This window comes from Bombus terrestris, chromosome 11 (assembly GCF_910591885.1).
Source record: "Bombus terrestris chromosome 11, iyBomTerr1.2, whole genome shotgun sequence".
NCBI lineage: Eukaryota > Metazoa > Arthropoda > Insecta > Hymenoptera > Apidae > Bombus > Bombus terrestris.
The window spans coordinates 2,639,723-3,793,155 of NC_063279.1; the positions used below are offsets into that span (position 1 = coordinate 2,639,723).

Genomic DNA, 1,153,433 nt, shown 5'->3' on the forward strand with positions numbered 1-1,153,433 from the left:
AAAGAGGTAATGAGCGATTCTTTACCCTCCTTGATTCGTTGTTTTGTTACATAGCAAAGAATGGACTTCCTTCCATAGAAAAGTTTGGTGTTAACTTTGGCTAACAAATAAAGTACATCTTAGAATGATAGTTCTAACTAAAAAAGAAAAAAAAGAAGGTAGAATGAATCGAGTGAGACTTCATATCTGACACAGAAAAAACTTGCTTTAGGATACATATATATTGGAAAATACTGTTACGAGAGCAACGTGCTAAGCTAAATCCTTGAGAACTGTAAAATCTTTATTGACCGTTTATTTCTGTGTATCACGTACTTTCGCCCTTTACGTTTCTACTCTGTCTCTACCAAGTGTTTCATTTTTCGTGGCCACGATTTCAACTACACGAATATTTGGTGAGAATTTGCTTAAAAATTTCGCTACAGAATCTGCAGTTACGTACATACGTATAAAGGATCAGGTCTGAATATAAATTTGCAAAGACTGTTAAACCGAAATATTGGACGCAGACAACGCAGCCGAGAGATCAGCCTTCTCCGGATCACGTGGGAATGAAGGTAGAGAGAAAGAATGATTACCAGCCTTGCGGTGAAGTAAGAAAAAGTGGATTTCGTAGGGGAAGAAGTGGAGCATGTCAATCATGTCTTGGAAGTTGAGTATCTCTGTGTTGAAAAATGGTGTCTTAGGCCTTCGACTATTTTTCCAGTGCGCTTGTTTCCTCGAGGTAAAAGATAAAAATGTTATAAAATAATGTAGGTTGTTTGTACATGAACTGGAATATTTTGAGGGAGATCGAACAATCGTTTAATCACGAATCATTCTTTTTTGTTTGTTTAAATCATAGATGTCGTAGTTGAGTGGAAGAAATATGTAATAAGTAATAGATGTTGGTTAAGAAAACGCAGGAGTTTCGTTCAGACTCATTGAGTGAGTACGGCATGCTGAAATAGGTATACGGTGGTGCGGCTCGATGCTGATCGCGGAGCTTGACCTGGAGAGGGGGAGCGTAAGGAGAGGGTAGAATTGGTGTTTGGAGGGGGCTGGCGTTGTCGTTAGTGCCGTAAGTCGACACTCAAGAGCCTAGGACCACTTCAAGCGACGGAAGACAGTCAGGGCAAACCATTTTCGAATGTAACTTAACATTTTTCTGTAATACATATTCTTAACTACTTACCCTTCTTACGTATAAAACATCTTTCATTTTAAGGTGTGCATTAAAAACGAAAGATAATATCGTCAGGTTCTAAATTATGACGAGCAAGAAGAATTGGACGTTATTCTATGATATAACTGAATTTCATTATTTACGAACGTTCACTCGAAGCGATAAAACAACGCAACATCTCATGCAAGGACTACCTTCTCATCCTGTCGCGAGATTTACATTCTGAAGCATCGACGCGCAATTAAGATACAGTCTAGACTTGGTACAACTGCACGCTTGGCGGATACTTTAAATGCAGGTTTCTAAAAACACAAGCAAGCTTCGAGCGATAGCCTCGTCGCCTGAAATTTAGTATCATTATGTGGTCTCTTCGAGGCGGGATAATCTCGCGGCATTGTCGCGAGCGAAATGACAGCCTGGCTTCGTGTTAACTACACTCCTTCGCGCGATAAATTATGGAACGGCTGCAACAGAGACGGATATCTTTCGCATACACGTAAATATAGGCTTGTTAGAGCTTTCTGTGTTTGTCTTGTTAACTATTTCGCATGCATGAGCTTTTTGAAATAGCTACCTATGAGGAGCGTTCTATTGATCGTTTTTTTTTTTTTTTTTTTTTGTAGTACCACCTCTGAAATCATTAATAACGTCTGTTAGATCGTAGATCGTTTATAAATCATTACTTGTTAAACATTATTTTAAGAATCTGTATTATTCTCCAGGTACTAGAGTTTGATAACGCAAATTGCGATTCGTGCCGTCCCTCCCCAATGGATCAGACCATTTCTGATAACGACTTATTTGTACAAGTAACATTTCGTTGCAGCAATTACTTAGCATCACAGGTGGAGAAGGGAGGGACGAGTGTAGAGGCAGAGGGAAGCCCAGCTTTGTGGCTTGTTGTCTAACTAATTCAAGAGAAGCGAACTGCCGCGACTCGCAATCGATAATTCCCGCTCGAATCGTTTAACAATGCTTTATCAATATCATTCTGATATCGATAATTGTTATCCCTGCAAACGGGTGATTATTCTTCTTAATTAATTGACTGGAAGAAAATCGTGTCTCTTTGCTCCCAATCCACTGAATTTATGCGTGAAATATGCGCCAAGCTCGAACATCGATGGTGTTGCGGTTTTCTTTTAATTATCTTCGCCAACGTTCGCCTCGAATGGCCTAAAATTCTCGGCTCGACTGGAAATGGTCCATTTACGCGCACGTATTTGATTGCAGGCTATTCGAGAGGGGAAGCGTTCAGCCGACGAGAAACAAGAAATAACGGGGAGCACAGAAGTGGCGAGGAAGAAAAGTAGGACGGGCAACGTCTTCACCTCGAGCAGCCTCGACCGTTCCTTCTTTTTTCGAGACTGTAATAGCCGGTTTTCGAGTGCTCGAAATAAAATTTTACTAATACACCCCGGTATGACACGGGCCTATCGCCGCGCCGCTAGCTTGTCGTTAATCGTCCATTCGCCTCCGCCCCTCGACGCTCCGTCGTTCATAAATCGTACTAATTCATCGCTAAAGTTGCTCTCCACGTACGTATCTCAAATTTTCATCCCTAATTCCAATCTTATAACTTTTATAAAACGTTCTTCAAAAAATTTTTTTAAACATTCTTGATACATTGATCTCCCATCGTCCTTTTTTTCAATGTAAATGGAATTGATTCACTAGTAGTAATATATCGTTATAATTTTCAAATAATCCACAGTTACCAGCGCGTGTAATTTACAAATAATTAAACAAGACAATTCTTATAACAGGCAGTAACAGAAATCCTTGAATTTACATTTCGGCGTGGTCCGGAGGACAGTCGACACATCACTGGCCGAGGGGGTTGACTGGTTTGGTGGGGATAGAGCAGCTGGGGTGGCTGGAGCTCGAATGCGAGCCCGCGGTACCTATACGCCGGGTTCTGGGTTTGGCCGGGTCGCGCGGCGGGTCCTGCGCAACCAAAGAGACATACTCAGACAAAGAGAGAGCGAGACGACGAGTGTAACGGAGACAGAGAGAAAAAGAGAGTGGAGGTAGAGTGGCAAAAGCGAGGCAAGCAAAAGCGAGCTAGCTGGCGACCAAGCAACCAGATAGCCAAGCAAGCCTTTAGGTAGGCGAAGCAGACTGGCAGGCAGGCAGGCAGGCAGGCAGGCAGGCAGGCAGGCAGGCAGGCAGGCAGGCAGGCAGGCAGGCAGGCAGGCAGGCAGGCAGGCAGGCAGGCAGGCAGGCAGGCAGGCAGGCAGGCAGGCAGGCAGGCAAGAGCAAGAGCAAGAGCACAACCACCGGGCTTCAGAGCCACCCCCAGTCGTCGCCTGCCACCCAAATCGTTCTCCCCACCTTGGACTATCGCTTGGTACACCCCTCTTCGCCGTTGCTTCTTCGCACTACTCCTACTCTTTCTCCGGTGCTTTCAGCCGCCTCGTTCGTTCGGTCGTTCGTCCACCGTTTCGTTCCTCTTCTCGGTGTCCTCGTCGTCGTTTGTCGCGTTTAGAGTGAACCAGTATTCGTACACCTTTGTTTTGTCATTTTTACCGACGAGGATCGCGTGTGTCACTGGCCGCTTCGTGTGCAGAAGGATATCGTATGTTCGACAGCGTGACTGATCTCGGCAGGTTGTATCCTCCGGCGACGCACTGACCTGCCCTTTCATCGCGGTCTCGCCACCCTTCCACCCTCTGTTTTCTCGCGTCTCGACGCAGCGGCGGACAAGACTGATTCGTGGGAAGCGGAGGGGGTTTGTTCGGAACGCGACACCCTGGCCTGTTTGCTCTCGACATTTTCGACGATTCATCGGTTGATCAACCTTGAAACAGAAACCGAAAGAATATTCTGTATATTTTCGTGCGTCCAGGACTAAGATTCTTGGGAGTTTTGGTGGAAAGTGAGGAAGAATCTCTGCGTGGGCAAGTGACGGCGAGATGAGGAGGTGCGACGCCGCAATAGAAGGGAAGACGCGGCTGTGAGGCCCGGATAGCGTGCACGTTGTGTCGAAGGACGTTCACACGCGCGACTCCATCGGTTGCCAAGCCGATCCTCCTCGCACCAGGCGACGAGAACTTCGTACCTAAGCCGGTCGTTCAACGTGGCCGATCCTTGGACATGTAAGTACACGTAACATTGCCATTTCGTTTAAGGTATATTCTCGAAGGAACTTTGGGGAATCGAATCCGCGAGAAAATATCCGTACGTTTCTTGGAAGACATTGGCACCAAGTGGTTGGATCTTGCTACGCTCCCTGTTTTCTTGCGTCTATCGCACAAGTCCCTTGGTAGTCCCGGGGGATCGGTCGAGTCGAAAGGCGGGCGAAAATCGGCGAAAAGAGGCGGCGATAGGAGACGATCGATTTGTTTGGCGGAGAGCGTGTGATACTGACAGAACTCGAACACGCGAGTAAACACTCGAACCTCGGCTACAGGAGAGCGAAAGAGAGATAGCTATATTGGAAAGGGGTCGGATCGGAGGGCTTTGGAGAAGGAATTTCGACGTAATCGGCCGACTTCCCTCGAGGTTGAGCGAATAAATAGAATAAATCTGCTCGAAGGAGCGGAGCAGACGGTGAAACGAGACCGTTCAAAGCACGGGAAAGATTGCGCAACTGCGAACTAAAAAGGGAGAGAGAAATAAGGGAAAGAAATAAAAAAAAAAAAAAGTATCGGACCAAGATCGTCGAGGCTTGATCAAGTTGTCCGTCCGCCATCGTGATTATCTTTGGTCAAATGGATTTATCTGTAAATCCTGTGATAGCTGGCTCGGCTTTCAGACAGAGATAGGCAGCTTTGCTTCTGACACAAAATAGAAACGAACGAAACGCATGAAAATCGGGAAAAGAGGCATCCGTTGTGTATCGAACCCCCGTTAACTCGTACACGCGTGAAACGTACGTCTGCGACGAATTAAACGTGCCGTGAAATGATATTCGAAATTGAAAATACTGGGTGTACTCGGTGGCAACGAAGCTCGCAGTAGCGAACTGCCAGAGCTTGAATCGTTACTCGGCTTTCGTGGTTTCTTGCGTGACTTTTCATATTCGTTGTAATTGTTTGCGAGCAAGTGATCGTAGTTGATGGTAGTTAGTGTGATCTATAAAAGAGGAAATTGCATATTTTCAATGTATCCTTCCGTGTCGTTGCAAGACTAACAAACAAAAGTAGTTAACTGGAATTACGTAGCAACGAAAAGTAACCGAGTCCGCTGCGATCTGCCGTAATATCTTCCAATTAACGTCCATTTATAGCAAACCATTGAACTATAAAGAATCTCTTTTACTGGTATAATTCCCGCGGTATTCTTCGATTCATGGCCATAATCGTTAATGGTGCCACTAAACACGAAGTACATTTTTCATTCACACGCAATTTACTTCCTCCGATTAGATTAGATTTTACTCTCGCGTGGAAATCTCACAATCGGAGACTGACGTTTAAAGCTCGAGGGATTTCGAGCGGAGGATACGTTCGCCAGATGATTGTAAAATTCGCGAAAGAACCGGCTTTTGTCGTCGTTTTGTCTGAGCAGAGAGGAAACAGAGACGGGCTATGTAGTTTGTTACGGTTAAGCGACCAGCGAGCACGGTTATCTGAAAATGGATTAACGTCGCTTGCGAGGTATATACACGCGCGCGAGATTTTCAATGTGCTTTTAACGGGCCGTTTCTTGGCCCTGTCAATCTCTTCCTCGCTCGCCATGCACGCACTATCTTCGCTAATTATTCTCCACGCTGTGGACCTACGTCTCGTCGATGTACGACATCGTCGACCGTCCCATCTGAAACGAAACAATTCGTTTGAAGCCATAGCCAAGAACATTCATCGAATAATTTTATTATTACTTGTCGTTGAAAATTTTCAGGGATTTATCTCTCTACGAAACGGTTAAATGTCCAACGCGCGCTTTAGTTTTCCAATACGTATATATTTAGTTGCAATCAAAGAAACTGTATTTTGCTAGACGCTGGTTCAAGCGTTCGATTGATGGGCAAAGGATCTACGAACCGGCTGGCTCGTAAATAGGGTCAAGATAGTATTTCATTCCCCTCCTACAGCTACTATCGTTTTTAGCCGCGTTTCCGATAACTATCCAACCTCTTGAACTCCGGCAGGGATATGTTCGAATCGATTCCATCGGCAGCTGGCTTTCGTCTCGCCCCGAGGCATTTAGAGATCGAGTATCCGGAATTAAATTCGACAAATGCGAGCGATCATTAGAGACCAGTCGTCGAGAAAGTGTCGCGCGACACGGCTAGGCTGTCCGTTCGGCTGACTTGGAAACTAGCCTAATCCTGTTCAGATTCACCCGTTCCTGGTGTCTGTCGACAGTTTGCAAGCATTTTTCAGTTCGTGTACGAGTTTCCAAGATGGATTCCGCGTTCCGTGACAGCGTGTTTCCACGTCGATTCAGCAGTCATAAATCTTTACGATATCCTCGCGCTTCTCGCTCTTCCACCTCCTGAAGATCCGCCCTTCAAGTTCGTTCGAAGAAACGTTAACTCGTGGACGCTAGGCACGTTTACTTTCGCCAATTAAATCGCTATACCGGTAAGACTAATTACATTCCTTCCGAGACCAACACGTGACTGAAAGTCGATTTAACGAGCCAGAAATTGAGGATGTTCTCTAATCGGTACCGATTTTGTTAGCTGAAACGGTCGTGTAATACGTGGACATCTCTTACCTGTAATATTGCAACTTCTATAACGATCGTGCGGAATCGACATGCAAGCTTTTGCTTAAAACACACGTCCGACGTAACATGCTTTGAACAATTGACAACCACGAGGTCTCCCCTGTTCGTGAATCTCAATCCCAAGCAGTGGTCAGACTTCGGTGGTCACCAGTGTCAGAAATTACTCGGCAATCAACGAATTCTCGTCAAACTCTATCGAAATAATCTACAAGGATCGTCGACGAGCATCGACACGTTCATCGGGTACAGAGATGGATTTCGGATGCAAAGTGATGTATTTCTTCGATTCGTCGGTCTTACCGTGCCTTTGTGTTGTAAAATTGTTTGATATACCGGGAATTTGCAAAGGCGATCGGCATGGCAGAAGAATTGACAGGAAAAAGATGGATCGGCCGACAGCAGAACGATCGCTTGGACAGGACTCAGTGTCGGTCGATTTTCCTATTTCCTTTGCGCCGCGTATGCGACTCGTTGCACGGTTTATACCTGGACCAGGTAATTGAGCGATTCGATGTTGTACGACTGGTCGGTCAAAGTTGCATTATCGATACGAAAGCCTTGAAAGCGTCGTCTCCGCCGAATCTTATCTCGCGAAGTGGACGTCTCGACGGTTCTCTCTTATCCGTCTAATCTTTGCCAGAGTTATTACGTCTCTGCGAAACTTCCTTCTCGTCCTTTCTTTTCCATTCTTTTCTTCCGTTATCGTTACCGTTCGAAGATTTCCTTGAGAAATGGTTTCCTTTCACGGATGTCGAACTTTAACATTCCATCAGGAATTCGGTAGTCACATGGCCGGCTTCAACAGAGACGAGAATTTATGTTCTTCCTTTTAAGTAGCAGAGAATAGTCTATGAAATTCAATTATACCAATGGCGAAATTCTAAGTATAATTTATGGAAAGCTAGCCAACCTTAAATTACCGTAGGCGGTGGCTGGAAAAACGATTGAACATTCTAATAGATCCGCTGCTTCCTATTACGATCTTGTTAGCTGCTTCATCTTTTTAATGACTTCTCCAAGCTGGTTTCAAGATATCCACTGGACTCGTTACCAGGTGTTGATGTTACCAACGAAACTACAGATTCAATTTCTTTTGGCCACGCAGGGGGAAAAAGTGGCATCCCGGTGAACATTTTCCAGGCTTCTACCTAAGAAAGAAGTTCCTTTACGATACCCTGGTCAACTCTTCCGGCAGGAAACCGCATCATCGCGGTAACTCGTTGCGCTCGCGTTCATTGTGCATGAAGATCCGGCACCCCGATTCTGCGACCACGCTAGCGAGATTCTTAGCCTCAGAGCTATTTCACCAGGCAGCTGTTTCATCGCCAATGATAATTATTCCTTTTCTTTGGAACACCTATTCCGTTAAATGCCTATGAACCAAAAGAGTTGTAAGTTTCAAAGTACCAATGTTTTCTTCCAGGAATACGCTGATAACATTTTTATCTCGCCAGAAAGGAAAAACGGTTAAATTGTTCGGATCTTACGAAAGTTTGAAATTGTACGCGGATCGTGTAGAGCGGCTCGCAAAAATATTTCTACCCATTCTTAGAGAACCTTTCGCGTATACACTGTATCAAAAACGCTTTGAAATCTCATTAGCTCCGAATCCGAAGACGTACTATTTCAAATCGTACTATCGTAATCAGGATTCATAGTTGTGTCTCGTCGCGGAGCTAACAAAATTTCAGAAAGTTTCCTACAATGCGCGTAATAATGTATCGATAGAAATTTTCCACGATAAGCGTTCGAGCAGGCTTTCGTCGACGATTAATCGGCTTGGTGTTCGGTGGAGGCAGAAAACGAGTAAAGTAGAGGAGGAGCCTGAAGCAGAAGCCCGATCGCGTTTTCATTGGCCGTGAACCGGGTCGGGACTCGCGATGAAACGATTCGCAAAGACGGTGCGGTGGAATTCCGCGTCGTGAACCTACGACTAATGAAATCGTTATAGTTCACCGCGCTTTGAAACGCGGATCGCGGAGAATTACAGCGTGCTTCGCTTTAATAAGAGCACCCGCGACCAGCCAGCGGTACGTGGTCCCGTTTCCGGTGAAAAAAGGATATCGAGCAGTTCGTTCCCCCTCGTGAGCCACGAATAGCGCCGCTTTGTTCGATCTGGCCGCGGGATCGAGTTACCCTGTATTTTCTTGCAGCTCTCCCTCGATGGAACGAGCCTGTACTTTAATGGAATTCCTCGGTTTCCAGCCTTCGAGGAGGAACTTCGAGGGTGCTTCCGCACGTAATTAGAGTTTGAGTCGTTGATTAGATGATTGATTGTCTCCTAGTTGCAGCGACGGGAAGATTTTGACGATTGGCTCTTTGTTTTCTCGTTATCTATAGTCTACGGATCCCAGTGCGTAGAGTAGAGTCTCGTATTAGAAGATAGAGAAATAGGATTATCGCGGTGGCTTGAAATTCACAGGCAGGCACACTAGTAATAATACTTTTACGCGTATTTGTACGTTTCTAGAAGGTCGACCAAATCGATAAAGTGTCTAAGTGGACATTTATTTCGTTCCAACGACGACTATACTTTTAAATAATTTGTATATTTCTGCACGTTATGTGGGTTTTTGCAATTTTTAATTTCCTACACACAAACTAACTACCGTACTGTGTCAAGGAAGAAATTATTATTTACTTTGTCTCTCGTTTGTAACACACAGGCTGCCAAAGTCGAGGTCCGAAGGTATCAAAATCATCTAAATTGTCAGCGATAACAGCGAGCATATATTCTATATATTCCGTGTATAATCTGGCGTGAAGTCTCCAGGCCATTTCCAGATGAAGCGAGCTCACTCAGACGGCTGAGGAATGTAAAGGATCGACGGATTCGCGGGCAACTTACTGCAGCGTTTACTAGCCTCTACGGAAAATATATCGGCGAAGCTCCACCGGGGTCAGTTAAAGCCGCGGCTTTAATGGCCGCGGTGAACGCGCAACAAGGGGATACACGTGTACACGTGTTGGCGCTGGTAATTCTGAATCGAGTTAAAACATTGCGCGCTCTCGTATCTTTTAGCGACGATTGCCGCAGCTGTTGGCGGGTCTCCGTGCCCCGTTGCACCGGACAGATAGCGCCTGCTGTCTCGTAAACCCTCGCAACGACGCCGACGTGTTATACTCGTATACTCTGATCGTCGAATAATATAAAATAAACGTGACGGCGAGTTAATCCCACGTCGAGTTCCTTTGGCCGACGCTCGTTTCATACAACGGACAGTTTTACCGGTATTCAGATGCTCGACCCGGTTGGCAAAAACTTTTAATTGAAAAGCGCCAACCCGATGCTCGCTAATCGATTATAAGGCGCACAAACTACCAACGAAATCATTTCGTAATTAAGCCTGGGTCGCTCTGATTGTTCCGTAATCGTTTCCTGCTGCGGACTAGCCGAGATCCTTTCGCCAGGATATTCTTGGTCCTTGTTACAATTCCAGCATGTTTTCAACGATGATGTGTGATATTTGGCGTGAGCGGTTATCGTCGATCGACTGTGCCGTCATAACCATTTTATCGCCAGCGTTTTTGCCTGTTAAAAAATAGAATTCAATCGGCGTCCACTTAATCGTCAATCACCGATCAGCCGGGATTATTAGGCCGGAAGATGTTTCGGATGTATAGAGCTTATACAGTGACAATATTCCATTTACTAATACGAAACACTGTTTCTGTATTCTAAGCCGAAGCCCGTAGATTCCTCAGGGATATTAACTTCCAAGGGGTATAATTTTGTTTCATTTTTTTCACATACTGTACTTTACTTTATTTCTTGTTCTCTTAGCTGTCTGCTTGATTTATGTTCTTTTCTTTCTCTCTCTCTCTCTCTTTCTTCTTTTGCTTTTTTTCTACTAGTGACCTTCAGACTGGCTATACCAGCACAGAAGTACCCGCTAATACTACTCGCTTGTTAATCCTGCGCTAATTTCATTTGTTCTGTATTATAACTATCAAAAAGTTCCTCTTAATCGACGTAACAACAACGAATAACGCAAACTGTCCGACGAGCTATCTTCTCTCCTCAAATGGACTCGTCGTTTAAAAGGAACAAGATCCATTGCTCTCGAAATTCTTGAAAAACATCTTCATGGTTCAGCGAGACGTCGCTAGTTTTTCGTTTCGATATTTCATTCGCTTTGGTGAGGTCGCGTCGTTAATTCAACGTGGAGAACACGGTGCCAAAGAGCGACTACGTACACGTGTCCGTTCGTAAATCCTGAAGCTTGGCCGCGTGGCGTGGAAGCTTCTGTTTCGACACATCTCGAGGTAGCTCGAAGCCAGCTAGTACACAACGGATTCTCATAGTTGCGTGACGGTCTATTACGGCGTGTATAATCGACCGATAGACCGGGCGGATTCCCAGAGCTGACACTCGATTCGTATCCGGCCATTTCGGCCGGATATGCGATTCAGACGTTCCGACAGTTTCCGATGTTCTCCGCACGAATTATTACTCTGACCCGCGCTGATCCGCTATGCCTTCCGACCGGAGAATCGTCGCATCGGGGCCCATCGCTTGCTAAGCTCAAGACGACGATTGTCGTCGTGGCATTTCAGCTGTATCACAATTTCTATATAAACGTTTGGCGTTAGATGGACGGTGATGATATTTAAGCGATCGAGGCATTTGCCGTCTTGAAGGTTCAACCAGTTTGGCTTAGGTTCAAGGTTATCGGAAGGTTTTTAGGGTCTTTGTAAATTGAACGAATTACATGGATAGTTGGATACTTGTTCGATCATCTGGCTGTAATTTTCACGTTACTGATTGTTAACGCTAGATCGACCAACCGAACCAATCAAAACGATCGGTATCGAATCTTCTGCATTTGCAATTACCAAAGAAACTATAGCCGTTTTTATTCCTATCTAGATAGACATATTACATATACTTTATTTTCATTTTACTATTTTAATTCTAATCAGCCATCTACGAAATATTTAGCTACGTATTGCAGATTGCTTCTGGCGATAATCCTCATCGCGAAAGATACAGTGCATCGGCTAATCGAACCGAAGATCTCGAAGAGGCACCGCGCGACGGAAATGATAACGCGAGCCCTCGCACGATATCGCGCTCAGAATGTAAAAGCGTTTGTGTAAGCTGCGAAAATAAGACGGTTGATTACCAGGTCTGGGTTGGAGGTGGCTCGTTTAACGCGGAAAAGAGGAAAAATTCGTGCGACGCGAGTGTGACGGCGCCATAGCAAGCGGTGGGAAGAGGAAGAAAGAAAGAGTGGCAGGTACCTTGGTTGCAGGCAGAGTTCGTTAAACTAATATTCATACATCTTGGAAAAAGTGGGTCAGTCGCCTGGCTGCGTGTATCAACCTATATAACGTCGCTCGTTTATTACGTTTCGTGCGTTTCGTAAGTTTTATTAAGAGCCGCGACGTGAAAATTCCGTGACGTTATCGCCGGCTCTGCACAGCTTCGCTTCCCTACCTTTGCCAACCAGAGAAGGCCAGTCTCTTCGTTTTTCCATTTTCTTCTCTGCGTGCACGCGTTCTTCGCGGATCGTTGTTATGCTAACGAAGTTCATCCCGAAAGGGCAGAAAAACGTTAACTCCCTATCTTACGTCATAACAGGGGTCCATCTAATCTCTCTCGTCTTCGCGTCGATGTTTGCTGCAAGATAAACAGTCGTAGCAGAGAGAAACGAGATTACGATCCGAGTCTTTTGTGAAGATTCGGGGATCATTAGCGCGCTGAAAGAAACTTGTTCGGGCTGGATGCGGGATTTGATCGAGGATTTGTTTCTGTCGTTTTTCTTTTGTATTCCCTCGTAGAAAGTACGTCAGCCATGGAGCAGAAATTCATGTTGGCTTTGCGATTAACAGCGTCGTTAGATCGGTACATTTGCAACCGTGTTGAAGAGAATTTAATTGAAATTACCAATCCTACCAATCGAGATTATCTAAAATTCCGATCTTCCGTCAAATCGCTTCGAGTATCGCTTCTTCGGACATATCCCTCGGCAACGTTCTTCTTTCTCATTTCGTCAAGGGATTTTCGCTCGAAACTACAAGCTCTTCCGTCTAATAGCAACGATTCCGATCTAACCCTATCTCCATAACGATATCAATGAAAAAATATTACTCGCGAGGTTCTCTTTTTTCAGCTCTTACCGCAGATCGAGTATCAGGCGAATAGCGTTCGAGATTAGCTGGAAGAGACATCAGGACGTCGTTTGCCTTTCTTTGTCGAGCGATTTACTTTCGGTTCCACGAGCTCTATCTAACTGGTGGAAGAGAAGGGGCTCGAACAGGTTGGGTCTCGGTCGACGAGAACTCGATAAGACATCGTACGCCACTCTGGCGATTCTAATACCAGTTTGACACTTGGAGATCGATGAGAATGGAAAGTATCGTACATCAGGCCGAGCCCGATAGAGAAAATTATTCAGCCGATGCGCGTTACGTGTGGCCCGGTCATAAATCACGGCTACCGGAGGCGGAGGAGGCGGTCGGCCCACCGATACTAATCCGTGGAGAAAGACAGAGCTCCCGATTACAGTTTCATATTGAATTTTTCATCGCTACGTGGACAGCCTCTTTCATTGTAATTAGATGTTCGAGCCAGTTCGGTGAATAACGACGCTACGAGTCGCGCGCAACCTGCCTCCTCTTTCGCAAATCCTCGTCTCTTTCTTCACTCCGCCTCCTCGTCTTCGTCTTCCTCTTTTCATAGGCCACCTTTTTATTTCTTTTTGCCTGCGATATGCCGAGACACAAAGTCAGCTCACGTTCCGCGAGGTGCGCGAACAGAACAGGTAACTCTCGAAGGAACTCCGGCAAAGTATCCTCTATTAAATTACAGACGGTCAGGCGTAAATCTTCGTAGAGGCGAGCAAGCGAGCGAGCGAGCGAGCGAGCGAGCGAGTAGACTTCTCGCTCGCGTGATAGAAACTTTCTGTTCTTTTCTCTTCTCCCCTTCCACTTCTTTTTTCTTCGCCGTTTTTTGTCTCTCTTTTTTGTGTTTCTCTTCCCTCAAGTTTTCGAGGCAGCTTTGTATAATGGACACGGGGGCGGGTGCATCGTCGCGACGCGGAGAATCGCGTTCCCTCCGTGTCACGACGTCCGGATGTTCTTAAAGGACTAGAAAGTTTCCGAAGCGGGATCGCTTATTAATTCTGATCCCTGCAGACTCTTGTATTCCTTGTTATACCCGCTTCTCTCAATGGATCTGCGTCGGTGAAAGTCGATTAAAATTACATTCCGTGAAAGTCGATTAAAATTACGTCTATTTGGAAACAATTTGCCCCGTTTCTTTCTTACACCACTAGCCACAATTGCAAGAATTTAAGCGCAAATATTTCCCCATTGCCTTCGTCTCTTACGTACGTACGTAGTGCGATGGTAATAGTACGCGCAAACCTATAAAATACTTTAGGAAAAACTCTCTAGAGGAAAATTAGCAACAGAGAGAGAGAGAGAGAGAGAGGGAGAGGGAGAGGGAGAGAGAGAGAACTGCTCATCCAAAGCAGCCTTGCCGCTGGCAAAACGAGGAGGAAGGGAAGGAAGAGGTAGAAGGAAAAGCCCGAAGAAGTTGCCGAACTGGAGGATACGTCACGATCAAAGCGAAAGGTAGCCGGCTTTGTAGCCAGGATACGCGAATAGGGACAAAGGAGCTATCGTGGCTACGGGAATTACGTATACAGAGCGTCTGGGCGGAAAAGAAACGGCGACACAGCGGAATCTGGAGAGCATAAAATGAGAATTGTTAGGAACTTCACGCTCCGCCGCCGCGGGCGCATTTAGTATCGCTCTTTCTCTGTATCGGCGGACTCCATCCTTAGGTTTCTCGCCGATTGGCGTGCTCCACGGTGCTTCAAAATGGAGACGATTTGTAGAGGAAGTGGCGAGCTTCGATCGACGAGTTATCGCGATTCTCTGTTATTTATTGTTCCGTCGTCAAGACGTTCCCCTTTCAGCGTGCTTCGTACATGAAATTTCCGTTTGTTATGATACGCTTCACAGAGTAATAGTCGTCTAGAGCGCGATATTATTTCGTAGCTCGACGAGGATTCCATGAAATTCTTGACGAATTCTACGATATATAAAATACGATGGGTACCGGTACGCGTTTCGCTTGGTTGACGCATTTCTATCGTTTTATTCACTTTTAAAGATCTTTAACTTTATCGCTTCTTAAATGTTTCAAAATTATCCAAGTTTGTATATAAAACGGCAACTAGCGAAAGAAAAGTCGGATAATTGCGGAGAATGCGATAAACCGTGCTTATGGGACACTCAACTTTCTACGGTATACTCGGTCGTAACCATCTGTTCATTAATTCTCATAGCGATTTTATTAATCTTTTACGAAGCGCTGCCTGTTTCGTGCGATCTGCGACAAACACGTTACTTCAGTTTTATACAGCCATAATGGCTTTCCTCGAAACGAGAAAGTTTTTTTAACAACTTTATTATCAACATCTCGCGATATGCTTCCGTACGCTTCGATAACGATACTTCTTCGAGCATCGACACACGGAAATACAAAAAATAATTGGGAATGGTGACGGTTAAGCCGGCAGTCTCTTCAGAACGGTTATCGATAACGGCGGAATTCTCACAATCAGTTCATTTTTCAAAGGACGTAATATATCCCACGCAGCGGCTCTGTCTATGCATTGTCTACGCTGCATTTCTTGCACAATGCCGGCATTTTCTTTGCCCGTTCGCGATACAACACGCCGCTGGATTCCTTTTTATTTTCTTTTTTTTACCTTTCATCGCCTTCTCCACCTCCGTTTCGCTTTAAATCCGCCGACGAACAGGACGAAGGGATACATCGTATCGAGGGATTCTCTTTGAACGTCCTTTAATAAAATTGAAGTCCCGGAAACGATCTCTCCTCATTAATCTTTTTAACAGAGGGACTGGAGCGGGGCTACCGCTCGTCAAAGCGTTTATTTCTGTCTTTCGCGTCTATTACTACCATCTGCAAAACACCGGCAGCGAGGGAAAAGAAGAGCCAAGTGGAGAATGAAAAAAAAAAGGAAAGGAGAAAACAGGACGCGGAAAGGAAAGAAAAAGGAGAAAGGCCGTATAGGAGGGGGCGGGGATGCCAGGGAAAAAATGAAAATCCGCTTGCTTCGAAGTGCTTTCAACGAAATTAGAATTTCAAAAAGGTCAGGTTAAATTTTCCATCCCTTTCTACCTCTACCACCATGGCCACAGCCATCGTGTGACCCGCCCCGATTATTAATTTCTTTTTCTACTCTTTTTCGGCCACCGGGCTTTCGCTCCGCCTCTCCATATTCCTAGGCCGCGTCGTCTGTTATCCGTCTTTCTTCCCTCTGCATTATTCTATATACCGGCCTCTCCTTTCTTTTTCTCCTTTGTTTCTTCAACATCGATGAAGCGATTCGCTCATCGCTCTCATCTTTATTCATCGTGTACTAGCCAGCCTAGTACACATTGTACATTACTCCGGCGAACTATTAATTCTCGTTTGACACTCGGAGACCGATGGGCCAGACACATCCCTGATACTTTTTACGGGATTTCCATGATCGATTACCGGCCGCTTGCACGGAACATATGTATCCTCTCACGGTGTTTTGCCTTTCCCTCGTTGGATAAGAGAGTCGATCGGGGTAAACCGACTCCGACGCTATCGTACACCTTTGGGATTTTCTAATACATACATACATACATTTACGTGTATGCTTTTGGTAGGTATACGGCGCAACTGTTTGGATGGAACAGATCCAAACAAACTGGATCGTCGTTTGCATATGGAGTGTATCGGGCAGATGGGAATACGTTTCGCCGACGACTTTTCGCGGCGGAGAAATCGTGATACCTGGAGATTTCTAGGACCGATCACCGTATAAATCGTTGAAAGTTTCCTTTCGAAAGGTTGTTAGGTTCGAGTACTCGTCCATCGATCGTTCCTCTTCTCTTACATTTGTTAGGATTTTAATTCGTTTAAAAGCCATCGAATCGCTCACCGATGCACTCCATGAAACATCTTTATCGTATCATCTTCGTTCCGAGCGCCCAAGCTTCGGATCACGTTCTCTCTGCTGTACTTCTCTCTCTCAGAATCTCGCGTTATCTTCTCGTTAAAATCGCTTCCTCGCTAGATCTTCCTACGCCACGCACGAATTTCCACCTGCCGGCCGAATTCTTCAACGTAAATAGAATTACGCGACTCGAACGTCGATCCTCGAGAGTATTAGCCGGCTGTGCGCGGAATTATTACGATTACAATTTCTCGTGGGATAGGATCGAAATGTAAAAGAAAATTGACAGAGATGGTGGCCGCGGCACGGCGTTCGCTAATCCGCTGATCTAATTTCTGAAACGGTTGTCGGTGTCCTGCACCGGAATTCGGCCAATTTCCTCGCTGCTCTTTCTACTAACATTGCATATCGCCTTGCAAACTGGTCGTATAGTAAATAAGAAAACTGGTGAATTACCATCGGAGCTCGTGGATTTCCCTTCCATATGGAATTATGTATTTTCTAGCGTAATTGCCAAACCACCGAAGAAGATTACGTAGAATATCGACCGAAACCGAAGTTAGAATTCCAGCGTTCGGGAGGGGTAGAAATGAGGGGGAGGCTCGATTGAATTTCGCCTCAGTGAGATAATAACGAGCTACCGATAGATTCCATTATACCTTTAAAATTCTCCAACAATGGAGCAGACTTTCTCCCATCGGCGCCCGCCTGAAAATATTCTTCGGTAAAATTGTTCCGCCACGTGATCGGAAATTAGTGCACTTCTGGTCTGCCCTGAAAGGAACGTTACGCGTTTAGAACCGCCGCTTCGATCGAGCTTCGCGCCTTCTTAATTAGTACCAGAATCCAACGCATCGATTATCCGCCTTTTATTTTGCTACTTTAATTATTCGGGTCAAATTGGACACGATCGAGGTAACGCAAGCGGACGAGTCTTTAATTGCACGAAATATAGTCAAAGGGATCGTTCGGATTTTTCGAACCGCGTAGGAGCCGCATTTTGGATTTCCAAGTGATCAGATTCGCGGCTGCTTCCTACAAAGTACACATTTAGCTTGGATACCTGTGCCGCAGGCTACATTTATGGTATCAAGAATTTCTAATTACGCGATTTTCGTAAACGATTTTTGAAACGGTAATACTCGTGTTCTGCTTGGCTGGAAGACGTCGGTCGTGGGAGCGGAGGGCTCTAGAGACGAGACGCCTGTAGTATATCTACTTGCAGTTTTCAGTACGTCGGATTGCTCGCGTGTCCTGTGGAAAATTTCACCTTGAAACTCGACTTATATATACAGGGTGTTTCTGAGTTATAGGTGCGAACTTACGCTTATCAGAGTTTCAGAAAGCTTAGGAAGTAGCAACGAATACCTGATAATATCTAGGATGGTGGCGAAGTAATCGTTCGACGAACGTAAGAAGTTTGTTCCTCCGACGAAACGATATCTTCCGGTATCTGCTAATTCGTTTTTTCTTTTTTGACAGAGCTATGCTTTTTTATAGCCGAATAGAATTCGACAATGCTCGATGCGTACAAAAAACATTGAGAGATATTGATTCGGCTTTGCGCCGGTAAAGCGCGCCATTGAGGGCGTAAAAAAAATTGCACCGTTTTGAGGTTATGTATCGATTGTTGACGCGCAGAGTCACAACCTGTTCGGCATTGTGGAGTACGCAGTTTGTACACGTGCTTGTCAAATCGCTTTTGTTTCCTACTCTTTTTTATAAACACGTCGATTGACCGATCCAGCCTATATACCAAACTCTGAAACGAGCTGTATAACTCGTGCAACTCGAACGATCGTCTGTGTCCTTTCGACGCTTTTACAGCACGCTCGGGAGTCAGAAAATTATTACAATTAGCGACTGCAAAACGGGTCACACGTTACAATATGGCCTGTGCGGACGGGGCGAAACAAAACGCGTGTTAGAGTCACGGTAGCGCCGATTTTGCCGATTTAATGACGTTATACGTGGATTTAGTAACGGCTGGACACGTGACAGCTGCATTAAATTTTCGCATTAATTCGCCTGCTCTCGTGAATCAACTCTCCCCCTCCTCCCCCTGTGCAGCCGCTTCCCGGCCCCCTCGTACCTCCGAATTAAATGTTCCGAAACCGATGGAGGAGGAACCATCGTGATTTTTTCTCTCTCGCGCTCCCCCGCTTTTGTCTCGAATCGCTTTTTGTTCGTTCGCGCGATTATTCACGTTACGCTTCGAATTTATCATTGTTGATTCGGTTGGCCTTTTCAAAGGTCTGGCGAATAATGTCGAACGAGCGTATTGACAAAAAGCTGGATAATTCTGTTCCTTTTCTTCCTCTCTTCGCCTCTCTGTCACTTTGCTCTCCCAAATTTATGGCAAATTGGAAGGGTAGAGAAACTTCCGACGTCAAAAAAGGAAAGGAAGAAGGAAGGAAGAAGGGAAAGAAAAACGAAGTACCATACGACGAGCGATAGAACGTGAACTGCGCCGATCAGTCGATCGAAAATCGAATAATATCGATCAAAGTTTGCTTTACACGTTATCCGCTTATAAGCAATTAGTTGCGCTCACTTGCGTGCTAATTTTTGATCCAAAGGAAAATAGGAAAATACGAAACGATTCTCGCGAGAGCGATTTGTACGTGATCGTTACCGATCATAATGGAACCGCTCTGTCGAGTATTTCGCCACGTCCAGAAATTCCCAATATTTATTCCCGTTTCATTGGTACGTTTAAAAGGACATAAAAAAAGAAGAAAGAAACAAAACAAGAAGCAAAGAGAAGACAGAAACGAATAGAGAGGGGGCGTTTGTTTCGATCGATCGAAATTACAACCGGGAACCTCGACGATATTTTTAGGGAAATAGAGGCCGATGAAAAAAATCGTAGCTCGACACTTTACCGATGCTTCGTCAACGATGCTTCTGGCTTTATTTCGGTGGAGCTGATCACACTATACAACGACGACTGATTCAGCAATAACTTATCTCGGGGAGTGATACACACCCGTCCCATTATCCGCGATACTCCTTTTTCTATCGCGTCGACATTTTCCGATAGGCGATCCTCTGTTAGAAACGACGACGCGTATACGCATTGCCCGCCATATTCGACTTCCGGCGGAATATTTTCTCCGCATCGAAAACGTTCGACGCTTTGAATATTCGTCAGCTTCCATGATTACACGCTCTTCTCTGTCGTGTACGCTGTTTAAAAACTTTTCTCACAGTGACGTAAAAGTCCTTTGTCCTCGCTGTTTCTACCTAATGAATAAAAATCTCAATATCGTTTCTCGTATAGAAATACGTAACTTACTTATAGAATGTTGACGCTGGTTCTTCCTGACGAAGATACGCGAAACTCGTACAACAAATATGTTTATTCTCATGGAAATCGCTGGCAAGACTGGTTCGTTCGCTCGTACATGATCGAACAGTGTCGTATCAGTCGTATCGTTCGAATAAATTAAATAGTAATTAACAGTAAAACTATCGCACCAGTCGAATTGACTGGATTTACAATTTTATTTTAAAACTTCTACTTTATGTTATATTTTTCCGCAATGATAACTAAAATAATAATATAACGAATTTTATTTTGTTTTCTATGTATTCAAACTGAAAATAATTTTGTATCAAAGCTACTTGTACTTATAGCAGTCAAAATGACTGGTACTTGTCAAAGTATAAAAGGGTGCTGCAATCTGTTTATCGAATCCCGATTAACCAGTTTCCTCGTTTTCTACAACTTGCCACACGTTTTCAAAATTTTGACCGCGTATCGTTCGATACGATGATATCAGTTATCAGGAAAATTCCGGATCGATCGCTAGGTCGCTAGATGCTAACATCAGATATACCAGTGAGAACGACTGGTTCTACAATTTTATAAATGTGTCAACCCTCGTTCAGGGATCGTAGTCCCAGATGGATTAATAATACGAAAAATGTACTACATAACATGGAATTGCTTCTGTAAGAAAGTAATAAATCAATAAATATACATATATTTTATTATTACGTATTTTTTAAAGACCAGTGATTTTGACTGGCTTTGGTAGATATAGCTTCGTGTTAACTATCGGTAGTTCTAGTGTTAATATACATATACGGGAAGAGAATCGGTAAACGTCTATCGATATTCGAAACTGAACGATCAAACGTAGGTATCGTTCGCGAGGAAATTATAGGAATCGATCGGGCCGATATTTAAACCGTCGACGAATTCATCTGTTCGAAGCTTCGCGTCGGAACGGTGGCGGTTGCATTTTGTTTTCGAACCGACTGTATTTTTATTTCTTGCCTGGAGTTCATTTTTCAATGCTTGTCTAGGAGACATTTCAGATATCGAAATTCGCTTCGTCGGCCGATAGACGGTTAATCGATAATATGTATCGGTCGATTACTCTCTTTCTGTTCGTCATTAGAACGAGCCTCGTATAGCGATACACGTTCGCAAATACGATCGACCTATTTCTACGATTAAAACGTCAGCTTTTTCGTCGCGTCGTAAAATTTTCTAAAGTACTAAACCTGTTTAACGTTAGAACTATCGGCAGTTAACACGAAGCTACTTGTACCAAAACCAGTGAAAATGATCGGTCTTTAAAAAATACCTAATAATGGAATACTTGTATATTTATTGATTTATTTCTTTCTTACAGAAGCAATTCCATTATTATTAATCCATCTGGGACTATGATCGACCTAAACGAGGGACATATAAAATTGTAGAACCATCGGCATTTCTAGCGTTAGCATCTAGCGATCTAGCGATCGATCCGGAATTTTCCTGATAACTGATATCATCGTATCGAACGATAAAAATTTATAAAAATTAAGTAAAAATTTAAAAAACGCGTGGCAAGTTGTACAAAACGAAGAAACTGGTTAATTAGGGTTCGATAAACAGATTGCAGGACTCTTTTACATTTTAACAAATACCAGTCATTTTGACTGGTATTGGTATAAGTAGCCTTGATATAAATTTATTTTCAGTTTAAATACATAAAAGACAAAATAAAATTCGTTATATCATTCTTTTAATTATCGTTGCCAAAGTCATTACATCATTGCGGGAAAAAATATAGCGTAAAGTAGGAATTTTCAAATAAAATTGTAAAACCCGTCGATTTGACCGGTATGGTAGTTCTAGCGACGTAGTTTGACAAAGAATTGGCCCTGTGTATGTATCCTGTTTCCGTGTCCGATTATGTTCGTTCGACGAGTTGCACTCTTGAGGCGACAACTCGTACGACGAACAGTTAGCGTCGTATAGATAGGAGAATAGTCGTTACCCTCGTGCCGGAAGTGTCTCGAGCTTACGGATGCCCGAATATACCGGCGACAAAGCTTTGTCAGGATCGAAATTGGCGTCAAGACGATAATTTTCCTCCTGTTACGTACTGCATCGCGTCTCGCTGCGCGTTGTCAAATTATTGTCGCTTGATAAACTTGTCGCCAGATGACAGAATAGCGACATCGCGACGATGTTAAAGACGGGCAAACCGTTACATCGAGTTTTATCGAATCGCGTAAACAGCAAGTTTACGTTAGCCGGCGAGCAGCCAACACAGCCTGTTTAATAATGCATGGATTTTTAATCCAACGTGAACGAGATACGTTCGTTTGGTTCGTCTACGCCTAGATAAGCAAATAAACAATGCCGCGATGAAATATTTATTTTATCAGGGACCATAGGCAACAGGCACGCAAACGAAACGAGAATTTAAATAGCATCGTACAATTATCGTATCGTAAAGATGAGAGTTACGATTCGAATGGGAAAAGGCGAGTGCCTTTAGATAGGTTTGCGGCGTTAATGGTAAGAAGTTAATAATTTTTAAAAAGAGGCACTTTTGCGTTTTAACTTTTGTACACCGTTGACCCGTTCGCGATACGTGTCTCATCTGTAAAGGTATTTTTACGGTGTATTATTCAAGCTTGATACGGCAAACTGTCAATAAAGCGAAAGAGAAGAGAAAATAAGCGGAATCGTTGAACGATCTTTATGCAATTTATCCTTCTGTAATTTATTCCATAGCAAAGTGCTCGATAATTGGCCTACGGTATCGAATGGATAAATATATACATATAATGGCCAACCTATATTTCGATGAGAGAGAGAGAAAGGGAGAGGGAGAGGGAGACAGCCAGAGTTTTCTGTCCACATTCGGTGTGCTTAAAGTGCTCTGCATTACGGGCACATAAACGTCATACGGTTCGACTAAATATATTAGAGCTAGATATAATCGATTGACGTTATAATTTCTTGCTATTTGCATTCGATGCCATTGTTCCCTTTAGGTAACGGGACTAACATGCCACTGTAACTGTCTAACTGTGTCGATCATAAAAACGATACGATCGAAATGAATTGCGTTGCTCGTGCAACGACAAATATATCGTTTGCGTCATATCGTAAAAGATAGTCGTGAAAGAAAGTTTAAAAGTCGTGCTGTTTCTTTCCACGTTCGATCCACGGCTAACGAATTATATAAAAAGAAAGAAAAAAAAGAGAACCGAGTTGAAGAAGAAATAAAAAAAAAAGAGGGAGAAAGGGAGAGAGAGAAGATAATTGTGAAAATAAAATAGTGGCATCTGTATCGTAATCTTCAAAAAAGGTCGATTCTTTTCGGTTCATAACGGAGTAATCATTCTAAATGGTCTTGAAAAGGGTGGATGGAATATCTTTTTTTCAAGAAAGGGCATCGTTGATGCTGGTAGTGAGAACGATCGCTAGTAAGGCCTGTCTACATGTGCAGCCTGCCGCGGTAAAAGCCGGTGACCTAAATGTCGCCTTTATGCCAGGGGCGTATCTGTCATACGCGCAGGTGCACGCTATCCCACGACCGCCCCCAGGATATTAGCAGTACTGCTCTCGACAATTTCTTCCTCATTCTCTCGCTTCTATTCTCCGCCTCGCCCCCCTTCCTCGCTTGTTTTTTCCCCCCTTTTTGTTTCTATTTCTACACACCTTTAATATCAGTTCCCGGAATGAAAGGTTCATCTGGCCGTCTATCTGTTTATCTATCCGTCCATTTACATTTATCTACCTATTTATCTAGATACGCGTTGTATTCTTTTTTTTTTATTCTCACTTCGACGTCCTTCATTTTCTGCTCTACATTTCTCGTCGTTGTATGTTACCACCCTCTCGCTTCCCATTCCCGGTTCGCTCCTATTCTCGTTTCAGTTTCTATTTTTCTTTCTATATCTCCGCGCTATCCTTCTTCCCTTCTATTCTACTCTCTCTCTCTCTCTCTCTCTCTTTCTCCCTCGTGAACTTCCCTTTGTATGGAATCCTCTTGAAAAATTTACGACGCGATAAATCATTGTTCGCTGGAAAAGAAAAACGCGAAAGAATTAGACCGCTTAAAAATGATTCCAAGCGTCACCTGCCACCTGATACCCAGTTACCGTGCTCGTCGATTCTTCCGTATCACCGGCCAACCATAGGTAAGCGGATTCGTTCGAAGAATCTGCTTCGCGACGAATTCATCGAATCATTCATTCAACGAATCATTTCGTTATTCTTTATCCGCGATTGTACTCGGTTTGCCAGCTCGCGTTTCCATTCATATTTATACGAGATGGATAATATCGCGGTAGGATTCGATGGTTAAATGGCTACAGATTTTCGCAAACAGAAATTTGATGTTGCTAGCCGGATCGAACGGTTGCCCTCTGCCGGATAACAACAGGCTTTTGTTCGCCTACAAGCTCTTGGTTAACTTCGCCAGCCATGTACCACGTATCTGCGTGCATGCGCACGCGGCCATTCTGTCGGATACATAAAACAGGGGATTATTTCGCGTTTCTGAATTCTCTCGCTCGTATTCATCGACGAAGATAGATCTCTTTCTCTCTCGGTCTCTTTCCTTCTCTCTTTCTTTTTCCTTTCGTCGTTGCAAAATTCCTATATCTTTTTACACCATCGCGGAATAAAAACCGCGAGGGGAGAGTGGCGCGTTTAATTCGGCCGAGTATTCCGTAATCTGTGTTTCGGCAATCTTGAAAATCAGATTTCAAATGTTCCATAAATCAGAGCCGGTGATATGCGGGTTGACACGCGTGCGCGAAAGCGTCCAGTTATCCGTCTCTGTACGTTTCGTCGTGGTTTTTCTCGTACGAGTGTTACATGGCGAGATAAAAATCCCGATCCGCGATAGTTTCCCGCGTACCTATAAAAGCTCGACATTTTTTCCGGCTAATTTTCAGTGCAACGGGAAAATGTTTATAGGTAATAGAATAATCCTGGAAATTAGCAGAACGTAAAAATAAATGTAGCCGTACGAGACACGCAAATGTTCCGTTCGCCACGGGGAGTAAAATATTCGCATCGTAAAATGCGCGCGGAGGACCAAGCAAAAAGATACAAACGCGCAAGTTCAAAATATAATATCGTTAACGATAAATCAACCGGGCGAATTTGGCCGCGTATCGATCGAACGATGTTCGAAACGCAGTTTTTCGGAAGCGACTTAGGCGCGTGAATCGCACGACCGTTTCCAAAGTAATAACGCCAAGTGAAAAGTTAATCAACTGCTGCCTGCTCGCCTCCTTCTAACCTTCTCCATCTTTTTCGCCTCTTATTCCACCCCTTCTAAATCTCTTATCAGCCCATCTCTTTCCACGCTTTCTCGTCCCTCTTGTCTGAGCTCACCTGCTGCATATTTCAGCCGTTCTCAAGGCGCTTAAGGGCCACCAATGTTTCAAGATTCTTTTTTCAAGATTCTCAAATATCCTTCAATTCGGACATTATATTCAAAGCGATCGAGATTCTCTCTGGTTTAATTCTTCGAAATTTTCTGCATCCGCGTGATATTCCATATCCTTTTTAACTGTTTCCTTTCGCTTTAATTTGTTATTTCTCTTCTATTTCCAGCCTGTCGCTTCTTCTTCTTCCTCCTCTTAGTTTTATCACATTAGCGATCGTTCCTAGAATAGACGGAGATTTTAGATTATCGGGCAACGATCTCCGCTTAACGACAGGTCATCCACCGCTTCCGTTTCAATTATTCGCGCCAGCGGAACCCAAAATAAGTATCGATCGGCGGTACTCGCCGATTCGGATCGTGATATTCACGAGCAGTTGGCTGAACTTACGTGTTCCCCTTGCTGCGAAATGACGACAACTATTGACTTTGGTTGCGTGAAAGAGACACGTAGCCCGAAGGCACGCGTCCACTATGCGTTCTATCTGGCGGTACGTGCAACATAGCCAGCTGAGTCCATTAGTCATGTCCTTGATTATGAGGGATGGTCTAGAAATTTTTCATCCGCCAACGGTCTCGCTTTGTCAACCTCTTTGTAGCCGACGTAATATCTTGCGCGGAGACGGGCCCTCTTGGATTGGTTAATTTCCCTTTTCCCTAAGAACACTTTGCCCCTGCTTTTTGCATTCACCGGGCGCACCAGTTTTCTAGGTTACGAGACGAGAGAAGTACATGGGTCTTCTAGGTCTTCAGGCAAGAAAGCATATTGAAACGAACGAATTGAACGGAACGTAAAGGACGCGCAGGTGTAGATTTTCATTTTAACCTTTCAACGTTGAACCAGACCTTTTGTAGAAAAGAATGATCTTTATTCGTACGTTTTTCTAAACTCAATGGAAACCTGGAATAATAAATGTTTATAGTGCATTGTGATCAAAGTTGAATAATAAACTTGAGTCTACGATCTCTGTTGATTGTTTTAGCTCACACAGCTTGTAGATATTTCGCTGGAAGGCAACGAATACGAGAAGCGCGTTACCAGTGTTCTATCGAACGGTGTATCTCAACCCTTTCGCTTCGGCAGTCCAATCCGTCGAAGTACTGTCACTGAATGGAAACGAGCACCAGAGATACGCACGGTGTGCGTGGTTGCTGTATATACGTTTTCCTAAGTCTTAAATCACAACAATTCTTGTAAGAACCGCATGTGAAATATCGTTTCACTATTAATGGATTTAATAGATTTTTTAGCATGAAACAACATACGATCGTTTGGATGTTTGAAATATATTGCGCGAAACGTTTTGATGTTGTTTCAACAATGAGTAACTTTAACACGTTGGTCGCCGCGTCACCCATATTTATGTCACCCATATCTCTTGCTCGAATTAATTAAATATAGGATATTATATATAGGATATACAAGATAAAAATATTAAAAACACATTATACCATACTTTTTATTAATTTATATTCTGGATAAAATATTACATTATGCTATGTCGCGTGGTATTTGATAAAACATTCCAAACGTATTTGGGGTGATTTTGGGCGCTTCGAACAATAGTCGCAGTCTCTCTCTCCTCACTTTCAAATATATTTTCATACTGTTTACTGGACATTTTGAGGATGAAAAAATCACGGACGTCTCAAAAGTATGCTTCTCGACTAAATGAAAGATCCGAGACATCTGCCATGAGATCCCTCGGAATACTCTAGCTGGAAAGCTTGTCGCTTTCTCCATTTCAGAACTAAATAATCTTTTCTTTACAATGAATCGAAGGCGATAAACGACGAATCGAAGGCAATAAACAATGAATTCCCGCTTGTAGCTCTATTTACGTCCTGCGTACCGGCGATCGGATTTGGGCCCCGCGGGAAACTTACTCGAATCGCGCTGGGCGACCAACGCGTTAAAAATTGATTAATCCAATATGTCGATAAAATCATCATAAGATGTTCTGCTGATAACGAAAAAATATATTATTGACTGCTTGTATATGCGTCATTTGAATGCCGGATATTTGGAGTGCCGGACCCAGGAGTCGTCGCGTGGTCGCCGCCTGCATTACACGAGGTTTCCATTCAATTTATCCGGGAATCTTGACACGATCGTTCGAATAACTTGGCGATAAATATTAGAAACGCGTTTGGCACGATAGTCGCGATAGAATAACGCGTTCGTTGATGCCCAGCGAAATTTCGTCAGTGATGTTCGGTGATTGCGCATCGATTTTTCGAGAGAGGTTTATTTGAAGAGCGACAGGGGCGGTTGTAAACTCCGACAGGATCCCAGTCAACTTCCTGATAAACAAACAGTTCCGTCGAATAAATGCACGATTCGCGTATTAATCCTGCTGCCGTGACTAGTGCATTACGGCTCTGTTGAGCTTGGTCGAGGGTCTACATAAAATGACGAAATTTAATAGTGGCACGGCCATCGGAAATATCCTGTGTTCCAATTTTAACGCTCGTAGAACGAGGTCACAGAGGTTGAAACGTCTGTAAATAAATTTTATTGTTTGTTTCGTGCGGTGGCCGGTACAAAAACGTCGGAAATCCTGCGGAGACCATTTCTGTCCTAACGGAAGTAGCCGTTTCACGGTTGATTCTTTCATTTGGCAGGAGTATTCGGCTTGACCAGTGTTGGCCAAAGGAAATGCGAAAAAAAAATTTGTACAAGAACGAGCAATTAAGCAGAAACCCGACCATTCCGTTTGTAATTAATTTATTCTGGCCGAGCAGGGAATAACTGCTGTTTTTATACGTCACTTTTTAACGTCAGTTTTCATTCGCCATAGAAATAGACCATGATTAACATTTCTTCTTTTTTTTCTCTCCCCCTCCTCGTATGCCCTCTCACCCCGATCCGTTTTTTGTGCGCGCGTGCGCCGAAATATATACACAGTGAACATAAATTTTTACCTTTGTACCGGTGACTCTCGGCGTTCCTCAATTTGTCAAGCTTTGCTACAAAATTTTCAGAAAGAAAAAAAAATGCAGGAGCAACGTACACGTCATCCCGCGTGCAAAACTTGGAGGCTGCAAACCGTTCCCATGCTGATTAAAATGTTCCTGCTAGCGTGTCCCTCCGTTCCTTCCATTTCTTCTTTCTCTTTGTCCCGCCACGAACCGTAGCTACGTACGTCGGTGTACGGGAAATTTGCCAGAGTTTTGCCCCGGCAGCGAAACGCGCTTCTAACGACAGGTTAAAAATTGCCAGATAAAATTCCACGCATCGATCTTGCATTTCTGTGCGCGTAGCTTTCTCGTTTGCCCGACACAATCGACGCGACTCCTCGGCCAATCAATCCGCTATTCTCCGTATATTTCTCCGAAGCCGTATACTCGTAGCGGTACTTTGATTAGCGTCTACGGTAGGAGAGAAGAAAAAGAACCAGGCTATAGTCGGCTGCTGTCGATGACACCCACGTTCACCCACTTAACTATATCTATCTTGGCCGTCTACACGAGTGGAGCTGTGTCTTTGTGTCGTCGCAATCATAAGGAGAGACGAGCACCATTACACCGACATAGAGGACGAGAGCAGAACAGAGAGGTAGGAGGAGGAGGAGAAGGGAAGGGGGAGCAGGAGGAGAAAAAGAAGTCGTAGATTAATCGGGGACGCCTAACAATCGCGTGGTATTCTTCGTTCACGTGCTGTTCCCTGGCTCGACTGCCTTTTCCGCACGAGAGGACGAGGCCTCTGAATTCGACGAGGTACCTGGGCGATGCAGCGGAAAGAAGAGTGGGAAAAATAGAGAATAGAGAGGAATAGACAAAAAGCAGTGGAAAAAAGGAAGAGGAGATGGAGGAAGGAGAAGGAAGAGATATAATGGGGACTCCTGGCCGTGGATCGAAACATGGCGCCGCACATACTACGTGTGTTCTCGCTGACGCTCTCGCAAAAAGCTAAACGTCAGGGCTTAGCTATATAGCGCAACGTGCCACGGTGATGTATGACGCGTGTATGGAACCGGGATACGGGACCGATGGAGCGAGATTACCAGCGACAGATAAGATCCTGATGATGCTAGGTCGCGCCAACCGCTCTTATCCAGCTTCTGATAGACAAGCCCGGTAATACATGTGTTTGTTTTGTCGGTATGATCGCGATATGTTTACGCGGACTGGTATAAATTGCGGGGAAACAGGGGATTGAAAAGAGGGTTGAAACTTGCCCGAAAATCGCCGCTGATGAATGTGTCGGCACATCAATTTTATGCTACGCCCCTTCGTTCTGCGATACAGATACTTTCGTTTAGATGCTTCGATGCGCGATAAGAGGATGACGTGAGGCGACATTTCGTTCCCAAGATCGTGGAAGCTCGGGGGAATCGCCAACCAGAAGCGGCAAACTGAATTTGTCGGCTGGTTAACAGCTGTTACGTACGAGTGACCAGCTTCGAAACCCATAGGAATATAATTGAGATAGGGGTTAGGTAGAACGACGACGGTAAAGACAGACAAGGCTGGAATTCTAGGAATTGCAAAATCCCGATCAGCTTAGGCATTTTACAATTTCAACGACGTAACTCGATGTCGTGTGATCGCTATCGGATTATCGGCACATCTCCACCACGGAACTTGGACAACGAGATTAATAAGAGGGGGCCAAATTCTACCTAGCTGTAAGGTCGAATTTCTGGCCTGACCTTTAGACGAAAATTGGATTTACCGGCTTCCTCGTTTCTCGGTTACGTCAGATTTTTTTGCTATATCGTCGCTGACTGTCGGTGAGACAGAGAAGAAACCGAGGTGAAGGATACTTTTGACGAGTAAAAATGGAAACGTACGACGGAGAATACAATACGCGACGGGAGAATCGGTCGTACGTGGGATGACGCAACACGTTGTGGTCAGAAAGCGAGGGCTAAGGTTCGGAAAAGGAAAATTTATCAGCGCCACGGTACACGCGGGTCTTGAATAAATTGACTTTTTGCGGAATCGATGGAAAGAAATTACCGACCAGATAAAATCCTGATGATGTCAGGTCGCGCCAAGCACGGTTTACTTACTCAGCTCTCGCCACAGGAAAGGCAAGATGGCTGTGTTTGATCTAGCGAGATTGCCTGTACTTCCGCTCGATCAATCGGCCAAAGAATTGATGACAAACGAGCTGCCTGGTAAATAAAGGAAATTTATTTCAACCGTGAGAATTAAATTTAATGAGCAGCTCGATGTAATTGCGGGCTAGGACGCTGTGAGATTACCAAGACTAATTAAGGAGCTAGAAGACTTTAGACTACGAAATAATAGAGGGATGGGAAACGGGTGGCTAGATGGTGTTAAGAGGGATTTCCAAATGCTAATTCGCTACCGTAATACAGTTTCGTTAAATCCGGAATCGTGCGAATTCGACGAAAAGATACCACGGTGGTTGAAAATCAAAAATGTAAAGGTCGAATGACTTTAATCATTCGCGAGTCTTCCATCGAAACGAAAATAAATTTTAAGATCAGCATCTATGTTTGAGATTTACGAAGCTGATAGATTTATTCCTATATCTCGTCCGACAAATTATCCAGCAAAGGTAATAATAAAAATAGATGGCGTCAAAGATCCATTGAAAATTTGATCTGCCTCTGATCTCGGTTCGCGATACCAGCATGAAAATTTTATCTCGTTCCGCCTGCTGGCAGCGTTTTATTTATTTAATGACCCAACCATAGGATGTAATTAAATAGCTCGCTTTTACTGCACAAAACGACCGGGCTTTCGGGCAAATATTAATCAACCATAGCGGGAGGGGATATTCCGTTTCGTTAACGACTAATGCACAATTGAAAAGCGACCTCCGTCGAATATAATATTACAAAATACACAGTTCCTACGTTTTATTTATAACCGAGCACCTACGTGTGTCGGGTAAGGTTTGCACGGTCCGGAAAGTTTGATTTTTGGCAACGACAAGCCGCACCATCACGTACAACACTTATTTCCTTCCCTTTTCACTACCTTCTGGCACTTTTCCCTGCCAACGTCCAACTTTGTTCCACCACATATGCGCAGTTTTCCTATTCCACCAATACGTAGACACGTTGCATCTGTCTCGTAACACCCGAGGGATGTATGGTCGGATCCTAGGAACACAGGACTCTATAGACGGTGCTTCGTTCCGATAAAAAAAATCTCCATCGTTCGTTTACCTTGCAACCCTTAGCCCTGGCAACATACGTGGCATAACGTGCTAAATTTTTTCTCTTTTTAATCAAACTCGTAGCTACGACGTAGAAGACTTAGAGAAATCAACTTAGAGAATTCGATTATATTCGAACGATAATAATCGAACGTCTTCCGCGTTTCACTCGTGTTTGATCGGATCGATCGTTTGATCGGACTGATCGCGTTACTCCAAACGAACACGGTTTTTCTAATATCGTACGACGTTGCTTACGATCAGCGAAATTTAACGAGTGACATCGTTTGTACGAAACTCGGCCGTGTAACCAAACGCATTAATCATTCTCTGTATTTTTCCTAGATGCTTCGCCTTAAGCCACTACAAAGTCCGAGTAGCAGCGTAATACATCTTGAAAATCCTCCATCTTCCGCGCAGCAATTTCCGCCTTATTTATTACCAGTAATTTTTAATATCACGTTATTGCTGTGCACGGGCTACGGTTGCAGGCAAGCCTCGTTACGAAATCTCTCACGTGGAAACTAACTTTCCTGCGTCTCCTTCTCTTCTCCTTCCCTTCCCTCTCACCCTCTCTCTCTCTGTCTCTCACACTCTCATTGGTATCACTTATTCCTCGAAATCTTCACTTTTTCTGGCACTCTTCCCTGGCCGAATCGAAACCGGCTATTCAATGAACAGAAGGCTATAACGAGTCATAGGGTCTATAGACGTCGGACAAAATGACGCAACGGAATATGGATAGACATTGTCGAATATTTGAATTGAATGGCGGCAACCATCGATCGGTATCGGTTTCGGCCTGAATGGAGGCAACTGTCGGTAGATTTTCGAGCCGCGAAACGGCTGACCAGAAGGGTGAAATGAATGAAAGCGGTCGCGAAACTCTTTAGTGCTGGTATCGAGGCCAGTACAGCGGCACAAGTCATCGATTTTCGAGGCGTGCATACCAATCGAGACAGAAAGAAGAGAGAGGCTCGGTCGCGGCCGCGTGAGAAGCTATAATTAAGCAACAGGTTGTAGCTTCTTCACGGAAATTTATGAGCAGCGCCCCGATAGAGGACGATCCACCGGTTTTATTGAATTTTAACCCGGTGCTCCCTCCGCTGTCCGAGCTGTTCCAGCTCCAGACAGTTTTTGCGAACCGGCATTCGCATCGATCGACCACGAGGGAACAGCAATTGATTGTAAAAAGGCCGCCGTGTGATCAATAACGCGGAAAGAGGCGCCGCTTGCCAACCGGCCGAAGGTGAACCTGGAACGATTCCGGTGCCCCTATTTTTGGCGAGATTAAAGGCTAACCGAGATGGCAAATGTTAATGGAACACGCGGAATAGCGAGTTTCCGAGCCTCCGTCTCCGGCTAAGAATTTTCCATGCGCAATCGGCCGACATTAACGAGCTTTTATCGGCGCGCGTAGTTGCCAGGAATAATGCTACGGCTTTCTTGGAACTCGAGTACAGCATGTTCCGAGAGAAGATACGTTAATGACGGTCATTTCGCTTGAATTTTAACTTTGTCTTTTGTCAAGATATGTGGAAATACGGAAGGATACATCGAACAATTTCTATCAAGAATTCTCAGAAATATCAAGTGATATTGGGTGTAGCGCGTTAAATAATCACTCGTTGCTTAGGTCAACGATATATTTATTAACAAGTGTCTTCTTTTGATCGCGTCGCGTATCGCTCTCGGTTTCGCTAGTCAATCTCGCTGCGCGGTTACAACTCGATCTTTCGCTTCCTGGTTCAAACTTAACTGTCGATCGGATTCGATTCTTTTCTTTTTGTCCACGCGTTTGTCACATCGGAGACACGAGAAATCACGAAACCGATAGATCGCCGGCGATCTCCTCGCGTTGCAGTTCGAACGTTTCACGAACAAGCAGAAGAAATTAAACTTTATATATGTTTATTCGACCATTGGCGGAGAGGCGCGATCGCGAGAAAGCGCGTCAACGGGAGTCGTAAATTCCCATTACCATCAGATAATCGACGCCACGAACTGATCGATCCCCTGATTTCTGTTACGATAATAGGGATGATACGATTGAGTTTACGCTGCATTAACAGCTACAAATTAACGTTTATTCCAACAATTTTGTAAAGAAGATAATTACACCGATGCGTATGTATAAGTTAAGTAAGTGATTGACTAAAGGGTAGAAACTCGGTAAAGATACGTTGACCGTTCTAACGATGAAGAATAAGTGCAGTAAAGTGACGATGCTGTGTCGGAGGAAAGCTAGCGATGGGTGTGTCTACCGCAAGGAACCATCGGATTTGTTGATGACAATTTTGTTTAGGATAGTAGACATTGCTTTCCTTTGGATAGAAGAAAGTTGGAGGACTAGGAAGGGTCTTAGCCGCCCTCGATAGAAAATTGCTAGTGGGAAGTAGCATACGTGAGAAAAGCTAACTTTCTCGTGTCTTCCCGTAGTAAACTGTTGAGAATTGTGGATCTTGATGGCCGAAATATTGTTATGGAAACATTAAATATACACTGGACATTACTATTAACATAGACACATATTTATTTTCTAAACGATTTCTAGAATATTCATCGATACACACTTGCACGCGTCTCGGCACTTTCTTCCATACCCGACTTTTTGTAGACTGTTAACCGACCGAACTGTTTACATTCGTCTGTTTCTCAGTCGCCGCGCACACACATATCTCCACACACTGATATCCACATACAAACATCTCCACTACGCATTCGACCCAGTCCAGCACAAAAATTATACATATCTCAATATAAACAATAAGCTTTAGAAACGATCCAGTAAAGAGATGTTTGTTCGGTCTGAAGAACCTTTTTATTTATTTACTTTTTATTTTATTATCCGTATTTTTCGGCAACAAATACCGCTACTCGACACTAACTAAGCAACGGACACGGTAGCGAAGTGGTTAGCGCCAAACTGTCCTGTTTTTGCGACCAGGCTTTCAGGACAGAAATGGAAATATCGTACATAAGCACAGCGCAACAGCGGCTTAAATTTAAGTTACAAAAGTAATCTTAAAAAAAAAAAAATGTAATATTGCATGGCTATGTCGTACCGTCGCGTATCGGTACTTTTGCCTGAACCACCCCACAACCAGAATTCATCGTTTATTGTGGAAAATACAAATATGTAATCTGGTAATAATAAACAAATAATAAAAAAAAAAGTGGTTAGCGCTCTAGGTTTCGAACGTTCGGGACCCGTGTTCGATTCCCGGCGCTCGTGATCATCCTTTTTTTCTTTTTTTTTTTTAATCATTGTTAATTAATTCCAGGTTTTTTACATATTTTTTTTTTACATGATTTTTTTCCAGAATAAACGCTGAATTCTGATTGTAGGGTGGTACAGGCAAAAGTACCGATACGCGACGGTACGATATAGCCATGCATTATTACATTTTTTTTTTTTTAAGATTATTATTCTAACTTAAATTTAAGCCGCTGTTGCGCTGTGCTTATGTGCGATATTTTAATTTATGTCCTGAAAGCCTGGACGCAAAAACAGGACAGTTCGCTAGCCTATTAGGGAGGGGATGGGAGAGGGTGGACTGGGAGGGGATCCCGTGATCATCTTATTTTTCTTCCACGCATCAAAATAGAAGAATAATTAGCAGTACCTCAGCAACGACATCTACAGCCGGCAACAACAACCATCACGGACAACATATACCACCATCTCTACATATCAATTCTCGCATTGAGAATTATAAGTAATTTTCTCTGGCTTGGTGCAGTGACATGGCTAATTATTTATAATAAGTTAATACTTATTACAGATAAGTATAATTTATAAATAATTATTATAAATAAGTAAATAGGTCTGAAGGACCTTAGCTAGAAAATTCCTGAGATTTATGATAGGTCCTTAAGACCATTGAGGATACGCAGTAAAGATGTGCGGACATCTGGTCGCCATCCTGCCTGCGGTGTGTGGCTTGGTCCAGGTAGAGTGTCGCCAGACGTAACAATATATGATAATAGAATTTATTATGCAAATCCAACAGAGCGACGGTTCAAAGTGTTACAACGGAATGATTCAAAGTGTTACAAGAGACTGGGTAAAAATGTTTTAACAGACCAGGTCGAGCGCTTATTTTGGATGCTTTTTATACCGAGGTTTTAATCCCTCTGGAGGGCTTGTCGTCTGGTGTATCTCAGAGGCGCCTATTCCGTTACTATTTCGTTACTGTTTCGATGTCTGTGCTATGCAGGATGTCTAGTCTATCCTATTACTTACTGTTTCTGAGCGGATGGTCTTCTTCAGCGTGTGACACGTTTGTTAGACATCCGCGACCGTTGCCACTTCTTCTCGAACATTCGGCGGAAGGACCATTGGGATATCGATGGTTTATTAAGCACTTCGCTTAATCGTTAATTAACAATTAATTAACAATTTGTTGAGATTATTAGACGTATAAAGAGAGAAACGCGCGGATAAATTGTAAGGTAGAAAATATATGTAAACTCCCTAGAGTTCATGTAGGATAGGGATTCTTTTTGTTTTACGGGTAGCACGACAGGCTGTGTTTCACGGACAGACCGATCTTCTTTTGTTTTACGGACGACCATTTTAAGAAGCACGTTTTTCCCGAACGGACGGACAGAGAGTTACATTAGAGACAGACAAGGTTACAGAATAGTTATTTCAGATTTTAAAGACTGAAGAAGAAAGATCGGTAGCTCAGGACGTTGAAAATCGATTCTCGATTTTTAGGTAAACATTGTACCAAAGACTTGTTATTTCCCGTTTATATAATTATTGTTATTTATTGTTATAGACGCATATTAATTGTTGTTTATTTTTGTATTTTATTATTTACTTCATAATAAAAACTCGATTTTCAGACTACAGAATCGATCCCTGAATTATCCCCAGGTTACGATCTTACATATATATTTAATAGAGAAGTGTAATAATAAGTAGAAATACAATTTGAGCTGGTCAAGATCCGCACGCTACCTTATAATTGAAAACCCCGAAGCCAACGTCGCCTGTCTATTGTTTATGGTCTGCCTTCGTGTCAGTCTTTTGTCTATATGCTGTCAACGCTTGAGAAAACTAAAAAGACCAGATGTAGAGTTTTCTTAGAAGTGGCGACCACTTCGACGCAATTAATTAAATATACAGACTAGAATTTATTTATTGTAAAGTACTCGTCCGTTAACGCGTAATCCGATCTCCGAATCGATAACAAAGAGACAAGAAGGAGCAACGGTTGGGAAAAGTTAGACGAAGATAATGGAAAAGTGCCGCGCGTCTTTCCTCGTGGAAAGAATTTCGCCGTCAGGTACAATTACAGACATCGCTGGCACGATCATCGTATCGGGTGGACGAAGAAGGCCAAAATACGCGGCCAATTTGCGTGGAAGGCCGCTGCAATACAGCCGAATTGGAGCGCGAGCGGCCGGAGTTCGGTTGTTACGCAAAATCGTTTCTTCCTCGGCCGCGTTTCTAAGTACCGGCACAACCATCAGGTTCTGTGAAAGCTGGAATCGTCGATCGACGATCCAGCCTGCCTATTCTTGGCCGACGATTCACCGGCCCCAATTTCGCATCGATGAAAACGACCGTGGATAGAGGGAAGAAGTAGGAGGAGGAAGGAGGAGGAGGAAGGACAAATCAAGAAGAGAAGAGGAGGAGGAGAGACGGTTGATCCACCGCGAAGAGGTCCTCTCAATCTGCAGTCGATTTTCTCGTGCACCGACCCAATTTCGAAGCCGGTGCGGGCAATTTAACCCAGGTCCGACCGTTCCTGGAACGTCGCGTCGTTCTGTCGGATTACCGGATCACCGAGTCCTCGTCGCGGTATAACGGTCGAAACTGATTTTAAAACCGCTCTGAGACGCTCCTTCTCCATCGTTTTCCTGTTTCCATCGCGTTCATCGCCATCTTTTTCTGCTCCATCGTTCGAGAGACGGTACAAAACTCGGCACCGCAGAACGACGCTTATAATTGTGCGTCTAAACGAAGCGAGTAAAATGAACGCGTAAACGAGCATCGAGCAGGTTCGATGTTTGGCGATTGTTCGCCGAATCGGAAATCTAACGTCCAAACGCTTTAAGAATGCTCCGCGAACGTTCCAAAAGTGCATCTTTGATTCTTTTAATCGCAGAAGCGAGCGAATGGTTTCATGCAGCATTCTTGGAAATGAGGTGGTTTAATGTGCGAGTGCCCAAAAAATACTCTCGATATTCAATAAAAAAGTTTATCAAACAATCCACAGTCAACAAGCAACGACCAACGATCAACAATCACGCTTCTCGAATGTGTTTGCTTCGTTACGCTGGATCCTTCGCACTTTGCTGTTCGAGACTGAATGAATCTTTCGTTCAAAACCAAACGGATTCTTTTCTTTGTTGCCCATCGATATCTCCACTACGCACGCATTTGTCAGACTCCGCGACGGTTGCGTATTCATTTTTCCGAATATTCGGCGAAAGGACCGTAGGGATATCGATGGTACATTGGGCAATCGGTCTTACGCTTTCATGGTATAGCGCTGTGTGTCTTCTTCTCGTTAACAAACGGTAGCTACGATGTTTCCATCGGATATCGTTGTTTCGAGACCGAACGAAGACTGAACCGAGAGTTATTATCGAGCGTCTCTGAGGTGTGATCTCTAGGAACGTTCGCTCGCGTTAGTCGCCAAAGTATAAAGCGTTCTTAGAGCATTCGGATATTCGATTTCCGGTTCGGAGAGCAATCGGAGCTAAACGGCGAAACAAATGCTCCCTTGCGCTTTCGTTTCTAAATTTTATTAAAATGGGCGAAGCATTTGCTCGTGCGGTCTTAAATCGCCATAAGACGTTGCCCCGAGGTGTTTGCCAGAATTCATCGTAAATTGCCAAAGATTATTCTCGACCGTGCAACGATGCCACTTCAAGATACTGTTATCGTTTCGAGCTAGCCTTTCCTTCTTCGTTGCTCGTGGTAAACTCGAGAAACGGTACACGACGTTCATAATTCGACGGCAATTTAAAAAATCGCCCGATCCTCTGAATGCGCTGCTTTCACCCTATTTCTCCGTCATCCTCCACTCTTTCGTATTCAATTGACCGTGCACGCTTAAGTTGCTTGCAATTCCAGTGACACTCGTACGAGGCCGTGCCGTATATCCGCGGAGCGAGCCGGGCCAAATTACCATATTCCAGTTTCCGGGACGTGTCCCTGGGTCATGTTTGGCCCAGATTCCATTCGGCGATTTAATAAATAGAACGCTTTCGCGGCACGCGTACTACGCAGTTTTTCCGCTTAGATATGCTTATTTTTTATGACATTTACCCGCGTTTAACGGTATGCGCTGCTTCTCCGCAACGTCTTGTTTTTCCCTTGTTTCGTCAATGACGGTCGGACACGGCGCAAGGGGAAACGAAAGGAAAAATTGTTACGAACTTATGAACGAAGTAAGCTGGAACCGACCATTTGTCCGAGAAATAAGAACACATTGCAGATTTGAGAGACAAATACGAGCGGTTGAATAGAATTAGCATAATCCCGGTCGCTATCTCCCCGAGTTTCTGGCCTCTTTGTTCGAAACTACGTGTCTTCTATTTTAATAAGCGTTTCGTATTAAAATCGTCGCGTATAAACAATACGTTTAATATGCCGGATCTATTTAATTTGTTAATATTAAAGAAGAGAGTTCAACTGAAAAGAAAGTTGCGTCGTCTTTTAATCCATTTGCATCGTGGCTCTACTTTAGAGGATTGGTCCCTATCACCGCGTCGGTCGTAGGTGCGGTAAATGACATCCGAATTCTTCACGAAGTTTATAGAAATTTTACTGTTCGAAACAATGTTACTTCGCAGACATCGCGTCTTACATTCTTTATAACGGAGGAAAAAAGACAAAATTATTTATTTAAAAAAAATAAGAAATAAGAAATTAAATCATATTGTTTCTCGCGGAATTCTTTAAAACGGTCAATACGATAAACTGATATAGGCGAGATGCTGACAAACGGGTCAAACGTGAACTCTCACGTCCGAAGAATACTCAGCGACTGAAATAAAAAGCAGTTGCAGCGCGCGGATTAATCCGCGCTTGGATGCAAATGGTTTAATTACCAAAGATACGAAATACGCAATATATTTCCATAAGCGTTCCCTTGTTCTTATCTTTTTCTTCTTTTATATATTTTCAGGGTGAGGGGGCATGTTGATGTGCCGGCGGTTGCTGCTGATCGCAGCCGCGATCACGGCCTCGATCGAGGCTGGCTCCGCTAGTTACCACCCTGGAATCTCCTCAGATTACTCTGGATACCCTGGTTTCCCGGTTTATCCAGCTTCGACGTCGTCCGAGACCTCGTCCGGTGCGACCACTACGCCAACAACGAATTTGGAAAATGTTTGCAGGTATAATCGATCGGCCGTCGTTTCTTCGTCGTTGATTCTCAGATTACGTTAGCAGAAAACTTCTTGATTATCCTCTTCTGTTTCAAATTAGACGAACAGTTAGTATCAGAAGAGAAATGTGATTCCACGGCAACGTTGAAACAAGGTCAACCGGAACAGACCTCCCTTTATACCAACTCCGTGGCATTTTATGAAAAACCTTGTATTTTTTACCAGGCAAATTTAAAATCGTTCGAGACCACAAATGTTTGCGTTGCAGATCGATATTTTCTTACTCTTATTCCCCCGTTACGCTTTCCATTCGTGGCGCTTACGAAAATAGGATTAAATCGTGATTCAAAATCGCGTCGATCGTATTCGGCGATGGTCCGCCATTAAATCGTACGCGTGTCCGCCGTTGAACCAAACCGATATATCCGTCGTATCGAGGCGTATTCGAAAGGATATATTGTACGTTTTATTTGCATTCCATTTGCAGGCCATCCGAGTACCTATGTGGCACAGGAAACTGCGTTGCCCAGGACAAATACTGCGACGGCGAAAATGACTGCGGCGACAACTCCGACGAGCCGAAATATTGCACCCGTGAGTCCTTTATCCGACCTGTTTCGTTCGATTCCTGACCGCCATTTCGCCCCAGCAATTTTAATTCAATTAAAATTCCTATTTCTCTTCGATACGCGGTTACTAGTACGTCGATGATTAAACGTCGTTTTCAACGATATACAACCAATCCCGTAACGTATCGATTAAAAAACACATTTCGCGATCGTTTGTTCTCTAAGATGGAAGACCTTAAGTTCTCGTTGAACCCTTTCGCTGTAGATTCAAACGATGCGCTGCCACGGTCACGTCGCGAGATTGAAACATAGGTTGTCCCATGTGGATCTTGAAATAAGAAATGCAAGATATAATTATTCGTATCTGGTCGTAACAATTAGAAACATTCGTAATTTATAATTGTAAAGATATAGAAGGGATTCGGAAATAGAAATAATTCCCTTTATTTAGCACACAACAGTTATACAGATATCTTATACTCTAAAGACCTCGAAATCCTAGACGCACGCTTGTTGTCAACCGACTCTTCCAGATACTTCTAACGACTGACCCTTGTCTTTTGTCCCAACTAAGGCCTGGACGTCCTCTGACGCTTACACACACATTCACATGTACAGTGTAAATGTATCATGTTCCTAACAATAATATTCGATGTGCTCGTACAACGCACGGGCTCCACGGCGATGACGTTAATTCTTCGTTCTATTTATTAACACTAGAACTACCATACCAGTCAAATCGACGGGTTTTACAATTTTATTTTAAAATTCCTACTTTATGCTATATTTTTTCCCGCAATGATGTAATGACTTTCGCAACGATAACTAAAGGAATAATATAACGAATTTTATTTTGTTTTCTATGTATTCAAACTGAAAATAATTTTGTATCAAAGCTACTTATACCAATACCAGTCAAAATGATTGGTACTTGTCAAAGCGTAAAAGGGTCCTGCAATCTGTTTATCGAACCCCAATTTAACCAGTTTCCTCGTTTTCTACAACTTGCCACACGTTTTGAAAATTTTTACCGCGTATCGTTCGATACGATGATATCAGATATCAGGAAGATTCCGGATCGATCGCTAGATACTAACGCTAGAAATAGCACAGTAGTTAAAATGATTGGTTCTACAATTTTATAAATGTGTCAACCCTCGTTTAGGGATCATAGTCCCAGATGGATTAATAATACCAAAAATATACTGCATAACATGGAATTGCTTCTGTAAGAGAATAATAAATCAACAAATATAAAAATATTCTATTATTAGGTATTTTTTAAAGACCAGTCATTTCGACTGGTTTTGGTAGAAATAGCTTCGTGTTAACTACTGGTGGTTCCAGTGTTAAATCTACCATCTGAAAAGTCAGTCTAATCAAAGTCTGGTTACCTGCATTACGCGATAAAGGATGTTTTATCCAGGACGAAAACTCCTTCTGCCGTGTAAACCGCAGACTATAAAACGTCAGAATCCCGATGTTCGCTTCTGTTGCTTCTCTATTTGATTCCCAATCTCGTGATTCGCGACGTAGTAGCAAATCAGTGGAAAGGGAAGAGAAGGAAAGAAGCGGTCATAGATCTCGCGAGAATGTCGCAACAGGATTTTTATTTTTCTATCTGGTTTTACAGTGTGCAACAGAACGTTGTACGGTGACGTCGGCCGGACCTACAGGGTGGAAGTTCGCCGGCCGAGGGAAGATCGACTGCCATTCTTGTGTCATCTCAATTTCACTGCCGCCGGTTCTGATCTCGGAGATCTAGTTCAGGTGGGATGCAGGAAAAGGAGTTGTGAGCACGCGCGCGCGCGCGTCCGGACGAACGAGCGTGCGAGCAGCCGGCATTGAATCCGTAGGAAATAAACGGTGACTCGTCGCGCGAGTGGAACGAGACTGTCACGAGCCAGACAGTAGTAGGGGACAATAATTTTTTCTCCTAGGACACAGATAGACGCGTGGACGCGCGCGCGTGGTCGATGTTTTAGCGAAAATAGATCGTCTGTTGAAAATTGTTCTTGTAAGTTTGTTTATTTCTCTATATGTCCTCTTTGATCGCGTTTCTTCGCTTTCCTGTTCTTTCGTCCCTCGCTTCTTTACACGTAGAATTCCCCTTTTTATTTTTGTCCACGGATTTCGCGTTGTTTCGTAATAAATCGGATATCGAGTCGATGCAGAAACTCGCCTCGAACCTTTGTCTCTCAAACGTTTCAATTTAACTCTGTAATGCGTTTTTACAATGCGTTTTTACCTATCCATCGTGCTTTCACGTTAATCATTTACAAAGATTGAGAATGACAGAACGAATTGGAAGGTTTTAAACATCTACAGTGACCTAATGGTTTTGCGGTAACGTCTCTGTACCTTTTTCATCTTTTAATACGTACAAAGTTAATTATGTACAAAATTAATTCTTCATACGGTACCATACATAGATAAGAAGCATCAACGAGGACAAAAATTATCGAGTATTCTCTGGAAATTCGTGATATTACAGTTAACATTCGACACGTTCACCGTGGGTCGATTTTTATCGTTCACGTCGGAAGGATGTCCGGATGGTTACATGACCATTCGGGAAAAGGGTCGACCAGCGACCGGAGGTCAATGGTGCGGAAGCGCATGGGGGTACACCGTGTATTACAGTGAAACTCCTTCCATCAATTTAACTTTGTATTTACTCCGGCTAGCCGAACAGGTAAGCGCAAATTTGCTTCTTTGATAATTATCAGTCGTATGTCATGTGCGAGTAAATAATAAGCACAAAACATAAGCATCAAATAAAACTGCGATTTAGCGGCAAGTCATACACAAAGCACCAAGGTCCGATAACAGCTAACATATGTACATAAAGGGAAAGCCCCTTAAGCTTCTTAGAGACCTTATAAATCTTCGTCTATGTGACATGTTTGTGATTCTTCGGGTTTCGATGATGTTATTAATACGTTCCACTTTGTCCAACGTTTCAATGAATATTTCAGCTCGCTCCTTCGCCTCCTTAGATAAGGAGGTATTAAAATTGATTAGATTTACAATTCCTCATCCATTCGTCAACGAGATTTGTTTCATCTTATTATATCTATAATATTATTATTTCAAATTCATTCGAAAATTCTTTTATTCGATTCTTATAGCAAAGAAACAGCTCTGTCGTAATTAAGCGAACTGGAATGTGCAGGAAACGTCGGACCCAAGCGCTACGTCCTAATAACGCGATTGAGAGCCGAAAAATCAGAAATATGTGAAAGTTACGGATCTAAAGGTCTTCGTGTACGTTTCTTCTTCTCTAGATGTACTTGTATATTGACTGTCAACAGGGTAGTGGCTATAATTTCGACTTCAAATTATCGTACAAGTTCCTGAGACGTAGCGAGGCGCACCTGAGATACGGGAACAGTAGTATGTCCACGTGGCGGGGAGAGCTAGTGAACGGAACGTACTGCGACCGTGTGCTGACCAAGTGCGACACGCGAGCCTGTCGACTTCAATCGCCGAATTACCCGGGCGTTTATCCCAGAAACGTCACTTGCTATTACCGGGTAGAGCAAAATCGGGCGCCACCCGGTCATCGGGCGTTGCTCGCTGTGAGTCAGCGAAATAGTCACAAGATACACATCAAAGACCAGGTCGTCAAGTACGATGGCAGCCAAAGGATATTAAGGTACCGCGTTATCGCACGATATTTCTTCGTACCTTTTGAATATTTTAACACGTTGACTGTCACGTTGACTGTCGCTGTTTTGAAATTAGAAAATAATAAATTTTTTAGAATAACTAAAAAAATATATATTTCATGGAGTAAAAAATTGTCAACAATGTGAATGATTTAGATAATATTTTCAGAGAGGAGAGACGCAGATACGGTATAATATTTTATAAAAATTAAACGTTATGACGTACTATATTTCAATCTGTCGCGGTCCTCGCAAATACGGCCAGAATGCGAGTAATATAAAATTCTTATTATTTTACAAATTAAATTACCGCGTGGCAGTAAGTCGATCGATAGAGCTTTTCAATTATTTTGTAATACACATTTTTGGACAGAGTTGAAAATATTCCATTTTTGAAAGATCGATTAATGGAAAGTGTTGAATTATTTTCTAATATAGAGTTTGGGATCAATGCAACGTGGTGCAAGATTACTTGACGGTGTACGACGGGGGTTCAACCTCCGACAAGGTGCTGGTTAGACTTTGTGGAGGTGACGCGGTGCCAGATATAGTTAGTAGCCATAACACGATGCTTTTGGAGTTCCACACGTCTCCGTACGACAATCCCTTTCATCCCGTTCCTTTGTCGTTCTTGCCCGGCTTCGAGCTCGAGGTTCAGGTAATTCCCAACAGGTTCCTAATTATACTTTTGCTAGTAACGAAATCTTTACCTAGTTAATCACATCGATGGTTCAAAGGTGCTGTTCGTCGACGAGAAATCCCGGAGTTTTGTTAAGGAGAACAACAACTGCGACTTTTATATACCCAGCGACGAAAGCTCATCGGGAGTCTTAGAAAATCCGAAACATTCTCTGCCTCCGAACACGACTTGTCGCTACCACTTCCAGGGCAAGCCAAACGAGATCGTTTGGCTGTCTTTTGTCAAGTACTATGCTGCCAGCGCCGATGCCGCCGCGAGCATCGACGTCGCTTCCGATTGCAACGCGAAGCTGCTCATTTGGGACGGCGATCGCACGATAAATAAATTAATTCCTATGCGTAAGGTGTGATACTCATCTTTCTTTTTGTAGTTAGACTTCTTTAAGCTTTTACGGTTGGCATATTTTTCTGGCGGTAGTCTGATCAGGAAGCAATAAATATTTATCCCACTTTAAAGAGAAATTTTCAATGCCGCCACTATGACAACACTATGACGGATGGCAAGGGTTTAACTTTTACGTCAAAAGGATTTCTAAATTAATTTTTAATTTGCAGAATATCACTTTGATGGGTCAGTTTTGTAAGGATGATACCCCACGTCTCTGCGACCATAGCCTGCTACGGAACGGAAGTCGTCATGCGAGGCCCTGTAGCCTCGCGGAGAGCTACGTTTCCAGCGGCAGAGATCTCACCTTGGAGCACATATTACGTCAAGGAAGTGCACTTTATCCGATAAGTTTTGTACTGCGTTACGAGTTCGTGCACGAGGCGGTCTCCTGTAACCATGTGTTCGGTTTCGCGTCCACTTCATCCACGTCTTCCACGTCTTCTTCATCCTCTTCTTCATCGTCCTCCACGTCGTTACTGTCGTCGCTCGCCAAGGCGGGGAAATTCGCGTCGCCGAAAAGTGTATTCTTTTACGGTCGCGGTGGTGCGCAGAACGTTAGCTGTGTGTATCGTTTCGAGACCGAGCCGGATCACAGGATAGAACTGTCCATAAGTAGAGCCTCGTTCGGAGATAAAGGATGTTCCTCGTACGTAGACCCGTTAGTCAATCGCTGGACTTGCGATCGACGCATAGGCGACTCCACCAAGTTTGGCACGGCTGAGTTGATCGTTGCCGAGTACCCTTGGCAGGGAGTGGAACTGGTACGATTCTCATAGCATTAATTTATGTTTAGAAATGTAACGCGAGATATACGAATCTCGGTAATGATAACATTGTTCGTATATATTCAGGTTCGCGATTGCCTGTGCTCGAACGTCAGCGATAGGATCGTTCTGAGAACACTGACATCCAACGTGATCGAAGTCCGGTTCACCGTGACCTTAATGAACGTCACGCAAGATTATAGAGATTTCTATTTCGAAGGGGAGTACCGTTTCGTCGCTTTGGGCGCAGAGTCGAGCGAACAAGGTTGCTCGACGAAGCTCGAAGAGCGACGATTACGCGGAACCAGCGGTGAAATTTCCCTCAGAAGTCCCTTGCCGCGAGTGATTCCCGGTGTCGCCGCCGTCGAAGAGATTCTAACCAATACGGAGGATCTGACTGCGACTCAATGTGTGAACGAGCCCTGGCTGATAGAGCCTGAAGATGCACGCATCAATTATTTGTATTTAAGGACGGCGGGATATAGCATCACGTTGGATAACGTCGAGGAATGTACAACGTTGAACAGAATCGTCGTCTACTCGGCGGCCAATACGAAAGATCGTAGCGTAATATGTCCCGAGGGCGGCGTCGACACTGCCAGAACGGTGGACTTCTTCTCCGGTGGTTGGAACTACAGCGCTATTAATACTACCGTGGCCATGATGCAACATTCCAGGAGCTTCGTTGTCGAGTTCCTCCAGAGAGAACCTGGTTTCTATGCCGTTACATGGATGGCCATTTCGAAAAGGTCTTCTAGTTCTAGCGTCGGGCCCAATGTATTCTCTATAATGCCACACGAGGAATGTCCTTATCGGTAACGATAATTTTTTCTACGTTATTCCGATAACTTATAGGCTGACATAAACGTAAAACAACGGGATCATATCTAGCGTGTATTTCTGTTTTATAGATGTCCGGAAATTCAGGCGTGTATAAGTTCTGTGCTATGGTGCGATGGGATCCGTCACTGCCCTTCCGGTTTCGACGAGGAGGAGACCAACTGTTCCTACCGTTTCGGCGTAACATTGCTCTACGTGGCCGTAGGTGCCGGCGCCCTAGGTATATTTCTTATCCTACTGCTTGCCACCGGTTGCCTCAAATATTGCCTCTATCGACACAAAGCTCGCAAGAAAAAAAAGAACGTTGTCCTGAACGTGAACCATCTCCACGTGAATCACACGCATCATAATAACGGTCTGACCGGAAGTCGCCTGAGCGGTCGTTATAATCTCGCCACGCCGCAAGAGATGTATCTGGAAAATTACGGGAAAGACAGTATTTGTTGACAATACGCCATTGCCAATATCGAGACCACCGTGTGAATATTACAGGATTTTTAAAATACGCCTACCTCGCTGGCCTCTTTGATCCCCCTCACCTCCCGCGAAGAGAATGGAAGCAAACGACGGAATAGTCGAACGAACCCATCTCACAGCGCGTACGGCGCAACAACAACAACAAAAAAAAAATATATATATATACGCAATAATCGTATTAAACTCTCGTAGACCAATTCGAAGGCATTTAACGAAGGAGCGGATTCCGGATTGTTTCGAAGCCTCGACCACGATCCACGCTTTGTCTCCAAAGAATCGATATTTAATTTTAAAGCCGAGCAACAGAAGCGTCTCTTTTGCTGGCGCTATTTAAGTTTCAAATTTGCACCGAATCGGGATATTATAAGACTCCGAATTTTAAAACGTTCTAGAGAACAGACAAAGGGTGAATCGAATCGATGAGAAGCGTTTGCGCTGCTCGAACAATTCGCGTATATGGTTTTCACGGTAAAACCGCCGTATCACAGTAGCACTAGGAACACACGTTTTTAGGATAAAGCAATGTGTGACGATGAGAAGAAAGAAATGAAGCATACAGAGCGCGAAAGATTATAACTAGAAAGAAAATAAAGAGAAAGACAAAAACGCGCACGGCTGATGCGTACGAATATATGCTTTTAAAGTGAAGTAGGATTCTGTAATTTGCATTGAGAGCGAGCGAGCGAGCGAGCGAAAGAGAGAAAGAAAGAGAGAGAGAGAGAGAGAGAGAGAGAATTTTTATTACGGTCGGTTGCCGGGAAACGAGTGTTACAAACGTCCACGACGAGAAACGACGCAGAACAGAATTGGCGGGAAAAAGAGGGAACTAACAAAATAGCGGCAGATATAAAATCCCTTTGAACGACTTCGATATAAATCGCATGTGAACATCGGGAGAAAAAATGGAAACGAAACTACTGTGATTTATCGAAAATGAAATTAACCCTTTAGATGCCGTATAATATTAAATCGGAGATACTCGCTAGGCCGCGACTAAAAAAACTCAATAATAAGAAAGTTCAAACTAGAACGTGAATACACGCTCTTTGTATAGGCGGCACCACGTGCTTATGGCATTTAAGAGGTTAAGAAAGAAATGAAAAAAACCTTGATTTTATACTTTACGAGAAACATATACAAAAGGAAAGGTCCGAAAAAAGAGAAAAGAAAAAAAAATAAATCAATGAAAGATTATTTCGATCGATATTTCTCACTTTTAAAACCGGTCTTATTCTATAATTTTATAGATTGTCGTGCCCGAACGACGATATTCATATGCAATTTATTCTAAGGAATTATACGACCAAGATCAACCAAACGCGTTATCATCGACCCTCTGGATCCATCTTATTATAAAAATCGATGTCATCTGCGTCGATCCGTCAATAAACTCCATCGTTTTTTGTAAGAAACATGCAGCCATCACGACTACTAACGCGAGAGCGTAGCGACGTCTTCTATAACTGCCATTTTAGGATTTAGTTCGAGATCAATGGAAAATCCCGGCGGGCGTACAGAAAATCCGGTTGTCGATACTCTATGCTCCCGCGTTAACCGCGATCCTAACCTATCCAGATTTCATAAGTACGTTAACAAAGATGGTATAACATATAGTTAAAAATCACACATGTAACCTAGGTTTGATATCAATGCGCGAGGCTTGACTGGGACGTAGAGATTGGTGTATAGTTGATTATCGTTTAAACGAGTGCGAAGGCGAGAGAAGTGGGCAACATGAAATTGACAACGCATACATTGTAACTCTATAACGAAAGTGTTAACTAATTAAAAAAGCCATCGTTTCACGTACGCACACACCGCCACACGTACGAGAGGGAATACATTACTTACATACATACCACATACACACACGTATGGTAAAAGCGCGTATAACTTACGTCTGTATGCTGTGATAGAAGTAAGCGTATCAACAATCGGAAATAAATTTCTCGCGTAAACTTGGTCTGAATTACATTCTACCTTTTCGACTGTATAATTAAAATACTCTCCGTTTCTCTTCTCCTTTCAATCCTATCGCATTTCCTGTTGATATATAAAACGTGATACTCATCGTTTCAGTAAATAAAAGTTACGACGTACCTTAGAAAAGAAATACGACTTTTTCATGAAAAGACTTCTGTGGAATGAAATGTTTTCTTCAAAAAGCGCCGATTTTATTATTTAAATCCCTCTCTCGGCCGACTTTCGAAATAACGAGCGTATCCACTTCCATATATCCTCATCAGTTTTATTTGTTTTGTTCTAATAGTCAAGCGGCTTTTAAAAGGACGTGCTTTTGAAAACCGATTTCGGTCAGCTATAAATATCGCTGTTTGTATGAAATATTCATTTGTCGGTCAGTGGAACGTACCTCGGCAATAATTTACCTTTTTTGAGTTGTTTTATCTTACCACAAAATCTTGAGGTCTTTTCATTCTTATAGACTCTTTCATTTCTTAAGATCTTAGAATTAGGGTTTTAAGTAGTGTCCTCATCTTAACAAAAAACCTCATAAATCAGTCTGTAAACTTTCCACATGCATCATACTTACCATCAATCGATGCTAGTTATTCAGGTAGTATGCTTGAAATTTCGATAAAGTGCGCGTTATTCGAGTAAAGAATATGTATGTGTTAAATTCTAAGGATGATACTGTTCCTTCGGTAGACAATACGCTAGAAGCTCATGAAAATACAACAGGAAGCAAGGATAGAATTCTAAAGGACGATAAATATTCCAAGTCCGCCATTTAATCATTCAAATAGAATATGGATGCGTGGAATCCAGTGGTCATTGAGAGACGTCCATTCTCGCTCCATCCATATTCTACTCGTAATTGAGGTTCATCAATCTGATCCGCTGTATTTCGCAAATCTGCTTTGTCTTTAGTGTTCCGTTGATTTTAGACAAACAATATAGTCTTCGCTTTATTCATTAACGCTAAGCAATTCATAACAAATTAATCGATTTTTCTATTTTATTTGCTTTTCATTTTAATCGAATAAGTAAAATAATCGTAGTACGAACGAAACTAATTTATTTGAAAGAAAAAAAGACATAAAGTATTAGAATATTTTGATTGTTTATATTTTAAACTATACGATATTTAAATATCCTGATTATATATAAATATAGTTTCTAGAATCTTAATTCAATACATTATTATTAGGTATAATTCAGGTAGATTGCGTGATCAATATGAAAAAATTTATTAATAAACATTTGTAATTTACAACAATATTGATCCGACGTCAAACCATATTCCATCAGTAATGATAAAATTCGTTGAAAGACATTTATGTTTGCTAAGTTGACTCGAACATTCCGACGCTTAAGAGTAAATTTCTTCGCGAGAAATGTAGCGCTAGCACAGGGGTGTTTTTTGTCGCGAACGTTCGAAGGAGATATGATTCCGTATTCGTTTTTACATCCGGATTATGTGAAACATTCACATCCTCCAAACTCATTTCTTCGGCGAGTTTCGTAAAATCCCACAACTTGATCGTACAATCTAACGACCCTAAAAAAATAATACAAATTATAACTTACTTCTATTTGCTTCATGGTTGTCAAAAAGAAAATGTAAGTAAAGAATATGTCCAACCTGAGACTAGTATATTCCCATCTCTACTGAATGATAAGCAATGAATAGTACCAGAATGACTCGATAAGGCAGCGACAAGATGACCATGTGCTAAATCCCAAACTAAAACACGGTGATCAGCACCGGCTGAAGCCAGAAATCGCCCTTCTGCAGAAAAAGCAAGGGAGTAAATGGGAGCTTTGTGTCCTGTCATTAACCTGACTTGGCTGCCGTTTACGCAGTCCCATAATCTTACTGTCATGTCACTTGAACCAGTTGCTACGTAGTTTGAATTTGGATGGAACTGTACAACCTAAAACAAAATTAATTTGTCGTTTTGATTCACGTTTAGCATTTGAAGTTATACGAATATAAACTTACATCTATATCTGAGTAGTGACCAGCAAATATTCGAAGTGGTTGATGAGAATCAGTTGCCCAGAGTCTGGCTGTTTTGTCGTGAGAGGAAGTTGCGAAATAATAACCATGAGGCGAAAATCTTACACACCATACTGGGAATAAGTGTCCTTTGTAGCATACTACACACGTCCATGTATGCAAAGACCACAGCCTCACTGCAATATAATATAAGTATAATACAATAGTTATTAAGTGTAATTAACACATCATTTTAAAACACACCTGTACTGTCTTCTGATGATGAAAGAAGGAGATTTCTATCTGGACTAAATGATAGACTATATACAGGACCATTGTGCCCGAATAACGACCTCGATATTTCTGCTGTACGGTCGTCCATCATCCTTACTAGTACGTCGTCTGTATCATAATATAAACGCGTTAGTACTATAAAATGTTTATCGTATTCAAAATATCATAACTTCATTGAATGAAAAGAGATATTACCTGCTTCTCTATCTATGTCCTGTAATTGTTCCCCTGTCTTCATCAGTCTTAATTTTTGTGGAACCAGACTCCAGACCTTTATACAAGAGTCACCAAATCCGATGGCCAGCAAACTCGAATCTTCTGCTACTTCAGCTGCTGTCACGCTAAATCTCGTATTACATGTATGTTACCATTTCTTTGTGTAGAACTAATATGTACGTGAATTTACCTATGTACTGTATTCAATAGCGTGTAAAAGCATATAGATGGCAGAGTATCAGGACCAAGTACGACGCGTTTCGATGCTTCTCTTAATGCTTTTCCTTTTTCCAACTTATCCGCGTCCTTCCTATATTTATGATCAGATGATTGATCAGATCATGATTATATAAGAAAATACGAAACAAATTTATCAATAAAACTTCGTACAAGTTGGGCAAAGGCATTCTACCAACAGGAGGTGCATTTGGATCCGATTTAGTTTTCTTAGAAAATAATGGATCCTTTTTAGCTTTCTTCTTTTTTGGTTTATCCCCGTCTACACCACCTGTATCATCCTCTTCTTCTTCGGTTGGAGGCATACATTGAATGTCTGGCTCCTTCAAAAGTCCATAAAATACTTTCGCCTTATTGTCTGAATTAAAAGTTATAGTTTAAATAAAAAACATATTTTTATAAAAGTTTTGGCCTTTAATTTGGATAAATTACCTTGTCTTGTTGCTTCACCAACCATTGCACCTGATGTGGCATCAATTTGCTGTTTATTCCTAGCTACTCCTTCGTACATATCAAAATAAAGATGCTCTTGTATAATATTTAACAACACACAGTGCTTCTTCTCTTGCAAATGTCTTTTTAATATAGAGAGTGTATCCCTCGACATTCTGATTATGAACTGATTAGATCTATAGAAAATTTTACAGATTATTTATATCATAAAATTATATATTATACATATAATCATTAAAGTTTATTAATATATACTTGAAAGTGTCAGTTAATTCATTTCCAGCCATTTGTTCACGTTTTGTGACATTGGACAATCTTTTCAAGTCATTTTGATAGTATTCCTCTAAATTTCTACCAAATCTTTCCAATAATTGCTTTGCTTCTTCAGAATGATTATTGTAAACCAATTCAAGGTACATATGAACCAAAACTGGATATAGAATTGTACCTAATTCATGCTGTCATTTAACAAGAACAAATATATTATTTCTATTGGTTTGTAAAGTTTATTATACATTTTTAAATTTAAATAATCTACCTTATATATATCTAAAGATCCTTCTACAAATTTTTTTAGTTCGTTATATGCCTTCTCATATAGAGCAGGGTCTCCTTCACTTTTGTAGGCAGAAAGAACACTGTTCACTTCAGAATCAGTTTGTTGAGCTTCATCTGGAGAAATGTCTATCAGATTTGCTTCTTTTTTAAATAATTCCTCTGTTCCCTGTAAGAATAATATTTATAAAGTTATAATGCATGTTTGCATATTACATATATATTTTTTGTATAAAAATATCAAACTGTACAAGAGTTGTTTAAATAAAGATTTAATGTTTATATAAATGTTTAAGGTTAGAACAGTTTAAATGACAAAATTCTTTGTCAAATACCTTCAAATTATATTTTCTAAGTAGCTGTAGAACTGCCAGCATAGTACTTTTATCATTATCCATTTTTATCCGAATTTTTATGTCAATAAATTACAATACTTGTTAACGAACAAATTGTGCAAGGAACGAACACCCGCTATACTATCCATACGCGCATATAGGCGCGTATGAACACTAATCATCTAGTGTATAGCCATAAAACCAAGAACGAGCTACGGCCACAGATAAATTAAGACATAGATATGCAGTCAGATCTGTGCGACATGGTAAGACACGATAATGTCGTACGTCCTGAAGTACCGATTCCGTCCTGGAAAAAATCAGACAATTTTAAAGCGGTGGATTTCAAAGTAATATATCTATTTACAGGTACATATGTATACACATGTGCAATCACAGACGAGCTACGGAATACATCGGACACGGAATTGTGTTATCTTGTTCCATGTTTTGACCACGGTTAAATTATTACCGATTAGCGATTACACACTTCACTCACTGAATCTGAATTATATATGAAGTTATTTTAAATAAATGGTAAAAAATAACAAAAAGTAGTTAAGTTCAGTCGTTGAGTAAGCTCAGTGGTCTAGTTTATATCTTTTATTTTCAATGCTACCATCGAAAAATGGCGTTAAATACACAATCCTAACTTTTCGGCCGCAACGTTTTATACTGGCCGATTTGTAAAGCACAATTAACATAGAATCAGTGGTTACTTCGTAACTTGGTATTCCTGAATTTGAATCCTATTGAATTCTAGTAATCATAGGTGAAATTATATTCACTGCTTGTTCGTCGATGATGCTTATTTTAATAGTCTTTTATTTCTATCTTTTTATACCTACATTTTTTAATTATCGTTTTCGGTATTAAAGTTAGTGCTCAGGAGGTAATTTATTTAATGTATTTGTTTTAATTCATAGATTTTTAACGTTTATACGAAAGTTTCAGTTTTTAAAGTTATTAAAATTTATTGGAATTTCAATTTTTATTATTATTGAAATAAATGACCGAAAGTTTGTGCTAAAATTTTGGAACAATAACCTCTTCCTTCCATCAGTTGATAAAGTAGAAATCTGGATCTAAATGTACGTACTTCGTCCATAGTGTTACCAGCATAGACGGTTTTAAATTAATACATTTACATTAAAAATACATATATAAAGCCTTAATTTTCAAAAAATGTATATAATATGGAATTTTAGTTTTGTTGTACTTTATATTCTATGTTTATTACGTAATATAAATAATGTCAGACACAATTATTCTACTATTTTCAACGGTGATTTTTTATGCATATGTTGCTACAAGCCACTAGGGACTTTTGGTGTATAAAAGTTGTTAGCTTATAGCGGCAAATGGGATCGCGAACGGAGAAGTGAGAATTATGTTCGAGGTTTTTCGTTTGTAATATTTGAAAAATTGTATTTCAAGACGTTTCAAAGTAACGATCATTGTGCAACAACTTCGCGTAATTTATGAATTATCCTTTAGAAGAACATTCTACAAGTGACACTTATGGATAACGTCAGAAAGTCTAGTTCCATCACGTGTAATCGCGGCATGTAACATTTAATATACTATAGAACACATATATCAATTGTACGATATATACTGTAATAATTAATTTTCTCTTTTGTGAAACGTTGATATATTTACAAGATAAAACAACACACGTAGAGTTTTGGTTTTATAATATATTTTTCTATTTATTTATAAAACAGCGAAAATACACAGTGACACTTTTTTCCATTCCTTTTTCTCGTATATTAACTGCGTGTGGATTACTCAATTAATATTATCTTCAATTAACACGATCAGTAATACCGGCTAAATTTCTTTTCATCGTTTATCCTGGCAAAAATGAATATGATTATTTTACATGATATAATCGACGAATGATCGGGATCTAATGTAATGGCAGTCAAATGCTTTTTTAATTAATACTCTGTTAATCGTTTCGACTGATAAATCGAATGTGTTACTTAACGTATAACGATCACGATAAAAGCTCTTATTGGCATTTCATTCGTTTAGAATATTTCACATATTTCTGTTAATCTTTCGTTTCATAACATGGTAAAATAATTTAATGCGGAAATATCATCTATGATGGCTTTCGTCAAATACAATTTCACGATTCCATAGTAATCGTAAACATTTTTACGAAACATTCATAAATTCGCTACATATCAAGTTCTATCGAAATACAACGTTTTAGCATTTAACTTGTTGGTTATCGAAATAAACTTTTTACGTCGTTTTGCTGACATTAATAATATTAAAGTATAAACAAATATACATACGTATACATATACAAATAGACATTAGGAAAACATTTCCTTCGTAAATCAAAAAACGAAGAATTATCTAACGATAAATTTCTTCGTTCAAAGTATAATTTTCATGTTCGTGTTATTAGTCCGTAGGATTCTCTTTTGCAAGCGATAAACTCTCGAGAAAAAGAAAGAGGACAATGGTTCTTTTTCTTCGTCGCACTGCGTACGATCGTCTGAATAGATTTCTGAAATTTCTCATGGTCTTTCACGTAATGAAAAGGCCATGAATGTTTCTCGAATCGGTAGGTGTTTTACGTTCGTACAAGGTAAAACGAGAGCATAGCCATTGATTTCGAAATATTCGTGGTTTCTTGGTCGAATGGTAGGTACGATAAACGAAAGAAATTTATACGAATGAACGCGTATTACGCGATAGAAAATCGTCAAACCTTGTGCTTCTTCATTTTTCTTCGCCGATAAAAATTTGATCGCTCGACAACGACGATACGAATAAAGCGTTGAAAAGTAATAGCATGGACGTGTGCCGTTTACGATATAGAATTTGAAATTAGCAGTGAAACGAAACGGAGGCTCAGCTGGAACAGGAATAACAAGTCAATAAGTAATCCTTTGCTATCGAAATGTTCGTCGGGGTATCCGCAGGCTTAGGCGAGTACATTCCGTAAATGCAATTCCATACGTGAAACACCGATTTAAACGCCTGTATTTAGTACGAAATAATCTATCTCTATAGCCGTTTTAATTCGCATTTATACACAGATATATACAATATGGATTACAGTAACATACGACGTTGATACAATTGGTCGCGTGTCTGCGTGTTGCGCGCCTGCTAATTCTGATCCAGTGTTCGAACGTACGTCTGGCTCAAACGATACACGATTTATAGAAAATGAAAATACGATTTTTCGACATTAACGAAACACTTGGTCCGTACGAACCGATGTCTAGCAGATGGTCCAGACGATTCGACACTTTGTCCGTGTCCTAGTAATCTGTGCGTAAATCCCGCGAATAACGTGACAATATACAATTTATTTATCAACATTTAATTATTCAACGATACGGCTGATTTTATTCAGATATTCGCCGACCACGTTTATCCTTCGCTCGTTACTTCGATATTTTCATTTATCGTTTGGCCGTTCACTTTTTCAAGATTTAAATAAATTTTCCCAACAGCCTTGTTGGTTCCGTGTTCGTGAATTGTTTGAGTTCGATGTACTCGTACATGTATCGTTCGTGTATTTTTCAAAATTACACAGAGCAATTATAAAAGCATATTCTCCTCGTTTCGATACATCGCGCGCGTTTCTACCATCGAAGGCAAAAGAATTGTCGATTTCTCGCTTCGTAAACGATTCTCTGATCGTTTCAGGTTCGTACACGATACTGTTCGGCCAAGAGAGAATTTCTTCGCGCACCTTTCGACGTAAAGAATTCGCTTTTACAATCGATCTGCTCGATTTTGAAATATCTTATACTGTATACAGGAGGCAAAGGAATTATGGCTACAAGTTTTGTGCGTCGATAGAACGTATTGAAAGAAATGAGAGATGCGCGTGTTTTCTCCGGTTACTTGCTACAACAACGTCGAACGATTCCCGGAGAAATGTAAATATCAATTTCTTCGTCTCACGTTACGTTCGATAATCGCTCATATTTCGCACGTTCGCGTCGTCTATCTTCGAACAGATATCAAGTTTCCATAATGTCGAAGAAATGGATAAATAGAAGCGTTCGTAACCGAGTGAATTTGGAAATTTACCGAAGGAATAATCATCGCGTTGATTATTAGCTGGTTAAATCGTCGTCGTTATTAAAATATTTTTCATTATTTTTCAATAAGTTCTATTACTCTAAAAAATTTGTATCTAAAATTTCCTTACAACCTCTATACACGTAAGTGAATTCAATATACATGTTAATTGCGTTATTTACAGAAGTAATTAAGACATAAGTAAGAAGGGGTGGGGGGGAGGGGGCTTCGTATAAAATTACATGGTATCGATGCCGATCATTCGAACTACACAGACGCAAAAGGTCGCTGATATTTTATAATTTGATCTGTTCAGATTCGATGTCAGTTTGTTCTATTAATATCCGTTATTTTCTGTCGATTAAATCAAACAAACATAATTGCGCACGATTTTTTTTCAATTTTATCATACACAAAGAGGAGCCAAGGAAAGGTCAACCCTTTGCGTGTGAGCGTTTCACCTGATAACCGAATAAATTTTCGTATTTCGATCGAACTGTCGGCTCGTTTAAATCGTTTATTTACACATTTACGATTTTCCCAATCGTTTCTATCGTCGAAAGCCGTTCGCTCGAAAGACTCGAGTTTTTAGAGCGGAATTTGCAGAAGTTTGTAACCAGGGTAACCGATAAATTCTCAAGTACAAACGCTAACGATATTCGATTGTAAAAGTGTGACGAGTTTATCTTTTATCTCGCGCAGACAGGCAAAGTTGGAATTTGCGAAATAAAAATGACGAGCCTGCCGGTAAAGGCAGCAGAGATGGAACGAAACGAATAAGCAGAACGTGTATCGTTAAAATGAAACAGAACTCATTTATTAAAATCGTTACAGTTTATCCAATGTTTCAAACGGTACAAACGTTACTGAAAATATTCGGAAAAAGCGACGAGGTCGAAGAATTGCGTGAATTCTTTTACAATATAATTACCGCGTAAAGTAAGATTGAAGAATCAGTTAGTAAAAATAAAAACCATACATTGCTCGATTCTCGAGAGCAAATTAGTCGCTTAATAATTTCAATCATCGAATAGTATCGATGTTAACAAAGAAAATGATAACGTATTGTTGTTGTTGTTGTTGTTGTTGTTGTTATTATTATTATTATTATTATTATTATGGGTATTAAATATTTAATTAGAATATTTTTAATTAGAATAGCAAACTTTTCAAACGAGGCTACAATTACTTAAGATTATATATATATATATGTGTGTGTATATATAAACTGGAACCTTTATGAAAATATTGTTTTTCTCAAAGACTGCTAAAAATTTGAAACTCATCAGAGAAGTTATCAGCTACCCTATTTTTTTAATTTGAGGCACGCGTTACACATACATATATTTCCGATACCGTCCCCCGGAAAATAAATTCGGTTTGCCTTTATATTCCTTGCGGCAAGTGTATCGTTCGTTCGTTTTTCCTTCTTTTCTCGGCGTAGAGGTAAAGACGAACGTTAATTTTCTTCGTCATATCCGGCATCTCTTTGGAAGATACGGACGTTTTGTGGAATATTCAACGACACAAGATACACCGTCCAGCGATTTCTTTGGTACAGCAATGTATTTCGCTTTACAAACAATGAAAAGTTTAATTTTTTTTTTTTTTTTTTTTAATCCAAGCATCTGCATAATTAGAATCGTCGGATGTTCGTACACGAAATTATAATACAGAATTTCCTCTTTTCTTCCTCCCTTTCGTCCGATAGGCTTTCCGCGTTTTAAAGGACTAGAAGTGCTACAGAGGGCAATTTATTTACAACTATAACGTCTACTATAATCCGTTTTCTCATTCTTTCTTTGCTCTCCGTTGAACGTTACATTCGCTACGCGCGCATCCAGCCTCCATTACCGATAATTCGAACAGTCGAATTTAATTAACGATCACAACAACAACAAAATCTCTCTTTTATACTTCGTTCGTGTTCGGTCGTTGAACGTACGAAAGAATATACGTTTTTATCGGAAAATGAAAACTTGGGTATTTTCTAGGTCAATGTATAATCTTCCTGGAAAGTTTTAGCTGGCGTCTGTTACATGCCGTAGCGAAAGATACATTATATTGGCTTGGCAACTAAGCGATTGCGGACTATGTCAATACCACCTAATGACAAAACCCGCAATCACTTAGTTGCCAATTCGATAGATTAGGCCTAATTTAATCAACGAGAAACTTTGGTGCGTACAGTTTGGACACTGTTCGATCGGGTATTTTCACGTTTATCTTTGGTATGGTAATTTACAGAACAGCGAAGATAGAAACTAAACGTACGAGATAAAGGAAATTACGCGCTAATTCTTTTTTCCCTCGTTTAACTAAAATAATAACAATACAACGATAAAAATACCTGCGCGAGCTTTCCAACTATTTCGGTAAATCGATAAATTTAAACTCATCGACTTTACCAGCGTTATCGTCTCATGTACATCGAAATTCTCCTAATTTTGTTTTTCTCTCGTCAGCATATATTTTTATTTCTCACATTGTTACAATATAATTGTCACGTTTTCATTTCGCGATCAGGAATAACACACGTGATAAAGTTAGTCGCAACATCGTCGTGGAAAATGTACAATTCATTTTTCTTTTCCCGTGCAACATCGTCGTTATCCTTCGGCTCTAAATACTCGTCGTAATCGCCTCTTCGCTTGCATTTTGATACCGCATATTGTCGCAGCTATTTACACATATTAAAATAATTACACATTCAAGTTACGTATAATCAATATATATATATCCACTCGGCTTTCTTTTCTTCTGTTTAATCGTATCTTCGTATTCGTATTTATATATGTATATATAATATCTTATCTGCTGTATATCGTATGCAAAGTTCCATACATCTTAGTCGTTTAAACAATATATTATGAATCTGACGTAACACGAAGAGTAACAAACACAGTCTACAATATGTGACTCGAACTGTAATACGATCATCAAATCTTGAACATTATTTACAACGCCATACTACGAAGAATGTTCTCCTTCTCTTTTTCTCCGTCTCTTTCCTTTCTATCAACAGGTTTTTACCTATATCTTTGGTTTTAAATCGTGTGCACGCTAGCCACGATCAACTAGAATTTCATTACGAGTACAAATAACACTCTAAACAGCGCGTATAATGTATCTTTGTATGTTTCTCTGTGTGTTATCATGTGTGTTAACCGTATTTGTCTGTTAAACGTGTGTTTACATGTATACGTATGTATGTGTACGGAGTTAGAAACAGGACTTTCTCGTGCTGACGACGAACGCGTACGTTGATCGGCGCGTTCGACGTCCGACGATCGATTCTGTCGCATTTTGTCAAACAACATTTAACGTGGGCACACCGTGTCTGTTGATAAGTATCTTAGGCAATGAATCATGGTACAAGACGATAGGGCGTAACGACGCAGCTTCCACACGTCAGTCCGTCAGTCGCTTTGCACTGCGTTTTAAGCGACCACCTGCAATCAAATATTTCATTATGAATTTTCTACACATACCTTTCATATATTTATATAATTCTATCGTGAACGTTTGAAAAAGTCGATATTTCCTTCCTTACTTTTCTTCTTTGCGATATCGTTTCTTTCAGAGAATACAGTTTCGTGTTTTGAATTCCGTGAAACCACGTGAGAAAGAAATTTTCAATTTTTCCGCAGGGATGTAAAAAACTGGCGTGGATTACTTCGTTATGTCGGAAATTGTTTCTCGAGTGATATTTCTGGACGCTTCTGGATGAAAATATTAGGTTGTCCGAAAAGTTTCTTTCGTTTCATAAAGTGATAACAGATGAACAACAATTTCTGTTTTATATTATTTTATTGAACTAGGTATGTTCCGTTTCCTTTTATTTCTATTATTACGTTCGTGCATAATTCAACAAACTAATATAAAACAAGAAACATAGTGCGTCTATTATTTCCTTATAAAACGAAAGAAACTTTTCGGACGACCTAATATCTCGTCGATGAAGCGATATTTTGCACGAGCTGGACTTTAGCGAAAATTATTTGCCGCTTAAATGAATTGACGTACGTGACAATCGTTTATGCGTGTAGGAACAAAAATCAAAGTAGATTTGTTACGTTAGAAGTATGTAGATTAGCTTTTCCTAATTACTTACTTCGAAGGCAGAGATTTTTTTAAATAATCTTTAAAAGAGTTTTTAAATAATTGCATAATTTATACAACGTTTAATGCTTGTGAAATTGCAACGACGAAGTTGTTGGATCGTTGCTCGAAAAATGTAAAAGATTTTATGGAAATTAGCTACTTGAACTACGTGTATCCTGCTCTGAAAAAGTTACAACTCTTTGATGTTTTATTCAGAGGATGTAGGCCAATTTAACGTAAAACGTATCAAATTCCACGAGAGATAAGCAAATTGAATTTGAAATGATTTAACGCAGAAAATATTATATATTCATTCACTTACCTATTAGTCGAACATGTTGACCAGTGCTTGTTGCGCTATGACTAGCAGGACGTTAATTGACAATCCAGAGGCGAAATTTCCTGCAATCAAAGAACAGTTGGCGTCAAAAGAAGGAAATGTACTTTTATATCTTAACGTTAACATTTGCTCGAAACGTATTTTCAATGCGTTCCTCTATTTACTATATATCCTTGCTGGTTGTAGTTGATGCTAGTGCAGTTGCGTTATAATGCTCGAAAATCTAATAAAACATAAATGTAAAGTCATTCGAATCAGCTGGCAGATCGCGCGTACTACGATTTCGTATATCTATGCGTTTTACTATACTCCATTCCAATAAGGATGTACGCCCCGAGGCTTACTATAGGCCGTGTTCCTAACCATCTTCCTTGGTACTACAGTGTGGCAGACAGATCGTCTTACATGACTGGCGAAATATACCCAAAGTAGCGATAAGCGCATAGCTGTTGTCAAGCAGCGAGTTCTAGAAACATCGATTCGCCTTCAGTCCGTTATTTTACACAAAGAAGGTGGCATACTTGATCATAAGCGCAAACAGTTGCGAGACTCGAGCGTGGTGGGGGTCGTCTCCCAGAGAAGACAAAGGAAAAATTCGAAGGGCAGTCAGTATTATTTGAGGATTCAAACGGAATGCATCGAAAGGTTGAGAGTAATAAAATCGAGATCGCTTAGTCAAACGGATACATCGAGAAATATCATAAAGTTGGGCCGAATTACAGTAACAAACTAATTGTATCATCGTTAAATCGTTTGTGACGTGTTCATTATAATTTTAAATATTGTTAAATATACAAGTTTATATTAACTCTGTTAATTCAGCGTTACAATCGTTTGAACTACCTCTGTTATCCTAATTGAAACAGGAGAACGACTGATTCGCGGTGTCGATTATAAGAATCGTAGCGAGAATTTACGCCTCTCGACTGCCAAATAAATCGCGAGCTTAAACTTCATATATACATAATCAACTTCATATATACGCTTATATCCCTTTTTGAAAAAAAAATTCTTTTTCAACGTTATCAAAGGAAATTCACGTCTCAATTTCTTTTCCTTGCCCGGTCGTTATCACCGCGATCGATGGCGTGCTTTTTGCGTGCATTATTATTTCAAACGTAATCGACCGGCGGACCGGTTAACCAGTGCGTTACACGTCGATAAACATGCCGATGAGCCAACGCGCTGCAAAGTATCTTTCACGACTGGAAATTATAGTCGCGGATACCATTTTCTTTTACGGTGGCCCGTTAAGCTTTGATTACGATCCGGCGAAAAGTTTATGAGATACGACAGTGGTATAACGCCGCTATACTTTGTTCGTGACACCAGCGTTACGCTAAGTCAGGGACCGCTAATGTAAACTGCATGTCCTTAAATTAGGGGAATGTGTTCCGCGAACCGGGCCGTTTCGCTTTATCTCTTCTTCTTCTTCTCTCACCCCCTGTCAGCAGAAGGGGTTTCCATTAGCAATAAGAATTAACTCGCCGACTACCGCCACGGCTAATTACTCTCTTATTTGCGAGCTTCCTTGTTTTACCTATTGTTTCCTTCGTTACCTTGGGAAATGTTTCCATTGCTCGAAACTTTTTTCCATGGTTGGCCGATTTAATCGTTGGCCAACGGGGAGGTGGAACACGGAGAGGGGTAAGACAGAAGCCAAGAGCGGACGTAACAATCGTACAGGACGCTTCGGAAATGGCCCGGCGAAAGATTTAATCGTCGACGTAGAGCAGTGCTTCGTGGGCGTTTCGAAAACGTACGGTCGGACGATTTAATCGTCGCTTCGGTTGGAAGTTTCTTCCATAATGGTGTGCGTTTCGGCAAGTTCAGTGAACTCGATCAGGAGAAATTTTCCGCGGGGAGAAGAACGTTACGCGTCGCGTATGATGCGTATACGTTGACTCCAACGATTTAATCATCCGTGGTGGAAGTTGTTTTTCTTGCGCAATGTGTTTCTGGCTTCTGGAAAAGTTCGAGTACTCTGGATATATCTTGCGTTAGCGTCACAGAATCGCGCTGCTATAAAAATTCGATGGAATTTCTGCAGTATTTGTTCGCGATATTTCTTTGATTTACGATGGAAATTTGAATCTTTGAGATTTTCAAAGTCGAAGAAGACAAGAAAAGATGGCTCGTATGATTAAAAATGCAACTCGGAACCAAATACGGAAAACGTAGTATAGGTACTTGTGTATGATATTCTTGTGATAAAATTAACGTATTCCGGAACACGTGTTTCTTATGTTGCAATTATAAGAAAGTGCTTGGGGATTTTTTAAAGGTTTACAAATGACGAAAACGATTTTGATCTTACTCCAGAAACATTATTCCCTTTGTAGACATTCACGAAATACCGTACCATATTATGTTCGGAGACTTTTGCTTGAATATTCTTAACAAATTGGTGCTTCCAAGTTGTGTCACTCTTGAAACAAGGATGCGATATGTATCTATAGCTGATCCGTTTAACACTTTGACTGCCACGTCGAAATCACATGTTTCGCTGAGGGCGCCACGGGAGTATTTTTATTATTCAAAGCATATAATGGCAAAATAGTAATAAATTGACGATGTAAGACAACATTCTTCTCCAATGGACCGTTTATCTTATTGGTGGTCACCCGTGATCACCGTGGTGCCTCGGTAACAGTTGATAGCGACATATTATAAGAAGGCTCCGTTTATTTCAACAAACCATTCGCATTCGTTATTTCGTCGTAAGCAAAACGTGCAGAATATATCGTTGAAACGTGTAGAAGATATTAGTAAACGGTATTTGCTCATTCTATATATAACAGTAAGGTATGTTCACACTTCTAACTTCAATTATATGATTATAAAGCAGCATTTACGATTATTTTCTAAGGTGTGTTTATAATAATATTCGCAGATTACTCCTCAAAGATATGGATGCAAATACAGTGCACCGTTAGATGCAAGATTTGTTTTCATTTTTTTTTTTTATCGATGTTCTAATAAAAATGTTTAATCGTCCAATGGGGCACTTTTCATTTCAAAGTACCTTCTATTTATCGGTTATATCCAAAATGCCCTAACTGTAAATTTTCATACAATTTTTACAATTGTAAGAGGTTGAAGCGCTCCGGTCACCAATGATCGACCATCGTGGCGTCACAGGAGAGACGGTCATACGACCGTGGCCGGTCGTATATGACCAACGTGGCAGTCAAAGTGTTAATATCAGCTCAGTTGGAATAACGATTAGTATTAAACGATGAAATTATGTTTCCTCAAACAAGTCGCCTAGAATGATCAATGTTTTCGAAAATCATGCGTTTTAAGCGAAACGTTAGTATTTAACACTAGAAATACAATTAGCAGTAGTCAAAGTAACTGGTTCTACAATTTTATAAATGTGTCAAACCTCGTTTATGGATCATAATCCCAGATGGATTAATAATACCAAAAATGTATTACATGTATTACTACATAACATGGAGTTGTTTCTGTAAGAATATAATAAATTAATAAATATAAAAATATTCCATTATTATGTATTTTTTAAAGACCAGTCATTTTCACTGGTTTTGGTAGAAATAGTTTCGTGTTAACCATCGGTAGTTCTAGCGTTAATATTAAATTTCGCACTAAATGTTTTGTATTTGGAATTAATGCGATTTAATTACAGAATATATCCGTATATGTGGAAACACTTAGCAATTTTAGTTTCTGTCGCCCATAATCAGGGAGACAGCAGGGAGTTGAAATTGAATGCTGCTGATTTCGTGCAGTTATAGCGTATCCATATGATAATGATCCACCGGCATTGCTATCTGATGCAAACGAGGTCTAACTTCCATGGCTAATTAGTGTACATTGTTAGAAGCATTGACCGTCTGTGTTAACTTAATAACAAGTAGAAATTAATTTTCCAAGTTCTTTGTCTATTGCTCATTTTACTTTGTTCTAAAATGATCAAATGGAAGAAACTTTCTAAACTGGATATAAGCATTTAAACGAAACGTCTGGCGTCTATGAAATTTAACTAGATCCACGCTGTGTATCAACATAATCCAATCTCGTTCAAGTTGAAACACGTTGAACATGTTTATGAGCACGATTTCCGATGATTCGCGCTACCAATTAATTGAAAGACGTACTTTGGCAATTCTTAGCTAATTTCAACGTTCTACCTTAATTTTCTTTGTTCTTGTTCTTTTCCTTTCTTATAGTATACTTTATAAATAATACATATCAGAGCGATATATATGTATAAACGAGATTTTAATCATTTCAACATGGTTAGAACGAAATCAATCGATCGCGCGTAATTTCTATTTGGTTGAAATAAAGATACGCTGTTCTCGAATAATGTTAATTAATTGTCTCACTTTCAAATTTATAAAACTCGTCGGTTTCAAAGAATTCTTTATGTACTACATATGCTACTTATATAATAATATGTTCATTTCGAGGTAAATCGTAATATTTAATATCGCTCTCTTTCCTTAGTAGTAGCTCGATAACTATCAATGATAAAATTAAATCAAATTAACCTACCAAACTGAATTATCATAGAAACGATGCTGATACGTTAACAATTTCGATATCGCAAATTTTCAAGTACGTTCGAATGGACTTTAGGACGGAGAAAAATTGTGACTCGACTTTTAACTAAGCTTTAACCCTTTGCACTCATATGTCGAGTGTGACTCGACATTAGTTTTTATCTCAGAAGCTCCTTTGTCGAGTTTCACTCGACATTCTTTCATGTCCACCTTTGTCTGCGAAACGTGCGAAAGAAAAGCAAGATTGCATGCTGGAAATTGTTTCAAGATATATCACACACTGAAAAATTACAAAATACAACAATAGCGTGAATAAAACTGTTATTCAAATGAATTTCTTTCTTCCTTTATTTATTTAAATTCTTATTTTTTAGTTCAAGTAGATTTCAAATAAAACGCTTAAAAGCGTCGGGAGCTGCTACTAACGAAATTGAAATAAAATTTCCAGTGCAAAGGGTTAAACGTGAAAAGTCGTAAGTACGTAGATCAAATGACATTAAAACGAACAAGATTACGACCAAGTAAAAATATCATCTTTCCGGTTATTACATATATTTTCAAATTGAACGAGATATCGTAAACTAATCTATCCGCGTTTTCCTGTATTCGAGAAAACGCCGATACGTTTCCCGACCCGCGGTGGCGTTCGAATTGCTTCGTCCTTCTAAAATCCTTTTTTTTTTTTTTTCGTCAGACCTGCCACCGTATTACGCGGCAAAAGAAAGTTACACACGCCGTTCCCCTTTGATGCTCGGCTGGAAACTTTAACGCGTTGCCGGCGATATGGATCGGCAAACTGCTTGATAGCGTTATCACCGAGGAAATTCGTGCGCCAGTGTGTAAGAGGAGAAGGTATTAACGCAACCTCAACTTCGGCTATTTATTAGCGTAGCGCAGTAATGCCAGCTGATGAGCTTCAAGAGGAAATGCCACTTCCCTTCATCCCCTTCAACCAGAACTTACGCCGCTGTTAGTTTATTAACCGTATCCTTCGTTGATGCTCGATTATCAACGAAGAGATTAATCTACTGTATATACGTAGCTGGTCTTCGTACGTTATTTATTCTTTTTCTTGGCCGTCGTCGGACGGAAACTCGAAGTTTTATTAATTTGCAAGCGATCGAAATTAAACGCCACGTCATTTAGCGTTTACAAGTTTGGATTTTTATCTTTAGTGGAATAAAAATCCTCCTTTTACGCTCTGCAGTCTTTATTTTATACGAGGGAAATAGATAAAAGTTAAAGCGTCAAGGATGAGACGAGTTAAATTGTTTTTTACGATGAAGAAACCTTGTCGGTTTGGTTGAATTTCAGTTTGAGTTTCAGTTTAGTCAGGTTTTAAACGCGCGTATTCCGAGAAATTCAGAAACAATGTAGCTGCAGTGTATTATTTGGTATTTCGTAATTATTCTCTTTAGCTTTGTTCGATGATTTAGAGATAATATAGACAGAGAATATTTTTCGTACTTCAAATACTCTTTTCAAATATTTCATTCGACGCAGTGTCGTTTTCAAGGAGACAGCTTGAATTTAATTTAGTTTATCAGCGAGATTCAGTGTTTCTGAATTTTTTATTAAATTACCTAGAATACTTGTCACACATTTTTTGTCTTTGCCATCCCGCGGCGTAAAACTTTGTTAATTTGCCCAGTATTTTTTCCTTTTTTCTCGATGAATTTGAATACTTTACTAGCGGGCGGAATATTTGAAATTCAGTTGAATTTCAAACGGATACGTTAAACAGAATTGTTAACGAAAGTAAATACCTTTTACCGGGTGATTCCCGCGTGATTTCCTCTGCCCGTCCCATCGAATTAAAATATCTCTCTTTCTCGTTCTCCTAACAAATTCATTTTCATTTATAAAATCTTCAATTCCGCGGGCTCCCGAATAAGAATCTCGAGCCCCACTTTTTACACAAATTAGATAACATTTATCGTACGTTCTAGGTGTTTTCCTCTGTCTCTTGGGTCGTTTAAAGAAGTAACGTTGCAAACTGTGCTTGCAATGGTCGTTTTGCGTGATAAGAAACGGCAAAAGAACTCGGTGATTACACAAAAATTCTCCAGCTTCCTTTTGCTAGGAACGCCGTGCGAGGAAATAAGTCTTCTGTCGGGGAAATGAGAAACGCGATATAGCCGATACTGTATCACGAGAAATCGATTGGTCGAGGAAATTCCAGATGATTCGCTTATCGCGATTATCGACTCGCGAGGCTAGAACATTCATTTTTAAAAGCACTTTTGTTCCCATGCGCTGTTTCCTTTTTTTTTTCGTTACTCCAACTGTTTGTTGTGTATTTTTAAACGACATAAAAAAGAATATAAAAAAAGAGATTAATGAAAACGAAAAATGGAGAAAAAGCGAAAGAAGAGTCAGTCGATGAATCAGAAGTGGGAGTAATAAATCATAAAGCAACCGAAATGTCCGCGCCTGTATCGAAAATTATTACCCACCATTCTTTGAGAATTAATCTTTCGCGTGGTTAAATATTTATATTCTATTTCACAGAAAGACAGTAGCCTGTTCACAAGCTTCGTTTACTAGTGGATTTATACAAACATTAATCTTGATAGAATATTTACGAAGAAACGTAGTTGCCATTATAAAGCACATTGCGGACTCCTGCTGTTTATTTATTTACTATGTCTAGAAATTGTTTGTATTTCCTCTTGCATACCGTATGCAAATACTTGTTATTTTGTTAGCCCGGTTGGCATAATTAGCGTATAAATATTTTACTTGTCGATGAGGAAGAGGCGTGTTAGCAGAAGGACACGTTGCACAGTTGTTAACTGTGCTCGAGATGTTTGAAATTTGGGTTACATCGTTCGAGAACTTTGAGTAGATTGAGCTGTATCTTGTATGAAATTATTTCGGAGAAAAATAAAAAGAGAAAAAACAAAAGACAATTTTGTTAAAAATATGGTAACCAAAAATGTTTAACTAGGAGATTCTGTTATATGAGATCAAAGAGAAAAATAAAATAAATAACATAAACGAAACGATGGTATACTATTGTTCGATATGTAAACTATTACTCTACTGCGTCGAGATCAAAATTAACTTTGTTTTATCCGTTGATCGTTGAACGCGTTTCACGATGCGTGTGTAACACTGATCGTAAACGTAGAACAGAGATAAAAATTGGACATCGGATGCAAGCAGTGAAACGAACTTAGGAAGTATTTGTATGCCTATGGTTAACAATTAACGATTCTAACATGATCAGAGCATCGAACAGCATTTGGTGCCTCGGAATAAATGTCAAAGTGCGATAGAGTGCAGAAAACACGATGCCAAAAACAAGCTGTTCAAAGGTATGCACCGAAGCGAACGGTTTTTTGAATTGAAAGGATATTCACGTGTATAATATCGATTATCCAATATATTTATTCGTATAAAGAAAATTAAAATAATTCTTGAAAATCTCGCTCCTGTTTGATTCAAAGCGAACTAGAGACTAAGAAATAATGTTTAAATCTATTTTAACTTTTTCCTTGTTTCCAAGTAAATAAAAAAAAAAAAAAAAAAAAAAAAAAAGAAGAAAGAAAAGATAATATCACAGTAAATCGAACCCTAAGAGGGGATAATATTAATATTTCTTAATTTTCTCAACTCTATTGAAATCTGACAGTCCATTGCCAGAATCTATGAAAAATCCACGTTTCCACGATATCTGTACGTTTCAGAGTTTCGGTTGCAGGATTTCATCCGAGAAAAGAAACAGATTTCGTTGGACACACGTGAATGTTTTTCGGAACCGAAACGTTCGGCTACGAACCGTTCAAGGCAGAAAAACCGCGTGCTTCTTGTCGGCGGGTTCCTGCGGAATCTTCGCTTGCGAAATCATGGCCCCGAGCATCTAAAGCTATTTTCAAGCGTTCACGAGGAAATTTGGGCATGGGATCGGGTCGCGGGGATCGGAATCCCGTACGCAAGAAAGACAACGAGATCAATCTTGTCAAAGTTTCCAATTCTCATGAACGATGGTGGCTTATGGTGGTGATGTCGTGAATGGACGAGGAGAAATTTACAAGCCTTACCACCACCATTGCCAGCCTCTGAGTCGTTTAGCGCGTTCATCTCCATTTTGTGCTGCAGCTTCGTTGTAGCGGTTGAAGTAGTAGTAGGCGTTCCTGCACAATAAACACCACATATCGCGTCCATCAAGTAGTAAGCATATATATTTCTACGAACTGGGTAGTTAGAATGTTAGAGGAACGGATCTGGTCAATCACGACTAGTTAGTTCGTTCTAATAGTTTAGCTTGGTAGTAACGGAGCAAGTAATATCGTTTTATAGTCTTAATTTGCTATATTAAAAAAATTTCGTTAGAAAAAAAAACACACACACACACACTGACAAGCTATAGAAGTTTAGACATGAATTTCTTTCTAAACGCTCACACCTTATACGTACAGTTTATTCTTGTTAGAAACGTAGAGAAGAAGCGAAGATCAAAGAATGAAAGAATATAGAAAATGAAAGTTAAGAAAAGGAACAGATATGGGGTTTCTATCGGGTACGAGATACATATTTTCCTAATGTGTACATGTTATTCTACGAAAGCGGTGGAATTTATTATAGCAATTTTCTATTTATTATAAGAAATGTACTACGTATATATAATAATAATTATATTTTAATTCAACTTATAAATTGTAATTATATTTAATTTAAGTGATTTAATTATTTGTAAATTGTAATTGAAAACGTCGAATCGTTAGTAACAAATGAAACAAAAGATCAACCGAAAGACTAAATGAATCTGGTGAAACTTATGAAGATGTTTAATATGCGCATGCACTCGAAGATTATTCGTCTAATCGCGCATATTCATACCGCGTTTTGTAAACGCAGTATAAACGCAGTACGGCGTAGCAGCAAATAAAAGAAATGAAATTCTGATTGGAAATGGGTCAGTTTGTTCCGAGGTTTGGACGTGTCGCAAGCGTGTTTTAAATATTTTGTACTATATTAACGGACATTTCGTGGTCGAAACGTAACAGTTTCTTTTCCAACTACTCTATTTTCTTCCTTGAAAGTATACGGAGATAATTGCATCAGATGGAAACAGAAGATAAATATATTTCCGCGGAATATTCCTTCGGCCAGATAATTAATGTTTTGCGGTTTGGCGCAACGTTAAACGAGCGCTGCATTATACCACATAATGCTTGGGAAACTTCAGGAGTCCTTTAATTTTATTATGCTAGTTCCGTGACAAGTGAGCGAGATAATCACGTAAAGGAACTAAGTTTTCAGCACGAGTTATCCAATGAGAAACGCGAAAAGTCAAAGTTTCTCGCGTCTATTACATTTGGAAAAATGAATTTCGTAATTACATCGTCTTCATGGAACGAGAATGACGTTACTCTATTAACTTTTTATAATACATTTACGTAGCGCGAAATCTGTATTAATAATTTGTTAAGACAAGGATATAAGACATTTTTCATCCATTTAATCTCGAAAAATAATTCTAAGGTACGTATATATAAATTAGTAGTTGTAAAAGTATTCTTCTTTCTCTATACTTTACTAGTCGGTTATAATAAACGTTACGTACGCGCAATTTACAAATTCAATTGCAAAATGTTACGCTCGTCTCACATGTCGATTGCACTTTGTATATACGGCTAGTAGTAAAGACGAATTAACGATCGGATTCGTTCGATTCGATTTAACTCTATCTACCATTGGTAGATCTTTCGTATGCTACAGTTACAAAATGTATCGATTGATAACTTGGAGATGGAAGTGGTTGTAAAAAGGATATAAAGCGTTTAGAGAGGCGACGACGAAAAGAAGTTTAGACAGCACGAGAGAATTATATTTTCTACGCAATTTCCATATTGGAGGACAGAAATTTGTTATTCACAGCTGGTCGATATTTCGCTGACCACATAAATTACGAATACTCTTAGACGTTCTCTGCACAGAATTTAGAACACGCTACACTCTGACGACAAATAATTCATCATCGTTCGTTCGTTTATATCAAAGTATTAAGCGAGTTTCGCAATTCGAATCAACCATTCGACAACATCGAAATCCGTCAACGATAAAAAATTTGGTAAACGATATTTGCCCGGTCTTCTACCTTGCTGCGGATCAAACGGCTGGGATCGGTTATTAGTCGGTGGAAGTTTGCGCGCACCTGTTCTGCCGTAGACGGCGTGACCAGTAGTACGTATCAATAATAAGTCGGCCGGGCGAGAGTTAGCGACGCGGATCGCGATGCTCGTCACGTGCGCGACTGTCGAATAGACAGGGGCGCAAATTGGCAAACACGTGGGACGAACGAAGGGCTAACGAAGAATCCACTCTCGTGTGAAAGCGAGTCGTGCACCGTTCTATAACGTGGAGTCGTATGTCACGAAGGATGATTCGACCTCCGTGAATTTTTTCCCTGGATCCTTCGAGGAAAAGCTCGTGAGACGTTTGATCGGAGGAAGGAGGACAGGAAGATTTAGTCCAGCGAAGCGAGAGAAAATTGGACGATAATAGACGGGGCGTGCTGCTTGCGAGTACAAGCAATTTAGCCTGTGTGTAATTTAGTCCTTTCGTTCTTCGTCTACGCCGCGTGGCCACGGCTGCAACCGGACGAACTGAAAACCCTTCTTCGGTCGAGATGATAACGAGGCAAGAGGAAGGACGTGGCTACAAGTTTCACCGCAAAATACACCGGCCGTCTGTGAGCAAACGTGATGCACACGCCAAGACTGTCGACGCCCACTACTTGACCCATCGGCGCGGGCTGGTCCTCTTAGGACTTTGCCCTTTGAACTCGACTGCCATCGCTGGAATGTCATCTTGCCGAGATCAGACGTTGCCAGGATAATGGGAGGACACGTATAATAAGCCGAAACGCTGTACGCTTGATTAAGATGATTTTGGCCAGCGACGCTCGCGGTTGCGTCCAGAATGGTGATTAAGGCCACAAGGTTTTAGGTTCTGCCGGGTTTCTCGTTGAACAGCACGGAGGTACATTTCAAAGGCTCTTACCTTTATCACGTATATTTCTACAAATTACATTTGCTACTTCTTTTCTCGTGTATATTCATGGAAAAAGAGATTATCCTGATGATTTTCACGATTACGAGATTACAAGAGAATAAATGCAGACTACCGTAGTCGAAGAATATGATAAGCAACGATATGATTCTAAAATTCGATAACCAACTTGCCAAAGCTCCTTTTATTTGCTTTCGATGCTTAATACGTATTTTTGCTCTCCGTTGGACATTCCAAAAATGACGATCTTTAATTAATCGTTTAGAAAATTTCGTCGATTTATTTTTCGAGAAACATATACATATATTCGCGAAGCTAACGAAAGTCGTTTAAAACCATAAAACGAACAAAAATAGTGGCCCGTTTTCTCGCTTCAAGCAGATACCGTACGACACATCAAATACTTTGAACCTTCCTTCGCTACGAGTCCCACGTATTTCTCGCTTTAGTTAAGCGATCGTAAAATGTTATTTCGCGTTCCGCTCGAACTTTTACGAAACTCGACTTTTTACGGGATACTCGCGATTACTTCATCTCTGTACTTCTCGTCATTTCTCGTGTCACTTTATTATCCTACTACGCGAGGAACTAATTCGGTCAAAAGAGAACGTGCTCGGCCGGAAGTCCGTCCGGTGGCGTTTGCAATATTTTCTCGCGGAAGCAGAGACGCGGAAGGCTGCGACATTTCCACGCGCGTCCGTGTATCGTACTCGAAAAGATAGAGCCGTGACAGAAAAAAAAAGTGAAAAATAAAAAAAACACGTGAATTGCCAGAATCGCTGGTAGGAGGGTGGTTTATTTACTGACCCAAAGGAAGATATCGCTTCGAAATTCAACGTTGACGTTAACGTTTCGTAGTACGTGACGCGAACGATGCGTATCGTACGCTCGCTCCGTACACGCGCATAAACATGTACACTCGTACGCATACATTTACACAGATGGGTACACACGTACATTGCACATTCATATCTATACAGGGTTGATTTCGTTGACAATCGATCATGTTTAGTTTGTTATATTGACGCTTGTTGTTTGTTACACGGTACAGAAAACATGTACACACAGGAGACACAATTGCACGCGAGCCAGGAGAATTCTTCGAATATTATTGAATAACGTCGAAATACATCGATGACGCGTTATATGCATTGACGATCGTTACATTATATTTTGATAAATACGTGGGTGAAATTTTTTAGTAGCACAGCTTTAGTTGACAGGCCTTGCGATACTCACTTTGCGAAAAGTTACATGTTTAGCGTTCGACGATGACGATACTTGGCTTCGTAATTCCGTTTGCAGTATCGTTGAATCGAAGCTATAATTGGTAGAAAAGTACTTTCGCGATCTTTTTATGTATACTGTTAATCGTCGTTGTTCGAACGGAAGTTGTTCTTGAATCGTTTAAAAACGTTAGAATTTTTTGTAAGAGAGAAAAGATAGTTTTAATATTTAAATAATTATAATCGTACCGCATGGATTGTTTTCTAAGACACTACGGATCGCTAATAATTAACCCTTTAACGTTAAAACGTCCGAATCACCAGAAGTAACATCTTGTTCCACGATCGAGAAATACATTTATCGTTATCGAGCAAACTATCGCGAATTTCATATATACTTGCGAGCGTTGGCGTTGAAAAGTTGAAAAAAGTTGAAAAAGAAGATTAAGGTAAACCAATTAAAACCACTCAGCGAATTTATCGCGGTTATAAAAGCGCAAACTTGGCTGGGCAAATATTTATGTCGCGAAACTGCCGGGCAAACTGAGTCGCGTTCCTATTAAAGGGTTGACGTAAATCGATTTTCCAAGAGACGCGAGAATAAAACGTCTTTAATTCGCGGTAAATGCGGCCTGCATTTCCTCTTTTCTCCCCTTCCCCAAACCTCATTAACGAGCTATTCCATTTTTTTCCTCTTCTTCCCCTTTCTCGCCGCAATATGAAAAGATCGAAGGTAAAACGCTTCCGGTAGCGTGCGACAGAGAAAGATAACAGAGACCGTAGAGATAGAGAGACGAAGATAGATAGGATAGATTAAAATACGTTTATACTAACCGGGATAGTAGACGGTTTTGTGGGAAACGTTGTAGTTCGCCTTTGGTATACCGAGCAAGCATTTGACAATCGCTGCTTCCGGTAAATCTTCGTCCAGTAAGGTCGTTCGTGATAAGATATCGTACAGTCCATCGTGACGCAGCGTAACAGTGGGCTTTGCTGTTTGCTTTTCCGGGACACCCCTGCAATAGAAGCGACGTTTGCAAAATTATCACGGCCACGTCTCAACCTGAAATATCATGCAATATGTCGGCCGAATGAGCGGCCATTAGCATGTTAATGTTATTTCGGAGACGCACGCCCGTCTCTTGCTACTCTGTTCTTACTGTTCTTGTTGTTCTTGTAAATGCTGATCGTTGGTCTTTGGAATAATAGCCGGGCACTTTTAATTTGAAACAAGAATTCCTCTAAAATTAAGCTTCTATATTTTTTCTTTGGCATGGAACAGGGTGTACATATGGTGAACTTAATTCCGAGGATCTGAGAAATTTTAATCGCCGAATGGAGGAAGAATTATTTCGTTAGAAACAAACTTCGAATTGCACGTAAACAGAATTTAGAGTTTCGATCGACGCTTCGAAAATTCGAATCGTGATTATTCAAAATGACAAATATTCCAAGTTTCGCGTGTAAGGTTTCAAAGTTATGACAAATTTTCTAACGAAAGAACGGTAATTAGTTCAGATAGAGATAACGGTGAATTTTTCTGTAACATGCAAGTAATTTATAATTCTGTTGCTCGATATTTTATTTTACACGTTATGTTTAAAACAATGATAATAATAATGCTTATTTAATATAATTAACCGTTCGCTTTGTCTCTTTATACGGTTCGTCTGTGTTGCAGGTTTATTATTACAGACAACACAGTGCTACAAGACGAATCTCATAATTTTCATTGTTATCGTTGAGTGGTTTGCAGCGTTAAAATAAGACAATTTTTCCGTTTGTTTTCGTTTCGATGCTTTTATCATTCATATTTTTTTTTCTACATACTTTTGTTACGCTTGATCCATGCAAAAGAGCTTCTATTATTAAATTATTACATCGACTACATAAAATATTATTTCTCTCAACGTTTAACAGAAAGCTCTTACGCTTTTACAATTATTACGCGTGCTGGTTGCCTTCGTTATTTTACACGAACTTTTATTCGTCATTAGCATACTCTGTAACGCGTTAAATCATTAATTTCTTTTACCATAGAATGAGAATTTTGCGCACGTGTAAAATTCAAGAATAATTTTTACTTTTTCGCTTTACATTTCAATGTGTTTCGACCAGAGTAATTGTAAATTACAGTTTCATTCTTTTTCTTTTTTTTTAACGAAAATGATAACACGTATCGTGTTGTTTCGTGCACAGACGTTTAATTCGCTAACAACGAAGCGGAAGTTCGTCTTTATCAAGATCTAAAAGTATCAGAAAATTAGGTAGTTTACCGTACTGCATGGTTGAGGGGTTGAAAAGCTTGCTGGAGTACTTACTCGATGGATATATCCAGGGTGGGGTGTGGATATAATCCTTCTGCCATACACGTTATCTCCACCCCGTCCTTATTATCTATAGTCTTCTTTCTATACGTAAGATCGAATTTGTCTTCCGTTGCTGGAACAAACAAGTTTTATTCGATTAAATAAATGGAGTATTACGGTTCAATTAATTAAAATACTTTATTAAAAAGAAAAAATAAAAGATATACTGGAAAGAGGTGGAAAGAGGTACAGAATTATACCGTTAAATTTTATGTTCACATGCATTTACACAGACAACATCGTAAGTTTCTTTCTTAAAAAAAATAATAAAGATAACGATATAGCTCGTTTCAATCTTTTCGACTTTACAGGTAATAGAGAAATTTAATCCAGAATAAAAGTAATTTTTAATATCGTGCGAAGCATCATCTAAAGATTTAATTTTCAGAGTCCGTTACGATTTCACAGATCTTCTACAAAAACGAAGGTTTTTGTTGTTTTCGAAATTTATTCAGCCCGTTGCCTCCCTTAAACCGTCGACTCTTATTTTTCCAGTTCTCTGGCTTTTATCTATTTTTTCTACCGTGAGCTTATTGGCATAAGACAAATTGGCAGATAAATTCGACCGTGCACGCAGTACAGACGATAAAGCTTAATGTTCGACAATGATTTCCGGATTGTTCGTCTGATTCAGACATATTCGAAAGCGGCCAACAGCTATGTCTGTTATTGTTGTAAATGCGACTTTGAAGTTTTATTCGTCGCACGTCCAACAAATTTACCTTCCATAGACAACACTCTATTTTATTGCAATTTTTATTCAGACGCGTTCGCTTCCGAATATATTTTAAACCGTATCGGAAATCGCTTAATGTATCTCTATGTATTTTCCCCGTAACGTATTACATTACGATGAATAAATCCTATGTTTTTCATTTTCGTAACTGATTTATTACTATTTCGTAACTGATATCGTTGTGTAAAATACTGTGTGCTGGACTTATCGTTAGATGACTTGACAAATGGAAATGTTTCCTTTTCGCACGTTTTTAAACGTTTTTAACGAATAATATAAAAAGATATGACATACCTTTTCTGTGACATTTTACTCCCTTTTTAAATACTAATAGCTTTTTTGTTAAATAATTTTTTAATTTCGTTATCGGTCTATTTTGTCCTAATATTTCCAACAATTTACTTATGCATCCAACTTTTCTTCTTCTGATAGAAAAATGTATTATACCGTTCCTCCCCTGCGTCAATCATTTATTAATAAGTACACGCTCCTTCGATGGTTTATTATTATATATTAAATATTGAATTCACGATATAATATAAAAATAGTATAAAATTGTAGGACTCGTAGAAAAAACGCGATATTATTTTATTATTCTTTAATCGTTACTTTCACGAGGCGTGCATATTATCTTTCCATTTCAATACAGTTATGATTATGTTCGACGTTGTTTTCAGAAGTTACTGCTTCAGGTTGTCACAGTTAATGTAGAAGATGATTCGGTAGCCATGTGCGCGTTATCCTAGTTAGACAAATTCTTACATAATTGCTATAGTTTCGAAGATATCTGGGTCGTAGCAATTACTAGATCCATCAATCGTACCATCTATTTACGTATACGTTTACTATAATATATACTTATATATTATATATTATATTATATATTACTATTAATATATACGTATACTTATGTAAACGTTCGACTATAATAGTACAGTTATTTTCATCATAAACTGGCATTCGATACAAATTAGCAGAGTTCTAAATCAAGAACTAGTAAGTTTAATTTTAGCTGATAAAAAATATCAAAATTATAAAAATGATTGTTGTAATAGATTATTGGGGGTGTTAATATACAATAAAACGAAGAAATATTAACTTTGATTGTATTTTAACGGAAAAATCAATTTTTATGACGTTAGTAAATTGTTATTGTTTGATTGACATTCCGGTATATTGTCAAGTGCATGCTATCAGGTATATAAGTAACATAAGACTCGCGCGCGAGCTCATTTGTGTTACATCTCTGGCAGTGTGAAGATCGAAGAAGAAAACTTTTACGAGGTAAGTTATTAATTTATAACATTTGCGTTAATTAATTTATGTCTTTTAAGCTATTAATTTGTAACGTTTAAACTGTCATTTTATAATATTTAAACTATTACTTTATAACATTTAAATAATTAATTTAAAACATTTAAACTACTACCTTATAGCACTTAAGCCATTAATTTATAACATTTAAGCCATTAATTTACAGCATTTAAGCCAATGATTTATAACATTTAAACTATCGATTTAAACATTTAAGCCATTAATTTATAACATTCAAACTATAAATTTAAATATTTGCCCTATTAATTTATAACATTTAAACTATCAATTTAAACATCTGCGCTATTAATTCATAACATTTAAGCCATTAATTTATAACATTTGCGCTATTAATTCACAACATTTAAGCTATTGATTTATAACATTTAAACTATTAATTCACAATATTTAAATTATTAGTTTATAACATTTAAACCATTAATTTATAACATTTAAACCATTAATTCACAATATTTAAACTATTATTTTATAACATTTAAGCCATCACAATAACAACATTTTACAACATTTGATCTATTAACTCCTCACAGTTAAACTATTAATTTATTACAATTATATCAATAACATATAACAATGTCCTGCAGTTAATTTAAAATAATTGTTCTTTTAATTTATAACAATTATACCATTAATCGAATGCAAGTTTACTATCCATTTAAATCAATACAATCAATTCGTAGCGATTAAATTAATGATTTATTTCCTTTTATTTAACATTAACGAAATCTTTGAAGTTTTTGAAATAGTACTTTATTTTTATTCAGTTTTGTTTTCTAATTTTAAATATAGTATTTAATTTTCCATTCAACTATTTTGTATAAAATCAGTTTAAATGCAAAGTGTATCTATCGAGCGTCTATAGATGGAATGTAGTTCTTCATGTCCAAGGCCAAGGAATCAACATCGTATTCATGGAATCAAGAAAGCAAGTGCAATTTAATCGAAGGCAACGAGATCTCATTATCCTTTCATGCGTACTACAATTGCTAAGTCGCATGGTTTGGTTTCTTCGACGATGAGTTCAATATTCAAACATGATTACATGGATCCATATATTGTACCTGTTCTAATTAATAAATTTCAATACACGTTATAAATTAATTTTGCATCTTCTGTTTTCGATGCTTAAAAACTTCTTACGTATATGGGACTCGGTAATTGGTATCGTTTTCCAAATAATAATACACAAAGTACTATTTTGAATAGTAGAAAATTAATGTAACGTTAATTTTAATATTAGGATTAGATTGCTATTGGAAAATATACATATTAATATTACCGAGTATTACTATTTGAAAAACGATATCTAGCTAAAAGCTACTTAATATAGTCTAGATCATTCAAATCTGTTTTGGCGATCTAGATTGGATTAATACCCCCCTACGAGAACATCGTGGAACACCTTAATTAATCGTAAGATAGATACCTATGATAAGTGCATTGTGAGTCCATTCTGTACAACGATACTTATCCATCTTGGAATGTAAAATAAAAATATCTTCTCTCTTGATCACTTGTTCACCACACAGGAAAAATTGTTCTCGTGATTTATTGATTTGCGATCTCTCAGCTTTTTCAATCCCGCACACGCGTACTTCGGATGCGGGCGGGTCAACAACATGCACTGGATAACTCTTTGAATTTGTAAGTCGGCCCAAGGATACCTCTATCTTGATGATTGCCCGACGACTGCTCGACGTTTGCATCGGATCGCGGGAGTTGTCTAATTCTGATCAGCGGTCCCACCACGGACCCCGCCTTTCAGTTGGAGTGTGTCAAGTGCTGGGTCACTGACATTGAGCGAATTATTGTACGATATTTGTACCGATCGATGTAATCGTTGTGTGAGAGATGAAAGTTGCTTTGTGTATGCTTTGTTCCACGTTTATAAAGATTCATGTAAGCGATGCGTGGGATAGACAATAAGTGTTTCGCAGCTAGGTTACGAAGCAACTATTTCTTTACGCAGGCCCATGGTCAAATAGAGTCGGAACTCGACATTCTGCCAATAAGTTGAATGTCGCGATCGATGTGTAATGTTAAATAACCCATGGGCGGATCTCTTGCGTAGTCACCTCCTCGTGGTGAGACCTGGTAATTGGCATCGTTTTCCAAAAAATTAATCCGTTGATTAATCTTTGGAAAACGATACCAAGCTAAGAACTACGCACCAGTCCGGTTTGGATCTCCAAATGCCGCGAACAGAATTTTGGATGATCCAGACTGGGCTGCACCGTGGGACACCGTTGGACATCGTGGGACACCGTGGGACACCGTGGGACACCGTTGGACATCGTGGGACACCGTGGGACACCGTGGGACACCGTGGGACACCGTTGGTCCAGTGTAGATCACCAAAAAACGCGAAAAGAATTTTGGATGATCTACACTGGACTGCAACGTGGGACACCATTGGTTCAGTGTAGATCTCCAAATGCCGCGAAAAGAATTTTGGATGATCTACACTGGACTGCACCGTTGGACACCGTTGGACACCGTTGGACATCGTGGGACACCGTGGGACACCGTGGGACAACGTGGGACAACGTGGGACAACGTGGGACACCGTTGGACATCGTGGGACACCGTGGGACTCCGTGGGACACCGTGGGACACCGTGGAACACCGTGGGACAACGTGGGACAACGCGGGACAACGTGGGACAACGTGGGACAACGTGGGACAACGTGGGACAACGTGGGACACCGTTGGACACCGTGGGATATGTCTTGTCTCTCAAATCCATTCTGAGCCCATTCTGTATAATGGTACTTATCTGACTTGGAATCTAGTATAAAAATCGATTCTTCTTTTGCATTGAATCTTGTGGTTATTTTGTGTACGGGAGTGCGTTGCGTAAGTCCATTGATTCTTTGGAAAGATCGGGAACGAACGAGTTCGCGCCGCGATTTTTCTTTCATTGTCTGTTTGTTCGGGCTTCTTCTTAGTTTCCCATTTTTAAGAGAAAATTATTGCGGTCCTGTTAGAGTTTATAACTTTTCGATATATTCAAAAGTTTTGTGCCGCGAAAATAGAACGTTAAACAGTTTAGAACAATGACTCGAATGTCCCTTTTTCAGAACACGAAATTGTGTATGCAGTGTCAATAGGTTGGGTTAAACAAATTATTGTTTTATTTCCGATATATGAGATCATTCTCTTATTTCAAACGAATTTTTAATAAGTTATTTTATTGTTTCAAATTGAGTTATATCTCAATAATTCACTTATGGGATTCAATTTTTTTGTTGTTGTATTATGTGTATTTGCTTCAGTTAACGTCATAAACTTGCAAACCATTAATTTCTAACAGTCAAACTATTAATTTATAACATTTTAGCCATTAATTTATAACACTTAAGCTATTAATTTATAACATTTAAGCTATTAATTTATAACGTCCAAGCCATTAATTTACAACATATAAGTCACTAATTTATACTTCTAGACCATTAATTTATAACATTTAAGCTATTTATTTATAACATTTAAGCTATTATTTTGCAACATCTAAGCCACTAATGTATAACATTTAAGCTATTACTTTTTACATTTAAACCATTAATTTCTAACATTTGAGCTATTAATTTATAACGTCTAAGACATTAATTTATAACATTTAAGCAAATAATTAACAACGATTAAGCTATTAATTTATAACAATTGAAACATTAATGGACAACATGTAAAACATTAATTTATAAGAATCAAACCATTCTTTAAGGCATCAATAAGTCTCTCGCTAATAGCCTAATAGATCGATAGTTTTAACAAAGAAATATCTAACCGCGATTACAGTCAATTAATTGATGTTATTCGCTACAAAATTAATAACTGTATCACGTACAGCGACGCGGGCGGTACTGAAGAAAAAATGCCATTTTACGTTACAATTATGACGAGTAAATTTACTTGTTTCACTTGAGAGGGATTAAAGAGGAACCTGAATTTTAAGTAAGCATTAAGTAAGAATTTTAAACATCGCAGACAGTGATGTAGGTGTTATTCAAGAAAAAAGAACATTTTATTTTTTAATTAGCACGAGTAAATGAACGAATATCGATAATATAATATAAATTTTATCGGTCTGATTATTTAATACTTTAACTAATTTCACAGTAACGTCATCGACCGCCGTTAGGCTTTTTCCCCTCTTTGTTCAAACTAATTGATAGTCGAAAACTAGTATCAAAGAAGAGTGAATTTAGTCTTAGTTTGTAGAAACTATAAAAATGGGAAAAATGGATATCGTATTAAATCGTTAAAGACGTCAATTTACGATAAAAATTCAGAAATTGTTCAATTTGATTTTGTTATAATGAAAAAACCACCTCCAGCTGTGTCAAAAAATTGTTACCGTTTGATTAACGTCCCGACACGTTGTTAAGTTATATAAGGAACACGCAAGTCGCGCGCGAGCTTTATCGTGCTTGAACTCCCAGAGAGTAAACATCGGAAAGGAACTTAACATAAGGTAAATAAAAAAAATATCAAATAATAACATTGAAACCAGTAATTTATAACGTCTAACCCATTAATTTACAACACTTAAGTAATTAATTTATAACATTTATGCTATTAATTTATAACATTTAAGCCATTAATTTATACTTTTAAAACATTAATTTCTTACATTTAAGACATTAATTTATAACACTTAAGCTATTAATTTATAACATTTAAGGAATTAATTTCTAACATTTATGCCATGAATTTACAACATCTAATCTAATAATTTATAACATTTAAGGTATTACTTTATACATTTAAACCACTAATTTCTAACAGTCAAACTATTACTTTATACATTTAAACTATTAATTTCTAACAGTCAAACTATTAATTTATAACATTTAAGGAATTAATTTCTAACATTTATGCCATGAATTTACAACATCTAATCTAATAATTTATAACATTTAAGGTATTACTTTATACATTTAAACCATTAATTTCTAACACTCAAACTATTAGTTTATAACATCTAAACTATTAATTTTTAACCTTTAAGCTATTAATTTATAACGTCTAAGCCATTAATTTATAACATTTAAGCAAATAATTAACAACGATTAAACTATTAATTTATAACAATCGAAACATTAGTTGACAACATTTAAAACATTAATTTATAAGAATCAAACCATTTTTCAAGGAATCAATAAGTCTGTCGGTAATAGCCTAATAGATCGATAGATTTAACGAAGAAATATTTAACCGCGATTACAGCCAATTAGTTCATACTATTAGCTACATAATTAATAACTGTATCACGTACAGCAATGGAGGCGGTATTGAAGAAAAAAAAACATTTTATGTTACAACTATAACGAGTAGATTTATTCGTTTAACTTGAGAGGAATTAAAAAAGAACCTGAATTTTAAGTAAACATTAGGTAAGAATTTTAAATATCGCAAACAGAGATGTGGATGTTATTCAAGAAAAAAGAACATTTTATTTTTTAATTAGCACGAGTAAATGAACGAATATCGATAATATAATAAAACGCTTAATATGAATTTTATCTGTCTAATTATTTAATACCTTAACTTAATTCACAGTAACGTCATCGACTGCCGTTAGGCCTTTTTCCCTTTTTGTTCAAACTAATTGATAGTCGAAAACTAGTATCAAAGAAGTGTGGATTTAGTCTTAGTTTATAGAAACTATTAAAATGATAAAAATTGATATCGTATTAAATAGTTAAAGACGCCAATTTACGTTAAAAATTAAGAAATTGTTCAATTTGACTTTGTTATAATGGAAAAACCGCCTGCTGCTACGTCAAAACATCGTTACCGTTTGATTAACATCCCGACACCTTGATAAGTCATATAAGGAACACGCAAGTCACGCGCGAGCTTTATCGTGCCTGAACTCCCGGAGAGTGAACATCGAAAGGAAACTTAAACATAAGGTAAATAAAAAAAAATATCAAATAATAACATTGAAACTTGTAGTTTATAACGTTTATGCCATTAATTAACAACACTTAAGCAATTAATTTATAACATTTAAGCAATTAATTTATAACATTTAAGCTATTAATTTATAACATTTAAGCTATTAATTTATAACATTTAAGCTATTAATTTATAACATTTAGGCTATTAATTTACAACACTTCAGCAATTAATTTATAACCTTTAAGCTATTAATTTATAACATTTAAGCTATTAATTTATAACATTTAGGCTATTAATTTATAACATTTAAGCTATTAATTTATAACATTTAAGCTATTAATTTGTAACATTTAGGCCATTAATTTATAACATTTAAGCTATTAATTTATAACATTACAGCAATTAATTTATAACATTTAAACTGTTAATTTATAACACTTATGCTATTCATTTATAACGTCTAAGCCATTAATTTACAACATTTAAACTATTACTTCACACATTTAAACCATTAATTTCTAACATTCGAACTATTAATTTATAACATTTAACCTATTAATTTGTAACATATAATCTGTTAATTTACAACAATTCGACCATTAAGTAACAACATTCAAAACATTTATTTTAACATTTAAAGTATTAATTAACAACATTCGAAATATTTATTTACTACATTTAAACCATTAATTTATAACATTTAAACTATTACTTTATAGCATTTGCCCTATTAATTAATAACAATTAAACTATTAATTTATTAGAATCAGTACATTAATTAACGACATTTTAACCATTACTTAAGAATAATTGAAGCATTAATTTATTATATTTAAGCCATTACTTAATAACAATTATATCATTAATTTATAACAATCAAACCATTAATTAACAACTTTTAAACCATTACTTAATAGCAATTAAAGCATCAATTTATAATATTTAAACCACTAATTTATAACATTTGAACAACGAGATCATGGTGAAAACTGTTCCAACACAATCTAGTTTAGATCATTCAAAACTGTCTCGATGATCTAGACCGGACTAATACCTCCGGATGGGTGGGACGTCGTGGGCAACCGCGGGGTATGGGCGCTTTGGCCTTAATTATTCATAAGGTAAATACAGATGTAAAGTGTATTGTGATTCTATTCGGTACAATGATCCATCTTGGAACGAAAAATAAAAATCTCTTTTCTCTTCATCCTCTTGCTTACTACACAGAAAAAATTGTCCTCGTTATTTTTCGCTTCGCGGTCGCTTAATTCTTTCACACTGTCGCGTGGTATACTCCCATATCTCTTTACGCAGGCCCATGGTTAAGTAGAGACGGTACTCGATATTCTGCCAATAGGTTGAATATCGAGATCGATGTATAAAGTTAAATAACCCATGGGCGGGTCTCTTGCGTAGTCACCTCCTCGTGGTGAGACCTGGTAATTGGCATCGTTTTCCAAAAAATTAATCAGTTGATTAATCTTTGGAAAACGATACCAAGCTAAGAACTACGCAGCAGTCCGGTTTGTATCTCCAAATGCCGCGAACAGAATTTTGGATGATACAGACTGGGCTGCACCGTAGGTCACCGTGGGACAACGTTGGACAACGTGGGACAACGTGGGATACCGTGGGACACCGTGGGACACCGTGGGACACCGTTGGACATCGTGGGACACCGTTGGACATCGTGGGACACCGTGGGACAACGTGGGACAACGTGGGACAACGTGGGACAACGTGGGACAACGTGGGACAACGTGGGACAACGTGGGACAACGTGGGACAACGTGGGACAGCGTGGGACAACGTGGGACAACGTGGGACAACGTGGGACAACGTGGGACAACGTGGGACAACGTGGGACACCGTTGGACACCGTGGGATATGTCTTGTCTCTCAAATCCATTCTGAGCCCATTCTGTATAATGGTACTTATCTGACTTGGAATCTAGTATAAAAATCGATTCTTTTTTTGCATTGAATCTTGTGGTTATTTTGTGCACGGGAGTGCGTTGCGTAAGTCCATTGATACTTTGAAAAGATCGCGAACGAACGAGTTCGCGCCGCGATTTTTCTTTCATTGTCTGTTTGTTCGGGCTTCTTCTTAGTTTCCCATTTTTAAGAGAAAATTATTGCGGTCCTGTTAGAGTTTATAACTTTTCGATATATTCAAAAGTTTTGAGCCGCGAAAATAGAACGTTAAACAGTTTAGAACAATGACTCGAATGTCCCTTTTTCAGAACACGAAATTGTGTATGCAGTGTCAATAGGTTGGGTTAAACAAATTATTGTTTTATTTCCGATATATGAGATCATTCTCTTATTTCAAACGAATTTTTAATAAGTTATTTTATTGTTTCAAATTGAGTTATATCTCAATAATTCACTCATGGAATTCAATTTTTTTTTTTGTTGTATTATGTGCATTTGCTTCAGTTAACGTCATAAACTTGCAACATAGTAACAGTTAGATTCAAATACCTCGAAACAAGTATTCTTTAAACATATTTAGTGGCGAACTTTTGAATTCTTGCAAATATTTTCCAATATTTATAACAGGCGACTATAGTGTATTAGTGCAATGTATATTTCGTATTCTAATAACGAAAATTTACAGTATATATTCTAATTGCGAACAGTATAATTCTTGAAATCGATTGCATTGCATTCACGGTATTCGTAAGCATTTGTTTGCTATCGAGAAATATCTCACAATTTTCAACTTATAGTTTCATACTTGTTCCAGTTTCTTAATAATAGTTTTTAAGTGTAAAGAAATAGCAGTATTTTCTAAATAAACGTTCAATAGGAAAAAGAGGAAAAATTGTCGAAACAACGTTTCGCTTCTTTTCCACCCCCCCCCACCTCCGGCCCTAAACTGCTTTATTTTCAGGAAATATTTGTGACCGCGCGCAATGCGGTTGTAGAGTCAGTGTTTGCTACGCAATAGTTTCTTTTCAATTTTTTAAAATCACGATATTTTTGATTAAATTCGATCAAATAATCGCACGCGAAAGTAATAAAATTTTATCAATTAAATTTGTACGCGATATTAGAGTCCTTGTTCGTCGATCATAATTTAAGCGCTCGTGGTAACGTAGTCTTTTATTTTTTTTTTTTTTTTTTATATTTATTGTTTCGAATATTCGTTTTCGGTATTAGAGTCAGTGCCTTCCTCAAGAGGATAAAGCCTCTCCTGGAACTCAAGAATGTAAGTAGTTTTATATATTGTATTTCAACTTGTCCTATTTATTATATTTTGTTTGAAATATTGTTAATTATAAAATAAGAATGGTTGATAACTTAAAAAGCTGTAAATGTTCTCTTTAATTGAAATAAAGTCTTAAAGTCTTAACGTTAAAATGCAATAAAACTGTCCGATACGTATCAAAAATCACTGAATTGCTAAAGTTCCATGTTTTTTATTGTGCATTAACGATATTAATGATATTTTATGTTTTGTTATAGACATATCACAGCTTCAACTTCCTTGTCTTCTTTGGGAATGCACCAATGGTGGCTCAAAAGCCAAAAATGTAAGTAACTTTGCATGTCGTACTTCAATTATGTCTATTCTGTATATTTTTCTTTAACGACTAACAATTAATAGACACAATCCAATTGAAAATTTGTGAGTTTACCATTTTCTGAGGTTATTCTTTCATTAAAATAAAATAATTATTAAAATCTTAATACCGGATTATGTAACAAATGACTAACATATTTCAGAAATCTTTAGATTCTTAATTTTTAGATTTTAAACTTTCATATTAGAGTTTCAGTTTTTACACTTATCAAAGTTTATTAGAATTTCAATCTTTATTATTACCAAAGTTACTAAAGTTAATAAACTTTCATTTTTCATTATCTCCAACTTTTTAAATAATCAGCAATCACTCATCGTGTTTTTTTCTGTAACAGATTTTTCGCAATCTCCATTTCCACCACTGGACCCTACACAGTTCCTGATGATATTCGCTGGGATGGCGCAGCATCCACGATACGTCCTTTGTTTCTCCGCTTCGAACGGTGAGTCGCATGCATTTCTGTTCCTCCGGTCACTCAATCATGTCGTAGGATGAAAGGTCCGAATCGGCACGGGTGATCGGTTGTATTACGTAGAATTTTTTTGCGAGCATAGTGACCGCGGGTATTTCTTATACCCGTGAGTAGTAACACTCATTTTTTGAAATTTATTAGTTTAGGATAGGTCTTCTCGCACATCGCGATTATAATAATTAGTTTTTTAATAATTAGGTTAAACATATACACTCGAGAATATATTCGTGTTATTTATAAATGTGCATGTTAATATTTTGTATGAATATTTGCAAATGGCAAATATCTACACGAATATACCTGTATGACATACATATACTTGATCTTAAGTAATGAATTAATCGTGACAATATTAAGTCACGATCGTTTATTTCATTTCGGTTAGAATTTAAAATATGAGTCAAAATTCATTTTTTTCCGTACAAAAATGTGCAAAATTTTACGTGCAAGAAGACACTTCGCGACAGGCAGATTTTTTAATCAAAGCAATAATTTTGAACACTGCTTCTGCACTTTCGAGTATATGCTTTGATAAAGAGATCGCCTGAGATTATTTCTTTCTTAGTAATATATTTAGAGTCAATAATTCTATTTGCATGAGTCTCAGTCTTTTTCTACTAACGCTACTTTTTTCGAAATATTAAAATTTTGTTCTAATTTATTAAATTAATAAAGTAGAGTTACTTAGTTACTATTAAATTAATAAAGTAAATTTAATCAGATGCAAAGTAGTAAAATATAAACTCAAAGAACGTTAGTCCGTTAAATAAAAATTACACAAACTAATCATCTTTTTAGATCAGGATTTTCAGGTTTAACCCTTTCCGTGCCCATTGTCAGGATCTCATTCACGTGCCCAGGTGCTACTTGAATGGGAGAAAGACATTGGGCACGATGACCTAGAATTAAGTAATGTAATAATTTCTCAGCGACTGACCATGCGTTAGTGTATCGTGCACGACGTATTTTCCACATTATGTGTGTGTGTGTTGTTAGGTCGTGGAATTGCGTCGCTTTTTCTCATTCCTTAAAACTTGAAATATTAAAAATGTCGAGACATATATCGATTCAATTTACGTCTCGATACAATTAGAATTTCTGATAATATCATCCACGCGACTAAGTGTACTCATACTCTTAATATCGCTATCAATCGCAATTATAATTCCAAGTTTACTTATATCTATTTTAAAAATATAATTTTCTCAAACGTGTTTTATCACGTATTACGCAATGGTCACTAGCCTTCGTCAGTCGATTTCAGGAAAAAGGTACGTACCTTAGAGTGTGAATGTTGTATTAAGCTCGGGTGTCGGAGGCGTCCCGGGACGTCCTCTCTAGTGTAGGACCTTTGCACCCGGGTGGTATGTGTGAGAACCGTGGAGTGAGTGTGTTGGTGTGCATGTTTTGCCATTTTTTAAATATAGCGTTAGGTAGGATAGGTAGTATACTTTCTGGTATGTCTGTTAATTATAAGTAGGTAGGGCCGGGCAGGTTGGCACAGTCTCTAGTCGGGTAGGCTCGTTTTCGTGTGACCAACCTGTTTCTGGCAATCTAATTTGAAAAATCGACGGTGAAACTGGCACGAGTAGAGCATGCACTCGTCTCTGGTTTTGCCTTTCGATTTTTCGAATTTCGCGGTCGCGGTCGCGAATGGTCTCGAAACGAACGTTTATTGCTCGAGCACGCACATGCGAGTGAGCAACGATCACTGTTGTGATCGTTGGTCAGTCCATATGCACTTCCATCAGCTTCCGCGGTTTATATTTTTATTTTATAAGTTTTTTTTTTTGTTTGCGATTTAGAAGTCTCGAGCTTAGATTTAAGTTTCAGCGGGCATTGCGCCCGAAGAAAGAAGAGGCTATATGCTGAAGAGGCCCGGCAAACTGCCACTCAAGAGGGCAACTACTAATGGCTCCCCATCCTCTGGGTCATCCAGAGCATGGGAAGTCATTATTGTTACTACTTTGTCACTATGCTCGATTTTAGTATTAGTAGTAGTAGTAGTAGTAGTAGTAGTAGTAGTAGTCTTTGTTTTTTTGGCCGATGTATATATCGGTCCATCGTCCCATTGGGCAAATCGCGATTTTTCTTATTAGTGTTTCGACAAGTTAATTACGGGTTGTATTAGAGTTACGAAATAATATTGCTATTTTTCATTAGTGTGGCGAGAGAATGATTACGGTTTGAATTAGAGTTGCGATAAAATGATAATCGCGTTTGTTTTAGAGTTGCGAATTACGATATCGCGATTGTCTTTTGCAATTTTTAGAATTTTTTCTGTTTTTCTGTTTAAGTTGCAATACTAGGATATTTAAAGTAGCTTTTTCAAATAGTAAATAGTAATTTTCATTAAATTCACTTTAAGAATTAGCGTTGCGACATTGTTCCATCGCGAGTTCTACTTATTTTTCCTATTAGCGTTGCGATAATGAATGCTCGCGTTTTGTTAAGTAGAGTTGCGTTCACAAACTGCCCAAACCCTCCGACTGCATTTGTCGGACACTGCTCCTGGATCACATGTACAGCCTAAAGAGCTGTACAAGTGTGATCGTTCATCCGCAACCTCCTAAATGGTTGCACTGCGATCTCTCGCTATTAGTGTTGCGTATTGCTTAAATACGAGTGCGTAGATTTATACTTATTAGCGTTGCGTATCAGATATCGGGAATTTTCAGATTTTTCTTTCTTTTTCTTTTTAATAGTAGATTAATTGATATTGCAGATATAACGAAGCACTCGTCGCGTTTGATTTTGAGAATTTTCTGCTTCATAAATATTAGTAGTAAATTAGCGTTGCGAAACAAGAATATTCAGTTCCACTCTCGACGTGTTGATCGGGTTTATATAGAGTGGAAGACGATTGAATTTTAGTAGCCCTTCTGGCTACTGCTTTGTTTCTTTTTCAGCGCCCCTTATTAATGCGCCCCTTATTACTACGTTTATTACTGAAAATACTGCTATAAGACATATTCCTTTGTCAGCGTTAACGTTACCATGACTGCTAAAATACAGAACTTTATTACGAATGTATTATATATATATATATATATATATATATATATATATATATTTACATGTATGAAATTGTGAGCGATTTCATGCGCAACAAAGTATTATAATGAAATATCTTAATGTTGCTATGAAGGCTTGAAATATTTTTTAAAATTTAATTCATTGCAATTGGAATTAGTGCCGGTGATTGTTCGTTCTTAGAACCATAACTTTTAGAATTTTTTCGACCGCGATATTTTCACTTCAATCTTTTAACAGTAATGTAGAATTTTATAAATATTCGAATTTCATTTGCACGAAACAAAAGTTTCGTCACAAAACAAAGACATCGTCACGTTTGTAGCAAAAATTCTGCAAAAAATGACTTATGCACATACCTTTCGGTTTATTATGTTGCAAATCACTATGTGGTTGTAGAAAATAACAGATACTGTTAAAAGTTAAAAGATAAAGCAAGTGATTGTATAATAACCGGGGTTTCTCTCATCTTAGTTATTCCAAATGAACTTTTCGATTTTTAATTCAGTTTAAATTCAATTACTTAAAATTCTTGTTTCCAACGTAACCCTAGTTTCGATTAAAAGATACACATGATTCTCTATATTTGCTAAAATTCAATCAATAGTAATTTGATCTATAATTGACCATTATTAATAGTTTATTTTTCATAAAATGTTTCATAAAATGTTCTCGTTTTAAAGATGTCTGTTTCTTCCATATACCAAATCCAGTAAATGAGTTTGTTTCAGATTTATCAATTTACAGAAAATACGTTTCAGTTACATATATGAACATTTCATAGCATATTAAATATGTATGCTAGATGCCCAAATGATTTTTCTTCGAACGTCTGATTGTTCAGGCTTCTTCCCGTTTTCCCATTTTTAAAAGAAGCATATCGCGGTCACGTTGGAGTATATAACTTTTCGATATCTTCATAAGTTTATGACAACGAGTCGTATGTCTCTTTTGCAAAACTCTAAATTGTATATACAGTGTCAGTACTTTCATTTCCTTTCTGTGGTTCCAAGTTAGACATAAGTACCATTGATACCGAATGTTGTCAGTACGGTTGCGAATTATTGTACAATGTTTGTACCGATCGATGTAATTGTTTTCGCAGATTAATCAATTGATTAATTTTCAGAAAACGACTACATTGATAAGTACAAACATTGCACAATAATTCGATACCAAGCTCAGAATCACGCTAATACAGTCCATTTTGGATTACGAAAAGCCACGAAGAGAATTTTGGATAATCTAAACTGGACTGCAACGTGGGACGACATTGGACACCGTGGGACATCGTGGGACATCGTGGGACACCGTTGGACATCGTGGGACACCGTTGGACATCGTGGGACACCGTTGGACATCGTGGGACACCGTTGGACATCGTGGGACACCGTTGGACACCGCGGCACACCGTTGGTCCAGTGTAGATCACCAAAAAACGCGAAAAGAATTTTGGATAATCTACACTGGACTGCACCGTGGGACACCGTGGGACATCGTGGGACATCGTGGGACACCGTTGGACATCGTGGGACACCGTGGGACACCGTGGGACATCGTGGGACACCGTGGGACACCGTTGGTCCAGTGTAGATCACCAAAAAACGCGAAAAGAATTTTGGATAATCTACACTGGACTGCACCGTGGGACACCGTGGGACATCGTGGGACACCGTGGGACATCGTGGGACACCGTGGGACACCGTGGGACATCGTGGGACACCGTGGGACACCGTTGGTCCAGTGTAGATCACCAAAAAACGCGAAAAGAATTTTGGATAATCTACACTGGACTGCACCGTGGGACACCGTGGGACACCGTGGGACACCGTGGGACACCGCGGGACACCGTGGGACACCGTTGGTCCAGTGTAGATCTCCAAAAAACGGGAAAAGAATTTTGGATAATCTACACTGGACTGCACCGTGGGACACCGTGGGACATCGTGGGACACCGTGGGACACCGTGGGACATCGTGGGCCATCGTGGGACACCGTGGGTCACCGTTGGTCCAGTGTAGATCACCAAAAAACGCGAAAAGAATTTTGGATAATCTACACTGGACTGCACCGTGGGACACCGTGGGACACCGTTGGACATCGTGGGACACCGTGGGACACCGTTGGACATCGTGGGACATCGTGGGACACCGTGGGACACCGTTGGTCCAGTGTAGATCACCAAAAAACGCGAAAAGAATTTTGGATAATCTACACTGGACTGCACCGTGGGACACCGTGGGACACCGTGGGACATCGTGGGACACCGTGGGACACCGTGGGACATCGTGGGACACCGTGGGACATCGTGGGACACCGTGGGACACCGTGGGACATCGTGGGACACCGTGGGACACCGTTGGTCCAGTGTAGATCACCAAAAAACGCGAAAAGAATTTTGGATAATCTACACTGGACTGCACCGTGGGACACCGTGGGACATCGTGGGACACCGTGGGACATCGTGGGACACCGTGGGACACCGCGGGACACCGTGGGACACCGCGGGTCACCGTGCGACACCGTTGGTCCAGTGTAGATCTCCAAAAAACGCGAAAAGAATTTTGGATATTCTACACTGGACTGCACCGTGGGACACCGTGGGACACCGTGGTACACCGTGAGACACCGTTGGTCCAGTGTAGATCACCAAAAAACGCGAAAAGAATTTTGGATAATCTACACTGGACTACACCGTGGGACACCGTGGGACACCGTGGGACATCGTGGGACACCGTGGGACACCTTTGGTCCAGTGTAGATCACCAAAAAACGCGAAAAGAATTTTGGATAATCTACACTGGACTGCACCGTGGGACATCGTGGGACATCGTGGGACACCGCTGGACATCGTGGGACACCGTTGGACATCGTGGGACACCGTGGGACATCGTGGGACACCGTTGGTCCAGTGTAGATCACCAAAAAACGCGAAAAGAATTTTGGATAATCTACACTGGACTGCACCGTGGAACACCGTGGGACACCGTGGGACATCGTGGGACATCGTGGGACACCGTTGGACATCGTGGGACATCGTCTGACACCGTGGGACAGCGTTGGTCCAGTGTAGATCACCAAAAAACGCGAAAAGAATTTTGGATAATCTACACTGGACTGCACCGTGGGACACCGCGGGACACCGTGGGACACCGTGGGACTTCGTGGGACACCGTGGGACACCGTGGGACACCGTTGGACATCGTGGGACATCGTGGGACATCGTTGGACATCGTGGGACACCGTTGGACATCGTGGGACATCGTGGGACATCGTGGGACACCGTTGGACATCGTGGGACACCGTTGGACATCGTGGGACACCGTGGGACATCGTGGGACACCGTGGGACATCGTGGGACACCGTTGGACATCGTGGGACACCGCTGGACATCGTGGGACATCGTGGGACACCGTGGGACAATGTTGGTCCAGTGTAGATCACCAAAAAACGCGAAAAGAATTTTGGATAATCTACACTGGACTGCACCGTGGGACACCGTGGGACACCGTGGGACACCGTGGGACATCGTGGGACACCGTGGGACATCGTGGGACACCGTGGGACACCGTGGGACATCGTGGGACACCGTGGGACATCGTGGGACACCGTGGGACACCGTTGGTCCAGTGTAGATCACCAAAAAACGCGAAAAGAATTTTGGATAATCTACACTGGACTGCACCGTGGGACACCGTGGGACACCGTGGGACATCGTGGGACACCGTTGGACATCGTGGGACATCGTGGTACATCGTGGGACACCGTGGGACACCGTTGGTCCAGTGTAGATCACCAAAAAACGCGAAAAGAATTTTGGATAATCTACACTGGACTGCACCGTGGGACACCGTGGGATACCGTGGGACATCGTGGGACACCGTTGGACATCGTGGGACATCGTGGGACATCGTGGGACACCGTTGGACATCGTGGGACACCGTGGGACATCGTGGGACACCGTTGGACATCGTGGGACACCGTTGGACATCGTGAGACATCGTGGGACATCGTGGGACGCCGTTGGTCCAGTGTAGATCACCAAAAAACGCGAAAAGAATTTTGGATAATCTACACTGGACTGCACCGTGGGACACCGTGGGACACCGTGGGACATCGTGGGACATCGTGGGACACCTTTGGACATCGTGGGACACCGTGGGACATCGTGGGACACCGTGGGACACCGTGGGACATCGTGGGACACCGTGGGACATCGTGGGACACCGTGGGACACCGTTGGTCCAGTGTAGATCACCAAAAAACGCGAAAAGAATTTTGGATAATCTACACTGGACTGCACCGTGGGACACCGTGGGACATCGTGGGACACCGTGGGACATCGTGGGACACCGCTGGACATCGTGGGACATCGTGGGACACCGTGGGACAATGTTGGTCCAGTGTAGATCACCAAAAAACGCGAAAAGAATTTTGGATAATCTACACTGGACTGCACCGTGGGACACCGTGGGACACCGTGGGACACCGTGGGACACCGTGGGACACCGTGGGACATCGTGGGACACCGTGGGACATCGTAGGACACCGTGGGACATCGTGGGACACCGTGGGACATCGTGGGACACCGTGGGACACCGTTGGTTCAGTGTAGATCACCAAAAAACGCGAAAAGAATTTTGGATAATCTACACTGGACTGCACCGTGGGACACCGTGGGACACCGTGGGACATCGTGGGACACCGTTGGACATCGTGGGACATCGTGGTACATCGTGGGACACCGTGGGACACCGTTGGTCCAGTGTAGATCACCAAAAAACGCGAAAAGAATTTTGGATAATCTACACTGGACTGCACCGTGGGACACCGTGGGATACCGTGCGACATCGTGGGACACCGTTGGACATCGTGGGACATCGTGGGACATCGTGGGACACCGTTGGACATCGTGGGACACCGTGGGACATCGTGGGACACCGTTGGACATCGTGGGACACCGTTGGACATCGTGAGACATCGTGGGACATCGTGGGACGCCGTTGGACATCGTGGGCCATCGTGGGACACCGTGGGACACCGTTGGTCCAGTGTAGATCACCAAAAAACGCGAAAAGAATTTTGGATAATCTACACTGGACTGCACCGTGGGACACCGTTGGACATCGTGGGACACCGTGGGACACCGCGGGACACCGTGGGACATCGTGGGACACCGTGGGACATCGTGGGACACCGTGGGACATCGTGGGACACCGTGGGACACCGTCGGACATCGTGGGACACCGTGGGACACCGCGGGACACCGTGGGACACCTTTGGTCCAGTGTAGATCACCAAAAAACGCGAAAAGAATTTTGGATAATCTACACTGGACTACACCGTGGGACACCGTGGGACACCGCGGGACATCGTGGGACACCGTGGGACACCTTTGGTCCAGTGTAGATCACCAAAAAACGCGAAAAGAATTTTGGATAATCTACACTGGACTGCACCGTGGGACACCGTTGGACATCGTGGGCCATCGTGGGACACCGTGGGACACCGTTGGTCCAGTGTAGATCACCAAAAAACGCGAAAAGAATTTTGGATAATCTACACTGGACTGCACCGTGGGACACCGTGGGATACCGTGCGACATCGTGGGACACCGTTGGACATCGTGGGCCATCGTGGGACATCGTGGGACACCGTTGGACATCGTGGGCCATCGTGGGACACCGTGGGACACCGTTGGTCCAGTGTAGATCACCAAAAAACGCGAAAAGAATTTTGGATAATCTACACTGGACTGCACCGTGGGACACCGTTGGACATCGTGGGACACCGTGGGACACTGCGGGACACCGTGGGACATCGTGGGACACCGTGGGACATCGTGGGACACCGTGGGACATCGTGGGACACCGTGGGACACCGTCGGACATCGTGGGACACCGTGGGACACCGTTGGTCCAGTGTAGATCACCAAAAAACGCGAAAAGAATTTTGGATAATCTACACTGGACTGCACCGTGGGACACCGTGGGACATCGTGGGACACCGTGGGACATCGTGGGACACCGTGGGACACCGCGGGACACCGTGGGACACCGCGGGTCACCGTGCGACACCGTTGGTCCAGTGTAGATCTCCAAAAAACGCGAAAAGAATTTTGGATATTCTACACTGGACTGCACCGTGGGACACCGTGGGACACCGTGGTACACCGTGAGACACCGTTGGTCCAGTGTAGATCACCAAAAAACGCGAAAAGAATTTTGGATAATCTACACTGGACTGCACCGTGGGACACCGTGGGATACCGTGCGACATCGTGGGACACCGTTGGACATCGTGGGACATCGTGGGACATCGTGGGACACCGTTGGACATCGTGGGACACCGTGGGACATCGTGGGACACCGTTGGACATCGTGGGACACCGTTGGACATCGTGAGACATCGTGGGACATCGTGGGACGCCGTTGGTCCAGTGTAGATCACCAAAAAACGCGAAAAGAATTTTGGATAATCTACACTGGACTGCACCGTGGGACACCGTGGGACACCGTGGGACATCGTGGGACATCGTGGGACACCGTTGGACATCGTGGGACATCGTGGGACACCGTGGGACACCGTTGGTCCAGTGTAGATCACCAAAAAACGCGAAAAGAATTTTGGATAATCTACACTGGACTGCACCGTGGGACACCGCGGGACACCGTGGGACATCGTGGGACACCGTGGGACACCGTGGGACATCGTGGGACACCGTGGGACATCGTGGGACACCGTGGGACACCGTGGGACATCGTGGGACACCGTGGGACACCGTTGGTCCAGTGTAGATCACCAAAAAACGCGAAAAGAATTTTGTATAATCTACACTGGACTGCACCGTGGGACACCGTGGGACATCGTGGGACACCATGGGACATCGTGGGACACCGTGGGACATCGTGGGACATCGTGGGACACCGTTGGACATCGTGGGACATCGTGGGACATCGTTGGACATCGTGGGACACCGTTGGACATCGTGGAACATCGTGGGACATCGTGGGACACCGTTGGACATCGTGGGACACCGTGGGACACCGTGGGACATCGTGGGACACCGTTGGACATCGTGGGACACCGTTGGACATCGTGGGACACCGTGGGACATCGTGGGACACCGTTGGACATCGTGGGACACCGTTGGACATCGTGGGACATCGTGGGACACCGTGGGACAATGTTGGTCCAGTGTAGATCACCAAAAAACGCGAAAAGAATTTTGGATAATCTACACTGGACTGCACCGTGGGACACCGTGGGACACCGTGGGACAACGTGGGACAACGTGGGACACCGTGGGACACCGTGGGACACCGTGGGATACCGTGGGACACCGTGGGACACCGTGGGACACCGTGGGACAACGCGGGACAACGCGGGGCAACGTGGGACAACGTGGGACAACGTGGGACAACGTGGGACAACGTGGGACAACGTGGGACAACGTGGGACAACGTGGGACAACGCGGGGCAACGTGGGACAACGTGGGACAACGTGGGACAACGTGGGACAACGTGGGACAACGTGGGACAACGTGGGACAACGTGGGACACCGTTGGACACCGTGGGATATGTCTTGTCTCTCAAATCCATTCTGAGCCCATTCTGTATAATGGTACTTATCTGACTTGGAATCTAGTATAAAAATCGATTCTTCTTTTGCATTGAATCTTGTGGTTATTTTGTGCACGGGAGTGCGTTGCGTAAGTCCATTGATTCTTTGGAAAGATCGCGAACGAACGAATTCGCGCCGCGATTTTTCTTTCATTATCTGTTTGTTCGGGCTTCTTCTTAGTTTCCCATTTTTAAGAGAAAATTATTGCGGTCGTGTTAGAGTTTATAATTTTTCGATATATTCAAAAGTTTTGAGCCGCGAAAATAGAATGTGAAACAGTTTAGAACAATGACTCAAATGCCCCTTTTTTAGAACACGAAATTGTGTATGCAGTGTCAATAGGTTCGGTTAAATAAATTATTGTTCTATTTCCGATATATGAGATCATTCTCTTATTTCAAACGAATTTTTAATAAGTTATTTTATTGTTTCAAATTGAGTTATATCTCAATAATTCACTTATAGAATTCAATTTTTTTTTGTTGTATTACGTGAATTTGCTACAGTTAACGTCATAAACTTGCAACATAGTAACAGTTAGATTCAAATACCTCGAAACAAGTATTCTTTAAACATATTTAGTGGTGAACTTTTGAATTCTTGCAAATATTTTCCAATATTTATAACACGCGACTATAGTGTATTAGTGCAATGTATATTTCGTATTCTAATAACGAAAATTCGCAGTATATATTCTAATTGCGAACAGTATAATTCTTGAAAACGATTGCATTGCATTCACGGTATTCGTAAGCATTTGTTCGCTATCGAGAAATATCTCACAATTTTCAACTTATAGTTTCATACTTGTTCCAGTTTCTTAATAATAATTTTTAAGTGTAAAGAAATAGCAGTATTTTCTAAATAAACGTTCAATAGGAAAAAGGAGAAAATTATCGAAACAACGTTTCGCTTCTTTTCCACCCCCCCACCCCACCCTGCCCCTAAACTGCTTTATTTTCAGGAAATATTTGTGACCGCGCGCAATGCGGTTGTAGAGTCAGTGTTTGCTACGCAATAGTTTCTTTTCAATTTTTTAAAATCACGATATTTTTGATTAAATTCGATCAAATAATCACACGCGAAAGTAATAAAATTTTATCAATTAAATTTGTACGCGATATTAGAGTCCTTGTTCGTCGATCATAATTTAAGCGGTCGTGGTAACGTAGTCTTTTATTTTTTTTTTTTTTTTTATATTTATTGTTTCGAATATTCGTTTTCGGTATTAGAGTCAGTGCCTCCCTCAAGAGGATAAAGCCTCTCCTGGAACTCAAGAATGTAAGTAGTTTTATATATTGTATTTCAATTTGTTCTATTTAGTATATTTTGTTTGAAATGTCGTTAATTACAAAATAAAAATGATCGATGATTTAGAAAGCTGTAAATGTCCTTTTTAATTGAAATAAAGTCTTAAAGTCTTAACATTAAAGTACAATAAAACTGTCTGATACTCATAAAAAATCACTGAATATTTGTTCTCAAATTTTTATATTAGATTTCCAATTTACATATTTATTAGAGTTTAGTCTTTATTATTGCTAAAGTTTCAAGTTTGTTATTATATATTAACGATATTAATGATATCTTATGTTTTGTTATAGATATATCACTGCTTCAACTCCTTCGTCTTCTTTGGGAATGTTTTAACAGTGGCTAAAAAGCCAAAAATGTAATTATCTTTACACATTGTACTTCAATTATGTATATTCTGTATATTTTTCTTTGATCACTATCAATTAAGAAATACAATTTGATTGAAAATTTAGGAGATTAGCATTTTCTCAGGTTATTCTTTCATTAAAATAAAATAATTATTAAAATCTTAATACCGGATTATGTAACAAATGACTAACATATTTCAGAAATCTTTAGATTCTTAATTTTTAGATTTTAAACTTTCATATTAGAGTTTCAGTTTTTACACTTATCAAAGTTTATTAGAATTTCAATCTTTATTATTACCAAAGTTACTAAAGTTAATAAACTTTCATTTTTCATTATCTCCAACTTTTTAAATAATCAGCAATCACTCATCGTGTTTTTTTCTGTAACAGATTTTTCGCAATCTCCATTTCCACCACTGGACCCTACACAGTTCCTGATGATATTCGCTGGGATGGCGCAGCATCCACGATACGTCCTTTGTTTCTCCGCTTCGAACGGTGAGTCGCATGCATTTCTGTTCCTCCGGTCACTCAATCATGTCGTAGGATGAAAGGTCCGAATCGGCACGGGTGATCGGTTGTATTACGTAGAATTTTTTTGCGAGCATAGTGACCGCGGGTATTTCTTATACCCGTGAGTAGTAACACTCATTTTTTGAAATTTATTAGTTTAGGATAGGTCTTCTCGCACATCGCGATTATAATAATTAGTTTTTTAATAATTAGGTTAAACATATACACTCGAGAATATATTCGTGTTATTTATAAATGTGCATGTTAATATTTTGTATGAATATTTGCAAATGGCAAATATCTACACGAATATACCTGTATGACATACATATACTTGATCTTAAGTAATGAATTAATCGTGACAATATTAAGTCACGATCGTTTATTTCATTTCGGTTAGAATTTAAAATATGAGTCAAAATTCATTTTTTTCCGTACAAAAATGTGCAAAATTTTACGTGCAAGAAGACACTTCGCGACAGGCAGATTTTTTAATCAAAGCAATAATTTTGAACACTGCTTCTGCACTTTCGAGTATATGCTTTGATAAAGAGATCGCCTGAGATTATTTCTTTCTTAGTAATATATTTAGAGTCAATAATTCTATTTGCATGAGTCTCAGTCTTTTTCTACTAACGCTACTTTTTTCGAAATATTAAAATTTTGTTCTAATTTATTAAATTAATAAAGTAGAGTTACTTAGTTACTATTAAATTAATAAAGTAAATTTAATCAGATGCAAAGTAGTAAAATATAAACTCAAAGAACGTTAGTCCGTTAAATAAAAATTACACAAACTAATCATCTTTTTAGATCAGGATTTTCAGGTTTAACCCTTTCCGTGCCCATTGTCAGGATCTCATTCACGTGCCCAGGTGCTACTTGAATGGGAGAAAGACATTGGGCACGATGACCTAGAATTAAGTAATGTAATAATTTCTCAGCGACTGACCATGCGTTAGTGTATCGTGCACGACGTATTTTCCACATTATGTGTGTGTGTGTTGTTAGGTCGTGGAATTGCGTCGCTTTTTCTCATTCCTTAAAACTTGAAATATTAAAAATGTCGAGACATATATCGATTCAATTTACGTCTCGATACAATTAGAATTTCTGATAATATCATCCACGCGACTAAGTGTACTCATACTCTTAATATCGCTATCAATCGCAATTATAATTCCAAGTTTACTTATATCTATTTTAAAAATATAATTTTCTCAAACGTGTTTTATCACGTATTACGCAATGGTCACTAGCCTTCGTCAGTCGATTTCAGGAAAAAGGTACGTACCTTAGAGTGTGAATGTTGTATTAAGCTCGGGTGTCGGAGGCGTCCCGGGACGTCCTCTCTAGTGTAGGACCTTTGCACCCGGGTGGTATGTGTGAGAACCGTGGAGTGAGTGTGTTGGTGTGCATGTTTTGCCATTTTTTAAATATAGCGTTAGGTAGGATAGGTAGTATACTTTCTGGTATGTCTGTTAATTATAAGTAGGTAGGGCCGGGCAGGTTGGCACAGTCTCTAGTCGGGTAGGCTCGTTTTCGTGTGACCAACCTGTTTCTGGCAATCTAATTTGAAAAATCGACGGTGAAACTGGCACGAGTAGAGCATGCACTCGTCTCTGGTTTTGCCTTTCGATTTTTCGAATTTCGCGGTCGCGGTCGCGAATGGTCTCGAAACGAACGTTTATTGCTCGAGCACGCACATGCGAGTGAGCAACGATCACTGTTGTGATCGTTGGTCAGTCCATATGCACTTCCATCAGCTTCCGCGGTTTATATTTTTATTTTATAAGTTTTTTTTTTTGTTTGCGATTTAGAAGTCTCGAGCTTAGATTTAAGTTTCAGCGGGCATTGCGCCCGAAGAAAGAAGAGGCTATATGCTGAAGAGGCCCGGCAAACTGCCACTCAAGAGGGCAACTACTAATGGCTCCCCATCCTCTGGGTCATCCAGAGCATGGGAAGTCATTATTGTTACTACTTTGTCACTATGCTCGATTTTAGTATTAGTAGTAGTAGTAGTAGTAGTAGTAGTAGTCTTTGTTTTTTTGGCCGATGTATATATCGGTCCATCGTCCCATTGGGCAAATCGCGATTTTTCTTATTAGTGTTTCGACAAGTTAATTACGGGTTGTATTAGAGTTACGAAATAATATTGCTATTTTTCATTAGTGTGGCGAGAGAATGATTACGGTTTGAATTAGAGTTGCGATAAAATGATAATCGCGTTTGTTTTAGAGTTGCGAATTACGATATCGCGATTGTCTTTTGCAATTTTTAGAATTTTTTCTGTTTTTCTGTTTAAGTTGCAATACTAGGATATTTAAAGTAGCTTTTTCAAATAGTAAATAGTAATTTTCATTAAATTCACTTTAAGAATTAGCGTTGCGACATTGTTCCATCGCGAGTTCTACTTATTTTTCCTATTAGCGTTGCGATAATGAATGCTCGCGTTTTGTTAAGTAGAGTTGCGTTCACAAACTGCCCAAACCCTCCGACTGCATTTGTCGGACACTGCTCCTGGATCACATGTACAGCCTAAAGAGCTGTACAAGTGTGATCGTTCATCCGCAACCTCCTAAATGGTTGCACTGCGATCTCTCGCTATTAGTGTTGCGTATTGCTTAAATACGAGTGCGTAGATTTATACTTATTAGCGTTGCGTATCAGATATCGGGAATTTTCAGATTTTTCTTTCTTTTTCTTTTTAATAGTAGATTAATTGATATTGCAGATATAACGAAGCACTCGTCGCGTTTGATTTTGAGAATTTTCTGCTTCATAAATATTAGTAGTAAATTAGCGTTGCGAAACAAGAATATTCAGTTCCACTCTCGACGTGTTGATCGGGTTTATATAGAGTGGAAGACGATTGAATTTTAGTAGCCCTTCTGGCTACTGCTTTGTTTCTTTTTCAGCGCCCCTTATTAATGCGCCCCTTATTACTACGTTTATTACTGAAAATACTGCTATAAGACATATTCCTTTGTCAGCGTTAACGTTACCATGACTGCTAAAATACAGAACTTTATTACGAATGTATTATATATATATATATATATATATATATATATATATTTACATGTATGAAATTGTGAGCGATTTCATGCGCAACAAAGTATTATAATGAAATATCTTAATGTTGCTATGAAGGCTTGAAATATTTTTTAAAATTTAATTCATTGCAATTGGAATTAGTGCCGGTGATTGTTCGTTCTTAGAACCATAACTTTTAGAATTTTTTCGACCGCGATATTTTCACTTCAATCTTTTAACAGTAATGTAGAATTTTATAAATATTCGAATTTCATTTGCACGAAACAAAAGTTTCGTCACAAAACAAAGACATCGTCACGTTTGTAGCAAAAATTCTGCAAAAAATGACTTATGCACATACCTTTCGGTTTATTATGTTGCAAATCACTATGTGGTTGTAGAAAATAACAGATACTGTTAAAAGTTAAAAGATAAAGCAAGTGATTGTATAATAACCGGGGTTTCTCTCATCTTAGTTATTCCAAATGAACTTTTCGATTTTTAATTCAGTTTAAATTCAATTACTTAAAATTCTTGTTTCCAACGTAACCCTAGTTTCGATTAAAAGATACACATGATTCTCTATATTTGCTAAAATTCAATCAATAGTAATTTGATCTATAATTGACCATTATTAATAGTTTATTTTTCATAAAATGTTTCATAAAATGTTCTCGTTTTAAAGATGTCTGTTTCTTCCATATACCAAATCCAGTAAATGAGTTTGTTTCAGATTTATCAATTTACAGAAAATACGTTTCAGTTACATATATGAACATTTCATAGCATATTAAATATGTATGCTAGATGCCCAAATGATTTTTCTTCGAACGTCTGATTGTTCAGGCTTCTTCCCGTTTTCCCATTTTTAAAAGAAGCATATCGCGGTCACGTTGGAGTATATAACTTTTCGATATCTTCATAAGCTTATGACAACGAGTCGTATGTCTCTTTTGCAAAACTCTAAATTGTATATACAGTGTCAGTACTTTCATTTCCTTTCTGTGGTTCCAAGTTAGACATAAGTACCATTGATACCGAATGTTGTCAGTACGGTTGCGAATTATTGTACAATGTTTGTACCGATCGATGTAATTGTTTTCGCAGATTAATCAATTGATTAATTTTCAGAAAACGACTACATTGATAAGTACAAACATTGCACAATAATTCGATACCAAGCTCAGAATCACGCTAATACAGTCCATTTTGGATTACGAAAAGCCACGAAGAGAATTTTGGATAATCTAAACTGGACTGCAACGTGGGACGACATTGGACACCGTGGGACATCGTGGGACATCGTGGGACACCGTTGGACATCGTGGGACACCGTTGGACATCGTGGGACACCGTTGGACATCGTGGGACACCGTTGGACATCGTGGGACACCGCGGGACACCGCGGCACACCGTTGGTCCAGTGTAGATCACCAAAAAACGCGAAAAGAATTTTGGATAATCTACACTGGACTGCACCGTGGGACACCGCGGGACACCGTGGGACACCGTGGGACATCGTGGGACATCGTGGGACACCGTTGGACATCGTGGGACACCGTTGGACATCGTGGGACATCGTGGGACACCGTTGGACATCGTGGGACACCGTTGGACATCGTGGGACACCGTTGGACATCGTGGGACACCGTTGGACACCGTGGGACACCGTGGGACACCGTGGGACACCGTGGGACTTCGTTGGTCCAGTGTAGATCACCAAAAAACGCGAAAAGAATTTTGGATAATCTACACTGGACTGCACCGTGGGACAACGTGGGACAACGTGGGACATCGTGGGACACCGTGGGACACCGTGGGACACCGTTGGTCCAGTGTAGATCTCCAAAAAACGCGAAAAGAATTTTGGATAATCTACACTGGACTGCACCGTGGGACACCGTGGGACATCGTGGGACACCGTGGGACATCGTGGGACACCGTGGGACACCGTGGGACACCGTTGGTCCAGTGTAGATCTCCAAAAAACGCGAAAAGAATTTTGGATAATCTACACTGGACTGCACCGTGGGACACCGTGGGACACCGTGGGACACCGTGGGACACCGTGGGACACCGTGGGACACCGCGGGACACCGTGGGACACCGTTGGTCCAGTGTAGATCTCCAAAAAACGCGAAAAGAATTTTGGATAATCTACACTGGACTGCACCGTGGGACACCGTGGGACACCGTGGGACACCGTGGGACACCGTGGGACACCGTGGGACACCGTGGGACACCGTGGGACACCGTGGGACACCGTGGGACACCGCAGGACACCGTGGGACACCGTTGGTCCAGTGTAGATCTCCAAAAAACGCGAAAAGAATTTTGGATAATCTACACTGGACTGCACCGTGGGACACCGTGGGACATCGTGGGACACCGTGGGACATCGTGGGACACCGTGGGACACCGTGGGCCATCGTGGGACACCGTGGGACACCGTTGGTCCAGTGTAGATCACCAAAAAACGCGAAAAGAATTTTGGATAATCTACACTGGACTGCACCGTGGGACACCGTTGGACATCGTGGGACACCGTGGGACACCGTGGGACATCGTGGGACACCGTGGGACACCGTGGGACACCGCGGGACACCGTGCGACACCGTTGGTCCAGTGTAGATCTCCAAAAAACGCGAAAAGAATTTTGGATAATCTACACTGGACTGCACCGTGGGACACCGTGGGACACCGTGGGACACCGTGGGACATCGTGGGACACCGTGGGACATCGTGGGACACCGTGGGACATCGTGGGACACCGTGGGACACCGTGGGACATCGTGGGACACCGTGGGACAGCGTTGGTCCAGTGTAGATCACCAAAAAACGCGAAAAGAATTTTGGATAATCTACACTGGACTGCACCGTGGGACACCGTGGGACATCGTGGGACACCGTGGGACATCGTGGGACACCGTGGGACACCGTGGGACATCGTGGGACATCGTGGGACACCGTGGGACTTCGTTGGTCCAGTGTAGATCACCAAAAAACGCGAAAAGAATTTTGGATAATCTACACTGGACTGCACCGTGGGACACCGTGGGACATCGTGGGACACCGTGGGACACCGTGGGACACCGCGGGACACCGTGCGACACCGTTGGTCCAGTGTAGATCTCCAAAAAACGCGAAAAGAATTTTGGATAATCTACACTGGAATGCACCGTGGGACACCGTGGGACACCGTGGGACACCGTGGGACATCGTGGGACACCGTGGGACATCGTGGGACACCGTGGGACATCGTGGGACACCGTTGGACATCGTGGGACATCGTGGGACTCCGTGGGACAATGTTGGTCCAGTGTAGATCACCAAAAAACGCGAAAAGAATTTTGGATAATCTACACTGGACTGCACCGTGGGACACCGTGGGACACCGTGGGACATCGTGGGACACCGTGGGACATCGTGGGACAGCGTGTGACACCGTGGGCCATCGTGGGACACCGTGGGACACCGTTGGTCCAGTGTAGATCACCAAAAAACGCGAAAAGAATTTTGGATAATCTACACTGGACTGCACCGTGGGACACCGTTGGACATCGTGGGACACCGTGGGACACCGCGGGACACCGTGGGACACCGCGGGTCACCGTGCGACACCGTTGGTCCAGTGTAGATCTCCAAAAAACGCGAAAAGAATTTTGGATATTCTACACTGGACTGCACCGTGGGACACCGTGGGACACCGTGGTACACCGTGAGACACCGTTGGTCCAGTGTAGATCACCAAAAAACGCGAAAAGAATTTTGGATAATCTACACTGGACTACACCGTGGGACACCGTGGGACACCGTGGGACACCGTGGGACACCGTGGGACATCGTGTTACACCGTGGGACACCGTGGGACATCGTGGGACACCGTGGGACATCGTGGGACACCGTGGGACACCGTGGGACATCGTGGGACACCGTGGGACACCGTTGGTCCAGTGTAGATCACCAAAAAACGCGAAAAGAATTTTGGATAATCTACACTGGACTGCACCGTGGGACACCGTGGGACACCGTGGGACTTCGTGGGACACCGTGGGAGACCGTGGGACACCGTGGGACACCGTGGGACACCGCGGGACACCGTGGGACACCGTTGGTCCAGTGTAGATCTCCAAAAAACGCGAAAAGAATTTTGGATAATCTACACTGGACTGCACCGTGGGACACCGTGGGACACCGTGGGACAACGTGGGACAACGTGGGACACCGTGGGACACCGTGGGACACCGTGGGACACCGTGGGACACCGTGGGACACCGTGGGACACCGTGGGACACCGTGGGACACCGTGGCACACCGTGGGACAACGCGGGACAACGCGGGGCAACGTGGGACAACGTGGGACAACGTGGGACAACGTGGGACAACGTGGGACAACGTGGGACAACGTGGGACAACGTGGGACACCGTTGGACACCGTGGGATATGTCTTGTCTCTCAAATCCATTCTGAGCCCATTCTGTATAATGGTACTTATCTGACTTGGAATCTAGTATAAAAATCGATTCTTCTTTTGCATTGAATCTTGTGGTTATTTTGTGCACGGGAGTGCGTTGCGTAAGTCCATTGATTCTTTGGAAAGATCGCGAACGAACGAATTCGCGCCGCGATTTTTCTTTCATTATCTGTTTGTTCGGGCTTCTTCTTAGTTTCCCATTTTTAAGAGAAAATTATTGCGGTCGTGTTAGAGTTTATAATTTTTCGATATTTTCAAAAGTTTTGAGCCGCGAAAATAGAATGTGAAACAGTTTAGAACAATGACTCAAATGCCCCTTTTTCAGAACACGAAATTGTGTATGCAGTGTCAATAGGTTCGGTTAAATAAATTATTGTTCTATTTCCGATATATGAGATCATTCTCTTATTTCAAACGAATTTTTAATAAGTTATTTTATTGTTTCAAATTGAGTTATATCTCAATAATTCACTTATAGAATTCAATTTTTTTTTGTTGTATTACGTGAATTTGCTACAGTTAACGTCATAAACTTGCAACATAGTAACAGTTAGATTCAAATACCTCGAAACAAGTATTCTTTAAACATATTTAGTGGTGAACTTTTGAATTCTTGCAAATATTTTCCAATATTTATAACACGCGACTATAGTGTATTAGTGCAATGTATATTTCGTATTCTAATAACGAAAATTCGCAGTATATATTCTAATTGCGAACAGTATAATTCTTGAAAACGATTGCATTGCATTCACGGTATTCGTAAGCATTTGTTCGCTATCGAGAAATATCTCACAATTTTCAACTTATAGTTTCATACTTGTTCCAGTTTCTTAATAATAATTTTTAAGTGTAAAGAAATAGCAGTATTTTCTAAATAAACGTTCAATAGGAAAAAGGAGAAAATTATCGAAACAACGTTTCGCTTCTTTTCCACCCCCCCACCCCACCCTGCCCCTAAACTGCTTTATTTTCAGGAAATATTTGTGACCGCGCGCAATGCGGTTGTAGAGTCAGTGTTTGCTACGCAATAGTTTCTTTTCAATTTTTTAAAATCACGATATTTTTGATTAAATTCGATCAAATAATCACACGCGAAAGTAATAAAATTTTATCAATTAAATTTGTACGCGATATTAGAGTCCTTGTTCGTCGATCATAATTTAAGCGGTCGTGGTAACGTAGTCTTTTATTTTTTTTTTTTTTTTTATATTTATTGTTTCGAATATTCGTTTTCGGTATTAGAGTCAGTGCCTCCCTCAAGAGGATAAAGCCTCTCCTGGAACTCAAGAATGTAAGTAGTTTTATATATTGTATTTCAATTTGTTCTATTTAGTATATTTTGTTTGAAATGTCGTTAATTACAAAATAAAAATGATCGATGATTTAGAAAGCTGTAAATGTCCTTTTTAATTGAAATAAAGTCTTAAAGTCTTAACATTAAAGTACAATAAAACTGTCTGATACTCATAAAAAATCACTGAATATTTGTTCTCAAATTTTTTTATTAGATTTCCAATTTACATATTTATTAGAGTTTAGTCTTTATTATTGCTAAAGTTTCAAGTTTGTTATTATATATTAACGATATTAATGATATCTTATGTTTTGTTATAGATATATCACTGCTTCAACTCCTTCGTCTTCTTTGGGAATGTTTTAACAGTGGCTAAAAAGCCAAAAATGTAATTATCTTTACACATTGTACTTCAATTATGTATATTCTGTATATTTTTCTTTGATCACTATCAATTAAGAAATACAATTTGATTGAAAATTTAGGAGATTAGCATTTTCTCAGGTTATTCTTTCATTAAAATAAAATAATTATTAAAATCTTAATACCGGATTATGTAACAAATGACTAACATATTTCAGAAATCTTTAGATTCTTAATTTTTAGATTTTAAACTTTCATATTAGAGTTTCAGTTTTTACACTTATCAAAGTTTATTAGAATTTCAATCTTTATTATTACCAAAGTTACTAAAGTTAATAAACTTTCATTTTTCATTATCTCCAACTTTTTAAATAATCAGCAATCACTCATCGTGTTTTTTTCTGTAACAGATTTTTCGCAATCTCCATTTCCACCACTGGACCCTACACAGTTCCTGATGATATTCGCTGGGATGGCGCAGCATCCACGATACGTCCTTTGTTTCTCCGCTTCGAACGGTGAGTCGCATGCATTTCTGTTCCTCCGGTCACTCAATCATGTCGTAGGATGAAAGGTCCGAATCGGCACGGGTGATCGGTTGTATTACGTAGAATTTTTTTGCGAGCATAGTGACCGCGGGTATTTCTTATACCCGTGAGTAGTAACACTCATTTTTTGAAATTTATTAGTTTAGGATAGGTCTTCTCGCACATCGCGATTATAATAATTAGTTTTTTAATAATTAGGTTAAACATATACACTCGAGAATATATTCGTGTTATTTATAAATGTGCATGTTAATATTTTGTATGAATATTTGCAAATGGCAAATATCTACACGAATATACCTGTATGACATACATATACTTGATCTTAAGTAATGAATTAATCGTGACAATATTAAGTCACGATCGTTTATTTCATTTCGGTTAGAATTTAAAATATGAGTCAAAATTCATTTTTTTCCGTACAAAAATGTGCAAAATTTTACGTGCAAGAAGACACTTCGCGACAGGCAGATTTTTTAATCAAAGCAATAATTTTGAACACTGCTTCTGCACTTTCGAGTATATGCTTTGATAAAGAGATCGCCTGAGATTATTTCTTTCTTAGTAATATATTTAGAGTCAATAATTCTATTTGCATGAGTCTCAGTCTTTTTCTACTAACGCTACTTTTTTCGAAATATTAAAATTTTGTTCTAATTTATTAAATTAATAAAGTAGAGTTACTTAGTTACTATTAAATTAATAAAGTAAATTTAATCAGATGCAAAGTAGTAAAATATAAACTCAAAGAACGTTAGTCCGTTAAATAAAAATTACACAAACTAATCATCTTTTTAGATCAGGATTTTCAGGTTTAACCCTTTCCGTGCCCATTGTCAGGATCTCATTCACGTGCCCAGGTGCTACTTGAATGGGAGAAAGACATTGGGCACGATGACCTAGAATTAAGTAATGTAATAATTTCTCAGCGACTGACCATGCGTTAGTGTATCGTGCACGACGTATTTTCCACATTATGTGTGTGTGTGTTGTTAGGTCGTGGAATTGCGTCGCTTTTTCTCATTCCTTAAAACTTGAAATATTAAAAATGTCGAGACATATATCGATTCAATTTACGTCTCGATACAATTAGAATTTCTGATAATATCATCCACGCGACTAAGTGTACTCATACTCTTAATATCGCTATCAATCGCAATTATAATTCCAAGTTTACTTATATCTATTTTAAAAATATAATTTTCTCAAACGTGTTTTATCACGTATTACGCAATGGTCACTAGCCTTCGTCAGTCGATTTCAGGAAAAAGGTACGTACCTTAGAGTGTGAATGTTGTATTAAGCTCGGGTGTCGGAGGCGTCCCGGGACGTCCTCTCTAGTGTAGGACCTTTGCACCCGGGTGGTATGTGTGAGAACCGTGGAGTGAGTGTGTTGGTGTGCATGTTTTGCCATTTTTTAAATATAGCGTTAGGTAGGATAGGTAGTATACTTTCTGGTATGTCTGTTAATTATAAGTAGGTAGGGCCGGGCAGGTTGGCACAGTCTCTAGTCGGGTAGGCTCGTTTTCGTGTGACCAACCTGTTTCTGGCAATCTAATTTGAAAAATCGACGGTGAAACTGGCACGAGTAGAGCATGCACTCGTCTCTGGTTTTGCCTTTCGATTTTTCGAATTTCGCGGTCGCGGTCGCGAATGGTCTCGAAACGAACGTTTATTGCTCGAGCACGCACATGCGAGTGAGCAACGATCACTGTTGTGATCGTTGGTCAGTCCATATGCACTTCCATCAGCTTCCGCGGTTTATATTTTTATTTTATAAGTTTTTTTTTTTGTTTGCGATTTAGAAGTCTCGAGCTTAGATTTAAGTTTCAGCGGGCATTGCGCCCGAAGAAAGAAGAGGCTATATGCTGAAGAGGCCCGGCAAACTGCCACTCAAGAGGGCAACTACTAATGGCTCCCCATCCTCTGGGTCATCCAGAGCATGGGAAGTCATTATTGTTACTACTTTGTCACTATGCTCGATTTTAGTATTAGTAGTAGTAGTAGTAGTAGTAGTAGTAGTCTTTGTTTTTTTGGCCGATGTATATATCGGTCCATCGTCCCATTGGGCAAATCGCGATTTTTCTTATTAGTGTTTCGACAAGTTAATTACGGGTTGTATTAGAGTTACGAAATAATATTGCTATTTTTCATTAGTGTGGCGAGAGAATGATTACGGTTTGAATTAGAGTTGCGATAAAATGATAATCGCGTTTGTTTTAGAGTTGCGAATTACGATATCGCGATTGTCTTTTGCAATTTTTAGAATTTTTTCTGTTTTTCTGTTTAAGTTGCAATACTAGGATATTTAAAGTAGCTTTTTCAAATAGTAAATAGTAATTTTCATTAAATTCACTTTAAGAATTAGCGTTGCGACATTGTTCCATCGCGAGTTCTACTTATTTTTCCTATTAGCGTTGCGATAATGAATGCTCGCGTTTTGTTAAGTAGAGTTGCGTTCACAAACTGCCCAAACCCTCCGACTGCATTTGTCGGACACTGCTCCTGGATCACATGTACAGCCTAAAGAGCTGTACAAGTGTGATCGTTCATCCGCAACCTCCTAAATGGTTGCACTGCGATCTCTCGCTATTAGTGTTGCGTATTGCTTAAATACGAGTGCGTAGATTTATACTTATTAGCGTTGCGTATCAGATATCGGGAATTTTCAGATTTTTCTTTCTTTTTCTTTTTAATAGTAGATTAATTGATATTGCAGATATAACGAAGCACTCGTCGCGTTTGATTTTGAGAATTTTCTGCTTCATAAATATTAGTAGTAAATTAGCGTTGCGAAACAAGAATATTCAGTTCCACTCTCGACGTGTTGATCGGGTTTATATAGAGTGGAAGACGATTGAATTTTAGTAGCCCTTCTGGCTACTGCTTTGTTTCTTTTTCAGCGCCCCTTATTAATGCGCCCCTTATTACTACGTTTATTACTGAAAATACTGCTATAAGACATATTCCTTTGTCAGCGTTAACGTTACCATGACTGCTAAAATACAGAACTTTATTACGAATGTATTATATATATATATATATATATATATATATATATATATATATTTACATGTATGAAATTGTGAGCGATTTCATGCGCAACAAAGTATTATAATGAAATATCTTAATGTTGCTATGAAGGCTTGAAATATTTTTTAAAATTTAATTCATTGCAATTGGAATTAGTGCCGGTGATTGTTCGTTCTTAGAACCATAACTTTTAGAATTTTTTCGACCGCGATATTTTCACTTCAATCTTTTAACAGTAATGTAGAATTTTATAAATATTCGAATTTCATTTGCACGAAACAAAAGTTTCGTCACAAAACAAAGACATCGTCACGTTTGTAGCAAAAATTCTGCAAAAAATGACTTATGCACATACCTTTCGGTTTATTATGTTGCAAATCACTATGTGGTTGTAGAAAATAACAGATACTGTTAAAAGTTAAAAGATAAAGCAAGTGATTGTATAATAACCGGGGTTTCTCTCATCTTAGTTATTCCAAATGAACTTTTCGATTTTTAATTCAGTTTAAATTCAATTACTTAAAATTCTTGTTTCCAACGTAACCCTAGTTTCGATTAAAAGATACACATGATTCTCTATATTTGCTAAAATTCAATCAATAGTAATTTGATCTATAATTGACCATTATTAATAGTTTATTTTTCATAAAATGTTTCATAAAATGTTCTCGTTTTAAAGATGTCTGTTTCTTCCATATACCAAATCCAGTAAATGAGTTTGTTTCAGATTTATCAATTTACAGAAAATACGTTTCAGTTACATATATGAACATTTCATAGCATATTAAATATGTATGCTAGATGCCCAAATGATTTTTCTTCGAACGTCTGATTGTTCAGGCTTCTTCCCGTTTTCCCATTTTTAAAAGAAGCATATCGCGGTCACGTTGGAGTATATAACTTTTCGATATCTTCATAAGCTTATGACAACGAGTCGTATGTCTCTTTTGCAAAACTCTAAATTGTATATACAGTGTCAGTACTTTCATTTCCTTTCTGTGGTTCCAAGTTAGACATAAGTACCATTGATACCGAATGTTGTCAGTACGGTTGCGAATTATTGTACAATGTTTGTACCGATCGATGTAATTGTTTTCGCAGATTAATCAATTGATTAATTTTCAGAAAACGACTACATTGATAAGTACAAACATTGCACAATAATTCGATACCAAGCTCAGAATCACGCTAATACAGTCCATTTTGGATTACGAAAAGCCACGAAGAGAATTTTGGATAATCTAAACTGGACTGCAACGTGGGACGACATTGGACACCGTGGGACATCGTGGGACATCGTGGGACACCGTTGGACATCGTGGGACACCGTTGGACATCGTGGGACACCGTTGGACATCGTGGGACACCGTTGGACATCGTGGGACACCGTTGGACATCGAGGGACACCGCGGGACACCGCGGCACACCGTTGGTCCAGTGTAGATCACCAAAAAACGAAAAAAGAATTTTGGACAATCTACACTGGACTGCACCGTGGGACACCGCGGGACACCGTGGGACACCGTGGGACATCGTGGGACATCGTGGGACACCGTTGGACATCGTGGGACACCGTTGGACACCGTGGGACATCGTGGGACACCGTTGGACATCGTGGGACACCGTTGGACATCGTGGGACATCGTGGGACACCGTGGGACACCGTTGGTCCAGTGTAGATCACCAAAAAACGCGAAAAGAATTTTGGATAATCTACACTGGACTGCACCGTGGGACACCGTGGGACATCGTGGGACACCGTGGGACATCGTGGGACACCGTGGGACACCGTGGGACACCGTTGGTCCAGTGTAGATCTCCAAAAAACGCGAAAAGAATTTTGGATAATCTACACTGGACTGCACCGTGGGACACCGTGGGACACCGTGGGACACCGTGGGACACCGTGGGACACCGCGGGACACCGTGGGACACCGTTGGTCCAGTGTAGATCTCCAAAAAACGCGAAAAGAATTTTGGATAATCTACACTGGACTGCACCGTGGGACACCGTGGGACACCGTGGGACACCGTGGGACACCGTGGGACACCGCGGGACACCGTGGGACACCGTTGGTCCAGTGTAGATCTCCAAAAAACGCGAAAAGAATTTTGGATAATCTACACTGGACTGCACCGTGGGACACCGTGGGACACCGTGGGACACCGTGGGACACCGTGGGACACCGTGGGACACCGTGGGACACCGTGGGACACCGTGGGACACCGCGGGACACCGTGCGACACCGTTGGTCCAGTGTAGATCTCCAAAAAACGCGAAAAGAATTTTGGATAATCTACACTGGACTGCACCGTGGGACACCGTGGGACACCGTGGGACACCGTGGGACATCGTGGGACACCGTGGGACATCGTGGGACACCGTGGGACATCGTGGGACACCGTTGGTCCAGTGTAGATCACCAAAAAACGCGAAAAGAATTTTGGATAATCTACACTGGACTGCACCGTGGGACACCGTTGGACATCGTGGGACACCGTGGGATACCGTGGGACATCGTGGGACACCGTGGGACATGGTGGGACACCGTGGGACACCGTGGGACATCGTGGGACACCGTGGGACACCGTTGGTCCAGTGTAGATCACCAAAAAACGCGAAAAGAATTTTGGATAATCTACACTGGACTGCACCGTGGGACACCGTGGGACATCGTGGGACATCGTGGGACACCGTCGGACATCGTGAGACACCGTGGGACATCGTGGGACACCGTGGGACACCGTGGGACATCGTGGGACACCGTGGGACACCGTTGGTCCAGTGTAGATCACCAAAAAACGCGAAAAGAATTTTGGATAATCTACACTGGACTGCACCGTGGGACACCGTTGGACATCGTGGGACACCGTGGGACACCGTTGGTCCAGTGTAGATCACCAAAAAACGCGAAAAGAATTTTGGATAATCTACACTGGACTGCACCGTGGGACACCGTGGGACATCGTGGGACACCGTGGGACACCGTGGGACACCGTGGGACATCGTGGGACACCGTGGGACATCGTGGGACACCGTGGGACACCGCGGGACACCGTGGGACACCGTGGGACACCGTGGGACATCGTGGGACACCGTGGGACACCGTTGGTCCAGTGTAGATCACCAAAAAACGCGAAAAGAATTTTGGATAATCTACACTGGACTGCACCGTGGGACACCGTGGGACATCGTGGGACACCGTGGGACACCGTGGGACACCGCGGGACACCGTGCGACACCGTTGGTCCAGTGTAGATCTCCAAAAAACGCGAAAAGAATTTTGGATAATCTACACTGGACTGCACCGTGGGACACCGTGGGACACCGTGGGACACCGTGGGACATCGTGGGACACCGTGGGACATCGTGGGACACCGTGGGACATCGTGGGACACCGTGGGACACCGTGGGACATCGTGGGACACCGTGGGACACCGTTGGTCCAGTGTAGATCACCAAAAAACGCGAAAAGAATTTTGGATAATCTACACTGGACTGCACCGTGGGACACCGTGGGACATCGTGGGACACCGTGGGACATCGTGGGACACCGTGGGACACCGTGGGACATCGTGGGACATCGTGGGACACCGTGGGACTTCGTTGGTCCAGTGTAGATCACCAAAAAACGCGAAAAGAATTTTGGATAATCTACACTGGACTGCACCGTGGGACACCGTGGGACATCGTGGGACACCGTGGGACATCGTGGGACACCGTGGGACACCGTGGGACACCGTGGGACACCGTGGTACACCGCGGGACACCGTGGGACACCGTTGGTCCAGTGTAGATCTCCAAAAAACGCGAAAAAAATTTTATATAATCTACACTGGACTGCACCGTGGGACACCGTGGGACATCGTGGGACACCGTGGGACATCGTGGGACACCGTGGGACACCGTGGGCCATCGTGGGACACCGTGGGACACCGTTGGTCCAGTGTAGATCACCAAAAAACGCGAAAAGAATTTTGGATAATCTACACTGGACTGCACCGTGGGACACCGTGGGACACCGTGAGACACAGTGGGACACCGTAGGACATCGTGGGACACCGTGGGACATCGTGGGACACCGTTGGTCCAGTGTAGATCACCAAAAAACGCGAAAAGAATTTTGGATAATCTACACTGGACTGCACCGTGGGACACCGTGGGACACAGTGGGACACCGTTGGTCCAGTGTAGATCACCAAAAAACGCGAAAAGAATTTTGGATAATCTACACTGGACTGCACCGTGGGACACCGTGGGACACAGTGGGACACCGTTGGTCCAGTGTAGATCTCCAAAAAACGCGAAAAGAATTTTGGATAATCTACACTGGACTGCACCGTGGGACACCGTGGGACACAGTGGGACACCGTTGGTCCAGTGTAGATCACCAAAAAACGCGAGAAGAATTTTGGATAATCTACACTGGACTGCACCGTGGGACACCGTGGGACACCGTGGGACACCGTTGAACACCGTTGGTCCAGTGTAGATCACCAAAAAACGCGAAAAGAATTTTGGATAATCTACACTGGACTGCACCGTGGGACACCGTGGGACATCGAGGGACACCGTGGGACACCGTGGGACACCGTTGGTCCAGTGTAGATCACCAAAAAACGCGAAAAGAATTTTGGATAATCTACACTGGACTGCACCGTGGGACACCGTGGGACACCGTGGGACACCGTGGGACATCGTGGGACACCGTGGGACATGGTGGGACACCGTGGGACACCGTTGGTCCAGTGTAGATCACCAAAAAACGCGAAAAGAATTTTGGATAATCTACACTGGACTGCACCGTGGGACACCGTGGGACATCGTGGGACATCGTGGGACACCGTGGGACATCGTGGGACACCGTGGGACATCGTGGGACACCGTGGGACACCGTGGGACACCGTTGGTCCAGTGTAGATCACCAAAAAACGCGAAAAGAATTTTGGATAATCTACACTGGACTGCACCGTGGGACACCGTGGGACATCGTGGGACACCATGGGACATCGTGGGACACCGTGGGACACCGTGGGACATCGTGGGACACCGTGGGACACCGTTGGTCCAGTGTAGATCACCAAAAAACGCGAAAAGAATTTTGGATAATCTACACTGGACTGCACCGTGGGACACCGTGGGACACCGTGGGACATCGTGGGACACCGTTGGACATCGTGGGACATCGTGGGACATCGTGGGACACCGTGGGACACCGTTGGTCCAGTGTAGATCACCAAAAAACGCGAAAAGAATTTTGGATAATCTACACTGGACTGCACCGTGGGACACCGTGGGACATCGTGGGACACCGTGGGACACCGTGGGACACCGCGGGACACCGTGCGACACCGTTGGTCCAGTGTAGATCTCCAAAAAACGCGAAAAGAATTTTGGATAATCTACACTGGACTGCACCGTGGGACACCGTGGGACACCGTGGGACACCGTGGGACATCGTGGGACACCGTGGGACATCGTGGGACACCGTGGGACATCGTGGGACACCGTGGGACACCGTGGGACATCGTGGGACACCGTGGGACACCGTTGGTCCAGTGTAGATCACCAAAAAACGCGAAAAGAATTTTGGATAATCTACACTGGACTGCACCGTGGGACACCGTGGGACATCGTGGGACACCGTGGGACATCGTGGGACACCGTGGGACACCGTGGGACATCGTGGGACATCGTGGGACACCGTGGGACTTCGTTGGTCCAGTGTAGATCACCAAAAAACGCGAAAAGAATTTTGGATAATCTACACTGGACTGCACCGTGGGACACCGTGGGACATCGTGGGACACCGTGGGACATCGTGGGACACCGTGGGACACCGTGGGACACCGTGGGACACCGTGGTACACCGCGGGACACCGTGGGACACCGTTGGTCCAGTGTAGATCTCCAAAAAACGCGAAAAAAATTTTATATAATCTACACTGGACTGCACCGTGGGACACCGTGGGACATCGTGGGACACCGTGGGACATCGTGGGACACCGTGGGACACCGTGGGCCATCGTGGGACACCGTGGGACACCGTTGGTCCAGTGTAGATCACCAAAAAACGCGAAAAGAATTTTGGATAATCTACACTGGACTGCACCGTGGGACACCGTGGGACACCGTGAGACACAGTGGGACACCGTAGGACATCGTGGGACACCGTGGGACATCGTGGGACACCGTTGGTCCAGTGTAGATCACCAAAAAACGCGAAAAGAATTTTGGATAATCTACACTGGACTGCACCGTGGGACACCGTGGGACACAGTGGGACACCGTTGGTCCAGTGTAGATCACCAAAAAACGCGAAAAGAATTTTGGATAATCTACACTGGACTGCACCGTGGGACACCGTGGGACACAGTGGGACACCGTTGGTCCAGTGTAGATCTCCAAAAAACGCGAAAAGAATTTTGGATAATCTACACTGGACTGCACCGTGGGACACCGTGGGACACAGTGGGACACCGTTGGTCCAGTGTAGATCACCAAAAAACGCGAGAAGAATTTTGGATAATCTACACTGGACTGCACCGTGGGACACCGTGGGACACCGTGGGACACCGTTGAACACCGTTGGTCCAGTGTAGATCACCAAAAAACGCGAAAAGAATTTTGGATAATCTACACTGGACTGCACCGTGGGACACCGTGGGACATCGAGGGACACCGTGGGACACCGTGGGACACCGTTGGTCCAGTGTAGATCACCAAAAAACGCGAAAAGAATTTTGGACAATCTACACTGGACTGCACCGTGGGACACCGTGGGACACCGTGGGACACCGTGGGACATCGTGGGACACCGTGGGACATGGTGGGACACCGTGGGACACCGTTGGTCCAGTGTAGATCACCAAAAAACGCGAAAAGAATTTTGGATAATCTACACTGGACTGCACCGTGGGACACCGTGGGACATCGTGGGACATCGTGGGACACCGTGGGACATCGTGGGACACCGTGGGACATCGTGGGACACCGTGGGACACCGTGGGACACCGTTGGTCCAGTGTAGATCACCAAAAAACGCGAAAAGAATTTTGGATAATCTACACTGGACTGCACCGTGGGACACCGTGGGACATCGTGGGACACCATGGGACATCGTGGGACACCGTGGGACACCGTGGGACATCGTGGGACACCGTGGGACACCGTTGGTCCAGTGTAGATCACCAAAAAACGCGAAAAGAATTTTGGATAATCTACACTGGACTGCACCGTGGGACACCGTGGGACACCGTGGGACATCGTGGGACACCGTTGGACATCGTGGGACATCGTGGGACATCGTGGGACACCGTGGGACACCGTTGGTCCAGTGTAGATCACCAAAAAACGCGAAAAGAATTTTGGATAATCTACACTGGACTGCACCGTGGGACACCGTGGGACACCGTGGGACATCGTGGGACACCGTTGGACATCGTGGGACATCGTGGGACATCGTGGGACACCGTGGGACACCGTTGGTCCAGTGTAGATCACCAAAAAACGCGAAAAGAATTTTGGATAATCTACACTGGACTGCACCGTGGGACATCGTGGGACATCGTGGGACACCGTTGGACATCGTGGGACATCGTGGGACACCGTGGGACACCGTTGGTCCAGTGTAGATCACCAAAAAACGCGAAAAGAATTTTGGATAATCTACACTGGACTGCACCGTGGGACACCGTGGGACACCGTAGGACATCGTGGGACATCGTGGGACACCGTGGGACACCGTTGGACATCGTGGGACATCGTTGGACATCGTGGGACACCGTTGGACATCGTGGGACATCGTGGGACATCGTGGGACACCGTGGGACTTCGTTGGTCCAGTGTAGATCACCAAAAAACGCGAAAAGAATTTTGGATAATCTACACTGGACTGCACCGTGGGACACCGTGGGACATCGTGGGACACCGTGGGACACCGTGGGACACCGCGGGACACCGTGCGACACCGTTGGTCCAGTGTAGATCTCCAAAAAACGCGAAAAGAATTTTGGATAATCTACACTGGACTGCACCGTGGGACACCGTGGGACACCGTGGGACACCGTGGGACATCGTGGGACACCGTGGGACATCGTGGGACACCGTGGGACATCGTGGGACACCGTGGGACACCGTGGGACAACGTGGGACATCGTGGGACACCGTGGGACACCGTGGGACACCGTTCGTCCAGTGTAGATCTCCAAAAAACGCGAAAAGAATTTTGGATAATCTACACTGGACTGCACCGTGGGACACCGTGGGACATCGTGGGACACCGTGGGACATCGTGGGACACCGTGGGACACCGTGGGACACCGTTGGTCCAGTGTAGATCTCCAAAAAACGCGAAAAGAATTTTGGATAATCTACACTGGACTGCACCGTGGGACACCGTGGGACACCGTGGGACACCGTGGGACACCGTGGGACATCGTGGGACATCGTGGGACACCGTGGGACTTCGTTGGTCCAGTGTAGATCACCAAAAAACGCGAAAAGAATTTTGGATAATCTACACTGGACTGCACCGTGGGACAACGTGTGACAACGTGGGACATCGTGGGACACCGTGGGACACCGTGGGACACCGTTGGTCCAGTGTAGATCTCCAAAAAACGCGAAAAGAATTTTGGATAATCTACACTGGACTGCACCGTGGGACACCGTGGGACATCGTGGGACACCGTGGGACATCGTGGGACACCGTGGGACACCGTGGGACACCGTTGGTCCAGTGTAGATCTCCAAAAAACGCGAAAAGAATTTTGGATAATCTACACTGGACTGCACCGTGGGACACCGTGGGACACCGTGGGACACCGTGGGACACCGTGGGACACCGTGGGACACCGCGGGACACCGTGGGACACCGTTGGTCCAGTGTAGATCTCCAAAAAACGCGAAAAGAATTTTGGATAATCTACACTGGACTGCACCGTGGGACACCGTGGGACATCGTGGGACACCGTGGGACATCGTGGGACACCGTGGGACACCGTGGGCCATCGTGGGACACCGTGGGACACCGTTGGTCCAGTGTAGATCTCCAAAAAACGCGAAAAGAATTTTGGATAATCTACACTGGACTGCACCGTGGGACACCGTGGGACACCGTGGGACACCGTGGGACACCGTGGGACACCGCGGGACACCGTGGGACACCGTTGGTCCAGTGTAGATCACCAAAAAACGCGAAAAGAATTTTGGATAATCTACACTGGACTGCACCGTGGGACACCGTTGGACATCGTGGGACACCGTGGGACATCGTGGGACACCGTGGGACACCGTGGGCCATCGTGGGACACCGTGGGACACCGTTGGTCCAGTGTAGATCTCCAAAAAACGCGAAAAGAATTTTGGATAATCTACACTGGACTGCACCGTGGGACACCGTGGGACACCGTGGGACACCGTGGGACACCGTGGGACACCGCGGGACACCGTGGGACACCGTTGGTCCAGTGTAGATCACCAAAAAACGCGAAAAGAATTTTGGATAATCTACACTGGACTGCACCGTGGGACACCGTTGGACATCGTGGGACACCGTGGGACACCGTTGGTCCAGTGTAGATCTCCAAAAAACGCGAAAAGAATTTTGGATAATCTACACTGGACTGCACCGTGGGACACCGTGGGACATCGTGGGACACCGTGGGACATCGTGGGACACCGTGGGACATCGTGGGACACCGTGGGACACCGTTGGTCCAGTGTAGATCACCAAAAAACGCGAAAAGAATTTTGGATAATCTACACTGGACTGCACCGTGGGACACCGTGGGACACCGTGGGACACCGTGGGACACCGTGGGACACCGTGGGACACCGTGGGACACCGTGGGACACCGCGGGACACCGTGGGACACCGTTGGTCCAGTGTAGATCTCCAAAAAACGCGAAAAGAATTTTGGATAATCTACACTGGACTGCACCGTGGGACACCGTGGGACACCGTGGGACACCGTGGGACACAGTGGGACATCGTGGGACCCCGTGGGACATCGTGGGACACCGTGGGACACCGTGGGCCATCGTGGGACACCGTTGGTCCAGTGTAGATCACCAAAAAACGCGAAAAGAATTTTGGATAATCTACACTGGACTGCACCGTGGGACACCGTTGGACATCGTGGGACACCCTGGGACACCGCGGGACACCGTGGGACACCGCGGGTCACCGTGCGACACCGTTGGTCCAGTGTAGATCTCCAAAAAACGCGAAAAGAATTTTGGATATTCTACACTGGACTGCACCGTGGGACACCGTGGGACACCGTGGTACACCGTGAGACACCGTTGGTCCAGTGTAGATCACCAAAAAACGCGAAAAGAATTTTGGATAATCTACACTGGACTACACCGTGGGACACCGTGGGACACCGTGGGACATCGTGGGACACCATGGGACACCGTTGGTCCAGTGTAGATCACCAAAAAACGCGAAAAGAATTTTGGATAATCTACACTGGACTGCACCGTGGGACATCGTGGGACATCGTGGGACACCGTTGGACATCGTGGGACACCGTGGGACATCGTGGGACACCGTTGGACATCGTGGGACACCGTTGGACATCGTGGGACATCGTGGGACATCGTGGGACTCCGTTGGACATCGTGAGACATCGTGGGACATCGTGGGACACCGTTGGTCCAGTGTAGATCACCAAAAAACGCGAAAAGAATTTTGGATAATCTACACTGGACTGCACCGTGGGACACCGTGGGACATCGTGGGACACCGTGGGACATCGTGGGACACCGTGGGACACCGTGGGACATCGTGGGACACCGTGGGACACCGTTGGTCCAGTGTAGATCACCAAAAAACGCGAAAAGAATTTTGGATAATCTACACTGGACTGCACCGTGGGACACCGTGGGACACCGTGGGACTTCGTGGGACACCGTGGCACACCGTGGGACACCGTGGGACACCGTGGGACACCGCGGGACACCGTGGGACACCGTTGGTCCAGTGTAGATCTCCAAAAAACGCGAAAAGAATTTTGGATAATCTACACTGGACTGCACCGTGGGACACCGTGGGACATCGTGGGACACCGTGGGACATCGTGGGACATCGTGGGACACCGTTGGACATCGTGGGACATCGTGGGACATCGTTGGACATCGTGGGACACCGTTGGACATCGTGGGACATCGTGGGACATCGTGGGACACCGTTCGACATCGTGGGACACCGTGGGACATCGTGGGACACCGTTGGACATCGTGGGACATCGTGGGACACCGTGGGACAATGTTGGTCCAGTGTAGATCACCAAAAAACGCGAAAAGAATTTTGGATAATCTACACTGGACTGCACCGTGGGACACCGTGGGACACCGTGGGACATCGTGGGACACCGTGGGACACCGTGGGACATCGTGGGACACCGTGGGACACCGTTGGTCCAGTGTAGATCACCAAAAAACGCGAAAAGAATTTTGGATAATCTACACTGGACTGCACCGTGGGACACCGTGGGACACCGTGGGACATCGTGGGACACCGTTGGACATCGTGGGACATCGTGGGACATCGTGGGACACCGTGGGACACCGTTGGTCCAGTGTAGATCACCAAAAAACGCGAAAAGAATTTTGGATAATCTACACTGGACTGCACCGTGGGACACCGTGGGACACCGTGGGACATCGTGGGACATCGTGGGACATCGTGGGACACCGTTGGACATCGTGGGACATCGTGGGACACCGTGGGACACCGTTGGTCCAGTGTAGATCACCAAAAAACGCGAAAAGAATTTTGGATAATCTACACTGGACTGCACCGTGGGACACCGTGGGACACCGTGGGACATCGTGGGACATCGTGGGACACCGTGGGACACCGTTGGACATCGTGGGACATCGTTGGACATCGTGGGACACCGTTGGACATCGTGGGACATCGTGGGACATCGTGGGACACCGTGGGACTTCGTTGGTCCAGTGTAGATCACCAAAAAACGCGAAAAGAATTTTGGATAATCTACACTGGACTGCACCGTGGGACACCGTGGGACATCGTGGGACACCGTGGGACACAGTGGGACACCGCGGGACACCGTGCGACACCGTTGGTCCAGTGTAGATCTCCAAAAAACGCGAAAAGAATTTTGGATAATCTACACTGGACTGCACCGTGGGACACCGTGGGACACCGTGGGACACCGTGGGACATCGTGGGACACCGTGGGACATCGTGGGACACCGTGGGACATCGTGGGACACCGTGGGACACCGTGGGACATCGTGGGACACCGTGGGACACCGTTGGTCCAGTGTAGATCACCAAAAAACGCGAAAAGAATTTTGGATAATCTACACTGGACTGCACCGTGGGACACCGTGGGACATCGTGGGACACCGTGGGACATCGTGGGACACCGTGGGACACCGTGGGACATCGTGGGACATCGTGGGACACCGTGGGACTTCGTTGGTCCAGTGTAGATCACCAAAAAACGCGAAAAGAATTTTGGATAATCTACACTGGACTGCACCGTGGGACAACGTGGGACAACGTGGGACATCGTGGGACACCGTGGGACACCGTGGGACACCGTTGGTCCAGTGTAGATCTCCAAAAAACGCGAAAAGAATTTTGGATAATCTACACTGGACTGCACCGTGGGACACCGTGGGACATCGTGGGACACCGTGGGACATCGTGGGACACCGTGGGACACCGTGGGACACCGTTGGTCCAGTGTAGATCTCCAAAAAACGCGAAAAGAATTTTGGATAATCTACACTGGACTGCACCGTGGGACACCGTGGGACACCGTGGGACACCGTGGGACACCGTGGGACACCGTGGGACACCGTGGGACACCGTGGGACACCGCGGGACACCGTGGGACACCGTTGGTCCAGTGTAGATCTCCAAAAAACGCGAAAAGAATTTTGGATAATCTACACTGGAATGCACCGTGGGACACCGTGGGACACCGTGGGACACCGTGGGACACCGTGGGACACCGTGGGACACCGTGGGACACCGTGGGACACCGTGGGACACCGTGGGACACCGCGGGACACCGTGGGACACCGTTGGTCCAGTGTAGATCTCCAAAAAACGCGAAAAGAATTTTGGATAATCTACACTGGACTGCACCGTGGGACACCGTGGGACATCGTGGGACACCGTGGGACATCGTGGGACACCGTGGGACACCGTGGGCCATCGTGGGACACCGTGGGACACCGTTGGTCCAGTGTAGATCACCAAAAAACGCGAAAAGAATTTTGGATAATCTACACTGGACTGCACCGTGGGACACCGTTGGACATCGTGGGACACCGTGGGACACCGTGGGACATCGTGGGACACCGTGGGACACCGTGGGACACCGCGGGACACCGTGCGACACCGTTGGTCCAGTGTAGATCTCCAAAAAACGCGAAAAGAATTTTGGATAATCTACACTGGACTGCACCGTGGGACACCGCGGGACACCGTGGGACATCGTGGGACACCGTGGGACATCGTGGGACACCGTGGGACATCTTGGGACACCGTGGGACACCGTGGGACACCGTTGGTCCAGTGTAGATCACCAAAAAACGCGAAAAGAATTTTGGATAATCTACACTGGACTGCACCGTGGGACACCGTGGGACACCGTGGGACATCGTGGGACACCGTGGGACACCGTGGGACACCCTGGGACACCGTGGGACACCGTGGGACACCGCGGGACACCGTGGGACACCGTTGGTCCAGTGTAGATCTCCAAAAAACGCGAAAAGAATTTTGGATAATCTACACTGGACTGCACCGTGGGACACCGTGGGACATCGTGGGACACCGTGGGACATCGTGGGACATCGTGGGACACCGTTGGACATCGTGGGACATCGTGGGACATCGTTGGACATCGTGGGACACCGTTGGACATCGTGGGACATCGTGGGACATCGTGGGACACCGTTGGACATCGTGGGACACCGTGGGACATCGTGGGACACCGTTGGACATCGTGGGACACCGTTGGACACCGTGGGACACCGTGGGACTTCGTGGGACACCGTGGGAGACCGTGGGACACCGTGGGACACCGTGGGACACCGCGGGACACCGTGGGACACCGTTGGTCCAGTGTAGATCTCCAAAAAACGCGAAAAGAATTTTGGATAATCTACACTGGACTGCACCGTGGGACACCGTGGGACACCGTGGGACAACGTGGGACAACGTGGGACACCGTGGGACACCGTGGGACACCGTGGGACACCGTGGGACACCGTGGGACACCGTGGGACACCGTGGGACACCGTGGGACACCGTGGCACACCGTGGGACAACGCGGGACAACGCGGGGCAACGTGGGACAACGTGGGACAACGTGGGACAACGTGGGACAACGTGGGACAACGTGGGACAACGTGGGACAACGTGGGACACCGTTGGACACCGTGGGATATGTCTTGTCTCTCAAATCCATTCTGAGCCCATTCTGTATAATGGTACTTATCTGACTTGGAATCTAGTATAAAAATCGATTCTTCTTTTGCATTGAATCTTGTGGTTATTTTGTGCACGGGAGTGCGTTGCGTAAGTCCATTGATTCTTTGGAAAGATCGCGAACGAACGAATTCGCGCCGCGATTTTTCTTTCATTATCTGTTTGTTCGGGCTTCTTCTTAGTTTCCCATTTTTAAGAGAAAATTATTGCGGTCGTGTTAGAGTTTATAATTTTTCGATATTTTCAAAAGTTTTGAGCCGCGAAAATAGAATGTGAAACAGTTTAGAACAATGACTCAAATGCCCCTTTTTCAGAACACGAAATTGTGTATGCAGTGTCAATAGGTTCGGTTAAATAAATTATTGTTCTATTTCCGATATATGAGATCATTCTCTTATTTCAAACGAATTTTTAATAAGTTATTTTATTGTTTCAAATTGAGTTATATCTCAATAATTCACTTATAGAATTCAATTTTTTTTTGTTGTATTACGTGAATTTGCTACAGTTAACGTCATAAACTTGCAACATAGTAACAGTTAGATTCAAATACCTCGAAACAAGTATTCTTTAAACATATTTAGTGGTGAACTTTTGAATTCTTGCAAATATTTTCCAATATTTATAACACGCGACTATAGTGTATTAGTGCAATGTATATTTCGTATTCTAATAACGAAAATTCGCAGTATATATTCTAATTGCGAACAGTATAATTCTTGAAAACGATTGCATTGCATTCACGGTATTCGTAAGCATTTGTTCGCTATCGAGAAATATCTCACAATTTTCAACTTATAGTTTCATACTTGTTCCAGTTTCTTAATAATAATTTTTAAGTGTAAAGAAATAGCAGTATTTTCTAAATAAACGTTCAATAGGAAAAAGGAGAAAATTATCGAAACAACGTTTCGCTTCTTTTCCACCCCCCCACCCCACCCTGCCCCTAAACTGCTTTATTTTCAGGAAATATTTGTGACCGCGCGCAATGCGGTTGTAGAGTCAGTGTTTGCTACGCAATAGTTTCTTTTCAATTTTTTAAAATCACGATATTTTTGATTAAATTCGATCAAATAATCACACGCGAAAGTAATAAAATTTTATCAATTAAATTTGTACGCGATATTAGAGTCCTTGTTCGTCGATCATAATTTAAGCGGTCGTGGTAACGTAGTCTTTTATTTTTTTTTTTTTTTTTATATTTATTGTTTCGAATATTCGTTTTCGGTATTAGAGTCAGTGCCTCCCTCAAGAGGATAAAGCCTCTCCTGGAACTCAAGAATGTAAGTAGTTTTATATATTGTATTTCAATTTGTTCTATTTAGTATATTTTGTTTGAAATGTCGTTAATTACAAAATAAAAATGATCGATGATTTAGAAAGCTGTAAATGTCCTTTTTAATTGAAATAAAGTCTTAAAGTCTTAACATTAAAGTACAATAAAACTGTCTGATACTCATAAAAAATCACTGAATATTTGTTCTCAAATTTTTATATTAGATTTCCAATTTACATATTTATTAGAGTTTAGTCTTTATTATTGCTAAAGTTTCAAGTTTGTTATTATATATTAACGATATTAATGATATCTTATGTTTTGTTATAGATATATCACTGCTTCAACTCCTTCGTCTTCTTTGGGAATGTTTTAACAGTGGCTAAAAAGCCAAAAATGTAATTATCTTTACACATTGTACTTCAATTATGTATATTCTGTATATTTTTCTTTGATCACTATCAATTAAGAAATACAATTTGATTGAAAATTTAGGAGATTAGCATTTTCTCAGGTTATTCTTTCATTAAAATAAAATAATTATTAAAATCTTAATACCGAATTATGTAACAAATGACTAACATATTTCAGAAATCTTTAGATTCTTAATTTTTAGATTTTAAACTTTCATATTAGAGTTTCAGTTTTTACACTTATCAAAGTTTATTAGAATTTCAATCTTTATTATTACCAAAGTTACTAAAGTTAATAAACTTTCATTTTTCATTATCTCCAACTTTTTAAATAATCAGCAATCACTCATCGTGTTTTTTTCTGTAACAGATTTTTCGCAATCTCCATTTCCACCACTGGACCCTACACAGTTCCTGATGATATTCGCTGGGATGGCGCAGCATCCACGATACGTCCTTTGTTTCTCCGCTTCGAACGGTGAGTCGCATGCATTTCTGTTCCTCCGGTCACTCAATCATGTCGTAGGATGAAAGGTCCGAATCGGCACGGGTGATCGGTTGTATTACGTAGAATTTTTTTGCGAGCATAGTGACCGCGGGTATTTCTTATACCCGTGAGTAGTAACACTCATTTTTTGAAATTTATTAGTTTAGGATAGGTCTTCTCGCACATCGCGATTATAATAATTAGTTTTTTAATAATTAGGTTAAACATATACACTCGAGAATATATTCGTGTTATTTATAAATGTGCATGTTAATATTTTGTATGAATATTTGCAAATGGCAAATATCTACACGAATATACCTGTATGACATACATATACTTGATCTTAAGTAATGAATTAATCGTGACAATATTAAGTCACGATCGTTTATTTCATTTCGGTTAGAATTTAAAATATGAGTCAAAATTCATTTTTTTCCGTACAAAAATGTGCAAAATTTTACGTGCAAGAAGACACTTCGCGACAGGCAGATTTTTTAATCAAAGCAATAATTTTGAACACTGCTTCTGCACTTTCGAGTATATGCTTTGATAAAGAGATCGCCTGAGATTATTTCTTTCTTAGTAATATATTTAGAGTCAATAATTCTATTTGCATGAGTCTCAGTCTTTTTCTACTAACGCTACTTTTTTCGAAATATTAAAATTTTGTTCTAATTTATTAAATTAATAAAGTAGAGTTACTTAGTTACTATTAAATTAATAAAGTAAATTTAATCAGATGCAAAGTAGTAAAATATAAACTCAAAGAACGTTAGTCCGTTAAATAAAAATTACACAAACTAATCATCTTTTTAGATCAGGATTTTCAGGTTTAACCCTTTCCGTGCCCATTGTCAGGATCTCATTCACGTGCCCAGGTGCTACTTGAATGGGAGAAAGACATTGGGCACGATGACCTAGAATTAAGTAATGTAATAATTTCTCAGCGACTGACCATGCGTTAGTGTATCGTGCACGACGTATTTTCCACATTATGTGTGTGTGTGTTGTTAGGTCGTGGAATTGCGTCGCTTTTTCTCATTCCTTAAAACTTGAAATATTAAAAATGTCGAGACATATATCGATTCAATTTACGTCTCGATACAATTAGAATTTCTGATAATATCATCCACGCGACTAAGTGTACTCATACTCTTAATATCGCTATCAATCGCAATTATAATTCCAAGTTTACTTATATCTATTTTAAAAATATAATTTTCTCAAACGTGTTTTATCACGTATTACGCAATGGTCACTAGCCTTCGTCAGTCGATTTCAGGAAAAAGGTACGTACCTTAGAGTGTGAATGTTGTATTAAGCTCGGGTGTCGGAGGCGTCCCGGGACGTCCTCTCTAGTGTAGGACCTTTGCACCCGGGTGGTATGTGTGAGAACCGTGGAGTGAGTGTGTTGGTGTGCATGTTTTGCCATTTTTTAAATATAGCGTTAGGTAGGATAGGTAGTATACTTTCTGGTATGTCTGTTAATTATAAGTAGGTAGGGCCGGGCAGGTTGGCACAGTCTCTAGTCGGGTAGGCTCGTTTTCGTGTGACCAACCTGTTTCTGGCAATCTAATTTGAAAAATCGACGGTGAAACTGGCACGAGTAGAGCATGCACTCGTCTCTGGTTTTGCCTTTCGATTTTTCGAATTTCGCGGTCGCGGTCGCGAATGGTCTCGAAACGAACGTTTATTGCTCGAGCACGCACATGCGAGTGAGCAACGATCACTGTTGTGATCGTTGGTCAGTCCATATGCACTTCCATCAGCTTCCGCGGTTTATATTTTTATTTTATAAGTTTTTTTTTTTGTTTGCGATTTAGAAGTCTCGAGCTTAGATTTAAGTTTCAGCGGGCATTGCGCCCGAAGAAAGAAGAGGCTATATGCTGAAGAGGCCCGGCAAACTGCCACTCAAGAGGGCAACTACTAATGGCTCTCCATCCTCTGGGTCATCCAGAGCATGGGAAGTCATTATTGTTACTACTTTGTCACTATGCTCGATTTTAGTATTAGTAGTAGTAGTAGTAGTAGTAGTAGTCTTTGTTTTTTTGGCCGATGTATATATCGGTCCATCGTCCCATTGGGCAAATCGCGATTTTTCTTATTAGTGTTTCGACAAGTTAATTACGGGTTGTATTAGAGTTACGAAATAATATTGCTATTTTTCATTAGTGTGGCGAGAGAATGATTACGGTTTGAATTAGAGTTGCGATAAAATGATAATCGCGTTTGTTTTAGAGTTGCGAATTACGATATCGCGATTGTCTTTTGCAATTTTTAGAATTTTTTCTGTTTTTCTGTTTAAGTTGCAATACTAGGATATTTAAAGTAGCTTTTTCAAATAGTAAATAGTAATTTTCATTAAATTCACTTTAAGAATTAGCGTTGCGACATTGTTCCATCGCGAGTTCTACTTATTTTTCCTATTAGCGTTGCGATAATGAATGCTCGCGTTTTGTTAAGTAGAGTTGCGTTCACAAACTGCCCAAACCCTCCGACTGCATTTGTCGGACACTGCTCCTGGATCACATGTACAGCCTAAAGAGCTGTACAAGTGTGATCGTTCATCCGCAACCTCCTAAATGGTTGCACTGCGATCTCTCGCTATTAGTGTTGCGTATTGCTTAAATACGAGTGCGTAGATTTATACTTATTAGCGTTGCGTATCAGATATCGGGAATTTTCAGATTTTTCTTTCTTTTTCTTTTTAATAGTAGATTAATTGATATTGCAGATATAACGAAGCACTCGTCGCGTTTGATTTTGAGAATTTTCTGCTTCATAAATATTAGTAGTAAATTAGCGTTGCGAAACAAGAATATTCAGTTCCACTCTCGACGTGTTGATCGGGTTTATATAGAGTGGAAGACGATTGAATTTTAGTAGCCCTTCTGGCTACTGCTTTGTTTCTTTTTCAGCGCCCCTTATTAATGCGCCCCTTATTACTACGTTTATTACTGAAAATACTGCTATAAGACATATTCCTTTGTCAGCGTTAACGTTACCATGACTGCTAAAATACAGAACTTTATTACGAATGTATTATATATATATATATATATATATATATATATATATTTACATGTATGAAATTGTGAGCGATTTCATGCGCAACAAAGTATTATAATGAAATATCTTAATGTTGCTATGAAGGCTTGAAATATTTTTTAAAATTTAATTCATTGCAATTGGAATTAGTGCCGGTGATTGTTCGTTCTTAGAACCATAACTTTTAGAATTTTTTCGACCGCGATATTTTCACTTCAATCTTTTAACAGTAATGTAGAATTTTATAAATATTCGAATTTCATTTGCACGAAACAAAAGTTTCGTCACAAAACAAAGACATCGTCACGTTTGTAGCAAAAATTCTGCAAAAAATGACTTATGCACATACCTTTCGGTTTATTATGTTGCAAATCACTATGTGGTTGTAGAAAATAACAGATACTGTTAAAAGTTAAAAGATAAAGCAAGTGATTGTATAATAACCGGGGTTTCTCTCATCTTAGTTATTCCAAATGAACTTTTCGATTTTTAATTCAGTTTAAATTCAATTACTTAAAATTCTTGTTTCCAACGTAACCCTAGTTTCGATTAAAAGATACACATGATTCTCTATATTTGCTAAAATTCAATCAATAGTAATTTGATCTATAATTGACCATTATTAATAGTTTATTTTTCATAAAATGTTTCATAAAATGTTCTCGTTTTAAAGATGTCTGTTTCTTCCATATACCAAATCCAGTAAATGAGTTTGTTTCAGATTTATCAATTTACAGAAAATACGTTTCAGTTACATATATGAACATTTCATAGCATATTAAATATGTATGCTAGATGCCCAAATGATTTTTCTTCGAACGTCTGATTGTTCAGGCTTCTTCCCGTTTTCCCATTTTTAAAAGAAGCATATCGCGGTCACGTTGGAGTATATAACTTTTCGATATCTTCATAAGCTTATGACAACGAGTCGTATGTCTCTTTTGCAAAACTCTAAATTGTATATACAGTGTCAGTACTTTCATTTCCTTTCTGTGGTTCCAAGTTAGACATAAGTACCATTGATACCGAATGTTGTCAGTACGGTTGCGAATTATTGTACAATGTTTGTACCGATCGATGTAATTGTTTTCGCAGATTAATCAATTGATTAATTTTCAGAAAACGACTACATTGATAAGTACAAACATTGCACAATAATTCGATACCAAGCTCAGAATCACGCTAATACAGTCCATTTTGGATTACGAAAAGCCACGAAGAGAATTTTGGATAATCTAAACTGGACTGCAACGTGGGACGACATTGGACACCGTGGGACATCGTGGGACATCGTGGGACACCGTTGGACATCGTGGGACACCGTTGGACATCGTGGGACACCGTTGGACATCGTGGGACACCGTTGGACATCGAGGGACACCGCGGGACACCGCGGCACACCGTTGGTCCAGTGTAGATCACCAAAAAACGCGAAAAGAATTTTGGACAATCTACACTGGACTGCACCGTGGGACACCGCGGGACACCGTGGGACACCGTGGGACATCGTGGGACATCGTGGGACACCGTTGGACATCGTGGGACACCGTTGGACATCGTGGGACATCGTGGGACACCGTTGGACATCGTGGGACACCGTTGGACATCGTGGGACATCGTGGGACACCGTGGGACACCGTTGGTCCAGTGTAGATCACCAAAAAACGCGAAAAGAATTTTGGATAATCTACACTGGACTGCACCGTGGGACACCGTGGGACATCGTGGGACACCGTGGGACATCGTGGGACACCGTGGGACACCGTGGGACACCGTTGGTCCAGTGTAGATCTCCAAAAAACGCGAAAAGAATTTTGGATAATCTACACTGGACTGCACCGTGGGACACCGTGGGACACCGTGGGACACCGTGGGACACCGTGGGACACCGCGGGACACCGTGGGACACCGTTGGTCCAGTGTAGATCTCCAAAAAACGCGAAAAGAATTTTGGATAATCTACACTGGACTGCACCGTGGGACACCGTGGGACACCGTGGGACACCGTGGGACACCGTGGGACACCGTGGGACACCGTGGGACACCGTGGGACACCGTGGGACACCGCGGGACACCGTGGGACACCGTTGGTCCAGTGTAGATCTCCAAAAAACGCGAAAAGAATTTTGGATAATCTACACTGGACTGCACCGTGGGACACCGTGGGACATCGTGGGACACCGTGGGACACCGTGGGACACCGTGGGACACCGTGGGCCATCGTGGGACACCGTGGGACACCGTTGGTCCAGTGTAGATCACCAAAAAACGCGAAAAGAATTTTGGAGAATCTACACTGGACTGCACCGTGGGACACCGTTGGACATCGTGGGACACCGTGGGACACCGTGGGACATCGTGGGACACCGTGGGACATGGTGGGACACCGTGGGACACCGTGGGACATCGTGGGACACCGTGGGACACCGTTGGTCCAGTGTAGATCACCAAAAAACGCGAAAAGAATTTTGGATAATCTACACTGGACTGCACCGTGGGACACCGTGGGACATCGTGGGACATCGTGGGACACCGTGGGACATCGTGGGACACCGTGGGACATCGTGGGACACCGTGGGACACCGTGGGACATCGTGGGACACCGTGGGACACCGTTGGTCCAGTGTAGATCACCAAAAAACGCGAAAAGAATTTTGGATAATCTACACTGGACTGCACCGTGGGACACCGTTGGACATCGTGGGACACCGTGGGACACCGTTGGTCCAGTGTAGATCACCAAAAAACGCGAAAAGAATTTTGGATAATCTACACTGGACTGCACCGTGGGACACCGTGGGACATCGTGGGACACCGTGGGACACCGTGGGACACCGCGGGACACCGTGCGACACCGTTGGTCCAGTGTAGATCTCCAAAAAACGCGAAAAGAATTTTGGATAATCTACACTGGACTGCACCGTGGGACACCGTGGGACACCGTGGGACACCGTGGGACATCGTGGGACACCGTGGGACATCGTGGGACACCGTGGGACACCGTGGGACATCGTGGGACACCGTGGGACACCGTTGGTCCAGTGTAGATCACCAAAAAACGCGAAAAGAATTTTGGATAATCTACACTGGACTGCACCGTGGGACACCGTGGGACATCGTGGGACACCGTGGGACATCGTGGGACACCGTGGGACACCGTGGGACATCGTGGGACATCGTGGGACACCGTGGGACTTCGTTGGTCCAGTGTAGATCACCAAAAAACGCGAAAAGAATTTTGGATAATCTACACTGGACTGCACCGTGGGACACCGTGGGACATCGTGGGACACCGTGGGACATCGTGGGACACCGTGGGACACCGTGGGACACCGTGGGACACCGTGGTACACCGCGGGACACCGTGGGACACCGTTGGTCCAGTGTAGATCTCCAAAAAACGCGAAAAAAATTTTATATAATCTACACTGGACTGCACCGTGGGACACCGTGGGACATCGTGGGACACCGTGGGACATCGTGGGACACCGTGGGACACCGTGGGCCATCGTGGGACACCGTGGGACACCGTTGGTCCAGTGTAGATCACCAAAAAACGCGAAAAGAATTTTGGATAATCTACACTGGACTGCACCGTGGGACACCGTGGGACACCGTGGGACACAGTGGGACACCGTAGGACATCGTGGGACACCGTGGGACATCGTGGGACACCGTTGGTCCAGTGTAGATCACCAAAAAACGCGAAAAGAATTTTGGATAATCTACACTGGACTGCACCGTGGGACACCGTGGGACACAGTGGGACACCGTTGGTCCAGTATAGATCACCAAAAAACGCGAAAAGAATTTTGGATAATCTACACTGGACTGCACCGTGGGACACCGTGGGACACAGTGGGACACCGTTGGTCCAGTGTAGATCTCCAAAAAACGCGAAAAGAATTTTGGATAATCTACACTGGACTGCACCGTGGGACACCGTGGGACACAGTGGGACACCGTTGGTCCAGTGTAGATCACCAAAAAACGCGAGAAGAATTTTGGATAATCTACACTGGACTGCACCGTGGGACACCGTGGGACACCGTGGGACACCGTTGAACACCGTTGGTCCAGTGTAGATCACCAAAAAACGCGAAAAGAATTTTGGATAATCTACACTGGACTGCACCGTGGGACACCGTGGGACATCGAGGGACACCGTGGGACACCGTGGGACACCGTTGGTCCAGTGTAGATCACCAAAAAACGCGAAAAGAATTTTGGACAATCTACACTGGACTGCACCGTGGGACACCGTGGGACACCGTGGGACACCGTGGGACATCGTGGGACACCGTGGGACATGGTGGGACACCGTGGGACACCGTTGGTCCAGTGTAGATCACCAAAAAACGCGAAAAGAATTTTGGATAATCTACACTGGACTGCACCGTGGGACACCGTGGGACATCGTGGGACATCGTGGGACACCGTGGGACATCGTGGGACACCGTGGGACATCGTGGGACACCGTGGGACACCGTTGGTCCAGTGTAGATCACCAAAAAACGCGAAAAGAATTTTGGATAATCTACACTGGACTGCACCGTGGGACACCGTGGGACACCGTGGGACATCGTGGGACACCGTTGGACATCGTGGGACATCGTGGGACATCGTGGGACACCGTGGGACACCGTTGGTCCAGTGTAGATCACCAAAAAACGCGAAAAGAATTTTGGATAATCTACACTGGACTGCACCGTGGGACACCGTGGGACACCGTGGGACATCGTGGGACACCGTTGGACATCGTGGGACATCGTGGGACATCGTGGGACACCGTGGGACACCGTTGGTCCAGTGTAGATCACCAAAAAACGCGAAAAGAATTTTGGATAATCTACACTGGACTGCACCGTGGGACATCGTGGGACATCGTGGGACACCGTTGGACATCGTGGGACATCGTGGGACACCGTGGGACACCGTTGGTCCAGTGTAGATCACCAAAAAACGCGAAAAGAATTTTGGATAATCTACACTGGACTGCACCGTGGGACACCGTGGGACACCGTAGGACATCGTGGGACATCGTGGGACACCGTGGGACACCGTTGGACATCGTGGGACATCGTTGGACATCGTGGGACACCGTTGGACATCGTGGGACATCGTGGGACATCGTGGGACACCGTGGGACTTCGTTGGTCCAGTGTAGATCACCAAAAAACGCGAAAAGAATTTTGGATAATCTACACTGGACTGCACCGTGGGACACCGTGGGACATCGTGGGACACCGTGGGACACCGTGGGACACCGCGGGACACCGTGCGACACCGTTGGTCCAGTGTAGATCTCCAAAAAACGCGAAAAGAATTTTGGATAATCTACACTGGACTGCACCGTGGGACACCGTGGGACACCGTGGGACACCGTGGGACATCGTGGGACACCGTGGGACATCGTGGGACACCGTGGGACACCGTGGGACACCGTGGGACACCGTGGGACAACGTGGGACATCGTGGGACACCGTGGGACACCGTGGGACACCGTTGGTCCAGTGTAGATCTCCAAAAAACGCGAAAAGAATTTTGGATAATCTACACTGGACTGCACCGCGGGACACCGTGGGACATCGTGGGACACCGTGGGACATCGTGGGACACCGTGGGACACCGTGGGACACCGTTGGTCCAGTGTAGATCTCCAAAAAACGCGAAAAGAATTTTGGATAATCTACACTGGACTGCACCGTGGGACACCGTGGGACACCGTGGGACACCGTGGGACACCGTGGGACATCGTGGGACATCGTGGGACACCGTGGGACTTCGTTGGTCCAGTGTAGATCACCAAAAAACGCGAAAAGAATTTTGGATAATCTACACTGGACTGCACCGTGGGACAACGTGGGACAACGTGGGACATCGTGGGACACCGTGGGACACCGTGGGACACCGTTGGTCCAGTGTAGATCTCCAAAAAACGCGAAAAGAATTTTGGATAATCTACACTGGACTGCACCGTGGGACACCGTGGGACATCGTGGGACACCGTGGGACATCGTGGGACACCGTGGGACACCGTGGGACACCGTTGGTCCAGTGTAGATCTCCAAAAAACGCGAAAAGAATTTTGGATAATCTACACTGGACTGCACCGTGGGACACCGTGGGACACCGTGGGACACCGTGGGACACCGTGGGACACCGTGGGACACCGCGGGACACCGTGGGACACCGTTGGTCCAGTGTAGATCTCCAAAAAACGCGAAAAGAATTTTGGATAATCTACACTGGACTGCACCGTGGGACACCGTGGGACATCGTGGGACACCGTGGGACATCGTGGGACACCGTGGGACACCGTGGGCCATCGTGGGACACCGTGGGACACCGTTGGTCCAGTGTAGATCTCCAAAAAACGCGAAAAGAATTTTGGATAATCTACACTGGACTGCACCGTGGGACACCGTGGGACACCGTGGGACACCGTGGGACACCGCGGGACACCGTGGGACACCGTTGGTCCAGTGTAGATCACCAAAAAACGCGAAAAGAATTTTGGATAATCTACACTGGACTGCACCGTGGGACACCGTTGGACATCGTGGGACACCGTGGGACACCGTTGGTCCAGTGTAGATCTCCAAAAAACGCGAAAAGAATTTTGGATAATCTACACTGGACTGCACCGCGGGACACCGTGGGACATCGTGGGACACCGTGGGACATCGTGGGACACCGTGGGACATCGTGGGACACCGTGGGACACCGTTGGTCCAGTGTAGATCACCAAAAAACGCGAAAAGAATTTTGGATAATCTACACTGGACTGCACCGTGGGACACCGTGGGACACCGTGGGACACCGTGGGACACCGTGGGACACCGTGGGACACCGTGGGACACCGTGGGACACCGCGGGACACCGTGGGACACCGTTGGTCCAGTGTAGATCTCCAAAAAACGCGAAAAGAATTTTGGATAATCTACACTGGACTGCACCGTGGGACACCGTGGGACATCGTGGGACACCGTGGGACATCGTGGGACACCGTGGGACATCGTGGGACACCGTGGGACACCGTGGGCCATCGTGGGACACCGTGGGACACCGTTGGTCCAGTGTAGATCACCAAAAAACGCGAAAAGAATTTTGGATAATCTACACTGGACTGCACCGTGGGACACCGTGGGACACCGTGGGACACCGTGGGACACAGTGGGACATCGTGGGACCCCGTGGGACATCGTGGGACACCGTGGGACACCGTGGGCCATCGTGGGACACCGTGGGACACCGTTGGTCCAGTGTAGATCACCAAAAAACGCGAAAAGAATTTTGGATAATCTACACTGGACTGCACCGTGGGACACCGTTGGACATCGTGGGACACCCTGGGACACCGCGGGACACCGTGGGACACCGCGGGTCACCGTGCGACACCGTTGGTCCAGTGTAGATCTCCAAAAAACGCGAAAAGAATTTTGGATATTCTACACTGGACTGCACCGTGGGACACCGTGGGACACCGTGGGACACCGTTGGTCCAGTGTAGATCACCAGAAAACGCGAAAAGAATTTTGGATAATCTACACTGGACTGCACCGTGGGACACCGTGGGACACCGTGGGACATCGTGGGACACCGTGGGACATCGTGGGACACCGTGGGACATCGTGGGACACCGTGGGACACCGTGGGACATCGTGGGACACCGTGGGACACCGTGGGACACCGTTGGTCCAGTGTAGATCACCAAAAAACGCGAAAAGAATTTTGGATAATCTACACTGGACTGCACCGTGGGACACCGTGGGACATCGTGGGACACCGTGGGACATCGTGGGACACCGTGGGACACCGTGGGACATCGTGGGACACCGTGGGACACCGTTGGTCCAGTGTAGATCACCAAAAAACGCGAAAAGAATTTTGGATAATCTACACTGGACTGCACCGTGGGACACCGTGGGACACCGTGGGACTTCGTGGGACACCGTGGGACACCGTGGGACACCGTGGGACACCGTGGGACACCGCGGGACACCGTGGGACACCGTTGGTCCAGTGTAGATCTCCAAAAAACGCGAAAAGAATTTTGGATAATCTACACTGGACTGCACCGTGGGACACCGTGGGACATCGTGGGACACCGTGGGACATCGTGGGACATCGTGGGACACCGTTGGACATCGTGGGACATCGTGGGACATCGTTGGACATCGTGGGACACCGTTGGACATCGTGGGACATCGTGGGACATCGTGGGACACCGTTCGACATCGTGGGACACCGTGGGACATCGTGGGACACCGTTGGACATCGTGGGACATCGTGGGACACCGTGGGACAATGTTGGTCCAGTGTAGATCACCAAAAAACGCGAAAAGAATTTTGGATAATCTACACTGGACTGCACCGTGGGACACCGTGGGACACCGTGGGACATCGTGGGACACCGTGGGACACCGTGGGACATCGTGGGACACCGTGGGACACCGTTGGTCCAGTGTAGATCACCAAAAAACGCGAAAAGAATTTTGGATAATCTACACTGGACTGCACCGTGGGACACCGTGGGACACCGTGGGACATCGTGGGACACCGTTGGACATCGTGGGACATCGTGGGACATCGTGGGACACCGTGGGACACCGTTGGTCCAGTGTAGATCACCAAAAAACGCGAAAAGAATTTTGGATAATCTACACTGGACTGCACCGTGGGACACCGTGGGACACCGTGGGACATCGTGGGACATCGTGGGACATCGTGGGACACCGTTGGACATCGTGGGACATCGTGGGACACCGTGGGACACCGTTGGTCCAGTGTAGATCACCAAAAAACGCGAAAAGAATTTTGGATAATCTACACTGGACTGCACCGTGGGACACCGTGGGACATCGAGGGACACCGTGGGACACCGTGGGACACCGTTGGTCCAGTGTAGATCACCAAAAAACGCGAAAAGAATTTTGGACAATCTACACTGGACTGCACCGTGGGACACCGTGGGACACCGTGGGACACCGTGGGACATCGTGGGACACCGTGGGACATGGTGGGACACCGTGGGACACCGTTGGTCCAGTGTAGATCACCAAAAAACGCGAAAAGAATTTTGGATAATCTACACTGGACTGCACCGTGGGACACCGTGGGACATCGTGGGACATCGTGGGACACCGTGGGACATCGTGGGACACCGTGGGACATCGTGGGACACCGTGGGACACCGTGGGACACCGTTGGTCCAGTGTAGATCACCAAAAAACGCGAAAAGAATTTTGGATAATCTACACTGGACTGCACCGTGGGACACCGTGGGACATCGTGGGACACCATGGGACATCGTGGGACACCGTGGGACACCGTGGGACATCGTGGGACACCGTGGGACACCGTTGGTCCAGTGTAGATCACCAAAAAACGCGAAAAGAATTTTGGATAATCTACACTGGACTGCACCGTGGGACACCGTGGGACACCGTTGGACATCGTGGGACACCGTTGGACATCGTGGGACATCGTGGGACATCGTGGGACACCGTGGGACACCGTTGGTCCAGTGTAGATCACCAAAAAACGCGAAAAGAATTTTGGATAATCTACACTGGACTGCACCGTGGGACACCGTGGGACACCGTGGGACATCGTGGGACACCGTTGGACATCGTGGGACATCGTGGGACATCGTGGGACACCGTGGGACACCGTTGGTCCAGTGTAGATCACCAAAAAACGCGAAAAGAATTTTGGATAATCTACACTGGACTGCACCGTGGGACATCGTGCGACATCGTGGGACACCGTTGGACATCGTGGGACATCGTGGGACACCGTGGGACACCGTTGGTCCAGTGTAGATCACCAAAAAACGCGAAAAGAATTTTGGATAATCTACACTGGACTGCACCGTGGGACACCGTGGGACACCGTAGGACATCGTGGGACATCGTGGGACACCGTGGGACACCGTTGGACATCGTGGGACATCGTTGGACATCGTGGGACACCGTTGGACATCGTGGGACATCGTGGGACATCGTGGGACACCGTGGGACTTCGTTGGTCCAGTGTAGATCACCAAAAAACGCGAAAAGAATTTTGGATAATCTACACTGGACTGCACCGTGGGACACCGTGGGACATCGTGGGACACCGTGGGACATCGTGGGACACCGTGGGACATCGTGGGACACCGTGGGACACCGTGGGACAACGTGGGACATCGTGGGACACCGTGGGACACCGTGGGACACCGTTGGTCCAGTGTAGATCTCCAAAAAACGCGAAAAGAATTTTGGATAATCTACACTGGACTGCACCGTGGGACACCGTGGGACATCGTGGGACACCGTGGGACATCGTGGGACACCGTGGGACACCGTGGGACACCGTTGGTCCAGTGTAGATCTCCAAAAAACGCGAAAAGAATTTTGGATAATCTACACTGGACTGCACCGTGGGACACCGTGGGACACCGTGGGACACCGTGGGACACCGTGGGACATCGTGGGACATCGTGGGACACCGTGGGACTTCGTTGGTCCAGTGTAGATCACCAAAAAACGCGAAAAGAATTTTGGATAATCTACACTGGACTGCACCGTGGGACAACGTGGGACAACGTGGGACATCGTGGGACACCGTGGGACACCGTGGGACACCGTTGGTCCAGTGTAGATCTCCAAAAAACGCGAAAAGAATTTTGGATAATCTACACTGGACTGCACCGTGGGACACCGTGGGACATCGTGGGACACCGTGGGACATCGTGGGACACCGTGGGACACCGTGGGACACCGTTGGTCCAGTGTAGATCTCCAAAAAACGCGAAAAGAATTTTGGATAATCTACACTGGACTGCACCGTGGGACACCGTGGGACACCGTGGGACACCGTGGGACACCGTGGGACACCGTGGGACACCGCGGGACACCGTGGGACACCGTTGGTCCAGTGTAGATCTCCAAAAAACGCGAAAAGAATTTTGGATAATCTACACTGGACTGCACCGTGGGACACCGTGGGACATCGTGGGACACCGTGGGACATCGTGGGACACCGTGGGACACCGTGGGCCATCGTGGGACACCGTGGGACACCGTTGGTCCAGTGTAGATCTCCGAAAAACGCGAAAAGAATTTTGGATAATCTACACTGGACTGCACCGTGGGACACCGTGGGACACCGTGGGACACCGTGGGACACCGCGGGACACCGTGGGACACCGTTGGTCCAGTGTAGATCACCAAAAAACGCGAAAAGAATTTTGGATAATCTACACTGGACTGCACCGTGGGACACCGTTGGACATCGTGGGACACCGTGGGACACCGTTGGTCCAGTGTAGATCTCCAAAAAACGCGAAAAGAATTTTGGATAATCTACACTGGACTGCACCGTGGGACACCGTGGGACATCGTGGGACACCGTGGGACACCGTGGGACACCGTGGGACATCGTGGGACACCGTGGGACACCGTTGGTCCAGTGTAGATCACCAAAAAACGCGAAAAGAATTTTGGATAATCTACACTGGACTGCACCGTGGGACACCGTGGGACACCGTGGGACACCGTGGGACACCGTGGGACACCGTGGGACACCGTGGGACACCGTGGGACACCGCGGGACACCGTGGGACACCGTTGGTCCAGTGTAGATCTCCAAAAAACGCGAAAAGAATTTTGGATAATCTACACTGGACTGCACCGTGGGACACCGTGGGACATCGTGGGACACCGTGGGACATCGTGGGACACCGTGGGACATCGTGGGACACCGTGGGACACCGTGGGCCATCGTGGGACACCGTGGGACACCGTTGGTCCAGTGTAGATCACCAAAAAACGCGAAAAGAATTTTGGATAATCTACACTGGACTGCACCGTGGGACACCGTGGGACACCGTGGGACACCGTGGGACACAGTGGGACATCGTGGGACCCCGTGGGACATCGTGGGACACCGTGGGACACCGTGGGCCATCGTGGGACACCGTGGGACACCGTTGGTCCAGTGTAGATCACCAAAAAACGCGAAAAGAATTTTGGATAATCTACACTGGACTGCACCGTGGGACACCGTTGGACATCGTGGGACACCCTGGGACACCGCGGGACACCGTGGGACACCGCGGGTCACCGTGCGACACCGTTGGTCCAGTGTAGATCTCCAAAAAACGCGAAAAGAATTTTGGATATTCTACACTGGACTGCACCGTGGGACACCGTGGGACACCGTGGGACACCGTTGGTCCAGTGTAGATCACCAGAAAACGCGAAAAGAATTTTGGATAATCTACACTGGACTGCACCGTGGGACACCGTGGGACACCGTGGGACATCGTGGGACACCGTGGGACATCGTGGGACACCGTGGGACATCGTGGGACACCGTGGGACACCGTGGGACATCGTGGGACACCGTGGGACACCGTGGGACACCGTTGGTCCAGTGTAGATCACCAAAAAACGCGAAAAGAATTTTGGATAATCTACACTGGACTGCACCGTGGGACACCGTGGGACATCGTGGGACACCGTGGGACATCGTGGGACACCGTGGGACACCGTGATGACATCGTGGGACACCGTGGGACACCGTTGGTCCAGTGTAGATCACCAAAAAACGCGAAAAGAATTTTGGATAATCTACACTGGACTGCACCGTGGGACACCGTGGGACACCGTGGGACATCGTGGGACATCGTGGGACATCGTTGGACATCGTGGGACACCGTTGGACATCGTGGGACATCGTGGGACATCGTGGGACACCGTTCGACATCGTGGGACACCGTGGGACATCGTGGGACACCGTTGGACATCGTGGGACATCGTGGGACACCGTGGGACAATGTTGGTCCAGTGTAGATCACCAAAAAACGCGAAAAGAATTTTGGATAATCTACACTGGACTGCACCGTGGGACACCGTGGGACACCGTGGGACATCGTGGGACACCGTGGGACACCGTGGGACATCGTGGGACACCGTGGGACACCGTTGGTCCAGTGTAGATCACCAAAAAACGCGAAAAGAATTTTGGATAATCTACACTGGACTGCACCGTGGGACACCGTGGGACACCGTGGGACATCGTGGGACACCGTTGGACATCGTGGGACATCGTGGGACATCGTGGGACACCGTGGGACACCGTTGGTCCAGTGTAGATCACCAAAAAACGCGAAAAGAATTTTGGATAATCTACACTGGACTGCACCGTGGGACACCGTGGGACACCGTGGGACATCGTGGGACACCGTGGGACATCGTGGGACACCGTTGGACATCGTGGGACATCGTGGGACACCGTGGGACACCGTTGGTCCAGTGTAGATCACCAAAAAACGCGAAAAGAATTTTGGATAATCTACACTGGACTGCACCGTGGGACACCGTGGGACACCGTGGGACATCGTGGGACATCGTGGGACACCGTGGGACACCGTTGGACATCGTGGGACATCGTTGGACATCGTGGGACACCGTTGGACATCGTGGGACATCGTGGGACATCGTGGGACACCGTGGGACTTCGTTGGTCCAGTGTAGATCACCAAAAAACGCGAAAAGAATTTTGGATAATCTACACTGGACTGCACCGTGGGACACCGTGGGACATCGTGGGACACCGTGGGACACAGTGGGACACCGCGGGACACCGTGCGACACCGTTGGTCCAGTGTAGATCTCCAAAAAACGCGAAAAGAATTTTGGATAATCTACACTGGATTGCACCGTGGGACACCGTGGGACACCGTGGGACACCGTGGGACATCGTGGGACACCGTGGGACATCGTGGGACACCGTGGGACATCGTGGGACACCGTGGGACACCGTGGGACATCGTGGGACACCGTGGGACACCGTTGGTCCAGTGTAGATCACCAAAAAACGCGAAAAGAATTTTGGATAATCTACACTGGACTGCACCGTGGGACACCGTGGGACATCGTGGGACACCGTGGGACATCGTGGGACACCGTGGGACACCGTGGGACATCGTGGGACATCGTGGGACACCGTGGGACTTCGTTGGTCCAGTGTAGATCACCAAAAAACGCGAAAAGAATTTTGGATAATCTACACTGGACTGCACCGTGGGACAACGTGGGACAACGTGGGACATCGTGGGACACCGTGGGACACCGTGGGACACCGTTGGTCCAGTGTAGATCTCCAAAAAACGCGAAAAGAATTTTGGATAATCTACACTGGACTGCACCGTGGGACACCGTGGGACATCGTGGGACACCGTGGGACATCGTGGGACACCGTGGGACACCGTGGGACACCGTTGGTCCAGTGTAGATCTCCAAAAAACGCGAAAAGAATTTTGGATAATCTACACTGGACTGCACCGTGGGACACCGTGGGACACCGTGGGACACCGTGGGACACCGTGGGACACCGTGGGACACCGTTGGTCCAGTGTAGATCTCCAAAAAACGCGAAAAGAATTTTGGATAATCTACACTGGACTGCACCGTGGGACACCGTGGGACACCGTGGGACACCGTGGGACACCGTGGGACACCGTGGGACACCGTGGGACACCGTGGGACACCGTGGGACACCGCGGGACACCGTGGGACACCGTTGGTCCAGTGTAGATCTCCAAAAAACGCGAAAAGAATTTTGGATAATCTACACTGGACTGCACCGTGGGACACCGTGGGACACCGTGGGACACCGTGGGACATCGTGGGACACCGTGGGACATCGTGGGACACCGTGGGACATCGTGGGACACCGTGGGACACCGTGGGACAACGTGGGACATCGTGGGACACCGTGGGACACCGTGGGACACCGTTGGTCCAGTGTAGATCTCCAAAAAACGCGAAAAGAATTTTGGATAATCTACACTGGACTGCACCGTGGGACACCGTGGGACATCGTGGGACACCGTGGGACATCGTGGGACACCGTGGGACACCGTGGGACACCGTTGGTCCAGTGTAGATCTCCAAAAAACGCGAAAAGAATTTTGGATAATCTACACTGGACTGCACCGTGGGACACCGTGGGACACCGTGGGACACCGTGGGACACCGTGGGACATCGTGGGACATCGTGGGACACCGTGGGACTTCGTTGGTCCAGTGTAGATCACCAAAAAACGCGAAAAGAATTTTGGATAATCTACACTGGACTGCACCGTGGGACAACGTGGGACAACGTGGGACATCGTGGGACACCGTGGGACACCGTGGGACACCGTTGGTCCAGTGTAGATCTCCAAAAAACGCGAAAAGAATTTTGGATAATCTACACTGGACTGCACCGTGGGACACCGTGGGACATCGTGGGACACCGTGGGACATCGTGGGACACCGTGGGACACCGTGGGACACCGTTGGTCCAGTGTAGATCTCCAAAAAACGCGAAAAGAATTTTGGATAATCTACACTGGACTGCACCGTGGGACACCGTGGGACACCGTGGGACACCGTGGGACACCGTGGGACACCGTGGGACACCGCGGGACACCGTGGGACACCGTTGGTCCAGTGTAGATCTCCAAAAAACGCGAAAAGAATTTTGGATAATCTACACTGGACTGCACCGTGGGACACCGTGGGACATCGTGGGACACCGTGGGACATCGTGGGACACCGTGGGACACCGTGGGCCATCGTGGGACACCGTGGGACACCGTTGGTCCAGTGTAGATCTCCAAAAAACGCGAAAAGAATTTTGGATAATCTACACTGGACTGCACCGTGGGACACCGTGGGACACCGTGGGACACCGTGGGACACCGCGGGACACCGTGGGACACCGTTGGTCCAGTGTAGATCACCAAAAAACGCGAAAAGAATTTTGGATAATCTACACTGGACTGCACCGTGGGACACCGTGGGACATCGTGGGACACCGTGGGACACCGTTGGTCCAGTGTAGATCTCCAAAAAACGCGAAAAGAATTTTGGATAATCTACACTGGACTGCACCGTGGGACACCGTGGGACATCGTGGGACACCGTGGGACATCGTGGGACACCGTGGGACATCGTGGGACACCGTGGGACACCGTTGGTCCAGTGTAGATCACCAAAAAACGCGAAAAGAATTTTGGATAATCTACACTGGACTGCACCGTGGGACACCGTGGGACACCGTGGGACACCGTGGGACACCGTGGGACACCGTGGGACACCGTGGGACACCGTGGGACACCGCGGGACACCGTGGGACACCGTTGGTCCAGTGTAGATCTCCAAAAAACGCGAAAAGAATTTTGGATAATCTACACTGGACTGCACCGTGGGACACCGTGGGACATCGTGGGACACCGTGGGACATCGTGGGACACCGTGGGACATCGTGGGACACCGTGGGACACCGTGGGCCATCGTGGGACACCGTGGGACACCGTTGGTCCAGTGTAGATCACCAAAAAACGCGAAAAGAATTTTGGATAATCTACACTGGACTGCACCGTGGGACACCGTGGGACACCGTGGGACACCGTGGGACACAGTGGGACATCGTGGGACCCCGTGGGACATCGTGGGACACCGTGGGACACCGTGGGCCATCGTGGGACACCGTGGGACACCGTTGGTCCAGTGTAGATCACCAAAAAACGCGAAAAGAATTTTGGATAATCTACACTGGACTGCACCGTGGGACACCGTTGGACATCGTGGGACACCCTGGGACACCGCGGGACACCGTGGGACACCGCGGGTCACCGTGCGACACCGTTGGTCCAGTGTAGATCTCCAAAAAACGCGAAAAGAATTTTGGATATTCTACACTGGACTGCACCGTGGGACACCGTGGGACACCGTGGGACACCGTTGGTCCAGTGTAGATCACCAGAAAACGCGAAAAGAATTTTGGATAATCTACACTGGACTGCACCGTGGGACACCGTGGGACACCGTGGGACATCGTGGGACACCGTGGGACATCGTGGGACACCGTGGGACATCGTGGGACACCGTGGGACACCGTGGGACATCGTGGGACACCGTGGGACACCGTGGGACACCGTTGGTCCAGTGTAGATCACCAAAAAACGCGAAAAGAATTTTGGATAATCTACACTGGACTGCACCGTGGGACACCGTGGGACATCGTGGGACACCGTGGGACATCGTGGGACACCGTGGGACACCGTGATGACATCGTGGGACACCGTGGGACACCGTTGGTCCAGTGTAGATCACCAAAAAACGCGAAAAGAATTTTGGATAATCTACACTGGACTGCACCGTGGGACACCGTGGGACACCGTGGGACATCGTGGGACATCGTGGGACATCGTTGGACATCGTGGGACACCGTTGGACATCGTGGGACATCGTGGGACATCGTGGGACACCGTTCGACATCGTGGGACACCGTGGGACATCGTGGGACACCGTTGGACATCGTGGGACATCGTGGGACACCGTGGGACAATGTTGGTCCAGTGTAGATCACCAAAAAACGCGAAAAGAATTTTGGATAATCTACACTGGACTGCACCGTGGGACACCGTGGGACACCGTGGGACATCGTGGGACACCGTGGGACACCGTGGGACATCGTGGGACACCGTGGGACACCGTTGGTCCAGTGTAGATCACCAAAAAACGCGAAAAGAATTTTGGATAATCTACACTGGACTGCACCGTGGGACACCGTGGGACACCGTGGGACATCGTGGGACACCGTTGGACATCGTGGGACATCGTGGGACATCGTGGGACACCGTGGGACACCGTTGGTCCAGTGTAGATCACCAAAAAACGCGAAAAGAATTTTGGATAATCTACACTGGACTGCACCGTGGGACACCGTGGGACACCGTGGGACAGCGTGGGACATCGTGGGACATCGTGGGACACCGTTGGACATCGTGGGACATCGTGGGACACCGTGGGACACCGTTGGTCCAGTGTAGATCACCAAAAAACGCGAAAAGAATTTTGGATAATCTACACTGGACTGCACCGTGGGACACCGTGGGACACCGTGGGACATCGTGGGACATCGTGGGACACCGTGGGACACCGTTGGACATCGTGGGACATCGTTGGACATCGTGGGACACCGTTGGACATCGTGGGACATCGTGGGACATCGTGGGACACCGTGGGACTTCGTTGGTCCAGTGTAGATCACCAAAAAACGCGAAAAGAATTTTGGATAATCTACACTGGACTGCACCGTGGGACACCGTGGGACATCGTGGGACACCGTGGGACACAGTGGGACACCGCGGGACACCGTGCGACACCGTTGGTCCAGTGTAGATCTCCAAAAAACGCGAAAAGAATTTTGGATAATCTACACTGGATTGCACCGTGGGACACCGTGGGACACCGTGGGACACCGTGGGACATCGTGGGACACCGTGGGACATCGTGGGACACCGTGGGACATCGTGGGACACCGTGGGACACCGTGGGACATCGTGGGACACCGTGGGACACCGTTGGTCCAGTGTAGATCACCAAAAAACGCGAAAAGAATTTTGGATAATCTACACTGGACTGCACCGTGGGACACCGTGGGACATCGTGGGACACCGTGGGACATCGTGGGACACCGTGGGACACCGTGGGACATCGTGGGACACCGTGGGACACCGTGGGACTTCGTTGGTCCAGTGTAGATCACCAAAAAACGCGAAAAGAATTTTGGATAATCTACACTGGACTGCACCGTGGGACAACGTGGGACAACGTGGGACATCGTGGGACACCGTGGGACACCGTGGGACACCGTTGGTCCAGTGTAGATCTCCAAAAAACGCGAAAAGAATTTTGGATAATCTACACTGGACTGCACCGTGGGACACCGTGGGACATCGTGGGACACCGTGGGACATCGTGGGACACCGTGGGACACCGTGGGACACCGTTGGTCCAGTGTAGATCTCCAAAAAACGCGAAAAGAATTTTGGATAATCTACACTGGACTGCACCGTGGGACACCGTGGGACACCGTGGGACACCGTGGGACACCGTGGGACACCGTGGGACACCGTTGGTCCAGTGTAGATCTCCAAAAAACGCGAAAAGAATTTTGGATAATCTACACTGGACTGCACCGTGGGACACCGTGGGACACCGTGGGACACCGTGGGACACCGTGGGACACCGTGGGACACCGTGGGACACCGTGGGACACCGTGGGACACCGCGGGACACCGTGGGACACCGTTGGTCCAGTGTAGATCTCCAAAAAACGCGAAAAGAATTTTGGATAATCTACACTGGACTGCACCGTGGGACACCGTGGGACATCGTGGGACACCGTGGGACATCGTGGGACACCGTGGGACACCGTGGGCCATCGTGGGACACCGTGGGACACCGTTGGTCCAGTGTAGATCACCAAAAAACGCGAAAAGAATTTTGGATAATCTACACTGGACTGCACCGTGGGACACCGTTGGACATCGTGGGACACCGTGGGACACCGTGGGACATCGTGGGACACCGTGGGACACCGTGGGACACCGCGGGACACCGTGCGACACCGTTGGTCCAGTGTAGATCTCCAAAAAACGCGAAAAGAATTTTGGATAATCTACACTGGACTGCACCGTGGGACACCGTGGGACACCGTGGGACACCGTGGGACATCGTGGGACACCGTGGGACACCGTGGGACATCGTGGGACACCGTGGGACACCGTTGGTCCAGTGTAGATCACCAAAAAACGCGAAAAGAATTTTGGATAATCTACACTGGACTGCACCGTGGGACACCGTGGGACATCGTGGGACACCGTGGGACATCGTGGGACACCGTGGGACACCGTGGGACACCGTGGGACATCGTGGGACATCGTGGGACACCGTGGGACTTCGTTGGTCCAGTGTAGATCACCAAAAAACGCGAAAAGAATTTTGGATAATCTACACTGGACTGCACCGTGGGACACCGTGGGACATCGTGGGACACCGTGGGACACCGTGGGACACCGCGGGACACCGCGGGACACCGTGCGACACCGTTGGTCCAGTGAAGATCTCCAAAAAACGCGAAAAGAATTTTGGATAATCTACACTGGACTGCACCGTGGGACACCGTGGGACACCGTGGGACACCGTGGGACATCGTGGGACACCGTGGGACATCGTGGGACACCGTGGGACATCGTGGGACACCGTTGGACATCGTGGGACATCGTGGGACTCCGTGGGACAATGTTGGTCCAGTGTAGATCACCAAAAAACGCGAAAAGAATTTTGGATAATCTACACTGGACTGCACCGTGGGACACCGTGGGACACCGTGGGACATCGTGGGACACCGTGGGACATCGTGGGACAGCGTGGGACACCGTGGGCCATCGTGGGACACCGTGGGACACCGTTGGTCCAGTGTAGATCACCAAAAAACGCGAAAAGAATTTTGGATAATCTACACTGGACTGCACCGTGGGACACCGTTGGACATCGTGGGACACCGTGGGACACCGCGGGACACCGTGGGACACCGCGGGTCACCGTGCGACACCGTTGGTCCAGTGTAGATCTCCAAAACACGCGAAAAGAATTTTGGATATTCTACACTGGACTGCACCGTGGGACACCGTGGGACACCGTGGTACACCGTGAGACACCGTTGGTCCAGTGTAGATCACCAAAAAACGCGAAAAGAATTTTGGATAATCTACACTGGACTACACCGTGGGACACCGTGGGATACCGTGGGACACCGTGGGACACCGTGGGACATCGTGTTACACCGTGGGACACCGTGGGACATCGTGGGACACCGTGGGACATCGTGGGACACCGTGGGACATCGTGGGACACCGTGGGACACCGTGGGACATCGTGGGACACCGTGGGACACCGTTGGTCCAGTGTAGATCACCAAAAAACGCGAAAAGAATTTTGGATAATCTACACTGGACTGCACCGTGGGACACCGTGGGACACCGTGGGACTTCGTGGGACACCGTGGGAGACCGTGGGTCACCGTGGGACACCGTGGGACACCGCGGGACACCGTGGGACACCGTTGGTCCAGTGTAGATCTCCAAAAAACGCGAAAAGAATTTTGGATAATCTACACTGGACTGCACCGTGGGACACCGTGGGACACCGTGGGACAACGTGGGACAACGTGGGACACCGTGGGACACCGTGGGACACCGTGGGACACCGTGGGACACCGTGGGACACCGTGGGACACCGTGGGACACCGTGGGACACCGTGGCACACCGTGGGACAACGCGGGACAACGCGGGGCAACGTGGGACAACGTGGGACAACGTGGGACAACGTGGGACAACGTGGGACAACGTGGGACAACGTGGGACAACGTGGGACACCGTTGGACACCGTGGGATATGTCTTGTCTCTCAAATCCATTCTGAGCCCATTCTGTATAATGGTACTTATCTGACTTGGAATCTAGTATAAAAATCGATTCTTCTTTTGCATTGAATCTTGTGGTTATTTTGTGCACGGGAGTGCGTTGCGTAAGTCCATTGATTCTTTGGAAAGATCGCGAACGAACGAATTCGCGCCGCGATTTTTCTTTCATTATCTGTTTGTTCGGGCTTCTTCTTAGTTTCCCATTTTTAAGAGAAAATTATTGCGGTCGTGTTAGAGTTTATAATTTTTCGATATTTTCAAAAGTTTTGAGCCGCGAAAATAGAATGTGAAACAGTTTAGAACAATGACTCAAATGCCCCTTTTTCAGAACACGAAATTGTGTATGCAGTGTCAATAGGTTCGGTTAAATAAATTATTGTTCTATTTCCGATATATGAGATCATTCTCTTATTTCAAACGAATTTTTAATAAGTTATTTTATTGTTTCAAATTGAGTTATATCTCAATAATTCACTTATAGAATTCAATTTTTTTTTGTTGTATTACGTGAATTTGCTACAGTTAACGTCATAAACTTGCAACATAGTAACAGTTAGATTCAAATACCTCGAAACAAGTATTCTTTAAACATATTTAGTGGTGAACTTTTGAATTCTTGCAAATATTTTCCAATATTTATAACACGCGACTATAGTGTATTAGTGCAATGTATATTTCGTATTCTAATAACGAAAATTCGCAGTATATATTCTAATTGCGAACAGTATAATTCTTGAAAACGATTGCATTGCATTCACGGTATTCGTAAGCATTTGTTCGCTATCGAGAAATATCTCACAATTTTCAACTTATAGTTTCATACTTGTTCCAGTTTCTTAATAATAATTTTTAAGTGTAAAGAAATAGCAGTATTTTCTAAATAAACGTTCAATAGGAAAAAGGAGAAAATTATCGAAACAACGTTTCGCTTCTTTTCCACCCCCCCACCCCACCCTGCCCCTAAACTGCTTTATTTTCAGGAAATATTTGTGACCGCGCGCAATGCGGTTGTAGAGTCAGTGTTTGCTACGCAATAGTTTCTTTTCAATTTTTTAAAATCACGATATTTTTGATTAAATTCGATCAAATAATCACACGCGAAAGTAATAAAATTTTATCAATTAAATTTGTACGCGATATTAGAGTCCTTGTTCGTCGATCATAATTTAAGCGGTCGTGGTAACGTAGTCTTTTATTTTTTTTTTTTTTTTTATATTTATTGTTTTGAATATTCGTTTTCGGTATTAGAGTCAGTGCCTCCCTCAAGAGGATAAAGCCTCTCCTGGAACTCAAGAATGTAAGTAGTTTTATATATTGTATTTCAATTTGTTCTATTTAGTATATTTTGTTTGAAATGTCGTTAATTACAAAATAAAAATGATCGATGATTTAGAAAGCTGTAAATGTCCTTTTTAATTGAAATAAAGTCTTAAAGTCTTAACATTAAAGTACAATAAAACTGTCTGATACTCATAAAAAATCACTGAATATTTGTTCTCAAATTTTTATATTAGATTTCCAATTTACATATTTATTAGAGTTTAGTCTTTATTATTGCTAAAGTTTCAAGTTTGTTATTATATATTAACGATATTAATGATATCTTATGTTTTGTTATAGATATATCACTGCTTCAACTCCTTCGTCTTCTTTGGGAATGTTTTAACAGTGGCTAAAAAGCCAAAAATGTAATTATCTTTACACATTGTACTTCAATTATGTATATTCTGTATATTTTTCTTTGATCACTATCAATTAAGAAATACAATTTGATTGAAAATTTAGGAGATTAGCATTTTCTCAGGTTATTCTTTCATTAAAATAAAATAATTATTAAAATCTTAATACCGGATTATGTAACAAATGACTAACATATTTCAGAAATCTTTAGATTCTTAATTTTTAGATTTTAAACTTTCATATTAGAGTTTCAGTTTTTACACTTATCAAAGTTTATTAGAATTTCAATCTTTATTATTACCAAAGTTACTAAAGTTAATAAACTTTCATTTTTCATTATCTCCAACTTTTTAAATAATCAGCAATCACTCATCGTGTTTTTTTCTGTAACAGATTTTTCGCAATCTCCATTTCCACCACTGGACCCTACACAGTTCCTGATGATATTCGCTGGGATGGCGCAGCATCCACGATACGTCCTTTGTTTCTCCGCTTCGAACGGTGAGTCGCATGCATTTCTGTTCCTCCGGTCACTCAATCATGTCGTAGGATGAAAGGTCCGAATCGGCACGGGTGATCGGTTGTATTACGTAGAATTTTTTTGCGAGCATAGTGACCGCGGGTATTTCTTATACCCGTGAGTAGTAACACTCATTTTTTGAAATTTATTAGTTTAGGATAGGTCTTCTCGCACATCGCGATTATAATAATTAGTTTTTTAATAATTAGGTTAAACATATACACTCGAGAATATATTCGTGTTATTTATAAATGTGCATGTTAATATTTTGTATGAATATTTGCAAATGGCAAATATCTACACGAATATACCTGTATGACATACATATACTTGATCTTAAGTAATGAATTAATCGTGACAATATTAAGTCACGATCGTTTATTTCATTTCGGTTAGAATTTAAAATATGAGTCAAAATTCATTTTTTTCCGTACAAAAATGTGCAAAATTTTACGTGCAAGAAGACACTTCGCGACAGGCAGATTTTTTAATCAAAGCAATAATTTTGAACACTGCTTCTGCACTTTCGAGTATATGCTTTGATAAAGAGATCGCCTGAGATTATTTCTTTCTTAGTAATATATTTAGAGTCAATAATTCTATTTGCATGAGTCTCAGTCTTTTTCTACTAACGCTACTTTTTTCGAAATATTAAAATTTTGTTCTAATTTATTAAATTAATAAAGTAGAGTTACTTAGTTACTATTAAATTAATAAAGTAAATTTAATCAGATGCAAAGTAGTAAAATATAAACTCAAAGAACGTTAGTCCGTTAAATAAAAATTACACAAACTAATCATCTTTTTAGATCAGGATTTTCAGGTTTAACCCTTTCCGTGCCCATTGTCAGGATCTCATTCACGTGCCCAGGTGCTACTTGAATGGGAGAAAGACATTGGGCACGATGACCTAGAATTAAGTAATGTAATAATTTCTCAGCGACTGACCATGCGTTAGTGTATCGTGCACGACGTATTTTCCACATTATGTGTGTGTGTGTTGTTAGGTCGTGGAATTGCGTCGCTTTTTCTCATTCCTTAAAACTTGAAATATTAAAAATGTCGAGACATATATCGATTCAATTTACGTCTCGATACAATTAGAATTTCTGATAATATCATCCACGCGACTAAGTGTACTCATACTCTTAATATCGCTATCAATCGCAATTATAATTCCAAGTTTACTTATATCTATTTTAAAAATATAATTTTCTCAAACGTGTTTTATCACGTATTACGCAATGGTCACTAGCCTTCGTCAGTCGATTTCAGGAAAAAGGTACGTACCTTAGAGTGTGAATGTTGTATTAAGCTCGGGTGTCGGAGGCGTCCCGGGACGTCCTCTCTAGTGTAGGACCTTTGCACCCGGGTGGTATGTGTGAGAACCGTGGAGTGAGTGTGTTGGTGTGCATGTTTTGCCATTTTTTAAATATAGCGTTAGGTAGGATAGGTAGTATACTTTCTGGTATGTCTGTTAATTATAAGTAGGTAGGGCCGGGCAGGTTGGCACAGTCTCTAGTCGGGTAGGCTCGTTTTCGTGTGACCAACCTGTTTCTGGCAATCTAATTTGAAAAATCGACGGTGAAACTGGCACGAGTAGAGCATGCACTCGTCTCTGGTTTTGCCTTTCGATTTTTCGAATTTCGCGGTCGCGGTCGCGAATGGTCTCGAAACGAACGTTTATTGCTCGAGCACGCACATGCGAGTGAGCAACGATCACTGTTGTGATCGTTGGTCAGTCCATATGCACTTCCATCAGCTTCCGCGGTTTATATTTTTATTTTATAAGTTTTTTTTTTTGTTTGCGATTTAGAAGTCTCGAGCTTAGATTTAAGTTTCAGCGGGCATTGCGCCCGAAGAAAGAAGAGGCTATATGCTGAAGAGGCCCGGCAAACTGCCACTCAAGAGGGCAACTACTAATGGCTCCCCATCCTCTGGGTCATCCAGAGCATGGGAAGTCATTATTGTTACTACTTTGTCACTATGCTCGATTTTAGTATTAGTAGTAGTAGTAGTAGTAGTAGTAGTAGTCTTTGTTTTTTTGGCCGATGTATATATCGGTCCATCGTCCCATTGGGCAAATCGCGATTTTTCTTATTAGTGTTTCGACAAGTTAATTACGGGTTGTATTAGAGTTACGAAATAATATTGCTATTTTTCATTAGTGTGGCGAGAGAATGATTACGGTTTGAATTAGAGTTGCGATAAAATGATAATCGCGTTTGTTTTAGAGTTGCGAATTACGATATCGCGATTGTCTTTTGCAATTTTTAGAATTTTTTCTGTTTTTCTGTTTAAGTTGCAATACTAGGATATTTAAAGTAGCTTTTTCAAATAGTAAATAGTAATTTTCATTAAATTCACTTTAAGAATTAGCGTTGCGACATTGTTCCATCGCGAGTTCTACTTATTTTTCCTATTAGCGTTGCGATAATGAATGCTCGCGTTTTGTTAAGTAGAGTTGCGTTCACAAACTGCCCAAACCCTCCGACTGCATTTGTCGGACACTGCTCCTGGATCACATGTACAGCCTAAAGAGCTGTACAAGTGTGATCGTTCATCCGCAACCTCCTAAATGGTTGCACTGCGATCTCTCGCTATTAGTGTTGCGTATTGCTTAAATACGAGTGCGTAGATTTATACTTATTAGCGTTGCGTATCAGATATCGGGAATTTTCAGATTTTTCTTTCTTTTTCTTTTTAATAGTAGATTAATTGATATTGCAGATATAACGAAGCACTCGTCGCGTTTGATTTTGAGAATTTTCTGCTTCATAAATATTAGTAGTAAATTAGCGTTGCGAAACAAGAATATTCAGTTCCACTCTCGACGTGTTGATCGGGTTTATATAGAGTGGAAGACGATTGAATTTTAGTAGCCCTTCTGGCTACTGCTTTGTTTCTTTTTCAGCGCCCCTTATTAATGCGCCCCTTATTACTACGTTTATTACTGAAAATACTGCTATAAGACATATTCCTTTGTCAGCGTTAACGTTACCATGACTGCTAAAATACAGAACTTTATTACGAATGTATTATATATATATATATATATATATATATATATATATATTTACATGTATGAAATTGTGAGCGATTTCATGCGCAACAAAGTATTATAATGAAATATCTTAATGTTGCTATGAAGGCTTGAAATATTTTTTAAAATTTAATTCATTGCAATTGGAATTAGTGCCGGTGATTGTTCGTTCTTAGAACCATAACTTTTAGAATTTTTTCGACCGCGATATTTTCACTTCAATCTTTTAACAGTAATGTAGAATTTTATAAATATTCGAATTTCATTTGCACGAAACAAAAGTTTCGTCACAAAACAAAGACATCGTCACGTTTGTAGCAAAAATTCTGCAAAAAATGACTTATGCACATACCTTTCGGTTTATTATGTTGCAAATCACTATGTGGTTGTAGAAAATAACAGATACTGTTAAAAGTTAAAAGATAAAGCAAGTGATTGTATAATAACCGGGGTTTCTCTCATCTTAGTTATTCCAAATGAACTTTTCGATTTTTAATTCAGTTTAAATTCAATTACTTAAAATTCTTGTTTCCAACGTAACCCTAGTTTCGATTAAAAGATACACATGATTCTCTATATTTGCTAAAATTCAATCAATAGTAATTTGATCTATAATTGACCATTATTAATAGTTTATTTTTCATAAAATGTTTCATAAAATGTTCTCGTTTTAAAGATGTCTGTTTCTTCCATATACCAAATCCAGTAAATGAGTTTGTTTCAGATTTATCAATTTACAGAAAATACGTTTCAGTTACATATATGAACATTTCATAGCATATTAAATATGTATGCTAGATGCCCAAATGATTTTTCTTCGAACGTCTGATTGTTCAGGCTTCTTCCCGTTTTCCCATTTTTAAAAGAAGCATATCGCGGTCACGTTGGAGTATATAACTTTTCGATATCTTCATAAGCTTATGACAACGAGTCGTATGTCTCTTTTGCAAAACTCTAAATTGTATATACAGTGTCAGTACTTTCATTTCCTTTCTGTGGTTCCAAGTTAGACATAAGTACCATTGATACCGAATGTTGTCAGTACGGTTGCGAATTATTGTACAATGTTTGTACCGATCGATGTAATTGTTTTCGCAGATTAATCAATTGATTAATTTTCAGAAAACGACTACATTGATAAGTACAAACATTGCACAATAATTCGATACCAAGCTCAGAATCACGCTAATACAGTCCATTTTGGATTACGAAAAGCCACGAAGAGAATTTTGGATAATCTAAACTGGACTGCAACGTGGGACGACATTGGACACCGTGGGACATCGTGGGACATCGTGGGACACCGTTGGACATCGTGGGACACCGTTGGACATCGTGGGACACCGTTGGACATCGTGGGACACCGTTGGACATCGTGGGACACCGTTGGACATCGAGGGACACCGCGGGACACCGCGGCACACCGTTGGTCCAGTGTAGATCACCAAAAAACGAAAAAAGAATTTTGGACAATCTACACTGGACTGCACCGTGGGACACCGCGGGACACCGTGGGACACCGTGGGACATCGTGGGACATCGTGGGACACCGTTGGACATCGTGGGACACCGTTGGACATCGTGGGACATCGTGGGACACCGTTGGACATCGTGGGACACCGTTGGACATCGTGGGACATCGTGGGACACCGTGGGACACCGTTGGTCCAGTGTAGATCACCAAAAAACGCGAAAAGAATTTTGGATAATCTACACTGGACTGCACCGTGGGACACCGTGGGACATCGTGGGACACCGTGGGACATCGTGGGACACCGTGGGACACCGTGGGACACCGTTGGTCCAGTGTAGATCTCCAAAAAACGCGAAAAGAATTTTGGATAATCTACACTGGACTGCACCGTGGGACACCGTGGGACACCGTGGGACACCGTGGGACACCGTGGGACACCGCGGGACACCGTGGGACACCGTTGGTCCAGTGTAGATCTCCAAAAAACGCGAAAAGAATTTTGGATAATCTACACTGGACTGCACCGTGGGACACCGTGGGACACCGTGGGACACCGTGGGACACCGTGGGACACCGTGGGACACCGTGGGACACCGTGGGACACCGTGGGACACCGCGGGACACCGTGGGACACCGTTGGTCCAGTGTAGATCTCCAAAAAACGCGAAAAGAATTTTGGATAATCTACACTGGACTGCACCGTGGGACACCGTGGGACATCGTGGGACACCGTGGGACACCGTGGGACACCGTGGGACACCGTGGGACATCGTGGGACACCGTGGGACACCGTTGGTCCAGTGTAGATCACCAAAAAACGCGAAAAGAATTTTGGAGAATCTACACTGGACTGCACCGTGGGACACCGTTGGACATCGTGGGACACCGTGGGACACCGTGGGACATCGTGGGACACCGTGGGACATGGTGGGACACCGTGGGACACCGTGGGACATCGTGGGACACCGTGGGACACCGTTGGTCCAGTGTAGATCACCAAAAAACGCGAAAAGAATTTTGGATAATCTACACTGGACTGCACCGTGGGACACCGTGGGACATCGTGGGACATCGTGGGACACCGTGGGACATCGTGAGACACCGTGGGACATCGTGGGACACCGTGGGACACCGTGGGACATCGTGGGACACCGTGGGACACCGTTGGTCCAGTGTAGATCACCAAAAAACGCGAAAAGAATTTTGGATAATCTACACTGGACTGCACCGTGGGACACCGTTGGACATCGTGGGACACCGTGGGACACCGTGGGACATCGTGGGACACCGTGGGACACCGTGGGACACCGCGGGACACCGTGCGACACCGTTGGTCCAGTGTAGATCTCCAAAAAACGCGAAAAGAATTTTGGATAATCTACACTGGACTGCACCGTGGGACACCGTGGGACACCGTGGGACACCGTGGGACATCGTGGGACACCGTGGGACATCGTGGGACACCGTGGGACATCGTGGGACACCGTGGGACACCGTGGGACATCGTGGGACACCGTGGGACAGCGTTGGTCCAGTGTAGATCACCAAAAAACGCGAAAAGAATTTTGGATAATCTACACTGGACTGCACCGTGGGACACCGTGGGACATCGTGGGACACCGTGGGACATCGTGGGACACCGTGGGACACCGTGGGACATCGTGGGACATCGTGGGACACCGTGGGACTTCGTTGGTCCAGTGTAGATCACCAAAAAACGCGAAAAGAATTTTGGATAATCTACACTGGACTGCACCGTGGGACACCGTGGGACATCGTGGGACACCGTGGGACATCGTGGGACACCGTGGGACACCGTGGGCCATCGTGGGACACCGTGGGACACCGTTGGTCCAGTGTAGATCACCAAAAAACGCGAAAAGAATTTTGGATAATCTACACTGGACTGCACCGTGGGACACCGTTGGACATCGTGGGACACCGTGGGACACCGTGGGACATCGTGGGACACCGTGGGACACCGTGGGACACCGCGGGACACCGTGCGACACCGTTGGTCCAGTGTAGATCTCCAAAAAACGCGAAAAGAATTTTGGATAATCTACACTGGACTGCACCGTGGGACACCGTGGGACACCGTGGGACACCGTGGGACATCGTGGGACACCGTGGGACATCGTGGGACACCGTGGGACATCGTGGGACACCGTGGGACACCGTGGGACATCGTGGGACACCGTGGGACAGCGTTGGTCCAGTGTAGATCACCAAAAAACGCGAAAAGAATTTTGGATAATCTACACTGGACTGCACCGTGGGACACCGTGGGACATCGTGGGACACCGTGGGACATCGTGGGACACCGTGGGACACCGTGGGACATCGTGGGACATCGTGGGACACCGTGGGACTTCGTTGGTCCAGTGTAGATCACCAAAAAACGCGAAAAGAATTTTGGATAATCTACACTGGACTGCACCGTGGGACACCGTGGGACATCGTGGGACACCGTGGGACACCGTGGGACACCGCGGGACACCGTGCGACACCGTTGGTCCAGTGTAGATCTCCAAAAAACGCGAAAAGAATTTTGGATAATCTACACTGGAATGCACCGTGGGACACCGTGGGACACCGTGGGACACCGTGGGACATCGTGGGACACCGTGGGACATCGTGGGACACCGTGGGACATCGTGGGACACCGTTGGACATCGTGGGACATCGTGGGACTCCGTGGGACAATGTTGGTCCAGTGTAGATCACCAAAAAACGCGAAAAGAATTTTGGATAATCTACACTGGACTGCACCGTGGGACACCGTGGGACACCGTGGGACATCGTGGGACACCGTGGGACATCGTGGGACAGCGTGTGACACCGTGGGCCATCGTGGGACACCGTGGGACACCGTTGGTCCAGTGTAGATCACCAAAAAACGCGAAAAGAATTTTGGATAATCTACACTGGACTGCACCGTGGGACACCGTTGGACATCGTGGGACACCGTGGGACACCGCGGGACACCGTGGGACACCGCGGGTCACCGTGCGACACCGTTGGTCCAGTGTAGATCTCCAAAAAACGCGAAAAGAATTTTGGATATTCTACACTGGACTGCACCGTGGGACACCGTGGGACACCGTGGTACACCGTGAGACACCGTTGGTCCAGTGTAGATCACCAAAAAACGCGAAAAGAATTTTGGATAATCTACACTGGACTACACCGTGGGACACCGTGGGACACCGTGGGACACCGTGGGACACCGTGGGACATCGTGTTACACCGTGGGACACCGTGGGACATCGTGGGACACCGTGGGACATCGTGGGACACCGTGGGACACCGTGGGACATCGTGGGACACCGTGGGACACCGTTGGTCCAGTGTAGATCACCAAAAAACGCGAAAAGAATTTTGGATAATCTACACTGGACTGCACCGTGGGACACCGTGGGACACCGTGGGACATCGTGGGACACCGTGGGAGACCGTGGGACACCGTGGGACACCGTGGGACACCGCGGGACACCGTGGGACACCGTTGGTCCAGTGTAGATCTCCAAAAAACGCGAAAAGAATTTTGGATAATCTACACTGGACTGCACCGTGGGACACCGTGGGACACCGTGGGACAACGTGGGACAACGTGGGACACCGTGGGACACCGTGGGACACCGTGGGACACCGTGGGACACCGTGGGACACCGTGGGACACCGTGGGACACCGTGGGACACCGTGGCACACCGTGGGACAACGCGGGACAACGCGGGGCAACGTGGGACAACGTGGGACAACGTGGGACAACGTGGGACAACGTGGGACAACGTGGGACAACGTGGGACAACGTGGGACACCGTTGGACACCGTGGGATATGTCTTGTCTCTCAAATCCATTCTGAGCCCATTCTGTATAATGGTACTTATCTGACTTGGAATCTAGTATAAAAATCGATTCTTCTTTTGCATTGAATCTTGTGGTTATTTTGTGCACGGGAGTGCGTTGCGTAAGTCCATTGATTCTTTGGAAAGATCGCGAACGAACGAATTCGCGCCGCGATTTTTCTTTCATTATCTGTTTGTTCGGGCTTCTTCTTAGTTTCCCATTTTTAAGAGAAAATTATTGCGGTCGTGTTAGAGTTTATAATTTTTCGATATTTTCAAAAGTTTTGAGCCGCGAAAATAGAATGTGAAACAGTTTAGAACAATGACTCAAATGCCCCTTTTTCAGAACACGAAATTGTGTATGCAGTGTCAATAGGTTCGGTTAAATAAATTATTGTTCTATTTCCGATATATGAGATCATTCTCTTATTTCAAACGAATTTTTAATAAGTTATTTTATTGTTTCAAATTGAGTTATATCTCAATAATTCACTTATAGAATTCAATTTTTTTTTGTTGTATTACGTGAATTTGCTACAGTTAACGTCATAAACTTGCAACATAGTAACAGTTAGATTCAAATACCTCGAAACAAGTATTCTTTAAACATATTTAGTGGTGAACTTTTGAATTCTTGCAAATATTTTCCAATATTTATAACACGCGACTATAGTGTATTAGTGCAATGTATATTTCGTATTCTAATAACGAAAATTCGCAGTATATATTCTAATTGCGAACAGTATAATTCTTGAAAACGATTGCATTGCATTCACGGTATTCGTAAGCATTTGTTCGCTATCGAGAAATATCTCACAATTTTCAACTTATAGTTTCATACTTGTTCCAGTTTCTTAATAATAATTTTTAAGTGTAAAGAAATAGCAGTATTTTCTAAATAAACGTTCAATAGGAAAAAGGAGAAAATTATCGAAACAACGTTTCGCTTCTTTTCCACCCCCCCACCCCACCCTGCCCCTAAACTGCTTTATTTTCAGGAAATATTTGTGACCGCGCGCAATGCGGTTGTAGAGTCAGTGTTTGCTACGCAATAGTTTCTTTTCAATTTTTTAAAATCACGATATTTTTGATTAAATTCGATCAAATAATCACACGCGAAAGTAATAAAATTTTATCAATTAAATTTGTACGCGATATTAGAGTCCTTGTTCGTCGATCATAATTTAAGCGGTCGTGGTAACGTAGTCTTTTATTTTTTTTTTTTTTTTTATATTTATTGTTTCGAATATTCGTTTTCGGTATTAGAGTCAGTGCCTCCCTCAAGAGGATAAAGCCTCTCCTGGAACTCAAGAATGTAAGTAGTTTTATATATTGTATTTCAATTTGTTCTATTTAGTATATTTTGTTTGAAATGTCGTTAATTACAAAATAAAAATGATCGATGATTTAGAAAGCTGTAAATGTCCTTTTTAATTGAAATAAAGTCTTAAAGTCTTAACATTAAAGTACAATAAAACTGTCTGATACTCATAAAAAATCACTGAATATTTGTTCTCAAATTTTTTTATTAGATTTCCAATTTACATATTTATTAGAGTTTAGTCTTTATTATTGCTAAAGTTTCAAGTTTGTTATTATATATTAACGATATTAATGATATCTTATGTTTTGTTATAGATATATCACTGCTTCAACTCCTTCGTCTTCTTTGGGAATGTTTTAACAGTGGCTAAAAAGCCAAAAATGTAATTATCTTTACACATTGTACTTCAATTATGTATATTCTGTATATTTTTCTTTGATCACTATCAATTAAGAAATACAATTTGATTGAAAATTTAGGAGATTAGCATTTTCTCAGGTTATTCTTTCATTAAAATAAAATAATTATTAAAATCTTAATACCGGATTATGTAACAAATGACTAACATATTTCAGAAATCTTTAGATTCTTAATTTTTAGATTTTAAACTTTCATATTAGAGTTTCAGTTTTTACACTTATCAAAGTTTATTAGAATTTCAATCTTTATTATTACCAAAGTTACTAAAGTTAATAAACTTTCATTTTTCATTATCTCCAACTTTTTAAATAATCAGCAATCACTCATCGTGTTTTTTTCTGTAACAGATTTTTCGCAATCTCCATTTCCACCACTGGACCCTACACAGTTCCTGATGATATTCGCTGGGATGGCGCAGCATCCACGATACGTCCTTTGTTTCTCCGCTTCGAACGGTGAGTCGCATGCATTTCTGTTCCTCCGGTCACTCAATCATGTCGTAGGATGAAAGGTCCGAATCGGCACGGGTGATCGGTTGTATTACGTAGAATTTTTTTGCGAGCATAGTGACCGCGGGTATTTCTTATACCCGTGAGTAGTAACACTCATTTTTTGAAATTTATTAGTTTAGGATAGGTCTTCTCGCACATCGCGATTATAATAATTAGTTTTTTAATAATTAGGTTAAACATATACACTCGAGAATATATTCGTGTTATTTATAAATGTGCATGTTAATATTTTGTATGAATATTTGCAAATGGCAAATATCTACACGAATATACCTGTATGACATACATATACTTGATCTTAAGTAATGAATTAATCGTGACAATATTAAGTCACGATCGTTTATTTCATTTCGGTTAGAATTTAAAATATGAGTCAAAATTCATTTTTTTCCGTACAAAAATGTGCAAAATTTTACGTGCAAGAAGACACTTCGCGACAGGCAGATTTTTTAATCAAAGCAATAATTTTGAACACTGCTTCTGCACTTTCGAGTATATGCTTTGATAAAGAGATCGCCTGAGATTATTTCTTTCTTAGTAATATATTTAGAGTCAATAATTCTATTTGCATGAGTCTCAGTCTTTTTCTACTAACGCTACTTTTTTCGAAATATTAAAATTTTGTTCTAATTTATTAAATTAATAAAGTAGAGTTACTTAGTTACTATTAAATTAATAAAGTAAATTTAATCAGATGCAAAGTAGTAAAATATAAACTCAAAGAACGTTAGTCCGTTAAATAAAAATTACACAAACTAATCATCTTTTTAGATCAGGATTTTCAGGTTTAACCCTTTCCGTGCCCATTGTCAGGATCTCATTCACGTGCCCAGGTGCTACTTGAATGGGAGAAAGACATTGGGCACGATGACCTAGAATTAAGTAATGTAATAATTTCTCAGCGACTGACCATGCGTTAGTGTATCGTGCACGACGTATTTTCCACATTATGTGTGTGTGTGTTGTTAGGTCGTGGAATTGCGTCGCTTTTTCTCATTCCTTAAAACTTGAAATATTAAAAATGTCGAGACATATATCGATTCAATTTACGTCTCGATACAATTAGAATTTCTGATAATATCATCCACGCGACTAAGTGTACTCATACTCTTAATATCGCTATCAATCGCAATTATAATTCCAAGTTTACTTATATCTATTTTAAAAATATAATTTTCTCAAACGTGTTTTATCACGTATTACGCAATGGTCACTAGCCTTCGTCAGTCGATTTCAGGAAAAAGGTACGTACCTTAGAGTGTGAATGTTGTATTAAGCTCGGGTGTCGGAGGCGTCCCGGGACGTCCTCTCTAGTGTAGGACCTTTGCACCCGGGTGGTATGTGTGAGAACCGTGGAGTGAGTGTGTTGGTGTGCATGTTTTGCCATTTTTTAAATATAGCGTTAGGTAGGATAGGTAGTATACTTTCTGGTATGTCTGTTAATTATAAGTAGGTAGGGCCGGGCAGGTTGGCACAGTCTCTAGTCGGGTAGGCTCGTTTTCGTGTGACCAACCTGTTTCTGGCAATCTAATTTGAAAAATCGACGGTGAAACTGGCACGAGTAGAGCATGCACTCGTCTCTGGTTTTGCCTTTCGATTTTTCGAATTTCGCGGTCGCGGTCGCGAATGGTCTCGAAACGAACGTTTATTGCTCGAGCACGCACATGCGAGTGAGCAACGATCACTGTTGTGATCGTTGGTCAGTCCATATGCACTTCCATCAGCTTCCGCGGTTTATATTTTTATTTTATAAGTTTTTTTTTTTGTTTGCGATTTAGAAGTCTCGAGCTTAGATTTAAGTTTCAGCGGGCATTGCGCCCGAAGAAAGAAGAGGCTATATGCTGAAGAGGCCCGGCAAACTGCCACTCAAGAGGGCAACTACTAATGGCTCCCCATCCTCTGGGTCATCCAGAGCATGGGAAGTCATTATTGTTACTACTTTGTCACTATGCTCGATTTTAGTATTAGTAGTAGTAGTAGTAGTAGTAGTAGTAGTCTTTGTTTTTTTGGCCGATGTATATATCGGTCCATCGTCCCATTGGGCAAATCGCGATTTTTCTTATTAGTGTTTCGACAAGTTAATTACGGGTTGTATTAGAGTTACGAAATAATATTGCTATTTTTCATTAGTGTGGCGAGAGAATGATTACGGTTTGAATTAGAGTTGCGATAAAATGATAATCGCGTTTGTTTTAGAGTTGCGAATTACGATATCGCGATTGTCTTTTGCAATTTTTAGAATTTTTTCTGTTTTTCTGTTTAAGTTGCAATACTAGGATATTTAAAGTAGCTTTTTCAAATAGTAAATAGTAATTTTCATTAAATTCACTTTAAGAATTAGCGTTGCGACATTGTTCCATCGCGAGTTCTACTTATTTTTCCTATTAGCGTTGCGATAATGAATGCTCGCGTTTTGTTAAGTAGAGTTGCGTTCACAAACTGCCCAAACCCTCCGACTGCATTTGTCGGACACTGCTCCTGGATCACATGTACAGCCTAAAGAGCTGTACAAGTGTGATCGTTCATCCGCAACCTCCTAAATGGTTGCACTGCGATCTCTCGCTATTAGTGTTGCGTATTGCTTAAATACGAGTGCGTAGATTTATACTTATTAGCGTTGCGTATCAGATATCGGGAATTTTCAGATTTTTCTTTCTTTTTCTTTTTAATAGTAGATTAATTGATATTGCAGATATAACGAAGCACTCGTCGCGTTTGATTTTGAGAATTTTCTGCTTCATAAATATTAGTAGTAAATTAGCGTTGCGAAACAAGAATATTCAGTTCCACTCTCGACGTGTTGATCGGGTTTATATAGAGTGGAAGACGATTGAATTTTAGTAGCCCTTCTGGCTACTGCTTTGTTTCTTTTTCAGCGCCCCTTATTAATGCGCCCCTTATTACTACGTTTATTACTGAAAATACTGCTATAAGACATATTCCTTTGTCAGCGTTAACGTTACCATGACTGCTAAAATACAGAACTTTATTACGAATGTATAATATATCTATATATATATATATATATATATATATATATATATATTTACATGTATGAAATTGTGAGCGATTTCATGCGCAACAAAGTATTATAATGAAATATCTTAATGTTGCTATGAAGGCTTGAAATATTTTTTAAAATTTAATTCATTGCAATTGGAATTAGTGCCGGTGATTGTTCGTTCTTAGAACCATAACTTTTAGAATTTTTTCGACCGCGATATTTTCACTTCAATCTTTTAACAGTAATGTAGAATTTTATAAATATTCGAATTTCATTTGCACGAAACAAAAGTTTCGTCACAAAACAAAGACATCGTCACGTTTGTAGCAAAAATTCTGCAAAAAATGACTTATGCACATACCTTTCGGTTTATTATGTTGCAAATCACTATGTGGTTGTAGAAAATAACAGATACTGTTAAAAGTTAAAAGATAAAGCAAGTGATTGTATAATAACCGGGGTTTCTCTCATCTTAGTTATTCCAAATGAACTTTTCGATTTTTAATTCAGTTTAAATTCAATTACTTAAAATTCTTGTTTCCAACGTAACCCTAGTTTCGATTAAAAGATACACATGATTCTCTATATTTGCTAAAATTCAATCAATAGTAATTTGATCTATAATTGACCATTATTAATAGTTTATTTTTCATAAAATGTTTCATAAAATGTTCTCGTTTTAAAGATGTCTGTTTCTTCCATATACCAAATCCAGTAAATGAGTTTGTTTCAGATTTATCAATTTACAGAAAATACGTTTCAGTTACATATATGAACATTTCATAGCATATTAAATATGTATGCTAGATGCCCAAATGATTTTTCTTCGAACGTCTGATTGTTCAGGCTTCTTCCCGTTTTCCCATTTTTAAAAGAAGCATATCGCGGTCACGTTGGAGTATATAACTTTTCGATATCTTCATAAGCTTATGACAACGAGTCGTATGTCTCTTTTGCAAAACTCTAAATTGTATATACAGTGTCAGTACTTTCATTTCCTTTCTGTGGTTCCAAGTTAGACATAAGTACCATTGATACCGAATGTTGTCAGTACGGTTGCGAATTATTGTACAATGTTTGTACCGATCGATGTAATTGTTTTCGCAGATTAATCAATCGATTAATTTTCAGAAAACGACTACATTGATAAGTACAAACATTGCACAATAATTCGATACCAAGCTCAGAATCACGCTAATACAGTCCATTTTGGATTACGAAAAGCCACGAAGAGAATTTTGGATAATCTAAACTGGACTGCAACGTGGGACGACATTGGACACCGTGGGACATCGTGGGACATCGTGGGACACCGTTGGACATCGTGGGACACCGTTGGACATCGTGGGACACCGTTGGACACCGCGGGACACCGTTGGACATCGTGGGACACCGTTGGACATCGTGGGACACCGTTGGACATCGAGGGACACCGCGGGACACCGCGGCACACCGTTGGTCCAGTGTAGATCACCAAAAAACGCGAAAAGAATTTTGGACAATCTACACTGGACTGCACCGTGGGACACCGCGGGACACCGTGGGACACCGTGGGACATCGTGGGACATCGTGGGACACCGTTGGACATCGTGGGACACCGTTGGACATCGTGGGACATCGTGGGACACCGTTGGACATCGTGGGACACCGTTGGACATCGTGGGACACCGTGGGACACCGTGGGCCATCGTGGGACACCGTGGGACACCGTTGGTCCAGTGTAGATCACCAAAAAACGCGAAAAGAATTTTGGACAATCTACACTGGACTGCACCGTGGGACACCGCGGGACACCGTGGGACACCGTGGGACATCGTGGGACATCGTGGGACACCGTGGGACATCGTGGGACACCGTGGGACATCGTGGGACACCGTGGGACACCGTGGGACACCGTTGGTCCAGTGTAGATCTCCAAAAAACGCGAAAAGAATTTTGGATAATCTACACTGGACTGCACCGTGGGACACCGTGGGACACCGTGGGACACCGTGGGACACCGTGGGACACCGTGGGACACCGTGGGACACCGTGGGACACCGTGGGACACCGCGGGACACCGTGGGACACCGTTGGTCCAGTGTAGATCTCCAAAAAACGCGAAAAGAATTTTGGATAATCTACACTGGACTGCACCGTGGGACACCGTGGGACACCGTGGGACACCGTGGGACACCGTGGGACACCGTGGGACACCGTGGGACACCGTGGGACACCGTGGGACACCGCGGGACACCGTGGGACACCGTTGGTCCAGTGTAGATCTCCAAAAAACGCGAAAAGAATTTTGGATAATCTACACTGGACTGCACCGTGGGACACCGTGGGACATCGTGGGACACCGTGGGACATCGTGGGACACCGTGGGACACCGTGGGCCATCGTGGGACACCGTGGGACACCGTTGGTCCAGTGTAGATCACCAAAAAACGCGAAAAGAATTTTGGATAATCTACACTGGACTGCACCGTGGGACACCGTTGGACATCGTGGGACACCGTGGGACACCGTGGGACATCGTGGGACACCGTGGGACATGGTGGGACACCGTGGGACACCGTGGGACATCGTGGGACACCGTGGGACACCGTTGGTCCAGTGTAGATCACCAAAAAACGCGAAAAGAATTTTGGATAATCTACACTGGACTGCACCGTGGGACACCGTGGGACATCGTGGGACATCGTGGGACACCGTGGGACATCGTGAGACACCGTGGGACATCGTGGGACACCGTGGGACACCGTGGGACATCGTGGGACACCGTGGGACACCGTTGGTCCAGTGTAGATCACCAAAAAACGCGAAAAGAATTTTGGATAATCTACACTGGACTGCACCGTGGGACACCGTTGGACATCGTGGGACACCGTGGGACACCGTTGGTCCAGTGTAGATCACCAAAAAACGCGAAAAGAATTTTGGATAATCTACACTGGACTGCACCGTGGGACACCGTGGGACATCGTGGGACACCGTGGGACACCGTGGGACACCGCGGGACACCGTGCGACACCGTTGGTCCAGTGTAGATCTCCAAAAAACGCGAAAAGAATTTTGGATAATCTACACTGGACTGCACCGTGGGACACCGTGGGACACCGTGGGACACCGTGGGACATCGTGGGACACCGTGGGACATCGTGGGACACCGTGGGACATCGTGGGACACCGTGGGACACCGTGGGACATCGTGGGACACCGTGGGACACCGTTGGTCCAGTGTAGATCACCAAAAAACGCGAAAAGAATTTTGGATAATCTACACTGGACTGCACCGTGGGACACCGTGGGACATCGTGGGACACCGTGGGACACCGCGGGACACCGTGGGACACCGTTGGACATCGTGGGACATCGTGGGACACCGTGGGACTTCGTTGGTCCAGTGTAGATCACCAAAAAACGCGAAAAGAATTTTGGATAATCTACACTGGACTGCACCGTGGGACACCGTGGGACATCGTGGGACACCGTGGGACACCGTGGGACACCGCGGGACACCGTGCGACACCGTTGGTCCAGTGTAGATCTCCAAAAAACGCGAAAAGAATTTTGGATAATCTACACTGGACTGCACCGTGGGACACCGTGGGACACCGTGGGACACCGTGGGACATCGTGGGACACCGTGGGACATCGTGGGACACCGTGGGACATCGTGGGACACCGTGGGACACCGTGGGACATCGTGGGACACCGTGGGACACCGTTGGTCCAGTGTAGATCACCAAAAAACGCGAAAAGAATTTTGGATAATCTACACTGGACTGCACCGTGGGACACCGTGGGACATCGTGGGACACCGTGGGACATCGTGGGACACCGTGGGACACCGTGGGCCATCGTGGGACACCGTGGGACACCGTTGGTCCAGTGTAGATCACCAAAAAACGCGAAAAGAATTTTGGATAATCTACACTGGACTGCACCGTGGGACACCGTGGGACACCGCGGGACACAGTGGGACACCGTAGGACATCGTGGGACACCGTGGGACATCGTGGGACACCGTGGGACATCGTGGGACACCGTGGGACACCGTGGGACACCGTTGGTCCAGTGTAGATCACCAAAAAACGCGAAAAGAATTTTGGATAATCTACACTGGACTGCACCGTGGGACACCGTGGGACATCGTGGGACACCGTGGGACATCGTGGGACACCGTGGGACACCGTGGGACATCGTGGGACACCGTGGGACACCGTTGGTCCAGTGTAGATCACCAAAAAACGCGAAAAGAATTTTGGATAATCTACACTGGACTGCACCGTGGGACACCGTGGGACACCGTGGGACACCGTTGGTCCAGTGTAGATCACCAAAAAACGCGAAAAGAATTTTGGATAATCTACACTGGACTGCACCGTGGCACACCGTGGGACACCGTGGTACACCGTGGGACATCGTGAGACACCGTGGGACATCGTGGGACACCGTGGGACACCGTGGGACACCGTGGGACACCGTGGGACACCGCGGGACACCGTGCGACACCGTTGGTCCAGTGTAGATCTCCAAAAAACGCGAAAAGAATTTTGGATAATCTACACTGGACTGCACCGTGGGACACCGTGGGACACCGTGGGACACCGTGGGACATCGTGGGACACCGTGGGACATCGTGGGACACCGTGGGACATCGTGGGACACCGTGGGATACCGTGGGACATCGTGGGACACCGTGGGACACCGTTGGTCCAGTGTAGATCACCAAAAAACGCGAAAAGAATTTTGGATAATCTACACTGGACTGCACCGTGGGACACCGTGGGACATCGTGGGACACCGTGGGACATCGTGGGACACCGTGGGACACCGTGGGACATCGTGGGACATCGTGGGACACCGTGGGACTTCGTTGGTCCAGTGTAGATCACCAAAAAACGCGAAAAGAATTTTGGATAATCTACACTGGACTGCACCGTGGGACACCGTGGGACACCGTGGGACATCGTGGGACATCGTGGGACACCGTGGGACTTCGTTGGTCCAGTGTAGATCACCAAAAAACGCGAAAAGAATTTTGGATAATCTACACTGGACTGCACCGTGGGACACCGTGGGACACCGCGGGACACAGTGGGACACCGTAGGACATCGTGGGACACCGTGGGACATCGTGGGACACCGTGGGACACCGTGGGACACCGTTGGTCCAGTGTAGATCACCAAAAAACGCGAAAAGAATTTTGGATAATCTACACTGGACTGCACCGTGGGACACCGTGGGACATCGTGGGACACCGTGGGACATCGTGGGACACCGTGGGACACCGTGGGACATCGTGGGACACCGTGGGACACCGTTGGTCCAGTGTAGATCACCAAAAAACGCGAAAAGAATTTTGGATAATCTACACTGGACTGCACCGTGGGACACCGTGGGACACCGTGGGACACCGTTGGTCCAGTGTAGATCACCAAAAAACGCGAAAAGAATTTTGGATAATCTACACTGGACTGCACCGTGGCACACCGTGGGACACCGTGGTACACCGTGGGACATCGTGAGACACCGTGGGACATCGTGGGACACCGTGGGACACCGTGGGACACCGTGGGACACCGTGGGACACCGCGGGACACCGTGCGACACCGTTGGTCCAGTGTAGATCTCCAAAAAACGCGAAAAGAATTTTGGATAATCTACACTGGACTGCACCGTGGGACACCGTGGGACACCGTGGGACACCGTGGGACATCGTGGGACACCGTGGGACATCGTGGGACACCGTGGGACATCGTGGGACACCGTGGGACACCGTGGGACATCGTGGGACACCGTGGGACACCGTTGGTCCAGTGTAGATCACCAAAAAACGCGAAAAGAATTTTGGATAATCTACACTGGACTGCACCGTGGGACACCGTGGGACATCGTGGGACACCGTGGGACATCGTGGGACACCGTGGGACACCGTGGGACATCGTGGGACATCGTGGGACACCGTGGGACTTCGTTGGTCCAGTGTAGATCACCAAAAAACGCGAAAAGAATTTTGGATAATCTACACTGGACTGCACCGTGGGACACCGTGGGACATCGTGGGACACCGTGGGATACCGTGGGACACCGCGGGACACCGTGCGACACCGTTGGTCCAGTGTAGATCTCCAAAAAACGCGAAAAGAATTTTGGATAATCTACACTGGACTGCACCGTGGGACACCGTGGGACACCGTGGGACACCGTGGGACATCGTGGGACACCGTGGGACTTCGTTGGTCCAGTGTAGATCACCAAAAAACGCGAAAAGAATTTTGGATAATCTACACTGGACTGCACCGTGGGACACCGTGGGACATCGTGGGACACCGTGGGACACCGTGGGACACCGCGGGACACCGTGCGACACCGTTGGTCCAGTGTAGATCTCCAAAAAACGCGAAAAGAATTTTGGATAATCTACACTGGACTGCACCGTGGGACACCGTGGGACACCGTGGGACACCGTGGGACACCGTGGGACATCGTGGGACACCGTGGGACATCGTGGGACACCGTGGGACATCGTGGGACACCGTGGGACATCGTGGGACACCGTGGGACATCGTGGGACACCGTGGGACACCGTGGGACATTGTGGGACACCGTGGGACACCGTTGGTCCAGTGTAGATCACCAAAAAACGCGAAAAGAATTTTGGATAATCTACACTGGACTGCACCGTGGGACACCGTGGGACATCGTGGGACATCGTGGGACATCGTGGGACACCGTGGGACACCGTGGGACATCGTGGGACACCGTGGGACATCGTGGGACATCGTGGGACACCGTTGGAGATCGTGGGACATCGTGGGACATCGTAGGACATCGTGGGACACCGTTGGACATCGTGGGACATCGTGGGACATCGTGGGACACCGTTGGACATCGTGGGACACCGTGGGACATCGTGGGACACCGTTGGACATCGTGGGACACCGTTGGACATCGTGGGACATAGTGGGACACCGTGGGACAATGTTGGTCCAGTGTAGATCACCAAAAAACGCGAAAAGAATTTTGGATAATCTACACTGGACTGCACCGTGGGACACCGTGGGACACCGTGGGACACCGTTGGTCCAGTGTAGATCACCAAAAAACGCGAAAAGAATTTTGGATAATCTACACTGGACTGCACCGTGGCACACCGTGGGACACCGTGGTACACCGTGGGACATCGTGAGACACCGTGGGACATCGTGGGACACCGTGGGACACCGTGGGACACCGTGGGACACCGTGGGACACCGCGGGACACCGTGCGACACCGTTGGTCCAGTGTAGATCTCCAAAAAACGCGAAAAGAATTTTGGATAATCTACACTGGACTGCACCGTGGGACACCGTGGGACACCGTGGGACACCGTGGGACATCGTGGGACACCGTGGGACATCGTGGGACACCGTGGGACATCGTGGGACACCGTGGGACACCGTGGGACATCGTGGGACACCGTGGGACACCGTTGGTCCAGTGTAGATCACCAAAAAACGCGAAAAGAATTTTGGATAATCTACACTGGACTGCACCGTGGGACACCGTGGGACATCGTGGGACACCGTGGGACATCGTGGGACACCGTGGGACACCGTGGGACATCGTGGGACATCGTGGGACACCGTGGGACTTCGTTGGTCCAGTGTAGATCACCAAAAAACGCGAAAAGAATTTTGGATAATCTACACTGGACTGCACCGTGGGACACCGTGGGACACCGTGGGACATCGTGGGACACCGTGGGACATCGTGGGACATCGTGGGACACCGTGGGACTTCGTTGGTCCAGTGTATATCACCAAAAAACGCGAAAAGAATTTTGGATAATCTACACTGGACTGCACCGTGGGACACCGTGGGACACCGCGGGACACAGTGGGACACCGTAGGACATCGTGGGACACCGTGGGACATCGTGGGACACCGTGGGACATCGTGGGACACCGTGGGACACCGTGGGACACCGTTGGTCCAGTGTAGATCACCAAAAAACGCGAAAAGAATTTTGGATAATCTACACTGGACTGCACCGTGGGACACCGTGGGACATCGTGGGACACCGTGGGACATCGTGGGACACCGTGGGACACCGTGGGACATCGTGGGACACCGTGGGACACCGTTGGTCCAGTGTAGATCACCAAAAAACGCGAAAAGAATTTTGGATAATCTACACTGGACTGCACCGTGGGACACCGTGGGACACCGTGGGACACCGTTGGTCCAGTGTAGATCACCAAAAAACGCGAAAAGAATTTTGGATAATCTACACTGGACTGCACCGTGGCACACCGTGGGACACCGTGGTACACCGTGGGACATCGTGAGACACCGTGGGACATCGTGGGACACCGTGGGACACCGTGGGACACCGTGGGACACCGTGGGACACCGCGGGACACCGTGCGACACCGTTGGTCCAGTGTAGATCTCCAAAAAACGCGAAAAGAATTTTGGATAATCTACACTGGACTGCACCGTGGGACACCGTGGGACACCGTGGGACACCGTGGGACATCGTGGGACACCGTGGGACATCGTGGGACACCGTGGGACTTCGTTGGTCCAGTGTAGATCACCAAAAAACGCGAAAAGAATTTTGGATAATCTACACTGGACTGCACCGTGGGACACCGTGGGACATCGTGGGACACCGTGGGACATCGTGGGACACCGTGGGACACCGTGGGACATCGTGGGACATCGTGGGACACCGTGGGACTTCGTTGGTCCAGTGTAGATCACCAAAAAACGCGAAAAGAATTTTGGATAATCTACACTGGACTGCACCGTGGGACACCGTGGGACATCGTGGGACACCGTGGGATACCGTGGGACACCGCGGGACACCGTGCGACACCGTTGGTCCAGTGTAGATCTCCAAAAAACGCGAAAAGAATTTTGGATAATCTACACTGGACTGCACCGTGGGACACCGTGGGACACCGTGGGACACCGTGGGACATCGTGGGACACCGTGGGACTTCGTTGGTCCAGTGTAGATCACCAAAAAACGCGAAAAGAATTTTGGATAATCTACACTGGACTGCACCGTGGGACACCGTGGGACATCGTGGGACACCGTGGGACACCGTGGGACACCGCGGGACACCGTGCGACACCGTTGGTCCAGTGTAGATCTCCAAAAAACGCGAAAAGAATTTTGGATAATCTACACTGGACTGCACCGTGGGACACCGTGGGACACCGTGGGACACCGTGGGACACCGTGGGACATCGTGGGACACCGTGGGACATCGTGGGACACCGTGGGACATCGTGGGACACCGTGGGACATCGTGGGACACCGTGGGACAACGTGGGACAACGTGGGACACCGTGGGACATTGTGGGACACCGTGGGACACCGTTGGTCCAGTGTAGATCACCAAAAAACGCGAAAAGAATTTTGGATAATCTACACTGGACTGCACCGTGGGACACCGTGGGACATCGTGGGACATCGTGGGACATCGTGGGACACCGTGGGACACCGTGGGACATCGTGGGACACCGTGGGACATCGTGGGACATCGTGGGACACCGTTGGAGATCGTGGGACATCGTGGGACATCGTAGGACATCGTGGGACACCGTTGGACATCGTGGGACATCGTGGGACATCGTGGGACACCGTTGGACATCGTGGGACACCGTGGGACATCGTGGGACACCGTTGGACATCGTGGGACACCGTTGGACATCGTGGGACATAGTGGGACACCGTGGGACAATGTTGGTCCAGTGTAGATCACCAAAAAACGCGAAAAGAATTTTGGATAATCTACACTGGACTGCACCGTGGGACACCGTGGGACACCGTGGGACATCGTGGGACATCATGGGACATCGTGGGACACCGTTGGACAACGTGGGACACCGTTGGACAACGTGGGACAACGTGGGACAACGTGGGACACCGTGGGACACCGTGGGACACCGTGGGACACCGTGGGATACCGTGGGACAGCGTGGGACACCGTGGGACAACGTGGGACAACGTGGGACACCGTTGGACACCGTGGGATATGTCTTGTCTCTCAAATCCATTCTGAGCCCATTCTGTATAATGGTACTTATCTGACTTGGAATCTAGTATAAAAATCGATTCTTCTTTTGCATTGAATCTTGTGGTTATTTTGTGCACGGGAGTGCGTTGCGTAAGTCCATTGATTCTTTGGAAAGATCGCGAACGAACGAATTCGCGCCGCGATTTTTCTTTCATTATCTGTTTGTTCGGGCTTCTTCTTAGTTTCCCATTTTTAAGAGAAAATTATTGCGGTCGTGTTAGAGTTTATAATTTTTCGATATATTCAAAAGTTTTGAGCCGCGAAAATAGAATGTGAAACAGTTTAGAACAATGACTCAAATGCCCCTTTTTCAGAACACGAAATTGTGTATGCAGTGTCAATAGGTTCGGTTAAATAAATTATTGTTCTATTTCCGATATATGAGATCATTCTCTTATTTCAAACGAATTTTTAATAAGTTATTTTATTGTTTCAAATTGAGTTATATCTCAATAATTCACTTATAGAATTCAATTTTTTTTTGTTGTATTACGTGAATTTGCTACAGTTAACGTCATAAACTTGCAACATAGTAACAGTTAGATTCAAATACCTCGAAACAAGTATTCTTTAAACATATTTAGTGGTGAACTTTTGAATTCTTGCAAATATTTTCCAATATTTATAACACGCGACTATAGTGTATTAGTGCAATGTATATTTCGTATTCTAATAACGAAAATTCGCAGTATATATTCTAATTGCGAACAGTATAATTCTTGAAAACGATTGCATTGCATTCACGGTATTCGTAAGCATTTGTTCGCTATCGAGAAATATCTCACAATTTTCAACTTATAGTTTCATACTTGTTCCAGTTTCTTAATAATAATTTTTAAGTGTAAAGAAATAGCAGTATTTTCTAAATAAACGTTCAATAGGAAAAAGGAGAAAATTATCGAAACAACGTTTCGCTTCTTTTCCACCCCCCCACCCCACCCTGCCCCTAAACTGCTTTATTTTCAGGAAATATTTGTGACCGCGCGCAATGCGGTTGTAGAGTCAGTGTTTGCTACGCAATAGTTTCTTTTCAATTTTTTAAAATCACGATATTTTTGATTAAATTCGATCAAATAATCACACGCGAAAGTAATAAAATTTTATCAATTAAATTTGTACGCGATATTAGAGTCCTTGTTCGTCGATCATAATTTAAGCGGTCGTGGTAACGTAGTCTTTTATTTTTTTTTTTTTTTTTATATTTATTGTTTCGAATATTCGTTTTCGGTATTAGAGTCAGTGCCTCCCTCAAGAGGATAAAGCCTCTCCTGGAACTCAAGAATGTAAGTAGTCTTATATATTGTATTTCAATTTGTTCTATTTAGTATATTTTGTTTGAAATGTCGTTAATTACAAAATAAAAATGATCGATGATTTAGAAAGCTGTAAATGTCCTTTTTAATTGAAATAAAGTCTTAAAGTCCTAACATTAAAGTACAATAAAACTGTCTGATACTCATAAAAAATCACTGAATATTTGTTCTCAAATTTTTATATTAGATTTCCAATTTACATATTTATTAGAGTTTAGTCTTTATTATTGCTAAAGTTTCAAGTTTGTTATTATATATTAACGATATTAATGATATCTTATGTTTTGTTATAGATATATCACTGCTTCAACTCCTTCGTCTTCTTTGGGAATGTTTTAACAGTGGCTAAAAAGCCAAAAATGTAATTATCTTTACACATTGTACTTCAATTATGTATATTCTGTATATTTTTCTTTGATCACTATCAATTAAGAAATACAATTTGATTGAAAATTTAGGAGATTAGCATTTTCTCAGGTTATTCTTTCATTAAAATAAAATAATTATTAAAATCTTAATACCGAATTATGTAACAAATGACTAACATATTTCAGAAATCTTTAGATTCTTAATTTTTAGATTTTAAACTTTCATATTAGAGTTTCAGTTTTTACACTTATCAAAGTTTATTAGAATTTCAATCTTTATTATTACCAAAGTTACTAAAGTTAATAAACTTTCATTTTTCATTATCTCCAACTTTTTAAATAATCAGCAATCACTCATCGTGTTTTTTTCTGTAACAGATTTTTCGCAATCTCCATTTCCACCACTGGACCCTACACAGTTCCTGATGATATTCGCTGGGGTGGCGCAGCATCCACGATACGTCCTTTGTTTCTCCGCTTCGAACGGTGAGTCGCATGCATTTCTGTTCCTCCGGTCACTCAATCATGTCGTAGGATGAAAGGTCCGAATCGGCACGGGTGATCGGTTGTATTACGTAGAATTTTTTTGCGAGCATAGTGACCGCGGGTATTTCTTATACCCGTGAGTAGTAACACTCATTTTTTGAAATTTATTAGTTTAGGATAGGTCTTCTCGCACATCGCGATTATAATAATTAGTTTTTTAATAATTAGGTTAAACATATACACTCGAGAGTATATTCGTGTTATTTATAAATGTGCATGTTAATATTTTGTATGAATATTTGCAAATGGCAAATATCTACACGAATATACCTGTATGACATACATATACTTGATCTTAAGTAATGAATTAATCGTGACAATATTAAGTCACGATCGTTTATTTCATTTCGGTTAGAATTTAAAATATGAGTCAAAATTCATTTTTTTCCGTACAAAAATGTGCAAAATTTTACGTGCAAGAAGACACTTCGCGACAGGCAGATTTTTTAATCAAAGCAATAATTTTGAACACTGCTTCTGCACTTTCGAGTATATGCTTTGATAAAGAGATCGCCTGAGATTATTTCTTTCTTAGTAATATATTTAGAGTCAATAATTCTATTTGCATGAGTCTCAGTCTTTTTCTACTAACGCTACTTTTTTCGAAATATTAAAATTTTGTTCTAATTTATTAAATTAATAAAGTAGAGTTACTTAGTTACTATTAAATTAATAAAGTAAATTTAATCAGATGCAAAGTAGTAAAATATAAACTCAAAGAACGTTAGTCCGTTAAATAAAAATTACACAAACTAATCATCTTTTTAGATCAGGATTTTCAGGTTTAACCCTTTCCGTGCCCATTGTCAGGATCTCATTCACGTGCCCAGGTGCTACTTGAATGGGAGAAAGACATTGGGCACGATGACCTAGAATTAAGTAATGTAATAATTTCTCAGCGACTGACCATGCGTTAGTGTATCGTGCACGACGTATTTTCCACATTATGTGTGTGTGTGTTGTTAGGTCGTGGAATTGCGTCGCTTTTTCTCATTCCTTAAAACTTGAAATATTAAAAATGTCGAGACATATATCGATTCAATTTACGTCTCGATACAATTAGAATTTCTGATAATATCATCCACGCGACTAAGTGTACTCATACTCTTAATATCGCTATCAATCGCAATTATAATTCCAAGTTTACTTATATCTATTTTAAAAATATAATTTTCTCAAACGTGTTTTATCACGTATTACGCAATGGTCACTAGCCTTCGTCAGTCGATTTCAGGAAAAAGGTACGTACCTTAGAGTGTGAATGTTGTATTAAGCTCGGGTGTCGGAGGCGTCCCGGGACGTCCTCTCTAGTGTAGGACCTTTGCACCCGGGTGGTATGTGTGAGAACCGTGGAGTGAGTGTGTTGGTGTGCATGTTTTGCCATTTTTTAAATATAGCGTTAGGTAGGATAGGTAGTATACTTTCTGGTATGTCTGTTAATTATAAGTAGGTAGGGCCGGGCAGGTTGGCACAGTCTCTAGTCGGGTAGGCTCGTTTTCGTGTGACCAACCTGTTTCTGGCAATCTAATTTGAAAAATCGACGGTGAAACTGGCACGAGTAGAGCATGCACTCGTCTCTAGTTTTGCCTTTCGATTTTTCGAATTTCGCGGTCGCGGTCGCGAATGGTCTCGAAACGAACGTTTATTGCTCGAGCACGCACATGCGAGTGAGCAACGATCACTGTTGTGATCGTTGGTCAGTCCATATGCACTTCCATCAGCTTCCGCGGTTTATATTTTTATTTTATAAGTTTTTTTTTTTGTTTGCGATTTAGAAGTCTCGAGCTTAGATTTAAGTTTCAGCGGGCATTGCGCCCGAAGAAAGAAGAGGCTATATGCTGAAGAGGCCCGGCAAACTGCCACTCAAGAGGGCAACTACTAATGGCTCCCCATCCTCTGGGTCAACCAGAGCATGGGAAGTCATTATTGTTACTACTTTGTCACTATGCTCGATTTTAGTATTAGTAGTAGTAGTAGTAGTAGTAGTAGTAGTCTTTGTTTTTTTGGCCGATGTATATATCGGTCCATCGTCCCATTGGGCAAATCGCGATTTTTCTTATTAGTGTTTCGACAAGTTAATTACGGGTTGTATTAGAGTTACGAAATAATATTGCTATTTTTCATTAGTGTGGCGAGAGAATGATTACGGTTTGAATTAGAGTTGCGATAAAATGATAATCGCGTTTGTTTTAGAGTTGCGAATTACGATATCGCGATTGTCTTTTGCAATTTTTAGAATTTTTTCTGTTTTTCTGTTTAAGTTGCAATACTAGGATATTTAAAGTAGCTTTTTCAAATAGTAAATAGTAATTTTCATTAAATTCACTTTAAGAATTAGCGTTGCGACATTGTTCCATCGCGAGTTCTACTTATTTTTCCTATTAGCGTTGCGATAATGAATGCTCGCGTTTTGTTAAGTAGAGTTGCGTTCACAAACTGCCCAAACCCTCCGACTGCATTTGTCGGACACTGCTCCTGGATCACATGTACAGCCTAAAGAGCTGTACAAGTGTGATCGTTCATCCGCAACCTCCTAAATGGTTGCACTGCGATCTCTCGCTATTAGTGTTGCGTATTGCTTAAATACGAGTGCGTAGATTTATACTTATTAGCGTTGCGTATCAGATATCGGGAATTTTCAGATTTTTCTTTCTTTTTCTTTTTAATAGTAGATTAATTGATATTGCAGATATAACGAAGCACTCGTCGCGTTTGATTTTGAGAATTTTCTGCTTCATAAATATTAGTAGTAAATTAGCGTTGCGAAACAAGAATATTCAGTTCCACTCTCGACGTGTTGATCGGGTTTATATAGAGTGGAAGACGATTGAATTTTAGTAGCCCTTCTGGCTACTGCTTTGTTTCTTTTTCAGCGCCCCTTATTAATGCGCCCCTTATTACTACGTTTATTACTGAAAATACTGCTATAAGACATATTCCTTTGTCAGCGTTAACGTTACCATGACTGCTAAAATACAGAACTTTATTACGAATGTATTATATATATATATATATATATATATATATATATATTTACATGTATGAAATTGTGAGCGATTTCATGCGCAACAAAGTATTATAATGAAATATCTTAATGTTGCTATGAAGGCTTGAAATATTTTTTAAAATTTAATTCATTGCAATTGGAATTAGTGCCGGTGATTGTTCGTTCTTAGAACCATAACTTTTAGAATTTTTTCGACCGCGATATTTTCACTTCAATCTTTTAACAGTAATGTAGAATTTTATAAATATTCGAATTTCATTTGCACGAAACAAAAGTTTCGTCACAAAACAAAGACATCGTCACGTTTGTAGCAAAAATTCTGCAAAAAATGACTTATGCACATACCTTTCGGTTTATTATGTTGCAAATCACTATGTGGTTGTAGAAAATAACAGATACTGTTAAAAGTTAAAAGATAAAGCAAGTGATTGTATAATAACCGGGGTTTCTCTCATCTTAGTTATTCCAAATGAACTTTTCGATTTTTAATTCAGTTTAAATTCAATTACTTAAAATTCTTGTTTCCAACGTAACCCTAGTTTCGATTAAAAGATACACATGATTCTCTATATTTGCTAAAATTCAATCAATAGTAATTTGATCTATAATTGACCATTATTAATAGTTTATTTTTCATAAAATGTTTCATAAAATGTTCTCGTTTTAAAGATGTCTGTTTCTTCCATATACCAAATCCAGTAAATGAGTTTGTTTCAGATTTATCAATTTACAGAAAATACGTTTCAGTTACATATATGAACATTTCATAGCATATTAAATATGTATGCTAGATGCCCAAATGATTTTTCTTCGATCGTCTGATTGTTCAGGCTTCTTCCCGTTTTCCCATTTTTAAAAGAAGCATATCGCGGTCACGTTGGAGTATATAACTTTTCGATATCTTCATAAGTTTAGTACAACGAGTCGTATGTCTCTTTTGCAAAACTCTAAATTGTATATACAGTGTCAGTACTTTCATTTCCTTTCTGTGGTTCCAAGTTAGACATAAGTACCATTGATACCGAATGTTGTCAGTACGGTTGCGAATTATTGTACAATGTTTGTACCGATCGATGTAATTGTTTTCGCAGATTAATCAGTTGATTAATTTTCAGAAAACGACTACATTGATAAGTACAAACATTGCACAATAATTCGATACCAAGCTCAGAATCACGCTAATACAGTCCATTTTGGATTACGAAAAGCCACGAAGAGAATTTTGGATAATCTAAACTGGACTGCAACGTGGGACGACATTGGACACCGTGGGACATCGTGGGACATCGTGGGACACCGTTGGACATCGTGGGACACCGTGGGACACCGTGGGACACCGTGGGACACCGTTGGACACTGTTGGACACCGTTGGACAAAGTGGGACAACGTTGGACAACGTTGGACAACGTGGGACAACGTGGGACAACGTGGTACAACGTGGGACAACGTGGGACAACGTGGGACAACGTGGGACAACGTGGGACAACGTGGGATACCGGGAGACACCGTGGAATGCGTGCGTTTTAGCCTTAATTAATCGTAAGATAGATACGTATGTTACGTTACCTATGTAGACCTATGTTACCTATGTTACGTTACGTATGTAGATGTATCTATCTATCTATGTATGCAGATACCTATGTTGTTCTACGTTTGTAAAGATTCATGTAACCGCTGCGTTAGAGATATATGTTTCGCAGTTAGGCTATGAAACAACTATCTCTTTACGCAGGCCCATGATCAAGTAGAGTTAGAACTCGACATTTTTGCCAATAGGTTGAATGTTGAGACCGATACATAATGTTAAATAACTCATGGGCGGGTCTCGCGCGTAGTCACCTCCTCGTGGTGAGACCTGGTAATTGGCATCGTTTTCCAAAAATTAATCTTTACATTGTTCGATGTTACCATTATTCCCAAATCAGTTGATCATTCTTTGGAAAGCGATACCAAGCTAAGAACTACGCTAACACAGTCTGGTTTAGGTCATCAAAAGACACCAAAGAAAATTTTGGATGATCTAGACTGGGCTGACACCTCCCTGCGGCGTTAACGTGTGACACCGTGGGACACCGTGAGATGCGTGTGTTTTAGTTTTAATTAATCGTAAGATAGAGACATATGTTAAGTCCATTATGAGCCCATTTTGTACAGTGATACTTATCTGACTTGGAACGAATTATAAATATCTATTCTCCTTTCTATTATTTTTTCCTTTTTTACTCTTATCTATTATTTTATATATGGGAGCGCGTCGCGTGGCTCCATTGATTTTTTCGAAAGATCAGTATCAGAACAAAAAAACGTGTCGCAATTTTGAATGTATTCTCTGATTGATTGCTGTTTCTCTTTAGCTTCTTCCTACTTTTTAAAGAAACTTTAGTTCAGACATCTCGGAGTTCATAATTTTTCGATATTGTCAGAAGTTTAGTGTCACGAAAATAGAACGTTAAATAGTCCCTTCCCTTTCCCTTTATTATATTTAGATTATTACGTTGATCAAGTAAGCAGATATTTAGATTTTTACGTAGATGTGATTTATGGTTAGGTAGGCTACTTTGAGGTTGTAATCTAAGTAAGTAGGTAAGGCGTAGGTAGTAAATAGGTTGATATACTAGTAAGAAGTATGGCATGGTAGTAAAAGCATGGCATCTTAGTAAAAGCATGGCATCGTAGTAAAAGCATGGCACTGTACATTGCATATATTATGTAGTAGTTAATTCTATATGGCACATATTTCATCCTATTCTCTTATACTTTTTGTTTAACTCTTGATTATATTTAATTATTATAATTCTTAATCATAATCAATTAGTTTTCACTTTGACTACAATAAAAGTCGAAAATTTTGATTTACACACACATATATATATACATATAAAACAGTACCCCATACAAAATTACAATTAGATTAAGATTTAATTTAATCTTTAGATTTCAGGTTTTTAAGAATCCTAGTCAAATTTCTAGTTTTCTCGTCGGTTTTTCTTATTAAATCTCCTTTTGATGTTTGTATCGAACATTGTGTAAACGCATACCAAAAGGAATATTTATTTGACGATGAATAAATTGTATTATTTTTTTCTGCAAAAGGAGAGTGGATGGGTCACGGATAGGGTAGGGTCTTCATCCGCAACACCTCCCCGCGGTGAGATCCGAGCAATCGGTAACGTTTGATATATAATTACTAATTGTATCATTATACAGCAAGACAATTAACTGTATAACTGGTACAATTACTAATTATATGGCAAGTAATATGAGCTAATTGGCCGCGACGTTGACTAGGTGTTCGTATCAATGTATCGATCTAAACTTTCAATGAACATTGACGGTTCGAGGATCACTTTGCACTCCACTTTTTAGGCTAACCTCCTTTCGTTCGTGTAAGGAGGTTTGCTCGCGTGCAGGGATATTTTGACCGATTTTTAATTGTCAATAACAAAAAGGAAAAAAAAACAAAGCCGAAAAGGCAATTTTTTTATTTTTGATTTTCGTCTTATCTCAAGAATCAGCCTTTAAATTTCCTGACACCTGTAGCTCAACCCTCTGTATATCATTAAATCATCGATTTCAAATATAATAAATATATTTGATACGAAGTTTCAAAGATTTCAATCGAGAAATTTTTATCGCTCTTCTGCACGATATTGGAAATATTGGAAATATTGGAAAGAGAGTGCGTCGAGTTTATATTCATACAGCTCTATGCGACTATTTTTGCGAGTAGTATATATTCCAAAATATTCGAATACGTTCTTTAATCGTGGGAATAACAAAAAGAAAATAATATCGAGAAAGTGGCAAGCGGTAGACAAGCCGAGGCAGAGGTAACAAAACTGAAGGCGTACGCAAATGTAACTGCCAATACTTTTTACGCCAGTACACTTGGAGGAAACTCCGCGACATGTACGTTCCATTAGCTCTAAATCGAATCCTTCGTCCACACCTGTTCGTTTTTTCCACATCTCGCGTTCCACGGTCAATTCTAATTTAAGGCGGACATTGTTTCAAGGAATTTCGTGAGTCTATTTGCGACGAGAATTCGACTGGCCTCGAGGCGTGTCACCGCTACACAGAACAAGCGTCTGTCTACGAAAGAAATCAACGAAGACGAAGAAAAGTTAAATTCGCTCTTCTCTCGTTTGCCGTATAATGTGATTCAGGAAATGGACGAACGACAGAACGATAACTTCGATAACACAATCGGTTTTAGGAGAATACAAGAAGTCCTTTGTCCGAAATATCCGGATTCCTTTAAAACCTGGCCAACTTGCGCTTAACGAAACTTTTCGGTAAAAGCAACGGTATTTGCGTGAATATAGAGGGCTAGTCACTTTGGATACTTCCTCTGTGCATCTGCATTGTAGATTGTCTGAAACAATTTCAGTTTCACGAAGTATCACTACAAAGTGATTTTAACCCTCGACAGATACTACAGAGTTCGAGTGACCCACATTGCTTCAAAGTGCACCACCTACGTAATTGACTATAACGATTGTCCACCTGCAGTTTCCTATGTCTTGTACTCGATCTGTAGCAAATTTTGGTCAAACTTCGAGAAAGGAGAATTCCTAGAAGATTGCAACTATCGACTATCGACGTCGATATGATGCTTCCTATAATTTGGATTAATTGGCTTCACCGACGTATCGACTGTAGCGGCACATGATTACAGGACAATTCAAATCATGTTGTCGTTTTGCCTCGGAATATCAAGATCTTTAGGATACACGTAATGTAAGAACAAATAATCTCCGGGCAAAACAACGTGCTGCGTGCAATCGTCGAACAAAGACAAATTTGATTTTTCCGACTTTCCCCCGACCAGCATAAATAAACGGATGCAACCGAAAATGCAACCGTATCTATCAGCATCTACGAGTTATCTGCGAACGACTATACCCTGTCTAGCGAATATGTTTGTACGAGCGTCTCACGACATTACTTATTTATTTAATTATTTAATTATTTCAAACATATTTGACGAGTTGCAACAGCAAGTTCTCGTTACCTATTTACCAATCCTCTACAAATGCTCTACACGACCGATTCATTCCACCACTAATTTCATCGTTTGTCATATTTCATCTTGCCAAGATCGGAAGAAATTATTAGAATCGTATGAAGGAATAATAATAATATGAGCAGTCGCTGTACGAGTCTCTTGGAGACCAAACCGATCAGCTTTACGGTTTACACAATTTTCCACTTTTCTTTATGGAAGTACGTACGATGGAGATGTCGAGTACTTATCGGCATATTAAGAACAACGTTAAAACCTCTGTATCGCATGGAAGGCAAGCACAGGGTCCACCATCTGATCCTTCGATCAGGATGAAAACGATGCCACCCACGTCGGTTATATGGCACCTATTTCAACGATGTACCGGATGACTGGAGTAGTCGGAATATCGAGTCAGGCGATCGATTCTTTCAGACATCGTTAGAAGACGATGTAATTGCAACGAAATGATTTGGGACGACTCGACGGCTGTGCAGGAATCGAACATTCAATTTCGCGCGAGCTATTAACGGCTGGCAAAGCCAGAGGAATTTACGATCGTCCATCGAATCGAGACACGGCATACAAGATCTGCAGGTGGATATTTCGAGGCGGCCACACGTACTGCAATGAAAATAAAAAGGTAATAGTAATGGATACACCGTGTGCTGCTTCAGGTGGAAGACGACGTTGCATTATCGCGATAATGCTACACGTTTCTCAAGCCTCTCTCGTTCTCTCTCTCTCTCTCTCTCTCTCTTTCTCTCTTCCTTATTTCTGCAGTTCTGTTTTCTCGTTCCACCTTTAGCTCCGTTTCATTGCGACGGTTGGCAACTTTTATTTTTCGTGAACGAGTAGCCGGCGCGATGCGCGGCTAAGAAAGTAAATGCAGCTGGGGGAAAATAAATTGCGCACGTGTCATCGTGACAGAAAAGTTCAAATTATATAGCCTCCGTGGCGCTGTTATGCTCGTGTCATCGACAAAGAAAGCCCAGACGTTGAGCCGCCGCATCGATCTAGGTAGCAGCTCAAAAGTGAATTCTGCCATGGACCAGGATAGTCCTGTTCGATCTCGTTGTATTTTTATCTCTTCCCTTTTTCCTTCTTTTCTCTTTCTCTTCTCGTCCCTTTTCTCTCTCTCTCTCTCTCTCTCTCTTTCTCTCTACCGTTGCTTCGAAGATTGAAAGAAGGTTTTAAGTTGAATTTCCTGGTTGTGGGATGGGGTACACTTGTGCGGATAAGTGGTCCTTTTATTTTCTCTTTTTTAGTTTGGTATTTACCTTCGAGAAGCCATACCGACGTTCCATGTACGAGAAATATAGATATATTTTGATACTCTGAATCGTATCGGATATTGGAGATATAATAAAGAATAAGAGCTTGTTAACAGAAAAACTTGTCGTTTAGCGAGCGATCGAATGAATAGTAAAAGAGATCTTCTAAAATCTGCAGATTAAGGATAAAATTTCGTCGCTCTGGCATTAACGAAATAAAGAATAAAGCGGAAAATGATAATTTATTGAAAGAATCTCTTTATCAGCCAATAATTTGCGTCTAACTTTTTAGTATAAAGGAAACTGTTCCGTAGCTTTGTAGAATCCGATAGCGTATCCAATAATATTGCTTTGAGTATCTGCAGCGGTATATAGGGTGTCTTAAAATCGAACATTTTATATACATTCGAGCGGAAAATTATCCTGTAACTTGTGGAAGCAAATTCAAGATGTAGCATACGATTTCTTTTATCTAAGGCCTTGTTCTAAAGGAAAGCAAGTTGAAATAGAATAAATCGTTGATGGTTAAACCTATTCCGGATTAGGGTTTAGTTATTTACGTACTTTTAAGTTCATATACTCCGTGTATTTTAAGCTCAACTTTTCTTAAAACAAAGTTTGAAACGAACAAATTTTATTCTATTTGCCAAACTTCCTTCTTTTTCATATAGAATAACATTTCGCTCAAGTTAGAAGAATACCAGTTCTGGAACATTCTGTATAGTAATTTCAACGAATATATTGGGGTGACATAAGTGGTCGTCAAACGTAGCCACGGTCGCGGGATGAACGATATGTCTAACAGAGGAAGTACGGACGCTGAGGGACACGCTGTATTAACAATCAGGCCCCGATCAGGAACAATGTTGGTTTTACGCGGGGCTGCCTAGTAACGGCGCTTGGGAATTTGTTGATATTCCCGATCAATATGTAATTGACAAATGTGACCGTATGTGTCTTTTATTTTGCAATCACTTTGGAGAGTTTACTGTTATCGTCTTGGCTATCAGTCTGAAAGTAACCCACCGTCTGAGTTAACGTGACTGCGTGCTACCAAATATATTCTAACGTACAAAGAGTTTTCCCGTTGATCGTGGATTCGTTATTGAACCCAAGAACATTGTCAAAAGCATCCGTTATATTTATTGTTTGTTAAATTAATTAACCGTTAAACTAATTATTCGCTAAACTATATAAAGATATATTTATTTGTGTAAATACAATCTTCGTTGAACATCACGATGGCAAATTCTAATGAAGAATTATCGCGCGCCCGAAATCCTAACGAAAAGCCGACAATTAAATCTACGACGACAGAATCATTGAATATTTAACATAGCTTTGAAAAACTATTTGTTCGTGATCGTAGTTAGATTTTATTTAAATTAGAATGTCGACCAGCTTGAACGGACTAATTCACAATATGCTCTCGTTAAATACTTGATTTAAATTTTCGTCCGGTCTTGACATTTTTCGTTGGCTGATAAATCAAAATGCGCGAGGACCTGTATGATTACAATCTTCTTGGTTGCATTCGTGTCAGTTATAAAATTTAATTAATTCGAATATGTAAGGCTTACAGCGGATTCCGTTTATTTGCAACGGATAATTAATCGTAGTTAACAAGCTTCCCTTGCTGCTGTTTATATAACATTTCATAATATCTATAACGTTAGTAAATGAAATACTAAATCGATACGTTTATTGAAATTGTGGTAATCAATGGGTTTATCAAGTTGTAGATATCGCTTGCAATTCGTTAAATAAAATTAATGTGTCGCGATAATTGTTTCAACGACTACTGAAGTTTAATGGTATCGTAATAAAGCAAAAAAAAAAAAAAAAAAAGAAACTGCAAAGGAGTTCTATTCTAAAAGGATACGAAAGAATGTTGAAAAATAAAAATTCGGAATATGAGTAATAAGGTAAAAGAATATGTATCGATGCAAGAATGAAAAACATTTGCGAAGCTCTGAATACAAAATTAATCTCAAAACGAACGTGATAATTAATTAATTAGGAGAATCTACGACCCTTGTAAATATTTATGGAACGTGATATATCCATAATGTTTGCGTGTAAGTAAGTAGTGGCAGATAGTTTTGCGAATTATATGGAAGTTCATGCGGAAAGTGAAGTCTTTCCTCAGAAACCTGCAAAATTAGGGAAGTACTTGCGAATATACCGATACGGTTTTAGTGATTTTGTATTGGGTTGGCAACTAAGTGATTGCGGATTTTGTCACTAGATGGTAATAGAAAAATCCGCAATCATTTCGTTGCCAGCCCAATAGAAATACAAAAGCAAATTTCTCTGTAAACTCCCATTTTTGTCTCAATTTTCTCTAAAAAAAAAAAAGAAGAAAATGAAGCTTGGGAAGAGATACTACACGAACCTTTCATTTCGCTATATATTTGTGATAAACGAAACAGAGAAAATAGAAGATCAGTTCAAACGAAAAGACGATAAATAGAATTTTTCGTAGGATGCGACTTTTTGATTTCTTTTTAAGAACGAAGTTTCGTTAATCGAGACAGGAAAGTCCATGGAAAGCAACATTGTTGTTAGTTCGTGGTTAGCTTGAAAAACACGGAGAACGAGAGTTTAATCAGATCGGACGATGGAACTGTCTAAAGAGAGATATTATGAGTCGTCTGAGAGCTTTAGAGTCTCGATGTTGGAAAATGAACGAGGCCGCTTGCGTTTAACGCGATATTAAATTATCGAGTATAAACGCTACGTTTAGCGATCCACCTGTTTTCTACCGTAATTGTGATCTTTACCGACACGTGCGAAAACAAAGCAGCTGAAAATGAATTCATTGGATGAAGGAAATATCCGGCGTAAGTGCCGCAAGCAGATTATAATTATGCAGATACATTCTTCCCAGATATCGTCTTCTTCATCCTCAATTTATTCCACAGAGGATCCGTTCGCAAACATTGATGATATTGCCTACGACCAATAAAAAAGGATCACGGTTAAACGTTTTGTTTAGTCGTTCGTTTATTCGGGAGAAAAATTGTTGGAAACGCCGCCCTTGTTGTTCAATGCAAATCTACTCCTATTGTAGCGTTACTCTATATCAATTTATCGAGAGACACGAATTCAATCCTGAATCAAGTGTCCTACGTGTACTAGATGCAGTATCGAAACTGACTATTTTCTCGGAAACAAAGGGTTGTGAAAAATTCACCCTTTCGTCTAGAACAGATTTGGATTATTGAACGAGTTAATCAATTATATACGGCGTCTATTGTTTTCCACGATTTCATTCTACTGTACCCTGTAAGCTTCTCCATTCATTAAAAATCAAACTTTCGTCCAACTTTAACGTAGAAGGTAATTCAGACTCTACGATTGATTTGTCGAATTAGAACAAGACGAAACGCCACTGTATCCCATCCGTAGATTCTATTAAATGTTTAGATACATAAAAGTGATTAACACTAGAACTAGCACGCCAGTTAAATTGACTGATTTTACAATTTTAATTTAAAATTCCTACTTCATGTTATATTTTTCCCTTACAATGATGTAACGACTTTGGCAACGATAACTGAGAGAATAATATAACGAATTTTATTTTGTTCTTTATGTATTAAAACTGAAAATAATTTCGTATCAAGACTACTTATAAAAATACCAGTCAAAATGTAAAAGGGTTCTGTAATATGTTTATCGAACCCTAATTAACCAATTTCTTTGTTTTGTACAACTCCCCACGCGTTTTTTTAAATTTTTATTGCGTATCGTTCGATACGATGATATCAGTTATCAGAAAAATTCCGAATCGATCGCTAGATCGCTAGGTGCTAACGCTAGAAGTACCACAGTAATTAAAATGACTGGTTCTACAATTTTATAAATGTGTCAACCCTCGTTTAGGTCAATCGTGGTCCCAGATGGATTAATAATACCAAAAATGTACTAAATTAATCGGTAGTTCTAGTGTTAAGGTTTGGCAAAGAAAAATACGTTAGTGAAATTTATATAGAAAAATGGTTGTTGAGTTTCATAGCCACATGTATCACGGTCAGAGCCAACCGCTATTTTTGAGAAATAAATTTTTAGCACTACGATCACCAGCATGTTAGCACTCAAACGTTAATTTTACGGATTTGCAGTAGCATGTATTTTTGATTTTAACATTTTTCCGTAGCTCAATAACCGAAACCCTGCTATAAGCCTCAGAATTTCCAATCGGTCATGCAACGACGATCCTGATGGTTCCTACAACATAACTCGCACGTTCTCCAACATTTCTGTAGGGGTGCGCGTTCCACTACTTCTACGAACACTCCACACAGCACTGGGGCTTGATCTACTTCCTTGCAAGGGCGCAACGTGCAATGAAGGGGAGGATACGAGGTACAAAGAACGAGGAAAGAGGCAATTCTTGGTCAGAATCGTCAGAATCTACTGTCACGTCGGAATAAGCAAAATCAGTTAGAATCACAATGTTAAAACGAGCATATACATATATGATGGAACACACGAATACACTGCAGTTTGTGCATAAATATAGTCAAAATTCATAACCAAATCGGTTCAACGATCAATCTCCTCCGATCATACAACACGAGAACGCGAATGTGATCGGTTACAGCTGTTGATCGGACGCGCACCCATTCGCTCGATTCTATAGCGATGGTTCTGATTGAATTTTTGTGGCTCGACAAACGTGTCTACGCTTGCTGCATTTAGATAGTTTTAGAAAAATGGGAAAAGACTATCCTTTGGTAGGATGAAAAATGGAAATGAATTTTTCATCATCGCTTTGTAGTTTCTCATGGGACGTTAACGCGTCTAAACTGTCCTTCGTCACCGATTTGATTGTAAGCACCTTAGAAAAGGGGATGAAATGTGTAGAAATAGTAGGATGTTGGTTCATGAGGAAGAAACGACGGTATAAGGAGAAGCTTTGGCCAAGTAGAAGAGGGATTATAAGAAAGGAAGATACAGGGCGAAAGATTAATTTCACGGGATCAGGTATCTCAGCTGGCGAGACTCAGATGGTTCAAGTTCATCTTGGAGGGTAGAAGTTTTCATGGCTGGGCAGCGTTTTCTTTAGTAAAAGCGTGTGGATTAACTTTCATGTAGAAATGGAAGTTCGTAGAGAGAAAAGAAACAGAAAATTGCTGGCGACTTGTACCATCCTAACGAAATAACTTGAAACATTTTAAATCGAGCCTCCGCCCTGCAAACGTTGGTGGTTGGGCTGAAAGCATTAAAATGCTTGAAAGTTCCAACTCGAAAGTTAAACGTACGCTTTCTACCACTTGTATGTACACGATGCGAAGGAGGCAACCGTGTAACAGATCGGAATGAAACTTTGAGCTGTTTGTCGAGTCTCGGTCGGCCAGCTATTCCCGTTTCATACGAAATAACGACGACTCAATGAATTTATTAACTTGCTGTTTGCTTCGAAATTTAAATCCGCGTGCTTGTAGTGCGTATCTTGTTGTTGCGAATTATCGAATAAAGAGCAACCGGTCGGGTCAAACCGATCGGTCAATATCGCCTACCTCGAATGACTTAACGCTCAAGGTGGAGGAGGTTTAATAGATCGAGTAATCTGGTAGATCTAGCTGTTTCGATCTCGAAGAAGCGCGTCAACGGGAGTCGTAAATTCCCGTTACGATTCGAATAATCGACGCCACGAATAGATCGGTCCCCTATTTCGATTAGGATAATAGGAGTGGTTGAATGAGTATAACGCTGATTTTAACAAGTTATAATATATATATTTCCAACAATTCAATAACTTCAATATTTGATACAATTGTGAGTATGTTGACTGTCAAATTACGGCCTGAGACTCTTTTCGTGTTGGCGACTGTTTTGACTGTTGTCGAGATTTGACTCTGACTTGGCGACTGTCATGATTTCACTTCTGTCGATCGACTGTCTTCGACTTGGCGGCTGTGATGACTGACTTTTACTGACTCTTCGCTCTCTATCATTACGGAGGAAAGCTCGTCGTGAGTGGGTTTTAGGTACGAAGAACTCACTCTTTTCCTTAGGAAAGTGAGGATACGATTCGCGATGCCCATTCGTTATGACCAACGTTAATGAATGAGAATAGGTGTGGAGGAAGCCTCCTACCAACGTGGCTCGTGTGTGACATTCTTCACGAGAAAACTCGCTTTTCCGCAATTTGTAAGAGCGCGCAATAAACCTAAGGACTGTTCTAAGGACCATTCATAAAACAAAACACTTACGGGATTACCGATTCCTTCAAGTGAAAAGCACTACGTTAAAAAGATTAACTTCAAAGTGTTTACGTTTTATGGTGGGCTCTTAGGTTTATCGAGGGTCTGAATAATGATACGTGGACTGTTGGCGGCCAGAGATGGTGTGCGAATTGTCTCGCGCGACGTAACACTAGTAGATCTAGTAATCTAATAGATCAAGTAGTTAGAGTAATCTAGTACTGTTCTATAAAATTTGCACTTGTTGTATAAAAGTAAAGTGCGATGTTATGAACACGGCGGTGGTAAGATCTTGTGGGAAGTGAAATATTTCACCCGATACGATGAACTGATGAACTGTCTCATGATGAACTATCTCATGATGAACTGTCTCATGATGAACTGTCTTAGTATGTTGTTGATTTTCTCCCCTAGCCATTGAGTCTCGTCCATCCGTCGTGGCCTTTCCGACCTGGGGTTTCCCTGACCTTTCAGTCCTTAGGTTTACAACTCGGGGAGGACAAGTAATTCGGAATTTCTCAAAGAAGGGAATGGGCCTGTCCGTGCTATAAACGGACGGCTACTCAAAATTCCGAACGCTTGTTATTTACACGATTTACGCGTATGAATATACACGGGTTCTTTACTCTTTGGATATATCTTTTTCAATATTACACGCGTACGATACATCTTTGGAGATTTCAATTTCCGATAAACGTATAAAGTGTCAACGATTTATTTGTAAGAGACGAATCTATTGTCAATGTCTTCTGTAAGTTAATTTATATAATACATAATAAGTAAGTATTATAATAATAGTACTGGTCAGTGTTTAACTGTTGCCGGTTAGCATTTCAAATCGTCGAAAAGATTGCGGAAAGTTTTTCATCGTGAACCGGCGGTTTATCATGAAAATAATTTGTCCGTAAGCTACGCTGCTTCAGCTTCGCCTGGTAAATATTTGCAAGCACTTGGAGAGGGTAGCAGTTTGATCTGTTGCGTGTTGCTCGCGCGTCAGACGATGCGTAGTTTCTTTTCCACGGGTCGATAATTAGTCATCGACTTTATTGCCGAAGAATAGCCGAACGTCACTCCACGAACATATCTATCCTCTTTGTTTCGTGTATACGGTGTGCTGAATTACGAGAATCCTCTTGCACGTTTGGATGATTCGTTGAAATTGGAATTGGCAATAACATGGTGTTAGGGAATGCAGAATGACGTTATAGGATGAACGGGACACGAGGAAAATTTTAATTGGAAAAAATAGCAACTTTTAGGTAGCGTTGTAGGTAATTGTCAAAAAGAAAATTGCGACGAAGGTGTTTTGGAATGAATTTTTGGAAACGAATGGGACGAAGGAATTTGTAGCAAAAGTGTGTTAACGATTTATTTAAATAGAAAAGAAAAAATGTTCGAATTTAAAGAGATATTTGTACAGACTTTTATTTTTAGGACCAACTTACGCGATAAAGATGATGCTACAAATCTCATATCGTTTTTAGATTTCATATTACGCAATATAGTTGAAATGTAATTTAATTAAAACCGAGTGGTTGTATCAAAAGAGTAGAAAGTGAAGCTAAGAAACTTAAAACAAACAAGTTAATTACGTGTTTCACGAATAGAATCGTTGGAGCATAAAATTTCGTATTAAAATGCTTTGATAAGTTAAAGCTACTTCACTGAGAATTTGATGAGCAAGAAGTATAACGTTGAAAACGATGCTAAAACGATTTTGAAGATATTAACAATATTAATTTTCATTAATTAGAATTGGATGCACCAGGAGCGAAGTTGATTTCGTTCTGGTATTTTGTAATTACATATCCTTTGCAAATTTCATAATTAATTTATGCCCGTTAGATAATGTTTTTGGTAAAATTAATTGTTATTGTTCATAGGAAAGTTATTATTGTGTGCATATTACGTTTTACCAATTTAATTACCTCACGAGGGAATATATAACTGTTTTTCAAGGGTAATTTGCTTATTTAATTAAAGTCTCATTTACATTTGCCTGATATCGAAACTAAACGATTTCCACCTGTAAAGATATCGTAGGTGTCGCGTAGATTCGTTAATTTTCCGAATATGTGACAATTCAACGTATCATTTTTATCGACATGGATGGATAACGTATTGCAAATTCATCTGGTATAATTATAAATTCAAACAACCTTTTTATTAATAGCCTTCCCCTATTTATATTGTTATCAAATGTATCATTTTGCGTAACATCTTACTCCAATCATCGTATTTCAATTTCGGATATAAATAAATTTACTAAATTTCAAAAAAAGAAAAAAGGAAAGGAAATAGCAAACACACATATTTCATTGGAAGGAGATTTTATTGAAAACAGGCGCGGCAATCAACGTATTAAGAATTATAATAATTCGTGTGAATTGTGAAATTTCTCCTCGACGCAAGTATCGTCACACCCGTTGCATTTTTGCCATTTTTAATCGTCCATTTTTAATTACATCGCGCGTGACGCGTGTACTATCTGATTATGATTGAAACCGTTTCGATGCTAATTACGCGCCTAATAAATTATTGTCGCGTAGGTAAAAATTCACGGGCTCGGTGAAGAACGAACGTCGGTCTCTGGTTTCGTTTCGATCGAGCCGGGCGGCGCCTTTTGTTCCGTGTCGCGTTGCAATTTCAAGAATTATTTCACGCGACATCACTCTAGCTCGCGGGACGTCACGTCAAACTACGCGGGGCGTGTAAAAATGCTACATGACTTGACAAATATTGCGTACTTATCATGCGTCACGAAGCAACACGCGATATCTTAACACGTTCGTTTACAGTCGGTGACAAAAATAAGTGGACAGATAATGGAAGTGGGTATCGATGAACTATAATCGAACTAGTATCGTACGGTGTCACATACTTCAATTTTATTTCTTACACGTTCTTGTAGTTTTATTTAGTAAATAATTGAAATACTAAACGAGGCTGGAGAAGGACTAACGGAACTAAGCACTATAACAGGGAAGAGAAGAGAAGACTGGGAGGGACGACAATAAGGAAGCACAGCAAGGAGGCAAAAGCCCAAAAGTTGCCATAGTTTTAGAGACAGAATAATTAAGGGAGTGTAATATAATAGAGTGGATAAGAGAGGAGGTAGATATATATAAGAAGCGAGATAGTTAAACGAGATGTAAAACCAAAAGTTCGTCGAAAACCGAAAGGCAGGGGCTAAGCAATAATAAATAAAAAATGAAATAATAAATAATTGAAATTAATATTTACATGTTTGCGTAATACCTATACCTATACCTATTTCCATTATCTGTCCACGTATTTTTGTCTCCTACTGTATATATATATTGTATATATCTTTTCACGGCGAGTGTACAATTAGAGTCTCAAAGTCAATGTCGCGAGAGCAATAACGTCGTGGTTCGCGTTTCTGTATTCCCATTTTTACATTTCTTTCGTTTCGCTTCCCTTTATATTCTGGTTTTATTTAATGCGCGCGAAAACAGAATTCCAATAGCGCCAATAGGATTAAAAAAAAAAAAAAAAAGAAAAAAACGGGAGAAAAAAGAAAGAGAAAAAATCTTGCGACATCGATAGCCGACACTAAGCCGTTACTGAAAAATTGCGCGCTCCGAAAATTGGATTATACTTTCAGGATTATTTTGGTCGCCCCTGGCCAGGCTTTGGCTGTATTTTTAATCACTCTATTAAATCATAGTAGTATCTAAAACGTAGTAGCTCCAAGAATGTCATTAAACGAATAGCGGAATTAATAGACTAAGGTTTCATCAGCTTTAATAATATGTGACGGCACTCGACCACGGAAATGTCCAACGGCTTCGCGACACAAAGCGTTATACCTTCAAAGCGTAAGGCAGACATGCCTAATGTACCATCGATATCCCTATGGTTCTATCGCCGAATATTCGGAAGAATGCATACGCGGCAACTGTCGCGGACATCTAATAAACGCGTGCGTAGTGGGAATATCGAGGGGTAACAAAGAAAAGAATCCGTTTGGTTTCGAACAGATTCATTCTACCCCGAGCTGCGAAAGGTTTAGCGTCATAGCGAAGCAAATGTCACGACAGGCACAATTCAAGTACGATGAATTGATGATGGAGATAAAGATGTGGGGTACTCGGCGACAATGTATATCGCAGAAGTGCCTAATGAACCATCGATATCCCAAGGGTCCTTGCGCCGAATATTCCAGAAGAAGGTGTGCGTGGCAACGGTCGTAGACGCCTAACAAACGCACGGATAGTGGGGATATTGAGGGGTGATAAAGAAAAAAGAAACAGATCCGATCGAAAGTCAAATTGTAAGAGCTTCGGTTTTGGAAAGTCACGGCTGGAGTTCAGAAGCAGTAAGTAAACCAGTAGCGTAAACCAAGTGTTGAAAAATAAATTCTCTTTTTATTTTTTTATATTTCATTTTTCTTTTCATCTGAGATTTCCTTTTTTTATTTTACGCGATACAAACATAATTCAAGATACGTGATTCAAGGTTATTAACTCTTGATAGTTAATCGGTAACCGTTAATTGTTGTTGATAGTTAATCGTAAATTGTTGACTGTTGATTGTTAACTGTTAATAGTTTAATAAATATATAGTTTTGTTGAACATGAAGAGTATTTATCGCGGACACCTGCACCAACCACCTCAAATACACGAACGAAATTAATTGTCGAATGATTTCAAATATCTTCTGAAAAGCGATATTTGTTATGCGCTGGCAAAATATTATAGATGTATTATCTTTTATATGTTATTAGTTACTAAATTATTACGCGAAAAGTTTCTAATCCATTTTTTTAACGGCTGATATTCTCTCGAATTACCTCATGTCCGTTATGAGACATCGTCTTTCCTCATCTCCGGAAACTTTTTAACAGACTGTCGTCCTATCGTGTCTTACGTCGCACCATTTTTCGAGCGATACTTTTTGATAGCTGATATCGACTGGACAATATCGTCGGCGAAAGGGATATCGGAATCTGTGTCATCGATTCTTCTCTGTCGCCATTGCGTCCTAAATTATGCCGAAAATTATCCTCTTCTTGGAACGACAACAGGCAAAAGGGAAATTACATAGTTCTTTGCTGATAATATTCTTCTCGCCGAAGAAACCTGACCGATCAGCTCGATTCCTCTTTGAAGCATTTTAAACGGTTCCTCAAGGAACGATCGATCCTTCCGGGAGAATGATGGTGGAGGATGAGGAGCGAAACTACCGTCTGACTCAACACTATCCCGATTTCATATTCGATACAAAAAAGAAAGAAGAAAAAAGAAATATCGATAATCCGTGGATTATATTAATAATCTCGGCTGAAATCTGACATTTCTATCTGCATTGTTGACGTCGATATTATCATCTAGAATTGAATATTTGACGGTGCGGTTGAGTGTGCCGATTACACCCGAAGAAGAGGATTTAAACCTAGTTTAATCTTTGCGAAATCAAGCCAATATCCTTTGCAATTGCTCGCAAAAGTATTTCTACATTCGTAGAAATCTCCTATAAATATATCGCGCGTGTTACAGGAAATATTTCGAAATCTTGTTCGCGCTATAACCAGATACCAACGTGCTCGGATACTAAGATAATACCAATTTGGTAGAATTTGTACAATCAATTCTCATTGAGAATTATAAGCAAATTATTTTGGCGCGGTACTGTAACTTGGATTATAAGAGTGTATAGTACGTTTAATTTTAGTTGAATCTAATGCTGAAATCTAAAAGGCATTGTCTTTTTAGTCTGCGGATCTGATCCGTCGTGTCAAATAATTGAATAATTAGTGGGTTTTGGTAGTTGTTAATTCTTATGTTGTATCTATTGCTGAATTTTTTTTTACTTGGTAGACCATTTACAATCAATTCTCATTGAGAATTATAAGTAAATTATTTTGGCATGATACTGTAACTTTGATTATAAGTGTTTATAGTATGTTTGATTCTAGTTGAATCTAATGCTTAAATCTAAAAAGCATTGTCTTTTTAGTCTGCGGATCTGACCCGTCGTGTCAAGTAATTGAGTAATTAGTGGGTTTTGGTGGTTGTTAATTCTTATGTTGTATCTATTGCTGAATTTTTTTTTATTTGGTAGACTGCAATCAATTCTCATTGAGAATTATAAGTAAATTATTTTGGCGTGGTACTGTAACTTTGATTATAATTGTTTATAGTATGTTTGATTCTAGTTGAATCTAATGCTAAAATCTAAAAAGCATTGTCTTTTTAGTCTGCGGATCTGATCCGTCGTGTCAAGTAATTGAGTAACTAATGGGTTTTAACTCTTATATAATATTATATCTGTTACTGAATAAATACCAAAAATAGAGCGATTGTCGTAACATTGGCGCTAAGCAACGTCTGTTAGGAGTGAGAAATCGAGGTCGTGATATTCATCGTTGACGCGACACGCGTTTGCAATCGAATAGAGGAATAAAGAAGTAAACTACGATGAATGGTAGGTTAAAAAAGAGAAGATAAAAAGAGAGAGAGGAAAAAGAAGAAAATCGCGAAACCATACCGGTAGAAGGATAATTGGCCTGGCATTCTATCCAGCATAAATCGACATAAAGGATCGTAAATCAATGGCGGTTGGCCGTAAATAGCGGGATACTTACAATACACAACCATGGAGCCGCTTGCAGACTGCTCGTCCGCGTAAGTGAATATGACGCACGTGTACTCGCCGGTAAGATCGATACCGGGCTTATTCAATTTCATGGCTCGGTACTTGGTGTACGGATCGTCGCTGGCTTTGTACTGCAGGTCGATGTACTTCCGCGCGGTATCTCCAGCCAAAGGTTCCCTGCCGTATATCCATTGGTAAGCCACTTCGTTGGTGTTGAAGAACCATTTCACGACTAATCCCTTGCTCGGCGTGTTCTCGAGATCGTAGTCACAGTCTAGGATCACGTAATCGGTGTCGTCGGCCTTCACCGTCGCCGGTACGTTCACGCTTTTTATCACGAGTTGCCAGCATTCTGAAAAATCGTAAAAAGATCATCGTTAAGAAAAAAAATTCTGCCAAGAGAGATGGTCGGAAGGACGAAGGAAGGCTCGGGGATTCTTTCCTTATGCTATTTCCTCGTTTTCTCAAGCCGTGCAACATAGTGGGATCGCGAACAAGGACCGATTCACTGTGCTATGGGCGGAGAAACGTGGCGAGAGCTGGTGCTCTCTCCGCCAGTGATCGACGAGAGGCGGCTTCAGGTTTGCTTTTTTGCGGTTGGAAGATTTCGAGATTTCAAAGTTGCTAAGTTATATTTTTATAGTTTATAGGGAATTTAAAGGTGTACAGATTCATGTAAAAATATAGAAAATATATGCCAAGTATAGTACACTCGTTATAATGTTTCGACTTCTCATACGTTGAACTGCTCTATCTCCGCTTTTTATTAATCTTTCTCATTCGTCCCAAGAAATTGATATAAACGATGGTAAATTCTAAGGTACATTTAGAAAATTATGTTTATGACATCATCGCTCTTGTGTGCTTTCAATTTGTAGAATTGATAACGTAGCTTCTCAACGACTCATTTAGCGAGCGAAACAAATCTTCACTTGGGTTCTACTGCTTTAGCTTTCTTCATAAAAACATGAATTTGCATAAACACCCAGACAGTCTACTAACGAGGTTGAATCAAGACAAAGTCATGTAAAAACAAAATATTTTTCTTAATTTTCACTAAGAATACGAAGGCTCGTGGCTCTCGCAGAACTCGCAGATCAAACATCTTCGTCTTTACAAGCTCGTCTGAAAAAATATGTTTCTTGCAGGCTGGAAAGAAATTCGGCGTTGAGAAAGCTAAATACGTAATTTATTTATCGACGTTTTGAACCCAGAAACACGATATTCGAAAGTGATGCGATTGTTTGGGATTTTCGAGGATGGAATTCTAGATTCGTCGTATCTTCTGTCCCAAACGTGTCGTTGATGTTTCAGCAATTATTGCACAAATGAATGTATGCATTGCGTTGGCTAGGACATGTTGCATAACAAATGACGCGAAACGGAAATTGCTGTTTAACTGTTACGGAGAACGTTATTGCGATATTGTTGCAACGAGATGATTGCGTAATTATTCATCGTGGAGCAGCGTTGCCTTGAGTACACTGCGACGAATTTCGTACGGTCTGATGCAATCCACTTTTCTATGCGAGCCGGCACCAAGTTTGAAAATGTTTTGAAATTCATGAGCGCTACACGCTGGCAAATCAAATCAGTTTCAACGCATATGTTTTATTCGTTCATTGTTTTCTTCGTTTTCGAAAAATTGTGCCGCGTCATGGACTCGGATAGTTGCGTGCTTCGTGTAATCAATAATTCACGTAACAATTTGCAAATACGCGCGAGCGTTGCGTTATCGCGTATTCGACGCATTCGCAATGTAATTTAAATAGAGTGGCAAAAGAAAAGTATTTGGCAACTTGTAGAAAGCCATTTTGACGAATACGTTATATAGGAAGTATTTTTAAAAATATCATTAACGTTATAACCGGGCGGAGATATTATTTTTCGCGATTTTTATTCCAATTTTTATAATTATATATTCTATTATTAATAGTTAATGATTTTATTATCGACAGTTGGAAAAGCTGAAATTTTTAATATTTGAAGAAGAAACTTTGCAAGCCCTTCAACGTGCCAGAAACTATTTTAATTGGCCATTAAACCGCTTTCATAATGCCGACATTTTTTTTAAAGTAACGCATCAACTACATTTTCCGTCGATTAAAGCACCTGCGACGATATTAGAAAATATACAGCTGCAAAAGTTTAAAATTACAACAGCCTATGTACGTTTCAATTATTATTCCAATCTTATCGAAGATACGAAAGAAACATGTTGCTCGTATCGTATTGTGCAACCGCAATAATTACAAGTACAGTAAGAAGAAGAAAAGAAGCATGGACGGCGATAATTATGAAATATCATTTTGCGGAAGAAACAGTTCGCCTATCTAGCAGAAAAAATAGCTTCTTTCATCACCGGTTCCCTGACTTTTTCCCTCTCCAGCCAGTACCTTTCTTGCCACGCGTAAACGTTGTCCCGCGTGTCTCACTTTTTCACCAGCTGGAAAGTTCCCGGCAGCGGAGAAGCACGCCGCTTTGTCCACGACGAGAGTTCTTGCGGAAATTTATGGGCGCTGGTGTCAGGATCGCGCGAAAATTTTCACTTTTCGCTGGGCCACGGCCGCCAACTTACGTACCGACAGATATCCGTACGCTGTGCCGACAGAAGTTAGCCGACCGCGAAACTACGTGGAAACGTTCAGCGCCCATCGTTGGAATTGTGCGTGATCGTGCCTTTCGGCTTTTCCCCATTCACCGCCTTGAATTCCTATTCTAAGCTTGTCAGGGTAGCACAATGCTCGAGAAATGTAACTGGTGGGGAATTTTTCGGACGTTGCGAGAGCATTCGAGATGAACTGAAAAGGCAAAGACGATGGGATGGGAGGTAACAATGAGAGACCGAATAAAATACCAACGCACTGAGTACTAGAACTAGTACTTTACGTCAAGCTTCAGTTAAGAGAGAGGAACTTGGTTCGGTAAATATGTATTTAATTAAGCTTTATATCGCCAACTCGTTTACTCGTTATCGTTATTAAGCGTTTAAATACTCCTATTGTCGGTAAACAATTTCATTTGCTGCACAATTGGTTCCGCGAATATCGTAAGAGCCAACGCAATTGTTTCCTGCTTGCTGATCGTAATGGATCCTTGTTTCGTAGCGAATGAATGACGCGGAAGAGAATCTCGCTGCCGTTTATCATAAATATTTGCTCGAAGTAGCTGCGCAAGTTTATCGATATTCTCGAGTTCGTCGCAGTGAATTGTTAATTGCCCTCGTTAATTGTCCGCATGGGTGAAATCAGTTCCGCGCGTTACAAAGGGTTGGTGGAAGCAATTGCCGGCCAGAGGTTTTCCACCAAACCGTTCGTAATTTCTGTTTGATGCCATGTTTACAAATAAATCCTCAAGTACCGCGGAAGGAACGCTGGTAACTTTGTCAACTTTGATTAAGGGCCTGGCTGGCCGGGTGGTTTCAAAGGACCGGAGCTACATTTTCCAGTGAAAGGTACAAGGGACGTTGCAAACAAGACAACACGGTGGAAATCTACGTATCCGTAGCGGAGAGTTTCCCAACGACGCCGACATGCATCACGGTAACTTGCCGGGGAAGGTCATCAGAAGTTGAAGAGTGTCCGCCCGTGTGCATTACAAATTAGTGTCTTTGAACTAGTTCCGACCACTGTCATAGACCACTCATCCTCACATCCCATATATCCAAGCTGTTTGTCTCCAACCCGAAATTTCATTCATAGCTTCCGGGCAATCGCCTCTTCTATCTTTCGTTGGTTTAATCAGACTAACGACTTTCGATGCACGAGATTCCGTTGAAATTGTTGGGAATTTTATCGTTAAAAACGGAGGTTTCTGGGGATTGGCGTCTCGTTGTTATTAACAATACGCAATAGGATGTACTGATTGAAACTGTACAAATTATACGAGGCTGTAAAGATGACGGAAATTGATAATACACGGTACAAAAGAAAAGCCTCGATATTACATCGTTAGCTTAAAAAATCTTGGAAATGTGAAAAGTGAGAATTTCGATCGGGTGCTGAAAATTATACGAACGTTATATGCAATTTCGTGGTAGATCGCGGTTTTTGATAGAAGCGCTCAAGTTTCTTTTAGAGAAACTGAAAAAGGAAACGTACAGATAGGCGAAACAGTTAAAAACGAGAGTTAAGAATCGACAGAGTTCGTAGTTCGGAATTGAGGTTATGTCGAGGCAATATCTCGTTGAACGGAATAAGAATAATAAAATCAATATTTTATTATTACATATAATTATTATCGTATTATTTTATATTCTACAAGTCAAAAAAGTCAATCTATAATCAAACGTTTCATGAATATCTCTATCGAAACAGACCTAACCTCAATAATCAATATAAATCGCTATGGCGTATATTCTATAACGAAGAAAAGCAGCAGAAAATCAGCGAATTTCGAAAATATTTAAGGAGAAAGAAATTCCTAGATGGAAAACTATTTTAGATGGAAAATGTTGAAAGCTCGAGCTCGTGACGCATTTGAATCGACAAAAGCGCGAGAACGAAGCATGAAAAGGGTGTTGTAACTACAGGCGTTGCTCGTTGAGGAAGAATTCAATTTGTGCGCGTTTACCGCGCGAGACAAGAGCGCGGTCCCTCTTGGTTGCTGCATTTCATCGATGTCGATGTTATAGCGCGATGATAATAACAATGATAATAGAGCAGCGTTGGATGTTTGTTCGGCCGATAATACAGAAACAATTTCAAGGATAACAAAGGAACGGGATTACAACGTTCGACGGTTGATGAGAAGAGTAAAGCCTCGTGTTTCGAGGCTGTTGGAGCGTCCACGATGCATAAATTGTTAAGTCGCTTAAATGGAAAGCTGAGAAAAAATTCACCTGCATCCCGTCGCATTGTAAACCGGTCCTGGCAGATTCATCGTTTCATCGAGTTCAGTTTGATCAACGATAACACCCTTTTTCCTCAATCTACTTCTTTTCTTTCACGCGTGCTTTATTTTTCGACTTTAAAGTTTGTAAGCTGTCGTTCTCTGTAAATGCAACGCATTTATTTTCTTAACCAGGAAAAAGGATGAGCGTTAAAGGGTAGAAAGAAGCGAGTTTATAATTTATTTATTTGGATCCATTAGAGCACGAATAATAGGAAATATTATTCAGAAGTGTAGTATCGTGGACGAAAGGTCTAAGAGATATTGGGCGAGCTATAAACAATTCGCGAGAAAGCCGAAGTGCCGACAGGCCCATCACTGTGTCGTCGGTCCTTCGATCGAGTAGTTTCGTGGAAAAGGCCTGGCTGACCCTGGTCACGAGCGGTTGCGGAACACGTGCGTGGTGGGTCTGAGACAAAAGACAAAGGGACGCTAAGGGAGAAAGACGAATTAACAGTCAGTGTCAGTGGAGAAGCCAGAGAGTGCTAACTGCGTTGTCGAGAGAGTGTGGTCCGCGTGAGAGAGAGAGAGAGAGCGTTGGATCCGTGGTGACGAGAGTTGCAAATTAACTATTTAGTTATATTTAGTCCAAATTATAGTACGTTATTGTGATTAGTTCACGTTAAACAACCATCGTTTCCTGTTTGATCCATTCATTGTAAATAAACTAAATGCAGTAGTAAGATAATACAGAAGCAATGCACTACGGAAATATAGCCAAAGAAAAATTACCAAAGTACCTAGAAGGGAGGATGAAGTGGGAAGACGGAAGAATACTGGCAAGATTCAGATGTGGAAACGAGACCAAAGCAAGGGAAGCACTGGAAGGAAGAGGGAGCAAAAAGATGCGGACTATGTAAAAGGAAGGAAGAAGACCTAAGGCATGTAATAGAAGAATGCGAAATAACGGGAGGACCAAAGGACATAGGAAAAGTATTAAATGAGACGGGAGAAGGTTTAGCAGAACTGAAAGCAATAATACAGAAGATAAGGGCAAACGACAGGAAGGATGCACAGCAAGGAGACTAAAGCCCAAAGTTGCAATAGTTTTTAGTCATTAGTGGTTAATTTGTAGTTACTAGTTTTAGTTTTTAGAGAATAGAATAACTAAGGGAGTGCAATAGAACAGAGTGGAAAAGAGGGGAGGTGGATATATAAGAACAGAATTAGACATAGGAGAAAGTTCGTCCAAAGCCGAAAGGCACGGACTAAGCAACAATAATAATAATAATACAGAAGCAAGGAATGAAAAAGAATGGCTTGATAGATAATATCAAGGTTTGTTTTCTACGTAATATGTGCCATGAGAGGATTGAGAAATAAGTCAATCGTAACACGACTCGTAAGCGTCTGCACAAGTACACGCTAACTGAGAATTCAACTGGTATCACGTAAGAAAATGTCAGATGTAAAATATAAACACAATCCGATTTCGCGATTGTGCTCCCATTAACGTGAGATTACAACAGCGCAAACTGCATCAACAGACTAAGAACAGAGTACACGAAGCATTAGCAGAGAACTGGCATGATCCATCAAACGCAGCCCATTTCCAAAGAACTTCCTCGCCTACGTTATTTCGATTCCATTTTAACCGCGTTTGGTGGTAACGTTTTCCAACATCATCATTCGTATCAAAGTGTTCCACGAACGAGGCACGGCCCGGCTAGTAACGTCTGGTGGCATTAAGCCGGGGAACGAGCGATTTTCTTGGCAGCTAGCGCACCGAGTGCAAATAAGAAGGGAGAGTTAACGACCCTGAATTACGTGTAACATTTCATTTTTGCGGAATGATAAATCGTCGCATACATATTGCGTCGCAATGACATTACATACTGACACGTGAACGTGATAAAGAAACAAGGGAGTCGCTTAAACACGCAGCCGTGGCGAGCACGTAATCGCTAATGCAGCTTTGGCTGACCAAGAGATGAGGTATAAGTCACTTTTCACAGGCTACATTCTGACAAACGAGTTTTCTTCTGCTCTATTTACCAGTTACCATTAGTGACAAGCTCAAGTACGTGCGCAAGTAGGTTAACATTGGCTGACTTGATCTTACAACTCTTTTTAAGCATTTCGAAAAAAGGAAGCAGTATTTTAAGAAGCGAAGAAAATACACTCAAGTAGAGTGGAACATCGATCGAATAAGTTTGAGATTTGATTATTTAAAATCATTTTTACTTGCTTATTTTTCAGATTTATCATCGCAATTGTTTACTACGTATCGCAAAGCAACGATTATTTCGACATTGTTGTAAGCAAGCAACAAAATAAAATTGTTACTTGTAAGTCAACTGTACTTGCAAGTCAATTCTCGAAACTCGCAAGTACTCGTTCTGAGATTTGAAGATAACTCGCGAAGATCGAATACTTGGCAAATGTGATACAACGAACGAACCGCATTATATGTTACGAATCCTGTGGCGTGAATCTTGGCTATCGGATTTGATTCGGATTTATAAGGACATATCGAACTTGATCCTATCACTGGTTACCACCCTTCTCGTGATCGCATGAAAAGCAGCCGTTTCGCTCGTGCAAGGACAACTTGGAAATCCGTGACGATCTTCTCGCCGATCTCGAAAGTAGACGCATTCGAAACTTGAACGCGAACCTGCTCGTGTAATTTCTGATCTCCACCACCGAGAGGGGACATTAACAGCGCTGCTTTACGATCTCGGCGCCTACCTTCTCCTTGGCAAATTATTTCCACAATCGGACCAACTATCGGCTACGCAATCACCGCCACGAAATTGCTTGACGATCGTTTAATGTAATGTTTGCCGCGTTCGAGGAACGTGTCGCTACTTTATGGACCATTCTCCTTTCGTTTGACGACGAAATCGTCTTGCCGTTCTATAGCAGTTTCGGATCGTTAGGTGTCGTTATCATACGCTGGCTGCCTCGTTAACGAAACATTCGATTCACTTAGCTCGTCTCGCTTCGTTGGCTCATATTAATTCTTGTAGCTTTAGCAGTTATAATCGTGGCAAAGGCTGTTTATTCAAATATCCAGTCTCCTCGTGCATTTAATTAACTCAGTTATTTTTAAAATACAGATTTTTTAATGCAGCAAGATCATGTCTCTATCACGTAGTATCAGAATATCTTATTTCAGCTTCAAGCTTTCAGCTTTCGCAAACGATCTAGGCATTAAAATTACCGAGATATGTATAATTTTGTGTGCTAGACTATATTAGCCGCGTAGTAGTGACACACGTATGTGAAAATAAGTGTATGCAAGTATGTGTGGGCACAGCGTCTCGAGAAACAGATGAATGCAACTGTTCGGTTGGCAGTGTGATATGCAAGATGGTGAGACAAAGAAAGTGCTGAGACGCGTGCAAATGTATGTAGTACCTAAATAGTCTAGAGCAAGGACAAGAAAGGATGTTTTATTTGAAGTTAAGTTTAGTTTTAGTTTAACAAGCAATACCCAATACAAAAACTAATTACAATATCTTCGTACGTCTTATTCCAACACTTGGCCCCCAACTTCCGTCTTCTCAGGTCAAAAGATGCTGACCCTCAACCCTCGCATCCTTCTCCCACTGCTTTACTCATTTAGCTTTGACGTCACCAAGGCATTACGCTCTTACTTACACTCTCTCTCTCTCTTTCTCTCTTCCCCAGCACTCTTACGATTTTTAGTTTATACCTTAAATTTACAACTTTAAATATATAATAGACCAAGCGTATACCCTCCTCTTTTTTTTGATACTACATGTATATCCAAGAAGATCCTGGAAATCGTTTATTAAATAATTCTAAAACAATTTTAATATAAGTTCCAAGTGTAACCTTAGTGTTCCTTTACTTTTGTTTCGGCGATTATGATCTACAATTCTCAACAAAAATCAACAACCCTATTTAAACCCTATGATAGTCATCGATGTCACAGTTAAATTGCTCATCATCTATTTACCCTCGTCGCGATAGCATTAGTATTCGAATTCTAACTTTATTTAATCAGCCGAGGAAGCGATAGTAAAAGCGAGGCTAAAAGTACCAAGCGCATACTACGAAAGGGATGATGATCGCCGGTAATACAGCTTCCATACGTTTCTACAAAATTGCCAGCTTTCATATGGAATTGCTGTGCTCCGACAGCTCTTCCGGCCGGGACGTCGTTAGAGTTCCGAACGCTGGATTCTCATACCTCGAGCTAGCAACGAATCTGTCGAAAGTCTTTAGCGTCGGTTGCTAAACATCCGAGCGTTTCGTTTAAAAACGTGATGCAAGCTCGAGATTATTGTCTCGGTACAACCAGGCTGCCTGGCCAAGGGAAATATTGGCGAGCATGACATTCGACCATTTTTCGTATCGCGATAAGCCAACTCGAAGAGACCTTACTCGGTAGATGGTGGTAAAGGATCGTTCATAAGGTGTGGGTGTTGATTAAGTCGGTAGCATGCAAATCGTTCATTCCCGTGTCTACCTTCCTTCGTCTACCCTTTTATCAGCCAGATAAACTGCCCCCAAGCTGCTCCGTCCCCGCTCCCCGTGAAGCGTGCCGGCCCTCGACATAATTATACGCAATTTATCATAATTGAGGACGGTATCGCGATCGCGATCTAGTGGAAATTGTCTACGCAATTGGAGAATATGCCGCCGAAAGATGCACCAGTGAGTTAACATCGTTGGACCGTGATGTGCTTGAAGGAAATTGTGCAATCATCGTCGGTGCATTCTGATCGGTTGCTCCTGCGTATCTTTTTGTTCCTATTCTGTTTCTTTTTATTTCAATTTTTAGATCAATGCTATACAGTTTGATCAATCGATAAGATTTCAATAAGACGATATTAACACGTTGACTGGCGCGTCACCTATATTCGGGTAACAGCAAAGTCTCTGATCGGGCCGTGTCACCCTATTCGGGTGACGCTTATTCGACTACTTGCGAAGGATTATTAATTATTATAAATTATTATAAAACGTTTATTACGAAAATTATTTAGAATGTAAAACTTTAAGGCATTCTATACAAAGCTGAGGTTGGTCGGGACAATTTGGACAATAAGTTGTTGTTTTCTTTAAATTCTCTCGTGTCTTTGATCGGTCCGTTCGACGTCTTTTATCAGCATAACATAGTTTGCATGCGCGTTTTATGCTTTTTTCGGAATCATTTTTCCAAACGGCGGTATTATGCTGACTTTACAAAGATCAGGTCAAAGCCTAACGGTTCACTGTCAGGTAGTATGGAACGACATGGATTTGGGTATGGTCACCGGCGATTTATCGGTTTCGTGATTTCTTGTGTCTCCTACGCGACAGAATCGTAGTGACGACGGTTGTCAATTAACTATTTACTTGTCTTAGTTATAGCACATTATTGTATTTAGTTCGCGTTAAATAACCATCGTTTCCCGTTTAAACCATCGTAAATAGACGTATCGATAAATAAAAAAGGTCCTACATTATTATTTCAATATTTGAACTTAATTTCTGTCGAAAGATAGAAAGATATTTGAGAGTAGCTAGACATACCTGGGAAAGAATAATTGAAATCTGGTTGCCATTTTAGTCAGTCGTATTAATTTATACATTAGTAGAGTTGACGCTGTAATCCTTTTCCACGCATCTTGAAAATCTTAACTTGGAAACAAGTTACCACGTACTAGAAGCGCAAGCCCAAAGTTCTTTGCCAGAGATGATTAACCGCAAATGTGTTTCTCACGTAGACTTGGCGCAGTTACGGTAACTAAATGCTTCAAACAATAGTTGCATAGACGGAAAATTACTCGGAGATGATGGTTGAAGAACCTGAGAAACTTGCGACGTCTGGCACTGATCGTTGGTAGTGGACGTTCTCGTTGTATCAAACCGTATTATTGTTGCTTGTTCGCAATTGTATCTAACGTTACGGGGGAAACGTTAAAAGACAAAGATGAGGGTAGGTAGAACAGAGAACTGTGTGATTAGAGAAGCTTCGCAGTTGCACGGGTCTTGAAAGTCTACAAACTGCGAATACGTAAGTAGGAAACGCGTTATTTCTCAGAACTTTGAATGATTAGAACGAGGCGTGATTGCGGGTCGTTAGAGGCAAACTCGGTAATAATAAAAGCCACGGAAGTAACTAAGCCTCTGCAAAGGCACTGTCTGTGCCTTGGAACGCGTACTGTAACGCGTTATCCTCGATATTTTCTGTTTCGTCGCTGTTCTATGGAACGTGTAATTCTGGCGAGTTTACGGTGTCAAGTGGTAGCGGATTCTTAAGCGATTTGTAAAGGTTTGCGAATCGTTAGATGCGATGAAAATGCAGGCAACGCGGAATCATTAAAAGATCCGTGTCGCTAGGTACGCCAATGTAAAGTTCTTTATACCGTCGACAATTTTTTCGTCGTCAACGAATAACTAAACGAAGCAAGATACCGAGCGATGTTTAAATGAAGCAACGAATACGCGTGGAAAATGTGTTACAGTTTGGTTTTCGCGGTGAAAATGTATTCAATTCACTGTATTTTCTGTATTGATTTTTAGTCTTGAGTGGTTCTCGTTGTACGTTGCTATTAATGGTTTTTGAAACGCAAAGTATCATATTATATAGAGGCGTGTACGTACGAAAATTTGCATAATAGATTCCTTGCGAAAAACTAACGACGTGTACACTCCACTTGCTCATTATGCAGTTATTCAGGTTTCACTTGGTCGAAGTACGGTGTATTAACACCGCGGAATCTCGCGTTTCATAGTTTGATGAGTTTTGTTTTAACAAGTTTCTTCGTTTTTAACACCAGATTTAACGTAAGATGCGTAAAGTTAGTGTTTAACAAATTTCAACTTCCCGGTAACGTGCGCTATACGAACTTTGTTTTAACAAAAGATGCGTGATCTTGGCCCAAGCAAGTTTTGACGGTAGTTTACCAACGACTTGTACCATAGATCGTTTAGAAAATTAATCGTCGTGTTAAATACAATTATTTTGTTATGTTTTAACGATTTGCACGTTTATCTTTCGAGATAATTCCGCTCGTATTTCCTAAAATCGGTAATTTGAAATTCTTAATTGCGTGCAGTAGCGAATCGATTATTATAATTTTTTGTCACTTAATGGAGATTAGGAGGGCAGTATTTGCCAGGCGGTATTAATTGACCGGGTCCGGATGGTCGCGTGAGAAACCGTACTTGCAGAGGACGAGCGAAAGGCACTCGAATCTGTTGAATCCGCGAACACACAGCCACTTTATTGTACATACATATTAACGTAAGCGAATGGGAAAAAATAGTACGATGAATTGCAGATCGTTGAGATATTTGCATCGCAAATGCCCGTAAAGCATTTTAATTTACGAATATACGCGGCCGAAACGATCGCGATTCTATTAAAAACTTTCGCATTCGTCGTATCTGGACCGAATACGCACGGAATATTCGAGGGGGTGGCAATTTTTAATTAAACAACTACCAATTGTTCGCACCAATCACAGCTTCGGTCGATTCGATTCGATTCTGCGATTACACTCGACGATTAATAAAAATAAATGAAAATAAATGGTTCATATTTATATTAACGCAGTTTAATAATTTTTGTAACGTTTAATCAATCCTCTTGTGTGTCCTATCTTGTTCATTTTTTTTTTCACTTTACTGTACTTTATTTGTTTTAACGTGACACGAGAAATTATTGCGTTAGATGGACTAAATGATTAATATCTGTTTTTATTTTAATTTTTACAGGATAATATATTATTTTTCCTCAAGATTTTCTGTACTTTTGTCCTCGAAAAATACATTCAGAGGCGATAATCTTCTTTCCCTGGATCGTATTATTTTAATAATTACATCGCAGAGCACTATGTTTGTCAGTTGTCTCGATCAGAACAGAATTATAAATCGTGTTTAACTTTCGCCTTCTGTCGGAATGAAAACTCTTCAGCGCCGTAGTTTGTCCGAGTTTCTTAATTTCGCAGTTCTTTAATCTCCTAACGCACTGTGTTCTCAAGTAATATGTTTCAAGCGTCAAGGATCTTCAGGCGTATTCGATAAAAATGTTTGTCTTAATTCATCCATTTGTTTAAAGATCAACTTTTCCGCTTACTGTTCGTACATTACGCCGAAGTTTTTCTGCCAAATTTTTCGATATCAATAACTAGACTCGAAGGGGATTTTTGTATTCTTCGTTTCTATCTTATTTTATCTCGTAGAAGCTCCCTTTAAACTTGCAACCAACTGTTGCTGAATACCCTGCACGCACATACAAAGGTGACAATGTTCGTTTCCTGTGAGTACACAACGAGTTAATTTACAATGAAAATTCCCAGTTAATTACAGCAAATTACAATACGGGCGCTAGCTATAAGCGTTGGAACAAGTTTAGAAGCTTGATTTAACCGGTTTCGTGAAAATGTCAGACTTCGCGCTGGGAACGATATTTGAAATTGAAGTTTATAAGTTCGCGGTACACGTAAGAACGTGTCGAAAACGAAGTCTCGAAGTCATTTGGCACGTAAAGACGACGATAGCTGTATTTTTTTGCCAGCCGATAAAAATATGCACACGAGCGAACTATTCCGAACTGCAAAGCTCGCCCCTTTTGCACGGCTTTTTCTTTTATTTCTTTCGCTTCAAAGCTATCGCTCTGAGGGATCTACACGTGTACATCGAGAAGAAGGATATTTTTCATGCAAAACGTTCAAGGTACTTCGGCGAGAAAACCTGCCTGGCGTAGAAACCGAGCTATTTTTCGAGCATGGCTTGTACAAAAACCACTATCGTACGCTTGTAAGTGAATCTTTTTGCGTTACGCGATATTTGACGCTCGACATTTTGTCAACGATCGAGGACGCGTGACAGAGGTAAAAAGGATATTTCACGTTGCAAAGGAAACGATCGGCCGATCACGCGAAAAGTAGTTAAAAGATCTGTACAAATGTTAAAGAGAATCTACTAACAAAGCAGTTTACCCTTCGCGTAGTTAACATTTCAACGCTGATATTTTCAATATCTTTTCCTTTTTTATTTATTTTTTTTTTTTGAGACTTTAACACGTGTTACTTTCATCGTTTCAACTATAAGCAGTTAGTTTGTTATTTCTGTACTCTAAGTAACACAAATAAATCTACTTGGAATGAAATCTTTTAACTTGTCAGTCTTAATGAATATCAGGTAGATGTATCTTAATTCTTCCAACACGAATATGATATAATAATTTACATTGCTACATATATTATTGACATTTATCCATATTTATCATTTATATTTATAGCAGAGGCGAAAGAGAGCATTGTAAAAACTATCGTTTCATCGATTGCTTTTTTCCCAGTAATAGTTTGATTCGGCATTTAATGCTGCAAAATTTACAAATATCGTAGACACTTTTTCTTTTCAACCAAAAAAGAACAAGCGATCGACGAACTAATTCTTCTATTAAAATAAAAGAAAAACAAAAGGGAAAGAAACATAGCGATAGAAGTTTTTTGACACAGTCATCAGACGGAAATCTTTGACCTAAATCGAAGTTCTTGGCCGTATTTTCATCGGGAAATTGTTCGCACAATCTTGCACATAGCTCGTTAATTTCTTTCGTCTACACAATAGCACGAGCTGCGATAATTTTCAGCGAGGATCGTGAATATCGAAACCCGATACTTATCCTCTTCGATTATCCGCGAAATTTATAATAGAAATCGCGATCGTACGTCTCGCATCTAGCCGTCGTCGTGATTGAAACATACAAAGACTCGACGTAATTTTCCGGAACATGGAGAAACAGGATTTTAGAGTGGTTTGTTCAAGCCCTTCCTCCCTCTCTCTTCCCCCTTCTCTCTCTCTCTCTTTCTTTTCTTCCCTCTTCATCCCTCCTCCGCGCAGAGAATTTATAAACGTATTTGCATACGCAATTTTCACGCTTAACCTCCTGGAAACGGGATTGAATTTAAGATAATGGCGAGCCGAATATGCATGAATTCTTTTTACCGGCCGCAACAATAAATCAGCGAAAACGATATTCTAATATCCTGGTCTCGATTCATCCGTTTCCTGTCTGCTATGTACCTCGCCTCTTCGTTTCTCCGTTTCGCCATCCCGACGATTTTTACGATGCAGCTGGCCAGAGAACAAAAAACCGAATAACAAGGAAACGTTGGCCGGTAATCGCTTGGAACTGGTTGGGTCGTTGATAATCGAGAGGAACGATCGAAACACAGATTTTATTTCAATTTATTTTTAATGGCCAGTATTTATTTATATTTGTCTAGAAGTCTTCTTTATGAATATGTAGAGTCATTCTTTTTACTACACTTTCTTTTACTCCACATCGATGACGATTAATCTCGTTCGGGGTACCACTACGTCTATTACTTGCTCACGTCGATTACAATTTCGTTTTATAAAATCGCGGAGATTTTTTGCGTCGACGTTTAAACTTTTAAGCTTTCTTTTGCCCGCCAGCGCACAGTGAAACGTTTTAATTTTCTTCGAAAGTGAATTTACTTGCCTATTGAAATTCCACTTTATTTATCGTTTTCTCAAACGAAAGATTGCGTGGGAAGGCAGCAAGGTCCGATAGCTAACAAGCTGCACACCGTGCTCGAAACAAGCCGAACACACAAGCGTGAAAAAAATGGAATTTCCAGACCGTGCAGGGTCACCTTGGTTGCCTCTATGACCCTGCAGTCTCGTCTTTGTGTCTCCGCGGAATTTTAATTGACGTCATCAAAGCCATTCAATAAATTCATTCTGACCGTTTAATCCTATCCGCCGGCGGAACATGGAAAAAGCGTTGGCGAATTCTCTCTCTCTCTCTCCCTCTCTCATAACTCTCTTACAAGCATCACTCTTTTTCCGCGTGCTCGGTCACGTGTTGGCTAAATTACGTTAGCCAGCGCCACGGCACACGCGTGCAACTTTTGTCACACGTATCCTCGCTTTCCTTCCTGGCTTTTGGAGCGGAGCGCGTGTTAATACAACACACGGCTCACAATGTGCTGACCAAACCGTACGAACCGACCGTGGATTTCCGTCACGTATTGTTTTTCCGCCAATCGCGCGCTTTCTACCCCGTTGTTCCGCGACTCGTTTCAATCTGACACGTACCTAACACTCGCGTTAATAGTTTTTCTCCACCTGGACACCGCTTGATCTAGTCCGCTCGTAAACGTTTAAATTGGCGCTTTTTATCATTTTCTCTTATTTCTTGTGACCTGATGGATAGGAATTTCCAAACAATTTTCGTGTCACGTTAATTGCTATTAGGCTAAGAGTCGGATAATTAATTGGTGAAAAAGCAGAATCGTATTTATAGGTTTAATTTTTAATATTCATTGGTTTTTTCAATTGGAAATATCGCATTATCTTTTGTTCCCTATTGCCATCATTAATTTTTGATTGTCTTATTTTCGTGTCGATGGTTGCTTAGCGTTTGCGTCGATAAACGTTGGATTCGATACGTCTTCATTTTGTTGTAACGAGTTTCGTTGTAACATCAAATGTGATCGCAATCGTAAATGTGATTAGCCATGAGAATACTTTGAGAAATTACGTTTTGTCAGAGAGTATTGAAGTCTTGAAGAGAATATTTTTGATGTTCGTTTGTGAGCATCGAGATTTTCATTTGAGTGACTTCCAACACACTCAACGAGGATGGTTCGACTTCATTTAAAAGAAAAATAAGGCAAGTATTTCTATTTTGTGAACGCGTATATCAATGTACTTCAATGTTTCGAAACAAGTCGATCTTTCGATTAAATCGTAACTTCACTCAAAGATCGCGTCTTTTGTACCAGTTTCTCAGTTGCTTAATTATTATCGATAGCTATAAAAAATTGAGTAGGCGTGGATATCGATTCGTAGCCTGTGATTACGAACAGAGCGTAGAAATGTACTTCAAACTATTAAAATCCGTTGGAATTTGTTTAGATTATTTTGCAATATTTACAGAAATATCTTTTATATTTTATCTGTAGGTTCTCGAGCTTCCTGTTTGTCGCATCTCTCTGCTTAAATTTGTTATCCTCTTCGAATCAATATTTGTGTATTTTAATCCTGTATTTTATCTGTTTGGCGTCTATAGCTGATTGAAGTCTTTCAAACTAGTTTTGGCATGTGAAAGAAAAAGTCGGGATTAAAAAAAATGTATTTATTTGGGTTCTATGGCAGATTGGAGTCTTTCAAACTAGTTTTGGCGTGTGAAAGAAAAAGTCAGGATTAAAAAAAAATGTATAGAAGGCTCGATTGGATGTTCAGTTTTCGATACTGATCTGACTTGCAGAGATCAGAGCAGTATTAAATTTGGTTCAAGCTCCAAGTCCATGTGGCTATACGTATGTTTAATTCATAACCGTAGCTATCGACCAATAGACATTTAAAAGTAGTATTCTTTTGCTCGCGGAGAGCACAGGTTAACCGTGCTTGTACCGAAACACTTTGTTCCTACCCTCAAAGAATTCTTCCCCCTCGATTTCCCAAATTTACCATAGTATTTGTTCGAATGAAACTTTAATATTTCAATACAGTTTTCCTGTAATAATCTTTCTTTGCTACGTAGCAAAGCCTGTAGTCGTTTCGTCTGTTAGTATATTATTACTTCTTTACGTTAAGATCGATAAAAAGTAATAGTTTTCATCGAATCATTTCTATTTATTCGTAAATCGTTTATTAGAATAAAATACACGTATCAATGTATCCTTTAAAACATTTTTTAAATGATATATACTTGAACGGTTTGTATTCTTTGTTCAATATGTACAATGTGTCGATGTGTCAGATCTGAATCAATACATGTATATAATACATATGTATACGTATTAGATTGTCCGAGAAGCTCCTTTCGTTTTATGAGAAAATAATAGACGCACAAGGATTTGTTTTATATTATTTTGTCGAATTACGTACGATCGATTTTGTCCTGTTGAGATACATTTCACACACTTGGTTTCACGTTTGTACGAAGGTGCACTGTTGTAAAAAACACGTTCAAAAAGAAAGACACTTTCCGGACAACCTAATACTTGTATCACATGAATACAAAGTAGACGCAAGTACAATAAATATATTAAAATTTGCAATTAAAAATACCAAAAAACAACGTCTGTTTCTCAGTTACGTTTAATATTATTGTGCTCAGATTCATATTCTTACAAACATAAAGAAACTGAATATATAATTCATATGTATACATACTTTCATGATATGAGTACAAAGTAGACGCGAGTACGGCAGATATATTAAAAATTGCAATTAAAAATACCAAAAAAACAACGTCTGTTTCTCAGTTACGTTTAATATTATTGTGCTCAGGTTCATATTCTTACGAACATAAAGAAATGAAATTCATAATACATACGTATACATACTTGTATGATATGAGTAGAAAGTAGACGCGAGTACGGCAGATATATTAAAAATTGCAATTAAAAGTATCAAAAAAATGTCAGTTTCTCAGTTACGCTTAATATTATTGTACTCAGATTCATATTCTTACGAATATAAAGAAACACGAAGAAAAGAAAATGACAGACCTAGATATTGCAACAAGTGCTTCGCTTCGCACATTTTATAAAATATATAAAACAACATATAAAACAAATGTTCTCCTTTGAATTTCCGATGAACGTAGAAACCATAATCCACTCTGATGATCGAAATTCGCTGACAACTGTCTCCAACAAAATCGCACGATTAACCATCGATCTCTTAAACGAATTTCCATCTCTTTTCCTCGCTTCTCATCCAATTACTCGAACCTCGATCAATCCATTTCCATACAATACCCATGATTAACCCATAAAATACTGTTTACCACGCGAAAGCGATCGGACGAACCGCGTCAAGGTATATACGGATTTTCGAAACGCAGCTATCATAGCCGTAGCTTTGCTATCGTTGGTCGCACGAGAGCGGATGCAATCACCGAGGATTAGCCGCGATTCCCGGTGTAGCAGAAGAAAACCGGCTGCCATGCCGGTCAGTCGCTGGTGAACGCGTCCGCGTCAGAAATTATTGGCCCTCGGAGAATCCGGTAATTTTGTTAAGTGCCAGTGGCCCCGGTGTATCGTTTATCGGCTATTGAGTCGCGTTTCACATGCATCCTCGTGCCAAGGCGGTACACACAGATACGCTACAATTAACATGATTACTTCACGCGGCGGAGGTGGGCGTCTAGCCTGGCCTAGTACCCGGCCGCAGTGTTCATTCCGTGTTTGCTCATCGTCGCCGCTGTGTACTTATCTCAACGTGTCCACACTGCGACGAAGGAGCGAGCAGGGAATAGTTTATCCGCAATTAGTGGTCGTGGTGAGAATATTCCTGAGGAAAACAGTGCGGTCGTGCACCCACAACTAATCTCTCTCTTCCCTTTTCTCTCTCTCTCTCTTTTCCTTTCGCTTCTCTCTTCTCTCTCTCTGTTTCTTGATTCTGTAGGAATCGTTCGATGGAAAAATATTCGTTGATGGAAAGACTCGATACGACCAACGTTTTCTTACTCCGATACCGGGTCGATCGAATCCCCTTTACCGGCATCGGCTTGAATTTGAATAACGCAAACGGCCTCGGTTACTCGCTCGAGCGGAGCGCCAGGGAATAAGCTAGCAGGTCCAGGTCTGGCTGGATCTCTGCTAGAAAATTTCAAAAATAAATAGGTCCACGGAATGATAACGAGCGAAATGTATTTTTGGCGGATGTACTTTTCACAGAGCTGCCACCGAGCTTGCACACAGGGTGGCTCGTTTTTAGCGCGAAGGTTCGATCGCCTGGAGTTTGCGACACCCGGTTCTCTCGGTTTACTGTAATCAAAGTATTCCGTTCTTTGCGCTATTCAAGTGTTCAATTCTTTTTTATTTGTCTATAATTTCTCTTTATTACAGTAGGTATAGTATATAGGAGTATCTTGTTTGAGCGACAATATATTTGTGTTATTGCGTTATTAGTAAGTATTTTTTGATACGACGTTTCACGTTGAAATATCAGGTTCTGCACTGTGAAAACTTGTAAGATACGATCTACTAACAACTTGGGTATATTTCCCGAAATCAGGACATGTATCTCGAGGAGAAAAAGATCGTAAATGTTTTGCCACATCTATTATTCGGTATCCTTCTTCCCCTTTCTCGAGCTAGATATTCAAAGTATAAAATAGGACGTGTTTTTCTCGAAACGTAGATTTCTATTTTCTCGTCTACTTTCATTTCCGAACAATCGCATACGCGTTGATCGATGAAACTAATAATAATCCTACTTTAATCTTGTTGCTGACTATAATCGGAGTTGTACAGAGCACCCGACATATTTTTGAAAACGATGCCTCGTAAAATTCGTCTCGGCGGAGAATATTTGCGAGCGAGAAAATAATATCTTGGCTATGTGCCGCAGGGCAAAGACGCGATGTTTGCACTTTTCTTGTTCGCATGTAGCAAATTTGAGATTGCGACAGTTCGCGTTTTTCGTTGAGCGGAAAAAAGGACGCGGAAAAGAGAGGAGAGAACGAGAAGGAAATAATCCATTTGGCGAGCGGAGATTTCAACATAAATTTTAAACACCAGCGCCTTTCGTGATTGCCGTGTCCTTCTCTCGAAATTTCGCTGTTTCTCGCTTTAATTTGTCACCGGCGTCAAAGCAAGAACTTTCCACGGGAATGTCTTCGAACTGGATAAGAATCAGTTGGACCGGCAACGAAAAATTGTTCATTAGTGTAATTTTCACTTTGTCTTCTGAAGGAGTTGAGGACCGCAGTAGCTGAGCTCGGCTAATTAAGGTCGCTGGTCACATACAGGTCTCGCAACTAGTTTCTGAAGTCGCTTCATTCCGCATTCATTTCTCTCTGCATTCAATTAAATAATTCTTCTGTAAAGCCCGGTCACCATCCGGACTAACGAACGAGTATTCTTAGAAGTCTGTTCCGCGTTTAATACGTTCAACAGCTGTCGCCTGTGCTGGCAATTAAGAGATCCGTGACCTTTTGTGCCAGTTTCAATTCGAATTTTCCACACGGTATTTAGATATCGATGGATTTTACATCACTCGAGTAATTGTTGGCCATAGAAAAGAATTTTATGACCCGAACGTTGGTATACGTACGTACACGGCTTAAGTTTGTAACAGAGCTTTCGATTGAGACGTACACACCTTTGTATCAGGTTTAAGGTATTTATAACGCTAATTTTCTAAGTATCGTGTAGTACGTAGTATCGTGCGATATAATTTGGAGAATGATGGCGAATGTAATGGTAGTTTGCAGAATTGCATATTCAGCACTGCGTTTTGTTCGTGTTTTAACTTGATAGAAACTGCACTGGAATTATCGAAACCATTGTTTATCCTTTGCTGTCGACTCTGATATATTATGCAAAATATATAATGTAACGTCTCGTTAAAAGTCAGCCACGTGCTTTAAAAGTTTGCAATCCAGAAAGCCTAATAATTACCAGATCAATTAAACGAGATGTCTCTGTTAAATGAGAAGACCTCACTGGTATCGAACGAACATTCTTAACTCCTTAACCTACAACTACGGACATAGCCCGTAGCAGATGATCGGACCAAACGTAAATATTACGGGTATAGCCCGTAGTACGTACTACACAAGTCGTGCGAATGGCTCGAAGGCTGCGCGAGCTTGTTTACGCTTTCGGCCCAAAATTCTCGAACGTAAATCGTAGGTTAAGGGGTTAAACCATTGAAATTATCCCGATCTCTCTGAAACGAAGGTTCACCCTGTTCACAAAAATACGAAACTCCTTCCTGTACCCAACAACACAGGTCCTCGAAAATTTCAAATTAAATAGCATTCCTTTCTGGCAACTATCGAGTAATACGATCGCAGTATATTTTATAAAATTCTCTATGAAATTGCATTCTTGGTTGCGTTTGTTATTACGTTAAGCGGAGCGTTCCGTAAACGTTGTACGAAGTTAGGAAAATTGTAACGCAGCTTCGACACCAATCAGGAATTCTTGCAAGGTGGCGCGCGGTTTCAGACGTTATAAAGTGGTTATACTTCTTACACTTGCACGATATTTCCTTTTCTCGCCGGCGTGTTGGAATGACCCGCGTTTTCGAAAATGACTTCTAATGGCGAAAATTGTAATGTTCTACCGCACGCGATCTCACGCGCCATTAAATTCCTCCTTTCGACGATGGTTTACACACGACACGTTGTGTCATATTATCGTACGGTGCATCGGCTAGGTATGTCACAACATCGCGAAACGTTTCTGTGTCAACTATAATGAAGAAACGTTCGTGCCTGTTTGAAATAATCGCGCGCTCGGGACGACTGTGAAGGAACGAGCGATGGGAGATTAAACCGCCCCTGTGTTCAGCTGCAATGTATTAGGTCGCAGAGAAACGTAATAATTATAAATAGGCGTCATAAATCGTTTTCGCCTAGTTAAGGTTTCGCTCTATTTATTTAACGCTTCTGTTTATGTTTCGCGAATTCTGCAGGAAAATTGTACTCTAGTAGAATCTTGCATCAACTATCGTCCATGAATTTACACACGAATCGTCATATTTACGAAAATGACGAATTTTTTAGATTTACTTTTTTTACCCGCTTTCCTTTCGATAAAATTACGAGAATAATTCAATGGAAGGGTCGTTTTAGTTTGAAAAATTTACGGTATTGTTCGACCAACCATAACATTTTCCTACCGTACCTCCACTTTTCGTCTTTCATCTATTTTCAATCTAATCTACGCTCGATACCAAATCGTACAATAGAAGAAATAGAAAATAAAGAGGGATGCACCCATTATTTAATAATAGTAATATATACGTTTGATAAGTAATTATCGTTAGTCGCAATTTATGTTGATTATTATTTTCTTATTGTATATGTGTTATCATTTCGTTCTTAAAATAAAACAATTCTTTTTATTACACACTAAACCTGATAATATTTTTCATTATTTTCAACGAACCGTAATGTTCGTAATGTTTTGATATTATTATTCGTTACAGACCAAAAACTTTGCACGGGTCATTGAGAAATTAAAGATAACACACCAGGGCTATCTTTTAGCCTAGGAGCGTATCAATCTTGATTCAATTCATGAAAAATCTTTTACTTCGCGATATTAATTTCTGTAGATATTTACAAATTTATCAAACACGGGAACCAATGAGAAAATAATCCCGTGTGCGTTCATCTCGACGAGCACCGTCAATTCGAAACGTTCACAGGTCTGAAATTCCTTTTGACTTCGCCCCTATCATCGACATATCCTGACCGTCTATTTGCCACAGTGTACTCGGTCGTTTGTCCTCTTAGCCCAGTTTATTTTTTCTTTTCATTTCTTTTTTTTTGGTTTGGAGTTTCCACGAATGTCGGACGCGTTACGAAACGTGGAGTGGACACGAACACGGTGCCGATCCGGGCTGTCTATCTATACTGGCGATCTTTTCGCGTTTAAAAGGCCGTGTATGACTTTCGTGTAATTCAACTACCCAGTTTCAAAGAGTGTTACCAGGACTAGATTAGGAGAAAGGTAGGGATTAGGTGGTTCGCCCGGCTGGGCCCATTTACATGGCATGTGCAAGCCGTGTTACTCTTACAGACACGCCACCATGTTTTCCACGTGTTGTATACACATGGAAGAAAGAGGACTGGACGAGAGGGATACGAGTTCCGTGCTTAGAACTGTGATTATATGGTTACCAACCCTTACGTCTTCATCTAGCAGAGGTTCTCCACCCACGTGTACCATAATGCACTCTGATAGCGTGTAATAGAGTTGCGCCACTTTCTGGTAGCGCGCGTGTGCCAGCTCGTTGGTCGCTTTCATTCGCTTGCCCGTTTGCAACCGCGGGGTATTACGAACGTCACATTGCCAACAAGACGATGTTTGCATGGCGTATGAGATTCCGCGTTCCCATAATTTTATTTCCCGTGAACGACGGCTTGTAAGCCTGAAAGGATCTTTTAATTCTCAACCTTCTCTCCCCTCGAGTTTGATAGACGTAACGTTAGGCGAAGTCGACGAAGCTGCGATTCTATAGACAGCTACGTAGCTTAAATGAAATTTTAATTAAAGACGAGGCGATGTGACGTATTGTTTCGCAGATATCGTTTCTCGGAAATTTCAATATTCCTATTAAAGTTATTTTATTTTCTGTAGAGACACAACGAAGGATTTTATTCGTGAAAAACGACATTGGCAAAGTATCGGTGTTATTGTGTTTGTAAGAAGCAGAGGAAAGAAGGGAAAGAAGGGTGCAAAGGGTAGCAAGAGAAGAGAATTCTTCTTGCGTGTAACTGCTATTACTTGTACCGATTTCGAGGTTGCAGCAGGAATGTGCTGGTATTTAACGAATGTAACGTGTTGAAAATGACAACGCGAGTTCGCGCTCACCATCCATATGCAAATAAGCTAGAAGATAGTTCCAGATATAATCGATAAATTTAATCGATAGGTTTAAAACATTCTTTTGCTTTTATCTCTAGTCCATGTAAGAAAGTGCAATAGAGGTTTTTCGGCTCAGAACAGTATGATAGATTTATCCAAAGAATAAAATAATAGCTATTGTGATCCTACTTATAAATACAGAAATAACAACATAACGTTTTAGTGCCATTCCTTCTTATTACAAGAATCAACGCTATGATGTAGATTAAATCCGCCACATCCCTTAAATACACACGGTGGATTTTTCTAAATCCGTAGAATTTCTTATGTGTTTTGAGAACTGCGACTCTTCTACAGCTAAACTTTAGTTGCGTATTTCTTTCAGAACAAAGATCAAATAACGAGTTGGCACACTATTCACATACAAATTTTATTTCTTTATTTTTTATATACAGGGTGGTTGGTAACTGGTGGTACAAGCGGAAAGGGGGTGATTCTACGCGAAAAAAGAAGTCGAAAATATAGAATAAAAATTTTTCGTTTCAGGCTTTGTTTTCGAGAAAATCGACTTAGAAAGTGTTCATAGAAATTTAATTGGAAAAGCAGAAGTATGTGTTCGGCAGAATGGGCAACATTTTCAGCAATTTTTGTAATAATAAACTTTATGATTACTTCATATTATTTCATTATGTATTCCTAATTTTCCGTTACGGCAAAAACAAACTTAAACTGCGATAATATCCATCGAGACAACGATCTACAGTGAGATCCGTTATAACGAGACGTGATAAAGTGCACGCGTACCGAGCCAAAATTCAAAGTCGATTTTCTCGAAAGCAAAGCCTCAAACGAAAAATTTTTATTCTATATTTTCGACTTATTTTTTCGCGTAGAATCACCCCCTACCACCAGTTACCAACCACCCTGTATATATATTTAATAAATTTTATTTATTTATTTATTAAATTTCGAAATGTTTGATATACTGCACGCAATGTAGACGTAGAGTTTTCTACAGTACGCGTTTAGAGACTTTCGTCTAACGACGCGTATAAGACACGTACGATCGTAGACGATACATCGCGCAACGATCACGGGGGAATTAAGAAGCTGCGTTAAAATCAAAGTTATTCTGATAGTCGTTAATAGAGTTGGCGAGATTGGCGAAGCGGCGCACGCTCGGCCGATGATGCATGTCACGTTGCAAAAGTTGGGCAACAAGGTTTGCATTGCATACGAGTTACGTTTGCTCGTGTCGTCGCATCAACGAACTTACCGGCAAAGTCAAGAGTCGTCGGCGTATTCGCTATAAGTTTTGCGCGTCGACGTCGAGAATTGGGGCTGAGAAGGGTGAAAAGGGTGAATTTTCGAGGAAGAAACGCGAAATGGCAAACTTTCCGATGAGATCGCTGCGACAGAAACGCGCCGATAAGCTGCTCGTGGATCGCTTCGCTCGATTTTGACCGATCGTTAGATGTTTTCCAACGATTCTAACCTGACAGCCGATTGAAAGCGTGAAATTGTTATTTTATGGTTCGTTATCGTTTCGACAGATCAACTCCGTAGATTGAAAACTGAAGAAAAGCGACGATATTGCGAACATTATTTTTTAATTTATTTTGCAATCCGTGATTTTTGGTGGAATCCTGTTGATGAATATTCGTATTTATTAGAATGAAAAATTTTCTTCTTTCGTTTTATGAGAAAATAATAGACGCGCAAGGTTTTTTGTTTTATATTATTTTGTCGAATTACGTCGGTCCATTTTGTTCTGTTGAGATAAACACCACGACATTTCACGGACTTGCTTTCACGTTTGTACGAAGGTGCATTGTTGTAAAAAACACGTTTGCGAAAGAAAGACACTTTTCGGACAACCTAATACAAAGACACTTGATTTGTTTCCTTGCGGAGGTCGAGCGCTAATTATGCCGCTAATTATCAGCTAACGAAATCGAGAAATTTACAAAACGCAGAATTCGTTCTGATCAATTTGACTTTTGACAAATTCGTTTATCGTGCACCGTTGCTTTGTGACGAAACGGTATAATCGAATTTACGATAATTTGACTCTTAATTTAAAGAGAAAGAAAGAATCTCTTATATCGTCGTATTAGATTTGTCGAATCACTGCAGTTTGATTTCAAATTAACGCTGCCGATCGCGTAGCAGAGTGGGTTACACGAACGTGACGTGGCCTTGTTTTTAAAAATGGCCAGAAATAGAAGAAGAGGAACAAAGGAGAATACAGTTTACAGTAAAATATACGAGAGCCATCTTTGAATCTTCAAAATGTCCCCATTTACGAAACTTTCGTTTGATTTATCTCGCGCTTCTATCTGACCCGCTTTCTTTCAAAAGTAGCATAAATGTTGACACAGGGAGTAATTTCAAGTATTTTTTTTTTTTATTATTTGATTTGTACTTTAGAATTTGTCCGGCTGGACATTTGGTAAATTTTTTTAACTTATTTGCTAAATAACACGTGGATGGCCACTCCCAGCAGGATACCACCTTCGAGTTTGACTATTTTATTTCTTTAGTGAGGTCAGTGGAGTGTATTTTAAATATAGTCGTTGAATTTTTATCCATCGAATTTTCCTTTAATTGCGATAAATAAAACGCTACTATTTCCTCCTTATCTTTGTCTGCGATTGCGTTAAATAAAATCTCTTATCTATAGATAAGCGTAGCGATATTCGTTCAAATAAATCGTTAACGATTAAAGAAACTCTTTCATTGAATTAATGAAAAGTAACTTTTTAACGCAGTATAATATTGTCAAACTATATTTTACAAATGACAAATATCTGTCTACTATCGATAAAACCATATATGAATTATATATCTCTAATTTGTAAATATACATTTTCAACATTTTTCTAATCGCTACGTCCTTTAGCCATTTAACATATGCTGAACACTTTTTACTCGAAAAAAGAAGAAAGAAAATATCAACGAACCTCTACCAAGGGATAGTTTTATCGACCTCTAGTTATCGTCGCGACCGTTTCGAAAACTCGTTTCCACGTCGGCGACTCAGCTCCTTATTATGCTTTAAAGTCACGAAACGAAGGGTTAATGGTAGAAGAAGAATATTTCCGAGTGGCGTGCAATTTTTATTGCATCGTATTATTTACGGCTGTTTGGAGTGGGACGGTGATCACGTTGTCGTTTCGGTTGTTCGATGAGCAAAGTATAGCTCGTAAAGAATACGCTTGTGTTTTGTTGCAAATTTGTGTTCCGCGAATGCATAATCTTTGTCGTCGTTATCTTTTTCCGCATCCCCCTTCGATATTCGTTCGAGCGCGTGTCTCTTCCATTTTCTTTGTTCAGTTTCACTTTTAATATCACCGCGTACATTGTAGCCCGCCTCTCGTTTACCCCATTGTAACGTATTATCACTGTTTTCACCCTATCAGCCTGTTCTGCTTCGCACGATATCGAATCTATCGCATGGTTGGTTAAAACGCGATTAAAACGCGATTAAAACGCGATTAAAACATGGAAAGAGAGTCGCTGGTTAATATCGAGGGATATACGATTCCTTGATTTTCTAACGTTTATGTAACTCGGCGGCTAAGGGAGAATATTTTAACGTGAAAAAAGGAAGAAAATCTGTCAGATTCGAAGATAGGAATCTTTGTAAAAATAGATGGTGAATGAACGAAATTTGGTAAAAGATCAGGTTTAACGTAATAATTAAACTGCGGATGTTCGTCCTTCGTGATCGAAGGAATGGCAGTCTACCTATTGTTTTATTATTTAAGCTTTTCTTTTACGTACGTTTCTTATAATTATTTATCAAAATTACCGTTAAAGCAATCGTCCTGAAAAACGATTTTAAAGATATCTCGAAGAGTTTCTATATTTGTAGCGGTGAAATATTTAAATTCCAGCTATACATTGAAATTTGTTCGATTAACGCGCACCTGTAAAAAAAAGAACGTTTTTGATTTCTATTTATATTAATATTTTCACATTGCGTTTTCACGCGAGAACACAGAGAAGGGCGATGAAGTGTTTTTCTTTAAAGAAGAGCCATTCAATGGTCCAATAAATAAACGTACTATTTATTTGAAAAAGTTACGATACAGCTGTACGGTTCTTCAGGAAAGCGTATCATATATATCACAAAAGAATCCCGATGAACTTTAAAACATCAAAGGAAGAATTGTGTTGTCTTCTTTCCAGTTTTCCAGCGAACTTGCAGCTCTCTTCATTCACGAGATATCCTTTCCTCCTTCTACAACCTGCGCGTAAAAGCATCCAGCCAAACGTACTATGTACTCTTTATAATCGTTTTGAAAGTTCGATGCTTTTCTCGCTGCAACTATGAACAAGGTTTCGATAAGAAAGAGAATGAAAATTATCGCGTCAGATTCGAAAATATGTGACATCATATACTGGATAATCCAGGTTACGATTATCCTTGTTCCTGCATCTTGCAGAGAAAGGTTCCTTTCGCCAGTTATCACCGATAATATCTCGTAGCTTTTCGCACGATCTTTTCTACGTCGTTGCGTCGCGTTTTCTCCGCCATTCTATTTTCTTTCCTTCGTTTTGCCTACGTTCCGACCTCTCCTTCGACTTTCCCATTTCCTCGTCCGACAGTTGCCGCATTTCCTTCTCCAACCTACCTTTCCCCTTTTTCTTTTTTTCTTCCTTTTTTTATATTAATCCTCGTTTCCTTTCAATTCGCTATTTTACTTTCCATTCTCGGTAAAATGCACGGCATGACATTTCTTTCGTGTTTCCGAGTTTACTCCCTTAACGTTATATCCAGCTGCTTTTATCTTTTCATGCACTCTCCGGCTTTCCTTTCAACTTGTGTCTGCCGTACTTTTCTTCCTTCGTTTCGTAACTCGGTTCGCGTTTATATGCTCTTTCTGTCGGATTCCTCGCCTCCTTCCAGATCCCCTGTCCTCCATCTGTCTCTGCCCCTCTGCCTCTCCATCCCATTTTTCTCTGTTACTTTGGTGCATCTAATTTTCCTACAGAATCCTTCGCAGCATTGTCCACGACACAAAGCAACGTGCAAAGTGCGTTATCCTCTGGAATTTTGGCTAATTTACACGTCGATTAAGTCTGTGTACCTGATCGATTAGAGTCTCATTCTAGAAACGACGATCGACCGATTCTAAACTAATTAGAATAAGAAGCTTCTGTTTTGTTACTCGAGCACGTCTCTTGGGAAAAATTTTAATTGGTTCCACCATAATTAGCCGAATGTACTTTATGCTAGTAGAAGTAGCCTTTAGTTTACTTTAGTTTACTTGCGGCGAGGGACGTCCTTTCTGCTACTAGTTAGCTACTAGTCAATTTCACGGAAATTGTTTCTGCCGGCTATTTGACAACCGTAGACGATTCTAAGGATTCCTTTGCCGTTGCAACTATTTCAGACGGTCTGTATCTCGAATCGATAGTGGGAAATATAATTTATCGTTACACGGGCTGCTCTTGAGCAATGCCTTCTACGTTGATGGGAAGATTGGTGAAATTCTAGCAGCGAGGGCATAGAAATCTAGTTTGAAGGATCGAAGGGTCGTAGAAACGGCAAGCAATAGTAGAAAAATGGGAGAAACTTTGATGGAGAGATTGAAATTTCAGCCAATTGTACGAAAGCTTGCAGATTCGTAGCATCTTGCAGATTAGGGTTTTAGTCGGTAAGAGTCCGACACTACTCTGCTGTTAGCGATTATCAGCAGCAGCGGAGTGTTCACGAGGATTTCTCCACGTGCAAACAAAAGAGCATCTTGCACATAAACGAACATATGGTTCTTGTATCGTTGCTTGTATTTACCGCGTTTTTCGAGGTAACGTACACCCCCACTCTATGATCGCCAGGATTGTCGCTACGTTTGCTGCCAAGCTGAGAAATTCCAATGATCGAAATATACGAAAAAGTTTTGCAAGAAATATAAAAATTCGCCTTCTACCCTTTTAAACATAGAAATTGTATTAAAACTAAAAAAAAAGGTGTCGAAAGACTGTCGAAGAGGAATATCTACCACCACTTTTCCATCGAATTCCTTCGTATGAAACGAATATCAGCGTATCAACGAGATTATCCCAATAATTACACAGCTGGAGTGTCGGCCGACACGCGTTACGTCGAAACGTCGAATGAAATCCCGTGAAATCGATTCGGTGTGAGAAAAACGGATCCCGGAAATTGTGAGACGAAGGATTGAAATGGCCGATAAGCGGAAGGCTGGAGGAAACACGGACAAGGATCGTGCTTATTGATTCGGCCGCTCTTTTCCCTTCTCCTCTGTACGTGGAATCGCCTTTCCCTCTTTCGATCTTGTCAAGAGGAAGAACAATAAACGCTTTCACCTGAGCTGGCTACGTTATCCTCACTGTCGGGAAGAAGTCCGTGTTTCGAGTCAGGCTTAAAGTGGCTGGGTTCCTCGGCTTTCCTAAGGACGCAATTCCCTTGGATCCAGATTACGCCTGGATCCTCTCTCTCTCTCTCTCTCTCTCTATCTATCTATCTATCTATCTTTCTCTCTCTTTATGTACTTGCGGCGGGGTAAACGGAAAGGAAGCAATCCGGCCAGTGCAAACGACACCCCGCCACGTCAACAAGGACGCTCCGCTGTTCTGCAGATTGCCAGCGAAACCCTTGCGAAAACTTTGGCGGGGATCAAATTCGAGCCAGTCTGTTTTGGTTTTCTGCTTGATGCACGAAACTCGCGAGAATACGAGTTTCCAAGTATTGTATGGAGTTTGTGAGTGCTGAGAATTGTGGATCTTAATTGCCGAAATATAAGTAAAGGAACACTAAGGTTACACTTAGAATTCATATTAAAATAGTTTTAGATTTATTTAATAAACGATTTGCAGGATCTCCGTCGATATACATTTGCACGCGTCTCAGCACTTTCTTTGTCCCACCATCTTCCACATCACACTGCCAACGGAACAGTTACATTCATCTGTTTTTCGAGACGCCGCGCACACACATACTTCCACACACTCATATTCACATACGTGTGCCGCTACTACGCGGCTAATCTAGTCCTTTCTTTCTTTTTTTGTTTTTATTTGGTAGAATTTTTACAATCAATTCTTATTGAGAATTATAAGTAAATTATTTTGGCGTGGTACTGTAACTTGGATTATAAGAGTGTATAGTATGTTTGATTCTAGCTGAATCTAATACTTAAATCTAAAGGGCATTGTCTTTTTAGTCTACGGATCTGATCCGTCGTGTCAAGTAATTGAGTAATTAGTGGGTTTTGGTGATTGTTAATCCTTTTGTTGTATCTATTACTGAATTTTTTTTTTATTTGGTAGACCATTTACAATCAATTCTCATTGAGAATTATAAATAAATTATTTTGGCGTGGCACTGTAACTTGGATTATAAGAGTGTATAGTATGTTTGATTCTAGTTGAATCTGATGCTTAAATCTAAAGGGCATTGTCTTTTTAGTCTGCGGATCTGATCCGTCGTGTCAAGTAATTGGGTAACTGATGGACTTTGGTGTTTGTTAACTCTTATATTATATCTATTACCGAATTTGGATATTTTTTTTTTTAACTGTGGGTATCTGTATTGTTTCGTTGGTAACATACCAAGGTGCAACTATTAAGGATCTTGGAGTTTTTGATTGGAGTCGTTGAAGAATTTCTATGTTGGAATTACTCCCTGTTCCCCATAGTTGGATCCCATAGATCCAAACAGGTTTTAATATAGCTTTATATAACGTTATTTTACTCTGCACGTTTAAGTTGGAGCGTTTACCAATGAGCCAGTAGAATTTTTTTAGTTTTGATTTCAGTTGTTTGGATTTATCTGCAATGTGCCGTTTCCATGTCATTCTTCTGTCCAGGATCATGCCCAGATATCTGACTGTATCTTTGTTTGGAATTGGAATATTATTTATGGTCACCTGTGGGCAGGATTGTTTTCGCAGCGTGAAGGTTATACGACTGGATTTATTTCCATTTATTTTGAAGCGGTATTTGTGGAACCACTTTTCCATAGAGTCGAGACCTCGCTGGAGAGTTGAGGAGGCAATTATCGAGTCTGAGTGGGATGCTAATAAAGCTGTATCATCAGCAACTGTCGTTGTAGTTGTCTCTGTTAAAGTTGGTAAATCAGCAGTGTAAATGGCGAACAACAGAAGTCCGAGGACACTGCCTTGGGGTATGCCAGCTTCTATTGGAAATGTTGCGATTATAGCGTCTAAGTATTTAATCATGAACAACCAATTGGTTAGATATAATTTTAAGATGGAGTAGTAGGTGTGTGGTAGGATTTTCTTTAGTTTGAACAAAAGTCCTCCGTGCCACACTTTGTCTAACGCCTGCTGAATGTCCAGGAATACCGCGGAGCAATATTTTTTCTTTTCTAAATCCTGGCTGATTTTACGAGTTAGACGATGAATTTGCTCTATCGTAGAATGTTGCTTCCGAAAACCGAATTGATGATCTGGCATTGTTTTCAGATCCTCTAAGAGACGTATCTCAATAGTGAAAAAGTTTGACTCGGTTGTCGTTTCTCGTCCGATAATCGACGCAGACGAGTTAAAATTTCGCTCGAGTTGTCAACTTGTTGTGACCATCGATAATTTCGTCATTCGTTTAGAGGTTCGCTGGTTAAAATATGGCAAACTTTAAATTGATCCGCGTGATATTCGCCTGTTTAATTTTATTTACGACTGGCAACATTATTGTTTTAAAAGACTACCAAGATAATGGGATAAGGAAATTTATTGACAAGCTTCACGTACAGGAATAGAGAATTTTATCGTGCCTTCTTCCTTGGAGAATTTGACGCTGGTACCGTGATGCAAATATCACAACGAACATGAACGAAGATGAAGGTAGTCTTTAGACCAACGAAATAGCTGACGGATTTATGCCAACTCGATACTATGGTTGTTTGAAATTAGTAGAGTGAAAGTTCAACAGCCGACTCGTTTATCTTCACGTGCCTTAGGACGTTTATCAAACGGATCCTCAGACAGAGTTATACCTCTGGTACGAGTGCAATTTGGCAAATTTATCCTTTCTTTGTGGGTCTTCTAGCTCAAAGACGTGCCTCCCCAGGCATATTGCAAAGGGAGTAAGTCGCCAAGAGGATTAAGTCGCAACATGTTAGACTGCCACTACAGAGAATCTAGAAAAAACTCAACGCAAAGGTATTTGACAGGGTTACTAAAAAATTAACGTATTGTATCTGAAGCATAACTAGCTTAATCGAATTATACTCTGATTAACTTAATTTCAGAGTTATAGAATCAGGTTACGAATCTTTATATGAACGGAGAAGATCAATTTTTGTCGAGATAATAACTTTTTAATGGTTTTCAGTTGCGTAGAATATCGAGATATTGTAATTTGCGATTCTAAGGTAGTTTTTTTTTTTATTCAAGTGGTAAATATTTAAGAAGATTTGGGTTGCAAGTAAGTAATTAAATACAAAATGAAACACGATGTTATAGTTAACCCTTTCGCTTCGGCAGTCCAGTCCGCCGACGTACTGTCAGTGAATGGAAACGCGCGCCAGAAATACGCACAGTGTGCGTGGTTGCTGTATATACGTTTTCCTAAGTCTTAAATAACAACAATTCTTGTAAGAACCGCATGCGAAATATCATTTCACTGCTAATGGATTTAATAGATTTTTTAGCATGAAACAGTATACGATCGTTTGTATATTTGAAATATATTGCGTGAAACGTTTTGATGTTGTTTCAACAATGAGTAACTTTAACACGTTGGTCACCACGTCACCCATACCTATGTCACCCATATCTCTTGTTCGAGTTAATTAAATATAGGATATTATATATAGGATATACAAGATAAAAATATTAAAAACACATTATACCATACTTTTTATTAATTTATATTCTGGATAAAATATTACATTATGCTATGTCGCGTGGTATTTGATAAAATATTCTAAACATATTTGGGGTGATTTTGGGCACTTTGAACAATAGTCGCAGTCTCTCTCTCCTCACTTTCAAATATATTTTCATACTGTTTACTGGACATTTTGAGGATGAAAAAATCACGGACGTCTCACAAGTATGCTTCTCGACTAAATGAAAGATCCGAGATATCTGCCATGAGATCCCTCGGAATACTCTAGCTGGAAAGCTTATCGCTTTCTCCATTTCAGAACTAAATAATCTTTTCTTTACAATGAATCGAAGGCGACAAACGACGAATCGAAGGCAATAAACAATGAATTCCCGCTTGTAGCTCTATTTACGTTCTGCGTACCGGCGGTCGGATTTGGGCCCCGCGGGAAACTTAGTCGAATCACGCTGGGCGATCAACGTGTTAAAAATTGATTAATCCAATATATCGATAAAATCATCGGAAGATGTTCTGCTGATAACGAAGAAATATATTATTGACTATTTGTATATGCATCATTTGGATGCCGGATATTTGAGGTGCCAGACTCGGGAGTCGTTGTTGCGTGGTCGCCGCCTATAAGCGGCGCTCGAAGCGAAAGGCTTAAGGTATGGAGAGGATTTGGAGAGTAAACAAAAGTTAAACTTTATTCATATACTAACTAAATCTAGCTCTACACGTAAGTTACTCTCTGAAGGACTAGAAGACACTCACTCGCTTGCTTTCTTTCTTTCTTCTTCTGGTCGCTCTTTTGTCTCAACGGAGACCTAGACCGTCTTGCGACGCTCACATACACTCAGAAAGGGTATGCACACATGTGTCTGCTCGTTCTTCGCTTCCTCACTCTCGCACGTACGATACAAATGTACTATCTATTTGACAGTTATGTATTGGGTTGGCAACTAAGTGATTGCGGATTTTGTCATTAGGTGGTAAATGTAATTTCCAATATATTGGAAAATCTAAAACGCATTGCGCGTAAGCTTTCGTCTTAGAATATTTCGAGATAAAATATGTGATATTGGTATTCGCAGTATCTGCTATGTTTACGATCGTCGTTCGAAGTTAGTATTGGCATTTTACTTGATTAAATTAGCAGAAAGTAAGAACGGGTTAATTTGAAATAGGAAAATTCCTCTTGCGTGGTACCGCTGAGTCCCAAAACGATCATAAAGTTTGGCTCCAGATAATTTCGCCGATAGATCGTAGGATTTCGGTAACTCCTATTCTAACTGGAATTCTACATCCAATGTACTATATTCTATGAATTAAGTGTATGCTCCCTACTCGCGTAGGATTACAGTCGATTAAATATTTCACTTTCGTAAAGCCAATGAAACTATTCTGCTTACGTAGAATCCTATTATACTTTGTACACCGTCGGTTTGCTAGAAGGTCGACGTATTAAAAGAAAAAAAACATCGCCAATTTTAAAAATACCTATAAAAGTCAGCTCCAAATGTAAATTATTTTTTAGAATCGAAATATAATTGTTCTACCCACAAGAATATATTATGCAACAACAAGGATCCTCGAGATTCAAACACTTTTCTAATCTTTGCTAACGAGAGATGCAAATAAAATGCACTTTTATTACAGACTTTCAGAAGTTGAAAATTATTATCCAAATTATAGGAGCAAATAAATCTGCTCACAGGTGAATGATCGAATTATTGACAAATCAATTAGTTTTCCATTTCGAACGAACTTTTTCAATAATTTATTTCTTCTGGTTTAATTTCTAGTACCCATTTCTCTTTTAGTATTATTTTATGTTTGTCAATTTCTTTTTCTTTTTTAGAAAATTGCGATATCATTTCACAAATTTCACGGAAGAAAAAGACTTTTGGAATCTTCTAGTTAATAAAGAGTCGGGAAAATTCTCCGTTCTATTTCGTCCTAACAGCGCGACGAAGTTTATTAATAGCGAATTGGCTGGAGCAGCGTCGTTCATATCGGTGAAAACCAAAATTTGTCGATCGCGCTTTGCCAGAACGTAAAGATATCGCTAGCCAGCGTAAACGCAACGTGTTGTACTTGCATCGGTGCAACGATTAGTGTACTAGCAGCGTACTGCTAAATTATCAGTGATAAAATTAATTGTATTTGGATCGATATGGAGCTGTTTTTATCGATTAATTGACGCGTTTATCAGTGGAAAAGATGTTCGCCAGTGGAAATAGAGTAGTAACCTATTTCGAATTCTGTGAATATAAAATGATTATAAATCAGTGACTGAAACAGGAAGGAAGATTCTAAATTCATCTTCTTAAGAGGATCGTATTTTCTATGCGATATATAAACGCTAATTTATAGCTACGATTTTTTAATATCAGATTGTTGCATAATATCACATGTCCTTTTATACGATGAAAGATTTTTTTTCTTCTTTTGTTTGGTAGAATTTTTACAAATCAATTCTCATCGAGAATTACATGTAAATTACTTTGGCGCGATACTGTAACTTGGATTATAAGAGTTTATAGTATGTTTGATTCTAGACGATGAAAAATTGAAATGAACATTTTTAAATGAAAGGTAGGAATCGCCTTAATCTACATGAAATCTGTTGGTTTGTGTTCTTGTTAGAAAGAAAGTTTATATTTACGAAGAAAAATGGTTCAAAAATCGACATATTTTACAGTTTGAAAAGAAAGTTTAAAAATCAAATAGTAAATAAATAAAAACATCTATCAATTTAAAATGACCGAAGACAATGATTATCAGGAAGTTTTTCAATTTTTACGAATGGTTTGCTCATACAGAGTCGATTGAATTAAAAACTCGAGAAAGAAGCAAGTAGGTAGAAAAATGCAATTAAAGTTAATGTTCTTGTCCTGTTTGTTTGAACTTTATACTTGCGCGATAAGTGAGCTTTTACGTGTCGTTTCAATCTTTTTGCTACTTTGAAATTTGTTCCACAGTCTGAAACATTTGCATCTACAATTTACGTTCCGCATACTCGGAGTTTTTGAAACGAAAACGTGGTATTTTACTTTCCTTTTCGTATAAAATGCAACAGAACGATACCTTTTCTTTGTTTCCAACTAATTTTATTATTCTCTCCACTTTTATTATTCCCCTTTACATCTTAGAACTCGCATTTCCTTTCAGTTTTTGCTTCTCTATCTCTCTTCCTCGTTTTCGTTTCCCGTTCTACTTTTTGCTTTCTCGCGTCCATTCCTTTTGCCACATTTTTGATCTCTTGAGATTTCCCTGCACCCTTTTTCTTCTTCTTCTTCTTCCTCTTCTTTCCTTAAATATTTCACGTTCCTTTGAACTCCTCCACTCCATCTCCATCTCCATCTCTGCTTCGTTTTGTAATACTTACACTGAAATACTTTTATCGTTTCTCGCTGTCTTTTTGATGTACCTCTTGCGCGGACAGCAGAATTTTGTACACACCTATACCCTTGCGAATTTCGTGAAATTCGCAGACCTCAATAGTAACGTTTCATTAAAGGTTCTACACAAATTTGCACGTGATAAATTTACAATTGGCGGTATTATAATTTGTTTGAAAATTATTATAATCTATAATTAAGGAACCGCTTTGAGATGCCAGATGATGTAAATTAATAAAGTTCATGGACTCGTTCGATTCGAATTAACATCGATATCTTTTATTTGCAATTTTTGCCTATTCGCGAGATATTTCAAAATATTCGATTCCTTGTTTCTGAATTGAATAAAAATTTAGTTTTATTAATCTACCTTTTAATATTTTCTCTATTATCCAGTCAAGTTAATTGCAGTTTCTTCGTATCGCTTTGTATCATCGCGAGAAAATGCAACACACAAGCATCGCTTGATCAAAAATTTGAAGGCCAATCGCAAACAACAACATCTAACGACTTCAATTTCAACGGTTGCGAAAGCATCGAGCAAACAATTGGAAAAGCTTTCCACGGCAAACACATTGTATTTATCGTCGCGTCGAAGTATAAATAAGAACTTAGTTTCAACAAACCCTGCAACTGTAACTTGCCCACCGGTTCCACCTACAATTCACCGTTGTACTTTAAATTCCGATACATCACGGATATTTCGTAGCAACGTTGTTCGATCTAGGTCGTTGGACTCCATCGACCATCTATACCGTAACATTTGTACGATTTGTACGAAAGTCTTCCTCCATTTAGCGGAGGCGAATGTGATCCTGAACCTGGTGAACGCCATTCTATTTATTAAATTTCTCTGTGAATTTTATGGCGACCGCCACCAAGTGCAACTGTTGCAGTGTAACTATTCATCACGATCGTCGTGTGGAAAGATTTTCACGTATTAGGTTGTCCGAAAAGTTTCTTTCGTTTTATAAGAAAATAATAGACGCACCATGTATTTTTTGTTTTATTCGGTTTATTGAATTATGCACGAACGTAATAATAAAAATAGAACGAAATGGTTGATACCTAATTCAATAAAATAATATAAAACAGAAATTGTTCATCTATTATCATCTTACGAAACGAAAGAAACTTTTCGGACAACCTAACATCTTCTATCTTCTGTATGAAAATGTTAATCTTTTATTTTGTATTCTTACCTCTACAGCGATGTTGATAATATTGGCATTTTTTCTCCCCTATGTGTTATTTTTATCGTTAAAGAAGGACGAAAATAAACAGATTATCGTATAAAGTTTGTTTGAAATAGACAGCTTGCTCTCAAAAAAGTTTTGTTTAATCAACGCTGTGAGAAATATTTTTCGGCCGCAGAGGATTAATAAGTCGAGTGAGATGTTTCTTTTCGTTTTACTTTACACCTGAATATCACCAATATACAGCCATAAACTTACACCTAAACAATCCAGTGCGCATATCATGCAAAAATATATAAAATAGTTAAAATATCATATTCGTTGTAATATTTAGTGGTCAAAACAAATATCTCCTGAAGCTTCATTTTTTTTTTTTTTTTTTTGTATTATTTACAGTAATATGAATTTGGGTGAACATCCACAATCTATCGATTTGGATTACGTCGATGATACGATGATATTTAAGACGTGAAATTTATAGCACCACGTTTGCTTCTCTCGTGTTACGTTCTTGAAACAATCGCTCGGGAACTTTCGCTCATGAAAGCTCTCATTTCTTAATGCAACGATATTTTAGAGCAATTGGCCACAGTATCCTTACTGAATCAACCGTCAAGTCGACTGTCGACACGTTTTCTGCGTATCAAGACACGAGATGCATCAAAAACTCGTTAGAGTCGGTGAGTTGACCCATGGCGTGGCGTCATACTCGGAAGAGAAAGAGAGACGAAAAACGCGGCAATTACCGTGGACAGGCAGCGGCGACAGGCAGTCGCGTCGTTTCCTTTTACCCAGAGGCACCTTGAAAGATTCAGCAAACCAGAAACTTCGTGGAGGAAGAAAGGGTGGGAAGAGAGAAGCGCGCGAAACGTAGTTACGGGCTGCAAGAAAGCACAAAGCCAGCAGCACACACGACGCGACGAGCGTCGTGCAGAAGCGTGAAAAAATTTCGGATTTTAGGATCGTCGCTGGCAGAGAAAACAGACGTGGCATCGATTTGTTTGCTCGACGAGGATTCGTTTAACTTTGTATTAACATTCCCCTGGAAAACTTTTAGGAAACTTTCGCAGATCTTGCTCGCTCGGCGAAGTCTTTTCTCCGGACGAACGCGTTCAGAGTTCTTTGTTTTTTCTTCCCTTTTTTTCTCTTTCCGATGAGCTGGTGGGGCTGTTTGGAAAAACATAGCGCAGTTTCTCTGTAAATTCTTCCATAACTAGTCATTGCAATGGAAAAATGAAAATTACGTGATTATCTTTTATCGTTGAGAAAGAAGTTGCCTCTACCGTTTCGGAAAGGATCAGTTTCTATCAAACGAATTTCTCACATTTCGCAAACAGTTCTTCCGATACGAAGAATAGAAGTTTCAAACTTTGGAATAGATTTCATTGGTATTCCGTGTTTAATATTCCAGCAATTTGTTCCAACGATTATTTCTGTATTTAATATTCCAACGAAGATCGTCAGGTATGAAAAACATGATTTGCCGAAAACAAGGAGTAAATTACTGAAATCACGAGAATCTGAGCTGAGAAGCTAAGAAACTGAGAAACTGAGAAACTGAGAAACTGACTACCACGTCGAAATCACATGTTTCGTTGAGGACGCCACGGCAGTATTTTTATTATTCAAAGCATACAATGGCAAAATAATAATAAATTGACGATGTAAAACAACATTCTTCCCCAATGGACCGTTTATCTCATTGGTGGTCACGACTGACAATCGTGGCGCCTTGGTAACAGTCGATAGCGACATATTATAACGAGGCTTCGTTTATTTCAACAAACCATTCGCAGTCGTCGTTTCGTCGTGAGCAAAACGTGCAGAATATATCGTTGAAACGTGTAGAAGATATTTGTAAACGGTATTTGCTCATTCTATATATAACAGTAAGGTATGTTCACACTTCTAACTTCAATTACATGATTATAAAGCAGCATTTACGATTATTTTCTAAGCTGTGTTTATGATAATATTCGTAGATTACCCCTCGAAGATATGGATGCAAACACAGTGCACCTTCAGATGCAAGATTTGTTCTCATTTCTTTTATTGATGTTCTAATAAGAATGTTTAATTGCTCAATGGGGCACTTTTTATTTCAAAGTATCTTCTATTTATCGATTATATTTAAAATACCCTAATTGTCAATTTTCATTCAACTTTTACAATTGTAAGAAGTTGAGGCGCTCCGGTCACCAATGACCAACCATCGTGGCGTCACAGGAGAAACCGTGGCCGGTCATAAATGACCAACGTGGCAGTCAAAATGTTAATTGAAAAAGCAGGGTCGAAAAATCTTGAACAGCGCGATAGCGCTTGCCTTAATCGATTGCAATGAGAATCTCGCTCGTCATATTTGTTACTCTATGAAATAGATATATATATATTATCATATATGCGTACTATTAATTTATAAATATTTCAAGTTTCGTTAAATAAATATCATCGAGAAGATAACAATGAAATAGAAAATACCGTGAGTTCGTAGCGTTCAAATGTACCGGGACTCTTCGACGCAAAATCGAAACAGTGCGATCGCGCTGCTTGGCACTCAAACGGTTAAACACCATTATGAGACTCTATCAGTCATCGACGCCTCCGTTTGTTTCCAAGGAACCCGAATTTTTACCATTCGATCGAATTTATCATTATTTCGTGGTATCGCGGGAAGAAAAAGACGAAAGGAAAAGATAAAAGTTGGATCGCGATGCGGACGCTTCTTGGACGATGACGCAAGCATGCAATCTTACTGTGAAAATTCCTCGATCGGATAGAATGGGATTGAAAATGGCTGTAAAGGCTTATCGGAATCGTTGAACGTTTTACGTACCGTAGATCCAAGATATATCACATTCTTCTCCTCTTTTGAGGAGAATCGATAGAATATCTTTGGGATTATAACGACTGCTCTTTCTGACACGAAAAGGTTCTACGTGTATCTTGTCGAGTATGTCATACGCGTTCGAATAAGGTTGTTGTTTGAAGCTAATCATTCGAATAAATTGACTTTTGTAACAGTGGCCTTTGTATACTATTCGCTTGGTGTAAGGCAGTTTCTCGTTTTTAAATTAAAACTAACGAGCAGCCATGAAGTTTGGAAACTTTTGATCAACGAGACACTCCGGAAATGTGTTAACGCCACATAATGGTTGGAGTTTAAAGGTGTACTTTGAATTAATTAAAATTTCTTAAATTGTGATGGATCCGGTATAGCACCAACTTATAAATAAAATATAGCGCGAAACGAATTTATTAAAGCGTGAATTATTATCACACAGAGGCAAGTTGAAACGAATTGTTTTATTTAGATGTAACACGTTTCTTCCCTGGCTGGTAGAAATTTCTGAAGATATTTGTGTATACCGAGAGTACTTGAATCGCTGTATAATGATGAAAGATATGGATATCCATCGGATATTCATGGAATATCTTGTGCCGATCAGACCACGGGACACTGAAAGCGAGAGAACGTCTAAGTGTGATATACTTGTTCTCGAGGAGGAATCGATAGGGAAAAGGAAAGCCGGCCAAGAACCAGAAACCGAATATAAAAGGAAGCATAAAACGTTTGCACTTCAATTACCCGTCAATCTCGGTAAAAGCTGATTTCAAGTTAGCCGCGCTTCTCATTTGAATACGATGTTCCAAGTACTGAAACGTTAGACAAATTAATTGGATATCGCGAGCTTTTCAACTGGCGTACGTTTCTTCGTAAATTTTCAATTATCCGTTAAAACGATTTTCCGCTTACCGATAGGAAATTTATTTTCCAAGACAACGATATTAAAAGTTTGTCCTAGTCGAAGATACGATGCGCAAAGTACGTCGTTTTATAATTTGAGAATCGAACTTGTTAAGATTCGCAAGACGTTGGAAACGATCGGTTGTATTGGGTTGGCAACTAAGTGATTGCGGCTTTTGTCATTACCACCTACTGACAAAATCCACAATCACATAGTTGCCAACCCAATAACAACACGATGTCGATGCGTTAGAATTTAGCGTTAGAAAATGGGAACGTCAAAGCGAAGAAATCATCGCCGATCATCGATAGGTTGTGTAGACTTTGCGATTCGAATCACACGCGATGTTATTCGTTTTATCTGCGAGACGTTTCTTTAGAAGATCGTAGAAGACACGATACCGACCAAAGGTCTGTAAATTTGTTGCAGTCACGAGTCCATGGACTCTCGCAACTTCGTGGACTTTAAAACTAAACGTACGGGAAGGAAGTGTATTAAACATAAACGAAACACTTGGAAACGTAGGAGGTACACAAAGAGACACGCAATCTCTTCACGCGACAAAATTTACTAGCCAGAAGCCTCGAGACGACCTTTTTTCTTTTTTTTTTTTTTAAGTAGTTAAAGCTTTATACCGCTCGTCATCGTAAATGGGTGGGGAAACTGTAACCCTTTTCGCTGGAATGGAATTCCCCACGGCGAAATCTAACTTTCTTTCGCCTTTTCCCTCTCCCCTTGGTTCTTTTTTCTCCTCGTGTTTTCTCCACCGGCGAACTATAAAATAGAACAAGATCGTTTTGAAAGGCTAACCTGGCCGTTCGTTAGTCCTCGGATCTTCTTTACATTTCAATTTATGCGTCGCATGATAGAAAAAGAGAACAACAGGCAACGTGTTTATTTCTGGAACAGGCGCGTAAACCACGAAACTTTATTGCCCAATAAAATTGCGTTACGTTTGAATCGCGCGTTTCCCAGAAGCCTTCGCTCGGATTATACGTCCCTCTCTTATCTTCCGAATCTCCAGCGAACTTTGCTAGCATTTTTATCAATTTTATCGTTTGAAGAGCGGCGAGCGAGCGAACGATTTATAGCGCGAAATACACCGTTTAAGTTTATGTTGAAATCGATTTTATCTCGGAATGGAACCATTCCGAAGCATGATTTTTCATTTATACGAGTACGCCTTTTAAACGTGCGCGCAACCATCGAGTCTCTCAGTACTTTCTGAAAATTGTATACAGCTCACGATGCTACTTACATATATCTGTGAAGCTTACACGAGAAAAATATCGATTTTGTCGATTTGAATTCCAAATTTTGTTGATAAATATCGTATAATTTAAATCACGTAACTTTACCAACATTTGGCTTGCTTCGCTCGTAGATATTACGTTTTCTCTTGGATCTCCGAGCGTTTAAATAATAAGTCCCTTCTCCAAACCTGTAAATGTCACGAAACGAAGTGATACGTCTTCGTTACTGCTATCGCTAGTTTCATCCATCCCCCGGTTGGTTATGTAACACGTTTTGCAAAATAATTTTGTCGTTGGTTAGAGTTTCTACGGAATCCAAAGCGTATTGTTAGCTAACCTTATCGTAAATCATCGTGGTATCATGCGTAGTAAAGTTTAGTTAAACTCTATTCCTTTAATGGTATTCATGAAAAATGTGAATTTGCATAAACACCCGCCATCTACTCATTACATATAATATTTTAATACGATACATCGTGTCAGGATAACGGAACGTTCGCATAAGAGAACAAATATTCAAATAAGTAGAATGTTTGCATAACAGAGGTTCCGCTATGTTAAAATATTCACGGTACAAAAGCAAAGGAAAGAAAAAGGCAAAAAAAAGAAAGAAAAATAAAAAACTAAAAAGAAAAGAAAAGAAAAAAGGAAAAGTAATTTCCAGAACTCCAAATGAAATTACTGTCACGAAAGTTTAGCACCAGTTGGAAATCAGATTTTCACACTTTACGACAGTAATTTTGTCAGGTAAATAATTAGACTTCTTTCGGAGAAACAAGTCCGCGCGTGCGACACGAGTCGCGACCTGCACTTTTTCCATTTATCCTGTTTATACGCTAAGAGGAATTTCACCTTTAACCTTTCTAAGCTTTAGTGGACGCGGTCTGTCCCGCACAATGAAGAAGACTTAGCGGAAATTTGTCTCATGATAAATTAAGCGCTCGAGAGTGCTTAATTTCACGAGTGCTTAATGCGCTGCGAACTGGGACGCTTTTTGCGTTACGTTCCTCAGAAACGCTAAATTCGTCACTTGAAGCTCGCTGGGCTCACAGCTTCTGAAACTAAATTACGATGTTTGCTGTTTTACCACGGTAAACTCGCGTTATCTCAGATATCTTGGGATTTCATAGTTTCACATGATCTATCGTTCTCTATGATTATTTCGCAACATTAGCACAGCTTATTCGAATAATGTAGCATCCGTGGTACGTTTAATTAGGCTGGAAAAGTCATTGTTCAACGAACAAGTATACGTGGAACCATCGTTAATCATCGTTATATCGCCCTTGTTTAAAATTCGTCTAGGAATCTTTTATTTTAATTTATCTTCCAAGATCTTCATTTTACAGAGACGTATTCGGTTTAGCTTCGATTCTTCGAACTGACGATTATTATATACAAATTGCGTGTACAGTTCCGAAATTACGTAGACGACAATTTTAATAGTTGCATTCGCTAACGTATCTATGCTTCTATAGTATTAGATTGTTCGAAAAGTGTCCTTCTTTTACAGACGATGTATCTTTATACAAACATGAAACCCAATCTGTCGGACGTTGCGATTTTTATTTTGATAGAACAAAATGGATCGTACGTAATTCGATAAAATAATAAAAAAACAAAAAATGTGCATCCATTATAAAACGAAAGAAACTTTTCGGACGACCTAATACATTGAAAATGTTACCAAGATTTAAAGAGAACCCTTTACCAAGTAAAAGAGTGCAGGAAAATGAGATGGATATTTAAAATTATTTTTTCATAGCCTTATGGCATATAAATCAACTATTTTAATGGTTCGTTATTTGAAAAATCATAAAGTTAAATTAAGTAGTTAGTGGAATCAAGTAGCATGCCGTTAAGTATCTAGTAAATCTATGGTGTAGTTAAGCAGCCACAAAGAAAGATCATAAAACAAGGGTTTAATACACCCTTCTACCTCTTTATCGACTTACTTACTTGGGGAATATTCTTACGATTTACGCAACAACTACATTCTAAATTCTCCTCAAGCTTTTAGATTTTCAATATTCAATGCATCTTTCGTCTCGCGAGTTTAACTAATGTCTCATCCAACCAATACCATCGCTTCGTTACTCTGTTGCACACGAAGTATCGTAATCTGTAGCTGCGAGACTCAAACGAAACTCGCTAACGACAAAACTATTAATCGCAGCCAGAATGCATTATCGTGTGAAGGGTGTCATAAAATCGAATAACACGCGGTGTTACACTTGGAAATAATCCGTGAACTCTGCGAAATAACTTGTGTTCACGCGTGTTTCGATAGTCGTGCAGGTTCGAAGTCGCGTAGCTGCCGATTCGTCAGGATAAGCCAGGCGATTTTCACTGTGTGTGCCCCATCGGCTCTAAAGAGCACGAAAGTAATGTTACAGTTAAAAAGGCGCGCACACGGGTCGATATTGACGAGGAGGGTGGGCGCACCTGTACGACGAGAAATAACAAGCTATAACCGCCGTGCAACGTCGCATAAGTTAGGTCCAATGGTGCAATTATTCTGTGCACTTCGATGCGCTATCGATGTCGGCAAAGTGCAAGACGGGCAAGTGGGTTTCGTGAGAGGTGTAAAGTCACATGATTTTTCGATCAGACTCGCGTACTTCGCGGTTTCAACGTCGATTTTCTAAGCCGATTAGTTCCATATCCGACGCGTTGTTTACTTTGCCAAATTGCAAGGAAATGTTCTTTTGTTCTGTAAATGTCGTAATAATGATAATAGTTGCGATAATATTAGGTCGTCCGAAAAGTTTCTTTCGTTTTATAAGGAAATAATGGATGCACAATATTATTTTATCGAATTACGTATGATCCATTTTGTTCTGTGGAGGATGATTGGTCGTGTGGTAGTTTAAATGACGAGATTACTCGATGTTGAAACCGCCAAATGTATCTTAAAATAATTATAAATACAGAGTCAACCGTAGATTGCTCGATACTGATCGTTAAAAGAATGTTCGCTAAGACGCTCGCTACTAACTGATTCGCTAAAGATTGTGTGTGTTGATCGCTAATAAAATCGCTCGAGACTGAGACTGAAAAATTGGCCACCTTACGATCGTGTTCGTTTATTTATACTGGTCGAGCTGGTAAGTTTCCATTCGTCTTTGTTTGACGATTACCTGTAGCGGCGACATTGTTTTACCTGGAATTGGTTTATTATTACATTAAGTACATCCTAACGATATTGGTACTTCGAGATAAAATAACAACGTGGTTCGAATTGTCCTCTGGCTCGTGTGAAGCTACAGTTCTATCAAACTAAAGATCACAACGTTCGACAGACTAGCTTTCATGTTTGTATACGGATGCATTGTTGTAAGAGACGTGTCTGTAAAAGAAAGACACTTTTCGGACAACCTAATAGTTGCGATAGGAAATTTTGGTTTAGCCTGTGCAGTAAACTTTGCTATTCGAACGACACGCGATGTAATTCATTTTATCTGCGAAGCGTTTCTTTAGAAGATCGCAGAAGACACGATACCGACCAAAGGTCTGTAAATTTTCTTAAATCTTTAACCTACAACTACGGGCATAGCCTGTAGTAGATGATCGGGCCGAACGTAAATATTACAGGTGTAGCGCGTAGTAGATGATCGGGCCAAACGTAAATATTACGGGCATAGCCCGCAGTACGTAGTACACAAGTCGTGCGAATGGCTCGAAGGCTGCGCGAGCTTGTTTACGTTTTCGGCGCAAAATTCTCGAACGTAAATCGTAGGTTGAGGTGTCAAATATACGTATGTATAGTAATTACGAAAAGTATCAGCGCATATGTTTATCGTACAGTAAAGCGTTTCTTTTTCTCTTATCAGTTCGCTAGTGTACATACCTGTTATTATCTAAACGATGATTTTCTACTGGTTCTGACGAATATTTTGTCAATATCAGTGGCAACGTGATAGTAGTATCGATATGAAAGACTAGAAATCTTCTATCTACGAGATTTCTCATTTGCTGATTAAAAAAGTTTTTCTACCCGAATAGTCGTCGAGTCGAGCGAGTCGAAAATTGTGGAACGAAGGAGGTCGGCCGAGTTATTAAAATTTGCCAAAGAAAGCCAGCTAGTTGCAGGTACCAAAGATACTTCTGAATCAACCGTACCTATCGTCGGAAAAATATTATACTTTCGAAGCTCCTCGTCGAACGACACTACGAAACGTAAAGATCTTAAAAGGATCAAAAGAAACGAACAGTCAAAGAAACAAAATAATTTCCACGTCGATCGATCGTCGCGCGTAATCGTCAGCGATCATCGCCAAACCTCGTGGAAAAATAATAATACAAGAATTCAAGGAACAGATAAAAAATTCTGTTGAAAGAGGGAATAACGATATAAGATCAATTACGCGAGAAGAAAGTCGAGAAGTTGTACCCCGAACTTGTGCACCGTCTTTTAAGTTGACGGCTGGGTATAAGAAGCTCGGAAGGTAACAAGGCGATCAGACTTAATTTTCATAGGTCGCCTTCGTCTGTTTATCGCGTGGCTGTTGCTGCCTGTGGCATTCGCGTAATTCCAGCTAGAAATACGCCAACAGAAAAGGAGGATTGCGAGGCTATCCGAGGTGTTGCTTCTGTTACTTGGAAAGTGTATATTTCAATGTCGGTGCAGAGCAGGCACAACCGACCGGGTCGGCCATTTGCAAGCTTACCGAGTAGTCTATACGGTTCAGGAATAGCGAAACAAGTATTTATAGCCCGCAGCCGGCGTGCACAGACGCTCTCAGACTAACAGAAACGAGGCACACGGACAGAGAACGAAGAAAGGATAAGGAGGCGGCGGCGGCGGCGGCGTAACCGGAAGATTAATTGGAGGTGGAGTTGACTTCTGAATAAGCAGGCCCAGCTGCAGCGAGCGCTCTGCCGAAAGAACGAGAAAAAGATTAGGGGAACAATGGTGACCGCTTTTATTTTACCGGTAGCTTTAAACAAAGCTGTTACTGTTCGTCCAATACGAAGACGCGGAGTTAACCGATTGCAGAAAACTGGCTAAGAAAGCGACAAAAAGCTAAAGGAAAAGGAGGGAAGACGTGGCATGCGGTGGATAAGATGTAGCCAAATGATAAATTAAACGCTTTTTAAAGTTGAACATCCGGATGGACCAATGTGATATCAGGTCTATACACCGTCGTTCACGAGTAGACAGCGGATTTTTACGCGCATTCGTATTTCCATAAAGCAACTATACTTGGGCTATTTTGTGTATTTCTACATATTACGTGGCTTTTGTTGATTTTTCTAATTTCAGTTTCCTATAAATGCATAAAAATCAGCGATTAATTGGTATCAGAGCGTTTACAAAAGCCAAGATGAATTAGAGAAACGAGCAAGGGCTTAACAAAATGTCTGGGATTATTAGTTTGCTTGAAACTTTGTGATGCAAAGAGAATCTCGGCATTTGCGGTATCAGATTCTCCACTCCGCTTGTCGTCTTTTATTCGTTCTATTAGGCCATCCCGTAAGTTCGTGCTGACTTTTGTGTACACATTTCATGTGTCGATTTATAAACATACGGCGATAAGGGACCAATGCACTTGAAAAATGGGAAGAAGTTGTACAACGAGAGGGGGATTACATTTTTTCATGAAACTGAGAGATACGTAAACAATCTTAACATATATAACCGCTCGAAAAAACGGAACGAACTTATGGGATGACCTAATATTTCGTAAATGATCGACAGACTCGGATCTTCAGCTGTTTAATTCATCCGAAATATCCGCAATCAGCTCCAAAGCACAGGGGTTATCGTGGCCGTCGATATTTTGGATTGGCAAATAAGTGATTGCGGATTTTGTCAATACCACCTAATGACAACATCCGCGATCACTTAGTTGCCAAGCCAATATAATTTTTAATTTATTATTTTCCTGCGATTGTCAGAAATAGATCTGGCAAATTTCATGGAATTTAAATTTCACGGAATGAAACGACCAAGCAAATTTCCCGATGGCTTCGACGACTCGATCTTACCAATCGTTTCCTCTCTGTTTTGATTTGCAAGGAGAACCCGATGGGATTTAACCTTCGCCTGCAGAAACGAGTTCCGTTTATCATTGGAATTTTAACATGTTCCCTAGCAACATCGACAACCATAAAACTCGACGTGTTCGCGTATGTTTTATTCGAGGCGAATCCCCTTGTTTCTTTCTTGTTTCACGTTAATCTACGTTTAGATTGTCTTTATGTTTATATAGAGTAGTAGAAATGGCGCTCGACGATGTTTGAATTCTTTTCCGATTATGAACGTAAAATTTAAACGAACTGCGTTCGGACGCTTGATTCGGTTAATGGCGCACACCACGAGAGCGCGCATATTTCAAGAATAAATCGAAATTGTAAATAATTGCAGCTCTATCGCGCAGCAGTTTGCACGCACATGTTAAATTCTCATTTCTCAGCTATAAATTTAAATTGTACAATTTGGTTTTTGGTATTAATTGCCGCTCCAACGATCTTCGTATTGTTTACTGGTCGATAATATACGGGAAATCGTACGTTCTCGTTTTTTCCCTCGTGTTTCATTTGAAACTGAATAGCGTTGCGTTATTGACGCGTAAGTTGACATTCGATAAAAATATCGTCTTTGAAAAAGTCGCCATGAAAAAATGGAGATTTTATAGAAAACCTAACGAGAACGAAGTATTCATTTTAGTGTAATTTTAGTTTGTCGTTGGTTGCCAAAGAAAATTGGAGCAGAACGTGAACATCGTGTTTAATTTTAATATAATAGCAATTTTCCTCGAGCTTACTATAAATTCGCAGTCACGATGCCTTACATTGGTTTGGAGAAAACTCGGTCGAGTATTTTCTGTTAGGATCAGTAATTAAAAATCAATTTTACGGTTTACCCCTTGTAAGTTAATTTACACGTTGCTAATTCGATTGCTCGGCTCGCTGACTCAAGCTACGTTAGCTTTGATTTCCAGAAATATGTGACGAACAGGTTGAAATTGCGCGAGAGTTTGATTACTAAAGACTGGTTTACATATGAATATGATTATCCAGTTTGATAAACGAATCTGTCAAATCGTACGAATAATTGTTTCGGAGTGTCTCCGCCAGAAGAAATTCAGCTCGACTACACGTCAGTCGATCGAGGACCTGTCCATCGGATTTCCTCCTCCTATCCATCTTTCTTTTTTTCTAGGTTCGATTAAAGGGTCTCGTTAATCGAAAGGTTAATCGAAAAATATCCAAACGATTGATTTCAGAAACGTTTGTCGATTAGACATTTCTTATCGTTTTCGGCGAGTACTTTCTACGTGAAAAATTCTCCTCCGATTCTGTTGAGAATTTTGGATCTTAAATAATGATATAGGAAAACTAAGTTGATACTTAGAATTTATATTAAAATAATTATATATTTATTTGATAAACGATTTCAAAGATATTCATCGATACACAGTTGCACGCGTTTCACTTTCTTCCATACCAGACTGTTAACTGAACAGTTCACATTCCTTTGTTTCCGAGGCGCCACATACATGCATTCACATACATGTATCACTACTACGCGATCAATATAGTCTAGCACATAAAATTATACGTATCTCAATAGATTCATAGAACGCAGATCACTAATTTCTAGATACGATCGTTTCGGTCGATGATTGAAAATACACGCGATGTGCCCTATTTTTGAAGCTCTGCCATAGTAAGCGATCCTACGTACGTATTACACGAACCAATCAGACCCGTATTCCTCGCAGTGGTTAACTTGCTAGTCACGAACGATGCCATAAATTGACAAATTGTTGGAGCAGTTATTTGCGATATATGATACAGGCAGAAATTTGCCTGACTGTTCGATGGAGGAGACTTATCATAGACAACTAAAGAGTCAATTCCCAGCTGGCAATACAGAAACACAAGAAGCAAAATCGCAAGGAGAATTGCTAAGCGTCTGCTCGACCTTTGAAATCATCAACGCGAAGTAGTAGCGCGCTTCTCGAAGGAAACGATAAGCGAAACAGACGGTGTGTGTATACGATCCGTAGAAGCTGGCTCTGGTAGAATCAAACGAAAATAGCGTGGGAGGTTGGGTGACAGAAACGAGGTGGTTGTAGAAAGGGTGAGAGAGCTTGGGTGGGGTTGGCGTACGCGAGACGAGACGGAGGCGCGAGAGAGAGTTTGGCCCAACTTGGATCTCTGTTAATTTATATTAATGCGAGCACACGGCAGTGTCTTGCATTAGTGTCTCGTAGAGAACCGTGAAAAGCAAGGGTGCGCCCGTCTGCAAGCCAGTTTACCATCGAGGCATCGCGTGGCATCAATTATTCATTCCTACTTTGCGCGCATCAAAATCGAGCCAGAAACTCCGATTTGATCGCGATACGATCTTTAGAGGCGGCGCTTTAAATACGTCGAGCCGGGGACTACGTGGCCCGGAGGCAAATCGATTTTCAGGATATACTTGTCGCGTATAATGAAACGGGTAACGCACGAAATGAGTCGAGCTACGAACATCAGTCGAGTTCCAACGAGAGATCCCTTTCGGCTTTCACTACGTGTTCTCATATATCGTTTTCTCATTCTGCCTTTAAGTCACTCGTTCGCCATGTGTTTCCTTCTGCAAGCATCGATGGTTGAGAAAGCGCGATACCGCCTTTTATTTGATACTAATTAATATTAACACGGCTTAAAGGGAAGCTGGCGAATTCGAATGACCTCGTTCTTCCTCGCTTCGCAGTTGGAGTGAGTGCATGTTAATTACGTCGCAACGGCGGAACGTGATTTCGATGGGAATTATGCCACGGAATAATTTTAGATGGAGTTTGCTTCGGTTGGATATCACAGGTTCCTTGTTCACACTATGCCTTTGCGAATGCTTTGGAACAGCCCTGGAATCGCTAGGTGGTGCGATATGGAAGATGAAACGAGTTGCAGCTTTTTTCTCTAGAGCGTGTTTTCTGGCGGAATTCACGGATGATAGATAATATTTTATTTTAGGTATACGTCGATGAGACGAGAATGCCACTACTAGTTTTATATACATATTAACCGAACGCCGAACTGAAAAATTGTTATTCCAATGTGCAAATTTTTGTTCGTGATTACTGGGAATTTGAAAGCAGGATAACAACGTTGGACCTAGTTAATTAAGTATCTAACGCGAAACCGCATTTTGTTGGAGCACCGGGTACGTAGAAGCTACTTTACGGTATAACATGCATGCGTGTAAACTGTCAGGAAGCTCACACACGGAAGCATCGTATCGTGCCCTGCCGTACATGCGAAAGCAGGAGAATCTGATGTACACAGCGTGTTTAACTCTGACCGCAAGTAATTCAAGAACGAAACTCACTTTTGATATAAACTCTACCTATTCTGCTTTCACAATTATTCATAGACTTTTCTATCAAATCTACATTATTATAACGTTGCCCTTGGTGAAAGGGGTCTTTGTATTATTTATGAATCGCATTCATCGTACAGATTTATCGCTTGCAGATACATAAACAAATTTTCTTACGCATTTCTAATATTTATTTTATAATACAACATGCGACGTTGTTACGTAATTGAAGGAAAATTTGCAAATTTTACAATGAAAAGCACGCCGCCTGACCTTCCTTGGGTTCAACGAACTTTCGTTATTATTCGAAATACGAGGTTGAAAGTTTGGTACTGATTTCATTTTAAAAGCAGGAAATTAGTCGCCGCGTTATGTTATTCTACTTTTATGATTTTTCGAAGTATCACTGAAACAAAGTAATAATTATAATTTGCAGATGAACATTATTTCAATGTAATTTTCAACGTTGAATTTACCCAGAAAGTATGATACTTTACAAAAATATTGGTTCAACGTATCTTTCTTCAACCACGATTATATTAATATCGATATTACGTATGATTACGATTAAAATATTAAACTGAATGTAGAAGATTAAAAACGTTGCTATTTAAAAATCTTCATGGAAAAAGAGTTGAAAAAAAGCGATTATTTGCATCCTTCATTCTGTTTCAATATTTTTAAATTATGATTTTGTATTCACGGTACCGGATCGTATTATCGCAATCCTATTTTCACTCGTTACAAGCGAGATACTATTTGCATTTTTGATTCACATAATCCTATACTGGAAAAAGTTGCACATCAAAAGCCGTTTTTCTCTTTAACCAATACGCGTATTAAGCTAGAATGCGACGGTTATTAATATCTTTTTCGTACGTTTCTAGATGCTGAGGTTGACTGATAGAAGAACGAGTGGACGAATTTGTAATAGAAAAATATATTGAACTAAATAAAGATATAAGTATAAGTTTATGCTGATGCAGATCCTTACTTTCTCTAAGATCCCTTAGTGTTACAAAACAATAGAATCGATAAGGAGCACGTTCATATATTTATAACAAAAGGACATTACCAAAAAAGTTAACTTTGTAACTCTAGCTAAAGGAATATAAAGAGAAATCTATTTATTAGTTCCTTTGTTCTAAGACCCTGTAACCCAAAATATAATTTATATTCAAAGGCACAATAATATGGACCTGTCCTTATTTAGAATATTTTTGTTTTATTAAATTCATATATATACATAAATAAAGATGTAGAGTTTTTCTTGAAGTAATTACTTCAACATTAGATATTCCGCTATCGAGACACGTATACTTTCAAATAGATTTATAATTTCATGGGGAAAAATTATTTTCAGAATTCCTTTCATTTTCTTTTACTGTTACTTATTTTATTTTTTTTTTTTTTAACATTACCTTGATCGATCCATTTCATCGCGTAACATTCATTTCTTGTATGTGAACATTTATCGCGTCTACTTTATCACGAGCTCTGAAACGCCATCGTTGTAATCGTCATCGTCACCAGTCCATTTAACTAATTGTCGAATGCAAGCCGCAGCGTATCGTCATCTCTAAAGCTTCGAAGCTTAGGGAAAAAAAGTGAAAATCACTCGGAGCATGGTCGGCGCTGTATAGTGTGGTCGGTGGAAAATTTCTCATCCAAAATTGTACAACAAAGCTCGGTCTTTGGTTATTGGATTATCCTCGTATATATCGCGTTAATTCGCCGTGTAACATAGTTTTAATTTGGTGAACGGCGCATGCTCGGCCACGAGTATATAACTTTTATTCAGGTTGCTATGGCAAAGTTTGGCACGGAGACCCTACCGAATCCCTTGGACTGTCCAGCGTCTGCAGCTTCCGGCTGAAATTAGTTGCTGTCCATCCGCGATCGCTTTTACCGTTCCTGGAATAAAGCTACCACGCGCCGCGTTAAATGCAACTAGAACGTTGAATGGTTAGTTTACACGGGCAGCTGAGTTTCAACTAATATTAAATAGCGGGAGACAGGGAGGAACGGAACGGGATGGCATCCAGCGCTCTGCCGACCCATGAAATGAAAATTTACGTATCGCTGAAGGGATTTTCGGTTATAAACGTCGTTGCCTACTCTCTTGCCAAATGTTTATACGCGCTGTTCTTTTTTTTTTTTTTACAAAATGTGCTTCTACCGAACATTGTGTAGTCGTTGATTGGCACAGTGCGAACATTCCGAAATTTTTATAACAATATCTATTATATAAACATTTTTATAATGTTTGTCGAGAATTTTGGATCTTAATAGCCGAAATAATGGTATAGGAACACTAAATTTACACCTGGAATTAATATTAGAATAGTAATATATTTATTTGATAGGCGATTTCAAAGATATTCATCGATACACATTTGCACGCCTCTCAGCTCTTGTAACCGACTGAACAGTTTACATTCATTTGTTTTGTAAAATGTTTCGTAAAATTTACTTCCACACACTGATATTCACATACAAGTATTGCTACTACGCATCTAACTTAGTGTAGCATATAAAATGATACATATCTCAATGTCATCATATAGGTGTATTAAAAATGTGTCGTAAAGAAGGAAACATTATGGACGAGCGGTTTGAAATTGTCAGACGTTTCGTCGGATCTAAGGGCTTAGGAAAAAAACCTCAGTTTCGAAGTGTGCCAGCTCGGAAAATTCTTTCATCAAGTCGAAGTAAGGAAGTTTTAAAAATACTCTTTGCACTTAAATTTATGGCATTCGTCCGAGTTTATACGATACTTTAAGCCTCGAGTCTCAAAGTTTTAATTAGACTTGAAACTTTTCTGTCGACGAATGAATTAAGTAACAGAGTTCACGATGATCGATAATAATACATTAACGAGTAGGATATTATGTCGAGGGTGGTATGAAATCGGAGCGGATTTTCAGACACATTAAACGCGTTTCCTTCCGAGTAATCATTAACGCGATCTTTCTCTTTCTTTCTGTTAATTTATCGTCGTTTTTGCACGTACGCAGACTTGTAAAGCGAACGCGTGTAGTTGCAGTAGTAAAACAAAGCGTTTATCCGTCCACGTTGCAACAGCAATGCAACACGGTGTTTCAGCAGTTTTTACTGGCGTCGGCGTTCATGTTTTCACCGGGATGAAGGTAAAATGCCAGGAAACTTTTGCAAGATATTCACCACGAGTAACATACACCAGAAATACGCTCGTTGGATTACTATGGCTGTTTGTCATTTACTCTAACTCCGTTCTTAATACGTTAATTTTCTAATGAAACGTCATCGCATCCATCGGGATATTTTTCGTTTCTCTTTTTTTGTGAAATACTTCTTAGACCACTGGAACATTTGAAAATTTTCATCTCATAAAAGATATTTTACAAACATACCCACCACGCAGAGTACAGGCTAAACGAGGAACAATTTATTCGGACAACTTTCCATTTCGATTAACAGAGAGGTATTTCCCTACATCTTGCATAACTAAAGAAAATAATAAATATTCTTAACGACGAAGATGCATTGTTTGCACTAAACATAATCGCAAGACATTGACTTATATATTGAATCTTGAGATTTACCATACAATACAAAATTATTAAATTTCTAATTTAAAAAATATAATTTAAAACTTTTATATTGTTCATGTTATTATTGCTTAATGAAATAAATGGTTATTAATGCTTTTAAGGTCACTACATAATTTATTTTGTTAAGAGGAACGTAAATTAAATTTTAATATCTCAAATTTTTTAAAGATACGCGTTTCTTTGTTTCTAATAGGTTACAAATCGAAACGTTTTATTAGCGATTTTTACTTTCTACGGTGTTTTGTTATCTCCGATAGCAGTTCAGAAACTGTATTCCTGAAACTTGTACATTTTGCTTTTTCTACCTTGCATACGGCCGTTGGCTCCACAGTTGTGCATGAGAATTCCCGCTGTTTCATAAAACTTCAATCGTATATCACTTTCTGGTCCATGATGAAAGTACATATATCTTTGGAAAAAGTTGGAGCCAAGTTTTACGCGTTACACAAACCGAGAATATTGCGCAATGTAAGAAAATGTAGCGAGATAACCGAGCGAGGAGGCAATAATAATGGATACGTAATAGACGTATTACAAAACGCAGCAATTTTTTCTTAGACAGAGTAAAAGAGTAGTAATTCGTTAGATATCCGACAAAGATTTTGTAATATGCTGAAGCTCTTATTACTTGAAAATTAATGTCCTTGGAAATTAATTAATTAATGGAAATTAACAGATAGTGTCGTATCTTGTAGTATCGATAGAGTAGTACAAATGGCCTAAGAAATGAATGAGTAGTCGTCACCTGAAGAGTCGAGTGGGAGACTTGTGAGTTGAGAGTCGAGTGGTGAAGAATCGAGTTGAGATAGTCGTGAGTTAAGAATCGAGTAGAGTAGTCGTGAGTTGAGAGTCGAGTGGAGTAGTCTTGAGTTGAGTCGAGTGGAGTAGTCGTGAGTTGAGAGTCGAGTGGAGTAGTCTTGAGTTGAGAGTCGAGTGGAGTAGTCTTGAGTTGAGTCGAGTGGAGTAGTCGTGAGTTGAGAGTCGAGTGGAGTAGTCTTGAGTTGAGAGTCGAGTGGAGTAGTTGTGAGTTGAGGGTCGAGTGAAATAGTTTTGAGTTGACAATCGAGTGGTGAAGTGTTGTGAGTTGAGAGTCAAATGGAACAGTTGTAAGTAAACAGTCGAGTGGTGAGGAATCGAAGAATTTTAAGTTCGTTTCGACCAAGAGTACATATCATTTGCAAGACTGATGAATGCAACAATAGTTGTTTTAATGTTCGAATGTTCTAATGACGTATGATAATTTCAACGTAGGAATATCTTCGTTGCTAGTGAATATGTTTTAATTACAGACATTCATTAACGTTTTCAATATCGTCGTTCCACTTGTTACAATTTTTCCTCCCTTTCAATTGTACAAATTTACGCAAAAAGGAATTTTCCATTGTTTTGTATATCTCTGACGAAATATTCGTATTACAATTTCTTTTCTTATATAGTATTATTGTAATATATATTATTATTATTATATAGTAGTATTATTCCTTTTCATATTAGTAACAATAGTCAATAAAATATCGTTTCTCGTTCCTCTCTTGTTTCGTCTCTAAAAAATGTTTTCTCCGTGTTGCGGAAGAAATTGTGGCTGTCACGTAACCATATCCATGTGAACATTTCCCACAAAGTACACGGTTCCTGTATTTTATTATAACTCCCTGTAATTGCTTAGTTATCATAGAGGAAACTCGCCTTAACAACAATTGTTTCACTTTCCATTTGATCCAAAATATCGATTAGAATGCGTGGTATTAACGCCAAGAAACAAGACGAAGCAGGATAAAAATCGAGACTATTTTTTCTTCGTGGCAAAAATTATTTTTACGGAAAAGATATTTTCAATCTTGTACGTCAATACTTTAACAAACTATTTGTTAAACGTCCGATACGACAATACTTGCACGAACGATAATTTCGCTCGAATATTTCACGTTACAACGTAAATTTTAGTTTCCAATCTCTCGATGATTAAACGTGCTCGCTATAATTCACATCTAGTTGAATTCTTTTCACGTTATTATAACAACCGCAATTAGCCTGATTTACTACAAAGTTTCCTACGTTGAAATCATTTTTCATATAATGCATTATTCATCCTCCGTATTTCATTAATATATTTCATTTTCATTCTTCTCGTTAAAATTATATTTCGCTTAATAAATCGTATATTCCCGAATAAAGAAATTTCATAATCCCGTTTCACGGTTTCCGGATGAAAATTACTCGCATATTACGTTATACGTCTGACCATCGATCGGAATCTAATTTTTCTAAAATCGTCGTGCATTTCGTCTGATTCCCTGCTGTTTAATTTCGCCTTTCTCCTTTCACGAGGCGTGTTACTTTGAATTTTATCTGTCTGTACGCCTCGCATTCCGCTCGATGCCTTTGCTATTAAACTTGTTGCTGCGAGTTTCGAACGAATTGATTTCCTTGATGCACCGTCGCAAAAAATAAAAGCGAAGAGAAGTTCCGCAACGTTCGCCCGTTCCTTAAGATAAAGTGGAGGCGAAGTCGCGTAATAAGGCAAACGAAATTCCAGCGAGGAACGTTCCGATTTTTCTCTCTTTTCCTCGATATCCATTGTGTGTTACGATATTCTTACAATATTCTTGCAGAAATGAAAAGGAAAGATGGTACACAATATCAATCTAAGTCGCTGTCTCATTAAAAGAGAATATCGAATCGCTCGATGGAACTGTTAATTTTCGTGCAACATCGAAAAATCCAATTACGTTAATGGAAAGGCGAACACGCAAATCGAAAGTTTCCGGATGATTCACATCGTTTATGGAAGTAGAAAGGAAGAAGGAGAAAGATTACGAAAATAAATACAATTTAATAGAACGTTCGCGCGTTACTGTTTTAGCTTGTTCTTTCTCCTTATTCGTTAAAGGAACGTCGAATCGCAGATGCAACTGTAATGGACAGAATGCTGGTAATTTTTCTTCTTTTTTTTTTTTTCTTTTTATGCCATAGTGCAACCTTTTCCAATTGAGCTGAAACTTTTCCAATTCAGATGTGCCGGTTAGAATTTTAATAATACCATATTTTCTCTCCTAACGACCTACTTGAGCGTGTTTGGAGATCGCGAACGTGAAATAAGATAAGCTCGTTCCCTTTCGATTCGTCGTTCTATAACTTTAGAACGTGGAAATTTATTAAAAAACTTTGGGAAATTCAAGTCACATTTTAACTCGTTTTAGATAGACGCGTCTCGATTCAAACGCGTTACAATTTACCTGCGGCCGTGCTACGATCCGTTTTACTTTGAATTAGAAATACCGCGTGAATGTTAATTTTAAAAACTGAGATAAAAATAATTTCGATGCTTTTGATCGATGCAGATAAAATGTCGACGACTTATCGACTTACCAAATTCGCGGCATTCTCGCAGTTACGATGAAAACGCGAGTTAAACGTACTGGTGGCGTTAGTGTGTTACATACCTGAAACAGATGAATGTTCGTTATGAAATTAATTGAGCGTATTAGGAGGGTTTAAAGCGGAAATAAAATAAATTTATTTGCGCACGATGATGTCGAAAAATTACAAACATTATGGTGTACCGTGTAAATGTCGACGCATGTATCTCTGGCGTTAGTCGCCAGAGTAAAGCAAATTGTGCAAATCGATAAATTAACAAACACCGGTTGCAGTTACTGTCTCGAAGGTTATATTTGTTACGAATTAATTCATAAAAATCACAGGTCGAAATGAACAAACTTCTGCATAGTACTTGTAACACGTGTCTAACTTATCTAACGAAACTACCGTCTTGTGAAACAAACATTCGGCAAATATTGTGACAAAATTAAATAAGCTGAGAGTTTTGTAAAAGACGTAAAAATTTATCAAAATAATGGTGGTAATAATAATTTATCAAAATAATGGTAATAATAATAATAATATAGTATCGTGGACAAATGGCCTAAAAAATATCGGGTAAATTATAAACAATATTGCGGGAAGGCCTAAGTGCCGTTAGGCCAAAAAGGCCTGGCAGTTTTACCGGGGAGTCGAGTGGTGAGAATCGAGTTGAATAGTCGAGGAGTGAGGAGTTGAGTAGTCGTGAGTTGAGAGTCTAGGTATGAGGAGTTGAGTAGTCGTTAGTTGAGAGTCGAGGTGTGAGGAGTTGAGTAGTCGTGAGTTGAGAGTCGAGATGCGAGGAGTTGAGTAGTCGTGAGTCGAGAGTCGAGTAGTGCCAAGTCGAGTGGTGAGAAGTCGAGTTGTGAGAAGTGGAGAGTTGAGTTGCCGAATTGTTACGAGTTGTAAACTATTAGTTGTGAATTATGAATTAATTATTTAGTTATAGCACATTACTGTATTTAGTTCGCGTTAAGTAACCATCGTTTCCTGTTTAATCCGTTGTAAATAGATCTATCGATCAATAAACTTATTATATAGGATAAATAAAAAAATTCCTATAATAATAATTTCTGGTAGGAAACAATGGAAAAATATTTTAATTAGAAATTGAATTGGGATAATTTACCGGTGGATACCAGGGAGAATACTATAAAATAAGCAACTAGATTTCCGGGGAACTGGATATAAAAATGTTTCGACTCATCGACTCGTAAATATTTTATTTTACGCTGGCAGCGGAATAGCGGCCGTAAAAGTTGTGTTACAGCGGTTACATTTTTACTGAAAAACGAGTAACTACGAAATAATGCGGCGAGTATCGAATGTGCTTATTTCCGTAAAATTCACGTAACGAGGTACGCGCGATGTATGTATTAGTTACGTAATTTGTTTGTTGCAGCGAATCACTTTATAATGTCGTAACGCGCAAAGAGGAAGATTTCATATGCCTCCTAAAACGAAAAACAGTAATATAAAATTAGAATTTGAAATTATATCGCTAGTAAAATTATATCTAATCTCAAAGTGCACACTGAATAATTAGAATAATTTTTGCACGTACTACAATTGCTCTGAATATCATATACCATACATATATCGTTAGGAAAGTTACGAAGATGTACGGACATTTTTGTAGCGATTTAAAGCGCGTCCGACTATCGAAGATCTATTCTACTTGGGTAGTTTCTTTCACGTTGTGCAATAAGCTTTGCAGCTACGAATTAACCGATATATTTCACTTTTATCATATGCGTTAATTATTTCCAATTTTATCTAACGTCATCTCAATTTTTTTTCTTTTTATTTATAACATGAAAGATCCTTCTATCAAGCGATGAAACGCTTTACTTAATTTTCTCTAACTATAGTGTTAGAATGTTTATTCGTTCTGTTAAAATTTTGTTAAAACTTAGGACAAATTCTTCGTGAATGAACTATATTCGCTATTTTCTCCACATTGTTTCATTTTATCGTAATTTCGTTTCTCGTTATTCGAAAGGCCTCTCCTACTATACCTTCGAAGAAACATTAAGACGAAATATCACGATAGCGTCACGAATCCATTCACGATCATTTCGCTTAAGAAAACTACCGAAACATCAAGTATGCAAATGAAAGCTCGCCAGAAACGAAATCAGGAGTAACTGGAAGAAACGTATCGCGCCTTTTTCCGTGTTCCGCCCGACCGTTTCCTTACTTCTTCCTCGCCTTTTTTCGCTCGCATCTCTCTTTGTTGCAAAACTATATTTCACGCGAACCAATGTAAATCGGGACCAACATGGAAATGAAGATATAATCGGTGTCACGGCAACATGCAATTTGCCAGGAAACATCGAAAAGAAAAGAGCGCGATGTAAAATTGCCACGTGCTTCTTTCGGCTGTACGATTGCAAATTCGCGTTGGCGTGCAATTTCTTCCGCCACGACCGGAACACACCGCACTTCTTTCTCGCGAGATAATGCAAGCTTCAATCGTGAGAAACAAACGATCCCGGTCGATTCCAATTTATGCGATTCGATCGTAGTTTCGGATGATAGTTTTATTCGCTGAAGATTTGAAAATTTTCGCCTCTTCTCGCCAGAAATTAATAAATAGACTGCGAATTTTTATGCGAATTCATATTATTAAAAATTTAGCCATTCCCAACAGCTTTCTCTAATATCCAAAAATTCTTAAAATATCCAATTTTTTAATTACAAGGATTTTTATACCATAAACCAGGTCAAACATAATTTTCTCGAAATCTTACAAATTAACCATTTTAACCAGCCAAGCTGGTTTGCTTGAAAATTATTTCCAACAGCTTTCTTTAATATCCAAAAATCCTTAAAATATCTAATTTTTTAATTACAAAGATTTTTACACCATAAACCACGCCAAACATGATTTTCTCGAAATCTTACAAATTAATTTTCTAGTAAACGAGCTTGGTTTATTAGAATGGCTACTTCCAACAGGTTTCTTTAATATCCAAAAATTCTTAAAATATCCAATTTTTTAATTACAAGGATTTTGGATTAATTCAACGCAGAGAATTTTAATTTCGAATCGGTCCACCGATAGCGGAATTATTTCGGTACGTAGTTAGCTATTTTTTTTCTTTTCCTACTGCCATCTCAACTGATTTTCATGGAAAATTAGTTAATTCAGTGTAAAAATGTCCCTCAAAGAGATCCAGTTTCTAGGGATTTTTCGTCAGAATTTACATCGGTGATTTTTTCAGATCCTGGCGGATTTTAATCTTTGAATTCGTAATAAAAAGTACGACGTACTACGTTTGATATGGATAACATTAATCCATTAACTGGTAAGAATCGAGGTAATGTACAAAAATGGTACAAACGTAATGTTATCGGGAAATTTAAACGAAGTATCCCGTAATTCGATGAAAAGTTCATCGCGGTGTGTTAGAAACATATTCGTTTCTTTAGCTTCATTCGTAAGTTCATAATATTGCGAGTATTATTGAAGTAAGGAGTTACGACGAGAAAAGATATAAAAATAAAAAACAAGAAAGAGGATCCAAAAAATTTAAATTAACCGAAAAAGATTGCAAATAGAATTTTTCTCCGATACGACGTTGATCCTTTATGGATCAAGTTCGACATTTTCTACAGCCTTCGCTCTCGCGAAGACAAATATCTTTTCGCGACTTTAAATAATTATTTTTAAATAATTGATTTTAAATAATTAATCGTAAAACGGAAAACGTGTCGAGAGCGACAAAATTGGCTCTACACATCTCAATTCCTTTCTTATCCCCCATTCCGCTTGGGATGGCTAACCAGCTCGATTCCCCTCGTGAAGGTTTCCTTTCTTGTCAAATTAACGAAGTCAGCGGAAAAAGGTGAACCGCATGATCGGTTTCGTTGGCCAAAAATCCCGAGAGGGTTGCATCAATACGCGTGGTGGCGGTCGTTGACGAATGATAAGTTCTGAAAGTAGCCGGCCAACATATTTCAAAGGGACACCATAGAGAGCGGAGGCGGAAAGCTGGAAGAAAAGCGAAGGAGAAGCCAGAAAGAAACAGAGAGGGAGCGGATCCGGTAAGTTGAATTAGGGCTGGAAGTAAGGGCGAGAGAAGAGAAAAAAGCAGGCACAAAGCCAGAGAGCCAGAAATAGAGTTAGATTAATTTATAAAGTCGGAGAAAGAAATAAGAACGGAGGTAGAGAAATGGATGGGCAAAAGTAATGAAGAGCCGCGAGAGACAGGAAAAAAGTGTAGCCACCACACTAGCCACGTGATGACCGAAGTAGCAGCATACTGTGTGAGCTTTCCTTTATCACCTGATTATCTGTTGTCACGCAATGCATAAGATTTGTTGATCGCAACGTGTTTCTTAGCGGCACTAGCTTTGATAATCGTCAGTTTAGAAAGCGATTACGAATAGAGGAAAGTTTGTTACTTAGCTTTGCTTGAAACTAAATTTTCCTTGGAACTATTAGGTCGTCGTAAAAGTTTCTTTCGTTTTATAAGGAAATAATGGACAACATTTTCCGTTTTATATCATTTTATCGAATTACGTGCGATCCATTTTGTTCTATCAAAATAAAGATCACAACGTTCGACAGATTAGGTTTCGTATTTGTATAAAGACGCGTCCTCGTAAAAGAAAGGTACTTTTCGGACCTGATATTATTCCAAGTATTTTACAACGCTAGGCATCATTTTACAACTACTATGGAAACGAGAAAATTACTTGAATATTTCGTACTCGCGATCGATTCTCGCAACTTCCTGCGGTATATTCTATGATATTTTAGTTTCCAACCAATTCCGTATAAAATGTACTAAATATCCTCGTACCGTGCATAGGCATAAACTCGTAGTACGTCAAAGTATTTGCGAAAGCAGAACGTTAGAAATAAATGTTAATAAATTGTGAAGTAACGCATTCTCAAACTCGAGTAACTAATATCCGCTGATTTAATTTCAACATTTGCGAGCACGAAAAATTGAAGCGATTCTCTTTGGAATCAACAGAGGGCAATTGGCTTAAAAGAAAGTTAAAAAGTTGTTGGTTTCAACGCGAGTACCCAGAGATCGTCAGATAACTGGAAATTAATTCTCAAGTACGTTATGATCCGCGTGAGCGTCGGATAAACGTATTCACGTTACCAAGTAGATGACCGGTACAAGCTTTCCAGGAAAAATAAGGGGCTATCTCAGCGCTACTAACTCTTAGGGGTTGAAACGTTTTGGCCGTAGATCGTGAGCGAACTCGGATTACTTTCAGTTCATATTAACCCGTGGCAGGCTGGCGTTCTTCCGTTCCATCCCTTCTGCCCTGTCCCACAGGCTCAATTTAATTCTCCAAAAGTAATTAAGAAAACAGGCACTACCTCAAATTGCCTGGCTTATTTTACTTTTACGACTGAGTTACTTTTATTCGGGCCAGACCTAGCTTTTCGTTTCCACCGATATTCGCAAATAATTTTAATTGCCGCCTCGATGTTCGTGTTACGCGAACATTTAGCGGTACATTCAGCTGGTCACACTCAATGGGAACGGTTCTGTTCGTACGTCGAACGAAGCATGGTTTGCCACGAGTCGAAGGTAAATATCGAGCTTTATCGTTTAATCAAACAGGGCTTAATTTTATGTACCAATGATACTCACATTGCAGCCACTCCAAGTTTCTTCGGTGCTTGAACAAAATCGAAAGAGATTTTCATCTCACGTAGCTTGTGTTCTCCTTGACATTGCGTTTTCTGAGTTGACATTACGTTTACGCATCTATATTTCTATAGATACAGAGATTACCACGACCAGATACCGTTGCATACAAAAGGAAATTCGTAATCTGCACGTTAGAAGAAATCTCGCTAGAATCTAAATAATCCAATTATTTCATCAGTCGTCTACTACGTTATTCGATAATTCTGATTAAAAGGAGTCCCTGTAATTTCCATTTATTCGCGTTGAAAAAAGAAAGAAGAAGAAAACGGAAAAAGAAGAAGAGAAGTCGGACGATTAGTCTGTCCCAGCTGATAGGAACAAAGTAGCGGCAGTACGTCTTCTCCGCTGACTCCTTCTTATGGGTCAGCGCGATAAGCATTCGATTTCGTTGCACAAATATACGACGACTATCGCGTTTAATTTTCCGGGCCCAACCTTATGACTTATCCAACGACGACGATTCGAGCGAACTTCTATTCTACTCGCCTTACCTGTGTGCCAGTCTCGACGATTCTTATTACCGACTCCTTGCGACTTCCTCTTTGTCCAATTTTAAGAATACTTCGGCACCCTCTGCTCCTGCTCTGACCGCCTCTAAGGACATCACGCTACCTTTCTTTTGTTCAATTTTCAGGATTTTCCAAGACCTTCTCTCATCTTTTACCTCTGTCCAGTCTCGAGGATTTTTTGGCCCCTCTCAACCCTCTCTTCGCTCTTGTCCATGCCCGTTTGTCTTAAAAATCGTTTCGCTCTCTACTCTCGCCTCTTTTCTTCTTCCATCCCCTTAGGTTTTAAGAATCTTATGTTTCTCGCTTTTCCGTTCCGTCTCTCCAAGGACCTTACGTTTTCGCTTTCACGTCTTCTTTTCACGGATCTGGCTTTGTAAGTCGATAGAAAAATCTTGTGCCACTGTAGCAGGTTAGAGATATTGCGCTAAGGTTAGGATTATTTAGACGATGCCAGAGATTGATTTTAAATCGTCTTTTTGCAGGACGAATTGCAGATTAGTTGTACCTTGTTTTTGGTTTAATGCAATGTCGTTGTGTCGTTCGATGAGAGTTACAGCGGCAGAGGGAAGAAAATTTGAAACTTGAAACGTGGAAAATATAGTCGTTTTACAAATGAATAATGATGGACCAGAGTAATAAATGTGATATACTATAATAACGTTATATCCTTATATATAACTATAATAATTATAATAAACGTTTACGACTGAAAACGTTTAGAAAGTTAGAATATATGCACCAGCTTGATACTCCCATTACTTTGTCTCATAAAAATTTCTTACGATCTATTTATCAAAGTTCTCGTCTCAACCATACGAAAGGACGATGATCTCGTATATTCGTTGAATTTTCACCGAAACGTCGATTAATCGATACAAAATACCAAGAAATAATTTACGTCAAAAACAAGGAGCTGAATGTATCGAGTGGAACTTGGTTCAACTAACTAACCTGCTTCACTATCGTACAGAAGGGGTGGTTCTTTCGAACGTCATAAGTCGCAGGCAATCTTTTCTCATTCTCCGGTAACCACCTCTTGATGATATTTTCTCTCTTCGCCTGTTTGTTCTTTCTTGTCCCTTATCTTACTTATTTGTATCGCTCTTAGTCGATATTTATTGCCATCGTGTTTCTCTCTCTCTCTTTCTCATTTCACCGCTCGTTTCCAGATGCGAGAAACGATAGCTAGATAAAATTACGAGTAGATCGCAGATATTTATGCAAATTCGTCCTTTTGTAGAGATAATAAATGCGAAATGAAACTCGGATGAACATCGTAAAGGGTACTGTATTTCGAATATTTTTTACATTTGTGCATATTCCCCGCGTTTTGTGCATTTATGTACATTCGAGTTTGCTGTAAGTGCATAAAAATTGGCAGTTTAATTCTGAGAAATCTGCAAGCTGCAACGTATTCCGGGATGCCGTATGTTAGTGCATTATCGTGAATCATAAACATCCTCGACACACTGCACGCCTACTCTCGCGTACGCGTTTACAGAATTCTCTTTTCGGTAGCACTGGAAACCCGGAACTCTATTTAGAATCTTGAACGATGTATTACACAAGCCTTGCGTGTGTCGATGGATCAAGAATCGCATTAGCGATTCACGCTGTACGTTGAAAAGGACCACGAGTGGAAATGTAATGCCGATACGAGGGCTTTCAGTACGAGCTGCTCGTATATTCGTAGTTCTCCCTTTGTACCTTCGATTCAGCAAGTTATTTATCATCGTGGTGAATCGTTTGCCTGTGATAATGAATGCGATTGTAATTTGTCTTACTCTTTGTGGTTTTCTTTTATCAGTCGAATTTGTGTAAATGTAAAATGTTACTGTTAGCTAAAATCTAAAAGAAATGGTGTGCTTATTTTCTAACAAAGCGTATTTTCATTAGATTCTACGTTTCAATGTTAGGATATCACATTTTTCCAGTCATATGAAAGTACTCTTAATTACTTAAATACGAAATTGAATACACTTGCTGCTGAAAATGACAACGTGAGCTGGCGCTCGCCATTCATATGCAGATGCGCTAGTTACGATAAATAGTATCCAGAAGATAGTTCTAGATTTAATCGATAGGTTTCAGATATTCCTTTGTTTTTATCTCTAATCTATGTAAGAATGTGTAACAAAGGTTATTCAGTTCAGAACGGTGCGATAGATTTATCGAAAGAATAAACTAATAGCTATTCTGATCCTACCTCTAAATACAGAAATAACAACACCTGCATCTAAATTAATTAATATGTAAATACCCTAACAAATACAATGTAAGTACTTCTCGTAGCCAGCGTGCATCACAAGTGACATTCTCAACCAATGTAATTCCCGTTCAGCTGAAAAGAGGGAAAGGAACCGTGCAATTTTAAAATAGCCTCATAAATAAACTCCTAATCATCGATTCTCCTCATTTACGCTCATCAACGTCTCCTTCTATAAACTGCCCCGTCCATGACCCATCTCTAAACGTAGGCCTGCAAGATCTTTAAGGCCGATCCATTTGCAGCACCCTCTCTTCCCCTTCTTCACGTATTCGTTCGATCCAGCATTCATCGTAAGGACGAATCATTCGATTCATATACACACATGGAACTGCGGCAAGATACGAAAAGGCATTCCGATCAGGCAGCTAGACGACGATTCCCTGCGCCTCTCTCTTTCTCTCTCTCTCTTGCTCTCTCTCTTTTCCACATACATACTCTTTCCCCAGTGAACGGTGACCTCGCGTTTCGCCTGCTGTTCGACGACCTATATAAGGTATCGATCGGCCGTCACTGCTCGTATTTCTTTGCTTCCTTTATTCCCTATTTCCCTATCCCTGACATTGCTATTAGACTATCTCCGTTGCTACGTATCCAGCCCTGACGTTGCGTCACCGTCGTGACTTTATAGATTTCATTTCTTACCGGATCCATTCCACTCTTTCTTCTTGCCCTGCCTGCTTTATTCCTCGTTGTATCCGGGCCAAATTTCCTCTCCTTTCTCAAGCCCCTACCACCATCACGCGTCCTTCATCGACTTCTTTGTTTCACTGACGCTACGCCGTATCGTATGAAAATTTCGATCGTATGAATAATATTACCATCTTAGAATAGAGAGACTATCTTGTATCTCGTCCCTTTTTCTCTACTTTTTGTACTCTCGTTCTCTGCTTTTCCGCTGCTTATCTGGCGCGTAAGCGCGCGCTACCCACGACTCGATCGCAACGATCCTGGTGCCGGGTGAACGTCAGATTTCCTGGAATATGCTTCGCTAGGTTTGCGTTACCAGCCAACGACTGATTTGCCTTGAAAATAACCACCGTTTCGTAACGCTTTGCGCCTCCAAGTTGCTAGATACCGGCTGAACGTTTAACATGTACCGTCACGTTGGCCGATTTTTCGAACGAGCTTGGAAAATGTCACAGTTGTTCCTTTCTACCTTTGGATCTTTTCTTTGTATCTTTGGAATTTTCCTTTGAAATAGCTTGCTTTCGAATCTGGAGTCGTCCCGAGTGATTTCTTCGGAATACGTTTGGAACAGCAATCTTCGAGTCAGATATAATCTGTACGTGATAATATTAGGTTGTCCGAAAAGTTTCTTTCGCCTCATAAGGTGATAACAGATGAACAACAATTTCTGTTTTATATTATTTTATTGAATTAGATGATCCGTTTCGTTCTATTTCCATTATTATGTTCGTGCATAATTCAATAAACCAATATAAAACAAAAAACATCGCGCGTCTATTATTTCCTTATAAAACGAAAGAAACTTTTCCGACAACCTAATAGTTTTATGGGAAATGTTGGGTAATATCGAACTAACTGGTTTAATTCGTTTTCTCACTTTCTCCACGAGGAAGGTAAAAGGTTACGGGATTTTGAACGAACTCTGCGTATTTTACGGGCGGATAATAGATTTATATAGATTTTTCGAATCTCTATATTTGCATATTTCAAAGAAATATAAAATGTTAGAGAAATGTAGGTGGATATCATTAATGCTGAGGAAGATACAATGTCTTCCTTAGGAAAAATAATTTAGCGATTATAGAGAAGCGATCCTTTTGACACTGCAGCATGGACGCAACGTCAGAAAAGGACAGATTTTTTCTATTATTTAACTTTACAATTTGTCCAGCTGGACATTTGGTAAATTTTTCTAACTTAATTGCCAAATAACATGCGGATGGCTACCCCCAGTTGGATACCATCTTCGAGTTTGACTAATTTATTTCTTCAGCGAGTTTAATGAGATATTTTCTTTTTAATCTTCTTTCTATGAGATATTTGCTCGCTTCAGCAGCCAGCTGGTTTGGACGTGTTTCTTTGCTTGTATTTTTATTAAGGACAAATTTAACGAGATTTTAGAATTCAATGAGGTAAGCATCGCTTAGAAAACATCGTAAGTGTCGCGGCTACGACGAGAGTTGCTTTATGAATTACGTTGCAAAGAGAAACAAGCGTATTAATAGTAATTGAATTTTCTCATTATCAAGTGTCTTTGCGTGGGGCTGGTAAAGTAATAGCGGAGCCCTTCTTTCTTTCAAACGGAGGAAGAATCCTCGCGATCGATGTAACTAATTCTTTTAAAAAAGGAAATCGCGTTTCCAGTGAAAATATCCTTGGTACGTCTCCTCAATTTATGTAATTCCTCATTAACTTAATAAGGATGTTTCAATTAAAAAGAGACCACCGCCCCTTTACTTTCCACTCGGTTGATAAAAGTACGAAAAACCTGATGAACTTAAGCCATTATATTTTTTAATCGCTTTAACCTTTGAGGGGGAGACGCCGCGCGGATGTTTCTTTCGGGGTTAGTTTTAATTTTACGGCGAGTTGAAATCATGCCAAAGCTCCTTACTAATGAACAACCTTTTAAACGTACTAATCACCGATAATTAAGCAATTATACGAGTTCTGTGTGAAAATAATCACGGCAGCCCGGCTAACGACTAGACGTTGCGATTCAACCGCGGCAACGGACGTCATTAATTAAATTTTTACAGATTCCCCTATGCTTTGCCGCTTCTTCTTGGAACGTTTCTTCAAAGAATCACGGCATTTTTCAAGCGAAATTTCGTTTGAACAGCAACGTTCGAGGCGTGTCACCTGCGAGTGACAAATTTAATAAATCTTATAAATAGGAGGCAAACGTTTCTCATAAAGAGACGTTTGACGCGTTACACGGTAAAATTCAAAGTTTGCAGCGTGTGAAACTTTTTAAAAATACACGAAAGCGAGTATTACGAAAGGTTATGGCTGTATGATAATTTTTCTTTCCTTTTCTTTATTATTTAATTTGTACCTTACGATTTGTCCAGCTGAACATTTGGTAAATTTTTCTAACTTAATTGCTAAATAACACGCGGATGGCTAGCCTCAGCGGGATACCATCTTCTTCGAGTTTGACTATTTTATTCCTTTAGCGAGGTCAATGGGGTGTTCTCCTTTTGATCTTCTTTCTACGAGAGGTATGATAATTTGATAAAATTTTCATAAACGTTTAACGTAATTTTGATATAATATTGAATTTAGATTTAATCGATAATTAATTCGTGATTTGAAAGCATATAATTCGCTGGTAACGATCATAAATTGTCGTTTGCCAGCATGTTCTTTAGATTAAAAACCGTCGCTCGATGTCTCCGACAGAGTCCGGAAATTTCAAGGGGAAAGTTTCTCATTGTGCGCGCACAATGTCGCGTTTATCGATTCAGGAAGCGAGCCGCCACTTCGTCCGACTAAAACTGGAATTTAAATATTCATTCTTGTCGCGACACGTACCAAACGGGTACCACTTTCATTTTCCTTCGCCGACTGCTTCAAACTCACGTACTATTCTTCTCGGAAATTTCACTCCAATCTGATCCGCATATTTATCGTTCGATATGGCAATAAAAATAACGAGACGAGAAGTAGTAAAAGAACGATGTGCTTCGAAATTGGAACATTTAAAATTTCATATCGACCGTCTGTAGGTTCCATTATATTCCACAAAGAATATCGGCAACGTGGCCACGAAAAATACATCGCTTATTACGCTTCAACGATGCCAATGGTGAAAATAGAAGCAGTCGAATCTTATAATTTGTCCGTGTCTTTCCTTAGTATCTTTTCCACTTTGTTTCTCTTTGGTTTGCCAGAGTAATGGCCCCGATTGTTTCCGTCACATCATCGTTAAATCTGCGATAGTAATTGTTTCATTTTTCGGTTATATATTTCTGCTTGAGTTATGTGAAAACACGTTTAAACGATTAAATCTGCAGCGGAACGATATACGGCAGTTGGATCGCTTTAATTTATGTAAATCCAAATAAAATGAAATTATATTTATCGCGCCGTTTGTTAATCGATGCACACTATTCGTTTGCAGATATCTCGCACGAATGTCAGTAACAAATGAAACGATATTAAAAATGAGTCTGTATGCATAGATTCGTATAAACGTCGATATCAAACGATCCTCTTTTCTTTCTTGTTTCCTTTTCTATTTTTACTTGTAAATTATAAAAATTCCGGTAAATTCGCACGCGTGACTTTTCTTAATAATATTTTACTTTCGATTAGTAGGATATTTTCTTTAGCTTTCGATACGATGTAATTGCACGCTGGAATATTTGAAAATTAAACGAAACTATAAATGAATTTCTTCGGTGTGGAATAGTTTTTCGGGAAATGGCCGAGCTGCATCCCATGGCGCATTGGCGTTTGTGGCTTACCTAATATGGCATTGCCTGTTTCGTATGCAAGGTGCAACGATGTTAATTCCGCTACTATATGCATTGCATGTATTATGGTCAAAAGCCGTGTCTAAAGCTTCTAATTTCTCTTCGAGACAGTGCACGATATTCGCCAACAGACAAATAAATAACACTTTTTATCGCGCCTATTCTTGTAATTCGTCTGAAATAATACGTCGAATATACTATAGATTTCTAGCAAACGTCTAAAAAAAAAAAAAAAAAAACATTAAGTACATGATCTGCTTTAAAAACTAATTCAAAATAAATATGTTTCTACGTATCTGTTTAGTTTAATTCATTAAGAAAACTCCTATTCATATATTTGGTTTTCTTTCTTCTAATCCGATCGTGTATATTTGTTAATGACAGTTTAGAAACACTTGAACCACCTGTTATCAGTTACAAGATCTTAATACACTTTTAATCCATTAAATATCACCAGAGACTTCTCGCACAATTAAATTAACACGCGTTACACGAGTATATCTCAGATATGCTCAATATCAAATGTACAATTTCACACAATAGTTGCACAAGTACGTTTTATAGATCGTAAGATAGCTCGCTGTTGTATTTGATGCTATTAATTTACGCGCTGCTGTTTGCAACTTATGAAATTGTAGACATTTTGTATATAATAGAATCCTACGAGCTACAGCTCGCAACTTCTCGAAGATGATGTCCCGCTAGGGGTAGTCATCCACTATTCGTTTGCAGATATCTCGCACGAATGTCAGTAACAAATGAAACGATATTAAAAATGAGTCTGTATGCATAGATTTGTATAAACGTCGATATTAAACGATCCTCTTTTCTTTCTTGCTTCCTTTTTTTTTTTTACTGGTAAATTATAAAAATTTTTTCTTCTCTTTAAGACTTTTCTTAATAATATTTTTCTTTCGATTAGTAGGATATTTTCTTTAGCTTTATTTAGCAATTTTATTTAGCAGATATTTTATTTAGCAATTAAGTTCGAAAAATTGACCAAATGTCCAGCGGGACAAATTGTAAAGTACAAATGAAATAAAAAAAATAGCTCGTAATTTGAGAGGCCTCAATTTCGTTTAATTTCATCGTAATGGATTAGCTGTACGACTCTTGCTAAATAAATTTCCTTGCTTCGTGACAAAAAAAAAAAAAAAAGAAAAAAACAAAAGAAGGAGGAAAAAGGAAACATAGTAAGAAAATAGGAGAAATTGTTTGACACAACGTTTAGTTGGTTTCGTTGGAAAATAATAGAGCGGAATCGAGAACGAGGGAACAGCGATTGGAGATACGGTAACGAAATGTAATTGGCAAGTCTTAATTAAAATAATGGCGTCGCGACGCGAATCCGGTAAACCGGGACGAGAAACATGGCGGCTAATTCGTGCTATGCAGTATCCACTCTGCAAATTGCCCGTGTAAAATTAAATAAAGCAAACGGGGGCGGCGACCCCCGTGACGATCCGGTCGAAATGAATTTTTTCGTCGCTCTTCAAAGGATCTACCACGGCCCGTCGAAATTTCGCCCCGACAAGGATACAACGAATTAAATTACGCGAAACTCGTGTGTTACGGATACGCGGCGAGGGTTTGGTGTTCGTTTGGCGGTTCAAAATCTTGCGTCTCTAAATTTCGCTCAAATGCATAGAAAATTGTACGTCTTTAAATCTGTACAAATGGATAAAAATCTAACAGTGATTTAGATATCGTTCGTCAAACGTGGACAAAATATTCTTCGAATATGAGTGTTGGGAATTATCGACCAAAGAGCAACCGGTCAGGTCAAACCGATCGGTCGATATCGCGTACATCGCGATGACTTAACGCTCAAGGTGGAAGAAGTTTATTAGATCGAGTGTTAGAGTAATCCAGCACTGTATTTGCACTTGTTGTGTAAACGTATAGTGTGATGTTATGGACGGCAGTGGAGAGAGATCTTGTTGGGAGTGAAGTATTTCACTCCTATATGATTATAAAGCAGCATTTACGATTATTTTCTAAGCTGCGTTTATAATAATATTCGTAGATTACCTCCCAAAGATATGGATGCAAATACAGTGCACGGTTAGATGCAAGATTTGTTCTCATTCTTTTTCTATTGATGTTCTAATAAGAATGTTTAATTGCTCAATGGGGCACTTTTTATTTCAAAGTAATCTTCTATTTATCGATTATATTCAGAATGCCCTAATTTTCATTCAATTTTTACAATTGTAAGAAGTTCAAAGAAAGAAGTTCAGTCAAAGTGTTTTAAATATATTTTTCTATTATACATTCATCCACGCATGTTCTCTCTCTGTCTATTACGAGATAAAACCTTAACATGCTTAAAGTTGATCTCATTTCTCGTGATAATTACGACAATTGTTGTCATCTGCAGCTATAGATGTTCTCGTTGATCTGTTTATTTTTATAAGTTCGGCACGACCTTTGGCGAAACGCAGTGTACATTCTACGATAAAACATGGTCGAGTGTCGCGCGGAAAGGGGGTTGATGAGGATACGACGAGTGCAAGGACTTGAAACTTTACGGCGGGAACTTTAAACAAATCGAAGATTTGGCGAATCTCGACGGGAAAGGACGACGAAACGAGAGTTTCGAGGGTCCGCGACGAGCGAAAAATCTCAACGAGCGACAAATCTCGACGAGTTGTTTCCAAGAATTTCTCCGAACGTAGGTCGAACTTAAACGAGCTTCTCGATTGGCACGACGAATATAAATAACAATAAAATTTCCTCAGAAATCGCGGTTTCCCTACGAAATCCTTTAACGTAGGCTGCTAACAAATTCGAATGCTTTCGAACGACGATCACGTTGATTTCTTCGGCCGTTCGATTTTATTGATTTTACGATCGTTTCGGCGAACGATTTGTCGGAAACAAACAAACAAAGGATCTATCAGAAGTTGTCCAGCGATCGAATCTTTGTCCTCGAGGATTTCCGGAGTTCTCAATTTTTGATAATTCGACGAGAGACGGTTCCGTTTTTCTGATTTTTCCGAGGAGCAAGTAACGACGAAAACCATAATCCTTAAAGACAGAATTCCTTCATGTAAATTGCAAACGAAGCGTTTACGTACTATGAAATTTTGATCACGCGCGTAAGAATCGCGAGAACTGTTTACATCGTCCAATTATCCCAATAATTTCGTTATATCCGATAACTTTTATTTCATTCTTTTACGAAACTTTATTTCCGTTTACGTAGCGCGGTTACGGTTAGTTTCATTGTTAACTTTTATCTCTGACCTTTTCCCTGCTATTCGGCTCTCCGTTGAAAATTTATCTTGTCAAATTACAGCTCCAGAACTCTATTCCATCAGGCTGTAAAGTAGCACGCTTTATCAAGAGTGTATGACAAAGACGTTTTCTCGTCGACTGCACTCTTAAGGTATAATTCGGGGTAACATGTCTTTAATCACTCGTCGTTAGAATGCGTTTCGAGGCATGCGTTCCGCCCATTGTGGAATTAGCGTCGCTAAATTTTCTCCCATAAAGTTCAATTTTAGCCTTAATCGAGTTTCGTCTTCGCCACTTGTCGTCCTTTTAATGCAATCGAGTCCCGCCAATCCGTATAATTCCGCCAGCAATTTACAGAAATTCCGTTTCTTTCTATCTCTGCGCGTTTCTATATCTTGTCATTAGAGCGTCATTATACTCTAATAATAAAATTATTCCAATCGATATTCCGTACGGGTGTTGTAATACGTATACAGATAATTCGTCGCGTTGATATTCAATTTCACGTGTTGGCGACAATTTTCTGCGATGAAAATTGAATACGTTATTGCGACCTCGTTTCGACTCCGCGAAATACGATTCTCAACATTACGAATTCGGTTACGCGTTACACTCTATTTACAATCAAGCGGAATCGCATACGCGTGGTATAAAAAATGTTATAAAATAACAAACAGTCTGCGAACGTATCGAATTCCATCTTTCCGTGACTACATTTTATTCGGAAATTATAGTCTTATTTTATTCTATTTTACTTTGTTCCAGTGTTCGTACATTGAGTGTTTGGTAATTATTATTATTAAAAAGACGGCAAACGCGTTGAAAACCGTAGGAAAAGTTTCTTCTAATTTACGACGAAAGATTTAATAGAAATAATCGATGTGAAAAGTTGGAAGGAAAATCGCGTTCTATACAAGGCCGACCATCGTAATAAATATTCAACGGCCAGGTTAAAAATAATCTTGACACGAGATTTTAAATTACGAACGCTTTATTTTCTCCAATAAAGCTCGAGGGACTTTATTTTGTACGGAACGACGGCGGAAGGTAGAACCGCACGTTTCCTTGTACACACCGCAAGAATTTCTTTTTCGCGCTTGTATCGGTTACCAATCACTAAAGGGGTGCATGAAAAATTGCAGTCGACCTGACCGTCCCCTCTGGAAATTTTATAAAGTTGTACGCTGTGCATTATGCCTTGCTAGTGGCACGCGATGGAATCGTTCTTCAAGAGAAAATTACGCGACAGTTAACGCGTCCACTATCACGGTTTTATAGCCCGTGTGTAACCGTCTTGATTACGTGGACCGATCAAGATGAAGTCTTATCGAATAATAGGAGAGCCAACGAATAAACCGACCGACACCTCGTAATTTATACGAGAAACGTGGTTTTATAATTCCAGCCGTCGAGAACGCTGTTAATTCGGCTCGAATGAAATATGAAGTCGGCTGAAATGCGAATTTATTCTCGTACGAATGTTGTTAACACCGTGATTTATTAGTATACGATACATTATTCTTCTTTACTTTATTCGTAGCCAGTGGTATCATTTATATTTCCACGTTCGCATGGTTTAGTAGGATTTTATCGAGTCAACGTTAAGCTTTCGTTTTAGGTAATTTTTCTTCGATTATTATGCCGTCGAATTAACGTGCTATCGATGTGACATTAATTCTGTTACGGCAAATATTTATATATCTCAATGTCGCTCTTGTTTTAACAGGCGGGAAGACTCGAGATTTTAGGGAAAAATTTCATGCAACGTTAAGTATTTTCGTATTTCCTTGGAACAATTTAAAGGACGTAAAAAACACATCGGAATTTCTTTATAAAAGAAGAAGAAACGTAAATCTAAATATCTGATCTATTTACAAAGTATTAGATTCATGATTAGGTATGTAAATCTTCTTTAAAAGTAACAATCCTTAATACTCTTTAAAAAAAAAAAAAAAAAAAGAAAATATAAAATGTTAAATATTTTCGTATTTCCTTGGAAAGACGATGGAGATTCTGCACGATTGAAGGCTGAGTTTTAAACTTGATATACTTTGACACGATATTTGTATTAAAAAGAAAACACCCCATCGACCTCACTAAAGAAATAAAATAGTCAAAGTCGAAGATGGTCAGCAATGAAGTTAGAAAAATTGACCAAATGTCCAGCTGGACAAGTTGTAAGGTAGAAATTAAATAATAAAAATAAACAATATTTGTAACGCGTGTTAGATCGTGCGTATTTACTTTGAACAATTTAAAGAACGTAAGAAACACACGTATCGGAATTTCTTTATAAAAGAAGAAGAAACGTAAATCTAAATATCTGATCTATTTACAAAGTATTAGATATGTAAATCTAAAATTTAACTTTAAAAGTAACAATCTTTGACACTCTTTAAAAAAAAAAAAAAGAAAACGTAAACGAGCTTCGAACGTCGTAAAATCTCACGACGAACATCCGATACGAAACTGTTCATCAACGATGATGTTCGATTGCTAAAGCCTGCGTTTGTTTCCTCAACGGAATTTCCTTCGTCCCCTGTCAATGGAATATCGCGAAACGCAAACAGCTTTTTATCTCTGGCCGTTTAATTACATAATTCACCCCATCGAACGCGATCTAACCGGCCGCGAAATATTTTACGATCACGAACACTCGGCCGATTTCATACGTTTCTCGATTCGTTGGAAGCTCGCGACCACGCTCGTTGGTTCGTTTACCGGTCACCGAAATTTACTGGTGAATCGGCGTCGCGTCGTTGGCGTCATTTAAAAGGACCAGCGCGCCATTGTTAGATGCGAATCGAATTTATATCACGAGGAAAATGTTGCACGAAATCGCGACTGATACGCGTTGTTTTTGGTCTAAATTACCTTTTGTGTGTGTAGAAGAGTTTGCACGAAAGAGATATAAATGTCATCGTCATTCTTTTGCACTCCACAGAGGCAACAGCTTGTGCTCTAGCAACGCGATATATGGAACGCTTTTGCGCGAAAGAGAATTTAAAAAGATGAAAAGATTATCAAAATTCTGCGCGTATATCGGATAATGAAAATTACAAAACCGAATCTTCTTACTGTCTTACTTAATCTTGTTACTAGTTGTAATGAATAAAAGATCGCTAAAAATAAATACCTGTACCTTCGTTCGATACTTTTGTTCGTCTTTTCCTCTTTCGTGCATCTATGTAACTTTTTCAACGATAATGTTGCCACTTTGTGACTATAGAAGACCGTCTTATCAGAAAATTATATAGCTGTCTGCTCTGTTTGTCTTTTCGTAACTTGATGCCTCTGGAGAGTGTAATGAAAGTAACTACGAAACAGGTATTACCGTTTCGCCATTTTTGATATCGTTTGACAAAGTTTTCGCGAATTCTATCAGTTTCGATGCAATGGTTAGCGAAGTTTTTGCTGGAAACCGTAGAAGGGTATTGAGAATTTTGTTGGCCAAGTCTGCGCTTGGTATGCTTTGCGGTGTGCTTTCGGTATATCTTTACGAAAAGTTTGCCTAAAGTTTCGACAACTAGTTCCATATTCTTATCCATTTCATATATGCAGAGTACGCGATGCCGTTGGAACATTTTCTAAAATTCTACAGCTTATTACATCTGAAAGAAATTTTTTTTATTTAGTTATAACTTTCCTAAATTCAGAAGCAAACGCTGTGAAAAGAAGAACGGGATATTCCTACGAAAAAAATGTCCGTTCTTCTTCCCTCTATTTCTCCTTTGTCGATAGCGATACGCTTTCCGAGGAGAAGATAAGCTTCGTTACAACTAACTATTTGAATAACAAACGAAACCTTTGTTGTATTTCCATTTTGGTAATGCAGGAGATTTAAATGTGGCCGCTGAACGACGAAAACGTGGCACGATTCGAAACGGTTGACGTTAAACGAGTGAAACTGTGAGCGTGGATTGAATTAAGCAAAAATAAAACGAAAATGTTGTACCGCACGTGGCACAGCGTCCGCACGGCCACGGCAGCGGCAAAGTGACGATTCGTAAATTAATATTAAACGACCGATACGAAGTTTTTACATAAATCTGAAAAAGAGGAAAACAAATTTCTTTGATATTAATTTTTTTGTTCTTTTTTTCTTTTTTAATTTATACTTCACAATTTATGCAGCTTGACATTTGGTAAATTGATATTAACGGACACATTCAACTACGAATAAAGTCGGACGATTATAATCTGATTGTATTTAATAAAAAACGAATTTCCAACGATATTTGCTTTGAAAATAAACGCCCTACTGATTTCTGCCTTATTGAAAACTCTCAGACACGTTAACTTCTCAGGCAAATTTCCTCTCGAGTTTTACAATATTAAAAATTCACCGACTTTCTCTGCTTTAACAAAGTTGAAGGTTTCCAGGTTACTTCAATCTCCAACGCACGCTGGCTTGCTTCGATTAATCCTAAGAAACGCACGATTATTTTTTCCTCTCCTTTACCTTCAACAGGAAATGAAAAAATGGGACAAACGTCGAAAGGAGAAGAGAGATTAAAAGGAAATAGAAATCGGCTAAAAATATTAGCCGCTAAAAGGACTAAAAAATATCTGAAAGGACTACTCGCTAAAAAGTGCCAAATGATTTTTATTTTATTTCTATTTTATTTACACGCATATGCAACAATAATATGCTAACGTATATCGCGATCTCCTCGAAGGGAAAAATTAAAGATGCAAAAGTAAGTGCAAAATTAAAGATGTTTCTAACGTATAGTCCATCTTCTTCACTTTTATCGGGTAATCTAATCGGCAACTTAAAAATCGGGATCTTAAGCTAATGACAAACTTGCTCTGTGTATAATTCCATTAACGCTGCAATTCGTGCTTCTCTTTTCATCGTCGCAACACGACGCAACGCAACGAAAATTGCGTTTTTCCTTTCCATAATCGTTCGGTGTTCCATTCCGCAAACCTGTTACAGCGCGCGTGCGATTTTATTTCAAAACTTCGTTCTGTAAATGTAGTAACCCAATAGCACGAGGAAATAACGTATTTTAATCGTAGTTGTAATTTGTTCGACGCTGTATGACGTACAGTGTGCTGCAAAATAATCTCTAGCGTTCCTATTCGAAGAAACGCGCGAAACCGACAAACAAGAATGAAATTGGCGCGCGAAAGTCGTAATAGTCATTTATGCTAACATTCCAATTGACTTTGAAGGCGCGTGCGCGGCTGAAAACCGCCGCGTCTTGCCTGCAGCTAACTTCGATAAGCCTTTAATTAGATAAAACTTGTTGAACCGCTACTAATTATCTCGCAATTCTCGTACGTAATTCACTTAAGTTTTCTTGCATAGACGGTGGGACCTGGAGGATCTAATTGGCCGCCTCCGTCAGCCCGTGGACGGCGTAAACAATTTAAGAGTGATTAACAGTTTAACAAACGGCGGCTTTAATGAAACGACCAACGCCCTCTTTCGTCGTACCGCTTCCGGCTACAAAATATTTTTGATCCTCTCTCTTCCCTTCTTCCTCTTGCCTTGCATAATTTCATCTTCCACCTCTCCAAGCCCAACTATTCCCCTCTTCCTGCCATAAAACCCCCGGCCCTTTTGACAGAAACTTTCTTAAGAAATCATTAAAGGAGAATTATGAAAGTTTCCTCTTGCTCGTTACAACTTTCGTCCTGGGAGCGCGCGCGTTTCGAATATTTCTCGCGCGTCCACGTCAAAGAAGAAGAAGTCGTCTTGTTAGCATCGCGTTACAAACGAACGTACGCTCCAACGTGTACGTTCTCCTCTGACAGACTGCGTCCCTCCTCTACCCTTTCTCTCCTCCACCGCCTATTTCCCTCTCTTTTTTCTTCATTTTCCAACTTTATACTTTGTGCGTATCGACGTGCGCGCCACGAGATTTCAACACTTTGATTATACACAGCAACTGCTGGGTTTTGTGAGGATCTGCGCGTGGCTCTTGGAGGCTTGTTCTTTTGAAGCATTGTACGGCAAGCTCGATTCTCTTTTTTCATCTTTTTTCGTTTCCTTCTTTTTTTTCGCTTGTGCGTATTCTGTTCGTTTTCCATAAAAGGTATATTATTCTCTCGAACAGGATCTTTTGAAATTCTAGATGCAATTCAGGGCGAACGGGTGTATGCAGATGGAAAAAGTGACTGGTGATTTCGATTTATCTCATTCGCTTTTCGCCACGTGCGGCTGAAGGCTAAATGTGGTTAGCGTGACGACGCGATAGCTATGATATTGTCGATTTAGTAGAAGAACGACACAAGTGGGAAATGTAAATTTTTTGGAAATAAGAAATAACAAATTTCACGATTATTCTCGCGTAAAGAACGACACACAAACTCGCATGAAGTATGTAAAGCATAATACTTGTTACAATAATGAGTTACGACAAAAGTATAATACTCGTTACTCGACGAAGCGAGTGTTTCGTCGAACGTGTTCATTCGCATAAAAATATTGCGTCTATTTTCGTAAAATATCAACAGTCTAATTCTGAATTATTCAACTGAAAACATTTACTTTTTTCTATAATCTCGAAGAATTGGCTACAATAGCCCGTAATGAGAAAAGACAAATTCAACGTGTTCCGAGATAAATAAACGGCACTTTTATAGACCCGATAAATCAAGAAAATACACGACGATCAATTTAGTAAATAGACAAGACAGTTTGGCGATTAAGATGCAAAGAAAGAAGGACAAATAAATCGATGGAAGAAGGTATGGACAGACAGAAACAGATAGTTGCGAACATAAAAATGTAACAAAGAAAATGGAAGCTTTTAAACGACTGTCAATCGAATCTCTGTAAGTCATCGGAGAAGAAGCTTTAACTATACTTTTCCCTCTTAGGATTTCAACGGCAAGTCGATTCGTTTCTCTAGCAGACGTGCCATTGAACTAGATACGAAAATAGAATATCTGGGAAAAATTGTTAAGTCTTTCAGCTCTGCAGTTTCGGTTTTCTATAAACGCACTGACAAACTCATGAAATTGGACAGTCTTCCATCAACTTTTATCAATTCAACTGAAATTGTTGCTTCAGTTTTATCATTTTTCGAAAGATCGATTTAGCAGCTGTAATGTCTGATTTCGATCGTGTCGAGCTATTTTCTGTAAAGAAGAAGTTAGCGTTGAAGCGACAAGACGGTTCCATAGTGCTTTTTATATGGCGCTATGTTGACGCGTCGCTCTTCTCTCAAATTTACAAAATTTATTTCGTAAGGAAGTGAGGAACTCGGGGCGAACTTAATTGTTACAGTCTACGTTTGCTGCTACAAAAATTGCAGAACTTGTAACGAGCATATCTTTTCATCAAACCCACAACGCTATCAATCTCGTTATCTAAGAAATTGCAGAGAAGGCGTTTTCTCAAAGGTAAACTTCCAGTCAAAGGGTAGCGAACTTGTACGTTAAAGGTTGACAAATGGACGAACTTGTTGGAAAGAAATACAGCGGAATTCTATTTATCTTGAACGCTATTTGTTCAACAAAATGTTAGCTAGTGTCTGTTCGATCGATAGAGAAACGATAACGTGGCGATTGGATCATTGAAATTTGACAAGCTGTCGGTGTGGATAAATTCAATGGCACAGCGGTAAGAAGGCTGGTAATAAAACAAACGAGACCAAGTACCACACGTCGCTAGATTAATCTATTCCAAATGTAACGTTTTTAAATCATAAAACAAAAGTTTATGACCCACAGTTTGTATCAGGTTGTCCGAAAAGCTTCTTTCGTTTTATGAGAAAATAATAGACGCGCAATGTTTTTTGTTTTATATTATTTTGTCGAATTACGTCGGTCCATTTTGTTCTGTTGAGATGAACACCGCGACATTTCACGGACTTGCTTTCGCGTTTGTACGAAGGTGCACTGTTGTAAAAAACACGTTCGCGAAAGAAAGACACTTTTCGGACAACCTAATACAAAGACACTTGACTTGTTTCCTCGCGGAGGCCGAGCGCTAATTATGCCGCTAATTATCCGCTAACGAAATGGAGAAATTTACAAAACGTGGAATTCGTTCTAATCAATTTGACTTTTGACAGGTTCGTTTATCGTGCATCGTTGCTTTCTGACGAAACGGTATAATCGAATTTACGATAATTTAACTCTTAATTTAGAGGAAAAGAAAGAATCTCTTATATCGTCGTATTAGATTTATCGAATCACTGCAGTTTGATTTCAAATTAACGCTTATTAAATTAACGGGTTATTGCGCAAGAAATGCATTCGCGTAAATCGTTTCTCGCGATAAAGCAAACTTTCTCTTTTTCTCTCGCGAGAAAGAAAATTACAGCGTTACGTATATAGCCCTATCGAAGAAACTCGTTGTCTAACTAACACATTTCCCGCGAAACAAGGAAAATTTATAGAATTATCATTCGCTCAGCTCGGCCCACTTTGATTTATCCCCGTGAAACGGTCGCGTCTAGATAAGCTCGCGACAGATGGACTTTCTTGTTCGGAAGTTTTAGTGTCGTGATACGAGATCAGATAGAAGTATGTTTCACATGGCGGACGACAAAGCTGTACCGTACCGTCACTCGTGTTCCACGGGATCAGACTTAATATTTAAACTTCCATCTCGACGATATTACCGCACGAGAAATATTTACAGTATCATTTCACGGGTGTAAAATTTATGTAGAAAACGGCTGATATACCGCCGAGACGAACCGTTTGGGAACTGAAATTCGCGAAAGAAACGCGCCTATGAAAAATTCAAATATTCCTCGCTGGATCTCGTCACACCGGCCAGCCGAACTGCTTTTGTCTGATGCATTATTTCGACCTCGGCCGGAACTTACTTACGACGATAATCTCCCGGCGAACCGTTCTGCATCTTTAAACGTTTCATGAGCTCTACGTCTGTCGGTTTAGTTAGCTCGGATTGTTGGAGATTCGAAATGCCAAATTCTACGCGTCGAACCCCTTTATGGAATTGTCTGTTTGCAGCGCGCAACGAAACGAAATTGACGGTACAGTGAGAGGAACTCTGGACACTTTGAAATTACGAAAAGTTTCGCAAGTACGCCACTGTGCTGGTGGAGAGATACAGCTGCTGGAAAATACAGTGGTCCGCTGGATGCGTCAAGCGTCAAACGTAAGAAAATATTTGTCTGTCTAGGATTGCGGTGTAAAATTGGATTTTTAGTTGCATACGGACCATCTTAGATGTATTTGTTTCCAACGAAAGTTAGAGGAATGTTAACTCCTTGTACTTTGAGAATTTCGTACGCGAAGATGGTATCCCGCTGAGGGTAGCCACCCACATGTTATTTAGCAATTAAGTTAGAAAAATATACCAAGCGTCCAGTTGGGCACATTGTAAAGTACAAATTAAATAATAATTAAAAAAAATAGAACGTAGTTTTACTGTTGATTGTTTTTTAAGATAACGAGGTAAATAGTTTACTTGATATTAATTAGGGTAGGTAATGGTAATAAATATTGGATCGTGAGATATGTTCGTTCCACTTTCTGCGTTCGTACGATATGTATTAGGTTGTGTCTTTCTTTCGCAAACGTGTTTTTTACAACAATACACCTTCGTACAAGCGTGAAACCAAGTGTGTGAAATGTCACGGTGTTTATCTCAACAGAACAAAATCGATCGTACGTAATTCGACAAAATTATATAAAACAAAGAACCTTGTGCGTTATTTCCTCATAAAACGAAAGAAACTTTTCGGGCAATCTAATATAAAGACAGGACCGACTCAGGTTACAACTTACAAACAGCAACATTTGTACATTTCTTAATTATTTGTAGATTAACGTAGGCAATGAAATGAAGAAATTAAGAAGGAGTTGAGTCGATCAATTGGGTTTCTCAGAGGCTTCGTTAATAAATATATCGCAAGAAACGACGAAGTATCGTACAGGGCATACCTACAGCGTTGCTTTTACGTCAAATCGACGCAGCAAATGAAACAGCCTTGAGAAATGTTTTTCGCGCAAGCTAGATATTTCTGGTCTTTTGTAGTACACATTGTGAAATCTGTTGCTGCCAATAAATGTAAGTGACTAAGGTATTCCGATAAAAGTTGCATCGAAACGGTGAAAAATATCGAGTGCCATAATTTTCGTCGTGCAATACAAACTATCCGATGTACGCGCGACAGAATCGACCCTAAATGTAAATTGTTCCGGTGGAAAGTTTCCCGTGATCGTAAATCGACCGAAATTTCCACTCGGTTTCTTTGGTTTGGTGGCTGTGACACACGGAAAACACAGTGGAGCGGCGGTTTCGCCCGGTGGTATTGCCCTCGTACGCTGTCAGACCGTCTTCCACGCTGAAAGAACGCTTGTACGCAACGTCGACGCAGCCTTCCAATTTGCAGTAAATAAATTCGAATCCGCTTAAACGATACACCGAAATCGATATTATCGGTTAGCGAATAGCTGCGAAATTCTCTAGATTTTTGGCGAAATACTTGCGCGCTGTGCTGTTAATCGTTTGGGTTAAATTTCAACCGATGTTTTGTGCTCATTCTGTTGCGCTTGTTCTTCTTAACGTCTAACAACTTGGTAACTACGAAGAAACGATAAACGAGTCCCAGAATTGGATAAGTTACACCGTGTAGAGATACGTCACACGCGGTGTGCTTGATATTTTGATCGACCCTGTTGTCGGCTGTAGAGAACAACTTTTAACGTTGGAAATATCAACGTACGCGTTCAACGCGTGACAACAGTGAAAAATAATGGAATAAACGATATGGCTTCGAGATATGTTACACAGAATTGTTATATTCGTTTGTTTATTCAAATAAAAGTGGTAATATCTGGTGAAAAAAGCCAGAACTGATTTCGGTCGGTACTGTACGTAGGCCGCTGCTACACGGCTCTCTCCTGATATAATATTTCATGCTACGTGATTTAAACAGGAATGTTACACCATGGAAGTTTTAAAGATACCCCTTATTTACGAGATTTTCGACAAAACCATTTTACTCCATTTTGCTTCACGATATATGTAACGAGGAATATAGAGGAAGGGTTAATATTCATATAGTCGGAACACGGTTCTCAAATATCAAATATTAGTACCGGTAACTTGGATCTTATTCTCGTGATATTAATGTTGGTTTTTGTAAAAGTAATTACCTTAAAATAATCTTCAGATATTAATTACCCCTTGCCCCTTCCCAACGTCCTACGCCACGGACGCGTTTCACGGATTTTCTTTCTCGTTTTCGCTTTGTACAATTTCACGAGGTTATAATTCCGCGTGGTATAGAGTCGTGGAATATTATTACATCTCATTAAAATTTAATTCCCGCATGCCAACCGCCAGATAAATTTCCTTCGTTTCATTAAAATCCCGTTATTCAGTGCAGTTTGATAAAGTACGTTTATACGGAACAAAAAGAGATACACAATATGTCTTTGGTATTTTATTAAAACTGACCCATTCAACGCATTTTATGAAATATAAAACGGCCATAAAAAGAAGCAACACAACGCCGCTGACCCGTTAATGAGATAGGAATCATTAGCTGGTTAATAAAATTTCGTACGGTTTATTAATATTGCTTTGTCGATGCTGCTCACTAAAAAAAAAAAAAAAAAAGCGGCACGAGACCGAAGAATACAAATTAACGAATACGTTAGATTTTAATTCATTAAAAGCATTTATTTCTATCGAAACTATATAAAAGAATGTTCAATTCTTCTTCTACCGGATCTTCTCTGAAATAACATTCATTAGGGGTGTTATATTATTATCGTTGTTACATTCGATATATTCTAAACTCTGTGGAAATATTAAAATTCCGATATACTATGGTGAAAGTTAAAAGATATCGACTATTTGTAATCTTCCATCGATTTATATTATATTTGTAATTAAGAAGATTTATAATATCTCAAAATGTCAGATTTATTAGGTCGTCCGGAAAGTGTCTTTCTTATACAGACACGTCTTTTACAACAATTCATCTTTATACGAACATTTCTTTTTTTTTTTTATTTGTTAGAATATTTACAATCAATTCTCATTGACAATTTTCAGTAACTTCATTTGGCGTGATACAATGACATGGTTTATAATAGTTTATATCGTTGATTCTATTTGGATCTAAAGATTTAATCTAAAGAGTATTTTCTTCTTAGTCTCCGGATCTGGTCCGTCGTGTCAAGTAGTTGGGTGACTAATGGGTTGTGGAGGTTGTTGACTCTTGTGTTATATCTGCTTCTGGACTTGTATTATATATTTCTTCTTTGACTCTGGGTATCTTGAGATCGCGGTGGATTGTTTCGTTGGTAACATACCAGGGTTTATACAAACATGAGAACCAATCTGTCGAACGTTGTGATCTTCATCTTGATAGAACAAAATGGATCATACGTAATTCGATAAAATAATATAAAACGGAAAACCAGAAGTCTTATCGTATTTATTAAATGATTTAAATCTACTTTCCTATTGTTCGATGCGATTTCAATTCTTCTTTCGCGCATTATTAGGTTGTCCGAAAAGTTTCTTTCGTTTTATAAGGTGATAATAGATAAACAACAATTTCTGTTTTATATTGTTTTATTGAATTAGATATGATTCTGTAGAGGACTTTTATAGAGGATGTTTGATCGTGAGATTCATTAGACAAGATTGCTTCTTGTTGAAACCGTCGAATATATTTGAAAATAATTAAATAAATTAGTATACAGACAATATTCGCTGAGACGCTCGTACAGTGTATAAATCGCAAAATAAGATCACTGATAAATACTCGATAGATGCTCGATAGATACTCGTAGATACTGATCGATAACTGTTTGATAACTGCTCGATAACTGAACTCTTTTCGATTGGGTCCGTTTATTTATACCGGTCGGGGGAGAGTCGGAAAATTCAAATTCGTCTTTTTTCGACGGTTGCACGGAGTTTATTTATTATTAAATTACGTGTATCCTAACGATCTTGATTTCGTTATATTTCTATTATTATATTCGTGCATAATTCGATAAACTAATACGAAACAAGAAACATTGTGCATCCATTATTTCCTTATAAAACGAAAGAAACTTCTCGGACGACCTAATACAACGTAATAATTTTCTTAATTTTATAAGACGTATCGCGCGATAGGCAGCAACGTGATCGAAATAATTTTTATATTTTATACGTTATTCGAAAGAAAGAGAGAGAGAGAGAAACAACGGAAAGACTTATTTCCTTCGTATGACTACGATCACAGATTTTTCGGGCGAGTCGAACGCGAAAAATCTGCTCGCAGTCGAACTTAGTTTGCGCTTCAATTTCCTTTACGCGATGCATTTGAACGTACCGGGGAGAAAAAAGGATTCAGTGAATTCGAATCGGTGAAATGTTTCCGATGCTTCGTTAACATCGGTGCAACTAACCCTGAGCTAACATGATTTCCCCTATTTATTTAGTTTCCCCGTTTTATTCCCTCTCCCCCTATCTCCCTCTCTCTTCATCCTGCTTTACTATCCTTCTCGTTTTTCCTTCCTCTTTTTTCAATTGACATTCACTACAGCTATCGGGAAACTGGGATTTCAACGCGACAACAAGTGCTACGTCCACTAAAACTGGCTATATATTTATGTGGCTCGATCATTCAGCCCTTTTCGTAGATTCTCGCGTATTTTGTCGGTGGTATTGTTCGATCGTAACGCGGAGAAGCTTAAAGCGCTGTTGGACATTAAACGACTCGGTGCTTTTCTTTTCGTTCTCGAGCGGAACCAGAGAATTTCAAGGAGTTCGGACAAGGAGATTTCAAACGTATATCTTTCACATATATTTTTCAAAATTGGAATCTCGAAAGTATTGGAAGTATTGCCGGTACTTGTTGCAACATTCGGGAATTTCTTTACCACCATCGCGTTCATGTTCGATGGTTTAAAGAATGAAAAAATATTGACTACGGAATTTTTAGAGAAGAACAGAAGCTTTAAAACGGTGGGTAAATCAATTGCAAAAATCTACTTGTCAAATGCGATAGAACGATAATATACATGTAATGAAAATAACGATGTTTGATAGTTTTTTAAACAAATGCGGATAAATTTGTTACACGATCCAATATTCAACGAAAATCATTAAAGATTTACGAAAGAATTATTTTTATCATTTTTTCTTACCACTGATATTTCTTACCTAAATTAATATTAGGTTGTCCGAAAAATTTCTTTCGTTTTATAAGGAAAGAATAGACGCACGATGTTTCTTGCTTCGTATTGGTTTATCGGATTACGCACGAATATAATAATAGAAATAGAACGAAACGTATCATACCTAATTCAATAAAATAATACAAAACATAAATTGTTGTTCATCTATTATCATCTTATGAAACGAAAGAAACTTTTCGGACAAGCTAATAATTCTCGAACGAAAATAGTCGAAAGTAGAATTGGAATCGCATCGAACAATAAGAAAGTAGATTTAAATCATTTAATAAATACGATAAGACTTCTGGTTCTTGTACGTCGCAGAGATCATAGCACGGAAAGGAAACGTTCTTATTCCCGATGCGGTTCTATCGACTTGGCGTTACGTTGATAAAGATATAATTTCCGCTCGTTGCGAGGAAGAGACGCGACAAAACGAAGTAGAAACCCCGAAGACGAAGCTTCTTTGAAGCGAGCTTTCGTGGCCCCAGGGGAACCGCGTTAAAAGCTGATGCTTCACTTTCGATCGAATAATCAGATTTGCGGTGCAAGAGAGAAAGAAGAAGAAGGGGACTGTCGCGCTCGAATGTTTGGCGCCGCATGCAAAGAGCAATACGCTTCAAGTCACTGGAATTCTATCGGACAATCGCTCGAACGGAAGTGTATTGTGAGCAACTGGTCGGACTCGAGACTGCCGGCGGAAACAAAATGGCCAACTTTATTCGATAAAAGGAAAGTCCTGCTTGAAAGCGGGACAACGAGCGGCTGTCTGTGGCGAAACTAAGGAATTTGGACGAGAAAAGTCTTTCCCCAGGTAATTTTTTCTTGTTAATTTCGTAAATGTGAACGATAGTTGGCCAGGTAACAATGTCTTTCGCGTGACTTCGTTGTTAAATTAGTGAACAGTTTAACTAAAAAATGGATGGTTACGCGATGTTTAGAAACGAAGGAACAATATCACGTTTTAATAAAAAGAAGAAACGAGATGTTAGAAGTATGTGGGAAATATTGTTTGTTTCATATGCAGAGAATTGGGAACGTAAACGTTGAAACAAATTAATTTTCACCTCGTTAATCGCATTATGTCACAGGTTACGAGTTACCGATATTAAGAAATACCCTTGTACAAGTGACAAAATTTTGACATTGAGATAAATAAAATTTCACAAGTAAACTTCAACCAACTGCGTAATTACATGATCGTTTTATTTGACGAATACAATTACGAAATTGTAAATGAGAAATTTATGGAAAATTCGTCGCTTATCAATTTAACGATATGAACGAACGTTATTTGTGGTATTTAATGTCATTCTTCGTTACGCTTGTTATTATAATAATTTTTATTACAAGAAGTATAGAATACGAAATAATGTTAAAAAGCTAGAATTTCGCAATCTAATTGAAACTGTGTTAAATTCATCTTTAACCCAATTTACGTAAAAACTGAGTATCGGTATTACGTTTAATTGTCAGTAGTTTAGAAATATCGCTTTATCAGATGGTCTACGAGAGTATAATCGACCTAATTCGCAAAGCTTTGTTGAAAGCAATATGTCGTAGACATAGTATCGCAATTGCATGTTGTTTAACTGTTGAACACTGTTACCGAATTCTTGGGGAAACACCATAGGTGTTGTTCAAGCCACAACACGGTCCCTTATGATCGCAGGCTTGATCGTTGCTCTGAATATTGTACGACAGGGAGTTGTGTGGCGTTCGAGGGACCACTTAAGGAATCTTGGCAACCGAGATGGTAATCGACCCTTACAATGCATATTTTAACAGTGTAACTAAATGAAATGCGAAAGTAACTAGACAAACACGTACGTTTCGTTATAGTTGTGGCATGCGAGCTAAATTCAATTAATTAAAATACTATCGCATCTCTTAAATCTCGAGGAACATATATTTATTTACAAGAAGTGAGAACACAAAATACAGACGATTAACGTACATTATTCTTGTGGAAAATATATTATTATTATTATTATTATTATTACTACTACTACTACTACTACTACTACTACTACTACTACTACTACTACTACTACTACTACTACTACTACTACTACTACTACTACTACTACTACTACTACTACCACTGCTACTACTACTACCACTACTACCACTACTACCACTACTACCACTACTACCACTACTACCACTACTACCACTACTACCACTACTACCACTACTACCACTACTACCACTACTACCACTACTACCACTACTACCACTACTACCACTACTACCACTACTACCACTACTACCACTACTACCACTACTACCACTACTACCACTACTACCACTACTACCACTACTACCACTACTACCACTACTACCACTACTACCACTACTACCACTACTACCACTACTACCACTACTACCACTACTACCACTACTACCACTACTACCACTACTACCACTACTACCACTACTACCACTACTACCACTACTACCACTACTACCACTACTACCACTACTACCACTACTACCACTACTACCACTACTACCACTACTACCACTACTACCACTACTACCACTACTACCACTACTACTACTACTACTACTACTACTACTACTATTATTATTATTATTATTATTATTATTATTATTATTATTATTATTATTATTATTATTATTATTATTATTATTATTACTGTTGAAAATGACAATGTGAGTTCGTGCTCGCCCTCTAGATTGTTTTAGATGCAATCGATAGACTCGATCGATAGTTTTTAAGATGCACCTTCGTCTTTTTTTTCCCTGGTCCATGTAAGCGTGTGCAATAAAGGTTTTTTCGGCTCAGAACAGTGTGATAGATTTAAAATTTGAAATACGCAGTGCATAATATAAAGCAAAGAAAAGATTTAAGGCGACTTTAAAGCGATCTTAAAGCGAAATTTTTCACATCCGAACACACTCTTTGTCTTTACGAGTATAATATTGGTATTGGGGAAAAAATTCGATGCTGTTGCATTTCCCGTCGATGCTTTGCTTTCCGAATCAAAAACTTATTTCCGAGTATCGACAGCCATTCGGCGAGTAATCGATTCCGGTTATTTAATTCCATGGTTTCGATCTCATAAACTGACAACATAAATACCGATCGAGGTTCAAACTTGACGGAACTTGCGGCGCGCTAAGAAGAAGCCCTTTGTTAGTGAATAAAAGTTTCGTGGAAACGGATGGGACGAGAGCAGAGGGCGAAACAATCCCCTTAATGTTCCGTTGCGCTTTCACACGATAACGAACAAGTTTTCACCGGTGGAATAGCAAGAGAGAAAGAACACGAAGTGCTGTTAAATAAAAATTACAGTCTCTAAGAGATTTTACACCGTCACGTCGTACTTTGCCGTTGTACTTCCTATTGTACTTCGTATTGTACTTGGTCACCGTTATTATTTCCGCACTCTTAAGGAAATCTCCTTGTATCTGGTAACATCGCACCATGTTTTTACGCCTCAACTGGAAACTATCATTTTTTTCTCTTCTCTCCTCCCGTCTACTTTCTCCTGTACCGGTTTCTCGCCTAGCAGTTGTTGAATAATTGCCAGATAAAGCAGCTAAAAGTTGCGAAGTTGACAAGTGAATCGTTGCAAACATAGACCGGGCTTCGTAAATTCGGTGCCATTGTTTTAAGTTTTGTTTTATCGCGTACCCTATGGTATACGGGGCGAGATACGTTTAACGACACTGCTGTTTTCAAATGCTTTTTCGAAACAAGTTTTACGAATCTTCCTGGACGATTGTACTGTTTATTTTTCCACAGGCAACGGTGATAACGATCGACAAAAACGATAGGAAAAAACAAATTTCGTGACAATTTGCCGTCACATTTAGATGGGTATTTTTGCCAATATTAGCAGGAAATTTGGCCACACGTTTTGCGTGTTATAGTCTGTACATTGTCTTCTTACATCTAAGTATTATTAGGTTGTCCGAAAAGATTCTTTCGTTTCACAAGGAAACAATAGACGCACAGCATTTTTTGTTTCATATTCTTTTGATCCATTAATTTTTTTATTCTACAATTTACATTGTATGATCCATTTTGCATTACGCGCAGTATATTAATACGTGTAATAAAATATAATATAGAAATGTTTCGCATCTATTGTTTCCTTCTAAAACGAAAGAATCTTTCCAGGCAACCTAATACATGCAGACGTTCAAAGTTATTTCATTATCGATGAATGTTATTTTAGGCTGATTATTTTATAAATAGAAATTTATCATCATATGTGTTTGTATAGTTGAGGTAGTATTGTACGTATGGAATTTAACTTTGAGCAACGAAATGATCGTGGAATGAAGTCTTTATCAATACACGGTATTATATTATCAATGCGGTGTCATCAATGCGATATTGAATATAATTGAAATAGTTATTATTTGAATACAATTGAAATAGTTATTATTTGAATACAATGAAACAGTTATTATTTGAATACAGTGAAACAGTTATACAATTGCGTATTACCGACTCTTTGATTAACCAGAATTGTAGAGAAACGATCGTACAGGAACAAAAGGATCTTCAATTAATGAATAATGAATAACAAACGTTGTCAGTATAGATGAAAAATTATCCGCTGCCGAAATTTACGTGTTAATTGACACGTTGCTGCTGAGGTTTCGTCATTTACGTAATTATTTGTGAATTTAAAATTTCTAGATAAAGACACGAACAATTGATAATTTTATCTAAATTGTCATATTTCAACACTGTTATTGAAATCAACGATATGATTTATCATTTTATAATATATTACTTGTTACGGAGCATCGAACTTTTAACAAATGCCACTGATTCGATGTTAAATAAATAATCACGTGATTATAGGGCAGCGTTTCAAACGAATATTTTGTCGTTGCATCATTGGATGTGCACTACGTTTTTTCATATTTGCGGATAAAATTCGCGTGCTTTTTGCATCTAGATTACATGTTTCGGATTTTTATAGAAAAATTATATTCGTAAAACTGAAAATGAGACTGTGGCTCGTGAAAGGTACACGGAACTATTTACCATAGGAAAATTGAATACAAAACATCATTGCCGTAAGCTAAAATCTTTTTTCGCTTTTAATATTTCCAACAAGCGAAATAATTTAAATTGCAATCATTAGCCGCTATTAGCCGCAAACGCATCAAGCGATTGCCAACTGGCGATGTTTCAAGGCTCCTCGCGGCTAAAAGAGCGTATTCAAAATCCGCCAAACCAACAATTTGCCTAGCTTTTTCGAACTCGCGTACACCACTCAAACGTCACTGAACTCTGTCAAATCAACAGACCGTTTCATCGAGAAAAGGCCCGTCAAAATTGTCCATTTGGTCGCTAACCACCGACTAGTCGAACGCAATGCGTTCTCTTGCACAGGATTTTTGCGCTGGACGCGTGTTCCCACGATCGTTGATGATTTGTCGATGATGCCATTTCCCGCGGACGCCGCACGGCGTCGGCCGTGCCACGCATGCCGTTAACCGACAGTTGTTGTGGTCTATAATGTGACTGATGAAGTAATACATCACATTTAACTAGAACCACGCCAGTATCGGGGCCCGAAATCAAATTTCCTGCCACTTAATAAGATGTGACAAGCGGTCACGTGACTTTAATGAGAGTGGCGCGCGCCTGTTACTATCGGGTCATTTGTAGGTGCACACCGAACAATAAGGTGGTGTTGCAAGGGTCTGACTTCGCATCGCGTGAATCGCGTCATTAAACCAGCTGCCGAGAACTGCCTTGCAAGTTGTGTACGCGGCGTAAGAGAGGGACCATTACCCGCCGGTACTTAGCTCCTTGTGTGTCTCGTAAAAAGTCGCCCCGAGTCGCATCGAATCATCCATCAGAATGCCTTATCGGTACCTAGCTACATGGTTGTTCGAGCGAGAAGAGAGAGAGAGAGGGAGGGAGAGAAGACAAAGGGGAGTCGGAGCGATGTTAACGATGATACCGTGCGCCCTTATCCGACTGTATCGGAGACGACTAGAGACGAGTAAATTAAATTGCGAGTTATTTTTGCACGTGAAAATATTTCGATCGTAAGAGTATCGTCATTATAAATATTCTACGGATATACTCGTTTAATTGTTACTTCCATATCAATTTCATAGTTTGATTAAGTATTAAACCATTGAGATAACGTTATAGCGTAGTGGTTTTATGATTCAATTGTTCCTTTGTATGGAAGATCGATAAGAAATGTTATCTTAAACCAAGCTAGTAATAAAAGCAAAGATATTATCTGTATAAATCGTGGAAAGGCTCGTTCGCACACGGCCGATAGTTTGGCTATGTCCAGCTGGACAAATTGTAAAGTACAAATTAAATAAAAAATAGTTTGATAAGGTAGCAAGCGAAACCGAGTTTACGCTGTTTTATTGTCAATGATCACTGCGGTCGATTCATCGGAAAAACCTCGTTTTCATCCTCGGTAATCCGCCAGAGAGAATAGCGTAAATTCGTCTTTGGTTCCTACTTGACTGAATTGTGTGCATTGAGCCAGCCTTTAAGCGGAAAACGAATAGGATGGAACACAACGGAATAAAAATATGTGCAAATGTAAACGAGTAAATATGTGTGTTATTTATTCGTGCTTAGTTGCTACATAGCATGGGAAAAATACCAACGTGTAAATATTTGGAATATTTTCCAAACAATAAACGATTCAAAAGTTGGAAGAATAATCGGCTATCTCCGCGTATTTTCTGTTATTTTCTATTATTTTATTTTCTTTTATTTTATTTTATTTTACATGGAAAATTATCGTAATTATGGTCTCTTGTAATATTTCACAGTCAGTATAAATAACGTTTTACTCACGCTTCAGTCCATGGGTGTCATTTCTATCGGTGACGCGGCTTTAGATATGGTCCGTTGAAATATCCTCGTAAAATATGAGTAAAACTGGATGTAAAATTCGTGGAAACACAGGTCATAAGCCAGATATAACACAACTGAGTAATCAAGCATTGTCCTTCCTTTTATACTTCTATATTTACGACCACAACAGTAATCATTCGATGGATATTTGTAAAATTTCCAAATCTCCCTCAAAATGTATATATAATGGTGTTGTAATTTTTACAATAAAATGTCCAAAAAATTGCTTTCCACGTCGATCATCCAATGGAGAATAATTCAGTGCATGTCAAAACGTAAATTTTCAAGCCATTTTACGGTTGTATGCTTTCGAACATTTACTTTTAACGGTAATGCGCTGTTGTATTTTCGATGAATATAAAATGTGGTCAAGACCTGTCTTCTTTTATGTACACAATTTTGTGACATTTTATGACAATATGGAAATGTTTATGGATATCAATAAATAAAGACTACGTTCATTCGTTCGTTTTATATTAACGTCGGGATATAAATTGCAATAATTTCAATATTGTACAATTTTTATAATTTCGATATTGACAATCTCTTATTCATAATTATTTTTATAAATTGATGTCCATCAACGTAGCTGAGATTTATTCGAAACGTCAAGTATAATTCTATTTAAATCGACAATTCTTCGATTAATTAATTTTCCATAATTTCATTCGACTCGTTCATCTTTAGCTTCTCTCTAAAAATTCTTTAATCAGTCAACTGTTTCTTCGTTAACATTCCCGTCCCATATTAAACATCCAAAATAGAACAAATAAACAATTACATATTATTAATGCTGAAACGAGTCATTCAGAAACTAATACCGATTGACTGTATATATTAAAAATTAGAAAAACGTGACGACATAAATAATAGGACAAATTTATTTTGATGCTAATTCGTGCTGATCCTTCGTCGATTACTTATGTCACTTATATTTGCGATAAAGAAAGCTGTGACAGAAAATTTCTCTCTCGACGAACCGAATATCAACGAAATCTTCAAATTGATCAAGAGCGGAGTTGATTAATTTCGCTGCTGATAGCCAGAATCTGCAATACAAATGGAAACAGAAATTCGAGAAACTATCAAACTATACGTAATCTCCATCGCCAGTTTTCAAAGACTTTTGAACAACGCTGTAAATTTCGCTTAATTGGCAGAAAGAAGAGAAACCCTCGCAAGAAAACAACCCTTGCACAAGCTCGATATTATTGCCGGGCATATATCGTGGGTTGATCGTGGCGGCATGAATTGGCAAAATTGCAGCTAATAGCCAGACTATCGCGCGTTCGATCGGAACGATTTTAACCTGGCGTTACGTGGCATTCCCAACAAAGTATTGGTGGAATTGCTGCAACGGTAATCCTCCTGGGTGTGTATGGTCGGGGCTGCAGAACTGGGATATAGCCAGAGGCTTACGGAACTTGAAGCGGCCTAAACTTTTCCAAGCTTATTTTTAATTCATCGAGACTTGTATCCTAGCTACGCGAGAAGATGCTGGAGGACGTCCTCGCGTGGTGATCGCGTCTATACATGCGCGTCTCGCTGCTTGCAAAGCTATTTACCCTACGTCATCGCTGACAGAAACAAGGTGATCCCAGTTGCTTTGACTTTACAATGGAAAATTTCCGAATAAATCGAACAGTTGCCGCGCTATTTTCGTTCCCCGGAAGCTTTACGTTTTCACGACGCTGGTCGAAACATTTACATTTTCCAGTTACCAGCTGACACAGTGGTTTCTCATTAGCTGCAAGTCTGCGTTTCTTCGCCGGTTCTCTTCGTTTTGCAGATTATCCGTAAAGATATAGATATTATTGAAATATGTGTAATTTTGTGTGTTACACTAGATCAGCCACGTAGTAGTGACATATATGAGTATAATAAGTGTGTGGAAGTATGTGTGTGCACAGCGTCTCGTAAAACAGATGAATACAACTGTTCCGTTAGTAGTGCGGTATAGAAGATCATGTAAATCGCATATTAAATAAATCTGCAACTATTTCGGTATCAATTCTATGTGTTCGTATACATTTATATATTTTGGCGATTAAAATCCACAATTCTCAATAGATATCTATCGTACGTTCGCTTCGAGAGGAGAATGAAACGTTAGATAAAAGCATCGTGGAAATTAGATTTTGCTTATAGAACGTTGTTCCTCGCAGAGAATTTTCAAAACTTATTTACCGCCACTGAAATTTCCATCTAAACTTTGACTGCCACGTTGATCATATATGACCAGCCACGGTGGTCATTGATAACCAGAACGCTTGAACTTTTTACAATTGTAAAAATAGTATGAAAATCGACGGTTAGGGCATTTCGAATATAACCGATAAATAGAAGATACTTTGAAATAAAAAGTACCCTATTGAGCAATTAAACATTCTTATTAGAACATCAATAAAAAAAAATGAGAACAAATCTTGCATCTAACGGTGCACTGTGTTTGCATCCATATCTTTGAGGGGTAATCTACGAATATTATTATAAACACAGCTTAGAAAATAATCGTAAATGCTGCTTTATAATCATGTAATTGAAGTTAGAAGTATGAACATACCTTACTGTTATATATAGAATGAGCAAATACCGTTTACTAATATCTTCTACACGTTTCAACGATATATTCTGCACGTTTTGCTTACGACGAAACGACGAATGCGAATGGATTGTTGAAATAAACGAAGCCTCGTTATAATATGTCGCTATCGACTGTTATCAAGGCGCCACGGTGTTCACCCGTGACCACCAATAAGATAAACGGTCCATTGGAGAGGAATGTTGTCTTACATCGTCAATTTATTATTATTTTGCCATTGTATGCTTTGAATAATAAAAATACTGCCGTGGCGTCCTCAGCGAAACATGTGATTTCAGCTTGGTAGTCAAAGTGTTAAAGCTGCAGCTTGAAGATATCGATAAATCGACAAACGACAATTTTCTAGCTCACAGACGTCCGTTGCGCAAGTTAGTTTCGTTGTTAAATGTTATTGAAATCGTTTCTTACGTCAAATAGAAAGAATGGTTTTCAAGAGAGAATTGGAGAAAATCTAGAAATCAAATTGTACGATAGTATTCTCGTCGTGACGCGCCTAGAAAAACGACGACGCGACGTGATGGTGAAGGGGTGGAACCGAGGGATGTCAGCTCGACGCTCTTTTCGCTTCACGAAATGCCAGTAGGGGAAAAACGAAAGGTACGCAAAATGACCGTCAACCCAGAGGGGTGGACTGATTTTATCGAAAGGTCGCCAGCGGCGTGAGTATTACGAGCTTGTTCGCCGCCTCGGTTCTTTTTTACGGTTGCCTATGCGGCGAGTATATTGTCACTATTCCATAGATAAGTCCAGGATTCGTTGAGTGGCCGGCAAACAGGCGAGTGCCATATAAAGATTTCATATAAAACGGCTTGTATCAGCCATAGAAACGTCCTGGGTCAAGTTACGGTCCTTCTGAGCTCAAAAAATGCCAAGAATAAAATTTACCAACTTAGGAATTTCATTCTCTTCTACAGTCGCATTCTCGAAAATTCTGCGCCTTGTAACTAGGAGAACGAAGCAACGTAAATTGGTATAAAGCCATGAAATTAACTCAAATTAACTTTTAACGCAAGTCTCTCGAGTAAAGTTGCATTGTTCTATATTATAGTTTCGTTATTTATCGTCGAATTAATTCTATGATTACGGACAGTGTTTTTATCTGATTCTACGTCTTACTCTTATGACAGTCGATTTCTGTAGTCATATGAAGATACTAAATGAAAATAAATGCTACAATAAACATGGTATCGCGTACATGTCGTTGTAATCGTTCTACGTATCATTTAATATTTCCTGTGTCTCTTATTTTCTGTTATTACATATATTATTTAATGTTACATATCACTACTATAGCCTATTCTTCTTATTTTATTAAGCCATTTTATGGATCTTGCCAAGGTCTTCGAAATTTTACGTTCCAATGTTTCTTTCGTACGAATAAAGTTTCAAAACAACGTTGAATGCGTTAAGAAAAGCTTTTAGCGGAAAATTGAAACTAGAAATCATGCACTTCAGAAGTTTGACATGGGAAAGTTTAATACAGAAAACGCGATAAAAAAAAAGAAAAAAACGCAATCGGAAGAAAAATGATTCACGAGACGTAATAGCGTTAAGTTTATATAGTTTGCTCTTTCTATTACAATTGTAAACGACGAATAAAAAGTACTTTACGAGCTCATCAGAACGAGCTGCATTTGGCTTTACGAACGTCGGGACGAGTCGACCAAAGAGAGAGAGAGAGAGGGAGAGAGAGAGAGATTTTTGCAGGATGCTTTGAACTACCCCAGCCCTTCGTTAAGAATCTTTTGGATGTACAACGTTACACGAATCATGATACTGGCAGTTTAAGGAAACTCCTTGTAAAAGTTATGGGACACGTTGACGCTATAAAGAAATAGGGGGAAATGGGAGGGACTGACTGCAGATAAATTGATAATGATATGAAATGCTTAAGGGAATAGTGGTACGAAGGACGGGATTAATGGTGTCGTATATCGCGTTGACGAGGTTGCGTATGTGGTTGTACGTTGGTGATTGAGTAGCTCTTTCAAAGGGGATGTTACGTGGCAAAATAGTTGGTTTTTTAGATAGTCACGTTGAATATCGCAGTTCTTTTCGTGTCTCTTATGGCAATTGCGGAATTATACGCGAGAGTTACACGTAGAAACCTTGAGCGAGTAATCCAAGTAAAGCAGAGAATTCGTGATTTTAATATAAATGTTATTTTAACAGCTTTCTCTGTCAAGACTTTGAAACTCTTATTAATTTCAGATCTTAACGTTTAATAGAATATTATCGGACAGTTGATAGAAATCTTGAACGAATAATTTAGGAAGATTAGAATTCGTAGTTTTAATATTAAAGCATTCTCCGAAAGATCTTTGAAAGTTTAAAAATAATCTAATAATCTAAGAAGATGAATCTATCGTATGAAGATAGAATTCGCAGTTTTCGTACCGAAGACTTTCTTTCTATGGCAAATTTTTACGAACGCGATGAGTGTGAAGGTGTTTTAGCGCTTGTTAAAATTCTTTCTCGCGATGTACGCGAATTCGGATGATCCACGTGGTAAATAGTTTCTAATGAATATTTCACTTTTACTCGAACCTTCTATAATACGGTATATCGTTCCAGAGGATAAATTTCCTTTATTGAACCACCTTATCGTCTAGCACTCTAAGTAAAATAGACAGCATGATCGTCGAGGATGGGATAGAATATGATTTTATTGTAAGAAAAGATGGAAGAAGGTAAACAGTGAAAAGCGCGATATAATTTTTCCTATCTGTATTAGACTCTGGGCACACAAGGGCATTTGAAAAGACGCTGCAAGTTGCGTGAAAATCGACTTTCAAAATCAATTCTCGACTAATGTAAAGAATCAATGCCAGGAATCTGTGAATGCCATCTGTTAAATATCGCATACCTTTTATTACCTAACTTCTTCCTTCTGCCTCCTTCAAGTTAAACATTTACCAAGCACAAAATCCAATAGCTACTTCTTACCTCAATATTGGAAGAAAATTATGAACAAGAATTAGCAATTGATAAATTTTTGTCCCATCTTCCGGCCATTAGTTATCTCAATTAGCTTTCATCGTGATCAGATTGCGCTTTATAAAATGTCTATCGATTTTGATTATTTTTCCACCCTGTAAAACTAAAAAAAAAAAAAACAGAGTATTGTTCTTTCTTTGTACTATTGTTCGTCAAATTTAAATGGAAACAAATTTTGTAATTCAATCGTTTTCTTCTTTCTTTAAAAAAAAAAAATTCAAAAGTTTGTCTTCTTTTCGTAGAACGCTTCCCAATCGAACTTTATAAATAGAACCGTGTTATTAATGCGGATTTCACCTATCCGTCAATCAGAATTACCTTCAAACTTTAAACGTCGCTTAAAATATTTTATCAAGCGGATAACAGCAAGGAAATATAGGATAAGAAGGTAAGAAGTACATTGATAGGACGCGACATGGTAAATAATGACTCTATCATATCGCTATCATAAATTCATAAGTCGCGACATAGCGAGTTTCCTGGTTCGAGGAAAATGCAAGAAGGGTTATATCTTATCGATCCATTTCAAATGCTTTCGTTATATGCGATAATGCGCCTCCTAAATTGGTAACACCGTCTTGAAATATTTATACTCGTTCCTGTCACTTTTGCGAAGTTCCGACTGCTACCTTCGTGCAACCGTGAATTATTATTCCGTGCCTTTATGACAAATTCTCCGGTGATATTCGCCATAAATATAGAATACACTCTCGTCTTCCACGATTTATCGCGATAATATTAACGACCAACTGCGAGTTAAATTCCAATTGACATTTTGCAGTTTCATTGGCCAAGCTTCGAGCTTTGATTGTTTAAAATAACGAAGATAGTCTAGCGATTGTGAAAAACGGTTTGCGTCGCTTTTTTCGCAAAACTTTGTGAATTTTTTATCAAATAATTACAAGTTACCTTTATAATTGTTGTAATTTTAGTATAATCGTAATTGTTATATCATATAGCTTACGATTTAATCACGATAGTTATAATTGATGAAATTCTTAATGACCCAACAATGTCAGAGTTAATTATTGGTATAAATATTTCAGCAATTTGGATTATTGGTAATCTACTTTAATCGAATGGTTGGTTTTCGCAGAAGATCGATATATTAAAATTAGATCTCGAAAGACATTTTGCGGTTTCATTGGCCAAGCTTCGAGCTTCGATTGTTTAAAATAACGAAGATAGTCTGGAGATTGTGAAAAACGGTTTGCGTCGCTTTTTTCGCAAATCTTTGTGAATTTTTTTTATCAAATAATTACAAGTTACCTTCACAATTGTTATACTTTTAGTATAATCGTAATTATTATAGCTTACGATTTAATCACGATAGTTATAATTAATGAAATTCTTAATGACTCAACAATGTCAGAGTTAATTATTGGTATAAATATTTCAGCAATTTGTATTATTGGTAATCTACTTTAATCGAATGTGTCGGTTTTCGCAAAAGATCGATATACTAAAATTATATCTCGGAAGACAATATGGTGCACAAATAACACGGTTTGTACAAAACATATAAATTGTTGAAAAGGGAGTTTAGTTAAGATACATAAAGTTAAGAACGTAACAAAATGAAAAAAACAAAAGCCAGGATAGAAAACGTAAACGTACGGACAGATACTCAATGCTCAGCCGCAGTATTCAGAAAATACCAACGAGCAAATATTTAAACTACTTGCAGAAACAACAAACAGCGCGAAACCGAAAACAAAAATCCGCATAGTCCGCGTGTATTTCTTTCCTTAAATATGAACAGTGTATCAAAAGTGCACATCGATATTTACACGCACAAAAAAAAAAAGAAAAGAAAAGGAAATATGTATCGAGGGAATGAAACGATAAGGTTCGGCGAAATTTTCCACCGGAAAGAAGAGAACAAATAATCTTAGGCAAATGTAAAACTGCTTTTTAGTCGAGAATTTCGGATTTCTGTTTTCTTCCGGATCTGTACTGTTTTCAAGATGAATTAAAACAAAGTAAGAAGAAGAAAAAAAAACAGGACAGGAGAGAGAACAAAAGAGGAATAAAAAGAAGAGAAATTTTTCTCCGTTCTGCTAGACACGGAGGTACTTGCATGGCTGATTTGAATATCCAATATTTAAATGCACGGTCGACCTGTTCGAATTGGAATTATTCACATGCGTCTCTATTCCAGCCAACGTAAGTTGGATACGATACGTTGGCCGTGGGTGGGAGCGAGTGTGTTAAGTCTATTTGTCCATGTTCGGTTTAATCGCAATTCGTTGCAACCGCCAACCGAGCAATTCCGGATAGGTTACGAGACATTTTCGTGACTGTTAACGTCTGGCCGTTTCGGTCAAATTTATTTCCATTTTCTTGCTTGATCTGTGGACTATCGTGAAATAAATGGTATTAAAGGGTTGCGTTCGAATTATTCCACAATTCTACCGCTTGATTCGTTGCGACCGCGAGACTGCGAATTTTTACGAGGTTCACAGTTTTATAATCGTAACAATAAATCTCTGTTCTCTTTTTTAAGACGATATGGCAGATGGTAATTATAGTTGAAATAAACGTTTTCTCCGTGTTTCTCAACGACCGATAATTTCAAAATCTTAATATCCCAGATGTATAGTATGGAGAATGCTATAAAAAGTGGAATGAATTAAACTCGAAAACAAGCAGTTTCTCTAATCTCTATCTAAATGTACAACGTGTAATTAATTGTTATTACGACAGTATAGTGAAAAGAAAATAGGAACGTATATTTTGATTGGAATAAAAATGTCGACGTTGATCTTGACAAAAATATTTAACACGCCCTTGACGATCGTAAAAAGGAAAATAACGGAATTTGAAACTCGTCGTTCCGGCGGTAGCTCTGGTATTGATCCAGAAAGAAAGAAAAGAACAGCCAAGCATGGACTTGCGATGTTCACGAAAAATCATACGATTACAGTGATTACAATAATAGCGTGTCGTTTACAGTGCTCAGTTTTCTCTGATTATTCTAATGGATTCAGAATTAATTAGAACGCCGGTAATCTACGATATACCGGTTTCTTTTTGTTTCCTCGGCGAATTAAACCGCGACGTACAGATCGGCACGCCAACGTTCGCGTCAATTCAAACATCACGCGATACGGGTAACGGGTGCATAATAAAACAGCGGAGGTCAACACGGAAACAGTTCGCGCTGACAAAGAAGTTGGAAAAACTGGCCGCGAGCGAGAGAGGATCGTTTGTCCGGACGATTAAGTCGAAGGAGAAAATAATCGACAGAACGTTTGGCAAATTGATCGGCTGAAACGGAGGCAGTGGTCGTTGCTCGTGTCTCGCTATCCATTTCGGAGCTTGCTCCAGCCTGGAAGGAAAACCTGCGGGCCAAATGAAAGAATATCAACCGCAATGGAATGGTCGCGTGCAGCTATAACTGTTTTAATTAGTTCTACGGCGTTGGTTCGATTCGCGCGATTCCTTTCGTCAACTTTGCCGGGCTTCGATTCGCGAAGATGTTTGCCAATTTGTATCGCGAAGATGAACTTTCCACGAATCTATCGTACGCTGCTTTAACAATGAAATTGATTTTCCGGTTTCTTCGTTTTCTCTCGAAGAATATGTTTCGTAAATAGATTGATGATATTAGCGTTAGCTGGTTCGATGGAACATTTTTGTTGGCAATAATAACGTTCCCTTTGGCTACAACGTTTTACGCATGACTTTTTTCAGTTTTTAAATAGTTTTCAGATATTTAGAGCTTCGGGTGGTTTTGTTATCTTTAAGAGAAGTTAGAACGTTCGAGCGACTATTTTAGAGCTTTATACAGACGTAGAAATTGCTCGATTTATTTGTCTTAATTCGTGAGAGAAATACATTCAATACGAGGTGATTTAATTTAGTTGAAATAATTTGATTGTAAATTTGTTGCTTGTACGTGTTGTTTGAGCTCTCGTAGTCTGTTTACGAGATAAATCTGAAAACTTAACGAATGAGAAGAAAGACGACATCAGGGAAATTATAAAGCTCGTTTTTCTTGGCTTTTGTAAAATCTAGTCAGGATAATTAAGCTCACGCTATACGTTGGTCTTTTAATAGAATTAAGAAATTAAGAAAACGAGGAGAAACGTGGAGAAAATAATTTTAATCGCGTGTGCCTTCGTAATCCAAATTAAATGAACACAGTTTCGCACTTACAGGCTCGAAAGGATCAGCGAAACTTAACTTTTCAACTTGGGAATGTGACACCTAAGCAACAATCGTGACGTTGATGCATACAATACGTCTAGAATTGGAATAAGTCATGTTATTTTGATGCCGTCGTATGACGAGAGAGAACCGATCCGTAGCGATCCAGTCTGTGTACCATCAGATTTGGCATTGACAAACCTTCTTTCCGAAAGGCGGAAGGTAAAACGTGCACCAAGAAGCAGATACTATCGATTTTTCTAACATTCGACAGACTATATATAATTCGAACAGTCGAGCAATCCTTCAAATCAATTTTTCACGCTACGTAGACGAACTGCACTGCTTACGTGCAATCCTAAGATTTTTACACTTCTAAAAGAAAAAGGTGGAAAGAATTCTCGGGATGTTGGTAGAAAATTCTAATTTCTATTATAATTGTAGTAATTAATTACAACGAGTACACTGTCCTTTGAATATTTTTTTACGCGTTTTTATTCCAATGTTATGTAGTATCGTGATAGCTACAGTTAAAGAAAAGATATCCAAATTCAGTAATAGATATAACGTAAGAATTAATTGTTGAGGTTATTGGATGTATGAACAGAGGAACGCGTGGATAAATTGTAAAGTAGAAAATATATTTTAATACAGAAGTGTAAGTACAAGTAGGAGTATAATTCGAGCTGGTCTGGCTATAACTGAAAATCCCGAAGCCATCGTCGCCTGTCAACTGTCTATGGTCTGCCTTCGTCCCAGTCTATTGTCTATACGCTGTTGATGGGTTCAGTGCTTGAAAAAACTAAAAAGACCAGATGTAGAGTTTTCTTAGGAGTGTTGACCACTTCAACATTAACAATCACCAAAACCCAATAGTTACTTAATTACTTGACACAATGGATCAGATCCGCAGGCTAAAAAGACATTACCCTCTAAATTTAAACATTAGATTCAGCTATACGATAATCACTTATCATTCACGTTATAGTGCCACGCCAGAATAATTTACTTATAATTCTCAATGACAATTAATTGTAAGCTACTTCCAAATAAAATAAAAATAAAAAAAATGTAGTATCGTGGACGAAAGGCCTAAGAGATATCGGCTGAACCATAAACAATGTCGCGAGAAAGCCTAAATGTCGACAGGTCCATCAATGTCGATCCATCAATCGAATAGTAGTAGGGCTATGAAAAAAGACAAAGGGATGCTAAGGAAGAAAGACGAGTCAACAGTCAGTGTGAGTTGAGAAGTCAGAGAGTGTGAGCTGACAGGTCAGAGAATACGAATTGCGTTGTCGTGAGAGTGTTGCTAGTGTCACGTAGGAGACACAAGAAATCAGGAAAATGACAGATCACCGGTGATCTCCTCGCGTCGCATTTCGAACGTTTCACAAATAAGGTGTGAAGAAGAAATTGAACTTTGTATATGGTAATAGAATTTATTATGCGAATCCAACAGAGTGACGGTTCAAAGTGTTACAACAGAACGATCTCGAGCGCTAATTTGGGAAGGTTTTTATACTGAGGTTTTAGTATTAACCTCTGCAGGGGTTGTCGTCTGTCTGGTGTATATCAGAGGCGACTATTCCATTACTATTTGGTTATTGTTTAGATAGGTGTGGCACGCAGGATGTTTAGCTTATCCTATTACTCCATCTGAGCGTGTGACCTTGTTGAGCGCGTGACCTTCTTGAGCGTGTGACCTTCTTGAGTGTGTGACACTAGTGTCGTCGAGTGTGGGCCGCGTGAGAGAGAGAGAGAGAGAGAGAGAGAGCGTCGGAGCCGTGGCGGCGAGAGTTGCAAATGAACTATTTAGTTGTCTTAATTATAGCACGTTATTGTATTTAGTTCACGTTAAATAAGCATCGTTTGCTGTTTAACCAACACCTGTTTAATCCATTTTAGATAAATTAATAAATAAGATGCTACTGTTACTTTTCTCATGCTGTGGATCGTGATACGAAAGCTTTCAATACTAAAATTATCGTAAGTTTTAAATGCTTTTTGATTTACAGCGAGCAACGTGTTATTCAACAGGCGTATGATGTAATTCATAAGCCGGTACGCTTCATCTTCATTCAGACGGTGAACTATAGTAGAGCACAGGTTAGTCTTGAATCCCAGCAATATCATTGAAACTTGATAACAAGATACGATGGTGCTCGATAGCGGAGTTGCGTTAATGGGCTTATGATCTTTCTGTTCCGGGCGAATTCAATCGGTTGCAACGCTAAATACACTAAATTGGCCTACTAGATTAACTTGCACGTCAAATGCAATCTCGCTTACGTATCAAACGGATCTAATTAATAAGCTCATTACTGAATATCCAGTGGTGGATTTCCTTTGGATGGTACACAGCTGCATGTACAATGTTACCCTATTTGCCGACCGATCGCAATGTCTTGATTACCAGCTACGATCGATGATCTACCGATAGCGAAAATTGTACAGAAATTCCCGATGATTCGATGGAGATGCGGTTTTTGAGATTCTGCGATCGTGCACGCTGCTTCGTACGGATTAAGGATTATTGTCCGATTCTCTGTTTCGATTAAGATTTACGGAGATTTGGAATTGCCTTGTTTGCGAAAGTGCTGGCATCTTTGGAATACGTTCAGTTATCTTTCAATCGAAAACCGATCCTTTTAATTCGACATCGGATATTCCACCGCCTGTGTTTCAAAGTTTCGAGTATTTTCTAGTTTCGAAAGCTACACTTTTTGCCCCATCGTACATTTACAGGATTTCATTGAATCGTAAAGCAGCGATCGTGGAAATAACCAGCATTTGAGCGCAACGTGCGGACAGCCGGCCCTAATGAAGAAATACGAAATTTCTCAAACAATTTAGTGGGTACAGTTGAAGTAATTCCACGAGCGGAGAGTATCTGAAACTTCTTCGTGTGGTATTTCTCTCGTTTCAACGGAAATCGCAATACCTGGAATTTTACAACGGTATTCGACGTAAACGTACACATTGTATGTTACAGCTTCTCATATAATTCCGTACATTAATGGTAACAAGCGGTAAATTAACAGAAATAACACGTACATATGCAATGCTGCGTAATTGCATAAAAGCAATACCTTCGTTCGTCGAGAATGTTTCGTCGATGAATTAAAAAATGACGAGAACAGAAACAAGATGGAAGATTAATCGGCGAGTGAAATTATTTTGTTTATAATTTTTTTCTACGACACTTTCTTTCTTCCTTTTTCTTCTCTTTTAAAGAGATCAAACGAATTACATTATAACAACGTGCATATTAGGTCGTCCGAAAAGTTTCTTTCGTTTTATAAGGAACTTTTATCGTTTTATATTATTTTATCGAATTACGTATGATCCATTTTGCTTTATCAAGATAAAGATCGCAACGTTTGACAGATTAGGTTTCATATTTTTATAAAGATGCGTCGTTGTAAAAGACGTGTAAAAGACGTTGTAAAAGAAAGACACTACATTATACAACCTAACATTCGCAAAAGATTGGCTCGAGTTAGAATGTTGAATTTCTCTTTTTCTTGGAGATTTTGGTTTTACCAATTTCATATGATTCGTCTTTCCTTCTTGCTCTTCGAAAGCCAACTTTAGTATCTCTGTCAATGCGGATGATCATTGGGCAGCAAATGTTCGATTAGTAAGCTGATTATCGTATTTCCAGGAAAGGATTTACATCGAATGCATTACCGACCCGTTGTGCATGCACGCTCGTTCATTAAAATGATGTTTACCTCTAATGCCTGACGTATTGTTCGAAGGTGTGTCGAAACGGTTATCACAGGTCATTTGTTGCCATTTACATCATACTATGCTTTACCAAAAGCTTTGTTCAGCTTATAAACAGTACTATCATCCTTCCTCGTACACGTATACAATAACTTAGCAGCTCGCCTATTGTTCGAAAAGTACACGTTGCACAATGCAAAACTTTCGTTTCGCGAATTAGAATTTTCGCGAATAAGAAGAATTCAAATTATTTGTCAATTTCTCAGAGAACAAATGCTTCAGGATGACACGCGTTCAGTGACTGCGTCTTGAGGCGAAATTTCGATGCTTCGCAGGAAGCAAAAACGCGATCCGCGTAGAATGATATTCTGTTGCGCAAGAACGATACATATTCCTGTCAAAATCGTCATGTTACCGTGACTACCGTAAGGCAAGTTACGTGATTTGTTCGCGTCAAAGCCAGTTCTTGTTTCTTGAACCATGTCACCGAATAATTCGCCAGCCAAGTCGATTTACATCTATTCTTGTCGAAGTTGCATTATCAAGAATGATATCAACTATCTTTTTCCGATATCGTAGAGAATAAAACGTGAACGTTTGAAACGATACTTGCCCAAAAATATGATATACCTCGAGATGTATCGTACGAAAAGATTCAATCGAAAAAACAGACGGTTTAGACGTTCGTGGAACGATACGCCGATCGTTCACGAGAGAAAAAAATAGCATATTTGCTATTACGTAACTAAAAAAGCGGAATTTATTGGATTGGCGATAGGTGGTATTTTGTAATCTATTTGTTCGTTAATAAAATTTCATAGATTTGCTTGAAAAATAAAGATTGCTCGTCGAAGTAAGAAATCGTAAAACATTCTTTTCCTACTTCGTTCAATTACCAACTATACGGAATTAAAAGAATTAACTAGCTAGCATCTGTCGAATTGCAATAGATGGTATCGACAAAATCTGCGATCGCTTAATTGCCAAGCCAATAAATAGAGATTCGTTTCATCGTGATAAATACTCTATTTCGAATAATTCATATCGTTGCTATAGTTGTTCGTGTGCATAAATAATAAGTGGACTTGAGTCTCATATATACGTATCGTACATATATAACGTACTTACATTCTTCAACTATTGTAAACATACGTATATTCTTGAGCTATTACTTGGTCACAGCGCACGCAGCTTTTAAAAGCTGTTACACGCCACGTTTCACCGTGAACGTATTAATCGTTTCATGAATTCCAACGACTTCAGCTGTTTGCTTCGCCTTCCTTTTCAATTCTCGCCTTAACAGTGGCTTAAAACGAGTTAGAGGAAAAAGGATCGAAAGGAATAAATAGAGAGCGAGCACTCGATTCCGCGATGGCCTCTAAGTTTATGACATTGATATAGCATTTAAACTCGCTGCGAAGTACACGAAACTTCTTTTATTTATTTTAGCTATTATTTATGTGCGACGAAAGCACGACAACTGAAAGTTTTGAGAGCTTTATAAATATAAAGAATCCTTTAAGAGTATTTTGATGATGGCGTTAAAAGTTTCCATTCAATTAATGTATTTTTACCGCAGATATATTTTTAGATCTCGATCGATACGTTCAAGCACTCTAGTTTCCCTTCTACGTATTATTTCATGGTTATTATCTTGGACTTTTAAATGTTTACGATATAAGATTCGAAGAGTTAGAGATGTAAAATTCGAAAGATCGGCCGGGAAGGGAAGTGTTCCCGCTGCTCGAACGATTTCATCTTCATTCGTAACTTTTTAAGTACACTTCCGAGAGAGAAATGATAACTCAGGCGAAGTTTTATTGGCAGTGAAATCCAGCGAGTAAGTCTTCTAACTATTGCGCCCTTAAATTTAAAAACTGTGGATTTTATAATGTATACGATCCTTAGAATCTCATCGTCCGCGATTCAATGAACTTTGCAATTCGGCAGATGCTAGCTAGTTTCTTTTAATGCCGTATAGTTGGTAATTGAACGAAGTAGGAAAAGAATGTTTTACGATTTCTTACTTCGACGAGCAATCTTCTTTATTTTTCAAGCAAATCTATGAAATTTCATTAACGAACAAATAAATTACAAAAGGATACAAAAAAAAAAAAAGAAAAAAAATTAGAATAAAACACAATTTTAATGAAAGATTTCCTCTTATATAAAAATATAAAAGGAATATAAAGGTTGGAGGAACGCAACAGGATTAATCTCTGTAAACCAAAACCATCTGTTTTCCGTGCGTAAATCTATCCAATTGTAAATATACATTCACAATGCACAAGGAATATTTCTCTCAGCCAGTTAATTTACAATGATTCACCGTGTACACGTAATTCCGTGCGATTTCCACGGAGAGACGAATACGAAATCATCCGGCGTTTTCGATTCAAACCTTTTAACAAGAATCTTCCGTCTAAGATCTAAGATATAAACGGCGAGCTGAAAATTCAATTGCGCCGCCGTTACGCTGCTAAATTATTTACGCGGCGCGTTAATGATGCGCGAATAAATTAAGATTGTCTCGCGAGACGAAGGAAGATCTTCCTCGTAGCGAACACCTAGAGAAGCAAAATGGTGGCAGAGGTGCCATTTCGTGACGGGCTGAGTCTTCGTGAGACGAGAACACGCGGTTCTGAACGCGTTTCATTCTCTTTGAGAACTACTTTCGACCAAGGTAACTCGAACTGCTGCTCGTTGCCGGGTTATGGAATTAACAGAAGCAGCTGGAAAGGAATTACGTGTCCCGTTGAAAAATTAATTCGATTGCCTCGTCATATTCCGAAGACGCTGTCTTTCATTTACGTCGACCAGTTCGGGTTTCCTTGCATTTCAATGGAATCCGTGGTTCTAAAGAGACGAAAGTATTTCTTCGCCGAGCGTCGGATATTAATTAATTCCCAATATGCGATTTAGATGGCAATTAATTAACTTGATTGACTTCTCGAGTCTCGAGTTATAACTATAACGGTTGTTACCGAACTGATGGCACGAGCCAAAAGGAGGCGAATGTACGCGAAGAAAGAAGTGGAAAGCGTGGAATCAAATTTTGCCAAAGAATGCTTCTATTTTTGAGAAAAATATATTTAAGAATTTATTATGCGCATGTACAGGGCCAGTTCTTAACTAGATATATTTAAATTTCATTTTCTTGGTAACGTGGCTCGAAACGGAAAAATTGTATTTCACATTTTTCATTTGCAAACTCAATTTCCGAAAAAACGAAGCGTCGTATAAAAAATATTTTACTGTATATTTTTATCTTGTTTTTTTTTTATATAGATTTACTTCCTTTCTGCTCGTATCACCAATTTTCCGACATTCTGTATGTCATAAATATTACTCAAATATACATAGTTTTTAAATATTTGCTCTCGGTATTTGATATAATTTTACTATATATCTGTGTAAATTTTACTCGCTACCTTTACAGCAAAATATTTATACATTGCTCTATTTTTCCAACTTTCAAAAAGTCTCTTTCTTCCCTGGTATTTAAATATTAAAAGTATCAAACATCGACTCGAAGGTTAACAATTCGAACGATCATTTTTGTACACAACACGGAATATCATCTTCCGATTCGTGAATAATTAATAATTAATAAAGTCTGTGTTCTCGATAAAACGAAAACAATTTATTCTTCTGTCAATAACATAAATTAATTCTCTAGCTTGAATAGCGTTTGATCCGCGCGATTGCGTCTGTTAAGATCGTAATTTCACGCTGTGTGACGTTTAACGTCACTGTTAATCATTGAGAATAAAGAATTTGCCCATTAATGTACTCTACACCCTTCTCATTACATTTCCACCCCGTCGAATGTAAATAAATCATTCATCTTAACGGAAGGTGTAATCGAAACTGGTGAAACGTGGAATAACGCACGGTCTAAAATGCATCGCGGTTTGCCTCCTGAAATGATCATTGGCGCGTTTAGTTTAGTCGCTCGTGCCTTTGACTGGCGTGATCGAAATGGGCAAATAATTGAGCGAATTATTGCGTATGCAAAGCGTTCTAGATGGGAAGGCCTCGTCTGGGCTAATATTAATGCAACTCACGCGGCCATTACTGTTCCGCATTTTGGTCACTACTATCATCATAGCTGCCGTGTTCCCATTGTTTCGTCAGCTTCTCTTCGCGCGTTCAACCGATCGACAATGAAAAATGGTCTCTAAGGCGACGACAGAATTAATGGTGTTTGATAAATTGGCTTGCTGGGTGTTGTTTTATGGGAGGATCGAAGATGAATGTATTTTATGGACTTTCGTATAAATTATTATTCGAAGGAAATTTTTTACCGCCGCTTCAAAGTTGTATATCTTATATTTTTTAAAGCTCATTTCGTATACTTATCGAAGGAGCGCAAATTTTTCTGAAAATTTCTATTTTTACCAACACGAGTAAAGAAATGGAATGGAAAGACAGATTTAAGTGTCACAACGAGTACCGTTTTTTTGGATATTTTATATATTTTTCTGTATTATCGTGCACTCTTTAAATTTCTCTTTTAAATAAATTCTTAAATTTATATTCAGAGAAACACAACGAATTTACATAAACACCCGCAGTCTAACCATTATTTTGCTTCTTTCTTTTACCGTTTCATTTGAATAATATGTTGTTGCATTACAGTCGAACAATCTGTCTGTTTATTTATCTAAATATTGACTTTTCATCCTTCCGGCAGAATAAAATTTTCTTTTTTTTTCTATTTATATAATTGATTTCATCGAAAAAGCAAACAATTACATTATAAAAAATTAATCTATATTATTGGAATTAATACGATGATAGATCGTTTTTGTTCTGTATTATTTTGTTTATTTGGGTATCAGTGATTATTTAAATAAAAAGCTGTACGAAATAAATTATTGCTGATGTCATAATTCTAGGATATTTTTTCGCCTCGAGAGGAAAAAGTGAATCAACCGGTATACATCCTGAAATATGTACATACTTGAAACACATATATGTAGGATATAGATCCTATGTTGATAGAGATAGAGTTTCGAGATGGAAAAAGGGTCAATGTTTTATCGATGCTGGCGAACGATAGCATAAAGTATTCTTCGTTGATGTTGGAAGAATATAATACAAGAAGATTATCCTGAACTAACTTTCTTCATCTCGCGGATATATTCTGTATTTTTTTTTTTTTTTTTCAAATTCATTCCATTTCCCAATATATCTGTATATTTCTATATTTGTTATATAATCTATTTTAAATGAAATAAAGTATATAAACTAAATATAGAGATCAATGAATCATCGAACTGCTTGAAACGGCAAGAAACGGCGAACTGATTGTTGCTTTCGTTTATGAACCGTAAATATTACGAATGATTTCTGAATAATTTCTGTTATATAATCTGTAACATTGTTCGTAATATACAAATTAAAAATAAATATAGAGATCAATGAATTATCGAACTGCTTGAAACAGCAAGAAACGACTAACTGATTCTTACTTTCGTTTATGAAATGTAAGTATTACGAATGGGTCCTGAATGATTTCTGTTATATAATCTGTAACATCGTTCGTAACATACAAATTAAATGAAGTGTGTAAATTAAATATAGAGATCAATGAATTATCGAACTGCTTGAAACAGCAAGAAATGGCGAACTGATTTTTACTTTCGTTTATGAACTGTAAGTATTACGAATGGTTCCTGAATGATTTCTGTTATATAATCTGTAACATCGTTAGATTATTCTGAACTAACTTTCTTCATCTCGCGGATATATTCTGTAGTTTTTTTTATTTTTCAAATTCATTCCATTTCCCAATATATCTGCATTTCTATATTTGTTATATAATCTATTTTAAATTAAATAAAATATATAAACTAAATACAGAGATCAATGAATTATCGAACTGCTTGAAACGGCAAGAAACGGCAAACTGATTGTTACTTTCGTTTATGAACTGCAAATATTACGAATGGTACCTGAATGATTTCTGTTACATAATCTGTAACATCGTTCGTAATATACAAATTAAAAATAAATATAGAGATCAATGAATTATCGAACTGCTTAAAACAGCAAGAAACGACTAACTGATTCTTACTTTCGTTTATGAACTGTAAGTATTACGAATGGGTCCTGAATGATCTCTGTTATATAATCTGTAACATCGTTCGTAACATACAAATTAAATGAAGTGTGTAAATTAAATATAGAGATCAATAAATTATCGAACTGCTTGAAACAGCAAGAAACGACGCACTGATTGTTAGTTTCGTTCATGAACTGTAAATATTATGGATGATTTCTGAACGACAGCGTATTATGTGTACTAAATTGCCAACAGTGAGAATTGCAAGAATTGCTCGGACGAATTCACATTCGATGGTTCATGCACGAAACTTGGACTTTACGTCGATTCTATCTTTATACCATTTCAAGGAATGCTTAAAAATAAAGCTGCGCTCGCAGTTTTCATTTATGAGCTCTCCCACCCTGCGAGCACGCATTCCGCCCTACATACAATCGGCTCTATCTCACCTCGAAGTTTCAACTGGGAATCAAGTTGGAATTTACGGCCAGTTGGTCCAAGAATTATTTTTGCCTGTTGTATTCCGGACTTGCGTCGCGCTACGTATTCCATGGAACGCGCTGAACCATGGATTCTCAAAGCAAGCGGCGTGCGAGCCTCGATAAGTCGCCGGTAACTCGAATCGAGGACTCGTAAGACCCGGCGGAAGTGCTCCTAAAAGAAGCGAAGCACGAACCGGATCGCCCCTCGAGACTCACATCATAATGTTATTGATTTTCCTTTCTTTTCTTTTCTTTTCTTCCTCGAGATGACGAACAGGTTCGTACCGCAAAAAAAGGAAAAAAAGAAAAAAGGAAAAAGAATAATTCAGCCCTCTAACGTTTTACCGCGGTTGTTTCGTGTTTGTTCGTTTACACGCTATCGTTCGAAAAACTGAAACGTTATCTGGTTACAATGTTTCATCGTTAACCGAAGTTTCTTCGGTTTTTGGTAAAAGTGGTGAAATTGAACGAATATGAGATTTTAGCGATAACGAAGCTAGCAATGACGTTAAAAGAGCAAGAAGAGAAGTTGAAATTTGCGAAGCTGTTTTGAACGAGCAAACGTCATATTGGATTATTTGGATCGATTTATGGGAATTTTTATATCGAAACTTTGCCAAGATGTAATATTTTTTCCTTCGAACAAATTTGTAGGAAATTCTACACAGAATCGGCAAACCGAATAATTCCGTTTCTATCCTTTTTACCGATCGTCATAATCGTTGTTACCGATATCAAATTTTTTCACCCGATTTTGTCTCAATTTGTTGTTGCAAGCGAAAGATATTTCTAAATATCTTAGGACAGAAGAAATTTCAATCAGAACCTTAAGTATCCTAATTCGAGATAAGTCTTGATCTTAAATAAGAAATTTCAAGCGACAATAAAAAAATAATGGATTTTTCAAATAAATTGGATTAACGCGCGCAAGACACATTTGTTTCGACAAAAGATATTAATCGATGAATTTACAATAGTAAATGGAACGTTGTCCGTTTAATTCGTTTCTTTAGCCAAGAGAATTTGCGAGTCGTTGTAACCGGTTTTTTCTGCTTCTCTCGATCGAGCAAAATTCTCCGTGCTGTTCATATTTTACACGTTTACGGAATTAATAGTTTTAATCAGTGTGGGGCCCGCCGGAATTTTCGCGTTATTACACCGAGCCGCGAAATTACAAAGCTTGAGAAGCACTGCGCCGAAGAATGCGGTTCTTGCACTCCCAGCGGGCGGTTTCGTGAAAGATTTGGAGCACCTAGACGCATTCCCTTTGGTATTACGACGAAACACGATCGATCCGGACTCTGGACGCTCGCCGAATATAATAAAACATCCTCCGAAACATCAGTAAAACGTATGTGTCCGCAAGAAAGAAAGAAAAAAAAAAAGAAACAAGTAGCATCTGTATAACGTCGTATTTCGAATGGACGTTACGATATGGCGTTACGCTGTTGGCGATCAAGAGTTTTATTCATCGTAAACTGTCGCGTACGGAATGCGTGCTTTTGATTTTACACGCAACAGCATATAACGTAAGAAGGACGTGTTGGATGAAGAAGATAAATAAAAAATTTGTGGAGATACATAAAACATTATAAATGAAACTCTTACTTTAATGTACACTTAGTAGATAATATCGGTTGAAAATTATAGATAATATCGATTAGTATGAATAAACGAGCAATGATCAAAGACGGATGAAAATTGAGCAAATGCAAGCATTCGAATATTTATCATAAAAATGCGTCTGTATATTTAAAGAGTACAGAAACTATCGATCAAGTAGTATAGTCGATTGATCGAATGATCAGACACGCCGAGTCTTACGTATTACTACGCTACCGAATATCTCGAGATGTTGCTTATAGCACGCGCGACACATATTCATGAAAGTTGTTTTTACGAGTGTTGGAACACTTTTGTCAGCTACTGTTTGCCTGGTGAAATAAAGAAACGGTAGATGGAAGATTGCAACTAAGAGCAGCAGCTCGGCTGGTTTCATAATGCCACGTAGCCACGCGTCGTATCGTTGGGTCGCTAAAGCTCGGATCCACTTATCCAAAACTTGTCCGCGCCATTTCCTGCGAGTTTTGGCGTATGCCGCACACGTTTTCATTTGTAATTTGCCGCGACTCAAGCCCGTAGCTTTGTTCGTCTTCTGCGCGATGGAACGACCGGCTTATTAAACCCGATCTTTCCTCGGGAATTTCAACAAAACACGTACTTTGGAATTGGCAACGACAAGCGGAGCACGGAACGACTGTACGTACGGGGCCAGGTTCCGCCGGAAGAACATTGTTACGTGCTTCATTGGCAACTTTCATGGTTCTGTCGTGGAAATTTGTCGCGAGCAAGAGAAGATTGATCTCGGTGAATTAGTTTCGAGTTTTTGATGAGTTCAGAAGGGACGTGGAACTGTTTTGGAGCGAGGTGCTAAGCAACGGAGAATAAATGAACGAAGACGTTTGGTTGTATCGCTTCACGTCGATTAGATTTCTTTGACGATGCTAATTAACGTTCGATGATACGTCAACGAGAAGAGGAGAAGCGTCCGAGCCTGGGGCTTTTTACGTTGCGCTGTATTAACCCTTTGCACTTGGAATTTTATTTCAATTTCGTTAGCAGCAGCTGCCAACGCTTTCAAATGTTTTATTTGAAATTTACTTGAATTAAATAAAGGATGAAAGAAATTCATTTAAATAGCAGTTTTATTCACACTATTGTTGTATTTTGTAATTTTTCAGTGTATGATATATCTTGAAACAATTTCCAGGATGCAATTCTGCTTTTCTTCCGCACGTTTTACAAAAAAAGGTGGACATGAAAGAATGTCGAGTGGAACTCGACAAAGGAGCTCCTGAGATAAAAACTGACGTCGAGTCACACTCGACAGAGGAGTGCAAACGGTTAAGGCCATTTAAGAATTTTGTTATTATCCAGGTAAATCGTTACACAGGCTTCGAGTATGTCAATTTAGGATAAATTACATTGGTTAAGCTTATTCTTTCAATTAATTTTTTCTCGAAAATACAAACAAGTATAGCTTATAAGTAATAGTAAATAGATAGAAGTTTGAGTTTTGACAAAGGTCATAGAATAAGTTGGAGCGAACGATGAATATATTATATTTTCTAGACAGTAAAATGCGAAGTAAACTTGTAGGCGGATCTATCGACTGCATCGTTGATTTTTAACGAAGGAACATCGCAATTAGGATCAGGCTGGCTTTATACATCACGTTGTTTGACACGTTGCGTGCGATGCAAGTGACCGATAAACTCGAGTAAACTTTCACCTTAGACTACCGTTTTATTATTAATTCTAATAGCAACGTCATTCTCTTCATATCATAGTGAATGTTTAATGGAAAAGCAGAATAAATGGTTGTAAAATTTTCAGTGATAAATTGCACACATTTCCAGATATATTTTCTCAATTCGGTATGTTGAACATTTTATTTTATTTTTGCAAATATTATTTTTACCAGCATTTTTTTTTTTTTTTTAAAATAATTCCATGTAAAATTCACTCGACGTTGAACGCAATATAATTCGATTTATTATACAACTGGTCGTTACAAAAATGTTTGTTAAAAATACAATTACATCTCTATGCGTAGTAAAAAATAATAATCTCGTTAAAAGACAAACGCGTTAAACAGAAGCGAAAGGAGAATCAAGATCTTGAACACGCAAAGTGTGGCAAGAAAAATCGTGTTTGCTAAAATTGTTGAATTTTTAATATACACAATGTATTTTCACGAAAATACTCCAATACTTTTCCATCATCTTCTACGCCGCACTAATGGATACTGCATATTTTAATTCGAAATTCCTCCATTCGTGTTCACCGTTTTAATATGTACCTCTTCTCTCTTGTGTATATTCTTCTCCCCTCTTGTTTCCTTTTTTTTTGCGCGTTTTCTTTTTTTTTCTTTTCCTTTTTCACTTTCGTAAAATGTATTTTCATTCGTACAGTCTCTGTCCGACTCGGAACGTTTTTCTCTCGTACAAATGAAAAAGCAACGTTTCGCGTGTGACAAACAAGAAGAAGGCGAAATTGGAAAAGCAATCTTAGTAACGGCGTTCTAAAGCCACTTATGTATTTCTTTTTCCCGGGGCCCTTCAATTACATTACGCGAATTGCATCCGCCGCCTATTAGTAGATTGCCTGCAAATTGACCGACCCTCCGTTGTTTCTCACGGGATCCTTAAAAATCGTTGAATCTTTATTACATGGAAACTTTGAAATCGTTACTGCGCGCTTTTATTATGTGTAAAGCTGGTGCCGGATTAAACCGATTCCATCGAATTACTATTATACCAAATTAAATTCAATCGTCGAACTTGAAGGGGAGAAGCGTTGAAAGGGTTGCTCCAATTATTAAATAATTTTATTACGTTAATGAAATTAGAATCCATAAACGATACACAAGGTGAATTTAGTATAATTATATTGTAATATCGATAATTAGATCGATTGGATAACGGATTAAATATTTTTCAAGTATCGTTCAGGCACCAATGTTCCACTACCCTAATAAAAGTAGTCGTAATAAAAGTTATTACTATACTTCGTAGCATTCGCTCAGTAGACGACTTGGTTAAGCCCTTAACCTACAGTATCGTGCGAAGGACGTGATACATCGATGTCATTGATTTATTATTTACTTCAAGATGATAAATCTTTCCTGTTCAATGAACAACTGATAGCAATTATTCATGAAACATGTTGCAAAATAAAATTAGTCCTACCTTACACGTGCATTTATATATCAAAAGACACGTGCGATTTGCACAACTTCGAACGTTTAGCCAAACCGTGAAATGGCTCGACGTGTGACCGACCATGTTGTTGCTTATGGCATGCGCTATTGCAACTTAAATCGTAAGGCAAAAGTTTAAGGGAACCTTAGACACGTGTACTTCTTACGATATGAGGTGGATAGATCGGTGATAGGTACTGCTGGTGTATACGACTTTTGTCTTCATCCGGGTTTCCTTCTTCTGAGTTAGGAACTGTGCAAAAAACCGGACTGTGAGTGCCGGGATTCGAATCTGCTGTTGAACGTTCGTAACCAACTGCGCTAACCACAGCTCTACCGTCATCCGGTGGAGGATGGGGTCTTTGTGTAGCAAGCCACGGGATAGAAACCGTTGGAAAGTTTTGCTGTGGAGTGCCGCTACAGATATATAGTCAGTGAGAAAAATAAATGGAAAAATAGTGGGAAAATATGTATCAACTGTGAGTTTCTTTGTAATACTGTCTTACCCACCTCCACCACCTGTTCACCTATTTTTATCCTCATACGTATGTCCCATATATCTAACCACAAACCTGATCCATGACAGCTGGCAGATTCACGAAATCGCTGGAACGCTGCCTTTCGTCGCGTCGGCTTAGTTATGCCGGTGGCCGATTGCGAATCCGTCTTCAGGTATCGTGCAACATGCACGCTGTCGATACACGGGCAAGGGGTGTGCATAATTTCAAGCACGGCAAGTGGAGCCCCGCGGCCCCCCTACAGCTCGAATCCGATTCTGTGGTCAGCTTATTCAAGCTTTGGTCGCGCAATTGGAGACGGATTGGACGTGCCGGCTGCTGACAAGGAACTCTGATAATAGAGGCAAGCTTCAGAGGAACTGGAATGTACAGTACACTGTCTGTTCAGAGGGAAATTCGGTATTGACGTAATTAGACTACATGCTAGCAGACGTTCCACATGCCGTGACACCATCCGTTCCCAAACCCCCACCCAACACCCGTAGATCGTGCAGCGCCGCTCCGCGCCGCGCCGCCTGGGATTTAATACCGGCTAACTCATATCTCGGGGGCAGCTGGCTTGTCCGTAATTTCATCCTTTGAAAATTAAATTAATCATCGATCCGTGTCCCCTCCATTATTTGCCGCTAGCCCCGGCTTCTCGCGTTTCGCTATTATCCGGTCACGTATTTAACAGGCATCACCTAACAATTTGCATTCGACCACGACTGTTTGTGGGATTGTAAAATTGTTGGAAATTGTCAATGCACTGCTACGAAATGTCAACTGGTTGAATCGTTCGATTCTGAAGCTGCGGCATAAGTCATGTTCCTCACAGTGTGTATCAATCGTACACTTGAAAATGATATTCGAAGCGTGCGTGCATTATTGTTGTTCAGCAACTTGCAGGAATTTTCAGCGGCTCTTCCTTTATTCGATTAAGTGCAATCTACTTGGACTTTCGCAGTTAGTCGCCGAAATAAGTATATAGGAACACTCATATTACACGCAGAAATGATATAAAAATAGTTTCATATTCATTTGATATGTGATTTACAAGATATTCATAGATACATATTGCACGTGTCTCAGCTCTCTTTTTGTCTCACCATCTTCTCACCACTATGCGTACGGACCAGTTGCATTCTTCTGTTTTACGAGACGCTGCGCACGCACGTACTCCCACACACACTCATACTCATATATGTGTAACACTACACGCGACTAATCCGGTGTAGCATACAAAATTACATATATTTGGATAGTTCTTTCTGGACGGTGCAGAGGAACCTCAGTGGGGTTCCTTAGCGGGTGGAGCTAATTTGTTTTCAAAAATTATGCGATATTGTCGGGTGATGCTTCGGAGAATCCTCTCAAAGGAGCAATTCGCTAAGAACCGAAGAAGGAGGAATAATTTGTCCCGTGCAACTTCCTCTGTATGAAACAGACATTTTTCCTAAAATATAGCGATTTATGTTCGCGCGATACTATAAAGCAGCTACGTTAAGATAAATAAATCTAAAAATCTTCAGTTAAACGTCATAGGGACTCTATAGAGAATATCTCGTGGTCCCCCAGATGGTCGCAACCCACAAGTTGAACACCCGAGTGCCAGACTAATTGTTAAGCTGGCAACTTGAGACTGGTCAGTCTGGTTTTATTTCAAACAGAGAGGAGTGAGTAATTCTTGAAACGTCCAGACAGACGGTCCTAGTAAGGCTAAGGACTTCGTTTGAACCTCGCGGTTTGATGAGTTTGGAAGAGTCTGGGTGAGGCTTCGATGAGTTGGAAAGTAAATTGATTGTCGCGTCGATGGAGCCAGCGGTGCGGAGAGACGCGGAATTGATCACTGTTAAGTGGGTTTTACGAACTAATAATTGTCTCTTTTCTTCTTTCGATGATTGGCTGTGGCGAGTGTAGCGTTACGATACGTTTTATGACGACTTTGTTGGAAAAATCGAATAGTTCTGTTCAGTTGTTCGAGCAAGTGTAAGCAGTTTCAAATTTTCAAGATACTGTAAATCGTACGATACGATCGTCAAAGTACACTTAACGCGCAACTCGTGTGAACCAAGGAAGAGTGATTCAAACTCAGCCTTGAGTTCTGATTCCTGTTTCGAGGCTGCATCTTCGCATCTCACGAGGACCCTTTGAGCCTCCGCGGTCCGAGTAGCATCCGACATCTTGTATCTACTGAATTCATATTCGATAAATTAGCTTCAGAAATTGTTCGCAATTTTTCACCATCTTTTATGATACTTTTAAACATAATTTTATTCCTTTCCCGTTTGACATTTTAATCGAACGTATTGATTAAACATCAATTAATGGTCGTCCTTCTGCTTCTCGTAAGAGATTTGACAAATAGCATATTTAAATAAAGAACTACTCCTTCTATCGTTCTTTATATTTTTAAAGACGTGTTCGAGAATCATTTCTATCAGACGAACAGAGTGTCGTTGCAGTTCTCTTCGAAGGAAACACACGACGAATCGCGAACATGGAGGTGGAAAGAAAAATTATAAAAATTGTAGCAGACGGCGACCAAATACGGCGACGTTATCCTACTAAAAGCCGCTGCCAATAACAGTTCTCGTTACGCGGACTTTCTGAACTTTCAGACTGGACCTGTCAGGCCGTATATCAAGCCACGAATCGCGATCAATTATGTTCACGCGAGGATGCTCGCTCTTCTCAACTAATCCGGCACACAGACTGTCGCGTCGTCCTTGTCGCGCCAATTAGTCTACATTTATGGCGGTAGAAAGCAACAGGAGGTCTTGATTACAGGATAATCGGTTGCTACGTTCTCTATTAGGTTTCATGCGTTGCTGTACTAAACTCGTCGACTAAAACGGATAGCAGATTCACCTTCACTGAAGATTCTCTGTATATGTATACGTCTAACAAGAGAATAGTTTCACGAGCTACGAACAATGGTATTAAAATAGTTGAGAGTAGTTGGCAAGATTCATGACTGACTCGTTTCAGCGAAATTGATGATTTTATTACTGGAATGCAGGATTTACCGTCGTACCAATAATTTTCAAGTGGATATTAGTGTTCGATTTTGGCGACTTTTACACGAGACGGGGCCTTTATCAGATATGAAAGGAACTAAAGTAGAGAAATATTCGAGGGAAAAAGAATTTTTCATTCGTCCGAGGAAACGATTAATATCATGTTTAAATTGGCAATAAATTGAAAGAATTGAAGGAAGAAAAGGACAACGTCACGTTGCCTATGAATAGCAGTTGTAATGCATTTTATTGATATTGTTAATTAATTACGAATTTATAGCGTGTTCGGTAAAGAGGCTCGAGCTCTTTTCAATTCTTTTCTGTTTTATTTACTCAAATTGCTGGAAAATTAAACCGATTACTCGCAAAAGGATAGAACTAAAACTTTGATGCAATCGAATGAAATAAATATATTTAGAAATATTGGAATATGTTAAACGAAATAGACATTGCATCGGAGGTAACGAAAAACGAAATTAAAAGAGTTGAACGACAATTCCAAAGCAGTTAAGGCAAACGACGGTAGACGTTACGATTCTGTGGTATATTAAAATGAGACATTTTCGCCATGTTGCGAATAACAGAAGCGGAACGAAAATAGCGAGTTCCTTGTCCGGACGAGATCGATCGTGATTATATAATTTCGGATTGAAAATAATAGCAGATTCAGGCAGCGTACCTGATTGCGGATACTTAGCTCGTGCTTCAAATTGCACGGTATCTCGTTACTCTAAAACCAAGAACGCCGTTCCAATTTAGGAAACCGTTCGAATTAAGGTCGTTTGCCTGCCATTTACGTAACCAAGTCGTACTTCTTGTCACGTGAACCTCTGTCACGCGGACGCAGGGATCGAGTTTTAGAAACGCACGTGAATGGAAAACAGTAACGCGGAGAAGTGACGTTACGTAAGTTTCGAACAAGAATATATGACTGCCGCGTTAATTGATTAATATCAAATTAAATAATTATGTAACGTATTCAATCATAATACATTCAGTCGTAATTTCCATCATCTATATTCGATGATATTTATGGAATATCGATTTGTAATCTTTTTATGATTCAGAGAAGTTGGAAATTTGTTACTTTGTTCACTTATTAAGTTTCGGTACATTGGTTAGGCATTAAATTAATTAAAAATAGTATTTTATATATTCTTTAATACGTAGATAATAAGAAATCGTGGAAATTTTTCTTTCCTATAATAATTACACTACGTATATTTTAATTGTGTGAGAATTTATGAAACAATACCTTTTACTAATATATATTATAATAATATTGCGTACAAAAATATATTTCCGTTGGATCTTACTAAATCGATTTACTAAATCGATTATCGGAACGATCGTTAAAATCTAATTTCTCCTGGTTATTTTGAGATACGCCGACATACATAGAAAAATAGGCCGACGCGCTACGGAAAGAAACACGAATAATAAAGAAACGCAAAGACAAAATTACCGAAACAGCGAGAGAAATATCGCACGGCACTCCCGGTTCATCTTTGAAATCGTTCCGAAACTTGACGATTTCTTTCCAGCGATTAATCCAGAATTCATTATCCGGGAACCGTCGTCACGCTGGAACGATTTCCATTATCGTTCATGGAAAAAGTCGGTTTTATACATTTTCTAAAATGATTTTCCATTACACGGCCGTAAGTCCGCGGTATTATTTCGGTTTTCCTGGCGGCGCATTCCGCGTGCCGCTTCACTTTCTCGACATCTTTACGCCGCGACCGGCAGAAAACCGACAAAACCAAATGCGCCACGTAATGCAGCGTCCAACGACTTTGAAATCTCTTTCGTTTCCTCTTTTCTCTCCATCTTTCTCTTCTCTCTTCCTAACGCCTCGTCGTTTACCGTTGGCTTAAAGAAAAATTCATTCTCCCACGATCCTCCGCAATTACCTAGAAAATTGCGCGATTTTTAAAACGGACCATCGCGCGTATTTATTTTCCTGTTCTCTTTCTTTCTTTTTTCCCTCCTTTCACCGACGCATCCGCGTATTTTACTATTTCCAATTGAGACCTTGGCTACGATACTAGTGGAGAAAATTGGCAAACTGTGTCTATCCAAAGCGATAAATTTTCTATGCGTGTAACGCGACCGATATAACTCGCTGGTCGCTTATTGAGAATCGAAAAACTAGCTTTACGAATTGAGAAAATATCACATGATAAATCTACTCACTCGTGTAATGAATACCACAACAGGACGAATTTATGTTACGATCCAATATTTAATAACGCGAAATGTATCTAATTAGAAAGATTTAGTTACATCTATTGGATTGACAACAAAGTGATTGCTGATAATCATTTAGTAATCATTTAGTTGCCAATCCAATAGAACGATTCTATTTTGCGGCATACGTGCGTTATGTTTGTTCGTCTTGCCGGTTAGATAAAAATGTATTTTGTAAAATTATCGTATCCCTTTTACATCTCTTGTTTTATACGTTTTCTTTTCTTCGCTACTGTAGTTCCAAAGCTAATGAATTTGGTAAAGTTTAGTGAGAGCGCCAAGAGTTCCAATTAAATTTATATACACGAATTATTGCAGAAGTATTGGATATGATTCGAAATACGCTGAACATACGATTTTCAAGAGATGGATAGGAAGATATCGATAGACAGTAATGAACAGCGATATTCCAGCCAACTCCTTCACGACAAGGATCCTAACCTAATAAGCAATAAGTAAAACTCTGGCGGATGTCGGGGATTAATTGAAGGATCAGCTTTTAAATTCGTCGTGATCGAATTGTAGGAGTCGTTAAAACCGATAATTGCCAAGCCACCTCAAGTGCATGAAGAATCGCATATTTCCCCGATGTGTCCTTAAAATCCTTTCAAATATCAGGTGTTTGCGTTCAATCTCCATTTGACATATTTATAAAAATATTGATCAAACGTTAAATGCCATTAAAATCTATCACATGTAATAATGTCAATATTCCATGTTACATTTCCCTGAAAAATATCATTTCGAAATAAACGTGAAAGTAATTGATCAATGAAGATTTGTGAGTTTTCAGCTTCGGATGTAAAAATTGTTCGTTTTCAATTTCAAATATTCTGTTCCTTTCGCGCGATTACAATTTCGGCTTAAAAAAAAAAAAAAAAAGAAAATAAAGAAGACAATTTTGCAAAACACGTTGGAGTTGAAAATTGCTGGACAGGTCGTAACGTTAACGAAAATATCGCGTTCGCTTAATGAATCGTTCTGATTAAGCGATACTGTAAACTGCCAGCAGGATGTTTTACAAGAGATTTAATTTCTATCCAGGACAAAGGATGTGCCCGAGAGATTGCCTTAATGGCGTGACACGATAAATTTCGTGAATGCAGCATCTCGAGCAGCTGGTTTAAGTACAGCATCGGTCGATTGCGTGATTGAAACGCGGACGAATTTCTCGAATAAAAGCAATCTTAACAATTTCTCACGAAATAATGAGCGAGCCAGATCAATTTTCTCTCCGGCGTTTCTTCCCGGACGATCGATCGAACTTCGTTGAAACGTTTCGTCTTTTCCTACCTCGCTTTAACTTCAATTGTTTCGAACCAGTTGTTTTCCAACCAAGTTAAACGATCTGAGGAAGGTGTCTTGGACATGTCTGATTGATATTAATAGATAATTGGAAATAGCTTCCCTTTCGATTTCATTGTTGGATATTGTCAATAGTAGAAGTAATTATCGCTCGATATCGACGACGTTAAAATTTTGTTATTCCTGCCTGAGATTTGATTTGTTGCATAATTAATCGGTTGTTTGATAAATTAAGGAACACAGTAAAACGATAATATTACATTTTTATTCACTATGAATATTATATTTTAATTTAATAAAATAAATTGGAATCTACGATTGTTTCTAACACCTTCGTATGTACACACATATAGCATAATAATTAATAAAGTGCAAGCCTAATTTCACTGTTATCCTTGATACGCCAGATATCGGTAACTCGTCATATGAATAAATAGCGTTCCTATCGTTCGTAGAATGTTCACTATACTCAGTTACATAACGAATTAGAAAAATTACACTTAAGGTTTCCAACAGCAAACGGTATCAACGAAGCTATATCGCCTTCCTTATAAATTCTCCCATAGCGCATGATTGAAAAATCCTACTCGCGTTACGTAACCCCTGTGAGGTTTCCACGAAGCCCGTGTAACGTTCAATGAAAACTCATCGATTAGATATAGCGCGACTACGTGTACATACACGTACATACGTAGGTGTACGTAACTTCCGGAAGCGCAATCCCAACAAGGATCTTGAACGTGGTGAAAAACCGCAGGCGGCGGCTGCTGCGCGACTCTGAAGCGACGTCGTGAAAACGATTCGCGCGGTTTAACGAGACTTCGAGGGTTGCAGTCGCTGCTAGGCAGCGTTAGACAGCGTTAAGTAAATTTATGGTGGTTGTGAGCAGCAGCTGAAAGACTATACGAGGCTTGATCGCTCCGAGTCAATTAAACGAAATGGTAAATACGAAGGTAACGACACCGGCTGAACCGGCACAATGGCACTAACGACGATTTATTATGGAAATACGAAAGTCGGCCGAATCGTGGGCGCATGTCGAAGAAATCGATAGGAGTTTTTAATTAAAGTGGCAATAATGTTCCCGCTAAGCCGCTCCCGACAGCGAATGACTGCGATTGAATTTCATTTCCTCGGAAAAGAAACGTGGCTTGCTTCGAGAAGCGCTACGATTTCTCCGTGCAAAGATATTTAAATTGATCCGACTGAAATATTACATCTTTTTGCGACGCTTCCCACGTGAATATACGCCGAAAGAAGCGTTTAGAACGGTATTTTGCAGTTTTCTCTAAATTTCCTTTTATTACATTTATTTCTCTGTTTTCCGAATAAATCGTGAGCTGTTAATGAATATGACAGACACGTGTAAGAAATATACGTCATATTTATAAGTATCAAAGCATCTGTCAGCCTCGTGAGAATGCTAATGCTACTTGATCTATTGGATTGGCAACTAAAATTACCACCTAATAATAACTTAGTTGCCAATCCAATAAATTATCAATTAATCGGCTACAATTTTATATTCCTGTAAAAGAACACACATTAAAAGTTTCTAGAAGCTACTTCCAAAAGAATTATACAAGAAATAATGCTAATTATATATATGTAAATAGATTTATTCTTTTATCGATCGATAAGGTTTCCGACGAATTAAGTAGAACGTCGATGAAACGCTGCTATCGCCAGAGTACGTAGGAAAACTTCGCCTTCGTCATTTCACTTGCGAACAATGTCCCATTCGGTAGTCATGTTTCACCGTTTTCCGATGTCTGGTAGTAATAGCGAGTGGCAAGTGTTTCTTCGCAGACAGTACTTACGAGCGGCGATGCACACGATCTTACAGAACGAGCTTCGTGTACGAGCGAACTTTAGTCTACCACGAAGACGTAGAATCGCACGGAACGAGCCATAATGGCGGTGTAATTGGATTTAGCGATATAAAGTCGGGTTTAGTCGGCTCGAAGTCACTTGCTGCTCGACAACCGTCACGTCGTTCATTGCTACGATATGTTCATTAAAAGTTGGTTACGTACTTTGACACGGTCTGGTTTAACGAACGTGTCGATATGATCGAACGACGTCGCAGACGAATAAAAATCCACACCTTTTACATTCGACGCGGATCGATCGAACGTTTGATGAACTGCTCCTCTCGCGACTGATCGCTCCCCACTGTTTAACAAGCTGCGACTTTTCGTTTACTTTGCGAATCCCATACGTTCGTTCCTCTCTCGTATCTTCTTTACTTTTTGATTTTTCGTTTGAGTAAGGAACGTCCTACGTTGATGGCAAATTTTTAGAGAAATCGAAAGGGACAACTTTTCTTCGCGTTTGAATTTCCTATGATTTAATTTCGCGATTACCAAAGGGAGCTGACTATGACGAATTAACCGGGGAACTGCGATTTTTTTGCTGCCAACACGTTACGCATAAACGAAGAAGTATTTAATATTCTACTGTCCCAACTAGTATTCTATCGCGTTTTAACAAGATATCTCGGATTCTTCGTATTAAGAGCAATTACGAATCGATCAGTTGGAAAGTTTTCGCTGAGTCGTCGCGCGAATTCATTTTTCGTTTAATTCGTCTGTTTGATTATACAGAGAGAGTTAGAAAAGTTTTGGGACGTTAGTTTCAGCGAGTAAACAAAATCCTATCCCGTTTTCGCAAACTCCATTACGACCGGTCCTATGGATACGCTATAAATCGTGATGGAAGCGTGTTTACGCGCGAGAACCTGTAACGTTTGGAAATTCCCATTTCGCGTTATTTTATCGTTTCCAAATTGAATGAAAACGAAATTCGACGGCGTTGCAAAACGTGGAACTGGATTCGTTCGTAGGTACAGTAGCTCGCGAAAGTATTTCAACGCTTATCATAGAAAATTTCTATGCATACATTGTGCGTGTTAGTGTTAGTGTGTGTTGTGTGTGTATGTATATGCATCAAATATTTTCAAACTTCATCAGGATTATAACGAGACACGACTATCGTGGTTATTTCAAACCAAACTGAAGATCTATATAAAAAATCAGAAGATATTCTTCAGAAACGTATATTTAGTAACAAATTAATATTTCTCGCGAACAAGCTTATATGATAATTAAACGATACACTAGGTATTTGTTTGAAACTTTACCAACAATTACGACGAATATATACACGGTGGTTTGAAAACTCTCAAGCGCGTTGTTTTCTAATAACATCTTTATATTCGATAGCGTGAATATCTTACGAAATATGTAGGATGATAAAGACTGTACAGAAACGAACAAATAGAATGTATCGTTGGTTAGATAGGTGGTGATAGTGAAATTTTATCGCAGCGCTAATGAAATTTCAAAATAACACGCGCAACCAGATTCCGGATATTTATGCACTTAGGGGCATTTATGCAAATATACATAAAACATTATACGATGCTCGTTATACAATTTGAAGATGTAAAACTGCACAGAACGTACGCAACGTGCAAAAATATCTCGAATATTCAAGACACATTACCAGTTACGATATTTAGTAGGTAAAAAGATTTTTCACCATTTTTTCTAATCAGAGCCGAACAGGTGTTCGAATAGCGTCGCGAGCAACTGTATTTCACTTGGTGTGTCTGGCATTTCGTATGGTAAACGTTAACAAGAACGTGGAAACGTAAGTTCTCTGTATCCTCCACTTCTCTTTCACCGAGATACAGCGGTTTTCGACCTGGTCCAGGCGCCCTTTAATTTGTTTTCGCGTAATTGCTCGTTGCTGTTGATTCAGCATCGGATACCCGATATTCCTCCCCCTCGTTTGGCTGTCCACTGTCCATTCTTAACTCGTAACTGGAATACGTATTTTTGTTCACTGTGTAACTTGAACCGTGATTCGATATCGATTCGATGGTGCCCTCTTTTAAAGATTGGAAAGAACTTTGATTACGTGTTAATTTGGGTTGAAAAAAAATGCTTTCGCCGATAGGAACCACGACGAATTTAAAGGGAAAAGTTCGAAGCGAAGTTTTCAAGATAGAAATTTGCGAAATAGAGCGCGGAAATGTTGACGTTTAGAACTTTCCTCTTTCCTTGTTCGTGATACGATCTTATGAAAAAGAAAAGATCGCGGATCTTATAATAGTAGACAAATTGAAAAAAACTTGCGTAATTTATAGATTATGTACCGTAAATGTTTCCTTGTAAATATTATATTGTTACCAATAAATATTAAATTCTCAGTTACTGCAAACGTTTGATATAGATATCAATTGCCCTTTTATCTCTGATTCGAATAAATACCAACAAGTTGTCAGTATGTTTCCGACTCACAAGATGCGTACGTTTGTGTAATATAAATACATTCATGTGTGAAATAAATTTCCTTCGAGTGATTTCAGATGCTCATCAGAAAGCTGTAAATTCCAATGAATTTAAAATTCGAAAGTGTATACCACGAGACAAATTTTGGCCTTCAATAATTTCAAGTTTCGAAGCAATTCTAAAATTTTAAGCTATTTATATCCTTTTTATTCACTGGGGGGTGGAGGGACTTGTAAGTTATACATACTAAATAAAATGGAAAATGCTCGAGCATTTAATTGCCAATAACGTTGCCCGGGCAAAAGCGCATTAATCATTGGCGGGAAATAGAAATATATATATGTATTTTGGAATTTTCGCCTAGAACGAGAACGGTTCCACGTCGACGAATAACGTTTTCACTTTTTTCCGAAGGGATTCGATTACCCAAGTTACGTCCGGTCGCGTTGATCGACATTTTTGACGTCACGTCAGTGAGATGATTAACCCGTCGTTAATTAAAAACGGAACGTTGCCCTTTTGTAATTAAGCGTACTCGAATTTGCACTTCACCGAGATATTTGTGCCCCATAATGAGTACACCTCATGACGATTAATTGATACGATTAATTCAATTTTCATCGTAAACGGGTTAAAGTGGAAATGCTCGTACCGTTACAGATCGATCAACGACAAGCTATACCTATTTTTTACGTCGCTTTTATCATTTATTCTTTATTTATGACAATAATAAAAATACGCGGAATCAATGATTTCACTTTGCTCTTAAATTATTTACCATATTTTATTATCGCTTCATTATTATATTCGTTAATTTGTAGATATTTAAAGAAGGAGATATTTCGTAGATGTATTATCGTACGATATCGTTATAATACTAACGAGCAGATGAACTATATCGTATTATCATAATTTCAATTATTGCCACAACAGTTTAATGAGTTAATCATTTTATAACGAACGAATAATAAAATGTTTGCTCGAAACTTCATTTCGTACATGTTCCTGATTGGAATCTGGCCGATGACGAAATATCGTAATTGCTAGTTATTACACGTTAATTAGTTCACGATAAATTTATTATTATAATGGAATAAACGAATGTGTAACCGAAATGTACAGTGAATTTTTCGGACCGATGATAATTAGACATACCGCGGATATTTATAGCATGAATATTACACGGAAACTGTTTTCCAAAGAATAACAAAAGCTACCTTTCGCTATAAATTTGCTAGGCAAAACCATATTCAAATTGTATCCTAGAACATCGTAGTAATACATATTTAGCGAAAGTAAATGGATGTTCGCGCATGTGATTTCTGTTCGCAGAATAGAAGCTCACGTCCAGGCAAGTGAATTCAACCATCAAAAGTTCGGTTAATCGGACATTAAATAGAATCTCGTTTCGATAAGTAGAATTTAAATGAATGTTATAGCTCTGCTGTACTTTGCTCAAACGATATTTTATAAATTTCTGTATTTATGCACGTCCTTGTAAATATATCTTTTAACATTTAACTAACAGTGCACGCCACAGCGAGCTGTAAGTTTCACAACTTAAAAAACGAAGAAGTGTAAATATTATTTCAGTGGTTAATTATATTTTACGGTAATGATTTTATATAACGATTTCGCATATTGTTTATATAAAATATCAAATTAAAAGTATATATTAAAAGTACGGAAAAATATAGGTAAAATTAAAAACATTAAAGATAACTAAAGATAAATAACAGTACCTGGACGTGAAATTAAAAATTCATCATGCATTTTAATATCTTTTTACGGTGTGGTATCGTTCGATTATAACTTTATTTAATCGTAACTGATAGCGTAACTTTTGAATTAATTTCAACACCACTAAATTGGTGTATTTTATTATATAGTGTACTTTATAAAAGCAGGAAAAGTGGCGCAATTAATTTGGAATAATTCCATGTATACAATAACTAATAACAACAACAACAACAAAAGAAAGAATATGCGTTGCTAAAGTCAAAAAGGGAGATCTCCCTGTTTGGTCACGCAACGATGTTCTTCACAAACGGGAGATCTGCCTATTCGGTGGGCTAAGTGTTATTATTCACGCTTTTCACGGATAAACAAGTATCCGTTGTCTATCATCTCTTTCTCGTCCCAAGCAAAATATTAATTTCTGCTTGAAGACGCTTAATTATCCCTGGCGCCAACGAGATTCGAGGCCAAAGGAACGTTTCACGGCATACGATTTCACATGGAACGGCTTATGAAGCGTTTTCCCACCGAACAAACGACGCCAAGTTTCCCAGTTCCGAGTTGTTGAAATTCAACGCTCCGATAATCGGCGGAGAACTCGATCGAGCAGACAGCAAGAAGCACGGAGACGTTACAGATGCCGATTTCGGCTTTGCTTAAGAACCGAATCCCAGAGATGATTTAGTTACGCGAAACGCCGACGGCCATTACGAACGTCTCCATTATCGCGACTGTTTCGCGCTGAATAGACCCAATGATGTTCCCTTCGATCACCAGGATTCTGCTGATGGAGGAGAAACGTCAACGCCGATGCCTTTAATCGCGTTCATCGATCTCCTATTCTAGCCATAGCGTTCCAACTCGGGCTACGAGATTGATCGTTTCGCGGATTTTTACCCCTAGATCGATCCGAATCGATTCGGAACCGATTCGATCTGATTTAGCGCAGATTGCGTTCGCCAATATACTCTGTATAGCTATAGGTATACAGAGCGTTGTACGCAACTGGGACAAGCTATTAACTCCGAAACGACGTAGGAGAGACAGGAAAGAGTTTTATTAATATAAAATTAAAGGATTTGTAGAGGACAACGGTATTGCGTTATTAAGGCAGGCAGTAGTTTAATATTGGCTTGGCAATTAAGCGATTTTGTCATTAGGTGGTATTGACAAAATCCGCGATCACTTAGTTGCCAAGCCAACATGTTCGTTGTTTTTTAAATTTCGTAGGAGATGAAAAACTTGTTGTTTAGTTCTGAAATGAAATAAATGGACGTTCGTGGCATGCTTGGAGATTAAATTAAAAGACAAAGTCCGCAACCACTTAGTTGCCAAGCCAACATGTTCGTTGTTTTTTAAATTTCGTAGGAGATGAAAAATATCTTGTTTAGTTCTGAAGTAAAATAAATGGACGTTCGTGGCGTGCTTGGAGATTAAATTAAAAGACAAAAGACGATCGGCAATTTATTGAATTTTGAAACTGCTTTCCTGTAAAAAATGGGAAGTGTAATTTATCGCGTTCTCTTAGTGAGTCCTCGTGTACCGTTGGTTTGAAACGAAAACGTAATAAGCAATAAAAGGGAATTTTTTTCAGAAAATCGGTTTAAAACGAAAAGTTCGAAGTGGGAACAAGAAGTTTGTTTGGTTTTACAGTTTTGCTGACAATTTGTAATTAATTTAATCAAGTTTAATTTGATGGTACGTTTTATGTATCGATTTTACTAGTCGTAAAACGAATACAAGATGCAAACTACTTTGCGAACTTTTATATCGAGGAAATGATTTTGTATGGCTGTGTAATAAAAGTATGAGGCTGTTTGAATTCATACGGTGCAATGTTACTTGTTTCTTTTGACGACTTTACGACTCTGCATCCTATTTATTACTTCGGTTTCGATAGTTTCAAAATTCGTCGAATAGTTTGTTCGAATGTCCTCCTGTTTGTGTCGAAATCTATGTATGTAGAACATATAGCGGAATTTTTCAAAGAAAAGGTTTAATAAAAGCGTGTCGGTCTTTTCTACGAAAATTCACGCGAACCGATAATTTTACCTGGTTTTTATACTAAGTTTCGAAACTTGATGTCAGCTCCGAGTTACGTGAATCGAAGATTCAAACAGTTACCTGAAACACAAGATAAATTCCACGTTATTCGTGTTTATCTGTCTTTACAAAATTAAATGAAATTATTGCGAAACATCTGGTTTTACGTCACGATGAATTTTTCGCTGTTAAATTATACTTCAATATTGATTTTCCCCATACAAAGGATAATTGTCTCCCGAGAAATTCAAACGAAATATTACAACCGTGGACATTTTTTAAACAAACGAATTTTATCGTAAATAAATCGTTCTAGCGATCGATACCTCGCTGACGCTTCCTTTCTCAGATGATCTTTTCTCCAACGATTCAACGTATTAGGTTGTCCGAAAAGTTTCTTTCGTTTCGTAAGTGAAATAATAGATGCACAATATTTTTTATTTCATATTGCTTTATGGATCTATGTATCATCTATTTCGTAGTAATAGAATAAAACGTATCAAACGTAATTCAATAAAATAACATACAACAAAAGATATTGTGCATCTACTACTTCCTTATAAAACGAAAAGAACTTTTGGGACAATCTAATACATTAAAGGAACACTAAGTTAACTATACATTGCTAACCGGTTAAGTCCAATGGAAATTGATGGTGAAATTGTAGAAAGTATCTAACTACCTTGCCATTTCGATGGGATACGTGGCGTTTAAGCTCGTCTACCTCTCGTTTATAAGCAAAAGATAAACTGCCAACGACCTGGCAACCGATACTCACGCATACGCTGCCATAGACGCGCAACTATAGACAGGATCTAATTTGCTGGTACCGGCAGTTTTTGGCAAATATCTCGTAAACCGGACGCGATACGTATAGGAAAAAATTGTTCAAAATGTAGAATTTTACAATATATCCGGAAAAAAATCATCGACATCGGTGGATGTTTTGCTTTTCCACAGTTTCGGCAATAAAATTTCATTCAACGTTCGCCTATTTCTTTATCAACTTACACTTCCAAATACACGCGATGAGAAAAATAGTGAAAATTTGAAGTAATCTCGATGAATATTAGTTGAGAATGTGTTCTTGAAAGCGTGTCTGATTTCGAGTCGGATAGCTCATTGGCCGGTTATCGATATATTGGACTTCGAAGCTCGCTGTTTAAAATGTACACAGCGTGGCGATTGATGACCGAAATTCTGCAGGTCACTGAAAATATTGTGACCCATCTTTTTCCCTGGAAATGCGTACGCTGCGAGTAATGGTAAAAAAAAGCCGCTGAGTCGGCGTCTGTCGCTGACCAGCGTAGCGTCTGTAGAGTGGGATAGGTCGGTGAATGCGAGCGATAGAAAGGCCTGTGCCTGCGAGAGAGACATTTCCGTATGGAAACATTAAAAATTGCGGGTTCTCTTTAAACGACGATTTCTCTGGAACGGAAAGTGGTATCGATATGAGTGAAAAAGCGTTGTGAAGGGAGAGGTCTCCTGCTTCCAACGATGTCCATTTCAATGCATTTAAATAACCTAGTCCTGTGGTCAAAGGAAGTTGAATTTCTGGTTCGTGAAATGACATGTTCTTGCGTTAGTCCTGTTCCTAATGATATTAATGACAAGATATTGGATGAATGTACGTATTCGTTCTGTTTTTATCTTTACTGGCAAACAGATAAAACGTTAATTATAAAAATGTGATATTATAAAATATTACAATTTAATGTAAGAATAATGTAAATATTTGTCGTAAAATAAAGGTGGATCATAGTAGAGGTTGATATTGTTTCCTTTTATTTTGTATCTACATTTACAAAAGGAACCAGAGTATTTAAATATTTATATTTAGCTTACATGTAAAATTATACTTTCTCATAGTAACTTATTTATCAACGACAGTAGAGAAGAAAATGAGGAATAATATGAATAATCAAATATACGATAATTGTGAATAAAAATAGGAGTTAACATTGTTTCTCTGTCGACTCTATATTTAATTTTGCAACTCTGTAAACGGAGATATTCGTTGGACAATTAGATTTACAATCGCGAAGAAAGTTCGCGATATTCGGCGAGACGTTGACGCAGGCGACAATGACAACTGGAAAATATTTCGAGGATCGTAACATCTGCGCCTGATTGACGCATATAATAACCTCGTTAACAACGTAGACTACGCTGAAGAAGAAGCTTCGCGCAGTGCGCGCAACAAGGATTCACAGTTGTTCCTCCTTCCTACGCAGTACTCCAAAATTTCGCCCATTCTCTTTGCAACTTTAATTTAATTAATTAAATGTCGAAGGACCGGTCGTTTTTGAGAAAAAGAGATAGAATGGTCATGGTTTGGATGGATATACTGTGAACAGCGTTTCGTGAACAAGTATATTAAGAGTATGGTTAAAAATTGTTTTGATTCAATCCTTTTATGCGATGCATTACTTAGAATATTACATATCATCGAATTATTTACTACAATTGCGAAAAGATTTTATTTTCAAATGGAAGCGCGTATGGATTTTGCGCGAGACACGAAAAAATGAAAACGATCCTTTCTGAATATTTATTCGTACGCTGTAAATACGTCATATCTTGCTTTCTTTATTTGCAAAATTTACATGGAACAATCGTAAATAAAGTGCGCCAGCTGCTGTAAATCAGTTTTTATTCCATAAAGCATTTAGTAAAATACGACGAAGCATTTGAAGAAACATATTAATCATAGAAATTAATGCAACATTTATTTGACATTATAGCGATGTATATTTAATATTTTACACTTCGTTTAGGTAATTGCATATAATATCGCGTTTCAAAATTAACGCTATTCGATATTGTTGGATATTATCGTGTTTAAGCAGGACAATGTTGAATCACGTTCGATTACCTAACGAGGATTACTTAACGAAGGATTACTCGAAGTTTATCGTCTGTTTAACAAATATTTCTGACATACTGTACGTAGAATTTTGATATCCGTAGATGAAAATTAGCCCGATGGACATTTTTTCACATTTGCTGTCGAAGAAGGTAGGCAAATTAAAGGCTGTTCGATGATTTATGTATTTTATCGCTTTATACTTATCATTCTGTTCTATGTACCAAACTATTTTCCATTTTAAGGTAGAAAGGTAGTTCTTTTTCAGAATTTTAGCGAGGAATTAAGTTGGAAAATATGGAACATTATCGCAGGAGATAAATAAATCTATAAATCTATAAATCGCTGTGTTTAATAATTTTAATCGCATCAGTCGATCAACGTCTATTGAGAAACGATCGATTACGCTCTTCGCGACATCGTATTAAAAATACAAAACACGTTACAGTGCATAATGTTCAGCGCGTTCTATTTTGGAGATATCGAAGCCGTAAAATATCGATGGGCCGAAACTTCGTTCGCTTTATAGGCAATAAGTTGCGCTGCAAGTTGTCCCATCGTATCGTTGGCGAGCTTAACATGTTCGAAAATCAGTTAAAATTATGCTCTTCGGTTAAAATCTTCAGTTAATAGATTGATATTTTACTCGAGACCATAAGCGACCTTTTATCTCTTTAATGAAATTTTTGTTCCCATCGCGTTTCAAATAAAATCAAATCGTTGGTATTCCTGCCAGTTTCTCCAAGATTTTCATGGAGAATGGAATGTGTTAGAGCGTAAATTAAAAATTTAATGTCTTTGATGTTCGAAAGTAGCCCTTTCTACTTACGAAATTTTTAACGTATAAGCAATTTTTCAGTCTCGACCAAGGATTTCAAGAATTTGTGATTTCGAAATAATTCGAAATAAATAAATGATAATTTTTATGAATCTTGAATAATGAAACTAGGAGGCTACATTGAATCATATGGACGTCATTTTCATTAAATACATTTTCAACAAACTATTTATGAATGGTTACAGTTTTATTTACCAGCTTAACCATTCCTTTAATTATCAATCAATTAAACGATAACGATGCTCGCTTCTGACGAAGCTAACTTGAAATTTTAACGCGGTTGTGTCTTCTCAAAAATATCGAAAAAGGTGTCTCTCCATTATTAATGATCGACAAATAGAAGAGCTTTACCACACGAGTGAAAGAAAATTCGGTCCTGAAGAGATGGACGAAAAAATTTCTATCAATCCACTCTGAAATCGAGTATAAACATATAATGTTATCATCAAATATGACGAGGTGATCCTTAGGATCCTGACAGATCCGTGCTTCTAATCCCCTAACGGCAAACACCGAAGAAACTTCGGTATTCTGAAAACTACGAGCCGGGCCATTGTTTGCCGCCGCCTTTAAGACAAATTTCAATTACAATTTTCCCGATCCTATTCAAAGACCTTCGCTTTCCAAACCTTCGAAATTATCCGAACGTAGACGGAAGTAGCGCCGGCGAGAGAATAAGAGGAGAGCGGATGCGAATGGAGAGTAGATCCCGAAGGATGTTTTCACGTTCCGCTAGCTATTCGCGAGCTAAACTAAAATTTGTAGAGTGGTGGAATCGCGCGATCGCGAAACTTCGCAAACGTCGGACTATTAGTTAGGCCAGGCGATCGCGTTTCACAGGATGGCCCGACTTTACTTTTCCGCACCCAACAGACGATTTATGTCAACGTCCGCGAGAAATCGATGCTCCAGAGAGGCGGACAGAACCTCGAGAACCGTGATGCCTTCAACCAACCTCCCTCCTCTTATCCGTTACGCCTTCACCCTCGGCAAACAACCGTATCGATTCTTGTGCCACGAGGTGACGCAAATGGATCGCTCGAGCTATTAAATCGCCCTTGCTATTTCCTCCAGAGATTGTTGACGACCAGATGTCTCGCTACGCTAAACATCAGACAATAACTCGCTCCTCTAATCGCCCTATTCTCCCCTTTCAGTTTCATCTATAATCCCTCGCCCTATATTCTTTCTCTTCTTTTTATTCGTCTTCTTTCTTTCATTGCTTCAAGTTCGAACATTATAATATAGGCTGTTGCACGCGACTGGGACAAACTGTAGCTCTGAAACGGCAAAAGTTGGAAAGTTTCATCGGATAAAATGAAATTTCGAGTAATGTACGAGCCGGTGTATGCGTCTACTCTGGAAGTGATGGCGTTTTAAGAATTTTAAGGTCACCTTTAATTTTGTTAGATAGAACTATAGAACTACGCGTTATCTCGTACATCGATCGACACATTCTTTGACTCCCTGTAGAAAAATATGAAAAATAATTTCATGAAATTTAGTCTGTGGAAGGCAAGCGTAACGTTAACTGGAAAATACAACGTTGCGATTTTTCTTATCTTTTTTTCAGTCAGTCAATTTCCGACCTAAAATTCCTGAACATTCCTTTTTCTTTTTTTTTTTTTGTTTTTATTGTAGGCAATATAAAGATCCAAAAAGGAGTTTGTCGTTCCATCTGAAAAGGTAGAGACGACTTTAGAATATTCGAAACACCATCGTTTTTGAACTGGACGACAAAGTTGATACTAGAGACCGTACGTTACACGTCACTGTCTAATTTCGTCTAACGAAATTCTTTTCCATCTTTTACCGTGTCAGTGTCGTAGTTTGTCCCAGTTGCCTAGGACATCCTGTATAGGAAGCAGAAGGAAGAAGGAATTAGTGGTCGGTGGTGGTGCAACCGATGAGACGACGAGTTATTAAACGCGGGCGAATCAGTGCGTGCGAGAAACTGGAACGAGCGAAGGTTGGAAAATGGAAGTTTAACGAAGCGTGTGAGTCTTTAAGTTATGTCGGAGGCTCGGGTTATTAGGAACGTAAGCGATGCTGCGGAGATGGAGCGGCAAACGGTGAATAATTGGTCCTCTCTACCAACCCCTGCTTCCTATCTTTAATGGCCTATGAATTTTGAGTTCAGCGGCTTTTTCCATCATTGAAATCTACGCTGTGTAACGAACGGAGGATGTTTGATAATGTTGGTAATATCGTGCGATGAAATTTACAATGCAGGTAGTTTTGTTTACTTTGTTTTAAAAACGGAACGCTTGGTCAACGCTTCGTGAATAATTTTTGTCTTTAAAAAAGAGGAAGAATATTAATTAAAATAGATTTACTTCATCGTTAAGTAAGTATTTCTGTTGTTGTCCGTCGTAAAGTCAAGCAATGCTTCTGATAATTAATTTACCATCGATTTGTACATTTGAATAAAATTACAGGTAACGGTAATTGTAAGTGGAAAATTTCAAAAGAAGATTATACATAATATCGTTTCTTCTTAACGAGAAAGACAAGTTTAGACCGAGATACCTGATAATTAAATGCAAAAGCGAAATCGGAGTTCGATATTGGCGGCTGGCGACGGTTGAGAGCGCAAAACTCATCAAACGTTAATCTGGAACGAACGATCGCAGGGAAAGCAAATTACGTGTTTTATCGCCGGCTTAATTATAATTTTTAATAACAGCCACGATCGTCTCTCATTGCTGCAACGTTTTATCCCGCGTTCCTTTCTTCCTTCATCTTTCAACTCTCTCTTTTGCCCTGTTCTTGCCTCATCTTGTTGCTTGAAAGGAGCGTGGCAAAAAGTTTTTATTAGTTTATAAACTCAAGCGTGCGTAAAGTAGCGTTGAAGCTCGTTTCTTATAAATATAAATTCACGGTGTGCTTGCTGCCATGCATCCTTTTCTTTCGTGCAACCAGCAATTTTTGTCAGGCAGCGAGACAGCTAAAGGAAAAGAGAGAAACACGGAACTAGTAGAACGGAGAAGGAGAGCCGACGGTGAAAGGTAGAAGAATAAAACTCGATCGTGTCTGAAATACAACAGGGCAAAGCTGCAACCTTGCCAGCTGTTATTAGGGTAGCTGAGAATATGTTAAAACCTTGCGTATGATATTGAATTAAGGCCCTCTCACCTAAACTCTCGCTAACTTTTCAACGTGCAAATGAAATTTCACGATGCGCGCGAGAACTTGTTACTTATTTGCCTAAACCTTTGGGTTACACGTGAGAACAGCTTTTCAGCAAGTTAACGCAGCCGAATTAAGCGCGCGTTCGAAAGTCGTTGTTTTACGTCCTGTACCAACGGATAAATGATTAACCCACGATAAATGATAAATTTAGTAACATTTAGTAACATTTCTGTTTGTTAAGATATAGAGAGGATTTGGAAAAACAAATAGTTTCAATTTATTTATAAATTATTCCACTCTACATGTACGTTGCTCTCTGAGAGACTCGATAACCTACTCGCTTGGTTGTTTATTTTCTTCTGATTATTCTAATCACTTCCAACAGCTTTTAAATAACTTCTAACCGCTTTTAATCGCTTTTGTCTGAACTGAGACCTTTTTTCTTTTTAGCACGTAGGGAAATACTCGTGGACACTCCGCCGCTGCTAATAATCGGTAACAGCAGAGTGTCCCAACTGTCAGAGTGTCCCCACTTTCACAGGTACGGTATAAATGTATCATCCACTTAACACTGTTGCAATAAAAATCAATATAAATAGAGGTAAAAGGACATCTATATCCGTAATAATTGTACAAACAGTAATGCAAATTCAGTGACTTGGTCAGATTTGTTAATTCTCGTACCAATCACAACGATAATTTTCACTTCAACTGTTGCTCTTTGTAAATTTTGCAGTGTCGCTGTGCCGCTTATGCCGCATCGCGTAGTTGTAAACAGCGAATCATTCTTCGATAATACAACGATATTTATTGATATTTATGGTATGGTAATTCTAGGTACTAGAATTTCTCTATGGATCGTCCATCTCTTATATTACGTCAGAATCTTGCATGATAAAATTGAAGCTACGCATATTGTTTCAAAAGTTAGCGTGATTTTGCCACTGGTTTGCAAACGCTTGAAATTTTCTCGAAGTTCGTTACGAAGTTAGTGCGCCAAATTTCGGTCGGTTCGGGTCAAAGTTTCCTCTCCATGAATAACTAAATTGAAGAGTGCCGAGGCAAAAGAGCACACAAATTTTAAATCTCAAAAATTGCGGGTAAGTCACGTTCGTGTTATAAAGCACTAGCTTATCGCAGTCCTTAACAGATGATATTCCAGAGATTCGCAAATAAGATTAAACTAATGAAGTACACAAAACTTTAATGTGATAATTTACGCATCTTTTAAATTACGAACTCTTAATTTATGAAACGAATAAATAATACAAAATTGAATAAACCCGTTGTTGGAAACGTGGAAGCAATAATTATTCGAAACAATTTTCAATTATCAATGAAATTAATTGCGATCTCTTGTAACAGAGAAAAACTATAGAAATCAATCGTTTATCGTATCAGAATAATTCGAAGACAAGAACGAGAAGAAACGAAAAAAATTGTTAAAGAAATGGAAAAAGAAAAATATTACATACAAAACACCTATATTTACATAAAAGGCACTAATCTCTGTCAAAGATTAAATTCTTCGATATACAAGAAAATTATAAAATCATACCAGCACAGTTAAAAAAAAAAAAAAAAGAAGAGAGAGAGAGAGAAATGGAAAACGTGGACGAACCAATTTTATTTTGTTTTGTCCTTTGTCTTCGTTTCAGAATATAAATGATATCATGTGAAATTTTGCGTTGCAAATTTAATTTTCTTCGACAGAATATGAAATTTGCACTGGTACTCTCTTTCTATTTAACGATTTCAAAATAACGACAGGAATAGGCATGTGATTCCATTTTTCTCCTCGTCGCTCAACTACTGATAACAGCAAAGTAGATTAAAATTAAAATGGGATCCTTTTTTTCAGTTGATTAATTGCTTCTGCCGCTCTAAAATCGATTTTTATTCGAAAAAATGTGTTTCCCGATAAAACAGATCTTTTAAATAGCATTATAAAATATTCGCCGATATCAAATACAATGGTTCTCTCTTTTGACTTTCCATTAATTATCGCAATAAAATCCCTGAACCAAACCACGATCGATAATGTTTGCAAAGTAAATTGTTCATTGATCCAACAAACATATTCTTTTTTAATATTTATATATACGTAGCGGGAGAGAGAGAGAGAGAGAGAGAGAGAGATTCAAATTTGTCAGCACAGTGATCATTCTTCATTAGGAATCTTCTAACTGTTTCGTAATTAAATACCAAAGTACGATCAATTAAACTTCGTTCGGATGAGTCAATTCAACCAACAAGTAATTTTTGTCTGACTTAAAAAAATATTCCACCTTGCGATCTCAGCTTAGATTTCTTTTAGAACAGACATGCTAAAGAGTAAATAAATACGAAAAACAATGTTACCCATTAATCGTCAACCCTTTTCCTGCTTGTGTTCTATGCCCCCGCTTTTCCCCTACTTTCCACCAACAAACTCTTCCGTTTCAACCCCGTCTTCGAGCGTCTGCTTCTCCTCGTAACCATCCTCTTTCCTTCTCTTTTTCACTCTCCGTGCACTCACCCCACTGCATCGGTCAGAGACTCCAGTTAAGCGTCCATTGCTCGACGCTCTCTACGATTTAAGGGATAACGTGATTTCGAGCGATTTCTAACTACATTTAAGCCCAGACTAATGTCCGTCGGTGCAAAAGGGAAAGGGGGTGAAACGCGGGTTACGTGAGTAATGCGTTTAAGTCGCGAGCGATTTTTCTGCCGGCTCGCGCCGCTAACCATCTCCGCCTCGGGGATACAGGCGGAGCACGTCGCTCGAAAATTGCCGATGAAACGATTCGATCGGGATCGATGCCCGAGACGGAGAAGGTTGGCGTCGATCTATCGGATAGAGGACTCAAGAATCCTGTAATTAGCGCGACGCAGGCCGATAGATTTGCCTTCGCACGCTCCTTTCGAACGGATTATCATCCTGCAGAGCGATTTCCGGCTTACGAAACTTGGAAAAATTGATTTCTCAGGTGAGTGGCGTTTCTAGGTCCGCCATTCTTCTTTCTTTGGTTCTTAAGAACGAATGTTGACGCTGGTTAAATTACTTCGCAAAGTTACAGGGGTAATCGAGAGTAGGTTTTTCTTAGGGAAAATTTCTTTTTACGTGGATGTTAGATTCGAAAATTGCAAACATAGCTTTCATCTTTCCTTTTTCGAACGTGTTAAGAATGTAGAATCGCGATATTATATCGGTAAAAAATTGTTCAATGCTCGTTCTTTCTCGTTACATGTGCAAGTATATGTAATTATTTATTTTCTTGTTGAATACCTCGACTATTTTTCATTCTGAAAATTATATACGTTTTTATTTGATCGTAAATTGCAGTGAACGTTTCTCCTTGTCGAAAGAAATCACATATTTTATTATACAATAAAAATTGTACGTTCTAATTCATTGAAAAGTCAACGAACTCGTCGGATTCAATATAACTTCTATAAAATATTTACCAAATGTATATTTACGAATTCAATCGGAATGCCACAATGCTTTCGAGCACAATACCTTCGTTTAAGCATTAAACGTTATTGCGCTATAAAAGCCCCTTGCGTAACCTTTCACATCCACATTTATCGTAGAGTCGATTTCTGGCAATGTTATAGGTCTATTGTAAAATTAAATTCATTGAACATATAACAATTTTACAACGATAATAAAATTCACTTTTCTCCATTACTCTAGTGATCTTAATTCTCAAACAACACTGTCATTTCCACATTTCCGACCTTAAATCCATTCACCCTGGTATATTACCTGGTATATTAAAAAGTAAATTGCTAATTATTAACCAATGTCGACTTTGTCGAGTCCACCTATTTTCGTGAAACGTGCGAAAGAAAAGCAGGATTGCATCCTTACATTTAAAAATTACAAAATACAACAATAGTGTGAATAAAATTGCTATTTAAGTGAATTTCTTTCTTCCTTTATTTATTTAAATTGTCTTATGTTTTAGTTGAAGTAAATTTCAAATAAAACACTTAAAAGTTTTGAAATAAAATTTTTTGAAAATGTTAATATGTTAATGTTAATAAAAGTTTTGAAATTGAAATAAAATTCGCAGTGCAAAGGGTTAAGACATACTAAATACAAACTAGAGACATCAATTATCCGACTCTCGAGTTTCAACGTACGTACAATACTTTTCGCTTACTTGTGAAATATGATAAAAATTTATTTTACAACAATTTATTTTATAAAATTTTATTTTACAAATTTATTTTATTTTACAATAATTTCAGTCAAACAATCCTCCACAATCCCAAATCGATACGAAAGAAATTGACGTCTTCCGCAAGTTTTACGCTAGAAAGTTAGTTTCTCACTGCTCTGTCGCAAACGAGTTGGAAGAAATGACGGCGATTCGCGACGATTTTCACGGATTCACGTGGCCGGATTATTAAAACACGTTGCTTCGACAAGCCGGCCAGCAAAACTACGTTCATCCGCGACAGACATGTGTGCGTGGTGTATAATCATATTTGTTTTGGACCACCGGTTTAATCAAAAAGTTTGACCGCAGTTGTAGCCACTGTTTGACAGACTAAAGCTGACGCGTTTCCCCCCTTGTCTTCCATAAACTGTCTTGATTGCTTCAATACGATTCCGCCATTCTGTAACAACGTGGTACTCGAATTAATGCACCCGACAGTTATTTTCACTCCAGCACTTAGCGATCTTGTTTCGCATCGTTGTTTAAAAATGAATGGCTGTGTCACGATTCACCACGCGGGGCTAAACATCGTTTAGTAATTTTCGTTTTGCTACAAAAATCAACGTTCAGATTTCATTCGAATTGATCGAATAAAATATTTTTGAACGTGAAAGGTGTAATTCGTACATTTCGCATTTTTATGCAAGAAAAACGTTTCACTCGAATAGGATCAAAATATTCGAAATTACCATAATATCATACTATTTACAACACCACAAATTTGTTTAGCTGTCGTTGCTCTTCGATCTCTCGAATTATTCTGTGTTTACTCTTTAGCGATAGTATTCTCGCAAATGGATCAACGTGTTAAATTCCGATCAACTTGATCACATCCATGCGAACCAAATTAAACTACTTTCAATAATTGACGACGAAATATGTGTCAAGAATGAGTAACTGATAACATCGCATAAATAGTCTTATGAAGCAAAATGTATTAGGTTGCCCGAGAAGTTCCTTTCGTTTATTTTATTGAATTACCTTCGATCCATTTTATTCTATTACTACAAAATGGATCATACATAAATCCATAAAATAAAATAATATAAAATAAAAAATGTCGTGCATCTACTATATTATTACACTTACGAAACGAAAGAAACTTTTCGGACAATCTAATACATGTACATAACACTATATCGCTTCCTTTTTGATAATATAATTTCTACCAACCCGAGATTTACAATCATTCTATTCGTTCAGTTTCACGCTTTAGGAATTTTAATCGATGTTCAGGGAATTTGACTGTTGTTATTTCTGTATTTAGAGGTAGAATCACTATAGCTATTATTTTATTCTTTGGATACATCTATCACAACGTTCTGATCCGAAAAACCTTTATTACACTTTCTTACACGAACTAGGGATAAAAACAAAAGAATATCTTAAACCTATCGATTGTATCTAGAACTATGTTCTAGTTACTCTTTGTTGTAACTAGCGCATTTGCATATGGTTGGCGAGTGCCAACTCACGTTGTCGTTTTCAACATTGACTTCTTCGGTTTTGATTAGCACAGTTGATATAAACGTATCAGTGATGAGACGAAAATTCACAAAATTGGGAAAGCCATTTAGAAAGATAGATGTTATAAAAATGACAATTTTCGAGGAGAAGACGAGAAATCACTGTATTCTTTTCGCTAGCTTCGAATTCTGACTACGTTTAACTATCTATGCCTGGAATTATCCGAAAATTGTGAAATTGTCAGAATGCGACGAATTCGACGAGTTCTCGGAAAACTCGAACGATTTGCAAATGAAGTGGCTGAAATTCCTGGAATATTCCGACACCTTTGACGGGTAATAACAGAACTGGATCGTCGATGGATGTCTTTTACGAAGTTGCGATCAAAATCGTGGACAGGACGATTCTCGAGCGTAAACTTTTGTTGAAACAAAATGCCAATTAACAGGCACAATACCAGCCAAACTAGGGCGCGAATCTAAGCTCTCGGAAGGTCTTGCGACAAAGGAGTAAAATTTTAATTAATCCCGACGTCAGTTAATCGCGGGTCAATTAGGGCCTGTTAATATTGTAACTGAAGAAGATGAAGCGAGATTTATGGCAAAGTTAACGAACCCGAATACCGAAAGCATCCTGCATAAAAGACAATGATGCGAATAACGTAGAAAATATTTTTCGGAGAAATACTTATTCCACGTTTTATTTCGTATTTTATATTTCATTATCGAATAACATCTTGCACGATAACATTATTATCTAGCGAGTTGATAAGGTTGAAGTTGTAGATTGTAGATTTCTACCGCGTGAACAATGTTTGCAATTTTAAGAAATACAAACAAATAAATGTATTACTTACTAGTTCTAAAAATCAACAATGTTGTAGATTGTAGATTTCTACCGCGTGAACAATATTTGCAATTTTACAAAATACAAGCAAATAAATGTATTACTTATTAGTTCTAAAAATCAACAATATTGTAGATTGTAGATTTCTACCGCGTGAACAATATTTGTAACTTTAAGAAATACAAACAAATAAATGTATTATTTATTGTTTCTAAAAATCACCAATGCTATTGATAAGTTTCATAAATATTCGTTAAACATATGTTCTTATACGATCTTCTATATTTTCTGAAGATCGTCATGATTAATCTTTTACTTACATAAAATCGCTAATTTTTTCCTACTTATATTTGCTTTAATATGACTACGACACACACGCGCATGGAAATTTACTTATTTCGATAGAAAACTCGTTACCGTGACACAAGAATGTAAAGTTTCACAAAACATTGCATCGATATTTGGATAATTTAGAAGTTTAGAAATTACAAACGAACAAATGTTCTCGGCACGTTAATTTATCTAACTTATAAAATCTTATTTCAACGAGATTGTTATTTAACGAAGCTTGCGAAGTTTCAGGATTACCGATGTCCATGATCTGTTCCGATCGTTTCCGAAGTTTGCGAACATCGATTAATCAGAGATTCAAAAGTATAGAGTACCCATCAATAACCATCCAATTTAATTACGATGTTCAACGAGTTCAATGGTTGGGGTGCTTACGTAAAGTTTAAGTGGATTCACCATGAACCATAATAACATGAGATTAAAAGTACAGTTAATTATCGTTCTGAATATACGAACGTCGATGATACAACGTGCTCAAATATCGAAATTAACGTACACGGCCCGGCATTCATTTGTGCATTCTGTTAAATGGAAATGCGAGGATTATAGAATTTGCAGAATTTCCTTTAGACCGTTTTTATCGAATTGTTTAAAAATTATTACTAATAGAAGCTCGATTTTGTTATTAGTTTATTGTTATTAGTTTATTGAATTATGCACGAACATAATAATAGAAATATAACGAAGTAAATCATACCAAATTCTATAAAATAATATAAAACAGAAATTGTTGTTCATCTAATATCGCCTTATGAAACGAAAGAAACTTTTCGGACAGCCTAATACTTTAATTCTTGTAACGTAGGCAATGTTTAAAAATACACGTTGAGGATCTTCTGATTTGTAGAAAATTGAAATTTATCATTTTATGTTATACACATATAGGTATTAATAATATAATAGAAAATATAATATTAATTGTGAAATTAGAATAATCCTTAAATTTATGTGATACGTATATTATAAGTTAAATTTAATATCGAACCATAGAAGAAGATAAGAAATTGATACTATGAATAAAAATATCCTTTTCCATCAAGTTTAAGCTAAGTTTATGACTAAACTAAAGGTATAGTAATTATTTCGAGAAAGTATCAATTGAAGGATAAAAAGAGTTAACTAGTTTCTAAACTTATAATCAGATTTATATCTAAATTAAGAGTTTAACGGGAAATTTGTAAGAAAGCCTAAGATCTAATTTTTTTTTAGAGTTTCTTCTCTTTTGTTTTTGTTGCAAGTTTACGTGTCACAAAGTCACGACGTAACGCGCGCAATTAGCGACCCTAATCGAGTTGCAGCTGTTGAATCCAGTTCTTAATAACATTTCGCGTGGCAAACCCACCCACTGATCGTTTGTGGCAACCTGGATAGGCTTTACGATACAAGAAAAATTGCGCAATTTCGAACAATTCGTTCGCTTATACTTTACATCGTAACTTTGTTTTCACGCGATCTTTGTGTATCGTGAGGCCACGGGAAACATGCTCAAAGTTATGTTAAATGAAACTCGTGTAATGACCAATGACACGAACGCCAACGCTTTCTTAATTTTGGAAATATTCAACTGCTTTTTTTTATCATTTAAAAACTTCTTTCTAACTTGACAATCCTGGGAAAACGAACTTTTACACTGTTCTTCTTTCTTTTTTTTTTTTTTTTTATCGTATTATTTTGTCACGAATACGAGATTGACATTATTCATCACGATTTTAGGAATTATCGAACATTATACATCATGTTTCGCGCTGTTCGCAGCTATCGAAAAAATCTAATAAACATTCGTTACTTGCTTTTTCGACAGTACCATCTGTTCAATAACGGATTGACGTATCATAACGACGTGTTCAATACCGTTGAACAGGCATGCACACAGCCATGCCGGATCCTTGGATTAGCGGGTTGATTAATTAGAATCCCTTGGTACGATTCTGTCCTGCATACCTAACAGATCCTCCAAGGCGGAATACAGAACACCTGACACAATTGAAAAAGTCCAAATGTAAAATTATCACATTATCTGCTGTCTCTCTTGCACGAGCAAAACTGAATAGATAAAACGATATAAAGTGAGATTTTTTATTTGTTTAATAGTCAGATTACGGAAGAACATTCACGGTTATCTATGGCCAGCGGTTACAAACATAGAGAAACTTTACGCGAGATGTGTAACTCGGTTTTATTATAATACCAAGCTTCGCGTTAAAAGTAGCTCGTTTGGTAGAATAACGACTGGTATTCCGTTGGAATAGTATCTAACAGTTGGAGAAAGCTGGTTGTAAGTGTTAATAAGTGAAACTAGTAGCTGTAGTATTCTTGCGGTTATTCTCCATTGCAAAGTTTTCCGCGTGTTTCCTTCTCAGTTTCTTATCGTTTAAATGCCCGTGTATCGACTATAGATCGCCATAGAGGAGTTATATAGGTGAAAAAATAATTGCTGATAAAATAATATCTATCTAATAATTACGGGAATCTTAATTGTACAATTTTATTTTCCAGTATATTTTTATAGCTCAACGAAACAATATATAGGCCATTCGAGTTTTCTAATAACGTTAGGAACTTACGTAATTTTATATTTCGCTGTTTGATCCTTAGTGGCTGGATGCCTGACAAAGATAAATCATAAATCATGAAAACAGAACAAAATGGACACGAATGAAAATAAACAGAGCGTAGAGTATATCTCGGAATTTTTGTGAAAAATTGGTGGGTTTATTTATGGAGAGGCGGAAAAGACATGTAGTCACGTCGAAACAGAGGATGTACCTATTCCCTGAAAATAGATCGACAGCTGCATGTGAGCTGGTTCGCGTACACGTACACACGGTATGCTGTTATTCGATTCCGTGAAATCGTTTTCGAAGTGTTATGTGTAACTGTTACGTAAACAAGTAGGTGCAATTAAGTTTTGTCCGATGCGGTGGCTGTCGTGTTCCTTGAAATAGTCACGTTCGGTAAATTTGGGTTTCGACTGTTTTCGTGTTTTATGGGAAACGAGGACCGGAGATCCGCCGGCAAATTGTTGACGAAATGAAACTTGGACACGAACTAGACGGGAACTATAGATTCAGGTGCGTACACAACGACCAGAAGATTCATTTCGCCAGTTCTCTCGAGCGTTTCCTTCGGGACTGTGCTTTGGCTATAGCGAAATTACACGCGAATAATAAAACAGATTTCATTCGATAGAAATTTCGTTGGTATTTATCGCCCTTTTAAAAAGTTTCGAGCGATAGTCTGAGTGAGATTCAAAATTATATCAATTCGTGTACTTATATGTTCTTTGTTCTTAAGTAACTTTTTCTATTTATCTTTTTAATTATTCTTTATGTAAATAAAACATATTGTTGGAAGATACTAAGGATGAGAATGTGATGGTTACGATTAGGATTTGGATCGATACATCGGTGAAATAAAACGATAAACGTTGTGAGTTGTGATAAATCTAGTAGTACAAGTCAACGAGCAGTCGGACACCAGTGAAAACATTGAAATAATCCTCTAACGCTGTTCTATTCCGTAAGTGTACAGTTTTATGATAGTTAAAGGAGCTATACGTAACAGCAATAATACAGATGGCACGCCAATTTCATGTACATGTAGAATTTGAAGTAGATTTCGAGTCTGTCTGATTGAAAATTAATCCCTTTATTTTCCCATTCTGATAGCTTCGCTTTAATCAAGCGTGCCGGTACACGGTCTTCAAATTTGTGATTTTATCATATGAAATAAGAATCACGCGGACGTGGAAAAAATAATAAAACAAAGCGTCGACAAGTTTCATGAATGTTTCCTCTTCTAGGAATGGCAGTCGATAATCGCAAAGTTGTATTGTATAATACTTTCGTATAATCGCGAGTTTTGCTTTTGAGAAATATTCTAATCATTTTTTCATTTATTCCAAACGTAATCTTATACTTGTCTCTGTGCTTTAATAAAATAAGACTATATACTTCAATAATATGAAACTATTGCTACACTTTTCACGAATTTCGCTTGTTACGAACAACGAATACCAAACATTCCAGAATAAAGAACAATCAACTAACTTTCAGAAACCAGAAACTCTGCTATTTAGTAAAAATTTAAGCCATCGGTGTAAAAAGTAAGCGTAGTCTATTTGTTTCTATCCGATTCATCCACAGTTGGTCGTCTTGTTTTTCACGTTACATGGGGATGTCTAAATCAGCGAATTATCAGATTTAATTCGAAAGAGCAATGGCGGTCGTGCGCCCTGAACTTGACACTGGTTTTCACGAGAAATCGATTCCCCTGGATCCAAAGTCGTGATGGGATCGAACCATGTCCGGTCGAAATAGAACGGGAACGAGGGAATGGTGCGCGCAGCGAAATTTAGTAATCGACGAGTTCGTATTCTGGGTTACCGGGAAACGTACCGCGGTGATTTTAATGAAACTTCTCGCTGATTAATCAGCGACTTCAATAGCGCGATTCGATTGCTAATTGAAGGGTCCGCAGGCGAACGGTAGCAACTCTATTTTTGTTCAATTTCCAGTTACACCGGGTGTACCCATGGAAAATGCAAATTGCGACAGTCAAAGACTGCTTGGCAATCAATGGATTTCATGCAAACGTTGAGTTCCTAATCATTCTTTCTTTCTTCCCAATTTTTTCTTCTCTTATTAGAACGTATCTTGTGCGTTCGTTAATGAATAATTCGTAGCGTTCGTACGATATAAATGAGAAATGAAATTCCAATCGACTGTAGAATTTGTAAGACGTCTTTCCTGTCGATATTTAATATTTTATAGTAATATTCAGTAAAATTTGGATTTTATTCATTTAAACGATTGTTTGTTTTATGAAAAAGATATTTGCGTAGATTCTGTTATGGTTGGTTTTTTCGGAATGTTGGTACGCGGTCGAAATAAGATTGGAAATAGAGTATGGACGCAACGGCACAGTAATATCGACTTCAATATACGTCTGACTACATACAATCCACTTCCCCTTGAGCTCCGTTCTTATCCTATTCTTTACTCCGTGTTTTCACTCCATTTGCCATATCTTGTTCGTTTCTTACGTTCTTCTGTAAATTTCGATATTTCATATACCGCTTCTCTTCACGTAAAAATTATGTAAAATACGGGAGTTTATAAATATTTTCAATAGCACTTTGCTCCTTTCAGGATACTTCAAAATTATACTTGTAGCAAATAAAGAAAGGACAGAGATACTCTTTCGTCCGATAGTCTTCTCCGAAACTTCGATACGAAAATTATCTATCAAATATAGAAATTCAACTATTCCAAGAATCATCGTACAAGACAGTAATTCGCTGTAATAAATAGACTGCGAAGTTTTATGCAAATTTACATTTTTATAAGCGTTTCATTCGTTTACCTCGTTAAAAACGAGTATCCTATTTTGCGTGTTCTCTACAATTTCGTATATTGTACGTATTCTGTATATCTTTGCATCCTCGGTAGACGCACGAAGATGCGTAGTTTGATAACGAACAAACAATACGAGACGCGTCACTTTGCGAGAAATTGTTAAAAAATTTCTTTATTTCGGATCTTGTACAATTTCGTATATTGTACGTATTTTGTATGTTTTCGCGTTTTCAATAAACGTACGAAGATGCGTAGTTTGATAAGGAACAAACAATACGAGACGCGTCACTTCGAGAGAAATTGTTGAAAAATTTCTTTATTTCGGATCTTGTCGCTCATGCCGTTTCCCAGTGACAATTCTTCGAGTCGATTCTTCCGAATTCTAGAAACGTGTCCCGCTCGACTCGATCGAATCAGTGGGAAAATTGAATCGCGACAATTTCGTTGGACGGAAAGCAATCCCCTTGGAAAGGAATCCGCGGCTCGTGTCACGCACGCATGGCCACGTTTGCATGTAAGACTTCCGCTACCAACAATGGAATCTGTCACGGGTATTAAGCAAGATATATCAGTATCAAGGCCGCTGTCAAGCATCGCTAATGAATTTTCGATGTCGGACAACCTTACTTGCAGCTATTAGCGAACAATGGCGTCGCACCCCTTAAGCTACACGTGCCGGTACCGCTTGCATCCTGGCCGAATGACTGATCGTATCTGCTGACAGCCATTCAACGGTGTCTCTTGTAACTTTCCAATCGACTCTGTCGACGAATCTTTATCGTTCGAATTATTGATCGTATCCCGGATTTTTCTGACCTCGCCAAGGATTGCATTGAATTCGGCAGGCGTATTTTAGACGCCTTTTAAAACTACTGCAACGGAAGATATTCCGAGCACCAGCTGCGAGTTGATGATATTCCGAGCTTCATCGTACGTTCATTGCCTGCTTCTGCGATATTGCCGTGTTTGTCTAAGAGCGGGATAAAGGAATTTGAATTCGAAGAAGATTTTCTGAACTGTACTAACGCGTTCGATACAACGTGGTTTTTTACAATCTTTCGCAGTTAATTCATTTTTTATAGAAGTAGTATCAGACGACAATGATATTCATCAACGCGTTAGAAAGTGGATAACGCGAGTTTACGCTACGTTGTGTGGACTTGAGCGGAGAATACGAACCGGAAAGCACGAAATTGCAAGAAACTGTATTAAATTATTCATCTTAAACGCACACGCAAAGCTTTACGATATACAAACAGACGTTTTATAGAAATTGTCTGTTGAACATTTGTGTCGCAGCGAACGTGTGAATCGTACACGGGTTTAATATAATTCTGACGAGAACAAAGTCCATATTTTGTTACACATCTCTGACTCGTTATCTGATTTACCAAGTGCAAGCTGTTTAATGAAATCAATAAACATCAAACGTAACTTTCTCTGCAATTACACAGCTTTTCATCTTTCGCTTTGTTGACTCTCGATTCCTCGAAAAAAAAAAAAATTCCATTGCGTTCTACTATCGGAAGCATCCACCCAATTTTTCAACCAAAGTAGAGGAGAACCACTTGTTCTCTCCGTTTTACAGCGGAAATACAAACATGAAAAAAAGATGCGCGTTCCAGGCACAATTTTCAGCCGCGTTATTAATTCCGTCGCAACAAGTAACGCAGGACTAGCCGTAAAGGATGCACAATCGCGAGTTTACGAGTTGGTTGGGAGTAAAGCGACCGCTTAAAACCGCCAGCATTTTACTGCGTGCTCGTCGTTCCGCGAAAACGACTTGTTCTTGTCGGCTCGTGCAAACTTTCGTCTTTCTCTCATCGCGACGTATCGCATTCAAATCGTGTGGTCTCTTTCTTTTTTTATGCGTTCGTTGCCCAAAGTTTTTACAAAATCACATCGTGTTATTTGATCAAAAAAATCGTGTTACATAGAAAGTTATCGTAAGTGAACGATAAGTGTTGCGAACGCAACCACTCAGCTATAATATCGTTAAATCTAGGTCCTTGTTACTTATTTACAACTAGATTTTTACTTACTACTCTTACTTACAACTTTTATGTATTCATGAACATAACTAGAGAAATGCCATATAAATGGAAATTTATTTCATCCGCTAAATATCACAATAAACACCCTGCTTTGCACATTTTACATATTTCTGCATATTTGTCGACATATCTATGTTGTTTCTGATCTGTACGTATATGTTTTGTTTTTTTTTTTTTTTTTTTGGCTACTACTTTTGGTTACAAAAAGTTGCGAAAGGGAACGAATGATTTTCTAAGTACTACTTTTCAAAATTTCTTCCAATTTGCGACTATCCTTTTGCAATAAATAAACATATGGAACTAAGTCCTTCACTTTTGATGAGTCAGTCTCGATTCTATAATACTACTGTCAGCCACTGTATACGAATATATTAGATCGTCCGAAAAGTTTCTTTCGTTTTATAAGGAAATTTTATCGAGTTACGTATGGTCCATTTTGTTCTATCAAAATAAAGATCACAACGTTCGACAGATTAGGTTTCATGTTTATATATAGATCCGTTGCTGTAAAAGACGTGTCCGTAAAAGAAAGACACTTTTCGGACAACCTAATACATGCTATGTGCATTTTTACACTCCTTAAATTTCCCGCAAATGCATAAAAATTCGCAATATACTTGTAGCTAATGTTACTTGTAACTAGCATTATTTTTTTTTAAATTCACTTTCGCAATAATTGTTGGCCGGACAATGTGGCACGACAGTCTTTATTTCAGTACGTGGAATCGTCTTGTCCTGTTAAACGAGGATGAATGTGCGTCCTTCGATCGATTTGTCAGTCCAGCATTGATCCAATTAACCAACGACGCGCTCGTAAGCATTCGTGAACGTGTGCACGAGAATGGCACGCTTGAAATTTTTCCACGTGCAACCTGTCAGGCTTTGGTTTACGTTCACGAAGGTATTCCCGGTCGATGTTTCAGTCCTTTTTTGATGCAACGGGTGCTAATTGTGGTTGGAAGATAAAAACAGATGCGAGGTTGAGGTGGAATTAAATCAGATAATATTTAACTGGAATTAGTGACGTTTATCGTAGAGATAGATGATACTTGAGTGTATTTAATTTTATGCGCGTAATTGTTGTTACTATAAAAAAATGTCGATCTTCTGAAGAAATTTATGTCGATTGATACAGGTTTGTATAGTTGAGCTATGCAGCCGTATTAAAAATATGATTTCTAATATTTCAAATATGAAATCTTGCAATTTTTCTCCCTTAAAATATATGTAGCGTTGGAGTTAGGAGGAAGAAAATTATGGAGCAACGAAAACTGTTTTCCAGACTTGAACCCAGGCCTACTTTATTACGGGCAGAACATTACGGATACCCTGTTTGTCCCCTTTTACATTTTCCTCGTATTTAGGTTACACGAATTCCCCATATCCTATGCAATATCGTAAATATCGGGAAATCAGAAGACTTAACATATAAAATAACGTTCTAAGGTTAAAAGTTTGCTTTAATGTTTTTTTCAAGAAGAAAGGCAAAAAAGCTGAAAGAAATTTATAATCTCTGTTTGTTATATCGATATTAATTTCTCTTTCACGAAAGATATAATTTAAAGATTTCAATCGAATCGCTACTAACCCATTGTAATGGTCGATGCAACTGTAAACAACCAATTAAAAACTAATTTATAACTATTTCGTAAACTATTCCGTGAACTTTACAACGATTAATTATGGTCGTTCTAATGACGATAACGTTACTACCCATTAATTTTCTTTTCGCAATAAAACGGTATATTCTCTTCTCATTTCCATTTGTGTTTCATAATATAATATAATCGATGTGATTTACAATTAGCTCGTTCATCCTTATCGGTTCTTATCAGCCGCCTCTTGGCTGGCTACAAAGCGGCGATAGAAATTACTTGATGAACATCGAACAATTAATTCTCTGTCAGCGTATGACGTAATGAATGGTAGATTAGCCACAGCGATCGATGAACCTTTGGGGCCTGGTTCTATCATTAAAATCTGGACACGACGATCGTGGAATAGGTTCGAATCAAGGACGAACATCGAATGCATAATTCTACGAATTTCATATGTATGATCATTCAGCTTTCAAATCGCTCGCAGCACTGTTTGTCACTCAATCGGTCCAGCTGCAATTCGTCTCTGGCTTCCCGAAACTCTCTGATCGCTTATAACGAACGATCTTATAATCTCTGTTGCCAGGAAAATTAGAAAATGATTTCTCTCGTATTAATCGATACACGCGATACTATCGCGGTTCTTGAACTTTTACGTTGTACCGATTTTTAGCAAACGAAGCTTCGAGTGTCATAAGAAAAACTTAGTCGCTATTTGCATATTAAATTGTTTCTTAAACCGTTGAAAATCTTTTTCTTTAGTAAAGTTATTCATAACGTTGAGAAAATTGTTTGTCACAATCGTGTTTCTTGTATCCGTGAAAAGCTTAAGTTCATGAAAAATATAAAAATAGCACGTAGTTAATGATTCTTTCGTATTTTTCATGAACATAAAATATTCTTTGAGTGACATAGACTACGTCGGAAATAACTCGAGCGATTGCACGAACCAGAATTAAAATTTATCAATGTCAATTCATTGAACTTTTGTCGGTATTAGGAACAAAAGTGTTGTCAAAGTATTCTGACATTTCTTTTTACAGATTAATAATATCCTACGCACATTTTTGTTCGCTGAGAAAAATATCCTGACAATTATTATTCCTCTCCTTGATATTTTCTCGTCTCAAGATTTCCTCAGAATTGAACTCGGTATTTCTCTCCGCTTTTCCTTTCTTTTCACGAATATAGGAATGTTCTAAAGAATCTCTACTTGAAAAAATATCGATTATCTTCTGTTTAAAATTTCATTAAAATTCTATACGGTGTACTACTTTTTGTTCTTCCAATAATGAGAGAAATACGTTTTATTCGAGGAAAGTATAATGGTTATAATAATAAATTTTCTCTAACGTTAGTCAAGCGGAAGAACTCCATTATAAAGAATAGCTCCGGTAATTTTAATAAAATTTATGGTTGCAAAATGTAATATTATCTTCTTCTTCCCATGGAGCATTCGAAACCTCAATGGAGAGTTATTTCAACTATGCTACGTGTTCCATGAAATTCAAGAAATTAAAAGTTAGCTTGGAATTTTGTGTTAGGAAATTCTTCCGTGAAAAAATCTACGAAACTACAGGAAATTCCTAATAATATTCTTAACATTAATAAAAACGTGTAGAATATTCAATACAGATTCGATCGAGAAAATAATTCCAAATTTTTTTATCACGGCGGGGTAAAAGACGTAAAAACAGAGAAATTTCCATTTTCTAACTTTCATATAAATAATTTTTTTTTTGCGTCTGAGCAATAAAATATTTATACGTGCGTAAATTATACAGTCTCGTAAAAGAGAGAAAATACAAAGAACACGCCATAACGTTTGATTTTTCCACCGTCGATTCTACACCATATCAAAGGATAATTGGCGCCTTTCTTTCTCTCTGAAAATTCCGAATTAAAAATGTTACATCGTTGGCTCTATGCAATTAAATATTATATTCGCCCGATATTTTATCGATAGAGGAAAAGTATATGAATTGAATATTAAAGAGTCAAGGATGGCGTAGAAGAAACTATACTCGATCGAGTCATCTATTCGAGCTGCGTTCAGTAAGCGAGTCACGCAAATAACTTTCCATAAAGAATAAGATGGGTGAAGACGCAAACTTAACTTCCTCGCAGTAAAAACGTCAGTGAACTCGTAGAAAGAGAATTTACGGCAGTGAGTACGGTTGTGCTCTTAAAGAATGGTCGGTACGGCTTAAAAAACGAATAAACACTTTCGCAGCGGCGCGGTGTTTTAAGTTAGGTAGGGGGCATAGAGTTAAATGGTCAGGCGGAAGCTCGAATATTTCATCAACCGATTTCGCCCGCGTCTGGTAAAAGCACGGTTGGTATCAAAATTTCAACTGTTCACCGGAACGAACAATTTATTTGTTACCTTTGCGTCTCATTCCATGAATTCTATCGTGTATAATGTTTTACATCGTACGTTTTCGCCATATTGAGAGCAGAATTTCCTAAAATTCGTACGCGGAAAATTTTATGAATAGTTTCATTTATTTCTAGTTTCCATATCTGATCGGCAGTGTTATACAAACCATGTGTAAATTCGCTTATTATATTTTTCACATCACCACTTTATATTTGTCTCTTCCATGACGAACGAGACAAGAAACTCCACTCGTATCGTTTAACTTTAAATCTGTTACAGCCATCGAATTTTTATATTTCGATAATATTCGCCGAGTATTCGCCGAATCTGGTACCAGAAACTCAGAAGCATACAAAGATGATCAATCATTTTCTATATCGTTCGTAGGAAACTCGTAATCATTTTATTACACTGTCCAAGGATTAGATACAACTTGTTATGGGATTAATTTTATGAGACGGACGAAAACAGACGGCTGATGAATCCCATAAAGGACAGGCACGGCTTTAGATACGTAGACTCTAATCTCCTAAGTGGTGACCCTATTTTCACAGACGATTTCGGTTTTACGTGCGTTTTACGCGAAGAATTCGATTGGTCGCGGGAATCTCGAAACACAATCGCGTTTCCGCAGCTTTCGATACGAAACGCGCGTCACTCGAGCGACACACTTTCGATATTCTGGTCGCGCGCGCTCCGCTACGTCGGAAGTCGCTCGGTTTGAGCTCCGTATTCGAGTTTCGTGTCGATCAGCGAGCCGAGAAGAGACCCACGGTGAAGATCATATTCCTGTTTTGTGGCTGTTTCGAGGCAACTTTCATACACACGGTCGGACTTTCAGCTTTTCTTTCGGGATCCTATACGCGCCTTTTCTCGAGAATGAAAAATTTCCTTTGCCAGCGTATCGGGACAAAGAAATCGCGATACTTTTCGTAGCGAGTGGTGTACAATGTGGCGAAAAAGGAGAATATGGGATATACAGTGGGTCGGAAAATTATTCCAATACTTGTCGTAGAATTTTTTTATGAAATTTCATCCATTTCGAATTTTACCAACGGGATCGCGATAATCGAAGTTTATTAGAGTACTCGTGAGACGTCAAAATATTTTATACAATAAATACATAAAACTACCCTCTAGATTTAAGCATTAGATTCAACTAGAACCAAACATACGATAATCGTTTATTATTCACGTCATAGTACCACGCCAGATTAATTAATACAATTCTCAATGAGAATTAATTATAAGCTACTTTCAAATAAATAAAAAATAAAAAGAAATAAAAAAAAACATAAAAGGTTTAGAGTATCGTTCGAGTTCTTTTATGAGATTATTTTATGGAGTAAATGTATATTAGGTTGTCCCAAAAAATTCTCTCGTCTTAAAGGATACAATAGATGCGCAACATTTTCTATATTGTTTTATCGAATTATGTATGATTGTTACAATAGAACGAAATAATAAAGTTAACGTATCGAAAGGAAAAGAATATATATGAAAAAAATAAAAGAAAAGATATTGTCCATCTATTATTTGCTTGTAAAACAAGAGAAACTTTTGGAACAACCTAATATATACGGGAATAAATAAAATAGAAAGTACATTTGTTATTGAACAAGAAAACTGAGAAGATTCGTATAAAACATTGTGTGGTCACCATCGATTCTCAACTTTATTGTTCTCTCGTGGGGTGTTCATTATTCAACCTTACCCAAATTGTTCTCTCGTGGCATGAACCAGACAAACTTCGCAATAAAAAGATCATTGCTAGAATCTGGTCCGTGGCGGCCGTAACAACGCATTACTTGAAAAGTACAATTCTTCATAATACCTGATTATCAAACAAAAATTGCAACGCTATAATTTTCTCCCGAAAATAATCATTTCATATCAAATTGTCGTAACTGTACATGAAAGTATTACCAAATGATACGAAATTCGATATACTCGGACCTAATTAATTAGCACGCGATTGCCGTAATAAGCGCAATGATGTGGAAATATTTTTTGAGCCACCGTATATAGTAAGAACAATAACCCATCGAACGTTAACTGAAATGAAAAATAAATTTCAAAAATACACAATATCCTAGCCTTAACGAAGAAGATAATTCAAAAATATCGCTTCACCCTAGTTCACGTTCAGAGTCATTAAATGGCCGTCGAAGGCGATTTCATTGGCGTAAAAAATTGCGTTAAATTTTTCTAACCGGCTCTCTCTTGAAAACACCGCGACGTAATTACGTCGTTTCAGCAGCGTCGTAGAGGAGAAGGAAGAAGAGGAAACGAGAGGAAGGAGGAGGCGAGGCCGTGGTAGCAGCTGCCGCGAAAATATTTCTTTCACTTAAAATACTTGCTACACCGAGACAGCAAACACAAAGCACGAATTCAATTAGAATCTTTCCTTTTATGACCCTGACCGCTGGCCGAGGTCCCGTCAGGCTACCTGTCACATACGATACTAGCGTTGCTCGCATACGTAATTAAGCCAGGATGACCGCATGTCTCGCTTTTAACCCGCGTCACGCGGTGTCTAACTTTTCTCTTCTCCCGTTCTCTCCTCTTTTTCTACTTTTTTCCTCCCCCTTGTTTTTCTTGCTGCTCTCTTTCCCTCTTTTTCTGTTTTATCCCTTCCTTTTTTTCAGACCTTTTTACTAGCCACCACGTAGCATTTCCTCGGTGTTTTTACGTACATAGCGAATAGAATTACATATTATTCCTTGGTTAAGTCGAATGGTTAATTCCTGGTTGTGATACGTCGACCTACGAGTATCATCGGTTCGTTTCTTTTATCCTCTTGTTTGTGATGTAGAAGGTAAAGTATGGTAGTGGTTGTTGGAAAGGTTGCAGTTTCTGTAGTGGCCAGGCGGAGCTTTTGTGCCACAAAGTGGTAGACAGAGATGGGGCTCGGTTTATGGACATATCCTGATAATTATTGTCGAATTTTATTGCTAAGCGATATAAGCGAAAGAACAGAGATAAGGAATAATTTTTTTAGTGAAAAAATTCTTTTCTTTTTAGTATAGAAAGAGGTAGTAGACTCGCTGCTGTATAAAGCGATAGAATAATCCTGACGTTTAAAAATGATATTTACTGGAACACAATTTTCCTCAGAATAATGTAGTTTGATATAAAATAACATTGTAATTATTTACTCGTACCGACAGTCGATAATTAACCAAGTTCAGGCATACCTGACAAATTTTCAAACTCAATTTTCTCGCCAACTAAGCCACGCACCAAGAAAGTGTACTCTATAATTTCTTTTTATTTTTACATAACGAGTTATCTACCTTATGGCCGTACATCTTATTCGACCGGTCCATGTATTTAACGTCATCTGTTTAAACATCGTTGTAGTATGGTCAAGAAAGTTGTCGACCAGCGATGGCGTTGCGAAAAAGTTTGCCGCGCAACAATATAAAGAGTTTTTAGATAGTTCGCCCCATACCGGAGCACAGCGAACGACCGGCCCGTATTTCGCCCTACTTGTTCGGTAAAGTACGTGCATCAAGTGTAGACCCTCTCGAAACATTGTTCTACTTGTCATCCTTAACTTTATACACCGTGCTAGCCTCCACTCGAAACGAGAATCTTAGCCTTCGCTTCGTTATTTCTCGCAATTACGACCTCCGTTTCTGCTTGCAGTCGATTTTCTACCGTCGCGGACACGTTTTTGGACCAGGTTTTGCTCTACTTCTCTTTTGCCTCGGTTTGTCCTCGAGTTTCTAGTAAAAGAAAAAAAAGAGAGAGAGAGAGCGAGAATACTCATCCGCGTGTTGCAATTACTCGCCTAATCTTTCCAGTTCCGAAATTTGTTTGCACTCTGCCCAATTTCCAACGTCAATTCGAATGTCGCGAGGTTTGAAAAATTGCTTGGTCGTTAAGAGCTACCGACGAACTCCGAAAAACCATTAGAGAATTTTCTCGTTCGCCGAGTTCGTTAAAAGGTTCGTCTGGTTGTTAATGTAGCTCGCTCCACGTATTTATGTCGTTCGAAGATTTCCTACGTCTTTCTATGTGCAATAAGAACCCAGCCAACTAACTGTCAGCCGCGTATTACGTTGTGGTCTCGCTCAACTGTTGATACGACTCGACGCGGAACGATTCAATGACGAAAGAACGAGACGGAAGGTATTGAGCGAGTTTTTCTTGCATGGAGCTTCGTTCATCGAGTGGGTTTCAAGTTGCGGTAGTTTAACGCGCGATGCCTTACCGCAAGGATACAAATTTTGGGAAATATTCGATGTGAAGCGGCACGCAACAACAAAACTTTCGTATATCAAAGTATATCAAAGTATATCATCGAAGCGTAAGACCGACAGGCCTAATGAGCCATCGATATCCCTACGGTCCTTCCGCCGATTATTTGGAAGAAGGCGTACGTGGCAACGGTCGCGGACGCCTAACGAACGCGTGTATAGTGGGGATATTGAGGGGCGACAAAAAGAAACGGATGGGATCAAGAAAACAGAGAAGTGAAAATCGTCAGTTAGAATCGAGAGTTGTACGTAAAGAGTCGAAAGCGAGGATCGTTAACACTTTACCGACCGCTAGCGATTCAACAGCATACGCACGTCAGATCGGCAGCTCTGTTTCGGTTTTGACTCTCCAATACCATTCTTTCCGTTCATCGCGAACGGTAAGTTTTTCAAATTGGTATAAAATTGTGGGAGCTTGCAAGGCAACGCAACTGACGCAACTGAGCAAAGTACCTTGGTATTAAACAATAAATTATTGCTCAAATAATGAGAAAGATTGTCGGCGACAAAATGACAATTAATAGGCTATCGGTCGGTAAAGTTAATAAACATACTGTTGAACACTGGCGAGTATTTCTTTGGCACCCTACACGTTTGGCATCCTACACCGAAATCACCTTGGATAGTTGTCAAAAATTCGGGACCGAAGTGTTGCAATTCTGGAGAGGCAAGAACGATTCTCGAAAGCGTTGAAAGAAACGCGTGAAAACAGCGAATCCTCGATCGTTGGAAAGAGCGGAGATGGAAACAGAGATACAAAACCTTTTGCCTTCGCTGAATTGTTTAACGCGGATCAGTTAACAGGCACGAAAAACGAAGACTTGTGGTTTGTCCATTCCGGTGTTACGATGCTACGGAACACATGTGCTTCAGGAAGAAGCGGTTCAATCAAATATGAAAGGATAGGTGCAAAAAGAATATACGCTTCGCGTGGGTAGCGGTTATATGCTGAGCGTTAAAGGAAGAGGCGACATTCACGTCGAAGTGCAAAATGCTGATGGAACCCACACGAGTCATACAATCTGTAGCGTATTATACGGGTCGAAATGAATACAAATTTATTACTCGATTGTATGTGCTTCCGAGAAAGGCACCTGGGTTATCTTCAAAAATAGTGGACAAACCGAGTATCTCTTTTTTTTTTATTTTTCTTAAGAACAACATATTGATAGTTAAGGGAAGTAAACTTGATAACAGACGGTATAAATTAGATTTCAGGTCGATGTTCGTGACAGAAGCAAATGTGCTGACGAGTGTAATTCCAGAACAACGACATGGAAGACTAGGACATGTAGACTTTTTACAGATTAGATATCGTAGATTTAAAGATGGATAACGTAATAAATGGTAACATCTATCGCGAAGGGTGTGTTTACGCTGAGCATCGAACACCGTTTCCGGAAGGAGTATTTACCAGAGCAAAATATCTAGAAAAATGTCACGCGAATCCGTGTGGAAAATGGAGCCAGCCTTCGATCCAGGGATCGTATTATTTTCTTTTTTATCGAAGGACAGCTACTCGGGGTACAGCTATGTTTATTTCTTAAAGGAGAAAACTCGATGTCCTTAAGTATCTGAAGCAGCTTTATACCGATGTAGAAGCGGGTGGACACAGCATAAGAAGATTTAAGCTGGAGATTCACTGGCAAGCTAATCCAATCCAAGGGCATTTGCTTCGATGTATTTATATGGAACTGTTTCCATTGGCAAGCTAATCTGGACCAGCCACTTGAAAAATCGATTCTGATGAAATATATGGAACCGTCTCCACCGAAGCCAAGTTCAAGTGCCCCGAAGGCCCATTTAGCTCGAGCTAGCACGGGATTGCCTGGTGAGCAATTTTTCCGAGACTTCGCAAAAGCCCAGCAAGCTGCCTTTTCCTCTACGCATCGCTAGTTTATGCCAATATCGATTGATCGTCGCGCTACCGTTGCTGCTTGTCAGTTGCCAGTCTATAAACTTGTTACGATCGATGAGCAAACTTTATTTGCATATAATTTTCAATTAAAGCGATACATCTGATATAACTTCCAATGGAAAATCGAACTCTGAGCCTGTGGGAATAGTCGAGTTTGATTGACAATGACGAAACAAGCGCTCAGAAGAAGGACAATGAAATCGACGGGGATGGGTCATCGTAGCCATGGAATAAGAACAAACATCCTCGGCAGCCGACTCAAAGAGATGTCTATCTGTTGCGTGGAAAGTGCTCGGGGGTCGACAGAAGCTCGCTTCGAAATGGTAGAAACATTCCTTGCTGCTTGCGAGCCACAAGCTGTTGGAGAAGCGCTGGAAACGGAAGATTCGTGTAACTGGGTGAAAGGGACAAACGAAGAGCTTGAGTTCTCTGAAGAAAACAAAGCGTGGCTTCTGATTTCTAGACCAAGCGATATCAACCTTATTTCTAATTGCTGGATTTTCAAAAGAAACTATATAATACCATAGGAGTCGGATGGCACAATTTGCAAATACGAGGTGAGACTGGTCCTAGGAGATTATACACAAAAGGATGGTTTTAATTAGAAAGGAACATTGTTTCCGGTCGTGAAATACGATACTGTTAAATTTGTGCTATCGGTCGCTGCTGTGAAGAACCTGCAGATGCAATTCGACGCCAGAACCACATTCCTGTATGATGGATCTTACGGAAGAACCAGCCGATCTCGGGTTAGATCATCGTGTCTTGTCTGTCTGTCTGTCGATGAGATAAAAGATTCTGTGAATTTATGTGTGAGTACAGTCTGGCTCGATGTATGGCTGACGCATATATGTATTACTTAACTTCGGATCCGTGTATTACTTATGTATTGCTTCAATCGTGTACATAGCGATGTATTGGGTTGGCAACTAAGTGATTGCGGATTTTGTCATAACCACCTAATGACAAAATCCGCAATCACTTAGTTGCCGACCCAACATGTCGTTAAAGTGAAATATTCTGGCGCTGAATATTTCGTTGGAATGTAAATACGGAGAAATGGAGAATTTCGAACTGTGAAAGTGTTTCAAAAAGCTTATACAGAGAGGATGCTGGCGAAATTTAATCGTGCAGACTGTTTCTCGGTTACAGCGGTCGCAGACGTTAATGTTAAGATTGCAAAGCTGAAATAAACGAAGAGAACGTTGAATCTAGCGGCGTACGGCTGGAATCATTTACACACAGGCAAATTATCGGTGTACTCGTATTTCTTAATGGCGTCTACGGGACCCGATCTGACGTTTATTTTAACTGTTTTAAGTGAGTTCGCGGAAAAAGCAAATGTAAATCGCTGGGATCCAGTTAGACGCGTGTTTAAATATTTGAGGCAACTGCGAATTATGGTGTAGCGTGTTATCAAGCGTCAAAGGATTCAATTTAGACTGCATATTGCGACTCTGATTGAACGAGGGACTTAGATACCAGAAAGAGCACCGCTGGTTGGATTTGTCACTTGAGTGGCAGTCCCGTGGCGTCGTTATCACCTAAACAATCGACTGTTGCTACCTCAGCAACGAAGAAATAATATGGTTTTCTTTTTAATATTTAATTTGTACTTTACAATTTATCTAGCTGGACTGAAGGATACCATCTTCGAGTTTGACTATTTTATTTCTTTAGCAAGGTCAGTGGGGTGTTTCCTTTTTAGTCTTCTTTCTATGAGAGTTTTGCTGGCTTCAGCAGCCAGCTGGTAAGTAATATGCTTAAAAGGAATTCTTACGAAGCTGGATTGCGTTCGAAATTTACCAACGCCGATTTATTGTGATAACCAGGCTGCAATTATTCTGATAAAGAAACCGAAAGTCACGTAAAAGATCTAAACTTATAGATACACAGTATATTATTATTATTATTATTTGTGAGAAATATAGAGCGGTAGAAATAGGCATTAAGTGTAAAAAAAAATTATTCTGGCAAAGAAATCGAAAGTCACGTAAAAGATCTAAACTTATAGATACACAGTATCTTATTATTATTATTATTTGTGAGAAATATAGAGCGGTAGAAATAGGCATTAAGTGTAAAAAAAAAAGAAGAAGAATTAATCGATTTGATCGTAAAAGTCTTACCGGAGGAAAAAATTCACAGTTTGTTCTTTTAGAATAATATTACAAAGATGTAGATATGTGTATGCAAATAGATTGTTTGATCGCGTTATGTTTTCAAAAGATATTCATCGAGTGGAAATGTTAAATACGTGAGAGACGGTTATCAGTTGCGACGCGGATCGTCGGTGGATAGTCGAGCTGTGATGTTAGCACACGCAACATCTACCTCGTTTATATTCTTTTCCTTTTATAAATATACCATCATATTTTAAATATGCCCTTCTACTACGCGCATTTCGTACTAATTATACCGCTAGCTATCGCAAATCACAATAATTTTTATTTGACTTGTACATGTTATAGTTCTAATAATTCATAACACTGTATCTATAATAAAAGATAAGATCCTGTCAATATCAGAGGAGAAACATAAAGAAAAATATAGTACAATGGATGAAATATTTCATTTCAATGGTAAAGTAAAACGTGTATAGAGTTCAACTGTAATATGCAAATTTAAACGTTAATATATTATATAATTTTCTAATATGCAACTTTGGATATTAAAATTTGTGGCTATATACAGCGCTGTGAATGATTATAGAACACATTTCCCGCGTTATCTCTTCAATATTTCCAAGAAAACACTGATCGTTCTCTGATACGTTAAGTGAAATTGTCTTTTGCAGAGGGTAAATGAAACGCTATAGGATACCAGAAGATATTACATGGCGAATGATTGCCTTTCATTGCTGAAATAGAAGACAATGCTGCTATTCATACAGCCGCCACTACGAAAAAGTGGATTCAAGATTTCGGAATAGAATTATTACCATGGCCAGTATTCAGTTCTGATCTGAATCCTATCGACGACCTGCGGGAAATTCTAGCAAGAAAAGTTTATGATCAGGAGAAGTTACCTATCCATAGAAAATATCGTTGAACTTAAAGAAAGAATAAAATCCGCATGGACGGATATTCAAGGCGAAACTTTATTATAGGCTTTATAGGCGAAAGTTTATATTTGTTCAAAGCAAAAAGAACACAGTTTCAAGAGGAAATTTGATTTTAATTTCTCTAGGTAAATATATGTGTAGATGTTATCATTTCTTCCATTTATTTTCTTCTTATAAAAAAATGTTCTTGTATCGCTTCGATCGTGGTTCTTAATCTCATTTAATCAAAGAATCCTTTGACAGCTAAATTATACTCTGCAGGAATCTGATTTATTTCAAGGACCAGCGTTCCAAGGTGTGCACGATCGTAATGAAAATTTAGCAAAATGCCTGCGAGCACAGTGCTACAAGTCTAATGTCGCCGCCTTAAAAGAAGCATAATTTGGCAACAAGAATCCGAAGTTTTCGAGGAACCTCGGCACCGTGCCCAAAACGAATTCCAGACGTCGACGATAAGTTAAATCTTTTAATCCTGTTAGTGGCGTTTCGGTGCAAAAAAAACCGACTTGCTCGTTTTTCGCAACAAGTTTTCACAAATAGTCGAGGAATTTCGCGAAAGTATTTAAAGAATCGTTGCGTCGATACGTTCTTACCATTGTCTTCTCGTCTATTCTTTCGTCGATTCCGGAGAAGATTCCTTTCCAAGCGGAGGTAGCTTCCTTGAAACAGGATAACTATAGTTGTGAATTACTTTAGGCAGCCAGATAACGGTATTTAAGTAAGCAGAGCATCGAGAGAGTTTCCGACATACGGGTCATTGGCCAAGACAGTTTGTCTATTATTTTTCCCTGGTTCTTTCTCTCTTCTTACAGCGAATTATGATAAAATAGCGTGCCAAAAAGACCAGATATAACGTTTATGCGATATTCATTTGGCTTGGAAAAATTGTTCGATCGATCAATGATCTGTCTACCATGAATTTCCTTCAACATTGTTGGTAGAGTTGCAAATCCATATCTGTATGAATATATAATTTAAAGAGTTTTTTTATTATTATTATTTAATTTGTACTTTACAATTTGTCCAGTTGGACATTTGGTAAATTTTTCTAACTTAATTGCTAAATAACACGTGGATGGCTACCCTCAGCAGGATACCATTTTCGAGTTTGACTATTTTATTTCTTTAGTGAGGTCAGTGGGGTGTTTTCTTTTTAGTCTTCCTTCTATGAGAGTTTTGCTCGCTTCAACTCCTTGTATTTTTCTGCGTACCTGCCGATTTCTTCTTTGACCGTTGATATTTTTAAGTCTGTGCGTATATCCTCGTTTCTGACATCCCATGGGGCGTTGACTATTGTTCTTGGTATCTTCGGTTGTAGCGACTCCAGTAGCGACTCCCATAGTGGTATTTCGTGCATCCAAATTGATTTTATTATAGTTTTGTGCATTTTTAATTTATTTTCTATGCTGAGTTTAGAACTTCGACTAGTTAACCCCTTAACCTACAACTACGGGCATAGCGCGTAGTACGATGATCGGGCCAAACGTAAATATTACGGGCATAGTACGGGTCATCGTACTACACAAGTCGTGCGAATGGCTCGAAGGCTTGTTTACGTTTTCGGCCCAAAATTCTCGAACGTAGATCGTAGGTTAAGGGGTTAACCAGTACATCTGTCTTCTTTTTATCCGTATTTTGTCTGTAATTGATTTAGTATGTTGCTTCCATGTAAGTTGTGTGTCTAGGTGGAGTCCTAGGCATTTAACCTGCCTTGTTTGTGTTACGTGCGTGCCATTCAATTGGATATTTGGTGATTCCCGTTTTCTTAGTGTAAATGTAATATGGTTGCATTTACTGGTGTTTACTTTTATTTGTTTATCGTGTAGCCATTTTTCTATTTTTGCGATATGCTCTTGTAGTAATGTGGCTGCTGTTTCTGCATTAGTGTGTCGTCCACGAATGTCAGTATTTTGGTAGATGTTGGCATGTCAGCCGTGTATAATGTGTATAATATTGGACCCAAGGCGCTTCCTATTTAACGAGTGGAATCGAAAAAGAAATTTGTGCTTTATCTGCTAAATATCGCAACAAGTACTGCGCTTTGGATATTTCGCGCATCTTTGCGCGTCGTGCGCGTTCTGTGCGTCTCTGCTCCAAAATTGTCAAATGTCCCACAGATGTACAAAAGAAAGCCGCCGTCTAATAGTTCGAAAGGAAGAAAATTCAAGGAGATTCGAATGAAATCCCAGATACGACGAAATAAAATCGAAAAAGAAGAAATCTTATCGTAGGCGTGGTAATATTTCACGAAAATTGAACGTCCGTTCGAACCCAGATTCGAAAGGTTAATCTAACTCGGTAGCCAAACTCCAGAACCCCATTCGTCGGTGGAAGGGGGAAGGTGGAAAAGATTGATCCAACTGCGACGAGTAGAAGAAAAGACAACTGAGAAGCTAGGAAGGGGATGAATACAAGAGGCGAGACAATGGTTGGATACAGTTACACGGAGCTTGGAATCGATCAAATGGTACATGGCTCGACGTGGACGTATTTCAGGCCGGGTTCTTAGGACAATTCGAAACCGTATAAACAAGGAAACTCGCATCGAAACCGCGTCTTTTTCGACGTGTATTCGTATAATACGTTGCCGGTATAATACAAGGAAACAAATGTGCGGAAACGCGGACGAAGTCGAAAAGATTGGGGGGGGGGGGAAGTAGAGCAAAAAGTTTTCTTGGTGAAGAAAGAAGATAGGGGAGGGAGAAGAACGAAGGACGATAGGGTTTTTAGTGGACGAAAGGATAAGATAGGAAGACGGGAAACAGAGGATGTGTACACGTACAAATGGAAACAGAAATACCGTGTCCGAGTTTAATAAAAACGCAGCGAAATATCTTGGCGAGGAATTACAGGGCAAACCGAGCGGGCGAACCTTTTCACTACGACGCAACGTTTCGCTAATAACGTTTCGCTTTTTATTTCATCGTAACGCGGCCATTTTTTTGTGGACACTTAATGCGACCGGCTGTAACGAAGTTACGTTCGCTTCTTGATAATTTAATTCCGTTTCTCTTTAGCCGCTTGTTTTCCAACAGTTTCGTTGGTGATGTTTGCTCGCTCGCCGTTAAGTGATTTTTCCGTTTTATTTTATTACCGGTTTCATTGTAATAAAATTATCGGCAAACTAGAGACTGCAACAGTAACTTTAACTTCTTTCGTTCGGTACAAAGGATTTTCTAGTAATTTCATCCTGCTTTTCGACTGTGTTCGTGATGCCTGGTTAAACTTGCGTATTGTACGCCTCCGGGGAGTGGTCAACTTTGCTTGATAACAGCTTTAATTCACAGTATGCGAAATGGAAAAAGTTTGAGAAGAATAGAGAGTGGATTTGTGAGAAGTTACGGGTGTGGGCAAACAATCCGATATTTTTTTTTCTTGCTACAGTTACGGTTGCTCTAACTATTACGCGCTTTAGAAATTATCATCATATTGGGTTGACAACTGAGTGATTGCGGATTTTCTCATTAGCTGGTATTGACAAAAGCCGCAATCCCTTAGTTGCCAACCCAATATCACTATCGTACGCCTACGCGTACAAAATAGTTCTTTCGTAATTATGCAACACCGTTTCGGTGTCCAAGTATAATTTAATACGTATTTTAAACAGTCGCATGATTTTCAAATGGTATAATGCTATTGGAATCGCTTGAACCGCTACTCAAAGATACAGGGACTTACAAAAGTATGTAAATACGATCGTTATTACAAAATGTTAAACAATTAAAATATGCATGTTAAACATAAAATTTGAAAATAGTATTATAGATACTATAGGATACAAATATAGAGATTGTACGTGTAAAATTTGAAGTGGATTCGATAAGATTCGTAAAAGTTACGAAACATTCATTGCAACGAGATTTTTACAATTTGCGGTCTCTAATTTGGCTCTTATTAAAAATTTATGTCCAACTGTGTCTTTTATATTTCCCCCCTCGTAAATTTATTATACTGTCATTAAATTATCACTGCGAAACTTAAGAGTAGCAGCATTTAATGGCCAGTATACGAAGTTTATGGAGACCGCATAGGAATGCAACCCTCGTTATCCTTCCTTGGAGACTGTTGTACACGCCGTATTACAACGGTTACATGAAACAGCATCTGGTGAGGAAACGGTGAACGCGATCGAGAAATTCGAATAAAATGGAAAAGATGTCCTAAATAATATAATATGAGAACGCTTCTACTGCGTCTAACGCGTCTACTCCAAAGTTCGCTCGCACAATAGAATATTTATTGATAACGTTGGGAATAAAATTTGATTAAAGCCAACGATAATGACAATTTCCCTCGTACAAAGCAACAAGCTAGCGAGTAATTCGAATAAATTTCTGCGAGTGAATCTTACAAATTACAGGTAAACTCACCTGGTTCTGTTCGATAGAAAAATTGCAAAATTGTAAGATGCTTGCCGGCGATTGTAACTAAAATAAGAAAGTAATTCGACCAAATTCTAAATCACACAGATCTTACAAGTTAATAGCGGGAATGTTAGTTCCTAGATAGAGAGGAATAATAGAAAACGCGAAAAAATGCATCGATAATTAAGTTCGTGTTATTAACGTGTATCAAGCGTTTCTATAATTTCGTATGAATCTCTTAATTTAAAGAAACGTCGATACGAAATACAATTTACCAAACGATCAAATAATATTTATCTCTCGCGAGCTAACGAATCGTTGGTTACAAAGCATAAAATAAAATTTATCGAAGATGGAATATCATGCAAAGTGATGTGTCGCAAATTCATAGAGGATTGCGTAACGACGTGCAACAGATCGTGCCGCTCGTAATTCTACGTTGCTAGATTAAAACGATAGATTGTTGCGAATTACTCCCGCGACAGTGGATCCTTCTGGTTGGAAGATTTAAGACGACGCTTTAAACAGCAACGCAGTTGCACGACAGAAGGAGTTCGCGATAAAAAATCCGCCTCTCCGCGGAGGTCGATTCGCTTTTTGCGAAGCAGAAGATAAACTCGAGCCGTTAATTCGACGGTACTTGATGCTCGCTGCAATTTAAGCGAAGAGAAACAGGGGGTTGGTTTGAAAATTAATTGAAGCTCGTTTCGCAGAAAAATTTGTTCCCTCGGTTCGATGGATGATCGAGATGTTATAAATAGAGAGATATCATTGATCAACGTTGCGAAAAATATTTCGAATAATTGCAAAGGAATGTTTGTTTATCGAACCGTTAGTTACACAAAGACTATTCTTTTTTATCAGCTTTATTTAAACCTCTATTTTATCCAGTATTTTGCAGGTGAAATATCGTTTAAAAAAAACCTACGAATATATCGTTAAATTGTTCCAAGTTTTCTCTAAAATATAGCGTGTATTTGCTTGCGTGGAGAATTTTTCAAAATTGACATCCTGCACTAAATATCGTTCGAGATTGAAAAGTAATCGTGTTTCTTTCTTTCGATAATAGTAGATTACGTTTGTATCGATGAATTTTATATATTTTGTATCTTTTATTATTTACTGGACTTTAGAAAATAGAAAAATAAGAATTTTCAAAAGTTCAACGTTCGAGACTAAGAGTCAACGAAATTAAAGCGAATAAAGGAATTCGCAGTCGATTAACGAAAATGATATTTTTAACGTCTAGAGAATATCAGCCGACACAGTCGATCAATAATCGATCGATAATATCCGTGAATTTACCGTGGTTTTATTTTCGTTGGTTCGCACCGATTAAGAATTTAATCAGAGGAGCCAGGTCTTGCGGATAATTCTTCGCCGTTCGACAGCCAATGAAAACGGTTTGCATTTCTGCGCGTCGTCGCGCAGATATTATTTGTTCCGCGATTATTCGGATTGGTCGCGACTCTTTTAATTTCTGTAGGCTTGTTTTTCACGGAGGACCGTAACAAATCGATATTCGTTTCGTACACTCCGCTCGAACGTTAATTCATTTTACGTATCACGAGCTGTGTATCAATCGAAAGGAATAAGCTTTTTGTTTCATTACTTGAATTACGCTAGTGGCTGGTGCAAGATCGATTATTCATAACTGTGCCTTGATTAAACTTCACGCTGCGTAATTAATTTCTCCGGTTATTCTTGGAAAGTGCACATTTTTGGAAGAAAACGGGAGAATTTTTTAATCTTCGAATTTTTATTCATATTGGTCGTATTCGTACCATACGAAGAAATATTTTTGACCAGAGAAAAACATGATACTCATCTCTGTCGACTTTGTGAGTTTGATGCTTTTTGATGGTTGAAAGAGAGATAGCGTATTTTAATGTGACCCAGTTAAAAACAAGACTGGAAAAAAACCTGCCAGATTCAAAGGTACAAAGCCACTAGAACATAGATAACAAATCTACAAAATTGCACAAAATTAAGCAGAAATATTTCAACTAATTAAGTATTTTATTTTAAATATTTTGTATATCTTGCACGTTTTGATCATCTGTACGTATCTGTTTAGAAATTCACAATCCTAGCTATGGCAATGGATAAGAGAAACTCGACGAGTTCCATCTTTTCTATCTGATTGGAAATAATATCAAATCGTAATAGATCGTAAATCGTCACGTGTTTAATAATCATATTCATCGCGTAACACGATTATTTTTCATTACACTCGACAATCCGAGCTTCTCGTTCAACCTTTTTCTCCGGCATTTCCACAAAAATAGAGTTAAAGTATCTTATAAGATAGTTCAAAGAAACATTTAGTGGCATCTCGGCGCCGATGTATCCTCTCGTTCGTTTTCAATTATTTCCCCATGCCTCGTAGACACCACTTAGCTCTTCCTCAAACAAAGGACGCGTACTTTTATTTCCATCGGCAATCGTTTGAAAAAAAACGAGGAATAGGGTGAAAAAGGAAAAAGGAGAGAGGAAAGCGGGGGAAAAACAAGAGAAATTGCTTCGCTGGGAATCTCGTTCGAACACAAAAGAAATAGGAACCGCTGGTGTAGAGACATCAATCGTTAGATAGCAATGTGAAAGTTATGTTCGACTGTCTCTTCTTCTCCTCTTCATGGTACATACCGCGTTCCTTATGTACCCTGTCCTCTTCTATCTCTCTCTCTCTCTCTCTCTGTCTTCCCATTGCACTCATTTGCTGCTCGTTCAGTTACCTTGCTATTTTCCGTTTTCAGTTCCTTGCTTTTCCTCGCGACACTTCCTACCTGTCGTTCGCTTGCTCCTTTAATGATCCACTTGGGCTCAACTCATTCTTCGTGCACTCGCAATCAGCAAGCGATAGCGGCGTGAACATTCGATAGCTCGAATGCTAGCATGGTATAGACTGGAATAACTTGGAGGAGTTTCTATAGATTTTTGAGACTTTCTTTTAGGGATAGAGAGGGAGAAAGAGGAGGGGAGTGGAAGTACCGATCACTGGATTTTTCGAGCGCGATATTAGAACCAAATAGTCTTGTGATTGTCTATCCTCTTGTTCTTTTCAATTTATGCATAATATAAATAGCTTTCAACCATTTACTATGTATATAAAATATCTGTGATATATATGGTTTGAAAGTTCACAAATCATATTTTCTAGTCTAACTATATTGATTATTATGTGGCAATCTTTGTTAGTAATTCGAAGCTGATGCTACAAAAATCAATGGCAATATCCTCCTTTTGCTTCGGTAATTTTTCATCAAAGAATTCGTTAAGAAAGCAATACTTGAAGTTGACATTTTTTTAAACATTTCGTGTCAGTGGCGCTGGTAGCGATTTTCCAATGAAATTATAGCAAATTATGTAAAATTATTAAAAACCTGTTAATCGATAAACAGAAAATCAAAATTGTTGTTAATACAAATTTTTCTTCGTAATATCGATGATCAGACGAGATTTGTTTCAAGATGGCAAAAAGAGGAATTTTAATATTGATAAGATACTTTGAAGATCGTGTTAAAACTTTTTTAAGTACAATGTGGTATATTTATTTCTTATTTTATCTTTTTCCGGTTTACTTTGAAAGGTGAAAGAACGTAAAAGAAATTTTGTTTATCTATTTCTGTATCTGGAAGGAAATGAGGAAGATTGCAAAGTAATTGTCTTAACGAAAATACGAAATTGATACGAATAATTTTTGCTTTCCTTTTGCCCGTTGATATTTATAAAACGACACAAAAATAGCGAGTACTTATTTTCTGTCAAACGTATTAATATTTTTCCGTCTTCTAATATATTTTCACGATTGTGTCTTCAATAATAGTGAATTATAGAGCATACTTCCGCGACAAATAACGACTCGATTATATACGATTCTTTGGGTCGTAATAAAGAAGCAATTTTTTTTTTAAATTTCCTCTGCAAAATTTACGTACTATTCGCTGCATAATTCTTGTGGAAAATCACGAAGAATTATTACGCAAACTCGTTGGCGAAACAATTATACCTTGACACGAATAGTAAATATTTCATATTTATGCACGAAACAATGTTTGTTTTATATTTTAGAACGGAAATATAACAATCGAGAAACTTTCTGAGAAAAAGATCCACAGGTTTTATGGTAAGTATATCGATGCAGAACGTATTTATTTAAATATTGAATAAAAAATTATTGGTCCTATCGAAGGAAAATAAAAATATTATTTATTTTACGATGAAATTTTTATTCGTTTTATAAATACATATAAAGGAAACGAAGTTCTTTGAGAATCATTACAATTACTAATTCGGAGGTAGCTACCTTAAAACAGCTATTTGAAATTTCGTAAAATTTCATTTCATGCAAATTTTCTTTTAATGTCATCACCCTGTAATAATACTATCGCAATGTTATTATTTGTAACCCATACTGCAAGCAATATCTTTTCTGTTCTTCATTTAGTGTTGAGTAGTAATCAAATATTTAATACTTTTTCTCTATCTTTGATGAAATTTCTTGTATAACAGACTTCAAAGACTAAAAAAAGCTGCGCTTGAAACTTTCAGCTATCTTGTTTTCCAAAGCCATTTGTCGAAAAGCTCTTCAATTTATAAAATTGCAGTTCTATTGGATTGGCAACTAAGTGATTGCGGATTCCGTCATTACCATCTAATGACATAATCCGCAATCACTTAGTTGCCAACCCAATATTATTTTATAATTTCTATAAATTTGCATTCGCTTCGTACCGATACGCGAGGTATCGAATAACGATGAATTAGCAGGTTTAGTAAGGCGAAATTTAATCATTATTAAATAGAGACGCATAACTGTTATGATTAACTAACTATTAGCCAAAGAGAGCAGTTCAAGTTATGCGAGCGATGTAAAACTTTGACCGGAGGAGTAGCGCAGCTACATGAAACCAAGGCATCCGGAATTACAACTTCACATAGACCATTCCCTGAAATGTTTGCCCAAAGTTCGCGTGTTTGCATGTTCTGTCTAATTGAAAGGATAAAAACTGTCACAGAAATACAGGACAGTGGATACTTCGTCTCGAGTTAGACAGCTCGAAATTTGTATGTCAACGGGGAAACGTTTGCCAAGCTGGCTTTCTGCTCGGATTTACTTTTTAGTCGAGTATTTTCAGATGTTTTCACGTCCAGAGGATGGATATTTTATCATCTTGCTCTATTCAATTAGATCGAATATCATATCGAATATTTACGAAGAACAGACAAGTTCAAGGTTTCTCTTAGAAAAGTTGATCGGCGATGTTCTCGCAATTCTATTTGTAGGAAAATCAATTATTAAGCAAACTTATTCCTAAGAAATTTCTGAGAAACTGAGCCATCAAATTTAAGTCACATTTACGCTACTTATCGATCAGAGATACTTTCACGTTTTTATTGCGAAAGACATCATTTATTACGAAATAATCTCAAAGACTTGACTTAACTTCAGAATAACTTAGCAAACTTATATTTTATTTCCATTGGCGGTAAAAATTCGTATCTGAAACGTTTATTATACATCGCTAAATTTACAATAATTCATTTTCCAAAATTACCATATCGTTGCACTTGCGGTCTTCGAGCTTTCAATTCGAATTTCACGATTTATATGTAATGCTTTTGAATTTGAAATTATCCAAATCTTATCTTATCTACTTGAATCATTGATCAACGGAATTTCACGAAAAAATCGGATATTTAGGAAACTGCTTTGGCAATTGTATCGAGTTAACAATCATTGATCCCTCGATGATATCCAGTTAAAACCAAATATCTCTGTTTCAATGTACAACCAAGTACCAGCAATTCGAATCTTTCGGCCAATCCAATCGCGAACGATTATATTTGATCGGAAATTCTGACAGGTGCGGCACCCATGCATAGGCGTGATCGTTCATTCATCTGCACGGCTAATGTAATTCGCGCATGGTTGATGAATATGTTTGTATTGTGTGCTAATAGTTCTATGTAAGACCGCCGGACATTGAAAATTCATTATCATCGATCGTTAAAATTCTAATGCTGCTAAATTCTGGCAAATATGGATCTGATATTGAAGCGAGTTAAATATCGTCCAGGCGACGATAGAAATTATCAATCAAGCTAAAGGGGTTGTATAAATTGTTGAATTAATTAACGATATCGCGAATGATATTTTTTTCTGCTTTAATTTATATTTTAAATTAACTTGGAATATAATTGGAAGAGTAGAAAAATTATTTTTCCCAGTGGTTAGAAATATTATTTGTCTATGGGGTGAAATTTTACTCGCGATAGTTTCTACGAGATAACACGTGCAAGTGTGGGAAAAATTCTTTATCTCGTAAATAATATAATAAAATCTCATTCGTATCAGGAACTTTCTAATAAGAAATATATGGCTGTTTGTTTACAGTAGAGCGAGAAATAACTTTACTCGTGGGATAAATTAATATTTAGCAATGATAGTGTTCATTGGCGGATATAGGAACGTCGTCGACAAGCATTGTATAATTTTCCGCGAGTAACTGCGGTTAGGAACTTCGCGGAAAATTAATGTCTCGAACGAAAATTGCGATTACGTTTCGGTTGCATTTCCAGAGCTGCGTTTAATTAAAGCGTGCAGGATTATGTCTAATTGTTCCAAATATTGTGTTATAAATTGTATTACAACGACTGCATTGTCTAATTATTAGGTGGGTTATAGCGTATTCTGAATTGTTGCGAGAGACGTGTGTACAGGTAATGGCTTTGATCAGAATATCGTATTCTTCGTAAAGAATTTTGTTTTCAGTGGATAATCGGGAGATATCGAAGTAAAACTTAGATATTCTAAAAATGAAGCTCTCAAATTTGCAGTTTAAAACAAGCAGTTTGGTACAAAGTTGGAATTATTCTTCTAATAAAAAGAGTATCCAAAGAAAAACAAATCTCTGTCGTTTAAACCAACATTAATTCAGTATTCTAATCAATCACAGGCAATTATTTTATTTTACATTTAAGCAACTTTTAATTAAGTGTCTTATTCTCTACATTTGTTCTTTCCATTGAATATAATAACATATTCTCTGTTATTATACGTGTTTCTTTTAAGAATTTAAAGTATTCAGAGTATTCAGAGTTAAAGATTCACGGTTTTGTTCGTTCAGAGAAAGTGACAGGGAACCTCGTGTTTAACAATGAAATTAAATAACGATTAAATAACAATTGAATTCACGTCCCAGTCCTAATTGAATCACTCGTCCTGAGGAACTTCCTTTTAAGGATGCTCTCACCTCGCTCTGGATTCGACGATTTCCCTATCGCTTCACTTTCCCTGCGTCCAAACTCATAAGCAAAGTACACAAATACTATAATCTATAATTCGTATAATTTATGATAAGAAAGGAAATTTAATATTCATCAATCTCAGAGTACATGGAAGCTGAATAGGAAATATAATATCTCATAGGATAATTTATGGCGACAGACGATAAATCATTAGCGATCCAACAAGAAGGCCGAAATATTTTCGCGTGAATTTATATGGAGACCTCGCGATAACCAATATCACGCAGATGGTTCTGGCGTGCGTGACAATACGCGAATGTTTTCGCTGGTAGAGAGAACGATTATTTCTATCGATATTCAACGGTGCCCCTTTCGTCGCTGGAAAATGTGTCAGGAATAACGAAACACCGCGGCCGATAAATTTAGTTGGCCGCAAAACCAGAACACTTCATTCGATTTGCATTAAACGGCGCGCCCTCGTGGCTGCTGTGCCGTTTCGTTGCGTTTCCATTTTTTGGTGACGATCGCGATTAAATTATTGGTCGATTCTTTGCGCTTGTTGACGCTATTGCGATGTTTCCACCGACAGTGTTAGTTCGAACAGCGAAATTTCCTCGAATTTGTCAATTTCGTTTCTAGCTATCGGCGCAGCTAATGTACCGTGCGTCATTTAATGAATCAATGCAATTGGAGAATTTCACTGGAGATATTTGAAGGGAGAAACAGAGGATGGCGATGGTGCGAGGATTGTTGAAATTTATAATTGGTAGAGTAATGGAACAACAAAATTACAGCATGTGAATGGAGCGTTGGCAAAGATTGATGAGATTAGTGGTATTTATTAATCGTTTAATGCGTACGCCTGCAATGTATCAGATGCGATAATAAAATGTCGAGAGTACCTCGTTTAAACGTTTTGTTTGGCAAATTAAATCAATGCGCGACAGTTGAATGTTATTCGTAACGTTTCCAGTAATTCACCTTTTAGTATTTGTTTTAACGACTATGTTACGATAGTTTGAATTGCAGAAATTGATCGGGAGTACGTTCTTTCCGTTTGGGAAAATAAAAATATCGCAAAAAAGGAGTTTAACGTTACGATCGATTATAAATTGTAGAATTCCGCCACAGAATTTCTCTCGTTCTATTACTTCTGCCGTCTTCGAATTTAAATTCATCTCTTCTCCAAAATCGTGTCGGATCACGTTATCATAAATCGATCAATTTATTTCGATGCTGACATTTATTTTAATAATAAAACCGCGTTATAAGGAACAGATATCGAGATATAAATAAATAATTTTCTTAATTTTCCATTAATCTTCAAGTTAACCCCGTTTCAGGTTAAAATGTCTTCGAAAACCATACGAACTCTTGCTAATTATACTGCCTTTTTCATAAACGATAGATATCATTTACTATACATATACGTGTACAAAATGTGGTGTACTACTTGATCTTTTATTCCAAAAACTTTGATCGTCTTTTTACCAATAAACCGCAGAACATTTGCACCTAGTTTTGTGGAGAGTCGAGGACTGAGAAAGTTCTTCGAGTAATGAAAATGGGAAATCATTATTAATACCTACTGACTTGGCCAGTTCGTAAAAAGATTGTACTCTTAACTAAAACAGAAAGAGAAAAACAAGGTATACCTTAAATTCGAGAGACTGAACCTCTTACAACGACTCACCACCACGACCGTAATAAAAAGCCAACACCCAGGCTAACATTTAAAATTCCATTTCAACTTTCGGCTTGTTTGAAGGAGCTTGTAACACCGCTTGCAGGCCATAATACACCTTCAAATTCGATAACTGCTAACGATCGTTTATTTACGACTATCAACTACAGTTCAGAATTAACTATCTTCAGATGAAATGTCGATAAAATGTAAAATGAAAGTTTTCGCGGATTCTTAACGATACATTAAAGATTTATCGTGCAAGTTACAACTAAGAATGGGGAAACTTTTCCTAACAGAAAAGACACATACACGTGCACATTTAACACTAGAACTACCGATAATTAACACGAAGTTATTTCTACCAAAACCAGTGAAAATGACTGGTTTTTAAAAAATACGTAATAATAGAATATTTTTATATTTATTGATTTATGACTTTCTTACAGAAACAATTTCATGTTATGTAGTACATTTTTGATATTATTAATCGTCTGGGACCATTATCCCTAAACGAGGGTTGACACGTTTATGAAATTGTAGAACCAATCATTTTGACTGATATGGTATTTCTAGTGTTAGCACCTAGCGATCCAGCGATCGACCTGAAATTTTCCTGATAACTGATATCATCGTGTCGAATGATACGCAGTAAAAATTTTCAAAACATGTGGGGAGTTGTACAAAACGAGGAAACTGGTTAACTGGGGTTCGATAAACAGATCGCAGGACTCTTTTACACTTTGACGAGTACCAATCATTTTGACTGGTATTGGTATAAATAGCCTTGATATAAAATTATTTTCAGTTTGAATACATAAAGAACAAAATAAAATTCATTATATTATTCTTTCAGTTATCGTTGCGAAAGTCATTACATCATTGCGGAAAAAAATATAACGTGAAGTAGGAATTTTAAAATAAAATTGTAAAACCAGTCGATTTGACTGGTGTGGTAGTTCTAGTGTTAAATAGTTATCTTACTTTCAACATTTAAATGCAGGAAACGTAACGATTACTCGATATTTGTTCATACACGGCATTTGTATCGAAAAGATGGAAAAGAAATGGAATGAAAGAAGAAGAAGAAGAAGGAAAGTAATAACGAGATCAAGCTGGATGTGCCGTGGAAAATAAACGAAAAACTAGTCCTACGTATGCACGTCCATTGCGGAGAAAAATCACAAGGCTGAAACACGGCGGTGCACAGAGAAACGATATATTAGCAAAAGCGCTAACGACGCGGCACAGTGATTTAAGCTGGACTTTATTTCGCGACGTCAGCAGGCTGTATGGACATGGCCGTGCCATACAGCGAAAGAAAGGACATGCGAAATAACGTGGTCATGACACGTACAACGCGACGCAGTCCGTGGATCCTTTTGGTTATTTGTATTCCACGCGCGCTGCAAACTGTTCCTGATATTTCAGACTGAGGATCAATAGGTATCCGTCCGTATTGTAGTCGACACGAGATCGTGTTACTCCTAGCACGAGGTTATTTCTTCAAAAATCCCGTTCGACTTCTCTTGCCACCCACCGCGACCCGTTTGCGTAACTTTCGCCAGGCGCACCTTAAATATTTCGTGTATTTCCCTTTGTGTTTGAACAGGAGCATGAATTCCCGCCTGACATGCTTTAAATACCCGAAAATCATAATTACGCTTTCCTTTTTTAGAGATTTTAGCGATTTTAAAGTAGCATATTTTTGTAAATAGTTGCTTTGCGGTGTTAGGTTGCTAACGAAAGGTCGGATTTTTGGGGTTCGATAATATTAATTGCGAGTTACATTGCAAAAGACGGTTAAACCTTCTACCGATACTGTTGCGAGTCGTAAGTAGACTGCGGATGTTTATGCAAATTCATATTTTCACGAAGACGACTAAGAGAATGAAACTTGAATAGAAAATTCTTCCCACTTTGTTAAATATTATAATTTGTAATTTGTTTTGTATATGTTATGTATTTTTTCATGTTAACTACGTTCTGAAAACTTTTGCATCTTTAAATTTCTTATAAATACATAAACGTCAGCATTCTAGACACGCATAAATAGCCATGATATTGTGGATTCAGTTACCTAATTTTACGGAGTATTTCATTTTAATTTGCGCTGTATTTGCTTCTAATTCGACATGTACAATCGCGATGAACCTTATGGCATTACAGATGGAATATCGGATTTTAAAGACAGAATATTTCTAAGATATGTTAAAAGGAGTTCAAGTTTCGATTTATATTGTAGGTCATGGATGCCCGTAACGATCTCAGCGTAATCTTACAGGCTAATCAATTTTATTCTACGCGATCGAGTTACTAATCACGAATGGATCTAGATATGATCTAATTATACAGGGTGGTTGGTAACTGGTGGTACAAGCGGAAAGCGGGTGATTCTACGCGAAAAAAGAAGTCGAAAATATAGAATAAAAATTTTTCGTTTGAGGCTTTGTTTTCGAGAAAATCGACTTTGAATTTTGGCTCGGTACGCGTGCACTTTATCACGTCTCGTTATAACGGATCTCACTGTAGATCGTTGTCTCGATGGATATTATCGCAGTTTAAGTTTGTTTTTGTCGTAACGGAAAATTAGGAATATATAATAAAATAACATGAAGTAATCATAAAGTTTATTATTACAAAAATTGCTGAAAATGTTGCCCATTCTGCCGAACACATACTTCTGCTCTTCTAATTAAATTTTTATGAACACTTTCTAACACATTGGAAGTGTTTATCAACCTAACGTCAATCGAGACAACGATCTACAGTGAGATCCGTTATAACGAGAGGTGAGGAAGTGCACGCGTACCGAGCCAAAATTCAAAGTCGATTTTCTCGAAAACAAAGCCTCAAACGAAAAATTTTTATTCTATAGTTTCGACTTCTTTTTTCGCGTAGAATCACCCCCTTTCCGCTTGTACCACCAGTTACCAACTACCCTATATAATCATTTCCTTCTATTCGTTTTTACAGTGGCAATGTATAAAATATATTCTTCTATTTTATTTTTGGCTTACTCGGCATTTACCATATTACAGGCCAGGTAGACAAAAAATTGAATTTAATTATTCAAATGTACATTTATTTATATTGTAAAGTACAAGAAGACACGTGAATATATTAGAAATACAACAGTTTGACGCATGAAACGGTTGCACGTAAAGTTTCGTAACATTTGGCGAGTGAAATTTTTACGGCACGTTATCTTCATAGCGCAATAAAAAAAGCTGTATCGGACAGGTTCCTAAATTTCTACTTGTTTCGGATATTCATTTCTTTATTTCATTGTTATTTGAAATTTTACGAAGTATCACGGTTATTCCAGTACATTCTAGCTTTGATATTTCATATTTCGTCGTGCTCCATTTTTAAACAAATAATATAGAGGCTTTACAACGTGATATTCTTCAAATTTTTCATACCTTTTTAACCATGCACTTTTCAATGTAACTTATCTCGCGGTAATAGAATTTTCAAATGTACGTTACAGCTGAAAAATATATATGTAAAATGTTAAGAATTCATACTCTCCCCCCTCCGCACCGCTTAGTCGTTTTATTTATTTATACAAAGTTAGACCTTCTTCACTGAATAATTAAACAACGTGACCGAATTTACGTGCCTGGAGCTCGGTAAATTTAAAAACTAGAAACACGAGAAACTAAAATATTTCTTTTTTTTTTTGGAACCAACAAAAATTTTTTCTCGCGCCTCCGACAATTAAACAAATTTTTTCATTTCTTAAATATCTCGATCACAGCGTACTAACATTTACATTTTGACTTAATTTTCGTTAACGTACCATCCTGTGCAGAAACTGGACGGCACTCGTATTCGCGGTTAGAGAAAACGTATCGTCCACAACGTGAACATTATTATATTCTTACGTGAAATCCCGCTAAAGCTGCGATTTGGGGATTACACTACTCTTTTAAGTTTTCTTCTTTTTCCGGGTTCAGCGCTTCTCTTTTTGGCGTACCTTTCTCATGGAGACGGTGCACGTGCCGCATAATAAAAGAACTAGCGGTAGAACAATCTGTAGAAATTTCGACGACCCATGGCATCGGTTCTACACGCGCCTTCTCTTTATCTTTCTTCGCACGATCAAGTACTTGTTCTACAAATATAATAATAATAATAAGCAACGAAACTTGTCATACATAAAAAATAAAAAGATTAAAAAGAAGGAAGTAAAAGGACTGGAAACAATTTTATCCTTAAATTCCCATTTTGCGTCGAACAAGCTGCGATTTTAATTACTTTTAAACGATACTTCAAACCAATTATCTACGTACTAGGAATAAATTCTACGAAATTCAGAACCCGATTAAACCTTCTGATAGCCTCAATCCAAGCCAATCCAACTCGCGTTGAAAAACAAAATTAACTTAATCGTAGAATTAATATTATATATATAATATCGATAAGAAATAAAATAGATAAGAAACTGGAATCACAAACAAGAAGTAATTAAGAAACACAATTTGGAGAAAGATATAGAAGAGGGTCGAATGGTGATGTTTTTTACCACACGTTTCTCTGCTTCCCTGCCTTTCCATCATCTCTGACAGGCAGCTTTGCTACCCTGTCAAGCCATCGCGTTACAAGCATTCAGCAGTTGCCAACAATCGCTGATAGAATGAACAGAAGGGTCTGTATTTTGACAAAACGAATTTTGACAAAGTTGATGATTATTTATTAATAAGAGAAATGGAATGATACTTGTACTTCAATGTACAATACACTTATACACAGTGAAATAATTATAGAATAATAAGTGATTGGTTCTATCTATATAAAAGATAACGTGATAATTTCATTCAATACACATCTTTGACGACACAATTATACAGACCGTTCTTAACAATTGTATAATTATTGCACAATTTCTTCAAGCGTAAAACAGTTGCATAATATGACGAACGTCTTGTAAGAAAAGAAATATATCGTGTTACATCATGAAATCTATTAAGTAAGAATCAAACAAGTCGATGTATATGTCTGTTTTATTAGAAAAAGGTGAACAGTGACAGGGACCGTGTTGTTTCTTATGAACTCTCCAATTACTGGAACATAAAATAATTGACATATAAATTGCCAATAATATGTAGTTGATTTCTTCTTTTCATCGTGGAAGCCATTGTCTAAATGGACGAGGGTCAAACGAGAATATCGTTTTCTCTCGCGTTCCATTGAGTCAACGTCGGTAACACGCTGGATCTCGTCGTAGTGCACCGCCTCTGCACGAATCGATCCGCGAAATCGCTGTGACCGATAAACTCGAATTAAACCGGTCCGCTCGCGCTCCCGGCGATGCGATGCCGAGCTTCAGATAACGCGGCTAATTTATTTTCGTTTCTGGGCTATTGATTTCGATGTCGGCGACGGTGCCACCGGGCTTTTTCGGCCATAGCACAAGGCTGCAAAGGAGGTTGAAAAATTCCGGCACTTCTATGTTTTTGTTTCTTAACCTGAGGGCCATTGATTCCAATGGCCACTTTTCAAGAGTAGTAGAAAATTGATTTGAAAACTCCATTTCTGAGAACACAAATGGCGAGAAATAGGCAGCAAATTTTAGAAATTGACGTTCCTTGCCTGACATAATTTGAACACATTTTTACATTGTATATGTGTATATTTAGATACTCGTAGAAAATGATACAATGGAAAATTGAAATCTAAGATCCATATCGATAATTGGCTGCACAAATGATCGTTACGCTAAGAAGATTGACATAATCAAATCTATAGTGTTCGGTATAATGATTCAAAAGAAGAAAAAGAATATTTGAGACCTCGCCCAATTCGATGTAGATACGTACGTACAAATGAAATTTTATCAAATTATTTACAGCATTTTGAAAACGAATCGCGATAAAAATTCGAAAAGTACGCTTCAAGATGAAATAGCACTTTTCATTATTTTTTTTTTTTTTTTTTTTTACACATTTTAATACGTTATTTCCAAAGCTTCAGAAACGTGTCACGTACCAAAAGTTCAAAAAATATTACATATTTCGGGATAAAGTATCAGCTTTTGATATTTCCTGTATAGGTAATATATTATTTTTCAGAATTTCAGAAGTGTTCGAAAAATCCACCCCAAGGTAAACTATGAAAAGAAAAAGTGATAAAATTTATTGTAACGTATGCCAAATATCGTTTCATCCTCTTCTTCCCAAAAGGATGCATATTAAAGAAAATTCATAAGAATCCGAGAGAATCGTAATTTTCCCACAGATGCTATATATATATATATTGTATATATATATCGTCGTTTCGATAATAACCACTCGTCGCCTCATCGATCTTCCATTTTTCGCCACCCCCGCACTCTCTCTTTTTCTCTCTTTTTCTTTCTTTTTCTCTCTTTTGGCGCTTAGTGGAATTTTACCAAGCTCTTATTTATCCTCAAAGACTGTTTTCGACGGAATAGCAAAGAACGCGCGACTCCTTAATATTTAAGCTATGCAGATTTATTCATTCTACCCTTATCCCTTTGCCTAACGTACCTTCTTCCATAGAGTCGTTGTTTAAACGAGCTGAAAGGGTGAAAACGAGAAATCTCGCAGTTTACTTCTCGAACATTTATATCCAGCATTGCTCTGTCGCTTATATTATTCAATTATAAAAATAATAATATTATTAATACGTTCGTTATTTACTGATTTTCCATAGCGTAAAACAGTTTTTGCTTGGTTGTGTTTTATTTTATCAAATAAAATAAAATCGATCAATAATTGTGGCGACAGATGGTATAATAATAAAGAAAATATTATAACGATTACGTTTACTTTGTTATCTAAATGTAACGAATATAACGTGCATATTATTCGAGTTAAATAATACTGGCTTGTATTAATACATTTTAACGAGATTAGTAATAAGATTATAGATCTTGGATAAATAATACCTAGCAACAGTGATAGCATTAAAACTGAATATCTTTTATTTTCTTCTAGAAAATCTTGCAGTTTGTTTATTACCTAAATCATGATGTGTACGATATAATTTGATGAAGCAACGTTATTCTATTCGATTTATTAACCATTTAAGGAATAATTAAGCTTCATTCGGTGTTTGGTTCGTAGATGGTATATCCGAATGAAAAGTCTAGAATTCTAGGAATATTTGTAGAAGAACCAATACTATTGGATTGGCAACTAAGTGATTGCAGATTTTGTCAATACCACCTAATGACAAAATCCGCAATCACTTAGTTGCCAAGCCAATAGTAGTATTGAGACAATGGATTGTTGCAAAAATACCATCGTTGTCGTTGATTCGCGTTGTCCATCAACACATTAGACTCGTAAAGGGCTAGTCTTGCTGAAAAAATATACGACGTCTATTTTTTACATATGTACTTTTCCGCTTCTCCTCTCGTTTTTGTTCACGAAATTTTATAGAATCGCGATATTTATTTTGCTAAGTACGTAACACGTATCAATCGATATAATTTCTAACGATCGTGTCTTTATGTACGTCGTTAACAACGAACGAATAATTTTTTGTACGATAACTATCGATTTATATATTTTGAATGGCGTATAGAATTTCTTGTATTTTTTGCGCCTTATAATAAAGATAAACATGATGCGGCCCTTGTCTTGTACGCATGAAAGAATTATAGACATGAGAAAGAATTGAAAGTCGCCCGTTTCGAAAGTTAAAGGTATCTTATTGCTCCCATGGGAGACGGCCATGATTCTTACTTATTTCTCTCTCCCTCTCTCTCCCTCTCTCTGTTAAATCTTTAACAGCTCGTAGCTTCTTTCTTTATTTTTAATCAAACTTCGGCATTGTAATTTCCACGGAAATTTTAATAACAGTAAATATTTTACGATAATGTTGCGATATAAAATTATCATACACTATCATTTTCTATTTAAAAAGCATCAAATTTTATTCCTCCTCTATTGTTTACTAAATGAAATCAATACTTAATTTTCTAATTATTTATAAATTGAGCTTTCACACACGAGATACGTATGATACATTCGCATACAGAATGTAAGATACGAAGTAGGATATTTCATATAAATAGGATCGTTGTATAGTTATCTTATTTATAAATTCTAAAGTTACATTCAATTGCTACATGTTTAAATTTACATAAAATCGCGAATACCATTCATTTCCATCGGAGAATTCAAAAGGACACCTCTACGAATTTCAAAGCACACTACTGTTGCACAAAATTTCTCGATGTATTCGTTATACACCTGGTAACATCCTGAAGATTCAGCATAGAATACGATGATTCGCGAAATGGTATCGCGTTGATGTAAGAATTCGGGAAACTTTATTATTGGCAGTTTGAAGTTTGGATACAAGACGTTGGCCTCTGAAACGTTTGCCTGTTGGACTTTCAATAGCCATTGACGTGTTCGAACGTTGGTACATGAAACCACAGGTCACCTTTCGAAATTGCTTGTGACACGTGCAACGTCTTCGCGTTGCATACTCTAATGCCGTAAAGTGGTCTGGACCTCGCAATATTCGGAAACTCGGCCAAAACGATACTCTAACGTGGTTATCGATCACTGAGTACCTTCCGCTTTGATCCGTCACTCTTAAGCGCCCTTTCTTCGCTAATAAAGAGCTATAAACTTCCGTCGATAGTAGCCAAAACTTAATTAACCAAACTGTACGCAGCTTTGTTACGAACACTCTCTTTCGGCGTTTTCAATCATCTTGCGCAGCTTTTCAATTATCCTCTTATCGTTTGGTACAGTCGCTGCGAGTATTTGTCAGCGTAAATACCATACGTTTCTAACTGATAATAAACTTACCATGTTCTACGCTTCTGTTTCGATATCGTGGAATCAACCGCACTTTGAACATCGAACCATTCAGCCGTATTTCTATTTCAAGTATGCAGCACTTCTCTGCTTGATGAATCAATCGCAGTTTCTGCTCTGGGATACAGAGAGTTGCGTTAGTGGCGATAAAGTTAATTAGTTACGTTTCCGAATAGGTTCACGCGTGCCGCTAATTCGTCGGGTTAATTTATTCCGGTTATTATAGGATTTTTGGATTTTCACTATCTTGGCTCGTTAATCCGTATTCTAAAATTTGTAATTCATTTTGCGAACGTTGACTTGTAAGAAGCTCGTGAAAGCTGAGTTTTCATGTATGAAATATTTTTAAATTACTCGAGCTTCGTCGATAATTCACAATCATTGTCGTGATAAATCGACGTGATATAAAGTGAATCCGATGTAAAATTTCAAGAAATAGTTTTATGTTACGTATTTCTTATCTTCTACGATCTACGGTTATATATTAGGTTGTCCGGAAAGTTTCTTTCGTTTCATATGGTGATAATAGACGAACAATAATTTGAATTGAATTATGCATCATCCATTTCGTTATATTTCTATTATTATGTTCGTGCATAATTCAATAAACTGATATAAAACCAAAAACATTGTGCGTCTATTATTTCCTTATAAAATTATTGAGATATGTATAATTTTGTGCGTTAGGCTAGATTGGCCGCGTAGTAGTGACACGCGTATGTGAATATGAGTATGAGGAAGTAAAACGAAAAACAGATGTCTCGAAAAACAGATGAATGTTCAATAACTGTTCCGTATGGTATGGAAAAAGGTAAGACGCGTGCAAGTGTGTATCGATGAATATCTTTGAAATCGTTTATCAAATAAATATATAACTATTTCAATATGAATTCTAAGCGTAGCCTTAGTGTTCCTTTACTTTTATTTTGGCAATTAAGATCCAGAATTCTCAACAAAAACGAAAGGAAGTTTTCGGGCAACCTAATGGCATAGTCAATATTATTTGAAAAATCGTTCGCTGATTATAGTCATCCTCGCAAGTATCTATGTTTCAATTATTATTGTAGATATTTACGATATATCTTCTGGAAATATTTCTGTACTATCTTTCTTCGTATTTAGTCTGTTTGTAAAATCAATTTACGTAATAAACGGTCACTCAACTTTGGAATCTTGCTACCTGTTACTCAGTTGCAATTGTTCATGATTACAATAGTAAGAAAACGCACGATATCATCAACAAACTCTATAACGTTTCATCAAACGTCCGTTCTTTTAATTTTTCACAATTTCGTTCTCTCTCTGCGAGAGAATTTTAATTCATATTTTCTTTGCAACGTAATTTCTACTCGATAAATTAATTCAGACGTAAAATCAATTTAAGCACAATACGCTAACTTTTGAAGGTCTATCGATTAAAGGGAATTCCACAATGATCATTTCTATCAAACTACATAGATCACTGTTAATGTCAACGTAATCCGATCGTCGCCTCGGGAGCTCGCTTTGTTCTTATTTCGACTCCGGATAATCTGTTTTGGTTGGTTGTTGGAAATGGCTGGATTATTCGAATTTGACGCGATGGATTAGCGTAATCCCTTTAATTCAACAAACTGGCAAAGTTTCATTATAATGTTGTCTAGTTTCGATGGCCACTGTCCTCGAAATACCAACGCTCCAATAGCAATCGTTCCGTGTCTATGCAATCCACTATCCTTTTTTTCTCTTCCTTTTGTAGTTATCATTTATTTTTTCATTCCTTTTTTTTTTATCTCAGTTTCGAATGTTTCGTTGATTCGATTTCAACACGAAAAGCGTTGACCCAGCTTCGTTTTTAATTAATCGATCGCTGACTGGCAACAATTGGTTTTTTGGAGCACGTCGGCCAGTCGAAAAAACGGAGGATATATTATTTTGAAAAATAAGCAACGTGATGTTGCATGTACGTGATATTCTTCCTTTTCCTTTCTTTTTTTTTTTTTTTTTTTTGCTTAGTAATATTTACTTGTTTAAAAATCGATTGCACGTTAAAAGTATCTTTTAATATTTTGTATATTACGATACTTATTTAATAAATATTTTCCCGGTGAGAAACATAGCAAATATTATTTTCATTTTAAAATTCAGCTCGACATGCAACCGCCATTCCATCTTGAGAATATAACTATGTTTTAGAAATACTAGGAACGCTATGTCTGACTGTGTCATTCCTTTTCCACTGTAGCAGATTTGCACGTTCACTGTTGGATCAATTTCCTGGATATTTTCATTATAGAATTTTATTATACGCCATTTCAATCTACCTATTCTTATAATTGCTAATCGCTAAATCAGTCACGAGAGTCGGAAAAGCGTTTTATATTCTGTTTATGGCCTTACGAGACGGATCTGGTCGGTTATAAATATAGGATTAGACCAAGAAAAATGATTTTAAGGGAATGGAGAATTTTTCTGATAAGATGCTCATAAAAAGTTTCGAATCTATTCGACCGATATTCGATTCTACTTAAGAGTACCTTTTTCGTTTCTCGACACATTTATAGAAAGATCGAATCTATCGCGTTTAAATTTGAATCTACTTGAAAGTACCGCTTCTTCATTTTTATTTAAACTGCTTCCACAGTATTCGAATGCAGTCGCCTAATGTTGGAATACCCACTTGTTCTGTTATTTGAGCCCATCGGCAATCGAAAGAAACATCGTATTCAATGTGTAGCTACGATTACACGTGTTCGACGTTCGACGAACTCATCGTTCTGATTTGACGCTTTAAGTTTTATCTAGATCCGCGTTTCATTTCAACTAAAATTGCCCTTCTCTATTTACTAGTGGCGAACTAAAATGCGGTTTTGGATTGCGGTTCGGTCACCCTCTAAGGCCGAATAGTTGTAGAGCAGTTTCGACCGGCCAGGGCAGACGTTTTATCTCGACTTCTACCGCCGAGAACTTTCGCGATGAAAAAAACCGACCGCATAGAATGAAATATCGTTCGTTCGCAATACCGCGTCTCCACGATACGATTAATTCCCATTATTCTTCGCTGTTATCGTCTCACAACGAGCATTCTACTCGAGGAAAATTTTAGCTTTTCTAAAAATTAAAGAAATCTTTCGTTGAGAAGACGCAAGATTTTTTTAAATAAAATTTTGCTTATTAAGTATTTGCGAAATATAATATTTCTTGTCGGATAGCAGACGATAGTAAGTTTGTATGAAACATTTTAATTATACTGTAACAATGTTTTGAACGGAAAATCTAAGGATCGATAATTATAATAACATAGTGATAGGCAATTAAAATAAGATTAAATATAATTTGTAATTTTTTGTAATTTTCTAATCATTTGTAATTTTCAAGTCACAAGGTGTTGCAGTGAAAAATAAAGTGAATCTAAATTGTTATTAGGTTTCTTTCGTTTTATCAGGAAATAATAGACGCGCAACAATTTTTTGTTTTATATTATTTTGTATCTTTTGTATCTTTTGTATATATTATTTACGATCCATTTTATTTTGTCGAGATAAACACCGCAACATTTCACACACTTGGTTTCACTTTTGTATGAAGGTGCACTGCTATTAAAAAAAACACGTTTACGAAAGAAAGACACTTTCCGGACAACCAAATAGAACACGTTCGACAAATGAGAAATTCTGCAATATTTTTTGCGAATGTATCGCTTTGTAATTAATGAACAATTGTTGGATTAAACGTAACAAAGAGCGAGTTTCTATCGAGCAAGAAAACGGTACGCAAGAATCGCACCAAGATAGCTCTTGTAACGAGGTAGACAGACAGCAATTGCGCTATCTAAACAGCCTAGGGTCGTCAGCTAAGGTTTCACCGTGTATACGTCTTATTCGCTAGTCACACAAGATTAAGTTGCCGTGTAACACGTAGGTTATTGCGAGCTTCGCAATAATTCCGTCTTTATCCTATCTTCCGACGAATCCTCATCGCGCAACTTTTCGAACTTCATTTTCAACTCTGTATGCGTAATACGTGGTACGGAAGATCAACAAACAGAAACCAGAAGCGAAATTACATTTTAAAAGGTATGTTTTTCAGGACAACTTGCATCGCTCGACATTTGCCCTGTTTTCGGTGTATTTTGCACGACGTGTTTTAAATGGGCTTTTGGATCTCGGTTCTTTGCCTCCTCGTCGATTAACATTTTAATCGTAGTTTTAACGATGACGAAACGGTATCAACAAAGGTATTTGCATCGACGTAAAATCGCGCAGAGAACCGATTTCAAAGTCGCTTTGCGACCAGGTCCTTTTTTCGCGTAATTAATATTCCTTCGCAGTATTATTAACAATATAACATGGTAAATTTACCTCGTACTAATGTGAATCGATTGAAAAACGTCGAGACAATTGATTCTCTAAAATCAGATTGTACGTTGAATTTTAATGAGAATAAGTATAGACTGGACTAGGAATATTTTCTAATTATCCACCTTGTTTTCGCAGAGATTAACTTGAATTTAACCGTAATAATTATACGCAATTGTTCTATCAATTAGCAGAGATTCGTGTTTAACGATTGTTAAAGGGAAATGGAAAATTGTGAGAATCGTTAGGCTATCGTTGCACGACCACAAAAATAATTAATGAACTTAGGAGTTCGGTTGAAACTTTGTTAACTGAGTTGGTCGATCCTTTGACGAGAACGACCCGAATTTTAAATAATTCAATCTTTCGGAACATTTCACGGAGAGCCATTATAACGAAAAGAGAAAATCTCTGTTCGGCATAGTAATATTCAATTATATGCATATAATAGTATCCCAAATATTCGGATGAAATACAAAGAAATTTATGTAAGGTAATATAAAGTATATAATCGAGCTTCAAAGTGATCTGAAACCTGAAAAAAAAGAATTCATTAAGCAATAGTTAATTTATTAGTCCATTTAACTTAAGAATAAATTCAACGAGTTATCAAACCTGCAACAATAATATTTAATTGGTATCGTTGAATTGCAAATGATGACAACATAGTTTAGGCCAAGTTATTAGGTTGTTCGAGAAGTATTTCTTTTTTTACAGAAACGTCTTTTACAATAACGTATCTTTGTACAAACATGAAACCTAATCTATCGAACGTTGTAATCTTTATTTCGACAGAACAAAACGGATCATACATAATTCGATAAAATAATATAAAACGGAAAACGTGGATCCATTATTTCCTTATAAAACGAAAGAAACTTTTCAGACGACCTAATAATTAATTTCAAAGAAATATAACTTTATTTTATGAATTTTCTATAACATATTATTTATGTATTAATTAATCCTTAATCCATTGCGGCTTAGTATGGCTTCCGATTTATATTCTACCCGCTTACGATATGTGCTGAATCATATTTACGCCATAGTTACAACTAATAACCTTCCTCATTAAGCTATTAATCTATTACTAAACTATTGTTCTATTGTACTTTCTACAATATATGTATATAGATTCCATACTGTATAGAATAAATCGACGATCGATAAATCGCTTTTGTCGAACAAAATATAAGATATAAATTGAAGTTAGATTATAGGAAAGTTAAATAACTTATCGAAATGTCGTAGTCTGTATGGCCAACGATACAATTAAAGGTTAATTAGCATGGCCCAAAGTGATCATTCAATGCATACATGGAGTACAACGAAATACAAGCTTGAGCGTTAAACTCGCGTGATCGATAAACAAGTTAAAAGCACACGGTCCATTTGCATAATCCTCGAAATAGTGGTCATTGAGAGAATTAGATTAACGTGAAACAAACATCGTATTGTTTATAATGGTAATTCCTCATATATAACAACGATAGCAGTTAAAAATAAGACTCGCGTCACTCGACGATACTCTGCACGCAGTTGGATGTTCTGTTCTTGATCAAAACAGGAAAGGAACACGATCAAGAAAATTACGAGTGCTTCGTACGCGAGAATCTTACAAACACGGAACCGCAACTATGTACATAACTCGGTATATTGATCTTGCAAAGTGAAAATAAATGATAATTTTCTAACTTTGTAACATATTACGTCTTCCCACGTGAATACGTTCCTAAATAATATTATCTACATTTGATATTACTTTTTGCTACCTTTGATATTTAGAAAATTAAGTCAGGATAAGAGGATAGTGTTCGTTGATAACGTTTATCAATTTTATCAACTGATTTCTTTTCCTATAATATTGAAATTTATTGAATTTTCATTTGCAAGTCATTCGACAGTCAGCAAGTTGGGTACGTTGATAAATGATGTTATATGTATCTGTAAGATAAACTTAATAAACGTTGTACCTCGAGTTATCAAGTGTTCTGGTCGGTAGATTATGAACAGAAAATTGAAATCATCGCTTAAGCGTTTGATAGATCCTAAAAATTTAAAAACGTACTACTTGGAATCCTCTTGTGTTGGAAAATTTTTTATTTAAAAGTCTACCATTTAAAAGTCAACAAATTTACCTCTGATATCAGAAATATCAAATTCGTACTAGAATCTTTCTTTTCTACACAACAAAAGAATACCAATGACCGATCAATAAACACAATTCTCTAAATTCTTCGGTCTATCCCTGCATACTGATGTAATCGTTGGCCGATAACGTCTCGATAAAATCTCAGTGTTCGGTAAACTCGTGACGAGCACGCCAACGCGCCATAGTTCACCATTCCTTCGCGTACCGCGTCCACGTCTTCATCCTTTATCGTGCAGCGCCTTCTCTCTTAACGAATCGACATGTTTCGTGTTGTGAAACTGTTCCAAGGCAATTCAACATCAATCCACGGTCCCTCGAGGAAAGAGACGGTTTTTCTCTCCTGTCGACTATTTTTCTAACTTCATTCAACCGACTACGATACGAAAGTGTATTAGCCACTGATTACTGTACAGAAATCAGAAGAAAGACTATCTTGACATAACACGAATTCTATACCAGGTGAAAATATACACGTGATACGGCGGTTCGATAATTTTAACAAGTCGTATTTCTTGCTCTATTAAAGTTAGAGAACAACGTCTATATGAACCAATTAGTTTCTCACTATTTTACTTCTTCCATAAGTCTGACAATTAATCTGCGTATTTTTATGTAAATATTTATATTCTTATGTACAGAATTAAAGAAACGATAGACCTAGGCGTGTAAACATCTACTAAGAATTATAACGAGTATACCACTTTGAATATTTTATACCTTCTCGTATATTATATACATTCCGTACATTTTTGCGCCCCTAAATTTGTCACGAACGCATAAAAATCCACATTCTGGTATTACAAGAACGCAGCTGAAAAATGTAGACACACATTTTTCACATATTATCGGAGAACGATCAGTTAGTAGTAACGCACGACGGATAAAAGAGAATGATATAGAAAAAGAATGCGTCATATTTAACATACGAGAGACAAGGGAAGACTGGGAACAATGCTTTTATAATAAGGTAGACCGCGTATTCCCCTTGTTTTCTAGACGTTAAACATATTTCTATGAAGCACGTACGTCAATAAAGCGTCTGGGTTACAACTACATCGGCGCATGTCGCCATTTAAAGTTTTAATTTATGACCACGCTATACAATTTCCTATCTGCACAGAAACTTATACACACGAACAACTTCTTATAAAGTTTTCTAATCGTCAACTTACACGTGCAAGATAAGAGGCGGCGCATTGACGAAAAGAAAGGGTCTGTCTCGATCGGATCTCAGCCCTTTGTCAGCGAGGAAACAAATGTAGGAACAATATCAAACGACATGGCCTGTATCGCGTACGCGTTATCACGCGGCCTAAACACGAGCACGTGGTCGCCAGTTTACGCGCGTCGAGATTAACGAAACATGCTTTTGATCGAACACACGCACCCTTGCACAGCTTTTATACATTGAGCTCGGTACACGAGAGCTGGTTACTGTGGCGTTTATGTCTACACACGTATATACGTAACATACACACAGGGTCTAGGCCCCCGACAAATATGACGTCGCGTAGCACGCAAATTCGCGGATCCCAGAACCACCGGCATGAATCATGTCTTTGTTTGCCCTCGCTCGCCACCACCCACGCCGATTATTTATTATTTATCCATCCGCGGTTGAAATATCGCGACCCTCTGACCAACGCGATTATTTCTGAATTCATGCGGAGAAGCGGGTCATCTACATCACGTGTACGCTCCGCTCTGTCGTTTTGTTTGTTCCAATGGACCATTCGGCGATATATATTATACTTTCAGCTTAGAAAGATCTATTTGCGGAGAGGAAGAGTTACATCGATATAGATTGCCTTCTGAAGTTTCTGAAGTAGAAATCGTCGCGTTTATTCTAAAGATTATTTATATAAAAAAACCTCGCGTGTCGTATAAAATCGAAGAGTTTGGAAGAGAGTGAATTTAAAATTCTTTGGTCTGTTCAGATGATCAATTATCGCCGATATTTAACGTTTTCGATATTGTCGTACGCGAGAGATCCTCTAGACGATCGATGTATCTACGCATATCGCGAATACGATGCTGGGAAACTTTAAATATCGACGATAAGATAGATCGCCGTGAGAATTCGAACGCTCCTTAAGAAACACTCTTGTCAATTATTTATCAATTTGATAGATTAACGGAAATCACATAGTTGCTGGATTTCTTTCTCGTCGCGCTACTTCATTTTATTGATCAATTATTTCTCAGACTGCAAACATGTTCGATCAACATTCGATTAATTCGCTGGAAACTGCTGCACGATTCCACGTTTTAAATGTAGAAACCAGCGTGGAATGTTGCACATATTGCGCAACAAAATTCCAAATTGCTCGATTTTTTATCTTCCAGGTGACGGAGGACTTGTGTGCTCAGTGTGTTCGTTGAAATAACAACTAATAAATTCCGCGGCATGCACCGAGGGAATCACGAGCGACAGCTATCCGCGGGGATTGAAACAGCGATCCATGGAGAGGAAGGTTTTATAAAAAATTAGAGATTAAACAGCGACGACCATCGTTGTCGAGCGATAGAGGACGAAGGTCGCATCGATCTCTTTTCTCCAATTACGAATGATTTAATGAAACCATGTAACCAGAACTGGAAGAGAGAGACAGACAGGCAGACAGACAGATAGACAGACAGATAGAGAGAAATTGGACGGCCAACGAAATGTTTATTCCTACGTATGCATGCAACGCATTTAATTCTGTTTAATCTGGTACGCTGGAATGATATTCATGAAGCACGAAATGCGTCGCTTCATCGACAGAGTGAAAAGGGACACGGTCAACGCTAGAATATATTCTATATTTCATATTCGATGTTAAATTACTAATTTATCGTTAAACTGTCGATAAGCAGTAATAAAACTGTATTAAACAATAACGGCTCTGTGCCGTTTTCAGTACTTCGTTTGTCTGGTATTTTGCTTGACAAAGCAAGACTGAGAAATTGATGTAATCCCCTTAAATGAAATTGAAATACCTAATTGAACTTGTTTAGAATGAACATACGTGTAATCTAGATAATGGGATCTAGATTTGTGTTACAACTGTGAATAGAACGGGATTAATCGCTAATATTTACGCTAGGATTATTTAATAGGGTTATTTTGCACGTGATCAAATCCACGTTACGTACGACGAATTTACTTATCGATATTTTATTTTAACCACTTTGGGATTACTACTTCGCTAATATAATCTTTGCATATTTCATAGATAAAATTCGCAGTTTAATCGTGCTCGTAACTAGGTTGCGTGTATTTATACGAATTCATATTTTTATGAATACAATTAAAAAAGTGTAATATAATAAAAAGGTGTAAAATAATGTCAGATAGAATACCTTAAGTATTTTACATATTTTTGCATATCGTGCATATTTGTATCTTCGAATTTCTCACGAAAGAATACAAATTCGCAATAATACTTGTAACTTACTTTTAATCCGATTCTCCATCAATCCTCGAGCAAATGTTCAGATTTAACATCCCAGTATTTGCTAAAAATTATAATTCGTATTCGAAGTAGACCAAAGAAACAAGCAGACGAAAGACGTGAACTATAAATTTCACCAAGAAACTTGGTGCAACCTGGGTAACAGAACGTGTGTCCCTTAAATTAGGTCATCCGTGTCGAAGAGGACGCAGCAACAACTGTCGCGTTTGAAATAACGCGAGGCAACGCTTTGAAGAACACGATGCAAGAAACCTTCTACGTATTATAACCATTTTAATAATCGATCTTCTTTCCGCGAGGCGAAGAAACTGTTCGTTGCTACGGAGTCAGGCGAACGTAACGCCGCAAAAGGCACGATGTTGACTTCTGTTCACGACGTCAGTCTTCGAATATGCAATGTTGGACGTTGCATCAGTCGCGTGCAGTTACACGAAGGCGGGAAAACGGGTGCACGTTCTCTGCGAGCTAACTTTCTATCGTGCGGCCGCGTTCTAAGCCGGCTGCTACGGTATGAAGCAGCGCCGCGAGCTACGCGGTCAAATGCGAGCGTTTGTATGCAAGCACGACCGACGACGGGCGCTGAATTGAAAAGCGGATGCTGTTTCGACGGCGAGCGGACAGGCCACCGCGTGTTTCGATTTCCTTAGCCTGACATCGTTCTTTCATCGCTCTTGGAACCTCGTGATCGGGCTTCGGTTCTTTCCATCGGATAACTTTCGGTAAAATCTTTGACTTACTCGTACTTTGACCTCTATGATGATTTATGGCTATGATCGTGGCTCCATAGAGTGTTTCTTCTGCTTACCTGTAACAGAGAAAAGATTTCTTGGTTATTTGAGATTTTTTTTATTATTATCTAATTTGTACTTTACACTTTGTCCAGTTGGACATTTGGTAACTTTTTCTAACTTAATTGCTAAATAACACGTGGATGGCTACCCCCAGCAGGATACCATCTTCGAGTTTGACCATTTTATTTCTTTAGTGAGGTCAGTGGAGTGTTTTCTTTTTAGTCTTCTATCTATGAGAGTGATATTTGGGATGTCGGATAATTTTATAATTGTCAATAATAAGCGGCAAATAGGGATGATGAAAGTATAATTATGCGAACGTTTCGTAGCTGCGACGAAAAGAAAATCGAAGAAGTAGATAGAATTTCATAAACGATATTACGCAAAAGGTGAGAATCAAATTGGTCTACAGTCAACGCGATAGAAACTTATCAACTATCGTGTAGCGTCACAAAAGCAGCGAGGATGAAACAAAAAAAAAAGGAAGAAAAAACAGTTTAAAAGAGACTCGATAAAATGCCACCTTTTTACGGATACGTCGTTTGCGGGATGCGAAACGAGAAAGGGAAGCTCTGGGAAATAAAACAAAGGACGAAAGAGACGGAGAGAGAGAGAGAAAGAGAGAAAGAGGGGAAGAAACCGGAGGCTGCTTTAAAATGCGTAATGAGCGAAACACGTGTGCGTGTGATAAGAGCTGGCGTTACGTGTGCAAGAATAATTGCACGACCTGCAACAAATTGCACTGATACCGTTGCCTTCTTTACGAGGGTTAAACATTGGTATAAAGCACACTGGTTGATACACGGTTATTCGTGTGAGCTTTAAAAAAAAAAAAAAGAAAAGAAAAAGATAGAAAGAAGAAATAAAAAGTGGAAAAAGTTATTTTCATCGAGAATTTGCACTATTAACGTGCACTCTATTCTGCTACGAAGAACGTGGAAAGATGATGCATAAGTTAATTGTAAGTCGGAAAGAACGGTTCACTTGTGTATGAAAAGAGCATTTATGTTGGATTAATGTGACGTAATTTTACTGATATTTAACTTCCTTGAGACACCTCTGTTTCGTTCTACGATATTCTATGGCGTACAAATTTATTAAAAACGCCGGAATTTCTAGTGTTTCGAAGATACGAATATTCAGACATTGTTAAATTTCACTCCACGTGATTACAGCATTATTTATTTAATTTGAAGCCGGTAATACGTTCTCGATGAACGTTGAGCGTTACTTATCTGTACTCGATCGAAGTCTTTCTTATTGGAAAACGACACTATTCCCATCGATCAAGGGTAAAATTTGCTCTTCAATTGACGCATTTGACATCCAGTTGGGAAGAGGATTTGAAACAGTATCTTGCAAAGACACGCAATAGATAATTATCTTGAAATCTTATAAAATAACTATAACATACTAATAAACGATACGACAAATAACTCGACTATGAAAAACGCCACCAACTCCTAAAACAGCCAGTAAAAACGAAACTCTCATACATCTTCCTGCAATCGAAGAAAAAACATCTCTCATTACTTTGTCCACTGTTACATTCGAAACAAGCGATTCAACTAATGACGGAGAAAGTGTCGTTGATTTATTTTAAATTCGATGATTCAACGAGGTAAAAGCCGAGCACAGAGTGTTCCTGTGTTTCAGGAAGCTGACAGCGGGCCTCGTTCGTTTCGCTATGGGCGAAACAGTAGTGGCGCTCAATGAATCAGCGGTTCGTTGAAAAGCGGGAACCGGCAACGTAGAGACGTTAGCGTTAATGCGGCGTGTTCACTGCTATTCACGCGTATCGCAAGTGTCACATAGCCGCGTTGCATAGTACGTTTGCACTTGCCGCATAGCTCTTCTAAGAGCCGTAGGCCAGGTAAACCTCTGTCGGTCTCTGGACCGCCGGAAATCCTGGCATTCCCGAGCCTCTGTATAGACGGATCCCTTCGCGCGGTTCCTACGATGCGGACTATCATAGCGAATAGCGTGCCACGGCTGACAGAACTGCATCACTTTATTCCCTCGAATGTCTGGTATTAATTCACCTCAAACTGAGTTTGATCTTGCAATTAACAGATTTATCGGCACAGAAGACTGGAGTAGAAGATTTTATTCACAGGCTCGCGAAATCACTCCAACGCATGTATACACCTTTTATGAACACATTATATATGTGTATACGTGCATTACACGAAAGATTTTGAGATTTCAGCAGCAGCCTTACGAGATTCGATTATCGTCTAAATACCAATATTATCCCAAACAAGCCACAACTTGGAACAGATGGATTTGGAAAATTGTTTCTTGAAAACTCTATGAAGAAGAAAGTTTTTAATGCTATGACAATCGAACTGCAAAAACGGTTATCAGAGATAGCGGGATGAGTGGAAGAAATAAAAGTAGATGAAATAGTAAAATATATTACGAAACGTACGAAGCGTTCACCGATCTTACTATAACACGGAATAATGAACTAATTACGACAAAGCGTTCAATGTAATCGAGAAGACTTAGGGTTAAAGAAGGATTCCTAGCAAGTCCATGATCGATCCGTTCCTTGCAGCGTCTCCCTCACATTTCTCACCTAATCGTCTAACCGTTGTCCGTCAAATTGCTCCGTTCGAGGGAACAAGGAAGCGACAATGCCATCCGTTTAATCGATTGCCGGTCTGTAATCCAGCGTATACGCGAAAAGACAAGCTCTGGAACAGCGTTCGTATGACCCGTTTTGGCGCATCCGAACTAGTCGTAAAGTTGGTTGGCGGGGGCGTTTCAGTAAATTCAAATTCGAGCCGATCAGCCGCGAGCCGGCTGGCAGTGTGCCGATATCGCCGGCTGAGCTGCTCTAATGAATTTAGCACTCCGATAACCGAACCGCTTTTCAAGGGAAAAGGTAACTAGCTTGCCTCTGTTCTATTCACCTCGCGCGGCATGCAGGCCGCAGTGACAGGTACAGCTGCATCTGTTGAAATATAAGGGAACGGCGAGCAGTTCCCAGCGCGGAAAGACAGTGTGTTAATTTATGGCGAACTGCGCGGAATGAGTTATCTCAGGTTACAAGTAAAATTATTCTGTTCTCTCCTGGGGAACGTAGCGGGATATCTTGTGAAAATGAAACGATTGAAACCGATGTACCGTTTTTCTGTTAATATCTGTGAGACAGATACGAGTCTGTCAGACACCAAATCGAACAACTTTTATTCATTTTTATCCATTTTATCAACTGTTTCAGTTGATTACCTAAGTACACGATTGATATTCAATTTTCAAGAAACCAACGATTTACTTTTGTACGTTCGTTTATCGCAAGAAGATGATAAAAATGCTGGTCAATTTTAAGATAAATTTAAAGAAAAGTGTTCGTAAGGTATTTTTGTATTTTTGCAATTTATCTCGTGTTTCGATGGAAAGCGAATGGAAGTCGCAGTTGTACACTTTTTGTAACATTTATCGAAACCAAGTGAAGGTAAAAAGAACGAAATACAATGCAACGATTCTAATAATTTATTACCGGATATGTTTTAATAGAAAGAAGACTTGTGTCCATGTGAAGGAAGAATGGAAATCCTGATTGGCGTTGTACATTTTTATAATTCAGACCGACAATTTTATATTCATTTCGTAAATAATCTTTATAGACATACGTTTCAAATAGTAAATGCGACGAAGAGACGAATAAGAACTTGACAACTTATTTGCTCAGTCTTTAAACCGAATACAAACAACGAAAGATTAATTTCTATTAAATTTCACTTTTACTACAGGCAATAACCTTTGTATTGAGAAAAGCAGAACGCGGTTCTTTATGCGGCCATATGCAAGACAACTGAGTAACCAGTAACATCCACATGAGTCGTAGGTATCGTGGATGAATTTAACCGGAAACGACGACGACTTTCCAACTACAAGTTTCGATCGGACACGGAATTTAAGGGAAGAAGACAGGACACGGACGATCGAAGTACAACCGTGCGACACTCGTTTCGAGCGTAAGTTTTCACAGACTATAAGGGAAGGATCCGTCTTTCTAGCCCGGAGGACGCGCATCCCTTCTCCACTTGACTTTCCAAAGATTATGTATGCCAAGAGCCCTCAAAAACTTCCGACTTCTACAACTCCGCAAATGGTGCTCATAAAGTTTCATCCCCGAGAGAGGAGACGGAGATAATCTCGCGTTTCCTTACGTTATATTGGCTTCTTCACTCTCGGCCGTACTTTACTTTACGCCGTTTCCAACGATAGATTTGCTCGAATCTTTCCTTTAACTTTCGACTATCGCGCGTCCAGAAACGACGATCCCCAGAAATCATTATTGGAAAATTTGGATTTTGTCTTTGGCAAGCGAGCATCGGTACGTACTATAAAAATGTCGTAAAAACTTGAAGAAAGTCTGAACCTCGACGTACGTAATTACGATTTGCGTATATAATATGACTTGCGAGGCAAGTAGCGAAAATATATCGTGAATTTCCATTGTCCTTTTATTTGTTAACACACTGCCACGTTGGTCATACATGAGCGGCCACGGTGGTCATTGGTGACCGGAGTGCTTGAACTTCTTACAATTGTAAAAATAGTATGAAAATTGACAGTTAGGGCATTTTGAATAAATAAAAGATACTTTCAAGTAAAAAATGCCCCATTGAACAATTAAACATTTTTATTAGAACATCAATAAAAAAAAAATTAGGAAAAATCTTGCATCTAACGGTGTACTGTGTTTGCATCCATACGTTTGAGGGGTAATCTACGAATGTTATTATAAACACAGCTTAGAAAATAATCGTAAATGCTGCTTTATAATCGTATAATTGAAGTTAGAAGCGTGAACATACCTTATTATTATATATAGAATAAGCAAATATCGTTTACTAATATTTTCTACACGTTTCAACGATATATTCTGCACGTTTTGTTTACGACGAAACGACGAATGCGAATGGTTTGTTGAAATAAACGAAGCCTCGTTATAATATGTCGCTATCGACTGTTACCAAGGCGCCACGATGGTCACCCGTGACCACCAATAAGACAAACGGTCCATTGAAGAGGAATGTTGTCTTAAATCATCAATTTATTATTATTTTGCCATTATATGCTTTGAATAATAAAAATACTCCCGCGGCGTCCTCAGCGAAACATGTGATTTTGGCGTGGCAGTCAAAGTATTAATAACGTGGATGGGAATGTCGTTTGTTCTATGGATTCGAATCGTAAACGATATTATACGCGTGTTGTTAAAATAGAATTTTCACATATAAATACATTTTAACGGTATCATACTTGCATTGCTAAAATGTTCCCACGTGTATGAATTTATATTCATATTTCGAAAAATGTTACACAGGGGTGTGTTTTATCGTCATGCCGATGGCATTCGTTGATAGGTGAAATGTATTTTTCTTTTCTAAAAACATCGAATAAAAATAAAATGATTCGAATAAGAATGTGTTTTACGCGAAACGAGTTTACATGAAAACGAGGAAGAGACAGCGTAGCAAGTCCTCGTTCCGAGAAAATGCAAAGTACATATTCGTAAGTGAATTTCAATTGACTATTATTCACGAGTGAGCTTCGTATTCGTCCAAACGACTGTCTCCAAAGGAAATTCTGTACGTGTGATTGCTATCTACCTTCAAATTACCTTTTACGCGACTCTATTCAATTTGTTACAGTTTAGAAATCGCGTCGCTTGAAAATCAGAGTCGCGTTTCCTCTCATCGGATACTCATACTTTCGAAACGCCATTTCTTCCATTGTATCGACTGCGATTTATTCGCGACTCGCGCCATGCGAAGATAGCATCGTTCGCGCGACGAGTATTTTTCTGAGATTACATACGTAATTTGTTTGGGAACGGGAACATTCTTCAAAATTGTATTCCTTCGCTCGATACTTTGTATGTTTTCTCTGTGACCAAATTTTATTCATTTAATAAATACACTTTAAAAAGTGAAATTCTGAAAGAAACGACAGCCAACTAACATAATCCAAACGAAATGGAAATCTAATTCAAAACCTCTATAACTACAATTTTCTTTGTATATAAATAACAAATAGTGGCGTAACTAGAAACTGGAATTTACTGTTATTTAAAAGATTGACCTATTTTGCACTGTTATATAGCAACAAATAAAAAGAAAATAAATACGAACTAGCGTGTTAGAAATGAATCAAAAAAATATAATTAACTTTCCACGGTATTCCCCCTTTTTTTTTTTCTTTTGTAACAGAATCTACGAAGATTAATTAGGAATTACAAAATGTAGTTTAATTATGTTCTCCAGAAAATGTAGCTCGTTCAGCTACATAACGGAAAGATAGTAAAAGGGGAAACAAGTATTAAACGAACGGCAAATATGTACTTCGCGGAACAAACGCCAGCCCTTTGTATTCTTAACAAGGTCCAATCGGTTAATGCACGGTGAAATTGTTTGATATTCGTCCTGTTGTTCCAGAAACGAGCTTCTAATTCTGACTTCATCCAACCCTGAATTTGTCTGTGATTTCCATTGTTCAAACTGCGTGGTAAAACCAACGGAATTATCCTCGTTTTCCTCTTTGCCACAGTGGTATCGTAGAAAAATGAAGTAAAATTTTTCAAATGAATCATGTAAAAATGAATCCTATCAGAACCGAATAAATGGAATAACATTTTTTTATGAATTTCGATGCAGCGGCACGAAGAAATGCATTCCATGAGAGGCATGCAAATGTTTGTTCCTTTGTCTGATTTGATTTTTTGATACGCAGCGAGCTGAGAAAAAATTACAAGAACGATGTGTTGGAGATAACTTTGAATGTTAAAAAGGTGTATCGATTTTAGAAACTTTGACCAAACACATTTTTAACATTTATATTCAATATCTTTTACGAAGTCGCATTTTATTCCTCTCAAATGATCAAGACAGCTAATCGAGTTATTAAAAAAAAATACCTGCACTTATTAAACTTTGCAGTTGATATTTTAAACGACGATTGTCTCGCTCTTGAAAAACTTCATCGATCGAAAAAGTCTTAACAAGAAACCAACGATTATAATTTTTGTATTACTTTTATCTAACTGTTTCCACAGTTCTTATCCTCTCAAGTAATCCACTTATCATTCGCGATGTATAATATTCAAGGCTTCGTTGATATTGCAAACGAGGTAGAGGTTCGTTACTTTTACTCAAATCTCTCAGGAAACCGCGAAGTGTATACTGTCGCAGACAATCTACTTATTAATCTACGTTTCAAATAAATTCGCTTTTCACCTACGATGTAAAAACTGTTTGGCAATTACTGAGAACCTCGCTAATCATACAACTTTGAAACCCGGGAAATGCCCGACAATCACGATCATTCTACACGATCGCTTACATTCGCACGTGCTCCACGAAGTGTCCAAAGTTCGTTCTTCAATAATCAATAAATCTCTCCATCTGCAGCTTCATTACACGTTACTTCTATCAATTACGCCGTCACTTATCCTACCACTCGGAGCATATTCAAATTCACAGAACTAATACCACAAAGAACGAGTTTCTGGCATCGAGGAAAATGATTAAATAATTAATATCCAACGCTTCTGATATGCAAGAAGACACGGAACCAGCGTAGTGTGGAACACGGAACTGGGTTTGAAATTAAGGGAAACTTTGTGTTATACTGGTGGAAAAAAAGCCGGCGGAAAATCAAGAGCGGGAGAAAGATAGCGGAAAAGAGAGAAGAATACGAGAGAGGTGAAAATGAAAAAAGGAGACACGTTTTCTGGCAGGGCCAACGCGTGCCAATGAGAAATTCCGCATCGTGCGAATTTTCGTCCAGCGTAGACGTAACGAAACGGCCCACCGTAAATTGCGAACACTTCATTAGCAAGAATTTAAATTTCAAAAGAGCACTCTCGCGCGTCTTGGCGGACGGCAGCGCGCGAACCGCTGATGAGCTCGGCGTCCTTTGTACTTGTCAGAACACGGCTTATCGGCCGTGCCCAGCTCAAGATGAAAAACTCGTACTAGACGCTCGTCCACGTCCTTCTGACTCTCTGTTTGTCGAATAATAACCCTGTTTCCCGTGCAATATGATTTATTATGAATGATAATTTCGAAGAATCACGTTATCCGTTTAGTACTAGGTTGTCCGAAAAGTGTCTTTCCTTTACAGACACGTCTTTTACAACGACGAATCTTTATACAAAAATGAAACCTAATCCGTCGAACGTTGTGATTTTTATTTTTATGAAACAAAATGGAACATACGTAATTCGACAAAATAATGTAAAACGGAAAATGTTGTGCATCCATCATTTCCTTATAAAACGAAAGAAACTTTTCGGACGACCTAATATATTCGTATACAGTGGCTGACAGTAGTAGACGCGAGACTGACTCATCAAAAGCGAAAGACTTAGTTCCATATGTTTATTTACTGCAAAAGGATAGCCGCAAATTGGCAGAAAATTTGAAAAATAATACTTAGAAAATCGTTCGTTCCCTTTCGCAACTTTTCGTAACCAAAAATAGCAATAAAAAGGGAAAACAAAACATATTCGTACGGATCAGAAACAACATGGATATGTGGACAAAAAGATGATATTACAATGAGTAAGACTCGTTATTAGAGTAACAAGTATACGATATTTACCGTGCCAGTATTTGCTTGAAGCATCGTATAATATCTGCCTCTATTGTTATAACAATATATTCAGTGTGTTTGGTATGCAGGTACAATCTCGACCAAAACACGCAGCTTCGACGTTCAATCGAAATCGATGCTGTGCTTGCTAATCCCCTGTAAATATTTCGAACAACTCGCTTATAAACACATCGATTCTCTCGCTTGTCAAACGCGTACTTTCCAATCTCGTCGTATACCACGTTGAAAATCGGAAAAATAAACCAGTCGTACGTTTTTCTTCTTTCCTTAAACTAAGTATCCCTTCTGCATTTGATTTCTCTCGGTTCCTTCTCGAAAAAAGAGCGATGTAATTTATTTTCATGCAGCAACCAGCGACTTTCGGGAAATGTGAACGTTTCGAAGCAAAAGCCGAAGCGATATTAGCCGGTTTATTTGTTTCGTCTGGCCGTGAAAAAGGAAGATGTTTCATTTTGAAAATGTCAACGAGTGGTTCGCTTTCAGGCAAACTGATGCGAATTGTTTGTCGTCGTTGCGCCACGGGAATAGTTACAAATGAAGCAGGGGTTAAGTAAACTTTGGAATTTACTTTAATAGAAATTGTCTGCGTCATCGTGCGCGCAATCCAACTTCTGTACCCGATAATAAACAAACGCGCAGGCAAAGACGCGAAATTTCGGCCGAGCTTAACGGCGCGGAAGACGAGTCCTCGACGAAACACCGAGTTTCCTCGATACATTCTGTTCCGCTATGTTGATAATTCTTCAGACGATATTTTAAGAACGTGATCTGAAAATCCAGAAACCAAAACCATCTTCTCGACGTTATCATTTATTTGGAATAAAATTGATCTCGAGCAACAGCAAAATTTATCACTGTCCTACTCTAAGACAATATTAAACTTAAAATAAAATACTTAAATAGGTGCCACTAAAGCTTCTTTATTTGGAACGTAATACGAATAGATGCCTATCATTCTAATAAAATAAAGAAATACCAATGACAGTGTGTGTATACAGTGACCTAGTTATTACACAAAAATCTTACGTATCGACCGTGTGTGTTATGTAGAATATTTAAAATTCTCATTAGCGTTGTAACGAAACACGACTGACCCGATTACATTTCTAAAACTGGAAATCCAACAAATATTTGCACGCGTCAAACACGTACGATTAAGTACATTTTCAAAATTGTTTCAAATTTTTCGCAAAAGTCGAGTCCCGCAATTCTCTGGATATTTTTCAATCAACGTATCCATGTTTTCGAAATAAAGTTTTAAGAAGTTCAACTATATTTATGTACACCTGTACGTGTAACAGTATATCTATATATTTTGTTCAATTTGTGTTGTTATTTCTGTATTTAAAGGTAGCATCGCAATAGCTGTTATTTTATTCTTTGGATAAATCTATCACATCGTTCTGAGCCGAAAAAGCTTTATTGCCCTTTCTTACGTGGACTAGGGATAAACACGAAAGAATATCTTAAATCTGTCGATTATATCTAGAACTATCTTCTAGTTACTATTTATTGTAACTAGCGCATTTGCATACGGATGGCGAGCGCGAACTCACGTTGTCATTTTCAACAATTTGAATAATATGTTCTTCCATCGATGTAAGGATAAAGTGTCGGAATAAACGATTTCAATCATCCCGGTTTATTTAAACCGTTTTGTTTCAAATTTTGTGATTTTTCCATGAGAAGACCTATCTCAGAATATCTGAACCGGGTAACTGGATTTCCCATTGACAGGTCTTTAATCCGACATTGAAAAAGCGGCGCGTGGTTTCGAAGCTGACAGCGGCAAGGCCTACTTTCCATAAATGCGAAAACAGCGTAAAAGTCGAAACAATTTGAACGCGGTGAAAATTGCTCGCAAGCCGAGCCGGGCCGCGCAAAAGTTCGGATAATGCAGACATTACCGAAATACCGACCAGCCGGAGTAAAACTTTCGAGGCGTGGAAATTCGTTCGCTTTCGAAAACTTTCCGTCGTTTCAAGATCCGCGTAACACTAACGTATCACCTCTTGCGTGTCATTATTTTACTTTGCACGGCTGCTACAACTTTCGCATAGTCGCACCCATTGCTGTACAACTTTGACCAATTTCACATAAACCGAAACACACGTGCGCTGTCTCGCGTTCAAACGGATTTAATCAAGTGTATTTAAATAAAACTTCTCTTAATAATCGACGTTTGGTAACCGACGAGAAGCTTGAAGTCTAACGAATAGAACGTGAATCTATATTTTATTATTAGGTTGTCGGAAAAGTTCTTTTCGTTTTATGAGGAAATAGTAGATGCACAACATTTTTTGTTTTATATTTTTATTTATTTTATTGAATTACGTTTTATTCATTTTATTTTATTACTACAAAATGGATTATACATAAATCCATAAAATAATATAAAATAAAAAATGTTGTGCATCTTGTTACGCCCCGAGGATTACTATAGGCCGTGTTCCTAACCGTCTTTCTTGGTACTACAGTGTCGCAGACAGATCGTCTTACATGACTGGCGAAATATACCCAAAGTAGCGATAAGCGCATAGCTGTCGTCAAGCAGCGAGTTCTAGAAACATCGATACGCCTTCAGTCCGTTATTTTACACAAAGAAGGTGGCATACTTGATCATAGGCGCAACAGTTTCGAGACTCGAGCGTGGTGGAGGTCGTCTCGCAGAGAAGACAAAGGAAAAATTGGAAGGGCAGTCAGTATCATTTGAGGATTCGAACCGAATGCATCGAGAGGTTGAGAGTAATAAAATCGAGTTCGCTTAGTCAAACGGATACATCGAGAAATATCATAAAGTCGGGTCGAATTACAGTAACAAACTAATTGTATCATCGTTAAATCATTTGTGACGTGTTCATTATAATTTTAAATATTGTTAAATATACAAGTTTATGTTAACCCTGTTAATTCAGTGTTACAATCATCTGAACCAGCTCTGTTATCCTAATCGAAACAGGGGAACGACTGATTCGCGGCGTCGATTATCAGAATCGTAGGGAGAATTTACGCCTTTCGCTGACGCGTTTTCCTCGCGATCGCGCCTCTCCGCGAACGGTCGTAACACATCTATTATTTCACTTATGAAACTTATGAAACGAAAGAAACTTTTGGGGCAACCTGATACGTCATAATGGAAATTTAAGTAGAGATACGTTTTATCTATTGCGAATTATAAGGAGCAGTTACGCTTTGAATATTTTGCAAGAAAGCTTGTAACGCTTGAATCGGCGGTACACAATCGTTGAACCAGCACAGCGTATTTTATTTCGGTATAGAAACGATACGGAAGTCTTCGTATATTGTCACGAGTTGAAACGATCCAAGTCAAAAACGCTTCTGAGAAACGTAACGCGAAAACTGTCCAAGTGTTATTATATCGTCCAGATGAGCTTGAAAGTCGAAGTCTTGATGGGTAAGGTCGTTGCTAGCAGGTTCGAAAAAGTTTCCGACTTTCGAGGATTACTCGTCGACGGTTCCGTTCCAATTTTCAGTCTTCGCGAAGCTTCTTTCACGAAAGTTGCTCGACGTTTCGAACGATCCTTAATCCCCTACAAGTTCCTTGGAACCAGCCACGAATCAGAATTCCCAATCATCCTTCTCGAATTCTAAAATCGCTCGTCGTCTTTCGCTTACGCCGTAGCGAAACCGTTCGAATCCTCGCGACAAAACTTCGACACGGCATCCTTCCCATTCGAAATCGAGATTTCGCCATCGGCAAAAGAGCTACCGATCGTTTCGCGTGCGAGTATTTTTTTTTTTCATGGGACCCTCAGCGAATCCCGAACGATTACTCAACGTCACGAGATCTCCCACCGCGGAGGTGAATACGCAAAGGACAAACTGCGCGCGCCGCTTCTACCCGAAATGTGTACTCGTTCCGTTCCATAAGTTATAATTTATGATCACGAGTAGCCAGGCATAATGTCCAGGGATTACGTGATAAATATTCGTGCCACTTGCTCCAACCGAGCCATTCACGTTCTTCCTGCTGCCGTTGCCACTCGTGAAAGTGGGATTAACGCGTAAATGAATGCCCAATTCGTACGTTGCCTTTCATTTGACGAGCAGGAACAACGATCAATTCTGTGCTTCCTAGATTTGCTGTTGCACGATAGAGTTGTTTTACAGTGCGTAATTACCGCACGATAGAGTGTAGATGGATTTGAAGATGAAGAATTGGTGGTCGGATAGAAGCGAATCGGAGGGCATGATTTTTTTTGGTGTATCGAATACGACAGATATTTTACTCGAAACGGTCGATCCATTGTATAGAGCGAAGCTCTCGGGCAACGTGCCAAGGACGAGGGCAAAATTTGACGTCGTATTCGCGTTTTTTTTTCCGCATAGTGGAACTGTCAGCCCTGTTGGCGAGCGATTAAATTAACTTTGACGTTGATTCAACAGGGATACATTTTCATACTCGATGGAAACACGTCTTACGTGATCGGCAACAGTCTCAGAGAAACCTGACGAAATATTTATCTTGGAGATCTAGCGAACAGTTGCTATGCAAATCGAAGGATTTCTACTCGATGTTTAATCGGTGTTGCTGATTTTATTTCGACGACTTGGTGAAAATATCGTACAAACGCATTTTTTTAAACAAAATGTAGTACGTAATATATTCATAAAACGTAGGAATAATATATTTATAGTATCGTGGACGAATGGCCGATGAAATATCGGGTGAACCATAAACAATGTCGCGAGAAAGTCCAAAGTGCCGACGGGGGCCCATCAATGTATCGTCGGTTCTTCAGTCGAATAGTTACGCGGAAAAGGGGCCTATGTGACCATGGCCACGAACGTTTGCGAAACACGTACCTGGTGGGACTATGAGAAAAAATAAAGGAATGTTAACCCTTTCGCTTCGGCAGTCCAGTCCACTAAAGTACTGTCACTGAACGGAAACGCGCGCCAGAGTGCATGGTTGCTGTATATACGTTTTCCCACCTCTTAAATAACAATAATTCTTGTAAGAACCGTATATGAAATTCCGTTCGACTGTAAACGGATTTAATAGATTTTTTAGCATGAAACAGTATACGATCGTTTGGATGTTTGAAATATATTACGCGAAACGTTTTGATGTTGTTTCAACAATGAGTAACTTTAAGAAGTGACTAATCCAATATGTCAATAAAATCAACAGAAAATGTTCTTCTGCCGATAACGAAAAAATTATATTATCGATTACAGATAGCACTTGTATACGCATCATTTGGATGCCGGATATTTGGGGTGCCGGACTCAGGAGTCGTCGCGTGGTCCCCGCCTGTAAGCGGCACTCGTACCCACAGGTCATTTCGCGAGTGCCGCCTATAAGTGGCGCTCGAAGCGAAAGAGTTAAGGGAGAAAAACGAATTAACAGTGAGCGTGAATTGTGAAGTCAGAGTGTTGTCAGCATTGCGGAGGAGTGTGGTCCGCGCGAAAGAGAGCGTTGGAACCATGGTGACGCGAGTTGCAAATTAACTATTTAGTTGCCTTAGTTATAGAACATTACTGTATTTAATTCACGTTAAATAACCATGGTTCCCTGTTTAATCCACTTTGAATAAATAAATAAATAATAAATAAAATCCTACATATTCGTAAAAGGATTCTACGAGTGTTTTAAATGCTATCGTCAGCCATTGGACAAGTTAGGTACAGCATCGATCATTCCGATACTCATTCGAATTTGGATCTAAATTAAAAAAAGAAATCGCTAGGATGCGTAAGCGAGAATTATTACGTAATCAGATACTTGATACGAATGAAGGTTCACTGGCACATGATTGATACGGTTTATATCGTGACGCAGATATTTCAATAACAATAGAAGCTTAATAATCCTGTACTCCAGCAGTCGTTCCTATAACGAAAATAATCTTGCGAAGTTATATCCTTCGCTTCGGATAAATCGTCGGCTAACAACATTTGCAAATACGCCGGAAGTATCTTCGATTTATCACTATCGTTTACATTTGTAAAATGCGAAACGCTTGCGATGGAGGAATCGAAGAAGCGACGTTCTGATTTAAATCGTCACAGACCTCCACTTTTATTGGCAAATCTTCCTTTTCTTTTTTTTAAATATTTTCAGCAATTACATTTAGTTATAAATTCGTTCGACTACTACTTCAATTTATTGCAGCGAGTATTTAATTTTATGCATTTCACTGGTTGCGAATGTTTATACTTGAAAGAAAGGTTAACTAAGGAGGGCAGTTAATCGAAAGCTAATCAACGTTACATCGGAACAAAAGAAAAGTTCCGATGACATAATTAGGATATGTTAGCGCGATTATTGAAACGAGCACGACAGGAAAGAACGAGCTGCATAGGCGTTGTGCAACGTTGAAAAGATTATCATGGTGAATGCCAGCGCTCTAAATTTTCATTTTATATCACGCAACAATGCTCGTATTCTCTCGAAAGTAAGAGAATTCAAGGAGGAATTCTCTGTCACGAAGTCTTTGCCTCGTATTACCTACGATTCCCGTTATTCTGCTTGCTCTAATATTCGTCAACTTATAACAGTCAAAGAGGCAATATGTTACAAAAATCTTTTGTTCGAGACGTTTACTTAAATTCACGAAACGAAGCCTCGCTTAACGCGGTTGCAATTTTATTCTCTATGGTTATATAATACTTTTGTTCTAGAGAAATATTCCTAAATTTGTTAACATTGTTCCAAATAATTATAGTAATATAATAAATTAAAATAATTACGCGTTGACTTGACTTGAATCTATTGAAAGAATTGAGAGTGGATTGAATAGGAAATTCCGCGAACTCTATTCAAAATCTGAATCTCTATCGTAAAATCATCTATAGCATGCAAAGACGATAACAATGTCTATAATATGAATAATGTAATATACAATAAAATAAATATAATACGAATAATAATTACAATGTCAGAGTTGATGAATATACTGATCAAACTGATAATATTATTACTATAATATTGAATATCCTTTATAAACTAATGTTTCAAATGAAAAAAATCGCTCTTAAGTGTTCTAATAATTTCCAAATGATTGTTTGGGTTTAGCTAAGCGTTCAAAAGTATTTTATCACTAACAAACAGATCTGTGCGTATTTACTTGCGCTTTCTGGAGTGCGGTTCTATTGAACATAAATACATGGAACGTTTCAAATCTCGTCGATGTAGAATGTACCAAGACACGGAACTCACGAATTATGGGAAAAGTAAGGCGGAACATTCTTCGCCGGTCGAATGAAGAAATGGAATTAGATCTATTAACTGGTATGCGTGGGCGTTGGCAACGCGCACGTGTATTTCTTCTTTAAGCTGGCGCTATCTAAACAAATTACACGGTTCCAGGAAATTTAGACGAATTACACGAGTCAGCGAACTTTTTCGCTGTCGTTCTAAATGAGAGGGGAGCGGGAAGGATAATGGCAACCACGGGGTGAACTTAATTTTGGAAATGGAGAGGTATTCCGTGCTGGAGTCTTGCGTCGCGTTGTACCGAAGCATCTGAAGAATCAGCTTCACGATGCTCGCAACTATTTCGTTCGCTGAATGAGCTTGACGAGTTTTTCCGCCGTCAATTCGCCAGACTCCAAGAATGGCGGAGTTTGCGTGTGAAAATCTAATTTATGAACCCTCCGATTCGATGGAATTTTCTTTTTGTCGGGGCTAAATGAGTTTATTGCGAAATTACGAAATTGCACAGAGTATCTAAGGAGGAGAACATTTTAACAGATTCGTGGCATGTAGGAAGAAGCTCAAAGGATACTTAGTTGTTATAGGTCAAGAACCAACAATTTTAACGTAAATTATAGCGTTTTATATCCTTGCGAGAATGTTTAATGTATTTAATTTACTCATTTATAGCGTAGAATGAAAATTAAATTAGAAATTTGAATTAGATTTTTGAATTAGAAATTAGAAATTGAAATAATCAAAACTGATTTATTGGGTTGGCTGCCAATATATGCAACAACCCAATATATACAACAATCAAAAATTGAATTAGAAGAATGAATAGTATGTAACAAAAGAAACTCGAGGGAATGAAACGTTTAATTGTATACGTGTGTCCATTCATACATGACTATGAATATTACATTGAAATACGAAGAAGACATACGAAACGTTTTTTAAAAAAGAGAAAATTTTGTTCCCTTCGCTTAATATATTTTCACTTTAATATGCTTATTCGCATTCAACGCGTTTCCAAGAAAAATCTTTAAACCATTCGAGAATATAAAATTACATTTCGACCAGGTTTTACGTTACATATTTTCTACTCTTCCCGTTGGCTTTTCAAGCTCTCAGTTGTAAGCTATTAATACCTCGGTCCTTTATTTTTTAACACCTCGTATAATAAGTGATCCTAAGTTCAAGTGTCACCTAAAAGCGATATAAAGTCTATTCCGTTCACCAGTTCGAGATTTATGCGTCCAATATAAAGTTTCTTCAGTTTGCTATCTTTTTTCGCAAGATTTATTAATTTACGAAATTGCTTTTATACGAATAGAATAATGAATAAAATATTCAGCCGCTCGTTAGCTTAAACAAAACCTGTTCAAACTTCCGGCTAATCTCCGCTTGATAATTCTGTCGTTAATTATTAACTTTCAAACTTACATAAAAGACAAATTACGAAAAGAAAGGAAGGTCAAAGGAAGTTACGGACAAAACAAGAGTATTTTGTCGTAAGATTTGTACAGAAATCGTAGAATAAGCATTAAGAAATAAAAAGTCTGATTAATTCACGCGTCAACTTGCTAAGAAAAACCAAGGGGCGAAGATACATAGATTATTCTTGGCTCAGACAGGCAAGAAGCGACTGTTCGTCCTGTCTAAAACTTAGCCTGCCAAGTTCCCCCTTTTCGAAGAATAGACGGACAAAACTTTCGAAACTTTATAAAAGTATGGTCTTCAAACACTTGTGAAAATTTGTACCCCTGCTCGTACTATGATCAGATGGTGACGAATCTGCCGAGCATTCGTACTTTCCACTCAGACAACTCTACTGGATTTATAATAGTCTCTCCAATCTTCTCTGCTTTTAGGAGCCTCCCGATAGCGTGTTTATCAAACTCCTCGCTTCCGAGAACTTTCACCGTGCGACAGTCAAGTCACCGAGTTTATAAATTTCGATATTTTACACGACGATATGGAACGACAAACCGTGTAATAAATCAGAACTGTGTAATGTTTCATTCGTTAGACGAACGCCATTGTGAAACATAAAGTCTTGGTATTTTTTCTTTTTTCTTTTTACGAGGAGACACAAATACACTTCGTTTCTGTTCGACTTAACTATAATTCTATACATTAAAATTAATTTCCCAAAGGAAATCAGATTATTCTCCTACCCCTCTGCCAAAATCACCCTGCTGATTGAATTTTTATCATTTTTCTCGCACCACCGAAATCTATCGAGACGTGTAATTTCATTCTAAGTAGATCTACATAGGATTTCATTTTGAAAATATTTATTTTAAAAGTTGAAGGTATAACATGTGTTTCAAACCTGAATATATTATAACAATATCAATATCGTATCATTAAGTTTATTGTTAAGAGAATTAATTCCTGCTACAAAATTTAAGGATTTTTCTTTCGGTGGGATAGATAAAAATTTATGTCAAAATTTTCTCTCAAAATTACGTTAAAATTTCTATTTTACGTTAATATTCATTTCACTTGTGATTTCTTCTCCGATGTTCTTTATATCTAAATCTAACTTCAAGTTTCACGAACTTATCGGGCGACTCGCGTTTGCACGCGCGATTGCAAAATAATGAAACAACACGAGCTTCCGTCTTGACTCTCGATTCGAATTTCCTTATTGTTGGTTGACTTCGATGACGAATGGAGGTACGGTCTTTCGCGTTATCCGACTGCATCAGTCGACACCGGTGTGCGGCGAAGTTTTAGTTCTGCTAGCCGCTTTGTAAGCTCGTGATCGATCGTTCTCGATTAGAACCGGGCCCGGTCTTAAAGCGAAAGCTGCTCTATCACGGAGCTTGCTTAACCAGCTCTCTGAAGACTTAAATGGAGACAAGTACATTTGACTTTGTCCAAAAACGATATTAAACTTCAAAGAAGCAATCTACGAGACTCGCTTAATCGCGAGACGTCTCGCCCGGCTTCGTATCGATTCATTTGAAATCGTTAATGCAATTAAGCTCCAGGGTTGAATGCATAGAGTTTGCCCGATCTACCAATAAGCGAACACCGGATAAAAAGATCGGTCGCAAGTGAATTTTTATTTTTAAAGTGCTTTCGCTTTTCGATGATTGCTGTTCGTTTTGCGGCGAAATAAATATAACTGGGTAGAATCGAGAGATTCGTAATCTCTTCAATTTTAAGAACGTTTAATGACCCGAGCTTATCCAATTTATGGAGAATTTATGAAAATCCTCTGCGTTTATATATCATTTTAACTGTAATATGCTTCTCAACTTATAATAATTTCAATCGTGTCTTTTTTTTTTTTATTGCTAAAGGATCTCTCGAGTTTAAGCAAAATATGAAAAATCATGCGTCGTAAAAGTCCGTCAGTTAATTTTTTTGAAAAGATTAAAACACGAAAATTCGAGACAGACGTAGGAATATCCATTATGAGAATATTACAAAAAGAGAGAGAAAAAAAATGGGATGTTACATAAATGTAAACGTGAAAAAGAAAATTCTAATTACGCTCGTATTCCTATGCTGAAACGTTGGAATTGTCAGATGTTTCCCACGATATTTATGGTTCTTTCGATTTCGAGTCTACCAAGAAGTCTCTGGTCTGAATTATTACGTCGAATCGGATTTGAAATTTGTAACATTTCGTTCGAAGCGAAGAGTGAAATCGAACGTTATGAGATTCAGCACGCCAGCAGGAAACAGAGCGATTGCATTTTCAATGACGGCAGCTGACATCATTTGTTCTCGCCCACCAATGGAACCAGAATCTCGTTACACGCTCCGTGAGGTAATCGTGTACTTAGTTACGGTATACCTGGAGAACACGACGAATTACATAGAGAGTTTTCTTTGAACCAGTCTCTTTCAAATCGTATCTAAATGAATTGTTAAAAGATGCTATTGTTAGTTGAATTTCTTCTTCTATGCACGCCGAGTGACACACTTTCTGTTCTGTTTGTTACGAATGGTCTATTTTAAAAGATAGAATTGTCAGTGTTTGAATTAAAAAATGTTTCGATAGAAAGGTAGAATTGATATCGAAATATTGTTTTAATTCATTCATTCCCGTACATTCATTATTTAGGGGAGAAATTTCTGAAAATTTAAACTCGGAAGTAATCAGCCTGAATTTCATTCTGTTACGTTATTTCGAATTTTATATGAAGATTTCTATAAATCGCAGTTAATCAAATTTCATATTTGCACATATTTTTTCATTTCTGAAATATCGAACAATTTACCGATAGATATTTCGTAGCGAACTATGCGAATTTTAGATATTGCATTTCATATAAATTTCTTATGGAAAAACTGCAATGGACAGATTTTTCCAATAGTTTAACAATTTATTCGAATGCTTATAAAACGTTTCAACGGCAAACATATAATATTGAAAACTGGATAATGGAGTTACTGCAAGTAGAATACCTCAACAACAAAGACAGACGATCGTACAACGAAAAAGGAAGAAGCGACGGAAGTTCGCGTTTAACCGATTACCTCGATCTTAATAAAACCTCGTTTATCGTATTTAAACACACGATACACTCATCTTGGAAATAAAAATAAACCACCGGCCCGTTAAACGAAGTAACATCAAACCATGAAATCAGTCGTGAAAAATCAGCGTTTCCACACGCACTTCATTTAAATTCGAAAATAGCCGAGTTTCATTAAATCTTCCTACGCTTTACACTTCATTATATCGTTTAATTGCTATCACGAGAGAGAGAGAGAGAGAAAGAGAGAGAGAGCAAAAGAGGAAGCTAGCAAGAGGAATGAAAAGGGAATCGTGATTTTGCTCGTAACGGTTCCACTGTTGAAACCAACGGCTACCGTTTTAAAGTGTGCTCCGATTAAAAACCTATGACGTGCTTCTCTCGTAATCGCGTTTTCGAAATAAATCGGTGGGATCGGCCGGCTTTCGAAAACCGTTCCAGTCGAGTACGACAAACACAGCGTGTTTAACTGTATTTGACAGATTAACGGCCATTACATTTGTCGGAGCCGTGTCGAAATGCCTGTAATAAAATTACCGAGCCGGCTAGCTGCAAGTCGACGAAACAAATATCGTCCAATTGCCGAATCGTCCAGCACATAGTGACACCGCCAGCAATCGAGAGTTATTTGATTAATATTTACGAGACACGCTCGACAACCGTTTATAATGAAAAGGGTTGGTTCGAACGAGAACGTACGTGTAAACATGAATCGTTTGGATCCGTGTCGACGCTGTTTAATAAATAAAAGCAAATATTATTAGTTTCGCGCTTGCAGCAATAGCTACGTGTCCATTCGAATCGTATTCGAGTCAATGAAAATAAATGATACAAGTACAACGAATTATTATAATACTTTTTTTCTAGACCGATATTGTATTATAGTCGAATCAATGCGATAATATTTAGATATTTTGTTACTGCTACGTCTCTTTAAGATTTCTTTTTGTATCTCGTTTGCTTTATGTCGTTCACTTTAAAGAGGATAAATCTGTTCGTGATGTTATACAATCTAGTTTCTCTGTTAATGCTTCTTGTTCTTCTTTTATTACATCTTGTTACTCGCTTCTTCGTTTTATTTGTCAAAAGAGTTCTTTATCGAGAAAGTATACTTAAAGAAGTTTTTCGTAGCATCGCGTTAGTTTGTATATTACTATGTTTCTGCTATAATAATATCTTCATTGAATTTAATAAACTTAAATTGTGACTTTTACTTGCTAACGCTGTTTACTTGGCGTTAAGCTTCTTATTTCTATTTCAATATCCTCGTCAAAATTACAAATACGTACAGCTGATATACAATTCGCCGGAACTGCTACAAAGTAAATATTTAATTAATGAAGTCTTGTTTCATTCTCTTCTACACGTTTCCTCGTCGTTCTAGTTACCAATAAAAAAAAAAAAAAAAAAAAAGAAAAAGAAAAAGAAATAGAGAGGACATGACACACATGTACAAACACGTCGTACTAACAATTTATAAAATTTTCTTCCGGGAAATATATATCGATGTCTCTGAATAAATCTTCCTTAGTACGCAATAAATGAGAATGTACAAATATATTAAGAAAGCACAAAGCTCGAAGCTATTTCTGATATCGGTTAATATCGGACAACATTCTCGAACGAACGAACTATACGCAGCGATTAAAAGTGTGCGATCCGTCTGAAACGTGACAGTCATATACTACTTGGCGACAGCGTTGCACGATGTAATGGCCTCCATTTTTTCTCTTGGTCGTTTTAATTAATCGTCCATGCGCAGGCTATTTGATTCCGACATTATTCAGGTGTTCCAGTGCCGCTGCTGTTCTTTTTCGTTTCCGTTATTTTATCCGGAAACTCTATCGTTAGTAAAGTTTCTGCGAAACTTTCGCTGACAAATTTAAAGACAGAGCCAAGTTTCACGAGTAATTTGGTTGCGGGATAAAGCGCGGTTACTTAATAAAATTTGAAATTTCCTTCTATTTATTGTCATTATGAAGAAACACAAATCTTTAGTACGACAAGCTACGTTATACCAAGTAAATGAATGTGTTTTAAAAATGCTCGATGAAATTTATTTTCTTCGAATACTCTTTCGAACCCTATCGACTACATATTCGAATAGAAATTAACAGGGAACTGAAATATGTAGCGAATAATTGTGTAATTTATAAAGCAGGAATACAGTAATTTATAACATAATATAATGATTTGTTTAACGATACACATAATTATATAAATATATAATTGATAGATAATCCTATAAATATATAATATAATCGTATAATATGCACATAATATCGTGTGATAATTTATTTATTCGAATAAATAATCATAGAAATATACCGCAAAATTTACGAATTCTCGCAGAAATTCCTCTAAATTCAATAATAGCGGGGAAGATACATTGAACTTGAACAACATTTTTTCTAAATCGTCCAACAGTTCGTAGCGTTCACGTTCGGGTAACATTTGTTTCTCTCCTGTGGATGATTAAAAATGTATCGCGATGATTCGTCCTGGAGAAACGGGCGTACGCGATTCAGGCGTGGCTGGAGTTGATTCACGAAAGTAGCGTGAATCCATAAATAACGCGACCCAACAGCTCGCCGTGGTATCGACGTTGCATTATTCCAACCGCATATGGATAAATAATAAATACTATGCCGGTCGGACGCGATGCAACAGTATGGCGAGCAAAGAAGTGATTTAAGCGAGCAGTTTCCGTGTCTGCGCGTTTCTGTTTGATGTATCACGCTTTCGGACGAAAAATCTCACGCGTACAAGCCCACGCGTACTCTAAATTTTGCTGTTGTTACGTCGTGAATCGTTTACACTGCGACCACATTAGTATTTCAATGTTAATTGTTGCCCCTTTTTCGAAATGAACGAAAATTACACGTTTTGGCTTCTTGACACGAGGTGAAATTTTCCGTTCTAGTTTTAGAAAATAAATGAACGTTATTGGGCAGATGTTTTTGCGATTATCTCCTAGAGATTTGTGAATATTAGCTTGAATGTAGAGTAATAGGAACTTTTTTTTTCATTTGCATGAATTTTACGATCAATTCTCATTGAGAATTATAAATAAATTTTTCTGGCGTGGTATAATGTCGTGTTTAAAGAATGTTTATCGTGTGTTTGATTCTAGTGCTTAAATCTAAAGGGTGATGTCTTTTTAGCCCGTGGATCTGATCCGACGTTTCAAGAAATTGAGTAACTAGTGAGTTTTGATGGTTGTTAACTCTTATGTTATATCTGTTACTGAATATGATAGCAACTTGACGCGAATATCGTTCATCTTGAAGAATTAAATATCGCTATTACATTTGAAGAATAGTTCAAATTAATAATTAAAATTAGTTTGCTACGTGCAGATAATTCAGGGAAATCGTTTTATGAAAATAAAATTGAAAAGGTACCATGAAGGAAACAACCAATTGCGTAAAATAACGACGAACACATAGCAGATCCAAGTGAACTTTTACTTCGTATTTTTCTGTCCTTATCTTATAGCATTTCTTTAGTATACACGCGAATTTATAGATCGGACTAAGACAATTTTATACGTACGAATAAAGTGTACGTAAAATTTCTTGACATTTGTTAAAATAAGGTAAAACAATAGAAACAGGCGAAAGTAGATGTTGTTGAATCTTGTAAATGACGATTGCCGAACTATTTCATAATAAATATTGTGGAAAGAAATTGCCTTGATATTCGCATAATTCTTATTCCCATTATTCACATTATTCTTATATTATTATTGATTAACCTTGATTCAAGTAAGAAGAAACTGTCGATATTACATATTTTATAGCAGCATCTACACATATTTGTATCTATCAAGCGCAGAATTCCTATCTTATCGTAGCACAGATAGGAGATGCTTTTAAAATAGATTTTTCTATTAAAACATATCAAAACTCAATTATAGACAACAGTAGGATTTAATTTATCGAGCTATCGATCGAAACGAAGAGTTAATGAGCTTGCACTCGGGTACACGTCGTGTCGCAACGAAGTTTTCTTTTGTCTGGTGAACGTAAGCGAGTTGTTCGAGTGGCGAGGTCGTACAAGCGGTCAGAGAGCAAAACGACAAGCGGCCAGAGAACAAAACGACAAGACGGAGTAGAAAAAAAAAAGACAGTAAAGAATGGATATCAAACAGCGACGGGTCTGTGCTGTTCGTGGTGAACACGAAAAAAAAGTGGTCGCAACACGCTTCGTCCGTGCAAATGAACGCAACGAGGCCACGAAGAATGAAGAGGTTGACGGTGCATGATAATTAGAAGTCAAAGTGTAATTACGAAAGCAGCGGTTGAACGTGGATTACGTTGGCATGCATGGCAATCCTCTCCCCAAGAAACCCGTTTATATACCGTCGTTATTTATAATTTTTACACGCTGGCACGCGCACGAGCTAAGAAAACGTTCCACGCTGTATTTTAATTCCTTTAAGCGATTATTTTGCTCGAAAAATGTATGGAAAATGTACTTACGAAGGAATAAAAGATCGAATTTTTCCTTTGGTTTGGACAACGAATGATATCGAACGATATTTGTTCCCAACTTTATTAGCGTTATTCTTCTATCTATAGTTAATAGTTATTTATAGTTATCCTGTAGTTAATCTTAGTACTTTAATATATTAAATATTTATATTTGTACGTGTATTAATGTTAGTAATGTTTTATATCGATTGATACGATTTTTAGGATATAGAAAGGCACATGAAATTAGACTTTGCTTATTTTAGGAAGAAAATTTCATTGCATAATAGAATTACATACTGCAAGCGTGAACTATAAAACATTCAATTTTAGGATTTTCGTTCATTTTCTCTAAGTAATTTTTAACAAACTTAAGAATCGTTTGGAAAGTGTATTTCTTCTTCCAGTGACATCCTCGATTATTTCTATAAAGGCCGCGTTGAATCTGTTATTCTTGTACGCCACCTGATTCCGTTCTGGAAAATATGATACAATATATTCAACATCGACCCTCTTGTGTAATTGAATCAAGATATCTAAATTTCATAAATTCGATCACTGATAAACCCCTTATTCTTCTACATCAGTTGGCCAAACAACGATGATAAATATAATAATCGAGCTACTACTATTATTGAAATTCGAAAGAATAACAAGTTAACAGAAAATAATACTAACAAACTTGATAATAAAACATGCAAAGTTGTATAAACGAATTGTATAGAGCTATCGATTAACCTAATTTGCAAAATCTACGGAAGTCAATAACCTACGATTTATTAATTATCGTACTGTTAATATGCTCTGGCATTAAAATCCTCGTAAAATATTTTCCATCATAGAAGAAAAGAATCGAAAAAAGGAATAAAAACAAGGAATCAATAACTATATTCTTAGTCCATTTTACTCGCAAGATTCTACCCCTATCGCGTTAAAATTCTACCTACACAACCTCGTACGTAAAAGTTTGGCTCCTCTTATTCTCAACAAGATGTTCCCTTCGATCTTCCCATTACGATAAATTCGAAACAGAAGTCTCGCGTATCCCTTCGATATGTTTATCTTGCTTCGTTTCTCCGTTATCCTCTCCTTCGATTTACTTCTCTAACGAACGAAGAAACGCAACACGATAAATTGCAGTTTTTACGTCAGCCGGAAACGCAACGTCCCCTTCGTGCCCCGAGAGATCGTTCGTAACGTCGCCATTCAGAGAAACGAAAGAAAGTGGTCGCAATTCAGTCGACTCGCGAACGCAACGAGCCCGTGAACACTCGACGAAGGTTCAGCCGCGTTTCTTCTTTGACGATCTAAAGGCGCGCTACGGTTAAGGGTGAGCCGTAGAGACAATTGCAGAGACAATTACGAAACCACTTTCCCATGATAATTAGTACGCCCACCCTTATAAACCGGAGATGCAATGTTGATATCAAGAAAACTCTTGTCGCGCTTATCTTTTCGCAATTAGCGGCGAGACTGTGTTTTGCGACAGTAATTTGTGGCAATCGGTGTAGTTTCGTCGAATGAGATGGTTCGGAAGAAGAACATTCGAGTACGTTCACCTCTCGCTGCATCGAGTTTAATCGAAGATCAACGATAGACGCAAAGATACACTGTGGATCCATATTTATGATATAATTAAAATCACGGAGACCTCGTGACTGGAAGTAGAACGGAAATGAAGAATAAAAAAGTTACGAGGCTCCGTTTTCAAGGAAATCGGAAAAAGAAAAAGGAAACGTAGAATGAAATTTATTCGTTTAAAACTTTGATAAATAAATGAGATTTCACGCTAAATAATTTCGTGTTATCGTTATTTTAATGGGAATTTCGATAAATGTTTCGCTATATAACGCGATTCTTGACGTAGTTTGCTCGTTCATAATTAAACTGCAGATGTTCATGCGAATTCGCATCAAATAAATGGAACGTAAATAGAAATTTGTTTTTACCGAATATTCTATCTGAATGCTACTGCTTTAAAAGTCCTGTATATTTTTCCACATCATGCGCATTCTACACTTTCGCGTCTCTCCCATAACCACGCAAACATCCGCAGTGAATTCACTGACTCACAAGCTCCACCGCAATACATCCACGACGCGTGCACATACAAACGACAGCAATAACACGAAGCCGAACAAAAAGCAGGAAAAAAGGAAAAGAGAGAAAGAAAACAATTCTCGTACACGCTGTTTTAAAGGAAAAAACTTGCAGCCCCGAAACCGCCGTCCCCGTGTCACATTATTCAAATTCCCCTATCTCTGTCCGCAAAGTAGCCCGCCCCAGTTTTCAGAATCAGCCCCTGCACACGAGCAATGCAAACAGCGTGTCCCCGGGCGAGAAAGGCGGGTCCTCGGACTTTCGGGCGCTCGAAATAATTAGCCACGTCGAGTCGAGGCACATCGCTAAGAGTGCGACACGCGTAAAGAAGGCGCGAACAATTAAAACTGCAAATCCTTCGCTCGCCCCGCCTCTCTTCGACCCTGTTGGATCTTCGACTTCGTTTCCGTTTTCTCTTTTCCCCTCGTAACTGCTACATCTCTAGCTCTTCACCCTGCGTGATGTAACCTCGACCGGCAGTTCCCTCTTTTCTGCTTCTCTTCTCGCTCGGCCTCTTCTCATCAACCATCACCTCCAAGCAAGCCCTTTTATCAGCCGACTCCCTCGATCCTTTAGCGGCGGTCCACCTTTCTCATCCGGCTTTCTAGCCGCTGCAACCCACCCTCGCTATTTCACTCCACCCTCGGCTATCACGTTCTTACACGTACGCCGCGGCTCGTTGCATTTTTTACTTGGCCACGATCCCTCGTCGAATCGTTTCACGCCGGCGAATCACAATTCCCTGCATCGTCCACGCTTTATTCTCGTATGCTACTCGCGCTTAAGGCAACCGCGTTTCTCTTCTTTCTTTTAGCTTTTTCCTTCTCGCTCTCTTTATTATCGCGGTGCAGAACACTGGATAACGTGGTATCGCGTGCGAGAGGTATGAGTGCAGCTGATGAATGAGATTGTTTCCAGTGGGAATGGGCTAACTCCTTCTTTATTTGGATGGGGGCGAGGGTGGAAGGGTTGGAACCGTGCAATGGGCCGAGCGTGGACGGGAACTTGAACCGTTTGGAGATTTTTAACGGAATTTTGACACGTTTGAGCTTGTTTGACTTCGTGGTTGGGGATATTCGGGGTTGGTGAATTGGTGTTTAACGTTGCGAGGGTCGCGACTTCAGAAAAGTTCGACTCCGTTCCACAGATTCTTCTCTTTTACCTTTAAAACTTGTTGTACGTTTCTCTTGGCGAATCAATTATTTGAATATTTAAGAAACGTTTAATTTTGTTCCGATGTATATAATTTTCCATGTTCGATATGAACTACTCAAAATCTTTACTTCTCATCTCAATCGTACGTGTACGTACGTGTGTACGTACAGCGAATAAAGAGATAAAAAGGTAATGTAATGAACGTAGATAGTACAGTTGATTACCTGTATGTAGCGAATGTGGGTTATCTTTCCTTTAACCGAAAGTTTATGGCGTTACATTTTTCAGAAAATACGATAACAACGTTCGTTTTATCAATAAAAGCAAATCCCATCGGTCTAACGTTATAACCAAAATCAAGTATATCGTTTACTCGATAACGAGTTTATCAAAAACACTGGTGAATTAAAGCTGCCTACGGTTCTCGTTTAAAACGCGGAACGCAGTGACCGCGCGCAAAATTCGCTGAAATTAAATTATTGTAAATTCGCGAGGAGACCGCGATAAATTAGAAAATGCAACGTGGAAATGAATTGCCTCGTGCGACACTAACTTATTCAACATGATGGATTTCGCGAAAAATTTCTATCGGTTCAAAGTATACAGAGCCGATTTGTGATTTCAGACGTGGAATTCGATCCGTTGAAATTATATCAAACAACAAAAATATTATTTCGAAATGTTAAAATGTTCAGAATTTTGTAACGTCAGGAAATGAACGCCGAGGTACTTGAGAAGAAAATGTTATTTAAAATGTCATTCTACGCTAATATCGAGAAAATAGGTTGACAGATAAAATGGCGAAAGAAGTAGCTAATCTTACAGCAACATCTCAGAGCCTGCATTTTTAATGGCGAACGTCTTCATTTCGTAGATAAGAGAGGAAACACAGAGTTATTGGAGCAAGAAATGGAGATCTAAAGTCACTTCACGTTTACCAACTGCGAGAGATAATTTTTATGAAAACAAGTCGACTTCCTTTCAAAGCAAGATCAGCTCGTTGTTTCAAGAATGCGTCAACTCGCAATAGATAGGCAATATTAACACAAGCGTGCTTTTTAAAGAGAAACGACATTTCGTTGTGTGCTGTGTGCACAGTAGAAATTACCATCGATCATTTTATTTTACTGCAAGAAATATCGCCGAAACATCGTATTCTAATATTCGTTCTTTTCTTATCAGAGATGATTTGAAATATCCAAATCAGGAATTAAGGCTATTAAAATTTTGTCAAACAAACTGTCAAATCTTCCTCAAAAAACTATGCAACTCGATCGATGGTATTGAGCGAGCTGTTAGTAATATTATAATAATTCAATCAGTTGAAAAGTATTCCTTTCTGTTGGTTAACTATACTTGACGATCGTCAATTTTGAAAGGACATCGTTGCGATTGAATAATCGTACGAAAACCTCGAATAAGGATCTATAGCACACGTTGGTCAGAATCGAATTAACAGTAAATTATATTTCCACAGTTTCTATCTATCACTTTAATAGACACAGGATGCAAATATTTCGCCAGAAGGAAATGTAACGTTTAAACACAAGAAGCACGTTGTTAGATGTCTGAAAGTTATGGAACTGTGTAATGTAACTTAAAATTCGCTTTCTATCAAAACGTGCTAAATGTGCTTTAGACCTCTATTCGTGGTTTCCATTCAATTAACGAATCGATGGTCCAATAAAATTTTCCGATTGCCGCAGGATGAGGCAGCTAGAACAGGAGGACATATTTCATCTGCGGAAATCTGCGCACCCCTAACTCCGATCCTTGTGATACTAATCGAGCAAAACGACTCGTATTTAACTATCGCTCTGCTGATACTGCTACTCCGCAAAACTTTCAGCTTCAACATGACCCGTATGAAGCACGTCTCTACGACCACTTTCAAACTTCGGTGATTCTGTTCCGGCAGATCGTTTGCATCTCGTTTTCGCGTCTTTCCGAGCACTTTTCTCCGCTTCACATGCAAGCTTAGCCATTTTTAAGTTGCCCCAACGAACAGGATTCTGATCCGTCTAGCTAGTTGCGCGAACTGCATGTTGAACTCATCCTTGCTACCACTTTTTCTCGATGTTTCTTTGCTAGAATAGTTTTGCTATTACTTTGTTCTTTCCTCCTAGCGACCAATTATTTATTATATTATTTGCTTGGAAGTTACCTGGCTAGAAATTAGTCGAAGATTCGGCTAAAAACCGGATACATGAGAAAAATTGGGACCTAATTTTCACGGAGTTATAATCTTTATAATTAATGATATCGTCTAAGTAAGTACTTTTTCGTATGAATTATGCGTCTTTTTTCAATTCGCCATGATGATATCGATAACTTATAATTTTTATAAAATTGCGTACTAAGGAAAAACCGGATTAGCTAAAATCCTGTTTATTTGCTGATATGATATTATATTAAAAATAGACGATCTTTTTATAGCAATTAATCCCCCATTAGGTTTCCAATTAATTACGAAGGACGAATATAAACGAATGCCTAGAGAAACTGAAGGAAACAAATAGTAAATAATATGAAACGTAAATTACCTTGTAAACTAAGAAGTCTACAGACGCATACGCAGTAAGACTGGTACACGAGTAAAGGAGATTTATAAAAGACACTGAATTAAAATCGATAATCAGTTATAATTTAATCACCGTCACAACAAACCAAAATTCTAACAAAGGAACAGGAGCAATAAGAGTAAATCTAAGGAAGAAAACGTGACAAGGGCGTAAATTATTTTAATTGTTCTATGATTTATTGAAAATAAAGACGCTAAGTTCGTTAACGTAATAGCATACGTACGTTGAGGTGATTCTTCGTTCTTAAATTTTTTATTCTATCAATCTTTTCTATGTTCGACGCGGAATTTTGTTCGTAAGTTGGCAAATTGCGACTTATGACAGGAAGAAATTGATCCGCGTGGCAAAATTCGCCGACGTGGTGAGAATTTTTCCACCGTCCCTTTCCGTTTCATAGTTCCCGCGCGCGGCTAGTTCGAAAGGCGTTGCTCGCATCGTTGGACTCGAGGATTTATAGTAGCGCGAGATCTCGTTCGACAGTAACGTCGATGGTTCCGTTTTGCCAGCGACAAACTTATATCCCGGTCTTTTACAGCCCCTCAAGCTTCACGTGGCAATCCTGAAACTTTTGAGTTGTCGAGGGGGAAAGTTCTGCGGGCTCCTGGGAATAAACGTCAGGACCTATCGAAAGCTTTGTGTTGTTTTCATACGCGTGCGTCAATTCGAATTCACTAATTTTTGCGCGTTGTTTAATGGAATTGGTCTTCTTCGTTATTGCGTAATTTGAATTACTATTTCGTGCTTTATCTGATCAACGGCAACGTGTAATTGCTTATACTACTATCTTTAGCTTTTATTTTATTATTATTATTATTATTATAATTATATGTGTATGTTATATTATACGTATATTTTCTTCGATGCTCGATCATACGTGTGACGGTTTATTATAACATTTTTAATAATTTAATAATTTAACGCAACGTAGAAACAACTTAAAATATTTTTTTTTTAATTTGTACTTTAGAATTTGCCCAGCTGGACATTCGGTAAATTTTTCTAGCTCCATTGCTAAATAGCACGTGGATGGCTATCCCCAGCGGAATACCATCTTCGAGTTTGACTATTTTATTTTTTTAGCGAGGTCAATGAGATGTTTTCTTTTTCATCTTCTTTCTATGAGATATTTGCTCGCTTCAGCAGCCAGCTGGTTTGGACGTGTTGCCGTTCTTTCCTTGTATTTTTCTGCGTACCTGCCGATTTCTTCTTTGAACGTCGGTATTTTTAAGTCTTTGCGTGTATCCTCGTTTCTGATATACCATAGGGCGTTGACTATTGTTCTCGGTATATTCTTATTAATGTGGCTCATTGTTGCTGTCATCCATAATGGTATTCCGTAAGTCCAAGTTGGTTTTATTATCGTTTTGTAGATTTCTAGTTTATTTTCTATGCTGAGTTTAGAGTTTCGACTAGTTGGCCAGTACATATGTCTTCTTTTTATCCGTATTTTGTTTATAATTGATTTAGTATGTTATTTGCATGTAAGTTGTGTGTCTAAGTGGGATCTTAGGCATTTAACTTGTCTTGTTTGTGTTATGTGCGCGCCATTCAATTGGATATTTGGTGGTTTACGTTTTCTTAGTGTAAATGTAATATAACTTACAATATGAGTCAATGGCTGTTTGGCAACACTAGCAACATTCAAGGAAATTCTAACGACTCTACTTGTAAGACCGCGTGTTAGAAGACCGAGACGATTTCCACGATTCTAAGACGATTCTCACAACACTAAGCTCTGTCTGAAAGCTCCTATTCCCCCTTCCTTCTCTCGTATTACACACGTACGATGTTCTCAAATATGTACATGGAAATCTTACTAAATATCGCTAATCGTGAGCGTGTTCTTTCTTTTAGTCGAGTTATCGTTCAGTTTCTCAACCATTCAAATACGGTGTAGGTATAGTTGACTCGCTTTTTCTTTTTCTATTTCGACAAATCTCTTCTTGCTGTACTCTTTAAAGAAATCCGAGGAAATGAATTTACATAAATGTCCATGGTTCATCCGGGATTGAGAAACTTAACCGTTTGAAGAAAACTTGTTAGAGTAAGAAGAGCGGAGAATAAGTATTTCATTGGTTTTTACGTCATGAATCTTTTGGAAAATGGCAAGGCAATTAGTGGCTGAATGATCGAAGCGAAGCATGATACGAAGGGGAGGATCATGTTGGGAATAGAATGAGAAGACGAAAAAGTATACGTTTTGTTCAAGAACTTCTAATGGATTCCACTGCCAGTAAAACCACTTAATGGACTCAAAGACATTCAATGTTAGAATCAAGGAGCCACACAAAACCCATTAAAAGATCGCCTTCGAGAGTTGAATCGCTTTTCGCTAATTCACTGTCGCGTGTGTAAAAAAGTTGTCGGACTCTGTCTCGAAGCTAATTCTAATAAAACATTGAAAAGCATTTTTACAAATATCAGATCGTTGTAATATCATCCTCGATTACAGATCTTATTCGCTGGTCAAAACTGTCCGACAAGAACGTCACATTCCACTGTGACGTTATTAGCGTTATTAGCAGATAGCTTGTGTTTGCCTAATTGATTATTAAAAATGACTAACGATTCAGAAAAATCGATACACTTTTTTCTATAAGATATATCTTCTTTACGCTATAGTTTTCTAGATAAAATTAAATAAAACGTGAAATAACAAAATTCTCTAATAACATCTCGATAGGATTACGAAAGCAATCGTTCGTAGTTTGTAGATTTGAAACTTCGCATTCAGATGTTCGTTCGCTGTTGCTACTTCTTCTTTATTCCTCCTTTATTCGTGTTAAACGTGCTTCTTGTCGATCGTCAAAGAAATTTTCCAATCGTTCGGTTCATCCCCTAGACGTTTCAGACTTTCGAATCTCTTTCGCGATAGTCCAGGATCGAGAGAAACCGCGTCGCGGTCTAACCGCTCGACGTTCCTTGAAAATTGCAGTCTGCGGGTTTCTCGAGTGAACTTAATCACAAGGAACACAGCTGTTAAGCTTTTCGCCGCTACCGACGCTTTTGGGGCTCGACGAATCCGTTTGCCGCTCTCTGCGAGGCTTTCACAGGCTGCGGCAATACGTTTGTCCTTGCGTTAGGACTCCTTGTACGTACTCAACCGACATATTCCGCGTGCCTCTTGCTTCATTTACGTGACCTCAGCGACCGGAAGGGAATGTCATACCGTGAAACGTCCACCAATAAGTGGCCATTGATATCGTGCAAATAATTATTAGACCGCTAATTTATACGCACAGATTACAGAGAATTTAAGGATGCAAAAATGTATAGAATGTACGTAATATACGTATAATACAATACATGTAAAGTGTGGATTTTTTATGCATTTATGGAAAATTTGAGGGTGCAAAGAAAAATATACAGAATATCCAAAGCAAAGTATTTGTTACAATATGTAACAAATTTGTAACAAATGTGTGTGAAACACACCTCTTACCTAGGGATTCTATCACTTTACGCGTTCATAGAAATTATCCGCCTGCCGCAATGTTGGAACTCCACTTTTGCGAAATACTTTTGGAAATTTTTCGTTCGAAATAATTTGCAATATTTCATTGTTTCGATCATAGATTCGAATCTTATCGAAAAGAAACGGTGGACTCTTTAAAGTTCGACTGGGAAAAGTTGGCCGACTATTTGCTCGAAAAAGAATTCTCTCATTCGGCAGGCGCGCTTTAAGCAACCGCCCACACTTCTATTCATTATCTAGAGTCATTAACGTGAGCTTCTTCGATTTCCGTTGGATCGTTCTCAAAACGTGGCAAAGAAATACTCGGTTCACGGGACATAAGGGCATGCAGCTCGTTTGCACGCCCCAAATATGAAAGGGCACCATCGTCTCTAATCTGAATGCCTTTGAAGTAAAACTCGATGCAACGGTGCAGCGGAGAAAATCAGATGGTCTGGTTTTTATTAAAAACTTCCTATTTTTTGTGTCACCGCGTCGTTTATGCAATAATTAGAGCGATCAAACGAGAAGTTTCGCTCGTCGGGTATACGTAATTGATACTCGTATTAATTCGCTTATCATCGACAAGTAACGTTTCATTGATCGTCTCGACGAGTAAAATAGATTTTAAATATATTTATTTATTAGCTTGTCCGAAAAGTTTCTTTCGTTTCATAAGGTGATAATAGATAGACAACAATTTCTGTTTCATATTATTTTATTGAATTATGTGTGATCCATTCCGTTCTATTTTTATTATTATGTTCGTGCACAATCGAATAAACTAATATAAAACAAAAAACATTGTGCGTCTATTATTTCCTTATAAAACGAAAGAAACATTTTTGGACAACCTAATATATTCAAAAATTTCGAATTTATAACTTTCTCGATCCTTTCAATTATCAAATTACTTTACGATAGCTTTCTTCTATACGTCGTTTATCTAACGAAATATGACAATTCTGAGTCTACCTTTATTTATAAAAAAAATTAGTGTCGATGGAATAACCGTACAGTATCTAACGACAAGCATTTTAATTTTATATTATCATAACTGGTACAATTAAGATTGGAAGACGGGGAATCAAATGGAAACGGAAACCACGTTGCGTGCTAAGAACACTTTTGACCCGTGATTTTGCGCGCATTTTATTCTCATCGAGATACGCCTGATACAAAGGTGTTTGATATGTCTCGAGATTCTTTCGTTCCTGGACGTGAAATATTTTAATTACTATTCATTTCGATAGGACGTTTTTGCTCGAGTGCTCGAAAACATTTCAAAGATTTCTAGAACATATTTTATATTTTTCTATCGTTACTCATATTCATTTCGTATCTAATCATATTCTACATATTCGTGTACTGAATATAAAAAGTGAAATTATAAATATTCTATTAAAAAATCTCGAATAGAAAAGCTGCGTACATACGATTAATTAACACGATAAATTTTATTATTTTAAATTTTTTCAAACCTGTTTTACGTTTCTTTCGGACAATGTTAATCGATTGAGCCGTCAATTATGTTATTTATCTTTACAAATTGAAGAAAAAATTACAGAGAATTTAATTCGAAGCTAATAAGCAGCTAATGCTACCTGAGCCTCCTGTGTGTATTGGTATTCATATTCGAAATATCATCATTAATCCGTTATTACACCCCTAGTGAACGTAGCTTAGCTTCACTGCTAATGGAATACCAAAATACTCTTTCAAAGGATTGAAGCTCTCATTTGGAAATCTCAGACGAGAGCGAATTTAAATATTTCGAATTCTATAGTCCCATATATTTATATATATATAAAGAATAGATAGAAAAATTGCGTACGTATTCGATAAATACATGTTACTCTTGTACGAAGCTAAAAATATATAAATTACGTAATATAAATAATTTAGTTGCTCTAAAGATTTTTCACTATTTTATGTAAAAACAAGGAAAACAACTTAAAAGATTTAAGCACCCTTTTCTTTAAACCAGTTTATAACGTAAGGCAAATATCGACCGACAGTGTGGCTACAGTAGGTAAAATTGGGGACGCGTAACAAAGAAACGACTAGCTTTATGATGAAATTCTTTTTACAAAAACGATCCATTTAGAAGTGAAGAAACACTTCCAGCACTCGTAAGAAGTACGTGTGATTTCGTCCCTCGAAATGTTAATATCTTATTTTAATATAATTTATGTTATCCAAATATCAACGTAGTTCCACAAATAAATAAACATTAATTCGACTGTGATTTTAAGCAGAAGCTTATGCTCGTCCTCTTATACGTATCTTTATGGATATACTTCGTAAGAATAACTTGGATGATAAATTAACTAAACTTGTTAAAAAACGTCGCAGCTTTTACAATGAAACTATTTACATCAAGATATATTTTATTACAAAATACTTTCTATATCGAACATTCAGTTTCGTGGTTTCTTCTAACTTAGATCACTCCATCTCCAATCGTTTTCAAACGATGCTTTCAGATCGTGGAAATCATTCGTTATAGATAATGAAAATCATTTTTAATGCATCGGAAATTCATAACGCGATCTACGCTCGTGCAATCGTTTATGAGAAACCAATCATAGTTTTACGATATTCTTATTTTTATATTCTTTCGTGTTAATTTCGTATTATAATTTGTTTAATCGCGCCTACTAAGCAATAACTCGTTTATCCCATTTTTCCATTAATACAACTACGTATATGTTTTTTGCCAGAAGATCCAAATACGCGTAGCTTTACGTACCAGGATTCATTTTTATGATATCCTTCGAAATAAGAACTTTAAATATGTGCGTATATTCAACGAACGTGTAAGCCGCGTTATTTTTCGTTCCACTAAAACGCAACAGATTTATAGCTTCCTGACGTAAATGTGTTTATGTTGCAGCCTTATTATCATCAGGGGCACGTGGCTTCCAGTTCGAACCGTGCAATTCATCGAGCTGGCGCTCCCATGTAATGCATTTCCGTTAGCAATTAACGCCATTCGCCGGATCGAAATCTATTGAATACCAATAGCGAAACGTACCGCGCTCGATTTACAATAAACAAGAAAATTAACGTTACTAATGCTACTCGCTTTGAGAGCTGCGATTGTACTCCAAGTATAGTATTTGGATTGACTACGTTAAAGAGATTTTAATAACATGAAACGCATAAACGGAGAGAGAGAGAGAGAGAGGGAGAGAACGGGAAAGAGAATGACATCGTCTGTCGGTTCTCGACGAATATACGCGGGTATATGTCGCTTGTGTACGACAATCGTTTCGGTTTAATTTGTAATTTTCACAATATCTCATAGTCGTGAAAGAAATCGTATATTGAACGCATCTCAAAAGTGAGATCATGGGATCAATATGAATTTATAATTTGTAAAGAAACGTTTGGACTAAACGATCGAACGCTCGTTCTTTCCCCGCTATAGTAAAATTGAACTGTAAACGAGCATTTTTTCGTCGTTTGGCGATCGTTCGATGATCGAAAATCGAACATCAAAATGCTCTATGAATAGTTATTCTTTTATTACTTCTAATTATAATTATAATCTCATCGTCGGACATCGTTGCCACGAGCCCGAACGAAGGCAAACTGAAATTACGAATCATTCAGTTAAAATTATGTATAACGTATGATTTTGTATTTTCATTGAATTTTGTGCTTCTTTTTATTATATTATTATTTATATATAATTTTCTTAATTATCCATACCCTACTCGTTGTTCTTTTATTTTCTATACTATTTTCCACATTTTCCTCTCCTTAGCTCGAAAGATTTGATCGCACATATCGGGTAAATTATAAAACAAACGAGCGTGTGTGCAACGTGCAAGAAACTTCGATGCATTTCGCTCGTTTACTCGGTTCGATCGCACATAGTTCTTCGAGCTTTCATAGAACTGTGCTCGAAACACGTAGACGCGAACCGTGGAGACACGCGGGAAGTAATAGGTTTATTAGTCGAAAAGAATTTAATAGTGGAAGGAAGCATTAATTAAGTAAAATTATACGCGACCTGTTTTACCCCTTGCCTTGCATTCATTTCCTCGTTTTCTTTTCTCCCCTGTATTTTTCATTTATTTTCTTTTTCTTCTTTTTTTTTTCTTTTTCATTAGCAGTAGATTTCTCTGAAATTGGAGGTCGTTATAAAATCGACGGCCTTGCGAGAGGCCGCGTTAATTTAAAATGCCGCCAGGTATTGCGCAAGTGTTCGAGTCGACCTTTGATAAAAAATATGCCAACAGTTCGTAACTGCGGAAAAATCTCGTGGAAAGAAGCTATCGAATCTTATATTTAACGTAGATGTCTTATATTTAAAACGATTCTCGACGTGGGTTTGTCGGGTTGAACGAAGAATCGCGATGAAGCTTGAATTTCCCTCGGATCGGTGCAAACTCGTATTTTGTCACAGGATTCTATAAAGAATTTAATATTCTGTTTTGTGTCAGTTTAATGCAAAGTTTTACGACTATGTGTTTTACTTTATGTTCCGTCGTGTATATTAAAATTCAATCGCGCACAATGATACAAATTAGAGATCGAAGAAATGAATATTTCTATTGGAGGTTTAAGCTATTTTCGTTCGAAGGATTAGCCTCTGGGGTGTATTTATACAAAGCTTTTTACGAAGCTAAAGGTTGGATCGTAAATTGAGGAAGTATGAATATCGAAAATCGAACTTTCCTGTTAATTTATTAGCTTTCATGCTGCTTAATATTTTATCAGATATTTCGTCAGATTGATTAATAGTATCAGATTTACAACAGGAATGTGTTTTATTCCAGTAAACGTTTAACGTCTTATTGCCATCGGTATACGTACTTTGCGATATATTTACGATAATTATAATATATCATTTAGGATTTACGATATATTTTATAAATAGCGCTCGATTTCTCGTAACTGGAATTTTCATAGCTTATAAAAAGCAAAGTTATCCCGGCTTCTTGCCATAATTTAAACTAACTATAATATCGTAACAGCGTTAAATCGATCATTAACGTGTAACAAATTGTATATATACGGTTTGCAACAAGGAAAAAGAAGAAAATCTTTGAAAATCGTAGAAAAGAAAAATGTAGGCAAATTCCAAAATATTCCAACAGCCACATCGCTCGCGTAGTTCAAGTAAATACTACGAAAACCTGAGCAAATATAACGCGTTCGTTCCAGCACATTTTACACCGCACTCCATTCGCATTCTTGCACGTTTACGAAATTCCTGGAATAAGCATCAAACTCCATTCACGTCGTAAGAAATCGTGAAATGCTTTCGTCTCGGCGCGAACGTTTCATACAGAAAGTATACAACGATTCGTCGACTAAGGGACGAGGATTTTTTAATGTTCTTTCTGGTGAATTTACGGCCGAACGAAAGGAGGATAGCGGTGCGTAGCCGCGACATTTTCTTGATTGTCAGTGCCTTAATGTCAGGGCGACGATAACCGAGTCTCGGTCTGTGTAATGCCTGGGCCATTATCGTTCCAGCGGCGTCGTTCTCGTGTGACCACCGCGATACTGCTGTAGGTACTGACTTCTAAATGCTATCACGCCGCCAACACTTCGTACGACAACGTTAATTATCATGTACACGCGTGTGAATTCCGCATACCTTCGCTCGAGCACGGTCGGAGCTTTCTGGTATCTCGAATGGGAGTATAACGTCGAAGAAGAACCAGAACGTTCAGATGGAAGAAGAACCAGGATCAGTTTGTGTTTGTAAGAGTACTTTTTATAATCGTCCAAGTTTCCTTCTCGTGGATGCAGGCTATTTTAGGGCTGCAGATTTGCTTAGGAATATTTTTGTTAAAAGAACCGATGCGAAAATAAGGGTTCGAATATTATTTGAGTATTGTGCTTGAGATTATTTCGTGAACGATTGCTTCAAGATTTTGGGTGGATCGAACAACTTGCGGATGGTGAATTAGCTACATCGGACGAAGAAGGGGAATATGTAGAGAGAAAAATAGAAATTTCAGGGTTTGGAATAAAAGTGTTTCCCAATTTTAGTGTTTGTAAAGGATCTTTGATGATCATATTGTACGTGTTACATGAAACATTTTGAGTAAAAGTTGTCTACAAATATTCAAACATTTGACATAGAACTCTTTTAATGGGCATATTACGCGCATTATACGAAACTTTCGAAATTTGTCACGTTAAATATCGTGGATTATTAATATAGCGAATAATTGGACTCTTCGTGTGCTTTAATGGTCTTTGCGAAGTGTATGCTTGCAATAAATATGTCGTAAACTTTTATATACGTTTTCATGTCTGTTTCGAATATTAGCAATACGATCACGATGGCCGTGTCTCGTTACGGTGTTAACAAAATTTCAAACAACACATACGTAAAAAGTTTCTGGCACTTTTCGAATACTTTCGTGGGCCATTATATATAGCCGTGTTTTCTTTCCGCAATTACGAAAAACACGAAAGTGCTTTTAACGAAATGAATTCTGATTGTTATCGAGATAGAAGAACGATTCTACTTAACTATTTTTTATCGTGACACATTAATTACAATCATTCATAGGACATTTAATCGGAACGCAGCGTACCAATAAATCCAGTTTTCAAAAATATATATCTACGACCGATAGCGTCCACTACGTTCTTCCATATCGTGGAAAAAATCCTAACAATCTGAAATGAGAGAGAGAGAGAGAGCAATATCGCGACGTAATTACATCGCAGATGTAAATTCATTTTTAAAATGGCGCAAGCTTCGGCCGATTTAAATTATTTCAAGATAAATATTCGTATTCAGACGACGTTAATCCTAACGGCGCAGAAAATGCAATCGTACGATGAACAACGCCGGAAAATTGCAACGATTATACTACGTGGTCGTCGAACAAAGAGGATTAATGCCACGCGATCTGCTACTATTTTCAGATATCTGCCACTCGCGTCATCTCCAGCCGCTCTTTTCGAACGTTTGCTAATGTTCGTGTAATTACGTTAAGAAACGTTTTTCCGTGAAAAATGCATCAACCTTCCTGTTCCAGCGTAATTCCATGCAGACTAGGATACGCGGACGAGTTTAAAAGCTGCGCTTTCCTGCTCGATGTGGTAACAGGTTTCACCGGCGAGTAATTACTGAACATCGCGGTAATGAGTTCATTGATCATCGAGCGAGATGGAATCCTACGATGGTAGGAAAGTTGGCGAACAATCGTCGCGGAATGATTATTGTGCTTCTTGCTCGGGTCGTTTAAGATAATTGTTTCCATTATTTCGTTTCGGTGTAATTGATTCGGTTAGGTGCAATGCAATTAGGTTTTGAGCGAAGGGGAGAATTGGGGATTGGTGAAATATCGTTGTTTCATTAATTGGAGGGGGGTGATTGAGCTTGCGTGAAATATAATATTTTTAGAGTAAATGAAGGTTATGGCTTCATATTTGGGAAGATCGTTTTGTAGTATGTAATATACCGAATGAAATTCTATCTTTTTATTTCGCAGCCTGCTATTTCATAGCTATAGTATTTTCCATTACATGTAAATTACATGCAATCGTTAAATTTTTAGTAACGTATCTCATTTCCTCAACTATTCGATCAATAAAATTCTCTTGTTTTTCTTCCTTTTTTTAATTTAACAGTTCCATTCCAATTATCGAATATTCTTTCTACAAGCATTTCTACAAATCCTATTTATTTTTATTTACCATTTTTATTATCACGTCAAGAAGCAAGATACCAAGATGAACGAAGCCTATCATGCTCGTATACTCCGAGAAATTTCATCAAACGAACAACATATTTTTTATCAATCCTTATTTCATCATTAAACCAGGAACATCTTTGTTATAAATTCCCGGAACAAAATTATTTCATCAAACGAGATTTCTCAATCAGCCACTGTTCATTCTCACGATGTTCGCAGAGTCAAACTGCGTAAAAATCCGTAGTTTAATTATAATCGAGCGTCTCGTAACTGATTCAAAGGAACTTGTAACATAAACTAGAACGTCGTTAAATTATTGTACGTGAAAGGACGCGATCCTAATCGTCAAGCGATGGAAACAACATCACTCTTCTCAACGTTTGTAGAACGTATCGAGTGCGAACAATAAGCATTCGCGAATCGCATTAAAGCGTTCACCATGTCGCGTTACAACGCTGGCAATCCATTTTCCCGATCCGCGCTGCTATATTAAATTTTCAGTTGGGTACACACGCAGGCTGGCCCGCGCATGGATATGGATATGCATAGGCACTGAGCGTAATTTGACGACGATAACGATACTACGTCCGGCCGACACCTGGCAATGAACTGTTTTCAGTTGTCAATCCGCAAACCGTATTATTCCGCCCGATAATGACGATCCAACGAATTCCAAATTGGAAAATTTCGTTACAGTCCGCGATCCACCGTCGACAGTTTATTTTTCTCACTGATCTGCAACACGATGGAACGCGTTGACGGGTTGAGAACACAGAGGGAAATGAATTTCAAGCTACATAGTTCAGCCAACGTGTTCCCGGGCTGTTCGCTATGGCGATGTTGCGGTAAGAAGGAAGTTTCTTTGGTTTCTTAGTAAGATATATCACGCAGATATATGGCGCTTGGTCGTACGTAAGAGACGTTTTAATTTGGTTAATGAGTTTGGAAATTGTTGCTTGGAAATATGCAAGTTTATACAGACTCGGCAAATAATTTGATGAAATGGAACAGAACATACGCAATGTAATGTAAAGAGTCGAAAGAATGTTCGAGAGGTATTACTTGATCGTAATTTTAAATGTCAGAATTCTATTTTACGAGAGCAATGAATGAAAAGATATCTGTTACGATGTTACTAATACTCTTATAGGAGTTCTAATTTTATTTGACGAACACGAGAAGAGAAGACGGGAAATTATATTTTTTAATTTTTTCCGATGGTGCAGTAAGATAAAATAAAATTACGTTGTCGATTAATCCCGTGTTATTAAATTTATCCCTTTATTCGATTTTGGATCTGAATTATATCTAAGATGTAACAGGCAGCGACCTAGTGATTCTCAAAATCGCTTCAATTAATCGAGTAGAATTTTTAAACGAACGATACAGACTTTAAAGCGGCTGATTGCCTGGAGAAGCATGGAAAGCTAAAGGTACCATTAATTTTCACCCCGACTACATCGTAATCTTAATAAAATTCACCGAGCACTTGCACGAGCCCAGTTAAGCTCCAATCGCGTTAACACGCACTATCCGACCGTTCTTCGAACACAGTCACGAGTTGTTAATTGCAGAGAAAGAGAGATAAGTAGATAGATAGATCGAGAAGGAGAGCTGAAAGGAAGCGTTCAGATCGGCAAAAAATCGTATCGATGAAGAAAGAGTCTAATCCTTTGACTAGCTGAGATAGTGGCGTATAAAGCTTGGCTTTTCCAAGCTTCAAAGGTTTCAAACTTTTACGATTAACACTATATAAAGCTCAAGTTTTTTCAAGCTTCAGAATTGAGCTTTAAAGGTTGAATTTTCAAGGGTTATATCATAGAATGTTGAAAGCTTTCGGAACTTTAAGATTGACATTTCAAGACTCAAGTTCTCGACTTAAAAATCAACTTAAAATTCAAATAAGAAAATGAACAACAATTATGTAATGTATCTTGATAATTTCCTAATTCCATTTAAAGACACAGAACCTTAAATTTCTTATTGGCTTCTTTTTCGATCTTTTTTCTCTTTCTGTAATCTAAGTTAACTTTTCAAAATGATTCACGTTCACGTGAAACATTTCGAAGCAACGCGTTCATTTGTCTTTATTTCTCTCTCCGACTTACACTCTGTTTTTTAATAATTACTTAATTTTCTTTATTCGTCTAATTAAATTTTCGCGTGCGTTTTTCAAGACGTATTTCGTTTAGAACTATTATACACATTTATCAAAGAGCAAATTGGATGGATCGGATCTTCCAGTTGAAATACTCAAACCTCGAACCTATAGAGTTTTGGTATTTATGACTGAACCATCTCTTTTATTTGATACGTAAAACGCTTTTAGAAACAAAAAGGTAGGCTGAAACTTTTCTAGTTAAATAACTCTCATGCGAGCGTAGGTACATCTTTTCATTCGATTTTCTTTGACGCATTCGAGGCTCTCTCTCTCTCTCTCTTTCTCTCTCTTTCCCGTAGAGAAGACTACTGAAACTTCAAGTAGAGAAGAATGTTGCTGGGACAAGGATGCAATAAGTGGCTTTGAACGAGAATTCGAGACAACAGCCACTCAAATATCTCGCGGCGAGTAACCGCGTGAGCGTTTTAAACGCAAACGAAGGAACCTGCCGTATCCTTTCGAGGCATTCGAACGCGGAAATTTTAATTTCCTTTGTCGGTGGGTCGCGTGCGTTTCAAACGCGTCTATTTATTAACTTCATTCGGGCGAAATTGCGGCAGAAACGCAAAATTTGCCTCGCCACTTCTTACTCCGTGCGTAATGTACGCGGTTTTCTCTACTTTTTCGGTGGATGCTACCTATGGCGTTCTCCAAGAACATCCCTCTGTGCATCTTTATGGAAATTTTGCAATTCTAGCTGCCTCTGGCAAGTAATAATAATGTCTAACGCAGATTCGCATTATGCGTTCTTCTTTTGCCTTTACTCCTCTTTCCTTTCTCTTTCCCTTTTTTTCCTTTTTTCTTTCTTTTTTCTTTTTGTTTTTGTAGGGATGATCTGTGAATACGAAATGGTATTGTTACGATATATGAAGTGTGCGAACTCGTTATAACGCGCGCTGCGTATTGTTTGGAATATTATTCGATGTTTTGCATAGATATACATGTGTGAAGATTATTCTGACGCGAACTACTGTCTGTGTTCGAAAGTAAAATATTTGACACGGTGTAATCCCGTGCTTGCATGTTGTTATTAAAACGTTTAAAAGTTACGCGACTTCTAGCGCAGAATAATTTCTTTTTAATTCAAAAGCGGTTTATCGGATTGTCAGATGTAGAATTAGTTGTTCTGTATTTGTAGCAAATTTTTAAATTTATCCTTTACATTCGTTTACATGTAAGAACAATTTAGATCTTTTGATCACTGAATAAATACGTAAATATTTACGGATCAATTAATTACAATATATCAAATTTCAATTAATTACAATATATCAAATCAATCGTACGCGTAGCGGAGATAATTACACGCTCAACTCGTGGCTTTCTTCCCCTTTAATTCAGACAGATTTTCGACGAACGGGCCTCCTAAGATAGCACAAAATTTCAAGACGACTTTTTTTTTTAATTCTAAAATTTTTGCTAAACACGTAGCGAATCCAAGCTTCCGTATTTGTGTATGTATTTTTATCTCATTTACAATTTATAAATAACATTAATTTAGCGGAAGATCAACCGGTCCTGGGTTACGTTTATATAGATCAATTGATCAGTTTATTCGTCCAGTTAAATATCCGATCCTATAGAAATTAATCGAAAGGAAGTTCACTATATTTGAAAAATTATTCCTTCGTTTACATTCGTTTTATTCGCAAAATTAGTTAATCGTACAGTGAACGACTTTTTCCTAAGTTCGTACGGTCCTGTGTTCAACGACCAACGTTCATAAAAGAAAGGAAACGACAAGGAAGGACGTGGAAAATTCAACGATTCATCGTGACAGTCCATTAATATTATTTACACGGAAAGATCGTGTCCGACGTTTGGACGAGAACGTGCTCGCGCCCCTCTCGCCGTTTAAATTTCTATTAAGGACATGATTTGTGCCAGGTCTGGACGAATTAGGAGAAGGTTGAGTCGAGTTTTATGGAAGGACGCTGAATACTCTTATTCCTCGCGCTCCTTAATGACATTTTACTTCCTACCCCCTTGAGTTCAATTTACTCGAACGATTCCACCGTTTCGCGTGCACTTAACGATGCCCCGCGTGATGAATCGTTGAAAACTTTTCCCATACGTATCACAGGATACTCGATTTTTCCTTAACATTGTCGGAACGCGTCGTTGTAACGTAGCCTAAGCTACGTGATCGGATAATTCTGTATGGAAATATCAGCGAAGTTGACACAGCGTGGACATTATATTGTCGGAGCTAGAGACTTCGTGTTTTTCCATTTTCAGATTTTCTGTCTGTCTGCGGTCACTTTAATTTCCAGATTGCAATTTCTCGCGTTTGATATCGACCAATTAAAGCAGTTGACGACGACGCATAGAATAATTGGGAAGAATTAATAGATTTCAGAGAAACGTCGCTAAACGACCAAAGAATATTCGCTGACAAACTTGTAGAACCTGTGATAATCTCGGAAGTATTTTCAGAAAGAATCCGCATATTAATCTGAAAACGTTCATTCTATCGTTGCTACTTGCTTGCCCGAGATCTAGAAGATTCAGTGAAATTCCAGCTTCTGATTCACCAGACTAGACCCATTCGAGAATAATCTCTCGCCATAAACATTCAGATTCCATATAATTGAATTAATAGGGTCGTAAAGTTGGATTCACGATTATATTCGAACCGACAGGCTACGTTACAAATTAAAATGGTATCATAGATTTTGTAACGAAGAACTCGAGTCTCTCGCGTGCAGAGAAAATTTCTCGTAAAGTTAAAACGTCACAGAGCGAAAGAGCCCGACAATGTAACAGAGTTTGCGCTCTTTGCGTGGCGGAAATACAGTCAGAGGGAAAAATAAATGGACTCGTTCAAATATAATAAAAATACGGCTTGTTCATGTACAAGTGTAAATATTATAAATGTTTATAATATAATATTATAAATGTTTCGATTGTTTACTGAATAATCTACGATCTACAAGGATATAGCGCTGCTACAAGGAGTCGTTTACGTACCAAAATAATTAATTTCGTATTTTTAAATGTTTGGTATTTTAATGGCAACGCGTTTCAATAGTGTTTGTCTTATATCATTTTTATACAAATATTAATAACGACAAAACTCGCGCGTCTAACACTGTGCAATATTAATTTCATTAACTACTTACCATCTGTCCGCTTATTTTTGTGCCAAACTGTAGATCCGGCGTTCGAGATCCCAAGGCGGTGTCATTCCTTTCTTCGAGGGTAATCGCATCGACAGGAAATAATCGAGCTTTTAACAGGTGTTGGACGAATCATAAGGTGTCCCTTGAACCGCGAAGCAAGGGCTAAAAATAGTTGGTCGGATCGCATTTTTCTTATTGACGGTTCTAATGGAGCTGGACGAAAAGTTAGGAAGCAAAACGGTGTAAAACTGGGAAACAACTCGGTGGCGAAACGTGTATTTGTAACTGTGACGTTGATGAAATGGCTTGGAAGAAATGAAAAGAATTGCGAGATTGTCGATGAATAGCGTGTAAAGATTGGAGGAATGGAAGTGAACGTCCCTTGACATTTTCTGGTGTGAAAACGTTTAAAGATTGCAAAAGTTAAATTATCGATTAAGTAATGAGATTTTCGAGCAGTGTACTCGGTCGTATTGAATTATTAAATAAAGCAGTTAACGATAAAGTAAATGACGTGATAAATTTGATTAGCTTCGTATGAACGTTTTTAATAATAATAAAAAAAAAGATTGAGCAGCGAATATAATTCACAATTATATCGAACTTAATAGGAATAAATAATTCCGAGTTGCTGAAAATATCCGAAACTAGATGAAGCTTGGCAGCCAAAATTGACTAGCTGAAGATATTCGATCATAAAATTTACACTTTTGAATAAAGATGATGGACTTGAATGATCAAACAGAACGAAGGATTGAACAAACATAGCATCCAATGAATGAATAAAATCTATCGAAAGTCGTAAAGTGAAAATTCTTCTTAAAAGTGAAATCGCTAAAACTCGATACAAACGGAATTCTGTTTCATTTTTAATTCCATCGTGGATCACTTATCGCCTTTTGTATAAAACAGACCAATCTGTGTTTTAATAATCAAGATGTATTGTACTATTGTATTACAATATCGTACATAAAGTTTACTGCTAATAAACATCGACAACGACAGGGAAAATTATACCAGCTCGGTAATCTCCAGAAAAATGACTCAATTAATTTGAGTAAAGAAAGCGAAACGAGAGGAACAAGTTAACGTTTTATTATACCTTTCTTTTTCTATTTTTTACTCCGTTGGAAAATTACTTAGCGATTTGAATAATTTTTCATTAGATCCTTCACGAACCGGGAACACCACAGTCAGAGGAATTGTTCAGCTCGCCCAAAGGATAAATTTTAATTGGTGGCGTGCGGTGGCGTACGATAATTATACCGACTAACTCTGATGTGGTGCGCAAGTTGGCTCGGAGCAACGATTATGTCGTGTGCTGATTAATGCGTCAACTTTGTTAACCAGTTGACCGATTCGAGATTTTGCGCCTGGCCGCCAACTAAGAGACTTGGCCGGCAAACTTCAAAGCTGCAACCGGCCACGGAATTCTATTCTTCGCGTAAATAGTTTCGCGAAAGGAGAAGCGTAATTATCGAACGGTGTTTCTTGCCAGCCGCAACTATTTCAATTCCGGCTCTTCTCCTCCCTTACCTATCGTTTATTAAACGTCGCCATGTTTATTACGTTCGTGAAACTTTGCGCAGGGTTCTCTGTGTAAAATTTTATCCCTCTCGAAAACTAACTCCGCGACGAACGAAACGCAATTAACTGCGATCGTATCCTTTGACTTTCCTTCGTTCTTTCAGATTGTTGAGAGTCGAGAGTCTGTGATTACTCGTTGCTTTCGTAAGCAGTGCAATATACTTTATTATATTTATTTTTTAGCTTCCCTCGGCCCTTTTCTAATATTTATTTTCTATAACGTGAACGCGATTTCTCTATCGTTTAATAGCGTTTTATTATCATTTTTAATTGTGTGGTGTTTCGTATTAAAATTTATTGGGACGAAGCTTGTTGTTTTTAAATTGGGAATTTATAATATCTGATCATTTTTCGGCATCAAAAAGCAATTAAATTTTAACTGATCGAAGTGTAATTTAAAATAAAATTCGCTAATCGCCATCAACCCTATAATTCGTTCAAAAGTATCAAAGTAATTTTGCTTACTTCATTTCCTAAAGATCGAAATTTAAAGGAAAGGGGAAGAAAATTTCCGAAGGAAAAATTGAAAGACGATGAATAAAACAGCATGATCGACATTTTTTAGATGATACTGTGCCAATATGCATAAAAATTGTATTAAACACGACCGACATTGGAAAGACATCGGCCAGACAATTATCGAGCACAGGATCGTCTAGAAAATATCCGAATAACTTGATCATACCGGCGTGTTCCACGTTGTTCGTAAATTCTGTCGAAGAATTTATTGATTTGCGGCGATCGTGGGCCACGCTATCAGCTCGTACTCTTGAACTTTTTGATAATTACTTCAAGTTCGCCGGCAAGTTCGGCAACGTGTAATTAAGTACCGCAGATACTTGGTCAGCTAAATTATCGGGAATGAAGTTGAACGAGAACAGCCGAGTTTATTATCGAGCCGAAAGCAAACTTTCCGACCACCGCCAGGTCCAGTCAACATAGCCTTTAACGTAGCCTTTTTACGCGAGACTCTTTCCCTAATCTTTCTTTTTTTTCTTTCTTCGTTTTACTATCAGTTCCTTAACTTCTCTGCGAGTTCCTGGGAAAACGGACATCGCTAAAACAGGAAACAGATAACCTTCGCAAAGATCAGAGAAAAATTCTCGATGCCGAAGTCGTAAAGCGTTAGCTGTTAGGATTCCTGTGATTCCCGATCAGTTTTCTTTTGTTTCGTGCTAGTAGTATTTCCCTCTAATCTTATAAATATTCCTCTAATCTCAATATAAATATTCTCAATCTCATTACAGATATTCCATAAACGAATGTAAATGCTTATCAATTTTCCGATGAATTTCCGAAAGATGGAAATTTTCTGAAATAAAAGTAGGATATATTCTAATTTAAGAAAGTATCGACTTGTAATTGTCCAAGTCTTGACGCTTAACTTCTAGAAAAAGACAAATTACCAAAATTAATAAGAATACACACGACTATTATAAGCAATAAAAACTGGGATCGTGTAAAAATTTACTCTGTCGTATATTTTATGATTATTCTTTATCAAAGTTCTCCCTTCGGTAAATAGATTTTATTCCAATCTATTCCAATATAACGAATCAAACGATCCATCGAATCAAACAATTTTTATCGTCATCGATTTGATCTAAATGCACTAAAAAACCAAAGGTTGTTCAATCGTGTATTACGTTCGTGCAATAATAATTAAAAGGATTGATGGCCTGGCAAGAACACAGCGATATTGTAGAAAAATGCTACGTCGGATAGGAAAGTGTTCGAGTTGGCTAGACACGATCAGCGAAACCTGTAATTTTCTTTCCGGATGGAATATCCCATTCGATGATGAATTACTTGTCGTCGTAGTCGAACGGCTGACACGCGAATCATGTTGCACGGCGACCGATGAACGCGATATATTTTTTCCCTGCCACTTGTTCGATAAAACGTGTTGGATAGGTGGAAATATGTTCTTTCATTTCTTGGAAGCTTCAACAGCTAATGAATTTCTTATGATGAAAGATAAGGTGAGAGTTGTGAGAATATGAATGGCCGTGTAACAGGTAATGTGTTTATTACAGTACGTTTCCGAGGAAACTATTTTTTGTGATTAATATACAATCAGTGATTTGTTCATTTCGACTTCTGTTTTTTTGAATTTCGAATTTCTGAAGAATTTTTCACCGTATGTTAATTTTATTGGCTTGGCACCTAAGTGATTGCGGATTTTGCCATTACCACTTATTGCCAACACGATAAGTGTAAATATTTTAATTTTGGCCAGTGAAGAGGGTCTCTATTTTATTGGTTGTTTTAATCTATTATTATATATGAATCAGGTTTAGCGTGAACAGGATTTACGCTGGATTAACACTAGAACTACCGATAGTAACACGAAGCTATTTCTATCAAAACAAGGGAAAATGACTGATCTTTAAAAAATACATAATAATAGAATATTTTTATATTTATTGATTTATTGCTTTCTTACAGAAGAAATTCTATGTTTATTATTGATCCATCTGGGATAATGACCCCTAAACGAGGGTTGACGTATTCATAAAATCGTAGAACCAGTTATTTTGACTGCTGTGGTATATCTAATGTTAGTATCTAGCGATCCAGCGATCGATCCGGAATTTTCCTGATAACTGATATCATCGTATCGAATGATACGTGGTAAAAATTTTTAAAACGTGTGGGGAGTTGTAGAAAACGAGGAAACTGGTTAATTGGGGTTCGATAAACAGATTACAAGACCCTTTTATATTTTGACAAGTACCAGTCATTTTGACTGGTATCGGTATAAGTAACCTTGATACAAAATTATTTTCAGTTTGAATACATAAAGAACAAAATAAAATTCATTATATTATTCTTTCAATTATCGTTGCGAAAGTCATTACATTATTGCGGAAGAAAATATAACGTGAAGTAGGAATTTTAAAATAAAATTGTAAAACCAGTCAATTTAATTGGTGTGTTAGTTCAAGTGTTAATACTAATATCGATAATAAGTGTTGCACGTCGATGATCTTAATTCGGGAAACAAGTTTGCTATTAAATTTAAATACTACAATTTCTAAAGGTTTCAATTCGTCATAGCATTCTTATTATCATCGCTTCGATGTGTTTGGAAAATTTTCAAAATATTTCCTAAGATGCGCATTAATTTCCTTGCAACGAATGTTCCATTGCTGTTCGTAACACGCAGAATAGTATATGAATACCGCGTGAGATTCACTCATACTCGAACTACCAGTTGTACCATCCACAGACAAAATACAATCCTCTCCTGCAAACTTGGCCCATTTTCTCAAACTCACGAGCCTAAATTGCCTGGCTTGCAAACCCACCTCTCAGGAATTACCCTTTCCTTATCAGTCGTAAAATTACTCTCCCTTCACGGTAGATCCCCGTTGCGACACACGATAAGAAGAAACAAACGAAAATGACACAGAAATGATCTCGATTTCACCGCGATTCCACGCTTCTCTAACTCGCAAGTTCGGTCGAACGTGTGATTCGAGAGACGCGAAGGACCGGAAATTACTGTCTATGAAGAACCTCGTGTCTCTGGTTAACAACGGGAATATTAACGTTGCAAATGATTACTATGCTTTTGAAAATATTTCAAAAAAGTTTTTTTTTTTTAAATAATTTCTTTCTTCTTGATGAAAGCACATGTACGTATACGCCTATGTCATCAATGTAACATTGCTGAACTCGGTAAACTAAGAACTACAGCAGAATGAAAATGTTACAGACAGTGTTCCTTTTATTTTTGTATCTTTATATACTTATTTTATAAATTACGTTTTATAAGGAAATAATAGGAAATAATTATCACCTTACGAAACGAAAGAAACTTTTCAGACAACCTAATACATATCTATATACACGAAACAGAGAAGTTTCGCTAGAAAGTTACATATTTCGTCGCATGTTTCAATTAAAAATATTAAATCACAATTGTTAATTTAAATATATAATGTAACTGGTGTGAAAGTTTCCAGGCAGCGTGTGTATGGTATTATCGAGTGGTGTTTAATAATGGACAAGCAGATGCGTTCGTTGATCGAGCAGGGACGATTATTGAATCGGTCCCGTTGGCAGCGTTGCGTTAAGCAGGTCATCGATTATAAGTCAAAGCATCATCTATCAAGCGATGGAACGTATGGCGTACAGCACGTGTCTAGGGGGACTGAATATGCACCGAACTGTGAAGTTTTCTTTGCTTCGGTGCAACAGTTTCCTTCGTTCCAACGGATCGCCATGGCCCGTGCCTTTACACCTGGCTGCATGCGATGATAGCCTGGATAATACTTGGCCAACCGGAAGTTATAGTTCACAGTAGTCTGCCTCGAAATCGCTCGTTGCAAGACACATTAAAAAAGGGGCATGCGTGACTCGTCCGCAAGAAGTCTCTCCGTGGCTCGAATTGCTTCAGTTGTTATCGACTTATTTATTTAAACACAGGATGTTCACTTTGTCCCGATTGTCAATTTACGATGATTTAAGTCCGTTGATTGTTCTCGCTTTTTCTACGCGTTAGTATCGCTACAGATATCTTCTTCTTTCGGATTAACTCATTCAGAAAAATTATGAAATATACGAAAAGTAGTAGAATAATATCGAAGACCAAAATCAAATATTTTGGATAATTTTGTTATATTACAAACGTTAGTTTTTTAATTTACTTAAAAAATTACTATTATTCGCAAGTCATCTTCTTCTAAGAAAGAAACTTACAAACAGAAGTGTTTTGCTTCTCACCAATTACAAATTAATCGTGTATTTATATAATGAAATTGAACAAAAGGTGGAGTCGATCAGTTCTCGGTTTCTACATGTAGCTGTACATATAAAAAATTAGCTTGCAAGTTGATAAAGACCTGCGCTACGTACGTTGCGCTTTTTATTTTCAAAATCTAATATTATATTATAATTCCTACAGATGTGTGCCTACTCTACGAGATTGTATTTTTAACTTCATAAAAGCAGTTACAAGCAATAAAACTGCGCGTGACAACGTCGAAGCTGTCAGAACGATTCAAACCTATGGAATGATCTATGTAATATTCATTGTGCGCATTGTACTGCGATTTTTTCGCGTAAACAACAATGTTGCGTGTCGCGTATCAATGACATTGTCATACATACGATGAATGGTGATAAAATTGCACCGGAGTCTGACGGCCACGTGGGAAATTCAGTTCGTGTCAGTCCACGCTTGTCACACAGCTGATGCTCCAATATGTGTACGTACCTGAAACACATCATAATCCGTAAAACTTTTAAACGTGTGCCGTGGAAACGCGATACGAAATCGGAATACGGAACGTTTTGACAGTCAGCGTACGTACATGAACAAAGAGTATCATTAAATGGAAAATGGGTTGGAATTTTGATGAAAGACAGAGAACGCGACAGGGAATATATAGAATAATGATGAAAGAGGTGGAAAAATAGGGTATTCGATGATTCACGTTTGCGGAAACGCGATGGAAATTGAAAAAAGGAATTTTCATTTGCGTTGCGGAACACGTACGTACGTTTTGTCATCGAATCGATTGAAGGGATATTCCAGTTTTGTGGAAAATGGATATTTGGAAATGGGATTATGTCGACCTTCTGTGATTTTTGCAACGAATAATTCTTTAGGGAATTGCAAATTCTCTCGGCGGAAATTTTTCATTTTCAACTTTCGAAAATTAAAATTGTTACCGTTCGAATTCGAAAAATTGAAAATTTGAACGTTTCGACTTAAAAATTAAAAGAATCGCACGCTTCGGCTAAAGACTTTCGAAATTTCGTATGTTTCAATCGGGAAATTTGATACCTCGATCGTTTCAACCTAAAAACATGGAAATCCTTAGGCGTTTGATCGAAAGCATTCGAAATAATTTCGGACGTTTGAATTAAGAAACTCGAAGTCTCGGATATTTAAATTCAATTTGAAACTCTACAATTTCAACGCATTTTACCCCGCATATTTTCAATTCAAGACATTCATTCCAATTTCCCAAGTAAAACTCGTTCGATCGCTTATTTAATGGTTACTACACCCATTTCCTTGCGTCGAACAATCGATAGAAGCGAACTATCAACCTAGAAATTCTATATTGAAATCCGATATCTTTAAACGACGTATCTATATACAGCACAGAGAATATCGAATGTCCAGATGGAAAACAATTAATCGAAAGTTGTGTAAGATAATCTTTTATACTTTATGCGCTGAAAACGAAGGAACTGGATGTGAAAGAAAAACGGAAGAGTATGAATAAACGAGTAATCAAAAAGCATTGTTTCTTTTCCCGTAAAAGCCGATAAGAGAACCAAGCAATCTGCTTTTCTTCAGAAATTTCATCGTTCTTTCAAGTCTTCGGCATTGTGATACGACGAATTGTTGTCTCGCGTACCGAAAAGTCATTCCTGCCAACAATTCTTTCATAGACGTATTTTCGGGATAACATCGATCGCTCTTCTCCCTTTCTTTATTATTTCTTTTTTTTGTCTTCCACGATCCTTGAATAAGACATCGTCAAAGGATAGCGTCTTTGTGACAATGACTTTTGAGAACGTAAAAATGAAACAAGTATCGAATCGGATCTCAACGTGGAATTCGGGATAAGAGAGAATAAAAGGAAGAAATTTAAGTGGAAGAACAAAATTCAAAATGTCCGAATATACTCGCTGAGGCTCGCTGAGTTATTATAACATAATGTTCATGTTTTCGTTATTTTGTTATCAGATTCGAAACTGCAAAAGATTATGTAATTTCGTTAAATCTCTACGATGTTGGAAGATATCCAAGTTTGCTAATTTCACGGTATTTTTAAAACTCCTAATCTTGTTTTGCGATTCTGTATCGGATACCGCAAACCATTTTCCAATAGAAAATTCCGACAGCTTATAACGGCGGTGTTCGTTTTTCAACAACGTGCATGAAGATGTAGTACAGGTTTTGAGAAAAAGACCACACAATGCCTGCATTCTGATCCAATTCCAAACGTTTTTCTCGCTCAAAAAGCACAGAGCGCGTTTTATCTCCGTATATTGCGAAGATCGTCGATTTCGAAAAATTAGAAAAATCGAAGATTTAACGGGGGAATAAATTATAAGATTCTACAACAAAATTCGATTCTAGGTTTTAAATTCAACTCTACCATTGCAGACTATATTCTTGAAATCCAAAGTAAAAATTAATATACGCCAAGAAATAATATAAGAAAAAAAATGTCTGTTAGAACGTCCATCAGTGAGAAGCAGATAAAAATGTTCTACGATTCATATGCATCTTATTAATGACGAAAGTACGCTCATGTTAAATGTTAAATAAATCCTATCGGTATCGCGTCGACAATCATACAATTTCAACGAAATGGAAATTGAATGAACGAAGTTACTAATACACTTGAATGCTACCTAGAACATGACCGATTCAGAGTATGGCCTTTCACGCATTTATGGGAAATTTAAAGGTACAAAAATGTAGAAAATATACGCAATATGTAAAAATATAAAAAATACTCGAAACGAAATATTTGTTATAATATTTAATGGAGGAAATAAATTTCTATACAGGTTCCATTTCGTTGATTCTATTAACAAACGTATGAAATTATACAAAAATCCTGATCCTAAAATTTATCCATTATTCCACATTTATCGTCAAATTCTAACAGAATGAAACCGATAAAAATTTCACATAAAATCTCGCAAAAAATTAAACAGTTTGAATAGACCTGCGACCTTTTATATGCAGGTTGAACGAACCTGGACGTTATTAATAGACGTTCCTGTGCACTTGTTGCACGCGTAAAAAGCTTCAATTCGTGGACGCAGCAATAGGATAAGTTTTAATGCGCGCGAAAGTGACACGAGTGTGAGAGAGAGTTCAAACTGAAAACGGCAGGTTTCCAAGCTTTTATTCGGTCAAGAGGAAAGGGAAAAGTAAGGTGGGCAGTGAAAAAGAAAGAAAGAGGATTATATCTCAATACTCTTACTTATGAACGTTAAGCTCTTTTCTCTCTCTCTTTCTTTTTGGGTGACTGGTGTAGAACACTTGACGATGGTCTCGAGCCAGGATTTCTTCTTTCTTTAAAATAAAGTTCAAGAAGAGAAAGTGAAAAGAAAATGATTTTCCAAACGTGGTAAAGAGGAGAAACTGGTGAAAAAAGGGCATGGCAACAGCTGGGAGAAGTGAAACTTGCGCAAAGTAATTAGAAGCTGTTGGAAGGAAAGGGAAGTTCGAAAGTTTCGCATCCTCGTTTGACCATGGCTAGACGTACACCTGAAGACGCACGATACTGTAAATGTTGTACAGTCATAGAGCTATATGTGCAGATCTTAAATGTGAAATATTATAGACAACACTTAGTTTGACGTAGCAATATATTTGGCATCAAATTTTCAATTAATTAAAATCAAACGTACGTTCGGAAAATAATGCAAAATACGCTTCAGCGGTACCGTCTGTCATATCTTCGTGGAATTATAAAAAAAAAGATTTCGTATCAAATGGAAGAGAAGTTGGTCTCCATCTGTTGTATCATGAAATTGTTATTGTTTTATGAGGAAGAATTGATTAATACTATAAAATTTCATTGATAATGTTTAGTGACTAGCCGTAAACGATAAGTGTGACGTCGAGATAAACGTCGTAATGTTCTCGTTGCCAGTTTCGTCGGAAAATACGCGTTCAATGACATCTCATTGCGTTAAATGTCCAGCGATAAACGAAACTTGTCTCGCTAGTTTTTACGTCACGTTCGATTTCCGGTGTAAGTCACGGAATCCCTGAACGAAAATTTTCCCGGTCGTTCGCCGACTTTATTGAGAATACCCTTGCTCTAATTTTTCCTCTCAAAAATAGTATCTTACTAGTTACCATTTAATTAAAAGGACGATGGGAATGCTGATAGCGAAATATTTCTAGCCGATAAGTTTGATTATCTTTTTCGACATATCGAGCGCAAAATTTCGGAAAATATGACATATATAGTAATCGAAACGAATGAAAGGAAATAGATAGACACGTCTTTATGGATTTTCCAATTTTCATGTAACTTGGTGGCGAGAAAGAAGCACTTTACTATGACTCAAGTTGAAAAATTGAAGCGATTAGTTAAGTCCGAAAATACAAGACCGATGATCAATTCACATATTCGTAGTGATTAATTGTATACGATTATAAAATTCAGCGAGAAATTTGTTCCGTCTATTAAATATCATAACAAACACTGTCTTTTCGGTATTTTGTATATTTCTACGTATTACACGTGTTCTATGTATTTTTCTTTCTTTCAGTTTCCTATAAATACATCAAAATCCGCAGTCTAATCATCACGTTCCATCTATCAAAATTGACTCGATAGTAATTCCGTCACAAAAGCTGGAAGCTTTAATTAACGATAAACATGTGTATGGCCGACTTCGATTCTAACGATAATTTGTCGTTCGTCCAACCAACTCTTTCTCGCGTCCATTAAACTAAGAGCAACGACAATAGAAGAGAACGATAGAAACTGAAAGAAATGAGAAAAACGAGGAAGGTTGGTAGGAGGGTTGATCTGTCGTCGATAATGCCGCTACGTGTCTCGAATAGCGAAACGATTGAAAATACGCATCGAGGTTCGGCACGAAACGAGGAAAGAGCGAGAACTGTTTGCACGCGTGCAACGCATTCATTGAATATGCAGAAAGTGCGTGCTTCATACGGAAACAAACGGTTCATCGAATTTGCACGTGGCTCGCCTGATACGGGCTCGTGCAACTGTGAATCGTACTCGCTACGCACCTCTCTGCCTTTCGTTTCACGACAGAGGTTCGCAAACTGTACCTCAGTATAGAAAACTGTATTGTTTGGATGGTGGTAGAATTTCAGAGGAGAATTGATGGAATCTCGGTGGTTGTTTTTCCTTTTCGAATCGTGCAGCTCCTTGTTTTCATTCTTCAATGGTAAAACTACGAATACAGAAGCTTTTGTGAACTACACAGACCTTTTTACCATATTTTTTCCTATCTAATTATGTCAGCGAATTAACAAGTTTTAGTAGATCGTGCGTCACATAGTCTTGGTTGCAATTACATGTAATTTTAATTTGGATAATTATAATATATAATTTTGCAATTTTATGAAACAAGATAAACAAAATGCTGCTGTACAATTGGGATAATTTTATTAACAGACTAAAGGAATAGAACTTATGTGGGAGATTCGTTTCACTCAATGAATATTACAATGATTACTGGGTTTCTGATTTTCAATTTTTCCTAATTCCATGAACATCCGCAGTCTAAGCATCGGCAAGATTTTACGACGAACAAGTTTGCAGAATCAACAAATACCATTTTTAAAAAAGCCACTTTCAAATAAAATAAAATGAAGTTTTATTTAATTTATCGTTACGCTTGTTGCTGTCGTTGTAAAAAATCTGACTAGTACAATTTGTGACTTGTAAGTTTAGTAAACGATATTAGTTCAATTGTGAAAGAGAGTTCTGAACACGAATGTTCACTAATTGGACTCATCATCGTAAATAGTAGAAAGTATTACAGAGATCCTATTATTATAAATTATTCATCCTCGAAAGGGTTCATACAAGAAGAGTTCTACCGTATGAAAAATCATAAAAAATGGATTCAATGAATTCGGAATCAATGAATTTCTACTTCGTGAAATGTTAATCGCCTGAACAATTGAAATAAATGGAACTTTACTATATTCTTCCTTCTTTCATTTTAAGCTATACAAATGTAAAATTTCTAATTAAATCTAACGATTTACGTTTACATTTTTCAATAATTATCAAGTAAATCGAATATATCGAATTAAAAAAAAATCTATATAAAGTTCGTAGAATTAAGAATTAATAATAAGAATAATAATATAATTATTATAGATAATAATATAAGATAATAATATAATTATAGAATAATAATAGAATTAAGAATTAATAATAAATAATAAGAATAAAAGGGAATTAGTTCCTGTAAGTACGCGATTATTTAATAAAAAAAAAAACACAACGCTATATATGCATTTTCTATGAATATTTCATCGGTGCTACGAAGCACGATGCTAAAGAGAATTCAAGATAGATAATTCATAAATTTTCTGAGAAAAGATTATACGCGTGAATCAGTGTGAAGTTGTAATTAAAAAGTTCCAGCGATAGCGGTTGTACAGGTTTTATTGATTAGGAAGCTTCTGAAGCGAAAAATTTCTTGAATAAATTGGTTATTTCCTTCGAGCTTCGTTCGAGGAGGAGAAGATGGTAGTTTTGAAGATGACAGACAAGGACGTGTGATTCTTCTTCGGTAAAAAGAAAGTACTTGCTGCTAAGGAGAAAAGATAGGAATGCAAGAAAGTTCTTAGTCGATGAATTTTTCAAGGAAATTAAAGTACTCTCAGGAGTGGAGTTCGTCGATAAGACGAGCAGAACATTTTTAAGAGACAAAACAAAAAAATAAAAACTTGAAATTTTGGAGCTATAAATTATTACATTTCATTTAAATCGTGCAAAGCCGTGTATCATTAAATCCCAAGATGGTTGAGATTATTTTAAGGAAATGATATACTGGAGGAAGAAAAATAAATTGATATATTACAATGATAACATTTGAAAATTTTGTAGAAAAGGTAAGAATGCAAGAAAGTTCCTAGTCGATGAATTTTTCAAGGAAATTAAAGTATTCTCATTAGTGGAGCTCATCGATAAGACGAGCAGAAAATTTTTAAAAGACAAAAGAAAAAAATAAAAACTTGAAATTTTGGAGCTATAAATTATTACATTTCATTTAAATCGTGCAAAGCCGTGTATCATTAAATCCCAAGATGGTTGAGATTATTTTAAGGAAATGATATACTCGAGAAAGCAAAATAAATTGATATATTAAAATGGTAATATTTGACAATTTTGTAGAAAAGGATAATAGGGGCGGAAGAATTCTATATTTAACTAAACTGATTTCCGACTCAATTTTTTACGGAATACGGAATTCACAAAGCACTCTAAATGCCTTCTTTCCAATGGATTCACGCGACAGTTCCCCTCTGAGATAGAACCGTAATAGAAAACGGAGATAACGCGTGAAATTCTACGGGGAAAAATGGGAAGGTTGTGACGACGGGAGAAGTGGGAACCCCTGTCTTGGAACGACGATGACAAACCAGTGACACGCCGAGAATTCTCAATGAGAGGCAGGGAAAAACTGAAACAACTCTATCAAACTATCAAAACCGTTGCATTTTGTACCACCAGCGAAATATCGTTTGATATTATGATATACCGTGGAATAACAAAAAAGAAAAGGAGAACCGATATTAATAAACGAACTTGTCTCTCTTTCTACGGAACAATTTTTAATCCTGAATTTTTTAATAATTGTTCGTTCGATGAGGTCGCTTAACGAAGGATTTTTCATCGCCGCTCTTCAAACCACGTTTCCAAAGTATCGTATATTTTTCTAACCGAAACATTAACACGGGTGTGATAATTCAAGCACGAATATCACGACAACGAATAAATCGGATCGGGTAACAACGTTTATGAAATTTTATAAATACCTCTCGATCGTTTTCGACGATACCACCCTCTCGAGTTCGATGATCGCCACTCCACCGGTCCTCCTCCACTGAACAATTAAAAACTCGCTCGCGAGTCCTATAGCATGCTCGAAACTGTCAAACGCCAATTACCATTCTCTAGCCTCTCCATCGGCGAAATTGAATTATCTTCATTGGAACGTTTTAATCGTGTCGTAGTTTAACGTTGCCGCCATAATCGAATCATTTCCAGATACAACAAATGAAATAATTATCGAAACGAAAGCGGAACGAATAAACGGGATTAACAATGGTCGGGGTCGCCAATAGCTTTTCGTCGAAATAATCGAATACGCTCGAAGATCGTTAAAATTCGTACAACATGGCCGTCTAAATAGAGATTGTTCGATAGCCACGACGCTTAACAATAGGCGCGTAAATAGGTTTATTGAACGTAAACGCGTCAATGAAGCGACGTGGCCATTGATCGTTTATTTCTTATAAACGATTTCCTGTTTGATAGGCCACGCTTTAAGAGTCATTTGCATTTCATTCGAAATCAATTTTTCGCCGTCATTTCCACGCCGTTGATAGAAATGTAAGCGTGTCACGTTGATACATTTCGATTAATACCATCGCGAATTACGTATATACGCAAGCGCAGAAAATTGCCGACTAACGAGCCATTTCATGTGAAAAATTGATAAAATCATCCGAATGATATTTTCAGCTGTAGATAAAATATTTCACTGCTATCAATTTAATAGATTATCGATAATAGCTTAGCGATATTCGCGAATTATATTCTTTCTACGTATTAACAAATGAACATGTTATTTTATATTATACTTGTACGGTTTGACCAAAGAAAAATAGTTTACGTACAAAGCGAAGCAGTTTCTTGGACCAAGACCTTCGCCGGTGTCTGTATATATATGTTCTACCATATGGCAGAACGAGCGGATGCCATAACTTCGCTGCACTATCATTTTATACATCTTAGCCAGGAACACAAACACAGAAACCAGAGATAACACCTAACGCAAGCACAAATACAAAGGCTCCGCGTATACTTGTCTTTTCATTTTAAAGCAACGAGTCCGGAGCACGCGTTCCGCTCGCGACTTCGCTTGCTACTCGCTGGAATTCGACGATGGCGGTTGGTGGACGCGTTTTTCTTCGACGACGTCAGTTATTCGGTGAAAATATTCACCGGCGACGGTCACGGTCGGTTTAACCATAAGAAAGATCGGGAAAACGCACGGGACCAGACTCTGTTTTCGACCTACCGATATAACAACATACCTAAATTGCATCAAAATCGCAGACATCGCGGAATTCGGTATGCGGTCTGCGGCGGAATGCTCCGTTTCGCGGTAGCTAGCTACACGTAAGAATTTATAGCGTCCTCCCACCGGTTCTCTACCTCCCCCTTCAGCGCGAATAATCGTTTCTGTTACGACGATAATCCTGCAGCTCGCTCGGGAATTTAATATCAATTAGCCAAGCGCTAATTTCCGGAAAAGTGTATCGGCGTGGTTCTGGGTAAACCGGAGAGCGTAATAGATCATCCTGATGAATTTTCAAGTAGATCGGTGTGTTCGAGCAAGATCACGGGGCGGCTGTTTACGGTTATTATCGTTTTAGTTTAGAACGCCGTTAACTTTCCATTTTGTATGTTATATCTAGAGATTGATGAACATACACACACGTATCCAGCCCTATACGTCCATAGGAAAATATCGTAGAAAAAATGAAAAATTGTTTTAATTCTCTACCCCTTGAAATAATTAGAGTTTCCTGTATACACGTTAAAGTATTTAGCAATTTAAGGCGATTAATCTGTTATGAAAATTCTTTGAGCAACCAAGCTTGGAGATTATATTGTTTCCTAGATTCATTCAAATATACGATTCCTCGGTTATTTTAAACAGTTATATCTCCACAATAAAAATGAAACTTCTGTAGAGACGATTAAAATACCTAGAAGTTAACAAACCAATTTAATAACTATAAAAACCCCATATACGCATTCTCCGAGAATCGTAAAATAAATTATATCTTCGATAAGTTCGGTGTGAAAGCTGAAACGAGACCAAATCGTCCTATTAACAGTAATAAAAATCAACAAATTATTTATTTCATCAAACGCAGAATTTATTTTCTGGTATCGACAAACGATCCAAATCTTTCAGAGATACGGTTCCTCGAATCGTCTAATATACAAAATTTCCAATAATCCTTTTCCCGTCTTCCTCTTTCGTCCCATAAGATGCGATTGAGAAATAATCGATCGACGATATCGTTTTTTCCCATCGTTCGTTTTATCGAGCGCGAACCGAACAAAGGTAAGGTAGATGTGGCGAAGCGAAATTAGACGATACACCGATGAAAGGAATAATTAGTCCAAAATATGGCTATTTGCAAACGACGATACACACTGCTACGTGTACGTAAAGTTCTCCCCGGAACGTGTACGCTAGTAGATTCTAGACACGCGCTATTATCTCCGCCGGAACCGGAAGTCCACTCGGCTGCTCACCCACCTGGTCTTTCCGTCCCGGCTCACGCGCTGTCATCCCAGCAGCCTCGCTATATCGGCCCACTCTATCTGAATTAATTCGCGTTTCTTCTTCGTTCCGTTGCTCTAACTCCACTAACCCCATAACACTTCGTCAGTCAACCCATAAACTTTGAATAATTTTGCAACGAGGCACGCGCTAAAAAAAGGTCTATGCGTTTCGGTGCATTTGTCTTTGAAACGCGTACATGGTACACTAAACAGCATCGTAGTTTATAATATTTGGAATGCGTATTCCTATGCATACTGATATTTTTAATTGAAATATAACTAAATAGAGATCCCACCTGTTATAATAAATATTCTACTTTGGATATTTATTTGTATTAGGTTGTCCGAAAAGTTTCTTTCCTTTTATAAGGTGATAATATTATAGATGAAAAACAATTTCTGTTTTATATTATTTTATCGAATTAAGTATGATCCATTTCGTTATATTTCTATTATTACGTTCGTGTATAATTCAACAAACTAATATAAAACAAAAAACATTGCGCGTCTATTATTTCCTTATAAAACCAAAAAAACTTTTCGGCAACTTGATACATTACGCGAATTGCGTGCATAAATTATATCCTTAAATTTCGCGTAGATACATAAAAATTTCCAATAATAAATTTCCAGCTCGATGATAATCAAACTGCACGAGGGTAAAATATAATAAATCCATGTTTGCTGAATTCTTGATCTTCGTATCACGTAGCAGATTAAAAAAGGAAATTTTTTGAAGAAATAACGAGTCGATTTTTATTAATTCTTTGATTTCGATGCCATTCGAACGACTTATTACTTTCACAAATATCAGTTTCCTGAAAACAGCTGATAAATCTATGAAATTTTATAAACGATCCAGTAAAGAAACATTTTTGAAGTATTCGATAGAACGAATAAATACGTATTTATCCCTACAAACAAATATATGGACAATTGTGGTACGTGGAATTGATTATCGATTCTTGAAACTACTTATCATGTTTTTAGCCACTTCAGTTATTTAGGATTTTTATTTCACATTGACGTGGAATAATTTTTACGTTACGTTGGATATGTAACGTTGATTTCTAACGCTAGTCACGAATCGCAAAAGCTGATGTGCTGAGTGGCCGTGTACGTCTATTGATAAAGATATGCAAATTTCCTTTCGAATGAGAGTACGTGGTTTGATAAATTGAAACGCTTCTTGGTTGAGGTGTCTATAGCGATAAAATGATAAGTAAGAGAATTGTATAATGTCATCGTTGTGGCTTAAAATTGACCGATGAAAATAGAACTGCTACTAGACAAAAATTTCTTTATTATTTCTAACAGAAAATTTAGTTTGTTATCATAAAAAAATTGCGATTATGAAATTCACGATTACCAAGTAACGATCGGTGTGTCTTTGTTGCAAACAGGACACGACTAATTACTATATAACAGCGTTGCAGAGAAGAACGACTGCAGTGGTCGGACTTACTTTTCTCTGGAAGCTCGCAATAATCGCATTAGATTATCCTGCAAAGTGCTTTATTCCTTTTCATTTCAAACGAAGTGGCAATTATTCGTCGTGAAATCACATCTTCGGGTTGGATTTTTCTGAAAGGGACAGGCAGATCGTTCGTCGTATCGTGTAAATCTTTCATTGTCGGGACGCAGCTCTCATTTTAATAGGAATTCTTTCATTTTGCTGGCCAAAATACTGGCCACGGCTTTGCTCGATGAAATGGAAAGTTAATCAGCGAATCGAATGGATCGCTCTATAATTACCGTTGCCAGTTAAACGGCCACTGAAATCCACGCGATTCTTGTCATCGTTTTTGTACTCCTTTGTCAAGATTTTCTCTTTACTTTTAGCTCAGAAACTTTTCATGGGTATGTGAAAATATTTATGTATTGCGAAAATAATTTCTGTTTCGTACGATTCATCTCGCCTTTTACTTTCTATGTGGTAACACCTTTTTATGGTCTCTGTTTATTCGAATAAATTTATCGTGAAATACGCGCGATATTCGTCTAATCCCTTTTCAATATTCGTTTGCTAGTTCACTCGGTTCATTCAATTTCTTTCTGAATATTTAAACTAAACGCTGTTGCAGTACGAGAGACGACGCGTACGAACTTTTACTCGACTGCCTCGAAGGGCGATTTGCGGCAGTTGAGTCTACTTAAAGCGTATAGGATAGTTCGAAAAAAAGTAGTATAGGCGCGTAGAAGACTCGTAGAAGAAATGCATGTCTACTCGATGAAATTCTATTGTAGACTGATAATAGAAACGATGTTTGAAGTTGGGTAAGTTGCTGGGGTAGACACTCGAATTTCCTGATTTGGCATTTTCTCGAGATGCAGGCGCTGGAGAGAAGAAGCAATTGGCGAGTGCATGTTTCAAGAATGGAGAAAGCTCAACCCCTACGTACCGGCCACACGAGATAGCGACAGACTCTAAGGGAAAAAAAAAATGCTAATTTCAAAAAATCCTGCGTCATTGTCGTTTCCTTAAACTATCTCTAAATATTCGATGGCTTCGTAATCGTATTATACTTGTCGTCCACGTTTAATTAATAAATTTCAGTAACAATCAATGAAATTCATCGACCAACAAGGAACAAATATAACTATTGGATCGCAGATGTTTATGCAAATTAATATTTTTAGGCACATCGATAATATTGGATAGAAAACATGCTAAATATTCCTATTTTCAGTGTTACAAAATGTATTTTATGTTCGATATTTTTCACGCTGTTGTATTTTTACATTTATTACAAATACAGAGACATTTGCAGTGCGATAACAAACACGTTTCTTCCTTAATCCTCGTGGCATCGAACTTGCCAGAAATTATGTTATTTCTATCAATAAGGTAAAGGTATTTACGCGTAAGATATTCGATGGAATGCAATAAGAAGGGTTCGGCACTGTATGTGTGCACGTAGTCAGGCGAATAAATCATTATACCGCGAAGGCTGGATAAAATTTATTACCCTTAATATATCATACAACTCTCTCAGAGGAAGATTCGATTTCACGTTCCTGGCTTAATCTTCCTCCTGGCCTCTCTTTCGGCTCTAAATGCCTGAAATCACCTCTCCTCTTCTCTATCGATCTTTCTTCGTGGCTAATGACCGCAAATTCGCACAGTTGGTCGCCAGATTTTCGAAAGAAATAAATGTATAAACTTCTAGCGCTAGTGATAACCCTGACAACCGACGGAAAAGTAGAATAATTTATTATTAAATAGAAGGAAAACGACGATTTATATCGTCGAGCATAAATAGTAGGACACATTCATTCGTTATATTTGTCGGACAATTTTAACGAATTTTACTTTATTTAATGCGTTACGTTATAATTTAGCCGGTAAAATCGCCATTTCTTCTAACATACAAGTGAATTATTCTGAATTGCGAGACTTTTGAAACGCACACGCGACGTAACACGGATGAAAGATCAAATTCGGAATAAAATAATTAGAATTTGAAAGCGCCAAGAAGCGTTTAATTCGTGTTAAATTACAGCAAGTGTTTCTAGTTAACACTCACGACGAGCAACGTAAGTTTAAAGTCAATCAAGGCTGAAGAGGCAATCATTTCGTGATTGTTATCGCAGATTTAGCAAATGCGAATTCTATGTCCTCGCAAATTCTCGTCTAACCATCAATCCTTTCGTGTAGATCCTTCATCCCTAATAGCGAATATCCCAGTGTCTAAAGCACACTCTACTATGCGAGTGGTTTTATTGATGAGCTCTCCAGCACGGGCAGGATGAAACGCGTATCCTTCAACTTCTCGTTTCTTCCCCTACACGATCCTTTACTCTGACGCATTCTACAAGCAGAACAGTCTGAACTTCAATCTTTGCTGTAATATTAAAGAAAACGTAGAAGAAAATACGAAAGTCATTTTAATATATTCCAAGATACCTATTTATGATACTTGTAATACCAAAATATAAATTTCAGTCTTTGATTGCCAACATTTTTCCTCTGATGAAAATTAATACATGGAATTTGCGATCTATTGAATTATGGCGATGTTAAAATGTTTCGAAAATCTTAACAAAGACGACTCATGAGTCGTACAGCGTTCTTATTGATACTCCTACTATCGATACTTCGATTACCATACGATAAAATTTTAATTAACAATTAAACACATCGGTTTCAGACCTAAGTTTGACAGATACAAATTATACATGGGACACATTATACAGAGCAATTAGAGACAGCTAATAGAATAATAGAACCGTTCTACTGCAGCAAGCAAGTGGACAGGAGAGATGTCTATGCTATAGCTTTGATAGATTAAACGTATCTGTTATACGCGTGATATTGTTACGAAGATTGACTTTAAGGTAATCTGCATCCAAAATAACGATATATAATATTATAATATCGTACTTCGTGGAATGTGGCTTTACTAGCAATGTTCCGAATTAATTTATACATCTAAAGTTTGAAATCCCTTAGTATTCCACGTACACGTATATACACATAAAACAGTATAAAAAGTATTTGTACATACATTACTTTCGAAAAAGCTTTTTTCTTTTATCTGCTTCTACGTTTCATTTTTATGGTACGCATTAAATATTTGAAGCCATATAAAAGTACTGCCAAATGATAACGAAACTAAATGAGTCGTTTAATGCAAAAGTGGTGTAAGTCAATTTTTGTCCTATTTGCTTCAACGCCGTATCTTGAAAGCCTGACATTCATTCTGTTTGTGCAGAAGTGACGCAAGTATATCTTCGTTAGTTTCTTGGTGAATAGCGGAATAGGCGAGAATCGTCCATTCGGATGGTCGCAGAATTTTTGCTTTATCCTTCATTATCCTTTAATAATCGACTTCTTTGAATCACGCCATTTTTCCATCAAATGACTCGAATATACCGAACTAATTAGCGTAGCCATCATACATACACAAGACAAACAAAATCTTAACGTACGAAAGAACTTCGCGAGAGAGATTTATCGAACGCGAAGATATTAAAATTACCTGACAACTCGTTTCTGGCACACTATCGACATCGAGCGAGCGATTTCACAATTCCGGGCGTAACCGAAAACCGGTGGAGGTGTTCGAAGTCCGGGGGATGCACGTTTTTCGGTGATCGGTCACGTGCCGAGGCCCGACCTGATACATAGACCATGTCGAGAAATCGACACATGTGTCGCACACGACGCCAGGCGTACCAAGCAGCACGATCCTGGCCATTTCCTCGGGCAACACGTTTCAATGTGGTTTGCATACGGGAACGATCTCGATTTCCATCGCAAAGATGAACCCTCCCCCACTCTTCACGCGCCACCAAGTGGTTTAATAATGAGCCTCGACCAATCCGACTGGGAGTCCCGTTGAAAACCAAGACCCAATGCATTTTACGATCGTTCGATCGGTTTCCGCTGACGTGGACGTCAGTGTCGGATAACCGGAAATCCTCACCGCGTCACTGTTTCCTTCCATTCGCGCGAGATCTCCGATTGTCACCGTCGTTTACGAGCTGCTCGCAGACAGCTGTTCCTTTTTAAAATTATAATGAGTTTATGGAGGGTTAGGTGATAATTATAGCGAACGAACATTTGGACGAACTAATGCGTGTTCCGACGAACGAACGATCCGAAGATTGCGATGCATACTATTTTTTAATTTTGCATTATTTATGCAGATATTTCTTAACTTCATTTTCTGTTCGTCACAAGTTTTGATAATTGTTCGTCAATTGTTTATTTATTTATTTATTCAGATTATTCTATTCGCGTTTCTGTTCTTTTATTTCCTTTGAAATGAAGAAATCCGAAGGAATTGTAATTGTCGTATAAGTATACAACGCGAAGAAAATCGGAAATTGTCATTGATCAATAAATCTATGCATATCAAAGTTAAAAGTTCACGGAGCAACTTTGCGTTATCGATGGCTTCTGATGCAGCCGAGTTTGAATACCTCGATTTCTTGAATCGCTGAATATTTATGAGCAACTTAATGTCTGGAAAGCTGAAGAGAGATATTGGAAGGTAATTGAACGCGTCATAACTAATAACATTGAAGTAATTCAACAATTGAGGTTGATATGGAACGTAGATTTGTATTACAGATAGAAATCATTAATTTGTTAATAACGTCCGAAATATTATTTCCACTCGAACAATTCCAATAAAGTGGCACTCTCTGATGAGCTTCATCGAGTCTTAAATATCATGATTAATATTATTGCACGTAATCAAAATGATATAACTTAAATAGAGATTCGCTTCAACTACTATAGATTATAACGAATATACCGCTTTCAATATTTTACGTATCGTCCATAATACGTGCACTTTCTGTATCTTTAAATTTCGCAAAAATGCATAAAAATCCGCCGTCTAATTATAATCTTTAATTTTTCATTTATTTCAAAATATCTAGATCGCGTTTGATATGCCAAACTGAACGAAGTAAATTCCATAACTTACTATAACTGTAACCTCATTAATGTGCATTTTTACATTCAAGTTAATTGCAATTCAACGAGCGAACTGCGAGTTGTATAATAGTTCGCCACGAGCCAATAGTTTCAAGTTAAACAAGCAGCAAAAGTTACAGAAACGTAGCTATTGAACAACATCTCGGAATGGGGTCAATTTACTTTGATCGTGCGTACGTGTGCATTAAGTAGTTTACCCAGTGCGATCTTGTACCTCCCAACGATCAACTGCGCTATGAAGTTAAGTTCATATAATCCTCCAACGTTTCCACGTTTGTCCACGACTAACGTAGCAAAACGTACGTATTTTCTTTGGCATATTTGTTCAAAGTTTCCCTGTTCTCGGATGGGGAGCGTGGGGGTATTTTCCCCTCGCTCCTAGCTCTCCGATTTCATGAAAAATGACCAACATCTCTCTGCAAACTATCGATACGATTTACCTGATATTTGAAATCGTGGACGATTAATATATTCATCGGTATTTAAGCATCGGGCGATTGAAATTTTTAATTCGATTCAGCGATTAACTCTTTGAAATTGGGATTGATTAAATTTACCGATTGATAAAATTAATCCTTCGTTAATAACATTTCGGTTAAAATTATCGATATCGAGACGCGCATATGTAAGGTACGATGTCGTTAGAAATTATTCATATTAGCTAATATATCCATATTAAGCAGCTATCAATTACTACCTTTTAATTAAAATTTACTTAAAATTCTATTTGATCTTTATATGTGTTTTAGATAAATCGTTATATGTGTTTGACAATAAGTCATTCTATTAACGTGGAGTAGTCGATTAAATTTAACAAATAACGGTGGAACGTCGATATAATGAGATAATCAAATCAGCGCAATGTATGCGTCAGTGGGATCGAATCTTTTAAGATTTAGACACCCTACACTGTACATTGTAGTACATACTCCATGGTGGAGTTCAATTTGAACGTCGCGTAATTTTGTCTTTCTATTGGTCCTCGTTGGGACGAGCAGGCGAAATTAGCTCGACTAAACCGAATATAGGAGGATGAACAAGAGAACGAGACAGAGGAAGAGGCAGAGAGAGAGAGAGAGAGAGAGAGAAAGGTAGAAAACTAGATCGCTCCCTAAATATTAAACAATCTTACGCCAATCGAGACGACGGGACAAGATTGACTCTGAACTCGATCAGTTTGGCTAGGAAGAAGGCACTCGCTTCTTCGTCTCCAGTTTAACTCCGGTAAAACGGTAATTGAAATTTCTCATCAGGCTTCGCTTTACCTCTTGCCACCTTGCCTCGAGATTTCAACGCCAGCGAACGATTATTGAGAAACAGAAACGACCGAGCAAAAGCTTTGAAACGTCGCTGAGGAGTAATTAAGGATCTTCTTGAAAACGATGGCGATGATACTGTAACTTGTTTTATAGATAGAACGCAAGGATGAACTTTGTGAAATTGTTTCTTTGTGTAATTCATTCGTGTTGATTGTAATAGCAATTGTTTACCGAATCGTCAGTGGTTAAGGATATAGAAGAGCTTTCATTCCATAATATAATAGGATCTTTGTGGAAACTGGTTAATTGTGTAGTTAAAATATTGATGGAGAAATTGCTTCAGACAATAAACAATTAATAAGCGAGATCAAAGAAAAACTTGTACATACAGAACGTTAAGGAAGAGGGATTAAGAATTTGAAGGATTAGTGCTCATCGAGTAGAATAAGAATACATTGTTGATACACGATCGATGCTTGAAATGAATTTTATAGAAATATTTTATAGAAATAGATGAAGAGGCAATTATAATTGTATGTACTCGTATTTATATCTGAATAAAAGTAAACATTTTATCATCGCATATCTTAAACAATCACAAAAATAAAAATCTGATACCAAACATGTTAACTGGCTCGATAATGTTTAGTGGGTTAATAATATAGTCGATCGAACTCTTCCCAGATCACGCTATAGATCGTTCTATAGTGACGTTAAGAACTATATGCACGCTATTTGCAGACGATTCTAAATATCAATCACTGATGAAACTTCCTACACAGAAATATAGGATGACCAAATATTTTGCAAATTATGAATTATTTTACTTTACGCTATAAATATATGCAATAATAATAAATGACAAATATACACGCGCGACGTCTAGGATGACCGCTTGCAAGTAGCGCTCGTTTTCGCGTCCTTTAATATTCTCTACATCGCCAAGAAATAGTATGAAATCAATCAAAATTCACATCATTAGATCCAACGACCGGGAACTTCGCGTCAGAAACAGACATTTCATTGGTATACAGGGTTCTTTCTAGGTAGAATCGTTGATTTTCATACAGGAATATCTTCTTTCGAGCGAGCTCATAAATCTCTCGATCGTAGCTAGGAAACACGTTTCCTCGCGGGTTGGATTCTTTAAAAGAGCAAAATGCGTTCGTTGCAAATGTGCTTCGACTTCTTGGTGAGATCCGGGAGTCGTGTGCCAGTGACTGATTCGCGTAAGTACGAGGGCTTTGCGTGCAAGCTTCGATTGATCGTCATCATTTTCGAGTTTCCGTGTCCAACGACAGTATCTCGTTCGCGTTCTATTTAAATGGATCGGTTGAATATGTTAGAAGCTAGAAGAGATAGCAGCAAGAGAACCGTCTAGGCCTTTAACGTGGTCCTGTTCTTTTTCGAGGGTTTCTACTCTGTAAATCGGCCGTCCGCGTGCTTTCCAGCTAATTATTCTACATTATCACGTGCATTTTGCACGAGGGGGACCCTGGTGAATAATTCATAGGCATCTTCGATACACGAGCGCTAAAGCTCTTTGGATTGTATCCATTCTCGTTTCATGTCGAGCAATTCGACGATGAATTATGTAAATAGACGAACGGCGACATAAACCACCGCGGCAGGTAGCCCTATCCTGATAATACGATGAATAAATGTTTTGCAAATAAATTCCCGGTGACCCGAATTCCTCGTTTCGTCGACGATTAATAATGGAATATCTCGAACATTTCATGCACATGATCCATTCGATGAAATTACTCCACGATTGAAAAAATTCGACGATCGTTTCCAGCTGGAATAGAACGCGAAGTGTTCGATAAAGAATAAGAATACGTCAAAAGGTTACATCTGAAATATTTTCCAGAACTTTGATCGAAACTCTGTGCACTTTTATGATATGCACTATTAAATCTTGTATTAATGAGAATATTGAGATATGTGTAATTTTTGTGTGCTAGACTAGATTAGTCGCGTAGTAGTGACACGTATATATGAGTACAAGTGTGTGGAAGTATGTGCGTGCACAGCGTCTCGTAAAACGGAAGAATGCAATTGTTCCGTTAGTAGTGTGGTGAGATGGCGAGACAAAGAGAGTGCTGAGACCCGTGCAAATGTATATCCAAGAAGATCTTGTAAATCACATATTAAATAAATCTGAAACTATTTTGATATCAATTCTAAATGTAATCTAAGTGTTCCTATACTTTTATTTCGGCGATTAAGATCGACAATTCTCAACAGAGAATATTGGGACATTAAATTCCAAAAAATTTCAAAGAATTTCCTATCCAACGACAACCTTCAAATTTTATACAAACCATCTCCACGCATTTCCTCTAATATCGTAACTTCGCAAGAAGCCTTTGTGTACCAAAGCTCCTCCGAATTCCATCGTGTTTCTTTTAGCCAGTAGTTAATTTCGATTCGCCACGGCGATGAATTGCCACATTGAATATATATTCGGTCGCGAATCGATCTGAAGCTTCTCTAAATCCCTAGCAATTATGTGGAACGTGAACGCGAATCGTTGATACGAAAGGTTGGAGTGGAAACGAAGCGAAGGTAGTCGAGTGACTGGAGGATGAAAGTTCCTTCGATACAACGAGTGGCAAATCCTGCTAGCGTTATCAGTGACGGCATTCCAATTCCCTCGCAAGCTGTCCACCGGTTCAGTGACAAAAGGGCCACAAAGAGAGCCGTGGCGGCTTCCAAAAGACAGCCGAATGGTTTGACAGGTCTTTGCGCAATGGAAACACGCGCGATACGCCTGTCACGGCTAAGGATTATGCGAAAGGCCTCAATGCACCACCGTGTTCAATGATTGTCAGCGTGTGCCTAAGGTATTGCTTTAGTTGTTTCTGTTCGAAAACGTGTTGCACGCGTTTTGTGTCACGAGAAAGTTGAGAACAGCGATATGAATTTTCAATATGTAGCAGTGTTGGCTTGTTTTATAGCTTTTCATAGCTTTCATTATATAGTTTCTATGAACAATTATGTCCTATTTGTCAAAGGTATACCGTTTATTGGACGTTTATTTTCTTAGTTATCTTTAACGAGGATTAGTTTCAGGACGATCGACAATGGTGAAAAAACGGCAATGGAATGCTCAAAATACCGACACTGCGTTTCCTGTGAATCTCATTTCGAAAGTTGCCTCCCTATAGAAAACAAAATTGTAGTATTAAGTCACTTACTTGTTGGAAATTCGATGCTAATTGCGCATCACGGTAATGCGATTGACATTTGCAGAAAGTGAATTTCACGAACAAATTGCTACAGATGTGATTTATCTCCTTATCGACTAATTATGGCATAGGTTGTCAATTATCGTCACCGCGACGGATCTCTAAATATCGTAAGAACGATACTTCGCTTTCACGCCGATATTTCGTTAAACGGAAATTGGATCAGTGGTAAAATTGTTTGATTGACAGTTTACAACGTACACAATGTACACAGCGTATGCAGAGCACGCGCGCTCGATCACACACACACACACACACAGAGTATCCAGCGAACTGCCAGTGGAAAACAGATACGTATGAAAAGCGGATTTTCTGAGCGAACGAAGTACGTTATGTACCGAGATCGCGTAAGATTACTCTGGCAATTATTGAATCATGTTGGTGGATAACTTGCTGGTATCGTTCGCAAGAAATTCTCAGAGAGTCTAAAATTCTGCGAACCAAGTAAAGCGAAAATATCTTTCAAGATCTTGTAAGTCGTCGGTGAAACTATCGTTTTAGAACTCGCCGATATGAGACTTCCTTCCGCTTCCTCAGGGAACTCGATCAAAGCTACTGAACGTTAAGTCTCGTAATCCGGCGATGAACATTTTTCGTCTCGTTAAGTAGATAATTTAGTTTCCATAGTCGCGACATTGCAGATCGTAAAGAGTCGAAATAAATACTCGATATATTAAAATCTACTTTTAAAGAAACTTTGAATCGTACGGTTATTAATATTTTCACTCTAAGATAATTTCCAAATTCGATTCATAATTACGAGTTATTACCTCTTAGAGATTCATCAAATTTTCCATATAATTACCAGCAATTTCTTCGTTCAATTAAATACAGTCAGTTGCAGCGTGCCAGAGCCGAATTCGCATGACGGATTTTAATTTTCCTGAAATTTTGGCGTTTGTTCTGTCAGTGAATCAACATTCCAAAAATATCAGGCAAGCCACCCACCCGTGCAAATATCAATTAAACAAAATTAAACAAGAATTTCATAAAACCAGGAATTACAGCCGGTGGATGCAGACGACAGAGGCCGCGCATTCTTCCGTTTAAAACCGTAAATTCGTCGCTCATTTACAATGGCGGAGCGATGATTCCCAACGATCTCCTAGTTAACAACAAGAATTCGGTCAATTACGGATTTTTTAAACGCGAACCACGCTCTTTGCGAGGATACTGCATATGGATGATTCATCGACCAGCCAAACGGCAATGTGAACCGCGGCAACCACCTACATTCCGTGTCCTGCATTCGTGTGTTTGCGTGTAGTGTGCAAAGTTTGCATCGTACATGATCTATACGAGAACTAGAAGAGATTATCGTGCTTTTGGTTTCTCGGAGTCGATCGTGTTACGCGCTGCATTTTTGCATCGACGTTTCCTGAGCATTAGAGTTTGCTTCTTCAAGGCAAACCTGAACTTGAAAGTGCAACGCATAAAATCCATCGACTATCGCGAAAGTCGAAGATCTAAAATACGTGCGAGTATTTTTTGGATGAAATGACTTATTAAAAAATTGTTTGCTGATGTTTCCATTTTTATACGATTGTGCGCTATTTGAATGAAATAATTTTCAATTGAGGAAAATATACATCTTTTGAGTTATGTTCATATTTCTCAATGAGAAAGAGAGATTCAATGGAGAAAAGCATTAACCGATGAAAAGCCACGCTTGCGTTAACGCAACATTTCGCTTGCAATCTTTTATTGTTGTACTTACGATAAGAAATGTATTATTTTATGCTCGGCGTTTAATTCAATGGAGCAATATTAATAAGGTTCGAGGAGCACCAGGAATTTCTTCTTTGTCTTTGGAGATATGGAAAAATTGTATTTAGGACGCTCCTGTGAAATACAGGGATTAAATAGAAAATATTTTAAATAATACATTTTTAACTATTTTACGGAACCGTAATGCATAGTTATTCGATATTAAATAAAGGAATAAAGGCGCCGTAAGAAACGCTCGATATCTGTTTGCGTCGATATAACATTGCAATCGTCCGATTGCCGAAGCTAGTACGCTTTTTACCACTTCCAGATTGATTGTACCACATACTGCGATAGTTCTTTGCTTTATATGTTCCGGCATTGTTGGCTTTTACCACTACACAATATCCTTTAGTGGTTCCAGACGAATGAAATCAAACGATGTTGCATCCAATGGACGAATTGTTCATGAGCTCTGAATGAACGCAGAATGGAAGCACGATCATTATTTTCACCAGCATCTAATATTCTATTTTAACGATAATATTATTGCAATATTATTTACAAGCGTCGCAAACTACAGCTTCTTAAATTTTCGTCTAATATCGAATATAAGTATAATAATAAAAATTGCGTTTGTCCGAATTTGTCGAGCTCCACCAAATGGTCAAACGAAGATCGTGTGCGTGGATAAACGTGTGGAAATCGCGGGCGATTGTATAAAACTTACAAATCGACGAAAAATATTCATGGGGTGTTGGTATCAAATGGCTTTTTAATTCTAGGTCAGTCGTAACTTTTCCTTTTGAAAAATGAGCAAGCGAAAATTTCACTTGGACAAATGCGAACAAACGAAACTGTTTGCATCTGATAAAAATTTGCACTTCGCAGTGACAACTTCACAGTGCTTTGCGCGGACCATTGTACACATATGTGCTAGCGGCAAGTTTGAAAGTTTAAAAATTAGCTAGGCCGGAAAAGTAGGCGGAAGTAGGGTGGCTCGCGGGGGTTTTTCTTTGTCCGGTGCACGTGAAACGCTGCAGCCAGCTCGTTTAAATGCCGTAAAGGGTGTTAAATATGCAAATCTCGTTGACGGATTCGGATATGAATTAATTAGGTGCCCGTAACCTTTCGCCGGAATGCAGCAATTTAAATGCCACGGTGCGTCCATTAACATCAAGAATTTAGTACACGGGCCAAGTGCAACCGGCAGGTATACAAAGAGAGAAAGGGAATGGAAGGGAAGAGAGATGATGGTCGACTGCTCGTAAAGCCGGTAGAATGTGGGCACTATACGCACTTGAAGACAATTAAAAATGTATTAACTCCTTGCTGACTGGAACAAACGAATGGGAGAGAAGGCCACTGTAAAGAATCGTTGTACGCAGGGAACGAAATGGACGGAATTCCGCGGAATTTCAAGTTAGTTGACGTTTGAGTGGTTGGATAGCTTACGTAGGGAACGCGTGGGTTTGACATCGTCTTGGCTTGATGATCTAACAGATTTACAGGGTATACATTTGGAGAAAGAAGAGACATAGAGAGACAAAGATTTTAAAAGTTTCTATGATATTTTAGAGATATTTGTTTATTTGCCTATCGTGTATATTTATACGAGATTTATTATTTTATCGCGAGAATATATAATTTTTTAATCGTGAGATATTTAAATGGATGAATTGGTAAACAGTTGGTAATTAATATAGTATGATAGGATATGAATATATATTATACAATTAATATACATCGAGAATTAATGCAAGATAATTTGAAATTGTAAAGAACCTGACCGGAATAAATATAAAACGAGTATGCGCTAAAACATGTCTATTTACTTTTCATATTTTCTTATTCGTATCGATAACAGTTATGAACAAAACTAACGTAATTATACTGTCGATGCGTAGCTGCTTCTTTACACGTATCATACGTTTATCAGACAATAATTCCTCAGGAAATTCTATTACATTTCTATAGAACTGGAGAAAAGATCCTACTAAAAATTCTCAGTGGGTCAGTGAATTGAAAAGAGTTAACACGTAAGTATAAAAAGCAGATTTTTAGAAAGATAAGGTAAAATGGGGAAAAAATAGATTCTTCCTGCGGCGTGCTATACTCTACGTACTATACTGTATACGTGGCGACGCAAATGTCTGTGACAGACTGTAGACTACAGTCACACTTTTCTATTTATGAACTTCCTCTCACGACATAACGTGGGAAGGTGCTCTTAAGGATTCGTGCCTTCGTCAGGAATAACCGATTTGTCAAGATTCTGGCCTTCGCGAGCGAGTTTCGTGCTCAAGTTTTCTTCGGCCGGCGAAACTGAAAAGAAACTCTCGTTTCTAAGCGAGAATAAACCGTTCAACCGTTAAATTTCCCCCTACGAGTATCCCAATACTTTGGTAATTTTGGATTCTATATATCTTTATCTTTCTACGTTCAACGTATTCGAACGAATTCAAATGTGAAATATTAAATTGCCGACAGAATCGAAAAATAGTTTCTCATTATGGTGCAAGTTTTGCTTGAAACGTTTAAATATTACTTTTGGAGATAACGATTTAACTTAATCATCTAATTTATTTATTCAACGATTAATGATTTATTATGAATTCACAGGCGATGAACAGAATTGAAATTGTCCTCGTTCCATCTAATTATATCATTAAAGTCACTTGGTGATGTTATTTTTCTACTTATCACAAAGATTGATCTCATGTACGAAGAAATATCCTGCTTAATCTTGTTGAATACATAAAGAACATTATTCTATGTATTCAGCGTCCTCTATCGTTATGTTTCATCGGGATGTAAAATCTATCCTTCTCGTTGACAAATTCCAAATTTGTCTCTTTAATTGATGCACTTGACGTTCAGTTAGAAACAACTGAATTGGATCAACTTATAACTGAATATATCGACTGTTTATCCTGAAAAAATTCACGAGTTTCTATACTTTAGTCGTGTTCTCATTTTACGATCAAAAGGAGTGTGTAATGTTTTATGGATATATTTGACATAGAATTGAAACGTGAGATCATGCACATCGATAAAACCTCCTTCATATTTTATATTCAAACTGAAGATGCTTTTTAACGTTAGAAAGATGTAATTGGATCGTAAATAACCGAGAGAACGTAGTAGAATTAAAAACGCTTCGAACCAGCCAATTCCTTCGCCACGGATCGATCAGTATGCACGATAAATACAAATCAGGCATCGTCATCGTATACGTATCCGCAGGATGCCTCGCGAAACAGCAAGTGAACCGCGGTGCACGCGCTTTCCGTAAGGGAGTGAAAGAAGTAAAGGAGCGAAAATCGAAAATTCCTCGGCATCGAATTTCCTCGCGCGTTCCTCCGCAAGCGGATGGGACCAAATTCGAACTTGAATTTCGTGTCATTCTCCTATACTGTTAACTCGATTCTTCTTCGAATCCAGATGCGACCCTGTTCCCAGAGGAAGATCTCGTCGTTTCATCTCCAAGAGAAACTGCAGAAACTACTCTGCAATCGATACGGCAGCGTAGCATTTCATAGAAACATTCGAGTCAGAACGGACGCATCGTGCCGCGTCCCCTTCGCTTCTGTAATTTCTCTTTAACTGTGTCCCGTCTCTGTGGATCGACGCGACGCGACGCGCGACGTGACGCCACGGTTGAATAGCGAGAAACGTGGCTAAATACAGTGATCGTCCGGTTCTCGGACGAAGATTGTCACGAAAATTGTCATTTAGGTACTGCTATTGACACTGGTCAGGTCACGTGACTATCTTCGTGGGGTGTCCGTTGCGGATACGCGACGACAGCAGACAGGTTTGACAGTCAATGGCGTTCTATAACATGGTGGTTTGAATAAAAAGTAGCAATTGGGAACCTATGGCTAATGGGAATTTCGTGCTTTGTTTTATAAAATTTGTTTACCGCGATATATAGCGATTTTTGCTACTGCGAGTACTTCTTTAGGCGTGATAATTCTAGAAAATTATAAATAGCAGAAGAAAGTGAGGCATGGTATTCGGAACTTGATACATATTTGTAAATTCAACAGGAATTTTTAGCATTGAAGATCGAGTTTGTTCTTTATGAATTTAACACAATGGGACTTACGAGTTTGTTACGAATACGTAGCATGCGAATCACACAGACATCATCGATCAACTCCCTCCCTTGAGAGTACGTAATTACCTGTCTTCTGAAAATCAGAGCAGTTATCGTACCTTGTTTAAATATTGCAACTAAGAACATTTTTAGGAGCCTCATCCGTAACAAAACTGAAGTTCATCAATTTTCTGTCTTTATTGAAAATCGTGATTATACTTTCGATTCTATCAAAAACCTGTAAACAACAATAGCCAGGAAACTAAGGAGAAACTATGACAATTTTTATACAAGTTGCCGACAATATCTGGCATTCACGTCGTCGTCTTGTTACTCGCAACGTACGAAATAATTCAAGCTGAATTCTGAATAAACATTAGAACGCCGTCTGGAACTGTACATCAAAGGGAAAAGCGTAAATAAAACTGGCCGTTCTCGTATAATTCTTTACGTAAAGGGGATTCGTGGTTGTTTCGTTCACGTCGTTCAGGTAGACTGCCTGCGCGTTCCTGTTACGAGGTTACAAAACATTAAAATCTCGTTTCGTCATACACGCTGCCAGCGTGTACGAACCGCATGAAAAATTCTTCGCGTTTGTCTGAATATAGTACGGCTCTGTTTATTAGATACGCCAGCGATGTTTAAGTCGCGCAGAATACGTGTAAGAACGTCTAAGGCGCTACGAAGTAATAAAGCCCACGATCTCTGAGACTGGTCAATCTTGATCGGGACATATGTTTCGTGAAAGAGTAACTTTTAGTTCGTTGAAATGTCGTTCTTTTTCCAGACTGCCACGACTTTAATCGTTGAAAGATCAAAAGTATTAGGTTGTCCGAAAAGTGTCTTTCTTTTACAGATACGTCTTTTACAACAACGCATCTTTATACAAACATTTTTTTTTTATTTACAAGTACTTTATAATCAATTTTCACATTGAGAATTTTGGGTAAGTTTCTGTGGCGTGGCGCAGTGACATGGTTAATTATTTATAATAAGTTAATAAACTTATTAACACTAATAATGTAACACGTATTACTAATAAATTAACACTTATTAATACTAATAATAAACTTACTAACTTATTATAAATAATTAGCCATGTCACTGCGCCACTCCAGAGAAACTTACTCAAAATCCTCAATGTGAGAATTGATTGTAAAGTACTTGTAAATAAAAAAAAAATGTTTGTATGAAGATGCTAATAAACTTATTAAGATATCAATAAACTTATTAATTTATTATAAATAAGTAAATATTACTTGCTAGAAATATCTAGTTGAATCTAGTGCTTAGGTCTAACAGATAGTGTTTTCTTAGCCCGCGGATCTGGTCTGACGTATTAAGTAATTTAGTAATTAGGGGGTTTCGATGTTTGTTAACTCTTTTGATATATCTATTACTACATTTTGTTATTTGTTCTTTGACTGTGGGTATCTTGAGAACGCGATGTATTGCTTCGTTGGTAACATACCAAGGTGCATTTATTAGGGATCTTATCGTTTTTATACAAATATGAAACCTAATCTGTCGAACATCGTGATCTTTATTCTGACAGAACAAAATGGATCATACGTAATTCGATAAAATAATATAAAACGAAAAATGTTGTTCATCCATTATTTTCTTATAAAACGAAAGAAACTTTTCGGACGACCTAATACTAAGTGATAGCATTAAAAGGAGAATTGCAAAAATTCCTTACGAAATAATTTTCGTGATTATCGCGTTAGGTTGAAAGATAGAAAATGCTTGATTTTTAACGATTCGTGCTTTATAGAATCCTTTACGATACGTAGATATTGAGAAATAGTACAATAGATTATAAGAAGTTGATTAAGTTAGAAGATACAAGAAGCAGTAACTCAGTTATCATTGTTATATCAAATGAAAGTTTTCTTCCATTCGATATGAAATTACCGATGATAGAAAGCACGATGTAGTACATTCCTGCATAGTACAGTTATTCTTTGAAAAATTATATAGCGAATGCATGTAGCTGTTAGTAAATCTACGCACGTAGCAAGAGCAATTTCTGCAGAAAGACACGAAACGCGAAATCTCTTTGGATAGAATTTTACTCCAACGCCACGGGTACCAGATGGACAATCCGATAGCTAACATTTCTTATTTATAACAGAACTGTCTGTACCCAACAGTGAAATGTAAACGAAACGAACATGTTAGGTGAAGCGGTATCTCGTTACATGAGATATTGCGAAAAGTCGTTTCGTGCCGATATTTTCGTGCAATCGTGCTCGACATTGGCCAACCGCGAATTAAACCAAATTGAATAGATCAGGTCACCCCTTAAATGCACAATTTTTCTAAATCCAATAAAATACTTTTCTGAAATTGTCAATTTACAAACCGTGGGGGAATAATTCTAAAAATGAATATTTTTTCGTTTCCTCTGGAACGAATATCTTGTCGTCAAATTTTACTTTTATGCAAATAAAGACTAATTATCGTGAAAATACAATAAACTATTTATGATTGACTGTATAGCACAATTTCTCATATTTTTTTTTTTAGCATAATGATAGAGAGATAGCATTTCTGAATAATACCGATACAGTTGAGCTATAATACACAAAAATTGTAAAACAAAAGATAAGTTAAACGATAGTTACATTTAAAGTGGATTGTTGGATAAAAAGTAATTTATCTAAGAACAGACGGTCCATCTATTGTCTCTTTCATATTGATGCAAGGTATGTAATACTTCATATTTTAGAGATATAAATACATTTAAACACATTACAAGTTAACGTTACATTAAAAAATATACATTTTGTTGTTAAACGGTAGAATTATGCATTTAAGAGTTGAAATAGAAATGGAAAAGAGAACAAAGAGGTAGAAGAAAGCAGATTAAAATGTAACGAAGTATATGAATTAAACTGAATTGATTATAAAGTAAAATGAAGAGATCGAAGCCCTGATTATGCAGGTACTTTCGCAATAAGAAATACACGAAATTGGATAGATCGCGAAATTACAATAGCCAAATCGTTTATCGACGTTTCCCATAACGCGGTAACTCCGAAGCGTAGATACATATATTACGAAAATTTTCATAGAATTAGCATTCCAAGTCTGCCGATGAAAATCCTTTTCCATCTTAATTCAGAAATGCAGATTACACGCGCACCTCGATCCATTTTCATCCTGGATTTTTGTTCTTTGCGAGTGGACATATTTTCGTATTCGTATTTTTTCCATGGTAACGCGATGGTTTGACAACGATTTTTTGAGAAAATTGAAGGAGGAGAAAATTTGAGGAGAAAAGAATATAATTTTCGCATCGTGAACTTGGGCTTGTCGTGTTCGAAGAACTTTTTTGCGTAATTCGCTAACGAGGTTAATATTGGCTTCTTCTTGCTCTATTTATCGAAAACAGTGTTGCTAACTAACTAGTTAGGTAAGCGATGTTTTTCTTAACAACTTGTCAAAATTTACTCAGAAGGAATTTAGAGAAGAAACATATTTTTTAGAACTATTCCATCGTAATTCATACGTCATTCATCGACGATTCATAATTCTAGCAATATTCGTATTTCCATCGATATCAATCGATAGTTTACACATTATCCTTCCATTACACCATTGGTTTGTTATATATCGTGTATAATGTAGGTGTACCGTCTCACATTTCCGTATCGGCATCTTTATGGTTCAGTACGATCTTGTTTAAATTTGTCACTCTTCTCGTATACTACGAATTTGAAGGATATTTCTGTCCTAAGGTATTTCAGTAAAACTGCCTTTTATATTCTCACTCATAAAAGGTTTCTTCGTGTTTTCTTCTTTCCTCGTCATATTGTCTATTGTTCATATCTTAAATCATTTCTCTTCTTGGCTTTCTCGAACTATTCGTTTATTCTTCAAAATAAATTTTATCTTTGGTGTTATTTGTCCCTAGATTCCAACAACTAATTTCCCTTTCATCGTTTTATTATTGGAATTTTATTACCAGTGTCCTTCTTCATTTCTGAAATTCCTTTGTTCTTTAGACAATAATAGGCGGATTCTTCTATTATTAAAATTTTCATTAAAACTAGAAATGCCACGCCAGTAAAATTGACTGGTTTTACAATTTTATTTTTAAATTTCTACTTCACGTTATATTTTTTGTGCAATAATGTAATGACTTTCGCAACGATAACTAAAAGAATAATATAACGAATTTTATTTTGTTCTTTATGTATTCAAACTGAAAATAATTTTGCGTCAAGGCTATTTATACCGACACCAGTCAAAATGACTGGTACTTGTCAAAGTGTAAAAGGGTCCTGTAATCCGTTTATCGAACCCCAATTAACCAATTTTCTCGTTTTCTACAACTTGCCACACCTTTTGAAAATTTTTACTGCGTATCATTCGATACGATGATATCAGTTCTCAGGGAAATTCCGGATCGATCGCTAGATCGCTACATGCTAACATTAGATATACCACAGCAGTCAAAATAACTGGTTCTACGATTTTATGAATATGTCAACCCTTTTAGGGGTCATTATCCCAGATGGATTAATAATAAACATAGAATTCCTTCTGTAAGAAGGTAATAAATCAATAAATATAAAAATATTTTATTACTACGTATTTTTTAAAGACCAGTCATTTTCACTGGTTTTGGTAGAAATAGCTTCGCGTTAATTATCGATAGTTCTAGCGTTAATGACTCCCATGTGACGATCCGTCTGTTTCGTAACAATGCTGCGTACAATCCTATTAAGTTTCAATTCTATCACAATAGAGCAAACCGAAAAAGTTATCGTTGAACACGATTTTTGGTTAGCGGCGCGATTGTAATTTAGCACGTTCGTAAATGTTACTATACAGGCTGGAAATTTCCTCGGAGATCATCTATACGCTGCTTTAGATTCTCATTCGGCCAAGTTAATTATTTCTAGAGGCTACCACATTTCATACCCATGCACGCGTTTGTCTTAATTAAACTGCGCCGGGAAGACCTCTACAAATCTACGTACATAATGGTACCGTTTCATGATTTCACCTGGCTGTGTTTGTCGATTCAAAGTCGGGTCCACATGCTTGAAAATGCACGCGTAATTCTTTGCTGGAGAATGCTCAGAGGAGAATCTCTACGCCACACGAAATTTCTATAAAGCGAAGTCTTCGTTCTTAAATTTGTAAAAAAGGTACGCGAATATTTGAAAATGCCGCCGATTTTGTCGCTCCGTCGTACCTTTATTTATATTTTATTGATATTCAAATACGTGGAACGTGCTATGTGCTTTCCTATGCTTACATTCTGCGTCTGTTTCAATCCTTTTCTGAGTAAAGCAGAATACAAGCGTGAAATTTCTATAAAGTCGTTTAATTTCTGTTTGCATTCGAAGCGGATAACTACGACCGGCTATAAATATTCGAAAAGTATTTGTGTTCAACTTCATAGAAATAGCGTACTTGTTATACTTTGATGCATTGAGAAATATGAACAAACTAACGAAACCCGACTAAAACTCAAGTACGTTTTCGAACGTACTATTAGGTTGTCCGAAAAGTGCCTTTCTTTTACAGACACGTCTTTTACAACGACGCATCTTTATACAAATATGAAACCTAATCCGTCGAACATCGTGCTCTTTATCTTGATACAACAAAATGGTTCATACGTAATTCGATAAAATAATATCAAACGGAAAATATTGTGCATTCGTTATTTCCTTATAAAACGAAAGAAACTTTTCGGACGACCTAATATAAATCCATAATCAACTAATGATCGTAGCAATAAACTTTTGCACTATGGAATACAAAACACCAATGAATACGTAAAAAAAGTTTCTGATTGCATTTAAGAACCTCCTTATATTACGATCATATAAGATATGAATTTTGTTTGGGATTTTGTAGAGAAATATATGAAAATCGCTGGTCGCTGGATGGTTAATATACCTAACAACTCGTTACAAGATGAACGACCAAAACGAAGGAGTTTAAGACAACGAGGTTCGTCAGGCGGCAGGGGCTTATCGTTAAAATGCAGCTGATTCCGCACTTCCAAGTGAAAATGCATTGTGGCAGGATGTACCGTTCGTAACAATGCTTTGTGTCACCAAAACGGCGTGGCGGCTGTGAAGCAGAAACGCGAGAGGAGAGGCTCGATGTGGAAAGCTTTAACGAGATACAAACTCGGATCGTCGGTGGCTGGATGTTAACTTTCGCCTATTTAACGTATTCAGAACGCCTTATTTCGTATTCAACGTGTCAAACTGCTTACCTCGGCGCCCACCTTGCCGCTACGTGTCGAGCTTCGAAAAAGACCAAGCGTTTCGTTCGGTCGCCGATTTTTTTGAATAACTATACCACCCCTTTGTCGGCCGATGCTCGATTGGCTACGAGTCGTACCTCGACGTGCCACGTAGCGAATTTCACACGAGTTGATTATACCTTTCCATATTTCTTCGATCTATGTAAATCATTTCGAATCGGTCATTTTTTTTACTTCGTGTCTGGGATTCTGTTCAAATTCGACTGTGTAATTTACGTGAAACTAGAGATTGTGATTTATGCTGATTGGAAAATTATTTTGAAGATACAGATCTTGGAAGTTATCAGTGTTTGACGATTTTTTACGAGAAGTATCTCTACGATAGAATTCTTGTCTGTATACCAGTCAAATAAATTAAATAATGTGTTTTGTTTTTCAATATTGCGTTAATTTTTTATATCATTCGTACAAAGTGGTTCGTCCAATTCAGAAATGTTACAAAATTTCTTTAGTTTGGAAACTGGATCCTCGTCTCAGTGTCCTACGAGATTTAGAAAAATATCTTTTTGTATTTCACAATGTATTTAGAAATTTGTCGTAATTGGAATAAGCAGAATGATTTTTAGAATGTGCTTACTTTTCGAAAGTCAATTCTTAATTCTTCGCGCGGATTAGAAAAATTCGGAATCTACTTACTCGAAAGTTTCGGATGGTCTTCAGGTTGAAGAGCGTAAAATTGTCAGAAAGTTACACTGTAAGTGGAATTGCAAGGTGACCGGCCAAGAGGATCAAACTCGGTTAAAGTGGACCGTAATGTATTCCGATACCTGTCTCGCAAAGGCTAAAGGATTGCCAGTAAATGTATCCTATGTATCTCATATAACGTAGAATATAGTCTCATCGGTACTTTAATTCCTACGTGTATCTTTTTACGCATGAAAAATATATCGAGCAATGAACGTCGTTTATATCGATACAGACCACGCTGCGCCGTGTCACTATCGGTATCGGTATCTATTCAGAATATCGAACGATTCTATTCAGAAACTAACTTAAACATTTTCGAAACTCTTTGTGATATATGTCAAAGTTGTCGAAATATCCAATATAATTTTTTCTTTACTTAAGCTATAAATTAAATGTGCATGTATTGTTCTGTTCACTGGACAGGATGAGTTAATTCTTTTATTAAATTGCAGAATATTTCCATCTCGTGTGTCGTTTCATTTATATTAAAAATATAATGGTAAGAATATCACGAGTAAAACTGAATCAATTCAAATTTATTCGTTCTTATTAATTTCCAATTTGATTTCTTCCAGAAGTCTTCGACGAAGAAATAACTCGATTACCAAGTAACTAAACGCACAATTTGGCTACTTTTAGCTCGTCTTTCCGAAAGACGTTCAATACAGAGAAAAGCGCTGCCAGATAAAATTAAATGCTTCACAATGCCTTTGCAAGTACGACGGATATGATTGGCTTACATTTGGACAATTACATTAACGTATCCGTCACCTGTTATCCATCAAATCGTCAAACCAACGAGAATTCATCCATTTCTCGAATTACTTCCTCCGATTTCCAATTCTGTGCTATTCTATTTTCTTAATATCTCAGTTTCGATCAATTCGTATCGAATAACTGCGTACTGTCTCTGGTTTGGAACTACAATTGCGCGCGGGAATTCAACCGGCTCGCGGAATTTCCACTTTTCCAAGAAGCGACACGTCGAATCCAGACAGTTTTACCGAACATTTTGCGAAACGATATCAACCGCTAAATCCCATGAATCGTTGTCGTGACGAGAAACACGCGAACCTATGCCACGAAGTCACTGAAAGCTGCAACGTCGGAGTCGCCGTCTTGGCGCAGCCGAAGCGGACGACGCCGATAAATTACAGTTTCAATTTCGCACAAATGAAAGCTACATACTTTCCGGGAATACGTTTCGTTCTACGTCGGTGGAGGGAGACTGCCGCTTCATTACGCCGTAACGCCAATGTACATTTCAATTACACGGCGTCGCGTGGCCTGATGAAAACCGAGCGTCCCGACGCCGCTGGATCTGGCTAAACTGATGCTCGAACCTGGATTGCCAGATTACGTTCGTGACTAATGCTTACTGCGTTTCAGCTTCTATCTTCCGTTTACTCTGCTATTGTGGCTCTTTTATTACGACTTTTGTGTCTTTTCCTTCTGTTTTCTTTTACCTTCGAGCCGCTTGGCTTTAAGTAACTCGGCATTGTTTCGTCGATGCGAACTCGTTAGCTATTTCATTCGAAGGACCTTTTAAAGCTTCAGAACAATTTATAACCATAATGATATTAATGAACTGACACATTTTTAATTCTAAAGATTATACGCTTCTCTTTTACGATTCCGCGTCAAATAAGGTAGATACGCGAGTTGTAATTCGTAGGTTCACTCGTAAAATTTCATTTTCATTATTATCAAAGCTGTTACTGTCGTGTGAAATGGTCGACAACGAAGAAGATATATCGTCATAGAAATAGTAGAATTTTCTTTTCGATTTTATTTCTTTAAGTTTTTTTATAATTCATTCACAATTTCATTCGTCATTAACAAAATTCCAACAACCAACTGCTTCTGCGCAATTTTAGATAAGTATTTACCTGCTTCGAGGAAACTTAAAATTAACTTGGTGGCGAACTTACTACGTTACTACTATGCAACACATACTCCAAGTCACGTTAACATAAAGTTACTCCAACTTACTGTAAACCTACAAGTTACAAGAGATTTTAGAAATGGTACCACTTTTTGTCTCGTCCTTCGTTTCCCACAGACGTGCAAAATATATATCTATATTAATTTTAAATAATACTTGCATCTGCGTTTGCGTTATTTTCATACCACGATATTAACGAGCAGCTGTAATTATAAAATAACTGTTTAATAAACCATCTCTCTGTGTTGGGATGTTTCACGCAGCGAAATTCTAGCTTGTGAACACCTACATCCGTTAGCTTTACGACTTTGCTGTTACACAGCAACGCCTTCATTTAACTCGCACATGTCAGACGCACACTCGTGTTTCAACCTGGATTTTAACTGACGTGATCGTCCAGTTTGTCTTGTCTAAACACGATAAAGATGTGTTCTGATCCTACAATTCAGTGTTTCAGGTATATTACACAATTATGTGTCTCGGTTTTATTGACTTAAACTCAAAGATTAGGCAGATAATTTCCATTATAATTCAGGTAGCTTTATTAGTTTGAAATTCAGGATTATACCAGCTATATACAGAAATTTACTACATGCATGCAGAACTTTGCCAACTACAGCGTGATAAAGATATATTCAGCGTGGTCATTATATAAATTGAATAAAAAGTTGAACAAAACCGTAACAATTTCCAAGTATCAAATATTTCCAGGTCAATCTATTCAGAACAAATAATGATTGCTCTGTGGAATACAAAAAAGGCGATAGTGTCAGAAATATGTATAATAGAAAAATTTAAGTATCACAAAATGAAGTATTTTTCTATGAAGTTATTTCGAAATTATCCATTAAAATCCATTTATCTCAAAAACAGAAATATAGTGAACATTGTTATTCAATAACCTACTACTTCTTATTATCTACCTAATATTCAAAAATATAATTTAAGATACGAAAAGGACGAAAATTTTACGATAAAAATAGTCGATCAATATTTATCTGAAAAATTTAATACCTCCTTTTTTAATTTCAAAAATACGTTAATAAAAATAGAAAAAGAAAGTAACAGAATGACAGTTACAGAAGACAGTAACAGAAAGAAAGTAACAGAAAGAATCTACGTAACCTGGATATTTTTCGCGAAATAATACAATTTTTACTAATCACCAAATTATTATTTGAATTATTATTTGAAACGATTAAAACAGCTAAAACTAAACTGAAAAGAAGTTTGCCTAGTATTATATCGTAGACGTAGAAGATTTCGAATATACGAATTAACCAATTTATCTCACTTTGTATATTCGAATCTTGTAATTTAGACTCGAGCATAATCCAAGCCTCTCGTGTCGAGAACCTAAGCGCTAGCACTCGCGTTATCATCGTGGAGAATAAAATTCCTCACAAACAAACAAAACCAAAACAGTTCTCGCCTTAATCTCGTGTATCCCTCTTTATCCGAGGCATAGTTAAACGCGGTTAAATCTGGGAAACATCGAACTATCGCGCAACATAAACCGAATGCACGAGCGTCCCGCGAAACAGTTAAGTAGCTCGTGGGACGCAAACCCAGACCTGGTATACCGAACAAGATCCTCGTCGAATTTCCGGGAGGAAAGCGGATCCCGTCGCGGAAAGGGAACTGTGGCTTCAATGCAACAGAACAAATACCTCGACTCAAGTGTCCATTCGCGATGCACGACAATAGCTACAATGCGAAACGGGAACAAAGGACAACCGTGTGCGACAGCGCACCCCACTACGTGCACTGTGCTACTGTGCACCTAGATGTATCCTAACGTGGAAGAATATTTGATTACCCGAGGGAAAAGGGAATTGCGTAATGGCATGTAAGTCGATGTACGCTATCGTCGATAACTGTAGCAAAGGTAGTTAGGTTATTCGAGTCGCCTAAATTTCAACATCTTGAAATTTAATCCTCTACTTTGCGTGCAATGATCAAACTTGTATGTATTACGTATTAAAAACGTATAAGTGTGTAAATAATTCGAATGAAATACTCGTACGTATTAAACGTTGGAATTCTATACATTTTCACGAGATTTACGCACGTAACTTTTAAAAATATCTAAAATCTGCAAAGCATACCGTTCGTTATAACATTCAGTGGATGAAGCGAGTCTCTGCTTAATTTCCATTTCTGTAATTGCGTTGGCAAAAATGTAAATTTGCATAAAAATCTGTAGTCTAATTATGAGACCCCATTTTACTGTAACGAAAGGATGAGAAAATGTTATATACCTTAGTTTAAACAAGACAAAGTATTAAAAACGGGAAAACGATTCGAGTAAATCTACGGTAGAGTTATTCGAAGAATATTTCACATATTTGCAATAATTTCGAGATAAATTACTTCGAATAGTTATATCGCTCACTTATATACCGTCGTTCGAAGCAAAAGCTAATGATACGGCCAGTGGAACGATGTAACGAACGCGACCAGGAATGAACATCGATGAAAAGTAAAATACGAAGATTACATGCAATTTTAGAGCGCGATATCGAAATTGGTTTCTTACGTTCTATTGACGATTGTTTATTTCTCGGTTGGACGAATATTAAGCTTGTGTTCACTCTGTAGTAATTACTGGAGTACCGAACGCATTGCGACGAATCGATGCAGCCGAGGATAACTAGTGACCCGAAACGTCGCCACACATGGGCTGTTGTTCGATATCGAAGGTGCGTCGGAAATTATCACAAACGCTATCTCCGCTTCGCTTGTTCCAAGTGACTCGTGATTGGGCTTTCATCGCAATGGAAGTTTCGAACGAATGTGCTGGACATCATGAATTTACAGTGTTTTAGGTTCAACAGACTTTGTATCGACTGTTGTAACATTTTGAAACAAATTTTCTTCTAGTAGAATACCTGTCAATTAGGTGGAAAAAAGATGATAACTTAATTTTTAACGATTTCCTATTGTTTGGTCAATTGAATAGAATATGGATAGACAAGCATTCGATTATGTGCTGCTTTATAACTGCTGTCTTAAGGTGTGTACAGACTTACACGCAATATCTGTAGACATGTGTCTGGAGGCATGAGTTCCCGTACCAGCTTTGTGGTTATTCGCGGCCAGTCTAGAACTGACATGAGTTCTGCAAGATATGGACACATAATATAATACGATCCGCATGATACAACAGTCCGCGTACAATATCCATGGACAATGTACTCAGCCTGTGTGCAGGTCTCTAGCAGCGAGTCTCAATACACCTTAAATAGCATTAGCAATTCCGACTAAGCGCGAAATCAAAATTATAATTATAATTATATTGATCGTACGCAGATAGATTTCTTCCTCAAGTTTCTTTGATAAACAATACCAAACCACTTTGTACAACAGAATTAAATTAAAGAACACGTAAGCAATGAAGCATTGACAAAAGAGTAGAAAATCTGATAAATTAAAGTTACACAGATTATACGTATAATCGCATGTAAATAAATTTCCTGTCTAAAATTTGTTGGATGAACAGTCGTGGAATGAAATTAGAAGACGTGGAAAGGTGAAAATCCTATGAAGGAAACGCGAAGAAGCAGAAAATTGACTCGACTGCATTTGTCAGGCGTAAACCACCGGGACGAACTTAAAATTTCCCGAAATCTAAACCGGATCGAGTTGGTCGAGAAAGACCTTCTACCGTCCCATAATTCCGCCATTATCAGAGGTAACCATTCGCGAATTATGAGGCCTGTGCAGGCGGTTCTCACGCAATTCCGTAGCTGCGCAGTAAGATTACCAGGACCCGTCTATAGCGAAGCGTCACCGTGAAAAGCAACTTAGGCAACGAGCCTCTATCACCGCTACCTCGAACCCCACGCTCCTGTACCGATGACATTAATTAAGTTACGGATTAAGGGTGCTCCGACCTGCTCTGTGCCCGCCACATGGCGCGTGGCCTATTCCCTGCCGGCTCCTCTTGTCGTTCTACCAACGGATACGCTAGAAATCTCTCTCTCTCTCTCTTTCTCTCTTCACTCTCTCACTCCTCCGCTTTCAAACCCCTGTCGTTGCAGCAGCGTTCTCCATCAAGACTCAAACGGCAACCACCGCACGTTCTTCTTGTTCTAGCTTTCTCTCGAACGAACGGAGCAACACGTTCTCTCCCACCTTCCCCTCCTTATAACCCCCTTTCACCCTTCTTCCTATATCGAAATAGCTGCAGCAGCAGAGAGGGAGAGAGAGAGAGAGAGAGAGAGAGAAGAGAGGGGCGAGTACGATGGCGTGAACTTAACACTGGTTTCTCTTCTCATCGTCTATCTACCAGCTATCGTTCTATGCAATGCATATTAAATCGGCCTCCGGCTAGCCGACTTAAATTACGCCTAATGCATATACCTGAGGTATGCTCTCGACTGAACCGTATTAGTCTCGTAAAGTGGCTACTTCTGGCTTCTTTCGTGCTACCCCCTTATTAGCACGGGCCAGAAACACGGACCTAGACCTGGTCAGATCGTTATCCAACGTTGCTCGATCGTGATCGATGTATCAACCACGTCGAGGGAAATACGACGGTGTTAACTGGCCTCGTGATACGAACCTTCGCCGGAGATAATTGTAGTTGGCTCGTTTGGACGGGGAAATTAGGTGACTGCTTGGATTACGTTGTACACGCCGCGACGCGCTGAGAAACTTTTTTTTCCGTGTTTATCGCGAGGGTGGTTCATCGGTGTGTATTATCGAGACGTGGGATCTGGATGGCTCGGTATATTGCCGGTTTTTATGAAGAGGAAGATGGAAGATTAAGACGGGGGTTGATAAAAGGTTGTTTCTACGCCGAGAATGATCGTTTCATAGTCCTTTTATGATGATAGTACTGGTTTACTAGCTGCGGGAACGGAGTTCTTGATAAATGGACATCGAATGGTTCATGATGCGGTACGAATAAAAACGTGGTATCGGTGTGATGTTGTTTATCAAATTTCGACCTAATAAGATTGATCAGAGTTTTACACGCGGAGATTGATCTTTGTCGAAGAATTTGGACAGTGTCTTTGTGTAATAATTCCCATATCGATGGTAATTTAGAACTTTGTGATTCAGGTTTAACGAGAATTTACCATTTTATGAGAAAATCCATCGTATGAGAATGATAGTCTTAAAATACGACACCTTGGATAATCCTTTTTTTGGATTTTCAGTTTCCGTTCCCACGATTCTCACGTTCAGTGCGTTCTCTGATACTTATGTTCGACGTGATTATCGTTGCATGTTATACGCGTAATCCCAAGTAAACAATTCCCATAAAATGATAATAATTATAATAAAATTTAAATCAGAGCAGAGAAAGAATTACGTATATTTCGTAGCGAAGCTTATATTACGTGTGATAACCAATTATCGATTATCGGATCACATTACAAGCTAAAATGACTTTTAAAATTACACTTTCCCCAGGGGTGATACTCTCCATAAAATAATGTTCATTACAATAAAGTTGAAATAAACATAGAAAAGAAAAGATATCTTTCGATTTATATTACGTATAGCGATCGATTATCCGATCACGTTACGAGTTAATATTACAGCAACATTCTATTTCTACGTTTTCGTAACAAACCAATGATCACATCACTTTCGATGATCGGAGAGTTGGTCATTCGACGACCAGTCTCGTATTTTTATTACCCGCAATGTTGTTTGTAGATTTTGTAATGGTTTTGCGCGACGCCAGTGAATCGAATATTGAACGCGAATAATCGCTATCGGAACGGCATTTAGTTTTCATTATCGTTACTGTAAATCGTATCCGCGTTTTTCGATAGCTGATAGCTTGCTGCTACCGATATTCTCATTTCGCAAAACACGAGCTCGTTGATAAAACCGTATGCACACGTGAAACGTTCGCGTTACCAACGATCGCGTGGCGTTTCATGCAAACTATCGTGCTTTTTAATGATAATATTTCTGATAAAATTGAGCCGCTACGTTAAAATGCCAACTAAAGATGCACGCTAATTATTATAAAAATATACCCACTGCATAAAGATACCGCTGTTTGTCGTAGATTATATTCCGAACGAAGAAAAATACGTTTGACTGCCACGTTGAAATCACACGTTTCGCTGAGGATGCCACGGCAGTATTTTTATTATTCAAAGCATATAATGGCAAAATAATAATAGATAAACGATGTAAGACAACATTCCTCCCCAATGGACCGTTTATCTTATTGGTGGTCACTGGTGACCACCGTGGCGCTTTGGTAACAGTTGATAGCGACATATTGTAACAAGGTTTATTTCAACAAACCATTCGCATTCGTTATTTCGTCGCAAGCAAAACGTGCAGAATATATCGTTGAAACGTGTAGAAGATATTAGTAAACGGTATTTGCTCATTCTATATATAATAGTAAGGTATGCTCACACTTCTAACTTCAATTATACGATTATAAAGCCGCATTTACGATTATTTTCTAAGCTATGTTTATAATAATATTCGTAGATTATCCCTCAAAGATATGGATGCAAACACAGTGCACCGTTAGATGCAAGATTTGTTCTCATTTTTTTTTTTATTGATGTTCTAATAAAAATGTTTAATTGTTCAATGGGGCACTTTTTATTTCAAAGTATCTTCTATTTATCGGTTATATTCAAAACGTGGCAGTCAAAGTGTTAACCTTCATGAAAGAAAAAGTAAAAAGATTTAAAAAATTCACAACAATCATTCTCTACTCTTTAACAAAAGACTATAAGGCTATAATGAAGACTATAATCACTTTGGCTATTTATTATATTACCTTATATCGCTAGATAAAAGATTTTATATACGTTCATAGGCCAAGACAATAAATTTCCTTGATCGACATAAAATCAAAAGATGAAGGAAACAACAAGAGAGGCAAAGTGTAGCGAGTAAAGAACTTAGAAAATGATTTCTCACCCCTTTTACAAAAGATAAGTACCCGAAGCGTATTATTACTTTTAACTACGATCCATATGTTCCTGCTTTTTTTCGCTTACAAAGTAAAACGGCATAAGTATTTTATCCGTTAGACCGAAATCGGATAAAAGTTGAACGAACGTTAGGCTAAGCCGCGTGTAAAGTCTCGCGATACCATAGGAGAGTTCTGAGCGAAAGTTCACGTACGGGGGTGTCATTCGTTCTCAGTGGAAAAAAAAGAGAGTGCTCGAGACGTTTCCCGGTTGACAGTTAATAAAGGTGGCTCAGTAGTACATATATCCTAGTCGGGGCAAACGGTTTCTGGTCGGAGCCACTCGCCCGGGGGGCTAACTACTTTTCTGTTTGAACGGGATTTCAGTTCACTGCGCCGACATGTTTGGTGTCAAATGGCTGGCGAGCCGACTGTTTCGAGGCTTCCAAGTTCGTGGAAAAGTGCCAGTACCGCGAGCAATCGATCGGCCGACACGAGGAGGGAAACGCATCGAATGGACGTTCAAAAATTCAATGGATACCTACGTTTGTTTCTATCCTTCTCGCGTATTTTCAACTTCTCCAACTCGTTTGATTGCGTCCGGTCCATTACAAATGCGATTTCCATCGATCCTCGCGAAACGCGAACGTGCAACCAGGGATTTAAACCGAGCACGTAAAAGTCACTCGTGAAATTCGAGTCGTTCCAAGTATATCGTTAAGCTGATTATGTCAAGAGTTTTTTGGTGCCTATCGGCATGAAGTTGGGATTTGAACTTGATACGATGAGACAATTTATCGGGTAACTATCGATCATATCGATTATGGTAGGAAGAATAAGGTTGATGCGAGACGTGTTCGTTTAAAGACGCTAATTAGATCGCGGATTTTTAGGCAAAATTTAAGTAAAATTTAGAAACACGAAAGTGCTCGGGATGCGCGTAATATGGAAAAGTATAAAAAATATCTAAAACAGAATAATCATTCTGAATTATGGAAACTGATATAAATCTTCTCATAAGTTCGATTTTTATGTTCACAGGTATAAACTACTTGTTTTTAAACGTACCCATACATGCGAATAAAAATATAAATATATTTCTTACAGATTTTAATATTTCAATAAAAGTGTATTGTATTGTTATCGATAAAAATGAAAACTAACTTGATCGGAAATAAGTTTCTAAAGAATCGGTGCAACGTTCGCTAATTTTCAACAAGATTTTAAGAAAACATCGAAAATTAGTTACATGGGAAGATGCGGTATTTCATCAGGAACGTTCGAACGGATCCTCGAGGCAAAACTAATTTAATCTACTGTAAAGGTAGAGCGACCAGTATATCTTCAACTTTGGAATTAAAAGTCACACATAAAATAGAATCCGCGGAGATTACACTGCCTTTCTCGCAACTTTCCTTCGTCGAAAAATAAAACGAGTGTGTTCCATCCAGAAATAAAGTTATTTTCCTTAAAATACTATGCGTTTTTCCCTTTCTAATAAGTTTTAATGTCGTATCAAGTGCACAAACGCAGTAGTGACAGAAGAATACTTTTAATATTTGCTGCAGAAAAATGTGTTTCGCGGAACAATTTTGTTGGCCAGTTTTTACCTCTCAAATACGAATATAAAATACGATTATTGGCGAGAAAAAAAGATGTATGGAATATTGTCGACTAACCTGTGAATCTAGAAAATTTTATCAAAATCGACGTGTTACACTAAACTTCTTTCATAACTTTAGCTTTTATCCTTTGAAACGTTTTTCGAAACGAGAAATTCTACGGAATGACGTATCCAGCGAAACATTTCACGTTGCACCATGAAAAAGATAGCGCAATTTAACGAATGCTGTTTTTTTGCGGCGCAACCAGTCACGCAATATTTAAAAGTGAGTAGCTACGAGTTAGAAAATATCGTCAAGTTGAGTGGCGAGGACGAGTTATCTGGAAATTGGCAAATCGATTCATCGGCGGCTGCCGACGAAAGAATGAAACGAGCATCGAACGATCGTGGAAAGTGCATGGAAATGGTCGCTGGTAGAAAAATAGTGAAGAGGCAATTTTTGTGGTTTTTGCGCGAAACATCGTTGCTCGTAATAAATCTTTATCTCGTTCTTTCTTCCAGTTCGCCCGATTCGTATAGACGCGTTTAAATCAACCTACGATTTTATTGCCCATTAAAGATGTCACCGACTACATTTTGCCACTTAGAACAATTGAATGTAATCGAATGTAATTGAAAGTAATTGAAAACAGTAGAAATTTCGAATAATAAAGCTTTCACGAGGGAAATCATTTACAACTCGTGGAACATGTATGTATCTTAAAATACTTGGAGCAAATTACAAAATAGATTGATAAGAATGAAAATGTTACGGCTAATATTCGATTAAAAGCATAACGAAAATGGAATTTCATTAGAAGGAAGCTGATAGCGTAGATAGACACGTAAAAATATTCCAGAATTAGGTTAATGAGTAACGACGAGATAAGGAGATATTGGATTTTCATTTCGGCCAAGATGAAATGAGAAATAAATGAGTAGCATCGATTAACCAATTAAGGAAGCAAGATACAATGTGTCGGAGAAAACCGCAACTCTTAATATCATCGTTGCATACAATTAAATAATAATAATAAAAAAAATAATAATAATAAAACAAGTAAAAAGAAATTGAAAAATATGGCAGACGACTGGATGATATAACTTGTAAATTCGGCTATTATTCTATGAAATCAGATTTTAGAAAGAGATATATTTTTATACGAAGCACGTTATCGCAAACAAAGAAAAAACAAAGAAAAGACAACGAGCACGATACAAGTAAATATTTTGCTGCTTTTATCATCTTCTTTCTTCGCGTTGGTCGCAAAAATTCGACCAAAAATGTTTCATTTAAAAACGCAGAACCGCAAGGTTTGAAAATTCCTGTGGACGCAGCAATCCAGAGCTCTTCCATTGTTTCGTCCCGTAGGGTTTTAAACGGAGGCGAGGCGAACGAAGGAAGAAGCGGACGACAGCATGCGATAACGCGGTGAGAGTTCAAGCTGATTAGCGTGGTAGGATCGCGCGAAAGTGCAGCATTAATGACGAGAGGCAAACTTTTTCGTGCCACGGAGGATGCTCGATAACGCCTGTCAATTTTACAGGACCGTCAAACGGGGCTCGTTTTCGAGCGATGTCGAACATGTCGATATCGTCTGTGCACGTAGAGTGTAGAGAGACAGAGAGAAAGAGAGAGGAAATGAAAACGGTGCACGGCTTATTGGCAATCGGATGATCGGGCCCGGTTTAACGCATTTGTCAATTTTTATGAGCGCCGCATTTCAAAACCGACCTGTGGGAAATAATAATAAATTCCAACCGTAGTTAATTACCTACGTCGTCGGTGTTCAGCTGATTGGTTCGTAGGTAAGCATAGTCTGCATTAAAGTTATCATCCAGAATTTGTGACAATTGGCTACTTAAATATCGATCTTTTATACGTGTAGTATCTTGAATGGGGTTTTTAGAGGAAGGACAAGTAACGATGTTTTAGTTTAACAAATAATATTCAAAACAACGAACTGATTACAATATTGTCGTACGTCTTATTATCATACTCTTCCCATTATTCCCATATTATCATCAACTTCCCGATTCACACTCTTCGGCTCCTCCACTCACGCTCTCCGGCTTCTGCACTCGTTCTCTTTGACTTCCCAACTCACACTCTACGATTTCCCAACTAACTAATACCCCATGGGATAGCATCCCTTTGTCTTTTCTTAGACCCACCACGCATGTGTTCCGCGAAGGCCCGTGGCCAGGGTTACGTAGGCCTTTTCTACGAAACTATTCACTTGAAAGACCGACGACATCGTTTATGGTTCGACCGATATCTTAGACCTTTTGTCCACGATACTACATACGGATATGATTATCGTCAATTTAATAGGATGAATAAAATTTGTACGTTTCTGCGTACACGCGCAGGTTCTTTTATCGTTGCTAGATGAGATATCTTTTTGAAATTTCAACGTAATGGGTTAATACCACTTATTTAAAGACGAAGTCTTAAGAATGGAAAGTACGACTTGCTGGTATTGCACGTTACATTCATCAGAAACGCGTTTACTTTTATTTCCAATGAATTTTGTTGAAACAGATAAAAAGCAAAAATGCAACAGCTACGTCTGTAGCATTACGTACAACGGGATAATTGCTATAACACAGTACAAATACCAGCGAATATATTAACCACAGTATTCACACATCTTCGGTTCCTTCACGAAAGAAAAATACACGTGTGCAGAGTGTGACATGACGATACTTGGTTCGGGAAAAGCTTGGAGCCAATAAGGCGCAGCTGTATCTCATTCAGAAACATCTCAAATAAGAACCGATCAACGACGTCCTTCACTGATCGAGAAGATCTGCGAAGATTTTATTTGTACATTGCCGATTTATCGCGCAAAGATAATTTGTTCGCGAGAGAACGTAAAAGTGTGAAGAGATTGTTTTCCAGCTACTGAAATCGCGGGTGTCGATTACACGTGACACAGGACGTGTGCTTTAGCTCGAGGATGAAACTTCGATGAGAATAAATTTTTATTCGAGTGTCAACCGTTCCATTGAATAATTAATCCTCTCGAACAGACGATTTCATTGAATGTTTTATACGTGTATGGTTGAAGCACGTATCGCGTGAAGTTGGTCGTTGCATCGCGAATTTGCAAAATTTTTCCGATGAAAACTGAAAATCTGGGAGAATAATTCGATTTATAGAAGGGAAAAGAAGAATTGGGACACGCGTCCCATTGAAAACAGTACATTTCAGCGATTCAATGTGTACAGTGTAACGAATTATTTTAATAGAGAGCAGGACAAGTGGACAGTTCTTTGGTTTTCGATTCTTGTTTCAGTTTAATTAAAAACATAAATTTATATTACATTTGTATTTTGTTTTACTAAGTATTCGTCGAAATGTAAAGAAGGGTGAACAAATATTGATCCGATTGTACCTGTAAAGTATCTGTAAAGCAGAAAATAAAATTCCTACGTATATAAAACTTTGTAATATTTTGGTTTCCAACCCTTATTCGTTCTAAATTTCTATCTTTGATCTTTACTCATTAAACGTGCACATACTTGAAAATCTAAGCATGATATATATTATTAAAAGTATCTTTCTTTCGCAAACGTGTTTTTTACAACAGTGCACCTTCAACCAAACGTGAGACCAAGTGTGTGAAATGTCACGGTGTTTATCTCAACAGAAGAAAATGTATCGTACGTAATTCGACAAAATAATATAAAACAAAAGACGTTGTGCGTCTACTATTTCCTTGTAAAACGAAAGAAACTTTTCGGACAACCTAATGTGTATAGTACGTACGTACTTCGAAAAGATAATAAAGAATATCAAGAAGGAATAAACTCGACAATACGAAATGAAAAAACGTTTGAAGAAATTTACAATATCGAAATCTGAAAAAATTCAGTGTTCTCAGTTTGCCGGTCGAAATAAAAATGTTAAACGAGGAAAGGGGTTGATAAAACCCGAACGTACACAGTTCCAACGAACACGGTTGGTTGGTACCTACGTATAAATTTCGGGAGCCCCATGACGACGCAGCCGGAACGAAAATTCATTTCCTTGAAATCTTCCTAGGCAGGGTAGTTTGACAGTCAAAGCTTTACTAAACTCGAGATGAAACTGTACACCGCGACGTGATCCTGCTGCAGTATTTCTGCTCGAAATCATACTTCGCCAGTCACGCCGTAAATTACAACACTTCTGGACCCGGAGGAATTGTTTGCCGGGATATATACGGCGAAGCAATGAAAAATAAGAAAAACCTCTTCGCGCGAGCATCGTCCATGAGGCAACCACTAGACCACGGTAACCAACGCCGGAAACAGATAGAGAAAGGAAAGGTCTCGAGAGAAGCGAAAATTTTTAACCACGCGTATCTTATTTCTCTTCGACTTCTTGCTTTCTGCTTTCTACGTTATCCGTGGATTTTTCACCGAGATAAATTTCTTTTCCGTAAAGTAATGTCTTGATAATTGCATCGTTTATTACGGAGAAAAGCAATGTGTTTTTAATGTTGTTTTTACACGAAACATCGTCATTGTTTTGAGGTTTTAAGCGAAGAGCGCGCGGGAAACATATGGCAAGTCCATTTTTGTTGATTTCCTTTACGTCAGTTAGCGACTAAAAAGAAACGCTTAAACGTGAAGCATCGGAATTGGAGAGGGGAATAACTTGATAGATTCGAAGATATAAACCCTTTGAAAATAGGAAAATAGACGATGATTTCGTAAGATACGGATAATAGTAATTTCACGTTACGTTTTACCATTACCATTCGACTGTATAATCAGCGTTGTGTATATTTTTTGAGCGTTCAAAACACTGCCAAAGACACGTATTTCATACCGCTATTTACCCAATCGTAAATTTTAAGATACTCGCGTTTTCGAAATTTCTGCGAATCATACAATTCCAATTGTTCAGCTCTACGAATGTATAAGAAAAAACGAATTAAAGATCAACATTTTTTTTAACTCGATAAAATTCAATAACCACGAACGTAATGCAGATGAATACGACTCCATAACAGTTTACACTGTTAAAACCGCTAAAACGTGACTAGAAATTGATATCTGTAACGACATAGCCGTCGAATTGCTCGATTCTTGGAACGAAAGGTATAAAGGAGAATGTTGGAGTTTTACGAGTAGCCAAGGAGGTCGTTCTTCTTAATTTATTTTAGGATACGGACGAATATCTTGAAAGGAAGGTTTCTAGGTGGAATTCTTCTCCAAAAATTCGTTCGTTAAGGGAAGAATGCTAAAGCAACTTTCTACGGTAGATGTTTCATAATCTCGAGAACTCTCGTGTTCCTCGTGTTTAGCTCGAGTATTTTCATCCGACGCTCTATACATCGACGAATATCACCGAACATTTCCACGTGTCGTTAAAAACTTTGTCTTTGCTGGGTTTAGGTATTATTATAATTAACGCAGTAACTTTCGTTACGAATGTAAAGCGCGTAAAATAATAAATAATATGCTCTTTCATCTTTTAATCCTATAATACTACAGACGGACAGTTACTTCACTCGCTTTTCATTTATTAATTTCATCGTTGGAGCAGTCGTTCCTCTAATATAGTACTAATAGAATTCCGTGAAAATGTATTTTACAAGATTAAAAATGAAAGGTAAATTATTCCTTATATTATTTATCACGTTGCCATTCTACTTACCGGCCAACTTTCTTCATAAAGCTCCAGCATTACAAAAGAACGTGATTACGCTCCATAATCTTGAGAATTTAAAAAACAGAAAAAAAAAGAACGAAGGAAGAAGAATCATTATTAAAAGAAAACACGCAAGCAAACGGGGCTGCAAGAGAAGCGAAAATCCCGAAGCGAATAATAATCAGCGTCTGGTTGGCAGAGGGAACTTCCGTCGAGGCGGGATAAATGAAAATTTCCGTGTCGGGTAACTTTCGCCCGTAGAAACGAGCAGTCTCGGTCAAAGTTGCGATTTCAATCACGAGCCAAGGCTGGATGAACAGAACGGATGGAACGCGTCACCGCGTTAACCCGAATTACTGTGACACGATAACGAATATTCGCAAACAAACCCGGCCTGAACAAAAGCGGAGAAAGAGGCTGACAGAATGAGAGAGAGAAAGGTAGAATGAGATACGAAACGAGAAAACAAAACAGAATATGGCGGGCAAGAGGAATTGAATTGGCATTTTTTCCATGTAGTGAATCGCCGGACCTCGTAAATTCGTTCGCGCGATTGAAGGAATTCCATTGAATTTTTCACGATCCCGCGCGAAACCCTCCAGCCCGAAGGCAACGTCCATTAACGTGTTATTGTGTTTCCCAGAATCGCAACGCGGTTCTATTACTATTCTTGCCGCGATGCTGATAGAAACGCTTTCGTGCTCGTTTAAACGTGTATACGTAAAGTCGAGAGGTTTGAATCGCGATTGAATAAAAGCTGTATGACCGTGTTCTCGCGAAATACGACGCACAGCACGCAAACTGGTCGCTTAGCGCGCCACCCTCGCTTAGTTTAGTGCACTCTGAAGCGACAGGTATTTCGCGGACGATTGCAGTTGAAGATGACAGCGAACGGATAGCCGGTTTGATTTTTAATATCTCGTCGACGCGTGTACGATTGCTCGCTTCTCCGCTGCGAAACGTTTCAGGGTCAACTGAGATATCGAAATGGAGAACCATGTAAATGACAGAAGCGAGGTACTTTCAGTAGAGCTTCTCTTAATTTCGACACTTTCATTTTGACTCTCGAATATCTAAACTCTTTCGACGCTTTCATTCTTCGCATAGTATTTCTGCGCGTCTCAATTGTACCACGTACTTGAACGATATACGTTCTTGCCATAAGTAGCCACCAATTTCCCTATCCTCTACTCACCTTATGAATTACAACGTATTTATCTAACAAATAAATACCAATATGTCAATATTAATTTGTCGAAGCAAAATCTACAAACCGTAATATTGCGGATTAATTACCAAAGTTTTCATCGCAATATTTAGAGCCGACCTAAAGTTACGGATCATTGATCGCTGATTTGTTCGATTTGTTTCAGTGAACGTCGACTAAATCAACATGCAACCCTCTGTCGATCCGGTGAAACCAGTTCATGAAGATGGAGAGCTGGTTGCACGCAGATGTGAACATACATACGTATATGTATATATGTGTACAAGTCAGTAGACGGAAAATTAAATGACGTCGATCAGGGATAGTAACGATTAGGATAGGGAGAGTTAGCTTGGCGCGCCGCAATGGACGGCTGGTTTCGTGCGTTGCGATTCTGATGCGTAGCTCGCTCCCCTTCTTCCGAATAGGGGTACACCAAGTTCCGAAAGGGAGTATGATTGATTCGACATTTCGTGGAATCGCTTTGCTTTGGTCGCGGTAATTGAGTTACTTTCTGATGGAGGGTCGTAAACTTTCTGATACTTATTGGCTGCTTATAACGTAGGTGTTCAAGTATCTGTTTTTAGTAGGAGGAGGGTTGTTTGTTGGCTTGTGATTCTTGAATAGAAAATACGTATGATATGTCACAACGATGTTACAACGAATAAATATTATAACGAATATTTTTTTAAATAGAATCAAAGTGCTACAACGACAGCAAATGACAAAGATCGAATTGCTTATTCGTCCGATTAAGGAAGGGTGGTTCTTGGTTTAACGCGTACGATACACAAAAGTTAAATAAATTAATTACATATGATTTCTGTTACTTTTGTGTTACTTGTAGTAGAGGCCTGTATCGTATCTGTGTTACATTTTTGCGGTACTGTAAAGATTTTGTATTACATTGGGTTGACAACTAAGTGATTGCGGTGGATTTTGTCAATACCACCTAATGACAAAATCCGCAATCATTTAGTTGCCAACCCAGTATATAGCGCAAAGCAGAAAAAAATGACGATATTACACATATATTTTAAAACTTTCCTTGGAATTATCTGTACATCTTTTTGCTAATAAACTTACGAAGCGAAGGGATTTTGTTTATTAAAATTTGGAATACTCGAACTACAAATTAGTGTGTGACGTATCGATATGGGGAAAGTGGTGCGTATATCTGTAGTAGGTAAATGTAAGCTGCTTTTGTTAGTGTCCAAGATTTCTAAATTAATAGATGCATGCACCGGTTTTCATGATCCGATCGCATATTTCTTTACCATCGTATTTAACCTGGACATGCACAGCTGTTTAATATGCATTTATTCAGGATGAATTTAAAGGAGCGTGTATATCAATTCTGCGTTTCTTAAGAATCGTATCTGAAACATACTTGAAATACTTGTTTCTTCGGAAAAATAAAAGTAAATTGAAAAAAGCAAAAATATCTTCGATCAAAGAACAGATTAAAGAGCAAACGTGAATCGGATCATCGCTGGATTTGAATGAAGAATTTTATACAAAAATATTCCAATCCAGATTTCATTATTCATTATTCAATACACAAAAAAGTGAGAAATCTTTTAGACGAAGCACGAACGTTGCGTATCTAACTCGTAGCGAATAACAGGGACGTAGAGAACGCATGCGAAATACAGTTGAGTCGACTATGAACTTGTCTACGTACGCGTACCAGTTTGGAGGAAAAGTTTTTAACAGGAGTTAACTAGCAACTAACAAGGAGTTTAAAACTAGAATCTTTGGCCAAAGTTCAACGAAGGAGACGTGCATACTTAAAAGACAACAAATGTTAACTGATCTTTAAATCTGTTTTACCTTAAGGGCACATTGTGGTTTAGAATACCACGTTTTACATACTTTTCAAGTTTTCTTCAAAAATTCAGATTTTCTTACAAAGCCATATGTATTTCTTATGTATTTCTTCAATATAATATATATATATATGTATACATACATTAAATACACATATATTAATTGAGCATATTAAATATTTAAAAACTCTAAAAAGAGCAGCACTTCGAAGTTTCAATGATCTTTTATAAATTCTTAATCGCGACATAGATATCTTCGTTCTAATTAAGATCCTTCTTTTTTTCATTTTTTCCTTTCAAATAAATCAAACCAAATGTTCTTTTCAAGAGGAATTTCGCATAATGTCATGCGGTATCTAATGTCAATAAATGTCCAATACATTTACAAGCCAATGCTTCGAGCTGTTAAAAATATTCCACAAAATTTGTCCAGTTAATAAATTGCACGTTGAAGCGGATGTTAAGAAAATATTGAATTCCGTGCCGAGTGCACCGCACTAAGAAAATACTCCGCATGAGTTAACGTCATTATATAAACACCTTTGTGTTGGTACAAGGTTCTAAAGCAACAAGGAATCGCAGGAAACGCGTTAACATGCATCGTATTGTTGTCGTCCGATAAAAGCACCGGCGACAAGTTTGTCAAAGGCGAAAGAAGATCGGAAATCGATGCTCGGCTGCGTCTATGATCTCCAATTGTACTTTAAACTCCATCCACAACTCTCGGTTCCGCACATACTATTCGTTACAATATGCTTCTTCATCTAGATATTATAACCACGTAATGCCTTATGGCGAATAGTTTCGCAGATCGTAACAAAATCTTTGTGTACAAGTACCTTCCAATTATTCCAAGTACCTTCGAATTATCGATCCGAATTTGTCTTTTAAAAGGTACAAACGATGATGTCTATTTTAAGAAACGACGATGTCTATCTTAAGAGAGTTAAAAGCTACTCTACCAACACCGGATCGCAGATTTTTATGCGTCTACAGGAAATTTAAAACTGCAAAAGTGCACGCCATATGCAAAAGTAGGGAAAATATGCAAAGTAGAGTACTTATGCTAATGTTCTGTGGATCATATAAATTTCTACGTAAATTCTATTCGTTCAATTAAATTAATAAAAATACGAATTTTCGTAAAAATTCGAGGTCTAATCGTTACTATTGTTTTATACTATTTGTTTCATTTTATCGTCAAATATGCTGTTTCTACTTATCTTGTTTTATATTTAACGAATGAAAACATTGTTTTCACAGTTGAACGTTCCTACAAGAAATAATCCAATTATCGTGATTTTAAAAAATACAAAAAAGACTTGCACGCCCGTGTACATGCATCGTCATTAACGAGCCACGTTATCATTCGGCGTGATTCGCGATCTCCGACGCAACCAACCCTTTTCGCACGCTAATTAAGTCGGCCGACCAATTTGCCTATTCCACTCGTGCTTTTCGCTTTTTCTTCTACCGTGATTTTCGTAATCGCCACCGGCCAAATTGGCGAGCAAATTGCGCGCCACTACGAACAGGAGACAATTGCGCGCGGTTAAAAATACGTTTGGTGGTATGTAAAAAAGAGAGGTGGTTTCGACGCCAGGTTTATTGGTTTAGGTTACCTTTAACAGTAGCGGGTTGTTTCGATGCCGATTGATAGTGGAATGCCAGCCGTGGAGCTCGAGAATTTCGGCTCGATTGATATTTTGTTTTTAGTTGATATAATAATTAAACGAGAAGTGTTAAGCGCGGAAATCTTTCTTTGCTTGAATGGATAGAGAATTTGAACTAAGATTTAAGATTAATGGTTCAAGTTGACATTAGCAGGAAAAAATTTTAACACGTTCACGTATGACACGAGTCTGAATAGTCAAATACTTTTAGGATATATGCATTAGATAATAAAATTGATTGTAATAAAATTGTAATTGTAATAAATCCGATACTGTGCAACGTATGATTTATTGCGAAACAATCTCGCTATACAGACTTAAATTGCTTGAATGATACAGAAAGGATCGGTACATAGAAAACACGAAGTGTATGCGATCACGAATACGATCGTATTGAAAGTCTTCGTTCGCGTCTCTCATACATCACATTTCTCGTTTCCTCTTATAATTTCCCATTGTTATTTAAATAAATGTTATCTAAGTTCGCTTTCCGATACTGCGTTATTACATTTGTATTTGAAACGTTAAAACGTTTATATTACAAAAAATTATTCTTCCATCTGGTAGATCGAAGATTGCCTTTGACTGGACTGAAATTGGTTTTATTTTGCGGAAGGTTTATTCTCCGCTTGAAATAATTGTTAACCAAACTTGATCCTCTTGGCAGGCTCATTAAGAGATTGAAATTATTTTTAATTACCCTTTATCTTTTTTAAAGAGGATAAGCTGCTATTGAATGTTACTCTACTGTAAAAACCAGGAATTATGAACTCGTTTGTAAGAAATTTGTTTTGATATCATGAAAACTTGCAAGGAGAATCCAAGTTTTTGGAATTGAGGGCTTAAAGGGATTGGTTTCGTTAAATGAGCGCCACTACGGTATATGATGGATAATTCGTGGTACAAGGGGATTTTTTTGTTTCGCGCAGCGTTTAATTATAACGCCAGCACGCCGCGACGTAATTTCTTGTTAAATAAATTACTGGAAAATTCCGTGCGGCCGAGATTAACACGGTAACCTGGATGCAACTTTTAAGGGAGACGATAATGTTTCCTTCGCGAACCACGTCTCGAAAAATATGTTTCTTTCGCGCTTCTCGGCGAACGAACGTTTCACTGTCTTGGCACGATAACTTTATAAAGATAGGTATATTAACTTTTTCAATCTTTTATAAAGAACATTGAAAAACTACGTGATATTAAAAATAATGTACCTGAATGAATAATATCGATAAACGAACGATTCTTGCTGCGAGTAATTTAACATTACTTTTTGTGGAAAATTCACCTTAAAAATCAATCTTGATGTATCAAATTTGACATTGTTAGTTTTTGATATAACAACGAAGGAGTGACAAAATAACTGTATTTTAGATTTGAGAAGAAAAGATATTAAAAACGAAACAGATCATCCAACGATATATATTATATTTGGAATCATTTTTTTTACATATAATTTTTTCGATTCTAACGAATTCACGCAACGAGCCAGAAGTTTCCCTTGCTCGATGTAAATTAATTTATCAAACGTTTCATTAAATTTTTTATATCTTCTCGAATTCCATCGACGAGAATGTTCCCAGCTGGGAACAAACTAGCAAAATGGACAATTCGCGATGATTGTTCATCGGTCGAATAAGCTATCTCAGAATGTGGATCAATTTTTTATTAAACGGTGGCTAGCTTTCCAATTTTCGATTTTTGTCCGTCGATGCATTACCGTAAACAAATGTATGAACAAATAGTCAAGCGGTTTTTTTTATCGATAACACGCACCGGTGTAACTTCGATCACAGGCGGCCACTGACCAGAACAAAAGGGGTTCGACGCGAGATCGAAAATTTATTCAACGCCGATGTGTGTACCAACGAAAAATATTCGACTCCGAGTGTCGTTTGTTTCGGAAGCAGCAGCTGCTGCGGAGAAAATTCATTTTTCCCGCGTGTTACCCGACTCTTTTTTATTTCTGCGACAATGAATCGCTTAATGGCTTCAAGAATATTTTTCGTTGGGAAAATATTCGTTGCAACGTGAATGGGGCGTAAATTGTCCTGCTAATTCGCTGCTGTTCTTCGCCAGCGAGCTATTGATATTGTCGAGAAGGAAACAGAAAGGACGAAAGATTTTTGCATTCCTTTTTACCGGAATATCATCGCCACGCGTTTCTTTCGGATGGACAAACGGAATTATAATTCGAGAGACGATCGATTATACGTATTTGTTGAAAATGACAACGTGAGTTCGCGCTCGCCATCCATATGCAGTAAATAGTAACTAGAAGATAGCTGTAGATATAATCCATAGATTTAATCGATAGGTTTAAGATATTCTTTCGTTTTTATCCCGAGTCCATGTAAGAAAGTACGATAAAGGTTTTTCGGCTCAGAACGGTGTGATAGATTTATCCAAAGAATAAAATAATAGCTATTGTGATCCTACCCTTAAATAAAGAAATAACAACAATATTATTTCAATGTTTTTAAAACTTCTATTCGTTATGGAAATTGTATCCGTGAAATATAGAGGAACGTACGTTCATACATTGCGAACAACGTAAATAACCCTCTATTTCTGAGATAAATGAATGCAATGAAAGAAAAGTGTTTAGGAGGGAAAAAGAAAAGGAAATACGATCCAGCGTACTGTTTACAAAATTCGTTAAAACATTCTGTTAACGTTAGTCGATGTTAAAACACGATTTCTTTTAACAATCTTGCTCGACGCATGGTATAAAGAGAAAAAATCCAATAAAAGCGGGAAAAATGAAAAAATATTCCATATACTTGAAAATACTACCTGTAACCTAAGAAAATAAAACGATAACAATGCTGTAATCGCATAAATTCATGGTGCTATAAAACCCGACAGACGTAACTTGCCAACTTGAGCCGCTCGAAAGTATTTCACCCCATTTACCGGTCTCTACAGCTATATACCTCAAGCATCGAATTCTTTCCCTCTTTCTATCAACGTCCCCGGCATTTTGTGCCGTGAAACAAGCGGTAAACGCGTACAAAAGAGACAACACCCTTGTTGCGCCCCTCAACAAAAGCAACAAACAGCGGTTGTACGTAAATGAAGAGAACGTAATGGGATATAAAATTACAGCGTTTATCCCCTTATTTGTTCGCAGCTTCGTTTCATGCATCCATTAGCCGAAACAAAGAGCAATTTAATTCGTAGCCACTGAAAAATCTTCTTCGTTTTGAGAAAGGACATCAACGGAGAACCACACCCTTTCTACAGCCCTGAATCACCCGGAATATTATGGGCTGCAGCAGTTTGTTCGGCCGGTGATTCGCGGTCTCTTCGTCGTTATCGAAATTCTGTCCTCGATATCTCGTCCAGTTAATCAATCAACGGTTCAAATGGTTTTGACGCGTTTAATTTCGTGACCCCTTATCCAGGATATCCACGGTTCGGTTTATCGAGTTTCCCCTAACCGCGATCGCTCGCAATTATTTAAAGTATCTATTAATCTTATGGAAACGACCAAGGCACTCTTATTGTTCGACTAATTACAAGGCAATCGTGGACGAGTTTCATCGCCAACGCGGTTCCACGCTCGCACACAGCTTGCGCAACTCGATTTCACTTTTCACGGTTGACTTTTAATTACCGTGGTTGACCGAGCTGATCGGAAAACACGGCCGAGGTCGCTGTTTCTGCCTGAATCGAAGGTTCTTCTGGATAAACGTTTGTCAACCCTCCCGTGGTTTAAGGTTTACCCTTTTATTTGCTTCGACCCTCGGTGACCCCGATATCACGTGAATTTTTATCGAAATGACTTTTCAAAGGGAAAACTGGACCACGTACCAGGTGCGCGTTACAAAGAGCCAGCCCGTGTCTCTTGGATTTTGTAAATCGGTCGATGGCTATTAACGAATACAGGCAGCGATTAATTTAATTAAAATTGACCAGCACACGGAAGCTTAAAAACGGTTGAAAACTCTTCGGTTGATAAATAACTGGGTTCGGTCGGTGTGTCGCGCGAATATTTGTAAAATAGAAACAACAATTTCGATATACACGGTAGACGTGACAAAACTGATCGTATTATATTTGTAAGCATTAATTTCCATCGTCAGCTATTCACCGTATAAAATTCATATTACGTGTCTGCTGCTCGAGAAAAAAGAGAAATACACGATGTAATATTGATTCAACGATGAGTAAAAGCGTTTCGATCGTTGGCTAATAATTGGACGTGGAATAATCCAAACGTTTATTCACTGCGGAGAATGAAATTTTCCTTGGGTGGTTCACTGGATTTTATCCGACGCGCGGAATCGCAAATATTTTCCTTTGGCAACAAGTGAGGGAAAAATGTAATAATGTTTTCTTTCGCGCGTGGAGCGCCATACGTAGAGGGTTGGGAAAGTTTATGCGCGTTCAGTTAGAAATATGTCGGACGCCACGTTCGCCGGTACATAAAATGGCCGGCTGGTTACGTAAAACGGTTCGATGCCCATGGTAATTGAAAACGGTGGCACGTGATTTGCCAAAAGAGTTAAAGGAAATAACGAATTTTTGATAACGCAAACATAGACGAAGAAAACGCAAACAGAATCGCCATCGAGGAAACCTAACGTTTAAACGAAATTTCAAATATTTACGTACGACCAATGGTACTTGGTTGTTAAATGTAGCTAGATCGCTTAAGGAACCATTGATTGATGATACTTTCCGGTAACGTTACGTCGCAGGGAAACAATAAAATTGCACGGGAAACACGCGGAAGACATTAAACGCTCGTAAAAATATTTTATTTGCCGAAGCGTGATGGAGGACACGGTGGTGCCGTAAGTACGTGGCGTGGATGTTTCCTGAATCGTCTTTTGCCTCAAAGAAATACAAATAAAAAGAACGTTCGGTAGGTATTTTCCACGATATTAAAATTTTCTAGGAATGCTAACTTTCAAACAAAATTTTAGATTTTATCGTGCGATTGTTCGCGAAAATATCCGAACACCCGTAGACGTCTTTTATCGACATATTAGATGTCTGTGTTATGTAAAACACTTTGAAATTTCATTACCGCTATAACGATATTCGATGCTACATAATATTATGATAAGTATTTCGATAAACGTAATCAAAAGGTATGCTGGAGTATTTTTATCATCAACGATAGATATTAAGTACCTTTACCAAACTCTGATAACAATAAAGATAGTAAAAACTTCAAAAATCCGTCAGACTATATTTTGCCAATTTGACGGTTTCATTTGAAGTTCTGGGCATGGTAAAAGTTTATACATATAGAGGGAAAACATGGGACCGCGTGAATTTATCGTTGGTGTCCATTTCCATCGCAAAACACTTCGCGCAATTCGGTTACGCAACAGACTGTTGCACGTAAATCGTTCCCTCTCTTGATATTTTCGTGTTTGTTTGAGAAGCACCTTCGATCAGAGGAAATCGTATTTTGAGAGAGAATTTCGTGTAATGCGATTTGAAAGGAAGATATGATACAGCCGACGTGCTCCGCGTGTGTACAAATAAAATCCTACGGTACTCGACTCATTGCAGGCAAGCGGATGAGAAGATGCCAAACGATAACGTACCGTGATATTAACATTTCGATGCCGTAAGTACACGCGCATTGCAATCCTTATTTTTCACTGGTAGTTTAATATCTGTGAGTCGAGACGTTTAAGCTTAATGCGCTTTTAAAAGACGCTCGAACGAAGAATGCATATTTAACGAAAAATGCGAATGAACGAAGTTTAGTAATTTCCCAGCAAAATATTTTGCAACTTTACTTCAACAAATTCCCTTAAACTTCTTCAACATTCGCTTTTTAATTACCGCTTGCGTTAAGTTGCATAAGCGTGGGAAACAGCCGAAACAACTCTAAAGAACAATCTTTTGTTTACCAGGCTGCAAGTCCTATCAAATTTATATCAAAAATGCTATTATTCAAATCTTCGTAATCGATATCCAGACTATGGATATTCATGCAAATTCATGAATATAGATTCTTATAATATTTCTGCCGCGGGTTTTTACGCATTTATAGCAAATTTCGAAGTATCAGATCGTCCGAAAAGTTTCTTTCCTTTTATAAGGAAACAATCGATGCACAACATTTCCCGTTTTATATTATTTTATCGTATGATCCATTTTATTTTATCAAGATAAAAATCACAACGTTTGACAGATCAGGTTTCATGTTTGTATAAAGATGCGTCGTCGTAGAAAACGCGTCTGTAAAAGAAAGATATTTCCCGGACAACCTACTACATGATTACGCAGAATGCGTAACGCGAAGAAATATATGAAAGATATACACTGCACAATGTATAAAACTAACAATTTTCTCCTTGGTTTCTACTTCCTCGATCGTAATATATTGTCAAAAATGCAAATTCCCATAAATGCCCGCAGTTTAATTATAACGATTATTATATTTCGCATGTTTCATACATTATCACGTGTATTCGTGCATTCTCAAATCTTCCATAAACGCACAAAAATCTATACTACATCGATATTCAACGTTATTCCCAGAAGCAATCATACTGTAGATTTACAGACGCGTATATTATCCCACCTTTCACGCAGCCAATAACGAGAATCCCGCGTAGCCCGAGAGCTTTGCGTATCTCTCGCCATTCGTGCGCTCGTGCCTGTCAAAATTAACAATTCTCCGCGACTCGACATAGTAATTAACGGGACATTACGCACCTATTAATTCCAGGCCGCAGCCGGTAGACTGGTCGAGTTGGCCGTATTAACATGCTCGAAAACGACACAGCCAATACCCGGCGGCGATATTAAGTTCACGACGTGGCGCATCTCTACGGAAGCAGATGCTCCGGCACAGTACAAAGCGGAAGCAGAGCGAAAGAGACTACGCGAAGGAAGAAGAGAAGAACCGAGCGCATCCCCTGGCTGTTATGGGGTTACCTGCTCGTGTTTACCGGTAACGGGTTTCTGGCCTGAAGTTTATTCAACAGAATGATCCGTAAATCCTCTTACCGCGTGTACCATATATCCGGGGCAATCATTTTAATCTGGTAACCCGAGAGGGGTGAAGCCCCGACAACGTCTTGAAAATCTGGCGCGGTCGTGGCACGGTCGTGGCACGCGTTAACACGAGCATTACAGCGGCAAAGATAGAGCTGGGGTTACAGAAAGAGAGGGAAAGAGTATCGTTCTTAGCTACGTATAAACCTTTTGGCCCCTTTTCACCTTGGCGAAACCCTTCGCGTGTCCCCTGATCGAACCGGGACTAGCAAACAGGCAGAGAAAGACGAAAACACGGGAGAAACGAAGAGAATCGAGGCCGTTACGCCGTGGATCCTCGTGCTAGTATTTTAAATAGCGAAGCGAACTGAATATATAACATGAAAATATTGTGGAGATGTGGCTTGTGTTGATTTGGATTTATACGTATTGTACCTGCAATAAGAGACGTATTTGCATGAATTTATTCGTGCCATCGTAATACGATGGCAGAAAAAGTTGCAAATTCCAAGGTAAATTATGCTATGACTTTTGAAAGCTTTGTATATCAAGATCCATGAAATCGCTGGGATACTTTTCTGTATACAGTGGTTACGAATAGTATTGGCGCGTCATCGTATTTATTATAGCTGGATTATGTATGTTCATGCAAATTCATATTCCTATGCATGATATTAAAGAGATGGAGGCTGGACAAATTTTTGTCGTAGCCATTAAATATTTAAGCGGATATTGTACTTTGAATATTCTATATAATTTGGTATATTTTAACAGCTTTAAACTTCCGATAAACGCGTAAAAATCCGCAGTTTAATTATACCATTTACATATTAATTAATTAGATCCATGCACGCTTTGTAAATTTCGTATCATTTGCTAATATCTTTGCACGACTACAAAAATTCCATACCCTGGAAATGAAACGCCTAGAGCCTAATAAACAGAAAAAAACGCTTCATTGGAAAATAAGGCTGTGCACCAATACTTTTTGTAGCTCCTATAGCTACCAAACTGAGTATTACTGACGCTTTGATAGATGGACAGGAAGAAGATAGAGCGAGAGTTCACAGTGGCGATCGAATCTTAAGCTTCAGGAGCTGCCACCAAGTACGCGGTTGCTATTAAAGCGACGCTCGAACGAGAATCACAGTACCGAAAACGCAATGCCTGACCGGTTCGTTTACCTTCCTCTCGATTATTCCTACTTCCCGTATTTTCGTGCTGTCCGAGGGACGAACTGGTGATTTTCTGCCAGTTACACTCTGCTTTTGACGGAGAGATCTCCGATGCACTCTCTTTCGGATGCATCCTCTTGTCGACTCTCTTTTCTTCAACCTTTGAGCGAGATTTCAGGTTCGTCCTCGAGGATAGCGACAGACTCAAGTACGTCGCAAGCAGGTTCGATCATTGGCCGACTAAACTCGAACTCTCTATAAATACTTTGAACAAAACAGGAGGCAGCACTTTTAAGCAAATTCGAATTTAAACGCGACAGATTCGAACCCTCTATGAATAGCTTGAGATACGGGAAAAGCACTCGCAAGTAAAATCGAATATTGGTCGAATAAGATCCATTCTCCGACAAATTCTTCGGTTCCTTGAAATCGCTTTTCTTCGTTATCGTTGAAATCCATTATCGTAATATCGTAGAAAATATTTTGCATCGAATATCATTCCGAAATATTAGGTCATCCCATAAGTTCGTGTCAACTTTTGTATATACATTTCACGTGTCGATTTATAAACATACGGCGATAAGGGACCAATGCACTGGAAAAATGGGAAGAAGTTGTACAACGAGAGGCGGATTACATTTTTTCATGAAACTGAAAGGTATGTAAACGATCTTAACATATATAACCGCTCGAAAAATGGAACGAACTTATGGGATGACCTTATAGTTGTAAACGCGAGTAATCAAATAAAATGCATACGGTACATAGTGATTTTCTGACTGTAGTGACTAGATTAATACTTGTTAAAGTGTCGATTCGCTTCGATATCGAAGTACCTGTGAATAGCTTTTCCGAAACTTGCGAGTACTTATCCTGAGGTGCGGAAACAGCTTGCAAAAAGAGAATATATCACAAGTACGACGAATGAACCACGTTATATCTTACGCGTAGCATCCGAAGTTTATGAGATGAGTTTTGGCCATGTGATCTGATCGTATCACTACGGAGGATTGCTATGATCGAATCGAAAAATGCGAAGGTGTTGCTCCAATTTTTGTTCGAATAGTTGTGCTTCTGCTGCAGCAGAATCTCTCGGCTAGAGATTAGTTGAAAATGGTGAGTATGATAAGTTGAGTCGCTTCGTGATTTTAATTTATGAGTTTGGTTAACCGGACGAGGCTTGATGGACGATGAGTTTGGAATATTGTTCGGTTGTCGGGTAATATGCTCAGCTATAAATTAGCTTGGTATGGAATGGCGAGTAATGCTAGTTCAAGTGGTTTCGAAACATTTTAGCTGTAAATTGATTGTTGTCGAGTTGAAATTTACATCAAGATATTCGGTATGTATCTTTGTTATGACGAATATAGTGATCGAGATTTTAGATGGAATAGATTGTTTACGTAAACCAATTAATTGCATTTTGTGGAAAACGTGGTGTCCCTACTTGCTTCGTAAAACTCACGAATTTGAAAGAAAGAAAAAACAGTTCTAAACTCTGTTTTTCAATTCCATGGAAATATTATTAGTCGAAATGTACCAAAATAAGCAGGTAATTACTTCGTAATATGTAGGTAACTACTGCAAATCGATCACAAATTTATCGAAGTTATCGTTTATTGAAAACCGATACACGGTTTTTTATTCATATATTTAGAATGTTTAAACTATGCGAGAGATATTTGAATTAATAAGCTTATATTTATATTTGAATATTCCTATAGCCCTCTTAAACGTAGCGCAAGTTCAAATTACAGATAATAGACGATAATGTTATTAAAAAAAAAAAAAAAAGATGATTCGCCAGGAATATCGAACATCGGACGTTTTTGAAAGTTCGACGTAAATTAGTTATCCTGTACGAGGAATAACTACTTCGATCGATCATGTATATTAAGCGAAGAATTAGGTGAAGCTGATAAGCTTTTAACAAGATTCCACGGTAACATAAAATATACCGGAAACGATCTTCGTCACCTTACAGGATCATCCTTTAATGAAACAAGCTGAAAAGTGCTGCCTTTAATAAAAACTAAATCCTATTTAACTTCGTTGCGAATTTATTATGACATGCTATTATCTCGCTACTAATTAAGCCTGTCTGACATCGTTCCTCCGGCGTATATCTTTTCTTATTTAATTAACCACTGGCCATCTTGAATTTACATTTTAGATGGCGATTTAGTTCGCGGGTTTCTTATCCAATTTATAATTCTATTAACATTCTTAAGGAATAACCTGTCGCATAATTTAATTTCGAGGAGTTGAAAGTTAGAACGTGTTTTGAAAACGCGTTCATGGTAAATGTATGTGTAAGTGGCGAGTGCACGTTCTTTTAGTCACGCTATTAAATTATCGCTATTAATTAATTAAATAATTAAATAAATTATCAATTCCTTTATTGCAAATATATAAAAGGAATTCTATATATATATAAGTATCGATTCGGAAATCTTTAAAACGTACTAATCAATTCGAACGTAGCTAATATCAGAGGACTAAATTTAAAACTCTCCACGTGATTTATTCAATTTACTATTTTATTCCGTGGGCAATTTTTTCCCAATAACGCTCCTTAATTTTAGTTTTTCGATCATTCTTTATTTATCGAGCAAATTTCTGTCGTCTAGGATTGAAAATTACTTCAGCATCGAATGTCCACGTATCAGCAAACGAGAGATGATAGATTGACAATTTCGAGAAGGTCTCGAACTTGCATCTCACAGTCGAATGATCGATCGTCAATTACGAAAAGGACTACAAGTTGCAAACAGACGAGATCGATGACTCAAATGTCTTCGATGTACGATCGTGTGGTATTCAATATCGATTAACAATATCGATAAACGAAAAGGCAGCAAAATGCCGAATCGGAAAACAGGCGAGAAACGTAATGGCGAACAAAAGGCTTCATCTCTAATGCTGAACGAAGATCTGGTGGATCAGAGCGTTTCCATGGCTGCAAATGTGACAAAAGTGGATTAAAACTGAACCTGGCTTGAACTCGATTAGGGTTCCGATCGAGTTTCCCGTGTACTACAAAACGGTGGAATGTCGGATTTCAGCGAAGACTAAGATGTCGACGAACCGAAGAAAAGTACGGTTAAAAAATTGACATTTTCTCGACGAACTTCCAACAAGTCGTATTTTATCATTATTTGATCGATTGATTCCAGAATCGATGAAAAATGTAATCGAAATGAAATTAAAAAATAATCCAAATTAATATTAAATCAAATATAAGATGAGAACGCTATTAAGTTCATACATTTTCAACGACATTTTCGACGATGATTTTTGAGAACGAGGTCAGCTCTTCAGAAACAGGATGAAAACCAATTTGAAGTTTAAGTTCGAAATTAGCTCGGTTTTAGCCCGGCCCTATCCTCGCGTTAATAGAAACATGTTCGACGATATGCGAAACGGGCCAATCCGCCGGTCGCTTGTCCTGCTGCGCTGCGGTTACGTTCTTCTCTTCTACTCGCGAGAACGACCATCGTTTCGCTTAAATTGCTTACGTTCTCTCGGGGATTGTTATTAAGCTATTAACTTTTAATTGTCTCAACGGCGGTTGACTCTTCACCGCGACTGTACGACGTTCATTTTTCGTTCGTCCAACTTCCACGTGTTTAACGGCCGATCGTTTTGACTTGAGTCAAACGATCTGGCAAAATGGATGAACGCTCGGATGCAAATTATAAATTGCTCGAGTGGAAGCTATGCTTTGTCGCTGTGTCAAGCAATCGAATGTTTCGTGACCTGTATGAAAGGTTGTCTGGCTTAATTTATAAAGCGAAGAGTGGTCATGACCTATAGGTGTAGACGTAAATGGAAAGTTGGTACATGTAGTGATTTCCATTAAACACGAAGCAAACATTTTTCTTTGTTCCTGTGTTTGTACAGAAGTAACTTTAAACACGTATTTGTCATGATTCAATAAAATTACCCCATCTAATAAGATAGAATAATGTCGAGGTTGCTGACAGAAGAACGAGTGGATGAATTTAATATAGAAAAATATATTGAAATAAATAAATATATAAGTATAAGCTTATGCTGAACCAGATTCTTACTCTCTTAGTGTTACAATACAATAGAATCGATAGGGAGCACGCTCATATATTTATAGCAAAAGTACGTCACCAAAAAAAGTTAACCTTATAGCTTCAGCTAGAGGCTACAAGGAACATAAATAGAAATCTGTTTATTAATTCCTTTATTTCTAGGCCTTGCAACCTAAAACATAATGTATATTCAAGGGCACAATAATATCGATCTCTCCTTATTTAGAATATTTTTGTTTCACTAAATTCTATTTTCTGCGTAATAGCGGTCTCTAGGTCACGGTTATACATAAATAAAGATGTAGAGTGTCTCTTGAAGTAGTTACTTCAACAAATGGAATAAAAATTATATACTTCTCTTATTTTAAAATGTTTTCATTAATTAATTTACAATGAAAAGATATAATGGATGGACTGGATGATTTTTAAAATTTAGTTGGTCACGCAAGAAGCATTTCCATTACGAAATATGTAGTAGAATTTTCGTTCGGCATTTAAATCCTTGTATCTGTCAGTCTTAGTTGCTGCTTAAAACGTCAGCTTTCAAGTTGCACGCATAGTTAGCCAATTCCAAAAAGACGAATCCAATTATCTCGAACATCAAACAGCGGAGCAGTTCGGTTCAAGTTTGAAATCTCGTTTAGACACTGCTCAAGGTCTAGTTCGGATACTATACAAGGTTCAGACAGTGTCTCGGTCGAATGCGAAGCAAAAGTAAGCCTAGCTAAAACAATGCCCAACCGAAAGCAACTAGCCGAAGCTTCTAATCAATTTCACGTTGTCTGTCAAAATTTCAAATTCAGCGCACGAGTTTCGATGTTCGTTAACGGTGGAAAACCGACGGTAGAATTACAATGTTCGTCGTTGCGATGTTTGATTGAACGAAATTGAAACCGATATGTAAAAATTCAACAATGCTACGAATTATTTGGGGAGGAATACCGATACCTAAATAGAATCAGAATGACGATGCTAGTTTTTTAAATATTACCTTTCATTCAGTGTTTCTCAACTTTTTTTTTATTGCGACTTTTTATAATAGTTAAATAACGTTTGTATAGTAAGATATAGCAATTCATATTTATTCGATATATGGTCGTAACAAAATAAATAAACGCTAATAATCTTCAATCAAAAATAATCGCAGTGCCCACTCAGACAATAGCTCGTCGTCCTCTAGAGGTTGGAAATCGCTTTCACGGTTTAGAAATTGGAAAAATCCGGGCTTTTAACTGAAATATTTTGCTATAGCAATATTACAACACAACGATCAATTACCTCAAGAACTAACACGATTTTAGAACTTCCTTAACACATACTATTCCAATAATCCGAAACAGCTGCTTGGTGTTACACGCGTCAATCTCCAGCCCTGTCGCGTTGCAAGCTGTAAGATTACCTTCGACAAGCGACAAAACCAGCGATCTCGAACGTAAACGAACGTCGATAATAAGCAATCTTAGTGTAACGAAGACATTGCCTTATCACGAGATAAAACAAGAAGAGAGTTTACCTTGTTTAGAGCCAAATAACGAAGTTGCAAAAACGCGACATTATTGAAATTATTACTCTTTTATCAGAAAATATACAAAAAATGTGGACCAACAGACATAAGAGAAGTTCATTGCAGAAGTCGAAGGTACGAAAAGATTTTTGCAAGACGAAAAGGACTAGTTTATCGTACTGACATAAAGTTCTTCAATTTCTTAAAATCTCACAGTAATAATGAATAGTATATTTAATAATGATTCTATTGTAATATGACAATAAATATAAAAATTGTGGGACCAGCACGAAAGAAGAAAAGTAGCAAAAAATTCTTTTCGTAATTGCAATACAAATTCGATGGAAATTGGATTCGGTTAAAAAGAAATGACGAGTGAAGTGTAGCGTTAACACATTTTTGGTTTTTAATGGATTAAGAAACCGATTTCACCGTCGCACAGCATAATTCTAAGAAAGAAACGATTAAAGGTGTCATGATATTTTCTTATAATTATTCGAGGATTGGTTATTGCGATCTCTGCACGAATAGATACGCTTTTCTTTCATTTTTCTATTCGCACGATAGCGCTTCGATATCGACCAGTTACATACCTTTTTTCTTTTCCTTTTATCCTGTGTTTTTCGAGATCGACAAAGGGCTCGTTGTTCGATCAACAAGCGTTCGACACGCGGTCAAAGTGCTCATTGTAAAATTATTCGACGAGACCGGCGGCCATTCAGGACACTGCCCAGGGCGGTCGAATCGAAATTCAAAACTGAATTTTTACATGACCCGTTTCGAATAACGAACCATCTATTTCACCGTCACAATAGAGACCTCTTAATCGTATCGAGCCGCTTTCAAATTGCATACGATTGTCATCGACCGCTCTTGATCCGATCCTCCTACGATGACGTTTAAATTCACATAAATATTTCATTTAGTCTCGTTTATATCTACCGCGAGATAAATCGATTTTCCATTCTTCTTATTTTTGTCTTACGGATCCTATTCCCGAAAAGCTTCTCAATCATGATTTTCCCTTCTATTTACCTTTCAAACGCTTCAAAATGTTCTCCAATCCGAGATTTTCATAAGCGATACAAGTATGTACCGAAGCAAAATATTGGCGAGACGATGTCGGAAGCTGCCATAAAAACGAATCAACGACAGATATAACTGTCGTATTCCAGCTAAGGAAATGACACATTGCGGCGTATAATGTGGCGATAAATAACAGTGCCAAATGAAGGGCCACTGGCTGGCGAAAGAAATGCCATATGGCAGCACTTGCGGTTCCAGAGAGTTAAGGTCACCGTAACCGCATGCTTAACAGATGTTACGCGTTTCCTGCGATTCTTTTCGCCGATCTACTTCTTATGTTCGCCGTTTCCAACTGCCCTTTGCTATTAAAGACCGCGACTATTTCTCCTCTTATCCCCTCGCCACGCTGCGTTTTTCAACGGATGAATCGAATATTAAATTCGACGTTTTAATCGAAAATTGATATATTCGGTTTGTGATGCCGATGTTAAGATAATTGTGGTTATTGATAGGTTATTGATAGTCCGCGGATATTCTAAACTCATATTTTTGTGAATATAATTTCAAAATGTAGCTTGGGTAGAAGAATGTTTTATCCATCAAATGAATTGCAAAGAGTACTGATACTTTGAATATTTTATATATTTCTGCATATTACGTGCATTCTGTGGATTCTGGTATCTCCAATTTCCCATAAATGCATAGAATCCGCAGTCTAGTTACTAGCAAATTACTGCTTTAAATATGTTGAGAATTTTGGATCTTAATTGCCGAAATAATGCTATAGTAACACTAAGTTTACACTTAGAATTTATATTAAAATAGTTATATATTTATTTGATAAACGATTTCAAAGATATTCATCGATACCAGACATATGGTACTTCCACACACTCATATTCACATACATGTATCGCTACTACACTGTCAATCTAGTCCAACACAAAATTATACATATCTCAACAAAATATTTAAAAGGCTGGGAAAAAGATAATATAAATGTTACTGTCCTCGATGAACAATAAAGACACTTTTATATAAAAATTCAGATGCTTCGATAGCATAGAAATTCGGACGCATGAAATCTTAAAAATTCCTATCCATTGAATTCCTCTATCGCTAAATACCTTGATAAATACGAACAATTCGTATAATGGACAGTGTTTTCAGTGTTCTCATTTTTGGAAGAAATATTCCGGTATCAGTTTTCCGTTGAATGCCGCAAATATCCTGAAATCATTCGCGTATACCCAAACACGTACGCGTACATAAAATCGGGATAGTATAACAAAGTAAACAAAAATCACTTTATATCGCACGGAAAGCCGCAAATATTCATATTGTAAAAAACGTAGCGTGCAAATGCCATGAAATTTCGATTAAAAATCTAGATTAAGCAAACAGAGCCATAAATGAAATTCCTTCTTTTTGGCGAGAAAAAAATTGATTACTTCCCGCGTAAATGAGAATGCAAAAATGAAAGAGCGCACATTTGAGAGATCGACCGGTGTCTGCTTCTCCCGTGTACGCGGCCGAGATTAACGCGACGACAGGAGATGCAGCGAGGAGACGCGTGAAGTTAGACGCGCTGCTGTCTCCATACGGTCTCTCTGTATTTCTTAAAAGCACATCGTGGTAATTGGAAACCGTCGTAAATGTTTTCTTTTCGTTACCTTCAGCACGGTAGTCCGACCGGCCGTCTTTTTAATTCCCGAGAGACGATACAGGACGCGAAGTGCGGATATGTGCGACCTACGAACACCAATCTACGATGACGTATACATATACGATGGAACTTTACAATTTTTAATAAATCCACTATCCGGTTTACCATCGTTTCAATTCGATGAAAAAAAAGTTTCCACTCTCTTTCCACTTTCTATCAGAGTAAATGAATATTTTCTTCGAAAGTGACTCCCCTCGACTACATTTTTATCAAACGTATGCGAACCATTCTATTCATACAGGTAGCAGAAATATCGATAGGTATTATACAATTTTTCTGCATTTCTGGCAAGCTTAGAACCAGTCAACCTTTCGTTCGTTGTTACAGTAATTATTATTCGCCGTTTCATTTACAACACAGTGTAATGCGGATAGCTGTAAAAGACGAAACGAAGCTCAATCTGGATTCTGCTCTTTTATTTATATTCATAAAAATATAAATTTCTATAAACATTCGCGGTCTAGTCATAGCACTCTCGAAAAGAGACAAAACACAGGGAACTGAAAACAGTTCATTCCAACCTGGTTACCATAAAAAAATCCTTACTGCGGTCGGTCCATCGTTTTATCTGGTCTCTGTGTAAAAGAATCGCCGGAATTTCTTCAACCAATAGCCCGGGATCGGAATCGGTTTCTTCGCGTACGACTGCGTTCAAAGGATTCCCAGCTGCTTTCTCATTCAACAACGGTCTCGATACTCGGACCGTGTTTCACAAGAGAAAAAAAAGCACGGTTGACACAGAATCCTCTTAATCTCGGTCGGAAGAACTAACACGGTGGAAAAGAGCTCGATGAAAATTCAGCGAATCAAACGAAATTATAGAATCGCAGTTTTATTTACTCACGCTTAACCAGTGCGGTGAAGAGGTTACCGATATCGTCGACCGCGGAGAAATGTTACTCGGTTTTCTCGTTGTTAAGTGAATTTCATGAACGTGCATACGATATGAGGTACGATGGAAAGCCAATATTTCAACGAACCGTGCATGCGGACGCGTGCGTTCTCGCCGCGTAAAACACAGTACTAGAAAAATATGGGTTTCTGCAGATTAAAACCAACATCGTCGAACCGTTCTATATGTACTATCCGCCGTGAAATCGTTCATAGGATTGGACAGAGAAAGAAGAGCGAAGCGTACGAGTCTATGTACGTTTAATCTGTACGCCTTTCATCCTGCATTTTTCCTTTTCTCGCCTTAGACGAGGGCGTTAAAAGCATTTCGAGCTAACCTTAAGCTCAGGCTAAATAGGGTCTCGCAACGATCAACGAGAATCGGTACGTATCGAGTTTTTGACAAATCATCGATAACGTTGCAAGTTGTAGATCGTAAATAAAGCGATATGTCGGTTACGAGGATGGCAACGATTGAATTTACAAAGATATAAACGTAACTTTTCCAATTTTTCCTTCTGTTCCGTGATTATCGAATGGATTACCTTCCGTGGAATTTTTAGGAACGTTAGAAGATTGGAAAGTGAGAGAAGAAGATGAGAGAAGTTCGCGTAATTAAATGTTACCCTTCGGTCTCTTTTATTCGAAGAGAAGCATCGGAAGGGAGGCGCGTTTAATGACGCAGAGAAATTAATGCAGGTATATCCCTCGTAATGCTTGATTCATTACTCGACTTACACTTTCTTCCTTGATTAAATAGACGATCAAGCTTTCTCGAGTTAATTTTGAATGATTTCCTCGAAGGAGGTAATTTCGAATTACGTTTCGTTCTCGGGCGAACGTAATTATTGCGATATTACTCGTTCGCGCGCCGCTATCGTTTCTTCAATTTCGACAAATTGAAAAGAGGATCGACAAAGAACCATTCTCCGCGTTATAAAATACCCAGCGAGCTGGTAAAAAGATTCCCCGACGGAAATTCAAAGCGTTATCTTCTCCGATACGCGAGCAATATCGCGAAAATGCAGGAAATCGCGCGCGAAAAACGTTGCGTCGCGAAGTGGAAATTTTGTCACCACCCACCGTTGCGTAGGTATCTCTTTACACGTATCATGTTTGCCGTCAATCAAGGCGTGTCCATGCGGAAACGACGCAAAAGCTTCGACAGCCACCCACGCCCCCACCTCGAAAAAAAAAAGGAATACGTCGAAAAAAGGAGGACGCACTTCGAAGGCTGAATTTCTTTGAAATTTCATGCGGCTTCCAGTTTGTTAATTGTCCACAATTGCACGCCGCTTCATAATTGTCAGCGATAATCAATTTACGCGCGTCTGCATTAAATCCGCGCAATTAAGCGGCACAGAAGCGAATGGTAATACGTGCATCGGTCGTTAATTAACGAATATTATAAAGGCAACAACGAAATTTCTGTCACGTTAATATGTTTACGGTGGTAAACGTGCGCCGATAGCGGGATAAAGAGAGATTTTTCATTTTCAAAGTGTCAAAAGTGGAAGAAATATCGCGCTCGGTTTACCCATGCTAATCGTCAAGGATTTCACGAGCGTCGGATAATTTGTACGCCTCGTGAAAATCTAACTCCTTCACGCGGCAGAACCTGACGTACCGGAACTTGCTACGCTTGTTACTTATGTATTCTTATTTTTAGCATTTTTTCCAAATTCGAATCTAGATGAAAGTTTTAATTCAAGTTCGTATTCTTCAATTTTGCCGAACGAGTTTCCAAGACTTAATTTTTCTACTCGATCACCTTAGTGTTCCAAAGTCTTGGCATATTTTTATTAGCAGTTTGCGTTCCCATTTTCTACCATTTTCTTAATTTTAAATTAAAAGGCGAACGTCACTTCAAATTCTAATTTCGAATCTTCGTTGCACTAACATACTTTCAACATTTTCACGGAGACTTCGCAAAGAGGCAACGAGATGTAACGATAAGAAATACCATGCACGACTCGTTAAGAACTGACTCGAAACAACGAGGCAGCTTTCGAAAAGAGGAAAAAATGTCACGTTTCGGGACATTTAAAAGGATGAACCGTACATCCTCTCGTCGTTATCTTTTAAAATCCGTGTTGCTGTTGTCGCGTATGGAGCAGAAAATTCCATGGAAAAACAGTTTGGAAACGGTCTGTGGCATAAGCCTTCCGCGAGACATTATCTTTCAGCAAACATAATCGTTTCATATATCTGCGCGGCACATTCAAAATGTCTTTGTGCCCGTGTGCTCGCCGAAAGACTCGGCTAGAAGCAGCGGCGTTTGCTTGTGGCGGTGATAAATTATGAACTCGTCCAATATCTTTCCTCTTTCCGACTTAGTAGCTTTTGAAATATACCACGGTAACGTATTTCTTCCACCAGCGGGCTCTCGTACAGGGCGTTTCACTTAACTTCACCGTCTCCGCTCGAGAGACCGACCGGGAAACGATGATCCCCTTTTCGAGAGGCAAATATTGACGTCCAAGCCCTTCTTTCTTCCTCTGTTTTTCCTTTTCTCCCTGTTCCCTCTTTTTCTTCTTCTTCTTCTTCTTCTCCCCCCCCCGTTTTTTTAGGAAATAAAAGGGAAGGTTGAAGTAGTTCGTTAATTCGGTGTCGGGGTCGATGTTTAATGGGCTAGATACCACGTAACCTTGTGGTTTTCTTTTTACTGTCCACGGAGGGACGTAGAGGTAGCTCGAATTACGCTGCGATATTTAATTACTTCTTTTAAAAGCACATCTACGTACGAAACTACGCATTGTTAAGCACAGAAATGTTTCATATAAATACTACAAATTGTAACGTGTGGTACACCGAACAATAAAATATACAAATATTCTGTTCCAATTTTTATAGGTGTTCTCTGTTTTTCTGGAGAGGGGAGTAATAAAACTTGCCCCACACAATTCTTGAAAAAGTTACATCGTCATTGTTAATAAAAGTATAATTTACGTTGGATTACACTCCGTTTTTATCGTTACATTATCTTAGACAAGGGAAGAAAGAAAAAGTAATCGTACAGCCACAAACGAGAACCCAGAAGATTGTTTGTTGTTAATTTAGTTGTTTTAACTTATTTAATCTACACGCTCGACTCATGTATGCTCGAATATTCGTTGGAACGAACTGCGCACAAACACGTACGATCATCGATACGTAAAAATTCAACAAAATATAAGATCAGTGATTTGAGATTCAGCCACGACGCTTCTGTTCCTGCGAGCGATGCTCGGAGTGAGTGAAGACACTGGAAACGATCATGGTGTGTGAAAGAGCCTGTACGTGGAGGTCATGGCAGGCAATGGAATACTTTGCAGTGCTGTAAATATAAGCATGGAAGAATAAAAGCAGAGAACGCGGCTTTCGTCGCGTTTCGAAGGACGCGATGTTTGCATTAGCTTGTTCGCCGTGATGCACATCTGTTCTGGCTTGTTTGACTGAACGCGCGTGTATAGTTGCTTTGTGATGTCACGAGTCTTGCGCTATCGTTGTAAAAATGGAGCACGCGGCATTCTTACATGTCGTAATATCGCGCAACGCCACGCTGATTACGATACCGAAATTTTCGTGCTTTCATGGCTTCTCAAGAGAATTCGTGCATAAAGATTTCTAGAAAGTAGGACAAAATATTGCAGTGTTACATTCGTTAGTTAATCTGTTATTTTTCACATTTTCCTCTAAAATATTCTACTTTTGCAACGAAAAAAAATAACATTGAATTCCTATTGCGACAAGGAAGAATTAACGTACATGACGTTTGTAAAGAATTTTGATAGGAAACATATTGTCCATATGTGAAATAAATTGCACGGTAAAATATCACATTTACGATATTTCTAATATTCAGATTGAAATTGCAATAAATGTTGTATGTAATTGTCGAATTACGTAAATTATTTTGAATAAAAATTCTTGAATATATCAAGATTAATGGCTGTGAATTCAACATTAGCATGGTGATAAAAAACAGGAAAATTTAGTATCATTGGTAATAAAATTTTTCCAATAATTTCAATGTAAAGAAGCATATTATTTTGTTGCATTTTTAAAAGTATTCGAATGACCAGATATTAAATAATCCGCGAACCATTATGAAGTAAAGTACTTGCGGGAAATTGCGACAAAAACTTTCACGTGATATCCGCTTGAATTACAGTTCAGAGATCCTTTGCCACTTTAATATTCCGCACTGTGACGTATTCCTTTCGAATGGAATTAATTTCGCGTTCAATTCCCTGAAACATCTGCATTGAAACGGTGAAATAATGTTCGCTGAGAAATGAGAAAGATTTCTTCAGAGGGAACGAATGCCAATGAATTATTTTCTCTAGCTAGATGAAAATCTTGTTTATAAAAACAGTTACATTTCTATCGTGCACGAGGAAAATTCATACTTCGTTTACTCGCTGTTCGTTATGGAACTTTTAAAAGGATACGATAGCAAAATGTTCGTTCTCTAATGTAATTTCCGTATACCAGCATACGTAATACGCAATTTACGTATTTCAAAATCGCGTGGTATATCGATAGGAATTAATTACGAAGGTATTCACGATCATTCGAATCATTGTTTCAATAATTTTTCGGTAGTTGTTATACATTTCATGCATAAGTGAATTCTCATTTACACCAAACAACATTTCGATAAATCTAAAGAATTCATTTCTCGAGTTAATTTTGTCGTCTGACCAAGCACGCTTGTCTAGATTTTTACAGACTATCTTCCGACTCAATGAACTAGCTCTTTCTCTATTCATTCATTGGCTATTTTCAAATTCATTGCAATACATGCTGTATGAGCTTCCGTCACGATCCGTCAAAATATTTCCTGTTGAAGAAATTTTATTCCAGATCTATTTCTTATTCATCGAAGTTCCAAATTTGCCCGAATGTTACATCCGACTCGACAATTCTGACCTGTTAACGATACAAAAATAATCTTCGTCCGGTGGAAACATAAACCACATAAAGATTCGCAATACCGTTTAGATAGAGCGTTACCTGGCTCGGATAAGAACGATTTTCATTTAATTTAATAAGACCGTCTAAGCTTGGTCACGTAGAAAGACTTCAACGTAACGTTCTTCGCGCCTTTTATTACTGCTATTATTCATAATGCCGGCTCTTTAATTAATGCGCTCTTTTTTCCGTCCCACGACCGGTCACTAACAAGGAAAGTTCCATAACGCTGGTCCGCGATTTAAGGAACGCACGATGTTCCATATAGCCGCTTGAAAATGATGAATGCCCCCTTTTCTCTCGCCGTACTATTTTCCTTTTATGCCCTACCTTTTTGTTCCGCTTTTTTTTCAAGCTTCTTTCTTTTCTCTCTCCTCCTTTTCCTCTTCTTTTTCTGCGTTCCTTTCTAGATTGCAGTATAAGAGATAAGCTCTTGGATTTACGCAATTTTAAGAATCAGAACAGAGCCAGAATGTCAAGCCAAACAACTGTTGCACTTTATAAATCGTTCGATCTCGATTTGAGCAAGGTAAGGAGCATGTTCGAAACGTGTGAGATTTGAGGGGCGGGTGGTAATAATGAAAACCTGTGTAATTACAATGTACGCGATTTTTCACGTTTCCTCTTTCAATTTGAATGTTAATTAAATTTCTAATTATTCGAATATATCTCTCTCGAATTATTTCTTAATCGAAGTTCGCAATTTGGAGAACATTATATCATATTTATTTGTGCGTACATGTCGTGAAAAAATGTCAAGACACTTTTGTTATTCTTTATGAAAAATAAAAAAGGAAATGCACATATGAAAATTCTTGTTCCATTATAAGTGCAAACTCACCTATTTCTAGCATAAATTTGGAATAGCCCCGTTTATTTTTTACCTTCCATTTTTCCTCACCACAGCTAGTTGTAAGAAGTTTATTGCATCTTACCTGGAAAAAGAAAATAAAACAGATTATAGAGTAACAGTTTCAGATAGATCGTTCGATCACTCTATTAGCTGTCAATTTTATAATTTAAATACAAATCGATGGACATTATTCAACTGTTTTCTCCCCTAATTGTTACGGTTGATTGCAATTTGTCCAAATCCAATTAAGTATCAGTTTACATTCATTAACACGGGATAACACATAGTAGTAAAACTAAATAATTCTGTGGTTTTGCATTGGGAATTTTAGCAGCGATCATTAACACTAATTGATATTTCTGCGTTATCAATTATTGATTCTGATTAATTGCACTCGGTAATTGATCTCGAACAATTTGTTATCAATCCTAATACCAAATTCTGTGTCTAAATTTTACACTTAAATAATCAAATTACGTGTTGCAAACACAAATTCCTCAAATTGCATTCCGCAAAACGGCACTGATATAGGTCCAATGTATGTACTAAAATACATATAAAAATGTTCACAATCCTAGTCAAAATTCTGACAGTTGTAACGTTCGCAAAGAATACAGAAAATATTTCACAGATATTTCAACGTTCGTCGTAAGAAACTATTAACAAGAAAAATAATCTTACGAGCCATTTTTTTACTAATACCGATATAAAAGCCAAAAAATGGCCACGTTCGATACAAACAACCGAACACCCACACTGCTGAAAGCGGGAGGAAACTGTTAGCCGCATCCTTATCTCGAGACTTCGAGGGTCGACGATTTACTATGGACCGCAAACATTTCGTTCAGATATAGGGATTCACCTAACTGGTCGTAAAAAATCCATTTGGCTTTGAACCTGTGAGAAACAGCACATAGAACTTTAGAATCGCTTCTACTTCTCGTTCTCTCTTACGAAGTCCAAAGATCGTGACGAATAAGACGAATACAGCGCCGAATGAAAAATTGAAAACTCGTTAATTCAGGGTAATTAATTGATTTTTAGCACAGACAAATGAGATTTTAGCGATCACCGGGGTGGGTTATATCGGCGCATGACCGAACCCCCATAAATACAGGCGTTCCGATTTATCCGCAAATAGATTTCTGCAGCCGGATTAAACCACCCTCTCCGCTGTAGCGCGGCACGACGTTTCGTTTGCTTTTTATTCGTTGCATCCCCGGTGTCGAACAACGAGCATTGCCAGAATGCTGAGTATTCCTGCGAAACGTTCTTTAAATATCGATCCTTTACGTAAATCATTCCCGTGATTGATCGTTACCATCTTGGAGATTTTGTGGAATTTATGGACGATGTTTACATGGGCTAAGTTCAATTATTTATTAGAAAATATAAGTTCCAGATGGAAATGGGAAAAGAAACTTCAACGTTTAATATAATTATTACAATAAAGCCGGATGATTGAGACGTTTCGATCCAGCAGGAGGTCCGAAATTTAATTTGACAAGGTATTCGAGTTTATAATTTCGTACTTGCAAGTTCACAATTTTATAGTTTTATACTAAGTAATTTGAAGTTTACGAATTGGAAATTTCAGTCTCTTAATTTCACATTTCATAATTCTCAATCCACAATGCCAAAGGTAGTATTTATTGCGTTAGAAGGTTGTCGATTCAGTAACATTCCATTTACCTGTACCCATGGTAATTAAATAGAATAAAAGTTGATCAAGTTTCCCTTCTACCTTTGCTTTCTTGCCCAAATGACGGTCATTTAATTCACCTTCAAATAAGCGGATTCAGCTACTGACAACGAGAGTTACTTTAATCCACTGAAATGTCATTTCAATAAACGAAATTCGATTAAATAAAATTCCATTGAAATTTCCATAAAAATATGCAAACGCGGTGCAGCCTACATACACAATTAATTCCTCGAGTGCATAGGACTGGTTGAACATTTCAGATCCCTCAATGCCAATGGAAATCGAACTACAGGATCTGCTCTAACGAAGAATACGCGACGACGATACGTACGATAATTTTGACAGAGTTTAAATAAGAATTAGATCGAGGAGGGTCCTTACAGAACGTAATCCATAGGCGCGTTTTCTATTTGCAGTTTAGCATTGAAGGCGAGGATGAAGCGTTTGAAACGTCTGCGTTTGAAGGTGAAATGTTACCGGTCGGAATGGTCAAGCGTGGAATGGGAAAGCGTATCCAATGGGAGGAATTTCGCGTTCGGGGATTAGAAATATTCGTGGACGTTGAGGAATGTTAAGGGAGTTGGAGGAAGGGAGAGTTTAAAGGGCTGCTGGTAAGTGGGTCACGTTTATACGATAGAAATCGATCATTCTGATACCAGTGGCTGACAGTCGAGCGTTGTTTAGTCCAAGTCCCCACAGTCATTTCCTTAATTACTATTCTCTCGATGTGACTTGTGTAATCGAAGGTGACTAGCATTACTTCGTCACAAGTGGAATTCGAAGCAATCGAACTGGCGATCTTTGCCCACGTCAGAATTTCACATTGCGTTGCAATTACCTCGGCGCTCCTCTTGATATACCAGTAATGGTGATAAATAGTTTTCGGTAAAGTAATTTAAATACCTTCTCGGCAAGATGTTTCATTTTGGTTTATCGGTAGACCATGGATTTTTATGCAAATTCGTATAATGATATAATTAATATTGTTGAGGTGTTGACTGATAGAGGAACGAGTGGATGAATATGTAATAGAAAAATACATTGAAATAAGTAAAGGTATAAGTATAAGTATAAGTATAAGTATAGTGTATGCTGATCTAGATCCTCGTTCTTACAGTGTTACAATACAATAGAAAGAAGTGCTATGATAGGCAACACATTCATATATTTATAACAAAGGACATTACCAAAAAGTTATTCTTGTAGTTCTAGCTGAAGGCTACAAGAAACAGCAATAGAAATCTACTTACAGCTCTTTTGTTTCTAGACCTTGTAATCCAAAATAAAATTTATATTCAACGCTACAATAATATGGATCTCTTCTTATTTCGAATTTTCTGTTTCACTAAATTCTATTCTCTTCGTAACAGCGGTCTCCGGGTCATGGATATACAAAAGAGAAGGTGTAGAGATTTTTTTAAAGTAATTACTTCAATAAATATGATTTATTATTAAGAAAATAGACAATTAATTTTGTTACTAGATATCAATCCCTTAACCTACGATTTACGTTCGAGAATTTTGGGCCGAAAACGTAAACAAGCACGCGCAGCCTTCGAGCCATTCGCACGACTTGTGTAGTACGTACTACGGGTTATGCCCATGATATTTACGTTTGGCCCGATCATCGTACTATGCGCTATGCCCGTAGGTATAGGTTAAGGGGTTAAAACAAATACCATATCTTGTTTTTATTGTGTAAAATAAAATTCATCGATACGAAACTGCACAAAATTATTCTGTTTCGAAGAAGCAACGCTACCTACTTAAGTTCAGCTTCTTCTAAATGAAGTTTCAGCAATTTAAATCGGTACAGAATATGAACAGACATTTTCCAGATAATATGCCATCGTTTTACAAGAACCGTTTCTGCAGACGTAAGACGGAAGAGAGCTTAAGCGTATCTGTCACTGTATCGCTTGAAGAGGAAGGGAGAGAGAGAGGCAGAGAGAGAAAAAAAGGGAAGAAGTCAAGACTTCAAGTTAAATTTCCGCATTATATAGGAAGAACGAGTTTCTGTACTTTATGCTACGGGCAAGGAAGACAAAAAGAATCATTGAAACGTTCTTGGTTCCCATCCAATGCCTTATTACACTTGTCAGGTTGCTCGTCTTGACAAGGCTGGGTTAGGTCTTGACAGGCGCACCAAGGAACATTCTTTCCTCTAAATATAGGAATTTTACTCGTTTCATGTGCCCGTATCCTCTCATACTCTGTGTTTCAGTTTTCTTTATTAAAATTTTATGTCACATTTGCGTACGAAGATGTATTCGTCCTGAAGTTAACATGCGATTTTCATCAATTACGTACTTCTTAACTTCATCTTATAGCAAACTGTTCGAGAGTTCCAACTGTCTCTTTACACTCGTAATACGGTGATTTTTATATTATTAACTCTGTTCAGATCTTAGAAAATTCTTAATTAGAAGATTAAAATTAGTTTCAGTTAAAAGTATCAAAATTGTTTAAAAGCATTTCTTCGTTTACAGTCTACTACACGAGTACTTATTTCCAATCACTTTATAAACTCTTTCTCATCAGAGTATATGCAGGAAATTGTACGCGTAGCTGTTACAAATCAGCCTTCTTTCCTCAGACACAATTCAAGAGAGAATTTGTAAAAAGAAGATGAATTTTTGAAACAATCAAGATTAAAATATTTCGAAAATTAATTACTTTTTGATCAATTTGCTTCTGTACCCTTTGACAAAATCCGCCAAAAAGGGCTCGTCATTTCCTCTACGTAGAAAAAAAATGAAAATACACATTTCCATCTGAAAGCAAGTGCAATCGTTGCACGTGTATCGTTGCACTCGCGAAAGTAGCTAGAACCGTAAACAGGGATACTACGCGAGCCATTCATCTTCTTCTTGCAACAATTTCTTCCAATAGCACTCAGGAGTGAGCAACAACTTGAAACTGTTACCATCCGCTATTATATACATACATACATACCATCTTATATATTACATATATAGCGCACGAAGATAGAAAAAAGTTTTATGAAGAAGAAGCGGCAAAGTATAAAACAGCACTCTGTCTCTGGTCTTCATTCCAATATTTTCAAGCAACTAAAAAGCTCGTGACCACTTCTCCTTCTCGAGCACGTAGCCTAAACATAGGGATCTTCTCTCTTCGTCCTGGGACTCGCAACTTCACGCCAAACTGGACGTTCTCAGTTTGATGCCCTATAGCGCGATAACAGGCGGTGTTTTCGTCTCGCTGGCTCGACGTTCCAACGAGAAGACACGCGCAACTGGCGCGATAACGCGAAAATGTATCCGGTCGACCGATACGAATGGCATCGATGTTCAACCAGCCTCGTGAAAAAACTTCCATTTGCAGTTACTTTCCCGTGACAACGAATTTCCCCATTGAGACTGGACCCCCATTTCCGGTAAAACGCGACGTTCGCACTTCCAAAGAGTCCCGGCGGAAGACGATAGCAGACAGCATCTACTCAAGACATCGTGCTCGATCATCTCCATCGCCTATCGCGGTACTATACCGAGAGCCAAACTTCCAGCACTAGTTTCTCGACTAATTAACATACGGATATACTCGAGCGAGTGAACACGCCACCGTGTTCCTGAAATTCCGTTTGCGTTACTCATCGAAGTAATAACTGACGGACCGGAAGCTAGTGATTCCAATCGCGTCTATTTACGATCCGCTAATAGTCTAGGAAATTCCGACCGATTGGTCCAGAGATGGCAAAGAGTCGATTTTTGCACCATTGTCGTTGATTTGTTAATTGAAATTTTTCGGAGACGCGGCAAGCTGAGCGTACCACTTCGTGGCATGGAGTTTTGGAAATATCGGGAAGGAACAGTTTTCTGTTATTTTGTAGCCGCTTGCGGTTTCATTCGAAGAATTTTATTCGTTCCGCTTGAGGAGATCTAACGATTTTCTTGCTGTTACATTTGCAGGAGAATTTATTGACGCTGCTAATATAAAATTTCGCTCGAACGATATTCGTTCAATTGCGTAAGAAGGAACAGGATTTATTCTAGACTTTTAAATACACTCCTCTTAGACGTAGAAAGCTGTGATGGATAAAGGCGCAGGCACAATTGAAAACTAAATTTAAAGGTCGAGGAAATGGAGGTTGCAGAAATCAAAAAGATTTTCTTAAGGATCGCGGAAAATCTCTCGTAATGAATCGAAAGACGAAAGTTCTTACAGAAATATTTTTGCCAAGATCACGAAAAGAGAAGTTTTCTCTTACCGGAGTTTAATGAACCACGCGGCTATGATTCCATTTTATCTGCATAAGAATGTAACTTTATAGACATATTTTTATTCGCGTTATTAATTATACAATTTTTCTAATTAAAAAACTACTTTATACGAGGGAAACATATTTTAAGGTTTTTTATTAGCTGTTTGTTCTTTGTGCGCATATTAATACCTTCCTAGTTCGAATTTTCCTTCTACATTTCGTGTAATTAAAACTCTTTCCTCTCAACGCAAATTTCTAATGACTTTTCTCTTAATATCTGTCGTTTCGATATATTTTCCTATTAATCAATGTTAGTCGTGAATATTTCATATATATACAGACGTATAATAATATGATGAATGATAAATTTATATATAAAACAATATAAGAGATTGTATAAAAATAAATATTATGATCTTTTTTAAACAAAAAGTAAAAAATAAAATTTAATTTCCATATAACACATTTTTATGCAGGCCATTGATCTGGGTTCTATCGAATTTAGAACATATTTTAAAAGATACTCATTCCGTTTAGTTCGAAGAATTTCCATCAACGATTACGTTTTCCTCACTTCTGCTCGATATAATCGCTTAGTCTACTCAAACAGGCGATTATAGGACCCTGAATTATACAATGTATAATGCGTGTTTGAAGTGCAACGAAGCTCTTAAGGGAAACAAGGGTCCGGCTCGGGTTGGCTTAATTTACGAGCATTCTCCAAGAATTTAATGTTTAAGATATCACTATTTACGCGAAGATAAAGTACCGCATAATTTATTCAGGAATTCCAACTAGTAAAATGTTAATAGATCGATGAACATTTTAAATGAAACTACCTGGCTGACATAAAAAGTTATATATTATAGGGAAATAGATTACAATGTAATTAGATGTTAAAAATAAAACAAACTGGAAATAATATGAAATGAAAATGAAAATTCCTATAGGATAAATTATTCATTAATTAAATTTCTATTTATTGTTCGATGAATTATATTACATATAAATGTAAATATCGAAAGAACTTATTAATCATACTTTAGCTAAGGTATCTTCAAATTTCAAAAACATTTCGATCGAAAAGCTACTAAAAGAAGATCAAATAAAATCTATATTAAATTTCGATTCTTATTTAAAAATATCGTTTATTGAAAGTTAATTCGTTCGTGCAATTTTTCGATAGTTTTCATCAATTAATTACCGTGTCGTCTATATTTGTCTCTTCCTACTACTCTTTTTACTATTTCACCATACTGTGTTGTGCTTACTTTCCAATAAATCTCTCATCTAGTCAACATCATTATACATTTGAAGACCAGCTGCACAACAGGGACTTTAATGTTGTTTTTTTACCGTTACTTTGCCGTTTGTTCTCCGCCGCTCTAGTTTGTTCAACCATACCGTTACGTTAGTTGGTTTGCTCTTTTCCTTTTAAAAAGTTTCTAGCCAATGGGGAACGAAAAAATTCAGCGGAAGAAGCAGAAAAGTCAGCAAGACGAGATGGCAGAAATGCGTGCTACAACAGGACTATTGTATCAAAGGTTTATTAAATAGGAGTTTTGGCGTTGAATCGTTTTCATTCTTTTGCTTATACGGCTCTCGGTTTCCCCTTTAACGCTGATACAATGCTTTTCACCGTGTAAAATGTCAGAATATTGTCACGCACACAACGTGCAGTTTTTTTTAACGAAAGATCTCTTGTTCTAGATATTCGTCAGAGAAATATTACTCCAACCATGATAAATAGTTGGGTAGTGAATTAGGATTAGAATCATCGTGGATTAAATTACAGTAGTTGCGGCAAAGAAGTGAAAATGAGAAATATATAAGAAAATATATCACGTAACGAAAAACAAATTTTTCATCCGTATACTTTGTCTATGTGTATTTAGATCTTCAAAAATGTATGATTGTAAATCTAAGATAAATAATAACTTTCTAAGAATAAATCAATGTAAGAGAAAATTTTTATGAAAAATTGTAAATTGACTATTTTGCTAATTTCAATAAACTCAACAACCTGCAACGTAATTCAACACAGGGTTTATCTGTTTCAATATGCAAACGGTGGGTGTTTAAATACGAATTATTCCTAGACTTTGCAAACATTCAACATGGAATCGTTAAACACGTGTGTAGACGGACCATGCAGGAGCATCGCACATGCTCTTAAATTGGGAAAACCAGCCCGCAAATCCCTCGTTCACGTCCTTTCGAAATCTGACGCTCCCATAGAACTGGTGTCAATCGTTGCTGAGAGACAGTGACAGATTCCACGTCCTTCAAACTTTAATTAGAATTTTGGAATCCATTCTTTCCGTAAACGATTCAGCCGAATCGGCGTTGCAAAGTTCGTAGTAATCAGCGAATTACAAGTTCCGTTCCGTCCGACGAATTAACAAAGAAGAACGACGAAAAAAGAACGATTGCTATCTCTCAGAGTTTCGTTCAAATTTCTAACACGTGTCACAACTTGTTCTATGTAAAATACTTCCCTTCCAATTTCATAATATGAATTCTATGCAACCAGATAGTACATTAACGAATCAAAAGATCCTCATCTTTTATAATTTTCTTCGAAAGAAAGAAAAAAATAAAAAGAAGACACTGTGATCTTAATTTTCTTCTAACATCGATTTGATCCATTCAATACATCGTATGTATCTTCCTGACGATTCCACGCAAATGAGGATTTATAATTCTTAAACAAGCGGTCGATATAACAATTGTTTGATATAAAATGGCACATTATGTGCGACGTATTAACCCAACCGGGTGTCATATCGTAAGTACAAAATGCGTAGAATTTGCAACCTACTATATTAATGCTCCGTCTACGAGAGAATACTCGGTACACAAAAGAAATTAGTAGTTTCATACGAAATATTTTAAAGAAGAGCCCTACAGAGACCAACAGCAGACACCAAAGGGCCCATCGGGCTGATGCTTACAACGGTCGGTGGAAATGACGCGTAATGGCGTCGCCAGCGGCTGCAATCCAGCGGGCAGTGTCGGCCTGAACGTTAAAACTCGCGGTCACCATGGAACCGCATCATGAATTTTAACAGTTCCCCCTTCTGCACGTCGGCCGTGACGGCGACTGCATAAAGTCTCGCGCGCGTACAAGAGAACAGGACAGAGGAGGAAAGCTGGTGAAAAAAGAAAAAAAATAGAGGAGAGAAAGAAGAAGACGAAAGGTAGTGGACGGAGGAGAGGCACGAGGGCGGCCGGAGATAGCAGAATTATGTGTAAATTTATGTAAATTAATGGATTATTCTAGTTTCGTTAAACCACTGAATTCACCTTGGCTTCCTTGCTATTTTCCGCCGTTTATGGAGGCTCTGCTGGCGAAAAACTGACGTTACAGCGAGCAACAAACAACGAAATAACGACGAAGAAATTCTAGAAAACGATATGGATGCAGAGAATAGGTGGAACTTATTAGATTTATTAACTTGCCGATCGAATCAATTTCAGGTAGCTTACCAATGGATTGCAGCATTTAGACGTATAAACCTTTTACGAAGATAGCATGCTGTTGCTATTGTACGAATTCTAATTCCAGGAATTGTTTGTCCTTCAACGAGTTTAGATCAACATAGTTGTACTGTCCACGAGGAACCTCGTCCATCAATTATTTACTAGAAACGAACTTCGATTCGTATGCGAAGATTATCGCATCGGAAGGAGCTTAGTATCGCTAGTTACGAATTTAGAAACTTCGTTCTTTGCCGTTTTCACGATGACTAACGGAGAGTATTCGAATGGTTTCAATTAACGCTTAGAAAGTTTGGAAATCGACGAAGAGCAGTACGAAATGTTTCACATTGTTGGAGAAATCGAAGCCCGCGAATCGAGACACGAACGGTGTCGGGTAAGATAGAAAGCATTTTGCGAGTTTGGCAAATGATTTCTATCTCCTTGATGAAACGAACTTCGATTTTCTGTCACTTGGGTGTGATCTTCAAATTTCTTCTTTTTATTTCCGGTTTGAGAACGATTTCGAAGCGACGATAATTGGATAACGACTCCTCTAAGTAGATCGTCAAATATTTAAAACTCCGAAGTTCGTGCTTCCTCGTGAAGATAACACGAGAATTAAGACTCTCGTTAAAATCCATCGCAAGAGACTTTAACGTCAGGCTGTATCTGTTTATACGCAACGGAAAAGACGTATATCCGCAGAGTCCTTTAATGACGAAAGTAACATCTACGCCAGATCTGGCTGTTCATTTGTCCAACCTGAATATCAGCGTTCGCGTAAACATTGCCGGCTGAAACAATAACCGTCCCATGATACTCGGGCAAGCTTCAATAGTGTACAATGATTTTTGTCTTGCGCGGCGGTTAGCAAAATGCGAATACGTTCCATTCGTTGTTGGTCTTGTACGGTGGAACAATAAGGCACTCTGACAATGCGACCACCGTTCAGACAATTCTTGTCCCAAGAAAGGAGTCACGGTGTTGCGTCGTTTGCCCTCAGGCATTCGAATTTTGGCTCGAGCGCGCCACTTTGTTTCGCGCCGGTTTGAATTATAACCGACCGGCTAACTCTCTTCCGGATACGCTCCCGAAATTCAACGGACTGTCGTGGGAGTGGTTGCGATTCCGCTCGAACGAGCTCGTGTAATTGTTAATAAACTTGGGCGAATTTTGCTTAGACGAACGAACGACCGTGTGCTCTGCTTGAAACTTGCGTGATAATAGAATCTTTAGAACGATTTGAAGTGGTACGGGTTTTAAATTACGATCGAAACGTAGAAAAATGTGTTTAATTCGTAGAAACTGCGAACTGTTACGCGTTTATGGAAAATCCGAGGATACAAAAGAACGCGAAAATATATAAAACATTCAAAATATAATACTCACTATGATATTTAATCAGTGAAACAAATGTCGCTTTAATTTTGCGTTTCTAACAATATAGTATAATGTGTCAATACACATGGTCGAGTAGATAATAGCTAATTAGCTAGTTTAAAGGCTTCGGAGAACGTTGTAAAAATTGTTTAAAGAAGGGACAATGTTAAAAAATCGGTGTATTTGAATGTTTTGGTGAAATGGAATAATTAAGCTACTGCTTGATTATATATGAAAATAGCACTTGATGTACTGTTTTAAGGTAATGTAAATGAGCACATCGCGCAACCTAATGCGAACATCCGCAGTCTAATTATTAAATATTACAGTAGTTCTCGTGTTAAACACGAAAGCGTAATAATTTTTAAGCACAAGCTGCAAGCTCGCAGTACCACGTGTATGTAACACGTTTCCTATGCAGGTTCAGTGGCGTTTAGAGCGCATTCAACCCCAATTCCCGGCATGTCGTCTCGCGATAATTCCGCGACTATCGTTGCATGGGGAACATCCGTGTAATTAGGCCCATTAGATACGCTTGTCCGTCGAATTTCGGCGTGAGAAAACGGCTAACCACGTACGACCGCGTAACATCTAGACGCGTTTTAAGTGGCTTAAACGAATCAACTAATGGAGCGGATTACAGAACGCGACCGGGACGCAAGGTCCGCATTAACGAAACTGGGCCCGTATTGTGTCAATGTCGAATATCATGCAGGGAGTGATATTCATATTTTATTGTAACTAATGGCTGCCGTAAGGTTGCGTTAGCGCGACCCAGTTCGCCCTTTACTAAATGGAACGCCATTGCATATTCACAAGATGAAGGATCTGTTTAAATCTTCCCTGAGTGACGGGAAAAAATAACGAGTTCTCCTTCGTGGTGTCTTGCGTTCTGTGAAAACGTGCACCGGGAAGAAAAGAAGAAAGAAGGAGCGAAAGAGACAGAGGTTCTCTCTTGGGTTCTTTAATGTTTCGCGTTTCGATGACGGATGAGGGCGGATGTTTTACGGATAAACTGATCTTAATAGCCTTTCATGCAAGTTTCCCAGTAATAAATTGATCGAACGGATGAAAAATATGGGGGGTGAAAGATTCGCGTTAGGCGACGATAATTTTTACCCGTTTTCCTCATAAAATGAAATGTCACCGTGTTCAATCTGTGCCTTTTTTTCTCAGCCTTCGAACTTTTACGATTTATGCGCTTGATTATGAGATATAACACATACAATTATATGCTACCTAATGTATGGCACGTTTCAATACGACAATGTATGATTGTGTATGATTTTCTAGAAAATCTCGTATCATTGTCATTCGCATTTTCACAGAAAAGCAACGAAAGAGTCACATCTCCACTCAATCAATGTATCGCGAGAGCAAAAGCTACACAGGTTCCATGGCACGGAGAGCCATCGATCCTTTGAAACGGCTAAAAACTCTAAAGACGAAAATTAAAAATCCCTAAAAATTCCACGAGAATCGCGAATCCACACGAGGCGAATTCTTCTTGCGGAGAAATCCAAATTTTCAGATAGCGCCTCGCACTTTGCCAAACGAGCGTGACGGAAATGGATCCGTGGGCAAATTTTGCCCGATAAAACTGCAAACTTCGACCGCTGAAACGAGTGGCTGCGGTGTAGCCGCGAACACGACAGCGTTTCATCTTCGTTTGCAGTCTAAGCGAACCAGGACAGTTCTTGCAAAATACACCTGGTGTTTCAGGAATTTATTAATACCCGCAGATTAATGGTTTCGGGGACAAAGTTGCCGTTACTGGAGTAAATTTCCCTCCCCGGAATTCCACGACGAGTAATTCTACGATAGAATCGCTACATAATATCGTAGGAACGAAGGTGAATGAATGTTACTGGCGGATCATGCAAAACGTTTCTGAATGAAGAAGTTGGTCGTTGCGCTGCTCGGGCAAATTTGTTTCCGGTTAATTAGAGTTTATCGTTAGAAACGGCAGAGTGTAAATTGATATTGAAATTAGTTGAAACGGGTCATCTTTCTTTGCGGAGAAACGTTTTTAAATATGAAAATTTTTTATTCCAGGGGGAACTAGTTGCTAGGGGAAACTTGTTAATTGAAGTTTATTGTTAGAGACAGTAAAGTTCAAAGCGATATTAAAATTAGGTAAAACGAATTATCTTTCCATCTGAAAAGCGTTTCTGTATACGAAATTTCCTTATTGCGCTATTAGAGGAAATTTATTTCTGATTAATCGAAGTTCACTGTTAAAAGTAATAAAGTTTAGCACGATATTACAATTAATTAAAATGGATTATTTTTCTTCGTGAGATATAATAGTAGTAATATTTTTTCAGCAAACGAAATGGTAGATATCGGTCGTAAAAAGTACTTACACCGATATTTCAATTTGCCCGCTATTTTTCGTACCTACGTTCCTAGGATAAACGATTCGATACATTTTTTCTCAAAAATATCCGATCAAAAACAGACCAAATAAAAATAAATTTAAAACACGTTTATCGAAACGGTCGTAGTAACTAGAGAGTATATTGATACGCTGCGCTGGCTTCATTTTATTTGCACGCTCGTTTTAATAAAACATAGTTTCGATTTATGTAAATGCCCGTGTGTATATTTATACGAATATGTCTATTTAAATATACTATGTATCAACGAACTTTTAATTGTGACCGTTATACCGGCTATTCTCCTTCTATACAAGATAAACAAAATATTAAATATTGAATAATAAACGATAAAAAGACAGATTTCAGTAGATACTTAAATCACAAATAATTTTCTCATTTTGTATATCAATGTATACTAACCATTGTAATTACATACAGTTGTTCAGAAACATAATATTTTTTTAACAGAATCTTTTTTTTAACATAATATCTTTCTATCAATATAACAATATAACTTTCTATTCTATAACATAATAACTATCTATCTTACCTTCGTAAAAAAACATAATATTTTTTTAACATAATATCTTTTAATCTAATTTAATTTAACTTAATTTGACACATTTAGTGTTACTAACGTATGGTAATATTTTCCCAGGAATTGGATATTTTTCTCGTTCAAGATAACTAGCTTAATCGTAATAATATTTGTTCAATTTACTCTTAAATCAATTTGTTGGTATTTTAATGTTTACTTTGTTTCATAATCATACTTATCCTAAAATCACGGCTAGCTATTTTCTTCAACTTTCCAATATTTTCACTGTATCAAACCGTATAAAAATAAAGATACAACAACGATAGTAATCAATATATTGAGACAAATGACAAACAACCCAATGAAATACGTACGCAACAAGACCTCCCATTTCCATAAATAATCCTAGCACAACATAATTGCCGCAATAAAAATTTCACAGCCTCGGAGCAAAGTGCCATTTAAAAGACTCTCCCCTTGTCATACCAAGATAAATTCACCGTTTCGTGATCCATGAAAGAGGAACTGCTCCAAGCAATGGCACAATAACGAACAATAAATCACTTTCGCCGACCAAAGACTTCCTCGATCTGACAAATCTCGAATGGTCATACGAAATGACAAATGTTTCCGCGGGATGCTCGTTTGTAACAGCCGGAGCGGAAATTTGTTAATCGAAAAGCAAAAATTTAGCAGTAGGACGAGGAAAACTCGCCCAACGCGTTATGTACGGTATCGGCTTATACAGCGGCTTATTATATCAGCTTAATTCACGATAGGATATTTAAGACGAAATTAAGTTTCAAGACAGATGTTGCATGGAAAATTTTTGTCAGCATACAGCTTCCATTTTCGATCTTTTTCATCTCGTGAAACACCGATCAATTGCTAAAGATAATGGCGCATCAGAAAAATGTATTTGGTTAAAGATATGCAGCATTCGGAGCGTGTTGTTGGTTCAGCTGACGTCATTTCCTCATTTGAAAATTGAAAACAAACGAGAACTAAATAGTTAAACATCGCGTATTTTAAAAATCCTCGTGGCACGCTTATTTGTTTGTCGAACGTCGCCGGGGCAAATGAGTCGATTCGGAAAGAAAAAATAGTCGCGTCGGAAAGTCGATGGAAACTTGATGGAAACGAAAGTATCGACTTCAAGTCGCGTGAAACGGAAGGGCTGTTTTAATTAAAGCAACGAGACACTCCGTGAAACGTCGCCGCGGACAATGGAAATTGCCTTGCACCCGCTAATCCGATCCTTCTTCCGTGTTCGTATAAACATTTCCCTGGCCCATTTCCATTCAATCTCCCTTTGAACGAGCCATTGGAAAAATCCTGCTTCTCGCGAGGGAACCGGAAGTCGGTCGCGCGGAAAGCATCTTATAGGATCCGTGGCTCGGTTCAAGACACTATGTTCCACGCCGTTTTGCTTATTTTTTGACTTTTTCTCTTGTGCAAACAAAAGAACAAGACCAGCAGAGTTTCAAGCTGGTATACTGGGATCTCCTCGAGCTGATTCCGGATTTCGCGAAAACGTCGCACGCGGGGGAATTCGAAATGATTTCGGTGCCGTCTCCACCTCGACCCGTACAGAATCAATATTGGATCTCGTCAGGGATTGGTACGGTATAAATGACGTGGGCGTGTGTGGAGATTGATACCGGAATATGATAAATAGGCCTTTGTGCAATTCCACTGTTGGCGAATTAAGAATTCGCCAAGTTTTCCGCTGCTGAAATATCGAAACGAGGAGGGGCACTTTTCGCGAGCTAGGGGCGAAAGGACATTGTTTCTTTGGGGGATTGGATGAAAAATTTGTGAAGAGCTTTGTGTTTGTGAACGAAGGAATGGATCATATTGTAGTAAAATAGCTGGTGTTCCTCCTATTACTAATTAGTGTTTAGATATCATTAGCATCGATAGGTAGAATTTTTTAATAAATTACGTACGATGTATATAACTTTAAATTTTAATGGTGAAATATAAACAAATATTTTGAAATTACTGGCTTTATGTTACAAAGTAAGGAAATAATTTCCGGAAGCACTGTAATTGCGTTCTTTGTATCTTATTTGTATGTATATGTAATAAGCATTAGATTGTAGCTAAAAAAGAAAATATAGAACGCATAGAATATTTAACGTTTAAAATATATATCTACTGAAACAAATTTTTATTCAAATTGGATAAATTGCAGAAACGTCCGCGATTATAACAATTATAATTAGAAGGTATCTGCTGTTTTGGAAAAAATAGATACTATTGCCAAATAACAATGCCATACAGTCAAGGATTATTATTCCTCTGTAATTCCGTTAAAATCTCGAGGCTCACGATATGGATACTAGTTAGCTTCTCTGATACTAATTGGCTTCTGCTCGCATAATATGAGTATTAACTTTCATATACTCTTGTATATCAAAGTTACGTATTTCATTGAAGAGAATAATTTGAACGATCAAACACTGGTGTATCGGTGTTGTTTAATATCCGTCAAAATTGGAAAGCGTAACAACGTTATCAATAATAATCAAAATAGCGAGAGCCGCGTCAAGGCAAATACGAGGAATTGAAATATGAACGATAATAATTATACCACAAACAGGGTATTTCTGCCGATTATAAATAAACCTAGACGGCAACGTGTGATCGAGCAGAGCGGCGATTGAAAACTGGATTAATTGCAAATTAGTTGCAGAATGATTTTCGCTCGCTATATAACAAGCAGAAATTGAACGTTTAATATGGCGAAAATTCGCGGCCCAGTTGATGTCGTGATTCTAAAATCGGTGTACGACCATTTCTACCGCGGATTTATATATGCAAGAAACGAAGTCAACGTTTGCTATTAATAGAACACTGGCTCGCGTACATACGCCTCTGCATATCTTGTCTTAGATCACGATCAACAGATACAGAACGCCTTGGAAATTATGGTTATTGTTTGAGGGAACGAACGGAAACGAAGATTCATTTGTCTGCAGTATGGTAATCCGAAGAATCGCGCGCGCCTGAAATAATTGGAAAATCGTTTACCGGAACCCAGATCGATCGATACTTTGGAAGCTGCATGCCAATGCGCCACATTTTCCACGCAAATCACAGTCTAATGAGGTAATTAGTATTTTGAAAGCTCTCGCTGTTCAGAGTTATAGTTCCGTGTAAAATCAGCTTTTGTGGTGATATACGCGAGTTGAAAAAAAAAAGCTCCAAATATACAATTTTCTAATTTCATCGAACGTTTCAAATCGAATTTCCCTGTTCGTGCTGATTTATAATTAAAATCAAGCTGAAGTAAAATAATCGTTCGTAATTTATAGGAATTGGTTACGATTTTATATGGTATCGAACAACTTGGTAAAACATTTATTGCTAAAACGGAAAAAAATCCGTGGCCAGCAACGTTGGAAACGAGAAAGTTGTATTGATTTAGAGATACAACTGACCGTGAGTCATAAACCCTAACACAATAGCAAGGTTAAAAGAACTTCGATTTTTCTATCAATATATATCTTTCATCTTTGTTTCACTATACGTTGCGATAAAGTATAAAATTGCTCGTTTTTGCTGTAAACTGCAGAAAACTCTATCATCTATCTCGGGCAAAACTTTCGATCAAATTACAACGAGAATAAAAATTGACATTTTAATAGAAAGTAAAATAATAACGGGAGTTCTGATAGAATTCCTGAAATTAACGAACAAGCCAACATCGCGACGATATATTCCATCGTCGTTTACGTTCATTCTGTGTACGCGAAGTAAAGTTTGAAATAAGATCCGGCATTTAATTGAGCGTAGTTGTTTCATTTCCGCCACGCATCAGCTCGACATTGTTCGTTATCACGCATCTAAATGTAAAATCCACTTAGTCGCCCACTCACGCGCCACGCGTATTATTCTCAAATCGTCGATCGAAACGCGATAACGAATACTCCTAATTAGAAATGAGCTGAAGAGGAACGACTACAGAGCGAAAGACAACAAGTGTGAAACACTTAACTGCGAGGGAACAATTATGTACAAACTGTATAAATATCTAAATTAAACACGCAAGAGGCGAAAGCAGCGGACTCGTAACGATAGTGACGTGCTTTCGTTCAATATTGAATTCCAGTGATCCAATTTCAACGAAACAATAAAAATGCTGTTAATTACGGTCATAAACGATATGAAAGAGCTCTATTCTCTCTCTTTTTCTCTATATACGTACATATGTATATACGGCATGTCTTAAAGTTTAACAACGAAACATATAATGTGGGTATAGTCTAGTAAAAAATATTATAAAAACATAGATCGTTTGAAAATAGTTTTCCTAAAAAGTTATGATAAATATATAAAATACAAAGAGACGAATACTTTGACATTTTAATTCACGCCATTTAGTTTTCCTGTACGGATATCATTGAAAAAGAAAAATATGTCAAACAAGTATTAGTAAGCATAGTGAATTGATACAAGTAATTGATTCATTCGCTGTTACCAAGCAAGATGGAAGTAAGCTTCATAGAATATTTAAGACTTTTATCGTTGTCAGTTAGAATGGAGCAACAACAGGTAATTATTACGTCGATTGTAAAGCTATTCAAGTTTTAATAATTAATAACCACGCTCATCTCCTATTATGTATTTTTATTATCACTTTCAATCAATTATACATATAATATTTTCTGTTTAATTATACCTACCCGTACAACACACCGTATTGCAAAGTGTAATCGTTAAACCATAGAACATTCTGTATATATTTCTCTGGAGTTACGTTGTTTGATGTAAAGTGGCCGCGATTATTCGCAATTATTCTCATTAATTCGCGTCCTTTGATCATTGAGAATATTGCCCACTGTGAGAACAAGGATTCGAAACACGTCCTTTCTTTTACAACGATTCCTTAACCGAGAGCAACAAGGGAAAATAATATTCTATCGAGTGAAGGAACATTATTCAACGGGTTGGATTAAAGCCGGCCTCCGTTGAAACAACCAGAAACTTAATTGAACCCCGTCTGACAAAGTAGCGTTTAAACAACGTTCCCGAAGCTAACGAAGTTACTTCCTTTCCTTTACCTTCTTCTGTTTCTCTCCCCCTCTCTCTATTTTACTTCTTTTTTCATGCAGTTCAATCCGAAAGAATATGCTTTGATTAATGTATTTGTAGTCGAATTATAGCTCTGATAGTTGTGCAATGAATGATAAAAGGCATGGTGTTAAAAGAAACGAGAACGTCGATGGTAATGAAACGAATGGAACGTAGTTACAGGAGCTCGGATCCTCCATCCTGTTTTCTATGATCCTATTTTAATTCGTGAATTAACAAACTTAATTAAAATAGATACATAATACTCATGAAGATATTAAAAATGTTGTAAAATATTGATACTCGGAAAGAGGAAATCGGTGAAAGATTATTTGTGCGTTATATAATTACATTTGATATATGTAAATATGAATGACGAGAGTAATATCGAAATATATTTTAATTTTTGTATTAAGAGATTTAGTTAACGTGCCTCTTAAAGGATAAATTTAATACGTCGATTAATACGTGGTAATCAAAAATAGGAAATTAATAAAAAAGTATTTATGTATGTTGAAATGAAATTCGACGTAAATATCGATAATAAATGTGTTGCAGTATCTTTACGGCTTTCCAAACTAATAAGACATTTGTTACAAAACGGTACGATTCTTATCCAATCAAACGATCCAATTATTAATCGACATCAAGCAAATTAGAGTGTCACGCAAGAGGGAGTAATTAATTTCCGTCGCAGGAGATTAAACTGCTAATTTAAATGCACGTAGTTCGACGTTTAAGAGCGAGACCGAATTACTGGCGTTCGAGTTTTTTTTCTCGATTCCATTGGTACCGCTGTCAGTATAATAAAATAGCCGGTCATCGGTAAAAGGGGAAAAATTTTAAAAATCCACCGATATATCTGCCCTTTTAATATGCAAGATAATATTAGTACGCTGAACGTAACGAGAAAATTAAAGAACGAAGAAAATTTCATTCAATTACATAATTAAAATTTCCGTATATAATTAAGTTTCAAAATATATTTTTATACGTACGAGTACATTGTAACGCGTAAAAGACAACATTTTTTAATGTATTATTATTTATTCATTTATTTCCCTTGGACCTTCCCCTCTTGGGATAGGTCGTACTTCCAGTTATATTTCTCTTTGAAAAATTTCTAATGTATACATATTGAGTGAGAAGTTCATTTTAAAAGAAAGAAACGAGTTTTTAAATGTACGATACTGTACGAGCGAGGCACAGTTAAAAAAAAATGTAAAATTTTTAAGAATTGCAAGCATTGTAACGTGCGTAGGAATTGTATCGTATGAAAGAAATAAATCTGAAACTGATAATCTATATATTATTGTTCGAAAGGCAACATTCTTATATTGCGAAACTCGTATGCATATAATGTTGCATGCTCATAAAACGTAATGCACCTGTAAATACTTTGTCTCTATATCAAATTACAGTAGCGCAATCCTCCATACAATTAGCAACTGCGCAGACAAAGTAAAAATTTAATATTCCATGTACACGTAGTACTACTCACATTTACCGTAGATCCTTCACCCTGAAACATATTCTCATCCGTAGCGCACAAACATTATGAGAACACTTTGCATACCCAGAAAGTTAAATCCCGAGAAACTCGCGCAACTCAAACCTTAAACAGCTTTCCATTCTCATCTTACCGCCTCGCCACTGCGCAACTCATCCAAGTGCTTGTCCGCAATGATCCACGAAACGCCTGTCCGCAATATTCGCCTGGAAATTCCCCGCGCGACCCATCGAAGAACGAGGAATCGTCTATAACGGTTTCCATCTTCGAAATCTCCGCGCAAATGCGCCGCAAACATTAATCAAGAGGACTCCATCTCTGTGCACCGGCTCCTCCGTTTTCTTTCTTTCGTTGTACGTGTAAACAAAAAAAAAAAAAAAAAAAAAAAAAGAAAAGGAATATCTGCCCAGCCATCCACGTCGTTCCACGATTCGAGAAAATGAAACGATAAGGAATCTACTGCGACGAGTATCGAAACCGACCGTGCTATTTTCCGGAAAATGGGCCATCGACCGGATACATAGGTAACTGAACCAGCCAACGAAGCCTGATTCCTTCTCAAGATCGTAGAGACACGATCGTTCACGTCCGCGAGATGGAAAACGCGATCAAAATGAGAACATGACGATACGGGATAGCGTGTCGTACGCTGCCTCGTTTCTGCGGTTTCACAGCCACCAAGAAATATTTTCTCTCTCTCTCTCTCTCTCTCTCTCTCTTTCTCTCCCTGTTATTTTATGCCATGCACGAAAGGACCACCATCACAGAATACCGGGGATATTACTTTTTCCTACGAAAATAGAAATGTCGTTAGAGACGTTTTAAGTGACCGCCGTTGCTCATCGGTTCACCTATCCGCGTTGTCGATCGCAGCTAAGACCGTATGAAAATTCCCTTTTGTTCGTTTGCTGTCTCGTTCAGCGAGTTTCGAGGAACTGGTATATCGCGAGGTGAACTACTCGTCGCGGTCGTGATCGTTGACGTCGAAGCTCGTGCTGCGGCTTCGAATATCTATGCCACTGTTCCATTATACGTTGTTTGCATCGCGAGTTAATGCGACCGAGATCCGGTAGAAACGAGGGGATTTTCAGGCGGAGGAAAGCGAAGCCCGTGTGTATTCGATTTATGGAAGATTGATTATGGAGACGCGTTGGTGGTTTGGCGTATGGTAGAGAGCCAAAAGTCAGTGAAATTGACTATTATTTATCGTTCTTAATAATTGGTAATTTTAACAGAGTTGAAGGCAATTAAAGGATATTTTAATATAATTATGATAATGTTGAGAGAGAAAGAGGAAGAGAAAGAGAGAATTGGGAAGAATTAAAGAGTATAGTCTATACAGTTTATGTGGTATGGTATAGGGTGGTTATGTCTTAAGGAAACTTAAAAATGATGTTTATTTACATTTTGTCAACCCTCCAAGTTGTTTGGCTGTCACGAAGAGACGATGAAAATTCTGAGAAACACGGCTATCGTCAAATATTTATTGCAAACATTAATTACTAAATAACATAAAACATTAATAAATAATGAGTATACAAGGTAAATAGTCGTCTTAAGTTTGAAGCGTATAACAAGTGTTAAACGTGGTCTCACCGAATATTGAAGTTTATCAGTGTAATGGCTAATTAACTGTTTAAACGCTTCTCTGATCTCTGTAATATAATTTTGCTTGCACTGGATATTTCGCAGCTTCTATATATATTTTCGAATGCTCAGAATAGCTCAGAGTAACTGAGAACTAGGCTAGGAAGAAATAAAAATCCATAAGTTACATTCGCGTCTGCCTTCTAAAAACTTGATCTCGGTCACCGGAAAGAAACAACAAGCATCGATTTCAGCCGTCACCGATGAGTAACAAAAATGCATGCATCTATGCATGAAATTTAAGCGGATTCGAGCGTGTTCCATTGGATGGGATGGATCGTTGAGCCAGAGGACACGAAATTCGGGTTAGACAGGCTGATGAAAGGCACGCTGGGAAATCTTTGATTAACTTGCAAACAAAAGTCAACCGAGCAAGAGGGATGGGGGCCTTATGATACTCAAAGTTCTCCGAAGAAACTTTAACCGCCCCGAATGAGAGAGAAAGAGGAGGATTGAGTTAATGGTTGGAAGCGAGGGCAGGGCACATCGCGTTGTAACGCGAGATATTTCTGTGTGGGATCGATGGGACGAGTCGTGCTTCTTCTCCAAGGGGATTGATTCAATTAACCGTCCCCTTTTGCTGTTTATGTCTTACCAATCACGGCCATAATCATTCACCGGAAAAATAATAAAAAAAGTTCGTCGTGAAGTCTGATGAAATGGGAAGTGAGTCGAGCGTTTGATGCCACGCGTAAATCGATCGGTGTAGCCTTAACACTAGAACTACTAATTCCTGATTTTTCATAGAAATGTTGTCGATGAATATGAATGATTTCTTGTCAAATGTGTCGTCCACTTTTTATTTCCTTCGTATATGCTTTTACATTTTATTTATTGATAGATTTAGTATTAATAGAAGTTGCTGTTTATGCGATGTGAACCTACTTAAGTAATTCGACGAGTCTTTATAGAATGGAACGACATTTTTGTAGGGCGAAAATCAGAGAAATAGAAAGAAAAATGTAGTTGAATATAAAAATGTCGTTGCAGTTATAATTCATTTTCTTTTTTTTTTTTTTGCTATTAAATTTAAATTTTATTTTATTCGAGTTTGTTGCTGAGATAAACATCGAATTAATAAGAAGTAACTAATGAAAAATCGAAATCATTGTAAAAATTTCTTTTATCTTCAAGAGTCAAAAATTCTCCCATAACTATTTATTCGCGACTTATTTTTATTCTCATAATGCCGGTTTCATTTTTTATCGCCATGATATAATCGTTCCCTAACGAATCGATCGTGGATTTGTCTTAAGCAAATCCAAAAGACCATAAAATACCTATCATATGTGAACAACTGCAAACTCTATCACCGGTCTTATGCAAGTACGTCCAATAATCGCATCGAAACTACTTTTGCTTAGAGACAGGCTTCATTACGAGCCATTTAAAATCACTTTGACGGTACACACCACTCTGAACAATAGCGGTAGAAGCTGGAAATTGGTTAAATATTCCTTTGAACTTAGGAAAAATTTCCTTATAATATTTTCGATCGTGGTAGAGACTGTTAAAGCCGAGTTAGGATTTCGATTTTAGTTCCAGTTCCCCAAAGTTATATTTTAGTTTCCGAACGAATAAAGGCAAGATTATAGGGGCGTAATGGAAAAACTTTCCCCTAAAACATGGAATTATCAATTTTAAGCTAAGAACCAGTTAAATAAAGTTTTTGACCCCTTTTGATCGTCCGGATCTGCCTGCCTGCCTCGTTGAACAAATTTATGTATATACGAGTTTCGAGGAAAGATATTTCTTTCACACGTCCGAGCATTAAACTCAATAAAGCCCACGTTATTAAAATTTAATTGTAATTTTTGTAACAGCTGCGCGCACAGACTCTTGTAATTTATACCGCAAATAGAAAATGTGACTCGTATCGCGGACGATGCAAAACGAATTAAATAAATCTTTATTAAAACAATTTTTTCGTAACTGAATCGTGTAATTGAAATATATTTGAAACTCTGCTCCCGCCCCGATCAATTAATAAATATTCAAAGATTTATAAAATAAAGTGATAATACACTTGTAAATGCTGCTGGTATTTTTCCCATTTATCATTCTTTCTGATTTTCTCCTGTTCGCGACATTCGGAATTTTAATTTAATTTGCCACAACGAGTGAATAATAATTTCCGTACTTTGCCATCGTAAAAATTTAACCTGAAATTCCACGTTAATATAAATTTACTCCGTTTGCAGTTGTAATATGTTACATTTCGCGATATAGGTTAATATTTACAGTTTTTCATGCGTCCGTAATAAGTTATTATGAATTATATTAATTAGTAATTTCCAAAATGGAAAGAAATTAAAAACAGGATTAAACAACGTGATAAAATTAATTTACGACGAATTCTATTATGACAAATTCTTTTAGTCATCAACTTTTTGAGTAGAAAGTATTCCCCTAAAATTAAAAAAAAAAAGAAAAACAGAAAGTAAAATCGATAATACAAAGAAATACAAACCTTGTCATATTATTGATTAGAAATACTTTAATGGTTTAATTGATACTTATCCGACTCATGACCCGTTACTCTGGCTCAAATAAAGATGAATATCCCAAACATTCTCTTGAGATTCGCCGTACGTTTCGGCATTTAAATAAAATTGCCGTAAAAATGGAAAACTCGCGGATCGTAGAAATATTTCCCAACTACGATTCGTCGAATCCTTCGATTATTCGCGTCTCGTTGATGACGCGAAACTTTCGATATACCGATAAAACGGACCGATTTATAAACGAAGAGATAAACATGGTGACAAAGCAAGCGGCAATACGTTCTCGTTCGTGCACGATAAAATATTGCGAGGTTCATAAGCGTGAAACAGAAGCGGTAGCTCAAAGAAAAGAAACAAGTAACTGACGTGTATTCGATATTGCATTCTTGCTTTTCCCTTTTTGCTCGTCTATTTTGCAACTCTGACCGGACTATTATTTTGCTCTATCGGCTATCGAGAGAGAGATTTCAATCAAACTTGCTCTGATGAATCAATCTCGAGGTAGCAATTTAGAAGACCAAATCTTTTATGGCGTTCGCAAGCCACGAATCGTCTCGCGCACTCGCCAAGTTCCCACGCGATTAGCTTCGACGAATTGCACACCGAACGACATACACTCGAGTAACAAAGAACATTATTATGCTATATATTTTCATCTTTATTGGAGATACATACACACGGTATTGGATCGTTTTATACACTGTACTTTCTATTTTGTATTTTGGATAAAATCGATCGATAAGTGCCAAACTTTATAGTTGGCGATTAAAATGATTAGGATACATCAATACAGAAGTATAAGTATTAATAAACGAAGTACAGATATTCTTTGCCGAATAACATTTTTCCTCGGGTGTTGATCTTCCGCACTCTCGTTGACGCATTGTTCAATATTCAAACTCTTTGGAATATTTTATTTTCAGTTTCGCAACTCGCGTTTCTGGTGTCATTTCGACGTACTTTTGGTCGTTAGTTTGTGTTGGCATCAGTTTTGGCTATGTTTTATCCGGTTCGCGAATTTCGTTGGTGAAACCAATCGCTGGAGCTTCCAATCTCGTTTGGACGCCAAAATTTCTCCATTACTGTAAATATATAGCAATCGCTTATAAACGAAAATTTTCCAGATGTGAGTTACGCTGGAGGATAAGACGCGAAGAAAAATCGATGCCGCAACAACACTTAAAATACATCGATAGATCCCGCGAGCAAAGTGTTAAATGAGACAAAGAATTCCATTCGAGGACACCTCGTGAAACATCCTTTTCTTCTGGTAACGCAACCACGCACCAAAACTCGCTCAATACATTTTTGGGTGAAATCCTTTCATACTAAAGAAGTTCGTGCTAAAAATTTGCTAAACTATATCCGTACAATTTTCACCTTCTTTATATTATATATTTATATATGTTACTATTTTTATTTGATATAATACTACAACTGTTCATTAGTTTCTTCCATTTGCACACGCACGGTGCTAGTTTTTCATTTATCGCAAACTATCCAAACTACACTTGTTTCTATCTTTTGTATAGGCTATGTTCCACAAATACAGAATAAACAACTAATATTAACCCCTTGGCCTACGATTTACGTTCGAGAATTTTGGGCCGAAAACGTAAACAAGCTCGCGCAGCCTTCGAGCCATTCGCACAACTTGTGTAGTACGTACTACGGGCTATGCCCGTAAGAGTTACGTTTGGTCCGATCATCTACTGCGGGCTATGCTCGTAATATTTACGTTTGGCGCGATCATCGTACTACGGGCTATGCCCGCAGTTGTAGGTTAAGGTATTAAGATAATATTATATGCGCCACGTTTTACTATAATATTTTAATATATCATATTCTATATTATGTATTCCACCTAATATTCTATTGAATGTTCAAGAATCGAAAAGTACAACTAACTTAAAATAAAATTTCAAACACTTATCATCTTTGCGGTTCGTTCTTCTAATACAGAAAAATGTCCAACGATCTGTTCTACTAACGATCCTCGGTAATGCAAATAACAAAAGAGAGTCGATAATAAATTAAATTATTCTCAAATCGATGCAAAATTAAATCTTCGTACATTTTATAGTAAAACTTGCTCGCTGGCAAACACAGTTATTCGGTCGATTTCCGCTCATGTCCACGATAGAGTCTTCCTCTTTGTAACTTTTCCTTTCTTCGAACCAACATGGTGAAATCATATAAAACGGAAGTTAGTAGAAAGAGGGTTTGGTGTACCAAGCATGCATTATTTAAATAGCTGAGTCCGATATTCCGTTTCACTCCCTATTACCAGATTCTCGGTGAAGTGGTTCGATCAGCCGATATGGAAATCTGATGAGATCAAATCCATGTAGATGCTCGGATATCTTACGACAATCTATCGCGTTTCTGTTCCTTATATTTCATTCTTTTTACGACCTGTCCTATAAATACGAGCGGCACAACCTACAGAGTATGGTGTACTCGTAATTAACAGCTATTATCCGTCGGACGGAAAGAAATATAGGGACACAGTATGAAGGGAAGAAACGAGCTGTTGGGAAAATTCGATGCTCGAAGAGTTCGAAATACGTATGATGGAAAGTGAACATTTCTCTGAGAATATTGTTTAGAGAATATCGAAATTGAAGAGAAACTTCGCCACGATACATATACGAGTACATTTGTATTAGACTTATCGAGTATCCAACGAGTTATCGACGAGTTATCGACGAGTTATCGAGCAGTATTTACGAGCGTCTATCGAGCATTTACCGAGTATTCATCAGCGATCTTATTTTGCGACTTATACACTGTACTAGCGTCTCAACGACATATTTATTTATTTATTTAATTAATTTAAATATATTCGACGGGCTGCAACAGCAAGTTCTCGTTATTCTAACTAACAACGATGAAATTAAATAACATGTCGTTATGTATAAATTCAGAAAGATAATTTTATTACGAGTCTTTTACCGCAAAATTCGTCATTTTTTCTATTAATTGCTTCCAATGATCTTGACAACCCAAGAGTTTCACCAAGCTCCTAGAATTCCTTGGCGTTAAATAAATTTTGTAATAATTGCAACTAAATGATAATAGTAGAAGTATACTCAGGAACGAACGAATGGACAGAATTGAATGTTTCAATTAGAGAGGTGAAAATTGTTGCTTCTTGGTTGTTACGCAAGGCCTGACATCTCTAAGATGTTGTAAAATCGAAATTTGATGTAAAATTTAAATGCAAATGCACGAAGCTCCAAAGATTCCAAGTAACAGTGGTATTACTAGAACGTACAGTTGAGTGGGTTGTGTTATTTCGAAGGATCGGTTAGTTGCATGTTATTTGTACCGTAAGCCGTTTGTGTTGATGGATTCGGATAGGTCGTTAGGGCAGTTCGTTAGCATATAACGCGCTTTAAGGTCACTATGAATGCAGATAGCTCATGCTGTTTGGCTTCCGCGAAATTTATGGCTTTCTCAGGAATTGAATCGATAACCTGAAGCAAGACACATGGATAAATCGACCAGGCATTGTTATACGACGATAGCCAGTAACTGTCAAATTATCTACTACCTATTATCTACCTAATAAGAAGTTCGTACGAAGATATTTCTAAAAAAATAATTGTTCTTGAATCGAGGGAAATAAGAACTCATATTGGAACCATATTGTATTTACGTTAGAATTTTTAATATCAAAGAATCATGCTATCTTATCTCGTCTAATGAGATTCAACCGTAATAACTGCTGTACTGTATATTAAAAATTGTTGGTTACATTTTCAAACGGGATTTTACAAATTATCCAGTGTTCAATAAATAATAAAAAGAATCAAAATAAAAAAAATTCCTCTTTATAGTTTGAGAATGGTTCTTCGTATTACAAGAATGTTTTCTGAGGGAAAATTGACGAAAAGCAATTGCTCTTTCTTTTCTCGATCAAACGTAGAAATAAACATTAAAAACTAGTAAATGATATTATACGAAAGTCGAAAGTCTGAAGACCCCTTGACTCTGAGTTTTTAAAAATTGACGCTCCTCTTGTTAAATCATCGATATTTTCTTTGAGATAACGACTAACTGCTGTCTTAATAATTTGAATTTATAGGCAGCGACGACAGAGCAAAGGACGCTTCGCAACTTCAATTCCTATTAGTCCTCATAATCTTCCTCGTTATTAATTTGTCGGCGAAGGCGCAATAAGCACGCACAGGAGTGCAAGCACGTGACGTACAATTTGCAGATCAGTGCATTAACAGAGTGTTGTCATAGCTTCCCCTATGATAATTAGCTAGCAGCGTACGCTCTAATGAATGTTCGATGAGATTATACATGTGAGATGCTATTGATCCGATAAAGCTGCCGGTATTTGGGATATGCTCAGATCGCTCCGACGATCTGTGCATGTGACGGTGAAAAAATGATTAAACGTACGTACAGCTCATCGAATTGACCAATGCTTCGATCATTCGTTTATCGTATCGAGGCAAATCTATTATTCTTCTTTTATGACTCATCGTTTTATTAATTTTACATTGTTCATATAAATATGAAGCAGAACGATATTTTCAAAGTTTCGTGACTTCTAAGTTAAATTTCACATCTGTACATTACAAAATTACTTGTCGGCTATCGTTCGAAATGGACGTATTAATCGTAGGTTTGCAGTATGTTTCCAAGTTTTGAATGGATAAATCATAATTAATAACCGATGACACCAAGAAAGATGAACATTTGTATAACACTTACTCGACATATCATTTGCAGCAACATTTATAAAATACTCGAATCACGTCTTCGATAACGATAGAATACACTATCGAGATTACAAAAGCCTCAAAGTAATATCGAACATGAATATATTTTACGCTCTCGTTAAAAATCCTGTTGCACGAAGAAGGCGAAATTTCCCATCCATGTTTTTCTACGTCGAACAAAAGAATCGCGATCGATCAAAGACGATGAGATACAATGCATCGAACGTTGAATACTCTGGAATAATTTTTTCTCTAAATCATCGTTTTTTTCAACACGGAGGGACAACGAGGGAAGCGAGTGCGCTGTTCCAGCACGATCGCAACACTAACGGTAATATATAGGTCGTCGTTATTTCGCGGAAGCTCATTAACTACAGATTTCGGTGAAAATGAGTTTAATAGTTCGCGATGCTTCCGAGGGATGGTCTTCGTACTATGTAAATCTCCCTTACTGTAATTTCCAATGACCGAGTTTCGTTATAAAAATAATTTCGAGAAGTTGCTAAACGCAATTTACGTTCGGCGTTTGTTTGCCGGTCGGGCCGCCACTTTCGTTAACGTTACGTTACGATCATACGCTATTTTTAATAATGCGTTATTAAGCAGTGAATATTCAAAGTTATTATTTCCTCGCCACACTGTTTACCACGGGAATTAATTGGCTTTTCGGTTCTCTTTTCTCGTTCAACCGGCACCTCTTTTCTTTCATGAACGGTTCCTCATACTGGAAATGATCGTAACGCGTTGTTTTCTTGTTATCGTTTCACTTTTCTGTCCACCGAAAGTTGCGTTTCTTTGAATATTTATCGTCGAGTTTAATCGAATCATGTCATAGCTGCAGGCTTTCGATTTAATTATTCTCATTGTGATCAAAAATATTTTTAGCTGATGTTTAAGGAACTGGCTCGAACATCGCGATATACAGACTGATATTGTATGAGAATTCTTTGCTATGTACGTAAATATCCGAAAATATACAAAATATTCAACATATAGTACCTGCTGTAACATTAAATAATTGAGTTCATCGCTCAAGTCCTATTACTCGAACTGTTTCCATAAGAATATGAATTTACGTACAAACCAACGGCCTAATTATCATCTAGCGTATTATGTACAAAATTTCTTTCGACGAGTAGATTCTAACGCAACGATAGACAGTCATCTCGATACAGTGAATAGTCAAAGATTAACAGCATCATTATTATTGGCCAGCTGTAACTTTAGGTCCGGCCGTATCGTTATCTGGAAACGATGCTAGCATTCAGATAAATTGCGGATTAATCCGACAAGTGATGGGGTATAGTTACTCCGGCTGTAGGAATTACAGGCACCTTTTAGCGATGCAGAGTCGCGACGGGATCGTTTATTGGCTTTTCCATTAATCACGGAATTCTATGACCGAACTCGGTATCCACCCTCGCAAGATCACCGGCTAGTTATTATTATCAACAATGCCGCCAACATATTGGTCCGCTTTCGGCTAATATCGTTATTATTGACGTGAACGGTTCAACTGTTTACCAGTGGGAATACGTGGCTATTGTCCGATGGTCGAAACGAGTTCGAGATCGTTGCAGGCTATGTGAAATCGCTACTTCCTCGCTAATATTCCCGATAACAAATAGTCTTTATTAAAAATATAAAAAAGAAAAGAAGGAAAGTAGGGAAGAAATAACGAGAAATCACATGTAATAAGAGTGATAAGAAATTTCGACATCGTTACCCGATACATGAAAGCATTAATTTTTGTCCGATTTTCCCGGGAATAAGAACCATTCACTGGAAATGTATCACTTTTTTCTCTATATTGCATTTAAGTGATTGCATTAATTAATTAATTAATAACCATCGTATGAGTTACTTTTATAAGGTCAATGATAAACGTATAGTGATATTAGGATGTTGGTGTGATACATTAAAAAAATTAGGAAAAATATCAAATGGATGGACAAAAAATATCAACCGAAATCTTTCACGATGGATAGGAAAAGAAAGTGTATGGTTTTGCAAACATTTACATTAAAATACAGGAAGTGGAAATTCATTTTCCACTGATTAAAATGTCGCATTTAGTAAACGAACTTCATCGTCGTCACGAAGCGAATAAAGAGATAATTATCGCCCCGAGATATCGTTATAATTTATTTTTTTTCTGTAAAATGTCATTAGCCTGATTAAAACAGCATTCGTACGCATTCTTGCTTTAATAAAAACAAACAGATCGGCTATAGAACTTCTGTTGTATGTCCTTTTTTACGTGTAGCTTTCTGAAATATTTTCGGTAAAATTATAAATAGCAGATGATCGAAGAAAGAAGGAATAACGACGATGAATCGCATAATCGAATGGATGTAATTTTTTTAGAGACTTAATACCATGTAGCCGAGCAAATCGAGGTATGAAACATTCAATAAGAACGTGACTTCGTTGATACGCTTCAGATAAAGTATTCTTATGTATACATTTCAGTTTGAAGATTCAGATTTCTTGATTTAACGTCGAGAGAATTGGGAACGTCGAGATCTCCGTTTCTTCCCCACTTTAAGTAATCTCTTACATAGTTATTTTATATTCCTCTTTAACCATTAATCTCTTGACGAACACTGAGTTTTTGATTATCTTCAAATGGCGATTTCGTTTAATTCTTAATTATTTATAATTGTCTGATCGTAAAAAATACAAAGATAGAATTTCACGAAGACTATTCTCTTATCGACAACTTTATGCCATATTTAGAAACGTATTTTATTTTGATCGATTCTCAAACAAATGTTAGAATCTCAATTAGCTCGAGACTCCAATATACCGAACATGTGTTAAATTTGACAAATTTCATGCAAACCGTATAATAATTAGCAGCTTTGCGTATAATATTAAAAAAGACTAGGAAGTCCCCAATATGTTGTGGACGTTTATGTAAATTTTTATTTTTATGAGCGCGAAGAAGAAAATAAGAAAGGGAACCCAAGAAGATATCTGTTACATTCGCTAAATGTTACAATCAGTCTGCAGATTTTTATGCATCTATGCTCGTTATAATTTCCGATAGTTAAATCGAATCGCTACTTAAGTCCTATTCTTATTTGTTGAAAATGACAACGTGAGTTCGCGCTCGCCATCCATATGCAAATGCGCTAGTTACAGTAAATAGTAACTCGAAGATAGTTCTAGATATTCTTTTGTTTTTATCCCTAGTCCATGCAAGAAAGTGCAATAGAGGTTTTCCTGTTCAGAACGGTGTGATATATTTATCCAAAGAATAAAATAATAGCTATCGTGATCCTACCTCTAAATACAGAAATAACAATATTATTGCGCTCGTAAAAATATCAATTTGCATAAAAGTCTGCGCTCTAGTTACATATAACTAAGCATACTAAATATTTTCTATACTTTTTTACATATTATACGCATTCTGTATCCCATAAATGTACAAACGTGCTCGATCTACCAACCTCTAACCTGCATTACCAAAATCAAATTAACATAGCGACAAAGGAGAAAAGCCTCGTGCCCGCAAAGCGAAAGAAAAAGCCATCTTATCGCGTAAAGCCATTCAGCTTTGTCGGGACTAGAGACTAACGAAAATTCCGAGGTGCTGGCTCTCGCGAGAAGATCACGGTCTCGAACGTAATAAATAAGCCGCCGCTTGAAAAGAAGGAAAGATTAGACGAAGCCCCGAGAACGCGTGGCCCGCAAAGACGCGAAAATTGCACCGGAACGGCGAGAAAGACAGGGGCTGTAAACTCATCCCTTTCTTCTTTACGGCGTTCGTTTTCTCGTTCGTTTCGTTCTACGGAAGCGATTTCTACGGCATCTTTAATGGACGTTCCTGTTTACCGCCGCGCCGGATTTGTCCCATCGCCCCCATCGGCTTCGACTCGCCATCGACTTCCACTTCCAGTTTGTTTCGTCGTTCGATGCCTGCTTTCGAAACAACGTTCCCTTTCGCTGCACTGACAATGAATGGATTTGACGCGAGCCTCGCTTCTATACTCTTCACCGAACCGAGTAGTAAAAGATGGTGGATCGTGTTTACCTATTTTTCTCTTGCGTCTTTCTTTGTCAAAGAAATCGATTCTGGCTCCCACGTCGAATCGTTGGATCGGTCCAGAGAGAACGTAGATTATCGAAGTGAGAACGGATACGGGTAGAATCTTGAATCTACGTGTTCATATGAAATTTTTCTGTCCAATTCGATTTGTTAGTTTCGTGGAAATTGTGCGAGTTTTAGCGATATTTGAGTGGTTAGCTGTAAATATCAATAATTGCCTTCTGTAGGAATGGATTTATTATAAAGGAAACAAGATTATTTATTTTCTATTATTTTCAATATTACGAAGCCTAATTACACGTAAAATGATTTCACCGATAGGTATTTATTTATTACGATTTAGTATAATAATCTTTATTTTACGTTTAGGAAATACGCTTAATTAAAGAAAAATTAAGCGCACGCGTCTGTATCAAGATCATTCAAGGGATTGATAATGTTCGTATAACTTGTCGAATTCTGTGTTTCATTCTAAAAGGTTCTATAGGTAAGCTTCAAATACCCAATTTAAATTTATAGTCGACTTATTCCATAAGAGGATAGAGAGTTCCGTTTCTACCGATCACTTTGTTATCATTAATTGTATTAATCTGTACATTTCAACAGATTCGTATCAAAGTGTTTTTGAAAGCTTCAGACGTTTAAAGTCATCGAAATTATTAAGAATTTCATAATGTAATAACAATCCGAAAGCTAATTCAAAGTTTTACGAGACGGAATTATAAGAATACCGAAGAGATAATTAAATGGCTATCGTTAATTACCAGCGATGTTAATATGAAAATGGAACGACATTTGTTTCGACACATGTAGAATGGCCGGACCGGTACGTAAAAGCGAAATCCAGATAAAAGGAAAACTGCAGAAACCTGAACAAATAGCTTTGTACTTTTTCAATTAACACGTCGCGTGAAAAGAAAGTCGATGTTCCTGTTTTCTCAGCTAATTTCCGCACAATCGCATTACCAGTTAGAACAAGCATTAACCTTTTCAAAAGGATGTAAAAGGAACAGTTTCAATGCAGCTGTATCTTTGTCCTGTACAATAGCAAGCACACTATCGAGCAATTAAATTAATGTATGTTGCAATTTTATAATAGAAAGGAAGTTACCTTTGAAAATATGTATGTCAAGGTAGGAAAACAACATTTTTTATCTATATATCTGAAAAACTTTGTCTTTAGTATTACTAAAATTCATTACCTTGGAAATTTATTACACGTAACTCGTTTCATTCTAGTCTCCATGAATTTTATGTTTATCTCAAAGTTATATAATAGCTACGAACATTCGCCTGTAATTTCTGTTTGAATGTTGAACGCGATACATATATGTAATTCGTACAAACATGTTGATATTTAGCAAGTTTAGCGAGCATTTATTTGTAATCCTGACGAAAACAACGATACCAGTTCGTAATTCCGAATCACGTTGGAACGTTACGCGACTTCCACCCAACGATCAACGTCTTAATATACTTCAACTAAATCGATAACATTAAAACATTGTAAAAACCAGTAATCATTCGTTTCGTATTATCCGTTATATGAAGAAACACAATCACGCGAATTCCATATTTCTTTACGCACACTCGAGTCCACGCGGCATCCTCTTATTTTCCGGTTGGTTCTCCCACAGGAAACCTAAGTACACATCGTTTCTTTCCACCCATATGGGGAAACACCCATATACTTGTTTCCCTAGAGCTATCCACAAACGTGCCACGGCGTTCATTCCAAGCAGCAAGCGTATCCAGCTCGCGGTTCAGCGACGCTCGTTCCTCGCTTCGGCCAGCAGTTGGATGCTGGATTGTTTGAAATTCACAAAACAATTACCGGTTCCCCGTTCCAGTTTCATGCAGGCGGCACCATTTTCTGCGTGAAACTAGAGTTACAACACGGCCGTCCCTACCGCCACAATTATCCCGGAGTTAGCCCATTTTCTAGGGACATTTAGCATTAAGGCAGCCTGGTCCTGTTTAACATCCGCGTTACACCGAGACAACCAGAGACCGGCAAACGACCAAGTAATAGATTTTTCCCGGACGCTATTGCAAATGCGAAATAATGTTCGCATGGACGATCGAGATTTCGCCAGATGAGTTGCTAGGCCGCGAAACTTTCCTTCGCCGATCTGACCGAGGAATTAAGCGTTGGCGAATTTCTAGAAACTTCGAACGTTACTAGACTCGACTTTGTCCGACCGATTTCGCGTTTATCAGGGATTATAGTTATGGATCTGACCGGTCAGAAGTAAAGACTAGGTGGGATTTAGAGGATCGACCGTCGATTCCAGAGAACTTGGTTCTTCAGCAGTGAAATTAGGATCCTTTCTGACGGAGCGATGTGTTCCAAGTTGCAGTGGGAATTTCAGTTTGGAAAAATTAGACACGTGGAAGAAGGGTGAAATTTTGAAAGTAGAGATTTCACGTTGAAAGGATTAAAAGTTATTACTATGAATATTAATTAACTATAAATTCATAGCACGTTTGAAGAAGTGAATTGATTTCGATTCATTTCCAGTCGGTTCTTGCTGCTCTATTCGAATATCTTTTTTATGTAAGCGATCCAAATTTTGCGCGAAGTGATCATCCTTGGAAAATTGTACATTGTACAATACATTGTACAAGACTATTACTATGAATATTAATCAACTATAAATTTATAGCACGTTTGAAGAAGTGAATTGATTTCGATTCATTTCCAGTCGGTTCTTGCTGGTCTATTCGAATATCTTTTTTATGTAAGCGATCCAAATTTTGCACGAAGAGATTATCTTTGGGAAATTGCACATTGTAGACTATTAAATAAATTACCAACACAGTTAGAGTAGAACACTATTTTTATTATAATATTGGGTTAAACAGTCACTTACTCAAAAAATTTCATCGTATCTGTAACACACTCGTTTACCTCGACCAGTCAAAGAACAAACGGTTCATAGTTGGTACAGATAACACCATAGCAAGTTTAACGATTCCCTAATTTATGATTTCTCCCTCGGATTAAAGAAGTTCAACATTCGGATAATTAGATTGCATCGGTTCGAGTCCAAGTGATCGTAGGTTAAAATTTCGTTTCAATAACTGGAATTCCACCTATATTCGTGTATAATCCTCGGAAAATATTCCGTGCAGCAAAATGAAGCTCACCGGTACACCGAAGTATATTATCGAACTAATTCAACCAGCTTTCGGAGCGTTTAAATTCATTAAAACTTCATGTGTGGTTTACAGTACTTCCTCGCCATTGTTCTAAGATGCTCAAGAAGCTTGAAGAACCTAACGAGATGTTTTCAAACGTCATTGGTCGATATTTAGCTCGATTGTGACACGATGATACTACTTGCGCTTGCGAGAGCCTCTAGCAAATCATTTGCCATTCGCCGAGTGCGCATAGCGCGCTAATTACCATCCAAGCGAATAGCTTTCTGGGTCGCTACAGTCCGTTAATGAGACTAATTACAATGCAAGTTTCTTTGGATAGTAACGTTTCGTTTCGTCGTTGGCGCACAATAAAGAAAGGGGAATCGTTCGTCGCGTACATTCATCAAGCAAGACGCAATTCTATCGCGGTTCTTAGAAAAAGTTTCGGCTGTCGCTGTTTGAGAAATCGGGAAATAAATTTTATGGAATCGAGATCGTTATTTGAGGATTACGGGTCGGCTTTATCGGCTGAGAGAAACTTTTCGGTTGTTTCCTGCGGGCGACGACTTTTGATCGGATGCGAGGCGAGATTATACTCCGGTGTAAACGTTTTACCGGTTCTGGGGAATTAAAGCCGCGATAAAGGATGAAAAGTACAATAGTTGCAGAGGATAGATACCTCTTCTTCGATGGTTATATTGCTAGAAAGTTTGAAATTGGGTAAAGTTGGTTAAAGTGAAATTAAAAAGTTAGATATATTGTTTTTCTTTTGTAGGGGAACAAAATGTCCGATGTTCGTTTATTGAAAATCGAAAAGAAACTTTATCGTTCTTTGTAATTTTTCTGTTTAAGTTTTCGTCGAAGTTATACGACGTTTACAAATTCCATCGCAAACCACTTTTTCCTATATGAATCTACTACTTCCTTGCTTTGTTATCTAGAACCGATCCTATAAATATTTTTCACTCTGTATACCTTTAGAATCGATAAATGTTCATAGGATGTAGCTTTTTTCGAGAACGCACAGATAACAAATTTGAGAAATGTTTCTCCCGTTGGAAAAAAGTTTGTGATGATCTCTGAACAGGCAAAAATCCTACCTGGTGTTATAAAATATCGTAAATAAAATAAGTATATGAATAATAGGTTTCTTTACTTATTTCAATTACAATCAAGTTTGATGGAACATAGTGAAAAATAACGGTTTTTATATGATCAATAAAGTATCCGAATTGACACATCTAGTTTCGCAAAGAGTTATTTATTTCGTGTTTCATTCCGTGAGCCCCAAGTACAAAGAAACACAAAGTGATCGTGGTCCTTTAAAACGCGCTAGAGCAGTTCAATTACTCCGTATTTTACACGCGACAGCTACCGATCCAATGATTAAAAGTGAAGCCGAGGCTCTAGTCAACAGTCAACAGTCGAGTCACTGGTCCGACTTTAATTATTTTTGCTCCTACCTTCAACGGAATTTTCGAGGAAAAGTTTTGCGGAAAAGAGAATCCTGTTGCAACGTCTGAGCTCACGCTTCTCTTGCTCGATTTTAAGGCGAACGGACAATCTCGGGAAAATTGAAACACAAAATAAATTTTCCTCTTCTCGTTCGATTTCGAAATCTCAACCGCTATCCTTACGATCACGTACCGATTAGTCGACCAATTAATCCGCGAAAGCGACAGTTCTTCGAAATATATTTTTTTATATATCGACCAGACGTCTCAATATTAACTCAACTAACTATTAACTCGATTCTCTGTTTCATCTTATAGACCACCACCCTCTTTTTCTTTTTTATTTTTTTTTAGAAAGTTCCTCTAATCATTAGCTCGAAAATTCTTACCAATCAGAACAACGATGATCCTTTCCAGAAGGATGATAAACATATGCAAATGAAATATCCAGCAGGCGGTTTTAATAATCAGCCGAAATAAGTTGAAAGCAAATCATTTAATGCCCGCAAGAATTTGAATTTTAATCGAGACATTGAAATCCCAAAAACCGATGCGCATTTCATTTCGCTGGGAACAGCCCGGACGTTGTTGATGATAACAACGTGGGTATTATCAATTTCGTACGCCTTTGCGGGTAGAAAATTGGACACGTATTAACACGGTCAGTACACGGTTCAATTAAGTTGTTAATTAAATGGCGAGGCTGGAGTTTAACGGCGGGACACGCTGTGTTTTCTTTATTTCCAACCACCTGCTGTTACGCTAGCTTAACTGCGCCGTGCATAATTTAATTAACAAGTTATTTTAACCGTGTAACATCCGTATGCTCGTGTAGTTTTCGGTTCTCGAAGTCACGGACCAACGAACATGCTCTTCCGTCCAAATACATAGAATTCCAACGACATTCAACCGGATAATTTATTTGTATGTAGATCCAGTCGAGACACATACAATTTGCATCTATTTTCTTCCAACGTCACACGAAGAATCAGATCTAATTTATTTTAATTTAAGCGGTATAGTTCCGATACAGCGTAGTTTCTCGATACAGCGTTAATTATAGCGCAGAAAGTTTCATATAACTCAAATAATATATATTTATAAACATTTTCTATGATAAATGTCCCAGTAATGTCCTGTGCGTGTGTATGTATAATTAATCTAATTTAAGTATTCATGTGATAAGAAATCGCTGTTGATATTTCTAAGATTACTTAAAAAATACGAGCCTAATTTACCAATGGCAGTAATAATGGAACTTTTTATTCAATACTTGACATGGGATGTTCCTTCGGATTTCAAGTGGATTGAAAAATGTCGAGAACGCCATATAATTATTTCGCGTCAGTTTTTCCTGTTTTCCTCTTTCTCTTCATCAAAAAAACCAGACGATAGAGTACCGAGATCGTATCTCTCCAACAAGCTATCCTACAAGCTCTCGAAATGAATCCAAGAATTCTCCCTTGTAAGTGGAATAGTTCAGAGCTGATTAACGTTGACTCGCGTTACGGGTTCTTAAAGTTCAGTGCAGTTGATTCTTCCAACGGAAACTTTCCGTTGGTTTTTCTGAGTAATTCACTCTTTCGTAAGACATTCTCGGTTAGCTGGCATACATATATCTTTCAATAATTGTCTCTCGTTATTAAGCTATTCCCATTTTTAATTTCAATTTACATTTTACTCAGTTCGAAAGACATTAAAAAAATTAATTTACCAACATTGCGATACGCTATTGCGATTGTATTCTAGAATGCAATTCCGTAGTACGTGTACGTCCTAAAACGAACTATCTATCTCTTTTAATTTAGAATAACGATATTTATTAGAGTAACAGGTATGAAGCGGAGGGGCGGTTAAATCACACACCGCACAATGAACCAACGCGTAATATGGGCTATATTGTAATAACAGCCCACCTATGTCAACAATCAATACTACCAATATTATGCTTCGACTGTTACTATGAACACGATTCTCACTATTAACCCGTATCATTTTGATGTTAAAAATCCAACCGGTGATTAGAAACTACTATACGTAAAAGATATATCACTGTTACACGAATATCGAATAACAGGCAGTTTTTTATTACTTGAAACGATATGAAATTTGATCCATTCAAAGCGTAATAAAAAAAGAATAATTCAAAATCAATGATTTGAAAAATAATTACTTCCTGCTACCATATACAAAATATAGCTATGGATTTTAGATTCGTTCGGTTATCTTTATCTTTATCGGCGCATCTATCGCATCTGGTGCAAAAATACTCTTAACTCGCACGACATAAATTCCATCGATCCCATATGATTCGTTGGAAAGTTGCACGTAATCGGGCAAACGATTAATTAGATTTCGTGGAGATAGCCAGCGTTAAAGAAATTTCGTAACCGCGCCCACAGGGAGATCTCCGCTGTGAAATCTTCGCGACGCAGCGTGGCATCCTGCGAAACATCCTATGCAAATTTCTATGCAAATGCAGAAATACGGCGGTACTTGTTAAATAGCGAACTGAAGCTTTCCTATTTAATTAACGATTTAATTGAAGCGAATACGAACGATGTTAACGTGCATCCAACTTTCTACCGCGCGCCAAACGCTTGGAATTAATAACACCTCAAAATTATCACAGTTAGATCTCCAGGTGCCTATAAACGACACGCGTACACGTATGTGCAAGTTTCCGCGGTATAGATAATTTCATTCTATTGTTGCAATCATTCCCGCGTCTCTCCTGTGTTTTAACGTGCAATAGTACGAGACAGATCCGCGCTTGAAATACCACTTCTTGTTTAGCCGGGACAAAGGAACGATGACGAAAATCTTCTTATTGATAGAGAAACGCCTAAAAGATACGGAGATAAATGCGTCGATAAAAAATTATTTCGAGTAGAAGTGAAGCTGTTATCGTTAGAAGTCAAGCTGTTCAGTGGCATAGTTCTGTAAAAATACAGAATAAAGCTTCGAACGAGTACAATGTCGATACATTCCGCTAGTCTATGTATTCGATATGATAATTTATCATTTCTTTTTGGACTAAAGTTGATAGAAGATCCGCTGATTATCTGTTCGAAACGTTCAAAAGGAAAATACATTGTCACAGAAACTGTATTTTTTCCTTATTGTCAAATAAGCACTGGAAATCTGGATCCCCTCGTGCACGTCACAATCAGAGTGAAAGAAGACGTCACGTCGCTAAATAGAAGTTTCATTATTTAATTAACAGCTCTGTACGAGCGCCTGCTGACTGTTAATTTTCGCGTAACTTTTTCGTTCGTGACAAAGAAATCAAGAGGAGGAAACAGAGGCAAAGCTGTGAACGTGGTCTGCACATTGTATACAAAGTGAATCCAAAAATATATAGAAACAGACAAGTCAGAGGTAAATGGAGTCTCATAATCAAAAGTTCTAACGTTAAACCAACGATTCGATCAACGACTCGATTCCATCGATCCCATTTCGTACACACGTCGTAACAATTTGCTTCCTTTTTGAATTACTCAGATTCACGAAATCTGACAACAATCTTGATACGTGTAACCGAGAGCTATCGTAGATATCCGAATGTGTTATCGACAAAGTAAGGTCGTTTTATGCGTTTTATGCCATCATATCACTGACTGGATGTATGAAATTAGTTTTCGACCAGCTTCGTGATTAAATCGCGGTTTTCTTTTAATAGGATCAACTTTTAACTGGACGTATTCGATAGAAACAGAGCGGATTCCGATGAAATATAGCTACGTTCAATAGCGAAGCTTTATTCGATGTCATTTTCAATTTTCAAATGGGCTCCCAGTTTAATCTTTTCGTTCGATGAAATTTAATGGACGCAAACAAGACACGAATAATTTTTCTGCTAACTTTTTTTTTATATATATTCAGGGACAGACAGACAGATGTTTCATCTATTTTCTGTTCGTTCCGATCTCTTATCGGGATTAAATCCGCGTTGCCGTTACGCGAATACTATAATTTTTCAAGGGGAACTGGCAAACTTCAGTTCTTGAAACTTTTCGAGGTACTATAATAGTCGTGGCCTTATCAAACCTTAATCCCCTTAATTGAAATTATTCTGATATGGCACAAGGAACATAACTTATCCGGCAAAGTTGTGAAGTATAAAACTCTCTGGAACCAACGTGAAAAAGTATAGGACCAGCAGGCGGTTTGTTGAAATGCATTTCTAATTCTGAGTAAATCTAAATAAGTGCATTAATAATAGCTATAAATTATTGAAATGGTCACTCCGTGGCTGAATATTTCTATTCGAAATGTAACTTTCTTAATGCAACATTTAGTAGCTAACTTCTCGATGCGGTAATCTTAAACTGAAATTTAATTATTTTAATATATTCGTATATATTCGTTTCATTAAATAACTCTACCAATACCTGATTTGAAGGCATTAATTTAATATACAAAATTTTTTATAAACATACAATGCCTATTTCTAGTAAAATAAAAATTATATTTACGGAAAAGTATTTCATAAGTTCCTAAGCAATTTTTAATTTATTTTCTACTCAGGGTCGATATATGCATAGGTAAATTATAGATTTTTATTTGTGAATGTTAAACGAGAAAAATAATATCTAAAAATATCTTAACCCATCCGACAGAAGTAATATAGAAATACATACTTTGTTACATTGTATTCTCGTATCTTTGCAGAAATTATCTTCAAATTATAACATATGTACGAGTATATTCGTAGTATGAAAAAGTTTCCTAATTTTACCATACTCTAAAATATTTCTAAATATATTTGTTACTTTGCAAATGAATGTAACACGGTGTACGTTGCGTCAAACATCACGTTCGACCATAACAGTTCATTATCACTTACAGATACCCATTGGCTCTTCCCCTAATCGATGATACCCTTTTCAATATTTACCTTATATTTTGTCCCCCATTCTATACACCATTGAACTCCTCGTGAAATGAATAATTCCAATCAAATTTCATCCCTTCGGTATCTTTTCTGCCGTCGACGTGACGCAGCCTAAAAGTTTGTCTCCCCCGCCATCTTTTCAAATTACCTGGATTGAAAGCGCAAATTCTATCAATACCACGCGAATGTACATATTCACGTTCACGCTGGAACACCATCCACGCGTTTCCAGAAGAAATCACCATTACTTATGGCAATTCTTCTAACGCCTCTTCGATTCGCCCCGTCGCGGACTATAAAATTCTTCGAGTAACGAAGTCGCGTTCCGGTCAATTCGGAAAAATGAACGAACTGGAGAAAAAGAGAGGCAGGGAGGAAAGACTTGACTGCCAGCGGCAATTTAAGTCTGAAAACAAATTGAATTCGATCATCTGAAATATGTCTGGAGCGGAACGCATCGACGTGCGCGGAAATGGAACGCGCGCCTATTTCACTGAGAGCGTGAGAAAAGAGAGTTGCCGTGCTTTTCACGCCAAAAACTTATTTTCTATGTATATTAGCGACATCGACGAATCGAAAAGTTTTGTATAAAATTCACGGCAGCCAGTTTCCACTCCGCGTCTCTTACGAATCGTCATCGGTAACCCCTTTTTTCCCGCTTCCAGACGAAATAAGCGGAACTTTCATCCGTAATCGCGTAAACATATTCCTTTCGATGAAATCCCCGCGCTTTAGCGGCCAACAAATTCGGCTATGATGGAAAATGATAAACCCTGTATCGTTTCATACTCGCCTCCCTATATTTCTGAATTTTTCTTCCATTTATTTTGTTAGTCTCTCTGTTTCTGTTAAATTCTATTAAATTCTTCGCTCATATTTTCTCTACCTTCACTATGATTATTTTTAGATTGTATCGAGAAATATGAGATTTAATAAAGAAAAAAAAATACCCGGATTGCAAGCGTGTTTGAATCTTTAATTACCAAAGAGAATAGTATACCATACAGTATTGTTTTAACCGTATCTTTTAACCATCGATCGACAATTATTCTTTCTCATCGATCGGTATTGCACAAACAGTCGGAGGAATAGAATCGAGCAGAAGAATTATTGCAGAGAACGATACGCCAGGCTAACGAGTGATATTAATTTTTTAAAGCAAAGAAAACGGACGACTGACTGGGAAGCATGTAGATTTAAAAAATGTAAATTCTTAGTTGATAGCAAATGCTGTCTCGGGAAAGTTAATAAATTTGTTCCGATGTGAAAAGGAAACATATTTATTTCAACCGAAGAAAACGCACGATTCATATGTTACGACCTTAGGTTTCGCTTTCTTCTCTCATTGAAATCAACAGACGCAGGATTTCACGATTTTCCACGCGGTTAAGAGGAAACCGTTACCCCGTTGGAAAATTAACGATCCGAATGTTCATGAAAAGTTCATTCATCGCGACCACGCAAATCGATTCTCGATTCCAACTGGTTATTTGTAAACGTTGCTCGGTGATCCAGTGAAACGTTAGTTTCTTGCTTTCATCTTCGCCGCGTTGCATTTATACGAATCGTTTATTCGAAAGAAGATCGATCGAGGTTCCACAGATTCGAAATAAAATTACTAAATGCAAGCCAGCGGTCGGATTCCAATTAAGGTTTGTCGTTAATCGAATTACATTCAGATTGTGTGAGCTCGTTCTAGTCACGGCACAGGTAGCGGACGAGTCGTTGATCTGATTTGTGCAAATTGAACTGATTCGCCTATTTAACGTCACTGTATTCTTAGAAGCTCGTATGGAAGTAACGAAACTTTTATTAATTACAAAATACGACTATTGACATTTTCTTTGTAGAATTTTGATCCTTTCGCACGTTTGTCAAAGAGATGTGCAGCGATTAATTCATATCTGTGACCTTTTTCTGTCAAGTTATATTATAAAACTCCGCTATTTATCGTAATGTCATTTCTATCAAAGGAAATTTCAAAGGCTTCATACTCTCTTCTTCGACGTTATTTTTTTGGAATTTGGAAAGATTAACATAATTATGATACTGTGAGGCGGTATTCGTTTTTAAAATTACGACGATATTCTTGATGCCTTTGACCTGGGTTTTTCTAATACATTTTTTATATCTTGTTATAATGTTACGATTACGCAACTTTTACGTATTATATCAAATGTACATTTCCACTGGAAACTTTCATTAAGTTACATAATTTCAATTTCAGTCTACAAAAGAAGAACGTATAGCCAGACAAGGTAGAGGTAAAGGCTAAATTTTCATTTCCCACTTCAATCTTTTTCGCTAATTGTAAGTTGACGAATACATACAGATACGTACATTTCTATTATAAATTTCTGAAGTTAATTTCAATTTCTACATTTATAGAAGTGTAAAATAGAAGTACGAGTGACATTTGCATTTCCCATTTCAATCTTTACACTTATAGAAATGCAAACTAGACAAACGAAATTCTCGTCCTTCCTATTTCGATCTTTATATTTATAGAAATGTAAAACAGACAAGTGCAATTCTGCTACGTTACTTGCAATAGAGAAATTCTTTTCTATCGTGTTTCCTATACAATTCAGAGCTCGGTCGGGCAACGTTTAACCACATAACCGTACAAGACGAATAACCCGTCCTTTGTGGCCACCGCTTGCACGCCGAAGTTTGCGCATTCGCCAGAACACTATTTTGGCAAATGCCCCGCTGACATTCTCGTTTTTCACCTTTTTAATCTTGTTCAAACACGCGTGAATTAAGGTCGGCGAATCTTCCATAATCTTACTAAAATTCAGGTAAAGTGTTGCTCGTTATAAATAGACTGCAGTTTTTTCTCCGATATGAATATGATTAATAAAGTGGAATCAAAGTTGTTGAAGAGGTCACCACTTCTACGAAAACTCTACATCTGGTCTTTTTAGTTTTCTCAAGCGCTGGAGCTATCGACGGCATATAGACAAAAGACTGGCATGAAGACAGACCATTAACAATAGACAGGCTGACGTTGGCGGATCTGGACCAGCTCAAATTGTATTCCTATTTATTATTACACTTCTCTATTAAATATATATATTTTGTATCTTACACTTTATCCACGCGTTTTCTCTCTTTATACATCTAATAACCTCGACAAAAGTAGACATCTGTTTCGTAAATTGAATATTACAAACATTATTTTATTTACCATATTCTACACATCTTTGCGTATTATGAGTATTCTATGCACTTTCTGGGAATTTGAAACTATAGAAATACTTTCTGCGTTTTATACAATTACTATGTATTGTTTCGAAAAATAATAATAATTGCAAACTAGTTTAATAAGCTCAGCGGTACGAAAATCTACCGAAACGAAGTACGTAAATTGGAATCGGTATACGCAACATTAATTGGCAACCAGCAGAACAAAATTAGTAGAAAATTCCGCTACGATCAGACAAGGGAGTTGCAACTTGCGATAACTAGATACTGTAGATGCGACCTTAAGCGACTTATAAATTGTTTTCGCATTATTTTTACAAACGTTCGTATTGTACAATTCTCCTTTACTTACGTAAACTTTTTGTCAAAATTCATTTGTGAAAAATTAGCATTGAGAATACGTTATACATAGTAGGTCAAGATCATTCGATTAGCTGTAAGGAATGAGAGATTAGCATTGAAAAATAACTTTCTACGTAGTGAGATCGTCCAAAATATATTTCGGGATAATTAACTGACTGGACGATAATTACTAGACTGTAGATTTGTATAGCCTTATAGAAAATTTAAAGAAATTTCGTCTGCGAAAATAGACGGAGTGCATGCAATATGCAGAAGTACGTAAAATATCCATAGTAGCATTCTCGTTGTAACATTTAATGGCCGAAATAAATCTCTGCCTGTTTTATATTGCACGGGATTAGGTATATTTGGAAGGGAATTAGCGTCTTGGTAGTATGTAATTGCAACGTTAATTTTTTCGAAATGAAAAGAAATTTTCAAAATTTACCGTGGCTGACACTTGACAGACGGACGAATTTTCTTTCGACTATACCACGAAAGCAGGTCGAGATTGAAAAAAGCACGAGAAACACCGTCGCTAAATTCTCCAATAAACAGATATAGCCAGCTACTCGTTCTCATTTTCCGGTTTTTCAGGATCACGTGGAATATTCATGAAATACAGAAACCCTCTTATTGTTCTCGGTAGTGGGAAACGCGGACGAGTCAAGGTTTTATCGTCGCACCCCTTAAATCCGTGAGCTTCGTTCACGATCCGTGAGACAACGCGTCGTTCTAAACTCCTCCATTTTCTGCCCGATCTTCTGCCCGCGACCTTGTTTAATTTCGCGACATCAGCCGTAAAGTCTGTGATACAAAGGTGTCACCTGACAATGCGACGAGCGAAAGAACGCTACTTCTTCATCCTTCATCGATTCCAGGGGACACGTTCCGCCGTTTCATTTTCTCGCAGTGTCGGCGCGCCGTTTTTTGGCGAGATTTTCTCGCGTTTATCAATATATTATATTATATTCAAGTAACCAAGCGGACCACGGATAGACAATCGAATTGGAAGTGGCTAGTTGTTAATCGAACGGATTAACAGTTCAGAATCTAGAGACGAAAGCTGGAGAATTTTTTCTTAGAGCATTAAGATCGTATAGAGAATCGCGATCGGATCAAACGATGGAAAAATCGAGATATTGGAAGTTAGGAGGAGAAGATTTTATTGCGAATCATTTTTTAAATGTAGACCGTTGTAGACGGAGTATCTACGCGTGTTTCAATTCAAGTATCAACCAACTATGCTGATTGAACATGGAAGAGTCCAAAATTCGATCTTCTCTTAACGATTTTCATCCGCTGTTAACCGTACACCATTTACTTTTGTCTCAATGTTCGTGAGTCACTCGAGTCGGTCGTTTTCTCGTCAAACTGGATCAAATCTTTGCGAGTACGTAATAGACGGATCGAGCAAAATCAAGAAACGAGTTACACGATTATCTGATCTCCAAATTTTACTTCTATCTGCTTGCATAGACAAAAGTGGAGTCATGATTTCATCAGATAAGAATTATGTATCAAAGAACAGAAGCTACATACATATATCTTATTCGAGTTTGCAGAAGGTGACGATTAGATAGTATCTTTCCAAAGAAATTAGTAGAACAAAGTTGAAAATAGTTTCCTGCGGAAACCAAGGTTAAAGTTGTTGAAGATACAGTGTAGACATATGTAATTCTCTCTTTGGTGAAGTTACTCTATTGACACGATGCAGGCGGTTCCTTTTTCACTATTGTGCTTTCTTATGGATTCCTTTGAGAAATGCACAATACAATGAGTTTCCTCTCTGACACTAATACCTCTTATATTTGTGTCTCTTTGAAAGAGATACAAGGACCTAGAAAGTTCTTCCCTTGTGCACCATATTGAAAGAGGCGCAAGATAGTGAATTTCCCTTTTTAACATAAATCGCATACTGCGCGCCAAAATTTTACGTTTCGATATTATCTTAAGCTTACGCGTATAAACCAGCGTACTAAAACCTAGACTTTTATTTAACCGACATATTTTCGTTATATCCGATGGTTAAAAAAGAATTAAATGTGTAAAATAACAAGTTTTCTGCTGTTACGTTATATTTTAATGGTAATGCCACTTTTCTACCAATCTTTCCCGAAAATTATGGAATTCAGTCTATAATTTCAATCGAGCGGTTAATAACCTACTATAGTGATCGATGCAATTGCGAACAATCGATTAAAAAGAAATTGAAACGAGATATCGAATAAACGACGTGTCCAAGGAACCAACTTTCAATACGAAAAATATGAAATTTCTTTTTCTTTTATTATTATTTAATTTGTACTTTATAATTTGTCCAGCTGGATATTTGGTAAATTTTTCTAGCTTAAAAAATTACTTTGATCAACGTTTTCGGATGTTAAATTACAACCATCGAACAAGCATACTGTTGAATATTTAAACGACCAATCAGAAACCAACAAATATCAAAATATCGAATGTAATTAGTTTATGAAACTTTTAGGCATCCATTAAATTAATTTATGTTAATGCGGGTATCGTTAAGACTTTGAAATCTTCTGCACCGAAATTTCTCTAAGTCTTTAAAAGTGATAGCTACAATATTTCCCGTGGGTTTTTATGCCCATCGTCAGCTTATTTTTGAAATAAATATTAATCGCAGCCATTCATTTTACAGCGACTAGCCAAAAACATATAGATAGTGGTTCCTTTGCGAAGATTCCGACTCTGTTAAAGCGTAATGAACTGCATCTGTTACGTTTGGAAATAGCCTCCACAGACTTTATGCTCTGCAGATGTTGCTGATCATCTTAACATGACTAGGATGTGGAAAATTAAACAGACGAGCTACGTTAGCATTACTTGAAACAGCGAAAAATATGAATTTTCGGTCAAGCACCGATTTCAATCGTTATAAGCTTCAAACTGACATAATAATTTGATTGCGAAAAATGCTGAATTTTCGTAGGATTTATTTTTAATTCTTATCTTTTTTTAGAAGAATTTAGAATTTCAATTCGATTTAACAAAATATTCATCAGAAGATTTTTGTTTTGTGAAGCTGAGCCTCGTGGTTCAGTGAAACATTTTCTAATTAACATAGCAAGCAAAGCATAGTAAACAATCTATATCCGCTTGAATGGAATATTTTTAATCACTTAAAAAACAAAGGAGAAAGCTAACAAATAGGAATATTTTTCCTTGCCACTAATTTTATCCGACCGACACACTGACATTCCTGTATGTAAGCAAAGAAAGGATGTCACTCACTTGTCAAACACTGTTCTAAAAAGAAGTAGATCTGACACAGATTATTTTTGTGAAGCAATCCAATTTCATTCGACGGCAAATCAATATATTCACCATTTTTAAATAGTATCACTTCTGACTTAACAAGGTAGTTTCTGCGAGTTTTTCGATTAACGATACTAAAGTTCATTAACAATTTACAAAGGAATTTATACACGTTGTTTACTAAGAGAACTTCCGACTACGTACGATAGTCCAGAAATATGTGACCCACATTTGATCGTTCATCTAGAAAATGAATGATTCGTGAAATATTTCAATAAACAACGAAACCGAACAGAAGACAGATTGTACCCGGTTAACACAGTCTCTGCGCAAGTCTTCCACGTCAGCTATCCCTGAATTTAACGATGAACTCATTCGTGATTATTACACGCGGTATATCCGAATCAAAGCGAGAAGAATAACGAAATCGGAACGAATTTTCGCCGAATACACCACAAGGTCCTTTCCGCTGGTGAAAATAAATTCGTGCGAAACTGGCCGACGATATCGTGCTAATTACTTTCGTATGCGCGCGCTCTCACGCGCCTACCGCGAAACTCGCACAGCTGTATAGCTCAGCGGCTTGTTTTCGGTAATAAAAAAAGAAGCTGTTCAAAATGCAAATTAAACATCCGAGGAAGTCGAAAATCGATGTGTTTAATAACGGAGGAACCAACAGCGACATCGACACCCCGTGCAGCTCTTCTACTCGTGTGTTTGAGCGTGTTTATGTGTACATGTATATATATATATCAAAGAACATGAAATATGCAAAACGTAGGACTTACAAATTCATAATTCACCAGGACGCTAACATTTCGTCGGTGCGATGCAATTTTGCCCGGCTTAATGAAACCGACTCCATTTCCCTGAATAACGCTATTAAGCATTCTTTCCCCTTTGGTCTTTGCTTTTCGTTTATTCACCTGCGTAGGTATGTCTGTATAGATGAACTAGTTTGCTGGATTTTCCTGTAGATATTCATCGGCGTTCCGTAGAAAACAAGAGGGAAATGTAAAGAGTTCTGGGAAAATCTAGCGGACAGGAACATCAGAGGATTTCCAATCCTGTTTTGTGTTTTCGACGGGGATTCAGAAAATTAACGAGGCCACGAGTTGCCGTAGATTCGGAGAATGAGACTAAATATTCTGTCGCGGATGCTTCGTGATTTCTGCGCAGACTTTGTTACTCTTCAAATAGTATGGTAGATTTTCTCTGTTCATCGAAACTGTTAATTCTCGGAACTTAATAGCATCCACTGGCAACCAAGTGTAGTAGTTTTTGTATTATTTCATCGATAAAGCAATTTATTATCTAAATTTCACTTTTCTAATTATGTTCGTATGAATTTGATAAATATCCGTCATCTACCAACAACCATTTGAGAAAATCTATAAAATTATTCCCTTGCCCGATAGTAGAAATATCTGCGCACTGCGAATCGTATTACATTCCTTCAAACGATACTTTCTTCGCTATAGCACGCAACATCATTTAAAGTTACTTCGCAAGCAATTTATTACCTTGTCCTGAATCGTAAACTTCAAAGAACTGAAACATTCGAAACCACTGTGTCGAATTAGCAACGTGACGTTCTCTTATTTTCTCGTGTCTCCAAGCAGCTCTCAAATAAAAACGTCGAAACCAATCGAATTAAAGGAACAGGAAACGTTTGCGGGCTCGGTGGCACATGCATTATCCGGTTATCGGCACTCGAGCGAAAGAATGCACGGATCAATTACTCTTCCACCTAATTAATTAACGCCCAAGGACCACTTTCTACAGGGCTCGCGGCCCGACGATATTGAATGGTTACCGATGAGGCAACCAATGCAACGAGTAATTGGGTGCCACTGAGAATCAATTAGAATAACTCCGAGCTATTTGAATCCGAAATTAATCGACCCCTGAAGTCACTTTGTCTCCGAGCTTAATTACTGTCCCGTTTTATTTGCTCAGTCATAATCGTAACTCATTTTAAATCCTCTCCACCTCCCCCATCCGTGCTCCTAGGGTAAGTAAGTAATGCGTTAAATAATTCATTCTATTTGCCGTTTGTCGTGCCCTTTTTGCATTGCAGATATTTTGCCGAGCTTCTGCGAGACAATGCAAGTACCAAAAAAAAAAAAAAAAATTAAAAAAATGATAACGTTAACCAAGTAATATACGAATATACGCTTTTCCTTGAACGTTTGGTTCTTAAGAGTCAGTGGCTTTAAAGAAGTTTTTGAGAGAATATTTTGTTATTTTTTTCATTTATACAGTAAGTTGATGTCTTTTTACCGCGAAAATACGAAACGAGCTACGACGATAACCACGTAGCGTGCGAAATGCAGCTCGTTTCGAATTTTGGAGTTTCTGTGAATCGGTAAGTGTTAGGAAGCTCTTTGGAAGACTTTTTTTTATTATGAAATCAGTACGTGAGATCGTGCGTAAATTTATTTTAACTGTAGAAAAATGAACTAGGAGATTTTGAGATGAAGCTATACTTTAATCTACGTACGTACTCGTCGTTACGTTATACAATTCTTTATTATCTCCGTGATAATTTTTTAAATTACAATTTCGTAGAAAGCAACGAGAAAGCCCACAGAGAACTATCCGAATCTTTACATTTTTATTAAGACACGAGTAAGATATATATAATATCATCGTTAGTCAATAACTACGATATCACAGTAACTTGGATTCACATTGCGCGCATTATAAAACTAGCGTATCGAAGAGCGAGATTCGTTCAAAGTTAAACTTTTTATCATTTTTATTCCGTTGTTTTAATTCCTGGCCAGTTATGAAAATATAATCGACAACTGTGTTACTTATTCGTATCACCTACGACTATATTTCCACGAAAGGGATGCATCTGTTTAAATATTCAGTTCATCGCGGAATCTTCTTCTCTTATGGGAAATTACATACAGCTATTAAGAATTTATAGAATACAAAAATTAGCAACTTGGTTCGTCGATTTGACTTTATATATTAAACATCAGGACGCTTGACTTATTCAATTAATTACGTGTTTCTAACTGTGTTACTCTACTGTGCAAATGTTTTGTATTTTGTACTGTGCAAACTGCTCTGCAAATGTTGCGTCTTCCCCGTTCATTTTTGACCGAACTACATTTCTCTAACGTTAAGAAATGTTAAACATCATAAATCGTAGATACGAATCGTTTTTGTTGCTAAGATAGAAGCAAGATCGAGATATGAAAGATATTGCTGGATATAAATTATTAGATAAAAATATTATTAGATATAACAAATATTAAAATACTTACATTATAATCAGTAACACAAATATGTATACTTGTAAAAAGGAAACATTGTGAAAGAAGATATCGTTAATATCTTCTCGCTTCTTAACATTAGATAGATAATTAAGAAGCGGACAAGAGAGAAATCAAAGGGACCAATAAATCTGTGGCGAGGCGAAGAAGCTGCTACGTGAAAAATGACCACTAGAAATCCCGAGTTGAAGCATCGCTGAAGTTCTTATCGATCGTGTGATCACGGTAACTGGAGTTCAATTACTCGCTGGCCTGATTACAGAAGGAAGAAGCATCAACTGTTTGATTTCAACTGCGCCATCATTTTCTACCATCAGACGTATATCGTGTAACTTTCGAAAATATCTATTAACCCTTTACGCGCGCAATGAAATTGAACAGAACAGCAAGAAGATATCAATATTTATTTCGTTTTAATGAATCAGCTATGCAGATCGTTCGAAAATAAAGAAAGTAGAAGTTTGAGAGAACTGATGATAGTCTTTCATTGAAAAAAAGATAAGAAAACTAAATTTGCAGTTATGAAAATACCACTTTGTCACATGCTGATATCGATTATAATGTGACTAAAAATGTCAAGATAAACTTACGATCTTAAAAGAATTTTCACAGAATCGTTGAAATTCTAGTCTGATAATTGGCAAAGTCTTCTACAAATTTACTCGGCGATCATTTAAAATCGACGAAAATTCTCCATCTAGCGGTTTTACTTTAATTAATCAAAATCGCATTTTACAAAGAACGATCACTCGCGTTCTTTCAAAAATCCTTCTTCTTCGATTCATCGCCTCCTCGCCTTTCCCTGGTGTTGTTATTTAACGCTTCCCGTTTAGGAATTAATTGCGCCCTCGGCAACTTTAATGGTTCGGACGATTTGTTCTCGTTTGAACGGCTGGTCATTCGTGATAACGGCAACGTCTGAAACGTACAAAGCTTTTTAAGTCCTCGGGGCAACTTCGTATAGAAGTTGGCCACGGCCACGTGAACCGCTTGGCTTAACTTTCCAAAGCGTGGAACCCGCCGGAAAAGATTCGAATCAGCACACAGTAACCGTACCGATTTGACCCATTCACTATCGATACTGCAACTACATAGCAGGCTGTAACATGTGAAATATACCTTCCTCTAGGTTCACACAAACGTTACGTAAGAGTAATCTAAGTGCTTTTGTTATTACATTTATGCTATTGATATTGTTATTCCATATTATTATTACTATATTAAGTACCTACTGTGTACGTATATTCATCGATTAAAGTAAACGCGCAATGTTGAAATCGTAATAAATTGTCAAGTTTCGTTTGAAATACTACGATTATAAATAACGATTTTCTTTATTTTTGATTACACCTTCAAAGAAGCAGTTTTCTACGATAACAGAACTTTAAGTCGTTTTAAACTTTAATTCTTGCAATTCTTGGATTCTATGAAACATATAGTGACTTCAAACTTTTGGCCACTACTATAGTACAATATATATATGTATTATATCATGCAACAAACATGGACTTTTATCTACATATAAAAAAGGATATAAATTAATATTTAATTTTATGCAACCATAGAGCAAACGTATGCGACATCGTTTCGAGACATAATCTGTGTGAAAAATCTAATATACGTTCAAACATAAATTTTACGTGTCACAATCTAATATAATATCGAGGAAGGCGAGAGAACATGAATCACGCGCAGGAATCGGTAATATTTTTAAATTACTCTATCCATTTTTAAAATAGTTTTATGAAAATCTAATTCTGAATACTTATATCTCATATCGCTTTTCACCTTCATACAGAGGGTACCGTAATTTGATTAAATTTTTATAGACATTTTTTCCGCGATATTATCCAGAGCGAAGAACACATGTATTTGAATTAGATACACCGAACAACGTTTACCGATAATTCAAAGAGCTGTAAATTAATTCACCGGTTTATGCAGAATTTTTAATCAACGTTATTTCGATTATCTTTTTAAACGACTGTATTTCTTACAAGGAAAAATAGACGAAAATGTCCGTAGAAAAATATTTATTATGAAATCCGATTTGACGCGTAAAATTGCTTTTCGTTTGAACGAATGGAAAACGAAGCAAGAGAAACTTCACTTATAAATTTTTGATCCTTTCTTGATACGATATACAATGAAGTACGAGCATTTCTGTGAGAATACAGCACGTTCCGTTATTGTATGATAAATAATACCTGTAAGCTATACAATATATACAGGGTAAGTCAACATCTGCTACGAGTCAGCATCTCTTAAATGAAACGAAATATCGAAAAACTGTTTATTCTCGAGGGATCACCAGAGATTTTTCTTTCACAGATTCAAAGTTACTTTGATTTCTTTTCTATCGAAAGTATGTTTCCTTTCCTCGTAACAAATTGGAAAGAATTTACAAACGTCCTAGTTATAGAGATTCGCTTTCTCGATTATTAAAATTCGACTGGAAGGTGAGATTTGTTAGAATTTTCTACTTGCTTAGATTTTTATTTCCAATATTTTGGTATTTCTGTATGTAAAGTTTGTACAATTCATTTATGGATCGAAGAAAAATTCTGTTATATCATTTGTAGTTATTCGAACAAGATGAGAAGTAGAAAGTTCGTATGTATACTGGATTAATATCGAGAAAGGAATGATGAGAAGAGATGTGGAGTTCGTTTGAAGATGCAGCTGGGATTATGCAAACTGTTGGTTCTTGTTTTCTATATCGCGATTAATAAACATCTGATATGGTTCTAGTTATCTGTAATCTGTACTGAAATTGCCTTCCAGCTTTCGCTGGGTCATAGTATCCCCTTGTACGAGATTACATTTACTTCCTTTATGAGTATACATTTACATATCTCGAATACATTATTTCTGCTTATCCGTTCTATTTGAAGACGTATTAACTCTACGGATGAGATCGTTATTCCTTCTTTCGTTTATAAAATTAACGTAATTCTTGAAACAAATTTTAAACGTTATACAATTTTAATTGAGAGAAGAAAGTGCTCTCTGAAAACCAGACAGAGATGAGAGAATACAGCTTAAACGTTACAAAGTAAAGCTCCCCGTAAACGTCTTATTTAGCTTCGAAGTAAGCTCGCCTGTAAATTATACAGAAATTAAGGACGAGAAAGAAGAAACGATAAAGATTATAATTACGCTATTGCCGGCTTAACGATACTAGAAACAGCTGGCAGAGAGATCGATGAAGAGAATCGCCGAGCTTTTAAAAGCAAATGCTGCGCTTGAAAACTTTACGAAGGAAGGTAATAGCTTTTCTTCGTCTAGCTATTGTATACAGGTTAGACAGATACGAGATCTGTAAATCACGACGAACTCTATACACAGTTTTGCGAATTAAGCTTTTGATTCACTATCGCTCCATTTTTCTTGCCGTTATTTCATTGTTTAAAAAATTATAAATTTTACGAAACGTATTTCAACCTTTCAGATAAATATTTAGGAACGTTATGTAGTAGCCATATATATTAAAAATACCCAAACTTTTACGTTCCATATTAAACAAGAAACGACAAATAATAATTTTGAAATAAAATATATTTTGCAAAATGAAACTCGAGAAAATGTTTTATTTATTAAATACTGTAAAGGATACCGTACTTTGAATATTTTAGATATTTCTGCATATTACACGCATCCTATGCATTTCTGTGCAACTCAGGGAAATGTTTTATCTATTAAACACTGTAAAGGATAACGTACCTTGGATATTTTAGATATTTTTGCATATTACATGAATTCTATGCATTTCTGTTCAACTCAGAAAAATGTTTTATCTATTAAAGACCGTAAAGGATACCGTACTCTAGATATTTTAGATGTTTCTGCATATTGCACGAATCCTATGCATTTCTATGTCTTAAGATTTCTCATTTAGAATGCATAAAAATCCCAAGGTTAATTATACGATAATATTGAGTTGGCAACTATGTGATTGCGGATTTTGTCATTAGATGGTAATGACAAACAAAGCTCGCTTTTGTCTCCAAAACAGAAATTTCCATAAAAAGGAGAACTGATATAATAGCAGAATAATTAGTAGAAAAGATCGAATAGAGTTATTAAAAGAGCGTACAATCAACGAAAACAGCGGGAGTTTAATTTCTGTTCACATTCATAGGGCGAGTCCGAAACAAACGCACAATAACAGCAATTACTGCTACTAGATTCTGATTATCATCATTAAGGATTGTATATCGGATGCCTGATTACGTGCGCAGTTTTATTACTCAAACGCGGTTAAATCGATTTATGCAACATCGGCGTCCGGTTAATTGATTTACCGGTCCTTCGGCCAGCTCGATAAAAGCCGCCCGTTTTGTAAATATTCGCTGTGTAATTTACGCGACAAGAGAAACGACTATAGCATCGAAAACGAAAATATTATTATTATCACTACTATTATTTTATAATTAATTTGCTTAATTACGCGATAAACGAGATATTCGCCGTGCCTTTAAACCAATCGATTCGATTTGACGAAGGTTTCAGATTACGCTCGAATTGGTTAAATTATTGAGTGTAAAATGACTGATACGATATTATATGAGAGTAAATTTTGTTAAAAGTACAGGATCTAGTTGCAGGCTTTAAAGTGTACAGAATTTTGACGATACAATGTCGTTTGATTATAATTTTTCTATAATTCTTTTCTATCAAATATTTTATACAATACGTTATAATATACTAATCTATTAACGAACTGTAGGTAACGTATTCTTCGTAATTGCACAAAATTTACAGCCAATAAAAAGCGGTCGAAGTACAATAATCTGTTAACTAACGATATTAATGAACGAACGAAGAAGCGACAGGTTGTAAGTTATAGATTTTTGCTGTGTAGCTTGTATAATTTTGGAGTTTTATGTTAAACGCAATCCACTTGCGCAACGTTACTTGTTTCAGCTAAAGCTTCTCAGCGCTGGTAAGACGTCGTTGGTTACATCTTCGATATTTGATTCTTATATCTTGACGCGTATTACGTGTTCATTTAAAGAATAACGTTTACTGACAACTAATAGCGAAAGACAATTGACACAACGAAACACCTGATATCTAATATTAAATATAATCGCACATGCAATTACTATGCTCTACTATGTAGATTACGAGTGTTCACACATTTGTAACTTCTAAAATACCACTTACAGTATTAACTGCATTCTGCAAGTGGTTTCGGATAAGGATCCTGTGGCACTAGTCGCGAGCTTAACGACAAACGACAAGATACCAAGCGCTTTAAATAATAACCAGATCCTAATTCGCGTTAAGGAATCGATGCCACGGTTCCAAGAACATTTTCCATCAACCTGTATTTTCCAACGACAAGGTAACCAAATTACCATTCACCTTAAAAGCCCTTACGTCACATTCCAAGTCACTTTACGAGATGAATATAAAAAGTCATTGGTTGTCTGGCCGTTAATGGTATCGTTTAATAAACGCCGATTCGAGGAAATTACTCGCTCGTCTGGCGAAGGCGCGCAATAAGCAAATTATCCGTTCGCGTGCACAGATCGTGTTCTACTTAAAGAAAACGAACGAAACAGAAAAATAACAACGACGAGTGGTGGACAACGGAATATACGCGTACGCGAGAGCCACGATATTTCCCGCGGATGATCTCTAATTTGATTGAAATCGCGGCCAATAGGAGAGTTCTATCGACGATATACCGATCGCGGCTAGCCTTTCAAGTAAATTAAAATCAGTCGATAAATTCGATAACGTTTAAATTGTTCCTCGCGTAATCGACGAATCCACTATGCTTTTGTCGACCGTCGTCAGATTTCACAAGGCATGCGATGCAACGACACTGCGGATACGAACAGAGTTCGTATGAATCGGTACGACGACGATGTATTGACTTACGAGAGAACCTTCGTATATGTGCGTGTATACATTTGCGTTGTATACGATGACGAATATACATATTGCGAGTACTTGCCATTATGGTACAAACATAAAATACAGTTAATGTAATACAAGCTACGACCCTAATATCATTATATCGTCGTGTAGAAAATACGAGTGCTCTTAATTCCACGACCATTAGTTCTTGCTAATTATGAATTAAGGAAAAAAAAGAAAAAGAAAGAAAGGATAAGAACTTCGTGAAACGTTTGTATCGCGATTGATTAAAATTTGTACGCAGGTAGATATTGAACGCGGTTCCATTAAGTGAATTCGTGTAGACTGTTGCATAATATTCTTTTGACCCTTTTGCATCTATGGATGAGATATATTCTGGATGTCGTGCGACACTTTGCACGAGATATCTCGCGTGTCTTTTCATTACGACGTGAGATATCTCGTGCAAAGATTAGGTGTAAAGATCGGTTTGCCAAGTACCTTGTTTGTAAATGTGAAAGGGTTAACGATGCTAAACGTAGGATGTGACATGGTGTAAAAAAATATACACGATCCTTTATCTTCCTTTTGCACGAAACGACATTCGGTTATAAATATTGAAAGGCAGACGCCACGATATATCTCGCTTAAAGCATGGATATGGATATTGGTTATGGAGATGTATTTTAAATAAGGGGCGGTTAAGTGATTTTTCTTCTTCGTATTTTAATAAGCAAGAATCGGAAGAAACGTAGAACTCTGAGGAACAACGTATTGTCATCAAAGTTCCATAAATAAATGACAGTGTGATATGGATTTGGAAAGATTTTGCTTACTAGAAATGAAATATGCATAGACTATTGCAGGTATTATCAAACCTTGTAATTTTAATTTCGTATAATACAAGCAATAAGTATGAATCATGAAATATGAAGTTCAACTGAATGTAGATCGTGAGATATACTCAGAGATTAAGTTCTTACATTATTGTTTACGATAATTCAGGTCTCTCAATCGCGGTTCAAGTTCTATTGCTCTGTTCCAAATACGTTTTAATCGTATCGAAAATTGCACCGTAATAAAACATACACGCAAACTCTCCATTAGTTATTATTGATTTCTGAAAAAATTTACATACTACAAAGAGGTTGAAAGAGGTGTGGTGGAAAAAAAAAGAAATAATTTCCTTATCAGCGTGTAATATTTTATGAAGTATACGTATCGAGGATCGATGGTGATAAAGGAACAGAAATTACGAAACGACCTAATAAATAGATTTACTGTGAGCTATATTATTCTGAATATTTAAGATACTCTGGAGTAATCATGCTATGAACTAATTGAAGGTCAACTGCAATTAACACCGAAAGGTACGTAGCGCAACTATCCTGGATTCGCTGTACTTGTCCAAAGTCCCAAATGTATCTTATACAAGAGCTTATTAAGATCCTGAAATCCTTGATAAAGTTAATGTTGGCTGAAATAGTTTCAAAGGGAAATCAAAGGTGACAGTGGTCTCCTTTGGATCATTAAATATATGGCGTATGGATTCTGCGAACAAAATTGTCGGATTCAATGAACAGATTCGTTTAATAACGAAATTTGATAACAGAATTGTTTAACCTTTCCGAGTATTCCAATTGCTACAAGTATCTACGTATTGGTATAGCGTAGACTAATTTTTGCAAACCTGATCCAATACTCTGCTTTTAGACATAATCTAAACAGTAACCTAATATATTATATAAAAAGATGCAGATCAATGTAAATTGTTGACAGAATATGAACGATAATTTAAAGTGAAAAAAAAAATAAAATCTCCTTTTCTTCGAATCAATGGCGACACGCAACCTTTACAACTTCACTCTTTCTTCCATACTAATTTTTTCACTCTGATTGCATATATACACGAACCAGTACAGGACAATAATTCATTAAACTGAAAGTTTGACTGCGTGTTACGCCCTAACAAACGAAAAATTCCTATACAGTTATTCTGCGATCAAAACTCTCCAGCCTTCGAAACACAAAGCACCATGATGCCTCTCGGAATTGACTTCACAATAGAGAAACCACGCCAATAGATTTTAATTACTTGAAGCACCCCTGAAATTTCACCAATAACATTCCCCTTGATACAACGTCGATATTATATAAATACACAACCACGTCTATCTACAGATTTTTTGAAAAATACGACTTGTAAAACACTTGTAAATGCCGGATTTCTATTTGATTCGTTAAAACAGGAGAAACAAAAACGCGGAAAACTCTCTAAACAAAAAATCTCACGCTCAACTAAAACTCCGTTACTGTACATTGTAACGTAACCATTCAATCAACGACATTCAACACTGTGAATAAAAATTCCAACATAAAGAATAAATCTCGGTAAAACCTCGATTAAACCACTCGCGTACAATGTAAAGATGATTTTGCTCGTTTAATGAAAGAACCAAAGCTAAATGTAATTCGTATCGTTTGCGACGATATATAAACTGGTTAAATGGAGATGCTGTTGAAAGAAATTTAGTCATCGGAAAAGGGAGGCTGGTTTCCCACAGTAAGTTAGAGGCTTGAAGAAGAATCGCGTGGTAACCACACGATCCCCGGAACGCTTTGCGTAGCGTCAATTGTCATGTGAGGCACGGTTCCCGCGAAGCAACAGGAAGAGGAACTACGCTTTAAAGCTACTTTGATTACGATTCCGAAACTCTAGAATCCTTTCGCGAACCTGAAGTGTACCGCAAACCTGACCGAGAGAAAGGAACCTACCGTAATATTAAATACGCTGCTACCGCTTATAAGTACACAAGTACAGTACAATATTTTACATAATGCGTGCATTATATTCAATGTTAACAAAGTATATAAAAAGATATGTAAAAATCCGTGGACTAATCAGAGATATTCAGACGTTCGCTTATTTTTAACGAGATTTTAATCATAGAATCGCGGATAAATCAAACTTAAATATTATTACGTATTATCGGTAATTATCGTTGCTATTATAAAGCAATGATTTTGTCGCTTATAATTATTATACTGTGTCGTTATACTATGGAGAGTACTTAGTCACGGTAACGTCTTCGAACTTCATTTCCCTCGTCGTTCGAAATCAAACGTTCAAACGCTTGAATTGTCGGCTTCGATCAAAATGAATCGCGTGGGGTGTGGGATAGCGCGATCTGAACGCGAAAATATTTAAAACGTTGGCTGAACATGTGGGCAGAAAGATGTAACGAGACACACGTGCACAGTAGTGTACACACGAAGTCACGCGAAATCATGATTAAGAAAATATATCGGTAATACCGGTGATAAATCGTGGAAGAATATGTAAGCACGAGCATCTGGATGTCGCTAATGTCACTATCCTTTTTTTTCCCCTTTTTTTTATTCCATTTTAATCGACCTTTGTTAATTGGCTGGACTTCGTTTGCGGTAATTACAGATTATCTCGACGATCGCGGATGCGCGCAAAACGTTGTGTACATTCGATAAATAACCGAATGCAGGATTTGTGTGGGTACAAAGTGAGGAAAAATTGATGATTCAAATATTCAAATTAGCTTATTCACGATATGTTTTCGTTCGTATATCGCGAATTAATCGTTGACGTTTGAGTCACGAAATTGAGGAGTTCAAATTTCGCGTAGATTTCTATTGCGTGGCATTTATTTAGAATTGAAGATAAAATACGAAGATATTTGCACGATTACCGCAGAAAACTTTTATGTATATACCGCGTGTGTGTTATGTACAAGATTTTGAAATCTCATTATCACCGTGACGAGATACGATTGTACTGACAAAAATTGAAATCAATTTGAAAATATGCGTGGAAGTTACGAGATATCTTCTGCAAACATATATTTAGAAGAAAATTAATATACAAATGTGTAGTAGTAGTTATTTAAATGTTTCAGATTTGTTGCAAATTTCATCAGTATCTTGACGATAGTTTCTCATCATAGTGCTACTGGAATTTACAAATATGTTCATAAAAGAATACTTCCGTCAGTTTGACCTGTTTGGATAATTCTAAATCGAAGATGCTAATTTTCCAAATCGACCATCTTGTGAGAATTCTTATCAAATTACGTCATATTTCAATATCGGAATTTTAGAAACGAGCAGTTTTATGAACTTTTATTGGAAAATTTTTAAATGAAGACCTCAAATGCTTGAAAGACGCTGGTAACGATCACGAGGGCTATCTATACGTTCATCGGTAATAAAATTTAGTTTGATCGATGGTTTGCTGGCTCGCTGGCAGCAATTCAAAATTTCTGCATGATCCGGAAATTCATCGAACGACGTTGATGGGTCTCTATGACAAATTTAATGAAAATTCGCCAAATATCAACGTTGTTTCCGAAATACCGCTAAACGTAATTTCTCTTATTTAACAAAACACCGAGCAGTTCCGGATAATTGCGCAAAAAATAAACCATTACTTTGAAAAATACGATAAACTCCGTTATTTTAATTATAAGATATTTCGATTGAATCCTAAAATTGATATCGAAATGGCAGTATCGTTGCTTGCTCTATATTTAAATGCCCAAGGATTGATTAAGTAGAGATCAATTAAATCGAACTGCTATTGCTATAATATCTTCCATAAATCTAATTATATAACAACGTCTTAAACACCATCCAATTGCGTTAGACAAAATAAAGCTGTGCGTTGAACGTCTGCCTCTTTTCCATCAACAACGATAAAATTACATTGTTACGTCGCATGAGATGGTTCGCGCGACGTCCTTCATAGCCTGGCAGCCTACGGATTTGTAATTTCTTTCATAATAGACCTCATAAAGTGGCTACAAAAAATATTTGCACGCGCCTTTATTTTCCGATGAGGAATGTATTTCGTTCAGAGTCTCAAATCTCATTTCACGATGTCAAATTTTTCTACTCACGAGAACGTATTAGCTTGCCCAAAAAGTTTCTTTCGTTTTATGAGGAAATAATAAACGCACAACGTTTTTTGCTTTATATTATTTTGTCAAATTACGTACGATCCAATTTGTTCTGTTGAGATAAACACCGCGACATTTCACACACTTGGTTTCACGTTTGTACGAAGGTGCACTGCTGTGGAAAACACGTTTGCGAAAGAAAGACACCTTTCGGACAATCTAATATGTATTGCTAAACGATACGTAATTACTTAATATGTAAATGCTACGATAAATACAATGACGTGGAAATAGTTTTTGTAGCCACCGTATTTCTTAAAACCGATCCAATTACACGAAACTGTTTACCGAACCGAAAAACTTCTTTCCATCCTGATCAGCACACGGCGTAACAAGCTAATTAACATTTCACCAGGAACCAAATGAACATCCCCGAGACTCTAGCATCGCTATTTTCACTGAGCCTCGCTCTTAACCGGTTCTTAATAATTCATTCGACAGCGGAGAAACTAATCTACGATTTAACGACCTGCGCGTCGAAAAAACAACGTGGAGGAATTAAACCTTGCACGGGCAGCAACGATGGTCCACTTTCTTCTTCCTGTGAAAACACACACGCACACCGTTATAAGCGCACCTGTGTGTATGTAGTTTGGTCGAGCGATTCTCGTTAAACCGATATGTGCGTCCAAGGATTCGAACTTCCGGAACTGCACCAGAAAACTCCTTCCCTGTCCTCCGCGTCCCTGTCCCTTCTTCGTTCTACTCTTCTCTCCTTCTCTCCTTCTCTCTCTCTCTCTCTCTCTCTTTCTCTCTCTCTCTCTCTCTCTCTCTCTAGGGCCACCATCGAGACGAGCTTCGTGGGAGTTTGATTAAAAATAACAGCAGAGCGCCCGGCTGACCTTAAATAGCCGCATAACGCGCCACGAAGATTAAACCGAAGCGATGCGGCGGTCCACCGAAAATACCATTCGCAAACCGCCGCGCGAGAACACTTCGCGAAGTAACATGGCAGTCGATTCGAGTGGCTGTTTGATGGCGTTCCATGCGCGTTAATTGGCCAACCACGTTGCCACGCGAAACTTCAAATCTCGATAAAGACGCGTGAACTTGGATTAAAGGAGCGCGCTGCGAGTTTCAGCGTGGGAATAACACTGTTTCGATATAGGAACTTGCTGGCGGAGTGCTCGCGATAAGAACGATATTATTACTATTAATTACATATTGATGGAAATATGAAAGTGATCAAAATGTTCAATTCCTAATTTTTCGTTGAGATTTTGTAGATTCGCATAATATGGTACTTTTTAGGTTGATACAGCATCGCTAGCGAAGTATTCTTGGTATTTTGATGGCTAAGAATCGTGTGCGGTAATCTGATTGCTAAAATGTCCTGCTCGCTTTTATTGTTTGAGTAAGATTACATTATGCAGAACGTTATGAAATAACGATTAAATATTTTTAATTGAAGAACGAAAACACCACAAAAAATAACAAAACTTCAGGTTCCTCGGATGTCTCGAAACGATAGACAGAATGTTTCATTCTGACGAAAATAGAACACGAGAACTTGGAGAATAGCGAAAACGATCGATTTACAATATTTCGTGGAAATTAGGTTTATGACAAAATAATTTTAGGATGATATAGTTTTCGGAGAATAACACGTGAGAATATAGTCGGAGCATCAAGGGCATTCTGCTAAGTTAAATACATTTTGGTTATAAGCTAGAGCACGAGATTAAAGCCCGAGTTAAGAAGGAAAATGTAAACCGAAGATGTCCGGGATGATTTACGAACGATTACGCGAATCTGCCAAGCTTATAGCATCGATTTATACATTTTGACGTTACGATGAACTGTCTTATATTCATAGAACTGGATTATTATTATTATGATAAATATGCGACAATAATTAGATAAACCAAACAACGACATACGTTCGAAATGAATAATATTAAATGATAATAATAAAAGTTTGTACGCGTTATTAAACTTTGTTTATAAAGTCTGGCCGTATACAATGGCTTCTGAAGTAATTTTTCTTGTAGAACGAAAGATCGTTCGAAGAAGCTGCATTCTACATTTCTGATGTATAATACTTTGTTACGAGGAATCATCAACTTCCCTGTCGCGTTACGAGCTATGTCGCACCACTACATCATGCATTCACTGCCCCCGTATACACCGTTCCTCCATTTATTTTACAGATCTTGGAAACCACATTTCACATGATCCGCATACGGAACTCGCATTTTTTCTCTGTTCAATTTTCGCTGTTTGTTCCTCGGAATAAAATACATTACAGTTTTGAACAAGTCACCTCGTGTTTCCCTGCAAGGCAGTATGCTTTAGCAAGTATAATAATGGCACTCCATGCACTACTTTTTGTAATTTCAATGCTTGGTAGACCACTTTCAATCAGATACTTCCATACAACGTGTAAGATATTTTCATAAACTTTATATATCGGTTTAACGATCTCTAAACTTTTGTCAAATCAATGCGTGGGAAACGTTTCTCCGAAGTTTGAATTTAACGAGTATATGTCTGGTTAATTAAGTTCTTTTCAATCCTAAAATTTTCAATTGACACACTACGAACTTTGGTAACTTTCGTACTAAAAGTTTGTACCACATCTATTCTATCGTATATGTTATATTTATTCGTTGCTCTCGTTAAACATAAATCCAAAGTAAATGATTAAAAATAAATTGGAAAATTATGGTCTACTTATGATCCTTCGTGTAAAAACTTTCTTTTGTCCGCCACTGTAAGTTTACTAAAAAAAATTTATTTTGCACTGCGATAGAACTATTACCGCACGAATCATAAATGTAGAAAAAAGAAAAAGAACTAACGACCGACGAAGAAATTGCTCGCAAATATCTAGAACAATGGGCAAGTTGCACTGTTTCGAGCAAACATCGTCAACTAAATTACAAAGAGCTCGGTTCTTCGTTTTCTGGTTTGTTCGTTGGGTCGACTCGATCGACAGCAAAAAGCTCGATGTTTCCATAGAACACGGCAAAAGGGGTAGAAGAGAAAGAGGCGAAGTGGTATCGCGAGAAAGTTACTGGCTGGCCACTGGTCGAAGCTCGGTGCGTGTATTTGCTCGTGGCAAAAGGAAGTTCGCCGCGCCTTCCGTTCAAACACCGACCGCGCCTAAGGATTCGAATTTTCCGCTTTAATCTGTGATTCGCTAGCCGTGCGTCGAAGCGGCAGTTTGATTAAAAATAGCCGCGAACTGTGGACCGAACTTTAAACAACAGTACAAAGCTGATGAAAAACGCGACTACCTTCCGTATCCATATTGTATAAAAATAATCCTCTGGCACATTGACTGCCACGCTCATCGGTGATCTACGCTTACTAAAATACGTTTCAGATAAAATTAACTTTATGGGCTATGGAATTTTCGGCAATATTCAGCAATACGAATGACCTGGATAACATTGTCGGAAACAAGTGCACAATTACAGCATAATATTTTACAAGAATTAAACGTCATGTTGTAGTATGTTTCAATCTTTGATCTTTTATCAACGTGTTGATAAAAAAAATGTATTAAAAGTTTAAGACTCGCATTAAATGTAAATCATGGTTATAAACGTAAATATCGCGGATAAGAAGTGCTTTAAATCATTATTATAGGAAAACCAGTACCAATGTTTAATTCAATTGTAAATATACGTAAGGATCGCGTTTCACAACAGCAAACCAGCAAATAAAATTTCGAAGACGATATAACGAAAAGAACGCTTCGGTACAAGTCTGTTCTCCCTACGTGCCAATCGAAGACTGTCTTTTCGTTTTTTCTGTTGGCCACACGATCTCACTCACACACAGGCGCACAGTCATCTGACTGGACCGTCGTGACCATCGACCTCAAAGATGCTTCGAAGTCGACTTTTGCCACGGTAACCATTCCTATTGAGTTAGCAAGTAATTACCACCTAATGACAAAATCCACAATTACTTACTTGCCAACCCAATACTTATACTGCAAGACTATAATCATATTTATGTGCAAATATTCTGTATCCAGATTTAATTGACCGGTAATTAATAATGAACAAACATGTTCGAAGATATTATCCTTCAAATACATTGCTTTTCATATGCGTACGTAATATTAGCGAATAATTCAACGGACTGTGGTGATATGGGTTTGGCTGGCATGAATTTTCAAGAAATTTCTGCCAGCATTGTGAAATATTTCAGTCCAATTTACGCTCGACGTGAAGATCGTTTAATAAACAAGTGCACAACACATAATTACGTTACAAGCACCGATAATATATTACCACGATGGAATGCTTTCAAGAGTTTATCAGAAGTTGTAGCTACCATTCTGGTTGATGAAATTAATTGAGCGTTTCGTCACGATTTACAACATACAATAATATATAAGTTAGAAATGAATATAGAAATTAAAATACGTGAGATTAACGGACATCGTTACTTGTATATTGTAAGCAGCTAACTTTATGCATCAAAATGACAAGTTTCAGATTCTGTATTTGTCGAATTATTTATGTTTTCAAAAGTTATTTTCAAATTTTCAAATTTGCACTTTCAAATTTGAATTTCAAAATTTTAAAATTTTCAAATTTGAATTTTCAAATTTGAATTTTCAAATTTGAATTTTAAAATTTTCAAATTTGAATTTTTAAATTTGAATTTTCAAATTTTCAAATTTTCAAATTTTCAAACCAGAATTTTTAAATTTCAAATTTTCAAATTTGAATTTTCAAATTTGAATTTTAAAATTTTCAAATTTACAAATTTGAATTTTTAAATTTGAATTTTCAAATTTGAATTTTCAAATTTTCAAATATTCAAATTTGAATTTTCAAATTTTCAAATTTTCAAAGTTGAATTTTCAAATTTCCAAATTTTCAAATTTGAATTTTCAAATTTTCAAATTTGAATATTCAAATTTGAATTTTTAAACTTTCAAATTTGAATTTTTAAATTTGAATTTTCAAATTTTCAAATTTGAATTTTCAAATTTTAAAATTTTCAAATTTGAATTTTCAAATTTGAATTTTAAAATTTTCAAATTTACAAATTTGAATTTTTAAATTTGAATATTCAAATTTGAATTTTTAAATTTTCAAATTTGAATTTTTAAATTTGAATTTTCAAATTTTCAAATTTGAATTTTTAAATTTAAATTTTCAAATTTTCAAATTTTTAAATTTGAATTTTCGAATTTTCAAATTTGAATTTTCAAATTTAAATTTTCAAATTTAAATTTTTAAATTTGAATTTTCAAATTTTTAAATTTGAATTTTCAAATTTTCAAATTTGAATTTTTAAATTTGAATTTTCAAATTTTCAAATTTTCAAATTTGAATTTTTAAATTTGAATTTTCAAATTTTCAAATTTGAATTTTTAAATTTGAATTTTCAAATTTTCAAATTTTCAAATTTGAATTTTTAAATTTGAATTTTCAAATTTGAATTTTCAAATTTGAATTTTTAAATTTGAATTTTCAAATTTTTAAATCTGAATTTTTAAATTTGAATTTTCAAATTTTCAAATTTGAATTTTAAATATGAATTTTCAAATTTTCAAATTTTCAAATTTTTAAATTTGAATTTTTAAATTTGAATTTTCAAATTTTCAAATTTGAATTTTCAAATTTTCAAATTTAAATTTTCAAATTTAAATTGTTAAATTTTCAAATTTGAATTTTTAAATTTGAATTTTCAAATTTTCAAATTTTCAAATTTGAATTTTTAAATTTGAATTTTCAAATTTTCAAATTTTCAAATTTGAATTTTCAAATTTGAATTTTCAAATCTGAATTTTCAAATTTGAATTTTCAAATTTTCAAATTTGAATTTTTAAATTTGAATTTTCAAATTTGAATTTTCAAATTTTCAAATTTGAATTTTTAAATTTGAATTTTCAAATTTTCAAATTTTCAAATTTGAATATTTAAATTTGAATTTTCAAATTTTCAAATTTGAATTTTCAAATTTAAATTTTCAAATTTTTAAATTTGAATTTTCAAATTTGAATTTTTAAATTTGAATTTTCAAATTTTCAAATTTTCAAATTTGAATTTTTAAATTTGAATTTTCAAATTTTCAAATTTTCAAATTTGAATTTTTAAATTTGAATTTTCAAATTTGAATTTTCAAATTTGAATTTTTAAATTTGAATTTTCAAATTTGAATTTTTAAATTTGAATTTTCAAATTTTCAAATTTGAATTTTCAAATTTTCAAATTTTCAAATTTGAATTTTCAAATTTTCAAATTTTCAAATTTGAATTTTTAAATTTGAATTTTCAAATTTTTAAATCTGAATTTTCAAATTTTCAAATTTGAATTTTTAAATTTGAATTTTCAAATTTTCAAATTTGAGTTTTTAAATTTGAATTTTCAAATTTTCAAATTTTTAAATTTGAATTTTTAAATTTGAATTTTCAAATTTTCAAATTTGAATTTTCAAATTTTCAAATTTAAATTTTCAAATTTAAATTTTTAAATTTTCAAATTTGAATTTTTAAATTTGAATTTTCAAATTTTCAAATTTTCAAATTTGAATTTTTAAATTTGAATTTTCAAATTTTCAAATTTTCAAATTTGAATTTTCAAATTTGAATTTTCAAATCTGAATTTTCAAATTTGAATTTTCAAATTTTCAAATTTGAATTTTTAAATTTGAATTTTCAAATTTGAATTTTCAAATTTTCAAATTTGAATTTTTAAATTTGAATTTTCAAATTTTCAAATTTTCAAATTTGAATTTTTAAATTTGAATTTTCAAATTCTCAAATTTGAATTTTTAAATTTGAATTTTCAAATTTGAATTTTCAAATTTGAATTTTTAAATTTGAATTTTCAAATTTGAATTTTCAAATTTTCAAATTTGAATTTTCAAATTTTCAAATTTGAATTTTCAAATTTTCAAATTTGAATTTTCAAATTTTCAAATTTGAATTTTTAAATTTGAATTTTCAAATTTGAATTTTCAAATTTTCAAATTTGAATTTTTAAATTTGAATTTTCAAATTTTCAAATTTTCAAATTTGAATTTTTAAATTTGAATTTTCAAATTTGAATTTTCAAATTTGAATTTTTAAATTTGAATTTTCAAATTTGAATTTTCAAATTTGAATTTTCAAATTTTCAAATTTGAATTTTCAAATTTTCAAATTTGAATTTTCAAATTTTCAAATTTGAATTTTCAAATTTTCAAATTTTCAAATTTGAATTTTCAAATTTTCAAATTTGAATTTTCAAATTTTCAAATTTGAATTTTTAAATTTGAATTTTTAAATTTGAATTTTCAAATTTTCAAATTTTCAAATTTGAATTTTTAAATTTGAATTTCCAAAATTGAATTTTTAAATTTTTATTTTCAAATTTGAATTTTTAAATTTGAATTTTCAAATTTTCAGATTTGAATTTTCAAATTTTCAAATTTTCAAATTTTTAAATTTGAATTTTTAAATTTTCAAATTTGAATTTTCAAATTTGAATTTTTAAATTTGAATTTTCAAATTTGAATTTTTAAATTTGAATTTTCAAATTTTCAGATTTGAATTTTTAGATTTGAATTTTTAAATTTGAATTTTTAAATTTGAATTTTCAAATTTTCAAATTTGAATTTTTAAATTTGAATTTTCAAATTTGAATTTTTACATTTGAATTTTCAAATTTTCAGATTTTCAAATTTGAATTTTCGAATTTGAATTTTGAAATTTGAATTTTCAAATTTGAATTTTCAAATTTTTAAATTTGAATTTTCAAATTTTAATTTTTAAATTTGAATTTTCAAATTTGAATTTTCAAATTTTCAAATTTTCAAATTTGAATTTTCAAATTTGAATTTTCAATTTTCAAATTTTCAAATTTTCAAATTTGAATTTGTTAGGAAAATACGTATGTACAATTTGATTGAGCTATTTCTTCGTTACAGTATCTAAATTCAATCGTCAATATCGTACATTCGATTATACTTTCGACTATCAAATGTTAACGGTCGATTATCGAAAATTAATAAATCAATTTTTAATCACTGGAAGTTGATTTCGTTCGTTTGCAATTGAGCATTTTAACTAATTAAACGTCGATCGATCATAACTCAGTAGCAGTAGCCACTATCGAAATTACTAATATTTAGAAAATACTTTCGAAAGTTAATGGGGCGTTTATCGAATTGCTAACTTTCTATCGAAACGTCTGCGCGATAAATATTAAAACATTAGCCATGAAAAATATAAAGACATATTCTCTTTTTAATAGCGAATTATAAAAAGAAATCAACGAGGAACAAATTATCAGATTATTAAATTTAATGAAATTAAAATTATCATGGATAAATTTCATTTCTCGTTGAAGAAATTGAAACTTGTTTTAAATGGTAGCAAATCAGAAGGTTGATTAATTCAATTACGGGTAATGAAAAGCAAAGTTCTCGAAGGCCTTTTATACGAGCAATTCGACTTGAGAAAACGATACGTGGCTGAACGTTCGTGTTCCTTGCGATCGAATCTGTCCACGAAAAGTGGACTCCATGTTAATTACAATGTAACTCGGACGTCGGCACGTTCGTTACCTGTGCGAGCATTTAAATTAAACGACCCACTTCCTGTCTATTTAAATTTACTATGTGACAGTGACGGATTAATTATTATCCTGAATGCGGTTATGTAAATTTATCGTGGCGAATAAAAAGCTTGGAAAATTGTGGTTTCACGGTGACCTGCGTACTTTAACCAATCGACGATAGATCCTAATGAAACAAATAATTCCGTTTCGTTGCACAAGCACGTGATTTCTTATTGTTAGCGATACACGGTTATCTGATAGCTTTCACTTTGCACGTTTTTAGCAACGTTTTAGTTATCCTCGATATGTCATGATCATATTCCTGGATTTGACGAATACATGTAGATATAGAGTGAAGTGTTCATGATGTAAATTATAGAAGTACTGGTTCATTATAAATAGTTCGCTTTTAAAATTTCTATATTCTACTTTACTCATTAATCAGTCAAGTCAATCTCTACATAGAGATCCAAATATATTTTACGTTCAATCATGTATAACTACAATAGCGGAGTTTAATTCAACGTTCGTGTTAATCGACTAATTTCTTAATATTAAACCTTTTTCCCACTACAAAATTTTGATATAAATTTTCGATGAAGTAAGATATTTATTTACTTCTGAACTAAACGTAAAATTTATTAATTTAATTAATAAAACTACACTAGATACGTGTAAGATTAAAATATACGTTTATTGGAATAATAGAACAATGCAAAGTATTGTCAAAATTCAGACAAACGTTTATCGATTTTCAATTTTTTTCACGCTATACGTTTGACTTGTTTTGGAAAATGTTCAATTGCAATTATTCGCGATTTTACTTCTTCTCTGTTTATATTCAGAATATTGGATCGTTGTTTATCATTTCGAATGGGAACTATATTGGTACCCGCAGGCAAATCATTACCGAAATTTCAGTGATAAACAGATTTATTAATACGTTAGAATATGTAATGTGCCTGGTGGATTGGAAACAACATCGTAATTGCAACAATGCTGCTAACGATATAATAAATTGGATAGGAATACAAACGAAACTATGTTGTGAAATAGAATCAAGTAATGTTAACGGAAAATAGATTCGGCGGCTGGAACCAAGTAACCATTGAAATGAATTATTTAGATACTTGAATGCTTCAAATACCATCAAAGGGCAATTCTATCAAAGGTACAGGATTAAAGCATGTGTTTTATCCAAGTCATGAATTTACCTATTTAACGAGCATCAATAAGTACTAAATAGAATTATTCCAATTATGTATATAATAATAAATTATAAAGGAAAAGCTTTTATTCTTTTTAATAACTGATTTATTTCTAATTTTTATTTCTAATTTACCAACCATAGAATATTCAATATTCCTATCATATGAGTATGCAAACGAAGAATTCTCTATAATCGCTATTCAAACAAATCTAACCACAGATTTACTATTTAAATAACTTACTTTTATAATTGGTACAGTTAACACGTGCTTCAGGGTTACAGCAGCCATATACTTCTTTTTTATAGATTCGTCTTACCTTCAAACAAAGAACAATGGTCTAGCTATATTAACATTTTCCTTAATCTAACTCCAGCCTAATTCCAATCTAATTAAATTAATTTTTCCCTTTCATAAATTAACTTTCTCCCTTCCTGTGCCTGTTTCAAACGTCGCGTTACGACGATTGAGTCTTTCGCTATATCCACCTGTCGCCGTAGTTAAGACACAAACAAAGAAAAATGAAAGAAATCAGTTACGTCTTCGACGGAACTGCGCATTAAGATAGCGAGAAAAGAATCGATCGGAGGTCACGAAATATAGCGGAGGAAATATTGTAGGAATGGCGTTCATTCGCGACAAAGGCATCGATCATTTGCGTAATGGAAGAGCGAGATATTCTCTCTGTTTGCCTTCACCTGCAAATATCTTGAAAGCTTCCCGATAGCGTTCGAACGTGCTTCCACTGTTTGAACGGTCGATCAATCGTGAAAAAGCTAACGCGTGCATTGTTTCGGACAACGAGACACGACTATTTATAAATGCGAACTCGAGCAATCCCCGACGATTGACCAACGTCAAACTTTTATCGGCGGGTCGACAAGCTTCCTTTCAATATACGATAGATTTGAAGTTAATCCAAGGCAAGTGATACCGTCGTGATACGTTCGATTCTCCTTGATCCTGCATTTTCCCGCAGGGAGGGCTCGCCTTTGCGAGCCTATGGGGGCTGGCAAACCCACGTTCCCGCAGCCAGGGGGACCGTCGGGACAAGCGTCCCGCTTACGTGAGTCCCTATGTACACCGCAAGGAAGGTTGCCGGCGGAGAGAGGCGGCCACACTCTCTCCAAGGGGCCTTGGGTAGTAGCGCACCCACGATCCTGATGTCAAGGGTGGGACCGTCGGGGAAAGTTCAGGGTTTGGAGGCGCCCTGTAAGCCCCGCTTACGTGAGTCCCATCTGGGTCTGCCGAGCTCGATTAGCAGGACGCCGGGCCGGTAGTGACGTGGCCGTACATCCACACGATAGTCCCACCAGCGACTTAGGCTGGTACCATGGGCGGGTCGAGTTATAGCCCGGAGGGAGTAGCGACCCCTCTGCTCGGCCAAAAATGGATATGGACTCGTGGTGGCAGTGGTTGATGGCCAAGATACTGGCAAGAGGGCCGAGTTAAGGTGTTGGTCCTACACCGAATGGCCTACGGCGTGTGAGCAGCGTCCCAACTGCTCCGGTACCGTCCCGATAGACGGTAGGGCTTAGAAAGGGCCCCGTTCGACCTGAGACGAGCGACAGCCCCTGCAGGCCTAGCTAATCCAGGAAGCAGGGCACTGCGTGCCTTGCGCGACGGTTGGGCGTTTACCCAACCCCAATTGGTCCAGGGGACCCGGGTTACTGTATGGATAAAAGTCTGGGAAAGTACCCGTTACCAAAATTGCATATATGTATGTATGATCCTGCATTTTTCAATTAGACAGTGGACTGAAGAGATAAATCATACTTCGAGTAAATTATATCGTGTGATATACTTGTCTGATGAAAGTAATGTAAACTATACAGGATGCATCACGTTAGTTATTGTTAAGTTTTATGATATACGTCTCTGTAGCAAATACATATCAATGTCAACGATTCATATTGTATGAATGATACATTACATTAGAAAAATTCTTGTTTCTTTTATGATCTCATCTAAATATCAACATCAATCATGCGAAGGACATTATCGGAATTTATCTGACAAGAAGAAAAATTCTTATATTCTTTCGACCGTGTTGAATTATTTGTCTCTAGGTAAGTAGGAAAAATTATAGTTCCAGAGGTAAAAAGAAAAAAAAAAAAAGGAAAAAAGGGGACGAGACGAACGGTTTTTCGCTGAAGTTCGTTACGAAAGTATTTCTATCGAACGATGAAAACGTGTCTTTGATGGTAACGTTGCATTAATCGTTGTCCGAGGAAACAATGAAGCGCGGGATTTCGAGCGAAAGGGCATAATGTAAAAGATGACACAATGCGCTCTCTGTTCCAAGCGATTTTTCCATCAACGAATCGAACATTAAACGCGATTCATCCGGAAACGAGCGCGCAACAAATTGCGAGGCCATGGTTGAGATAACATTGTAAAATCGTTGTCAAACAGTGTTTTATTCCATTCAAATGGCGGGCAGAATCGAACCTCGTGTCGCTGATAAAATGTATTCACTGCAAATCACCCAAGTCGTAAACGAAATCAAAAAACGACACGTTTCCGCTCATCGATTTCCGGGTAAAGCATGAGCTTGATATTCGTCGAAATTATGAACCGTACAAAACGCTTCATTAACTCGTTACAAACGGTCGACACGAATTTAATCGCGGTCGCGATGTTAATTGAAAACATTTCATTTCTATATTTCACGAAAAGGATATTTTACACAATTTTTTATATGATATACGCGTTAGAAAATGTTACGAAATCGTTGAAAATATTAAAATGACTAAATTTCAGATGTTTATGCAGATTTGTACTTTTTTAAATACAATTAATGGAATGACAACTATCCGAATATGTTTCAAAATTTTATAACGAATACTATATTTTGAATATATATAATTATGTGTATCTTTCGTCCGTATTTTAATTACTATGACCACAACGTATGGTTAAAGATAAAAAAATAACGAAATACAAACGTAGAAGAAAAATACTGTTCGACATTGAAGCGTAAGTAGAATAGAACGTCAATTGTCAGACGTGTGTTACACGAGCAAGCTCAGAAATTAGTTTATCGTACAAGACTGTGCGTATCTTACCTAAAGCTCGTTTCATGCTCTTTGCAATTGGATTAATGGTAATATAACGTATTAAAAATATAGAGTATCGAGAATAAAAATATACAACGCTAATTATATCGCAGATAAGTAAATTTATTTTACTTACACGCGACGTTATATTTTAATAAGTTATCAATTAACAAGCCAATAAATGTATTTGTTTTTGGATGAAACTGGTCTCAGATTTTACTGCATTACATCTATTGCGCAGAACCATGTAAACAATGCAAATATTTCTATAATTAATAATTAACAAATAACAAGTTTCGATTGTGATAGAATTAATTGAAAAATTTCGAAGGAAACTTGCATTTATCTTTCCTCAAAATTTCTAATTTCCCTACCGAATGAACGTGACTTTGGATTTAGCTATTTCTCGTGTGACCATTATCACATCGCAGAACTTTCTTCAACCAAGATAGGATCGTAAGAAAAAAAAAAAAAAGAAGAACAAAGAAACGTAAAAAACCTGGATTCGGTGGAGCGAAACTAACGGTCGTTGTGACGAGGTGGTTTCGAAAATGGAAATCCTTTGACGAATCGGTCACGATATATTTTACATTTACTTGCAACCGGGCCGGTGTTGTTTGCGGTACAAATGAAATTGCATAGTTCCGTGGCTGGCGCACAGTCGAATCAAGCAAATAATTCTGTTGATCTTGCGCAATGTTACTTTGCACGAGTCATTTTGCTCCGTTTACGAAACTAGTTTGCTTTTAACTTTTAAACGTTCCCATGCAACCTGGCGAGCAGCTCGTAATCGAACTGTCAGCCGTCCGACCGAGTAACAAGCCCTGGCCGCCTACTTTGCGGTCTTACGAAATGAAATCTTCGTGCCTAGGAACAGAGAATTGTTTAAACTGTGATAAAGTCGATGGACTGTAAAGGAAAACTAATACAGTGTTCGATAAACATTTTCGTCCTGTGATACCTTTCAGCGACGTACCTTCCGTTTACGATGTACACGTACTCTAACGTCTCGAGTTAATCAATTTTACCTTCCCCATGTGTTACAGGATATTGCAGTAGTTAATTAATTTAAGGTTTGTGCAAAGGACCAAGTTTCGCAAGTTAACGGTTAATTTGTTTTCGTTGTATCGTAGCGAAGGAACTATCGCGACGACATTTATCGGCTAAGATACGGTATAATAAGAATTTGTACGACAGTCATCGATGTCTTCCCTTCTGAGCTCAATCGCGAACTAACGGGCTGATGTTCGTCTTGTCATTGTTCCCCATAGCGAAGCAATGCTACTAGCAGAGTAGATGTGCTACAAATTAAAATTATATAATCCAAGCCTGATGTAAGCAGTCATGGTCAATTAATAACTAAGTCCGGAGTCGAATAAATTTCACACGTAATTTCTGATTCTTTCAATTTTCTTTCAGATGAAACGTACATCTTCTGGCTACGAAGGCTCGATAAAAAGTTAAGAATAATTCGGTTAATATTCGAAACCTGTGTTAACGAAATTTGATAACTGTTTAGTCTGTTCAAACGTCGGATTAATGAAATATGTCCTGAACTATCGTAAAGAGCCTGAAGCATTTCTGAGTATTCTCGAAAGCAAGCGAAACTCCTGTTTTAACATAATCGAGCGTATCGCTCGTCGACAACAGGAAAAATTTCACCATTTGGTAATCCGTCTTAAGAAAATCCATTAATGAATTAAGATCAAAGAAACGCCGTAATTATTATAGAACGATTAACGATATAGATTAAGCACGGATTAATTTCATAGCGCTCTATCGCATTTTGAGAAAAGTCACGCGATAGTCGGATCAAAACCGTACAATACGCGTCCACGTTGAAGAGTAATAAATTCTGTCTAAAGAAATGCAAATGGAACGTTCCTGATGCCTTTATTTATCAATCTTCCTCTTTGAAATTCTAATAAACCCTCGACCTCTTTTACTTTCCCTTTTGTCCTTAGACAGAATAGTTTTCAGCCATTTGCAAGGAAAATTCCCCCCCCCCCTCTCCCGAGTATCTGTTTCACGGATCTAGACATTTCTACTCGCAGGCTATATTATACTTATTGAAACATAGCATCTTTTGTGAATGCAGCCATCTCGTTGACAACAAAAGCTACGTAATTGCTAAACGAGAATTCAATAAACGTGTACAAAGTACTCGTTTCATTATACATTTGAGAGACGAAATTCATAAGACGAATCATAAATTATGTTCACGTGCCAATTTCTGTTTGTCAATCGTCGCGTGTGATATGTTAATTCCTGAATCTTAACTTCTGATAGCTGCAACTGATGATCTTCTTGGCCAAAGATATCCAAATATTTTCTCATGCGGTGTATCTTTTCACCTTCGATCTTCATTCGGACAAATGAAGAAAAGATCGTTTTCATCTTTATCGTACACTCTTCGCTTTGGTTCCTGTGGTACGAGTTTTCTGCTCTGACCTTTACCATAAATATGATACTACGATTTGATGATCGTATTAGAGTCGAACTAAAGTATGTAGCCGCACATGAGCTGGAGGACAATTCGAGTCACGTTGTTGTTTTGCCTCGGAGTATCAACATCGTTATACATCGATATACATAATGTAATAATAAACCAACTTCCGCTAAAACAATGTCGCCGCTACAAGTAACCGTCAAACAGAGGCAAATGTAAACTTTCCTGTACACCCTCGGCCGGTATAAATAAACCAACACAATCGTAAGGTGACCAATTTTTCAGTCTCAATCTCGAGCGATTTTATTAGCGATCACTACACAGTCTTTAGCGAATCAGTTAGTAGCGAGCGTCTTAGCGAACATTCTTCTGACGACCTGTATCGAGCAATCTACGGTTGACTCTGTATTTATAATTATTTTAAAATATATTTGACGGTTTCAACATGGAGCAATCTCATCGTTTAAACTACCACATAGTCCTCCACAACCATCCTTCACAAGTACAAGTCAAAATCCTCGATCACAGATTAATTCGGAACAGTTCGAGCAACTTTCTACCTGTACAAATACGCGTATACAATGCAGGGTACCTGGTGGAATAAGTAAATTATCCATCAACTGGTGGACCATTTAACACGAGTTCCTGCGGCGCGATGTCGAACGACGATCATATAATTTCTGTCGTTTCGTATCGCGACCTAGACGCGATAGCGGAAATCAGCACGCGGCTTCCACTTGCTTCAATCATCGTTGCCAGTGTGACTTCGATATTTATCGAAATTCGATGTGGCAAAAATTGCCCGTCACGCCGCGTGTTTTCAATAATATTTCGCCGTGGCGACGCGTCCAACGTCGTCGCCCGACAAAATTCGTTTCCAGCTCGAGCTGTCGTCCCATTCCATCTATTCCCTGCCTGTCTTTCGACTTCGTTACACCGTTATCGATTTTAATTTCCGTCCAATGACATTAGACAATTAGAAATTTGAACGGCCGGCGAGATACGTCCGGCTCTTAATGACTCTGTCTTGTCCAATGTATCAGAAACTTTTGTTATCTCTCTCTCTATCTCTCTCTCTCGCTTCCTGTTTCGGATTTGCTATTTTATATCTAGTTCATTGCAACTTTGTTACATAACGAAACGGTCGTTTAACTTTTTTCTATTTCTCGATTAATAATTCGATTGTGCGTCGAACCATGTCGATTCGGGAACTTTATATCGAAAGATAAGCGTGGTGTTCAAATCCGGTACAGTCGTTTTAATTATTAGAAAAATGACCAAATCAGAGGTCGAAAAATGTGGACGGAATGGATAAATGTTGATAAGAATTCATATTCTCGCGAACGTGGGAGAAGAGATGAAATTTCAATAGGAATCTGTTTCGTTCGTTGACCATTGCTTTTTACTTTAGACGTTTACTTTAGACGCATTCTCTATACTCTTTCACTTTTGAGTTTCCTATACTATAGGAGAATAAACATTCGTAGTTTAATAATAAGTTAGCGAGGAAATGGATACATTAGAAAATTTATTTAATTCCAAAATTGAGAAACGAATAAAAATTAAACTTTGCTTTTTATATCGTTACTTTTATCGTAACTATTCGCAGGATCATATTTATCAAAATTTATCTCTTAGAAGAAATCTCTACCTTTGTATTTAGAAAATGGAATCATAAAAAGTCCAGCTACGTGGTTACATATTTCGTAAATTTACGGACAATCGTCCCATAGATGTAATCACAGAAATTGGAAACGTTTTAGTATCTATTTGCCTTGAAATGAGACCTCGCAAATCTACAAATATTTTTTAATCAATCAATTCTCATGGCCGCTATTTTATCAGAAATCTATCGCTGAAACAAACGCTAGTGAAAACGAATCGAACAATGCAGTTCTGCTTCTCGATAGCAATTCGTTACACTGAAAACCGCCACTGAGACAACATCGATCAAATCAATGTATCGATCTTTCACTCGTTGACCGTTTTAATCGAACACCGATCGACGCAACATTCATTTCTGGTGGATAACCATGACCACGAATTTTTTTACAATTTTCCACGATTCGATTCATAACCTCGTTTTAGTACAAAGAACTCAACAATTTAACATTGCATGATCGTGTAAGAGAACTCGCGTTCGTGTAGTTAGTCAAGGCAACGGTTTCCAAGAAATCGGCAGAAAAGACAAATTACACATCGTTGGAGTTCCATCGAGTTTCTTTTAAAATTGATCGAGAAGCAAACGTGGCTATTATTCGATAGAACAAAATCTTTTTTTATTTTCATTTTATTTGGAAGTAGTTTACAATCAATTCTCATTGAGAATTGCAAGGAAATTATTCTGGCGTTGTGCTATAACGTGAATAATAAACGATTATCGTGTGTTCGATTCTAGCTGAATCTAATGTTCAAATGTATTTTAATGTAATGTCCTTTTTAGCCTGCGGATCTGATCCATCGTGTCAAGTAATTGAGTAACTTAGTGAGTTTTGGTGCTTGTTAATTCTTATGTTATATCTGACGTGGATATAGTTATGGATAATAGTGCTACTGCTGGTGTAGATATCGCTGCTGGGGTACTGCTGCTTTTCTTCTCATTTTTGTGTCGTGGAAGAAAAATCGGGGCTATGGGTGCCGGGATTCGATCCCGAGACCCGAATGTTCTTAACAACCAAAGGCACTAACCACTGCGCCTTTTCTTTAATAACGTTTATAGATCAATAGATGAGTATTACATTTGTATGTTGTTCACAATAAACGATGGAATTCGGTTGTGGGATGGTTTAAGCAAAAGTACCGATACGTGACGGTACGACATAGCCATACAATGTTTTGTATGTCGGAGTTACATTTTTTAGCGTTATAAACATATAACTTAGATTTAAGTCGCCGTAGAACGATGCTTATATACGATATTGTTTCGCTAACCACTGCGTTGCTGTGACATCAATCACATCTCAACCTACATCAGAGATAAGACATCGACCCCCGAGCTTCGGACACTTTTCCACGTCATAACCTACACCGAGCTCTCTCAACATTCTCAAACCAAAACGTATATATGCCGAAACTTCGGCCAGCTCTAGCTCAGTCTGAATAAGTTCGAACCAGCTTGAGTATTAAAAGTCTATCGTTGCGTTTACCATTTAATCATTGTATCAATTGTGTGGAAATAAAGAGTTCGATCTTCTGTCTGGAGATCGACATTTCTTTTCTTTGTAACTCGTTGAATTTTTACGTGACACTGCCATCGTCCGGTGATGATTGCTGTCGAGTGCCACCATATATCTGTCACTGAATTTGGATATTTCTTCTTTAACTATAGGTATCTTAATGTCGCGTTCGTAGAGGAATTTCCATGTTGGAATTACTCGCTGTTCCCCATAGTTGGATCCCATAGGTCCAAACAGGTTTTAATATGGCTTTATATAGCGTTATTTTACTCTGTACGCTTAAGTTGGAACGTCCAGTGGAATGAGCCAGTAAAATTTCGATAGAAAAAAAAAAATAAAAATAAAAAGAAATGCATTTCGTGCTTTCGCTTAATTGTATGAAAGTTATTCTTGCCAAAGATACAATGTATCGTTAGAAATCGACAAAGTTCCTTTTACCATTTCGTACATCTTCCTACCTTAAAGAAAAGCTTCAGACGGAACAAACAAAAATCCATTTGTATTATATAGCGCAATTAATCATACTTGAAGGAACGAAATACACACATGCTACCTTCTGTGATATTAATTTATGGATGTACAGGAAATAAATAAAAGGATTAAAGCTCTCCTTTGCGATATTGCGATACAGGCAGCATATTCGCGATACGCTCGATATTGCATATTAGTACAAACAAATAATTTATACGTGATAATTGAACAAGTTATAAAAGTACAGAAAATAAAGGAAAAGCTTAAAATTATTCTTTCGTAGAACGAATGTGGCGATCGAAGAGCATCGGTAAAGAAAAAGAAGAAAAAGGTATAAAAATTTGCGATTTTCAATCGTAAAATGTAAAACTGTTCGATGGTCGAAAAACATCGGACCGTGCCTTTTTGAAGCCAACCGTTGAACGATAGCGCGAGTACCGTTTTTTCAAAGACACAAATTACGTTAGCGCTACTACCAACGCGACGAACGTTTCCTACAATTTCTTGCGATCCCCGAATCACAATATTCGATTCGTCTTTTTAGTGTGCGTACAATGCCGAGCAATCCAATTCTACCGGTAGTTACGAAGGGAACAGCAATTCCCTGAGAGGGTTGCTTGCGAAATTCGCGTTTCCCTCGCTCTGAAAAAAAGCGTCGCGACGCTTGCGTTCCATGCTCTATAATGTATTTAAATGACGTATGATTTCTCTAACTATCGTCAAAGTCGATATAACGTAATAACGAAAAACAATATTAATACGAGTAAGTTGCTTAATTAACAGAACAATCGTTTCGTTAGTAAACTAGTCCCGCGATGTCTATTACAATTCTTTTTATTTTCTTCTCACTTTTATGGAAATAATTCTTGTATTTTTATAATACGAAGCAGTAGGTGTTTTCAAGCAGGAAAATTTAGATTTCAAAATTTCAAGGTTAAGACAGAGGCCAATATGAGCGCAGCAAGAAGCAAAATCGATGAAATCCATCGATGTTAATTACATGGTTTGTCAAAAATTAATAAAACCTTTTCGAAAGATGGAGTGAATAGAATGGGACATATTACGATTTCCGTTTTTCCATTTACCATTTTTTAATTCGCAACTCATTGAACTCGTTGAACGAATTAAAATAAAATAAGTTCTTTTCATAAAGTTGAAAGTTTAAAAACTTGACTCGAGCTATTCTCGAAGGAGACGCAACTTCTACTGTAACTATCTGATATAAGTTCTACACAGAAACTAATCCTATCAAATGCGAACACGAATCCCAGACTCTTCTGTTTCATGCGTAAAAATTATCTACCGTCAAAACCGAACGAATATCCGAATATAATGGATCTTCTAATTTTATGGATTTTGCAAAGCTTGACATTTTTTCAGTATCTTCTTCGTACGATACTAAACACACAGAACGTGACTCTCGATTGTCGAGACTTCGTAACATCAGCATTCTTTACTCGAAATAAAGCAACGGTTCAACCAGGTTTTGAAATTCGTAAATTACGCAAAGCTTTGTATCTTTCGCTCATAACAATTAAGCCGAGCATCTGTTTACGGATCCGTGGGAAACTCAAAAATGTAAAATTACACGGGATACATCAAAGTATACGAGATATTCAAAATATAATACTTTTATGGTATTTAGTGGACGAATGAAATTTCTTGCTAACGGTAAACGCGAATATAACACGATTCTCTAGCAATATGCTCGCTGCATGGGATTCTTTAGAAACAACTCGCTTTCGTGTTACCGATTTCGAAAATTCGATGCACTTCGGAGAAGCCGATTTCCCACGTTTGCTTTCGGAACGTTCCGCGGACCGGCGAAACTTCAAATATAATTTTTAGCCAGGAAGATGGAGTACCATTCGAAAGGGCATGGCGAGGATCAGCAACCGTAAGGATCGACTTTGGCTTTTCGGTTGGCTCCGAGGCGACTCGCGAGAAAAATGAAAGAGAGATGCAGACGCAGCTGATCGGCTATAGATTTCAACGAAATAGAATTTCTTTTGGCATCTCGAAAGTGCTCGTTGCTGGTGACAAATTCATCCTGAAACGACGAAACTTGAACCGAGAGGGCCTATACGCGAATCCTTGCCACGAACCGATCGATCGATCGTATCGACGACGTCGCGTCGATGGCTGTTCTATTCGCGTCGACCATTTCGAAAATCGCATTTGTTAAAGTCTGCCGGTCTAGGGAGCCTTCTTTCCTCCGTTACGATCCGCAACGGCGATTGTTACATACTCGATGATACACGTTCCAAGGATCTTCGATGATTGCGGATAGCCCCGCAGCTTGTATTCGCAGGGAAAATTGCCAATTTGTGACCGAAAGATATACTTTTCTGCGATTTCGTTTCCTCGGGTTTTCAGCAATATAAGCATCGTGTTAAGATGTTGGCGAAATAATCGATTCGTGGACAGACGTAAAAACGATTTTCCGTTAGAGTAACGAACCCATCGACGATCGGGCGATAGTTTATCATAATATTACAAATACTTTGATTCTCCGAATTTTATAAAATTGTAAAATCTATTGCAGATGGAAGAAATGACTTTGGTGCGAGAGATAACGATACCAACTAACGTCGACTCGTCTTTATTTGTTATTAGTTTTATAATTATAAAAGCTTCGGATAATCTTAGGGTTATCTTTATCCTTTGTCACCAATGTAATACTTTGTCACTTATACGATCATTCACAGATAAATGAATCTCGCAGTTTTGTAACAACTAGATAATTCTTTAATTCTACGTAAAATAACTCGCGATGAACGGTGTTTAATTCAATATTTTTCATCGCAGCGTTCGACAGACGCAACTAATGAAAAATATTACGCCGAGAGCTTCGTTATTAATTGGTCGTAATATTTTCCGACGAGGAACAGCTAACAATAGGTTGTTAAACGTTATCGATGGCAAGCAAATCGCAGAAACAAAGAAGGAAAGAAAGGATAGCCTGGTTTTTTTCATAATTAACAATGATTTAAATAGAATTTGTTTGAAGATCATTTGGCTGCTAGACGGCGCGCGACTTTGACCGAATTCTTTTTCCTTTCCCGGGAACATTTTAATTGCTGTTCTTAATTGCGAGATCGCGCACTTTGGTCCCTATCCTTAATTATAAAGCTGCTCGACAGCACAAGCAATTGTATTAAACGGGGGATAGAGGAGAGAATCTTTTAAATTGCTTGCAGTGCAGATACAAAAAGAACGGCGTACACGATTCGCCGTAAACTCGGCTCTACTTTGTTCTCTCGACTCGTTGATTTACCCAGCCAGAAAGCAATGTTTGCAAATATTACAGTTGTCTTAATTTTCGCGCGGAAACTTCGCTTCATAGAGAAAGCTATTAATTCGCAATCTTCGCGAAACTCTGTAAATTAATTTAATCGTCTGAAAAAAACCTGACATACAAACCTGTTAATACGTAGGAAACCTGCGGTAAACATCTTTAAAAACCTTTCCTTTACAATTTATATCTTTGAATTCTATAGTTAGAATTCATACTCTTTGAATTCTAACCTTATGCTTATCGCGATGATAATAATTTAAAATAACGTATACGATTATTATTGAAATTGCTTATCTCGCAACGAAATCATTATACGTCGATCTAAAATCTCTCCAAATCTCAATTAAATGTACCGAATGTCCAGCTGGACAGATTGTAAAGTAAAAATTAAATAATAATAAAAAAAGATCTCAACTAACGAAACTAACCCGAACAAGAAACAATCGTTAAAACACAGTATCCGAATCCTGGTTCTCGACTTCAGACAACGCATTCAAAGGGTGTGGCTACGTTTAAAACGAATGCCGTAAAATTTCCCTTGCGTTAATTAAGCCTCTAAATTCGAGTACACGCGGCTGTAAATCAACGTTCTTTCGCGCGCAAAACACCAAACGCTTGGCAACGGTAACGTTTCATTTTTCGTAAAATTATCGGACGAATTTGGTAGCCCGGACATAGTCAGCCGCTGCTCTGAGCAATCTCCGTACAAACTCGTGCAAACGATCGTAAACTGTACTGTGTGACCTCATTGGGAACGCTGACTTATTGCGAGGTTGGTTATCGTAAAGACGCTTGTCGGGAAAAGCAACGGCTTTTTTAGGCGCTTCTGTTCACCTGGTCGAGCCGACTCCACGGAACCAATCGAATTTCGATAAAAATTACGTATCGCTTGTCGAGCTGGCAGTGTAGCAGGTCGCGCGACGCGCCCAATCGATGAGCCGGAATCGCGATACAGTAGCGAGTTACGGGATTGAGACCGAGCAGAGGTTTCTGTATCGAAAATTGCGTTCGATGCTGTAGCGAGGATGTGGCGAACGAAATTAAAGGCGAACAAGATATTGGCCTGTGTTACGTTGGTTCGCCAGAGTTTGTTGTGACAAGGGGATAAAAAATGATTCCTCGTTAGGAGATCAGGGCAAGGTAAAAGATCTGTATTTCTAGATGTATTGGTGACGTATTTGTACATTTTACGCCGAGTGTTCGTGACAATAGTCGGATAAAATATTATATGATTGAATTATTCTGTTGCAAGAATTTGTAAAACAAAGATAAATTCATTTGCGTTTACAGCAACGAAGAGCAGAGTAATGGAAATATGAAAATGTAATTCAACCGTATTTGGCTAAACGGGTATTGACAAAATTTTTAGCAAATCTTTGGTATAAGGACCAAGTATTCTAACAGAAAAGTGTTATTATTACACGTGTATTTCTTCAGAGGATTATTAAATTAATATGCAAAAAGGTGGCTGGAAGAATTTGTTTGACAATGTCCTTTATGCTACTTTGTTGAGACACTTGTTGTTTAATATCTACGTATGGATGTATATACTACGTCTTATATACCAATGAATGAAACTCTTACATTTTATACGGAGTTAGTACGAAACAGTTAAACGTCTTGATAAATGGGATAAATCTTCTCAAGGTGAAGTTTCGTTCTCTAAGGAACGTTTGATAAAGCACTCTTCGTGTAGGCCGTTATTTGAAATAAAACAAATGAACAACGCACCACTAAATGCCCGCGAAAAGTACCATTTAATACTCTGCTGTCAAAAATTACGTGGTTTATCGGAGAAAAACTTAGCGTATTCACCTTTTTCCAATTTTGTAAATATTCCAGTCAACGTTATCGATGTTGAAACGAAAAAAGGAATGAAATTGAAACGTCAAACCATTCATAAAGGTCAGGATAAACCCATTTCTACCAGCATAACGCAATATTCTTAAACCTATCGAAGAGATTAAGATAAAATGTACATAAAATACGAGAAAATATATAACGCAAAAAAAAAGAACATGTCACCAAAGATCAATCGAATGCTCAATCCACCGTGCACCGTTGTAAGTTCATAAAATTACTGTGAAAAATTATACGTCGGTCATTGTGATATTTCACTGTGATATTTCTAATGTTAACGCCGTGCGATGGAAACAAATTATCGAGGAACGCAATGTCGTGCCTCAATTTGGGCATATTTTTACAAAAATAAACGTCGTGTTCCTCTGGTTTCGACGGCACATGACCGCGACCGTCGAGAATATTTCATCGCGCATCAATTCTCACTGAACGCTGTGCACCATTTTCATCGAAAAATAACAGAGAGGAACGCGTCAGGAAGAATAATAAAATAGAGGCACGAATCGGATATTTGAAGCTTTCACGCGTTAAATACATTTTATATTACGCGATCGCGCGTCCAGCCACGTTGTTTACACTTACAACGAGTGATATGCGGCCAGCTTAATCGAAAACAACCGAACCAGCCATCGGTTAGGAATAATAAAACGGGACGAAATTCGAAGAGCGGCTATCCCTATCGGGTCGTATGAAAATTAAAAACGCCACGAGAACTTCGGCAAATGAGTTTTTTCCCGATTCGTTGATTAGCGAATGCGTTCGATTGCGCAAATAATGAAAAAAGTCAAGGACATGGAAATTCGCTTGTATCGTCTAAATAGCCGCTTTTCATGGGAATATTTTTCTTTTTTCTTTTTCAACGTCGCTGTTTCTCTATGTAAATCTAAAAATTCAAATAAAAGATTCACACACGACAGTGTCTATGTAAATCCATAGTTACATGTGAACGAATAAATCATGCAAGAGAGTTAAGGTATATGGTTCACAAATTACAGTTAAATAAATCAAAGAGTCGTGGAGTCTTTAGTGATCTTTGTGCTTTGTATTTGTACACGATCTGCAGTTTCTGTGTTATGTAGTTTGGTAATCTCGTGTGGAGTTGTAGGGATCTTTGAAAGCTTACGAGATAGCAATAGATGTCATCGTCGATTCAATTTCAAACACATATATCGAATTTTGACTTGCAAATTTTCCGTACTGTGTGAGAAGGAAACCGATGATGAATTGAAAGAGACAATGCAACGGTAATTCCGTATTTTTAAATACTTAAAACTTAAAATATAAACAAATTAAAATATTCCATGGATAATTCTTGTCAATTTGAAAAAATTATAATAAAGAGATTACAATTAATAATTGAGAACAGAAGAAGCAGATTTAAAATTTGCCACGTAAAAATTATAATAGTTGTAAAATAATCATAAAAATTATCCACTCCAAGGTATAAACTAATTATTCGATATGAAGTATCTAAAGATTCGGCACAATCTATCCAAAGATTCGACATTTATCTCTACTCGTCTTTCGTTTCGATCAGATGTACGCTAAATAGATCTTTTTCGAAACAGATTGAGACTGGAATATACGAAACTCCGAGCTTTTCGTTTTGTTTCAGACCACGCGAGGATTTCCTTCAAAGAGAGTTCTTTCAGCGCGGCTTTCTTTCCATTTGCGCTAATTCGTGTCTTCGAGGAATGGTCGAAGAACCGTGGAATCCATACCGTGAAGTCACGCAGCCGGAAGTGCATCAAAATCCCCGCATACTTATCAGAGCTTCGAACGTTCGCCAACACGAACGGGCAAGCATACCACGGAGTTTGGATTAATTCGAAAATTCGCAAAGAACACTTGGAATTTCAAAGAAACTTCTCCATCGGACGGCGCGAAATTTTCAACTGTTTTACTTTTTTATCTCATTGTATAAAAATCCTATTACAAAGTAAAGATATTACATTGCTCAAAAAAGGAAAGGAAGAGCGAAGATGAAACGGACAGTTGTGTACATGAAATAAAGTGATCGAGGTAATTCACGCGAAGCGTTAGATATCGTTCGGAGGAAAATAATATCGATTTTTCAAATTAAATACACAAGCAAATACAAGTAACAACAACTATCAGTGATATTAATAAGCGACGTTATCAAACTTTCCTCATTTCAATTACAAACACATTAAAACTTATATTAGAATCATAATTTTCGCTTAGAAAACTTTTGAATCGCTTCGGACACTTTAATAAAAAGAATTTACACGTAAAATTAATTAATAAATTATGTGAAGCGCGGCTTAAAACTTCTGCAGACAGCTACATTGCGTGCATATTTCTCATATTACTTTACACCCACCATTATGTAAAAAAACATCATTTTACATTTCGATGGAAATTTTACCAGATACGTAACGATATATTTCAGCATAATCGACGATCCTGTTACACGTTCAAAGTTTACAAACAATCGGTTTACATAGAAAGAGGAGCGTAGTTGACGCGGAAAATGACTGGTTTCTGTGTTTCGCGAAAACAAAAACCAGATTAAACGAATCGCTTCGCGAATACTTCCATTTTTCAACGTGTCAATTAACCAAAGTACTGTTAATTGCTCTCGATTGCACGCAATTTTATATTCCACAAATGTACCGCCGATAGGATACGTGGAACAATAATGAATGATCTATGGCAGCAATACTGAAACGTCATAATAACAAACATTCATTTGCATTCTCGCTAATTATTTGAACAGTTGCGCGTGTCGCGAAACACAGCGAAACAGCCTCGTAAAAATTCAACCACGCAATTACGTGGAATTTATTATGGAATTCATTTTGCAGCGGTATACAATACGCTAATTCCCCCTGTACCTTTTCACGACCATCTTCTTTCCAATCCAACGATCAAACGTTTGTTAATTATCAAACAAACATTCGCTTGTTTTAAGACCGACTTATATATACTTTTGTATCATAAAATTTTAACGTTTCAAAGGTTACGACTACTAACAATTTTCATGTAATATTTACGACAATGAAATATAAAATTCTTTACGCGAGATAAATTAAACGAAGTAATTTCATTTGAATGTCAAACTTAAAATGCGTCGTTCGTCGATTTCGACTATTTCGTTTTGTATACACATTTCTTGTTTGAAATAATATCGAAAGTTCTCCTATAGTGTTCTTGTAATGGTATAACGAATACGCAGAAAATTCGATACATTCTCTTTAAGTTATGAATTGAAACTTATTCTTAGTCATTCTGCGGTCGAAGTTACGCGTAACAGTATTACAGTTCTTCAAAAGGATGCTGCAACTCTTCTAAATTTCCTTTTAACAACGTCATCCTTGAAAGTAAATAGACGATACCTGAAAATGAGCAATATTTTTTGAAACCAATTACCTTGATGGGAAAACTGCAGGAATTCCGACGACGGTAAATGAATTAACACTGAGAAGTCCTCGAAAAATGCCCCTAAAATGTCATGCGTCGTAAAAGAATTCTAATTTCAGAATCAGCGTTCGCGATACATTTGCCATTTATCGAAGACAACAAATTCGTCCACGCTGACATCGAATTCAGCGTGAAACATATGGTCGAACGGTTACACGGCGCAAGTGGCAAACAATGGACAGTTGGAAACGTTGTCAAAAACTTCACAGCACGTTGCAGATTGACAGTGCTACACGCTCCGCAAATAGTTTATGGACGGTAACAGACATGAATATGAAATTGCACAGGGGAAACCGTACTTCATGGTTTTCAAATGTTTCCTACTAAACACCGTGCAGATGTATCATACACGACGATCTCCAGGTATTCTGAAACCGTACAAGACGCTTTGCGACCAGCTGTCTATAGAGTTTAGATGAAATTTGCATTCTCTAGGCGAGATTTCTTCCCCAGTATAAATAACCGCGAATGAAACTTCCAACTACTAGCTTTTTTTACTAAGACGTTTGTGACAATCGATTTAAGGATTTTTATGCAGATTCATATTTTTGAGAATAGAATTAAAAAAATAGGCCCTCGATAGGGAATTGTTTTACTTATTAAATATTCGTGATTTCTTCATACTACGTGCATTCTGTGTGTGGTTTTGATCTTTATAATTTCTTATGAAACGGGTAAAAATTCATAGTCCAGTTGTAATTAACACGGTGCATTTTCTTTTGTGCTAGAGCTTGGAATTTTCTATCTTTCGAATTAGGTCTGGATTTTCGTCCAACTTTGCCAGCGAGTATCATGTTGACTCGAACAACTGTTTCAGACTTTCTTCTCTGATTTTAGATTAAACGGGGTTAAATTACGCGAAGCCCTTCAGGTATATTAACAAATTTGCGAAAATTATAATCAAAGCGGAATTGAGATTTTCTATTATGGTAGAACGTAGAGATATTCTTCTGATATTTGGTTTCACCGACATTTGTTGTCCGAATATTTTCTAATTTTAGTATCAGGTGGTAAGTAGAAAGAAGTATTGTAGTATAACCTGCTGGATTCAAAGATAGAAAATCTACGTGACAAATCAATGAAATTTTTAAGATGTTATAAACGTTCGAGAATAGCGAAAATAGATACTTGGAGAAAATTAAATAAACAGACCGTCTTGGTTCGATAAGATTAACCGACATAAATTCTTCAATATCCTTCACAGTATTATTAAACAAGATGAAATTAGTGTTACACTGTAAATGATTTAAGAGAACACAACTATCGGTGATAAAAACAGAACGCCGATGGTTTTCTGTTTAAATTAAAGTTCAGCATGCGATGACAGGCTGGTGATCACATGCAGTCCTTGTGAGGCAGGTAGACTTAGGCCAAAAAGGACGCGCAAGGTGCAAAGAAAAATATTTTTACAAAGACAAGAGAATCTCAGTCAACGAGTGTAAGCGGACGGACCAGCGAGTGTGAGTAAACGTCTCTATTTACCTAACAATAAAATAATAGTTCATAACATCAACATAACATTCGAAATAATAGTATCATCCCTACACATATTTATATAATTTTTAATCTATAATTAAAAGATCTTCAATTTACTTTTCGTTTCTTTTGACAAAGCATCGTCTGTGATCTTTCACGGAGCCAACGCGGTAGATACGAAGCTGGTTAATAAAAAGAAAAAAAGAAGTGTTGGGGAAGTTGCAACGCGGATGTGAAGAAGTTTCTCGCACGCGAGGAACGGGTAATGAGTTAACAAATTATGCACGGTGGACGGTGTATTTCGTCGAACGGGGGAATACTAAAAATGGAAACAATGAACTAAAATTAAGGGAATTAAAGGATACACGCATTCCACGCCAGACCAACTTTTTCAGTAAATCTGTTCCCCTGGATAATTAGGGGAAAAACTTTAACCAAAAAATGTCCGACTTACAGGATTCGTTTGCTGCTGTGGAAATGGTCGCGCTGCTTTCTTCCTGGCGCAATTTTATATTCAATTAAACCGTGTTAATCTTCGAACAGGCTAAACCAATTACACATCGCGAACTTAAAAAATAGCGCAGGTGTGTACGAGTTATTTATCATAGGAAATTAAATTATCCGCGAGCAGGATAATTAAATTTCGTTCTATCTCTTTCTTTTACACGCTGTGCGTCAACAGAATTCAGATAAAAACTAAAATAATGTGTAATTTATAAAAGTACGATAATTCGTTCGAAAATAGCGGATATTCGAATGGAAGAAAGATCGATAAAAAAAATATGCCAGTCTATTTTTCGCAAGTTTAAGTTGCCACGGCACTTCTGAAAGAAATAAACTCCACAAAATATGAATCAAATATAAAGTCTCGATATCGTTGAAATCCTATAAAGGATGAATTATTCCTTTCGTACCATTTAAATGCCGTGCCTACTTGATCTGGAGTTATCCCTTTTATCTGGCAAACTTTATAACCCTTTCTTCGCCTCTCTTTCTCTCTCTCTCTTTCTCTCTCTGCGTTTCTTCCAATTAATTTATTATCGAGTGTAATTCAGAGAAAATGCTGGAAAGGAATCGCGGGTCGGTGTTTCGCCGCTTTTATCTCGTCCAATTAGCCGACTTTTCGATTACCCCCGGACCTCCCTTACTTGCAATTACGTCAGATAATCAGACTTCTTTTCTACCTACAGAATACGAGTGCAACGTGTAACTGTAGAGCCCGTTATAAAAACGAATAATATTCAGTATTCTAGACGAATCACATTAACACAAATTACCAGGTTACAAATGGAATCGCGATACGCCAACTTTAAGTTTTTCAACATCATCCGACGATCTAAATTGTTCCATTTACTTTTCGAATCGATAACAGGCTTTCAGCGTTCTACGTTTAATGATTTTAATGGCTTTAGAATCGTTAAAGAATAATCCTCATTGAATATAAATAAGAATGTAAATAAGAAATAAGAATGTAAATTATGTAATTTCATTATGTGCGATGTTGAAGAATAATTCTCTACGTTGTAATATCCGGCTACTTTATATTTTGCAAATGAATTAATAAAGTAGTTATAAATAATGAAAGAAGGAAATACGGTTGATTCGGTGTTAAAGGGATATTTTAAATTCCGAACAAGTAAGAGAAATGAAGAGAACGTAAAATTTAATTGAAACATAATTTGAATATAGTAGTGTTTTTATAGGGGAATTAAGAAAGGTAATGGATTACCGTATTAATATCTTATAGGACATGTTCTGCTCTCTTTTGATTAAAAGTGCTACTAACAGTAAATGTAACTTCAATTTATCAAACGAGTGTCTATTGCTGCATTATAATTATCTTATTATATAACGACCTATCCATTTTTTTATTGTAACGCATATTACATTTCTAAGAAATGTTGATTTTCATAGGCCGAAATTTTTAAATGTAGTTTACAGGCACACTGAAGGATTAATTTTGCCTTTAAGAAATGTCAAACGCTGTCACAGCGTTTAAAATAGCAGTGAAGATATTGCTAAAATTTGGAAGTAATATTTATCCAGTTCATTTTCTTACCAATCGCGTTCTAAGGCCAAACTTGTCGATTTTAGACTTATAGTCTTCTGGATTGAAATTATCTCACCTACCTGTAACACAAAATAGAAGGAAAAGTTATTAACTAAAAGTTATTAAGGAAAATCTTCCTATCGTTCAAAATAAATTATTTTACAAATCACAACAGCCATGAATCGCAGTATGTAATAACGTACAATATACCGAAAGCTGAATATTAGAAATAAATGTTCGAAAAGATGATTATACGTATATAAAAACTAAAAGATTTTACGGATAAGACATTTATAAATAATACAACTTCGATATCTTTATGCGTAAAGATATTCGTATACTTTAAGAATTTGATCAATTAATAGATAGTACAATGAGTAACGTAGCATGTAACGATATTACAGATCATTCGAAAAATTCAACGCATACTTCTCTTTAATTTCATCCTGACTGAATAAAGAAATAATCGGTGGATCAAGAACGGATAATCTATTCAACATTCCTTATAATCTTTAATCCGTGTCATTTCAACTTCCAATTTATTTTCACTACATTCCGCTCTTTTTCTCTAACAATGAACTATCTCACAGATTCTTTCTTTCATCGAGTAGCTTTGATACCAAATATAACGATCCACTTTGAGCATAAAATATTAAAATAATCCTGAAATCTCTTATGCGATTGTTACATTCCTAACATCACGCAGAAGAACTTTTTTTTATTAAAATACAACGCATCATTAAATAAGACGAGTTACTTCGTCATTCGAGTTCTTAGTAATCTACCACGCAATAACGTTATTATTTGGTTACGATAATCTCTTTATTCGTGGAATCTTTCAGTACAATGTTTCATTTCCCTCGAAGATAAATTATGCTTCATAATAAATTCATCGATTCTTTTATTAATTTTCGATTTCATCATTACAGAAACAGATAGCTAAAAAATGACCCGGTCGACAAATTACGCGAATAAAAGTGCGCTATCGTTCGATTAGCGATACTTTTCGAATCGAAGATGATATAGAAGATGAGTTCGGTATTAAAAGTCGTTTGAAATTTAACAAATCCCCCGGTATCAGACGAGCAGCTTATGCAAAAACTGTCACATGATGTATGTACACCGCCACGTGACACGCATGCAAAATTCATTCACTTATCTGCATAAATTTCTGTTATCTTGCCACTGGCAAAGGTCACACGACTGTTTAACATAACGTCAGTGCGGCGGCGGCAAGGGACGTCAAAAATTCTTCAATTACCCAGAGGAGAAGTATGCAAATATTCACTGGACGAGCCTCTTCGCTTGCAAAAATGTCTAACCACGAAAAGAGAAGGAAGGGAGAAGAAGATAAAAAAATGAAAAAAAAAGAAAAAAAAATTGACCGAGCAGCTTGAAAATACCATTGACCAGCATTTCGTTCGTTCACCATAGAATCGAGAACGTACTCTCCTAGTACCTTCAATATTTGCACAGGTTTTTAATAAAGCAGTTCGAAGCAGCCGAGAAATAAATTCCGAAGAAACCGTCGTTTTTCCGCAAGAAGATTATTGCTTTGGCCGATTTTCCTTGTTCGACAATGCGATCGATATCTCACCGACCAAAAAAGCTTTTTTTTCAGTCGTTTGTATTCTTTTTACTTTTTATTGCTTCTCTTTTTCTTTGCCACTTCCCACTTCGCATCGAGATACGGTACGTCGAGTCACAGGCAGGAATATTCAAACTTTTTGCGGCCCAAATTCCATCCTTTTCCATCGAGGCTCCGACATTTGTCAATACGATATCGCTTTTCGATTGGGTCGGGTTCGACCTTTTGTTTGCGTCGAAGTCAAAGAGAATTAAAATGATTCGGGATGTGCGCTGACCGCTGGAAAGTTGCATGGGAAATTTCCGTTTGGGAACCATTTTGGGAATTTGCAGAACGATTTCAATTTGATCTCAACTGGGATTGATATGGGATTCGTCGTACTGTACAAGTTCGTGTTTAACTCCGCGGAGAAGCAGCTTGATCCGGCAGATTCAAACAAAATATTTTTACAAATATCTTTCGATAAACATATCCCTTTATATCGCTGGCAATACGAGAAATTTTGATACCTGAAAACGTATTTCCTATTTGTAATGTACGATACTGCTGTTTTATACATCCGCCGATGGGATCCAGCAGATGGAATGATGAAAGACACATCGTCGAGATTGATTGAACGCTTTTACAAACTTTTCCCTTTTAAGAAACTTTTTCTTACGAATACCTTTTACACTGCCTCTAACGTTACACTTTACATAAAGATGATGTTGCAGTTACGCTACCAGCTATAACGTATAACGTTTCACTTTCTAACTCCTAGTTAAATTACAACAAAAACAGTCATTAAATATTACCTTGTTTCTTGTGTAAATTAACTACGCCATTATCTCGTGTCAAGCTTAAGTACAGAATCGTGTTTTCATTCTTGTTGAAGGTTCCCTTAAACAACCTTGATAGGCAAGACATTTCATAATCGAGAACACAACAGTCCCTGTAATAAGTTACAACGTTTCACTATTAAACGCTACGGTGCGGTGTAACGAACGAAAATTACATTTATTAAAAACACTTGCTTCTCATTTTAATTCCAGAATCAACGAACAAAGAAGGCCGTAAAGAAAAGGAACAATTAAACGATCAGACTATAGGCACCTGTGCACGCGTGCGCTAAATTAGACAAAATATTTCAATTAAAATATTCGTTCTCTCTAAACTTTCCGTAAATAATTCACTATACCTGTTTCCCAATTGAAAGTTTCGCCACGAGAATAATTCCCAATGCATTTATTCGAAATTACTCGAATTATTATTCGAAAAATAAAAAAGATTCTCAGACTGAAATAAATCTCTATTTAAATTCGTGATTTAATTACGCAATTTTGATCGTAAAATAATTCATGAAACAACAATTGTATCCATAACAATATATATTTATGTAATTTTACATCACGTAATTAGATGCAGAGCCCAAGAATGATAGAATTCCGAGCGTTTCGTTTCCTCCATGGATCATATCACTTTAGTTAACGCAACCGGCAGCTAGACATTTCATAACCGATATCGTCCAGTTGTATCGCGTCCTCGAGCGCTATCATTTGCTATTCCAGAACCAATTTCCTCCACATAAAAGGAAGAACCGTGCGAGTTTTACTTCAACGTTCGCGCTCAAGTACCGAGATATTCAGCGAAATCCGCCACGGAATAAAACACGCGTCACGTGGATAAGTTTACGACATCGCGCATCGCATCGCATCGATAATGCGATCTTGCGAAACACTGTTACCAGGAAAAATCGTACATATTCGTATGACTCGAAGATGATCTAATATCGCACAACTGTTTTGGTATAAACAAGAGATGAGTAAGTGTGATCTTTGTAAGGATATCGCGTAGTTACGCGCTACTCGGAATATATGGGTTAGAAAAATCGGAAATCGTTTAGTTTATCGCTTCAGCTCCAAATATATTAGTTCTTATAACGAGCAAAATCGATGAATTGAAGTTAATTTACATTGATCGATGGAAACTAACGAACGTTTTCTTCTTTAATCGAGTTGATTTATATTGATTTTCTTTCATTATTATTAGTATTACATATTTGTAATTTGTAATTTTTGCTATTAAAATTCTACCAAGTATTGCACAGAATTATTCCTTTTTTCATATATGCAGGATTAAAAGCAAAATTTAGAAATTTGGCAAATTATGCTACAGGTATTAAATTTTATAGAAACTTCTTAAGTTTCTTTAAATCGTTATACAACTGGAATATCAATAAATCGACCACTCTCGTAGCTCATATTAAATATTAATCCAATAATATTCAATAATATTCATAATAAATATTTTCTTCTAGTAATTACAATAATCCTTTCGTTTCTTGCGTTCGAAACACGTTGTTCGATTTATCGCTGATGTTTAATTAGAAACACGTTTCGTTAATATTCCGAGCACGAACACGATAGAGCTTCGGATGGAAAATAAGAGGAGCAATTAAAGATCTATCCACGTCGAACTGTCACGCGGCCCAACACTTTACAATTGAGAGACATCGCGAAACAACATTCGAATGAGATTTATTGCCGGGCATGGTACAGCCAGATGCCTGTAAACCTTCAGCCCGACTCGAAAATAGAGAAAACTCGTTCACTGCGTGTCGTCACTCTCATTTTTTCATCCCTTTCTGTTCCGCGTTTTCGCTGAAAACCAAAAGTTGGAAAAATATTTTTATCTACGATCCATCACGCCGGATCTAACGGAAAAAACACAAGAATAAACAGAAATAATGAGAAAATAGGTATCTCGTGCACTTCGACCTACGTGCGCGCACTTAATCTTTTCATCCATGGATTATTATCGCGGTTCTTCGAGAAAATTTCTAGTGTAACGTAATTTAGAATTTTTTCCTTTTCCTTTTTTTAAATTTTGACTCATGATGGAACAGGGAGGAACGTGGAACATACATCTTAGTTATACAGTCGGCAAAAATGAATTCCGAGATTTCTCTTGGGGCAACCCGTAGAATTCTGCCACTGAATGAAAAGATAATCTGTGCAAAATATGGAAATCGCGATTATTCGCCTATCAGTGAATTTCCTCGACCAAGTAAAAGATACAACGTCGATTGGAATACATTAGTTATTATATAACAATTGACGTTACTTGAAACCTTTACTCGGAGATATTATCTCAGACGTATCCTGTGCAAGAGGATTTTTGTCGCTCTTTGAACGAGTAACCGCGTCTCTCATTTTCCTCCGACCAAAGGCTTTTGCGCATCAACGCACGGAATACCGAAACCGAAATCGCGTACAGACAATCGAAACGTTCGCGATCAACGGAACGAGTCAACGCGTTTTTCGCATTCCGCCCACGCGACTAGCTCAATTAACTCCAGTATAAATCTAGCGTCGAGTTTTTGTCTGGTTTCCGTCGTCGCGCTCTCTTTCTCTCTCTTTCATTCATCGTTCTCGGTTTGATCCAATATCGGCAAATATAAATTTATTCCGGGTTGCGATAAGATGCAGACAAACGGGGATTTTTTTGATAAATAATCGTACGATATAGAGAAACTGATATCGAGAAGCGACTCGACGTCGTTTCCATCGGATGTTCGAGTTGGAAGCGCGGTAACAACGAGCCAACACCACCGCTTTCACCAGGGTTCTCGATATTCTCCGAGTGGATTTTTAACCCTGCTGAATCCCCCGGAATTAATTAGAGACCGGCAGGGAAATCCTTGTAAACAAGGGAGGTGTAATATTTCTCTCTTTTCATCGTATCCGTGGTTTCAAAGTGAGGCGAATATTATCTTTTCCCTCCAACGGCGGATACGACATGAAAATTCATGGAGGGATTATTTCCGTGGCGGTGCGATTTAATGACTATTCGCGGGCATATTTTCCACGAGAAAAATAATACCTGGAAACCGGCGACTTTTCGTCCCGGAGATATTTGGAATAAGATTATCAAACGCTTGGCTACGTCGCGAATACTCTCTCCCTCTCTCTCTCTCTCTCTCTCTCTCTTTGTTCGTTTCGATCTTGTAAATTTATTGACTCTTATCGTTGGGATAAGAAGACCAGAGGGAAAAGTCACGATAAATCACATCTCCCTTATTTTCTAATTAATTCGTACAGCGAAACGCGGATACATAAACCAAGCCTAAACGATGCAAAAAAACGCAACTTTCCCCTAACTTGCTTACTTCTACCCGACAGCTGTCGCTTCAAAGCAGCACAAACCATATACTTTCCGTAAACTTTCGCTGATCGGTGCGTTCCTAATTTAGTTCGAGGGTTCAGAAGGGGCGCAACAAAAAGCATTTATTCGTTGGAAACGAGTACGATCATCGACTCGCTGCTGTAGAATCCAGGAATAATTACCAAGGTCCACTGAACTAGACATACGCCTTGCTTATCTTGATAGCTAGAAGGGAGTATTTTAATTTCATTATTAGGCGGGAAATTTGTTCTTCCTGATAATGGAATATTTTCATTGCATTATTACTGAGAAAACTTGGTTTTTCTAATAATGTAATTATAATATTCGGAAAGTAAAAAGATCAACAAAATTGTACTTGTCTTTTACTCCGTTGTTTGTGTCCATATGAATCAGGAGAAAGCTGAAGAGTGGAAATCAGATTTTAGACAAATGAAAAGTCGAACGATTGTAAAGAATTCAACATAGAAAATAATTGTAATGTATTAATTTTTCTCGACGTCTGGGAAGATAGATTGGCCAAGAAATTAGTAGTGTACGAAGTTTGTAGAGAAGAAAAATATCTGTAAAGATATAGGAGGGATTCGGAAATACAAATAATTTCCTTTATTTAGCACGCAACAGTTATACATATATCTTATACTCTGAAGACCTCGAAAACCTACTCGCACGCACACTTGTCAACAGACTGTTCCAGATGCTTCTAACGACTGCCAATCGTCTTTTGTCCCAACTAATGCCTGGACGCCCTCTGACGCTTACACACACATTCACATGTACAGTGTAAATGTATCATCTTCCTAACAATATGGAAAAATATAACCTAATTAGATTCAGATGAATGAAATATACGATCGTAGGTACCATACGGTTGTTTTAATGAATCGAACAGAAAATTACGCGATGAATAGTAGATAAAGAGACCATGGTTACAAAACATATTAACATACAAATTTTAATAGCCACGCGAGCTGCTAAACTGCGCTAAAAGTACTAAACTAATTGATCAATTAATTAAAATGTAAATGCTGTAATAAATACCTCTTATAGCCATAACTAATTTATTGTTCAGTATAAGTATTACATATTTCCTTTTCTTAAAACTTCGATAATTTTAAATCGATTCATTTAAAATCGTTTAAACTTTTAAACAACGATTGGTTTCATTCAAAAAGAGAAAGGAATTTCTTCATTTCCGACTTCGGAATCCGACGATCCGTATTACGTGCGATTATCTTATACCAGAATTAATAGAAGAAAAGTATCACATAAAATCTTCCCATCCTCATGCATCATTATGAAAATATTCCAGATATTATCCAGTACCGTTCCTGTTCAGTGCTTTCGACATCAAACAAATTTCCAACTAAAAATCCCTCGATACTCTACTCTGACAAGAAAAATAAGCTTTCTATAGTCAGGGAAATAAAGAATTTACGATATCCAAACGGTCATAAGATCTATCGTTCTAACGCAGTTTTAGTTTCTCTAGCTTCACCCGAGGCAATCTCCGAACCACTGTGTTTTTACCTCTCTCGAGCCTTTTCTTTCTTGCTTCGCTTCTTTCTCCTGAGCGAAAAAAGGTATGACACGATCGAGACAGATTTAACGCGTTGAATAACCACGTTTCGCGGGAGAAACGATCATTTTTTTCGGATACCTTTTCGAAAAATCGAAAACGCCGCTACCGTAACATGGGAAGATAACCGAATGTAACGCTGTTATCAATAGGTGGCTGGAAAAAAGAGAGAGAGAGAGAGAAAGGAAAAAAACAGAGGCAGGAGAGTTCAGCAACATTCAGAAGTGCACCGATGGTATCGTGCGATGCATCAATCTGTGGTCACCTTTCATCGGGACCTGCGCAGTTGCCTGTGGATTTTTGCCGATCGGCGAAAAATCGTCGAAAATTCGTCTGGAACTCGATAACGGCGATTTCACGCTTTGCGCCCTGAATGATACTTTTCCAGAAAGATCCGGCAAACTTTGTCGCGTTTCATCGCTTCGTGTTTTGTCTCTATGGAGAAAATTGGTGTTTCGCGTAGAACCAATGTTTCGGTTGAAAATATTACAGGAAACGTTTTACTTGCTACGTTTCAAAAGATATATCCTAAGAATTTTTATTCGCTTTTTACGCTTGCAAACAAATTCTTTGCCGCTATTTTCACTGGCCCCCAACTATTATCGACTTGTATAAAGTTTATGAATATAGAAGTATGTTATTATAATATGCCACGTTGAAGATGCAACAACCTTCCAATCGATAGTCACGGTTACCTTGCCTCTATCTTTGATCATTACGTTACTCCGTAATTTTAAGACTTTATCTCGTTATCTTGGCTGCGCTCTCAACAACATCATCAGCGAGAAAATAGTTTACGTCAAGGGGAAAAAGGAAAAAAAAAGAACAGATAAATTGAAATAACCACCGATAGTTAACAATGAAATTAAATAAGCGATATTTTTAGAACATAAAAAAGAAAGATCAAATTTAAAATTCTGGAAAAATTGATTTGCCCCACCATGATTTTCGATCTACCACTTATTTTAATATCGGCAATTAAACGTATTATTTACAAGAGATGAACACTTTGTTAGAAAATAATAAAAATTCCAACACTTGTGTAGAATTGAAAAGAACAAAAGATCGCATTATTTAAAGAAAAAGACCAAGCATCCGCAACGTAATTTTATTAACGATCAACTGTTTCTGTCGCCTGGAATCCTCGGCTTTCAAATTTCACCTCCGTTAAATTTCCCGCGATAGCGCAACGATTTTTCCTCGAAAAATCGCCGATTAACATTCGTCGTCGTTACTCGCTGTTAATCGGTCGTTTTATGCCGGTGAAAATAAGAATGTAGGGTTCTGTCGCGTCATCCATTGTCAAAGCTTCTGTAAATAAGGCAGCGCTAACTCGTGAAGAGGCAGAGCAAGTCGGGCGGCGCTTTGTGTTCAAAAGAATGCGCGAACACTCTCCCTCTGTGTATGAGGCGAGCAAGGCGAAAAAAATTAATTAACGCCGGGACCAGAAGCCGCAGCCCGCCAAATAGCGCAAAATTCACGTCGATAATGCAATTAATTTTTTGCCAAGCGATTCTTTCGCCGGTCGAGGATCCCTGGCCCGGAAATCCTTTGACTTTTAACACGTCCTACGTAAAATGGAACGAGCAACGCGTCGACGTTGAGCGATAAATCTGCTCGAAACTCGCATAAATCATTGCAATATTTCGCGTGCGCGTTCACGATGAACTCAAACGAGATTTTCCATCCCTTCTATCCCCTTTTTGTCTGTTTTCTCGCTTTTCTGTACTTCTTTTTTCCTTTATTTCTCCATTCAGAGAGGAAGTAAATTCTCGAAAACGTAAAGCAACGAATTCGCTCGATTCGTTGTAAGGAATATTCCTCTTACTTTCGTGATATTTCGTGCCACATTTGTTCCACGAATGGAATGCTTTCGAAAGTTGGAGGAAGCAAAGCCAATGGTTATTTCAAGACATCGCCGCAGACAGGGAGAACGGAACTCGACCGTACAGAATATTTATATGCTTTAATACTAACTTGTTAGTCAGCTGAAAATAATCTTCCCCCGGCGTCGCATTACCAACTTCCATCCAATTCTGATGTAATGCAGATCTTCGCGAAAAAGCATTCCGAATGGCTGTCTATGGTTGTTGCAAAAGTTCATGTGCTCGCTTATAACGCAATTAGAAAATATTCTCGATCTATTTATAGCTTCTAATTTATAATCTACTGGCTACGGAATGTCTATTACGGTTCGCGTAAATTTGTTGAATTATATCCAGACATCTGATTGGTAAAATATTTTCAGGAATAGAAGGCTTTACATCGGGGATACGAAATTCATAACCGTTCGAAATAAGATTTATTAAGGAAGACACGAAGCGAGTTAACGCGTAATAAGACCTGTCTACTTTTTTTAGAAAGGAATTACATATTTTCGACATATCAAAAGATGACATTGCGAGCTAATAACTACTTTCTAAAATAAATCCAATCTTGTCTATAAGATTTATATTTATATTTTAGAGAAACAATTTTGACTTAATATTATCAAGAAAAAAATTCTTCTTATTATTTACATATCATTAAATAGATCCGATTACTCCAAGTACTAAAATTCCACAAATTCAATTGTTTCCTATTTACTTTCAACATGAAGATAAAGAGACCTAGCTATTCCGTCATAAGTACGTGTAAATTAGACACAATACACGGAGCCATAAAAGCAACAAATTTATTATTAAATAAAAGAAAATCGTTCTCTATCGTACATAACGTAAGCTAGATAAAATATCGTAAGGATTAAAATGGACGAAATTCATCTGTTTTAGGTATCGGATAATTTCCGTGCCATTAATCCCTAACTGTCAAGACCATTCGTGGTAACGGAAAATTTACATTTTCTGGACTACATACGTATACGATTTTGCGTGCACACGTCCGAGCGAACTTGCACGTGAGCATCGTGCATATTGCACGTCGTTTTTCAGCCCCAGGAAAATCCTGAACGTGCGGAACCAACGGTCCGCTTTATGAAGCAGCTTTTATTCGATCTATCGCTGCAACACAATAGTCTCCACGGACTCGATGCGGCCGGAAAGAAAGGATCGTTAGCGGGATACGGCAAGTTCCGCAACGGTCAGCTACCTTCCGACAATCCTGGCATTCTCTTTCTTATCAATAATACGTTTTCGAGACGGTGTCGCGATTACTTTTGTCCTGAGAATGCATATTGGTCGTCTGATTTCCAAAGCTGCGGTTTACTTTATCGTGCAAGTTAAATATCAGATCGTCCGAAAAATTTCTTTCGTTTTATAAGGAAATAATGGACGCACAACATTTTCCGTTTCATATTATTTTATCGAATTACGTATGATCCATTTTGTTCTATCAAACTAGAGATCGCAACGTTCGACAGATTAGGTTTCATGTTTGTATAAAGATGCGTTGTTGTAAAAGACGTGTCTGTAAAAGAAAGACATTTTTCGGACAACCTAATAGCTTGCTCAAATCGATGCAAACGAATGTAAACGAAATTAATGTACGATCGATATTTACGGTAATTTGTAATTTTTTCGCTCGTTACTTTTTAACGCTATACGAAGTGTTTTGTTTGTAAAAATAGAGAATATTATAATCTGCATTCGATAATGAACAACTAACAACTAAAACCTGGCTACGGGGACATTGAAAATTGTATTCCAATAACGTAGATAAGCTGTTTTCTAGAAAAACTTTCCACTTTCCTGACGCTTTATCCAATTTTTATGAACAACATCGAATTAATATTTTTATTTTCTAAACTAGTGCTATTAACATTCGTTCGAATATCGTTCTGGAAATTGCTAACGAGAATTACATTATCGACTACATTTATTTATTTACCGATTATATCCGATTTTCGTTTAGTCGTAAAACCTACACTGGAACGAGCGTAAGAAACGTCAAAAACTGCTACCCTGCTCACGCTAATTGCAACAAGTTATCAAACGAGATTAGTCCCACGAACTATTAATTCAAACAACAGATTGATAACATCAAATAGATGTACAAGACCAAGTTTATCGATGCAGTAGGTCGATCTCGCGTTAAAGGATTCTCAAGCAATTGGAAAAAACGACTCGTAACTTTTAATTAAACTGGCTAGCTGCTAGTCGACGATAGTTTATACCTTCAGCAAAATCCAGAAAAGTTCCAGAGAAAATTAACGAAATGGATTTTCGTTCTTTGTGTATCCTGATAAAGCTGCCCGATGGTAATTTCCCCACCAGAGGAATCCCGGCTATCGGCGAAATTGATTTAACGATTAATCGTTGCTGTAATTATTGTTAAGCGCGATTCTTAGCTTGTTCTATGTTCACGCGCTTTAAGCGATATAAAGCGCGGCTATATTTTTTCATTAGTCGCGTCAATAGTAATTAAATGCTCCGTGTTACTTTTTAGAACCGTCACTGTGACGAATATTTATCTTCCGATATCAGCATCTAAAGTTTTACATTTGATCTACCGTTTTTAAATCTTCAAACTTTGTAATATAAATCACGATTGTTAAAATCCATTTTGATGAAACCAATACAATTCAGCAAATTACACTCCCATACTTCAGTAAGTAACAACGATAAAACCAGGAGAAAAATAAAAAGAAAAGAAAAGCTCGGCAAAAGACGAAACTAACGTGTCAATTGGAAAATAAAATATAATTTCATACCGGCAGTTTAAGATTTCACAAGGAACTGTAACAATCATGGGAACAAATATACGAACGACTTTTCAGAAATTGCAAATCCAACGGGACGATCAATATTTCCGATCCATTTTCCGTTTCACTGGTACCAAATTTTCGTCCGGATACTAAAAGATGCGTGTAACTGCGAACAATGGCCCCGAACGACGAGTGCATCGAACCATCGGACGAAACGGATGAAACCCCATAAAATTTGATACGGGCATCTTTTATTACAATTCCTGGGGGCGAGCGGAATTGAAATTTAGAAGGAATAACCACTCTCGTTATTTTGCCCCATTACACGGCGGGTGTACCCTTACAAAATGTACACGGTATAGATGGTGTCGTTCGCTTGGCCGGGGAAAATGCTGCGCAAGAAAAATCGCCTGGAACAATGAACGGAAAATTGCACGCTGCAATAGATGCTCGAACGTGAGCGCGGATCGAACCGAATTGATAAAGCTTGTAATAGGAAACACGCGAAATGAATAAAACCGTGAAATAATCACCGAGAAATTTCCTCTCCAATGTACATATTTATCGAGGCAAAAATAATATTGATCGAAAAATTCTGCTGTCTTCCTCCTTTTCCTTTTTTTCCCTTTCTTCTTTATAGGTAAAAAAGATTGATTTAATTAATTGATTTAATCGAACGATTTAACTGAAATTTGTAGCAATTACTCTTCCACGGGATATCCATTGTTCTTTAGGAATAACAATGAAAAAGTTTTTATTTCCGGGTTTCTTGAGAAACATCGTCGCTTCTTTTAGCTACACGTATTACGATATATTATATTCGAGTAATACCATTTGTCGTTGCCATTACATAGAGTAGTTTTATCATAATTTAAGAGACAAATAATCTTGCACATTGCTTCGTGAAATATGTTCAGGATGACACAATTTCACTCCATCACGTGGCATAAGAAATGTTTTACACTAAATTACTTTGTGTCGGAGAAGAACTTTATGGTCAGTATGACTCTGTTGGAGATATTATTACTTTAAAGATACGAGTAGATCGTACGTTCTTTTCCTTTCTTCGGTATATACAATACATATAAATCTTTCTATGAATTTATCACTTGTATATGTATGTTCGAATCTAAGAGAAACTTGGACAATTCATATAACGAGTAAAAGTCAATTTAAATTAATTTCACATAGGATAAAAATTCTACGATAAATTTTGTTAATACCTACGTTAACATTGTCGCGGTGTTCGAAATTTTTGTCTCGATCTCATTTTAGTTTCAATCGTAGAGATGACTTTAGAGATGTTTCGAGGAAAATCTCTAGCGTGTAATTTAAACGAAAAATCACGTATATAAATAACTATTCTTTCATATTTTCCTCGAACCTGAGATATTTTCTGACCATAGAAAAATACGATTCAAATGAAAACGATGTAAAGAACAGCAGGATTAAATATAGTAGATGCGTTATTTGTCAATAGAGGTATAAGAGTCTCTAATATTAGATATAATTCTGTCGTCTTCTATCTAAAAACCTTTTTCATCTCTGCAAGACTTCTCTGTCACAGCATCTACCACCTACTGCTATATCCCATATATTCAGCACGTCGTTTTCGTTATAGTTCTCAACCTCATATATCAGATACCTGCTTCTTCCTACTAGATATAAACAACTAACATATTCACGACAAGAAACACGACGTTCTTACGTAAAAAGACAGTTGCGCACGTATAATACATCGGTTTATGTTGCTGTCTCGCGTACATGACGCAACTGAAACAAACATAGCAAGGAAGAGACCGAGTAATTTTTTTATATGCTGTTCTTCATCTCCAACGGATGCGAGGCGCGGGTTGCTGCAAAGATTTCGATTCGAGAGGCAAAGTTCGCGGTCGAACGTACTTTGTTCTTAATTGAAAGTACCGAAACTTGATCGCCGTTAAGGAATAAAAATTGCTGAAGCGTTTTTGAGAGAGCCGAAACTCGGACCATTTTTACGAACTTCTCGCGTCCTTGACTCGATAACTTCAGTCTTGCATGGAACACGGCAGCTATTGTTCGCTAATAAAAAAAGAGCTATCGATCGAAACGCGTTCTTTTTTAAACCGCTATGACGTATACGCTTGTAATCGTTTCAAACGTATACAAGTTAAACGGTGTTTACAGGGTCAACGTTTTCTTGGAGTATAAAAATTGTCGTTTAGATTCGTAGAAGACCATGTAAATGTACATGCGCACTTTTGTATGTGTGCATGCTACGTCTGTAGATATACCTTCTCAAAAACCCTAAAATTCCGATGAAATATCTACTAAGGTTCATTTTACGGTATACAACGTGAGAACGAATCGAAGCTTCTTATTTCTTAAATAAAATCGGAAGTATCTACGCGTATCGTACTTTATCGCGGAAACTATATTTTATTATACCATTTGGAAGACCTCAAACTTTTCGTAATAAATCTTTGGCATTAAAAAGTACAATTTGAATTTTCTAACGCTCGATTTAGACCCGAAAGCCCAAGTCCAATCGTATCGAGCGAAAGAATTTCCAGTTATTTGAACGGTAACAATTTCCGAGGGAAAGCTCGCGTCACTTCACACTACATTCAGCTCGACACAGTGCTCTTCTCTCATCCTCAACAGCGTGCTCGTGTTAGCGTTTCGCTAAAACTGTTAAACGATGGACTTAGACAGTTTTCCCTCAAACTGCAAATCGGACACAAGTTTCACACGAAAACAAACAATCTACGATGCAGTCTACGATGTGGGCCATTGTACGCTGTGTAATCGTAGGTCAGCGAGATTTCGATATCGGCTCATTTGGGGAATCTTCCAGCGTGTTTCCGTGGCAGTGGTTGGTTAAAGTGTCTACAGGTAGGGTTATTTGAACGAGAAGGATATTTGAGTGGAGGTAATTTGCCTTGTAATTCACCAAATTCGGTTATGAGCAATTTCTTAGCCATCTACATTTGAAAACGGACTATTTAACTCGTCATTAGTAGCATGATGAACAGTGAAATATGTGATAACTTGAGACAGCCATAGCTTCTTGCGAGGGTATCGCTTCTCTTTGTCGAAATGAAAGAAACTTGTTCGATTAACGTAAATATTATCAATTGCAATTACGATAATTCAGTATCACATTTACACGTACACTACCTTATTTCTGGAAGTTATCTGTCTTTTCTTTTTTTATTTATTTTATTTTATTTTATTTTTTATTATTGAAATATGTATAATTTGGTGTGCTAGACTAGATTAGCCGCACAGTAGTGGCACATATACGTGAATATGAGTGTGTGGAAGTAAGCGTGTGCGCGGCGTCTCGAAAAACACGAATGTAACTGTGCAAATGTATATCGATGAAGATACTGGAAATCGTTTATTAAATAAATCTAAATCTATTTTAATATAAATTCTAAGTGTAATCTTAGTGTTCCTTTACTTTTATTTTGGCAATTAAGATCCACAATTCTCAACATTTATTTTGTTAATTTCTACATAATACCTCCTTGTTGTTCAAATAAGTCTGCCATAAGATTAGTCGAATGATTTTCTCGTTCTCGATATATCTGCTTGCTGGACTTACAGTACACCGTATTTTCTCATTCTTTCGTTAATAATTCGTTAGGTATTAAGAATTTTTCAACGATCGCGATAACACGATGGTTCTGATGCAAGTGGCGTGTGCGATCCTTCGCAGTCCGCTTATCAAAAAGACGTCACTGCCTTCCCTACTCCGTAGCCAGATCCTTTAGACAAAGTCTCTGCTCTTTGGCAATGCAACGTCGAGTCGGTTCACTTGCCATTAGTAAACTATCTCAACATGCTCTAAGTCATATCATCGACACCTCGCAGCTCGACAACTTCAAGATGCCGGCTATCGATTTTTCAAACATTCACCGTCAAGCACCTTGGTGAGGTCTTTATCGAGCCTCGATCCAGTCATAGATTACGGTAAGATTAAATAACGGCGAGCTGTTTGCCATTGCATCGCCAAGAAGATGTATCGCCGCTAACATTCGCAACAAATTTCATGGTACTGTGCAAAATTGAAGATCGAAGTTTACACTGTCGAAGTTTAAGCGACACGGCAACCTTACCTCGCTGTGTCACGAATTTCTAAAAGTTGGTTCCGATGGTGTTGCTCCGACCAAAAACGGTTCTCTCCGTGTACAGCGACCATACTTTTGCCGGCCGCAATTTCCGATTCCTCGAGGAGGAGGTACATAAAACCGTCGCCGGTACACTTGACTTATTTGCTCGTGGCCGGTGGCCGGCGTTGCATTTATCCGGGAATGAACAAACGGAAGGAGACAAGCACCGGGGGCACAATAAACCAGCGGGACCAAGCATCGGGACCAAAGCTATATCGGAAAGTTCTGACAAGCGCCGCTGGACGCTTTTAAAGGGGAAAAGTTACATCGAAAATAGCCGATCGTCTGGCGGCCAGCCGGCTGCTGGTTGGGTTAATCCTCTGTGTTCGAGCCCTGTGTGACTTTGACACTATCTCTCCGATCGAGTCAGAGGAAAAAGATGAAAAGGAGAAAATTAAAATAAAAAACAGAAATCACGCGGCTATTTTACAACCTCCGAGGGACATGCTTCTTCTAATAACGGGATACTTTTGATAGCTACAGCGATTAATAATAGTTTCCTACCTTTCCATTCTCGCTTTTATTCTTCATTCGTTCTCCTTGTTTTGTGTCGGTTTATTGATAGCATCAGAATTTTTTTTCAACACTTGTTGCTTCTATTTTAATCTACTTATGGGCAAGTCCTATCTGTGGATATTATTCTGTTATCAAACCTTTTTTGTACGCACGATTTGCAAGTTTTTATCGTCATCTTCTTTTTAAGAATTGTGAATAAATATCATGCGCTATGTAATTAATCGAAAAGAAAATTATATACTTGATGTACTGTTGTATAGCGACTAACCGTTTTATTATTGTACTGTCTTGTTTAACAATAATAAATATATTACGCACGACGCGACCACTAATTGCGAAATAAATCTATCGCGTTATGAAAACGCGCACATTCTTCAATTTAAAGAAAGAATCAGTTATAAGGCATCTTCTTGCTCAAAGAAAGTTATTACGTTTCTTTCACATTCGTATCGGTAATACGACTCACGAAGATGAACGCAACGAACAGTCACAAAGAATGCGAATCCCAATACGGAAATTAATTTTTACGGAAAACTGCTTTCACAAAAAACCGAATTTCGGATCAATTTTTTATCGATTGTTCGCACTGAAACGCACGGGATCACTTTGCAAATATTTGTAGGACGCATCGCACGAAAAATCCTGCACAACTATTTACACGGCCCACATATCGATTTTCACTGATTTTACTTTATTTCTTTTGCAAGAGAAATTCGCGCTGGTACACACGCGAAACTAGCCCTGCCAAGATTTAAAGAGGAACATCTCGTTAACTTTAAACCAATTTAATTCCCGTTCGTTGCAATTAAACCAATCTACGCCGATCATCATAAATTTCAATCTTAAACAATCCGACGAAACATATTTTTATTATTAATCGTTCCATGTATATTCTTTTCTCTCCGTTATACGAAATTAATAAAATTGTACTTTGGTCTTTAGGTCGTTTCCATCGATCGACTGAAAATAGGGTTTCATTATTTCTCATCGTTTTTCAAATGTTATGGCTTCATAACTCGAGTCACGTAAATTGCCGCGAATTCTCGCTGTGAACACGTAAATAGCGTGAAATATTACGCAACGTGATTGAATTCGATGTCATTAAGTACAGTATATCTATCTCTTATAAATTCACATTGGATTCTGTCTACGCAATTTGTACTACAAAATTCTCTTTATCTGTAAATTCAAATTTTCATCGTATTAAAGATTCACTATATTGGATTTGCGACAAGATCGTAAACAATCAACGAACAAAAAAATAGTACTAGCAAACAACGAAATGATTACGAGTTTTTCGATTAACGTACATTTTATCTAAAATAAACTTATTCGAATAGCCTGCTTCTTCTTCTTCTTCTTCTTCTTCTTGTTTCTAATTGGTATTTTCTTCGGTCTTATATCCAAATGAGTTTCCAAGCGAAATTTCTTTTACGTTACCTTCTCCAACGCTCAATTTTATGGCATCACGACGTGGCAACGTAATAACAACTTAGTTGGCATTAGGTTAACCTACAATTGTACGGCGAATAACCCACTTGGGGGATGAAACGTTAGCGACACAGAGTCGGGTCGCCAGAACAGACGCGTGCTAATCTAAGACAGGGTTGAAATACCCCAGCTATCTTACCAAACGATAAGTTATCGGACATTCGCGAGATTATTGAGTCGCTAGGATTCCCAATAAGAAAAGTAGAATGCACGTGAAACAAGTAGGTCGTCCGCGAAACCATTTAGGACTAGTAGACTCTCTTTTACGATTCAACAAATATTATTAACGAAATTTTACAAATTATACGAATTATCATGCTAATAAGAATAGGAAATTTGGCACACGTCGGTTTTGCAAGCTGGAAGCTACCCAACTCCAAAAATTAAAGTCTAGTTATATCGCTCGGTGATTAAAGAGGATCGATATTCATTGAAACGAAAATAAAGAAACGTTGAACTTTAGGCAGAGAATAATATGAGAAAAATAAGGTAGTACATGGTGGAACTTGTTCTTTCCAATTACGTAATGTTTCCCATGGGGAAACCTTCACATTTGCAGAAATAAATTATTTTGATAGTTAGATCTTAATTAAACGCAAAACATCTCTTTCACGATACCCTTTCATCAGTAAGTTATTTAATTATGTAACAGTGATATTATATAACGCCGGCAAAGATAAAACAGGAATCTTTGAAGCACCGACAAGCTAATCTAATTCGGCCACCGTTCGCGTTTCTCGATCTTTGGCGTTTCGTGTCTTACATTAATTACGATTCGCAAAGCGTGAATAGATAAGCCTTTGGTTTGGAATATTTCATGCGGTACACGGCTGCCAGCTTCGATATTTTTTAATTAAAGCGAGGCAAAGTACGGATTCGAGAATAGTATTTAATTCTACCCCAACGAAGGGGTTAATTATTATTAAACGAAAGCGGAGCGAGGAATCGCGTCAAAGCGGCAATCTCGGGTAATAAGAAAAAGTAGAAAGAGAGAAACAAAATGAAAAGTAACACCCCATGGAGTATGCTCGATCGAACAAGGTCACGTTTAAACGTAGAAAATTTCAATGCAATTTTCAAAATTTTCTACAACGTACCTTCATCTATTAATGAAATATTACGAAGCGATATAATTTAAAAAATCACGGCTTATCCGATTATCTTATTTGATAGAAAATTTCGAAATTCTAAAGAAGATACACTAAAGTATTCTTGTTTTGCCATGAGATTACGTTAAAATCAGTAAATTAAGAAGCTTGTACTTACAGAGGGATGGTGAGAATATTTTTTAACATCCACGGAAACCTTTTCCGAATATACTGAGAATATATACCATATGTGTTTTCTCTTCTGATCTTCACATACGATTTCCTCTATTCTACTCGCTCTAATCTGTTTACTTTATCCTCCTAGATAATCCTCGTATATCAATCCTGCAACTTCTTCGACCAAGTAACGTATCGGATTAAAACCATATTTTCGCCCGAGAGAGAAGTAGATGGGCAAAAAACCTGGAAAAAGGTGCATTCACCGTTCGAATCTCATTTCAGCCGAATGGAACGGGGGATCTAATCGCGTGGCTCAAAATCTAGCAATGGTCATCTCTGCGGTTCCGTCGTTCGATAGAAATTCGATATTGACTCGAGAACGATCCGCCGTTCGACAAATACATATCGAAAGCAACAAGAGGAGCACAGCATGATAGTAGACGGGACATACGTAACGTCGGAGAAAAAGGAGATAAAATTACACGGGAGAATCGAGGTTTCGTGATGTCTAGGTACAACCGTGTTGTCGCTGTTCACGAGCATCCTCCGGTACCGCGCTACCCTCAAACTACCCTCGCCAGAGTGTATACTGTATGTATGTCGAGCAAGTTTATGCAGCGCAGCTGACTATGATATCGCATCTTTCTGTACACGCACACGTGCACTACAGAGTTTACTATGGGGCGTTTATGCATATGGCGCCATTATCGTGTATCTTGCACCCCTCCATTCGAAGTCGTCTTTCTAATATACTTCCGCATAAATCTAATTATGCTCGTTAGTAATGCGTAGACTAGAATTATGCGGTCTCTGTTTGCTTAACGTTCGTCTTCTTGTCGTTGCACGCGCCACTCGTAAATTAGCCTAATTAAATGCGATGTCTTACATCGACTATTAAATTCGCGGCGACGTTCACGGCTAACGCGGAAATATACTGTCAAGTCGACGAATAAACGAGGTGACATTTGATAACGGCAAGTAATTCTCGTTAACTATCTAATTCTTAATTTTAATTAGAGATCGTTTATCTTACAACAAAAAAAAAGGAAAAAAGAAAAGAAGAAACAGAAGATGAAGAAGAGCTGCGAAGAGAATGTTGCGGAAGATTTCTGAATGAAATATATGGTCTCGTGAACTGTTAACGAAAAAATGTACGTGCATATATATATAATTCTTTATATTCAGTAACGCAGATTATGAAATATATGCGAGAAGTTTTACATCATACTAATCCAACAGAGGAAAGCAATAAAACAAGTTCTATAAACATTTACCCCGTGCAAGCTTGTTTCCCAGTTGCAACTGGTTTTCGGTTTCTCGCTGTAAGAACTCGGTTAACTAAACTGATTTCGCTCACGATCAGATATTTGTAACCGACATTCTGTATTTTTTCTCCTTAATTGACCCTATTCACGGAATATATTCCTAAGATTATGGTCGTACTTTATAAAGCGATTTCTATCGTCAGAATTTCAAAGAAAACGGCATTAATAATTTACAAAATAAAAATCATACAATCCCGCTAACCGCAATAACGAATACATTTTATATTTAACGAAAGAAGAAACTCAAATTTACTTGCAAGCCGATTTGATAAAACACAGTGCGATTCTTTGGAGCATAAAGTATTACCGGATTTTAATAGGAAATTACTTGAATTTATGCCGTAATCTTTCCCACAATATGTCGCAGCTTTGACATACAAATTTTTCGTGTCGACAGGTGATACCGAACACCGAGCACATGTCCATATTTTCACCAACCTATTATTATGGCCAACAATTTTTTCTCGGAATACTTGAAATGCATTCGCATATAAATTCCCCTGTCTTTATTAAATACACGTGGAGACTGTAATTATGCGAGCACTCTCTAGTTCAACCTCCGTTCAGGGGATAAGTCAGGTGTGTTGCGTGCTAACAGCGTTAAAAGATTATACTTCTAATTCCAAAGCCCGGTAACTAAGTACCGGAACCATAGCGGCCAACTATTTGAGACCGGCGTGAAAGCCACTATTTCAATCGTTTCCCACTTAAAACCACATACATCAGGAAGTAAATTAGCTATTATTTATGCCGAGCGAACCGCGCGAAACGGCGATTTCCGAAACGAAAACGAATAGAAACGATCATTTTTAATTACACTTTACGTTCCGAGATATTTGTTTCTTTTATTGGCTAGCTATAAACCTCTGTTTAATTGCCAATGTCTGTTCAAATACTGAAATAACGTGCAAATATAATTTTATCCAAAGACGTAAATGAAGCCATTTACATATTGTTTTATTAGTTTATAAAAAGTATACTGGCGTTATTACATCAAATAGGTACATTACCGAAGTCTAGTGTACAACAAGAAATACATATATAAATTTTCGTCACAATACAAATCGTAACAATCGTCGTAATCGGAAAGCACGAAACATCTTAAGAGAAAGGAATTTTCAATATTCGCGGAATTTTTCGTATTCGACAAAATTTATTGCGACTGATATCGATGAAAAGGTCCTGTATAAAGAGGTGGATCGAAAGTGCGTAAAAAGGCGTACACGGTTTAGTTTTAATACGCACCGTGAGAACGCAGTCTGACACGAGTGATCCAAATGCTTGTTCGAAATTTGACCGTCTGTTTTCTAATTCTCCGAAGAAGTATGTATTACGAATTCCTGGTGCACGCTGTCAAAACGAATTCTCCGGCTGCCTGCGCGTATACACACAAAAGAACGTTCACGTATTCGCGATATTTTATCCGTGATGCATTGCTCAGCTTGGCAGTTTCTGACGTCGCGGCGGTGCACAAAGCGAGACCGGTCTGAATAAACACGCGATTCAAAAGTTCAAGAGTCTCGTTCAATTTCGAAATAGAAAAGGTGGGAAGGAAAAATGAGAAGAGGAGGGAAATAAAGAGGGAGAAAAGGTGGACGAGTGCAGAGCGAAAAATAGGAACGAGGATAGAGAGAGGGCGAGAACGTCGCGTGGTACATCGTCGATACGTATCATTTAGATATACTACTGTGCTCTCAGCCAGTCAGACGACTTATCTTCTATCTCTTTCAAGTTTAATCCTCCGTCTGGGCGCAACATTTTTCCTAACTTTTATTTACCGAGTAAGTTACCTTCAACCTCCTCCCATTGCCTCTCGTTCCTCTGGTAAATTGACGAGCGCTCACAGTTGTACAACTCCGGAAATCATATTTTTCAGAAAATTGAAACGTAACTTTTGCAGGATCGACTAACAATGGCAACGACGCGACAGTCTCTCGCTCCGCCTGCTATATACCGGATAGAACGTGGTTTAAGCCGATTAGCGTGGTAACGAAAGAAACTCAGTTAGAACTCGAACGTCAATGGCACTGCCAGTTGTCCGTGAACTTAAAAGGACGGGAATTATTTTCATTCGATTTAAATCAAGTTCCTTTTGGCTGTAACGCGCTCTTTCCAGACTTTCCTATAAATTTCTCTTTGGAACGATCGATTTTTAAGTCGTTGATATCGTTGTTAAGTTTAACTAGTTTCGAAATATACGAAGAGTATTCTGATGCGAATCATTTTTCGAAATTTTACGGAAGGATAAGTGGGGAAGACTTTTATCTAGACTCGTTTGCAGCGACGCGATGTCGCTGCGATGTCGACAGCGATATCGCGACGGTGTCGGTGCGCGATTCCACAGACGGGCGTTGCGATGTCGCTGCGATTTGACACGTGAATGTATGTAGCTATTCATACATGGCGACAGCAGTTAAAAAGTAGTACATAGTAGTAGTAGTATTGTGAATACGAAACAGAATGGACATCTATATGGAAAAGCGGGAAATCTTCGTCTATCTAATATACAAGTACATACTTTATCAAAGGAAATTGCAGGAAATATAATATTCGCCGCCTGAAAGATGCATTTGCCACCACGCTTATCGTTTCTCCCTGTAAACATTCTTCGGTTTTAAAGTATTAGACGTTTCCAGGATTTTCAATTAGAAGCTTGAAATTTTACGTCAAATTAAATTCAAGTTAAAATTTTCAATTGCGAATCCAAATAAAAATAAAGATTTCAAGCCTCGAATAAATAAAGCACTCTACAAACGAGGGAATGTTTAAGACAATATCTTCGTCGAACACGCACAAAAATCTCCAAATTATGGTAATATTCTTGCTCAGAAAGGTACATTATTATTCAGAAAGATACATTATCACGTATATTGCGCAGAATTTACAATATGCAACCAGTTTAAGGGCAATGCAATGAATTGGGGAGAACCGCTATTAAATTAATGACGAAATTACGATCAACCACATCTCCAAACGCATTGCGTATTCCGTCAAAGTACGATTCGTTACGCGTCGAAATCGTCGATCAGACAAACGTTCATAAATCTCACAATATCCACGTAGAAGAATTCCACTGACGGAAACAAATTATTTCCGATTACAGAATGTGTAATCGTTGTACTATTTGATTCTAGATCGATTCGCGTTTTACTGGAATGTTATGCTTCCGTTCACATTTCACTTGCTGCACAGCCAACCACTTTCGTTCAGAATTCGAAGCTATTTCATTCCTCCTTGTATGTTTATTATAAATTTAATATCCCCGTCTCTATCCCCGTGCAGATACGAGATCCCAATTTGCACGATAATTGCTCCGACTCTTCCTGTTTGACGCTATATTTATTTTACATGTTGGAGTATAAAACGAACGATAAACAAAAAAGTTATAAAAGATGCTCGATTGTTTCGATATTTCACGGCTTATTGTAGAACAGTTGGAAAAGGATTTTTGAAATTCACGATATTTTTCGGAAAAGTTCCATCGTCTGTCTCGTGAAATATGATTCGTGAAATTCATTCTATATAAAGCTGCAATTTTTTTGACAAATGTTATATTCAGAATTGGGAAAATATAATTTACTTTCCTATATTATCATCGCGAAGAAAAGGATAAACGCTTTTGTGTATATCACGAAGCAATCGTATGCTCATCACCGAATCACTTTTCTAAGAACCTAACGTGAGCGACCTAACATAACAACGAACGAATTATAATGCAACCGTAATACTGTAAGAAAATATAAATAAGCGAACGAGATCTGTAAGTTAATAAAGGAGCAAGAACGGTGGAATTGAAACTGATTTCGCGCAGACTGTTTCTTCGTCGATCGTTACAGTTTTTAGGCGGAACATTATCTTGACGCTGATTAAACGCAGCTTTCGCGCAAGAGCAAACGGTCAATTGCGACTGTTTGTTTCTCGTTTGGCGTCGTTGCAGAAGCTTCGCGCAACACTGCATTCTGGAAACGAAAGAAGGGAATTCTCTCGTTTAACGATACACACAATGTAAAACCAGGCTCGACTCGCCTCGCCCAAACGTAAACCATACTCCTTCGTATATCCGTGCAACACTCGACGAGAATTAAACGGAATGTAATCTCTCGCAACATAATATCCTTCTTCTGGCTGCCTTCAACAAATACGGATCTTTATTAACCCACATTCAACAGCGCGTTTGCATAACTCTCTCTTCGTTTTCGTTCAACATCCGTGAAAACGTCTTTTTACAATATTTACTCATTAATCTTCCGGGCGTTCTCTCGTTTCAAGCCGGATATGGAACAGCAACAGCCGGGAAAGAAAGGAAAAGTAAAGAAGAATAAACGCTCGGAAAGAAAACGTTTCATTCTCGCCAAAGAGATCTTTAGATGTGTTCTCGAATAAAAAAAGAAGAGCAAAACTGAAATCCGACCTACAGTCAATGGCCTCAATTGCTCTACTTCCTTCCGTGGTGTTTCACCTATAATTATCAATATTCCTCTAAATGTTGAACCGTTCTCTTCCTCCGCGAAGAATTTGTCGATAAAATTGTAAAATATGCGCGTCAAACGCATAATCCGGTCGTTTGTAATTTGTCCGATAACGATGTGTCGATATTTTTAGAGAAACTGCTTTGTCCTCCTTCAAACAACATGTTATACATTTGTGTCTGAATGAAAGAACAGAGAAAAATTAAATTCTTCGTCAAAATCGATCGCAATGTTGAATAACAGTTGCTTATTTTGAACACGGTATATTGTATTTAATATTCGTGTATAATATATATATATATAATTGTTTCAACGTGTCTTTATAATATTTCACAATTTAAATCGTGACTGCTGCGTTAAAAATATTTAAAATGTAACTACTTGTTCGTTCAATTTCAATGTTCCGATTAGCTGCGACATCGCCAAATTGATACCCCTATTAAACATTCTAGTGCCAATCGTCGTTAATCACTATGACTCGACACTCGACGTGCCAACGTAATATTAGGTACAAACGAACAAAACGTATTGCATTTAACTCGTTAAATCTCTGCTTCTTTTTCGTTAACTCTGATCACTATACCATTTTTGCAACCTTTGCTCTCTGCTTAAATACATCTGTTTGAATATACTCAAACGATAAACCGCATAATAAATTCGTACAGCGACACGGTATACAGGATGAGTCACTTAAGATTTTAAGCTGAAACATTTTCCGATATAATTATTAATATGGAAAACATTTCAGTTTAAACTCTCAGGTGACTTACCCTGTATTTCCTACGAATTATAGCGGAAAACTGACAAGATGTCCACGTGAAATGAAGCGGGGAGAACTTTATATCAGTAAATTGCCTGAGTGTATAATTCATGAAACATCAAAGAACAAACCGAAAGATCATAAGAGCACACGTTTCGCGATCACACGCAACATGTTAAACCTCAGTCGCGTATCGTTTCATTTTCTTGCTACGTTTTATTTCGCTTTGTGATTATCGCGATGACTAGACGCGCTTCATCCTCTAATTGCAGGCATGAGCTCTGAGAGAAGAGGCCAATGGCATCTGTAATCGACACATGAATAGTTTACGAGCCATTCGTAACGGCACAATACCGGCAACTTGTCATCGAAACTATTTCCAGAGCGAATCGACGATCTATTTCACGAAACATACTCAGCTCCATTACGCGATGGTTCCCTTCGACGTGGTATCGACGCATCAGAACGATCGAACCGTCCGGCTACCGTCCAACCGGGATTTTATGGACTGCCGTACGAATAGTACAACAAGCTTGAATTTAGTAGCGAGAGTCATTCGTGAACGCTCAATTGCTCACGATCGAACCAAAGATTCCCGAGTTTTGGCTGCACAAAGCTGCCAGCTTCTTATAATCTCTTTCCTCTGTCTCTATTGTAACCCTTGTGTCATACGTACATAGAAGTACAGAAAAAACAACACCGAGAGTCTGCTCGTTTCGATTTGATATTCTTTTAGTTACGTGTTCTGTTTTCCCAGCCGTACAGTAATTCACGAAAATATTTAAACGCTTATAGGAACATTCTACGAATATATCAAGTGTATTATACGTAAAATTTCAAACCAATTTGGAGAAGCGTATAAAAATTACAAGACGTTTATTGTAAATATACCAGTTCACAGAAATTGCCGAAGTATTTCAACAGTCGATTATTCATTATCGATTATTCATTATGTTATCAAGTGTATTATACGTAAAATTTAAATCAATCTGCAGAAGCGTGTAAAAATTACAAGACGTTTATTGTAAATATGTACAATTCACAGAAATTGCCGGAGTATTTCAACAGTCGATTATTCATTATGTTGTCAAGTGTATTATACGTAAAATTTAAAACCAATCTGGAGAAGCGTGTAAAAATTACAAGACGTTTATTGTCGATATGTACAATTCACAGAGATTGCCGAAGTATTTCAACAGTCGATTATTCATTATCGATTATTCATTATGTTATCAAGTGCATTATACGTAAAATTTAAACCAATCTACAGAAGCGTGTAAAAATTACAAGACGTTTATTGCAAATATGTACAATTCACAGAAATTGCCGAAGTATTTCAACAGTCGATTATTCGTTATATTTCTCAGTAGTAAAAGACCTAAAATATTCTACTATTCTATGGTCCCTGTAATTATACGTCCGTAGAGTTGTAACGTAAAGAGTCTGTCTAAGGAATTGTAGAAACGTAATGTCTATAGAATAGATAGAAATCACGACAATAAGATATAAAGGCAACATAAGTGAACTATGATTAAGAAAAAATACAAAAGTCACTGCAGAGCTCCGCATAAGACTAACGTAGCTATCTTCGCGCAAGTCTTTCAGCCAAAGCATTACCTGGACCAAGCAAATCTACGAACTTCTAATTTAACGCGACATTTACCAACGGGATCGTAACTTAGAGGTTACGGTCATTGGATCAACTCGTTTCTATATAGCATCAGCGTAGAAGTCATCGTGACAACGAAGATCCGTGTTTGTTCGATGCTTTCAGCTTCACTCGAGGCTCAAGTACAAAGGTTCGTGGCGGCTGGATTTTAACGAAGTCAATTTGTTCCCTTGGTCGTGTATTTCAGGCACGTTTGATAACGCGAACTCATCTCCTGGCCCGGGTGGGTACAATAATTTGTTAACTCTCGGCTCATTCGGCCGAAGTTTCCATTTTGCAGTAATTACAAGTCGAGGTTTCCCGTCGCTTCTGTTCGGAATTTTTTTAACGTAGCGCGACTTTCTTCGGAGGAGCATCCTCTCTATTCATTCCGCGCGCCGTCTACCATCGAATTTTGCATTCACAAGAGAAAGAAGAATGTCCAATCCTTGAATTTGTAGGAAAAATAAAAGGAGAAAATAGAGAACTGTCGAACACAATGGAAAATAAAAATTCGTTTGAACGAGCTTTATCGTAGTAATTTCGTAGAAATACGAATGATTTAACCGGTATGAAGTATTGTTACGAACAGACCTGATAAATTCACACGTCTGTGAACTTGGCAATTCACAGGTTGATAAATTTATCACCCGTTTCTAGGGTAGTGCTATAGCTGCCAGCTATTACGAAATTCGCAATTCATTTCTTGCTTGATTGCTGACTGTTTTAAAACGAACATAAAAAAGAATTGTAGAATTACGGAGCTACGATCGTATAAACTGTTGATGCATTGCTGTTAAAAACACGTTGCTTCGTTGTTCTCTACGGGAATATATTTGAATGTGAAACTAATAAAAATCTCTGAAATTATTACAAAGATTATTTAAATATCCCAACAAAGACTCCTAAATAAAGGATATTCATAGATAAATGCTTGTAGAGAGTAATACAATGGACCTGCGTTTTTTTTAATAAAAATCACAAAACAGAGGTGAAATATTTAAAAAAATGGTTGAGTTGCACGACTATAAATTTCTGTCAAAAGCTTGCTTCAGACGGAAAGGTTCGAGCGACGAAAAAAACCTGGCCGCAGTGGACCAGTGATGAATGAAGCAAATAAAGCTTCTCTGACTAGTAGCTTTAACGAACATCCGCCAAATCGGCATACAACAAATTTCATATGATCATAGATGAAGACCAACGACTAAATAGGAATTATTCGTACATGTACGTTCGAATCAGATGATATAGAAATCAGAAAGTATTTCAGTTTATTAAAATCGTTTTTCTTTTCTTATATTCTTATATCCAGCAATAGTTTCTTGGTATATTAATAAAAAATATGAAATTTTCAATTTAAAAACAGCGATTAAAGCGACTCGATAAATCGAATAAATAGGAATAATTTTAGATATTACGAACTTTGAATTTAAAGAAACAATGATTGCATCGTTTTTATCAATTAAATTAGAAATATTTATCGATAAAATTCAAACTAACTTTAAATATTTCGAATGATAAAAACCTAACACCAGAAAAGGATGAAAGTTGTAAATTAAAATAAACGAGTGAGTAATGAAAAGAAAGTAATACAATTATAATTTGACGTCGTGTTACGTTTAAACGCAAGTATTATTGCTTACACTTTTCTCCTGACCAAAATGGCACTCTTTACATCTGAACAACAATACAGACCAGATACAGGTAGACACGGCTAATGAAAGTCATTACCATTCACCGCCTGATTTTTATCAACCTCATAAATATTTAAGGAAGCAGGTGCTCAGGCTGATTGCGCCGATGTAAAGTACCAGAAATAGAGCTAATTTTACTACTTCACCGGACCCCGAGTTTAACCTACACTCCAATAATTTCAACTAAAGCATAGGCCATGTCATGTACATGGGATGATAAACAACGAACAAATACGAACAATCAAAAGTATGGATAGAAACCGTCGAATTGTCCACAACTGCTTTCGCAATAACGATGCAGTGAACGCAACACGTGGACGCATAAAAATTAATTTTATCCTACAACTGCACGTTTGTTTCTGACGAAAAGTGGAAAAGAGAGAAATTATTCAAGGTTTGCACAATGCATACTTTTGTGCCAGGATTTTTAGTCAGTGCGATAGGTAAAAATTTGTTGGGAAATTTGCAGCACAATGATCGACAATTGCATTATCAAGTCTTAGGAAACACTAAAATTCTTTTCTTCGTCGATGTTTCTCTTTTAATCTTATTTATTCTAAATAATTTACAAGTTTGGAAATAATCAATTTACTTTGCATTTTAAGTTAGACATGCAATTACTATCATAGTTGGGAATCTACTATGCACATAATTCCTTAAAATAAGAATTTTCAAGACTAGTGGTATTCAGTTACATCTGTTTTCTTCCTGCTACATTCTTTGGATCATTTGCAACAATGTCTTCGTATTGTGAAATCGCTTGCTTTAGAATTCGCTTTGGAAGATCACGTCATTTTAAAGATATAACTATATAATGTACGTTGAATGGTTTAAAGAATTCGAGGCGCCTCGTAACACTTGATTAAACGCTTTTATTAAGTAAAAATATTTTTAGAATGTTATATTAATATCTTGAAAATATTCGGTAGGGTAGGCTGTGAATGAGAGAGCAAGTTAAAGCTGATGCACGCACGCTTTGTTCGTGCAAGCGTGCTTCAAATTTCCTTGACCGAAAATCAGCTTACACTAATTTCCAAGCGTGACAAGAAAACCGAGCATCGTCCATTCTAATTTAATCGCGTATCGTCGACGCCGCGCTTGCACACCCGCCCGTTACGCTTATTTTTACAAAAGCGTCGCGGCGTAAAATCGCAGCCGGTGTAATCGTGTTTTCCCCGCTTTTCTGTCGAGTATCATGAAATTTCACGAATTTCCTCCCTGGAAGCAAAATTCACAGAGGAGAAGAATAACGACGAGAAACGACGCGACCAAGACACCTCTGACTCTCGATTTTCACGGCCGTTTTATTTGTATTAACTTCAACTGAATATTTTTTAATCTGAACGAAGCCGCGACTTTCTATCTAAATTCGAATAAACTGGAGGAAAATGGATCTTTTATGTAGTGTCCCTCGTTTCGGTGAAAATTATTTTTTAATTGGTTCATTGTTAATTTGCAAACTCTCATTGATTATGCAGCTATTCTCAGTCATTTGTTTGAAATAACGCTAAAACCCAACTACATTTTCTGATGCGAAATAAGTTGCGAACTGATTATACTAGAGAAATTTTAGCCTACAGGAAAATTCAGTGAACTTGGGAATTAATTGAGGTAAACTTAACTAACGAACTTCGAAATCAATTTTCTCCAAGACAATGCTTCACTTGTTGCGATACATTTACTTTCTCATATAGATCAACCTTCTTCTCGAAATTTTAATAAAGTAGATAATAAATAAGACTGTAACACGGACATAAAATCTTCCCTTACGTTAAAACTTCCTTCTCAATATCAACCTACGCAGAAGGGAAACAAAGCAGAAAAAAAGGAAGCAGAGAAATGCTTAAAAAGATGCATAAAAAGCAGATCGACATTAACAAAATGAAACGCGCTGAAAGATCATTTATAAACGTTAAAAGAAACCAGTATAACGGAGCATCGTCTATCGTGCAAATTAATATCACGTGTACTAGCAAGCGTTGATAACAATTCCGCGCAATTCCTACCGTCATCCCGCTCTACAATCGATATTAAAACACGCGACTCGTCAGGCCGCGTCTGCCTCAAGATTCCGAAGAAAAGAACGCGGTAGCTTTTACGTTGGCGGTCATTTGCACCTGATTAATCAGACATTACCCAATATAGTCGATCGTAAGTATTTCCTTTGTTGGTCAAATCGACTTTTCCCGAGACGAAATTACGTTAATTTTCGGGGCTGTGAACCGGCGCGGTGGTTGATTATCTGGTCTTTTAAATTGGATGGAAAATTACCGCAAACAGGGGCACGAGAGGTCGAAGGGGACTCGCGGCTCACGAACCGTTCACAGCGGTCACCTGACCCAAGAATTGGAGTTATCACGGATGAATGTCCGCGCGAATTTAGTTACGGCTCTTTAGCGCGCGGCCACTCTCTCATTTGATAACGCGCGATACGTTTACGCGATACGTTTGACGCATCGTGGCGAATACACGTAGATACAGGCATTAAACGTATGTAAGCGTCGCATCCGTTCATCAATGCGCGCGTCACCATTTATCGTTTGCCGCGGTTAAAATGCTCTTTCGAGCCTTAAACAGCGCAGGCTCTTAATCAACATCCAACACACGGACAGCTACGGTTTCGACGGAATTTTCGTTAACGACAGGTGATTAAGTATGCGCATGCTGCTGACTTCGAAACGTTAACCTCGTCATGTTCTACTCTCCCTTCTTCGTTCTCCTTTTCTTTTTTCTCCTTTTGCTCTTTTCTTCATTTTCTCCCCTTCACCTCTTTCGACCGTGCTTTTGACCGTACTTTCCCGACACTTTGAATAACGATGTAAGTAAATCGATCGAGGCGGGGACCGACCGACACTATTTTCCTGCAACGCTCTATTAATTTCAGTTGAGTTTCTACGTACGGTCCCCCGTGTTCCGTGATTAATTATCTGGCTGATAGCTTCATGGCTTCATTCTGCGTGGTAACGTGTATCTGACTGAAGTAGAAGGGGCGCCAGAGTGAGCAGCACAGGGTGACAGATTGTTACCGTGAGATTCGGTGAACTTTTTTAGGGAACGTTCCGAGTTGACGGTTCCAACGGGAGAGTCAGATGTATACGCGGCGATGAATTGTTCGCGTATGCTTTTTGCGTTTTAAAGATAGGTATTAGGAGTAGTTTGGAGTAGACAGTTGTGAAATGTTACTCCCTGAGGTTATTCGGACCAGCTCCTAGTTTACTACAACATGGTTCCGTTTTCTCTTGAATATGAAATATTACGCTTCCAGCGCCAACTTAAATAACGTAGATTTGCAACTAGATCCTAAATAATTATCGAAATTTTATAAATTATTTTCATTGGAAAATAATTATCTTCTCCGATTCCTCGACAAAATTTTATCATATTACACTGGTGCAAAAAAATTTGTTAATTTATATAACAATATATGATTTAATAAATTAGAAGAAATATTAGTTCTTTATTTCTTGAAAAATTCATTGAATTGTTCAAAACAACAATATTTTTCTTGTACTTTATTTAAAAACTTAAAAAGCTTCTAAGCATTCACCGATTGTTACGCTTTTAACATTTAAAGGCATTAAATGCCATCAACACAACAGGCCTCGACGTTGCAACAAGGTTTATAGCATGCCCTGCCTTCTAAAATATTCCGCAGGCAATAATCGAGGGGATTAAGATCCGGACTTCCTGATGGCCAATCTTCTGCAGTGATGAATTCAGGTAAATTCGCTTCCAGTCAACATTGCATCGCTTTGGCCTTGTCGGCAGAATCTTGCTGGAATATCCAATGTTTTCTAGCAAACGAAGTATAACTGAGAGGTTTAATTACCTTCTCTAAAACGATAACGAGCTACCGCTTTTCAAGTCTTTTATACGTACAGTAAAATCATCCTGTGTGGAAGAGAATTTGTAGCGCGACTACAGGAATGAGAACTAAGAAAAATAAAGAAATTAATATCAAAATTTCTTCCAAATCAAATACTAGAAGAATATTCGTAAAGCAGGTTCGAATTCAAATTTTCTCATTCATCAGTCAGATCAGTAACACGAAATGAGAAGATTGATATGAAGATTTCGTCGAAGTAAAAAATATTGTAAAAATATTACAAAGTTGATTCGAAACATTAGTAACATTATCAACCGTATTATCGACGTTTCTATGTCCTCGTACCTCAACGTGGACCTTATTACATGGAAGAAAAAAGAATTTTCCATCGAAAAATTTCAATATAATCGAGGGTAACCGTACCATCATTCAATGACACAGAACAGTTTCAATGCTGCGACATAACGGCCACGATATAATTAAAATTCCTGCGCATCTATTAAAGCCGATCATCTCTAATAAGAGGAGCAACGCGTTCGAAACGTCAGTTGCGGCGCGGGTCAACGTATACACTCCGTTACTAGTGAAATTACAATGTAAAGAGGAACGTTGTCGCTCGAGCGATCGTTTGCAACGCTGCACCGTGTAATCTAATTACACCTTGCCGCAATTATTACAACAGTCGACGAAGTGAACAGCATTTGTCGATTAGTGTGGCCGTCATCGCGTACAGTCCATTAAGGGTAATAATTGTTAGAGCAATCGAGCCAACTGAGACTCGTTTTGTTCGAATACATATAGTCTGCAAGCACAGAAATACAAAAATATCGCGGAGCGTAGGAAATTTTATTTCCAAATTGATTTTCGTCGTTCCATTGAGATGCTAGAAAATGTTGCTTTTTAATTTCTACATTCAAAGTTGACATCATTTCTGCGACGGCTCAATTCTTAGATTTCCGTTTTCTTATTCTGGTTTCACTTTTCTGGCTTTATTCCCCTTATTGAAAGAATTTTCCTCGGGAATTCGTTTAATCGAACAAACATCCTCCGTTTAATTATAACAAATAAAGTTGATTGCAACTGCGATTAAAAGAACGACCGAACGGAATTTCATCGAGTTTGTACAATGTATGTATTTAAATGATATGAAAGTTCTAGTAATTTTTACGAATTTACTAATAATAGAAATCATAAAATAAGAGAGGAAAATTTAAAAGCTAAACTTTTTCGGCATTCTTCCTTCTTCTCGGCATTTTTGTTGTGCATTTGCCCAAAAATAAATTTTTGCCATCGCAATTTTTAGTTTTACAACACCAATACGTCAATCAGAAGAGAAATATTTCCGTACAAGTGTGCTTGAATTGAAAAAAAAAAAATGTTTTGAACAAATTGCAAATACCTTCCTGCGTTGTTGAATATTAAAAGTTTTAGATTTCACCGACTGGCAGTATTTTATTCGTGCAACAAATTGAACATTTAATAATGTCCCGAGCTGCCGTTGAATGGCGGCGCTTCGTTTAAAATACAATTTCTATTCTGAAGTGGCCGACAGTTTCAGTTTGAATAACTGTTGTCCGGATTTGTGTTTGCCAGCCGGTTTTAAATCCGCGGTTCGCAGCTTGAACGGTAAAAACAACGAAAACGAGGTTAATTAGGCGCATCGTTTACTCCGATGTGAATGGGAAGGAAGCAAACTAAGGAGGGCCATTTTTGACCTAGTCTCAGGAAGCAACGTAACTCTTTTATACCTCGATGTTAATTAAACGTAATAAAACAGCAAGGCCGAGCGACGAGTAAACGCAGTAAAATAGGGAGCGAATTTCGTGGTGGCAGTAATTAATCTCATTACGGGTGGCGGTAATTAAATTGACCTTCGATTCGAGCAACAGTTGTAAAAAAAAAAAAAAAAGAAAAAATTAACGATTATACCTTAGAAATATACAAGAATGTTCTTTTCCAAACAAATTTTAGCAATAAGAATTTTTTGATTATGCAAATAAAAATATCTTTATCAAAAATATCTTTATCAAATCTTTTATCATATCTTTTATCTTAAAATATCTTTATCAACACTGATATTATTAACAATTTTTACATGTAATAACCGATACAAATCAATACTTTTTTCTATTTCTCAGAAATTTTCCAAATCTCTTAAATATAAAAAAAAACAAATAATGAGAATTCATATCGTATCAACGCCTGATATTTTTATATTTTCAATTCTATGAAAGAACATTTACATCATGACACCGCTTCGTCAGAATCTGTCGAAATAACCTTCTAGTTAAAGTGCTCGCGCTTGTAACATCATTCTGCCATTTATTAGAATTTATTAGAATTTACAAATGGTAAAACGATTCGTTAAATAAACGCATCCTCTCCAAATGATCGTTCCAACGTTTCACGCGCAAACCATTATACCGGCATAATTCTCGCAATAATCCTAATTCCGAATAACATCCTCCATAGTAATTCTTTGCAATTTCCATGATAATGATAATCGCATCAGAGGAGTGAGAGCTAGCTATGGCGAGAGCAAAGTGCGCGGCTTCGTTAGCGAACCGCGCCCTTTCAGATGGAAATAACAAAACTAATAAACTTCCGGGGGAACAAAGTGGCCCGAGCGCCACGTTACAAGCCAGATTTACACGAAGGATTCAGGAAACAGAGAATCGCGTACGGCTTGCGCCCGTTGAATGCACTCCGCAGCCGGATGACAGGGTTAACGCAAGACTGCGAGCTTCCGCGTCTAAGATAGCTGCAAGTGCAACCTACAAACTCAATGCAATCTACCCATCCGCCTACAGGCTCATACTACCACCGAGTGCTCTATTTTTTTTCGCGAATAACGACGCGTGCATAATGCAGAGGCCCTAAGGCAACGAAAACTCAACGGAAGTCACGAGAATCCGCAAACGAGGAAATGAAATTTATCCTTCGAACAGGAACCAATGAAACACTTGCTACTTACAGTTCAACGATAATATGTGAATGTTTATCACTCGAATGAATAAGGAAAAGGATGTACGTATAAAGAGTTTTATTTAAAGTTAATTAAATCAAACGTATTTGAGATTGTGAGGTGATCGTAAAACAATTTTGTTTAGTAGAAAATCTGTACAATTTGTATGACTTGGCGATTGAAGTAAAAGATAAATGGTAATACTCATAGGGTGAGTGAAATATTCTAATATGCGTGGAAGAAATGATTGGAGCTAAAATCTAAATACTAATATATTTTTCTGTACAATTTTGTATGATATGAAAGTGTAAAAACACGTATTTTATACATTATTATATTGTAAACAATTGAGAACTATATTTTTATGAATACAACACGATGGTTATGTTTTAAATAAATTACACTTGTTGCATTAATTAATGAACACTCTGGTTGTATAGTTCATATGAAAAATAAAACAAAATAGTTGATAAAATCTATTTAAAGCCAAATGTTTATACGCGTTGAGTATGTTAAAAATTTCCGCACTATTTTAAAGAGCTTCGATTCGACTTTAACTGATCGATAAACGTTGTTCTGAGAATTCTCGAGGAGAAACTTAACAACATTCGTTTATGCAAAATGTCTGGCTGTTGAATATAGTCCTCCTCTGTACATTACGCACACATACCAGTTGGCACGGTTTCCATATTTCGATATTATATAAACTGCATAATATCTTCCGTGATGTAAGAAGGAATTAATTATAATTAATTATACGATTAATTCGCGGCAAAAATTATGAAGAAATATCAATTAACGCGTTAATAGCAAAATATGGTCGTTAATTTGTTCCAAGTTTGCTCAAAGGAACTTCGTTATATTCCTTCTTACATCAGGAAACATATTATGCTTATTCTATACCACAAGCGAAAATGTACCAAGAACTTGATCAATGCCTGCTGATTTACCACTATTCATCCAAGTTTAATACACGTTCAGCAACCAAATAATTGCTTCGACGATATTTTTTTCGAACGCGACAAATTTTGTACGTTATTGAACAATAGATTAATCTACATTCCAGAGAAGCGCTTAATCTAGCTCCTATTAATAGCGGTGTTAATTACGCGTTTACGCACACCTAGGAAAACAATGGCGACACGTACTTCAAAAGCGACCAACAGTGACTTGAACCTAACAACTTTGTCGGGCAAAGTTCCCACTAGTAAACTACTATCCCTGACGATGTATCTTCATTACAAGGGTTAACTACTGTAGCACCATACGATAATGATATAAATGACAATTTCTTCGCGACCGTGTCGAGTGTGTTGGTTCTATAATTCTAATGGCCAGAGTCTATACCTGTTTATATGAATAATTAATTTTTAAATATTCAACTTCAACGTTTAACGTAATCCTTTGTTCGTAATATATTGGAATTGTGTTAAACAATATTTGTGAATTACTATGAACTATAGTTTAAACAGAAGATATAATTTTTTAGAAAATTCCGTTTCATGTCGATCTATTTTAATTACAAGAAAATTCCCAACTGCGAGGAACTTGAAACTTTTTAGGAATATTCCATTATGACAGTGCAACAAAAGTTTGAAGCAAGAGGAAAAGCGGAAAGTATACGGTGCATCGTATGGAGCGAATCGAAGCACCGAACGATTAAAACGAAGTATCTTCGCTAACTAAAATCGAAGTCTACTAAAATTTGGCATTCTTTAAACAAAATACGCGAAACGGAAGAACGGAAAGACTGGAATCGGGAATAACAACCGATTCTTACGAAAGTATATTACAACGAATTACACTGACTATTAAACGAGGCGGCAGCATGCCCAAAGGATGTAAAACCCTTCTCTGTTCCGTTGCCAAATTGTGTTTCTTAGAAAGGCAATCACGACTGCTTCGAACATTACATTCTATTAAAGTAAGCTGCCTCACTTTGCTAGCAGCTTCACTTGTTTAAAGCAACGCAAATTTTCAACGACCCGTTGCAAGAATTCCCTACGATCTAAATTTCCTCTTTAGAAACGTTCGCGTTCAGCATTTTCCGTCCTTCCAATTATTCCAACTCTTTTTGCTCTGTCCCGTGCCACCTATAATGTGCCAAAACAGAGAAAAAAGAAGAGGTTCAAATGTTTTACACGTTTCACTTTTCTACATTTTACGTTTTATCGTCCCTTTTCGAAATAATTCAAGAAGAATATTTGAATATCGTTAATACGACTGTTTCAACCAGTAGGAAATAAAAATCCAGCTTTAATTGCAGGTTCTGTTAGAAAGCAGCTTCAAATCGTCAGATTTTTTTCGAATAACGTTTGTCCTTGGAGCGTGTTAGTTACGCTCCAGATGCCTAACGACTGGCAGAAAATATAGAAGCATATTTCCCGCAAAAAAACAACGCGTATTACCGTGCTGTAAAATGACGGCATCGCATCTAAAAAGTTAATTAAAACGTCCTAAGGTCACCGCGTGCTTGCACTTTTTTGTTACCTAGTTGTATTCACCGGACAAGGGTTGTCCAACTGGCGCGACCTTAATCTAATTTCGTCGAGATTTTGGAGCATTTTTGCTCATTGTTATAACAACAGAAATATCATAGCCGGCCTCCGGCTAATATTATAAGGAAACACTTTCCTAAAGAAATATGAGGATCAATCGCCATTAATAAAAAAAACATTCATATTTTTTATCATGAAACGAGTGAATCTATTGGAAATGAGGAAAATTCTTTTTTCTATAGATTTTAATATTAAAACTAACAGAGTAATCGAAATCATAGATTTATAATTTTTCATAGAAATTTCATAGATTTGCAACAGTGCATTTTTGTAGATTTCAATGTTTTATTATGAAATATGCCGATAAAAGATTTTTCCTTTTTCTTTGATACAAATTTCATAATTTAATCATTCAATTTTCATTCTAAAAAAGGTAAATATAAAAATTTCCATAAAACTGCTACTGCTTCAAATATTCTACCGAAACAACGTTATTACCATTGGCAAATTTCAAATATTTTATTCTGCTATTTCCACCATTGCCAGTGCTAATGCGGTCGCGGGAAAACATCGCGAAAAAACAGCTTAACGCGCTGGTGGATTTTCCCTAATACCTGGTGCAATCATAAAACTTTCACTTATCCACGCTGCAAATAGAAATTCGAGGAACGCTGGCAACAGACTACATGAATCTTTGTTAACTGAAAATTACTTTCCATTTTTTGCGAACGATATTTCATAAGCGTGCTTTAGATAACAACGGCACAGCTTTCATATCAACGAAAAATTTAATTCGTAATAAGAAGTATTTAAACCAATTAAGGTAGCGAAATTTTTGTTCGTCATTCACAAATTTCTCTTTTAATCTTTTTTCAGTATTCGAATATTTACGTATTAATATCGCTTTCTTTTCAACAAGAGGACTTAATATTTGAAGAAAATATTTTTGCATGAAATTGGAACGAGAAATCGTACATATCGAAGGATATTTTTTTTTTTAATATTTTCTTCAAACTAAAATAATTTGTTAAGAATAGAAAAACACGAAAATAATCCGTAATAATTAATCCATTTTAATTGTCTCTGTTGCCTGTTTTTTCATAACAATTCGGTACACTCTCTTTCCCGCTGAATAATCTCATTCCCACAGGAGTTTTATGATACATACATTCGATTAAACGGCCAATAATTTCGTGAACTTTTACGTTCGACAATTTTATCATTAAAACGACCACGAGGGAACAAGCAGGACGTTCCATGAACATTTCTTATCTTCCTAGGCATTTCCCGTGTCTCATTTTCCTTATCTATCTTCCTTTACCCCTATCTCCCAGCCTTTTTCCACGTGGAAAAACTCTCCCCGCGGCTTTCTCGAGTTCGAAATAAAATTTCCATTCGGTTTCCTTTGAAAATCGTTCGAAACCACTCTCAGAAAATTGCTGTCCCCTTAAGTAAGTCTCGTGCTAGGACAGTAAGTAGCAATCAGCAATAAGCAACCGAATTACCTGCTTGCCCATTGTATCGCAAAACAGTCAACGATATCGATGTACGAAGGCGTATTTCCTCGAATCAAATGCACCTTAATACGAGAACGTGCACTTTGTTGATTACCAATCCAGGTAAATGCTAATGAAGAAGCATTTAATAATTCCATGACGAGATCACGTAAATTCGAACGATTATACTACAGCTATAGGTGCACTGTATACAGATGCTAGTATCTGCTGTTTATCTTTGGCAACAAGTGCTATTTTAGGTAATGAGTACTGCAACGTAGACCCTTTTTCGTCTGAACGTCTTTAAAAATAGAAATAAGGTGGTCTACTTGATGCTATTAACTGCTTTTGTCACGTATTTGTTACGTATTTGCCACGTATTTGGTCACGTACCGAATCAATGCGAGACATATTCGTCAAGCAAAAGTTAAATATCGTCAATTGAGGATTCTCGTAAAGCTAAACGGGCTAAGTAAACTTGAGTTCCGTTTGCATCGGTTAAGTAATTGACTTCTACATCGTTTCCAATGGGCTTCCCCTGGGATCTATATTTATTTTTCAAAAGACCATCAGCCTCGTTCTCTGACAAACTGCTTAACTGATACGGATTTGTGCTTTAATTGTGCTGTATGAATTAACCACGAATCACCAGTTCGCGATTTATGTACAATCACGTTGAAATTTTGAGCTTTTCTCGCTACATGTACTTATCAACTATTTTCGCATTTCTTAGAAGATTCTTTCTTTTTCTTAATGTATGATATGCAGTAAAATAACATTTTTTTTATAGTTTGCGATTAAAATATACTTTTACAAGTGTCCTTTCTGTGCAGATGATTTTAGTTAATTGTTACATATTCTATGAGCGTTTAATATTTCGAAATAGAAGTGTAGGTTAAAAGTAATCTAATACAAACGGAGAACTGTATGAAAGTTTGCTGCAATAAAAATAATTTCACCTGAAACAATGTCGAACAAGAAGCTGCATTAACGTGCAATATAAGGAACGCGCCGTAACCCTTTGTGCAACACGCACTCGGCACCCTACGCGGCACCCTACGCAACACAGAAAGGAGGAATAGGAGAACGGAAATATGATATAATGAGATGCGAACGTGTTCTAACACAGCGGTTTTTCACGCAGTTGTGAAGCATTAACACCACGACCATTGGCCACAATCGATGTCCACCAGTGTTCTTTTGAACAAAACTCTTAAGAAATCTTGAACCGATTTACCTTGACCATCGAATTCTAAGTTTGACTCTCGGGCCAACGATCCACGTGAAAAATCAATCTACGATTTCCTTCCAAAATGAAAAATGAGAAAAAATACAACTGAAAAAAAGGAGAAATACCTGAACGAAACATAATGTTTTGAGACGAGACTCGATTCCAGAGCTTCGCGCTTTGTTACTGGCACCGATTACACGGAATGAAGTTCAACGAAACGAAGAGCTCAAACGTGAGGTCGAAACGAGTCGTCCATGGTTTAATGATACACGGCCAACGAAATTGTTAATTCCCGTTCGTAGAACGAAAAATAACGGGCCGAAAAATTTCAACGAGACGAGAAAGCCTCGCGGGATATACAGAAGGGACTTCGGCCATCAGTTCGGGTCATCGTGTTAAATTCCATTTTATGGCGGATTCTTTGTCGAGATTCAAGGTACGAGGTACAATTTTCTTTTGTCGAGTGTAATTTGTCGGAGGTCCACCTAACCATTTAAGAGATGGCACGTGGCTTTAAGATTGAGCGCTGAAAGGATTGGTTTAATGTAGTATGTCTAACAATAAGTGCTACGTACTATCTATAGTATGATAAATACTGTCTGTCGTTAACCATTCTTTAACTATTTATTCATTTACATCGATGGTACAGGAAGCAATTTTCACGTTACGTATTAATAGTTCAAACTGTATTTTTCGAAATAATACACTGTCAATTTAACCATGTACTTTAACAATTTATTCATTTGCATCGATGACAAAATGCGTCGCTAACTGGACTCTGTATTATTTCGAAAAATACGGTTTGAACTATTAGCATGAGAACGTGAAAACTGTTTCCTGTATTACTTTTATCGATAAATTTACAAATATACTTGCAACCTTTTTTTTCGATTTGTATTTCTTTAACTTCAAAATATTTCGCAGGTTAATACTCAGATGTAATATGTACAAGCTTCATGATCGCGCTATATTAATCTTTCCCACTAATGAATAATGATAAATATCATACAAAATATGTCAAATATAATTAACGCAATTAATGCAACTAACGCACAGTAACAAATGCACGAAAGGTGTCTAAAGTAATAATTACGTTTATACATTAACAAAGATATCCTCAGAGCTAATATATATTACGTCACCACCGATCTTTACAGATTCCACAGGGAGGAGTCTCGACAATCGACAATGAACACGGAAATACATGTGTTGGCGTATGTAACAATTACCCTGCAATTTAAATACGCGGCGTTCCGTTTAAAGAGGATCGTTCCAGAACGGTGTTTCGTTGTGCATGAACCCTCAAGCTGTGTCGATTAGCACGTGATGCACAGTGAATGGAAAACCCCGCATAAAGGGAAACGATCGTAAGAAAAAATGTGCACGACTGCTCTGCCCCGGTGCTCACCTCGCATCGTTCAATGATAAGGTTACCTATAGACGTACACGGGGGAGAAACGAAGAAAAGAAGAAAGAAGAAGAGAGAGCTTTGAATAACTAAAGTGAGAGTTAACAAGAATCTGCATCGACCATCCTGTGTTAGTGAAACGAGCGGTTTCATGATTATTTCACGAACGTTTTTCCCGGCGCCCTTCTGTTAAAGAAACGCGGGAAAAAGTTTGCATAATGAAAAGACGCATTTCCCGTAGAGGTTCCTTCGTCGACAAAGAAGCGAAAATTCGCGAATTCCGACAAATTTTCTTCGACCGAATTTCTTGACCGTGAAGAGGAAACGTTGAAACGAGCTCTATAATTATAACAGAAAACTTGAGGCTTCTACGCGCGGTTTCTGTGTCGATATCTCTTTAATTATATCGCGTTGCAGTTTAACGCGGCAGGATTAATGAACTCGTTACGGCCGCTTCTTCCTCCGAATAGAAAATCAATTTCGAAGTTGGGTTCTATTACCGTGTTCCGATATCATCCAACTTCCTTTGCCAGTGAGGGAAAAAATAAAAATTCCTACACGATACGAAGGTCGAAAATGGAAACATATGAAAATTAATTTTGCAGAATCATTTGCGTTGTTTATAATTTTGTACTTTTTCTATTTCTCATTACGTATTGAGACAAAACAATGGCTGAGAGGAAATCATCCTACTCGAATTTCATATCATTTAAATTTTAAACATAGTGATTTATAATACGAACATTACTAAAATGAAACATATTATTCTGTGAATTTTTTCTTCACAGTTGTCAAAATACTAATACTAACGAAATAAAAATTACTTAGAATTACAAAATACAGTCTGGAGAGAAAATATTCTTCTACACCATGTGCGCGTGTTTAGTAAAATTCAACTATGTACGATACAGGAGAATTAAAAGTCAAAGAAAAAGCCGATAAAAATAATCTCCTTTTACAAAATGTCCTTCGTTGTAATACATTAACTTTTATATCACGAATACCAATATATTTGAATTTAATCTGGATTTTCATAATCAAAGCCACAATATAACCATTATTGTCTGTTCAAGCGAAGTATGCATATATATACATATATATATTCTCACTATTGACAAATGTAACTAGCAAACTCTATTTACTCGAAAATCCTCGATACACGAAACAAGAATCGACAGAACTCTCAAAATAGCGCACGTGAATCGAAACTGCTATAAAACGAAATTAATATTCGCCATACTTCAAACTTGTTTTTTGTTCTATTTCCGAAACCTATCAAATTAGATTGCCTTGGTGGAATCAGGCCGCGAGAGCGGTGACAGCATCGCTGTTTCCATCGTGAAACAGAGAAACGAAAGCGCCACCACGACATACTGAACAGAGAGAACTAATCGGACCGGTAGACTGCAGCAACGTTTAAAAATAGCTGCGAAAAGGGACGTGTCGTAAAACTTTGTGGAACGATGACATGGCGATCAAATAGGAAACACGAAATAAACTGTGCCAAGGATACGCTCGAGGCAATTTGAAGTGCCAGAATTTTCTCTCGATCTCAATGCATTTTACCGCGTAGTATATAATTCGTGAATATGGGAGTAAACGCTATTTTAGAACGCCCGATGCGTTTACACAGGCGTGAATCGTAACACAACCTACCTTTTCGAACGCTTGTCGTAACGAACGTAACGGAAAAAGTTGACTGAGTGTGTATGTATGTTAGGGGGAAGGAAACAGCGCTGTTCCGTTTGTGCGATACGGTGCCAAGCGCTCGACGAGATAGCGCACGTGGCCACACATCGCGTATACATAGACACTTACAAAAAAACATCGAGCACGGGACAGCGAACGTCTCTCGCGGGACCCCGCAAAAACTAGTGGCGCAACCAGAAACAATTTCTTATCGTGCAACCCCATTGGCCACCTGCGATCGCTCTACCAGATAGCGCGGGGTGTGACATTAAACATGGGATATAAATAACGACGTTGATATTGTTGTTATTGAACAACACAGTTCGACGACAGTTCGACGCTGTCCTTGCGCCATTGATACAATAAAAACGTGTAGCTTGATGACTATTTTCGGATAGACGGGTAAAGTTCGACATCGAAACTCTTCGATACTTCGTCTAATGAAAGGGTTACCGAGAATCGAACGACTCGCGACAATGGTCCCCGCTTAAGGACCCACTCGAGGTATTAACGGTACGATACACGTGTCTACCGATCGTACTTAGCGAATAATAACCATGCACACTAACCTTGAACGTATCCCAGCAGAAACAGGCTGCAGAGGATCCAGATTCGTATCATTGTATTCATGGTCCGCTGGCACTTGACACTTTACTCGCGGCAGGATACACCTCTTCGTCACTAACTGATCTCCGTTTGTATCACGACCACATTCACACACCTTGTTGTCGACACACGGCAACTCGCGTTCACGATTCTCTTACCGCCGGAAATGGGATACTAGCCGCGATATAGACTTGGATATATCGGAAGGAAGGAAACGCAACGTGCGTTAAAACTACACGATTCACGGGACAAGGCGTACTGGTACGTACCTCCCACAAGGACGAACGAAAGCAAACTGAGCCACTGTTCCCTATCCGAGTTCGTATCCGCCGGACTCCCTCCCTGCAGCCCGCGCCCGCCGCCAGCGCCCTCCTCCCGACACTCCATATACCCGAGGCACTCCCCTCCACCTCCGCGAGTCCCGCTCGACACTCTCACCCTCTCTTGGCCCTCTCTCACCCGAAACCCCACCTGACGCTTCCGACAACCCGTTTGCATCGTCTTCCTCGCTCATTTTTCCATCGGGTACGATCGTTCTACCTCTTTTCTGTTTCCTGCGACCCCTCAACCCCTTTTTTAACCAACCTTATCGAGCACCGCCGATGCGCCCGACCGATGTCATAAGCCCCTTCCCGTGGCCGCTTATTCCTATGTGTCAATTTATCGCGCTTTTTAGATTATCGCGCTATGCGGATCACTCTCTCGTTTGCCTCATTCTCTGTCCCTCTCTCTATCGTAGGTCGCGCCTGTGCCAGTTATCTCCGTCGCCTCATTGCCGCGAAAGGGCCACCTTCCATCGCATCGCTTCGAACTGGGTTAATACACGGGAAACGATTGTTTGTAGCGTTAGTCCGCCGATACCAAACGGTTCTAGGTTGCGCATCGCGCAATTTCGTATCGATACCTCCGAGTTCCCACTAATTCTCCGATTTTATGAAAGGAACTGCGCGACACTCGATCGCGATACCTTACGGTATAATTACTATGTTGAGGCAGACGATAATAGATCCGTTGAATTCGCACAGTTTCGCGGTTACTGGAGATTGTCCCCGCTAATTTACGAGGGTTTCTAATCGTCTGCTTTTGTGAAAGCGTGGAAGGATGACAGTGGTTTTTATTACTTTGTAATTGCTGTATTGTAGTTTATTTAGCGTAACGTTATTTGACATATATGATTCTATATGATGCTGGATATGATTATTAAATACTGAAGTGTGCCGTGTGTGTTATATTGGACGTGATAGTTGTGATTGCTGGGCCTCGTCCGGAGTAATTGTCGCTAGGGGCTGTAGATGTCGCTGCCGGGGACTGCTGATTTTTTCTCCGTTTTTTTGGTGCGTGGAAGTAAAATCGGACTCCGGTAGCTGGGATTCAAACCCGGGTTCCGAACATTCGCAACCTAAGACGTTAACCACTGCGCTGCCGTTTTTTTTTGTTTTTTTTTATCTCTGTTTATTTGTTCCAGGTTATTTACATATTTTTTTACATCATTTTTTTTTCCAGAATAAACGCTGAATTCTAATTGTAGGGTGGTACAGGCAAGAGTACCGATACGCGGCGGTACAACGTAGCCATGCATTATTACATTCTTTTCTCTTTTTTTTTTTTTTTAAGATTATTATTGTTAAATAAAATAAAATTAAGCCGCTGTTGCGCTGTGCCTATGTACGATATTTTAATTTATGTCCTGAAAGCCTGGACGCAAAAACAGGACAGTTCGCTAGCCCATTGCGCTGCCGTCGTCCCACCATAGTTAGTGTCGAGTGGTGGTATTTAGCTCGTCGAGTGTCGCCACAATACCTTTAACTTTGCCAAATAAGACGATGCAAATGTTTCTTTTCTTTTTGACGTTCTTTCTCTTCTCCAAAGCTCATCTATAATTATAGATTAGTTGTCAATATTTAACCCATAATCGATATGAAGGGTGTTTGATAAGTGTTCTATAAGCTCATTATATTCTACTTTAAAAGATGCTTAATTTAGGTAAAGTCTTATTTATCCTCCAGTCTTTCCCTTTTATCTATTCTTTATAATCTTTACGGTATAAAAATCGATAATGGTTGAAGCATATTTAACGTTACACGTTAAAAATTTATTTAAGACATATGCAGTACGTTTCTCTTTTTCGCGAAAGAAAAATTTATTGCTTGAATTCCACGAAAATTGTATTCAATCCGCGAAGCTTTCACGATGTAATCAATAGTACAATGTGCGGAAAGCAGTTATTCCAATTTGTCAGCTGATCGACCCCTTTAGATACCATAAATTTCTGATTATTGATGCACAAATGTATTCAATGTTTAATTTATTTCCAATGCTATCACCAAAAGTAAACTATGAAGAATGGTAATTCCGCAACGTATGATCTATTTCGCATGAGAATTTAAAAGCTGAAAATAAATAAATCACAATCAAAAATATTTTATAAAATCTTATCTTGTCCTCAACAGTATATAACTTTCCGACTATGATATATTTATATTTGTTCGATTTCAAAATTTAAAAATTCATCATTGCATCTTTGCCCCCGTGTTCTTCTTTTTTAATAAAAAAAAGGCGCAAATATATTATACTTTTGAATGTTCGCGCCAAATAACGCGTATTATGTTTTCGAAAGTAACCTCCAGACAACTGTTGATTGGCCTATAGTCGTCGAAACTATCCTCGATTTTTATCGGGACGGAACTCCATTATTTCTAAAACGTATTCACGCTCTGCTATAGAGCAGACACGCGCTAGAGAAAGAGGATACCTACGAAGTGCACAAAATAATATAGATATCCCTCAGAGTTTGCACCAGTTAGACACATTGTATTTTTGCAGAGCAGCCACTTCTCTGTCATTTTGTTCGAGTACTATTTCGTTGTTAAAGGGTCTTTAATATAGCGTCGATTTTAACCCACGCTACGACCATTTCGGGATTGTAAAACCAGCAAATTCCACGGTTAGAACATTCGCGCGCATCCATTACCGGTTCGTTGATACTTTTTGCAATTTACGAACGGTATTTTCGTGCCATTCAGGGTCAATGCACGCAGGTTACATTCTTCTTTTATCTTCATTCGTTTCTATTCATGCGGTTTGACAATATCGAAATAATCGTGGCAGTCTATAGACGTAACGTCGGAACGTTCTATTCTATATAGGAAAATGACGGTGCACTATGTACGATGGGATCGACGACGATTCCGCTTAAATTTCAAGATCCTCTCGGTGACAAGCTTTCAAGAGCGTCTCGCTTCGAATGAAAAGCGGAATACTTAAAAATAAAGAATTTGGAGAACCCGATTGTCGACGCAAGAACGGTATTGACGAATTTGTCATTCTCGTTCAATGCTCGGGGTATTTCCTACGCGAATCCTGACGCTGACAGCTCTTTACCGCTTCTCGCGGATTCGTCCCCGCTCGTTCTTGCTTATTTTTCCTTTTCATCAAAACGATCCCGCTTCTTTCATGCCTCCCACCGAATTCTTTCTACTTCATAACGCGTTTAATCGAAATCGCGGCACGCGTATCGCGTCGATGCTTCTGTTTCCTGGCGTCGCCACTTTGCATTATCCCACATACGTTATGTCCCTGGGTACTTTGAATTGTTATCTCTATGGTATGTAGGAAAATATGAAATTATTTCAAGTGATTACAAAGAGAATGGAATCGTCTTTTATCGAGAAAAATATATATGTCCATCGTTCCAAATAAAACGTTTACTTTTTGGAACATTTTATTCCTAGATATAGCCCAAGTCTGTCGTTCCTTATGTCAGATTTATTGAATTTTCTGTACGATTGCCACAAACAAATAAATGATTTAACAAGCATAAAATTCCCAACTTTCCGGTCTTCGTTCGTGTATATTTAATAAGTCAATATGAGAATCGACATCTAGAATTTAATTAATACATAATATCTATATCATTATATTGAATCAAAAGTATTATCCACCCATCGAGTATTCGATCAATCTCGGTTGTATAGCTTTTTTATTTACTTAAAAATCGAATTGTGAATCGACAAGCTTTCCGGATAATCCAATACTTTCAACGAAAATCAATTTGTACGAATCATGTTTCCTTGAAACAACGTTATTTACCTGATCGTATACAGAGTTTTAAAAATAATATAGAGATGATATCGAAAACAATATATATACTGTGACGTCTAAAGATCACACGACTCTCAGAGAAAGTCAGTCGCAAAAGAATAAAGCAGATTTACAAAACATGTCCCCCCAAGCTGAAGAAAACAACGGTGAGGGGTGGCTACAAGCTCGACCGCTTGACATTTGAGCTTTGACGCTGGCTGATACCCTACGTCTGAGAGTATAGCCGCCTTTAAAGGCTATTTATTTCCGATCTCCCGCGTTCACTATCTTTTATACCTCCCGGGAATGATATTCACCCGGGCGAATTGATCTACGGTAAAGGTTACAAATGGTCGAAACGGGAAGACGATCGGTATGCACGATATTTTACTTCCGCGCCACGTCCGTTGATCATTGTTAGCGGAGTCTTATCGTGAGCCATTGCCTTCGCGAACTCGGGACGCAATACCGTTCGACTGACAAAAGTCGATAAATAAGAGTATGCTTTTCATTTGCATTATATTAACCCTGGCGCGTGAACGTCGATTCCATTTTCCACGGTGCCAAGTCAATTTCATGCCGGGAACGTACTTGTCCGTGTGTCAATCCTAATGGCTAGTCGCGTGTCGCTCGTTACATGATTACAATTTATCCGGATGGGATGAATACTTCATTGGTGGATAAGTTGAAGAGCCAATTTCAGGTCCGTCGTTTTGTACCGTCTGATTTTAAACAATGATCCTGATCCACGATGGATATTCGTGTGTTATTTTTTAAGAAAGTCCTGTCTCTGCGACGAGCTGTTTTTCACAGCAACGAATTCGAGTGAGTTTTTACAGCACGTTGAAACGTATAACCGACAGTTCCGGATTTCTTTAGGCAATTACGGCGTTTCAATGAGACAATTTGTTTGCTACCTTTTTTCAAAACGTCAAGAAGCAGGTTTTGTGGGTTAACGGAAAGTTGGAACAATTAAAAGTTTAACTTTCTAACCGTAATCATGGCATTACATGAGTCCCGGTTGTGCTTCCGCGAGAATAATGCTCTGCCGCGCGGTTTTATATTTTATAATATATTTTTCTTCCCTTTTTCGCTACTAAAGTTTCAATAAATGTGAATAGAAGGCTGCAGAAAAGATATGAATGAACATAATAGAAACAGGAAATAGTAACTTTGTAAACAGGGGTCCAAGCAAACTTTATGCGTTCTCTTTATAATTTTACCAAATGCAGTTCAACTCTATGTTGACAATTGTCACTGGCATCCATTCTTCTAAAAAACCTTTGTACAAACTTGTCGCTTTTATTTGAACTCTCTTTTACGTCAAGTACTATTGCGGTGTAATTTAAACAGGGGCTCGATCTTTAAAATTTAAAGGTTACCGAAATGTCAGAACTTCAGGAAGAACGACAACGTGAATCCAACGAATCGATACCTTCGTCTATAACGATTTCCCTGTCTCGAGCTTTTTGTGCGTTGTGTGATTTCGTCTTTGCGCGTACCTCGTCTGACCAAACTTCGTCTATTAAAATAAATGTTTTGAATGTATAACGAGTAAACAGTTGGAACGAGGGATGACGATCGCGTGCCGATTCGTTGGTAATGAAATCAATTGTTAGGACAGCCCGTGTGTCGCGTGCTTCCGTCCGCGGCGTCGATATTTCAACGATGCTCGAAACAATGAAGTGTGTTTTACCGAAGTTAAGCTCACAATAGCTGACGAAATCAGCTCATTGTTCGGCCGGGGGAGGTTCGTTAGCAAATACGCAGTGTCGATATTTCTGAAACAAATCAACGGAGGTCTCGAGCCCACGCGTCCAGTAACGAACATTCAACTGTTGTGCATTTCGCTTCGGAACGTTCACTCTCGAAGTCGATCGATCGAAACTTTCGCGACGTTCGCTTCAAATATTCTTCAAATTTCGAGTACCTACGTTTTCTCCTTCTACTTCGTCTGGGTTTTCCAACGATAACTTACATCGTCGAATAGCAGAACAGAAAAAAAAGAATGTTACTTTTGTTCAAGAGGAGTTTGGAATCGAGACAGAGGAAATCTTTCGACAAAGATTCAGAGGAATGATCCTCGAATCTTTTGCTTCGCGTTGAGCGTACGACGAGGTTGCGGTATTATTGATTTCCAGGCGTTGGCGAATCATGTTATTAATGGTTTCGGCAAACTGATACGTTTAACCGCAAAACCACCGTAAACGTTCATATTAAGCGCACAGCACGACGAGGATTGTATTGCATTCTTTTCGATTGTACAGGTTGCTTCTAAAATGGTGTTAGCCGTGAAGATTCGTTACACGGGAAGGAAATCTCGGCTTTCGCGGGTGGAGATTCAGAAATGCTTCCTTCCTGAATTATAGATATCTTTTGCTCGCTGGGAAGTTGCGCAAGAACTTCTGCAAAGTTTAGAGCATTGTGACAATAGAATCAGTGTGTTCGTCTCTTGTCTTGAGAGAATCGTTGAAAAGGAACCGGTGGAAAGATTAGAATTTCTAAGAAAACAGACTTTTCGTTATTGTAATACATACAATAAAAGATATAGTTGTAAATCGAGAAGAAAGTAAGAAGGAAGTAAAGTTGCGTGTTCTATCTTCTTTGGCAATGTAATTGGGTATTTAATGTTACTTTCGAGGATTATGCTCTTTAATTTGTTAAACTCTTGTAATTTGATTCTATATACTTTTATGAGAAATTAATTTTCTAGTTTTAAAGTTATAAATTCTATTTTTATACAAAATGAAAAGTGGATTTTATCGAAGGTTTAATCGTTTAAATAGAAATTTTTCCCCTTTCAACTAGATACTACGCTTCGAAGATCTGATCTCTTTGATATCGAATAGATTGCAATATTGCAAAACTTTTTTAATCACGGACCATTTGTATAATAGGGTTCGATATAATTAAATGAAATTCATGAAGCCTTGTTTCCCGTTCTACGCAAAGATATCGACAATTGTTCGGATTAATATTCATCTTTGTATAATTAAGTTATTTGATTGCTCGAAATATGAGGTATTGGATTCACATGATTCGCGATTGCAATATACTTTTAATTATTTATCTCTATATTTATTGCATCTTAATTTACAAGAATTCGATACCTATTGGATTTTTTATACAATTTTACGTAGAATCAATATGCAGAATAAATATGTCTAAAACATCCTATCCGACGTTCCTCAATAAACTTCGCGCTGGAACATAATTGCGTTTGATTAATTTCGAGAATAAAGTCGGAGATAGTGGCGAAGCAACTGCAATCTAAGCAAAATTATTGTTGACCAGCAGAAAACCTTCGACATCGCAAAACAGAGCACGAACCAATATCGAGGCACCACTAATAAAATAGCAGTGTCGTAACGTTGGTAATACATGGTTGTACTATTGGAAACTACTAAAAATACAAATCATAATCGATCAATAGGAAATCGATATAAATTCCGCGACAAGGCAAATATTGAGTTATCTGTGTAGTTTGTATTTCTTAATACAGAAACACGAGTTATTTAAATTTACAATCATATTGCTACAATAAGTTACAAAAATCAAGGGATCTAATATTTTTAAAGATAACTGTAACAGTAATCTCGGAGCATATACAATTTAATGTTTTCTTTTTTTTTTTTAAGACGTTTTCGTATAAAATAAGAAAGAAAGAAATAATTTTATCGAACTGCATAAGAAATTTCTCGTTTCGATCCTATTTCAATTTTCTCTCAAGTGGGCGCCGTTTCGATCAAAAGTTTATGAAAGAGATGGAAGCTGCGAGGTGTGTCATATCCGGTAGATAAGAGACTCACTAGGGGCGCAAATAAGGTTTCTTCGTGCAATAACGATTCTCGATACTCGCATCGGCAAATTATCCTGTTGCGAAATTCGTACTAAACAGCGCATTAAAGTACCGAATCACGGCTGAATAAAACTTTCCTGCAAATTCTACCAATTCAAACGATAGTTCGCCATTGGATGTTGGGCAGTTTTACTTTTATCACTTTAGTTTCTGTGCAAAATGCTTATTCGTAATTGTTCTCGGAATAATTCATACCAAAGAAATGTTGCAAACTTTTTGACCACGTAATTAGTTTTCACTGATTATAAGTCGAAAGAATAATTGCGATCGGTATAAAATATTTCTGACGGGAACGTTAAATATTGAATAAAATAATCCATAGAACAAAATAAGTTGAATATTAATTAGAAAACAGCTTTTGAAAGGAAAACCTCATGAATTTATATATATATGGCTATTTTTCTATCAAACGAGTATTAAAAAATCTATCGGTAAAAGATAAAAAGAACTTTACGATAAGTAAGAAGCAGTTTAACACACTCTCTCATTCTCATCTTTTCGTCGTATGACCGCATATTTATTATACTACGAATAGAATGAAATAGAATGTTAATTTCATAAAAAAATTGATCATAGAATTACAATTATTATTATGTTATTATTATATTAAATTATTGTATAAGTATCGTGCAATATAGTCCATTGGAAAATAATTTTTACATTTTTCCATGTCGACGCGTATTATTTGTCATATGTAATGAACAGAATAATGTTAGACAATTTAGAAATAAAAGAAACTTAAAGATTAATGATCTCCAGGAACGAAGCACCAAATATTTTTGCGTAATTCGCCGGACAAATTAAATTCCAACGGCAATCTCCGCTCGACGTTACAATTAGCCCTCGCACTATCAGCTCGGGCGGAATGAAACTCGCGGGTGCACATATGCTTCTTGTCATCCCACCGCGTGTTTAATGTTAATTTAAATTCGCACCACCGCGACCGTCTCGTCGAATTCAACCACTCGAGTTCCTTTGCACCTCGTGCGCGTACGACTTGCGCGCACGTTCGAGCGGGCAATAATTTCCTTTGATGTAAGAAAGCTTTTAATTACGTAGCGCGAACAGGTCGACCGAGAATATGGTCAAAACGCGGCTCAACGATACCTCAAGAAACTTTTCCCTAAACGCCGCGTTTTCCGCACGCAACCATGTCTGCCAACGTGCAACCTGATTGTACCTATATATATGCAACCTGCATAGCAGGTATCGCTTGAACAGAGTCCGTCTATACGTTCGTACTCCCGTCATGCTAATTACTCTGTCTAGGTAATGACGCGGTGAGTCTTTCCACCGGTGCAAAAGATCTCTGAATATCTGTTAATTGTAGCGTGTCAGAAAGGACGTCGCGTCGTTGTACAAGAACATTGTGTTTTCTCGTTGGCTCTACGCGGCATTTACTTTTATGTATAAGTTCCTTGAAAACGAAACTTTATTTCACACTTTAACTGTTCGACACAGCTAGACGAATCTTTTTCCATTGAAACTGACACATTGGATTTTAAATAATATTTCATAATTTCAAATTTTATTATCATTATCGTTACTACTGTATTTTATTATTCGCAAACCGCAGAAAGAAAGACGCGATGCGCCTATTTTTGTCGATGTCCTACTTTCCGTGCTAGTTGATGACAAAATAGAAGTATTTTAATATATATATGTGTTTGTACAATTGAGAGGACGTGTTGAAGTCAAAGATAAAAATAGTCAAACTAAGTCTTTTAAAAGTAGCTGAAAATATGAAGTTTCGTAATAGGTCAATGACTATGTTATTTGCCACAATTATGACAATCGATGTCTTCTTTTTACAAATAGTAACTAAAGCGTGGATTTCACATTCGCTGAATTAATTATGCGATATTAACGAGGAATTATTATTACATTTTTGAATATAATTTGATGCACATTTTGAGTTATATCAAAATATAAGAAACAAGGAGAAGCTGGTATAGAAGCATAACACGATTTGGACAGAATTGTTCAATGAATTGTCAGATCCTTTATTTCTTCTTTTCAGAGGTAAGTGCATCGAGTTCTTTTGGAACAAAACTGTATTTCCTCGACGAGGGCACGAGACAATAGAAGGGACGAATACAACCCTTAACAACATTTACTTTCGAGTAGTATATTTCCTTGGCCTGTTGTTCCAGCGAAAACCGACGTGTAACATATCGAAAAGATTCGTAATAATGGAAGATCGAAGAAAAGGTAAACAATTTGAAATAGTTAAATATTTTGAAAATATCGTCTCTTTTTATTTTTCATTGCATTGCCTTTTTCAGATGTTTCGATAATCAAATTCTTTCATATTTACATAATATTTACTCCCGTTTTATGCTAGGAATATTTGAATATTTCCCAAATTAATTTTAATCTCTGTGTTATGCAAATTGTTCCCATTTAGAAATATTGTGAATTGCAGAGTGACATTGGGACAAAACAAATTCAATATTTTCGTACTTTGTAAAATACAAATGAAACAAAAATTAATAAATATCGAGAATTGTTACATGCCGCGTGTCACAATTCCATAACGTTATACTTCACGTCGGTAATTATAAATTATTCCTGCGAAAGTTACGATAATGAAACGAAAATATCTACGCCAGTGACTAGATTTGTAATACCGAATTAAAATAAATATTTCGGCCATTTTCAGTTAACTTTTAAATTGTTGACAAATCCACAACTCTGATACATTATAAACATAACATGGTATCGTGTTGCGGAAGATAGAGAGTTTTTAGCAGAGACACGAAACAGTTTTGTTGATCCGGCCTTCTGCCTAAAATAACCAGCCTTTCTGATCGAATCATATCGAGAATACCGTTCTGACTTTTATCTAACAGCAAAATCAGAATCTACGAGGTTTCGTTCGTAGTTAGGAAAATCGATACCGATTTTGCGAGAGACTGCGCGCTGAAACGATTGCGTCACTGGATGTTAAATAGAATTGATATTAAAATGCATTCGTTGCATAGTAATACGTATGCATAAAAAAATAACGAAAAGAAAGGCCACAAAGACGAAGTACGTATATTTCTGCGTAAAAACTTCTTAACACTGTTGTTTATTCTACTTTAAAAGTTAAGAAAATGTACAAAAACTCTTGGGAAATTTATTACTGGGATATATTTACTGTACAACGATACGCGTCTATGGAAAATAGTGAAAAACGTGAAAAGATACGTATGTATGTTTATACACGAAAAATCTTCCTCTTTATTTATCGTGAAATGTTTTTGAATCTACAAGGATGTCTTTGTAAAACTGATCAATGTCCCCGTTGAATATCAGACACGTGATAGACATCCTTTAAACATCACTGCTATTTAACTTTTATGATAATGTCTGATTTGATATCTGATAGTCTGCATAATCGACACACGTCGTGATAGTATGTTTGTTGATACTATTTCAACGTGATCATTTCGACGACTCGTTGGCACAGTTCCTGGTAAAAATAGGGATAGATGAAATCGCGAACGTCCGTGCCGAGTTGTTGCCGTGATCGCTGGTAACGTACATACATCGCTGGATAATCGGCTGGAGGCCTCTGTCAGCGTAGCAATCTCGGCTTTTCTAAAGGCTAGGAACATGATAACCTGACACGCAACAGGAAGGATACGTCGCGAGGATCGGGATAAGATAGGTGCACGGAACAACTGTGAACTAAGAGCCAGAAAAATAAGGAGTTTAGGAGGAAATTAGGAAACGCAATCTCGTGATGATTGAAATCCGCGAAACCACTATTCATTTGTAAATATACATGTTTACAGTAGCTGGTAATACTATAGTTTCTACAAATTCATTAAATCTTTTGCATGATATTTGAAATATTCATTCCGTGATAAACGTGACTGGATCTATCGTATTCTTAAACGTGTCTTTCCTAAGATCGATGAAAATTATCCGACGATAAAAGTTTGTCTCGTAATTGAATGAATATATCAGAAGATTCTTCTACAATTCTTTTCTTTATTTTATATCTTCCACATATAACATTAGATATTACGACCAGCTATTACATTACAAGTTATTGCCTTCTTAAACATTTTTATATTATTGTTCTTGATTTAATAACGCCGAGTAAACTTCAACAACTTCGAATCCTATTTTAGATGAGCATCAAGGTAGTACGTTATATCGAAATATGCAAATCACTTTATAATATACAAATGGTACAAATTATAAAATTATGACGTTAAGCTCTGATGTTGAGTATTTTCGACACTTTCGCGATAACTTAATCCTTTCGAGGAAAATTGTTACGCAATCTGTGTGAAGTCGTTTCACCAATCCTATTTACGCTTCATTCATCCGCGCCGGTTATGAAGTGCTCGAACCGCCGCCAGAGTCCCGCGACGTTTAAAGTTCCGGCGCGAAACTTTCGAAGATACTTCGCCGTGTACCTTTGTTTGAACTGGGTTGATTTAATTTCCGGGTACCACGTCACGCGAGGTCGGTTACAATGGCGTAACTAGCAACTTGCGATACTCCATGCCAACTTTTCTAACGGCGTTGTAACGTTGATAAAATGTCTGTTGCTTTGTCCTATCATTCGTCGAGATTCGTCACGCCGTTGAAAATAGTCGTAGAATGTGGTTTTTTGAATCGACCGGATGAAACTGACTTACCCGAATCTGACTTACCCGTCTCGTTCTACTCGTTGTCTGAAAATTCCTTTTCGTAAGAATTTTATTCGTAAACTAAGAAATTCTAACTGAAGAATTTTTTTAAAAAAGGACTCGTGAAGTTACAGATAGCAAAGGATCCAATTTTCGATATATATAATTTTTTATTTTCATTCTCAATGACCAGACGCTTCTTCAATTAAAATATTTTTAATTAAACATTTTCTCTTTCATTAAGATACATGTTACTTATCCTGTAACGACAAATATACCTAATATACACTTCCTACATAAATATTTTTAATTAATTTCCTGGAAATTTCTTCAAAGTTGTTAGTCAATTTGACATTCTAAAAAATAGGAAGAAGCCATTTGTGTCTGAAATGCGGTCTGCAGTGGCAGAAACATGGTAATATCGACAAACATTTAAAAAGAAACATTTGCCGCGCAATGTTGCATTAATAGGGAAATGGACGAGCTTTTTGCAATATTTTATCTCATCGTCTGGTTGTTCGGCCGGCGTACAATAAATCATTTCCAGTGATAAATCATTTCTCTGTATCAAATTACGAAAACGAATAATTACGGGTGGCCGTTTGGTCAAGTGGATCGGCCGAATTTTTGTCCATCGCACCCGAGCTTCTGTGAAATACACCGTATAAACGCATTGGGCCGAAAGAGAATCTTTTTAAAGTGCAGTAATCAATCAATTCGATGTTTAAAGTTCAGTGAACAATGCGGCAAAGGGTAAAAGAACGAACAGTTTTTACTGAACTCCGACATTCCGATAGGGGTGGCGCAATTAAAAAACGAAGAAAAATGATTCGAATATTTTAAACCGAGGCGTTTCTTTTTTCTTTGTCTAACCCGTCCACGATACGCCACATTAGTTAACGTTTCGTTGGCCAAAAAGAGAAAAAGATCGGTTAAACATTTGTACAAAGTCAAACGCAATGGTCCTGAATCATGAAAAGAGATTTGCAACGCTTCCGGATGTGCAGCGTGAGACTTTGTCGAGGCAAAGTACAGATATACGAGTTACGTGTAAATTCTTGTTTATTTTATTTTATTATCGCCCGAGATGTATAAGAATTCTGTTTGTTAAGTGAAAATCTATTTGACGCATTATTTCACTGACATTATTAGTATTATTTGAATGTTATTATATTAATATTCGTATACTGGATTAACATTGCATTAATATTATTGTATTAATGGCATATTAATATTTCAGTATTATTATACTTCGATATTATTTGAATATTAATTTCGTGCACAGATGTGCCGGTGAATTATGATAAAGCAGTTGTTACTGCCTCAAACTACTAATATAAATTAATGAAGTCACAGATCTGTCGATTTCAGATTTCGGTATTAGAGATTTTAAGGAAGCAGAACATGTACATTGTACATAAGTTAAATATAACTTCTCTATTTTAACAGATACAATCATCATTGATATTACGGACACTGTTACATGTCCAAAATTACAAATACAAAAATTATGTTCGATGTTTCATTTAACTTTAATTTAATTTAATTTTATTTCATTTCATTTCATTTTATTTTATTTCACTTTATTTCATTTTATTTTATACTCTGTATACATACATATCTGTATATATGTAGTAGGTACAACACTACTTGAAGCATTTAAATGAACACGGCAACACGTAATTGCAGAGAATAAAATTGATAAATTTCTAACTTGAATTTGTGACCTACGAACATTGTCTTATTTCTCGTCAGTTAGCTCATATTTTATTTCACAAAATATTCCTGGCGGATTGTTTCAATCGACACGGATTCGAACGTAACATGTTTCCTCGAAATGTTTGATGCACGTTATTTTACAAACAGTGTATCGATAACCATGTGCTTTTTCTTTCTGCTTGCGAAAAATTGGCAGGGATATTTTTGATCGAGGTCATAATATTGACAGGATACAGGATCAAATACAAAAAAAAAAAGAAAGAGAAAAAATAAAAAACTGAATGTATCGTTTTAACTTTTAATTGAAAATGTCAAAAATCCAAGCGAATGGTATGTTTGTGATTTATTGACAACGGCAGTTTTGGAACGATGAAAGGCAGCATGAAAATGACAGCATATCTATCGACGCTGATACTTTCTTTGAATCATATTTGGTACAATCGCTTTTTTCTCCTATTAAAAGGCTCTTTAAGTTTGAGAGACAGATGAAGCAATCATTCTTTCTTTCAATTTTTTTATAAACTCATGTTTAAAACATCGAAAGTATTTTTGTTTTTTAAATCGGTAGCGAGACTGTGATAACAAAAGCTCAAAAACTATTGTTGACTAACATAGGTGGAAAAAATTATATGAACGCATCTCGATTTTGATGGCATACAGGATATTAACACATTTAATACAGTTCTCAAGTAACGTTAAAAAAAATGAATATCACTTTATTTCGCACGAATAAAGATTGAAAGAATTTTGTATATTTTGTATAGAAATGATAATAATTGTATATTTCACGTCAGATGCAACACACACATAAATACGATATCACTTTGTTGTTTTAAATATTTTAGATGTCTAAGAATTTTATTCAGGTATTTTTGAAAAATTCAAAGAAAAGTGAAAAACAATTCTAAGAGTATAGAAAATAATTAAACAAGAATTCCATTTCATAATGCAGAAGCACAATGGATGAAATCTTAATTACATTTCATTCACACTTTACGCAATATCCTTTTGAATCTTGTTTCAATTAAACTGCACGAAGCTGCGATATCGAATCTCCGATACAGTCGCCGTGTGCAACCCACGGTTAGAGCAAATCATCCTTTCCAGTAAATTAAAAACTGATCTCGTCACCGACATTTCATATCTTCTCACTAATTCATAAAATAACCTAGACGTGGCAAAATGTTATTTATTAAGTCAGGCAGAACGAGATACAAGTTTCGTGCAGCAGATCTGTTTTTCTAAAAGAAATGTCACCTGCACGTTATCGGGAAACCCATTAATTATAAAATATGAAATTTTTATGTCTTTAAATAGGAAATATATGTTCGTATACGAACAATATTTTTAACAATAATTTCCGTCAGTGACATCGTGCAGGCTGTGCGTATCAGAAATTCATTAATTAAGCACCGAGGAGCTTATGAACTTCCTAATTAGCAGCGATTACGAAGATAGTAAGCTGGTAATAATGTTTCATAAAAATACTGAACGCTTTACCGTGAATTATAGGTTCGCGAATTAAGCTTCAATTAACTCGAAAATTAGCAAATTACCATGAATGTATAAAAAAGAGGGCGGTAGTTAACTACCAAAATAATGTTTCTTCGTAAGAAAGTATGCAAACAGAGAAATTTCGAATTACAATGAATTATATACATACTATATATCGTTGATACTTTCTGAAGTATGTGATCTGTGGTCTTTTGAAATAAATAAGGAAAGAAAGAATAAAATTTCTATATAACTTGATTTACAGCACGCTATAAAATAAATAGATGTAATAAATATTTAGAAAGTTAAGTTTATGGTTTAAATAAAAAGTATTTAACATATTTCGGTAAGATGTTGGCAAACGTTTCGTATCGATAAAACATTTCATAATCAAGTGTGTGCAAAATTGAATATATAATACACGTATCTAAAATTAAATATTCTTGGAAACAGAATAATATATCGAGCGATATAATTGAATACACCGTGGGAGAGACGCGGATGTTTGATGCAGTGCCCGTTTTTACACCTAGGTCGTCATATTTTCACATTACTTTTTATTAAGCGCTGCACATTGTTGGATTTATTTTTTTAAAAAATTAACAACCAAGCAACAAATTTTATACTTTTTCATATTGTCGCGAAATAAAGGCGAGTTATTAAATTCTGTCATGCACATTCATCGTTTCGCTACAATGAACTGTCGCCAATAAAAATTTTACTGGTCATCGCGTAGGAATTTTGATATTATTAACAATTTTCGTACAAAAATTTCTATATATTCTTCGTATAAAAACACATTCCAACAATAGATTACTCCTTTCTCGCTTTTGTTCCATGTTTAGAGTTCTTTTTATCCTTTCATACTCATTACCAACGAACCTGCGAATTCTATCAAATTCTTGTCTGTTCAGAGCAAAAGTTAATTAACACCGCACACTTTCTTCGTTGCCGCTAAGTTGATTGACACTAACGTAATTAAATTAAGAAAACCTTTAAACCATTTTTCGATCGTATTAACCCACGGAAAACAAGGCTGGGAAACTTTTATAGGATTGTAACTGATAACAAGGGGCCAGGTAAAAAGGGCTGCGTTAGATACCAAGTTGAATGAACTTGAAATTAAAAGATTCCATTTTATTTTACTTTTTTGTATTTTCCACGCAATTAGCATAGGGGTTCTTATTTTTTATTCCGCGCATATGGTGAAGTTAACTGAAAGAAGCTCGGATGATGCCCGACATCTCAGCAGCACAAGGGAATACACTAGGGGTGCAGTGTAGAATCGAATGCCCGAAGAATAGTAATTTCGCCAATAAATCAAAACTTTCTTGCCATGAACGTGTTCCTTCTATTCACCATGACTACGATTTTTCTCGTCTCCTGCTTTACGTGGACGGAATCATTCCGTTTTGGACGAGGATTTGTGTGTTTTATCGATTCCCATAATAACAACGGGAATATACTTACTTAATACGTATACTTACAATCTAAATGAATCTATGTCCTTAGCCAGCTAAATATACCTCCTCAAGATACACATTTTTCAAAATTGTACTTTCTAAATATTCTCTTCAAATATTCTTTTTCCAAGATCAATGCAAACGAATCAAGTCGCAGATCATCGATAATAAACGCAGCAGTCTATATAGTACAGTAGGCATTTATAGAGACTCAAATCAATTAGATCATACGAACGATCATTGGTATTTTTTAATTTTCAACTTTTACGTCAGAATAATAAATTCATTGCTGTCGTTTAATAACTTCAATTAGTTATTCAATTAATAATTTAATTAACTAAAGACTAATTTTGATTTCAGTCGATTTATTTTGTACAAATCTGCACTAAAAATAGCAGCTGGCTAATAATATAATCGCGCATAATCTCGGCCGACGATCGACTTCGTCCTCTAAAATCAATAGATGCCCCATCCAGATGAATTATTGCGAACGTCTTTCAAACAGTAGCTTCCAAGTTGGACCTGTGCAAAGAAGAAAGAGAGAGAAGACGAAGAAATAAGGGGAAAAAGAAGGGAAGCCAGGAATATCTTGAAAAGTTTCTTAGGACTGCGTGAAAGTATAATGTATCTGTTACCACAAATATCCATTGCTCTCCAAGGTACCTTTACACCGTCGAAGGAGTTCCGTAAACGTTGTTATTCAAATTTCGGCACCTTTCCCGCTCCGAGGGGAGGCGTTTCGTCGTCCTCGGTCGAACGCAGGCGTCAAAACTCACGTAAGCTCGTTACAAAGTTACGATCCGAACTTTTTCTACGTTGTTTCCGAAATAAGGTTTATCGTCCTCTCGAAAGGACCCTAAAAGTAGGATGCCTCGTGGCGATGCTTTTGTGTCTCCGTGTTACCCCTAAAAACCCTATTTCCGCATTCCTTATTAATTTAAATTAGCCCAACGAAGTTTCAACGCTACTATACCGCTGCATCTTTATGATTCTTTGCATCGCGTTAAGAGCATTTCGAGGAGCGAAATTTGCTTTTTTGTGTCTAGTGAAAAGGTAGGCATATAGATTATTGTTTCTATAAATTGTTAATATATTGGAAGATTGAAAAATTCGTCGTAAATCGAGCCATCGAAAAGCATCATTTTAGAATTTCGTTCAATAAAAAAAAAAAAAAAAAAAAAAAAAAAGGAATGACTAAGAGTGTTTCATTTACGAGTAGAGGAACTATTTTTCACTTTTTTGTCTGTAACAATTGGTGCAATAGTTATAAATAGATATTTAAGTAAATCGTTTTAAATGTTGATTAACGTTAATGTGAAGAAATATAATTAAATCTTTCTACGCGGTTCTTTTATCGCTTTTATTGCGAACAGGAAGGAAGATTCGACAAAAGAATTTGATTTAAGTATAATTAAATTTACTGGCGACTGACGTTGCTCACAGGAACTAAGTGAATTAATTAAGGCAAGGTGTTTGAAATGACGCGCGACTTGGTACGCAACGTGTGCTCGCTTCTAAAACTCGCCAAATCCGAAGAAAATTCACGTTACGGGGAAACTCTTAGGTTATCTTTACTCCTTTGTTTTCGGGGCAAATAAATAGGTGGTACTTCTTTAATAATATAAAGGAGTGCATAAATATGAAATATTTCTATCGATTGAATCAACAATAGACAAAATAACATAATTCTTAGTACAATAAAAAATTTCGATACTGTGAACCAAGTATTCGTTATTTGGAAATAAATGTTAATCAACGTCGTGTAAAATAACGCTTGAAATAACATGAATTTTCTAAATATTAGAGATATTTTGTATATTTAAGTATTTCTTGGAAAATTTCTACAGTGACAAGATATATGCAATTGAGGGATCCTTAGAAAGACTATTTTGAGAAAATTACAAATAACATCAAACATGAAATTTATTAAAAGATCTCTAGTTGCACCTCGTATATTTTTTTCTTATCTAGTTATCTTTTTTTTTTGCAAACATACACCTACATAATTCATCGAACGTTTCAAATAAAAATCATAAAAATTCTCTTTAATTCATTTATCGACGATGCCCTCGACGAAAGATTTACGATGATACCTCTTTAACGTTAAATTTAGAGATGGTTACTTATTAAATCACTAGCACAGAACCACACCGCGAGTCATTAGAGAAGGGAAGTCCCGTGGGTTTACAGACTCCGACTGTAATACGAAATAGCCGGCAATTTACACTTCGATCCTCCGATGTGGGTCACTGATTGGTCTCATAAGTAGTGTCGGACACGAACACGCGTGACTGCATCGTTGGAAAATTGCGGTCCATACTCCAAGCAAATCAAACGTACAGAATACGGATGAAATCAAAACGCCACGTGTTCCAGTCTCGTTAGAAAGCGATATATTTCCGTTCGCTGTTCCATCCAGTACACGATAATTCCTGTTAAAGATTCTTGTTAAAGATTCTTGTGTTAAAGATTTAATAAACAAATGGTGTTTGATTTTGTTAGATTGGAAAAATTCTGTTTCCTGGTAGAGATAACCAATTTCGGGAAACATTTTCCATTTATATAGTAATTTCGTAGTATATATAGCTATAAATTTGATAGATAATCGTTGAAGTATAGTAATATATTTAATAATTTAAGAAATCTAGGAAAAGATATATATAAAAGCTTTGGAATAATTATGGAGTATCAAGATAAATGAAATTGGAAGTTTACGATAAATAATACAAACCCATAAATAATGTGGATTTCTTCTATTTTCACATTTTTAGTTTAGCAACAATCAATGTGATTTTTCTTTGCAATCTTTCGTTCATTTAATAAATTATTGGGATATTATCGAGAAAAGTAAACGAATGTTAGAGCAAGAATTATAATTTTATTCGATGCTTAACGACTTTATTCAGTGACGAATAAACTTCAACGATGTTCATCAATTGTTCAGCTTACAATAAAATATGATCCAATAAGAAAATTTACATCATTGTTCTATAGCAAATTATTCAACGAAATTAGTCGGCTAATTTCTATGGAGCGAAAAGATTAACGTCGAATTATTCTTTTGCTGGTAACGCTTTCACGATCGTCGCAGACGATGCTTTTGAATGAATTAATTAGCGAGATATTATTTTGACAGAATGTAACTCGAGCCGTTTGTCGCAGTTCGAAAGGGAAGTTAATTGTCATCTAAACCATTTCACAAAGGAAAAAAAGCGAAGCAAAGGGCTTTCATACGAAAGTCGTTGATCGATCAAAGCGTATCTTGAATGAATTCAGCATTGAAAACCAATGACTGAAAACCAATTCGTCGATATTCCACGCGATAACCATTTCTCTTTTTTTTTCAACTTTCCGTGCTTCAAATTGGTGTTTTAAATCGCGGAGCTCTATGAAACTTATCTGCACCGTTTCGATCGGCTTCCATTTATTTCGTGAACATTTTCATGCATGCATACGTGCTATCTCACTGTTTCGACTGTCTGTTGTATCCAGCTTTCTAAACACCGAAACATCATTCGTGGCTACTTTCGATCGTTGACCACCCTTTCATATTCATTTACTAATTTTATCATTCACTTGTATTCCGCATGTTGGAATACTTTCATTTTAAACTTTTGCGAGAAATATGTTTATGATATTCCACTTGGAAAATTAAATTTACTCGACTAAACTCGCAGATACAATTATACCGCTAAAATCCAATATACCGAAAATCCATCGAATCCCGAAGAACTCATAGAAACTCATAGAAAGTAGATTAATACCTGAACTCCCTACTAAAATACCTTGTGAAAATGAAATCATTCTCGCGCCGGTGAAAGTTTTATCTCCGCTTCGACGAACGGCTAAACTTACCTTCGAACAGTAATAACTTTACACAATTCCGAGTCCGATGTTCAGCCCATCGCAATATCAGGAATAAAAGCTGAAAAGGAAAAGTCCAAAAGACGCTAAAAACCATTGAAAGCTTTAATCCCGGGTCGTTGATGAAACACGCGTTCAACGTCGGATTGTCTGACAAAAAGGCGTCGCGAAAACGGAGCAAAACACGACGAGGCAGTCAGAAACAAAGACAGGCAGTCATGCGAGAGCTTCCCGTCAAAACGATCGTTACCGGGAATCCGTGAGAAAGATGGTCGTTGGGAAAACGTGACTACGTAGTGCGGTTGAAAAATTGCGCGATGCGGAAAGGAGCAATGTTAAACAAGTTGTGCCGTGTACGGGCCGCGAATGAACTGTACACGTATCGGCTCTCTCTTTTACGTTTTCGAACAAAAACTAGAAAGAAAGGAATAGGGAAAGATAGACAAGAAAGAAGGAAACTGGCAAAAGGAAGATAGAAGTCGACAAAGAGAGAGAGAGAGAGAGAGAGAGAAAGAGAGAGCGAAAGAAAAAGAATCAACGAAGAAGGAGAGAAACGAGGAAGAGAACGAAAAAAGGAGAGCGCAAAATAAAAATTCTTCCCACCGTCGGTTTTCGTGCTTTGCGCGAAAGAACGTTTCCCGCGGAAAGGTGCTTATTTAGGCCAGCCACGCGCGCGAAAATAAATATCAAAGGCAAGTGCGTTTCTTCGTCCTACCTCCATCTCCAACCGCCACCTCCTCTTCCTCCTCGTCGACGCCCTTTTCACCTTTTCCTTTGCTGGCAACTTCTACGCCTCCTCGTTTCCCCCCTCTTCCTTTTTCCTTCTCGTTTTACCCCCTCTCTCTCTCTCTCTCTCTTGTACACCCTCTCTCTTTCTCTACGCCGTCCTGCGCCAGGCTTTCCGACAACTCTTTCCACCATTCGTAAGCGTAGGTTGAGGCGTGGGCGCGCGTTCTCGCACCGCGTAGCCTGTGAAGTCTCGCGACAGGTGTGCGCCACGTCGAACGCCGCGTCTGAAAATTTTTCACGGGGCTGAAGACTTCAGGTCGGTGCACGGTCGGTGGCCGTTCGGGCAAACGTTTTCCAACGGTACTTCGAATATCGCGAAATGTCTGCTGAGCGGAAAATGCACTTTTAATTGCACGTCAAAGTCAAAGCGGCGACCCCTTGGCTCTCGCGCTTCTATCGTGACACGAGACGCAGCTAGCGTGCGCTCGTTCACGGCCTTTTTCCAACCGTCACCCTTGTACACACGCTCTCAACCCAGCACACACTCTCTCTTACTCTTTATCCATCTCCTTTCCTCCCGCGATTCTTCTTCTTCTTCTTCTTTCCCTTCATCCGTTTCTTCTCTCTGTTTCCCCTCTTTTCGCGTCTCTTCCCACTTTCCTTTCCTCCGTTTTTAGCTCCTTCCTTTGCTTTTTCCTTTTCCTTTTTCTTTTTTTCTCTCTCTTTTTTTTTTTTTAATAAAACTCACACGTGCTTTTGAAGTTGCTCAAAGTGCGACGCGTACACGCCAACACAACCACCCCTACCCCCGACGTTCTTTCGTGTCGAGCCACGTTTTCTCTGTTCATCGTTTCAGAAATACCATCGTTTCCCCGAGTGAAGTTCCGACATGCAATTTGAGTGTTCGTAATTTGCGCTGCCGGCCACAGATTGAGCTTCTAACTTTGTTCCTTTCTTCCTTCCCTCCATTAAGAGAAGACGTTTGACTTTTCTTTTCTCTTTTTTCTCTTCTCTTTTTTCTTCTTTTCTTTTTCTTTTTTTTTTGCTATGGATCATTCAAGATTTCGAAACATCGTTTGGCACTGTTTATTAGAGCCGACAGTCTTTTTGGAGTCGCGAGTCGGTCGTTAGCGGAAAACCAGCGGCAGCTTTGATCAACGATTTCTATACTTGATGTTTCTTCGTTTTTCCTCGCTTCTTCGTTTACGTTGCCACCGCTTTTTCCGTTTCTTTTTTGGCTTCCGTTCGGTTCCCGCCGTGTTGCGAACTTTTTTTTCTTTTCCTTTTTTTTTTTTTTTTGTTACATGCGTTAAGTTCTGCTCTTTTGCCATTAGTTTAAACATTTCGAACTAGCGATATAAAAAGAAAAAAGCATCGAAATTAGAGAAGAGTTAACTCGTTTGACGGCGAGGCTACGAAACAACTACGAGTTTAGGCTGAATTTTTAATTAATCAATAATTAACGAATAATGCGAAATTAATCGCGAACATTTTCATTCGTATCGTTGTAGATGAATCAAGGGATATTATGGCGTGTGTTATTATTACACGTATATAGAACAGTAAATTACCGAAGCTAGTCAACTATTTACCGTCGACAAATCGTTTCAATCAAGCCCCGATAACTAATTATTAAAACAATATTGGACATTAACAAACCAAATGTCATGTTATGTATACATTACGAGCACGTGTAACATTCACAAGCTGTGTCAATTAAACTGTTAAAATCGTTATATTAAACTTAAGCACAATCTCGTTATTTTATATTCCAATTTCAATAGATCTCCGAAATGTTCTCCCAAATTTCAGTAACAAATTCCACTTTTCGCGAATACTATTATCTTCCTATTTTTCAAATATTAATTTTCATGCAAACTACTTGCAAACACTTTCCAATCGTTGCTAACATCAAAATCAATATGATCATACCTGAGGTGGTACATTGCTCGTAGTAGTTGTTGTTGCTGACTATAGATGTCGTTGCTAGGGTTATTGCTGATTTTCCTCCTAATTTAGTTGCGTAGAAGAAAAATCGGACTTCGGTCGCCGGGATTCGAATCCGGGTTCCGAACGTTCGTAACCTAAGGAGCTCACCACTGCGCTTCCGACATTAACATTGCTCGTAGTAGTTGTTGTTGCTGACTATAGATGTCGTTGCTAGGGTTATTGCTGATTTTCCTCCTAATTTAGTTGCGTAGAAGAAAAATCGGACTTCGGTCGCCGGGATTCGAATCCGGGTTCCGAACGTTCGTAACCTAAGGCGCTCACCACTGCGCTTCCGACATTATTTAGTGTCGAATGGTGGTATTTGGCTTGTCGAGTGCTGCCACAGTACCAAATACCAAATGAAAAATAAAAATATCCAGTTTTCCTTCGTAAAAAAAAAACGTAACAAACCTAAAAATAATAAACAATGATTAAAAAAGAAGTTCTCGTTCGTATTTAAAGAATGAATGTCACCGTTTATAGATACCATCGTTTCTCTCTTTCTCAAATATTAACTTTCATACTCTTACAAATGATTCTCAATAGCTACAAAGCAACAAAGGCTCGATACAGTTATTCGGAAAATCGAACAAAAAAATAAGAAATAAATATAATAAACAAAAATTTAAAAAAAAGTTTTCGTTCGTATTTAAAGAATGAATGTCACTGTTTATAGATACCATCGTTTCTCTTTTTCTCAAATATTAACTTTCATACTCTTACAAATGATTCTCAATAGCTACAAAGCAACAAAGGCTCGATACAGTTATTCGGAAAATCGAACAAAAAAATAAGAAATAAATATAATAAACAAAAATTTAAAAAAAAGTTTTCGTTCGTATTTAAAGAATGAATGTCACTGTTTATAGATACCATCGTTTCTCTCTTTCTCAAATATTAACTTTCATACTCTTACAAATGATTCTCAATAGCTACAAAACAACAAAGACTCGATACATTTATCCGGAAAATCGGACAAAAAAATAAGAAATAAATATAATAAACAAAAATTAAAAAAAAAAGTTTTCGTTCGTATTTAAAGAATGAATGTCACCGTTTATAGATACCACCGTTTCTCTCTTTCTCAAATATTAACTTTCATACTCCTACAAATGATTCTCAATAGCTACAAAACAACAAAGACTCGATACAGTTATCCGGAAAATCGAACAAAAAATAAGAAAGATATCCACTCCGATAATTCGTCACAAAATCGTCATAGATAATTAAATGGCGGTTAGAAACGCGAAAGCTTCGTCTTCGTAATCGTTTTCGTCTGAAGTCGATACGACTACCCGTTACCGAGATATCGTTGTTTAAAGCGAACTGTAATTTTCTTCGTTTTACTTTGCTCTCTTGCTCGCCCGCGCCAATTTCTCACTCGCTCACGTTGACCTATCCCAAGCTTCGCAGCTGTTCGCTGGTCAGCAACGAACGCTGACTCAGCGACTTTTTACTATCGTTACTTGCGACGTACGCACTCGCAGGGGAAAAAAGTAGGTCATGATACATTCAGAAATTCGGCGCTTTTTCCGGTAATACTTTCGAGTCTTATATCTCGGCAACCGTTACAGATATTAGGTTAGAACAAAAAGCGTTTTAAAGGGCGTGGTCTGCGTTATATTCCAGGTTGTTATGAGTGGGAAATTTTGTGATATTTTTTTTTTTTTTTGATCGTTCTTACATTGAAATTGGAGATCGCGATACATGTAGAGTGAAATCTTGCGCTTAAATTGCGCATGCTTTTGTAAATTTATATTTTCACGAAGTTAATTGAAAGAATGGAACGTAAATAGAGATTTTCTCGACGTTGTTTTACATATTTTAACGAGTATTGTGTTCATATTGAAATTAAAGGCTACGAGAGATACGTAGTGGTCGTTAAGCTGGTTATTAAATATTATTTACAACGAGTACTAGCGTTATTCCTATATCTTTGCACGTTATTTGAATTCTCTGTTTATTTTTTATATTTATCAATTCAAATAGAAAATAATTTCTGTAAGAGACGCGAGAAATAATATACGTTAATTAATTCTATTATATGCACGGAATATCGAGTTTCATTTATGTTCGCGATAGTACGCATTGATGAGCAAAATATTCGTTAGAAAAATGGCGAATTATCATAGTTTCAAATAATTCTTTTTTAAATCGCACGATATACTTCTAGGTTAAAAATCAAACAAACGAGAAACAAAGAAGTATACCGAGTAGAAAACAAATTGTCGATACTACATCATGGTTTATCGGATTGTGCAACATTTTTTCGTTACCATCAGCACGAATGTTGCATTAGAAATGGAAAATAGTGTTTCCAGGGAACAGTAATCCGTGAATTCCAAACATCATACATTCTCAATAAAATATTGGTGTTGTGTCTGATTTACTGTCTCTGTTTTTACTACTGCCCAACCAGATCCGTTGTGTTCTGGTTTATACGACCGCAGAATTGTCAATAACATTCTTTCCATGTTGTTTTTTCCCCAATCAGTAAACGGTGTATCATGTTAAAGCTGTTATGTTTATCCACATATTTCATTTCTTTTTTTCCTTTTTTTTTTTTGTCATCGAGTTTTTTGTACATTTTTCCTTTTTTTTCATTTCAATGTCAGAGCAGCTTTTCTGTAAATTATTATTTACCTTGTGTTTATTATTATTATTATTATTATTATTATTATTATTATTATTATTACCTTACTGTGGGTAAATTCCCGTTAAGATTCGAATAATTGACTCTACGAAAATCTCCTATTTCGATTAGAATAATAGGGGTGGAAAGCTCGTTATGGATGAGTTTTAGGTACGAAGAAAGCGGATTCGTTGTTCACACTTTTCGTTAGAAAAGTGGGGGTAACGATCCGCGATGCCCATTGGTTATGGTCAGTGTCAATAAATGTGAATAAGTGGAGGAATCCTTCTATCAACATGGTTTGTGTGTAACATTTTCTCCGTTACTTTTAACAGCGTGCAATAAACTTAATGACTATTATGAGAACTATTTATACAACAAAATATTTACAGGATTCAGAAGGTTCCTTCAAGTTAAAAAGATTACCCTGAAAAGATTAACTTTATGGTGGGTTCTTAGATTTATTGAGGGTCTGAACAACAATACGTGAACATTGACAATGAAGGATAACGTAAGGATGACTCAAGCGACGCAAAAATAGTAGTAGGCATCTTACCTGCTTTCTAATCCCTTATTACTGGGACACATTGAAGAAAATTTACTTGTTCAGGAATTTATATCTGGAAATTATATAGGATACTATATAGGATAATTATCCTAGGTATATCCTAGGATATATAGAATAATTAAGCTTTAAAATATTTTGAATGCCATACTGTTTGAAACTTTAACTACAGGGAAATCACGTAGGATTTTAACTTGAATGCACGTCAAAATGATTGCCAGATTCTAAAAATCGTTATGCAAAACATTTCAATCATATTTCCTCTTATTTTCTATTCCTGTATCGCGCACGCTCGTTGTTCTACTGAAATGTTATTTAAATAAAGTTGTAGTTTCGAAAAATAATGAAAAATATTTTACTACCTAGTATACGTTCCCGGAAACAAACTTTTCTTAGTTAATGAAGAAAATACGATAAAAAGCTAATACGCAATATTGGAATATCACTGAAAAATACACATTCGTGATAACTTTTCTGATCCGTATTCTATCCTCTCTAATACATCGTACGAAAGTTTCGCAAATCCAATGATCACCGACTATGTACGATACACAGAAAAATTTAGCGAGAACTCCAACTTTCGTTTCTTTTTCGTGTCACAAGGACGGATGATCGATGCACGGCTATTCAATCTGTTTCCAATTCGCGAAATTTACTGTCGCAAATAAAGTTGATCGTGCGATCGTCGAGTGACCGAAACTTCGTGCTCGTGAACAATCGTCTCGACTTTTACGATGCACACGCGATACTATCGACCATGTCCATCGATAGTTCCAAAAATCCTCCACTACCACGTCCCGTGAAATCGGTTGTAACCGGCAAAGCAAATAGCTGTATCGTAAACGAACGATCGTTTCAGGCTTGTTCGACACTTGGCTCTGATTCCATCTGCGTTACGAACTATTATTTTCTAATGTATTTAATACCATGTATTTTCCAATTCGGAGTATTATTAATCTTTTTGTGGACAAAATCATTAGTGCGAAAAGAAGCCAGGTATTTTAAATATTTCTATTACTTTTATTTAGAATATATACAGCAACAGTTAATAATTGATTGAAGCTAATCTTCATTGGAATATAAGTTTCTTTTTCTTTCGAGAATAGGTCTTTCATTCTTTTGTTTATTGAATTTTATTTATTTATATTCAAATCTCGATGAATAGATTATATAAATAGCGGTATTATATCACACGTTTACGCGCATTGTAAATATATTGCACACCTGTATCACGAAACAAACCATAATTACAATTATAATACACGATTTTATTTTTATGATCGGTGCGTGTTTGTCAAAAATCTCACGAGCAATTAAAATTTCGTACAAATATACCGCACCTAAAAATAAATATGTGAGTCAGCGTATTATATACCGGAAAACAAAAACCGTTTCTGACAATTTTTACGAGATATTTGGAAGAAAAGCATGTTCAAAGAAACAATCTCGGCTAGAAATAAAAAACGGTCGTGTCTGTTCAAGAAAAATTGAAACAGTGGTAAATCGATGTAAATCGAGCGTAACGCGTGGCCGCACGATGATCAAACGTATTAGTCCGACTATTGTGGATATGTATTTCCATTTATTCTCCGTCGTTATCTGCCTCTTCCTTCCTTTGCTTCTTGCCCCATTCCTTCCTTCTTTCCTTCTTGTTTTATTTCTTTCTCGCGCCTTTTCTTCTGGCTCTCCTTTTTATTCTTCATATTAGAAGGCGAGAGCGTTGCCTGCGTTTTAATGAAATCGAGCGACGGCACCGGCTTTTCGTTGGAAAAATGTTAATACAAGAATGACAAGTGAGAAGAATTTCATTAGACGGCCGGCGTAATAAGTACAACGTTCGCAATGGAAATCATCAGGGGGTGAGAAACGCGGAGGGAAGAGGCAGGAGACATCTGTTATTCGTTTATTACACTCCGCTCTGGCGGCATTATTTTTTCATCTTCGTTTAATCCACCACCGGTTTTCTCTGTTCGACCGGCCACGCAACGAGCTAGAAATTTTTCAGCCGTATTGAAACACACTGTTTCACACCAGGCTTGTGGAATATTGCTGTTACTTATATTGCCGTCGCTGGGATTTATGCTTCGTTTTTTCCCTTTTTTCCTTTCCCTCTTCTCATTCAAATGGCCATGGTTTTTCAATGATTAAAATAATGTAGCTTTTCGTCAAATTAGTTTCTCCTTTTCTTTTTTTTTTTTTTCGTTTTGTTTTACGATTTCTTAGCGCGTAACGGGAACAGCGGCGTTATTAAGAGAATTTGTTCTAAAGCACGTAGTTTGGACACGAGCAAATTTTCATTTCACGGTGCGATGATGTATAGACCATCTATTAACCACTTGAGAGATACTATCCCGCATGTACGTATACACTGACTCACAAAAGTATTTGAACATTTGCCATAGAAAATTTTCATGAATATATTATGTGTATTATATGAAATTCTTTGAGATATCATTCGCGTTATAATATGTGACGATTGTCGTTATTAGAAAATATATGAAAAAGTCAGAAGATGTTGGTTGCGAGCAGACGGTTGAAAAAAAGATTAATACGACATACTACTAATAGTTGCTTTAAACATATAATTAGTGCCGAAGAAGGTTTCATCAGATATTAAAGTCGATGGACCACTTTGCACGGACAATATTCGCGCGATTTTAAAAGCTCGTGCGGGATCTCCGTTCTTATTTCGAACAATCCCAGAACGTTCGCGAATAAAGGCAGTCGTTTTGTCGCTTTAGACCACCGCCATTCAAAAGGTTGAATTTTCTTGCACCAGGGAATTCCTGACAAAATGTATTACAGCGAAGAATGAAGACGCATCAGACAAAAGGGTCTTTCTTCAGCTGCTAAGAAGGTCGTAATGTGTAACTACCCCCGGCTATATTGTACGAACGGTGAAAACGTGCCGGATCTGTTAAATGGCCAACAACGTTTAAACCGTGTACGCGCTGACTCTGTAACGATGGTAATAACTGTTGCGTTTCTCGTTCTGGCGCCCCCCCCTTTTTTTTATATCGAACCCCCCGAAGTCAGGACAGAACAATTGGAGGAATTATTTCACTGCTATTATCGAAATTTAGTATCGTTTCGATTCAATAGCCGCTTTGACCGTCTCTGTTTATTATTGTTATCAGAGAATTCTAAGTGAGAAAGGAGATATAACCACCGATAAAAGACTCGGCACACCCTGTAAAAAGACTATTTTTATCCGAATAAAATACTACAAAATTTTACTACGAGGTTATGAGTATGTTTTTACAGGTTTCTCAATTTCATTTAGTGGGTAGACTCTTATGCACCTATGGAAAGTTTAAGGATGCAAACATGCACAGAACGCGTATAATATGCAAAAATATATGAAATATTCAAAGTAAAGCAAACACTTGTTATGATATTTACGGGGTAAGCGGAACCTCTGCTTACGTTCCATTTTTTTAATTGCGATCATGAAAATATAAATTTGCATAAAAATCCGCGAGCCTAGTCGTTACGCCTGTTCCATTTAAATAAAAGTGGCCGTTTTCCGAGGTATACAAAAATTTTCGTGGGTGACTGTGTAATTATAAATTACGCTCAAGATTAAATAAAAGAAAAAACGAAAGGGATGGATGGTGAGGTTCAAAGAACAGGTGTGCTTGAAGAAAAAAAAAAAATGTAGTAACAGTAACATAAAACTTATGTGAATTGTATGTGCATAAAATATGCTGCCAGTCCTTCGATTACATATTCTTAACGTATTGAGATTACCACTTTGACGATCGAAAGAATTGCAAAGGAGTATGGTAATAAGAGGAGAAGGAAGGAAGAGAAGTGGTAGACCGTGCATTTTGTTCTGGCTCTGCTAGTGGACCATCAAATCGCGAACGAGGGGCCAAGGGATGCTGGGACGAAGGATCTGGACATTGGAATCGATAGCCGGGCGAGAATTTACGAGAATAAAAATTGCTGGGAAACCAGTAAAGTATCTATGTGCAAGTATGCGATGGGTCGCTGGCCACGATTCTAATATAGTGAGAATGGAAAATTACTATGTTGTCTCCGACTTATGGAGATATTTTTAATAATTACGAAGATAATTAAATGATATTTGAAGATGATATTTAGTTTTGATATTATGATATATTAAACTACCTTTAGCTTAGTTACATACATACGGCATCCTTCCTACCGAAATAATCAAAATTTAGCTGACTTTCAGATTTTTCTAAGGATACTTAATATTTTCTTCTTCAGTTGAAACGCCCTACTGATGAAAACCGACGGTTCAGATAGGAAGCTTTTGCACATCGCTCTGTACGCAAACTACGAAGTAATTATACCTCTGTTTGAAGCCTTGTACAACGTGTCAACATATCAATTGATTATTGAACATCGAACGTCATACTTGAAAATTGTTAAAATCGTTAATGAACGACGAATTGTTTTGATCACAGAGACGCTGAACAGAGAAACTGAAAGCTCGATCAATTTCATCGGCATATATAATAGGAAGCAAGGAGCTATTCCTCTAGCTTCTATTATACCATTTCATGTAAGACACGCGTTTTGCCTTTAAGAGGTTGCCATTTTCGACAAGAAATATCCGAGAGTTCCAGTTAAGTCTAGATTAGGTGAAGTTTAGCAGCGTTGAACAAGCGTTTTCATGAAAATGTACGTCCACTTTGTAACGAATGAAATGGCGTCGAAAGCACGTAGCACAGTAAATTATAATACGCGTGCCTGTTCGAGCGAAATCTGACTTTTTTCCACCATTTTTTAAATCAAGGAAAGCGTATTTGGAATCGCAAGCGTTAAGAGGGAGAGCCGAGACTTGGAACGCGATTTTAAACAACCGTTTCGTCTGACAAATCGTCGATCAATTTTCCACGTTGTTGTATCTACTAGTGGAATGAAAATCTTTGAGGAAATCAAGGTAAAGTTACAGAAGGCTTAAAAGAATACTTAAAAAGACTAATAAGAATTTAACTCAATACTCTCAATACCTTATTACACATTTCTAGAATTACTTTGCTCGAATCTGTTGGAAGTTTCGTAATTCAGTTACAACTAAAATCATACCATATGTTAATTCTATAGATAAATAAATAGATATTATAATTCCAGTCCCCAAGAGGCCATACAATGGATTTATGGTTTACAATATTCCTTATAAACACTCATCTCTGCACATCGTACTCGTATCACCCTCTGGTCTGTACTGCGCGCAATATCTCGTCGGTCCTATTACTTTTCACTTTCCTGTCCTCTATTCAGCTCCTAGTATGCATGAATGTCTACATAAATTACAGAGTGTAGCGAAAAACAAAGGAAAAACATAACAGGCAAACATAGAACCATAAGAAAGATAAAACATTCGTATCGAAGTTCGAAGTACATCTGTGATAAAATTTCGCGAATTAAAATTAAATTAAAACTAAAGCTAAAAGTCTATGTTAATTCTATATGAGAATAATAGTTTTAGTCTATAATTAGACAAACTGGTAATTTCGTAATGTTTTTCGCAAGACATTTGTATTTGATAATCACGTTGATATATAAAAATGAAACGCGTGTCTATCATTCGATCAGGCCTCAACTACGGAACAGATTTACTTAAAAATTGGCATAAGTATAATACAAATGCCGGATTAGAACATAGGCTGTTTATTTTCCTTTCACTCGTATGATTAAAAAATTGCCAGTTTTTAGGTATATTTTCACGCTGTACGTTCGCGTCCTTATCTATCCTTATCTCCAAGTCTCCACAAACTTCAAATGTGCATGTTCCATTTGACCATCGTAAATAGCGGAATCGTAGTCAGGATATCTGTAATAGTTTCCAGGTTCCAACCAGGCGAACATCGATGATCGATGACTTTTAGTTTAATTTCATTTATTTTGATTTACCGTCACGTGCAATGGCGTTGCTCATTTGTGTTACTTATTTTATTACTTTAATATTTCGATCATATATATAAAAACAAGTTTTCTTTACTTACAAATGAATCTGGGCTATTATTATCTACATAGAATAATTATATTACCCCAGCAATACGGCGCGTACAGTAGCTAGTTTTACATAAATATTGCAAAGCAAAGTTTGAACATCGTGGAATTTCCCTGGGTTTCAAAAATGTCGTGCTTCTGTAATTCTGTTTGAGGATACGTTGGTTCGAGATTCACAAAGCCTCTATAATCAGCCTTTTTCAAATGAACACTCCGTAGAGAAACTTGCGATGACAGAGGCGAGATCTCAGCTTTGAGAATTTCATCCCTCCGCGGCAGAGACACTCGCAAGTGTCTCAGGGTTTATCGAATTTGTTGATAGAAAACCGAGACTCAAAAGACCCGCTTTACTTAGATGGAAAAAATTCCCCCAAATTTCAATACGATCGAGATCTTCTTTGGTTGCGAAATCGTCAACATGCCCGTAATCTTTAAAATTTCCATAATATTTAAATTTGTCTCAATCTCAAGGCAAATCGTTCCGAAACTTCCTCCCCTTGATCTGTTCGGAAATTTTGCAAAATAAGAGTGGCGAGTCTCCGCGTGAAATCAAATGGCAATCGAAGCTCAACGAGCAGGAAAACATTAACAAACCATTCGGTAAGATACATAGTAATACGTACATAAGCAATTCATAGTAATACGTCGAATGCGCGAGGAATGTTAGGAACGAAGATGGAATCTTTTGCGTTCTTTGGCCCGAAGCGACTGTTGTGCCGGAACAAAATTGCAGTTTAAACAAAGAACGCCAGGGGATCTGGAGGAATAAAGAAGCCCAGAATTTCTTGGCTACCGCGGTTGAATTTATTATTCACGTAACGGCGCGAGCGTACTGCGGAAAAACCCCGAGATATTCGGTTTCAATCTCGGAGTCATATTTACATGTGACCTCAATAACAGGTCGAATACTGATGCTGCCGCTTGTTCGTATAGAAATAAAGAGGCTGGGCCGCGCGACGAATGAAAAAAATTCTGTTCAAACTTGCAACAGTTGCAACCCAAGATAAACCTGTTCGCGCGATCATTCAGCAAGGTCTGTCAGTTTTTAAAGGGGCAACGTTCTAGCTTTGCCTTTCTTCTTGCTACGAACTGGGATAGCAGAGTGGCGAAGACGAAAATTATTTTTTTTTTTTTTTTTTTTGCGAAATCGCGACTCCTCAGAGTAGAAAAGATAGGAAGTGTTTTTACGTGAAACGAAAGTTGAGATCGACGAGACTGTAAATTATTTTCTCGTAAAATCGAAGTTCACAGCGGCAAGGCTAAGAATTATCGTATTGCGAAAAAATGAATTTTCCAAGTGACTAGGAGATTGAGAATTGTTTGAAATAATCGAAAAGCGATCGAGAAAAATCGAAGGAAATATCAATCGACAGTACATATATACCGTGCGTCAGGTATAAAATAAGATAGTACAAACCCTAATAATCCGCGTATGAATCGAACGAGGAAATGGTAAGTAAGCTGTTTTATTGAAACAACATTAAAGCAGATTACGATGAAAATGAATAAATGAGATTCGACTAATGGAATAACTAATAAGGAATTAATAATACAAGACTATACTGAGTAGGAACGTGAGAGTCTGTCCTATTCGAAAAGAAATACACGCATTGCAGGTTTACTAGCAAAGGCTGAGAAACGATGTCACTCCAAATTACCAAGATTATCGTGACATCATCGGTAAAAAAAAATTATTATTAGAAGTATATAGTTTATTTTAGAATAGGTGCTGAAATTGAATGGGATATTTACAAGTTAATAAAGATAAAAATATAGTGGAAAAAGAGGAAATAAAAGTTCGTAGTTTGTGGCGTGTTTATTGAAAAAACTAAATTTAAAAGGTCATAAGAAAAGTAAATAGAAAAAGAGAATATGAAATTCTATTAGTTTGAGACCTCGTTTTTCAAATAATTGAAATTAAAGTGTTGTAAGGTACACATGCGCTGTGGGTGGTACGACTGAACGGGTTATTTTGCAAGCAAAAGTGAATCGGAAAAAGAAGAAATAAAAATTTTTTTTCAGGCTTAGTTTTCGAGAAAATCGAGTTTGAAAATTCATCGAGTACACGTGTATGCATACAGTCGGCTAACTTTCGACCGAACGCGTTCACAGTGTGGCTGTCGACGATTCCTATTTCAAATCCGATTTTCTCGAAAACGAAACCCCAAGCGAAAAAATATTATTTTACATTTTCCTCATTGCTTGTAGCATAACGTTCTATTTAGTTCTATCAACAATATTTAATAAGCAACTAGTCAACTATACGTGCACTTCGCAAATATTCAAATTTAATTTTCTTGAAAACGGGACTTCGAACGAAAAAATTTCATCTTTCCTTTTTATTTACTTTTACGTATAAACGAAACGTGCTGTACAACGTTCCCGTAACGTTACTGTATTTAATATAAAAGCTTTAAAAAGCTTATATTTCTCTCCGAATCTCATTTCTATTTGAAAGAAAAACGAAAAAAAAGCCCTCCGTCGGAAGAAAAGTGTAGAAACGCTCCGATCAAAGTAGCATTTCGTCAGCGATGTTTGCCGAAGAACGTCTTCCGTCCTGTGCGCGAATAATAAGACTGTTTGCTATATTAAAACAGACAACGGGGAAGGAATCAACGTACGAACGCGCTGAGATCAATATCAATCGTTTCCAAGGTTCGGTCAAATATTAAGAATTTCTTGTCAAAGAGTACGCGACTTTATGACTTCCATTGCGCTTTTATTACCTATCCATTGCGATACATAGAATGAACAAAATAGATTATTTCGAATCTCGGTAGGAATTCACGATAGATAAATCGTGCATTTCTTTGAAATTGATAAAGCGATTGACCAGTTTAGTGGTTTGAGAGGTTCGATTATTAAACTTTTCTATATAACGCGCTTTAACGGTTATTCCACGTGTTATTTTTTATTATTCTCTTTCGATTGAAAATTCAAGTGAAATAAATAATAATCGCGAGATCGAATAGGTAACGTTTACCGAAAATTCGGACAAACGACAATGTATTTTTTCCTTAATAGCGTAACAATTAATTACCATTAATTATCGGAGAGAATTTCGTATGTTACGGGAATACGTAATAATTCAAAATTCCATAGGAACGTGAAATTCGATTAATGCGCGGCGAGTGAAAAATGGCACGAAATCGCGTGGGCTGTGAAGTCAGACTGGAACTCGTTTCACCGAGTCGCTGTTTCCATCATCTTTTGGCCTGATCGTAGCTTTTATCTTCTCGTGGCAGCAGACATTCCGTGGTTAAGAACATTTGAACCAGTGGCATCGAGTATTTAACCGCGGGGTCCGTTAAATTCCAATTAATGCGACTGATCAATGAGCGTTAAAATGTAGCAATTCGACGAACGTAACCGGTCGACTAAACGGCCATTTGCCTATTTCCAAATGAGGCCGTCGTCCATATGCACGCCATGCAAATGTTGCATCTGCAGCTGTCGGTGACTTATAATATTTCATAAGCCATTCCTAACAAATATCGAGATAATGGCTTTCGCTTACGTTTCGGAGGAACGAGGCGTGTCGGCGCGATTCTGTTTGAAACTGCAGTCGTTTAAAACTCTACAACGCGTCGATGCGATGCTACAGAATGAAAGCTGATTTTTTAATGATCCAAAATAGGTATTTCTATGGAAATTTCATATGGGCTGTGTTTGTATATAATGCAATTCATATAACGTTTTAATCGAAGTTCGAATCAATCTCCAGATTATTCGATGGAATTATTATTGAGATTAAAATTAATATTCGCCTCGATACTTGTAACTACTACAAAAAGGGTGACGCAAAACGATATTAGTTTTCTTTAACCAGCTCTTAAAGTGTCTACGCGAAATTGTATCTCCGTACATTTCATTTTCTTCGTCCATTCCTTTTTTGTCTCGTTATTTACATGCTTATTATATCTATATACCAAACTTTATACATCATCTTCTCTTACTTTTACCTGTATCCTTTGCTTAATTATCCGTTTTCAAGCGTTTTTATTTGTCTTCGTCCAGTCCATCTTTATCAATCTTTGGTCAGTGATGTCCGTCGTTTCTTGATTTCTTCTCGCTTGTCCGTAATTCATACTCGCTGTTTTTTATTTAATTCTAAATACTGTCACGACAATTTCATCCCTCCTACTAATTCAGTAACATTTTCGATGGAAGAAAAACCACGTTTTTAATTTTGAACTACAAAGCTACTTTTATTCGTGAAGATTTGTGTATCGTAAAATTTTCAAACGAATTCACATGAAATTTAATGTAACGATATTTTCATATTTAAGATAAGATGTAGATATGAATATCGTAGCTTCAGAATTAGATAGAAGATATTAAAATAAACAATATGTTTAGCAGACCATCGTTCTAGAAGTGCATGAACAAAAAACGAAGTATCGAAAGAAATTCTTTTTCCAGTACGAAGAATTCGTTAAAATTTCATTCTTCAAGCTCGATAATATTTTCCCTGAGCCAGATACGTGAGAAAACGATGGAAAAAACGGACAGATCTCTATGTATCTGTTTTCAACACTTACGTTTTTAATTGGATTAATTAACTTAACCTCACTTGCTCGCTCATTCTTCTTTCCTCCGTCCCGTTTTTAACTGTTTTCCTCCTCCTATTCCCCTTTTCCTCCCTTTCAGAAGCGTTCTTTATGCGGCCTTATTCTTCTTTCCGCTCTTGAACCCTGCGAAACGTTACAATGGCTTTTCGTTGCGAGCGCCTGCACGCATAATTTTTCCGGGCTAAAGTCACAATTAGCAGAAACAACATCGTAATTTACAAAAAATTAATGAATTTAAAAAATGGCCACGCTAGCTTTGCGCGCTATTATCTCGTCGCTCGTGCGCCTAGATTGTTTTATAATTCTTGAAGAAGATAAAAATTCAACGTCCGTGTTCCCTCGCGAAAATCTCGTCCTTCGATTTCTCTTATTCTTCATCCTAACTATCACTTTTATGGCATTTATTGTACGCTACACTCACGTACGAGATCGCTGAATGAATCCTCCGCCGAAAGTGTTGTATCATCGAGGGGCAATTAATCGGCGATTGATTAATTAAGGAAACTACGAAATGAAATTCTAATTCTGTTTCGTTCGATTTGACATGAAATCAAACTAAAGAAAACAGCGGAATCAACATCGACAAAACAAATAATAAATATCACTCAACCGTTTCACGACTTGAGACTAGACTAGACTAGACTAGAGTTACATTTTATTAACGTATCATTAGGAAAATATGAAAATACGTTTCGAAAAAGCATTCGATAAAAGCGATTGTAATAATTCAAACGGTGTCAAAGAGCTATATTCGCCACCTAATCGAGTTTTCGCAATAAATAAACCGTCAAAGTATATTTATAATTGATGGGATATTCGATTAGTTATATTGCTCCCATATATTAGTTCAATCACGATTATGCTAAATCGAGTAACATTTCAGGACAATGTTCGGTATCAGTAATTCGATATTACGAGAACGATTTTCGAGGACATTTGTCACCAATAACATTCGTGCAGTCCGAAAAGTTTAACACAGTTTAGTTTAATACAGCGCGAATGACGTTCACGGGACTGGGTTACAGGGGTGGTTTTGTTAAAATGAGATAAAAAATTCATATATTCGCATCACGTTGGACCAGTTCCCTTCCTGTCACGATACGTTCTCGTTTGACGCTCACTAGACTCAACCTCGCTCTCTTATTGTACCATCCAAAAAATAACCAATAATTTTTTTCCGAGCCATACAAGGTATTGCAGTCGAGTCGAAAATTGGTTTTCGTCGTTTTTCCATTTTTCGAAGAAGTTCGAATATATTCTAGCTACTGAATGGAAAAAATGTTTCAAGGAAACAAAGATGTTAATCGTGTAATGGGAAGTAAATAGCATTTGTTCTATATAGGATTCATTAACACTTTGACTGCCACGTTGGTCATATATGACCGGCCACGGTTTCTCCTGTCCCCCGAAGCCTTTCTATACCTAGACGAAAGAAACTATCTCCAAGACCAAAACAACATACCCATAATTTATCATATGCAAAGGAAAATAGGAATGAAATCTATTCAATACGAGGAAAACCTAGATGGCCGCACGGCAGACACTAGGTGGAGATACAACATGGCCCTCCCCCAAAAGGATACAGAAGACAAACACAGAAAAAACACAAAAAAATATTGGTGGATACGGAATTCTCAACAAAAACAACAAGATAAAGAGCCACAGAACGGCAACGCTCACCGAATCAAAGTGTAAAAATGTAAATATGTAAATAGATAAACAAATATTATACTAATCCCACAGAACACCCCTCCCCACCCCTCCCAGTCCATCCCCTCCCAGCCCCTCCCTAATAGGCTAGCGAACTGTCCTGTTTTTGCGCCCAGGCTTTCAGGACATAAATTAAAATATCGTACATAAGCACAGCGCAACAGCGGCTTAATTTTATTTTATTTAACATAAATAATCTCAAAAAAAAAAAAGAGAAAAGAATGTAATAATGCATGGCTACGTCGTACCGCCGCGTATCGGTACTCTTGCCTGTACCACCCTACAATTAGAATTCAGCGTTTATTCTGGAAAAAAAAATGATGTAAAAAAATATGTAAATAACCTGGAACAAATAAACAGAGATAAAAAAAAAAAAACGGTTTCTCCTGTGACGCCACGGTGATCATCGGTGACCGGAGAGCTTGACCTTCTTACAATCGTAAAAATTGTACGAAAATTGCCAGTTACGGCATTCTGAATATAACCGATAAATAGAAGATACTTTGAAATAAAAAATTCTCCATTTAACAATTAAACATTTTCATTAGAAGATCAATAAAAAAAATGAGAACAAATCTTGCATCTAACATATCTTGTATATCTTTGAGGGGTAATCTACGAATATTATTATAAAGACAGCTTAGAAAATAATCGCAAATGCTGCATTATAATCATATAATTGAAGTTAGAAACATGAACATACCTTACTATTATATATAGAATGAGCAAATACCGTTTACTAATATCTTCAATACGTTTCAACAATATGTTCTGCACGTTTTGATTACGACGAAATAACGAATACGAATAGTTTGTTGAAATAAACGAAGCCTTGTTATAATATATCGCTATCAACTGTTAGCAAGGAGCCACGCTGGTCACCTGTGACCATCAATAAGATAAACGGGGAAGAATGTTGTCTTACATCGTCGATTTATTACTATTTTGCCATTATATGTTTTAAATAATAAAAATAATCTAGTGGCGTCCTGCGCGAAGCATGTGATTTCGGCGTGCAATTTGGCTCGATTCACTTATTTTTGACGATTATGAATAATCTCAGAATTGATTCTTCGCGTAGCTAACTAATTGTTCTATGTTTTTACATTCCGGATTCTACCATAAACGATAATCTATATTTAGCGCACACCAGTTCGGACCCGCAATAATTCCAAACCCTTAATTGCCGTCATATACATTTCAGGTCGAAACGTTTGTTGGGGTCATGCCTCATTCAGGTAAAACCGAATTTTCCCATCTTCGACAGCCATTGGCGGGGGAAGGAAGGAGCACGTAATAGATCTATAGATGTATAAATAAAACTATTTTTTTATATTTTATACTGCATTAATTTCGTCACACTATTGTAATAACGATTGAAATAATAAAAAATTTCTAACTATTGACATTTGTTCAAATTATGTATTTCTTCTAATTTTGATGCGCCGGTCATGGCATTAACCGTGTCAAAGTCTCCATAAGATAATAATTAACAGGACAAAAAAAAAAAAAAAAAAAAAAAAACGAACAAAATAGAAGTAATCTGATAGAAATTTAACATCGTAAAATTTTCATATTTTATCGAAACTCTGAATTAATGATAATAGGTAATATTTCCATAATGAATAATTGTATGACACTTTTTAGGTGAGGCTCGAAAAGGACGTACTAGAGAGCATCGAATGTGCGAAGGCGAAATTCGGCGACGAGAACGTACTAATTAATCCTGCTGGTATTGTGAGCTACGAAAATATCTACGATTCCAAAAACAAGAAGCCACACTCCGCTGACCAGTACAGATGCGTTTTCGAAACTAACCTGTGGGATTTATTTAACGTAATGCGTTCAATGGTCGGTTTGATAGCAAAGGACGAGTACGTTCTTTCGAGCACGATGGCTTATGAACCACCACCTGGTTGAGTTGCTTATGGCGCCACGAAATCCGTGGTTTTCGGCTTGACGATCCCTTTAGCTAAAGGATTCGCATCGCAAGGAATACGTGTTATAATTCGTCCTGGTTACATAGACAGCCCTGGATACATGACAGGTGTGTTAGTATTACGACTAGTATGCAATGTTCAGGAATTTTTTATTTTTATAAGTGCAATAAAAAAAAGCATGTATGCGGACTAAATGCATAAATATTCACAGTTTATTCACGATTATGTGTATTTAAATGTGAAATTCGTTACTATCAATATGTTGAAACAAACCATCAGTAGTCTAGGTCCATCATTGAGTCGTTCAAAGTACGAGTTTATCATTCTCTAACAAGAAAGTAATGGCTTTTAATAAACCAAATGGCATTTAATAAACCATACAAAAAATTCACATAGCGCATTTTGGTTTTATATCAATTCTATGATGCACGTCATTAATAAGTTATTCTATAATAATTTCATTGAAATCTTAGTTCATTAATAAACGGTTAAATGTCTGCCCGTGAATAACGTAGAGTCACTGAAATCCTTGCTCACATTTAGCTCTATAAGAAAAAGAGGAAGGGAAGCGGTTGATCGCAATAAAACGCACACCAAAACGCCACAGAACCTGCGAGGAAGTTGCACATTTGATGCAAGCGTGCATCGAAAATCCACTGGTTAAAGGAGAGAATAGACGTATAGATATGGGCTACGTGTGCTATCAAGGAGATTCACAAGGTTGCTCAAAGTGTACAATCTACGAAAAACGATCAGTGGGAATCAAACGTAAGCATATGTATTTACATGCAGGACAGTCGTGTAAAATAAATATCATAAATATCATTTACAATAAATCCCTTTATTATAAAATAATAGTTAGTTGTTGAATACTTAGAGGTATTTGTTGTTATTTAGGAGTCTAATGTAATTTATTTACTGCGAATGATTACTTTTCTGGAGCTTCAGCAGGAATCAACTTAAAGTAATGCGATTTTTATTACGAAAGGTACCGTTTCGTTTTGAACAGTATAAAAAATCTTGTGTATATATATGTAATATACATATTTAAAACAAGCCTTAGAATATACTAGAAAATGCATCCAACATAGAAAATATTGAAACTTCCTTTGATAGCACCATATAATCTAACCCGTCCTTCGGTAGTCAACAACCATTGAATCGTATTTGCTCGGACCCGCCCTAATTCAAAGGAACTCGTTTACTGCTCATAAACCATAAGAATTAGAGATTTTGTATATTGCAGATATCCTTCAGTTGTGTGATAAATACATAGTGGGGCACCACGGAATAGGTGAATAATTCCCTGTACACTATTCCATGGCCTCACCCTAAGAGCGACCGATGGTGGGGGGTAACACTTATTAGTAGTTCGATATCATTTACCTGACATTCACATTACAAGAATTTTTCGGTGAAGCCACAACTATTATACGCTCTTCAGTAAGACGAAGTTGTTCAGCAGTTGAATACTTTTACACTTATCATTCGCAACACTCGTAGACACTCGTAGTAATCAAAGGTTGTTGGAAATAAATAGAAGTATTTTAATTGTGAACTCAGTGTCAAGTGATATTTTAATCGTGAATTCTGTGTGAGTATCATTCAAAACCACCCCTATTATCTTAATTGAAATAGGCGATTGGTTGATTCGTGGCGTCGATTATCTTATCGAGACGAGACGACTTACGATCTTCGTTGACGCATTATATCGCGAACGCGTTTGCCCGCGAATACGGTGGTAAAAAAGTACATTGAATTCGAAGGAAATTAGTTTATATTTATACTTATATAAACCTAATATAGTATTAATGTCTCAATAAGATAATTATTAACAAGTCGTAAAAGGGATCAAAATACAAGTAATCCGATAGAAATTTCACATTGTAAAATTTTCATATTTTAACGAAAAGCCGAATTAACAATAATACGTAATGTTTTCATAATAAATAATTGTATGATACGTTTTAACTTTTTAGGTGAAATTCGACATGGACCTATTAGAGCGCATTGAATCTGCGAAGAAGGAATTCGGGGCCACGAGCGTGCTAATTAATTACCCTATGGCTGCTGGCAACGAAAGTATCTACGATTTCAAGAACAAGAAGCCACATTCTGCTGACCAGTATAGAGGCGTTTTCGAAACAGACATGTCGAGTTTATTGAACGATCCAGATTTGAGTAAACAAATAGTAATCAAACCAGTTCTTTTGGTCACGATGCCTGACTCTCCACTACCTGAACCAGATTCTGATGGCATCTGGAAAGCCGTGGTGATCCCTATATCGTCAAAGGATCTACGAGCAGGTATTCTTGCACTTTTTTCTCTTCCCAAAGAAAAATCCGTGACTGTTATATTAGTATTACGACTAGAGTTCAAACGTTTAGGAATTTTTATTTTTATACCTGCAATGAAAAAAAAAGCATTTATGCAGAACAAATGCATAAACATTCAGTCTATTCACGGTTATGTGTATTTAGATGTAAATTTGTTCCAATCAACATGTTGGCACAAACCATCAGTAGTCTAGGTCAATCATTGAGTCGTTCAAACTACGAGTTTATCATTCTCTAACAAGAAAATAATGGATTTAATAAATCATTCATAAAATTCATATCGCTCATTTCGGTTTTATTTTAATTCGATGATGCACGTCATTAATAAGTTACCCTATAATAATTTCATTGCAGTATTTATTCATTAATTAACCGTCATCCTTTTAATGTCTGTTTGTAAATAATGTAGAATAAAATCACTGAAATTTTTGTTCACATGTAGCTCCAGAGGAGAAAAAGAACGTAGATCGGTGGAACTCCACGAGAGGCAAATCAAAATGCCACGAAACCAGCGACGATGTCGCTCATTGGATTCCATCGCACTACCAGGATTCCTCGATAACGGACATAAATTCGTGGACAACTGGTAAGAGTGCATGGACAACTGGCGTGAATGCCTGGACAAAGAATCTGAATTCGTGGATGAACGACGAGAAAGCGCGGAAAAACTACGAGAATTTGTATATCAACAAGAAGACTTCGTATATCAAGCACAAGAATTCGTATGTCAACAAGGAGAATTCGTATGTCAACAAGGGGAATTCGTATATCAACAAGGGGAATTCGTATATCAACAAGGAGAATTCGTATATCAACAAGAAGAATTCGTATATCAACAATAAGAATTGGTATATCAAGAAGAGGAATTGGTATATCAACAATGAGAAATGCTATATCGATGAAAAGAATTGGTGTATGGACGACAAGAATTGGTATATCAACCTCAAGAATTCGAATGTCAACAACGAAAATTTGTACGTCAATGACGAGAATTCGTATATTAACGACGTGAGTTCGTTTATCAACGACGAGTATCCACCCATTCACAGCATGTATCCATGGAATCAGTACAAATCGTGGTCAAATGGGGAGAATTTGGACACAAATTTCAGGAATACGTAGACACATCTCCAGAACGTCTATAAATGGCGCGATTTTTGCGATAATTAACGACTCTTAGACAAATGACGAGAAATCTTTGATAAATGACAAAAATCCGTTGTTACATGTCAAGAATCCATGGTCCAGATGACGAGAATCCGCTTTCAAATAGCGAATATCCGTGGTCAAATGGCGAGAATACAATTTTAGATATAAGCTACACGTACAATCGAGAAAAAAAATTCGCTAAGCAGTTATAGTTTTGAATGTATGATGGCATACAGTGGGAACAAAATGTAAGCATAGATGTGTACATAAAGTATAGTCGTGTAAAATAAGTATCTCTGTTTTCAATTAATCTTTATATAAGTATGTATTCGATATTATCTAATAATAAAAAGTGCTTAAGTGTGCAATACTGAGTGTTATTTGTTGTTACCCGCAATCTATTTACTGTGAACGATCGAATTGTTTATTTCAATAATTTATTTCAATCGTTTTGAAATTATTACTTTTTTGAATCTCTAACAAGAATCTTAAAGCTTAAAGTAATTCGATTTTTATTACGGAAGATAACGTTTCGTTTTTAATAATATACAGAGTTTTGTCTTTATATGTATAATATACATATTTCAGAACAGTTTTAGAATATACTTGGAAATGCATGTACTAATGAAAATATTACGTCTCGTGACCCTACCATATATTCTATTCCATTCAAACAGCTGTTTAGACGTATTTGTACGAACCAGCAATGTACCGTCAATTACTTAAGATTTAGAAATTTTTCTTACTGTCGAGGCCCTTAAATACAATACATACTGAAAATTGGGATACCCCTTAGAGTTATTGCTCATTACGTTTAGACATGGTATAAGAGGTACTGGAATGCCGCTACCGCCGACGAGTGACCTTTGGGGGGGGGGGGCGACAACCCATCACTCGTTTTCCTTCCCGACATCATCGTCACCGAATAACGCTTCGCTAAAAATACTTTCTACATTTATCACACATAACATTCGTAAACATTTATATTTTTCAAAGATTGTTGCAAAGAAATAGTGGTATTTTAATTGATAACTCAGTGTTAAGCGATATTTTAATTATCAACTCAGTATGAATAACGTTCAAACCACCCCTAGTATTTTAACCGAAATAGGCGATCAGCTAATTCGTGGTGTCGATTATCGTATCGAGACGAGAAATTACGACTATCATCGACGCGTTATATCGCGAACGCGCCTTTCCGAGAATACGGTCGAAAAAAATATATTACATAACAAAGAAATTACCTTATATTTATACTTATATATCGAAGAAACTAGGTGGATTTCAAATTTCATTTAATATAGACCAACTTGATATAATGTTAACACGTTTAATGCCACGTCAATTTGACAAGATTTGGCGGTGGTGTCACGATGAATTTTTTATTATGCGATACATATAATGTTGAAATATTACCTACAAGAGATATATAACTCTGTATAATCATCATTAACACTTTGACTGCCACGTTGGTCATATATGACCGGCCTCGGTTTCTCCCGCGACGCCACAGGGGGTCATTGTTGACCGGAGCTCATAAAATTCTTACAATTCTAAAAATTGTATGAAAGTTGACAGTTAGGACATTTTGAATATAACCGATAAATAGAAGATATTCTCAAACAAAATGTGCCCCATTGAACAATTAAACATTTTTATTAGAACATCAATAAAAAGAAAAAAGAAAAATCAGAAGAAATCGTTTATCTAACGGTGTACTGTATTTGCATTCATAAATGTTTGCCTGTAAATAACATAGAATCACTGAAATCCTTGCTCACATTTAGCTCTATAAGAATAAGAGGAAAGGAAGCGATGGATGGCAAAGAAACTCACACCAAAACGCCACAGAACCTGCGAGGAAGTTGCTCATTTGATGTAAGCGTGCATCGAAAATCCATTGGTTAAAGGCGAGAATAGACGTATAGATATGGGCTACGTGTACTATCAAGGAGATTCACAAGGTTGCTCAAAGTGTACAATCTACGAAAAACGATCAGTGGGAATCAAACATAAGCATATGTATTTACATGCAGGACAGTCGTGTAAAATAAATATCATAAATATCATTTACAATAAATCCCTTTATTATAAAATAATAGTTAGTTGTTGAATACTTAGAGGTATTTGTTGTTATTTAGGAGTCTAATGTAATTTATTTACTGCGAATGATCGAATTATTTAATTTAATTTCAATTGTTTCGATATTATTACTTTTCTGGAGCTTCAGCAGAAAACTTAAAGTAATGCGATTTTTATTACGAAAGGTATCGTTTCGTTTTGAACAGTATAGAAAATCTTGTGTATATATATGTAATATACATATTTAAAACAAGCCTTAGAATATACTTGAAAATGCATCCAACAATGAAAATATTACTTCCTTTGACAGCACTATATAACCTAATCCGTCCTAATTCGGCCGAGATAGTCAACAACTATTGAATCGTATTTGCTCGGACGCACCCTAATTCAAAGGAACTCGTTTACTGCTCATAAATCATAAAAATTAGAGATTTTGAATATTGCAGATATCCTTAATTTGTGCGATACATGCCTAAAATTTACATTGCGGTGCACCACGGGCTAGGTGAATTTTTCCCTGTACAGTATTCCAAGCCTCCACTCTAAAAGCGACCGACTGTGGGGGATAGCACTTGTTAGTAGTTCGACATCATTTACCTGACATTCACATTACAAGAATTTTTCGATGAAGCCACAACTATTATACGCTCTTCAGTAAGACGAAGTTGTTCAGCAGTTGAATACTTTTACACTTATCATTCGCAACACTCGTAGACACTCATAGTAATCAAAAGTTGTAGGAAATGAATAGAAGTATTTTAATTGTTAACTCAGTGTCGAGTTATATTTTATTTGTTAACTCAGTGTCAAGTGATATTTTAATTGTTATATCAGTGTCAAGTTATATTTTAATTGTTAACTCAGTGTCAAGTGATATTTTAATTGTTAACTCGGTTTTGATATTTCGATTGTTAACTCAATGTAAAACGATATTTTAATTGTTAATTCTGCATGAGTATCATTGAAAGCAGCCTTATTATCTGAATTGAAATAGGCGATTGGTTGATTCGTGGCGTCGATTATCTTATCGAGACGAGACGACTTACGATCTTCGTTGACGCATTATATCGCGAACGCGTTTGCCCGCGAATTCGGTCGAAAAAAAGTACATTGATTAAGAAGGAAATTAGTTTATATTTATTAACGAAAAGCCGAATTAACAATAATACGTAATGTTTTCATAATAAATAATTGTATGATACGTTTTTACTTTTTAGGCGAAGTTCTACAAGGACGTATTAGAGAGCATTGAATCTGCGAAGAAGAAATTCGGGGGTGTGAGCGTGCTAATTAATTCCGCTAGGGTTGTTGGCTACGAAAGTATCTACGATTTCAAGAATAAGAAGTCACGTTCTGCTGACCTGTATAGACGCGTTTTCGAAACTAACGTGTGGAGTTTATTGAACGTTCTGGATTTTGATAAACAAACAGTAATCGTGCCAGACATTTCTTACATGATGCGTCGCGCTGCAATACCTGATTCAGATCCTGTTTGCACCCCGGTACCCGTGGAGAACAGCATGTTGGTCCCTACAGTTTCAACGGATCTACGAGCAGGTATTCTTGCACTTCTTTTTCTTTCCAAAGAAAACCTGTGACAGTTATATCAGTATTACGACTAGACTGCGAAAGTTCAGGAATTTTTATTTTCATACCTGCAATAAAAAAAGCATTTATGCAGAATAAATGCATAAGCATTCACAGTCTATTCACGATTATGTCTATTTAGATGTAAATTTGTTGCTATCAACATGTTGCCACGAACCATCAGTAGTCTGGGTCAATCATTGAGTCTTTCAAAGTACGAGTTTATCATTCTCTAACAAGAAAGTAATGGCTTTTAATAAATCATTCATAAAATTCATATCGCTCATTTTTGTATTATTTCAATTCGATGATGCACGTCATTAATATGTTATCCTATAATAATTTCATTGGAGTCTTTGTTCATTAATTAACCGTCATCGTTTTAATATCTGTTTGTAAATAATATGGAATAAAATCATTGAAATTTTTGTTCACATGTAGCTCCAGAGGAGAAAAAGAAAGTAGATCGGTGGAACACCATGAGAGGCAAATCAAAATGCCACGAAACCAGCGACGATGTCGCTCATTGAATTCCATCGCACTACCAGGATTCCTCGATAACAGACGTAAATTCAAAGACAACTGGCGAGAGTGCGTGGACAACTGGCGTGAATGCCTGGACAAAGAATCTGAATTCGTGGATGAACGACGAGAAAGCGCGGAAAAACTACGAGAATTTGTATATCAACAAGAAGACTTCGTATATCGAGCACAAGAATTCGTATGTCAACAAGGAGAATTCGTATGTCAACAAGGGGAATTCGTATATCAACAAGGGGAATTCGTATATCAACAAGGAGAATTCGTATATCAACAAGAAGAATTCGTATATCAACAATAAGAATTGGTATATCAAGAAGAGGAATTGGTATATCAACAATGAGAAATGCTATATCGATGAAAAGAATTGGTGTATGGACGACAAGAATTGGTATATCAACCTCAAGAATTCGAATGTCAACAACGAAAATTTGTACGTCAATGACGAGAATTCGTATATTAACGACGTGAGTTCGTTTATCAACGACGAGTATCCACCCATTCACAGCATGTATCCATGGAATCAGTACAAATCGTGGTCAAATGGGGAGAATTTGGACACAAATTTCAGGAATACGTAGACACATCTCCAGAACGTCTATAAATGGCGCGATTTTTGCGATAATTAACGACTCTTAGACAAATGACGAGAAATCTTTGATAAATGACAAAAATCCGTTGTTACATGTCAAGAATCCATGGTCCAGATGACGAGAATCCGCTTTCAAATAGCGAATATCCGTGGTCAAATGGCGAGAATACAATTTTAGATATAAGCTACACGTACAATCGAGAAAAAAAATTCGCTAAGCAGTTATAGTTTTGAATGTATGATGGCATACAGTGGGAACAAAATGTAAGCATAGATGTGTACATAAAGTATAGTCGTGTAAAATAAGTATCTCTGTTTTCAATTAATCTTTGTATAAGTATGTATTCGATATTATCTAATAATAAAAAGTGCTTAAGTGTGCAATACTGAGTGTTATTTGTTGTTACCCGCAATCTATTTACTGTGAACGATCGAATTGTTTATTTCAATAATTTATTTCAATCGTTTTGAAATTATTACTTTTTTGAATCTCTAACAAGAATCTTAAAGCTTAAAGTAATTCGATTTTTATTACGGAAGATAACGTTTCGTTTTTAATAATATACAGAGTTTTGTCTTTATATGTATAATATACATATTTCAGAACAGTTTTAGAATATACTTGGAAATGCATGTACTAATGAAAATATTACGTCTCGTGACCCTACCATATATTCTATTCCATTCAAACAGCTGTTTAGACGTATTTGTACGAACCAGCAATGTACCGTCAATTACTTAAGATTTAGAGATTTTTGTTACCGTACCCTTAAATACAATACATACTGAAAATTGGGATACCCTTAGAGTTATTGCTCATTACGTTTAAACATGGTATAAGAGGTACTGGAATGCCGCTACCGCCGACGAGTGACCTTTGGGGAGGGGGGGGGGGGGGCGACAACCCATCATTCGTTTTCCTTCCCGACATCATCGTCACCGAATAACGCTTCGCTAAAAATACTTTCTACATTTATCACACATAATATTCGTAAACATTTATATTTTTCAAAGATTGTTGCAAAGAAATAGTGGCATTTTAATTGATAACTCAGTGTTAAGCGATATTTTAATTATTAACTCAGTATGAATAACGTTCAAACCACCCCTAGTATTTTAACCGAAATAGGCGATCAGCTGATTCGTGGTGTCGATTATCGTATCGAGACGAGAAATTACGACTGTCATCGACGCGTTATATCGCGAACGCGCCTTTCCGAGAATACGGTCGAAAAAAATATATTACATAACAAAGAAATTACTTTATATTTATACTTATATATCGAAGAAACTAGGTGGATTTCAAATTTCATTTAATATAGACCAACCTGATATAATGTTAACACGTTTAATGCCGCGCCAATTTGACAAGATTTGGCGGTGGTGTCACGATGATTTTTTTATTATGCGATACATGTAATGTTGAAATATTACCTACAAGAGATATATAACTCTGTATAACAACATTAACACTTTGGCTGCCACGTTGGTCATATATGACCGGCCTCGGTTTCTCCCGTGACGCCACAGGGGGTCATTGTTGACCGGAGCTCATAAAATTCTTACAATTCTAAAAATTGTATGAAAGTTGACAGTTAGGACATTTTGAATATAACCGATAAATAGAAGATATTCTCAAACAAAATGTGCCCCATTGAACAATTAAACATTTTTATTAGAACATCAATAAAAAAAGAAATATGAGAACAAATCGTGCATCTAACGGTACACTGTGTTTGCATTCATATCTTTGAGGGGTATTCTACGAATATTGTCATAAACACAGCTTAGAAAATAATCGTAAATGCAGCTTTATAATCATATAATTGAAGTTAGAAGTGCGCACACACCTTACTATTATATATAGAATGAGCGAATGCGATTTACTAATGTCTTCTACATGTTTCAACAATATGTTCTGGACGTTTTGCTTACAACGAAATAACAGATGCGAATGGTTTGTTAAAACGAACGAAGATTTGCTATAATATGTCGCTACCAGTTGTCAGCAACGCGCCACAGTGGTCATTCGTAACCACCAATAAGATATACGGTCCTTAGTTTAAAGATTTCGGCGTGGCAGTCAAAATGTTAATGAATTTATCTCACTGAGGGCGTCGGCGGCATCCTCTCCGCTATAGAGCAATTTCGTTCGCTTCTCTTATTTTTTACGATTATAAATAATCTCATATTGTTTCTTCGCGTTGCTAAATAATTGTTGTATGTTCTTATGCCACTGGTCCTACTGTAAACAATAATCCATACCTGGGTCATACGAATTCGAATCCGCAATAATTCCAAAGACCCGTTACAGGATTTAGCATTGTCTTCTTTACACGCAAAGCCCCTAATAGCCATCATATATCTTTCAAGTCGAAACGTCCCTTAGAGGTATTACTCATTAGGTAAAAGCAAGTTTTCTCACGATCGACAGCCAGTGGTGGGGGGTGCACACAATACATCTATATTTTTATATATTTATTATCTATATTATACATCTATATTTTTATATATTTACTATTTTTATATATTTTCTTCTGCATTAATTTCGTCACACTACTGTAATAACGATGGAAATAATAAAAAATTTATAACTATTAACATTTGTTCAAATTATGTATTTCTTCTAATTTTTATGCGCCGGTCATGGCATTAACCGTGTCAAAGTCTCCATAAGATAATAATTAACAGGAAGAAAAAAAAAAAAAAAAAAAAAAAAAAAAAAAAAAAAAAAAAAAAAAAACGAACAAAATAGAAGTAATCTGATAGAAATTTAACATCGTAAAATTTTCATATTTTATCGAAACTCTGAATTAATGATAATAGGTAATATTTCCATAATGAATAATTGTATGACACTTTTTAGGTGAGGCTCGAAAAGGACGTACTAGAGAGCATCGAATGTGCGAAGGCGAAATTCGGCGACGAGAACGTACTAATTAATCCTGCTGGTATTGTGAGCTACGAAAATATCTACGATTCCAAAAACAAGAAGCCACACTCCGCTGACCTGTACAGATGCGTTTTCGAAACTAACCTGTAGGATTTATTTAACGTAATGCGCTCAATGGTCGGTTTGATAGCAAAGGACAGGTACGTTCTTTCGAGCATGATGGCTTATGAACCACCACCTGGTTGAGTTGCTTATGGCGCCACGAAATCCGTCGTTCCCAGCTTGACGATCCCTTTAGATAGAAGACTCGCATCACAAGGAATACGTGTTATCATAATTTATCCTGGTTACATAGACAGCCCTATCACAAGTGTGTTAATATTACGACTAGTATGCAATGTTCAGGAATTTTTATTTTTATAAGTGCAATAAAAAAAGCATGTATGCGGAATAAATGCATAAATATTCACAGTTTATTCACGATTATATGTATTTAGATGTGAAATTCGTTACTATCAATATGTTGAGACAAACCATCAGTAGTTTGGGTCAATCATTGAGCCGTTCAAACTACGAGTTTATCATTTCCTAACAAGAAAGTAATAGCTTTTAATAAACCATACAAACAATTCATATCGCGCATTTTGGTTTTATTCCAATTCGATGATGCACGTCATTAATAAGTTATTCTATAATAATTTCATTGAAATCTTAGTTCATTAATAAACGGTTAAATGTCTGCCCGTGAATAACGTAGAGTCACTGAAATCCTTGCTCACATTTAGCTCTATAAGAAAAAGAGGAAAGGAAGCGGTTGATCGCAATGAAACGCACACCAAAACGCCACAGAACCTGCGAGGAAGTTGCACATTTGATGCAAGCGTGCATCGAAAATCCATTGGTTAAAGGCGAGAATAGACGTATAGATATGGGCTACGTGTACTATCAAGGAGATTCACAAGGTTGCTCAAAGTGTACAATCTACGAAAAACGATCAGTGGGAATCAAACATAAGCATATGTATTTACATGCAGGACAGTCGTGTAAAATAAATATCATAAATATCATTTACAATAAATCCCTTTATTATAAAATAATAGTTAGTTGTTGAAAACTTAGAGGTATTTGTTGTTATTTAGGAGTCTAATGTAATTTATTTATTGCGAATGATCGAATTATTTAATTTAATTTCAATTGTTTTGAAATTATTACTTTTCTGGAGCTTCAGCAGGAATCAACTTAAAGTAATGCGATTTTTATTACGAAAGGTACCGTTTCGTTTTGAACAGTATAGAAAATCTTGTGTATATATATGTAATATACATATTTAAAACAAGCCTTAGAATATACTTGAAAATGCATCTAACAATGAAAATATTACTTCCTTTGACAGCACCATATAACCTAACCCGTCCTTCGGTAGTCAACAACCATTGAATCGTATTTGCTCGGACCCACCCTAATTCAAAGGAACTCGTTTACTGCTCATAAACCATAAGAATTAGAGATTTTGTATATTGCAGATATCCTTCAGTTGTGTGATAAATACATAGTGGGGTACCACGGGATAGGTGAATAATTCCCTGTACACTATTCCAAGGCCCCGCCCTAAGAGCGACCGATGGTGGGGGGTAACACTTATTAGTAGTTCGACATCATTTACCTGACATTCACTTTACAAGAATTTTTCGGTGAAGCCACAACTACTATACACTCTTCAGTAAGACGAAGTTGTTCAGCAGTTGAACACTTTTACACTTATCATTCGCAACACTCGTAGACACTCGTAGTAATCAAAGGTTGTTGGAAATAAATAGAAGTATTTTAATTGTGAACTCAGTGTCAAGTGATATTTTAATTGTGAATTCAGTGTTAAGTGATATTTTAATCGTGAATTCTGTGTGAGTATCATTCAAAACCACCCCTATTATCTTAATTGAAATAGGCGATTGGTTGATTCGTGGCGTCGATTATCTTATCGAGACGAGACGACTTACGATCTTCGTTGACGCATTATATCGCGAACGCGTTTGCCCGCGAATACGGTGGTAAAAAAGTACATTGAATTCGAAGGAAATTAGTTTATATTTATACTTATATATCGGAGAAACTAGGTGGATTTCAAATTTTATTCGATGTAGATCAACCTAATATAGTATTAATGTCTCAATAAGATAATTATTAACAAGTCGTAAAAGGGATCAAAATACAAGTAATCCGATAGAAATTTCACATTGTAAAATTTTCATATTTTAACGAAAAGCCGAATTAACAATAATACGTAATGTTTTCATAATAAATAATTGTATGATACGTTTTAACTTTTTAGCTGAAGTTCGATAAGGACGTATTAGAGAGCATTGAATCTGCGAAGAAGACATTCGGGGGCGTGAGCGTGCTAATTAATTCCGCTAGGGTTGTTGGCTACGAAAGTATCTACGATTTCAAGAACAAGAAGCCACATTCTGCTGACCTGTATAGACGCGTCATCAAACAAACAGTAATTGTGCCAGATTATACTGTGCTATATTGTGCTTTCTGACGAGCTGCCTGGCGCTCCACTACATGATTCATAACCTGACGGCACCTCGATATCCGTGAAGAACAACATGGTGGTCCCTAGAGTTTCAACGAATCTACGAGCAGGTATTCTTGCACTTTTTTCTCTTCCCAAAGAAAACCCCGTGACAGTTATGTTAGTATTACGACTAGACTGCGAGCGTTCAGGAATTTTTTTTTATACCTTCAGTAAAAAAAGCATGTATGCAGAATAAATGCATAAACATACACACTTTATTCGCAATTATGTGTATTTAATTATGAAAATTTGTTACTATCTATATATTCCCTGACACATGAACCAACAGTAGCTTCGGTCAATCCATTGAGACGTTCAAACCATAAGTTTATTAGGTAATTAATGGACTTTAATTAACCATTCCTAAAATTCATATCGCGCATTTTTTTCTTATTTCAATTCGACGATGCACGTCATTAATATGTTAGTTATCCTATAATAATTTCATTGAAGTCTTTGTTCATTAATAACCCCGCATCGTTTAAATGTCGGTTCGTAAACAATGTACAATAAAATCACTGAAATCTTTGTTCAGATATAGCTCCAGAAGATAAAAAGGAATCAGAGAATAATAGCGACCCGAAGAACACATTTGAACGCAATGAAATCAATGATGAAGTCACATCTTCGACTCCACAAGACGTGGAGCCTTGCAGCACAAGTAACGTAAATTCGTCGACAACCGACGATGTGGATGCGGAGACAACTGGCGGGAATGCCTGTACCAATGTTGAGAATCCGAGGATACACGACCAGAGTCCACAGGTGAACGACGGGAATGCCTGTACCAATGTTGAGAATCCGAGGATACAGGACCAGAGTCTACAGGTGAACGACGGGAATGCCTGTACCAATGTTGAGAATCCGAAGACACAAGACCAGGGTCCACAGATGAACGGCGAGAATTCGAATGACCAGTGTGCGGGGTCGAATGATGAGAACCAAGGGCGCAATGGAAAGCGTGTGTGGTTGACTGATCAATTTGTGTGGTTGAATAACCACTGTGTGTGGATAAAGAGTCAATATGTATGGTGTAACGGAGAGAATGTATGGTTGGATGGCCAGTATGTATGGTGGAACGGCGAGAAAATTTGGGCGGATGGTCAGTGTCTGAGGTGGAATGGCGTGTATTTATGTGGGAATGGCGAGTATGCATTTCCGTATGACCAGCATGCATTTCCGAATGGCCAGCATGCATTTCCGAATTGCCAGCATGCATTTCCGAATGGCCAGTATCCATTACCGAATGGCCAGTATCCATTACCGAATGGCCAGTATCCATTACCGAATGGCCAGTATCCATTACCGAATGGCCAGTGCGCATTTTCGAATGGTCAGTTTGTATTTCCGAATGGTCAATTTGCATTTCCGAATGGTCAATTTGCATTACCGAATGGCCACTTCGCATTACCGAATGGCCACTTCGCATTACCGAATGGCCACTTCGCATTACCGAATGGCCACTTCGCATTACCGAATGGCCACTTCGCATTACCAAATGGCCACTTTGCATTACCGAATGGCCACTTTGTATTACCGAATGGCCAGTGTGTATTACCGAATGGCCAGTTCGCACTACCGAATGGTCAGTTTGTATTACCGAATGGCCAGTATGTATTACCGAATGGCCAGGTTGTATTATCGAATGGCCAATTTGTATTACCGAATGGCCAGTTTGGATTACCGAATGGCCAGTGTGCATCACCGAATGGCCAATTTGTATTACCGAATGGCCAGTGTGTACTTCCGAATGGCCAGTGTGCATTTTCGAATGGCCAGTGTGCATTTCCGAATGACCAGTATGCAAGGCCGAATGACCAGTATGTGTATTCGAATGGAGACAATTCATCGCCAAATGAAATGAATTTGCAGTCAGATTCCGAGAATTCGCCTATAAAGGACGACATTTTGTGGAAAAAGTATAAGAAGTCGTTGAAAATTTGCAAAAATTCAAAACGAAAGATCCCCTTAAAGGAGGAGAAATTGAATTTAAGGGAAATCCATAATGAGATGTTGAATATGTGTGAGCAATTGAAGAAAATGCAGATATAGATACAAGCTACTGGTATAATCGAGAAAAAGATTCACTAAGCGTTTATAGTTTGTTTTATAGTTTATAGAATGCATGCAATAGGAAGAAAACATAAGCATATGTATTTAGATAGACGATATTCGCGCAAAATACCTCTCTTTTCAATTAATCTTTGTATAAGTATGTATTCGATTTTATCTAATAATAAATAGTGCTTAAGTGTGCAATACTGAGTGTTATTTGTTGTTACCCGCAATCTATTTACTGTGAACGATCGAATTATATAATTTATTTCAATCGTCTTGAAATTATTACTTTTTTGAATCTCTAACAAGAATCTTAAAGCTTAAAGTAATTCGATTTTTATTACGGAAGCTAACGTTTCGTTTTTAATAATATACAGAGTTTTGTCTTTATATGTATAATATACATATTTCAGAACAGTTTTAGAATATACTTGGAAATGCATGTACTTGGAAATGAAAATATTACGTCTCGTGACCCTACCATATATTCTATTCCATTCAAACAGCTGTTTAGACGTATTTGTACGAACCAGCAATGTACCGTCAATTACTTAAGATTTAGAAATTTTCCTTACTGTCGAGGCTCTTAAATACAATACATACTGGAAATTGGGACTCTGCTCATTACGGTGAAACATGGTATAAGAGGTACTCGAAGGCAGCTTCCACCGACGAGTGACCTTTGGTGGGGGGCGGCGACCACCCATCACTCGTCTTTCTTCCCGACATCATCATCCGAATAACGCTTCGCTAAAAGCACTCTCTACATCCATCACATATAACATTTCTAGACATTTATATTCTCCAAAGATTGTTGGAAAAAAATAGTGAATAGTGAATAGAAAAATTTCAAATCGCTTTGCATTTCTACTCTTTGAATAAAACATTAATCGATATAAGATTTTCTTATTTCTGATACCTTTCGTTATTTAAAATCGTTTACTTTTAATTCTCCTCAATTTTAACGTCATATTTATTACAGTATTTAAACTAAGTAAATCCGAGAATATTAAATTTCGTATCGTACAACGTCGCTTACACTTACATAAAGCCACAAAAATTTGATACTATGAAAATGAAGCGTATAAAACCTGATAAAAATAGAATCACTTCGTTGGGAAATAAGGATAGTGAGGAAATACTTTCTATGGCTACCGTATGAAGAATTCGCTATTCGTCAGAAAGTTTCTATCGCTATACTCCCTACACTGCCTATTTCCTCACACAGGTAAAAAAAATTCCAAAAATAATAGAATTAAGTATAAAAGATTTCTGCAGTTCTTTTATCTGATTCGTCGTTTGACTGGGCCGAATAATCAGCGTTATCATTAATCGACGTTGCATTCCAACAATGGAGAAAGCTGCAGAACCCGAGGAATCCCCGAGATATTTTACTTCATAATTCCTGTCCTGCCCCACCCAAACGTTTACTGATTACGCTAAATTCCAACAGTCGAGCGACTCGCAAAACTTCCTGCAATAATAACTCCTCGAAACAGATATTCGCAATTAAACGAAAACCTTGTCTTCAGGATCGTGAATCCTCGTAGCTCCGTAAAGTGGACGAACCATCAGAAAGAGATTACAGAGAAACTAAATTTCTTCGTTCGCTACAATGCAGTCTGTTCGCTTCACAATTCACGAAAAAAAGAAAAAGAAAAAAAAGAATCTCATCGTTAGAGTCAGATATGAAAGCTTCGTGTTTATTCGGCGTTCGAACTTTGCCCCTCGAAGTTGCTCGACTGTAGTTTCGTCTTTGTTCTCGGATGTTCCGCCACTGTTTACGGGTTTTACATGTAACTTCTCGCTAACTGTTCGCCTCGATTTCTGAAACGGGTACGGATGCATGGATTCGATGCTATGCCACTCTTCCCACTGATTGATGACGTTCCGGACCAGTGGTTCGCGGAGTCCTTAGATAAGGATTCCGGAATAGTTTCGACAGTCAATATTTTGCTGGTATCCGTGGTTGCCGGCTATGCTGCGGAATATTCGTTTAAACAGGGGTTTTCGTGCGAGTCGACCGCATCGCCAGAATATTCGGATATACGCGATAAAAAAGTTTTAACGAATAAACAGCGCTGGTCGAATCGGAAGTTTTCTATCGCCGTCACATATATAAATAAGTAAGTGGTGGAGAATTCGATGAAAGTGAAAAGTGCTGTAAATATCGCTCGTAGTATACTGACATTGCTGTGAAATTTATGAAATAACACTGGAAAGAATAAGTATAAATGAGATGAAATATTTCAAATAAAGTCGAAAAATAACGGGATTTCCTTGATCGAAAAATATAACAAAAGTTCTGTTTTTTGATATCCGAGTCTCGTTATTTGGCCAATTTTGAGAGCCACTGCTTTAATTCAGAGGATTTGGTGCGCGCTAAAGCACTCAATATTTGCAAATCTCACTAATAGATACCGCGATACAAGTATGTCTAGGGAAGAGGAAGTTCCCATTCAAACCGAATATACATACGTCAGAGGGATAATAAATAAAATAGAAGCATTATTAATTCAAATTCTAAGCTGTTCGGACAGACGAATTTCCATTTCAAGTATCTAACGTACTTCTATTTTAATCGACAAAATGTTAAATTAGACGGTGAAGGAAAATCCACAGAAATGTTCAATAAAAATTATTTACCAGAAATGTAATGTACTAATCGTACGATATTCATTTCAACTTTAATTACAATTATTTGTCGTATTATATACGATATTCATATATTGTGTCATTATCAAACAATAATTTTTCTAATTACTTTCCTTATGCATAGCTGTAAAAGATAGATAGATAGATAGAGAGAGAGAGAGAGAGAGAGAGGGAGGGAGGGAGGAAGGGGGAATACTGCAAATCTTTAACGCTACTGTTTACCGTGTGTAGTCAGTTAGTATTGGATTAATTTGGCTCGCGCAGTATGCCATAATTAGCACTGACACTATCATAACTAGCGTTGTTACGGCAAGTCACCTCCCGTCAAATTCCTGCAGAATAAGCAGATTGTTGGTTATGCGTAATCATGCTCGTAAAATTAACCAGAATCTACGCATTCATGAGGCAAAATTGAAAACCTTCCCGGCACAAATCATACTGTCGAAAATCAGTATCACAACCTTAACATACATGTATCAATATCGCAACTTTCTCATCTCTTTTATCCGTTGTCTTTCCTCTGCAGAGCAGATCGGTTCGTTAATTTTACCGTAGCAGTAACCGTAGACTGAAATGGAACCTGCTGGAAAAAGTATCGCTCTCGTCCAAATTTGCATTTAGATGCAGTAAGATTATCGGGAATTTTTGTTTCAGAAAACGACTATTGCGACTGATAGTGCCATCTGATGCGCCTATTTGGTACCGTCAGTCCTTTGCAGGCTGGTGCGTAAGAATTTCTCCTAGACGAACTTGGCTACCTATCAAATCAGTTATCAAATGACTGTCGCACGAAATAAATCATCGCGAATCGAATTTTAAGAAAAGATTATGCAGATTTCTAGTTTAATCGATGAACGTTAGTGGAAGAATTTTCATCGATCTGTCGACTGACGTACCGACGCGCGTAAAACGACTACCGTAACACAGCGCGCTCTACTTGAAGAACGCGGTGACTTACCATGCGGGTAGGCGAGCTTTCACATTGCTTACAGACACGCCGTATAGATACCTCCACCGTCGTTTCAAGCCGCCAAACTTGATCCTTAAATTCCTAGGATTAAAAGGGTCGGCGGTAAACATAAATATGTGTACAAACACAATTCAACGGGGGAACTTGTTAAATCGATTCTGAGAGAATAATATTTGATTCGGCCAATGGTCGATTAAACAATTCCATCGGCGGCAGCTTTCAAGTTCGATGAATAGTTGATAATTCCTGTTAGTATTAAAATATCGAATTTCAATTGGCAAATTAAGGAATGGAAACATTATAAATGTAGTTTTCTCGAGAAGAATAAGACAAGAATATGAAAGGAAAAAATTAATTTTTGTAATTGAAATTGAAGAAGAAATTCTTCTCGGTTGAACATTGTTTAACGTACAATTCTTCTTTTTTTTTTCTTTTTTAAGTTTATATAAATAATTTCTACAATGATTCTATACACGTTACGTTAATTCTACGTTGCTAGAATATTAATACCGTTCCTGTACCACATGATAGAACAGAAGTCGAAATCTTCTCGTGCAGATCCGTGATTAGTCTTCGGCAATGATAGACATTAAATCGTTATATCCGGCGAAAGATTTCATCGACGTCGAAACGTCGAAGCTGATCGCACGAAACAAGACGAACAAGGCGCACGCAATGTGTTCCGTTCCCACGTAATCAAATACTGTCCTATCGACGTTCTCATTTTTCAAGGCAGAAAGTGATTCCACGAGGGATTGTAGTTCGAGATGTCGGAGGTAATCTTCCGAATTGGCCTGATCTTTAGGGATTCGATGAAAGGGTATTGGCACAATTACCGTCACCATGACGTAGCTATTCTGTGGACGTAGCTATCGCGTTCTTTCGATTCTTTTCTTCGCAATCATGTCGACCACAAAAAACCGCCTACCAAGCTAACTAAAAGTTCCTCTGACGTCCTATATAACTTTTTTCTGTTATGTTTAAAAAGACATTATCTTCTTGTCCTTTTTCTTGTCCTTTAAAAAATATGCCATTTGTATTTTAGCAACGGTAGATTTTGCAACATTAGTTTGGGTAATTTTACGTAATTTACAGCAAACAACTGTACGCAATGCGTGAACTGTATCTTTGGCGTATGATTAAGCATTTTAGAAGCAAAGAATGTTTCGTTTCGCTATTTCTCCGAAAATTAAGATTATACTTCACTACTTTACTACTTTATTATTAAATTTTACTACTGTTTGAGTATTTTACGCTTTTCATGAACGACGTGTTTCAAATTTTAAAAAGGAAACGCGAAGAAGTAAGCGAAGCAAGAACAGCAAAGTTAAATGTTTAAACGTGCCTACTAGAATTTAATCTTTTTAGATTTTACTGTACACGATATACTAACGAAAGTGAAATAATTACACGTATAGAGTTGTACAATCTCTCTCTCTCTCTCTCTCTCTCTTTCTCTCTCTCTCTCTCTCTCTCTTTCTCTCTTTCTCTCTCTCTCTCTTTCTCTCCCTCTCTCTCTCTCTCTCTCTCTCTCTCTCTCTCTAGCTATAACATTCAGCTGTTCGTTACAGAGAGTTTCTAAACTATCATGAAATACCAGTACCAATAAGCAATTAGAGAAAACAGAAACAGAACGAAAACAAAAAAGAAAACAGAACTTTCTTCGTATCTCTTTTGCTTTTTCTCGTTCAATTTAAAATACGTAGTCGTTATTTCGTGGCAGCCTGTACGATATAACTATACTTAGAAAATAAGAAACACCAGGAACTTCAAATATTCCAAAATATGTCGAAGAATGTAACGAATGCTATTCGTTGGTCGTTTCTTCGCGGCTCCCAAGTACATCATCGACCCTGGTGATCATTGAAGAAAGAATAGACGCACGAGTTGGTGCAAATTGAAAAAGAATCGTTGCAGAGACAGGCCTATGACGAGCCATACGTAATGACGCATTGCTATCAGACGTTGGTATTTATTTTCAAGAAAGAACGTTAAAGGAAACTAGAAGAAAGTTTTCGAGCGTAACTGGGGATTGTTGGTAATCCTTAAATATAAATCTGAAGCGTGATAGGGTGGCCTGGGACGTAGAAAAGCGGGAAAAATATATCGCGTTACATGTACCGTGCCGTTTTCCGAAATAATCGTCGCCGTTTATTACCGCAAAACCTGTCCGAGCGCAAATTCCCACGGCGAGATTCGCTGACTCGTCGCCGGATCTGAATGCACGGCGTTATGTTACGTGAGAAAATCGCGCAAAGGGAGAGAAGATTGCACGCGGGGAAATTAGATAGTGGCGTAATAAGAAAAGTAAGGGAACTCGTTAGCCGGCTGACAAGAACGTACCTCGCTGTTCTGCCACGCTGTTTTAATTACTACATTCTAATAGGAATTCGTTTATATTCGTTTTAATTGCTCGTGTAGACTTGATTTTCAGGTCTGCGTGAAGTTACACTAGAAAGAAGAAGGGATAAAATAAAAAGCGAAACAAGGAAACAAACAGAGAGAAAGCAATTAAAAATAATGGGGGGAGAAGTTCCAGTAGGAATTTATAATGAGCATGTAGATACGTATACAAATATCCTATTTGTTTTCGTATTTTTACACCGCCGCGTTTCGTGCTTCAATTTCAAAGGGTTTTCAGTCTCGACGATTTGTTTCCTCGAAACTTTCCGCGAACATCGTAATCAGCGGAATTTGGACCCTGCATCGTTCTCTAACGTACGGAAAATCCAAGTTTTCACGGATAAGTTGGTTTTACCGCTGTTATTAATTTATTTTTACGCGTGACCAATTTCACGGGGAAGTATACTCGTTCGAACTTCAGAGTTACGTATGTGACTCGTTGCTTGAAAGTCTGAATTTAATGATTCTATAAATGTAGCTGAGCTCCGTAAAATTTGGCGGAATTTACGATTCGAAAAGTTGAGCTGACTGTCGAAGACGAAACTGCTCGCAGTCGATTTTAGAAAACGAGATGAAATTTTCACGCTTCTGGAATTCTCTGGTACGTTGCTTTTTACAGACGATTGATTCAACAATTTTTTATTTCGTCAGATAGTTTATGGTAGTTTCTTTGTTTTATAACTTCGTATTAATTTTTATTGAAAATTTTTAACGATCTTCTTCTAACCGGCGAGAAGAGTTTTCAAATATTTCAGACATTCCTCTAAAATGCTCGTTGTTTTATGGATAATAAGATTTCACCGTTTTCCAATTATCAAATATTAATTAAGTCGCTAGTAATTCTGCTTGCAGCAAATTAAAAACAACAAGAAATATCGCTCGTATCGTTCGATAATCCTCCAACTATAAAGTTTCAGCGTCATAAAAATTGTTTAATTTACATACTTCGTGCCTCATCGATTCATCTCCCTATAAAATTAAATAGAACCTGTAAAACTAAATATACAGACGCTTTCACGTAAGGATCATTTTAAATGCAATTTATTCGACTTCAAATTCTCCAATCCTTAGACTTATATTTTAAAATACATCAGCAAATCTAGCTAAACGTACTAACAAATCTGACTAATCGATTTATTCTTCGGTATGTAAGAAACATTTAAACGAACAGGATGAGAAAATCAATTTTCTTTGAGAAAATGATCCAAGTACTAATTAGTAGATATAATAAAGATTTCATATTCTACGTCACGAGTATATAGTATACAACATCGAGCGTCGTACAAATTGCATCTATTTATATAAAGAATAATAATACACTGAACGAAGTATGCATATACGAACTCGCGTACAGCTGAAGTAAACCTCAATTGAAATTTCAAATGCTTGGCAAAGAAAAAAACGTTCACCCGGAAAGACTCTTATTGCTTCTCTCGAACGGCATTTTATTTTTATAACGTTCCCTTTCTCCATATTAAAAATAAAATCCCTCGAGATCTCCATTTCCAAGAGAGTAGGTATAAAAAAAAGCTGCGTGTAAAATCTTAGCCTCCGAGCCTCCGAGGAACAATATTAAACTATTAAAAAATATTCGTGACCAAGTTACGAAATTAAACATCATGGGTAAAAATATCAAAAAATTGTTCCAGCCCAGCTCGAAAGTACTCGTGCCACGAGTAAAAAGGGAAGAAATGAGATAGAAAGGCGAGCAGTGTGCCGTAGCCAGGACTGCACAGGTCACGCGGAAACAGTTTTCCTTCGTGATTCAACTCTGTTCTTCCTTTCGGGGAGTCAAGCCCTTCGCTAAATCGTCGCCGGCTGACTTCCGGTACAAAGAAATCTGTACGCATACGGCTGAGTAATCCGTCGACGAGGCGTGGTGGTTTCTCGGCCTTAGGTTCGCAGGAACTAGGACGTCCGATATTAAATTCTCGTAGCGAGGCAAGAAGACCGTCGTCATCTCCGCCGGAAGGAGACTTTTTCGCGAACGCGCCTCGCAAATATTGACACGATATTTTCAACTCGCGTTTTCATGCCGCCGCTGCTATCTTAACGAATTCCATCGGTCATGAAAGACTTCGTTCCTTCTCTCCCGTTTTCCCCTCTTCGTTCCCAATTTTATTTTTTCTTCGTTCCTTCGTTTTTCCTTTTACCTTCTCTCTTCCCTTCTGGTATGCTCTTTTTGGTTTATTCGTAATCGATAAAGGAAGAACGACCTTTCAACCGAGAGCTGACGTTAAATCTTTTTTTGCAACTTGAACGATTCGACGGCGCGAGAATGGATAAGGGAGCAGAAACTTGTTAGCCGACTGATTTCAGTGAACAAAAGCTGCACAATCCGGCAAATAGGTGCCGGCGAAAGGGACAACCCTCGGCCCTTCATTGTCCAACGTACCCTCTTATTCATTTTCAGCCATTACTTTTCAGGGAATCGAACAGAGCCAGACCGAAAAAAGACGATCTTATCCCCCGGTTCGACCCGTCCGTTACATTATGCCACTATTTTTGGGCATTGAGCTCCACGTTCAGCGCTGCGCCAGGTCAGGGTTTGGTAACAAAATGACGATTTCCTTTGTTTTATCACGGTTATTGAAAACGTGCAGATACTTTATGCAAAATTAATTCTCACTTTTATTACATTCCATGTTATTATATTTGTTTCTTCGTTCACCTAATTTGAGTCTTCGACTCAAAGAGATTGTTTCGTATTACACTCTACATTTCCAGTTTGTAAGATTATAGTTTTCCGAAAGACGAATAAACAAAGTTGCAATTGATTACAGTAGCTTTTCAGAAGAAGGCGTTAATTTCGTGTAAATCTATTTTTGTTCAAAGTTATCGTAGAATCAGTAAAAGTATGTTAACACGGATATCGATTACGAAAATATGAAAATTTATGAAAATTATATATGTCCAAATGTAGTTTATCCAGCATGAACCAGTTGGTATGAAATGTCAAACGTTGCAGGGACCGCAAAGGTTAAGATAGAATTACGATTATATCACTTTAATTACGATCGTTTACGTGTAGCATATCAAGGCATAAACTAAAGGTAATTTTAATGTAAATGTCGCGACTTGTACATTGAGCATGTATCTGCGGTTTGTTTGATGTTTATCGGGACGATAATATAAATTAATGTTAATATAGAAATATATAATAATATCGTTATTCGGTTATTTACATATTCGATTATTAATCATCGGAAGCAATTAAATCGAGTTTACATTTCTGTCCGCGTATTGGGCGTAGCTGAACAAATATTCTTTGTAATAATTTATGTTCAAACACGTAGGATATCTATTTACCTGTTCCTATACAATGTAGAAACTGGTGATTAAATGGAATTCGAAATCGAGGCACCTTTGAGCTGAAAGAAAGAAGGAACGTGTCAAGTCGGTGTTCTTTACGATATTCGTTCTCTCTACGATTTCAAAATCGCGAGGGAACAAAAAAAAAAAAAATAATTCTACCCAGTAAAGTCACGTCAGTCTATAATGAATCGTATAATGTGGGACAACAGATTAATTATTGTGTCTGAAGATGAAAATTAACGAGAGAAAATATACGGTTGGATAACGACAAATATTATTCAAGACTTGCTATAAAATAATAAAATCGTTCGTGCGAACTCCAATGCGAATTACGTATGCAGGATAATCGTTATCTCGTTTATGATCGTCGTATAACTATCACGATAGGTTGTGAATATGTATACAGCGACATTAAAAGGAACAATTCGTTCGTTGCCATTAGTTTATTATGTATCGCGAGAAAGATTAATAAAAGAAATGGGACTAATAAAAAAAAAGATATACTGATTCGGTATTCGCTCACGGATATCTGCTGGCGTCTAAACGGTATAATATACGACAAAACGAAAAAATAATGTCAAGTGACGCTTGACATGCACGCTGTACCATAGTAACCTGCCTCGTCGAGCTTCGTACAGTATCCAAGAGCGAAATGTTCGAATGCAAGATGGTAGAAAAGATGGGAAAGTGGAAAGAACGGATTGAATGATAAAAAGGGGTAGAAAAAATATGGTGAATCGGGGAAAATTTCTGATAAAATAGATCATTGTAGTTTGGTTAAAAGAAGCCTGGCAATTTTATAATCAGAGTTTCTATTCGAAGGAACAATGGCGATGATAATGACGTAGAGTCGATCGAGCGAATTTGTCTTATTAATTCTTGTCTTCGGTTTCCAGGTTACAATTTACAACTTGCGTTATAATATTCTTATTTATTATTACATATATTATTATTTATTAATACACGTATTATTTTCATTTTATTACTTTTTTATTGTACCATGGATACCGTATTACAAAATAACTGCAATATACTACAAAATATATTTTCATATTTCAGTTATTAATTTTCGTAGTTAAATCGTTATGATTATAAAGTAAAATAACTATCTGGCAGTTACGTAAAATATATAAATATTTATAAATCATCATGAACGTTGAGTTATTCCCGGGGGAAATTTTTTTTTTTTTTTTTTTTTTTTGAAATCGATTTACCTGGAAATATACGAAACCATAGTAGCATAATTAGGTACTGTATAATTAAGTTTGATTTAAAATAATTTAAATTTCGCCAATGTGCAACACAAATCAGATTAATATTCGCTCGTTATTGTGCGAGCGTATGGTTTCATTATGTATGAGTGTATGGATAGAGAGATTAAACATGTGTTGATACGTTAATAACTTTTCTTCATTTTTTCGACCTATCAGGTAATCATATCTGTTTGAATTTCCATCTTTTCAGAAAATTTGGACAGAAAACGTAAAATTTATACAATTACGATAATTTTATAAATCACGAGAAATGCCACCGCGATAATGCCATCACGTCACAATGCGAGATTCGCGTGACGTTTAATTTAGGTTTTCTTTCGATGCGGGATCAACGAGACGATGTAACTCTCTTTGGAGGAATCCAAAGTTCCGGGGGATAACAATAGAAAAAGCGGAGGTAATGTCTGCCATGCGAACGGCCGGTTGTCGTAACCGCGGCCTGGATTTCGCTACGCTCCCGTTCCGATCGCAGAAGCACCGAATAGAAATCGCTAATTCGCTTTTGTTCCTTTTCCTCGCCGCGAACGTGCGAGTTCCCAGAGTTACCAGCGCGCCAATGAGTCTTCGCTGCGATATGCTTCGACAGCACGAGCGCCCAACTATTAGACGAGTTCATCCATTTTGAATAGCGCGTTTGAAATACCAAAGTGCAAGTTCTTAATGCAAATCTTAAGCACAAATTGAACGTTTATCGAATGTCAACTAGATCGCTATGGTCTCGATATAGTTCTTTTGGTACTTGAAAATACTTGGTTATTTTCATATTCGAAGGTTTCTTGTTGTTCTCACAAGGTATGGTTGCCTTTATTTCCACTCGCTATACTTCAACTTCAAACGTCGCGATGAATAATTAAACTTGCATCTTATAAGACGTATTTGATTTTCAAGCCTTTCACGATCTGCGGCATCGCATTTTAACAAGCAAATTACTAACGAAACGACAGGTTCATTTATTTATTTACATTATATTAATTCCTATAAAGTTTTCGGAGTACTAAAAAATGTCAAACCTGGAAATGTTAATATATAATAACGATAGAATTCATTTGAGAAAAAAAAAACAGAGAAGAAAAGATTTTCTCTTTCTAATCAATAATAAGAAGAAGGATAACGAAAAATATCAGGACGGTCTTTCGTTGTTTTTCTTTAGAAAAAATATACTGATCTATATTCCTAATGGGAGTAACCCCTTTTCTCGAGAAAGTTATGATTCTATTCTTAGATACTATCGTATGAGAAGTGTGGCAAAATAAATTCAGGGGTGGAACAGACGCTATTGTGCAGGTATAGTTTACGCGTGATATCCAGGATGAAGGGAATAATTTGTCGATTTTATGATAGCATATTTTACGCTGGGTGTGCTGAATGTACATATGTAGTAGTAGGAGGTAGTACGTGGTATTAAACGAGGTAATAAGATGTCTGTGCTATACGGATGAGTTGATTAAGCTTCTACTCTGAACTTGGCTTGTTAGAAGATCATTTGGCGCGAAAATCTCTTAAATGAAGTATCGTTCTTGATTTATTAAATATTGCTATTCTGGAAGTTGTTGACATTTTGTTGTATTTTATGGACTTAATAAAGTCGAGGTCTGCATAATAAACGCTGTGATTAATTTAAGTTGCATCTTACAGAGCAAAATCGTGAGAGCTTGCTAGCTTTTATGAATATTTAACTTCGATGGATTTCTGCTCGCTTGGAGCACCAATCATAAGAAAATAAGCAAACATAAAAAAGGCACGGTTTATCCTTTTATAATGCGAGTAATTTTCTCCCAGAGAACATAATTATTTGTTCAATTTACGGCAACGCTAATCATCGACCTGCATTTTTCTGTAACATTCAAATTGCTAATGTATTTTGGAAGAATTTTTTAAATATTTAGACGTTCGAGAAATTAAAACAATGATAATTTATTTCTCAAACAAATATACATATATATATGTTGATTCACAAGAATAAAAAATATAAAATTCTCTTTATTCGTAATACAAAAGGCTGCAGTTCATCGACTAATATCCCCCCTCTCTCTCTCCTCAAACTAAAATTTATCTTTCAATTATGAAATTAATTTGCTTTTGAATTAAATAAATCCATATACTAAATTAAAGAACTTTTAAAATTTATCGAGTATGAATTCTATCTCTGATGACTCAAATGACAAACTGGCTTGCCACTGAATGAAGATGACTTTGCCAGAACCTACAAATAGTTTTATTAATTTTGTATGCAAACCAGAATTTTCATATTTTCGTAGCTCTGTTCGATGGAAGTCTAGGAAGCTGCAAGTAAAATCCTAATTACACGAGACAAGTGGGAATTAGAGAGCAAGCAATTCAGATTGCGTTTCTACAGACGATAAGCGACTTCGATTCTTCGATTACCCCGCAGTTCCCAATAATCGTAAACGAACGAGTTGATCAAGTTACTGTACGCTCAGGAAGTGACAAGGAGAGGAAAGAGAAATAGACTTACAATTCGTCATATCACAAAAGGGAGCTAACGGTGTAGTGATTACGGTTTACCTCTTTGCTATCTGAGAACTTGCTCAAAATAATACGTATAACGTATAACACTTCACACTTTGGTTAACGAGTATCATGTAACTTCCATTGTTAACTCGATAACGAGAGCTTTGTTCTTTGTAGTATTTGCAAAATTTTATTTCTCCCGAAACACAAAGATATTAAAATAGAAGGCTGAGATACGCACTAATGTTTCGTCAAAAACCTGGCGGAAAAATTAGAATAATTAAAACTTATTATTTCTCGTTATTTTTATATTTATTATAACAACGTGCGGAATATTTATTGCGCGTGTATTCTTTTAAATAGAAATAATAGAAAAATCTTTTACACGAAAGTAAAAATAACGGGAAAATTTTATATAACGTGTTTATTAATATTTATTATCGCTGAAAATCATAACAAAATTCAGAGAATCGTTTACATCCGTAGCAGAACTTATTAACTTGATCGTCCGTCGCTGTAATCACGGGAGAAAAAAAAAAAGCGGAACAATCTTGCCTCGTTTTTGAACTCGTAACAGGGAGTTCGATGCTATAACGATCGTCGACAATTCGAAGATCGGCGTTCGTTTCTACTTCAGCCAGCTGCACCAATTAGTAGACACTTGACAGCTAGGCAACTTCATCGTGGAGTTGCAACTTAAAAACAGCGAAGTGGATACGAAGCGAGGAACTTGGTGGACGTGATTCGATGGGCAAATATAAACGACCTCGCAGCTTCGACAGAGCAACGGTACACGCGGCGTTCATTAAATCGTAGCAATTATTCGGTCTGGTTCACCGATGCTTTTCAAAATTATCGCGCGTTTCGAATTTTCAAGACGACAATCGCGTGCTGTAGCTATATTGCCAGAGTTGCGCTATAAATTAATTTTAATTTATAACTGTAACCTATAACTCTGGCAATCGAAACGAAGAAAAGCGCCTGACATTTCGATTAGCTTACCCTCGTAATAATTTGAACGAAACGTGTGGGTAATTAAGATAATAATTTCACACTTGAAAGTCAGATCGATTCAAGTCCATTTTACATTTGATATATTACCAATCTGTCTATATATATTACAAAAGTGACTAATCTACTTATCAATACCCGGATCACACCCCTATACCTGAATAGAAACGTGAAAATTGGACAGTATATTTGTTTTTCGAATTTATAATCCTTATAATCCTTTTACGGTCTTTTAAAATACAGATCTTAAAAGGGTAAAACAGGGGTAATATTTCTTTTATAAGATGACCGTACTTTTATGTTCTAACTAAAGTTAGAGACGTGAAATTCAACGTATGAACTTCTCGTTAAAAATAAACGAATATTCGTTTGAGCGTTTGAAATTCAACCCATATAAGGGTAAAAAGGGGCCAAGCTGTTTTCTCAAAAGATAGCCGCATTTCCATATCCATTAAAGCTAACGATCTGGGATCGGGCAAACAAACTCCTCATTAAAAATGAGGATAAACGTGTTCGAGTGTTTTCCGAAATTTAGTTTTTAAAGGATTTTCAAACAGAGGCTAATAAACATAAATTATCGTAAAAGCGCATACTGTGCGAGCGAAGCCATGGACAAAGTATATTATATTATATTATATCTTAGTATATAGCAAGTAAAATATAGTATATCATATTATTCATATTATATCGTGTTACTTTGTAAATAAAAAGAATTAACGGTAAAAACCGTTTCAAGTAGAACGACCGAACGTAACAGAAATCTTACTTTAAACAAATTATAACTTTGAACAGATGGTTCTGGAAAATTCTTTTTTACAGATTAAGTAAAGAAACAGCTGTTCACCCTACGGAAATAGTACTCCACATAATCGTATCACAGATAGCGATGTATCCAAGAGATACAAGTGAGTGAAATTATGAAGTATTACGAAGCATACAAAACTTTTTTCTTAATAAAACGTATTCCTCTTAACAATGTGTACAATCTAGCGATTAAAACCGATATTTATCAATAACAAGTGACCATCGATCTTTATAATCCGATTAATTGGATTGGTAACCCAAGTGTTACGTCGCGTGAAAAGGCCAGCGCGACGTCTTTTAATGTCTGACCGTCAGGGCCCAAGCATTGTTAGAGAAACCCTTAATAAACCTAAGGCCCCACCATAAACCGAGTCTTATTAGCTTGCAGGAACCTGGAATCGAATTTACACAAGTAATTACGGATTTTGTCATTAGATGGGTATTGACAAAAACCGCGATCATTTAGTTGCCAACCCAATAAATTTAAGTAATAAACAATTGGCTGTATGTTAAAATTTACATTCAAAGTTTACAATTTTGATCATAATAATTTGATAAATTGATCATAATAATTTTAGTATAAACTAATAAATCCGATATTTATCCGGCATTTTTCTCATAGAACTGATTTTAAATATAACATTACGTTTAAATTAAATTTGTTATTCGTTGAGCAATATCACGAATACTTTCGATCGCAAATATCAATAAACATAATTTTCAGAATACTGAAACGTTTCGCTCGATACATACGAAAGAGAGATGAAACATTTAGGAACATACGAAGAGCACTACGTGCACATAAATCCTACGAAAAAAATTAATTCGTGCAGCTCAATTCGTCCTCAAAATTGATCACATTTTTTCGGTATTTCATTGGCCGGTAGCCGTGGAATAAATAAGTGGGCGTTGTTTACCATTTCCCCCTGTTTTCTCGTTTTCTTTTTATGCCATTGACTGGGACGGAATAATACTCTATTGCCTTTGGTAAGCCAATGTAAACGACCTAGCCGCTCTCACGGGCCATGATAGAGGAACGTCGTTTTTCCAAGGAAAGTTTATTTGGCATTCACGTGTATTTCACTTGTATTCGCCACGGGAAAGAACGGGGATGAGCGAAGCGTAGTGCAGGAGGAGAAAAGAAGGTGAAAAGAAGAGGAAACTTCTTCACGGAGGTAACGGAAAGTTAATACGATAGTTGCGATTCAATTCGGAATGCAGGAATAATTGTACGGGTATTCTCTTCGCTCCCTTTTTAATTAAATATCCTATCGATATTTATGATGAACGCGATATTATGCCAATGTTTGGTACTACGATGAATCAAACCGTTTTACACGTACGTAGCCGAACGCGGCTACGCTATATCGCGAGAAGTAGAAACTGAAACGAAGCAGACTTATAAATTCTGACACTCGCTGGATATATCGAAGGTTTGAGTAGAAAGTTTGCGAGAAAATTCTAGAGTCCATGAAGTATGTAAACGCAAATACTTAGGCTGATTAGGTTGTTAAGAAATTCTTGTCTGTTTCGACGTCGGAGAAAATAGCAATAATAACTGTTACATTTAACTATACGAGGTCAAACATAGTTGAAACAATTACAAGCATTTTAAGGTATCAAGTCTGTTTTATCCTTCTTTAGGTCTGCTACATCATTTGAAATATCTTCTTCTTTATAATCACTGGATTTCTTATTTCTTACATTTGAGAATAACGTGCAAGAATGTGTGATTTCTCTTTTCGTTAATTTCTTTTTTTTTAATATTATAAGTATTTATGAATGTTGAAGTTAAAGCGATATTTGGACATGAAAATTCTACGGCCATAGCAAACCATAGCAAAGTTAGATATACAGGGTGGTTGGTAACTGCAGAAAGGGGGTGATTCTACGTGAAAAAAGAAGTCGAAAATGTAGAATAAAAATTTTTCGTTTGAGGCTTTGTTTTCGAAAAAATCGACTTAGAAAGTGTTCATAGAAATTTAATTAGAAGAGCAGAAGTATGTGTTCGGCAGAATGGGCAATATTTTCAGCAATTTTTGTAATAATAAGCCTTATGATTACTTCATATTATTTCATTATGTATTTCTAATTTTCTGTTACGGCAAAAACAAATTTAAACTGCGATAATATCCATCGGGACAACGATCTACCAGTGAGATCCGTTATAACGAGACGCGATAAAGTGCACGCGTACCGAGCCAAAATTCAAAGTCGATTTTCTCGAAAACAAAGCCTCAAACGAAAAATTTTTATTCTATATTTTCGACTTCTTTTTTCGCGTAGAATCACCTTTCCGCTTGTACCACCAGTTACCAACCACCCTGTATATATGTCTTGTAAGTTTCGAAACTATCGAAAGATGATCAAAATAGCACAGATTCGAAGCGAAGTTGCTATATAACCAGAGATTGACATCATCATTCATGATTCGTCGAAAATTGTATTTCTACAAAGCCTTGCAAACGACAAGTAATAATGGTACATTTCAAAATCAAGCAAAAACGACACACTTTCGCACCGAATCGCGTTACATCGGCACAAACTTCTGATTTTCGTGCGTGAATATAAAGTCCTTCTACTTTTCCACGGAGAAATTTTCGTAGGAATATGAACAAATGTATTTTTACGCTTTGAAGGAAGGCAAATGATGCCTCTGGAGGATCGTCTTTTACATTTTCGAGCGAGGTAACGTTTGTTTTATATTTCGAGAGCAACGAGGAACAAACGTTCCGTACGATTTGTTCAGGAACTCCCGATAAAAGCTACTTAACGTTTGGATATTCGGCCGCTTTTCGTTTTCATTATAATGTAATGCACCACGACGTGACGAAATTTTATATCGACGGTGAAACGTTTACGGAGTTCGATTGTAAGTAAAACATCACACGTACGTCGCGTACGCGATACAACTTGGCCGTAATTTCTCATCTGAAACTGTAATGAGACCGGCATTACCTGAATTATAGCTCGCGGCATCCACGATAATGGAAATAGTCGTGTGAAATGTATCGACTTCGTCTTCGGAAAACGAAATACCTCGCCAGATACGGTAATTTAAGAAAGAGTTTGCACATTCATCGCATGAATAATATAGAAATTTCTCTGAAGTCAAACTAACTTTACCGTTTATCTGTTTCTCCTTTTTTAAATTATAATTTCTCAATCTCATTACCCAAGTACACGATTAATGTTCGATTCTAAAAATAGACAAATTACTTTCGCGAGATCCCCTTCGAAATTCGTTTCGAATCAAATTTCTTCTAACACCATTCTCCTTTTAAACATTTTTTAACCATTTTGTTCAATCAAATTTTTCATACATTTCTTTTTCGCGTGTCTTTGCATTTAGCTAAATTTAAGTTAAGTTAAATACGCAGTTGCAAAATTATTGTTTCCATTTGAAGACTTCGATAGAGCTCAGCGACTCCATAAGAAATCGCCTCATTATACTTTTCGATCTTTGAACTGGAGCAATCAAAGGAACCGACTGCACGCAATCGAGCTTTACTTTCTACTTCAATCCCTTCTCGAGGCCAGCATCGATAAACTAGCCTTTTCTTTTCAACCTTAAGAATTTCCTTATTCTCGTCGATAACGAGCCAACGAGAGATCGTCATTAATGACAAGAAAGTGTCGTGGTAGAAGGCCAAGGTCAGCCACTTGAAAACATCCACTCGCCATTTCATTATGCTTGCACACGAATTTCCTGACAACGAATTCACCGAAATCAAACAATCACCAAATCACCAAACAATCGACCAGATCGTTAAATCCAGGACGGAATTTACGAAAGGTTCACTGACATTGGACAAATGTGGAACAAAGTTGAACAATTTTAAGGACAAGGTAGATGTTAAAAAATGTAACGTGCTTATTGAATATCATTGCCACGCCGTTAAAAAGTATACATTCTACATACATAACATAATTTCCAACATAAATCTTTTATTTGCCTACTTCTTATTTCTACATTCGTATACTAAAAAATTAGCCTATGGTATGAATAATTTGTTTAAATAATTTTGCGAATTGTATTTGAAATATACAATTGTTACATAGATTTTTTAATTTCTTTCAAATTTGACCTCGCGTGGCCTTGATAGTTACGCCACGTCGTGTGTCATAGAAAATCTCTTGCGCAACACTCGAGACACGTTTAGAAAAAGTTTCTGTAAGTGTTCAAATACTTCCGTGACCCAGTTTATTTTCAAAAAATAGTGCAAAGAGGCATCTAACTTCTAAACGACGCACCTAGCGTTTCAACGAATTAACAGCTTAACAGTAGAAACCACAAGATTATGGGACGTTACAAGACATTACGGTACAAAGTACTCGGTATTCCATTTTCTTCCAGGAGGCAACTAGAATCCAAGAAACCGAAAGAACCGCCGTAACGCGAAGTTACGAACATCCCGATCCGGTGGAAAACCGTAACCACGCGGCGAAAGCGTGTTCGTTCTTTTTCTTATTTTTCGTCAGGCGAGAGCGTGCGGGGTTGGGTCAACGATTTTCTGACGTTTACAATGAAAGAAAAATACACGTTGCGCTGTACATTTAGTTTCATAAAACAGACCGACCCCGGAGCTCCGGAATACCTCTTTCGCCCCCGAGCTTTGCACACTTTTTCTACTGTTTCTTCTGTCTTCTCCTCCATACCGCGCCGTACAGAAAACGAGATTATTTTTCGTAGCGTTTTCCGACGCAAGATTGCGGTTTAGTCATTATTATTATTCATCGTTCATCGAAACAATGGTTCGTAAACTGTCGTTTCCTACCTTTTGTTAGGCTACGGTTACAATGAATTCGTGTTTTGACAAACTGTTTTGAGGAATAGTTCGCTAGAGCAGTCAAAATTTCTCACGTACACTATTACATCGCCGGCCATGAACATTTGGATACTTAGCGATGTCAGCCTAAATTGCACGAATCGCACTGCTCTTATTTTTTAACTACTCTATTATCAATCTTATTATTATTATCTTATAGCTTAAAATACTAAATAACGTACAACACGTAGGTTTCGTAATAATTGTAACGGTTACTTATGGCCGGCAATGTACATGTTGTATAACAAGTTGTACGAGAAGTTAAATGATTTTTTATTTTGATTGAATTTTTATCACAACTCTAGCTTTTGCTAAATTTCTTAATATCATTACGTAAGTGCTCGATTACCGTTCGATTGTCAAGAAACAAGTTACCTACTTTCATAAGCATATATATGTATATATTACATCGGAAACAAAAAGGGTTCTGTATCTAAGCTTACCCCTATAAATTGTTTAAATTATACAAAGTACGATACGCTTACGTTTCAAAGAAAATTCCACTCTAAGCAATTTTTAACGAAATCGTATCTAAGTTAAAAGATAGGTAACCTTGAGTTGCATTAAAGTTTTGCAAACTGACAATAGATACATATTTCTGTCAATTGAAATAAAATATTAATTTTTTACCTACGTATATTTGCGTATTAAAACCAAACAAAAAAAGAAGAAGAAAAACAAACTAAAAATTGGGAAGGTCAATAACGTAACAATTATCGACTGAATATTTACAATAAATACCGGGAATTTATGTCGTTCATGGTTTTCAGAATAGCGACAGGAAGCTGAGCTAATCACAGTTGCCTGGTATTTTCTTTCCATTTCCCAGAATTTACATTTCATCACGTTGATAACTTCATCTCCTGTTGAATAGATCCGAGCAAAAGAATCGTCGGTTCGTGGAATTCTGATAAAATCACCGGTCGAAGATCAGCGTTCGTGACCAGGTGAAAAAGAGAAAAGAAAGGAACAATAGAAAAAGAGAAAAAGAGAGAATATTTGTAAAACCACGCAACGTGGCACGTGAGGAACGAAAGGACGAGGCATTTTCGTGCGTCGAGACTCATTTGTGAAAAACCAGAAGCTTCGTTGCTCTATCATGCACTGGGCTCGCGGAAATTTTTAATTTGACGTTATATGCATTATCCCCTTTGTCTGGCCCAATTAGGTGTTCTTATAATAAGCAGCGGCTGGGTAATTAGCGAGGGCATCGTGCAACCGGAAAATTCTGTACAGTTAGTTTGCTTGATTGGAAACAAAGGTACTCATTAATTAGATCAACCCCGTCTACCTGACCAATCGTCGTAAACAAATAAAGCGCAGGAATAAAGAATTTCTAGAACGAAGATAGGTTCGTTTGTATATTAACAGATTGAACATGAATTAACGTATGCTGTTATTGGCGTATATGGCGCGTCATTCAATTACTATCTTACAGTTATATTCTAAATAATACTATTATACTAGGGCAATTACTATGACGTTGAGTTTGTCATTCCGATAGAAATCGATAAAATTATCATTAGTCGGTAAACACAATCGCCTGAAATAAAGATACAGATTTATAATGAAAGAAAAAAAGAATATCCGATAAATGCATTAATCTCGAGAGTACGGTACTATCGTTGTTAAGAATCGATAGTGTTGCATCGTTGTTTTTGATTGTTTGTTATTATTTAAAAAATTGATAAGAATTAATCCGTACAGCAAATGAGTTCTGATTGAAAATGTGCATATTTGTGTTCGATATAATTCGAAATATATTTCTGACAGATATAATTATTATTTTCAACATAGTTCTATCCAATTTCTAATTTTTCTAATTTCTAATTCTATTTTTCTATAACTAATTCAGTGTGAATAAAAAAGTTTTGTAAATTATTTTTCGTTCTCCGAATCTAGGTAATTTAAGGTGTTATGAAAAAGTGGCGTCTCCCAGGCGTTCCCATAAGATGCCAAGTCACATAGCGTGACGCCAAAGGAAACATATGTTCAGCTGCGATAGGGTAACAACACTAATAATACCTGGCTCCCCCAAATCTCTGACAAACAGGTTGCGAAATATAATGGGGCGTTACGCTTGGTCAAGGCCATCTGACAATGAGAATTAATAGGTTATTGGTTCATTGCTAGATTATATGGTTCAGTTGAGTATTACGTGTTGTGAATTTTCGATAGAGGTATAATCCAGATATTCTATTATCTTTAATCCGTACGATGCGATACATTTTTCGAAAATATTCCGATTATCAAAGAATATTTTAAATATCATTGAAAATAATTTTCAATATTTATAGGTACATTTACCACAAACAGAAAAATTTTCTCTAGACCAAAATAATAATTTTTGTTTTAATAATATTGTGGCGGCACTCGACAAGCCAAATACCACCACTCGACACTAACTATGGTGGGACGACGGCAGCGCAGTGGTTAACGTCTTAGGTTGCCCCCTCCCCGCCCCTCCCAGTCCATCCCCTCCCAGTCCATCCACTCCCAGCCCCTCCCTAATAGGCTAGCGAACCGTCCTGTTTTTGCGTCCAGGCTTTCAGGACATAAATTAAAATATCGTACATAAGCACAGCGCAACAGCGGCTTAATTTTATTTTATTTAACATTAATAATCTCAAAAAAAAAAAAGAAGAGAAAAGAATGTAATAATGCATGGCTACGTCGTACCGTCGCGTATCGGTACTCTTGCCTGTACCACCCTACAATTAGAATTCAGCGTTTATTTTGGAAAAAAATGATGTAAAAAAATATGTAAAAAACCTGGAATTAATAAACAAAGATAAAAAAAAAAACAAAAAACGTCTTAGGTTGCGAACGTTCGGAATCCGGGTTCGAATCCCAGCGACCAGAGTCCGATTTTACTTCCACGCACCAAAAGAACGGAGGAAAAATCAGCAGTACCCCGGCAGTGATATCTACAGCCCCCAGTGACAATTGCTGCGGACGAGGCCCAACAACTACTACTATCACGCACGTCCAATATATATAACACGCATACACGGCCACCTCAATATTTTAATACGTATACGATAATGTGCTATACATCATATAATCGATCAAAACAATCGAATATCAAACACACGATATACATACAGCGTAATAAAAAAAATCATTTATCTGTTTCTCATAGAGAGTTCTTTCCCTCTTCTTAGAAATCCCATACTCTTCCTATCGAACAATGTCAGATTGCAACTGAATACGTGCAATGAGAAATATATTTAACGTGCATCTAAAAACAGCATTTCTCAAGCAGTTTTTCCAATCGTACGCAATAAATCATCAAACATATACGATATACACAATACGACGAAACAAATTAAATAATCGAAAGTATTAAAAATTACCCAAACGAATAACGTTCGAAAAATCATTCTGCAAGATGGTTTACAATGAAAAAATCTTAATTCGAGATCGCAGGACGTTGCCACCACTTTTGGACAGTGGTGCACGATGAGTACACGGCACGCTTCTCCCACCTGCGAGCCATCCCGGACGGACATACGAGAGCAGCCGTGGCAGGCAGTCGGCTTCCTTCGTAGGGACATGCGCAGCGATCAGCGGAACGACAGGTGCGCGCCGTTCGCCACGAACCGCTTAGTTTCGGGTGAGCGTACGAATCGGTCGTATCGCATCGTGCCATCGCGTCTCCCGGCCTGTCAGTCGGTCGCGGCCTCCCTCTCTATCTCTATCAGTCGGTCGTTCATCGCGAATTTCTCTCTCGTTTAAACGACAAACGCGTAACACTCGTGGTACACGTCTGACCGCGGTACCACGCGATTTTTGACACTCGACCAGCGCTCGGTTCGACCGATCATCGTTCTCCAAAGATCGTCGTCTTCGTCCTTAACACAGATCGCGCGCGATATCCACTTCATTGAGGGATACCAAACCCTTTCCAGTAGCAGCAGCAGCTTGTCGACGCCCTGGACCCAACTCTCTCTCTTCCTCTCTCTCTCTCTCTCTGCCCCCGTCTCTTCCGTCGTTTCTCTCGTTCTTTCCCATCCAGTCGCCGTGGCTGGCTGCATAGTAGCCCGCCGTTTATCGAGCGTGCACGTGCTCCGTGTCGTCTCTCCTGTCGCGCTCTGCTGACACGTTTCTAGCAAGCCGACGGATCTCGTTTATACCAGAACAGAGTCTTCCTTCGGATCTGGTTCAGTCGAATATATCTATACCTTGCCATATACGTGACTAACGATGCATTTGGTGTGATCTGACGGGCGTGCGTTGCATCTGGATCCAGAGAATCGGATGTTTCGCGAAAAAGATCGATATTCGTGGGGAGTATCTTGGAGGCGACGATTGCAGGTGCTCTCGAGCTCATTTGAAACATCACGAACAGTCTACGTTAGCATAGAACTCCATTCCGGTTGAAATTTCTGGTGTGCAACTGTACGGAGCAGGACCTGTTGTTTGGGAATTATTGGCCCTCCGTTGTTGGCCAGTGAGTTGTGTGTTGGCCGTGAGTGAAGGTCGGGCAAGCTAGAAGATAGATCACGGTACAGTGACCTGACGAATGTGGTGCGTGAATTATTGAGTCGCCTTTTCGTTCGCCGTGGCTTGTTGATTTCTCAGGATGGGCTGTGGACTGGATTTACTTTGCAGGATTACCGGCTGGGACATGATCGCGACAATTCTGCTGCTGCTCCTCGGCTCTGTTCAACTTCCTCAAGGCGTTAAAGGTGAGTTACCGTTGTTTTATTCTCTTCGTCGGTAGTTTTGAATAGTCCAGCACGAAAAGAAATCGCGAAAGGAAAGGCAAAGTGGGAAGAATTATCTCGCGCGATACGACGAGAATTCGCGATGTACGATAGGTCGAAGGATCGTGGAAATGGTTCGTGCGTGAATTCGAAAAAACTTACACGTTCTCGAGGAGATATTTAGAGGTTATCGGGGAAGTGAAAGGGAGACGAGAGAGAACGTTGGTACGTAGGAAAACAGGGCGAGAGAAAGGGCAGGAATGCGCGTGTGTACAAATGGGCCGCGATACGCGCAGGAATTTACGAGCGGAAAACGCGTGAAAACCGAGTGGGAAGTTTTTGAGAGTTTCCCAACCAGCACTGCGTGGGCAAAAAATGTACGGCTTTGCTTTCCGTATAACGAGAACGGGTAGCGAAGTTCGTTCGTGTCCCGCGTCCTACGAACGTGTTTTACGAAATTCATGGAACTCGCCCTGGTTGTAACCGAGACAGAGCCACCAAGTTACTTGGACCCGAACGATAAACAAACCCTCCCGATTGTTTGTTGCTCGAGAAACACGACGCTCCGGGAAATATTGGCTGCGACACGAAGTGTAATTTCAATTGGTGATCCGGGTTAATGGGTTGAGTAGCTTGTAACGTTGGACCGTGGAATGTTTTGCGTAATTAAGGCGATACGAGGTGTATACGTATAGATATACGTAGATAACAGCGTTATGTTTTATTGTGGATTGTTCAGTAAATAAATATCGTATGCTTTTGGGTTTTATTTGTATAATCGTAAATACTACTAACGTGAATATTATTATTGCAAATACAGAATCACAGAAATGGAAACGATACGTAATTCAATACGTAATAGTAATGTTTATAATACAATACCAATTCAAGTCATCGTATCGATTCAAATACTTTCGGATAACGAATACGATAGTTATAAATAGTTGAAGCAGACGCAAAGACGACCATTAGTTATCGGAACGTGTAGAAATTTTGTCCTGTTCCATTATATATTTAGTAGACTATATCTTTTGTCTACAAATTTTCTAACTTGAGATATTTTATATCGAAATGGAAGGATTTTTTGATTTGGCTCTGTTGTATTAACATTGATAACGCGATATTCCTTAAAACTACTGTACGAACAAATTTATTACAATTTATAGTCTTTTCTCTTTTCGGAGATTAATTAATAATTTTACTGGTCGCAATTAGTAGAAATGAGCTCGTGTTCTTGGCATACACAGGATTAGATTCACAGAGCACAGTATTGATACTTTGTCTGTAAAACTTGCTCGGAGGTATCGTCTTCGTCATCGAGCAACTGAACAGAGGAACTCGTCAAGCGTTATATAGAAATTATTATCATAATAAAACTTAACATTTACATTTAGCATTTGAGGACTGTATAAAAATTTTAATTCGTTGGCTATATAACACGAGACAAGTATGTGATATTTTGGCGAATTTAAGCACGGTGCATATTTATAGACGTAGAATCTTCGAGCGAGACAGAAACCCGGCTCGATCACAATTTCCAGCTCGTACAATGAGCGTCTGATGGATTGTTTCAGGTCGTTTTAGAGCAGATTTTTCCACATTTGTCATATCCGTTCGTAGTTCGTCTCGAAAAAACAAACCTACAAGTTAATTTCGTACGAATCCTCTGTTTCTACCGAGTTGGCACATTTGAGCTCTCTCTATTTTTTGAAACACCATATTTTTCCTGAATTTTCTTCATCCATGATATTTCCACGTTGACGATTATATTGGTCCTTTTGTGTGTAAATTAATCAACGCATCGTTTTATTTGATATTATTTAATTTTTCCTGGCCATAGTCCTGATTGTAACTTTTTTCCCCGGCTATGGTTAACGGCAGGGAACTGAGAGCTTTTTTTTCCTTCTGTTTCTTTTTTTGATACCAATTAATAGCCCGTAGGGGTTTATTTTCAACTTGTTCAACGTTGACCATTATTGCTCGATTTTTCTAGTTTTCCACGGGATTGGTTGCGCAGAAAAGAACCTGCTGTTTTATAGAGTGCTTTAACGTTTCCAAGCGCCGTTTCCAAGCGACGTTTTCACATTTCCATGTGCCACAAATAGAGTAATTGCAAACATCTCGCGAGGCGCAACTGCTTTTCGTAATTCCTGGATTAAAAAATATACACTGTGTCCTGGTTTTTGCAACAGCAAATTACTTCGCATTAACATCCAACGTGTATTCATTTTCGTTCGATAAACTTTCTCCTTCACAGTTTCGCACAAAATAATAATCCATTGACGTGATATCTGATGATCTCGAGGGTCAAGAAAGTGATCCCCCTCGACCTCATCGTTGAGGGTAATGGTCATTTAACCATCGCCGGGCTACTTGACCTCAGCGAGTAAACATCGCAGTTTGTGTAAACGTATCAGATAGATATCGGTAATGCGTTCTTATGACGTATAGACGAAACGTCAATCCGTTGTCATTTCGTACTTTCGTTATAACTTTTTAACGAAACGTTTAAGAGCCCACGTTCATATGATGCTGGTAAATCTTTGCGGGAAAAATCAGCGATAGCCTGCATAGGTCAGCAGTTGCAGCATTTGCTTTCCGTTTCGTCTCTCCAAAATTTGATTATGATATACAGGGTCGAAGACTTTAAGGGCTTATAGTATTCACCAAGAGGAGGAAATATGTCCAATCGGTATAGGCCCTGTAATCAATCCTTTCGACGTAAAATCGATTTTTATCATTTACGAACAGTCGATGTCGCGAATAAGTTTCTTCGTTGAAAGTAAACAAGAAGATCGATTCAGGACTACATTATGACTATGATAAATAGATATGAGTTTTTCATTGCGACGCAAGGGAAACATATCGAACATTTAGTATAACGCGCAAGATTTTTATTTTTTTGATGTCGCTTTATTTTGTCGTCAGTAAGAATTTTGTATCGACAACCTTGAATCAACGTACTTTCGAATCATTCTCTTTGCTTACGTTCAAAAAAAGAAACTCATCTACGACGTCGAATGTTTGTAAAGGATAAATGTCGATTTTACGGAAAGACTGATTTTCCAAGACCTATATGTTGATTGGGCACTTTTTGTTCCTCTTGATGAATGGGTACGAAAGTCCCTTAAACCTTTGGATCCTTTTCTTTACCACCCTGTATAGTACAAGCAATTAGTTTAATTAAGGAGAGATATAGCGGATATACAGTGTAATCATTGACGAGGGTATTCAAATCCTTTTACGGATACGTGTATTATGTGTATTATACAAAATTTTTTGAAATTTCGTTAACACCATAAGGAAACCCATTTATCATGATTTTATAGATAAAGTTTGAAATAAATCTGAAAACGTGCAGTCATATTTCATCCTTGCAAATGAATGTACACCGTAGCTAATGCAATTTAAAAATGTTTTGTGTATACATGCAATATACATCTAAAAGTTTCGTATGGCGAGTGTTTCATGAGTGTTTCACGAGTCACAGTATATGCGAGAAATATTTAAATTTATATTTGATAATTCTGTGACAAACCTCTCCTTCAAATTGAATAATATCATACGTTAAATCAAAGCAATATTTTTGGAAATATCCTTGTTACAAAAACTAAAATTTACGCGAAAGTTGTATCACTGCGCGATATTTTTATATTTCATATTAATCATATTAATTTCGCAAACAAAAAAGGATATGGAATATTCTAAAAAATTTGAAACGAAAAATTCGTACAAAATATTAACTAAAAATTATCCGAATAAACAAGTAAGGGAAGCGTAGTTTCCGAGGATTTGGCAGCGCTGGCGTGTTTAAAAGAAAAAAGCCCTTCGCGTATTTACGCTCCGATGTAAATAATGTTCGGGTCAGAGCAACGATAAGTATGGTAATTTAATAAATTCATATCGTATTCATATAGGTAACAGCAAGAGAATACAAGGATTTATTTTCGTCGAAACATTCCCTTGCATGAATTATCGTTGCAGAAATTTTTCATAGATATTTCAATAATTTTTGCGAATAATTCACTGCCACGTCGTTCGAACACATGAACAATAATTTATTACCCATAATATTAGATACGTTTTCTCTGCTATGCGGAGCAATGTTTTCATTGACTTGACAGTGAGTATTCTTCGACTTGATATCCAGATAAAATATGTGACGCAGGATATGAAACCAGCACCAAGTTAATATACATCGCAATTTTTTGATATTAAATTCCTTTAGTTTTAAGACCTTACTCACATCTACATTGAAAAAATCGCATATTTATGAGAATTACACATACATATGTCAAACTTATGAATATTTAATTATTCAATTATTTTTTTTTCACATACATATTCTTAAATTATTATTGAAAACTGTAACGATGAAAGAGAGGGGGAAAAAGATGGTTTATAAGGTAGGAAGGAGAAAGAAAGGTTGCGTTTCATCCTGGACATACTACTAGACAGAAGTAAAGCAAGCGAAAGCTTCCTAGAAGACCCGTGTCTTATAATCCGAAAGTCAGGTCAAAGAGCGTATTTGCATCGACTTGTATTTTAAGCGAGGACTTTCAGGAATTTTATATTGCTGTAAATGTTCGTGATAAAAACGCCTCCTGTTGAATTTTTCAATTCCTTAGATAATAATGCGTTATAACAATCAATCGAGTCGATGCTATAGAACATGATCCATATATAAGTCGATATATCTTCGAATGAAAATTAACTGTTGGATAAAAAGTTTTACTATGAAATTCACGATCCGAATCCCATGATTTAATTAGATATAATTATTTTATCATGTAATTACACTCGGAGGAATTATGTAACGTGATAAATATTTTGCTTGAAGCATTGAAACGTTTGGAACAGAAATTAAAGTAGATAGAGTGTTCTTTTGCTTTTCTGGAAAAAACAAGCATGGTCGAGGGTTACTTTGGTTATCATCCTTTCGATGGTGTTAATTAATTCCAACGAAATATCTCACACAGCATAGTTCTGTACCGTAAAGATAATTCGAACATGTTGGCGCGAACAAATCTGATGATTTCTGCGTAACCAGAGGCAAAGGCTCGCGCTAGAAGAGTGAAATTCTTCAAAGTTCATTAACTTCTTAGCAGTCGCTATAGAGGATATCCCGGAATTTCTCACGCGGTCGCGAACTCGATAATAAACGCGGCGAGTATTCACGGTGGCGTTGCCTATCTTCGCAACGGCAACGTGCACCCCATAAATTTCTCGCAATGCCCTCGCGGGATACACAAACACAGAAACTTTATTCTTTCCTCGTTTCGATTTCGCGCTCGTTTTCTTATATCCGGCGACTGTATGCAAATATTGTTCCGCTGCGCCGAGCTGGTCGAATTCTTACCGCAATTTCAACTCCATTCTCGATGCCAACTAACTTCATGTCCGAGGAAATGTTTTTATTTTCAAGCTGAAAGCTTCCCACGCGCCTTTATGCGTTGAAATGACAAATGTTCCGAGAGAATTGATGACTGTATTGCTTTATGCAATGTTTCTTGCGTTCGTGGGAAATAGGTTGAAAGTAATAAAATTGCGGCTTTTTATGTATTCCTGAGAAATCGGAAGAATGCACCTGCTATTGGAAAATATATAAATAAAATATTAAAAGTATAATATACTGCCGTTATAATATTTAGCGAGTGAAACGAATCTCTCACCGATCGCTTTCCCTTTTAGCAATCTTTTTAACGAAATTGAACATCCGCAATTCGGTAATTATTCGCTCGAAATTCATCAGGCTGAATCTGTTAATAACGACTCTATCGCTTCTTACGAACTAACAATGCAATCTTTTAGGACGATTAGCAATGTGAAATTCATACTTCGGATTATTTTGGGTATTATAGAGTATTGTATTTTTGTATAAGGAGATTCACTTGGCAATGCGGCTACGTAAAATTCTACGGTAGAATTTAGGGCGTACAGCTTCTCTCGAACAGTTAGCAGCCATTGCTGCATGATTTGGAGCAGAAGTACGCAGCTTCTTCTTTAGTTTTTGAACAATGGTTCGGCTGATTCAGCTGCTTCAGCCTGATTGTGTGGGTGCTGCTTTTTCCGAAGTACTTTCGATTTTTGATTTTCCTTCGTAATATGACGAATAGTGATCCGGAAAATCCGATGTTCTTGCTGTAGAATTTCTATTTAAATGTCGTTAGTATTGGTTTTTTGCTCTCGCGTTTATTTTACACTACATTTAGCAATGCTCTGTCGTAAAAAGTATCGAGACGATTAAATAAAATTTGATTCGATGAAGGTTGATGGAAGGAATCATTTGTATATATATTTTTGTAGTTACATTAACACTTTGTCAGTGTAGCGCTTTTCGTTAAATACAAAATGATTGGTAAACTGCGAATATTAAGTAGAACACCAAATATTTTTAAAAATATTACATTTGTGTACTTTTTGCAAAAGTTAAAGTATTTTTAATATTCATATAAGTATTAAAACATTATTGTTTCACGTAGGATACCAACTGGCATTTATCCACAGATAACTTATATAAAAGTTAGGCTATTGATCAATATTCTCCATTATTAATTAAAGTGTTAATTACTAGGAAAGTTTTGTAGTAGGCGCGGATAATTGCAGTTTCATAATGTTACGACTTGAAAGGTAAAATAGAAGTTTGCGAAAAATTTCATCTTAGAGACCATCGATGAGACTACCAAAGCGTAATATTCAAAAAAGTAGTAACAAATTATCAAAAATTTTAATATTGGAATCAGAGGATAGGAAAAAATTCCAACAATCAAAGGTAGCGCTTTAGTTATCGACTTTTAGCTCAGAGATATCACAGCATTTACCGCTTTGACTTTTAATATAATTTTATACCTTACAAACGGACTAATAGTTCATTTCAAACAAAAAGTTGTAGATTCGCGATTCTCATCGGGCACCGTGAAATAATTCCATTTGCCTTTCCTCAAAAGAATCGCTCGTTCAAAGGGTTAATCACCCTAATTGCGAGAGCGTTCGAACACTTTTACGAGCCAAGATACGTTTCATCGAGCGTAGTCGATAAATTTTTGTAACAACGTCGAGCTTAAACTCGACGAATGGAAACAGGGGCAGTAGAAAGGAAGAGAGAAAAATGAAACTTGTGAAACAAAACGAAGGAAATGATGTGAAATTCAAAGGTGACAGTTGTGCCAGGAAAATTCAAGCAAATTCGTGCATAAACTTTTGGTGAATTAAGAGGTCGAGGAATTTTAATCTCGTAATGGCGCAGCTCTCGTCGTTTGCAGGACAGAAACTTGTAGGAAAACGTTTACTCGTAGCCCGTTGTTTGTTTTTGCGACGTGAAAGACAACTATTTTAAAGTTAAGCTCGTTTTGATATGAATGAGAATATCGCGGCAGTTAAGCGGATCAACCTTTTTCTTCTCTTTATACACATTCATTAATTCGCATTCACGTATCCCCTTCTTATGCATGAAACTTGAAAAAATAAACATCGACCACGAGTAAATGGATTGCTCGTTTCTCTATCGCGGCTTAGTTCCTTGTTTCTTCAGAGTGACAAATGATGTATCATCTTCCCCCCCCCCCTTTTTTTTTCTTTACGAATGATTTTATAAGACATGACTAATACGTTATATCGTTCAATGCCAATAAATCAGTGATTTATTCACGCATCGACGATGGCCATTTTTTCTCGAAATGAAATATGATACAGTGCGCGTGATATTAGGGGCAGTTTATGCGATATGATAAAACAAGTGCTGGGAAATATCGTTTGATTTAACATTGTTAGATTTCTTCTTGAATTGTAAATTATGCTTCCATCTGGTTTGAAACAATTAAGAAATAACGAAAGTAACAAAGACGGTGAATTGAAAAAGTTTGCAACTCAGCTACGTTTATTACAAGAGAAAAGAAATCAAATGAATATTCTTCTCTCAAAGCAATAAATACTTTCTACCTACGTTTCTACTTTTTACTTGCCTTCCACGCAAAAGTTCGCAGGCCGGAAAGAATTACTTTTGCAAAGTGAAAATTCTACAGCTACTTACTTCTTCAAAAAACCAGAAAATTTCATTCATTGGAATTTCATAGTATACTCTTTTAAACTTTTCCATAGTTCGCGCCTTTATTTCGTTTCCATTTTCCAGCAACTATAAGACGCACGAAAAATTCAAGTATCTTTAACCAGTTGAAATTAACTAAAAAATCACGTGTAAATCACCTCGTATGATACAGGATGTTCCAAAAATTAGTCTCTTTCGTTTTTAAATAACCTATGAGAAAAATGAAAAAATCGCCCATTTTTTATTCCTATCTTATTCTTATATACGAATGATATTCGTCAATTAGCCGTCTCTGTTCGCGAAACTAATTTCAAGTCCTTCGAGCGCATTTTGCATGGCGATTCCGAAGATCTTCAGAGACTGCCAAATTGTCGATTATTGTGATGTTGAAATCCCTCGTACAACACACGTGTGATTATCGTATTCTCGTAAAATGATAGTTTGAAGAAATTAATCATCTTTGATGAAATTAACATTTCTCTGGAAATCTTCAAAACCATCGTGCAACGTCCACTTAGCCATCGATAGACAATATGCATACGAAAATCAAGGATCTTTCATTTCTCTTACAGGTTATAGAAAAAATAAAGACAAAAGCTACATTTTTGGGACAAAATTCCATTAGTTTCCTACGCTCAAAAAATAAACATACTTTCTTTCGAAGCATCGTCCTTAACGACGAGAATTGCTTCGCGGGTAGATAATTTGCAGCGATCAACGACGAAAAAGAGCGTCTCGAAAATTCTCGCGCCTTAACGAGCCGATGGCATGGCGAATGTATTTTTCGTTGCAGTTGGCGAACTTTTAAATATTGGAAAAGCAACTCTGCGACGGTTGGCCAGTCGACCGGTGTACAGGAGTTTTTCAGTTCTTGACAGTTTTACGATTAACGACTTGACTCGAATCGACGCGCGTAGCCGCTGCACGAAATCGAGTTTCAAGCGGTCCGCTAGTCGCTGGCGCCTTAAAAAAAGCTCTAAGTTCCACGCACAAATTTTCCGTTTCGTCTTTGACCCAAATAAACTGTTCCCAATTTTTCGATATCTTTAGAAATTTCGTAGGAAACGGGCCGATGCTTTTAATTACTGGACGAGATAAACGTCGAATGGGTCTGATTATTCGATCTGTGCAAAATAAACATTTAGATCTATCGATGGTAAATTATTGACTTTTTGGACATTTGCATTTATAGGTAACAATTTGTGGAATTTACGACGGGAAGCTTATACAGAAAGTAGACTGTTGTGTTAGGGCATTTAAAACATTTGTTAATTGCAAATTGGGACGTAATTTTATACACTATTTACGATTACATCACAATTTGCATTGATCAACGGCAAGTCCTAAAAACGATTACGGGGCAATGTTATTCTGTATATCATAATTACAAAATTAGTACTTTTAATTGCAACGTAACATCAATTCGCATTACGAAGCTCAATAATTTAACGTAAATAGAATTTGAATTTGAACCCATCGTTCTACTGCTCTCGATTTGTAGATTCCGCTTTCTAAAACAAACGGTCCCAACATAACGATTATTTAACATAATTAATTACACCGTGTTCCATTTTCTGATAGCCAATTCCACGCTATGTTTCTCGACAATTCTAACGAAAAACATGGACAGATGGACGAGTGGATTTCTAAAAGTAAGATTAATGTACCCTACCGTTACGCATGGCTTTGTTGAAACAACGAAAAAAAAAAATTGTTCCAAAAATTTCAAAAATCATCGAAAGCGGATCGACGAGAAAGTCAATTGAAAATTCAAACGGCTCGTCAAACAGAAAATGTGTTTTTACAGAAAAAGAAAATTATTCGGAAAGTTGAAATCGTTTAATCCCCCTGCGAACGCATTTAACACTAATCGACGGTTGAGCGAGCACGCGTTTACAGTATACACGGCTTGATGCCTGAGGCGAGTGAAAATAGGAAGAATTTGTAAACTATTTTTTCTTGAAATCATGTTCTAATAAGAGTAAAGTACGTAAATTAAAAGATTAAAATTGGATGGTTTTTATTTACAAATTGACTAAAAATAGAGAATAATATTCTCAATCAGGTATCATTAAATAATCGAAAGAAATAATAACATGCAGGGAAGCTGTATATGTCGAGCATACGCGATAATCATATAATAAGATATTATTCAGTTATTGAACTCATATTATTGAAAATAAAAACGTGATTCGTTGTATTAATCTTACGATGTGTCCTACATTCGGTTAATAACTCTTGCGTTTTCTTGAATAAATATTTTAGGTAAAGAAATTTCTAATAAGTCAAGAAAGGTAATCTTCTAACGATAACGAGATCAAAATAGAGGAATATTTATTGGAACGATACCTGATTATTTAGAAATTATTCTCTCCTTCTTAGTACATTTTTAAATAAAAATCATCACCTTTTAATTTTTTCAATTTATGTATTTAATTTCTTACCTTTTAGTCTGTAAAATGTCAGCTTTCTATCCGTTCGCAAATTGAGTGAAATTTCGCTTACAAAATCCTATCTAGCCAGACAAGCAGAAAAATAAGCTAAATAAAACCCATTAAAAAAAAGTTGTCAATTTTTTGAAAATAATATTCTGTTTTTGTTGTTGGAAAGTTTCGCTTACAAAATTCCACCCAGACAGACAGACAAAAAGGCAAGCTAAATAAAAACCGTTAAAAAGTGACGATTTCGTCCAGAAGCCCCGCTTTCGCGTGGATATAAACCGTTCTATCGAAGGCAATATCGATAATCGATCACAGAAATTAATACGAATTGATCCGTTTGAAAATAGTAATTATACCGGGATATCGTTAATTATATTCGCGAATTTCTTGTCTTGGTTATTTATATTTTCATAGTGTTCTTCCTCTAATTGCAAATAATTGCCTCTTTTCGAATTTGTACAGTGCGGTGGAAGGAGAAATATTTTCGAGATCATAATCCTAATTTATTCTATTTTCGTCATTTCACCTGTGAAATTGTTCATTTAGATTTATGATAGGTTTCAGTGGAACATTTTCTATCGGCGAACGATCTTCGATCAATTGTGTTTGAAATAAAGATAACATTCTGGAAATTAAAGATAGGATCTCGTGGATCGAGACGAGGCAACTTTATCAACGCGCAACTTGGAACAATAAATAGAAATTCAAATAAAAACGTGGTGATTGCGGTTGATTTAACAGAAACTTGAAAACCACCGGCGTTGAAGCAAAAAGTCTGAGATTATGTCATTTCGCGATAGCTAACTGAGAGAATTTTCCAAAAACTTTCTATCCTATAAAGTACAAATTAAAGTAACTTGTACTTCAAAATTAACCTACATTTTTGTGGATCATCTATGGTCCAATGATAAACATCGGTTCCAATGATATCAATTCGACAATTTCGATGAATTTATCCTATATTATTCTATGCAAACTAACCATAGAAAAGAGGAGGGGAAGGAAGGAAGAACAACAAAGAACGAGATAATAGAGGGAACGACGAAGAGAGAGAAGAGAAAGACAATGACAAAGAAGAGGAAAATACGATGTAAATTAGAAGTTGCAATGTTTTTTGAGAGATTTACGATAAAGTCACTTTGTTTCTAGTTTGTAATTGAGTCGGCTTAATTAGATTTGCCCAGTAGTAGGCCTTGCACGTTTTATCACGGGATATTTCTCTATAAACTTTCCTAGAGGCAACACGCTTAAAATAGGCGTATTCTAGCGGTGGCTAGAGCCGTGCAAATTCTAACGACAAAAATAAACGTTTCGCCTATGCTAAAGATGCCTGGCGTAACGCGCGATTGCACAGAATTAATGATTCGCTGTAAAACGCGTCATTTGCCAGAATAAAACGCCTCGATCGAATATTTGGTTCTTATAATTGTCGATAATGCAATGTTTTTCGTGATTCGATTATGAACGAACGTTCGTATGCCGGGAAAAATTGACGGCGAAGATGATCAAAATGTAGAAATTAAACGTTCCAACTTTCTAACTTTATTTAAAATTGATTTAAAATTTATTTCAAATCCATTCGTTTATTTTTTAATCAACCTCTATTTTTCTACGAGTTAGAATCTGCTTTTAACGGAAGACACCGGCAGATAATTTAAAATGGAATTGCTAACGGTTAAACCTTCGAGCCGTGATCGACGTTGATCTGCAACACGTTCTAGTTTTACCACAGCACGGACCGTGACAACACAGTTCCGTCGACTCTGTATTTTTGACAGTTCGTTTAACGCGTCCCGTTGGTTGTTTCAGTTTCAGTTACGTCTCCGATCGCTGTCCGCGATTTTTACTTGCGATTAAACTTCGTTTCATCTCCTCCTTTTTCCCCTTGACAGAGGCGATTTCACTCAGCTTTTTCAGGAAAATTTTATCGAACATCTTTTTTAAATTATTAAACAAGTTTCTCCCTCTGACAAAGACAAATCTTTTTAATTAAAATCTCGATAACGGCGAGAAAAACTTCATTTCATTATCATTCATATTCTCAATCAGAAAGATATTATGTAAAATAGAATAAAATTTCCTCATCGTTGATTAATTAAAGAAAATTTTCTACTTCATGAACGCATAATTACGCTCGAAAGAATCTAAAAGAGTGGAATACTAGAAAAAAACCTTTTTTCCATTGCTTCCGGCACTTTCACTACATTTATAACGAGTGTTTCAGCATAGATCGCGATTCCTTTCGAACTTTTCAAGAAAAGACTCGTCAACTTACAAACGGCAACAGTCAGCGAAACAAATGACGCCGTACATCGCTCATTAAAACGTTCTCTTTCTATAACGCTAAAAGTACGTTTTCTCCCAACGTCACTCGACGTTACAAATTTTCTCAACAACCTAACTAACAGCTATGATCCGTAGTGTGTAACCGTAATTTATCTCGTTCCCTCGTCCTATCAAAGAAAAAATCCAAGTACTGTACGGTAATTAATAATTTTCTATTTTAAACCTTCCATTTGAAATTGAATTCCTGAAAAATTTATTTTCCATAGCCGCGTCACTCTTTTACCACGCCGATGATACATGGATTAACCGGTTCGACGAGCCATCGTTCAGCTTATCAATGGATTATATGATCGCCGCTGCGCGTTTGAGTTCGCTTAATTATTAATTTAATAGGCGCGTGATTGATGGGCTCGTGAGATACGCAGTCGGAATATCAGATGGAAAGTAGTTAATCTTGCGTGTGGTGGGAGATGAACGTTTAACGGTTCATCAGCTTACCTATAACCAAACCAAACGCTTGACCGCGGCTAACAAATGGAAATTCGCGAAAATCCAATATCGTTGGACCGCGTGAAGATTGCGAGGCCGAAGCTTAGCGACGATAATAGAGGTACACGGCGCATTTTTAACGCGGAACCGCGTGCATCAGCCTTCGACTATCTCTGGGATGGGGTATGGCGAAACGAGATAACGAGTACGGGTCGCGTTTCGAAAAAAGCCCCGATAACTCGGTTATCAGGGTGAAATTTTTCGTTCGATCAACGAAGAAATAAAAATAAAGGGAGAGATATAGCATAGAAAGGCGCGGTGTTGGCACCGTGTTTGTTCGTTTTGTCTCGCGGTCGTTGTTCGTTCGTCCAACGCGAGTGAAACGCGTTTTTCAGATCGATTCAGGGCTGAAATGATTCGATAGCATACGAAATTCTACCGATATGGATCAAATTACGATTAAGTTTCATAAAAATTATACATTAACTCGAATCCATCGGTATTGCGCTACCGATGAAACGAACATTTTTTCTTTATTTTCGTCTAACGAATGTCGCGATTGAAAGAAATTTTTGTACCAATTGTCAAGAGCTGCTTTTTAGTCGCGATTTAATTCCAGAACATTAATAGTTCCAATGGCGATATTTTTCTGTGTTTTGAGAAACTTTAGAGAGAATTATTGGCAGCCGCTTTGAAAGGCTTTTTTAGTTATTATATATACAAATACGGCAGACTGGGAATCACAATAGTACAATTCACCCTATTGGAATTTGCTGGTGTGTTTGTTGTTGTAAAAAAGTCAATATATTTTTTGAAGCTGTGATAGCATGTCTCACCAGAGCACTATTCACGATTTTAATTCACCGTGAACTAAACCAATCGTATTTTTGGAAGCTGGAAAATATGAGTAACTGAAATTTTCCAAATATTTACTTCTAAACCATTTGATTCGTCATGCTTATATTACTTGGTCGCTTCTGTACATAAAATGAATTTCTAATGCTAAGGAAAGGAATGCTTCCTTTGCACTTTATTAACGAAACTTGAAACTAAAATTATACATATTAATACATAGATTGTAACTCTTAAAAATTAGATTTCGTAAACAAATGAACAAATATTTTTCATCCTACCTATCCTGAAACTTTTTCATCGTTTAAGAATAGAATAATCTTTGAAAATAAATAATAGAATAAAATTGTAATTCGTTTACTCTCTTACAAATCGAAAGTATAAATATTCAATAACAAGCTCAACGTTCTTTAACGAGGGAGAAGGATTTTAATAACAGAATTGGAGGAACGGAGTAAACAATTTCTCGCAATATGATACTGGAATTATTCGGTGGGAGGTTCAAAACACGGAGCGCATCTTCCAAATTAGAAAACAGAAAACAAGGCTACGAGAAGTTGTATAAACTCGTATCTCATGTCTAACATAAGGAGTCACGAGAAATTTAGAGGAAGGTAGGTAGGGGTTGACACCCTTCCTCTGTGCTGCTCGGTGTCCCGGAAAAACTGTTACTGCTGGTCGCACATGGTTCCAAGGGGTTCTTTCATGGTATGAAAAAACGCTGATATTGCAAATATTTGTTTTCTCCCTGTCATATTTTCTACTTTTACGATACATGGTCTGTACGTTTTCGGCACGCATTACGTGATCTTACATTTTATTCGCTGTTTCAATCACTGTTTCTACAAAATAAAACTTTTCTATCGTAAGAACCTTATATCGACTGCGTCATAACCGACTCTGTTTCGGATTGCAGAAAAATATCTTCCTTTCTATTAATTATTAATACTAAAAACATATAAATGTATAATTCTAACTTTCAGCAAAGAAGAAATAACGTATTAAAAATTAAGACCAGTTCTACCGAAAATAAATACGTTTATAATTTAGTTATTTAATAATTTGTTAATGTACAATTCTGTGTCCATTATTACACGTTTGTACATTTAAAGCGACAGGGTTAAGTCGTTTAATTTTGCTATTTTTATTTATTTCCGATTAAAGTTACTCTTGTAACGAAAGTTATTATAGCGGATTTAATAACGCGTAAATGCAGGAAGATGATACAAATCTAACTGAATGGCGAAAGGAATAACGATGAGAAAAGAATTGCTCTTTTCAGTAGATTCGGTGAACCGTGAATACGTTACGCGTGAATCGTCGATATGAAAGAACGCATATGGGATAGCTGAAAATTTTATTCACTGACCTGTCATCGAATACGTCCCTTAATATCGGACGATTTTCATAAATTGGTCTTGTTTGATAACAAATTTCCTTACGTTCGTTCGTATTACGCGCCTTCTACCTATATATTAGGTTGTCCGAAATGTTTCTTTCGTTTTATAGGGAAATAATAGAAGCGCCATGTTTTTTGTTTTATATTAATTTATTGAATTACGCACGAACATAATAATAGAAATAGAACGAAATGTATCGTACCTAATTCAATAAAGTAATATAAAACAGAAATTGTTGTTCATCTATTATCACCTTATGAAAGGAAAGAAACTTTTCGGACAACCTAGTACATGTACGAGAGAAACAAAAACTTGGCGTAGAATTAGCTGGAATTTGGCAAACAAAACTTGCGCAGAATCACATCACCATATTAATGTTTAGTACAGATTGGCACGAATATTTACTTTCTGTTACGGTATCATTACACAGGAATTCACTTATGAATTGTGTTTCCAAGTAGTAAAATATCGATGATCAATTCGTGGAAATTTAAACGCTGCGCTGATGATGGTTCCACTTTAATTATTTTCTCAATATAATGTAATTCCGCGAATATTCGAAACGCGTCAGATAACTGGGTCAATTTTAATAGCAACTGGTTACCTTTCTCGATTGTTACGTTGATATTGATTTATGTCTTAAGCAAGATATTATTTTTATTCAGAAATCTCAATAAATAATTAATAATCTAAAAAGTATTACATTACGATAAGTATTCTTATAGGTTGTTTCACTTTTTTAAATCGATACCTTATGCAAACGTTTGTACCAAAACCAATCTTGTGTCATACATTTTCACCTGTCGTCTAGCTTTCACAGAATTTTAAACAATCGTTATAGAAAATTATCTATTGAAAATGACGATCTTCAATTCCATCCAAGAACCTTTTTATTTGTCATATTTACGATTCATCAAACATTTCACCGCTATATTCTTCATCCTTGTCGAAACTAACTAAGCTTCGATAGATTAGGTACACCATCGATGATCGCTACATTATTCATTTATCGATGCGGAATTTTCAGCAATGTCCGATACTATATATGTAACGAAGCATATAGCAATAACGGATATTCCATCTACTCATACTTTCATGTCGGTCGACGATTGAATAGGATAAATATCCAGCACGAAGTTATTGAAAGTGCGAATTATTGAATGTAGAACGCTAGTGAACACGAAGGTTATTGATTGCCGTGTGAAACCGAAACCGACGAGAATTTGGTTGCGCGATATTGTCAAGTGGCGAAAATGCTGGGAACCCAAACACGGGCCAGAGGACTGATCGAGTTTTTTCACTTTTTCACCGATCATCGCGTGTCCATTCGAGCTTCGTTTCGGTTATGTTTGGCCACGGTAACGACCGATCGCCGCGCCTGTATTATTTCATTCGAACGAATGCTTCTCGTGGACAATGTACTTGCGATCGATCGTTATGCGCGAAAAGGCTAATTTAATTGAAATGTTGCGTGAAAGAATATTTCGCCTGCAATTGCATGCAGCTTACCTTTTTCCTGCCAATTATTCTAATTGAACGTTTGGCTAACGTTGCTGGCCTATCGCCTTAAGCGTTCTTTTTCTTCCTAATAACGAAATTAGATCGTTATACGTATAGAGGCATCATGGAATCTCGATGAAAAAGTATCGAGAATTAAGATTTATAGAGAACATGAAATTAAACAAAATGTACGATATTACGTTTGGTTCGTTAAGCTCGTATTTAGCGAAAAATTAATTACACACTGCAGATCGTGTCCACCTTGAAACCATCCACTTCCTGCTGAAATTATTTTTTTATATGGCGAACAATCTATCAGTAATTTGCGTTTATAGATTAAAATTGGGCAACCTGTATATCTAGAAAATCGTAATTTCGATTCCTCGATAACGATGGAGAAACGAACGCAATATGGAAATGGCAAACGAGCTTGAATTATTAAATCGAAAATACGATTGTGAGTTTAGTATTGGACGTAACGATGGAAGAGGGGCGAAACGAGCATTGTCGAAAGCGCAATTACGTCTCCGTAATTGGCGTTTTCACGTGACACACGGGCCTAACTAAGACACGTATTCACGGTGATTCCTTAGCTGCATAGAGATACCATTTGCACGATCTAATCTGGACGGAAAATTGGCTTCTGCTCGCAGCTTAGCAACTACATTCGATGCGACGGTTTGACGTGAAATTTAGGAAAATCTAATTTACCGAGCCGGAGCGCGCCAGAGATCGTGATAGCTACCCTCATTGTTTTCGAATAAACGTGTTCGGGGATTTAATCGTGCGGTAAAACTCGGACGAATGAACCTCTGATGATTTCGGCCGTCCCTTGCTTTATTTATGAAACAATTACCTATTGTTAATCGTGTTTTAAACGGTTGCCCGATCGATCGTTAAAATGTTCAATGTTTTCTCGTGATTGTATAAAAACATTCACCCAAAGTTGTTCGGTCGTTTAAATCGAAAAATAAAATGTACATAGCGAACTGTGCAGTTTAAATTGTAAAATTAAGTGGAACGTTTTACTACGAAGTCCTAAGGGATTACGAAGAGAAAAATATTAATTCTTAAAAATAATTATCATACATATTTACCATATATACGATCGATTAATCGTTTCCTTTAATAGTTCGGGTCAAACGAGTCTGCTATGAGACCAACAGGTGTCGTGACGCTTATTTAATTAGATGTAAGTACATTTATCTTTCAACATTTTCACGATACAAGCATCGCTACTCACAATCAGTACCTTTTGACCTGGAAATTTAATTAAAATTGCTTCCCTCGGAAACTAAAAATAAACCAAATAAAAGACAAAAGCTAACGTCTCTATCAATTCACGTTCCTTCGTTGCCGAGGATAGAATGCATCGTTTTCCTCAAACCTGAAGATAATGGATTTCCGAGATTCGATAAACACAGGCGACTGGAACCGATTCCAGATATCAACGCACGAAACGCTAAGATGTTTGGTGATCGTGTAAAGGACAGATTCGATTTTACCACAGACCACAGGACGCAAATTCAAATTATACAATGACGCCCTATTCAATTCATTATTCGTTTAGAAACGGCCAGCGGCGAAACTTTGAAACGTCACGTTGCGATTCACAACGGTTAATCGACGAAACTTTCGAGCACTGAACGTCTGAAATTCAGGCTATTACACTAAGTGTTTTCTTCGTGGCACGCGCGAATTGCGGAAACGAATTACCCGAATTTCACTCGATAACGAGACAATGCAAATTTATCCCGTTCGCTAATGTATCACCGTCCACTTTCCTCTCTTTCCAACAATGTTTTTGAGGAGACGCCTGAGCAAAACGCTTTTTCCATTCTAAAGATTTCTTTCGCCAGTGATTTAGCGACCCGCGTTGCTTCCTTCTTGGCGAAGAATTTTTGCCACATGTCCGCTTCTGGACTGCTGCAGCGTTTTAATTAAAACCTATAAAAATCGAAGTTTAGTTGAGATTAACGATTGAGAATTAAAGTTTTCAAGAAAACGGTCCAATATTGATCTAACACCAAAATTCTAGCGAGATTTGGAAATGGTAGATGAAACACTAGAAATTAAGGAGACTGTGAAGTCAAATCTTTGGAGAGAATGGCCCGATATCGAAGGAACGGAAAAAGCAATAGAAGTCAAAGTTGAGTCGCGATAGAAGAAAAATTCAGATTTTGAAAGGAACACTCCGATATTGAACTAACATCTGGATTTGTAGCGCGTTTCAATAGTAACGCAGAAAGCGATAGAAATCGGAGGTTGCTTAAAATCGAAGATTAAAAAGTAAGCTTTTGTAGAGAACAGTCCAACATTGTTTGAATACCGGAATTTTTAACGAGATTTAAAAATAACAGAGAAACCAATTAAGAGATTAAAGAGGCCTCGTGCAACCCGTAGGTAAAGCTAATGGTTTGACAGATTTGTAGAATTGATTTGAGAATAATTGTACCGTGTTAATTTGACAGGCTTTGGGACACTAAACCCTAGAGTTTCCGTATGTTCGTAGAACGTAAAAATATTTTCAATGTATACTGTTTAAGTTTTAGAAATACCAGGCATAATGTAATGTAACGTCGATCGCTGTGAGACTGGAAAACAAAGAAACAAAAGGAAACAAACCGCGAGGAAGAAGCAAAGAGCGCTAATAGCACCGAGTACATTCACGATGTTGATTTCATGTTTAATTCACACAGTGAAGTATCTGAATGCGAGCTCGGTCGTGCTTTGCAATTTTTTAACATCCATTATTTCTCTGGGAAATCCTGAAGTTCGCGCGGTGAGAAGAAATATCGGCGAATGCAGTTTGCGTTAACGGTTTCCAATAAGGCGGATGATAAATATTAAATGTTATCTACTGTGATGCTTTAACAAAAAGAAATTCGTTCGGACAATAATTTCAAATTGCCTTTGTATAAGAAACGCGTGCCGTGATTTTCAACCTGATCCCGTTCATCCCGTCGTGATTTTCTGCCAGACGATTTGTTTCTTTCGCGTTCCATGTGTTGGATTTCCAGCAATAGATCAAACGACGTTGATTCGTGGTCGATTTCGAACGAAACTGTTCGCTCGTGTTTGCAGACACTGTTCTTTAATACCAGTCAGGCATGTGTAATATTCCTTGAGTAAATCTTTACAGACATTGTTGGCAGACAAGTTACATTCCATTTATTCTAATACATGAAATATTTAGTTTACGAGTTATATATGCTATAATTTTTCTAATCGTTGACGATGTAGAAAGGTGGTACACGCGGAAGCTGTCTGATTTCATGGAAGAAATTTAACGAAATATTTGCGTTTAATAATGTTTACTCGTATCTCTCTGAATGTAATTAAAATAATGGAACCTCGATGGGGATTTGTTTTACCCGAAATATTATAATAAATATTTTACTTTGAACATTTTGTGTTTCCGCGTGTTGCACGTTCTATACATCTCTGCATATTTACATTGCGCATAAGCGAATAAACGTCCACAGTTAAGTTATAATCCAATCTATTGGTTTCTGCGGATGTAAACGTAGCCGTAATGTATAAATTCAATTAAAATTTCTCGTCGAATCGATTCTAATGAGAAAATTGGAACGATCGAAATGTTTTCGAACGTGCTTGACTGAGAAGGCACACGTGTTTGTCGCGTGATGCCACACGATAGTATAACGAGGAAATCGTGGCCACTTGGAACAGAATAGCGAGAATTTCCTATTTTCTGAAAATAACCGTTCACCGACCCACTTTTCCAGAAGACGCGATGTATCGTTCGAGAAATGTTTCACGCTAGCGTTGTTGTAAATGTATTTTTGAGGGGAGCGTAGTTTCGAAACAGAAATCGATTCTGCGAGTCATTCAACGGTAAATTTCAATCTCAGCGTAGTACGTAGTGTACAGCACGATGCATTTAAATATTTGAAACATTTTCAAAACAAATTGATATCTTTTATTTATTCATTCGACAGAGAATAAATTCTACTATTAATACGAAAGCAGAAAGATATGTCTTATATTCGATATATCAATTTTTGTCTTTTCCGTTATTTTAACGTATCGTCTTCCGAGGATATTAACTAATATGTTTGTTTTTAAGCGTAATGCGATCATCATCCGTTATTTACAAAGTACCATTGGATTTCTTACATTTAATGTTTTCGTTCTTGAGATTATGAATAAGCGAAATCAATGATTTTCCCATCATCTATTTCATATACTTTTCTCTTTTTTAACTTTGTTATGGTTGATAGGTATGCTTCTACAATTGCTTGGGATCTATAGAATGGCGTAGAATGGTAGAAGATGTAGATTAGAATTAATTAAACGCTGGGGCTACTTAGACGTTCTAGTATATTCCGAAACTTATTACGTAAACACCGACGCAACATTTCGTTAGCAGCTTTTATTTTCAGTCAATTTACGTTGTTATATTCCCTTGTTTAACATGGGATTGCGCTAAGGGAATCTTCAAGACTTTCTCAATATTGTTTCTGTTATTACTCCTTTTCCCAGCTAAATCTGATAATTCGACAGAATTTACAATACAGAAGAACGCTATTCCTTTTCGTGTCTCGAAATTGTACAGTGGATTTTTATAAAACATCTATTGCTTTGACAAATTTCTTGTACCTTGACAAATTACATCGTTATAATATGATAAAAGGCAACAACCTCGTTTAATTTCTACTACAAACTTAGCTTTTCGGTGATGTTGCCGGCCCATGCTAGTAACACTGCTTGGTTCTTAACGAATTTGATTTAAAAACTAACGCAATAAATTGCGAGAATTTTAAATTACCAAGAAGCTGTCGTTCTTCTGCAACAGCGAACTACATCTGCGCGCAACAAGATACGAAAGCTCGAAAATATACGTAAATATTCGTTGGTGAATTCCACGAGGGAAAAGAGCGACAAGAGAGACGCGGAGAAAGTTGTAGAACCGTCGACATGAATGGTAACTCTCGCACATTTTTAATATCCGTAGTATTAAGAAAGTTTCAATTTTAAAGGGGTTTCCGCGGGTGCGAGAAAAAAGAGAAACTGTTCACCAAGCTCCGTTATATTCCGTCGTACCTTGAACTGCATTCAGTACGATTTAAAAGTTCCTCCATCGACTGTGCCGGTAACAAATTACCCAGGAGCCTTGCGCTATCCTATGGAATTTAAAAATGTAAATGAATTAGCGCGAGATTGCACGAATACATAAAGCCGAGTTGTCGACTGAATAATTGGAGGTAATTGCAACGGTCCGAAGAGAAAAGACGAGAGAAAAGTTTCTTCGCGAGGAAAGAGTTCTCCGCTTATGCGTTCTTATTAAATTTTCTCAATGGGCCAGGTTTCTGTTGTCCGAAGGAAAATTTGCGACATTTGCATAATTTCTTAAACAAACGGTACGACCTCTATTAGCGCGATAATGTAATTTGTTCGTGATTCGATGAGTTTTCGTTAGGTACATTGTGTTTAATGATGGGCCACATGGTAAACATAATTGTTCGTGAAAATTCGGTTAATTTTTAGTGTTTTACAAGCATAGTATTTAGTATAATGTCGTCGGTGTAAGTATAATTATATAGTACAGTGACTGTTAACAAAGCATATAAAACAATTAGGAACTACGCTTATTTCTTATATAATCAGCAGCCTGTACGTTTAAATAATCTTAAGAAAATCTTAGCAATAATATATTTTACTATTTAACGTATATACGTTACGTTATTAAATAATTAACGTAATCACCGTTGCACTAGGGGGGAGAATGAATTTCCTGAGGAACTTTGAGCAGGTGTATAAATCCTTGCTTGTGAATTCACAGTACGAAGTATAATGTTGCTTCGTTCTCTGAACTTTTTAATACTCTTTCGCGTCGAAGTACAAATTGCATTTTCTTCTAGCGTGCACATAATCCGTGTAAAATAGTACTTTTAGAGAGACTCGCCAGCCCTGCTACAAATATGTCCCTTTCTTTTTGCTCGTCCTTGTTGAGACAATTAAACCACGTAGTAACGTTATGCGAAATTTAAAATTCCACGTGTGAAAAGAAGTTCCAAGCCAGAAGATTTTTATATCTGTTCCTGGACTTAATTCTATGGTGTTTGTTTAGCGCAGAGTTAATTGCGAATTTTTCTGTCACGATTATCGACTGTAATTAGGTATATCGCTTAATATCTTCGAAGGAAAGATACTACGATATTTTTGCGGAAATAGCTTGTCATTGAAGGTAATGACGGCCAACGATAGAAAAATATTAAAATGATCTCTTGACTAACATGATAAATATACCTTATTTTTCGCTTAACTTCTACAATTTCCGTAATAGTATTATGTTACAAAGATACATACGCTATAATAATGTTTCTTAAACATATGTAATAAAATAGGACAATTTCTATAATACAATTTGAATGGCAGCAACGACTAACAAACAAGCGAAGTAACTCGTTCTAATTTTTTAAATCGTCTTATCAATCGTCGTATCAAAAAATTCTTTATTTTAATCTGTATCAACAATTCTAATCTAATCTAGCTCCTATATTACATTAGCCACGCGAAGGCTCGAACGGTAATTTCGAATGGGCGATAAATGAACGGAATCTCGTTGACGTTTACGTGACGCGACTGTTCGTACACACATTGAAAGTGTCGCGTTACGAGGGAAATAAAGTTTTAATGGATGACACCGGGTAGGAGTTTGCGTTTCAAGCGTAATTAAATAAAACGCAGTATCTGGATCAACTTGTCCGCGGCAATAGCGACAAATTGTTTAATTATAACTGTTCGTCTACGGTCACCGACCGAAAAGTTTCTCGAGCTGCAGATGCAGATGCGGTCAACTTCCGGCTCGGAGTTAGCACGCCGCGACTGCCATTTGTTTGCGTAGACAGAACTTACCGCGTGTACACCGGGTGTCAATAATTTCTGCCGGCTACGCGTTTCAATGCGATTCGTGTACAACTTCTAATACGTACGTGTTACCGGCAACTTAGGTGATTTGCAACGAACTATGGAGTTATTGTATTAATCTGAATTTCAAGAGAACACGAATTCCTCGTAACTGTTCGATAGAACGTTTTGGTTAGATCGAGCGAGAGAACTCTCGCTCTTTCTCCGTATCAGTAAAATTTACAAACGATAGTTTGAACGAGAGCTCGTTCGCCGTTTGGCTATTGCTGGTCGAATAAAAAATGAGCCATTCGCAGAACGCGTGCGAAGCTTCGTATAGATTAGACCGAACATCTGAAAGAATCGAACAACCGTTTTTGGATGATTGTTAGAGTACTTTCGTATTACTAAATTTTTGTTAAAAGAAAAGAGCGAGCAGTCGCTCGGTCTAAACTCGCCGTTTAATGGAATCGAATCGAATAACGATTTAATTTGTCCATCGGTGTTTACGTATGTCCATAGGGATCTCGCGTTTCAACGTATGAAATTTTGAATGATATTTGGGTTGCGGCGACCTCGCGTGGTTGAGAAAGCGCGGCCAAGCCTGGAGATTTACGAAATGAAAATTAATTTCGCGCGAGAGAAGAGAAAAGAAGATGAAAAAAGGAGAGAGGGAATTCATTTTTGCGATGAGCAAACGAGTGGCAGTGGTTTCCATCCGCGCGACATTCTTCGGCGTTGTTTTTGAACGCGACACAGCTTTTTGAACTTAACGCTATTTTCAAACGGAACGTATTAAGCTGTTGCCACGAAACTGTGTCGACTTAGCGCGGTGGCAAATTAAAAATTTATTCCCACGTATCCTCACCGAGCACGGATCGAGTTCTAGCGAGTGCGGAGCAAAGGAATTAATTGTACAATGTCTTGTCGTTTGCAGACGAACTAATTAACCGATAGCTAATCCTCGATGAGGAGTGAGATGATGCTTCTCGAAATTGTAAGAACAGCGTACAAATAGAAAGACTGGTAAAGTATAGTTGTATGAACGTATAAAAAGTATTAATATTGCGTACATACAATTATTGTACGTTATATATATACTAGAAATATACAAATAAAAGAAAGATCACCGAGCATTTCGATCTTTGTACCTATCACATATAAAAATGATATATCATTAAAAAGTGTACACGACTGCTTACATAAACAAAAGATTAATTATCGTATAGTTTTAAATCCTCAGTGAGATGTCGAAACACCGATACACCATTGCTTGGAAATTTCATTAAACTCGCAAAGATGTAATCCTATCCCAATTGCATAAGAAATACGAGTTCGAAGTAACTTTTCTGCAAAGTGAAAATTGCAAAAGTATAATAGTTTGAATTTTTAGCTCACGTTAGCATCGGGCAATAACTGAATTTCGTCTAAGATCGAGGTCGTACGAAATCGACCGACTCGAATGGAGGCAATTAAAAACACCGGGACCACCGCTGTTTCGAGCTTATCAATGCCGTCAACGGAGAAGTTTAAATGAAACAAGTTTTTGGCTAGGTAGAGTAATGCGTGCCTTATGTAACTTCGGCACCATCCCTCGTGGGGCCAGCTCGTTTCGCAGGAAGCGTTTACTGCAGACGGAAATAATTACCCTTGCCACGGGTTCACACGATAATAATAATTAAGAACGGACTTTTCGCGTCCGACACTGGCTCTCGTTGTTTTCTAGATTCAACGCTGTCGACCGGCTCGAGTCTTAAAATCACACGAAATACTCGAAACCTGGACGTGTCCTTCTCTTTTCTCGGAAATACGAGGATTTTTGTTCCTTGTTGCAAAGGTTGTTTCGAGTAAATAGTTTAATCTGGTTCTCAGAAAAAGTTACTGTAATTTTTTGTTTTATTCCGTAATTATGTAATAATTATGTAATTCTTTTATTCCGCCAAACTCGATACTACGATTTAGTGAAATGATGGAATTTGTATGTATATAAATTGTCGTTCTGGCGAAATTATCGTTTCTAGATCGTAATACTCGGAATGAAAGATATTAAATATTTTTACAAACAGGTATTATTTCATACATTATCTCACGGTGTACGTAACACGAACTTCGCTAACTTTTATATTTAGTTTTTATTCGGCATGAATCATAATTGTTCTCAGAAAACAGAGGTAACATAAATTCCACATATTTAGTAACTCCCCCTTGGTTCTATTTTCCGTGATGTCAAGTCTGCAGAGTATTCTTGGTCCTAGTGACCAAGTGAGTTAGGTGACTCACGAATGATACGAATAATTCGTTTCGCTTCTGTCCTACGGATAATAAAAATCGATATATACCAACATTATCGTATCATATATCAAAATCATCAAAAAAAAAAAGAAAAAAAAGAAAACAAGAAAAACATTGGTGATTATCAACATCTTACAGAAATTCGTCGAATCACTTTGTAATTCTAAATTGCAAGACCAAACTGCGGATTTTTATGAATTTATGGAAAATTTCTAGATTATTTTTTAAATTATTTATTTATTCGCAAGAATATGAATTTGCATAAATATCTGCAGTCCGTACGTCGTAAACGATTAATTTTCAATTTGTGTCAATTTCCTTCTATAATTATTTCGTATACACGTGATCGTCGCAGTAAAGTAATTAAAAGGTGGCCGTCAATTAACAGCTGCCCGTTAAAACAGCATAAACTTTCAACATGCTGAAAACAGTTTGGTCGATTTAACCGCGATGTCTCTAATTTAGTCGCGATGAGAATCGTCCTTGAAAGTTTGCTTTGGTCCGATTCGCATCGTGGTTTTCGGCTACGGAAGAAACAATTAACGCGAATGCTACCCGTGTGACTAATAATTCAGCCATGGCATGACTCACGGAAACCCATATAATGCTTTTAGGCTGTCGCTGCTCAACTCGAGGGAAGCCATTTTAGTTGAATTAAATTCAACCATGGTTTTGCTCGAAAACAGTTTATTTCTTGCAATTTGGTTATTTACTATGACCGAAATAAAACAACAGGTGGATGGATTTTATATTTATTGTTTTGAAATATACATCAAACGGAATGTATTTATTATTGTTTTTTAAATAGTAATATTTTTATTTTATCTCTTTTATGGAATTTAGTTGTCTGTTAATACACGTCCAATAACGTGTATTTCATGCTATATTATTTATTTGTTTTAATTGAGCGGGGACACTGTATTTATTCAAATGATTAAACATTGATGAAGCGTGTTTTAAACATAATACAAATATATGCGATGGAATTTACTTGATTTGATAGTGTATTTATATACAACATGTATTATTACATAAACATGAAAATTTTCAAATAGTGTACTATAATAGAAATATAATAGTATACTATAAATAGAAATCAATTTGTGTACTTCAACGCGTTCACTGCGGTACGGAACACGTATACCTCGTAACAAACCATCTTCCTCGGCGGCCTCTGTTTTATATTTCCGTCATTTGTTCACATTTCTCGACGAAATGAACACTAATTGTGCTTTCGCGGAGTAAAGTAACACAGTATAGTTAAAAATCCTAGGGAGCTTATTCGTCCCGTAGTGCCAACCAAGCTACTAACTATTCATTGTACAGCGCTTGTTTACATACCTCTAAGAATGAAGCAATGCCTTTTTTCGTTATCAATTTATTATTCTCATTGTAAAAGAAAAAATCAAATATTTTCTTCTCTTATGTACGATCACTTTATTTATTATTGAACTTGTATTATTATTATTATTATCGGAATAAACGTCACATACTTCATTACATTGTAATACATTTCATAAATCTTCCGAACAGCAAAGTGCAAATGAGTATGGAGTTATGGTAGTCCCGTATCGCCAAATACCAAAATACAATACGGCCATTCAATCAAAATTGCTATGGGACATTGTTGACCCGTACGGCCAAATAGGAAAGTCCATCGCGGGATCTATTTGTCCCGTACCGCCAAATAGGAGAGTCCTTTTAAAAAAACTGTCGCAGCGAACGTGTCGGAGGAAGTGGCTGCAATTTTTTCAATAAAGTTTGGAGTAAAATCGATTTGAAATTCAACTCAATTCAATTCGTTCGAATTATATTTATCTCTCGATTAATTCACCTCCATTAATCTGTAATCTGTAAACGACGAATCGACGAACAATTCAACGAAAGAATTTATCATTGTTTGGTCAAAGAATTAAACTCTTTTAGAAAAGAGTTTCGGTAAAAATTTGCTGGATAATTTATGATACGAAATGACGGAAGAATTAATTGTGCCAAAGTGTTTCCGTGCTCTTGCTGTCACGAACATCAGGCTGCATCTTTCCTCATTTTTCTTATTCCGGCGCGAGCATCCGAATATAAGATTTTAAATAGTTCGCCTGGAAAATGATCCTCGCTTCTTTATGAAATTGCTGCGCAATCGAATTTTACGAATTTAAATCGTTTGAAGGAGATAAATCTTATCGATCGTGGAAATAAAAACAGAAAATCTTCCCTGAAACTAAAAGTATCTGGTACAAAAGAACAAAATCCACCTTGTTCAGCCTCTTGAGAAATACAAATACACGTTTAGTTTTACTCAATCGATGTATATTGTCGAAAGATACAATGAACATTATTACGAATAAATATTCCTAAGCGTATATAATCCTCTGATGAATAACTAGCCTTAATGGCTGCGTATCTATATTACTTGTTTCAGAAGAACACAAAATAATTATGCTCTTTAAATCTGTCCGAGATCATCCGCTAAAGATATACCTTAAAATATACCAATACTACTATTCTCCGTGAAACGATCTATAATCTATCCATTGTCTCTATTGTATACAGATAAAACGAAGATAAAATACGAAGTAATAAAACAAACTACTACACCGTGTACACATTCTTCTACATAATAATTTCCTAAACTCAATCCGACCAAAAACCAAAGCTCACGATGAAAAGGTATCGCGTCAAATACCCAATATTTCCTTAATTCGCAAGTAGCCGATTCTTCCTTTTTCTTTTCTTTTCTTTTTGTTTCTTTTTTTTTCTTTTCATGAACGAGACCGAACAAAAGAGTCGCATCGAAACAAATAGCAGTTCGATTAGAGAAATCCTGCAGCATCGCCAGAAGCTTGCAACAAAGATTACAGCAGCCAGTATCGGGAAACGATCCTAACGGAGTAGCCGTTAATTATCCCCCAACCGAATGTTCCACCGCTTGCTAAATATAAAACTTAACAAAGGACCAAATATACTCGAATAACCGGACAAAACACGACCGGAGTAGCTGGTGTTCGAATAATTGGGTCGAATAATTGGGTTGGAGAACGCGGGAATAACATAGGGCCGAGGTGAAATTTTGTTGGTGCGCGCGCACTCCTCTTATACATACGTATGCAGAACGTGCTGCAAACGAGCACGATTACAGAACAAACATTCGAGTGGCCTGCAATTGCGGCTAAATTGATACGATGGTACATAAGGACGTGGTTATCTGATACGGTGCGGCTGGAGTTTTCATTTTTACGCGGCGCGAATCGAGTAGAGAGAGGTCGGCTGGCTGGCTGGCTGTATGCCAAGTTTATTCCTGTATTTCGAAGTTTCCGAAACTGTGATTGACCCCGGCGTGTAATGTGTTATTATACACGGTCGGTCGTGTAGAGAGAATATCGATGGGCTTTACGTTCGTCGAATATCGAACGCGATTCCGGCCCCGATATCGCGTTCAACTTTCAAAGTAATAGTCGCATTATTCGACGCGCGCGACGTTTCCTGCTCTATGAACCTCGGGTAAAGATGTTTCGCATCGTCAACGAATCTTTCCACCGATATTAGTCCTTAAAGATTGTTATCGGGGAAAGTTCATCCCAGGGAAATGTTATTTTGACATTATCGTTCAACGATATTCGTAATTCTTGTACCGTTTCTCTAATAATATTATTATAATTAAAGATCTAGTTCCGTCTGTTTGACTTTCTATGAATTTTTAAAACAAAAACAATCCATCAGGATGAAATTTCTCCTATCATAGCACTAACGTGATTTCCTTTAATGATAGCTTTTCGGTTGAACAACTAACTCTTTTGTGTTTTATGGAAATAATTATATTTCTATCTAAATGAAAGACGAAATTAATTTTGCTAAAAATACTTGAATGTTCTTAATAATCGTAAAAGTAGAAAATCTAAAGTTTATTATTTTGCTAAGTTTAGTAGCCTTAGCGTTGAATTAAAGGCTGCAAAGAAAGTTATAAATGTAAAAGTACAATATGGAAAGGGGATATTTCAATCAACTTAACAGTCTTCGTACTAAAAATGCTTATTAAAGGCTTCCATGCTTCCATTTTATATTTCCTACCGCAACAGCAAGCATTTCTCCGAGGCTTTGGTATATTCGACTGTGTTTCATTCGATAAAACTGTCGAACGCATTCGCTTTAACCGATAATATTATACTTTACAGCCGCTAAGTGTGAACGCTTTCAAAGAACACAAAATATGTGTCGCGACATGCTTTATTTCCGTGAGAGAGGCAGCGAAACGTCAATGAAAAGGTTTCCGCGAGCTATGCACACCATATCCATAAATATCTGGCTTTGACAGTGGCGAGACAGAAATTTCCCGCGATAATATTGCTTAGATCAATTCATGCCAGGACAAAGTCGAAGGAAATTTTTCTTTTTATTTTTTTAGAATAATCCGTTTCCTAATGCACCCCTCTGTGGCCATAAATTGACGCGAAAGAATGTAATCGATATGGACTTTAGGGAAGAAACTTTGCTTCTTAAAACGTGGAATAATATATGGAATAGAAAATACCGTACGTGAAAAGTTCCATACAAAATTTTTCATAAATATTTTATACGATTCAAAGGCAAAAAAATAACGAATGATTTTCTGAAATTTTTATAAAAAGACTGTATTCGATCTATTTGGCGTTACTAGTAGATTGTTCAGTGGAGATTTTATTACAATTGGTCCAATGATATAAGGCACGAAATTTCGCAATTTTACATATCTTAAACTTTGTTTGGTCGTCTCTTAATAACTGCAATTTCTTTCGAACAAACGAAAACAATAACAACGAAGAAATTCTTATCAACTGCGTACATAAAATAACATTAAAACACCGACAATTTATGGTTTCAGGAAAGGAATATGTAACTTCAAGCTCTCGTATTTATCTTCAAAATAAAACAAGAGTAATATACACAAACAACGCTCTACTGCCTTGAGTGCGAAATGATCAGAGATGTTTATCGAATAACATTCACCGGGCAATCGTAGCCAAATTTCTTACTCTCGACAAATGTGTTAATAAAAGCACGAGAATTTGCACGACTGTCGTGTTTCGTCGCTCCTTTCGTCGACCGTGGTTCGGTTCAAATTCTGAACCTTAATGCCCGCTTGATTTTCCGGACACGAGATTCTGTAACTGTTTGGAGCATCATAACGACAACGAAAACTCGCGTTAGAAAATTCTGTAGCGAAAATTTTAGCTCTAACAAGACAAACGAAACGCCTTCGTCCCGCTACGTGCTAACGCTTTTTCCGTTTTAAGCGACGGAATTGTTCCTACTGGAGAATCCTCGTTGATTAGGATACCTTCTCCCTCCTATCGATTTGTTACCCAGAGAAATACGTCGTCGTTTCTACCGTGAATAGCGTTATACGTTTCGAGAAGGAACGACGAATATTTATTTGTAAAAATAGAGACGACGCTTATTCCAGAGATGAATTTATTGGTCTAAATAAAGTGGGTTATTATAATGAACCATTTATGCAACATTCCCATGAATACTGCGGTTAGACACAGTATTTGCCAGGAATTTTATAACTTCGTATCTGTAGCGCTCGAAATATTCTCGTACGAGCCACGATACAGTTTCTGCTAAATACAGTGGTTAAATACATGTTTCTACCGACCACGTCGATGAAAATTTAATGAAAATTTACACAATAATTTGTTAATAACGTCGTTCCTAAGTATTAAGGCATTTACTGCTTTCATATAAAACGTGACGATGAATTTAAATATCAAGGAGTCGATTAATCAAGCAGAACTTTATTTCCATGCAAGCTTGCGATCCAATATATGCAAAGAACAAAAATTTGTTAAACATAAAAAGATGATAAGATTTTGAAATAATTATTGGTTAAGGATAATTGTATAACGAGAGACTGTTGATGATTAATATCGGATTTATTTACACGAAACGTGATTTAATCTTATTCTTGACGTAGCATAACTCTATGCAATACATCAAATCTTATCTGAACTACGTGTGTTGGTAAAAGATCGTACGAGAAATAAATTTCCCGTTCACACTTCTAATTAATTATCATCTGTTTACTTTGAAATTATTCGCATAACTTTATTTTCTGTAGTCGTTAAGAAGAACTCAAGATAATAAGTATCTGCATTAGTGATTTTAATCATATTAATAATATGTGAATAATATTAGATTGTTCGGAGAAGTGTTTTTACAAAATTAGCAGTTTATTAATTATTATCGCAGTGATCCGTTCGATCTTTTTATTCTTCCAAACGAGGACCAACCGAGTGTTTAATAATATTTGATCTATTTCTTATCAATACACGAATACAATCTTTCGTTTACAAGACAGATCTAATAGAAGTTTAAAAACGACATTCTTCCGCAACATAATTTTCCATATTTTTTTCAGTTGCTGCATTCAGCTACAAGTAGCATCCTCTCAAATGCAGCGAACTATAATCGCGATTTCATTATCCGTGTAATAAAAGTTTATGATAAATTTCCATCCGATCTCATCAAGTACTCTGTAGAACTTAATAACGACTGTCAGAAATATTACCAATTTTCCAGAGTTCATTACCGAAAGAACAAAAACTGAAAAAAAGAAGAATTATTTTCATTAACAAAACCGAATACGAGTAAGCTCAATCAACTAATTGAGGGGCATATATCGGAGTTGAAACCGTTGAATTATTCAAACAAACGTCCTCTGACATCCACGTTGCTCGTATCCAGTCGGCCAGATGAATTTTTAAGCAACCGGAAAATTGAAACGCAAACCTCGAATAAAGTTTCGCGCTTTAGCGTCGTAAACATGGCTGGGAACGAGCCTGAGTTGATGGCCGCCCCTTCGTCCCTTTCAATTTTTCACGAACCCGTAATTAAGGGTTTGATAACGGTCCGCCATTACTATTTGTTAACAATTACAAGCAGGCACGGATGAAGTTTGCGCGCGTGGCCTCGCCAGTTCGCTCACGCGTGACACGTGATTCTGACTGTTATTATAACTTAAAACGACCCTAAATGAATAGGTGGAGGCTTCGTGTATGAGCCTTGCGCTCACGATAAGCTCGCAGCTTTCCTCATTTACCTTCTCTCTCTCTCTCTCTCTCTCTCTTTTCCTTCGTCGACGGTTCTCTTCGTCTTCGTCTCTGTTTCGCCTTCGTTTGCGTCGCGCCTGCTTATTAGAGAGTAAACTGACGCGTTGCCAGAGACTAACACGGTGTTTCTCAATGTCAGTGGGAAAATAAGATAACCATCGATAAACGAGTCAGGGGTTGTTGTTGTTTTACAATATTCATATGAGATAAATATCTCATCGCGTAAGTATATTTTCAGTGCATGATGCTGATTTTTTGTTGACGTTTGGCATGTTTGTAGATTTATAGACTGTCTCTGTCGTTATTAGTTAATACTTTTTCATAAAGCGTTTTCTTTTTTCATGCGTTTTATATATAATATGGCGTTTCATAATCGATACTACGCCACCATAGCACACTATCAATTTTTATTATCCGTTCTGCTTGTAGAACGAAGGCAAAGGACATTTTTATTTCTTCTATTTTTGTCATATATGCCAAGGTAATCCGTCACACAATGATTTTTAATGCCATGCAAGATAAGACATTGCAGATATATCTTGGAAATTCCAAAGTGTCGTACGTTTGTAGTACTTTTGCGAAGCTTTCTCAAAATCTATTTTATTTCTCCCATTCTCAATTTCATGTAGATATAAAATTATGAATTTTAGAATCATGCAAATAACTTCGAATGCAATCCTTCCTAATAATTAAGAGATTCAAACGTATCACTTGTGACGATCTTCGCCTTTCGACATTCTTCGTTCCTTGTATTCTTTATTTCGCATGGACGCATAACGCGATGTTATGAATTTCAGAATTACGACACAGATACAGTGTGTCTTTTTAACAAATTTTTCAAGTCATATGAAATGACACGAAACGATACCTGCTATTAAATGATGAACAATGATGTAATTTAATACGAAATACGAAATTATACTATTAAATAATCCAAAATGTATCATATTTGGATCTAATTAATTAGTATGTAAATGCAGTAATAAATGGCCTGTAAATATTTCATCTCTGTAGCGATAATAGCCTAAAATGTGTATAATTTTTAAGATTATCGAATGGCTCTCTCTACATAATCAAAAACGATATCAAATTTCAGTACCAAATTCTCCATGTCGTTCGTAATCCTGCAATAACCGAAATAAGCATTCCTCCATATCCACAGGAATCCAAATTCGGACCCTTATATACGATTCTCTCTAACAATACTCACCGAACGTGGCTCACCGAATTGAAACGGCGAAGGGCTAATTTCCACATACGTTCTGATGCGATTATCCAAGCAGCGAGAAGCGTGATTCGACCTATGCTGGCCACGATTAATTAGAATTTAGCCGTTGATAACGAGAGTTGCCAGTTTTTCACGCCGGAATCATAAGAATGACTTTTTAAAAGCAGCTTACTTTACGAACTGGCAATGAGAATTCTGGCGTATTACGGTGGAACACGATGAAATTGCGTTTCGTAATTGGCGCGCTATAAATTAGAAAAGTTAGAAGCGCGTTTTCACGCGCGGCCGAGTTGGCCGGAACGGCGAAAAAGCTGATGCAGTTTAAATTTAAACACTGTCATTTAGGAGGTTAAAAGGAAGATGAGAATACTTTTCGTGTAAAAATTCATGTTAGTTGACTGGTCAACGATGGTTCCTGGTATTATTAATTTCATCGAACCGATTTTAATTAGCATACGAGTAGCATTCATCGCGGAACAGATGTTTGGTGTGGCTCGCGTTCACGTTTTCCGGGTTTACAACAAATTGTCGCAGTTTCGGTGACGTTATTGACGCCTGACCCATTAGCGTGCTAGCCGAATGGCAATGATTGCGAAGACAACTCACTGTATCCGGCGAATCGTAATTGTCGAGTTTAATTTGATTATGAAGTTGACGTACGAAATTAAATAGGTGATTCGCTGGGGTTTCGATTGAAGTATTTCGGTACAAAGAGGTATGCGTTTCAAAGTTAGGGGACCTTTTTGTAACAATTTTCTTTTTGCTCCTACACATCTCCCAAAAAGTGTTTGCGTGAAATAGAATATAAGACGAGTGTATGAAAGTCTTAAAAAATATTTTATTTACATTTTAACATTATTTACATATTTTATATAATTTACATTTTAATTTTCCATATCATCCGTTTAGCAAATTTTCTTAAGAGACATTATGTGACATGTTTCTTTACTTTACAGTACTTGCATACATTTGTGTAGGTCGAATGTTCAAATTATCGTTTGGAAGAATAAAAAACTGAAAATGAGATGAATATTTGCAAGTTAATATTAAATCTTCCTAACTGCACTGTAGAGAATTTAATTCAGCTTCCTACACAGAAGAAAAATTGGAATAAAATGTTCATGGACGATTACAGACAATCTCCTATATCGGAGACCATTTTCTTGCTGTACAATGCGAAACGAGAACGATTTTCAGTGCAAATTTCGCTGAACGTTTCAGCACGATGTTCGATAGAATTTTCTTGATCGCAGCGTTTAAAAGAACGAAACAGAGAGCATCGTCAAATAATAAGTAACATTAATATCTACAAAAAGCTTAAAAAGACTCTGCATCGAGATTCGCGTGGTTTCGGCAAATATTAATACCTTGCTGACCTAAATGATCGCGATGACTATTGTTCAGCAGCGTGGAAAATAGCGGCCATTAAAAATATCGTAGAACCAAGCGGGTAGTTTGCGCTCGTTGCATTTGCATTTCGTCGTATAACGTCTGACTTCTAATTACATCGACGTGGCGAGCGTAAAAATAAAGTGCAGAGACGTCTGAATCGAAAATAGGATTAATAGAGAACGTTGGTAAATATTTCAACGATTTCTTTCAGCTCTTATATGATGTTGATGTTACGAGACCAAGATAATTGTGTTTATTTGGATAATTAGATCGACGGCAAATAATAAAGAGTGAAAGCTCTGGTGTTTGAAAAGGACACGATCGATTTGATCAGATATTTTACTCGTTGTCGAAATATTATATACACCCGGAGATCGAAAAATGAAAATTGTCGAAGTAATCACTTTAAGAAAATCTCTACATCTTTACTTTTGTATATCCGTGACCTGGGGACTGTTGTTACGAAGAGAATTGAATTTAGTGAAACAAAATATTCGAAATAAGCAGAGGTCCATATTATTCTGGTCCTGAATATAAATTGTGTTTTGGGTTACAAGGTCTAGAAACAAAAGGGCTATAAGCATATTTCTGTTGTTGTTTCTTGTAGCCTTCAGCTAGAGCTACGAGGTTAACTTTTTGGTAATGTCCTTTGCTATAAATATATGAACGTGCTCCCTATCGTGGCTTCTTCTACTGTATTGTAACACTGTAAGAGTGAGGATCTGAATCAGCATACATTATACTTATACCTTTGTTTATTTCAATATATTTTTCTATTACAAATTCATCCATTCGTTCTTTTATCAGTCAACCTCGACAGAAACGTATTCCTATTTGTGAACACGTTTCGTTTTCTCGTCGATGGACATTCTTCAATTTGAATTGAAAGGTGTAATAATGAATGAAATAAAATAATCAAAATTATCCATTGATAGATGTAACAGGTGTAAAACACCGTTTAAACGCACGAATAAAATTAGCATACTCAGGGTACACAAATTTCTCATACACGTTCAAGTATAGAACATGATTGTATCGATATAATCCTTGTATCTAGTACGTAGAATTGTACAAAATTAAACCGAAAGCGTCTTTTAAAATAATCGTTCTCTCGCCTATCTCGTTTGCTTTCAGAAACTAAAACTACATTCAAAACTTAGCGTAAGTTACGGTATACAAGTAAAAACACTCTCCACGTTCAAATTGGAGATCGTGTCAGCCTTTATCGCGAAACGAGTGGATCTGAAATTGGGGCTGGTGTCTACGGTAGAAAACTCGAAGGCGTAAGTCGGAGGAAAGAAATTGAATTAGCCGAAGCTAGACGAGCTACTATAGTTCATGAGCAGATAAATTCGCGGGGATCCTTTTCGAAACAATAGCGCAGTTAATTTTGTCGCGACGAACACACGAAACTGAGATAATAGAAAGTACAATTATTATCGTAGAAACAGTCAGCGTGGAAAACATTTTAACGTGGCAATCAAGCTGCTATTATTAACCTTTACAGTCGTAAAACGTTGATGCGAATTGAAGATAGAGAAACACAGAGAAGGAGAAATTGGAGGATGCTTAAACCCACAAGCTCCCATTAACCGGAGACGTTAATTCAGTGAGGAAAACGCGTCTGGTAATCTTTATGCGCTTCGTTTTAGGCTATGCAAATGAAATGCGGAAACCTCTTATATTAAATGTTTGATCGTCTAAGCAGTGATATACGCTGCCGGTCATTTAAATATTAAGGCACGTACTCCGTGAATAGTAAAGGAAAGACTAAGCCTCTTAAAAATGATCAAAATGACCATCTCCGGTTTTTATTAATTTCTTAATTTCATCACGTAAGTACACGATTAATATTCCGTTGCCAAAGGACAACCTACTTATTTCTAAAAGTAAATTCTAAGGTAAATTTGAAAGGCAGTATCTGGTAACATCAACGGTTATCGGTTGATTGGCTCTTTCGAGTGGCTCAATTATACAAATTTCAAAATGTTTCTTACAACACGCGTAATATAATATATTCATGAAAGTGTCATGATTATGAACATTCGTAAAATATCCACAAGTGTTCGAATACTTTCGTGCGTATATCTAATAATCTACGAAAAGAATCGTTCTGTTCATCTTGTTTCCGAAATGTAACTTTTGTACATAGCCAGTGTCCGTTATGCCTCTAACGAGAACAACCGCTAATTCATTTTCAAACACACACAGTAACACAGTTACGTACGTGCAGACTTCTATACGATGCGGCGCCCCAGCTTCCACGTCGTAAGGACAGCCAAATTACGCCCATAACGAGCAGTAATTTAGCGCAACAACGTCATTCAGGATACAAACACATAGACCGGTGGAATCCTTGTGGCTAAACCGGGACTCAGAGAATGGAAACGAATTTCAGAATTCGAAGGTCCGCGACGTCGTGTCGTGTTCGCGTGGAAACGCGATCTTTGTTCCCTCGCCTCGAAGATGCATAATCAAAGCAATAATCTCGACGAACGGTGCAGCGTACGATGCCCTTTGCACGCGTATGTATACACTTAGCCAAACGCAAGCATACTATGTGTATTACACACAAACAGAAGTTGTCTGTGAACTGGGGATTTCCATGCTAATGCGATTTCTGTAACAGACAGCTTCATTTGGCTCTGCGGATTTCCATATGGCACTACGGTCGGTCAAAGTGATTCGAAACTCGCCTAGTCTGATTTATACAGCATTTTCAAGTCCACGCGAGTTATCCGTGATCCTGCTCTTGCATTAGCCGCGCCTGTCCTAAATTATCTCGTTCAATTGGACTACTTACATTTTAGATTATCCGGTATAACATTTGTACGGAATACGCAGAGAATCGCAAAATGAAAAAAGGAATAGATACGATTATTTATACGATTAAAATATTAATAAATCGAAAATGGTAATAAATTTGTTTCGGAGAGAAGTTAAATCAAGATGTAATGAAAGTTTCAAAAACCAAAAGGAAAATTTGTTCGAGCGGATAATATTTTCGGTTAAAATTATCATCGTTCAGTGGCGTGTGTATGTTATTTCATTTGTGAAATCTACTTTTTCCATTGTTTTATTAGTTCTTATGTAATACCTTCTCGCTGGTCCAAATAATCTTGTCACAGAATTATTCAAGTCATCTTCTCGTGTTCGGTTAGACGATATTTTTAAAAGTAGACTATATCTTTTAATTCTTTCGTTAATGCATAAAAGGCTATTGATACCCTGTAATATATAATCTCATAAAAATTATTTGTACACCACCGTATTTATTGAAGCGTTTGAACGTTAATTAGTTGAGTCCAAGCATAATTAGCGTCATATCATTTTATGGCACTTTCGCACGATACGAAAATTTAATATTATATTACGAAATGTGCTAAAACACGCTTCCTTGCAAAATAAGGATATGTGCAAATACTTTTTATAACCGACATATCACAACCAGTTTGATTATTCTATGCGAAACTCAAGATTGAATTTTTAGATTTGAAGCTTAGGTGATTCAAATAACCTACCACACTGTACGTCATTCTTTCTGTAACAGATAGCTTCATTTGGCCCTGTGAATTTCAATATGGTCTTACGACCGTCTCTACGATCCTACGAGTTATCCACGACCCTGTTCGCATTAGTCCCATCTGTCCTAATTGATCTCGTCCAATTGGACTACTTACGTTTTCCCGAGGATCATAGATCTGCAGCTAAACCGCGCCGACCCGAACTTCGCGTGAACTTTTGATCCCTTTTATGGCACGATAAATTCGCAAACTGCACAGAGCGAATGTCCGCTTTAAATGTCGGAACGATTCCAGAAATGTATCGTCCTATCATCCAGACTCGATACAATTTTTCCTCGTACTTTTTGCGGCGAATCCTGGATCGATGAATCGGTCATAGATCGGCTCTTGGAAAATTTCATTAAAGAAACGTCGAGTTCATTACTCGAGTGTTCTACGATATCGATTGTCGAAGATTACGTATCGGTAGGAATAGAGCGGATTTATTGATTTTAGATAAATCTGCAACGCAATGGGAGTACATTGGCCGCATTTTATTTTGATCAATGTTACAATTGCGTAGAAATTTTTACTCGAACGGTAAGCAAGATTTTTATATTTTCCTGAATTTTTTCATATTGGCTGAAAGTTCGATTTTTTGATAAAAGGAAACCATATAGTAGCACGAGTTGGATAAATTCTCGTGGGGAAAAGTTTCTGACACTTTTGATATTTATGCTGACACACTATACGCTGTGAATTATGTATCTACAATTAATACTTTGAGCTTACCACCGTTAATGAAGAGTGGCCTTTCAGAATATTCTTCATTTCTAGGAAATTTTATTCTATACATTTTTTTTAATCCATTAAAGACCAAGCGGTATAATTTAATATAATGTTATAGGTGTTTCAATTTCTTGAAATCCCATAAAATCGTAGAATTTACGTGGAATTGAAACGCAAAAGGTATTAAGCGAATTCTTGAAATTACTTTTCCTAACTAGAATATTAAAAAAATAGAATTTAACAATATACCCATTGAAAAGAAATTGCAAATGAGATCTTGCATTAACGCAACATTATCCTTTAACAAGTTAATACAAACAATATCGAAATGTTATTATTTCTTTTATTCGATCTGATCATGCAAATTAATCGATTTCGCAGCAACGTATGTTTTATCGATTGTATTAGGTTGTCCGAAAAGTTTTTTTCGTTTCATACGGAAATAATAGATACACAATATTTTTTGTTTCATATTAGTTTATTGAATTATGCACGAACGTAATAACAGAAATATAACGAAATGAATCATACCTAATTCAATAAAATATAAAACAGAAATTGTTGTTCATCTATTATCAACTTATGAAACGAAAGAAACTTTTCGGACAACTTATAATATATGCGTATATGGAATAGGGCGATTTCTATTTAAATATTATCACTGCGCGGACATCGTGCGGGCCAGAAATGGTCATGTTGTGGAAAAGGTAATTTGGCAAGGTGAAAGTTCGGAATAATTTCGGGAAATATCTGAGGGCGGTGCTAAAGCACGGCAGTATAAAGGTTCATTGAAAGATATGAAAATCGAAATCGTGTTAAGTATAATGGAGCATAATGTCTATAGATATTACAAAATTACAAATTACAGAGATAAAAAATTACACAGACGGAAATAAAATATGAAATATTAAAATTATTATATCGTATTGGGGAACGAGGGGAAAATAAATTTTCGTCCGAAGAAACTACTTTCTTATTCGCTAATAAACTCGTTCTATAAATTCAAAATTAAAAGAGTCCTAGTTTACTAGGGTTTCTCTTTACATCTACCACTACTAGATATTTAAGCTGCTTTTAAAAAGTGATAAGATTCTCGTTTTATACCCGGCGAGAAGTCAACGGGTGGAATTTATGTAGTAGTCTAATAAACGTTCAACTCTGATACGCTATTTCTTACGTCATAAAAAACATAGGACGAAAACGTCGAACGATCGATAAACCGAGGAAGACGACGAAGAAGATGAAGTTCCTTTCAATGATAAGTATCGCAGCTAAAGAAAAAAAACATCCTTTTGCCGTTTGATACGTCACTTCTCCCCTGCTTATCAAAGATTTACCTTCCGACGTTTCTTTTGTAGCTGTCCTACGGACAGGGCGAATTTCCAGACAAAAATTTTCTTTAGACGTACAGAAAAATGTTATTGAAACTACAAGCGAATTTGTATGTTAAAATTTCGTTTAATGGATCTTATTAACATTCTAATCGTTATAAATAATACTCGATCATTTAGCAACCACGATTAATTCTAATTACAATCACACAAAGATTCGTATGGTTTTTTATTGCAGAGTTGATCAACTCTCTCGTTGCCAACCATCAAGTTCAGAAAGAACACTTCCTGACTTAGAAACGCGGCCTGTCAAACGCGGTTACTTGGCCGTTCGCGGTTATAGCGATCTTAAAAGGGGTCGTCAAACGCGGCTGAGTCCTTGCGGAAGGGCGCGCGTAACGTTGGGCGGCGCGAGTTTCAACGCGGTGACGGGTTAAGTGTCATAGAGGAGCGTACGAAAAGCGCGAGGTGCACGGTGTGGTGCATATTCACCGAAATCCTCGAGGCCGCGAAAGGCTCTACCCTACAAATCTCGCACACAAATTTAACGTTCGCGAGTGGTGCACGTGCAGAGAGAGGCAAACCAGCGCTGATACCTCTCGGTTCGTTTTTATACGACGAAAATCGTTACGAGCTTTCGTCGCGCCGCTCTATGCGAATCAGAATGGCGTGGTCGTCGTCGCAGCTGCGCGACCGAGCCATTTGCATACGCGCGGGATGCTTTCATTGCGTCTCTTTTTTTCCCCTCGTACCTGCAACCCTCTTTTCTTTGTCGCGACGACGACGATTCTTTGCAGGGCGTTTGCGAGTCTTCCGTTACGGATTAAATTTAATACGCTGGCCCGTTGCATAGCGGCTCATTATATTTTTACAAAATCCTCGCCGTCTCCGACGCTAAGAAACTGGATACACCGTTCGGAATTTAAAAATATTCAGACGCGCGGAATTGCACTCCACTAGCCCCCGAGCAGGAATTTCTGCGTTTTACTCGCGTACGATGACGTGCGGGCTTAGACGAACAATATGGCATTTCCAGGGAAATTGTGAATGCCTGATTCGTTCGCTTTGTGCTTGTCAGAGCTGAAATGGATTTTTACAGATCATTTTGACGGATGGATTGTGTAGAATCAAACGTGCAGTAGTTCTGGTATAACTAATAGCATATTTTCCGACCTACGATTTATTTAGAAGAAAGATCGATGCTATACTAGTTGGAAATTACCTTTTTGAGAACGTTCAATTTTCTTGTATATTTTGTTCCTCTAGTATATTTTGTACTTATCTTTATACGTGCGCTTTCCTTTTTATGGGGATAGGCAGGATGAAACTCAGATAAATTACATCTTTAATTCGGAACGGTGTAGTTTAGTAGGTCAGTCGTAACAGAATTAATCCCTCGAATTATTTACCATCCTTGGATTCTCTACTTAATCCGTTGCCAACATTCGCGCAGGATATGCAGAAAATTGTGAAAAGAATAGACCGAATTGTTTCTATTCCAAAGAGAAATTCGATTAAAACGTAGTTAAAATATAAATGAAGGGTGGAGGTTCCGAGATCGATCTCCTAAATCATTCGCAGTTGTTTCATGTCGAGCAGATATTCTGGAATATAATTCCTTTCCGAGAGTATGCCATTCTTATTCCGTTTGTTAAAATTCAACGAACGTCGTGACAATTCGTATCACGTACATTTGAGACGTTAAAGCGGAATAAAAACCGAAATCTCGGTTGCCGGGATTCAAAGTTGGACAAAGGATAAAGGTACAGCATTCTGACGAAGTTAAAATTGTAAACATTTGGAATTTGGGTCAGGCATGTGACTCGGATTCAGAGTAACAGAAACAAAACAAAAACGAAATTGAATTTACGGTGTTCCGCTTATTCGTTCCCTCGCCATGGGAGTTAAAAAGTTTATATAATACTACTTTGTTTTTCTTTCTTCGTTCGACAGCTGCTAACGAAAATTTCTAATTGCTCGAGCTTATTACGAACACAAAAATATAATAGTCTCGCTGTCAACTGAAGGAGGAAGTCGTAGATATCATTGAATTATTAAACAGCGTTGCTGTTTTAAGGCTGTCGTTTCGATAATTTGATCGATAAGCACTTTCACGTCGATTATTCAAAACATACAAGTTATATTTTAGAAATGTCGTAAATTAAATATTCCGAATAATTACAAATTAATAATCGAACGGTAAAAATATAGGTTATTTTATGATATCATTTTTAGAAATATCAATTTGTTCCTTAGTATTGTGTGAATCTCTTGCATCGTTGTAATCTCAATACAAAACGTTAGGCATTACATAAATTTTTCTGAATCTTTCGTCTATTTCCTTACGCGTTAAAATACATAGAAATTCGTGGTAGTATAGCCAAGCGATAGGTCATGCCACCTCTCGGAAATACAGCTCCTGACCTAGCACTGGGTCACGCCTGGTTGAACGTGCTAAGTGAACGAGTCAAGCATTATACGAAGTGCAAGCTATACAAGCACAGACTGTAAAATAAATTTATCTTACTTTCGATGGATGTCAAAAGACGTAAAACTCTCATAAAACCACAGATTATCTCAGTGTATTCTTGTACAAATTCGAGCAATGCATGCCACAATAATGGTTTTCCTCTATACGTATACGTGTGAGTAGAAAAGACCGTCGCATGAAGTTTAAAATAGGTTTCTAGAAATAATAGCCGTTCCAAGGGATTCTGCTTTTGAAGAACAACGACTGTTTTATTTTTTCCTCTTCTATACCCTCAAAATCCACAGGATCTTAGTGTGAATCGAAAAAAAGAAAATTTCCATCGAATAATTGAAAACTTCAACAATTTTCAAATATTCGATTTTTAAAAATTTCAAATATAAATTTAAATATAAATATAAATTTAATTATAAATTATAAATTTAAATATATAAATTAATTATAAATTTAAATATAAATATAAATATAAATATAAATTTTTCAGCATTCGAACTTCCAAATATTTTAATTTCCAGATCTTTAAATTTTCAAATTCGTCGTTGCGCATTTACGTATTTCCAACGCGCTTAATTCTTAACGGATTAATTTTCTACTTTGCGCTTTCAGTACCCTGAAAAATTGTTCCTAGTTTTGTCAGTTCTCTGACAAATCATTCGACACCAACCACGAAATACTTGCTTTATGCGTGTCACCAGGAGAATCATGTCTCACGCGGCATATTTTCGGCTATTTGCTCGTACTATTTCTACTGAAAATCCTTGCCCTCGTAAATTTTGCATTATGCGAACAGGGCTATGGACACGGTTTTCATTCCGTTCGCATATTAGCGCGATGTTCTCGCGCTTCAAGTGACTCGACGCTGTTTCACTTCTAACGTTGCGCAGCTGCAGACACCTGATGATCGGTTCCACCAGTTCCCCGTTATCCGATACGACGTTACTCGCTTCCATCGGCACATGTTCATGCAGCTATGAACGAACTTACGCGGGCATAAAGACATCATGACTGGAAAATGATTGTCTCAGCCATGGATCGGAACAGGAAGCAGTAAAAATGTAGTTTATGCGGACGTTACATCGTAGCGATATTGGTTTAACGGAGTAAGGATCCATTTCCGCGATTGTTTCTAACCGTATGGAACCTGACTGTGGAAATATCGTATGGGACATGCTTTTATCGTACACCCTACTTCGTATATCGGGTCACTAAGATAGACAGGAATTAAATAAGTTGTTCGTCGTTCGATAAACTCACGGATTATTCTCTGTAACTGAGACATCCGGACGAGAATTGTTGTTATTTTATGTTTTAGAGGTAGGATCGCGTTAGTTATTATTATGTTATATAGATAATAAATCCACACTTCTCGGAGCAGAAAAACCTTTATTGCACACACTTAGAAGGGTCACAAACGAATGAAAGAAAAAAGGCAAGAGGGGTCCTAAAACTATCGATCAGGTCTATCGACCGTGTCTAGGAACAACTTCTAGTTACTCCTTTTGTAACTAGCCGTCAGTATATAGATGGCGAGCGAGAACTCACGTTGTTATTTTCAACAAGAATGTAATGAAATTTAAATAACATAGATAAATTTCATATAGTTTTTCTGCGTGACTTTGTAAATGTGAGTAGATGGTACATATATTGTTTGAATATTAAATCGTTTCGATCGCGTATTTTCCAGGTACATTTTCATATATAATTTAGTTTCGAAAGACTTACGTTTAACACGTTCTGTCGACACATATTATTTTGTATATAGATTCAAATGTTTATATAACGATGCCGATGTAACCAGTCGCATCTCGACTTTTATACGTTTCGATAAAACAACCGGTGGAACAGAAATTACTACGTAAAATGACATTTCCAATAGAGAGAGGACAGAAAAATCAGTCTCAGTCAGGGACGTCGATCAATCGCATTTAAACGAACCACATTATCACCGAAGCAACGATTCAGTAGCGGAAAAAAAGATATAAAACAGCAAATTGAACTGCAACGTTAGGTTTGTGGAATTTGATGTATCGCGAAAATATAAAAAGTGATTGGCGTTCGACGATGAACCAGAAATCGAGCAACGCGGAGTTCGATCACCGAATTTCCAGTCACACGGTCGATTTCTTCGAATAGTTTGGTATCTGGGATCGGTGTATTTGAATGTCGAATGCCGTGGGTACCACGATGAGCGACTGTAATTTCGCATCGAGTCGTGAATTTTTCTCTTTTGTTCCGCCTTTACGTTGTCGCCGGACGAGTCGCGCGATCGAAGGCCTTTACAAAATTCGCGAAAACTCAGTTCCTCTGCAATTACTTTCTCTCCGAACGATTTACGTCTTAGGTGTTATAGTATTTTAGGAAAAAGCGATAGAACGTTTATCTAATAATTTTTGTTCCGTTATTTTTTGATCATTTTAATCGGATTAAAATTGTGTTTAAAGTTTCAAGTCAATCTTTCTCGAATGTAGATAAAATGTCTAATTTATTCTATTTTAAGCGCTGTAGGCTAATAAAAAATGTAAAGTCGATAGAGTAACCACGTCAAACATGATCACGGTGATTCGAGAGAGATTTCTCAACAAGAACACGACAACAACTCGTACATCACGTAAAATGGCACCTAGAAAATTTTAAAATATAAATCGATAAAATTACGTTATGTATCAATTATTCATAGCCAGTTTTAACTAGGCTTACTATAATTAATTTGACATAAATCAGCGTTCCCGGTTCATTGTCACGAAGGCGCGTTAGTGGGATTTATGTCGTCGCAAAACACGAAAACATGGATGGATCGCGGCGTACGAGATTTACAAGATTCCCAGTTTCGAAATGTTTCCTATAAAAAATCGCCTGTATATTTAACAGTTGAAATTTCAAATATTATTCGGGAAATACATGTACTTTGAGAATTTTCTATAGTTTAAAAAACAGCAATGCAAATAGGTACTTACATATCGTTTTACCGTGTCGCGCTATCTAAAAGCTAGCATGGTAGGAATTTTCCTCCATTCATAGAGCACATTTTTCTCTACTTTTTCTCGTCGTAGAAACATAACCGAAAGCTTCCGCGTAGAAATATATACGTACGGGCAAGATACATGTCATTTACGGTCGCGTAAAAATACAGCTCCAGTGACACAATTATTTCAATTACTCTAAACGAGTGTTTCACAGAAACAGATCTCATTGCGAAAGTACGAAGGTGAATATACGAAATTGATACGCGAGTAAAAATCAAGAGGAGGTCTCTGTTATTCGCGAAGTTTTCCTTTTCGTTTGCTCATCGTTGTCCGCAATGGCGGCTGTTTACCAGCTCGATTATGACTTGGGCCGCGTGCAGGTATTAAATGCAATTCTCTTCGCTTTCCCTGTAATGCGAGCTCGGCGCGAACACTTCCGCAAGGAAGCCGTGCAACGTATGTTTCGTACACCATCGAGCAACAATGCAATTTCAGTGTCGAAGTGGCGCAATTGCTGCAATTATTCCAGTCAACCGTCCTATTTTACGCGAAATGGTACGAAAATGTCTCGTTCCGCCTGTGTCACGAGCCATTGTTGCCAAGAAAACCTGGAATTATTATGTGAAAAAATTTTTCCCAAAGTATTGTGCTTTCCTTTCTTTCTCGTGCTTCGTATTTTTTCATAAAATTTCTACACTTTTACAATTTTTACAAATTTTTACAATTTCTAACATAAAATTAAACAAAAATCTAAACCGCCTTGTTGATCTTAAGAACATTGATTTTCAAGAGATTCCGAATGCAATTTCTCTGCAGTCTTTGATTCAATTAATTTATTTAACAGGGAATTATGTAATTTGGCAAATTATTAGAACATATCTTCGCGTACGATATTATTCCCATGTCTTGAAAATACTCATAGCCACAGAGAAAACGATTCCCTGGTCGCTTCGATTATTATTTGTCCCAAAAGAACCGTCTCTCGATCGAAGCACGTTTTCCATCGCAGCCATGGTACGATCGCGACTAGGCGAACTATTCTCGAGGCATACGCGGGAAGGACCAATCAGACAAAGTTGAACGTATAACCGAGTTTCCAATAGTGACCGATATGAGGTCAAATAACTTACGTTAGTTTAGATCTAGCCAAACTTCGTTATGGAGAGTTTGCCAACGTTCGTTCTACGCGAGAAAACAGACACAGCGAATGACGCGACCGAGAGAGAAAGAAGGAAACAAAGCGAGGAACAGAGAAGAGGAAAAGGAAAAGAGATAGGGAATCGAGCGAATCGAGAGAAACGGAGTCTGAATGTCTAGATTTCGAAATAAACATGACAAGGCGTATCAGAAATGATCGAGTACGCTCGATTCGATACTCTGTTTGCACTAATTTATTTGCTCCATCTACTTCATCGCAGCCGACTTTGGAAGAGTCTCGTGAAATAATAATATTCGAAACAATTCACGTTCGTTCGTCGAGATTCCAATAATTTTCCTTTTCCTCTATTTTCTTCTTTGAAATTACGCTTGCGCTTGACGATACCTTTTAAACCAAGCAAGAGATTCGCGATGTCTCTCGCCGGATCATTCGTTGTTAATATCGAGCGCGAATTATCGATGGTGGCGTGCACGCATCGCGTGCTTCACCACTCGCGGTGCATCGATTTTTATTTATTAAGCGAAGCGCTAATAGCGATGGATCGAAAACAAATAGAGAAATTGCTGGAACAGTAACGAACCAACAAGTGGATCTTCCGCTGCGCGTTTTGTTGCTCCAAGTTCAATCGATGAAACGGAATCGCTCATTCTGGAAAATCAAATTTAGACGAAGGGCTTCTGCGATTTTCCGATGTGAGCAAGGTTTCCCTTATCGATTTATGTATCGTTTATTCGATTCATTGGCGAAATAAGTTAATAAACATTAGCTTAATAAATACTTATAATATATCGATAATACAAGAATATACAATCGCGTTGAATTTTCAATATTACGAATACAGTTATGGATGGAATTGTTAAAAATAGAAATCAGAACTCGTATGGAGGTATATCTACAGATTCTATGCATATGTAATTACAAGTACGAAATTACATACTCGCGTAAAATATTATTAACCTTCTCATCAAATTGTCAAGCAGTTATATATTTGATATTACTTTTGGCTATCATCTAATTTTTAAAACACACGAAATAACTACCAACTTACTTAACAAATAATTCCATCAACCATTAGAACGTATGCCGAATTATTTTCGCAAGTCATTCACAACATCAATAACTTTTATTCTTTCCTTTCTCCCCTTTACAAAGGATAATTTGCATGCACGTTAACATATAATATATCTTGCAGATTAGAAAAAGCATCGAGTGAAATCCTCTACCGACATCGTTTTTCATTTCTGTAAATTTTCATTTTCTCCCCTCACTTCGCCCCTCAACAGCGATGTTTATTTGTTACAATCATGATTCATGCTCGCGGTAAATTTTTAAATAGAAAATAACGAGTTTATTTTTCCTCTAGCTAGGACTAGGTATCGCGTGTGTTAGCCAGAGGTTAACTACAATTTTGCATGTATTCGGTACACGCACACTCGCCCCTTATAATCTCTAAAGTGCATCAGGACGATATATTGTTTTAGGCGAGGACAGGGTCGCACGACGGGAGCGCAACCTTAAATGTAGCGTAGATCAGAACTCGGTGTATGGGATAGGAACAAATTCCTGGAATTCCTATTAAAATAGCTGGAAACTTCAAATGAAATTGCTTTCGTCACGTTGCCCCGTTCGAAATTTATTAGCCTGCCGCGAAGTACTTACGCGTTATTTGTTTTGTGAACCGTGTCACGAGTACGTGCGTGCTCGCCCTAGATATCCCTCTGTTATTTTTTGACAATCGTTTGGCCATAAAAATAGCTATATCGATTATTAGATCAGATCGTTGATAATTTATTCAGAGTTTTTATTTTATATAAAACCTTATTTTTCCTACGTTACCTTTTCTTTTATAGATTTTATTATAGTGTCTAATAGCTTCTGCTACTTTTACGAAACAGAAGGGAAAGAATGAGAAATGGGCGAAATTTGGTCGACGTCCGAGAAGAAAAATTCTTTCACGGTATCATTTTATACGATTTTAAGAGGAATTAGATAGCAATTGATTAACGGGAGAGTTTCCACGAATATTCAGTTAAATGCAAAGATACGATCGTGCTTGTAATTCATTCGATTGTCTGTTTCAGGTTTCGTTATCTTCGGATGTTAGTCTATTAGAGCAATAATCATATCCAAAATAAGTGTAAAATTTTTTGATAGGAATCACTTTGATGATAATTTCTTGCAGTTTTATTAAATTACTAGACTCTAAATTAGTATTAAACTTTGTACTACAACTTTTTCGATTATATTAGCTTGTCCGGAAAGTTTCTTTCTTTCGCAAACGTGTTTTTTACAACAGTGCACCTTCCTACAAACGTGAAACCAAGTCTGTAAAAATAATAAAATTGAATAAAATGGATCGTACATAATTCGACAAAATAATATAAAACGAAAAACGTCGTGCGTCTATTATTTCCTCATAAAACGAAAGAAACTTTTCGGACAAGCTAATACTAATATCAATTCTTCAAATTAATTTTTACTCTTACACGAGCAAATACAATCCGTTTATCCAACCAACTAATTGTCAAATAAGCATTTCGGTTTTAGAAGAATTGCTCAATGGTCCCTTTGTATCGTTGTATCCTGCTTTATAATCAAACGAGAACCGAGCAAGAGTGCAGCGAAACGCGATAATAGATACAGATGCTGTCCTCGAGCGAGCAAAAAACAAGAAAAAGAAGAGATATCCTGGTCTATTCGGCTTGTGACAAAAGAGAGGAAACGGTTCTGGTTTATATTTGAACCTTTCTCGCAGAATAAGCTTCTTCATCATCGATAAAAGTAAGTTGATAAGAATCATCGAGCAGATCAGACCGATATCCGTTTTTCCTGGCTCACCGTCTTGTTCTTATCAACCGGAATGACCGGTGATGGTCGCCGATGGCCAATAACTTTCGGTGAACATAGGAAATCGATGAACACCGATGAGAGCATGGATCCCCGACAAAACACAGAAACTCGATTCGCCAGCGAATTTGTTGAGGTTTAATAATCGTCTTTTGTGGAAAGTCGTCTCGAGTTTCATGAACGTAACAGAGACGAGATCGATGGACAATGGAGATCATTAGGCTAGTTAAAAAAAATAGTAAAAATATTTGGGTAAAAAGAAGACTCTTTCGAGCGAATATTATATATAGATATATTAGATATATTTAGTAACCGGTTATGCGAAAGCTCACGCGATCTATAACGGTTATCGAAATCGATGACTATTTCATCAGACGTGAATTTAGAAACTGATCGTTTCGTAAAATTGGGTTGAAAAGGTTATCGGGGCAATCTGTTTCAAGAAATTATGAAAATATGAAAGCAGAGTTTGGAGATATATGTTTCAATATATTTGACTCATTTATTACCGTCGAGTAGGTTCCATTTATATGGCAATTCGATCGCGAGTCTTCTTAACAAGCCTGATAAAAATGATCTTAAATAAAAAAATTAAGTATTTAGTCCGGAATTGTAGTAAAATGTAAAACTATAAAAGCGCTACACCGATTCCTCTGTATAGAGACACGATTCGACCGTGTAAGTTGAAATTTACAATAGCAATTTACAATTTACCATAACAGGGTGAAAGTTACTAGATGCATTTAAACATATAAGAAAAATAGTCGGTTATTTATGAAATTGCAGATATATTTTTCAACTTGTTTCTCTGAACGATTGATCATTTACCAACTCTGATTCAAATCACCCTGCGACCTACGAATTCGGACTTTCCTTGTGCGCTAAGATCAATGGAAAATGATCTTGCGTGTCGAGAGATCAATTGCCAGCTAAATTTAGTATCTATCGATCGTTCGATAAAATCATTCTCGAATACGCGCAACAGAAATTCTAATTAATATTCTCGAAACGAAGGGACCAGTCGATCGAGTTTCTAGGACATCAAAACTCTAGAACTAGATCGTTCGAATAACCGTGGGAACGAACGTGCTTTTAACGATTCCTCATTGTTCTTTGGATGCACGCAAAAACTTGGCTTGTAATTCCAGGGGGAAATAAAACTGCTTTCGATCAGGAACATCGCGTTTCGAATTTCGGTTGTTGCGCAGCCCGTTCGACCGACCCGTTTGTTTGTCGGCTCCGCGCTTCGTAGCCGTCCGTCATTCGATTATTTCAAGATTTAAATGAAACTAACGTTGTCACTGGCGCGTCCGAGCGCGGGGAACATTGCTGAGCGAAACGTACGGACGTTGAACCAGGGAAAAATTCGTTGCCATTCTGTCGCGCGAAATTCGATCAGTTCACGTTCTAACAAATTTTCGTTTCGCCCGACGATTCGTTTTTTCCTTCCGACGATGTTGATCGGCGCTGAGCGATAGATGTCGTTAATTTCAACATAAGATAGAATCTAAATGCGATGGAATCGAAAATGGATTCATAAATGACACGGCACGGAGAGAATAGAATCAGTTAATTGTGAACATTCATGCAAAATATATTTGTGAATACGACGTGATATTATATTTCTTCGTGGCTTGAGTATGACTCTGAGAAATTGGAAATTAATCTGTATCTATTTGAATCAACGAAGATTGCGTGCATATTGTTTGGAAGTAAATACGAAATTACTTGGATTCTTATCTTAAACGTAGACTGACGTGGTTCTCTATTTTACAATTTTTCATAAAATTACCAATTACGAATGTGTTAATTAATTTAAGAAGGTTGCTAAAACTCGATTTATCGTTACTTTGCTCCGTAACGATACGGGGGAGAGATTGGTAATAAAGCGACATATTCTCGCGAATTTTCGTGCCAGCTTAGTCTGGTGGAAAGCTTTCTTTTTTTATGGAGAAGAAAGATGTTCGAAGGAAATGAGCGATAAAAGTTTTAGGTCGAAACGTATAGAAACGATAAAATCGTGAAGGACGTAAAATCGAAAGGAACGATGGAAGATTGAAGGAAGAATTGTTGGTAGACAGTTGTAGGGGTTGAACGTTTCCTTTTCGATTCCTTTTAACGTGATATCGCACGATGTCGATACGTTGTCCAATCCAGTGACATCGTGATCTTTTCTGACAGGGTTCAGATCGATTTAGGTTACATTAAAGGAAAGAGCATTAAGGTTCTCTGTGTTTTACGGAAAGAAAGATACGAATTTCTGTGTGCAATGACGTTAAAGTGGTCTTTGTGTAATTATCAATACATGTAATAGATATTCGACGAAATTAATTCGTTGGACAACGTTCTGTTATCAAGCGGTAAATAGAAATAAAATAATAATTTGCTTGAAAAATTACGAATTGATATTGATTCCTCCTTTATACGAAATAACTTCAAAGATTCAAGTTGAACACCGCAACTGTTAAAATTTTGTCAAACGACCCAATTATTGTCGAGAATGATAAAGCTGAATTAATGATTTTATTATTAATTTTATTTAATAATCCATAACAGTGATTGACGTGACTCTAAGTAATCGATCTAACACAAGAACATAAGCGAGATCGGCGATACAGTCTTCTCTATCGAATCTCTACTTTTCACCGTATCAAATCGCGATATTCTAACACGCGTACATATGGATGAAAATTCTGTGACCGCTGTGAGATCCGGTTCTGATAAAAGCCCGCCGAAAGTTGAACGGTTCGCGGAGTAACAATTCTCGTAGCGGTCTCTCTCCGGGCGGAATTCGAAATCGAAACGGAATCCATCACGTTGTCCGAGCTCGTCGGCGAGGGTTGAAGTCGAAGCGTTCGCCTCGAAGCGACTATCAAAACGTGGCACACGAACAGAGACACGGTAATTCCATCGGTACCGTTCCAATATCACAGATGATCTTCAGTATGACGAGTCGGCAGACAGCGTTCATCAGCTTCGAAAGATCGTTCTCGACCGCGGAATTTCCACGTTGATAAAAATGACCCCGCTACGCCATACCGGTCTGACTTACCGGGAAATTGGACGCCCAGCTTTCGAACCTGCAGCAATTTTCGAACAGATAGACGACGATCGCTTCAAGTGCAAGTCGAAAAATAAATTGTGCTACGCCGAATTTTCAATTTTAATGAAAATCGATAGTCGGAAAGAGGAGGAATCTTTGTGCATGATATGTAGAAATTGAAAATGATATAAGAATTAGTGGACCGTAAATATTAGAATATCTATCGATTTGGTATACGTTGAATGTATTTCACTTTGTAATGTGAGACGTTAAATGGTAAAGACTTATATTATACCAATATATAACTAACAAATAAAATCTCTACAATATCGAAGACTCCGTAATCGTGATCTTGCAGCTTCTTATTTCGAGCGAAAAGAATGAATTATAGTTGATTTTGAGGGAATGGCAGGAGGAATAGAGGAAAAGCTGGGTTGTTGCAGAAGTTCGCTATGGATAATTTCTGGTAATTTGAAACAGAAGTGAGACGAGAACGAGTACTGTACGACCGCAAGCAGCACTTATTCCGGCAGCGACAGCAGGTGGTAACTGCTTCGTCTGCAACTGGACCGCAAACGATGCAAATTCCATCTATAGTTGCAAGTAGTTCGACCCCAATTGGCACACTTCGCCCGGAGAAATTCAATTTTTGTGTTTTGAATTTTGATATCATGGAAATTTGATATCATTTTTCGAACGATAATTGAGCCAATCAACTCCATAAACTAGAAAGCAGAAATAAGCGATACTGTTGCGAACATCATTTTTTAAATCTACCTCGGAATTTGCTATTATTTATCTTTTTATAATAAATAGAGTCATGAAACTAAGTACATAATTTGTTTATTTTTAAATTGAATAGTGTTGATCAGCTTGGCTTTCGAAACGCGATAATTGATGACGATAATTAATGTAACGATGAAAATTAAAATATATTAAATGTCGTAAGATCCCTGCAGGGAAAGTTCTTTATCTTAAGCTTAATAGCCTGTTTAATACAGGTCGGTTTCTTACGAAGCTTTCCACTCATTAAATTAATAATTCATGACTCTTGCTCGCTTAATATTATAAACACAATATTCATCACATAATTTATACATTAATTTAATTCACATACTAAAGCTACTTACTTTACAGGCTTGTTACCCTTCTCCTAACGACTCTGTAGTAGGGGATTTTAAACAAAGAATTATCCTTTCTACCTTAGATCCGTACTAATTAAGTTGCAGACGCACGCAGTAATAAAGAGGCGAAAAGCTGTACAGCTTCCTTCTTTGTTCAGTTTGAAAACTTACACATAACTACATTACACCATGCATATTATACTATGAGATATACCAAGCGTTATTACCACGACGATAATGATAAATTTTAAACACAAGTAATTATATATTCTAAGGAAAATTTCGAAAAGCAATTTCTTCTTTTAATTCGAAGCTTTCGCCATGTTTACTAAATAATTCTAATCTTTACTAGATATTCTGTATTATATTTAGATCTGCCCGGATCGAAGTGGATTAAAACGTTCGCGAAGCAAAGCACGACACGCTATCGTAAACAATCCTTCTTTCGTATCTCTTAATTTATGAAATCGATCAATATGGCATCTAAACGAGCGATATATGGAAGATCGGTTGTATCATCAACGATCGTCGAACAGCGAGAAATCTAAATATCCTTGCGTTCGTTTGGAAAGTACGTCTGAATCGAAGCCACATATGTAACCCCTCGTTTTACGCGGGGAAGTTCGGGCCTCGAGCTAGATTCTTAGTCGGTTGAGACTCAAGACACGAACTCAATTCTGAATCGCTCGGGGCACTCCGCCCACTTAGGAACAACGCCGCTTCTCGCTTACCCTCTTCACCCTGTTCGCTTCCTCTCGACCCCTCTGTGGGTGTGTTGATAGGGATAGGGGTAAATGGGTGCGGGTGCGCACCACCCTCAACGCGGTGTAAGCTATCGGTTTAGCGTGGTTCGAATTAGGTCCACGTAGAAGACTTGTTACGTCGTTACCTTCAGTTCCACCGATACCCCTTATAACAGCGTATCCTTTTTCGAGCTCTAGCGTGATTCCCCTCTCTTTTTCATCGCCCTTTCTATTTTCTTTAACCTCTTTGCTCGCTTCTTTTTTCTTCGTTTCTTTCTCTTCGCTCTGGTTCGTATTCTCGCGACTAGCTGCTTTTCGCTTATAGAAACTGAACTTTTTCGCTGACGGGCTTCCCAATGTGTATACGTGTGTGTTAGGACGAGTGGAAACGGGCGAGACTCGTTGAAATTTTAACACCGCAACAGCCTCCAACCGGTATGAAACCAAAGTCTTTCCCTTTTCCGCGTTGAGCGGACGCACGGCTGCAATTCGATAGGGAAGATTTCCCGTGGACTGGGCCAACTTTCTCGGATACAACTTGGTAATCTTAAGAGTTTCTCTCTTTCCCTCTGTACCTTAGCCTTCTTCCTTTCCTTCTCTTTTTCGTAATTTTTGAACCGTAGTTCGTAAGGCGTAATTTTTTTAATGTAATCGTTGTCGTTAGTTTTCGTGACACGATTGTGATATAAATGCAAGACTGAGAATCATCGTGCTGTTTCTATTAAGTATTAGGTTGTCCGAAAAGTTTCTTTCGTTTTACGAGGAAATAATAGACGCACAATGTTTTTTATTTTATATTATTTTCTCGAATTACGTACGATCGATTTTGTTCTGTTGAGATAAACACCGCGACATTTCACAGACTTGGTTTCACGTTCGTACGAAGGCGCACTGTTGTAAAAAACATGTTTGCGAAAGAAAGACGCTTTTCGGACAACCTAATAATATCCTAGAATTCGGTATTAGAAAAAATTCGTTATGTTTTCTCAAGTAGAAGCAGAGAGTAGGGAAAAATTACATTTTTTTGAAAGCTTAGGTGGAGGCTTAGGATTAAATAGAAATTCTCAAAGTCTTGACTTAGGCTATATTGTCATTTTCAGCGCACCAGTCGATGGTGTAATTGCAATTGGATTGAAAAAATTTAGGAACGGTAGTGGAAAAGTAAAATGATTGGTTCTCAAAGTATTATCATAAAACTATTAGAGGCTAATTCTTTGTTTTATTGGTTTATTTATAGAGTTTCTCCTTCTGTACATCGAATCTTCGGCGTACGGATGAAATTAGTAGCTTCGTAACAATTATTACTTTGACTCGAAACTGGCTTAAAGTTCTAAGCCATAGGTATGAGTCACACAGAAATTAAATTATTCGATTCGAGTTAATCAATTTGATTTTATAAAACGAGAAGCTCGCCTAGTTTTAATTAAACTAAAATTCTTTTAAAGAAAATGATTTTTACTCTATATTTTCGTTGTATGTATATTTCCATTGTATTAGGTTGTCCGAAAAGTTCCTTTCATTTTATGAGGAAATAATAGACGCGCAACGTTTTTTGTTTTATATTATTTTCTCGAATGACGTACGACTCATTTTGTTATGTTGAGATAAACACCGCGACATTTCACAGATTTGGTTTCACGTTCGTACGAAGGGGCACTGTTGTAAAAAACACGTTTGCGAAAGAAAAAAACTTTCCGGACAACCTAATATGTATATAGATATTACGCATCAATCGATTAATAGTATATTTTTTGGTTTTGTTTCAGGTAAGATATTCCTTCTACATACCTACGATGTCTAACATTAAAACAGAGGCGAGGTACAGAATAGACGTGCCACGCAATGCTGTTTCGTGCTCACGTTTTGGGGCTCACCTGACCCTCTTACAATTTTCGTGTCACATGCGACCTTATCGATTCAGTATAGTACTTACTGATTTAAATTTAAAGTAAAGCCTTGTATTATGAAATTATGAATAAAATATAGAACAGGATGTCGTATAATCGCAACGAAGCATAGAATTCTATATTTCGACGATACTTCAGAAAGCATTGCAACGATATCTTTCGGCTATCAACCATCAATTATCAAAATGATAAATTACCGTATAACGATAGTTAAACGATTCGTTTAATTAATTTCGAATAAAATTGCAATTTCAAATATCCGAAACATAAACATGTGAATCGTTTCGAATTTTCATCTTCGTATTCTCAAATCAATTATTAATTATACATTACCAAGTGCAAGCAGTGTGACTCAGAAACTCGTAACATAATTTATCGATAACGCAAACAGACAAATTACGTCCAACGAAAAGAGCGGAAGGATTACCAAAATTTTACTTTTTCCGATAAATTACTTACATTATATCGTTTGATAACGTAATTTGTATTTAATATACGATAGAATCTCGCTTATTTGAACCTGTCGCGCGACGAATATTTATGTCCTTAGTACGTATGTACTTGTTTAGATAAATAAATTCGACGACCAGAAGTTTATTTAATCGAGCGTTACTTAAAGTTTTGTTCGAATAAATGGAGCTCGTTCAAACGGACTAATTACAATCGTCGCGATGTTATAAATTCTTTTCCGAGGCTGGTGTTTCAGAATGTGAATGACGAAGTGCCATTTAATGTCACGTCCATTCTGTCCTTGGTCAATGACTAAAGAAAAGCGGAAACGTTAAAATTGAAACAACAACGATCAAGAAAAAAATTATGATCAGTTACCGACAGGTATGGTATATTACGTCTAAGAAGAATGTTCAATTATATTTCATAAAGTTAATCGTAGGAATAAAATTAATCAATAATAGGGTCGAAGTAATATCTTGTTCAGCGTTGTAAACCAAAGTACCTGAAATATTAGCATCAGATAATTTCTGTTGCTTTGTTGGAGCAAATTTAGCGTACCTTAGAGACAAATTACATTCTGCTCTCATTGCGTGTACCTGACGATACGCGAATGGCAAAGTTCAAAGTCATTGATTTTGAAGTTCTGTCGGAGTTGGAATGTCTAGATGATTGTCCACCTTTCCAGGCAACTTGTTAAATCAATTAGTCGAAAGTTTAGTACCATACAGTTTGTAATTAACTGCTATTGTCTGGGTGGTAGGTCAATTAGCGTAGAGAAAGTCGTTAATTGTCTTTTAGCGTGCGTAGTGCCTTTTCAATCTACGTTTCAGCTACCCGTTTCATCTATTTTATACAAGCTAGTCTTGTAAACACTCAAACATTCGAACTCTAACCCTAGAAAATTAGATTTATACGCAGTATTATTACGTACTAAACAATCCTATCAATTTACTATAGTTTACATATTTCCTGTTTTTGCTTGAAAATTCAAACTGCTTCTCCATTGAACATTCTATTTGTTCGTTCGGAAAATTCTCGGTGTATTTGCCAGTCGACTTAAAATCATTTATTATGTTCTCAAATAATATTCCTCCTAATTGGATATCAAATGCATCGTGTAAAGAGAAAAAGCTGGTGTTGTTGATTTTCAGCAAGTGAATAATTCTCTAAGTAGATCTTAAGTTTCGGCAAGAAGTAAAAGATCAATCCTCGAGAATATGTCGAATTTAATTCATCTTCTGATTTTTATAAAACCCTTTTTCATGACCAAAAGCTGAATATCCTCGAAACCTGGAGAAGCTGCTGGGGAAAATTTCAAATGGAGAAATTCATCGTTAAGAAAGACAAGCTTTTCGAAGAAGAAATTATGAAGTTGCTTTATAAATAACGAAAATGATCGAAACAGACGGTGGAGATATTGATTAATAACGTACAAATTTCATAAAGATACAATACCTTGGATCCTAAACTTGACCAGAAATTTTCCAAATAACCCAATACATTCGCAATACATTGCCAACATATTCTAGTGCTATGTTAGAAATAATCGCTGAATTTATAGCAAAAGTTAGTTACCTTATCTTTGTTCGTTATAACCGAAATATCGTTGAAACTCGCGAATCAGTCGGGCGCAATTAGCTCGGATAGGATAAAACTGGAATGCTCGTGTTTTTCTATTCAATTCTAGTTAGTCGTTGAACCGGTAACTCTTATCGTTCTTTATTGCGTCCTATCTCCTCGTTAATTTCCATATTAACGTACTTCTCTCGCCCGTTAATTACCGCATTCGAATATCACACAGCTAATTAGTAAACTTTAAATGGCGCTGACGATTTAATGAACTATAAATTTTTAACTTTCCACGCGTGTTCGTACCGGCGAATATAGATTTCAGGTTGAACGCGGCATTAATGCAATTAATGCAGACAGTATTCACTGGTGTCGCATTCTGCTAAAAATAAACCGGGCGCATCTTTTTTCTTTTCCTTCTTTCCTATTTTTTTTTTTCGGAGCCTTTTGTTTTATCTCGGTTAAAATTAAACGAACCGCTCGTTCGTCCTTTCCACGACGAGAGTATTCAGTCTGCTGAGTAATTAGTTCTTTAAGATTCCCTCTATTTTATACCGAGAGAATGAAGAGACTCGGCTTAATTGAAAGTTGCGATGATTGATGGACGTCCAAGCGATTTTTAGAGAGAACTTTTCGCCACTTGCCTTACGTGGTTGCATCAAAAAATCGTCCGAGAAGCCATTCTTTATGTTCGAAGAAGATGCAACATGTACCGAGCTAGAAAGTTTGTTGTCGAAGTTTCAAGAAGTTTTTTAATAAATTCGATACATATTGTTTCTGCGGACCATTTTCGTTCGTATTATAAACGATAAGAAAATATAAGTTTCAAATTTGGTCATCATGCCATTGGTAAAATTGCCTTCGTAATAGCTTTGAAAAATACTGTCCGAATAAAGATCGATGTTACGCGTAGCTTCTACGCTGCCTTGAGATTTCATTATTACGTCGGAATATTTTTGTTTAGATTTAAACACATAAACCAGGAGGAATTCTTTTACTAAGTCCTCTCTTTGAATTTATTTTGTGTGCCAAAGTTGATTCAGGAATTTTTCTTCTCAGACCGAAATATTACGCAAGATTTTCTACGTCTCCGAAAAATTACTAAACGACGTAGTATAAAATAATTGTCACCGTTTTAACGCGATGCGGATAGCTTTCCTAATTATAACGTGACGCGTCGTCACACGTTACACGATAGCACGTGATCTCACGCGATGTTATATTAACGCGCCTCGACCTTTATCGCTTCAATTCTCTTTCATTTCTAACAATCGACCGATACTGTCACGAAAGCCGGTTGTTGATCGGTAAATACACGCGGAACTGGCAGCAAATTCAATGAAAGCATCTAATTAACGCGTCGGCTAGCCGATAGAATCGACAGAACTCTGGTAACAAAAAGATCCCTTTCGAAAGACCAAGATCAAAGATCACGCGATAAAGGGAGTGGGTGGACAATGAGAGAACGAAGGCGACGACGAAAGAAAATGCTCGAATCCCTTCCAAGTATCAATACGTTAGGAATTTATGTTCCACGCCCTCCGTCCTATCCGTATCCCCAGCGAGAACAGTAGGGAACATTGACCAGCTACGAGGTACGGTGGCGCAATCAGTAGTAGTAGGAACAGGGTGGCTGGCCACTCATCTTCACATTTCACCGACAGAAGCGGTTATCCAGCCTTTCAAGTTTCGAAGCCAGTCGTTTCGCTCGTTATAGCCAAATCTCGCCAGCGCGATATATTCGAGTCTGTCGCTGGTAATTTATCGTGTTGCGGTGGAAGGGTTGGTACGAGGGTGGTTAATTGATTCGCGTTGAGACAAGAGAAAAATGAGAAGGGAATTATCGATCGCGTCGTTGTCCCACATGAAAAACATCTTCGACGTTCAATTTTTTTGCAATTTCTAATTTGCTACTTGCTAGTGTTGCGCTAGAGATTAGATCCTCAGAAAGGATACCAATTTTTCTATTTTAACAAACAAGGTGGGGAAGGTAACATCCCTGATCCGTTTAATTATTTATTGATATTATTAGTCTATCCGACATATTTCTACACATTTACTTCGTTCAATTTCTTTCTTATATTCTATTTATAAAAAAGTGTAAATTCAGTGCCCCGTTGTTCCCTTAGGGCGCCGGTATACCGACGCATAATTCCGAGGATCGACGAAACACTGTTGAATTTTTCAAAACGAATGATGTTTGCTGTAAATTTTCGCAAATTTATTCCGCCAAATAACAGGTTTTCAGTTGTTGGAAATGTCTGATCCGGGATTTTCTATCCCGGTTGAATATTCTCGTCGACGAGATTCGAGTGTCTTGACGGTATTTCAGAGCGTTGAATTTTGGAAGGTTCGAGAGTGTGCTCGGACGTACAGGTTTGAAACAGCGAATCCAGTCGGGTGGAGTCGCGTCATGTATATATGTGTATGTTTTTCCCCAACGAAGTCTTCTCTTTTTTCCGCGTACGTTGTTCCATTTCGGCTGCAAATGTTATATTCCCCGTGCGTGCGTGGGCGCGCGCAAATTTAAATACCGCATACATACATGCTGGCGGCGAGCGTGTGCATCCATATGTAAATAAACAGACGAGTTTCGTTTCGACGTATGACGCGTCTCGTGGCACGACACGATTGCTACAATTGTCGTGAAAACTGTTCCGTGTAAATAACAGCGAGCGATACCTACGTATACGTAGAGTGCGCGCGCCTACGCTACGTTTATCCATATTTTTTTTCTTTCTTCCCCCCCCTTTTTTTTTTTTTTTTTTAATACTCGTGCAACGCGTCATTCTCGAACTGCCACACGTGCAAACTGCCATCGCGATAAATTGGATTTCGGATCGATTTAGATTGAATCATATTAGTTAGTGGAAGTTACAGCGTGCCGTTCACCTGCGAATTAATACCGTGACAGTTTGAAATTGAAACGCGCGTGCTAGTTGAGTCGAACTGCATTCGTTTTTCGACGATCGTGGAAGAGTTTTTGTGAGGGAAAATTAGATCGATGGAAAATGATGGTATTTATTTCATCGTTGTCCACGACTCGTTGCTCGTTCCGATAGAATCGAATGGCTGGTTTGTCCCACAATTAACTGCTGGATTCAAATTTTTTTTTGTTTGCGAGATGGCAAACGATGGTATTTATTACATCGTTTAAACAATTTTCATCGTCGTCGATGACTTTTCAGTCGGTCCGATGGAATTGAATGGTTCGTTATTAATTTGATATTATTTTGCGATCGCTATAAACATGAAATATTTCTTCCGTTTAAACCTGTTACGTCCTGTGATTTTTTACAGTCCAATAACATTTTTCCGCCATTAAGAAATTTCTTTAGTCCGATGAAACTTCGAGAGAATCGTTCTTTAGTATTGATTTCGCGTTTCAATTTTTTCCAAGGCGTTAACAGCGTTCTTGCTGAAGAGAAAGTGAAATTGATCTCTGTAAATCAAAAGATCCTAGCGACATTAAATTATTTCGAAACAAAGAAATACATTTTTGAGAATGCGTACAGCGTATGAGGTAGTTTAGGCCAATATTTTATGTCCAGTTCAAATTGCCAACTTTCGAGTTTCTTACAAACCGATTCGCAGAACCTTGAAATCTCGTCGGTTGAAATTTATTGACTTTTTGCTGGCAAACTTTGAAAATACTACATTCTCAAAGATCACTTAAATCATTATATACGTGAATTATATACGTTAATAATTATATACATTATATACGTCTTTGTATTCGCCAAACCTTATAGTCTTACTAGATATTATACTAAAAAGAATTATTCGTCTATTATTATGGATATAGTTAAGGAAATGAAACTTAAATGGAGATTTGTTTCACCTATTACCTTTATATTATCTCAACTTCAATCTTAGATACGTTATACGTTAATTGATATATTTAAAATTTATTTTTTTTTTAATATTCTTACATACTATGTACATTGCATATATTTTTGCATTTTCAATGTTTCCCATAAAAGTCATCATGATTAATTAAATGCCACAATTTCGAAAAGCACAGAGATTCTTCTAGAGATCTCTCAGGATGAAACCGATCGACGAAGAAGGTAGAATCGCAGAGATCGTTCAATTCGAACGGAAATCGAGTTGCCGTAACGTTCCTCCAAAGGTTCTTAGCCGAACGTGAACCGAACAGTTCCCTGGAATCGGATTGTTCCTAGTGCAAAGCGATTCATTTGCCCTTAAGTATGTTAGCAACGTCTTTCCTGCCGTGAATCTCTCCTTGTTTACGATTCTGCTCCTTCAGGCTTGTAGATAAAGAAAATAGTTGAGCAGAGGAGCGCAGGGTTGTTTCACAGGAAGATTGCGGAGGTAATTTGCAAAGTTTCTAACGTGAGGAAACGCTGAATCAGGTGAAGGGAAGAGGTAGAAACACACGGGGATAATTATAGATTAATATGCGACACGAGAGAAGCATCGGGATCAGCGCGGTATTTCTGTCGGTTGTTTAACCAGTTAGAATATCACGGAATATATTATTTTCACTGACCAATTTAAAAACAATGCTCGATAAATGCAGAACTTTTCGGGGAATTCAAATGATTTATATCCAAAGTTTTCCACTTTGTATCTTTACCGAACGAAGAGAAGATATACCATATATTTATTTTACGTTATATTTTTCAAATTATTTATAATCGTATTTCATTCAAAATTCGTATGTTCTCTCTAAGTCCCTATTAATTTTTATAAACAATAATAAATTGTTTTTAGTTATATTTATATTATTATCAATTATATTTTAAATTATAAATAGAAATTATATTTTAATTTTTCCTTTTATCTACGATAAAAACAACTAGTGTAATTAACTTTTTATCGTCGAATTTGATTCCTTTCATCGTATAATTAACCACATATATTGTTTTCGATTTTTGTTATATAAAACGTTGTACTGCCGAAGGATGGAGTTTCCGAAGGTGAACGATCTTCGTTTCGAATAGAATCGATTGCCTCGAAACTGTTTACTACATTTCCTATTTCCAAAGTTCTTTTATTGTTTCGGAATTTTCTATATCGGAGTCTTTCGTTGATTTTTTACCATTAGAATTCCTTTTCGATGTTACACGCTGTTTCGTGCCACTGTTGGAATTCCTCTTCCGATACCCTTATGTTTCTTGTTATTGTTGTAATCCCTCTTTTCTTGAAAGATAGGTTCTTTCGTTGCAAGAATTCCCCCCAGGATTTTCCTTGCGGTAGGATTGCCTTCTTGAATGTGGAAATTCTTCTAAGACCCAATTTCATTACGGTGGAGTATGTTCTGGCACGAGGCTGCCGAAAGGAAGACCTTGGGTGATAAATTATTTTCTACAACCGATCTAAGTTGAACATCGTGTACGGAAGTAATTGGGAAGAGAATCTTACAAATGTACACATATCGTTGGTTAGACAGTCGCCAGGAATTATTTTGCAGACTGAGACCAGAAGACCATAGTTGCCAGCATTAGATCAGAAAAACGTAGGAATCGGAGATATAGGAATTAACCGACGAGATATGTCGCGACGTCGTTCGTGCAACGTGTTCAACGAGATACCTTGCCACCTGACGCTGTTCATGCAAATATGCACTTCATACGAGAGAAAAATAAATGAAGTTGTTTTCGACAGTAGATCTCTATTTAACGGAATTTGTCGAGGGGCAAACAGTTCGTATAATTGGAATTCATATCGTCGATATTCGCCATTGTCTATTATTTTTCGTTCAAATGACGGGAGTTCATGTTCGCATAAATAAATATAACGACCGAAGGTTTAGTTAATGGTATTAACCAGAGGCATTAAATAAAATTTCGTTCGGATAAATGCAGGTTAAATACGAGAATCCTGTTATATATAATGTCTGTGGATTTTAATGTCCTCGGGGAAAATGAAATTATGAGACGATTTCAACATCAAATAAAAATCAAATTAAATATACGTATATACGCGTCTCTTGAATACACATTGTTTCGAACATATTAAAAAATATTTTTAAGCGCACAATTTCAAAATGTAGTAGAAATAACCATCGATGCAAAGTTTCATAGAACACGTGCGATACGAATAAAGAAGCTTTCTGTGACAACTGTACAAATACGCTCGTGAGTAGGTGTATATGCTATATCCCTTCTTCATTAAACAAGAAAACTCTCCATCCTGTATCTCTTTTTTTCTCTTTTTATCATTTTACGTCCCGTTAACTGCACGTCCATTTTATCCATTTGCCAAGCCGGAAATTCTTCAGGCCGCTCGTTGTTTCCTTTCGCTTATGCAATGCGACTCGTTGCAGCGCAAATGCGAGGCAGAAAGATGGAAATTAAAGCAGCGATTCTATGCCAAAAGCAGATACGTCGCGCTTTGCCTCTGACGTAACTCGTCCCACCACGTGACAATGTACACGATAAGAGCGGGCAAATCTCATGAAGGATCTAGAAATTAAAAAAGAACGGGACCGTATCTGTATTCCGAGCGGCCACGGAAATCATACCCCGCATTCATAAATTCGTGATGAACAAACGACCGAGCTGGTTTGAGCGCTTCACACACGCGCACACACAACAAGCATTTCCCTCTGTATTTGTACGTTCTCCCTCTGTGTGTTCCGCTCTTGCTTCAACATTTTGAAGATTAACGTGTCCCCGATCACGGTGCTCGAAGGAACGCGAAAATAAACGAAACTAAAATGGCTCTGAACTGTTTCATCGAGACATTTCCGAGTCGAAATCTTGTTTCACGATTTTGACAAAAGAATATGTGGCTTTTTAGGGATTGAGGAACGATACAGGGATAAAGAGAAAGGGTCTGGAAGAGTTCGTATCGATTCAACCTTACTTGTATAACTAGGTTTTAAGTTAGAACATCTTGTCGCACTCTGTTCAACGTTCTACTTTCTCCCACAGAGATCGAACCGAAACTAAAAAATACTTTGCGCGATTCTGATGTTTTCGAGTTTATATCGGGTCGTTGGGCTGCCGGAATATATAAATTTTGTTGTCTGATCGATCTACTAATCGTTACATTATATTGATTAATTTATTGATCGTTTCGATGACGTTAGAGATACAATCCTGCAGCTTCTATATAATTAGCGCACATATAGATACAGCTCTAGGAATCAAGTGAAACTGTATGTATGTGTATTCATACAACTGGTATCTCGTTAGAGAATATTCGACTCGAATGTAAAGGTATCGCGAAGCGTTTGATCACTAATATTAGTTATAATTAGTTCCTCTACCTTCTAGCTGAAACATCAGTGAGGATGGTTTGTGGCAGAGTAAGTTACTGTTGGCATTTTTCGCTAAAGCTTTACGTATATGCACAATCCAGACATAAAAGTATGTTGTAATTTCTACATATACACAGATCGTGACAGCCGTGTTTCGTTACAGTGGCGATGAAATTCCAAAATATTTTATATAATACGTACAATATATAGGTACAAGTTTTCCATGATAAATGTTCGAGCACGTACTTTCACGAGCCAGTGTAGGTGCAATGGAAAACAAAGTAATAAAAGTGTTGGTCACTAGTAAATTGTATTGGAATTCTGTCGTGATAGAAGGAAGAGAAGTAGTGAAACTATATTTTAAATCGTACTACTTGACTGCTTCTTCTCTGCAAATAATATCGTTTATTGGGTTTCGGATCTTGTTGAGTCGCGCTATGCTAACTCAATATCTGCGCGAACGATCGAAAGTAAACATTATCAAGATTTTCTTGAGAAAATTTCATTTATTCGACGAGTTGAGGCAATATGCAATTTATTTCAAGGCGTATCGTTATAAATAGCCGGTCGTTTCAATGGAATCAACCGTTTTCTCAAAAGCTCGTCTGTGGAGCGCGCCGCTCGGATAATATAGAATCTATTTCGTGCTACTCCACTGAAAATTGCTCGTTGTTTCGATGCGATCAGCATTTCCTCAGAGGAATCCTATTCATTACGCGAGTTAAGCGTAATACCGAATTTGTTTTGCCTCGTATCGTGAGAAATTGCTCGTTCGCTCGATCTTTCTTTCCTCAAAGAGACAATAAACGAGACTCAGAATATTTTGAACGTAAAACTCTGTTTAATATTTTGCAGACAGTAATTAGATATGTTATCGCCGCTACGACGTACAGTGACTGCAAACAGTATTTTAAAAAGTAGTATTTTAAGAATTATTTAAACACTATCGCCATCGAAAAATCACAAATCTATAAAGAATTAGTATTATCAACATCGATACGACAAAATCCAATTTTGTCTTATCTGCAAAAAAGACCGCAAAAAGTATTTGCTCGTATCTTTATTTTCCAATAAAACGCTTCTTTTATATCGAATCCTATGCATTTCATTTTTACAGTATCACATTTTTCCAGCCGTATGCAACTAAATTATACGAAATATAATACACTTGCAGCTAATGAAGTATAGTATGTAAAAGTTATAAATGCAACGATACAAATGTTAAAATGATAAAAGTCACAAGTACATTTTGCAACCGTGTGAGCATGAATTTACTTCGAAATTCAATATTCCATGTATATTAACGGAATTACATGAGAAATGATATTTCGAGTAGGATCACGGAAATAGAGAAGCGACGAAAATGTCACGTTTCTCTAAAAAGCGGTTATTTTGCAAGTAATAAACTCACAAAGCACGTACATTCCCAAGGACATGCGATTCAAGAACTCTAAAGTGGTAAACTAACGAAACATCTCCAGAACGTGACTGTCATAAGCGAGTAGACAAAATGTTAGAAAATGGTTCACAGTAGGCAAGGCGTTACCTTTGCGTTTCTTGTTTCGCGAGATTCTTTCCTTCCTCTTCTTAAGATTGTTTCTAGCTAAATCTTTCAAACTTTCGATGTTGTTTATTGAAAACAGTTGTATGAAAATTATTCATTGGGTTAAGAGCGTTAAGATGTAACCAGGAAACAAATAATTTGCAAATTGCGTTTGTCTTATATTTATTTGGAAATTGTGTTTGTGTGTGCCTTTCTTAAATTCAATTCTTCGCTCCATAAATTCATAAAATAATTTCTACTATCTCTTCTAAAATTCATAGAAATTCTAAATTCACCACCTAAATTGAAATTAAATCTGAGAAACTAGTTTATCGTTATTATTATTCTTTCTCTATCGTAAAGAAAAATTAAACACGAATTACATTATATGTACAAAAGGCTTCCATGTTCTTAGTTTTATAGTCTACTTGCTTTTACGAACAAAACATACCTTCGTTTTTATTTTCAACATTTAACAGTGATATATTAGGTTGTCCGAAGTGTTTCTTTCGTTTTATAAGGAAATAATAGACGCACAATGTCTTTTGTTTTATATTATTTTATTGAATGATGCACCAACGTAATAATATAAATAGAACGAAATGGATCATATCTAATTCAATAAAATAATATAAAACAGAAATTGTTGTTCGTCTATTATCGCTTTATGAAACGAAAGAAACTTTTCGGACAACCTAATAGAAACCTCATAGCGAATAAAATTCTTCTAACAAACTTAAAATGATTCTAATCTCTTCGGTGCGATTAATTCCCTGTCTTATGATTTAATTTGTAACTATACATAGCAGAATAAGTGATAAATTATGTTACAGAGATTAAGTTTTGTCGTATAATAAATAACCTGACCATGATACGTGTCTTTCACATTCGGTTCATAATTCATACGATAAATCTTACGTTACCACGTTGTTATAAGGCAAGGAGGGTCAAAATTGCACTTGCTTGTATCACCTTATTGTATCTTTCTCGAAGATCTCATTGCAGTTCTCGCGAAGCCGTAAACGACAGGCGACTATGAAATAAGCGTAACTCTAAAACGATCATTCATAGTTTCCACGTATTCCCGCCAAACAACACCGTTGCCATTCTCAGCTATCTACGACACCATCCGTTACACGTTGGTGACTATAAAAATTCTCCACGCGGGTAATACGCCTCCCCGGGAACTTAAAAACGTAGCAGAATCGTAAAATACGGTTGTGAGAAGGTAGTCAGTACGTTGGTTGCTCTCGCGAGAGAAAACGACATACGGGCAGCCGCGATGAAATTGTCAGTCGTCTTACATAATTTCTCGGCAAGGAACTGGTCTCGCATCTCGCGTGAAAAATGGCCCGACAGAAGGTGGGTAACAGGTTTCCGCGAGAGAATCCACCGAAGAAGATTTATTCCACGGTCCCGTAACCTCGTTAATATCTCTCGACGCTATTATGAAAATGTTCCGTGACGTTATCGATTATCCGATTGCTGTTTCGCAGCCTTCTCTAACGATGAAACTGTGAAACGCGACGTGACGGTGCGAACCGGCGGCAAAACCGATCCGTTAACGAGCATAAACCAACGGAAACGGATCTCGTCTCTTTATCGAGCGTACGATTTTAAAAGAGTTCGATCGAGCTTCCGAGAATAGTTGCCCGATGTAACTCGGAAACGATGGAACTTTGGTTTCTCAGTAGTTCGCCCTTTTAGAATCGAATTACAGGCGATGAAAAAAAAAACCAGACGAAGAAAGGAAAGGGCATGCGGACAGAAAGGAAGAGGGGATAAAAGAGAGAGAAAAAAGGAAGGCGGAAGGGTGAGAGGATTCGCCCATTTTGGCGCGTACTCCAAAGGAGTTCCATCAAAACCGAAAATCGAAGTTCGATAAGCGCTGCTCGTAAATCGAGTATTTCCTTTGGCGCACGGACCGGAGATACGTTGTTTTTACGTGGACTCGATCTCTCTTCTTTTATGTTGATTAAAGCACGAGGATCAAATTGTTCGCCAATCTGCCGGAAATGGCGTAAAATATGACATCGATATGGGACTTATTTTTCACATACGGTTCTTACCATTTTCGAATACCATTGAAGAATTCGAGCGTATTTCGTCGATGAATATCTTGCGTTTATTTAAGGAAGATCGATCTGGCTGGTCGGAAACTGTTTCTGATTTCTCCGAGTTGATGACGAATGATCTATGATGATCTATCCGTTGTCTGTTTCGTTGGATAAAAGTCTGAAATACGCTGGGAGATTTTTGAATGAAATTTTCAAATAAAAATTCGCGTTCGATGGATGGTTATGGATTAAGTTTACGAGATTAGTTTATTAGATTAGTTTACGAGATTTATTTTAGTACCACGCGTGTATCGATGACTGAAAATTTTAACTAATGAATTTTTCTACGTATCGACCTTTTCCTCGACGATATTTCCTTACGGATACAATTGGCGTGGAAATCAAATTCTTCCGAATTTTTCCCCCCAATTTGGCTGGTTTCTCGCGAGCGACAGAAATGCAAATAAATTGCAAAATCGTGAAACTCGAAAAACGGTTCGTTTCGCTCGATTCCGGATGAAAATTCTTGAACGACGTTAGGTAGTGAAATTTCTTAAGAAACAATCGCGGGGAGGTGGAATACGCGACGAGCTTCCCGCATCGTAGAATTTAATCCGCTTCAATTCGTTTTATCGAGGACATCTTTAGAAATAAGAATCGCGGGGTGGATAACTCGGTGCGAAACTAGATCTCTTTATTCGCTTGACCCTGGTTGCATCGGAGATCGCATTGAAATTCCGGCTTTAGGTTTGTTTCCGTTTAAAATTTCAAAGTCGTATATTCGATGCTCTCCTAGGAACGTCCTTTCTCGCAAGGATTTTACCCTGCAGCGTCGTTTAACGACGGGAAAGAGTTATGTCGAGGACTGTTTTAGGATCAAGCATTATCTTTTGAAGATTGAAGATGCTTCTAAGGAAAAAGTATCGTCACGCTGTAGCAATAAGAAGAAAAGAAACAAAAGATGAAGGGAATGACTAGGGAGAAGGAAGACAGCGATTTTATGTTAATGGACTCCTCGGTTAGGTTTTCCTGACAGAGTTTACACCCCTGTTCGTAAGTTCTAGCAATCGGAATTTATACATTATACTTATGCTTTTAGCAGTTATACGTTAGCAGAGGAGAATACACGATAAGCATTGAAATTCGAAATTTAGGTCAATTCGTAAATATCACAGAGAATATAAATTTCCACGAACCAAAATCAAAATCACGGAATTAGAAAGTCTTGAAAAATAAGAAATTACAGCAAACTTTACCTGTTTTACGAGCATAAAAATTATTCACTGTCTATCGGATTTTCTCTTCGATCGGTGTTTGCCAAAGCAACAAATCGTCTTTGGTGAAACAACAGGTCGATATCGCGAAAGAAAGACGTTAATTCTCCTCCCACGATATCCTAATTAATTGACGAATCGTTTCGGCTACTCGGCCTGGAATCGTCGTCGTCGTTTCGAGTAGCACACACGTGTTTCAGTCGAACCGAGCTTGCTCTCGTCCAATTAAATTGAACTGGTAAATCAAGCATCGCTAGCAGTGCAAACTTCGTTGCATCTGGCCATGGCTCGTTGAATTTTCGTCTTGACGACGAGACGGAGTCTCTGTTTGTCCGACTGTCTCTCTATTTCTCAGGTTTAAGTATTATTAGGAGACTCGTCGACAGACTTTTGATACGATGTGAAATAAAATGAAATAAACGAAGAAAAAGGAAATATTTTTGTTTAGCAACTTACAATTTACAAACAACGTGCCCCGCTGAAATTAACGGAACACGTGCAACATGATTTGGACGTTGCCCACGGCTAAAGGGTTAATAAAGACAGAAAAGGGAAAAAGAGGAAGCAGACGAAAGCACGATGACTCGATTAGAAAAGGCAGACACGTACAGGTGTACATGAGAGGGCACGGGATATTCGAGACGCGTTCCATTGGAGAATCGCTGGCGAGGAGACGTGGCACGCGGCAAAGCGGCGCCCTGCAATATCCCGTAATTTGTAATTCCGCGGTAAGCCGTTGAAAATCCATTGACAGCTTTCCAGCGAACCACTCGACCGCAAATGCTCGCTAACAAGACTATCGATTCCGCTGGCACCCGACAGATAAGACAGTTTTACTTGGCCAGTCAAGCAGCGAGTTCGAGGTCAACAGTGACAGCGAAATTCGTAATAATCGGTTGACCGATAACACTCGGTTATTTGAAGAGGCGAGCTGGACAAAGTCGATATTTTATTGCGTCGTATTCCCAGTGATAGAATTCCGATCGGCGAAAGACGATGCTCGAGAGCGAACGATTTCGAGTGACTTTGCCGGGGACAGATGCAAGGTGAATCGTTTGAAAAGTTTTCATTTTTTTAGCACATACCTAATCCAAAATTTTCCTGATCGTTTTGACGTCGTCCTATCGATTTTAAGGATACATGCTATTTTGGTGGAATTTTGATGCACAGCGACTCTTATCAATATTTAGACACCGTGGTGTTTGAGAGATTATTGCTATATATCGCTATATATTTGGCCACGATAGCGTTATATCATAAAACACTTATTTCAATTATGGAAACATAAATTTTATTTATTTGACGAACACAGTTTTTTCGCAATAAATGATAAATTAGATAGCGGAGATTTAAAATCATAAAAAATCTAGAGATAGGTTACACCAATCTGTATTTATTTCATATATATTAAATACGTGCATTATACATATATGTAATGAAAATTTTCAAAGATATATAGAAATTCAAATTAAGCTGAGAATACATGGATGCAACTGAAAGCTCCTGCAAATATTATTATAGACGTGAATCGATTAAATCAATCGATAGACGATAGTTTCTGCGAATATACAAGTAGGAAACTGAAACATTGATTTAAGACACAATTGTAAAGCAGGTAATTCTATCTATATGAGCAAGTTATAAGAATCGTCCATAAACCAGTAGGATCGTTGTTATCATTGTTCAAACAAATAGCTCTTATTTCCTAGCAAATATTTTCTCAATACAGCTTGTATCATTATTGGAGCAGTATTTGCCAGAGGATTTATCGAGCACCGTTCGATTTGTGGAATTTCAACAAAATTCTTAAGAGATTTTAGTCGTCTGGTACTATTGATCGATTAAATATAGCGATTAAATATCATTTTTAATATAAATTTCAATATCATCTTAATATAATATTTTGCAACAGAAAATGCCAAAATAAATTTTGTCATTCGCAAGAATTGTACGAATAATGGACGAAGGACGCAGTGCTGATAAAACGAAAAATGTTATTGTTTTTTCAATTACTAATCCAGCGCGTCAGAGTTCTTGTTTAAACCATGACGCGTAGTTTTGTTTGCAAACCATACAGAACATGTGGCACAAAAGTGCATAAAATATCGATAGATGTATACATACAACTAGAACCGTATATTGAAACAATGAAAAACGTTTATCATCGGTTTACAAAAATTTCTCCTTCAGATTTTGATTTATCTTGTTGTATGAAGACGACGTGCTATTATAAAAATTGCAGATGTATATTAAAATTCTGTTGCACATACAGATTACCGTAATTTACTTCCTCCGCTTAAAAACGAAGCTGCCATTAAACCAACTTGATTCTAAGCTACTTTACCTTCCATTAAAAACAGATTGAAGCTTCACCAACCCCATTGATGCTTCTTCCTTAAACGTCTTTTGTAATCTTCGACGATTCATTGAAAAATATGCTTGAAAAGCGACAAAATAGCGTAGAAACGCAAATGTTCGACATTTTTCCATTAATTTCATTAAAATTTCAGCCGTTGGAGAGGTTCTTACCCGTTCGGTGGAGGGGAGGGTTCTCGTTCTCCGACGAATGCAAGGTACCACCGCGTCGAGCGTTAGGTAAAAGACGCAGCGACCGCTGATATTCGCGGGAATGTATTTTTGTAAACCGCTTGTTTCCACCGACTTCCGGAGAATTACGTCCGAGTGCACGCTACGTAGAAACGGGTTAGAGGGGAGCGGTCGGGCGAAAAAGCTGGAAAAGAACACTCTAGTCATGCAGCACAAAAAAGGTCGCGGTACTTCAACGGCAGGAGGTCGGGAACGGGGACGGGGACAAGAACGAAAAGACAAAGAAAAAAAAGAACGACCGCAAGTAATTAATTAAATAAAAACACGGGACGACATTTCAGCCGTTTAATGAATTGCCGCGTAATTGTTCTGCACGCGGGTTGCATAAAAGCGTTTGAAGAATTCATTAAAGAGTGGAGCTCTTCTGGCAGTCTCGAGCCATTGAAGTATTATACGCGGGCCCCTCCTAATAAACGCGGAAATTTCGAAATCCCTGTAATCGCGGTTATTTACGGACGCGCGTACCAACGAACCGTGTTACTGCGAACGAACACGCTTAAAACTGACTAGATCCCGAGTGTACCCGGGGAGAAACTTTGAAATAACTAATCTGAACGAAATTACGTGCTCTCGTCGAGCTCGTGGCCCGATCCTTAAGCGAATCACCGTGAAAATTCTACTTGCAGGTTACATTTTGGAAGGGGATCGCGGGTTTTCAGAGCATATCACGTTTGAATAAATAAAGAAGGAGGGATTCGCGAACATGCAGAATGAAATAGCTAGATTTTCCTATTACTTCTATCGGATAATCGTCGAATTGAAATTTCAAGATAGAGAGAGATACCGTGTATCGTTTTTGCCGTTTCTTTTTTCTTTTTTTCGAGGAAATTTTTCTGTAATAATTTTGCGGCAATTTTACTTACCATACTTATCTTCGTACGTTACTTCGTTATTCAGTCTAAATTATGCATACGTCTCACATATATTTTCTATAGGATATAACTTAGTTCTACGTTTGCAATGAAAATTTGTACGCGATTTCGCTACGTTATGACAATGGCCTACACTTTGTTATACGTTGTATCGCGTATGACAATTTCGCCAGTCGCAACATTTGCTTAAAACTTATTCCAGACTAGTTGGAAACCATCGTTTCGTGAGTAAACCTTTTTATTAAGTAACATTAAGTAAGAACTTTGATTATACGAGGCGTTTGGGAAATTCGCTAAATGAGTATTTAGAAAAATTACACGGCGTTATACAAGCGAATATAGCGGAAAGGTGTGCGCCTTAGTATAGAATTCTAGTAGAGAGCAGAAGTACATACACAATACGACTCGACAAACACACACTCAACTCCATTCCACGACTACATACTTCGTACAGGCATCCTCTATACAATATATATGTATCTATATCTACGTATTTTCTTTTTCTCCATTTTACAATTCCTTTCATTCGGTCTAGACGAACTACCCACGTCCCATCCATTCAAAACCTTGGATGGCTATAGAATCTCGCTTCGTTCTCAACACGAACGTTTGGCAACTCGAAAATTCAAAACTATTTGAGGTCTTTCAGGAATGTAATACGGGCGACGTTAACGCTTTATCAACATAACGAACGTATTTAAATCGTACTTTTTCAATTAATCCAGACGCTTGCGTGAAAATTTGATCGTGGCAGTATGATTATTCTATACAGGCCATCGATTGGCACGTTCCATGGCGAAACCATATTCTGCAACAATGAAACGATTTTAGAAAGTTTAACATAAATTATCGCGATTAATTATGGAACCACGGAAGATATGGAAAAAAAGGAGTTAAATTAAAAATCGCATGACAGAATCTTCGTTGTATTCTAACGTTTAAAATTCACTCCGTTTATAAAGCACTCTCGTCAAATTCGCATTTCAACGATGCATTAAAATATTCCGATTACAGCGAAAAATACTCGAGATACATCTAGATAACACCGTGAACCGAAGAAACGCACGCGACAAGCCTAGCGTTCGTTATTTCGCCTTCGTTGGCGACACGATACGCTCGTGAATTTTCCAACAGGATCAAACTCGTGACGGAGCCTTTAAACGCGAATAAATAGCGCGAGCTTTATTTAAACGACGCGGCCGTCGCAGTTTGTTAATCCCCTCCGATCGGATGTTGGCGTTTTTTCGCGAGGGATCGTTCTGGTCACGTGAGCGCATAAAATCGCAGGATCACTGGAATTTTTGTTCGAACGACGGAGGAGTCGGGGTCTTTGCACGGAATTAAAGGTCGTATATCACGGTGCACGGTCATAAATAAATATACAGGCGCGCGAGCGTTATATCGGGCCGCATCGAAAACGTAGGCACTCGCCTCCTTTTCAATCTGTGCACAAGACCCGTTGGTTCATGAAATGTCCGTGTAGGTGTACGTCAGCGCGAGAAAGAGAGGGACAGTCGAGCGTAGAATCGGCGAATATCAATCTAGTGACCCGGAAATGTAATATCCGTTGCATATCTCATGCACGTCGCCAGGATGTTCGCATATAGTTACGATAATAGATCGTAAACATTTTGGCCTGGTCGAGAAAGGTGCGCGTGGAAAATGGTGGCGATGCTTTCGCTCGCCAAGTTTCTAACTCTCGTTTCTGTAAGCCGCGTCGGTCGTGCTGAAATCCAATGGTGATCCACCAAACTGTTCCAAGCTGCGTGACCAGAAGTTGTAAAATTTCGTCTACATCCTGCTGTCCGATCTTGAATATCGTGATTCGCCGCGCTTGAGACTGTTAATCAATTACGACAGTCGTGCGGTATCGGTCGAAATATTATGGTAACGATGGATTGTTTCTAAATCGAAGCTGTTTCTTGAATACTTCAAGCGTGTCTTTAGTTTGAGTTTTATATTGGTAATATTTATACCTATTTTTATACGTATATATTTAGTAGTGTAATTTGTATGTATTTTTATGTCGTGTAAAAATAATTATCGTAATTTTTTGTTACAAAAAGTCTACTAATTTACGGTTCCATTGTCACCGTATGTAGTATCTAAATAGTCTAGAGCAAGTATGAGAAAGGATGTTTTATTTTAAGTTAAGTTTAGTTTTATTTTAACAAGCAATACCCAATACAAAAACTGATTATAATATCTTCGTACGTCTTGTTCTAACACTCGGCTCCCAATTTCTGCCTTCTCAGGTCAAAAAAAATGCTGACCCTTAACCCTCGCATCCTTCTCCCACTGCTTTACTCATTTAGCTTTGACGTCACCCAGTCATATACTTGCAGGCATATATTACTTACACTCTCTCTCTCTTTCTCTCTTCCCCAGCACTCTTACGATTCTTAGTTTATACGTTAAATTTACAACTTATACTATCCCGAGAAACTCGAACTTAAATATATAATAGACCAAGCGTATACCTCACCCCCTCTTTTTTTTTGATATTACATGTATTTCTAATAGACAAGGAGCACACGATTGATGTCTCATCTTTGTGTGATAAACAAGATTATCAAACTCGTATATATGTCGTTAAAACGATACAGAGAAGTACTGACAAAGAGAACGTGTTGTTACGAATAAGTGATATACTTTTATTGAAGCATCTAATAATAATGCGAATAACGAGCTGGCGTTGCTTTATATGCTGTCCCCTTGTATAGCCATTCGTAGGTTCGAATGGATACTAGGATTTTTGATGGGTGGTTGTCTAGATTTATGGTTGGTGTCGCCGTACGATATTGTCATTTGTGTCGGGAGGGAAATTCTTGAATTATAAAGGGTGTTCCGTAACACGCGATATGCACTGCAATGATGAATGTGGGATACAAAAACGACGAAGAAGGTTCGTATACGCATCACGTCGAGTTTGTTCGCTAGTTAGATGTTCATTTTTTATACATGTACCTCTGAGTGATAAATTAAGAGCATATAATAATGTAAATCTTTTGATAATTTTAATTAGCTACAGTTCTAATTGTACGTTACCATGCCAATTCTGATCGTATAGGGAATGTCCCAAAGGTTTTTATACAAGCGGTATTCCACGACTAAAAGTAACACAAAAGTTTCGTGTAAATTAAAGTTCCTAAAAAAGTTCGTCGAAAAAAAATTTTCACATGCATGGAATATTTTGATAAAAAATTATTAATGTCTAATTTGCATTGCAGGTCAAATTGACCCGAAGAACAATGCGCGAAGATTAAAACTGCACTCTAGAGAACGTTGTTTCCCAGCAATTTCATTTATCGCCTATTCGTATCCATTTGTTACTTAATTCGTTACTTAACCGAAAGTCTAATTGTAACTAGACCGCAAAATTCTATCGTCGCTTGAATCAAAATGTACCAATTTCTTTTACAAATTAGTGTAAAGCACGAGTCCCGTCGAAGCCAGAGAAGTTAACGAGCGCGTAAGTCCCGTTTGAGCGCGACATCGGGAAAAATTGAAACGGAAGATAAGGGACGGGACAAGAATTACATTTGCGTAATTAATTGAGCGAAAGTTTCGCAGGACAGCGCGCAGCGTCCGCTTCTCGGGACAGTTAAAAACTGTCCTGAAAACTGTCACCGGTAGTAGCAAAGAGCTCTGCCCTCGATCTCGTTCTCGTTCTCCTGGAACATACGTATTTTATAATGGAACTTTCTAATTTATCGCCGCGGCTAGACGCCGAACGAATTCACTAATTTATCGCGGCTCGGATAAAGAGTTATGAATCCGAACGAAACACGTTTCACACTGTGTCCTGAAAACGATTTCGAATAATTGGTTTTACAGGGTTCTAATTATGCAAATAAATAGCAGACGCGATTGTAACGAGCTCCACAGGGGTTCTTGTTAATGTTCGTTAGCGTCGTCCAGCTTTAGAGGTAATTAAACTCTTTTTAAATGCGAACAGTATCGTTTTTATGGAAACTGTTAGCTCCTCGATCTTCGTCATCGAGGACAACCATTTTGACTGATTGTTCAACTTTCGTAGTTGATTACGGCGTGAAAATATGTTTGACAAGATTCTCTGTTCACATAAGTAATTCAGCAAGTAAGTTCGCATAAGTATCTGTCAAACGTTCGCCGTAAAAAAGTTTTATGCGTGTATTGTATGTGTTATATGAAACATTGTGAAATCTAGAAACTTTATAGCGAAGTCGATGATCGTATAAATATCGATTCGTTTCTATAGAAATACTATGTGTTGATCTAGATTCGGTAATCTTTCCCATGGTTTTCAGATCTTCTGGATCACAATATTCACTTTGCGTGTCTCTCCCGTGATTGCTATGGTCCCTCAGGAGCACAGACGTCACTCAATTCTCGGTAACGTCGTGTTCACTGGGATAAAACTGACATAATGCGACGAAAATCTCCTATCTAAGATATTATACATGATCGGAGCAATTAATTCGAACATTTCGTAGGAATTTTATGTATAATACGCTATTACGATTACGAATTTTGGCATTAAGCGCGTTCGTAACAAGATAATTCTATCGACACCTCTATTTATAGCCACTTGCCTCATTCAACTCGTTTCACGACGAGTAGTGTGCACTTGCTTCGATGAATCAAAAACAGCAGAATTGATGGAGTTCAACGTAGATGACTGATGATCCGACATTGTGTTGCTTAGATCTCGACTACGAAATGAGAACTATTTAAGGTCGAAAGAGTTATGAAATGGAGCATAAGATAATGTTTTCTGATAAGAGTACCATGACGAAGTGCGCGACATTTATTACCTTCAGAACCTTCAACGTAGGGGAACTCTCATATTTAACGCTTAATTGCCAGTTCTCCGTACTCAATAACAAGTAGTACAATCGAGAATAAAGTCGACTCGTAGTTTCCAATCGATGAAGTTAAACAATTTTCTCAAATCTTCCATTTCGTACATGTACGTACGCTAATCTGTGTAAGAAGAACGTACTTCAATACGAAAATTATTACAATTAGAAATTCTCACGACGTGATAATAATTATTTTGAAAGATTTTAATAACTTCCTGATAATTTGTCAATTTACCTCATCCTCTTACAAATATTCCAACACGTACGATCGAGAAAGTACGCGAACAAACATTATTAAAATATCGCTTTCGAGAACTAAAACCATCCCTTTTTAGAATTCACGCAAATCCTCCGTCGTTTAACCCTATCACTGTTTGATTCTAATCCTACTTTGTGCTTTCCGCGGCTGTACTTCTTCGTCCTTTGACCCACGACCGTAAGCTAAACTCGCTTCCCGATTTCATGCAACTCCTTTCAACCGAAACTTCATTGGATTCCTAAAATCCATTGGTATACGCTAGGAACGCTCTATTTGGAGCGGTCCTTCGCATTCAAACCGTCCGCTCGATCACTTTCGCCTATTTCGAACGCTTGTCACTTACATCGGATGCAACAGACGCAATTCATTTACATCCGACACTACGGAAGTTCGTTTAATCTCATTACCATTTGTTTTATTTCGACTAGAAATTGAATCGATTAAACAACGATTACGAGCAATTTTTCACGGTGCCTTTGAAAATTACTTGGAATACAATTTGAGCGGAAAAACAAGTAGTAAAACTGTAAAAGGGTAGAGAATCCTTTACAGTGCTCGTATTCTTCGACAAACTGGCTTTAAGATCTATCGCATTATAAGCGTCCGCCTTTTTCTCCTGAAATTATCGGATTTGCTACAATTGAGAAAAGCTCTAAATTAATTCCATTCTTATTTACTTCGTTCAGCCTTAAAGAGATAAATTTATAAAAAGTCTTAATAAGTAAATCCAAATTCTCATCTTTGTCCGATCGAAAAATATTGTGTTATCGTTATCATCTTGTAAAAGATACAAACGTAATTTCTTTTGATTTGAAGTTACGATAGTAGAACGAAGAACATCTTATATATCTATCTCTGAATATTTGATAGTCATACGTCTCAGAGCGTACGAAAAAGTGATCTTTTAAAAAATGTTATTATCAATTTTATTTATAGCAATGAAAAGTCCGAAGGAGCAATGTACAAGAAACGAAGAGCAATAAATGATCGATACATTTTTCATAGCCATTTTTAACTTCGAATAAAGTAAAATTCAATTAAACGACGTAAGCACACAGTTTTTACCAGATTCACGTTTAATAAATCGAATGATCGTGTAAATTACAGATGCACGGGTTTTTCTCTTCGCTGTGGGTGATTAATTACGTTAAATTCAAGCCTGACAGAATTTTCCCACGCCAAGATCTCACGGTAAAACCGCCAACGTTTCTTACGTGTCGTGGTTGATTTTCGCGTGGCACTCAAGCTTTCGGAGTACTCTGCTGACTCTTGTGCTCCCTCGCGGCCCTTGTTTCTCCCTTTCCGTTCGACGACCTCGTTCCGCGCGAGTTTTCCTTCGATCCTGCGGACCGGAACATGCTTATAATTTCGCGCAGTGCGACGTTCTGCGACACTTTACTGATACTGTCTCCTTTACCGAAATAACTCAACTGTATGTCGTACTACGAAACAAGAAACTACTTGTGATTGTTTTGTGTCGCAAATAAGTCACGCGTATAGTACGATACGAATTGTAATTTTACGTAAATTCCGTGTAAATTTGTAATTTCATGCAAATCACACGATTGTAATTAAATTGACACTTGCAAGTTTTATTCGAATTTACATGTATGTTTAGGAGCGTTTTCACAGCTTTTTCGCGTTATTGCTCGAATTTTAAACACTTCTGAGATTCTAATTATTATGAATCGAACGAATTAACATTTTTTGGTTTACGGTATATTACATTGTTTTAAGCAGAACCACAAAATATAATTGAAAAACGTATCGATTTGCTCTGGTCTCTTTTACTCGTGTGCTTTTAATCATTTCTCTCGCGTTTTTGATTCTTTATAATTATTAATATTATGTACGTGATACATCATCTATGGGTTACGTCATAGCGAATATGTTAATTAGCTTCAATTACATACTCGACTAGCCAGGAGCTTTTATTAATTTTTATTCATTTTTATTAATGCCACATTAATGCTTCAGATATCAAGAGCAATCTTGTCTAATGTAGTAGATTTTTCAGGAAAGAATTTATTATGACAACGCAAAATTTTAACTTTACCTGCTTTTAAATTCCAGAACATAGTTAAATATTATATGCCATATTTATTAAAAAATTCCATAAAACCAGGAGAAGCTTACGTTCCTTTGACGCAATAATTCCCTTCGAATTCCTCAGAAGTTACTGTATCACGTCTGCACCGAGTCTTTCGAACTCTTCGGTCAGTCGCTGTCACGCCATTCTAATTAGCAAAATGCTTCCGCGATATCGAATTGCCTCGAGTGAATCCGGAAATTCACGGAATCGCAAAAAAAGAATAGAGAATGCGACTTGAATCGCATAATCTGGCGGAGGTTGCAACTTTTTCTGATGGATACGCGTGATTTCCTCGAAGGTACATATTCGCGTATTCCGCAATCAATGCAGCTGTTTGCACGCGAGCCGATGCAACATTGCCAGGTTTACGGTGAGCACAATTATCCGAATACGGCATGCGAGTGCATTGCCATCGTCGTATTATATAACGAGGCTCGCGTTGTCCATCGCGCGTTTTCATGACAGGTCGAAATGAAAAACTGTCCGGTTACCAATAAACGTCACCGCTAATTCGCGTAATCAGCCAACGGCGCGGATCGGGGACACGGCGGGGAAAGAAATTTTCACCGTTGGAATTAAAAATTAAATTAAACGCCTGACGAGGCGAAGAAGCATGGCGGTGGAATTGTTCGGTGAGATATTTGGCATAAAATTTGGAACACGTCCGACCCTGTTCAATTAAAATACGGCGCTCTAATTGCGGGCTGTGTATCACGAGTTTAACGTTTAAAAATTTCAAATCCTTTCCTCGGCAAGATGAAATAAGACGCGTAAGAAGGAAATATATTTTGCGATTAATTTTAGATGTTCGGCCAGATATAGTCAAAAGTATGGAATTCGACTGGAGGAAAAGATCAATAATTGGACGCTTTATGGACGAAAAACGTAAAAATGTATTCTGGAATATATGTATGTGCTTTATCTATTTTGTACTATTTCATTTTAACTCCTAACATTCTTTTCTGTCTTATTTCGAGGTATAATCTGTCCCAGCCGTGTAGAGCATAATATATACGATCGTATCAACTTTTGCATCGAGTTTCTTTTCGTCTCTTCTACTTTGTATACTTGCTTTTATCCAGTAATTTCAGAAGTAGAGGAAAGAAATTAGTTTTTACCAAATCTAGCAGCTCTGAAAGAAATTCTCTATCGTTGCCAAACTTTCGTTCGATGTTGAAAAGGACAAATGCCTTGTATCGTTTTTCCCCAAAAACGTCTCTCCGTTGACTACGAGGAAAAGACAACTTCTGTACTCTTCGTCTTTTCGTGTTTAGGAAATCGCCGAAGATCAATGGCGATGCAACCGAAATCTCGAAACGCGAGGTAATCGAACTTTTGCGCGATCAGTCGTAGAAACAATCGAATTTCGTAGGACCCTGGCTGAATTGAATTCGAAATGTCATATTCGAAGCGATGCTCGACATTCTCTTCCAGATCATACAGCAATTTATTTCGCTTAGATAGTTTGAAGAGTTGATAATTGTTAAGCAACTGTTACCTATTGTTTAGTTGACAAACGTAACTACTGAGCTACCTTGCGTGGTACTTCGAACGGTTTAAACGGCACCCATTCATGCAACATTCAAGGTTATCGTCATCATAATTCATATCGCAGTTGATATTCGTGCCTTTGTTACGTCTCGCGATACCACATATTGCAGAATATCATTACGTTGTATGTGCATTATACTGTCTCAGGTTTGAAATTAATAATCCGCGGACATTTATGCAAATTCACATTTTCACGAATATAATCAAAAGAATGAAAGCCAGATGGAATCAGAGTTTCATTCGTTAAATACTGCGGTGAATAGGTATATTTTTGATATTTTATACGAATAAAAATCTGAAATCTATTAGCGAACAACGTAGCCAGGAGATACAACGAAAATATTATAATATCTTCATTCTGCGTTTCACAAATTTGAAACTTCAGAATCTCTCACCGTATAAAACCTCCATTTTTGTTAATTTTTTCCCCTATTAAAATACAATAATTATTTTTAATTGCGAATTAACGTAAGCGTTTTATGGTACACCACCCGCGGCTGAAAACAGTGGACGAAATAATTTGAACAATTTGCAATACGAGCCAGCTCTCGCGTTTCTCTAATTTCTATGTTTATTCGAATTTGCTACGGCCGTTATGCGCGCGAAATGCCACATCAGCCAGGAATTTCAACGAGCTTAGAGTTTCTGAAGTTTTCTATACGAGCCTCATTAAAAATCTGCTTGAACCGCTTGGCGTGTGCCATATAAGTGATCGCCAAGTATGTATTACGGGATAGCATCTCTATAATTGCAGCGCAATAAAGATACGACTAATCTGTTGAGTGATCTTCTCACGGAACCGTAATGAATTTTCGTTGATTCGTTATGCACGGATGAAATTTAAGCGATTCCAGATCTTCTCAGCTTTACGATTATTGAAAAATTAAGTGGTCGGTCGTGAGGCGGGGGGAGGGCGGTTGGGAAATCGTTGTAAATCGCGTGTAACCTCTGACGAGCTGAAAACCACTCGTGGATAATGGTTCGATGAATGACTTAGCGGCGTGGCGTCGCCGCGTCGCGTCGCGACGCTTCGAATAAAATTTCTTTTGCTGGAAAATCGACCGAGAAAGATTTTAATATTATCTGAAAATAAAATGTGCAAGCTCGTGGCCGGTGGCAAATGTGATGGAATTAAATCGCCATAATACACGAATACAGGTGCGCGTTACCTTATTCCATTATAAAATCCATTATGATATTCCATTATGAACTTAGCATTAAATACACGATGTTTCCATGGTGGGAAAACTTGGCGATAAAAATTTGTAGATACATGTACGTAAGTGAGATTTTTAAAATTCCCTTTTAAACTGTATTCTAGGGATTTGGGCGAGCATTATTGGGCAAAAATGAATAATTATTCGTTCACCAAAGAAAAGAATCGGATAATGAAAGTACCCTCTGTATCTTTGTAAATAATTATATTTTTAATGCACGTTTATTTTCATTTACAAAAGTAGTTTGTATAAAGATGTAAATGATATTTTGTTATTATACTAAAAGTTAGCTCTAAACGAAAGATTCCGATGTTCTGTTGATGTAAAAAGTTGATGTAAAAATGTAATGCGATGCGGAGTAACAAAAAATGGTAGCGGAGAGGGTTCGGAACAGCTTGCTGAATTCTGTATACGCTTCGTACATACAATATGCAAACACGCAGTGTGAGAAATTCTCTATGCATCTTTGAGCTTTAAAAGCCGACTAGTAGTTTATCTGTTTAGTCTCTTATCAAGTTTGCAGATTATCTATTGTTACGATGTATGCATCTCATTTGTTAATTTACAGATATTAACTTTCCAGATCTTTCTTACCATCTTTCTTGCCAACGTAATAACACATGTAAATTCATAGAAACAAAATAGAGACATTAAAAAATGCCTGGAAACTGTGGATCTCTGTGAAAGAAAATTTTTGTGCAACGCAAACTGATACAACGAACCGGTAGTTAACCGGAACTTTTTCTGACTCATTAAAACGTCCTCCTATTTTAGTCGCGTTGAGCACAGGAAAAGTCACGGTTAATCCACTCGTCTGGTCCGTGAAAAGCTATCGAGCAGGTTGCCAATTTGATACGATTCGCAACGAGTTTGAGAGGAAAGTAGACGGTGTGGTATTGGCTGTTTCATGATCGTTCCAGCAAGCTCTTGGTGCTCCTCAAAATCGCTCTTGGTTGTCGAATAAGCAATCGAAAGAAAACACGGCCGACTGAACACGGAATATTAGCCACGATCGAGATCGTTATTTTTATTTGATGCGTGACGCCAGCCGTGAATCATCGACCATCTCGAAATTTGCATAGCGCGTTTCTCGGGGAACGATTCACAGCTTCGTTTATTCTAGAAACTTTAACACGTCGTCTTGTATTATAGTCAACACCCTCGAAGCCTTCGGCGCGCTATTTAAGATCCAACGAGCACGATTTATGCTGCGGCTTAAATACCGTGATATTCGCCAGAAACCAAGTTTAATTTCTATTGTTTGGAAACGAGCGAACGTTTCACCGCCATAGCGCCGATGATAATAATAATTTATTCTATCGAAGATACGCTTTGACGCTTCCCCAAAATTTTATTCAATTCCTGTCCTATTTGGACAGGTTATTTGTTTCTTTCTGCTTCGATGTTCAGGAATCCGATCTCATGGTTTGTTTCTTCGAAATTATTTTTTCAAGAGACGATGAACGACAGTGGCTATCACGTTTGATTCGAATGTTACGTTGTTGTTAACTCCTTTCAGTCAAAATTTTGCTCGCTTCTCTGGGAAGGAGATTGTAACTTTAATTCTAAAATTTAAAAAATTACTTGGTAATTGTTAAAAAATTGCTCTAAAATTTATGATCGAATACGATAAAAGTTGATTCTAATGACGCGTTAGTAAGATGCAACAAATTTATTCAGTGCATGAATATCGCGTAGAAGAAAAATTTGAAGAACATAGATACTTTGAAGTTTCATGACGTTACAGACCTTTAACTTTCATTTCGTTGGATATAGTTAAATATTGTTTCCATTTTTGAATATGTACAAATATCAAAAAGTTAAAAAAAAACTCTGTACCTCCGTAATCACGCTGTTTCCAGTTATTTTTAAACTTTTATCGAAATAAAATGTATATCGATGCGCCGTTTCGAAAGTTCCTTCCACATCGTCTGCAATGGTACAGTTTGCGCTTGTTCTCGTCGTTTCCATTGCTCGTTTCGTTTCGATAAATTACAATTTTGAAATTTACGATATTTTCTATTTCACGTCGATAGCGAAACGTAAAACCATCGGTTGCAACTATTTTGCAACTCGATGGAAAAAATCGTGAGGGAAAAAGATACCGGCGCGATGTGCAAAACGCAACTATTGGTATCCTACCGAACGAGCTATTAATTGCTACAGGTTATCGAGGAAGCCGTTACTTCATGAAAATAATCAAGATGGAAATTTGATAAGATGATTTTTAGAGGTACGATTCGCTACCATCGACAAAGATACCCTTGCAAAGATCCGGAAACTCATCGTAATCGTGACAGTACCTATACAATGTTTAATTAAAGTTAATGTTTTTCTGGAATACCGAAAACTATTAGTTCGCGTAGTTACAAGCTACCTTTCTCTCCACTCTTCAAGTATAGACAAGGGTATACATATACGCGCAACTTGCAGCGTTATGTACGTACATTGTACGTTCGATGATTTTCGTCAACTTGCAATTAGTTATGAAAGGTGCTCTGTCTCGTGATCGTGTCACGTTCAAGCTTGGCTAAGTTGAGGTCGGGAAGGGAACAGCTATGTGATGGACAGCGTAGGAGAGCGTAGTCCTCCTTGACGTTGAGTTTTCCCCGTTTCTATCGTAGTTACCGCGCAGTTGACTTAATGGAGTGCTTCGCCCTCATTAGCGAGCGTAACGACAAGTGCTCCGGTTTCCGCGGCAGACATTTTCAGTGCGAGAGCTTTACACTTTTCTTATTTTTTGCGTGGCAGCTTTCGTCGTCGCGTATCGGCTCACGAGTGCACGATTCGCTCTCTTTTTCTCTTCGTTCTCCTTCCTTTTCATTCTCACCGCTTGCCACCACTCGAGATTCTAGTCGTAAAATGTCGTTTCTTCCTCGTTATTTATTTATTTTATTTCTTTCCTTTATTTGACCTTTTCTCGATTTTTTCTTCTTCTTCTTCTTCTTCGTTTTTTAAACACGTGCGCCCTATGTATGTAATTAAGATCAGGGCGAGACGTATTCCATAGACTAAACGGGGCCACATCGTTAAATGCTCCGCTTGTAAATAATGCAGGATAATTTAGCGTTCCGGTATGAGGCCTCGAATTATATATGAATGCGCGCAGGTAACGCGAGATACTTTTAATGACGGGGTTCGTTCGAGGACACGTCCCGCGACGACGCGCGGAGAAACTACTAAACCGTGAATTATTCGAATGTTTGCTGATTCTCGCAGACTAGCGAATTTTATCGCGACCCTTTTCTCTCTTCTTTTTTTTCTTCCGTCTTTTCACGAAACGGCGAAAAACGAGGTAATTTACTTTCTAAACGTCGTGCGCTGCTTACCTAACGTATTTACAATTTCCTGTTGTACTTTTTAATCGCTCTAATTAAGTCCTAGGTATTTGTCAACTTCGCTGCTATGTGATCTAAATTCCGACTTAAGCGTCCGGGTTATTTATATTAATGGCAGAGTTCATTGAACCAATGTGTACATATATCTTGCGATAAAAGAACACGACGAATAAATCTTTCCTATCTTTACGTTTTTATTATTTTCGATTGGTAATCGTAACGAAGCTAGGAGAATTTTCTCTTCAGCGTAGTTCCAACAGTACTCTAAACGCGTCGATTATTGGAGTAGTATCGTTTTCGTATTTGAAATGTAGTTGGTACATGGAAAAGTCCCTGCCAAATATCTTCTCTTTTCAAGCAAAAAGACCAAGAAATCTGAGGAGATTCACAATTACTTAGACATTCAACCACTTCGTCACTGCAACTTGTTATTCCGTGTCAAATTGAACCGTAAAATATAACGAGTTTACATAGGAAAAAAATGTGTATTATTCTATTTATTAGAAATTTCATTGTCAATTAAGCCTTCGTTTATTCGCCATGCAAACGGTTGTACCGGTATTGCGAGAGTAAACGTTAATCTAGAACGATACTAAATAATCAAGGAGTTCCATTAAACGGAGCGAAAGGCGTAGCCGATCGCAAATTACATTTGAAAGTAAAAGAGACGCTGCGGTGTCTGTCTTGCCGGTTGAAAACAGCCATTTTAACGGGATTCCGCGACGACACGGATGGACTAGCTTCTCCGTGTCGGCTTCGTTTTCCTAACTTTCCTTCTGAAATTTTCATGAGCGATCGTCAGGTGGTATATCGGCGAGCAACGTGCCGAACCGATCGATAAACAACGTACCGTGTAAAACGCGGTGCCTCGAATGTGACGGAAACGAGAACTCGCAAGTAATTTGCATGTTAGGTGTTCGCTTTAGCCGGCCACGCGTGATTTCTTCCCGGTCGGAAACACGGCCATTTTGTCGCCTCGAATCCTTTACCGTATAACGGCACGTTCCGCCGATATTTAATTTAGTCGCGAGGACGCTTTGCCGATGTTTACGAATCCTGAGCAAATAACGCGTACAACGATGAACGAAGGATGCGCAACGATGGTTAGAAAATTTTTAAAGCGCGTGTAGACACAGTGATATTTCCCTCGGCGCAACGGACCGAATACGCAGGAAACGCATTTTGTTTTCTTTTTATTTTTTTTCGATCGTGTTTGAGCTGGAAAATCATGCGCGCGCTTTTCAGCGTTTAATCTGCCCGTTTGCAGAGGATAGACCGCCGGGAATATTCGGAAATAGAAGAACGTTAATATTCGCCTAGTCGAGTATATAATCGTTTACGCAAGTGCCCGGTTACATTAGATATTTAATGTAGTTTTCATTTATTATAAAATGGAATATTTATGGGAATAAAGACGCAAGTCTAAATTTTATACCCAGACCGCAAAAAGTTAGAATTAAATAAAAAATTTCGATTTGATATAATGGAAAGTAGTACACATACAAAAAAAAAGTAAAATTTAATAAATAAAAGACACTAGCTGTTGTGGGTATCGCTTAAAATTAAGTTCTACCATTGTTGTATTTAGGATGCTGGTACAACTTTCCCGTTAATTAAGGTAATACATTGTTACAAACCACGTAAATTATAAAACCATACGTCATTTTGTAATTCAATCCAATTCAATTTCATAATTCTATAATGTAATGAAACCAGATGAGTTGGTATCAAATGATCCAGACTACACAGGAAATAAATTTCAAGACGACTGTATTTGTCTTTTTGTTTTATTATTTGTTATTATTATTATTTATTATTTGTTAGTCATGACGAACTAACAATAAGACAAAATTGAAGCTGTATATACTGTCGAATAGGAATATAGATAAAATGCAGCAACATCTACTCTTTATGTACACGTTGAGATTTTAAGCTCACAGTTACGAACATCGAGCGAAGATTTCACAGAGTGCTTAACCTCGGGCGGAAATAAGAAAACTCGGCCAACCGGAAGTATTGATTAATTATAGAGAGTCCGACTTGAAACCTGCCAGTGTTAGAACATACAAAAATAGAAAACGTTGCAAACGTAATCTGTAGATTCTTTCGTTCCTTGATTGTGTAAATAACTCTTGCTAAAGTCTACGTAATTTATGGTGCTGTCGAACGAATCGGAACATCTTCTTTGCCTCGAAATTCTTCATGCTTTGCGATATCTTCTACAACCTCATCCTCCGCTCCCGCCCCGTTTTTTCTTCCCTTTTTTTTCTTTCTTTTTACTTATATAATCTTCAGAGTGCACTGGATTCTTAAAACACGATAAATATTTATAATTACCGAGAACCTTTGAGACGCCCCGACAGCTCAAATTAATCTGGAAACTCGTTCGGGGTTCTTCTTCGTTTCTCGGTCTTATTAACCAGACAGCTAGATAAATGACCAAACGAAGTGGGCAGCAACGATTCAATCTCGTTCGATCAGAATCGCAATTTACGTGTCGGGATACGTGTTCGTGTACCATTGTCGTCCGATGCAAATGTTTGCGTATCCGTCAGCACGGAATTCGGCTTCGTCCCTTGCGAATGAAACCGCCTGGCGAGAATCTAATCATTTTTCTCTCGGCGTTCCGGCTTGTTTGTAGAATTCAATTATGTGCAATCAGGACGGTGATCGGAAGTCTCTCTGGCAAAACGGCAGTAATAAGGAGGATTGTGAAACTGAGATAACTAGATAGACGGCTAGATACGAGGAGGGTGAAAATCATACGAGCCAAGAAAGGAATTAAGGGACAGATAAGGGAGGAAGGTTAGAGGGAACGGAAAAGAGAGAGAGAACGGGGGAAAGAGAGTTAGGGCGAGGAATAAGAGTCGAGCAATCTTTCACAAGTGGATTTTAACAGGCGTAGAATTTTAATCACTTTCACGGAATTAAATTATACCGCACTGGGCACACGGAGCTTGCTGGAAGTCATGGTGTACCTACGAGCAAGGTAGTTCTTTTGTCAGAAATGTAGAATGTTAGAGTTACATCCGTTTTCCGTGTGATTTCTACGGAATTTATAGAGGTTCATCTGCAACTGTTGATTAGTCTCGGCTGTATTCGATGGCTGTTTCCTCTGCATATAAAATATTTTTACTTGATTGCTTACTAATGTATTTCCAATAATTATCACTGGCGTAGAGAACTAGGAAAATTTAATAGGCAGTGTATTCTGCAACTGATGGTACAACGAGGCAAAGGATGATCGTGTTTAAAAATACGTGGGTTGAAAACATGATAGAAGATAGAATAATGTTTTTTCCGCGGGGGTTTGTTTTTAAGAAAGATTATACAAAAATTTCCTGTAAAAAATTTCAGATACGATCGATCTTAAAAGAAAAAATTGTATTTGCATTTTAAGGAACAAAGTATCAAAATACATTGGCAAGCCATTGATAAGCGATTTCAATACGAGAAGCAGAATTGTTTATTTAATAGAACGGGAAACATTTTCAGCTATTCTTAAAGCGATCAAATTTATCGTACGTGAATATCTCCTTCCATATATCACATTATTTTATTAAATAATATATACATATAGTAGAATATTTTATCTGAAAACGCGTGGAACGAGCAATTCGTAAAACACGCCGATGAAACTAGCTTTTCTCAGTTGTTACGGAATGATCGACCAAGGTCGGAGCAAAAAGTTCTGCCATTGTGTAAAAATTCGCTTCCCTTAGGTTCGCATCTCGAGTAGAAAGCTCAACAACTTGAAGTCGAGTTGCTTGATATTTGAAAAGAAACGGGTTAACCAAAGCGCTTTAAGAACGGTCAGTTGCATACTTTCAGAGGCTGTCTCGAAGGTTCAAGCGAGGCGGATTCATAGAATTGTCTGGGCTACGATAAATTACTGTTTACATCCCGACGAGTCGAAGCAATCATTTGCCGTAGAATGCACCCTTTCTTTACACGCTCGTTCGAACGAATGTCTCGATTGCGTTTTGTCTGATACGTCTGCAATCTGCAGAAATTACGTTCCTTGTATTTATTATACACGTTCCAAACGAAACGTATTTCTCACTTTTATATACTTTCCATTGATTAATCCCATTGAGAGATCGTATCCGCAACATGAATTATCAAAAGCAATATTTTCGTATAATACGCGCGATATATACAGAGAAGCTTTCTACGATAAGCGTTCAAATAAAAGAACTTTCGCGAAACACTACATATATGTATGTATATCCATACGAACTTATATCTTTATTCTCAAATTCTTTTTCAAAATTGCAATTCTACTTTCATATCATCCACCCTAAAGAAACCATATTTCACTCGTATTACCTATCTTTTATCACTCGCCTATTTTCAACGTACCATTCTTCATCTTATAAAATTTCAAGCCTATTTTTCATATTTTTATTTTCCGCGTCGTACGAGATATAATAGAAACTAAAATTGCGACTTTAACTACGAAACAGCTTTTCCCTTACACATCAAATTTTTTTTCTTAATATTCCAATAACGGCAGCGGTTCTTTTTCTCTGTTTTCTTGGCAACGGGGCTACCTTCGCATTTTTCACACATCCCCCACCCCGCCTCCATGAACGTCGTACCGTTGTCTCACAATTTTCGTCATGCACCGCGCTCACGCATGTGCATGCATTTTATGAAACTCCAAAGGGGCGGTTTTTTCCACTCTGCCGGCCTGCTTGTCGACAACCCTTTCAGCCCCGTCTTCCGCCATTTTTTCCTCGAGACAGGCTGCTCGCATAAAGCTTCTTGGCACTACGTTGAGACCGGATTTAATCAAGGGCTAACTTGCACACGCGATGTTTATTCGACGGTGTATCGCGGCTGCATAATTAAATGCATAAATAGGCAGGTATTTTTTTCGACTAGGTTTTGTTTTTCCCTTCTCTCTTTTTCCCTATCGTTTTGTTTGCGTTCTCACGAGCGATCGCGCGAAGTTGGTACACGCGCGTGCCTCGGGTAATTCACTTTAATTGACATCGATTCGGTGAATTTTGATTGCGTGCGATCCACGGTTCTCGTTCCGTGATTTTATCTTGCGACAGACTCTTTGACTCGTTTTAACCACGTTGGACAGTGATAATTGAATTCTTTGTTAGGCTATTAACCCAATCGAAATTGCGAGCAATTTATGGCGCATAGATGTTTTACAAGAATACCGTTTAGGCAACCAGGCTATCGTGTCGAGTTCAATTATATCTAATTTCCACTTGTATTTATACATCGAGATTCTCTGTTAAAAATGTCAGTTAAAATAAAGAGTCGATTGACGTAGATACCTACAGTTCCTATCAATTTTTATTTTAGTACTTTTATCGATGAATCTTAAGAATGTCAATTCCATTTTTACGACATTTCAACCTCTTAAATCATATGAATTTTGAATGGATGTTCCCTACAGCTTCTTGATCGGTATATCGTTACGTCTGCTCGCGACAGTCACTTGCTCCGAACACGCCGAATGGATATATGAATTTATATAAGAGTCACGAGCAGAGGCACAAATTCTCAATATATAACACAGTTCAAGTCACTTGACAGATTAAACACGTTACAGATTAAATATCTCGTACATGTAACTTTACGAAGAAGACTAATTCGATCTTTATGTCGAACATTTCAGTGGCATTATTTTTCTTGTATAATTTACATGGTTCATGCTTCTTAATATCTTTGTATTTTTCCTTCCAGTTCGGTTGGATCGAGTTAAACTTCATCGTGAAACTCATTTGGTTTTCTGAACATCGAAGAAATTGAAATATTTCTAGCAGTACGATAAATGATTTTTCTGGCAATTACAAAAATTCACGAATCTCTAATTTCGACTTCTAGACTTCTCGATTCTTCGACTACTGCGTTTCTCGATAAACCGTTATAGGAAGATACCGTTTGAAATGTAAAAAGATTGCTCATACTTACTACTCTCATAGTAAGAAGACTAAAAAGAAAACACCCCATTGACCACGCTAAAGAAATAAAATATATAAATAAAGAAATAAATATCCACATGTTATTTAGCAATTAAGTTAACAAAATTTACCAAATGTCCAGCTGGACAAATTGTAAACTACAAATGAAATAATAATAAAAAAAATTCTTCCATCTTTCGAATGATCCTCATAAAATATCAAGTAAAATTTCAAAATGATGAAAAACATTGTAATTCGAGTGACAAATCCAAATAACCGGATATCATCTTTGTACGTTAAAATTGCAGATTTAAAATTGTCACACTCGAAAACAACGAGGAAACTCGATTTACACGAAATGGTTCAAGCAATGAACTTCTCGCAGCAAAAACTTTTCCCTAGAAGAATACAGTCTATGACGTGGTTCTTAAACGTTTGCAAAGCTCGCGGATCAAATAGCCGGCGTGTAATTTTGCCTCTGCATTCGAATTTACTGCATCGTGACGCGGTTTGCGTAATTAGTTTCCGTTTTTCAGCGGAACAAAAAAATGTCCAACCTGCCCGCTCTTATGGATATTGAAAGCGCGAACGAGACCGCGCTCTCGCGAAAGTGGTTCGTTACTGGATTTCACGGTACACGTCATTAAACGATGAAAATGTTTCATGGCAAAAAGACGAGCCGCTGATACAACAAAATCCAACGGGCACACCAATTGTAAAGGTTGAAATCTGTCTCGCGGAAATAATTTTACACGCGTGTCCGAACACTCGCTGTTTTCCACTCGACGATGCAACTTCGCTTTTCCGAAAGTCGATAATGCTTGTTAAATATCTATTTCGCGAAAACGAGCGAAAAATAATTGTTCCTACCGATGTCTCTCGATTGGCTGACCTTTTTCACGAATTACGATTTACAAATGCGTTTCGTTTTTCATGGATCGTCTTGTTTATTTGCAAGTTATTCCCAGGAAGAACGAGGTTGATAATGTAGAAGGATAGATTCTGAGGTTGGATAAAAGAGATTGCTAAATATTTTGCTTCTTTGCTTATCTGTATTTTATTTGTACCTATGTAACTCGTGAAAAATACACGATTTTGATAGATTTTTAGTAAGGCTAGATGCGTGAGCGGAGATGTTCTCGTATATACCACTCGCTTACTTCTATTTTTTAGTAAAAAGGGGGAATTTCTACTTTTTAGTAAAAACTCGTGAAAAATAAATCTCTAAGTATACCTGCTCGATCGAACAGATTTTACGTAATCACCGTATCTTAATATCACGAGGCAAATAATTTCTATCTTTTATCAAAGAAAGGCTTGAAAAAAGGATTTTAAGATACACGTGCTCGATTAACCAAAGTTCGCATAGCTACAGAATCGGCGAAAACGTGTATCTCCAAACAACGTCAAACCGTGGCTAACTTTTCCATCAGGTTCCGCGAGTGCAATCGAACTTCTCGGTCGTCGAGTCACGTGGATCTCAGTTTAAGCGGTAGCGGTGCCGCATAAATAATTCAACATGATCGCAAGAGCGACAAACCATCAATTAACTTTATAACAGCGTAGCCGTAGCTACAGCTATAGCATAGCCAGAAGTGCTATACGATTTTCGTGGAAAATTTGGTGATTTCGTAACACGTGCATCACCGGTGGCGCGCATTAAGCGTCCCTGGTGAAGCCCGGTGAATAAACATTCGGCCACGGAACAAACGTTTGCCCACGGAAACGTCCCGGCCGGTGTAAGTTTGTTTAACCGAAGTTCACTTTATCGCTATCCGTTTCACGAAATAATAGCAAAGGGGGAAATTGAGGCTGGTCGCGGTGGTTTTGGGCGAGGATCGCGGCTCGACCACCACTCAGACAATCGCATTCGCGCGTATGTATATCGCGTTCTCGTCGTATTCCTCGACGATTGTTCGCCGATTCAGAGGCTGAGCCGAGCAACGACCGAGTATATTCGCCTGGGTCGGCTTCATATTTCCTGTTGCCAACCACGTCGTCCGCGAAATTGCTAACGAGCAAACTCCGTGATCCGTTTCTTCGATTTGCTCTTGCCGTGTACACGCCGATCTTTCGACCCCCTTTTTCGCTTTATCGCGGAATTTATAGTTACCAGTGTTGAATTTCCGTCGTTTGAGATAGCGAGAAGTTAAAAGCCACACGTTGTAGCTAGCCGATAGTCTATGCACCTTTGGAGATGCGTTTGAATGATGCTCTTGGTCGGTAATTCGCACGAAAGTTAATGGAGAATTGGTTTTTCCTGTAACGTGGTAGATCGAGTTGTGGATAGAGTCTAATAAGCTATCGTTTAGACAGTGTGTTCAATCGTATTGGATCTCCCGCGGTATCCAAGATTGAACATTAATATTACTAATTAACGAAAGTCCGTGATGAATAATCTTCTAATGTAGTCGAGTATGAAAATTGAAAGAAACGCCAGTATCTCTTTGAATCGCTTTAACGTCTACAGTTGCTTAGTATGTTCGGTAATTTGTAGATTAACGAACATAGTAAGTACCTGGATAATTAGACACTGACTGCTTGGTATGTAGATTCGTAGAGTTTTCAGCAGGAAGCCCCCGGTAGAACGATTCACAGTCAGACAGCGTAGCACCTGGAGTTTACGAGTGGTCTGTCTTAATTTGCTTGAATCCACTTAATCTCGGTCCTCGTAGTAGAACCTGGTTTTTATCGAGGCATTCTCCTCCGTTGATATCTACTATTCTCTGTCATAAATATTCACGCTCTGAACTTCTCCGAAAGATTAGTTCACGAGGCAAGTAGAAATTACTCGTTCTTTGTTTTACATATGTATCTATGTAAATTATATTGTAAAGTTGTACGTTATTTATTCGACAAGATCTATAGAATCACTTTTATTCTGAATATTAGAATTTTGATCAATTTTCTAGACATAGACATGCCACCTAGAAACCACGAGGAAGTTACTTCCAACAATTTTCCTCAAGTTTCTTAATGATGTTGATCCTTAATGTCAGTGGAAGGGAAACAAACACGGATCATGGTTTTTCTTCTCGCAACTATAGTTGGATACTTCCCTCTTGAGAAATGCTTTGTGCTTGGTTTTACTCCATAGAGGTAGTGTCTTCGATAAGTTTACATGTACAAGATGCTGTTCTGACAACTTGGTTATCTTGATGAAGATACGAACTGTTAAGAACACGACGCTTCACTTTTGGTTCAAGTTAACGAGAGCGTACAAATTGCTATGCTGATATGAAATATATATTATATTACAAAGACTCGTGTTTCTTTGATCCTGAATCGATCAATCTTGCAATTTACTTTTTTGAGTCTATTTCGAGCGGTAAATTAAGAACGACTTATTTTCTTGTTAGCGCTGCAATCTATCAATTCTAAAATGTAACATCTGAAAGCATCGAATAGAATGAAAAAAAAAAAAAGAAAACGGCAGGAAATATAAATTTCTCCCGTAATCTCGTAAGAGCATGTACGTTATTTTGTCGTGTAATTTTAACAAGAATAGCAGGTAGAGGCTTGTAAAAGGGAAACACATCTGTCCAGAAAATTCTCGGTATCGTACGAGCTTGATCGGCGCGTTAAATATATTCGAACATATAATACTTGGTGAGAGGATTTAGTCGGCGTGATTAGGCTACAGATATTTGTGCATTTGTGAAAACTTTTAATCAATAAAAAACCTATAGGATACACGAAATGATCAAAAAGATACAAAGTATTGAAAAAGAAATGGATATTATTTACAAGCTATTACACGAAGATTCAAATATAAAGTAAAATATCCTTAGCGATATAACTTCCTACTATTTTAAAGTTTATAATATCGTGCAATATGAATTTACAAGTTGCTAATAACTTTGGAAGTATTTCCAGAAGGTATAGAGAATAAAACACGGGATAAAAGTGTTGCAAAGTACAAGAATAATACCGTAAGTATCTTAGTTCTTTCACGGTTCTTCGAATCTGAACATCGAGTGGCTGATTAAAACAAGAAACCATAAGTTTTTTTGATAAGAATTTATTCCGTTGCTACAACTCCCAGGAATTTCCTCGTAAGCTGCTTTGCTCCGATACTTCATTATTTCTATCGATTTTGTCTCATCCACGAATTAACACCGAAACGAAAATTATCACTCGGCCGACAATTCTGATGAATATTTTTCTATCGACAAATTTTTTTTCAAATATTTTCTCTTTTCTTTACGAAGGCATTTATTCCACGTCAAACTGGAACAATCAAGCAACAGCCATTTTTTCTCTAAATCGGATTTGACCGAAAAAATTTATTTGCTAACAGTCAACCGTGCGTTTTATTTAACGCAGCCGCCGTTTTCGTCGCAGATTTATGTTCGCTTGATATTGTTTGGCTCGAACGTATCAATTCCATACGATTTTCAGCTCAATAACAAACGATTTTGAACGCGATTGTTATGTTCTTTTTTTTTTTCTTTTATTTCCAATCAAACAACAATCGTGTATACCATCGCGTGATCGTATTTCCAATTTTTAAGATTCGATTCTCTTTAACCGTGCGACCTACGAAACCGATTGTCTTAATTGTTCGCGAGTTAGAATCGCGGTCATTAGTCAGCGAATGTACACACGTAGGTACAAGAGGTTCGTTTCTAGGATCAATAATCTAAGCGCCCGTTTAATCGAAGCCCTGCAACTTCGGCGATCGTAGTTGTTAACCGCATAATTGCCCTAAAACCGCCTCTTACTATAACTATGATAAGTGTTTACAGGTATCTTCGAGGCAATTGTGGGTGCTCGATGGAAGTACGGCTCCAAGATAGAAATTGTTTGAACGAGCTGCAATGACAACAGTTGCTTTAAGACGAACGATCTTCTTATTGTTGCTGCTCCGTTTGATTTTCTATTTCCTTCTGTCATCGTTGAGAATTCATTTCGTAGACGATCCGAGGAATTTTTCAACGACACGCGATACTATTTAATAGTATCGATACAGTTTAGTAGAATAGCGATGTAGATTGAGCGTGTTTGAATCGTAACCAGATACTCTAACTAGGACTGTGCTCGATACCATTACTTTGATATTACGCATCTTTGCGTCATAATTGACCACATGACAATTGACTGAATTTCTATTTTTAATCTTGCTACTGCTGTTTGAAAATTTTCGTTATTTTGTCTCTATTGATATTTTATCGATATTAAATTGTTGTTCCTGTTGTAGATGTGGAATAAACGTTACAAATATACATAAAAATTGTACATGTCCTGTCTTAAGGTTCCTTTTAGCTTTAATTACGTTGTTCGAGTCAACGTGTAATAATGTACTAAGTAAATAGCAAAGAAGGGTATTGAATGAGATTATCAGTCTATTAGGCGCGTATATCTCCAGGGTAATTTCGTTTGAGTCTTCTGTTAGGTATGTAGGAGGTTTGGATAGTGTCAGAATTTGGATGATTAAGAGAGCGTATGAAGTGTCCAATTGAGAGGTAAGAAATAATATTTTGTATTGTTGCAATACCCGTTAGAACGATTATGTGCGTATTTCGTACGAATTGGCATTAAATTAATTTGTTTTATACGCAGAATACACCAGTATACATAGAACGCAATTTGAATAGTTTGAAAGAAGGGAGAAATTTTATCTTCAAAAAAGAGTTTCCTGAGCTTTTTTTACAGGGAACACGTATTCTCTGTATTGTATCTTGTGCAGGATACTAAAATATATTTTAACACGCCTGATGTACAGTGTCAACCGAAAATTCTAATATACGTTATATGTATATCTATATTTATTATATTAAATATTTATACATAACATGTGTTTTTCTCTTGGTTGATAAATTTGTCACGTTTGCTGTCGGTAGAATGAACATGTAACTAAATCGTGTTTTCTTTTTGCGCGAATTTGTTTTTCGAACAACGGAAATGTTTGCACGTTCCTTGCTTTCTCCTCGGTAAAATCGGTGGTTTTTAAAAGTACCGGAGTTTTGAATCACAAAAAAGGATGATACACTGCAGGTCGTTACACACTGTCAATCCTATACGGTCAAATTGTAACTGTTTTGAAATGTGTAAAAAATGTTGTAACTAAAAAGAATATGTGTACCATTGTTCTTTGAACTATAACTATGAGAAACTGTTTCCCTCCAGGCAGCGTGATGGTTGAAAAAACAAACTGTAGTTTTAACAACAAAATTCGGCAAACGAAATAAACTCACAAATTTTCAGCTTCTCTGTTGCAATCGATAAATCAGACATTTTTTTACGTTATTTCCATTTATTATTTTGTTTCCTTTCTTTTTTTTTTTTACATGCTACCAATTTTATAATTCTCCGAAATGTTCGACAGTGTATATTAATTTTCATACTAATTAAGATACCTACGAACCTAGATATAAATCAAACGATCCTACGAATTCCCAAACTCACATCTCATGTATGACGTTATCAATTACTGCCTTTTAATTCCCCTGCTTAACGACTATATATTGCTCCTCTAATAACTCTAGACGAACAAGTTTGTACAACTAGCTAATACTGCGTGCAACTACTCAGTGCACTCCGTGCACCATGAAACTATCCCCTAAACTATTCATACTATCTAGGACGTACCCTTTTGCTTAGAAACAAATTTTTGTAAAACGTATTTCGTACCAAGATCTAAGAACAACGTTTAACACGACTACGTTGTACATATTTCGTGTGGAATCGCGGGCGAGATCTACCATCGACGGACGAATATCTGCTTCAGAGATCGTTCGGATTGTCGTTATTTCGGTACAAGCATTTTCGCGGCTAAAATTTTGTTGCGGGAAACGTTCAGAGCTCCAGAAACGTTTCAGGTCGAAAATTGTTGGAAAGAGTAAGGACCGATGTAATGGATTCAGGTCGGATTAGCCGAAATTCGAGCGTGTGCATGACGTACCTACTGTGAGGATCGGTAGTGTTGCTGGTAACGACATGTTGCGCTAGCCCTAATGAGAATTCACCTTTAGGCGTGGTGCTTCGCTTAACGACGCGATGCGACGCGACGCCTGGATATTCGCCGGCCGTCGTGTCGTACGCGACGAGAAAGGCTCCCCGTGTCATTTAACACGTCCACCACAACTTGATACTCCCTCGTTGCATAACTCTCGGCTTTGCATAATGTTTATCTGACCACGGCGACATCGTTAAACCGCTTTTCACGTTTTCTTTCCACTTTTTACTTAATGGTTTCAGCGTGAAAAAGGTCACGATTTTGCGCTGCTGCGATGTCACATAATACGTCTTTGTAGCTCGAAAATAGCGTAACTTATCACTAGATTATGAGACAGCGTTGTTTCTTTTTATATCGACGAAGTAATTTGGTTAAAGAAAGCGTGATACCAATCGATTGAAAAGCCATATATCGTCGTTCGATATGTAGATACATGGGAAAACAAAGCGGAAATCAAGTCCAGCAGCAAAATGTGTTTAAATCGTAACGTCATGTTCGTGCGATTTTACCCATCTCTATTTACCTAATATTCTATCCAACTATTTGATTTTTTATCAAATTAAATCAAACAGAGAAGAAACAAAAGTATCACGTCGCAATATGTTGTTCGTTCCATCAACAATTGCAATTCTTCTATTTGCCCATCGTTCTGTGTATCCCGCCTATTTACTTTTTATTAAACCAAATCAACCATAAACTACCAAGTACTACAGAAAGCAAGGGGAATAGCGTAGAAAAATAAGAAATCCTGCGAACTTGAAATTTATACCATAACCGCGATATTTCTTAGTTTCAAACGTCGCCACTATATGTTACTCTACTCGTGGCAAAGCTGAACGACGAGGCTATTTTCAAAAGCATACGCGTCTTCATCGTCATTATCATTACCAGGAACGCCTTATCTCGCTTTCATCGCGAACCTTAATGGCTCGCTATTCGCATTTCTAGCTGTTCTTGTCGCTTGTACTCCCGCTTTCGTCCCGGCTGATCTATGTACAGTCGTGATGTGTCGCTTCATTGCTCGAGGAAGCCCACCCCTGGAGTGTAATAAAAATGTTGTCTCGCCTCCATCCCGCCCCGTCGGTTGTCTGCATTTGTCTCTCGGGTAGCTTCGTAGCTTCGCGCAGCTGCCACGAAAAGATAGAGAGCCAGCGGTCGTACCTTCTCCTCCGGCTCAGCTTTTTTAAGTCGACAGTTAATTTCGCGTTTTCCACGGTTTTCGACGTTTCCCCACGAATTATTCTACTCGAGGCACGATGTGTTCCTATTGACGCGGCTAGAACCGTGTTTCCACGGCGAATGAAAAAGGGACTGCCGCGCGCGGACAGCTTTCTTCCTGTCGAGTTCTTTGTGCGCCACGAAACGTTTCACGCCCAGGGGATGTAACTTCAGGCAAAAAAGGGGTTGGTCTTCCTTGGGGAGTCCAAGACACTGTTTCGTTCCGTGAAATAAAAGCGGAACGGCGATCGGCTGGTCGAGCCACGTTGCTTCTGATAGCCTCGAAGAAATTGAACTGCTTGCAAAAAGACTGCGAAATCTGTCATCGTGATGCACGATTTCAAAGTTGCTACCTATTGCAATTGGACATCCGAAAGATTTATCGTTGATCACGTGTGCTACGATAACCATTGCTTTCTGATACCTTTGTCGGGTTAGGCCGATATTCTGTGTATAATCGATTGATTGAACAACTGTTTGTCTTCTGTTCATAAATATTTGATCTAGAAGATTGGAAATGTGAAAGGTGGGTCTAAGATAAGCAGCAAAAATGTCTTTTCTTAATCTGTTGATAAATATGCTATAGGTATTTCCAAAAGAAACGAGACTCAACGGATTAACGTGAAATATTCGCGGTGAAAGTACGCCTTGACGTGAGAAAATACGACAATTTCTTAGGCTTTTCGAGGGTTTCCTTAAAACTACGATTCTTATCAAAGTTACCGAGATTCCGTTAAAATATAAGTTTACAAATTTAAGAAAACTGGCAAAGGAAATTCTCCGTATCTCAAAGTTACTCCGCAATATCATGGAAACGTTCTTTTCTCTTCTTCGATGAAATCAAGTATTTTTGATGGGATTTCATTTAAGCTATTCGTTATCGAAGATCGTACAATATCATTATCGCCCTTTACGAGGCAGTAAAGCGAGATTACTTTAATCAAATCCGCGATTTGGAGAAAGTAACTAAATTCCGGCGTGTTTACTCTGCTTGTATTTCGCAGCGACCAAACGCTGCAGGTATTCCAACCTGGATAAGCTAGACGAAACTTAGGAAGTTAGTTGGTTAGACGCAGCGTAAGACCGACTTGTCAACGGCGCTGCCGCGCAGAAAGCATCGGGGTGCTTGTCTGATCACCGAACTTAAGCTCCGCTTAGATGAGTGATCGTCTAAGAACTCTGTGTGCTCTTGACGTCGCTGGTTAGAAGTTCAACTAAAACCGAAGGTTCTTAGCTAATGGAAATCGATATAGGTTAACGAGAGATTTCACAAAGGCGAAACTAACGAAATTATTTAATAACAGTTCGATGTACCAGTTGATCGTTCTCGCCGTTTAAATGTCATTGATTATGTTTGATGACAATGACGCATATTTAATTTCAAAATCAAAAAAGAAAATAGCTTTACGGTGGAATTGGTCAGCACCGTATCGAATTGAAAAATGTCTTTGCGTAAAAAGACAAGCCACGCGACTCGTTATGTCTTTCGCCTATGATCTTCGAATATAGTTAAACCCGAAGAATCCGTGAAACTAACCGCATATTTATTAGCGTTGAATTTGAATCGCGAAACCACAAACTTAATTAAGTGGGCTATTTCCAACGTCCGTTTATTTGGTCGGTCTTGAACTTCCGAAAAACAAATTGCTGCGCTGCATTCCACCAATTTATCTCGTGCAATTTACAACAAACTGACGGGGATCGCGGAACTTCTCTCGACCCAATTTCCAGGATCCTTTTAATTGAATCCGACAGCTTTCCCAAATACGGCAAAAGAAGCTCGCTGAAACTCATCTGCACACTTTATATAAATAAGAAGCTAAACAAGTAGGGCGTACCTATAGTTTCATGAATGCGAACGAAACAAAAAGTCCGCGACCGATGAATTCACGACCATTGGAATATGGTCGAAGGACGGTTGTTTCGAAAAACGATCTGCAAACGTATACTTCGCAACTAGCCTGGCACAAAGGGTAAAAAAAGTTTCAACCTCGATATTTTTTACTAGTCAAGTTTGCGATAACTCTTTTTGGGATTGCAATTCGAAGGTGAAAGCGCGTTTGCACGAATGCTTTTATGATGATCAAATAGGAATTTCGTAGTGGATACTTCGATCTTGAATTGAAAGAATAAACAGCAGGAAGATTTCGAAGTGCAATTTTTGTAAAAATTTGCAGAATTTTTATTTGTGCCGCTTGAATATATTCCGTTAGTGAATTTTGATTATGCTATTTGAAAACGGACAAATCGCACTAAGCTTAGATATAAATATCGAAATGTAAACCCTTTTCAATATTTTCTAATACACAAGTTTCCGAAAGTATCATACTTAGAAGGTAGGATAACGTTAGGGGTAATGCCCCCCCCCCCTAACGCCAAATTCAACAGACAGAGAATTATTAGGACTGGCTGGAAGAAGAGGACGCGGGAAAGGGGTGCAACAGAAGACAATTCATGAGAGGTTCCTGGAGCACTGCTGTCATACGCGTAGGATGGTCTTCGTGGAGTTTTAGTCGGTAAGAATCCGACACTACTCTGCTGTTACCGATTATTGGCAGCAGCGGAGTGTCCATGAGGATTTCTCCACGTGCAAAAAAATGAGGTTTCCGGAAGTATTAGGACGCTTGACATCTTTTATGGATATATTAGGAGTTTCATCCACGTTTCTCTTTCAATGAGGATCGATTCGTGTCACATTGTGCGTCCTATTTATTTATGCGATCGTTCGACAGTTTATCAGCAAGCAGCGGTTTAATGAATACCACCAGATACACATTTTCCGTGATAAACCATGATTCCTGTTCGTGACGCGCTCCAATTTAAACGACTATATATTCTAACCTTCATGATCTACGAGTTAATAGCTCGTCTTAATTTTCTAGGACAATAAACTGTACCGCCGTTATCGAATTTCAAGCGTGCTAATTCATACAGACAAACTAAGTCTAGAGCATCTCTCGATCCAACGAGAGTGCTTCTAACTTTAGTTTTTAATTACGCTATAGTATCTTCTTAATTATACGTGAAACTTCACGGGTTTGTATACTCGTGGAGAATGAACCGGCGCGCACGGGAATTTCGTGGAAAGCTGGCTAAGTGTGATCTAGTTAGAGAACACTAACTTGTGCACGCACTTCTACAAATTACCTATAATAACGGATAAATATCCAGCAGTATTTGCATAATTGTATAATAACGTTCATTGTAATATATATCTTGTTACTTGAATACTATTTATAATATTTAGCGTACTGTTGTATCCTGTATTATCTTTTTCTTAGTTGATTTTTTAAACACGTGTAAACTCGCATAAAATCTAATATCGCGCGTGTGCGAAATTAATTTGAAATTTTATTATCTTACTGCAAATATTTTATCATACTTTAGTCAGTGTGATACGGTGTAGAATCAACGGTGGTTCCAAAGTTTTAGCAGCGTGTACATATTGTTACCCAACGTTTCCTATTGTATCATTTACATTTTGCGACTAATTCCCCTACGAATCTGGTAACGCTGAATCTACAGCAATTCCGTTATTATTTGATACTTATAATTTCTATATCTCACGACACCATAGTCGAAAGTTGCTTGTCGCGTCATTTACTTCTTGTACCTGGTTTGGCTCCAAATTTCGTAACGTCAGGTCCAGTGATTCGATTAATAACTGCTGTAACAGGGCGCAGTCTGTTCGATAAGCATTTGCAACGCTCAGATGTTCCTCATGGAACATCGATGTGTAATGTGTACTTGGTTGTGTTGAAATAGTGTTCCAGTGCATTGGTATTTCGTATCGAATTGTTTGTTACGTCTGTGATGTCGAAGAGTTAACGAGATTACAATCATGTGAAGTACTTCTCATCTTTTCATTTAACAGAGGATCCATTTATTTTGAACACCTATTGACAATCCTGTTTATGGTACTGCATTTTGATGTATTAATTTAGCCAAAATTATGGCCGAAACATTTCTATTTAACAAATGTAATGGAAATAATTTAAATGCGAGTAAATAACGTAGTTCCGTATCGAATTTAGATCAGTATAAATATAATCGTATCGAACGTAATTCGGCGCGAACATAATTGAGCTGGTAGAGGTAATGGACGTGATGGTTATTAAAACATCCCAGTGATGGATTTTAAAGAACCAATTACGATAGAAGTTACGGTAATCGAACAACTTTCGAAAATTTATACGAAAAATATATGATAAAGTTAGTTGGTAATGGAATGAAATTAATTTGATGCTTTTTAGAATTCTCGAAAATATGTAGTCGGAAGTAAATTAAGCGAAAACAAGGAAGAAATATCGCGTGAAATTCATGATTGTCGAGCGCAAATATTTTATATCAAACGTAAACTGTTGTTATTGAATCGTTTAACTTAATTACATTTCAGATTATTAGTCGGGGAATTTAATATTGAAATAATAGCTAGAATGTAACAAAACACTACGCCGCTGAACTTCGTCCGGATCAAACTTATATAATAGAAACATCGAAAGAATAGAAGTTACACAATGTAGTTGAAAGATTCAAAGCATTTAGAAGTCAAGGAAATCTCGAGCAAATTTCTTTTTCAAGTTTTACAATCTACACAAAGTTAGCGCGCTTCTTGATTCAGCAACTTCTACGGTAAACTTCCCGGCGCATTACAAAGCGATAGCTTTTTTGAAGTAACTTTCAACAAATTTCTTTACAATTGATAAGATTTCTATATACGAAACCAATAAAGAATTATGCCATTATTGGATATATCGTGTGTTGAATTTCATAGTTCTCCGTGTCACATTCATTTTTATACCTATTTCTTGCGTTTATATATCTCCCTTTTAATGATTATCTCGAAGTCAATTTTCATTGTAGAATTATATAAAAAACATATCGATGTATCTAGTTTATAAAAACTCCTTATTTCTGTTTGTTTGATTAATACAATAAAATCATCCATATCTGTAATTTTTAAGCAGCAGATATCAACAACAAATATGAAGATACTCTCACTAGAATATCCTACAATTTTAAAGCGTACGCGTTTAAAAAATCTGGGCACCGCGATGTGTTAAATAGAGCGAAACTTGACAATATGACAAAGTATACGCGAACTACGTACGATCGTTTGAGGAAGGAGATAAGTGGAGAAAAGGGCCGTTTACGGAGAAACACCTGCGATCGTTAAAACCGTAAAAAGACTCTGGTAAGATTTCCCTCGAGCAAACTACGCTTAGGTGTAAGGGATCGGGTGTTCCGGTTGACTGTTCGTTCCGAAGTTTTTCAAGTTTCGGCAGAGTCGTTGGAGGTCATCGGAAGTTCCTTGCACGTAGCGAGGTCCGGCGAGAAAGGTGTATTCCTGGTTTGTCAATGGGTGGGAACCTTGCGGAGGAAGCACGCATGAGGGAGCGCCGACCTGACCCCAGACGCGACTTCACGTGTCGTTGACTGCGCCCGAATATATACAGAACACGCAGGAAACCCGCACGTGGGAACATCGTAGCGTAGTTACTTAAGGATCCCCATTACAGCATCGAAACAATTACGACTCTCCTTGGTCGTCGCGCTATCATTTGTGTACTACGAACAACGCTGTCTCGCGTATTCGTTGCCCTAGCTACGCCATACAGTTCTCTTTCTTTCTTTTCATGTAAACGTTGAATACAATGTTCCACTGCTACTCTTGTTCTCAGGCTAACTGCGGTAGTATATGCGGTTCTATTGAAACATTGAAAATTTGTAACGAGCGATACACGCGTTAACGCGCAACAAAGATGCTCTCCTTTGTTGTTTTTCTGAGACATTCGATTATCTTAGATTGGTTGAGACGATTATATCGGGGAAATTTCGAACCAATCCGCGAATATGCATGTACATAGAAATTACAAGACTTTTATTACAATAATAATCATAAAATCATAATAATCAGGTAAAATTTTGTTTCATGGTAAGCTTTTACAATATCGGATTAAGTTATCGGCATGACGAATGGATCTAGATTTTCGAACCATATTATTAGTGTAGTTTCAGGGTAAGAAAAGTTGCAGGGAACAAAAGCGTTCCATAAATCCGAGCGTATATAACCGAATGTGATGTTATCGTCGTCATTTATCGGGCGTCAATATTACTTCACGGTTTATAGAACAGAAATTTACCGGAACAAATTCCCAATTACCTAGTAATAATGACATTAATTGCACGCTATTGCTTCGACGAGCAGATAATTTTCGACGCCTGTCGCGAAGTCATCGCGAAGCTAAATTATTAGTTTCATGGAGCTGTACATCGATTTTGCAACATCGGAGGAAAATTAATACGTGAAGATAATTAATACGGCGACGTGTGTACGTAACTGGTAAAATTAATATAGTCATTTTCAACTGTGAGTATTCTATAGCTTTGTAAAATGCAAATCTTTTATATTATCTGCGTTATCAGTTTTGCAGTAATTGATCTACAGCCGTGATCTATATATTACGGAATATGTAGAAATAATATGCAAAACGATAAGAAGAAAATATTTCCCATCAAATTTTTAGAAATATAGCGATCAGAAAAGTAAGTTGCCGGATTTGAATAAGAGAAACATTAATCTGAAAACTTAAAAATTACGTAGAACGAAGAAAGCAAAATAAATGTGTAAGGGATGAAAAATACAAGTCAGTAATAAAGGATAACGAGTTAATGCAAATTTCATGTTGTCTCTATCTTTTTTACAAGCAGTTTCATATATTTTCATCAAAGATAAGCGTATTCGCGCATAAATGTTGGAGAAATTAAATTTTTGTGACATTGTAACGAAACTTAATTAAAAATGAAGCGTACCATATATAAAGTAATCTATTAAAATGCAAAATGGACTTATTAAAATGTAGCAAGATGATGCAGCGGATAAAAATTTGGTGATTTAAATATGGATAGTGTTGAATACAATAGGGTCTTTTATCTGATGAATGCGCCCTCTACTGTTAGAGATTTTCGTAGATTAAAAGTTCGTATCGCGCTCTCCTGAGGTTCTCTTTTTCCCTCTTTTGTTTCAAAGAGCGGAATTATGTTCCCAGTAATGAATATGCGTGGCTTCATCCAAAAATATTAATAACGATCTTTCACATATAAAACGTATCTTTCTCATAAATAAAGTAACGCTGAATAGGTCGTCACAAAAAAAGAAACAAATTATACGATAACTCTGTTTCAGCAGTGAACGAACATGTTTCAAGTTTAAGAATCTAAGTTTTAAGTTCATCCATTGTATTACTAAAGCAGATATCGCAAAAATGAGTTGAAATAATGTACAGTCACAAGTTCAACTCTGCAATTGCTATACCCGACCGACAGCAAAAAAACAAAATTACCAGCTAATCAACCATTTACAGAAGAATCATCGTTCCTTTCACAATCCTCCCTCTATTAACGAGCATGCATTCGCTATTGACGCAGTAGTACGTTTACGAATTTACGTGAGTTGGACGAGGGTTGGAACGGCGACAAGAGTTTACTGGAGGGCTGAGGGTTGCACGAAAGCTTATTTGTTTTCCAATTAGATTGTACCTGCGACTCGTGCGCGACTCTTTTTCTTCCATGTTGCCTTCGCTACGCGTTGCCAGTGGCCAGTGCCAAGAAACTGGTGACGTTCTGCGAAATCAATTCTTTTCTTGCTCGCTTTGCCACCCTTCCTGCTCGATCTCTCTCGTGTCTGTTATACGCGAAAACTCGTCTCTCGACGAGCTGTTTGCGGAACTCCGCGTACCGTCAGAGACTCGAGAACATCCTGTGCTCATTGTCAGGCATTCCGGTATCTCTCTTCGTTTCTCTTTATCCATTTTCCAGGAGATTTGTATCCGTGGGTTCGCGACAGGCTCCTGTTCTGAATTCCGTGATATACTTCGCTTACGTATGCTGGCTGCACCGCGTGCTATGGGCCCTTCTGAAAGACACTTTCAGTCCGGAGCCTATGCAACCAGCAGTGGATTCTCCTTTCTCGCTTTTCTCCCTCGTTCCAACACCTTCTTCGCTCTCCTTTTGCACGGACTGATGCAGCCAACCAGAAGCAAGATAGCGACGCAATTAATCTCGCGTGATTACTACGCCACGATGTAACTGTGCCTCGTGGCTGCAGTTTTACAGAAGGACCACGATTGGCAGGAATTCGCATTTATCGTCGCGACGAATTCAACCGTGCTGCAGATAACTGCCTGTAAATCAGTGGCCTTGCAAGCACGAATTGGTAATTAAGGAAGCGCATTGAGTATAGTGCTAGGAGTGATTCGACGTTCGGGATGGTTCGGTGTCTTTGTTGGCCTCGAAAGTAGTTGTACGTGTGCTGTAGGTGAGATTGCTAAGGTGGATTTGGATCTCGGCAGGAAATCGCACGAGATGTTATGCATGGAACTCCGGCGAGGTAATACGGACAGGGACGAGAATAAAATGGACGATGTGTGTGTGGAGAATTTGTAGAATATTTAACAAACGGGAATCGTGTTTCGTATGTTGCAAAATTTTCGCGTGGATATTTTTGTAAATATAAAATTGTGATTCTACGGTTGTATTGTATCAGCAAATTTGTTTTACCGAATGTATTTCTCAGTGATACATAAAAATAGAAAATATTTCGAGTTTTATTTTTTTAGATTATTCTATATCTTGAAATTGATTTTACCAGAGAATTTATTTTGTTGGCTAGTATTAAATATACTTGTTCCAAATTGATTTTTTCGTGTAAAATAATTGGAAGTGTTTGCGTAAATTGGGTTACATAAGTTTTATGACGGTGGTGTTTAAACATACTCAGTGGTGAAAGCAAATGAAGAGAAAAATTAATTGCGGTTTGAAAGCAAAGTATTCGCTGATAAGCAAGTCTTGTTAAACTTGTATCGCTATTTACGTACGTATGGTGGATCATGGGAAGGTTTCACGGATTTTCTTTGATATTTCCCGGCTGACCTGAAATCATGCAACAAAGGCATGAACGCTGTACATTGTACGGAAAAAACGCAAACCGTTTTGTATATGATATGAAGAGAAAATACAAATTGCAAGTAACAAATGCAAATCTATAAATGTGATACACTGTGTATTATCGGAGTTATTACTGTAATATTGAAATTGTCATGAAACTAATTTATCGCAAATTAATTACCTTTAATAAAGGAACTAAAGGAACAATTGAAATAGAAAAGTAAAATGTTACATTCTAAAGAAGTTTCAATCAATCATGATTGAGTCAGCCCGTTATATTAACTAAATTCAGTTAATAATGATTTTCGGGAGACTCCCTTCGCGGATGTTCATTAAACACTGCATGTTCATTAAACGGTACTATAATGCACGAATTGAAATTGAAATTTACTACTGATAGTGCCATACATACGCAATTGTCACCGGATATTACAACAAAAATGACATAGTAAAGAATTGATATTATTTTGCAATAACGTCACTTTTTAAAAGATGACCAGTTTATGCGATTTATTTTGCATTCTTGTTTTATGTTTTCCATAATGAAGCACACGTGAATTTTTAAAAGTTACATTAACATAAAGTAACCTATGCAAATTATTTATACATTTTTATGTAACATAAAGTGAACCAGAAATATTTCTCCATAATATTACTTAATATTGTTCCTTTCCATAGCTAAATCGTTTTCCAAAGATCATTTTCCAGAAGATATACGGTATCATAAAATACGCGAAATTATATGTCTTATATAAAACATTTAAAAACTAATTAAATTTATTCGTAGTGTATCTTCTAACAAAAAAAAAACAGCGTTTCTTTCAGACAAGAGACGAACAATATTTTTTAATTTACAATATAATTTCGATGACAGCTTTTTCCAAACGAGGAACAGTGGGGAAATATGCTATTACGTTATTTCATCTGTTCTCGAAACAACCGAAACTGTATTGCCATAAAATGGATGCACTCGCGCGAAATCTAATCCTGTGCGACGTAATTTAAATGAATGTATTATACGAGAGAACATTATTGAGGCCACGAAACAAATAAAATCGTAGCAACAATAGAATAAACGCGATGAAATAAATTACACGAAGTATTATTAACTTACGAAAATCAAGCTGGAACGAGCCCGAAATAACGAAGTTACGATGCACGAAAACATCGTTGGAAAATGGTCTCTGGCTCGTCGTATGCTGACGAAATTATGTTGGTTTATCCTGGTCGCAAATTGATTGACACGCAGACGAGTGCATTTGTAATTTGTACAACAAACAATTTATACAATCGCTTATTGATACATTTAAACTACCAGCACTGTAACAACAAAGAAAATTCGCTTTTGCTATTGCCTCGAGAAAACAAATTCTACAGTTTGTTTGTAAAGAACCCAAACACGGAAGTATTATTTCTGTCGCATCGCGTAACGTTGCAAGCCACTATGAAAATTGTAATTCTGTTGAAAAGATATAATTAAACTTAGAAAACTTCTATCTCTTATAATTTATATATACATAAATATTTAATCTTTCGTGAAATAAGTTAATCAAGATTTTTTATATCAAGGCTCAAAAATTATTTTCAGTAATTCGGCGATTCTCGATGTTCTTTTTTTTTTTTTGTCAAAGGTAGAAAATACATATGTGAAAAAATTCCCAATGTACGAATTGCACGCTTTTTCACCAAACGGCCAATAAGGTTTCGAAAGAAATTGCTTCTCGCGTCAGAGAGTTTTGCTACATTCGTTATCCAGGTTATCAAGCTTTGCATAGGAATGGAAAATCACCGACCACTATATCGAGAAATTCGAGCGTCTGAAGTACCCATTTTTAGAATCGATTTTCGAAGAATGGTTTCATCTCAATAAAATCGGGTTGCCATAGCAGAGATTCGTGTTTCTTATTTTCGGATCTTTCATACTGTAGCAAATCGCTATAGAACTGAATGGAATTTTCTCTTACGTGTTTTTTATCTGGAAAAGTTTATCGCAGCCAAATAGATGAAACTCGCGCGTTGAGAAAATAAATTATATCTGTAACATCTTTACATTTGTTCCTATCCTCTATATTTGCAAAATAATTCGAAATTTTCAAAATAACAATTTTAATTTTCCCAATAAATTTTCTCCGTGATTTTAGAATCCTATAAACGATATGCCATAAATATCCGTGTAAGAATGTAACATCGAGCGCGGAAGTTAATATATAACCCAATATATAACGCAGTTCTTTCAAACTTTCTCACTATAACGTCATTTTACTTCAAGTTCAAACTGACGACGAGTTTCGAGCACCTACGGTATTTCAACCGTATGCACAATTTCTGAGTCCCCTGTGCCTGGGGAAACTTTTATTACGCGAGACAGGACTTGATGTCCCGGAAACGCGTGTACGTACACAAAATGATCCTAACGCGGCAATCCCTGATGGTCAAACTCCTGTCAAGACTAGTTTCTTCGTTGACCCAGATTTAGGAAGTGTCAGGCGTTACTAAAAGGTTCGCAAGGTGCTTTTGTTCTCTTCGCCTGTCGTGAATCTGTCTGACTGCATCGAATCCTGACAATTTCTGTTGTTCGAAGATATTCCATTAATGATGAAACGAATATTAGTCGTAAAAGTATATTTCACCAGGTAGCCTGACGCTATTCAACTTTCGGACATTTTATCGCAGATACATAGACTGTCTGTGGCCATTAAAATTGCTCCAACGCACATAGCTATAGAGTATCGTTGGATTGTTGAGAAAATTTTAAGGATGGCAGGCAACTCTTGGTTGCCTTGTCTTCAAAACACAGGAATGTTGTTGTTAGAAGAACTAGCCACGGAACAGGGAAGGCAAAAGTACTCTCTGATAAGAGGATTATGAGCAACAGCACTTACTGCGGAACTTTGTAAACGTATGTATGCTTGAGTGATTCCATCATGCCGTAGCCTGTACTCTAATACCCGAATTTCTAACACGAACGTTGCACCAATGGCGCCAGTGAATTCTTTTTTAACGTAAGACACGCGTCGAGAAGGAAGAAGTTTGAGAACAGTGGATCACAGTTAACAGGGGCTCGAAAATTATGTTCCTTTGACTCGGGGATTTAGCGTGTCAGTAGTTGGTCGTGTTCGCACGGCGAGCGTAATAACGTGGTTTACATTTTAATCCGCAGCAACTCCGCTAAACTGACGATGAAACTTAATAATTGAAACAACGGTGTCGGGAACACGAGATTGCGTGCCCTTAGCCGCGAAACGCGCGTTGTTACACTAGAATTTTGGGGTAACTCGATTCTGTCGCGGCTCGGTCGTCTTAATACGAGTGTCGGTTAAACAACTTCTTTTATTCAAGTTAAACAGAGGGCGGCATAATAAGATAAGCGAAGATTACAAAACGCAAACTATCCATATCGAAATGCATCGACCGGCGTACTTCGTTAACTATACTTGAGACTTAGACAGTTATTTTCGCTCCATTAAGTCCTCTTTGTTTCGGGTGGAGTACATGTCGGGGGAATTTTCGAAAAGAGGAAAGGGATAATTTGCGGGAAACTTTCGTATGAAAAGCGTCAAGAGCCTTTGTTGTGTTATTTGCTCATATCGAGCTTAAAGTTTTACTTAACTTTTATACGGATTCGTTGGTCGAATTTGTCTTATTATTAATTTATATATTGAAACTTTTATGAAAGCATCGAATATTAAAGATGGATGTTTAAATATTATTGAATTATTAATAATTCCTCTTTGAATGAGCATGCGATCGTCGAGTAGGGCAGTGATTCTTCAAAAGAGAGCGTAGATGGAAAAGTAAACGAAGTATAATTTCTCATTTTAACTCCTAGATTTTTGCCAACGTCGTTTTGCTACTTTATAGCCTGCTGTTATTGCATTGGAGCAATGTCTGAACTATATTCATGAGATTCCTTACTTTTATTAATCTCTGGTGGAAAATAAATTGCCAAGATGTACTTAGCATCTACATCAAGGGAATGAAGTGTTCTTGTAGTGCTTTAATTTCCATAGAGTTTAGAAAATACCAATACATGTTTACATTAATTTAGAGCTTCTAAAGCGTAAAAAATTATCATTTATATTCAAAATATATATAAAAAATTATAGCCTTACATAAGATGGCAGTAACTTCTCTATCTACCGTACTGGACATAGATTTCTCTCTATGAGAAAAACAAGATAGGGGAAAACGAAAGGGTAAAGACTATGCCAATCACAAATAATCCTTGCGAAAAGAGAACGAAGAACATAGGATTGCTGCAGATTGTCCTACAAGTAAGAGACAAGCACGAAAAGAATGAAAGCTGAATTTTCAGGATTTTCGCTGATTTATTATTTGTAACAGGATCCCTTTCACGATTTGCGACAAACTAAAGAAACCTGAACGTCGTTTTAGATATTTCTTTACATCGTCAAATAACACGAATGAAAATTTCTTATAAAATAAATTACACTTGTAAAAACATTTCGATTTAAACTATTTGTTATTTCGGTATTCCTAGCTTGAATTGAAAAATATTCAAACGAGCAAAAAAAACGTAAGAGAAAAATAATAGAAACTGAAGGACTCGTAGGTGTAACTTTATTAGGTGTAAAAATCAAATTTAAAATAGACAGGGAAAAGAGATAGATTGCAGATTTAGGAAATGAAAAGAAGTTGTCAAAAAAAAGCACACGTGTATACAACAGCTGCTTTTCTAAAGAAGTCAGACGTTTTTGTAAGGCTGTATATAAGAGGTCATTTATATCTAACTCGCCTACAGACTGAGATTTCCTATTCATGTACTTCTAAGAGTAATGCCCTAAAAGTGAGGCAGCTTTCTAAAGAGTTCACGCCTTCGTTCGGCCGGGTTACCGCTACTCTGTCTTAATAAACTTAGTGAAACGGTCTTCAGTAACCAAAACTAAGTAGAAAATATCTTCAGAAATTATGCGGCTGTATAAAGACTTGAAACATATACTAGATGCTAAAATGCTAAAAGTACAGAAATCTGTACAACATTAGAACAATAAATTAAAAAATATAGGAGGAAATAAGAATGTTTGACGTTAAACATTACTCATTCGATGAAGTATTTTACATACTAGTAATAATTTCATAATATAAATGCAATTTCTCTGTAAATGACTAGAAATGTACAAAGTGCAATGTTTGCAAGATATTTTAAATTATAGAAATACTATAAGTTGATTAATTACGATTCTTTCCTTAATGATAAGGAACTGATAATTTATTTCAGCGAATATCATTTTTATTTGAGACATAATTAACTAAGCGAAGATATCAAGATTCAACAGATACGGTGTGCGAAATAGCGAAGGAGAAATATCATTCCAAGAGAGTACCGAGACAATTTCAATTAATTAATTTCCCCAGACTACCACTGAGAATATCTTTCACTTAATTATAGGATTGTCCAGAACATAGCTGCCGCGTTTTAAGTAAGCACAAGCTTTGTTATCGTCCTCCTGAGTCTGTATAGACGTCTTTCCTCTGAATATTCTATCGTCGTTCGATCGACTAATTCGCAATATAAATATTCCCATTAATTTCTCTAAATGTTCTCACATCATAACTCACAGGCGCGTTGAACAAGTAAAACAATAAACGTGATCGATCGACGGTAAAACGATTCTAAGCAAAACGATCCTCTGAGTGTTTCTTAGAGCAAGAGGCGTGCACGCTCAGCCGATCACGAGATACTCGCAGGAAAAAACACCTTCGTGGCCAGACAAAGAAGAACTCGCGGATGCTTAATTTCCATATGCAAACCGAACGAAAAAACATCGCATCCTAGCCTTAATGCAGCGCATTTGATCGGCACATAGGAGAAAAACGTTATCCGGTGCTGTCGAGCGCGCGGCAGCGCATTAATCTTGCGCCGATAATTCTTACCGAGCGGCAAATTAGAATTCATGGAAAGACGATCGCCATACTGCGCTGGATCGAAACTAACAATAAGTCTCTCGTGTCCTGGATATAATTCATCGTATTTCATAAAGTGGCCGGACACGTTTGACGTTTAATACCCGGTAAGGATGGTAATGAGAGGAAGCGTTTCATCTTTGAATCGAATAAGTCAAAGATGCATTTGCACGGAGACGTTAATGGACAAGACGTTTGCTCCTTTGACACTAACGCTTTCTTAAGTGATTAATAAATCGGCGATGATGATTTTATAGAAATTGATCGAAATTTAATATTTCCAACTTATACGCTATGGAATTTCAGTTGACATATCCGACATTGTTAGAACAAGTGTGAATTATTGCAAGCATGAATTGTGTCAACAGGAAACAAGCGAAATTTTTCGTATCTATTTATATTTGCAAACTTATGAAATAATCATGAAAAGACTCAAGGATACAATAAATGCCACAGGAATATTTTTTTTTTTTTCATTTCTCACTTTATTTTTCATTGTCGCTGCGTCGTCAATGGGAATCTAGTAAGAACAAAATACTTCAGTTGTAGACTGTTATCGACAAGTTTGCTTCTTGTAAAACCATGCACTCAGGGAAGAAAGGAAACGGAAACAAAAGAGAAAGGATTTATCGAAACGCTTTGAGACGCGTCACAGATTAGTTGAATCGTGAGAGTCACGCAGTCTACGCGTTACACTGATGAATTATTCATCAAGATAGCGTAGGATCGTTTGTTTTAGGCTTGAGGCAAATCACGACGAAGCATGACAATCCTTCGACGTCGAACTATTCTCTCCTTCTGAAATTTCAACGAGCATTTAAGTATTTTTTCCATCGCTTTGGCATGGCTATCTATGACGGTTAGCTATCGATTTTCGAACAAACTCGGTTGATTCTGTGCGAGATCTGTCGCGTTTTGACGTTGCGAGTAAATCGAACGGATTTTAGCCTAGTCTCGAGTCGATCGCTTGTTTCCTTTGTTGATCGTGGCTTTTGGAGTGTACTTTACCTTTGCTAGTCTGTTTCGAGCGGATTTAATGTTCAACCGGTATAGGTGCTTTAAACACGGTTACATTTGCGCTAGAGTTCGCAAATGTACTCCACAAATAACATTTTGCACGTAGATCTCAAACGATTTCGTTAAAATTATTCTACAACTTTCCTCGTAATTATTAATGTCATCCCTTTTTACTTAATAATTGTTAATTATTAATATAAGAACATTATTCATATAAAGTATTCGTTTGTATTCATTTTTCATTTGCTCGCAATTTTTTGGGTTTGGACAAACCAATATTTTGTTTAATAAAAGAAAATAATTTATATAACGTAAACGACTATAAGCACGATAATCCCTAATATAATTGATTATTTTGCAATCTGCAAGTTAATTAAATATGTATGTGATTTACAGATATGCACAATATCGAGTAATTTTAACGTATTTTATGTTAAATAATAATATTCTTTCCCCTTGTAATACCCCGTTTAATATCTAGCGCCCTATTTGATTTCGTATCCAACCCCGAAGAAGCACAGAGTTATACGGACATTCGCGAAGAAATTAGCAAGCAGTCTGAATTCGTCAACGTTCGTAAGAGGCGTCTGTCTTGTCGTGTCTATTACGTTTCCTTTGTGAAGTTCGTGCTTTTGTTAAAATAAATGTTATTCACGGTATTGTGCGAGCATTAACATGTTGTATTAACGAAAGTGCTTCAGGTTATAGGTGTCAAACAGCATTATGACAAGGAATCACAAAAGTAGGTAAATTGTGACTACGTGACATTTTCCACTCGTCTTTAACCTTGCATACTTCTTGTATTAAAACGATATTTTGTACAGAACTGAGATATTGTGTATCTATTGTGATAAAAATTACCGTATTCGATGAAAAAGTATGTAGAAAATTAGAGTATAATTTCAGAAATCACATATTTTATACACTTCATGAGGGTAAATTCTACGTGTAATGACACATTGAACTTTTATGTTACCAACATTTCTATAATTTCTATTCAATTAACTTGACATCAAAGTTCTCCGTTTTAACCTAACAATACACGTTATTACGTTACGAGATATTTCGATAGTGGTTACAAACTATAGATGTTACCATAAATACATATGTATGTATTATGTTATAAACTAATATTGAAGCATTTAGTTTTGACCAAAAATTGAGAAATAATATTTCTATGTCTAAAATCAATATCGTATTGTTTAATGTTACTTCAGACAGTAGAATTTTGAGGTTATTGAATTCGATTTAATGTCGATTGCAATGTTGCATGCCAAAAACGTATGTATATTTAGTTATTTATTTGGTTATTTAGTTGTTTATTATAAATGATATGTATTGTATACTAAATACAAATTTTCACATTCAAAAGCATAGGAACATCAGTTGCAAGTGTACCAATTAGTTCTCCATCCTTCTCTACTTCGTTCTTCTCACTCAGAAAACATATTCTTCGTCACAATTCCGTTGCATCGAATCTTGGCGATTTAAGCCAATCTTAAAACCCTTCAAATCTTCGATGGAATTTCAATCGTTTACGCGACCCGCATATCCGTTAGTTGGCCAGGAAAAATGATGGTGATGGAAAAAAGTTGCAGGCCAGCTTTCCGCCTCATTGAGATGCATAACTATCGCCAATAAATTAATCACAGCTTTAATGCAATATGGCAGGAAAGTTTTTCGCTCGTTTAAAGATTTGAGACTCAGCCAGGCCGAATGGCGCCGCATTGGTCCGCATCCGGGCGATCCACTTCGCGAGAATCCGCCTCTTCCGTTCGCCATAATAAATGGCCCTCGCCTCTATTTCATAAGAAACTAATTGAATTTGCGAAAACCATCGGCTAATCGTGCACCATCAAACTTGTCTTATCTAGGTTACATAATTATCGTACTCCACTTTGGAGAACAAATAATTGCAATTAAATCGTGGATATACAGTGGTTCACGAAAGTTTGAACGCTTCTAGAAACCTTTCATGAATATATTACGTGTGTTATATAAATTGTATAGTTTATACATATTGCAGTAATATTAACTGTTAGATGTAATTGATTAATGATCGTAATTACTTACAATTAGTAATTATTTCGAATAGTTTCGAGACATTACTTGGTAATGTACGCAATTTGTGAACATTCTCAATCCTAATAAATTGGTTAACGAGTTTACTATGCAATAGAATTTACTAAAGGAAACACGAGATGCATTTATGAAATATGCAATACACCATTAAATGAAAAAATATATGCAAGATAAATAACGAGGGTAAAACTGAATTTCACCGTATTACAAATTTTCTATGGAAATATGCACGTGGATAAAAATTTGCAATTTACCGATGATCAATTTAATATGAGCTGTTAGCTGCACCTTTCTAACCGTCGTGTTTCAATGAAATATAGAAGTAATTATTTATTGGAGTTTCTGTACTAAATATTTAATTCGACCTTCAATTTTTATTAAAGTTGAATTTAAGCCGATTTTCAAACAATGTCCACAGATACAACAGACTTTTAATATTGGTATTTTCATTGTTCCTAGGTACGTGTCCCTTCTTCTTATCCAGTTTCTCCGTTGCAAGTCCAACGCATGAAAATCCATTAAAATATGCTGCCATAAAGGTAAGAGTAATTATAAGAAAAAACACACACAGCACAATTCACAGCATTAAACATTTTTGTTGCACATTTATACGTGTAGATGAATAATATCACGAGATATCCAAAATTACTACAATGTTCAAGAGATAAAATACAATGAATGAAAATTCATAAAATTGAAAAGCAAGTTACGAATTTTATTTCAAATATGACAGTAAGTAGAAAGTCATTAATTAGCATTGACACAATAACGCGCATCAACGTATGCCGTATAAATATTCATGAGGCTAAACTGTTTTAGACTTACAATTAAACGACGGTTTTACGGTTATACGAAATGTTAGCATTGTACAATACGAAATGAGCTTCCATTTTCATGTAACCCCGTACTACTCTGTTTTTACGGCGTAATTGCTCGTACTTGTTAACTGTCCGCATACATTCAACGAATCGCAAACGATTAACACGTGGACTTGCACATTTTGCAAACAGCGTTATCAAAACACAAAAAATATATGTCCTAATTGTTCTTTATATGACAATTTTTTTAATCGTTGCAAAATTAGTTGAAACTAAATAATTACTGTTATATTATATATATTATTATAGTTATTCAGCCGTATTTACCAACCTGTCTATAATTGACAAATTCGTGAGATTTCTGGAAATGGAGGGTAAAGCTCGTAACGATCGTAGATTGGTGCGTCTTCAGTCCTTCGCAACCGGAATCTTCCGGAATTGCACTCCAACACTGATCTATGCGTTCACTGCAGCGCACTGCAGTGGCCCGATATGTCACTGCAAGATCGTCTCCGCCAGTATCCTCCCGAGACATTGGCTCCCAACGATTGACCTGGTATCTCGTTCCTTTGTGGAAGATAAACGAGCATTTACATGGGATTCGCATTAGCGCAATTACTGAAAAGTTATATGTTCGACAGCAGTTGCTGAACGTTGCTTGATCATTTGGCAATCGCGATTGACATTTGTATAAAATAATAATTTTTACTTGATAGAAAATTTTTCTCTACCATTTCTTTTTTGCTTCGGTAATTTCATTTCTAGCAATTTCTAAAGTAAAAAGATACTTATTCAGTGCATGAGATTTTGAATACACATCTAGTTAAATGTTGATTTCATCAGTGAATGATACGAAATAGTCATACATCGGTTCTTGTTCCAAGTTTGTTACGAAGACAAGAATCTTTGGAATTTTTTATGTTAGACGCTTTTGTTACTCCTATAAAGCTAGAAAGATCTTAAATGAAATTTATGACGTTGATATTTATCCTAAATTTCTCCAGTATATTCTATAGACAAAATTTTTAATCCATTTTTTGTTTATTTTATTTCTCTGTTTATTTTATTTCTGTATTTAGAATGGTTCATCCATCCTCTTGCTAGCATCGCTTTAATAGCTTCAATCCAATAGCTTCAGGTAGATTATTCTGTAAGGGTTTAAACTCTTTATTGTATAATCCGTGGAATCGATATTTTCAATCCTTTTATCCAACATATCTTGGATAATGTTAACGCTATATATCAATGTCCATAAGTGATATAAGTGCCCGTACGATTTGGCAAATATTTTACACTACTTACCCCGCTAGATGAGTAAAATAAAAAGGCTTCAAAGAGTAAAAAATGCTACGGACACAGATTTCAGTTATTTTGAATTTAAAATTCGTTTGAAAGTTCTAGGAATACCTCAAATATCAACACTACGCGCGCAAAGCCATGCATGTCGAATTTTTAATCACGCACTACTCTGAGGAACATTTACGATACAAGCTGACACAACATCCAAAAGAATTTTTAAACGGAAAATTTGCAATTGCAAATCAAGCAGTATTTCGTGAAAAATCCTCGATAAAAAGGAACAGCTGTACATAAAAATTTCATATTACGTGAAAAATACGAAAATCGACAGTTAACGACATTTGGAATTCACTGTTTTACAAACAGTTGCGAATGTTTAATGAAAATCCGTTGGAGCGCGGAATTACCGCTTGAACTGCTAAAAACACAGAAATTTAGCGTTTCATGCGGGAGCACAGAGAGTAAGAGAGAGAGAGAGAGAGAGAGAAAGAGAGAGAGAGGGAGAGAGAGAGAGAGAGAGAGAGGAAAAAAGAAGAAAAAACCGAAGGGAATTGCTAACCGTTTCGTAGAAACTTGGAGAGCGTAAAGCGTTTCGAATCTTTTCACGGAAATTGACAACGTGTTAAAGGGTTGAATGTCATACGACGGGAATTGAAATTCGGTATTCTTCAATGACACGAAAATATACAGAGCGTGTTGCACGCAGAAGAGAAAAAGATATAGAACGAGAGAGAAACGAACAGCGAGAAAAAAAAAATGTGCAGAAAGAAGTTCGAGCGATAAAAGGTTGGCAACTCATTTACAATCTCCCACGGCCGTGTATATCGGTTTTGTCGCGACAAGAAAAAACCTTTCCCGGACTCGTTTCCCGCCTGCATCCCAGTTAATATCCTGTCGCAGCGTAGATGTTTGCGACTGATCCAATTTCATACTTTCCTGTCAAGCTCAACTGGTCTCGAGGCCGTGCCGTGAAAATCGGCGTTCCCAGACGCGCGTCAACGTTTCCCTTCATTTATTGCGATGCAAACGCCATGCTGCCGTGGTCTATATAGTTTTACGATAGCTTTCCGTTTCGGCTTGATCGTACATCGGTTCGAATCTCACTGCTGGTGATTTGCGGTTTCCTCTGTCATTTTGTTCGATTCTCAAAAGCGGAAATGTGAAAGTTTAACTTTGATGTTGCAGAACTTTGTGCGGCGAACTCGTACTAAAACCGTATACTTAATGTTAAACGCCTGCAACTTTTTAACTCATGAAACAAATTGTATAATCGAAATTGTATTTTTTAAATGTCTTCATAATGAACATAGAATAAGAAAAGCAAAATCTGTAAGTTTAAACATAATACGTACGTAAATTAACAATCGAATAAAATCTCTTTTCCATCCGATATTGGTCCGTTTCTATGGACAGATACTTCAATGTAGCGAAAAGTATTAGAATTATCAAATAGTCGTCGGAATTTTGTTTAAATTAATTATGCAGACTGTCATGATATATACTTTATCTTGCTATACGGTTTTGTACAAGCCCTCCAAAATATAATTATTTGCAAAAAATAAAAGAAAAGAGAAAAAGGAAAATACAGCGATAGACCTTGACGGACATTATTCATCGAACGTGGGTATTTTAAGGATGTTGAACCGAGAACAATAAGCGTCTAAATTTATGTACGTGTACTTAAAGACAGAACGTACAGCGGAGGAAGTTGAAAGAAACAAGTGAGGGAAATTTACCACATGTACAATAATTAAGTATGTAGACGATTCTAACGCGATGGAAGTTAAAGTCGGTACGGTCGGTGAGAAATTTTTATGTATTTCACAGCGTACTATGGCTCTTCAGTTGAATATTTTAAAACGAGACACAAAGACTTGAATTCGCAAAATTACCGCTATAAAGCTAATTCGCTTTTCAACGGTTCGCAGTTTAAAGTACTTTTTAATTCTACTTAACTAATAGTCAACTCGGAACATAGAAAGTATAGTAGAAAGACAAGTACCGGTACTATTCTACATTTAAAACAAAACATCTTTCTACATTTCTTTTATCCCATCCTTTATATCTTTAATCAATCTCGCCGCACATTCTCCATCTGTTTCTTCCATTTGAACCGGCGACGCTCTATAATCAAGCACTCTATCCAAAAAGGAATAACATTACCAACGACGGAACGTAGGAAAGTGTCACGCGTTGTTTCCATTCTCGTCGCGATGCATGTCGACGGGCTGACGAATAGCTCGTCAAACGTGCGAATGTAGCGCAATTTTTCCCAAAACTTCTACTCGATTGGTGGAAGTCGCGCGGCGATAGCGGTAGATCTGGCTAACACCGTGTATTTGTATCCAATACGTCGAAGGATTGAAATCGTTGATCTCTGTACGTCAGTCAAACCATATCCAGCCGCGTTGTTCCTTTGTCGCTTGTCGCGGACCAATTTGTCAGCGAAATGCGTCCCCATCTCGCTGTATCCCCATGAGACGCTCGTCACGACCGATTGATTCACCATTTTGTTCCTTTCCCTCGAGTTAAGCGACGTTTACGTGGCACGCTCGAAGGAATTCGCGCAGGGGACTCTCTTTTCTGAATTTCCTGCAACTTTCTCGCTCGCGATTGACAGGGCTTGATTGATTAATTCGTCATGGCCGAGAATCGATTGCTCGCACGGACAAAATAGATTCCCGAGCTACATCGAACCGGCCTAATTTGCATTATTCCAACCGGTGATTAGCCGTTCGCGCGCTCCCAATGATGAGCTGCTACTATTCACCAAACATTTAGGTATGCAATTTCGATGTCGTGGATGGTGTGGTCATTTGTGATATCCGATGTGCCTTTGGTTGAATTAGAACGGAGGTTACTTGTCATAACTATACCGTGTATAGGTAGTTGTCGTTACTTGGAATTTGGAGAAAAGAAGTCACTCTTCTTTTTTTTTTTTTTTTTTTTTTAGTTTCATACTGAGGTAGTGTTTGGTGTAAGGTGCCAAAGAAATACTCGGCAGTGTTCAACTCGGCGGTGTGATATATTTATTTAACAATCTTCGCCTTCAACTCGTTTCGTGCAATTCTCGGATTACCACTGATTTTCTCACTTCTCGACTATTCTTGCTTCGCTCCCGCAGGGAGGGCTCGCTTTGCGAGCCTATGGGGACTGGCAAACCCACGATCCCGCAGCCAGGGGGACCGTCCGGACAAGCGTCCCGCTTACGTGAGTCCCTATGTACACCGCAAGGAAGGTTGCCGGCGGAGAGAGGCGGCCACACTCTCTCCAAGGGGCCTTGGGTAGTAGCGCACCCACGATCCTGATGCCAAGGGTGGGACCGTCGGGGAAAGTTCAGGGTTTGGAGGCGCCCTGTAAGCCCCGCTTACGTGAGTCCCATCTGGGTCTGCCGAGCTCGGTTAGCAGGACGCCGGGCCGGTAGTGACGTGGCCGTACATCCACACGATAGTCCCACCAGCGACTTAGGCTGGTACCACGGGCGGGTCGAGTTATAGCCCGGAGGGAGTAGCGACCCCTCTGCTCGGCCAAAAATGGGTATGGACTCGTGGTGGCAGTGGTTGATGGCCAAGATGCTGGCAAGAGGGCCGAGTTAAGGTGTTTGTCCTACACCGAATGGCCTACGGCGTGTGAGCAGCGTCCCAACTGCTCCGGTACCGTCCCGGTAAACGGTAGGGCTTAGAAAGGGCCCCGTTCGACCTGAGACGAGCGACAGCCCCTGCAGGCCTAGCTAATCCAGGAAGCAGGGCACTGTGTGCCTTGCGCGACGGTTGGGCGTTTACCCAACCCCAATTGGTCCAGGGGACCCGGGTTACTGTATGGATAAAAGTCTGGGAAAGTACCCGTTACCAAAATTGCATATATGTATTCTTGCTTCGCTGTTAAAACTCGAATATCTCTTTGAACCGATTTGTTTCTTTTGTCGTCCCTCGATATCCTCACTACGCGCGCGTTCGTTAGGCGTCCGCGATCTTTGCCACGTACGCTTTTTTCCAAATATTCCGTGGAAGGACCGTAGGGATATCGATGGCTCATTAGGCACGTCGGCCTTACGCTTCGGTGACATGCTTTGTATCGCGAAGCTGTCGTAAAGTTCCGTCGTCGAGTGCTGCCACAACACAATTTAAACCAGATTAAGCGTATATCATAGTCTGCGTAATAAGATTTTGTTCATGGTTTATACAAGAGTAATGTTATATTTGATTTAATCATGAAACAAAAGAGACGTCTGTATACTGTTAAAAGTTGAAATACACGGCTAAATTGAAATTCGAAAAATCTTGACTCGCACGACAGTGATTTTAGCTCTATGGAACGTTTCCAAGTACTTTCTAGAGATTATATAGTATGTTGAAGCGCGCATAAACGATGATTGTTTAGATAGTAGATAAATTCGATTAATTACGTGTAGCTTGGTGTCAAAGTGACAACCATTTGATGTAAGATTATATTACATACGTCAGAAGCCTGGCTCGGTGCTGAACCGAGCGCTTCACTTCATTTTCATGCTGGGTAATACCATCAAAATTTACTAAATGCGAAACTACGTTTCAGTAGTACGATTACGAACTAATCTACGTTGTTACGAAAGTAGCGTGAAATAAAGTAGTTAGAAACATTTACTTCATAGATCCATTAGTAACTGTTGTACTATAACACCCACCATATTTACGCTGACTCGGTATTCAAAGTATTCAAAGATTTGCGGAAACCTTTTATGAATACATTGTGTGCGTTATACAAAACATTTTGAAACTTCATTAACGATAGAACGAAATGAAACAAATTTTGAAAGCTGCAATGTATCCAGCGTAAACATATGTAGTAAAAGTATTTAAATAATCGCTTATCTATTATATCGATAAGTTAATTAATTTTTTACTGAATACATATTTGCAGCAAGTGCCCTGTAATTTCTATACACATTTCAAATTGATTTCAAATTTGATCGATATAATCGCGACAGTCGCGTCGTAAAATTAAAATTGGAAATATCTAATATAACACATACAGTATATTCATAGTATCGTAGGGCAAAAGAAGTTCAGTTCCAGTTTGATTATTTCCAAATTGTTCGATCGATATGAGCCAATACGAAAAACTCATGGTCTTTAATTTTATTTCTACAGATAAATTATGAACGTATTTCAAATATTATATTTGCATTAATTATTCGGAAAGAAAATTAACGTGTAGCTCGTTATAAATCGCGGTAAGCACCATATAATACGAAGTATGGCGCATTTCCAACAAATGGCATTCGCAAGCATTCTCTGCAACACTTTCCGCAGAGCCGTGTTGCATCGATGTCACGACAAAAACTATCTTACTTCCTTTCCAGTCTTACATTCCTTTGTTCCGCTTGTGTATGCTTGCAGTTGAACGAAATACTTGAAACAAGCAAAACGATCACAAAGTAAGTACGTCATACCTCGGACTAAATGACATTTTAATTAAATAGTTTCCGCAAGTTGGTCTTGCTTTTATGAAACAGAGATCTAGATATGCTTGGTAATTTATCAGATTTAGAAGAGAACAGATGAACCGAAACATAGTTTGCGTCGTAATTACTTGCAAACATTCAGAATAGCTATCTCAAAGTACGTTTATATTCTACTTCGCGGAATTTTGCATTTTAATGTTATCCGATTTGATTCGTGGCAACGCAATATTCGTATCGTTATATCTCTCTTTCAATTGGAATATTTCTTCAGAATCGATTCTGTAGTAAACGCTTGTTAATCAAACGGATTCGTATAAAATTTCCATTTCTTCGTCTCTTGAAACATTATGTTGTGCACGAGGTCGTTTTATTGTCTTTACTTTTCATTCATCGAAAATGTTACAAAAACTCTGCTTAGGCAAAGCACTTTAACAGGAAACTTTCTTATAGAAAAGTTACCTGGAAACACAGAATTAAAAGTCACAACGGAAGATAAAGCGGTCCTGAGTCTCATTAAAGTGATACATCCCCGAAAGTTTCTTCTTTCATGCTATCCAATACGTACAGACACACGCGTACACACGTGCAGATACATTCTTATACTGACAACGAAGCCATGCAATCTACTATTCGCCATTATCTAGGACCGTTCCACCGTCGCCAATTACAATCACGCCCTTAAATCGCGATCGAACGAGTGGAACGAAATTACGTTCCTACCTTCTATCCTGGCTCGTGTGCCTTCGTGTCGATTGTCGAAGTCATCATCACATTTGGTGTGTGTCAGATTCAAAGCTGTCGCCATTAGTCATACTTGGGACAAGGTGTGCTCAATGTGAACCGGTCCGTTCTCATGTTTCTAAATTGGACACGTTCGAGACAACGGCGATCCGGTGGTGCTCGCGCGCGTGCTAATTTTCCAATTTCCGATGTCTCGAAGCCTATAACTTAGCTTGTCCAATAACTTAGGCCGACCTATATAACGGGAGAGCGCGATGGTGGACCCTGTTGGCGAAATGGAGTGAGAAAGGGGTGGGAAACCGTGGTCGAAAGGTAGCAACGGTAGTGGTGATCGATCGTGGTCATAGGGAGATAAATTTTTATCGGACCAGCCGGTGGCGAACAATGGACAGTAATGAATATGAAGTTCGACTGATTCCGGGGGCTGATCTTACGGAAGAGCGAACGCGAGTTCTGGGAGTCAGCTGATTAAAGTCGTTCTCTCCGACGCGAAACTAGGACAAAGAGAAATAGAGAGATAGATAGATAAAGAGAGAGAGAGAGAGAGAGAGAGAGAGAAAGGAGAGGAGACTCGGCGTGTAAAAAGCTGCCCCACGATGTATAATACAGATGACACGGTCAATTTTCTGCTCAACGCGTGCTACAACGCGCGTAGCTTACAAGCGGCGCCTGCAAGTGCACGCTCTTTGCACGCTAGATGCTCTGACGCGTCTCGAGAGCGCAATATCGCGCAGCGACGTCGGATGAAATCCTCGAGAAGCTCCATAAAGACGGTAGCTTTCGCGAAATTAATGTACGCAGCGGCCAGCTCGACTGGCTTGGAAACCAGCTTTCAAGCTGGTGCTACTAATTTCGCGCGTTCCTGCGCTGATGCTTGTTTCCTGAGCTTCCTCCTTAATCGTTCCTCAACACGCAGGAACCGGACAAGCATGCTGCTACCTAGCTGAAATTTCTTTAAACGAATTTATTCATTGGACCTCGGTTTACCCTCGAGGGAACGCCATCACCGGCTGACACAGTTCTCTCCTGTATTTCTATACAGTGTCGAGGTGTGACATCGGTGACATCGTTACGACTCGTTTCAGAGAAGATCAGCCGCAAAGAGCGTTTCTTGGCTGCGATTCTGTGTAAGCCACGACGCAAATGAATCGCGTCCTTTGGCCTTGTACCTGCTTCAATGAACTAAAGGATGCTTTCGTGTTCCCAGGAATGCGATAATGACGCGCTTTTTATCGTTTATTTAAGCGATGCGCCATATGAAGTAAATGTCACGCTGCATAATATGAAGTTAAAGAAAACAGCTGTGTTTTTGTATGCATTTTTTAGCGTGCAGCTTGAAGAGATGATTTGATACCGCTAGGAATGTTAGGGATTTGTGTCAGAGTATTAATCTCAGTTATTTTAGTCGATTAACTTTTGAGATCATTTTTTCATAATTTGTATAATACGTATAATTTATTTGAATAATTTTCTGTAGATTTTCTGTAGATTCTGACTAGTAGATAGTGTCGAAAATAAACTGACATACTTTTGGATCAGCATATTAACGATTGATGACTGGATACTGATCCAACGAATTGATTTTTTAGACAATATTTAAATACGTTATATAATATGTTACCTAAGTATGTTAGAATTATGAGAAGTTAGTAGGTATTGTTAGAAACATGTTTTCGACGATACATTTTCTTAAAGCTCGATTTCGTATCTTTACGACAGTTTCTGTTATATATGGTAATTTTTATGTAGCGATAAATGGATGAAATATGATGCCATGATTCACTGGCGATCGTTCGTTCTGACCCATACGATATTTTCGATACATAAAGTAAAAATATTCCTGATATAATATTCAAGTGCCATTCCGCGGTACAAAGTTATCTTGTTGAAACGAGAAAAGTTTGAAGAAAAGGAAGTACGAACGGAACTTTCTCATTATACTGCTTCTTAAACTACACGGAGGAATACAAAGAATTCGTAAATACGTGGCAAACACGGATACAGCGGGAAGACATTTAACATTAATAAAACTACCGCTATCTTATATTTTGTTATTAAATAAGAGCTCGATCTTAATATCCGCTCACTCTGTACCCGTACTGTTATACCAGCGTCTAATAAAGCTTTGTAAAATCTCTACGAACACACGAACAAATTTGTCTTTTCTTAAGTTTATGATGACGTTTCCTTAAGTCAACCGACTATATATTTTACTAAAATTGGAGATTCAAGAAAACATCAACACTTGTTTTCTTTTTTTTTTTTTTTACTTTTCATATACTTTTTCATTAAAAAAACTTAGGTAGTTTTGTTCTATATAAAATATTTGTAAACTTATCGAAGCAACAAGCAAATACTCTACGCTAATGATTCGTTCCTTTCTCATTTCCCATTTATCAATTTCAACCTCAGAAATAAGTAATTAATCATGAAAATACAATACATAAAATGAATTTAATCCGTCCATTATACTGACAAATAGATGATATTTATTAATTAAAACATACCCAACAGATTTGTTCGAAGATATTGTCGATGTAATGCCAGTCGCGTCTAATGATAATGATAATTAAATTTCAAGACGTTTTTCTATGTATAACACGTACGATACGCACGTGGAAGTTTTCTATGCAAAGTGTCCAAATAAATACTTTAGTGAGCCACTGTATGCTATATTTACGAACTTACAAAAACAGACGGATTCCGTATCCGCGTTCAGAATAGCGAAAAAGCGATCTACGTCGCATTCTCGCATCAGTGGCACCGGTGCAAATCGAGGAACAGCTTTTTGTGATTTATTCGCGACTGGTGGGATGCGTGTTTTTGGGACGAACATTCGGAGGTACGCGAAACTGTTCACCAGCCGTCGTAAGGCGCCGCACGGTTGAATCATATCCACACTGTGACAGCTTGAAATATTTATGCCGGCTCTGGGTGCTTTCTAGCTGCGTGAAACTATGTAGAACATGGTGCCCGTATTGTTTCTATTAAAGCACACCTGAGTTGCGTGTCGCTGAGATGCTGCTGCTTTGTCGAATCTTTGTCGCTGTCTCAGCTTCTGGTGCGCGCTACTTCGCGAGTTTCCAACTGCATATGTTTGTCGGAGATGAAAGAACACCGGAGCTCCTCCTTGGATTCGCGGGAATACCGCAACTCTGTAACTTGGATTAAACAAATGCCGCTCCGATTGTTCGAGATTTATGATCATGAGCTTGGGCTCGAGGCGACAATCAGTCGCCGAACGTAGCCGCGGTCAAAGGGATGAACGTTTTATCTAACAAAGGCACAGAGTAACTCTATACCTCTCCTTAAAAGAAATAGTCGTAGCGACACGTGGCAGTAAATACTTCAATAGTTTCTATCCCGCGGCCCGCCACACGCAGATTTTGTCCTCCGGGTAAGATGATCGCCGGGTGTCGGCATGCCTTTGTGGCGTATGTTTAGCTAACGTGAGGACCCGCTATAGATCTTAAGATTTAGTCAAGCGAAGTCCGTCAAATAGACTTTGTTGCAACTACGGGAAGATAGGAGAAACCTATCCTCCACGAGCGTTGCCCCCCGTCAACAACCTCCCCTCAAGGGCGGCCAGCATCTCTTTCAAAACGCCGATATGGAGATCGACCAATTAGCAATAGCGCTAATTTCCCTCACCTTTGGAACGAAAGCTTTCTTTGACGAATCCGAGGATCTCATGTCCTTAGACCCACCCATTATAGTTTTCCTCGACGGCATCGTCGAGACGGAGAGTCACTCTCCGGTACGATCTCGACGACGATTCAAGTAACTCTCGGATACGTAGTGATTGCCCCACGCATTAACATTGAGTACAACTTAGACGCTAAAGAAGCGTAGAGTTCGTCATCCCGTTGACCGTGGATTCGTTATTGAGCCTAGGATCATTGTCATTAGCTTCTCGAGTATCAATTTATCGCGATTACTTGTTCAATTCCAACATGGTCATGTTTGCACTAGTAAATATCTCCTCTATTGCATAGTGATCACGTCTAGTGTCAATAGGAATTCGTTTACGCCCTTAACCCTAACTCTAATCGTAACGCCAACCCGACATGTTAGAATCACAGGAATCGTACGTATCGTGGCTGGATCGTGGCATTTTACCTCGCTTACCTTTTTTATTTGTCTTATTAATGCGAATATGTGCGATCCTAGTGGATTTCTTTAGCTTTGCCCTTAGTTTGTATTGGTGTAATGGAAAAATAGACTTTTAGTTCTGTGAGGGTAAATAATATTATTTAGAATAAATTGAAATCGCTGTATTTTTTCGATTTTTCCAAAGATATTTAACTAAACTAAAGATAACTAAGGTGTAGATATGTATATGGTATACTTTTTCAATTGAAATTATTATTCGGCTTTTTTTCTATTAATCTGTTGTTTATATTGCCTCTCAGTTGGAAATTTATGTAAATATTTGTAACAGAATGACACTAAAACTTTCGAATCTCGTGATGTAACTAATTAAAATTCATAAAAGATCAGGGGCTTCTCAATTTGTTTTAATTCAATTCAATAAGCTAATTATGAATTATCAATTACTTGTATAAAAGAGTTAAATGGAAATTATTGGAATGGTTTTAATAATTCCGAAAGGCTATAGAGAATAATAAATTAGAATCATGTAAAACAGAAGCTTCATATAATTTACCGAATGACTAGGTAAATTGGTTTATTTTTGCGTATCACCAAGTCAGTATTTCTGAAACAGGATTTGGAGCGATTGCACGTTTGTGTTTGCTTTTGTGTAAATAGTTTTTTTCAGATATATAGCTCTTTTATACATTTTTCAGTTTTCTGTTTGTTATTTTAAGAGAAATCGATGTGTATTTGAGAAAATGTTTCAATTGAGAACCAGAGAAACTGGGATATCGTTTTCTTTTTTCAAAGCGGTGAGTTTCATTAAATTTCATAGAAGCTCCGGCTTTTATCTTAATTAAATGTCTAAGGGTTGCACGTTAAATTTTCACTGGCAGATGCTTTTATTTCAATCAAATGAAAGATGCATATTCGAAGCGTCAACCGTCGATAACGCTGGAAATCAATTTGACCATGTTCATTGAGTTTTATAGATTCGTCATCCTCTATCATTCTATCGCTTATTTCCCTGTCAATTTACGTTTACAGCAGAAACATCAGTGGTAGTGTTGAAATATTCATCTATTCGAACGCAGAAGTAGCAAACATCAAGCAAAGTGTACATACTCGGGCTCACGAAAGTACTCGAATGTTTATTTGTAGACACATTATGTTATGCACTTGCACATTTTGAAATGTACATTTTCAAATTTATTTTGCACTTGACCAACATAATTATGATTCGTCGAATTTCGTAACAGCATACGTAACGAAATACGTAACAACATATAATACATACAATAAAAGCACAAAAGTTTTCCATGGTAACCGTTCAAATAGTTTCGTGAGCCAGTTTAAATGTAATACCAAACTCGTAAGAATCTAGTGTTTACGAAAAGCGTGAAAAGAATATTACGAGTCTATGTTTTCCTTTCTTTGTTCTTTTTTTCTTTGTCTCGAAGAATATTCGACTCGTGTTTCCCTAATATCGATATAAAGCCTATTTTCTCGATGCGTTTCATTCGCTGTTTTTTTCTATCCTAACTTTCTCGACGTCTCTCAAATTCTTGCTCTATATCTCTCTTACTGTTTTTGATTTTTGCGCATCGTATGCCTTCTCTATGCTGTCCTCTTCTTCCTCTATCCCTCTTTCGTTCTATTTGTGCACACTTTTACCATTGCAGAACGCTGCGAAAGAAACAGATAGAGAGCAGAATGTGAAAACCCGCAACTTGTGACAATTTCCCAGAATGCTGCCGCGAATGTATGTTTTCCTAGACATTCGTCCGCAATTTTGATGGGAAATTTATTGCAAAAATTCGTTTCGGTTATATTATCCTTTCCCATGGCCAAAATACCGAGCGAAACTATCGTTTCTTTTTGATATTTTGTTTTCATTGAAATAGAATGTGGATTGACGTTCGAATCCTCAAACATAGATGAAAGATAGATGGAAGGTAGATCACGATTCTGCAAGTGTCTTCGAACAGAAAATATTTTCCGTTTCAGTGGCGTTTCACAGGCATGCATTTATTTCCGTATAACAAATACAAAGGATAAGCTAGCTTGGTGAATGGAAAACGACGCTTCTCGATTGTGTTTCTCTTTGTATAACTGTGCCTGCATCGCAAATCAACTTCCTATGCGCTATCTCACGGGCCACGGTCATTTTCTTTCAGATACTTAACTCCTTTTGTACGAGAAGCAAGCTGCAAGAAAATTTATGTCTGTGTAGAACGTTTTGCCGATTAAAGGATCGACTACAGTTTCTCTGTTTCATTCTGCATACCGAGTAATTCGCTCTCTTTGTTACATGAACACTTCAATGAGCGTGCTCCTAATGCCGTTGTTACCTTCTTCTTGAGTTTCGTCGAACGAAAGAAGTTGTTTTCTACCGTGCACTCAAGAGAAGATTCTTAGACTTTTGTAGTAAAATGAGAAACAGAACATCTCAGAAAACCTTGCGATTTTAGACTCGTGCAATCTAACTCGGTTCGTTTACGAAACTGTGTTCCATTGCTTGGAATAGTTGTTAATCTCGGAAATTGAACGTACTAGGCTTCTATTTTTTAAATATTAGATACTTTATTTTAAATTTATTACCAAGTTACATAATTACGTAACGATGTATCTTCTCGTATTTCTCCCATTTCGATTTTTTGATACAAGTTTCGTACTTTAGTAATTAGTGGAATTCCGAAAATAATATCGTCTCTTATTTGTATCTATATTAAAATATTAATAGATACTAATAGAATAAATATATGAATTTTTTGAATAAACAGAGGATTTATTTCCCCGGTTAAAGTTTTCGATATTGTAAATATCCTGAAAGCAAGCTTTTCTAAAGTATCAATTTTATATTGTGATAAGTTCAAAGCACGGTCGACACGAAATTGAGAAGCAAAGTGAAATGCTTGAAAAATTATGTAACGCGGCCTCTTAAATGCGTGAAAACATCGCTGAGCTTTCACGAAAGATCATTTAGCTGGAAATTTATGAAGCTAACGAAATTTCGTCACGTGCGTTTTCTGTTAAATGAACGAGATTTCAATTTCAATTTCGGTGCTACGAGGAGATTTCGAATAGAATAATGGAAATAGATAGCTGAAAGTTTCAAACTTTTTCGATTTTCAAAATTGAATAAATATTATAATTTTAAAAGTTTCAGCATTCAGGAACTTCCTAGTAGTTTCAAACAGTCTATGAATACGATCATTGAATTATTCGGACGTTATACGTGCTTGCACAGTGATTTCAACAGCGCCTACGTATGTACACAGGCTCACGAAGGTGTTCGAACATTTGCAAATTTAGTAGGATATTTTATGAATATATTATGCGTGTTATACGAAACGTTTTGAGAGTTCATTTACATCGTTACGAGATTCGACTATCATGGACAAGATTACATATTGGACAAGCTCGAAACAAATCTGAAAATACATATTGAGATTACGAGATATTTGGTGGATTAAATTAACAAGTTTGGATATTTGGTAGCATTTAATGATTGACCAAAAAAATATATTTGAAGTATATAACATTAATTATACGCTTAACATGTTATACACTAATTTTTGCTGAACATATTGGATTGGCAACTTAGTGATTGCGGATTTTGTCATTAGGTGGTATTGACGAAATCCGCAATTACTTAGTTGCCAATCCAATATATTCAGCAAAAATTAGTGCATAGCATGTTAAGCGTATAATAAGTGTTCCCAACCCAATATGTTTGCAATAAATATGCAATGCTTCTATAGATTGGTTTCAAATTTGACCAATGTAATCATGACAATCGTGTTTCATTATAGTGCTAATGTTTGAACTGTTTTATACAATACGTGTAATATGGACATAAAATTTTGCTACAGTGAACGTGCAAATATTTTTCTAAGCCATTGTATGTGTGCTTTTACTTAGGGATTTCAACCCATTATGAACTTTTCATCATCTCAAAAACCATAAATTGATACATAGGCATCAAGTAGAAACGCGCTCCGTCATCTTACAAAGTCACTTCGTCGATAAGTGACACCCGTGACTAAGTAGTTCGAAACTAGAAGGACTTCACTAAAAGCTGTCGGAAAGTTTTGATGCTGCTTTTCATTGATGATAAAATCTCTATTTTTGACAGTCTCCTATATAACAAAAGAGTGAATGACACTGTGATTTATTATCTAATTACTTTCATTATTCGTTGCTCGTTTATTATATATTATTTTCATGTCATTTTCCCAATATTATAAGAATTTAATATCTTTTTATATTACGTTCTATGTATTCCAAAGATTAAAATTATCCATTCATCGAAAGAGCTTATATAAATATTTGATTCGCGATACAACAGCCCCTAAATTTTAAACGTATTTGATATTCTTTCACGAGGCGAGATAAAAATATCTACTCATTTGCATATTATACATTACGAATATTTATAACCAATATGACATTAGGCTTATCAAAGTATCTTGTTTCTAATAGAAATTTCATAAAGCTTTTTAACGTGGAAGAAAGGTGCGACTGTATCATTCCGTTTTAACTTCGAAGCTTACAGTTTATGCATTTCTGGGAAGTTAAATATTCTGCAAATGCATAAGATGAAGATAACACTGGAAAATCTATAAACTATTTGAAGTACAATACCCGTTATGGTATTTAATAATCGAAACAAACCTCTGCCTAAGTCAACGCTTTTTAATTGCGTCCATAAAAATATGAATTTGCAAAAATATCTGCAGTCTACGCAAGTACCAGGTCTACGCTACTAAATATCCGCAATCGTACCAATTACAAATGTCGTGAGATTTTATTGCGTACCATAAGAAGCAACGACAATGCCGTTCCATCCATCAACGTAGGGAAACCTTGTAGCGTAGCGAAGCGAATTAAAGATACATTGGAACGTTGCATTCGCTTTTCCTCGTTCACCTCTCCCATTTGAAACGGCTCAAAGATAAGGCCAGGCCGTGTACATGAATCATTCGGAAAACCGACCGTTGCTGGATGCGTTGCGAAATCGAGCAGCCTAGGAGGATTAAATATTTCGTGCGGCAGGCTGCCATTAAATTATCCATATCAGCCGCAGAACGCGATGCACAGAAGACGAAGAACGGAATCCTGTGCGCGCCGCGATCCACCTTGACGAACATTGTTACGAATTTAAAGCGTGCCGAGAGAGGCAAACAGACGAGGTATATAGAGAAAAGGAGGAAACGAGAGAAGAAAGAAATGGGACAAAGACAGGATGTCTTTGTATTTGTGGTACTATTAAGAGGAACGAAGTAAGAAGAAAAGAGAGGAATTGTAAGAGAGGTTTGGCAGAGCCAGAAGGAAATTATAAAGTAGAAAGGGAAGAAAAGAGAACGAAAAGAAGGTTGAAAAGACGGTTAGGGAAGCAAGGAAAGTAAAAAGAAATTAAAGGATGGAAAGGAAAAGTAAAAGGAAAAATAGTAGGACGATTAGGAAAAAAAGGGGAAACTGAAAGCAAAGTAAAATTCAATAATATACGTTGATTAAAAAAAAATCACGAATGAAATTGTTGTAACATTCAACGAGTTGACTATTTAGCAATTTTCAACAACGAGGTAGAACTTCGTACAAAAATGTTTTTAAAACAAAATATCATTTTTATAAGAACTCGCTTTTTATCAGTTTATTACGTAACAATTACAGAAATATTGTGTAAAGAGAGAGAGAGAGAGAGAGGGAGAGAGAAAGAGAGCTACATAAAGGGATGGAGAGGAGGAGAAAGCATAGAATAGCGGGAAGCTCCTGCTTTCGACAGTGGTCAGGTCACGAGAACGCCTTTGCGCACAAATCGTTCAAAGAATCGAGAAATTCGTTGCGTGGCAAGGCTGTCTCAGTGTGGAGAAGCACTGACGTCAGATACTCGGAGCGCAAAGCGTATAAGCGGGTTGTTGGCAAAGCGCGGAGAAACTCCATTCTCTTTACAGTTCGTCCGTGCCAATTCCCTTCAGTAATGTTTCGCCGTAGCGGATAACAATACGCCTAGCATCAAAGACGCGTTTTGGGAATACCTGGAATTATATCGGGTATCACAACTTGCACGTTTAAATATTTTTCATCGCAACAGGAGACTTTTGATTCGTGTGGCTGTTTCAAGCCCGAGATTTTTTCCAACACCACTGAGATTCCATCCGGTAGAAACGAGGTCCGAATCGTCGTAACAAAGAATCTTCTTCCAGCTTTCTAGCCTCCCTGATATCTGACTGGCCTTCTTTCTCGCAGCTTCGCTTTCTGGCACTTGTCTGGTTGCTCGCCCCGTCGATTCCACCGAAGCGAATTCCTTTCTGTATTTCGTGGAAATTGATGGAACACACGAGTCGTGTTCATGCTACGCGTCGGCAACTGCTTTTTTTCTCTCTATCGAGTTTGTTCCATGTTACATCGTAGCGTTAGTGTTGATATTGCCTTTGTTCGTTCGTTTTGTTTCCATTTACTTTGCTTTTTTTTCTTCCTTTTTTTTCCTCGCTCTTTTTTTGTTCCGGACGAAGATTGAATTGCAGATAACGCGTGTAAAGTTGGAGTTAGTAGATAAAGTAAATAGTTTTTTCGGGCTCTAGTGGGAAAGCTTTTATATCTATTTGGATAGGGAAAGCTTCGCTTTGAATGTAAAGCGATATTAGCCGATAAAATTAGAGACTCTAACCTTTTATAAAAATAGTGAAAAACTATAAAGAAGTTTGTTACAAAACTCACGCATCCCTATCTCACCTCTAAAACATCTAAATCTTCCTATTACGCAGCATATGTAATTGCATGAAGTTTATCAATGTATTTTTTAAACAGCACAATTAAAGGTATCGTTTTAAAAGATTCAGCACTCTACAACAAAATCTAACTTTCCAAAATAAATTTATTCCGTATCGTCGTCAATAATAACCACAATTACATAGACGACGCAACGGTGAAACTAGATCACTTGTTTTAATAGACGTTCATAAAAATCCTTCTAAACAACCGCTGTCTAATTTATTACTGCGAAACAATTTGATATTTCGATACTCGCATGACTACTTCGGAGCACGATGTCGAACACGAATGTTAAGCCGAAAGCCATGTCGAGCACGCGGCTACAACCATTCCGAAAACTTCAATTTCCATTCAGCAGGAGGTGTTCGCGATCAATAATCAAGAATGGCACGATATTACACGGAATCAGTGAGATCGTATAGAGAGACCTGGGAAATCGATGGAACGTTGTCACGCATGTTTGATAAGTCTACAGGCGAATTAATGGGACGGACGAGTTGTTTGGTGATCGCCTTCGTGAAGTCGCAGGCCACACATTCGACAAGCAAGTTAATCCTGATCAGATTTCCAGGCGTTGTAGATCAAATTAACACGGTTTATACGCTCGGAAGTTAGACAAGCCGACGGAGGCCGCTTCACTCGCCACCGAACGAGGTACCAAAGACTTTGAAAGCATGCTTGCGGCAAAAAGTGGTAAGGGGATTAAATTCGACGCGCGCGAGAAGCCGCGTGGAAACCTATGAAGTTGCCGGCTTTCCGCGACGCGGAGCTTTCTCTCCTTTCTCTGGAAAATTTTCCTCGACGTTTTCTTTAAGGTCAAAGTAAATCAGCCGTGGATCGTAATGCGAGCCAGGAGATGGAAGTCGACCGATGGAAACACCGGAAGAGATCGGTAATATTATACGGTTCGTCAGGCGGTCTTCTGAATTTTACGACATTCATCAGCCATCTTCTCGAGGCTCTTTATCTTCGTAAATTACAATTACGTTGCTCTAGATAAAGACATACAATGGCTGTTGCTGTTAGCTTCGTCAGCAATTTATTAGCAAAGTATATTTTCCATATCTATGACTGATTCGATATATAACTAGTGCATCGAAGTGATGCACTTGTGATGCACAAGTGATTATGACTATTAAATAATAATGCTAGTTAATCGTAATAGTTGACTAATCTATATCACTATTCGGAGGGATGAATTATCCCTCCCTTCGTATCTTTCACCATGAAATATCATCATATTCAAACAAATTATTCCAAAACGTCCAAGAATACGCCTCGAAGCGTAAACTCCGAAAGGTCGCCATAATATCTCGTTAGTAATGCATGAATATGCATGACGTGCACGTACAACATAAATTAAGCAAACTTGCCGAGCGTTTGATGGTAGGTGCGACTCCAAGGATCAACGAAATCTCAACAACGCACCGGCACGATCAACCCCGCGTCTTTCCATTGTTTCCATTTTCGGATGAGGCTCATCGGTTTTGAGCGAACGAGCGAATTTATCATCTGGTATGGATTCTTAACGAGCCAGGACGAGCTGCACAGGTTTCACGCTCTGTTTTCAGGTCATCCTTCACGTTCAATTTCAATATAATTCGGGGTTCGCGGCTTGTCGCGCGATATCCCCGACGAAACTTGTTTGCGCGAATCGATCCGCGTTCGCGCGTATCAATTTCACGTCCGTTGGCCGATTATTCGACACCGATTCGAGAGGTTACCCACGAAATTTTCGCGTTCCGTATCGATTTGCCGTTCCTTCCGTTCCGAGATCTTTTGTTTGCTCGCGTACGAATTCGATTTAACGAGAAAGCGGAACGGCCAGTAATGGGTGGACGGGTGTTCGCTATCGTTACAAGCTTTTTCGACGTGTTTCGAGTGCTTCGCCGTGGACACACGCTCGGCTCAATGGGTGTAATAACCAACGTGCAGTTGCGCGCTCCGGGCGGTAACTTTACCGCGTGGATCGAGTGACACGCTCGTTCCACGTCGACTTCGATGACTCGATTTACGAGAACTACGCGGCCGTGTTCGGGACAGCCGCCTGGATCCGATCTGCGAGACTTTTATGCCGTAATATTTTGGCTTTGTCGAGTTATGATCGAGTAACGGTCTGATCGGAATTTCGATGAAGTTTTTCTCATTTGTTATCTACAGAAATTGTAATTTAGGTAAAATGCCAGGTTAGGAAACCTTTATCGTAATACATAAATATCATACGGATAAGGAATTTTTAACGAAAGAAAGGGAGAAATATAAAGAATCGACTGAGTTGTTATCTACTGAGATTTGGATACAAATAGTAGCAAATTCACCGATAATATTTGATTAAAGACCGTACAAAGGAACAAAGATACGCTATACAAGATATCTATGTAACTGTTATGAATCGTGGTTTGTTCCTCGCTTTCTTTCGTACGAAACGAGCAGAGGACTCTAATAATTTTTCCACAACTTTACTCCAATGCCTCTCGACGCAAATTGAGAAGATTTAATTTGCGCAGAACCAGTATACAAGATAATTTTTCGTTCAGATTATTATACAAAAGTATACGTACATATAAATTTCCACGTAAAAAAGTTATGTATCTAATAAGTACCGACGCGTGTCGTTGCGTCTGAAGAAAATATACACTCGTCGAAATGAAGTACCCTGTTCGCTATCTAACATCTCCTAATCGCATCGGCCTAAAAAATTACTACCTGTACATCCGTATCATCGACCCTGCATAGAAACAGGTCTACTTATTTCCACTTATAGCAATCTCTACGCGATTCTCTTCTAAATACTTGGAATAACAATTGTGAGAAAAATGAGTCCTTTCTAGAAAGTATCTAGAGTTTTCAAATGAAATTGATTACGAAGTTAGTCCCGTAAACTAAAATAAAAATCATAAACAGAAAGTTTCCGAAGCAAATGCACGGTTTATGAGTAAAGTTCTCCCATACCGAGCGATCTTTCCACTACAGAACGGTACATGCCGAAGTCCTTGACTTCCGAGAAGTTTAGTCTATTACGCGTCCAATATCTGCAATTCAATCCTTGGAACGACACCGAAGTGTTGGTGGTTGCACGGTGCGCGTAGAAGTCGGTATCGTTTCTGTCTGCGTTACGACGGGTCGTGTCACGGAACCGTCATCTGCCGGTGCTCCGTATCGGCTGACTTATGCAAATCTGCACGCGAGTACGCTTTTGCCCGTTTCGCAAGCTGATCGCGCACCAGAGCCACGTTCCAGGCATAAATTTTCGTCCCGAGTTGTTGGATTTATGAATCTGCATGGCTGAAGGCGAGTTCGGCGCGCTCGCGCCCCTTTAAGGAATTACGTTTCCCCTATCGCGATATTAATAAGCAACCAATCGATTCGACTATTCGCTTGAAAAAGGAGGTAACGTGTTTTCCTGACGATTAGATTCCATTTAGCGTAAAGACCACTTCGCTCACTTTCACACTGGATAACTTGGTAATTTGCATAACGATCTGGTGAAAGAAGTTAGCCTGAAGAATGGTAAACAGTATGATACGAACTCATCGACGATGTTTCGTCGTAATGCGATTTGATCTTACATCGTGATTTAAAAACGTTAAATTCGTTCGTTTTCTTCCTCCTTCGTTCTAGCTTTTTCAATCAGTCGAGTATGAGCTTACTCGTCGGATTAAAATTATTATGTTCTACTCATCGGCAAGATAGTCTTAGGAAGCCATTAAAATTTACGTAGCGCGAAAGACACATCGAGTAACACGTTCATTAATGTAGCATTAAATTGGATAATAAAATAATTTCAGTTCATCTGACTTCTTACCGAGTCGTGAGAAAGAAACTACCGACGAGTGTAACGGATATAAAATTGATAAAACACCATAAAGCCAAAATGGAAAGAGGCGAAGGCACCTTTTTAAGTGACGCGTCAGCATGATCATCGAAATTAAATGTAGTCATTATGGAAAGATACGGTAGAGCCGAAGATTGATACCAACGAAAGAACGTTTAATACGATTATCATTCTAAAGCTTTCGTCGAAGTAAACAATATTCGTGGCACTTCATCACGGTCGCTTGTAGTTCAATACTGCACTTGTTCCGGTGCTTCGAGTCTTTTCGTTTATTCTCGCGTTTCCTAGGGCAATAATTTTCTAGTGCGTTTTCAAAGAGCACCATATGCCTTAACTTTAATCCTTTGAGCTTGCAAGCATTCCTACGCATAGCTGAGGATAATTAGTACGTAGATGTACATACGTACGTAGTACATGGAAGCATTCATTTTATTTGGGGGAAAACAATTTTCATGCTGCGTTCCGAGAGAACGGATTAAAAGCTGGATTTTAGCGAGGCTCTCTACCGCGAAGAAAAAAACGCGCGTGTTGAGTTGAACTTGAAAGTGCGTTTCGCGTTTTTAACCATGCAAATATTATTAAGGGCTCGTTAAATTTTTATACCTAACGTGTTCGTGCCAGAAGATTTCCGACTTGTATAATCCCCATTTATTATTACGACACTCGTAGAACGTGAGATTACCTTCACGGGTGATTAGAAAGGTATTAAAATATTTAAGAATTATTATTTGCTTTGAAACTTATATAAAGGTAAATGGAAACTTAAAGAGATAAATCTCAATCGACATTTCTGTACATGAACCATTCTCGTCCATTTCATGTTTAGAATCCATTTTATTATACGTACAAATTTCCTACACGTATTTCTGTTTCTGATATATTCTATCAGGTCGTCCGAAAAGTTTCTTTCGCTTTATAAAGAAATAATGGATGCACAACATTTTTCATTTGATATTATTTTATCGACTTAAGTATGATCCATTTTGTTCTATCAAGATAAAGATTACAACGTTCGACAGATTAGGTTTCATGTTTGTATAAAGATGCTTCGTTGTAAAAGAGGGTCTGTAAAAGAAAATCACTTTTCGGACAATCTAATAATAACACAAACAAAATCCCAGTTTAACAAGCATCGACTAATCACTTTCCAGTGTAATAAAAAATCGCGGTAATTCGCAAAACACGGGCGATACGTTACATTCCAACTGGATCGAATTCTATGAAACCTGTTCATGAACTGAAACCAATGTGTTCTTTCTGTATCTAACTATGCTTTATCGAGTAATCGCATTGGGGAACACGCCCCGGTATTGTGATTAACTTCGAACAACTCGGACATTTCTCTCTGTTTACTCGTTTCCATCGTGTATGACAGGTGATCGTGATTGGAGCGCACCCAATCATATGCTTGATCGCTTAAATTGGCGATACCAGTTTGATTATGAGATATGCGACCTGGTGATTCAACTGATTGCGATTTCCGCACGAACGACGATTCTCTGTGCGAGCAATGTTGAATATAGCGTCGCTCTTTGTCGTCAGACTTTTCCACGAACTTTCACTTCCATGTTCTTTGCACGGCCCATACGTAACATTATTTTCAGAGTTTGAGAACGTTCAAACTGCGTCGATATTCGTAGCTAATCGAGGCTGCTCCATGATAAGAGCAAAGTTGAAAATGTGAAAGGAGCAGTACGATGTGCAATAGGCAGTGAACATTTCAATGGATTTTGAGGCTAAGCTTGTACGAAATATTTCGTGTAGCTAATAATTTAGTCTCTCTTCTGTCGTCTATTTTCAAGGTTCCTTAAATACTTTTTACAAAATTCCTTTAAATTTAAAAACGTTTATTTTCCCGTTGAAAATACTTTCGAAGCAGACTTCATACAGTAATATTTGAAATACGAAGTTAAAGAATCTTTTCTTCAATTTTCCTATTTAATCGTATACAATATGAAGAGTACTGTATAAAACTTTTAGCAGAAAATTCAAAACACTGACAAAGTTACAGTACCCAAATTTGTTAGCGAATCGAATGAATATTACCACAAGCCTGAAAATTTGAAACGCGTTTCGTACCGCTGGAGATTGTTTGTTCGATAACTCTGTCAATTTTCAAAATATTTCATCAAATTTTGCTTCCATATATAGTCTATAACGTTATTTTACGTAGTCTATAATGGCAGGCCATTTATTTGACGTTTTCATTCTGTTAGAATTTTATGCGCCGATGAAACGACAAATTTTTACGCGAAGTATCATCTCGTAACTATGTTGATTTGGTAGTAAAATGATGGGAAGCAGCAAAAAGAGATTTTCCTTTGTCGAGTAGATTAGATGTTACTAAGCAGGCAGAATAGCTAGGAGAATAATCCCTGTTGAAACGAACGGGCCGTCAATTATTTATACCCCACGATCACATAGATTGATGCCTCCAGCTGTTGGATAGCGGTGTGTGAATGTCGATGTTTGAGAAAAGCGAGACTACAGGTGCATGATTAACAATAAAGTATGTTCTCAGACGAATCAGGTACAGTTACTAAGCGATAAACGCTGTCGGGTCTGCGTCGGAGATCTTATCAAGGCTATTGGAACGCACGATCACATCTTACGCTCGCTGGTTCTCACACGATGTAATTTCGGAAACTGTACGCGCGAGAAACGTGGCACCTAAACCCATAAGCTACGACCGTGCAACCTGACGTCCGTCGCAACATTTGGAATAATCGGCCGAAGATCGGAGAAGTAAAGCTCGTGTCGACACACGCTAAGCCTTGGTCAGCCACGACACTTAGAAAGTTAGACAAACGCACGAACGCGGTCTCTAACGTCTCTCCGGTGTTGGTAGTTGACTTTGACTGTGATAAATCTTGTCACTGCTGTCCCAACCAAGCGGATGCTTATCTCGTAACTTACCCGAATCGCGAAAACGATTGCCAATGACGCGTTGGAACGTTTCAGAGCGCAGTAACCAACATCCCGCGATGCTAAAACGGCTCTGCGAGTTTATTTTCCAATCGTGGGTTTCGTCGCGATTCCCAGAGACGTAACGCAACGTTCGAGAATAAAGGGCAGTGACCAACAACTGTTGGGGTTCGAAGGGAGATCGATGCACGCGTATCGTGAAGATTCGAGGGCTATGAACCATCTCTTTTGTTCCTTTCGCGGTCGGAGGAAACCGCTAGGGCCACATTATACAGTTGACTTCCAGTTACGTACACATATAACTTTTTAGTAAAATTTACAAAATATAGAAATCAGCCTTTCTTTTTTCTCTCATAGTCATGTTTTAGCCAATATTCTAAACTTCAATTAAATACCATACATTTTTAAAGTGATCTACTACGGCAATGAATTAATTATATACAACAATTTAGAAATTTGTTTAAACAATCTGCCACGTACTCTTTTTCTAGCACATGAGAAACCAAATTAATCTATCGAGTAGTTTTTCTCGAATCAAACCTTGAAAAAGAGTTTTGTGATAATGATAACGATGATAAAGATACGCATACGTACGTGGATATTGCTTTTTAAAAGCTTTGATGCTTGTAACATTCATTCTTTAGCTTTAACGAAGACAAATAGAAAGAAATTGATCGCTAATTGTACGAAACAGAATGTATGTTTCACTACTTAAGGATAAAACATTGGCGCTAAGCCTCGTATCCAAGAAACCTTCGAAGTGATACAAGTACAAGATTTAAATTCCAAAGTTAACGCGTCGCTACTTGTTGCGAGAGAAACTACTTCAGCGAACCTCAGGGTCTTCTTTGACTAACTAGCAGTAGGAACTTGAGCCATTTTAATAGTGACGTTAGTTTCCATGAACGAGTGAAATTTGACGCGAAGAAAAGGAATATTTTTAGAAAGATCTCGACTTCTCGTTAGCCATGATATAATACCAGCTTTGATATATTAATTATGAAATATTATATGAAATATTTTTTACTTCTGCGAAAGAAAAAGCTAGAGAATAATAGAGAAAAATTAACGTTTGAAAACTCTGCGGTTAATTGTTGAATTCCATTGATAAAGAAATTATTATATAAGTTTATAAATGTCATAATAACGTGAAAAATGTTCCTAAATTTAATAATAAATATCCTTCGACTTCTGCTTCCCTACGATAATGAAATTTAAATGACATTTGAATAAAAATATTTCATCTACCGAATAATTAATCCAATCCTACTTTCGTAATTAAAATGTAACGAACGGTGCCGAGCGTAACACTTTCGGCGATGAAATATTACGAAAGAGAGTTCCAAAATGTGAATCGTATTTATTTCATCGAAACTTTGAGACGCGAAGGCTGTGAACGTGTGCATACGAAGAAAATATAAGATGAACAAGCTTTAGGAAAGAATTGGGAAGTCCAAAACATTGGAAGATTCATGAAACAAAATTCCAGATGTCATTCTTTCGTTCGGATAAAACTTTGCTGACCCAAAAATTCCGAACTTTTTAAAACTTTGCCAATTCGTAGGGCAGGTCAGGGCAAATAACATACTTTAGATTCCTCTAAACAATCATGACGGGTCTGATTTCTACAGAATCTGAAGGAAAGTAACAATTTTCCACGATTTAAAAAAGTCATCTACGCGAACCAGAATTTTCTCAGATCTGTAATCCTCTTCAAAGAATCTGTTGTATGTTGAAATCAGTTACGCGTATCAATAAAAAATCGTAATAAAATCATTCCGAGTAAATTATTCAAATAAATACCAATTATATTATAAAAATTATACTATTCGAATTTAAGTAGTCAATCAAATTAATTTAATTCATCAAATTCAAATTTAGAAGAATTAATTCATCCATTAATTTTCTTCGTATCAATTACATTCTAGTTATTCGTATGATTTCTGAACGAATAAATACGGATTATGTACTCTAAAATTACTAAAATTAAGTTACTTTAAGGAAATAGAGTCGATCAGCTTGGTTTCCGGATCGCGTATATAGCGAATATGTAATAGAATTATAATTTTCAATCAAAGATTCGGGAACATACGCATACGTTATCGATTAACGATACCATCAGTGTGTTTTTCAAATCTCAGAAGACGTTCCCCATTGATCTAAAAGTAAAAATTCAAAGCTCCGATTAAATAAATAGCATTAAGCGTATTTTGTAAGAACGATACGTGGTAAATGTACGAATAAATAGATTTTCGAGGAAGAGAATCAAGCTACGCTTCTCCCGCAAGACTCGTCTACAAAAGTAGATGTCATTCAGTTTAAAGTCTTATTCTCGTGCTGCATAAACTCGGCGTCGCGTCGTTATATAGATAGAAGCGTTCTTACGGCAAACATTTCGAGAGAATTCCGTTAACGGATCAAAGGAGGATATTTCGATTCGAGGGATATTTCGATTTCTCCTATGATAGCGCAATTCCGGGGTTTACACGAAAACGGGAGGAATACCTTAGATCGCGGGTATTCGCGACGTAAGGTGATTCCGAGACAAATGGATCGTTCCCGAGACTGGTTTCGGCTTCTTCCAGCATCCGGTTGTTCGCCAAGATTCTCATATTCGCCAACATTTTGGGCGGAATCCCGTTTAATGGCCACCGGTAAACGGTGTCTGCTTTAGCCACTTGGAAATGGTAAATTGCTGCATTGCGTTCGAAGCTGTTTAACCGGAGAAATACAGTTGCGCGTCCGTTTTATTGCTGGTGCAAACATTCGTCGTAATATCAGCTCGTATCGCCGTGGGTTTGTTCTGTCGAATCGTTTGGAATACAAAATTTACGCTTACGTTATGAACGGTGATATTCTTTAAGGTAACATTTTTTCAGATAAATGTGCGTGTTATATTCGATAATTCGATTGTTGTTAATTCGAGTCAATTTAAGGTTCGTTCGAAGTTGTTAATTTAATAAGTGGATGTTGTTTAATCGTGAGAAAAATAATTAGGATGCTTTTATTGTAATTCGATATTTAGGAACTGATCGTTGCTATAAATTATAAAATATACGGGTGAAAAATGAAAGCGACGAATTTCAATGTAACTTTTCAACCCAGTTTCAAAATTCTGACGCAGATCTTCTGTTTTACACTGCATTGATCGTGTTAACCTATTTTGTGTAACTCTGCGTTCTAAAAGTTTAACTCGATGCTTGAATTTAAATTTATTTATCTTTCGTTCCACTCCAAATAAGCTACTGTAAACGTCGCGAAGTGTTTCCCGTGTGATTTCAAAGGTCTAGCGTTACATCTGTATCAGCATGCTGTATCTATAACTCGGCTATATCTGTTCTGTAGATCTTACGTTTAATTTTTACTAAATTCACTACGTAATTTTGCTGTTGAATTTTTACTAAATCAAAAGATCAACAAGAACGTGCTTATCGTTTTCCCTTGTGATCTTCGATTCTGTGATCTTCGATAAAACTATCTAAAACTAACTAACTGTGTAAGGAAAGTGTTTCGTTCTCAATGTAAAAATTGAACGATATGGTATAGCTTCGTTGTATGAAAACGAACGTTGAATCGAGATCAGGTTTTGCAACAATCGGAGGAAATCATTCGCGACGAACTTGTCAGATTTTTGTTGCTTCTACGAGAGAGCTATTATATTTATTTAAGAACTTGAAATTGCCTCGATTCCCTATTCAGTAACGAATCGATTTAAACGTTTGGATTCGATGATTACGAGAAGCTCCATTCGGCGAAAGATTCCAGCATTTTCACCGTTCCCAGTGTTTGCCTCCGATAATCGTTATCGGAATAGCAATTATTGTTTCCTCTGTTCTCTCTTAAGGAACGGTTCGCCATGAATTAATTAATGGGCCGCTATTGCTTCGATAGGTACAAAATGCATTTCGCGCATCGCCGTTATTGAATTCCATTTAATAAATATGAAACAAATCGAGGACACCTTGTATAAATACATATTTTCAAACGTTTCGAAAACTGCAGCGGATAAATTTTTTTTTTTTTTAATATTTTACTGCAATGTCATTTTATTACTGTGTAAAGCGCTAAATTTACCATAGCATATTGCAGGGAGCTGTAATACGCCATATAAATATTTGTTAGAATTTAATACAAGCATAAAGTAGCAGAATATGAAGGCTACGGGAATAAGAACACGATATAAATCACGTATTTTAATTTAAAAATCCCGCGTGTTTTAATTTAACAATTCAGTACCTTGTCAAAATCGAAGCTTAACACGTACCGTTCCATTGTGTTCATAATTTTTAAAATATTCCTCATAATATTGAAACATCGCTTATTTTTAGAACGGTTGCGACGATCGTTACAAAACTCTGTCTACTCGCGTATAAGCTATTTTTAAGAAGCTTGTATCTTCCAACCTAACATAACATATTCCAACCAAACATATTAAAATACTGTTTTTCCGTCATAAAATTGCATGAAAATCAGAAAATTAACAAAAACGTGTTTTTGTTTCTCTCTTGCGCTACTACGATAGTACCGTGATAGAACTTTCAAAATATACAGTTAGAATAGCAAAAAGGATTAGAAAATGAAATTGCATCCAATTTTCAAGCGCTTAATAAAGAAGAGAATATGCAAATTCTTTTACTCTTGTGCAAAGTGTTAATATTTTCAAAATGATGGTGCAGTATTCTGCAATCTGCAGAAGTGTTTAGATTCATCTCTCGAGTTTTCCCGTGAAAAACATTTGCCTTTAATTTCCTTGCTACGCAACCGGGGATTCTTGATAGTACGGGTACAATTACGGGCTGATGCTCCATGCGAGAATAAACCCGTAAGATACGCGTTAGATATTGATTGCATGCACCGACAGGCATCATGTCTGACTTCCCATGAATATCTATTGGTTCCGATGACAACGGACGTCCTCGTATAAAGGACGCGTGGCGAATGCGCGTGACATTGCGAGATGTTCCATCAAAGTGTCGCTTCATTTCACGCTATCCTCGCCATCTTCGACAGTATGGTTCCATAAATAGTCGCGTGGATGGAGAGTCGTGTCGTCTGAACGTTGCAACGACAACGATTTTGACAGGGGAAAATAGATCGACGACGACGCGTGATAATTGAAAAATTGGAAAAGCAAAGGTAGAGGGCCTGTATTAGAAAGAATCTACTGATCTGATATTGTAATTGAAAAATCGAAATAGCCACGTTGTTACGATACGAAGACTACAGATGGAGGCTACGATATATCGCGTTCAGATAAGTTTAAAAAGTTCAGAATGTAGCAAGAGAAATTTATTTCAAGATTTTTTCAGTAATCTACGTTATCTGTCTCTGAAACTTGATTATCTGTCCCCGATATACTTTATTATCATTTAATCGCAATTAAAGATCCAGAATTGCAGACTCATTATCTAACTATTGATTTTAACAATTCATGCACTGCGAATTGAGAACGGATTCTATTTTAGTAGTTCTGATTTCGCCAGCGATTGTCATTTGCTTTACATACATATTCGAGGTTTCTTCGACCAAAGGTTGATCTTTCACCGTACCGATTCGTCGTCGAATTCTCAATTAAACGAAAATAAAGCCAGCGAGCCGGAGTGGTAGATGGAAAGAGTTCGCCATCGGCAAGAGAGTTTAACGAAGACTTCGTTTAAATTCTTCGTCATGAGTTCTCCGTCCGATGCATCTACATTCGTCGTTCGTCCGTCGAATGTAGTATATCTTTTCGCTGGCTAGCCCCCGTACCACTATGCAGAATTTCCAATTCCGAAACTAATCTTCGCGAGTTCGAATCTCGATACCTATCAGCATTCTGGCCGAACGGTGTACTGTGTTATTGCACGAGTTGCAAAGGCAAAGGTAAGTAAACCTGGGATTCTGCCTGTGGAGTTTGCTGTTAGAAACAATTCTGACCGATGGGGCGTTCCGTTGAAACTTTAATAATGTACGCTTGCCATCATGTCTTCTTCAATTTTTTTCCACGTTGCCCATCCACGTTGAAACGTGTCACAGATATCGATGAAACTCGAACTTCATCGCTGTCTTTTAAATGGCGAATTTATGTTATTAGTTGTTTGTACATTTTAAATTGGAATTTTTATTTGCTTCTTATATATCCGTTATTCATGCATCTAGTTTTAAAAGTTTCGTTAGTTATCTCTTTTGAACAGATGCATCAGAGACTACTATCGTTCATCATTTCTCAAGTTAACCCCTTAACCTACGATTTACGTTTAAGAATTTTGGGCCGAAAACGAAAAAAATCTCACGCAGCCTTCGAGCCATTCGCACGATTTGTGTAGTACGTACTACGGGCTATGCCCGTAGTTGTAGGTTAAGGGGTTAATCGTACTTTTTGCAAGTGTCCTAATTACTTATGAACGAGATCGTACGACTTTTTACTTGCTTCGAGCACTGAAATTTTCGTATCCGATTTTCCATTCTTCAGACGACTAATTAATTCAGAGGTTGATGGGTGACCATCGATAAGAAACATGATATGTACACGTCATCCGGAAGGATCATAGTGCCCAAGGGATCAATGTTGTCCAAGTTAATCTTCGGAGATTAAGGAGTTACACTGTCTCAGCTTTCGTAATGGGCACACACTGACGGAACAGTCAAAGACCGATCGCGAGCAATGTGTATCAACGAATACGATTGATTCTCGAACCCCTATAACTGTGGTTAACTTCCGACCGTGCATGATGAAACAGATTGTCTTTCGATAGGATTACGATTTATTACATTCCTTGGCTGGCAGACTGGCTCGGAAAACGTGGCTCGTTTTAATCGGTAATCGAATTTCGATATCGATGTTTATGTTCGGAGGCTCGAATAATCGTTCCAGCTTGCTTGAAATTATTCGAGCAACAAGCATTTTTTCATCGTAAATCGTGATTCTTACCGATAACAATATTCTAATTTAAATCGGGCCAACATTTGCGCGTATTAATTGAATTTCAGCGAGCCGGATTTACTGGATCGATGTCACTGGAATTAATTTAATTCGCCTAATTTACGAAACATTGATAAACGGAACTTTCCATGGAGTGTCATTTTACAGTGATTAAAGCTTGTCTTTCGTTAAACACGTGGTGTTGTACACGCGTTGTAACGCAGCGCATTTTACAGTTTTTCATTAATTACCCTCGAACGTCAAACGTTACTTGCGATACTGTTTCCTTTGACTTTTGTTGACATTTGAAAATGCAATTTATTTGCACGAACCTATCCCAAACGTTTTTTATTACTTTTCCACGTCGTAATACAAACTGAATTTCGCGTACAGTTTCGTGTTAGCGATACTTTTTAAATTTCGTCGCTTGGGTTTGCTAACGAAACGAATCCTGCTACGATTCTTGATTGTAATCGCGTTATTTTCGATCTATTAACGGTTCTTAACGATTTAAGTTCGTGTTTCTAATACATTCGGGATAAAGCTAATACAATATTTCTGAATAAAGTTAATAAAGCAGCTTTTACGCGCTGATTTCCCGCCGGGATTCATTCTCGATGGAATCCAGCTGAAAAGTAATTCTGCAGGGATAAAACGGGAAAAATGATTCGCAGCTTCCCTGGTTCGAAGCGACTCGCTGTGAATAAAATGAAAAAGGAACCAGGGAATGCCCTTTAATGGAATAAATCTGGTTGGCTGGATCGAGCACTTCCAAATAGTGTTACGCGAATATCACCGGTCATGGAAATTAGATTTCGTTGACGTTTGATAATCCCACATGGACACACTTTTTCGTTGTTAACCTTCCTCTATCCCTGCGTGTAGCTGGATTTTATTTTATTCCGCGATACGCGATACACTTGTCAAAAATAAAAAAAAAAAAAAAAAATGCGGTTTACTCGTTTCATTTCCAGTGTACGCGCTCGACTTACTCATTTTTCAGGCAAATTCGAACCGTTCTTGCAGAACTTATTGCATTTTACACGAAGGTTCTCCATTTGCTTCTGGTACCGGTTAAAATTATTAACGTTCGTTTGAACAACGCGTCGGCACGAATTTTGCAAAAATTTGTACGAGATCGATGGCCGAGCTTCCAAATTTTACCGAGAAACGGTAACGGGCAGCTAGATTTTAAATCCACCGCAATTTCAGGGAGACAGTTTAATATAAATTTCAGGCCGATTGGCGTACGATAAATATTCACATTCGTCGTATGCTGTAAACCATCCTATAACAAAATTTACCCTATCGTAAATTGAAATATCGTATAAATCGTACTGATTCAACCGTGTTTTATATCATGGAATAATACAATTATAGAAAGATGCGCGATTGCTCGTGAAAGTATTCGAATACTTCTACACGCATCTTACGAACGTGTTATGTATGTTATAAGGAACGTTTCAAAATTTCTCTGATACTGCAATAAGGTAAAAAAAAGTAAAATCATCGCCCTGCGATAAATTCCCAATCTTGTGATTAAAACGCATCTTGTAAAAAGCAATAAACGTGTCTATAAAATACATCTTATCAAAAAATCGTGTCACGAATTTTACACAACTCGCTACAAATTTCACGCACGTTCTGTATATTCTACTCTCCTACGCTCTCCTATTTTTATTTCAAAGTCAAAGACATTCTGTGATCTTAATATCCATGCATTCCCACATTTTCCAAACTTTCTATCGTGGTAAGAGTTTTCGAAGCTTCCAAGGAACTTCCAATACCTGAACTCGATATCGTGAAATAACATCGTTACGTCCTACGTTACGATTTGAAACTTGGAAAACGCCGACGTAGTCGAAAACGCGGGCGTATCGAGGCTTCATTAATTTCCATTTTCTCGGATCCCATCGCCTTTCATCTGTTTAACGCGACCCTATCAGTTACAATTAAACGTACGCGAACAATGTCTAGCGTTGGATCCGTAGGCGAAGGGTTTTTCCGACGTATATTATTAATGGTCGATCTAGGCGACGAAAATCCGCGACACACGACCAGAGTGAAACGATGTGCGAGCGGGAGGCAAAGTGGAGATGAGAGTGGCGTGCATCGATCGGTCATTTGTGCGGTTTCATGACACTGACTATAGGTTGGCAACGAGGCAGGAAACCGTCTCTGGTCTGCGACCTCCACCTATTTTCGTAGAGGAAGAAATTGGCATGAAGCCACAGCCGCAACGCTGCAGCCTATCCGTACTGTGGCCGTCATCGCCCGACAAACTCGTCGTGGCTGACATCCGCCGACGATTACGTCGATTACATCACGTGGTCCCTTGTGTCGATTTCTCAGAAACGTGCCATCGCCGGTTATAAATACCAGAGCGTTGCCTCGCTTCGTCGAATTCGCAACCGTGACCCCCACTCACCTTGGATCGTTTCTACGTTTATGAAATTTACCAGTCTGCACCAGGATGGACCTGCGTCATGAAGCTGAGCGTAACTCGAAGATGCTGCACTCTGGTTTATCACGGTGGATTGCGCTTGACGCGCCGGTAGAGATACGTTTTGAAGCTTGAAATTGTTTTGGAAGTTCGGTCGGGTTTTACTCGAAACGCTGAAGATGTAACAGAATTATGTTGCGATGCTTTAATTACTTTATTAAGATGGAAGCGAGTTTTGAATGTTTAACAACGTTGTCTACTACTGTTCTCTCGTAACGAGATATCGCCAGTCCCGAGAAAACTGTTCGCTTTTGTGCTGTCTGATACCGCGTACCGTGTAACGTTCCTGTTACTGGTCTTTTAAATCGAGCAATATTTTTCTCTGATAATTAAGAGAATGTGGTTGATTCATAATTTTACGGATATGACTACAAAATATAATCGTAATATTTTTCTCGTGTACTTTATTTCGGATATTTCATACATTTTGTGTGTCGCATATATCGTGTACATTTTTAAACATTCTACCGGCGCATTAACATCTGCCTATTAACGATTAATAGTGAGAAATATGCCATTATTGACTTAATCATCTTACGGATGACAGTAATCGTTCCAAAGACGCCAGTGAAAGTTGCTGATCAAAAAACGATACGAGTAACAGATTAGGATTCGAGAAGGGACAGTTATGAAAGTTGGAATTATTCAACGTCAAGATAGTTACTAGTCGAGATAGTTAGCAGTTCTATATAATTCACTTTCAGTTAGTTATTAACGATGGCTGGCGACATTATGCTATCTCTTGATTCCTGATACACCCAAATCCAACCGATTATAAATTAGAAAGAATTACACGAAAGATAAAACGTTGGTCACGCGAGGATTCTCCGAAATAAATAATTTCGAAGCGAGGGATTCGATAACACTACAAAAGTTAACGAGCAGCATAATCGCGAGGAGAATTTCGCTAGATTTTTGCAGATACAATTTTCCTTAGTTTGCGACGTAAATCGCGCACTGTTAGCAGCTTCTATCTGAACATAAGAATTCATTTCCTCTATCAGATAGATATTAGAGAAAACGAATGCAAGGCCCAATAATAGCGGTCGATGTTATCGCTTTAAAAGGAATTTTAATGTTTCCTACTGCTTGCATTGTGATGCTTGATAACGATAGCACCATTCCCTTATTTCTACCGGTACAATGGTATTAATTTTCGTCGCTGATAATCTAGACATTTCGATAATAATCCTTTTAACGTATATTTGGCTAAGCTGTTAAAGTAAGTTCTAAATGAACACGTTTTCGAATCATTAATCAAAGTCTTGAGAATCGAGTTCCATATCAGATGGAATAATTAATTGTTCGTTAGACAGTGATAATTAATCGTATCACTTTGAATGTGCCTTATAAAGAAGTTTTAATACTTCCTATAGCACGTATCGCGTCGACAGCTTGATAACGAGAACATTAACTCTTTGCTGTTGTATGTCCACTCCTATCTTGACGACAACTGCTCTCGTGCCTATTTTACTTTTAAGTGGACCTTTATAGAACGTTTAGAATGCCTGCAACTATATAGAACACGGCTGTGATTCTAGTTACATTTGCAAGTAACGCGGTAGCTTGTGATTTCTGCGAAATACATGTAATTAAATGTCGTGCAATTATTAGGTCGTCCGAAAAGTTTCTTTCGTTTTATAAGGAAATAATGGACGCACAACATTTTCCTTTTTATATTATTTTATCGAATTACGTACGATCCATTTTGTTCTATCAAGATAAAGATCACAACGTTCGACAGATTAGGTTTCATGTTTGTACAAAGATGCGTCGTTGTAAACGACGTGTCTGTAAAAGAAAGACACTTTTCGGACAACCTAATATTTCGTAACAGCGTTGATGAAATTTCAGAATATTTCGTATTTCGTATAACGCGTATGATAGATTCATAAAAAATATCTACGAGTGTTGGAATACTTTCCTAAGCCTGCGTATAATACATGTTCGTTTCTATCTCCTCCGCATATAGCATGATACAATAGGAATATGATAAGATGAGTCGTGGATCTGTGTGTGTGTGTGTGGTTACACAACGCCTGCTATACGGGCGAGAAATCCTTCGTCTGATCACGGCTTACTTGCAATAATTCCGCATCCAGGGTAAAAGCATAAAGATTGTGCAGTGTACTCGTATGAAAAAAAATGCCAGGTGCCCAACAAACACAAACTAGTACACGTACACAACAGAGTAGAGGATTCTTGAGACTAAAGGATTGGTTGGTAGAAGATGTATTAAGGATTTTACAGCTTAATTTATTAGGGAGTACACGTAATGTGTATGTAATTGCTGTTTCGTACGAATAAAATATTTTCAAACAGAAGATTTATTACTTGTATGGTAGTAAGTGCGTTGCTTAGCAACGATAAGCTTGTAGTACGATACTTTCGGGAATTGTATAGAATATAATTGCATTATGAAAATTTGGAATCCTTCGGGTTTTGGAAAGGTAATTCGACCATCAAATTCACAGAGTTTAGTATTCGGTACGTCAAGTTCGTCCATCGAGGTTCAAGAGCTCCCTATACAATGTTAAACAAAGTTCTTAGCGTAAGTACTATGGAAGTGGCGCAAAATGCATACTACCAAAATAGGGCAGTGATTAGCTTGAACAAAAAGCTTACTAATAACACGCGATCCGGTTATTATTTTCTAATTAGCTTAATGGTATAATCAATTCCCGCAGATTCGCCGATTAAATTTATTTTTAGAGAATGTTAAAAGCTGGCAACGATTTCAACTGTTTTTAAATACGATTTATATCCTTCTCAAAGTGCAACGTCTTTAATTTGCATGCTATAAATAGCTTTCTGATAATTTATTTACTATTTTGCTAAAATAGTTTTAAATTGTCGTTCGGTTTACTCGAATTTCTTTAAATATACGAATCAAAGATAAAAGTCGAAGTTGTTGAAGTAGAAATTCATACCTGACAGTTTTGAGTAATTGCAGAATTTACGTGTTAATCAACGTAAATGATAAAACGACGAAAGATTAAGTTTCTAATGATGATAAACCCTGAAATGGTACTAAACTCTGTAAACGCTGGAGTAATTTATTTTCTTTCAGTCTTTATAATTATAACGACGACAGAGCTAAAGCTGTGCGCTATTGGAACATTGAAAAATATAATGTTAATTATCTATTTTTTATACTTTAAAAACGTTCACATTTTAACTCATATTTACATCATTTAACCCTTCGATTTCACAGGTACATGTATTTTCATAGTTAGAGATTTTCCTTTCCAAAATTTCAAGTATGAAATAATTATATCTGCACGCAAAGTACAGACAGTTTTATTCATTTCCCCTTCGCGAGCTCGTCGTTCGTACAAATTGTATTAATGACAATGGAGATGGGTTGAAGTGGAAAACAGCGGATCACGGATTTCAAACGAAGTGGAATGACCCGGCACTGGTGAATTAAATCGGTCGCGCCGAGGAATGCTGGACCGTTTCTTGCAGATGATAACGTACTTGAAGAGGGTAACGTACAAAAAGAAAGGAGTAGGAAAGTTAGGACCCGATTCCAAGTGCAAATATTTCGCATTACTAAACGCGACGTTCACGAATTGCGTTCTTAGTTTCCATCGTGGAAAGCGATTGCCTCCCCGAAGGGACAATATTACACTGTACGATTGAGCCCATTAACTTTCTTATTTGGACGATTTGTACGCGGAGGTCGATCAGAAGTGTGTTCTTGAAAGACCCATTTGTATTCGGGAATCAATAGTGCCGCTGCTTGGGTTCTAGTTTTTGCCTTTCAAAGCCCAGAAATCCCATATAATGTAATAGCTACTGTTCGAACAGGTTACATCCATTTACCGCAGAACGTTGATACGGAGTCAGTCAACCGGTCATTGTTCCTCGAGCCGTCTTCGAGTAGAACGCAATCGTGTTCCTGCCAATTGTTGCTGAACCTCCAACTTCTTCGTGCTCGATGCACTTCGAGCGATCGATTTTCATCGCATAGATAGGACTAGCTTCGTTAGATCTGATCGTTCTATCGTTTGCTCTTTCTTTGGTATTAGTGAACGAATTGTATTTGGTTTTAGTGAACGAATATTTAATATACTTGAAAAAGAGTGATTATAAGTAACGCGAGGAAAAATTGGGCTATGATCAGTAGTGTAACTCGATATAATCATTTCCATTTCTTGCACGGTTCAACTTGTATTATTAATAAAATGTCACAAGCTAGAAACTACGAGTTACCAATCGATCAGCGATAAGAAATTTAACAGCAAACAAATAACGTAACAAATAAGTTCTATAAGAGAACTTTACAAATTACAAATCGCCATGGTAGAAATTGTGGAAGCTGTTTGTCCAACTGAAGTCTACGTGTGTATAACTTACAACGTGTAATTCGTCGACATTATCAGTTAGCAGTGTATTGTACGAAAGAGTCCGGATATGAATACAAAAAAAGATCACCGTATCCTATCTAGTTTGCTCGAGCAAAAGAACAAATTACTACGCTTCTTTCACGGTAATTTGACAAGCTGCTACTAAGTAGATGCATTGTCATAACCAAATTATCCTATACAGAAAAGCTTAAGTTCCGGCTAGAGTTATGACCGCAAGAACATTGTCTTTTACGATTCATATTGTTTTATTCCGGCAGGAACCAAATTGCTTTGCAATTCAACCAACAATGGATGCTCATAATAGAGCGATTATTACGAAAGGGGTCGTTACATCGAACGAACCGTGCCGAGTCCAGTTCGTTCGTCTCGTAAGATTTGTGCGATGGAAACAACTAAACGGGCAGTTGGTTTTTCAAATTTCTGTAGAATCGTACTCGGTTATTTTTTTCCCGTTACATCGAATTAACGATTGCCCCCTTGGCAACGATGGTGAATTTATATTTCGTACAATATGTTTTATATTATACCTGATGGTACCTGAAACGTAGCGATTTTGGAAACTAATTCGTGCGATGGTTGTGTTGCGAAAGCATCTGTTTCGTAAGAGACCTCGACCCCTTTTAGCCTAATATCTCTGACTGATAGGAAGAAGGGTGCGAGTTTGCCATTTCGGGGAAATAGAGAGCCACTTTTGCAGATTGAAAATCATGTTTCATACTTGGAGAAAAAGAGGTCGTGTCCAAATATCATTTTTCTGCCGATCGTGCGGATTTTTCGTTTCTATCCGGTATCACAATTTCGTCAACTTTTTTGCAAATTTAATATTCTCGCGTAAAAAAGGTTCGACCGGATCGGAGCGATTTTACACAGGTGGTTAATGTTCCGTGCTCGTTTGGAATTAATGTTTACAGTAGCTTCTTCTTTATGGATTTACGCGATAACGGCTAAGAAGTTGGCTTTTGTTGGATTTTTACGTATTTCGGATAGTACTATGTTTAGAAAAGTAAGTTTACTTAAAGTCTAACGTAGTTAACTGAAGTTTACATCTGCTTCAATCTTCAAAATTCCTTTTTCGAAGTTAAACTCTCTTTTCTTGAGCTCGCTCGTCCACTACCTCTTTCATATCTTTCAGTTTTTATTATGTTTTCCGGAACTTATTTATCGCTAAGAAAAACTGGTAAAGAACGTTCTTATAAGAAGTTTTCTTGTAAAGAATTCTTTCCAAAATATTCTGCAAGTTTCCTCTACTTGATACGTGTCTCTTTAGAAATTGTCAGCGGTTAAAAAATTCCAACAATATATCCGATTCGAAGTCCTCTTCTCAGACGTTTCATTCTCATAAATCTTTGCCACTTCCAGACATTCGATACTCCACCACTTACAAAATTACGTTCGACGAAATCTCAAATCTCACGCAATGCATTCATTTTTGCACATCGATGAAGCTTTTTTTCACGAAATAAATTGTTTCGTGGCGTTGCAACGTGGATAATGAAATATGTCATCGCAAAATTCTGAACTGCAACTCATTGCTAGCTCATGTTATACGACTTGCACATGTGAAATTTAAGAAACTGATTTTGAAAAATTGAATATCGATTCTATATTCTAGTGAAAAAATTCGATCGGTCAAACATCGATCAGTTTATTTTCCGAATAACTCGCTTCTCTCACGAAAGGAAACGATCTCGAGTTTATTAACTACAACGTGCAGCATCTCTGAAATTTCCGTTTTTCTGTCAAAGTCAAGATAAAATATACAAACGCATGAATCTTAACGTGTAATAAATCAACGTTGCATGCATCAGCTTGCTCGTCATATCCATCTTTTTGTTCAAATTATGTAACACAACCAGGAGAAGGAGTAACAAAAAAAAAGAGAAAAAAAAACGGTGGCAGGATATCGTGTTGTTGTGTTAACAGCTGCTATAAATTCAGCGTAGAATCTTAAGAGAGGATCGCCAGGACGATGCAACGAGGCTGCGTACGCTTGCCAAAATAAGCCGTGTAGCGGTTGTTTATCCGCGGCGTATAGTGGATACATCGCGGCTTGCCATTACACTTTCGCATGCTTTTCACTTGAAAATTAAGATAATAAGGTGCAATTTGGCAGTCTCGCTGGTTGCGGGGTTGAAAGTTAAATCCTTTGCGAGGCAACTATGGACGTATATTATGCTAATCCGTCAATATAATCAGAAGCTGCCGCAATCCTGTGGTTGGCCCGGCTGCTTACGCTTCAACTCGCAAACGTAGCAACAGCTAGCATTTAATATAATCGGAGGAACGTTCTAGTTGCCTACCATTCAGAAAGGCTTCTGCCAATTGTACAACAATAATCGCCGTTGTACGAGAACAGAATGGGGGTTATTCCGCGCAATTTACGCTATTAAGCTACTCGAAAGAATTAGTTTTCGGTATTCGTCTAGCGTAATGTGTATATGACTGGGTGTAATTCTGTTTTGGAGTTAAGGATAACAGTTACGTAATCAGTTGGTATACAGCGTTATTTCATGTATTATGTCCTTTCACGAGCTTCTCTCAACGCGTATTATTCCTCAACGTATATCATCGTATATATTTTATCGACGTATTATCCTTGGTTTTTTTATCCCATTTCTATTTAGGAGCTAATTTTTCTATCCTTAACTCATGAATCATCTTGCATATAGAATTTAGTTAAAATTTTTTCATCGAAATTTCTCCATTGAAACTTCTAGAACTATTTTTGTTGGTTTACCTATTTTCATGTTTTTAAGTTTAATCTACCCATTCTGACATTTACATTGTCAACTGTTGCTTTAGTTCTTTATCGCTGTAACTGGTGCAATGAAATAAAATAGACGTATGATTTGTTTTTACCTTCTCGAAACAATAGTAACGCTGGCAGTCAGAATAGTCTATTACTATTGTGTTTTAGAGATTATTTGAAACGTATCACGATCGAGTTAAACGCATGCAACAGGAAAAATAGCTAAACAGCTCTGAGCGACCGAATAATATTAAATGTACATTTACAATAATTGGATATTATAACAGCTATGCGGTGTACCACTGGCAATCTTTGAAAATCATAAATGAAATGTTTCGTTTGTTCTAGTAATTAGTCTATGTGTTATTTCACGTTCTAGTATTATTCCTAACAATTTTTACAGTTTCATTTCCGAAATATTGTAATAAAATTTCACTTCGTGCACAGAATTCGCGCGAACGAACATAATTGCGTATATCAAGTTACTCGATATTTTTCCAGGATACAACGGAACTTTACATATTTTTTTTTTTTTTTTTTTTTTTTTTTTTTACTTCAATACCTAAAGTGTATTTTAATCTCTCAATTTTCCCCTGAATCTTTCACTGGACTTACGTGTCCCTATTATCAGAAATTCCTATGCCGATCACAATACACAGGGAAGAGAAAATTGAGATCAGTGTCCATTTGCATGTAGTCTAATTTATAACGTCGTATAAAGGTTGCATTTGGGTCAGGACACATATCGTAAAGTCAGCCCCCAAGTTGGACGATATCGCGGATATGAATATTTTACAGAACCGAAATAGTACTCTGAAGTAGATCAGGGTTTTCATTTCATTAAGTATACAGGTGAATATTACGGATCTAGAATCGCGCGATAATACAGCTTAATATTAAAAACAATATCCAAGAAATTATATAACTAGATTCGAATGTATTTCAGTATTTTAACCCTTAATTGAATATCTTTTGGTAGACCGTGCGTCTCTTAGAAGAATCTAAATATATTTATTTTATTATCACGGTCTACATAAGCGTTTTGAAAGCTCGAATATTTGAATGCTTGCAAACGTAAAAATAATTTAACGAACACTGTAAACACGCATGCGACAGTAAGTATGCCACTTAGCATGGATTAGGTCAGTTAGGAAGCCGCCTCGTTATAAATCGATGCTCGACGACTTCTTTGGGCCGCGAAAGTGACAAAAGGGCATAGTTCATGCCCCTCGAGTCTTCGAGATGATGCGCGCGCGTCGATTTCCGCTCGATCCGAAGCGAAGAAGGTCAATGCTAGCCGGCGATCCGACACTTTACGATCGACAGCTCTTCGTGCCACAAGCAGAAGATGAAAATCCATTGGATGAACCGATACGTTCGTTCCATCGCGAGGACTTACTTCCTTGTTTGTAGAGCGAAGCGTCTCTTCTATCCGTGATTCGGGTGTTGAAGGTAATGTTAACGCGAGTTAAACCGATGTGGAACACGAAGGCACGACGTAATAGTCAAACAAACCATATATTATATTTTGGATTATCGAAGAATCAAAATTATATCGAATTTTTATTGTAGATAGACTAGAATTCGTAGACATATTAGGTTGTCCGAAAAGTTTCTTTCGTTTCATAAGGTGATAATAGATGAACAACAGTTTCTGTTTTATATTATTTTATTGAATTAGGTATGATCCATTTCTTTATATCTGTGTTATTATGTTTGTGCATAATTCAATAAACTAATATAAAACAAGAAACATGGTGCGTCTATTATTTCCTTATAAAATGAAAGAAACTTTTCGGACAACCTAATATTTTATGATAAACGAAGGATCGTAAAATATATTTTCTTGAAGGTATATTTTGAATATCGTGCATAGTTTAGCATTGTAGAATTTATCCGGGAATTTGTATAATGGATATTGCGCTGTATTTTAGATATTAGTAAATCAAACGCGTACCATAACGTACAGAGCGAGGTATTCGTCGCCTACCGGACAACAAATCTTCGTGGAATACGAAGGACGCTGCCGATAACTCGTCTTTACGTAATTCTCGCGCGTTCCAATAATTCTTCGTATAAGATTCGACATTGGAGTTTGTTGATCGCTATGCTTCGTTCTCCAGTGTTGTATTTCTTCCCAAGAACCGGCCAACTGTATTTCAACGAGCCCAACTCTTAGAACAATACTTGCTTTTCCGATTTTCGACCGAGTAGTCCGAGTGTTGCGACAAAAATCAGGTTACCTGGTTCTCGTTTGTGAGTTCAGATGCCGTGATTTCACAAAATTCCAGCTGCGCCCTTGCGAATCTTACACACGTTGCGTACAGTTTCTCGAATCACAGCGTGCGAAAATCAGCGAGAGTAAGACTTCAATTAGTTTATTTAATTTAGATTAAACAGATGTTGGTTAAACAGAAAACTATGGTCGAACTAAATACAATAACGTACTATAATTAAGACAACTAAATAGTTAATTTGCAACTCTTGTCACCACGGTTCCAACGCTCTCTCTCATGCGGACCACACTCTCTCGACAACGCAGTTCGCACTCTCCGACTTCTCAATTAACGTTGTCTGTTAATTCGTCTTTCTCCCTTAGTATCCCTTTGTTTTTTCTCTTAGCCCCAACACGCACGTGTTCCGCAACCGCTAGTGGTCAGGGTCGCTTAGGCCTTTTCCGCGTAACTATTCGATTGAAGTACGGACGATACATTTTTGAGCCTGTCGACACTTAGGCTTTCTCGCGACATTGTTTATGGTCCGCCACTGTCCTGTTTTTGCGACCAGGTTTTCAGGATGGAGATGGAAAGAAGAAAAAACAATATCGTACATAAGCACCGCTCTACAGCGACTTAAATTTAAGTTACAAGTGTAAATCTAAGAAAAATGTAATATTGCATGGCTATGTCGTACCGCCGGGTATCGGTACTTTTGCCTGAACCACCCCACAACCGAATTCATCGTTTATGATGGAAAATACACATATGTAATACACAAAAACTGGTAAAAATAAACACTATAAAAAAAAAAAATGTTTATGGTTCGCCCGGTATCTCTTAGGCCTTTCGTCCACGATACTATAATAACGCAGGTAAAAATTCTCCACGCAGACTCGACTGCGATTGCGAGTATCTGTATCTGACTTGTTTGCGAGTACACGTTATTATTAATTATATATATACAGTCTGGCTTTCTCAAACATCAACATCAAAATTCGGAGGCACGAATCTATACGAGCTGGCTATTCTGCTTGCTTAGTAACATCAAATCTACTTTGAAAAAAGAAAATCTTCTCTTCGTTTGAAATTATGATTTTTATTATTCTTGACGTGCCTGAGCAGTAAATAATAATATTTAAACCCAATTAAAAAATAATAATATTTGAATCGAAGACTGAGAAATTAATCGTTCCTCGTTGTATTTATACTTTATATTTATATTTATATTTTATTTATATTTTAGTTATACGTTTGGAATAATTTTGAATCTGTTTAGTTAGAACCGCATTCTAATATTTAAAATTCTTTCTGTTGCAGGTAAGAGGCTTGTAAAATTAAGATTTTGTCTGCCTGACGAATGCTTAAAACTCTGGACGTTCGTTCTGGTAAGCAAAGTTATTAAAACTTATTAGTCGATGAACTCAAACGTAGATTCAACTAGAAGTTCTTATTTTACTTGATCGTAAATTTACATTGGGTCGTCCGAAAAGTTTCTTTCGTTTTATAAGGAAATAGTGGATACACAACATTTTCCTTTTTATATTATTTTATCGAATTACGTACGATCCATTTTGTTCTATCAAGATAAAGATTACAATGTTCGACAGATTAAGTTTCATGTTTGTATAAAGATTCATCGTTGTAAAAGACGTGTCTGTGAAAGAAAGACACTTTTCGGACAACCTAATATTTATCGCTTTACTGTACATTTATATGAAAGCTTACACATATATTCAAAATCACTATCGATTCATAGCCTTAAAAATCTGGCTACGCCCTAAAATCGAACGAAGACTGATCGGTGTAAGCTGATTACGTTACGTAAAACATTGGAAGCATGATGAACGCACTTGCTTAGGTTATCAACATTGCGTGAAATATGTATTTATACAGCGCTCGTGCGTTTACATCCTTTGATACTTACGCGAAATCGTGTTTGCGTTAGAAATATTGCAGGAGCTATAACCGATTAGCATTATCGATTCGAAACAAATCTGCTTGCCGAGAAAATACGGGCGAGCTTGCTTGCTCTTGATCGGATACCACCGGGTAAATGCTTTGCCATTTTGTACTGGTTACATCACTTTTAACCTCCTCTATTTGTGGCTTTATCTTCTGCAAACATTTTGTACATTTCCCTTATTCTCTTCTCGACGCGCCCTTCTTATTAAAATAGGTCAAATTTAATTTTTCACTGAAACTTTAATTTACGAGGGTGTACACTTCTATAAATCACTGTTGTTAGCTTTGTTAAACCGTAATATTTCAGAAAAAACGATTAGAAAGTAATTTTGTATTCGTCGTACTACTCGATATTCTTTGGTCCGCTTGATCATTTTTAGGAAACTGATATATTCAATTTATAAGATTGAAATAAAAACAGATTTCTATACTCAAGATAAAACGCTTTGAGAAATATCGCAAAAATATGTAGGTTAATCCCTGAAAAGTCTTCGCGACTTTACGTTAGATAGCAACAAAAGCACAGAAAGTAAAACGATATATTTCCAGATATCTATTTCACCTACTTTCCCAACCGATTTTAAAAATCTTCTTAACGTCTCGAAAGATACTCTCGAGTTTTCGTTCTAAACAGAAAGAGTACGTTTTCATCTACGAAAATTTCACTTTATTTATTTTCGTCATAAATGGAACGCACTCCGCTTTCGATATTCTCGATTTAATCGGGTATCGAGGCTCGTATTGTCATGGGAACGCGACACGGGGATTTTTTCTTTTTTCATGGAAACATAGTCGAGCGTCAGACATAATCAGGGAGTATTTGGTTTAGGTATCGAATGGTAAGCGGGGTGCTTGGTCCCAGAAGAATCCGCTATAACGGCGGCAGAGTCGATTCCGCTCAAGAGCCATACATTCGTATATTTATAGTTGGATTTGCCTCGGATATCGTCGACTAGAGACCAACGTCTCTGACATCGAAGAGAGGTTACGACGTCTGCCCGTAAGCTGGATATTGTCGCTTGTAATTCCAGCTTGAGCAATATGCAACCGCGTTCGATTAACCCCGGAGCGCTTAACACCCCTAATTTCGTGGGTGCTTACCCTAAAGCATTTAATCAAAGGAAGTTAAGGAAGGTAATCGGTGTGACGAAGGTTTAAGACATTAGGGTTCACTGGAATCTCGTTTATTCGCACTGAGTTAATTCTCAGATACATGCCATAAGTACATATTTTGAAAGCTGATTCACTTCGATCGAAAGGTTGGTATTCTCGTTACAGTGGCTTACGAAAGTATTTGAACATTTACTATAAAAGATTGTCACGATTTATGGTATAGTTTGAAACAAATCTGAAGATGTATATAGAAGTTGCAAGATATATATTGCAAACATATATGTAGTTACGTGATATTAATGAAACTTAACAAGCTACAAATTACAAGTTACCGATATTAATAAGCATCCTTGCACAGAGGTAACAAGCTCAATAAATCTACAAGGAAATTTAAAAGATTATGAAATTGTTAAGGAGAAGTTTATGATCTACACCTTGTAACTCGTTAATTTACTAATATTACTAATTGCTAAATTATTGCGTAGGATGTCTTAATTTTATTATTAATCTTAGTCTCAGCAATATCCGAAGTAATAAGAGCTGGAAGAGATGTTAGTAAACTGTGGAAACTACCCAGTTATTCGAACTATTTCGTCTTCCTGTATGTTTGAATAAACGAGGTTTTCCTGTATTTTTATTAGCGGAGTTTCTTTTTCCTCTCTTTTTTTTCTTTTTTTTTTTGTACGAACATCAGCTCATGAAACAAGCGAAATTGTGGGAGGTGTAAAGCACGGGATTTACTTTTCTCGTAAATCGCGTCTTGAGCCTCGTTAGATTCGAAAAGGCAGCTGCCGTCATCGTTGCGTGGTATAAATAAGCTCTTTGATTATTTCTCGTGTGTATATCAGCATATACGCAGCCAGCTAATGGAGCAAAAGCAAACGTAGACATCTATATACGAAATCAACTCGAAGAGAGTTTTAAACGCTAATAGAAAAAACAGGGAAATACGAGATTTTTAAAGTTTGGCTTGATGATCTGTTAAACGATATTGAAACGATTATTTTCTGATTATCTTTCTTATTGAGTATTGTGGAGTTCTTTATAATAAGAACCTTGATGGAATTATTTTGATTAATACGTCATGCAAATGGTATTTCTAATATAGAAGAAAAAGTGGAAGAAATAATTTGACACATTTTTTACTTATTTCGATATCTAATTTAACCTTACAAGGATCTAATTTTCTTTAATCTATGAGAAAAATATTTCTGTTTATTAATTATTATGAATGCTTGTTTTTGTAATATATTAGGTCGTCCGAAAAGTTTCTTTCGTTCTATAAGGAAATAATGGATGCACAACATTTTTCGTGTTATATTATTTTGAATTACGTATTACGTGTGATCTATTTTGTTCTATCAAAATAAAGATCGCAACGTTCGACAGATTAGGTTTCATGTTTGTATAAAGATACATCGTTGTAAAAGACGGGTCTGTAAAAGAAAGACACTTTTCAGACAACCTAATACTAAACTTTGAAACCAGTTTTACCAGAGACAAATATATTTGTCATTTAATTAATAAATTATCAAAGAATAATGTTGTGTATACATAACGTGAAATGAAATGGAGCATGAAAGGGTTAACGTATTCGATTAAAATATTTCACAAGTACCGTGAACATTATTAGGAATAAAGGAAAAAGCGTTTAGACTTAAAATTCAATGAAATTGTTCTCTGTGTTGATTTAAGAATGTCAATTAATTTGGGTAGCTCGGCGCGAAACAATTAACGCATACATTGAATTAAAACACTCTGAACATTTATTATAAATGTAACTGATAACAATAACGTTTGCAATGGTAATATTTATTTTATTCGAGCGCCGGAAATATGCAAACGCAGCTGCATTTCGGTAATAATACACAAACAGTCGGAATATTTAAATACTAATACCCGAATCGTTAGTATCGAATTATCACTCGTATAATTTCGACTCTGTCGTTATTGCGCAATCAACGTCGCGTTGATAGGAAAGTATTTCCACGTTCATCGAACTGGTATGCACTTTTCAGTTGCTCGACTTTAATATTTCAACGTTCGATGAAACGATTTTGATATTGATTCGCTTTCAAACACGAAGAAGCTTCTTGCGAAGCGTTTTAAAACATTGTCGGATCCAGGCGCGCACGGTGTGAGCATAAAACGCCGAGCATCAACGTGCAATGTTAAGGGATCAACGTCAATCTACGTCGTTGGATAAGAGATGCAACTCAAACTTCATTGTTTTCAAACAACGTCGGGAGTTCTATACTTGGGATTTAGATCCGAAAAAGTTTCTTTTTTGGTATTCATCGAGTTAATTACAATGTGCTTTCTTAGACCAGAGAAGGCATTTTATTGCGAAGGTATAAAATACAGGCTGAAAAAATACGTATGAAATATTTTGCTTCTATTTGTGAAATTTATTTAAAAATTTTTTTGGTAAAGTCAACGATAAATTTCATTTCACTGGAATGTATCTATGCAATTTGTATAATGTCTAATGATTTATATTTATTTCTTAGTCACAGCTTCGCTCAAACTTGCCAATTTGAGTAAGACAATGCTGTTGTGTTTCATCGTGCCAAATTTCGTAACTCGTGCGACAAGCATGTCTTGCCAAAAATTTCGAAATAAACAAGTCATCGAACGATATGAGCGAAGCCTTTAATCGACGAGGATTACATATTCGATTAATTATATGGCTTACATATATATTATATGTATAATTATAGTTGGCACAAAATTAATTCTAATCATATAGAATTCGTTCTCATTTATTACACGGGATATTTAAAAAATCTTTTCAAGAGTTTCGAGGATATTGTACCTTGTAATAATAATAATAATAATAATATTGTACCTTGAAAGCGACGATACGATTTTCTTAACGAATCCCTGGAACTTAAAGCCTGTGAGAATATTATAGTCTTTACGTGCCAAAAGTCAGAATACATCTGATGCGATCGTTTGGCGAGTTCGTCTTAACAACGAAGTCTTTCATAACTCAGGTTGATGACAATTTGTGCATCTGTTGACTCAGACAAACACACATGTATATATATATAGTTAGTTACGAAGCGTTCAGAAAACATAAAGTGGGTCGCCTAAAATTACAACATAGTAGAAATAGTCTTCTTCTGCCTTAAGGTCAATATCTTTTATTCTCTAGATCACAAAATTTTGTTTTCGGTTTTATGTTTCTTAAAAGAAGAAACCTTATCTCAGGATCGTTTATTCCCCGTGGTTGATCGAATGTTATGATCGTTCGAGATTGGTTGGTCTTTTGTACGTGATACGTCCGGTTGATACAAACTAACTAGTTCGAGGGACCACCCACTGCTGTGGGAAATAATTATTGGAACGATTGCTAAGGTCTAAAGATGTCAAGTAAATTAGCGATGACGAGAACCAACTACACGACACAAGTAATTTAGTTTAGCTATGACAAGTGACGACTAGGTATGACAAGAACTCGGCGATGAGTAACGACTAAGGATGACAACCAGCAACTAGCGACTTATTTCTGAAGAACGACCAACTCTTAGTCACCTCCTTTCAGTGCGACTGTAGCGCGATATACCCTTAAGCGGGGATAAAGGAACTGGTCGCTGTTGGACAGAGCTTGGCAACAGGGTAACTCCGCCAGATCAAAAGTGGGCATTACAAAGTATCGCGAGTCTTTAGATTCGATATCTGAATTCCAGAAGATCCTTTGGAATATGCCTTTATGGTGCTTTACTGGCAAGGAAATGAACAATGACCTACCTCCAACAAACGAATTTTCATCAAGTGTTGGCCTGCTAAGGAAATTTGCTGAATAGCGAACGAAAAATACAGGAAGCTGAGCTGTATCGTAAAGTCATCTCATTACATGTTCCAAGACAGATACTGTCATCTCTACTAACAAGATGTTTCATCCTTAATTCACAGAACCTCATCGTACTATTTGTTTTTCAAATTGCACTCTATCGTTTCAATTTCAACTACATCCCGATAACTCATTTCTCAAGATCATCTTCGATGATTCTACGAAGCATATAAAGCATGTACGATATTTTTATTTTATTTGCCAATTGTTGTTTGAAGTAAGCTATATATTATTTTTTTGAACGCAACCGAAACACAGAATTGCCCACTTTCTTGATCCTCGCTCACACCTGTCTACCTGAAGCGCAGAGTGCAAACACGAATAGCAGAAATATGAAAAGGCAAAAAGAAGAAGACGGGGAAGAGCGAGCGAAACAGGAAGGACAGAAACGAAAAGTAAAAAAAAAAAAAATCAGTTGGAAGCACGTGGTCTTTGAGAGATCACAGAGCGAGATTCAACAGCGTTAAAAGGGCTCTCCAAGCTCTTTTTCGAAAGAGGGAATAGAGGCTCGTTTCGGGTTACTCGGCAGACGCCACGAAAACAACACGCACGTCGCTCGAAGGTGGCGCGCACGCGTGTACAAGCATGCAGCCGGGCGCAGCGAAGATTTGGAGCGGCGCCAATGCCTCTCTGACGCTGCATCTGCATTTCGCAGATGTGAAAATAGCACCGGCACCGCTAATTCGTATCTGCATATTCGAGGCTTCTCTTCTCGCGGCGCGGTGGCCGCGAGCGTGCGCGCGAGAGCATCTGTTCGTACGCTCGCTACGCCTGGCATTTCCCTAATTTCCAAATGGAATGACGTAACACGCGCAATACCGACCACGAAAATTCGATTTTCCTTTTTTTTCTCTCCGCCTTTCTACATTTTTCCCTTTTTTTTTTCTGCTTCGCTTTTGCCCCTCGTATTCCATTTCTTCTCTCCCTATGGCAGTTTTTACGATATCGAGCGTATCCCGCGTTTCGTCCTGTCCAGTACGGCATAACGGGTTATAGGTAACTTTATTGCACGCTCGTCCGACTTGGTTTCGCCGTGAGAGCCACCCCGCGCGTTTAATTGAAGCCACGATACGTGAATCGCGTTCTATTGGATTCACAATGCGCGTCTAAATTAGACGCTCGTGGGCTATGCGCACGATTTGAATTATAATACCTGGATCGGTGAATGGATGGGTTCCTGGAGAGCTTCCCGAGCCCTGCACTCTGGCAGGAATTCATCGAGCGCACGTGCTTCAATTCGTTTTTTCTTTCTTTCCTCTCTTCCCTTTTCTCTTCTTTCCTTTCTTTTCATCTCGTTGTTGCTTTCTTTCCGCTACCGCCTCTCATCGTTTCACAGCGGGTCGATCGAATTCGATTCGAAAGGGAATTCCTTGAATTTCAACCTTTTTTTTTTGTGCAACGGAAGAGCACGGAATTGTTGCGAGATTCGTGGTTAATGATTACGCAGCGTTTTGATGCGATCGAACGATACTCCGGATGAATATCACATTTGATATAGTGCAGATGCTGGTATGGCGGATATGAAAGCTTGCAACGAGTTCCTGGAAGCTTGTCTGTACAGAAATTCTTGTTTGCGCTTTTTAAAAAATTTATCACGTGCAATTTCAATAGCTTCTGCCACTCGTCAAACTAACATTTTCAAATCATACGTTCGTATTTATATTATTCGTAATTATACCTACAATCTATGTATTATTATATTCATATTAGAACTGTTAGAGTAAGTTTCTAGAACTTTGTAAGTTTACGAGAAGATGTATTTTCGGGAATTTCAATGATATCTTTAATTTATCTCATAGAAGATAAAGAATTTGTCAAATAACAAAGTAATTCTGCCACAAAGTTTCGCGATTTGCCTCTCGAAAAGCAATTCAATCGCGCTATAAAATTCCGTTGTATCTAACTGTAACGATTATAAAGAATAAAACCAATGATTTTGATTTATACGTAATCTTGGGAATAAAGTCACATCTCGTAGAAACTAAGCAAATGTCTACGAATATATAATATTACCATGAAATGTTATACTACAAAATTTCGAAAAAACGTTGTCTCGTAAGGAATCCGAAAGTTTGATACTTATTTTACGCCAAACGTCGACCTCTCGACAGAATATCCTGTTTTAAGCTGAAGTAGCTTACTGTTAGTGTCAGCAAATTTGCGTCATAGTAAAAGGGACGGGAACTAATCCCGGTGGTAAAGTTTCTGTCGGTTCTGTGAAACGTTCCGCGAATTTTACGCGGGAAATGGACCGATCGTCGCGGTCGACCCTGGCTCATAACTCGTCCTCTATAGCTCTTGATTGACTTCCTTCTGTGACATCGGGAAAGTGGCCTGCGCTTCTCTCGCAAGACATCGAGGAAGCGGTTCGTAGCACTCGCGGACGAGGGAAGGGAAGCGGTTTATGTCAGCATTGGGCAATTAGGCAAGATGCTTCTCCATTCGCCCCTTCATCTCGTTCGAAGCAGACGACCACAGGAAGGTGGCTTCTGTTGAGAGCAACCAATCTCGTTTGGAGAGTGAAGTGCACCGACTGGGATTCTTTCTTCAGAAGAGGACGCGCCCCTTCTTTCTCGCGAAAGATCGTTAAACGCCTCCTCTCGTCTCCTTCTCTTTGAACTCTGTTCAAGGGTAAGGACCCTATACCGTGATGTTTGGCAATTCGTTAATAATTAATGGGGCAATATGTCCTTTTTGAGAAACGTGACCCAAATCGTTAGAGTCGATACCTAAATTTATGAGAGAACGTCTTTTATTCATCGGAGCTAGACGATACACACGTACACGTTTGGTGTATTTTGAAATTTTGTATTTTTCATGGAGAAATTTTGTTTTGGAATTGTAAATGCGTTATTGTAAAATATTGATAGGAGTAAAGTTTTTTTGATCTCGCGTTGCATCGAAAAATTGCGTGTTCTGAATTGGAGTTGCATCGGTGCTCGAGTCGATTCGTAAATCTGCGAGAAGTGTCTTTTATTCGTTCGGAATTTATTTCTGATATATTTCGTCTATTTTGCGATAGAATCCTTGACGAAGGAATATTTTGGAACTTGCATGATTGTAAAATATTCATAAAAACTAATAATAGGTTGCATTGATTGCGCGCTGTATTAAATTTGTCTTGACAGGGATACGGAAATTTAATAAAATTTGTTTTATTTTTCTATTGAATATTTTATGAAAGTTCATTGAATGATATATATTCTGGCTTTATGATATGCATGCTCCGGTATCGTTGAAAGCTTTTATTCTGGTTACAATTTGGCATGAATGTTTTCTGACAATAGATACATCGCTAGATAATAAATATTTTGTTGCACAAATATTAACTGCGAGAAAACTACATGCAATGATTTTAATAAATTTTAATATTTAAATACATTTAATATTTTGAATTCATTGACCATTGTACGTTCGAAATGGTCGTTCATTGAAGTGCAAAGCCAGTTAATTTTAACAACTTGGTAATGTTTGGAGAATGCACGCGAATGTTGGCATCTTCGCAAGAATTTTACCTTCGTTAACGAGAGTTTTACATAACGTTCTTTTGTAATAATCGACATTTACAAAATACTAATATAATACCCTAAAAATTTTGTTTATTTTCTGTTTAAAAAATATAGAAACGTACGAGATATAATTTTCAAATTAAAAATATTGCATCTCAGATTCGCTTTTCTTTTCAATCGTAAACTTTTCCTTTCATTACTGTTTTATCTCGACACTCCTAAAATACCAACGTAACACTTAAAAATTCCTATTTATGTTTTACTTGCCGTTCTAGATTCCGCAACATTCTTCGTATCGCTATGTGCATATAAATATGTCCCTTGGCGTTCCCGGGTATAAAAATTCTTTTTCCGTCATCGTGCTCTTAAGAAACGTGTCGTAATCGGACAGTTGAAATTCCGAACGTTTCCTTGAAACATTTACGACCACTTGTCTTCTTTCATTCTGCAGTAGTTCAACTGCAAAATGCAATACGGTTTCGTCCTACCATTTTTTCCCTCGTTCGTTCCATCATGGTATCGTCGCGTGTTACGTGTTTGATGATAGAAACATCGGTATTTCTGCTCGCTCGAGTTCGATATCTTCGTTCCAGACGATGCGCAGACCTTGTGCGCCACCCTTTCAGCAAGTTTTTCTCTTTCGATAATCGCGTTCATCCTCGTAAATCATCGCATATACCGGCGACGTGACTCTTCAAACTACAACCATAAAGCAATGTTTCTTAAGTCTACGCGACAGATAATGACCACGGAGAATTTCCGGCTGCCCGATTCGACACGCTTTTATAGAATTCAGGACATTAACCCTTTAAATATCGCTGTCGTTGATAGATAAATATCATTATCATTCAGGTTCTCTAAAATTCTATAGAATAAGAAAAGAACAGCATTGATAAGGTAAAATTATTTTAGTTCGAAGTATATTTGATACAAGCTTTCTTTCGTTTCATAAGGTGATAATAGATTAACAACAGTTTCTGTTTTATATTATTTTATTGAATTAGGTATCATCCATTTCGTTCTATTTCTATTATTATGTTCATGCATAATTCAATAAACTAATATAAAACAAAGAACATTGTACGTCCATTATTTCCTTATAAAACGAAAGAAACGTTTCGGACGACCTAATATTTACCTTGCAATTTCAAAATTCGGTCATGGAATAAGCCAAGAAATGAAAAATAGACCTTCTATTATTGTCGCTGATAATTAGAGCGTAACATTTTTTGGTATAGCTTCGTAGTTCGGCCTTAATAAAAATCAAGAGAAAAAGTTTTCTACTCTTCCTTTTTCCTCTTTTTTTTTTTCTTTTGGTTTTTCCCCCATAAAGAGAGAGAGAGAGAGAGAGAGTATTTAACGTTGTCGTTTATAATGCAGTCGTTGATGTTGGTTACGTTATGTACATCTTCTAATAACCATGTTTAATGTACCGCCTTGTTGGGTGTGTTTTATGATGGTTATTATTTATCGTGAAAGGTTTTAATGGCGAAGTTAATTATTCTTGACATTGTGTAATACAAAGTTAGTTTTGTACCATTCTCGTTTTGTAAGAATGCACTAAATAACGTACAGTTAATTCACCGCGCATATTTTATCTTAACATTTTAGTAAAGTATCGCTCGAATTACGTTTTGTTCGAATTTTAATCTAATGCGGAAAGTTCGATGGTGTTTGGTATAAATCACAGATATATGAGCATCTCGATTAGCCGCATGAATAATTGCCCGTGCGATTTTTATATACGAGCTTCAATTTGGAAAAAGTATTATGAAAGTTGTTATGAATTTAATGCTTGAGAAAGTTAAAATTAAAAAGTTGTAGAGACGGTCTCTGCTAGGAAAGAAACTAGGATACTAACAGGTTTATTTCAAGAACTTTTGAATTCAAGAACCAATGATTCTTCGAAGTACATTATGAATAATATGGAAATTACTTTGATTAAATATATGATATTAAAAAGAAAAAAAAACTACATACAGTTAAAGTTTTATTTCACGTAACAACGTATCGCGTGCATTAACTTGGTATATTAAAGATCGTCGAAGGATCTGCATTATCATTACACGTAGACACATACATATGCACGAGGAGAAGGAAACAAAGATTTATTCGCAACAGACGTGCCCGGATAAAAGCAGCTTGTTGTAGTACCAGAACCTTGTCTCTCGATGCGATGGAAAGATTACGTGATCGCTCTGTTACGTCTAACCCTGTAACGAAAAGCGCCATCGAGCCGATTTCTATCGCGAGTGGATTTAACGAAGCGAGATGCATTCGAAATGTTGATCGATTAACAATTTCAAATTTTAAACTAACGAGTAACGTTACTCATTCAAGGAATTCAAATGGGAGAAAGATTTTATCGATATAGAGTTCCTTTTCCTTCCTTTATCGCTTCACCAATTATTCACTGTTGTTCTAGATGCATATTTATGATATGGACGATGATAAGTTTCAAGTATCCTTGTAGTATTCGAAACGTCGAGACACCAATTAGAATAATACTAGAACCTTGAGGATCTTATTTTTCTTTGGATTTCGTTATTGATTGATATTGCATAATTCGCGCAAATTCTTGGCAAACAGGACCGTACAATTCTTCTTTCTCGTATTTTCAATAATTTTGTTCATTAATTCGATAATTAATTAACTGAACGAATTTTCGACTTTCCGTCGAAATACCGCATGTTGCTCGACGTTGCGTATATTTTGACGATGCTGTTAATGAATAATAATTAGCCATTCTATATATAATTTTTAAACAATGGAATAATTTAATGCCCCTTATTTGAGTCGAACGCATTAGCGAATTACTATTCACAAAGAAAATTTATTTCAATAAAATATACAAGTGAAATATTTTCCTTACTTATGTTTTGTAATTCATGTAATTCAAAAGTTCATGTACGATTTAATAATTTGTTAAATAGTCGCATTATAAAATTTACGGTTAAGTTTCTAGTGCTAATGAAACAAATAATTACGATATGATATTATTAATTTTTATGAGCTGACGTAGGCAACAGCGCTATTTTACAAATCGATTAGTAAACGCGTATTTTCCTGCGTTTCGTGCAGTACTCGTATCAAGTGGTAGCTTTCTTTTTTTTTTTTTTTTTTTTTTTTTTTTACTGCAATCGTTCACGAGCTGAAAGTCGACCATAGTGATTTCAAGTCGGAACACTACGTCACGGAAGCAGTTTCTACTGATTATCGGGATCATGGTTGCGCATTTATTTAAATTTCAATCGATGAACGATTATTCTTCGGTCAACAGAGACTTCTTTAGTGGCACTGGTCGAACGAGTTTTTTAGTTTCCACTTTGCGGAAAGTATATCGTAGAAAATTTTGGAACGGATATGTCGAGAAGTTTGGTGAAAGAGGGAAGAGTTGATTTTTGAAGAAGCTTTGAATGTCCGGTGGCAAAAAGATGATGGAAGTTTACGAAAGAAGCGTATCGATTTTTCATACGAGAAAACTGCGGGAATATTGAAAAGAGAGGAGCAGCTACTGAATTTTAAGAAGAGGTGTTTAACGAAGGTCGAAAATTTCAAGAAAGTTTAAGGTTGAAGGGAGGAAATGAATTTTAAAGCGGGTCGTATATTGCAGTTTAAAAAGGAAGTTGGTCGAAATTTAAGAAGAAAATGCAAGAAGAAAATAACTACCATAACGTTTGCTAAAGAACTGAACTAAACAGCGAAAATTCATAAAATGAAATTCGAGCGAGAACGGTCGATAAACTTTTAAATCCAAAGTTATTCTTAGACAATATACCGAACCTAAAATAAGAAAGTTTCGAAAGGTTTAAATAAAATTTGCCTCGATACAGGATTTTCTACTTTCAATCAAATTTTTACGTATTAAGATGAAAGAAAGGGAGAATTGGTGAAAACTCTAGAGGGAAAACCTGAAATTTTAGGGCACAAATAGAAGTGATGAAATTTAGATAAGGGACGCGTTCAACTCTTAAAGAAAAGCGATCTGCACTTTCAAAAGAGAACGCGCGGTACGCTAAAGGGAAGCGTTCCGTACTTTGCAGACGAAATACGTTGAACTTTAGGAAGTAAGCAGGTCGTAGTTTAGTGAGAAAATGTACCGAAGTCTAGAGAATAAATATATCGCACTTTCGGTACAAAGAAGCTGCGCACATGCTTAGAAACTAACAAGGAGAAGCCGCGAACATTCGGCTCCGATTTGGATGAAACTTTGCTGATTCGAGGAACAGCCAAAGATAGTAGATGCGTACATTTTCAGCTGCGGAAAGTTCGGTCCCTTAAAATCCAACGTGGGAACGAACATAGACAAATAGAAAGAATTTTGTCAACAAAAATTGGATGTTTTTAGCATGTTATATAACTGGAATCGATTAGAAAAGGGTAGCCAGTCTCGTCGGATCAAATGATCATCGGGTCGAAATGTTAAAGCAATCAAAAAGGTGATGCGCGTGTCACTAATATGAAAAATGTTTTTCTTTTCCCCTTCTTTTTTTTCTTTTTACATTTATCAGCGTTTTAGGGAGCGAGGCGAATATCCAAATTGACCTTTTCCTAGTTTTTAAATTTTCTGCCGTGTGTATTTCTATCCTCTTTTCTTCTTTTTTTTTTTTGCTGTCATCTAAAAAATTACAAATTCTTTGCAACGCGGTTCCGCTGAGAGCGAATTCCCTCTATCGGTTTAGTGTATCACAAACACACTTTGTTCGACAGTAAAGCATTTGCCACAAAAGCTTGGAAGGGATCAGAATGTAACAGGGGGTCTTTGAAAACGCGAATGTACTATATAGTAGTTTCACCGAACAAAAAGTGAATTTTGTTTGGAATGATCACGGTTTGACTTCTGTTGCAGATTAGACGAATCTGATATGGACTTTTTCGTTACAATAGTAGTACCGTTACACATGTTCGATAGTGGCCATATTTTTTCACTGAAATTTGAGATTGATATACTTTTATTAGTTAGATTTCACAGTGAAGACAAATAATTCACTTTTTATAGTCACGTTTTTCGCTAATTTTGTCCGCTTTGTCGTTTGATTGCTTTCACACGAAATAACATTATGTCGTATGAAGTAGCGAAATTTTTTCATTATTATTATTACTTTAGTTTCGAAGATCGGGATGAATTAATTTTGTTTCAAGTTCGTATTCGAACTCAAATTCATATATACCGAAACTTTGATAAATGTTTATACAATCTTCTTCGTGTTTTACATCTGGTTAATTTTAATTCAGCCGCGTGGGAAGACGAATTCTCTTGGATGTATAGGTTCGCAGAATATGGAAATGGCATAAGGTTTCACTTTGGAAGACGGTGCTGTGGTTCAGGGACGATGGTAACAAAGTTTTATGCTCAGAAAGTTCTTGAAAATGGTACTCGAGAGAATAGCGTGAATATCTTTAGAATCCCAGTTTGATAATACTGGTCAACTTACTATGAAAGGATTTTTAAATTTTCGCTGTTCTTAATATCTATCGAGGAATAACGCGTACAATTTCTAATGATCTGCGATTCATAAAAAAATTCATATTTATGTCGTTGGAATTTAGCCAACGAATAATTTAAAAAATTCTTTACGGAAAGTAGGAATGAATTAATTAAAAGGATGAACAAAACGTTTAAAAAATCCCCGCACCCTTAAGAGGAATATAACGAATTCAATTCAACACTGTACAAGAGAAAAGCTATACAATATAAACCGAGTGCTTGTACCTTGAAAACGAGACTCCACGATCAATCTACATATTTTACGATCAAAACTATCAGAGGTTCGCATCCATCAAGTGGATCCTCCATTAGGAACATTCCCACAATTTCCAACCATAATCCTTCTCTTCATTAACAATCTGATAACACAATGGTATCATACCTGCAACATAAATCTCAGCCTTACTACACATACCTTTCTACACATACAGCTAAAATTTCAACCGCTCGCGAGTGGTCGCTAGATTTCATCCATCTTCCTCTCTTCTCTTTTTATCTCAAACACAACTTCCATTGACCGAAACACGGGGAACAGCGGGCGAACCCTATGTCGGAGACAACGCGGTGTCGCGCTAATCTCCAAGCGTAAAAATAGCGGAATCTCGAACATCGAGAAATCAGAGAGCAATCGCGCGCCGAGCCGAATGAAAACCGAGCGGCAATCGGTTTCTACGATAGGTTGGGGAATAGCTTTGGTGAAATTCTCGAACGTTACTCGGCGTGATACGATTTCTGCAATCCGCAATCCGTGAACAACGCGACCCCGCCACCGCGGTCCGTTATGAATCGGATATTAATCGCGGCCAAACGATCGAGAATTGCAGTAATTCGTTTCGCCCTGTTATCAATCTGTAACGAGCACGTGGTCCCTATCAGTTTTCCGATCAAAACTGTCGCCAGATTACACGACTGGTTACCAGTGTGTTGAGCGCGCCAAAAGAAAGCCCGGTTCTGCTTTGCTTGGCTTTACGGACCGATCCCATCGCGCTATAGTCATTCGATGTTTCGTTTTATTAAAAGCTAAAAGAAGATACAGCCTGTCTACGAGCCACGCGAACGCTGATCGAAACCGCTGGATCGGCCATGATTTCCATGAAACGTCGATGCTGCAACGCACGGGATGATCGTGAGTTACGCAAATGGCCAACGTCCGTTTGATTGCTTTCCTCTCTTGATAGTATGGGCAAATGGCAAAGAGGAAAAGGTCGATGCTTTATCGAAGTTTAATTCGCAAGAATTTCTGCCGCTTTTTGCGTGTGCCAGGATATTTCGTTTGATTAATCTTTCGTCGATTTAGATCGAAATCGGTTTCATTTCGAATCGTTCTGTCGGTGCCTGTTTCTCTTTGTTGCACAGGTAAGAAAATGTGTATCCTCGCCAGATATTCGCTTGTTCAATCTTACTCTAAATAGAAATTCTAATAACAATGATCATAAAGGTTTTTAGAAATTTTTAACGATCTTTCAGGTTTACTTTATTTTCTCTAAATTAATTCTATAAATTTTCTTAATACTTACCAGTTGGAGTGCACATGAACCATACGTCATTTAACATCATTTAATTTTGCCTAATGAAATTGGAATTGATTACAGTTCTTTCAAATTCTACTTGTTGAAAGAGATGGAAAGATATAGGCGTTACGGTTACCAGTTGGCCGTAAATTTATAGTACGTTTCAATATGTGATTTGATTGCTCTTTTAGTTGACTTTTGTTGGCTTACTCCGCTGGAAGTGCCTTCTTATTGGAACAAAGTCTTCAATTCACACATCTGTGAAAGTATCGAAAGAAATAGCAACTTTCTTTAATCTGCTGGAAAACTTAAAAATTGTTACTTATGAGATATAGTAATGGGATCTCAGGAATTTCTTGTACCTTACGATGAACAGATTGTATTGTGCTTGAATAATAGGAATAATTTTTATAGAATTAACAAATATTATTCTCTGATTTTAACATTTTTATTATTTGCGATGCTTTACGCGATAGCCTATCGCGAAGAATTTTTAAACAAGATAGAAAGGTAAATATCTTATCAAATTAGGCTTGAAGAAATGAAAGTTGAGAGGGGACAGTTGTGCGTTAAATGTCTGAAATTTTCACGAGCTAGCTGATGCCATTTGCTTCGTTTTATCACGTGAATAGTGAGCTAACATTCCTTATCCCGCGTATCCTGCTCAGTAATGTACATTTTACAACGTACATAGTACGTATAGTCTGGTTTGTTTCACGATACCATCAGGTGGTCAGAATACTATAGGAATTTGCTGATAAAACGTGAATCGTTTCTAAAAACTATCACGTGATTCGCTCTAGACATGTTTGGGAACCAAATTTCAATAAATGTTCGTAAATTTACATCCATTGGGATTTTATTAAAATACAGGAAAAAATTGAAGATCGTAAAGTCACAGATTTGTTCGAATAAAGTAAATGTTGGAAGTTAACGTGACACAGAATTGTTTGAAAATTAATACCGAAACACTGGAAGATCGCAAGTTTTCGTTGAATTTTATTTTATTAAATTTTATAATGTTACACTTGCATGCATGTTCAATAATCGTTCCGCGATTACGTACGATGTAGCTTCTCCATATACAAGTGTAATATTAAAATTAATGTTTGTAGCACAGGCGATAGCTATTTCTGAAGCTGGCTCTGCGGAAAGGAATTTATCGAGAGTAGCTTACCTCTTCGGATCCAATTTTCAGAAAATATGTCGTTTTTCTTCTCGTAAAATTTCGTTTCCGTAGTAATCTCACGTTATATATGTTATTATTTTTTCAAAAGTAATTAATGTACAAATGGTAATAATATTAGGATTTTAATTAGACTTAAACAGTACACAGAGAGGGAGAAAGAATCTCAAGTATTAAAATTTCCTCAATTTTTCAAAACAAACACACGTTTCGTTACGTAGCTCGACTGATAAAAGTCCAGTAAAATTATATCCAGGATCGATATTTCATAGTAGTTTTAGCGTGTAGTTTTTCCTTTCAAAACATCATTATTTCTTCGTCTAATTGCATTACAAAAAATACCTAGTAGTTAAACAATTCAATTCGAAGCTAAGACAAAGTCAGTCATTGGAAATACGTTTTCGTCTCTGGCAAAAATTTACCGGAGTCGCGTACAATGAAGAATTTGGAAGAAGCGAAAGAAGAAGTCTCGCGTCATGAGCGATCGTTAAAACGTTACTTAATAGCAGTGCAAACTTGCTCGTTACGGAAATACAAGAGGGCTGTTTCGAGGTCGAACTAACTTACCATTTCAATTACAGCGATGAAATGGATTTGTGGGCCGCGCGACCAAAGTTATCGAAACTTTTAAAGGAAGCCTCTGAACCATCCTCGGCCGACTAGACTTGCCCGATACACAATGCAATTTTCTGTTTTAATTAGAACATACTTACTTACCTTGATTTTCCTTTCTTTTCTCCATTTTCTGTTCTGTTCGCGACTAACGAGGCGAGGTTTCGTTTCTTTGGCTTTGATTTCACACGCAAGGGCCATTTTTACAGAATGTCGAACTTAATTGAATTTGGCCGGCCGAACTTCTGCCTCGCAATTAAAGAACGCATAACGAATTTTAATAACGCCTCTTATTCGAGGTATTCCCTTTATTTTTTAATTTCGATCCTGAGCTGTTTCGAATAGCGGAAAACTCGGATTCGTATTGCCCCGTAGTTTTAAGTGGCTGGCTTAATTGTCGGTTATACTACTGGCCATATATTACATGTTTTGCCGGAACGTGTGACTTGATTAAGTAATTTGTCAGAACAGGATCTCTTGGTTCTAGGAAATGGATAGAATGCATTATTAGCTTCGTATGAATAAAGTGAAATGTGCATGGTTAAATTAATAACGGAGCTGGCCGAATTAATTGGATTCTTGGATTTGTGCGAACAATATAAAGGACGTTGTCGATTAATTGCGTTTTGCTATCGTTCATAATTTTCTACATGTGTGATTATAAATGTTCAGAAACAATCACAAATATTTATTGTAATTATTGAAATTGTAAATATTTTTCGAGCCATTTTTATTCCATTCCTAGCCTCAATCAAGTTTCAACATAATATTAAAGAATTCTTATCGATATGCATAATCTCTTTCTCCAATTTTATGTTACGAAGATCTTCTTAAAACTAAATTATGCTTTCTCACAAAACGCTCTATTCGTGAAATCAAGCGTGAAGCAGGAGCAATCTACCGATCGAAATTTTAAACATTCTAAAGCTCAAACTTCTTACAACTTCCCTGTAAACAGCCTGTACCTTAACCGTAAGTATTCCATCCACTTTCTAAGTAATCCAGCAAGCACCGAAATCTTTGGAGATTCAAACGAGTCTCTCCGACAAACGCATAAACGGCTCGATCCCAATCGAAGCAGCGTTTCAATACCAGCAGTTGGTAAATGAATGGACGGCTGGAAACAGCGTGACTCGTCGTCTCCTGCGGGATCGCGAACATCCAGGAAAACGGTTTGGTTTGGACGCAAAGCACCCGAGGTCTTCTTTTGTCGATCTTTCGGCGGGACGAAAATCTCGTCGTTTGGTGCGTTTTCGTGGATCCTTTAATGATGCACGAAGCTGCAGCAGGCCGAGCCAACCGAGCTGGGACGTGGGACAATACGCCACAAACATTTGGCCGTTTTCATCGTCGGTCTCCTAGGGGAACGAGCGAGAATTCGGCTTGGTCGTGGAATTGCCAAAAATCCTTTGAGCTTCGTTATCCATCGTCGTGAAATTGCGGGGCCGGCTCTTGAGCTGCCAGGGGCAGCCGTTTGAAACCGGAAAATCAAGCGGGTTATTTGCAAAATGAGAAGGGTTCTTTCCGACCCACAATCCCTTTTGCTTTGAAATAATCTTCTACCGGACGGAATAGTTTGCATGGCGTTTTTACGATTGCCAACATAAGTGCAAATTCGTGATATTTCTGCTATCCCGCTTTGATATCGATAACGATGGCTGGACTCTGCGCTTTTATGTATTTAGAATTTTGTGGTTTTTATAGTAATTTGAAAATACATAAAATATTTAAAACATTATTGCTCACGATAGATATGATAAATGTAATATTACGTTATTCTAACGTGAATATTTAAACCTATCAATTCGCAGTGTATTCCATCTATATTTACCGAGTAAAAAGGAAAGTCTAATCTTACCACGTAGGAGAACATATGTAGACAACATTTACTAGAAATAAAATCATAGCGTCTGGAAAAAGTTCGTACTATGAGTTTTTTTCTAAATAATAGTTTTTATTTCTACAAAGAACGAACTTCATTTATTCGCAAATCGATATTTTCTCTGAAATCTATTTCCATTTTTTATTCCATCTTGCTGTTTCCAAACACTATCATTAAAATTTCATATTAAAGCGTCATTGAAGTATTTCCGAATGAGAAATAATTGTTTCTCCACGGTACATAGGAAATGAAATAAAAATGTTAAAATTATGAGGTCCTTGGCATTCTTCTCGTAGAGATTAAACTCGAGATCCTTCTAGTTTACATTCGAAACGTACATTATATTCGTGTCCTTCGTGTGCAAAACGATGCAGGAGGGTGGAAAAGGGGTGGTAAAAATAGGCGAAGTTAAAAGTCACGCAGACTGGAGTCGGCTAACGCTTTCGTATAACGAATGCGTGCATGTCAGGCGAAAAATCTGCGATAGATAAATTGGCGAATTTACAGTGCGTCCTTTAAATCACGCGGCTTATGATTTACTTGCAGTTCTCATACATACCTTCGTTACTATATCGGCTCGGTCGCAGCGGGAATGCAAAAATGAAAGAGTAAATTGTTTCTTGGCTCAGAGGGGTTGCGATTAAAACCAGTGGAAAACCTATCTCCTACCAAACAGCTACCTTTCTTTCTGGGCTTGATCGCGTGTCATCGTCCTTCTCTGTGCTCGTTTATTTGCTAATGACATCGATGCACATACATTTTGCAATTCATTACGACGTATATGGAACTAGAATTTATTTCGAAACATTAACGATTATATTATTTGAAGAATATTTATCGAATCATTTGCTTTGAACGATCGTTTATATGTAGCGTACGATCAAATTATTATTATAACTCCGAAATTATCATTTATTCGTTCGTCAATTGAACAAAAATAAAATCGAGCATACGCTTGAAACGAAGTCTTGTTATAATCGGAGATTTAACAGCAGAAAGTTTCTGCCTTTATTATTTCACCGTAATAATACTGTACTTTATTTGAAGAAATTGTTCCATGTGGCCTCGATGCACGTCTTTTAAACAGACGTTCGCTATTTACTTTTCCCGTAAGATTTTATCTAAGATTAAATTACGTGTAGCAGCTGTGTAGAACAGAACAGAAGGCGATAACCGTTTTTAAGAAAGGTGTTCGTAGTGGAAAAGCCTATTCTCAATGTCGTACAGTCATAAAGTTTTTAAGGGGCGTAAGCAATCTCGCAGGCAGTAAAATTTGATCGCTTACAACAGGAAATTAATTAAATGCTCTTTAAACGAGCAAATTATCTAAGAGAAGTCCAAGAATGAAGAGATGCGCTTGAATATCAGACTTTACGCTTTTAGAAAGAACATCGAGTATCCTCAAATGCACCACTTGTAGTATCTTTGTACTTTGATCGAACGATGCGACGAGTAGATTAGAATCTTTTTAAAAATGTTTCGCTTTTAGAGGTAGAGAGAGAATTACATGAATAAAAATGTTCGAAGAAACCTTTTCTGCAGGTAACAAAGAACTGCGAGGGTGGAATGTTAAGTAAGTGTTTGCCGGGTATCAGGAAAGTCTCCAGTTGATCGAGCGGGCATGAAATATTTACGTGGCGACACGATGGTAGGAAACTTCTTAGGTGATTCAGGCGAATGAGTCGATTCGCTGAAAGTATCGAGGTCTCGATAAAGGACTATTGTCAAACTCAATGCCATTTGATATCGCGTTATACATTGTCCACCGGTCGATCAGTAAAGGAATGTGTTCTGCCAAAAATATCATCACAGAAAGTGACGATAAGGGCGTTAACTTTACTGATTTGTATCGATACTCGTGTTTGCATAATTCTCTGACGATATTCAAAGACCCAGGCTACTGTTATGTATATATATACGAATCATGAAAATAGATAAAAATAAATGAAAATCTTAAAAAGTGTAGGATAGGCCGTGAGTGTCCGAATATTTCGTTGAGCCGATGTATATGCAAAATGATTAAATTAATTTCCTCTGTAATCTCGTTTCTACCGCAACGAACAAAATGATCTTTCTTTTTTGTCTTGCCTATTAACTCGATGATATTCGAAAGCGGATCCAGCATTGACCGGAAAACGCTTAACCGCGTTAATTAGCGAATTCGGGAAACGTATTCCCGTTAATAGTTTGAAGACGTCGAGGCAACGGGCATGGAATTGCGGTTCAAAATGCCGAACTAGTTTGAGAATGGATTTAGCCCCATTTTACTTTCAAATAAAGGCGAACGAAGCTATTTGCAAGGATGAAACGTGGAGAATTAAGAAAACGAACGAGCAAGATCAGGATGCAGTTTAAACAGGTGCTTGTAAACACGTACACGTTCGAACAAACGTTCAAATTTAATTTTCCAATAGGAATTTTTCCAAACAAACGACGTACCACGATTTTTGTAATTATTTCAAAGGAACACTTTCCAGCGGAACTTTATCGAACATGATAAAAGTGTAAAAAGGTTCGTCGTATCAGTTTCGTTCAGTTTTACATAGTAATCGGTTCGATCGTGTTGCCATTTCGTTACAACAACGTCCGATCAACTCAGACTCGAATCTAATTAAAAGTATTAAACATTTGCGTATGCGTGTTTATACATATATTATAAATGTTGAAATGAAAGAAACTTTTTAATTATGTATATCGATTATGTATATGAGTATTAGTAGAGTAGTAAAGAATTAATTAAAAATGTTGAGAAAATAATGCCAGGCATTGGTGGTACGTTTGAAAAAATTTGATAAATTAAATTTTCTGAGAATTTTTCCAATTTACGATTGCAACAGTTAAACGCATGAATCAGTTAGCAAGCGGAAATTACGCAGTGGGTTTGTAAATAATGAAAACTTTAATATTCATACGGAAAATTCATGAATACAGCCGAGATAGGGTATTTTATAACGAAAATGGCAACGAATGCTATATAATATACAATGGAGTGAAGTTTGAGCGATATATTTATCAAATTCGTGCCGAATGCGCAACCAATATTTCCTGTACACCGTGTAATCAATAAACACAAGCGTTTTATGTATCGACTCCGCTTTAATTTATCATTAAATTTATCTCGCAGATTATATGAACACGATGGAAAATATTGTTAAAAAGTGGTAATCGAAATCATCGAGATAGAGAATAGACCTGTAGCTCTACAATGAATTAAAATTATAATATAAATATATAAAATTGAAATATAATTGCTATACTAGATAACGCTAGGTAATTCAGATAACTTCGAAGGCGAATTTAAAAATAATTTCATCCTTTAAATTTTTATTTCGTTATATTATCGTTTATAGAAATTTTGTCGCGTCTTTTTAATTAATAGATAGCTACTATATTTTCCCCTTTGGTGCAAAGCGGGGACAGATCTAATATTCAGAGCGTATTTATTACAAGAGAAAAAGAGATGATTAATATTCACTAGAAAGATTTATTACCAACGCTATTTGTTTATGAGTTTGTAATATTTCAAAGAAACTTGATTTTTAAATGTTTGCTTTTACGTCTGATTGAATTGCAATTCGGCAAAGTGATTCTTCCAATTTGTCTGTTTCGTAATAATTTAAAAATCACTGACATGCGACTATCAGAAAATTAGCAAAAAGATAAAGAATTTCTAACTAATAACTACGTTTCCACCACTGAACGGTGAATTCGCCTTTAAACTACATTACATCTATTAATCCACTTTCATATCTCATCCACTCATTCTCATAATCGAACGTTGTAAATTAACATAAACGCGGAAACGGTTTATCGCGGGAACGAAACATCATGCAATTTCACGCTGAATCGCGGAGAAAAACGTTCAGTGCGCCGTGCCCTCCACGCTCTCGACTTCGCTCATGAAGCTTGACCAATAATAAAGTTATTGTTTCCCGCGCATTGTCAATATTCTCGATTCAGAGCAGGGTGAATCGAAGTGCTCGATGAACAACAGCCACGTCAAGCTGATTGTATGTGATACGTACTATAGTAATCGCATCATTTCGAAGCGACTGCGCTATTATTCGACTGGAGCGCGTGTCGCTGCACACACGATGTACCCTGTTTCGTTGTAGACGCATTCTCGGCCTAAATGCGCACTCGAACGACAATCGGAAACAAGGCCGGCGAATCTAGGAGTCGCTTTCACCTTTTATTTTTTTCTCTCTTTTTTTTAACCTAGTTTTCTTTTTTTTCCATTTTTCTTTCTTTCCTTTCTGGTATGTGCAGCCAAGTGCAATAGGGTTGCTCATTAGACAAAAAGGTTGGTTGTGTAAATTTCTATTGTAATTTAGTAGGCAGAAGGATAGGTTTATTTTTGAAAGGGGTCGATTTTTCAGAGTAAAGGTGTGCGTTCAAGTGCATTTTAGTTTTATGGGGCTTCTTGTTCCTTTCGTTACGTCCCCGAAAACGCTAGCGGAAGTTTACTTTTAATAGACGTTTAATATCTTGCCGCTGTTTAAATTGTTAAGCCCGTGCTTAGATTTCTTAGAATGCCTCAATGGCTCGACGAAACAGATTCAAAAGGTCGTTGATACAAAAGTTGCATGTGTAATCTTGAGGGAGATTTTACGTATATTTGCTATTAAAATAGTTTTTGCAGTAAAAGTTTCGTATTTAGATTTAGTGATGTACAATATCATTTTCTGGAAATTTGAAATTTTTCCAAATTAATTACCAACCAATCAAACATTACCACAATACCAAAGTGTTTTCGTTCCTTTCCAGAACCTGAGTATCAGAGATTTGTCTAATTTATAATTTAACTAATAAAACTTTTTAACCTCGTTGCTCGCTGTTACGCATATCTTTAAAAATTATTTTATTAAAATCCAGAAAAATAAAAAAGATCCAATAATCGAATATTCCGTGTTATTGAAATTTCAGCAGCTAAGTTTTACATAATTAAGGCGACGCGACGTATGCGTTAGTAGCAGAGTGTATTAATATTAAACTCAAAATACCTCCAACTACTATGCTCCATCATTCTTGTCATGCAACTTGCACGATAATTACAGTGTTGGAAGTACTGACACGTATCCATCTAATTATCTCGATTATTCCTCCTGTTTATAATTCATTAAACGACGAACATTTACAAACCTATCAAAGCAAACCGCAAAAACAAAAGGAGCCGTGACATAAATTTTCATCGACAAAATGATCTACTTCCGCCTATCAGATAAATAATTTAGCGTTCTCGATTTATTACTCTTTCTATATCGAACTCCCAAGCGATAAGTGGCGACTTTTCAACGAATCGTTCGAGTAGCTGATATCGAGGGTCGCATCTGTGACGGTTATTTTTCATCGAATTGACATCAGCGAGGCGGTGGAGGCGTGAAGCGTCGGGTTTTAACGTGATTGTTTCCCTCGCCAGGCTGGCATGGTTTACTGATGTCACTGCGGTTACGAGATCCATACGCATAATTGCGTTGACGTACCGCGCATTTCGAACATTTACAATGTCACTGGCCGGCGATGAATATCGGCCGTGGCTACGGTATCACCGCGCCGCGCCGCCGTTCCGATGAAATTTACAATCTGCTGCGTTTCGCCACCGTACATATGGTTCTCTGTTTTGCATAGAAGAAACGAATCCGACAGATGAGAGCGATCGTTGCTACGACAAACGATGCGCTTTCGTTGTTATCGAATTGACAGCTTTACTTACGAGAATTTCAAATTGATTAACTCCACTTTTTATATGTTTTTAGATTTCGTTATTCTAGATAGAGTATCTGTGTATGTGTGTCTGAGGAACAAATGACTCGTTTTTGTAAGTTCATTGGTCGGAAGATAAAGGCATAATTAATTGTAAATTCTAAGGTAAGTTCGAAAAAATAATATTTCGAGTAAAATTACTTCTTGATCAATGTGGCTTTTAAACGGCTCGCGTGTAACATTATGGTCTAAGATTTGAGAGCGAAGGAAGTGTAGAATTACGTTAGCTTGAATTATATTAGGTCGTAACGTTGCAAACGTTTGCACGAGTTAGATTCATTGTCATTACGATGGCAAGAGTTGGTACATTTAGCAGTAGATAATAGAAACATCACTTGAGTATATATCGATCAGTTTAATTTTATATTTCGGTATAGCAGTATTCATCTTTAGAAATGAAATGTATCTATGGTTTGAAAAGTAACAAGATACTGTTAAATATTAAAGTAGAAACGCGTGTTCAAAGGTAAAAATTAGTAAACCGAATGTTCAAAGGACGGTGGGACAATAGGATTATTTTTGAACCATAAAGTTATTATGGATCACGAAACTTCAAAGTAATCAAGCACAAAATCCTTTTGTTGGCAATAATTTTCGAGCAAGCAATCTACAATAAAAGCTACAATTTGCGCCAGAGAGACGATAAAAATCGGAATTTATACAGGCATCGTGCACGTGTCAAATTATGCAATCTCATTCGCCCGATTTAAATGCTACCATTTTATTTCAGTCAACAAAAACAAACAAAGGGTGATTTTATGTTTGGAGATTTCAAGAGGAACGTTAATAAACACGTGGCATCGGCATGTTGAATATTAATTATATCGACTCATTGTTTTCTCTTCGTCGAATACTTGATACGATCCAGTGAAAATCCGAAAGAAACTTTCTCGAATTACGCGAACAACAAAGTTCACTTTAACCAAATATTTAGAATAATTTAGCAAGTTTGGAGAGGGCTGTTGCTCTAATCCGCTATGGCGAGCTCGCAAGGTATAATCTGACGAACAAGCAGCACCTGTTATTTCTACATTTGCTTGGTAATTAATATCGGTCACGGAATTAAAGGGAAGATTGGCCAGAATACTCTCGCAAAGATTCTTGTTTTCACGTTGACGTCACGATCACGGTGCCTGCAATTTTCATTTTTATTACGCGTCCACGTACGCGTTTATCATTTTTATCTACGTCCGCACCCTTCCCTTCGAGGCACGCTCGAATTTACGCGTTTTCATCTTGCAATTTTTTGCACGACATTTTATGCGTGGCTGACCGTTATTTATTGTTCGTTAGCCGTGCGAGCTTAAACCAAAGTTAAATACCACCCGCCTTGCATTTTTTCTTTACGAGCTTCCGCCGGAAGCGTCACGCTGACTCGAAGCCCCGTTGCATCACGCTGATTAATCGTTGGAAACGTATACACAAATTATCGACTATTTGCATACAGATCAAATCTAGTTAGCCTTTTAAATCCTACACACATACGTCAAACAGAATCCATTCTCTACTTATGATCGCCTATAAACGTTCAAAGAAGTCTATAGTCATTTTCTTTTTGCAAAAGAAAATTGTACGTTTGTTTACAATACAACGCGGATTTTTCTCCTAATGGATGCCTGAACCATTTATGACATCTCTATCAAATACTGCACTACCAAACGATAAATATTTTGTTACGCAGGGACCAGAAACGTATCTAGACAACGAACGCGTGTTATCGCTTTAAAAAAATTCCGTCGATGTCGATGCGTACGGCAAAAAGCAATTGCTTAAAAATTTATTTCTGTAAGTTAATACTGAATTGTAATAAATATCGGAGAACATCGTTTCAACGTTATTTGCTCGAGTATCTCGTTATTTATTTAGCTTACTAAATTAAAGATAACATTTCGAATCCAATCTTCGTCGGCTATTCAGTCTTGTAAATATCAGCTACTTTCGTAAGCACTCTCAAATATACACTACTACATCCTCCCCGACCATTTAAGGTTTCCGTAAACAATACTTGCCCTTTCCGCAAAACCAATCTAGACAGCATCTTAATCAATTAACCCACTCCCTCGCCACAATCCCCTTCGACCAGAACCAAACGAGCAAAAAAAAAAAAGAAGAAAAAGAGAAGAGGGAAAGGAAGAGAAAGGAGAAAAAATGCTATCCAACATCTCTAGCCGGGAACGGAGATGGCGCAAAGCCGACGAATATTTCACCGGTCGCCGATGGAGAGTCCTCCAGTTTCCCCGGGCGGTTTTTTCTTCACAGCCAATAAGATAAAGGCTAACGGCGGCTTGGCGGCCGGTAAACGGTCCGCAATATCCGTTGGCTCTGTTCCGAAATAAAGCGATATTTTCCCGTCGGACGAAGCGTCTACCCGTGGAACAAGGCTCGTTCCCACGAGCTCGTGCTCTCGTGTGTATCCTCGTGCGTCCTGTTCGCGAGACAGCGAGCACTGTTACGGCTTCACGCATCGTATGCTCGGTCGATCCGCGAAAGAAATTTGATACATTGCGGAAGAACGCTCTCTGGTTGGTCCTACGCTTCGCAGCGCTCTTCTCATTCTGCTTATTTTTCTTATTCTTCTTATTCTACTTGGTTGTGCAACAGACCACCGTATTTTTATCGTCGCGAGCAGAGTGTAAGGTTACGCGGATGATTCGACGCCGTTTCCACCGCAAACTCTCGCCCTCTGTCCTCAACAGGGACCCTCGAATTACGTCCAGCCAGCGACCAGACGAGAATTTTTCCGTCGCCACGGAACTCGTTGGTTGGCACGACATCCGGTCGATTTGGCGAATCGTTCGAATTCCAGCGACGCGTCGGCGGAAGCGAACGATCGTGTGGACATCGAATTGAACACTCGTGCTGATTCTCCTCGCTTACTCCTCGTAAACCCTTTGCTATTAAAAGCGCGCTTATGATATTGTCGAATTTAGGTTTTAGTCGGTTCCAATGGATCAAACCGAACTGCGATTGAAATATCTTTAACATTGGATTACAGCTTTTCGTATTGCTTCATCCATTCGTCCATTGATGGTTCTCTTGACGTAATCATTAGTTTGAAAAAAGTCGCGTTCCATCGTGTCATTGATTCGTTTAAATCTTGAAAATTGGTAGATAATTATTGTTTTGTTATTTAGGTGAGTTTTCGAATTTTGGATCACCTTAGGTAAAGCGCGTGTCATTTAAAGCCAAGTACCAATATGCGCTCGATGTATATCGTTCTATTCGACCTATGGTTATTTTAACATTATCATCGGTATTTATTGGTAGCAGTACGTTTACTTTGATGGAATCTTCGATGAATCTTATTTGACTTAGAACCCTTAATTGTAAACTGTCTAAACTATCTTAAATTATCTTAAGTAGAACAAGCAACGATTGTTTATTGCACAAGCTTTATTCGAACGTGTATAAAGAACTAGTTCTCTTCAAGTTATGTTTGATTAAATACGAATTGCTTGTTGCGGAAGGTTTACATTAGCCTGTACGAAGAACCGATGATGAAGCTTCAGCTCCGCGTTTGAACAGTTGATTTCAATAAACGAAAAAGACTTTCGACTAAATTGTTGATTGCTGCTTAGTCCTTTATCGGCTATATAGACCTGATTTATAAGCTACATTGACGTAAACGATGGTATCATCTATTTATAAAAATTGAAAATATGCTCGATATCTGGGTTAAATTCAAATTAAAGCTGATCAGTGCTTTGCATCGTGAATTGCTAATTCTTTGCATCGTATTTTCCATGGATGACATGCGAAGTACTATTATAGTGGTTGGCAATAAATACGTGGTATTACAATGGAATCGACGTATTCACGAGGCCGACCAATTGCGAAGGCTCGATACATTTCTCCAATTAGTGGTTGAAAAGCAAAGGATTTACCGCTGGCATATTGATAGTTACTTGAGCAGGAGAGTTCTTGTACTTTCAATGAAAATATCCACGCCGCTATCGACACGATTCCCTCAATTATTAACATATATAATATTAATATTAATTCCTACAATTATTAACATATGACCTACCGACATTAGTTTTTTAATCGGCTAATCAAGTCAACTATATGGCGGGTAAATATAATCACTTATCACGTGTCTTTTTTACAATTCTATTATATACTATATATTCTATATTTCTATTTTTATTCTATTATTTATTCTATATATTTTCAAATTCTATTTTATATATTCCATACTATAGATAATCATATACTAGTAATATGTTTACCTATAAATAGGAATGAATTGTACGAATGATATCTAATTAATTGACAGAAGTATGAGATACATTCGAGATATTTCATGGTACTATCGAACAAAACATCTCAACGTTTAGCGATATAATTTCAGTGCTGCGAGCTTATTACGACAAATTTATCAGGCCATCGAGATTAGGCGGACGAAGGTCTGTCTGACGCAGTTGGCTTCATCGTCTCCAATTACATTGAATAATTGAACGTCCAAGCGTTCGAATCGCGTCATTATCGTACGGTAATCGACGTTAATGTACTATTCATGAAGCCGTGACTATTTCATACGAACGCGAGCGAGAAAAATAGAGGATCGGTCGTCTCTTAGATTTCGTTTAAACACGATAAACGAGACGCGGAAATTGAAACAACATTGTAATCGCGTTTTCGATGGATGTGCGACGATCGAATGAAAATCGTTCGAGTTGACGAAAATTTCGGTAGTTTCCTAATTGCATTCGCCGACGCGAGTTTTGTTACCGTTACAGTTACACGAGCATGGGCAAATTTTGTCGCTGCGCTAGTGTAATTATGTTTGCGCCGCGGTAACTTCGATGCTTTTGAAAAAGCAATTCATCCACGAGGGATATCGTTAATCCCCGTTGCTCGTGAACGCCGGAAGAATTCATAAAATTTTCGAAATTGCGTGGTAACAGAGCGTTATTGTAACTTTTTATCTGATCCTTTTTATCCCGAGAATATTGCTGTTTTTCTTTCTTTTTCTTTTTAAATTTCTACTCACAATTGACAATAGAATTACCGAACTTTTAATATGTATCTGAATATGTTGTAGCTGCTTCTTAAACACACCACGAACGAAACGATCTTGCCTGCATGTACCATTTTACCACCGTTCCATTTTATACGTGGACGAGGTTGTTTCGCTTGTTAATCGCCTATATGTGCACGTAGATCTCCTATGCATTTATGTAAATGTCCAATTGCATTTTGATAGAGTCATGGATTTTATATTATCTCACTCTGGGGCTATGATATTTTAACCGAATAGCAGGCTACGAATTTAAATACGTCACGTCTTTATAATCAACCGACTTACCGACTCTCTCCAGCGAAACTAATTAGATAATGAAAATAACTTGCCGAAAGTTTTCAATGGAATAAGGTTTCTTTCGGCGATTTTCTCGCCCCTCAGTTTTAATGGAACTTCGTAAATAAATGAATTTACTCAGATCAGTGAATTCACCGCGCGATCCTCCTTTAGGCCTTTCAGGTAAAGTCGTTAATTGTTATGTAGTACATATGTGTACGTGTATACATTTTTCTACAGTAAATATGTACTCTGTGTATTTTTGCGTTCGCGAATTTCCCGCAAATGCGCGAACATCCGAAACCCAGTTAGTTATCTGTGGAAAGTAGATTTTATGAGTTGCACTTACGGACAGCCATTTACTTACAGAAACGCATCGTTCCCGAGGTATTGCGACGGTATCGATAAACGTTGAATCAGTGCAACACAGTTGGCCAAACTGATATGAGTTCTCGCGGTATAGACGCGGAAGAATTGTATACTTACCAAGAGTGTGTATGTGTGTGTGTGTGTGTGTGTGTGTGTGAGAGAGAGAGAGAGAGAGAGAGAGAGAGAAAGAAAGAGAGAAGAGATACCGACTTCTCTGGCGCATCCGAAAGCGGAAGAGAAGCTGACCCAGTTTGGTTCGCGAGAACGCGGCAGGAAAGTAGAGATAAAAGTGACAAAAAATTGCGGACTTGGCAAACTTCTCGGCCGGTCGCGATATTAAGCCGCTTATCGCTAAAGTAACCCCATTGTCAGACCGATCCGATTTAAACATCTACGTGTTCAAACACAATAACTCATTCGTGAGAAATTAATCAGCCCCAGTGGATCGCGTATTCAGGAAACGTCCGACCGGTGAAATATTAATGAAAATCCTTTATTGTCGGAAATCCCGGTCCGATCGGTCTAGTTCAATTTTTTGCCTTGTTGCCCGCTACGATACGTCGCCCACTCGAATTTGCTCGTGTCATCATGACGAGAGAGGATCGATTAGAGTCGATTGAGCTTTCGCTACATGTGATTGAACGCATTGTTGAATGGAAAGAAGTACCTGTTTGTTAATTTTCAAATATTCCATGTAAAGGGACAAACTAATATACTCAACGACGAATGTTCATGAATAGCAAATGGAACCTATGTCGATATCGTTAGATCAAAGATAATCTACGACTGCGGTATTTCATTTTGCATGAGTTTAAAGTACTTCGTTTCATGTTTTCCATTTTACACGACGTTATTTTTGTAAATAGTCAATGAGTTATCAGTGACATTATTTATTCCATAAAACAGTCTATATTTATATGTATTCAATTATATATTTATATATATTTAAATTTTATCGAAAATGTTCGATTCTAGGGATAACGATCGAGGGCGGAACGATCCCTTTTATATTTTCTTTACCAAGAAAAGAAAGTATCCGATTAAGAAGATCGTTCCTTAATCTTGTTATAATTTCTAAAAACGCGTTCTAAAAATATCTCCAAAAAGCACTTCCTTCTCAACCCTTTGACAAAGACAGAACGTTGTACGTATTCCGAAATGAACCCGTTAAAACGTTCTAATACCACGCTTTTGCTTTAGAAACTCATAAAATTACCTCCGCGAACGGCAGTTAAGTAACAATCGTCCACGGTAAATTACATCGCGAGTCACCCTATCCCCGTAATCGAGATCCGCGTAGCCTACAATTTCGTAACCCCTTTTTTCCCTAGCACCCCATATATCCTCGACAGCTAGACGATCAATCAGCGGACGATCGATCCATCTGCCTCCGCAAGGACAAAGAATTATAGGAATCCAGTGGCGTGTCGCGTGTTTTCAGGTCTCTCCTCTCTCTTCCCTTGGGACAATGGAAATCACCCGTTCGCGACAATTTCACTTCTCATACTTTCTCAGAAAAAACCAGCCTTGACCGCGTTATTGTTCATTGCGGCACGTGACACTCTTGACGATATTATTCGACACGTCCTCGCGTTCACTTTGCTCTTCGATGACCTTTATAGAGCATTTACCAAGTGTCGTGTATTATTCACCAAGTATCTAAAGAAACAAAGGTCTGTCTAAAAGGATAATCGAGCTTTTAAAAAATAACGAAACGCGGTGATCTATTTTGTTCCAGATACGTTCCTTTTGCTTTACATGGATACACCGATTTGTATTCTTCGTCGCTTTCCATTCCATCTATCACCGAGTATCTAAACGGAGTAGCTGCATAATAAAGTACTACGAAATTCCACGTAGATTGTAACTATTTTCTTTTTATCTTCTACCCAACCAAAGCTTAATACAATCTTTAGACAAATCCTAAAAGATACTTTTGTATATATCTCAAAAACTAAATTCGAACGACGGTTATATACAGACGCGAAATTACTCAGAATGTTGACCTAACAACGTCTCGAGATCGATTTTAAGATATGCCCTCTCCTATGAAATTAGAATTTCTCATAACAAAAAGGAACGTATACTTCGATGGTGCAACTTTCATAAAGATGTGGTCACAATTTTCTTTTCTTTTTTTCTTTTTTGGTTCTTAGGAAATTCAGTTATTTTTGAGACAGACCATGTACTTGCGTAGCAGTATCTTCTCGTACACGACTACCACGGTTGTTACAACGTTCCAAGCCGTAAACGATGGTGTGTCATGTACATCGCGATATTTATGATAGGCGGCGCGCTTCGTCATGCGTTTTAACGGGAGAGCGTAGGACGAATAGCAATTCCCAACCTCTCCATCGTCGAATGTGATAAGAAGAACGAATGGTCTGGTGTCCAGAGGATGCTCGCCTCTCGAGGAAATACGGCGGTTCCCGTTATCGGCTGGGATTCGCTCCGGTGAATTCGCCGATCCTTGCGGTGACTTGGCCTGACAGAGGTCAGCCATTGGCCGGACTTGGGGCTTTGGTAACTTCTGCTGTCCGACTGTGAAGGTTATGGGACATTGAGCTGCGAGGAATGTCGGGAAACTGTTACTCTTGGTATTATTAGAAGCGCCCGTGAGAGTGAAACAGAGGAATTTCTAAGGGTGGGGAATGATTAATGGCGTAGCAAAAGTCCAGTTTCGGAAGAATTTGCGAATTGATCGGCTATAGGAAACCTGTACAAAATCGTATACTTAAAATTCCAAGTCCGTAAAATTTTCATTTGCGTAATCGTGCGATGAGAATAGTATTTATCAAGTACCTTCATAAGGAAATGTAGTATCGTAAACTATCATGATTAGTTTATTTATAATAAATGTGTAAATTCGACCAATCGCGGGGAGACGCAATCGCGAGGAAACACGTCAACGGGAGTCGTAAATTCCCGTTACGATTATAATAATCGACGCCGCGAGTAGATCGATCCCCTGATTTCCGTTAAGACAATAGGGGTGGTTGAAATAATGTAACTCCGTGATTAGCAGTGTTTTAATTATATATTTTCTCCAACAACTTCGTCTAATCACACACAGTAGTAACGTCGCCGAGTATGAGGATTGCCTCGATCTTGCTCAGATTCTGACTGCCAATCTGATAGATGAAGGCTCTCGTGTCGTAGTAGACGTAGCGATTGATCAGATCCGACCTTGACTGAATCGAATCAACAAAATCAACCGAATGACCGAATGAATAGACGTCGACTGCTTGACTTCGACTGTGTGACTTGAGTGACTTGAATTGACTGACTGACTGACTGGATAGACTGACTGTGAGAGCTATGGGAACTCTAGGCACCGTGAGAGCCGTAGGAACTCTCCGTCGGGGCTAGAGAACCTCAATAGACCTAATGACTTGTTTAAGTACCAGTTATAAACCCAAAATACTTGCAGGATTCAAGGTTCCTGTAAGTTAATGAGACTCGGTTTATGGTGGGCCTTAGGTTTATTGAGGGTTTCTCTAACGACGCTTGGGCCTTGACGGTCAGACATTAAGGTACGTCACGCGGACCTTTTCACGCGACGTAACAAAATGGATCAAACAGATGTTAATTAAACAGAAAACAATGATTATTTAACATGAACTAATCGCAACAACGTATATAATTAAGACAACTAGGTAATTAATTAACAACTCTCGTCAACACAGATTCAACTCTTTCTCGACAACGTAATCCGCACTCTCTGGCTTCTCAACTCATACTGCTGTTAATTCGTTTATGTTTCATAGCAACCCTTTGTCTTTCGTCTTAGCCTCATATCTTTTGTCTTAGCCCCACCACGCACATGCTCGGCAACCGCTTGTTTATAATTCGCACGACACCCACCAGGCTCTCCGTCCACGATATTACAGAACAAAGTATAACAAAAGTAGAATTCAAAAATTCAGATATAGTACTCGAATTAATAATAAGGTGAAGCCTCTTTTTGAGAACGTGTATTTCTCGTGCGCTCTTCGATTATAAAGTGAAACAAATTTTTATGTACATCGTATTGCTTCAGCTGTATTCGTAGAAATATGAATCTACGTAAACAAATGTTTAATGGAATTAAAAAATGTATGAGTTTGGGATAGAGATATATTCGTAACTCTTGTCTACAGTTTGCTATTTCCATCTAGTCGGTGTTTAAAAGGGAAACAAGGTTTTGGCATTGACTTTGTCGTAGTTAAAATTTTGATTTTATTAGATCAAGAAGAAAGTTTCCATCAAAGTAAATTGGAATAAAAATATAATTTCGAGAAAGTAGCGGAGTTATATTCGCATCGATAATTTGCTGTGTGTTGCGGCCACACGACTGAGGACTTGAACGATCAATTATTTTATACCACACATGTAAACGCGTATAAATACGGAAACACGTATTAAAGCGACATATACGGTAAAATCATCCGTAAAGTATACGTATTATAAAATCTCTCGTATTAACGAGGAGAAAGTTAATTTTATTGCAGCAATTTGTAACAAATTATAAGCTTTGTATATTATATTAATACTTTTGTTATCTCAATAAAGTAAATTTTATCGATGCTATAAAAAGTAAATTCTTTTTTTCACTTATAAATATGCAGTGTACATAGGTGATATTCCATTATAGTAATTTGTAATATTTTCAATTATTTTCAGTGTAATTTCTAATATAAGATGTATCGTAACTACGGCATTATAGCTGTCTTACAAATCCAGATTGTTTTTAGTTACTTAAGGTATCTGGAAGTTTGTTCGCGATACTTATGTTGATTTAAGGGCATACTTTTTAAAGTTAAGTCTCTCGAAGATTAATTGTCCAACTCTAGCAATAAATTTTCGACTATCTCAATTATGTAAACTTTCAAGTCTGTAGTTCTTGTTTCCAAATCTTTCGCTTACCAAAATTGCTACTATATTGTCTTGCAACATTTACAGTGTCTCCCAAATCTACAACATTATTTAATTTCTCAGGAATCTCGTAAAAGTTACGATTGAAAAACAAAAGGGCTTTATACTCTGTTCTTATTTCAAAATATAACGTGCTTCCCGTGTTTCTCTCTTTGACATATGTAGCTTTATCTCGTTTGTCGGTTGACAGATAATACAGAGTTTATGGCTACTTAGTCAGTAGTAAGGAAGCAAGGAATGAAATGACTCGTAAAAGTTGGTCCCTTCTAAAGTCATCCGGAGGAAAATCCGAGGTAATTAATTCGCTAACTAACTCAGGCCGAATAATGCCGATAAAAAGGCGTGGCGCGGTATAACTCATCACTTCGACGTGTTTTAAATTCAAACTGCGCGCAGAATGAATCGTACAGCTCGAATTCTTTACCAACTCCAGCGCCTCGCCAAACATATTTTGACGTTTATGTACGTTTAACGATATAATTTCGTCCTCGTGACTGTTCACAACTTTTTTACGTCGCGTATTTCGAGGTAACTCGGAGTAAAGGGAAAAAGTTATGGCGAAATTGAACGTGTTTTAGGAGCAACCATGCGCGCAGATGATGCTATCGTTTAATTAGCTCGATACGTGTGACAGTAACACTGACAGTGATCAGCGCCCTAACCGCTTACGGTGGTTGGATGATGGCCTGTTTTAATTTTGAAAGCTCGAATCACACGCGGCGTAATTCAATTTTCGTTTATTATTCTATAGAATATTCGTGTTTTATGTTAGATTCCATTACTTTCTGTCGGGACAGTGTTTATTTTTCATGATTCTGTTGTGGAAATCCAAAGCGAAATATGTGAAATAAAATTTCAATTTTAAAGTCGATAGGATAGAGACAAAGTAATTAATATCGTCTTTATTGAGAACTCTTACGTTAATTTTAGTCAGTGTTTAAAAAATCTTAATAATGCGAACAGATTGTTTTAAACATCGATATTGATATTTGAAGCTCTATAATAATACGTAGAATGATACATATGTGTAACATACAACGTAACGTCTGGTACATCTTGTAATGTCCGACTATGTATGCTCCTATATCACTTAAAATATCTTTCTATACATGTACAAGCATAGCAGCCTGTTAACCATACTTCTGTTAACTACATTATTATTTCAAGTGAAAATTAACAGGACGAAAATTTCAAATTTGTGTTTAACAGTCTATCTGTATTACGTAAAACGGTAATTTAATGTTAATTTAGACGAGTTAACTTTACTTATTTCTATCAGCAAACAAATTAATTTCATGCAAGTAGTTTGGTAACAATTATTTTATCTACCTCGAGTTGAATAGGCTATTTTGTACGTGCAAGTTTAGCTAAAACCATTCTTCAATGTAAAACATCGCTACCGTTAATTAATTTTAGATGGCTTTAGAGGATGTTGTTAATCCTCAAAAAAGCGTGCGTACGTATCGGGCAAGCGCGCGTGTATACTACGAAATAACAATCGATTAAAGGGAATTTGTGAAAGGAGAATTCGGGAAACTGTTACTTATATTCCATACACTTTCATTAATTTCAATTACCATATCATCCTCGAATGTTTGTATTAAAAGTAGGGCGCTCATTTCCCAAATCGTAACCACTGCAAAATACTAACAAAATTCACTCTTGCGAGAAATTTTAGGAGAAAAATTGAATCAGTCGCTATCGTAGAATATCAATTTTGCAAACGAAAAGCGTCAGCCATTTGCACGGTATCCATCGTACGAATTGAACAAAATAACCGAATCGCACAGAATTCTTCCAATTCGCGCAAATTCCAATAACGCAAAAATCACTTCCATTGAAGAGTAATTTCCCGCGAGCACAGGTGCAAGGATCACCAGATTGCTAGGAACTACGGACGCTCTTTTGATTTTCCGTCTTAATCCGAAATCCGTGACTTTTCGTTCGACTCCGTCGTCGACGAATAAAACGGAAGAAAATCGAAGAGTAGAGGACTAAACAAAGAGAAAGAGAGAGACGGTCACAGTAGGTTTAGTCATCCGTGGGAAATCATAAATAAAGCTCGCGATATTTTTCAACGAGCGTTGCAACATCGCCACAATGGAGACCATTAGTATCGTAATACGCTGTGGGAATAGAGAGGCGAATTTAAAAAAAAAAAAAAAAAAAGATATATATACACATATATCGTGGCCGGGGAATGGAAGACGAATTAGAGAAGCACGAAACCAGCCAGTCAATATGGATGGCCAGGTGCCGTTGCATTCAGCCACGGTATGATTTATTAACCACTTACTGCATAAAGCAGACGATCGATTACATATAAATGTATACGTCCCCGGTCGAAACAGGTCTGGAAGGTTTGGTTGGACCGAGCCGAACTCTATGACATGATTTTGTTAATGGAAAATTTATGATCCGCGAGATTAAAGGGAATATACTTCCGTTGTGTTTGCACGTGCGTATGCTCGTGAAATTCCAACCTCGTACACGCATTGAATTCTTACACTTTCGTGTTTCTCTGTGATTATCGTCTTTCACGAACGAGCGACTTCATCGAAGAATGTTTGCGATGGGCAAGCTACCCAAAACGGACACATTCGCTTTGTTTCTTAAAACGGTTGATATTATTTTTGAAATATCATCGCTATAGATCGTGTATTGGTATCAACTTAGATTTAGAAAATTCGTTTTGACGATTAATATGTTCCGTACTAGGTTCTGCTATTATCGGAAGAGGATAATTTTGCTGTTACGAAATGTGAACAAATCTCGCTCTTAACTCGATATTATAGGGAATTTATTTCAAAACTGAACCGAATCTGATCAATGTGGCTACCGAATAGATTATACGAAGGGCATTCATTCTGAAATTTGATATACTTTGAATTTTTAATATCGATATACCAACAATCGAGTAGGACTTTAAACCTTCTATAACTATACACCTTAATATATTAAATAGTATATTTTCTTCATTTATTTTCAATATTCCATCAAGATTTCTAATCACGAAACGCACTAGTAATTGGTACGCAATGGGTACTGATGCAAATTTCATTTGATTAGTAATTGAATCATTGATTCAAGTTGCTAACATGGATCTAAATATATATACTAATATATAGTAAATATATAGCAGATGTACTCTTCGGTGATTCTAGTTTATAAATTTAACCAGACATAAATACAATTGACCAAAACTTTACGATGATTGATGCACGGGGTTGCAGTAACTCGATGGGAAAGTAGCCAACGTTGTAAAACGGATACTTTAGAACGACCAACTTCTCTTACGAATATTAAAAAACTCTTCCCTCCATCGAAGAACAAAATACTCGCGCCTCGATAAATTTTCATCGATCACATCGAACTCGTTCTCAGCCAAGTCTTTGAAAAATTCGTTTCTAATATCTTTTCCGATTTTGTATTTAGCAAATCTCTGCTCTCTCTCTCTCTCTCTGTTTCTCTTTACTCGATTCGAGTTATCTACTGTCCGTAGAACCAAGTAAATCCGTGACGGTTGTTCCATGTCTTGGTAATTAATAGACTCGGACAAGTTTGCGTTAATTGTTTTATTTCGTCGCCGTAGCGGGAATTAGGGAAGTTTGCGTTAATTATTTCGTCCTTCCCACGAACGTTTAGCTTTATGGGTGGCGTTGAACCTTTCATTTTCTCCAGTTTGGAAATTTCAATGGATAAACTGCGTAGATTAATCCAAGAATCTAAATAAACTAAGTAAATCGAAAACGGTATACATAGAATGAGAAACTCTTAAAATTACGTTGGGAAAGAAACGCAGATACGATGAATATCATGGAATTGTCAGTAAGTGTGTGGAACAAATCACTTGAACAATTTGATTAGTATGTTTGTTTAATCAGGAAGCAAAGAGAATGCTTGATACAGCTGACTGTGTTCACAACTATTCTTGAAGTTTATATTATCGACGTTAGATTTCTAATCGCCATGAACTTACTAAAGAACGATAAAATATTTGAATTTGCGAAAACGAAATACAGTATAAAAATAAATATCATCGAACTTCTTTTATACCGAACATATCGCATAGGAAATATACGAATTTCTAAAAATTCATTACCGAAAAATGTTTCAATTTTCTTCGTATTCATTTTCTGTAGAAACATTCGTTAAAAGTTGGTTTCCCAACATATTCCTCCTAAAACTAAATAACAGTTCTGATTCGTTAATCAAAGTTTCCGTTTTCGGGAACATTATTTTCCGACAAGATACATCCATCATGCGATCATTATCGCGAGTATCGAAGTCTTGCTTTGAGCGTAACGTGCCGCTTTGGATGAAACAGCGCAGCTTCCTGTAACTACGGAGGCAGAAAACGAAGACAGAAAGCGGCGGCGGCGGCGGCAGAGCGAAGGAGGGTCGTTTGTGCAACGGTCTGCGGGTTTATCCAATGATTGGAAACTCGACGTCAGAGAAGCCAGAAAATTTGATTCTTCCTTTCCCGATCACGGGACAACGCGTGACAGTTTTCCTGATCAAAGAACAGCGGGCGTTTGAGCCGAATGGTTGGCTGACTGGCCGTGATACAACGTGCGCCGCACAGGGACAGTCAAAACGAGTAACAATATTGTCATGGACCAGTGCAAACGCGAAAGTCTTCAATTTTTGATCGTTCCACACGGAACAGCGAAATAGAAAAGAATAGAAACGGAGAGAAGAAAAAGAAGATAGAAACGAAGAAACAAAGATCCTTAGGGAATTATGTTGTCGCTCCGTTTTTGCTTCCCTTTCCTATTTCATTTTTCTTCCCTTCTTTCTTTTTTTTTTTTTTTTTTTTAATTACTTCGGTCGATGCACCTAATGATTTCATGCGCGTGTCAATGTGCGAGTAAAGTCGTTCGTACGCGAAAGAAGTTATTATCGGCATCCGGGCTTAATGAAAATTACGTGGAAAATGGCATGTACAGGAATTCTTTTCCTTTATGAGCGTCATCTCCCTTTATGAAGACGAGCGAACGACCTCTGCCACGAACCTCCATTTCGTGATGTCATTCGAGCACATCCGTCAGATCGCGAGAATCCTATTCTGTACGGAGATGACAGAGGCTACATTCTATACGGAGTTAATACTGACTGTTGGAAAGTGGGAGGGGTGATTGACAGTAATGGAGATGGGGAAAGTATGTGCCTAGAATGTTTGAACGCTTTAATTCCACCGAAATAATGGAACAGGCGATGGTGAATTATAATTGGTCGATACGTGCAATTTCCAATGCATCTTTAGATATGAATATACAAGACGAATATAGAATATTACCACTCCGTTGAAATGTATGATAATAATCCTATAATGAATTGCAATGCAAAACTATTTTGCGAACAATAAGATGAAAGTATTGAAGATATCTGCGTTCATACGGTACGATCGTTCGGGCGGAAAAACTTGATTGGTACGGGAAGTATTAGCATAATTAGGACTGTCACGTTGCGTACAAAAATGCTTAGGACATTCGTGGGTATTCGTGGAAAGTAATGGTAAATGTTTCCAATATTATATATAAATGTTTCACGTTATATTTATTTTCATACTTCTTTAATATTTTCCAACCACTTTGAAGTTACGCGAGTTCCTTTCTGCCGTACCTATTTTCATTAAAATTCCGTAAATTATTTTTAATGACGTTTCGGTAATATGCGTCGATATTTTATCAAAGCAGATGATAGGAAAATATGAAAAACAATTTACTGATACGTAATCATCCACAGGTTTGATGTATCAAAGTGAAACTGTAATAAAATAAAGAAACGTAGAATCGTTTACCGTGTTAGTGTAAACATTCGGATGGACGCGAAATTGAAGTAAAATTAAAATACATCTACGCGATATGGGAACGAATAGCAACGTGAAATTGTACCTTTGACACCGATCTGTTCCACCTTCGATCATCTGATAAGCGGAATTGCGTATTTACTAAAATATACATAGCTGAGTATGTGTAAATATTTTTTCCATCCACTACGATATATTCTTCCATAATGTTGCCAGTAATCTTGCAGTCGACGTTACGTCAAACACTGATTAAAAAAAAAAAAAAAAAAATGCAGAAACCTCGTTTCGATCTTCAATGACTCGATTTGCCTACGAAAAGTCAAAACTTAATACTTCAATAATTCAACTATTCTCGCAATGCACTTTATTAGACCTGATCCTTGTCACAGTCACTTAAACTTCAAAGAAACAAAGAGAAAAGGATCTAAAAGAAGAAAAGAAAATCGAAGAGTTACGCTGTTACGTAGCGTTCTTGAAGTGCAACTTGAAGAAGTTGCTCGTATCAAGTCAGCATTTAATAAATTTAATTAATTATCTCGAAAGGGCAGAATGGGTGTAAGACGAAACCCCGTTCATTAACTGGAAGACGAGGTACGCGTCGACGTAATGGGTTTATCGGTGTAGCGTCCGGCGTTCGAATCCGCAGAGAATCTGGAATACCGGCGGTGGTACTGGACGTGCACCGATTTGCGGGATTTTCCAAGTTGGCTTGGGATTTGGCCGACGTAACGCAAACCCGTGCCTCGAAATCAGTGGAACGTCCGAGTGGCAAGATAGTCTCGGTCCTCCAAGGCCGAACTTCTGAAACTGTTGCAGATACAAAGGACTCGAACGGCACGTTATCGTTTCGTCGAGCATAATACTCCATCGCACGTACCATAATTAAACCGGTACCGTCGGTTTATGTGATCGACCGTGTGATTGGATGCCAATGCAGATGCGTCGATAGCGAAACCTGGCAAGACGTGGAATTAGCGGCTAAGATCCTATTCGAAATCGCTGGATTAATTTGATCTAGACATATTGGATTTCTTACATGGCACGCTGTTTTCCGTATTATCACGCGTTATACTCGAACCCTTCAGCTCTGGCATGATTTTTGCGTATTTTGGATATGTAAAATATTCTGCAAAATTCGTATATAAAATTATAAAATTCAAAAGGTGTCAAGAAACCTTCTCGTTTGCCATTATTTTGCAATACAGCAACGAAAATAAGTATCCTACAGGAATGTGAAAGACCTCGGTATTAATGAAATTTCTTTGATTCGTACGAACGTTATGGGAAAACGATTTTTTAACCAATCGTAATTTATTTATTATCAAAGCATCAGAACCAAATGGTCCACTCTGTATACATTTTGTAGAACGGTCGATTTTACAATTTTGCAAATCGTAATTTATCTGTGAAAAAGTTCCTTCTTCGTTCAGTTACTGCTACTAGGTCACCGCATATATTGCACTACATATAGTTCGTTATAATAATTATCTCACGGAATAAGAGTCTATAGAAGATACAACTTGATCAAGTAGCTTTATAGAAAGTTTTGCTCAACGCACAAGCATCGAGTACATGCATAGCGTAATATAACCATCTGATAGATAACATCTGCAACTGTCAAAAAATCTTTCCCCGATCGAAATTTCTCCAACCTCTTGAAATATAAATAAGCGCGTAATTTCTTTGTTTCTTACACGCGATACACAAAAGTTATCGTAACTCGTATTACTATCATCACCCTCATCAGAGTACGTAAGCAGAGTACTTCTCCTTGCCAATCTCGCTAATTACCTCCTCGACCGAATTTCATTTCTTCCCTCGTGTTCCACGTTTCGAAGAAGTTGTTACCATTCCACGCGACCCATTCGTTCTTCCGTGTCTTTCGTGACGATGTACGAGCGCGGTAACGTTTCGTCGAGCGAGCAACGGTGGTTGCACGACACGAGGAAACCAGATTGCACGTTGCGCTAACAAGTTCGCGTTAATTGACACATGAAACAGGAGAAGGGCAGAATCGTCTGTGTTACAGGCTTCCCCTCATAACTCCACCGCCTTCTGTCCCGAACCGGGGAAATCACGGCGAAAACGGGGAGAGCTAATCTTCTCCTAACTTTCGTTATAATCCGCCGGAACGTTTTCTTCCGCGAGAAAATTCATAAATGCTGGAGATGTTGCCAGGGAGTGACTCGATTTCGACCGGGCTTTGCCCGGGGTTAAGTGAAAAATTCGATTCGCGAATAGTCGATTCGCATGATAGCGCTCTTTAATTTCGTTCCTCCCTCCATCCGACTCTTCATCCCTTGGCACATTTTTTCCAACGCTACTCGCATTATTCTTTAGCCCCTTTGACTCGTCTCTTGAAACGTTTGTTGTGCAAAAACGGGAAACAGTCTTTTTCTTTATCTCTGCTACAAACTTTTATGAAATTCGACTAGTACGTAGTTTGTCAAGCGTTTAACAGTGGGAATAATGTACATGGCTAGAGGAAAACTCGTGCAGTCATCATGTACGTATAGTACCTACTATTCAGAACTTAGATTTTTCGGCCAAGTTTTAACGAGATCTTCTTAACGAGTTTTTCACGGAACTATGATCGTCTCTGTGGGATGAATCGGATCGTGGAATTGATAAAATACGACAATAAGCGCCGAATAAAAATAATGAACTCGTTTAACAGAGGAATAAACTGCAGCATCGATTACCAACAAAGAGTAATCTTGGAGATGTTAAACTGCCTAGAACATGTTATTGAACGAAAAGAGTGCCGGACAAAATATTAAAAGTTTAATACTTTCCGAAATAAATGAAATAAATACAAATAAAGAATCAAGAATGTTTTTCATTATGTCGAAATTCAGTAAATATGAAACATGTAATGTTTTGTCTAATAAACTAAGAAATTGCTAACTCAGTTCCTTTAACATCAACTTATAAAGTGTCCAAATATTTTAGTGACATGAAGATTCACTTTTTTCGATATATCTTTTAATAATTAAACAACAGTTTGCTTTAAGACAAAAGATTTTTTTTATTTTCTGACATCTATGTGCTATATTTCGATATATTGTAAAACATTTTTGTTGATGTATTTCACATATTAGAACGCAGGAGACAAAGTTATGCTTGTGTCTGAATACTTTCGTGATGGACTGTAGCTTGATTAATATCACTGTAATCTCATTATTACGTTTATTTACAAATACTCTCGTTAAACATACAAATTTCGTTAACAATTATTTATGCATCCTTCGATCATGGATTAATTGTAATTATGGACTTTGGACTATGGAGGGAGAGGGAAAAATGGCAACTAATATTATCTTCATGAATTAGATGCAAAATATTTACACAAATGTACAGAAGAACGTAAAGCTATGCTGTTATAACATTAAACAAATATCAATAAGCAATCTTTTTTCCTAATAAAACAATTTCAAAATTACAATTTGATTTTCTTAGTTTATAATTTTTAATTCTAAGCAATTTCGTCTTGCGCTATTATTTTTCAGTCAAACAAATTCCTAACAGAAATATAGCGTCGAATTTACAAGATAAAACGAAAATAATGTACACGAACATATCTGTACATCTGCGTAATTGACAGTCGACTGTAGTACATTGCACGGTATTTCTAGAAACGTGTGACATTCTAAATCACAGATATAGCCGAGATCTGTATCAGTCGATTTGCGACGCTCCCACGTGATATATAACCGTCATTTTTTTTTTTTTTTTTTTTTTTTTTTAGTAACTCCTTGTCAAAGTTGAGAGCATGGCAAAAAATCTATGTGCCTCTACTTTATCATATTGTACTACCTTTTTCTGCTGCTTTCACAACTATATATTGTATTACTTGACGTGACATATAATACAATATAATACAATATAATTCGAAAGAATAGAGTCTAAGCAGTAAATTTCTTTATCTACTAAATGTTAGAACTGGTATTATATTTTGAATATTTCATATATTCTTGCGTCTTTTCTAAAAATTTTCTATAAACGAATAGAAACTCGTAGTCGAATAATAAAATATTCTAAAACAGGCATTTGATTGCGCATTGAGAAAACATAGTAATATTTTGAATATCTAGAATATACGTGTAACGTCCAATAATAACGAGACTCTGTATAATATTTTATATTAGTATTCTACAATTGTGTACAATTGCCTATAATTATTTCCAGTAATAGCGAAATTTACGGCGGGCGGGAATTCGAAGGTGGAAATAAAATTGCAATTCCAAGCTACATTTACATTTACATATATCGTTACATTTAGGAAAACAGGGGTAATGGTAAAGTAGGAAACAAGATTACGAAAGGCCTTCTATAACCGTTTCGCTCGTTCAGGATGCTTTTTTCCATTTTTGCCCAAATGAAAACTGCGTCTCTCTTCGATCGTGACTCGTACACGTATTTGTGAAGAAATTTCTGTCGTTGTAAGTGTATCGGTGAGCAAGTAGATTTCAAAGCAGAAATTCAAGCTGACCTAACGATAAGAAGAAATTTTATTTCTCAACGAATGAAAATGAATAAAAATGAAACAACTGTATCGCACTGCCGTTCTGTTTTACGCCAAGTGATTTGAAATTTCGCAGCAACGTTGTTAAATGATTGATTGTTCGACGTTATTCATTAGTCAAGTTGATCAAACATGTTCCATGTGTATCATTCAAATTGCAAGTATTCATACATTCGTTATTCAAATTTGATACCAGAAATGCTATCAAATTAGACAGAAATGCTATCAGATTAGATATAACTACTACCAAACGCTGTATAATTATTTCATCAATTGCTAAACATTTATTCACACAGCGAGATTAGCTCTTTGACATTTTTAAGTAAACTTTAACCTTTTATTTCAGGTAAGTGGTGAGCCATGCACGTGTACGTTGTGTAGGTGTCATCCAAATTGGTGACGATCTTTCTAAACTGCCTGTGAGTAAAATTAACAACTATTTTACAAAATTGAAGGACTCATAAACAGGACATAAACGAACCTTGTCCATATTTATCGTCCTCCAGGAAAGCAAGAAGAAAAAAAAGGCTACTCTGGCATTTTTAATTTCTGTCTAATACATTTCAATTTTTTAAAACAAAATTATTCATTATATTCTTCAGAGTTCTTATGAGCGTATTTGTAACTATATCTGAGAAGAAATATGGATTTTTATAGAATTTTATTTTCATTCGACGATGCGTTCGTTAATACTAGAATATATTATTATTGGGTTGTTCGAAAAGTCTCTTTCTTTCACAGACACGTCTTTTACAACGATGCATCTTTATACAAACATGAAACCTAATCTATCAAACGTTGTGATCTTTATCTTGATAGAAGAAAATGGATCATACGTAATTCGATAAAATAATGTAAAACGAGAAATGTTGTGCATCCATTATTTTCTTATGCAACGAAAGAAACTTTTCGGACGACCTAATATCTAAAAGATCTAAAAATCGGACAGAGTAATTTTTGTTGCAAAACCCTTTAATTCGGACAGTATAGAGTAACACGATTATTAACATCTTCGGGATTCCAAAAAAGGATTTTGGAAACAGTAATTTTTGATTTATGAGATTAATTTCGAGTTGTATAAAAAGATATACTCTACACATGACCAGGGATTTCGTTATAAATAGTTGCAAGAGATCTAAGAACGTACTAGTCATTTTAAAATTGGCATATCAATGAATATAATATTTATAGTACAACTTCTATTTCAATTGTTACCTTTGTTCGATTATAATTTCCACGCTTAACGATTGTAATATTTGAAAGGTAGAAATTTCATAAAACGGCAACTGTCTCCAAATCCTCGATAGCCTTCTACGATCAATGGAAAAACATTTTCCGACTCATGTAGCATCTAAAAGACGATATGTTGTTTGTTGCGCAGCTGTCAGAGACGAGAAATCGATTTCCCGATCATATTTCGAGCTGAACGTATGTGACAGTAAAATACCCTCTGTACATAGTTGTTTTGCAGCTTTTAATCTTAAAACGATACGTATCAAATGAAAGAAAAATATCCGGCGCAGAAATGTATGTGTTTGCATCAGAATTTAATCAGAAACGAATATTCAATATACTTCGAGTGGAAGACTCGCATTGAATAATTATTACTTTATGGAGTCTTGCTCCGAAACGGTGTTACTAGCAAATGAATTAATGAATTGTTTGCCGTGCCGATTTATGAATTTAATTTCGGCGGAACGCATCGATGCTCGGCGCGATAATTCTTCAAGTGTTAGAGACGTGAAATACAATTTAACCGGATTGAAGCGTTGAATTTATTTTCATAAGAAGTTTGCCAAATATTTCGCATGATATCGCGCGACAAGTTCTTTTTTATATAAATAATATCGTATGAACTAATAAATTGTTTCGCACACGTGTTGTATGTATTTAAAGTTAAATCGAAACAGATTCCATTGAACTACCGATAGCTTCCCTGTTTTAATATCTTAATACAAATTTCTATGGTAAATAACTTGAACTAGAAAAATTTGACAATATCAGTTCTTATAGGGGAGTTCCTTTAAAATTAGAGTCAGCGCTCAATCCTGATTCTTGATCATGATCTTTGAAATTTGTTCGACTCGATCTTTTTAAAAATGCTCTTTCATTTCCAGAGAAACGAACTTACCAGACGAGTTAAAAAAAATGAGAAGTTATAGATGTTTGTTTGGTAGAAGTTTAATCGTAACTTTCTCGAGAATACTAAATTAAGTGTAAATTAATAAGTGTTAAAAGACCATAAACGGGGATAGAATTAAAATAATTTCTTTCAAAACACGTAACAAGATCTAGTTTCAAGTAAAAAAAAAAAATTATGAAAAAAACTAATTTATTCTTCGCCAATAAAATCGAGAAAGGAAAACTCGCGAGTCTTTGAAACATCATCCGTAGAAAGTCGAACGGACGATTAAATTGTTCCCAGTATGAATCTATATAATTCCGAGTCTACTGCATGCGCCCCTGTTGAATATTCGAATTACAATTCCCCTGTCACGCAAAAACGAATATGAACAGGAATTTCCGCATCGCGGGTAGTTGCAATTGCTCGATTTTAATCTCCAACTGGAACGCACGCGCTATTCGTTAATAAATTAATATTCAACCGCGGAGAATTGCATCGGTACTCGTTTGTTAGACGTCCCAATATCCGTTCTCAACAGGAAATCGCGTAATTGGCTGTAGCGCCTTCGTAAACTGACGTAATCCATTAAGAAAGATTTGCAGCGGAACTGCGTGTATTTTCCGATAAAGAGTTCGTGGATCGACAATTCGGTAAATAACTGAGAGCATCGCCTGGATGAAGTTCGCTAAACATCGTCTTGACGATGAGTCATTGTCGTCTGACTTGAGTCAGGAAACGGATCTCGAAATGGTCGCAAGTGGCCATTGTTGCAAGGAAGTACGATCTGAAGAAAAGACTCGCGTTTGAATTTAATCCTGAAAGATTGGTTCGATCGATTTGCATGTAAAAAGAGGATTGTTAATTGGTTTGGTTTAACGAAGAAGGTTGTCGTTTAAAAGGATAGATTTAAAATTAATAATGAATCTTAGAATCTTAGCGATGAACCTAACTATCATTGTTTAAATTTTTGATCATAGGAAACGAAACTTTACCGTATAAATGCTTGTGCAATTTTATAATCTTCTTCTATCTCTGAATTTCTTCTAATAAATACGATAGACTATACCGGCATTGTTTGGTAATTTTATGGAAAGTTGGAATCTATCGAAGAAGCGAATGTGTCCGTCTCCTTGCGCCAATTCGCAGTGTCTTTAAAATTGAATTCAACTAGCAAAGGGACCGATCGATGTTGGAATAATTTGCATTAAACGAGCTTGCTTTCTTTGGTAAGTAGCGTAAAGCTGCTCTCTTTAAAACGAAGGAGACGAATTAAAATTCCATTCTGTTCAACTTCCAAGTTCCTTCTTCCGATACTCTTCCCTTTTTCCACGCAGTGGATCATTGTATTCCGAGAGACTTGTAAATTTTTGTATGTAAATTTCGATTCGTCTTAAAATTTCTTTACTTTGTTAAAAAAAAGAGAAGCTTAATCGTAATCGCTTTAAAAGATATAATTCGTCCGTAACCATCGTCGCGAATTACGTACCTGCATGACAAAAAATTAACATCTCGATTAATTCCTCGATTTCCAACAAACTGTACTTTTATCTCGTCACCGATAATGACCCGATAATATCATTTCTGTCGTTTGAACAACCTTCGTTTTGAACCCGTCAAACGTGATTTTCGATCGTCGTCGCGAGAGGAGCGAAAATTCGCGCGTGATCACTGAACTCGTGACGCGTAAACGTCGCGCGGGGATTAATCCGCGAGATCGAAATTTCGATTGGAACGAAGGGGACGGTTTCAATTCTCCGCGTGCCCCGGCCAGCGAAAAATCATTACGAAGCTTTATCGTGGGAGCATGTGGTACGCGTGATCGATGAAATTAGCGGCTCGGTACTGAAATTCGTTTTGCATCGAAAGCGGCGTAATGGTGTGTCGGCGCCACTCCATTCGAAGCGTTACAGTGTTTCGATATATTATAATTTTACGACGGTGAGAAGCTGAAGATTCGATTAAAACGCGTCGTGATATGTTTTAACGGGGATCATCGACGACCAGTGACATATGTACGTATAATGGATTTGACTGGCGTATGACAGAGCGATGATAAAATTGCGAGAATGTTCATTACTCAGCGATCGTTGAAATCTATGAATATCTTCAAATTTTTCATCGAACCGAATGTTCATCGACCGTGTATAATTTCCGATCGATCGACGGCGGCCCTCCTTGTACACGCGAATTTTTCATCGAATTTCTTTTTCGTTGCTAATTATCCGCCGAGGAAGAGGACCGACCGTTCAAAATACCTGTACATACGTGTGTACATGTGTATGTAAGTTTATTTCGTATTTCATTTCTCTCCGGGTTCATCCATGGTCCAAATGTTTCGAATCCAACATATGACGTTTCGATTAGTCGTGCTCTGTTATCGAGCTTTCGATGAGTTTCGCTTTTCCGGAGATTAATTACTCTACAGAACGTTTTAGTTTTGATTAACGATAGGGGCGCGATTCCACTAAGGCGTTTCATCTTTGTTGCGATTCTTATATGGATTTGAGAATGTTCTTAGATGGGAAATATATTTATTTATTTATTTGTCTGTTTATATGTCTTTAAGATAGATGTAGCGGTTAATCGATTGTTAATATTGTAAGATTAATCGAACGATTAAACCGTATCCTCGTTATACAATTGAATTAACAATTGCAACAACGTTGGCAATTAATCGATGCCTGTGCCATCAGCGTTCCAGCAGACTTTGCTCGCAGTCATTCGCCACGACAGAAATACTTAATTTCCTTAAAAGCTTCAACACCGTTTCATGTTCCATATACACGGTCTTTCGAATAAAGAAAGTTATTTACGTAACAAATGTTACTATATTTATATTTGCTTCTCGATAAATTTTCTCGAAGATCGAACGAAAAGGCGAAGGCAATTTACGCGACAAATGGTTATTCCTCGCTTGTGTTATTGTACGAGTCTACGAGAGCTTTATCGGACGAAAAAACACGCGATTTTTTAGCGCTAAGATATTTTTAATCAGTTCCATGAATTTGAAGAAGAATTTCTTTGGAGAACTTGAATATTCTATAGAAATTTGATAACTTGAAAAATTAAAGTTTTTCTTTTCCATTCGGTAACGTTGTGGAAAATGTAGACTTTGAAATATTAACTTTGTGGTTGGAAATATGGAAATTTCAATATATCATGGTTATCTATGAAATAATTTAGATATATGAAAGTTTGAAAGGTTCAGAAAATTTGTAAAATGCCCCAGAAAGGCTGAAGTGTATCCACATTCAAGAGTTTTGATAATTCAGAGTTCTCTGCTAATGGTCTAAAAAAACTGAAATGTTTAAATGCAAGAATTTGAATAATTTAATTCTGTATTAATGGTTAATATGGCTCCAATACCGCATTATACTTCTGGCTGCTTCGTAGAAGGTGTTTTGTTTGTGTTAAAGGAGCGATTTCACAGTTACAGAGAATTCCTGAATTTTGCATATGTCCTGCGCAAACGTACTACGTAGAACGTACACGTATGCAATGCAGGGGTATTGTACACGTCCTTTCATTCAGGAAACTAATCTACGATTCCATAGTCTCTATCTGAATTCTGATGTTATAGTAGCCTTACAATACCATCGTCTTCCCTTGGAAAGTCGGAAATCTTGATTAGAATTCGCGGTTGTTAAATATTACAAACGCTCGTTGAGTAGCAAACGCATTTAGCTCTTCGTAGAAGTAGCTAGCTAGCTTTCTGTATTTTGCAATCGTTCAGTCAGCTATTTAAACCTTTTCCTGATAGAAATTGAAGAGCGAAACTTCGCTTGGATCTTCCGTTTAATTACAAAACTACTTTTAGCTACTATTCTCGTCAATTTACAACTTACGCGTGTAAAAAGTAATCGCGTCTAATTCACAACAATTTCTTATCTCCAAAACCCTAAAAACTCTCCACTTGCAATGACTCAACACCAATCCACCCCACAGAACGTTCACCTCCAATCTCTTTCAACGACTAAGGAAGAAAAAATACCTAACTTTCATCGACAAAATCTCCCGTACAAGCAACTACTCACAATCCCACGCGCAAGAAATCAAACTCAAAAGGAATCCAACCCCTGCGCAGGTCTCTCTCTCTCTCTCTCTCTCTCTTTCTCTCTTGCTCGCTCGCTCGCTCTGTTTCGTCGAGATTACCCAAGCCGCAAGATGGTGTGTCGATGTCGCGAGGCGACAAATGTGCAGTAAACATTGTCCGGGTGTGCACTTATTCATTGTCAGCCTTTGCTCTGTTATTCGACTAGGCCACGTGTGTATGTGTGTGTGTTTCTCTTGACTAGATATATAAGGTGTCCCAGGGTTTAATAGCCAAATTTTGTCAATGTATTCTACGGGTATAATGGAGGAAAAAATATTATATAGAGGTAGGTTATTTACAGCGAATATTTAACGATCATAGTGTGAGACTGTTAAAGTCTACGCTCGCCGTGGTATAGTCACTTGGTGTTGGCGGAAATCAACAAGACGATCGGACTTCAACGATATCCGGAATGTCGATCGAGTACAAGACGACCGTACCGTGAGACGTCTCCGGAAATTTGTACCCAGCACACGTATGAGTGAGTTGTTCCTTACTACGTGGTACATCGTAAAATAGATCGCTGTATATATGTAATTCACAGCTAGTAATTACGTTAATTGTAAAATTTCTACTTTTAGTAGATAACGCAATAACCATAAGCTCAATATTGTACGTACTTCTTCCGTCACGACATTTTGATAAATCTTCAAATGACCTACATTCGTATAACATTCCTTTCTTGATTATGCCCGCAGAACTGGCCTACAAAATTTGGCTGTTAAACACTGGCACACCCTGTATATGTACATAAGTACATATGCGTGTGGGTGGTAACGATCCCAGGCTGCGCGACGCAGGCCCGCGTGCCAAAAGTGCATCGACCTGCTAGCTACAATACCATTTCGCGCTAATATTTTGCCACAATATCGAGGGTCGAGTTGTAAAGCATCCCGATTCCATTCGGTAAAGTGTCGGCGAAATTCGAGCGGGCATCGGCTTTCTCGATGCCAACCGACGTTTCGCGGGGTTCGTTTTATAGACAGGCATAATCTGCATGAAATAGACGACGCCTGGGTATTAGACACGAGTCGAAGGGTCATGAGAGCCTGGCTGAGAAGACGTGGAGACGTGTATTTGGCAGTTTCCAGGGGCGAGCGAGAGAACTCTCCGACGACAGATGCTCCGAGTGTTTGCACACTCGCCGAGAAAACCGTTTTTTGGAGACGAGTGCGGGTGGTTAGAAGAGGGTCTGACGTGGTTGACACGTGGAAGACGTTGTTTAGGTTTCAGCCAGGAACGATCGTCGAGAATTTAAGGAAGGGATTATAATTGAAGGAATATGTTTTCTCGTTGGAGCATTTTGTTGGCCATTCCTTATTCTGTTGTTTCTGGATGGGGTTCAGTGAGGGTGGGTAACGATGCGCAGAGTTTTGGGAATGGGTTGTGTAAAGGACGTGAGAATGCGTGTGTAAGGATTAGACGCGTGAATTCGATTGTGTGATAATAAGAACGATTGCGAGAAGGAGTACGATGACGATAGCAGTTGTGGAATGGATGGGTTGTGATTCGATATCGAATCGATGGGTTGATTGATAGTATAGAGATGATATTTAGAAAGGGAAAATTTCGTTGCAAAACGATGCAACAATTTATCGTAAGATAAATGTTACGCCAACGAATCAATACCAGTGATTGATTTATGGAAGTAATTTTAATTTAACTTTCAACGCATTTAGAAACAAGCGCATATTGCGTGCGTCTCGAATTCCATATCCATAGATTCATATGCACGCGCGTTTCTCAATTGCAAAGATCGATAATAACAGCTTAATAACACAGTTCAACGAACGCAGTACGACATAAATAATAGAGAAACTTTTGGTTATAAATCTTGGAAAGCAGCAACGTTCTAACAGCTTCTAAGTAAGATTTCCAAACTTAATGTTACCTCGTGTTCACCCGCTCTGTAATACCAAACGGATATGAAGAATGAGAGAGGAAAAATACCGTCCGTTTATAATACTTCACAATTTCTCTGCTAGATGACTGTCATCAATTAAAAGCACGTTCTGTCCAATTAGCACAGGAAAACAAGGCAATTAAATAGCGAAACAAATACAAGGTTCTCACGTACCGAAAACTGGTAAAGCAAGCTAGACGAACAAACACTGTTGCGAATCAGGATTCCTGTGAGGTTTCAGTTACAAGAGACGTATCCTGGGTTAAAGCGAGAGCACGTGGACGAAAGAGAAGGTATATTTGCTCTTGTCCCCATGGTCCGACGGAGACGCATCATAAAACTGTCCCTATGGCTTAAGTCTGTGAGCTGAGCGGCGATGGTGGTCGGCCAAGCTTGCGGTACAATTGTCTTTGCTTACTCACGGGTCAAGTATTTTTCGGCAGTAACCCATGAACGTGGCCTGGGATTTCTCTGTCTTCCTCTGCGAGCTAGCGTCTGCCATGAAAGTGAACGTTACTTTCACCTCGGCAAGAAATCCCAAGAATCTTCGAACGTACGAGTGACCACAAAATAATAGAGCTTTACCGTGGATCAGACATAGATTCTCCTTTATCCTTCTTTCGTAGTAAAAATAGCTGAAATAGCGATTGAATACTCTCGTAGGTTGTCTCTTGGAACGGATATAAGAACAACATTTGGACGTGGCAGGCTGTAAATAAAAAATTACGAACAAGCTTCTTCATTTTGAAAAAAAATGCTAAAGAATGGTTATTAATATACGCGTGAATTTTTGTTTTAATTCTGTGCCAAGATACTTTTAATATTATAAGCTTTCTTGTTAGTTGAAATAAAAGCGAAATCGGAATAAAGAAACCTGAGAACCGCGGTAGGGTTAAGGAGGTCTAATGCATAACGCGACACCATTCGTCTCAATCTACACGTACATTCAGCAAATCAATCCTCGACTCGATATCTCAGCATAAACATTGTTCAATTTGCCACGAATCTTCCGTGCTAATTTTCTCTTTCATACTCGCTGAAAATTACGATATTACTCTGGTAATTAGGATTCGTTGTTGATTGAATGTATATTCCCAAAGACAAACAACGAATAATTGATCAACCGGCCAAGCTATAGTCCATAATAGTTCTACCATGAAACATTGGTAAACAAGCGTATTTCATATGTCGGAGCGTAATCAGCTTGAAATTATTAGCCGGTATAGCGAAACAGCGAAACCGGTGCTAATTATACGGACAAAATAGGAAAGAACAGCGTGACGAGGTGAGGAATGAAAAGTGAATTTTCAACGGCAACAGGAACGAGTAATGGAAACACATAGTGCAACAACGAGAACTACGCCGAGTTATGAGATTAAGGTTTCAAGGATGGCATTTGTATTTCATAGTAACGGGTGTAAATGGCAACGTATTGCGATGATCAAAGGTATCCGTGTGGCTCGGTTGGAAAAATTAGCCTCCGTTGTCGAAAAATCGTAAAAGAGTTTTATCACGCTATAAAAGTGATAACAATCAACTTCGATAATGGAGCCGCGAGTCTCTAATGGTCGACGTGCTAATTCGCGCACAGAGCAACCGTTGAAAGGGCGAAGGTAGTGGAAGAGAGAAACTGGAGCTTTAGTTGCGGTTGTTCTCGTGTTCTCGGGCATTTTTACGCATATAGAGGCAACAAATAAAGTCTGTTAAACGAGGCATAATTTCACGTAATCCCGTTTGCATGAACAAAAAAGCTACGCCGAGCGAATGAAACGGGCCTTTATGGGGAACCGGTGGGAAGTATTCGGTCACACGAATTGTTTGTTTTGCGGTATTCCTACCGATTTCCATTTTTTCCCCTTTATATATCTCCATTTTTGTATTTTCCTCCTCTTAATTTTTTTAATTTAAATTTCCACATGGTACGTGATATAGAATAAATATCTCGCGAAAATCGTAAAAATTTCCGATGGATGAGCGACCGGATTTTAATGGTTGAACGATGATGCGAAATTAAAGGGAGGAACAAAATATAATGCTGTTTTAAGAAATATCAAAGAACGGTGTAAAATTTTAAAGGATTAGAAGCTTCGAGATACAGTGGAATTCTTTGAAAAGAATTTCGTGTTTGACAACGTGCTTTTCACAGATTATCGACGACCGTTAATGCAGCTGATTTTAATTTATGACATATCGCGACATAATTAGCGTATTTTAATAAACGCATCCGTCTTCGATGTTAATGAGCTTCCCGCGTTCATACGATGTTTTTGATTCACTGACCGTACAACTCAAGCTCATAAAAATCGAGTCAAAATATCGTTGCGCCGTGTGTCAATATCCATAAACGGAAGCTCGTAAAGTGCTGCAAGGACCGACTTCTATTGCAACAATAAAGTAGGCTGTGACAACAATTCTTACCGCAACATGGAACATAACGAATGTTTCGAATCTAAATTTGACTCGATGATTTTAGATATTCGTTCTTTGCTGCAATTCTTTATGACAAAGTAGAAGGTGCATTATAACACCGTGAACCGCTAAAAATGATTTATTTTCGATTATTATTTAACCTCGATTTTCAAGAACCATGGAATTTATCGACAACTATCCACGATATTTTTCGTTCGCAATGCTTTCATAGAACGCGATCACTTTCGTTAAAATTCCTCTAAAAATCAAGGTTTCTGGGTCGACGGGATCATTACGCTCGCGAGAATTAATTAACCTCTCCGTATCTCTATTTTGAGTTCGATGCAGTAAAGAAGGGGAGAACGTTGTTCGAAGGATGGTTTCAGAATGCATTTTTAGACCAAGTGCACATCAGATGCAGAACATATTTTATTTTAAAGAAATTTCCAGCTTCGATGTTTAAAACTTTTGCATAAACGTAAGGTATTGATAAAAGTAAAGGTATTGACAAAATTTTACGACCGGAGCAGCCCGTGTAACTAAATTTTTTAGAATGATTAAAATTACACAAGTTTCAACGACCAAAAAATATTTGACAATGCGAGTGGCTTACGTAACATTGTCATAGAAATAGCGCGTAAATATAACACTGTAATATTTAGCAAAAATTTGATGTTAACGTGTAATATATTTCAATGTATCGCGACTCTCGAAACAAAGTATATGAATTTTGCGTGGCAGTGAACGTGTTGAAAGTTAAACAGGAACACGCGATTCACGCATGCGCAATGGATCAGCATTTTCAGCATCCTCCTCTCGATATTGGATCCGCTGAAATCGCGAAGATACGCGATCGAAAATAGCCAATGGAAGCGAATCTGCGAGAAAAACGGAATGTGGATGCAGGAGAAGGGGAAAAGGTGAAGAGCATGATTCTGCATCGAAAGCAATCTAGAGTGGCGCACGTGCACAAAGAACGGAACAATGCAACAAGGTAAAGGGAGCTAAAAGCGGGATCGAATGAGGTCGATCGGCGTACTCGAAGAAGACGAGAGAAACGCGAGAAACAATCGCCAAATTCAGATGTGAAAATGAAACAAAAGACGCTACGTATCGCGGGTAATGCAACTAACGGGGCCAGGCAGAGGAAATGACCCGGCTGAAAGAGGAACGAGTCCCCGTGCGGTGTTGGACGTGTTTTAATGCTGATAAAAAGTTTGAGGCCTAATCCGATCATTTAATTTTCCGAGATACAAAAACCTGGCACACTGATTTTAGAGAAAGTGAAAATAAAATTGAGCGATATTGGGCGATTGCATAAGAGTTCGAACAGAGGTTCAAAGAGAGAGGAGCGTAGTTTATCAGAGGTAAATCAGATTTTCGCACTATAATTGAAATTACAAACGAAATTACGAATTAAGAGGAAAGAATGAGGATGTGGAGGGGACGGAAGAGTTTCATTTTAGCGAGTGAAGTGTAATTGTAGGAGGATAAGTAATTTCGCGAGGTAGAGAAGATCTTTCCGTAGGAACAACTGTTTCGGATGAAGTCATTTGGTAGATTAAATGGTTCATTCTTTTCAATTTACTCACGTCCGAGATAGTAAAAAAGAAATGCTTTAGTTCCCTGCGGTTTTCATCGAACTGTATGTTCGTAGTATCAAACTTTTACAAGTTTATTCGCGATATTATCGAAAACACTTGAAAATCGTCGCTACGTATTCGTAGATCGTTTAGTTGATTTTAAGTTGGAATTAACAGCGGTTTAATGGAAAACTCCTTGACGTCGTTTTAATCGGAAGTTAATGAAATCTCAAACCAGATAAGAATATCAGGAAACTCTCAAACCTCGTAGAACAATGAACTACGAATTGTACCTTCAGCACTTTGTCCTCCGGTTACAATCACCATCTAACGTGAACTGAAATTATATATGTACAACCTAATAAAATTATAATGTCATCGCAATGAAATACCGAGAATTCGAAGGTAGATGGTTACGTAGAAAGATAATGAACAAGTTGTAGGTTGATATGTATGGAAATTCACATCTTTAGAGATACTAAGAAAGAAGTGAAATTTGAACGAAAATATCTCTTACATTCTAAATGTTGTAACACGGTTTTACCTCGATTACAGTATTTTATTTATCGTCACGCTTCTGTTCGATCTTATCTATTTTACCATATTTATAATGAACATAAATCTATAGAAACGTTCGGTTGAATTAATGAAATATAGCTAATAACTGAACACTATAACGAATAATTAAAAAATACTTAATTCTTGTTTTATTTGGAACAGCTACGATCGCACCGTAACATTTCATTTTGCGTGTTACTTTTAAGAAACACAAGAATCCTTTCTACCGAAATTTTCCGTGGCTTTAATCCACAAACGTGTAACTGCCCCATAAAAGAAACTTCTTTTCACGGTGCGAGATATTTCCCTTTCACATAATCCGTGAAGTCTCTATCCCCATCCTCTTGGACTTACATTTTTCGTTCTTGGTAGTCTCTTAGCTCGTAGTACCAGACTGGGTCGAACTTGGCCCCGAGGAGAGGATTAATTACCATACGCCACAAAGGCATAATAATACGAAAGTAATTCGAAGTTGGTGTTTAGTAGGGCGGCATAAAGTGCTGGAAGTTGCCTTCTCTCCTAGTAATTGCTTCTCCTTCCCGGATTAATGGAGTTGTGGATGCGAACCAGGTAATTACCTGCCCTTGTACGGTTAACCGGGGAGTCGTGCGTTACCGGCAACAATTATTTCATAGGGGCGCTGACTATCTATTCCTTAAATGACGAACACCTCTTGTCCAACGCCAGAAGGTAATTCGTCGTTGCGGCCGATTGTCGCGTGGACGCTTGTTAACCAACGAAATAACGTTTGAACGTCTTTCGGTTGCGCATTACGATTTATGGCTGTTTGACTGTCCCGTCTGGTCTGCTATGCATTTATTAGATTAGTCTGCTTTACGGACCCAGGGGTCGTCTTACGTTGTCTCTGTCACCCTATGTAATTGTTAATGCATTCTCTAGAGAGGCGACCATCCTTGAAGATCATAATTTTATCGATTTTCTGATTTTGATGTTATACAGCGGTTGGAAGGGTATAGTTTAATATAATTTACTAATATAATTAAGCCTTATCACAGGCAATTTTTACGAATATTATATTATATGTGTTATGGAAACATTTTCGAAATTTCATTGACTACAGCGAGACTATCGTGATAATATATTGATCAAGTTTGAAAGAAATCTGAGAATGTATGTAAAGATTACAAGATATTTTGTGCAAGTATATATTTTATTATAGATCCTATGCTAGATATTATAGATCGAATGCTTTTCTTTCTTCGTTCGAGTTATTTCATGGTAGCACAAAATTGAATAAATAATATTGCAATGAGAAACTGCGAAGATCTCCTATCTTACCTATAATCCTAACGAATTTTAATTCCGTTTCATTGCCTCGATTGCATCTTGAGTTCAATAGTTTCACTTGTTCGAAGTTGCTTAAAATTTACTAGCTAGAAGATGCGATGTTCTCTCTCGACGTGCATTTACCAAGCAAAAAATTAAATACTCGACAGCATTCTTTTGGTTACAATAGCATCCGAGTTCATTATTCTCCTTTGTAAGATCCTTTTTACGAGCCCGTGTCGGGCCCCTTTTATGACAGCAAAGGAATAATATGTAGCAAAGGAAGCATTTTACAACGCTTTCGTACTTATTTTTTTACGGTTTCAGTCTTGTGTCTTCAATTTTCCTTTTTACGGGAGGCAAGCACCCGTCGAAGCGGTGATGAATAATGCGGCAAGTTTATGGAAGTAGTTGGAAATTTTAATCGTCTTCGTGCGCCGTGCAATTTCTTTCTTTACAATTCGACGATTGAGAACGACGCGACGATGCAGCGTTTTAGGATCCTCTTTCGTTAGAGAAAATTCCGAGTTGCCTCCAGGCTTCTCTTGCATCCCAATCTACGTATATTTATCCTGAGTCATCCGTTATATCTTGATAGTTCTCCATCCAAATTCGGGAAGCAAGCTTGCAGATATCTTTGATCTTTCGGAAATCCTCCCTGAAGATAGTTGCAGACTATTAGTTTCCATAGTGGCAAGTATATCTCACTTAAATATACGTGTCATCCCGTAATGTAAATATCCAACCTATTAACCGAGAAAGACGATTTAAAACGTCGCCTGAATTATCAGTATATTAGAGCTAATAATTCCATTGTCTAGATATTCTTTATCTTTGGAACGTACAATTTTGTTTAGATTAAAAATAAATTTTCTATATGCTGTCATTTAAACTTACGTTTACTAGAACTAAAAGCACTTTAGTTAGAACTGATTCGCCTTTGTTAATCTTTCATTTTACGATTAAAGAAGTTAAGTTGTACTTATAGTCTATATGAGGAAAAGAATCAATTAGAAACAAAAAGTAGATACTTTTAGAGTTTACATTTTAAACGTTTACAAATGTTCTCGAGAAGTTTTCGTTTCCTTGCGAAGATACTTATTTCTTTTTTATATTTCAAGAAAACTTCTACTTCAACTAAACACAAAGAAACTGAAGAAAGAAATCTTTCTTGTTTCTTTAACAATTATCTTGACGTGATAAATTTTCAGTTGGTAATTTTAACGTAGATATAGTGGACTTCTTTCCACTTATTGTGCTAACAATCGATACGTCGTTTGAAGTATGTCGACACTCAATTACTAAGTGCAATTATCGCGAGATGAATGTCGGCATTGTCTACCGAAACGTTGAACTAATTAGGAACGTAATTAACAATTAAAATTCGCGTACCGGTATTACTTATCAACCGGGTGGATGCATACTATTACAGACGTTAACGCGTGAATTTATTTGCGGATAATCGATCGTTAGCGTTTTATTGCGCGTGCTGATAATAGAAAGTTCGCTTAATGCAAGTACCGATATTCGAAAGTGTCTTCAATCACATTCGGATAATCGAGATTTCCCATTGGTGGTACTGTTTCCGCTCGAATTTCTAACACAATCGCCGAAACAATCATTGCAATATATTTCGTGACGCTATTACATTTTGCAACAAAACTAATGACCGCATCTACATCGAATACTAAACATATTACCTAATGATAGAAAATTTTCCCGACAAATCAGTGTAATTAGATTAATTTATGAAACAATCACTGGTAGCTATAGTTCTATATCTTTCATTATAAGCTTTCATTATTTTTGTACATTTACCGATTTCAATGTAACTCGAAGATAATTTGGTACAGAGATATTCAAATTCATATTTTCACGAATACAATTAAATAAATGGAATTTAGGTAGAACAGTGAATATTCTAGACACTATTAAACTTTGCATACACCATAAGTGGATAGAAAATTTCGTTGAAATAAATACAGTTCTATCGTATTCTCGTTCCGTATTACGATAACAATTTACGTTCGCAATAAATTATTTAACTTTCTAGCAGCTTCTCGATTCGATTGCACGAAGACACAGGATGAAACACGTCGGACACAGCGTTAGAAACAGAAATTGTCTTGTTAGTACGTTTTCGAGATTCGAATTGGCTTCGATCGCCGCCGCGATTGTCTGTCGTGCAATGTGTCGATCGGTGGATACGTTTTCCGAAATTCTGCAAATCCGACGACGTTGGTAGTTTGTAAGTCGGACGGAATTAGTGCAGATGGTTTGGAAGTAGTCCAATTGCGGTGTTACGGGGACGAGAAGGGGAACGTTTCCATGGGAAGTTGTAAAGCTTTCCTCGAATGCTACAAGGGTGGAACGCGACCATCAAAAGTCCCGAGGAACGTTGTCGCTCGAGGAAATGTGAATTGCATTACTCGCAAAGCGATCCTGTCCTTTCGATCGTTAAATTTCCAACAAGTTCATTGTTCCAGCTTGCGTAAACCGAGCACAAATACCTATTTCGACGATCGAATCGATCCGATTACGAAGTATCCCGCTCCTTTTCCATCGTCCGATGGGTCTTGCTGCAAGTTTCGCTCGAGTGTCTCGAGCGTTATAACGCGGCGATTTCTCGTTTCGGTTGAAGATCGAAACGAACGAGATCTCGAATGGTGAATTAATAACGTTGCAAAGTGGCGTGAAACAAGAGGCGCGGTATTAATAATCGAGAGGTAAGATCAAAAGGGAAGTTTTTATTGAACTTGGTACTCGATTGGATTTAAAATCGATATCGGGGTATGGGTTATAGTTTTATTAAATTTTTTGAAGCCCGTCGTGTTACAACGATTGCAATATTTAACGACATGCCGTTGTAAAGGGACTTTTATTTAATCGTTATTCTCCTCTCGCGAGAAAAAAATATCGCCTGTTCTCTTCGGATGAATTTAATGATCGAACGCGTGGGTGAAATTGAAATTGCGTGCATGCAGAGGAAAGGGGATCGGTAAAGCATATGTGTTTTAACAATTTAACTATTTTAACGGTTCTGTCACACCTCTAAATTTATTTCGACAATGAGAGAATAAAAGTTTGGCAAAACACTAGTTTTTAAACGTTGTTACAAGGTTCAATTATAAACCGTGGCAAATTAATATGATTCGTTATAACGAATGGAAGAAATAAATTTTAATTATATAAAATCGATGTCGATTAAATTGGTATTGTATATACAATAGCAATAGTGAAGAATTTTTACAAAAGCTTTGTATATATTTAAATTTTAAATTTCAGTTCGTGAAACAAACTATTATGGAATGTAGCATTCAGAAATGCTTATCTGCTAACGTGCACTTAGTTTAACGTATGTTAATAATCACTAGCGTTATGGACGTATTTGCTCTGAATTCCATATTATCGAGTAATCAGCGGATCGTCATTGCATCACCATAATTACGAGAGCGCGTCAAAATATTCCTGACTACGTCGATACTTTGGATTTGACAGTCGAAATCACGATATATCTCTGCGTCAAATATCATAGAATTACATTGAACCCACCCTTTTAATCGTTCTAATTTTTTTATTCCAATGTACATACAGAATTGATATTTAATATTTCGATCGTATACTTCGACAATCGTCTGAAACTTCTGAAAAGCGTTCCCGGTTTTTACCTTATCCTGTCAAAATTCTTGATGGACGACGCTGAAGACGTCAAATAAATTAACGAAACATAGGTCAGCGAATTATTATTATAGAAACGTACATCGTTTTATGAATCTTTGACGAATTACCATAATTTCCAGGCGAGCGACGAAACATCGGAATGTTTCAGTTCGTTTTTATCGCGTCGCTAATAAATGCCACACGCAACGTTGAATAGCATCAAGAGAAAGAATAATTTCGAAATAAAGGCACGTACACTCGGACGTTATCGTCTGAAATAATGAGTTAAAGAATTATTTCATTTCATCTCGTTGCGCAACAAGGCTGATATCGTTCGCGAGGAGGATATACCTTTTGGACGACGTACGCGAGAAGAGCTTTGTTTATCATCGCGATTTGCCGTAATTAGATTTTGATTTATTTTTACGCAAGTTCATATTTTTGAGAAAATAATCGAAAGACTGCGGATTCGATGGAAAATTATTTTATCCACCAAGTATCCTAGGATACGCTAAGTCTTAGATATTTTATATTTTCCTCGTGTTATTTGCACTTTCAGATTTCATGTAAGTCCTCAAGAATTCGCATCATAATAGCGTGATAAATCGCAGTGAAGTAATCGTGTCATTTCGTTCGTGTACTTACCGTTGTACCACTCGAGTTCGAAATAGTCGCGCAATTTCGTTCGCGAGATTTACCGACATTAGAGATTTCCAAAAAAGTTCAACCGAACAAGTCTACGAACTTTCTTTATGAAGTTCCTAATTAACGTTACGAAGTTGCGAAGTAATCAAGTCACACGTTACATGTCCCGAAGTTCCTCTAAGTAGCTCTAAATTATCCCGAAGCATTTTGGACACCATGTACGCTTGTGAGCAATTGTTGCAAGAAATTCTTGCTTTCTACTTTAAATATTCACGATTCTCTAAAAGCTTTTATGTATCGATTGTCAGAATTTATTATAATTTTCTATTTCGTAATTTATGAAACCTTAATTATTTTTTGTTAATTATGTATAGCACGCGGGAAATGATAATGACGTAAGCCAAATCGCTACTGTTCTTCATAAAATGGTATTTTGCGTTTATTAATACAGGCGGACCCATTATACTTCTCGATGTTATGCAAATTTCATGTTTCATGCTGTAACTTCGTATTTTAATAGAGAACGAAATTATGACTTGATTAATTAGATATGCAATTAAATTAATGATGATAAGTACATTATATCGTCGAAATTATTGGCTTATGGCGTTATGATTGTTTATTATTAGTGCACCGCATGCCGCTCTTTATTTATCTACGCGTATTGATATTTTTCATTTATTCTTAATTACATTTTATAATCTGTCAAAATTTAAGAAATACATCATTCTATCAACGATCAAGAAGACAGTCAATTTCTAAATTATACATCACATATATGGTGTAAATTAATTTTGTACGAACTCGTTGAAATTTTCTTGCTGCAATTATGTGTTCATCCGACTATATTGATTTAATGTTACGTATACGATACCACTGTACTAACATTAATCCGAGTGTGGAACAATCAGTTCGCATCATATAATTACGCAACCTGACCTGAATTTTATAATCTGAAACTTCATTCGAAGAGCTCATCGAACAAAAAGGTTTAAAAGATTTAACACCGATGCTTCAGTGATTTTCTAAAAATTCGTGGTAACTGAACCGTGAATGAATAAGGTGAAAAAGCGTCGAGTCGAGGACTTTTCATTCGCTTTTCTTCTCTGTAACTAATCTTCTTTGGCAAAAATTGAGGCCAATAAAAAACTCCTCGCCGATCCTCTCCTCCGGAAGTAATTTCTTTAGCAAAGAACAGCATTGTAATATCATTTGAAAATGAAAACAGGGGAATAACTAATTGATGGTGGCTGTGTAATTTAATTCGACCCTCGGTGAACCATCGCGTTTCATGAAGTTAAACGAAGAATAATGGTGCAAATGTCGAAAATCAATTGCAGAACCAAAAGATGCAGACTCACGCATTTTAATTATTATAGTTTTACGATCGCTGGCTTAAATTGTTATCGTATCTGGCTTAACAACATGAAATTCCTTTTATCTTTTGTCATCTACGCTCGTAATCTCTTTTTATATTCGTTTTATGTCGTTTTTATATGCCAAGTAAAAATGTAGATTCAATTTCATACATTCATGAATACAGAACATTCAATGGCAACATTACATGGCCAACTATTGCTTTTATATCCTTCAGGCGATTTAGATAGAAGCTGCTTATGCAATGAATTTTCATTTGTATACGTAATTTTCTATATTATAACGTTAAGAGTGCTTGTAAAATTTGATTCAGGGAAGCAACATTTTTAGTGATTATTATTTGTATAAAAAATCATAATGCTTGAATAAAAAATGGGAGGAAGGGCAATAATCAGAATAACGAGAGAAATAACGAATTTAATTTTTAATAACTTTAATTAGATCTCTACGTGGCATTATTTTCAATGAGATTCTACGAAAAAGTTGATTCCGATTCTTTGCCGAAAATTATAAAAAAGTTCGTTGAATGGGATAATAAAAGAATTTTTATCATAGAGGGATTTTCATGTGAAGCAGAATGGCAAAAGGGAGAACTCTCGCGTATGATAACAATGCGTAGTCCGCGGTCGAAGGAATATCCTGATTCGTCGATAGCAACGGCTTTGAAATCTTCGTTTTTAAACACTCGAAAAGTCGTTGTGCTACGTTACGGCTTTTAATCCTTTCGAAGTGGAATATCGAATATGCGTCGCGGCCGGTTGGAACGTTTTTGCACCACCGGAGAATTATAAGAACGTCTCTTTGAATTTTTAATCGCACTATTTGCAGTTTTATCATCTACAATACACGCTTCGATTTCTATCTCATATTGAAAATAAAAATTACGTCTACGACGACACCGTCTATCTACCTATCTATCAGAACTATCAGAAAGAAATCGATCAGAGCCTTGGATATTTAAATCTAAAATAAATTTGGAACTTCATCTGTGACACAAAAGTTTCCAACTTTTAATTATTTATGCTTGCTGGATCCCTAAGCGGTAAATTTCACCACGCGCAGAATGAACGCCATTAGATTCGGTAAGGTCAGAGAGACGAGAAAAAAGACAAACAAGAATTCCCATGTCGTGAAACTCGAGAGACATGAAGTTTCAAAAAAAAAAAAAAAAAAAAAGAAGAAGAGAGGGAGAGAAAGAAAAAAAAATGGAAAACTCGCCGATGCGTAAAACGACAATAGAGATAGGAGCAAAGTGGAGGATTTGTACGGCACTGGGCGTCCCCAGGTATTTTTAGACGTTCATCAAATAGTCGAGGCTCGCGGTGGCTTATTTCAAGCGACGTATTCCCGTCGATCGCGTTCGTCGTCCCCTTTTTGCCAGGCGTCACGCTCAAACGTGATTTCGACTGCTTCCGGCTCATTAAACCCGGCCTGTGATAACGTGTTCGCTGTTATTCGCGTTTACCCGACATGTAACGAAACACAATGGACGCCAGGCCGCGTTTTATCGTTCGCCTGTTACGACCGTCCCCCCTCCCATTTTTGTGAAACGTGGCCTGTTTCGAATTTATCGGGATACATCGATGCTGATGATTTATCCAGCGAACTTGGTGAACACGGCGGAAAGAATGAAATTAACGAGCTGAAGTCGCTATGGTTTATCGTGAAATATTGCTACGTTGAATGATGTGTAATTGCAAATGGAAGGAAAAACGCGTTCTTGCTAGAGATTATGGGCTGAATCCCTTGCAACGACCAAGATTAGAGTACTATCTACTGTTACTATAGGGAATATTTGCGGAAAAAGAAAAGGAACGAGAGGTGAATGAGAAGAGATTGATAAGAATAGAAAAAAAAAAGGAATGAGTAAGAAATAAAAAGAAAGAAAGAAAGAGATGGATAAGGGAGGGAAAGAAAGAAATGAGAAGGAAGTTGGTAGGGGATAAAGAAAGAAAAGAAGAAGAAAAAACACAGGGAACGTAAAGAAAGTAGAATGGAGAAAATAGAAAGTATGGAATTCTTACGAGAATTGCACTTATTGAAAAAGTATCGATGACTTGGTAACTTGCTTTCAGTTACACAATCGCGGAAATAGCTTAGTAGCTTATTTAGGAAATTTTCGTTGCAATGGCAAATTATAATTAGCAAAGCCGATCGTTGGAACGCGTTATATTAATTAAAATATCCGTGTATCGCGGATTAAACGAACTGTTGCCGAGATGCCACGATAATTAACGTCATAAACGAAGAAGAACAAAGAAGGAAAATGATAGTATTGTATACACGCTGTTTTTTTAAATCTGTTTAAAAATTTACTATTATTTCTGTGATCTTGTTGCGATAAACGAGCTTACAGAAACAAGTAATCGATATCTTTGGAACTGTACGTCGATCGTGTGTTTGCGTGGTGTAACTAAGAAATTGACGAAAAAATGTGATCGATCATACTGATAAAAGAGAAATAACAAAATTCGAATTTCCATCGCTGCTCTATCTTGCAAAAGAAGCGAAACATATTCTGGAACTGTGCGAGTTATTATCGCATTATAATTTCGCAGAAATTTTCTACATTCCCTGCATTTCATTTGCTCGCATGAATATTCCTTTGATCGAGCCTTAGCCAACTCCATCAATCAATAGCGAATTCAATAACGAGATTTCATCCCTCGTATCATAAACTTCATCGAAACCAGACGAAAATCAACGTCTCGTGAAAAGTTAAACAAAAGTCGACGCGACCCAACCACTTCCACGCTGTTCCAATAATTAAATTCAAAATCGTTTTTATAATTAGAATCGCTGGATGTACGATGGGCTCGGCGGTGTTGTCGTGAATCGTTGCAAAATCAGATAACGATCCGCGTAATAACAGGTCGCGTATGCCGGCCACGTTCCCACAGATATTTTGTAAGCCAATAACAGAAAACCGTACGAATCGCGTCCGGCTCGCATGTTGCACTACGTACGAAACGCCATTATTTATTGCGATTGTTGCGTAAACGCGATCCACCACCGTTTTTTTGCTTGTTGTCGCATCGTTTGTTCGCCGTTAGTATAGGCATAAAACGTTTTCTAATTTCTTCTACGTTATACCTGTTCGAATTATGCACGTTGTTTCGTACAACTGAAGGAGTCGCAGCCCTAAAGCAGTAAAAATAAAAAGATGTTTCATCAGATAAGATTTAATAACTTTGGTACATGTATACTATCGTTTTCGTACGTTTTAGGACATCTGGAGTCTCGTAATAATTTACTAGCTAATAATATTAGCGAAACGACAAGTCAAACAATATTACCGAATAGTCCTTGCTTCACAGTTTTGCAATTTTATGTTAAATCAAATAATTTGCGGTTTCTAAAATTTCACTTTTCCTTAGTTCGATCGTACAATAGGATCGTGCCGGTCTTAAATAATTCCGATGATGGATTTTAATAAATTCAATAAATAATAATTATGTATACAAGTAACGGTATATAGGTGTCGGCGAAGATAGTAATTCCATTGGTTATTGCTCTTTACATCTCGCGCATGATTACGCAACGGCCGGTTGTTCCATTCAAATGTAACATTTTAACAATGCGGAGTTAATAATTGTAACACGATTATGCAGGAAACAACAGTGAAATAGGTGGAAATTACAAATCGATCAATGATTCCGTTTATTCTTGCTATTATCGCCTATCTGGTGTACTGTTGAACCAACAACGACGTGTTTAACCAAAAGGTTTCTTTCTTTCGAAACAAAATAAACGAATATTTTCAGCAACGTTAGAATTCTCAATTCGAAAAAAGATTTATCGAAAAAAAAGGAAAAGAAAAAGGTATTTTCCATTCGAACGGTCAGATTCCGGAGAATCAATTTACCGATATTATAATAAAATGAAATTGACGCGAAACGAAGTTCGAGATTGTTTGATTTTCCTAATTAATCGAACGGTAAATTAATAAACCACAACCGCGCGCGTTTTCGAAGCAGCCGGCATTTAGTGCCGCGTTTTCGCATAATTCAGCCGGTCGAATTTTCGTGAGCGCGATCGCTATCCGAAATGCAGTAATTCCGACAGATTCTCGTTTCAACGCCGACTTGTCCAGAGATTACAGCTTCGATGCGACAGCTAGAAACGCTCGGATCCGATAAAATAAATCCAGCGTGTTGCTCTCCGTGAACAGTTGCATCCGGAAAATTGTTCACTCGCACTTCTCGCGTTCCCAAATTAAGCGGCCAGGTGAAACTTCATTTTTGTCGTTTCAAAAACAAAATCTTGTTGACTTCGTTACGATTTTACGACGAGTATAATTGAATTTCGTATATATATATTCAGCGTATTAACTGTATTAACTTTAGAAAAAAAAAGAACTCCAAGTAAACGTTTTTGCATTTCCAACGTTTCACATTCTCTCGAAACTATATAAGAGTAACAAAAATAAGTTTTTACATAAAAGTTTTATACTTGGCGCGTGATAATCGCAAGTTGCATATGTGGTTAAAAAGACGCAGTGGGAACTTCGGTAAAAATGTCCCTTGCCTAATGCGTAAAAGTAACAAATTTTAATAACAAGTAGTACGGATAACGCATGTAGTTTGGATTAAGTTTTTAACTCGGAACGAACATTTGAAATAAATTCAGAATTACGCTTATAGCTATAATTTCCTTGACTTTGCATTTTACAAGCATGTAGTTAAAAGATAGTCTAGAAATAAACACGATGGGGCCATATTCTCCAACGAGAATACCTCGAAATCTCAATCTATGCTTTCGACCTGGAGAAGAAAAAGAAGAAGCTCGAGATAAGTGAATTTCACAATCGCGATGCAATTGTCCCCGAAAGGAAGTCGTGCACGTTCCTTTCCCTGTTCTGTTTCATTTTAGAAAAGACGATATTCCAGTGCTCGATATCGAGAACAGTACCGCGTATATCGGCCACTTTTATTCTACACAGTGCCTTGGTTGACAGGCTGTAAGCCATACGTTCATTTTCACGATCCGTTTATACCTACGATACATACATATTTGCATTATCCTCGCGAAGCCTATACGATTGCTAATGATTTCTGTTCGCCATGAAAGATCCGTTATTTCGTGAAAAGCTTCCATTAGACGAACAAAAATATTTTTCACTCTACAGCTCGTTTTCCTCTTGCGTGTCGCATTTTTATCTTGGCGCATTTTAGAAAAAGTAATAAAACGATTTAGAAGCTTTCTAATGGTTTTATATAGCATTAATAGGCACTTGGCAAGATCGTAAGGAGTTCTTGCAAGGCCAAGTTCCACGCAATTAAATTTGATTTCAAATATTTAGCAGAACCTAATCTTCGTTCGTTCTTCGATCACTTCGAAGACTTTGCGTCTTTAGCAGCAACTTTAAACTCGAAGATAAACATAATTTGCATGAAGCGAGGAGAAGCAACGATTCTCTTAACATTGCGTTAAAAGTTAAAAATCGATGCGTTTAAAGGATAACGAGAAACTGAATAGTCGCGAAGAATTTAATATTCGAAAGAGTGCTTTAAATTTTATAACGAGACGCGAGACATTTTTATCGGATTTTTATAATGAAGCTCGTAAAAATACAATAAACCGTTAAATTTATCTGCCAGCAGACTTTTAATCGGTCTTCTCGTCGCTCAATAAGTTAAATCGTCACGCTGATGGCAGAAAGCTATACCATAAAGAATAGAGAACGAAGCGCACGGATTAAAGTAGCCACGATTTATAGCGTAGGTGGCTAATCAAATCGTCCTTTACCGGCAGCAGTTCGCGTGTGTTTCATCGTTGGGAAAAATGTCGGCATTGAACGCGTATAATTCATCGACGTTGTTCGTTGACCGTTTATATAAATGCAATGGTGTTCCGTTAACGGCTGGATGTAACGAATCCTCGTCCCAACTGGCGGGAAATATTGAAACGTATTCGTGGATGATTTATTACCTGTCGGTCGACTGAAACGATGATACTTCTACGTGAATTGTTAATGCTCTGCCGCGATCTTCCGAATGCATATTCTACGTTACAAGACGTCTCTGTTCAGCGGCGATGACATAATACGCTCGGTAAACGGTGATAACTGTTCTTAGATAGTATACTTCTCGAGTAACTGCGTGAAAACGATACTTATCGGGACGTCTGTTTGATAGACGGGAATGCTTTTTTCCTCTTGGATCTTTCAGTTCCTCGTGGAATTGGAAAAGAGATCGGAATATTTAAGTGGCTTCTCTGGTATCTCGGCTTAATTTTTCAATACTTACGAAGTATAAACGCTGATTGACTTATATATATCTTTGATAATTTCTAAAAGACCGTACGAAAACGTGAATATAAAAATCAAAGGCACACAGGGCACGATCATCTTATTATGTGGAGTAACGTAATTTAAAAATTCTCTCCATCCATCCATCGATCACACGGAAGACAATTATCTAATTATTTCAAGCGACGTAATATAAAAATCCTTTGACGATTAGATAACAAGTTTCTATTGGGTTGGCAATTTTGTCAATACCACCTATTGAATGATTCAACTCCTGTTATTCTATCGAGCTCGTTTTAAATTACAATAATAATAATCCCTAATGCTTTAAATTTAATAAGAGCGTTGTATAAAACATTGATAAATTATTCGCGGTTCTGTTAAAATTGTAAAGCTGGATAGAAAGCGTTCTGTTGCACGCGGACGATAAAATGCGAGATGAAGAGACGAGGTAGGAAGGAAAGCGATGTTTAAACGGGGAAAACGGGGGTATTCGCAGATTCTTCGCAGTACCCGCAACAAAGATGAGGGTGGAAAACGCAAGCGTGAAACACCTCGCGTTATTCACGTTCATCAGTCTTTTTAATAGCTTGTCAGTTTCGAGATAACGCGAAATCGTTTTTGTTTGCCATTTATTCCTGCGTCGGGTATAAAGACACCAATTACGCTCATGGCATATCATTTACATGGATTAAAGTCAATTAAGCTACCGTTAAATTTTTCGAGTGAATTAATCATTTTGATCCGACACCCTTGTTACTAAGTAACTTAACTTCTTATCTCTGTTGCAATTACTCGGCCGTACCATAATTCCAGCATCAAAATTAATTCGGCGGCCCGTGAACCATGCTATACACGAGCGACGATATTGTTATTTAAAGAGTTTGTAAGAGGTAACAACGTTGGGAATAGTGATTTATGGGGCAGCTTCGTGGTAAAATTTTTATTCTATTAAGTTGTCGGCTAATAAATTTGTTACTTCTTAACGCCAACCAGCAAGTTTATATTACGGTTAACGAGGATTGCATCGACTAAAATAATTTCTACTTTAATAGAAAATTTTCATATCGAAAGAAATCACGGTTATCGAAGTCTTTCATTTCGAGAATCACGTTTATCCCATAACGATCTAAATAGCAATATTCGAAAGTAGCTGGCACGTATGTGGTAGAAACGTAATATTCGAAACACGTTTTCGAAATTGTGCCGCTTTCATAAAGCAAGAGGAAGATGCAGCCGCTCTCAGACAGTGACAATTGTGAAAAGAAAAGGGGCAACCATTGGAAAAAAAAGTAAGAGCAGGGAAGGAGGCGTCAATCGATAAGAGTGATAGATTGACGGATGAATCGTGATTGTATAGATCGGAACCGTCGACAAGAAAAAGGAAAGAGGAGTCGAAGGAAAGAAAAGGGTTTTTTGAGAAAAATGAGAACGAAGGAACAAGTAGAAGCACGCGCGTGAAAGGATTTATGGATGTGTACGTACGTACGTACGAGCTTCCAAGGAACCGCCACAATGCGCGCGCAATTAATTTCACCGTTTTCTATTCACCCTCGTTGCCGTACGGTCGAATCCAGCCGTAAAGTCCCTGGCTATTCGAGGACTCGCCCCATTTCGAGCCACTTAAAATCGTGGTTCGATCGAAAAGGAATTTATATCCGATCGAAGAATTCTTCTTTTCGATTTACGAACGCGTTCTTCTTCCGACATACAGATATTTTTCGATTTCCAAGGTTCCTGTTTTATCTCGAACGATTCGTTTCGGGACGTTCGATTCGTCAGGGAATTATACGATTTCGTAATACGGAACGCAATCTTGAATATTCATAGAATATTCGATCGCGTACAAGTGGATATTAGCGAATATTCGACGATTAAATTTCCAGCATTGGAATGATTTTACATGCCACGATTTACACTGAAAGAATATCGATCGAACGATTTATACGACGACGAGTATGAATCGAGTAACGCTTCCTTGGCGAAGACTTGCGCAACAAATTTTCCATGTTTTACTTTATAGCGACTTTAAAGCCAACGGTCGAATGAAAACGATTTTTATCGTTTAGTGGATAAAGATTCGATATTATCGATATTTAACGATATCTATCTTCTCGTTGATTTGCTTCGGACAATAACCTTGAGCACGGTTTATCCTTTTTCGTAAACAGATTAGAAAACACTGTCTGAAATTGAATTTAGGATCGTCGATTGTCTGAATAAACCTCGATGATTTATAATACACAGTAGCGATTCCGAACAATGACTAACAAGATTATCTACGTACGTAGTTAAATTGCGCGGAATATGTTACATTTCACTTGTATAAATCTCGGGGTAATTACGATTATTGATGTCTCCACCATTTATATAAATTCTCGTGTATTTATTTCCAACATATATGTATGTATAGTTTACTTCGAGTGGAATTATATTATCGCAGTATCGTAGACACCTCCCTGCTCTTCAAATAACACCGAGACTTTCGAAATAGCTACGAGTATGGCTTGTTTCACTTAAAGTTTTACCAGCATACACTTTTAAAGTAGAAACTTCAATATTTATCATTTGTGCTAAGATTGAGCGACGATCCGCGGTATTTAGTCGCAAAATTTAAAAAACATCTGTTTCTTTTTTCTCAATTTTTCCATTAAGTACTCTCGATGAAAAAGTTGTATGAATTCCATGATTTTGTCAACGAATTTCAAATTCTAGTTGCGTGAATTATTTTATATGCGTATACATCTGTCGTAGCGAAAGGGTTAATTAAAACACTCGTCTTGTTTCATCACGAGGTGTTTCACTGATCAACGAGAGAAAGAAATTGAAGCAGAAAGAAAAGTATAGAAATGTTATTATGCGTTTAAACCCTTTGAATGAACGAAGATGTTGCACTTTAAACGCGTCGAAAGAACTGTCGGTGAAAGAAAGAACGATTAAACTATTTCGAGAAACTGTTTAATTGTATAGAATCGCGTCAATAGTAAATTAAGCAACTTTTAATGGTAGCTATTCGCGGAACAAATTCATTTAGGAATGAATAAAAAGTTGACATTTTTCGTTCGAGAAAGGAAGAAATAATATTTATGGGAAATTCATTTTATCCCTGGATATCGAGGAGCAAATTCGATCTTTAATAATGCCGCTTCACCGGCTTAGACAGTTATAATTAAGCAGACAATACGGATAATTGCATGCTCGTCAATATTGGAGAACACGTAGCAACAGGATGCCAGGAAAATTGCACAGGCTGCCTCTTGGACAGAGGTAATCAAAACAAGGTGGAAATAGCCCGATTGATATCAGAAATTGCATCGATTCTCTATAATCCGGCTAATGCGAAATCAATTCGCAAATCTCTACCATTGTATCTGACGAATATCAACGCCAATCGCAACGATGTTTTCTATGTTTTTCTTTGAAACCCCGTTCATTAAGAACTTGAAAAGATTCGAATAAACCTGAAAAATCATTAGGGAATTGTTCATACGTTTAAGAATTATTACATCGTTTACAACGTTGAACCATAAAGGGCAATAATTTCATCAATTTGATATAATAAATTTGCCATAAATCTTGAATCAATGTTGAAGTTAGTTCTATCGTTGTATTCAGATTCAGATTTCGAGCAAACTTTTTGAAGTTTCCTGTTTAATCTATTTTTAACATTTTCGATAGGATCGTTACGACGTAATTGTTTAACTTTATAAAGAATTTATTCGATTCTTTTTCAAAGTATATTATTAGATATTTGCATTTTCGTAAGAGTATCATTTTTAAGCTGAAGTTAACGCCGTTAGCCATTTCCGATCGTTTCGAAGCTTTCAAAGCGAGCCATCGAATCTTTTGTAGCATCACGGCGTTATGCGAGAAGTTTGAGTTGTTCTTATAATTTTTCAATTCGCCGCTATTTTTCCTTCCCTTGAACTCCAATCGAAATTACAATCCTGGCACCGCAGTTCCATGACCAACTCTCGAAAGAATTCGACACAGGAACCAAGCATTGTTAAGTTGAAGTTATGTTCGGACACTTTTGAAAACTCGTCTCAACGTTACGGTTAATGCCATGAACAGGAAGAAAGAAAATAGAGAAAAGGATGAAGAAAATTTCGCTAAGTATAATATCGCGTTTCCGGATCGTTCGAACGTAGATTTTAGTAGCAAACGTAGATTCTCTGACTGAATAGAAATTTGGAATGCGTCTTAAACTTTTCGGATGAAAATTTATGACGCACGATCGAAGCAATAAAGTTTTCAGATAAATGAGTAAAGTAAAAAAAAAAGTGAATTATAAAAACTAAACTTATATAATAAATATAAAAAAAATCATTTTTATGACTAGAGAAGGTAAAGTGTCAAATAAAATATGGAGGAATTCGATCAAAGTTAAAGAGAAAATTAAATAACTAGGGAGAAAAATTATTTCCTTAAGCAGGAGTTTAAAAGAGGATGGAATCGAGAGAAATGTCAGCTAAATTCGTTATTTACATTCTGTTCATTCTCTTAATTCATTTTGTTAATTTAAATTCCGATATTTAGATTACTTTACATAATTATACGACCTCGCGCTTTGATTACAAGTCATTAATAAAATATACGTTTCCTTCGGTCGTTGAAAAATATTCATCCACTGGGACGGCGATTAAAAATCAACCAATCTCCTCTAATTACATGTATTTCATCGATACCAAAAGGTTTGAAAAGTATCTTCCATCTCATAGTCAATTACGAGCCTCCGACGAATTACTGACAATAAAATAACCAAGATCACGTTATCCCACGCATTTGTTCGTTCTATCTGCTCTTCGTTTCAATTTCGTTAATTTCCCGCCGCAGCATGTGTATCGATTTACCTTTGAGAACGCGGTTCATTTCAAGAGACGAGCTTATTTTTGGATTTTCTTGCTTTTCACATCGATACAGGTGACTCCAGCAGGATGAGAGCAGAACGAGAAGCTTTTGTACGCGGCTTTATCTGAAAATGGATTTCACGGGGAAAGATCGTATCTAGGAGGACGTGAATCGCGTATTTTCAGCGTGTAATCTCCGAATCGAAAGCAGTTTTTATCTGTGGTTAAAAGCGTTGCTGTTATTAATTCGCGACGAGCTCGTCTGAACGATAACCGAGCCGCGTTCGCGATTTTTCACGTGTGAACGTTCACCGTTTCGATGCTAGCGAGAAAACGTGATTGCTCGAATTACACTTATGATCCACTGTTTCGTTGTTTTCCTATTATTTTCCATTCCTTCCTTTTTCCCTTTTACCTTTATGCGTATCTGTTTCGTACGTTTGAAATAGTTTGGAAACTCAAGCTTCTCCAAATTTTTGGAAAATTAATCGTTTGTAAACTTGATCGTTGCTTTCTTGCTATCAAAAACCTAAATTGAGAATAATTCAGTGGCGGATATCCAGTGAAATTAGAAAACGTATTATATCTGTTCGCGAATCCGATCATCTACCCTCGAAATTCCCCGAAATACAACCTCCTTACTTCCCCCCTCTCTCTCTTTCTTTCTCCATCTGCCTTCTCGAACACTTAGCTATAATAATTGCCGATTTTTCTCGACAGTTAGCAATTAATATCCAGAAATCGAGCACCTTCGTGAAATATGATTTTTAATTTCGAAAAACTTAAGTACGAAAATGTATTAGACTTACTATCTGATCGATCTGATGTTAAAAGATATTCGCAGTATAAAAAATGAAGCATGAAAGATTGAAAATTATACGAATTGGACGTAACAAATTTTGTCTGTTGTAAATTACCTTGGAAAGTTTCTGTCGTCTAGCGAAATTATCCGTGGAACCATTTCTCGGCTGTCGTCGGATAATCGTGGCTGCTTCATCAATTTTCCTGGCATCGGGAAAATATTAATGAATCACGGTGTACGTGGGCGATGATCCAATCCGCAGAATCGAAACGTCCCAGCGTTCTAACAAATGCGCCGAGCCACGAACGCCATTCGGATTCCACGACGCGTTGAAAAGCAGAAGTAACCGAAATCCTGTAGAAGTCAGGACGTGTCAGGGGTTGATGATAATGGGCAACTGATCCGAATTGCGGCAGGAAATTGGATAAGCTGGTATCACGATCAGAAGATCGGTCGTTAGATCAAAGTCGAAACTGGCGTGGCGTGGAAACGAACGGCTCCTCATAAGTTCCATCGGCTGAATCTTGATAAAATTCACGCAGGATCTGGAATTTAGGATTAATCGAGCGACGTTTTAAGGGTCTAGAGACTGGAATCTTAAGAGGAGAGGCCTTTAAGCTCGTAGATTTAAATTCAGCAGGATTACAAGATGGCAATTTAAACTCGAATTTACAAACATTAAAGAGGAAGAGTGGAAAGATTGATTTTTAGGATTTGAAATTTAAAAGAAAAAAGTTTAAGGAAACTTTTATGAGGGAAAAAGCGTGGTTTAGGATTTGTTCGTCATTTGTTTACTTTCGAAATATTCTTAGACGACGGATAGAAAACATTTATTGTGTTGCACAGGCAAATTGCTTTTTCAAGGAGATCGTTGTTTCGTATTATCAGTGAAATACTTCATGATCAAATTCATATGATATTCGATTTCCGTCTCGTTTAGTAATTAAAAATTCGTATGTTTCTCTTTCTGACAAAGTTGTAATATACAATATATTTTTACGAATTACGTTTCTTTTATACGGTCAGTTTACCCATAATTAATTCGCTCTGTACAGCGCATACTTCAAGTTACGAATTTGGAACAATATGCTACTTGTTGTAGCACGGAACTGTTGTCGAAATATACTTTACTACTATGGCATAACTTGAGCTTTACACTTCTTGTTTGAATTACAGCACTAGAATGTTATAGTTCGTCACATAGTTATATTCTGAATTGTACTCGAGTCACAGTATAAAGAGAATAATGCTGTAAAGTGAACGAGATATAGAGATGCTGGAACAAACAATTGGTTGATAAAATCTTAAACGAGAGTTTGCTATATCCGTAAATATATATAGTTGAAAAATTTGCGCAGAATAGTTTCTACCGTACAAGTGATAGAATAGCGTCTAGTGATCTGGAAGAAAATGAAGAGAGATAACAACTCGACGAGAATCCTTGACTCGATGAAGCTCAGAAAAGCAAAAACAGCTCGTTACGCGGTGTATTCTGCTCTCTTTTTCTATGATAAAAACAAGCTTATTTTTCAGTAGATAAGTTCTTGAAAAGTTCTTGGAAAAGAAAATCCGCCAGACAACCAGAAGTAGTTACTCGAAGCATATCCCCGAAGAATTTATCGTTTCTAAAATAATGCTAATTTATATCTTATTAATAATAATACTTGCAATTTAATAATTTTTATCTCAATTAAAAACGTTTTTTTGGATATAAATTGCAGTGGAAATTATGTTTTACGCAACTATAGAAAACCTAATGGCATGAAATATTCATTCAAAGATTTTATCATTTCTAAAATTATTGAAAAAATTATTCTTCTTCGCTACAATAAAATAAGCTTGTATTTCATTGATTGTAAAGTATAAACTCTGTGATAATTTTCATTTCGAAGGGAGAAGTTTATTGTAACGATAGCTCCGATAACTCTTACGCCAATTGAAAGCGTTTGTTCGGATTTAATTCCACTGGCAATTATTTTCGAGACAAGTGGAAATGTAATGACATGAAAAATGCATTTTGATAAACATTGTGGTTCACCCAGGTAAGCACCTTAATCGTCGGTTTGCACGTGATCGTTATTCGTAGCTGTCTTAAAGGGATCGGCAAACATAGCGAACAAAAACGTTCAAAGAGGCAATATTTATTGTTCCACCGACGGGATGCGATTGTTCATCTAAACCGCCGTTTCAGAAGATTACGTAACAATAGACGAATGGAGTTGCAGTGAAAGACGAACTTGCTGCAGAACGATTACCTTGCTGCATTACATCGAGCTAACTTACCTTACCTTCTACCGTAACCTTCCTCAACTTAACGTTACCTAAGGTAAGAAGGTTACATTAAGCAGAGGTTATCTAAGCTAAGATCAGATTAATTAAGATAACATTATCCGTAAAACTATTCCAAAATCAGTGATTTTCAAAATTCTATATAAATGGTAATTTATTATTATATTACTGTATACATTTACGCTGTATCGTAACTACACGTTACAAGAGAAACTAATTACAAGGGACACAATTTTATTTTACTCGGTATTTTAGATCACAAGGTACGTATGCTACGAATGAAATAGACGTAAGACTCGAGAAAACGGTAGAAGATTAGAACATACAGCCATTAGCGTAATTATATGGAAAAGTCTGAAAAATTTCATTTTATTTAACATTTTACATTATAAGATACGTACGATGCGAATATAACGATAGATTTACAAGAATCGTTTAAAATTGATCCTCTATAGGAAGATAGGAAATATGATTTATTCTGTTTTTCACTCGTGCTCTTCGGAAGAAAAGATCAAAACAACGAGAATTTATACAGTAAAATCAGACAGAGCGAGATCAGCGGAGCACGTTGCGAGAAATCGGGCTGGCCAATATAATTTCTTTTAAACTGGAAGTCGAGGGAACGAAGGGAGGCACCTCGAAGGGAAGTTCGCTTTTAAGACGGCTGAGTTCTCAAGGTGTGCATATATAAACTCGCGCGACCAGCTTGAACTTTCGGAATTGCAAATGCGCCGCAATACGCGTACGTGTTCGTGTCAATTCGCCGCATCTGCACTTAAGTTCGCGCCAGCTGTCGGAGACTTACTAATTTTTGACTGGCGCCTCGCAGAAATTTGTTTCGAGAGTTTTGCGATGGTTGCGGAGAAACTAGAAAACCGTCACCTTACGACTCGCATCGAAAGATTATTCAAAAATGAGGGTCAGAACACTGGAGAGCTTGGAATTCTGAAAGTCTTTGAAACTCGAAACTTGGTGCTATTATTGTAATTCGATACTCCCGAAACGCACGTAAATAACGAGTTTACGTTTCAATTTTAGATTCATCGTAATCGATACGATTTCACCGATAAATTATTTCATTCTCGAAGTGAAAGTTTCGTAGAGAAAAAGTTTGAGAAGATTAAGTTCCGCGAGCGAGTCAGCTCTCGATCTACTTTTATTAAAAACGAATTTAGAAGTTGAGAAACGCGAGTCGGTTTAATAATCGGTTCTTTGCTTCTCCGTGTTTTTTCCAACAGTAATTACGAAGCGTCATGAAAGACGCGAACATCCTCCTCCACTCTAGAAATCCTTGTTTCCATATCCTGTCTGTGAAAATGTAACGCTTTTGTATTATATTACGTTCCTTTTCGAATGCAGATCTCGTGCAACAAAGGGAAATCTGACGTTTCGTAGAAAGCACGGGAAGATATGAAATATCCTGCTGTTATGTATGAAAGAACGCATCTCAGAATTTCAGCGCAACTCGCATCCGCAGTTCGAAGGATGAAAATCTCGTTTGCCGAACAGAGAAAATAATAATCGGTCATTGTATCTCTAAGCAAAAAGCAATATTACGATACGAATGTACGAACCGTAAGAAGACTACAGATACGTTTCGCAAAAATCCTTAAAGTATTTCAACAGTCGAACATCCATTATATTGACAAATCTCGATATTCAGTGGAATGCTTATTACTTCTGCCTTACAAACAACTTATATGCTTAAGGGCTGTTCATCTCGTGTAGTAATTTTCTAACTAAATACGTGTATGTATCTGTCTCGTGATAATGCTAATGAAATTTCAAAATATATTATATATCACACATGAAATATGTATTTTATGTGTTTTCTACAGCTAATATTCAAATTAGCGTATAAACTAGTATTAAAATTAGACCTGTAAACATACAAATCTTTCACTTTCGATGAATAATTGAACCGCAAGATTTCTTCCAACGAGATTCCCTTTAAAGCTAAAGCAACCTTCCCAAGAACCAAATACGTCGAAGAGACTTTTTGAGAATGATTTTAAATACTTAAAGGGATACGCGTCGGAAAGCTAACGCTTTAATCAAATTTCCACGACCGCCCTATCCTTCGTCTCTAACCTACGTTATTATTTCGCTCGATTTTAACCCGGGGAACAGTCTCTTGCAATAATTAATAAACGACTAATAAAACCTACTAAATTATTCACTCGGCTTTATCGATCGATCGTCAAGCGTTTTCAACGGCAAGGTGCGCCTGTTTGTAAACATTCGTTGCTCTTTCTCATTTCGTCCTGTCTCTGGACGAAACGCGTCGCGTTTTTCATGCACTTGCTACCTACGAGCAGCCTTTCCATGCACTTTCATCTTCCTCATTTTATTCTTCCATGTACACAAATGAGAGGGAGAAAAAGATGGAAGAAGCAGGGTGAAATCTCGAGCGATGAATTCATGCGCATCTCCTTTTATGTTGACGCTCCGTAAACATCGGCTTTATTCGTAACAAGACGCAAGTAAATATTGACGAGAGCTGCCAGGGGATGATTCCTCGGTTACAGCCGGTTAAAACAGACCGTTTCCCTCTCATCGAAGCTTCGCCCGTCTGTTTATCGATGATGTTTAACGCTGCTTTGTATGTTGTGCGACGTGTTAGAAATCGTGCATCCTTTGACGAGATCCTGGTTTCTCGATAGGGTCTTTGTGTGTCCTTTTCATTTTTCAAGAGATTTTCGATTCCTGGTTCGCTCCATCTAATCGAATAAACCACACAATAACGTTTATCCTTCTTGGTCTATTTTCTACCGATTATTTTTCGATTAGGGAAGGATTTAAAACTTGGTTCAACCAGCCAACGAAACGATGATAGTAGTTAGAGATATTTCGCAGTGTCATAGTAGAAATTCCTCACGGTTCACCGTAGACGTGATTTATGACATCTTTTCTTTATGGAGATTTCCCTGAGCGACTGGTTGTTCGAGCTGCTGCTGGTTTGGTTTGGCAATCTACTCGTGCATTAACTCTGAAGGTTTCTATGCCAGTCTCCTTGGAATTTGACGAGGGTTTAAGGCATGTTTCAAATCGTCAACATCTATGCATGTATAAGTTCATATCTGAAGTACAGACTTTCAGTTTTGACAGGTTCGCTCAATTAAACTTTATTAACGATATCGAAGAAAGCATTGATTAGTAGAGAACACGTTCTTTATAAAATTCTAAAGACTATACGAGTGACCGATTCAATAATCCAGAAATTCATACACACGTGCGACGTAAGGAATTTGTTGCAAAAATAGCGAGAGTGCTCATTTTATATCTCATATCGATTAGACGTATAGAAAATTGTAATCAACTGAAATATTCAATAATATTATTTTCTGAATCGGACATATCTTCATCCCGTGCGAAAATTTTATCTACAAAAGGAATTGGTATATTTTCACGGTATTTTCTTCCTGAAAACTATAAGTCACCCGAGAGTCCGTCATTTTCAAAGGAAAACATTTGAGAGACCATGACCAACAAAGTGAACATTCTAAAAGGTAAAGACCTCCAGCATCGCTTCAAGGAGCACAAAAATCGTCTCCATTGGTATTCCGCTTTTCAAGCGACTTACTTCGTAGATGATCACTTTGATCCGCAAAAATATATAACGAAAAGCCCAGAAACTAAAAGGATCGAGTAAACGAAATTTTAATAACGAATGTTTATAGCAAAGCTGACGATAAACGCAAGTTTTACATCTCAGTTTCAACGCATTAACTTTAAGTCCATGATTCGATATCCATGAAAACTCGCACTGAAATTACAAACAATCTCATTAACCTCTATCAAAACGTGATTTTTCATGCTCACTTTCACCCCGCGTGCGATCGATTCCCAAGCAAAGGGAAATTTTTCTATTTATCGAAACTCTCGAAATATATCCTGCTCGTGATTCGTTCGCCGCTTTTCCACTCGTCCTTTCTTCCCTCCTCGACCCTTTGAGAGCACGTAATCGTATATCTGCAACCCCCGGGCCAAAAGCAATACCGATGGGATTCATTTTCCTGCACAAAGCGGCCTGTAACATGACTGCACAAGGAGAATTATAAAGTGACGCGAACAAGGCCGAACAACGATCTTCTATCCACGATTATAATACATTTTCGTCATTTCCACAAAATTAATCATCGAGAGTTTACCGTGTTGCTATTATTAACGATAATCGTTCAGCTCGATGGCTGTGTAAAACGATATTTGCGTGGATGGTTTTCACGAAATTGGTAGAATCATAATTTCTAAAAGATAATATACATACGTAACGTATATGTAATTTACATACGCAGATAGCGATATTGGTAGATTATGACTCTTACTTCTTTCAAGATAAAACGTTTCTTATTCTTTTATATAAGTATCGATGATAAACATACATCATCTGGTCGTGTTGTAAGGAACGAACATTGCATTAAAATTAAGATTAGTTCATCGGGGAAGAAGTATATTCAATCGTTTGGTTGATGAAACGCGAAGGAGTTAATTAGAAGTCGATTGATTATATTATTAGATACGTTACTGGACTTTAATAAGTTTTCGAAGGTTTCATGAATGTTTAATATTATAAAATCAGCTTTAGAAAGCTATTCAAGTTCTTACGAATTCAAGACAAGCCACTTATCGTTGACAGTTCATAGAAACTTGAAGATTTCTGAATTCCGAGTAGAATTTTCTGGATATAAATGAGCAAAGGCACACCGAAATTTTTCATTCATGAAACGACGAATACATCTCGCGACCCTTAAATCTCTTATTCATCTTACACAATTTCACAGTGTTGAAAAAAGTAAAAGGAAACATTTGTGGTTTACACATTTATCACGGTCCGACTAACAAATTTATTTCTACGGGCGCATGTAAGCTCATTTTTGTGGGATATAATTTAAGAAAAAAGTAACTCAATAAGCGTTACCGTTAAAACAAACGTCGTTACTCAAATTCTTAGATTCATTTTTGGCTCATGAATGTGCAACTTTGGAGTAAGCATAATTTGGTAACTGCGAGTGTGTTAAGAGAAAATCTACTGTATATTTGAAAGATCTTACACATACGTGTACGAATTGCACACATCACATTTGCGATAATTCCACGTATTTAAAACAAATTTTACTTCCGTTTCGCTATTTTATTGCTCTGATTTACATTTCATCACGATTTTCACCGCTTCGTTACGCATGAATTATCGCCTCGAGTAACGACCCATATTTATCGTATTCGTGCGTCCCCGAGCTGTCACAATTTTTATTTTCTAATCTATATTGAATTAATTAATTTCATTGCACACTTTAATTTGCATCTCTAAAAATTGTTTTAAATTGTAGATGAAGAAACTCGCGGATTTGTAACATTTTCTTGAAAATATCATCGAGCTAATATAACGCGAACTCGTTGGAAAATAAACAATTAAAAAATTGCAAGCGACGTTTCTCTTAAAGCTTAAAGTTCCAACAAGTTCCCGAAATTTTCTTCGAAATATCGTCAAGCAAAGATAACATGGCCTCATTTGGAAACGAATAATCGCAAGCGGGTTCTGTTCGTCGTGCGATTCTCCGCGTTATTATTCAGTCTCGGTGTTTGCGCGTTTATCCGATATTACGGGGCAAAGCGTCGCTTAAAATTTCGCTGATGGCGATATTCGATGGAGTTTGTAAATTTCCCGTCGTTCATGTAAATATAAACGCAGCTACGTTCCGCGAGCTGCGTTTATTTGCATGCAACAGCCGAGGTCCAGCTTTTCGATTTAAAGTTATTTCGATTGCAAGTTACAATTACGAGTGTTTGCCGCGTTTCAAACCGTATAATTCGTTCGAGTTCTCGAGTCTTTCCACGATATTCGTCTTCATCGTTCCATCTTACGACTTCTTTTTTCTTCTTGTTCGCGAATAAAAATCGTGAGAAACGGCGCAAGGTTCGTTCAAGGGGGACGAGAAGAATGATAACAGTGTCTTACAGTTGACGATATTTTTCTGCTGGTTCGTCTCGTCGACGAGCGGAAAATTCTGCTGAAAAACGTTGAAATGCGGCGATTTATTCACAGTGCCGTTTACCAGAGAGTCGGGGCGCTTCTTTAATAATCGTACAATCGACTTCGCTTCCCAGTTTCAACAACGCCCGTGTTCTTGAAACCTAATTTAATTCGAATAACAATACGAATTCGAAGGATTTGTCCGTGTATCTCGTGATTCTAGCAATACAGTAGCTACGAAAAGTATTTGCTGATTTTGCGGTGAAGCAATTTTTTATCAAGTTGTACGTCTCATCTTCGTGCTATCGTTACATTTCTCTAATTACTAGAACGTTAACAATCGATTTAAGCCGAGTTTATAATGCGAACGAGATTCCCCTACTGTTTTTTAGTATATCCATTTTTACCATAATTCATCTTAGCTTCATTTATAATCAGAACTTCAAAATCAATTCTTTCCTTCGCTCGAATAGCTATTTATCTGTTAAAAATCCTTCGAGCACGATTCAAACAAGCCACAAAATAATATTAAACGAAGTAGCTTTTTCCTTCATCATTCGTCAACCGATATTCGATGATCGTTTTAGTTCCGTTCCACCATTTTAGATAGACGTTTTAGGGTAATAAATTCACGAATCGTGGTTGAAGCAACGACAGCACCTCGCGTTCCAAGAAGCTCTTTACGTTGCCAGTTTCTCGATGGCCACGTTACCATAGCCTCTCTCCATGGAGAACGTATCTCAGATGGATACGTTCCAAGAAGCTTTTCCCATTGAGAGACAGCGTATCGAAGTTATCGGAGGATCGAACGGCGCTTGGGGGACTTTGGGTGGAGAACGATCGAACAATGCTCGATACGGACTGTTTCCTCCGGAAGAAAATGGAGGAAAGCAATAGGACGGATGTGTATTACATCTATTTTACGAGTAATGGGAAATCCAGTTTCTTCGCGCGTGTTTTCTTTTCGCGCGACCGCTCGAAACCGAAGATACGCGCGCAAACTTTATCACACCATGCCATTGGGAACTTTTTTATCAGGATAGAATTTCACCTCGACGGTATTCACCGACTAGCTAGACCGGGTTTTTTTGTCTTTCTTTCTTTTTTCTTCTTCTTCTTTTTTTTTAACGAATCGATAAAATCGGGTTCCAATGTAATTACGGTCGCAGATACGAGCTTGGCAACCGCGTTACGTTTATTATTATGGGCCGTTGTAGACCCAGCTTACTTTTTGCACTAATAAGCGACCGAAATACCGGTGGTGAAACGCGATCGTATCTGTGTATCCGAATCTACGATTTTCAGTGCCTACTCGCGAACAAATCGAACCGGTTAAATTGCGACCAGATGAATATGAGACGTGGATCGCTGTGTTTTGTTCGATGTTGGTGTAGAACCGCGAATTTGTTAAGGTTTGTCGTCTGATTGGTATACAATCGGCTGAAAGTTCGCGAAATTTCGTAATGCAATTAGGTAAAAATTTCGAGATAGAAGGATTTACAGTAATTTTATTGTTTATACAGCGAATTAAAGTATACGATCGTTAGCCCATAGAGCAATTTTATTTGCGATTTACCGACCCATGACATGGTAATAAATACTGTTTCGTTAACACACTTTGACAAAATTCACAAATGCTTGAATATGTGTAATTAATAATGTAGGTACAATGGTTGCGTCTGATTTATGATTGATTTATACTACTGATAGGTACATCGATATTCGTATACAGCTCGGAAATGCGTGCAACGTTATTTGAAGTTCAACTACGTGATTTCGATGTTACTACGAGCGATCTAAAATGCATCGTTCGATATCGTAATATTTGACATTTTTCGTAAATAATTTGAAAACATTCATTGTCCAAATACGTACTTGTTAAAATTTATCGACAAAATCAATCTTTCGTTCCGATGTAAACACTGTCTTCGATCAAATCGACTGATTTATTGAAGATTACGATACAGTGGGACGTATTAAATTGCGAGTTATCCTATATTCTAAAGTTAAAATCGATGATTACAATTATCTTGCACCAGAACGTGGAAAAACGCAGGCAATTTAGTAGCAAGTTCAATAAGCGTACAAAAGTGTTTGAATCGTTGCATGGAAATCGTTTGTAATTAAATTATTCCGATAGCCAATGGTCCAGATGCCAAAGCTTAAGCCCCTTTGTATTGAAATTTCAACCACGAACTTATCAAACAAAAAATTCACGAAAACAGAAAAAGAGAATATAGCAATCAAAAAATTGTACGAAACAATTAGTCGAAGAAGAAAGAAACTGTATTGAATTGCTAGAGAATGGCAACTTTTTTTCTTTACTTCGTGTTTTCTTCTTTTTAGAGAAACGGTACCTACTGACACAAACACAAGTTGGACAGAGTTAACAGTGAGCGTCTTTCTTCGTGATTTCATTGGACGAAGCGACGCATTAATTGCATTTTTCGATGAGGGAGAATGCATTTTCTGTACTGTCGCGAAAGAATAGCGCTCAATCGTTGGAAAGCTTTTTCCGTAGCAGCTAAAAGATTTTTTTATCCAATTAATTCGTACGAGAGCGCGAGCCCCGCGTGCACAGCGATACGCCTGCTGCTCCTTTGAATTTTCAGGATGTTCAAGTTGAATAAAATGTGATCGAGCGCCAGTCAGCTTTGTACTCAAAAGCCACTGTGACACCAGCGCGTAATTTTATTCGACAGTTGTTAATCCGATCATCGTGCGTGCGAATATCTACTCTTCATTGATTTTGTTCGCTGAGCAAAATTTCACTTTTTCTAATCTACTTCTCTAACGTTGAACGAAACTCCAAAATAAATATTATATTTTCTATAACAAATCTATATGGATATGATATAGACGAATATTAGAATGTTATAGTATACGGATTAAATCGACGGATTAAAGTTCATTATCGGAGAGCATAAATTTGAAAAATGTTACAAGATAAACGAGGAGAAATGTTTCGAGTAATTTTACATTTGGTGACTACGATGGTTGAATATTTTTGCTGAACATATGGTTGACATATACTACTGCGAATTTTAATTACTAGCCTCAGGCTAACTTATTACACGGTTTTACTACTACGATTAGATATAAATGGATGTAGAATGTAGATACATTTTAAACGATGTTTCGAAATAATTACTGGCAGTAACTTAAAAATCTCAAAATAAAATCAGTACAATCAGTGCATATTTAACTCTCGACAAATATAGAGAAAAGAATTAACCAACGATTATAAGTCGATTACAACTTTTACATCTCTACATTTCCATGTATAAGTAGACCATACTCGTGTTTCAAGTAACAATTTGTACCGCTTGAAATTTCTGTTGTGCATTTCCCTTTACGTTTATGTATTCTAAAGCTACAGTAGTGCTTGGTAGCGAGCGAAAGGTATAATAGTAATACGAAAGAAATTTTTCTCGACGTAATTTTATTTAAGGGGAGCATCTTTCTGAAGCTGCTGTATAATGTTTCAAAGCTTCCTTAGAGCAGCAACTCGCCTAGAAGAAATCTTTAGTGAAACTCGAATCTAACGTTGTTACTGTTTTCCGTCGAGATACGTGCTCTTAAATGCAGTCCTCGATTCACTGATTCTGCATTATTTTCCATCGAACACGTCACCTCCTTTGCTGAAATAAATTCAGCGTCATCCAGTTTTCCTCCGTCCATAGGCAAACTGAATCATTTATGTTTAAGAACAATTCGTTCGCTGTTTTAGGCTTTTAACAAATCTGAGAAAATTTTGGGATATTTATCGACGTCTTTGCCACGTCTACGATTGTTCGTCTAAAGTTGGATATTTGAAATCTTCTTCGATAAAAATAGGAATTCTTTTTAAAGAAGTACATGCGTGAAATTTTGCTTAGATCGTTAACAAAATATTTTAGAATTAATTATTGGTGTCAAGAATCAGTGATCAACTCTGTTCAAGAATGTACAAAATATCATCATATCAGTTACAACGATGAGTCGAATATTTTTTAATGCCCGTAACGTAATTATCGAAAAGGCCATAATCACACCAATTTAATCAACTTTACACAGAAATACCCGAGCTCCACAAACTTTATCAATTATCGATAAAATTTCAAACACTGGCGAAAGCGATTAAAACAAGTGCACGGCTGGGACGAAACCAAAAGTATATGAACGTTCATTCGTAAGCAACCTTTGAAGGAATTATACGACGGTAGAATTAAATTTTCGGCTTAAAAATTTCACTTCGAAAGTACACTTCTAGACTTAAGGGTGGAAAAAGATTGCTTGAAATTATTTATAGAAATTTCCAGAAGCAAATAAAACGGATTTCCTTGATCCGTTTCGTTCTCTTTAACAGAAATTCCATAAGAAACATTTTATCCGTGAAACGAAACAAATTCTTTTTCCTGCGCATCTCCTCTTGGAATTTCACCTCCGGGGTACCTTGATTCAATTCCGATAGGAAAAATAAGTATGTATCTCTATCGGGAATCCGAACGAACGAGCTTCCAAATTGAACAATCCGTCGACGAACCTCAAAATCGAGGAACCAATCGACAGGGGTTTGGAGTCGATTCCATAGAAACGCCGCTCGAAAGTGATCCGTAGGAAAAACATTCATTCGCCGTGTGCAGGTTCGATGGTCAACGATACCGAGGTATCGGAAACCACTTTATACTCTGCATAGAATTGCGGCGTTGGACTCGTGAATGGAACGAGGTCGAAGCCAATTAAGATCGCTCAATCACCAGAAACAGAATCAAAATATATAGTCTGGGTCAAAAAGTAGGAGGGGTCGTTGCATCGTCCGTATCGTTGACGGATTACGCAATTGACACATATTTCGTGGTCCAAATTTTTATTCGGAGATTCGATATACGAGTATGCGCCGATATATTAGCATGTTTACAATGGCTTGCGAAAGTATAATATTTCTGTACTTATGACAGAAAATTTTTCGGAATATATCGCGTGCGTTACATGAAATTTTTTGAAATTTCATTGCCACTAGAATGAGACACGATTATTATAATTATATTGGTAAAATTTGAACTGAATTTATAAACGTGTATAAAAATTACATGATTTAGTTTAGTAGGTATATATATATAAATTTTTATGTTATTATTTTTGTACCTGATCCTTAACAGTTTAATCGATAGTTTTGTGATTTGATTAGCTTCTACTTAAGTCAACATTAATTATTTAGTATTGCAATTATTTCCGGCTGTACGGAATGTTTCTAACGATTTAGATACTTCTTGAAGTTATAATTACCACTTACGAAATGAACATGTTTCTTTTTAACCATATGTCTCGATACCAATTAACGTATCGTAAACTCGGAAGAGACTAAAAAATCGACGAAAGCTGTGTAAGTAAAATTCAGCTAACTGTATGAAAGCTACTCGTTAGCCTTCCTACGTTTCGCTTATGTTCGTAACAGTTCAGGAAAACATCTTGCAGAGGAAAGGGCCATAACTTGTAATTACGGCAAATAAATCACGCGAACGATCAAAGAAGAAACGTTTCTTTCTGAAGTTGTAACTCGCAAATATCTTAAAGTTACGAACAAGTCTCGTGGCAATTCGAAGCAAAGGACGGAAAATTTGTTGAGGGAGGAGATGTAAAACGCTGAAACAAACGTTTTTACGGGCTTTGGATATGAAATTACGAGAGAATTGGTAATTCGTAGCCCGACACGATCGTCTTAGCTTTATGTTCTACCGGATTTATCCTCGTTATCATAATCGGCGCGTTCTAACCGGCTTCTTGAACGTTTAATATCTCGCGCGTTACGCTCGCGAAGCGTTTAAGCGGATTTCTTCTTTTTCTTCTTTGGTTCCCGTCTTCCTTTTTTCTTTCTTCCTCATCTTTCGTCGTGAAAACAGCGGAAGTGATTTAAATTGGATAGCTCTTGTCCAGCAATTTTCGCGGCTACGAAATGAATGGGTCGAACGAAAGGCAGTAGACATGGTATTTAAGCCGCGACATCGGCCGAACGAATTTGTTGGCTACAGGCTGTTTTCATTTTGTTGCAGGATTATTTGGACACGTTCGCGTTTTATTCTTCGTGAGAAATTTTCGAATACGACGAGGAAAACACACGAGTATTAACAACGTGAATATATTACTCGCGTTAATTTTCTCTTATGACAGCGTTGCATCGTAATTATGGGACAGATGAGAGATAGAAAAAGAGTATTATTGTCATATTATTATTATTATTATTATTATTATTATTATGCGTCTGTATCGGCCCTTATTTCTTTCCCGTAGCAAGGGAAATATAACGATGTATTAGAAAACTATTAAATATTCGTCGACGACAATATTCCATTACCGAGATCCTTGAATACGGGTTTATGAATATACAACAGTACATTTCCAGCATTTATGACTATTTTCTGTGTATAATGCATCCACGTGCTACATTTCTTCAATTTCACCGAATATCCATTTCATGCCTTTTCGCAATAACTTCATAGTCACGTTTATCTAGATTTGCACGTGTTCTAAATTAGGACTTCTAATATAAATATTTATAATGCATCGTTTTTTATGAATTTTTATGTTCGCAACATAAGCTACAAGTGAGATCACGCGCAGTTATTCCTTACTTAACCTTCAACTTTATCGCTGTTTTTCTTTTTCTTTTTTTTTTTTTTTAATGCGATCAATGCACTAAGATTATTAAATAAATATACTTACATCGAGTAATTCAATTTTGATAGAAAATATTTCCAATAGTTGTAGAAATTACAATGAACAGAGGAAATATTTGGAAGAGTTTGTACGAAGAAGAAACGTGGTTACAAAGATAAAATCAGACGAATATTTGCTATCGAGCTTCGTCTTGCGTGCAACTACGAAATCCAGGGAAACGTCGCGGCATTCACGCTCTGACATTTCTTTCCTCCACTTTCTCTTTTGTTTCTCGAGATTTAGATAAAGCTACAAATACCGGAATTCCTTCGAAAGTTAGGACCAAACTTACGTCGCGATGAATTCACCTTCTTATCGTGTCGTTTCGTTTCTGCAGAAACAAATTATGGAACTTTTATATCGGCTTTGTTTCGTGTCTAAATGATTTCTCTGGTTGAAACTTTTCATCCTCGCTTATATTCCGCAAATTTTAGAGCGAAATATTGCGACGAATCGCAAAAGTTTTGATTGTTGATTTTACATTTCGATTGATATAAATAACATAAAGATATCTTGAAAACGTTCGCAACCACAAGAAAGTACAAAATGGAACGATGAGATTTTTAAATTTAGCAGTTAATCAAATATTTAAAAATATTGATTACTGATATTAATTATAATATTAATTTGTAAGGAATTCGACCGTGGATGGAAAAAGAATTGTCGAACTATTTACCGTTTCTCGAATTCCGAATAATGGAGATTTCACGTTTAAATTGTAATTTCAGTCGATGCACGGTAAAATTTTATCGACAAACAATTTCGAAACATTCATTGGCAAATCGGCTTCGAACGGATTTACTTTTTGATCTTGAAAAACGCTAGGAAATTGTAATCTAATTTTATTTTAAACAAGCCGAATCTGCAACCGGCTGCGGAACTCGGCAGGAAATCGTAAATACTGGAATTAAATTTGTTTGAAACATAAAACACGCCAGTGAATTACGCGAAACGATGTAATTTGTTTTTTTGAGTCACTGATTGTTCAGTTTAATTTCTACCCCTTCTTTTTCTAGGAATTGTTAATGTCAGTGTATCGAAAATTTTACTAATTTTACTAACTTACTTATTACTAGATTTTGTATTTTTATACAAATTCATAGTTTTCTAGAAACTAATTAAAAAAATGAAACTCGGAAATAGAGATTTTTATTACGCTCTAATCATTATACCCTAAGTACTATAATTTGGATATCTCTTATTATTATGTTATTGCAATGAAATATTATGAGGTGATATTACACAATATTATTCAATACACGCAAGACGGTAATAATAATTTCGCGATTTTTTTTTTTCACTGGAAAAATGATGCGTGATCGAATTTATATCAGGACACAACTGGTTTCAGTTTTATAATGCAAAATCTGATAGAAATTCTGGAGCAATCAAAGCGACCCAATTCCGCCGCGAAATTAATATCATGATGGTTCGGGATGGAATTAATTTCATCGATACGTGTTTACTCGTCCGATGTTCAGCTTGAAACTGTCGATCGACATTTTTAAATAGCTAATTCAAAATTCTCTGCATTTGTCACGTTTGTGGCTTGCTCTTCATAATTAAATTTTCTGGCTTGTTCTTCATAATTAAATGTTGTGGCTTTCGTAGGAAACCTTTCGCATTATTTATATCTACTCAGAACAATAGGCGAATGCATAATAGAATGTCAACTAAACAAATGGTCAACATTCTTAATTAAATGTCAACTGAGAATCATAGTGGTGTAAATCAGTCCATTTTATAAGATAGTATTCTATAAAATACTATTTATTAGCATGAAACGTTATTATGTACTTTTTCAAATCATCAGAAAGTATCGTGGATGATGGTTTCCAGGGCTAAAATCATCATAATGTCTCGTGATAATATACATATTAGAAAAATAGAGAGATAGAGAACGAGATCACTATAATTTTCGGTTTGTCAATTAACAAATTCGATAGAAATGAGACATAAGTGGTATATTCATCACTTTCTTGGCTTTCTTTCGCTCGAGTCGCTAAATTCATAAACGCGTCCGATCATTACGCGCTGTTTCTACTTGCGCGTATTCTACTTGCGGATGAGAGATCAAAGCAAGTGATTCTCGGAATTGCAGAGCGATTCTTGAACGATTCTAGTAAAATAGAGCTATCGTCTAAACGATATTAAAGCCTCTGGTGGAAGTCAAAGATTCGTAACGTCGCGCGTCGCGAAGGAATTTAAAGCGTACAAAGTTTACAAAGTATCGAGCGCTTCTGATACTCTTTGGATCGAGACCAAGGAAACGCTGAGAATTATTAGCCAGGCTGGATGTCGATATTAAAATATCGAAGAAAAAAGGAACGAGAAAAATCGACAAATCTGTCGACGATATTAGACTAACATCGTTATAGTGTTTATTCTTATATATGCCGAAGAAACGTGTAATATCGATTGCTCTTTTTATATTTACTACATACTGCATACTTTTTATATTTAAAAATACAATAATAAATGTCTTGTATTAGTGGTTAAGGATTATTATTTTACAAGATTGCAAATAATCGATCATTTTCAAATGGATGAATATTAAAATAAACATTTTTTTATATCCTAATTGTTAATTATCAATTGAACGTCATTTCATCACGTTAAAAAATATTGAAGCTTCCGCGCAACTTTTAACAGGTATTGATAGTGCAAATGGTCGAGTCAAGTATATTAAAAATTACCATTCACGGCGCACGATGGTTAATTAAATCCAATTATCCTGTTTCAATATCCTATAACTATTCACCGTACAAAAAATTCAACGAAAAGCACGAACAAAAATGGATGTTATATCCAATTTTCCACAAAACCTAAAAAAAAAATTGAAATCTCGTTTCCCTCTATTTGTCTCAAAACTGTTACCATGGAAAACTTGGTAGATAATGAGGTTTATCAACATTTACCGATACCGTGCCAGCATCAGGCTCCTTTTACATTTAATTAAACGTTCCCTTATCGAAATTAAAACCCTTACTAGCTGGTCGTTCGTATAAAATTTTCCTAATTACGCTTGGTGGAGCAGCTTTCTGCAAAAACCGATGCTCCGTTTATCGGGACACTAATCTCGCCTAACGCTTCGACGAAACTCTCCCGTCTTGTAATAAAATCCTTCTAACGGAGATAGGGAAGATAATGGAACAGGGAGAAATGGAAAACAATAAAAGCGTGTCGCCAGAAAACTAGAAAACATTGTCTACTGCTTGAGGACGAGTTTTGTGTATCAGCACCGCGGTTACTTAGAACTCTGCTCGGCTTTTTATGAATTTGCCTTCATATATATATATTCTTTGCTAGTTTTTCTTTAGTTAGAAAACGCTCTAAAACTCCGCCATAATAAACCTCGTACGCTGCTATCTGGACGTTGTAGCATCTGAGAACAACGAGCGAAAGAATTTATTCCGTGTAATTTGAGTTTCCGAAACGCGGTGGAAAAAATATCGCCGGGTTACACGACACTATATAATACGTGTATTTTGCAGGACACGTGTATTCTAGAGGTCCATTTTCTGCAACGAAACTTCATCAACCGTGCTTGAGTTATCGAGTCTGCTATTCAAGTTCCTAAATTATTGACGAGCATCGGTCTCATATACGAGCCGCAGATATTGCTAAATCGATTAACTGGATGAAACAAAAGGTAGAGAAAATTGATGAAATTATATGAAACACGTATCGGTCAAGTGCTTTGCAAGTAAAATTTTGAAAATTTCAAAAAGTAGAATTAATCACTTTGGCCTGTGAACGATTCGTATATGGAATTCGAGCTATGGCCAGAATTTTGCTTGTTTATAGAAGCGAAAAATTTACAATCAACTAGAGATTTTTCATATAATCTGAAATATAGGAATCAACAATTGCTGCGTATAGATAATTTGATACTGATACGAGAATATATTCTAGAAAATAAAAGTGTACGTGTTCATTTGGAAATGAAGTTAGGAATTCTTGTTTCTAGAAGGTTAGAACATTTGGTGTGATTACGCAACTATTTACTCGTACTACGGAAGAAATATTCGTGAGGTGGGAAGTATTTTTGCTAGTTTAGATAAGGCACGAAATATATTTAAACGGTTGCAGGTAGGTGAAAATGGTAACGCGAAAGTAGTTAGGTGATATACTTGTGGAATATTTAGTGGAGAACGTGTGAACTGGCGGAATGAATGAAACCGTGAATTTGTGAATTATTGAAATGAATAAAATTCTTGAACATAGTAGAGACAGAGCTTAACGTATAACAAGTTATCAAATTCTGAAATCTCTTGCAAAGAACTACACTCAAACCCAAAAGTGCTTGACTGCCCGAATATTTTATATTCAGTTTTTAAAATACGATTATACATTCTGTTCAACAACACATTTAAAATCACAATAGAAATTGTACATTTCAATTGTACAATTATTTATCACTGTAGATTTACTTTGTCTTCTTTACTCGTATATACTGTAATTCCACCTGAACTATACTCAATACCAAACGTAATCTAATACTGTTTTGGCCACTTGTAAAATATCATTTGCTTTTATAATTAATAATAGACTTTTCTCATATATTATGACGATCTTCGCTTCGAGATAATAAAACAGAAAAAAAAGATCCTCAACCGTCTATTCTAAGAATTCTGCGATGAATCCAGCAATATCACCGAGCTTTGTACAATTTTCTCGCTATGAACGAACGACCGATAATTTCTCAGAATCTCATATCGCGAATAAGGAAATCGTTTCTACACGACACCCCACTTTTTTCCTCCCTCACGGTTGTTGTGTTTTTACAGTAATAACGAGAAATTCTCGCCTGCGGAGAATACATCAAACTGGAAACGTTCTCTCGTTATCGCGGCGCGGTCGAATGAAATTCTTATAGAGAAATTTGCGGCCATTAATCTCGGCTCGTAATATTTCACCGGTTCGACGAGCGTTCCGCAATTTCTTCGAAACGAAGGACCAGGCCGCCAGAGGATTTAACCTTTCAATAATTCGCCAGCTTCCTCCGAGATTCTCTCGTTCTAACAAGGAAAAGAAAGCAAGAGAGGAGAAAGACTCGCGAATAGAAGATAGACAGTCAGGTATTTGCCTGTCCTCGTCTCTACGGTTAACAATTGGATCGATGGTCGCGTGTCTGGCGCAGAATTAATAAGCTGAAATAAGTAATGAGTGTAATTTCAACGGAGTTTCCAGCGTCCTAAGAGAGACGTCGCGAAACGAACTATGTTATCGGAGAAGCTGTCAGAAGTTCTCCGATATCGTACTTATATAAGTACACTCGTGTATACAGCTTCAAGTTCTGCTATTTAGGAATGGATCCATATGGCGATCCTGCAATTGATGTAACGATAAATAGAACGCAACTGGTAGAATGAACATCGCTGGTTTTCATGCCTGTATATTGAGGGTTAAGACAGGATTTATATTTTAATTGCTGCCATTAGAGTAAGATAGTTCGCAAGTAAGTAATAACCAATTAATCAGCAAAGAAAAGAAATGGATTAACAATTTCTTGCGTTATAAGGATTTTACAGGTAAAAAGTAAAGGTAGGTACAGTGAGAAGCTCTGACAGGAAAAATAAAAAACGTATAGAAGAAAGGGGGATTGTGTTGCGAGGTGGGTTTTTACAAAGATTCGTAGCAAGATCAATATGCGTCAAAGATGACAAGGAAAGTACGTTTCGTTCGTGGTCGTACTTATAGAAACAATAATTCGTGACTACTATCGTGACCCGTTTTATCAATGTATTTCCATTTAATAGCGAATACATGACAATGGCTAAAAGTTCATTTTGATATAGAAATCGTATTGCTACGGATAAGATATTTTATGTATCCGTTCTGACTTCACCGAGTCTCGTTTTATAGTATCGAATCGTGTTCTTTCTCAGCTAATGAAAATTGGACTTCTGTTGAATATCAAGTCAGTTAGGAATAACAAAAAATATATAATTGACCTAACGTACAAGAAGAAATAGTTGTACGGGGTACACGAAAGAAATTTTTAGATAACACCGGCTTTCTTGGAAATTGCATTGCTTCTTATCGTCCAATTGCAATTAGGTCAGAAAATAGAGGAGCTTATATTCGATAAAGAATAAAGTTGTATAATAGAGCGCTCTGTATGTATTCTAATCTCATCAGTTATATCTTATCGCAATAGATACAACTTGCTTCTGCTCAGTGTTAATCATTTTCATTCTTCTTCTCGCAAACATGATTCTATGCAGATCTAATTATGTTCAATAAGATCACGCACAATCAATACGATCGTTAGTGCCAGTGAAACAATTTAATAAAACATCGTTCAAAATTTACCAGCTATCAGTCATTATGCATCTTGACGCAACGAAGCTACTACATCTTAATTAATAACCTTAAAAAGCAATAAATCTTCCACTTTAAAAGCCTCTCTGCTTCGTCTCGACTTGACTTCTCCTTGCCGAGATATCATATTCGAAAGAAGAGCATGAGAGACTATACGTTTCTCTTATTCGCTCGGTCGGACCTCTCGTTCGTTCGCTTCCACTGACCTAGCTCACTTCTGATGGTCACACGGTGGTCTGTGACTGAAGCTGAGTCAGCGTCCTTTTTGCTATTACTATTACTCGCGACGTGCGTATTTTCATAAAAAAATTAGGTCACGGTACTTTCAGAAATTTCGACCATCATTCAATGGTGACCTACATACCAAACGTAATACTCGGGAGCACTGTATCTCCGGAATCAATCGAGATATCGATATAAAACAAAGTGTGTTCCTTGAAGTATTTTATCTAATAAATTCCTTTCGAATAAATTTGTAAATTTAATAGTTGTAGAAATGCTCGTCATCGATGTAAGGGCATGTGTCCCGATTTCGTGTTACGGATTTTATTTAATAAAAGCTACTGTATGTTACGTGTTTGGAAAGTTTAACAATCTCGCGCCGCTAGTTCACCTGCAAACAAACGCAGCAGCTATCGTGATGTGCAACAATGAAAACCATACTGCTACAAATTGAAAAATATTTATACGTATAACTGTCTTTGTATGCCTACACGGTTTTATAAAAATACGAGGGGAAACATTGAATATTTAACGTGGAAATGAAAAATGTAACAATTCGCACATATTAGCAGCGAAATTAACAATTTCACGCAGATATTTGAAAATAGTCGAATATCTTTCGCGTTCTAGACACACAGCCACTTGAACGTTCTGAATCTTTTAATTTCACCTACTATGAACATAAAATTTATAAATTTCTTAGCATTCATACAAATTTCTACAATACTCTCCATTTTCAATTCTCAAATTCACGTATGATATGAGGAAAACGAAAAAGCGAAAATTAAAAAAAAAAAGAAAAAACAAAAAAGGGAAAAGAAAAAATAAGTGCAAAGTCTCTTTACTCTTGCGCAGAGGATTTCTCGCGCGTCAGCTGAAATTTATAAACGGCGAACCAAAGACTTTTTGCGGCACGCTAAAACGCTGTCCCCAAAGCAAACAGACTAGACGTCGAGTTATCACTCGCGACGCGTGACTTATTGTCGGCGGAAGACATCGGGAAAGGTATTCGTTCACGTTAGGAAACGTGCCCGGCAAGATTTTTCAGCCGTAACCAGCTCTCTTTACCAGTAGCGGACCCGGCTACGTGTATTCCGAATCTGACTCGATCCCCTTCCAGAAACGGAATTCGTTTCTGCTCTTGCAGTTGTCCGCGGAGTCAGGACGCGGAAGGACACACGACCCGGCATATGATACTGTTTCAATTTTTGGATGAGGAATGACAACCAAGAGAATCCGTCGAGACTCGCTCGTGTGTAATGCGAGATCTCAAGTTTCGTGATGAATATAAAACGAGAAGAGTATTTCAATTAAGAAGTTATTTTCTTACGAAAGTATTTGAACATTTACCATAGAAAACTTTTAGCCCCGTATCGCCTGTGTTATGTAACATATTTTGTAATGTTAACAGCAGTATAATAATTATACCGAACAAATTCGAAGCAATCTGATAATGTATATAGAAGTTGCAGGATATTTATTACAAAACATTAATATACGACACGAATAAGCTTACATTCTACGTACGTAATAAGCGTTAAATACGACTCGGCTGAATATCGAAGTTTATTGATGTAATGGATACATGAACAGATTCAAAATTTGTGCGATCTTCGCGAGATATACGCTTGTATTAGATATCTTGTGATTTCCTTATACATTTGGAGGTTTGTTTCAAAATTTACCAATATAATCACGATGAAAGAGACTCGTATCATTGTCACTGAAATTTCAAAATGTCCAAGTATTAGGTTGTCCGAAAAGTGTCTTTCTTTGCACTATATAAATACTATAGAACACTATAGAAACTCTATATAGAAATACTATAAAACAAAAAACGTTATGCGTCTATTATTTCCTCATAAAACGAAAGACACTTTTCGGACAATCTAATACAACACACGTAATATATTCATAGAAGGCATCCACCAGTGTTCGAATATTTTCGTATTCGTTTATATCGTAGATCGTCGTTTATCTTCTCTACGTATTTTTGAATCTTCTTGGAAGTTGGAAGAACAAACGAAACTTGTTGCGATATCGATTAGAGAAATCATGAAAAATTCAACATTCGATTCGATATATTTTGGTATATGTAAAGAGCTTCGCATAAACGCCATGGAATAATTTCGATCGATTTCGTGCCGAGGGAAATACGCGTGATAAAATTTTCAGGCCGATCCCCCTGTTAATACCCAAGTATTACGCTAATAAGGCTTTTATGCGGGGGCCTTTTCGCGACGTGCACAGTTCAATTTATTTGAGAGCCGACTATAATGCTTTCTCTTTGACCGGCAATTTTACTATTAATTTCCATTACACAGTTAATAAAGTTTTTCCACCCCAGAAAGCCTGTCGCGTTACTTGCCGTCTGATGACATTTCGAACAGTCGCGCGTGCATTCACGCGCGTCAATAATTCATGCGCCATCGACGCGACGCAAAAATCCAATGTAAATAGAGCCGTACGATTTTTCACTGCGATACGTTTGCATATTTTCTGATTTTAGACAAAATTTCTACGTGCTACGTTTTTTTTCCCCCGCTGATTTTTTAAAATATTCTCGGTTCCAAGAGTACCCTTTTCTCTTCCCGGAATAACATTAAGCAAATCACTCGTTATAAAATTTAAATTGCGTTTCTTCAACTGTGCTCATAGAGATATGAATTTGCATAAAGATTCGAAGAACGTAGACATCGTACGCAACGTCATTATCCATATTTATTGCTTGTGATATGTTAAAGGTATACACTTTTTGTATTTATATATTTAATGCCAAAAGTACAAGGAATTTTGAGCAAAGACGATCAGTCTTCAAATGATTCATTGTAGATTCTTCGCTATTTTATTACACGGTCAAATGATAATTGAATCGTATATTACACATCTTCTCCTTGTCTTTCGATCTCGAAAGGTATTTACACGCTCTGTTTGTCATAACTCACCGGATAATTTGATGCAAAAAAAAAAAAAATACTTTCCTTCATCCCGCGTATTTCTGCATTATTTCCTAGGATGCATCACCATTTAAATAACGTATTCGTATCTGATAAAAATGCTCCGCCCTTCTTCCTAGATCGTCACTTTTATTTTCATCCATCTTTTTACCTTTCATTCTATGATATTTCCCGAGTTTGGCATTCTTCAAAACTTCATCTCGCAATTTTCGAGACCCCACCAATCTGTCCTTGAAACGCATATCCGCGCCACCAACGTTGATTAATCTACAAAACTTCATAAACTCCCCATACTGACGATTAGTTTGTGGTTCCCTTAAGGGAACCGAAGAAAGAAAACACGTTTGTTGTCTTATAAGCTGCGAAGGTGTACAAAGTAGCAGATTAAAATTAATAATAAAACACGTGTCGACTTTCTTTCAAACTACGGCTGGCCTCATCGCGACGTAGAATCGTGTGTTTGTGAAAGGTAAACCGTATTTCTTGGTAGATTACTCCGGAGATTTGCGCGTTATTGTTTTTAAGGACTGTCGCGCAGAGTTCATAAAATGTGTCGTGAATATGTTAAAAGTGAAGGAAGTACACTTCGCTGCTGCCTATCCGTGTGCGTTTTATTAGAATATATTATTATAGTTTTTTTTTTTTTTTTTTCAAAGTACTGTACGGAGAGGAATATTCTTATGTCGTAGCGAGATGTATTTTTGACGAAATATTGGTAAATATCTCCGAGAGAAATGTATTTCTAATATATCGATTATTGGCTTGGCTAAACATTGCTGAAAATATTCCATGTTACCAGTGTGTTGTAAGACTTTATTTTTAGTTTATGAAATGTGCCTTCATTTTCGGTCAAACTCTTCTAAAATTCTTTCTTCTTTGATCGCGTCAAAGAAAAACGCGCGAAGCTTTTACGATTTACCATTGGAACGTCCTTGGATTTTTAAAAACAGTTAAGAGAACTATACATGCTTTACATGTATAATAAGTCAGTATGATGAAAATATAGGAAAAAATGTAAAAAATCGAAACGTTAAGAAGATAAAATCGCGCTGAAAAAGTATGACGAAGTAATGGCTTAATGCCAAAATAACCAACGTAAATACATTCTACGAAAATAATTATCGTTAAAACTGTATCATAATATTTCAATCTCAATAACAGTCATTACTTTCGTTAAAAGCGTTGTAGTAGAGAAGCACATAAAACGATCATTTTGGAAAGTATGATAATCCCAATGTGAAAATCATGGAAACACAGTTGATTACATCATCGAAATGTCACTTCAAAATATTGATCTAAAGCCCATTATTAATTAACAAAATTCCATCAAAATTCCTATCTCCATCAACATCACACGTTCGCTAAAATCCAAACGGTCGTATTCATTTAAATCCCGTGATATTCCTCGTTTCCATGTTATTGTATCACGGAGAGAGAGAGAGAGAGAAAAAAAATAGAGAGAGAGAGAGAGGGAGAGAGAGAGAGAGAGACGGCGAACCTTTCGGCAAAGGGACCTATGAAAAAAGTCCGGGTTTCCTCCGGTTTTTGTGGCGCGATCCTATTCGAGCACATTTTTCTTAATCCTTTTAACGTGGTGAATGCACCTTTGAAAAAGTTGAGTTGAAATTAGAGCGAGGCGCGAACGAACAGCCTTTCAACGTTTACATCATTGCGGCCTAATATCCTGTCAGTGGGAGCCAGAATCATTTCAGCTCTTTCCACGACCTGGTGCACACGCCTATTGCCCTCTAACAATAAGTAAAGCTACGTATGTTTAACATACAGGGTGTCTCAGAAAAAAACCGAATAACTTTATGTTATGTTAACTTTATGTTTAGGGTCTTGTTTCTATTTTTGCAGGTAATTTATTCTTCACAGAAGATTTTTTATCGATTGGCAACAATCGTAAAAAAATTTGATACATTTATGGAAGAAAGACCGGTTTGAACATTTTGAACACCACTTTTAACACGTACGAGTAAAAAAGAAACAACAAGCGAACAAAATCTATGTTTTGAAATAAATCCAAAGCAAATGTACGAAGATCTATAACGTGTATGGTCTTCTTCGGTGACCTAACAGGCGTACCGATAAAGTTATTCGATTTTCTTATGAATCACCCTGTATACACATACACGTATGGGCGTGTATCCTCTTTTTATAAGGTCGTGAAGAAGCGCGCGAAAGCGGAATGAAGAAGCACAAAAGGGATGACTGTAAAGTATGCAGCCGATCAATAGCAAGGCAAAGCGGTGTGTATTGTCCTTTCACGTCGGAAATCGTGGCGTCTAACGTGAAAGGAGACGCAGTTGATGACGGAAATGTGTTTCTTCAAAGGGGAGGAACGAGATTTATCAGCGATCGAATCGTCGAGCCGGGTGACGTCGCGTCGCGTCGTGAAGAATCCACCCTTCTCCGGGTTCCCTTTGTTCAACGCGCCCCACCGCGAATAATAATCTCGTTATTGGGCCGCTGCAGGCCAACTCGCGTGTACTCTGCTTCGATCGTGCCTTCGCCCTCTTCGAAGAAAGCTTTTTGGAGATTCGAGAGATCCGAGATCGTTTGATTAAACGTGATGATATTTCCTTCGGTATACCAGGGGTGGAATTCTTTTAAGAAGCGTATTTTTACATTTTCATGTTTGGATTGAAAAATCGTGCCTATGCGTGCTTTTTTTAAACGTTCAATCTGTTCTTTTCTTTTTTTTTTTTTTTGCTGGAGAGATTGATAGAGGATAGAGACAGATCTTGGAAAATAGAAGATTGAAAATTGATTCAAAAGTTTCATTTAATTTACTTGACGTGTTGTCAGTGATCAAGATCTAAGAATGATCGGTCAAGTAGTAGTAAAAATAAGAATAAACACACATTGAAATATTTCGTTGGAACGTACTTTAATGCTAAATATACAATCTTGCATGATCGGAGAGGCACTGATTCATCGAAGAATCGGAAATTCTATTTATTCTATAAAATCGCTTTTAATTTTCGAAACAATAATAATAATAATAATAACTAAGACTAGCATATTCCTTCTGCTAACTATATGGAAATCGAATATTATAAAAACATTTTCATAAAACAGACTTAAAGGTTCATCGAATTTACGTCGTACCTTAGTAAGCGCGTGTTATATATTCCACATAGAGGAGTGTACAATTAATTAGGTACTTGTTAAGCAAAAACGAGGACACACAGTTATTCAGCCAGATCGTGTAGATCAAGATAATTTCCACTTAAACCGCTGTCAACCCAAAATTACATTAATAAATACCAAGAAAAAGCTGGTCACATTACGTAACATTCAAACGGCGAAGTTGTACATTATGGTTGAAGCAAAATAAAGAAAGGGAAATCCAGTGCGAAGCGAATATAATCGTGCACCATCGTTGCCAGTATCCGCTAGGAAAAAAGTGCAGCATTCGCGAACCGGAATATTTACGCGAGCCACCATTACTGATTCGCGAATAAAGATCAATTTCAGCCGGCTTTAAACGTGGAGGCTTTAACCGGCACACTCACGAATCCGATTCGAACGCCATGGACACAGGGGATTTCCCTTGAGCTTAGATTTAAGCTCCGTCTGAAAAACTGCTCAACTACGGTGGCCAGCAACGGCTTAGACGCGATTATTTTCTCTTTAGAATCGAAACACGCAACAACGTAGATAAACAGGTGCCGCAATATTTCTCTGTTTAATCATTTTCATCCACCTTAACCGTTCTTTGTAGTCGTAACTCGCAAAATCGGAATGTAAATACACCTCCTATCCGATCGTTTATTTCTTATTACAAAATTCGCCAGACACGATATCGATCGTGTAATACCTCGGATGAATCACGTTGCGCCTGATCCGCGCGAATAAATTTCATTTGTAGCGCGTGTGTATATCTTGTAAGGAAGACGTGTAAATGGCGCAATATGGTATAGCGTAACAGTATAGGTAAAATAAGCTCCACGGTAGACACGCTTGCACGTACGAAGCGTAACGAGTAATCAAGATCGTAAAACCATTGCGTTCGATCATACGCATCGCTGATTGGTGCGGTCCTGCTTATTTAAACAGATAGTATAAGAAGGTAAAAAAAAGAGAAAAACTAGGAAAATGCGGTATCATCCATATATTCTTGAATAATACGTTCAAGAAACATAGGCATCCAGGAATACTCCAAACAAATATCCACAAGGCTGGAAACAGTGCATCCAGGAAGTTTGCACGAAGTCGCTCACCTTGCTACTATTCTTAACCAGGTCATCGTATCTTTCTATCACGTTCCCGTGTATTATAATCTCGCTTTTGTGTTAATAAATTAGATAGTTACGGTTTGAACGCGTGGAACATCCACCGAGATCCCTCTCAGCCTATGTAGCTGCCGGAGTATCGCGAAAACGTTACACATGTTTAATCGTGAGTTGGATTTCGTTGTTGGTCTTTGACCGTGTAAACGTTTGCTGGATTGTATTTGGATAAATTGGTTTATGAGGTAGGATATATTAAACTAAGCATTAGCCTTTCGAAGATAAGATAAGAACATCTCGAAATGGAGAAAGCTCGGGTATCGTGTTACTCTTATCTGTATTTATAAAACATATCGGCGGAGTTAAACTAAAAAGATATTAACATCCTGTATCGTTTAACGATTATAACGACGTTAGCTTTGAAAGGGCTCTTGAAAAACGTCTCTAGGAGAAGTAATATTCTAAAGTAATTTGTTATCGCGACAAGGATATCATGTTTTTTTTTTTTTGTAGAAGAAAACTCGGTGAAGTAGCTTCCTTAATTATTCGGTAGATGCTGGAAGAGCGAATGGTAGATCCTGGTGCGCGAAAGGTATACGGGAAGTATGAAATATCTGTAAGAAATTACTATGTCTAAGAAGACTGCGGGTGGTCCAGCTACCCCTAAGAAGGCTTCGTGTTTAAATTCTCAATAAGCCTCTCGAGTGCTTCTCTCTACTTTTCAAGATACTTTGCTAATTAATACTTGAAACAGTTTCGCAAACACGTGGACACTACTTGCTACGAATCACTTTAAGCTCCTTTGAATTCCCTTTTATGGAAACATGAAATTTCACTTTGAGAAATTGTCAAGAAACAAACAACATCATGGCAAGAAAGAAATATTATGATTAGTCAGAACTTGCGATTTAATTGTTCCCTCGAAAACTTTTTATTCTTCCTCTCAACCCATTCGTTTTGTCATATATTTTTTCTTATCCTAATTATATATTTGTACGCATATATCAATATCGTAACGCTAAAATATACATCTCATGAGCACGATTTTTGGCTGTTATGATAAAACGTAAGAATATATTGACTATAAATGGTAATCCTTAACTGTCAATACTCACGAATACAAGAATGACAAAGGTAAAAAGTTGAATGTATTACTCTGTACAGTTCAGTTTGATTTTCCATCTCAATGGATTAATCAAAACATCACGTCATTTCAACTCGCATATCGATACTTGTGTGGTATACATTTCCGTTCGAAATTTTCTATACATAAAGTTTTAGTGACGCGAGATCAATCAACATCGAGGACCAAAATATAGCTTCTTTTACGTTTCATATTTTTATCAGAACTTTTTAAATAAAACTTTACGCGTGTTTCTCTTACATAAATCTATAGTAAACGAACTTCTCAAGACCTAAATTAATGCAGTCCCTTATTTTTCATTAATTTTCTAAGTACACGAATAATATCCAATACTAAAAATAAGACAGATGACTAATTTCCATAAATTTATTCATCGCGAGAAGATGACATAAATAATTATAAATTTTAAAAGGTGTCTAGAAAGCAACATTATCGTTTCCTTTCTACTTCTCAGTTTATATAGTTGATCAACGCGAAGAGCTCAAACAACAACGGCTGAACTCAATTTATCTCTATTATTTCTTCTTACAAGAATAATGCTGAAAAAAAGGAAGGACAAGAAAAAGAAGAAGGAAGAAAACTAAAAAGCAAGCACGCTTTCCTCTCGCATTTTTCCTATGTTTCTCCTGCTTGCGAGCTTCCTATCTCTCACAATTACTTGAATTTCAAACGAAAATGCAAAATCCTCGGCAAGTTAGCCAGCCGTGAGACACTGGACGAGAACATCACGAACTTTAAGAATCGCTTTACCATCCTGAGAACTCGGCGACTCCTCCCCTCGTTAGAGTCGTCACCAGAGTCGCTTTTATCGTGAAACACCACCGTGAAACGTCTTATTTAATCGCGTTACGGCGTGCAATTGCCGTGCTCGATCGAATAGAGAAACTCTAAGTAAAGGAGAGAGAGAGAGAGAGAACAAGAGAAAGAGAGAAAACACGCGCATGAAGAACGATTGAAGTGGTACGCTCCCCGCTCCATTAACATTTAATTGCGCCAATCGTCTTGGCGTATGGAGACACATCGATAAACTCGTTAACAGAATATGTGTCAACGGGTAATCGAGTGACTATGGAGCGGTAAATCGAAGGGAGATGCGAACAGAGGCGGTTTTATTCACGTTCGTTCGTTCTCTCTTCCATGTTTCGTCTCCCTCAACCATCGATTCATCGGATTCTCAATGGTACGGCTCAAATGCGCCTCGCGATGATAGCGCTTCGATTACTTTCATCGGCAGCTTTTCACTCGAATTTCGTTCGTTCCACGAACATGATCTCGCGCTCCGCCATTGATGCGATTTTAACGCGATCACGAGCACGCCGATTGTATCGAATCACGGGGATGAACCGATCGAAGGATAGGAATGAGTACAGTTACGCCTATTTCGGTGGTATTCGAATACTTGCAATGAATTCACGGACATTCGGAACAGGATTCGATAATATGGCTTGAAATGTGGATAGATTAAAATATATTTGATTCCAATTCAATATACTTAATTATTTGGAAAACGTTATTTTCATTCGTATTTTTATGATAGTTTAAAACTCAGGTTTTACTTTCAGGCAATTTGATAGATGTATATTTGTCACATATTTTTCTGAGGATTTATCTCTAAAAAATGCTCGGTTTTAAAACTATAAAATTTGAAAAATTAAAGAACTGTTGCAGTGTTGAAGGGCTAATACATTCGTTGTCAAAAAAATATAGCGGTATCAGCTCTAAAATGTTTCGTTAAAAGTGTATTTATTTTTAAAGAATATTGATTTTAACACATTGTTCGAGTCAGTTATTGAGACATAAGGATAAATACGAAACTGTTAAGAAGATTGTTTGCAAAGTTCGTAGTCTTTCCGACAATTCTTAATAATCATTTTCCCATCATTAATCTATCCCTTTTTGAAATTCCAATTACACGGAAGAAACGAAATTACTTGTATCCTGTTCATGGAAATTTCTCTTTGACGATTTTTCGCGTCGTCCGAGGATTACACTTTGAACGATAACCCAATTCGCGAGAACAAGCGGGCCAGATTAATTTTCGTTTGTTTAATGTTCAATCAAGTGTAGAAAACTCGAAACACGCCGCTATTTTCAAAGATAATTCTAACAGAATCGTTCAATTTTCGTACTAGTATCGAGCGTTACGTTGTAGACAAACTGGAACAGAATATGGTCCACTATGAATCGTTTGCAAAATCAAAAACTACGAGCCGAAGTAATAACGTTTCTAGTTATTAATGCACCAGATAGATTATTGTTCGTTTTAAATCGATCGAGCAAATTCACCGCCCCATTCTCAATTTCCTTTGGCTCAATTGTTCAAGACAAAATCCGTTTGCGCTTTCGAACAATATAACTTTTCGTTTATCCACTTTCCTTCTATAAATTAGTTACGCGTTCCATCGATGTTCATTCTCTATCGGATATTTGTCTGTATGCGCTGCTTTTTTTTACCAGGTTCGATGAATCAGAGAAAACAGGACATTTAGTTTATTTATTATTTATTTTACATATTTATTCAAGGGGTTGGAAAAAGGATTGATTTAGAATTTAAAAAGAAAAATGTTTTACAGTTGTCAATCATATGGCAGATCTTATTTAATTATTTCTCAAAGTTACGCAGCGTTTACAGTAATTAATTAGTTCACGTAGAGCTTGTCGCGTGTCAATCGAATACGAATTATTAAAATATCAGGTTGATAATTTTTCTTCCAGTTTTATACGAAAGGAAGCACAGAAATATGAAAGAAATATGAACAGCGAAATCTAAATGAATAGTTAACATTCAAGCAGAAAATCCGCATTTACTCTGAATGGATTCATCTGTGCGATTCATTTATATCGACCGAGCATTCACGTTAATGAATACCGGAAAATTTTCGAATATTCTGCTAGGTCCTTAATTCCTCTTGTAATATTGGTCATTCTTGCAATATTCGCGTATTACAATCCAAATATAATAAATAAGGTTTTTATTTGTATACGCAAATTACACACAGTACTTACAAAAATAAAAATCTTACAAATGATAAATCACCTGATTATTCTCTTTGATGTAAACCTACGAAAGAAAAGTCTGTAACCTGTGATTCATCGATATTATTAGTTGACAAATTTTTATGCGAGAGGATCCTGGTCTGATAAAAATTCTTCAATAATAATTTCAATAATACCTTAATAATTCTCCAGATTTACTTAATTCTTCTTTAAATATTCTCATGCATGTAGTCGTATCTTTTCCAAGTCTTTTTACAGCGGCAACCATCATTTTCGTCGTCCGCTCGTTTCTCTCTGTTCTTTTTTCCCTTCGTACCGCGTTACCATGAATCCTAAAAATTTTAACATACATTTTCATCTAACATCGCGCTCGCCATTTCTTGTCGCTAGCGACATAAACCATAGAGTACAAATATTCATTTTCTGAGATCTATAGTTCGGTTTTTTAGTTTTATTCCACGTCTCCGGTATAGTTCACCACATTGCGCCGCGTCGTCTCCATCGGTTCGTATGCTAATGTGCTCGCAATTTGTATAATTCCGAAACGGGTTAAGCACACAGGACGTCGCAGCATCCGAGGTCGATAAGTTTTTCTGGCTCCGTGATAGGGCGTCGTTATCTGCAGGTGCTGTGCAGGGCGAAGCTCGTTTCTCGCCGCCGAGGCTTACTTTACATTTTAATGTCTGTGCGACCGCGGATCACCACGATCCTCCGAAAAGCTTCTAATGCTGTGGGCTTTCCCTCTGTACAGGATGTCTAAGGACAGGTGACACAACTGGGCGAAAGATCATTCTGCAAGCAGAGATGAATCGATAATATAAGAAATAAAATTCATTCGCTTGAAGCCTCGTTCCTTTTCGAGAAACTTTTGATTAAGGATTCATCGAGTACACGCGTACTCAGATATAATTTTTCACCAAACTTTTACCTATATTTTCATATTTTAATATAGACTTTTTTTTAGAAACGAGACAGATGATCAAAGGTTTCATATTTCAATCTGTTACTGCTATTGACAAGCGAATATTCGCTAGAAAGATCGAATATTCGTTGGATACACGTATACGCGTTATCAGCTAACTTCTAATTAGACGCGTTCATTGATCGATTCTACTTTATTTCTATATTCGTCAATGATTTATTTTTTAAGCTTGATTTACCGAAAGAAACAACGTTTCGAATAAGGAAGGCTTATTCTACATTCTGGCTTATCTTTGGTTGTAGGTTAATCTCTTGAGCGATTACTTGCTCGCTCTTGTCGCAGTCTTATTCATTGTCCGCCTGATGTTAACTAGCTTATCTGAAGTGCACAAGTTACGAGTATTTGTATTTATAGAACTGAACGTACTTCGCGTAATTTTTCCTCGTTTGAAAAATAAGATGCAAAGTGAATTTTAAATACGTGTAGTAGATTGAGAAAACGCTCTTCCATTAAAATGAAGAACACATCGATCGTTAAACCGGAAACGTTTATCCATCCCATTTCGTTCGGCTGATCTTATAAAAGATTGTATACTACCATTTCAAACCAGAACCTCTATTTCCTCTGTAAACCGGAGCGTTCAAACAAGCGAGAAATAATATATTCTGTGTATAGGATAACAATGCGCTCTCGTCAGAATCGAAAGACAGAGAACAAGTATAAAGATATCGAGTGGACATACAAACTCGGTGGCTGTGCGTGGCTGCGAATTAAATGTAAACATGCAAGACGTGCTCCTATATTTCCTGTTGAAATAAAAAATTAATTTAAACTAGAGAAACGGGACAAGGAAACATTTTGCTGTTTAATCTATTCACAGCTGAGGCCGTAGCAATACTGGCGTAGCATACGTCGAAGCCGTATAATACGTCAAAGACTATTCTTAGACAGGTGCACACCGCTCGTAGTTAATTAATTCTCGTCCATAAATCATAGGACATTCGTTAATTTAACTCTGCTACGTTCTCTCTGTCATTTTTCACGCAATTGTATTTTTCTAACGTTGAAAAATATCTCAAATCTACGTCAACCGTTTTTTTTTAAATTACTAAAAATCTTTGTCGTTTTATAGAATAACCTGACTTTCTTTACAACACACGAGATTAGCGAATAATTTTATAAATACGTTGAGATAATTCACTTCTCACCGATTTTTCTCTGTTGCATCCGACCAGTTTTAAATAGAACGAACGTCGACCCCCATTTCCCAACCGAAATTGCAATAGAATCGTTCCCTTTGTGCGCGAAGTCGTTCAAAGCAGCAAGGGTAAGCCGAAAATTTGCGAGAACGACTATAGTTCAATGCAGTTTGTGAACTATTATTATTTTCAGCGGCGAAGCGCGCCGAATACAAACGCGAAGTGAACTAAAGTCATAAGTATAATCATGCGGTTATTACGCGGCTGTTGAAAACAGCCGCTCGCTGTTTTGTCTTCATTTCCGTGGAAAAATTAGTCTTTCGAAAACTGCTCGATTTCATGCAAAACTAGAATACCTGTATCTTCTCTAAGTTTTCGTGAAATTCGGTTAATACGATGATCCTGAAATGACGTTGCTTTCTATTTTTTGTTTCAGGTAAGCAGTGAATATCCACCTCAGCCTTGTTATATTTTATAAATATTTCATCATGGTAAGTCGTATCAGTCTTTGTATTTTTATATAAAATATTTAACATCTATCAACATTTAATCATGCCAAATAGAAATATTCCAGTTTTTCAATTTTTCCTCATCGACGAATTTTTCTATAGAAATATTTTTTTTCTTTTTATTTTTCTATAGAAAAATCATGCGGTACAGAGGATAAAATAAAGTTGAATAAAAGCACGTGCGTAACTTTTATATCTTTATACAGTAACCAGTAATTCCTATATAAAACAGAGTAGCATAATTCACAAGTGGAAATAAAGAAAAAATATTTGATAAAATTTTGTCTTTACCGCTTTATTACTATTGCTCGTCTTCTAAATTTTCTTTTATCGACCATTGATAATCATCGTTACAAATCGTTCGTTCGTTAATTACAATTAAGACGAAACTAAAATTGGGCCGTCGTAAGTACACATCTGTATGAAAAAGCACTGAACAATATACAAACTTCGATAACCATTAATTGGAAACCTCAGTATATTATTTGAAGGAAATTTATCAAAGTATTATCTAACTAATTAGCAGTTAATATTATAAACTCGTGAATTTCCAATAAAATCAAAATCAATGGAAGAAAGGTTTGTATGTAAACGGGCAAGAAAGTCGATAAAGAAGTATCATAAAATTTCAGCTCTGAATCGAACAGCCATTGTCATTAAGGGGTTAATTAATACCGGCGTAATTAGCTGTGTTTTTACCTGGATTCACGATATATATTACAGCATGATCATTTCCACTGATTTTCTTTACGGTACTTGCAATTTTATCCGATCTGATGAGCCGCGAATGCCAGGCTGTAGTTTGCGCGCAAGAAACTCCGTCATTTATCGAAGTTTCGACGATAACAAAACATTGTAATGACGCTGCTGAAAACGAATACGTTTTTAACCATAGTCCATTAACTCCGCTACCACCACAGTTGCGATCTATAAAACAGGAGAATATCCAACATCGAAAGCTGCAAGGTAAGAAAAAAAGAAAAGAAGGAGAAAGTTAAAAAAAATGTAGGTTTGCGATAAACTTGGAAGACGTGCTTTAATAAGAAGCATCATTATGTGTCTATCATGCTCGGGAAAGGTATATGTTACGTTAGACGAGTAACTGATGAACGAGTTTTCAACTCAGAAGTCAGGCGATTGTAATCTGTCGTACGTGATATATTGTCTCCTGTGCCCGTAAGGTACACTTTGATAGTATAGACGATATTTTATTAACGTACTATCGACAGAAAGTTCGAGAGCGATATAATTTTTAGAGGATGGATAGCGAGATGATAATCAACTAAATTTTGTTTCCTGTTAATAGTAAACGATAACTGAGAATACGAAATGGTAAATTATGTAAATGCCACTTGAGTCGACAGTGATGGAAATTACGTCGAAAGGATAAACACGTGTTGGCAGGGTGTTGATAACGTTATTACTTGTTTTTTTCGGAATGTGTAGCCCTTGTAAAATGAAGTAATCCAAATACCTAGATAAAACACGCTGTTTGGGTTATCGACACTCTGGAGATTGCATAGAAAAGTTTCGAAAATCTGGATATCCGTGGATCGTTTCGATGTCTTCCGGGGACAAGGATCCCGTTTGGGGAAGCAAAAGTCCGTGCAATCGCGTTTCCAATCTTCGCTTCGATAGTAAAACGCATCATTTCGTAACTTGCTTAGAAAGTGGTTGGATAAAATCATGAAGTTCTTACGAATTTCGACCTCGATGGCTGCGTGAAAAATAAACGAACATAATATACGATGGCCACAGGGGAAATACACGATAAACCATATTTTTCGCGTTCTATGGAAGAGCAATTTTAAAGTTCAAAACGTTCCCAACCAATACCTGTGTCACCAAACTGGTATTTTCATTTGATTTTTGGATGAAATTCGTGTTTTTTGTCATCCTCTTGAACATTTCAAAAATTTCGATCGTCGTAGGATTGGTTATGCTCTTGTTGGTTTTGCAAAATTAAAAAAATTCATGGATCTGTCACGCGTTTTTCCTTTTTTTTTTTCTTCCTTTTCAAAGAGTTATGTATATCTTTCCATTTGACAGATTATTTCGATTTTCGACTATCGTATTAACTTCGTTTTCATTTCAACAATTGGATGACATCGAAATCGAAATATAAAAAAGTAACAAAACATATGTTTATCGTATTTTTTCGAACGATACACTCTCGTCCGTTTGTACAAAAAATATTTTTACAATTTTTTCGATACTTGCGAGAATCGATAAGGACCTCTGCCCGATAAAAGTTAACTTACTAATAATATTTTATCTTTCTATATTCTATTTAACGAATAAACTCGTATTAGCCTTATATACAAGCCTTTTCCACTGTATTTCATACAGTGTCAATTCAATGAAACATATCACCGAGTATGTCCGTTCAAAGGAGACGTGCAACGAACGAATCTCACAATACAAATTACACGTGGTGAAAAAAACATTGGCAAAGAAATTCCGTGTTAACAAACGGCCATCTGTTTGGTCACGCGCGATTTGATTAGAAAACTCGTTTCGCTATTGCGAACCTAGTAATTACATCGGCATACCTTTAATATATCTCGTCCAATCCTCTATTTTCTGCTTTGCTCCGCACATATGGATACGTACGATGTAAATTGAACTCGATGAACAGGCAAGTTCGGTTGACAAGCTTTTGATTACACCGTGAATAGAGTTGCTCCGCATGAATCATCTTCTTTTTCTCAAGATGAACCGTGTACTGAAAACGAGGCAATGCTATAAATTTGTAAGTCGTGATTTTACGATCGCGAATTTCCATAATTCCTTCTTCAAGAATGAAAACATGCACGTTATCCACGCGATAATATCTTTCTGTATGATGGTAGTTCTGAAACATGGAGGAACGCGTTACGCCTGCCAGTCGATGGAGATGTTATTATCGCGATTATGGGTGTTCCAAAAATAGCCATAACTGCTGAATTAGCCAATTTATTAGCTTTTAGATAGATAACGAGCATTTCGATGTCTCGTTAATCCACATCTTCGTATTATCGACGATATTTGAAGACGACAGACGACCAACATAACAAGTCTCATTTCTCATATTTTATAAAAAGACAAATTTAAATTATGTTTCCATTTGATTTTGCCACTGAATACGTGTTTAATAACATATTGATACGCGTGTTTTATAAGAAAATATTTCTTCTTAACCATAAAATAGCATAGAAGTGAAAGTATCGATAATGAGGATATTAACAGAAATGGATTTGTCGTACTTTTTGTCCGTATAATCTTCATTTGGATGAGCTTTAATTCGTTGGATTAGGTCTAGAGATAATTCTATAGTTGCTACACAACGTGAAAATATCTTCTTCGTTTTTCTGCTGGATCTACCTTGTTTCAAAAATTCATTGCAAGCAACACCCGATAAACGCAGGAAATGATAAAAATAAACTCGGTATATCGCACTTTCATGCAAAACGATTTATAAATTGTACAGTTGAAGTCGTAAACGCCGCGAGGATGAAGAGAATAAAACAAGATTTTTTTTTTTTAGCAAGTAGGAATGTAAATCTCACATAAAATACTATGAAACATGTTAAGTACTGAAATTATGCAGATATTTTATGTTTATTACATTTTAAGTTACGTTTTCATATTATTGTTCTGTACAGGATTTTACTTCCTATGCAAATTTAAGTATCAGGAGATCAGTAAAAATGGACTTATCTTTATTTGTAGTTATCGTATAATTTTTTTTAGAATAATTAAACGACAGGAAAATTAATTATATCGAGTTTCCATTGAAATGTTTCAGATGTTCCAACTTTAATCTAAACGTAGTTCAATAATTTCCATTTCTGAATAAACACTATCTAAATACAAAAACAATATACTAGATTGAATAAAAAAAAAAATGTAATTTTAATTAATCCAAATTTTAATATAAAAAAATCAATACGAACTTTTGTAAATGACAGGAATCAGGTTTGATCGAATTTTATTTACCGAGGCAAGAAAAATCGCATGAACAATAAAAAGATCAGCAAGGATCAGTGGAGAGTTACGAAGACCAAAGTTCTGACAAGAAAATGATAAGTTAATACCCGAGATATAAGCTTTTCACGACTATAATTGCCACCGTTCATCCGAAGGCAATATTATAGCGATCTTTAACTTGTCAAATGAAATTTTTTATGAAATTCCGGAAATGAAACTGCTCGTTAATTACACCATAATGTAACATTTCTAACGTAACAACATATTGAATTATCGACTATTATCGGTAATATTTCGATGTCAGAACTATTTTAAAAGTAGATTAGCGTACCGTAAAATAGCAAAAGCATCGATACACAACAGAATCTACACCATTTTAGACATCTATAGTTATATGTTTCCACGATCTTAACTCACTTAACGGTAAAACTGGTTGAGTGATTTATAAGGTTTCGATATGGTCGTGCTCCGTCCTAGAATCAGTAAAAGAATCAATTTCTTTTCTATCCTTCGTTATTGTTCTGCTTCAAGAAACACAATTCACTGAAACGATGAGTTTTATCCTAAATTCTGCTATAACGTGAAACATAGAGGACAAGGAGGATATGATTAATAATTGTGAGAAAAATTATAAGATATACTTAATGGCTCCTCTGAAATACCCAAAATGGTAGGGATAAAATAAAGAATGGTAGATCTCGTTTGTTAAACCACTCGCATCAATCGAAACCAGTTTTTCCTCTGCCAACCCCAACATAGGTACCATAAACCCCAGTGACATACTTCATCTAAAACCTAAGCTTAACTTAACCATTCTGTCATTCTATCTTTTATCCTTATTGCATCCATTTATTACGTAACCAGAAGCCATTGTTTCAGAAAAAGAATGTTTATCGGGATGTTGGGGAGTAGCGAAATTCAAGAATAATTTAGAAACATTTAGTAGAATTAATAAATTATTAAACAATATATATACATCGTTTTTTCAATTTGTCGTTATTTATCGGATAGCTTCGTGATTGTTTCTCTAGAAAAATTAGTTTCCTTATCGAGTAATTGTGGCTTTTGCACGTTTGCAAACTACTCACTTTCTTACGATAAAGATATGCGTTGTAACAATTAGGATATAAATCAGATGAGATGAACTCTTGTCGAATGTTAAACAGTTATTGCCTGTTTTTCTTGTGAAAAATTTTTAGACAAGCGTTGCAATAAAATGTACGCGTAATACACCGACTGTCGAAAACACTATACTTTCCCTGCCGCTCGATATAATACAATTAACCGTAAAGGATCGTCAGTACAAAGACAAAATATTGAGTTGGCAACTAAGTGATTGCGGATTTTATCATTAGGCGGTAATGACAACATCCGCAATCACTTAGTTGCCAATCCAATAGCAGCTTCGTGGACTCTAAAACCAGGCAAAAGTTTAATTCCGTATAGATATTTATTACGCGAATATGTCGCAACATCCATCCTCACGCAAATCAGTGAATATCCTTGTGAAATTCGAGTTTGTGGAACAAATTCAAAACTAGTGGCGTACAGGCACTGCTTGCGCATGGTGCGTTAGCGTTTCTATTTTGGGAAAACGCTGTATCGGTCCAACCCACGAACACGATCCGCCATAAAAGGCACAATTTCGGTCAGAAACGGATCCGATAAACTAACTTTCCGCTACATATGCCATTTTATACTTCCAGAAGATCCATAAAACCCCGACCAAGTCGTTACAGAAGCTGCTTACTGACAGAGTTTATCTTCGACGCAGTTTTGCTTCGTCCAGACATTTGCGATCGCGCGAATTTGCACGTTCGTTTACCTTTCACGACTTCCTCGCATTTCTCACTCCTCTGTGAAGCCTGACACGAGATTTCACGATCGAGTAGTGAAATTATTACAGAATGGACCGTGGCAATTTACCTCTGAACGCACGCATCCGTGACATAATAATACAGCGTCTGATATTAGCCGATATTAAAATTCGCAAACTATTTTGCTGGCTGACATTTTGTTGCTGGAGAAGTTCACAGCGAAATTCGAGAAATTTTTTTCAAATTACCACTTTGTTAAATAATACGTGCATCGAAGAACTTCTCGTCTTCCTTAACAATGAACTGTTTCAAGTAGTTCTTACAGGATTATAAAGTATTTTCTTCCTTGCAATTGAAGTAAAGTTTCATACAGTTCCGCGTAAATAATATATATATAGTAAATGGAATAGCATAATACATAGATTCAACTTATATCCAATATGTTTTATTTCCCCTTTATTAGTGCATGAAATCTGATATTGTCTTGTATTATATATCGAGCAGACCTTCAAAAATGTTATTTTTAAGAACGAAGACTCGCATGTAAAAATCTTCAATTTACTTTTTCATTCAAAGGAATCAAGCCTTGCTCGGTTATACTATCAATTACCAATCAAACAAGCAACGAACGTCGATACGCGAAACAGCGAACGAATGTTTTTCATCTCGCTAATAAATGGCAGAACATAAATCGATCGTGCCGAACGAACTGGCTTTGACGAAATTTCCATCGACGAAGTTCGATTCAATTTTCGAGAGTCGTCGAGTTTTCCAACGAAAATCGTTCCATTGCTCGATGTAAATTCGTGGAGCCACGCGAGGAACCACCTATGACGGATCGTCTAATTTCCCATTATCCAGGCAAGCGTTCCCGGTGTCTTTATCCAGGCCGAGCGCGTTTCTGTGGCCAATTTACATGTTGATGCAAAAAGTTTCGCTCGAAAATTGCTTCTCCGCTGGCCGAGCGTGAACCCGCTGCGCGCGTGCATCTCCGCTCCGGATTACGCGCGCGATTCCCGAGATCTCGATAGTCATGTGGCCACCGGAATACGTAATTCTGACACGCCAGAAATGAAACGCGAATCATGATAAACGTGGTCGTTCCGTTAATAAATTCGAGCCCGATTAACCCAGATCGAAGCCATCGTTGTTTCTAAAGGGAATATAGCTGGAATGGTGAGGATCGATCGTTCGCGGTAAATCAACGTCTTCTTGAATATGGAACTGTTGATCGAGTAAGCGTGACGTCTCCGAAGATTAAGAGTCAAAGAAATGAAAAATCGACGAGTCTATAAGACATTTTAAATTGTCGATCGGCCAATCGTGATACGAAGACTATAGGAGGAACCAGCACGCTCTTACGCGCTTATGGGAAATTTAAAAGTGTGAAAATGCAAAGAATGAATATAATACGTAAAGATATAGACAGGAAATATGCAGAGCGTAGTATTTGTAATGAAATTTTACGACAAACATTAGAAAATCGGAACCCTGGAACTTAAGTAACTTAAGCAACGTTTTCAGGCAACGTAAATATAATATTATCGAAAATACATCATCTGTCGTTGAGATTCCTGAAATTTTAAACGTAACATGGACAAATTCGAAAGTTTAATGCCGAAACCCTGTCTGATATTAAAAATCGTTGTAGTTATTAAGCGTTTAACTTGCTAGAAGTTTCAAAAGTTGAGTGCATTTCGAATAGCCAGTGGATGTGCTTAAAACTTTTCAAGAAGAAAGTTTTTTAAAACTCGCTAGCCGTGGCGGAAGGTTTAAATTAAGAACGCTTTTTCGAATGGAAAAAGCGGAAAGTCGACACTTGTTATGTGGCACTTTCGAATAGCACCACTTGTGATTCAAAGGTTCATTATTTCACGCAGGTAATAATCCCTCGTACGGTTAAATCACTGTGCCAACGTACTATGTATGTACCTACCTACACACGCAACTTTTACTTCTCAAATAGATTGCATGTACAAACACGAAAATTCTAGATAATTTATCGCATCGCTGCGAGCAAATATATGAAATTACTTCGAAATTATTGTTTTACTAGAATCACGAACAGCGGCTTAACGGTATTTTAAATAATTTCTCAGAAGATTAAACTCGATTCATTCTAATGAACCCTTAACTGCAACTCTGGAGCCTTGGACCACAGAACACAAAGAGGACATAGAAACGTTGTAAGGAAACAATCTGAGAAGAAACTACATTGTAATAAAAGAAGAAGAAGAAATGGGCAGCATAAAAAGTTTAATTGTACATTGTGAAATTCGTTCAACATGACAGATGAATTATACAATGAAGCTACGTGCATGCAAGAGCAATTAGAATAAATTTACTTGCTTAAACGTTAATGATTAGATTATTGTGCAATAAAAAGATGGGCAAAGGTACAATGGAACAACTGACGTATATGTAACACGTATATGTACCAATTATTATGATAGAAAGGCAGTAAGAAAACGGGTTAAAATTGTGAAATGTTGTTGAAATTCGTTCATTGTTTCACTACTTCCTTCCCACAGCTTGCGATTATGTTTTCTTAAATTTTTCTCTCGGAGAAAATGCTTTCAGATCCCTTTTCTTAAACGCATACCCTTCTTCGTCCCGTATAAGCATATGCATACACCCAGGTGCGATTAAAGAGATCCCCTAATTTAAAACTAACTTTCAACTAAAGTTATACAAACTTCGAACTGAGACATAGCGCGTTAAAGTTGGTTTACGATAGCGTCAACTTTTCAGATTTGTTTTTAATTAAATTCGCCCTGCTAAAAGTATTCTTTTCATTAAATCTACACGATCGAGCATAAATTAATCGACAAAGCGTAGCGTAACATTTTTTAAAGTAAATAATAATCTACTGATAGTTCGCTAGTAGCAAATTTTTGTGACGTATCGATTTTCAAAAGCCATAAAATTTCATAGTATACGGAAGAACATTTTTACCTCCATTGAAATCAACAAGCATTTAACGTCGCATTTAAACGAAATTCCAAATAACGCGATGAAATTTTCTCCTGAATTCATCAACGATATTTTTCTCGCGGCAACAGCGAAGAAAACGAATAAAAATTGACGAAGGGTTTTCGAACCCGTTTACGGGCAAAAAGATTTATCAAAAGCCCGTGCGACTTGTTCTTGCGCCAGGCATCGCATATGCAGTTTACAAAACGAAAGCGACGAATATTCGATCGGAATATATGCGAAAATCGGTCAGCTGCGTCGGACTCAAACGTCCCGCAGAATTTGCATCTTGCACGTTCCATAATTAGTTAAACGCGGGGTTAATCGATTAGCCGACGGTCAGTTAACTATTTAAATGGCTGACTCGGTTTGTTTAAATGATCCGGTCAATAAAATTTTATTATCAATTAGAAAATGGAGCGCGTTGATTTTTCTCGTTCGTTCGCTGTCTATTTCGAATCTTGTCTATTTAACTTTCATCGGATTCCTTTCATCGGTTGACTTCTTTTTGTTTCTAAAAATATTGAAAGATTCTTTGACACTTTTCGAGAAAGATGAGAAACCGTTCTTGGATTATTTTAATTTGTAGAGACATTTGTAAATCCTTCGTTAGGCTACTATACTTGGTGGTTCCGAAATTTTTACATTTGTACCAATTATTTCTTCGATCGCATTATCGAACTTTGTTCTCACATTTGACTAAATTTTCTTATTTACTTGTATTTATATATTACTGTTGGCTTTTTTTAATACTTTTTTTTTCTACGGATCTGAAAGCATTTTCTCCGAGAGAAAAATTTAAGAAAACATAATCGCAAGCTGTGGGAAGGAAGTAGTGAAACAATGAACGAATTTCAACAACATTTCACAATTTTAACCCGTTTTCTTACTGCCTTTCTATCATAATAATTGGTACATATACGTGTTACATATACGTCAGTTGTTCCATTGTACCTTTGCCCATCTTTTTATTGCACAATAATCTAATCATTAATTTTTAAGACGATCAAGAGAATCGTTACTTTTACAATTATGTAATGTGATTGGTAAAATGCAAAATTTAATTTTTAATTGGAATTTGTCTATGTCGAATCGAATTTTTATAGTTGATATATCTTATACCTTGTTACCGTGGTTTTGTCACAGCACACACATAGATGACATGGAAACACGGTCGATTTTGCATTGCGAGTCTGAGGAAAACGCTTATATGAGATCGCGCGGATTTTCAGGTTTGATCCTCCAGCACGGCTTTCTCCTTCTCTTGGTATCCACAAAACGCGAGGAAAATATGGAAATGGTTTCGAATCGAGAAGGACGAGAGATCTCGAAGAAATTGTCGAATAATATTAAAGTTTGTTCGATTTATCGAGATCGTCTGTCCTCTTTTAATTTCGTGCTCGAAGAAAAATTCTGCAAAAATCTCGCGCGTGAACTCCAATTTCCGATAGCTGATATGAACTCTTTGTCCTTCTTTTTTTTAATAAAAATTTTCATAAAAAGGAGGATCCGCCGATAATATGAAAAGAATAGAACAGCAAAATTTTGCGGAATATTGGCGATTTTCAAAAAACTGGATCCAATCAAGCGTCGAAAAAAATCGAAACATTACGCTTGTCTTTCAATGCAAATATTAAGCTTTCATTCCAATATGTGCCTTAGTAATGTGAAATTTTATCGATCGTGTACTCTGTGGTTCAATTGATTCCAATTTGAATTAACCTAGTTTATGAATTTAATTCGAATTAATTAATTCTGCATAGATTTGCGTATACGTCGTGTCCGGATAAACATATGAAATAAGACAAATCGCGTTTTCATTAGTCATACTTAAAAAAATATGATTCGAATATTATCCGATGGGATCAGAACATTTGGTTTTCGACTTGTGAATTCAAATAGAATTCATTTAAATTTCCTTTTTCCCTTGTTTTGTCCGTAACATACAAAATTGAATCTCGTGAGCTGTACAGCCCTAAGTTTCATAAAAATATAACTAATTACGATTGCTTAAAATATAGAAAGAGTCAAATTATACAGATCTTAATTATTTACAAAATATATCTACGTGTGTATAAGGAATATTACGTTTCTTCGTCGCTGAGAAAACAAGAAACGGAAAGCTCTGTGATATATCGATATTATTAACCCCATCTCCTATGTCTCAGCATAGAAACAAACACGGTGTCTACTCCATTGCCCCTGAATCTACAAGTGCTTCCAGTCCAACAGCAATTCTGGGTGCATTGTAGCATTCAATGGAACCAACATGCTACCCTTTGACCCAGATTTGCAAAAGTGAATTCTCTATAGTACCACAAAGAATTCCACTCGATGCAAACTACGTTGTATTTGACGAAATCCGTCTTTTTTTTTTTGATACATTAAATTCATGTGTTTAGTCAAATTTGAAAAAAGAGTGCACAAAGAGAGACGATTATTACAATTTGATTAGAAAAAGGAAGCAGTGTCAGGGTGGTATCTCGAAGATAAATTTCTGAAAGTGTTTTAAAGAAATATGAGAAATTTCGATCAAACGTAGAATAATACATCACTTTCAGCATAGTAAGTGTAGTGTCTTATCGAAATTCTAATAGAATTGGAGCGGTAGAAGCGTTAAAATATAAAGTTGTGTAAATGGTTTTTAACGAAATGCACGAGCTCATTCTTAAATCGCTAACGTTGCAAAGAACAATATAATTAAAAGATGTATTACGCTCATTATTTACGTATGTAATGAAATTCTTTCTGCATTTTCATACGATTTTAAATTTCAATATACTTCAAGCTGAATATACTTCGTACGAAAGAAAAAAGAAAAGAAAAAAGAAAGTACGATACAAAAGACACAATCGGTGTTCTGAACTTTAAATTATTGTTCTTCTATTTTTTATCGATACATTTTATTACCTCCGTGGTTATCATATGTACATATATATTTATTAGGTAAAATTAAAAATCCACAGCAGAGTTAAATTACCATAGATTACACTTCTTTCATGTTCATTCGGATATGAAATACAATTATGCATTCATTATCGATATTATAAATTTCATCGTAGATCGTTGGGTACGAACTGTAACAATGAACTTTTCATTACGCTTATAACGTTTATTACACTTATTACACGCTTCTATCACGTTTTACATCCAATCTCACTCGATGTCCAGAGATTCCAAGTACATTTTTAGGGACATCGATTCTGGAGTATAATACACGCTACGATATTTAATGGATAAAATTCTTTTAATCGAATTTATAAAAATACAAATCTGCATAAACATCCATAGTCGAATCGTATTTCGTATCTTATATGGCAGAAATCTCACGAATGATGATTCAGATAAAAAGAGCCAAATAAATCGGATGCTGAATGCGAGTAAAATTCTGCCCCATATCGAATTCTAGCTCCGCTTTCGAATGAATTTTCTACAATATGCCGTGTTCAAGTAACCAGCTCAAGGGAGTGATAGTGCGATAAAACGGCGAAGACACAGCACAGATGCTCCTCAGAAACGGTGTCACTAGACGGCTATTAGAAATTCGAAGGAACTGCGCTGTTCGTGGCAACAGAATTTCCTGAATTCGGCAAGGCGCGTATTCGACGCGACTGTAAATCCTCTGTCATTATATATGCGTGCAATTTCACACGATAAATATTTATCGCGGTAGCTGCGTTTCGACTGAACTGTTAATCGGCTGGAAGTTCATTCATTTAATGCCTCTTAAGCGTGTGCGATCGCGTTCGATTTCGATTCTGCGAATGACGAATTAAATGTTTCTCAACGAAATGGTAAATCTTTTATTTTACAACATTGTGCGGTAGTTACTAAATGTATCGTATATCGTATATATCTATTTAATTGACCTTTTGCTTAATTTTTTCATGCTCGTATATACGTCTAGTCTTATTTAATAAATGATTGAAGAGTTTGCTGCATGAAAGGGAATTTTACGTCAAGATAAAATTGTGTCTGGCATAGTCTTGCTTTTATATGAGAAAAAGAACGTCTCTTTGCGATACTGTTACGCGATATCATAACTGAGTTGCAGCGTGAGCAATGTAAATATCGTGAAATTGTAGTTGTCGCTTAGCTGGCGTAAACTTTAAAAAACGTTTACAAATTTATATTAAATAGCGTAATTAATAACGAAAAAGCTAGACACGACGATAGGAATAATTTTACTTGATATTATGTCGAAGTAAATGATTATTGTATATGACAGAATATCTAATTCTGTTATATAGAAACGATGGAATAATTTATTTGCAGAATACGCGCACATTAATTATGTATGTGTTTATTTTGCTTAATTATATATTTAATGAAAGATTAATTAGACTAGTATTTACTCTTATACGTAATACTTATTTTAAATCTGTATATTACAATTGTACGAGGTATTTAATGTTAAGAATTATTTAGCTAAATAGAACAGCAAGAAATTTCATACAAATAGCTTTTCATAAAATTATTTTGATATACTTAAGTACCATTAGCATACTTAGTACGATTTCACGAAATATCGACACATGTTTAGTTACTGTTTCATTCAAATATTATTTCAGAAGCTAAATATTCATATCAAAATATTTTCCAACATTATCCATCCTCTTTAATATTTCTAAATATATTTTCTATTCATAACCAATGACCAAAAGATAATTATCCTTTCATGATGTCGATTAAATTCGTCCGTAGGGAAATATAAACAACTAAATGAAATACTCATGTACGATAAAACTTAAATCAAACACGAACACAAATGATATGTCAATCGAACGAAACGTCGCATAATAACCACGTCGATTCTTCGTACCATGTGCAGTCAAGCGTTTAAACGAAAAGAAAAAAAGAAGAATGTGGAAAAAATCCGAAAAGAGGAATAACGAAGAACGCATTTTCGAGAATAAGCAAAGAGTTAAGAGACTTGGTGGTAGTTTCCTAAGGGTTAAGAACCGTCAAACATCCAGGCGAGTCGTGTCACTGGAGACGAAGAATGAAGTTGTAATATGAGAGCTCTCGACATACTCCATTATTCACCATTTGAACGTAATATTTGCGGTGTGATATGGTTTCAGGATCCAATCCCGGGCGAAGATAAGCAGACGTTGCTTCTAGCACTTGCCATCTGCGAACCCCATCCGAACTCTAACAGATTTTCGTTCCCATAGTATTGGATAACGCCTACCCTTTTAACATTCTCGTGTCTTCTTCGTCTGCACCCTCGTGGTCCCGGAACATAAGTAACTTTCCTCTTCTCTCTTCTGCCTATCGTGCGGAGATAATAAGATGGTTCGATAGTCGGCGATAAAGTAAAAAGGTATGTTGGAGTCAGACATGGGGAGAGCGGTGTGGATCAACGTGTGAAACGAGAGTTTCGTGGTGAGATATAAAAGATGAAAATATGAAAGATTGTATAAAACTTAGGATTGCCATTGGTACGCGAGGATTAGAACGGAACAGTCGTTTAAAAGAGAATCGAAGAGAAGCCAACAACAATTTGATGTTTCGTTGAAGAAAACATTAAGAATTTCGATAAAATATAAAACAACGATGTTGAATAAAAGTATAAGAAATAATTGTCAACTCTAAGATCGATGCTATCGCGAACAAATTATTTTTTAACATTAAGGAAAAATATGAAGAATAATTATGAAATAAATGTTGCAGCAACGATGACAGAAAAGCGAAAATAAATAAAAACGTGTGAAGAAACTGGTATTTCTAATTCAAATCAATCACAATTTTCTGTCATAAGCATTCGAACAGAAAGAAGAAAAGACGAATAGAGAGAGAGTGTGAGAGAGAGAGATGATGATGGTTTGCGTAATTCAATATCTACCCCTGAAAAACGTCCTTTGATGCTCGTCGAGCGTGTATTGTATTTCTTTTAGTAGGATTTCGTCGGTGCGTAGTTTATCATGAAAATATTATCGGGTTTCGATACTTCAATAAGTTACGATCCGTGAAATCCGATGTCTGATTATTGTCTCCTCCGAGACAGCTTTACGATTCAATGGCGGTCGGGATTTTTATGACCGATATGTTTATGCGGCTCCGTAACCACGAATATTGCTCAAACGTTTGCCAGCAACATTTGGAAAATCGTGGAAACAACCGAGAGACGTAAAAATTGAATGCCAAATGACATATTTCAATGCGAGAAACGAGTCGCTCTTTGTTTTTTTCTCTTTATTCTCTTCTTTCTGAACTAAGAATGTCAACTGTTAAAAGGAAGGCTCTGTTTATGATTATTTTATTCGGTTGATGTTAACTTCCCAAGACTTCCCAACTGTATGTAAAATTCACTTTCTTAAAAGACTGAAAACAGAATGGTAGTAAATACGAAGCGTAGTTATTTCGATTTGTACGTATATTTAAAAATTATATCGATTGTGTTTAACATTACATTTATATTAAGTAATTTTTAATATGTATAAAGTTACATTTAAAGACTGCTTCGTTGAAAAAGTAGAAGAATATTATATACAGCATGTTATTGATTTCACGGGAGCAATACTGTGTATGTTGTATTTTGTATCAACGCTTCGTAGACGTTGCAATCTACTTCTTTAGGGCAAGCCTGAAACTTTTCGGAAGTAGACTGCAACATCTACGAAACGTTGATACAAAATACAACATACACAGGATTGCTCCCGCGAAATCAATAACATGATGAAAACTTGAAATCTGTACACGATCAACATCTTTTTAATCAATTACTGAACTAGAGATTAAATATTTCATTAAAAAAAAGAAAATAATGACAAAATTAAAATGGTACCAAGCATGCAATACAAACAAACAATATTTTCTTTTCACAGATAATCTAAAACCTTCACGCGATTTTGTACTTACGTATATTTGAGAAAAAGTCAAACCTTTTTGGCCAATACGTGACAGCTTGCTGAAAAGTATATTTATAGAAAGCTAGGATCAAAAAACTTCAATTTATTTACATTTATTTAATTTTATCGATTGAAAGCGAATGATAAAGTTCTGAGAGAAGATCTGAGAAATACTTATCGTACACGCGTTTTTCTTTCTGTAATATATTGGTTTATTATTTATCGAATTTACTAATCGAAAGTTGGACACTTTTCTAACGATCTCGTTAGACGGAATTAAAGGAAGTTCGCCAGACGTCGTATGAAATTGTGGCCTGGAGTCACAGAAACCGCTAATAAATCACCTTAAATCGTCAATTTCCAAGGAGCTTCTAGTTTCACAACTTCTCTACCTTCTCTCGCCCTCTTCTGCTCTTCTCACTCGGTCGTGCCGAGTTTTCGCGTGAATTAACTAAGAATTATGTTCTTGTTTATCATAAGTTGTGACTGCGAAATTTACTACCGCTTTCACGACGTGGTATCAGAGGGTGCACGTAGATCAGAATGCTTTTAACGTCCAAGATGTTTTTTTAACTCTGATTTAACGTTACAAATGTAACGATTATTTTTTTTTTCTATAATAAAATAAATGAATCTATTAAAGAAATTTTGTTGTAACGAGGAACAAAGCAAATATTGAAATTCCATTCGGATAATAAAATATCGTCGTAGATGTTAAAATTGAAATATTTTCCATTTATACATATGCGATGATATTTTATTTCGTTTCAATATGTGCAATTAAAACGATACGTAGAATTGCATGATTTAATGAATGCAATTGGTATTACTGGTTTTGGCGGACCGGTAGGAAAAAATTGTTTCGCATTCTGTGCTACGTCGCGACTCTTCGTTGTGATTTTTCATTTCATATCTCTCCGCGGGGCTTGCTATATTTATAGCTTTAGCGACAATAGCAGAGAAATATTGAAACGTTCGCGTACTATGACATTTCGCGAAATGCGTTCTGGGTCATCGAGAGAAGATTGACTTTCTACGATGAAGCTTCATAAACATTCATGTATCCTATCCGAACGTCGTAATAAAGAGTTAAGGATATTTTGCCTTCGGATTTTTAGCTTGGGAAATTGCCAAGCTACGATACTTTGCCATTATGATAGCTAGCTAGAAAAAAAATTTATATTTTCCTACAAATATACATAGCTATTTATTACTTTAATACTAGATAATGGACAATATCGTTTCTTTTTTTTTTGCGATCATTTAATCAATTTTTTGTACAATAAAAATTCAACTTCTTTTCTACAAACAACATCTTGATTGATAACGTACTTGGACATTATCAAGCATAAATTCCTTCAGTTTTACTACGAATCAACTTATGAAAAATGTTCTTGACCATAACGTACCATAACATACAATCTTCAGATCGTTGAACTTTAATACCCGCACATTTTTCTTTCTCTATTTTACAGTATCCTTCGCTTCGCAGTATAAATCACATTCGATAAATAATCTGACAAAAATTCCTATCCTCGTAATTCCAAACAGTTTCAATCTTTACGTTGGCAAAAAAGAATGTACTCACCGTACACGGTTACTTACGGTCCTGTAAAATGATATTTAAAATTTCTTAAAATATTAATTAGTTTCTTCGTGTTCAAAGACCTGGAAACCTATCGCGATTCTGGCTTCTAAAAAGAAAATAAAAATTTCTTAAAAACAAGTAGCGAAAATGAGTACCGCGTCATCGACGTAGGGATTGACTTAGAAATCCTATCGGTGCGATCCTATTTCTTTAGGGTTAAACCAACTGCAAATTCAGAGGCGCGTTTTCTCGTATCACGGTACGTGACGATGGTTTAATAACTGTCTCCGACAGGATCGGATCTGTAAACTGGTGGAGAACGGTCACGTTCACACGACGCGAAATCATTCCTACAGAACTTCATCCTTTTTGCAAACAACGAGCCGGCAAACAAACAGGCAAACGAACGAACGAGTGAACGAACTGCACGCAATTCACGGCGTTTGCGTACGTTGTTTCAGGGAGCAGCGAGCCATGGTTGAAGAGCGTAAAGCACGCCGAACTAGGTACAGAGGTGCAACTACCGTGCGTGCTGAAATTGCCACAGTGCGAAGGGCTTCACAGCATCAAATGGTATCGCGGAGCGACGCGTATCTTCATTTTCAGCGAGGACGTCGGAATTACGCGCGGGAACAACGACATCGCCGTCAGGTAAAGCACACGTATCTTAACTTTATCGTTGCTTTCTCGCGTCTCCTAGATAACACAGGCGACGACAGCCTGTCGTATTAACAGGCGACAAGACGTGGCCCTACGTTTCGCTATGATAATCATGATATACATATTTGTCGTTCATGAGTATGTGCACACTTTGCTCGGTTTATATTAACGATATATTAATATTAATAAAACGTATGAAACGTAATGATCGAAAGTAATATTTATTATCTCCTTGTGGGTATAAGATGAAAAATAATCTATATCGAAAAGTGTCCATATAGTGTAAATATATAAATACAGTCGAAATCAAAGTAAAATTTAACGTACGACTGTATATGGCTAAATCATAAATTCAGATTTATAGTCAATTTATAGTCACGGTTTAATTAACATCCTGTGGTCGAATACTTGAGATATGTATTTATAATCAAGCGTTCTTCATTTCCAAGTTGATAATCAGTTTTTTTTATATTCGCATCGTATAAATTTGAAATCGATATAAGGAATTGGAAAATGAATTTTAGCAAAATATTTAGTATAAATATGGGTTCTTGGGTCCGTCTTTTTTGCAAATTTCCAAGACATTTTGGAATAAATTTATTATGGTTTTTGCTGGGTAATACTTGCTATAATGTTGTCTTATACTCGCCTCTATGACATTGTTATAGCCCATTTCCGAAATACCGCAATGAAGCTCAAGCAGAATTAATAATCTTGTTTGCGTGGTTTGTTTGGTGGATATTAAGCCGCTATTCGCTTCGGAGCAAGTTTCTGTGAACACAAAATGAAGCAAACTCTAAGCGGAAAATAACAGCATATACAGTTCAGTGTATGACGTTCAATAATTAAATCGTTATTCAAAATACACTTAATCAAGAATATAAATATATATCTTTGAGTAATATTGTATAGGTTCTCTGTACAAAATTAATTCCTTCGTCGCGTAAAAATACTTTACTCGTATTTATAAGTAGATCGAATCTCGTTTCAAATTCCAAATTGAAACAACTTTATTGCTGTTACGTCGTATATATTAGAAATAATCTCCTGAATATTTAAGATCTTAAGAATAATTTCTTCAGAGTTTCAAAGCTGTATAATAGAATTTTATTTCTCATAGAAAATGTATAAGAGAAATGTTAAAAATCATATTTGAAAAAGAAAGAAAGATTCAATTGCAAACTTTATTATACAAAATGCATTACACTCTTAATCATCTCTGCCGAGACCATCACCGTTTCAAGATAATTTTTATAGAGATTCTGTGACTTGTTCTAATTTTTTATCACACAATATCCCATTATAAAGAACTAGAGAGGCTATTTCGAACATTACGTTTCGCTTATCTTCTCAAGTCTGCATTATAGACCGTACCTATTACTATTGTTATTTCTTTATTTAGAGGTAGGATCACAATAGCTATTATTTTACTTTTTGGATAAATCTATCACACCGTTCTGAGCCGAAAAATCTTTATTGCACTTTCTTACGTGGACTAGGGATAAAAGCAAAAGAATATCTTAAACCTATCGATTAAATCTATCAATTACATCTAGAACTATCTTCTAATTACTATTTATTGTAACTAGCGCATCTGCATATGGTTGGCGAGCGCGAACTCACGTTGTCATTTTCAACAATTACGTTATTGTACTTGCTAAGAAAGTGATTTATTTGAAAATGATTGCATCAGATTTAAATTAAACACATTTCCATAATAGTCGAGACATAAAGCGTATCATTTAATATAATTTCATATTCTCGGAACGAATTTCTTCGTCCCATAAAAATGATTAAAATATTCCCTCGAATCACGCATGTACCAATTTCCAGAAGAAAAATTGACTTTTTAATCGACTTAAATGGTAGATCGTTAAACACAAAGAATTCGCTGGTTCCGGATGGTCGAGCGAGGGGCGAGAAAACTCGATCGTGGGACCGTCAGAAAAATGAATATTACATCGAAGAGATTAAAACGGTAGAATTATTATCGTCATTTACGCGACACCGTTAAAGCTTCCGTTGACGAGGGGATAGTATCAAAAATATGGAACAGCTGGTAATCCAGGATTAGCTGTAGAAAGTAGGCCAACCAAACGATCTGTTCCGATGCGCTTCATTTTTCCTGAATATTCGTCTCGACTAGGCGAGAATAAATCGGTTGTTTCGAAGGAATTTCTAACTTTGATATTACGGTGAAAGTATCACGTTGATCGTTCGCGTTAATCATCCCCTTGATCGTCTTGGTGAATCACGATGAAAACACACTCGTGAACAAAGTTTTCTCGTCTTACGTGCAAGATTTGCCCGCACAATCCAGTTGTAGCGGTAAAAGAAAAGCATCTCCTCGACGCAGATTTTTCTGGTCGAATTGTTTCGCGCGTATTGTCACGAAATTTCTAATTAAAGCGATGATCGTGGATAAATTAGGGAGAAGATAAATATTATCGAGTTCGTTGATGAACGACGAGTTCATGCACTTGTAAAAGATTTAAAGGTATAAAAATGTATACTTAAAATATAATTTCTTAGTTATACTCGTAAAAATATGAAATTATATAAATACACGCAGTTTAGCTGTAATAGTAGTTGGTCGTTAATTTTATTTTCTGTATGACTGGTGACTGACAATAAACGAGAAAATTATATCACTTCGTTGAGACGTAAGATACCAATGAGATTTATGATACGAAAGTTTCAGGAAATTGTATTTTTCATTTATCTATTTCTTAACAATAAAATATGTAACTTTAAAATATTATCAATTGCTGTAATATTTCCTAACGCATAAAATCCTGTGTTTATAGATTTTATAATAGTTAATGTTACAGTTAGAATTAATAGCAAGTATGCAACGTATTATAACGAAGTATATGTTCTTCTATTTTAGTAAAACGTAACTTTCGTACGCATAATTTCAACGTAATTAAAAAATATATCAAGAATAGAAACACGAAGGTTCGGAATATACTGCACAGCAATGCGAAGCATATTTTCAAAGTAGTAGACATAGTAATGCGGTTCTCCATATGCAAGCGCTACAAAGATTAAAAAATATCTGCGTTTGAGTTTTCCTTTTATTACTCGGTCGTTCCTGTTGTTGAACAAGTAATTGTACACATTTTTCTGTCAGGAACAGCTTGAAAAGCGTAAATCGTTAGGTTTCGTAAAAATAATTTATTTAAAATAACGTACGCGATACAATGAAACTTGATAATTGCGACGAAAATATGATTTACGAAATTTTAAGATAAACTCACAAAATCAAAAATTATTTTTGGTTACTTCTTGCAGTTGGGTTTTTTCTATGGGTTAATCGTAGTCTTCGAATACGTATTAATATTTCAGTATTATAAAAATTCTGCTTGACAAAATTCTGAACGCATCTGAATAGAAAAATTGGTTTCTCTCGACTCGTAACTTCTAAAATAAATCCTCTTACTAGCGAATTTTATATTTTAGTACTACTTTGTACTATAGTGGGATGATGGGTCAAATCAATACTAGGTAATCCTGCTCTTCCAGTACAATGGTTCCAAGACGTAAATCTAGCCTTAGATTCGGAATTTTTCTTCGTAAAAATATTTTATTTTACATAAATCCTATGTATCGGAGTTGGAATTAGATGTTAGGAATATTTAGGAAATATTCCGATGTGGAATTTTGATTTATTTTAATTAAAATCACTTCGAAGACACCAGGTAGGAAAAAGGGAAACATCTGTTATATCTTATCAATATACAATGCAAAAAGCATTAATATTTTTACCATTTATAACTTAGCCTACTACTTGTAATCTTTGTGATATATTGTGATGTGTGTGAAAATTTAGTATGTTTGTAAAATTCATATCAGACGTTTGGTCAGTTTCTTTATCATACAGAAATAAAGACTGCGAACAAATAGGTGAATAAATCAGACTGCTGAAGGAAAAAACTAAGAAAAAAATATGCCTTAAGTAAAATAGCATAAGCATACGTAGAAATGAAGGAAATTTTATAGTATATAACTTGGAAAAGAAAAGAGGATAATATATGTGACAGAAATAAAAAATTTATACAGTGGAGTGCATCGTGTAATACGGTTTTTAAAACATTTTAAATAATCTATACTATTCGTCGTTTTATGATTGCTCCGTATAATCTGGCATTCCTTGTCTTTTAACTGCATGAAATAATCCATCAGAGTAGGTTGAATAAAATTTCATATATTTTTACGTCTTCAAATTTCCTATAAATTCATACATATCCGCAGTTCAAATATTAAACTAGTAACCAGGCGATCAACGATCAATGTCTGAACAAAATCGATTATCGTGCTGCGATATACGTTTATATCGTGGAAAAATGTATTCCTGTACGTCGTTGTTACTCGCAAAATCGTTTAGTCGACCCAGTTTTTCCGGCGACGAGGGAAAAAGTCGGAAGAATCGAGAAAAGTTAGCGAGAACTTTATTATCCTATTGGCCCGGTTTCCCATCGACCATCGACAATTTCTCGCGGTTCCTCGTCGATTGTCGCCGAATCGTAAGAACGTGATAAAAATTTTCTCGCTGGCTCGATAATGGAGGGCTCGGTGTAATTGAAAACGTCAGCTTGCCCATCGGATGAACGCTTATCGCGTGATGCCGGCCTGGTCAGAATTGTCTAAAATAAAACAGAAAAAAGAAATATATGAGAAGAAGAAAAAAAGAAAGAAAAGCGGGGATGCTTTATGTTCATTTACATTTCGGAACTTTTATCGCCGCATCCAGTCTCTTCTCCAACTTTTCTCATTTACCGCCATCCGATTTAATCGGTTGCCTTGTTTTTCTCCTCCAGTTCCCCCTCCCCTCCCCCTACGAGATCAGTTTCTATCACGGAACGCGAACGATTTTATAACAACGAGTTGATCGTGACAAAGATTTAAGTAGAGTGCGATTGGTTCAATTCTGAGATCGGTATCCGAAAGAACATGCGATACTCTCAAGTGTTTTTTGACTTCGAGAACAGAACATGGTTCGGTTAATAAATCGTTCATAAGGTAAATATTCTTCGAACAAATAGTTTTGCTTGTAACAATTAGGGGATCGCTGTTTCGAACGCTTTTATCGCGTCAGATCGAACAAACGGAAGTAGAAGAGTCGTGTAAACTTGGTAGATTGACACGTTATTCGTATAGTGTAATAAAAATTGAATTGGCAGTTATTGAAAAAAAGAAAAAATGTACACGTAGAAGAATAGAAACGATAGGAACATAAATTTCTTCCCGAAAAAGGTTCTGACAAGAATACAAATTGAAACTCTTAATTTATTTAGAAGACACAAAACATTCTTACTTTTTCTTACTCTTTTAAATGTTTTAAATTCCAAGACATAACATTAACGGTAAGATGTGATCAATGTTGCTTTCATCTATTCGATTATTATTATTTCATTTGAAAGCTATCACTTCCTCCCCCTTGCAGTTTCCCCATTTTGTACAAAAGATGTATTAAAAAGAAAAGAAAAATTCACTGAAAAGAAACGTCAGACGAGAAAAAGAAATTAAAGGAAGATAAAATAAAAGTCGTCCGGGGAATTTCGTAGTACAAACTAAAATGTACGATTAAAGGATCGAAGCGAGAGGAAACCGTGCGCTCGTTCGAGAAATTTTTATCCTTGTCGCTGCGTGGATGCGTTGCCTCGATACACGGACGTGCACACGAAACGATTTTATCCGTGTATTAACACGGTTTCTTATCCAGAGCAATCCCCGTGAGAGCCTTTTTCTCAAAATACAATTTTCTGCGGCTAAGATACTTCGAAAGATACATTCTGCCGGAGAATATTTTGAAGCGGTCGGGAAGAAAGTCTAAGGTACACTTCACGTCAAATGGGAAATTGACTTCTTCGAGTCTTTCATGTTTTTCCGGTGTGTCGTCGCGACACGGATAACTTTCATCTCGAAAGATTTATATCGTTATATTATATCGTAGAATGCGCCTTTCATATCACTCGAGAGCGTATTTTATAAACGTGCTTTGGATAGTTTGTTAGCGATCGTGTGCCACGTTCTTTTCGTCATTTCGAGTCTTCGGATGTTTTCTGTATTTCAGATGTGAAGATTGCAATTAAAACATCACAATTTTCCTTTCATGGCACGGTGTATACTTTCGGATTATTCGAATGAATTTATAATGTAGGAACGTTGAGCTACAGACACAGAGATAAAATCCTAAAGATCGTGAAAGTAAAATTATGCGACGATCGTTCGGTTCTACGATGAATCTTTCGATCCTTTTACATACGAGTCTCGAGAAATCGACCATAAATTTAATCATATTGAATCTTCAAGAATTTTACATGGCTACGATAGATCTTACGTTATGATTATTATCGTGTAGCATCTTCTCATAATAATTAAACTTATGGAATTAAATAATTTGTTTCCTTGGAAGGTGCAATACTACAATGAAATTAAAAAGTTTACAAAGAGTGGAATTATTCAGTTTGGTTTCCCGAGAGGCTCATATATTACTAGAACAATCTTGAAACGATTAAAATCAAGATACCAGGTAAAAAATAGAAACAACATAACCGAAGACATAAAAAGTTAAATTAACTACTTTTACATAATATATATACATTACATAGGAGAATAATTCGCCTAATACGAAATGCTCGTTGAACGTTACACAAAATGGCATAATTTTCCTTGTCGCGTGACACGTTTCCCATATTTTTCCTTTCTTTACCTTGAAATCTTATTCCGTATCTTTTTATTTACCTACTGTCCAGCTTATCGTATTCTTTTCTCTATATCTAGCAATTATTTCCTTTCTTTATACGTCCATCTTTATCGTTGTACCGTCCGTTTCTCTTATTTTCTACCCCTTTCGTCGGTTGGCCCCCACCATTCCACGTTGAAAGACGCGATGATGGAAACGATTACACCAAAAGAAGAAAATTGCCTGAAACTTACGACTACTTTCCGAGACGTATTTGCCTAGCGTTGCACTATTTCTTATGAATTCCGACATGAATCTTCTCGAGAAAGAATTCTCTGGTAAAGAAAGGAGCGACACTATATGAATACGAACGATTGGCTCTACGCTTTATGCTTCGACGGTATGAAACTTTAATTTCGCATAGATTACAGAGAATTTCTTTGTGAAGATATTCGATTGCCGGTAACGCCTTGGATAGATTCACGTCTTCTACGTTTTATCGAAGTTGATTAGTTTCGGATTTTATCGAACTACAGTAGTTACAAAGTTGTTTCCAGATTCCAAAATTTGAGATTGAAAGTAAATATGACATTTGAATGAGAACGAATACTCGAGATTTTTATTAAATTTTCAATCGATTTCGAGGTCTCGTCGGAAGTCGATAGTTTCAACATTATTTTCAAATTCCTAAAATTAATATTGAAAATAAATAAAAAAAAAAATCTGAATGCTAGTTTCAGTTTTAGACTAAGCTTACAGATACTCAAGATTTTCTGAAATTTTCAATAATCTTCGAAATGTAGCGCGTCCAAATTTGATGCTAAATAATTATTTCCCATATTTAACTTAAATTTCTTAAACGTTTCTGCAAGAAAACTTAAACACTCTTGTATTAAAAAATTCCTTTTCTTAAGCTATCGTGTCACCAAATTTCTATTAAAACATCAAGGAAACATCCTTCAAACGGAAAGCATTTACAGATAAGATCTTCCACGCTACATTAGCGAAATTTACTTCGATTGGAATCTAGAAATAATTAAAATGCTATCGTTGGCTAGGATTCTTGGATGAAATCGACAACGCATTATCTCGCTTCCGTGCAGCTTAGCCGAAGCACGAATTGCGAGGACGTTAAGAAGTCGTTTCATTTTCAATGTAATTCCTGCTTCCCTCGGTATTATCCTGTTCTATCTCCATTTCGAGCTCATTAAATTGTGAGTTTGGTTTACGCGTGGCGGGTATTTAACGTGGATTTCGCCTCCCCTTCTCTACAGAACCGAGCTATGATAGGAAAAACGATAAAAGAAGAGAACGTGTCTCTTCTCGAAGGGCAGAAAGATTTTCGCAATTGCAACTTTGATAGCAGTGCAAAAGCTGACCTCGAATGGCAATCTGGCCACTTTACCGGGTTTTACGATGTCGTTCTAAGTGGAAAAATAAGTTTCAAAGAATTTCTATGTATGTGTTATCCGAATGCGAAGCTAAGTCACACGATAGAGCTCGAGTTCAGTGGAAAAATAAATGTATGACGTCTCTTGTTTGAGAGATCTCTCGAAGTCATTTTGCCGTTGTAAAGCTTGGTCGATTGGAAAATTAAAGCGGATAGGCTAACAGCGACGCTTGAGACTTTTAATTTCATGTATCTGAATTTTATCGGACCAAACTTAGAGAATGGGGATTTGGGTGAAAGCGTTTATTATTTAGAACACGCTACATGAATATCCGGAACTCAATAATGTAAAATAACGAAGTAACAAATGGTATAATATAGTAAAATAGAAGCAAAATGACATAGTATGTGTAGAGAGAAAAATAATCCTTGGCCATACAGTTGTACTCTTGAGAAATTAATGCCAATCAACAGTCTATGAATTATCAAAAAGTGATCAGCAATTTAATTTAAAAAATACATAATCTTACAAAGAAAAATTATTATTTCAATTCTTCTCACTGCGTGTAGTATGCATTAAATCAATGAGCACACTGGATGGTTAATATTAGTTTACGTACGTTCATTATGCTTTTCCCATTCACGTGTTTACCATTGATAATTCATGCGTATCGCTGCTACGAATGTTATCTTAACGTTATGCTGTTAACAGATCGTGATCTGCCTAGCTTTGATCACATGCTGCACGCGCTTCCAGTCACACGATATCACACATAAATGAATTACGTACATGGGATACTTGGTGATTCATAGCCTAATGAGAAACGAGCAAGTTTCACGGGAAAGTAAATTGAAACATACCTTAAAATAAATACAACATCGAAGGGAAAAACGATTACCGAAATATATTGAAACGATTCTATAAATTTGGAAGGAAAAATAAAAAAGAAATTTTTATTAAAATTCACTAAAATAAAAACGTTTGCAAATCTTTCAGCTGTAAAGTTTTTCTTTCATATCGAAATTCCCAATAAAATTCTACTTCGTCGCATTTCGAATTTTCTTTCTTTGAATGAAATTCGTCTTTAATACCCTTAACATCTCAAATGCACTAGTAATACACGTTTTACCACTCGTCTAATGCATAAACACGTTACCAAATGTTTATACAATTCAATTCGTCGCTCGTTTTACTTATTTCAACGAACGGAACGAGCGAATGTAGATCAGCGTTCATCAATGTAAATTTCCATTCATCGTGCACCTTCATTCCACATTATGGAACGAAGTCACTTTATATCCGAGCAGGACGCAACGAATCGTAAATTATATTTTGCATAACAACAAACTCGAATCCATTACTTTTTCCGCTCCATCGTCCTTTTCGTTGGCTATGTTATTACGTAGCGTGTTAGGTTCATTAACAGGGGTCAGAATGCAAAGTTTGTTTTCTTCGCAAACGAACAAACATTGCACGGAAATTAACGTTGGAAACTGGCAAATCCAATCGAGATCGATGCGACTTAATGTTGTTGGAATAACGTTAAATAATACCATTAACCAATCCGTGGGATTGCTTAATATTTTAACGAGACTGTCACGGTCCAAGGTGTGGTAAGCTGCAATTCCACCCTCTTGCTTTCGACTAATTCGTTGGCCGCTAATTTCGAACGTTCTTGCTCCGTGTTCTATCTACGTAATAGCTGACCCCGTGCTACCTATTTCCGGCCTAGTTTCTCGGAACCGAGTAATTAACGTCCCCGACGTTCTCTCGGTGTCTTTAAAAGTTTCGAAAAAAAAAAAAGAAGAAAACTTCCCTTTAGAGGGGCTCGTTAGAAAAGCGATATGCGAAGATTACCGTGTCGCTATTTGCATCTGCTTCGGAGTAATCTTCCCTTCCCATTCCTTGCGCAGAACTTTTGTATTAGCTGGAGAAACATACTGTTGAAGATATGTCGTTTTATTAGGTTCGGATTTATTCTTGCACGAATGAAATTTCTGTTCGGGAATACTTCTCTTAAGTTTATCATACGAAAGTAATACTTTTCACATTTTTTAATTTGGTGTAGTACATTTTGATACGCGAAGATTCATTTACGATCCGACCAGTTCAATCTTCGTTCGAAATTTATTTATAATTAGTTTCTTTCGATTTCTCCGACATAATCTATAAATATTTACATTTTGCATATAGAAAATTTCATAGGTCTCGAAGAATCGAACGAAGCTACTTAAGCAAATTTTTTAGACGTAATCGATTAGTCGGATGAATCGGATTATTCGCAAATACCAAACGTATTTCGAGTTCACCTTTGTAAATTTAATCTTGCTACCGATAGGCAGAGAAATTTATTAGCTCGAATTTCATAGAGTGGACGCGAAGGTTGGACAGCGAATACGGTGGGCGTATTTTGAACGCAAACGTTTTGACACAATCGATGGTGCACGTTAGAAACATATTGCGGCTGAATGGTGTGATATTGGTCATCGGGAGGTCAAAGGATTTGACGGAACGCTCGTGGCAATTCGTACGTCAATCTCTAGGACAGACCATCTGACAAATGGAATGCATGATTAATGCTTGGTCCCTCTACACGTTCCTACCGCTAATGGGTTAATCTTAACTGTGTCCATAATTAGCAATTATATTAATCTTGTATCTTCGTGTATAAGATCTGCTTGTATCTATTGATTCCACGTTATAATTGATATAATTCTCTTAATTGAAGTAGCATTTTGATCCTAAGAATCCTATCCTTGGATGTTCTTGGTATTGAAGGTCTCTTCATATTTGTGTCATGAATATTTAAGTATTTTATATACGTGATTGAAACTCGATGAGTGTGTTTAGTAAATAGATACTTTTTAAAAGACAACATTTTATATGCCAGTGTAATGTTAATAATATAAAATACGTGTAACGCGAAAGATTATTTCAGGGTTTCAAATATCCACAGATATCGAAATTAATTTTATGTTTCTGTACATTGGTGTGGGTATGCACGAATGTTATTTATTATTATTTTACATTCAGTTATAGATAGCTTCTTTATATATAGGATATCTGTAGCAATTTTTTACTTTTTTTTATAGTTTTAATGTTATATCAGAATCAAAAATTGAATATGAAGCCTTGATTTTCTGTCAATATATAGACATTTCTCTTTCAGCTTCTCGTTCGAGTTAATTAATTTTATAATTATGCTTCAGGTCAATTATATTTGCGATTCCAGCTACGTTATATGAACAAGTTTAAAATATTAATAACGAAATACATTGCGGATTTAACATAGTACATTGATATTGTATAACCATAACTTTATTCGTTAAAATTGTTAATTAATTATTTAAAATCATTAGGAACGTTGATACATAATTCCCGTTCATTTGTTTAGAAAGAAAAGCTTTAAGTCTAGTAAATTTTACTTCACTGTAAAAAGACCAACGTTCGATGAATTCAACTGTGTATCGTTCGTAGACCGAAGCGTACTTGGTCGTCATAAAAAAGAATAATTAATAAAATATTCATCGCTATTATCAAAGTTCTGTTCCAATACACATTGGACATCCCCTGCTTTCAACGTCAAATTTTTAACACTACCTTACACAGACATTTGGAATATTATAAATCATTGTAATTTGATAATCAGAAAAGACGAGATTCCTCGCTTTCTTCCCTTTACCCTTCGAAACGAAAGGAGAAGAATATAATAATCAGAATAGAATATAATAAAAAATAATAAAATGTTTTCACGATATTCTATATTCCATAAATATTCGCTTCTTGCAAAACGAAGGTGAACGATACAATTTTCCATACAACGTGAGCGATAGAACGGAATAGAAAATTTCATAGACGTAAAAGGTAATAGGAGCGGATCGATTTATTTTTCTCTTCTCTCAAGCGCCAGTTACAATGGTTCCATCCGCTTAATTCACCCGTGACGTAATACATTCTTCCCAGAGAAGATCAACGAGCGTCCGAAATGCGATCGATACTTGATCACCGATCACACGCACGAAATTCCAATTCCTTCTGATTACGGAACCGTGCTTAAGCGCACAAGTAGACGCTAGTACGGCCCGATTTTGCGCGGCAAAGAGGATTGGATGAAGCGGAAAATCTCGAACGGGAGCGTAATGGAAAACGTGCATTTCGATTTAGAACGTATTGGGTGATGGCCACGGGACGGATTTAAAATTTATTTGAGCGAACTAACTCGACCCGATGACGGCTCATTTCGACGATCGAGACCTGTGTTTTCGTGCAAAACGCGCCGGTTTTTTCTTCTCGTTGGTAATTGTACTTTGTGAATGGTTTTATTGTACGGTTTCGCTCGAAACGCTTTAAATGGGAGCAATTATCTAGTTTCACTGGCGTGTTACATGGAGATCAAGGAAAATACTGTGTTCTAGTTCTTAATCATTGTGAAAATTATGCGAGAGTTATGTTTAGAGGTTTACGTTACGTTAGATGTGAAATTTGACACAGGTCTGGTATTAGGAATATTTTTATGGCGTGTTCTGTACAATTTATTAATCGGTGTATGATCTTTCAGAAAATTATGCTTAAGTCTTTATAAGAAATTGACGTATCTGTATTTCTTTATGGTATTAGAGTGTCTTAGTTTGAGATTAAAGATCTTTCTACTGTATATTTCTTTAACTTGACATTTTGCGACATGTAAATGTTTCTTGAATTGTAGTAAAAAATTTCGTACTGATTTCTTGTTTATTAGAAAGATATATTCCATATATTCTTTTCTTTTTTTCTATTTTATTTAAATATTATATCTCATATGCTTCTGTAAGTGGAATATTCTTGGTTAAGATTATATTACGAATATAATGAAATAACATAATTCGCCAAATTACGATATTAATCCAATGAATGGTTTACTTTACTGGCTGAAATTTAATCTCTTTACTTTCAAATCTAATACTTTGACTATTCTAAGGATGCATTGCTTTTTGTAAGTATCAATAAAAATGTTCGTTATTTAAGGTGTTGTTTAATACAATTTGAGGGATAATAGACGAAATTTTCTATGCGACTCCATTGCTCAAATATTTTAACAGCAATGTAAGAAATATAATGCGACGCCGAGTAATAAAACTTAGTTATCGAGGACGAGTAAAGATCAAAGAGAAGCGAAGCTTCCTCGAACGAAGACGCGACAGAATGTCGTGAAAACTTTAATGAAAGGTCGCGATTCGTCCAAACACGGGGCAGAAAGTTCCTTCGAGTTCCTTTGCAAAACGAAGCTTCTTTTGACGAGTTTAAAAAATTCCGTGCGTTCTAAGAAAGTTCGCGTAAACGTAAAACGAAAAGCGGAAGTTTTTTCGACGAAGCACAATTTTTTGGTCGAACTTTCTCAACGAAGAATTTAATGGTATTTACAACCGCCGTAGTTTGATATTTCAATAAAGATCTCATCTCATGCTTGCTAACATAATATTCAAGATAGTATTAATTGTAAATTAATGATAATTAATTATGCAATACATCAATTGTAAATTAATGACAATCAATTATTCGACATATCAATTGCAAATTAATAGCACTTAGTGATCCTACATATTAGTTGCATAGCACAAACGAATATACACAGTGATAACAGAATCAATTCGAACTGTAGATGTTTTTAAATGCAATACTACGAAAATGTTTCATAGATCCAAAAAATTTTACAACTAAGTCGACTTGAAATTCTATTACCATAGGAAAACTTATTAAAGCGACAAGAAGTTATCATTAATGTATACGGCATTAATTTTACATAGGAATTGGTTAAATGAATAATAACACAACTAGCGGAAGATTCCATATAGGTGTACAGCTAAAAATGATTTCAAACGAGCTGCTGGTACATACCTTCTATATTATATATATATTTTTTAATTCATTTCTCAAAAAAAAAAAAAAAAAAAAAAAAAAAAAGAAAAAAGAGAGAAAAAAGAAGGAACGACACAGTCACAACATCAGCCACCTATCTTTACATTAAAATTGATTAATTACAAATTAGTTAAACGGCAATAAAAAATTGAATACAAATACAAGAATAGAAAAATGATCGTAAATTTGTAATCAAAAACTTCTTCGCAAAAACAGAGAAAGAAAAGTATGTCGAAAGCCATAGTTGTATCCTGTAATATTTTCCATCTTGATGCGCAGAAGATTCATTAACTGAATCTGTTTTCACGAGAGCAATAATGCCAGTTTGGAATCACCTTGCGCAATAACGGAACAGGTCGAACTCCGTGCAGCAATCCGATGTCAAACGACGTCGTGCGACTGCACGAATCTGCCAACGTAACTATACTAGTAACAATAAATAGATTACACAGGGGAGAGGACGGTCGGAGGGCCGTTTTACATGCAGTTGAGCGTATTTGTACAGCTGGTGCGTGTATCATTGCGCCAGCAATCAACAGAAGTGCATTGCATTAATGAACAAACGCACTAGTTAATAACAATTATCGCTGGTATTCGGATATTGCGTCGCTCGCGGGGTGTACGTCGTGGCTACAACTTCTAAGCATTCTGGCTAACGAAGCGAAACTGCAACAAGGGTTGAGTAGTGAGCTGAGAACGATCGTAAGAGCTATTGGAGAAGATTAAACAATTGCTTGTCTGGATAGTTTGATGGACGAGCGCAATGAACCGTTGCATTCTCTCTTCTTTTTTTCTTCTTATCTAATTTCTTCGATGAATCGTAGTTATCGCGAGTTTAGGTATTCGATTCTTTCGACAATTATATTTCTAGATTTTAAAGTTTGTCTATGAACGTGAACAAATAACGCGAAAATTTAAAAAGGTCTATCGCAAACGATACAGACGTTAATTACCATATAAGAGAGTCTTGCAATTTTCTCGTTTGAAAGAAACAGAATGAAGGCCGTGGAATATCTTCTTAAAAGATGTAGAATATCTAGAGTATCTGAAATGGGGATCAAGAAAGAACCGACTCCATAGATGTTAGAATTTTCCTTTTCCGATAGTGTGTTCGTTAGTCACCATTGTCGTTACTCTACACCGTTACTCTGCAGCGTTTATTTAACAAGATACGTCTCTGAAAAAGAAACTCGATACCTTTATTTGTACGAACTAGAAAATGTCTGTAATAAAAAATTGTCAGATAGAAATATTGTTTCATTTTCTATATAAATTCTGCGTAGTTGCTGTATTAAACGTATGAAAATTTTGTTTTCACTGCAACTAGTCATCCGTGTCAATCGCATATTTCTCTCTCAATAAATGATTGATTTGCCGAAAGATTATTTGTTCGAATCGTAACGAAGTTGAATGATTTTGACGATCTGTCAGGCGTATTGTATCGGTTCTATCGACAATGATGGATGCGCCACTGCAATCGTATCGGGCAAATAGAATATGCGATTGTATGGTATACATCCTAATCCCATTGTTTCCTTACTGGCGTAAGTAAAGCGGTATCGATTTAACAGCATAGCGTGCAGGTTGATCCGTTTCATTGTTCCATTCATTAGCGCATGCTAATGGGATTGCAAATGTGTCATATGAATGACAGTAAACCGCATTAGAATATGTTTGCAAATAAGAATATTGCTGTCATTATTCTATCCGATTTGTACGATTGATAATCCTCTTGACTCAGTTTCTATGTAACATAAGCTATATTTAGAAATATAATTTTTAACACGATGATTCTACGATGAATTGTGTATGTTCTGCTCGCGATATTGGAGTATTAGTATTACTAGATTACGTTTGTTTTATGCAATGTCGTATTATCAAGGTAACTAAGATAATGGAGCTTACGTAAAAATTTATTTCACTGGAGAAAATAGCAACTACCTCGCTTCAAGTATTCTTTATATTAACACTTATCACGCGCATTTCGTACAATTTTGCACTTTTCAATTTTGTCATGGATGCATGAAATAATTTTTCCTGTCTTTTGCGTGTTTTAGGTCGGATATAGAATACACGACAAATTCGTCGAAGACTTTCTTGAAGATTCCGGACGTTAAATTGGAGGACGAAGGTCTCTACAAGTGCGAAGCTACATATCTGGCTGTGAATCGAAAGTGCAATAATGTCCAGCATATCATACTTAACGTCACCGGTAAGTTTTCGGACATTATAGAAAAGAAAGAAAGCCATTGAATTATCCAGATTTCTCTAGTATCCAACGATTGAGATTCGTCATTCTTAAATTCTTCAAATTTTTGAAGATCTTTGACACAACATATCTTGTCTCAAACTCGTCAAAACGAAATGTACAGCAACGAATTAAGACCATCTTCTATAAATAACGTAAATAAAAGGAAAAATACAGAGATACAGAAAGACGCATAAGAGGGAAACACCAAAAGGAAATTTATCATCGCTATTTATTCAGGTCTTTCTCTTTGCTCCGCTTCCTTGTCGAAAGTTCAACCGCCAGTAGAGTTTAACTTTCCACTGCAAAGAGACCAGACTTCATAAACATTTATATGCTGAAGTTTTAAACTCCCGTTTAGTTTAGGTAATTTACTATTCAATTTAATGAACTTAGTATTAGTAAATGATCGAGTCGTGATTATTTGCTGTATAATCGACTGAACAAACTATGAACTCGAAAAGAGGGTAGGGGACGGTTACGAGATAGAGGAGCCTACGGAAGGGATGCTTTTCACGGTGCACGAGCCAGAGGTGGCGTATAATTTAATTAATCGATTAAACGTCGACGATCCCCCAGTAGTAAGATATGCGTGGAATAACTCGTATTAGACGTATCGTACTTGTACGATCCGTGTAATCTGGGTAATCCCAGTAATTCGACAAACGAGAAAGCCGCAGTACTAATCCGAAGTGGTAGCGACTAAACCACTGAACCGGTTATCTTGACACACGCAACATGTCATACTATTAAAGTGCGGTTGAATTTACGAACATGAAAGGGATGCCAATTACTTTGAAATTTTAGCTGCAAACCGAGATACCGCTCGACGGTGTCACCGGCGAAACGAACTTAAACCGCGATAAATATGTGTATTTGAACGGACACTCGTAATTTGCCGCTTAAGAGTGTCCGAACTACGTGCAAGTCCATGTGTTACTGATTTAAATATGAGCCGTAATATTGGAAATCAGTAAATGATATTCTAAAACATTGACTTTGTCTATTTTTCTTTTTTTTTTTTTTTTTCTTTTTTTGAATATTTTTCAGGCAAAGTCGAGATCTTTGTGTTAGAATCGATTTTTCGTAGGGGAGGATCGACGCTCGCTCGAAGGTACCTTTGTCCGAAAAGTAGAGGAAGAAAATTTGCAACAAAAATCTCAGGTTGATATTTGGAAACGTCGCGCATAAAGATACGCGCGTATAATTTCTGTTTCATTAGAAAAGGCGTTACATAATATTTTCGAGAATAACATTTTCCAAGCCAGAGAAATAATTCCGAGAAATTGCCTAAAGTGGACATCTCCGATAATACTTAATAAGAAACTTCAAAAATTGCTGAAACAAGTCCGATAACTGTACCTTTACTCGCACCTTATACGTCCATACAATGCGATATTTAAGCTGCAGTTTCGAAGAATCGCTCGAATTACGAAAGTTGGCATCGCGGTTCTTACATTGCGTTTGTTAAAGAATATTCCCAGACCGAAACTATCCGCAGTTTGTGAAACATGAGGAAAAATTTTCGCGGTAAGTCCGCCGCCAAGTAACGTGGATGCTTACGTCGTCTGATTACAGTCAGACCGTGCTAATAACGCGAGACTTGTTCTGAACTCGCGCAACCGTGGCGAATCTGTTCATCCATTGAAGGTTTATTGTAATTACCAGCGTGTCGCGAAGCGAAACTCGCGAATGGTCGGAAGTTGTAACGCGGAAGCCGAAATGTCGCGCAGGATTCATGTTTTCCCACGTTCCCAGTCTTTCTCAGAATTCTCCGCTCGCGTAAGTGCAACTTTCCGAATTGTAAATCTTTCGAGGATAGACCGAACCGTGCGGCTTTGCTTTCAAAAGCATCACACGTATTACGTTTGTGTGACTTTCTGGACGTTTGATGATTTTACGTACGAAGATTTATCTGATGGTGGAAAGTCGAAATTATCTATGACGAAAGCTGAACGTTACGAATAGATTGTGGATTTTTATGTATTTATAGAAAATTCTGAAAAACATATAGATTGCACGTAATATGCAAAAATATAGTATGAAATATTCAACGTATAGCATAGTATGTTATAATTCATTAGACCAAATAGACTAAACAGACTGATTCGACTAACTAATTAGATTGCAAATGTTTATATAGTTTTGTGTTCGTATGATTTTCATTAATTAATGTAATTCAATGTCGTTATTAATGAATAATTGGAACTTGGATAGAAAATTGTTCTACCTATTAAATATTATAAGGAGTATCATAGTTTAAATATTTTATACCCATACTTTTAGATATTACGTACGTTCTGTATATTTTTGCTTCGCTATACTACTTCGTCTTATTACTTCCACAGACTATACTTGAAACATCGTCGAAATTCAAATAAAATATTTTTGTCACATTTAAATATTCGTAAGTATATAGATTACACGACTCTAGTTTTAAAGGAAATGTAGAAAAGTACGTGCAATGCGACGTGTTTGAATGGATCAAAGGCGACATTTTTAGGGCGGAAGTTGAGGAAGGCCTGGCACGTGGTTTCCTTTCAATCTAAAATTTTCAATCGCGTTACAGTCGAGAAGAAAGTACAAAGGAGAGTCGAGGTGGATGGGTTGAGGTTTAAAGAACGCGGCAAAACGAGCAACGTTTCAGACGGTCGAAGGTCCGAAGCTCGACAATGAATGCGACCAAATAAAAACAATTAGAACGACGTTGCTATTAAAAGTTGCAAATTGCACACTTGTGCCGAGGTCGGGTTTGCCACGTAAAATATCGCATCGTTGTGTCCGTGTCTCATTTCCATGGGCAACATTATTTTAGGTGAGAACAAACGCTTTTCAGCCGAGCCTCGTCATCCGCACTAATGATACGTTTCACGTTTGCCCGTTGTTATAAATTATTATGGCTAACGACACAATTAACGGCCAAGATACCGCGGTGTTCGTCGTTTTCGAAATATCGTAAAATATCGACCAGCTCGGCGATAGACAATTTTCGTTTAATATCGCATTTTACTCTTTTGCGAATCTTCGTATTTCTTTTACGTTATATCGATTATAAACGTACGTTTTATTTATTCGATAGGATCGATGGCGTTCGACGCGAATTTCTTTTTACATCGACACGACTCTCGTCATGTCAAAAATTCAGCGTTGGTAGAAATAATTTTCATTTTCGTCGCAATCGAGATAACAAAGAATCTTTATACAGGCGAAGTACATCAAAAACGAAATATTGTGACGCGAAATTATTTTTTTGTCAATCAGTTGACAAATTCGTTCTTTATTGTCAATTTTAAACAAATTCAAGATCGGCAGAAATAATTTTCATCCGCCGTTTCATTTTTATTACGATCCGCTAAAAAACAGAATTTTTCGTGCAGCTGCATGTCGAAAATTAAAAGTAAATACTTTGACACGGGATTAATATTTTGTCGCCGAATTTTAAAATTGGTGGAGTATGCACTTCCGATGAAAAATTGATCGCACCAAACGATACGTATGAAACGACGAAAAAAAAAAAACTAACTCACGAAATAATTCATAAGCAGCTGTATTTTTCAAACTCGCGATTATGGAATTCTTATGGCAGTGTAGAATCTCTATTGGGAATATGTACGCTATGTAGGTCGAAACTTTGAAAGGTTCGAGTGTGTCTATAAATCGTGGTATCACGCGTATCCTGTTTTCGCCACAAATTAAGAAAATAACAGTGTTTAATCGTAACGTGAGTTGGTTCGGTAGCAGATAGAAACCGAGTACTACGCGCATGTACTCGTTTATTGAAAGTCAGCTGCAAAGAAAAATATAGCTAACTGAGTTTCCAAATATGTTAGTCGAAGATTAAAAAAAGAATCGCGTAAACGTGGTTGAGTTTTTCCTTCGATATTTTTGAAGCTTGAATTCCTCAATAAATTCCTCGTTTAAAATGTTGTATTTATTTCTTAGTATTAGGTTGTCCGAAAAGTGTCTTTCTTTTACAGACGCTTCTTTTACAATGACGCATCTTTATACAAACATGAAACATAATCTGTCGAACGTTGTGATCTTTATTTCGATAGAACAAGATGGATCATACGTAATTCGATAAAATAATATAAAACGGAAAATGTTGTGCTTCCGAACGACCTAATACGTTACGAAATAAAGATAATGGAAAGATCTGAACTAAAATCAAAAGTGAATGGAATACGATTTTAAATGTTGAAGAAAATCACAGTTTATATTATTATACATATATGTTAGGTTTATGGGCGTGTAACGAATCTTCACTCGGACTAGCCATCGTTGTTGTACAATAGAGATTATATTTACTGGTATAAATATTGATTTTTACAAAGTTTGACAAATAACCGTGGTGATTAAACACTCGAGATGTTAGTGACAATGTTCTTAGGTTCAATAACGAATCCACGGTCAACGGGGTAACTCTTTGTTAAACGTAGAATATATTTTGAAGCATAAAGTAACGTTTGCTGTGACGCTCGGTATAATACTGCATTTAAAGACGATGTGCAAACTCTGCAAGGTGATCGCAAGAATAAAAGACTGATGGAAATTTTCCTCTCCTTACGATCGCGTTTGTTCGTTGCATATTGGGATATCAACAAAATTCCAGTCGCCGTTGCTAGGCAGACCCGCATGGAGCTGACATTGCTCCTGCCCGGGGTTTGATTGTTAATACAACGTGTGTCCCACAATACTGGCACTTCTCTGTTAGGTAAAAACGTTCATCCCGTGACCGTGGCTACGTTGTGTCACCTCGAGCCCAAGCCCACCGTCACAAATCTCGGGCAAACATAATAGGATTGAATCATAACAACTATTTCTAAGTTTTATCATTTAAGTACAGCTATAATAAATAGTCTAGACTAAAGTTTTGGGGATTTTCCCAAAAGTTTCAAAAGAAAGGCCCCAATGTCCCATCATCTCCTACATATATGTACATATATATGTATATAGTAAAATAAAATAATATATTCTGTAGCTGTAGAATAGTATCTTATCATATGAACTTAGATTATCACATTTTAACGTTAAAATAAATCTGAAATCTTGGAAGTAACACCTTGAACGGGAAAAAATTAAGACCAAAATGCAAAAGTTTCTTACTTGGCTCGAGGCAACAACTGGAAATAGCACACACACGAGGGTAGCAAATGCGAACAAGGGAGAAGGCTCGATCTCAGCACAATTTTTCGGCTGAGTGACACGGTTAAGGGGCGAAATTAAACACTGCTTCTTCTTTCTTACGTGCTTCATGTCGGAGTATCACTCGTTGTCCTTGTCAGGGAAGAAACCTGGCTGCGGGCGATCGCAGTTCTCGTTTCTTTTTTTAAAACGACACCGTTGCCTTTTGCCACTGCCTCTCGTGTATTTATACGCGTCGAAAACACACGGGCATGAAATAACAAAAGAGGGCCATTATTTCATGCGAAAAAGAATTGCTTTTGTTAGAGTGCTAATTAAAATGTAATTCTTGCGTAATCTTTTGTATTTCTTCCGTATTTCTTTATCGTATTAACATATTTCGTTATAATGTTTCTGTTACTATTTATATTGTGTAGTTTCAAAAGTATAAATTTCTCTTTGAGATTAGAGATTTCAAGATAATAAGAATGTAAGTCTCGCGTAATCCAATTCGATAAAACAGAAGAAATGACGTAATCATTATATTTATAATTAATGGTTGGATTTTCCGACAGAATCCTCTTTCTCAAGATTTCGATAATCGATGAACAATCCATTATGAAAATAATAAAAATATATACAACGACAGACGATATACTGAAATAATTTTTTATGGTAGAGGTGAAATTACGATTAAGCATGATGTTGCAACTGGCAACATGTTGTTACTGGCAACGAGTAAACATGATGTTGAAAGATTATTTATTTAAAGTTTAAGAAGTTCCGGAGATAGAGGTAGTATATTTCTAGTAAATACACCGAAGGTCTAAAAAACGGATTAAAATTTCTCTGTGATTAAAGTGCCGTTTTAATTAGAGTTTTAGACTTTGATTTTAACCGAGATGTAGTGAAGAAACGAAAAGAAAAGAAAATAGACGATTCTGTCCGTATTGAAGATATAACTTTACCTTAATTACATAAAACGAACTGCATATCGTGATCTAGTTCTAGGATGCTTGCAATTTCCAAATTTTAGAATTATTTTCGCTTATTTTCTATAAGAACTTTCTAAATTTGCAAAAATCGTTCCTTCGTTAGCACCCTTTAAGGAAGAAAAGAATTTGATTAAAAATTGTAAAAGAAACTCGCCTACATTGACAAGGTTAATTTCCATGCAAACATATTTACAATAAACGAACATAAAAGCAAGACGTTTAATATTTATATCGATATAATTATATTGATTCTCAGACTTTTTCTTCAATTCGATATGAATACGCAGTGTAAATAAATATTTCTACCCCTAGAATTTCGATATTCTAAGAAGAGAAAAAAAGTAAAAAAGAAAGACGAAGATGACAAGATGGGAAATCGAGTTCGATTTTATTTCACAAGGACTTTGACTTTCCGGTGCATGTATGTGCAAGCTAGGTGAAAACGTATGGCGGAACTTTCACATCGACCTAATGCCTGTCCGAAAGTTTTCTATAACTCCCACCGTGCAAATGCATGGACGAAGAAAGCGCGCGATTCCGACGACCGAAATGAAATTTGAAAACTTGAAACTCATTCGGTGCATACGCGCCGCGATTCTTTCACCTGCTGTCAGCTTTCACCTTTTCATGACTCGAATAAATATAATGAAGATACGATGAAAAAGATCTCGTTGGCAAGAAACAAGAATAACTAGTCCGCCCATAATTTATCTATCGTAATTTGTTTTTAAATCTGATATTAATATATCTAAAACGAAGCCAGTCAAATTTTGACTAGACATATGTTTGCAATAAATCCCTTCTAATTTCTATGTACATTTTCGGATTAGTCTCAATTTTGACAAATATAATCGCTACGGCAGTCGCGTCTCATTACAGCGTCAATGAAATTCCGAAATGTTTTGTATAACACATACAATATTGATATTAAAATTTTCCATGATAAGTATTCAAATATTTTCATGAACCATTCTATCCCTTTTTCACCCATATGATCGTTCAGGCGTTGAAATCTTTTCGAATACTCGTTGGAATTGGCACAAATTCAATTCAAAAATCATACAGTAGTATCACCGATGAACCGGTATTATGATTAAGCTGCATAACTCGAAGGAAGTAATTGTAACAGCCATTTCGTTGGCTGTTGACGCTATTCGTCGCGCGTATTTCAGAGAGCAATTTATCAGATGGAAAGCTGTTACGATCGCGAACCGCGCAAAGGAGCGGCAATCGACCTCTATTTAAATTATATGAAGGACCACTTGTCTCGCGGCCAATCCAATTAGATCTTCTAGCTGCTGGAAATTATGGGATTTCAGGCAGCTCTCTCTCTCTCTCTATCTCTATCTCTCTCTCTGGGCCATTGGGCTTCTATCGACTCGCCAGCACTTCTAATTGGACATCCTCGCTTGCTCCTTCTAATTCGGACCCCAAATACATCGATCTGACCCCCCCTCCGACTACCCCTCGTATTATTAAAACCGATTCTAAAGGATTCCGTTGCTCAAACCATTTCTATCGACTCAAATCGATTTTGCCTAGATTATCTCTGTTAAGATTGTATATATCGGATATGAAGGAATTATTTGGTCAAATTATTTGGTTTTGTATAGAACTTATTAGGTTGGAAGTTTCTTTCGTTTTATAAGGAAATAATAGACGCACAATGTTTTGTTGTTTTATATTAGTTTATTGAATTGCGCATAATAATAGAAACAGAACGAAATGGATCATACGTAATTCAATAAAATAATATAAAACAGAAATTGTTGTTCATCTATTATCACCTTAGGAAACGAAAGAAACTTTTCGGACAACCTAATAGTAAATTACCTAATAGTAATAATAGTAAAATTACGTGAGAGTAGTTTCACGAAGATGTAATGGTTCTCTGAATTAATTTATCGTATCGTAATGTAAATTCGTCTCGTTTTTATTAGATACATCGTCGTTTTCGCAGTAACGAAATCTGGTCTTTGTCTTAAACAAATAGAATCGTCCACAGATATAGAAGTATAACGTTGCAGATGTACAATCTTCGTGACAGATCCAATACATCATCGTCGGTACAGAGACGTAACATTTTCCCCAAAAAGGCAGCAACATTTTTGTCAAAAACGCAGACTGAACTCTGAAGCTCAGTACGAAATTCTGCAGGGAAATTAGGATTCGCCCAGCTCATGAAAGTTGCAGTTGCCGTATGTTTTTTCCCGCGCCTTAGCATCGTCGTCGTGCAACGTGCTGCACTCCGGGTACCTCTTTTCACTACTTTCCGGCCTGGGAAAATGAAAATTTCACGGAATTGAACTTCGTTCGAGAGTGGAACGCATGTTGCGTGACGTCGTGCTTCAATTTATTTCTTTGGTCAGTGGTAGAATAATTAAAATGGTCAAAACGCAAGGAAAGGAACAACGAGTCCCTGTTAGGTACGTACGAAAGATCATGAAACTTTCCATCAAATTTTCAAAGTTTTTTACACTAGAATATATAGCGAGGATTATAGTACAACATTTTCATCAAAGAAATCGAAAATGAAAGTAATCCGAAAAGGTACTTAACGTCTTATTCACAAAAATAAAAATAATTGATAAAATTTCTATGAAAAATTGCAGAGTGATCGTTTTGAATAATTAATACTATTAATATGCACATCCATAGCTGTGAACTGTAATAATTATAAAAAGGAATTTGGAGAAATTAAATATTCCATATTTCAATATTAACTAGAGGTTAGCGAGGTTTTCTTTGGTTGAAATATCAAAACTGTGAGATATTCAATTTCATAATAATAAGAAGGCGAATCGGAAGGCTTGATAGAGGTTTCGCTTCATTTGAATGTAAATTACGCGATAAATGCTTATCGAAATGTGGCGATGCCCAGAGTTCACCTGGGAACGGGGTGAATTGTTCATTAAACGAAAGTAATTACGCGAGCGGGTAAAATGTTAAAAAATTGTCGAGCTTGGAAACTATTGGCGAGATCGGCATTCAATGAACTTGCCACCTTCGCGAGTAACTTGCAGTCACAATTTTTCTGCAATAATTTGTCTAACCGAATCTTACTGTAGATAAAGATAAAATTTGAAAGAATCGTGCTTTAAACTATTTCTTATTATATAAATCTACGTGTGTAATACCATCTAACACCTTCTCTTTTATTTCTATATTTCTGCTATTTATATTACGAAACCAAACTTCAGGAATAAATGTACCAAATGAATATAAAAGTTGTTTTACAAAATTATAATGATATATTAGAGTTTTAATAGGAAAAAAGTTTCAGTATGTTCAGATTAACGAAATAATTAGAAAAGAGGAAATGAAATTGATCGACGTATTCGAGTAAAAATTCGACTATTTACAGAAGAGAGCAAAATGATGTAAATGATATCGAGGGCAATAATTTTTCATTATATCGTGTTCCATTATAAGCGTAAGTAATTGAAAATATCACGTTTGATTTTAATTTGCGAATTCGTACGTCATTTTACGATATTTTTCATTCTCTGCCTCGTATTCCTCCTGAGTCTCCGCCAACCCACTTTCATCCTCTCGAAGCTCATTCCAGCTCGTATCACGAAATCGTTGCACTGGGACTCAGCGATTCGCTAGATTAGAGGAACTCCGGCGAGGCAAGTGGTGCACTTTTCATATAACTGCATCTCCAAGCTGTTCTTCTCCTGTTACGGAATAACCACCGTCAACGATCGCAACGATGTACCTGACATTAATTTTTCTATAAACTTGCTCGGGGATTTACCGTGTTACTATTCGTGAACAGGTACGTTTCGCATTCTCGCGCCAAAATTTTCATTAGATAAAATCAGAAAAAGAAACGAGGGGAATTAAAAGGTAGACGATGAACAGAAAAAAGTGAAGGATAATTCTGTGACGAAAGAACGGAGAAATGACAAGCGAGAAAAATAGAAAAAAGAAGAAGAAAGAGGAGAAATGAAGAGAGGGGAAACGGAGAAGAAGAAGATAAGAAATGGCAAGAAAGAAGAAGAGAAACGAAAAGAAAAGGAGAACAAGAGAAAAAGCTAAGCGAAAGGAAGATCAGGAAACTCTAGCGAGTTCTCTGATTCCAAGTTTCGGACACAAATAAGCCAACGACCGTATATCTAACCTAAAATTTCCATCTCCTTCTTTACCGTTCCTTCGCTCCAAATCCGTCCTACCATAATTCAATCAAGACTTTTAACCGTGAACGGCTCTGATCCCGTATTTCGTTTGATCTTTTTCCAAATTTCCTCCACAAGATGATATATCCATGCTATAGCTGGTCCGTCGTAGCAAAAGTATAATATAAAAAGGGGAATCGCAAATCTCTTGAAAGCTACCATCCAGAACACGAGTCCGTCGAGGATCGCGTACCGCGAAATCGATCCTCGTCACCGGGGCTACCGGACCACCAGGCTGGTATTTCCGGTTCAGCTTCGCAATAAAAAGTTACGGCGCTCTCCGCGCGCACGTAAATTCGCAAGATGAATTTCCAGCGAAAACAGTTACTTGACATTCAGTGGCTGGCGATGAATTCAGCCGGGGCTGCTATCCCGGAAGCGGCACTTGTACACGTTGAAAAGTTTATTCATAGAGCGGGCCTACGTCCCGAGGAAAAGCTGGTCCGCTTCTGCGTTTTCAAACCGGCCCACCGCTGTCCTCTCCCTTTGCTGTCGCACAATGCGCCACCGCGAGTCCAAGGGAATGCCGAATTAAAAACCGGATTCAAACGTCTGCGCGACGCAGACGAGCCTTTCACAGTGATATTGAGTTCGAAAGATAAAACGGGGGCGGTGAAAGAACCCGGGACAAAACGTGGACACTGAACGTCTTTCGTATTATCATCTTCAGAACTTTCGTCAAACGATTCACGTGCGACTGACTTTCTACCAGGCTCCGCGCGAATGTTGGAGAATGACAATGAATAATAACTTGCGGTTTGCTTAGCTCTCTGTGTTTAGAGGGCTGTTTTGACGAAAGTGTTGAGCTTTGAGACGTTTCAAAGAGGAGTGGCTTTGGTAGAATTTGTGGCAGAATAGTTGAATGAGACGCCGTAGAAGACTTTCAATTGACAATAAGAATGAAGATTGGAATGTCGGAGATAATCGAGGCGCTCGAAACAAATACTTTTTCCCGTATGTGAATTTATAATATTAATTTGCTCCAAGAAACTGTACTTTAATTCGGATGATTGAACGACGTACTTTATAACTTACGTGACAATATAAAAATTTATATTTAATACGTGACAATGGAAATAGAAACTCCGTTGGTACGGTATAAACGTAATAAATGTAGGCAAGAAAAATATAACAAGATTTATATCGACCTTCGTAAATGCTTAAAATTGGAGCTGCGTGGGAAGGAGTGAATGAAATACTGGAAGATCAACGGCTTTGTTGTCGAACTGGGAATAAGGATGACGATGTTGGAGAAAGTTACTGTGTTTATTATGAATGTAATGAGGAAAAATATAATAGGATTTACTTTAATGTTAATAAATAACCAAAAGTAGGGACGCTGTCTGGGGGATTGAAGGTAACGCCGGTAGGAATTATAGCGTTTATTGCAAATATAAATAAGAGATATGTGAGAAGATGAAATAATACTCCGTTAGTTACGTAGAGGTGTGAAGATCTGACGATAGTGTAAAACGCAAGATTAAAGTTTGAGGGAACTGTATAATCATATCAAGGAAACGTAATAAGGGTGTGTAACGTGACGGCGCTACACATTATACGCGATACGGAATACATAAGGATAATGTAACGGAGAAATTGTAGAGTTTTACAGAATATAATACTTTCAAGAATAAAAACAAAATTTCCATTGGTCGCAAATTCTCGAATAAACCGTGCATAAAATTAAAATAGAATTTAAATTTAAATTAAAATAGAAAATCTATTGTATTCGTTTTTCTAATTTACTTTTTCAAATTACATCTAAACTGTGTAACTAGAAAGAACTGTGTTTTACGGAAAAATATTTTACTACAGGATAGTTCAATATAGAACAGAAACTGAAAACTAAACGTTCCAATACAAACTGCAAAAGGAATTTTCGCGATTACAAGCACGATGGTATCGATTAGCTATTACTCGACGAGAAGGGCAAAAAGAAAATTAGATAGGAATCTGAATAATTTAAATAGAAAATTGAATAACTTAAAATATCTCAGGAGAAATTTACAAATATCGATATTACCATTGAACTATCGTTATATATTTAAAGTTACGTAAATAAAATCGATAAAATAGTGTCTATATATCAAACACTTTTATGGACTTCTATTGGATGGCTGATAATATTGATTTGTTTAATTAATTCGATATCTGTATACAATATCTGTATAAATATATATAGATACGTATAACATGGAAACAGATAGTTTATAATTAATTCCTAGAATTTAATCAATTTGTATATCGCAGATAGACCAATCAATTTTTCAACAGTATTATTTCGTTAACGTATTATAACAATAACAAATTTATTTTCATCCTTTAATCCTATAGAAAATAATTAAAGGGCTATAATAACGTATCCAAGCACTGTACTATACAATAGCTACAAAAATTATTTACACATATTCTTATTTTCCAATGAAACATTTTTTTATCCGATTCTACGTTTTGTTTTGTTACTATAAAATTTTATGGTCGCCTGAAAGTATTACGAAATGGTACAAAATTTGATATACTTGAATCTATTCTGTTAGTATATAAATGCTATAAATAATAAACATAATGGAAAGAAAATATTTTCTATATCCATTGCATATCAATAACAATATGAATTGACAATAAAGTAAAATACACATAACTGGACAAATAAGACTAAGAGTCACTATATCTAGTACTCGGTCCACTAATGCTTTCAAACCTTTTTCCACCTCTTTCCCTTTAAACTTTCTCTCGAAAGTTTCCAAACTTTCTCACCACCCAACGTTCACCCTTAAGAAGATTTATTCTTTCATACATACACCTGTGTGCATTCACATAAGCCATTTCTGTCTTCGCATTTCACACTGACTTTCGCACAAATTTCCAAGATCTTTACTTTCAAAACATCAGCTTAATCTTCGTTAGAAATTATTTAAATTACGTTAATGTGACACAGTCGCACGCTGTCACACTCTGAAAATTGTTTCAGTCAAATGCAACGACAATTACTAAATTAGTCTGATAAATCTCTAGGAATCAAATGCAGCCTCCATGAAAATTTCGTTATGACAAGTCTAATTCCATGAACGAATATTAAACGTTAATCTAATAAATCTAAAAAGTAGGAAGCTAATCTTTAGATATTTAAAAACAAAAAATAAAATAATAACGGAGTGTATGGACACAATGATCCTACAGGATCATTTTCGTTGCAAAACTGTCTCTTCTCTGATAGAAGAAATCCCAACAGACACGCGCATAAACAAAATTCAATAAAACGTACAATTGGCAATAATTAAAAAATATGAATACTTATGAAATTGTTTATAATAATGCATATTTAGATTAGTTTTATACTAATATAAAAATCCATTTAATTTACTCCTTACAATAACATAAATTTATTTCCCTTTCAATTGTTTTATATTAGTTTATTGATTTATGCACGAACATATTAATAGAAATAGAAGGAAATGGGTCATACGTAATTCAATAAAATAATATAAAACAGAAATTGAAACGAAAGAAACTTTTCGTACAATCTAACACATATACACGTTACATTATACTATTAAACGTTTAGAACAACTGCCATTGTTTTCAAATAAATAGTCTGATAAAAGATTAACACAAACAGCGGATTAAATCGACCATGGTCGTTAGATGTCGACAACTTGTATCCGTAATCAATATCGAATCGCTTGGTTTGCTTCTCGAGGAAGTCGATGAGCAAAGTGTCGAGCAACGTGGAAAACTCTGTTGCATAAGCGCCACCGCGTGTGCTGAATAGGAGCAATAATAGTAGGACGAATCGAAGACGCTTTTTAGCCGTGTAATTGACCGCTTTCCGTTTCTGTTTCAGTGCAACCTGCATTCGTACGTGTCATTGACGAGAATACGAAGAACACGTTAAGCACCGGTGCCACTTTAGGACCTATAAACGAAGGTTCGTCGATTTCCTTGTACTGTGAAAGTGGCGAAGGGAAACCGGTGCCTACGGTCGAGTGGTTCAAAAACGAACAACCATTGGAAGGTAAAATTTACCGACATTAATAAGATACCATTTCCTTCTTCCTTTTTATAACGTTCCACGAATTCGCCGTCACCTTTAAATAATTGTAAGGATGTTTATGAGAATATTTTTACTGACAAAATCGTTGTACTTTTTTTCTTTGTAGGATTTAAACACAACTTTTGGTGTGAAATTTTAATTCGAGATCGTAAAAGCTTGGAATTTATATTTTTCATAAAAAAATGCTTTCATCTTTTCGCCTTTCATTTATATCTAGGAATGTTTAAAGATATATTTAAATAATTCTTTTTAATAAACTAAAATAAATGCAAAGGATAAAGTATTTACCGCAAAGTTTCATTTATAAAGAAAAATATCTATTTATATAAACACGTTTGTGAACGCATGTGTTACAGCGCTCAGTTCGACGATGATCGCTGATAATGGAGTAGGGAACGCGAGCAGCCAGTTGCAGATGCAAATTACACGCGACGAGCTGAATTCAACTTTCACGTGTAAAGTCAATAGTACAGCCCTGGTCGAGCCCCTGACCGTCGATATCAAACTGGATGTCCATGGTAAGTAAGCATGTGTACGCGTGGCCTTTCCAACCTACGACCAAACATCACTGTCCCCTAAAAGTGAATCACTCAAGGCCGATAAACGTTTCTTTATCGACGTGTCGATCGACAGGAACGAGAGCGAAAATAATCTCAGCGAATTTGACTCCTTAGAATCGTGTACGTATTCGTTTATCTGGACATCTCGTTGTAAAACCCCTTCGAGTTGGGACGACAAAGTCTCGAAAGGGTGTGAAATACGATCCCCCTGTGTTTTCCTTGGCTTTCTTTTCGTGCGTGCACGTTCGATTGTTTCCGGTGAAATCGAATCCCTTTTACGAAAGATAGAACCCTTTCAAACATCTTGCAATTGAATTTATCGCTTTACGAAAGTTTTCTCGTATAGTTCCTGTTGTTTGCGCGTGGAATTTAACGTTTTCGCTTGAAAGCACATCATTTTTTTTTTTTAGTTTTTTAGAAAGTAACGAAAAACAATGTTTTGTTTTTGGGGTTTTCGAACGTTTGAATATTTCATTCTATCTAGGTACGTACTATGTCTTAGAGTATTTAAGTAATAGGTGTTTGTAGGGTCGTTACGTTTATATATTACATTATTTGATCAGTTTCGTAATTTGTCATCCCTTGTTAGAACGTGGGCGAACGCGAGTATTAGAAGCAATTTAAAATGGTCGCGGATGGTTCGAATAATAAGATTAAATTATAAATTACTACTCCTCCACTTCCAACGACGATAGATGTACCGAAGATTAATGTTTTTGGATACAGTGATACGAGAAGTTTTCAACGTGCGATCAATTTTCAGCGGAAAGTTTTGAAAGTTAAGCATGATCTATGAATTACAAACGAAGTGAAAGGGAATGGACCGTCGGTAAATTATGATCTTACCTAGTTTTAGCCATAAATCATTCCGCTAAAAAGTCTTTTTCGCTGTGTCGTCCGCTAAAACTAAAGTCGTTAAAATTCGTGTGAACCGTGTGCAACCTTCTCTTCCGTATTCTCATTCAATTTCTTCCTGGCTTTTCCCTCCTTTTCCCTTTTAATTTCTTCTCTTTCTCCGTCAGTCAACATCGCGATTAAATACGAGCATTTTCGTGTAACGCGTAAGACTTCTCTTTTTCTTGAAACACAGCCCGTGAGAAATGACGCATCTTTCTAACGAATATCATTGCTGACAATTTTCCCTTAATGCGATTCGCTCCAATTTATTTCTGTCAGTTCTCTTCTCCTTGATTTCATCCTTTTCAATTCGCCTGCTTTCTCTGCCTTAATTTCCTTTAATTCGTCTCTGTCGACTAATTATCACTCCTTCGTAATGATTATGTAAACTAAGGTGACAAATACGATAATAGAGCGGCTGCCTCATTCATTACGTACAGTTCTATTTCAATCTCCTAATCCATTCCTTCGATAATAATATCTTCCTCAACTATATGTGATAATAATTTCAGAAAGATGATAGTTTCGTAAATTGTAGTTCCTTTATCACGCTGTTTCATCACAATCATCGCACTAACGGCGTCGTAAGTTTGCATCAAAGATATATATCTTGAATCCAGGGAAAATAGAAGATACCATTGAGACAACACAGTGTATCGTACCTAGTACCTACTATACAACGCTGTAGGGTTAATATTAAGTATGGATCACTGTAGCAATGGCGAGGAACGTCTGATCTATATCGGTTCGTATATAACTACTGACTAGGATTACCCAATATGTAGTAGCACCGTGATTTAGGATAATTGTCGATGCTAATATAAACGAAATGCTACTATATATTACATTATCAAATGGAATTTATATCCCTTGGTAACTAACGATATCGACTTAAGCGTTAATCGATTATTTATAATACGTATTAGCTAATTTTCATTAATCATAGAAATTTACGAGTACTATATCGTAGAAGTTTTGTATTTTCTATAGCAAATCAGACAAAAATCCGTGAATTCAATGAAATAGAGATAGAATACAGACAAGATCTCGACTGTTAGAAGGAAAAAGATGAATTGCGAGTGAATTAGCGAGGATGGTTCGTCGGTACAAGTATATTTCTAGCACAGAATACCGTCGTTTATAATTTGAAAAAATAATGATCTAAACGACACTTTTTTGTACATTTTATGTACATGAAATTTTGTCATTTTTTTTTTTTTTTTTCTTTTCTTTTATCTACAATCAACCCGATACGTATTTTTCACACGTTTTGTAGCATCCTGTATATTTGTACCTCTAGTAATATCTAATAATTTAATAATCTATATATCTAGTATATCTAACAATATTTGTAATATGCATGATATTTCGTACAGAATCTTCTGATTGATTAATGTTTCATCCGAGAAAATGAGATTTCCTTTACGCCGAGTCCATAATATCCGAAAATTCTTCTCACAGGCGGAAATACGATTCTAGAAATGTCCTCGAACCGCTATAATATTCTATAGAACGAATAACGATTATAAAATTCTTGCCACGTGTTCAGAGGGAGCTCCGGCTGCAATTGCGACGCGCTGAATAAGTAAAATCGAGGCGATCGTTCGAAAATTGCCTTGCCGCCTTGAAAATCACAGGTAGATACGATCGAACACGGCCACGAGATTAAAGAATGAAGAATCGGCGACGGCACCGTAGATTAGAATAATTTATCGCGGCACTGATACACGTTTCTCGCGTGCCTCGCCGCGAAACAAATCGTGCCGCCAGCTATTGCGGAACGAACACACCGAGTTAGCAGTCCTCCTGATCCAAAAACTTTTCCGCCGAACCTTCCATGTCCGCGCGAACTTTCCGGAGTTATATCCGGCCGTGGAACGACGGAGAGAAACACAAAACCGTCCATAACGACGACTAGATTAAGAGTTAAAGTTCCGGGAGGCTCGTTTCCCTCTCTTACAGCCCTCGTTTCGCCTTGGTACTCCAACAGCTTTCACGTCCTATCGTTTTCTCGTCAGCCTCGAATAACGTTATCGAGGGGGAAAGAAAATTTTGATTTATGATAGTATTAGGACAGTTTCTTGGGGAATTCTGTTGACGTTTCCAGTATTTTATTGTTACCTGTTCGTAGCACGATAACACGGCCTTGGGAGAAAATTTGCACCTTGTAGATGATAAAATTTGAATAATAATTACTATAGATTTTAATAGCACCACTGTAGCATGTAGTAGATTCTGAAATTTTATGTAAATTCATAGTTTCACATTTAACGCAAGCGAAGAAATCGAATTTGGTTAAATAATTATTTGTTTAACAGGTCAACTATGTAGAGCATAAAATATGCGACTTGTTACGTTTTTCTCCCATGATTTTGACGTAGAATTAATTTTCTTTTCAATCTATAATACAGATGGATAGTTTTGAAATCTTCTATATATAAAATTCCTTTTTACGATATAAATACTAATATTATGTACTTTATTAAACTGACAAGGCAAAAGGATATTTAAACGAAGGCCATTATGCACGATAGAAAGGAAAATCCCTAATTATCGAAATCCTAGAATGTCTAGGAAGAACAGACGAATATCAAGGAAAATCTGGATCCAGCCAATTACGATTCTAAACGTCACATTCTGTGTAACTTACCAACGCGGATAGATTCCACATAGGTTTAACGAGTAAATAATTTGACAGGAATAATTATGGTGTTCGAATAGGCGGGCGCATACGAACTCCGTGCTGACGCTCGTTCTTGTGCAAACGCGAGACAGACGCAAAGCTTGTCTTGAAGGCGAATAAATCGGAACTTTGAGTCGGGAAAACCGGAGAGTTTGTCGTGTACCGGGCAAATCAATTTTCCTTTTACACAGTGTCATGGGATTATCCCGAAAGAAAGAACGGACGAAGGGACGAGAAACTTTGGCGCGAAGTATCCAATACTCAGGGAAATCACAAATTGTCACGAGACGAACGTGTTTCACTTGTCTTTGACACGCCAGCAAAGTTGTCTGTCTTGTACCGTTGTTGTATCCGCTGCTAACGAATTTATCATTCCAATGGGATTTGATGGAAATGAAGATATTTAGATATGTAAATCCTACTTTTTTTAACACTAATTAATTTACATAATTTGTACACTTTCAAGTCAAGAATTAATGAAATATAATTGAAATTACGTTTGTCGTATTACGTATTTTTAACGGAATAATCGGCGAAATATAAACAGATTTAAATGAAAGCTCGATATTAAATCGGTAGATATTAAATTTACAGATTGTGTATTAGTATCGTACGATTGTCGAACTATGCCGACAGCGAATTCGGTATAATCGCGTTAATGATTATTTATTTTATTCGTTAATGAAGGAATAATTTTGCAGCAGGTGACTCGTTGTAAAAGGGATGCTTGATTCCGTTTAATAATCGTTTCCGATTAAATTGCATGATGTGTGTAATTAACGATGTAATATTTAGATTATTTCGAATTTAATTAACAAAACCGGCGTACGCATAATTTAACATTTCTGCAAGCCTTCGCGATACATAAACCGCTGTTCTTTTTTACTATGATTCTCTTCATTTTCATCCGTAATTATGTGTTTAAAATTAACTTTTATACTATCGCGTTTACGAACGTATAATCGATGCTGTTTGTTATCGAAGCTTGCAATACAAAAGACTACTATTAATACGTATTGAAATTGACCGAATGTCACATGAAATTATCGATTACCTTCATTGCAAGATTTAATAAATGTAAATTGGAGAATTTGGACGCGATAATATTATTTTTTCGTATAAAATATATTAGTTTGTGTTACAACGAAACAGGATGTTTCATACAGAAATTTGTGAGCTATTTAACTGTTTATTAATAACACGATCCAATTCATCTACGATTTAATTAATCATTTTTAGGATCTAAGGATCTTCGATAAAGTCTTTTACATCTGTTTATTATTATTCGTTACGAGAAGAGAATGATTTTAACAGTTAAAACAATTATTTAAAAAATAGTAGATATAAGTTGAAAATATTCAGTTCACCATATACTTAAGTAATTAAATTTATTCTTCGCCAACTTGTCTTTCGTCACTATGTGCAAATGTATACATACATTTACATATACATAACGGTGGTCGTATTCAAATTGTACAATGAAACTTGTTTCGAAGATAGTACTTCTTGCAGTCGATGGGAGCTCAAACTTGGTTTGTGAGTTTGCAGGAAGTTGACTGTGATGAAGTGAACTTGATTGGAAACCATCTTGAGTAAGTAGGAATTGACTAAGTAAGATTAACCGATGTCGAACGGAGACTGGTGTAAGTAGAATTCAAGCGAAACGAAAAGTAATTATATTATAAAATTCATGATACGTGTATCGATCGAAGATGGTTAATTTCATTGCTAAATCTAATCTACGCACTACGAATCTTCTAAAATATCTGTTTCCCAATTTCCATGAGACGTCAACGTAAATTGGTTAATTCCATCTTTGCAAATCTAACGACTGAAAATCAAAACGACACTTTACAGAACGAAACGAAAATAGAAGATTCGATGCGCATACTTGGTGGCTGAGTATGCCCTATATTCGAATCTCGAACTACAGAATTTCCTGATCTCGTATCACTCTAGAGACTAACAAATATAGCGCAACAGTTCCATCAAAAATTCTATTGAACGACATGATATTTCGTTTTATTCACGATCCCAAAAACGAGCCATAAAAATTAGCGTTCGTCGAGCTTTCCATGTCCAAACTTTCAACCTACGCGGTTTATTGATAGGATGCAACAAAGTTTGCGGCTGTTTTAACCGACGAAACGAGCAACACCAGCTGCTTTTTTGTTTCGCCTTTCACGGGGAAAAAATTGTATCCCGTTGGTAACGTCGCAGGATTTCTATCGATGAGAACGCTCGAAATAGTTCCAGGTGAATCTGGTTATTATGAATTTAACAGGCTCTCGATAAACGTAACTGGTATTCGTGAAACATGCCCGGCCGCATCGTGACACGTTGTTTCCATGCAAACGACGCGCTAGTTTTCATACAACTGGCAATGGTGGTCGTGTTTATATAGTCAGCGATTGTTCATAAATTACTCAAGATTACTAAGCAGCGTGCCAGACGAATCGACTACCAACAGCTTTAATCGCGCACGAATAATCATCATTTTTATCTGAAATTCAATGAAATGGCCCGTGCATCGTCATTATCAGACGCATCGATAACCACCGCTGTTTTTGTGATGTTTCCAGTGAGTCTTCGGTCGCTAATTATGGTTAACTCTATATAATAATGAATTCTTTCTTTTCTTATTTTTAACGAAGAATTTTTAGAACAACCAACGAATAGATTAACGAGTGATCTTCGTTTGTTTGGAGAACAGAGATTTGCACGGAGAAAAAAGGTGTATTAAAATATTATAACTAAATGAGTAAAAATTGATAAATTTCACCGAATAAATAGAAATTTATAAATTTGATAAACTATCAGAAGAACAAAAATAACAGAAGAATCGAGATATTCTTTTCAATTTTCACTTCATTCTATCTACGTTATACGGCACATTCTGCGCATCTACGTTACCATACAATCATAGACATAATAAGAAAACTGAGCGCTAGTTGTTCTTAAAATCTCGTCTATATTCAAATGGCATTATTTAACCAAAAGATACGTAACCTAAAAAATATCAAAACTCTCCATTTCCACTCGCTATTAACGATTCGCGAATCCATCCCTCACGTTAAAGCCATACTTTACATTTTCCACTGAAGTTCTACTAATCGCGTATCTGGCGAATCGGGCAACCACCCAACCAACTGATTCGGTATATAAATATACTATACACTATATATGAGCGGCTTACTCGCCAAATCGATTAACTGTACAAAACAAAACGTAGAGAAAATCGGTGAAATTGTACACGATAAGGACCGCTCAAGTTCTTTGGCATTAAAATTTCGAGAAGTGGACTTGACCACTTTGCCGTGTGAACGGCTCACACATCAGCGTACGACGTAGCGAACAACGTGTAATATAATCATCAGAGATACAACAAATTCAAAGCTCGTACTTTTAGGATGAGAAAAGAGATCTCTGTCTCGGACGAAGTAAATGAATCCAGAAGCGTAAAACAATCGGTCCGAGTGTCCGCGATCCTCGGAGCCGATAAAGACTCTGTTCAACCGAGCGGGTGGGTTCTCACCTCTAAACTTGCCTCTTTTCCAATATCGAGAGGAAAGGCCACGGAATGGGGATGGGTGTGGTGCGAATAAATCGATTAAGTAAGCCGCTTTTAACGACTTGCCGTGGATTTAAAGTCGAATCGTTGCAAGTGGTCGCGAGCAACGTATCTGCGAAAGTCTCAGCTGCCGGCACAGCTGGTGAAGTCAGGTTCCGGAGAAGGCCGGCTCGAAAGACACACACCTGCACGGAAGGAGAATGAGAGAGTGCGGAGTTTGCAGACACGCCGCCTCTTAGGGGCAAACAAGAGCCGGAAATCGCATCCCAGGACTTGGAAAACTCTGGTACGAAACCGCTTGCCAGTCTGCCAACTCTCCCAGATGCCTGGTGCCGCGGTCGTTGGAAAAATTTTCCACCGCGTTCTCGCCCCCAAAGCAAAAAAAAATCGCCGAGGATAATTGATTGGGGAGCAAACAATGGTCGAGAGAGGAGGAAATGATCGATCGAGGGGACAAGAGAGAGAGAGAGGGGGGAGAAAGAGGGGGAAAGTTTGATAGGGAGAGGCAGAAATCTGTCCACGCTCGAGTGGTTCAGTATAGTCACCGAGTTTAGGGGTGTTAATATAGTCAGTTGAGGGAGAAGTGGTTTTTGACGGTCGGTGTAAGAGAATCATAAATGACGATTAGGAGATGGTGCGAGGAAAATCTTGTTGCTGAGCATAGATTTAGGGCTTGGAAGAGGAAGGAATAAACGATAAGTAGATCGTGGAGGTTTCTATAAAATTCATAAACAGGAACGCGTTTTCATCTTGTAAATGTGAGAACGTGTAATGAGTACATTATAAATGTTTACGTAAAATTCGCAAATACAAATGTGCTCCATCTTCTAAATATTAGAACGAGCGTTTCGTTTTGGATATTTTGGATATTTATTACGTTATGTTATTTAATTTAGCAATCTTCTCTCGATCTGCCAGTAAACATCCAGTAATTAAATATTCGTTTTGAATTAATTAATGCTGCTGTAATTAGAGCATAAAATATTCCTTTCCTTTTCGCGTGGATAAAATACTAACGAACGTTTCGAATATCTATCTTGAGGGACAAACTTTCTGTATCATAGAATTATTATATAAAAAATATCAAAGAATTCTATAAACACGCCGGCAAAGCCACAAGTCGATTAAAAAAGCCGATAGATTCGACCGATTATCGGGATCCACTTACAAAAACCAGCATCACAATCCACCGATCTGACTGGCAAAATCGAGGAAAAGAACAGCTCGAAAAGAGTAACTCAACAATCATGAAGAATTGTCTTTCAACCCTCGTTTAACTCTCCCTTTTTATGAAAATCACTTTCGCTTTTCTCCATTGTCCCGGGCAAATCGTATTACCTCCCGCGGAGAAATTTCTCTATTATTCTTCGAAACCGCTCGAGCCAAAGTCGATAAACCGTTTTCTCGATTCTACGTATACGCACACCTCTTTGTATACGAGTGTGAATGTTCCGCGAGGAGAGTTGCTTTCTGTAAAACCGTCGGAGCGGCGCAGCTCGTTAAATATAAGAGAAGGGAAAGAGCTAGAGGGGAAACGGATCTTTGTCATTTTTTTCTTCCGCTTTCCTCGTGCAACGGCGTTTGTCGAAAGAAGTGGCAGAAGAGGAACGGAGTGGGGGGGAGGCGAAAGGAAAAGGTAAAAAGGAAAAGAGAAGGGGGTGAAAGAGGAAAAGTGGAGGACGCGGTTCAAGGCAAATGCAATCCTCGATATTAGATTCCCTGTTCGCTCTCTATTCCGGATCGACCGGTCTTTCTTTTCACGTTCTTGCCGCGCGTCGTTTCGCTGATTGCCCGTTCGCTGGTCTCGCTCGAGAATTATCTCCCCTGTAACCGCCTCGGGAAACTTACTTCCCCGTATTTCCCTCGCTGAAGAGCGCACTGAGATAGAGAAACGAGGATAAAGGACGAAGAGGAAAAAGGGGGGGAAGAGAATGGGCAAGGTAAGGAGAGAAAGTTCGCGGAGAGAGGAAAGGAGACCTGTGCCGAAGGATACTTGCACGTGAACTTTTTAATGTTTCTTCAGCGGTACAGGAAGCGATGCCGAGTACCTGGACTAAGTATCTCGACGGCTGCTGCCCGGAAATTGAGCTCGCGGCGCCCTGCGAGGAAGAAAGGACGAATGGACTAAGAAATAGTTCGTTTCGGTAACCGTTTCGGTGATTACCGAAACAGACGGATTCTTCTTCCTTATCAGTTTCCATGATAGAGAAATAATCGTGGAGAAGAAATGGATAAATTAAATTTATTAGCTGAACCATTTTTATGTCATAATTAATCGATGATATTAATTGAGATTTATTAACTAGACTGTTCTTATGTAGCAGTTTGTTTACGATATTAAGTGATGATATTTGAGTGTTTTAATTATTTTTTTCAAATAAAACTTTATCTTAGCATGTACTTTATCGGCTATAAATCTATATAGACATCTATCGATATTTTTGGTACAAATTGAATATCTTTCATTGCATTTATATTTTAGTTATTTCGTTGTTCTCATAATATCTACTTTATAATAAAAATGACTAAATAAAGATCTGTGTAGGTTCTTGAATTATCATACACTTAATCAAAGTAATTTTCTTCGGATCCTCCAGATTAAGTGTTATAATAAAAGAGCGTTGCGATAGACAGTATTACGATAAAGTTTTAATAATGTTGTTGAACTTAAGTATTTTTAATATAGTTTAAAATTATTAACGAGATTAATTCAAATATCCAGTTTTCAAAGTGCCTGACAAATTACACGTTAGAGTTCATTTTTAATTCTTTCCAAAGGCTCTTATCTAAGGAAGTTGGTCCAATTATCAAAATATAAGTCTATTAAAGAAGAATATTTATTTGTCTGGTTTAGTATGTTACTATAACAAAAGAGAAATATTTCTTCATCTTCATATGTAAACTTTCCAGCTCATATTTACCTTGCGTTCGTTTACGTTCCTTTACGTGATCAGAAACTTCATTAAAATTAAATTGCTAGACATGCAAGATTGCATGGCATCAATCTTCTGCCAGGGGTAAAGCGAAGTAGTAGTTAACAATAGGGAGACAAGATGAGATTATCGTAGCTTGTTTGTTACTTGATAATTGGATTAGCCTTAATAACAGATACACAAAGCATTACTGTTACATCATTATATCGTTTCGATACGTAGTATTGCAAAACCCCGATAATTAGCCAATTCATACATTTCTTCGTTTGAAAAATATTATTGAATCGTGTTGGAATCGTCGAATTTTTATATCGCGATAAGAAAGATATTATTAACATAAAATCAAAAGACAAATATCTTTTTATGAAAACGAAGAAGAACGAACTTGTCGCGTCTCCTCGTGTTTTCCTTCTTCATTTACTCTTCACACGAATAGTCAACAATAATTTTTACGACGAAAGAATCTCTCTTTTTCTTTGTTTCAACTCGATATCCAGGCAGAATTGGAAACGATGAGGAATTTCCAGCGGATTTCAGGCTTATCTCCATCGAAAGCCTTTTATTACCTGGATCGCAACGTTTACAATGACTGGATGCATCGTGATCCGCAAATTGCCACACGTTTTCGGCAGCAGTTCAATTACACAGACGGCCGTCGGATGACAAAAGTCGAGCTCTTCCCATCTACAACTTCTTCTCTCCGTTTGCCGTGGGCCTAACACTACGAAACGAACGTTTTCGCGCTCGCCCGCCTACTTTATTTTTACGGCTTTTTCGAAAATCCTCACAGCGTGATTTTACGATTTATCTAGCGATAACAGAGTAAACGCTGCTCAGCCACTTAGAAATTTTACAACTCGCGCGAACGTGAGCCGTACTGGCGAAATTTACGCGGAAATCCTCTCACCGAACGCTATGCTGCCATATACTCCCGTCTTTTGCTTACCATTTCTCGTCTTACCTCGCGTGGCTGGCTTTGAGGGATGGATAATTGGAAACGTTAATTACGATGATGTCTAAGCCTCGTAGATATCTTTCCCACGTGTACGTTAATTTCAGGTGAAACGTAATAAATTATTGCGTTGAATTTTGAATATATTTCCCGTTCACTTATACCTATTATATTTGTCGGTTAAATTAACTCTTGAAAGTCGTAACTGTATTTCGTGTGTTCTATAAATGTGGTAATCGACTTGATTAGTTTTCATAGTTTCCAGCTTTTGATGGAGGTATAGCAAATTAATTGTTCTAGTTAATTTAAATGATATGTAATATCTATGAAAGCTATAACAAATCGAATACTCTAATGAAAATTTACCTCTGATAAATAAATAGATTCGCAATTTATTTGATAATAAATTAACGAAATAAATTCACAATTAAAAATGAGACAAGTAGAAATGCGTGAAATATCGGTCATAAGACTTGACAGCTTCGAACAAACGTATCAGGTTGAATAAAACTTTGTAAAACAAAAAATGTACAAAAGCTGGTCCTGAATTTATCATCAAAGGCGAAAGAAAAGGCGTACGTATCTATAAACGTGACAATATCGGCAATAATCCCGGGGAAGAAAATTTCTCGAACCTGCCAATCCCTTGTCGACCGTTTCAAATGCGCGTATAATTCCGGCACAGTTATAAAAACGTATCCGCTTTGAGGGAATTACAAGCAGAAATTGCTCGATTGAAGTTTCGTGGTACGGGACGCTGTCAAATCAGAGGGCCGAATAAAATGCAAACAGAAAAGCGGCAGACCGTTTAATCGAGCCAACGCAACGGGGGAGAAAGGAAAGAGTGAAAGAAGGCAAAAACGTAACGAAAACGTAACTGGTATCGTAGGTGGAAATAAAACGTGGTCGTACGTCGATTGATTCGTTTATTGAACAGCCGTCTGTCGCAGACTTCGGTTTCTCCAATTATCCAGTATGTCGCCCTATCCTGATATTGGGTATCTTTGGACAGTTCTGTTAGCTAGAACAACCTCCATTCATAAATTCAAAACTGTTTTTTCAATGTTCCATACCGATAAAACGTTGGATTTTTTTTTAGTAACCATGTGCAATATTATCGTATAATACAATTAAGTTCGAAATTTTTCGATGATAATAAAGTTTGCAATCGAGTAGAGCTTCTAATATTGCTTATCACTAGATTTAGGATTTTTATACATTTATGGGAAACCGAAGGATTGATTTTGCGTTTAATTTTCGTTTTAATCTCATCTTCGATCGAATTAATGTAATTGCTTTCTGCTGGCACTTTAATGAACATTTGCAATACTTTGTATCTTTAAGAATTGATTCTTTGCTCGCGTCATACAATCACTGATACGTTTTAAAATTCCAAATTGTTTATAAAGATGGAAGAAATGCATAGAGACTTGCAAATTGAGTCGAATGATGACGGTGAGTGAATATTTTAGTCTATGTGTCGAGGCGAGTGCTCTTAAGAATGGCTAATGCATCGGAGAGGAATTTTGGTGAACGTTGTAAGCACAGCCAGCACCGAGGAAATTTCAGAGAGAACATCTGGTTGAACCTGTTCCTGGAGTAGAAAATGTAAATTTGAGAATGAGAGAACGGATGGAAATTCGCAAAAATAACACTGTTGTCCGGTCCTTTGCAGCGATCCAGTATTTTGTTACGAAATGAAATTCTCACCATCCAAATCTTTCGGTCCTATAACACAAAATTATCCAATGAAATTCGTGACCGAAACTAATATTTCGTAGAAAAAGTTTCAATGGTTTATGCAGAATACGAAGACTCGTTGGAAAATGTTCGTTTCCGTACATGACAACTCTTTCGAACTGACTATAAGTAAGAAACAAGGAAATCAACGATAATAATTCAGCTAAGGAATTCAACTCATATCACTAATACTTTTCAAAAAGGCGCTTCTCAAAAGTTTGACGGGAAGAATAAAGTCTGGCGCGAAGAAAGAAAATCTCAGATAGAAATTCCTTCGAATTTCTTCATGCAACTTGACTTTCTGATTTTCCAACACTCCTCGTCCACCCATCGAGTTTTCCTCTTTATTCAACCCCCCAGCTTCTCAATCTTACCCCACCTTTTCGTGCCTTACAGCTGTCTCACCTTGCAGCTTGCACCACCTTTATATTATTCTTATAGAAGATACAAGATGCAGACAGCGGCTCAGCTTGGATATTGCATTAGATCGTCTATACTAGACGGCTCAGCCTGACACTGTATTTCTCTGTGTACATGTGTACACGTGTTGCTGCGTACACTGACACCTAACAAGCATAGAGAACGTGTCATGAATCAGTTGCGGCCACGAGTTCGCGTTATATGAAAAAGGGCGAGAGGTAAAGGTGTATTACCGCCAAGTTGACGTAACACGATAATTGGATTTTCTGAATAACACGTTCCTTGCCGGGGATCATCGTTTATTTTCAAACGAATTTGCTTCTCTTTTTGTCTATATTAAGGTTTCCTTCAGGCAAGTTTATGAAAGTTTGTGGGTCGAATGATACGTTGATTTGATAGCAAGTAAGGTTCTCTTGGGGTAGTTTCAGGGGTTCGTGAAAATTTATGTGTAAAAAGGCGCGCGAACCTGAATATTGAAGGAAAACGAATATAATATTAAAAGTAGCAAGGCACAAATATACGAACATTTAAAGGTTCGTAAAGAAGGCAGTTTGAAAATACAAAAATTCGAAAATTTCAATGTTTGGTGTATCGAAATTTGAAAACTTGGAAGCAAAGAGATGTACCGTCAAGTTGACGTAACACGATAATTGGATTTTCTGAATAACACGTTCCTTGCCGGCGATCATCGTTTATTTTCAAACGAATTTGCTTTTCTTTTTGTCTATATTAAGGTTTCCTTCAGGCAAGTTTATGAAAGTTTGTGGGTCGAATGATACGTTGATTTGATAGCAAGTAAGGTTCTCTTGGGGTAGTTTCAGGGGTTCGTGAAAATTTATGTGTAAAAAGGCGCGCGAACCTGAATATTGAAGGAAAACGAATATAATATTAAAAGTAGCAAGGCACAAATATACGAACATTTGAAGATTCGTAAAGAAGGCAGTTTGAAGATATAAAAATTCGAAAATTTCAATGTTTTGGTGTATCGAAATTTGAAAACTTGGAAGTAAAGAGATGTAAAAATGTGAAAATTTCTATATTCTTATATTTAAAGATTCGAAAACTTGAATGTTCGACTGTACGAAAATGTTAAGGTTTAAACATTAATTAAATCAATTTTTCTTAAACTTTAATGTTCCTAAAATTTTAAATATCTTCGATTACTCTTGGATATTCTTACACGCTAAGAACGCATTTTCCTCTATCTTCTTCCCTTTATCTTCCCGCAAACTCTTAAATATCTCAACAAAATCTTTTCCAGTCCGGCCACTGAAGATGGATTTGAACGGGGTGGTGGGCCACGTGGTGCAAGGGACGAGAGTTATGCTCGAATGTACTGTACTAGCGGCCAGGCCGGCCGCGAACATCACCTGGCAAAACGGTACCGAGGTTCTGAACGAAAGTAACGACAGAATTCAGATACAGGAGGCGAAGGTCAAGGAGAATGTGAGTACTGACTTGAAAACTTACATGCAACTATGCTATGCAACTATTCCCCTTTGTTAATTCCTTGTTTTGCTTACGTGCAAGATACAAATCTTTCAAAGAAACCGCACTGTTATTCTGGAAGACGTAATTCAGTCGTTATCATCAAATAGAAAGCAACGAAGAGACATAGAATAATAGATAGAAGCTGACATAAATTCCAGATAAAATTGCTCGATAATCCGCGATGAACTCACAAACGTAATACATTTTACTTTTACCGTTGCTGAGATTATTTAACATAGATTAATGATTATAGAATTAATAAACATTGAAATTATTAGCATATGATTGAATGTTATTAGAAAATGAGGAATAATCTTTTCCTTAGATTTCGAATATTTAAAAAATGTTGTGCATCGTTGGTAGTAATTTTAACATATTTTAATATTCTTCGTTAAAAGCAAATGTATCTTTCAATGACTAAAAACTTCTTTATTAAAGTTAATATACTTTTTAGCGAAAATATCAAAGAAATTTTCAATTTCACATTACCTTATATTATATTTCCTATCGTAAACACCGTCCTAAAAAGGAGTCGATCCAATTCGCTAAATCACATCGCGTAAATCAGCTTTGAATTACATTACTATTTCATGGCTAAAATTTCTTAATGGCGTTTCTTCTACGAAGTTTTCTCTTTTATCGAAAGGACGATTGGCGAAGTCGCGTTAACGCGTCTGGACGTCAGCTCGGGCGCATATTTTAAGTAACAAAGTGCCGTACCAGCTATGTAAGCCGACTTGATGTCTCTTGCAACGAGTTCACGAGCAATAAACTACTTCGGCCAACGAATAAACAGAATTCACAGTTGGTGCTACCTGAAGCGAGAAAGCAGTTATTCAAATGCAGTATATTTCGCGCGAATTTCAACCCGCGATTCCTTCAAACCGTTCGACTCGAATTAATTCGATTAGACGCGAGGCTCCAGTCGTTCGCCGAGGCATATTCTCTTTATTTTCTGATCGAGATTTTCATTACTCCGTGAAAATTGGAAACACCACGCTTTATATGCAAAGTATAACTTCACTTCACCATGACATCTCTGGAAGTGGAAGAGTTCTTGATTTACAAATGAAAGTGGACCTTGTACGAGTACTTATACATTTTTGAGATATTTAAACTAATACTCAAAAATATAAAAGGTATTTTAAAAGCAAAGTACTCATTGTGTCATTTATGGCGTGTAACAATTATTCACGTAGATTCCATTTCTTTAATCGTACTGAGAAAGATATAAATTTGCAGTTTTTATTATTACAATACGTAATTTGTATGTAATTTTTCAATCATCAAATACTTAATCTTAAACGAACTCGATCAATCGGCTTCTATGTAATTTAATCGAATCGTGTAAAATTTGTGTGCGAACTAATCAAAAATATCGAATTTCAGGAGTAAATACCTTCGCACTATTTTGTGACGTTTGAAACACTCGACGCAATAGGATCAAAAGCAAAATACTAGACAGATAATCCACGTACGTGATATTTGCGTTGAAACTGGTCTTTCACGCGATAGAGTTATTTAATCGATCAATCACTAATACATCAGAGTAACTTGATATCATGACACAAACATCATTTTCACCACGGCCACTGGTTCATTGTAGCAAATTCGATCGGTTTAACTTCATTATTGTTCTCGTCACATAGCGTCATTAAGTCAAACGATCCTACACCTATGACCACTAGAATGTAAACCATTGGCAGCTTGTAAATCTTGTATAGCACTAAAATCATACAACTTTCATTTTAAGTTGGACGCGTGAAATTTCAGGTAATCGGTTGACGATTATTCATACGAGCGTACGACGATACAAAATCAGGTATCGCTTGACGCGTATGAAAAAGTAATTTCACAGATGAATACGATGTTGCAGGCTTGTCGCATCGGAAAATCATTACACGTCATTTCGTGTAGCATGTCACTGTAATAACGCGTTCACGTACCTATAGGAGAATCTGTACGGCTCGCCACCATCATAAATCCATTATGGCAATATCCGCGGCTATAAAGTCGCTTCAACTTTAGATGGCTGAATAAGAAATCGGATCACCTTATTTAGTCGTCCAGCTCTTTCTTTTTCCTTTTCTTTTTCCTTCTTCGCTTCACTTTATTTTCTATTTGCTTTCTTACGTTTCTTCTTTTTCAAATAAATAGGCTGTGGTATACGCGAAACTCTTATTACGAACAATTACTTCTTAAATGTAATCCCATTGATTCCCGCTTCCAAATTTCTTTCCAAATTTTCAAATACTTTCTTTGCGAAAAATACGAAGCACACGAAAAGCAGTAAAATCGAAATACATCGAACCATTTATATTTTAATAACATCAATTGGCAAATACGATTTTCATTTCGGGTCGTGTCGGTCCGAGGAGAACGATAAGATTCAAATTGTTGTTGAACTTTTGTAATTTGGAATTTATTTGTAAGCTATTTTTAGTTGGAATTTGAAGGCTACTTTATTTCTATGTTTCATTCGCACGATGAAGATGATCTAGCTCGAACTGAAAACCAACGAGTGTTAATCGTTGACCCAATAGAGAACTAGGAATTACGTTATCGCAATTATATAGATTTAGATATTTAACGGTCATCGTTTCGTGTGTAGCCACGTACGCGTCGCGTCGTGGTATCATAATTAGCATCGTTTACGGAGTAGCTGATTATGGCACCGGTGACGTAACGATCGAGTCGCACGGCGGCGGTATACGTGGCAACAGACAGAATTTACATAGGGCCGAGCAATTACATGCCGCAAATGCTCGCCGATGCAAACGAGCCGCGACGTGTATGCGAGATTAAGCGGATCCGCTTGGACAGCTTCGATCCGTTTCGTCCTTCTTCCCGTCTTCGACCTATCCGAATTTATGGAACAGAAGGTGCGAGCAATTCGTCTTCTCGAACTTACAGTGAATATAAACGCGTTGAACAGCGGAGAAGTAGCAGGTATTTCTCCTTCTCAACCTTCACGTAATGATTTTGCTTCGCGTTTCGGTAATGCAAATTTCGAAATCGAAAATATTATAATTAATTTATATCCACTTATAGGAAGTTTGAAAGTGCAAAATTGCGCAGAAGCAACATAATATAGAATAATATATATATATAAAAATGGGAAGTACAGAGCTTTCTATAATATTGCGAGTAATATAACTTTTTTTTTTATCCAGATTTTACATTTTTAATTATATTCTCTGGAACATTCATCGAATATCGGCAACCAAATGGCCCCGTTGGTTCATCGAGATACAGTTTCGTTGATGTTATGAAAAGAAATGATGGATTCGAAATACGAAATGTTAGTTTCGGCGATTCATGAGTTCGAAAGATACGTGACAGATCGTGTCATGAATTAAAACGTGATAAACCATTATACAGATCGTGTTTATGTTCTTTCTAGTTGCCAAGTTGAAAAGTAAAACGTTCTTTTCACGTCGATAAAATAGCAGATCTTTTTCTGCTTCCATATACTGAGTTAACAATTTTAAAGAATTTCATATTTGTTAAAGTTTGACTATTTAAATATTTCTGCTTTATTCGTTCTATACAAAGCCGTTATTGTTATTTTAGTTACTTATCCCTTGTTTTTATTTTGCTCGCGTAATTAATCGGTTGCCAGACTCGGAAATATTCTTCTTTAAGTAATTTAGGCAACAGTTCTTCTGTTAAAAAGAGGAAACCTTTTAAGATGCTGTTGGCGTTTAAAAAAATCGTCAGAATTCAAGAAACAAGAGCAAAAAGCTTCTTTATAACGAGCGTTACAGTTGCAACGGGAGATTCTTGATCGTTGTTGTAAACTAGGAGTAAGTTTTAATTAACTGTAACTGGTAATTGAATTAGACCGCGCCTGCACCTACATCACGGCGCCACCCACTTGAAGACTTGCATTATTGATTCTACGAGGTAACAACATCCGTATCAGTTCACCATGTTTTGTTTTCATTATTTTGTGTTCTTGCGTTTCCACGACATCAGCGTACCGACATGTTATCAAAGAAACGATAAGACTTGGTCGCTCGGTCTGCCTTCCATTACGATCGGTTAGGATAAATACTCGTACATAAGGTGAATCAATGACCATTAGTATACTTTTAATGCTCTCAAAATGAGTCTAACAATGGAAAATTAATTTATCAAAAGAGAGTTCAAGAGTTTGCAGAATGAATAAAAATGAACGAGTTAAAAATTATAGTTGATTTGTTATAAACTATTTTCTGTTATAAATAATTTTATCTTAGAAAATGGAAACAATTTTTATAAAGTGATTTTATATACTAATATGATGATATATTTAAATTTATCAATTTCTAGTGGCCGATTATTTTAAACTTGAATATTTCCTGATTTTTATTTTATGATAATTTTAATTTCCGCAATATTTATACAATACACCTTACGATCGATTAAAAATTATCATTTATCTGAGAATGAACTCGTTACGAGACATTTATCGAATCTTGCAGAAACAAGCAAAACAAACATTTCCAATAACAATCTATCGATTTCGTTATTCCCGCAAAAGACACTGTATCAAAATTTATATAGGATTATCGCAAAAAGTCTCTACTAAATCCAATATTCATCGTTTTCACGATTCCCTTGGAACAGCAAACACGATTGTTCGCGAAATAATTACCAGCGCAAAATATCAAAGAGAAATTTTGCGAACGTCACACTGCAATCGTGGAGGACAGGTCTTTTTCTTATTTTTACTTTCTGCCATTTTTCTCGTTATTACGGTTCCGTTTCGCGGAGGAACGAACACATGTACACGATGACTCGTGAACAACACACTGAAAAATACGTTCGGGGGAAATGGTCGCAGGATTTTCAATGACGTTGTCCTTGCTCAGCGCTCGCAGGGGATGTCACTATTTAAATTAAACGACGATGCCAGGAAGAAAAATTCAATAACGTTGTCGTTCTACGATAGATCGTGGAATTTTATAAGCTGATGAATTCGTGGGGCGGTATAGGTATAAACGTGGTATTAATCCTCTTTTCTTTCGGGTTTTTCCTTGTTCGTAAAAAAATGAGGAGAGAGAACCGAAGTTATATTATTATTGAATTTTTTAATAGCCGAAGGTTATTAAATTGGTTATATTTAAGATCCTGGTGACTGAAATTGATTTAGAGCAACATATTTCGGTTGAAAGAATCGATTCTTTGGCATTTATTTGAAATTTAATAAATATCCTTCCTGCTGGTTAGAAATTGACGATATTTTGTTAATGTTGATAATTTTGGATCTTAATTGCCGAAATAATGGTATAGGAACGCTAAGTTTACACTTAGAATTTATATTAAAATAGTTATATATTTATTTGATAAACAATTTCAAGGATATTCATCGATGCACATTTGCACGCGTCTCAGCTCTTTCATTGTCTCGCCTTCTTTCATACCAGACTGTTAATTGACTGAACAGTTTACATTTACTTTGTTTTCGAGACGCCGCGCACACACACATACCTCGACACACTCATATTCACGTGCATGTATCACTACTACGCAGCTAATCGAGTCTAGCACATAAAATTATACATATCTCAATAATTACGTTTACGATTATCAGATCGTGAATACTCTACAAAACAAATTTTCTATTTTACTTCTACGTATATAGTAAGTATTTTTAAGATGAAGTATATTTTCTATCGTTTCAAGAATATCAAAGCAAATACTTTCGAAAAGAAAAAGTAGCATAAAGATTCTCCCATGAAATCTGTTTATATTTTCAATCGAATGATGAACAATCCGATTATCTGTGCATTGTACGTCGACGCATAGGTATACAAAGACAACGAGAAATCAGTGAAATTAAATTGTGTTGCATCAGTACGATGGTGCAGCAACGAGTACGGCTTTAATTTTATTCCCATAGATTTCCTATCGTGTCGCATTTCTTTCATACGATTTTCCGCACGTGTATCGGCAATGTGGCTCGAAGAATCGATCGACGCATTGTTCACTACGGCTAGCGAAAGATCTTGTTGAATAGTGAAAGTAAAGTTGCAAGTTACGGCATAACATCCAGTGATATGTTCTCTGTCGACAGCTTTTCCGTTAACAGATGATGCTATCGACGACTTAATATATCTTGTTCGCGTTCTATGTTCGCAGAAGGATGGCACGCTGCAGACCACAAGTTCTCTGGCTTTTACGGCGTCCGTGTACGACAACGGAAGAACGTTCAAGTGTTACGCTGAGAACTCAGTTACACGTTCTGAAGACATGAAACCGATGATAGAATCGATAACCATCGAAGTTTTATGTAAGTGAACCATAATTCTTGACGTATCCGTCCCTGCTTACCGCCATAACGAACTCTCCTTCCCCTTTTGGTTGCCTCGTCGTGGACGCATAAAGTGCTCGTCCGACGATTTTTATGCTTCGCCTTTCTCTATTGAGTCTTTCAAAGGAGGAAACAGTTTAAGTATTTATAAAAGGAATGCGATACGCCACCGTATAAAAGTGTAAAGTTCTCTTTTTTTTTAACGCGTGTTCTATAAGTTTTTACGTGTTTCTTGAGAACACGAAGAAAATTGAGACTTTTAATACTTGAAACGTCTTAAGATCGTTTGCGATATAATCTTTCGTTAATTTGTTTCTTATTTTACCTTTTGAACGTTTCAACGCGCATTCTCGTTTTAGGGTGTCCTCGTTTATACGTCTAAATCCTGTATATATATCCAAATGGGTGTGAATTACGCGTGTTAAATTGCAAGCCTGTGAACAGGGATAGAGATTACTTAACGGTGGACACTCTGTCACCCCCATTAGTAATGAAATCACAAATAGTTAACGCACGCTAGTGGCCATTAAAAGGCGATTATAGATTGCAATAAACGTTTAAGTCTTTTAACGGCTAAAGCGGAAAAATATGGGTCACGCGTAGTGCACTATTAAAACCGGATATATGTAATTATAATAAACGAATACAGGAATGATCGAATTATACGTAGCTCTGAACCTCTTACCTGGAGTCAAGGGGCTGCGATATATTTAAAATCTAATAACCTTGTTTCCCTATTTTCGGTTCTTTTTCGCCTTAAAATAGCCACCGTTTGTCACGAAAAAAAGACAGATGAAATATTCTTGATAAAGGAACATTTCCATAATAGATCGCCGAAGAAAGATATTAATCGTTGCATGACAAATAACCGTTTGAGAAAAAGTAATAAATAAGATCGCGTAGTTTTTCAAAATAAAATTTGATTTCAATATTTTTATGACTCATCAAGCTGTTAAGAAAGCCTTGCGCAAGAAAGCTAAATGTGTCTTCGGTCGCGAAATATTCCCCTGCTGTTTAATCTCACCCGCTCCCCGCCCTTTTGAACGCAATTAAATTGCAGTAACGAGCTGCGAGCAAGATAACGATGCATCTTCCCTTTTGTCCAGAATTTATGATATTTGCACCATGTCGCGGACGAGTATTTATATCCGGAATCGTCGCGCTTTTGGAACAAGGAGAAATGGCTTCCAGCTATGCTCGATAATAGAAATTACGTAGTTGAAAAAATTGGAATATTTTGTTTGGAAAGGAATTGGAAGAGATTTTTTAACTTGCATATTCAAGTTGCATATTATTAGTAAAATTTATCGACTAAAATTATTTCAGCACAGGATAACGTCAAAAATATTGCTCTACGTAAAGTTCTTCATTTCGAAATTATGTATAGAATTATCTAACAAAACTATCGTGACGTGGAACGATTTTGAACAATATTATTCTACGTGTTATAAAATTATTGAAATATTTATCCAATAAATTTATTATAAGGAAAAAAGTTACATATACAATTATCTCATAAACACTCTTTCGATAATAATTTTGAAAAAGATGTTTAATATAATCAGTAACATTGGATTTAACGTTGTTAAGGATAATAGGAAAAAGACAAAGATCATTTTTAAAATGCAGATGCAGTAATTTTACGTACAGACGAGGAGCATATATGATATTAAAACGACTAGAGAATAAAGTTCGAGAAATGTTGAGCAAGGGAATGTTAATTTTAGAATGGAAATACAACGTGGTAAATAACCTTACGTAGTTGTAGAACTGTGGTGTATATTAAAACAACTAAAAAGTAAGTTGGAAGACCAAGGAGAGGATTGTTGTTGTTGAACAAACAAACGTTATTTCTGGGATGGAAAGGTAGCCGCTGCAAAACAATTTTGCATAGTTTCCAGAATCCTACGTCTACTAAGCGTAGCAAAAATACAAAACAATGAATTTGAGGGCTCGTAGTAACTGAAATTTATTATAAAAATTATAAAAATTCAGTTGAATCCAGTAAACATTCTTAACATTGATTGATCTCCAAAAATATGAATAAACAATAATTAAACACCCAATGAGACCCAAAAGTCAATATGAAAATTAATTTTCATCGTACGTTTACAGTGTAATATAAAAAGTAAGATGTAAAATACATAAAAAAAAACATAATGAAATAAGTATATGTTGTTACAGAACAGTGACGAGTGTGGGCTTTTACACGAGTTCATATTTTCCGGAACGAAAATAAACAAAAATAGAGCTTCAATAAAATTTTATTTTATCTACTAAAAATTAAAACGAGTAGTATCCTACAATAGATATTTACAATAGTTTTACATAACACACGCGTTCTATGTATCCTTGCATCTTCAAAATTTCGCATAAATGCGTAAGAATTCATAGCCTGATATTAGTCTGTCAGTTAAAAAGCTAAAACGAAATTAAACTGAATTGAGATGATCAAGAGATCAGGCAAACTGAGAAAGAGAAAAAGAAAGAATCGCTATCGTACGCGTTTCTCGTCGAAACAGTCCTCGTGCCCATTGTCATCCGAACCCATCGATAAAATTACTATTCTCGTACGTTTGTCTCTGGAAAGGTACTAAACGCCGAAAGCACGATTAGGACAAAATTTTACCGGTCGGAGAACAGTTAGTTCGCAAAAAGGATCGTAAAGAATCGCCTGTAATTTAACTGTACCGATCCGCAGGAATAAAGGCACAGAATGATCCCCCGTTCTTCCGGGGGTGGAAATGGCGGCTGAAGTAGACTTTTTCGCGGTGTTTGATCAACGTCCAATATAGTCGGCCTGAAATTAAGTTACACTTCGCAGGTCACGGTTGTACATGTATATATTCCTGTTTTATCGCACCATCTCCAATTTGCTTTTTCGCTCTCGCACAAAGGGTATAATCGTAGATTCAATTAAATCGAATTAGATCGTTCGATGCTCATTCGACTGGCGGTCTCGTAATTTCACAAAGGAAAAAGCAAAACGAACTAGCGTTGCGCTTGAAACTTCTCTACGAAGCTTTTACATGTTTTTATATGTATATTAAAACGTTTCATAAGCCTAGTAAATTTGTTTCCCTATCGAGTTTAACATATGGTTATAAAAGCATCTACCTCCTTTTCTACTACCTCTCTCTCTATTTACAGATCAACTTCTTTATCCTTTATCTTTAAAACGGATATAGACAAGAAGAGAATTGATTTTTGTTATAGCTAACTAAGCGAGATTCGATACGTGAGTCCGATATAAAATCCGAAATAATAGTTCTCGAAACATTTGATAGTTTCCTAATGATTCTTCAGGTTCGTAACTTTCCTAATACTTGTCAACGAGTCGTATATATTGTTTTATTTGTCATACCAGAAATGCAAAAAAGCTTCCAGATAAGGAAATAATTATTTTCTGAATCGTTCATTCCCTGTTCTCTGGCATTTTATTACGCTGTAAAAGGATTAATCCTGTTCATATATGAAACCTAATAATTATTCGAACGATGCTTTCATCTAGCGGACTAACGTTTAGCATCTCTCGATTACACGAGCCAGACGACGAAAAGATTCCGTCATAACGACACGAGAAGGACAAGACGGATAGCCTCGCGTCTGGTTGGTGTTTCCATTTAGGTCTGGCGGAATAGGTGGAAAGGGGAAAGTTTCGTTTTCGTAGCCAGCAGGAAAACTATCCACGGATTGGAAACGTGAAACTCGCGCGGACCTGGCGCGTTTCCAGCTTCTCTTCCCCCTTAGACAGGCCACTTTCGCGACTACGTACTTACGGGGGTTTTGTTTTATGCCGGGCATTTTGTGCCGTCGCGTTTAAACATATCTCGGAACGCGGACGAGGCTGCACCTTCCGCTTCCTAGGACTTCTCTCCGGGCACACGCGTTATTTTAATTCCAGACGCCTCGCGGCTACGTATTCTCGGATGGCGGACGCGTGGATTTCCCAATTCTACAGTCTGCACGATATCAACTCTGCGATAACCTTTGTGTCCGTACATTCCTAAAGTGCGTTATTTTAATACCATGCAGGTGCTATGAGAGTAAGAGTTGGAAATTTCGAGGATTTATGATACCTATTTACCGAGAAGAGTAAAAAGTGTTTAGCGCAGATATTGTTTTTTAAAATTTTTTCAAATTATTGCAAGTTTTCTATGATATTTTTCTTTCGCTTTAACCTTCAAAGTATTTAATTTTATTTTATAAATTTTGCAATTGTAGATCTTTTACCAGTTTGTTTGTTAACATGTTTTACGAGATTATTCTTGAATTTTTTTTAGATATTTTAGACCTCAGAGAAATTTTGGATCTTTTGTTCGCATTAATTCGATACTTTCGACTAAATTCTCTTCTCTTCTCGAAAATATATTTCTACTTTGATGTTTCCTCGAAAATGCAATGGACGCGTGTAAAATCGATCGAATCATTATATTCTCGTTCCACCCGTTATAAACGGGATAGTAAATTTCGCGATTCACGCCTTTCCCTTTGCAGCTATATATCCTTCAATTTGGCTACGTGTTCTGTGACGTCATATTTTTCAGTTTCCTCTTTTTACGTGAACACGTGCTTCGGCATAAAACCTTGGCGAGATAAGATCCTCTCAACGCCGCTCTTTCATCTTCGTGACGAGAGTTTCCACATTTTCACAGGGACGCTTTTAATTGAATTATCTCCGTGTTCTGATTAAAGAACGGCACGATACAAGTGAACGAAACAGCCACGACTACTCAAAAATAAGATACGAACATTATCAGTGAAAATGTTAGTTGGCTCTTCTCCATATTTATTTTATAAATTAGCATATGCACGCGTTTAACATAAAGAATAATTTGTCTGTTGCAGATCCACCTATAGTAAGAATTAAACCAGAGAACATCACTGTGAACGAAACCGAAGATTTTATAGTATTCTGCGACTACGAAGCGAACCCGGCCACTCTGTTAAAAACAGCATGGTAAATATATCGGAATTCATTTTTAACATTCCTTGACATCTGCTACAAATATTAATGCTTCTTCTATTAAATCTACCATTAACAATTAATAACTAATGCCTATTAAGTATTAACGATTAACCTCTAATTTTAGTTATGTCCCTAAAAACGTCCAAAACAACGACGTCGATATTTCGAGTGCTCTATAAAGACGATATATGAAGTTCAAAAGAAATCTCGATACTTTCAAATAATAGATTGCTCGCATTTATATACGCGAGTGTGTATAATCCATTGAATTTACCAATGCCGGAGGTATTAAAAAGAAAAGAGGAATACATTTATTGCTCTTAATCCGGCGTTTAGCGCACGAATTAGTTTGAACGCGCGTTATTTCGCTCGAATCAACTTGTAGCCTGTATAGCCTGTATATAGCCTTGTACGAGGTTTATGGTGTACTATCGTAGTCGTAATAGAAATTGATAAAACGCGGTGAAACGTAAATTGAATAAAAATAGGGGGAGGAAAGAGGAAGAAAATCAGAAATTTATGTTGCCTGTCTTTACCACGTGCTTCTCTGAATCACGTAAATCTATGTTTTTCATTCTGCAGATGTTGACACGTTCTCTCTTTCTCGTGAACGATTTTGCTCGTTTATCAAGCTTCCTACTTCCGAACTACCACGGGGAAGTTTAGTCGTTTTATAGTACCTTTTCACAAGATCGATCTAGCGTTCTTTGTAGAAAAAGGAAATAGATAAATAAATCGCCGAAAAAAAAGGAGAGAGAAAATTGCGGACAGGCAATTTAGCAAGAAATTATGATAGAATGCTGTTGTTAAAAGTAAGGTAAATTGTTTGACGTTGAACGTGTATTGAATTACGCTGTAACTCTTGCCGTGAATAGAGTAATTGGCTCGGAAGTATATTGAAATTTTTTTATTGCTCTACTGTCTTTTGTTAACTTTTTATAATTCATTGTTCCTGCCTATAAAAAATAAAGCTTTTATTTTCATCTTTTCTGTTCGCGTGTTATTTACTTGTTAATTAGTTGTTCACAGTCAAAGTTTGAAAAATAGTTTAACGAACATTTAGTTGTTACTTTGCCACAGAAAGCCTGTATAAGAGGAAATGATAAAACTACAGATATATTCGAGCATAGAAAAAATCTACCTATGAAACGTCAAACATAAATCGCGAAAGTATCCCAAAAAGTAATACTTTTTAACTCTGACCCGTACGTTTCTTTTTAAAAGCTATCACAAATATTCTCAATATGTTCAAGAGTACATCAGTTCCACGCAAATATGCGATACATCGATTCGTTGTAACAGAACAATTTCCTTCTTTTTTTTCGTAATTATTCCTTTCCCCTTTTATCTATAAACATTAAATACCTTTATCTTTGATTAAATATCGTTGCACTGAATACTACCGATATCAATGAAATTTCTCTATATTTGTTTTGCCTCCATTTTTCAATATTCCAGTTTAACTAATTTCTTTGGTTTCTCAATTAAATCAAACTAAGACAAAATTGAAACAAATTTAATCAAAGATACCGCAATTTTTCCTCTTCCAACAAAATCCTATTTCCCTTTCTCATAAAACAATTTCGCGGTATAATTCGTACACGTCCGATTCTCAGTTCGATTCAACACGTACTTAACGCCAGCAGAATATTATTGATCAAAGAGACATTAGGCTTTATCGATACCTACTTCCGCTACCTGTCTACTTATACTTCCTTTTACATATATCTCTTGCTTATCGTATAATTTCTCTCTTATAACGCGCCGTCTCTGCTTTTTCCTTTATCACAGAAACCCTTGCCGCTCATCAAAAGCTCGTTCTTTCCTCCCTTCGTACGAAACACCAAAACACCATCGTTCTATATTCTGCTCATCGGTCGCCAATAATGGCGTTCCACGGAACGCATTAAACGATGGTTAAACGCGTTATCCTAAGAAGCGTTAAGAGGCACCTCGATCGAGCAGCATTCTCTTCTTCCATGAGAATCCAGCGTTCTCGGTTTTCTCTACAAAACTGCTCTGTAGAGTTTATTGACGGCTCGCGCGGGTTTATAGCGTTTCGCCCAACCACGGCTAACTGTGTTATAAAAGAGGACGGAAGTAACTGGAAGTTAATCCTTGGACGGCGAAGATTGGATTGAACTTGGCCCGCGACGATACAGATTCTTTATCGACTTAATGTAATATTATAGAGAGCAGCCAAGAGCCGTTTTATGGGCGCGGTTTTAAGCTTTGCCTTGAAAGGTATACTGTGGATATGCTACACAGATGATCGAAGTATCTAGACGCGGGCAAAAATTCTGTCTTCGGGTTCGAATAAAGGGGTAAAATCTAGTTTGCATAAAAATATGATTAGTATGGGCTATTTGAGTACTTTGTCGCGAAACTTTACTTTCTGGTTTCTTCGCTGTATCATTTCGTTTGCCTATCGTTACGGTAATTGGTGTTGTTAATGAAATTAAGGTCCTTTTGCTCAACTGAATTTGAAAAAAAATGTTATATTATCCGCGAGATTGTAGAAATCACGAGTCACAAGTTACCATTAGTAAGAAATACTTTGCTGCGGAAGTAATAATTTTGATAATAAAACAAATAATATTTTATGGGATTAGTTGGTAAATTATCGTGCGAGATGGCCCAGATGATGATACAGCTTTTTATAGGATTCTTATAATTTTGTCGTAATTATTCACTGTTTTGTCTCGTTGTTTAATATAAGATTGATGAATGAATTTGTCGGAAGCTAAATTGATTAATATTCTACATCTTATAAATTTTTCAATTTACTTTCAAATTTATGGAATTTTTTTTTAATATAGCTCAAATAACAGACTATAATAAAGTAAGATATAATATGAAATAGAAATTTGCTGGTGACGAAATAATATTTCAAATTGATTTATTAACATCTCCAGTCGTTTATATTTCTAATGGGAAACATTTCGTCGCATAAATCTGTATCTCTTACTATATAAATTTATTATTAAAAATCAAGAAAAGGAATGATTTATTTCTCGAGTGAAATTGTTTATTACGAGAAACCCTTACACCTTAAATTTAACTAATAAATACAAAAATAAATAACTTGGAGATATCTGAAGGTATCTGTGATTATAGTAATCTTTCACAAGCCTCACTAATCGACAAAACACGTTCGAAATAAATTTTACCAACAATAAAGTTATAAAAACTATCATAATCTTTTAATAATTCTTATATTTCGCCAAATATTGCAGGACGACGAACTAATAATAATCTTCTCTTTCGTGGCATTTCGAATAACAATTTTACGAAAGGTATAAGACATAGAATCCTTTTGAAAAACTATCAATAGGAAAGAAAGGGATTAAGATCTTGAAATAAACATTTGAGCCACGATTGTTACTCGGTTCGCGTACTGTGGTGAAATTCTTTTACCGAACTCGAAGCGGCGAACTCGTACAACCGTTTATCGACCGTGTATACCTACCGATATTGGATTTCAAAGGGTTAATGCACAAAACGACGGAGACTTTGCCCGGGTCGATGGTAGTTTTCCAACACCTCGAGAACGACCATCGTGCTGATCAATTTTCTCACAGAGCGTTAATTAGCGAATCGAAAATGAATATTCTGAATTGCAAATTTTTTGCAACGCCACGGCACATCGATCTTCCAAGTTATTGCCAAGCAATTAATGCCTCGATACCGTGCAATTTCCTGCTAAGAGGACTTAAGAAAACTTGGAGGAAATGTTCTGTAGATACAGTGCCCGTAATTCATGGTGCTTGTTATGGGGTACAGGGTGATTTTATAGTGGCGAATAAAAGAAAGTTTAAGATTGATACACTGCGAATTTGTATACCTTCTGTACGAAAGACTCTTTTTACCATATTGGTAACATACATCTATATATCATATTTATTCGTTGCTCTCATTAAATTAATATGAATCCATTTTGAAAAATTATATTGTCCTTTTATGCTTCTGAATTTATAAACTTCATTCTGTTCGCCAGTATATATGACGAAGTAAATTGAAAAGATTGGTTGGTCCTCGAAAAAATCAACTGCGTATAGTTAAAGTTGCATTCAAGGAAATTTCATAATCAATGTTCGACAGTCTCTCAACTTCGACCAATATTTTACCAATATTTTTCGTAGATACAGCAGAAAAGGTTACCGAAAAATTTGCACGACCACACATTGTAAAAAATTAAATACACCGTCAATGTATAAAAAGCAATCATATTGATTCTCCTGGAAAACAGCTACTGGCGTATATACATACGCTAAAATTCCGCAGACTATCAAATATTTAGAAACTCGAGCTTCGCGTTTCGTGTTCGATAACGCATAGTGTGCCACACTGAAGGTATCGGAACTGGAAGGATTTAAAGTATCCAGCGTAGCAGGCTCGACAGCGGCATTCGAAACGTCAAAATAAAAAGGCGCGAATTTATCGGGATGATTTATTATATTTTTCTGTGGGCGCAACCTAAAAACCATATTTCACGCTGATGCATGTAATGGCGCGTGTGCACGCGCACGAGTTCACGAGACAGAGACAGAGAGAAAGAGAGGAAGGAGAGAGTTTCAATTCCAGGTGTCGGCTATACGAGAGAAATATTCCGGTAAGAAATTGCTACCGTGTGGCGCAATAAAAATACATGAAACGCGATTACTACCGAAAACACGATAATTACGAGAGAACGATGAGCGTTGATTAAGAGTCATCTGTTCGATGGCTACTTTATGCTCGACATCGATCATGGATACCAGGTTATCATTGAGACAGGCTACGATACGGTTTCGCTGGTAAAAATTGCTCGTTAACAGCGTACGAATTGCTGGTACGATAAAAAAGAGACAAAAAAGGAGAGGATTATTTTCGTGACGATTGTAAAGCGATTTTTATGAGAAATTTTCATCGTGTATTACTTGCGAACGTACCGACATGTTGGATATTAAAAAATCGTAGCGTAACTGTTGCATACACGGTGGAATAGGATAAAAGGGAACACGTGTTTAACACTTTCCGGTAACTGTAAACTGGCGTTCGTTCGAAATGCAGACCATCCCAGATTTCATCGTGGGTGATGTTTTTCGCATTGCAAACTGGTTCTGCCGTAGTTGTAATGTTTCGAAAATATTGAAAATCTGATTTGCTGAGACTCTCGTTTCGGTTGGTTGATTTCTGGTCGCTGTAGGATCCAATTTAGATTTGTTCCGAATTTATTCGTTTTTTCATGTTTAATTTTGTTTTATTTGCGTTTTCGGTTCCAATGATTATCGGAAAACGCATAGAATTTTCAATAAAATTGTTGTATTTACGTTAGAAACGGTGAACGTTCTTTTTAATCATTCGTTTTTCATTTTAAGGAATTTAAGAGCGCAGAAAAATAATAAGTAGATGATATAAAATAGCGCGCAAGGAGAAACACTATAAATTTTATATAAAACCAATCGCAGAAAGAATTACTTTCCTTTCCCTTCTTTTTACGTATCTTTCTTTACAGAACGTGTTTTATTCACTTGTTCAGGTATCGAGACGATAAGGAACTGGTTCTAACCGACGACCACTACGAGGGTGGTATCACGGAACAAACGGCCCTTACCGTGAAAAATGCGACCCCCAGTGACATGGGCTCTTACAAATGTGTACTAGAAAATAACATTGGTTCATCAACGTCAGAGGACATCGTACAGGTCTCGGTTCTATGTAAGTATCGTGAAAATCAACGAATACTATTTTCACTGAATGATAGACGGTTTCTTTTTTTTTTTTTTTTTTTATTTGGATGAATTTTACAATCAATTTTCATTGAGAATTGTAAGTAAATTTTTCTGGCGTGGTACTATGTCGTGTTTAATAAATATTTATCGTGTGCTGGATTCTAGTTGAATCTAGCGATTAAATCTAAAGAATAATATCTATCGACAAGTTATTTAGAAAATATCAATTTGATAAATTTTCAAATCATCGCGCCGCCAGATCTGCAAATTTTTAACCGCACAAATTCCGTGCATATTCATACGTAAGATCAAATCCCTATTGAAATATCTGTTTTTAATAATCCAGAGAAAAATAGGATAGGTCCAGGAGAAAATAAAATCGATATCATCGATGGGAAGAAAAGATACACGGAGAAACAGTTCCGTTCCGTTTCACATTACGACAATTTATCGCGTTTTATTCCGGTAAACGATATTTATGCGTCCATAAATTCTCTGGAACGCCGCTTAAAACCAATGCCAGGACATACGTAATGCCTGCATTTTTATTTCCGAACATAATCTGTCCAGCTTTCTATTTGTAAACTTTTTCTTCACGCCACACTGCCCGATCGTGAAACACAAAAACGTTTATTAAGGTTTTATAATTTCATAGCGGAACCGCCAACACAATTCTGTTGACGTGATAATTGATGTAATTACGTATGATAACTTACCTAATTACAGTTTCAAAGAAGACAGGGAAGATCAACAGGATCTACAGTTTTCTGAAAAGTACACTATCCGATTAATTTTATACAAACCATATCTTCGATAAATATGTTTATCTTCGGAGAATTCTTTATCTATTTTCTTTGCAAGGAGATGAAAAATTGTGATTAATTTATAAAAAAAGAAATTTTTATGTAGCCTAAGAAACATCGTATCGTCGAAAGGATTAACTGAAATATTCGAGTTCTAAAAGTAACAGATGTTTCGTCAATATCGCGTAAACCTTGTGTTCCTATTATTCTATAAATCTTCCGAATCTGCCAGACCGTATCGCAAATAAATCCAACGACCGTGAATCCAATGAAAGATCATTTGTCGCCAAATAATTTTTTCGATTTTCTAAAAAAAAAAAAAAAAAAAAATACGTGAACGATAACGAAGAAAAGAAACGTGTGGAGAGAAAGAAATATCCTGGTCTGGTATCGATTTGTCCGGCCATTTTGTCGTTCTCGGCATGGCCATGCATTTTGCACTTATCTTCATTACAAGGACTAATTTCCTTCTGGCTGGCCGGCCAACTCGAACCAACGATAAATCGTTCGGCAATTATTTATTCGTCGAGTGTAAATCAACGCGAGTAAAAAGGATAGTCGAACGCGACGCAGCCCAATGCTATTTGTTTGACATTATCGTCGCGTATCTATATGTATTACCACGATTTTACAACGTGTCGATCGGTTAAAGCCAAAGTTTTTGAATATCAGGCGAGATACTTGAAAATATGAAGTTAATTGCAGAAACTGACAGGCCAGTAGTTATCGTCACTTATTTAACCAGATAAATGAAAATCGAACCGTGCGCGCTATGAATAATGAAGCGGGTATCTTAATTAGCCGATGGCCCAGCAATTACATGGTTCACCGAATCGTCAAATCGGCACGGGCGTTAATCGTTTTATGACTAATTTCGTTATCAAAAACCGATCGATTCTATCTTCGGTCGTTACAATTATGAAATTCCGAGAATTCAATAGAAGCACACTTACGTTTGTAAGTTTTATCAAATCGTTTTATTCTCGTTATCGAAAGCCAATGGAGATTTCGTCTGGTCTGGAATAGATTCACGGCTAATTCGTAAGTCACTGCAGAATTGCTAACTTTAGACGCAATGTTTGTTGAAATAGGATTCCACAAAAATCTGATAGCTAGCGTTTTTATGGCCTACCGCATTATGAAAATCAAATCGGTTCTGTCCTTGTTATTGTAACTAGCTCGATTCATAAATCATTGGAAAAGATAAAATCGCTTTTGTCGTATATTTTTATTACTGTTGCTTTATATTTTGTTGTATTTTATCGCTTTCTTATAGCTGAAAATATTTATGAATTGCGGATTTATGAATTAACATCATTTAATATAGAAATATAAGAAACGACTAATTCGCTGGATAATTTATCAGGATTCTTGAATAATTTCGTAAAAACGTAACGTTTAAAAGCAAAACCGAAGACTCGCGTTTGAATATTACGCAAATAAAATATAGTTTTCGTCGTAATTTTTAATAATTTTCTTGTGTTTATTCTCGTACCTCTGCTTGCCATATTGAATTTTGAAATCGAATATATTCAGGGATAATTACCATCTATCAACTTAAACCGAGTCTTGGATGGTAGAAATTTCAGATATTAGGACTGTGGAAAAGGAACGTGTGCGTGAAGTAGATAGGTTAATCCATTAAAATGAATGATTTCGATCCGAATCAAACGAGCTGATTCTCCCTCAGCCTACAATTTTTAAAACGAATTTCCATCAGAAGATTTAGGTATCGTCGGTGTGCCATTTAGAATTTCGGGTTCCTTTATGCCAGATCGTGGACAGCTCCATTTATCAAACTGATCCAATTGCCAGGAGGCACGATTTAAGTATCATTATAGCTTTTGCCAGATGCAAATGTGTCATAAAATGTCTGTTTTTAAGAATAACTCATATTTACTTATTTAATAAATTCTTTAAAATGAAAATATTAGATTTTTAATATAATACAAATTTAATCGTAATTGAAATTTAACGTCGCAGTATTAATATTTAAAAATTATTCATTGACGATTAAAAATAATATAAGTAATAAATAATTGATATTCATTAAAAATTAAGGAAATAAAAGGCAAAAGATTAAATTTCAATTTGATTACTTGTTCCTGCCGCAACAGAACATTCTTTTTCCTACAATTACCATCAAGAAAGTTGAAAACTTCGTGTAACTACATTATTTAGAAGTTTTATCACTGAATTATACTTTTGTCCTGAAAAATAAACTACATACCAATTAAAAGGGAACAAAGCGACAAAATGAAACAACTTTAAACATCTATCAAGCTGTGGAGCGAAATACACAGGACGCAAACTTCCTTTCGGAATAGAAACCATGGAAATAGAATAGCTCCAGCAGAGTTTCGAATTCGACCAGTGTTCCGATACCGTGGAATATCTAAAAGCCGCAGGATGAAGCGGTTTCGACAAAAGTCACACGAGAAAATGTTCATATAATTCAAGTTATCTAAACTAGTGGTAGCACAATTGATGTATTGTGATACTTATAGCTCTACATTTCTGTCGGCTGAACGTAATACGATCAACTTGGGAAAAACGTCAAAATATAAATTTAAAACGCGCAAGAGAAGTATTAGAAAATACACGATTACCATCTTGTATCATACTTTAACCCTTTCACTTTGAAATGTGAATATAAAGCGATCCAAATAAAGTATTATAAGAAATTTTCTCAGAAACAATAAAAATATTCATTTCATTTTCTATTTTTTTCATTAAATTGTTCGAAAGAATTTTAAGGGGCAATTGTTGGAGAAAAAAATTTTCACGTGTTAGTTATTAAAAAATTGAAATTGTCTGTTTCAAAAGTTGCATGGCTTAACTAGCGATGTTTGTTTCAATCTCATTGCTTACTATTTTGCCTGTATGTCTAAATCGTCTTGATAAAACGTACCATAAGAAAAACATAACAATTGCATCTTTGGTTATTACCGAACGTGTAGTAATTAAATCTTGGGTAATTAAGACGACGCAACGTGTGTGTGTCAGTATCAGCGATTGCGTTGAATGGAAGGCGGTTTAATCTTTTATTATTTGTGTATTTTCTATGAGACTGAATAACTGAAAATAGCAACTCGCATGGTTTCTTGCATTTAAAAAGCTAAATGGTGGAAAATATTCTTTTGAAGGGGAACTGAATATTTCCTTTCAAGTAAACTTCTATCTAAAGAAAGCGAGCACGTTGTAAAAATACTTCAACATTTTTCACGCGAATAAAAAACACTATAATTCATAGACAAACTCGTGTTATACAAAAATTGTAACTGAAAAAGTTTAACTGAATCTAAGTTCGCGACGATCTTGTGTAACGCGGTATTTCAATTGCATTGATTTCTATTCATAATAATATGAAATTTCGAGTATCGTAATTATGCGAATTAATTAATTTCAACTCTTACGACAAACTTTCGAATAACAATACACCAATTAGCAGATCTGACGTGGATCGCCTACAACTACTTTCTACTTCTTCTATTGTACTATATTATTTTCTCTAATTCTATCCCTTTCTAAATCTCCAAATTCGAAACTTATTTCAAATAATTTTACGTCGAAGGTGCATGAATTGTACTGTATCGTAAAAGAAATATTCTTCTATGTGTCTGGCGAGAAACGTATTAACCTTGTTACTCGCGATTTGCCTCCGTTTTATTCTCATGCGTGACATTAAACCAGCACTAAAACAGAAATCTATCGTGTTTTAAAAAAACCAATTCCAATTTCTCGACCTCCATCTGTCTCGTAAATAAATAGCGTCCCTTTTATATTAAGGTTGCGCAAGTTTTTGAATTCGATATTCCACCAACCGAGTTTTAAAAAAGTGCCTCGAATAAAATAAGAAGAAAATAGGCGGATATTCTCACCGCGATATTCTACAAAGGCGGGATAGTTAAGTAAAAAAAGAGAAAAGGTTGAAGCAAATCCACGGATCACCGAAACGATACGATTCGTTGTGCCGCGGAGGGAGCCGTAAATATATCAGCATGGATTAAATAAGCTGCTCTCCCACACCCTCCAGTTGGGTACCGGTTATTGGGTCAGCCATTCCGCGTTTCCGAGAAGTTAACGTCACGTTAACGTAAACTCGGCCGCGATACAATGAAATTCTAATTGCAGTCTTAATACCGCTCGAGGGTGTTGTATTTTCTACAAACAATCCATGGAAACGGGCCGTGAATTCGAACACGGAAAATTAGTTTCGTCGGGGCCGAATCCCCTTTCCTTTCTTTCCTACGCTTTTCTTTTTCCTTTCTCCGCTCCATCTTCTTCTCCTCTTCGCTCCTTTCGAGCACCGACTACGCTGCCTCTCTTCGGATTCTTTTGTTTTGAACTTGCTGAAATCTTGATTACCTTGCCGAAGGTAAGAAAGAAGATAAAAAAAGGAAAAGAAAAATTGTTTCAGCCAATCTGCTGATTGGATCGTCGACGAAAGTTTCCTTTCAGGTGCTCTTTGAACTCTGGTTGTCTCGTTTTACTGTTTATTTGGCTGGATGTAGCATAAACGGCCCGTTCTCCGGTATGTTCCATGCCGGATAATATATACGCTTCATTTTGAATAGTTTTGCCGTGGACGTAAATCTTTATACGATGCTCGAGCTCGTAAAAAATACATGAGCCTTCGGCTCCCTCTTCTTTTTTTTCTCGCTCTCTGTGATCGTTCGGCACACCAGACTCACAGATGAATCTTCTTGTTTCCTCTCTTACGTTATTTATTTATTTACCTATATTGATTAAGTTTATTCGATCGAAGTATTACTTCTAACACGGATGATCCAGCTGGACAGTCACGTTCTCTGTAGGACATTAAATTAGTTAACTTAACTTAAGAAGAGAGGAGATGTCAGGATAGTATTTGGGTTGATATAAACATCGTGGATGAATTTCATTACAATGCCCCTTTTCATATTTTTTCTCTCTAAAATATTATACTTAAGAAGAGAACAGTCAAATTACAGTAACAAAATCTAATCTGCTAACCAAATTACTTTAAATAATAAAAAGATCAGTTTTCGTAGTACTTTATAAAATTCTATTAACCTTTATAACTACTAAAGATGAGATGAGAATTATTTTCAAACCAGAATACTCCTCCATGTAATCTCTCGAATAATATTACCTACTACTACTATATCCTCCATATTTCTCACACAAAATAAAAACGAATCGAATGAATACACGCTAGTATCATGAAAGAGGAACAGAAAATTCCGAAAAACAGGTAATAATAAATATGAATACAATGTTTCTGAAAAGAAAGGAGCGTAATATTAAAAATAAATTATAGAAAAGAAAAAAAACGACCAGTATTTCCACGTACTAGTGGATGATAAGCAACCGTTTCACTGTTCCGACTCTCATTTGCTCGCAGACAAGCCAGTAGTCAAGGTGATAATGGACCCGGAAACGCCAGTGAACGAAGCAGACCGGCAGAACGTCTCGCTGACCTGCGAGGTTGTTACTGGAAATCCAGCAAGCTTGACCGCCGTCCGATGGTACTTGGACGGGGACCTGCTGAAAGAACTTCCGGATTGCACGAGAAATAGCAGCGCAACCACCACGACCACCGAGGAATCTTTAATTTTCTGCGATATCGATCCGAGCAAGCTGCTGTTGGAAGCGGTGGGACGTTCCTTTCACGGGAACTACTCTTGCGAGGGTAGAAACGACGCTGGCTGGGGACCACTTTCACCGAGTGCACCTGTCATGGTCCATTGTGAGTCCCCCTTTTAATTTTTAATTCCTCGATCCGATCCATTTGCTCGTTCGCTCCCCATGTGAACCAACTACTGGGATTCCTGTTTGCGAGAATTTGTTTTTCTTTTTCTTTCTTTCTTTTTTTCTTTTTTATACCGCCAAGATTTATTTGCCTGGCGAAAGAACAAAATGCTGCTTTAGGTCAACTATTTTCAATTTTCTTTTTTTTCTGATCACTAATAAGGTGCATTTTTAATTTTCCTATAAATACACCAAAAAATCCGCTGGCTAATAAGAAAGAAAAACGAAGAAGAAGTTTGGTCGGAGTTTCCGATATAAATAACAAGTTGCTTGTTTGCCGTGTCGATAGACAAACCTGGGCCAGCTTCGATCTCGTACGAGCCCCAGCAGGTAATAAAGAAACGGCCATTGACAATCACGTGCTTCGTACTGGACCCAGGACGGCCAAAGGTAGTTGGCTTCAAATGGTTACGAGGCCTTCATAGACTTCCGGATGAAAACAACGCTACCCTTACCATCGAGTCGGTTAATTTGGAAACCGAAGCGAACTTTACTTGTCTGGCTTACAACGAAGCCGGCGACGGCGACCCGGCTACCACGTTTATCGACGTGTCTGGTGAGTTGTAAAGTTACTCGAAAAACTTTCTAATCCCCCGTCGAATAAATCTGTCGTCCGTCTTTCACGTGACGTTCATTTCGCGTTCGAGATTCGTGCACGGCCGACCGAGATAGGAGGCGTTAAATTTTACAGAATTTGGAAAATGTGGTGGAATAAGGGAATGAAACTAAATAGATTCTATTTTATAATATTTTTCCCCCCTCTTTCCTTCGATATTTCAGAAATATAGGATATTCTGTTTAATCTACCAAGGTATTTATAATTTGTAAAAATGTATTTTATATTAAAATAAAAGAGTTTAATTTTCTAATAAATTTTATACAATTCTTTTTGTGAAATTTTTCATTTCATATACACGTATAAATTTGTAAGTAAATTAAAAATTTGATTCGATTATGTACGATCTATTAAAATATTTTAAAGTTTAACAAAAATATGTGTCTCGGACAATTGAATATAATTATTTTTATTCACTTTTCAATTTCACGCGTGTGTTGGAATTAATATTGAGTCGATTCGTAACTAGAGATGTTAAAGAAATCAATGATTTCGTTTTCTATAAACTGCAACATTTTTTCACGCTATTAATTTATAGCTGATGGTACACTAAGCACAAGGTACATGACTATGTATATATGAATCATAATTTGTTTCGCGAAAAATTCTGGTACAATTTGTATTTCCAAAAGAATAGTTACACCACTTACAACACGCACATGCCTGACATAAAGCCGACCATTTCTACTTAAAATACCATTCTGCCTCGTTCTACGATATTCCTTTCCGTCTCTTTCTTAGTGTTCAATGTTTGGTTTGTCGACCGAAATTCTTTTTAATCGGAAGCTTCTACGCGTAAAAATGGCTCAACAATTGGAAAATTATTTTTTGAATGAAATTGTTTAAAAGTTCGTTCTGTGAAACTTACGTCGGTTCCATAAACACACCTTTGAAAAGCACCTTCGTGTAATAAAGCAAGAGAAAAATGCAATAAACTCGCAATATTTAAAAAGATTACAAAAATATCATTTCTTAAATCACAAAATTCATTATATGTATATATGCTGAAAAATGTATTAAGCTGTATGTAAATGAAACGTAACGCTTTATTACTTGTTACTTTTGTACAACAGAAAGATAAACTTACGTAACGTGAAAGAGCACAAGTGTTTCCACAGTTTCTGTGCTGTATCTAAATTAATGATTCGTATCTTGAGAGCTGTGTAAACTTGTCTTGTTTCTTCTATTTTTCCTTATTTTATTTGTTTCTCATTTCTTTGTGTACTTAATTCGCATAAGCGGCAAAATGCACTACGTTACGTTTGCCAGCAACTTTTGCATAATATTTCCCCGATGTCATAGAAGCTTTATTCGACTCGTATTTCGTATAAAAATAGAGAAACAATAATAATATTATAACGCTTCAGTGCGTTTCAGAGGAGAAGGCGCAACAACTATCGCTCGACGAATATTCACGCTTGAATTCAACATCTCCATGTGTCGACTCATTTTTGAAATTCCAAGACAAATCACGTACAAACTCGTAGCTCATTTATTTAATTTAACGAATTGAAATGATTACACATTTAAATAATTTAAAAATTGTTAAAAAGTTTCGTTGCTATCATGCTATACAGTTACAAGATTTATTTAAGTATATTTGTAAAATTTTATTTTACACTTTCTCTAAGATTCAATTATCTACGATAACGAATTGATTCGCACGTCAATCTGTTTGAATTAAAACTACCTTAAATCGTATCGTTAAGCTGCAAAATCGTATCGTATAATAAAGTTTAGAAAATATTCCGCGTCGATTCGAGCTTATCGTAACGCGACGATATCGTATCTCATTCTCGATTCGTAACAATGCCCGTTCCGTTTCGAGGGTCAGTTCAACTTGTTCTTTGATTGTCAATAGCGGAGCCAACGTTTATCAAGAAGCTGCTCCCTTATCACGGCTACGTGTACAATTCGCCGAACGTTAGTATCATGTGCTGGGTAGAGTGCGCTCCCATGTGCAATATTTCCTGGCTAAAGGACGGCATGCCGATGGATTTCTCGAAAACGAACCGATACTACCTGTCGAACGTTTATCATCCGCCTGATCCGCGAACGAATGACTTCGAAAGCATTCAATCGACCCTGGTGTGGAATCTAACTGCCTGGCCGAGTGGCCAACTCGATCGCGTCGAAGACAACGTCAGATTCACCTGCGAGAGTAGCAGCAACAGTATCGGTGCTGGAGTGAAAAGTAGCACGCACTTCCATGTGGAATGTGAGTTTATTTGATTTTCGGTGAAGTTAACTTAACTCCTCGAATACTGAAAATGTTATCCTCGCATACTTTTCGATATTTATAGACTATTCATTTTTTTAATATCACGCGATATAAAGTTTAAATATTATAAATAATTACAATTATAGGATATTATTTAATATATTATATTTTATATTTGTCATTTATATTTTTTAATGCATTATTTCGCTACGATGTCCCTCGGTGGACTGATATAATGCTGTATTCGTGTTTGCATTCGAACAGTATGCACAAATACAGTTTACACAGCGTAAAGTTTATACGCGTCTTTTTCTTCGCAACAGTTCCGCCAGAAAATATGACGATATCAAAGAAGATAATAAACGTGACGGTCGATACGATACCGGAAACGGTGAGCTGCAACGCGAGAGCACAACCGGAGCCAACGTTTCGTTGGTTTCGGGAAGGTTCCACAGACACTATCATCGAAGGCCGTGTCCTCGATCTGAAAGTGGCGGTGCCTAGACGCAGCAACGGGACGTACTACTGCGAGGCATCGAATCGCCACGGAAGCCGGAACATTTCCATGGTCATGAATGTTCAATGTAAGTAAAGAAACATCCCGACGTGCAAGTTCCTCAGTCATCTCGAGTGACGTTCAAATATTGAGAAAGATTTATGTTCTCATGGCAGAGTATTCTTCAAGAAAGAAATGGCAGGAACTAAAAGAACGATTTCTCTTTCTCTCTCTGTTTCTTCGACTATTTTTCTTTTTCATTTTTCTCTTCTCTTTTTAATATTTTCCGTTCGCGTTAAGAAGATAAAGATACCGGTGTTCGTTAAGGTAGAAGAAACGTAGAAATGAAATTTAAATGCGTAAGCAGAAAATGCCTTGTTAAAAATAAAATGCCAAAGTGTTTCATAGAATTGGAGTAAACGATCCGAGAAAATAATCGATCATATTTTACGAATACTTCTTACTAGTGTCTTCCTTAAATTTATAACGAAAAATGAAAAATACATGGAGGAGGATAAATTAATTACTTAAATTAATTTAAGAAAAGAATTATATTTGCAAAATAATAGTAAAATAGTACTTTTGCCATTATCGTGAATACAAATGTTTCCCTGAATACTTTTGATTACGTTACGTATAATAAGAAACCTGTTTTGGAATATCAGAGCAAATAAACTGCTCACGTTCGCGTTACAAAGATCGATTAAATTGTTTAAGACTGTATCACGTTCGATAAACCGAAGAACGATAGGAATTCGGCCGAAATTCGTTTGGTTTGAGGAACGTAATTTCGATCAACGGCGAGAACGTGATGAATCGTTCTTGAAATATTTCACGCAATTGCACGTTTCATCCCTTCGTCGATTTCCAGTTTCTCCTACGTTTCATACCTCTTGCCTTATATTTCCAATCTCAAATATTTCCGAAAGTAACCAAATGCTGTAACTCGCTATTACTTGAGGTTAAAAAATTCATGCTTTCTTCCAAGATACGAAAAGAAGCATCGAAACCAAAAAATTTCACTGACATCAGAACCACAACGTACCACATATTCTCTGATAATTCTATCTTTTAATTCTTAAAATCACGATAATAAATTTATCATATTTCTATGAAGAATTATAAATTAGCCGTTCTAGCGGTCTCTGATAGATGTAGCTATTACATCATTATCATGCTCTATATGTTCTATCTCAACAAAGCAGCGCAAGACAATGATTTAAGGAGCAAGTAAGACGCGTGTCCAAGTGACACAGATGTATTCGTGCAAAACCAATGTAAGTTAATGCGGCTTTCTTCCTTTGTAGTTAAGCCAGAATGTCACGTGGAAAGGGAACGAATAGACGGGGAGGATTACGTCGTGTGCTCAGCGACGGCCAATCCGAAGGAGACTGATTTCGTTTGGTCATTGAAGAGTGACAATGACACGCTAGAGCAGAACGCCGAGATGCGCAATGGGAAAAGCTACATCCGCCTCGATACGTCGGTAACCAATTTCCGGACGTACGTTTGCGTTGCTAACAACTCTATCGGCCATTCCAATCCTTGCGACCGCGATGTACCAGGTACGTTCTGATTTGCTTCCTGTTGTACTTCATGATTACTTGTGTTTCTATAAACTAGTAAAATTATAGAAATAAAAGTGCTAGGTATTAAAGAAAATGAAATCTAACTTGTGGATAAATTAAATACGTTATGTTTAATGTGGTGAATGCAGCCATAGCTCAGATATATTTATGATATTGTTTGATATTATATTCATTTATTATTGATATTGATATTTTAAATATAAATTTTTAAAATAATTTTTATACCTATTTTTTCTTTTTTTTTTTTTTTTTTTTGCGCCTCAATTACTTACGAACAGTTTTTAATGGTCACGTTTAATTGAAATAACAGAGTTTTAATGACGAAGATCTGGTAGACGATGATGATGCGCGGTTTTCAAAACTTGGCAATTTAATTAGGAACGAGATTCCAGCCGAAACTGCTGCGAATTTTTACAGAGAACGGATTCCTTTGCCAGAGTTATTTTTCCTCTCGCGATATCAACATTCCCATCGTGGCTCTTACATTATATTGTGTGGTTGTAATTCACGTGTAAAGAAAAATTCCCGAGACCGAGGATCTGAAAGCGTGAGAGATTAAGAAAGTCTAGAAACGTCTCTTGACCACTTAGAAATACAGCAGAATACCAGCAAGTACTTCATTTATTTACCTTAAATGTGTTACGATATAAAACTTGTATTGTTCTTGATTTCTAATCTTCACCATCAATGTTATACTTAATTTTCTCATAAATTTCTTTCATATTTCTCATAAATTATTTAAGGATAATGACATTTTTTACTAAATTATATTTAAGGTTTATACGAATCAAATTTTCGATCGAAAAAGTTATTTGACATAGATGCATTTTCAGCGATCCTTTGATCAGTTTCTAGCGTTTTCATATTCTAAAGGTACACGTACATTGGAAAGTTACAAAAACGAAATTACTTTCTTGTCAGTGTCACTAAATATTCATAAAGAGATGCTTTGCATGTTTGCTCGGATCTTTTGTGCAGAACCTTATATTAATATTACGCCGAAGCGAAGAAACGAATGGATCATAGCCGATAAAAAGGAAGCAATTCGAAATTAGACGAAATTATTCTTTTACAATAGTTGCAAGAAATATCTTACGGGTCAGTAACGTTGAAACAAAATTTACATAGTGTGAAATTTCAGTCCGAGGTGAATTCCATTAAGAGTTAAATAAATTCCAGGTAAACTGCCGCTTTTCACGTAGAACAATTTTGAACGAAGCTATTTGTGCGGTCAAAGTACTTGCAATTAAGCATATTTTTATTTCTGGCTATACCTCGTGATCCACCAGCAAGATTTAACGAACCCGGGGCGAGACACATTTTTCCATGTCTGGGGTTCCAACACGAGCATTCGAATGAAAGTTCGTAAATTAGATTCTGAATTAGATTCCCCTTGAATACTTGGTAAATTCAAAAGTTTGATTTATTCCAAGTTAAATCGGATTTGTTCTTTTAATTTGCATTCCTCATATAGTTTTCGCGTTTATTTAAAAACGTCAAAACGATGGTAATTATTTTTCGCGTGGTTGGCGTACCTGAAATCCGTAGCGTTTCTTTTCAACAGAGAAAATATGTTGTTAACAATATGTAGATGGTATGTAAAAACAAAATTGGACGAGGATCGCGATTAAAAACGGAAATTATACTTTTATTAAATATTATGTTAATTTTATTATCGTAGACACGAATCTTCAATGATTTTTTAGCAACAAACGATGGAGATTCGAGAAAGCGCGGTTAGATTTAAACGAGCATTTTCCGTGATACGAACTCATTTATGTCGCCTCTCGAATTCGAACTTTCCAACTAAGTAAATCGAGATTGATCTATCTAACAGGGTCATTACATAACAAGATATTTCTGCAATTATGAAATTAAATGTTAATAAAGATAGATGAATTTCAAGTTAATTGATTTCAATTCTTTCAAATGTTAACGTAGCATAACTTGGGAATAATCGGTTAAAGTAATTGTTATGTGATTAAAATAAATTATGAGTAAGTTCAGAAATTCATTAAATAAATCAAGAAATTAGAAATCTTGTTTATCGTAATTTCTGTTTCGTTTTAATCCAATCCTTCTTTATTTCGATCCTTACATTATGTTTCTGTTCTCAGATTAGGAAAAACAACATGGTAAATATAATGCAAAGTATATAACGATTTCTCTCCTAATTAATATTTTAATCAATGCAAATAGTATTTATAGGAATCTTCGTATTTGTAGTAAAAATAATTCGGAATTCTTCCAGTGGGACATTTACTCTTCGACTTTTAAACTGTTATCATTCCTTCGAAGGAAAATGCAACATTACCCTGGAGGATATGAATATCCAAGCGATTAAATAAATCTACGATAAACATTTTTCGGAATAGTTATTAAAATTTTCATAGAAATAGCTTCGTTGTAGCTCGTAATTTAGCATATCGAAGAGGGACATGTGGCTCCCTTAACAGAAAATAGCTCAAAGATCTAAATTACCTATCGTTGACTTAAAACCATGAATAGTATTAAAACTATACATATATTCTGCGCAATATCGATGTTTAGTTATGGTAATATTTAATAATATTTCCTTCAACGAATGATTAGTAAATAAATAAGAAATATTGTACATTCTCGTTTCTTCTTAGCTCACCATGGACATCGAAGTAAGTTCTACCATAATTGTTGTATTAAATATATTACGTTTCAAAATATTAAATATTGGACTGTATTGATGCAAATTTATTTTTTATATAATTTTACTGTTATATTGTCGCAAGATATGTATGTAGGAATGATCTCGAGAAAGAGACGAGTAGAAAAGAATTTCGAAATAATGTAACAAAACAGCAAGAAATATTCTCAACGCGTTTGTTCTTTTTGAGCATTTCCGTTCGTTCACCACACACGTACACACACACACACACACACACACACACACACACACACACACACACACACACACAGTCGGTATGGGCTCATCGAAGATGCTTTACACGTTCGCCGCGATTATATTCCATTCCTACATGTATATTTGTCATAACTGTAACATAGTTTCAAGTAATGAAAAGCTAAAATAATTCAAATTGACGAAACGATACAAGGAATAATTTTGTCCTAAATTAGTGAAAAGATTTTAGAAATTACTGTGTTAATCTCATTCTCTATTCAACGGTTTGATTAACTATATAATCCTGTCCTGTAAAACGATATTGTTCCTTAATTTATTAACGAGACAATTTCTTCGCGTGGAGTACAATTTTAAACGCAATTTTTGTTACGATAGAGGTCGAGAAACTTAAAAAGAGATTAAATGTAATTTGAAAATAATCAACTGAATAAAAAACGATCGCGATTATGTTGTTTTCTCCTCAAAGTAGAAAAAGAAATTTTATGCGTTGCTTAGCCCTAAAAATATTTCATCGGGTTTATTTGATTAAAATGAAGCACCCTATATAAGCACATAAACTCTCGTAATAAAGGTAGCTTCTGGTAAAATATTATAGAGCAAGGGAATGGATTAAATATAAGCAGAAATATGAAAAGCTTCCCTTGAGACGGGTCGTCTTACTTTCTGTATTTATAATATTTCACAGCTGTCGCCGAAATTTGAATTGCAACCGTTCTGCCGACTGTTTTATTTCGTAATCAGGAGGCGGTGCCTACCGTGAAATCTCGTTGCTCGTATTTCCACAGAAAAATTTTTAAAAGATCTGCAGAAAAATCGTTGATCCATCGAGTTTTAAGGAAGCTGAAAATATGAAAATCTTTAGAAATGTTGATATTTAAAATTTTGATAAAATTTCTGAAAATTATCTTCTTTTTATTTTTTTTAATAATAATCTTTAAAAGACTTTCAACTTCTGATGGATATTCTTAGTATTATCAATCACAGAGTTTCTAAAATTGATCTTCCAAATATTTATAACCTTCGATATGAATCTTTTCATTTGAAGAATCGTTATAGTAGATGCTACTAGATCCTTTCTACTGCCATTTAAAAATCTCAATGTTTTCTGGAAGGAAAGCTTTTGTCAAAAGTTCTAAAAAAGTTTCTTACTTTGTTTTCTAAGTATTTCAAGAATGACCACGAGCTATGAAATATTAATTTCCGCATTTTCAGGTCATATACCGTGGTGGCATCAACTGGAAGGAAATCTTCTTCTGATAGTCATCGTTGCCGCAGTTGTTCTTATACTTGTGATAATCATCATTTGCGTGGTGATCTTCATCGTTTGCCGACGCAAACGAAATCAGATGAAATGTAAGTTGCCCTTTCTTTCTAACCATGTGATTGTCATTGTGATTTGTTGTTCACAACGATTCGCATGACGTAGGACATCGAATGGACTTTCTTCGAGATTCTAACGATGTTACAAAACTCGTTCAAAAATTGGAAATACGTCATACAAAACTAATATAGCTGTTGAAAGAAATTTACGATACTTGCAATTAGTCGAACCAAGATTCCTTAATTAATATTTAATAACTAAAGTTGATAAATGTTCAAGTCTTTTAATTTAGTTATTCTTTGTGATAATATCAGGATAAAATTAATCGTTGAAAGTTATCCTAAAATTTGAACGATAAAATCTCGAAGAAATCCATTTCAAAATCAAACGATCATCACGATAGGCGAACACTTCACACACACGAACACGCACGCACACATAAACACAAGCACACACCTGAAACATGATGACATGATTTACATTGCAGATTGTTCTACGACAAATAAGCATTATTTAAATCATCTGGCAGTTGCATCAGCGACAATGTTTTGAGACAAATATCGTACCGTTGTTCCCACAGAATTTCCATAATAAACGAAATTTACTAAAACATCAGAAATTTGCATAATATACATAATTCGCGAAATTCAAACTTATCGGATCAATTTTACAACCTATCCGTTACACGTTCCGACGAAATTAGTCGTACACGTCGTCGCTGGGAATTTACGAAGCTACTGGTAACAATGCAATTTCATAATGACCATCGAATCGTTGGTAATTAACGCTGGCATGGTAGCGTTGTTCCATTGTCAGGATTGAAAAACTGCGAGCACGTAATGCATATTTGTCGTCGTGGCATCTCGCGAGGGGTGCAATTCATACGTCTCTAGAACAGTTATTATCGGGATAGGGATAAAAAGGAAAAAAGAAAAACAGGAGAAAAGGAAGAAAAGCAGGAAACGATAATAACAGGTTGCGGTAATTTTGTTCCAACACGATTCGGTTCTCTGTATGCATACAGTGATCACTAGAATCATTGACACAGTGATTAAATTTTCCTGTTACATTCTGTGTAAATCTGCAATTAGAAGCATTCAATTTCTTTTATAAAACGCAGCCTCTCCGGTCAACGTTTAAATACAATCGATTATTGCTGCTTATAGTCTCGTGATGTGAAAATATAAAAAATTACCGTAACACGGTCGTAATTCGCATCAGAACGTTACACACGTATATTTCTCTAAATAACAAGTAGATAATAAAAGGTCCTTTGTGTCGTTGGCTTTAGTATAGTATCCAGACTGCAAAGTATTCGGTTAGAATGACACCTTCTGCGGGCTTTTGAGGTAACCGAAGCCAAAAGTAAGGGCCGTTTCTCGCGAAAAAAGATGCGTCAAAAATTTCGGTCAACTCGTTGATGGTGTGACATCCTCGTGGATTTTGACTTTGAATTCTTGTAGATATCTTTCTTTTTTAATTTAATAGTATTAACTCATTGTATGACTCTGTATGCATTTGAATCGTGTCGCGAAATCTTGATAATCCAACTAGAATCACGATTAACGGGAAAGCTTGTGCCGACTATGCGCTTACAAGACGTTTTTCGGTAGTTTACAGCTTGCGCGATTACGATCTCGGTGTTGTTAACGATGGGAAGGCTGTCGAGCGAGTGACGACATGAAAGTTGCCGAACGCCGGCGAAACGAGCAGTAAGCGAGACGGGGTTCGCTGCGGGCCGGAATTGAGAGCAAAAACGCTAGATCCGACGCCGTGTCGAGTACAAAAACGCTAGATACGGCACGCAATGTTAAAACCCGCGAATCCGTTATGGTCCTCAAACACGTCCAGTTTCGTAGAAAATGACTCTCGTTTAATATCGTCGAAATATCGTCGAAAACAGACATTCGTCGACAATTTTGCAGTCGGCTACTATATCATATATTTTCGTTGTATCCTCGAATGTGCGAATTGTTTCATGATTTTATTATTAAATAACAAATTATTCAGAACGAAGATTCTACGCGACTGTCTTAGAAACCGAAGTCAATATCGTAGCAATTTTTAATCGTTGCTTATGATGCGTTTAAACTTTATATTAAAAAGTCACGTTTTACAAGGAAAAGTAATTAACGGCGCTTTTCGCGAATTTCCACGTATTTCAGAAGAAAAGCTAATCCATGCTCATACTTGCGTGAATCACTGTACGCATAACAGACCATACGTTACTCTTTGTGCAACGAGATCTCGTTTCGCTGATATCCATTCGCTCGCTTTACTCGTACTGTTTACAACGTTGTTCAATCTAACCAGAGTAAAATGGAAAGAGAGTAACGGAGGCTCATAACGATCGACGCATCGCGTTCGTGACACAACGATGTACACGATATATCGGGAATCGGCAACGCTCGAACGCTAAAAACGCGATGCTTGTGTTTTCATTGTTTCGAAGCCACTCAACGACTTTTTTTCACGGTATGAATTTTCTCTCAGGAGTTGACAAAGTTAATCCTACGTGCTAAGTTTGCATGTTTTGCTTGAGTTGAGTTTGAAAATAAAAGAAAGAAAAGAAGCAAAGAACAGGAGATAACGTAAGGATGGCCGACCGATCTAAAAATGATGGTCGAGCAGAAAATTATCTTTTTCTCTGTTCTCTTAGCTTCTGTATTTTGTATAATTGAAGTTGTGGCGTTGTCGTGTAAGGCCTAGGCCCAGAAATTGAAGACTCTGTTTGCTCGTCGAGAGTATTTTTTACGATACGTCGAGACGTTGTTCACCTGTATAAAGTTACATTACTATCCATCCGATCTAGTTGTAGATATTCAATCGATCAATGTTACACGAATACTAGAATTTTAGAAACTCTAGAAGACACCAATTACACAAAATGTACGAAATTTTGTTATTAAAATTCTATAAATTAGATTTACCTAATTACAATCGTAATTATATATATATACATATTTCTATATGTAATTGATGTTTAGTGCAACAAGTTCTCCAATATGATGACAATACAGTAATATAAACTCGAATATTATCTGCTGCTCCAAATGATGAGATCTCACTTTTCTCTCTTGTACAATTAATATTAAGTACGGTATATGATTTGAACTAATGCTCGTACGATTGAATGGCCGCAACTAGACCTGCATAAATCATGCACTGCATACATTATTTTGCGTTGTTATTATCGCATAGTTCATGCTAGTTACAGAAAACAAAGCATGTCTATTATGTTACGTAATCATGTAAGGTAGATGGACAATGCGAATTTCCCATTTGGATGCAAAGACAAGTACATACATGTATACAAATTATTAAGTGTACGAACTCGTGTTGCGCCATTCTAACAAAAGAAGAAACATTGCGTTTCATCAACTGCTTCATGGACATTTTTACATCCTCTTCGTTCGTGCAACTAATTTTAACGTAAATTAATTTTAACCAATCTTACGCATAAAATGCGCTTAATTATGTGTATTGTTTATATATGGAAACAGTATAGAAATTTAATTAATACGAAGGTGTAACGTGGAACGAACCGTCTTTAGAAACAGCAAAATTTTTCTCTTAAATATATGGCTTTTCAAAAAATATATTCAGTCAACGATGTCATCGATAAAAAATATTGAAACGAATAATTTATCACATCGTCTCATATTTATTACGATCTTATTATCATATTTTCGATAAAAAAAAGGATATTCATTTTGCTGGACGATTAAAACGAATGAATTACTGGAGATGTTAATCAGCTGAATTTTTATGCGTCAGCGAGAAGAATGCTTTGAATAATATGCACGTTGCGAGTTTTATTTTGATAATCGCGATACATCAAATTGTCTTATAATAATTATTTATCGTTATATGATGAAACAACGTTATAATATTTCGTTAAAATGCAATGATACATCTTCTATTCGATACACGATCACTGGGATTGGCTGTCGTTGTTTATAAAATCAGATCGATATTTTCTATAGACGAAAGAAAACAAAATAGAAATGCAAATGCTGAAAATCGAAGAATCGTTTCTTTCATTACACCATTAAAGCGTTATTTTAAAATGTGCAACATTTTTGACATTCGTTGTGTTTTATCGCATATTTGGTGAGATTGAAAGAGGATTATTTATTACGAATCGCTGCTAAATGATAAAATACTGACTATCAATGAATATTGGTTGTAATTGGATATTAATCTTTTAACGAAGCAATCGAATTGGATTTTACGTATTGATGAAAAGCCAACAAAATAAAAATTGTCGAATTTCGTACAAACAGTTCAATTAATAAATATAATATAACTTTTCTATATTTTACTCTAATTGTTAAAAGAAAAGTTTTTTAATGACGAGAAACTGAATATTTCACATCATTGTTTAAAAATTACTCGAAAGAATTTATTTTGCCTAGAATGGTGAAAGATTGCTCCGAGAAACGGCCGTAAAACTATTCAATAAGTGGCAAAAACAATTGTATAGGAGTATGGCGTCTGCAAATTTTCTTTAACGTTTGCTTAAACCCATGAATTTTATAAAATCCCTGAATTATTTTAGCGAGTTTAATCTTTCGTCGGATTCGCATAATTGATACAATTTGAGGCTTTCAAATGTAAGCTATGTCCAATGGGAATTATATCCCGATATTACGTCATGAATTAGTACACCCATTTCGCTATCATTGCTAATGTGTACCATTTGTCCGCCGAAGAAATCATTTCCTGGATATAATTTCTATTAGTCGCAGCATACAACCAAAAGCCTCAAATTCCAACATCCAATTACTAATCTCATTAAAGCAAATTTTTCTTAACTCGACCAACGAAATTACAAATATCCCAATTTTGAAAGTTCGCCAATCTAATTCGATCTCGCTATTCTATCTCAAATAAAATTCGCCACGCAACAACGAACGAAATGGATGATAAACTCTCCGATGAAAATGTCCTAGAAGTTGCACTGGTCAAAGAACAACAACCAAAAAAGAAAAAAATATCATTCGCTAAGAATCTCTGGTCATGGAATAGCGTTCGGAACTGTTCGAACGCGATCTTCTTCTTCGGAAAGTTAGCCGTCGTTAATTAAATTCACGGCGTCATAAACTTCGAACCGGAAAGAACGTCTCTGATTAAACAGAGTCGCGCTCACGAAGCATCATTTCCGGTTGGCGCAGCACGGGTCTCGTTCTTCGGTAGTATCTCACTAACACAGAAAAACTGATTCGTTTTCTGCTCTACTTTTTTAATTTGGACTTGCTAAACAAAACACAGACAGTAATCGGGTGGTCGAGCTGGAGGAACGTGAACAGTAAGTACGAAAACGCAGAGCATCCTAACACTTCTCGCTTCTCTTTTCTATCTTCCGTTCCAATTTCTCTTACGTTATCTCTTCACTGTTCTCTCCTTCCTTTTTCTTTTCTTATCGCTCTTCTTTCTTATTCTCGTTGTTGTTATATGCGTTTTGCAATCGCTGGCTTGGCTGTCTTTCCGTTGCATAGCAGCGATCCCTGTTATTTCGAGAGGTTAGCCTAATTTCCGGCCGCTTGATGCTCGCCTCGGTAGGGCCGCGATATTGCCGGGACGTGCGCTTCCGCTTTCCACCGGCAAGAAAATGTATTTTTCGCTTTATGAAATGGCTGCACGCGCAACGCTACGCTAATAATTCAGGAGAATATTCGGCACATTGCACGAACACAACGCATACACAAGCTCACAAAAGTATTCCAATAGACACATTTTATGAATATATGTATTACGTGTGTTATATTTGCATAGCTTGTAATTAGTACTGTTACGAGACTCGACTGTCATGATTACGTTGGTAAAGTACGTTGGAAACTAATCTTTAAATATTTATGAAAATTGTGAGATATTCAATGCAAGTATATATTTCATTTCAAACATTATATTTACAAAAACTAATTTACATTAATCATTAGTAAATTACATTACATTAATAAGCGCTAAATATTCAGTGCGATCCTTAGTAATATTTATTACACGCTTAAAATGACTATACGTACTGTGTACTGATCTTTTATTATATACATATGTCTTTACGATAAATATCTTGTAACTTCTGTATATATTTCAATTGGTTTTATATTTGACCATTATAACCGTGTCAGTCATGTCTCGCTATAGTGCTAAATAGAATTTTAAAACTTTTTATTTCACATGTACGATATGAATATGATAGCTTTCTATGTTAAATATTCAAATACTTTCGAGAATCAATGTATACACGTTTGGTGCGTCATAGATTGTAGGTTTGTGTGTGTGCGTGTGCGTATGTTTTAACGTATCCAGGACTCGGCTGTTAACCCGGGATACCAACCCGACGTAGGTAAATCTCGTTATACGATTGATCGATGGAATTATCGGCTTCGCGTATCGTCGGTTTAACAGGCGACGCGCAACACCGAACCGAGATCCTGTGAACTCTCGTTTAGATCAAGTGGAAGGATCTCTTTTTATAGCTTGGATTATGGATAGGATGCTAGAGAAATGGATATATATCTTCTTCATAATCATTTGGATGATCATTTCATGTAGAGTTTCTATGTGTTGTTTTTGTACAATTTATGTGAAAAAGAAAAGTTTATGCGGTGAAGTACATTTGGGAATAGAAAATGGATTTTTGGACGAAGCTTTGTTTATGGAGAAAATCGTCTTTAAAGATAATTGTGAAATACATTGTTGTTGTTATCTTGTTTTATTTAGAACGTCGTATCCTTTAAAAGAAAAATGATGAATGTTTCCTGTCAACAAAAATGGGGTTGACGATCATGCTTGAAAATAAATTAGATACTCCGAATAAAATATAATTCTGCTAGAAAATGTCTTAGGTATTAAAGCAATTGAGATCTAATCAAACCGCAAAAACGAAATCTTATGTAAAAAAAAAAAAAAAAGAAAGAACTCGTATCTTGTACTTCCATTTGATCTCTTTATACAGAACCGTCCACTTAATGCATCAACCTCCAAGTAATCTCTGAAATTCAACTGCAAAGCTTAAAATATGTTTCGTTGAATATTAAAAGCTTCGCAAGGATTCTCAGATCTCTTGTTAGTGAAACGCCAAATATTAACCACCTTAATCTTCACGTCAGCACTCACCCTCCACTTAACCAAACATACCAAATCACTTCTGTAAACCTTTACGGTACATCATCAAATATTTTTACTATACACACACACACACACACACACATGCATCAGCATATCTGCTAAAGCTTCGATACCACGGCAATCTATTTTTCCAGTACTTTAAACGACTGTTTATCACGTAAATGGAGTCTCTATCGCCATATACATATATATTATATTAATCGTATCGTGGTGCTGAATGCACGTATTATAAGCGCCATGACTTACCGTCTTTATTGGTGTGCGTTAATGTAACAGCAACCACTGTGATATGTGTAGTGTGCACGAGATTGTCTCCGATCTCCAATCTCGCAGGAAGGTCCTCTCCAACCCCTTCCTCATCCTCCACTATCCTCTTCTCACCCTATGCGTCTTTCTTCCTCTCCCTCTCTCTCTCTCTCTATTTCCCCCGCCCTTGTCTTCCTCTACGCTTGAATGCATGTCCTGTTGCATAATTTAGTGACCACTTCCGGCTTATAATAGTTTACTGTCGAAGTCTGCATAGAGGTAAGTCAGGTGAGGGTCGCACGTGCAAATGAATAGGGTGGCAAAGTTCTTTGTTATTCGAATGTAGCACTGTGCCCGTTGTATTGCATAATTTAGAGACGATTAGATATACTGACTGGCCCTTTTCCTGTCTCTTCGTCGTTACTACTTCGCCTCTGTTTCTCTTTCTCCCTTTCTTTCTCTCTATTACGCTCTGTTACAATAGCCCTCTATTCTATCGGGTTCGCGGAGACACTTTTGGAGGTGAAAGGTAGGTGAAGGGTTGCATGCTCGATGAGTAGAAAACTCTCTTATTGAGTTGGCTGTCGTTCAAATCGTGACTTGAAACGAAGAATCCTTTTGGCGACAGCGAATTTTTCGGCACGCCCCGTATGCTACTCCACGCTCGGTGAATATTTAACCGGCGTACTATGGCCACGTCCGGCTCGATATTTCGATATAAACACGCGATCAAATTAACGTACCACGGTGTTGATCTTTCTTTTTTCTTTTTCTTTTTTCTTTTTTAAGGTTCATTCAATTAACGAGTCTGCGCGATTATACGAAGAAAATATACTTTTTCTGGTTTTGTTTTGTTCCGCTAGAAGAATTTATCGAGGGGAAACCCCGTAGGAAAATTATTCTGTTATGTTCATGACATGCTTTCTACAATACTGTCGTTACACCATAATTTATTAGCTAATGATATTAATTAATTCGATATACTAATATTGCCTTCTCGTTTGAAATATAAAGTATACTAAAGACGTTACTGTTTGCAAACAATACTTTTTATTATACGCTCGTAGAAATATTCGTGGAAGATGAGTGGAACAATTATGTCTTCCTTTAAATTCTCAATACAATCGTCAGAATTTCGTTTTATTTCCACTGCGCTTTCTATCGAGGTGAATTCGATATTCGACGTACATCTCCGGTAGAAACAGCGGCAAATTAAAAAAGATTGACTGGCATTTCACTGGCACGACGCTTTTGATGAATTGCCAGCGTCCACGCATATCCTATGCATATGCAATTCATCAAGTACGAAGGGGAAAAAGTCGAATTTTATTATCGACATCATCACGATACCGCAACTTTTAGAATTTCTACTTAGAAAAAGCTTTGCATTTAATCTATGACCCTTGTGTTTTTTCTACTCTTCTGTTACGGGAACCTACATTTACACCTTATTTAATTAAGCAGAGAAAGTATGGGTTTTATCGTTATACCGTGATTATTAAATTTCTAGAAGATATCAGTTAGATATTAAAATGTCATATAAAATAATAGAAAACATTACTAATAATTAATAAATTACTACTAATTAATTACTTAATAGATTTTCAAGAATCTATGTTTCTTTTCGATACTTTTATGCAAAGTTATCTTCGCGATATTATCGTTGGTCATAGATCTATAATTCATGGAACGTATCGTTAATTAAGGGGAGAAAAAATTACGAATCAAAAGCGATCTCACGTAACAGAATGATTCGTCGGAGGCTGGTGTCTTTCGTGACGTCGAATACGATAGGGGTGAAAAAAATATTTGAGAAATGCTTGAAACGGAGTGGAACGATCGGTGGAAAATTTAATTAAAAAGTTAGAAAGAGCAGACACGTGTGCAGACGGCGCGTAATGTCCGATAGATGACTTTGTGCGAAGCAGAGAAAGAGAGAGAGAAAGAAAGAGAGAGAGAGAGGGGGGGGGCAACCAAAAGGATTCTTCGTCCATTTAATTGTTATCTTAGAAAGTTAACCTTTTTAAAGTGTTGTGTCCATGTTATCCCTGTTACCAGCGTAATTCGGGTATCTTAGGAAAAGTTTCGTACAAATCTGATTAAAAGTAGGAGTTAACGTCCTTCTGTGTTATTTTGAAACAGGCAACAATAAAACGCGCAATTCTTCTTATTGTTAGTCTCGCGACAGTGAACGTGTTCGATAATACTTTGAAATTCTCTTGGTTCTCCGTTTTATTCGCACATCTCGTCCTCATTTTACGCTTTCCAGAATTTTGTGCTCGAACAAATTGAAACTTTTGCTTAACAGCTAGTAAATCGCGCGAAAGCTAGGCAAGGAAACGACAAAGATTAATTCGGCATAATTTGCGATGTAAATTGAAACTGTTATCGATAACGAATATCGCATAGATTGAATTAAATCGAATAGAATTTTTAAGATATTTTGTTGCAATTAACAATGACAACGCAAACAGAGATTAGTCTACTGAAATAACGAAGAAAGTGAACTGAAAATTCTGAGAATCGGAAGACTGATTCGTGACAATTTGCGATGGAAATTAAGATTGTCAGTAACGAACAATTTTCTATATATTACTTTGTTAAAATTAATAATAACGACGCAAATAGAGATTATCGTACTAAGATAATGAACAAGATGCGTCGTGACGGTCCTTATCTACACGATACCTCGTCCTTATTTCGGTTAATTTTGGTAAATTGATGCTTTGAAATGATTAATTACTATAGAATCCTATACAAGTGAAATTGATAACCCCAGTAATAGATTGCCTGTCTGTAACCTGAATAATGTAACACCATAATCCTAACAATGCATTTCATCCACCTTATTCAAGCGCACATAATAAATCTTCATTCCTAAACAAATTAACCTAATTCATCACCAATAAACTCAATGATATCTAACCTGTCAATGATCAAAAAATATATCATTCTAGCCTTTCGATTTCGTTGTTACAACAAGCTGGGTTTCTCAGACGTATTCGCAAAAACTAGATCATAAAGATTCAAATAAAACTGGCAATAAAAATACTAGCAGGAAATTGAAATAAGAGCTAGCAACGTGTTTAATTGACCAAAACCATCCAGATCCAAGTGTTTCGGAAATTCTCAATCTCTATAGTATAGGATCATCTTTTATTTTTTTTATTTATTTATTTTTTTTTTTTTCGTATGCCCTGTACAGTAACAATTCGATTGGCAACTAAGTGATTGCGAATTTTGTCATTAGGTGGTAATGACTTAGTTGCTAACCCAATAATTACCAAATACAGATCTTCGTCGACCCTAATAAAAACTGCCTGTATTGAAATACCATTGAAGAACATTTCCACTGATGTTAGAGAGAGAGAGAGAGAAAGAGAGAGATAGTCAAAGCAAAAGATTCAAAGAACACGCGAACAAAGAAAAACCTTCGACCACTTTGCATCTAGACCCTTTAGCCTGTAATAAATCAGACTCCTAGAGGATTCTCGTCTCTACGACGGTAACAGAAACGATCAGGACACAACACTACAAAGCTCGAGCCAGTTAGACGATAAACACAAGCTTTTGAAACCGTGAAAAAAAAAACGTGATCGTTGCGAACACAGTCCAGACGGTGGGCCACCGAGTCCAACGGTGTCCTCTCATTCGACTCAAACAACGGTGCACCCAACTGCCGCACCAAGATGGCCGCTGAAACCCGGGGTATTGGTGCACATCAATAGAAGCCACAGCCTACGGTCAGGTCTGAGCGTTCGCGCGAACGAATCCCTACGAAACGAGCTGATGAACAGACGTAACGACGAGCCAACTATCGCCGATCGTTTCATCGTCGAGACGACGATCGCGAAAGTCGCCGGTGGCAAAGTATTCCGAAGGCGTAAGGAACACCCGCAGAGGAGCATGACCGTGTCCGGTCTGCATGACGAGGGTATGCTTGCCAGAGCTAATAAAATTAAGGCGATGTTTGGAGTGCAGCTTAAAGAGCAGGCCACTTTACCAGGCATTTCCAGAGAGAAAACAGGTGAGTCCGCGCAAGAAACGCGTTACCTACTGTATAGAGACTGTCGCTTTAGTGTTGGCACGTTTGGAATTTCGACGAACGGATACCGAATGTACAATAACTCACAAAACTATTCAAATACTTGTAGAAACCTTTCATAAATATATTATGTGCGTTATACGAAGCATTCTGAAATCCTATTAGCATCGTAATGAATTTATGCGTTATTCGTACATTATACGTACTTATTATATAATCCAAGATGATTATTCGTGGTTGCTTATATTGGTATTTTTGCTAAATATATCAAAATTTGATCGATATAATTATAACAGTCTCATCGTTGTAAATGAAATTGAAACATGTTTTATCATATAACACGTACAATATGTAGACACAATGTGTGATACGTTTTAATACGTTTTATATAATACATAGAATATATATATTAAAGGTTTCTATGGAAAGTATTCAAATACTTTATTGAGTCACTGGATCCTTTTGCGCGGGTCGGTAATCAGCTGGCCACTGGTTCGTTGAGAATTTTATCGTGACGACGCAGCTGTGTTTTAACCGTTTCGTGGCCAGAGGAAAAGCTTAATTCGATTATAAAGGATAGGAGCTCCGTGACGGATAGCATATCTGGGAAGTAAAGGACGGCGGAAAAATTAGGAAGTAAAAATGTAAATTTAATGCAAGAAGCTTAAAGGTCTGTGGATCGAGAAATAAAGCTCTCTTTGTGCCGGTGTGTTAACTTTGTGCCGCTAATTACTCTTAAAAGCGCTGTCGTACTTCGTTAATGCTCCCAGATATTACTTTATTCGTTTCATTTTTTTAAATCGTGTCGAAGATCGGACCGTGATCTTGTTAGATTTGTTCTTGCTAAACCTCCATCGAGGTTTCAAATGCTTAATAAAGGAAAAAAGTTTCTTAAAAAGTGACGTTAAAATTTCACCGAGTACACGTATACTCGATAAATAATCCGACATTTGATTAGACCATTCTGTTATCACTGTGTGTTACATCGTGTCGAGAATATCATTGACAGTGCAGATAAAAACAACGTACGACGAAAGCAATCCATATACACGTGTACTCGATTAAATAATAAATCAGCCTATGTACAGAAGTAAAAAATAAATTCGATGGTGAAAAATTTCACTGGTCGTATCTCGAAAGTAACGACTCAATGGCATCGCTGAAGTTTTATCATCGTGAAAATTCGAATTTCAATCGCTTCAAACCCGTAATCAAATCTCTTTTGCGAAAGTATCTTTACGTTTCCGGCGATACGATGTTTTAATCGCGAGAAGTTTAAAGGTATCCGGATTCGCAATGAAATTGCAACAAATTCCGATTTATTAAGCAAATTATCCAGCCATACTTAATTAAAACTACGGGCTGCAATTTCGCGGTGCTCGCTCAAGTGTATCGAATATTTGATAAACGAATCGACTATGTTAAACAGACTCGATGTTCGTTCGAACGAAAAGTTGTATAACATTTGCGTGCCGATTTGCCAACATTAAAAACTGTACAGTCGATGCATCTCCTATAGGCTACCTACCATTGAATACATCATATTTCTTGTTACGGCTTCATTAACGTTAAATGCTCAACGATGGAAAAATTCTGGCTGCTCGATGTCGTACAAAACGCAAATAAATTACTTACAACTGAATATTTCAATAATACCAATACCATAAATTTATCGTCACGATATTTCCCATTACAGAGCTCGTCGAATATTTCCATCGTTGGAGAAGACGTATCCATATGCAAGATAATTTTTCTTTTTATATAAAAGAAGTATATTTTTTTCTTACCTATTATCCATTGCAATTAGATAATTTCGATAGGAAATAAAAAAATTGGAAAGTCTTTTTATAAATGCGTCTGTCAAAGTATGGATTTCTTGAAAAAATGTTATAAAAGTAGAATGAAAGAAAAATGAAAAATTTGTACCAAAAGTATATTTAAAATAATGTATTAATAATACTTAAAATGTCCACTAATATTTTTCATGTAGATTACCACGATGCAGATTATGCTTCAATTACATTACTTAATTATAATTTGCATTCTATGTTTTACGTAATAAATGTCATCGATGGTTTTCATCGCGGAAAATATAGAATATAAATTAAAATTACAATGACCCGAAATTATACCGAACCACCCATTAAATATTAAATCTGTATAAAAATCTAAAGAAATGTAGGCGTGTTTTAAAAAGAAATTTCCAATTAATAGAATATCTGGTAGAAACATGGAAGCTTAAAAAGCAGTATTAATTTTTCTCGATTATCAAATACAATTTAATCGTCATAATATTCCACGGATGGAATCCGTTCTTGAAGGTACGTTTACCAATCATATCATTTTTCTGTAATTCAAGCTCGCGTGGTACTAAAAACGAGGCACGTAAAACGTAATTCTAGATTAAAGCGTCGCGTAAAAGAAGGTAATAACGCTTGCTACCTGTAATTAGTATGTTTAATGTCGTTTGTATCAGCATGTGTATCAAATG

At 37.8% G+C, this 1,153,433-nt stretch overlaps 5 protein-coding genes and 1 long non-coding RNA gene across 13 annotated transcripts in view; 2 read left to right on the forward strand and 4 right to left on the reverse strand.

Annotated features, from left to right (window-relative positions):
- The first annotated feature begins 3,142 nt into the window (after positions 1-3,142).
- Positions 3,143-49,374, forward strand: LOC100645801. The gene is made up of 11 exons (XM_048410555.1): positions 3,143-4,263; positions 39,807-40,017; positions 40,496-40,602; positions 42,211-42,347; positions 43,072-43,272; positions 43,892-44,235; positions 44,687-44,906; positions 44,986-45,291; positions 45,503-46,096; positions 46,187-46,914; positions 47,011-49,374. Exons 2-11 carry the CDS (start codon positions 39,818-39,820, stop codon positions 47,384-47,386), a joined length of 3,213 nt encoding a protein of 1,070 aa, XP_048266512.1. The 5' UTR covers positions 3,143-4,263; positions 39,807-39,817; the 3' UTR covers positions 47,387-49,374.
- Positions 49,375-50,609: 1,235 nt separating this feature from the next.
- Positions 50,610-53,758, reverse strand: LOC100645682 (transcription initiation factor TFIID subunit 5). The gene is made up of 11 exons (XM_012313173.3): positions 53,468-53,758; positions 53,116-53,301; positions 52,833-53,035; positions 52,557-52,753; positions 52,278-52,482; positions 52,078-52,197; positions 51,867-52,012; positions 51,642-51,779; positions 51,381-51,574; positions 51,021-51,312; positions 50,610-50,936 (listed from the first exon to the last, which is right to left on the reverse strand). The coding sequence occupies exons 1-11, from the start codon at positions 53,528-53,530 to the stop codon at positions 50,722-50,724; spliced, it is 1,959 nt and encodes a 652-aa protein (XP_012168563.1). The 5' UTR covers positions 53,531-53,758; the 3' UTR covers positions 50,610-50,721.
- A 4,561-nt stretch (positions 53,759-58,319) lies between these two features.
- On the reverse strand, positions 58,320-681,679 carry LOC100645566. Of its 2 annotated transcripts, XM_003398708.4 has the most exons (7): positions 681,335-681,679; positions 206,015-206,377; positions 77,073-77,193; positions 75,586-75,767; positions 70,552-70,644; positions 61,956-62,035; positions 58,320-60,981 (listed from the first exon to the last, which is right to left on the reverse strand). In XM_003398708.4, exons 1-6 carry the CDS (start codon positions 681,393-681,395, stop codon positions 61,959-61,961), a joined length of 897 nt encoding a protein of 298 aa, XP_003398756.3. In that variant the 5' UTR covers positions 681,396-681,679; the 3' UTR covers positions 58,320-60,981; positions 61,956-61,958. The 2 variants fall into 2 exon arrangements, with proteins under 2 accessions (XP_003398756.3, XP_020720892.1); XM_020865233.2 differs by lacking the exon at positions 70,552-70,644.
- LOC125386033 lies at positions 408,961-541,715 on the reverse strand. Its single transcript, XR_007225851.1, has 3 exons — positions 541,622-541,715; positions 463,930-464,035; positions 408,961-410,212 (listed from the first exon to the last, which is right to left on the reverse strand). It is a non-coding gene; the product is annotated as an uncharacterized LOC125386033 (long non-coding RNA).
- An 80,036-nt stretch (positions 681,680-761,715) lies between the features above and the next one.
- The window catches only part of LOC100648107 (hemicentin-1), a 425,495-nt gene continuing 33,777 nt past the window's right edge, over positions 761,716-1,153,433 (forward strand). For 3 of the 4 annotated variants that reach the window (XR_007225675.1, XR_007225674.1, XM_048409977.1), the window contains exons 1-16: positions 761,724-762,848; positions 1,060,780-1,060,969; positions 1,077,010-1,077,164; positions 1,091,345-1,091,515; positions 1,091,911-1,092,072; positions 1,106,572-1,106,756; positions 1,112,928-1,113,078; positions 1,117,948-1,118,059; positions 1,123,590-1,123,768; positions 1,129,972-1,130,316; positions 1,130,668-1,130,934; positions 1,132,856-1,133,212; positions 1,133,539-1,133,799; positions 1,135,019-1,135,276; positions 1,137,934-1,137,951; positions 1,139,409-1,139,549. Coding sequence is in view for 2 of the 4 variants with exons in the window: in XM_048409977.1 (XP_048265934.1) it covers positions 762,743-762,848; positions 1,060,780-1,060,969; positions 1,077,010-1,077,164; positions 1,091,345-1,091,515; positions 1,091,911-1,092,072; positions 1,106,572-1,106,756; positions 1,112,928-1,113,078; positions 1,117,948-1,118,059; positions 1,123,590-1,123,768; positions 1,129,972-1,130,316; positions 1,130,668-1,130,934; positions 1,132,856-1,133,212; positions 1,133,539-1,133,799; positions 1,135,019-1,135,276; positions 1,137,934-1,137,951; positions 1,139,409-1,139,549 (3,058 nt within the window). In the remaining 2 variants the exon portion in view is untranslated. Of the gene's footprint in view, positions 762,849-1,060,779; positions 1,060,970-1,077,009; positions 1,077,165-1,091,344; positions 1,091,516-1,091,910; positions 1,092,073-1,106,571; positions 1,106,757-1,112,927; positions 1,113,079-1,117,947; positions 1,118,060-1,123,589; positions 1,123,769-1,129,971; positions 1,130,317-1,130,667; positions 1,130,935-1,132,855; positions 1,133,213-1,133,538; positions 1,133,800-1,135,018; positions 1,135,277-1,137,933; positions 1,137,952-1,139,408; positions 1,139,550-1,144,791; positions 1,144,829-1,150,508; positions 1,150,925-1,153,433 lie in introns of all 4 variants that reach the window. The other variant, XM_020865413.2, reaches the window with a different exon arrangement.
- On the reverse strand, positions 1,040,074-1,046,482 carry LOC125385931. Of its 4 annotated transcripts, XM_048409985.1 has the most exons (5): positions 1,046,363-1,046,482; positions 1,045,670-1,045,842; positions 1,044,592-1,044,834; positions 1,043,817-1,044,044; positions 1,040,074-1,041,279 (listed from the first exon to the last, which is right to left on the reverse strand). In XM_048409985.1, the coding sequence occupies exons 2-5, from the start codon at positions 1,045,806-1,045,808 to the stop codon at positions 1,041,275-1,041,277; spliced, it is 615 nt and encodes a 204-aa protein (XP_048265942.1). In that variant the 5' UTR covers positions 1,045,809-1,045,842; positions 1,046,363-1,046,482; the 3' UTR covers positions 1,040,074-1,041,274. The 4 variants fall into 4 exon arrangements, 1 of the variants encoding a protein (XP_048265942.1); XR_007225679.1 differs by lacking the exons at positions 1,043,817-1,044,044; positions 1,044,592-1,044,834 and having other exon boundaries at positions 1,040,074-1,040,551; positions 1,040,664-1,041,279; XR_007225678.1 differs by lacking the exons at positions 1,043,817-1,044,044; positions 1,044,592-1,044,834.

Coding starts and splice junctions, on each gene's coding strand:
- LOC100645566 (XM_003398708.4), bottom strand. CDS start 681,395: ATGAATACAATGATACGAATCTGGATCCTCTGCAGCCTGTTTCTGCTG. Junction 206,378..681,334: donor TCTGCTGGGATACGTTCAAG/GTTAGTGTGCAT, acceptor ACGATTTTTCAG/AATGCTGGCAACTCGTGATA. Junction 75,768..77,072: donor ACCCTGGATATATCCATCGA/GTAAGTACTCCA, acceptor CTTCTATTGCAG/GGGTGTCCCGGAAAAGCAAA.
- LOC125385931 (XM_048409985.1), bottom strand. CDS start 1,045,808: ATGCGGAGCAACTCTATTCACGGTGTAATCAAAAGCTTGTCAACCGAA. Junction 1,044,835..1,045,669: donor TTGGACGAGATATATTAAAG/GTATGCCGATGT, acceptor TTTTTCACGCAG/CCATCGAGGTCGAAATTCGT. Junction 1,044,045..1,044,591: donor AAACAGCGTGTTTTATCTAG/GTATTTGGATTA, acceptor CCTGTTTTATAG/ATCGCAACTGTGGTGGTAGC.
- LOC100645682 (XM_012313173.3), bottom strand. CDS start 53,530: ATGGATAATGATAAAAGTACTATGCTGGCAGTTCTACAGCTACTTAGA. Junction 53,302..53,467: donor TTAGAAAATATAATTTGAAG/GTATTTGACAAA, acceptor TTATTCTTACAG/GGAACAGAGGAATTATTTAA. Junction 52,013..52,077: donor CTATTGAATACAGTACATAG/GTAAATTCACGT, acceptor TACGAGATTTAG/CGTGACAGCAGCTGAAGTAG.
- LOC100645801 (XM_048410555.1), top strand. CDS start 39,818: ATGTTGATGTGCCGGCGGTTGCTGCTGATCGCAGCCGCGATCACGGCC. Junction 46,097..46,186: donor CTTGGCAGGGAGTGGAACTG/GTACGATTCTCA, acceptor GTATATATTCAG/GTTCGCGATTGCCTGTGCTC. Junction 46,915..47,010: donor CACGAGGAATGTCCTTATCG/GTAACGATAATT, acceptor TCTGTTTTATAG/ATGTCCGGAAATTCAGGCGT.